The sequence below is a fragment of the Cinclus cinclus genome, chromosome 20 (genome assembly GCF_963662255.1).
Source record: "Cinclus cinclus chromosome 20, bCinCin1.1, whole genome shotgun sequence".
Lineage (NCBI taxonomy): Eukaryota > Metazoa > Chordata > Aves > Passeriformes > Cinclidae > Cinclus > Cinclus cinclus.
The window spans coordinates 11,750,588-12,665,344 of record NC_085065.1 but is presented as its reverse complement, the minus strand read 5'-3'; the positions used below and the strand labels follow the sequence as shown (position 1 = coordinate 12,665,344).

The 914,757-nt window shown below is 53.4% G+C and overlaps 59 protein-coding genes and 1 long non-coding RNA gene across 111 annotated transcripts; 33 read left to right on the top strand and 27 right to left on the bottom strand.

Moving 5' to 3' along the window:
* Positions 1 to 13,335: 13,335 nt before the first annotated feature.
* CSNK1D (casein kinase 1 delta) lies at positions 13,336 to 35,600 on the top strand. Of its 3 annotated transcripts, XM_062506315.1 has the most exons (10): positions 13,336 to 13,628; positions 18,790 to 18,900; positions 20,543 to 20,691; positions 21,173 to 21,401; positions 21,772 to 21,942; positions 23,423 to 23,571; positions 24,133 to 24,304; positions 24,612 to 24,751; positions 30,366 to 30,432; positions 32,255 to 35,600. In XM_062506315.1, exons 1-9 carry the CDS (start codon positions 13,553 to 13,555, stop codon positions 30,396 to 30,398), a joined length of 1,230 nt encoding a protein of 409 aa, XP_062362299.1. In that variant the 5' UTR covers positions 13,336 to 13,552; the 3' UTR covers positions 30,399 to 30,432; positions 32,255 to 35,600. The 3 variants fall into 3 exon arrangements, with proteins under 3 accessions (XP_062362299.1, XP_062362298.1, XP_062362300.1); XM_062506314.1 differs by lacking the exon at positions 30,366 to 30,432; XM_062506316.1 differs by lacking the exons at positions 21,772 to 21,942; positions 30,366 to 30,432.
* A 6,224-nt stretch (positions 35,601 to 41,824) lies between these two features.
* On the bottom strand, positions 41,825 to 52,844 carry SLC16A3 (solute carrier family 16 member 3). The gene is made up of 5 exons (XM_062506313.1): positions 52,747 to 52,844; positions 45,960 to 46,204; positions 45,318 to 45,461; positions 44,167 to 44,934; positions 41,825 to 42,904 (listed from the first exon to the last, which is right to left on the bottom strand). Exons 2-5 carry the CDS (start codon positions 46,180 to 46,182, stop codon positions 42,618 to 42,620), a joined length of 1,422 nt encoding a protein of 473 aa, XP_062362297.1. The 5' UTR covers positions 46,183 to 46,204; positions 52,747 to 52,844; the 3' UTR covers positions 41,825 to 42,617.
* Positions 52,845 to 53,093: 249 nt separating this feature from the next.
* LOC134052027 (uncharacterized) lies at positions 53,094 to 80,840 on the top strand. Of its 3 annotated transcripts, XM_062506211.1 has the most exons (9): positions 53,094 to 53,167; positions 59,102 to 59,206; positions 61,480 to 61,639; positions 65,266 to 66,961; positions 67,882 to 67,982; positions 69,342 to 69,570; positions 70,233 to 70,369; positions 73,197 to 73,319; positions 80,630 to 80,840. In XM_062506211.1, the coding sequence occupies exons 4-9, from the start codon at positions 66,880 to 66,882 to the stop codon at positions 80,723 to 80,725; spliced, it is 768 nt and encodes a 255-aa protein (XP_062362195.1). In that variant the 5' UTR covers positions 53,094 to 53,167; positions 59,102 to 59,206; positions 61,480 to 61,639; positions 65,266 to 66,879; the 3' UTR covers positions 80,726 to 80,840. The 3 variants fall into 3 exon arrangements, 2 of the variants coding, with proteins under 2 accessions (XP_062362195.1, XP_062362197.1); XM_062506213.1 differs by lacking the exons at positions 53,094 to 53,167; positions 59,102 to 59,206; positions 61,480 to 61,639 and having other exon boundaries at positions 65,141 to 66,961; XR_009933842.1 differs by lacking the exons at positions 53,094 to 53,167; positions 69,342 to 69,570; positions 73,197 to 73,319; positions 80,630 to 80,840 and having other exon boundaries at positions 59,167 to 59,206; positions 70,233 to 70,275.
* Positions 80,841 to 90,223: 9,383 nt separating this feature from the next.
* FASN (fatty acid synthase) lies at positions 90,224 to 126,154 on the top strand. Its single transcript, XM_062505970.1, has 42 exons — positions 90,224 to 90,936; positions 91,740 to 91,892; positions 93,444 to 93,617; positions 94,445 to 94,645; positions 95,054 to 95,176; positions 95,820 to 95,935; positions 96,175 to 96,309; positions 98,697 to 99,156; positions 99,490 to 99,677; positions 100,509 to 100,698; positions 102,079 to 102,173; positions 102,576 to 102,710; positions 102,999 to 103,202; positions 104,738 to 104,853; positions 105,295 to 105,470; positions 105,812 to 106,003; positions 106,289 to 106,369; positions 106,469 to 106,654; positions 106,964 to 107,143; positions 107,378 to 107,581; positions 108,284 to 108,594; positions 108,746 to 109,135; positions 110,861 to 111,025; positions 111,239 to 111,357; positions 111,462 to 111,616; positions 111,946 to 112,149; positions 113,203 to 113,353; positions 113,825 to 114,003; positions 114,531 to 114,650; positions 114,795 to 114,917; positions 115,728 to 115,951; positions 116,279 to 116,480; positions 117,519 to 117,670; positions 118,178 to 118,269; positions 118,419 to 118,570; positions 118,863 to 119,105; positions 120,663 to 120,851; positions 121,384 to 121,611; positions 122,009 to 122,229; positions 122,769 to 122,867; positions 122,996 to 123,247; positions 124,337 to 126,154. The coding sequence occupies exons 1-42, from the start codon at positions 90,810 to 90,812 to the stop codon at positions 124,472 to 124,474; spliced, it is 7,545 nt and encodes a 2,514-aa protein (XP_062361954.1). The 5' UTR covers positions 90,224 to 90,809; the 3' UTR covers positions 124,475 to 126,154.
* Positions 126,155 to 128,496: 2,342 nt separating this feature from the next.
* DUS1L (dihydrouridine synthase 1 like) lies at positions 128,497 to 141,695 on the top strand. 2 transcript variants are annotated; one of them, XM_062506026.1, is made up of 13 exons: positions 128,497 to 128,773; positions 130,210 to 130,318; positions 131,167 to 131,217; positions 132,972 to 133,024; positions 133,743 to 133,825; positions 133,989 to 134,092; positions 135,031 to 135,175; positions 135,784 to 135,880; positions 136,245 to 136,333; positions 137,116 to 137,282; positions 137,849 to 137,886; positions 140,710 to 140,785; positions 141,105 to 141,695. In XM_062506026.1, the coding sequence occupies exons 1-13, from the start codon at positions 128,537 to 128,539 to the stop codon at positions 141,254 to 141,256; spliced, it is 1,401 nt and encodes a 466-aa protein (XP_062362010.1). In that variant the 5' UTR covers positions 128,497 to 128,536; the 3' UTR covers positions 141,257 to 141,695. The 2 variants fall into 2 exon arrangements, with proteins under 2 accessions (XP_062362010.1, XP_062362009.1); XM_062506025.1 differs by having other exon boundaries at positions 132,912 to 133,024.
* Positions 141,696 to 143,070: 1,375 nt separating this feature from the next.
* On the bottom strand, positions 143,071 to 156,220 carry GPS1 (G protein pathway suppressor 1). 4 transcript variants are annotated; one of them, XM_062505963.1, is made up of 15 exons: positions 156,150 to 156,202; positions 155,500 to 155,698; positions 153,601 to 153,693; positions 153,082 to 153,263; positions 152,142 to 152,306; positions 151,837 to 151,972; positions 151,604 to 151,681; positions 151,238 to 151,298; positions 150,772 to 150,857; positions 150,205 to 150,299; positions 149,019 to 149,124; positions 148,605 to 148,685; positions 148,340 to 148,477; positions 148,000 to 148,134; positions 145,598 to 147,279 (listed from the first exon to the last, which is right to left on the bottom strand). In XM_062505963.1, exons 1-15 carry the CDS (start codon positions 156,200 to 156,202, stop codon positions 147,205 to 147,207), a joined length of 1,683 nt encoding a protein of 560 aa, XP_062361947.1. In that variant the 3' UTR covers positions 145,598 to 147,204. The 4 variants fall into 4 exon arrangements, with proteins under 4 accessions (XP_062361948.1, XP_062361947.1, XP_062361950.1 ...); XM_062505964.1 differs by lacking the exons at positions 145,598 to 147,279; positions 155,500 to 155,698 and adding an exon at positions 143,071 to 145,302 and having other exon boundaries at positions 156,170 to 156,220; XM_062505965.1 differs by lacking the exon at positions 155,500 to 155,698 and having other exon boundaries at positions 145,599 to 147,279; positions 156,170 to 156,220.
* Positions 156,221 to 156,441: 221 nt separating this feature from the next.
* Positions 156,442 to 164,365, top strand: RFNG (RFNG O-fucosylpeptide 3-beta-N-acetylglucosaminyltransferase). The gene is made up of 8 exons (XM_062506280.1): positions 156,442 to 156,834; positions 157,642 to 157,690; positions 158,197 to 158,299; positions 158,676 to 158,829; positions 159,919 to 160,007; positions 160,098 to 160,263; positions 161,582 to 161,667; positions 161,912 to 164,365. The coding sequence occupies exons 1-8, from the start codon at positions 156,442 to 156,444 to the stop codon at positions 161,976 to 161,978; spliced, it is 1,107 nt and encodes a 368-aa protein (XP_062362264.1). The 3' UTR covers positions 161,979 to 164,365.
* Positions 164,366 to 164,786: 421 nt separating this feature from the next.
* DCXR (dicarbonyl and L-xylulose reductase) lies at positions 164,787 to 168,035 on the top strand. The gene is made up of 8 exons (XM_062506090.1): positions 164,787 to 164,862; positions 164,930 to 165,027; positions 165,118 to 165,272; positions 166,516 to 166,558; positions 166,881 to 166,980; positions 167,140 to 167,204; positions 167,292 to 167,409; positions 167,877 to 168,035. The coding sequence occupies exons 1-8, from the start codon at positions 164,805 to 164,807 to the stop codon at positions 167,978 to 167,980; spliced, it is 741 nt and encodes a 246-aa protein (XP_062362074.1). The 5' UTR covers positions 164,787 to 164,804; the 3' UTR covers positions 167,981 to 168,035.
* Positions 168,036 to 168,160: 125 nt separating this feature from the next.
* On the bottom strand, positions 168,161 to 173,305 carry RAC3 (Rac family small GTPase 3). 3 transcript variants are annotated; one of them, XM_062506087.1, is made up of 6 exons: positions 173,254 to 173,305; positions 171,156 to 171,227; positions 170,764 to 170,885; positions 170,076 to 170,197; positions 169,428 to 169,587; positions 168,161 to 169,317 (listed from the first exon to the last, which is right to left on the bottom strand). In XM_062506087.1, the coding sequence occupies exons 1-6, from the start codon at positions 173,286 to 173,288 to the stop codon at positions 169,187 to 169,189; spliced, it is 642 nt and encodes a 213-aa protein (XP_062362071.1). In that variant the 5' UTR covers positions 173,289 to 173,305; the 3' UTR covers positions 168,161 to 169,186. The 3 variants fall into 3 exon arrangements, with proteins under 3 accessions (XP_062362071.1, XP_062362073.1, XP_062362072.1); XM_062506089.1 differs by having other exon boundaries at positions 170,076 to 170,138; positions 170,768 to 170,885; XM_062506088.1 differs by lacking the exon at positions 173,254 to 173,305 and having other exon boundaries at positions 170,076 to 170,138; positions 170,768 to 170,885; positions 171,156 to 172,524.
* Positions 173,306 to 173,595: 290 nt separating this feature from the next.
* LRRC45 (leucine rich repeat containing 45) lies at positions 173,596 to 185,257 on the bottom strand. 6 transcript variants are annotated; one of them, XR_009933831.1, is made up of 18 exons: positions 185,017 to 185,242; positions 184,401 to 184,462; positions 183,486 to 183,556; positions 182,979 to 183,157; positions 182,135 to 182,263; positions 181,425 to 181,537; positions 180,862 to 180,920; positions 180,681 to 180,758; positions 179,609 to 179,744; positions 179,234 to 179,311; positions 178,952 to 179,063; positions 178,704 to 178,774; positions 177,734 to 177,826; positions 177,023 to 177,115; positions 176,011 to 176,184; positions 175,773 to 175,920; positions 175,138 to 175,390; positions 173,596 to 173,721 (listed from the first exon to the last, which is right to left on the bottom strand). XR_009933831.1 is itself a non-coding variant. In XM_062506086.1 (17 exons), the coding sequence occupies exons 1-17, from the start codon at positions 185,240 to 185,242 to the stop codon at positions 175,194 to 175,196; spliced, it is 2,019 nt and encodes a 672-aa protein (XP_062362070.1). In that variant the 5' UTR covers positions 185,243 to 185,257; the 3' UTR covers positions 174,083 to 175,193. The 6 variants fall into 6 exon arrangements, 4 of the variants coding, with proteins under 4 accessions (XP_062362070.1, XP_062362067.1, XP_062362068.1 ...); XR_009933830.1 differs by lacking the exon at positions 173,596 to 173,721 and adding an exon at positions 174,083 to 174,463; XM_062506086.1 differs by lacking the exon at positions 173,596 to 173,721 and having other exon boundaries at positions 174,083 to 175,390; positions 185,017 to 185,257.
* A 107-nt stretch (positions 185,258 to 185,364) lies between these two features.
* CENPX (centromere protein X) lies at positions 185,365 to 189,818 on the top strand. Its single transcript, XM_062506082.1, has 4 exons — positions 185,365 to 185,403; positions 185,472 to 185,523; positions 185,601 to 185,654; positions 185,924 to 189,818. The coding sequence occupies exons 1-4, from the start codon at positions 185,365 to 185,367 to the stop codon at positions 186,058 to 186,060; spliced, it is 282 nt and encodes a 93-aa protein (XP_062362066.1). The 3' UTR covers positions 186,061 to 189,818.
* Positions 189,819 to 189,951: 133 nt separating this feature from the next.
* Positions 189,952 to 224,463, bottom strand: ASPSCR1 (ASPSCR1 tether for SLC2A4, UBX domain containing). Of its 5 annotated transcripts, none has more exons than XM_062506076.1 (16): positions 224,365 to 224,463; positions 224,226 to 224,281; positions 223,404 to 223,515; positions 219,677 to 219,777; positions 213,548 to 213,605; positions 212,686 to 212,759; positions 211,393 to 211,810; positions 207,068 to 207,211; positions 205,670 to 205,747; positions 204,762 to 204,828; positions 203,892 to 203,954; positions 203,549 to 203,601; positions 192,755 to 192,806; positions 191,993 to 192,062; positions 191,429 to 191,654; positions 189,952 to 190,121 (listed from the first exon to the last, which is right to left on the bottom strand). In XM_062506076.1, exons 1-15 carry the CDS (start codon positions 224,461 to 224,463, stop codon positions 191,462 to 191,464), a joined length of 1,638 nt encoding a protein of 545 aa, XP_062362060.1. In that variant the 3' UTR covers positions 189,952 to 190,121; positions 191,429 to 191,461. The 5 variants fall into 5 exon arrangements, with proteins under 5 accessions (XP_062362060.1, XP_062362061.1, XP_062362062.1 ...); XM_062506077.1 differs by having other exon boundaries at positions 191,479 to 191,654; XM_062506078.1 differs by lacking the exon at positions 191,429 to 191,654.
* A 6,079-nt stretch (positions 224,464 to 230,542) lies between these two features.
* NOTUM (notum, palmitoleoyl-protein carboxylesterase) lies at positions 230,543 to 236,846 on the top strand. Its single transcript, XM_062506392.1, has 11 exons — positions 230,543 to 230,865; positions 231,168 to 231,220; positions 231,372 to 231,467; positions 232,018 to 232,078; positions 232,947 to 233,005; positions 234,016 to 234,118; positions 234,889 to 235,080; positions 235,412 to 235,512; positions 235,601 to 235,748; positions 236,002 to 236,049; positions 236,160 to 236,846. Exons 1-11 carry the CDS (start codon positions 230,558 to 230,560, stop codon positions 236,464 to 236,466), a joined length of 1,476 nt encoding a protein of 491 aa, XP_062362376.1. The 5' UTR covers positions 230,543 to 230,557; the 3' UTR covers positions 236,467 to 236,846.
* A 3,418-nt stretch (positions 236,847 to 240,264) lies between these two features.
* MYADML2 (myeloid associated differentiation marker like 2) lies at positions 240,265 to 241,170 on the top strand. Its single transcript, XM_062506465.1, has one exon. It carries the CDS (start codon positions 240,265 to 240,267, stop codon positions 241,168 to 241,170), a length of 906 nt encoding a protein of 301 aa, XP_062362449.1.
* Positions 241,171 to 245,091: 3,921 nt separating this feature from the next.
* On the top strand, positions 245,092 to 247,970 carry PYCR1 (pyrroline-5-carboxylate reductase 1). 3 transcript variants are annotated; one of them, XM_062506244.1, is made up of 7 exons: positions 245,092 to 245,158; positions 245,269 to 245,339; positions 245,536 to 245,715; positions 246,296 to 246,517; positions 246,979 to 247,071; positions 247,440 to 247,603; positions 247,702 to 247,970. In XM_062506244.1, the coding sequence occupies exons 1-7, from the start codon at positions 245,092 to 245,094 to the stop codon at positions 247,850 to 247,852; spliced, it is 948 nt and encodes a 315-aa protein (XP_062362228.1). In that variant the 3' UTR covers positions 247,853 to 247,970. The 3 variants fall into 3 exon arrangements, with proteins under 3 accessions (XP_062362228.1, XP_062362230.1, XP_062362229.1); XM_062506246.1 differs by lacking the exon at positions 246,296 to 246,517; XM_062506245.1 differs by lacking the exon at positions 246,979 to 247,071.
* Positions 247,971 to 250,292: 2,322 nt separating this feature from the next.
* PCYT2 (phosphate cytidylyltransferase 2, ethanolamine) lies at positions 250,293 to 273,009 on the top strand. Of its 4 annotated transcripts, XM_062506442.1 has the most exons (13): positions 262,493 to 262,590; positions 262,997 to 263,085; positions 263,881 to 264,042; positions 265,801 to 265,867; positions 266,322 to 266,406; positions 267,371 to 267,415; positions 268,661 to 268,799; positions 269,382 to 269,464; positions 269,643 to 269,720; positions 270,326 to 270,391; positions 270,617 to 270,682; positions 271,140 to 271,228; positions 271,904 to 273,009. In XM_062506442.1, the coding sequence occupies exons 1-13, from the start codon at positions 262,502 to 262,504 to the stop codon at positions 271,992 to 271,994; spliced, it is 1,149 nt and encodes a 382-aa protein (XP_062362426.1). In that variant the 5' UTR covers positions 262,493 to 262,501; the 3' UTR covers positions 271,995 to 273,009. The 4 variants fall into 4 exon arrangements, with proteins under 4 accessions (XP_062362428.1, XP_062362426.1, XP_062362429.1 ...); XM_062506445.1 differs by lacking the exon at positions 263,881 to 264,042; XM_062506443.1 differs by lacking the exon at positions 270,617 to 270,682.
* On the top strand, positions 258,168 to 262,473 carry SIRT7 (sirtuin 7). Its single transcript, XM_062506441.1, has 10 exons — positions 258,168 to 258,323; positions 258,408 to 258,545; positions 259,013 to 259,117; positions 260,025 to 260,095; positions 260,192 to 260,264; positions 260,714 to 260,812; positions 261,362 to 261,598; positions 261,842 to 261,922; positions 262,055 to 262,161; positions 262,248 to 262,473. The coding sequence occupies exons 1-10, from the start codon at positions 258,228 to 258,230 to the stop codon at positions 262,456 to 262,458; spliced, it is 1,218 nt and encodes a 405-aa protein (XP_062362425.1). The 5' UTR covers positions 258,168 to 258,227; the 3' UTR covers positions 262,459 to 262,473.
* Positions 273,010 to 274,282: 1,273 nt separating the features above from the next.
* ANAPC11 (anaphase promoting complex subunit 11) lies at positions 274,283 to 274,752 on the bottom strand. Of its 2 annotated transcripts, none has more exons than XM_062506261.1 (2): positions 274,552 to 274,752; positions 274,283 to 274,459 (listed from the first exon to the last, which is right to left on the bottom strand). In XM_062506261.1, the coding sequence occupies exons 1-2, from the start codon at positions 274,729 to 274,731 to the stop codon at positions 274,406 to 274,408; spliced, it is 234 nt and encodes a 77-aa protein (XP_062362245.1). In that variant the 5' UTR covers positions 274,732 to 274,752; the 3' UTR covers positions 274,283 to 274,405. The 2 variants fall into 2 exon arrangements, with proteins under 2 accessions (XP_062362245.1, XP_062362244.1); XM_062506260.1 differs by having other exon boundaries at positions 274,283 to 274,551; positions 274,623 to 274,752.
* Positions 274,753 to 274,830: 78 nt separating this feature from the next.
* Positions 274,831 to 279,031, top strand: ALYREF (Aly/REF export factor). Of its 3 annotated transcripts, XM_062506259.1 has the most exons (6): positions 274,831 to 275,117; positions 275,284 to 275,415; positions 277,318 to 277,465; positions 277,587 to 277,650; positions 277,771 to 277,948; positions 278,714 to 278,852. In XM_062506259.1, exons 1-6 carry the CDS (start codon positions 274,890 to 274,892, stop codon positions 278,726 to 278,728), a joined length of 765 nt encoding a protein of 254 aa, XP_062362243.1. In that variant the 5' UTR covers positions 274,831 to 274,889; the 3' UTR covers positions 278,729 to 278,852. The 3 variants fall into 3 exon arrangements, with proteins under 3 accessions (XP_062362243.1, XP_062362240.1, XP_062362242.1); XM_062506256.1 differs by having other exon boundaries at positions 277,318 to 277,650; positions 278,714 to 279,031; XM_062506258.1 differs by lacking the exon at positions 278,714 to 278,852 and having other exon boundaries at positions 277,771 to 278,706.
* LOC134052060 (uncharacterized) lies at positions 276,801 to 277,820 on the bottom strand. The gene is made up of 2 exons (XR_009933844.1): positions 277,769 to 277,820; positions 276,801 to 277,383 (listed from the first exon to the last, which is right to left on the bottom strand). It is a non-coding gene; the product is annotated as an uncharacterized LOC134052060 (long non-coding RNA).
* Positions 279,032 to 279,349: 318 nt separating the features above from the next.
* ARHGDIA (Rho GDP dissociation inhibitor alpha) lies at positions 279,350 to 286,951 on the top strand. 3 transcript variants are annotated; one of them, XM_062506177.1, is made up of 7 exons: positions 279,741 to 280,892; positions 280,997 to 281,265; positions 283,407 to 283,616; positions 283,956 to 284,039; positions 284,522 to 284,598; positions 284,773 to 284,836; positions 285,257 to 286,951. In XM_062506177.1, exons 3-7 carry the CDS (start codon positions 283,427 to 283,429, stop codon positions 285,454 to 285,456), a joined length of 615 nt encoding a protein of 204 aa, XP_062362161.1. In that variant the 5' UTR covers positions 279,741 to 280,892; positions 280,997 to 281,265; positions 283,407 to 283,426; the 3' UTR covers positions 285,457 to 286,951. The 3 variants fall into 3 exon arrangements, with proteins under 3 accessions (XP_062362159.1, XP_062362161.1, XP_062362158.1); XM_062506175.1 differs by lacking the exons at positions 279,741 to 280,892; positions 280,997 to 281,265 and adding an exon at positions 279,350 to 279,407; XM_062506174.1 differs by having other exon boundaries at positions 279,741 to 281,265.
* A 2,829-nt stretch (positions 286,952 to 289,780) lies between these two features.
* On the top strand, positions 289,781 to 298,117 carry P4HB (prolyl 4-hydroxylase subunit beta). Of its 2 annotated transcripts, XM_062506218.1 has the most exons (11): positions 289,784 to 289,980; positions 290,249 to 290,455; positions 291,237 to 291,370; positions 291,572 to 291,709; positions 293,894 to 293,998; positions 294,266 to 294,391; positions 294,635 to 294,835; positions 295,494 to 295,614; positions 295,828 to 296,009; positions 296,420 to 296,506; positions 297,074 to 298,117. In XM_062506218.1, exons 1-11 carry the CDS (start codon positions 289,812 to 289,814, stop codon positions 297,158 to 297,160), a joined length of 1,557 nt encoding a protein of 518 aa, XP_062362202.1. In that variant the 5' UTR covers positions 289,784 to 289,811; the 3' UTR covers positions 297,161 to 298,117. The 2 variants fall into 2 exon arrangements, with proteins under 2 accessions (XP_062362203.1, XP_062362202.1); XM_062506219.1 differs by lacking the exons at positions 296,420 to 296,506; positions 297,074 to 298,117 and adding an exon at positions 296,245 to 296,256 and having other exon boundaries at positions 289,781 to 289,980.
* Positions 298,118 to 300,501: 2,384 nt separating this feature from the next.
* PPP1R27 (protein phosphatase 1 regulatory subunit 27) lies at positions 300,502 to 302,130 on the top strand. Its single transcript, XM_062506459.1, has 3 exons — positions 300,502 to 300,718; positions 301,640 to 301,790; positions 301,983 to 302,130. The coding sequence occupies exons 1-3, from the start codon at positions 300,502 to 300,504 to the stop codon at positions 302,104 to 302,106; spliced, it is 492 nt and encodes a 163-aa protein (XP_062362443.1). The 3' UTR covers positions 302,107 to 302,130.
* A 295-nt stretch (positions 302,131 to 302,425) lies between these two features.
* MCRIP1 (MAPK regulated corepressor interacting protein 1) lies at positions 302,426 to 304,376 on the top strand. Its single transcript, XM_062506173.1, has 4 exons — positions 302,426 to 302,582; positions 302,657 to 302,775; positions 302,860 to 302,958; positions 303,068 to 304,376. Exons 1-4 carry the CDS (start codon positions 302,575 to 302,577, stop codon positions 303,130 to 303,132), a joined length of 291 nt encoding a protein of 96 aa, XP_062362157.1. The 5' UTR covers positions 302,426 to 302,574; the 3' UTR covers positions 303,133 to 304,376.
* Positions 304,377 to 308,060: 3,684 nt separating this feature from the next.
* On the bottom strand, positions 308,061 to 311,494 carry GCGR (glucagon receptor). The gene is made up of 13 exons (XM_062506178.1): positions 311,444 to 311,494; positions 311,028 to 311,124; positions 310,728 to 310,835; positions 310,403 to 310,524; positions 310,198 to 310,304; positions 309,953 to 310,106; positions 309,645 to 309,804; positions 309,508 to 309,568; positions 309,207 to 309,276; positions 308,972 to 309,060; positions 308,754 to 308,892; positions 308,605 to 308,646; positions 308,061 to 308,538 (listed from the first exon to the last, which is right to left on the bottom strand). The coding sequence occupies exons 1-13, from the start codon at positions 311,492 to 311,494 to the stop codon at positions 308,245 to 308,247; spliced, it is 1,494 nt and encodes a 497-aa protein (XP_062362162.1). The 3' UTR covers positions 308,061 to 308,244.
* Positions 311,495 to 319,188: 7,694 nt separating this feature from the next.
* Positions 319,189 to 326,009, bottom strand: SLC25A10 (solute carrier family 25 member 10). The gene is given in 12 exon segments (XM_062506215.1): positions 319,189 to 320,197; positions 320,640 to 320,696; positions 320,808 to 320,885; positions 321,111 to 321,203; positions 321,309 to 321,379; positions 321,847 to 321,890; positions 322,144 to 322,185; positions 322,524 to 322,572; positions 322,652 to 322,766; positions 322,854 to 322,973; positions 325,742 to 325,883; positions 325,885 to 326,009. Coding segments are annotated over 12 exon segments (1,038 nt in total). The 3' UTR covers positions 319,189 to 320,095.
* A 584-nt stretch (positions 326,010 to 326,593) lies between these two features.
* Positions 326,594 to 330,074, bottom strand: MRPL12 (mitochondrial ribosomal protein L12). Its single transcript, XM_062506003.1, has 4 exons — positions 329,805 to 330,074; positions 329,614 to 329,694; positions 329,394 to 329,528; positions 326,594 to 326,978 (listed from the first exon to the last, which is right to left on the bottom strand). Exons 1-4 carry the CDS (start codon positions 330,072 to 330,074, stop codon positions 326,862 to 326,864), a joined length of 603 nt encoding a protein of 200 aa, XP_062361987.1. The 3' UTR covers positions 326,594 to 326,861.
* Positions 330,075 to 331,144: 1,070 nt separating this feature from the next.
* Positions 331,145 to 340,020, bottom strand: HGS (hepatocyte growth factor-regulated tyrosine kinase substrate). Of its 2 annotated transcripts, XM_062506001.1 has the most exons (21): positions 339,918 to 340,020; positions 339,487 to 339,571; positions 339,022 to 339,097; positions 338,520 to 338,612; positions 336,592 to 336,715; positions 335,676 to 335,728; positions 335,153 to 335,221; positions 334,819 to 334,943; positions 334,507 to 334,585; positions 334,321 to 334,419; positions 334,019 to 334,114; positions 333,661 to 333,699; positions 333,434 to 333,577; positions 333,076 to 333,289; positions 332,722 to 332,894; positions 332,465 to 332,605; positions 332,211 to 332,388; positions 332,000 to 332,133; positions 331,627 to 331,743; positions 331,369 to 331,464; positions 331,145 to 331,279 (listed from the first exon to the last, which is right to left on the bottom strand). In XM_062506001.1, the coding sequence occupies exons 1-21, from the start codon at positions 339,952 to 339,954 to the stop codon at positions 331,175 to 331,177; spliced, it is 2,277 nt and encodes a 758-aa protein (XP_062361985.1). In that variant the 5' UTR covers positions 339,955 to 340,020; the 3' UTR covers positions 331,145 to 331,174. The 2 variants fall into 2 exon arrangements, with proteins under 2 accessions (XP_062361985.1, XP_062361984.1); XM_062506000.1 differs by having other exon boundaries at positions 333,076 to 333,286; positions 334,321 to 334,585.
* A 70-nt stretch (positions 340,021 to 340,090) lies between these two features.
* Positions 340,091 to 341,301, top strand: ARL16 (ADP ribosylation factor like GTPase 16). 2 transcript variants are annotated; one of them, XM_062506226.1, is made up of 5 exons: positions 340,091 to 340,175; positions 340,324 to 340,379; positions 340,462 to 340,575; positions 340,736 to 340,851; positions 340,968 to 341,301. In XM_062506226.1, the coding sequence occupies exons 1-5, from the start codon at positions 340,091 to 340,093 to the stop codon at positions 341,137 to 341,139; spliced, it is 543 nt and encodes a 180-aa protein (XP_062362210.1). In that variant the 3' UTR covers positions 341,140 to 341,301. The 2 variants fall into 2 exon arrangements, 1 of the variants encoding a protein (XP_062362210.1); XR_009933843.1 differs by lacking the exon at positions 340,091 to 340,175 and having other exon boundaries at positions 340,224 to 340,575; positions 340,809 to 341,091.
* Positions 341,302 to 342,300: 999 nt separating this feature from the next.
* TMC6 (transmembrane channel like 6) lies at positions 342,301 to 348,970 on the bottom strand. Its single transcript, XM_062506096.1, has 20 exons — positions 348,599 to 348,970; positions 348,365 to 348,483; positions 347,927 to 348,058; positions 347,660 to 347,818; positions 347,439 to 347,544; positions 347,250 to 347,346; positions 346,907 to 347,161; positions 346,465 to 346,655; positions 346,246 to 346,384; positions 346,009 to 346,164; positions 345,646 to 345,821; positions 345,421 to 345,502; positions 345,005 to 345,102; positions 344,753 to 344,848; positions 344,531 to 344,606; positions 344,139 to 344,272; positions 343,611 to 343,787; positions 343,358 to 343,436; positions 343,168 to 343,246; positions 342,301 to 342,929 (listed from the first exon to the last, which is right to left on the bottom strand). Exons 1-19 carry the CDS (start codon positions 348,652 to 348,654, stop codon positions 343,175 to 343,177), a joined length of 2,400 nt encoding a protein of 799 aa, XP_062362080.1. The 5' UTR covers positions 348,655 to 348,970; the 3' UTR covers positions 342,301 to 342,929; positions 343,168 to 343,174.
* Positions 348,971 to 349,591: 621 nt separating this feature from the next.
* On the top strand, positions 349,592 to 350,824 carry SYNGR2 (synaptogyrin 2). Of its 4 annotated transcripts, XM_062506100.1 has the most exons (4): positions 349,594 to 349,701; positions 349,833 to 350,070; positions 350,338 to 350,477; positions 350,585 to 350,824. In XM_062506100.1, exons 1-4 carry the CDS (start codon positions 349,597 to 349,599, stop codon positions 350,780 to 350,782), a joined length of 681 nt encoding a protein of 226 aa, XP_062362084.1. In that variant the 5' UTR covers positions 349,594 to 349,596; the 3' UTR covers positions 350,783 to 350,824. The 4 variants fall into 4 exon arrangements, with proteins under 4 accessions (XP_062362081.1, XP_062362084.1, XP_062362082.1 ...); XM_062506097.1 differs by having other exon boundaries at positions 349,592 to 349,701; positions 349,833 to 350,477; XM_062506098.1 differs by having other exon boundaries at positions 349,594 to 349,677; positions 349,833 to 350,477.
* A 1,259-nt stretch (positions 350,825 to 352,083) lies between these two features.
* Positions 352,084 to 354,903, bottom strand: TK1 (thymidine kinase 1). Its single transcript, XM_062506308.1, has 8 exons — positions 354,838 to 354,903; positions 354,546 to 354,577; positions 354,341 to 354,454; positions 354,167 to 354,260; positions 353,783 to 353,872; positions 353,579 to 353,698; positions 353,268 to 353,469; positions 352,084 to 352,299 (listed from the first exon to the last, which is right to left on the bottom strand). The coding sequence occupies exons 1-7, from the start codon at positions 354,901 to 354,903 to the stop codon at positions 353,314 to 353,316; spliced, it is 672 nt and encodes a 223-aa protein (XP_062362292.1). The 3' UTR covers positions 352,084 to 352,299; positions 353,268 to 353,313.
* Positions 354,904 to 355,376: 473 nt separating this feature from the next.
* On the top strand, positions 355,377 to 358,030 carry AFMID (arylformamidase). Its single transcript, XM_062506237.1, has 11 exons — positions 355,377 to 355,406; positions 355,505 to 355,595; positions 355,671 to 355,775; positions 355,867 to 355,915; positions 356,068 to 356,153; positions 356,232 to 356,304; positions 356,582 to 356,679; positions 356,844 to 356,922; positions 357,095 to 357,224; positions 357,473 to 357,577; positions 357,665 to 358,030. The coding sequence occupies exons 1-11, from the start codon at positions 355,377 to 355,379 to the stop codon at positions 357,692 to 357,694; spliced, it is 876 nt and encodes a 291-aa protein (XP_062362221.1). The 3' UTR covers positions 357,695 to 358,030.
* Positions 358,031 to 358,422: 392 nt separating this feature from the next.
* On the bottom strand, positions 358,423 to 360,833 carry LOC134052113 (uncharacterized). The gene is made up of 7 exons (XM_062506353.1): positions 360,730 to 360,833; positions 360,510 to 360,593; positions 360,332 to 360,420; positions 359,878 to 360,063; positions 359,583 to 359,720; positions 359,219 to 359,411; positions 358,423 to 358,925 (listed from the first exon to the last, which is right to left on the bottom strand). The coding sequence occupies exons 1-7, from the start codon at positions 360,794 to 360,796 to the stop codon at positions 358,588 to 358,590; spliced, it is 1,095 nt and encodes a 364-aa protein (XP_062362337.1). The 5' UTR covers positions 360,797 to 360,833; the 3' UTR covers positions 358,423 to 358,587.
* An 11,378-nt stretch (positions 360,834 to 372,211) lies between these two features.
* On the bottom strand, positions 372,212 to 375,080 carry SOCS3 (suppressor of cytokine signaling 3). The gene is made up of 2 exons (XM_062506406.1): positions 375,042 to 375,080; positions 372,212 to 374,483 (listed from the first exon to the last, which is right to left on the bottom strand). Exon 2 carries the CDS (start codon positions 374,414 to 374,416, stop codon positions 373,787 to 373,789), a length of 630 nt encoding a protein of 209 aa, XP_062362390.1. The 5' UTR covers positions 374,417 to 374,483; positions 375,042 to 375,080; the 3' UTR covers positions 372,212 to 373,786.
* LOC134052021 (collagen alpha-1(I) chain-like) lies at positions 374,892 to 376,423 on the bottom strand. Its single transcript, XM_062506204.1, has 2 exons — positions 375,433 to 376,423; positions 374,892 to 375,337 (listed from the first exon to the last, which is right to left on the bottom strand). Exons 1-2 carry the CDS (start codon positions 376,421 to 376,423, stop codon positions 374,892 to 374,894), a joined length of 1,437 nt encoding a protein of 478 aa, XP_062362188.1.
* Positions 376,422 to 391,972, top strand: PGS1 (phosphatidylglycerophosphate synthase 1). Of its 2 annotated transcripts, XM_062506405.1 has the most exons (10): positions 376,422 to 376,582; positions 380,186 to 380,375; positions 380,747 to 380,824; positions 381,716 to 381,815; positions 382,448 to 382,637; positions 382,965 to 383,143; positions 384,051 to 384,581; positions 387,856 to 388,004; positions 390,003 to 390,145; positions 391,835 to 391,972. In XM_062506405.1, the coding sequence occupies exons 1-9, from the start codon at positions 376,422 to 376,424 to the stop codon at positions 390,120 to 390,122; spliced, it is 1,698 nt and encodes a 565-aa protein (XP_062362389.1). In that variant the 3' UTR covers positions 390,123 to 390,145; positions 391,835 to 391,972. The 2 variants fall into 2 exon arrangements, 1 of the variants encoding a protein (XP_062362389.1); XR_009933850.1 differs by lacking the exon at positions 387,856 to 388,004 and having other exon boundaries at positions 376,448 to 376,582.
* Positions 391,238 to 425,046, bottom strand: DNAH17 (dynein axonemal heavy chain 17). Its single transcript, XM_062506404.1, has 80 exons — positions 424,702 to 425,046; positions 423,817 to 424,010; positions 423,363 to 423,555; positions 423,144 to 423,243; positions 422,981 to 423,066; positions 422,740 to 422,865; positions 422,355 to 422,510; positions 422,188 to 422,271; positions 421,683 to 421,868; positions 421,308 to 421,424; positions 420,928 to 421,196; positions 420,615 to 420,810; positions 420,363 to 420,509; positions 420,005 to 420,113; positions 419,766 to 419,869; positions 419,523 to 419,663; positions 419,267 to 419,410; positions 418,923 to 419,105; positions 418,534 to 418,818; positions 418,257 to 418,426; positions 417,794 to 418,016; positions 417,597 to 417,713; positions 417,390 to 417,476; positions 417,045 to 417,197; positions 416,442 to 416,690; positions 416,113 to 416,235; positions 415,582 to 415,929; positions 415,411 to 415,502; positions 415,165 to 415,291; positions 414,793 to 414,945; positions 414,270 to 414,395; positions 414,017 to 414,124; positions 413,769 to 413,900; positions 413,325 to 413,485; positions 413,082 to 413,238; positions 412,768 to 412,872; positions 412,159 to 412,316; positions 411,540 to 411,678; positions 410,746 to 410,973; positions 410,456 to 410,593; positions 409,837 to 409,969; positions 409,517 to 409,644; positions 409,277 to 409,425; positions 408,711 to 408,993; positions 408,449 to 408,622; positions 407,733 to 407,940; positions 407,472 to 407,637; positions 407,286 to 407,388; positions 407,013 to 407,160; positions 406,818 to 406,909; positions 406,481 to 406,642; positions 406,226 to 406,390; positions 405,889 to 406,080; positions 405,227 to 405,493; positions 404,583 to 404,744; positions 403,890 to 404,123; positions 403,534 to 403,698; positions 403,344 to 403,439; positions 403,034 to 403,251; positions 402,639 to 402,846; positions 401,028 to 401,143; positions 400,556 to 400,748; positions 400,217 to 400,452; positions 399,812 to 399,928; positions 399,127 to 399,331; positions 398,673 to 398,837; positions 398,411 to 398,551; positions 398,100 to 398,270; positions 397,833 to 397,955; positions 397,507 to 397,700; positions 397,248 to 397,396; positions 397,023 to 397,150; positions 396,543 to 396,770; positions 395,830 to 396,021; positions 395,093 to 395,272; positions 394,588 to 394,770; positions 393,773 to 393,955; positions 393,445 to 393,588; positions 392,743 to 392,968; positions 391,238 to 392,016 (listed from the first exon to the last, which is right to left on the bottom strand). The coding sequence occupies exons 1-80, from the start codon at positions 425,044 to 425,046 to the stop codon at positions 391,769 to 391,771; spliced, it is 13,434 nt and encodes a 4,477-aa protein (XP_062362388.1). The 3' UTR covers positions 391,238 to 391,768.
* Positions 425,047 to 426,021: 975 nt separating this feature from the next.
* CYTH1 (cytohesin 1) lies at positions 426,022 to 436,147 on the bottom strand. Its single transcript, XM_062505999.1, is given in 15 exon segments — positions 426,022 to 427,160; positions 427,388 to 427,542; positions 427,873 to 427,944; positions 428,043 to 428,119; positions 430,445 to 430,556; positions 430,652 to 430,800; positions 430,876 to 430,988; positions 431,079 to 431,159; positions 431,462 to 431,580; positions 431,753 to 431,819; positions 432,444 to 432,508; positions 433,190 to 433,272; positions 435,742 to 435,816; positions 435,819 to 435,888; positions 435,891 to 436,147. Coding segments are annotated over 15 exon segments (1,353 nt in total). The 5' UTR covers positions 435,927 to 436,147; the 3' UTR covers positions 426,022 to 427,081.
* A 5,803-nt stretch (positions 436,148 to 441,950) lies between these two features.
* USP36 (ubiquitin specific peptidase 36) lies at positions 441,951 to 451,754 on the bottom strand. Its single transcript, XM_062506161.1, has 20 exons — positions 451,705 to 451,754; positions 451,126 to 451,414; positions 450,837 to 451,061; positions 450,015 to 450,125; positions 449,649 to 449,751; positions 448,986 to 449,053; positions 448,526 to 448,596; positions 448,127 to 448,209; positions 447,701 to 447,821; positions 447,289 to 447,429; positions 446,862 to 446,962; positions 446,506 to 446,644; positions 445,634 to 446,293; positions 445,002 to 445,105; positions 443,906 to 444,409; positions 443,532 to 443,674; positions 442,972 to 443,136; positions 442,619 to 442,734; positions 442,407 to 442,539; positions 441,951 to 442,323 (listed from the first exon to the last, which is right to left on the bottom strand). The coding sequence occupies exons 1-20, from the start codon at positions 451,705 to 451,707 to the stop codon at positions 442,319 to 442,321; spliced, it is 3,285 nt and encodes a 1,094-aa protein (XP_062362145.1). The 5' UTR covers positions 451,708 to 451,754; the 3' UTR covers positions 441,951 to 442,318.
* Positions 451,755 to 453,229: 1,475 nt separating this feature from the next.
* TIMP2 (TIMP metallopeptidase inhibitor 2) lies at positions 453,230 to 460,658 on the bottom strand. Its single transcript, XM_062506140.1, has 5 exons — positions 460,499 to 460,658; positions 454,886 to 454,986; positions 454,687 to 454,795; positions 454,242 to 454,366; positions 453,230 to 453,863 (listed from the first exon to the last, which is right to left on the bottom strand). The coding sequence occupies exons 1-5, from the start codon at positions 460,623 to 460,625 to the stop codon at positions 453,663 to 453,665; spliced, it is 663 nt and encodes a 220-aa protein (XP_062362124.1). The 5' UTR covers positions 460,626 to 460,658; the 3' UTR covers positions 453,230 to 453,662.
* Positions 460,659 to 464,126: 3,468 nt separating this feature from the next.
* On the bottom strand, positions 464,127 to 466,176 carry CANT1 (calcium activated nucleotidase 1). The gene is made up of 3 exons (XM_062506139.1): positions 465,444 to 466,176; positions 464,999 to 465,202; positions 464,127 to 464,608 (listed from the first exon to the last, which is right to left on the bottom strand). The coding sequence occupies exons 1-3, from the start codon at positions 466,174 to 466,176 to the stop codon at positions 464,238 to 464,240; spliced, it is 1,308 nt and encodes a 435-aa protein (XP_062362123.1). The 3' UTR covers positions 464,127 to 464,237.
* A 4,443-nt stretch (positions 466,177 to 470,619) lies between these two features.
* C1QTNF1 (C1q and TNF related 1) lies at positions 470,620 to 472,895 on the top strand. The gene is made up of 4 exons (XM_062506104.1): positions 470,620 to 470,657; positions 470,910 to 471,060; positions 471,181 to 471,323; positions 471,612 to 472,895. The coding sequence occupies exons 2-4, from the start codon at positions 470,924 to 470,926 to the stop codon at positions 472,160 to 472,162; spliced, it is 831 nt and encodes a 276-aa protein (XP_062362088.1). The 5' UTR covers positions 470,620 to 470,657; positions 470,910 to 470,923; the 3' UTR covers positions 472,163 to 472,895.
* A 918-nt stretch (positions 472,896 to 473,813) lies between these two features.
* Positions 473,814 to 478,091, top strand: ENGASE (endo-beta-N-acetylglucosaminidase). Its single transcript, XM_062506202.1, has 14 exons — positions 473,814 to 473,938; positions 474,125 to 474,201; positions 474,328 to 474,529; positions 474,799 to 474,947; positions 475,034 to 475,191; positions 475,314 to 475,462; positions 475,571 to 475,736; positions 476,085 to 476,188; positions 476,414 to 476,522; positions 476,624 to 476,796; positions 477,015 to 477,169; positions 477,269 to 477,371; positions 477,462 to 477,576; positions 477,687 to 478,091. The coding sequence occupies exons 1-14, from the start codon at positions 473,820 to 473,822 to the stop codon at positions 478,089 to 478,091; spliced, it is 2,184 nt and encodes a 727-aa protein (XP_062362186.1). The 5' UTR covers positions 473,814 to 473,819.
* A 927-nt stretch (positions 478,092 to 479,018) lies between these two features.
* On the bottom strand, positions 479,019 to 578,923 carry RBFOX3 (RNA binding fox-1 homolog 3). Its single transcript, XM_062506027.1, has 15 exons — positions 578,764 to 578,923; positions 548,502 to 548,617; positions 508,231 to 508,275; positions 497,669 to 498,005; positions 486,753 to 487,004; positions 486,122 to 486,259; positions 485,663 to 485,716; positions 485,064 to 485,156; positions 484,063 to 484,123; positions 483,768 to 483,821; positions 483,271 to 483,403; positions 482,706 to 482,745; positions 482,085 to 482,146; positions 481,734 to 481,812; positions 479,019 to 480,907 (listed from the first exon to the last, which is right to left on the bottom strand). The coding sequence occupies exons 4-15, from the start codon at positions 497,768 to 497,770 to the stop codon at positions 480,863 to 480,865; spliced, it is 1,113 nt and encodes a 370-aa protein (XP_062362011.1). The 5' UTR covers positions 497,771 to 498,005; positions 508,231 to 508,275; positions 548,502 to 548,617; positions 578,764 to 578,923; the 3' UTR covers positions 479,019 to 480,862.
* Positions 578,924 to 599,367: 20,444 nt separating this feature from the next.
* On the top strand, positions 599,368 to 604,165 carry ENPP7 (ectonucleotide pyrophosphatase/phosphodiesterase 7). The gene is made up of 5 exons (XM_062506464.1): positions 599,368 to 599,614; positions 600,965 to 601,110; positions 601,899 to 602,519; positions 603,071 to 603,284; positions 604,080 to 604,165. Exons 1-5 carry the CDS (start codon positions 599,368 to 599,370, stop codon positions 604,163 to 604,165), a joined length of 1,314 nt encoding a protein of 437 aa, XP_062362448.1.
* A 7,505-nt stretch (positions 604,166 to 611,670) lies between these two features.
* CBX2 (chromobox 2) lies at positions 611,671 to 615,165 on the top strand. Its single transcript, XM_062506505.1, has 5 exons — positions 611,671 to 611,742; positions 611,826 to 611,869; positions 612,410 to 612,475; positions 613,503 to 613,572; positions 613,825 to 615,165. The coding sequence occupies exons 1-5, from the start codon at positions 611,671 to 611,673 to the stop codon at positions 615,163 to 615,165; spliced, it is 1,593 nt and encodes a 530-aa protein (XP_062362489.1).
* A 4,637-nt stretch (positions 615,166 to 619,802) lies between these two features.
* On the bottom strand, positions 619,803 to 623,983 carry CBX8 (chromobox 8). Of its 4 annotated transcripts, none has more exons than XM_062506074.1 (5): positions 623,866 to 623,983; positions 623,486 to 623,529; positions 623,247 to 623,312; positions 623,082 to 623,172; positions 619,803 to 622,913 (listed from the first exon to the last, which is right to left on the bottom strand). In XM_062506074.1, the coding sequence occupies exons 1-5, from the start codon at positions 623,932 to 623,934 to the stop codon at positions 622,089 to 622,091; spliced, it is 1,095 nt and encodes a 364-aa protein (XP_062362058.1). In that variant the 5' UTR covers positions 623,935 to 623,983; the 3' UTR covers positions 619,803 to 622,088. The 4 variants fall into 4 exon arrangements, with proteins under 4 accessions (XP_062362058.1, XP_062362059.1, XP_062362056.1 ...); XM_062506075.1 differs by having other exon boundaries at positions 623,082 to 623,148; XM_062506072.1 differs by having other exon boundaries at positions 619,803 to 623,172.
* Positions 623,984 to 624,410: 427 nt separating this feature from the next.
* Positions 624,411 to 627,117, top strand: LOC134052019 (collagen alpha-1(I) chain-like). Its single transcript, XM_062506201.1, has 5 exons — positions 624,411 to 625,085; positions 625,183 to 625,369; positions 625,461 to 625,743; positions 625,894 to 626,123; positions 626,267 to 627,117. The coding sequence occupies exons 1-5, from the start codon at positions 624,411 to 624,413 to the stop codon at positions 627,115 to 627,117; spliced, it is 2,226 nt and encodes a 741-aa protein (XP_062362185.1).
* A 14,697-nt stretch (positions 627,118 to 641,814) lies between these two features.
* Positions 641,815 to 646,381, bottom strand: CBX4 (chromobox 4). Its single transcript, XM_062506071.1, has 5 exons — positions 646,150 to 646,381; positions 646,011 to 646,054; positions 645,262 to 645,327; positions 644,547 to 644,613; positions 641,815 to 644,013 (listed from the first exon to the last, which is right to left on the bottom strand). Exons 1-5 carry the CDS (start codon positions 646,216 to 646,218, stop codon positions 642,670 to 642,672), a joined length of 1,590 nt encoding a protein of 529 aa, XP_062362055.1. The 5' UTR covers positions 646,219 to 646,381; the 3' UTR covers positions 641,815 to 642,669.
* Positions 646,382 to 662,096: 15,715 nt separating this feature from the next.
* TBC1D16 (TBC1 domain family member 16) lies at positions 662,097 to 684,102 on the bottom strand. 6 transcript variants are annotated; one of them, XM_062506287.1, is made up of 12 exons: positions 683,928 to 684,102; positions 682,157 to 682,736; positions 672,800 to 672,804; positions 668,845 to 669,097; positions 667,830 to 667,977; positions 666,696 to 666,863; positions 665,709 to 665,857; positions 664,823 to 664,957; positions 664,023 to 664,209; positions 663,460 to 663,639; positions 662,833 to 662,979; positions 662,097 to 662,342 (listed from the first exon to the last, which is right to left on the bottom strand). In XM_062506287.1, the coding sequence occupies exons 1-12, from the start codon at positions 684,100 to 684,102 to the stop codon at positions 662,097 to 662,099; spliced, it is 2,373 nt and encodes a 790-aa protein (XP_062362271.1). The 6 variants fall into 6 exon arrangements, with proteins under 6 accessions (XP_062362271.1, XP_062362277.1, XP_062362275.1 ...); XM_062506293.1 differs by lacking the exon at positions 672,800 to 672,804 and having other exon boundaries at positions 666,696 to 666,860; positions 668,845 to 669,042; positions 682,157 to 682,311; positions 682,465 to 682,736; XM_062506291.1 differs by lacking the exon at positions 672,800 to 672,804 and having other exon boundaries at positions 668,845 to 669,042; positions 682,157 to 682,407; positions 682,573 to 682,736.
* A 6,607-nt stretch (positions 684,103 to 690,709) lies between these two features.
* On the top strand, positions 690,710 to 701,118 carry CCDC40 (coiled-coil domain 40 molecular ruler complex subunit). The gene is made up of 18 exons (XM_062506200.1): positions 690,710 to 690,727; positions 691,621 to 691,721; positions 691,871 to 692,024; positions 692,513 to 692,596; positions 692,673 to 692,892; positions 693,246 to 693,403; positions 694,207 to 694,329; positions 694,712 to 694,833; positions 695,541 to 695,784; positions 695,886 to 696,068; positions 696,984 to 697,229; positions 697,753 to 697,966; positions 698,462 to 698,631; positions 698,757 to 698,848; positions 699,176 to 699,296; positions 699,942 to 700,130; positions 700,331 to 700,489; positions 700,873 to 701,118. Exons 1-18 carry the CDS (start codon positions 690,710 to 690,712, stop codon positions 701,116 to 701,118), a joined length of 2,844 nt encoding a protein of 947 aa, XP_062362184.1.
* Positions 701,119 to 701,508: 390 nt separating this feature from the next.
* GAA (alpha glucosidase) lies at positions 701,509 to 707,431 on the top strand. Its single transcript, XM_062506199.1, has 19 exons — positions 701,509 to 701,895; positions 702,011 to 702,156; positions 702,455 to 702,620; positions 702,975 to 703,071; positions 703,153 to 703,272; positions 703,421 to 703,539; positions 703,668 to 703,799; positions 703,912 to 704,022; positions 704,159 to 704,272; positions 704,376 to 704,460; positions 704,550 to 704,667; positions 704,835 to 704,968; positions 705,095 to 705,246; positions 705,445 to 705,593; positions 705,669 to 705,810; positions 706,015 to 706,113; positions 706,288 to 706,452; positions 706,636 to 706,788; positions 707,018 to 707,431. The coding sequence occupies exons 1-19, from the start codon at positions 701,509 to 701,511 to the stop codon at positions 707,075 to 707,077; spliced, it is 2,649 nt and encodes an 882-aa protein (XP_062362183.1). The 3' UTR covers positions 707,078 to 707,431.
* A 467-nt stretch (positions 707,432 to 707,898) lies between these two features.
* Positions 707,899 to 710,724, bottom strand: SGSH (N-sulfoglucosamine sulfohydrolase). The gene is made up of 8 exons (XM_062506391.1): positions 710,613 to 710,724; positions 710,229 to 710,389; positions 709,996 to 710,101; positions 709,667 to 709,817; positions 709,275 to 709,431; positions 709,024 to 709,105; positions 708,721 to 708,924; positions 707,899 to 708,458 (listed from the first exon to the last, which is right to left on the bottom strand). The coding sequence occupies exons 1-8, from the start codon at positions 710,701 to 710,703 to the stop codon at positions 707,899 to 707,901; spliced, it is 1,512 nt and encodes a 503-aa protein (XP_062362375.1). The 5' UTR covers positions 710,704 to 710,724.
* Positions 710,725 to 710,831: 107 nt separating this feature from the next.
* SLC26A11 (solute carrier family 26 member 11) lies at positions 710,832 to 717,345 on the top strand. The gene is given in 17 exon segments (XM_062506271.1): positions 710,832 to 710,982; positions 710,985 to 711,178; positions 711,420 to 711,612; positions 711,798 to 711,883; positions 712,372 to 712,451; positions 712,563 to 712,705; positions 712,945 to 713,120; positions 713,210 to 713,282; positions 713,590 to 713,640; positions 713,794 to 713,921; positions 713,923 to 713,992; positions 714,492 to 714,632; positions 715,301 to 715,428; positions 715,789 to 715,888; positions 716,139 to 716,275; positions 716,494 to 716,566; positions 717,263 to 717,345. Coding segments are annotated over 17 exon segments (2,007 nt in total).
* Positions 717,346 to 718,776: 1,431 nt separating this feature from the next.
* Positions 718,777 to 764,040, top strand: RNF213 (ring finger protein 213). The gene is made up of 66 exons (XM_062506198.1): positions 718,777 to 718,876; positions 721,836 to 722,092; positions 722,539 to 723,171; positions 723,726 to 723,907; positions 724,505 to 724,648; positions 724,889 to 725,082; positions 725,267 to 725,547; positions 726,120 to 726,379; positions 726,948 to 727,154; positions 727,719 to 727,917; positions 728,580 to 728,635; positions 728,869 to 729,022; positions 729,506 to 729,658; positions 730,263 to 730,361; positions 731,072 to 731,194; positions 731,571 to 731,751; positions 732,289 to 732,462; positions 732,757 to 732,915; positions 733,210 to 733,811; positions 734,096 to 734,261; positions 734,831 to 735,048; positions 735,593 to 735,733; positions 735,839 to 736,000; positions 736,430 to 737,570; positions 738,019 to 738,212; positions 738,574 to 738,717; positions 739,394 to 742,987; positions 743,157 to 743,293; positions 743,573 to 743,668; positions 744,503 to 744,621; positions 745,130 to 745,252; positions 745,846 to 745,928; positions 746,228 to 746,375; positions 746,689 to 746,824; positions 747,233 to 747,421; positions 747,777 to 747,916; positions 748,335 to 748,489; positions 748,821 to 749,033; positions 749,416 to 749,597; positions 750,319 to 750,439; positions 750,545 to 750,645; positions 750,917 to 751,096; positions 751,413 to 751,576; positions 751,672 to 751,774; positions 752,420 to 752,534; positions 753,386 to 753,596; positions 754,225 to 754,415; positions 754,721 to 754,849; positions 755,079 to 755,189; positions 755,430 to 755,672; positions 756,295 to 756,376; positions 756,885 to 756,919; positions 757,217 to 757,311; positions 757,649 to 757,808; positions 758,119 to 758,299; positions 759,042 to 759,136; positions 759,426 to 759,677; positions 759,887 to 760,019; positions 760,617 to 760,700; positions 761,077 to 761,257; positions 761,372 to 761,573; positions 761,661 to 761,738; positions 762,029 to 762,226; positions 762,510 to 762,599; positions 762,706 to 762,884; positions 763,431 to 764,040. Exons 2-66 carry the CDS (start codon positions 721,901 to 721,903, stop codon positions 763,582 to 763,584), a joined length of 15,342 nt encoding a protein of 5,113 aa, XP_062362182.1. The 5' UTR covers positions 718,777 to 718,876; positions 721,836 to 721,900; the 3' UTR covers positions 763,585 to 764,040.
* Positions 764,041 to 764,091: 51 nt separating this feature from the next.
* On the top strand, positions 764,092 to 772,492 carry ENDOV (endonuclease V). Of its 7 annotated transcripts, none has more exons than XR_009933840.1 (9): positions 764,092 to 764,201; positions 764,636 to 764,807; positions 765,703 to 765,837; positions 766,214 to 766,459; positions 766,568 to 766,636; positions 767,186 to 767,314; positions 768,408 to 768,645; positions 770,370 to 770,455; positions 770,947 to 770,984. XR_009933840.1 is itself a non-coding variant. In XM_062506168.1 (9 exons), the coding sequence occupies exons 1-9, from the start codon at positions 764,164 to 764,166 to the stop codon at positions 770,972 to 770,974; spliced, it is 813 nt and encodes a 270-aa protein (XP_062362152.1). In that variant the 5' UTR covers positions 764,092 to 764,163; the 3' UTR covers positions 770,975 to 772,492. The 7 variants fall into 7 exon arrangements, 4 of the variants coding, with proteins under 4 accessions (XP_062362152.1, XP_062362149.1, XP_062362148.1 ...); XM_062506168.1 differs by lacking the exon at positions 768,408 to 768,645 and having other exon boundaries at positions 766,214 to 766,253; positions 766,347 to 766,459; positions 770,944 to 772,492; XR_009933838.1 differs by having other exon boundaries at positions 768,408 to 770,455; positions 770,944 to 772,492.
* Positions 772,493 to 781,936: 9,444 nt separating this feature from the next.
* On the bottom strand, positions 781,937 to 783,947 carry NPTX1 (neuronal pentraxin 1). Its single transcript, XM_062506277.1, has 5 exons — positions 783,501 to 783,947; positions 783,192 to 783,399; positions 782,533 to 782,777; positions 782,267 to 782,446; positions 781,937 to 782,158 (listed from the first exon to the last, which is right to left on the bottom strand). The coding sequence occupies exons 1-5, from the start codon at positions 783,945 to 783,947 to the stop codon at positions 781,937 to 781,939; spliced, it is 1,302 nt and encodes a 433-aa protein (XP_062362261.1).
* A 13,664-nt stretch (positions 783,948 to 797,611) lies between these two features.
* Positions 797,612 to 893,307, top strand: RPTOR (regulatory associated protein of MTOR complex 1). 2 transcript variants are annotated; one of them, XM_062506275.1, is made up of 34 exons: positions 797,612 to 798,039; positions 806,762 to 806,864; positions 809,042 to 809,124; positions 823,069 to 823,227; positions 826,085 to 826,231; positions 828,438 to 828,613; positions 831,966 to 832,025; positions 835,422 to 835,522; positions 836,417 to 836,561; positions 842,436 to 842,511; positions 844,532 to 844,633; positions 847,747 to 847,830; positions 848,830 to 848,940; positions 850,774 to 850,848; positions 851,326 to 851,391; positions 851,944 to 852,135; positions 853,711 to 853,851; positions 854,899 to 855,016; positions 856,244 to 856,384; positions 856,812 to 856,970; positions 862,655 to 862,773; positions 866,449 to 866,552; positions 867,371 to 867,551; positions 868,323 to 868,433; positions 872,905 to 873,010; positions 874,895 to 875,009; positions 875,518 to 875,642; positions 876,750 to 876,854; positions 884,010 to 884,116; positions 886,206 to 886,333; positions 886,418 to 886,504; positions 887,832 to 887,948; positions 889,885 to 890,014; positions 891,282 to 893,307. In XM_062506275.1, exons 1-34 carry the CDS (start codon positions 797,878 to 797,880, stop codon positions 891,348 to 891,350), a joined length of 4,005 nt encoding a protein of 1,334 aa, XP_062362259.1. In that variant the 5' UTR covers positions 797,612 to 797,877; the 3' UTR covers positions 891,351 to 893,307. The 2 variants fall into 2 exon arrangements, with proteins under 2 accessions (XP_062362259.1, XP_062362260.1); XM_062506276.1 differs by lacking the exons at positions 850,774 to 850,848; positions 851,326 to 851,391; positions 851,944 to 852,135; positions 853,711 to 853,851.
* A 651-nt stretch (positions 893,308 to 893,958) lies between these two features.
* CHMP6 (charged multivesicular body protein 6) lies at positions 893,959 to 898,290 on the top strand. The gene is made up of 8 exons (XM_062506172.1): positions 893,959 to 894,037; positions 894,419 to 894,528; positions 895,023 to 895,110; positions 895,784 to 895,870; positions 895,962 to 896,027; positions 896,140 to 896,220; positions 896,418 to 896,472; positions 897,720 to 898,290. Exons 1-8 carry the CDS (start codon positions 893,975 to 893,977, stop codon positions 897,770 to 897,772), a joined length of 603 nt encoding a protein of 200 aa, XP_062362156.1. The 5' UTR covers positions 893,959 to 893,974; the 3' UTR covers positions 897,773 to 898,290.
* Positions 898,291 to 914,757: the final 16,467 nt, after the last annotated feature.

The window sequence follows — 914,757 nt, the reverse complement described above, 5'->3', positions numbered from 1 at the left end:
ACGAGTGGGCCGACGCGGCAGGGCGATGACGCGCGGGGGGGGCCGGCCATAGCGGTGACGCGTACGGTGGGCGGGCCGGGGCCATGACGCTCCCAGGTGGGTGGGCGGTGCGATGACGCGGCACGAGTGGGCGGGGCGGGCCCGTGACGCAGGCGGGGGGTGGGCGGGGCGATGACGCGCACGGGTGGGCGGGCCGGGCCCGTGACGCAACCGGGTAGGCGGGCCGGTATGGCGCAGTCGGCAACGCTGCGACCTCGGCTTGAGCAGAGGGTTACCGAAAGAGGGTACAGTAACGGAGGAGCACAGGGGAGCAGGTGCACACAGCTACAGGAAAAGGGATAGTGAAAGGGAACAAAATATGGTCACGGTGCAGGACAAAGGGAAAAGGAGAGGAAGGAAGAAAGAAAGAGAAATATACAGGCAGGCTGGGAGACAAGAAGCAGGATGGAACAGAGATACCTGAACTCAAAAACCCTCCTCCTCTGAAAACTGAAAAATCAACAAGAAAAAGCAGGCCTGCCGGGTCTGACAAGAACTCCCCCCGACCCCCTCCTACCCACCCCTGTCACCCGACAGCAGCGAGGAGGAAGGAGCAGGGCACGGTCTCGGGGGACTGCAATACCACGCTGTGCCCACAAGGTGGCAGCACCGCCAGGGCTCCGGCTCGGGGCACGGCTGCAGTACCGCGCTGTGCCCACAAGGCGGCAGCACTGCCGCTGAGCTCAGCCCGGGGTGCGGCGCTTTGAGGACAGACAGACAGACAGACAGACAAGGGAGGCGGGGGGAAAATAATGAGATCCATCCCTTCAGGAAACCCCCTAAATGAATGCAACAAAATAAACCCCAGCCAAAACTAAAGAAATACTTCCTCTAACCAAATGAAAACAAACAAAACCCTTTAGATTTATATATATATATGTATCTACTGGTTATTATTTAATTTATATTTATATTTATATTCATAGTCTACACATATTTTTATATATTCAATTAAAGTTATATTCTAATATAATGCAAAATTTAGACAATATATTGTATTTAGTTTTTATTCTATATCTTTATACTACTAATATTTATTTTATGTATATCTTTCTATTTAACATATTTGTATGTTTTTATTTTTAATATCATTCATTAAAAAGCTCTGCTTCTAACCAAATGGAAACCAAAAAACCACTTGATATTAAACTATATTCAAATATATTTTTCTACTTGAATTTTTCATATTTATATCTGTAATTTATAAATTTATGTTATGCATATACTATAAGAGTATTTTCAATATTATTGTATTAAATACTACATAAATACCTTTCTGATTCTATACAGATTTATACTTACATATATTTATAGATGCATTTCTAATTTCATGTCTGTATTTTATTGTACATTTTTACATTTATCTATTGCTTATACCATTTATACTTCTATTATTTGGATATTTATCTGTTGCTAATATTATTTCTTCAACACCCTGCCCCTAACCAATTAAAAACCAATAAAACATTTATTTTAAACCATAGTTAAATCTTTTTATATTTCTAGTTTCATCTTTTACAACTTATATTTATACATTATGTATTTTGATAATATTTGCTTTATTTATACTATATGCTCTGTATTTTATACAGATGTGTAACTTCTTTGTTTATATTTTATATTTATACAAATATTTTTAAAATTTATTTTTCTCTTGCATTCCATACATTTTATACTTATATTACCTATAAAAAAACCCTGCCTCTAAACAAATAAAAACCAATCAAATACTTCTTTTCAACTAGATTTAGGTCTTTTTTTTATATTGCTATTTTTCATGTATTCTACGGCCACCCCTCCCTGGGAATGTCCTGGCACCCGTGGGTCCCTCTGGGGGAGGGCACCCAGCACGGCCCCCCCCCCCCCCCCCCCCATTCCCCACTCCCCTGCTCCTGCGCCGCAGCGTGGCTCCCTCTGCCGGGGACCTCGGGCTGCCCCGAAACACATCGGAGCCCCCCGAGTCTCCACCCCGTCCCCCCCTCAGCCTTCTTCCCTCACCCCCAAAATGAAGGCACAGAACCGCTCCAGCTGCCCTGGACGGCAGCACGGCCCTTGATGGGAACCCTCCCCACGGGTCCATGCCCCCAAAAAGGGACCCTGCTGGCACAAGGAAGGGGGGGGGCAGCCCCCAGGAGGGCTCAAGTTCCTCCCCAGCCCCGCAGACACAGAGGACACGAGGCAGAGAGTGGCAGCAGAGAGGACACAGGAAAGAAAATGAAGATCAGGGTGCAGGATGAAATGGAGGAAAAAAAAAAAAAACAAAACCAAAAAAGGGATGCTAGATGGGCAGCACGAGAGAGGGATGAAAAAAGAACAGGGGCAGTGAACGGGACACAAGGATCCCGGGGGAAACAATGGCACGGGGAGCACCACAGAGCCACAGGGAACAGAACGGGAACACGAGTGAGGCACGGAGAAGGACAGACAAAAAGACGGAGTCCCAAACACACAGCAAGGACGCAGGGACACAGAGACAAAAAGGGAAACCAGGACCGGGAGACAGGAATCGACCACGCCACGTGCTGGGGAGGGTAAAGACGGGCACGGAGCGGCACGGGGACAGAAAAGGCACGGCCAGCAGGACAGAGGCTCACCAAGAGAGCGTGCAGTCAGGGAGCAGCACTGGGCAGCAGTCAGACTGGACAGGGCTCCTTTAGGACAAAAATATTTACACGTAGGAGCCATTCCCTCCCTGGCATCTCATTTGTATTTAACCTCCCCAAAAATTAATTCATATCACGAGGAATGTGCAGTCCTGGCTTCTGCCCGCCCAGGATTTGGACAGGGGACCTGGGCACAGCACCCACTTGTGAGTCAGTAGAACAAATCCCAGGTGACACTTCAAAGGTTCTCCTTCTGGCACTGCATGTTTGCAGATCTGGGCTGGCATGTTCAACTCCCCTCATCGCCACATTCAAGAACAATTAACCAGATATGACAGAGAATTCCCAAGAAAACTCACATGCCATCAGTGAGCAGAAAATCCTTTGGGGTTTAGTTCCATCTCTCACCTGTTCCCAGTGGAGGGAAGATGGGCTTTAGTCACACATCACAGCAGCAGTGATGGAGCGGGGCTTTTTTATTTTAAAATTTAATGAAAGGTAATACAAATAAACCAGGTCTGATAGAAATGCCCTTTAAAGCCATTAAAGCTTTTTAAAGCCACGGAGACCATCACGATGCCCGAGTTCAGTCTCCTATTCCTACTGGTTTTGGTATCAGCAAATCCATCAGGCTCTTTTCAGAACTAGTGCTTCATATCAACTAAACCTCTGGCTCCTCTTTATTTGCACTTACAGCCCCTTGCAGGAAGCTCTGCAGCCTTTTTTCCTCATCCTGCATTGGAGAGAGGATGGATATTAGTGACACATGTATGCACAAACAATCCTTCTGGCTCTTCAAAAAGTTCAAAACGCCTGTAATAAAATTGATATCGAGTAATATTGAGTCTCGGGCTGTTCAAGAAAAGGGAAAGTGGAGCTTTCATGTCCCACTGAGTGATGCTGAATAAATTCTTCCCCATGAGTTTGCACACAGTAATACCATTTTATTGACCAAACCAAAGTAAGAATTTTTTGACCAAACAAGTTAGGTCTGTGTGAGAACAGCTCAGGAGGCTTTCAGGGCTCACAGCGATGATGGCAGAGCACAGAACGTTACAGATGAAGTGTTAGTTCCCCGAATTAACAGCCTGATGGAGCCAAATCGTTTTGCAGGGACACATAAGAGCTTCTTCTCCTTCTTTCAGAGCTTCCAAGTCACCCTGTAGCTTACCTCCTGAACCAGTGCACACCAATCTGATGTGGGTAAGTAACAGATCCAGCTCCCGAGCTCCAAGCCACACGGCCCCGATGGGAACACAAGTAAGGAATAGAAAAACAGCTGTGCAAGAAAGATGAGAGAAAAATCAGAAAAGATATTCTTCTATTTCCACACAGCAATACCGAGCCAAGCTGTCTACCTCCAGGACTAGCTTTTCAAACAGCTCCCTAACTCTTTTCCTAGATGGAAAAGGTCGAGTTCCCGGGCCCATGCCAAGCCAATGATCCTACATGCCAGAAGGAACAAACCAGTTTCCTGTCAAATCAAACAGTTTGAAACCTGACCTGTCAGATGCTCTCATGGACCAGCAATAGGGATCAGCATCCAGGCCCCCGTGGACTTGTTTTTTGAAGACTATTTTCCCTCTTGGAATTACAATTCTTTTATAGCTTTTGCTCCATTTTAGTCCTTGAAAAGCGAGTTCTGGGTGAATATTGTGCAGAGGTCCAGAATGGTAGTGCTGCTTTATTTTTCCCAACAGTTCCTAGCTTGGTGTGCTGACAGACTATCCTGGAATTCAGAAGTCAAGCAGGGCGGCCTTTGGATCGCCCTTCACCTCTGCTCCCACTCTGTGCAAACACAACTTGTGCCGAGGTCACTGAACTCATCGCCTCAGCTTTTCCCTCCAAAAGATCCCCTCCCTCTTTCCCTGCAGGTGAACTCCGATCCACTCCTCACCTGCACTGCTCATCCAAGTGTCCATTCTGTTCCCCTGGTTACCCCAGCGAGGTCCCTTTGCCTTTCTCCTGCCCCTCTCCAGCCCCAGGCCGCTCCTCTGCTCGCTCTCTCCCGTGGGCCTCATCCCACACGGAGCCTCTCCTCCCTTCCTCGCCGGCTGCTGCCAGGGAAGGACACAGAGTCCCGAGGGCTGAGCCCTGCCTGCTAGCCCTGGAGAGCCCTGGCTGCGCTCCCCAGGGCCCTCGCAGAAATTTCCCAGAGAAATTCTCTGCCAGGCTCCCTTCAACTCCCTCAGCAATCCCCTCAGAAATGCCTCCTCGCACCCCTGGACATCCCCTCGGCATTTTCCTACACAAACTCCTCTCGTGCCCCGTCTCAGTGACCCCGGGCTTTGCGGCTACATCCATGGCACGACCCGTGCCCGCTGCTCGTGCTTCACCCAACCACAATCAAGAGCAAATGTTGGCTGGGCTTTCAGAACTGGAAATGACTTGCAAGCAAAAGAGATCACCTTTTTTCCTTCTTTCTCCTGCTGGACTTGCCTCTGGGGATGCGTGCTGAGCTCTCGCTGCAGGGGACTGTCAGGCCTGAATGGCTGGGAGTTCGTCCTCTTCTCCCTGGGCAAGCAGAAATTGGCATTCATTACACCACAGAAATGCTTTCTGAAACCTTTCCCCCTCCCCTGCCCTTGGCTGCTACATCTTCTCTCTCTGCCTCGGAACTGACAGCTGTATCCCTGATGTCATTTCCCCTGCCTGACTTCTGCGCAGCTCCAAGCTGGGACAAACTGGGATAACTTAGGGGGGACAGAGGTGAGACTTTTAGCAAGATTTTTCTCCAACTTCTAATTACACCAAAACCTTCTCCAATTCCCCACTGAGAAGAGCACAAACTCACAGCCATTCCGGGCTGGCAGTCGCTGAGGGAGATCTAACACAGTATCAATAAATAAGTAACCTTTCCTGGAAGCAGCCATCACCCCAGTCCTCCAGCCTCGGCAAATTTCTGCAGTCAATGGACCCAACTTCCAAGGCTTAACCTACATTTCTGTCAGCTCCTGTTAGAAAGATCCCAGACAGTAAATCATACTACAGAATTTTAAAATTGCACCAAGAATAACAGACCCCAGGCCAAACCCAACCACCCCCATCGCTGCTCCACCCCGCTCTTGGCAGAAACAGTCGTATCCTTCAGAAATCCTCTCCTTCCCCTGCTACTCAGTCCTTCGCTGCCCATCCCCACAGAGGATTTACTCCACCTTTGGCTCCCCACAGCCCCTCTCTCCCCAGCACAAATCCCACTTGGCACAGACACAGACGGAGCAGACCTAAGGCAATGGATCCAGCAGCAGCTGCGATTCCGAGCTCCCTGTTCCCCGCACAGCTCATCCATCCAAGCACTCCTGGCAATCTCACCTCAGCCCGGACTCTCTGTTCCTCAGAGGCAAACACGGCCTGATGGGGCACGGCTCTGGCACCCCATTTCTTCTGGGTCCTGCTGACCTGGAAAGCCACAGGGAAACGCAGTCCCCCGGAACCTCATGTCCCTGCATACCAGCAGAGCCGCAGTTTCACCCAGATCCCAGATTCCATAGACACTTCATCCCAGCGGGGAGGAAAAGGGGAACCCTGCGCGGTCAGGACCAGGAGCCCTCCAGTGCAGAGCCCTGGTGCTGAAGGCACCTTGGCTCTGGCTCCTCAAACACCACGGCTTTTGGCAAAGACGGGAGGAGTGGAACCATTTCTCCGGTCCTGGAAGAGAAGAAGAGGAAAAGAAAATGAAGTGCCCTGCAGAAGTCAAAGGATCCCAGCTCTCACACTTCTGCTCTGGACTGCTCACTCACTGTGGGGCTGCATCCGAGACAGGCGACGGCTGCAGTACCGCGCTGTGCCCACAAGGCGGCAGCACTGCCGCCGAGCTCAGCCCGGGGCTGCGGCGCTTTGGGGACGGACAGACAGACAGACAGACAGACAAGGGATGGGGGGGGGGGGGAATGAAACAACGAGATCCATCCATTCAGGAAATCCCCCTGAATGAATGCATCAAAATAAACCCCAGCCAAAACTAAAGAAAGCCTTCCTCTAACGAAATGAAAACAAACAAAACCCTTTAGATAGAAATATATATATTTCTTAAAATTTATTTCATATTCATATTAATAATCTACACATATTTTTATGTGTACAACAATTTATATTGTAATACATTACAAAATATATACAATTTTTTACTTTGTATTATATATATATCTTTATTCTACTATTTCCTTTCCTGCCAAATTCCCACTGTCAAAACCCAGCCTGAAGCTCAGCTCCCCATCCCCTCAATCTCTAAGGAATTGGGCTTGGATTTTCCAGTCCAACTGAGCAGAAACGCTGTTGTCCTTATTGCATATCCTAAGTGCAGTAATTACTTAAAAAATAACTGAAAGAAATTAAAGGAATGATGAGAAATTCAGAGCTGCCTGCTTCAATCAAGGGATGTTCTTATCAAACCCCATATTAATGATTTGCTGTAATTAACCAACTCAAAGTAATTAACAACACATTGACACAGTACAATTCTTTTTAATTGAATTATACATTGCAGGATGTAAAAACCTTTCTAAACCCAGGAACTCTTTTAAGAGATATACAGGGCACAGCTGCAGAGAGAGTCTTGGGTTTCAAGGAGAAAAAAACCCAAATTTTTCAGTCTTTAGCATCTTGCACTGTGTAACCATTGACAGCAAACACGGCTTCAGCCCCAGGGAGACACAGAGAGTCAGAGATTTTACAGATCCTGCTCTCACCTCAGCCTTTCAGCAGGTAGAATCCGCAGGGTGAGGAAAGAAAATGGATCAGGACAGCCTACTTATAGAAAACCATCATCATTCATAAAGCTTTAAGTAGAGCTGTAAGGACTTCCCCAAAGGTTAATTTCCCTGTGCACTGAGCCCCCCTGCTCCATCCTTTACCCCTTTTACAGCCACAGCCCCACCCAGGACACAAAAGGAGTCTCCCAAGTGCCTCCTGATACCCAAATCATTCCAGGCGGGCCAGGAAGTTTTTCTCTTCAAGTTCTGAAATTCACGTGCTTACCTGGAGAAAAGCAACCATTTCTCACATAAGTACACTTTGATTTCCCTGGACACAGGAGCTGTGTTGGGGACACAGAACAGAGATGTCAAAAATGTACCCACACAAGTGTCAGAAGGAACTCAGCTGCTGAGTCTCTTTAGGGAGCTAGCTCTGAACCACAGTCTGATGCCCTCCATGTGCATGTTCACATCTAGAGGTGATGATTGTTGCCAGAAAATCTAGTCCTTCCTATCAAATGTAGAGCTAAACCATATATTTCATAGCTGAACAAAGACAAGAACCCTCTTAAGACACCACCTCCGGCTTGATAAACATTGGGTTATTCAACCTCCCACCTAAAGCATGAGCCCATCTTCAACTAAAGGGCAGACCATGGCTCTCTCCTGCTATCCAGAATGAGGTCTATTGCTGTTGAGCAGCATTCAAAAACTTGTTACAGCAGAAACTGCCTCACAAATTACACTGGAGTAACGCGAGATCCTGCGGCAGGTACGTCAAAGACAAAATGTTATAGTTACCTGAACAGAAAAGGATGCGAGACCCATCGCTGCAGGCTGAACTGGAGCAGTACTTCAAAACGGGGCAGTGAAGGGGGAGGGTAGAAGCTTTGTAGCTTTTCTAAGAGAAACAGTGCCTACCAATGTGGCAGAATGGGGAAATTAATTCCAAATTCTTGGAGAAAACTGTAACACAGTTTTAAAGTTAAATACAGTAAATAGTGTTGGGAAAAACAAACAAAAAAGCCCCAACAAAACAAAACAACAACAACAACAACAACAACAACATACAAAAAAAGGCTTTTAAGGAATATCTGAGATCACAGAGTAGGACTGAGGATGATGTACTTGCAGATGGCATAGGAGGGATGCACCACTACAATATGTAGCATTTCAAGAAGAAAAGTATTAAATATTTTACTTTGTATTGGCCCGATTGGTTAGAAAAGTTAGGAAAAAAGTTAGAAAAGTAGGTTGTGGTACATTGGCAGACTGTTTCTAGTGGTATAACACAATATTTAATCTCTGGCTCATCCTTCTACTCTCCTACTTCAAAGCTCATCTGGGGCTTTGATTGAGAAAAGTCTCTCTCTGACTATATCAGGTGGTATTGGTCAATTAGAATAATCAAAATATGTTCTCACTGAAACTTTCATCCACAAAGTGCAACTGTCACTGAAGGAATTAAGAAGAATGGCCAAACACTGAATAAAACACATTGGTTATGACACATCTATAACAAAAACAAACATAAGACACATAAAGTCAGTTTTCTGTTACTTGAAAACTTGCAGGATAACCTTGATTTGTAGAACAAGGCTCTATTGTGTTTGTTAACATTGCTTTTCTTTGTATGACTCCAAATGTGTTAGAACAGAAATAATTCTTCAGGTCCAGTTTTGGAAAACTCAGATGTTCTATAGACAGCTGTAAGTTTTTTCATAGATTCTGAGGGTGGGAGGTGAGGCATCAGTGCCTCTGTGAGAAATTCAATCCTACAGGAGAATTGTTGGATAATAAATAATGCACAGGTAGTAAATCACTGCAAATTTTCATGGAAGGTGCCTTGTCTATAATGCAGTATCCACTGATGTGGTATTATTTTGTGCAATTAAACTCAAAGAGAAGGAAAAGAATAAGATTACTTCAGCATATGTGCACTAAAGATATTTTACCTTAGATGACATTTTTATACTGTGTAGCAAAACTGTTTTTTTTCAATATTACATTAGTTTGCTTTTGAGACAGAAAATACCGTAAAATTTAAGTTATGAGATTGTTAACTGAATAAAGTGGTGATGGTGTTTTCTTTGTGTTTTGGGGATTTTTGACTGAGTCTTTTAGAACTTAGAGAAAAAGATGAAATATAAATGAATCTGGAAATCAAATAGGCTGTACATATGCTGACAGGTACAAAATTATCATAATAGTTATGTTTTCGCAAATGCAGTTCGATATAAATGTCTTTCTGCTGTATATGAGTTATACATTACAGCATCTGGCACTTTCTCATTGTTTCCTGCACTGCATAAGCAGTACAATTGTTAAAAGGCTCTGGATAATGAATGTGGGCCGTAAGTCTTCAAGTTTTGAACTTCAGTTACTTCTGCTATTCAAGTTCTATAAAGACTGTACGTTTATCTTTTTCTGTAGCATGCGGTACAGGAGGCTAAACAGCTGTCAGGTGACAAAGTGAAGGAGATTGCTGAAGAAATTCAGCAGGTAAAAGAAGAGCTCTCTCATTTGTCAGAGGAGCAGTTGCCTGACCAAACACTGATTACTTCCAGAGATGATACAAAAATAATTGAAGAATTGGGACCAGAAGGTAGAATTCATTGTGGTTAATAAGTAATTGCATTTTCTGAAAAAATCTCTCTTTCCATTTTCATAAGCATTTCTTACCAGTAGTGGAAGCTGCCTCATTATGAGAAACTTCATTTCACAAATTATATTCTGGCATACTACATAGCTGAAGCTGGATGGTGGATAAGATGTGTTTCCTTCCCAAATGGAAACTATATTGTAGTTGATTGCAAAAATCTGATCTATGACTTAGATTCATAAAATATTAAAGGAAACCTGGCTTCTATTTTAAATGTCTTTGTATTCTCCCTTAGAACTATGGTGTTCCAAAGACTATTTTAATGAATATGTTCTTTTTGTGTGCAGATAATAGCCAATGCTGATACTGAAATCTATTCAGACAGTGAGATGGCTAGTATGCTGTATCACATATGTGACACAAAGCTGTTAGATTTATTTAAAGATTGTAAAAGTCAGGTCATCCTGTTCCACCTCTGAGCTTAATCTGTTTATTATGACAATAACCAAGTCCATCATACCAAGTTTAAAATAAAAGCAGAGGCAGAATGGTAAAATTTTGTGTTTAGTTGTTTGCAGCTTTTACATAAGTATTCATTAAAAAGATGGGAAAACCTTGTTGAATGTTGATTTTGTATACCAGTTATCCTTATAATTTACTTCATGGAAAAAATGCTCTAGAATGTTCCAGAGAATAATGCACCTGCACACAGAATTACTTTTTTACTAAAGCAAACAGTTCTTTTATGTATGCATGAAGTTAAATTAATTTGCATCTGTTGCTAAAATACACAGTTACAGGAATGCGATAAGGAAAATCCTAAGAATCAAATTTCCATACTCGGGAAAAATTATATATGGATTTGATGCATTTCCTGCTGTGGCTGAGCATCTTAGGCTTTTCTTCACCAGTAATTTCTCTCCAAGTACAAAAGCTCCTCCACAAATGTATTTTGTAATCTCTCACTGGAAGATTGATTTTTGTTCCGGAATTTATGACTGTATCTCCCACTGTCATAATTCCCATTTGTTAAGATTGATTAGTTATGTAAACATAATTTTTGAAAGTCACTTTTCACAAAACTCTTAAAATTCCTAATCATCATCTGAGAGAATTATTAGAACCAGAAGGACTGGATTTCATTACTAGTTACTGTAAGCTAATCGTTACCATGAAATGACAACTACTTCAGTATTGTGAGGAGCATTTCTTCCCCTAATCGTCAGACATTTGAACTAATTTTTACTTTATGTTAATTATATCTATGAAAATTAAAATAATGGCTAGAAATACTTTTATTCTTTTTCCTTTCCACACTTCTCCCCTTTCCTGCATATGCTGTACAGTTTTTGGGGGATTTTTATTGCATCCATAACATATAAACTTGCATATTTTCTGAAAATTAAGAGAGGATGGATATTAACAACACACATATGCACAGCCTTTCTGGTTTTATCAAATTAAATTACAAAAGCACCTTACCACCCCCGAACACACAACCCAAAATCACAAACTTTAATACTCTCTGTGTTTAATGCTATTTTCTTCAGCATGTCTTCAAAGCCTCTACTGCTTTAGGTTCCCAAAAGCACCTGCTGAAAACAAGCTGAGATAAGATGAAATAGCCTCTTCAATGAAATGAGAGAAGAGCTCTGATCCCAGATGATCCCATAGACGGAATGAAGCCCCTTAGGGAAGGCTGGGGTTAATATATCCCTGTTTAGGCTCACCTCTTGTTCCCATGTTGCCTGGGAAAAGTGAGGAGGCAAGTCCCACAAGGTATAAAAGCCCTCAGAGGGGCTGCAGTTGTTTGGCTCCTCTGACTAAAATACAAGGTGAGTCAACCGAAGATGAGAAAGGTGCATATTTCTTCAACATAGAAGAAAACTCTTCAAGGAAATTATGACACTTTCTCTTTTGTTACAAGTACTTTCAGCAAAAGGGCAGAAATCTGGTCAGAGGTAAAACTTTGTGTTTCAGAAGCATAGCTAGATAAATCGGACAATTTATTCAGTTGCATAATTATTCCTTAGTGATTGCTAAGTAGTAGTCCACATGTGACTAAGCAGGTGGGAGAATAACAGTAATGAGATGAATAGTCTCTGTCATACTTGGACCTCTATGACGGCTATCTGCATTGTAAATAAAAATAGGAAAAATAATCGACTCCTGGGGGACTGTAGGGTCACATATATGCCAGGTTCACTCTCATCTGTGATATTTGGTACCAAGGCATGGGTAGAACTGCCCTGAAATGCAATTTTAAACTTTTAAAATGCTGAAAAGGGCGGAGCTTCCTTCAAGTGAATCCCTTAAAAAGAGGAAATGGAGCAGATACCTCCACTCACACCAATACAATGGCAAATAAATGGCTTCCCCTTTTGATTTAATCCCCTAAAATTGAGAAAAGAGGGGTTTCCCTCACTTTAAATCTCCCCAATGATGAAAATGGGGGATGTTTTTCCCCTCCACTCAAACCCTTAAAAAGGAGGGACAACTGGGCTTCCCCCTTAATTTAAACTGTAGGATGGTGAAAATGCAGGAGTTATCCTTGATTCAAGACCATAAAACAGCATTGTCAAGGTTCACCCCTTCCATTTGAACTGGAAAAGAATGGAAAATGGGGATTCCCTGTCAGTTGCTATCCCTGACATAGTGGAAAAGGCAGGGTTCAATTGATACTATTCAAATGGCAGGGGAAGAGGATTCCCCCTCAATTTAGAAACAGACGATTCTGTAAAATATTTTCCCTCAACATAAAATTATTTTCTCCTAATAATGCAGGATTTCTCCCACAGCCAAGCTGCCACCACTTAGAAAACTGGCCACTGTTTGAGTGCCAGCTGCCTCCTCCAAACTGCCATCAGGAAACTGGGAAGGTGAGTTTTGCTTCAATTGGAAAAGTGCCACCGTTGGCGTCACGGTCCATGTTCCAGGGACTTGGCTTATGCCTGCTGAAATTCCGAACGGATCAGAATTTCTCCCAGACCCAAGTTGCCATCACTTAGAACCCTGGTTGCCTCTGGAGTGCCAAACGCCTCCTCCAAACTGACATTACGAAACTGGGAAGGGTGAGTTTTGTTTCACAGGGAAATAGGCCACCGTTCGTGTCCAGGGATCTGTGGCCGGGAGCGAGCATCTGCCTGCTAAAATTCCACACGGATCAGAATTTCTCCCAAATCCAACCTGCACGTACCCGGAAGACTACGGGTCTCGTTCGCCGCCCAGCAGGAGGCTGGGATAGCCCGACGCAATGGGGCAGGAACCGGCGCCCGGCTCGTCCCGAGCTGAACACCGGGAGAGCGGCGGCCAGCGGGGAGCCGGACCGCCCCGCGCGCCTCTGCAGCTGCGCGCTCCGCCCCCTCGCTGGGGAAGTGAGGTCACGCAGTATGGCGGTCCGGGGCCGCAGGGGCTGAGATATCGCTGGTGTCGGGAATCCGGGTCCATCTTGCTCGGGAGCTGCGGCGACGGTCTTACCTGTCTCGCTAGTATCGAGCGGCGAGACCAAAGCCGCGATGGCATCCGAAACCGCAGGGCTGTGAGGCATCTGAACGAGAGCCAAGCAAGCAGGGCAGAGCAACAGAACCGGGTTGCGGACGAGCCGGGCTGCCGCCATGGAGCTGAGGGTTGGGAACCGGTACCGGCTGGGCCGGAAGATCGGAAGCGGCTCCTTCGGGGACATCTACCTGGGTAAGGAGGATGGCTCGCTGGGGATTTAGCTGGCCCGTTTTGTGGCTGTGTGGAGAACATCCAGAGGGCCTAGCCGGGTCGGCTAAGTACCTCTGAGTGGGCTACGGGCACAGCAGCAGTAATTTAATATTTCGTTAACATCATGTCCTAATTTGGACAGTGCGGAAATTGGAAATTCTGTTTTTACTAGGCTGCTTCTTTCCGTTGTTTAGTGACCTTGGGCACCGTTCGCGTCTGTAAAATGGGCATAAGGATAAAAATCGCCTCATTTGAAAACACGGGGGGGGGAAACCCACATAATCCTAAAACCCCCACAAACGACCACATTCGGAAAAACGTTTTGGGAAAGAAACGTGTACTAGGGTTAAATATCGCTACAGTGGACTACAAAAAAATTGTTGTCAGAACGATATTTCTTTCTCCTGTGAGGCCTAAAAAAAAAAAAATTACACAACTACAGGTGATTCGGTTATAGTAAAAAAAAAACCTTTAAATTCTTCAAATAATCCTCGTAGTTTGGCTAATCATGTTGCTTGACCGTGGCCTAATTGTGGTCACTATGCAATTGCAAAACGTACAGGATTGGAATTACCTTTGCCAGTCCATTATTATAACTCTCTAACATAACAGCCTACTGCTGTTGCTTATGACAAGCACAGGTGGTGAGTACAAGAAGTTTTGAAAGCGGATATTTTTAAAATACTCTGCTTAGTCGGCAAACTCTCGAACCATGTGAAATGGGTTAAATCCAAAGAAACACGAGTGTTATGTTCCATCCGGTAGACATAAGTACTCTGCTTTTGAAAATTGTATTCACTTAGAAAAGCAAATCAAGGAGGGGGGTGAGGGGGTGGAAGTGGGACTTGCAGGGGCTAAGGAAGATAATGTCCCTTGCTAGCTTATGTGGTATATTTGGCAGTGCATGCAGTATGAGGGGTGGGGGTTGTTTTTCTAGACATCTTGCAGTGCACAGCTAGCATTCCAGAATAATTCATTACCTAAAGGTGCTTGTCTGCGGATGATGAAAACCTCTTATCCATAAGACAGATCATATGCCTGATGAAAAATACACATTTTTAACTGAAGGTATGCGATTGTTAAGAGGCAGAGAACGTGATTCTTTCTCTCTGCAGTGCATGTATAGAAGATTGAAGGCGTGATCGTAGAAGATTGTGGTAAAGCTTGTGAAGAAATCCTTGTTAACTTCCATTGGGATTCTGGGAGGCAATTAAGACAGCAGCTAAAATCTGAAAAGTCTTAGATGATTAGAAAAATTTTAACTTTTGACTACTGCACAGATAAATCAGATTGTGTTTCAGTATTAATATCAAGTGCAAGTGAAATAAACGTTTATGTGTCACTTTTTTCTCTATGCATGCAGCTCACACCAGTGAAGTTGAACAGAGAGCAATAGTTCCCTGTATGCCATACTGAATTTTCTGCAATAAATCCTCTGGGTTTTATGTTTTTTAAATTTCTAAATAACTGCCATGGATTTACTTTCAGGGCTTACTGCAAATGTCATGCCTGAGCCAGTAACTAGCATGGAAGTACGTGAATGGAAGATCCAGCTGGTGGCATGGGTTATTTTTCCAAGGGAGATGAGTCCCATTTGGTTTGCCTACAATTATCTGGTAGAATAGGTGTTTCAAAACTATGTTTTTGATGATAATGACATGTGGTCGGTTTTTGAAAAATTCCAGGTACTGCTTGGTTGTTCAGACTGTACATGAGACATAAGTGTTTTAAAGTAATTTTTAAGTAGACATGCCTTCTGATAGGCCTCAGTGAATTTGTAGATTACCTCAGCGTACATTCGCAACTGAGTTTTATGCTTTAAAAAGGAAGATTTGTGTATTTTTGCCTGTTTCCAGTCCCCACATTTTGTCCTAAATGCAGCTACAAGGGTGTTGAAGACATTCTAAAGTAGAGGGGAGGGACTTCCTTCATTTTCCCACCCTTTCCCTTTTACCCTACTCTGGAATTTGGAACCAACAACACTGTTAGGAGCATGGTTCTTCCACATTCTTTGCACTTCTTTGTACCTCAAAATTTATTTTCTGGAATGTGGAATGGGGGTCTGTTGGACAGGATTTTTAAATGTAAGGCACTACTGTAAGTAAACATGGACAGCTTAAAGAAAATTAAATTTAGGAGTTTACCTATGTTGCCTTCCGAAGGAAGCTATGAAAGAAATTAGTACACACATATTCTAAGTAGCATCAAAGGTGGACAGGAGTGAGTGGATCAGAGTAAGCATTTCTTTTGTTGCCCAGACCATGAGGACAGAACAGTTGCAGTGTTTTCATGGTTTCTTGTGTGATCTATATATTTCTCTTAAGAGTTACTTTTAGGTTGTAAACTAATTAAAATAATTTCCAAGGCCTTCCTTAGGGAAGAGGACTTGGCAATTATAAGTACATTAGAATTTTGCATTTCAAAAAAAAAAAAAAAACCTGCTTTCACTACTTTAGTCTTTCTTTTTTACTTATAAATAATCACTTCTCATTATACTGCTTGCTGCTACTTTTTAATTATTGATTCCGTTCATAGAACTGCTGCTTCTCAAGTATTATTACGTATTCCTTAAAGGAAGGATGCTAAACTTTTGGTGAAATATAGGGTGCCATAAAAACTTTGAGATTTTTGTCTCTGGTTTAAGCTGTAGATGAAAGTCCCTGTATGGGGCTAAGTACCGGATTGCTTGGCAAAATTATTTCCCTTTTTGTTCCCCTCATTGGTTTTGCTGGACTCAAAAATATTAATTGCATTATTTAAGTACGAAATCTTTTGTCTTGAAGGAGAGGGCTTACGTGGAAGTGGAGTTCAAGCTAAGGCTCTTGGCTTTCTTAGGTGGTAAAGACTTCTTGGGATGAGCAAGTATTCTAAGAAGTGACCTATCAGATCCAGACTATCGTCTGTCAAGTGAATTTAGTAGTGCGTTGAGCAGAATTTGATCCTGATAATACAGCTCTTGATCCTCCTATGCAGTTTTTTGCATTAATCAACCACAGAAGTCTGCAGCTGTCTTTAGAGAGATACGTCTCTCATTACATGTAGATGGAAGTTTGTGTCTGTTTTGGATCAGAAAAGTTTTTTTAAAAAGCCAAACCAACCAGAATCCCAAAATAGTGCTATTGCTGTTGACCGCTCATCAGTTAATACCGTCTTCAGTCTACAGACCCCTCTGATTTTGGCTTCTGTAGAACTCTGGAGAAAAAGGGATAATCAAGAAAGGTCAGAAGTTTTGTGGTTCAAAATCGAGACTTTCTTTTGGGGTGGGGAGGTCTGTATTAAGTCCTTCTTCCTAGTATTGTTGATACATTCTTTCAAATCTCTAGGTAGATGTTCACTGTGATTAATTTAAAGTCCACCAAAATAATTCACTCATGAAATGTAAAAAATACTGCAGTACATATTAAAGTGCTTTCAGTTGCTGCAACTGTACTGTGTCCAAATTAACAGTCCAGGATCCTGTCACCTGTTATGCTAGATAAAAAGGAGTCGTATGAGACAGATATATGTAGGGCCTCATTTTGATTTTGCCTTTTTCATTTGATGGCCTCGAGTTGTGCTTGTTGTATCTCGAGTGAGCTTCATACATTTTGTTGATTTTTTTAAGGTGTGTTGTGAAATGCCTAATTGATACCTGCTGGGGTGTCCACTCAGAGAAACTCTGTCTTCTGGCAACACCGCCTAGATACCCATGTGTGCGTGTAAATGGAAAGACATTTTGTTAGTGTAGAAAAAGACACATAGTCTTGTGGGAGCTCAAATGATCCGTGTGCTACCAGTTTCTGCCAAAGTGAACAGTCATGTCCATTTTGAGGTGTGGGATGTTAGCAAGTCTTTGTAGCCTTAATTTTCCTGACTTTATAGCATGAAAGCCTCTAAAGCACTGAAGTAGCTCCTTAACAACAGGAATGGGATTTTGCAACTATAAAAGATAGGTCAGTATTCTGTAGTGGTCAAAGAGAAACATACGGGGAAAAAAATAGGTAGGCAGAAAAATACGTCTTTGTGCACATGTGTCTTAATTGCTTCATGTGACTCCCAGAAAGGCCATTATGGAACTGACAAAGGTACAGATAAGAGAAATGGGAAATACCATGCAGTAATTAAAAATTACTTATACAGGGAATGACCAGAGATTTTGAACTCTGAGAAGAGTTAAGGGAAAGTGACGTAGTATAGAACTGTACGCAATCCTGACGATGAAAAAAAATGAGTACAAAAGGTTTGTTTGCTGTTTCTCAACAAAACGAAACAACCAGAGAACCTCATGTTAGGCTTTTGAAAGTGGGGATCAGATCAAATGGTAGGTGGTGTACTTCACGTGATCCTGAACCATAAAGTAAAGCAGAAAAGGGGCCAAATTCCGAAAGTAGAGAGACTTGGCTATATGTCTGTGAAGTGTCACACATTTCCTTTTGCTATTTCCTTTTTTTGAGTCGTTTGCAAGTAGCTTGACTGTGAGAGTGTGTGTTTTCTTGACAGTTTCTTTTTAAGAATGTCAGTTTCTCCCTACATACTTTGAAAGTGAACTGATAAGACATTTTTTGATTGCGGAAACAAGAATTTAATGGGATTTAAAGAAAGCTTTTGTAGACTGCAGGTTCTTTAGTCTAGGGTAATCTGCCTTCCAGCCAAGTAAAATGAGGTGTCAGGGTACAGCTGGAGTATGCCGAGGTCTAGGGAAATCGCAGTCTCTATTTCAGAGGCATAAGAGGAGGTGATTTGAATTCCTAGTATTTCTTGTTGGCAGGGCTGTGTGGCATGTTTGCAAATATTAATTCTGAGCATTTTTACCACAAGCTGGAAGTAGAAAGACGTCCCTGAGAAGATGCACTTGGTTTAGTTTTGTTGTTTGGTGGGTTTTTTTGTTGTTGTTTGTTTTGTTTTGGGTTTGTTTTTAATGGGATAGCAGTAATTCTGGCTTCTTGTGCTACAGTGTCTAACAGTTTTCTCTTGCAATCCTAATCTGTTGGAGAGTATCTGTAAAGTTTCACGAGAATTTTTAGATAGTCGTGGCTGAAAGTATTTAATCTCTGGATGTTTGCCATTGAGAAATAGTTTGTTGATGTTAGTTTTGTTTCAGTTTTGGCAAAGGAAGTGCATCTTAAAAATATTTTGACCAATGTTTTAATTCTTCTGGTTTTAGGAACTGATATTGCTGCCGGAGAAGAGGTTGCAATAAAGTTGGAATGCGTGAAAACCAAGCATCCTCAGCTCCACATCGAGAGTAAAATCTACAAAATGATGCAGGGTGGAGGCAAGCGAACTATTTTCCTTCTTCAAAGATTCTACTGGTTTTACACCTTTGATGTATCTGCCACCTGGCCGTTAATGTTTGGGATCTCTTTTGAGAAATAAGGAGAAGGTGGGAAAGGTAGCAGGGTAGAGGAAGAGCAGCATTTCAGTTCTGCAAGACTTATAGATGAGCAGTTCCAAATCCATGCCTACCACGCTTCACGATAGCCAGTGAGATCCTTCAGAGTTTCTCATGGTTCCCGAAATATTTAAATGGGAGGACCTTGTGCAATATGAAGCAAAGTTTTGTCCCAGAATAGTGATTTACTTCTGATTCTTATGGGTCAGTGAAAGATGTTAACCAGTGCTTTGGATCATTTCACCTGAGTTGCTTATTATGGTAGCACAATTCTAAACTTCTAAAAATCACGTTAATTTTTTTTGTACATGTTAATACTCTTTCTTCTGAGTTAAAAACACTTCCTTGCTGGGAGAGTTCAAAGACAAAATAGCATTAGTAGTGGAGAATAGGAGTGCAGCTTCGTAGTTAATGTGTGTTGCTCTGCTATGGTAACTTATTCATGTATTTTGGAATTCCAGAAACGTAACATTCCTGTGCATGTTTATGGACCATAAACCTGGTGTAGTTCAGTTTTGTGTTTGCTTCATAGTCCCTTGAGTTCTTCCTGAATGAGGATATGCGTTTTGTGAGGCGTATATTCCACAATGTAACTCAAGTGCCAAGTACAGTAATAAGACCTCTCGAAATTGATAATAATGTGTATTTGCATTTAGCTGTTTTTTAATTCCTGCCTCATTCAGTTGCCATCCGCATGTAACTGGAATATCCTTCATAGAGTAACGTGCTTCCTTTAAATTCGGGGAATTACAGTATTTCACACCAAAATGCATAGACATAACTCAAAGTAAGGCATTTGAAATTCTGAATAAGGCTACCTACATACTGGTTTATTTCAAAATATTTGAGCATTTGTACATTTTTATGTGAAATAAGGATCCTGACTTCCTCCGTAAATTTGAACTAATTGTCATACTGTAAAACTGAATGAATAATACATCTCTTAAACCATGCTGCTTTGGTAGAGATTCACCAAACAGCAAATACCATGGAGCTAAAGGAAAGACCAGAATATGAAGGAAGGGTGGAAATTCATTGCAAATTTTGATGAAAGAGACTGGTATTTCATGGTGATTTTGTAGGCTTAGAAACTTAAGTTAATTTCTAAGGCCTTATTAGTATCTGGTGGTTTGTCAGGGTCTTTATTTTCAGACTTCTGATTCGTGCCTTACTGCATCTTAGAGACTACAGGAGTATTAATATCAGTAAAATGCATATGGTTCAAATTCAGCAATGCTCAATACTTTAAATACAAGGTAAGTACAAGACTGGAAGGTTTCTGGGGAAGAGAAAAAAGGCTATTTTTAGACTTCTGTTACTATAATTTTGTATTGATTCTTCTGGAAGTTATCAAACATTTAATTTTGGAGTGTCTGAAGGTAGTATAAAATATTAAACATCACTGTAAATGGAAACATTCATGGTACTGACTCTCAGAATTCATCTTAAGAGCCTTGAAGATTTGTGTGTGTTAATTATATAAACCAAATTGTTATACTGAATAAATGGCTTCTTTTTTTCCTAGTGGGTATTCCCACAATTAAATGGTGTGGAGCTGAAGGGGACTACAACGTTATGGTGATGGAGTTGTTGGGACCGAGTCTTGAAGATCTCTTCAATTTTTGTTCAAGGAAATTTAGTCTCAAGACAGTCCTATTACTTGCTGACCAAATGGTAGGAAGCTGCTTTGTTATCTTGACAGTGTAGTATGTTGGGATATTGACTATTTTTGATAGATCATATACAATTAATTTCTAAAATTTAGAGCTGAATAGGCTGTATTAATAAAGATTCAAAATCAGTTCTGTTTCTGTAAATGCAAACGATCTCGTCAAAAGTGACTACCAGTTCTTCTTTAAAAGCTATAAAAACTGGACCTGCTCCGTTTGCATACAAGGTGTTGCACTGCTCAAAGACTAAGAATTTCCCCTAGAAAGTTTCTGGAAATAGATGTAAAATAGACAGGAGCAAAGAGCTGGAAAGAAGGCTTTTCCGTTGTCTTCTGAATTATGTTCTCTTTATTGCTCTTATATTTTATAATAAAAAGTAGGGTTGCCTCTTTCATTATTAAGACAGAATTGGTAGTGTTTTTGTCAGAAAAAGATGTGTGCTTAGTCTCTTGACAATTATTTTTTTTTCGTGGTTCTGTATTTAGATTAGTCGAATTGAATATATTCACTCTAAGAACTTCATCCACCGAGATGTGAAGCCAGATAACTTCTTAATGGGCCTAGGGAAGAAGGGCAATCTTGTCTACATAATAGACTTTGGACTAGCAAAGAAGTATCGAGATGCTCGAACTCACCAACATATTCCATATCGTGAAAATAAAAACTTAACAGGAACTGCCCGTTATGCATCTATCAACACTCATCTTGGAATTGGTGAGCCGGGGAAAGCAATAAATAGAAGCTTCAAAAGTGTCGATGTGTGTAATTTTACTGCAAATGTATGTTGCTTTGTGGAGGCATAGGAGACGGTCCCTATTTTTAACACTAAGAGTGCAGTGTGCACGGCATTGCATACCTCAATTATGTGGGATTCAATCAGTTTGCAGTGCTCAGGCATTAATAAGTTTTTTAATAAGTGCAAAGATAATAGGATTTTCTTGTACTGAACGAGTTTATCATGGGCACAGTAACTCTCAGCTGTCTGTTGTTTTAGTAAGGGTTTTATAACAGTCTTGTTAAACAGATTTCTGTTTTTCTAGTAGAAAATGAAACCTAATGAGTTCACTTTTTTATGCTGTTGTAGAGCAATCTCGCAGAGATGACTTGGAGTCCTTGGGCTATGTACTGATGTATTTTAACCTGGGCTCCCTCCCCTGGCAGGGACTGAAAGCAGCAACAAAGAGGCAGAAATACGAACGTATCAGTGAAAAGAAAATGTCTACACCCATTGAGGTTTTGTGTAAAGGATATCCTTGTAAGTTAATCTTTTTTGACACTAGGCCTACGTGTTCATGTTTCAGTGGTACATCTCCTTTCTTTACATTAAATTCTACTACTCTTTTTCACCGTCTCTCCCTCTCCCATTCTCTCTCCCTCTGCCACTTCCTTACCCCTCATGATTTTACCACATGTAAAAATATTGTGCTGAAGACTGAGATCTTTTGTGTTCATAGAGCATTACTAGGGATCCCTTGTGTCAGCTGTTAAGGTGCCCTCAAGAGGAAGGGTAGCATGGTACATCTGATTCACTCCGTATTTTTCATGCACCTGTTGGCTGGATCATTTGTAACAGACAAATAGCATTTTAACAAACTGCCTCTTTCTCTGTCTGTGTGGGTACTGTTTCTTGTTAATTGGATTGTATAGTCAGATGCACTCTAACCTACTGCAGTTGTTTCAATTGGGAATTATGATCCCAGGTTCATGTGGTTTGGCCTGCTGATAGATTAGAATTTGTGAGAGGCATAAGAAACCCTTCTGGATCCTAGCATCATGCCTCAAAGCAGTTGTTTCTCAGTTTATTATTTACACCAAAACAATAATAAGCCATTTTTGAGTATTGTAAAATGATACTTAAATTTGTTTTAAAACTTTGTAACACTAGCTGTCATCAGAGAATATTTTCATTTCACAAAGAGTTCTGTCTCATCTTTCTGCCCTCATGGGTTTGGCAACTAGTTAACAGTGACAAGAATTACAGTTTTTGATAGAGTTGTGTGAAAATTCATAATTTTTTATGTCTTTCAAATGTTGTTTCATAAATCTTCCTTTACATTCATGAACTGCATGTTTTCTCTGGGGTTTACAGACAGAGCAGACTAATCAGCTTCTCTTGTGCCATTTGTTAGAATTTCTTTTTAATGGAAATTAATATCTTGCTTTATTTGGGAAGACCTAAAGTCAAAACCTAGTATTTTGATACTGCTATTTTCTCTGGTGCACTGAATTCACTACAGTATTCATTTTTTTGCTTTGTAATATTTTGTTTGCCATTTAAAAACAAGTGTTCAGACTATTGTAAATTAAAAATGTGGCATGACCTGGGAGATAAAGTTTTTTTGTGTTCTGTGAGGCAGCAGACATGAATCTCTATGTGGCATAACAAAGAAATACTGTTCTATGTCGCACAGTAAATTACGTTCAGTATATTCCAAGCAAAATTTTAAAACTTTTCTTCCCACCAGTTGTTGGTTAAAGAACTGTGCTGTTGGGTCCTCTCTGCTGTTGACAAATGAGATCTTTGCCTGCTTTGAGATACAAAAATAATTTATTTTTCACTGTTGACATGGTAACGTTCCCTTTGGTGGATTTCCAGTATAAGATCATCATTCTTTTTCTTATGTTAAGAAGAATCCCTGATTTTCAGGTTTGGGATGGTTTGGTTTCTTTTGACTCAGAATTTCAAAAAGCTGATGTGAAGCTGAAGATGAACAACTGTCTTTCTTTAATTACAGCTGAATTTGCCACATACTTGAATTTCTGTCGCTCTTTGCGTTTTGATGACAAGCCGGATTATTCCTATCTAAGGCAATTATTCAGAAACCTCTTTCATCGGCAAGGATTCTCGTATGACTATGTATTTGACTGGAACATGCTGAAATTTGTGAGTAGCTCACGTAGCTTTCTAAAACGTTGATTTTTTTAAATGGTTTTGGTTGGGGTTTTTTGCTACATTGCCAGTTTGGAGTATCTTAACTGGTAGTGTAAGATTGTCTTCCATTTTTCCTGCTGTCAACTCTGCTGTGTAGATAAAAAGATCAGGAAATGAGGAAAGGCAGGAGATACAGGATGCATGCTATAAAGCTTGGATGACAACTAAATTACAGTTACAGGGCTTCTTAGATCCTTTAGGGCAGTCACCAGGCTGGGTTGTGGAATTATTACTTATCCCACCTTAATCTTTACCATGGGTCATTTACCACATTTGAGGAGGAGGTGTCCAGCTGCCGTAACATTATATGTGTACATTAGCATTTTGAAGACTATCCACGCAGCTGTATGAACAAAACTTATGGCAGTTCTTGAGAAATTTTACCAAAGCAGTTGATGCCCTATCAAACTTCAGTTCACATGTTGTCCAGTTCTTTCTTTTCAGTATTTTTATCCAAACTTATAGTTGTAATCTCAGTAATCCTCCAAGTTGTTCACTAGTCTTGACCCATAGGGTGCAAGCAGAGCAGCTGAAGATGCTGAACGGGAAAGGCGAGAACGAGAGGAAAGATTAAGGCATACACGAAATTCAGCTGTACGTGGATTACCCTCCACTGCTTCTGGCAGGCTTAGAGGAACGCAAGATGTAGCTCCTCCAACACCCCTTACCCCAACTTCACATGCTGGTAAGTAAGCAAGTAGTTGGGGAAGTGCATCTTGTAGACTACTCTAATTGGCAGTCTGTCTCTGGGCAGAGTTTGGCCTTTTGGTTTAGTTTTTTCTCCCTTGCTTTTCAGTAGTTTGAAGGTAATTGCATATACTCATTGCCTAGAAGTTGATACTACTATTTCCATGAAATGTCAAACAATGGCCTTGATTCCTCATTTGGTTCTGTGGAATTTTTATGTGCAAACAGCAAGAGTGTAATTTTTCCAGTGACTGTGTTGGGGTGGCATTTCTCATTATGGGAATCTAATGCAGTTTTTCTCACAGCCAACACATCTCCTCGGCCAGTATCTGGTATGGAACGAGAAAGGAAAGTGAGTATGAGACTGCATCGTGGTGCCCCAGTCAATATCTCTTCGTCTGATTTAACAGGCCGACAAGATACCTCTCGCATGTCAACTTCACAGGTAAAAAAAAAATAAAACTGTGTATTGAAAAAAAAATTATGGTGATTTGATAAAGTTAATTTACCAAAAGAACTTACCAGGTAATTTATGTGATTTTATACTGATTGTGCAGATGATGTTTATTCATGTAAATGCTTGACATGTAGCTTGAATGATGTGGGTGTAAAGAAATTTTTAATCTTTACCTTGGCAGCAATGAGAGGATGCAGAATTCTAGAGGTGCAGCATTTTGACCTACTATTATGGGATTTAGCTCCTTGACTCATAGAGTTTCTCATATATGTTACCAGTGAAGAAGCAGAGTAAGAGACAGTAGTGAATCTTATTTCCAAACCAACAGAGCAGAGACTATTGGTGCAGAAAAGGCAAGAAGCATTTGGTGAAGAATGGAAGGTGCAGTATTGAGGAAATGTAGTGCACTGCTCTTGATTCACAGCTGATAAGAGGCCACATACATGGATGATGGATACATTGCAGAAGGCTCATTTGAAGAGGATGGCAGGAGGGTAAATGATAATGATTCATAGTCAGCACTGAAATCGTCCAAAGAAATTTTAGGACTGACAATATTAAATGTGTTTCCAACTGTGCTATTGTTGAAACATTCCTTCCTCAGCATATTGACAGTCTTGTCCCAAACAGTGTGTGGCTTGGCTTTGTACAATTTACTTTGAGCCTTACTTACAAAATGGAAATCAGCCAATCTGTAGACATTCTGCAGCATTTCTGGGAAGGCAGTATATTAAGGGGACTGTTAAAATGACCTAGGGGTTTTTCCATCATGCCTCACTACTGTGCAGGACCTCTAACTGCATAATTTTTGCCAGGGACTCGTTCCTCATTGACAGAGCACATTGACAAAAATTAACTTGGTTCCTTTTGGGTTCATAATTTAATTGGCAGAGTTAATTACTTCTGGATAGTACATGTTCTTCGGTATGAAATCTTACTGCTAGAAAGAACAGTTTTTTACATGGGGGCCAGGTTAATATGGCTAATGAAAACTGAGTGAACTGGGTTGGAGAAACAATTCCATTGTGATAAAAGTAAAGTGGCATTTGAGGGGGATTTAAGGTGAATTAGTTGTTTCACCGTGTAGCTGTGCAGATACTTGTGCTTGCACGTGGGATGAACAGTTTAGGAGCAGAAATGACTGGGCAAGGATAGAGGATAGGTGAGGTTTTCTCTACTGGCTTTGGGTACAAGTTTCACCATGTTAAATTGTTCACTGAACTGCTATTCTTGCCACCATAAATCTCATGCTGAAGTATTTTTAAGTAGTTTGAAAATAAAGAGGGGAGAATTGTGCATAGTTATGGATCTTTTAAATTTGCATAAATACCTGTTAGAAGAATTAGAACAGGTTTCCCAGAGAAGTCATGGACTCCCTGTCTCTGGAGATGCTCATGGCCAGGCTGAATGGGATTCTCAGTAACCTGGCCTACTGGAAGGTTCTCTGCCCATGGCAGGGGCGTTGGAATGAGTTGATCTTTACAGTCCCTTCCAGTCCAACTCATTCCGCCTGCAAATCTCTCTTGCCTTCCAATTGCAACAGGCTCATGGGAATCTGTTCAAATTACACTGCAGTAGCACACTATTGTTCAGTCACCATGAGCAGATACCAGCACTGGTTCATTGTCTTAAGAACTAAATGAATGGTTTGTTAGTTGTTTGTTAGTTCTAGCAAACTCAAGAGAAGATCCTTACTAGATCACTGTTGAGACTGTAAAGAAGTCAACCAAGCGATCCTATACTTGGAGCAGAGTTAAAAAGAGCTGGTATGGAATATGCCATTAATCCAAGACCGTACTGTTGGCCCATATCACAAATTACACATCCCAGATCACTCAGGACACTGCCCACTGCCCTCAGAGTATTGAGATTCTACAAGCTAGGCAGAACTAAAATGTACCTACAAGCTGTATTACTCATCTCTTGAAATGTTTACAATAGTGACACCTGCACAGTAAGGAACATGTCATGAGCATAGCAACAAAATTAAAGATGCACTTTCACCTAAAGCAATCAAGTGGCATCACTGTGTTTCTGTCTGTTACTGCTATGCCTTATTTGTCTGACTGTTAACAGAGACAAAGCATCTGAGATTTGCTCAGAATGCCAAAGACCTTGCATATACACTTTTCCAAGAAACCATCTTTACATTAAAGTACATATTTAGGGAGAAATCTGCATCACAGCCTCACAGAATACCCAAGGTCAAAAAGGACCTCTGGAAATCATGTAGCCCAATCCCACTACCCAAAGCACAGGCAACTAGAGCAGGCCACTCAGGACAATGTCCAATTGGGCTCCAAGTAATTTGGAAAAGGGAGACCACAACCTCTTTGGGCAACCTGTTACAGTCCTTGCCCACCTTCATAGTAAAAAAGTTTCTTTGTATGTCTTAAAATAATTTTCTGTGTTTCAGTTTGTGCCCTCTCTCTATTGCCTGTTCACTCAATATTGCTGCGAACAGTCCAGTTTAGTGAAGCTATGTAGTCTGATGCCAACCACCTCCTTATTCTCCATGTGCCTTAATATCATTTCCAAGAGGATCTGTTAGATGATTTTTCCAGGCACTGAGGTGAAACTGGCCTGTAGTTCCCTGTGTCGTATTTCCGTTTATAAAACTGGGTGTTATGGTTTCCCCTTTTCCACTCAGAGGGAACTACATTGGAGTGACTGCCATGATGTCTCAAATACGATGGATAGTGGGGTAGGCATTTACTCAGCCTGTTTCCTCAGAACCCATGAGTGTGTGTCATCAGGTTCCACAGACTCATGCACTTTCAGGTTCCTTAAACAGTCCCAAACCTGGCCGTCTTCCACAGTGGAAGGTTCTTCATTTTCCCAATCCCTGCCTTCACCTTTTGCAACTTGGGTGGTGTGGCCGAAGTACACTACTCAGACTTCGGCTGGTAACTCTTCCACTTGAGCTTGTAAGAGAAAATTCACTTTTCATTTTCCCAGTTCTCACTCTCTCATAGGCAAGATGATGAAAGTTGTAGGTGTTGATAGCTTTTTAGTCAATTGATGCTCTTAACAGTTTTCATAATACTAAAGTAGCTCTTCTGTAATCAGAATTTATCCTTAGATGTTAGCCAGGTTAACAGTTATAGCCATGAGTTTCCAATTCTCTTTATACCTTGTTCTAAGGAAAACCTAAAGTATTCAAGTTACATGGCAAAGTCATTGAAGAGAATTTTGATTGGAGAGATGTAAAAGGATAGTCATCCGTATCACTTCTTATCAAGAGAACCATAAAGAATAGCAATTGCTTGTCCATGTCCATTCCAAGTGTGCTAGTATCCTTAGTAAGTCTTAAGTAAATAAACTACCACAGGTCCTTTTTCAGGAAATGCTTAAGCCATACTCCGGTAGAAGGCAACTTCTAGCACTTCCCATGCACATCTGCAGATGTTTTCTGTTAGGAACTACATTACTTAGAGTTCTTATTTATAACTTGGTAAGTTAGTTTTAGTTAGTTTTGTTTTTTCATTTACTTTATACCTTGGTTTGGTAAGGCAACGGTGCATCTGTAATCTCCACCTCTATTCCTCAAGAGGAATGGCTGCTGCTTGTTAAATTCTGGACAGTGAAATGCACAGAGGTTACTCAAACAATGAAAGCTACTTGCGTCTAAGTAGAGTTCTTAAAGACGACTACTCCATGTGTTTATCTTCCTTTTTTCCAAACTGAATTCTAATCAGGTCAGACTGAAACTGGAAAACTAACACTGTGAATGCAAATAATAGGAACCAAAATGTTCTTATGAAAACTAGGCATTCTCAGAGAAATTTGATGCTCATGGAAAAATGGTAATTGGTAAGCATAACAAATTAGGTGTTGTTTATTCCCCACATCCAAGATGGTGTCCACATAGCACCTAAGTCATTCTCATTTAATAAGACATGCAGTATCTAACACTAAGTAATGAGTCTTTACTGGAATAACAACTATGAAATGTCTTTGAAATGGTTTGTGGAACTTAAGTGTTTCTAATGAAATAAAATAAATTCTGTGGCGCATGTTATTCAGTATTTTTCTGTATTATATGAAGTGAATGCCACAGCGAAAAACCTGGAAGTTGTGAGTTCACAGTGATAAACATCTGTGAGACCTCAGCGGTTGAGTGCAGTCTATTCAAATGTGCATTCCTGTAGTACTCCAAATTCTGGTTAGGATGAAGGAGTGGAGGCCGTTGGGGGAACTGTATCTATGCTAAGTAATGATTGAGGAGGCAGGTGTAATGATGGAGAGGTTAGTGTGGTTTCCTAATGAAAGGATGCAATTTCCTCCTTGAATCTATATGCTACAGTAATGAACAGAAGTGGAGATGTTATTTTGTTTCATTACTGAGATGGATTGGGAGAACAGATGATACAGTGAAGAGTTTCAAATCTACTTCTTTCAGTTTGTACAAAAAGCTAAGAAAATGTCTTGAGTGAGTTGGTGTAGTGTTTGAGACACAATGATTTTAGCAGGAATTATTACTTAAGGAGAAAATGTGTGAAGAACCTATTGCTGAAAATTAAAATCACTCACAAGTAAAGAAAGGGCAAATAGAGGTCTAAGTGAAAGTAGTTACCTACTGAAACAACTCCTAAAATAAGTAGATCATCTCTCCTCTCTGCCTTTGCATCCATTCTGGATTCATTTCTAAGTGAATGATTCATAGTCAGCACTGAAATCATCCTTACGGCTCAAAGTGACTCAGCAAAGAAATTTCATATCAGAAATAAAGTGCATTCAAGTCTAAAGCAAACCTAAATTACAGGTCTGTATGCAATGAAGGGTTGTGATCTGTGTTGCACAGAAAATCATACCAGCTGTTTAAAGATCCTTCTGCTCTTAAATTCTCTTAAGTGAATTGTTCCCTAAGTCTCCTCTACACATAGATTTTAAGCATTAATAGGCGTAGGAAAGGAGGTAGAAATGAGGTACTGAATATTCTAGTAAAAGCTACTTTAAATGAGTTCTGCTGGTCCACATTCACTGACTGCATCCTGAAAGCAGTGATCATCTCACTGTCTAGTTATGGGTGAGTAGTCTTCATTCCCTTCAACGAAAGGTTCAGTCTGACTGTTCATGTTTACACAGTAAGTTGTTTAGTATTTTTTTCTTGAATGTAGTATGTTCAGCACCCAACAGTCAAAGCAGTGGCAAATTCCTATTGGTAATATACGTATTCTCTCTAGTCAAAGGAAAGATGGAAATGCTGCACTGAGAAATATTTGATTAAGTCTCTGTGACGGAAGAAATTTTTAGAAGACTGTAGCCTACACTGGCATTGAATAACTTAAGTGTTGTGCCATACTTCTAGTGCTTCTGCATTTTCCATTTCCACATCTGCAGATCTTTCTCCACTTACCCATCTTAATAGGCATCATACTCTGCGTTGTTCTTCTGACCCTGTCAGCTTCCTTTGTGGATTAATGATTAGTTTCTTTTACATGTCTCTTAGTATGATGGGAATGTCTTACGGAAGTCTGAAATCAGAGCTTTTCAAAAGATACAGTTGCTCCTGCAAGTTCAGGTTTTACTTTTGTTAAGACATCTTTATATATTGGGGCAGTGGAACTGTTACAAATTGCTGTCTTTTCCCCTACCTCAGAATAGCATTCCTTTCGAACACCATGGCAAGTAGCTGCTCGTCTCCTTTCGTTGGAAGGCAGCACTGGGTGAGTGCTTCTCATTAGACACCAAAACTTTGTATGGGGTGGGGAAAAAACTCTTTGGAAACATCTGACTTCGCTCTTTCTACTTGTGTGATCTCATAGTTGTATCTGTGCCTTCTGGTCAGATGCTTGATGAAGCATTGATTTTTCTCTAACTTAAAAGTCAATGTCTTTCCAAAGGCTGAGTTATTGCTGCTGTTCCACCTGGACTCTTAATCAGAATTAACAGTAATGGTGACTTTAAAGATCCCTAAAATTGTTCAAGTATCGACAATAAAGTAAAATAACCAGTTCTAAATTTTAGTTGTATGAGAAGTACGTGTCTTTCCAAGGATATTGATGCAGCAGTATGTCATCCATTAAAAACCAGATCTGCTTCAGAATCATAAAAGCAAAATAGCTGCACAAAGACTGAATTGGCAGTATTGCTCAAATGAAGCTCTGTCTTGTCTTGTCATGAATGGAATGTTCTACTACAGCCGTGTCCATTTTTCACTGTTTTATATTCTTCTCTGTGCCTTATGAGCTCTCATTTTGAAAATACTCAGATTTGTTCTGATCTGTATTTAAAAAAACATTCACATACTAACAAGAATAGTTGACCATGAGCATCTCGGAGGTAGACAGACTTGAATTTGGGTGTTACAAAGTTCTTTCCACTATTCAGTGCAGTAGAAATTTCTGCCTTTCTGTGTGCAGCTTTTGCCTTTTTAGTCTGTTCTGCTTTTGGCAATAACAGGTTTCGTATGAGAAATAACAGCTTTCAATTGGAAAGCTAAACCTTAATGGCTGAGGGATGTTTTTCTTAAGTATTTTGAGAGCTTCTTTGATTTGCTACTTATTAAAAAAAAGTTGTGAGATTTTTCTGTTCCTTAATAAATTCTGTTGTATAACTCTTGTCTGCTGTCTCACTTTCTCTATAAAGCCTAAGCTTGCATTAATTCTGTATCTCTAGTTGGTGAAGAATCTTGCTGTTTCTCTTCTGTTTTCTCCTGCTTTGTGTGCTTGGCTGACTGCACAAGCTGCTTCTTGAACAGTTTATAACATTTAAAAGATCCAACTGTAAATGGCAGCTTAATGCTTTAAAGACCATTTATCAGATCTTAGTAAAAAAAAATAGATATTAAAAAATGCAAAAAAGCAAACCAAAGCTTTGCATTGAAAAGCCTGCATGCAGGAGACATGCAGATTATGGTCTGGTTTGTGCCTACATTGGTTGGCCTGTACTGTATGCCTTAGTATTTGTAGCTGTTCACAACTGAAACAAATACTGAATACTGATCCAGCTACTTAGATGTTTCTCACTTCTTAAATTGCAGAGATGTATGGTTGTTTTTCACTTTCATGGTGAAAGTGGTATTGAAATAATGCTACACTCTTACTTCAGTAGGTCAAGCTGTGGAGATAAAAGAAGTATCTTTTAACACAATGTTCCCATGGAAAGTGAAAAGCTATTGGAAATAATTAATTTCTTTTTTACCTTCTTATTTTTTTTAAATTAATTATCCATTGAGTCTATTACTGTGCATTCATAGTGTTTTCACCTGGTTGGTTCTTTCTTCTGCACATGTTTATGCTCTGTCTAATTTTCTTCAAAACATCCCCTCTGGCTGGAAAGGTGAATTTTCCATATTCTGATAAAGGAGGAAAATAACAGGGAACTTTGTGTAGCTACAGGTGGGTGTGAAACATTGTATTGCTCATTGAATTTTAAATTTACGCACTTAAATTTTGGCAATTACTATCTTAGAACTACATTGCAAGACACTTGTATATTGACTAGAAGGATATGTGCTGATATTGTTTTGTTTTTTGGCTTTGGTAGATTCCTGCTCGGGTTACTACCAGTGTTCTCCAGTCTGCTGTGCACCGATGAAAATTATTTTGCCATGGAGGGCAGATAATGCATGGCTGATCTTCCATGTTACCAATGGCTTTATTAGCAAATATACCCTAAACTAGAGTGGAAATTGGAGTTCTCCATGTGACCTAAAAGGTGCTTGGAGGAACATGCAGAGACTCCAGCAGCTGCCATGACAGGACGCTTTTGCCAGAAAACCCAATGACCTTAAGAGAACCCTGTGGTAACAGGGCTGGAAAAGAAAGATGGTTTACAGAGTTCACCGCCTGTTACTGGATGGCCATTTCAGTTTTCCTTCCACAGGCGGCAGACTTTACTCCCTTTTTATTATTCTACTGTAACTATAAATCTTTTACTTGGTTTAAGAAAGTTTTTTGTATAATTTTGCTAAAATTATTGGCTTACTTCTCTGTAAAGAACTCTTGATTTTGTCTGATTTAAAAATGCAGAATATAAACAAACCTGAACTAAAGACAATGACTTGAAATCTCTTGTTTAAAAGATTAGTCTGCCAGGGAACATGTAAATGAATCAAAACCATCCGATGTTATTTAAATTGTTTACTTTCATATATAGTCCCATTCTGAGTTGGTTTTCTCATGAAGTTTTTAAAACTGTTAGAAGTTTATTTGACTGTTCACTCTCTTCATTCACACTGGACATTTAACTTTCTGTGTAGCACAAAGAAATTTTTAATACTCACTGTGTTTCATAGAAGAGGATAATTAAATACCATGCAGGAGAGTCTTAAGTATAGTAGAGATTGTAATGATGAATTTCTTATTTGTAAAGAACATGAACGACAAAGTCAAAGACTGACATTAGAGGGATTTAGAATTAGAAGGCTTGTTTTGTGTCTCTGCTTAGTTTGGGTGAATGGATACTTTCAAACATTGCTTTTACTGGGAAGATTTTTTTTCCTCTTCTCTGAGGCTAGTAGCTTGAAGGCTATTATAAGTGCAAAGTAGACACTGCTGCTGAGTCTTCAGTGAATTTGCATGTTTCAGTATCCACATGTTTATAAATAAATAAATACATTGATTTAAGCCTTTTGTTACATGCCAAGACACAAAAAGAGAATTCTTAAACAAAACAAAAAATACCTACTCCCTCTCTCCCCCCCCCCAAACAGTAGCCTATTCTTGCAGTAAAATCCTGAGAATTTTTACAATTCAGATGCCTATCATATTTTAGTCTTACATATATTCAACCTGAGTATGACCAGAGTCTTTATGTAGGCATGAATGACTCAACATGCTCAGGTTGTTGCAGGTGTTGTTGGCTCCTGTTGGTTATGAAATCTGGGAAATTATTCATATTGTCTGTTCCTATAAACGGTCTCATAAAAGTATGTGTTCTGTCTTTACAGTACTTGGAAGAGTACCAGAACTATTATGACTGAATTATGGGAAGTTCTGTGCTGGAAATGGAAGTGTGTACAGAGATTTTGTTTGAACAGTTAGGTATTTTGAGAAATTCATTCCTGCCTGGAGACAATTTTAAAAGGTGTATTGGTCTTCAGATTTTTATGGAGAGTGATTCCTTTTTTGGGGGTGTTTAGAAAGTCTTTTTTGCCCCTCTTAAAAGTCCACATACTAAGTATTATCATTCTTCTTTGGATACTTCCGTAACGTTAGCTATTTGCTTGTGTGTACTCTGGGTCAGACTGGGGAAGTGTGTGTTTGGGGAGAGCATAGTGGAAAAGCTTGAGAATTTGATTGATAAGTTTGCATAAGAGAATTATTTCCTCAGTTACTATGAACTTTGATGTTTTAGGCATGTGCACTACCATTTGAGCAGTTTTACACTTCACTGTGCTTTCCTTGTAAATCTCTGTGGTTAATAGTGTAATGTTTGAGGGACTTACAAAAGCAACCTTTTTATTTCCTATGTATCTGGACCATTAGATTGCTGTACTATACTTAAAAGTTGACTGCAGACTTCAAGAACTGTACTCACTTGTGGGCACTTTTTGTCCTCATAATAGTTAAATTCCATCATGCAGAAAATAGTTAGACTGTCTATATAAACCTGTGTATAAACCAATATCTCAAAGCACTTCATTTGTATTACCACTGTATTTGTGTACTTTAACAGTTGTGTAAATACATTCATAATAACTTCTGTTCTTCTTTGGTGTAACTTACTGACTTGCAACAAATCCTTACCCTTTACCTGATGCAACTTTTTTTTCTTTTCTTCTTTCTTTTTTTTCTTTTTTCAAGGGGTTTCTGTACTTACAGAAACAGTCAGTTTGTCACTTGCAAACATTTGAAGATACTGCCTTGTTACCAAAACTTACAGTGAAAGAGTTTGGTAGTTATGATCCTGGGGTAGACAGGAAGAAAGAGAAATCATTAATTGCTTTGCTCACAGAAAGCATGTTATTTTTGTCATTTTAAAGGTAAATGTTTGTTTGCATACTTCTTTTTTTACAGAAGTTTTTCATTTTGTGCAAATGCTTTTGCTTACCAAGTAACGGGTGGTGTTGATAAGGAAGCACAGTAAGGGCACTGAGATTGTATCAGATATGGGAATTAGGATAAAAGCAAGAAAAATAGTGAACTGTACTCAGGGTTGTGCTCTGTGTAATAAAATTCTGGATTTTGCTATGTGATTCTCATATAATTATGTCTACTGTAATCTGAGGGTAGACACACTTTCAGGAACCCCGTGTTTTCTTATTAGCAGGCCTTTAAAAGTTGGAAGGATATTTTAATTTCTTCTCATGGTTTTCAGTTAGAACTGTTTATATGCTTTTATATGGAAAATGCCACCTGTGCTGCTGTTTTACATAATCTTGAATGGTTACACAGTCCTTGAGTTTTTCATAGTACAAGTACTTTAAAAAAAAGAAAATAAATCCTCTGCTTTAAAAGACTTATTAAGAAAAAACATTCAAGTCCATATATTCCATGTTAACTTTTTGAAAATATTCAGAGTACTCATTGGAGGAAGGTATGTTGATGAACTGATAGTTTCCAGTGGGAAAAAAATACCATAAGCACAACTATTTGTCTTTGTGTCCTCATGTCCCAGACCCCTGACCCTAGCATTGGCTAGAGCAGCATACATGCTGATTTCAAGAATATTTAGTTTCTTTTAACAAATAATTATTTATTATTTATTTTGTTCTTTGACTTTTGTTTTACAAAAGCTGCACTACATGTGTACAAAATACCAGGTAAAAAACAAGCAGTGCTGCTGGTTTTTGAATAGTGCTGAGCCATCTGGTCAGAAATCAAAATTTAAGGTTTGAGATTGTGAGAAAGTATAATCCATTATGAACTTAATCCTGCAGTAGCTTCTAACCTACCTCACCCAGTGAAGTTTAATAATAAAAAGGTTTTACTCTGAAAGAATGCAGTAGTTCGTTATTAAAAACAGTACATTTCCCTCTGATTCATTCAAGTGACAATTACTGATTTTATGTGTATATGTCTAGATTTAAGTGACTGTATGAACCTGCATTGTGTAGACTGTGTGCATTGTTCAGTATTTTTGTATGAGGAGAATGCTCAGAAGCCTGGTCTTCAGTAAGAATGCGTTTCACAGCAAAATCATACGGATTTTTTCAGCAGATATTTGCACAGTGTTAACATTTTACAACTTCTTCTTAGACGTTGGTGGTTTTTTTCCCTTGCTTAATATTAACAGGACCAGTATGGTTTGGTTCTTCTGTCAAAACCATTGCGTGCGGCAGGCAGAGGGATAGTAGAAAATGAAAGGAGAACTGTACATACAGAATCTACAAAAATGCGCCTAAAAATGTTCTTTGTTAATCACATTTTGGGCAATTCTTGATTCAAAATGCGTAAGATCTAGGTCTGAGATAGATATATATATTATATATGCTTAATGAACAAAGAAGAATGTGGAAACGTGGAAAAAGGGAAAAATGTGCAGATCATCCTAAATTATTAAGCCCTGGTCTACAGTGTCTTTGCTGTGACCAACCCAGGATGCTTGGGGTGGGATGTGGAACAAAACAAGAGCTTGTTTGGTACATTATGCACTGCATCATGCACTAGGAAGAAAACACTTAGTCCTTAGCACTACAAGAAAAAAAAAATTTGCTAAATTGCAGTCCTCAACTTGGTTCAGGCACTGTAATGCAGCCATTACAGGCACAAGGGCAGTGCACAGCTTCTGGTATTTCCCTTAATCTCTAAGGAAAAGATAAACCAGAGCGATTTGAGGTCATGCACAGGTATTTTTCTTAGAAGACCTCAAACAGCAAATGTTTCTCTGCTCTCACAGCTAAAAAAAGTGTATTTTTAGTTTGTCTGACATGTCAACAGTGGATCTTACACCATATTTTTCAACAAGACTCAAAAAGTCTTTTGCTATGTAAGAGTTTTAAGTACTAAAATCTGGATATACTTCTTCATTGGGTTCAGAGTTTTATTGTGAAAGGTGTAAAACTATTGAAAGAGATGAAAAGTCAGAAGAGCAAAAGCTATCCTTTCTGAATGCTCTGAAATACTCATCTGGTACTGCTGAGGAAGGCCACCAGCTCAAATGGTCCTGACATGACAAAGCTTATATGGAGATGTGTCAAGGAACTAACAGTGTGTAACTAAGAGGTAGGTAGCTTTTTACTCTGTCTCTAATTTGCCATACATTCTCAGACAAATAGAGGACTCCAGATCTTGCAGACTGTGTTACTAGCAAAGTAACTCAAGAGCATAAGCATAACTTTTAAGAGCATAAGCATCTTAATGCTCTTTAGTAGATACACCTTTTCCCTACTGGCACAAAGATGAGCTCTATCTCAAAAGCGCTGAGAAAGCTGCTAAAACAATCCATTGCAAAGTTGTTGCTTCTCATATGCAGTACCTCTGCTGTTGTCAAGGTTTTTTACTCTTCCACAAGTAGAAGAGTACTTCCTTCAACAGGTCCAGCAAGAACAGCTGTGCAACCTGGGTTAAGCCCATTTTCCCCTACACTGAGTGGCCCTGCTTTCTTCTTTCAGACTCAAAAGAGAATTAGAAGGAAAGATATACTCTGGTTTTCTGTCACAAGGGTGGTCTGACTACATGCTAATAAGTTCTGTCATTTTAGTCCACCTAGTAACTAATTCCTGTGGCAGTATATGGATTGATTTGGCCATTGGGGTGGTAAAGCATTTGATTACAGTCTTGCCAATTTAATTAAGCATAAAAAAGGTAATCATGTATCTATTCAAACATGGGGGGGGGGGTTGTAAACTAGATCTATGACCTTTTCAGTCTGGATATACAGAGAAACTTCTGAAGGGGAACTTAGATTTCTCTAAGAATCAGAGATTTATTGCCAGGGATGCTTAGAATTAAACATAAGTAGGTATCAGTCTTCAGATTGCAAAAGATGGGTCTTGCTGCATTGAAGAGCTTGTAGTTTTGATTCACTTGAGTGTAGCTTGAGATTATACCTTGAGGAGCCAGTCCTAGCTGAGGTACCATAGGAGCCAAAAAACCACAACGTAAATGTCTGCCTACACTGTGTTTTCTTAGGAGCTTTCAGGTTCTAAAGAGCATCTCTTGACAGTAAAGACAGCTTGCTGGCATGTTGGTGTTCAAAATATTTTGGGCTTTATAAGTCATCACAGTTTACAAAACTTTGCCTGCAAACAAAACCTGGAGCACTATTCAGAGTAGAACATTCTTATTTTTCACACAACACAAAATTAATTGCTGTTATTTTAAATTAGATGGTGCTTTAAAATAGTCTTCAGGATCATTTACAGCAGAAGCACATGTCCATTTGGAATTAGCCAACCTATGAGTCATGGCAAAAGAAGTCCCCTTACCCACATTAAATTCTGGCTGCCTGTCAGCTAAGTGTCAACTCTTCTCTATAAACACTCTTGTCCCTGTGTAGCTGTTCTAGGCATGTGCAAATGAAGTCCAGTGTCCATATCAGGTTGTTAAAAATTTCTTCTGAGCTTATTTTCTCAAACCCACACTTTCTGTCAAGATATTTATTCACTACATTTGCAACAGTTTACTAGAAAAGCATTAAAAAAATCTAAGTATGAATATACACATTACATTAAAGTGCATTAACAAACAAAATGTCATCTCGCACAATATTGAAGTGTATTCCCGTAGTCCTAAAGACAAGTGTAGCAAAGAGACACAGACGCACATACACAAGTCAGTACTTAGCGCTGTAACATGTAAGAGTTTGCATTCTAGAATTCTGTTTATGATTGTCTACCAAACTAAACATTTTCTTTGGGATATACCAAAAGCACATAAATATTTTGCTTTTTCATTTTGAAGTTTGGTTGCTTGATTAAGGGAATGTTCTAATTTATTTTTAAAGAACAATTCTGTATTGCCTAATACACATTTGTGTGCCTGGAATTTAATATTATCACAAGATCTTGCCAGTCCTTTACACCATACCTTCTCAAGTCTTAACTTTAGGGAACTGGCTTAGCTTGAAACAGGTGCATCACTTTAAGACTTCTAGTTCTGCTGAGGTCTTTAGGCTCCAAATGGCTACAAAGTATTTCATTTAGAATTTTCAAAAAAGCAAACTGATCTCTGGATAGAGGGAAGAAAATAATTTTAACTCTGCTTATTGTCTAACAAATGGGCAAACTGTAATCTACTCCTGGGGGTATTTTGCATGTTACATGTATATATGTACAAATACGTGTATACTTTTTTATAAAGTCTCTGTGTATTACTGGCATTTATATGCATTTCATCTCCTTGCATCAGCCCCTTATTTTCCTAAGATCCATTACATAATCAGTCATGCAGTATTTTAACCATAAATCCTATAGTACACAATTTATAGAATATATGAAGAACCAAAATGCTTTAGAAATTTTGCTAGGGTAAAAGATCATTCACTACTTTCAGAGAAATAATCCTTGAAAACTCTTTTGGGTTTTTGACTGTTTACTTTCCAGACTTCTCAGATATATTCATGAACTCTGTGTCAAAATAAATTACATTTGTTTTAATAATGCAGGAGTAAACTATAGTCTTTGGATGCTTGGCAATTCAATTGCATAATTACCTACATTCCCTTCCTTTTCCATTTTTTCAAATCGCAACATTTTTATCAGATGAAGGTTGAACAAAGGTTCACCTGGGTAGATGTTTACAAAACTGTTCTGCCTGTGACCCTGAGCAATCATTCTCTTTAGCAATGCTTTATGGCTTCAACCATATACATCCTCAGAATATATGGATGAGCACATCTTGGAGACTGCTCCTAAGGGCATCTCAGTAGTATTGAAATTAAAGAAATACAGTACCAAAATACCTGGAAGAATTTTAAATCAATTCCTCACTTTTAAATATACAAAATACATATTTTTAATATCTATCAATCTATTTAAATATTTGCAATAAGCAGAGTTAAATTAACAAGGAGCCTGGCTGGATAATGCTGAGAACCTAAGGACTAGCTGCCTGTGGTGTTTAGTTTTGGTTGGTTTTGGTTTTTTTAACACACGGGAGGAAGGAGAGATAAAGGAGAGATAAAATAGGAGATCAGTGTGAAGGCCTTTGTGGCCATGTCATTGGGAGCAGTTGGATACATGCTTCAGCACAGTCTAGTGTAGTGGCCAGCAGGTGTCCAGCCTAGGGATCTGGCATGGAGGTTTCCTTCCCATCAGTATAGCAAATCCCGTTCCAAGAAAATAAAGTCAACTGAACAGAGAGGATTGGAGGGCTAGCACACACTTGGGTGTTACCCTTGAATGGGACACAGTGGGAGCAAGGACCTTAACTGGCTCTAGAACTCCCAAGTACTCTCAAGCCTGCCACTTTTGATGTCGCTAAGAGAGCTGCATTAGGAGTTCCTCACCTTTGTATTGATGTGTCTTGCAATTCATTAAAATTATAAAAGATTCTACATTGCTCATATGGCTTTTTAAATTGCTTAGTGAATTAAATTATAACCCTTTTTCCCCCTACAGTAAATAAAGGAGTCCTTTGATTTGACCACTGTCATTCAGTAAGCATCTCCTGCTGCCATAAATACTGGAAGCCATTGGTAGGTCTGTGCTGAAAATGGCACAAGAGCATTGGCAGTCCCAGTCAGAGTGATTGATCTTTGAGTTGAAGAAAATAACTTGCATAGGCCAATGAGGCCTTTCTGTGAACAGTAATTATACTTACAGGACTATTCATGGTTTCTTGTTGAAATGTGTCTCATTGTCTTCCTAATTTCTTCTTCTGTCTCAAATCACAGAAAATTACAACATAAAATTTACTGTTTCCAGCTTAACCATAAAAGTATTATGTATGGAAAATTAAATATAGTTTCAAAAGTCAGTATGATAAGTACAAATCACATTCTGTCACATATAAAGGAGTCTAGACAATTTGCAGAATGTACAGAAACTTAAAATTGTGCCAAAACCTGAGGTCAAAGAAACAACCATTTAGTTCTGTGATAACAGTGCAGCATTATCTAGCAAAGAAATCCAGTGATCGGAACACACAGTAAGACAAGAGTGGCTCTCTGAGAATCTGAATTCACCTTTGGAAAAGTTTCTAGTTTTTGTTTTTTGAAACAACAGGGAACTCCAATCTGAAAGCTGTATCAGGCCTCCATGTATCATCCGTAGCAGCCTCCAAAGATATAATAAATTACTCTGTGAATTCCATTTTTCTCTTGCCTTCTGGAGCCATAAGTGTTATGTTTCAAGTATCAGTTTAGTCTTTAGCAAACTGGAGCTAAGTTCAGTACTACAATTGCTGCCACTAAATTAATAAAAAGACTTTAAAATAATGCACTACATAGGATATAAAAACAGTTTATTTTATGCAGCATCCATTTCTTTTAAAAATTATTATTCTAACTTTCCAATTTCTGTGCAAGGTTGTTCTAACAATGCAAAACCATTTTGAAGAAACTTCCAAAAGGGAAGCTGGTATCTGAGAGAGTTCATTAGAGAATGGTTCATGGTTTTGGCACTTTGTTTCTGTTAAAAATTTAAAGGGGATACTGAGTTTTAAGGGATTATGATCTTTTAGTTTTCAGTTAAGTGAAACAATTTTGGCACCTGAAAGCCAATATTCCTTTGCTACTACTAAGAAAATGGAATCTGTTACCGTCAGTCTGTTTTGAAGATTGTTACTGCAGTTACAAGGCCTAGACAGATTTTTTATTAGCAGATTTGAGAGGTGGGGTGCAGTAGCATGATTTTATATTTAAAAATGATATTTCTTTTGTGGTTTTGGGTGGGAAGAAAATAGAATGCCTTCCTTTTCTATTTGGTATTGTGCCACCATAAAAATGATGTATCATGTTCTATCATGTTTCCTCAAACAGCAAGAATGGCACTTTGAACATCCGTATACTAAGCCAGAGGGTAGGGAAGCAGGATAAATGGGGAAGAAAAAAACCTCAAAACCTAATGTGTTAAAACCTTCCCATGATGCTAACACTTTATGGATGACTAACATGTTTCAAAGTAGTTCAGTCTCTTCCATAAGTCTACCCAGTCTGTAGGTCATCTGGAAACTCCCACCATTTCTTTCATATGCAAAATGGACACTTTCCAAATATTCTACTAAACCGAATAATCATTTTCTCCATGTTACTTGTAATATATTTCAATGCTGTAGGGAAACTTTACTGAAAACAGTTTATGGAAATTTGGGCTAATTTTGTTTGCTTATGGTCTGTCAGGATCCATTCTGCTCTTTTTTTTTTCTTTTAGTACTACCCTGGAATACCACTTGTGTGATCTGCTGAGGACGCTATCTGTAATGAGCCTTTCCAAAACCAGGTTTTCCAGATGATAATTGCAAAGGTTACAGGTTTAGGCAGAAATAGATTTACATAAATCAAAGCTACAGATATTATCAAAATTAAATTATGTCTGAGCCAATTAATCTAAAAAATCTAAAAATGTAAGAAATTCAAAAACTTGAGACCTTTAAGTTCCTGAGATTTTTATCCATCTCAAACTCTTTTCACAGAGAACATAGGGAAATTATATTTAGCCACACAACACAGCGATTTCATCAATATTGTCTGAAAATATACGTATAATTCCACTTTTCTTAAATATGCTTTTCCTGTATCTTCCAAGTGAGCAGTTTCTGGTGATGCATAGCAAGAGCCTACTTGTGTTCATAAAAGCTTTTTAGTTTACATAAAATGTATAACCACAGTGTTCCACCTTTTACCAATAAAGCTAAATTTCCAGTAAGGTGTTGTCTAGCTAATCAGCTTCCAAAGAGACCTGGTGAGCTGACTAGCCCCCAGTTACTAAAGCAGATGGCCCAGATCTAAACTATTTCTGTTTCTAAAATAAATAGTGTTGAAAATCTTTATCTTCTAAACACTTTTCAGTTCCTTGTCATGCTCACACACATGTTTCTGGGTTAGTTACAACTTCACCATTTTTTTCAGGCTCATCTTTCAGAAACTGCTCCACTTCAATGGAGTCCACCTTGGCATCTTCAGGAGTTTTGTTTTCAGATTTGTTTAATTCCTCTCTTTCTGCTGCTTCTTCTTTTGTATGTGGTTCTTCTGATTTTTTCTTAATGCAGAAGAAATTTCCCAAAGCCAGCACAAGAGCTGAGGTGGTAACTTCAATTCCAGCAATAATGAAAACAAACATGTACCTCCCTGTTGCATCCAGGAGTTTTCCTAAAAAAGACAACATTTCATGTGATTAACAAAAGTGATTATCTTGCGGTGAATACTTTTCTGCTTTTTTAGAACATTCTGACTCTCCTGTCTAGAATCACCATGACTATCTAACCAAGGTTTTTTTAAATAGGATTTAAACAAGTTTATAACAGAATATTTCTCAATTATTTCAGTTCACTTGAACAGTCATTGACATTACATGACATCCCAAAACACATACTCTGCACACATGCAGTTCATCTGAAATAAAAGCAGCCCTGCCTTCATAAGCAAGAGATCAAACACGTGCTGTGTCTTTCAGATAAAAATGTGTGTATCCATGGATGGGATCTATATCATAATCTGATCATCATTATCCTCTTGCTCCCAATCTCAATTTACCTTTCTACATGGGCAGTGCACTGTCTGCTTAAAATGCAAATCTTATTTGATAGTCAGTCTGGAGTAGCTGATGGATTCTGACACTGATAAAGGTAACTTTTCACAGGACTCGGTGGATGTGAAAGAACAGGTGGGAGGGTATGAAGGAAGTGCCTCTCCAAACCTGAAGATCGGAGGAAATAGTACACAGTATTGGTTTTCTCATAAAGGGGGTTCTGTCAAAGCAAAAGTACTAGATGTTTTTAGTGTCTGGTATAAACAGTAAACATTTTATGGCAGTGACCTGGTGGGTTTTGGGAGGGAAAGTGTGTTTCAGTTCAAGGACTGTATGTTCTTTGATTAGTCATTAATTTGTATTTTGACTTCAAATTAATGAATTCTACTATTTTGTCATGTCTCCTTATTCTTGGGTTGTGAGACATGCAATAGAAGCACTCTACCTTCCTTAAATCTGTGCAGTTTTATAGTCCTCCTTGTAAGATTTTTCTCTTCCTTCAGATTTATTTTTTCCTCCTCCAAATCTACTGTGGATATAGAGAAAATATCCTAGTATTTCCCAAAGGAAATTGACAGGTTTCATAATCTGAATCCCAGTCAGCTATCTACCAATAAGAAGCTCCTTGCAGGCTTTCAGAGGAGAAATGCAATCTCCAGATGGCAATTTAACCAACTCTGAAATAGATCCAAGAAGGAAAAGGTTAATTCCATCCCTTCTTGGACTATTTCAGAGTGTAACTGCAGAAAGCCTTTGAAACGTGCAACTTGAGCACAATCTGCATTTCTCGAGTGACTCACTTCTTTTTCTCAGCTCCCTTACATTTTGTGTAAATGGATGCAATGCACACAGTTTTCAATTCCGAACTAAATGGCATACTTGCCTGCTGATGGTGGGCCAATCAGAACAGCCATAGCTTCTGCCAGGAGCACTAAACCGATAGCACTGGAAAACTTCTGTGTACCAACAATAGCCATGAGAACTTCAAACTGAAGAGCACCTACCATTCCATAAGAAATGCCAAAGAAAATGCAAAAGACCACCAGTCCACTGTAATCAACAGACATAGAACCCATGAGATCTGTAAAGCCATTAAAAATCATAGCAAAACTGAAGAGGTAGACACAGCGTGGTCTAACCCATTTAAGACCAGCTACCATTCCACAGATTGGGCGAGCAAAGATATCAATGAATCCCAGAATAGTCAGAAGAAAAGCTGCTTTGGTGTCTTGATACCCTAAGTCCTTGGCATAACTCACAACAAACACTGGGGGAACAAAGAGACCAAGCACCATGATAGATGCTGCTAGAGCATAGATTACAAAACCACCATCTTTAAACACACTGAAATCCAGAAGTTTTTTCTTCACTTTCTTCTCAGCTGGCTCTTTGGTAGCTTCAGCCTTTTTGGGTGGCTCCAAAGGTCTCATAAGTGCTCCACATACACAGCAGTTGAGCAGCATCCCACCCAGGATAAGGAATCCTCCTCTCCAGCCATACTCATGTTGTAATATCTGTCCCAACGGTGAGAGAGCACAAAGAAACACTGGACTCCCAGCAGCAGATAGCCCATTGGCTAAGGGCCGGCGTTTGTCAAAGTAACGGTTTAACATGATGAGTGAAGGCTGAAAGTTTAGTGCCAAACCCAAACCTGTAGTAGAGGATACATAAAAATTAATACCAGCCTACGGTATCACTGTTAAAGATATTTTAATTGCAGTTTTTCTGACGCATGACTTAAGAGAAAATAGTTTTGTTCCAAATGGTTGAAAGAATCCTAAGATAACACAAAGTATTCTACCCCCTAGTATTCTTGTACTTTATGATTACACTTTGTGCTATTAAACATTCATAACAAAAATAAATGACCTTTTAATTCTGCATTTTTCTGCCATCTTTATAAAAGCCCAGTGATCCTGGGCTGATCCTGGGATTTGGATGATCCTGATGTTCCAGGTATTTTTCACTTATGCAAAACTTCAGCCTAAAGCTAAGAGCTAAGTTAACTCATTTTCGGCAATGCATAGTACTTACCAGTAATTACACCTGCAGTTAGATAGATCTGAATGATGCTTGTGCAGAAGGAAGCGATCACCATCCCCATTGATGCAAAAAGGCCACCCACCAGCATGACAGGGCGACAACCAAAGCGATTGACGCATACGCTACAAAGTGGACCTAGGCAAGAAAAGCAAGTTACAGTTGCTAAGATAAACCAAATTTTGCAACTGATTTTATGACACTTTGTATTTCTTCGGTTGACTTCAAAAAGTAACATTCATGGTTGGAATCAATGATCTTAAAGGTCTAAGGTCATTCCACCCACAATAATTCAGACTCATTTTGGACTTTGTCCATGCAGCCAAGCCAATAAGGAAAAATGTCCTTTCCTCTGTAGTCAAATACTTAAATCTTTTTTGTCTTCAGAGTGCCTCATGATTTTTCTTTTTCATCATCTTTAGCAACTACTGAGTTACAGAAATGTAATTTTAAATCCAAGCTGGATGGGTTTAAATAATCTTTTGATTTATGTGATTAATAGTAACTCTTCTTTTAGAATGCCTTACTTGCACACAAGTAATGATACGCAGTCATGATACACACTGTAAATGGGTGTAAGATTTACAAACTTAATTGAATGACACAATACTGCTTCAAAACCAGGTAACTGCTCACCTGTTCCGTAAAGCATGGCCAACAGAATGGAAGAAATCCATGCAGTGTCACTATATCCAATGCCAAATTCCCGGATAAGTTCTTTAAAGAAGACACTGACTGCCTTAGGAAAGGCATAGGAGAATCCTGTGATGATAAAACAGCCAAAAAGGACAGCCCAGCCCCAGCCTCCATCAGGGGCTTTCACACCTGATGGACCATCATCAGCTACTACAGCTCCCATGATGAAGAAGCTTGTGTGTTCCCTAAGAAACAAAAAGCAATTAGTGTCTATAAAATTGCATTGCCATTAAAACTAAGTCATAGAACTACTCAAAATAAAAGTCTTGAAGATGCAGTGCAGTTTTAACTATTCCTTGCTTGAATTTAGTTCTTCCAAAGCTTGCAAAAAATACATGAAAATGAGATGCACACAGTTGAGTTTTAAATGAGTGGCCTTCACAGCTCTCAGTCAGAGCTGGATTTCACCCAAATCACTGTATCATCAAAAAACTGAAGGCATAACAGCACTTCAGGGGTGTATCTGACTTTCACAAATATGTAATAACTCCTGCATTAAAGTCTGCAGAATTTTCTTTTTAAGACTTTGTTACATGAAGCTCCTGGCCTATTCACTTAGGAGACCTGGTACACCACAAGTGTTCTGTGAAATGGTGGACTAATCACACAGATATTTTTATTCTCCACTAAGGACAGCAGTACAGCGCTGATACACTGTTATTTTGAAAAGGTAGAAAGATCCCCTTGAGATGATGATGAGCTATTCATTTTTCACACATCAAGTAAGTTCATAAGCAAAAGTACGAGGAAAATCTCCATGAGCCGTTTCTGTGGATGCTGGGAGTTAATAACTGAAGCAATGCTCAGTACAACTGCCTGTCTGAAGCAAATACTTTCTATTGTTATTATTACATAAACAGTAAGAAAAAGTAATATTTGATGAGTCTCGGCTCAAATGCATAAAAAATAGGAATAAGATGTAAAAATGAAGCACTTCAGGAGGTAGGAAGCATTGTCACATACTACTTCCAAGTTGTCAGAATATTTCATTTGGAGTGAAGGTTTAAAATGTTGGGGGAAGGGTTGGGCAGTTTTTGTTTGTTTCCACTGCCTATCCACTGCTGTAAGAGCAGCCTCTGCAGACCTACAGTGCTGAACCCCGATAGCAAACTACATCGACACAATGTGAAGTGGCGAGTGGCTTTGAGAAGAAACAGCGTTAAGAACTATTTGGCAGCGCACTTGTTCCTTCCAGAAGAGAACGGTGCAAGCTTTTCGGGGGGGGCCAGAAGTCAACTCGGCCCCCGGCGCACGGAGCCTGGCGCGGACGCGGCTCGGAGAAGACCCAGTCCCCAGCCCCGGTCCGGCCCTCGGGGCAGGGGCTGCCGGAGCCGCTCCCGCCCGCGGCCCCGCGTGACCCCGCGTGGTGCAGCCCAGCAGGGCGCGCGCGCGGCCGCCGCACTGAGACGTGCGGGACGTGACTCGGGCGGGGGCGGGCGCTGCCCGTCAGTGGCGCGGGCGGAGCCGGGGCCGCACCCCCGCCCAGCGCTCGCAACCGCGGTTGCCGGAACCGGGTGTTTCCACAGGAGAGGGAAACATTCTCCTTCCTGGACGTTCTTGAGCTCTTCCATGCCCAGCAAAGCAAGTCAGCCTGTAAAAGACACATTCTGTTGCACCTGCCTTACAGAACTTAGCATCTTTGCCGTGAGGAACAGTCTCTAAAACGGTTTCATGTTTTGTTGTGATGAAAGATGTAGACTTACCAGAGGGAACCTGCCAGCATTTCATAAAAATAAGCCTACAGGGAAATACACAGTAATATCCATTTACTCTTCTTTACATCATGTCTACTACCACATTTGGCTAAAAATCACCATAAACCGGCATACCAGATCTCCAAATGCCAACCTTTCAAGAGTAGTTAACATTTATTTGCACACACATGCCTCAAAAACAGCTCTCTTAAAGGGAGGGGCTGAGAGAATTCGGATTGTTCAGCCTGCAGAAGAAGATGCTTTGAGGAAACCTTACTGCACCTTTCCACTGCCTGAAGTGGCTACAAGAATGCTGGAGAGGGACTTGTTACAAGGGCGTGTAATGCTGGATCTAGGGGGGAGTGACTTCAAACTGACAGTAGGTTTAGATTAGGTATTAGGAAAAAATTCTTTAGTGTAAGGGTTATGAGGCCCTGGCAAAGGTTGCTCAGAGAAGCTGTGGCTGTCCAGTCCCCGGAAGAGTTCCAGGACAGGTTGGACGGGGCTTGGAGCAACCTGTCCTAATGGAAGGTGTTCCTGCCATGGCAGTGGGTCGGAACGAGATTGACTTCAAGGTTTCTTCCAACCCAAACCACTCCATGATTCTACAATCAATGTTTCTCATCTGCTTTTGTCCATTTTGGTTGTTTGTGTTAGGGTATCAAAATAAAAAGACCATTAACCAGAACTAAATTACCCCTGTCTCCATAAACACAGCAAGAATGCACTTCATCCTGTCATGGTGTGCCTTACTAGGGTAAGACTGTATTCACCTCCTTAAGAAATAATAAGGAAGTAGTGTGGAGGTTCCTGTGCAGAATGTACAAATGAGGGGTACCACCTTTAGAAAAGGCAGGCTTGTGGTTGGTCTGGTTGACCTGTGGAGGGGGGAAAAAAAAAGAAAAAAAAAAATCCCTTAAGATTTTGCTACAGTGCTGGGATACTATCAAAGCCTGCTAAGACAGGAGGCTACTGCCTAACTATTGCAACAGTTTGCTTTGCTTTCTGCTTTTGCTAGGTCAGCCCTATTTAGAGGCAAAGGATTACATTTAACTGGCTTGGTTTTGTATCTCCATAAAAGACATTATTGTCAGTATTTACTCCAGATTCCTTCTGTCATGAATGGGTTCTTACTTTGTTAATGCGTAAAACAAAGGTAGCATCTGGGGTTTCATCTTCCTGATATTATCTTCCTGTTGTCATGGAAACTAATATAGACTCAGTTAGGAGGAAATATTAGGTAGCATTGTGGGTGGTGTGTCGGTGTGGTTTCTGGGATGATGTATATAAAAGGTGCATATTTGTATTACAAAAAGGAACAGCTAGAAATGGCAAGAATCTATTATTTGTATTTTGCCAATACTTTTATTGGCAACACAGCTGTACTTAATGGTCAGCGGTATGGATAGGAAGGACATTTATGAGCAAGTACACTGATCTATATAGCTTGAGAACTTCCTGTTCACAAGAAGAATTAATTTCAAGAATTCTCAAGAATAATTATTTTCTTCTAATTGTGGCTGAAATCTACACAACCTTGAATTTCTATGATACAAATAAAAGATGGTTATCAAAAATAGAACATAAGCTTCCAAGTAGGAAACCCAGTTCAGCCTAGGCTTCAGTCTGGAACCCCACCCAGTTGAGAAATGTGAAAAGTTGTGAAATGTGAAAACTGGAAGATAAGGAAGATAGTATAAGCTGAGTAATGTAGAGATCCTCCATTAGTTTTCTTTTCTATGAAACAAAGAAAATAATTATTCTCTCTTCATATGGTGTTGGGGGTATGAATACATTGAAAAGCATAGGCTGCTCAATGCTGTATTAATAGGAGTTATAAACCTCCTGTATTTACCCAAGGGTATTAAAATCTAAGCAGACTAAACAAAATATGCATGTTATTCTTGGTGTTAAGTGAGGATTCCTAAGATTAACCAACGCTACTGGTTTTTTTCAGGAAATTATTTCTGAAAAAAATATTTTTATTTTCATATTCTCCAGACCCTTATGATAGCCCTCTACATATAGAAGAGCCACCCTTTGTATTGACATCTCTGACATCTGCCTATTCAGCATGACTTTAACTCCTCCCTGATTCTCTAAAGTACCAATGTAAATATCTTTAAATCAGATTTTACTACAGCTCAGGTACCTCATAGAAGCCATTTAGATGGGCCACTGGCATAACCCACTAGCACATTTCCTGTGGCTTACCTGCTTAAATATTAGCCTGTTGAAGTATATGCTCATTCCAAAGGCTGCTGCAAATTGCTTCTGTTCCCTACAAAATCATTACCATATTTACCAATGCCTATCCTGACCTCCTGTCCTCCCTTCAAGGCCCCACAGTGACTGCCACTGTCCCATTTTGGCCTCTTCCATTTCAAATGAGACAATTTCCCAAATCTGCTGTCTTTCTTAAGGGTTTGCCAGTCTTCCCTATTCTCTCATCTCCCTCTCAGAACTCCTAGGATAATTCTGTGCTGTTATAGCTGCAAGGGATGTTCCATACCAAATTTGACTATTAATAATTTCCAGTTTCCCTTTAGCCTCAAAACATCTGAACGGTTCACTGCTGCTGCACAGTGAGTGACATTCATCACAAGTTATTAGCAGACCACACTGACAGTAAATTCACACTTCAGTTTTATATGTAGCAGATAACACTAACCAGCCTAAATTCTACTATCTGGGTAAAGTAGTCTACAGGGAAAGTTGTGACTATTTATTTTCTTGTTTTATTTTGTATCATGAAAATATTAGAGCCCCGGTCTTTATGTTATTTGGGGAAACAAATATACTAGTCCTATTACAGTAGCATTGTAGACCTCCAGAGTTATTCTATCCATATCAAAGGCCCATTTTCTGGAGAAGAGGAATTATTTTGCTAAAAGTCTGTGGGTTATTTTTACACCACATCCATTACTATAAGTTCTTAATGTCAGCATCACAGCAGCACCTAAACAACAGAGAGCACATGTGCTTTCTCTGTTTACAGAAAAGTGACAAATGTGCCTTCAGTATTGCAATTATCTGACTGTTTTGCATATGCTTTCAAAAATATAAGTTTCAGAATCCCAACTTCAGTTCGGAAAAACTTGCAATTCATTTTCATGTATCATAAAAATTAATTTCAGCCCTGCAGCTGTGATGGCTTTGCAATGTGTTGAAGCTTTAGAAAAACATAAATGCTTAACAGTTGCTTATAGTGGAGAAGTGTCCTTATATCGTTCAGTATAAAACCAAAAAGTGACAGAACTAGATGAATACTAATTAAGACTCTAGTCCTGTCACCAGCTGGCCATCTGCATTTATTTTTGCAGAACACCATGAAACTACCATAACATATAAAGTGCTCACATGCACATGCACTGTATCTCAAACTAGGTGAGCAGATGTGGCTGAATACAGTGAGAACAGATCGTCTGGCTCAGAGGTGTAATTTTACATTATCACTTTGGACAGTGCAGCTGCATAATAGGGTGTCATGCACAGAGATATGTAAATTGCCACTTCAGACACAATTTAAAACGCCACCTTAATTTCTATAGCATACCTTGAGTTAGACTTCTGACTGAACCACATGAGGTGTACTGTACTAATAGATTCTGATTTACATTTTAAAACGGCTGCCACGATGCTTCCTCTGAAATAAGCACTGCAAAACCGTACATGACTTTACTCTGTGACATCCTAAATTGAACAGTTTACCCAAGAGGAGTGCATTTCCACTAGTGGTAACGGTCTGCGCCTCTGAGGAAGCTGAATTACTGAAATTCAACTCCATCTTTGTGCGCTATTTCATCTCTCCACAGAATTGCTTAGAAGACAAGCCGCAGACTACTCCAGGTGGATTGTGAGCAGCATCAAAAAAAGGCTCTTTCCCAGGAGAGGGAGAGGGACTGGGGCGGCCGCCGCGCGGGAGGGGGTGTAGGGGGGAGAGGGGCTGGGAATACAATGGTGGCAGTCGCGGCTTCGCCACGGCCACGACCGCTCGCGCGGCGCTCCGGGGCGGGCACGTAGCCCGCGCAGCCCTCAGCCAAGACGGCTCCCGCCGGGTGCTTGGGTGGCTGCCGCGGCCGATTCTCACGCAGACCAGGGAGATGTGGCGCGATTCCGCGCCCGGGCGCCCCACCGTTCTTAATGTGCTTGGTGCTTGAACCCAGTAACGAAGTTCACGCCCGGGGCTGCGACGATGTCCTTATGAGGAAGCAGTCCCTCAGACTGCCCGTCGCTCGCTCTGACGGACCTGAGCGCTCACGGCTATGACAAAGAACTCCGAAATTCACCTCCTGGAGCTCGACACTGAAACAGGAGGTGAGCAGTAGCGAAGGGACCGCGGAGGCGAGGCTTTCGCGGAGACCCTCGTCCCCCAGTAATGGTGTGAGACGGAATGGTGAATGGCGGAAACAAAGCCCGAGCTCGCGGCTGTCCCACGAGCCATCGGCGTGGCACTGTACGTGCCCTCCGGCCGGCGGCACGACGCGCCTAGGCGTGACCCAGCCGCCAGAGAAGCCGGGGCCAGCGCTCTTTCTTAGCAGGCGAAGCGGGGCTCGGTGGCCAGCACCGCTCAGAGCCCGGACAGCGCTTGCAGGCCGGTGGCTCTTCTCAGGCCGGTTGGGCGACCCATACGGCAACGCGGGTTTCCCGACGAAGAGGCGAGCCCGCGTGGCCCCATAAGACACGAGAAATGCAGCCGGCGGGACGGTGCCCCGCCGACCCTCGTGGGGTGGTGCCAAGGGGTGCGAGGACAGTCGGCGTCGGTGCCCACGTCCCCATCGGCTCCCAGCGCAGCCTCTGGGCGAGGGATGAACCCGCGACTCGTACGCCGCTCTTTGCCCAAAGCTTGGGCGGCGCTCGGGCTCATCCGCTGGCCGGAAAGCCTCACGCAGAGAAGCGCCCTCGGTCAGCCCGGCGCTCTGGATTCGGCTCAGCCGGCTCCGGACCCCCCACCCCGCGGTCCCCACGGCGTTCGCCCGCTTAAGCCAGGCAAAAACTCCGCACCATCACACACGACTGCTCCGCCTCAGTACCTGAGTCACGTCCCGCGCCTCAGCGTGAGAATGCCCGGGCTCGCGCCGGACCGCAGCCCCCTGTCCCCGTGTGCCCACGCAGACCCGCCCCAGACCGTCTGGTCCCGCCGGCTGGGAGCGCTCCCGCGCGGCGGGTCTGTGGCTGCTCGCTCCGCCCGCTGCACGGGGCGCGCCCTGGGTCCTACCGCCGCCGCGGTGACTCTCCCTCCGCCGCAGGTTCTTCCGCGTGCAGCGCGACTCCGCCGGCGCAGGCTCGGAGCGGGGCTCTGGGGTCTCCTGAGGTATCAGCACGAGCTTTGCGCTGCTTGCTTAGAGTGCAACGCAGGGCTGGATCCTGCCGGCGTGGATGCTGCACTAGCTGTCCGGAGGAACAGGACCTGAGCAGTGGACTTCAGCTTATGAACGGGTTTCTACGGTTGAGGTTTGCTCTGTGCTGCCGTTTCTGTTTTCCTGGGAGTGATCACAGTTTCTTCATTGTCTCTTCCCATGAGAATTACTCTTAGGAACTTTCTTGCTTCGTTGTTTTCTTCTTTGTAATCTTGAGTGTGATATTGTGCATCCGGTAGACAGCCCTCAGGCTTCCCTCCTCATCCTTTACCAAGGGCGCATTCCCTGAAAATACGACTTCATAGTATACTCCTCCTTTTACATCAGGATGGAATGAGCTTTCTGCATTTATCTCTTGTGACTCAAGTGCAATTCATATAAATGCTGGATTATAAAACTGAGTGTGTGCTGATATTGCTATTTAGAATTTATGAAAGTTGTGCTGGGATTCTCAAGTGCACTACCAAAAGCAGCACTCCTATGTCTACCCGGGGGTTAGGAAATTCAGGAGTAGGTGCTCCATTCTTTTGTGTGTTTCTATCACACAATCCAGTACGTAGGGGAGAGAGAACACACATTAAATCCTGTGTTCCGTTTTTGGTCCCTCACGACAAGACAGATATTGAGAGGCAGAAACATGTCCAGAGAAGGGCAACAGAGCCAGGGAAGGGTCTCGAGCACAAGTCTGATGGACAGTAGTGGAGGGAGCTGGAGAGACTCAGCCTGGAGAAAATGAGGCTCAGGGGACACCTTATCACTCTCTTCAACTACCTGGAAGGAGATTGTACCAAAGTGGGCATCTGTCTCTTTTCCGAGATAACAAGTGACAGAACAAGAGGAAATGGCCTCAAGTTGTGCCAGGGGAGCTTTAGATTGGATATTAGGAAAAATCTCTGCTTCAAACAGGTTGCCAAGCATTGGAATGGCATGTCCAGGGAAGTGATGGCGTCACCATCCCTGGAGGTTAACAGCTGGACTCAATGATCTTGGAAAAAAAATATTTTTCAATATAAATGATTGTATGATTCCTACAACCTATGTGGAAATACAAAGGGGCAGGATTCTAACTAGAAGAGGATAGGTACGATACAATATTGTCTTTTGAGGACTATGATATTGCACAGATTAGCAGTTTACAATATTTTAAAACCTACTTGCTGAAATCATGTGATACCAAGGCAGTTTTTTGTTTTCCTTGCATATTATATTTGCACTGGCTATTGTTTCAGTTTTGCTGAAGTATAGCACCCATTTGTATATGTTTAAGGACTCTTTGCATTAATGCATGAAGATGAGCAAGGCCATGTGGTTTATTTTGGGTAGATAACATACAGCCAATAAGACCGACACTCTTAATCTTAAAGACTAGTAAACCCAGTTTTTGACTATCCACTATTATCTGAATTTAGACCATTCACTTGCAGACTAGGTGTATTCAGGTTTCAACGTCAGTCCTGGAACTAACTTGTGTAGACTGTAATCTTTTTAACTCACCAATAAAGCTTATCTCTTTGGGGCACTATTGAATCACTGGGAGTCATCAATTGCATATTTGGAGAAATAACATGCATTTAACTACAAGACTGAGGGGCTGATTGAAGGTACATTGGAGAAGATGACAGCTAATTTGAAAGGGGAGGCAGGGGTGAGGAAGGGTTGCAAAAGATAATGTAGTTAATAGGTTAGGCAATGGTTAATATAGAGATGTAAAGAATGTCAGCAGTCAGAATGCTGTATGCATTTAGACATTTGCCTATTATAGCGAATGCTGATTGTGATGAGTGCTCTGAGGGGCCCACTGCACAGTATAATTATGCTGGAACTTGCACTATAATTTTTGTGTGTTCAGATGTAGAAAATTGTTTGAAGCCAGTTTTCACCATTGTGTTTTAAACCAGAGATGATTGATATAAGTAAATGAACTAAATCCCTTTAATAATTTCAGTATTCTGAAATTATAGTTAGTTAAATAGAACTTGCTTTACTTAAAAAATCAAATTGTTAGTTCTGATTCTAATTTTCATTAGTAGTTACTGGTGAAAATAAACCTTTCTTTAACGGGTATGGGGTTAGGATGCACAGTTCTCTTCTGATGACATAAGAAAAAAATATATATAAGAACTACTGATAATGCTCTATTTTCTCTCAATTAGTGTATTTCAGGTATCATTTGTGTGCAGCATTCGAGCTGCTGGAAGACAAAAGCTGTTTATGTGATGTAGAAAAACAGAAAAGTGATAGAATACTACAGGAAGTTTGTCTCATGACTTCCAGCAAGTCATCTAGAGTGACTAAGGGAAAATAATGCTTTAGGCCTGCTTCATGTGTTACATCTTCCTCTGTCTCACCTAGACAGTGTAAGGCAGTTTAGTTGATGGATACAGTTTTTAATAATTAAGTGCCTTGGTAGCAGAATATGTTTACCTGTTCTGCATGACTTCGTGTTGCAGTTGGCCTGAGTTTGTTTTACAAACTTTTTTAAAGTTTTTCATATGATGCAGTGGGAGTCCAGAGCAGATGGGAAGTTTGTTCACATCCCTAACGGCTTCTTGAAAGGGGCCATGATTCTCCTTCCCGACCTCCGATAAGGAGAAATTGTTTCATTCTAAACAGTTGGATAAACAACATGTATAGGAAGACGAGTGAACGAGAGAGTGAGATCTCAGAGTACGGAGCAAGTGCTAGCTGTGTTTTGGGAGAAGGGGGTCTTACTAAACGAGACCGGGGCTGCAAAGGAGCATGCCCGTCCTCTCACGATGCAGAGAAGAGGCTGCTGTGTGAGAGTAGTGAGGATGGAACGGCGAGAATGTGAGGAGGAGAGAATACGCTGCCGGGTTCCTGGAACTGAATGCAATGCGAGGAGCTGAGAAAAGCCGGCTGGCTGAGCAGGAGAGGAGACAGCTGGGGCCTGGCGCTGCCTCCCCGAGCGAGGGCCGGGAGGAGGCGGTTCGCAGCCGCGAGCGGGCGGAGCGGCAGCGGCCCCGGTAACGGCAGCGCCTTGGAGACCGGCACGGACAGCGGCCTACGGCCGTGAGCGGAGGGATCTGGAGCTTCGTGCCGTCCGGAGGCGAGTCGCAGCAGCGCCTTCAGTCGCTATCGGGAGACTGGGCTTTTCCATCAGAAAGCAGTGCGGTCGCACAGCATCCCGTTGTGCCGCAGGTTGTCCTTCGGAGCCTCCCACGCGTCTCCTGGGCATCTCGCGCCCTTTTCTCTCTCTGAGGACCCGCTGTCTTTCTGCACCCTTCCTGCTAAGTGCCCCCTCTCTTGTGCTGTCTTTGGGCCAAAGCATTATCGTGTGCTCCTTTCTGCTGCCTTCATCTAACGGGTTTGACTTCGACAGTCTGTCTGTCCTCTGCTCTTCTGCCGCAAAACATCTGACCCTCAGGTCCCTCCATGGAATCCTTCCTTGGTTCTGCTTCCTGCCAGCCGGTCGTTCGATTGGCAGTGTTGTCTTTCATGGACACTCGATTGTCTTTTCCTCCCTATGTGCACTTCAAATTCAGTTAATCTTTTTTAACTCTGATAGCCACCTGATGTATTTGGAACAACAGATAAGTTGCTGAAAGTACGATACAGAAAGAGCAGATCTTTCAGTGTTGCATGTTACAGGCAGGGAGGCAGTACTGTTCATGAATATCCACAATTGTGAGGTTTTTTTAAAAAGTCATCTACTTCTCCTTACTCAGATGAAGAAGATATTACTTACATTATCTGTGGATTTGAACATTGTCAACAAAAATCAGAATATAAAAAAACCACATTATTTTAATCAATTTAGGTATAAATGTGAAATCTTGGCCACCAGCATTGGAAGGCTATCAGATCATTGTGTCCTTAAGCACGGTTTGTTCCCAGATTTATATACCTGGGAACAGCAAGCTTGAATCTTTTAAACTTCTCACATCCAATGATCAGTGACTCATTTTTTGATCCTAGAGAATTGGAGTTGTCTAGATTGTTTATGAACAAAAATGCTATTTAAATTATGACATCCTTTAGCATAGAGATACTGCATAGCATTTTGTGGTCTGAAAATCTCTTTTTCATTTAAAGACATTAAAGAGCCACTATTTGAAAGGCTTGCTTGTCTGATTTGTTCTCTGCATCCCTGTGCTTATTTGGAAGTGATTGTCTGCAACCAGTGACACAGAATAATACTGTACAGTGAGAGAATCTATATTGACTCCAGAGAGCTGAACAGAAATAATATTTTTTAAAGCATCCATACTGATTAAAAACAATATTGTAATAAAATAAAAATATTATTTTAAAATAAATAAAAAATATTTTATAATTAGATATGAGGCAAATATGAAGAATAAACAATAGGAAGATGTGGATGTGATGCAAGTAAAGGATTTTGCCTGTAAAAGCACGGGCTCTGTGTTGGTTATATTCTTTTTAAACTAAAAGCAGACAAATCGGACACAGCAGTTAATATTGTTAATAAAAGAGAAGGCTGAACTGTGCCCTGACTCATCATATACATCTCAAAGAAAAGAGAATTATTGTGTGCAATTTGCAGGGTTGAGGGAATAAACATTTATTCCTTGAGTTCTGTCTGCACATAATTTTTGTTTAATGTAATTACTGTCTGCAGAAATAACAGTCTCTTTAGGATTAATTTCTGCTTAAAATGGTAATTGTTGTAAAATGTTTTAAACTGTGCTTGATCCCACTACATTTATAATGTAGAGATGCCTGGGTAAGTTTCGTTTTGGTTATTGTTTTTGTGTGGGTTTTTTTTGTTTGTTTTTGTTTTGTTTTGTTTGTTTTCTGGTTTTTTGTTTTCTTTTTTTTTTGTTCTTTTTGTTTGTTTTGGTTGGTTTGTTTGTCTGTTTTTGTTTGGGGTTTTTTTGCTATTGTGGGTAATCTGGGAAAGACTCTGGAATTCATCAAAGGTTACTAAATGATTGATGTTAATGTGATGTATATGCAAATTCATTTAAAGCCAGTTCAGGAGTATTACATGGAACATATCCTTTGGGAATGGAAGGAGGAGTCTCTTAAACCCAGCAATTTCCTCTGCCAGGCTGAGTTGGATACTGATCACAGTACAGCAATCATTCTTCTAAACTGCCTTGCCCTTAAAGGTTTGGGGATGAACAAGGGAGGTGTAAACAATGCAGTCCACACTGAGACAGTACTTCTGGCAGACTTGGTTTGTATACCTAAGTGCTGGCTACAGGATTCAGATTACTTCAGGCAAAGTGTAAATTTATAAGCAAACTCTAACAGAATATGAAAGTTTAGCAGCATTTAGCTGTTTGTTACTCTCCAGTTTTAGTTCAGAGTTTTGTCTCTGTACGTATTATATGATCAGTTTTATATAATCAAATGCAATCGTCATTCAGCTACACAAAGAACATGTAACATAGAGTAGAAAGTAAATAGAAAGTTACAGAACAGCATGATAGCAATCTAGGTTTGTTTGGCTGTGTGACAGGTTACAGCAAACCTGTTAAGGCTTTAAGGGATTAATGCAGAGCTTCAAAGGTTCAATGTATCATTAGAGAAGTTATGGTCTTGGTAGCAGTATCAGCTCCTGAAGATTTGTTTGAAATCCTGACGTTACCGGTATTCTTCCACTGGATCACAGAGAAACATTTTTGTTGACAGCAATTAAAAATATTGGGAGAGAAGGGGAAAAGATACAGAGCTGCTTCTATTTTAAAATGTATCTAGAAGATCAATTTTTTGGTGGTCAGCCCTTGTTTTGCAATTTTTTTCTTATGTAACAGAAATTTTTGAGTGGAGGAGGAACTCAATTATACTTAAGTGGTGGTCTTGCACTACTTTTCATCAGATCCTCTATAGTCTGTATGCAACTAAACTTTTGAAGGATTTTTTTGGTGTATAACATATACTGTTATAATTGGTTCCCACTAGCTTATGAGAAAAATATGTTATGGTGCCTGTTTCTTTAGGAAATTACAGCATGCTCTATTAATAGTTACGTGTTATTGTTCCAAAAATTGTACAAGTGGATCTCTCATGCTTCTTAATGTAAATTTATTTTTGTCTACAGCTCTAGGAATAGTCACATAGATCATCTGCATGAGGATTATGTGAACCTGAAACTTCACATGGAGCAAAAGATTCAAGAACTGGAAGACGCTGATGTCAGAAACTGGTATAAGAATGTTGGACAAGCAATGTTGTGTTGCTGCAGTGTCATCTATCAACCATTTTTTAAATTTTATTTTTTTAAATTAGTATGCTCTGGTTTAACATTGCTATGGTTGTATAAGCTTTTTTTTTTTTTTTTTGTCTATTGTTTTATTCCTCTAAAAATTGATTACATTTGTAATTACAGTTCAGAAAATTATGCCTTGCTTCTGTGGCAGCTGTTGCTTTGCTTGTTTGATAGCTGCCCCTTGTAAGGAATTGCTAAGAATATGTTTAGTAATGTGAGATTGTGTAAGATTATTTTATGTATCAAGCACACTGCTGAATTCATTAACTTTGAAACTACAGGAAAGGTCAGCATCTAGAAAGCACAGTAGCCTTAGGCAAGGTGATAAATGTACATTGTTTATCATGCTCCTAATTACAAGGCATTTTTTCCCCCTTCTGCTTCTTATATTCCTATCATTCCACCTTAAGGGATCACCTAACAAACGGTGAAATTTGATCTTCAACTGTGATACCCTGGGGAGGCATTATACCATCTCTTCTTATATAACAAACTTTAAAGAACAAGAAAATTTTATTTCTTTGTTTTTGTATAAAAATGTATTTGATATTGGAATTACTTTTACTAATTTACTCATGAATGTGTTTAGTTGTTAGAACTAGAACACTTAATTTTTGTCCTCTCAACCAAACCAATACATAATATAAATGGAAATGGTATTGTTAAGCAAATGCATCTTCCACCCAACACCTGCCAATCCAAGTCTTGCTGTCCTCAGCATAGTAGTCCTGCTAAAATAACAAATCTTCATCCAGGACTCTCTTTCTCATGGGCTTCCCAAAAACAGTTTATGAACCTACCCAAAGAAGTATAAAAACATGAAGAATATTTGATAACTGGCTTGGTTTGGAAGTTATGGTGCATTCTGTGGTTGAACTGCAATGATAAAGCTGACTACCCGCTGTACACAAGCGTAAGGCTACATCATCTAATGCACATGATTTCTCTTACCATGCTGGAGAAGGAAAAAAGTTATCTCCATTGCTTAAGCTTATGGCTAAAGAAGCACATCTTCCATGTTTGCCACTGTATCTCCTGAGGTTATTTCCTCTAATCGAACATAATTTTGTATCAATTAGACAAAATCCCTTGTGATCTCATTATCTTGTTTTTAGTTGTAGTTTATCAATTTAATACACTGAAGTAGTTTCTCTCACTTTTTAAAATACTTCATCAATTTAGCCACTGGATGGCAGCTCACTGCAGCCATTCAGTTTTCTGGAAAATCCGTGGCTTCTTTATGAACAGTTTTTCATGCACTTACAAAACCTAGGTGTTGTGAGGCAAGAATTTTACACTTGTTCAGTAGTATTTACTGGTTTAGTGGTAGTATTTACAGTTTACTGGTGTCGTTAATTTTAATGTTTTGGAGTAACTTGCAATGTTACTTCGGGAGAATTTCACAGTAGAATGTACATTCTGTAGTACTGTTATTACTTGGGTTTGAAATGTAAAGTCTTCTAACAACACATTTTTGTTTTACCAAGCATGACAAACAATATGACTGGTTTTGTTCTTTTCCTTTAAAGTAAAATTCAAAGACTATAATGGGAGTAGAGTGGGGAAGGAGGGAGGGGGGGAAGGAGGGAGGGAAGGAGGGAAGAAGTCTTTTCTGTAGCATCCTGTCTCCCAGCAGCCCTCATGTCACTTCATCTTCAGACTGGAAAACATGGTAGTATTTTTTCTAGCAACTTTTCAGTAAGACTCTTGTTTCTTAACTCTGTAGTAGTTCTGGAAGTATACACTGCTTCTTATGTTGTTTCTATTGTCATTCTGCAAAACCAGAGGGAAACAGCAATTTTAATTCCATAATAATAATTCCATAATACAGCTCTTCTGTATCTCATTTCTGATATCAGCAAAACAGAAACATGCTCTGGATGGAAGTACTGAGAGCAGTATTGATATTGGAGGGCAGTTTATGCTGCTTGAGCTGAGGTGACCTCCAAAGCTGATTCTAAATACTCACACAGATGGACCCTTAGAGACCATTGAGCTCTAAGCAATTGAAAAGCTTTTGTTCAGTAAAATGCTGAGAGTAGAATGGAACAAAATACAATAGATAATTTGTAAAATAGAACAAGGAAAGAAGATGAGGACAATAAACAAAGCTGGATTAAATAAAACAAAACCAGATCCAAACAAAAATCCACAAAACATCCTTAGTATTTATTCTGCTGAAATCAACAGCTTTGCTCTGTGTATCATAGGTCTGAACAACTGTCTCCGGCAGCTGAGCGAGAACGGATTCTGAAACAGACTAAAATGCAAACAGAACTGAACTGGCAGCAGCTCTGTGAGAATGCTGAATGTAATTGGTATCAGAAATCAGAGGATCTAGCACACAGCCTGTCTTCATCAAGAGAGGAGGTGAGAATTTCATATTAACACTGTTTAAGAATCATCTATTGCATAGAGAGCTATGGAGTTTTCCCACGATGGTGTTTTTCAGGGAAATACCTTTTTAGCCTTCTTTCAAAAATCTGTAAAACAGTAATTCTGTATTGTGCACAGCAGTTCATCACATGTATTTTATCAGAGACCAGACTAATTTTCATGATCAATCTCTAATAGTGGCCTTTTCTCCCTTTCCATGTAATCATGTCGGCTTGAGAGATGTTTCTCCTTTGCCATTGTAGCAAAAGAAGAAAGATGTCTCTTAGAGCAGCCCCAGGGCAGAAATAATTTCAGATCACAGTACCACTTGAATTCTATCAAGGGAACAATATCAGTCCTGAAAAGCTCATGGGTATTTTTGTATTGAAAAGAAAACTAAACCTATTTTGTGTAATGTACAAACTTATGCTTCTGAAAAATTAAATACATGTTTATTGTTTAGAGACTATAAGAAAATGGTAGAACAGTTCTCAATGCCCAGTTGCCTTGAACTCACAGGAACAGAGAGGAAGCTCTTGTTTGTGAAGTTCAGAATGCTGGCATTTACTCTAGTCTTTTATCATTGTCTTTCCAAAATGATTCATAGGCATCAATAACTGTAGCATGTGAACACATAAGAGAGCTAAATCAACATTTTCCACTTCACATAAAGAAGACAAGAAAATTATGTTAAATTATTTGTCTGTTAGGGCAGTTTTTGACAGAGACAGAAAGGATGTGCCTAAGTCCCTGTGCCATGTTTTAAAGTATCCTTGATTTCCTTCTTTTTCTTTTTTACTTCCCTTTTTCTTTCCCTTTCCCTTCCTTACCTTTCCTTTTCTTTGATCCCTTTTTCCTTGAGCTATTGACATCCTCTGCCTCCCCTCCCTTCCATCATAGGCTGAAGTGATCTACAGAAAACAGACTACAGGTTGCATGAAGACTGTTCTTTCTACTTTGACTGTTGAGAGAGAACAGACAATACAAGCATAGTTTAATCATAGTATTTCACCTGAAGGGGAGAAACAGGTTAGACAATGCTTAATGGAGACATGGATGAATTTATCCTAAGATAACAACATTAGGGGCCTTATTTCCACTGGATTTACTGTAAGCAGTTCATCTGTCTCCTAAGTTTTATTCAAAATACAGACGTATCTAGCCTGGAATGCACATTGATCAGGTGTCACAGGCTTAATTATGGTTCTCATTCATTACTCACTGGCAAAAGAAGCAAGCCAGATATAGACAGTTCTTCCAAAATGTGACAACGTACTGTTCCATCATGGCAATCAAATGGGAAGAATTAATTTCTGGAACCTTATTCCTGAGGTCCTGTATCTGTTGCAGTTCAGGCTAGATTTTAAAGTTGAAAAGTTAAAATTTTAAGGTAACACTTCAAAATACTAATATGCTAGTTGTTTAAAATATTTTAATGTCTTGTATTTGATTATCACTAGCTAGTTTTCGTTTGATTGCTACCTCTTAAAATGTATAAATTTAAAAAGCCATTCAAAATTGCAAATGTAATGCTGGTTTGAAGTCATGCTGAAGAATAATGCATTAAGAGTAGAAAACTGTCTTTGGTAAAAGAGTGAAAGTGTATGTTGCAGTGCACTCTACTGGGTGGCTACAGGTGCTCAACAGTAACCAGTTCAGGGCATGTTACCAGAACTTGCTAGAAAAAGCAGTGCTAAGCATGACTAGTAGTTCCTGAATGCAGAAATGATTGTATTCAGAAAGATACTTCCTGAAGACATTTTTATAAAACTAGACTGCTAGCAAAACTTGCTATGGAGCAAGTAGTTTTTCCAATTTTATTTCAAACTGGACTGATTTGCTAATTCACTGAGATACCAAGACAATCAGGGCTGGGCACACTTTCTTCTTTATATTCTTATATTCTTTATATTCACTGTTCTCTTCAACTGTGGTTAGCAAGACTGTCTCCATTGTCGCTCTTCTTTTTGTTGTTAAAAAACTCTGGCTTTTGCACTTATGGTGTGTAGGATAAGCAGTACCCATCTCAGCAAAACCATTTTGGTCTTTTTCATTTTTATGGGAAGGGCCAGTGTTTAAAAGATTAAATAACAAAATTTAAAAGTCTATTATTCTAGTCTAGAACCTTTTCTGTACAAAATGAAGTGTAAACACACAGAAGAAGAAAATTGACTAAGACATTTTTGTCAGTGAGTCCTCTTAAAGAAAGAATAGTGGCTAGCCTCTGGTTCACATGACGGATGCAAGAAAGATTAAAATTTAAATACACCCTAGTACAGTATCTTCAGTATACAGGTCCTGTCTTCAAACTGGTCTGAGACCCCAGCAGTGTGATAGAAATGTTGTAGTAGTCATTCTTGGCCTTTCAATAAGCAACGGAGATGTGAAACACACCAGCCTGGAAAATCTTGCTTATAACTTATATTCTAGTATGTTTGTCTAACTAGAGCATGCTAATAATATCGTACAAGTGCACAGTATAGGAAAGAATGCTTCAAGTAATTCTGGTTTATTAGGGTTTTTAGGGTCTTCTTTCTAGACCCATTTCCACTTACAGAAGTCTGGAACAGTTGTATTTCTGGTTTAAACTGTGATGGTTCATGCGTATGTTGCAGGTTGAGATGAACTTCTGGGCCCCCAAATTCACATCTGGGTGTTCCATTGCTATCTACTGCTGCCTTTTCCTGACTCACCCTAATAGCATCAGAGAGACTGTAAAAGCAGAATAGTGATTATTCTCATCTTCTATGTAGCCTGTACTCTTAGGGAAGAAACAACCACAGGAGAAAAAAGCTTCAGGGCAGCTGTTGTTTTTAAGTAAGGAAAATTTAATTTGAAGGCCATTAGCATTCTAGATGCGACTTTCAGATCACACTTGCAGAACAGACATATGACTGGGAAAATAAGGGAGCTGAAGGAAGTGGGGAGCAATGGAAAAGATGGAAATAGAGTAGTGTTTGAGGCTGTGCAAGTATTTTGCTGAAGTGTCTCAAGCAGGTCATGGATTGCCATGCCCTCTGAAGAGGCAAAACTGCTGCTTTGCAACAATTTAAGATTAGGGTTAAATATAAAGAAATATTTACAGTGTCCCTGAACGTGTTTAAAAAAAAGACTGGACACGGCACTCAGTGCCGTGGTTTAGTTGAAGAGGAGGTGTTAGGTCATAGGTTGGACTAGATGATCTTAAAGGTCTTTTCCAACCTAGCTCCTTCTGTGTTTCTGCGATTCTGTTTTAGCAACATTTTGATACAAATACTCAAAAGACATTTCATGGACTTCGCCTTGTGAAAAACATAAGATCTGAAGGGCTTGTGAATAAGGATTTGTTTAGTGACTGTAGGAGTATATCTTCTTCTGTTGCATGGCTTTCTAATATTCCTGTGTCAAATAGTTTCTGCATTTTTTAAATGGATAATGACACATGTTTCTGTCAGTGAAAGAAATTTTTGTAGGGGTAGAATCTGAATTCTATATTGTGTATTTGGATGAAACCACAGTTGTAATACATTACCATTGATCAAAGCAAACATTTAAAAATCTTTGCAGACACACTCTGAATGAAGAAACAGCAAAAGTAAATAATACTGGGACCCTAATATTCTGGTCTTTATATCCCATAGGTCCTACTAGATGTTTTTTTCCTGAAGATTGTGCTGGAATTTCAAGTGACCAGGAAATATGTTTTCCAATCAATATCCATGTTTTCTAGATATTGTCGATTGTCCAGGTGATGGTTATGTGTGTATAGTCCGTACACTCCTTCCCCTTTTTTGGTTTAGCAGAGGACCTGAAGCTTCTTTATGTTTGCTAAGATGTATGTTTTTTGCTGCTTTCACACACACCGCCCCCCTCCCCGGAAATTTTGTTCCCATTTCTTTTCAGGGAGATGGTGACTGGACAGCGATCCGGAGACAAAAGACGCGAACTCGGCATACCGTTGTAACGGCTCTGGGGGAGTGTGGGGCGGTGTGGAGTGAGCAGAGTCATTTTGGCAATTCCTTCGCCTTGGACCTCTCCTGCGCAGAGTCTTTTCAACACTGCCGTGGAGCTCCGCCTGCCGCCGGTTCTGAGTCTGTTGCTTTTAAGAGAGAAAGGGAGTCCCGGCTGCTCCATTGACTGGCACTTCGCCGGCTGCCAGCGCCGAGAGAGACCAGCACAGTGCAGGCGGGTGCCGGGAAGTCATTCCCTCTCCCGCAGCTGGAGCAGCGGGTCCGCAGCTCTTCTCTGTGCGGCGGCGCGACAGCACGGTGAAGCCCTGCCGCCCTTCCCGGCGTGTACAGGCTGCCCTCAGCGATGCCGAAGACCGATCACCGCTCGCGTGGGTGCCTGAGGGAGTCAATCCTTCTTCCCCCTCTCTCCTCCGAGCTGCCATCACCAGCAGGGAGGGCCCGACCTGGCAGGAGCCATTGCTGCCCCTCCCCTCCGCACGGGCCTGCAGCGCCCCTTGTCGGTTGTCGCCGTAACTACACCAAAGGGGAAATGCTTGACGGGAGGGGAAGGCGCTGCTGGGTTCTCTTCTCGTCGCTGTTTGTTGCTTGTTGTTGTTTGTGTGCTGTTATATAGGTGCATGTAGTCTAGTAAGGGACTGTTATTCCTTTTTCTATATCTTTGCCTGGAAGCCCCGTAATTTCGAAGTCATAATAACTCGGAGGGGGGAGGTGATCTTTCTGTTCCAGGGACATTCCCATCTTCCTTTGGAAATATCTGTCTTTTAAAGCAGAACAATGCTATTGTCAACAGAGGATGTCCAATGACACTTTCAAGAATTTGACAGGTCAGAAAGGGGACTGCTGTTACTGCTGTTGAGCTCATAAATTACTTAGGGAGAGGCACTACCTGCACATGGAAGAGAGATAAACCACACCTGCAAAAAAACAGTTATAAAACAGAGCCAGCTCTGGTGCCATGGTCCTCTCCATGTGAGCCTCGTTCTATGATGTTCTCAGTACAGTACTTCTTTCCTGGCAAATCTTCAATAAACAAATACATTTCTTCTTATTCTATGGTACTTTTCTTCCACATATGTTCATGGGTTGGAACTATTAGGATCTGTGTGTGTGGTGGTGTGGAGAGAATATGTGTCGCTTATTAATGAAGGGTTCTTTTTGTCTTGTATTCTTATTTTCTAGATATTTCCGTATGATGATGAAAGTTCTCTATGTAAAGATATCCCTTATTTGGAAATAAAAAAGCTGCAGGAACAGAATGCCAGCCTTCGGGTTGCTATTGCACAAATGAGGAAAGAAATGGAGAGTCTTGATGAGCAGATGTTTTCTTCTCTTACTCTAACAGAAGACAGACAGCTTGCAGAGCAAGGTGACAATTCTTGACGAAGAACTTTAAACTCAGATAAGAAAGTTTAGCAGTCACGGTCACAATTTATGAGGGCTACCAAATCCATGACTGCATAAAAATTGTTATTGTGGGCTTCTCAAGATTGCACCATACACAAGCACACAGTAGTCTGAGATTCTGTATTACAAATTACTACAAAACAAGTATTAGTGAAAACAAATACACACACACTATAAGTCAGTAAAAAATAACCACTAGAAAAGCAATCATGTATATATTTTGCAAGAGTAAAAGTAATTACATGCATATTTCAAGTTATGACAGAATTCCTGATAGTGAAGCCAGTGTGCAGAATCACAGAATGGTTTGGATTGGAAGGAATCTTTGAAGATTGCCTAGCCCAAACCCCCCTGCCATGGGAGTTCACAGTATATCCATTTAGAGTATATCTACTGAAGTGATATACAAAAGGAGGTTCAGGGGGAATTTACCACTATCTACAACTACCCAAAAGGGAATTGCTGTGAGGTGGGGATTGGTCTCTCTTTCCCAGTAATAAGCAATCTGACAACAGAAATGACCTCAAGTAATGCCAGTGGAGGTTTAGATAGGATATTAGGAAAAAAAAATATTTATGAAAAAGCCTAATTCAAGCATTGGCACAGGCTGCCCAGGGAAATGGTTGAAGCACTGTCCCTGGAGGTGTTTTAAAGGCATGTATGTGTGGGCATTTGAAGACATGATTTAGTGGTGGACTTGGCAGTGTTAGGTTACTGGTTTCACTTTATGATATCAAAGGTCTTTTCCAACCTAAATCTATGGTTCTGAAAATTCTGTAACTAGACATTTATATGCATGAGACAGTGTATGAAGCAGCTCTTGCTCTGAAAGCCTAAACTCTCTATAAATACATATGCATTCATATTATACTCCTCTTTTAGATTCATTGAGCACAAACAAAACTTCAACTGGAACCACACTGAGCAACATCAAAGTCAGTTCAACTAAGTCAGATTGTATAGTAAACCCAGACACAGAAGAGGTATGGTGAGGTTTAAACTACCTAAAAATATCTGTATGTATGTGCATGTGTGTGTAATTAAATACCTAGTGTATTATTTTTGTTTGAGTAAATCTTATAAGCAGAAGTAACATGTGGTTATGTGATTGGTCAGATGAGACCCAGCAAAGATTTTTTCCAGTCAAACTTACTGTAATTCTTTCTGGGAAATAAATTTTGACTAGTCATCCCTTGGCACAAGTCACTTCTGATCTTGCAAGCCGGTCTTGATGTTTTTTTCCCCACTTGCAAGTGATTAAGCTACAATATATCACTTCTTCAGGTCTTCCATTGTAAATTCCTATTTTAGTAATTTTTTTTTTTTATAACAAGTACAACTTGGTATGACCAGGAGAAAGTACCAAGCTCCAGTGCTGTCTCAGAATACTCAGCACGCATGAAGGAAGAACCCACTGGGTGTGGGAGCATATTTTACTCTGTTCTAGAGTTTACAAACATCATTCCCACTGTTTAATTTAAAAGGGTAAGAACAATATCAGCATTTAAGTGACAGTGACATCTCTTGGAAAAAAATAATAATGGAGTTTAACACTAGGACAAATATCTAATACTATGTAAGGAGTAGGTCACTATATATTCTCCTCTTCCTGTCTCCCAGCAATTTCATGTCATAGTAAAGAGTCTGAAGTAAGACAGTTTGAAAAACAATTTTAAAAATCAGGGCTTTCTAATTGTCATCTGTAAGATCTACCAGTATCAGTTTCATGCTTTAATCTTACTGTTAAAACCTACCCGTAACCATCTAAATTCAAGAAAATTGAAATAATAGCTTAGCAATAAATAAGCATGAGAGGTCCTGATTGAAAAGCTAAGAGCTTTAAAAACAGAAACAATATCAACATTAAAATAAAACTTGGGTGCCTTGGAAACTTTGTGAGGAAACATGCATAACCAACCATGCACAGATCATGTTGCATCTGTTTTTTCTCTTTGCTGAATATAGAAGGAAATTTTTTTGTTCATGCTGTCAAATTATATTCAGAAAATCATTGTGTGCCAGTAAAGACAGTGCAGATTTAATTTTTTCTCTTTGGCCACTTCCAGAACTAGGTGACAAATGAATTTTATACCATTTTTTTCCCCCCAGAAAATAAATGTTTTACAAACTGCTATCCAAGGGGCATTCTGATTTTTTTTCTCCATATTTTAATTTGCTCTATACTGCTAACAAAATCTTAAAAATGGGCCCTAAAAAATGGACTGTAGTCCTTAATTTTACTCTTTTTCTTCAACCAACCTCTGTGCATATTTGTACAAATCTCTGAACCTGCAGACCTCACTTTCAAAATACTCATTGTAAGCACTATCTGTTTTATTCAGGGGCCAGAACCCAAAGTTTTTGAAGAAAACATGGTAGATTTTGGGCAACAGCTATCTGATGTAGGCACTGGTGTTGGTTGTCAGTATAGTGTCAAATGTACTCTACGAGGACTGCAAAATAAACTCAAGGGAGCAGCAAGAAAAATCTCAATTCTGAGCCAAGAAAAGTGGCAGCTGATGGAAATGGGAAACAGTCTCAGGGCAGAACCTGGAATGGTGTTAAAAGAAGGTAAATTTATTCTAACTAAAAGTGCTAGCTTATATATTTAGAATAAAATGGGGAAATCAGCTCATCCTTTAAACTGGAGACAGCTAGGCTTCATTATAAAAAAAAAAAAAAAAAGATGCTGGGCCTGACTGATCCGTGATCTGCATATGCATGTGAGACTGTGGCACTAATCCTTGCAGGATTATCCTGTGATAAGAGATGCTAAGATAGAACAACAAGAGTTTGTATGCAGTGACTTTTGTTGGTATACGTACTAGATTAAGAACTCCCTGGTGCTTAGATGTCAGTGTGGGAACTGGAACTTTGCTTTAAGACTTTGTTTATGAGCGGAAAAGAGGTAGTCTATCTCTTAGAATAAAAACTAACAGTTTAGGAAAGTAGAAGAGTAGATTTTACTGTAGCGTAAACTTGAATTAAGAAGTATATATAATGTAAGATGATTTCACTGTGGATATTTAAGTTCCATGCAGATTTTTTCTGGCAATGAAGTAAAGGAAAAAGAGCACGATGCCTGTTTTTGCATAGCATTGAAACCATCTGCAGTGAGAAGGCCTGTGTTCTTGGTTCATTTATTATCAGCTCTAAACTCTTGATGGAAATATAATGTTGTTGACAAAGTATCCACAAAGAATGCTTTCTTCAGTATATTCTCTCCTTTACAGGACTCTGGCATCCTGTTAGCTCTAAACACTGCACAGTTTGTATTGGCTCCAGTAGTCTTCTTCCAAGAGAACTTGTCAGAAGAACACAGTGTCAACTATCAGTTCTAAAGCATCTACAGCACAGACTCTCAACTCAGGTAATTATATGCTATTTGAAATCTAGCAATCCTAAGCCATTAAGCCACTTCTAATTCCATGAATATAACTTAAAATTCTGCGTTTAAATTGCTCTGACTGAGTTTAGCTCAAATCTGTCTTTGGAAGATTCCATAGAATCCTTTCAGATCTGGAGCTGGAAGGAACCCATGAGGTTCTTTGCATCCTGATGTCACACATGACAACTTAGAAGTTAAGCCATTTAACATCAGGGCATTGTCACAAATGTTTTTTGAGCACAGAAAGGCTTGAGGCCATGACTGTGCCCTGGGGACATCATTCCACTGCCTGACCACCCTCTCAGGGAAGAATTGTCTGAATTCCCCCGATGCAGATTTAAGCCATTCCTCCATATCCTGTCACTGGACACACAAAACAAAAATCAGCATCTCCTACTCTTCTTCTCCATCATGGGAAGAAGTTATAGAGAGCAATGAGGTCATCCGCCAGCCTCCTCTTTGTTAAGCTGAACAAGCCAAGTATCCTTAGCCACTCCTCATTAATCTAGCCATCTAATCTTTTCACCATCTTTGATGCCCTCCTTTGGACTTTTTTCCTAATATTTCTATATTCTTCCCATATTGTGGACCCCAAAAATGCACACAGTACTTGAGGTAAGGCCATACCAATGCTGAGCATAGTGGGACATTCACTTCTTCTGGCTGGTTAGCTGTGCTGTGCTCAACACAACAAGGAGACAGCTGGCACTCCTGGCCACCAGGATACACTGTTGACTTGCACTGAGCTTGCCAACAATCGAAACCCTCAGATTGCTTTCTTCAGGGCTGCACTTCAGCCTCTTGTCTCTCAAGTATATACAGACATCCACGACTATAGTCCTGGGTACAGAATCCAGCTTTTTTGCTCTCATTAAGTTTCATGCAGTTGGTGATTACCAAGCATTCCAGTCTATCAAGATCTCTTTGTAAGGTCTCTCTGCCCACAAGGGAATCAATGAGACCTCATTTAGTATCATCAGCCAACTTAGTGTACATTCAACTCATGTGTCCAGGTCATTGATCAAAGACTGGAGAGAACTGACCCTAAAATTGAGCCCTGGGTAACACCGTTAGGGACCTGCCTCAAGCCAGATGGCTCCTCGTAAGTTTTAAGGGTTTGGGACTTCAAATGTAGTATTTTTAAACATGATCTTCAGCCAAGGTATTTTAGAAGCACATGTTCATGCAGCATAAATACAATCCTAAATTACAAATTTCATAAGGCTTAGTTTTAAGTAAGCAAGAAAGGCCATTTGAAGTATTTGCACTATGTTCTAATGTAAACTTTGAAATTATTAATAAGTGAGGATATCTCCAAATACTCACAACAGTGGGAATTTAAAGCACTCATGTCCAAATGACTGTAATAGCACCTTTTCCATATATGAAAGCAGGATATGTAGTTAACCTGTCTCATTTATTTTGTAATTAAAATACAACCTTTAATAGTTAAATTGCAGCTTTTATCAGAAAGACTAATGAGTAAATCTTGGCTTCCCTAGTAGTTAGTGGCAGACCTCCCAGTAACTTCGATAGTCAGGATTTCACTATGTACTTTACTTAATTGATCAGCAGATTTGTTCCTGTGAGGATTAAGTCAGAGCAGCTGATTGTCACTGTAGTTTTTGAAGGCAGTAAACAGTGTTCTTTCAGAAAGGGTGAGGTTGTTGCTCTGAGGTATAAAACTCCAGTAGAATTATTAACCAAGTTTAGCTGGGGAAACACTTCCTCTGGGAACCACTCCGGGCAAGTTGTTCCGGTGCTTGGTCGCCCCTGCAATAAAAGCAGCTGTCATTTGGTTGGAGTTTTCTTTCCTCTTATACTTGTGCAAGGTGTCCTGTACTTAACTTTTTGCCCATTGTCACTTGGCCTTCCACTGTATACCACTTGAGAAGACTCCAACTCAGTTATTTTTATCTCCTTCTAACATCCTCATCAGATACTTATACATGTTGAAAAGATTGCTCTTAATCTACCTCTTCTGGAGGCCATCAAGGCCAGATGCTTCCTACATCCAAGTTCTGTACTATTATTCCAGGCTTCTCTTTACTCAGAATATACCTGTTGAGGCTTCAGTTCCTACACTAAAGCAGAGCTCCTGGCAGACTTTCCAAAGACTACTATTATTCTAGTTTGGGTCTCTTTGGTCTAGGTGATCACTCTTACTGGCCAGGCTATGATTGCTCCTGCATTCCAAGACCTTCATCCTGACAGAAAAACAAGATCATTTATTACTGTTGGAGCTACAGGAATTTCACTGTCAATTACTTTATGTAATGGGTTCACATTTTGTTTCTTTAGTCTTAAATATATAGCAAAAGACTTAAATGTTTATTTGCATCTCCTTTGGCAGGGCTGAAGCAGTTTGCTTTTCATCAAATCTCACTTTAGTTGCTACAAGTTGAAAGTTGGTGAAACTTTGAGAGGTAAATTAGTTTATTTTAGCTGTTGACAACTTACTTTTCTATAGCTGCTTTATTTTAGTTGGGGTTTTAGGTAGTGTTTTGGACTTCTTCTGCAATTTAATCATGGGAAAATGCAAAAGTGAAGAAGGACCCTGACGATATAAGCTTGAGCAACTAGCAAGGTGATAGTAACAGCACCAGGAAATGTAGATTTTGAACAGATTTGATACTAGGTTTATTAGAAAGGTAGTTTGGCCCTGTTGATCTGAAGGGAACATGATTTTGTTTAATATTAATTATAACTGATTATTTTAAATCTAGCAGTGTGACAGCAAACTGAGCTATAAAGGTGTTAAGTTTTGGGGACCATGAGTTACTTGTGTAAATGTAATATTTCACATTAGGAGTTGCAGTGTGCAGGGCAACAGCGTCCTTCAAGGCTCTCTTCTCTTACTGCCTACCCTAGCTTAAAGGAAGAAGAAGCTCCAAGCAGCTGTGGGGAAGAAAGAGAATTACCTTCTGCTGAGGTACAGTGCAGTTTTATGATCAATGTAATTCACCTTCACTTGGATTTTTCAATTTGAATTGTTCAACAGTAATCTGGGAGACTTAAAAACCTCTGTCTCTTTAAAGTTATGCATTGTTCCTGTACAAAATAGTATTTGTTAACACTAGATAAACTAGGGTTTCTCAATCACTGCTGTGATGTTGTAATTAATCTTGTACAACCTTTCAAAATTAAAAATAGTAATTTTCTTTTATCTTACCTCTTGCTGAAACCCTCTGTCTTTCCAAGTCCAAGATGCCACTATGAGATGTAACCAATTTTCTGATGTTTTTGATGTGAAAAGTATGTATGACTGTAAGATTGTGTTTGAATTTGAACAGGTTCCGCTAGATTTCTCTATTGAAAATCATGGGCCAGATACATTCTCAGCAACAAAGCCAGATACATGCACAAAGATTGTTCAAACTCAGCTGCTCAGTGAGAGTCCTAGTCAAGACCAGAAGATGCAGATTTCTTTGTCTAGATCACATAATTTCTGTCAAATTTTAGATACAGGATCAAACCTTTCTCTACAAAGTCCTCAAAAGAACACCACCCAGGGTAAGCCTGCTTTGTAAAGCAGTCACAATATTTGACTCTTCTGGAAGTATGGAAGTATGGTGGATTCTGTCGGCATTCACTAATTCTTTTACATACTGTTCCTGTTGTTACAGTCCCATGATCAGAATCTGAATGAGTTACTTGAAGGGAATTTCACAGTTACCAAAAGAAGTAAGAATTAGGAGGAATGTCTGTATAGCTGTCTGGTTTAAATGCCATCATTGCAAATACTTCTTCATTTTTATTAAGTACTCCTGTAAAATGCAAATAATTTTTTACATTCTCTAAAAATTAGTTGGGGCAGATGTAAAAATGTCTGTTTGAGAACTGCACGCTTCATGTGCTGACAAGTGATTGTTAGACCAAATTGTAATTTCCAAATCCTTGTTTAATTGTTTTTTTGTTTCTTTTTTTGCTGGTTTTATAGCTTAGTGCACTAAGACCTAAAAGACAAAGGTGACATCACAGGCATAATGCTGGTATATGCTGTGGGGATTCCCTAGAATTTTATAGTCCACTGCAACAAGTTGGAATGGGGAAAAATAGAAGCAGGCACAAATTTTTATATGTGAGACAATATCAGGGTTATGGTGACAGGAGCATATAAAACCTAGGTCATAGACTGAACATGAATTAGTGTTATACTTCTACAAAAATCACCATATGTTCTTGGAAATTTCAGCAAGAACACCATTTATAAAATATGAGCAGTAAAGTGTAGCCTTTTTACAAGCCTAGTTGTTAAGGAACTTTTTAATGGCAGCTATTATGTTGAGCAGTGTATTGCAGCTTAGTGTTACATATTTCAAACTATTGGTCTGTTCATGTAGTAATTCTTCATTGGCTAAACTTTGGGCAACTAACACCTGCTGGTGTTAGGACAAAAAATAATGGGCTTACATTTTAATATTGGGAAAATTTTAGGGATAGCTAATAGTGAAGTATGTTCCCTAGAGGGATTGTAGACTTTTCTTTATAAAAGATCTTTATAGTTAGGCAAGCATTTCTCCAAAATGTTCCAGCAGAAGTGGTTTTTGGGTTTTTGTTGTTTTGTTTTTTGTTTTTTTTTTATAAGAGGTGTAGCTTTCAATAAGTTATTTCTCAAAATGCTGCAGGGCTTATGTGAATTGCTTGTGCTTTTTGCCTTGATATTATTATTTTCATCATCATCATTATTCCTGAGATCTGACAGTACCTGTATACTAATATGGCGACCATTTAGAGTTTTCTAATGAGCTGTATTACCATTACATAGATATTCATATGCTATTAATCACATACAGACTGCAGGAACAAGAATGCAATCACTGGATTAAGGGAAGTGGTTTGTCCCCCTTAATTTGGTACTTGTGAGGCTGCTGTCTCCACCTTTGGACCCTCCTGTACAAAAGATTGACAAACTGGAGTCCAGTGGAGAGCCACTAAATGGCTGGGGCATGGGAACCCATTACATGAGAACAGGTTTAGAGAACTGGATTGTTCAGTGTGGAAAAGAGTCGGTGAGTGGTCTGATTGCTGTTTTAGAACTACCCAGTGAGGGATTTTGGAGAAGGCTGAACCAGACTCTTAGAGGTGCACAGTGAAAAGTGGCAACGGACACGAGTCATGTCAAGATACATTCTGAGCAGGGAGTGATAAGCACTGTGACATTTCACTAACAGGTCCTATCCAGTCTATGTTACATCTATTTTTAAACCAGTGTATGGAGGCAATGAACTATGGAGGCTATGTATGTGAGCTATGTAGCTCACAAGAAAAAATAGTACTTAAAAGGGCTTTCAAAATGAAGAGTGGATTATAAGTGTATTTATTCACAACAGCAGTGCATTGCAGGGACAAAGAAATGTGTATTGACAGACCTGTAGGTCTGGAATGGATATAATGCTGACACTCATAATTTATGTGCTTTTTTTTGTGAGGCTAGGACTGAAATAGGAAGAGTATTTCAGGTCAGGCCTATATTGACAGGTAAGCAAAAGTATGTCTTTGAAATGTTACTGATAGTGCCATGCAGTTTCGTGCTGTTGTATGTGTGGTGCAATAGCTCTGGCAGCCTTACAAGGACACCAGTTTCTTAATGTCTAGAAATTTCCAGCCACTGTTGCAAAACTTAATGTAGATTTTTGGGGATCTAGAAATAGAAAAAGGGACAGAGGATACTGCTAACGTGGAACAAGTGAAATGTGAATCAATAAGGGATAATATTTTCCTGAGACCAAGTTTAATTTGATCTCTGTATTCAGATATATACGAGGCACATTGGAGTGGAACTTCTTACTAAAATATGCAGGGCCCGAAATACTGCATTGCAAGAATATGCTGCTTAGCTTTCTCCTCCAGGAAAAGGTATCCTTAATTCCACTGGACTGAAAAAAAAAATGTAAAAGCAAAATCTTTCTTTTTTTGGAACAGCATCACCTTATAAGCATTATATAGAACAATTTCAAATTATGCTTCTGATTTTTAGCAGAGGCTTGCATTATTTTTCTGGCCTGAGCTATGGAAATTAATTCACTCTTTCCTGTTTAAAACCACTCACTTGAATTTAATATAATCATCAAATACATTGTTACAATGGATACAACTGTCATTGAGACAGAGTGACTTGGAACTGGACATTCAGGTGCAAGTGACGCACATAGAGACTTGAAAGCTCAGTGACAAAAAATGCTTTGCAACACATCACACAAGTTAGTTTGCTTATTCAAATGTATTTTTTCCCCAAGTTCAACTCTGTCTAAATTGATAACACCAGTAGATGTTTTGTTGGAATTTCTGGTGAAACCGAGAGAACTGTAGCTTGAAAGTTACTTTTTTGTACCTGTTGAACAGTTTCATTTTTTTTTGTATTACATGTACAAAACAACCTACTGCCAGTCAAAATGGTTGACATATCAAGTTAGCCCTGCAATTTGCTGTATTTCCAACGTATTACACAATGCAACGGCTAAATGTGTTTTGAAGAATTAACGACCACATCTTAATTACTGAAGTGGACTGTTATATACTTTATTCATTTCACCATCAAATTCAGACCCTGTGTAAGCTTTCAAGCAAGTCAAAAGGCTAGGAGATATTTTAATTTTTGCAGTCCTCTATCTACCTGTTAATTTTCAGTTTTCTGTAGAAATTAGATGGGTTTCATAGGTTGTATGTTAATTCTGCAGATAAGTAGAAGGAAGGTATTTAGAAGGATCATAGGTCCCTTCTTCAGGTATTTTTATTGTTCCATATTATTGAAAGAAAAATAACCTCCTAGAGATAGGCAGGTACAAGCCATGATGATATTAAAAGGCTACATAGGATGCATAGGCTGTACAAGTAAGAAATACACCTCTGTATTTCTTTACTTTTTTAAATGCCCTATCCCAGAGGTTGAGAGCAGGTGGAGATTTTGATTGATGATCTGTATCATAAGCACCTGGAGTGCTGATGACAAGCCACCCTCAAAGGAAAGTAGATATTGATTTTTTTTTTACTTTAGAGTAAATGCTAGGCAGCAGGAAGGGAAGCTTTGTAAAACATTTAGAAAATGGAAATTTATTTTCTTCTATTTATCTTGATAAACTTGCTATTTGCTGTTGAAGATACTTACTAGTTTTTCAGAGGGGAGGGAAGCAAATATCACCTATTGAAGTTCAGCTGTAATACTGTATTTAGCATGAAGCCAGTACTGTAAAGGGTCCTGTGTGGTACTTAAAAAATTAAAAAGTTCCTTTTTACCTCAAATCACCTATCCCTGGGTCAGCAGAGGCTGAGGTCAATGCACGGGGAATATGGGTGTAAGGCAAGCTGTGTCTCCACTAGTCTTTTGATTTGTACATATTTAGTGTAGATGAAACTTTATTTTCGCATCCCACTACACATTTTTGAGAAGCCCCACCACCACAGGTACTCAGAACCCTGTCCTGGGTTTAATAATTTGAGTTTACATTGTAGCCTAACAAAGAATAGGAGTGAGCTGCTTTGAGGTAAAGTAACTTTTTTGATTTACTACTTGAGCTTATATAGGGGAGTTTCTTGTACGGTAATTCTCACTTGCAAAGCTCTGTCATCTGAAATTCCACACTTTATGGATCAAAAGTTATCTTGAGTGTTTCCACACGACAGAATTTCAACAGCTTTGACATCACTGACAGTTCTAAGAGCAATCCATGTGGGTAAAATGCTGGCCAGAGAAAGAATCTGGTAAAATATTAACAAACAGAAACAGTGCTCTGGCTTCATTCCAGCTCCAATCAGAGAAAGACTCATGATCTCTTCTCTGTGTTACATAAAACTTCAACTTTGAAGTGTTTCACAAATATTAACTAATGCCCTAGCTACATTTTCTTCATTTCCATGTTCTTCTCCTGAATAGGAACTAGTTTGAGTTGGTGTTCCTTCAGAAGCACTGTTAGCCATAAGCAAATATCTAGTGACAAATTTCTTAAATTAAACCTCCATCTGAGGAAATTTTAGTTTGTCTATACAACATGTCTATATACATGTCTTTCTTCCTGAGGAAAAAAAAATCCATGAATGTTAATTTCTGACTGAAGTTAACATGCATCAAATAGAAGATATGTTAAGGATTTCAATACATTAAACATTTAGTTACATTTTGAAAAGCATTTTAGGTGCTTAGCTCTGATCTTGCTAGCTCTGGTTGCCATGGTCACTTCTGAAAGTAAGCAGGCTTGTAAATTAGGTGGAGCTTTTTTCACTGGCATGCGAACCAAGCTACTGCATATAAATAGAATTTCTAATTTTGGGGTATGGATTCTTTCTCTTCTCCTAATTTTTGGAACTAACTTTACACGTTTTAAAACCAACATGGTTGGCTTTAAATTTCTTTGTTAGTACAAATTTTTGGCAGTTCAAAACTTAAAAATAGCTGTGTAGAATGCTTGTGTTCTGTGCTGTTGTTCCAAATACCTTACTAAGTAGCCTATAATCGTTACAACTATAGTTTCTTTACTAATGACAGGAAACAAGCATATAGATGTCTTCACAGGAAGGGATGTGTGCGATTCACTGGTGCTTTGTTACTTTGTCTTTGGAATCACACAATGAGGGCCTCCCACATTGATATCTGAAAGTCATCCCCTTGGGTGAATACAAAAGGCCCTTGAAAACTAAGTATTTTTAAAAACAGACTGTCTGTAGGCAGTGTTAACTGTGTACTATCTGTGGATCTGCTGATTCCTGTTACTTAGACCACATATAAGAAGTAGTACTCTGCTGCTGTTCCTGTTCAAGAAAGTAATCTTCGAAGCAATACCTTTCAGACGCTGCTGCCTGCACTCTTCTAAATGGTTGATGTTGTGACATTCTTCTTTCTTATCTGCCAAATGTGATAGAGGTATTCTAATGATTAAAGTCCATTTCCTACCCAGGAAAATGCACCCAATGATTTTCATGGGCTCAAACATCCACTTTCATACCTTTTACATCTGTAGGAAGCCACTAGGTGGCAAGCTGAACAATATGATTTGCATCCACCCCTCAAGAGTCACCAAGTCAATCAGCCACCAAGCTGATTCAGTGCAGAAATCACAGGCACAAGTGAACAGCTGGTTCAAGCTAAGCCTGTGGATAAAAATTATTTTGAAAAGTGACATGTTTTCACGCTAGCCAGAGTGTCATGCTTTGCATGAAGCTATAAACCTTCCATCAATCAATTCATTCCATAATTCAGGAACATGTTTTATTCCCTTTGTAGAATTTTGTTTAGACTTTGTACCATGTTCAGTTGACTTTGAAAATTTACCTTCTACTAGTAACTTATCTTTGTCAGTTTGTACACCTTTTATTCTTGCTGTGATTGCATAGTACCTGGGACTGCAGGCTATGATGCTTATAAAACTAAACTAGCACAGAATACTGTAGTGTGTGTTATTGCAAGTTTAGTATGACTACTTCTGCTGTCTGCTTTGGCTCTCCATAGAAAATCTGATGTTAAAGTCTCAATGCCTTGAAAAGTAAGGATTAAGTGGCTGGAGCCAAACACCTGTAAATGTTACCTATAGTTTATGGTGAAAAATGTGATTGAATAGTTCCACCTATCTTACCTAAAGAAACTTGTGATAAGACTGAAGTTCAGTTAGTTGGAGATAAGAGTTTTTGGAGAATTATGTGAGAACTGCAAGATGGACTCTGACTGGTATTAGGACCAGTTCCACTGCTTCCCAGAGATGTTTCTTCTTGAGTTAGTCCTTTCTGGAAAGACAGATATTTTAGACAACAAAACCAAAGATCTACACACTAAATGCTTTCCTAAGTGAGAGAAGATTGAAAAAAGACCCAAAAGATAATGGTAGTAATGCAGCTTTGTCAAGCCAACAGCATTACCTCTGAACCTTTTATATCATACATATCCAAACACATTTTCTCACAATGGAGGGAAGAGTAAATTTGTAAAATATAATGTTTTAAAACATCTGAACAGACCTTCCAGCTGTCTTCCTCTCTTAAGCAGTCTGATGCTAATGGAGAATGAACATGTACAGATGAAGTGAAGATTGAGCAGAAGATGCTGTATTATTCCATTAGTATGGAAGGCCTTAATAGACTGTTCTGGGCTCTTACATACAGAAAAGGTCCTGGTATTATTAGATTTTGACAATGTGGCACTATGGCACCAGTATATTTAGAGGAAAGGAGTAAGCCAACTGTCTTCAACTATCCAATCTCATAATTTAATACTAACTTAACTATAAAGTATTTTTCTGTCTGTTTTTTGAGCAGTGGAGTTTGAAGTTGTACATTCAATTGAGCAATCTGAAGAATCTCGGCAAATTGTCAAAGCCAAGGATAAAATTGAAACATCAGCTGAAGATTTGACAGTCAGAGGAACAAGGCTGGAAGTTCAGCAGAAATTAAAATCCAGGAGTTTATCTTGTGCTCACCTATTAAAACCAAAAATCTCTTCTAGCATGGCAAAAATCCGCAATTATAATATTAAAGACTGATTTCTGCATTGACAGCATGTTGTAGGTTCACGCTCGCTATTTACTTAGACATCTCTATATCAAGTCTAATTATCAGCCTCAGTTTTGGATGTCAGGTTGAGATATTTGCAGCCAGAAGAGAGAACAAGTACCCTGTTTCATACAGTGAAGCCTAAAATAAAGGGTTAATCTGTGTACATTATGACATTACAGTCTTCATTGTTAATACTGTTTTATTTTAATTATATATGTTCAGACTTTGTTGCATCATGGATTTAGAAATCCCCAGTTAACACATAGGTAAGCCCTTGTGCCTTCAGGCAGGGCTTGCAGGACTGTAGCAGATATTTTGTTGAGAAACTGTAGATGTGATTTAAGCTTAGAAGTGGGATGCCTCAACCTACTTGTCTTCTTCTAAATAACAATGCAACCGTTAATCCTGTGCAGCTATCTTTCGACTTGAAAGAAAGGAGTTTAAAAAGATTACATCTGAGTTTGTATTCTTTCTCATCTTCTGTACCTTTCCACTTGCTCAGAGAGCATGAAAAAATATAAAATTAAATTTCTATTGTTACAGCAGTGATTGTATTTTCCCTTGACAAGAGATTGTATGGACTTTAAAGCAGTGAGAAACACTGCTACTGTGTTAGAATCATATACTCAGAATAATACAGATAATAGTGTAAGAAGTAAGTCTTAAAACAGATGAAACTAAAAGAAAACTTGAACGAGTTGGGATGTAACAAAGGCTAGCTCTGTAGTAATGAACACACTAGGACACTAATAGAAGTAATCAGTGCATTTTTGTAGCATTTCCAGTAATGCTGAGTGGTCCTGGGATATTACAGAGATTAACTTTCCTATAAGTAAAGGAAATGCACTTGAAAATTTCAAGAAAAAAACATTTAATTGTGGGGATGGTCAAGCACTGGAACAGATTGCTTAGATGGGTTATGGAGTCTCTGTGTAGGGCAATACTCAAAACCCAACTGGACATGGGCCTGGCTGACCATGGGCCAGACTGTTCCAGCTGACCCTCGAGTTGAGGACTTGAACTAGGTGATGTTTAGAGGTATCTTCCAATCTAAGAGATTCTGTGATTCTGCAAGTGGTATCACTGAAGTGAATAATACTTCTCAGTTGCTACTAAACACATAAAATCCAAAAAGGATAAAGGAAGGGAGAGAGCTACTTACCCATGCCTGTCTTTTTTTTTCTGGAGCAGTTTTTTATAGAAACGCTTTCCTGATATTCTTTGTAAAGAGATGCTCTCTTCAGCACCTGATAATGTGGTAGTAAACTGTTTGAGAATTTGAATAATTATTTTGTACTACCTGCTGAAAATATTTTGCTTTAGTGCAAAGATGCAGTGATATAATCAGATGCTAAATCTGCAAGAAATTTCATGAGATATTACTGAGACAATATAAGGTCTGAGAGACCTTGTGAGCTCCTTTCTAAATATTTTCAATACTTGAAAATCCTGTCATTTGATTCAACATTGTTCATGAGCCAGGACAGCATGATGCACTCCCTTGAACAAGACCCTGAATGAGCTCTTTCTGTAGCACAAAGCATAGTGGTTTCTAACAAGTACAGGAATTTTGGCCCAGATCACACCAGTTAAAGCACTCACTGGTTATTTCTAGAACTCAATGTGTAGATTCCAAATTTTATAAAAGCTGTAGATCATCCTGAAAATTTTTTTGCTATTTCCATATTTAATATTGACCTATGGAGATGGACAACAGTTCAGTGTTATGAGATTCTGTGCATGGCTTAAAAGCAGCGTAAAAGAGCAATTTGTTCCATGATATTTGTGGTACTGCATCTGAACCTGGAAAACATTTCTCTTTATTTCTTATACTGTGGGTGTAAACTGATGGGCTGCAGACTTCAGAAATGCCTTTGTGTAGGTTTGTATGAAGGTTTCTATGGCTTTTTTTGTTTGCTTGTTTGAGGGTTTTCTGTTGTTTGGGTTTTCTTTTTTTTTTTTTTTTTGTGGTTGTTTGGTGTGTTGTCCCACTTACTCCCCCTCCCATGTCACCTGGCATGCCTGTTCATGCAGACCTCTTGCCAGTAACGCAGCTTTAATTTATTCAGTTTCCCTGAGAAACAGGTTTCCTTAAGTCAACTGTAGGTAAGGAAAGATTATATTTTCCCTTGATAAGAGATTGTATGGACTTTAAAGCAGTGAAAACCACTGCTGGGTTGTTTCAATAGCTGGGTTGTCTAATTTTATTTTACTTGTGGTAGAAAAAAGTAGTTCAGTTACTGTATATTTGTTTCAGAGTACTTCTGAGAACATAGCATGTAAGTACAAAAATTAACAAAATATGCATAGTAATAAATAATAATATTAACATACTGCTCAGATCCTGCATGGGGAGATTGTGCTACGGGTGTACTAAATACAGCAGGAAAATTCTCATATATTCCTCTTATGACCAAAATATTTAACAAACTGGGCACTGATTTCTAGGAACCAGATTAGAAGAGTGTCAGCAAGGTACTACTGTGGATACTATTGAGTTGTACAAAGAAAGGAACGCCTATAAAGAAGAGAATTCAGGCAGATCAGGGAATACTGAAAAGGTAAAAGAGGACATTATTTATTGTTGTCTTTATCGAAGAGTTAAAAACCTGTTATGTTGAGGAATATATAGATGAAGGCAAAAGGTCTGCCCCGAGAAGGTCGAAATGAAGCTGTATTGCGAAGCGGCAGTGCAAGCACTACCCGGGAGTAGGGGCTCTGCCCAGGGCCAGCTCAAAGCCATGGACGAGAGAGAGACAAGGCTTTGGTGCATCCCCGTATTCAAGCCCACATTTACCGACCGAAAGGCTTGTTTGTTTCGGAGTGGCAGTCGTAGGCAATACAGAAGAAAATTCAGATTCGTTACTGTTCGGGTTTAACTGAAAGGAGCGCAAGTTACAGGAAAAGTGGATGAAAGGTGCCCACACGCAGAGCGATCCGCCCCGTTCCGTCGCTGGGAAAGGGGGGCGTAGCAGGGGCACGCCGGGGAGGGAATCTCTAGCGCCCGCCCCTCCGCCTCCGGACTCGCTCTGCTGCCGCCAGCCCGGGCGGCGCGACGGGCCCGGGCACGGGGCAGCGCATCCCTGGCCGGCGTGCCTGCTGTCCTGTGGTAACCCCGGGACCGCGCTCCGCCGGGGTGAACGACCGCCGCCGCCGGAGAGCGACGGGAGCTGCTCGCTCTGGCGGCGGCCCCAGCCACCCCTCAGCCGTCACCACATCGCCTTATCGCTTAGCAACACCTCGCGGGCCCCGCGATTGGCAGGGCCGCGCCCCCGCCCACGTGCCCCCGCCTCCGTGTTGGGTGCCGTCCCGGGATTGCGCGTCCGGCCCCGCGTCCCTTCCCTTTGTGCGCCGCTGCTGCGCGCGGGCCCTGTGCGATCCGACCGCGCTCGGACCGGCGCCCGCCGAGCCTTCGCGTCAGCCGCCGAGCCACGGTGCCGGCACGGCGCGGCCGTACGCCCCACAGTGCACCTACGCGCGGGGAGGTGGGAGACGGACAAGCAAAGGTCCGCGCCCACGGAAGGGGGGGTCGGCGCTGCCTCGTCCCCGGCCAGGCCAGCCCATACCAGGCACGCCCACAGCGCCTGCCCTTCCACGGCCTCCAGTACGGGGCGGGGCGAGGCAAGAGAGCTTGGCTCAGTGCCGCGGGCAAGGGGGCCCGCCTGTGTCCGCCCCGGCCCGGCCAGGGTCCCCTCCTCCCGTGGAGCGGCTCCGGCGGGCAGGGGTTGGCATCACCCCGGGTCTGACCGGGGCGGCCCTGCCCCGGCTCTCATTGGACTGCGGCGAGGCGTAAACTGTCAGCCCATGTGGCGTGGCCGCTGGAGGTGGCGACTGCTTAAATAGCGGTGGGAGCTAGAGGGAGATAGTGAGGAGAGCGAGGAGTATCGGCCGTGCGCAGCTCGGCACCCGCCGCCGCCGCAGCACCCGCCCCGCAGCATCCCGATCCCGCACTGAGCTGACGACCGAGTCTTACCGGCACGAAGCCATCCGCATCTGTGCAGGTATCGGCGGGATAGCGCCTGCGGCGGGGTCAGGAGAGCGGCAGCTTCTGCTCCAGGCTCCGAGGGCCGCTGCGACCCGCGGGTGCGCTGGGGAGGCTCCATCTTGCCCTCTACGCCGGGTGGGCGATGAGGGTCCACGGGCTCGGCTGGCGGCCGCGGGCTCGGTCCGCGCGACCGGAAGGTTCTGCTCCCCGGCCCTGGGGTCGCCGCGCCCTGTTGCCGCGGGCCGCTCTCCCGGTGCCCAGCGCGGTCGTTCTGGGGAGAGTCCCGCACCTCAGCGGCTGGGTACTGCGCCTCAGCCTCCCACTCCGCACGCCCGCCCGGCAAGGTGGGCGCATTGTGGTGCTGGCGCTCGGCCATCTTGGCGGCGGGCGGGGACCGTGCCGCCGCCACAGCCGCGACCCCTCGAGCCGGGCCGAGCGGGATCGGGGGCGCGGCCGGGCCCCGCTGCCCGCAGTCCTCGCGCGCGCCCGGCAGCAGCGGCTGCGCCGAGGGGCCGCGCCCGCCGCGGGGCTGGGCGGCCTCGGCGGCATGGCGCTGCCGCAGCTCGGGCGCCGAGCACCGCACTGCCTCGGGTGGGCGCCGGGGCCGGACGGGCCGCCTTGCCCGGGCAGCGGGGCGACGGCGCTGTGCCCTCCACGCCGTCCCGGATGAGCGCGAAGGCACGGTCGTGGCAGGCTGAAGCAGCTTGTAAGAGAGGAGATCAGCGCTCGATATTGGGAAGGGAGACTCGCCAGTAGGTTCTGGGAATCCATCTGAAAAAACGTGCCGTGTATACTGCTAAACTACTTTTTTCCCATTTCGGCATAAACTGACGGCCCACACAAAATAGCCCGGTGATCTCGCACCAGTATGGATTTGATGATGTGATTCTATTAGGAACGTAATCGTCTTCTCTCTTTGGCTGTTTTTCCACCTGTCTGCTTCTTGCACATTTCTTCCCTGGCATACAGCCCTATAAGATACTGAATGCATATTTTCCTAGCTAAAAGCTTTATTTGGATGCTTAAATTTAAATAGGCAGTATTAAGGCTGTGTAAATTAACTTGCGTACTCTGAAAGACCATCTTTGGGGGGTTTGGAGCATGTCTTGTCTTAAAAAATGGGAGAAGAAACCTGAAGCCCCATTAGCAAAGGATTCAGCTTTTCCTGAAACAAAGTGAAAAGAATAGTACGTTGTGAAAGGCTTCATTTAGTGGGTGAATTCAGAGAATGAGGGCAGTTATGAACAGATATTTTACAAACATGATATAGTCATACTTGGGACTTAGATTTTTATACAGGTAACTTCTGACCACTTGGGAATCAACCAAGCTGTGTTGATTCCTTGAGCAAAGTCTAATTTGCTTACTTTTTCTCCAGTAACAGCTTTGAAACAGATTCCCACTAAGCAATGCACTTTAAGTATAAATATACTCTACTGTTTTTCATTGGTGTTGTGGTCAACAATACTTACCTGAAATAGAGGCATTTGAAAGGTCTTTGTTATATGGAATCTGTGACATACAGATTGATGGTAGCCAAATGCATTCAAAACAATGAAAGCCAGACTGTGTCTGCCTTTATTCTGTGAAGGCTTTTTTGGAAACAAGCATTATAGCTCTTCATAAGTGAAGTTTCTGTGGAAGGACAGTTTTTTATTAAGAATTTTAGAAATGATAGCTAGAGATTAGGATACCTGGGTTGTGATGTAGTCATACCGAAAAACAAAGAAAACAGTCCTTTTGTCAATATCTGTGCTGAAGAAAGCTATGGATGAGTTATGAGTGTTTCATTTTACAATAATGAGAGGTGAAAAAAAGATGAAGATTTGGGCTATCTAGATTCTGAACAAAAACAGAGCTGACTTTAAGGATTCTGTCCCACCATGATGACAGCTATCAAAATAACTGAAATAAATATTTTGATCCTGTCTAGGAAAAGGAAATGTGCATCAGGCAAAACAAGATTTGGGTTTTATTTGTAATTTCTTTGCGAACAACTGTTTATCCCTCCCTCTCCCCTTCCTTTCTTCACTAAACCCTAGGTGAACAAGTTACAGTAAGATAAGTTTATGTTCAGTGGTTGGCAAGTCAGGTATGAGAGATCAAAGGCATCAGATTTTTTGTTCACCTTGTTTGTTTGTAGGTTTTGGTTTTGGATTTTTTGGCTTTTCTTTCCCTCTATAAGCTTATATGCTTAATGATCAGAGGGCTATTTCTGTTGGGAAACAGTAGATAAAAGTATTATTAACAATGATACTGTGCAGTTGCCAGGGATGGTGGAAAATTATGGTTAATATTTTTTTATTATTTTTTGACACCAAATTAATGAGGGACTGGGAAAAAAATGTTTTTAATGCAATAGAAAACAGTATTTCAACTTAAGCATAGCATTGATACCAGGAGGGATTGTTAGTTATTACTAATCACAAACAGAGTGAGACAGCAACACAACCAAACTGCTAAAAAATATTGTGCAAATCCAGCGAGATGCTAGTTTAGGCTTAACTGAGGTGTCTACTGCACTGATACTTGGGCAGAGGGAAGGAAGGTTAGGTGCGGTGTGTTTGCTTCCTTCCACTCAATTAAAAACACAAGTTGTCTGAGGAAAATTCACACAACTCAATTTAAGCAAATGCATGGGATAAACTGAGGAAGAAGGATGTTAGAGGCCTGGTTGGATGGATTCAGAAAATACAGCCTTTAGAAACAGAAGACTTGTGTTTGGCCCTCTTTATCTTCATCTCCTGTTTTGACCTGTTGCTTTTGATCACTTCACTCATCAGAGGTACTAGGATCAGATTGTTTGTCTTTTTGCTGTAGTCTAATCCCCTTTAAAACATCTGTAGAAATAAATGTTCTTTCTTGATCTGTGCTATGCCCTGTACTTGAAAGTCTGTCAGTGTACTGTGTCATTGTGTGTAGTCAAAAAATAGTCTACGGAAAACAAGTCTCTAATAAAGTGAAATTATAATGCAATTCACCATTTGGGGATAAAGTCAATCAACTTTAAAATGGTTTACCTACTTACTGTCTGTCAAGGAGGACCGAAAACATTGTTGGTAGCTGTAACAACTACTGTAATCACTGTTTAATCAGGGATAGCTTAATATTCATGACTTTTCTCCTGACCACTCTTGTTTTCCAACAGCAGATCCTTTCTGTTGTCTGCTGCTTAATCCATAATTTGTATCTTAGATGTATGCATTTGGAGCTCTTTGTGGCAAGTCTAAATCTTTCTGGTTCTTTCTGCATTAAAATATTCTAGTTTGTGACTCTTCTTACCCAAGTTAAAGTTATCTTCTTGGCTCTTGTTCTTCTGATTTTGATTACAGCAGCATCTTTCTCTCCACCTTTGACATAGTCTTGCTCAACTACATTCATAACAAGTTGGCAAAAATTGTTTTGTGATGAATTTCATTACTTCACTGTCTGAAAGGAAGATTTCATCAATTGGTTATACCTGGATAGATTTTTTTTTTTTTTCTGATACTTGAAGGAAAGAGATGAGGGATGGGAAGGAACAATCAAATAAGTCATATTTCAGTCCCCTGAGATAGAAACTGTATTTCTGTCCCAGATAATCACCTGAAGAGCTGAGATATAAAATGGAGTCATACTTAAATTATCATTTTCATGTATTACATCTTAACCTTAAATAGTAAACTTAGTGCCCAAGATCTCTCTTTACCTGTCCCAGCACAGAAATGCTGAAAATGTAGTAGAGTTGTGGCCCTTGGTTGGTTTTTACAGGTACAGTGTGAGGCCAGTAATAAAACTGACTTGCTAGTTCTGTGTGAGTGGAAAAACCGAGAGGTTTCTCTTCAGCACTGAGTGGACTGGGCCTATTACTTCCAACTTGTTTTTGAGGACTAGTTTCTCAGTAAAGGCCTTGCTCAGTTTGGCCCTTAGCATTTCCTTTTTTAAATGAACGAGAGTGGACTAAACCTGTTGTTGGCATGTTTAGCACAAGGCCTAGAAATCCAAGATGTCCTTTTGGGAGCACTTCTGTTTCTGCTCCCAGAAGGAATGAACTGGTGAAGTAATCATCTCTTCTGCTTCAGTGCTAGGTGTTGCATAATTCCACAGTTACTCCACAGATCTGAATCAAGATTACTGCTGAAGGAAAGAAGGGTGAAAGAAATCAGGCAGCCTCTGTGGTGTTACATTCTGGCAGAGCTACACCTCAGCTGTGCAGAGGGTTCTGCTTTCCTTCTGCACAGCCCAACAACCTCATGGCAGCTATGGGAAAGTGTCACCTTGCCTGAGCAATGTAGTCTGTGGATGGAAGAGGGACTTGCTTCTTGCTCAAAAACGTCAGGAAGTCCCAAAAGAGGGTGCAAAACAATGCCCAGATGAAACATCTTGGGTTGGAAAAACAGCCACTAAGTAAGTAAGAAAAGTACCCATTGGTCCTGTATTTTGGAGAAGATGGTCAAGCACCAGCAGCCCTTAAGCAAAGGGCCTGCATGCTACTATGTAGCGTAATATCTGATGGAAGTCAAACTTCAGCTCTTTCGTAACAAACTTTTGCCTTCAAAGTTTTTAAGGCAGACTTGTAGTTGATTGAATGCCTAGTTTTCTATGTGTTTTTTACTTGTTTAAAATCCCACACATTAAAGAATATTTTGCCCCTGCTAACCAGAAAGATTATTTAAGGAAGTACTGTGAATTCTTATTATTTCTTTAGTTTCTGCACCCATACTTTATTTTCATATTAAAAAACTTCCACCATATATATGGGTATTTCCCCTACTCCTTTAACTTGTCTGCTTAGGATCTAAAATTATAATTTGAATTTAACTGAAACATCAAATTAACTTGCCTCCTCTCTACTAAGTTGTTAGTATATTTTTACTGTAATAGAAGATGAAGGAGTGTAGTATATGAGCTATTATTTGGTGGTGTGGTCTGATACAGGTGTCCTGCCATGCTACATTATGCAGCATGTTGTTCACTTGTGATATTTGAGATTGGGGTCTTGAATGTAAATTTCTTGGGACAACAGCTGAAGTTTTTCGTCCTGTCTGTATTCCAGATCTGTTCTGCCATATGTTAAAGTACCACCCTCTATCAGGTGTAGTCAGTTCCACATTGCCAGTTTTTTAAACATGTGGCAGTGCAGGGTCCAGTTAGGAAACACTGCAGATGTAACACTTAATTCTTTGGTTTTAGCATTTTAAATGATGCTAAATTGTACTGTAGTCTTTGTGCTTTGTGTGGGTTTTCTCCTCTGTGTGTATGTGTGCGTTTGGAGGGTTTGTTTGGTTTTTTTGTCAGTTGGTAGGTTTGCTTTGGGTTTTTGGTCAGGTTTTTGTTTGCTCAGAGTTACTGGGGAGGGTTAGGTTTGTGTTGTTTATTGGGGGGGGGGGCAGGGGGGTTGTACAATCTTGTAGTTTTGTTTGTTTGGGGTTTCTTTTTTTTTCATGTCCAACAAATCTTTTGATTATTGATTCTTAAGTTAGCATTTAACTTTGGAATGATTGTAGAACTTGTTTTGCTACCTGTTAGGTTTGTCTTGTAATTATGTATTTTACTATGTGTATTTCATAATTTCTCCACCCACCTCTGCTCCAGCATGTTAATCTTTATTCTCTGCTGACTTCACAGAGGCTCTGCATTTAGTACAGGTAGACTTACTCATTTTCTGGTTGTCATATAGAAATTGATAGTTCTCAGAGCCTGATGTTCCTTTAGGTTAATTTTTTTTCATCCTTATCAACCCCATGGGTCTTATGGTCCATTTTATTAGTTGGGATATCTTTTTTTTTTTTCTTTTTTTTTTTTTTTTTTTTTTTTTTAATAGTAGAGACTCTATGGGCTGTTCTTGTGTGGGTGTTCCTGTAAATACACTTGTTTGTCACAACATGTCAGGAAGACAAGACACATATACTTTGCTCTGTGTGAAATCTTACTAGCCTTACTGCTTTCTGGATCACAGCAACAGGGAGAAGTTAAGAGATGGAGGACATAGTGATTGCAGGCATAGCAGGAAGGCTGCCAGAATCTGAGAACTTGCAAGAGTTTTGGGAGAACCTGCTTAATGGAGTTGATATGGTCACAGAGGATGATCGGAGGTGGAAACCAGGTGAGTGCTTATTGTCCCTTCTTTTGGAGCCCTGAGTTCTGAGTGTTTTAGAGGAATTATCCTATGAAAAGGGAATTTATGAGATTGAAATCCTGCCATTAAATTAACTTCTGATAAATCATCAAGAAATTCGTAACAGAATACTTTTTTGAAGGTCTCATGCAATCCATTTCATGATGCTACGTCCTATGCAGTAGCAGCTTATAAATAATATATAGCTTACTTTGAAATAAAAGAGCATTCTGACAGAGCAGGTAGGCAACATTAATCCTGTACCTGCTCCTGGTAACTGTGACAGTGAGAGAGCTCTGACATTTTTTCTGGGTTCAAAAGTAGCGCAGGGATTCCAGTCCTGTGGTTTATGACTTTTTGCAGTGTTCCTTTTTTGTCTGATTGTCCTTTTGAAGTGTTTGGCACATATCTGCTTAATTCAAGCTAGTGATTTGCAGAAGCCAAAAGCAGCTTTTGTTTTTCTTCTAGCTAGTGACTGACTGGAATCACCATTTAGACTGTATGTGCTTGGTACAACTTGCCAAAGCAAAAATGGCTAAACTAGATAGATGTCTTTTGCTGCTATAGCCAGGAAAGTCCTAAAACTTAGAATTGTTTTTGCTAATGCAGCATTCTCATTCCCAGATGAGGTAGGTCAGTAGATACATATGCAGCCCTCTGGGTACTGCATAGGGGAGTGAGGTTTCATGTGCAATTGAAAACCAATTCTGGTCATTCTGTACTGTCTCTCAGCTTGTAGCTGTTTCGCTGCTGAGGTATTTTGGGACTCAGTGTCAAATTTTTCTTCACAGGAATTTACGGACTGCCCAAGAGAAATGGAAAGCTCAAGGACATAAGCAAATTTGATGCATCTTTTTTTGGGGTTCACCCCAAACAAGCTAATACAATGGATCCTCAACTTCGCATGCTGTTGGAAATTTCATATGAAGCCATTTTAGATGGAGGTAAGTGGATGAATGACTGGAGAGGGAAAATTAAGCTGTATTGTCTCTGTGTAACAGGTGCAGACATACACCTCTGTGATGAGAACTCTAACAAGGGAAAGCCATCACATTAGAGGGGAGCTCCAAGACATGGTGTGGGGGTTACCAAATCCCAGTATAAAGGTTAGAACAAAGCTGTTGCCTCTGTAATGCAAACAAGGAAACCAGTGCTGACTGCTAGCAAATCTGTACCTGCATTATATGGTACAAGCAGTAGGACAGAATCACTTAGTCAACAGTTGTTCTAGAGCTTTCCTGTGTTCTGCTCTACCCTAATATTCCGTAATAATACCTTTGTAAGAGGAAAAGAAGCATGACTTGGTTAGAATTCTCATCCATGTTGTAAAAGAATGACAGGTTGCATTGATGTATTCTTGTCTCCTGGCTGGATTCTTGGAAAACATGTAGCATTTGATCTGTTTCTATAGAAGGTTTCCTAGGAAGTGTGCTTTCAGAAATAGTCTCTCTCTTCTATCACTTCCAGTGTTTTGAGATTTTGAGTTATTTATCCACTGAGCCAAGAAGTTCGTTCTTCATGTCAGTCAGTTTAATGTCAGGATATGGGGAAAAAGTTGGAAGCACCTCACAAGTACTGACTAGTTACAAATTGAAAGAGGGCAAATTTAGGTTAGATATGAGGAAAAGATTCTTTACTGTCAGGGTGGTGAGGTATTGGAACAGGTTGTCAGGGAGGCTGTGGATGCCCCAGCCCTGGCAGTGTTCAAGGCCAGCTTGGGTATGATCTTGAGCAGTCTGATCTTTTGTAAGATGTCCCTGCCTGTGGCAGTGGGGGGTTGGGACTAGATGATCTTTTAAGGTCCTTTCCAACACTTCACATTTTGTGATTCTGTGACTTAATGAAATGAACTTTTGCTTCTCTTCTTCTGAGCCTCTGGAGATTGTGCTTCAGGCATCCTGGAGACAAACAGAATAGTCAGAAAAGAAACAGCAGAGATTTCTGACAATTGACCTATGTGGTTTTTTTTTGGTTTTTTTTTTTAGAGCAAAGTTGTTTCTTGTTCTGGTTGTTTGCTATTTTTGTACTTAAGAATTCTCATTTCTGTGTTGTATCCTGATCTCTGCTGGAGATGGATACTGATGTGCTCACATGACATTTCATGTACCATGATTTTTCTCCCATTCAGTCTGTTCCTTTTCCTTTTCTTTTCTGCACTGGAAGTCAGCTGTTAGCTTCTCCTGTCAGCATTTGTACTTTTTGTAGTCCATGCACTTTTTTACACAAGACTCTAGCAATGCCCATCTAGGCCACAAACCTTTGTCAGGGCACAGTGTGTTCTGCCAAAAGCCAATACCAAACTTCTGATGGCCTCTGAAGTAAGACATGTGAGGTCTGCAGCTGAAATAGTTAAAAGGTTAGTAAAGGTAAGGGAACAGTGCTGCAGGCATGCCAGAAAGGGACAATAGGTAGTCTTTGGTGAATTGGTGCCAGTGTACCTGGTATCTCCCCAGTTTGCATTCTTCTTACTGTAATCTACCTTCCGATCCCCATAGGTATTAATCCAGGCACCCTTCGTGGCACAGACACAGGTGTATGGGTTGGTGCCAGTGGGTCAGAAGCTGCTGAAGCCCTTAGCCAAGATCCAGAAGAGCTTTTGGGATACAGTATGACTGGCTGTCAGCGTGCTATGCTTGCCAACAGGATTTCCTACTTCTATGACTTAAAAGGTAAGCACCCCCCAAACCTGTTGATGCTGATCAACAATTGCAATTTCAACATGATTGTACCACAGTTGCTGGATGGATATTATGGCACAGATGCCTTTTGGAAGGAGAAAATAGCATGTAACTATTCTAAGGAGGCATATGAGAAACTAAAAAATATACAGTGACTATATGGTAGGACTCCCTGTAAGGCTTTATAACTCAGCTGCTGCTGCTGGGCATAGCTGGTGTTCATTTTGAATGATGGTGATGTCAGGAAGCCTTTATAAAAAGGCCTCAGTCCTTTCTGGCCTTTAGACTGCTGTTTGGTATCAAGATATGTGGAAGTCAACTAGACCAGAGATAAACTGCTACTGACTGTAGCAGTTGGCGCTTTTTTTTTTTTAGTAAAGTGGAAGAAGTAGGAGAGCCATGGAAATTGTGATTGAAGGCATGAGTATGATTTAATCCATGTACTGAAGAGAATGGAGAACTGATGTGGATTGCAGCAGATAAGAGATAATGGCAAGGGCAGCATCAGGAAGGTCAAGGGATTTTTATTGATGAGAATGGGTAATCAGATGAGATTTGCCTGTAAAGCTGTGTTCTCTTTTTGATGGAGAGGCAGAATTTTAAAAAATGCCCTTAAAACAAATCTTATTTTTCTCATGCCTTACCTTGTAAGTAGGTAGAGATGGTAGTTCTAGCCTCCCATTGCATCAGGTTTATCTGCTATGTTCTGAAGCTGCTCTTATTTAACACTGTTTTTAAGATGTTTCTTGTAATCCTGTCCTGTAGTCTTTGGAGAAGAATCTAGGAAATTAAGGTTGTTTTTCCTTATGTTTCTTAAGGACCAAGCCTAACTGTTGACACAGCCTGCTCCTCTAGTCTCGTTGCTCTGGAAAATGCTTATAAGGCAATTCGTCATGGGCGGTGCAGCACAGCCCTAGTAGGTGGGGTCAACCTCTTGCTGAAACCCAACACATCTGTGCAGTTCATGAAACTGGGTCTGCTTAGTCGTGATGGTGCCTGCAAGACTTTTGATGCTTCAGGTAAGGCATTAGTACAAAAGATTCTATTGTATGAGAGTATTCTTTCAATACAGCAAAGAGCTGACCTTGTAATTGTTCCAAGGTCCACTGTTTGGGACATACCCTGTACCTGACCTATGTTGCATCCTCCACTGAACCTGGAAAACTAACTGTGGGGACCAAACTGATACCATATAGTTTGTCCCTCTGCCTCTGGGGAGAAAAATTAGCTGTCTCTTGATGGAAAATTTCTGTTGTAATTTGTGATGAGCACTGTGTCTTTCTAGGTTATTAAATTTTTCTTTAAAAGAAATAGGTATGTCAAATTCTAAGAACAGTCTATTGTAAGCGGTAATCTTACTGCATGGTGTTTGGCAACATTTTACAAAGCAGAGCAGAAGTCATGACTCGTTCTCTCTTTGCTCTCAGGAGATGGATATTGTCGCTCTGAAGCTGCTGTTGTTGTTCTTTTGACCAAGAGGTCTATGGCTAAGAGGATCTATGCCACAATAGTAAATGCTGGAGTTAACACTGATGGCTTTAAGGAGCAAGGTAGGTCTTGAGCTGCTGAAAATTGAGATGCCCTACAGAGTTGTTCAGTCTAGAGTCTTTGCCATAAATGGTCTGCTGTAGGGTTCTTTAGATGTGTGAATAGTTTTTTGTGTTGGTGATTTTCTTTTTATTTTCTGGTTTTGATAATGCAAAGTTCAGGACCCTGTTTTGTAAAGAACTTAAAGGAGAGAAGTGGTGGTTTGTACTGAAGTAATAGCAATATTGTCTTGCTAGTTTAGCATTCCTCAGGACACCTCTGCAGTAACTTATGTACTCATGGTAGAAATATAAGTACAGTGTTACAACTCTAAGGCTCTTACCCTACTGTTGTCCAGCTTCTCCTTCTCTCCAGTTGTGGTGACACACAGCTTCACGTTTAACTTAACCTAGACATCTAGTATTCTGTTAACCAGTATCTTTCCACCCTAGCCTAACTCATCACTTTATGTTAGTATCTGGTTCCTCTGCTCTTTCTTACAAAGAGCCTGAGAGTTTGGTGCTAAGGACATGGTGAAAAGCTCTTTAGTTAATTTGGTTTTTTGGGGAGGAACCTGGGGAGGGACCAAAGGAAATGAAAGGATGCTAAAATCAGAACAGGAAGCACCTGATAGGAGAGTGGAATTGATGGTAATTTTGATCCTAGGTGTGACATTCCCATCGGGAAAGATGCAGGAACAGTTGGTCAGATCTTTGTACAGGGAAAGCGGCATCAAACCTGAAGAAGTGGAGTTTATTGAAGCTCATGGGACAGGCACCAAGGTCAGCATGGTCCCCGAAGGACTGAGTGTTTTCTTCCCTTGCATTACTTGCCACATTTTCCCATTAAATTATTATTTGTTTTCCCAAAGTAAAATCCTTTTGCCTTCTACCAATTAGTAGATTATGTTCTGCTTCACTACTTTTGGACTTTGCCCAAACACCATAATCTTTCAGATTTGTCTTTCTGGATGTGTTTTGGAAGTGTTGGCTAATAGCCATTCTGATTCTCTTCATACTAGGTTGGAGATCCACAGGAAGTAAATGGCATTACAGGTATCTTCTGTGATTGTGAGCGGGAACCACTGTTGATCGGATCAACCAAGTCAAATATGGGTCATCCAGAGCCTGCCTCGGGGCTTGCTGCATTAGCCAAGGTAACAGGGGGCTTGAGATGGAAAATTTGGGATGGTGGGTAACACCAGTATGTGGGGTTTTATTTGTTTGGTTTAGGGAAAATCTGCATTGTTTCAGGGTAAAATGTTCATTGATAATGGTAAGAACTCAGGTGTTTCTCATTAAATACTTGCTTCACATGTGAATAATTCAAAAAGCTCAGGTGGCTGTCCTGCAAACCACCAAATAAATACTCAGGTGGCTCTCCGCTGCGTGCACACACTTCAGTTCCCACTTCCTACTGATTTCTTTAGGAGTGTAGATCTGCTCAGAATGAAGGCTTTGGGATCCTTTTATTAATTTTTATTGATTACTTTGTCAATCCTTACATTGGACCTTCCAACAGAACTCTGCTGCAAATCATTTGGGTTTGAGGCACATACACGTAGAGGGATTTAGATGTTTGGAGTAGCTGACAGTGATCAAAAATCAGAGGCAGTGTGGGCTTTCAGTGCCAAAAGAGCAGCTGATCCTTTTGGCTTTCTGTCAGGGATGTATCATCTGTTCCTCTTCTCTCTTAGGATGGCAAGAAGCCAGGTGAGTTCTCTGGGATGAGGCTACCAGCATGAATAACTGTCTGTCTTAGCAACCAGCTTGCTAACTACTGCTGTAGGCAGACAGTCATCTATTGGCTCTGGCTGCTAAACTGCTTAGCAGAGAGCTAGCTAATGTTCACACTTGCTTGTAAGCCTATTACCACAGAACCCTGCAAACCAAAGTCACGTACACTGTCACTGCTAGTTTTAGACTCTTCAAAGTGGTCACCTGTGGGCCAAATGCAACTTACTGTGAATAGCCTCACCTGCATGGCGATAGCAGTGTCTGTCTCTTTGTAAAGAAAAGTTTAGGGGTTTTTAGTGCCTTTATCTCTGACTGACACGTTCTTCATGGGAGTGATAGCTTAGTCATAAAATAAGCTTCTTAATCCATATTGTGTTGTATGTAACAAACTATTGTGGTTCTGTGATCTGTCAGGACAGGATCATAACTTTGAGGTACTGTTGCCCCCACCTCTACACCAAACCCAGTGTTTCTTAGACAGTAACTGTCTCAGGATGTCTGCAATTTGTTTAAATGTTTTCTTCAGAATTCCATAAAATGCTGCTATGTGAGGTATCAGGAAATTAGATCTTGAAAGTATCAGATTTCAGAATTGAAGAGAATCTATTAATTATATGGATAGGTAGGAATAGAAACTAAGGCTTGCCAAGGCTTCTTCAGTCAAATTCTGGTAAGGAAGGGAAAACTCACCTCCATCTTTGAATTACTCAGCCTGTCTAATCACTTGCTTTGCAGCAAAGACAAAGCTTTTTGGTGGCACTGGTGATATGCTCACTGTAATGTGCTCTCAAACCTAGGTAGAAACCATGGCAAACTTAAAGTACAATATGTATCAGGGTAAAGCAACAGCACATTCAAAGTGCGTAGTATTGTAGATGTAGGACAGTGTGCATGAAAATACTTAGACCACAGCTTTAAACATGTTGACTGTGAGTTGAAGTCATATACTGGTTGTTCTCCCAGGTAAGCTGCCATGTCTCATAGTCCACTTGGAAGAACAGCTACCAAGACATTATGTCTCTCTGACCATTCTGGGGTGATGAAGGAACTGTCAAACATACAGAGCACACTGTGTTTGCAGCTGACCTTGTAGTCTGCAATTTGCTGGGCTTGTTCCACAGATAAATGTGAGCTTGATGTCATGAGCTGTACGTAGAGAGAAGCTACCGAGAGAAGGGGGGTCTTGGTTTGTTTTTTTTTTTTTTTTTGGCACAGATATTTTGTTCCTCACACTGTTTCAGTATTTTCCTTTGGCTCTGCCAGTTCTGCCCAGTCTGCTGTTTCTGCTTTTTTTGAATCAGGAAGACAGCAAACGGGTGTAAAGCAGCAAGCAGACTTCTTTACTAGTGCTTTGGCTTGATTCTTTTGCAGCAAAACAAGAAATAGAAGCATTTTGTTGTAATAAGGAAGCAGATTTGTGACTCTGTCTGATTGGGGAGGGATGAAGTTGAATGTGATAAAGGGATGGGATCTGAAAGGGGAAAAAGATGGTGTGATAGTTTCAGTATGTAGGCTGCTTTTCCAGCAAGACTGCATGGCTTTCCACTTAGAAAGAGGCTGGAAGCTAAACTTCATGCTACTACTCTCAACTTCCCTGCTGACTTTCTGCATGGTCTTAAAGTTTGCCTAGGTGATGCAGTTGCTACCTCAGTAACATCAATAATGCTATTCTCTGAAATGTCCCTTTATCCAAACATAGAGAACTGCTTCAGAATATGCTATATGATCCTTTGTAATAAAATAGTAACAACAAAATAATGTTTGTCATGAAACAATGTGGAGCACAGAACACTGTTTTTTCTTTCAGGTCCTTCTCTGTCTGGAACATGGGCTGTGGACTCCAAATCTTCATTTCAATACCCCAAATCCAGATATTCCTGCCTTACAAGATGGCTCTTTGGAAGTAGTTTGTAAACCAACACCAGTGAAAGGTGGCCTTATCGGTATCAACTCTTTTGGCTTCGGAGGTGCTAATGCTCATGTCATTCTGAGGCCAAATAAGAACAAATGCCAGCCTCTGGAGACTTGTAACGTGCCAAGGCTGGTTCAGATTTCTGGCAGAACCCAGGAAGCTGTGGAAAAACTAATTCAAGGGAGCAGAAAACATGGAGGATGCAGCCCATTTGTAAGCCTGCTCAGTGATATCTCTGGACTTCCTGTGTCCTCCATGCCCTACAGGGGCTACACACTGGTTGGCACCGAAAGTGACATAAAAGAGGTTCAGCAAGTTCAAGCAACTGGTAGACCCCTCTGGTACATATGCTCAGGTAGGTGTGCAGCACTGAGTCCAGGCTATTCCATTCCTCCTTAGATCTGGGGCTTGAGCAATTGTATTCTGTACTCTGTTATTTTACAGTATAGCACCAAGAAATATTTTGCAACTCTGTGACATGTCTAGGAGTCTTGTGTTTTCTGTGTTTTATCAAAACCTTCCAACTTCACTGTCTTCTGATTATAGCAAGCAGTGCCTAATTTTGATAATGTAAGAAATGTACAATGTTTTGGTCTTAGAATTCTTTAACTGCCAGAAGAAGTGTGTTGTGTCTATACCTGTTTCAGAGTATTACTAAAAGTTCATTTTCTCCTTGCCTATCCTGCAGGCATGGGAACACAGTGGAAAGGCATGGGCCTGAGCCTTATGAAGTTGGATCTGTTTCGCCAGTCTATATTGCGTTCAGATGAGGCTTTGAAGAGCACAGGCCTGAAGGTCTCAGACCTGCTGCTGCAAGCAAATGAGAACACTTTTGATGACACTGTTCACGCATTTGTTGGACTAGCTGCTATTCAGGCAAGACTCAAAGGGCTACTGGAGTGGGGGTAGTGGACTCAATCCTCACAAGCACCTTCTGCTAATGTATCTGTTTGGCTGGTAACACTTTATACTGATTAATAGAGCCTTTTTTTGTGTAATCAGCAAGTAGCAGCTGTTGGAAATATCTATCTGAGTGGAGGGAGTGTGTTGTGCCCTTGAGAGTTTTGGGCTTTGCTGCTTACAAGTACATAACAAACTTTTTGGTACAGATATTCATGGCCTTACTGCTTTTTTCTTACAAGATGTTTGGACTAATATTGATCTGAACTGCTTTGCATATGTATCTATGTGTATATGTGGCACAGTTTCTTCCTGTAAGAGATTTAGGAATGCCTTTAAGTTTTAGCAAATGTTTGTGCCAAGGAGTGAGGGTCCATTTTATGTCTTCTAAAATTTGTTCTGCAGATGAACTTAGTCAAGCTGAATGAAGCCTCCTCGTGATTCTGAGTGTCAATGTGGTATTCACAATTTCTTAATAAACTAGAGGCCAAGCTTTTAAAGTGGTCTGGAGAGCTGGTCTTGCCTCTTTCTTTGTACAGACACATTCTTGGCGGCCTCATGTTGTTGGAAATATTTTCTTAGTGGAAAATTACATTGTGAAGAGGCCCAGACAATACTGGAGTTGCATGATGATTCTTGGGATTGGTTGGAAGGAGGATGGAGCTGTGGTTGTGGGGAAGAATAAACAGTGAGGCCAAGAATGTCTCTACCAAAAAATTTATTATGTACTTGCTACTGCTGTGTACCTTTGAGGCCTGACACCTGCTTACTCTGGCATGGAATTAGTAATCTTACTTTTGCTTGCAGATTGCTCAGATTGATATGCTGAAGGCTGCAGGTCTGGAACCCGATGGGATTTTGGGCCACTCAGTGGGAGAATTAGCTTGTGGCTACGCAGATAACTCCTTAAGTCATGAAGAAGCCATTCTTGCTGCTTATTGGCGGGGACGATGTGTTAAAGAGGCCAAATTGCCGCCAGGAGGAATGGCTGCTGTTGGTAGGTACACCCATACCAAAAGTGATACAGGAAAGTACACCTCAACTCTGTAGTATGCCATTGGGATAAAACTGGTCTCTGAAACTATCATGTCTGTAAAATCTTGGCCACTGTTGCCTCTTCTTTGTTTTCATCTGATGTAGAACAGGTTCTTAAATATTTAAGTGGATACAATGGTAGTGATCTTTGTCCTGGAATACATCAGGATTTTAGTAACCATCCAGAATTTTAAGTGGAAAGGGAGGGATTTATTGTCAGGTGACCAATGACAGGCCTGATAAATAATCACCTTGAAACAAGGTGAAAATCTAAAGCACTGAGTTTTTTGGCTCTTGATAGATATGTCATACACCCACAGATATGTGTGTGTGTGTGTGTGTGTATTTTTTTTAATTGTAATTTTTTTCAAAAGGAGACTTCTGATTGTCTGCAAGAGTAATGAGATGTGAAAAAAGTAAGCCACTATGATGTAGTGGGCAGCTGGCTAGTGGAATTTACTATGGCCTGATAGCACTTAGGAGCAAGCTTTCTCCTGGACAGGTTTTGCTTTTGTTTGTGTAAGTCATAGTTTTGCCTGCTGTCAGGTAAAATTTTGGACCCAGCAGTTTTGTTTTGTGACTTACGTGTTCAAAAGTAAAATTATTATTGGTAGCACTGTTGTTCTTATATTTCTTATTGGATGCAGTGGTCGATTTAAAACCTGAAACACTTAGGAGAAAAGCTGTGGCAGGTATAATGCAGTATATTGGATTAGATGACTTGCTGAAATGTCAGATTTCTTAATTTAAGTAATGCTACAAAAGACTACCTACCTAATTTAGCTTTTTTTTTTCCTTGAGATTAAATAAATTCCATAGAATTTGGAAAGCTGAATATAGCATGTTTTTGATAATCTGATGTTGAGTTTAATCTGTGTAATGTATGACCAGATGCTTCAACCTAGCATGCCACTAGAGTTATTGATTTCTGTGGATATATTGTGTCTCAGCAATCCAAGCTAGAAGAGGGGAGAGAACAGGTGGGCTTGACTCCTAGAAACTAATGGCAACATGAGACTAAGCAAACAATTCTGTAGCTTCTTTGGAAGTGTGGGGGTTACCCCCACCTCATTCATTAATGGGATGGTGCAGAGATTTGACTTCTGTTCTTGTGTTCAGCATAACTTGATAAATGTCATGTTAAAGCTCTAGGGTAAATATTCTTAGCTTTTGCAGAATTGCTTTGGAGCAGAGGGGGAGATATCCGTCAGTCTCTTGCAAGTGCTTCCCAATTCCGCAAAGTGCTGAATTGAGCACAGTGACTGTGTGGTTAAGATTTCCTCCTCTTACCAGGTTCATAGCTAGAAACACTTCTGTTTGTCCTGTGGTCTTCCTTCTGCAGGTCTGACATGGGAGGAGTGTAAACAACGCTGTCCTCCAAATGTGTTACCAGCCTGTCACAACTCTGAGGACACTGTTACTGTTTCGGGGCCTCTGGTGAGCATTTAACTGATACAGTGCATACTGGGATTGTGAGTGGGACCTGTGAAGTTCAGGTTTGAAGAAAGCATGAAGCTTACTTAGAGTTCACCTGCTTGCAAAGGGGAGCTGGATTGAAGTGGTGGAGTGGACCTAATACTTTGTAAAGGCTTACACTGTCAAATAGTCTGTGAGAGGAAGTGATAAGAGTGCCTCAGTAAGCTAGTAATAAAACCTCTCTGATATCCAGGGGCATAGACAATGATAAATTATAAGACAGAGAAGAGCAATAGCCTCATCCCTGCTATGGCTCTCCTTAAATGGCAACTGATGAAGGGTATGGAGGGACTACAGTGGCTTCTACAGAGACCAAGTATTTTGTGAGCTTTTCTCTTAGTTCACTTATATTTCTTCTCTTAGGACTCTGTGAATGAGTTTGTAGCCAAACTGAAGAAAGATGGTGTGTTCGCAAAGGAGGTGCGCAGTGCTGGCGTTGCATTCCACTCACATTACATGGCATCTATTGCACCAGCACTGCTCAGTGCGCTGAAAAAGGTAATACTGCCAAACTGTGGCTTGCATGGCTTATGCTCTGGCACCTTGGTTAACTGTAGGTTATGCTGACCTTAAGGAAACTCCTTTTTTTCAGAAGGAAGAGAAAATTTCTTGAAGAGCATGTAGACCTCTGTGAAATCTAATGTTTGCAATCACTTGGCCTCAAGCAGAAGGATGTCCTGAGTAGTCAGCCTGGGAGAAATGGAGGACCTGCTTGCTTTTGCCTATCGTATTGTTCTCTATGATTTGTAACTCTTTCTCCTGTCCTTCTTTCTTGACTCTCTGTAGGTCATTCCGCACCCTAAACCTCGCTCAGCACGATGGATCAGTACATCTATCCCTGAATCTCAGTGGCAAGGTGATCTGGCTAGGAATTCCTCTGCAGAGTACCATGTGAACAACCTAGTGAATCCAGTGCTGTTCCATGAAGGTCTGAAACATGTTCCAGAGAATGCTGTTGTAGTAGAGATTGCTCCACATGCTCTTTTACAGGTATTGTACTTGATGGTTTCAGTATGCCACGATACTGATAGTATAGTATAGTATATGCTATAAGGAGTTTGAGGGTCTGAGGACTAGGGGTGACTGCAGGCTTGGGTTTTTTAAATTTTTTTTTCCCTTACACCTTAGTTCTGAGAACATTTGTTTCCTTCAATACTTCTGTGCTTTTTCCAGTCTTAATGTTTGATTTTTTGTTTATTTCTTTGTGGTTTTTGAGGGGGTGTGTTAATACTAAAAATAAAAACAAAAAATCCCTAATACACTACCACTTCCCCATACAGACATCCACATTACTGCTGTTATTTGTTCCTATGCACTTCAAATAGCTGATAGGCAGCTTTCTGAACCGCATAATGAGTAAGGAAAGCATTTAGCTGTTTGGCTTTAAATGGAGAGTGTGTGCAAAAATTACCGTGGATGCAAAAACTTAACAGGCCTTCTCTATGAAAAAAACTGTTACCATCTGTACACTGAATTTGGGTTGAGGTTTTGTCCTAAAAGGTGGTGGATGGTGGTGGTGTTTTTCTCTCTTCTCCTAGACCAAGTGCTCTTCTTAAACTCCTTTCCCTAATGAGATCAGATCATTATTCCTTTCTCCCCATCCTATAAAAGTTGATTCTTGTGGAATTAGCTCCATAGTAAAGAATGCAAAACTTGAGATGCATTGGGAGATACTTGCTCCTCAGAATTAGTAGTGTGGTCTTGTCACTGTCCCTTAAGTCTCAAGGACTGGGCTGTTTTATTTGTTCAGAGGCATGCAAGAGGAGAAGTCTTAGGAAGAATAGTAGTTACTCATGAATCAAGATGAATAGTTATACAGTGCTTCTGCGTTTCAATCCAGTGTATTTTTACTGTGTCATGTTAGTCTTATGCTTTGAAAGTGACTTGAAGGGAGAATCAAGAGTAGTTTTTAAATTGGGTAGGTACTCTTTCAATAAAGAGACTATAATGCCTCATGTTGAAGTCACTGAACAATTTTGAGCTCTAATGCAAGTGACTAAGACTTCATTGTCTGGGTTTGAGAGTGTTCTGATTTTCTCTTCCATTCCTTTCTTTTCTCATGTAAAGACCACAGGACCAAATTGAGGAGAAGATAAAAATTGGGCCAGGTGTTCAAGGCTGAGTTTTTGGTCTAATAGCTTTTGCGTGAAAAATGCTCTAGGATACTTCAGACTAGAAGGTGCTGCTCCTGGGAAAGGGAGTGTGTGCAAGTGGGAGGCATGAGAAGGTGATTTTGGAGTTCTTCAAGTGCAGGTTTTGATTTCACTTCACAGTCTGCTTGGGAAAGGGACATTTCTGTTTTGTTAGAACTACATTAATATTCTGTAGGTTCTGCTTTACCAGATATGCAACAATTTGGGTTGCTGGAAGGGTACTCTTCACTGTTAAAGTGGTGTATGTCCCAGCAGCTAGCACGGAACTCTTGGCACAGATACATAAGTGGTTTGAGACCTATAGACAAAAATTCAGAGACAAAGTAGTAAGTAATGCCTTCCACCAGTGATTTATGGATTCTGCTTGACCAGGCTATCTTGAGGAGAACTTTGAAACCAACTTGCACCATTCTACCTTTGATGAAGAAGGAGCACAAAAATAACTTGGAGTTCTTCCTAACACAGATTGGAAAGATTCATGTAACTGGGTAAGGAGACTAGGGGAGGAGGGTGAGTGGGATAATGGAAGGGAATTCAGGTCTCTTCTCCAATATGCATGTCCTCACATGGATTCAAATACTCCTTCAAGAAGCCTTGAAAAAAACGGGAGGTACATTTGTGCTTTACAAACTTAGCATGCTCACTTGTGAAGTGTTCCTGTAGGTTAGACACTGGGTGAGGAAGGTGCCTTCTAAATACAAGTCCCATTTTAAAGGCCTAGGAACATGGCACTAGCATCTGGAAATAAACTTTGCATTTTATAGACTGTTAATTACAAATTTGGTTGCAGTAGGTGTTCATAGTACATCTCAGACATGGAGTCCAAGACCAATGACTGCCTGACCTCTTAAGTATTATAACCAATTTTTTTTTCCTTACTATTTCTTCCCATCCCTTCCCCTGCTGTCTTGATTCTTTTTGTCTTATAGGATAAATGTTCTTGGAAATAACTTGTTCCCATCTGTGGAATACCCTGTCCCTGTGGGAACACCCCTTATTTCTCCCTACATTAAATGGGACCACAGTCAGGACTGGGATGTTCCGAAAGCTGAAGACTTTCCAGGAGGTTCCAAAGGCTCTGCATCTGGTTCAGTCTACAATATTGGTGTGTTGCTGGTTTGGGGGTTATTATTTGATTGTCACTTTCCTGCTTTACCTATGTGTTTCCTTTTGTAAAACTAAGAAAAGAATACTCAAAACAGCATCCTGGAAGCCAGCTTCTGAAGCTTAAATGTTTGGTTTGGATTAAAAAAAAAAATCTGTATGTTTCTGAAATGCGATGAGAGAACATGGACAAACCAGGAACCTCTGCTTTAGACTAAGTAATTTTAAGAGCTGCATATTGTCAGGCAGGATAAACTAGAACTTCTTCTAGATATGGAGGGGAAAAAACCTCTCTATTTGAGTGCTTTTATTATTTTTATTCTGCTCTTTGTTCTTTGACAGATGTGAGTCCTGACTCTCCTGACCACTACTTGACTGGTCACTGCATTGATGGCAGAGTTTTGTACCCAGCAACTGGGTACCTAGTGCTGGCTTGGCGAACGCTTGCACGGTCTCTTGGTACGGCCATGGAGGAAATGGCTGTTATGTTTGAAGATGTCACAATTCATCAGGCAACTATCATTCCCAAAAAGGGTGAGTGAGGAGTGCTGGTATGATTGCATTACTGTGTAGTGAAGATGGAGGGAGTTGGGAGGGAAGGACTGCATGGGAAAAGTGAGGAGGGATGCGGGAGACTGTAAAGAAGAGTGCAGTATGACTGAGAAAAGGAATGGATTCATACAGTCAAGTAGTATACATTATGGTCATCTATTACAGGTTGTGATCAGTGAATCTAGAGATAGTGAAGGGAAAAGTTCTTCTTGAGGATAGTAGAAATAAATGACCTCATAGTCCTGTTTTACTCAATGTCTCTTGCAGGATCAGTGCAGCTGGAAGTAAGACTCCTGCCTACTTCCGGCTGCTTTGAGGTGTCAGGAAATGGGAATCTTGCTGTGAGTGGTAAGTGAAGGAAGTGTAAGTGTATATATACGGTCTTAGTGAAATCCATTATTTATAAACAATGATAATGATTGCTATTCTTGTTACTGTGCCCTTCAGGGAAGATTTCCCTCCTAGAAAACACTGCTCAGAAGAATTTCCGTAACCAGACAGATGGCTGTTGGACTCAAGTAGACAGGAGCTCAAAGCCCGGGCTCTTGAAAGAGGACATTTATCAAGAGCTGCATCTGCGTGGATATAATTATGGACCAACTTTCCAGGGTGTTCTGGAATGCAACAGTGAAGGTGAATTTCCTTTCAAATGAAGCACAATGAGTCTGGATATTGTAATTATGACTATTTGATCTCTTAATTCCATTTGTATTAATAGTTCACCTGACTGTGCCTTGTGAGGCAATTGTACTTTGTGTGACAAGAGAGAACAACTAAGTTCTAATAGAGCATTGGTAAAGCTGTTCTCTCCAATGTGGAACTGTGTGGTGGAGTTTACAGGGGAATCTGGGTACATACACCAAACTTGGCATTTAATAAACAGTGACATTCTAGCATCTGATGTATGATGAAATAGTGAGGCTTTTTCTTCCTCTTCTGCAGCAAGTGCAGGGAAAGTTCTGTGGAATGGGAACTGGGTGACCTTCCTTGACACTCTGCTACATATGCTAATCTTACCTGAGGCTGGCCGCAGTCTGCGTTTACCCACAAGGATTCGTTCAGTCTGTATTGATCCAGTGCTGCATCAAGAGCAGGTGTGCCAGTACCAGGACAATATAGAAGGTAATGTCTCTCATGCTTGAACTTTTGCTGGTTACTTTGACTACTGGGTGAATATATGAATTCTGAAGTAGTAGGATGGACTTCGGGGCGGGGGGGTGGCCCTCTTACTCTCCAAGCTATTCTGAAACTCTGTAGTCTCTCTTTGTAAGAGCTTGACATAGCACTGTTCATCAGATCACCTTAAACAAAATATTTTTTTTCTTTTCAAACTTACATTTCTTTCCTGACTTTCAGCTTTTGAAGTTGTTGTGGACCACTGCCTTGACAGCCTTAAAGCAGGAGGTGTTCAGATCAGTGGTCTTCATGCTACTGTGGCACCACGACGACAGCAGGAACAGATACCTCCCACCCTGGAAAAGTTCTGTTTTGTGTCCTACACTGAAAGTAGCTGTTTGTCTTCCAGTACCCATCTTCATGCCTATCTGGAGCGCTGCAAAGGTAGAGTGGGATTTCTTTCTTGTCATACGAGGAGAATCTTCCAGACTGAGAGAAGTGTCTGAGAGAAGTTGTTCATACTCCTTCAGAACATCCAAGATACTAAGTCTTGGTCTCTGTAGAAGACTTCAGCAAGAGTTCTCTGTACGACTGCTAGAAGATGAAAGCTAGTTCTGCCTAAGATCTCTAGAATGTGCAAAAGAGTAAAAAGCCATGAAGGACATCTATCCTTCTATAACAGTCGGATGTGATGTCAGATGGCACAACCCCTTCTGCAGGCAGAGAGGCACAAATCATCTTTAAGGAGAAAGCCAACCTAGTTGTTTTAGACACTGACAGGAGAGTTTACTTAAGTTAGTTTTTAACCTTGGTTTGTTTTTCCATGTGAACTGCCAAGATAGGCAAGGTGACATCCTTGTTCCCATTTGAATTGTGGACACATATACAAACAGGGAAGATGGTTTAGTGAGGCACAGATCAAAACAGTTGCTTGCCACAAGAGTAGAACAGAAGCAGTTTAGTCTGTTGTGAAATGGGTAGCTAAATACAGTGCTTATGGATACAGCTAGATTCACTTAAGTATCTTTTCATCCAAGAGAAAAAAGTTCTTTTTTTAAAAAAAAATTTTACTCTAGTGGTGAATTTTGCTTCATCTTGAGACAGTAATTTTTGAGTCTTCCTTTAATTTCCCCTTCTATTCCATAGGTCTGATACAGAAATTACAGTCTAAGGTGGCAGTGCATGGGGTCAAATTAGTTATTCCTGGATTAGACACTGCAGTGGCTGCTACAGAGTCCTCATCTCCACAGAAGGGCCTTCAGCATATCCTCGCTGAGATCTGCCGTCTGGAACTGAATGGAAACCTCCATTCTGAGCTGCAACAAGTTGTGATTCGAGAGAAAACACACTTCCAAAATGACCCTCTTCTCAGCGGATTGCTGGATTCTACAGAGTTGAGGACTTGCCTGGATGTGGCATTGGAGAACATGATCAGTCATAGGGTGAAGATAGTAGAGGTTAGTTGGAAGCCTGGGTTGGGACCATAGCTAGTTTTTCTAGGCCTTCCAGTAATGTGATTACATACTGCTGTTGTTATGCTTATAATTCTGGATATCACTCGTGTTTTCATTTGGTTTCTCCTCTTCCTTCCCCTTTTTTTCCCCACAGGCTAATGCAGGAAGCGGACAACTGTTCCGTCGTGTGAAGAGTATTCTGAATGCTCAGCCCCTGTTGCAGGTGGACTACATTGCCACTGACTGCATCCTGGAAAACCTTTCAGCTATTGAAACAGAGCTACAAGATGCTGGCGTTGTCTCTAGCCAGTGGGATCTATCTAGCCTTCCCTCTGGAAATCTGACTGATGCTGACCTGGTGGTATACAACTGTTCAACAAGTGTTTTAGTGAATACCGCTGAAATACTCTCTAATTTGGCAGCTGCTGTGAAAGAAGGAGGGTTTATTTTGCTACACACTCTTCTTAAGGGAGAAACTCTTGGAGAAATTGTCAGTTTCCTTACAAGCCCAGATCTGCAGCAGAAACACAGCTTCCTAAGTGAGGTAAGCCTGAGGAAGGACAGATATTTTCACTATGGATAGTCTGAGTCTCCTGCTTGCAGATGCTCTGATGGTGAATTTATAGTAGGCATTGCTTGCATGTCTTTCCATTGAGGACTTCTGCAGCAATACCTAATAAACACTTCTTAAGAGTAGAGGACTTGCAAATTACTACATATTAGGTTGAGAGAATAAACTGTAGGTTCAGTCAGGAAAGTCTTTCTTAATGCACTGAAATTTAATTAGTTGTCTTTTGTATATCTGTCTAATCCATATGAAAACACTGGCCAGGACAATTCCTGTATCGTTAAAATCGTGTGCTATATTGCTGGGTGGGGTACAGCTTTATCACTGTAGGATCCCGAAATGCTTCGGTATCATAATCTCTCTTACTTCTGATACTACTGCTTGGAGTGCTGTTTTACAAGCTAGGCAATTTCTTCTAACATTAAAGTGCTCCCAGAAGGAAGGCTCTTCTCTTGGATTTTTCTTTTCTTCCTTTCTTCCTCCCTACATTATCTGAGCCCATAATGAGATACAGTAAAATAAGCCCTGAGAAGTTGGAGGAGGGAGAGTGTCAGCATTATATCTTCAAACCAGTATATCATGCAGGTGAACTAATGCCAAAGCTGGCAAAAGAGGAGGAGAGTGAATGGCAAGGGTAAGGGTGGAAACTGGGGCATCATCTTCTCTTGGCAGCTGTTAGACCAAGCAGTAGTGGAAAAACGCACCTCTGCAGAGCTTACCTACTTTTTCCTGATTTGAGGGGATGCAGCCTCTCAGCTCTCTTTTTAGAATAAGAAGAGAGTAACACTTCTAAGAGTTTGGGTTTTGTTTTTAATTCTGGGGTGGGGTAGCTGGATTTTGAATTTTGCAATTACATGAATTCTAACCCTTCACTTCCTGCAGACATTTTTCAAGGGGATTTGAGAAGAAAGATTAAGTTCTTTGCTCTGTATCTTTCCCAATAAAGAGGAAGATAAAAAGAAGACACTGAGATGCTACTGGCATCAATAGATAGATCAAAACATAGATCTGGCATTAGTATTAGTACCTTAGTATTAGCAAATCCCTGGGAGAAGATACATATCAGTTGAATGCACCTTCTCTGAAGAAAATTATACAAGCCAGGCAAGAGTGTGCAGGACTTAATATAGTTCTCAAAGTTTTCTAGATACAGACACTGTCCCTGGCCCTTGCTGTAGTGGATCACACTATAAAAACCTTCTGCTGATCTGTGCCTGGCATATGAAAAGCAAATGGAAGCTTTTCTGAGAGCCTGCAATCATCTTTATTTCATTCAGATAGTAGATCCTTAAGTGTTTCTGGATATGCCATACATGTGTTTTCATTATTTTATTTTTTCTGAAATGCCATTTCAGTGTACCTTAGACATACGAGTGCTTCTCCCCTTGCTCCTCTCCATCTCCATGCAAACAGGGCTTATGTGACATAGGGTAGACAAATTCAAATACCCTATGAAATTTGTTGACATGGTCACTGCTCAGTGACCTACTATTGTGCTAAGACTGATTCCCTAACCAGGACTTTGAGATACTTGTACTCTTACTTTTGGAAGAACCTTTAGGGAAGGAGTAGTCTAGAAGTGGATAAAACACTGTTATGTTAACCAGAAATGTATTTGTGTTGATACCATACAGAGCAAGTTTTCAAGAAAAATTTACTTTTGACTTTGCTGTTAATTTGTTGCTTTGCCTGATTTGACAGGCACAGTGGGAGGACTTTTTCAGCAAAGCTTCATTGAATCTTGTTGCCATGAAGAAGTCATTCTTTGGCTCAGTTATTTTCCTGTGCCGTCGGCAAGCCCCAGTCAAAACACCCATTTTTCTGCCAGTAGATGAGACGAACTTTAAGTGGGTTGAATCCTTAAAGGTGAGAATTCCTGTGATCTAGGTATCTGAATTTCCAAATCATTGTACTTTGTAAATGAGACATTTAGAAGTGTTAAAAGAAGAATGTGTCTGTGTGTGTGTGTGTGTCTGTTCAGTTACTTTTAATAAAATAGAAGTTATTAATCTCTGCCAAGGATATGAGGGCTATTTACTTCGTGGTTCCTGGTAAAACAGTTTGGGGCTTGTCCTGTAGGCGGTCTTGGCTGACCCATCAGAGAAGCCTGTGTGGTTGACTGCCACCAGTTGTGCAAACTCTGGAATTTTGGGAATGGTGAATTGCCTTCGCCTTGAAGCAGAGGGTCACCGAATCAGGTATGTAGGCATGCCCTTGAGTCACATTTGGGAGATGAGATATTTGTGTTAGCTTCTTCTCAGGCCTATAGCAAAACAAACAAAATGACAACTCTTCTGTTCAGGTGTGTGTTCATTTCCAACTTGAGCCCTTCATCTGCTGTCCCACCCACGAGTCTTTCTTCCCTGGAGATGCAGAAGATTGTTCAGAAGGACCTGGTGATGAATGTGTATCGTGATGGAAAGTGGGGCTCCTTCAGGCATCTCCCATTGCAGCAAGGTACAGCCTTTGAGAGCTGAGGATCACTTGCAAGACCTTGAATCCAAATGAACTTTGAATAGAAAATGAGTAGCGATAGTTCTTACAGTTACCTTTTATTATTGTTTTTAGTAAACGATTTTGGATTCTGCTCCAGCTCAAAGTGAACAGTAGCACATGTGGTGCCAGAAGGAAGGACAGGCTATGTAGGGCATCAGTAGTATTGGAAAGCAAGAAAGCTCTCTGGATAGCAAATGGAGGAGGTAGAAATTGCACGAGGAATTTACTTGTTTTGGAAAGTACACATCTTGGTTAATGTGTGTAAGATCTTACTGTTCCTTCTTCTGCAGCACAACCTCAGGAACTGACAGAATATGCCTATGTAAATGTGCTGACTCGTGGAGATCTCTCATCTCTTCGCTGGATTGTCTCTCCACTTCAACACTTCCACACAACTGATCCCAGTGTTTTACTCTGCAAAGTCTATTATGCATCTCTCAACTTCAGGGACATTATGCTGGCCACAGGGAAGCTTTCTCCAGATGCTATCCCTGGTGAGTTAAAGTTACGCTAGAAGGAAATGTACTTGTGTATTGTCATTCTAGAATTAATCTCTCAGTTGTTAGTTCTGCACTGGCTAGATTGTATGCCAGAAAGCATGCTTTTCAGAAGGAAGTACAGCCCTGCTGCAGGACTGTATGCCTGAAGTTCCCAAGTTCAACTTCCAGTTACGGTTCTGGTTTTTTTTATGCGGCGCAATTAACAAACCATGCTCTGAGAAATGTTGCTTGCCGCATTACATAGATACCAAGTGTGAGGTAAAAAAAGTTGGAGGAGATTCCAGAGATGAGCATGGTAAATTCCAAGGTGAAAATGTTAAAGTTTCATGCTGCCATGCTGTTGGACATGCTTGGATTTCAGGGAAAAAAAATGCACAACTAAGTAATTGCCTGTTTACAAAATGGAGGTGGTATTATCTTGCTTCATAGCAAGTTAAGAATTAATGTAATGTCTATGAAATTAATTTTAAAATATGTATTTAAAAGAGAGGGGGTGGAACATGTAAACATTTAGTGATTTGAGTAAGGCTGGGTTCCCCTTCAGGATTGAACCACCTGGCATAATGGAAGGTGCCCCTGCCCATGGCAGAAGGTTGGAAGCAGATGATCTTTAAGGTCCCTTCCAACACAAACCATTCTATGATTCTATGACTGGCATAAGTGTCTGCCTAAAATGTGACTTGGCAAAAATTTGTATTTCACAGTATATTTTTGCAGCGATCATCCTTTCTAGTTTATGTAGCATTCTTTTTCTGAGGGACAGAATTGCCTCTGAAACAAGATGTTTTCATGAAATTTCCCAGATGAAAATGGGAAACTAAAGCAATATCATCAAGGATAAATGCTTCAAATTTAATGAGACCAAGTCCTTTTCTGCTACACTTGGAATGACACGTTAACTATGGCAACTTATGAACTGTGTACAGAATAGACAAATCCCAGCACTCTTCCTCTCTCTGGGGTTTAGACTTTCAGGGATTGCTGTTGCAGTATAAGAAATATTAGAAGAGAATGGCTTTTTTGTAAAAGGTGCTAATGTTCTTTCAGGTAACTGGGCTTTGCAGCAATGCATGCTGGGCATGGAATTCTCAGGACGGGACCTGTCTGGAAGAAGAGTGATGGGATTGCTGCCAGCAAAGGGGCTGGCCACGGTGGTAGACTGTGAAAAGAAGTTTCTGTGGGAGGTGCCTGAAAACTGGTAGGTCAACTTCTGTTTTCTGGTTAGGATTTGCCTTCCCGCCTGAGGCTGATGACAGCCCCGATCAAATCTGAGTGCTGCACAATGGGTAGATTCCCCTTTGGGATATATTAATAGGGCTGTAATGTCCCAAACAGCTGTAGGATTTTGGATTAGATTCACTACAGGATTTCAGCACTGGTTTTTGTACAGTGGCTTGCACAAGGATCTCATCTTTTTTTTGGCTCTTAGCTTCACATGTTTCAGTATGCACTGGGATATCATTGTTTATGTTGCTGGTTAGTTATTGAAATATTTTTGCAGAATGTTGAAACTTGGCTGTGCTTGGCTGTGGTAGTCTGCTGTATGATTGACAACCACTTACACTTTAACTATCTCATGGACCTTTCCATGGCAGAAAGGCAAATTTCATCAGGACAACCTAGTAGTCTTTCCCAAGGCTAAAGATACCTCTTCCACTTTGCTCCTTAGGACTCTAGAAGAAGCAGCTTCAGTGCCTGTAGTTTATGCCACTGCTTATTATGCTTTGGTGGTTCGAGGTGCTATGAAGAAGGGTGAGAGTATCCTTATTCACTCTGGCTCAGGAGGTGTGGGCCAAGCAGCCATTGCCATTGCCCTGAGCATGGGCTGCCGTGTCTTTGCTACTGTAGGTGAGTACTGAGGGCCCAAAGTCATGGGGAGAAATAGATTATAGCTAATAAATAGAGGAAGCATGTGTGTACACACATATATAAGAATATATACCTATTTAGGTATGTATTTATTCCTCCCCAACCTGATCTGCTGTAGCTTTGATCTAGTTTCCAGGCTGAGAACAGGTTACATGGTAAATACAGCTACTGACTGTGCTTGGAAATTCCATATTCTGTCTCTGTACACGATATAAGCAAAACTATGGAAGAAGATCATGGCTTCCTCATTTTAAATGTAGTAATATGAATCCAATGCCTGTCCATTGAAAGGCTCTGATCTGTTTCTGGTCCTTGTTCTATCTCATAAATGAGCAGTAGCAACCAGAGAGCCTTTTTTCTTAAAGTCTGACATCTTGAGAGACTGAAAACTTGGAGATGGCTTCTCAGACTTACAGTCCTTGGGGGGAAGATGCGCAGTGGAAAATGGGCTGTTTCATCATAAAAATGAAATTAGTGATATCTTTCAACCTGTCTTCTACTTCCAGGTTCCACTGAGAAACGTAAGTATCTCCAAGCAAGATTCCCACAGCTAGATGCTAATAGCTTTTCCAGCTCCAGAGATACTACCTTTGAGCAACATATACTTCGAGTTACCAACGGAAAAGGTGAAGTTCAAGAAATATTTTTCCTTCTTTTGTCAGCTAAGCCCCATTATGTAGTTGTGCATTCTAAAGACAGTATGAGTTGCTAAAAGACAGGGTTAGGCTCTCAGCAGAGTTGAGTTTAAGTAGGTGCTTCTTTCATTGCAGGGGTCGACCTCGTGTTAAATTCCTTGGCAGAAGAGAAGCTCCAAGCCAGTTTGCGTTGTCTTGCTCGACATGGGCGCTTCTTGGAAATCGGCAAATTTGACCTATCTAACAACAGTCATCTTGGTAAGATGGGCCTCTGGAATCACTTCTCATTAGGTTTTAGCTGCTGCCCAGCACCCGCAGGTCCTTTTCTGCAGGACAGCTCTCCAGCCTCCCCAAAATTTATACTTGTGTCTGGTATCACTTGGTCTCAGGTGCACAGTTGGCATTTGTTAAATTTTATATCACTGACTTCTCAGTGTTCCAATCTATCCAGACCCCTCTGCAAGGCCTCTTGTCCCTTAAGGCAGTCAACAGCATCTACCAGCTTTGAAGGCACAGGGCAAGATAATCCTGATTTCTCTTGGATGGGAAAAATTTTTTGAATGTTACAAGGTGATGTGTTAGTGAAAAATTACAGCAATGTTCTCTTGTGGTAGAATGATTGCACATCGTGTCGAAAGCCTGCTTCCTTATTCTAATTAAATTTCAAAAGATCCTATCATATTGGAAAGCCTTGCCATGAGGAAGAGTCTCCTGTGGAGATAGACATGATATATGTAGGATTCTAGCTCCCCTGTGACTCTCAGCTGTCACTAGACAAAAAAAAAAAAAATGTCCTTTATAATATCAGACTGACCATGATGTAGCTTGTCTTCTCAACACATAATTTTTTGGAGTGGAGTTTCTGTGAAACTGGTCTGCTTGTAAGAGAACAATGTAATGTTATGTGTTGGAGAGTATATGCAAGAATGAGTTTGGAAAATGCAGAGTTCAAGCATCTGACTGCTTTACTCCTGTGACCTGCCCAGAAATGTTTCTGAAGCAGAAAATGGATAAGCTCCATTTTGAAATGTCAGCAACATCAGGTCATAACCAAGTTGCTTTTTCTAGGAATGTCTCTCTTCCTCAAGAATGTGGCATTTCATGGGATCCTACTAGATTCAATATTCGATGAGGGAAACCAAGAGTGGGAAGTAGTATCAGAGTTGTTGAAGAAAGGCATAAGAGATGGTGTAGTAAAACCCCTGAGGAGTACAGTCTTCAACAAAGAAGAGGTAGAAGCTGCCTTCAGATTCATGGCACAAGGAAAACATATTGGCAAAGTTATGATCAAGGTAATGAAATAATGATTTTGATTCTCTGATGCATCTGGCCATCCTCTGGTGACTATTGGATATTTTGATCCATTTTGAGTAGAAGTTCCATGAGTAGGGCAGCACAGTTTTTACTGCTAACACTGTCACAACTTGAACTGTCAAGTTTGGCACTGATTCTATAAGGTTCATTTCCCATTGACTGGAGGAGCATAGCATGGAAAGATAAGAGATGCAATATGTATCTGATTATCTGATTGTAACTACCTTTTTTTTTTTGTGTGTGTTATTTCTCTTTTTGTTTGTGTGTGTGTGTTGTTTGTGTGTGTGTGTTGTTTGTGTGTGAAGGTCCAAGAAGAGGAAAAAGAGTATCCTTTAAGAAAGTCTGAACCAGTTAAAATCTCTGCAATCTCCCGAACCTCCTGTCCACCCACCAAGTCTTACATCATCACAGGGGGCCTAGGAGGATTTGGGCTGGAGTTGGCACAGTGGCTTGTTGAGAGAGGAGCACAGAAAATTGTACTGACATCTCGTTCTGGCATACGAACTGGTAAGCAAAAATTGTAAGGGAACAGGGAACATGACTGCCTTTCAGCAGAACTCAGTTTGTAGTGTCTCTCCATTTTTAAGTATCCTATTGGTGACTAATAATGTCTTGATCTATTTCCTTTCCTGTATTATCTCACTTCAAGCTGTTGTCTCCTTTATTGTAAAGGAGGAACTGTCTTTTAGCTTGACCTTTTTTTCCAACTACTACTTCCCCCTTTTATGATTCCTAATTCTATCAACCCATTTTCTCTCTTACACAGAGTTTTTTTTGTCTAGCCTTTCTTTAACCTTTATGCCCTCTGCAAAGTCTGGCTACCTGACTGACTTGTCCACTGGCTGTTGCATGTTAGATCACATGCCACAAGGAAAGGCCTAAACGCTCCTTGTGTTTGTCCCTCAAGGTACTATGTGTAGATGCTCACTCTTGCTTCTTAGATTGCTCATCTGTAAAGATGAACTTTGCTATCAGATAGCATCCATAAACATTTTTACTCGGATTTAAGGTGTTACTTTGATTACAGTGGCAGCATTGAGATTTATCAGTGATAGTCTTCATTATTTCCTCATACAAATTCAGTCATATATTGAAATAACACAACTTCTCTCTGTCTCTACAGGTTTCTTCTTTCTTTTGGCATGTTCACAATCACACCACTTATGTGTACAAACACATAGATCAAATACTACTTCTCAAGTTCTGGCTGTGCCACTATAATCTGTTGCTTTGCTCTACTCTAGCCAATTTTCCCAGTCTCAGTAATTTTTGTTCAGTTCTTTTCACAGTTGCAGTTTTCCTTCTTTCCTGCCACCACCACTCCAACCCTTAGGTGCTCCCAATGCTGTTCTCTACTTTATCTGTTTAGAATTTCTGATATTCATATGATTCTAGCTACTGTTCATACTTTGTCCAGTTTTTATCTTGTGGCTGAATCAGGAATTACTTAGCTATTCAGTCCCTATCTAGTTAGAAAAACATAAAGAACCAGCTTACCCAAAGCCTTATGGTATCCCAGGCACTGTCCACTTTTATTTTTTCTAGGCTACCAGGCTAAACGTGTTAAAGAGTGGAAGGCGCTGGGAATCAAAGTGCTGGTATCTACAAGTGATATTGGAACACTAGAAGGAACACAGCTATTGATAGAAGAAGCTTTGCAGCTTGGACCAGTTGGAGGCATCTTTAATTTGGCTGTGGTAAGTGACAAAAATGCTCAGGACTTGTAAGAGGCAACATCTATTCACGTGACTTTTTTACTAAAGGCCATCAGGCTTCATACAATTTTAGTTAAGTTCTCTGTGTTTCAAAAGACACTATGCTTTGGTCTTACTTGGTGACTAAAGGCTTGTGGGTCCGTTAGTTCGACCCGAGAAGCAGCAGTATTTGGCCAGTGAGTTCAGTTCTGTGCTAAGACAATTGTTGCCCTAGCCTGTGGACAAGAACAATCCCATGTAGAACTTGCAGAATTTCTGCAGTGTCAATACAGAAAAAATACTGAAAAAAGCAGACTTGGCAAAAGCCATGTTGTCATATTTTGGGATATTCAGGGTATGTCTGAATTGGGAAGTTACAGAAATGTATTGTGTAGCAATATCCTCTCAATATTAGCAATATCTCAAGCCATGTGGCATATTTAAACAGAGAAACTGGAGATACTGAAACTACACTTTTTTTTTTAACCCCTCTCCCCACCCCCCCCATAGGTCCTTAGAGATGGCATGATTGAAAATCAGACCCCAGAATTATTCTGGGAGGTCAACAAGCCAAAGTATTCAGGCACCCTTCATTTGGATTGGTAAGTGTCTGTATAAGGGACAAATAAGAACTGCTTTTAAAGTCATGGAACTGATCAAACTTCATTGTTTTAGTCTTGCACTAGCCTTCAATAGTAATACAATTGGCAGGTTTTTCTGATGGGGTTTCTCTCTCCTGCTCTGCTCCAAGGGTGACTCGTAAGAAGTGTCCAGACCTGGACTATTTTGTTGTGTTCTCCTCTGTAAGCTGCGGAAGAGGAAATGCTGGGCAAAGTAATTACGGCTTTGCCAATTCCACCATGGAGCGTATCTGTGAGAAGCGACATCATGATGGACTCCCAGGTAAGATGACTTTACTCATTACACAGTATAAACTATCTTGTCAAACATCTAGATGAGGACCAGCTCACCAGAAACCTATGTACTTATCTGGAGTGATAAAGTATGTTGAAGGCTGTTTTCCGCTCCTAGATGTTACCCTAAGTCATTCATGTGTGAATGAATACTGACCATTTAACACTACAAAGGAAATGCAGGCCTTAGCATAGCTCATTATTAAGTCCCTTTTTTTAAAATTCCTGTTGCTGCCATGTACTTTAGTTAGCTGCTTAGTGTGTTCTAATTTCTTCTCCAGGCCTGGCAATCCAGTGGGGAGCCATTGGTGATGTGGGTGTCTTGGTGAAGACAATGGGAAACAAAGACATTGTGGTGGGAGGAACAATTCCCCAACAAATGAGTTCGTGCCTGGAGGTGCTCGATGTCTTCCTGAATCAAACTCATCCTGTCACATCCAGTTTTGTCCTAGCAGAAAAGGTCTCAGTGAAAGCTGAGGGAGGTAGTCAGCGGAATCTTGTGGAAGCTGTTGCTCACATCCTGGGTAAGTGCTGTCGCTCAAGCACTACTGGATGGTGCCTACTCTCATTACTTTTATAAAGCAGTGGTGCTGCTGTAGGTGCTCTGTTCAGCATCTCTTCCCAATCTTCTGTGATGTGGAAATGTTGCTGTTGGGAAATCGTTCGCTTTTTTTTTTTTTTTCCCTTTACACTGCTCCCTCTCTCAAATAATGACTGTTCCTTATATGGGTTGTTCTCTGTTACTGGGTTTGCATAGATGCACAGATATACTCCAGTATCTTGGGTTTTATTTAGAGTGAACTGGTATCTTTCTCCAAATGGAGAATCAACAGGAACAACCCTCAAGAGCAAAATTCTGGGACAGCACATAAGACAGCAAATACATAACTAACTTTCTGAGTACTATTCCAGCTTTCAAACACTCACCTTGGTATGACCCCATGCCACAAAAAGTAGCTTTTCTCTACTTGTTGCTTAACTGGTAGTGTATTCACTTACCAGCTCTGTCATCCCATGTGAACATCTAGCAACCATAGCTTAACTATGCAGTACAAGTGCCGCGTCCTTCTGTCTGTCTTGAATTTACTTTCTTTTACCTTTGTGTCTCTTACTTTTGTGTTGGTAGTGAATTATTGCTGTCGACTCTATCTGCTATGTCCCACTTCAGTTGTCTCTTTTGCAGACAGAACTGTCTCTTGATCCTTTGTTTTCTACCAGAAAAGGTAGATAAATGAAAGACAGTCTCCTGGGTGTTACTTAAGGACTTGTGTGCAACTCACTGACAGCAAATCTGACCTCTCAGAGCAGATGTGGCTTTTAGAAGTGATAGGAAAGGGTCTGGGAAACTGCACCAGCTATAGGGTTAGTTTGGAAGAAGAGAGCATGAAAGCAACAAAGGGAGGAGCTAGTAATGAAGCCTAATAGTGGGAAGAGTGGCAACATGGGGCAGTACAAGGTGGAGGGGACAAGGACCTGTAGATGCAGGTTATTATGAGAGGCCTTTGACAGGTAAGGAAAGGGTGAGGTAATTGAACAGTGTGAAAAATGAAGGGGAATTGACAGGTAACTGAACAGTGTGAAAATTGAAGGGGAAAAGGCAAATGAAGCCTGAATGTATCACCTCCTCCTCCTCCAGTGTCATAGACATCAAGTGTTGCAGTCAGCCATCTCTGACACTGATAACTTTCATCTCATTGTAGCTGAGGATTAGTTGCATTAGGTCTAGGACTGCAGTTTCAGTTAGAGCCTCCAGTGTGTGGAATCTGTCTAGCTGACTGGTCTGTACTTGGTCTAGAGCTGATGTGAAAATATTCACAGCCATTTAGTTGAGACTGATGTATCCCCTTGTCATAAATCTGTGCACATTAAACATGTCTCTAAATACTAGATACCATATGACAAGGTGGGGCTTGTAGAAGAGGTGACTTAGGAAAGTATTAGATGATCCTGGAAGGTAAACTGCAGCTCTACAGCTGCAGTTTATTGAGATTTTAGGAGATAGAGGAAACTGGAGAAGGCTGCTAGAGAGGCCTAGAACTGAAAAGAAATTGTCTTTTGCTAATATGCTCTTTTGTTCTCAGGGGTCCGTGATGTGAGTAGTCTGAATGCTGAGAGTTCCTTGGCTGACTTGGGCTTGGATTCCTTGATGGGTGTGGAGGTGCGCCAGACGCTGGAGAGAGACTATGACATTGTTATGACCATGAGAGAAATCAGACTCCTTACGATCAACAAACTGCGTGAACTTTCTTCCAAGTCCAGGACAGCAGAGGGTAGAGTATCTGGATTAGGTTTGCTACCAGTCAACCTGAGACCAAATAATTAAGCTTCCAATCTGTTGCTTTCATCTTTAGTGACATAAACCTCTATCAGATCATGAAATAAAGTTACAATTGAACAGCTTTTAAGTAACATGTCACAGAAGTGTATTGCCCACTAGGACAGGCCCATAATTTCTGGGGGCAGTGTGTATGAGCAAGGCAAGGGCAAAAGCTGTTTTCTTGCTTGGCTAGCAGCTGCATGCATGAGTACTCTTATGCAGCTATGTATGGGATGCAATTTGAGACCTTTTACTTGTCTGGGGAATTAACAATGTAATGTCACACTTACAGGAAGCTAAAAGCACATGCAGTTGCTGCAGAGCAACTGACAGTAGGAAGATCCATGTATCTATGACATGATGATGTAGTGAGGCAACAGGCTAATCTAGGGCAGCCCTAGCCCTGAGTCCTGTAGGACTGTGGCTACATGACCAAGACTGACCCTGAAGCTAATTGGGTTTGTCTGGTGTGCTTTCCTTCAAAGAGCTGAAGTCGTCCCCGCTGATGAAGACAGGCCCAGGTGAACCTCCAAAACTAGATTTGAACAACCTACTGGTGAACCCAGAAGGACCAACAATCACTCGTCTCAATGATGTTCAGAGCATGGAGCGCCCTCTTTTCCTCGTTCACCCCATTGAAGGATCTATTGCAGTTTTCTACACTCTGGCCTCCAGACTTCACATGCCCTGCTATGGGCTCCAGTGCACAAAAGGTATCTCAGTTCTTCAGCATCTTCAGTTTGCAAACATAACATTTTGAACTGTAGTTGCTTTTAGAGAGGGCCTTGTTTCTAGACTGTTAAACTTGAAGGAGCAAGTATCAGACCCATTAGTCTGCAGAGGGTCATGTCAAAAGTCCCCAGTATCAAGAGGATAATAGATTCAACTGAAGAGTTTATGTATGCAAAAGTCAAAGCATCCTGTTCAACCTGTCCTTGGAAACCAGGAATATTACTATTACTAAATGCAAGTTGTAAACCATAATTTAATAACTTACCTGTAAAGTAATCTGGATGTTTCCAACAGGATTGTTTCTGAATGCATGAAAACATAAATTGTTTCTGCCCTGTGTCTTTTCACCAGTCTTTCTAACTCACTTCCATGTTCTAGCCGCTCCTTTGGACAGCATCCAAAGCCTGGCAGCCTATTACATTGATTGCATGAAGCAGATACAGCCTGAAGGACCTTACCGCATTGCTGGATACTCTTTTGGTGCCTGTGTAGCCTTTGAAATGTGTTCCCAACTGCAAGCACAACAAAATGCTTCCCATGCACTCAACAATTTATTCCTTTTTGATGGGTCTCATTCCTTTGTGGCAGCATATACCCAGGTAAGGGCACAAAGAGAATCTTCTTTCTGGGGACCATCCTCTCTCATCAGGGCTCGTTTTTCTCAAAGCTTACTATTCTAGATACAACCAATCTGATGAAAAGCTGACAGACTTTTAGTCATAGGGATCTTGGAAGAAAGCTGTAGACAGTGGACACTTAGAGATGGCTGAAGGGTAGAAGTACATGAGAGGTGGTCTTCATTAAATGGCAAAAGTTCAGGCACAAATGTTGCTCTTGCTATGATAAATTATAATGTTAGTGTGTCTTCTGGAAGATTCTGGTGGCTGCAAGTCAAGATCCTCTTGTAGTGGTATGAGGAAACCTTGCTTAAGGCTTCCCTTTAATTTTCATTGTACTTTAGAAAATTTCTAGGCTCTTGGCAATTGCCACTTGTGGATTTGCTTTCTGATCTGCCCTGAAGGGATTTCCCCCCCCTTCCTTTTTTTCTCAGTTCACAGCTTCTGTAATTGTTTTTTATCTAACTTTTAACATCAGGCTAATCCCTCTCATGTTCACATTGTATTCTTCTCTCCTCCAGAGCTACAGAGCCAAACTGACCCAAGGAAATGAGGCTGCACTGGAGACTGAAGCGTTGTGTGCCTTTGTTCAGCAATTTACAGGCACTGAATACAATAAGGTACTGTTTCTTATTTTCAAGATCCATATGTCTTGATATTGCACAAGGGGGGGTATATTTTTTTTATTTAATGGAGATGGATTCTCAGCTGTTGAGACTAATGTGAAAAAAAAAATTAATATTTTCAGCTGCTGGAGGTTCTTCTGCCCCTCAAAGATCTGGAGGCTCGTGTGAATGCTGCTGTAGACCTAATAACTGAGATTCATACAAACATCAATCGTGAAGCACTCAGCTTTGCTGCTACTTCATTTTACCACAAGCTGAAGGCTGCTGACAAGTATATACCAGACTCCAAGTATCATGGGAATGTGACACTGATGCGAGCAAAGTCTCACAATGAATACGAGGAAGGTCTGGGTAGAGACTATAAACTCTCAGAGGTCAGTCTCAGGCCCAGTGGTGACTGCTGAATTTCTTCTGATATTTGGGGAAGCCAAATGAAAGCATGGGAAATCATCCTTACTGAGAAAAAAAAGGGCAAAACCAACCTTAAAGAAATTCTCATTCTGTAGCTGTTGTGCTCCAACAAGAATTAGAACTTTCCAAAAGCAAATAAATTGATTGATTCCAGGCATTTTCTGTGGGTAGTGAGGGCCTGAAAGTCACTTCAGGACATCTGTATATAGGATGAGTTTTCTGTAGCTGATTCTTACAGTTCTGTAGAATGACTTGGGGTAATAACAATGGTAAAAGAGCAACTTTCAGCCTCTCCTCACTGTAGACCCTGGAGTTCACTGAATAAGGGCAGCCTTCTGAAGAGCAAATGTCAGTCTTATGACAATAAAGGAAGCTTTTTCTCTCTTTTTCACTTAGAAGCTACTAGTTAGAATTGAGTTTCTTGTAGGCTAAAAAAGGTTGGGGTTTGGCTCATAGTTCAGATAAGGTCACTGTTCTTTAGCCCCTGCTCACATACAAGGCTTAAGTTGGTGCAAATACCAGGGAAAAGGAAGTGATTTTTCAGAATTCTCTTTCTGCTTCTGGCATCTCCTATCCTTTCAGATGTCCAATTGAGTCATTATTAATTCCAAGCTAACTTTTATGTTATTGGAGTTACATTATGACCTTAAAGGAAGATTTTTGGTGGTGGTAGAAAGGTGGTGAGGAAGAGGAGTGTTTATTTGGTTTACTTAAGGGCTTGGAAGTAGCTACTTTATCATTCATTCTTTGATATTGTAGGTAAATTATTCATTTGGTACTAGATTGGTTAGCTTCCTGCCCAGCTTATATTTGAGTGGATCACTTGTCAGGCTGTCAAACTATTGTGCTTTATAACACTGGTTCTGAACAGTGCTCCACAGCTGTTCTGTGAAAATGTGTCAGAGTAAAACTGGTGCTGTTTTTAACTGAGTTTGATAGAGACAGGGGTCTAAATTACGAGTAACTTAGAAGACTAACAAACTCAAAGTGCCTAGGTGACCAGCTGGTTTTACATTGTGAATGAAAAGTTTTTCTTTTTTGTACTTACACAGGTATGCGATGGGAAAGTGTCTGTCCATGTTATTGAAGGGGATCACCGCACCTTGCTGGAGGGAGATGGTGTTGAATCAATTATTGGGATCATCCACAGCTCACTGGCAGAGCCACGTGTCAGTGTCAGAGAGGGTTAACTTCTACTTCCTTCCTTCTCCATCACTGTCAATGATGAAGAAAATGCCAATAACATTCCTAGTTAAGACAGACCCCAAGGAACTCTTCCTGTTCAACATCTCATCTGCTCTGCTGCCAGAACTGGGAAGTCCAGCTGGACTCAACTGGTCGTTTTCTGTCTCTTTCTTGCTTATCTTTTCCAACATTTATGGGTTTTATCTCCTTGCTTTCCTATGGCTGTTTTTCCCCCTAGTCTTCCTTGTCTATGTTAACTGTAGTTCTGTCACTGTGCACTACAGTGAGGGTTCCCCACAGATGGTTGCTTCCTACATACACCCTTGGCAGTATAAAAAAAACAAATTTAGGAGTAGATTTCTTGTGCTTTATATTGTTGTTGTCTTAACAGTATTCCAAAGGGTATGTGATAGCACTTGTTGACCAAGCCTAGTGAACAGGGAGAGAAGAGGAGCTGCAGCTGATTTTGGAGATACTTTTTATCTGTGAAGAATCTGTCTGCAGTTTAGGTCAGAAAGAGAATTCCATTGAGGGTTTTGTAACTATATTTTTTAATTTGCTATATTCTAAGTATTTATTGTGTCAAACCAGAGACTTCTTACTTGGTTTTAAGTTATCGTGGGTCATAGGAGCAAAGAAATATCCCTTTTTGGAGGGGAAGGTCTATTCTACAAGGGAAAGTTGCCCATCTTTGAAATCTAGTTTCCTGTTTGTTTTGTTTTGTTTTTTTTTTTTTTCTCCCACTGCCCTGTCCTTTTCAGAAAGGAAAAGGTAGAAGGATGGATTCTTGCCATCATGTACTCTTCAGATGGGAGAGGGGCCTGGGGGGATAGCGTAGATGGTTTGAGTGATGCTGCTGTATTGAACAGCCATAACTTGGGCATGATAAAAACAGGCAAAGCTGTCCCTAGGCAGGTACTTTGTTTATATTTTTGCAAGGTTCTGTGGCCCGATCTATCAGAACCTTAGTAAAGCATTAAAATTATTGCTTTACCTTATTCCCTCTCACTTCCAGTCTTGCCACCCAATGAAAAAATTGGAATGGGGAGGGCAGGGAATAGAATTCATTAACAATAATTGAACAAATCCTCCCACCCCTGCTCTCCCATAATCAAAGCTCAGGAAAACATACAAGTATCTACCCAAAGCCCCTGTCTATTTTATTTAGCTCAGGGCTTGCTTAAGCCTTGTGTATTCATTTTCCTTTCAGAAATGAGACTGGAAGTCCCACATAAGTTAGCTAAGTAATCAGTTTGATGGTCTGATTTTTAAAATACAGTAGTACCTTTTTAAAGGAAATTTGCATAAAACTCAATTGAAAATTCCTCGCCTTTGCTATGCTGGATCTGTCCTTTCCAAAATCAGTAAATCCTTGTTACACTTATGATACAGAGGAGACCTGGGTAGCAACAAAGCACCAACTAGGAGGAGCTATTGTGCTTCTCAGAACTGCTGTAAAACCCCGGTTCTCTCCATCCCCCAGTGAAGTATTCTGGTAGTACAGGAGCATTCCACTGACAGGAATAGATGGCTCTTCACTGCAAGTTCTGACCTAATGTCTTCTGCTTATACCACCCTCTGTTGATAGTGGCTGGGTTAACTGATTTTAGTTTTATGAAGTATTTCTTTTGTGAAATCTGAAATAAAACAACATAATGTCATCTTAAACCATTCTGAAATGTCTTGTTCTTTTTTTTTTTTTTCCTTTTAATTATTACTTTTGGTTTGAAGAGTGTCTTTTTGGCTTTTCTAGCATTAAACAGAATTTATCACTGTTTGGCTTTTGAATTATTTATACCACCATTTCTTAATCCCATGCTTCACCTGTAATCTCTCACTTCTTGGTATAAGGCAAAAACTGCTGCTGACATATGATTTGTAGTCCGTAGAAATAATAATAATAGTAATAATAATAATGAAGTCTTAGTATTCTGAAGCGTGGCTTCTTGTTGCCATGATTTTGGTACCTTAGATACAACCAATTTTTAACCATAATATTGAAGTGGAAACTTTTAGATAGGCTTTTATTTGCAGTGTTGGACAAGTCATTAGTACTCCTGCCTCAGTTTTCCCATCTGTAAAATGGAACAACAGCATCTAGCTCAGGGTTTCTCTGAGGATTAGATAGGCAATGGGTATAAATGCTCTGAAGTTTTAGGTATGATGTCTAAGTGTTAGACAGTAACAGAAGGAGGAAAGTGTGTCATGTGTGAGGGGTAGTGGATACTGATACTGGAGTGGCTGTATGAGCTGTGTGCATACACCATGGGACTTCATTACATCTATCGCATACTGTCCCTACATCTACTGGCATTGAGTACCACATAAGACAAAACAAATAGGGACTAGTTGGCTTGGTTTTACTACTGGCAGTTGTAGTAAGCCCAAAAAAAAGGTGAAAGAATCCTATTTTAATCATCAATTAGGAAAGAATCCTAATTAACCAACCCACGTTGGTTATATTTAAAACTGGAAGGAATAAGAAAGGATTAAACATAAAGCAGTTACAATAGTGCTGTGCTAAAGTGTTTAACATCTGAATGGGCTGTGTGGGAGAAGCAAGGATTAATGCTGTCCCATCTGTTGAAGCAGGAATTTGATGAGTACCCTGTATAAACAACTATGTATGGTTTCATCTAAGCAGAGCTTGAATATACTGTTTTAGTCATAGAAGTTGCTGAAGAATTATTTACAGCTTATATACTGTTCATGTTCTTGTGGTTGTTATTTGAAAAGCAGAAGGTTGTTTTGTTTAGGGCATTTTTGCCCCATAATTATCTGATTATGAGCTGCTGCCATGTAACCTATTATACAACTGGCTGCTGAACACAGTGTGCCAAAAATAAAAACCTTATTAGTGCTGGTATTGCTTGTTGTTTCTCAGTAGGCCATCACATTAGACAGATGTAGAATAGTATCAGAAGGCAAAATGCAATATTGCAGTTTATTTTTTTGAGATGACAAGGATAGAAGTCCCTCACACCTACCCTTCTCTGTGAAACTGAAGTGGGGATTCTTGTCAGCTGATGCATTCCATCCTCTTCAGATAGCTTCTCACAGGCTAAAACCAGGCTGATCTTAATCTCAAAACCAAAGAACAGTTCTCTGACCAGGGAACTGTTTAGGGTCACAAATACATTACCATTTTGAAGTGATGGACCATATACCTTAAATCTGCAATAGAAAGAGTTTAAGAATCTATGGTACACAGCATATGTTGTTACCAGTATTAAAGTTATTATTTTCCTTTTCTAGTCTACCACCTTCCTGAAGGCATAGAAATAGACCTCTCTTGCTGAAGGTACCAGTAAAAACAATGCAAGAAGGGAAACAGTTTAATATATCTGGTTACTTAAAATAGCACTAGCAGAAAGCAGAAGCACTACCAGAAAAAGTCAAGTTCACTGCTGAGATGGAGGTCAAGTAAAACCCAAAAGACTTAAGGTAGAATAGGAAGCAGGTGTTTGTTTCTTTTGCACTTAAGTTACCAGACATTATGCCTGCAAATCAGGGTCAAAAGAAAGAAAAAAATACCCCCGGAGCACCTGCATCACAGGAAAGGGGAGTGCAGATAGCAGGGGTGCATAGGCTGTATATTTAAAATAGCATCCTCATTCCTTAGACTGTAGAGAGGTAATGAAAGATGATGAAAAATAATTAGAAACTTGAATCATAATCATTTGTTGCAGCAAGTTCGGCATTTGTTGCAGCTGGGCGAGGCGTCCCTCAGCCGTACCTCAGCCCCCCTTCAGCCGCCCCTCAGCCGTACCTCAGCCCCCCTTCAGCCCCCCCTCAGCCGTACCTCAGCCCCCCCGGGGCAGAGCGCGGCCCTGGGCCCCCTCTCCCGCGCGCGGCCCCTGCTGGCAGCGCCGCGGTTTCTGGAGGGGACTGCGCGCGGCTGCACCGCTGAGCCCGCCGGAGCGAGATGGCGGTGGCACCGTCCGGCTGCGCCGGTGCCCGGCCCGGGCGCAGCGGTCGCGGCAGCCTGCGGGCGTCAGGCCGCGAGCCCCGGGGCGGCGGCGCGGGGAGGCAACTGCCGCAACGCTGCACAGGCGAGTAGGCGGGAGATGCCGAAGCTGCGCGGGGAAGCCTTCTGGAGGGAGACGCTGCGGAGCGCCCACTACGTGGTAGCGCCCATGGTGGACCAGAGCGAGCTGGCCTGGAGGCTGCTGAGCCGCCGCCACGGTGCCCAGCTGTGCTACACACCGATGCTGCACGCCCAGGTCTTCCTCAGGGACGCCAACTACCGCCGCGAGAACCTCTACGGCGAGGCCTGTGCCGAGGACCGCCCGCTAATCGTGCAGGTGAGCACGGCCCCCGCCCCGACTCGCCCTGTCAGCTCCAGCCCCAAGAGCTTCCCTGGGTTCACCTTGCGGTGCCGTTCGTGGGTAACGTTGAGCACGCAAGTCAGTACTGCCAAACGCACCCGCGCCATCCACCTCGCTTGTGCTAATAAATGCAGGTGTTTTCCAAATGTGCATGAGTTGAAGGTAGTCAGCCTCAGTCACATTTTAACGTGGTTATAAGACGGTTTAAGCACTGTCTTTCTGTATTGAAATGCTATAGCTGTTCTGCTGAGGATTTTAAGAGCCGTTTCCACTTATTCTTGGGTACCACATGTAAAATATTCATCTGATATTTCTTTGCCTCTTGAATGCTTATCTCTCTCATTTTATCGTTTGTAGGTTGAGGATCTTTAGCTGGTGTCATAGATTTTGTTTGGAGGTTTTTGTTTTTCATAAAATCATAGAATATCCTTAGTTGTATTCACAAAGTCCAGCTCCTGCACAGAACAGCCACGAGAATCCCACCAGTGTTGTCCAAATGCTCCTTGAGCTCTGGCAGGTTTAGGGCCATGACCACTGCCCTTAAGAGCCTTTTTCAGTGTCTGACCACCCTCTGGGGAAGAGCCTTTTCCTGGTATCCAAGCGAAAGCTCTCCTGATACAGCCCCTGCCTTTCCCTCAGGTCCTGTCACTGGTCACAGAGAGCAGAGATCGGAGCTGTCCTTCTGCTGCCCCTTGTGAGGAAGTTACAGACTTCTGTGGAGTCTCCCCTCAGTCTCCTCTTCTTTAGGCTGAACAAGCCAAGTGACCTCAGCCACTTCTCGTATTGCCCGTCCAGACCTTTCACCATCTTTGTAAGCTCCTTTGGACACTGTCTAATAGCTTTGGATCTTTCTTATATTGTGGTGTTCCAAACTGTCCCCAGGACAGGAGGTGATGGAGCCCCAGTGCAGAGCAGAGTGGGATAATTCCTTCCCCGGCCCAGCTGGCGATGCTGGACCTGATGCCCCCCCCAGGATACAGCTGGCCTTCCTGGCTGCCAGGGAACTGCTGACTCATATTGAACTTGCCATCAACCCCTGGTTCCCTCTGCAGAACCCTAGTCACGACCGGTCACCAGCCTAATGTCATCCCAGTCACTGTAACCCTTTGCACTTGACTCATGTGTTGAACTCCAGTTGTTCACCCATCACATAATGTGTTTATTCAGCTGTGGGTTGGACATTTTGTCCAAAACCATCCTGTGAGAAACAGTATCAAATGCATTACTGAAATCCAAAAAGATTACATCATATGGCTTCCCTTGATCATTTTGAGAAATAGTTTTTGATTTTATTAACTGTGTGTATTTCCCTGTTTTCTGTAGTAGGTAGTTGCTTCATAACTACATCATAACATTTTGTCAGTACTTGAAGAAAGCTATTGCCTGATTATTCCACTTCTCTTTTTTCACAGTTCTGTGCCAATGATCCTGAAGTGTTTGTCCAAGCAGCACTGTTGGCTCAGGATTACTGTGATGCCATAGACCTAAATTTGGGTTGCCCCCAAATGATTGCAAAAAGAGGTATGTGCAAATCTGAACCCTGGATAAGCAGAGAAATGGCAAATGGTGTTTCAAATGTGAGCTGCCCCTGCTGCATTACTACTGAAGTCAGACTTAGTTATACCCAATGTAGCAGGCAACACTTTGTAGTACCTAAAGCAAAAATTAGATACAATTAATTCTCTTTTCTCTTAAGTGACAGCTCCTGTGTCTAGAATATACTTCAGAAACATTATTTTTAGTAAGAGCTTGATTTTCCTTCTGATTTTAGCTCAAACAGCCTATTTTTGAAAAACTGCACTTAAAATTACATCATTCAGACACTTAGTATCTCCTATTTCCCTGATACTTGCCCAGTTTTTTTTCACAATAATGTAGAAGAGGATGACACCTGCTGAGTCCCTTAGATACCGAATGTTTGAAAATCAGAACCAGTATTTGAAAATTTTGTATCAGTTAAGGTGTTGAGAAAATATTTGTTCAATAACTCTCCATTCTTCTTCTAAAATATCTTTCAGAGACTAATAGGAAATGATCAGTGGTGTAAATAGATCTTTCACTCTGATCATCTATTACCGTAATGGGATTTATTAAACGTCTGGTATAAGCCCTTAGAAGCTGGACTTTGAGCTGAAAGTGTCAACACATCAGCCTTGAGGAGTACCAATGAAAGTAGGGTGTGGGGATTCCTTGTTTATCCTGTAAATCTAGGGTGACAGGGAGAACAAAATGATCCCACTCTTCCAGTTGGGGCAGGACAGAGCAACTCTGAGGCATATGAGTGTCTGGATCTTTGTGAGAGTTTATGAAAACTGTGCTTCAGGATCTTACTCTTCTGCACAAGTCTGTCATATGCTATTTTATCATAGGTCACTATGGAGCATTTCTGCAAGAGGAGTGGGACCTTCTTCAGAGAATGAGTAAGTATTTAGAGAGGGAATAGGATGAACTAATTATCAGGAGGAGGTTTGGGGATTTTGGGGGAAAGGAGGTGCATCATATTTCTTTGGGCAAAGTTGTGTTTGCATTTTGAAGGGGCCATTAATTTTATTTTATTTTATATATATATTTTTTTTTTTTTTTTAATATCATGCTGTATTCCAGTGTTACTCTCAAGATACTTGGTGGTATCCCACTGCAAACTCATACTAGATCTGCTAAAAGACTTTTGTACCTGAAACAGACTTCAGGTGAAAGTGAGTCAATTAAGTTCCAGTCTCGTATGATAGCTTAGTGGCTCTCCAGCTCTAGAAACAGTAGAAGTCCCAGTGCTTTACTTTTTCACTTTGAAGTTCTTAGGTGCCAAGAGTTGTGTTGCTGCTTCAAGCCACAGTTGCCCTTTTGTGATCAACTCCGTACTCTTTCTGTCCAGAGTACAGCAAATTATGCCTTTCTTTCCCTAATAGGTGTAGGTTATCTTCAGGCTACCAGTAGGTGTTGTGAACAGTATCATATTTTTTCTAAGAAATATATTTGTGACTGATATAAAAAGCAAAGTTTTGTCATTTTGTAGAACTGAGAATGTGCCTTCATCCCACTTCAAAGCAAGCATTGGAACCATGGTGTTAGAGAGTCTTATTTCTGTTTGCATTCCCAGTGGTCTGGGGAATGTTGAGTGATGTTTGGTACAAAGACACTGAGAACCTGGAAGATAAGACAGTGCTTCCTTGCCCAAGTGGCTGTTGAGAAATATGCATATCAGAATAGCCTCAAGGTGTGAAGAGAACCCAGGCTATCTAGTAAGAGAGTTGTCTTAGGCTGGCCTCTTGCTCCTCCTTTCCCCAGCCATCTTTAAAATGGTGGAACACTCTTTTCTGCTTGCACCTTTCTGTACACATCTTGCTTGCTCCTTTGAAAGTGTGATGGGAAGTACCTATCATTAGAGCTTGTAGGATTTGAAGACAGCAGGTGGCTTACTACATTATATATCCAAGATCTGGAAGAAAGGAGAATTTCAGACACAGCATTACTCAGTGTTTTCCTGCTGGCTCTCTATGTTAGCTCTCTTTTTGGTATTTCGGTATTTTTGTGATTCCATGTACTGTGTAACATGGGAGTTTACCATGTTGGTCTAAATTTCACCCTGATTCTATAACCTACATTTACTACCTGATAGCATCCACTGCCTACCTCATTTGATAAGCCTTTGCTTCCCATGGATTAGACTACTTATAATGATTATTTTGGTGATGGTTTGCAAAGAAGTGAAATGCCTTTTTGCGGGAAAGGTAGACAGGCAAGTGTTAATGTTGGAGGAGTACAATAGCCTGTGATGATGATAAACTTGTATATTAATTGAGTTGTGAGGGGGTGGTCTTTGCAAGTGAAGGCTTAATGCAGTGGAAGTGTTAAGGCTATTAAATGGGTGACTATAGTATGCCACTTTGTTAGGATGCAGATTTTGTGCTTCACATGTGTGTTATTAAACTGTTATGTTATTAAACTATGCAGTAAGGATTGCAGGGGACACTGCTGATTTTTTAAGCTGTGAGAACTGCATAGCAGTAACTTCTCAGGCTTTTTTCATACCACACCCAGTATCAGATCTTGAGGAGAGCAGACACTTTTCGTAGCATTGTGCAGCCCACTTACCTGTCTTTTCAATCTTTCTCAGTTTTACTGGCTAACGAGAAGCTCTCTGTTCCCATCACATGCAAAATCCGCGTTTTCCCAGACATTGACAAGACAGTGAAGTATGCACAGATGCTGGAGAAAGCTGGCTGCCAGGTAAGAAGGCAGCTGCTCCCTCTACACTTGCACTGGACACATCTTTGTGTAAAGTATCAGTTCTTGGTATACTGTGGAGATGAATAGGCTGCATTATTTTGCAGACAGAGCAAACAAGATGCAGACAGATTCTGTGTATTTGCTGTCCTAGGCCACAGGTCAGTAGTGTGGTACAGAAGACACAATGATTTTAGCCTCTTGTAATCACTGCGCTGTGCAGCATCCTTCACTGTGGTTGAGCATCTCAGTCTTCATATAGTGCTGCAGGAGGCAGTGTGAATGCAGAAGAAAAAGGGTATCAAAAGGTATCGCCAGGAGAAATAGGCACTCTTCTAGGATTTAAATTAAATTGGAAGAAATTGTCTATAGTTAGACAGTACTGACAGTATTTGGAGCTTTTGCTGAGGAGAAAGCTAGATCAATATATCACAAATTCCAAAGTGAATCACAAATGTAATCCAGTACAAAAGGAATTCCGAAGGTTCTCCCATGATAGAATCTTGTCATGCAATGGAATAGCAAGGTGAAAGGAGCCTAAGACCATGCCATGGTAGGTGAGCTGCTGATATTTTCTGTGTTGCTAAACTCCCTGCATTCTTGAAATAGCAGCAGGAATGCAGTGGCACCCATGAAGTGTAGGAGTGAAAAGAAATTTTTTTCAGTGGATTTATTCCATTGGTTCCTACATGTGGAAAGTAAATGTAGTTCTGTGTTCCAGCTGCTGACTGTGCATGGCCGTACTAAAGAACAGAAAGGACCGCTTGCTGGTGTGGCATCTTGGGAGCACATTCAAGCTGTAAGGTTAGTGAGCAGTACCAGTCTTAGTGGATTCCTGCTAACACTCTGGATTTTAAACAGAGTGTACTGTGGCATTGAAGAGCAAACAAATTTGTGTGACAGGAGGAGAATTTCTGGTTTGACTCTAATGCTCAATTTTATACATCTCTTTTATTCATTGGTATAGAAAAGCTGTAAACATTCCCGTATTTGCAAATGGAAACATCCAGTGCCTCAGCGATGTGGAAGAATGCATCCGTAAGACAGGAGTACATGGTGTCATGAGTGCAGGTAAAGAAAATGAACTTTTATTCAGATGAGAATACGAAGTGTTTCTTAGTCCCTTAACAGCCCTGTATACATTAATTAAAAACTTACGTCAGATTGACTTGGTGAACAGCTTTCCTTGACAGCTGAGTGGCCATTCTCCCTCATCTTATACTGGCCATCTCATACCAGGACCAGGAAACACTTAAGATTTGTAAAGAACTGTTATGTCAGACTTGCAATACCACTGACTCACTGAGCTCAAATCTAACTACTTGACAAAGGCATATGGGGTTCCTCTTTTCCTGGAATATTTTTGTGACATCTGTTAATCAATGGAACAGTTTTTGAATTCTTCTAGATGAACTAAGTGCATCTGTGGGTTAATATTCCTGCAGGTGGTTCATGTTGGGTTGGGACAAGAAAGAATTGACATAACTTCCTACAGGAAGTGCTAGGATAGGCATCAGAAAGAGCTTCTAATCACACACACAGTTAAAGAAGGGTTGTAGAATCTTGGTTTCAGAAAATACTGGTTAACAAAAGGCTTGTGAAGCCAGTAAAGTACAGTGAGAAGCTATATCTGTGAACTTGGGCCAGAGAAATATCAATATAGACATAAGGCAAGACACCTGTCATTTCAGTACTTAACCATTGGGCAACAAAACCAGCGATTTTTCTATTTATTAATTGGTTTACTGTCTTTGTGTCAAGGTTAGATGCCTTTTTAGAAACTGCAATTAATTTGATATGAGCTATTTGGCACAGTTAGGAATTGTATAGTGAAATGTAGTATCCCAAGGTCAGGCTAGAGTTTTACGGACCCTGTGTTCTTGAGAGTACGTAGGTGATGTGGCTGTGGCTGTAGAATCACAAATGAAATTATAAAACTCCCGAGCAGAGATTTTGGCCTTTTTTTCAATCCTGAAATGAAAGTTTGAGTACTTCTTTTTGTTCCCTAGAAGGTAATCTTCATAACCCAGCTTTGTTTGAGGGCCGGAACCCATTGGTGTGGGAGATGGCTGAGGAGTATCTGGAGATAGTGCGGAAGTACCCTTGTCCATTGTCTTATGTTAGGGCTCATCTCTTCAAGCTCTGGCATCACACGTGAGTATCTCCGTAGAACTCTTAATGTTTTCAGGGCTCATCCTGCTTAGCAAGTGTCTGGGTTTTCTGAACAAGGATTTGTTTGGCCAGGATGAGTATGCTGCAAAGTTTTCTTGCCTGGTCCTGGCTGGAGAGGGTGTGGGCTGAGACCTTTACCCTTCATTTCATAACTGGTCAGCAGCATGGGAAATGAACAAGTTGCCACAAGATCAGCTGGCGGGGAGCTCACAGCACACCAGTTGCAATGTGGTAATTGCCCATATGCACACACATACTTCATGGAAAACACAAGTTAACTATCTCCTTGTTCATTGTGAAGCAAAATGCATTGTGTGCATTTATTGTAGAGTAAGAGCATGGCTATGGGCAGTTACTGAGAAGCAGCTGATGCACTGTACATTCATGTTAGCTTATGTCAAGGTACCTTGGTTGTCAGCCAAGTATTTATCTGGAAGAGACATATGTGTGCTTTTCTCTGGACTTACAAAGAAGAACATAAGCTTCTATCAAAGGCAAGTGAATCACAAAAGGTGTATAAAATGCTTTTATACGGTTACTTTTAGTTGATCACAGTCTAAATATAACTTGATGTTTGGGGTTTGCCTCAGGCTTCAAGTTTACCAGCAACTGCGTGAAGAATTAGCAAAAGTGAAGACTCTAGAGGGCATCATAGATGTCAACAGGGAGCTGAAACTGCGATGCCAGGTACCAAGATGGGCCCTAATCTCCCAGAGCAGTACTGCCTGCACTTGGTGGGAATGTACCAAGTATGTCATAGGTGGCATCCATTAGTCACTTCTCTGGGACATGGTGGCTTACTAACCTCGATATTACTAGCTTATTACAGTAGCTTCCCCTTAAGCCTGGACAACTTTATGTGGGATAAAGTTGATTTAGGAGTTACAAATATGCTTCAGATCATCTGCCTTAGTAGATGGTTTTTATGCCTATGTGTAACTGTTAGTCATTGTTAGCTTAAATTTCATTTTGTGATTTCCTTGAGTTTGAAGTGTTATTTAGTGTATTTTCTGACAGCTCCAGGAATTCTGACTGTAACTCTATGCTGCAGGAAGAAATAGCTAATCAGAAAGAAGGAGAAAAGCCAAAAGAAGGGTTGCCTTTTTTCCACTGGATCTGTCAGCCATACATCAGGCCAGGGTGAGTTACCTATTTTGATACTTACAGGTACTCATAGGCCTTTCCCACCCATACTGTCAGTATCAGCCATTGATTGTGTTCTAGGAGCTTACATTAAAAAAATCGGTGAGGACTGAAGACTTTGGATTATTTTTATTCTAGTTTGGTTGTTTTCTAGTTATTGCTTTGTTTCTGGGGATGTTGCTCATTGTTTGTATTTTCTCCTTTATATCCTCCTCAAATTTCTCTCTCTTGGGAAAGTAAAAATCAGGAATGCCACTGCAGCTCAGAACAAGTACCTGATGTGCAGTGAATATGCTACCTAACAGTGCTTTATTGTTACATGCAACATGAATGTTGCTGGTAACTGCTGTGGTAGCAAAGGTAAGAACTAAATTGTATTCTGTAAAGGATGCTTGTAAGATATGGACCAGCTTTTCAGATAGCTTATTCCCCTTCTGCTGAAAACTGGGCTGAAGACGAGAACAAGTGTTTCAAGATTAATACTTAAGTAAGTATTTTAAAAATACTTAAGAAAAACCTGGGAATAACAGGTGCCTAATTTAGCTGACCAACTTTAATTGGCTTTCCAGCTGATATATCTGATAGTGTGTCTGTTATTAACTGCCAGTGTTAACCAAAAAAGCTAGGTTTTTCTATCCCATTTCTAAGGACAATGACACTTCACTGTAGCCATGACAGAAAGGCTTATGGTTTACCCAGATTTCTGTAAACCCAAATAATGGTCAGGGAACAGCTACTTCTTCCCTCCAGCCAACTTATGATGAAATTCACTGTTTCAGGCCAAAGGAGAGATGCAGGGAGAATGGAGATAGTGGAACTGAAAAAGGTGCACGAGGGAAACGTGCTCTGGAAGAAGAGGAAGATGGAAATTCTGAGCTTCTGTCAAAGAATAAACAAAAAAAGAAGTTGAGAAATCCAAATAAAAGCTTTGATCCATCTTTAAAACGTAAGTTCCATTTATTGACATAAACATTTGGAGAGTTGCTGATACCACCTTGGACATAATTTGCCATTAAGAATTTTCCTGACTTGTGTACTTGTAGAAACTTCCTGAAAAAGAGGGGAAATTATTGCTATTGAAATTTCAGCAGCAGGCAACATGATTCAAATAATGTTCACTAGTAAAGGAAATTAGGGTCAAAGTAGTAGGTCACTTATTCTCTCTAAGCATCTTTTTAGATCAAAATCGTTTACAAATTGAATTGTAGCTGTCACTAGCATTTGAAATGGAATTTTTTGTATGAATTTCAAGCTGATGTCCTCCTGGTTTATGCTTGACTTGAGGATTAAAATTTTCAATATTTGTATTTTAGCATAGAGGCACTTAAAAATTCAAAGTATTTTTACCTTTGCATTGTTATTTGAGGTACTGTATTTTTATTTCAAAAAGACTCTCTGGCTAGAAAAGCACCAAGCTTTTCTGATTTTTTTTTTTAAACCTACTTCTTCCACATAAAAATACCGTTGTATTCAATTAATTGGATCGGCTTTCTCTCTCTCTCTCTCTCTCAGCCAAATATGCAAAATGTGATCAATGTGGAAATCCTAAGGTAAGTCAGTACAAGTGTCCATAAAAGCATTTCCTTTAAATGGAAATTAAATGACCACATAGAGATCAGTCGTGCAACGTATGGACGGAGAAAAGGGCCAGGTGGTGTCCCTCAAGGGTCTGTGCTGGGACCAGCACTGCTCAGTGTCTCCATCAGTGATGTGGACAATGGGAGCAAGAGTGTCCTCAGCCATCTGCAGATGACACCCAGCTGAGTGGGGTGATGATGCACCTGAAGGATAGGGCCATGCAGAGGGACCTGGACAAGCTCAAGCAGTGGCCTGTGGGAACCTCTGAGGTTTAACAAGGCCAAGTGCAAGATTCTGCACTTGGGTCAGGGCAATCATGGTATCAAATCCAGGCTGGGGGGATGGATAGATTGAGAGCAGCCCTGCCCATGACTTTGGGGTGCTGTTGGGTGAGAGGCTGGTCGTGACTCAGCAATCTGCTCACAGCCCAGAAAGCACCTGTGTTCTAGACTGCATCCAAAGCAGCATGGGCAGCAGGTCAAGGGTAGGGGGATTCTGTGTCTTTACTCTGCTCTTATGAGACCCCCACCTGGTGTACTGCATCCAGCTCTGGGGAGACACATGGAGCTTTTAGGGCAGGCTCAGAGGAGGCTACAAAGATCATTAGGGGATGGAGTCCCTCTGCCATGGACACAGGCTGAGAGACTGGGGGGTGTTCAACCTGGTGAAGAGAAGCCTCTGGGGAGCCTCACTGCCCCTTCCAGTGCCTAAATGGAACTTAAAGACAGCAATGAACTTCTTAGCACACTTGTTGCAGTAGGACAAAGGGTGATGGGTTTAAAGACAGTAGATTCAGACTATATATGCCTTAGATTAAAAGTCATTTTTAATGGTGAAGCAGTGGCCCACGTTGCCCAGAGGTGTGGATGCCCAATTCCTGGAAGTATTCAAGGTCAAGTTGGACAGGGCTCCCAGTAACCTGATCTAGTTGGAAATGTCCCTGCTCTTTGTGGGGGGTTGGAGTAGATGACCTCTAAAGGCTCCTTCCAAACCAAACTATTCTGTGATTCTGTTCTGTTATTCCAAATCCTTTTTAACCAGTAACTGTAACCAATCTCTGAGGTTGAAGGTGCTGCACAAAAATCCTTAGCATACATAGGTTCTTTGAGAGAATTTGCCTTCCTCTCAAAAAAAGAATGCAATCCTGCTGCTGCTGAAGGTATTTATTGCTATGACAGTCAAGTTAGTTAATTGCATTTCCCAAGATATCTTGGAAACAAATCTCCAGACTTCCACTCATGTATGATCTGCGTATTTTACTGTGAAATGAAAAACAAACCGCTCTTACTATGGTTAGTGATGGGTGGAGTTTTTCTGCAAAATGAAAATTTGAATTGGTGTGGTTCTTAGTATACTAATAAAAATACTTCAAATGTAATTGCAGTTCAGCCTGCAGTGAGTGTCAGGCAGCACCTGCAGCTCTGGCTTCTGTTGTGTTTGGATCTCTGCCTTTATCAAAACAAGCATAAGCACCTTGTCATTTCAGTCCTACCTATGCAGCAAATTAACACTGGTTTTCACTATTAGCAATGCGAAATGAGGCAGCTGGTTTTACAGGTTCTGTATTGAAATTTCAAATATTTTGATATTTGCAAAAAGTTCATTTCATTTTGCTTGTTTTTTTTTTTCTTTTTTTTCCTTGGGGAACATAGCTCTTTGCTTGACAGGGTGGTGTTGCTGAGCTGTGTGAGCAGAGTGTGTTTATTGCTGCTAATACACCTGTAAAGCAGAGTGTAAGATACAAGTTTTGTGTTCTGCCTTAAAAATTACCATTACACCTCGGGGGGGCAGGGAAGCCTGCAACACAATCGTGTGATGTTGCTCCCTGCTGTAACACTGTTATCGAAGCACAACAGTGGCAGCCAGCTGGGGCTCAATTTGAAGCTGCAGCTACTGAAAAACAAAATGGAATTTATTTTTTTTTCTGTGTTCATTATTGGGAAAGCACTGAGCACTGGGCTGGCCTGCTTTCAAAGCCATCCTGTTTCATAGCTAATCCATGTGACATCACTTGGTGCATAAACCAGGATTGTCTGCACGAGGGCTTAGATTTATTTTTGTTTTGCTCTTGCATCAGTGTAATGTTGCAGGCAGCTCTTGAAATCTGACTGGGCCTGTAATTTTTTTTTCCTAGGTTATGTGTTGTTTCTGAGCTATGTAATGAAGTGGGGTGGAGGGGGTGTGGAGAAAAAAAGCCTCCCTAAACATGAATGATTTTCTGACTGGGCTGGAGGGAACCACACTAAACAACATCAACCACCTTTTCTAAAATGTGTGTGAGCAAAGCACCCCAGAGTGCCAGGCTCTTATTGCCACATCATCAGTGGCAGACTCAGCTGCTGCTGTTCCCTAAGGGTCATACATTATAGTTTCATAAATATGCAGGTGCATTTTAAGATGCAAGTAGGGAAGTAATCTGGTGGGAACACACCTTAGGCATAGCTGCAGATGGTAGCACTGTGTTGCATGTTGCAGAGAACTAGAGCAAGCTGACCAGCATGAAATGTGTTCATGCTTGCTCCAGAGGGCTTATGGCATGTGCCTGCTTGTGGTGGGTAACTCAGGCTGCCAAACAGATTATGGAGGTTGCAGAAGTTGAATGTGGATTTTTTTTGGTTGGTTAGGGTTTTTTTTGTTCTTTATGTGCAAACAGTGGATAACCCCCAATTAGGCTGAGAACATGTTTTTTTCCCTAAGATCTGAAAGTGCAGAGGCATATTGTTACTTATTATAGTAAACAATAGTAATTTTATTTTCACTGACACAAGTTTCTTTTTACCACTATCCCAACCCAGGGCAATAAATGTGTGTTTAATATGTGCCGAGGATGCTGTAAGAAAAGAGCATTCAGAGAGGTAGCAGATTGTCCAGGTAAGTGTATCTGGCCTTGCCAGGCATCCAGCAAACATCTCATCTATTGCCCACGTATCTTCATTACTTTAATCTTTGGCTAGTAGGTGGGCGTTAAAATCGTCATGCTACCTAAAATGCTACATGCTATCTAAAAGTTCATAGTATCAATTTAAAAGACTGCTCTTCCTTCTCTGTATGTCTTTGCTTCTGCTTCCAAAGCCTTGGGATGCAGTTTCCAGTCTGTAAAGACCCATTTTTAATAAGGAATAAGTCTGTTTATCACTGTAGTAATTTCAGGATGTTGGTTTGGGTTTTTTTTCCCATTTTGCTTTTTCAGGTCATGGATTACTTTTTAAGACCAAATATGAAAAATCCCTTTCATGGCAGCACAGTCAAAGAGGAATTCAAACCCCAGAGATCAGTCAGAGAGGAGATGCAGAGCTGGGGGAGACAGCAGTGCTGAAGGAGGCTGGTGACAGTACAGGGTGAAGCTTTGGAAATGAACAGTCCAAGAGCTCCTGCCAGACCACTACTTCCCTGGGCCAAAGAAAGTGTCATCTCCAGCTTGTTGTCAGCTGTGTGAACTTGTTCCACATGATTAAGTTCTGGAAAAAATTTATTTAAGTAAAAAAATGCTTACTCAGGGAATTATCCTGCATTTGAAATAAAAGGGATGCAATTCAATGTCTCTTGCTGTATTTGAAAGACTGAAAATGCTGCATTTTTGGGTAGAGGCAATTTCTGTAAGCTATCATTACACTCTGCCTCCTGTATGCTCATTAACCCTTCATGTTCTGTTTTTAATATTGAGGCCTAAATTGATTGTATTAGAACAGCCTTCTGGCATGCTAAAAATAGCAATGTCCGTGACTTCCTCACTAACAGAAAATGTGTCACAGAAAATGTGTCACATCTTTTAGTGCTTTAGTAGGCCACATTTTTAATGCAGAAAGAAAATCAGCAGTACTTGGAAAATGGGAATGTAAAACTGTAAGATCTTGCTATATCCACATTAATAATTATTAGTTTCTTACAGTGTTATGAAACTTAACATGTTGTCTTCCATGAGCCAAAGGTTGGAGGAGGATAAAATCTCTATTTTAACAGAGAGGGTTGTCTAAAAATATGTGGCAAGTTGGAACCAAATCCATTAACATTTACCTGCTCAAGGTCTCATACTTCACTATGTGGTCATTTGTCCTTCATATGTGATAAATTCTGAGGCGTGTGACAAAACCAGATGCAGGTCCTACATGTGCCCTTTTTAAAGATGGGAACTGGAAACTACCTCTCCCAACTCCCATGGAACTTCTTCCCTCGCACAGGAATACATGCCAAAGCTGTCAGGTATTCTGGGTTTCCTGGTCTGTTCCCCTCTCCTCTAGTAAAAAAACCAAATATTCATTATCCTAGAATTTCAAACTGTTTAATTGACCTCTTCCCATTTACGGTTTCCCAAAAAATCAGAAAGCTCAGTCACTCTCCTGCTCAAAGTCCGCAAAGGCAAAAGAGCTGGTTCCAGCACAAGAGACCTGGGGCTGAGTGAGAGATTTGGCTTATCTTCTTACCCACACAGAGATATTTTAAATCACATCTCCCTCTCACAGATACAGTCTCATCACAGAATCACCAGTGTAAAGGAAGAAGCAAGGTGGCTTTAGGCTCCTAAATTCAGGAGGGGGCCTACACTTGAAAGTACTAATTGGATGCCTTTATAGAAAGCATTAGTATTTAAGGTATATTTGTCCCTCCCCCCATGCCAAGGCATTACTTAACAAGCACAATGGAGAAATGCAGACAGACCTTATCTTGTTTGCTCCTGTCTATAGCGTTGCTGGAGGCTGCCACACTCCTGACCCAGGACTGGAAAACCACTCAGTTTGGCACTGCAACACAGACCCACCTCTTTGCATCCAGCTACAAATCCCCACACTAATGGAAAAAAGTTTCAACCTGAACTTTCAACAGCCATGCAGTTACTAAGGCAAAGCTGTCCAGGTGAACTCAGAGACCCAATTAGGACATGAGCAAAGCAAAGCCACTTACTGTTCACATTGAGCACACCTGCACTAACAAGGGATTTCTTTCAGGCTAGGCAATATCCTAATTATCCTATTTATCTCTAATCAAAAAATTGTAGTATGCCAGCTCAGCAAGGTCAAGGCTATTTTGTTTCTGTTTCCCGGGCCCATAAGGAGATATACAGTATTTCATTTTCATGGAGTTGGGGGAAGAAAGGGCAGTGCCCTGAATGCAGAATGATGCTGAAAATTATGCTGTCTTCAAGAAAATGGATTCTTGCATCTAAATTATTTTCAGTGGCACACAAGAAAAAGCTGGGGTACTTCACCTGACAAAAAAAAGAAAGCCAATTGCCTTTATTTGAGAAACAGGTTATAAAATGAGATATGAGAAAGAAATCATTTTTCAAAAAAATTTAAAGACAAAAGTTGCATCAAAACAAAGACTGAAACTCCGAGATTTCAGCATGTATTTATGGACACATGGGTTCACAGAGGGTTCACAGTTCTATCAACTACAGGCACGGGTAGTACAATAGTCAGAGCTGAAGGCCTAGAGAACTGAAACAGTAGTACCTGTAAAGTCAGGGACAAAAAGAATACCCAGCCTGATTTACCACCTAAGCCAGATTTTTCAGGTCCTGCCACTTGAGTTCTTGTTTGAATTAGACCAACTCTTGCTAATGCAGCTGCCCTTCAGTCTGCAGCTTTAATAACTCTACGAAAGCCTAAGCTTGAATTATTTCTTTGCTGTCAAGAGACTTAACTGCATTATGAATTTTCCAAGCTTCCAATTACTGAATCTTGTATATTTTCTCTAAGAGTTTGACGTGCCCTTTTAGCCAGGCTCTGTTCTCTAATTTATAGCCTGATCAAGTTATCCTATGAAAGATAAAGGTACACAGCAACCCTATGAAATGTTGAATGGAGTTCAGAGATCCATAACACAGAAGCCAAAATAAGATTAGTTTTAAAGTACGAAGCTCATTTGCTAAGCAGACAGTAATCCTTTCCCTATTCCCTAACCACATCAGAGGAAGCAGAAGTCAGTTCCACACTAGTTGGGTGTTTTTCATCCTACTGCAAATTCACGACTGATGGAATACCAGAGAAACGAACCACTGACTTGTCTCAGCCTCACGTGTCACAAGCAGGTGGTATAAAAATACCTAAAGCACTGTCCTTTGCAGCACACTGCTGTCCTACTGCTATCTGCTTCATAAAGAGTAATGAAGATGGCAGAAGGATCTCAAATAGTCAAATTAAGTTGGCTGAGACTTTAAAAAAAAATATGAATCTGTGTTTGACAAGCATTTTCTACCAATACACGATGGATTTTCATCAGATTAAAGTTTCCTCTATTTTTTTTTTTTCTGGAAGTTTATATTACATTGCACATATCAGAAATAATACCTTACTCAGTGTCAGTTTTGGAAGCTATCCAGAGAATGGAACAATGGTGAGACCATTGCTGCAGAGTCCCAGGAGAGATGTACAGATCATACTCACATAGCCTGGGGCAAAGACTCAGTTCTGTTATTTTCTCCCTCACCCACTGATGCCTTTCAGCCAAAAGCAGATCACAGATGATGCTATACCAGCCATAGTCCATAATCACCTCTAACAAACCTCCCCCTGCAATACTTGGCAACACAGACCACTGTGCTGGACAAGTTTTGGGCAGATAATTAACCAATTACCCCAAACTAACACAAATCTCACAATGAAAGCTTCTACATTACCACTAAGAGGGATTCTGCTAATTAAAACTGCCTTTGCCAAAAGAACAAGGTTCTTTCCAACTATTTTTACTTTATTCCTAGCAAGGTCATATGAAGAAAGCAGGATTTACACTGCATGAGGAACCTGTCATGGCCTACCACTGGCATTTCCTTAACAAAAAAGTGCTGCACAAGTTGATTAAATCCATACTAATGAGCCCCTCTGATCATATCTTAGACATACCACACATTCCACAAACATCTACTGAATGACCTTAGTGGTTACAGAGAATTACTGAAAATTCTTTCTATGTGGGTCACTATTTTCCCATTTATTACTTGGGAAATTACATAGAAATTTAAGGTAAGAGTAATTTACTGGGGAAAACCACTTATGAGTGCAATTTACCTAGAACAATATCCATACTGTATTGTATTTTGTGGGGTTTGGGACTGGCAGGCAGTTAGGATTGAGGCAGATGTTGGACAGTGCCTAGAAGAAACATGCTTCAACAGCCCTTACTCCCATCTACAAGATCCTGAAGCAAGAGCAGCTTCTTTCACAGGCTAAAGGACAGAGTTACATGCCGGTAACTGCACAAAGCATCCACGACGCCAATGATCGATTGAGATGCTCGATCACTCCCAGAGAGGCTGCAAACACTTTCCTCTGGGGGGACGAAAACTTACCAGCACTGCGAACGCTACAGAACGGCCCCGGGCCACAGCCAGAGCTGGAAACTGCTAGTGCCACCTTGTGGGCTCCTTGTGGCTGCTGAAGGATGTGTGATGCCTGGAACAACAGACTCAAGTCAGCTCAAGGCATCACTGACCACCGAGGAGCCCTGCAGAAGAAATCCTCCAGCAAGGGACAGATATCAGTCAATAAAATCCCGAAAGTGGAAGCACAGACCACCACCTGGTATGGTGCACTTCACTGGCATGCAAAACCATCTTCTAAAGAGCAGAGTGTAAGATCTTTTCCTTATAAATAGCATCACTGGCCCATTTGGAGAAGAAAGCAAGAATGCTTGAGTAGCATTTTAGGACTGAAAAGCTTTCCTTCAGCATGAACAGAAAGCGTAATAGTACTTTCCCTGCATTTCTTATAAGGATGTACAGCAATTTACCCAAGGACTCAACTTGCCTTTCTCACTAAACTGGGTATCAGTGATGCTCGACACTAAGTTCTACCCTCAGAAATGGGAGAATTTTTCCATGCCAAATGTAACCAAAGACCTCACAGAAACTATTGCTTCCATTTTCAGCACCTAAGTCATAAAAAGCATGGAAATCCAGGAGAGACCACTGTTGCTACAGGAATTTTGCTGTTTTAATGGTCGTTCAAACTGCACTTTCTTCACAGTTCATCCAAGCTATATCTCCAACCAGATAAAGTAAGACACAATCACCCACAAAACATCATGAAGCTTGGCAAAAAATCAATGGCTTGAAATCAAAATGCCTAAAGCCCAACTTTAACACAAAACTCCAAATACTCAGAAGCTTTTTAATCCTGCTGTTTAATGCACTAGAGATAACAAATTATTAAAAAAAAAAAGCATGAACACATTAAAAGTAACATCTGTAGTCACTTGCCAGACCAGTCAGGGCTGGATCAAAATTCTCAGCTTGCCTTATGGATTAGATGAATACAAGGCTGCAGTGACTTCAGTGAAAATACAATGCATGTCTCCTTTCATGAACACAGGAAGAAAACACACACACACACACACACACACACACACACGGCTGCCACCTTTAACCCCTTTACAAAAGGAAAAGCAGAATAAATGCACCTGGAGAGTGGGCACCTAGACTGACTCTTTATAGTGCTTCCACCAGACTTGAGTGGCGTTTTATTGTTTTATGACATTTATCCATTCTACCCAAAACAACTGTTGCACATGTTGGGAAACCATCACACACTATGGCAGTAAGACTGGGCAAGCAGCAATATTTGCATGAAGTAGAGATTTACTGCTATGATAACACTGGACCTCAAAGCCAGGTCACACACAAGAGATAAATACATCAGGAAACAGTTCACTGAAAATAGAGACCAGAGGGAGAGAAAGAACCTGGCTGCAGGTAAACATAAAACCCTAAAAATAAAGGCCTGTGACTGAATCCATGGAAGCAATGCCATGTTTTCTGGTACAGGTGAAAATTCTCCAAGAGTTTCTCAAAGTAAATCTCCTCCCCTATCAGAACTCTAGCTCCATAATTGAGAGCAATGCACTTGTAAGTTTAATTGGAAAACAGAAAGCTCAGCATTGCTCAGAATCAAGGCAATACTTTCAGGCCAGCAAAATCCATCTTATATCATACTTGTCCATTCAACTAACTATTTTTGCAGCTTTGAAACAAGAAAACTAATAGCAGCTGAAAAACTCTCAACTCAGCATCTGTATGAATAACCTGACAGCTCTTTATGGAGTGGTGGAAGGAGAATGAAGGTTTTCTACCAAAACTGAAATGATGACCCATTCACTGGGATGCTGCTTTTAAACAGAATTTCTTTTCAAGGAGAACTGAAGTTACTGGAATATTCATATTATCCACCAACCCTGTCTCTCTCAATCCAAGCAAGAAGTGAGGGAGATAGGGACAGTTTGTGAAGCTCAGCAGTTAGTGGGTGAGACACTGGGTACAGTCCTGAGGGATCATTTCTTTTGGTAGTGCACGAAGTTTTTCACATGTTGGTGCTCATTCTGGATTGGCTGTTAGCTGGAGTGAGCTCCCCTTGGCTACCTTCCCTCGGAGGAGACTGCAACAAGACCAAAACACATCCTAGTTAGTGATGTGTAAATATTCTGCAGCCTGCTTCCTGAGAGATAAAATTAAGTACAGGTGAAGCACAGCAGTATGGCAGCAGAGGGGAGCATACCCTCAGGTTCATTAATGATGGTTTTGTATTAACAAATTCTACAGTTCACAAAAACTTTTCCTACAAAGTCAAACTAGAACTTTAAGCCACTCTTATTTATTATATACAAGGTGCTGTTGACCCCAGAATTTTAATCCTATCTGGCATTTAGTAATCACAGGGACTAATACACTTGAAATTAACACATTCTGTGCAGATGGCCTATTCTCCCTAAAGGCATCTTTTTAAACTGCAATCCAGAAGGAATAGTCCTAACAATTAATGCGTTTTTTACTTCCTCTGCTGAAAAAAATTACTTCAAATAATCCTTATTGAGAAGGTAAAAGGTATGTCTATCAATGACCAAAGGAGTTATTCAGAAGTAACCCAACCATATAAACTTCCAAGGAGATTCTGAGCTGTATAAGCAGATTAGTGTACTGGCTAGAAACACCTGTTCCTTATATATTTAGTATTTACTACTGGAAGAATTTGTCCAGTCAGGAACATGACAGATTCATTCCCTTCCAACATCTTCAATTCAACAACTTTCACAGTTTTAGTTTTAAAAAAATGAAAACCTTAACAGTGCCTTTAAGTGCCTGTTTGGCACGCCCATACCTTGACATGTATCTGGTTGCGCAGGACTGCGGCTCGCAGGATCATTGCTTTGGCACGGCGCTGAAACTCTTTGCCCATTAGCAGAGACTTCTCGAAAGTTGTGCTGCGCTGATCTACATCTCGAGCATACAGAATCTGTAACCAATACAGAGAACTGTGCCACGGCTCCACAGCAGGAAGACAGCTGAGGCATTATGGAGCCTGAGGTCACACACAGCTCACCCCTACTGAACACACCAAGCCCAAGAGATGAATGTACCTTCTAACTGTCTCAGGAATGGAGAGTTTCTAAGCTTAGCAAAGCTGTTGAGTCTCTAATCCATGGGTGAAACGCACTCACCTTACTGTGAGAGTCTATTCTGGCATTGATCAGTCCCTCCAAGATCAGCTGAGTGAGTTCATCTTCCAGAGCAGCCACAGTGGTGTTAAAAGCAGTGGCCATCTTGCGCATGTCTGCTGACACATAGGGGCTGAAGTACTAAGAAGAAGAAAATATTCAGTTTCCAAGGACACTCTCCACCCTCTAAGAAACTAGGGGGAAAGCAATTGCAAAGAGATGGCCTATCTTCCTGTTTATCCACCTCTGGGATGACAGCAACAATTACCTGGATAAGAGCACGATTTCGAATCTGGGTATACAGTGTCCTGACATGAGGAGCAAGGTACATATCTAGCAGCAGGTTGTCCTGTGCAAAACAATAAACCACATCAGAAGCTGAGAAGCAATCAAGAAAAATATATTATTCCTTTGTTCTGAAACATTTATGCATATATACTTATACCTTAAGAATACTACACTACAGCAAGACAATACAATAAAACAAGAATTAATAAAAGAATTAGGAGTATGTTCAAAATGTTTATAATTTCTCTCTACTAATAAATTACTCCAAGTTTCCATGCACCACATCAGAACAGCTGAACATTCAGTACCTACTTTTGACAATCACTGCTTCTCACAAAAGGCTAAGCAAATGAAACTTTTAGGGTCCACTCTGCACTCCTCTCCTGCAACTCACCTTCATCTCATCCAGCATCTTCAGGCATGAAGCATATTTAGATTCATAAAACTTGAAGATGATGTCACGAACCTGTGGCTCCAGCTCCAAAAACAATTTGAAGGAGCTACAGATAAAAATGGCAGTGATCAGACATTGGAACCTGCCACTTAAATACCCCATAACCCCATCACTCCAAGTCGCAAGGTTAAAAACCCCCATTATCATTCAAAGACTCCAAGACTTTACCCTCTAACAGACAAGACAACCCATTTGTAGCAATGCTGGGAGCCTGGAACAGAGATATAAACACAGCATGATGAAGACAAAAGACTTTTGACAAACCAAATAGTAGAATTGTTTGTCCACAGAAAACAAAATCATGAATGTGAATAGGTCAAAATCAGGATACATCACCAGCAAACAAATGCCATGCTGTAGTCTGTGCTGGCCAGTTCTGTGTCCCCTTTCAAAGCACAGCCTTCATTAAGTACAGCATGCCATAGACAAGTCAAGTATGCCAATTTCTCAGAGAAACAACCTACTGTGAGTGTGGTAAATCTTACAGATGTACACTTTTACTCAGTCCCAGCTCTCCATCACAGATTTTTAAACCTTGGGTTCTCACCCTATGTATCAGCCCATAAAAAAGAGTAACAACCTCTTTCCCACAGCAATTTAAGATTACTGCTTCTGTACATCTAGCTGACAGGAATTCAGTGTCATTGCAATTCAATCTGTGACACACAAATATCCACTTTGTTGCAAAGACCATAATTGTCTTAACCTTCTGTATGTCATAGTTAGATTACACTCCAAGGTGTAATAATTACTAAATTGTTTTAAAAATTAATGTACACCAGAACAAGGGGCAACATGAAGGCAAATTATCCTAACTGCTGCCTTTGACAGAGGGCTGTGTCCCTCAATTTAATATCTGATATGAACTACTAATGGAGAGAGACAACTGGGCTATGCAGATGCTGGATTTAACCTGGCTGGGAAACTTATACTAGGAAAATTTCAGCTGTGATTAACCACTATGTTTTAGATAGTGAAACACCATTTAATGCTAAAGCCAAACTGAGGCTCAGTGATTCTTTCTCTCCTGTATGAGAAATACTCCTGCCAGAACCCACTCTTAACCAAAGTCCCATGTTCCAAAAGAAGTCCAATACATACAAACATCACTCAGGGCATCACTCACCTACTAGAGATAACATTTCGTTGCAGTTCCTGACGGTCAAATGTAGCAAGGGCACAGAGCCCACCATACACAGCCACATTGCTGGGAGATAACAGCTACAGAGAGAGGGAGAGACAGAGGGTGAGCTGTCACTGACTACCAAAACGGCATAAGGGTGGCATTGAGCCTTCTAGCCCAGGCCTTTCTTTTATGCAGTGACAAGATTAGCCCATATTGAATGCAGTGGAAGCACTCAGCTTGCTCTCACCCAGGGTGTGGGGTGACAGGGCCAGAGCAGTAATACTGCTAAGAGAGCAGACACAAATTTCAGAAGGTTTTGGTTGATTGAGCAACATAGAATTACAAATCTCACTAGATCACATAAGAGTTACTTGAGTAAAACATTTAGAGAAGCCAAGAACAGAGGCTTAAAAAGAACAAAAGCCAACCAACCTGCTCAGTTCACAGCACCACCAAACTGTACAGGAATGCTGCAAGAGCAACTACAATATCTGAATTTTATAACCTAATAATTAGAAGAACTATATCCCCTCTAACACCTGCACACAGCTCCCTCTTGGTCCTCACCTCAGGGAAATCACAGTGATCAAATGATGCCAACAAGAAGCACTTTGCTGCCTGTTTGTACTTCCGGGCAGCTAGTTCAGCCAGGCCTAGGAACCAGAAAAGGTTAATCCTTTTTTTATGACAGTACACAAATTAGGGAAAATAGAAAAATCTGGGGTGTAGGAGAGGCTCCCACATGGTTGCTAGTGCCTTCACTACTGAAGTAAAACAAGATCTTCAGACTGTATCAAGCATCCTTTGAACTACATTGACTCACACAGGTATCCTCCCTGAAGAAACTCAGGGAGAAGAAAGAGATGGCAAAAACCAGCAGTTCTATCTCACCAGCTTCATTAAATTTTGCATGTCTGGTGTGGAAATACAAAGTCTGTCAAATATGAGAAAAAAAATAAACCCAAGAGCCCTGTGCATAGCTAACAGGTAGAAAGACAGGCAAACCATACAGGAAGCTGAAGAACTCACTCACCTGCTGCACATTTCAGTTTGGTGAGAATTGCTTGTGTCTGGCTATCTCTTTCTCCTCTTTGCTAAAGCATAAAACAAAGCAGTAGTGAGCAAGCAGTATGAAAACTATTTTGCTTACAACTGTCCCCAGGGTATTCCAACCTAATAATTAACATGTCGATCTCAATGGCAAGATAACTTAATCTTATTTGTCTTGGGAAATATGGCAAAACTGGGGACAGCAAGTACCTATTTTTGCCATAAGCCAGATTTTGTACACATGCATCATGAGAGAAGTTGTAAAAGGAGAAATGAAGAAATCACGTTACAAATTTTGGAAACAGAAAACCAAGGGAAAATTTATATAAGTTAAAGAGCAGGAGCTTACTTCTGCAATTTCTGGTGTAGACTCAGCCTTGCTTACATAGCTCAGAACATGAGACCAGTTCTGGAGGTAGACACTGACCTGTCGAGAGCCAGAAACAGTGTGGGGCAGGCATGGATAATTGGCACTCCTTAGACAAGACATATCATTGCAGACACAAGAGCCAAGTGTGGGGGGTCCACGTCACAGCAAGCATCACAAAGACACCAGGTAACTCTACCTGAAAATCCTCCTACCTTGATAACATTGAGACACATGTTGATGACATGTTTAGCACTGGTGCAGTAATCACGGGCTCGTGAGTAACACTTGAGAGCATTGCTGAGGTCTCCACAGTCCAGGTAATGATCACCTAAATCATCATGGCCTCTCCTGGAGGATGGGAATTATAACATCAATGAACATCAATGCTCAGAAACGGAAAAAGTCAGTTTGCTCTAAACAAGTAACTCAACACAATGACCCAAGGGCACAGCCCATGTTAAGTGCATGGAGGAGCAAAATGCTCTTCCTTGCTCCAGGAGAGCATTCTCCATCTCACCTGATACTCTCCTTGATGGAGTTCCCTTTGTAATTTTTCAGATCTGTATCGAGTTTCTCCAGTTTAAGAAGAGCTTTTTTGCGTGTAGCTTCAACCCAAGCTGTGTCAAGAGGAGGGGGTTCAATTCCACTATCAGGGACAGCATCAGGTGTATTTTGTATTTCTCTGAAATGAAAGTATTTGAATGAGGCTATTAGGCTGAATATAATTCCAAAACAGAGGTCTGCCAAGTGCCTAGCGCTGTTACCCTAACAAACAGTATTGCATACACAAAGTAGATCAAAGAGAAAATAAGGGTAGCAGGGAAAAAAGAAATATGCTGCTAAAATCTCCAGTGCAAACAGAAATACAAGTATCACAGATGTTTACAAATACTTTACAAAATTATCCTATGGATCGTAGGATGAACATACTGTCACACACGTGGTAAAGACTCCCCATGCAAAACAGATAAGAAATCATGAAATAAGCATAGCAACAAAAATAATGCAAAGATGGGAAGCATGGATGGGTGAGATATCAAAAGTTATCCTTAACAGCAAACCCAGTTTTATAGGGGGAGGAGAAACCAAAGAACAAACCAAAACGAGGCAAAGAGTTAGACCAGGTTTTAACTAATGAAAACAAAAGCATCTAGAACATGTCTCTCTAATCTACCTCAGGAAAAACATATGTTCATTAATGTTTGGTTGCAAGGACTTTACTCACCTCAATATCTACCTGCAGCTTTTTAGAGCACAAAGATTTCAGAAAGACATAATGCTTTCTGTGCTCTATCTTTTAGAAAAGCATGAACACACATTTTACTGCAATTAAACTCTAAGGGCAAAACCAATTTGTGTAAGGTACATGCTGATATTACATGCAAAGTCCTCCACTGCAGCACATCACTCTTAATTCTGTCAGGAAAGCTACCCAGGTTCCCATGGCCTCTTAGTACCTCGTGGCCTCAGACAACTTTCTGTGGATTTCTTCATACACATCAACATTGAAAGTTCTCTGGACAAATGACAGAGCCATCTTGAGAGCTTCCACCCGAAGCTGTGGGCAGTGATCAGCAATGAACTGCAGCCGCTCGATTCGCATCAGCCCACTGTAGCTGGACGCATACTGCTCCAAATCCTGCCAACAAAACCTGGCCTCAGAAGGTGAAAATGGACACACTAAACCAGGCTACTACACTGTGACCCGCACAGGTTTTCCTGCTGACCTGACGCCCTCAAGGAGGGCAACATGACTCCAAAATCAGTAAGGTTAGCCCATGTCTGCTTTCTTCAAACATTAGTAATCTCCTCAGAAATACACTCTACATTGCAATTTACCATCTTAAAATTAAAAGTTGTGATGCTTTTGGTTAAGACTAATCAGCTTCAAGATTTTTCAGAATGGATTTTTTTTAAATTCTGAAAGGAAGAGACCACACGAAGGAAATGTACCCACAGCCCTCAGCAGCACATACCAGCGTGGGGTTCTCCACCACATAGTTGATATCAGGTGAATTTTGCTGATCTTCTTGTGGATCTACGTCAATCTGCATGGGCTCCACTGCACCCTAAAAGAGCAAAATGAGGTCAAAAGTAGCATATTACATTTGAGCAGGAAATAACTATGTAATTCAATCTATTAAGGACTTGCTTAAATACGCGTTAAATTTGAAAAATGAAAAAGCACTCCTCAGCCTTTTGATAGGATTAGGATTTTTCTCTAGCAACACCACCAGTCACCATGATGCTTGGTCTAATGCAAGCAGCAGCATGGCTTAGCATTTACAAAGAACAGTTTATTTGGGTTGGTAAATTATCGAGCAAAAAAGTGAAGGGGTCAATAGATCTTAGTCTACAAAGTATCTGATGTATGCATATGCATTTCATTTCTCTTCCTTGAGCAAGAGCATGTGTTAACACTCAGCTCAAGAAGTTCCAAAAGGCAAAACGTACCAAAAAACTCACCACAACCTCTCAAAATTGCCTTAATGCTTAGAAATATTTTTTTTGGGGGGGGGGAAAGAGGCAAAAACTGTTACACTTCTTAGAAGTATTAAAAACCATGCAGAACAGAACACAGAATGACAACTCCAGAGTTTCCAACATACCAAGGAACAATTTGTCTGCAGTGCAGGGATCTGTCATTAGTCAAACTATCTCACTATAATTTTCAAGTCCAATTGCTCAGACAGAACCTCTTTCAGGAGAAATAACAGAATTTTATTCTCCCACTATACCCTGCTCTGATTTGAGCTGTAAGTAATCATACCAATGCAGTAACTTCAGCACAGTTGCATTGTTACAGCCCCTGCATGTATTCCAGGTAAGACGACCCTGCTATCCCATTCCACAAACTAACTGATCTGCTGGCACAAAATTCTTTGTCTTCTCCTAGTCAAAGTGTGCTGAACAGTCCTCCTAGGAACTACCAATTTAAAGTGAGGAAAACTTAGCTGAAAGTCTTCTTACAGAATGCTGATTTTGTGCAGATATGTATATAAGCATGATTTGGTGTAAATTGCAAAAATGGATCTCACAAAAGACAGATGTGCCAACCACCCTGCTTCCATACACATCTGATTATTTCCATATTTTTACTGCTTTTACTGTCTGTTAAAAAAATCAAAGATTGAGGGGTTTTCTTGACTGGGTTGATTGTTTGATTGGGATTATTTGTGAAGGAACAGGGCAGGTCCAGATTTCCTATCTCTAAAAATTACACTCACCCACAGTCTGGGGGTCTTACTCTTTCACAAACTGGTACATATCAAATACATATCTCAACACTGAAATCTCCCAAAATCTGAAGTAAAAGCAAGCAAAGCATAAAAACATTTGTTTCCTAGTTTAATAACCTTTCCATGAAGAAAAGGGAGGAAGGGAGGATGCAGAGGAAATTTTGATTGTCTAGATAACCCTTCATGCAAACTGTGCCTAAAAACAGATAATCCACAATATGATGAAACCATTACTTTTTTCCATTCTTATCTACCTTCTATCTTCTCTTAGATCACAAACACTAAGTGCCAAGGTTAGTTTGCTTAGGCTGCGCTTGAATACCGTAAGAAAAACTCAATTACAGACTTCTTAGAAAAGAGCATTACAAAAGTAACTGTGATTCTGGCTGGTGGAACAGAACAATTTGTGTCTTGCTAGGCTGAGAGGCTGTGCCCTGCATTTCTCACCTAACTCCCAGACAAGGAAAAACACAAGTGGGCTGAAAGTCCCAGTAGGACAAGCAAACTCGAACATTTTCAAGCCCTTTATTTTGAAAGGAAGATGCAAGGTTGACTTAAAAACCACTCACAAGGTGAGTAATATAACAACCACTCCCCAAGATTTCCTGAGCCCCAACGGGTACTCTGTTAGGGTACCTCACCAGCCCTCACACAAGTAGATGAGCTGGTGCCTGAGCTGAAGTCTCCTGCTGTCTTCGGCAGGAATAGGTGCGACCTGTTGCTGGAAGGAGTGCAGTACAGATTTCTCACTAATGAAGCAGCTGAGCTTGATGCTGAACTGTCCCTCATCCTCTCCTCACTCCCCAAAGTCCCATGCCCTGATACAGAATTGTTACTGCTAAAATTTGCAAAGGATAGCCTTCGCAAGTACCTAGCGTCACCGACCCACTCGGCGCGCCTGGGGCTGTCCCCTGCACTGCAGACTCTCCGTTCCTACTCATTGGGCCATCTCATCATACCGTCCGCCACTACTCCAGCCCTTGCCTACGGCACGTAAAACGCGAGAATCAAACACGGGGCCACCGCAGCAGCGGGGAACGCCAGGAGTGCCGGAGAATGCCCAGCTGAGCATTGCTCCTCGCGAACGGCGGCGGAAGCGACACAGACCCGACGGAAGGGCGACCGAGGGCCAGGGGCCAGCCGAGAGCCGCTCCCTTTCCGTGGAGCCCAAGGAGAAGGCCGCATGGCGCCCCCGGAGGCCGCGGTCGAGCTGGGGGTCCCAGACCCTGCGTGGGAGGGACGCGGACCGCGGCGGAGCGCGGCGAGGCCCGACGGACCGGGCCGGCGGGACACAGCTACCCCATACCTGCAGGTTAAAGACCTGGACAGGCAGCGGCATCCTCCCCTCACGCCGCCGCTTCCGGCCGCCCGCCCGCCCTCCCGCTCTGCTTCCGCTTCCGGGCCACACGTCGCGGCCAGGCCGCGGCCGACAGGTGAAGCTCTTAAAGGGGCCGCGGCCCCGCGGCGGCCGCGGCGCGACGACCTCCGGGCGCTCCCTCCCCGGGGCCGCCGCCACCTCCCAGAGTGCGGGGCCATGAGGCGGCCGCGGCCGGTGGCGGGGGCCCGTGGGGCTGCAGCATGAGCGGTCCTTGCCTGGGGCTGCGCAGGGCCGGGGTCCTGCTGTCCTTGGGCGCCGCCGCCCTCTTGCTGTTGCTGCTGCCGCGGGGGCAGCGCCCCGCCGTGCCCCGTCCGCCGCCCGCCGCCGGGCCCAGTGCTGCCCCGCCGCATCGCGCGGGCCCCGAAGGCTCTGCCGGAGCGCCGGGCGGCGGGGCCGGGGCCGGCGGCCTTGGAGGAGGCCTCGAGGGTAGCCCGCAGCTTGCGCGGAGGGGCCGCCTCCGGGCTGCCGGCAGCTCGGCCAGGGAGAGCCTAGAGCTGAAGGACATCTTTATTGCGGTGAAGACCACGAGGAAATACCATAAGAGCCGGCTGGACTTGCTCCTCCAAACCTGGATCTCCCAGGCGAGGGGACAGGTGAGACTTTGCCAGCGGGCAGAGACAGCCGGGAGCCTCGGCCCGGCGCTTTGCAGGAGAGTGCTCACTCTCACGGAGTTTTTTCTTACTTCTGTTAAAAGCGACTTTCTTTGTAAGACTGTGGAAGGTCGTCTTATATAAACGGTTGGTGGGAGCATGCTTCCGAAAGTTCGTTGCTGATTAAGCCAGTTAAGCAGATGTAACTGCTGATTTTTGTGTGACTGTGGAAAGTGTTTTTATGGTAGTGAAAAATTTCTGATAATGATGCATCTAAACTGATATTTTGGACTAAGTAGTTCAGCCACCTAAGTTTTTCTGTAGAACGTAAAATTTGTTCCCTTGTTTCAGAATTCCAGTTCGTTCGAGTATATTAATGGAATTTTTGTCTAGCAGTTGGGACAAGGCAGTGTTAACCACCTGCCACTTCCCACCCTGAACTTGCATTCTTTCTTCTTAACCTGCTTGACAGCTGTGGATGATTCCTAGCCAGAGAAAGGAGGTAGTACCAAAAAATACCAAAATCCTTTCTGTCTTGAAATCAGTTGTCTGTATCCTGAGACAAGGAGGGTAAAATACAGCCTGCTTTATTGAAATGGCACTTTTTTTTTGGTTTGTAATGAAAAAAATGTAACAAATAAGGCAGGGGTTGAAGTTGATGCACCCCTACTCCCTCCCCCATTCCAGTGGATACTGTGAAACAAACTACCAAGACGGACAAAACATTCTGAATTCTGACTGAAACTGAGCAAATTTAAAATTAGGATCTGAAGTTCTTAAATGTGGACACACCATTTTTGTCTCCCACAGACATTTATATTCACGGACTGGGAGGATCGGGAGCTACGCCTGAAAGCAGGTGAGCTGTGTAGCAGCATAGGTGCATACTGTCTATTATTAACTGAGTTTTGTTTCTTTCATACTTTCTAAGAAGTCCTTGTTTTGTGTTGTACAAGCAATTAGGGAAGTTAAGATGGGGAAAAGAGAGAAAATTTCTCCCTAACTGCCACCTGGACAAGATGCCTGGAACTTCCAGAATACTGGGTTCACCTTTGCACCCCCTTGCTTCTTGTTAGTATGCTTAAGTGTACGGGGTCCAAAGTTATAGTAGATATTTCCTTTGCGCATGTCTCACTGCACTATTTATATACCCCTGCTTCTTTTTATGCGCTCACAAAATTTTATGACCTCTTCAGCTTACATGCCAGATGGATAACCTGTGAGCCCTGCCTGTCCTGCAGTTTCTTCTCCATGTGTGCACCTCAGATGTACAGTATTAGTGCCAAATCTACACTTCTTTTGTGGTCTTTTTTTTTGATTACGCATATTTCTCAAACCTGAAAGGACTGATCTTTATTTTTCTAGGGGATCATGTGATCAACACCAACTGTTCTGCTGTCCATACCCGGCAAGCTCTCTGCTGCAAGATGTCTGTGGAATATGATAAATTCCTGGAATCTGGGCAAAAGTAAGTGAAACACATTGTTCTGATTGACTTTGTTTCTTCCAGTTCTGTACTTAAAGGAAACTTGAGTAACCATCTCTGTTCCAGTAAGGAATGCAGTATTAGCTAAAATGTAGGGATGAGTGCAGGAAAGGGAGCACAGCACAAAGCAATGTTTATAAACAAACATCATTTGAAAGGTGGAAAGGATTATAATCTAAGGGGGTTATTGATTTCAGCCTCTTTATAGACTTGGCATCTGTGGGTGCTTTTATCTTTCCTATTCTGTAATTTGGGACAATAAGAAATACTTTCTGCTCCAAGCCTGAAAGACTGTGACTCAGTTGTAAACCTATAACTAATTTCTTTGTCCCTATAACTTCTCTCTTTTTGTTTGAAGATGGTTTTGCCACGTGGACGATGACAACTATGTGAACCCTCGGACTCTCCTACATCTCTTGTCTGCATTCTCACACAGCCAGGATGTCTATGTGGGGCGACCGAGTCTGGACCATCCCATCGAAGCAGCTGACCATGTCCAAAGTGATGGATCAGTAAGCAAACTTTTTCAGTTTGTTTGAGAGACATCCTGATCTTCTAAGCCTTTAAAACCTTGACAATTCATTGATAGGCTTCTCCCACAAACCCAAGTAATTTAATCTGCAAGAAATGAACCTGGTGATGGTCATTTTCAGAGGCAGATTGCTGGGTTAAATGTACCTTCACTCTGTTGTATGCATATGTATGCACAAAGGAGGTTGTCTCTTGGATGGCTATCTGTTTCTGTTCCTTTACTCACATGTGCTGTAATCTCCCTCACACTGAGCTTAGTAGGGCCTCTCCGCCTTGACCTTACTTTAGTGGCTTTGGGGGCAGTGTTCCTTGTTTTAGGGCTTGATAGTTTGGCAGGTGTTCAAGGTGCTTTGTATTTTTTTTTGAGTGGAGTATCATACACATTGTCTTCCTTTTGAACCAACCTCATGCAGGTGACAAAAGCTTTTTGGCTAGATAAAGCATTTCCAATATAAAGTGGTTACGAGGTTTCCAAGAACCAGAAGCAAACATATGTCAATCACAAGATACAGCTTCTAAGGATAAAGTCCTAACCAGGTTGCCTGCACTGGCTGGTCTCTTTAAAGATGTATCAATCCTCCAGCCAGAAAGTCACTTATAAAGCAGCTTGTTAGGGAAGACTACACAACAAAACAGTCTCCTTGGAGACTATATATATATATACATCTATATGAGTTCCTATGGAGCCAATTCATATATATATATACACATGAACCTCCTTTGATATCCTCAGTAACACTGAGCTGGCTATGACCCTTACTTAAAATGAACAGGGGACATATAGAATTGGGTAGAAGTAGGACTATCATTTTGCATTTCACGTGTGTTACCTCTCTTATGCTAATTTGATTGTTCACCTGCTGTCTGTTTCAAGATAGTTTCATCTGAGAGATCAGCTAGCTGTGCTTTCAGCAGCCTAAACAAATAGGGATTCATCTGCAGCTTTGTTCTGGCTCAGATGTAGTATGTGATATTAAATAGAACCTTGAGTTCCCTTCCCTGCCCAGCCAGATTCAAAAAGCTGATTATCAGTAACTGTTATGTGTTTTTTTTTTAATTTTGGTCTTCAGAAGACAACTGTGAAATTCTGGTTTGCCACCGGTGGAGCTGGGTTCTGTATCAGCCGAGGTCTTGCCCTGAAGATGAGTCCCTGGGCTAGGTAAGCACTGCTCCTAGCTGAGCTCCGTCAGTACACGTTTGGGAGGCTTTAAAACACATTTTGGCTTGTCTCCTTTGCTCTCTGTCACAGCCTGGGCAATTTCATTAGTACTGCAGAAAGAGTGCGTCTTCCTGACGACTGCACTATTGGCTACATCATCGAAGGGCTGCTGGAGGTAAAGCTGCTACACAGCCCGTTGTTCCATTCCCACCTGGAAAATCTGCAGAGACTGCAAGGCGAGTCTGTGCTGCAGCAGGTAGGGCTATGCCTCCTCTCCTGTTCTTATAATTACACTTCAGTCTGATCAGAAAGAATACTCTGCGTAGACTTAGCATTCTTCAGCGAAGAAAGATGTCTACAGACTCAGAGCTGTGTCCTGTTCAATACCTTCATTGAGGTAAAAAGTGCAGTTTCATCCAGGCCAGCTAGGTCATATAGCTGTCGCCTCCTTTGGGGACACATTCTGTTACATGAAGCCTAGGTAGGGTGTTCCCCATGTCCTTCTAAACCCTGACTTTTTGTGTGGAGCAGTAGCAGAAGGTGTAGAAGTTTGCTAAGTAGTCTTCCTGGTTTTACCTAAGAAAATTTCAGTCTTAATTCATGCTGTTCAAAAAGGCAGCTACACAAGTACTTCTTCAGTACCTAAGACTTAATTAAATGTTTGATCATTTTTAAGAATCATTTGTCTGAATCTCAAGAAACTTTAAAAGTTGCTTCTGAAAAATCAAGTTGTTTTTTAATTGCTAGGGTACACTTTTACCTCCCGGGCAGCAGATGGAGCCACAAGGCCATCCAGCAGTGTTGCCTGCATCACACTGGCACACTTGGCATCATAAGTAAACGGGAGTGTGGTTTTGCCTCTGCATGCTGTGAGGTTATGTTTTTTTGGCATCTGTATCAGGCAGCAGAAATGTGCACTTGGGGCCAAATTACATGGTGATGTCATCTCCCTTCAGGTTAGTGAATCTGACTGTAGCATGAATACATTGTTTCACTGGTTCCAGGAGATAAAGACAGCTAACCCAAAACCCGGGAAATGTACAGTTATAAAGAAAACATAAGTCTTTTTGTATGTGACACCTGAAAAATTCCTAACGCAGTGCTTGTGTGGAGGAACAACCCTCATCTGGGGTTCCAAAGATATGAATTTTGTTACAGATTTGAAACATGACAATCCTTTCCGTGCCATTTAACATGCAAATATTTATATTTTCCCCCATGCTAAAGTATTGCAGACTTCAGGCAATGTCTGGTGAGGATGAACGTGTTATTTAATGAAGGTACAGACAGTAGCAGGATTAATATCCTTACAAAGCTTACAATTGAAACTCATCTTGTCCTTGAGGGCAATGCAACTTTCAGATCTTCTGTGTATTCTCCCACATTGCCCTTAGTGCCATTCAGCGCCGATGTTGCTTATGTCAGAACTAACTGCTGTCCTCCAAATGTGATCCATGTTCAGATTAGACAGCATCTTCAGAGACTTTCTTGGTACCTCATTAACAATCCTTCCATCTCCACCCTGGTTTTCTGCATTAGTGTTACAAGTTCTGAATACTTACTTGTTTTTACAGGTAACCCTGAGTTACGGTGACCCTGAGAACAAACACAATGTTGTGAGTGTGGGAGGAGTGTTTGGCCTTCAGCAAGATCCAACCCGGTTAGTGTCCGTTTCCAAAACAAGATCTCCCTACCTTGTTCATGTTTGTCATCTGTAAGATGATCAGACCCACTAATGGGGGTTATTTTCTCATGTCAGCTCTTGTTACTATGCCAAAAGCATGTAGACCCACCCTCTGCTCCATCAGATTGCTGCACATGCAATGTTAGTATGTTCCATGTATGGAGAATTCCAATCTAATGCTGGTTTTTTTTTCTTTCTTTCTTTCTTTCTTTTAATATAGATTTAAATCTGTCCATTGTCTGCTTTATCCTGACACTATTTGGTGCCCTGCTAAGAAGATGTCATAATTCTTGACCAGCACTGAGAACTGTGTCTTAGCTAGTTTGCATAAGGCAGGAATTGTGGAGTTTCTTGGGATAGCCTTCTTCTTCTGGGAGACAACCAGTTGTATTTATAAAGGAGGTAGACAGATTCTGTTTAGAAAAGCAGTAAGGTGTGGTTTGTTCAGCTGCAGCCTGGGACATTCCAAGAAGAATGTTTGTTCTTTTGTCTAGTGGCTCTTCATAAGATGATCACAGTCCTGTCTGTATGAGTCACTTCACACTTTCATCTGATATCATGTGAACCTGTGCTTGGACACATCTGAGGCAAATGCAGTACTGGGAGTGAGAATGTTCTTCCTACCCTTAGGGGTTGTTAGAAGCCACTGTCTTGAAGCTGGAGTGCTAGAGCAGACTGTAGTCCCCATGGTGACAAGAGAAGGGAAGTTTTCACTCATCTTTCTTGGGAACAGAATTATTTAAGAGCTTCTGTGGCCTGCCAGATTAACATTCCAATGGGCCAGAATACAGAAGTCCTGGAATCACTAGGGTAAACAAGGCTGAAAGACTTTCTCATGAGAAAACCCTGTATGAGGGTAAGCTTACTGAGGACTGGATAAGTTGCTTACAATGTACATTCTCCCCTGTCATCCATGTGTACCTCCTGTGGAGGTAATTGTCCAACCTGGCTCTCATGCCAACTGAATCGCAATGGTTGATGATTATGATCTATTCCCTTGATTTTGATATTGAAGAAATATTAAGTCTGATAAGATGGTAATTGTTCCTCCCACTTGGCCAGTAGTTGGTCAACGTGATTTGGAGAAGCTTGTGCTGGCAACACACGCCCTGTTTCTGAAACAGTGTGAGGAGGGAGGAATACTGAGTAGGGTTTTGATGGTATCATTTGAGGACCTGTAATTGTATGACCATGTTTACTTCTTCAGATAATCTTTTAATTACCATAAAGTCAAGATCAGTGTTCCGTTTTTACTCCTTAATATTTCAACAAATAGTTCATGCAGTCACTAAAAGGAGATTACACGCTCACAAGCAGAAGTTCAGTATTCTAGCAGTATCACCTGCTGCTGCTTTTTAAAGAAAGTAAACTTAGTTTTGAAAGTGGAAGGAATGGGCCTCCACGCGTTTACTTTTTTATTAGCCCGGACTTTGGCTATGTGCAAACCCTACCTGACCTGAAGAATACCTTAAAAAAATACCTTTGCAAAATCATTGTTTACTCTTGTACAAAATACTCGCTGGTTTACTGCTAGAGTATGAGGCCAAATTAAGGGAAGAATAATGGAATGCCATTGTATGGTCTGGAGCTGTGATTACTGGCCTGATTGTGGACCTAGCAGAAGTTTCAGGTTTCTAAATGGCCGTGCTTAACTGTACTGTGGGCTTCAGCTAGTTATTTAACTTCCTGGCAAATGCCTGTAGTGTATTCAAGTAGTGTATTCACTTAGCACAGGTGTCAGCCTCCTGAAATACACCGTGTTCCCTGCATTTTAACAGACCTTTCAGTGTTTACCTCAATACATTGTCTTCTTTGCATGTTTTTAGGTAGTTCCACTGAGGAGCAAACAAGCTGACTGCTACTTACTACAGTCCTGCAGTTCATTTTTGTATTTCTCCTTTCTATCGTGTACTAAGGTACAGATGAAGTATGGAAATAAGAAAGCTACAGGGAGCTGGATCAAAGCCCACCTAGCACACTGGCTGTTCCATAATGGGCTGTCACTGTTACAGGTGTGCTTGTCACAGGAAACAGAAGAGTATTTGTGGAATAGTAGGTTCTACCTCTTTATTAGGTCTTCTGCTAACTAGAATCAAGGCATCCTGTGGTTTAATTATTTGTCATTAATAGTTCTGAAGGTTCTTGCTATCCATTATTTTTTTTAAAAAACACTTGTTAGGTTTTTTGTTTTAGTGTCCTGTAGCAGAAAACTGTGAAACTTCATGAGCTCTTGAGATGATTTTGTCTTCAAGCACTGCTTCTGAACTCTTCTGTTGGAACTTTTCTTCCCCTCCCACTAGAAGCAGCCTCCTGTAAAATGATACAGACCAAGCAAGGACTGGGCAGCAATTGTGCCAAACTGCAGTTTAAAAATTACAACAGTTTATATTCATGGCAGCAAAACTAAACGGTGGAAGTTTCACACTGTGGTCACTGGTCACACCAAGTGTGCCAAAGAGGCAGTGCCCTCAAAGCTGGGAGCAGGTTTATGGAACTTAAAAAGGACCATGTTCTCTTGGAGGGCAACAGGAAATGGTTCAGTATGTTTAGGCTCATTCCAAGGTTTCGTGTGTTGAGAATACAGTAAGCTGTGTGGATCTATCAGGACACAGCTTTTTTATCAAACTACTTTTTCATACATAAAGTGACTCTATAAAATAAATATTTAAATATGTCAAAGGCTATGTTTTGTCATATTTCTTTGCAAGTTCTCTGCATCAAAAATGGACCATAAACCCCCTAATCCAGAAAACTATGCCCTCATGTTAGGCTGCTGTGATGCCAAGGGCCAAAAAGGGTTCAAAGACTAGGATGTGGAGAAGAGAGATGGATGAGAAAAATCCTTGTAGCTGCTTCTTCAGAGTACAGTCAAAGAATTGCGATAACGAGGATTTTAATTGTCATCTTCAACAGCGCTTTCGAGGGGGCAGAGCTGGCAGGTCTTTTTTATCAGACTCTAAATTAAAGTCTCAAACGATACTTCAGTCAAGGGTGAGAGCCACGAAACGTCACCTGTGCGTGCGCGTCTTGCTGGCTGAGCCTGGAGCCCGGCGCTGCGGTCCCTCGGCCCGCCCCATGGGGCCGCCCCGCCCCGGCCACAGTCCGGCCGAAACATGGAGCCGCATCTCAGCTTCCGCGGACGGCGGGCCCTGGTGACCGGGGCCGGCAAAGGTGACGGCGGGCGGAGGGCCGGGGGCAGGGGCCGGGCCGGAGCGAGTCTGACGTCGCGTCCCCGCAGGCATCGGTCGCGCCGTGGCCGCGGCGCTGAGCAGGGCCGGGGCCCGCGTGACCGCGCTGAGCCGAACGGCGGCGGACTTGGAGAGCCTGAGGCGGGAGGTACCGGCCCCCTCCCCCTGCCCCCAACCCCGCACCGCGCCCCCGGGCTCGCTCGCGGCCTCCCGCCCACCGCGGCCGTCCTCGCCGCAGTGCCCGGGCATCGAGACGCTGTGCCTGGACCTGGCGGACTGGGAGGCTGTTGAGGCGGTGGTGGGCGCGGCGGGGCCGTTCGAGCTGCTGGTTAACAACGCGGCGGTGGCGGAGCTGCAGCCGTTCCTGGAGGTGACGCGCTCGGCCCTGCAGCGGTGAGTGCCCGGCCCCGGCCCCCAGGCGGGTTCCGCACCGGAGCGCAGCTCCACGGGGAGCTCCGGGGCCGAGGATGCCCGCCAAGGCGTCACAAAGCTGTGAACGTCAAAAACGGCGGCAGAGCTTTCCAGAAAAGGTGTTATTACGGGGGAAGCAGCTGGAAAGAACAAAGAGCAGCTGGTATACAGACGCCAGACAGGCTGACGTGCACACTTCCAGCAATGCCCGGAGTTGGTTGATTGTTACTGCATGTCGTTTTTCTTCAGTGTCTTTTCGTTCTTTACCATCATCACCCTTCTTTCACCCCTTAAACAGCAAAAGGAAGCAAAGCACTGGCTCCTACATCCATTTCTAAAAGTAGCCAGAACCTGCAGTGGCACGTCCAGAATGGTGCAGCACACCTGCCATCCCACTGGCATGGGAGGAGAGTGCCTTTGCTGCTCATCAAATTCAGAGCTTCCAGTCTAGTTCCAGCTTAGTTAAATTGAAAGGCAGCTGTTGCTAAGATAATTAAGAAATAGAGACAACAAAGCCAGGTAAGGAAGCAAAAAATGGTCATGATGGGAAGTTAAATTTGCTAACTACAATAACATGACATCTTTTTTCTCTGAAAAGCTCAAGTTTTGTTGTGAATACACTTTAGGATACAGGCTATCTTGAGTACACGTCCTTCTGAGAAAATGGATCGTGCTGTGTCCCTATGTTAAAAGTGGCTGTTGAAAATCTGTAATAAAGGGTTGTGAGTAGAACATAAAATGTACAGATTCTACCAATATCATTCTGCAGAAATGGCAGACGGAAGCCCAACAGGAAGCATGATGTGGCAAACAGAAGAAATACAGCCTCTACCCACCTTACAGCAGCTTGGCTGTATAAATCTGTGTGAAGCGTTTGCTTGACCTAAGAGACATCTGCCCTGGCTGAGGCCCAGGGCTCTGTTTAAATTTTGACAGAGGAATTCCATTAGGCTGCATAAGAGCAGAGTCCTGTGTAAAATGTGCCTGATGCACGCCTGCACCTCCCCACACACTGACAGGCTTGCAGCCAATGGATGGTTCCAGTTCATTGCTGAGATCCTACGTGACCATTCTGGCTCTCCTGACAACCTGGCATTTCTGTCCATGTCCTGATTATAACCAGTGTTTCCAAGAGACCAGGAGCACTTGTCCTCTGCTGCCTCCCAAAACATCTCAGTGGGCTGGGCTACAACCACTCTGTAATTTAAATTTGATTTATTTGTAGGTCTCTCGATGTGAATTTTGGGGCTGTGCTTCATGTTTCCCAGGTGAGGAAGAACTGTCACTACAGCTGCCTCTATGAATAGCAGTGACTAAACTGTTGAACATAGCAGGGGTATGGGTCAACTGTGGGGGCTTAAAGGACTGCAGTCCAAAGTCAGTCCGACAAACTACATGTGCAACCCCTTCATGCTCTTGCTTTGACTCTCTTGTAAGCAGGAGGCAGTGAGGACTGGCTTCCTCCAGATACTTTTATTCTTTGGTCTACCATAATAGCCCAGAAAGATTCCTATGGAGTGAAATAATGATTTCTCTTGTTAGGATTCTGGCATTCCTTTTTTTTTTTTTCCCTCTCCTCCCCCCTCCCAGCTAGTTGCTCGGCAGATGATTGCACAGGGGCTGCAAGGGGCTATTGTGAACGTCTCCAGCCAGGCATCGAAGCGAGCGCTACGGGACCATGCTGTTTACTGTGAGTGTGTGCAGCTCTAGCAGTGCCTCTCTGTTTCAACCAGCTGGAGACCCATGGTCACCAAGCTGCTGGCTGCCAGTTTTGGGCAGTGAAATACCTGCGTGTTCCAGACCAGGTGCTATGCAGTTAAATACCCCCTCTTCTTCCCTTCTCTTAAAGGTTCCACAAAAAGTGCTTTGGATATGCTGAGCAAAGTAATGGCAATGGAACTGGGACCCCACAAGGTAGGAGTCTTGAGAGGAAAGTGTGAAAGCTGAACCTGAGCACAACCACAGCAGTTGGGTTAGACTGTTTGTTGCTCCTGGTCCCAGATTAGGGTGAACACCGTGAACCCCACCGTGGTTATGACTGACATGGGAAGAATTAACTGGAGCGACCCTCAGAAAGCTGCTGCCATGATTAATCGGATTCCCCTGGGAAAGTTTGCAGGTCAGTGATGTAGGTCTGGCCCTAGGCTGTGCTCCCGTGTTTTCTCCAAGCCTTCCTTCTCACTGACATCATAGACAGAAGTTGCTGATTTTTGGTCAAAGTGATAGCTGTGCTGGAATACCTTTTGGCTGAATTCCTGCAGTATTTGATCAGGACAGGATTAGAATCAACCCTCCTCTCCCTTTTTCTACAGCCTCCTCATCTTGGGACAGGTGAAATGAAATTACTCAATTGTTCATAAACCTGACTGGGTGTTTGCTGTGACCTAAGCACCATTTGGTCACACGGACACTTTGATGTCCAACTCTCAGCCACACTGTCCCAGACACTTCATCAAGCACTGTTTGAAGGCAGAAACACTTCCTGGCTCTAATCACCTATAGAGGTCAAAGGCAGACCTTCTTCGGTGTTTGTTTTTCTGGTACTATTTGAGGTGGGCATCAGATTTTCTCTGTGTTTGATTGCAGAGGTGGATGATGTGGTGAACAGCATTCTCTTCCTACTGAGTGACAAGAGTGCTATGACAACTGGCAGCTCACTGATGATTGATGGGGGCTTTCTTGTCTCCTAAGATGACACCTGTGTTTCACACCTAGCCTCAATTTTCATATGAATACTGCCTCGATGTAAACTGGATAGAAAACAATTATAGAGACTTCTTGCTGGAGGGGCAGGAGGGCTGAAGCCTGTATTAGAAGTGAGGCAGAAAATGAAGCTGCAAGGCTGCTATATAATAAAGCTCACATACATCTTCATGGAGAATGTTTATTGCACCAAATAAGGTTTTTATCTTGTCACTCTACAGGATGATTAGAAATTGGACCTTTCTTCCAACCCTGTTCCCCCCCACAACCCTTCAGAAGCTCTCCCTGTTCCATCTAAATCCAGAGTCAGTCTGCATTTTCTGTGGGAAGGGAAAGAAATTAGCAGACTCCTCATTGCTTCCTTTGTTGTCTTTAGTAGGAAAAACAAAAACAAACAAACAAAAAACAAACAAACAAAAAAAACCCCCGCAAACAAACAAAAAAAAAAAAAAGGAAAAAAAAAAAAGAGGCAACAAAACCAGCCCTGCTCTGCAGAGACTGGATTTCAGGGGGAGGCCCTGCTAAAGACTAATAGAGGGGAGCAGCACCATGTAGGGTGTGCACAGACAAAAAGGCAAATGCATTGATTGCACAGAGCTGTTGCACTCACAGAGTTCGGCTAGTACCCAATAAAGCACCTAATGATTCATTTTTCAGCTTCTCATTTACATTGACCCTTTACAGGGCTGGTTATGATTTAACAGTCTCAGGAACATTCTGCTAGAGCACCAGTTTGTTGACTGTTAGCCACAACAGGCTGGATAAGGAGACTACCACCCTCCCAGCTATTCTTGTCTTTCAGCACCATTGAAATCTGCTCCCTCCCCACTCCACCAGGATGTTCACCACCTCTTTCACCTGCAGGCTGAAAACAGGTGTTTCCAGAACAGGATGGATGTCTCAGCCCTTTCCACCTGGAGTTCAGGAGAGCCAAAACAGCTTGTTACCCGAAGGAGCGACCTTGCCTTCCCCACTGTACCTCCCCTGGGGGCTGTATAGTCCCCAGCTGGTCTCCTGTCCCCACTGCCCCTTCACATCAACACTGACGTTAAATCAAAGAGACATTTAAAAAACACTGACTTCGTACATGATGAAGGGCCCTACACATCCCAGCCCCCTTCAGAAACACCCAGCTTAATATGCAATCTGTCACAGGATGACAGCATGCTGAGCTAACACCTAGGCCACAGGCCTCAAAACATGGTACACTTTTTGCCAGGCTTCTTCACAGGTGGTGGGCACAGCACAGCCCGGATGGCTTCATCAAACACCGTCTTCAAGCCCCGCTGTGTCAGGGCAGAGCATTCAAGGTACTTTACCGACCCTGGGGAAAGAGAGCTCCAGCTCAACCACTCCACTTCTAGCACCATACACTGTCCCTCACCCACTCACAAAGTTCAATGCCACTGACATCTGCCTGCTCATGAGACTCACCAATCTCCCGAGCCATGGCCAAGCCTTGGGGATAGGTGATGGGGGCCAGTTTCTTATCACGTAACCTTTCAATGGTGTCCTTATCATCCCTCAAGTCCAGCTTGGTGCCCACCAGAATAATAGGTGTATTTGGGCAATGGTGTCGGACCTCAGGGTACCACTGAAACAGAGGCACGATAAAAAAAAAGTGGTTACAGGAGCGGCCATAACCATGAGGATGCATTCCTACTATTGGGAATTAAGAGGTTTACTGCTGACATGGTGGCAACACCTGAACAGGATACTGCTGCCTACAGTTCTAATATGCTCTGCAAAAAGAGACTAGTGCAGATATAATAGTGAAGGCACTGAGACACAGAATCCTGACAGACACTGCCAGTCAACTTTGCACACAGTGCTTCCCTTAACTGTATTTTAGCTTCTGAAGACATCCCTTATCTTAAAATAGAGATTCAGAAAGGAAGTAACTTAGCCAAAGAAGTCATGAATAAACAGCAGGCCCCACTTAAAACCTGCAGACTATGACTTTTCCCTCACTAAAACATTACTGCTTGAAGTTTTGGGCTTGTAGGTGTGATGCTGGGTGGGGCAGGGAGCATCACTGGTTCTTCCCTTCTACTGTTTCACCCAAAAAGGAGAATACTTTACCTTAGCTCTGACATTCTCAAAGGAGGCTGGACTCACAAGGGAGAAGCAGATCAAGAAAACATCCTGTGCAGAAACAAGAGGGTCAACTGTGCAGAAAGAAACAGGTAGAGAGTGTAGGGAGGCTGCAGAGGGAGCCTGAGAAAGGACAACCTCCTTCCACAAGCAATGACTGCTGTGGCTTTAAGGAATTCTTCCCCATCAAAGGTGTTTAATTCAGAGAGAGAAGGAATGGACCCTGAGTGTATGATTACATCTTTCACAATGCTGGACTCTGCACGTTAAGAGCCTGAGGCCTCAAACATCTTAACAGCACTAAGGGCTTCACCAGCAGCACAGCTGCTTAGGAACTGCTACACCCAGAAACATTCCAAGGGCAGCCCAATGGGGATCTATCCTAGTGAGAAAGAAAGAAATATGGAACTGGCTAAGCTGCACAGCAGCCCTGCAGCATTCCTTTTACTTGAGCCTCCCTGGGGCACCCATAAATCTTCAAAGACCACTACAAAGAAGAGACTAGAACAGGACAATCTCCTGGGAGAAAAATCAGCTGTGATACTTCTTGAACAACCAGAATTATGGGTGTAGCTGCAGGAACTCAGACTTTCCTCAGAGGAAAGAAGCATGCCTGTCCTTGGAAGCCACCCTGTTGCTGAGAGGGAGCAGTCACAAGCCAGTCCAAGCCCAGCACTCACCGTTTGTGGATAAGAAAGAGGCCGCAGTCTGTCATAGTCTTCTTGCCCTGCTGTATCCCAGAGGCCCAGGTTCACTGGCTTTCCATCTACCATCACATTGGCAGAATAATTATCAAACCTGCCAATGAGGAGTCCCCATCAGTGACAATTCTGTGGTGACCTTCACATCTCTATACGGAATTCAAAGGGGCAGTGAATCAGGAAAGGATACTGCAGCACAGTTTCAGTGGGGCAGTCTGCCTTCCTCACACACACAGCCACAGCATCATCCTTACCTGTCAAATTCACAGTCTGATTTGCAACAGCCACCTCCTCACATACAAACCCAACTTTTACACACATATGCATACATATAAAAAAGCAACAGAAGCCTAAGGCCATTACTTACACAGTGGGAATGTATTCTCCAGGAAAGGCATTTGTGGTGTAACTGATCAGCAAGCAGGTCTTCCCTACAGCTCTGCAGAGGGTAAGAGTGACAAACATAAAGAAGGGTACATAAAGCATGGAGCACGAAGGCAATATAACTCAACCTTCCCCCACCAAAAACACATGGTGAGGTAAAAAGTTACCATGTGAGAAAACAAACCTGTTGCAGGCTGGAATTCCCTAGTTGTCACACTCATGGCCTGAACTCAAAAGGTGAACCTTGCCTGAGCACTTCCTAACCCTGTTCTCTGCCACTCCTTTTCCCTACCCATTCAGCCCTCAGCAAGACATCAGTTAAAACACAGTTTCTCCACAAACCACGAAGGAATAAATTGGGGTTGTGCGCTGGGCTAAACAGATGCAAAATTGATAAACTCAGGTTAAAAAACATGCAACAATGCAGAATTCTGCAAGCTCCTCAAATACAGGAGTTCAGTATCAATAAATACATAGAAGAAAAAGTAAGAATCCATAAACAAAAATGGACTTTAAAATTGACCACTGTCAGTTTGGAAAAAGATTAGTCAAGAAGGATAAAAATACAAGCTTAGGGCTTTGCTGAAGGTTGCTGGGATTGGTCAGCCCAGCAGTGGCAGCTTGTAAGGGCCAGGCCAGGCCTGGCTGGCAACAGCAGAAGTACACGGACTTCAAAAAGTCCTGCAGATTTCCTAACAGAGAGCTTCACTGTAAGAACAGAGAAGTACCAGCAGTGTGAACACGCTCTTTATCATGGAGAAAGTTGTGAACTGCAGACAACCTTCCAGAAAAAGACTGTGAGTGCCAGTGAAAGCTGGCTGTGAGGTGCCTGGGTGAAGCTGAATAGCTAGCAGAAATTGGAATCCCCTACCCAGTTCTGGAGCCAGACTGACATAAGAGAGGACATCAGAATAGAGAAAGAGAGTTGTCAGTCCCCTCCACGCACTAGGATGACAGAAAGCACAGAGAGAATGAACTACTATTACAGTTTTTCCTCTGGATTAGATCCCCTCTGTCTGAGAAGAGAGAAGTTTTGTCATGAACTACTATATTGACCGGTCCAAATTTCCTCCTGAACTGGGATTTCTCTTTCCCACCAAACAGGGAAGCTTGTAATTCACAAAAACTGTGTACCTATGTGTTTCAAATTTCTTTTAGTCTGCACTGTTGGCTTGATCTTAAGACAAAACACATGACAGAAAACCTTGAGCTGAATTCCATTTCCAACATCCTGAGCTTCCAGTCACTCTTCTACCCTCTGCAATAAGACTGTGCTTTTTCCTACTCCCTTATTTAGCCCTCACCAGATGGAACCTGGAAGGCTTCAGTGCAAATGTGTATTTGAAAGAGTGGCATGCATGAAACATGAGAATTCTAGTCCCTGTCTAAGACCAGTTCACATTTAGGTCTGAGCACCTCAGCTCTGTTCTTGCTGAGGTGATCAGAAAAGTAAACCAGATTTTTGAGGAAATATATGCAGGATGAGGTAGGAAGTTACAAAGAAGCATAAATCTAGTGTATGCCTGCATCTTGCAGGCAGATGTGTTCCCTAAAAAAGGTATTTAGGAAGAGCCTACAGAAAAAAAGCAAAAAGGGTGACAAGTAACACAGGGTGAAATCAGAAAGAGCAACGCATTTCACCTCAAAACAAACAACAAAAGGACATACGAAACCTGTGAACATCAAGATTTTCCGGAGGACTCTGTCAGTAATCAACCAGGTACAATGAAAAATAGCAAAAGACCGGCACCTAAATAAGACATCAAGGAGGCAAACGTAAAACCCAAGGGAAGCCTGTGTCTGCTACCCAGGCAGCACCCGAGTTCATGAACTAGGAAGGAGCAGGTCCCGCCGGGACCCAAGGGCGGCTCGTCCCGCCGGCCCCGCTCTCGCCGCCCCCGGCCCGGCCCCACCCGAGACAGGCCGGGCCGAGCCTCGCTGACTGGCGCGGGGCCTCCCGCCGGCAGAGCCGCTCTCCCGGGACGCAGGCCTGGCCCAGCCCTCCCTCCTCCCCTCGGCGCCGCCGGGCCCGTTTGGTGCGGGGGCCGGGGCGCGGCCGGAGCGGCCCCTGCCGCACTCACCCGTCTCCCACCACCACACACTTGATCGCCTGCATCTGCCCGCGATGGCGGCGCCGCGACTGCGCCGCAGTGACCGCCCGCGGGGTGGGGCGGGGCCGAGCCGCGCGCAGCCGGGCCGAGCCGAGCCGAACCGAGCGGAGCCGGGCCGAGCCGAGCGGAGCCGAGCCGGGCCCGTGTCTCCCGCCGGCCCCGCCCCCGCCGCGGGCCAGAGAAGCGGCGGCCCCGCCCCACGGAAGAAGCGGCGGACGCTGCTCTGGGCCGGTTACCGCACTGGGGCCCGCCGGCTCAATGACAAAGCTTTAAAACCTGGTTACGTTGTAGTTGCACAGTTCATCGTCATCTGCCCAGAGCTGCAGCGGAACAAAGATGGAGTAGCAAAAATCCTTCAGGAAGATGGCTCTTGGCTTCCCCCTGCTCCCCAAGGTACCCTGCCAGGAACAGAGGTGCCCACAGTAGTGGTGGCCCTGTCTGAGAATAACAGGCTTTGCTTTTTCCCTTACCTGCGGGTCTGCAGCGGGCCCAGCAGCCGCAGACAAAGTAGCTATTGCTACAGGTTCTCTTCGTTATGACTAGGGAACAGCTTCCCAGCTTCCTTACTTTTATCTTGGTCCAGAACCAAAACCATCCCCATCTTGTCCACCTGTAACAGCCTTTTAGCTCGAGGACAGGCTGACAGGGTCTTCAGGAGAGTAACAGCAAAAGCTCCCACCCCCCACATCAGCCAAACATCCAGTTTGCCGCTGCCCAGTGTTAATGGCAAAATGCAAAAGTTCTTTATTAAGCAGAGCAAAACCCAATATAAGAAATAATGAACACAAAGCAACCAGTCTACACAGAATTTTTCCTTTTCCAGGTGTCTCTTAAAATATGTACTCCAAGACATGTTCCCACCCCAGACTGACAGGAAGAACTCCCTCAAGGCTCAATACTGCTGGCCTGGTAACAGCTCCTGCTTTCCCCAGTTCAGACTCTCATAATCATTCCCTTTCTGCAGGTCATGCAAGGACTTGCACTGTCAGGAGAGGAACCACCACCTTATCCCTTTTGTGCTCTGAGAAGCAACTCCCCAGTGTCACACCAGAAGCACTGCTCCTTTCCAGGTTAAGGCCACAGCACAGTTCTAGGAGCCTGAGAATCCAGAAGAGTTTTGCCATCTGCCATAGTGAAACTAAAATCCTGTAGCAATACGGGCCACATCTTCAGCTAAGGGCTGCAGTTCACAGTGAAGAAAGCATAGATGTGACAGCCAATCACCCACTCACCCTTTCCCTACCACCCGTTGTAGAAACAGAACCACTGCCAAAGCCCAGCTGTCCCACAAGGACAGTACTGCACCCAAAGCCCCTCGGTACAGCTATTTCTGTCTATGCTGAATATGTATCTACTGCCCACCAATACAGCCACAGCAGGGATGGTAAAAAAGCCAGAGAAGGCCCCGTCAAACTGCTTCTCTGTAAGCACTGGGTGAAAAAGCACAGGTGGGTAATATCTGATTTCCAGCAGTTTAAGGATCCCATTAGCAAGGCAAATTACTCCAGCCCACAGGGAACTGTAAATGTAAAAAGTGTAAACACTCCTGTCACTTTTTCTCATGTTTCTCTGTGAACAGCCCTGGCATCCAAACAAATGCTGCACCAGGGCCCTGCTGGGGAACATACAATCCCCCCAGTAACCAGTAACTCCCCATACCAAGAGGCTGTGGCAGTGCAGGGGAGGGGGCTGCATGCCATGGGCTCAGACCCACAAACCTGAATGGTTGTTTCCTCCTCTCCTTTATACTGTCAGGAGGAAGATTTCTGAACAGCAAGAGCATGTGTCTGTCTGCAAGCCTTTGTGTCACCCCACTCTGATAACACTGTCCCATTTAGGAAGAAGGAGTTGTACCTGAGTTGCTTATCCTTTCCCTGACAGCACGTATTTGGATCCTTTCAGCCATGCTCTCACTTCCTAGAACCATGGGTTCCCAAGGGAGATCCCTGCACATACGCCATGATGGCATTCTGCAAGAAACTTGCTCGCTGGGCCTCCTCTTCCCTCACCCTGGAGATCTCGGCCTCCTTCGTTCTCAGCTTCTCCAGCAGCAGAGAGATCTCACCCTCCTTGTCCAGCAGTGCTTCACGGTGATTACTGGATAGGGCTGTGAAAAAGCAGCATTAGTAAAGATAATCACAGTATCCCTAGAATAAATAAGAACAGGCCAAAGGAAATGAAGTGGTATGGTCAACAAGCACACAAGAGGAGCTGCATGAGACAACACAAGAGGTTTTGCACATAGAGCATGCACAGTTCACTGTCCAGGAAATCCAAACATTTTGCTTGCTGTGCAGCTTTGGGTGGTCATCTGAGTCTTGGTCTTTATAAAATGAGGACAGGAATCCCTGTAAATACATGTGGGTGGAGAGTATAACTCATGCAGGCAGGAAGCACTTGCTGTCACTACCTGTGAGCACAGCTCAGCTCCAGGCCCAATGCAAGGTAACTCTGTGTTACCATTTGAGAAGCATAAAAGGATCCATCACCTTTCAGCTGTCTTTCCAGAGCTGCAATCTTCTCTCTCAGCCCATCCTGGGCTGTGCGTTCAGCCTCCAAGTGCCCAATCTTCTCCTGTAACTCCACTTTCACCTTATTTAGCTCTGTCACTTTCTCCTCTTCCTTACTGTCCAGGTCCTGACAAAGACAAATCCATGAACAACCAAACAACTTCAGCATCTTGTCCTGGCCCTGTGGTGACTACCTCTACACTCCAGTCCAAACTACCTGCTGAAGTTCATCCAGCTTCCTCCTGAGTCCATCAGCATACAAGCTCAACTGTTTGGCTTTGGCCTGGGCCTCAGCAACCATTTCTTTTTGCTTAAGGCAGCAGTTCTGAGCTTCATCCCTTGACTCAGTCATCATCCGCAGCTTCTCTTCTAGGTGTTCTAGTCGTTGCTGCTGTAAGACACAAAGGAAAATGAAAATTAAACAATCCCACTTCATTCCTGTGAAGAGCTTCTCCCCTCTCTGTTCCTAATACAGTCAACCCTTTATTGAGTCAACTGTGACTGACAAGCACAGGTCACAGCCATGCTCCTCGCACTCAGGAGTGACTACAGGCTGCTTCCTCTTGCCAGGGAGGAGACTGAGAAACAGAGACAGGTCCTTGGCATGCATGATGCACGATGCCACTGCCAGTGTTTACAACCTATGTTCTACCTTTGGATCCTCCATACCTCAAATGGCTCTGAAGAACCACTGCGTGCAGCTAAGCACTGCTGGGTCCCACACATCAGATTTCTATGTCTGTAACTCAGCGAAGCGTTTTCTTTTGTGATGTTACAAATAAGTAAATACTTTTAATAGTTTATGTGTATTTTCCTCATCCCTTGTTCTCTTTCACAGGATATTAACTCCATTGCCATTTTCACTGAGTTCAATAATACACCAACTTTATTTATCTAGCAGCAGTAGCCACCTGAAGAAATTTCTGAATTCAGAGGAACAGGAGCACCCCATGAAAGTTGCCACTAAAAAGAAGGATCAACATCTGGCTTCAGATGTTGGCAACTTAAATTAATTATACCATGACAATATCCACATGAGTTCTGTTACTACTGAAGACAATTCAAATTAGATTTTTCAGGGCTCCTTCCTTAGCAATCACATCATTTGTGCATCAGTGAAACCCAGAGAAGAATTACTTAGCAGCTCACCAAGACTGAAACATAGACTAGGTAGCCAAACGACTTCCTTCCCAGAGGTGCAGGAAAGAACAGACAGGTCCTGTCCTTACCTCCTCCAAGCGTGCCTGACTCCGGACTTTTATTAACTCCTCCTCTGCCTGTCCTCGCTCAGTTAGTGCAGCTGCTTTGACCTGACTCAGCTCCTGCCACAGAAACATGGAAAATCATTCCACACAAAGAAGCTGCATTGCTGCAACATTGACCAGAAAACACTAGCAATTTCCAGTCACAGGCTGTAATATGACACAGCTCTCCTCACTCAGGGGCAGCAAAAGCAAACAATGATGACAAACCTTTCCTCGCTCCAAGACTGCTACCTAAATTCAATGTGAATTTCAGTTATATGAGGATAAGTATTGCTTAAAGCTTTCCAAAACAAGGGAATAGGAAACAGCAGCACTGGATGTAGCTGGGGAAATAGATATGCATAAACATGCTACACTACTTGGGACAACATGAGAAACCTGTGAGGGCAAATCTTAAGAAGACTCGAACCATGTTCAATAGCATCCTTATTTTTGTCCAATCTGAATTTACAAGTTTCTCCTTGGAACCTTCTTCCTTAGTACAAACCAGCAAAAATTATTTTATTTTTAGAAATAATATTTTTAGCTGGTATACTGCTGTTTTCTGCTCCTCCTTGCAGTACATGACAATCTTTACAAAGGTCTGCAGTGTGAGACTCCACAAAGCCTTCCTGGCAGCCTTCTGTGTGCACTGCTATATGAGTGATCAAACATGCCTATAGCACTTTTTCTCACCTCCTCCAGAGATATCCTGATGGCCTCCAGCCTCTGGATCCTGTTGTGCATGGAACGTTCACTGGCCTCCATATGCTGCGTCATACGATCCACCTACAAACCAGTAGAGACCATTTAAGCAAGTGACAGAAAACCATTCCCATCTCCAGGCACAGCAGGCAGCAGGACTACCTGTCATGATAGTGAAGCATCCTCTCACTGACCCACCTACCAGCTAAGAAAAATTCTTACCTCTCCCAGAACTTCAGTAGGAAACTGTAATACAGATAGCATCTGCCCTGTAGAAACCAGGAATTTTTAGAGAGAGATCCTTCCTAGGCCACAAGGAAGACAGAGTCCAAGCTCTCATTGTCAAGTGGTACAAAATACGATAGATTAATTTTCTAGCTGTAACGTTGGTAAAATCTTCCTGGCGTGTGTCTTTTCTTAAAGGATTTCAACATCTTCAGAGAAATCTATTGGTATAATTTTATTTTGGAGAGGTTTCAAACCTCAATAAACACTGCAAAGAGAATTGGTTTTAGTCTGTTGGCCTGTCCACACTCAAACACAACCCCCTCTGACACGTAACAGAGAAGGAACTAGCATGCTGGGTCCCATTAAAGGACTGCTTATGCATAAGCAATTAAAACATGAAAATATATCTATTTCACAAGCAGGAAAATATTCCTTATTTGTAATTACTGTGGTGCACAGACCAACACAAAGGCCAGCCTCTCTTGTAGCATCACATACCACTCTGGCCCATACTCTTGAAAGCTAGAAAAATCTTACCAGCTGGTAGAAAGTCTTGTGACCCCTTCAGGCAGGCTTTGCTTGAAGAAATGGCCCATTCTTCCCACAATAAATCTGAGCCCACTAACTTTTAAACTTTTTAAGGGCATATGACAGTAAACAATGGCCTCCAGTGGTGAGGTATGTCAGGACCAAAGAAAGACTAATCAGGATGCTGCAGAAACCTCATCCTTACCTCTTTTACCCTAAGGGATTCCATGTCTTCAAGGCTTTGTTTAAATCTTCTCTTCTCCATTTCCAGACGTTCTGCAAATTAAAAGCAGGCATATCACAATTCTGACATTCCTGCCACACAGCTGTGTGTGTATTCATACTTTTTCACGCTCTCTGCCAACATTTTCTCCTTGGTTGCCTGTGCTGTTGACTCGGGAACAATGATCCCAACCACAGGTGTCCACAAGCTGTTTCTACTCCTCCACTCACCTTCAGCCTCCACAGCCCGCAGCTTCAGCTCTGCTGTTGTGTTGGTCAAGTCTTGTTTTACCTGGAACAGCTGATCCTGCTGAACTTTGCACTTCCTCTCCAACTCATCCACCTACATAAGGAAATTATCGTGAAAAAGGTTTCTCTTTTCCTAATTAGCATAGAAAGTTGGCTCTACAGGACAATGAAGAGACACCCAACCAAGGATCAAAGCAAAGACCATATAAGCAGATGTCAAACATGTTCAAGTGCCACTTCTCAGACTTGGATTTGGTTTCCTACCTGGTTTCTCAGCAGCAGATTTTTATCACTGGCAGCAGACAAGTCATGCAGAAGCCTGCCTTCACGATCAGCACCTTCCTGTAAACAGAATCAAAATTAAAAAGTTGTACTCCCCCTAGTTCTTGCACTACCAACCTATTCCAACCAACATCACACCCAGCTAAATCCAACCTCCACTGTTAACACCAGGGCTTCCCTTCACACCTGGCAACTACCTATCTAATTTACACACGAATTTTTGTCATGGTAGCTTTAGTCAACCTAGCAGTGGTAAAAATCGTGTTTCCCTATTGCATCCAGCATCCCTAAATCTACACAAAATAGTTATGACCTATAGTTCTGCCCTCAAACATAATTAGGATTTATCCAGCTCACCTGCTTTTGTTGCTGGAGCTCCTTGAAGTGGCTCTCAGCCACTGAGTTTTGCTCCTGTTTCATGGCATTCAGCAGCTCTCCCAGGTTGTGCACCTTCTGCTCAGACAGAGCCAGGGCAGCTTCAGTCATCTGCAGCCTATAAAGAACAGCACTTTATGCAGTCGTTTCCAAGGCAGACACTGCAGCAAGTTCCCTAGACCACCTGATACAAGGTGCTAATGTCCATCTTGCAGTACATGAAATTTGGCTACCTAAATGAGTAATTTTTTTGCTTCTGGGAAAAGGACACCACTGACCTCCGTATGCAGCAGCATCTGCAGTGACCTGGGATTTCTCAGGGCCCAGTGTTCTGGAGCCCACTGCGTTTGCCCTGCATTGTCTTCTATGAGCCATTTTCCCCACCCAGATCCCTCCAGGAATTGCCTGCTCCCACAGAACAAAGCTGGCTATTTTATATCATGGCAAAGTTGTTCAAAATTAGAGACAGGATTTTAAACAGGGCTAGCAGAAGCAATTTGCTTGGTGTGTCCAAAACAGACATGTCCACATCACTGCATGGCATAATACTGCTGCCTTTACCTTGCAGAACTAAACTAGGCACACTCAGCAGTGTTTCAGGTCAAACCCAGGCATGTGCAAACAGCTCTGCATAACTGAACATTTCTTTTAAGCACCTCTTCCTCACTGTTCCCAAGCCAGGCTCTTCCATACCTGAAGTGGTTTCCAGAGAACACTATCAGGTGTCAGGGGAAGCAGGTAGAGACTCCTGCCAGGCTGTAAACCATGCAAGGAACATGCCCCCATCCCATCTGCACAATCCTTTTTCTTTCTTCCCACCTTCTGTAATTCACTTGCTCTTATACCAATGCAGAATAAGTAATTTTACTTAAAAGCAGGCTAAGTATGTAGTGTGGCAAACCCAAAGGCTTGATCTGACTGTAATTTCTGGATATCACTGCAGAACTAATCAAAACAGTAATCCAACTACCCTATAAGATTATCCCCCTTGTTAGAAGCTCTGCTCAGCACTACTCATACAGCACAGCGGGAAGACAGCTTTCCTTCTCCATACTTGGTTTTCAGCGAATTCATAATGGAGTACTGCTCATCCAATGCTTCCTGCAGCTGGCTGATTCGTGCTGAAGACATTCTGCATTTGGGAGGAAAATAAAAGCTGGGTAATTTCTGCCAGGAAATGGACAGTGCTCAATTCTGCCATCAAAGAGCAGAAAACATTTATAAATCTAACTCACTTCTCTCTCCTGGCTCTTTCTTCTTTCTGCTTGTCTACAGTATCCACAAAATCCATTAACTGTGAGCAAGGCAAAATTCAGTGAGAAAATGAACTGCATCAGCTACAAACCTTTACATTTCTCATCTTTCTCTTCCCAGCAACAGCTGAAGAGATGTCAAGCCACTCTACTGGAAGTCTGATTGGTTTATTAGCACATCTGAATAAGGTCATCAGCTAGAGGGACCCTGCATCCTGAGGCATCAGATGGAAAAACAGAACTCTGGGTTTACACCACTTGGAAAATACCAAACCAATTTCAAAAGAAGAAACAAAAGCACAAATAACCAGAACGCCTTCAGAATCCAGAGTGAATATGTTTCCATACTCATATTGTCACTTGATTCCTAGGCAATCTAGCTCAGAAGACAGACTCAATGTACTAAACCATGCTATGCACCTGCCCATAAAAATGCACATGCAACTTCAGGTGCACAATAATACTGTCACTGAGTGTTCTGTGGGCACCTCAAGGGAAAGCAAAAGATTCCAGCTACTCTATTTGAACTGCCAACATCTGCTGACCTGCTTGCTCTTCTCATCCTTCAGACTCAAAACCTCCTTGCTGAGTATGTTCACTTGGTTCTGGGCCTCACTCAGGATAGCCTCGCGGTCTTGGTTGTGATCCAAGGCTTGTTCTGATGCAGAGAGAGCAGAATAACATGCACAAGTTTCTAAAGCAACAGAATAACAAGCACTGCTGGAACACAAAGCACTCAGGATGACAACTGACTGTCAGAAGCACCAGTACAGTTGCCCTTCTCAGGCTGGCCCATGTAGAGAGTCCCACCTTACATCACAAGCTGGGATGGGATCAAAGAGAGCAGTGTGTGGGGGGTAATCAACACCCCAGCCTCAGGAAAGCTGTTCAACTCTGCTGTGGACAGGGCAATGACACAGGATGTGCTGCATAAGCCACATCAAAATTTGGCTCATCAGAAGCAAACCATGAGCAAAAGTCTCACGTTCTCCTATCCACATTCACATGGCACAGTGATCTCTAATAACTCCATCTAAATTATTTTTTGCTTTTGCTGGTGCAAGTGACACTTTCAACATGACCAGCCCTCACTAAAGGACAAGAGGAGGTAACATAGAGCACTGTGGAAATGCTATTGAGAAAGGGAGTTAAATAGGGTTAGCTCTCTTCTGAAGCAGCAACTGCCCTGTATCCCCCAAGAGCTGAACTGGGAAAGGACTTAAGTGATTCATTACTGTACACACATCATACTTACCTACAGCTTTCAGGATGTCACCAGGAACATTGTTCCCTGCCAGTTCCAGCCTCTTCAGGGTCTTGTTGCTGTGCAAGCAGTTCAGCAAAGCTCGTCCACCCAGGAGCCCAATGTTATTCCATCGCAAATCTACACAGAAAGCAAACTTTCACCATGGCAGTCACCTACCTGCTGAAAAATACAGGGCTCAAAAGAACCCATGCTCTTTACATATCTACAGGCACGGTTAACTAATCCCAGATCATCTTAGCACAAACACAGGTGAGTACTGTGGCCCCTTTCAAGATTATTGAGAGGGAGAGAAAGTGACAAAGCAAAAAAGGCAAGCATAAATCTTTAGTAAACTTCAGGAAACCATTGACAGTTGAAAATCTACACAAGTCTGCATCTCACATTTGGCTCTCACAAGCCTTCCTTCCACAGAGAGAATCTGTAGATCAGAAAGAACTGGCAACAAAAGGCACATTTCCTGAAGGAAATTCCAGCAAAATTCCATATAAGGACAAAGCAAGTGTGAATTAAGTATCAAGAGTCTGTCATGAGGTATGCCAAAGCAACCACAAAAAAGAATGAAAACACTTCCTCCTCCACTGAAGAGGGGGTACTCCTGCTCCAAGTACAGATTTCATCACGTGCAGGTTTGGTTACAGAGATTACAATTTCAGTTCCCATTCTCCAAAGGCCATGAAGTTGTGACCTCTCCCTGCACAAAGCCAGCAAAGCACTCTAGACCGACAGGAACTGGAAATTATACCAACCAGTTGGAAGAACTTGAGGCAAGAAACCTGAAGATACATGTGTGTTTGAATATATACATATGTATATGTGGGCAAAGAACTCTTACCCAGCTCCTGAAGGCTGCTATTTTGTGTCAGTGCCATGGCCAGTTCTCCAGCCCCTTGATGGTTAATCTGGTTATTGCGCAGATCCAGATGCTGAAGAAAGTTGTTTGCTCTCAGTCCTTGGCAGAAAAAGGAGAAGCCCTCTTCCCACATGCCGAGGCTGTTCCATTCTAAGGTTAAGCTAAGGAAATCAGACAGGATTAGTGTTTTTAGAGCAAATGGATAGCTGCATGAACTTGAATGATACATGGATCACAGTATACCCAGTCAAACACCCAGCTCTGTTAGTGGACTGGGTTTCAGAGAGCAGGATGCTGCCACAGCCCAGCATCCTCCAAAAGAGCACCTCTAGTTTTCATGCTTATGCCTTTCCCACCCCCCCACCCCCCCCCAAGAAATTGCACCACTTGGTATTCCTCCTACAGCAACAAAAAACACCTCAACCCTTTTCAAATGTTGTGGTCCATCCAGCAGGAATAGCACAAAGACAGGCAGAAACATTTTTTTACCTTGTGATGGATTTGTTCTGCCTAAGAAGTTTTCCCAAAGCCTCAGCTCCCATGGTTCGCAGGTTATTTCCCTGAAACAGAAGCCCCAGGTGACCAGTAGGCTAAGTCTGCCCCAGTCCACCTAGACCACAACTACCACCAGATACATCCCAGCTATAACACCAATTTCAGTCAGGCAAAGATGGTCCACTCAACATTTGTTTCATGTATCAGTCAGCCTTCCACAAAATGAAAAACCCTGGAGGAACAGTGGATTCATATGCACCATTGGTCTTATGAGAGCACCATGACTGAGAGCTTGCAAAAATCACAAAATAGGACAGGATCAGCATGGACCACTATGGGACAGAAAACAGCAATTCTAGATAAGCACAACTATTTTAACACACTTCATTAAGAAGGGCTCTGTTAACACTAGCACAAATGAGTAAGAAAATTATTATGCACTTTGTGACTGCAAATTCAAGGGAATAGCTGTATGCCAGAGGAATACAGAGAGAAAGTCACTCTTGATAGAGAGACAATCACATCTGAAGGCAGACGCTTATTTCAAACCCCAGGCTAGTCAAAAGACAGAAACACAAGTAGAACAGCTAGTAACTCACTGATCAATACAGAAATCCCAAAGAAGCCTACATGTGCCTCACCTGCCCAAGCAGCAACTGACAAAAGGTATATAACAATAACTTCCTATCAAAATACAGTAACTGAATAAAAAGGGATTAAAGACGATCTGCAAAGTAACTTTGGAAAATTATGACAAGGTGTCAGCAAGTCAAGGAATTAGTCACTCGAGAACTAAAATCTTAGAGAAGTATGCGTCTTGTTGAACAATCCTGCACCAGGACGGTCCACTCCTATTTCTGATTAACCCTTTGCTCCTTTGCTATTTTAATTCTATTTGAACAGACTCACCTTCAGATCCAAAGATTTGACTGAGGTGTTGGAGCAAAGACCATGCAACAGAAGTCTTACACCTGAGCAGAAAAAAAACAACCTGTTTATTTAACCTGTGAAACCCTCTGCCTGAACTGGCAGCATATCATCCCAGCGTATTATCCTGTTAAACAGCCAGTTCGGAAGACGTGGCTGCAATAAACAAATTACTTAGTGAACTGCCACTGCTGCTGGAAAGCGTGAGCCTGAGCTTTCAGGACAGGAGACTGTTTACATATTCTCAAAAAGGTGTCCGGGCAGAGAACTGTATGTCCACTTGTACATCTACCTGACTCAGCCCTGAAAAAAGCCCACGTTTAGACATGCTCTGCTGCCCGCGGAGCCCCCGCACTGCCGGCCGTTTTAACCGGCCGGATTGTCCCGTCTGTCTACGGCCGACAGAAGCAGAGCTGCCCTCGCCGCAGGGGAGAGAACCGAGGGGTGCGTGACCACCCGCACGGTCACGGAATGGGCACCTCCACCAGCCCCAAATACGAGCGACCTCCCGCTCCACCTCGCTCGCCCCGGAGGGAGAGGGGGCCCGCCAGCCCAGCCTGAGAGGGCAGCCCCCCGCTCCGGGACAGCCCCCGCTCACCTTCCTCGCTCAAGCCGCAGTCGCCAAGCGCCAGCGCGGCGAAGGGCGCAGCACCGGGCAGCAGCCGGCCCAGCGCGCTGCAAGTCTGCAGCGACAGGCTCTGCGCCGTCAGGTCCAGGCGGCCCCGCACCCCGTCGGGCTCCCGCAGGCGCCGCAGCACAGCCTCCTGCGGGGCAGCGCCCGCCGCCGCGCAAAGCCGCGCGTAGTCCAGCCCGAACTGCTCCATGGCCGCGCGCGTTTTCCCCCGGAACCGCTCCCTGGATGCGCGAAGTGCTGCCCGGAAGTGCTCCAGGCCGCGCGCGTTCCCGCCGCGCGCCCCCGGGAGGCGGGCCAGGCAGCGCGCGGGACATGGAGGAGCGGGGCGGCCGCGCCGGCGGCTTCAGGAAGGTGCGGCCGCTCCGGGCGGGCGCGGGGCGCTACCCCGGCCCCGCTCATCCGTTCCTCTCTCCGCGCAGGACACCGTGGATCGGCTTCTTCGCCTCCATTTCCGGGACAGGAGGACCCGAGGTACCGAGGCGGCGGCGGCCGTGCCCGGGTGGCTCGGGCCGAGCCCTCCGCCTCCCCTAATCGCCTTGTCGTTGCAGTTAGCGCCGACGCGCAGCTGCTGATGGCTGAGTTGCTGAAGGTCTTCGTCCGAGGTGAGCGCGTAGGGGCACCCCCAGCCTTAGGGCGATGGGCTACCGCCTCCTCCCTGAGCACCTGGTCACCCTTCGACTCCTCCCGTCCTGCTTCAGCTCTGCTGCCTCCTGCACAACTCCAGTCCTGACCTAGCTTCTCGGACTCGTCCGGGGCGCTGGGCCACCTCCCTCCTCCCAGGACACCAGCCCGGCGCCCCGGACTGGACGCCGCAGGTGACGGCTCCCAGACTCCTCTCACTGCCCTTCCCTTTCTTTCACTTGCGCCGTAGAAGCGGCGGTACGGGCAGCTCGGCAGGCTCAGGCAGAGGACCTGAAGCAGGTGGATACGGAGCAGCTGGAGAAAGTGTTGCCACAGCTGGTATGTAACTGTGGGGCTGAACTGCGTGGGAGGAGGATGAGCATATGAGCTGAAACACCTTAATCCTAATCTTTCAGGAGCTGTTTTGAGAACCCAGCCTCTGTCATGACTTGCTTGCTGCTCTTTTGTTACAGCTTCTGGATTTCTAGAAGCCCATTTCGTGAAGCACATCACTTGCTAGCACAGTCCTGACCTGTCAAGTGTGTCATCCTCAACCCTGGGATGAACAGTCTCAGCTTTTTCTTCCTCTGCCATCTTGCATGTTTCTTCTCCTTTACCAAGCACAACACACCCCAAAACAGCAATGCTGTCAGATACTGATTTTGAGAAGAGGCTGCCACAGGCTTGTTTTGTTCAGTTGAGCACAGAACTGGTTTCCATCTTGCTGCCTTACTCCTGTAACAGAGGCCTGTCTGTCACCACATGGTAAGAAGCTGGTGCTTTCTCAGCTAACATGAGAAAGAGGTGCTGCTTCAGAGATGCATGGAAAGACTTAATGGCTGGAAACACCATCCGGCTCAGGCGCTCATTGCCTCAAGCAGGCAGCTGTCACAGCAACTCCAGGTGCAGCTCCAAGCCTTGCTCATGAATAGGTCATTAACAGGAGTTTAGTCACAGGCTCTTGCCAAGAGCAGGTAACTGATCTTTATTTTAAAAATAAACGGTGTCTGTCCCTCACTGCCTTCTAGTATGTCTCCAGGGCTGTAACATCAAAGAATGCTTGGAACCTTTTAACCATTCAATATTCTCCTCAGAGGCTGTTCCCCCTCTGCTATAAATTTGTTCTCACAAAGAAACATCAGTAAGTTAGAAACAAGTCTCCCTTCCTTGTGCAGGCTCTTTGCTGCAATTCATCATCAAAAGTCAAGTTTGCTTCAAAGACTTGCAGAGTTTCCCCCTCACCCACCCTCTTCCCTAAATCTTTGAAGGACAAAATAACAAACAGCATGTGTGAGAATCCCACATTACTGGACAGCCTGGCCCCTCTGGCAGCAGGGAGGCCACTGTGAAATAAGAAACCTCACACGTGTGGGCAGGACCCACACAACCCAGCTGGCTTTGCTGGGAAATGCATGGCTGGCTGCACTGAGCACAGCTGCCAGTGGTGTGGCCCAGTGCCTGCCCGCTCCTGCTGCTGGCTCGCTGCAGGATCAGCAGCAGCTGACCCTCAGCAACAGCTGTGACAGGCAGAGGCTCAGTAGGTTGCTGTGCACTTTGAGCTAGGAGCTATCAGGGTCATCCCTCAGGACACCAACCACTTGGAAACCTCTCAAAAACTGCAGTTTTAGTACACGTTCTGGTAACAGTACCAGCTTAAGCAGTCCCCAGCCCTCAGCACAGCTGTACAACACATACAATGGAGGAACTGACCTAGTTCAGCGTTCAGCCCCACAACGAATGGTAAAGAAAGGCAACAGCAAAATGCCCTAAAACCCCAAGGATGAGTTCAGCTACTACAGCAGAAGTGATACTGAAACAAAACCAGTTCATCAGGTATCTGAGGTGCTGTTCTTCAGCAGAGCAGGAATCCTTGTAGCAAGTACCTTAGTGAAGGGCCCACTGTTTTAAATATGAGGGTGTCCTGTCCCCCTTCAAGAATTCACTCCTACTTCCTCGCCTTTTCCAGATTTCAGATCCTCATCTCTGCCTCCACTCTTGATGCCTACTACTGAAACAGCAGTTCCAAAGTTGCTGCCCTAAAAAGGCTCAAGTTCCCTTCCCTGACACACAGAGAACTGTTGATGTGGATACCCACAGTAAAGCAGAAACTGAATAGCAGCAGCAGCTAAAAGTAACTCTTTGTATAGGGAAAGGGGAATAAGACCTCTTGTCTAGCTATTGAAGGCAGCAATTTTTCATTATTGTGATTAAACTGGGTTTAATGCATGGCTAAGTTACACAAGGGACAAGCATAGGCAGAAATGCCTGAGGGAACCCAGTCAGCAATGTAAAGCCCCTAAACGTAACCCATTATACTGTCCCAGGAATACTGATGTTGCTGCTTGCATCTCTAAAACTTTTTTTCCCTGTCAGGGACTTGCAGCAGATAATTATGGTGCTAGCCCTTTACAAAAACTGACATAATTAAAACAGCTAAGCAAATCAGTTAAGCAGATTGTACTATTTGGTGTCACCTGTGCTCTTCAAAAAATAAGGACTAGCACATGTGAAGGCACATGGCAACTTCCTCCCAACCACACTGCTTCTGCACATTTTAATCCTGGAAACCAAGAATACCAGCACAAGTATTTCACCACCTACCACTAGCAATGGCTCCTGTTTTCCCCACAGGATATCCTGTATAAGTTCAGCAAGGCAGCTCTAGCTACTGTCTACTTGTGATGTGTGTCACATGAATAGGCCTGATACAGCACCTGAACCAAGATACCAACAGTCCTACACAGCATAGGCTCAGCTCACACTTAATCAACTGAAGAGTAATAAAGTTTAAACATTATTTGACTGGGTTTTTTTTTTGGTTTGCTGTGGTATGTCTTTTATAGCCTATCAAGTGGCAGAAGGGCTTGCTTTCCACAGGGAGGATTTAGTAGAGGAGCTGTACACAGTGCTCTCACATTCCCGCTGCCAGTGGCCGCGTACGTTCCCTGCTTATGTTTGGGTGTCATACAAGAAATCAATCAACATTTTTGCTAAAGCATTCTGCCCTCCTGCTTTCAGTATTCCTCTTCCACCTTTCTTTCATGCCTCCCCCTTCCTCCAAGTTTCTTCAAAGCATCTGTGAGCATTTGGAAGTAATTAGACCTGAAGAGAAATGTTGGCCAGGCAGGGAGACAATGACAAGTGCCAGGAACCCAGGGTACCCTTTCTAGCCACTTTGAAGTCCTTCAGATAGTACAAAGCTCCATTTTGCTTTGTTGAAAAAAAATGGGAGGAAGGGAACGAGGCATGAAAGGCCAGTTGAAAAGAGGGCAGGTTCCTGTGAGCTGACAGACACACCAAGTGCCAGGGCAATAAGCTATCAAAGGGACAGAACAGGAGGGCCCCATGGCCACTCTGCTTTTTTACATCTACAAATTGTGCAGATGCACATGTGAAGAAACAAGGAAAATACAGTATTACTGTACCATGGAATCCCAGCTCCCCACAGATCACTGATCCATGGAGAAGACTTCAAATAAAACCCAGCACCATGACTGCCATGGCACTACAGAGTTCATCTCCAGTGTAAGGGCAATTCTAACCAATGTTCATCCCCCCAACACATCTGCAGGAGACAAAGATCTGGAGTGGGCCTTTCCCCTGTACACTAACTGCGGTGCAGAGCACAGCTACCCCGCTTTGGAATACTCAGGCCACCAATCAACTGCCATTTGAAGAGACCCTTTAACTGGATGGGGTTTTTTCCATGCTGTAACTATTTACTGATGGTAATTGCACACAGTGAAAATAAAACTAGAGCTTAGGACAGAAACAAGCTCAACAGGCATTCCAAGAACAGACACCTGTGTACCTTTTTAACAAGATTCTGGCAACTGAATACAATGCGAGTGCAGCAGCCAGAGTGCTTCACAGGAAAGTTCACTGATCTGAACTGGTTGAAGTAACTTAAGTGCTTCATCTTCATTCATTTTCCAGCCATCTGTGTCCAGAATTATCAGTAGCAATAACCCTAATCACTAAGAGGCAGAGAAAAGTCTTGTTCTAGCCACCACTTAACAATTATAGGTAAAGCTGAACCAGATCGTATCTTGCTGCTAGAATACAGGCAGCTAGACTGAAATGATCTCTGAAGGTGGAACTGAGAGGATTTGAATTCAAAAATATGGATAGAAACAAAGTCCTTTGCAGAAAGTATATAGGAATCATGTCCCCCTTAATTCTATTCTTATTATTTGCATGCAAGAAACCTTAAATTTAACCTCTAACCTTGCTTCTGTAGTCACAGACCATAAACAGGCCCTCCACTCCTCCACCGGCTGCAATTGTTATCTGAAACAGCCATTTTCTTTTTATAACTAATGTTCATACAGATTAGATCTCTCCAGGGCCACCAACACATTTTAAACATTCATAGTAAGTTCAGGAAGAAAAGCACACAGCTGACAGCTCAGTGATCCAGCAGCCCAGGATGCTTCATCTCCTTCCACCTACAAAATAAACACAGCACCATTAAAATACTTCACATGTAATTATCACTTACTCATTTCTGAATAACACACTCTGGTGGCTGAGGGTTCTGGTCACTGCTGTGCTCAGGCAGCACTGGGGACCACAACAGAGCACTTGGAGAGATGAAATAGTAAACACATCACAGCTTTCAGAGCAGGGAACTTCATCCTTCATGGTTTTAACATGCAGCTTAGAGCATATTATTAACCTTTCATAACAACTGTTAAATGGGAAACCTGCACAGATAGGTGAGATGATATTTTGTACTTCATCCAGATAATCTTGGAAAAGAAAACTATTTCAAGTGCAATACTTCAAACATACTGGAAATGGGAAACAGTGAGGATTCTGTTTCCCACTACATCAGCATCTCAACACCAATCTAAAATAGACCAGCCACAGCAGGGAAACACACTGACCCACTGTTCACAGCCTTCACACCTTACCCTCTGCTTGCTAGAACTGACGGCCCTGCCTTTCTTCCAGAAAGAAATACTAGAATTCTCATCCATTAAGTTAACATTTGGCATTATTAGCCAAGTCACTTCCTATAAGAATTAACTAGCTTTGCTGCCATTAAGGGAACAGACTGCATGTCTCTTTTTTCCTCCCCCCACCTCACCTTTCTTTCTTTTCCTCTCCCCCCCACCTTGTCTTTGCCACTGCATCAAAAAGTGAGTATTGCCAATTGTTTCGTTCAGGAATTATTTTTATAATTACTTCATATTCAGTACAAATTCTCATCTAAAATACATGCATAACCCATTTGTTCTGGGACTAAAAACAAGGTCACAGTTTTGTGATCAAGATAAAACAAGAAAAAAATCATAATAGACACTTGGTTGCAATCTTAATTATGGAAAACTCCTACTGGGTTGCAGTGAAGATTAAGAAAAAAGGAAGACCAACTAAAAAATTCAAGAGAATTAAAAGTATTAAAACTAAGACTACAGCAGCAAAAGGACAGTTATGCCAAAGATTTAACAGATTACATGGGCCCCTGGTATGTAGAACATCCTACCTATTAGTATTTGAACTACACTGGCAGAGATAAGAGCTCAGCATATCAAGTGCAGAACACAGTTAAAAATGCTACAAGCATATGGATTAGGCATCAGACTTCCCAATGTTCAGAATCTGCATTCAGACACTTCTCCAGTGAAGGCTGAGTTTCAAGTCACCAACAAATTTATGACTGACAAGCACTGAACCAAATGTCCTGCGAGCATAAGCTGACATCTGCAATACCATCAATACCCAACACGTTTGGCAGAGAGGAGGCTACCTTTTGGGGCAGCTCAGAATGAGCAGAGCTCTCCTATGATTCACTGATACCTGGAAGCTTCAGCCATTTGGGTATTTTCCCAGAGGCCTTTCTAAACACTTGCGGAGCTCCCTGAGTGCTGGCTGTTTCGGGCTGCTCAATGGTCTTTTTGTCACTTCCCACTTCTGGTTCAGATAGGGAAGGAGCCACTGATGCTAAAGCTGATGAAGCAGAAGGAGCTAATGATCTGTGCAAACACCAGAGAAAGGAAATAAGCAAGTAGAATTAAGCTTCATTTTTCATAATAGCCCCCCGTACCACTTCCCCCTTCAAACTTTTACAGTTAGACTGAAAAAGCTCTTATTCTTCCCTGACAGAAGCACTAGCATTTACTTAAGTCACTGAAATCCTGCTTTGCAAAGGACTCACAAAGCTATGAAGTCAAGTATGACAGTACGACTGTTTTTGGAGAGAAGAAGTCCTAGCATCTTCAAAGCACATTTATTTGTGGTAAGATGAGTTCATATCATGCTTCCCATTCCTGAAATACTAAGGCATTTGCAACTCTATTCAACCTCAACATACCTGGCTACTAATAAATCAGCTGCAGAACGAGAAACTGCAGAGCTCAGCAGGTCCGATTTCAGGTAACAAGCTGTTTAGAAATGAAAACAAATCACCTATTTGGTAACACAGACACATCAATCACCACAGTATTACATAGCTCTCAGCTCAAAAAATACCTGCTGTATACTACAGTAAACCTACATCACCTTCCCCCAGTACAAAATTATTTCATAACTCAGAGGTGTTCTATTTCATCATTCAAACCTCAAGACCCTGGCATTTTCTTTCAGTGCTTACTGCATCTCAGGACTTTTCTGTGAAGCCAGAGCATACTCTGGTCTCTGGGAGAAACAGGGATTCTAAGCATAAACCAGAGATGCCAAAGAACCAAAGATTCAGATCTGTTCTACCATCTCCAGCCAGTCCACTACCACAGGAGCCCTGCAAAAGCATTTCATAGACATTTGTCAGGTTAACATTTTGAACAACAGGATTTTTTTCCTATGGAGTCATTCTTCTATAATTCTTGATCCCATGGCAGACAATGCCTACTCCCCAGCCTATCTAATCCCATAAAAGAGGTACAATGTCTACATCTGTGCTCTAGCTAATTGACTAAACCAGCCCTGAAGAGCTTTAGCCAGTCAGACTGGGGACATTCACCAGCATTCTCAAGGACAGCAGTTTCTTTTGACAGAAGAACTCTGACAGTAAGGATGCAATACTGAGTCTACTACAGGAACTATACAGTCAGCTGCAGGAGAGAGGAAATGCACTTACCCTTGCACTCCTCCGACCCAAAATGAACAACAGCAGTTGGGAAAAGTTTAGCCTGCAGCAAAAGGGGAAAAGAAGGTATCACTGTCTGTAGATGCTTTCACAGTTCACTGTGAACATTGGAGGCACGTTAGACAGCTACAGACAAATACATGGAGTTCAAGCCAAGGTCACTAACCATCTGCACTTCAGGAAAACTTAACCTTGTACAGAGCACAGGCCACTCAGAGTAAGACATGAAGGAAAATTTTATGATCTGTTCTACTAAACAGGTGATGAGACCTCTAAAGCAAGTGCTCATTGCAGGAATGCCCTGCCATTCCCTCTCCTCTGTCCCTATATTTCAGGCCATTATATTGCACCCAGATTCTCCATTGCTGAGCAGACAACATTAATATGATGAAGAATCTTCTAAGACCTGACACCATAAAAAGAAAAATCCAGCTGTGCCCTCCCAAAATCTATTCTAAATCATTTTATGACATTCATACGCTGTCTATAGTTGAAATTTACCTAGTTTCATCATCTTTCCAGGATTAAGTATTTCCTTTCATAAATCCAACCTGAATCCCTAGTTTCTACTTATCAGAATAATTGCCATATTCAAACTTTTTTTAATCCAGAGGGTTTGGTGGTTTGGTTTTTGTTCCTTTTATTTCAATGAAAGCTCCTGTAATTTGTGTCCATTTCCTCTTGTCCTTTTACAGAGAATTGCTAAGAACTCTAGACTCTGCTGCTTCCCATCTCTTTTATTATATACATTGACAAGACCCTCCCAGAGCTTCTTTTTTTCCAGGCTGAACAACCTTGACTCTCTCTCTATCTCTCCACATATGTCAGATGCAGCTCCCTTCATTATCATTTGGTCCTTTTCTGGGCACCAGAAGAACTGTGAAAATGGACTCAACCCCTGTTCAGCTAAGGAATCACAACTGCACCTGTAGGTATAAAGGACGGACCTACCTATGGAGGTTGCTCTGCCACTGACCCCAGTGTCACACCACATCTTCAAAAAAAACCTCAGTGATACATTACAAAGCACTACACCACCACATCCAGCAGTGCATCCAAGTGATCCCAAGGGAAACGCAGAGCAAGAGAGTCCAAGTTATTAAATTTCATGCTAAAAACAGACACTACTACAAGCTCAGGCTTTGCTTTTTAAAAGGGTATGATATGCAGAAGATTCATATGATATGGTATAACCAGATGTACCAGAAAGGATTCTGAAAATACCATCATATAGATTACCTACATTATATGCCAGTATAATACCACATAAAGAATAACTAGCTGAAATAATTCTGTTAAGTGTTTAGGAAGCCTTGTACTAAGAGACAGGTGAAGAAACCAAATCATCATGGTGTAAAAGAGGCAAGTACTGCTATAGCCAGAAACCGTACAGCTAAATGTTAATTAATGGTCTACATTTACCCTGGTAAATCAGTAACACTAAACTTGCCACACTGATCCAATAAAATAACCAGAAAAAAGCAAGTCACTGCCCCACTTGGTATCACTCATACATACTTGGGAGCTGTGCAGAGCAGACTGACTGCTCTGGAGTTTTCTTGAGCTTCTGTTGCCACCATCAGCCCAAGCTGGATACTGGCATGATGGTCCTTGAACCCAATCCAGCACAGCAATTACCAGAACGCAACAGAACCCTGATCTTCACCGAGGAGGCTGTGGACTGCTGCCTAATATGGAGGCTAATAAAATTGTATTAACTGAAGACAAAATGAAAGAGCTTCACCTTTCTTCCTACCTACAAGCATATGGTATTGCACTTTTTTTACATTAACCCAAAGGCCATCAGAGACTGTGTCATGCAGCAGAGTCAACATCATGCTAAGCTGAAACAGGAGACACTACCCCAAGACTCAGCTCCTGCTAAAGCATCCAGGCAAATTCACATCCTTGAACTTACATTTTAGCAAAATAATTATTTATTAGGTCTTTTAACATTTCATTCTTCAATCAACAGGGCCTAAGGTTGCCTGCTCCAGTCACAAAGACAGCTCTCCATAAACCTTTTTAATGACAAAGTACCAGACATGGTTTAGAAACCCCAGAAAAAACTCTCACAAGAGCTTTGATGTTTCTACAGCTTCGTCTATTTAGGAAATGGGTGCCTTAAAAAGGGCCCCCCAACACACATACACTCAAACCCTTTTACACACAACATCCTTTTCATGCCAGCTGCAAGTTGGAAAATGAGGTTTTTGTAGTGTGTTAGTGTTGGAATTTTTTAATAACCTCCCCTCTCTTTTTTTTTCTGCCTCCCGACCAATTATCTTGGTAAATAATTAACATTCTGAAGGAGATAAGTAAGCACAGAAACTCAGAACTCAAAGCCCTTTAGTTCAAAGCCCTGCCCTTTTCTCTTCCTTTCCTGCTGCTGCCACTGAAACTTCCTTGTCAATCAAGCTCTGGGCACACACATCAAAGCCTCATGTGGGAATGGCCCCAAGGGGTCAGAGAAAATTCATGGCAGGGCCTGTGTGAGGCACAAAGAGAGAAAGAGAGTGAGAAACAGACCAAGAGTTAGACAGACTCACTCAACCAACAAACACATAGACAGACTGTGCCCCAATATAAACTTCTACCCTATTTACTCACAGGTCGTCAAATAACCATAGCTCATAGTTTCAGCATCCACGTCCACAACCATTTCCACTGCTGGCAAAACATCAGTCCAAATGTTTCAGTTCAAAATGTTAATTGAAAGAAACTTAAAGGAGCTAGACAGCAGCCCTCTAGTATGCAACATCCTTCCCATGGCTCCTTTCCCTGCATCCCTACCCTTTCCTAGGAGTCAGCCAACATGGAGTCCCCTCTTTCCAAACCTCTACCCATTAAGTTATTTTTCTTCAATTCAAACAGACTATTGGCTCATGCACAGAACCCTTGGTCTAGCTTCCTTCACGTGGAATTGTCAGGTACCACCCCAATCCCAGCACTCCCTGAGGGTGCAGCACAGAAAGCAGCCAGCTACATCTCACCTGGGAATTCTCTAGCCAGTCATTGGCAGGACCTAATGCTGTCCCAGAGTTTTTTATAATCTGTAAGTATTTAAATCAGCAGCAATTTCACATTAAAAAAAAAAAAAGTCAGGCCAGTAGAATGATCCCACTGCCCAAGGACTGTCTCGGCATAAAGATGGGAAGGTTTTAGTAGACTTTGTCCATGAAAGCACACAAGCCCGAAGTCAAAGCCTTTAGCATTTTTTAACACACCTAAGAATGTAATGGTCAAATATTGGGCAGACCATCACCTGAAAACTGCATCCTCAAGCCAGCTGTTCTAATGTTTGCAGTTGTTCTAATGCATCTGCCAATGTTTCTAGAAGAGCAGTTCTTCACTGCATAGGGTTCTTGTAAAAACATCTGTGAATCAGAACAGATTTTTGAGAGCTCTTAGAATCACACTGAGCATGCCAGATTGACCAAAATAATCAAAGGATGTTCAAAACAAGTAACTCAAAAAGCTACACTCACTTATATGGCAGAAAATTACTACAATAGGACTGAGCCAACAGCCCCTTACTACACTCCAACACCCAGCATTTCTCTTCCTTGCTGCTTTGTTTTGCAGCCAAAAAAACTGCCATTCTGACTGGGGAAATAGATGCTATTAATCTACTGAACCACAACATTCAAACCATGCTGTCCAAGGCGTATTTATAATATACAGCCAGATTTACTGCACCAATACCTAGAAATCCAACTGCAAATACTGTCCCATTGTGCAATTATACAGATGCAATGTAAATAAAAACACTTTGAGTCTGTGGGATGTTTTTATTTTTGTGGGTTTCTTTTTTTGGGGGGGGTTTACTTTTTCTTTTTTGAGACCTAAAGAGATAACTTAAGGTCACACAGGATGGCAGCAGCAGCAATGAGAACTAAGCATACAAGTCTCCAGACCCCCACCAAGATCATAATCACAGCACAGCTTTCTTCTGAAGGGATTAGAAAGTCACTGAGGCAAGGAGAAAAGGAAAAGGAAGTCAGTGTTCTGCTTATTACCCTCCCCATTTAGTAAGTATCATTCTAAATGACCAGCTCCTCAGATTTTAAAAAGATGTAACACTTCATGAATTTGCTTAGTTGCAGAAGTGTAAACGAACACTTACTATTTCAGAGATCTGAAGACCAGCCTGTTGCTCATAAAGCCACATTTAGTCTGAAACTATACAGATGAGTTTTACTCCGAGAGACAGTGAACAGTTACTTGGACACTGTGGTGGTGAGCGTGGTTTGTGACAGCATGGCATCCTGGCTGTGGAGTGGCATACTGAGACTGCTGCATCTCACATTCCATGACAAAAATATCCACCTTGGAACAACAGTCCCTTGTGTATCCAGCTGTGATGCAGCAGAGAGACATTTCTGCTTTGTTTTACTGCATGTTTTAGAAACTTGTTCTCCAGAACATGGAAAATATTTCAGAACCCTCCCCAAATAACACCTCAATGCTTCCTCTTTCTCAGACATACATATGCAAAAACATTCTAGAACGGAGCACTGCAGATGATGTATGTTATTCTGGGAAGTTGTTCTCTTCCCTGACAGAGCAATGCTGTCAGACCAGGCAGAGGCTGCTGCTGAAGGGAACTTGCAGCTGCCAGAAGGAGCAGCATTCTTTCCGTTACACAATCTGAGAAGATGAGAGTGCCACAGGTCTGCTGTTAGACTGATGTGAGGAAGATGAATAAGAAAATAAGCACTTCAAAGGAACATGCACATGGAAGGAGAAACCCAAGCTACCAACATGAAATACTGCATAGTACACACACCCCAAACACATAAACTAGCTCTTGGAAAATTCAACGGTAAGGCCAGTGGATCAAAAGTTCCTCTAGCAACACTGCACAGCATTGCTGAAATAAACACCACAGTCATGGTGAAAGAGGCAGATCAAGCGGTTCATGTTTATAACCTGAGAACAAAGCTGTCCAATCTGGACTTCAACTGGCAGAAGATATGGATATTCTGTGGCAAACATGGAGAAGATCTGATACAGCTAGGGCGGGGGACCTTTAAAACTCCTAAGGCAAAGATAAGATTTAAAAACAGTTTTGAGAAGGCTACTTATGAAGGAATCCAAGTATAAAGAGTGTTCATTGAGACATTGATTGAGACTGAGATCAGAAAGGTCTGGCCTTCAAAACTGACAGTAGCAGTGAACATTTTGGGCAGGATTTCCACTCCAAATTCAGTTGTGCAAGGAGCCTCCCACTGGAAGCAAAGAACCCAGCTGTCGTCAAAGCCAGCATCATGAGGCAAGCATGGACAGTCTCTGGAGCATAAGTAACAGATCTCACCACAAAAAGAAGATGAGATTGCTACCAAATGCAGTCAGATGATAAAATCCTGGATAGAGAAGACTAAGACTTTTAGGTGAACACCATCCTCTGTGCTGGATGAATTCCAGTATTAATTGCAATTTTCTTTGCTAGTGAGGCCTGCCACAGGAAATGCCTCTGATGGACTGACTCTGATGAAGTAATTTTTTCAGAAATTGCATTCAGACTCTTGCCAAAAGAGAAGGCTTTTCACTGCCTGAGTTACAGTCAGGTTCTCAGAACAAGCATGACAGACATACTGTCCGAACTGGCATTAACAAATAGGATATGGAAAGAGAACCAAAAGCAAAGAAAGCAACAAACAGCTCATCTGGATTTCTGCCTCATGGTATGCGACAGAGGAAACACTCAGTGCACTCTAAGATCTGACTAGAAGACCTAAATATTTATGTGGAAGCCTGTGGATTCCTTTAGCTCCTCTGTAGACAGAGTATGGCCTCCTGCCCTCTCTGCTGCGACTTTTCCAGTGACTGGTACTCCTACTTTCTGCTAAATCTTTCCTAGTATTAACACAGCAATCAATGTTTTGGTTTTTTTCCACTAACCCACCCCAGAAACGCACTACAAAACCGCCTGTTTCTGGGAGGAGAAAGAAGCTAAGAAGCAACTCTGAAAAGCTCCGACAGCCTAGAAAAAACACAAACAAGCCACTGGAGCTATAAGGAACCCAAAGCCAAGTGCTACAACAGGGAAGCCTGTGGTTGATCAGCTCTGGAGAGCAGAACATTATAAAACACTTCAAGGGACGTGAGGAGAAGGCCGCCAGCAAAAACAGCAACAAAAAAATCAAAGCAATGCCTTGAAGTCTTTATGAGTTCCAAAAACTCCACACTGCTGCCAATCTGTGTGTTCGCTATACTGTAAATACACACAGATTTTGGGAGAATTCACTTCAGACAGTTCTTTCAGTCCAAGTATCCTGGCAAACAACTCAACAACATTTGTCTCTTTTCCTGGTTTTGCTAGCAGCGTAAAGGTTCTCCCTTCACTGTAAGTGATCAAATGTAAGCAAGTGGTGCCAAACTTGTCAGCTTGGAGGGAGAGGCTGGATAGAGCAGAATTGCTGGTAATATGGTACTCCACCATCTGCAGACACTTCTGTTACTGGCTTCAGCACAAATTTCAGTAATTCATAAATGTGCTCAAATGTGCTCTCGTTACTGCCTCAGAGACCATCCATTTTTCCTTACCAACAACACCAGCATAGGCTGTAGAGTGGAGGATAGCCTACTGCTAACTTAGGACCTGAGATAACATGACAATTAAATGCTGAAAAAGAATCCAGAATGGCTAGATACACTATGGTAGTAGTGCCTGCTTTGGAAAAATCAAGAGTCAGGTTATGTGCAGGTATCTCTGCAAGGGGAGCGCATCACGTGCCAAGCACCCCAAGAGGCCACAGCTAACATGACCGACATGCAGCACTTGAGGCAAAAGTGGCAAATTTTGGCAGTTACATGATACTACCTGAACTCTTAAAGAGATGTATTACTGCTAAAGACAAACTTCCTCCCAAACCTTTCACACATCCTCCAAACCCAACAAAGATACACCAAAAAGCCTGAGCAATTAGTTATACTCTTACTTTACCCAAACTCTCTTTTTCCTATGTCCAGAAGAACTGAATACCCCACAGCACTTCATTCACACTCATCCTGTGCACCACAACACTTTTATTCCAGAACAAGCCTTCTCACTACAGGGATGCTGCGTACTGCCAAATCACCTTAGAGCAAAAGCTCCTTTTTCCCCAGCCCCAAAGGCACAGTATTTTACGAAGCACCTTAACCATCTCCCTCCTAACTTTACAGAGCGGCTTTGTCTTTTCACTGCCCTCCTTCCACATCAGGGAACAGAAGGGAGGTTTAACTAAAGTACAAGATGTTTCCCTTCCACGGACTACAAGATGAATGAAAAGGGAAAGGTCTCCACAAACCCTAGCCCCATCCAGGGCACAGTCAGGCACTGCAGCCTACTCTACAGCGCTTGGCCTCGTAGCCAAAGGGGACCCTTAGCCCACACAAACCTCTTCCCAGACTGAAGATTTCTCAGCTTGGAAGGCCACAACCTCATGTGAGAAGCAGTGAGCAGGTTCCACTCCCAGTGCTGCCCCTCCTACCCCAGCACCACAAACATTACCTCTTTCATTCCTGGTCTGGGCCAAGGACATTGCTACTGAGAGCCCTGAGACAGAGGCAGGGCAGCCTCATTGGGAACAGACACCTCTAAACACGCCATCCAACAAGGACACAGTGGGCATGGACACAACAGCTGGAGTGATTTCCACACCTGTTTCTGTCCAGAAAAGAAAGGCCCTTCAGCCCCTTTCTTCCAGGTACCCAGACCCCAGCAGAAGGGAAAACTTACCCAAGCAGGAAAATTATGGCACAGAGCCTGCACTAACATGGTGAAAGGTAAAGACCAATAAGGATTTACATTGGTTAACAGCAGCAAAGTGTCTCCCAGAATCAGCCAGCCTAAACTGGGATAAGGCACCATCCTCACAGGTCAGACCTCTGTGGTCTTTGACAGGAATTTGGGTAACCAGAACAGCATGACAAGTTCTTGTCAGGAACTGCTTTTTTTTTTTTTTGATGCGTCATCCAAGTAAAATGTTTATAAACACACAGAATCATTCCTGCCATAACAGACCATGACCTGAAAGGGCTGAAGGGCCCTCAGCAAGGGACATAGACTACACAGCCACTGGCATTAAACACAGCTCTCCCAAGGACAGAAGAACCATAGGCAGAGAAGTCCGTTCACCAGTATCTAACAGTGAACAAAAACCAGATGAACAGAAAAGAGTACCCTTGCTTATAAGCTAGCAATGATTTTCAGTTTAGAAGCTTCCTGAGCAGGTTTCTAAATATTAAGACACACTTAATAAATATCTTCCTTGAACTTGTCCAAATTTCTCTCAAATCAGTATATAATTTTAGTGTACAATGCCCTGTGACAAGGAATTTGTTAGTTTTCTGACATACAAACAACTATCTTCTTCCATCTATTCTAGCTCCTGCTTGCTTCACTTGATGCTACTCACTCATACTTGAGAACAAGAACTCAATGCATTCCAGCTTCTCCTTGGCACGTTATTCCCTTTCCAATCACATCTTTTATAGACTGGCAAGTCCTTACCCACTCAGTCTTTCTTTGGACAGGAGACATTGCAGATCTCTGATTAACATCATTCCCCTTCTCTGCAGCTTCACCAGTTCCTTTTGAAGATGGGGGACCAGATCTGGATGTTATTCAGACAAACCCTAGTCCATACACAGTGATGTTCTCTATTTTTTCACTTTTGAAAGGAAGTTGTTTTCGATTTGACTGCTATTCAGTAATGAGCTGATGATTTCATCACCTTAAGATTTTGCTCCAAAGCCTTAATGATCAACACAAGAGCTCACTGAGCTGCATATGAAGCTCAAATTATTTTCCCTGCACATCATCGCATTTACCTATGTTGAGCCAGCTGGTTAAGCCAAAAATGCAGAGACATGCAACTGCTAACTAATGTGATAATCTCTTCGTAATGTCACGTTACAATCCCAAAAAAATGTTCTAAGCATGAGATTTTACTTGCTTTCCACATTTTGCAAGTAATTGTAATGATTCTGTATAGTTAAGATTGTGTTTAAAAACTTCAATTATACCCAAATTCTCAACATAACCACTCGTTTAATTTAACTACGGTGTGATTACATCTGATTAAATGAATAAAAACGGATCTTAAATCAAGTTTGGATTTGACACCCTTTATCTCAGTTGGGTATTATTCCTCTTTCATGGTGACAGAGAGGACATGAGAAATGAGAAAAAAAAATCCTTTCCTTAAAATAGTCCATTCAAAACTAGTTTTCCACTTTTGAGCATAGTATCTTGAACAGTCCCAGTTCTGTATCAAACTCAAGGCGTTGCACCTTTGCCATGTGCCACAGCAAGCATTGCAATCCATGGAAAACCACTGCAGACTGGAAATGTTTGACACTAAAATCGACCAGGTTCTTCACAAAGTTGTGATTTCTAATGAAATCCCTAAAACTGGGCTGTAAGGCACCTCCAAGTCTTTAAAGAGCACTAATTTAACATGTTTTCACATTTCTTCAGGGAGCTGCCACGAAGAATGAATTTCACAGTAAATGTCACAACTAGGAAACTGGGAAATTGCCACACATATAACAAGCACCAGTAATGGTGCCAGGTACAGAACAAAGACTTTAACACAGCAAATTAAACAAAATTCCTGCCATAAGGTTTCTTATTTCAAAGACAACAAGATATAATTATTCCTGTGGTGTTTTACTGAAAAAGGCATGTTTCAGGAGACATCCAGAGAAACACGAGATACGCACTGAGAAAGAGAAAATAAAAGAACAGTACTGCAGGGCAGGGGAGGCAGGCAAGGGGTAAATGGAGGTAAGCAGAGGATTTAGAACATTTTAGAAAATAGACCAAAGTTAACAAGGGAGACCAGAACCAGCATCAGAGGATCAACAGAAGGCAGATACAGGTCTGAACATTCAATCATCTAAAAGCATCTGCATGCATATTTCTTCCACATGGCCTAATCAGGAAGTTGAGGAACTTGGAAAACTCCACTGTAAACAACTTCCGAGGCATGCTAATCACTACCTAATTCACCACACTGCCTGAAAATCACTTTATCCCTCTCCCCACCCCAGCCCTTCTGCTCCCTTAGGGGCATCAAACAAGAATTGCCACTGCTGCTGCGTGAGCCTTTACTCTGGAGGATCTCCAGTGCGGCAGTCGGAATGGTCCATGCAGTTCTGAGACAGGACATTTTAAACACTGTGAGTTTGGTGCAAAATCACTGGCAAAATCATTTGATCGCTCCTAACACATGTGTGATCTACACAGCCAATAGTCTCTGGCAAGGGACTTCACCTTATCTGACACTTGCAAAAAATCTCAAGGAATCAGATTTTGAAAACCACCTTTTTCAGTATTTTCAGAGAAAAATTACACAAAGAGAATGCATATTCCTCAGTGTACATTGACTCTCACATAGTGATTTCAAAATGGTCAGATTTTTGTCTAATATGGCCTCTAGCTCCCACTGTAGAAAACAGTTCCCTGTCCACATCAAGTCACATCTCTTACCATCCTAGTCTAGCTACTGAGCACACTCAGCTCAGCTCCAACTCGGTAGGGCATGGAGTGTGCACCAAACAATGCAAATCCCACCCCTGCCCCCAGTGTGCCTCTGCCTATTGCTGCACAAGGTGGACCTCTTCTGGTGAAGAGCTTGTGCTCCAAAACACCTGGTTCCACTAGCCTTGGCTGAGCAGAAGTCTACAGGGATCACAGCATTATACTGCTTCTTTCAAAAGTAACTGAAGCCTGAAGAAGGGTTAAGGGGAGCACAAACCAGAGAGAATCAGAGCCCATGTGTGAGTCCTTACCTCAAACAGCGTCAGACTTTCATCGTTCAAGATGATTCTGGGAGGTGCAACAACTGAAGTTAAAAAACAAGTTATAAAACAGGACCACCTAACAACCAGAACATCAAACACAGGTGTGGGAGGCATCCCTGCTCTCTGAAGGGCTGACATGTTCATATGCCCACAGAGGCTGCTGCTTAGGCAGAAGCATAACATGGCTAAGGGAGCAGGTTACACCTTCTTTGCACTGTGAAGCTCTGTTTTGGGGAAGGCATTCCTTCCCAGGTCATATCTCAGGCATCAACATCCCACAGATAGAAACAGTCTTTGTAAAGTAAGGCCAAATATTACCAACAACACTCACACAAGTAAAATGGCAACTCTGCATTGGCAAGGTGGCTTCTTACAAAGTCTCTCAAAATACCAACTGTGGAAAAAGGAGAGAAAGGTTTGCAAAATTAAATTTGGTTCTTTAAATGCTGGGCAAGAAAGCTAACTTGTAACAGCAGAAACGCCCTCTAGAAGGTATGGAGACTGCCTTTTCCTCCAAAGTATACAGCTGCTATCGCAGATTTCTTGTAGATAAAAAAAACCAAACAAACAAAACTAATCACTTTGACATGTTGGTCCCTTGGAAAAATTCTAAGGACGCCTATAAAATTATCAAAAATGTTTACACAGGTAACCATGGCTGACAGCTGAGAATAAGAGGATCTCCAGTAATAACAGTAAGAGCTACTCGGTGCATGGTCTGATTGCCTTTTGTGAACTGACAGAGCCATAAAGATTCATCCTCTCTTAGTACAGTTGCTAGAGATTTTTTTTCTCCTTCCTGGTTTTTGGGGTTTGTTTAAGACTAGGGAAGGGGGGGGGGGGGGGGGTGTTGTTTTTCCCCAAAAAATGTTCTATGCATTAACACAGAGGAAGTCTGCAAATGCATCCCGGTAACACATCATCTAGACACGAACAAGGGGATAGCAAGTGGGACAGCTTCCTGTCCACACGAGAACAAGTATTTTACCATCTCCACCAAGCCCCTTAGCTAACTTAACTAGCCCAAAATATCTTAGTTCGCTCAGGGGCCCTACAATGACAGTGCAACTACCTACTGCTGCTTTTTCAGAGCAGCTTTACTTTGCCAGGCAACAGAAAGACCTGTTCAGACATGTTCTCTCCTGTCATGGTGGGAGCCATGAGTTACAGCTGCACAGGCTGAAGGGGTGTTCAGTCTTACCAGTTTCAGTGGGATGGAAGAATCCCTGTAGAACATGGCGGTCTGGAAAACAAACTCTCAACACCACCTAAAGCAGAGACAAAACCCATTAGGACAGTGGTTTATCACTGCTCTGTAACACCTGTCCTTCCTAGGCTTAGAATCTGCAAGTTGTTGGTTTTTTTGGCTTTTTTTTGTGTTTTTTTTGTTTTTTTAATGGGGAGTATTTACAGGAATAGAAGAGCAACCTGGCTAACAGTTCTGTGTAGCTTCTCAGGGAACAAGGGCAGTCTTGCTTTTAAAGGGGGCATAAGAGCTCATCTGTCAAAGCGCTATGATGTAAAATGCAGCAGCACTTGCTCAGAGAGTAGGAGCTCCCTGTGATAAATGATGCACAAATGACAAAGACAGTTCCTCATGGACAGGTGCAAACAGTTTATTGGCATCCTAATGTGTCCACAGCAGTAGGAATGCTCCTGACATACCTCTGACCTTTGTACTTCCAGCTTGGTCAGAAAGTACTTCACATGAGAACTGCACAAGGATCAGAGTTACAGAATAAAATAAATCCAACTTGTAACATTGAATAATTTAACTTTCAATGAGGTTCTAACAAAATGTCTACAGACAGGCAGGCAGGAAGGCTCAGTCATACAGACTGATGGGTGCACAACAGAAAGGTTTTGAGACATCTGGAACAGAACAACTCTACTGCCTGTCACTCATTATGGCAATATATTACCATATTACAGTACAGCTGTTTTCACATGTCACAACTGTTATGCAATCCCGCATATAATTAATAGGGATGGGAATTGGAAAAATCTTCATATAAATACATTAAGGCCTGTTGATCACAACTGAAACCCAAGGTACTCAATCCCCAAGTCTGGACTAGCCAAAGGGACTGGAAAACAAACAGATATTACCTTTGGGTAACGCTCCAACTTCTCCTTCAGCTGGGACTCCTTCAAAGACTTTGTTATCAGTGGAGCTTCTTCCAGGCGCTTCCTACAGACATGGGAAGAAGGCAAGTTGTCTATAATTTTACAATGTATTTTTACTTTATTAAGCTAGCAGAAGACCCAATCAGGGCTGATGAGAACTGCTCAACTGTTCAATGTATCTCTCACAGCATTCTCCTGAAACTACTGAGCATCAGCAACAGTACTATAAAATAATTACTTTCATTGTACAAGTTTAAAAGTAAGTTCACAACAGCAGATGCAAGAAAAGATCCTAAGAGGACAGGAAAGTCTGCTTAGACTACTCAAGAAGAGATGGACTTTTTAATCCAATAAAGCAGAGACTAGGGCTAGACATGATTACTCCACAGACGTAGAAGAGCTACTTCAATGCCGGCACAAAAAATGAGTATTAGCAACAGGGGAAAAAACCCGAAAAGTTTCAGATCATTCAAGAACTGCCATTGTGGACAGCTATTAAAAGGAATAGTGTGTACAAAATGAAAGTCTACTTGTATTTAAGAGGAAACAATAAATGTAAGAAAATAATTACCTATGTTCCTGTAAGTAAACAAATTAGATTAGACCCAACAGGTCCCATGCTCAGCTTTAGTACCCTTTCTTTGTATCTGAGTAACTGATGTGTAACTTGCCTTTATTTTTATTGCTGGCTGTAAGGGGAAAGCATAAGCAAATTTGGAAATTGGGTCTTTTTTGGGGGGGTCTGTATTCCAGTAATCCCCAACCAAATGACTCTACAATTGTACCACTAAATACTCCAGACCCACAAGCAGCAGAGCAATTTTCAGGCCATATTCTGTGTATTCAGTGGCCTGTGGGAAAAGAATCAACGCTAAGTAAAACATTCAACTTGGACTTGGCTATAACATAAAGGAGACTGTTTCACAGTCTTGGAGAGTTATTGTAATGTTTAAAGGAATGTTTTGATCCACTTGAAACTAAATATACTCATGAAATTAATTAATTTGTGGAACATACAGACAGCAAAATGCTGCTGCGACAGGAAGGCCAGTTTATCTTCCTACATCTGAGGTTTTACTGAACTGAAGTTCAATTAAGTAAAACCATGAGTATTTGAAAGCAAACTAACTGAACAGCGCAATACATTTTTAGTTCAGCTTCCTATAATTTCTATGTGTGTGTGCCTGTTCCAAACATTCTCAGGTCTTGACTTGTGGCTAAGTTGGTCTTTCTGATGAGGTCTAATAAAAGGTTAACTCTGTTACTTGGAATATAAGGTGTTTCTTACTGGCCAAAAATGCAACAAGCTCTGTTGATCACTGTCACTCACTCTGCTCAACAACAGGACACAGAAAACCTCACTCACAGCAGAAAGGGGACTTGCCTCTCATTCTGCAACTGTGCCAAACGTTTCCGTACATCATCCACTGTGACTTCAAAAAATTCATCAGGAAGCTCTTCTGGGCCATCAGGAAGATGTTCCAGTAGATCTAGGTGACATATAAGGGGCTCACGTTCTACAAGCTACATGAAAAAAAATCAGCTTCAATTAGTTTTAAATGCATTGCTTTGCTTGTCTTATAAGGTTCCTGAAAAAAGAGTAGAAGGACAGTATTTGCAAACTGCCTTTTCACCTGTTCAGCTCTCTGAAAACTCAACACTGCAGTGTTTTATTGCACGCCTTTCAAAATTTTACCCTGGTTTCTGGTGGGCAGGAAGAGTGCCCTTAAACAGTGAAACCCTTTGGTTTTGCACTTACAAAGTAAGTACTTCACCTTGAGATCAGACTGCAACCAGAGCACATAGATGCAGGAGAGCAGTCCTCTGTAGGCATCATCTGCAATAAAGGTATTTAATACATTTACTGCCAACTTTCCCTACATAGCAGAGCTAAGAGCAGGCACCCCAAGCTGCACACAGACACCCCTCTCACCTGCCCAGCAGGGCACAGAGAGCCTGGCTGCCTGCTCCTCCAGCCTCCAGAGCTGGGTGTCATGATGACAAACCTTCCACTGCAACTGGGCCTAGCCTAGAACTGTGGTTGCAGTTATGGAAAAAACTAACCAAAACAAGCCAATACCAATACCAAGACCCACAATCCTAGTCAGGTGCCAACTTAACAATGCCACAGGCTCCATGAATTTACCCACTGCCCATTCCTTTCCCCCCCCACCCCCCTCTCTCTCTCATACACTCTTTCCAATCCTAATTAACACCCGGATGTCCTTCCTCCATCCACTCACCCCTCCCCCAGGCACTGGCCACTTGGGAACAGGAGTCTTCTCAATTGTCTAAAGCACAACACAAATTACAAGGCAATGTTCACTCTACTTGCGGGCACTAAAGGGTAATTTGAGAAATTAAAAGATCGAGGTTGTGTGGGTGGGACCTTTGGCTACTTTTAGAAAGTTGAGCAGGGTCAGCCCTAACGAGTGGGTAAAGGAGCCTGACTGCAGCTTTCCCCAGACCTGGGCCAGCTGGGGTGGGGGTGCCAGCGCTGCAGGAAGGACCCCAAGTGCCCAGGACCATCTGCTGGAAAGCAGGTTGCACCATAAGCCCAACCACTGCCCACTGATGCTTCAGTGAGGGTACATCTATGCCAGAGGCCAGAGGATAATTAATCAGATCTCCCCAAGAACCCGGTGTACTTGAATCTACTCAAACAGGCTTGAGTTTTATTTCCTTTCATTCTAAACATGTAGTAAAAACAGATGTCTTCCGAAAAAGCCTAAACCCAGAAGACTGAGGAGGCATATCCTATGGCATGTTGTGAAGGGTGCTAGGATACAATGGAGAGAACTCCGAAGTCTGCATTAGCAAATCCTAAAGTTACCATTTAGTACTGGCTCTCTATCCTCTGAAACAAGGACTTTAGTTAATCCCAACACCAGTGGGATTCCACAGGGAAAGGGCCAGCTCCCATCGAAATCATGGTGACAGCTAATGGCATCTGCCAAGGCATTGGGAATCACAAGATGGCACAAAGCAGACATATATTCCAGTCCTAAGTGTTCACTCCTCTTCCTTGCTGTGGGCTCCAACAATCCTAAAGCACAGACAGAATCCAAAAATTAACCTCCCACAATGATTACAAAAGAGACTCCAGGAATACAAACCCACCTCCCAGCCCATTGTACACACAGTGTTTTCTCCAACTGTGATAAAAGATAACCATCTCCTGTAACAATAAATAGCCACCACACCAATATTCTACTTTCCATTATGTAAACTGGAGGAAAGCAAGCTGTGCCTTTTGCTGTCCTATTTCTTCCAGGAGCCAAAAGATGCTATGCTAAGGTTTCCTTCCTTCTTCAAAGTCTGTTCTTCTACCAAAGCTGAAATGTCAGGCACTTTTCATCATGAGGCTGAAGCCATATGTTCACAGCAGCATCTACATAAGTGCAGACTATGTGACAAAGCCAGGTGTCAGGAAGAATACAGTTCACTCTGTGGTCACCATCCTGGGAAGCAGGTAAGATGAGGAAAAGTCTTATGAAATAGTGGTCATTGTGCTTTCCACAGCAGCAAGCTCTCCGCAGGGACACAATTCCTCCCCACCACCTCTAGGAGCTCTAATCTCATGGAGAATCTGGTTTATAGTTACCTTCTAATAATTAACATTCTGACATCAAAGCTTGCAGCTGTCTGTAAACCATCTTTAGCCCAAGAAACGAAGGGATGCCGGCACAGATTTTATCCAGCCTCTCTTCAGCTTCAAAAACCACACACAGGCAAAGCATTAATGGGAAGATTCTTTTACAAAAATGGACCTTTGATGTTTAAAAATAATTTGTTTTGTTTTGGGTTGTTTTCCCCAGGACTGAAAAAGGACAAAAAGCAGATGCCATGTGGCTAGCCCTACTTAGCTGTTGCCGCTGGGAGGAGAGTGGAAGATGGCAGGAGCGGAGGAGGGAACAAAAATGTAATCAATCAGCAGCAAAAGTACCAGAGATCAAAGGGCTTGAAAGCAGCCGTCAAAATCACATGCTGTTTAACACAAGGACACAACTCCCCCAACAGAATCTGCAGCTGCTTCCAAAGCTGCTCTCAGAGAGGAAGGGCAGCTGGCTCCAGAAGTGGTTTGAACTGGACTGCGATTCTGAGAAAGACATCGGTTCATGTGAGTCCTTCAGCCACCACCACTCGGCCCGTGCCCAGAAGCACAGCTCCACATCAGAATGTGAAGTCAGTGAAATGGTGGAGTTCTGCCTCTCTCACCAGTGCACAGAGAAGTGTGGGCAACAAGACTGGTGAAGAATACCACCACAAACCCTTGCACTTCTCCTCCCTTCCCAGACACAACGAAAACTCCTCCTTTCCAACTCCCTCATAGACAAGAGTGCAACTGAAGCAAGCAACACATGAGACTGGACAAATCACCCAGCCTACTGTTAATTCTCCATGTTAAGGGTCTGCTCCAAAAGTTAAATAACACTGATTAGACAGACCCAAGCATGTTTGTAATATACTGAAATATTCACCACTGCAGGTAGGCATGCAGTCTTTCTGCTATTTGTACAGTTCCTCCAGAGTCCTTCCAGGGTCTGGCTTCTGTTCCTAAACAATACAGAACTCATAAAAAATAGGCTGCAACCACAAAAGAGTCAACTAAGGTAAGCTCTACCTCAATGTGAAAGCATCCACGGTCTTCCTAAATTCCTCCTGCACTAAGTTCCCTTTGAAGCTCCACAGGCATTCTTTCTTTCTACTTATAGCCTTCTACTGTTCAATCCTGGCTGGATCAGACCAGAGGAGATTCAAACCTCCAACTCTAGAAGATACCAAAGAGTCAGAAACAACGAAGGGGACCTCTGAACATGAAAGTCTGCCACAGTGATGAGCCAAAGGAGCAAGAAAAGAGCTGCTCACTGAGAATCCAGAATGAGAAACTCTCCGTGCATAATAACAAGGAGTAAATTATTAACCAAATGGCTCCTGCACTTCATGTTACGCTACTTGCCAGACATACCCAACCTTCCTGAAGGCGCTCAATTCCATACAGCTGCCCTACAGAAAACACACTTCAATGTCATTCCCAGGTCACTCTGGGATGCCATCACAGCATTTTTCAATCTTCAGTTCTGGTATCTCAACATGGGCTGAAGCACTTTTAACTTTAACAAACACAGTTTTATTTCAGAGACACCCACAATGGTGAGATGTACAATCTGTCTTTCTGGGAAACAGTTAGAGAGAGGCAAATTATTTAAGAAGCAAGATATTTTCGATTAAGACACAAACACTTATATAAGCAAGCAGAAATTCAAAAGGAAAAGGATGGCAGGCTTCTACTTCATCTGCAATACAAAGAAAATTAAGTCACAGGGCTCAGGTAACAAAGTGGGCATTTGTTCATGAAATCTGAGGCACTGAGGTGTAGGACCTTCTAGACTGTGACTTAATACATCTGTGTTGCCTCTATTTGAACTATTCATCCTGGATACCTAGAGATTCAAAGTTTTGTCTGCCTCTGGACAGCAAATTCTTAAACCCAAATCCTTCCTACTTCCTTTCTGAACTAAGGCAGAACTGTATGTCTTCAAGGAACCTAATCCTGTGACATAGGGAAAAAGTCCTAAATTTAGAAACATCTTTTTACTCAAGGGAGTGCAGCCTCAGGCAAGGCAGGATTAAAAAAAAAAAAAAAAAAAAAAAAACAAAAACAAAAACCTTGTTGTCCAAACTGCAAACACATTTTCCCTTACCTGCTCTTGTTCTTTTCGCAGTTCTTGGCTGCTCTTAGACTTCTTTGGCTTAGAAGGGCCTCCAGGGCTGGAAAAAGTTGTTGGCAGCTTTGAAGATGGGACAGCTACAGGAGAGTCCCTCAGATGCTCCCCATCTCCAGAAAAAGGGATAAATGGGGTAGGCTCAGGCTCTGGGGAATGGCACAACTCCTCCAAGCTAGCATCAGAATCTTTAATTGAGTCTTGCCTGTGTGTGCAGCTGTTCAAAGATACAGCCACATCCCTGTGCTCCAAGTCCTTTGGAAATGTATTTGCTTGAGGTCGAGGCACATCCACTGCTTCTTCCATAGAGCTGAGCCTCACTCTTGGCTCACTACAAGGCACCGTGGCACCCACAACTTCCTCCCCACCAGATAAACTGCATTTCTTCATAACAAATCTTCAAGAAGACACCAAAAGGAATAAAAATAAAGTGAAATTTAAGTAAATTTAAATGAAATAGTGGTCACTGTGCTTTCCACAGCAGCAAGTTCTCCCCAGGGACCCACATCCTCCCCACCACCTCTGGGAGCTCTAATCTCATGGTGAATCTGGTTTAAAGTTACCCTCTAGAAACTATCATTAACCCTAAGAGTATTGCCCTCCCTACGCTTAATGTGTCCATGACAAAAAGACAAGCTGACTCAAATATACCTAGCTCCAGTTGCTGTGAAGTGTGAGGTAGAGGGTCAGGGGGTTGTGCAAAACAACAGAACAGGGACCTACTCCTCTGGAAGAAAACTGCCTTCCAGAGAAAAACAGCAATCAGTTGTAAAGCATAGCTTCTAGTCACTCCTGCCTTCTGTATATACTGCAAACAGCTGGCCAGGAGATCACAGAAAGGTTGCCCCTGTCCCAAACTCACACCCCAACAGCAAGCAGGGCCTGCAGGGGCTGGGAGTTAAGTGCCTGAGATCCAGAGCAGGGAAGAATGAAGTGGCAGCTGATTGCCCTCTCAGAGAGACTTTTAACTTTGAATTGTTTGTTCCACTCAAAGGAGGAAGGAAAAAAAAAAAAAAAGCCAAACAAACAAGCTCTTTTAATCTGCACACGACTGGTCAGTGCCAGCATCTGCTGCTGTGCGAAGCACATCTGGGCAGCAGTCTAAGATAAACAGGCAAATGCAATAATTTCTGAGTGCCGCAATGTTTTAGCTTGGTGTCTTTTTTTGTGACTTTTTTTCTTTTTCTTTGTCTTTCCTTTGGTACCTGAAACAAAATTAATTCACCAGAGTGGAAATGGAAAATAAAGAGGCCAAACTTTGCTTCTCCTAACCTGACAATGGCATTGCCTCCAATCAGGCCGAGTGATTTCAGCGTTGTCTTCTCCAGGGCATCTTTTCCTGATATCTGCAACAAAACCAGAGGAGAGTAATTATGGCCTCCGATTCCTCAGAAAAGCATATAAAGCTCTTTATAAATAGAAGCCTGTATCCAAAGAAACACCACACAACGCAAGAAACAGGTGAAAACACACTCCTGCAGTTAGAAATCAGACCTGAATAAATCTATATCAACCTGTACCAAATTCACAGCTTATTTAATCATCTCAGTGGAAGATGACATACATATATTTTCATCCCATAAACACATCCAAGTGGGATCCAACTAGAGCAAAGCTACTTTTATGTCAGAAGTTAAACGACAGGGAACATCTCAAGACAGACTATGTCCTTACATACACCTCCTATCCATCTGTAATGACCTATTCCAGAATAAAGACGATCTGTCCACAGAGGTCAGTGGGAAGTAAAGTGGACAGCTAGGGAAAGTGAATTCCATAATATCCACATTAAAAATATTTATCAAAACATTAATAGCAAAATATCAAAACAGAGAAAAGCAAATATTTATTAAAATGAAAACACTGTTTTGACTCAAGCTTTAAAAGAAGTTGGAAAGAAAAACACAAATAGGTCATTGAGCTCATTTTATGGGCTCAGAGGTCTCAACGGCGCAAGGCTATGTTCCAAGAGAGCTTTTTTCCATACAGACACGTCATGCTTTGAAAAGACCAACATTTTTCTACTTCCCCTCTCCAGAGAGTTCAAAAGAAACACTTTCCAGGCTGGAAAGCAGAGCTAAGTTTTCTTATGTTTTAGGGACATGAGACAGTTGAGAGGCCTTTGCTGCCTTACCTCATCTCGCATGTAAATACAGACTGGAGACAATTCACCATGCTGTTCCATCAACTCCCTGCAAGAAAGAGCAAAACACTGCAGAATCTGCAGAGCAGCCTACCCCCTCCAAAACCAGCACAGAGAAACAGTACAAAGTGAAATCATCTGGCAGCACTGTCCTCCATATTTCTCCAGCAATAACCACTACAGAGTTCACAGGATCACTATTAGACATTAGGTAAATAATTTGCTTCCATGCATTCACTTTTTCTTAAAACACAGACTAAAAGTTTAAAAACTAAGAAATAATTAAATTCTGAAATTAGCTGATCTTACTCGATAAATTTAAGCTCACCACTGTTTGTGTGCCTCAGTACCCAATCTGAAACATTACTTAGTTATATTTGCTCTTTTTAATCCAAGTTTAAAACTTCATTATGGTTTAGACAGAACTTTCACTGGGGAGAGGTCCATTTCTTTTCATATATGCACACCAACAAACAAAATTAAATACTGCTCTAAAGCAGATCAACTAAGGACATGAAACTTGCCGGTCTTTAGTATCATTTTTTTTAAAAGAAAAGAGAAAGTAAACAAATAAAAACAAAGTACATAAACTTCCAGATTCTGGAGACCAGGAAAAAAGTAAAGCCAAATGAAAGGCTGCCACTGTAGACAAAGTGAAAATCAACATGTATTTAAGCACTTCAGTGATGTAGGGCACATATGAGCAATGATGCAAACTCCAACAGCCCATCTGCAGAAGAAGACAGAGGCATCGAGACCTTTGCATGGAGATGGGGAAAAAACAGTAAGATGCTACTCTTTCCATTTTCCTCAAGATAAGCAATTCTGAGGAATTCCAGTAAAAAGAGAAGCTTTATTATATGTTCACTTGATCAAATACAAAAGACAGACAGGGAAAGGACAGGCACGCCCTATCACAGCAAGTCTCAGTTGTCATCCAGCTGAGACAACGTGATTTCAAAAGGGGAAATAAAAAGGATTGACACTTCCAGCAAGAAAACCTCAGATGTCTACAGAAAAGTAAACAGCCTTACAGAATTAGCCAGTACATTATGCTGAAGCACTGGAATCAGTGAGAACATTACATCAAACACCAGAAGAAGCTCTGTCATGTTGGTGTCCACTTTCAGCAAAGTGAAACTCAAACTGAAATCACAAGAGAATGTGGTCAAACATGAGACTGAGGAGAATATTTTGCTTCTTATCCCAAGCATGCCAATCTAAGAGGTGACCAGGAAAACACCGTCCACCATAAGACAGGGCTGGTTTGGAAAGATATACCTGGCTGAATTCTCAAAAGCATTTTTTCAGAAGTTTCAGATTCAGACATTTCAGCCTAACTCAGCCTGGGAAACTACAAAGGTGAGAACATTGCCCAGGATATTCCCCATCTACACAATGACTACTGACAAGATTTATCCTTCTCCATAGACCCCAGTAGCTCTCCTTAGCACATTCCATCTCAACTCCCTCTGCTCACAGGACATCCCTTGCTAAAGAGCTGTATGTACCATCTGCCCTGCAACAGTTGGTTTATCATGAAGCACAGAACAGATGTAACTCTTCCTCATGGTAAACTCCCTTGATCTTACTGCTCTCTACAGTCCTGTCTGGGGGAGGTAGATGGGGGAATAGCTTTCCACTCACTCCGCCAGGAAACCATCACCCATCACCCATGATATGAAGAGAAACCACCTCTCTGCAAAGCAGATAAGGAAATCTACCTGGAAGCCCAGGAACATGACACATCCTTGCTCAGCTCCTGAGGCCTCTGGAGCCAGTTCCCAAGGTCAGTTTGCCATTTTATGCCTGACTACACCAGCGCTTGGTATTGAACATCTAAGGAGCTTTGCAGATGACTGACTTACAGGGTTATGTGAACACTTCCACTTAGCTGTCTCTTTAGCCACAGGATTCTAGTCCCTGCAGTGAATTTCACAGGAAAAAAAAAAAACCTGCAGGACCCTAGCAGCCCAGAAAAAAAAAATCCAGTAGTTTTCAGTAAAAATTAGAAGTTTTGGAAAGGTATTTCTACTTCACATTACCCTGCATTGTTTGTAATTCCCCAGCAGCAGTAATAACTGCACTTTCTCCTAAATGCATCTGCAAAACACTGACCAACTTGGCATTCAAGTGTCACAAAATTTAAGCAGAAACTCAGACTGCTTCTATCTAGCACATCAATTACACCTGTACTTGTACATTCAGGGCACTAAATTTGTGAGCATTGTAACTGGGGCATAGAACAGGGTATAACTCTTAAGAACACAATGTCAGTGATCAATGCTTGTTGCATTATGACTTTTCCTGGAAAGGAGTTTAATGAACAAAGTCCTACCACTCAAAAACATTGTACCTTCAGCATCACATAATTTAAACACTTCTATTTTGAGATGCAATATTACCAGAAACAAAGTTATGTCAAGGAGTTACGCAGGAAAATGATCCCTTAAGTAACAGTCAAAATCCACTCAGTCAATCAAGCGCCTGGTTCTGAAGTGACTGTACATTACATGGTCTGTCTGTGCTCTGGCCACGCTGACTCCCGCTGCTAGAAAAGCTGGCAACTCCACAAACAGACAGGCAATATACCCAGCCAGCAGGGAAAGACCACCTTAGGACCCATGTAACATTTTCTGTTATGGCAACAAGGAAATAACCTTTTGCACTTTAGCAACCTTCTTGCCCAGCAAGAAGACCAGACAGGTCTTATTGCTCTCAATGCAGCAGTTCCAATTAACGTTCAATTGAGTATCATCATGTTCACAGCTACTTAACAACAACAGCTTTGTCAATATTATCTCAGTCTTTCTGTTACATTCAAAATGCTTCCTGGAAGAGCAGATTAGAAGAATACGCATACAATCAATTTATTACCCCATATTGCAACACATACCTATTTAGCCCAGCATGAAATGACAAAAGAAACTGAACTGAGAGGGAGTCAACCAGCCTATGTAGTAAAAATGAAGGGAAATAGCCATTAAATTCCACGGAAATCCATCAAGGACATTTAAACTTAGACTCAAAACTCAGCTACAATGACATGGAAGTGAAACCAGAAGCCACTCAGGATCAAGAGAGCTACTGGAAAATTATGATACTCAATCTTTGAGTAATTATCAGGAGCCAGAGAACATCAATGGTTTCTAGTTGAAGGATGTGAGGGACCAAATCTGTTAAGCACAAACCAGAACTGAGACATCTGGTTTAATTGTAGCAGTCAATATGCCACCTTGATCAAATGGTTAAAAGCTTGCAACAGCACAGAGGTACGAGACAACATGAGTCACAATGAAACCCAGAGGTAGAGCAAATCCAAACAGAGCAAGCTATAATACCAGTCCTGAAGGTCAAGACAAAAAAGTCTTAGGCACAATGGAACATGTCCTCACCAAAGACCAATAGGAGAGGACAACACCTTTTTTTTTTTTTTTTTTTTTTTTTTTTTACTTAGAGAAACTAGTTTCATTCATTTTTCCAAAAACTGCTTTCTGTGGAGGGAGCAGGGCCCCTCACAAGGCCTTCCTGGAGAGCTATTGCTCAAATACAATTGCTTAGCCATGAAGACTAGGCTAAGAGACCCTTCTCCCCACTTTGGAACCCCACCTCATCTCCTTGTAAAACTACTGGTCATACTTCGTCAGCCCCAAATCATTGATCCCTCTGCCAAGCCATACCTTCCCTATAAAAAGCCCTGCTTCTACCCAGTTCAGTGGAATATCACTGTCACTGGAACCCTTTGCCAAAGCTGCTAATAAAGAACTCTGTGGAATCTCTACACAGCACTTCCCAGTTCTTCTCCCTGTGTCGGCCAAGGTACCTTGCAAGCTAAGCTGAAATCACTCAAGAGCTGAAATCACTGTAAGAGCTTACTGCCTGAAATCCAGGCCTTGCTTGCATTTGGTACCTTGTGGCTGAGACTGCCTAGGACTCCAGGACTGGCTGTTCCTTGTGAGACCTCTCTATCCGGGACCTCTGTGACAACCGGGGTCAGACTGACCCCAGGCACCAGCCACAACAGCATTCCACATCAATTCAAGCAATTCTTTGAAGAGTCTTCTAAAAAGGTATGGAAAATATCTGAACCAAATTAACAACCCCATAGAAGCATGAAGAATCATAATGACTATCAAAGATATCTCTGAGTTTCCAAAGTGCAACTGCTCTATGGACAACAGCCCATAAAACTGCTGAAGCTGCAAGGCAGGCAGAGTGGGAGATAGAAATGCAGGCTTCTTGCTCATAGGGCAGACAACACTGTGCCCTCAACCAGGCTCTGCAGCACAGACTCCATGCAAAGATCCCCAGAGACTTATTTTTGTCTAGCTCTTGGAAGCAGCAGGCTCCTCCTCCAGCTGCTGCTAATCCATTACATGCACCCACTGAGGCAAGCACACACATCAAACATACTGTCCTCTCTTTGATGTGCTGCTCTTCAGAAGGGAAACGGCAAGCAGATTAGATTCCTTCATGTAGTGATCTGACAGGGTCTGTAAACATCTTGTGCAAGGACTGCTGCATGCTGAGAGGAGGAGCAGCCCCACAATAGCTTCCAGACCTTCTTCAGACCCAATTAGCAAAGATGGATGCTTGAAACCCAGGGGAAATTCCAGTGGATTTAGAATACTTCCCCTCACGCACTTAGAGCGGCTGAGCATTCCAGGAAAACATCTCCTTGAAAAGTCTAAGGAAGGATTCAGCAAACATCAACAGCTAGCTGACTAGATAGCCAACTGAATCAAAACACACTGAACAGCAACTCAGCCCATTAAATCCATACAGATGGCTGTAGATCCAGCTTGTTCTGTGACTAAATTACACGCAGCACCTTTGCTGCTTCTTGAACTTAATCAAGATTGCTAAGTCCATCCAAACATCTGAACTCAGCTTCCAGAGGGCAGAAAAGAGCAGCTCTGCTCTGAACTGAAGTTATGAATCCTCAGCACACGGCAGCAGTTAGAAGCTTAAGAAGAGCAACATGCATATTAACTAGTAGTATGATAGTGACCTGTAACCAATAAAACCAGGTCAAAAGAGCAAAATTATATGAAAAGCTCAAATTTTAAACCAAAGAAACAATCAACTAATATGTGAGAAAGCTAGGTTATTTGGTTATTTGTCATTGTCAAAAATTACCACCTCCCACCACTCTAGCAGTCCCCAAACTGCAACAGGCACTCATCTCCTGGCAGAGGGTATAGAGGGTGTAGTAAGGGACAAGAGGAGACTTAAAACACTCAGGAAAATTATACCCGCATTTTTTGTCCTACCTCTTTCCTCAGTTAGAATAAAAGTAATTCTACTATCTCTAGCATTTACATAAATACTGTTCCTTTACTTATGAATAAATGTCACATTGTAGACCTAGTCCATTATTAAAAACAGAATGGCTGTCACAGCTTAAAGGTTTCCTCTTCCAAACCATGAAAAACAGAAAAGAAGTGCCTTTCTTTGAGGAAAGTTCATTAGCTTGACATTTCAAAACAATACAGCCTTTTAAAATCAAAAGTAAAGACAAGAGGTAGCACTCAATGTAGACTGGACTAAAATAGTAAGACTTCTAACCTAGGTACATATTCAATAAATGTAGAACCAGAAATTCTTCCATTTAAACAGGATCTTATCAGTCTTTTGAAGACTCCACATTAACCTGCTGAGAGCTCCAGATTTCCTTGAAGAACCTGCACAACAGCAAGCCTCAAAAGCAATAGCAACCCATAAGAAAGAACCCCCTGCTCTACAGGGAACTGCAGCACAGAAATACTGGGCATCAAGATCATCCAGGCTTGACACACACACACACATCTCTAGCAGTAGCTTGACTTCAAAGAGGTTTGTGTAAAATGAAGGTAGTGCAACATATCCCAGTATCTTCACAGCTTTAGCAGTTGGTTACCAGTTTATGCCCTGAATCAGGAGTGGTACTCCAGGATTAAAAAAACAATAATAAAACTACGGATTGGCAAATCTGAAAGAGCAAGGAGAATGCAAACATCTCTGTTATAAAGGAGAAATCACAATCAAATAAATGCAAATTCTACAAATCCGAAGGATTTAGCTGGGTCACGGTAACAAGTAATTAGAGGCATGCAAGTATTTTCTCACTGCATGGCTCACCTTATCTCTGCAAAATGGTTGAGAAGTTCCCACAAGGTCTGTTGGCAGAGGAAGGTGTCTTGCAAACGGGAGCCATCATCTAGCTGTAATGCTATCCGAACCTACAAGAACACCACAATGAATTAATCTGAAAATTGAATGAGAACTTCTTTTTCTTCACAACTTCTCAGAATATCTCAGTGCTTCTTGTTCATCCGTGCAGGCATTCTGGCCTGAATTCCTGTTCGTTGGGATGGATGGCTCCTGAGCATGGGGGAAGCCATCCTGAAATATTAACCAGCTTTCATGGGCCCCTCTCCCCTGCCATATCTTGAACTGGAACACAGAGAAAAGCCAGTGCAAACATCCCAAATAATGTGTCATTGTTAACAACAGAGGTGTTCTGTTTTATACCAGATTAAACTTTACAGTAAGGATCTTCACAGCTACATAAAACAAATTCCAATAACCCAGACATGACTGATGTACCATCTAAAACAACAACACAGAGCTCTGTCCACTTCAGCATCATTTTGCAGAACAACTTCCCTGGGACAAAACAGCTCACGTGCATATCCACACACAGAAACAATGAAGACAATCCCCTCTATCCCTACCTTACTGAAGACCTAAAAAAAACACCACCAGTCCAAATAAATGACATTTGTAACTTGCAACTTATTAATGCTTCCTAACCACCACATTTTTACATACAATTTAAGAGTGAAGAAACAAAAAATCTCAACAATAACTCTGGTCATTAAGTTACTGAGTTCTTGAACACGTGCAGAAAAGGCAAGGGCTGCCAATTTTAACAGTTCTTTTCCAAGAAGAGAACACCCACATACATTAAGCATTTCTAAAGTGAACGCTTGCTGGGATCAGTCCTGAAGAACTTCAAACTCCTGAATGTCCCAAGGGAAAAGTTTAGCAGCTAACCAAGAGATAGAATGGCAGAGCACTTCAGGTGTTATCTTTACCTTTTAGAGAATATTCAGCCTTTTTCATACTGTCTAACTGTTCAGTTCTCCCAGTTAACTCACCTGTCTAAAGAAAAAGCACACAAAGTCCTGTAGCCACTAGATAGAACCTGGTTTCTCCAGTCAACTTTAGTTTTCAGAAGTCCACAAAAACTGACCTTATTCCAAAGTCTGACAAGGACATTAGCCCAAGATAGCCAAAGCCACTTTCTTTCATTCTGTGTTTTCATGTATCCCCACTAACACTTTCAGTGCAGCCTCTGAGTGCAAGGTGTGTGTGCAAGCATGAGGGCAGGGGCTACAGAGAGATGGGAAAGAGACATCACACATTCCAGCAATCCACTGTGATTTCCATGGAGGAATAAGTTTGTCATCTGCCTTGGCTCTCACCAGTCCTCGCAGGACTGCAAATGCTGATCTGCTGGAGACAGGAATTTTTTTACATAAAGGAAACAGCGGCATCATTAATAATGAGCCGACAGTACAATGTCGTTTCATCCCACCACTAACACAACCTCCTGGTTTCTCCTACATGGGAGACAAGCCTTAGATTATTCTCAGCTACAGCAGTGATGACAGCTGACATCACCATTCTGTAAGAATCTAGCCCAGAAATTCAGACTACCAGTTGCATCAGTTTTTGGGCAACAGTTCAAAGCTAAACATGTCATGAAGTCCTATTCAGTCCATTAGAAAAGTCTCTTCGAAAACTCGAGGTGCTATATAAAATTATAAGAGACAAGTGACAATTATCATCTAAGTTTGCAAACATTTAAACAAGAGCAGAAAACATCAGAGCTCTACTGATGATGCTTCTGCCTCACCTGCCATCACAAAGAGAATTTGTTCCATTTTTCACTAAAGAACTAAAGAACAGGAAACAATGTTTTCCACATGCAAAGGCAAATCCAAAAGCTTTCTATTTTTAAGATATCAGATTTGCTGAACAAACTCATGATTTATCAAAAAACTGTACTCTGTCTCTAGGGTAACTGCTGTCACTACAGGAAAGCACACCTACTTCCACACACATAACCTTAATAGAATATACAATAACTAAAGACACAGAAACAAATTCATCCCAACATTACTGCAGCCAGCTAGCACAACTGAGTATGCATCTGAACTGCCACTACATCCCAGTCACAGTCACCTGGCTGTTAAAAAAATTCCCTATTTTTTAACACATACTTCCTGTAGCAGGGAATTGGTTTCAGCCAGTTGTTCTGTACAAAGTCTTTTCTTATACTGTGAAATTCTCCCAAGTAAAATCTGCTCAAGTTTGTGGGGCAGACACTCTTTTTAGACTCCACTCTCCACATGCGCATTTGCTGCATCTTCTCACCTTCACGACACAGCAACCAGCACTCTCAGGGAAGCCTAACTTCTGTAGATTGTTGAACTGCAACTGATTGAATTGCAACTAAATAGTAACAACTTATACTTCTATTTGCTCTTCTCTGTGGTGATCTAAAGTAATGATTCCACACTATAACCCCTCTCCTAAGAGTGAACGCTCCTTCGTGCCCTTTCTCGCAATATAACTTCACGGAAAAAAAATAAAATCATGGTTTTCCTTCAGTACCTCTCAAGCTGGATGCAAATGTCATATAGTCATCACTGCATAATTTCAAGAGAAACACTTTTCTCTGGAAGACAAACTCCATTCCACCACAACATTTCACTGAAAATTTTAAGCAGATGCTACTGGTTTGTGGTATTTTTTTTTTAAGTAAAGATGTCATTTGAAGCATTTGAGGCTTTCTAGCCCCAAATCAGAAAAAAGGCATTAGAGACAAAACAAAGAACATGGAGGTTTTAAGGAGAAAAATACGAACATCAGGGACCCCCAAAACTATGTTACACAGTAAACTAAAGCAGAGACTCCAAAGCCTTCTCACACCACAAAATTACATTCTCAATGTATCAGTTTCTCTCTGTGACAGTTAAAGCAACTGCCTATAACAAACACAACTAACACTGCTTGGCGGACAGACATTAAGAGATCAGCACCAACAAACCTGAAACTTATATGAAAATTGAGAAGCCTCCTATGAGGAAGTTAACAAATAGCAGGATGACTGTTAGTGATAGACAAATTTCCATCCCCAGGCTACTTACATAAGACCACACATCATTTTAATGACATGAAAAGTTCACACTCAGTAACACCTATGCATCGCTTGAAAAGACAGGCCTATGGCCACAGGGATACGTATAGAAGACATTTACTCTCTTAAAAGTGGCCATAATTTCTAGAGAAAACAGAATCTGTAAACCCTTTGCAAATAATACTAAATAGGGACACTTGGCCACTGATGAACACAGAACATGTCACAAAATACTGTAAAGCTGTGTAAACACACCATGAACACCAATGCTGGGAAAACAGCAAAAGAGGATTCTCTAAGAACCTGAGATTTAGTCAAAATCCAGAGCTGGACAACAGCAACTGAAACAGAAATTAGGAAAGGGAACTGAATTAGTCATCACTGATGTTTAATTTCTTAGCTATCTGTGTTTTTCAGCTCCCCAAACCATCCCGCTCTCCTCCAGCACAGCTGCTACCCCACACTCATGCAGACTCTAAGTAAGGACTTTCCGCTACTTAATTACCATTTTCGACTGCACTGCAACCAATCTTTAGCTGGTCTCTCACATAGCCATTGGCCACGCCAGCTTGTACTTTTGATCATGAGATCCGATGGGATCATATCAGCACCACTGGTAACTGAACAAATCAGGTCACACTGTGTAAACTAACATACCATGGTTCCAGCTCCTGCTCTGTTGGAGACCGGCACCATCTCCAGTTTGGCATTGTTGGGCAGCCTAGCAAATCTCCACTGCAAAGACAGGTCCAAAACATTCCTCTGAAACCTGAAGGAGAACAGAGCCTATGAGCAATACAAAGTCCAGGTATTGTGCAAGAGAATTCCCAGGAGGCTGACTAAAAGCCATAGAACATGATTTAATAATGAACAATTGGTAATTATAAAAATATCATCAACAAAAGCTATTCTGCGCACCGAAACAGCTGCAGTTTGCAGAGGTCACAGAGAAGATACCCATATCTGTATTCCTCCTTTAAAAGGTTTTAAAGAGATAAACAGCAAGCAACTACATAACCAAGCCTAGTTGTGGGTTTTTTTTGTTGTTTTGTTTTGTTTGTTTTTGGTTTTTTTTTTTTTAATGCTACTCAGACAAATGAGCTCTCAATTAAAACACCATAGAAGCAGAGCGTCAAACTCCCAGGTGGGAAGGGAGATAGGCGGAACTGGTCTGTGGCCTAGATGAGGTGCACGCGTGGGTGTTCCGTGGCAGCGACATGGGGCCTCACCGTCTGTCCCAGCAGCGAAAGGAACGTGGCACAGGGACATCGGGACGAACCGACCTGAACAGAGTTCAGTGTGTGCCCCGGCCCCTCGCACTCCCACCGCCCGCCGCGGACTCCGCCAGGCCCCGGACACCCCGCGGACGGGGCGCGGACTCCGGCAGAGCCAGGCAGGGCGCGGAGAACGGCCGCGGGCAAGGCCTCTCCCACGGCCGCAGGCAGGCAGACCCGGGCCCGGCCCCACGGCGACACTCACTTGAGGCCGTACTCGCCAGGGCTGCCGCCCTGCTTCCTGCAGACCTCCTCGAGGACCTGCGGAAAGAAGAGAGGAGTCACGGCCGGCCCGCGACCTTGCTACCGTTTTCCCCTCAGCCTCCTCCCCGCCGCGGACCCACCTGGAGCAGGACCGTGCCGGGCCCCACCCGCACCGTGACCCGCCGCCCGCTGGGAGCCAACACCGACACCGCGGCGCCGCCCCCGCCCGCCGCCGCCATCTTCCCCTGCAGTGTCGGCCCCGCGCGGCCGGGGCGGAGTCGGTCTGAGGCCGTCCCGCCGCGGGCCCGCCCCGCCGCGCCCGGACCGCACCGGAGGGGAGCAGGATGGGGGCACTGGCCCGATTCGGCCCGGTTCGGCCCGGCGGGTGCGGAAGCGAGCCGTCGCGGACGAGTCCCGGCCTGGCGGAGCTGGCCCGCGGCGGCACGGGCAGGCGGCTCTGAGGCCGGGGCGGAGCGGTTCGCCCGCGGCGGGCGCCGAGTGCGGTTCCCTGGGCGCGGGCGCGGGGGGCTGGCGGCAGCAGCGGCCCTTGCTCAGGGCAGACGGTGGGCGGCTCGGGCTGCTCTCCCCGGCATTGGGCAGGCGCTACCCCCGGCCCTGCCCGGTGGGCCGGAGTGGGGGCGGCTCTGGAGCCGCTGCCGTCTCTCAAGTCCGTGTGGAACGGGAGGGTTAGCCAGCCACACGTCCCGCTGTGGCTGACGGCGCTTGTGTTGTCCCTTGGGTTTCCAGTGTCGGGATCGGGCACCTCCTGCAGGGAAATAAAACATTTTCTCTTTGTACCCGGACCCTACCCGGCAGCGCAGACGACGACCCCGAACCGAGGCCCGGGCAGCGCCGGTGGCCAGAAATCCCTTGGGTTGAAGGATTCGTGTCTCTCTCCCAAGCAGTGATACCGAAAATCCCTGCGTGTGCAGGGGAGGTTCTCCTGGGCCAAATAACAGCCCTGGCGAACCCCGCATGTCACAGGGGAATGGGGAGCATCCTGCCGCCTACCCAGTGCCACAGGAGTGTCTAGGCAGTGTCACAATCGGGGCGCCGTTGGTTAGACAAAACACAGCATCCTGCTGCCCCCGAAAGCCATTTCTTCTGGGGGAAAGGAAAAAAAAAAAAAGAAAAAAAAAAAAAAAAAGTCGATTTGGAACCTCGTGGTCAGTACTGCAAACTCAGATGGTCAGCAGAGATGGCTGCAGCCAAGTAACTGAAATTATCATACATTTCACAATGCACAATTTCCCAGAGACTATTTCATTTATGGGTTTCCCCTTCAGTCTCAGCATGGCCTCTGCATCAAAGGCGCTCTCAGATTCGATGACAGTCTGTTTAGTTTGCTATCATAAAACCAAACCAAAACAAAACAACTCACAAAAAAAAAAAAAAACAACAAAACAAAACAACTTTTTGTTTGAGTAACCACTGGAATTTATTTAGCCTAAGTTGTAACAACATGCCCAATACTTTTTCTTTTCTCTACTTCTTCTATATTTATCCTATATGTTAAGCTTAAGTCTCTACCTCTACCCCCAACACCCACAAAAATGTCTGGTTTACTTGGCTTATAAAGAAAAAGATCTTTTCAAGGAAAGACACTTTCATAAAATATAATGCTTGTGTTTACCATATCAGCAGTGTCAGAGAAGGGAGAAAAATGGGAATTTTAATGATGGAGAGACCCTAGCTTATGCATGTGGATTCCTAAGTCCACCCAATACTGTAACTGTTCAGTGAGATGTAGAAATAGTAATGAAGAATGTCCAGGTGTAAAATGTTTAAAATAATGCTTTAAAAGTCTTCACATTTTGTTCATTCCATTGGGCAGTATCATTTCTATCACATTTATAGAGCTACAGTGTTCAGGATATATCGTTTTCTACCTTTTCAATTGCTTCTTCCTGCAAATATACATGAAGAGGTGTGAGGACTTAAGGGCAAGATTTTCTGAAAGCTGACACACTTGTCTAAAAAAGGGTGCAACAAATATATGATATTCAAGTACTTCTTAGTCTTTAAAATAGGGGGAGATCCAAAGCTCTGCAACTATCTCACACATAATGAAGATATCCCATTTTTCCACTAATTAATACATTTTCTGGAGGAGAAGAAGCAATTAAGATTACTTCATTAACTGCAGTGACTATCCCCTTGCTCAGGCACAGCAGCCATTCCAATATGAAAGACACATTTTGGGTTTCATAGCCGAAAACACTGGTCTCATTTCTGCATGGGTGGAGCTATTATTTGATGTCTGAATCAGGCAGCTGTTTCTTTTTTTTTGCATCTGGAAGTGACACATCCCTTAAAGAAATGTTGTTCCTCTTAAAAAGAACCAGTGTAATTTGAGATGAACATTTCCAAGTTATGGGATTAGAGGTGATTCTGGTTATTAATAGTATGCCATAATCACAGACTTGCATGGAGGTGAAGGGTCACATTTCATAGCCAGAGCCACTTCTAATCTCAAATGTTTATCTGAAATTAGAAGCATCAAGAGAGAAATGGGGGAGGTGACTACAACCTGGAGTTCATTAAAGTGCCACAAAGAAAGAGGAACTCATTTGGGAATGGCTGAAAATAGCCTTATATCTGATTTCTGCCGCTGTCAGGCTGGAGGATGCCTGTGAATCTACCAGGTGAGCCCCAGCCAAACATCCTCCAAAAATTTGTCTTCAATTGCATTTCTTTGGTACTTACAGTGAACACACTGCAGAATGACCTTGCCCAAGCCCACTTGTCAGGCAGCTAGTGCTTTGCATTCAATACATAGCCCTGGCATTGTCTTCTTCTGTGTTGTCACAGGCATACAGAGAGTAACGGGGAATGTTTTCTTCCTAAAACAGCAAAACCTCACCTGCTTTCACTTTTTATTTCTTCTTCCAAAACAAATAGGAAATTAGCTGTGAACATACAGAAATATGCGGTAGCAAGCTCCAAAACATAATGCAGAACAAGCTGCTTATCACAGTAACAATAATTCTGGAGTGTTTTCTTCTGCCTGTACCAATATCACTGACCACAGAGTGTCCTGGAGATGTTCAAGAGATGGATCCTACAGAGCATCACTCAGCATGTCACATCTGTATCCAGGCTTTAAAAGGGCTCTACTGCTCTCCTGGAGTTCCTTACAACCCCCGGCCACAGGGTCAGAGGAGGCAGCAGTAGCATGAGTGTGCATAAGCAGGATTCTGTTGGTGAGCAGTGCTGTATGGGATAATTTACACACAAGACAAGACAAAGCAATGAGCCAGGGATCTTGGTCTGAGACAGGGCTGCAGGGTGGCTCAAATCAGGAATAAGAGGAGGCTATGAAGGGAACCATACCTGTGGTACGAGCCCTTACGGAGGACCCAGGTATAACCCTCTTGGTTCCTGCATTTCCTTGGAAAACACCTAAAGGGCAAGTGCTGAGTCTGCCTTAGTCTTGGCAGGGTATGAGGGAATTCAGAACTGTCTCATAAGCTTTTGTACAGCATAGTCCAATATGCTGAACATATAGGGACGTATCTTGGGACACAGTGGAACACATTATTCAGGGCATTTCACTTTCAAGGGTATTAAATGAAAACAGTATCTCTCATAACATTATTCCAAATCATTAAAAGTCTCCTGCTTGCCTCCTGTGTGCCTCACTCCTACCAATAAAAATGCCGAATCTCCAGTGCCTGGAGCAGGACTCCAATTCTTTCGGCTTTCTCTGAGCTTCTTATTGTACTGAGGCCAATCTATTCAGGGTAGGGAGGCACTTATCAAAAGATTAAAACGCAGTGGACCTCTCATGCTGAAGTATTATAAAATTATCTAAAATCTGTGTGTCACTTTGATGTTGACTCAAATTCAGTATGTCAAGGAGTTGAATGGTACAAGATTTAAGTGTTTAGAAATCAGAAAGGCTGTTATAACAGATTTACAGCCTTACATTCTTCCTCATAGCCCCTTGCTCAAAAGTAATACAACATTTTACTGAGCTTTGGAAAGGTAGCAGGAGTGCCCTGAACAAACCCTCCCCTGAGTGACCCAAACCAGAGATCAGAAAGTTGAAGAGGGGTCAGTAAAGCCAAGCCAGGCAAAATTTAAATTTCTTTGCTTCACTTCTTAGGACAAAGATCTGCAACTTTAACATGCATTCCTCTCTGCCATAAGATGCCTCCCTGGTGCATCATAATGCGCCAGCTGGCTACCAAGCAAGGCATTACAGAGTGCAGGAACTCAGCCCTTCGTGGAGAGAATGAGCAGGGACACCAGGAGGAATGCAAGCCTGGCAACGGGAGGCACAGCAGCCTTTCTGTGAAGGATGGAGCTCAGCAATCTTACCCCTTCCGGCTGTACCTAGCGGACTGTGAGGTCCTGAAGTTGTTTATGCCATACTGTCCAGGGATCCTGGAGCACTCTGAGGACTTACTGCTTCAAACTTTGCACTAACTGACTGGTTTCCATAGGAAGCCCTGCTCAGGCTCACCGACGAGTTCTTTAAATTGCCGTAACTAGTCTCAGTGATCCACTGCTTGGACCTGGCACTGACAGCGAGGGGGGAGGTTTAGGCCAGTGCAGAGAAAGATACAATGATGCAGAAGTACTGTGGGGACCAAAAACTTGCCAGGGGTGAATGTAGTGCACTTAAGGAGGTGCACGGTCAATTGAGTAGCTTTTATTGGCTTTAAAGATACTGTTGCCACTATTAGCATTTAAATAAAACACTTGGGATAAAAATCTGAGTGAGAACAGAGCAAGAATGAAAGTAAATAAGAGCAACTGAAAGATAAAAAAACCAACACGGCAAGCAAACCAAAACCACATGCTTCCTATGTAGGAAACATAGAGCTGAGCCTACATTCAGAAATTCCAAACACAGTAAGGTAAAAAATTCAAGTTGCAGCAGTTGGACAGCCGTAATTCCAGCTGGACAAAAAAAAATTCCACATGCTATTTTAAGATTATACTATTTTCACCTTCTCTGATCCCAGACAGATTATACTTCCCAGTACAGACAATCTTCCTGCTCCTTTCTGGCGGGCTGGTGAGGATTGTGACTTGTCCTATTTCGTATCTAAACAAATTATTCAAAGTGTAGCATTTTCTCTTTCCTCGGTTTTTAACTCCGAGGGGCTCTGCGATAAGGCCGTTTCCAAGGAACTCCCTGTCTCTCAGATGACCGGCACTCTGGCGACAGCACGGCTTTTTCTCCAGCATTTTTCTTGCAATTCCTGGAAACCTCCGGGCCCCGGGGGAGAGCGGCCGGCGGTAAACCTCGCGAGCTGCGGAGAGCAACAGGGCGCAGCCTCTAGGGCGCGGAGACTCCCACCCCCGGGCGACCCGCGCCTGTGGTCGGGGGCTGCAGGAGGCAGGAGCCCCCCGCCCCCGAGCTGCAGTGACTCCGGCACGCCCGGGACCTCCTCGTGCCCTCCTGCTCCCGGCAGCAGTATCCTCCGGCCGGCGGCGAACAGCCGCCGGTCACCCGCGGAAGCTGGGCAGACCGGACGCCGATGTCTGGGACCAAACGAGCGCCTTCCCGCTGCTCTCTGGGAGCCAGGGCCGGGCCGGAGCGCGGCACCGCGGGCCCTCCACGGGACGGCGTGCGGGCTGCCGCGCAAGAGCGATCGGGGGGAGCGGAGCTGAGCTCCGCCGGTGAAGCGGCGGCGGCACGTCCCGGGGCGGGGCGGGCGGTGCCGCCGACGCGGAGCCGGGGAGGAGCTGCCGTCGGGGCTGTGGGGGGAGAGGGGCGGATCGGGAGGCGCGGCGCGGGCCTGGGGCGCCGCCACGGGGGCTGCCACGTGCGGGGTCTCGCGCTCGGGCGGCCCGACCGCCCCCCCCAGCCCCGGAGAGAGGCCGCCCCGGGCCCCGCCGCCCTGCGGGCGAGGCCGTCGGGCGCCGCCGCCACCGCCGCGGCCTCGGCGCCGGCTGGGGCGGCGATGGCGTCGCCGTCGAGCGCGGGGCGCGCCCCGACGGAGCGGCCCACCGTGCCGGTGCGGCGCGGCGCGGCGCAGACCCCCCGCTCCCTCCGCCTCGCTCCGAGGGGGCGGAGGGCAGGGCAGGGCGGGGGCTGGCCGGCTGCTGCCCCACGCGGCGCCCGGGCTGGCGGCGCCCTCGGCGCGCTCCCCGCGCACTCCGTGCCCCTCTGTCATGCTCGCCGCCTGGGAGCGGGCGGAGGGCTCCTGTGCCGGCAGCCGCGCCGCCGAGCCCGCGCCGCCGGCGCTATCCTCTTCGCCCGCCGCCGATCCCCGTCCCTGCGGGTGGCGCGGCGGGGCGCGGCGGAGCGCGGGCGGCGCTGCCCGCCGCCGGGGACTGGCTGCCGCCGCGGCGAGCGGCGGGTGGCGGCGGGCGGCTATGGGCACGGCGGCGGTGCACCTCCTGCTGCTGTTGGGGCTGCTGCACGCCGGGCCCGGCGGCGAGGGCAGGAAGGGCTGGCGGCGGCGAGGCCCGGCGGTCCGCGAGCGCGGCGAGGCGGCGGCGGCGGACGAGAGTTTCCCGCTGGACTTCACCGCCGTGGAGGGCAACATGGACAGCTTCATGGCGCAGGTCAAGAGCCTGGCGCAGTCGCTGTACCCCTGCTCGGCCCAGGCGCTGCCGCACGACCTGCGCCTGCACCTCCTGCACAACGCCTCGGTCACCTGCAACGACGGCAGCCCGGCCGGGTGAGTCCCCGCGCCGCGCCGGCCTCTCCAGGCGCCCCGGGGCTGCCCCGCGCGGCCGCCGCCGCTCCCCGCGGTCCCGGCCCCGAGGGCTGCGGCGCCACCGCGCGGCGGCGCGCGGCACCGGCACGGGCGGCGACAGGTGCAGCGAGCGCCTCCCGGGCGGCGGCCCCGGCGTTTCCCCGGGCGGGCGCGAGCAGAGCCGCCGCTTCGGCGGGGCCCCGGCGTCGCGGCCCGGCTGGCACCAGAGCGTTGCGGCCGGGACCGGCTCCCGCTTAGGCGCTGCCCCTTGTCTGTGCTCGCAGCTACTACCTGAAGGAGTCCAAAGGCAGTCGGCGGTGGCTGCTGTTCCTGGAAGGTGAGCGCCGACGCCCCCGACTTTCGCAACGGCGGCCACGAGCGGGGCGGCGACCCGAGGCTGCCCTCGGTGCCCCGGCTCCTGAGGGCCGCCGTCCCTCGCCCGCGAGCCCCAGGTCCTTCGGGGCGGCTGACCCCTGTCCCCTCGCCAGGAGGGTGGTACTGCTTCAACAGGGAGAACTGCGACACCCGCTACGACACCATGCGGCGGCTGATGAGCTCCCGGGAGTGGCCCGCGACCCGCGTGGGTGAGTCCCCCGCTCCACCCCGTGGGGTAGCCCCGAGGGACTGGGACCGGGCTGAGGTAGCGCCCGTCGTCACCACCCTGGAAGGTGCCTGATTGCTGCCCCGTGACGATCCCGTCCGCGAGAGCGGGCAGGCGTTTGGGTGCACCGGTATTGCCGGTAATGAGTGCTTCTCTCTTCACTCTCTTCTCATGCTGTAACTTCCTGGGTACCCAAACCTCCGTAACTCACACAGATCTCGTCTAACTGAGTATACTGGAATTTGCCTGCTAGGATTTGTCTTTTGGGGAGGTACTTAAATAGGCATCACGGGTCTTTTCTGTACTACAGGAAGCTTCTAGACAGGCTTAATCTGTAGCACGAATCAAATCCTGAGTGTCAAATCTGCCTAAGGGCAAATTTAGACATGTTCCTTCTACTTCCCTTGCCAATGTTTTCCATAATGGATGTTTGTTTTCTGTGTGGTCAGAGGTCTTGCATGAGGCTCCTAGGAGTCCTCTGAAATCACAGACTGTCATCTGTATGTTTCTTGTTTCTTTGTGTCCATCTGCAGGAACTGGGATCCTGTCCTCTCAGCCAGAAGAAAATCCCCACTGGTGGAATGCAAACATGGTGTAAGGAGGGACAACGGAGGGAAATAGCTTTATACTTAAACAGCATCTCCTGCCTTTTAGGCTAGCAAGAATGCTGCAGAGACAGGTTAAGACTAATACTTGGAAAAAGAAATTGTGTGTTTCCTCATTTACTGACTTGCTGCAGTTCTACTCTCTAACACGTAGGGCTGACAAGGTCGAGAAACTCAAGTTCAATCTCCTTGGAGTTATGGGGTAATCTAATGAAGAAAAACTGGGGATAACTCAGAGAGCCTTCTCAAACAGCTGCAGTGGTGAATCCATAAAGTGTGGTGGGCTGATAGTATGTTACACATCTGACAATGTGAGAAGAATGTGGAGCAACTCTCCTAGTTCAAAGAAGAGAAATGAGAGAGATCAGTTTATATATGCATCTATACAGAAAGGATGTAAATTTGTCTTCTGCAAAACAGAGACATGGGAAGTTAATTCCTGCAAAAACCTCCAGTGATTGCAATCAGCATTTACACTGCACTGACTAGAGTCTTCTCATTTTTCATGTGAAAAACTGAAGCATAGAGAGTTGCCCTGTGACAGGCCATCCACTGTGTTGGCAGAATAGCTGAGAGCAAAGTCATGCTCCATCGTTCTGTCCACTGAGCTTCGTGATTAAATTAGATTGATAAAAGACATGTTATTTATTGATTTAACTCAGTAAAACTATTAGTGTTCAGGAGAAAATTCAAGACAATTTTCACTTGATGTGCAGGAAGGTAAGTTGCCAAACTGGACAAAAACTCTTCCCTTTTCCCCTTCCCAAGATTTAATTTTCTTCCAGTTAGGTGACCGCATCCTCACCCTGTTGTGTGTGTCAGAGGCACAGCAGGACTCACACAGCTCTCTCTTACAGATTCGTCCCATATTGCTCAAGTGATGTTTGGAGTGGTGCCTCTTCCAAGTCTGAGAAAAGTGAGTGCTGGTGATGAGCCATTGCTGCCCCAGACGTCACACATTAAAGGCTGTGGCCAGATTTTGTGAAACCATGTGGAAGAGAAACAGTCTTTTTCTTGCTGAAGGGCAGGAAAGAATATCAACCTACTTCCAGATAAAACATCCTGATCTCTTTAGCTGGGGCTGTTTTGACATAGTTCAGAGCCACTGCTTGAAGAGATGTTACACTGATGCAGTATGCAAGGATTAGAGAACCAAAATTCCTTTTAGATGAATCTCCAGGTTGCAGCGTGTAGCAAATTAATTGCTCTAGCTGAGGGACCATAGACTGTTACATGTAACTTTAGCATGGCTGACCTGAGAGGCAGAACTGTGAATTTAGTGTCAGACTTTTATCAGGAGGATATTTGACCTTAGCCAGGAGCCATGTGTCAAGCTAAAGCTGTCTGCAGGTTACTTTGGGAAACAGTATAGTTCATCTTAATACATGCTGCACTGCCATCCACTGTCATTCTGGTGCTGTCACAGTAAAGTGACCTTTTCACTTCATCCCAGCTCCTTGGGGCTGTTCCTATGGAGCAGTTACACATCAGCAACCATGGAAGCTGGTGGTGACAAGGCAGTGTCTTTGTACATGTAACATCTTATGAAGCATTGCTTCTCTAAATTGGCTTGATGAATTGGGAAAAAGGGGAAACAGTAAGTTGGAACTGAGATTCCAGGTGGTGCGTTTGTTCCTCCAGCGCCTTCCTTTTTGTTTTCCTTTTCCAAGTTTACTCATTTCTAAGTACTGTCATAGGAAGGTACTTGTGTAATTGAGTATTCAGTTCACTCGGTTCTCTTTCAGGGCAGCACATATTTATGAGGCGGGGAGAATCTCTTGTTAGGTGTATTTCATGTAGGTGGATAAAATGAGCCCAAGTTTAGATTTGTAAACCCTTTGGAAAGTTCTTAAGCATTTTCAGAGAGGAAATAAAAGTCTGAGCCTGAACAGGAAACAATTTTGTTGACACTGAGCTGTCTTCCAGATGAATATGCCTTCATGGGAGCACTGATCATACAGGAGGTTATAAAGGAGCTGGTGGGAAAAGGTCTGAGCACTGCAAAAGTATTGCTGCTAGCAGGGAGCAGGTAGGTATCCACAAGAGTCTGTTTTGTGAAGAGGGGAGATTTCCATAGTAGAAAGCTGCTAAGAGAGGAGCCTTAGCAGCTCCTGAAACATTTCTTCTATGAGTACAGTAACACTAACACAGCAAACCCTGTATCTCTGGTAATTTTCTCTGTAACTGATACAACAGGGGACGATACAATATTACTTGATCAGCTTCCAGTCCAGATGCACTTAAGAGAAAACACAGAAAATGCAGAAGATAACAAAGCTTTGTGTTCTTGTCTGCACCAAGAATTCTGGTTCCCGTTGGCCCACATCATAAGACACACACCTCCTGTAGATTGATTCAGGACATTGAAATAAAAACCAAACTTGCCTCACACGGGTGCTCTGGATCATCCTGTGTTGCACAAAGCTCTGTATTACACATCAGTGTAATAGAAGACTTGCTAAGAGTGAAATTGTCTCATTTCAGATTCTTTTAGTTTTTGAGCAGCCAACCCCCTTGGATATTATACAGAGCACATGTATCTCCCAGGAAAGACAGTAACAACAGGACTTTGTTTCTGAGCTACCAGATTATTACTCAGCACTGGCTTTATTTCTGAGTGTTGCAAAGCAAGGAAATAATGTGGTGTCTACCGAGTTCATGGTGAATGGTTGGGTAGCTCTGCTGTGGTAGATGAAGGTGTTCATAGCATGTCACTGCTGAAGAAGGTGTGTCTGCTAGCAAGGTGTGTAACACCTGTGTGTGTGCCTCATGACTGCAGTGCTGATGTTGCTGTTGCAGTGCTGGAGGGACAGGAGTGCTCCTGAACGTGGATCGAGTGGCAGAGCTGCTGGAGGAGATGGGTTATCAAGGGATTCAGGTTCGAGGCTTGGCAGACTCTGGATGGTTCCTGGATAACAAACAGTATCGCAGAACAGACTGTGTTGATACCATAACCTGTGCTCCAACAGAGGCCATCAGAAGGGGAATAAGGTACAGTCAGATGCTCTAAAGTACACTACTGTAAGATGTTAGAGTGTGGAATAGATGTCCTTCACTGCATTCCTTCTTTTTGATACTTACAGAGTATTTATTGCCTACCTCGGTGTTTTTTCAATTATTTTATTGGAAAAGACAATAAAGTCTAAATGTGCAAAAGAATGTGCACAGTTATAGATGCCGTAAAATGTGTTGATGGGACAGTGCTCCCAACAGAGCTGTTCTATTGGTTGAAATTCTAATCAGAACAGTAACTAGAATATGGAGAGGATACATTGTTAGGATTGCCCTGTGCTTCCCATTCTGTTGTTGCTTTGTCTTCTAGATACTGGAATGGCATTGTTCCTGAACGCTGTAAGCTGCAGTTTAAAGAGGGAGAGGAATGGAATTGCTTTTTTGGATACAAGATTTACCCCACTCTCCGATGTAAGTACCGAAGGAGAGAGATCAAATGGATTTAGGGTTTCCTAACTAACTTGGAGCAATCCCTTTTCCAAATTTTTTGTCTTTCTAGGCCCAGTCTTTGTTGTTCAGTGGCTCTTTGATGAGGCCCAGCTTACTGTAGACAATGTACACCTAACTGGCCAGCCTGTTCAGGAAGGGCAGTGGCTCTACATCCAGAATTTGGGTAGAGAGCTGAGAAACACCTTGAAGGATGTGACGTAAGTGTTTCATTGAGAAAAACCTGGCACATTTGTTTCTAAGGGACATTCTCATCTAGTGTCCTTGTGTTCTCAGATCTCTGCTGAAAAAGGAGTGTTGTAAATTTGGTACCTATTAGTTCATCTACATCAAGAATCTTGCCTTTTTAATTTTTGTGTAAAATTCCACCCTCTCCATAGTCTGGAAGATTTTATTCAACAGGGCTTACTTTGTCCTTCAAGACATAATCTATGTTTCATTTTTTTCCTTAAGTGCAAGCTTTGCTCCTGCCTGTTTGTCCCACGAGATCATCACACGCAAGTAAGTGCTTGTGCATATCTGTGAGAGGTGAACGGGGATGTGGGAATAGGAATGAACCTGTCCTGGCAGCCTGACCCCTCTGATGTGATCTGTACGATTTATCTTTTCAGTCACTGGACTGACATCCAGGTGAAGGGGACATCATTACCCCGTGCCCTGCACTGTTGGGATCGGAGCCTCCATGAGAGCAACAAAAATGGAAAGGCTCCTCTGAAAGGCTGCCCAATTCACCTGATTGACAGCTGTCCATGGCCTCACTGCAACCCCTCGTGCCCCACAATCAGGGACCAGTTCACAGGGCAGGAGATGAATGTGATCCAGTTCCTCATGCACATGGGTTTTGATGTTCAGAAGATGGCACAGCAACAGGGCCTGGAGCCCAGTAAACTTCTGGGGATGCTCAGCAGTGGTAACTAGAGAGGGCTCATCAGAGGGGCAGAGATTAGATCAGGAGGAGAGAGACTCTCAGCCCTTCTCCCAAACTTTCTAATCTTCTTCCTTAATGTTCCTGCAGGCAGATGTATGCTCATACCCCTGGCACGCTCACACCTGTGCACTCACATGCTCCCACACTCTTGCACGCTTATGGTGTGTCAAGAAAAAAAAATAGAAAAAAAAAAAGGCAAGCAGCAATTTCTTGCTTGCACTGTTTGGCTGGAACTTGTTCCCTCCCTCCAAACTCCAGGGCTAAGTTTCAGCTGGTCACATCCTCTTCCTGTGTTACACAAGGCAATCAGATACAGGGAGTAGCAAAGCCATAAATAGCAGTGATGAGAACCTCACCCAGATCTGGGACATCTTCCCTTGCCATGAATTCTACACCATAGACTTGTTACAAGTGGTGAAAAAAGCAAGCACTGGATTTCTTCTGTCCAACTAGAAGTGAAGGAATGATTACATTACTTCCTGGAGGTTAGCATCTCATGCTGAGTCACAGTATACAGACCCAGGACACGTGCTAGGGATGGACACTCTTGTACTCAATTTATTCCTATTATTTTATAAAATGACTTTTTAATTACTTTTTTAAACTAAGCAAGAAATATAATGGATATTGTAACATATTTTTTTTTTAAATAACGAAGAAACCTCTTGCTACTTTGGCAACATGGACATATTTATTTTAATATGTAAAACGCTATTTATAAGGGCTGACTGGAGAACCATACCTATGTCTTTGTAAAGTTGTATATGCTGCTCATTTGGATGGGTTATCTTGATGGTCACTTGTGCCTGGGAGAGGGCTAAGGGTGGTGTTGACGTTTTGTATATTAATTAGATTTCTGTGTTCCCCTTGCAGTGTGCCTTGTCATTGTTTCTCTGATGAAGAGGTTGTAACCTAAGGCTTAAGTACAGAGAATTTCACCCAGCATCTGATATTTGCAGACTTCCACAGCATTTTCAGCTTGCTTGGGATTCCCCAGGTAGTGCAAGGCATTGTGTTGTGAGGTGGAGAGAGATCTGGCTTTGCTGCAAAGGCCTCTCTTCCAGTGAGTGAAATGTTTGATCGCATTTCACAGAGTATCAGAAGCATTTGGAGCAGAAAAGGCAGAGAACACAAGACAAGCACCAACATATTTCTCTTCTAATCATTTGGGAACACAGCCACCACAGCACAGAGAATCCCCTTTGATGGTAGTGGGAGGAGGGCAAGGGAGGGATGGATGATGCACGACTGAGGCTGGAGAGGAGACGTTCCTTGGGTGGGAGCACGTGGGCGGCTGGAGCAGAGCTTCACCCTGCGGCTCAGTGCAGGGCATGGGGAGACCTGCACAGGGAGCAGAGCTGCACATCCCTGCTGCACGAGGCCCTGGGACCATCTGTGTGCCTGCACTCGTGTGTGTGGTTACATAGCATGTCAGCCACAGAGCATTTGGGCCTGATCTGTGGAAAATTCCCTGTACTTTCAAGACAGACCCTGCCAGGTTAGAACAGTGGTGCTGCTTGTTAGATCCCTTGTTTAGGGTAAGTAGACCCAAAAAATGAACCAAACTGTAGCCCTTCGGTTCTTTCTCTTGGACTTCAGGAGAACTTTCGCAGGACCACACACAGACCACCAAAATCAGCTGTCCTATTGTGCATGGGATTAACATAGACTGAAGAAAAACTAAAGAGGAAACAGTGGGTGCTCCCAGTGAAACTGAAAAACAGGAAAACATCAGTGGAGTTTCCCTATGACCAGTTTGAACATTCCTGATATCCTTTATGTTTTAATTACTTGGGTATAAAAGTAGAATTGTCCTAATTACGTATGTCATCTGTTCTCTGCTGTGCAGAAGCCAGTGACAAAAGGGCAAGACTGGAAGAATTCAGTGCCATGTGTTTCTATTCTGTGATATTTTGATTAGATAAGGTTCTTTATTTCTGAGGGAAAAGTGGCCATGGTCTGTCTGTTGCACCGCTCCACCGGTGTGATTCTGGGGACCTTTGCCCTCTGCCAGCACTGACTCTGGTGCTGTGGGCTCTCTGCTTCCCATGGGAAAGCAGAAGCTGAGCAGCTGGACCAGCTCTGATGGGGAATGTCCTCAGGTGGGCCATGGAGTGTCCCTGTGTATTCTGCTGGTCCCAGGGCAAATGGAAAGTGATGCCAGAAAGTGTCACAGTGCATAAAGTGACCCACTGCAAATGAAACCTGGAAAACTGCTAGAGGTGAAGGACTAACAGAGTCAGGGAGGACAACATTTCAGGATAGGAACCTGTTCACCTGGAGTTCCTCAGCTCTCCTGCTGCATTTCCCGGTTATTGTGATGTTAATTGTGCAACTTTCACCCCAAATGAATGCGGGCTTTTGTACTTTTAGCACCAGAGGCCTTTCAAAGAAAAATGGAGGGGACTTGAGATGAATGAAAGAGACACTGAGGTTACAATTTGGTGGCAAAACTGAAGGTAGGCATATTTTATCATTACAGCCAAAAGTCTGTACTGTTCTCATGTGAGCCATTCCAGCACTTAAGTTTTTCTGCTTCCATACTGGGATGAGTACTGCAGGTGAGGAGTCAGCAATGCTGCTGTGAGGTAAGGAATGAATTTTTCTGCTATGTTGTGGTAAAAACATTTACCCATTCCCCTTCTGAAATTACATCAGAAATTGTGTTTGGGGCTTTTAAAGATATAATTAAGAGACTTCTGGGTAGACATGAGATCTGGGGGGCACTGTTTACCAGGAATGGCTCAGTGTGAAAGTTTTTGATCTCACAGGAGGGAGAGTTTGACACTACTTATTGAAATCTGTGTTCCAAAACAGAGCTAAGAATATCAAAGCAATTTCTTTAAACAATTGTATTCAGTTATTGCATTCAGAGATACAAGAAAAAGTGATTTCCACATAAAGTAAATGAGAAACAGGGAGGAGTTTAAGGAAATGTTGAGGACAGGTGCTGTCAACCTTCACAGCCACAAGCTGTCACAAAGCACAGCAGGTAAATGTATCACTGCTCCAGATCAACTGCAGCAAAGTGAGTCAGCTTTTATTCAGCCTCTGGCCTAAATCCCTTATTTTTAAAGGTTTGTGCTGCCTTTGGGCTTGTGCACCCACTCAGGGGCTTTTGGGTCTGCAGGACTGAGCTCTTGTTCCTGCAGCATGGCTGGATCACAGCCCTCTGCCAGAGCCAGACACCTCCCCTCAGTGTGGGGGGTTGTGTGGGGAACAGCAGCATTCCAGTGACCCCAGAATTTCTAGAAGAAAAGCAGAAGGATAATCAAGAGCCTTTGATGGAGCTTGTAGCTTCAGTGTTAAATAACACCCGCTCCAAACAGCTGAGTGGGGGCAGGACTCATTCCAGAACTATTAATAAAGCCCCTATTTATACTCCAGGTTCCTGTGAGCGGTGCAGCAGAAAGCTACAGCTGCGGAGCTAAAATGGAATAAATGTCAGCCTCCAGGGAAAAGTACCATCCCGTGGGAAAGGAGACAGCCAAAGGACAGCACAGGGGTAGGTTTCAGACCTGAGGAAGCAGAGAGCGAGCGGCGGCACCCTGAGCTTACAGCCAGTGGGCAGAGCCAGTCAGTCACCTCCCTGCAGCCGCAGGTCCGTGCAGAGAGCTGCCAGAGATGCAGCGTCAGAGGCAGCTCCCACTGATGCCAGCAGAGACCAGCGGGATCTGAGCTGCCACTCCACTGAGCTGGGACCAGGTGGGACTCAGGGCAAAGCTGCAAGAGCCAGAAACAACGTTTGAAGAGGCTTTGAGTGCATTGTCTGCTGGACTGGAAAGATAATGGAGAGCACGGGAGGGCCGTATCTGAACACAGCTGCGCTGACTTCCCCTGTAGGAATAGCTCGATTGCTGCAGATGACCTTCGGATGTACCACATTCAGCCTGGTTGCCCACCAAGGTGGGTTCAGTGCTGCGTACGGCACCTTCTGCATGTTTGTCTGGACCTTCTGCTTTGCCATCACTGTGTTCATCATCACGTGTGAGTTCACACACCTGCACAGCTGCCTGAGCCTCTCCTGGGGAAACTTCACCGCTGCCTTTGCCATGCTTGCCACACTCATGTCCATCACGGCTGCAGTGATCTACCCGCTCTACTTCGTCCAGGTGGGCTGTTACCCCATCGGCTGTGAGGTGAGAGATTTCCGCATCGCAGCCAGCGTCTTCGCAGGCCTCCTGTTTGTCACGTATGCCACTGAGGTGTTCTTAACCAGGGCAAAACCAGGACAAGTCACCAGCTACATGGCCACTATCTCTGGGCTCCTGAAAATTGTTCAGGCCTTTGTGGCCTGCATCATCTTTGGGGCACTGGTGAACGACAGCCAATATGGTAAATATGTGGCGACGCAGTGGTGTGTGGCTGTCTACAGCTTTTGCTTTGTGGTGACAGTGGTGGTAGTGGCCTTCAGTGTCACAGGTAAGACTGCATTGCTCTGGTTCCCTTTTGAGCGTTCTGTGGTCATCTACACCTTTGGGGCTGTGCTGCTCTACACGAGTGCTGCGGTCATCTGGCCAGTGTTCTGCTTTGACAGCAAGTACGGCTCCCCGCGACGCCCTGGCCTCTGCACCAAGGGCAAGTGCCCCTGGGACAGCCAGCTGGTGATTGCCATCTTCACCTATGTCAACCTGCTGCTCTATGTCTTGGACCTGGCGTACTCCCAGCGCATCCGCTTTGTCTCACACCTCTGAATTGTGGGTCGGCCTCTGTGGGGGCATCTCAGTGCTGAGAACCACTGCAGGTGCAGAGGGATGGGGCGAGGGGCAGAGAGGTGCTGGGCAGGCACGCACACAGCCAAACTTCAAGGTGAGGACTGACTACACTAACTAATTAATGACTTGGAGCAGGTGGGCTGCAGCTGATGCAAAGCACAGCCCAACTCCTCCATGGTTTGGCCTCACCTGCCTGGTGCCAGCATGAAGGAGTGACACAGCTCCATGTGCATCTGCAGACAGCAGGAATGCTTGTAACCACAGCAGCGGGGCAGTAGCCTACCAGGTTACTGAGCCAAATATTAGGAAAGACACCAAGGATTTTGAAACTGTTAACCAATGCTTAATGGTAACCATGTGACTACTCAGAAAGTGGAAAAGTTAAAAGCTGCATGAAGGAACACCAGTTCAGGAGATGAAAATCAATCCCTTGGAGTCTGGGTTAGTTTGGACTGTGTTGTGATACGTGGAATGCCTGCAAGTGTGGGCAGTTCCAGTCTGGTGTTTCTGAGAAGACCATCATAGCCATCACAATATTTTGAAGGTTGCCAGTCTTTTCCCTTCCTCTCCTTCACTGTCTAGTACAGAAAAGGGAAAGGAACATCCTTGCGTGCACACCTTGGAGGAGGCCTATTTAATTTAATATTCCTATCTAGCAAAAACTGAGCCACTACAGAAATGAAAATCTGTAAAGTTGTGGCTCTACTGCTGAGAATCAGGTTGCAGAGAAGAGCCAAACTGCAAAGTGACTGTGTGGGACCTGCCATCCTCACCTGAGCATCACAGGAAATACCTTGGCATGTGCTCTGTCTTGATGCATGGGCCACCATTTCTTTACACTGGGGTCAAGAGTATTTTTTTTCTGGAGGCTTGAAGATAAATTCTGGGGGCATGGGAAAGGGGAGACAGAGACTAATTCATCTCACAGTGCTGCACAAGAGACCAAATGAGGCAGGGAGGGGGCATGGACGGGACAGGACATGACAGAACTTGCACACAGTACCCTAGAGCAGCTCAGGCACTGGATTCCTGAGCACTCTGTATCACTGAGTAGCCAAATTTCTCAGACCAAGCCCTGACAAAACACCCACTTTAATGTTCCACAATTCTCAGCTCAGATTTCAGGCCCCATAGGAATCCTCATTTGTTCCAGGGAGAAGCCAGACTGTCCAAGTGCAGCATATGCAGACCTGAGTGCTTTGATTAAAATCTACGGTAGCTGCCTGTCAGAAGCAAGATTTATTTTTTAACCAAAACAAAATAAAGCTGAATGGCAGATGTATGCTTACATCTCCTGAGATCTGTGTGCTGTCACCCTCCTCTCCACACTTTCATTGCAGCAGACATGGCCCTTTCTGCATGCAAGCAGAGCTCACTTTATTTTGATGTGCAAAGCCTGAACACAGACCCAAAATAGAACGGACACAACACAGCAAGACCTCTGAGTGGATTCTTTGCAGCAGAATGACTCAGGAATAAGGAAGGAAACTTACTTTTCATCAGTGCTTTCTGTGGGGTTTGAAAAGCAAAGGAAAAAAATTCTGAGCAAGGACCAGCCCTTAGCAGTGGGGAGCATTAGCGAGGAAATTGGACAAGAATCAGGATCCAGCACGAAGGAACAGCCTTTCAAGGGGGTTTTCTCTTCTGTGAGTCCCAGAGAAGAGCAGGAAATCTGGAAGATGTGGTCCAAGAGCAGGTTGGTAGGGCAAGACCCAAACAGAAATCCACTTATGTTGGAGGACCCAATTTACAAGAGCCACGGCATACAAAGGGACCTTGAGCATTTATGATGTATTTCTGTTAAACCCATCAATATGGACAAATTAAGCTGTGTCACACTTGAAAATTACTTATTTTTTGTTATTACAGATCACTGAAAACCAAACAGGTGCCTGCAAAGGACCATGGCTTTTGTTATAAAATTCAATCCAGACAGCCCAGGAATATTGTTTGAGGAAAGCCCCATCCTGCAGGCTCTGATGTGGCTCTGGGACGCTGGGGAAGGGGGGGGGGGGGGGGGGGGTCAGCAGAGGCAAGAGCCCACAGGCAGGAGGGTGCTTGTCCCCAGGGATGACACTAGCAGTCCTCTGGCAGAGGCAGCTGTTGGAAAGCTCCTTGGCTGATAGCGTGTGGCTGAGCCAGGCACTGCTCAGCCCACTTCTTGCTGGGAAGGTTTTGCACCAAGTAGGAGCACGAGCAGAAATACGGTAAAATCTGGCAATGCCATGAGTTGATGCAACTTATACTGAGCCAGGGTCAAAGGGCTAGAGAGAAATTGGTACTTGGGAAACAATGAGAGCAAAATTGAGTGCCTTCACAATAAAGGGAAAGAGAATTAAATATGGAAATCATGATCCCACTGACTAGAGGAGTGGAAACACAAGTCATTGCCAAGAACAGTGTGTTCAGATTTAGCTTTCTCATCTGCCAGCCAAAGACTGAGCAAAAAATGTGAACATGGTCAAAATGGCAAAAAAAAATTTGTGTGGACAACAATCCTGTCTTTTAGGAGGAAAAGAAATAATAATAAAAAATCAAAACCTCATGCTTCAGTGGTTTAAACACTCCCCAACCACTTGAAACTATGAGATTGCCCAATCCAGGACAGAGAACATCTGATATCTGCTCAGCAGGATTTACCAACCAGCTCTGCCATGATTCACTTCACCAAACCCCCTTCATTTCCAGAGTGTATCTAACCCCTTAATTAATAGATGATGATCAAGTAGCTCACCATGAACCAGGTTTCCCCAGCTACCAACCACTCCCAACCTCTTTTGGTAAACTAATGCTAGGATTTATGTGTGTTCGTTAATTATGGACTTGTGACTGCAGGCAATCTGGACAGCACCCCGAGGATTCCAGCACGGATAGATTAAAATTCGAATTGTTACTGGGTTAGGTTTAGTTTGGTTTTTTACCTTCTTTTTTGGAAGCCCAGGGTTCAGTATACCCAAAAGAGCAGCGTTTAGGAATATTTATCAATAGGAAAAAACCCCTGAGGTTTATTTCTGTCAATAAAGAATTAAGAAAAAAAAAATGAAACCAAAGAGGTAAGTTGATACTTAGGAAAAAAAATCACTGCCTGCTGCTTGAGTTTTACAAGAACACGCCGGCCTGGTTTCTCCACAGCGCGGGCCGCAAGGCTTTGATGGCCACCCCGGTCCAGCCGCGCTGCGTGCGGGCCCCACGGGAACCGGGCGACGGAACTCCCTCCCCGTTCACGGGCAGGGAAATCCCTCGGGAAACCTGCGGGAGATTCCCAGAGCACGAGGCGCCGCCGCTCCGGGACAGGCGGCCGCTGGGCCGCTCTCCGCATCACCCGCAGGGTCGCGTATGGGCCCGCCGGGGGAGGCGGCATCGGGCACCTCTGGGTCCCGGGCCGGCCGAGGCGGAGAGGTGGCGGGGAGTGGGAGACCCGAGCAGAGCAAGCACTCGGGGACCCCGAATCCCTTCTAGCACCCGCCGCGCTCTGGCCCGGCGGAGTCCCGCTCTCCGCGGGGACAGTGACCAGGGACGGACGTCCCCAGGGACGGAGGGCGGCGCTGGCGCGACAGCTCCGGGAGCGGCCGCGGGCGCTGCCTGAAGGGCCCGGCCCGGCCCGGCCTGCGGGGCTCCGGCGCGAGCAGGGCGCCGCCTGGCGGATCGGGGCGGCGCGGCCGGCGGCCCCGCGGGCGGTGAATGATGCAACACCAGGCGCCGGTTGCGCCAATCGCTGGCGAGCGCTGCGCTGCTTGCTCCGCCCCCGCTCGCTGAGTGGCGGAGTGCCGGCGCTGCCCCGCCCCGCTGCTCGCCGATTGGCTGCGCGCCCGCGTCCCGCCGCGCGGCCTCTCTTCCGTGAGCGCGCGGCCACGTGGACGGCGGCAGGTCCGGGTCCGGCGGGGCCGCACCGCACCGGCCATGAGCGTGGGGTTCATCGGCGCGGGGCAGCTTGCCTTCGCCCTGGCCCGCGGTTTCACTGCGGCAGGTGGGCGCGGGGCAGGTCTCCTTCGCCCTGGCCGGGGGCTTCATGGGGGGCAGGTGGGCACGGGGCGGGAGGTGCCGATCCCTCGGGTTGACATGCGGCGTCGTTCGCAGGGATCCTAGCTGCGCACAAGATCACGGCGAGCTCCCCGGACACTGACCTGCCCACTGTGAGCGGGCTGCGGGTGAGTGCGGCCGGGTACCGGGACCGGGTGGGTGCGCTCCCAAAGGTTTCAAAGGTTTAATCCTCTCTGGCCCCGTCTTGATCTGCTGTCAGAGCTTATGTCCTGTCGCTGCCGTTGTTAGCTGGAGCAGATGCTACCAGATGGTCCCGGGCTGTCCCGGGCCTGAGCGGTCCCGTTTCTCCCCAAACCGGTGCAGAAAATGGGAGTGAACTTCACGGTGAGCAACAAAGACACGGTGAAGAGCAGCGATGTCCTCTTCCTGGCCGTGAAGCCGCCCATCATCCCCTTCATCCTAGAGGAGGTGGGCCCCGACATCGAGGCCCGGCACATCGTGGTCTCCTGCGCGGCCGGCGTCACCATCAGCTCCATCGAGAAGGTGAGAGGGGACCGGGCCGTGCAAAGCCGGCCATGAGCTGGTTCCACTGCCCTGACCCCGAGGAGCCGCTGCAAGGGACAGACGTTACTTGTGCTGCTCAGCGCTAAAGTCATGCTGCAGCAGACAACTTATTTTCGGTGACCTTTGCCTGTCTTCATCAGCAGATGCTATTAGAGATTTTATCCAGCTCTTCCCTCACATGAGGTGCTGTCAGATCACGTTTCTTTTAACAGCAGTGAGTCTTCTCCCCTGAATTTCTGCAGATTTATGTTAAGTGTCTGCAGGAGCTGTTTTGGAGATCTGTGGGTTGGTGTGGGAATTCGGATACTGTTTCCAACCTGGCTTTGCCCAGCTCCTGCTTTGCTGGTACTGACCAAGGCTTCACATTCATGTATGGGCTGCTGTGGCTCAAAGCAGGGCATTTGAGATACACAGGTCATTCTTCTTCTTCTGCTTGTGTTGTTCTTGCTGCTGGGGGGTCCTTCCCTGGACAGTCCATTGATGAAAAATATGCACTAAAGCTCATTTTTCTCCCTTCTTTTTTTCTTACTTTTTATCTTCAATGATTTTCTGCCCTAAGAAACTCTCTACCTTCTGCCCCACACCAAAAGTGATCAGGTGCATGACCAACACCCCTGTGATAGTCCGGGAAGGTGCTACAGTCTATGCCACTGGAACTCATGCGGATGTGGAAGATGGGAAGCTTTTGGAACAATTGATGGCCAGTGTGGGCTTCTGCACCGAGGTGGAAGAGGACCTCATCGATGCTGTAACGGGGCTCAGTGGCAGTGGCCCTGCGTATGTATGTGCTGTTTCCTCACCTAGTGGCAGTCTTAGGGAGAGCAGTTGGCTTTGACTACGATAAAGTCTGTGCAACTTCAGCTTGTCTTCCCCCCCCCCATCACCCACATTTGCAATGGGACATGTATTCCAGGTGTCCAGTTTGGGTCAGCAAAGAAAAGAAAACATTTTTACCAGTCAGATAAGTCAGAAGTCCATAGCCAGTGTCCACGTGTCCATCTCGTAAAACTTGGGCCTGTAGTTCGAATGATGCAGAAGCTGAATTTCTCCCATTCCCCCCACTCCTGAGCTGGAACTAGTGGGAGGGAAGCCTGGCCTGGCATCCCTGAAAGAAGAGGGGAGGCTTTTGTCAAGTCTTTAAGTGACAGGAGTCACAGAACAGTCCTGAATTCTCTCCTCCCTGAGACTTACCAGTCCTGGAGCAGAGTCTTTCAGTCACCTTCTTCCTCTCTCTGGTCTCAGGCATTCACTGCCCTGGATGCTCTGGCAGATGGAGGAGTAAAGATGGGCCTTCCCCGCAGGCTGGCAGTTCGGCTTGGAGCACAGGCTTTGCTGGTCAGTATTACCTCCTGCATAACAAATCTGAGTCTGTGCCTGCTCTGGGCAGAGGAATCTACACATGACAGTTTGAAATTATCTTGGTCCTCTCACAGAATCTACTTTAAGGAATGCACACAGGTTCCTGATGGGGGGCTCTAGATAGTGCCTGCAGTAATCTGCTGGCACTGGTGGTGGTGTGGGAGCTGGGGCCTGGGAAACTGCTTCTTTGCAGGCTTTGTCAGCTCTGAGAAGTGTTTTGGCAGCCTGCAGGAGCCCAGGTTTGCCTGTTGTGAGTGTTGGTGTTGCTCTGTGCAGTGGGGAACAGGAGTGTGTGACAATGGCTTCCTCAGTCAGAGCTCTGGCAGGTGTTTCCCTTGCTACAGGGTGCTGCCAAAATGCTGTTAGAATCTGAACAGCATCCCGGTCAGCTGAAGGACAATGTCTGCTCACCTGGGGGAGCCACTATCCATGCCTTGCACTTCCTGGAGAGTGGTGGCTTTCGCTCACTCCTCATCAATGCTGTGGAGGCTTCCTGTATCCGGACAAGGTGGGCACCTAGGAAGTCCTAAAGAGCTTCCAAGATTTGGCCCTCCCTCTCTCCATCTTCTTTTTACTATGTCTTCCTCTCCCACTACCCCATTGTAGGGAACTGCAGCATTTGGCAGACCAAGAGAAGATTTCCCCGGCAGCCATAAAGAAAACTTTGCTGGACAAGGTGAAGCTGGAGTCTCCTTCTTTGTCTGTGGCATCTGTTAGCAAAGTTAGTCTGTTCACCAACAAGAGCAAGAAGAACTGACCAGACTGCTGTATTCTGGCAGTGCTGAATGTCAATGTCCAGGTTGCAGCCAGCCAAAAAATACATTTTTGCAGTAGCCAGGAATGGCATGGCCAGGACCCTGGTTATTCTATACATCATGCACATGGGCAAAGTGGGGGGTGGAGGGTTTGTTGTGGGAAGAGGGGCTGAAGAGGGATGGGGAGGAGGGGTCCCTTGTGGTTGGTTGCATGAAGCGAGCAGTAGGAGTAACATCATGTTATAAGTGGTGAGCAATCACACGTGAATCCTCCACCTCTCTTCTACACTAATTTTTAATATTGTTGCTGTTATTAGTTGTTTTCTTCTCTCATTACTGTTTCCAGTAAATTGTTCTTACAGCAAACCATCTTCTTTACCTTTTATGCCTCCAGTTCTCCTTTTCAGCCTGTGACAGAGGGAGAGGGACAAGAGGGGAGTGAGCAAGCAGCATGTGTTTTTGAGTATTTCAGTGGGAACGCTAATACAGGGAATACCATTCCTAAGCCACACCCATTAGTGTTCTCTGTGTTCTTTTGTTCAAGGAAAAATGCTCACTCTGCATGTTGGTGTCCCCTGTACCAAGATTGTCCCACAGCTGCTGCAAGCCACAGTGCTGTAGTAGAGGGTCTTTAACCTGTAGTGGGGTTGGTGTGAGCTGTCCCTGGCACTGCTCTTTTCTTGGGCAGGGGTGATACTCTCATCAGAGCTTGTCAAAGAAATAATTTGTCCAGAAGCCTTGAGTACTTCCAGGACTCAAGCAGTGTTTGTGGTGTCTAATGCAGAATTTTTTTTAACAGGATTTTAAAAGGATGTTTCAGAATTTTTGGTTTCAAAGGTTTGCTCCTCCCTGGTTCCATCTTGCATCTGCTCTCAGAACTTATGTCCTGTTGCTTCTGTTTTTAGCTGGAGCAGATGCTACCACACAAACACCATGCTGCACAGTACATCAGGGGCTGGGCCCAAAATCACCTCTTGGAATGGGTCAAGTGCCTCTGCCTAATCTCCCACCACTTACAGGGAGACATATGGCATGAACATTGGATCGTGCTCCTTTTCTCTCCAGTGGCTGCCCCTTCTCTCTGCTCAGTCTGCCTTAGGGGACCATGACCTCTCAATGCCCCTCCTTTCCTGCTGGCCTTTCTTGGGCGGTTTGGCAGGTGGAGGCGTAGTGAGTTTTCAAATTTCCCGTTGTCTCTGAGGTGCTGGTGAAGGTAAAGTACTTTTAGTGTTAGGCTTTAGGCTGTCAGCAAGGTATGACCCCATAGGTGTGACAGATGGTTACTCCTCTTCCCTCTTTACATTAAAAAAAATGCTTCTCTGAGGAGAGCTGTGGCTAATCCCAGCTGTTTTGACTGGGGGTATCCCTTGCCACTGGCAGTGGCCACTAAGTCAGGAGCCCTTGGGTGTCATATATCCCTTCCTCTCCTGCTCAGGATCTGCAATACCTGTGCAGACAGGCCAAGCTTGAAGTCGGATGAAGTACTGGCTGTTGCAAAATGCAAAGGAGTGTTGTGGAAAGAGTTCCCACTTGGCTTAAAAAGTGGGATGCAGAATGAAGGGATGCCTGAGCTTGAGCCCCTCTGCAGGGAGATCTAGGAGTTGCCCCGGGTACTCCTATACAGACAGAGCTATAGATTAACTTCCTAGATGGTTACAGACCTATAACTGAGCTGGCCACCACAGCAGATGGAAACCCAGCCCATGAGGGGCTACAAGGGCTCTGCAAGGCTTGCGGTGACATCCTCTGTGCACAGAGCAGTGGTGCTGCTGCTGGATCCAAGCCCAGCGAAGCCCCTGCTGCTGTCCTACTCCTTAATCCCTGTGTGCCCACTTTCATTGCTGCACCTTCCACTTGCCTCTCGCCCTTCTCTGGTATGCTCATCTTCTCTTCCCTGCTTTGCTTGTAGCACGGCAGCAAACAGTGGGCACCGGCTGCGTGTCACAGACCCGGAGTTGTAGCAAAAGGGCTGGGAATGCAGCTGGAGCGAGTCCGGCGGGGCCTGGGAGAGCAGCGGCTGTGAGCAGAGCAGCGGCCCCGGCCCCAGCGCGGCAGGCAGGGCTTGTGCACACGGCCCCGTGCCACGGGCAGCGGCACGGCCAGCTCAGAGGGAGCGCGGTGCCAAGGGCCTGCCGGTGCTAAAACGGGGAGAGCGGCAGGAGGCCGGTGGCCGCTGCCAGAGATGACAGGAGCTGACCCAGCACTTTGGTGGAACGGCAGCGCTCGCCCCGGGACGGGACCTGGACGGCGGCGGCCGGGCCGGGAGGGCCGCGCGCTGTCCCCGCGCACCCCGGGCGGAGCGCGCGGCCCCCTTAAGGCCCGGGGCGGTTGCGCCGGGCGCTTCATGAATGGAGCCACGTGACCCAAATATCACGTGACGAGTCCGTGAGCGGCGGCAGCGGCGGCGGCGGCGGCGGCTTGTGAGTCCCGGTCCCTCCCAGCGCGGCCTCCCCGCCCCGCCCCGCCCCGCCCGGCCCAGCCTGGCCCGGCGGCCTCGGCAGGAGGTGAGCGCCACCGGCTGCGAGGGCGGGCGCGGCCCTGGCACCGGCCGGGGCGGGGCGGGCCGGTCCCCGGGGGCGGGCCGGGGCGGGGCGGGCGCGGCGGGCCCGGGATGGTGGCCGGGGCCGCCGCGGGGCTGGCAGGTGCCTAACGGGGCCGCCATCGCTGACTCACGGTGGGGCTCCGGGGTCGCGCCTACCCGGCGCCGCCCGGCCCTCGCCCCGCCCCGCCACGCCACAGCGTGTCCGGGCCCCGCTCAGCGGCCGAGCAACAGGTGCGCGGGGCGCTGGCCCGGGGCCCGTCCCCGGCCCCGCCCGCCGCCTCCCGGGTCCACCCGCAGGCATCACGGGCGCATCCGGCCCTTCCCTCCCGTGGCTGCCGACCGCCCCGATCGTGTTACGGACCAGCTGCCCTCAGGCCGAACCTACCCCTCCTGGCCCCGCCGTGCGTTCGGGCGCTCAGGCTCCGCCGGTACGGGTGCGACCTGGTCCCCGGCGGGGCCCCGGCCCCCCCCTCCCGCCGGGCGGCCGCCCCCCGCCGCGGGTGTTCGCCGTGGTCTGTGGTTCTTCTCCCGGGGACGAGGGGGCCGGGAGGGTGAGGAGCCATCGGGGCGTCTCGCCCCGTTCCCAGAGCAGAGGCGGGCGGGACGGCCCCGCAGCCTGGCGTCGGTACCTTGTCCTCGGGCTGCTTGGTGGCTGCAGACGTGTGGTGGCAGGTTCTGGCCCCTGTTCCGTAGGGGCTGCCAGGTGCTCGGCGTTGTAGCATCCCACGAGTGGAGTGGGTTTCGACTCCCGCGGGACTGCGGTGCCTGACCAGCACGGAGGGTCTGGGTGTGTCCGTGCTGGGCACGGGTCGCTCACGCTGCTCAGAGCTGGGCGCGTCTCTGGCTGTCGGGGTATGTGAGGCTCAGCTGTGTGGTCGGAGGAGGGCACTGCCAAGGGTGGGAGGGAGTCTCTCAGAGCTGGCCCTTTGCTTTAGCAGTGTGAGCAGAGTTTAAAAACGAGCTCGGTGGCCAGATTCCTTAGAGGAAGAAATTGTGGAAGTGCTCAGGGTTGAATGACCTCACTAGGGGACCCCCAGGGTGGGGAACTCGGGAGGCACTGTCCTGGCTATGCAGGTAATTTGGGGAGTCATTGGATGGAACTGTGTGAGCACATTTGCCAGCAAGCAAATAAACGGAGTATGAAATCCATAGGGGGAGAGTGTGTTTTTGTGCGGTGTGCCCGTCACTGCTGACGAACCATGCTGCCGTGCCTGTCAGTGCTGTGGAGCCCGTGGAGGAGCACAGCCCTTGCTCTGCCAGCGCTGGAGCAGGTGACATCACCGTGTTTACACAGGGCTCGTGGCAGGGTTGTGCATCAGGAGCATGGAGAAGGGCCTGTGTTGGTTCATGCATGGTGCTGTCAGTTCCCATGTGCTGCTGCTGAGCTGAGGGGAGAATTGGCTGTGCTTGTGCTGAGTTCAGGCCTTTTGAGCTCTGGGGAAATGTGTTGAGGCTGCAGTTTCTTCATTGCAGCCATAATGTTTGGCACTTTTCAGTGTGATCTTTCTTCAGGAAGCTATCAAAAGCTGATCTATCAGCAGTCTGGAGAGTAAGGCGAAGTTTGGTCTCTGATATGTTGCCAGTTCTCTGTGTGTCCTCTTTGTGAGCTGCCAAACAGCCCAGTTAAAACAGAACCCAGGAAACTGTGTTGTTCTTCCCATACTACTGACTGCCTTGTGTGTTGCTGCACCTTGAAGAGGTAGAATCACCAGTCCTGTTGCAGCTCTGATGGCTGTTGTGACTGGCTCCTGCCTGAGAGGGTGTTGTGTTAGAGAATGCAGAGGTAGGAATGAGTAGCTGCATCTGCTATGGCTAGCTCTGCCAGCACCAGCCATCCCCCAGCCTGCTGAAGAGCACTCTTCCCAGTGCCCTGCACGCATGTGCCCTGTTTGTTTCATTTTGGGTCTGTTGTAAGGAAGGCAGCCCGTGTGCCTGCCAGGCAGCTGTAAATTGTTCAGTGCCACAGGGCGAGCAAATTCCCATGGTCGCACTGACCATACCTGCCCTTGATGCCTTCCACTCACCCCTCTGCAGGGGCACACACATTGGTCTCTCCAGCTATTCCCTTTCTTCTCCCCTTTTCCCAGCAGTCATGTTGTTTACCAGGTAGGAACAGAAGGAATAAACAGCAGTCTGGGAAGGAGGAAAGAATTGATTTTATGCAGCAGTAGCTTGTGTGCTGCCTGTCCTGCCTTGTTGCAGCTGCTTTCCTTGGGCAGCAAATGACTGTGCCTATACAGTGTGGTCGGATGTAGCAGATATCTTGTTGGAAGGAGCATTGTCCTCTAGATATATATAAATAGCCTGGCTCCTGGCAGGCTGCAGGCTTCAGGAATATCTCTGCTGGTGTTCTGGTGACTGCTAGTCCTGTCCACCTCCCATAGGGTGTAGATGCACTGTAGGGACCCTGTGCAGCTGCTGGAGGAGCACAAAGTCATATTTTCTGATGTGTGCATTTGGTTCTGGTCTGTAACTGGACATCAGTTCTGCTGGGAGTCAGGCAGGGGCAAAGAAAATTGTTGTTTGACACCTGCGAGATGAAAGGGGCAGAGGCATCTGTGGGCTGCACAGGAATACTGGCCAGGGCTGAGTGGGCTGAGAGGGGAGTGCAGTTTGTGCTGTTTGAGGCACAGCCATGTCTGTCAGGTGGTATTTGTGTGGATCAATTCCTTGGGCAGTGTACTAGCAGTCTGAACTGAAAAGCCTGAGGGGAAGAGGTATGTGGGGAAAGAAGCAGGAGCCTGGGTATAAATAAAGCAGGCCTGGGAATTGCTCTTAACAGTTCTGAAGTCTTGTCTTCTATGGCATGGAAGGAGTCTGCTCTGCTCCATTTTTCAGCACCTTTAATCTTTGTTTTCTTGTGAGCACACCTTGGCTCTGAAGATAAGGAGGAAGACTGTGTTTCTGGGCCCTGGCATGCCAGGGATTGACAGGTACTTTCTCATAGAAAAGACCTACAAATGGGTTCAGTTTTGTGTGACTGGGAGAGATGAAAGGCTGCTGAGGCATCAGCCCAAATTTGTGATGGAATTCCAGTGTGTCCAAGGCTTGCCCTGTAGCCCTTGCTTAGGGTTATTGAATCATACTGGCTGCAATCTTGGGGGCATCTGGAGTCTGGTAGGACTGGGGAGCTTCTGAGCTGTGCTTGGGCACCTGTTGGAAGGGCATGTTAAGATAACCTGCCCTGCTTGGGAGTGACAAGGATGAGGCTAAGAGCAAGTGGTGCAGAGTGCCAGCCTGCTGAGTCAGCATGACTGGCCTGCAGCAGCCATGCTCTGGACCCTGCCTGCTGCTTGCAAGGCTTTTTAAAAAAATGCTGCTTCCATGTATTCTGATTCCTCCTACTTTTTAAATTTCCCTGACTATAAACATAAAAACAGCATTGCCACAAAGTCTCCATAGGAGCAGAGGTGTGGAAGGACAGCAGTTTCTGCTCAGGGACAGAGTCTGCTTCTTGTGAGTCCAGCTCAGCTGGCTGCTTGTTGAGGGTCTTCTGGGGTGAGGGTGAGTGGGGACCAGGATGTGAAGCACCATGGGGCATTGCTGCTGGACCTAGCCAGAGGAATGCTGTGGGCTCTGCTGTGTCCCAGGTGCTAATTTGACCTTCCTTCCCTTCCAGAACCCAGCTGACAAGGCTGTCGTGTTATGACGACCCCCAACAAAGGAAACAAAGCCTTGAAGGTAATGCGGCGGGTGGAGGAAAGGGGTGCAGGGATGGGTGTAGGTGTCCCCCCCAGCTTTCACAAGTGTGTGCTGCCTTCTCTCCCAGGTGAAGAGGGAGCCGGGTGAGAATGGGACCAGCTTGACAGATGAGGAGCTGGTGACCATGTCTGTGCGAGAGCTGAACCAGCATCTACGGGGCCTGTCGAAAGAGGAGATCATCCAGCTGAAGCAGCGTCGGCGCACGCTGAAGAACCGGGGTTACGCAGCGAGCTGCAGAGTGAAGCGCGTTACCCAGAAGGAGGAACTGGAGAAGCAGAAGGCAGAGCTGCAACAAGAAGTGGAGAAGCTGGCCTCAGAGAACGCCAGCATGAAAATGGAACTTGATGCTCTCCGCTCCAAATACGAGGCTCTCCAGAACTTCGCCAGAACCGTGGCCCGGAGCCCTGTGACCCCTGCACGGGGGCCTCTTACTTCCAGTATGGGGCCCCTCGTCCCTGGCAAGGTTGCTACTACTAGTGTCATCACAATAGTGAAATCCAAAACGGACGCCCGGTCTTAGTGAAGTGAGCGTTGCCTGAGCTTGTCTGTGCAGGGCAGTTAGGCACAAAACCAGCCTGGAATCCCCAAAGCACAAGCCCTCCCCACATGGGTCTGGGTTCCTTTGACTTGGCCCAGGACTGGCCTGCTGATCGCTCCAGTTAATTTTGTTGTGTCCAGATTGGTATGAGCAGTGGTGATGCATCCCTTGTCCTGTGCAGACAGAGCTTCCCACCCAGCAGTCTGTAGCCCTCGGGTGCCCTGGGGAACAGACTGAGATTTTGATTTTCTACCCAAAGAAAATCTGTGCAGCGTGGCTGACAGAAGGGTGGAGGAGTGGCCTGAGGAAAGCTTTTTTCCTGGGGGCTGGGAACCCTAATTTTCGGTCACTTCCAAAGGCTTTATTTCATGACTCTTCCAGGTGGTGCATCTCAGCGCCTGAACCTGCTGCTTTTGTCTCCTTTGGTACCTGTAGTTACAGTTGGGGTGTTCTGTGTCCTAGGTTTTTATTCCTTTCTAGGTGTGCCTCTGTGCCCTAACCGTGGGTTTCCCTCAGACGTCCATGGCGTTAGCTGTGTAAACTGGCAGTGGTGGGAAGGATGGAGCTGCTGTGTCCTGCCGCTGTGGTCCTGAGGCCCTGCAGGGCCCAGCACCCTGGGAGGGAAGAAGAGAGCAGTGGTACTGTGTTGACTGCAGGCCGGTTTTGTGCCTAATGTGTTGCACTGAACAAGACCAAAATCACTAGTTGTTCCCGTGTTTTGAGGGTATCAAGTGTCTCTAGTGTGATGGTTTACACAACCAGTTTATGTGGTTAAATAGCCCTTTATTTAAAGAGAGAAACATCATTTTAAGAGTTATTAAATTATCTAAGTTTAAAATTGGACAGAAGAGAGAGCGTATTTATAGTCAGCTTTTTTACCTGAGAAGGTGAGAATATTTGACCATATGAGTGGGGAAATATTCTCAGAGACTTTGCTAGTTAAAAGTTAATAAATAAATAATTTTAAAGTTTCTCATGAACCTCCCGCAAACTGTTTGTGGCTCTGAGGTTAGTTTTTATAAGGAGTTATCAGACTTTATTTATAAAACCTAGAAAAAGACAAAAAAAGAGGCAAGTCCTGTTTGATATCTTTTTGCAATTGTACCAAAAGTGACTTATTCTTGACCTTGCTAGTTTCTGTCTTGTTCCCTTGTGTTGGACGCTCTGCTCCCCAAGCTCTCGTGCGGCGCTGTGCTGTGCTGGTGCCTTTGCCATGTGCTGTCATTTCACAGTTGTTGTTTTTACCTAAACTCAACTGAGAGATTGAGTTGGAATCTCTCTGAATTCTCCAGACAGGTTCTGGTGCATAGGCAAAGGTGCTGCTGTTTTTGAAGATAAGAATGGCTGTCTGGTGCAGCGAGGTAGCGACGCCTGACCAGAGGTGTGTGGCGGGAGCACAGGCAGCTCCTGCTGAGCAGCCAACACTAGGTTAGCTTGGTTACCTGGAGAAGAATGCTGCACTTTCCTTCCTGCAGCAAACCTGTCAGAGAAGTAATGTGAGGGAGACTTGTCCAGCTTTAGGAGAAGACTGATGGAATTTAGCTCCTGAATTAGATCCTGTGGCCAGAAATTGTGTTGTGCTTGTGGCTCACCTGAACAAGAGGTGCAAGTCTGCAACAAGAGGGGCAACATGGGACAGGCTAGTCCCTGGTGCCTACGCATTGCTGGCCAGTGAGCTGTGGCAGAATCACTGTCCTTCCTGTGGCACCTTCTGCCCAGGGGGTTAGGAGAGTGCTCAGACTCACAGCTGTGATGCAGCTGAGAAGTTGTTTGTGGCCAGGCTCCATTTCCTCAAACACTTTGACTCCCTTCTCCCCTCCCCAAAGATCTGAGCTGACTTACTGAGTTTTAGAGAAGCAGAACATGAGGGGGAAGCCCATGTAATTGCCTGGCTGCTGAAGATCTGAGTGGAGGGGGCAGATTGGGATAATGCAAGTAAAGTGAACCTTGTGGGGAGGTACGGCCATCCTGGATAGGTTTTGGGGATGTTTCTCATAGCTGAACTGATATTGCAGTACCTGAGCAGAGGAGCAGGTCAGCCTGAGAAAATCTGCAGTGTGGCAGGAGAGGAGCAGGTAGTTGATGGGGATTTCCTGCTGGAGGAGATCAGCTTTGCTCTGATTGATAGGGAGTTTAGGGAGTTGTTCGGGATGCTTTTCCAAGTAAACTTCCCAAAGGAGGAGCAGGTTAGAACATTGCCTCCAGACCTCCCCCTTCTGGCCCTGGACTTCCTCTTCTTTGAACTGAAGTGTCTGATGTGCCACTTCCAGCCGTTCACCACACAGGCCACACACTGCACAGCATTCAGCAGGCTCTGGTCTTTCAGCCGGCTGTGTGGTGACTGGAGAAGTGAGATATTAGAGAACACAGAGACGTCCAGTTGTCCTGAGGTGCCATTCCCACCCCTGTCCCTCCTAGACCCAGCCAGAGACTGAATCAGCCAGAGCCCTTCGGGGCACAGCCGAGTCCTGATCTGGGCCAGAGGAGCTGGCAAGGTGTGTATGGGGCTGGTTAGGATCTTGGCTTCACAGCTGGAGCTTCTGGTGTGAGGAGAGCCCCTTCAACACAGTAGGCAAGATGGGCAACTCTGCAGCCAGGAGAACGTGTTTTATGTTGTGCTCTGTGGCAGGGAGCATCCAGTCTCTCCCTGCCTGCCGTGGCAGCCGCACTGGTACCGCTCGGGGGCCGGTGCTGCTGTTGGGAGCTGTGACAGGGCTGAAGGCGCTGCACCACACGGCGTTCCTCCTGCCCTGCTCTGTCCTTCCTTGCTCGGAGCCCGGGTCTGCTCCACGTGGCCTACGTGTTCAATGAGGACAGCTCATGTAGGGAAGAGCAGGTGCAAGGCCGTGACTGAAAGGTGCCACTGTGCTACACAAGCTCGGTGGGTGCCGGGCTGGATGTCAGCGAGTCCACGGCCCCCCGAGTGCTTCTTCCCTCTGGCTTTGCTCTCAGTGAAGTGTAGGACCCCCAGCGATGTATTTCCGCAGTGTCCAAGGAGTCTCCCGTCCGGCCCCGGGGATGCTGTGTCCTGCCAGCCGCCTTCCTGCGCCCGTGCCAGGCGACCCTTGCCCGAGCCGTCACGGTGACCTCTCTCTCGTATATAGTGTTCTGGAGTGTGACATTTCTTGTTCCTGAGGTGCTCGTCCGTTTGGTTTCCTGCTGTGAAGGGTGTCGTGTTCCCTTTCTCCTTTTCCTGGTGCCGTTCCCGGGCGTTGGGGAGGGGTCCTGCGCCAGCCCGACTGGGGAGCGGCCCCGGCACCCCCGGGATTTGTGTATCTTGTGAATTGTGTACAGTCGCTCTCGGCCGGAGCCGGGGCTGGCGGACAGAAGGGTCACCGAGAGGGCTCCGGGCTCGGTGCAGGCGGTATTTATTGCTAAGTTATTGCCGTTATTTATTCTGTACAGTGTCCGCCGCCTTTGTACGCGACAATAAACCGCTTCAACAGCCGCCGCCTGCGCGTCCTTGGGGGGCCGCCCGGCACCAGGGGGCGCTGCCGCGCGGGGGGCGGTGCCGGAAGCGGCGCGCGCGCTCTCTGACCGGAAGGCGGAAGCGGCGAGCGGAGCCCGGCGGCGGCGGTGCGGCGGTTCCGGGGTGATGGCGGCGGGCGGCAGCCTGAGCCGCTCCGAGCGGAAAGCGGCGGCGCGCGCCGAGATCCTGCAGCAGGAGGAGCAGCGGGACCGCCGGAGACAGGTACGGAGACGCGGCCCGACCCGTTCCACCTCCACCCACCCGTTCCGCTGCGGACCGCCGTGACCACGCTTGTGCACCGGGCAGGTATCCCGCATCTGGAGGAAGCCGCCAGCGGAGCGGAGCCCCGAAGAGTTCCAGGTGCTGAGTGAGAGCGAGGACATCGTCAGGGAGCTGGAGCGGCGCCGCAAGCGGCGCGAGCGGATGCGACGACGGCAGGAGGAGGTGGGCGGCGGGAGCGGGGATGGGTGTCGGCGCTGGCACGGAGCGGCCCTGGCCGCGGAGAGGCGGGGCGGAGGCCGCCGGGCTGGCTGCTGCCGAGCTCTGCAGCCGCAGCAGGCCTCGGTGAACAACCGCTGTGCCCCAGTGCCGGGAACGCGTCTGCCCTCCGGGGGCTGCCGTGTGTTTGTCTCTGGTCAGTCGTGCTGCCAGGCACATGTGGCTGTGTGGGCAGGTCTCCCAAGAGGGTCTCCCAGCAGCTTCTGGTCTCCAGGAAGCTTTTTTCCCGTGATCCTCCCATGAACAATGCCCACGTCCTTTTAATTTAATTTCGCTGTTGATGTTGTATTTGTGTTGTTTTTCCTGGTTGGCCCAAGCCCACCTTCAGATTTTTGGGAAGATCCCTGTTCTTTCTGACTCAGTGGTTTAGTGTATCTCTGACCCGTGTGAACCCGTTGAGGTGTGTTTGTCAGGTGTGCGATGAACCAGAGGAGCTGAAGAGAAAAGTGGCTGAGTTGGCAGCAGCTGTGCGGAGCGCCAGGCACCTCGTCATCTACACGGGCGCTGGGATCAGCACGGTGGGTCTGGGGGGCAGCAGCTGAAGCCCCTTTAGGAGGCAGTGGTGTGTGGGCTGTTGCCTGGTTCCTGAATGACCTCAGGACATGTGTGATGAGCCTGGGGTGCTGCATGAGTCCCGCAGTCAGCACGGTTTCCAGGCTGCATCCTGGGGTCATTCCTGTTGCCCAGGAGATCCTGCAGCTGCATTGCCTCCAACCCCATGCAGGATGTACAGCCTGAGCTAGAGGATGCTGGTCTCGCCTCACTCGAGTCTTCTCAGTGACTTGGTGTAAAACCTTAAGCCAGTTAGCTCAGGAATGTTATATGTGTTATCAGGCATGCAGAGACAGCTGTGGATTATTGGAACTTAGAAACAGCACTTTGAGAATTGTTTTGTTGCAATGCCCTGGGGCAAAGCAGCAGTCTGGCTCTACCTCTTCTAGAGGTATCATCTGTCACCTTTGTGTGAGCTCTGTAACTCCATGCTCTGCTGAAATGGAGTATGACTCAGGGCAGCACATGAGTGCTCATGTCACCTGCATGTCTGCTACAAATGGTCAGTGTGAGGTGCCAGAACCAGAATCTAGGGAAAATAAGAAAAGGCTCAAGAACGGAGTTCTGTGTAGGGAAATGGCAAGTACCAAGGATGAAAAAGAGTTCTGGAGGGATTCTGTAATGGTAAAATTGGACAAAGCTAACACCAGAGGTGAAAATGAGAGCTGAAACGTAGAAGAGAGAGAGAAAACATACGAGGAGGTTTCCCTGTGTTTAGGGAACAGCTACGCTGGAAAACTCAGAGCGAATGAAAAAGCAGCTGTGGATGGAACTGTCTGTGGTTGTCCTGGGTGGGCCTGGGTTGGTTGTGTTTGTGTACAAGAGCTGTGACAACCCCACCCTCGTCAGGCCTGGTTTCTCTCCTGCTGACAGGCGGCTTCGATCCCAGACTACAGAGGTCCCAATGGCATTTGGACACTGCTGCAGAAGGGCAGGAGCATCAGGTGAGGAGCCGAATTCTGAACTGTGTGACAGAAAGCTGATACTGGAAGAGGTTAATGGCAATTCCAGCTTTTTTCTTCTGCCTTGCTTCTTGTCAGGGCTGCAGACCTGAGTGAGGCAGAGCCCACACTCACTCATATGAGCATTGCCTGCCTGCACAAGCACAACCTGGTAAGATATTTTTTCCCCACCTCACTCATATTCTTCTGCCTAAGAATGATAAGCCCAGCAGGGAAGAGAAAGCTTTTCAGAATATTGCCTGACTAGGTTTTTGGTTCAAGTGGCTGCATATCCATGTAGGAAAATGTGTCCAAGCCCTCCTCAGTCTCCAGGCTGCAGCTCTGGCAGGTTTTCTCCTGGTGCCTTTTCTTTAACATATTGTATTTGTGCCTGGAGAGGCTGGTGTGGGGAACTGGTCACAAATCAGCCAGCCCTAGAAAGGCCCTGTTTAGCAGGAGGAGGCTTTCCATTTAGCTGTCACAAAGGTCCGTTCATCATGCTCTTCCCCTGTGGGTCCTGCTTTGATGTGCAGGCTATTGGTGTGATTTGGGACACGTGTATCCCCTGCTTGGAGGGTACCTGTATGGTCTGTGGGAGTTCAGTGTTTTGTTCCCTTTAAGGTGCAGCATGTGGTGTCTCAGAACTGTGATGGGCTGCACCTGCGGAGCGGGTTACCCCGAGCTGCAATATCTGAGCTCCATGGGAACATGTACATAGAGGTGAGTGGCCAGAGCAGGAAAAAGTCAATGTTTAAGTGGCCTCGCAAAAAGGGAATGTAAACTCTTGATCTGCCACTAGCTCAGACAGAATGAGTACAAGGGCTTGGCCTGTGTATAGTTCCTGTCTTCAGACCATCAGGTTTGGGGTGAACTATTTAGAAAGTACCAAACCCAACTCTGTACCCCTTCCTCTGTATGTGCTGTAGCCTTTTGCATCTGATATCTCTTCCTCAGCCCTTCTCTGAAATCCTTCCCAGCATGTAGCCAAAAGCTGCCTGTGGCTCTGCTTGCTGGTTTTCGAAACAAAAAAACAAAACACACAAAAAAAAAACCCCACACACACAAAAAAAAAAAAAAACAACCACAAAAAAGAAACAGAAAAAACCCTTTAGATTTTCCAAGTTAGAATCTGATTCCTGATGCTTCTGTCTACAACTTCTTTGTTGTCCCCAGAAATGCTTTTCTTCCAAGAGAAAAAAGCTCCTGGTAGGACCTCTCATGGGTGGGATGCTGATGATGTGATGGGTTTCTGCTTTTGTCCTGTACCAGGTCTGCACTTCCTGTACACCCAACAGAGAGTACGTGCGAGTGTTTGATGTGACAGAGCGCACAGCCCTGCACAGGCATCACACGGGCAGGACGTGCCACAAGTGTGGGGCACAGTTGAGAGATACAATCGTCCACTTTGGGGAGAAGGGGACATTGACACAGCCCCTGAACTGGGAAGCAGCAACAGAAGCTGCAAGCAAAGCAGATGTGATTCTTTGTCTGGGTTCCAGCTTAAAGGTAACTTTAGAGACTCGGTGAAGATTGTTAGCAGCATTCCCTCTTGGTGATACACCTTGGTGCTGAGCAGTCTCCTCCCAAACAGACAACTGTAAACTCTGGTGTCAGGATTCGCCCAACATCTGTGATAGTCTCTCTTCCTCCCTCTTTCCCCTCCTGGTAATACATTCCTTTTCCTCTCACTGATACGGTTCACAGCTGCGTGTGCCTGTGGCTGTGCTGATCCTCTGTGCTTTGTGACAGGTTTTGAAAAAATACCCAAGGCTCTGGTGCATGAGCAAGCCCCCCACACGCCGGCCCAAGCTGTATATTGTGAACCTGCAGGTGAGACAAAGCCCTTGGCGCTGGGTGGGCCAGGTGTGAGCCAAAGGGGGTTGCGGATGCGCGGGCCCCCGGCAGTAGCCCCCGCTGCCGCCGCGGAGAGCTGCCTGCAGCCGGCTCTGCTGTCGCTCGCAGTGGACCCCGAAGGACGACCTGGCCGCCCTGAAGCTGCACGGCCGCTGCGACGACGTGATGCGGCTGCTGATGGCGGAGCTGGGGCTGGAAATCCCGCGCTACGACCGGTGAGCGGCCCGGGCCCTGTGCGCGGGAGCCCCCGGCCCGGGGCCGGTCTCCAGCGCCCACCGCCGCCCTCTCCTTCCCTCCGCAGGGCGCGGGACCCCATCTTCGCGCTGGCCGAGCCGCTGCGGCCCGGGGAGGAGGGCACGCACTCGCGGAAACCAGTGGCACCGCCCCGGGAGCGGGAGGAGCCCCGCGAGCAGGAGCAGCCCCGGGAGCGGGCGGAGGCGGCGGGCGGGCGGCCCGGGGGGTGGCTCGGCCGCGGCTGCGCCAAGGGCGGCCGGCGCAGGAAGAGCCGCTGAGCGCGGGGCGGGGCGGGGCGGCGCCGCCGGTGACAGCGCGGCCATGCTGCGCAACGGGGCGGCGGGCGGCGGCGGGGCCGCGGCGGGCGGCGGCGGCGGCCAGCGGCCCGTGCGCGTCTGGTGCGATGGATGGTGAGTGGGGCGGGCGCGGGGCCGGGTGATGTCGCGGCGCCGCAGAAATAAACCGTGTTGGCTACGCTGGTGCCTCCGCCTCCTCTGTCACCGCGGCGGGACGGGGCCGGGCCCGCGGGAGAGCGGCGCTCTCCCCGCGGAGCTGACTCGGGGCCCCGGGCGAGCGGCGGCGAGCGGGGCCGGTCCGTTCCCCCCGGGCTACGGGCAGCACCTGCCGGGCAGGTGCGGGGAGGAGCGGGGCCTGTAGCAGCAGGGCCGGCTCGCTGCGGTGGGAGGGAGCCCTTGGTGACCGGGTTGTGCCGGCAGCACAGGGACCTTTAGCCCCGGGGCCTGCGGCAGGTTGACCGCAGCTTCCAAGGAAGCGCGTCCCGGTGTGCCTGGGCTGACCCGGCCCTTCTCTTTCCAGCTATGACATGGTGCACTATGGCCACTCGAACCAGCTGCGCCAGGCGCGGGCCATGGGCGATTACCTGATCGTTGGGGTCCACACGGATGGTAAGAAGTTTTACCAGGTTATGTCTTGTGCAGCCCCTCAAATTGCCCAGCACCGTTAGCCCCAGGAGAACCAAGAGTTCGTGATAGGTTCAGACTTCATCCTGCATCTGCTCCAGTACCAGTAGCTTCCAGGAGAAAAATGTCCCTTCTCTGGGAATGGACTTACCCAGTCACACTTTTAGACTGAGGATTAGGTGGGTCAGATCTTGCAGGCTCTGAGGATTAATCTGCATTCTGTGCTATAAAAACAGTTGGAACAGCTGAAAATCAGTCTGGTTTTGCTCACAGGAACTGCAGATCTTAGGTTCCAAAACAACTTATCTTGTGGAGAAAACTCATTTCAAGGCCATCTGGAAGTTAAGTACCAGAAACAAGTTCTGGTGTGTGAAGATGCATTTTAAATGGTTTATGGATGCAGAATTTCTTGTATGAACCAGGTGTAGTATGAAGTTACTGTTTAAGAGGGAAATTTATCCTAGGGGGATGCCAGGAGACCCAGCTCATCCCCCTCAGCAAGAAGTGTCTGGGTACGGGGAAGCACTGAGACCTTTCCCTCTGAGTGAATTCCACGGCCTTTGTTAAGGAAGTGAGGAAATGAAACTGAATTCATTAGGAAATGAAACTGAATCAAAATACTTTCTGATCTATCTGGGGCTTCCTTTGCTACCACAGGCTGATCCAAAGCAGAAGATAAGTCTGCAGTGAAGTTCACCTTCCCATGAAATGAATGAAGCGGTGACAGAGTCACTGCAGCTGCAGGACATGCTTCTAACTGGAATTTTGTTTCTCCCCCAGAGGAGATTGCCAAGCACAAGGGTCCCCCCGTCTTTACACAGGAGGAGAGGTACAAAATGGTGCAGGCCATCAAGTGGGTCGATGAGATTGCTCCTGGAGCTCCTTATGTCACCACACTGGAAACCCTGGACAAGTACAGCTGTGACTTCTGTGTGCATGGGGGTGAGTGGTGTTTGAGGCAGTGGCTGTGCTGACATCGGCCCCTGGGGCTGTGTGCTCTAGGTGCCCTCTGCAAACCAAGCAATGTCCCGGCTGGTTCAGGGCTCAGGGATACCTGCTGTGTGTAGAGCTCTGCCTTTTCAACACCTGCACTGGGCAGCACAGCTGCTTCTGGTCTCTGGTCTGGAGAAACATGTCAGTGTGCTCAAAATCGTGAGAGTGGTCAGGGCCCTTGGTTTTAACTTAATAAGGTGAAATTTGTCATTTGAAATTATCCCGAGGTTGCCCTTAGCACTAGTAGAAATCTGTGCAAAGGGGAAAGCCATTTATAAAACTTAAGTGTGGAAAAACACTATTGAAAAGGAAAGTGTGCAGAAATACAATCATGTTTATGTCTACTTATCCTGGGACAAGGTTAGATCTGAAAAGCTTGTCTCTTTATCTGGCTCATAAGCTGTTCAGTGGCTCAGCTGACTGTGTGGCCAGAGACCTAGTTATTAGTGCATACACTTTTTGGTGTACAGTTGCTGAAGAGAACCAGTGTTCTGAGGAAATGTTCTTGCTCTGGGATTCTGTCCCTTCCTGGGCTGCTGCCGATGCTCATTAAGCCTCAGCCCTTCCTCCCTGCCCCTCTGAAGGAACTTTGTTAGTTTGACCAGGACTAGTCTTTGCACTCATTTCGTGTATCTCTCATCTGATCCCAGCCACCTGCTGTTGATAAGCTAAGTATTTCACCAAGTGTAAATAAATCCTTAATCTTTAGAAGATAAATATGCTTTTTTCACGTGGATGGAGTGGTTATCAAATTCCTCATTAACTTCATTGCCTGCCCTGAATATGTTTGGTGTACGTGACCCCTTGCAGGGCTTGGTGAGGGGTTAGACAGTGGAGGAGTGCTGGTGGCCTCTGCTCCAGCTGCTTGCAGTTCCCACTGCCACGTCATTCCATGCTTCTCCTGAGCAACACGCCTTCACCAGGTTTTGCCAGGTTGTGTTTGTGCAAAAGCTGAGTTTGGAAATAGCTGAGCTTCCCTGAGAAGGTGACGGCAGCCCTGCTGTTTGTGCCTCTCCTGGCATGCCAAGCTGTGCTGGCAGTGTGTGCTGTCCTGTTCCTCTGCTCTGAGGGGAGGGTGTGGGGTTTTAGGATAACTGAGCAGGACTGAGACCCCCGACTGTGTGGACACACTTGTGGGCTGCCCTCTGACTGATTTGGCAAAGGGAAACCAGCTTAGCTTTTGCTTGTGAAGGATTTGTTCCATCACCAAAAGTGTATGAGAGGTGTTTCTGCAGAGGGAGTTGGGAGCCATGTGCCAGAGATGAACTGGAATGGCTCAGCTTCTGTAGGAGCTGGGTGTCACTGTGGAAATGCAGTCATTGAGAGGAACAGCTTTCCATTGGATGGAAGCTTCCTTGAATAAAAACTTGTAATATGAACCAAAAGGTTCTTTTTTTAACACTGATATAGATAGTGCTTCTTTATTGTCATTCGGACAATAATCAGCTGTGCCTGCTGTTGCAGGGCACCTGGCAGTACACAGATAGGTAATGGTGTTTAGTATCCAGGAATATCCTTGTCTCCACAGACACAGTAGTCTTAAAAACCCCTGACATTTTTGTGGGGCACAGGACATGTCCCCTGTATATGCACAGGAATTTGGATTGAAGAGTTCCAATCTGGATTCAGGTGTGTGGGACCTGCACAAGCTGCTGCTTTTGTGCAGGAGAGCTTGGGTACAGTTCTGAGGCTTTTCTCTCTCTGCAGATGACATCACCTTAACTATTGATGGCAAGGACACCTATGAGGAAGTAAAGACAGCAGGGCGATACAGGTAACCTCTTGCTGCTTACCTGTTTATCTTGTTTTGGGCTGAGTTTCTGGGAATTTGTGCCTTGAAGGGAACTCAGATGAAGCATACCAGTCTTCAGGTCACACCTGAATTTGGCTGTATGTGTGTCAGAGCTTCAGTTGCCCCCAGCATTTTGTTTCCAGGGAAGTGGGACTGCCTGGTTGCTGGCAGGTGCTGGTTCTGGTTTTAAAGCCTCACCGAGAGCAGGCTCTGTTGGGAAGTCTGAGTGAGAGAGGCATTCACACCAGCAGATACTCTTACCATGAGGATGATGCAGAGGCTAAGTAAATAAATGCTATACTTGAGAAGGAAGCTTCTTTAGGACAGCCCCTGGTTTGGATTTATCTGGTGTCACAGGCGTTCCTGTGGTAACAGTGGGAGGACAGAGGCGTTTGCTCCTGGGGCTCCTGCTTCATCCTTTGCTTGTCTCCCGCAGGGAATGCAAACGCACTCAGGGCGTGTCCACCACTGACCTTGTTGGCCGCATGCTGCTCATGACTAAGGCTCACCACAGCAACATAGTGAGTCAGAGGGCTCTGGGTGGGAGGTGAAGTACAGGGCACGTGCCAGCTCTTCCCTTCTGCTGCCCCAAGCTCCTGGGCCTGGCTCCCAGGTACATGGAGAACGGGGAGCAGCAGCAAAACAACCCGCTTATGTTTGCTTTCAACGTCTCTGAAATCACAGTGTGATGGGACACAGACTCGTGATCAGCGTTGGCCATGGAATGTTAGGGAAGCTGCAGGCAAGGCCATGACTTGTCCCAGGGTGCAACAACATTGATCTGTCAGCCAGCTGCTGCCAGAGTTGGCAACTCCTCTCCCTTCCCACTGAGCTTCATGCTTCTGCCTTCTGTTGTCTCTGATCAGACCTTTCCTGAGTCTCCTCAGCTCACTCTCTAGCTGGGAGCTATCCCAACCAGGGAAAAGTACTCAGTGGTTTTATGGTAATGAGTTGAATTTACTGAGTAATGAAGGAATCTGTGAATAGAATCACCTGGATAACTGCAGAAACAAGTGACCCATAGGTGAATTCAGGGACAGAGGGAGATGTTTTGGTGTGCTGAGCTGATAAATCGGCTTAGCTGTAACACATGGGTTCACACTGAGATCTGCCTGGTGCTGCTGGCTGCTGCAGATACCTAAGCCTGCCTCTCGTGAGGGCGTTTGGCAGGAGAAGGGATGCTGCCCTGTCAGGTGCTTGCCAGGCTGAGGGAGGATGCAGCTGTGCAGCACTCTTGGGGCTGCATGTTGGGCAAGAGCCACCTTTGCTGGTGGTGCCAAGCTGGGATCAGATAAGGACACATTTCCTCTGACTCATGCTGGGACAGGACTCTGGTTTAGGTATTAACCAGTTTGTCAACATTCAGTGCCCCAATCCCTGGTGTGCGTTTTGAGCCTGGCCTTCCCAGCACTTCCTACACACAAGCATATCTTGGTTGGATGAGCTGTGCAAGTGCTTAAACATTTTGACTTTATCTCCCTTCAGGATGAGGACCTAGACTATCGGAAGCACACTGACAACTTTGGGAAGGTAATGTGAGTTCTGGTCGTGGACGTCTGGTTGTTGTCCTGCCTGAGAAGGATTCCCAGTGTGCTTTCTGGCCTGTTGCAGGCTTGTCTGTCCTCCCACGTGTAGCAGTAATGTCTCAGCGAACGTCTGCTGTCCCCATATGGCAGCACCTGCAGTGGGTGTGATGGGCAGGTGTGGCACAGGGCAGCACATGAGCTGTCCTTCAGTGGCACCACAGGGCTGCTGTTGCCACTGAGCCTGTGCTGGGTTCCTTCCTTGCTTGTAAATTCCTTCCTGCCACTTCCTTGGGGACCTAAGTGCCCGTGGTTCCAGCCTGAGGACAGCCTCCGTGGATGCTCCTCTCAGTGCTTGTGTTGTTTTGAAGGTGTTTTAAGAGGTTTGGGAGGTGTGGACACAGTCCTCTGTGTTGCAGAGCTTGAGGCAGCGCAGCCCTCTTGGTGTTCCAGCTGCCAAGTCCAGCCTGTGGCTCACACTGCTTCTGAAGAGCCGTCAGTCCTGTTTATTTCCTTGGCAGCTGGATTGTCCCTGCTTAATGAGCTGCACCAGCAGCTTGAGCAAGTCTTTTTTTACTGGTGGGGATTTGCTGACCTGTATGAATGATCCTTAGTTCCCCACTGTTCTGGGGGTTTTGAGTAGATGTTTTGGGGCATATTGCTTCAGCATGGCTGGGGCTTGGATGTGGGTAGATTGGGTCAGGGCACTGGGTACCCTACATAACCCTGACAGCTGAGCTGTCTGCATGCTGCCCTTTGCAGGGCCTGCTCTGGCCTCAGCTGCAGTGTCTGTGTCCTGCCAAGGCCTGGAGCAGCTTTGGGTTGCACAGCAGGTGACTTGGTGGCTGTTTGCACAGCTGCCACGTGGTGGGGACCGAGCTCTGTCCTCGGAGCTGAGGGGCCAGACAGGTCCCCTGAGGCTTGGCAGAGCGTAGGTTGGTCGTGTGTTGTCTCCTGAGCACATCTTGCTTCTCCTGGAAATTCAAACCTGCCCTGTTGTCTTCCTCCTTCCTGAGCTTTCTTCTTGGCATCTCCTGAGCTGGCTGCTGAGGCGATGATTTACACAGAGCATAAAGAGTTTTTGTGAAATTGCCTAAATACTTGATGTCAGGAATGTAGAAAGTCGAAGGTGCTGGGAGTTGTTGCAGGTGCTAGCAAAGTGAGATGACCAGGTTGCTCAGCATTGCTCTGTGTTGTCCAAACCCCCTCACAGAGCCTGAAAAGAAGCTGTGTCTGGTATATGTTTCCACAGGGGCCCAAAGGTCACAGTCCCTGGACTGGCGTCTCGCAGTTCCTGCAGACATCCCAGAAGATCATCCAGTTTGCATCAGGGAAGGAGCCACAGCCGGGAGACACCATCATCTACGTGGCTGGAGCCTTCGACCTGTTCCGTATCCTTGACTCTCTTTGGTTGCAGAAGTGGTCTTTCTGTGATGTTCTCATGTTGGGAGACACCAGACTGGATACTTGCCTCATTTCTTTTTCCTTTTCTGTATCTGCATGTGAGAGAGGAGTCAGGACTGAGTTTTTCCTGGCAATTTCTTAGTCACAGGATGCTGAGAAAGAAGCTATAGCTCCTCTGTGGAGTGATCTGTGGCTGTTGGATTTCAGGAAGATAGATGGATACTCTCAACACTATTGATTGTGGTGAAGACTGGCTGCCATAGCATCTGCAGCTGACACACTGTTCGTGGGGCAGGCTTTGAGCCTTTGTGCCTGGAACAAGTAGAAATTCTGGATAGAGGCAAAGCTGAGTCCATGTAAGGTGGAGCTGAAACAGTCTCAGGCTTTTGCCCAGAACTGGTGGAACCTGAGGAGGGAGGCAGCAACTGTTCATGGAAATAGACAGTTAGTGGTGCAAGAATAAAATCCTGGGGATTCCTGTCTCCACTGTTGTTTTTGAGTGACTTTATTTCTGTCTTCCTTCTCTCTGTTTTCCATGTAAGCTTCAGTTCCTTAAAACAGATCTGCAGATGTTGGTCATGTGGATTTCCTGGAGAAGGTTCACCAGCTGGCAGAGAAACCCTATATCATTGCTGGGCTGCATTTCGATCAGGTCTGTGTAGAACCTGTCCAAAGGCAGAGCAGCTTGGGCCTGTTCTCTGAACCAGGCAGGCTGTGCTCCAGGACACAGGATAGGGATGTAATGGCCAATATGGGAATTTCATTTTGGGAGAGAGCAAGAGGAAAAGGAATTGCTCTGTCTTTTGACTGTGCCTGGTGCTTTGCTGTAGGAGGTGAATCGCTACAAAGGGAAGAACTATCCCATCATGAACATCCATGAGCGAACCCTCAGTGTCCTGGCCTGCAGGGTGAGTGGGTGTCTCTGCACTGTTCCAGAAATTGCCTGGAGCCTGGTGGCATTCACTTGTTCTCAGTGATCTTGCATGAGTTCCTTGGGGTGGCCTGAGAAGACGGATAAGATGAATCACTTGAGGCTGCTAGAGGTGCTGATGAACTTTTGGGAGGCTTTGCTAGGCTCTTGTGCCATCCTGGCTGATCCAAGCTGCTGACCCAGCTACTCTGCTGGCAGTGACAGGGCTGGATGCCATGTGGGGAGCTGTGTGGCTCTGTGCAGACATTGCCACTAGAAAACACTGCTCCCTGCAGAGGGAGAAATGCCTGGGACAAAATTGTGGGGAGCCCCAGAAATGTGTGCCCAGAGCAATTAACTTTTGGATTTGCTCTATGGGCACAGAAAGGACATTCTGTAGAGGAACAAAAAGCTGTTGTTTGACAAGCAGTTGTTGCTGAACCCACTTCTCGGTTCCCTTATTTGAACTTCTGACTCTGTAGCCAGCTGACCTGCTCAGGTCTCTTTAAGAAGCAGCTGGCTTCTGGCTTGGGGCTGGGTTTTGGGTTTTTGTTTCGTGGGGCTTTTTTTTCAAATCTGGACTCTACGTGGTTCCTTTTTTAGTATGTCTCAGAGGTGGTGATTGGAGCTCCCTACGCTGTCACTGCAGATCTGCTGGATCACTTCAGGGTGAGTCCTTGCACATGGATGGACATGAAGATGTGTGTGGGGAGCTAAAATGGTGCAGGGCAACACAGGGGTGCAAGAAGGGAGTGTCCTGCTCAGACTGGGACTGCCAGGCTGGTGCGGGAGGATGACTTTGCTTGTCTCTAGGCTGTGCTCAGTGGGAGTAGCAGCAGGAAATGTCCCTGTCATCTTTTGGATCTTGTCAGTGACTTTTGTGTCCTTCTCCAGGTAACACTTGTTTGCCATGGGATGACTGAGGTGGTGCCAGACAAGGATGGTTCTGATCCCTATGAGGTAAAGTACCAGGTGCTTTGTCAGCATGTGATAGACAGAGCCTGGCTCTGATTGTGTTCCTGGACTGAGAAGGTGTATTGCAGAGGAGCCTACCTGGCTATGGCTTTGGCAGGTGATGTGGCTTTTCATCCACCCCTAAGGGTAGCAATGTGGAGCAGTCAGTAAATTATTCCAAACAGCTCCACTCTTCCAAGCATTGTTTTTCTCTGCCTGTTTCTGATGCCTTCATATTAGGCTGAGAAATCTTGTGGGCTTTGCTCTCTGTCCTGCACAGCTGCCATGTTTGTGGAGCTTTGCCTTCAGCAAGTGTTTGTTCTGCCTCCTAGGAAATCACTGTGCATCCTGTCTGGCTGGCTGGCTGCTCCAGGGCCTGCCACCGCTCAGCTCAGCTGTCACTGCTGAGCTGCACACCCAGGTCCTTTGTGTTTTCACAGCCCAATGCTATGTCTGTTTGCAGGAACCGAAGCAACGTGGCATTTTCCAGCTGGTGGACAGTGGCAGCAATCTCACCACAGATCTAATTGTGCAAAGAATCATCAAGAACAGGTTGGATTTCTTCATCTCCTGGTTCTGTCACATACTATTCCATCCAGAGTGTCTTGAGACTGATCAGTGTGACCAAATAGGGAGAGAAAGTATTACCTAAAGGCATAGTCAGCAAACTTGTCCTTCCTCTTTTATGGCTTGGACAGACTTTGACACATAGTCACTAAATGTGGTTGTACCAATTTGTACAGGGAGAGGAACAGCTGAACTCTGCTGTGTCACAACATGCTGCACAGCACATTTATTGGTTTTTCTCCTTTAATGATAAAATTCCTTTGCTATATGCTGGGGAAAGAGCACATTGATTCTTTCAGAGCTTTGGTCTTTTAGGCCTGAGTCCTTTCAGCACCTTGGATCACATCAGTGATAAATTTCATTTTGGTGTTAAAACGCTCAGGACAGCCCAAGAATGGCATAGCAGCTTCTTCCACTTTCTGCAGAGGGAGAAAGAAGTTGTGTGTGACTGGTGTGGGAGTGGAGGACTGCAGAGTGCTGGCAGCAGCCATGGGAAGCTCTGGGAGAGGCTCTGGATGAGTATGGAGGTCCTGGGGGCTTTCTGAAGTGCTCTCAGAACAAAGCAGCATAGGAGAAGTCAATGCTCTCCTGCTCCAGGTGCTTTTATCTAGAAGAGGTACGGATGATTGAGAATCTTATGGCATTGTGTGATTTTTGCAGGCTCGAGTTTGAGGCTCGCAACCAGAAGAAAGAAGCAAAAGAGCTGGCAGTGCTGGAGGCCATGAAAAGGCTAGAGGAGGAGAAGCACTAGGTGGCAGAGCGTGGATGTGTGAGAGTGCTGCAACTTCATCCTCTGGTAGAGCAACTGCTCTTTAGGAAAGGACCCCTGAAGGGGGGCAGCACCGCTGGTATGCAGGATCTGCTGTCCTACCCTCTGCTGTCCTAGCTCCTCCTGCACTAATTAGGCAGACATAATGAGTTGGGATTCTGTTGCCTAGTTTTATCTCCGTTAATCAGTCCCTGTTCCTTTTGCCAGGAGGAGATTTGACAAAAAAAAATTGTTTTAATTATAACTAATGTTTTAACATGTTGATGTGCTTTTACCTTCTGCCATTTTTGGCTCTTAGTAGGAGGGAAGTGGAGGAGCTGCCCATGCCCCCTTGCCCTGACTGGAGTCTGCATTCCAGAGCAGCCCCTTGGTAATGGTGTGGGTGGCTGGACAGACAGTGAGAGCAGCCTCAGGGACAAGACCGGGCTCATGTGGTTCCTCCTGCAGCTTTTGCTCAGGAACAAGGGGCTGGTTGCCAGAGGTGGTGCTGGACTCTGGGGTTCACTGTGCTACCTTTTCTCAGCTCCTGCCCCTCATAGACCCAGAGCTACTCTGGGTCAAGCTGGATAAAGGCAAATTGTTTGCTGCCCCAATGCCAGGCTGCAGGTGATGCTGGGATGCTGGGTGAAAGCATTTTTCCACACAAGGCCTAGGGATCGTGGGGCCTTTTCCTGTAGGCTCTTCCATTTGCAATGCAGCAGGACGTGATGCCTTGTGTGGACTGTGCTCAGAGCCCACCTTGTGCCCAATGGCTTACCTGAGGGCAGGACCGGGCCAGGTGAAGTTTTAGGGTTGTTTTCTGACATGCAGCGTGCCTGCCTCTAAGGGGAGGTGCATGGCTGGGAGAGTGGGTCCTGAGCCCCTTTTGCCTCTTACATTCCAGGATACTGTGCTTGGTATCCTGAACACCTCACTGCACTGTGCCAGATGGTCCTTCCAGGCTGTGTCTGGTGTCCTCTCTTGTAAACTTTTGTTGCTGATCATTAATAAAATGTTGAAGAGTTGTGCATTTGTCTTTTTGGGGCTTGAGCCCAGGTAGCAGAGCAGGTGGCACATGGAACCTGTGCTGCAGCCCCACTGCAGTGGTACTGAGAGGGTGTGCCACACTCCCACTGCATCCCTGCAGTTCCAATGGCTCCTCAGCCCCAGAACAGCCACGACTCAGACCTGCTGGCCCCTTCCTGAGCTCTCTGAGCTGCATGCACAAATTCTGCAGTGTGTGGTCCCCTCCCATGGGCCCTGCAGAGGAGTTTGTCCTTAAGAAAAAAAGAGCTTAACCTGGGTGCTGCACCTGCATCACACAAGGGGGAGCAGGGCCCTTCTGGTTGGGGGAGACAGGGACAGGAACCCCATGCCCAGAGTCACCTGCTATCCAGTACAGCCCCTTGATCCCTGCTGTCCCTGCATTGTGCCCTGCAGCTCTCACAAGTGTTGGGCTATTCGTGGACGTAAGGATTTTGTTCTCCTGGGTATCTGAGCAGCCTCAGCACACACCAGTAGAGTGGTGGGCGCAGCAACTCAGAACTCCCCAGATCTGGATACGCTCCCCCATCGCCCCTCCCTACCCAAGGACAGGCGAGGCAGAACTATCCCAAGCATGTTTATTGTCACACCAGAACCACCAGCACTAGCTCAGGCGTCCTCACACTCCATGGGGTCCAAGGACATAGTCATGTCTGCCCTACACTGGAGAGCACCATGGGCTCCTGCCAGTTCCTGGCAGCTCCACGGCCACATCTGTCATGCACAGCACCTGCAGGAGACTGTCACAGGATGTGGTGTCTGTGCCAGTGCAGCACTGGCTAGCAGAGATGGGGAGCCCCCAGCTTGCCCAACACCTGCCAGGGTGGGGACCGCCACTCTGGCTGCTAACTGCAGAGCACCGCGGCGGTGAGGGGGCTCCAGAACCTGCGGTGGGAGCATGAACCGTGCCCAGCGTCCCGCAGCGAGTAGCCCAAGCCCCTGGGTCAGCCCCGGTACTCGCCGCGGTGCGGAGCCCGAGGGCGGGTCGGCCGAGCTGGGCAGCAGCACAGCGAGATCCGGTTCGGCAGAGCCGTCTGTGTGGGGGCGGCTGGTGTGCGGCGAGCAGCACAGGTCAGAGAACAGCCCCGAGTAGTGGCGGGGCCGGTACCGGGTACCAGGGCTCGGCGGGGGTCCCGCCTCGGCCGCCCCCGCCGCGCGACTCGGCTTCCGGGGCGGCGGAGCCCGCGGAGCGCCTGGCGGAGTCACTTCCCGCCGCGCCCCCCCCCCCCCCGCACCCTGCTCCGTGCAGCGACCCCGAGCGCGGGACACCGGACACAGACACGAACACGCGACTGGCGTCTGCACGTTTATTGATCGGGCCCGGGGTGGCCGGGAACGGCCACGGCGCGTCCCCGTGCCCGGAGCCGCCGTCACTCCCGGAACTTCCACTCCTGGCGGCACATGGGACAGTGCTGCTGCACCTGCTGCGAGTTCAGCCACTTGAGGATGCAGTGCATGTGGAAGCAGTGCGAGCACTGCCCCCACACCAACGGGCAGTCGTCACCGGGAACCTTACCTGCGGCACGGAGACAACCGTCAGCCCCGCCCAGTGCGCACTGCCCGGTGTCGTGCCGGTCCCGCACTCACAATCGGGGCAGCAGCCGTTGAAGGCCATCCGGCAGATGCCGCAGTTCTCATCGTTCGCCACCCACAGCCAGGACGCTACTCCGTGCCAACTCCGTACGCGCACCCGCATGTTCCGGTCCCGGTCCCGGTCCCGGTGCGGCCCCGCCGGAAGTACTGCCCACCCCACAGAGCTTCGCGCGCCCGCCGCGCCGCGCTCAGCCCCGCCTATTCCGCTTCCGGCGCGGCCGCAGCGCGGCCGGAAGTGCGGGTGGGAGCGGTGCCGCCATCATGGCCGACAAGATGGACATGTCCCTGGACGACATCATTAAGCTGAACCGGAGCCAGCGTGGGGCCAGCCGGGGTGGCCGAGGCGGCCGGGGCCGGGGCGGCACCGCACGCGGGGGCGGGCCCGGCCGGGGCGGCGTGGGCGGCGGGCGCGCGGGCGGCGGCCCCGTGCGGAACCGGCCGGTGATGGCCCGGGGCGGCGGCAGGAACCGGCCCGCGCCCTACAGCCGGGTACGGACTGGGCAGACGGAGCTTGGGCCGCGGCAGGGCGGCGGGCTGGGGTGGAGGGTCCGCGCGCGGCGGGAACTCGGGCGCCGGCGGCTCTTTGTCCGCTCCCGGCGCGGCCGCGGGCTGCGAAGCCCTGGCGCCGGTCAGCGACGTCCCGGTCTCATTGCAGCCAAAGCAACTCCCCGAGAAGTGGCAGCACGACCTGTTCGACAGCGGCTTCGGGGCGGGGGCCGGCGTGGAGACCGGTGGAAAATTGCTCGTCTCCAACCTGGACTTCGGCGTTTCGGATGCGGACATCCAGGTAGGGCTCGGTGAGGCGCCGCGGGGGAGCGGGGGCTTCATTCATGGCGCCCAGGTCGGGTGCCCGCGGGAAACCCGCCAGCCCTACTCCGGCTTGCGCTCGGGGCCGAGGATTCCTGGGTGAATCCCTAGCGATGGGGTTGGTACTACGTGTGCCTCCTTTGCCACGATCGTGGTCGTCTCGATGGGGGTGGAAAATTTGTTTTATAGGTGCTTTGTGACTGCCGTGGTGCAGGGGAGACGGGGAACGATGCTGTGATTCTGCTGGATCACGCTGTGATTGGACAATTGGCTGTGAACTCTATGAACTCCTGCTCTGGACAGCAGTAGCGATCCCTAACTGTGCTGTTGGCTCTGTCCTTTGTCAAATCAAATTCTGTTGGGTGTCAAGGGTTTCCCAAGGATGCACCCATCAGTGAAACCAGGTAGTTATTTGTCATGGGAACAACTTTCCTGTGCTGCTGCCTTGGTGTCCTGCCCTTCACCAGTTGTGGCCATGCCCCATTTGGGCTGGTCAGAGCCCACAGTGCCTGCACTCAGGTGCTTGGTGCCTCTGCCTCAGGAGTGGATGCTGAGGGGGCTCCCATGTGGCTGAGGGGTGTCGCAGGGTCATGAGTGGACTGTGAGCTGTGCAAGAATTGAATGCCACATGTGTCTCTGGAGGGGGATCCTGCACCACAGAGGTTGCCATCACCCTGGACTCTGGCTCTTGTGTGCTCACCAGGGAAAACCAAATCGCTGCTGTCAGGCTTTTCCTCGTCTGTTCATTCATTCCAGCCTCTCCATGCACCAGTCTGGCTGTGTGTGGGGTATTGGAAAGGAGCTCTGTCAGATCACCTACTCACTGGGTAGTGTGCTGCACACTACCTCTTTTCCTTGTGTAAGTTCAGATTGGGTTTTCCTGTTTGTTGCAGTGAGGCCACAGTGTATAAAACTCAGCCCCAGTGCCTTGTGTGCAGACAGGACTCACCTTCCTGCTGCTGCACAAGCTCCCACTGGGGTTTGTTCAGCAGCAGCACTGACTCAGTGGCTTTGGCCCCCAGCCCCATAATTTAGTGTTGCCTCAAATGTGGGATTGGTTTTGTTCCTATGCTCATGCCTCTTTATGTGGTGCAACATGCTGAAGGCACTCTGGTCATTAAGGAGTTGTGCAGCGTTGCTCTTTGTGTCCTCTGAGGCAGGAGCAGCTGACCCCAGGCTCTGGGCAGAGCTGACACAGCCTTGGTTTCCACATTCTGTCCAGAAAGCATCTGCCAGGTGCCCTTTGCAGTTCTCTTCCAGCAGCCCTGCTGAGAGCCCTATTGTGATTCAGGAGCAGGTTGGCACAGGCAGTGTAGTAACCTTGCTGGTCTCCCAAATGTAGTGCCTGAGAAACAAAACTGGCAGTTCTGTTGCTGCATCTCTTTATTTCCAGTCTTTGTGGCAACAAAGGACAGACCTCAGCAGAGGACTTTATTGGTCTCCATTACCGGGGTACGTTTGTAATAGGCACAAGTCCAGCACAGTAAAAATGTCATCATCCCGTGTATCCATGCACTCACATGGTCATTCTCCCCTGTGAGAAAGGTGTCTGGGGTCTGGAGTATTTTCAGTAGTTGCTGCTTTGACTCATCTTCAAGAAAAACCCCCAGTTCCCATGGGGAAAAAAGCAGGTCAGCATCCCTTGAATCTGCTTCACTGGCTGTAACTGTGCCTCCTGCAGGACATGAACATGGAGTCCTGCTTGGTTTTGCCACTTGTGATGACTCCCTGAAATCTTCCTGATGGGCTGTACTCCCCTGTGCCCTTGGGTCTTGCCAGGTTGTCTGTGGTGGTTGGACAAGCACTGATGCTGGCTGAGTGTGTCTGTGTGGGGTGCTGCAGCATTGATGGATGGGCATGCTCCTTTTCCTCTCATTCTCAGGAGCTCTTTGCGGAGTTTGGGACCTTGAAGAAGGCAGCTGTGCACTATGACAGATCTGGTCGCAGTCTAGGAACGGCAGACGTGCATTTTGAGAGAAAGGCTGATGCTCTGAAGGCAATGAAGCAGTACAATGGGGTGCCCTTGGATGGTGAGTCTGCATGGCCCATGTCCACGGCCTGCTTCCCTAGCTGGAGTGGAGCACCCTGCACATCCGTGTCCCTCCCCACCTGCGTGTCCTGCAGGCTTAGGGCTGCTCTCCCTCCCCTCAGGGCGCCCCATGAACATCCAGCTGGTGACGTCACAGATCGACACGCAGCGGAGACCAGCACAGAGGTGGGGGAACCCCTGCCCGAGCAGTGGGGCGGGAAGGTGCAGGACCCCTCCCTGGTGGGGAACACGGGTCCTGTTTAGGTTCACTGAAGGCACTAAAACAGTTGCTTTTAAAACTTACAGTGTAAACAGAGGTGGCATGACCAGAAACCGCGGGGTCTCGGGGGGATTTGGAGGTGGAGGCAACAGGCGAGGGACTCGTGGCGGGAACAGAGGGAGAGGCAGAGGAGCTGGAAGAACTTCCAAACAACAGCTCTCTGCAGAAGAACTAGATGCACAGCTGGATGCTTACAATGCCAGGGTAAGTGCTGCTTGGGCACAGTCAGGGGCTCTCCACAGCATCTCCATCCTACAGCTGACAGAAAAGGGAAAGCATTTTCCAGGTCCTTGGACTGAAGCAGTCTGTCTCTGAAGCTGAGTTGTGCTTTGGCTTGGGCCTCAGCTTTGCTTTTCAGAGTACTTTGTGACCTGTTCCTGATAGCTGAGGAACAGCCTCTGCTCTTGCCAGGTTCCATAGCTGGAACAGCCATTATGAGCAGCAGCTGCAGAACAAAACTCACAGAGCTGATAGGTTGTAGGAATGGGAGAACAGAAAGGAAAATCTCATGTGGAAGAACTGTGTGGTGTGCTGCTGGCGCAAGGGTGTAATGTTGGTGGCAGAAATGAGCCCTGGCCTGGGGAACCATGGGCAGGTTGCAGCTGTACCTGGAACTTGCTCAGCCTGTGCCATAGCTGGGTTAGGATCCCAACAAAGCTGAGGCCACAAGGACACCACAGCAGTGGAGCTGGTAGTTCAGGATCAGGATAGGTCAGGGCAAGAGCGTGCAAGAAGCAGGACAAGCAGGAGTCTAGAAGAGGCCTTGGCACAGTGTGGGGGTGTGGTCTGTTATCCTGCTCAGCATGGTGTGCTGTGGCCTGGACCCTCCTGTCCCTGTCCCTCAGCGCTGGGGGGTTCACCAGGGCCAGGCTGTCTGCCAAGAAGTGGGTAGGCTCGGGGCAGGGGGGTGCTACAAGGTGCCAGGGCTGCTGCAAGGTACATGATGTCAGTTCCTCCCCTCTCTTCCAGATGGACACCAGCTAAAGCGGCAGCGGTGGGCGCAGGGAAGGACTCCACTCTTGCTCCACACTCCCGGCAGGGGCTGCAGCTGTGGCTACTACTACCAAGGATGGGATTTGTTTTACTTTTATGTTCTGGGATAGGTTTTAACTCCTGTAAAGGTTTTTTTTAATTCTCAGCAGACCTGTTTTGTACCGAGTTATTTTTGGGATAAATTTTTCTGGTTGCCTGTTGGGCCAAGGTGGCTTTTTCACCTTTGCCGTAATAAAAATAGAACCATGTCTAGAGCTGTGGCTGATGCCTTGCCGCGCTGGGCCCTGTGCCCCGTCCCGCTCCCACACGTACCGTGATGCTCTGTGCCACTCTGCCATGTACCTGTCCCGCCGCGCCGGTGCCGGTGCCGGTCCCGTCGTCCTGTCCTGGCCCGCTGGTCTCGGTCCCGGACCGCTCTCCTGGTCCCGATCCCTCTCTGCCCCGCCCTGCCGGTCCGGCCCCCTCCGCCTCGGTCCCGCCCATCCGGTCCGTTCCGCCCCGCCCGCGCGCGACGCCTCGGGCCAATCAGCGCGCGGTCCGCGACCGGAAGCGCGGCGGCGGCGCGGTGGCGAGTAACGGGAAGTGCCGGGCGTGTCCCGGAAGTGCGGGGGCGCGCGGGGCCTGGGCGGATCCGTGGCGTTGGCAGCGCAGCGCGGAGCGAGCGAGATCGGTACGGCGGGACCGGGCGGTAGAGGCGGGACCGGGCGGGCGGGTGGGGGGTAAGGTAGGGAGGGAAGGGCTGGGCCGGGCACGTCGAGCTGGCTCCGGGCCGCGGGAAGGGCCGGGCGCGGCCGAGGGTCGGGCGCGGGGCCCCGGGTGCCCTTGCGCGACCTTCCGAAGGCCGGGGGAGCCGCTGCCCCCGGTGGGGCCGTCCCGGAGTGGAGCGCGTGGGGCGAGCGTGGGCGGCGCGGGCGGCCCGTGTTCCCCTGAGGGGCTGGGGTAGTCCTGGCGGGATTTGCCCGGTGCTCGGCCCGAGGGGCGGCGGAGGGGTTCGCCGGGCCAGGCACGTCCTGGGGTCGGCGGTGCCTGTGGTGCATACGGGCTGTCCATTAATGGCCGCTCGGTACGGAATGAGGAACTGGGAGACACTGTACCAGGGTCGGGCTGCTCCGTGCCGAGACAGGGCCCTTCCACCCCGAGCGCCGCGGGCTGGGTGCGCTTCGAGCCCCGGCGGGGTCTTTGCACAGGAGCCGCGATTCCTGCCCTCCCATCCCAGCATGACTCCACCGGGAGCAGCGGTGCTTTCCCAAGACCCTTGATCGTCGTTTGTGGTGAGAAAAGCCCTCGACTGTACTTGTTCCCTTGAGGGTTTCGGGTCCATTCTGTTGCTCTGGTTGTCCGAGTGTTCTTCCAGTGTGGAGGATCTTATTCTGTGACTGTGGAGTGGGGACAGTTTCACTGCTGTGGGTTCGGCTGCTGACACGGATGGGTCACAGTTCTGGCTCTAGGTACCCACGGTGCTGGTTTGCATCCCTGGTGCAGCACTCCCAGCAGTCTTTATGCTTCTGGAGTTGTTTGTGAGCCCTCAGCTTGGCTCTGCACAGTTCACCCGTGTAGGTGAACGACAGGTCAGGTATATGTCAGACCAAAAAGAAGGAAAATCATCTGTCCTCAGACTGACGAGTCCCCGCTGGGCAGCAGTGTGTCCTCCTGTTCCCCGAGACCTTCCTGCCTGGGGCTGTGAGACAGCCAAGGGGATCAGGTGGGATGAGAATTCCCTGGATGCTCTTACAAAACAACTGGTGCAGCAGAGCTGCCTGGATATGCCCTGGCAGTGCCTGTCCTCAGGGAGTACCAGTTAGGCTCCTGTCCCTTCTGTGCTACTGGTGCCCCCACGGCCCTGTGCTGCCCTGGGAACCATCTGAGCTGGGAACCAGGCCAGACTGGGCTGTTCTGGCTCCCCGTCCTGGCAGAGCAGACTGGGACAGGGCCCTGTAGAAAAACTTACTGCTGGGTTACATTCCAGCCCAGTTCTCTGGGTGGCTGTGCAGGCTTTCCCTGTGCGCGGGAAGAAGGAAGGGTGGGGACTGCTGGAACTGGCACTGCTGCGTCCACGGCTGCGCTGAGGCCTGATGGATGTCGGAAGCTGATTAGCTCATCTGAAGATACTCTGACTAATGCTGGCTTCGCTGGTGCCGTGGGATGGGGATTCCGGGTATGGAGTCAATGGTTCCTACTGTCTGCACATGAGGGGCATTCCCACTAGTACTTCTGCCTGGCAGGAGGTGGGGCTCACGCGTTAGCTGCTCTGTCCTGCAGAAAACATGCTGAGAATCCGGAAGAAACTTATGGTTTGAGGGAGCAGTGAAAGCAGAGTGAGAATTTCCAGGTGGAGTTTCAGCCTCCTGCTGCCTTCTACAGGCTGCTATGATCCTGAGGATCTGCAGGGAGCCAGGGTTTCCTTCTGAAGATCCAGGAGCCCTCCTGTACTCTGCCACCAGTACAGGCTGGGGTTCCTTCCTGCAGCCGTGGTAGTTCTCAGGGGGCTGTGCTGTTCCATGGAGCAGTGGGATACCCAGGACCTGCAGGTAAGCTGATAGGAAAGGTGAAGGCTGTTTCCCCAGAGCCAAGCCCAGCCTGGCCTGTAGTGCTGACTGGACTCATGCTGGTTCTGGTCCCCAGGGGTGTTTTCAGTCCTGGTGGGCTCCTGTCACCTTAGAATTCCTGAGAGGGATGGGGTGGGTTGTGCTTAATCTGTGTGGTGGTATGCATGATTCTTCAGCTCTGGATTACGGAAGGCTGGACACAGGAACATGACCAAAGAGCTGGGGATTTGGGTTCTTGGTTGGTTTGAGCTTTCTTTTGTGCCCCGAGTGTCATGGTTGGTGCTAAAGACTAGTTTGTAGGAGGGATTCCTCATGGGTCTGGTGGAGATGGGGCTGGGGATGTGTGGGAGAAAACTGTCACTGTGTGTGTTACACCAGGGGGGCACACCAAACTAGTGCATTTCCAAACTGCCCAGGAGAGGATTCAGGATCTTGGAGGTGAGCAGCTGCTGGCAGTCACGGCTGTGAATGCCATGGCTGTTCCCAGTCAGTGCAGCTGTCTCCCAGCCATGGGAGCTGTGCTGGGACTGGTGCTGTTGTTCACAGAGCACTGGTTCCAAGAGCTTCAGGTGCTGGAGCAGAGGCTGCATCATGGCTCGTGCCATCACTTATCTGGTTGTCTGTGAGAGATTTTGTCTCTGCTTGTCTGAAAATTGGAAGGTGGAGGGTGCCTGTGGATGCTCATGCACAGAAGTGTACCCACCACTGTTGGAGATGGGTGTGTGGATGCTAATGTATCCTCTGCCATGTATGTGATTAGTGTGCTCTCACAGAAGGCTCAGTCACAGAATATGGCAGTCACTACAAGTCTGGGACTTTGGTTCTGTAAAGCTGAAATTTTGTCACTTCCATTCCTGGAAGCTGCAGATATCCTCAGAGCAATTTGTGAGAGTTAGAAGGAACTGTGGACTGTGTGGGAGGGATAATCTAGCCCAGAGGTGAGCCAAAGGACATGAGGAGGGGATGGGGCAGGATGCAGGGAGGAGATGGAGCAATGCAGGGTGTGTGAGTGAGTATTCACTTAGTGCTTCTGGGTGTCCTCAAGTCTGGCAGCTGTTTGGGAGAAGCAGGGGACTGGGTTTCATATGGAGACACTGGCATGAAATCTCATCAGTCGTTCATGTGTGACATGAGACTAAATGTCCTTTTGAAGACAAATTTCCACATCATTCAGTGTGAGGATTTTGGAGGATGCCATGTGGAAGGGCCAGCTGTTTGCTGTGCTGTGCAGGTACAGCAGGAAAAGCTCCTGGCACAGGTGCGTGTGCCACACAAGGCCAGAGCCCTGGTACAGCCCCATGGTGTCCCATCATTCCCAGTGCCTTTCTAAAGCTGTACCAGAGTACTCTGAGTCTTTAGAGAGTCCAATTTGATATTTGCCATAGGATAGCCTTTCAGACAATATGCCCTGTGGAACACCGAGAATTCCTGAATGTGTCATTGGCTTTTACTGAGGATTTTAATGGAGTGTTGGCATCACCTTTGCCCAGCCCTTGATGTGGCTAGGCATTTCCTGGGCAGAGTCCTGGCAGATGGGAGTAGCCAGGCTCCACATCTCGTTTACTCTATTGCCTGTTTCCCTGGTTGTGTGTGCCACAGATCCTTGCTAAGGGATGAGCCAGGTGTCTCATCCCACTCTGCCAAGGCAGCTGGCACAGAGCACTGACCTGACTGAGTTAACGAACAACTTGAGCACCAGATCCCAGCAGAGGTTCCCAGCATTCGTGCCAGTGGTGAGACAGAGGCCTATTCTTAGCTGGAATCCTGTTGTGAACAGCATAACTGGGTTTATTCTGGACTCCAGTTTACACCAATTGAAAGCCTCACCTGATTGATCTTGTGCAGGAGAATGTCTTCCCTATGGCTTTGGGGTATTTACACTACAAGCAAAGCACTGAGGTTGTGTTTTTTTCTCACGCTTGCCTGGGCCTCTGCGTGCTGAAGATGAGACCTGGCCTCTGGAAGGTTCTGCAGGGGCTGGGAGCCCTTGGCAGGGTTGTGTCTCCCAGGGGGCAGTGTGAAGGGCCCCAGTGGGAGTGGGAGCCTGTGGGGTCACAGCAGAGCAGTTCTGGGGAACCCTGCTGCTGGTGTCAGGGCAGTCACACCTCTCCTCTCTACTTCAGTGTGGGTCACGTGTGCGAGGATGGCGGAGCAGGAGCCAACGGCAGAGCAGCTGGCCCAGATTGCAGCTGAGAATGAGGAGGATGAACACTCTGTCAACTATAAGCCACCTGCCCAGAAGAGCATCCAGGAGATCCAGGAGCTGGACAAGGACGATGAGAGCCTGCGCAAGTACAAGGAGGCACTGCTGGGTGCTGTCACCGTGAGTGCAGGTGAGTCCTGGGCTGTGTTGGTCCCTTCTGTACTTGCCTCTGCTCTCACCTGGGAGCTGTTCTCCCAGCTCTGTGTTTGGGCAGGAGCACAGCCCAGAGCACAAAGCTGTGTCTGTGCTCCCCCATGCCCATTGCTGGCCTGCAGCATAGGGCTCAGGGCTGAAAGGTGGCACTCTCCCTTCGTGGAGGACTGTGCTGGGCCCAGCTTCAATGGAAGCCCTGACCCTTACAGAGTCGGAGGTTCTTTCTGCTGGTTTTCTTGCTCTTTCAAGAAGTTCCTGGAAGGAAAAGGAGCGGTGTTGGGGACAAGTGTTTAACAGCTTTTTCCCTTGTTTCTAGATCCCAATGCTCCAAATGTGGTGGTCACCAAACTGACCTTGGTCTGTGCTACAGCTCCAGGCCCCCTGGAACTGGACCTGACAGGTGAGCTGGGAGGGAATTCCAGCCCTGCTCCTAGGCAGAGCTGGCAGGAGCACTGCCAGCAAGCTGAGTGAGTCTTCCTGTGTCAGAAGTGCTAGAGGCAGAGCACAGTGCTTGGGCCCAGTGGGTTCTGTACCTGGAGCCCAGCAGCAGTTCTGTGACACCTGGGTGTTTTGTAGAGGTGTGAGGGGCCAGATAGGGCAGGCAGATTCTTCCAGCCTGCATGGTGAGAGTCATGGCAGCTTTGAAATGGTGACAGCCTTGGGGCAAACATCTGCAAAGAAACAGTTTGGAATTAATTGCATGGTTGTGCTGCAGTGTCCTGTTGCAGGGCATTGTTTGTCTAGTTCTGGCAGCATAGAGGGCCCTGTAGCCAGGGCCATTCCCTGCTCATGCGGTTCCTGCCCCAGTTCCTTCGTGCCATGGAAATTCACCCCAGAGCACAGCATAAAGGAGCTCTGAGCAACCTTCTCCCGTCTCTGTAGGTGATCTGGAAAGCTACAAGAAGCAAGCATTTGTGCTGAAGGAGGGCGTGGAGTACCGGATAAAAATCTCCTTTAGGGTAAGGATTCTGATCTGGAAACAGAATGAATGGAACACCAGACTGCTGGTCCCAGCTTGGGGAGGGCCCGTGCCCCAAAAGTGGCGTTGTGCTGAAGGAGTGGGATCTTTATGCAGGTGGGCTGGGCAGCGTGAATGGAGACATGCTGCTCAGTCCCTGCTCCTCTCTCTGCAGGTAAACAGGGAGATTGTGTCAGGGTTGAAGTACATCCAGCACACGTTCCGGAAAGGTGTGAAAAGTAAGTGCTTCTATGTGATTTGGTGCTGCTCTGTGTGAGTGAGTGCTTCCTGCTCATGTTGCTGCTGTGACAGGGGCTGCTCAGCAGCTCCTCACGGGAGGGGACAGTCCTCAGTACTCCTGGGCCTGCGATGGTGGGGCAGCCCATGGTCCTGGCTGCACAGCTTGTGATCCTGAGCACATTTCTCCCCTGAGTTTGGCAGGAAGCAGGTCACAGCTGACAGCGCTGACAGCTGGTCACTCCCCACAAGAAGGGCCCTTTCCTGGGGGTAAGGGAGCCCTGAATTGGGTGAGATTCCTATTGTTACAGCTGCTCTATGGATTGTTGCAACAGTAACAGACCTTTGGTTTGCGTTAGCCTTGGCCAGGATGCAGGGGAGGCTCCTGAACAGCCTCCATGCAGTTCTTTTTGTCCTTTTAGTTGACAAGACCGAATACATGGTTGGGAGCTATGGCCCCCGAGCAGAGGAGTACGAGTTCCTGACCCCCATGGAGGAGGCCCCAAAGGGCATGCTGGCCCGGGGCAGCTACAACATCAAATCCAAGTTCACAGATGATGATAAGACTGACCACCTGTCCTGGGAGTGGAACCTGACCATCAAGAAGGATTGGAAGGACTAGCCCTTCCTGAGGCCAAAGCCCAGAGAGTGTGAATCAGACAGTGGCTACCGTAGAATTCCCCCCTGTACCAAAGTGCTGACATTGGAACCCCCTTACCTGTCACCCCCATTATCATTTGACCAGAGAGCTCAGTTTTTTATGTGCCCCCTCCCCAGAGAATTGCTGAGTGCATTGACCAAACCATGCTGTCTGCATCTGGTCTCCAGCTGCCCCTCCTGGGGCTGTGCTGCCCCAACACTGAGGGGAGTGCCCACTCCCTTGCCAGGCTCTTTCTTGCTTCCCACCTTCCTTTATCCAGGAGGTGCCAAAGGGGAGGAGCCCCTGTTAGGATCCTGTGCTTGGCTTTCCTGTGCACAGCTCAGGGTAGCTACTGCCTCCAAGTAGCTGAAGAATTTTGGTGCCAGGCAGCTGTCAAATCGGTTTATTGGCTCAAGTGTTGTCTGCCTGCCCTTCCCCCCCCCCCCCCATTGTCCTGGGCAGCTTCATTTGTGGATGTTCCCTGTAACCATGATGCCTTAAATGTGTAACATGTATCCTCTAGGGAGGGGGTCCTGCCTCTGTTACACTTTTTAAATGCCACCTTGCCCTCCCCATCTGTTGGCATGGGCTCAGCTTGGTCACGCCCCTCATGTGTTATTAGGAAAGATTCACAACTTCCCACTTCACTGCTGATCTGTTCCTCACCTGAGACAGGACTTCTCCAGAGGGGAGAAGGTGTGACATCCTGGGTGACGCCTGGCCATCCTTCCTGGCACCCTGAGCACTGGCCTGGCTGGCCCCCAGCCTTGCCTGCACAGAGCCCCGAGCTCTCTGGGTGCCTCTGTGGCACAGAGGGGGGGGGGGGGGGGGGGGGGCTGAAGGGTAGGGCGGTGCAGGGGTCACCGATGTTGCCATCACCTCGCACTTCTCATTGCAGCCCAGGTAGCTGCAAAGCACTGAAATTCCAGGACAGGACCTGCCCTCCTGGCTGTTTTGGCCTGAGGATGGATGAGTCTGTCTCTGCAGCTGCTGCTGATGTGATCAGCAAAGAGCTTGCGATGGACAAGTGTTCCGAAGCGGTTAATGCCTTATGTATCTGTTCTGCCTTTAAAATCCGTGCCTGGCCTCTCAGTAGTTATTGCCTTGACACTCGGCTCCCCGTGCCTGCCACAGACCTGCAGCATGCCAGCCTCCACCCTTGGCTGCACAGCTGTGGCTCCTGGGGCAGAGAAGCCCTAGGGGCCCCCTGCAAGACCCGGGGGGCTGGGCAGGCATGTGCCACCTCTGCAGCCCTCCAATTTGGATCTACCACACTGAGGTTAAAACTGGGACCAAGTACATGTGGCTTTCTCGTAGCTACGTCTTTGCCTCTAACTCCCCTCGCCCTGCCCCTAGAGATTTTTTGGTTAATTTGATTTCGTGCGTATTGTCTGTAAGTCCTAGACCCAGGTTAACAGGTTTGGAATCATCGTCTGCTTCTCCTTTTATGACAGTTAAATAAAATCTTTGAACTGACCGTGCACTGTCCATGCTGGATCTCCAGCATGAAGTGGCTGAATGGGATTTCTGCAGACACGGCAGGAGAAGACCAGGATCTCTGGGCTTGCTAGAATGTGAAATAGGATCTGGGACAGCCCTTGCCAGAGGAGGAGAGGCCCCATGGCACTATGTGTGCAGGATCTGTCCCTTGCTCTTTGCCCTGTTCTGCACTGCCCACACGGTGAGGGATGGGAGTGTGTGTGGGGGGGAGAGGGGCAGTGACAACAGGGATTTCCAAAGGGGGGGGGGGGTCTCTTCCCAGCTTCAGAGCAGGCAGGCTCTGAACCCACAGCACAACTGCTCCACACGAAGGGAAATATGCCTGTGCAGTTACAGGAATGAGGGAGGGGATCAGAGAACTCAGTCCGGGAGAGGCAGCATGATAAGAGCCTGTGGATGTTTACAGAGCATGCGGCATGTTTGTGTTAAGGATAAGGAAAGTGTAGCCATGAAAAGCTCTTTACAGAAGCCAGGGTGTGAGAGAACCTGGAAGCGGGGGTTCAGCTCTGCTCCTGGTCAAAGACTCACAAAGGCAGCTGAGAACTCCAGAGGCTCCCTCTTTTATTTAGAGCTGACAGCACAGGCCCCTTCCTTGGGCCTTGGAAAACTGCTGAAGAAGATGATAGGACTTGGAAAGGACAAGGGCTGAAGGCAACAGTCTGGGCCAGGCAGGAGCTGGCATGTGGCCAGCACCCACTCGGGCAGGCACATGTCCCTAGTGCTGCTTGCTATGGAGAGCAGTGCTCAGCTACAACCCCCCTAGCCCTCTGCATAGTCTGGGGCCATGGAGGGAAGCATGGGGACTGCAGCAGGGAACAGGCCTCACTCTCAGTGTGTCAGTTAGAGCCCAGATGTGCCTGATAGCGTGAACAAAGGCTCCCCTGTGCTGGCCCCCAACAGCCACTCTGTGGGCAGGGTCAGATGAGCACCCAGCTGATGCAACCCCAGTGCTTTGGCAAGAGTTTCCACACCCAGGGTGTCGAGGCTTCTGTTAGATCGTTTTACAGTGGTAGGAGGCCTGGAGGAGCAGGACAGCTGTGCTACACACCAACTCTGGGAATTCTCTGCCTCTTCTCCGGCGTGTTTTCCTCCTTTGGGGTGACAGCTGGGCTCTTCTGCCTCGTGCGCGCCATGAGTGCACTTGGGTATGGGTAGCTCCAGTCACAGGGTGGGCGGGACAGATCATTTGCATGAATTGTGATTCTCAAAGCCTCAGCCCTTTCCAGGTGATGCACCTTAAGAACCTCAGCCAGAAGTTGTGCAGGAGTAGTCCAGGCCGTTCCCCTTTTCCAATGCTGCAGCAGCTCCCTCTGACACCACAGCTTTGTGAGTGCAGCAGCCAAGTTGGAGCAAGAGCACTCGTGCAGAACTACCCCGGGGTAAGGTCGGCCTTTTAGCAGAGACATGGCTGCAGGGCACTCTGGGCAAAAGCTTCCAGCCGTGGAACCAGAGAGGCTCCGAGGTGGCCTGGACTAATGCAGTTGCTGATTTCCTCCCTGCCAGACCAACGTGCCTGTGCCTGCCCGGCCCTGGGTGGCCGCTGTGCCCTCACCGTGTGTTCAGTTTTGCCTTCCAAAACCTCGCTGGACTCTCCCCGGGCCCGACACAAGCATCTGGTTTAGCACGGTCCGCAGCTCCCGAAGGGGCAGCAGTGCCTGGCAGCAGTCCGGGCAGACAGATTCTCTACAGGGACCCGGTGAGCTCCTTGCTCCTTGCGTCACTGGCCCAGGGCGCCGGGCGCGGTTCCTTACCCAGAGCAAAGAGCAGCGGCTTTGCAGCAGCCCCGAGGGGGCAATCCCAGGGTGCGGCCGTGAGCTCGGAGTCTGCCCCCGCTCCAGCGCATCACCTGCGTGCGCGAGAGCTGCCCGGAGCGGCGGCACCGGCATCCCGGCACGGGCAGCGCCCGGGAACTCTTCCCCGCCCAGTGCATGCCAGCAGCAGTCGGGACCCTCGGCAGTACCGGGGCAGCGACGGGATTTTCCCCTTCCACGGTTCTCTTTTTTGTCGGGTTTCTGCATAGGCTCCGCACAGAACCGCATGCTCGGATCTAGAGCCTCAAGGGGCCCTGCTCGGCCTGGAGGCCACGAGGAGCCCCCGCGCTGGTGCCTTCTCCGCGAGGGCGCGTGTGCCGAGAGGCCCCGCGACTCCTGAGCTCCCCCGGCCCATCTCCGTGACTGGAGAGCTTGCAGCAAAGCGAGACGGGGCCGTGCTAAGCCGCAGCCGGCTCGGTGCCCGGCCCGGTCGGAGCCCAACGCCAGGGGACAGACAAACAGGGTCGGGGGGCAGCACTACCGCCGTGACCCCGAGTAGCTGCCGGAGCGGCCCCGAGCGCCGGGCGGTGCCTGAGGGGAAGGTCATTTACGAGAGGGAGGTACAAGGAGATGGGGAACGGACCGGGACCGAACCGCGGCTGCCCCGGGGCGGGCCGCGCCTCGCGCGCCGGGCTGGTCACGTGGGACGCGCGGCCCAGTCAGGATCCACCACGCGCTCGTGACCGTGCGCACGCGCGGTGCCGCCCGGCGGCGCTTCCCGAGTGCCACGTCCGAGGGCAGGGGCCACGCAAGACGGCGGTGCCGACCAATCGCGAGAGGCATCGAGGGGAAAAGGGCCAATGGTGACTCGAAGGCGGGGAGCGGAGCTGGCGGCCAACCCGAGACGGCGGAGGAGGGGCGTGACCGGATCTCCAGCCAATAGGAGGCGCGCAGTGGCCGGGGCAGTGGCGCCAGCCAATCGCCGGCGGGCGGTGCAACCAATAGAGCGTGGCAGCGGCCGGCTGGGGGCGGGTTTATAAAGGAGAGGCGGTGCCGCGGCCGCGCGTCTGTCCTAGTTCGTCCCGAATGCCGCCATCACTCATGGCGGGGTTGCGCGCTGTGCTCTCGCTGTTCTGCTTGGCCCTGCTGCTGCCCGCCCGCGCCGCGGCGGAGGAGGAGGATGGTGTCCTGGTGCTGCGCGGCAACTCCTTCGAGCAGGCGCTGGCCGAGCACCGATATCTGCTCGTCGAGTTCTGTGAGCGCGGCGGGGCCGGGCCGGGCCGGGCCGGGGGGAACGGACGGGCGGGGATCGAGGGTGCGGCCGGGGGAACGGAGTAGTCGGGCTGGGGAGAGGCGCTGAGTGGACGGGCTTCCCCGGGCGGGTGTGGGGCTGGGCTGGGGCGCGGGGTCTGCGCGGCCCCCTGGCCCGCCCCACCCCGGAGCTCCGTGAGTCCCAGCGGGCCTCGGTCTGCCCGGGAGTGGAGTCGGGGAGACCCGGCCAGCGCTGACGGCCCATCCCGCAGACGCCCCGTGGTGCGGGCACTGCAAAGCGCTGGCTCCCGAGTATGCGAAGGCGGCGGCGAAGCTGAAGGCGGAGGGCTCGGAAATCCGGCTGGCCAAGGTGGACGCCACGGAGGAGTCGGAGCTGGCGCAGCAGTTCGGCGTACGCGGGTATCCCACCATCAAGTTCTTCAAGAACGGCGACAAAACTGCGCCCAAGGAGTACACGGGTGAGGAGGGGCAGGACGGGGTCAGGACACAGACGAACCGGGTCTGGATGTGCCGCCAAGGTGCAGAGGGCAGCAACGTGGCGTCGGGTCCCAGCACATGGCCCTGTGCTGGAGCTGTGCTGCTGTGCCTGGACAAGGTCCACTGTGACAGCGACCTGGGGATGCTGCTGGGCTGATGGGGAATAGGCCAGCCTTTAATGGCCTCCCTCTGGAGAGATCCCTACGGTCAGCTAGAGTGGAGGAAGTAGCTTTTTTTGTAGAAAAGCAGAGCGTTCTGAGCTTGGTTTGTTGTGTGCCTTGACTTGACTCGAGGAGTGCAGCACCCTGAAGTGGAGATATGCCTGGGCTGTTGGGTGAGGAGGCAAACACGGGGTGTGAGGGAGCTGCAAGGAAGGCCAAGATGGAATTTAGCTAAGCCGTGCTACACAGTGCTGGCAATTGAGGGTAACATCCAGAATAAAGATATTGGAAGGAAAAGGTGCTGTAATAACGTGAGTAATGCTGAGGTCCTGGAGAAGTGTTGCATTGCTGGTCAAAGTTTAAGGACGGGGCAGGAGGTGAGAGAAGACTGGATTCTTGGGAGCACCTTGTACCTTGACTTATCAATTAGGGATTAGCTTAATTATACTGAGTGAAAGGGAAAGAATTGCGTAAATGATATCTTGAGTCTTGCTGCTCTCTTGACCAGCTGCTGAAAGGTCTTCTCACTCAAAGCTTGAGGATTTTGTGGTCTTGGACTTAGATGTGGGGGAAAGTGACTCCTTATTCTCTCCTGGTGTAGCTGGCAGGGAAGCAGATGACATCGTCAGCTGGCTGAAGAAGCGCACGGGCCCGGCTGCTGCCACCCTGACTGATGTGGCTGCTGCAGAGGCACTGGTGGACTCCAGTGAAGTAGTGGTGATTGGTTTCTTCAAGGTAGAGTTTGTGTTTACACTGGAGATACTCTTGTGTGTGTTTGGGGTCTTCCCTGTTTCATCCTAGCTGGGGAAAGTTTTGTGCCTTATGCAGTACTTGCTGTTTTGCATTCCTTGATCTTCCAGTTCTTTGGGCTGAGCCCTGGGATGTGAATGCGTCAGGTGATGTGGCCCCTCTGAGGCACCTTTCTTTACTCTCTAGGACTTGACATCAGAGGCAGCAAAGGAGTTCCTGCTGGCAGCAGAAGCTGTGGATGATATTCCTTTTGGGATTTCCTCCAATGTTGATGTCTTCACCAAGTACCAGATTAGTAAGGACGGTGTCATCCTCTTCAAGAAGGTACTGGCTGGTGCCAAGCCTGAGCACCACACTGGGGTCTGCTGTCTCTTTCCTTTTCTTTTGTTAGTCAAGCTCCAACAAAGTTAGCCCTGGACAAAAGAGCAAATGCCCCATGCAGTTTGTGTGGCTGTTCGTGGGCCTTGGAGCCTGTGGCCCCTTTGTGGGGTGGGAGAGCCTTAGGGACCCCAAGTGTGCAGCTGTGTCAGTCTCCCAGCCCTGTACTGTTCTCCAAGAGCTGCTGGGCTTTTGGTGCAGGTTGTTCCTTCACTCACTTCCCTCTTCCCCACCTCTGCAATGCAGCAGTGGTCACACAGTCTTGGACAAGCCCACATGAACAGTAGATGAGCTCTCTGGCTGCCATGGTGCTGTTTGGTTGTGTCTTAGCAGAGCTGCTTTTTGTTACTCACTGCTGGCCTCTGCTGCTGTCACTCCCTGCTGTTTCCAAGAGCTGTTCTCTCTCATAGCTATGGGTTCTGCAGTGCAGGGATTCCAAAGAAACCCCTAAGAGGATTTGCAGTTCCAGCTGACTGGGCTGGGGCAGTGGATTATGTGCAGAGGGATGCTGACTACCTGCAGAATCACAAATGTACTAATGGAGGCATGAAAATCCTTATCACTGGGATGAATTTCTAAGTTTGAGCTGATGAAAAGAAGTTCTTCAGGCTTGGTGGCTCCTGACCCAGAGGTGCTGTGAGACAGGACCAAGTGTTTTGGGTTCAGACTTACTAAACCTGTAATTTCATTAATCATGATTCTGCCCAGCCTGACTTAACACAAGGTGTTCTTTTTGTTCACCTGAATTTTTTTTTTTTATTCTGCTGTACATCTGACACTGTAGGGTTTTTTCTGGTGATAGAAGATTGTAGACTTGCATTCTGAGTCAGAACCTCTCGGGTCAGTGTGGCTGAGGGAATATATGGATAATGAGCTCAAAATGCAACAGCAAAATGGGGGAGTGTTTTGTTCTTTTCTCATTTGGTAGTTGTGAGGGTAGCTTTGTACATCAGCTTTGTGTGCCCCACTCTGGGTAGTGCTGGGCTGGGCAGAGTTCTGGGCCTGGCAGCCTTTGGTGCGTGTTAAGAACAGGAGTGACTATGCTGTGCCAGGCTTGCATGGGGCAGGAGTGCTCAGCTCTGCAGAAGAAGCATCCTAGATCTGCCCAGCCTTTGGGGGTCCTCTGTTCCTGTGCAGTGGCGTGGCAGTGCCACGGGAGCTCTTAGATAGATCTCTAAACCAAGGAGACAAGGAGCACCCACAGTAATCAAATACTAGGGCAGAAGAATTTGATGTCTTGTTTTGGGCTTTGGCTCCATACTATCAGTTGGGTCTGAACTGAGATGGTTTGGCTCATTGTTCTTCTCACTCTTTGTGAGTTGTCTAGACTTGCACAGCTGTCCTGATGGCACTGAGGCAATCTGCAAAACTCCTCAAAGTGTTTTCAAAGTTATTTTCTGATGCTTAGTGTTGTCTTCAGTTTTTTAACTGAGGCTGGTGTGCCTCCCCTTAACAGAAGGTTCACAGAAGGTTATCTGCGTCCACACTCTTCCTTCTGTCAGCAACTTGAGTATGACCTTGCCAGGGCACTACTGTGCTCTTCTGTACATCCTCCCTCTAACCTTAAGGGCCCTCTGCAGCTGTTCCTGTTTCAGCCTGCCAGAGGGTTCTGGGAATCCTGGTCAGGGATGACACAGGTGATGGCCCAGTAGAACAGGACCTGGAACCTCTGGTGTGATGTGCAGCATGTGCTGTTCGTTGTCCCTAACAGAGACTGGAATGACCCCCCAGAGCTGAGCAAGTCACTGAGTGCTGCAGGCTTTGCTGTCAGATGTTCCCAGCACTGTCTGGCTGTGGTATCTGCTCTGACCACTAACTGCTGCAGGGCTGGAGGCAGCTGCTCAGGGTCCTCCTTGGTGACTTGCACCATGAATGGTTTCACACTGGTGCAGAGCAAGGCTGAGATCAAACCTGGCTGCTTATCTTCTGGTGGGGGGTGATTTAAAGCTTTGCTTGCAAGGAAGATGGACACCTTGATCCAGATTTTATGTGGAGGTGTAACCTTGTAGAGATGGAAGTCTGCTTGGACTAGTGCAGCTGAGATCCTGTGGGGCAGTGACCGGTGTGAAGGCGCTGAGAGATCTGTGTGGGATGTGCAAGTGTTCTAATGAGGAATGTATGTTCTTGCAGTTCGATGAAGGCCAGAACAACTTTGAAGGGGATCTCACAAAAGATAATCTGCTGAACTTCATCAAGTCTAATTCATTGCCTCTAGTCATAGAGTTCACTGAGCAGGTGGGTCTTTAGGTACCTGACAAATCCCTTCCTATGGCTGCTGCAAGAATATAGTGAAGGTCTACTTGTAGATTCCATGGGCATGTCTTATTGTGGAGCTGATGGGAGGGTATGGAAGAGTGGGAGGGACACAGAATAAAGGAGGTGTAAGCTTGCTGTGCAGAGCAGTCCAGCAGTACTGGAGGCTGGTCAGCATAGTGGAGTTAAACTGGTCTGGATGCTGATTTGCTTCTTTTCCAACAACAAAGTTTATTTTTTACTCCTCAGACTGCTCCTAAAATATTTGGAGGAGAGATCAAGACTCATATTCTGCTTTTCCTACCAAAAAGTGTGTCTGACTACCAAGGGAAGCTGGACAACTTCAAGAGTGCAGCTGGGAACTTCAAAGGGAAGGTGAGATCGATTTCTTGGATCATGAGCTAAGAGACCACCCACCTCCTGAAGAGAAGTGTAGCACTGTCTTTATCCATGGAGCAGCTGTGGAGGAATACTTTAAGCCAGCTCTCTTTTCTGGAAGGGGGGAGGAAAAAGAGCCAATTCAGCTACACTTGGGGTGTGGTGTGTGTGTGTGTGAAGTGTCAATAGCCACAAGGTATTCATGTTCACCTCCTGCCTTTTCACTTTTTTCTTCCCAAGATCCTGTTCATCTTCATAGACAGTGACCACAGTGACAACCAGAGGATTTTGGAGTTTTTTGGCCTAAAAAAGGAAGAGTGCCCAGCTGTACGTCTGATCACTCTGGAGGAAGAAATGACCAAATACAAACCTGAATCTGATGAGCTCACAGCAGACAAGATCAAAGACTTCTGTAATAAGTTCCTGGCAGGCAAGATCAAGGTATGTGGATAAACAGTACTGTTGGTGAATGAGGTAGCTGAGGGGGAACAGAAATGGTCCCTCTGAGGGGCTGGAGAGCCAGCTGGAGAAGCCCCTCCATCTTCTGCATGGAACATCTATGGGCTTTGTGATTAGGAATGAAAGGCAAAGCTGCTGGGGCCTGGAGACTGTAGGAGAGCAAGCCAAGTAGAGGGACTTGGGCATGGCCAAACAGTTGTGCTCTCCCTATGGGGACTGCACTGTTTATCCAGTTGCTCTTTCTGCCAGCAGTCTGTGGAAGGTGTGCATTCTGTGGCACAGGGAAAAGAGTTGTGAGCTCCCATCTGCTGGAGGGGGCTGTGTGTGGCTCAGCCAGCAGTGGGCGTGCAGCAAAGCCCAGTCCTCTGGGAATGGGGCTGTCAGCAGTGCTGCTCCCCTCCTGCAGAGCTCTGTTGTAATCCTCTCTGCGCAACAGCACCTGCTATTCCTGCTGGGTCAGGGTGGGAAGGAGACTCTCTCTTGGAGAAGGGGAAGTGACTAATTCATTTGGTTGCGTACAGCCTGTGGCTGAGGCACCAGGGGGTGGTGAAACCTGGGTTTTCCAGGATAAGTTACTGCATTTTTCAGTCCAAGCAGCTATGTAGCAAACAGTTTGTCTGAATTTTGCTTTTTATTCCAGCCCCACCTAATGAGTCAGGATCTTCCTGAAGACTGGGACAAGCAGCCTGTCAAAGTTCTGGTTGGGAAGAACTTTGAAGAAGTTGCTTTTGATGAGAATAAGAATGTATTTGTGGAGTTCTGTGAGTATCTTTTTACAGCTGGTTCCATGTAACTGGCATGAGAGGATTGCCAAAACACTCCATGATCAGGATTAGGGGAAAAGCCTTTTGCAGTCTGGGCTTCAAAAGTAGTGCCTTGGTTGCAAAGATCTGTGAGAACTGTCTGGTTGGGAGGAGTGGTACCTTGTTAGTGGTATCTCCTTGTTGGTGCAACTCTGTCTCTGTAATTAACAGATGCCCCATGGTGTGGTCACTGCAAGCAGCTGGCCCCAATCTGGGACAAGCTGGGAGAAACCTACAGGGACCATGAGGACATTGTCATTGCCAAGATGGACGCGACAGCTAATGAAGTGGAGGCAGTGAAAATCCACAGCTTCCCCACACTCAAGTTCTTCCCTGCAGGCTCTGGCAGAAATGTAAGCAGGCAGCCAGGGAGCACGGGAATGCTCAGCTGCTTGCTCAAGTTGTTTTGGATAAGACCTTTGGGAGGGATCCGTATTCTATCGGGATGAAACACAGCAAGTCTACAGGACACCCAAGACCCTTTGTGGGGTCTGGGCTGTAGGAAAGAGTTTGGGGGGAGGTGGGAATGGGGAAAAGAGGGAGTTAAGAGGACAGTGTGCTCATCTGCAGGCTATTCTTTCCTCGCAGTGATCTCTGAAGTCTAGTGGCTGAGCTGTTTTCCTTCGTCTCATATGGGTGAAGGTGAATTTTTAAATTCCCTTTTGCTTGGCATGTTCACTGTTGCTCAGAAAGAGAATTCTCCTCTCCAGGGGCGTGCATCTGTAGTGCCCATAACTAGCATCCTCATGTTTTCCCTGTGTAGGTAATTGACTATAATGGGGAGAGGACACTAGAAGGCTTCAAAAAATTCCTGGAGAGCGGTGGTCAGGATGGGGCAGCAGCTGATGATGTGAGTAGTGTGAATGGAGTACTCTGGACCTTTGGGAACAGGGAGCATGGGTCAGATCTGGTTCTGTGCCTGAATCCTCAGTCCTAAATAAGGTCCTGTGTTACGTATCAGGAGAGCATATTGATGGTGAACAAAGTGCCCACATCAATGTGAGCTGTTCAGGTGCAGCCTGGCTGGCTATGGATCTGCAGGGGACTCCTTTTCTGGAGAGCACCCTGTGGGTATAAAGTAGCAGTGCTGTGCTTGTGCACTGCTGGGGCACTCAGCCCCTGAACTGGGCTGTGTGATCAATGCCACGTGTCTGCGTACCTGCTTGGAACCTCTGACCTGCTGGAGGTGGGAGGGAGGGTATATGGAGGCTGTTACAGATGTGCAGGTACCAGCTTCCCCCTAACCAGGGGTTTGTAATCCTTAATGTCCTGAAGCAGAAGCTCTTGATCGAAGTCTCTGGATGTTTTGTTAGTATGGCAGCAGAAAGCAGTGACCAGATGAGGGCTGCTGCTCAGTGCTTGGTTCTGCATCTGCCTCATGTGCCAGAAACCAGGAGCTGTCCTGTAACCTCCACAGGATCTGGAGGACCTGGAGACGGATGAAGAAACAGAACTTGAGGAAGGTGATGAGGATGAGCAGAAACTCCAAAAGGATGAATTGTAAAGAGAAGACTGATCTACATCACCCAAAAAATCAGACACTAAATTGGCTGCTGTGATGCAGCCCAGTGAGTCAGAAACCCATTAAGATTTAAAGCAGAAGGTAAATGACTGGAAATCCAGGGATTGGCTTCTAAAGTAACACTTTGCCCTCACTTGTCTGTACACTTACCTTTTCTTTCTTTTGGCTTCTGAAAAGGGAACTGTCACTAGGGAGCCAGCCCAGCCAGCTGGGCTCTTTTTTTTCTATTGTGATGTACTTTTTTTTGTACACAGCTTTTGTCTGGAGAACTCTATTCTACTGGGCAGCAGGAGGTTGTGAGGTGGTACCAGGAGTTCAGTGGCCTGACAATCTGGAGCCTTGCCGCTAACATCTTCTAAGACAGCTAGCTTTTTTTCTCTTTTTTTTTTTTTTTTTTAAACTAAAGCCCCTAATTGTTTTCTGCACCTGGCAGGGTCCTTAATGGTATCAGCTGTTCTTCCCTGTGGCTGGCCTTCAGTATATGTAGGGGCAGAGGGCTGATGGCTTCCTGGGGAAAGGTGTATGTGAAGGTGCTTCTCTTCATGCTAGCCAGACGTTTCGTTTCCCTTCTCCGTTAAGACACTTGGAGATGACTATTCCAAACTCCTGGAGGGATGGAATACTGTGCACTGGCTGTGGCAGGCTCTGAGGGTGGAGGTGGCTGCTGGCTCACCAGCTGAGCTGTGTTGACATCCTTTTGATCAAAGACAAGAGTTGCAATCCCTTTCTATGACTTATTTTGAGTGGGTTGACCCAGCAGGTGGGTGGTGGGGGAGGGCCTCATAGATCAAACAGGACATTTGCAATTACTGGGGTTTGGGAATGTGACTGAGGGAGTGCCTCACAGGCCTGAGCTGCATCAGGCTGGTTCTTAGCATTCTGCTACAATAACATTGGTACTGAATTTGATGGCCAAATAAAGTTGAGATTTTAATACTATTATGTGTCTTTGTCTTTATCAGAGTATAGAATATCTGAACCTACGATGGACAGGGAGCTCGGAGTTGTAGGGTGATTCTCAAGGGCCTCTGCTGCACTTGGGTGTGCGTCACCTTCTCTGTGTAATCTGTCAAGTAGAACATGCCAGTGCTCATGTCCTGTCCAGATTCCATGGCCTTGTGCAGGTGTTCTATTGGGAGTGAGCAGGCCGTGGTTTGGCTCTGAGAGTGCAGAGCCCCTTGGCCAGCTGGCTGGGCTGAGGGGACATTGCTCTGGAGCAGTGAATCAGGGCACGCCAGGGCTGCTGTGGCTCTGCTAGTCAGGCTCACATGACCCTGTGAGCCACGCTGCTATTTCCAAACCTGCTGCTTGCTGCTGAAGGTATTTTGGTTAGAAAATATGCTATAAATGTCACAGAGAGGGCATGGTGCGGCTAGAGGACAACTGGGGGCACCTCTGTGCCTCTCAGTGAGTAGGATGTGTGCTGGAGCAGTGGCACAGGGGTGTTAGACAACACTTGTCTCTGTCTCCAGCTCCAGCCTTCTGCTGTGCCATGGCAGCTGAGCTAGCAGAGTCCTGATGTGGTGTTCCCAAGCTTTGGGCACAGCAGCACCAGGGCTGGGGCTGAGCAGGCACCCACTCACCAAGGCATCAGGAAGGACTGTCCCTGGCAGAACAGCAGCCAAGTGTGTGTGAGAGCTGTACCTGCAGTTACCTGGAGGATCTTTGAACACACCTCCCTCCAGGGCTCTGCCCCTACATGCCTTCCGCACTCCTGCACCCCAACAAACCCAGCAGTGCTGGGGGTGGGGGCTGGGTGGTGACAGCTGCTTTGTCCTTGGGGTGGGGAAGAAGGAAATCTCACTAGTAAAGCTCCACTGAAAGATGCTGTCTGAATTTGACTCAAATAGGTCCATTTTGTACAGCCAGTTGAACTGTGACCAGGTCTGAGCTCTGCAGTGGTTCTCCTCCATTCCTGGGCAGAGACCCACTCTGCTCAGCTTAGAGGAGGTGCCTCTCCTAGCCCAAGGCTCCCTGTGGTAGAGCAAGAGCTTAGCAGCCATCTGATGTACATGCCTAATTGCCATTCCAAGAAAAGAGGCTTGAAATATTCTGTCCCCAGCGCTGAGCTTGGATGCCCTGTGCTGTGTTTAGGCTCATCTAACCACAATCAGATGGTTAGATGGCCAACAGATGGATGCATTTGCCAGTAGATAAACAATTGGAGGAGTTCTAAGGTGTGTGGCTGACTGTGCTGCTGGAGTTAGTGCAAGGGTCTGCAAGAAGGGATGGAATGAAATCCCTGACTCCTAAAGCAGGATAGGGATTTTTTTTTTTTCCCGACACACCTGCCTGGATGCTCCACATCAGCATGACAGAGCACAAAATGCTTAAGTGTCTGCCACGCCTGAACTTGGATGGGAGAAAACACTGGTTAGTTAAACCTTGAAGCACCTGAGTAATTCCTCTGTGGCAGATGGCTCTGTTTTGGGTCATGGCTGTAGCTGGAGATTATCAGAGGCAGGAGCTGTCTGGTGGTGGTGCTGTTCTTCTGCTGTTCCCCTAAGGCTGCTTGTAGTAGCCTGCTCTCAGCAGCAGCAGCTTCCCTGTCTCAAGTAGGACAAGGAACACCAGGGACCAGCAGTGAAGGCTTCAGGTTCTACACCTGCCTCAGGATCACCAGCAGCACCTCTGTCCTCACAAGGGCACAGGGGGCATCTGACACTCAGGTTGTGCTTCCATGCTTGGCAGCACAGCTCCTCCTGCTCCTTTGTTACGGGAGGATGACAGCTCTGGATGTGTTTGTGACCACAGCCCTGGCACATCCATACTGCACTAGCCAGCTGGGACACGAGTGGCCAGTTCCCTGTGTTGCTGTGCCCCTTTCCCCAGAAGAGCTTGCTGTTGGGAAATTGCTTCCAGGCTCCTCTGAAGGGCTACCCATGCAGGAGTAGATTTGACCCCTTGGATGGGCACATCAACAGGTGGATGGTAAGATGAGCCACTAACTACTGCCCAAAAGTGGGAGGCTGCAGGCCTGGTCGGCTCAATTACGAAGCATCATGGCAAATAGCATGAGCTGCACGTCCCCAAAATAGCCCAGAGGAGTCTTTATAACGTGGTGCTCCCAGAGAATGATCAGTCCTGGGCCAAGGGCCCGTAGGTGAGCTGCAAGTGCCAGGTGCCAGCTCCTGTGTGTGACTCGGGGAGGGCAGGAGAGCAAGGCGGCTGCCACTTCCCGAAGGCGAGAGGACACGGACACCGAGACACGGCTGGAGCGCAGCACTGCGGGGCCAGCACAGATCTGTAGCGAGGAGGGCCCCTGACAGGCAGAAGAGGACAGCAGCGCAGGGGGGGCCGGGCAGAGTGCTGGGCAGCCCCCCATGCCGCTGTGCCTGAAGGCTCCTGGCAGCATGAGGGACTATTGCCCCTTGTCGGGGCCGCGGTACGGCCGCTACGCGCCGCGCCTCAGGGCCTCGCGCACCGTGCGCTTCCCCAATGACGTCGTCTTTCAGGACCACATCAAGCAGGGGGACCTGGAGCAGGTGGGAAGGTTCATACGAGCCAGAAAGGTGACACTGGACACCATATACCCTTCTGGTGAGTGCTGCTGGTCGACAAAGCTGGGGGAGAGCAGGGGCACAGCTTGGTGGGGCTGTGAGAGACATGGGAGCTGGGCTGTGGCCTACCTTCAGCAGGACTGGAACAAGCCAGGTTCCTCCCTAGTAAGGAGCAGTGCCCAGCAGTGCCCAAGAGCCCCAGCCAGGGCACCAACATCTTCCCTCAACAGCACAGTCAGTGCATGCTGTGGAAAGGGGGAGCTGGGCCTCCTGGGCCCCTGTAACACAAGTTCAAGCACCTACAGTGTGGTGGGTCCTCATAGAGTGGCAGCAAACACAGGCCTGTGAGCTCTGGGCAGGACCCTGGGGCTCCTGCCTTTTTCCCAGACTGGGGGACCTGCATTTGTTCCTGGTCCTGCCTGTTTCTCACAGGCACAGCTCCCTCTTGTACGTCTGACTCTGGGGACTCATGGGGGAAGCTTCATGTTCTGTTTGCACAGCCTCACCAGCAGCTGTTTATGGAATGCCTTGACCTGTACAGGCTAATGCAGAGCCCAGATTTGTCCATTTCTTGTGCTTGGGTTCAGCTTCTGCTCTCACAAGGCCATGGAGACAGAGACTCACATGACCCCCGGGTTCTTTCTGTCTACAGTGATTCCTCATTAGCGATAAGCTTCTGAAACTCAGGCAAAGCAGGATGGCAGAGACTCTTCTCATGTCTCCGTGTGAGTCCTGTCCAGGCAATGGGTGCTGCACCATCCCAGACAGGGTATTTATGCTGCAGAAGGGCAACAGGAACCCATAGCAACTCCTCTGTCTTTCTCAGTCTTAGTTTCTTTGCCCACAGTGCTCTCCCTGAGAAGGAGAGCTCCTGCACCCCTCTTCTGAGCTGTGCACAGCTTGTGAGTTCAGCATGGAGAGCCCTTCCCCAGGCCAGGGCTAACACCTCCTGTCCCTTCAGGCATGGCAGCCCTCCATGAAGCCGTGCTGACGGGAAACCTGGACTGCGTCAAGCTCCTGGTGAAATACGGCGCTGACATCCACCAGAGAGATGAGAACGGGTGGACGCCCCTGCATATGGCCTGCAGCGACGGCTACGCTGACATAGCCAGGTAAGGGCTGTGAGGGGCTGCAGAGCCTGAGAGCCGACAGCTCTGGGCGGGAGCAGTCTGTGTGGCTCATTAGGGGGTGCCCGGTCCCTGCGCTGCTCCTGGGGCTGCTGGGGCCGTGCCACTCCCGGCGATGGAGGCTGCGGGCCCGGGGCTGTCCGGCCCCGCCCGGCGGCTCAGCTCCGCGTCCTGCAGGTACCTCCTGTCCCTTGGGGCCAGCCTGGAGGCCACCACTGATGACGGGGAGAAACCCTCGGACCTCATCGACCCGGAATACGAGGACCTGGTGCAGCTCTTCGGAGCCACCGCGCTGCGCTGAGCCGGGCACGGCGAAAAGCGGCCCCGAGAGTCTCGGGGCCTGGCCGGGAGGCTGCGCCTGCCCGAGGGCCGGGGCTGCGCCCGGGCTGGGCCCGGGCAGGGGCGCTCGGTACTGCGAATCGGGAATCACTTTGTACTTTTCCAATAAAGCATCTCGGTTACCGCCTCCGGTTGGCGCCGGGCACGGGACGGGGCGGGGCGAGGCGGGGCCTGCACGCTGAGGGGCGTGGCCAGCGCCGCGCACGGGGCCTGCGTGAAGGGCTGCTCTCGCCGCCGGGAGGCGGGGCTGCGCCTGCGCGCTGCGGCGCTTCCGTCGGTGCCGCTCGCGCAGGCGGGAGGGCCCGGGTGAGGGGCGCGCGTTGCCCGGCGACGGGCGGGGGCGCCGCGCGGCCTATCCCGGCCTCGCGCCTCGCCTTCCTCCCGCAGCCCCGCCGAGCCCCTTCCGGCCCCGCCGAGCGCCGCTGCCGCCATGGCCAGGTGAGACCCGCCCGGCCCCGGGCCCAGCGCGGCCCCGGGCCCGGCTCAGCTCCCCCCCCGCGCTCCGCTTGCAGCTCCCCCGTGTCCCGGGTGGTGTACAATGGAAAACGGAGCGGCGGCCCGCGCTCCCCCGGCTCCGGCAGCGAGATCTTCACTCCGGCCCACGAGGAGAACGTGCGCTTCATCTATGAGGGTGAGCGAGGCGGTGGCCGCTGGGAAGGGGGCGCGGGGGCCTCGGGGCGGCCGAGGCGAGTGGCCCCTGTCCCTGTCCCTGCAGCCTGGCAGTGCGTGGAGCGCGACCTGCGCAGCCAGATGGGCTCTGAGCGCGGCCTGGTCGAGGAGTACGTGGAGAAGATGCCGAACCCCAGCCTGAAAGGTGCGGGGGGACAGGGGCACCGCGCCGGCTGTGCCGGCTCGGGGGTTGCGCCCGCCGGGCGGGGCCTGTGCTGCCTCTGCCCCCAAAGTCTCTCCTATCTTCCTTGCAGCGTTCAAACCTGTCGACCTGGGTGATCTGAAGAGGAGGAACACACAGGATGCAAAGAAGTCCTAAAGCGAGTCCTCCTTGCTGGTCGGCTGCTCACCTGAGGTCCTCAAGCAGATTTAATTTGAGATTTTGTGTTGATTTCCTCCTCTGGTCTGTCCTCCTAAAAGTTCGTGGGAGAGCCAGTCAGCTTTGGGGCTGGCTCTGAAGCTGCCTGAGATTGAGGATGCTCAGGGCCTCACTGAGACTGCCCAGAGCCTTTTGCAAAGGATTCCAGTTACCCGCTCATAGCTTTCTCTGGCCTCAAACTGTCCTTCCCTACTTCATGCTGAGTAACCCAATCTCCCGTTTCCCTCCTGTTGCTGCCCTCTGTGCTAGGCTGGGCAGGGCCGAGGCAGATTCACTGTTGGATCGGGCAGCACGAGGTCACACTTTCCTCTGTGCACCGATGCTCTACATCTGCTGGGGCTGGCCAAGGGCAGGAGGCACAATCGAGTCTGTTCCTGTGCCTCCAGACAATGGGGCAACCCCTGTCCAGCCCTGCCGTGCAGCTGAGGGCTGGGCAGACCATAGCTAGGCTCTTCCCAGTTCCACTGTGGCAGCAAGTTGCTGCCTCGGCTGCTTGCTGCCAGAGCACGTGGGCCACATCTGAGGCCACATCTTCTACCTGCTTAGAAGGTAGACCAAGCCTGGTCCCTGTGGTGCTGGAGGGGAAGCTGTTTCTCTCCCTGCAGATGGAGAGGTGCAGTGTTGGCACCAGCCCCAGGCTCCAGGGAGGTGCTCAGAGGGACCTGGGCCACGTGCAGCCCCACAGGAGGGCAGTGGTCCTGGGGGCAGCCGTGCGGCTGCACAGAGCAAGGCTCAGGAGCTCCTTGCCCTGGCAACACCGCAGTTTTGTACTAACAGCATTTTCCAGATACGCACCCTTGGAAGAGACCTGGCCCCCCAGCTCACCCTGGGTGGCCGTGGCTGGTAGAACCACCGGGGCGCTTCCTTAAGCCACTCGCTCCTGGCACTGCCTGGATGGTTCCTTCATCCTTGCCTGAGCCAGAGAGTGTGACTGTGTCAACTTCACCCACCTGAGCTGCTGGGCTGCTCCATGGGCAGGGGTGGCAGCCCCCTGCCCGCCTGTGCTCTGAGCTGGCAGGGATGGGGCTGCCAGGCCTGCCCAGTACCAGTAGCTGTGGGGAGGGCTGCAGGGACTTGCAGCTGCCAATACCCTTCCTTTGTTGAGTCCTTGAGTTGTACTGTACCCTTTCCTTTCTGTGGTATGTCACTTGAGGAGTGTTGTAAATAAACGCTGGTGTCCTTTTGGGGCTGCTTTGGTGTGGTGCTGCAGCCTGGCCCAGCTCTGGGCCATGGACAAGGGGCAGAGAGCAGGAGCCGTGTTTATTTTTCGCAAAGGGGCCTTGGCCTTGCACTTGCTGGGGCTGTTGATTTCCCTGCGGGCAGGTGCAGCGCATCGGTGGCGCGGTGCCCTTGGGCTGGGGGAGCGCTACGGGGAGCCAGCACCCCAGGAGCTGTTGCTGCACCCAGGATTTAAATGTTGAGACTATTAATACCCTCATATCCTCTTCCCTCTCCTGCTTTAATGGCATTTAGGCTATACTTAGCATTGCTAGAATGTCTGCTTGAGTGCATCTTGACACTTTCCACGACCCTGTTTACCTCCCATCACCAAAACATTTGTGCTGCTTGGCACTGGCACAGCAAGATGGGGACTCGGCCCTTATTGCCTCCCGAGCCACCCCAGGCCCAGCATCCCTGTAGCTGCAGGCAGTAGGGGACAGGCAGCTATGGGCAGTGGGGGGGAGGGAGTGGTGATTGTCTTTGTCATGGCCCTTCTGACTCTTCTGGTAGGATGGGCCCTGTGGTGTGTTCAGGGAGCCTAACAGTGGGGCTGTCCTGGCTTGAAGCCCTTAGCATGTCCAGAGCCATGTTCTGTGCCCAGGCAGGCTGCTGCTCAGCTGCCATGGAGCCAGCACTGTCCACCTGTCTAGGCACCTATCTAAGGCCATCCCAGGTCCTGCTGCAGCCCCACTGGCCACTGCCTTGTTTTCCTCTGCTCAGGCACAGTAAAGCCAGAGGAAAAGGAGTTGTCCAAGCTCTAATGAAATGTACAAAAAACACTCTATAAGCAGGTGATTTTTATAAAGGCTGATGCCAAATTGCAGGGCAAGTAGGGTGAGGTGGTAGGGGGAGGTGGTGGGTGTTAGGGTTGTGAGGAGTGAGGCCACAGGCCAGAAAAATCAGGCTGTTTACCTATAAAAATCGACCTCATCAGGGTTTATTTCCCTGTGCCTTGGACACGGTGCTCTTCATTAGATTAAAGGGTGGGAGGAGGAGAGGAACGTGTTTGTCATCAAATTAGGTGGTGGGAAGAGGCCTGGCAGCAGGCAGAATCGACTTAGGAGACCAATTTGTGGTGCTCAATTCCCTTGATAAAGTGGGAATTTTCCTGCGAGGCGCCGCGCCTAGGGGTGGCTGGCTGTGCTGGGGTGGGCACTGCCTGCGGTGCCTGGCTGTGTCAGGAAGGCACTGCCTGGGGGGCACAGCCCAAGCCAGCAGTGGGGGGGTGAGGAACTGCTTCAGCCCCATTCCATGCCTTGGGATGAGCTCCACAGCCAGGGACTGGCACCTTGGCTTTGTTTAGGGTAGTGAGGTACTGGCATGGGCTGCCTGGAAAAGCAGGGAGTGCTTGGGCGCTCCATCCCTGGAAACGCTCAGTGCCAGGCTGGATGGGGCTTTGAGCAGCCTGGTCTGGTGCAGGTGTCCCTGCTCATGGGGGCTGGGCCAGGGGACATTTAAAAGTTCCTTCCCATCCAAACCATCCTGCAAGTCTGCCCAGGCTGCTGTCAGCGCCTTCATCCCACTGGATACCAGGAACGAGCAGCTCCCATCGGGCAGCCGAGGGTGGTACCTGCCTGTGTGTGTGTACACGTGCATGTGAGTGTGTGGGAGTTGGAGGTGACCAGGACAGAGGGCTGTGGACTCAGCTCTGGGACATACCTGGCTGGCACAGGTGCTGTGGGACATGCCCTGGTGCTGGCAGACATCGTGTGCTTGCACAGGGCTCCTGGGCACTGGCAGACACCATCCCTCCTTGGGGCTGTTGGGCAGCAGGGGCTGTGGGACATGGGGCAGTGCTGGGGGCTGCCCCTCAGCACCAGGGGACACAGGACACCCATGAGCTGGGGCTGGCTTGAGGTTCCTGAAGGATCCCCATCATTATGTGACACACATCATAGGGCCACCCTTGCTGGGCAAGGTCTGGGGGGGCAAGCCTGGCCCCTCTGGGGTTGGGGGTCCACAGTGGGGTATTGCCACAGCAATCCTGGAGCAACATGCGCAGGGCACGGCCCCATGCCATGACCATATTTACCTTCCCAGAAACTGCTTCGTGCTCCAGCAATTTGCCTCAATTAGGCTCGTTACCGCGTCAGGAAGGCCGCAGTGACGCAGCGGCTGTAGGGCCGTTGGCTCCGCGGGGGCTGCCTGGGCTGCTCCGGCACCACGGCTGTGAGCAGGGCAATTCCTGTCCCTCCCTATTCCTGTCCCCATCTCTGCACATGGGGGCCTAGGCAGACCCCCCACCCTGTGCTGCCCTCCCCTCACCTGCTGTACCACAGTCCTTGTGTCCTCACACCCCAAGTGCTGCCGCCGCTGCCCCACAGCCTGAGCCCCGCAGCCCAGGCCCTCTGTCCCCTGTCCCTGCTGCTTCCGTCCCCGCTGCCAGCGCTGCACTGGCTCTTGGGCACCGGGTCCTGCTCGGCCAGGGCAGACAGCAAGTTGTCAAGTAAACAGAGGAAAATTACTGTGTGCTGGGCTGGGCTCTGCTTGCGGAGCCAAGCTCTGCATGGCCTGGGCCATTGCCGTGCCGTGCCAGCCCCGCTGATGGCTCGCTGCGGTCTGGGACCCCAGACAGCGCGGCTCCTGACGGCTGGTGTGGGTGTTGGGGTCGTGGCCACGCAGCGCAGCTGATGCTGTGTTGGGGGAATTTACCAAGGGGGTGGCCGCCCACCCAGTGTTCCCTGTGTGGGACTGCCGAGACTCAGCTCCTGCTCTCACCCCCTGCTCAGCACGTCCTCTGTGTCAGGCTGTGCACGGGACTTGGACAACCGGGCACCCTCATCCACTCGGGGCCAGGTGGGCTGGAGTGGTGGGTGAAGGGCAGTGCCCATGGCCTGGTCCGTGGGCGGTGGGGGTCACGGCGGGGCAGCTGTGAACCCAGCCGGGGAGCAGCACCGGCCTAATCCCCACACACCAGGCGATTGTGGTGCCCAAAGCTGCGGCATCCGGGCTTAGCGCTCATGTGCGCAGCACAAGCCTCTTAGGCCAGTACTGTGAGCCTGCCCCAGCCAGCCCAGCCTGCCGGCACAGGGGTCCTGCAGCCCTGCACCCCACTGCTGCTCACAGAGTTCAGCGCTGCCGGCCGCTGATGCCCAGCCATGGCCTGGGCCAGCTACCGGGAGAGCAGGGGTGCTGTGGGCAGAGCCAAATGATTTAATTAAGGGCTCCTGGCAGGGAGACGACAGAGCCGATTAGCGGCCAAAGGAAAGCGCGTGCTGGGGGAGCTGGAGCCCCGGCCGGCAGCGCTGCAGCAGCTGCTGCTGCATGTCTGCCCCATTCGCTTGTGTGGCACCGGGGGGCAGGCAGTGGGGCACCAAGGGCTGCTGGGCTGGGGTCAGGCAGCAGGACAGTCACTGGGGCTGTCTTCAGGTGCAGCCCATCCCTGCCAGGTGACTCAGCTCCCCATCCATGCCTGTGGATTGGGAATATCTGCTTGGGAGCATAGTCCACACATGTCCAATGTCCCCAGTGTCCCCAGTCCCCACAGCCCACAGAGAGGCACACACGATGCTGGCCCTGCAGCCCAGCACGGGCCCACACCTATTTACAGATACGACATAAATTAGAGCACTGTGCACAGGGACTCAAAGGTGCACGAGGGCAGCACCACAGGACAAACTCCCATCCCTACAGATCCCCCTGGCCCCACAGTCTCCCCTTCCAGAGGTCCAGGTCCCACTTGTCTGCCTCATTGTGTCCATTGTCCATTTGCCCAGCACAGCACCCTTGCCAGGGTGGCAGGTCCCAGTGCCCACCAGCACCTGGGAAGGACATGGCAGGGAACAGTGGCATCCCAGCGGCTCAGCACAGCCCTCCCACCTGGCGGCAGGCTCAGAAGTGGCTCTCAGCCGTGGTCTCAGGAAACTCATAGCAGTGGTGATGGCCATCCAGGGTGAGGTGCTCGGCAATGCTGTGCCCACTCCTCTCCAGGCGCTGGGAGCTGGGGTGGGGGGCCAGGCTGTGCCCCAGCCCGTTGGCACAGCCGCTTACCAGCTGGTGCTTCTCGCAGGTGCTGCCAGCCCCATTGCGGGCACTGGGTGCATGGCTATAGGTCTGCTTGTACTCCTCAGCCAGGTCCTTCCCCAGCTTCCAGCGCTGCCACCGCTTCAGCAGCTCTGCCTGTACCTGCAGACAACAGCTGTCAGTGTGACCCCGCGCCCCTGCTGCCCATGCCCCCACTATCCTGCTCACCTCCTTGTTGACAAAGCAGTAGAGAATGGCTACCAGCATCCCCTGGGAAGAGGGAGGAGAGGTGTGAAGCACATAACCAAATCTCAGCCTAGTCCCTCCTGAGACTGAGTCTCCCCATGGAGGGCTGGTCCTATGAGGGCTGGGCTTACCTGGAAGGAGCTCAGGAAGAGGTCGAAGAAGAGCTTGACGTAGCGCAGCGTGCCCTGGGCGTGCTCGTCTGTAATGAAGGCGAAGACCACCTCGTGGATGCCCAGCAGGGGGATCAGCGTCAGCGTGGACTTGGCCAGCCTGTGGGATGGGGGTCACCGGGTGGACACACGTGCGTGTGCACCATGGGAACACAGGGTGAACCATGTCCAGCACCCACCTGAACTTGTAGTCAGTGTAGCGCATCTGGTGTGCACGGAGCTTGGAAACAAGGATCTGAATGATGCGGATGAAGATGAAGAAGTTGATCTGCAATGGAATGGAGTGAGATATCAGGAAGAGCCAGAGGCAGGGACAGACAGAACACATCTGTTCTCCTGCCCTCAGCAGCCTCTCTCACAGCCATCTTGGGGCCTGTCAGAGAGATGTCAAGTAAGGGGCTGCAGTGGGCTCACCAGGATGGCCAGGAACACGGGGAAGCGAAGGATCCACCAGAAGCCCATGTTGTTGTTTGTGGACCAGCACCTGCAGAATGGAGGGATGGGTACTGGCAGGAAGCCCCTTGACCAGGCAGCTGCTTGGAGTCTGGCATGGCATTGGCAACCTGAACCAAGCAAACACTAAGGCCCAGCACCCTGCTCCTTGCATGGCAAACCGTGTAGTCTCTCCAGGGCCATCACAACATCCCTACAGTCCCACATGCACCTACCTGTGCCCTGTGCCCCCCTCCAGCCAGCAGCTGGAGCTGGTACTCACTGTATGTTTTCGTAGAGGAACTTCACAATGACCCAGGGAATGAGGAACAGCATGGGTGCCCCTGAGGGGAGGTGAACAGAGGACAGGTGAGGCACAGCAGGGGACAGGGTCAGGAGGGCCAGCACACACGCACTCACCCCAGCCGATGCACAGGTAGAGGGTGAAGTAGCTCCTCTCGGAGAAGACAGCCACCACCAGCAGGTTGTGCAGGTAGATGCCTTCCACCAGCAGCCAGCAGTAGTTGGCCACAATGCCATACTGCATGAAGACTGTGGCTGCCCGGCAGCCTGCAGCTGCCTGTGGGCAGGGGTCAGAGCTGCAGCACTGCCTGTGCCCCCAGCCCCACCAGTGCCATCAGACTCCAGTGTCACCAGTGCCCCCAGACCAGCCAGCTCCCAGCCCCACCAGCCCTGCCTGTCCCTGTCCCTGCCAGTGCCGCGCTGACCTCGTCGCTCAGCCAGACTTGCACATTGTAGCCGTCAATCTTGTCACTGTAGTGGGTCTTGAGCAGGGCATCGATGACCAGCACAGAGATGCCCTTCAGGATGAAGGAGGCGAAGAGGTTCATGTGTATGTAGTTCCTCATGCAGTGCAGCTTGCTGCAGATTTGGGGACCATTGTCAACGCCCATGCATGGACCCCTCGGCTTCCACCTGCCCACCCTGTGGACAGCCATGCCCAAACTCCCACCTGAAGCCCAGCAGCAGGGCCAGAGCAAGCAGCAGTGCACACAGGGACACAGAGTAGCCCACAGTGTACATCACCTTGAAGCTGCCATAGGTCTTGGCAAATTTTTCCTGGAAGAGGAGGAAGCAAGTGAGGGCAGGCACAGATGGTGGGGGGCAGGCAGAGGCAGACAGGGACCCCCAAACCCCTGCTGCCCAGGTCCGCCCACCTGCGCCTTTAGGTCCTCGTCATCCTGCTCACACTGTGTGGCATCGCGCAGGGACTGTCCCTGTGGGCCTGTCACCCACTGTCCGTCTGGCCCACAGGTCTTGAAGACGTGTCTGTGCTTCACTGTGAGGGGAGGGGATGGTGGGGTGGGATGCCAGCCCCAGCGCCCCCGTGGGCAGCATGTGCTGGTCCAGGTGTGACCTGGACACAGGCTGTGACACAGGTGTCCCCAGCACAGGTGCACACGTGTGAACACTCTGCACAGCTGCACATGTGTGTGAACACTCTGCACAGCTGCACCTGCGCATGCGCCTCCTCACTGTTACCTTTCTGGTACCAGGGCAGGAACCAAGGGCAGGGCACACTGGCTGTGCTGTTGGGCATCGTGTCAGGCCAGCATGAGAACTTGTCAAAGGTGCGGTTACAGACCAGCTCTGCAGAAGGACAGGAGCTGGTGGTGCTTTGGCCCCATCCTCTCCCTTGGGTGCCAGGACCGCCACTGCCCCCTCTGCTCAGTTCCCCATGATGCTGGCACCCTGTGTTGGCTCGGCTGCCCCATTCCCGTGTCAACAGGACTCTGCCCTGCCCCACCCCATCCCACCAGAAGCCCCCTGGACCCCCCTGACCTGTGGGTGCAGGCAGGCGGCTCATGTTGCGCTGGCACTCTTCGCTGTACTCCTTCCATCTCTCAACGACGTTGTCCGTGATCTGGGCAGAGGGACCCTGCGGGCACCAGGGAGCATCACCCATCACAGGTGTCCTGCTGCAGGGACAGGCTGTGCCAGGCAGTGACCCCAGCCTGGGGACAGCCACAGGCAAGTGCAGGCTAACATGCCATGTCTGCCACTCTGTGACATGCCATGCCATTATGTGCTATGCCATGTCTTGTGGATGGCAGGGGAGGCAGAAAGGGGCATCAGCTGCTGTGCCACATGCCATGGTGAGGGGATGCAGTGGGATGTGGAGGATTGGTGGCAGTCCTGCATGGGTGGAGGGCTGAGCATGGGGCAGAGCATCCTGGTGTGTGACAGCCCATCCTTACCTGGCAGCAGAGGAGCAGCACCAGGAGGGTGAAGAGACGTGGCTGGGACATCCCTCCTCTGGACCACATGCATGGGACACAGCGCAGGGCACACGGCTTCCTACTGGCCCTCAGCAGCTTCTCCACCCTGGTGGTGATGGCCCTGGCATGTGGGCAACCCTGTGCAAGATGCCTGGTCACAGGCACTCCTGGGACAGAACTGGGGGACATGGGGCTGGGGCCAGGTGGGGTTGGAAGTGGCCACTCTGGCACAGAGCCAGCCCCAGTCATGGTGCCTCATTTCTGTCCCCAGCGCCACCTGACCCTTCTTGGTGTTCACATTCATTGTTCGCTCATTTTTGCACCAAGCACCCGTATTATCCTCCCCAGGATGGCACAGAGACAGTGACTATGCAGGTTCTCTGCCCACCAAGCCAATTCCAGCCCTGTGTGGCTGGAGTGCAGCGGCAGTGCTGCTTCCAGACCCCCAGAGAAAACCTGTGTTGGTGCCACCCCACACTGCTGCCGGGACCCAGCTGTGCATCGTTGCTAAGTCCTGAGAATGCAGGAGCCCCATGGTAGAAGGGGCCCCTCCTCACACCTGAGCGCTCTCTCAGGCAGAGAGGCTGGCATCTGGGCTCCCCCCACCTCCATGGACTCCCATGTCTGTGCTGCTAACACCCAGCCATGGTCTGGCAGCAGCACCCACTGTGATGGCAGTGGCCAGGGAGCCATGGAGAGCATGGGGGCCAGCAGGGATGGGGACACTGGACATTAACCCACAGGGATCCTGGCTTGTGGGGCTGCTGTGGCTCCAAGACACACTCGGCTGGGCTCTGCCCCTGTGAGTCCATCACTCCCAGCTCCAGCCAGTGACATGGGGCCTTGCCTGTCATGGTGTCTGGGGGCTCCACAGACCATGGCTCACGAGGTGCCATAATTCCCTCCATCCCCCTAAGCCGGTTATGGGGCTCCTGAGCAGGATTTTGGCTCTTCCCACAAGGGCCCATTATGGCAGCAGCCCCATGGCACAGTCCAGCTGTGTGGGGTGAGGGCAGCCAAGCTGGGGGGATGGGATGGACAGCAGTGCCAGTGCCACCACCGGCACTATGGCATCACCCCCAGCCCCTGGGCACCAGCCAGAGAGCCGTGCTCCCCGACCAGTTCTGCTCCCAGGGCTCGCTGCTCTGCCTGTGGCTATTTTTATCCCTGGGAAAGTCGTGTTTCCTCCATCCGTGCAGACCCACTTGCCATGTTGCAAGTGGCTGCCGGAGAAGCTCATTAATCAGTGCATGGGGCTCCAGATGCAGCTCGGGGAGCAGGACCTGCGATGGCCTTATTTAGCCAGTCCCAGGACAGAGGGAAGCGTCTCCTGGGACAGTTCTCACTGGGTGGGCTCTGTGAATAGGGACCTTTGTTGGGTGCCCACTAGCCACCTGACCATTCCAGGTTTTGTCATCAAAACCATTCTGGTTTTGTCATCACCCCAGCCTCACTGTCGCCCCACCACTATCCCTGTCCTAGTCCCTCTCTCATCTGATCTCAGGATTCCTGTCTCTTTCCTCCCACACCCCCATGCCAGCATCCCTGTCCCCATGCTAGCCTGATCCCACCATCCCTGTGCCCCCCTCCAGCCCCACATCACCCCTACCTGTCCCATGCTGCTGCCACCTATGTCCCAGTCCCATGGGAAGATCCCAGTGCCCGTCCCTGGCCAAGCATCAGTCCCTGCCCTGCTTGGGAATGCTCCTCCAGCTCCATGGGTCACAGTGACTTGCTGTCAGCCCCTGCGCAGCCGGGGAGCAACTTTGGGGCAGAGGTGTCGCTATTTTTGGTTGCTGCAGTGGGATTTAGCAGCAGGGAGGCCTCTGCCCTGGACTCCCCCCATCTGGCAGCCGCTCCCTGGCCCTGGCCCCATTGTGGCCAAGCCGGGCAGACTGCACTGGGTGAGGGGTCCTGGCACGGGGGCCAGTCATGCTCCTCACCCCAGCACGGGTTTTCCCCCTCACCCTGCCCAGGCCCTTTGTCCCAGCTGCCTGAGACACTGCACAACCACAGCACCGTGCTGGATCCACATTACCCACAGGACCAGGGGTCCCTGCAGACTGGGGACATGGGTGTGCAGAAGTATCCGTGGACCAGCTCTCTCTGCTCTGTGCCAATGGGCAGTGGCAGAGAGGGAGCAGTGGCTCTGTGTGGTGGAACAGCAAGGTCTGGGGTGGCCAGGACTACTGTCAGCACAAGCACCTCCCCAGAGCTGGCACTGCCCAGCAGCAGTGCCTGCAGTGCCTTGGGTAGCAGCTCTACCAGCTGGATGTGCTGTGGCCCCTCTCAGCTGTGCCCCGGCTGCCAGAGGCAGCACAGCACAAGGAACCTGGCCCCACCTCCTCTCACTCTGCTGTGCCCAACTGGCTCCCAGTGCCACGTTCCATGCCCTGGCACCTCATACCCAGCTGAAGACAGGCTTTGGGGGATCCCCCGCCACACCAAGTCATAAGCAGCGGGTGGAGGGTGCCTGGCCTGGTGCCTCTGAGAGGGTGCAGTGCATGGCAGTGAGGGCAGGGGACTTTTGCCCCATGCTGGTGTTGGACAATGCGGTGTGTTCCTGTGTCAGGATTCTGTGGCTGCTGGCCTTCATGGAGCCCAGGCTGCAAACACCCAGAACAGCTCCACTTGGAGCCAGAGCCATGAAGAAGAGACCTTGTGCCGGGAGAGCAGGAACAAGGAGCCAACACTGGGATGACTATGTGCAACACCACTGCTGGTAGCCCCAGTGCTGGTGGCTACAGGGGTTGGACCCAAGCACCATCACCTGTCCTCAGAGTGGGGCTGTGTCTCAGACTCACTGACATCTGCATTTGCCTTTCCCAAGCCAGAAGTGCCAACTGCTGCAGCCACAGGGGCAAAGCAAGGACCCCCATTCCCCCTGACTGGTGCCCCTGTGGCCCCCAGCTGACCTGCAGCTCATGGCAGCTGCCATTGGCCTCAGGGTGGTCAGCCCGGGCAGGACACAGGGCAAATTGAGGACCTGGGTGCACTGTTGCCATGGCATTGCACCAAGACATAGGGAACGGATGAGAAAAGGCTCGTGTTAGGATTTTGCTCCCCACTGATGGGTGTGCAGCCTCCACGCTACCCTGCAGCAGCTCTGTATTAGCATGGACCCTCAGTGGTGGCTGAGAGCCCAGCCCTGCTAGGAAGAGACTCTCTCCTCATCCTATCGTGCTCAGTTTCCCCTGGAGATTTTGCCACCCCAGCCCCTCTGGCTTTGCTGCCATTGCACGTGTGAGAGAACAAGCTCCACATCTGGGATCACTGTGGCCAGCAGTCATGTGGATCAGTGGCTTGGTGAAGTCTCCATAGGACACTCATGGGTATCTGCAACGTGACCTGGGAGCACCTTGGCACAGCCGCAGCCCTGCACGCATGCTGTGAGGCTGATGCAGCCTCCCAGAGCCTGGTCCCACAGGGCTCTTGCTGCCCTGGTGGGGTGGGCACTGTGAGCACAGCCCCGCACCCAGCACAGCCCCGTCGGCTTGGAGGCAGCTGTGGGGGCTGTGCGGCCTCTGGACACAGGGATTAGCCCCCGTGTGCTAATGCGGTGCTTTCCATGGCTGGCTTGGCTTTGAGCTTGGAGCTACATGCCAGCACGGCAGGGGCTTTGGCACTTGGCAGGGGAGGGGATGGTGCTGGGCCAGAGCTGATGCAGTGCCAATGCCAGCCTGGCCCTGCAGATGCTGCTCCACTTTCCACCCAGGACCGTGGCAAGGCTAGGGGAGATGGTCATGGCAGGGAGGCCCAGGAGGTCCGTCCTGCACCGTCCCTGCCCTGTGTCTGTGCTGAAAGCTCAGGGATGTTTCCTACTCCCCTTCCCCATTCTTTCCTTCAGAACTAAGTACAAGGAGCTTTGGCAGCAGAGGAGCAACTGAGCAGCCTGGAACAGTTCTTGTGCTGTGAGGCTGTGACTTGTTCGCACAGAGCTACATGATTGTAGGAGCCCAGAGTGGCAGCACATGGAGAGAGCCAACAGCACCAGGCGCTGGTGAAGTTGGATTCTGTGTCACCTTGGACCAAGAAAACCCAAAACAGCCCTGGCAGTGTTTTCATCAACGGCAGCATAGGATGCAAAGAGGACAAAATGTTCTCTGCATCACCTTGACTACTGCCCAGTCACCACAAGGCATGGTCAGAGGGCACCTGCACAGCTGCCCTGTACCAAAGAGGGAGCATGATACAGCCTGGCAGCAGCCAAATTACCTTTCTGCCTAGCTGGCTCTGGCATGGGGATGCTGAACCCCACCTTGGCTCAAAGAAAGGGGTGGTTTTATTCATCATGTTGCATGAAAACCTATGAAATACAGAAGGAAGGTACAAGAGGCATGGTGTGACACATGTGGTTAGCATGTCACAGGGGAGGCACAGGGCTGGGAAAAGCCTAGGAAAAGGTCAGTGCAGACAGGCTAGTGTGCACACTGCTCTGCACTGGGAGCTCCTCACCCGCCTACCTGAGCAGCAGATCTGCAGCTCCAGGTACAGCCAGACACCAGCCCCAGCAAGGCAGGGGTGCTGCAGGGGCCACACATGCCCAGCCATCCACTGGCACCTGCTGTGCACAGGCATTATCCATGTTTATCTACCCCAATGCTGAGGTAAATAAACAAGGACATGGGGATGGAGCTGAGCAGCCATCCCATCTCCCCCGTGTCCAGCTTCCCATGCCCTGTCCTTACCTGGCACAGCGAAGTGCATGGAGATGCTGTGCTCTGTGGCTGGTTTTAGCCCTGTGCTGCTGATCAGGGTTTGTGGTCACATTTTTTCATTAACTATTTTTAATCCACATTTTGCCTATTCTCCATCCAGCCTTTTCTCTTTTTCCCTCTCTAGGCAACAGAACATTAAAAAAAAAAAATGCACCGCAGTGTGCGGAAAGAAGCAGGATTGGTGGGAAGCCACAGGAGCTGGCAGCTGGGGCAGCACTAACACGCTGACGAGGGGTCCTGCAGGCCCTAAATTTTCCTGCTGATGCACAGACAAAATCACGGGGGCAATCACTGAATTTGGTGTGGGTCAGGACACCCATGGCAGGCGCTGGCTGCATGGGGCAGGGCGCTGTGCTGCAGGATGCATGGCAAAGGCTGAGCGGAGCAGATGCTCCGTCCTCAGGCCATTCTGCGCGAGGGGAGCAGGCTGACCCCGCGGTCCCTGCCTCCCTCAGCACCCCGAGGGAAGTGCAGTGCCGGGCAGAGCGGACCGGCAGCAGATTTGGAGATGCACTTGCAACCAGGAGGACGGCAAGGTCACATACCCGACATGTCCTGGTTAAACAAAGCCATTTACCAACACCGTGTTGACACAGCAGAGCTCGGGACAGAGTCACAAAGGGCACTCGCACCAGGCCCCCGTAATACCCAGAGAGCTTGGGGAGAGCTGGGAACTGGCAAAGTGTCCCCTGCTTCGGCCCCTCGGCAGGAGACCTATGGGCACTGCTGTGCCCACAGCAGGGAGACCACGCGTGTCCCTCCTCGACTAAGGGCTGCTCCGGGAATTACTCCCAACGCGACGGAGTCCAGCTGGAATCAGCGCCCCTGCCCAGGGACGCCAGCGGCAGCGGTCGGGAAGCGGGCACAGCCTTGCCGGGACCCCAGAACACCCGTCTCCCAGGGGCTCACTTTCCCCGGGGCCGGCGCCCAGCATCAGGGCGGCTCCGGGAGCTGCTGCTCAGGGGTCCCGGGGCTGCGCAGTCGTCACTTGAATTCACATCCCCGCGACGGGACGTGCGACATCCCGAGCTCCGAGCCCGCAGCTATGGCGCTCCCTGCCCTCCTCCCTCCCATCCCCGTACCTGTCGGGGCTGGGCTCGCGGCGGCTCCCGAACGCATCTCGGGACCGGCGGGGACCCGGTCCGGCGGGCTCGGCGAAAACTTTAGCGGAGCCGCGACGGCAGCGGCCGTGGCGATTCAGGGGGAGGGACCGGCTCGGGGGGAGGGACCACGGGCGCGGAGCCGCGTCCCGCCGCCCCGCTCCTCCCGCCGGCATGAGGGGGGCACAGCCCGGTGCCCCGGCCCCGCCCGAGTGCTTGGCGCTGCCCCCGCATCACCGACGGTCGCTCCCGGGAGCTGCGGGAGCGCCGCCACTTGCGGTGGGGCAGCGGCTCGGCTCGGCGGGGACGGGCGGAGCGGCGAGGGCAGCTCGAACGCGCCAGCCCCGAGGGAGCGGGCCGGGGCTCCGTTCCCCGGGAGGTTTTCCCGGTCCCAGCGCAACGCCCGCTCCTTCCGTGCCCTGAGCTGGCGGCTCCGCCGCGGGGACGGCTCCGACCCCCAGGAACCCGGACGGATCTCGGCCGCGCCGCCGCGAACCGCCTCGACCCCCGCGCTCCGGCCGCCGCCGGCGGTGACGGGTCGGGGTTTGCCGCCGCTGTCCCGCTACAGGTAAACACAGCCCAGAAGGAGCGACGCACCCGGACCGGCTGGATGGGCCTGAAGAGGGATCCAGGGGACCCTCCTGGAATGAGCACATTTACTTTGGGCCATGCAGCACGGCCGTGGCAGCCCAGCCCCGGGTCCCCCAGAGCTGCCTTCTCGGGGTCCCATTCTACGCGGCTGCCGCTGGCTCGAAGTCCCCGTGGGTGTGGGCAGAGGAGCCCGGGCACACGCTGAGGCCTGCGAGTGTCTTGCAATTGCCACGAGGATTGGACCCACAGCTGCTCCCCTGGAGATAGCCCCGGCCCCATGGCAGGCCAGGATGGGAGGCTTTGGGGGAGGTCTGGCAGCCCCCAGCCCGACCTGGTGGAGGCAGAGATGTGCCCTGGGGAAGCCCCAGGAGGCTGCTGGCAGAGGGCAGGGTGGGACCGGGGGCAGCCAGCACAGACACGGCACAGGCTGCTGCCAGCCCCATGTTCTCCCGATGCGCAGGAGATTAGTGCCCTCGCACTGCAGCTGTGGGCGCTGTGCTCGCGGCTGTCTGGCACATGCTGTCCTGCCAGTGCGATTGCTGCAGTGCAGCTGCCACAAGGGATGTGGTGAGAGGGTAGTGCACACCAGGAGCTGGTGAGACCACAGCCCAGCTGCAATGTCCCTGCCACTGGCCATCGTGGGGCTGAGCAGGGCTCTGTGCTGTTGGGGGGCCATGGGGCTCCATCGCTTTTGTGCTCCATGCTGGCCCTTTGTATGACACAGAGCAGCCTGTCAGCCACAGGAGCAGTGCTGGAGGATGTGGGGGATCGGAAAGCACAGCGTGGCAGGGCAGCCCCCAGCTACTTGTGAGGAGAAGGCCCAGCTCCCCGAGCGCTCACCTACCCATGGCCTCTGCTGCAGCTGGGCATAAGCCCAGAGTGGTGATGCCAGTCAGCATCATTAGGCCTTGTTAAGGTGACGAGCTTTCACTGCTCTGCTGTGCCAGTCTGCCTCTGTTCAGTCTGCCTGAGCCCAATTAGTGTCACATCCAGGAGGCAGCTCCCGCAGAGGTGACGGGCACCCTTGGCACAGCCCTACCCTGGAGCTGCTGTCCAGCTGAGACTGGGCACAGCTTGGCGTAGGCCTGGCTGTGGAGCCTGCCCACTGCTCCCTCTACACATGGGGCCAGGGCTGCTAGCCACAGAACGGGGTGAAGACCCTCTAGTTGGCATGGTGCCAGGGGCCAAGACTTACTACCCTCTCTCAACTCTGGGGTGCTCAGCTCCCAGTATATGCCCTCAGCCATGAAAAGGGGGTGCAGCATCTCTCCCCTCCTAACAAGACAGCAGGCCCTGTGCCACCTTCACTGTTTATTACACATCAAGGTCTCAGATATTCCAGTTCTTTGATTCCTTGGGCCAGCACACACAGGGGTGCACAGAGTGGAGGGGCTGGTTGTCCCAGCCCACACACACTGGGCAGTATGGGGTGAGGGGCTGTGAGCAGTGGGGGTCTGCTCAGCCCCAAGGTGAGTGAGACTGCAGAGTGGTGGTGGGGGATGCCCCCACAGAGGTTGGATCCAGTGTGGGGTAGGTGCACTATGGTAAGCGAGTACTGGGTCCCCAAACATGCATTACCAGACCCTGCCAGAGCAAGGCCATGTTCCCCACCATCATTGGTATGAGGTACAATCCCTGAAGAGCCCAGCAGGCAGTGGTGCTGAGGAGTTTGGGCCAAGCAGAAGAAGAGGGTGGGAGGCCAGGAGCAGGGCAGGAGATCCAAGCTGTGCTGGGGTTAGGGAGAAGCATGGGGACTAAAGGCAGAAGAAGGACAGGGCCTCACACACACTGCCCCAAGCCCCAGCTGCACAGCTGCAGGGTCAGCAGCCCCACCAGCCCCATGGACTCTGTGATGAGGTACAGAGCCAGGCATCTGATCTCCTTACTTCCTGAGATAGCACAGTTCTGCTTCTGGGGCACATCAGGGACAAGACTGAGGGGGGGCAAGGACAGAACTCAGAGCCAGTAAAGAAGTAAGAAGACAGAACCCCACACCCACAAAAAACCCCATAAGTAGTAATGAAGAGGTGGAGATGCTGAGAATGAGGGTGAGAAGTGAGATTGGAAAAGGAGATTGGCCACAGGTGCTGGCAAGGCACAGGAGTAGAGTTGAGAGGAGGGGGAATGGTACTGGCCCCAGAGAGCAGAGAGGGGTTCTGGGATCTTGGGGGTGACCCACACGCTCACTCCCCTGGGGCAAGGCAGGGTCCAGTCTCTCGGACTCAGGTGGTCACTTTGATCCCAAAATATTTGCGCAGCTGCTCCAGGAAGAGGAAGGTGAGAACAGTCTGAGGAATGAGCCGGACAGCAGCAGGAACGAAGCCCTAGAAGGAGACAGTAAGAAGGGGAAGAGTCAATGTGTGCCTGACACTGGTTGTCCCAGCAGCCCAACCCTGGCAGCAGCACGAGTGGACAGGCATGGGTCAGCACTGGCCAGGCTGTGGAGCAGGCACTGTCACACCATGGCCACCACGGTGCACATGGGTCCCAGCACCATGTGCTAACCCCTCTGGCACTTGCATTGCTGTTGGGGTGCAGCAGGGCCACAGCTGAGGTGCCTGGGCCCAGGCTGAGTCCCATTGAGGCCAGGGCTTGCAATACCTTGGGGCCAAGCCTGGGCTGGGCAGACAAAGGTCTAGTGCAGGATGCAGCTGGGCTGCCACAGCAGAACCTTGAAGGTCCCCTGCCCCAGGACTATTCTGGACCACAACCTCTGCTCCCAGCTTGGCCCAACCTGGCCCACCCCAAGCGTCCCCAGCCAGGTACCTTGTAGAAGGCAAGCGGGCCAAGTTTAGCAGTTTCCATGGCACAGTGGACGACACCCTGGAGTGAGAAGGTGAGAGATGAGGTGAGAGGGGCTGGGAGGCAGAAGCTGGCACACAGAGACAAGAGGACATGCAGCAAGCAGCAAGGTGGGCAAGGTGGGCAACTCACCTGGTACTCTCCGTGGGAGTTCATGAGGCGGGTCTTGAGCACATCCAGGGGCTGGCACAGGAATGTGGCACATATGCCCTGCAGAGAGTCAGCCAAGTCAGGAGACCTCTGTGCCAGCAACTGGAGAGACTCAGAGCCATGCTGGGACCCAACCTCAAGCCAGGAGCCTCCTGGAGCTGCTGTGCCCAGTCCTGCTCCACTGAGCCCAGAGTGGCAGCTCTGGCAGCCCCAGGCTGACACTCTGAATCTGGCTGCAGGCAAACCCAGCCCCAGCTCTGCTCCCTGGACCCCAGCCCTACTCACAGCGATGAAGCTGGACAGGAAATGAGTGAAGACATTGTCTGACAGCAATCCAGTTGCGAGAACCAGCTGCTTGGCCTGGTCATAACAGGACAGCTGAAGAGACATGGTGAATCGGTGACATGTTCTCCCTTCCTTGCCACACCAGGGACCATCGTAGTCCCTATCCAAGTCACCTAGTGCCCAGCAGAGCTGTCCTACCTGCCCAATAGTAACAAGGGCCCCACGGGCTGATGCCACGGATGCTCCTGCAAAGAGCTTCTTCACACCCTCTGTGGACAGACAGATTTGGATCAGCACAGTTCTCTGCCATCACTCACACTGCATTACCCCAGGAGCCTCCTTCCACACCCAGTCTGTATGCCCAACTCCTTACACAGCCCTGCTTGAAGCACACCATAGCAAACAGGCTGAAGGAGTAGAGTCCTTCCAAACAGCATGACCTCCTTGCCTCTGCTCATCCTCTGTTCCCCCTGCTCCACCCTCCTGTGCTTTTCTGTTGCAGCTCCCAGCAGGTCACCCATTCCCACCATGTGCAGGCTGCCAGGTCCTGCCAGACCTTGCCCAGCCCCTGCCCCTGGAGCTGCCAGACTCTTCGCTCCCCTGGACTCCCCCAGCCCCAAGGGCATCCCCCGGTCCCTCTCCCTTCCCTGGCTGAGCGAACTTCCAGGGTAAGCCCTGACCCGGCACCTGCTAGGACACCGGAGCAGGCTCACCCACACGGCTGGCACAGCCTCACCTTCCCGGAGGACACGGTACATGCCATCCAGGGCATGGGAATAACTGGAAGGAGCGAGAGGGGAAGGGGTCAGGGCCCGAGGCTCCCCAGCACGGCGGCAGTCCCGCCGCTCCCCCCGGCCCCGGCGGCCCCCGGGGCGCGGCCCCGGCCCAGACCCCTCCGCCGCCGGTGCGGTGCTGCCTCCCCGCGGCCACGCGGACCCCGGGAGCGCCGGTCCCTTCGAGCGGCTCCGCGCCGTCCCAAGGCACGGAGCCTCCCCCTTCTGCCCCAGCGCCCCTCGCCCTGCTCCGCACTCACTTGCGCCGCTGAGCCGGCGGCTGCTTCATGTCGTTCTGCATCCTAGAAGGGAGAGCACTGCAGGTGAGGATGGAGCCCGTGCCCCATATGGGGTCCCTGCAGCACCGGGGACCCCAGCACAGGGCAGTGGTATTGTGCTGCCCGTTTACAAAGGGCCAAGAAAGTTGCCTTCCGTCCCACTCCCCCTGAGGGTCACACACGGCTGGGTGCTGTCACCAAAAGGCAGAACAGCTCTGGCCATTCTGGGCACAGAGCTCCCAGCTCACTGACCGTGGGGCAGGCTGGCCAGGAGTTGAACTCGGGAGCATCCCGGCACCACCCACCACCCCAAATGCCATCATGCACAGGTCAAAAGCCCTGGTCGTGCAGATAGAACTGACCTGACATTCACCATGTCTGCCGGGGTCCCCACAAACCCGCCAGCTAAACCTGTGGCCAAAGAGGTGTTGGGTCAGGGGCTTATCCACCCTGAGGGAGCCAGAGCCAAGGGCCCCACTGCCTGGCTCACCTCCTGCTGCACCCAAGAGCACTTTCTGGTAGAAGGGGGGAGGCCCCTGGCTGCCCTGGCTCAGGTGTTTCTTCGCGCTCTCATAGATGCCAAAGCGAGTCAAGGAGTATGTCATCTGGATGAGGGGGAAATGAGCGACTGTGTCCCTGGCACAGGCAGCTCCTCAGCTGCAGCATGTGCTGCAGGAGCTGCATGCACTCACCTGCCGACACAGTGAGGCGCTGAGCCCGTTGTAGAGAGCCAGGAAGCCATCGTTGCGGATCACGTGCATCGCCATCCCCATCATCCTCATCTTCACCTCCTGCTGCGTCTGCAGGTGGACCTGGGGCAGAGGGCAGCAGCGTCAGCCCAGCAGCGGGGCTGGGCAGGGGCAGAAGTACACTGAACAGGTGTGGATTGAGCATGTATCAAGCTAACAGCACTTGCCCAGGAGCCAACAGCTATAGCTCTGGACACTCCACACCAGATTGGCCCAGCCTGGCACCAGAGGGTGAAGGCAGTGATGGAGAGAGGAGTGCCCAGGCCAGGCGCTTGCCTGAAGCACCTCCCAGACCCTGCCCTCAGCAGGGAGCCCCAGGTGAAGGATGGCACCTGCTCTTCCGGGCCACCTCAGGGTGGAAGGTGTGTGTGTGTGCATCCGGCAGGATGTGCGCGAGACCGAGTGAGTGCCCAGTGTGGGGCAAAAAGGGATGCAGCTGGGCTGCTAAAATCATGGCCATGCAATGCAGTAGGCCTCCAGAGCCATTTCCCCTCCTCCCCAGTGCAGGAATCACATAGGCAGGAAGAGAACCCCACAGCTGGCCAGGTGTTCCCCTTTATGCCTGTAGCAGCCCAACACTTCCCACCATCGCCAGGGGCAACAGGCATGGAAGCTGGCTGACACAGGGAAGCCGTGTCAGCTAGTGCTGGAGCATACTCTGAGCACTGTGGAAACCACATGTGGGTCAAAGGCCCCAGGAGATAAGGAAAGCAAAGGGCTGCTGTCAGGAGATCAGGCCCAGCTCCCACTACAGAAGCTGTGACAGCAGGGTCATGGGACACACTGCAGGATGCTGGGAACAGCCACTGTCTCCCATGATGGCAGCAGCAGGGTGCAGGGGCCTGCTTGCAATGGCCACAGCTGCATTTTGGATGTCAGGGACCAGAGTTTGTGGCTGTTCACAGCTTGAGGCAGATGAAGCGGACAGGGTAGGCAGAGCCTGCATGGACACGGTCCATTGCCTGCAGTCCCAGGTCTGCAGGAAGGGCAGGCAGGCAGGCATGGGATGGGATGGGCCAGCCAGGCTGTGGTCACTACTGGTTGCTGCAGAGCAAGCAGCCCGTGGGCGGCCAGAGGCTGCACGGAGTTGGCCTAAGGGCACAAGCACTCTGCAGGTGGGCTGGCCAGCGCCTCTCACTGGGGCCAAAGTCCAGAGGTGCAATGAAGTGCCCTTCGTCCCCTGCCCTGCCAGAACCTGAGGCCCTTTGTGCCTCCCCAGGCCTGGCACCAGCCTCTGCTGTGGGGGAACTCTTGGCCAAAGGCAGGTTTGTATTCAATAATCAGGCGTGAACTCTCTGGCAAAAACAGCTGGCTAGGCTGTGCTGCTCACAGCTGCAGGAATGCAGGGGCTGCACATCCATACAGGACAGCATGGGGATACAGCCCAAACGTCACAGCCATCACACGGGCTCAGAGACAGACTTAGAGGCAGGTGCCAGACTAATTCCCTTTCTTAGCACCTTGCCAGGGCACCCCACACAAGCTCCCACGGGCTGGCAGCCACCTCCACTGGGCAGACAGGTCCAGCTGGACAAGGGAACAGGTTGAGCACTGGGGAGGTAGCATTGCCCTGCCAGGGCTGGCTGCTCTCTTGGGCCTGTGCTTGGAACATATTCCTCTCCCTCCATGCTGTGGGGTGGGAAGGGGCTGTCCGCCCTAGCCTCACCCACAGGCATGGCCCTAGAAAGGGCAGGCCCTGTCCTGGGCTGCCTTTCCCTCCCCCCCCCCCCCTCCACAGCCTGCTCCGCTGCCAGGCTTGTCGCCACTTGGCTGGCGCACAAGGCTCTGGGCAGCGCTGGCATTTGCCCCATCCGTGGGTGCTGGCAGCACAGGGCTGCGCGCGGCGCCCTTTGTGCAGGAGCAGGCATGCCAGGTCATCTGCGGTGCCTAGGTGACATCTTGGCCGGAGGGCTCAGAGCCCAGTGGGCCAGTGTCCAACACTGCCGGCCCCAGAGTCACTGCCACATCCAGGCAGGGCTGACCAAGGCACCCTCCACAGCTCCTCGAGCTGGCACCCCGAGCTCCCCAGACCCCTCAGCCAGACGTCAACCCATGCCCCTGGGCTGGGTCCTGTGACCCCTCAGCCACGTCCCTGCACAGCCACGAATCAGCTCCTCAGAACCGATCCCCAGCAGCTGTTTCCCCAGACCTCTACACTGTTCTCCAGCTCACTCAGCTGCCCTGGGACCCTCACAGCCATTCCCTATCCCCTCACAACCGTTCCAGGACCCTCACACCTGCTTCCCAGAACCCCGCAGCAGCTCCCCATCCCCTCAAGGTTGCCCCAGGATCCTCACAGCCACCGTCTCCCCTCCTGTCAGCCGTTCCCCAGTACCTCAGAGCCAGTCCTCCAGCTGCTCCAGGATCCTCAGAGCAGCTCCTCATCCCCTCACAGCCACTCCGGGACTCTCAGTCACTCCGATTCCCCCCAAGCCATTCCCCATCCCTTCAAAGCTGCTCTGGGAGTCTCACAGCTGTTCCCACCGCTGCAGCCCAGTCCCGGGACCCTCGGAACGCCTCCCCATCCCTTTACTGCCACTTCCAGTCCCCCGAAGCCACTGTAGGAGCCTCAGACCTACTCCTTGCTCCATCGGAACCTCCAGACCTCAAAGCCAGTTCCAACTCCCCCTGACCTCCTCCCCATCCCCTCCCACCCCTCCGGAACCCTGATAGCCACCACCAACCCCCACAACCGTCCCCTCACAGTGACCAGCCCCCCCAAACGTCTCCCCATCCCCTCACAGCCCCCCAGACCGCCACAATCATTCTCAGCTCCTCACGCTCGCCCCAGGCCGCCCCCAGGGCCGTTCCCCGCCGTGTCCCCCCGTCACCTTCAGCAGATCCAAGGGGTGGGTGCAGCAGGCGGCCCCGGACGACGCGAGGCCGCCGAAGTACCAGCGAGAAACGCGCTGCTCCGCCATGGGCGCCGCTTCTGCCAGAAGCCACGCCCTCACCGGGACGAAACCACGCCCCTCCCGTTAAGCCACGCCCCTCCCGGTACCGGAAGGGGGTGGGGCGGGCCCGGGACTCGCATCTCCGAGCCTGCGGCGGACGCGGCATCCACGGCTCCCGGAATCCTCGTTCCCACCCCACACGCATCCCCATTTCTAGCCCGGGGAAGTGGCTCTTCCCGTTAATATTTAACGGCGACTAATTAATGGGGAGGTGCAGCCATCAGTAACACGCAGAGCGAAGGGCGGGAGGCACACGTACAAACGGCAGCGTTACCGGCGTGCACACACAGAGCGCAGGGCGAATCAGCAGCTCCTCAATACACTTGCCCACCCCGCACGCATCTCCACAACCTGTAGAAGTGTGTTCTTCTCGTTAATAATTAACAGAGAGGGGAGACCATCAACAAAAGGCAGTGAAAAGAAGTGGGTGATGTGCTGGTTACCAGCTTCCAGTACCTGAAGGGACCCTACAAGAAAGAGGGAGAGAGACTATTTACAAGAACGTGCAGGGACAAGACACGGGGGAATGGCTTCAAACTCAGAGCAGGCTGAGATTAGGTATTAGGAAATTTTTGGCTGTCAGGGTGGTGAGGCCCTGGCACAAGCTGCTGTGAAGAGAAGCTGTGGCTGCCCCATCCCTGGAAGTGTTCAAGGCCAGGCTAGACAGGGCTTGGAGCAACCTTGCCTAGTGGAATGTGTCCCTGGCCATAGCAAGAGGCTGGAACGAGATGGTATTTCAAGGTCACTTCCACCCAAAATCATTCTGATTCCATGAAATGGGGAGCACGGGGATAATCGGCACTTGAGAAAGAGGAATCATTTTACAGGTTTTTTTGGATATTTATAAGGTAGAGTTCATGGTGATGGCAGGAAGTAGCAGCTCCACCAAACCATACAGCATTCTTTGGGAGCGTGCTCCCACTGTGCCACACGCACTCGGAAGGGTCCGGAGCCCGGCTTGGGCAGCAGCTGCAGCACCAGTCTCTCCATGGTGGGACTACTCCAGAACAACAGTCCCTCCTGCTGCCTCCAGAGCTGCTTTGATCTTCTCTGCTTCCTCCTTGGAGGCGTTCGCCTTGATCTCCTGCGGAAGGGACTCCACCAGCTTCTTTGCCTGTGAGAGGGACAAAGTACAAGGCTTGTAAACAGGCTTTCACTAACTGGATTACTGGATTTGGAGCCATGATCCTGACCTCTGCTTAAGCCAACCATGGAAACTCACTGACCAGCACAAACCCCGAGACTCACACTTGAACATCCACCAGAAGGCAGCCAAACCTGACCACAAGTGCTGACAGATCTGCCGGGAAACCTCATCCTGCAATTCCCTGCTCTTCAATTCTTCCACCCTGTGCACGGTGCTCCCAGATGTGCACCCCAGCCTGCACAGGTGTGGGTGCAGGCAGAGCCCCACGCAGTGACCTGCTGACATGCTGGGCTGGCTCTGTTCAGTGACAATGTTTTGGTTCACATTCTTGTACCAGCAGGAGGCAAGGCCAGAGCAGGTTTTGGACACAGCTGTACTGGCTAGAACAGAGTTCCAGTACAGACTACTTAACAACACAGTATCTTGACATTTTAGGGACTTTTAAAGTAAAACTACTGGTATTAAGCAGGGCTGCAATACTTAAGGCAAGCTGAAAAACTGCTGAGCTAATTTAAAGAATTTACTGCACTGCTGCTGTAGAGAAGGAAGCGAGCCCAGCAGGACAAGAACAAACCACTGCTGCTCTCACAAGCAGCAGCTGTCTGCTGCAGCACTGCGGGGTTTAGCACCCACTGGACTGGCTACTGTGCTGGCAGAAAGGTTTTGTCCTTTTGATTCCTTCTGGGTTCAATGCCTATGGATCTGTGGTGGCAGAAAAATGCTTTTTTTTTGCTGGGGTTAGAAGGCACAGATGTGTGGGCAGTGGTCGGCAGGGCAGGATTGCCTTTGCTCACCAGGACAGGATTTGGACAGGAGCCTGTTCAGGCTCACTGTGATGAGGACAGGCAACACAACACAGGTTACTGATTTCTGAACAATGCTCAGCAAGGTGTGACCCCATTTTAAAGCAGCCCTGGTCAAGAACAGCAGCTGTTCTTGGTGTTCAGTGGGAAGAAGAGCAGAGCCCAAGCCAAGTGGGACCCATGTAGCAGCAGCCATGGGGCAGAAGCAGCATGCTCCCAGTCCAGCTAGAGGCCAGGGCTGCTGCTGATAGAGGGTAAGCATCTGCTGGGCAGCTCCCAATGGGCCTCCTGAGGTGCAGCCAGCCTCGGTCCAGTGTGTGCTGATCATGCACCTGTCTCATCATGCAGTTATTGCCACAGGACTGATGTTTAGGTCCCAGCAGTGCCCAAGGTAATCACTGTATGTGCTTCCCTCCCTACTATCAGCAGTCCTACAGGCCACGGGCAGATCCCCCTGCAAACCTTGTAAAAACCACCTTGACTGGATGGCAGTAAAACCTAAAATAAAAGGGCTTTGGCTCCACTTTGAACACAACCTCTGCAGGTAGAACCTCCACAACTCTTTGTGCTGTGTGTCTTTCACTTGATGCGTCAGCCTTGGGTACATCACACTTGTGTTTGCCTGCAATAACTGGCACCTAGGAACAGTTCATGCAGCAAATGTCACATGCAAAGCCAAGCTCAGTTAGCATCAGCTCTCCAGTGAATTATCTGCTGACTGTATCTATTACAGGGTTTGGTATTTTCATGTTTGCTTGGGACTGATAATAGATGAACCACTTCCACAGGAACCACACTGACAGTCACATAATTATCCCCATGGGACAGCCAAACTTGTACCTGTGCCACTGACTTTCTCTGCTGGCTCTGCAACGCAGCAGTAAGAATGGTCAGAAGATTATCTGCAAACACTTCTGCTCTTCTGTGCTACAACAGGAGCAGACACTGCAATGCTCAACGTTGCAGCTGGAATACTGCAAAGTGCTACTACTGACCCCAGGATATGAAAGCTGTGAAGTGCAGCACATTATATGCTTCAGCAGTAGCAGCTTCATCACCCAACATGCTGAGCCCACATCCCAGGTCAAGGGCCTGAGCTCAGACACTGCCCAGAGCTGACGCCCGTCTCCTCCAAGGAAAGAAGCAGCATCACCTATAAAATGAAGGGCCCTGAAAAGAGCTGGAAGCCTGGATTGCAAGATATGTGAATTAGAGAGGCTCACTTAACTTGAGAAGTACACAGGCTTTGGTAAAGGCAAGCCAAACCCAACTGTAGCAAGGGATGCTGGCTACTCCTGAGCTCTGCAAGAAAACTCACAGCAGTTCTCAGGTTTGGAGAAGATGAGGCTGGCACGGACATCTCTGAGTCCTTTGCTCTGAGCCTCCTCCTTCATCCCCCTGTTTCTGACAAGGAAAAATGCCAGACAAAGGTGCCACCAAATCCTGTTCCCCACGTCTCTGAGATGCACACGGTCAGACTGTGCTTCTGAATGCACAAACCCAGGCTCTCTTTGAACATAGAGCCGAGGCTGCTGGACCTGGGGGCAACACAGCAGAACCTGGGGCAGCACCGCCTCACCTGCACGAGGTTCACTCCTGGTACGAAATTCTTCACCTCCTTGATCAGCTTCACCTTGTCAGTGGCCTTCAGCTCCGTCAGCCGGACGGTGAAATGAGTTTTCTCTTTCTTGAGCGGGACCACCTCCTCCTCCTCCTGGAAGCAGCCGGAGCGCGGTGAAGCCCCGCGGCCTCGCCCGCGCGCGCGGCCCCACTCCCGCCCCTCCCGGAGCGCCCGGTACCTGCGGAGCCGCCTGCGCGGGTAGGTGGGAGGCGGAGGCCGCCGCGGGCATCACCGCCACGTCCGGGATCTTCAGCGTCTCCTACGAGAAAAGCAGCGGCACCAGCGGCCGGTCAGGCGGCGCACGCGGCCGGGTCGGGACGAGCCGGGACGAGCCAGGCCGGGCCAGGCCAGGCCGCCCCCCGCACCCACCTTGAGCAGCGCGTTGAGATCGGCCACCTCCAGCAGCGTTAGCCCCGCGATGTCCCGCACCAGCTGCCGCACCTTGGGTGAGTACTCCTTGGCGGCCGTGTCCAGCGGCGCCCCGGCCAGCGCCTCCGAGCGCCGCGCGGGGCCGGTACCGAGCGCCCGCAGCCCGGCGGGGAGCCCGGGCGGCGCGGGGCGCGGCGGGCGCGGCGGCAGCGGGAGCGGCGGCAGCGCGAGCAGCGCCCGGCGGGCGGCGGGCAGCGCGGCGGGCAGCATGGCGGCCCCAGGACACCGAGCGCTCCGCCCGCGCTCCCGGCGGGCCCCGCGCCGCGCTCGGGACCGACCGGGAGCCAATCGGGACAGAGCGGCAGCGAAACGGTGTGCGATGGGAGATGTAGGCAAAACCGGGGCTGCGGAAAAGCAGATCGATCATAATAAATGCATTACTATTTATCATTTCTAAGTAAGAATAGAAAAATTTTCATGCCTGAAGGAACAGAAATTACTTCCTCTCCGGAATGTTTGGAAGGAGAATTGGTTATATTTCTACACTGTACACCATGGATAATGTAGAATTGAAGCATAATGAGTGCAAATTAAAAGAAACAAAAATAAAATCTGAAAGACTTGTCATTTTCTGACTTTCCCTAACTGCAGTAATACATTCTAAAGCTCCATTAAAGCCTAATAACTTTTATGCATCTACAGCATAGAAATACTCTAGACACTGTAGGAAGGAAATTTACGTGGCCAAAGCTCAATTTGAGCTGAAGCTGGCCAGTAGTGCGGGGGAAAGTGTAAAGGGCTCTGCACCCCGGAGCTGCTGCCACCCCTTGGCTGCCATTTGCCCGGTTCGCTGGCAGGATGCCCCGGTGGGCGCAGCACAGGACGCCGCAGCTGGTTCCAACACTTTATTGTCACCGATAGCGCTCGGTCTCCGCCGAGAGGGGCGGGAACGGGGACAGGCCCTGCCCGGCGAAGGGCCCCGGGCCCGTGAGGCGCTGCAGGGAGCGGGGCTCAGCGGGGATGGGGCAAAGCTGGCTCCGGGGACCGGGCGGGGCTGGAGCGCTGTGCCCTCGGGGCTTGCGCCACAAATCCCGGGGCGAGGCGAGCTCCCGCCCGGGCCCAGGGGCCGCCAGCTGCCGAGGGTACGTGGGTGAGCCGGGGGGCTGCTGCCCCAGGCTGCAGGGCATGAGGTGCTGCACCCCTGCCCCTTGGTCCCCAAAGCCGGCCGTAGGAGCCAATGGCCCCACCGGCCCTGGGGCATGGGGCCGGGGGGCAGGACGAGTAGTCGAAGTACAGAGTGATTTTGGATGAAGAGTAGTGTTACACTGGACCCACGGGACCCCCGAGATCCCTGTGCCCTGTGGCCGTGATCAGTCAAACGAGATGAGCTGCGCCTCTCCGCTGCCTGGGGGCTGCTGTCCGGGGGCAGGTGCTGGTGGGGGCTGCTGCGGGGGCGGGGGGCCAGCTGGGGCCACCTGGAGCAGAAGAAACAGCTTTGTTAGTGTGTGGCTTCATTAGCTTAGTGCCTCACTGGGTCCTGACCCCCTGGGCTGGTGGCACTCACCTGTTGGTAGAGGGGCTGCTGCCCAGGCAGGTAGGACTGCTGGGCTGGCAGGCTGCTCAAAGCTGTGTCCTGGCCTGGCAGGGCAGACATGAGACCCTACGGGAACGAGGGGGTGGGTGTCAGAGGGGCTGGGGTTCATACAGCACCCACAGGGCAGTGGTGATTGCCCCAGCCTCCACCAGACCTACCCCAGGATAGCTCCATGGGCTGGAGCCCAGCCATACCTTGCTGCCCCGTGCCCAAGCAGGGAGTCCTCACCTGCATGCTGTATGGCTGGTAGCCCATAGAGACAGACTGGTTGCCCATGTAGCCCATGGTGCCCGATTGGGGTGCCTGGGAGATGGCTGGGATGCTCTGCGACTGTGAGGCTGCAGTCTGTGGGGAGAGGCTGGTGACAGGTGGCACAGGCAGCAGTGGCTCACATCTCCAGACAAGGACCTTGAGCCCAGAACTGGATCTAACTCCAGCCTACTTCCACAGCAAGAGCAGCAGATCTGGAGATCTGGAACCAAACAGCCCATTCTTCCCTCCCGCTCAGAGATCCCATTGCTGAGTTTGGGTACGTTGCCCAGCCCCACAGAACCCCCCAGCCCTTGTCCCAGTTGGCTGCAGGCTGTGTTGCCTCACTTGCCTGGTAGCCCTGTGTTGGTGTGGGCTGGTAGGATGAATATGCAGGGGTGGTGGTGGGCACCGCTGGCCCCTGCTGAGGCCCCTGCCCACTGCTGGCACCTGGCTGGTACATGTAGGCATTCACCATGCTGGGATCTGGGTGGAGAGAGCAGAGGTTGGTGCACCCACCTTGGGCTCACCCCTATCCCCAGGGACCAAGTTGCCCAACGTACCAGTCCCGGTGACGGGCATGCCAGTGTATGGGCCAGTTCCCCCCTGTGCAGCCTGGTTCATGTACACGCTGTGCATGGGAGAGCCCTCCACAGAGCCAGCTGGGCTGAAGGTGCCAGGGAAGCTGGTGGGCCCAGAGGGCTGGTAGATCACCCCACCGGCTGCGGGCATGGCCTGAAGCTGTTGGGAAAAGGAAAGCCAGCTTAAAGCTGCAGTCCCTGGAACCTGTCGGGGGAGCCTACCCCAGCAGCTGTACCTGGGCGTAAGGCAGTGAGAAAGCTGGCATCTGAGCTCTCATCTGGATGGTCTGCTTCTGCTGCTCCAGACGCAGCTGCCTCTCCTTCTCCTGCTCCTGCAGGCGCTGGATGGCCAGCTGACGCTGCATCTCCAGATATTCCTGTGGGAACAGGGCTGTGGTGGCTGGCAGCCACAAAACCACACCTCTCCTACCAGGGCAGCCATCCTTATGCTGGGCCACGGTGCAGGCACCCTGGACATGCTTCCCTGCCTCACCTGCTTCTTCTGCCTCATGATCTCCAGCTTCTGTGCCAGCTGGATCTGACGCTGCCGCTCTGCCTCCTCCGCTGCACGGCGCAGCTTCTCCTGGTGCTCCTCCCGCAGCGCATTCAGAGCCCCACGTGCATCCCGGATCTGGGCCAGTTTGTCCTGCAGGCCTTCATAGTACACTGGGGAGGGAAGGAACAGTCTCAGGAACATGGAGACAGAACACCTGGACTGCCCCTGCACTCGACATGAGCTTCTCTCTGGTGAGACTGTGTCATGGGCGTGCTGAACCCAGACACCATGGAAGCCATGGCTGCTGCCCACCCACGCCCAGGGCCAGCAGCTCCCCCAGCTCCCACGCACGCCTGCGCTCGTCCAGCTGGTTGAGCAGCTCCAGCAGCTGTGGGTGCATGTTGTTGATGGACTGGAAGAGGGACAACACGGCGGAGTCGTTGGTGATGCTGCGGCCTCGCATGTGGTTGCTCTTCATGCGGTTGACGAATGTGGTGACTGCGTTCTGCAGCGCCTTCAGGAACTGCTCGTGGTTCTCCTCGGACTCCCCATTTTGGTACTGCTGCTGGAAGGAAGGAAGGATGGGTAGGGCAGCCAGTCAGTTGTGACCTCCCAGTGCCAAGAGCCAGTAGCCAGCCTGCAGAGCCCCAGAGTTGTGTGCTTCTTGCCCCTCAGTAGGTACCAGATGCAGGCCCAGACCCCCTCTTACCTCAACCACCCCAAGAGGGGCAGGGTGGGCTTCCCCAGGCTGCACAGCTGGCTCAGTCAAGGACAGGGGTGCTGATGGTGTGGGGCTCTTGCGAACCTCCTCCTGTTTCTTCTCCCAGTAGTTGCGGTTCAGGTACCGAGCCAGCTGCCAGGAAGAGAAGGAAGATGAGCGTCACTGCCTTGCAGGAGCAAGCCTGTGCTGCAGACTAGCAGAACCAGGATCCTTACCTCTGGGTCAATGTCCTCAGCCAAGGGAGCAGAGGAATTCTGGAAAGAGACAAATGGAGAAATGCAGTTCATCAAAACCAGAGATCCCCAGGTCCCACACAGACGTTCAGCTTGGACCTGGCCATGTATGACCACCAGGGAGAACCTCAAAGGGGACACAAGCTGGGAGGCAGTGGAGGCACCTAAGTCCTGGCTGAGAATACACCCTCTTGCCCAGAACACAGAACGAGCAAGGGGTTGAATGGGGCAAATATTTTCCCTCAGTATGGGGATTAAATTGGATACAATCAGGGCAGACTTGGGCTCAGAAGTGGCCTGTGTCCAGCCAGGTCATGTACAGGAGCTGCCGCAGACATACCACAGGCGGGGAGTAGAGCGTGCTGACCGGGGGAGCCGACGACGTGACAGGAGTGGGCTCAGCCTTAGGGTACATGGAGTAGGTTGTTTTCTGCCTCTGCAAAAGAGAAAATTCCCAACTCAGGGAATAGTCCAGGCTTCTCCAAACCAACCACAACACACTGTGCCTGGCTCTGCTTTCATCCTCTCATTCCACAGGCTTTGTGCCTGGCTCACACCAGGATATGCCCAGACATCTGTTATGGCCCAGCACAGCTGGGCTGAAGAGCAACAACCCCTCCCAGATCCCAGCAGTGAACAAACCATTCTCTCCTTCTCCTCAGCCTCTGATTGAGACAAGGCAATAGCCAGCTGGAGCTCCTCCTCCTCTTGCAGAGCTGTCTCATCACGCTTTGGAGGCAGCTGGAAGTGGAAAGATGAGGAGGTGGTCAGTACTGAGATCAACAAACAGGTCAGGATCACCAGATCACCTACGGGGCAGCCACTCACCTGGGACTGCTGAGAGAGGGGGCTGGTCAGGTACTCAGGGGGCAGTTCAGAGGTGGCAGCAGCTTTACCCTCAGTTTTCCTGTAGTGACAGGTGACAGTATGGACTGAATGCTCCCTCCTCCACATCAGAGCCCGGCTCTGCACAATGTTTCAGCAGCAAGCCCCACTCCCAGGAAGGAAGAGAGCCCAGCCCAGCCTGCACAGCCTGGGAAGCCCTCACTGTGCTCTGCAGGGAGCTAGTTCCACACCTTGCTTCCCCCCTCAAAGTCCCAGCTGTCGCAGGCAAAGAAACCCACCACGAAGGGTACTGACTTGTTGAGATGCTCATAGCAGGGCTCACAGACTCTCACTTCCTTCTCAATCCCAAACTTGGGGATGGTGGAATACTTGGAGGAGCATTTTCCACAGAAGATCTGCCCACAGGCCCGGCAGTGGTGCTGTGAAGGAGAGGAGACATGACTACAGTGGCAAGACATTCCTTCTCCTTTAGCTAACATCACCCAGACACTCCTGTCATTGCCCTGCCAGCAGCGGGAAACGTGGTCTGTCCCCAACACACTTCCACACAGCAAGTCCTGCAGGGAGTCCTGCAAGTCCCAAGGGCTGTGTAGAGCAGGGAGCCCAGAGGGGCAGGAACAGCACCCACCTTCCGTGTCACAACGCCAAACTGCACTCGGCACCTGTGGCACTCCTCTGCATCCACCCAGTCTGGAGCCTGCAGGGGTCAAGGGAAATTGCATAAGGAGGGAGGAGTGCACTGGCACTGGGCATTTCAGGAGCTCTGATGGCTACTGGGGCCCTCATATCTCACGGGGGACACTGGAGGCATTTGCAGCTCAACAGGAAATATTAATCCCCACAAGTTATCTCCTCTCGTGTTCCTCAGAACACGTGATGCTTTCCTAGTCAGTACAAGATTTGCTAGGAAAGTGTCTGCACAGCAATCACTTCAGCAATGCCCTGCTGCCACGCCCAGCCTGCCAAGCTCCTGCAAGGTCAGTGAGCAGGAGGAATGATGGCTCTGACTCCCTGTCCTGGTCAGTTCTCCCAGCAAGGTCTCCGATCCTCATGAAACAGAGGAATGCTAGACCTTCAGGTTTGGCAGGAAGGGGATGGGAAAGCAGGTCTGTCCAACAGTCCCAGCTGCTCCCCCCCACCACAGAGCTCACCCTCTCTGCAGCAAACATGGCATCGCTCTCCTTGAACTCCGGGAAGACGTGACCTGCAGGAGAAATGGAGCCCTGTTGTGAGAGGAATCCTCTGGCACAGGGAGGCCATGTGCCTGCCACCTCATACTATAGGTGGCAGCTCAGCACCACCTCTTGTCTTGACCAGTACCTCCCTCTGTCTCCCCTCAGCCCTGGTCTGAGGACAATCCCCAGTTGTTTTCCTTACACACCCACAAGGGACATCACAGGCCTTTGGATAAGGTTTATTATTTCTCAGTACTTTGAACTGCGGGATAAAAAAGCCCACTGGATGGGCAGGCAGGGCTGTGAGTTTCAGCCCCTGAAGGGCCAGAGTTTGGCACCACCAGCTCAGGGTGGTGGACCGACCCTCCAAGCTTGTGCCACTGCCTGCAGAGTTTGTGGTGCACAGAAGGAAGCAGAGGCAGCAGCGTGTCCTTGGCCTTGAAGTGGACACTGCTGTCCTGGGACAGAAGGGAAAATGTCACACCAACACTGTGTCATCAAGTGGGAATGTGGACCTATCCTGGGAGCAGGAACAAAAGCCTGTGAGGAAGGAACAGTCCCACAGCAAATCCCTCCCAGAGGACATGATGACTGGCTGCCAGTCTCCCCAACACCAGTTGCAGCTGCTGCTTTTCAGGTCTCCCTGCCAGCCCTGAGGCACTGGCTGGACTGGAGGCCCAGAGCAAGGCTGTCCTGGTCCTGGGATCACTGGACTGTCCCATGTCTGCAGCAGGATTTAGTCACCCTGAAGGGTTCATTGGGTATTGGGAACCAGGACGAGTTCAGTGCTGCAAGTCCAGATTTTGCTCACACCAGGCACGGAACTGCCAAGGCTCCTGCAGAGCAGAGCTGCTTCACCAGGTGTCCCCTCACCTATGGCCACAATCCTCACCTTCAACCTTCATTATCTGATAGGTGTCCTGCACCACCTTGTACTTGGGCTCGTTGCGGAAGGCATGAGCCCAGGCCTGGATGAGGTATAGGATCTTACTGCGGACACTGGTCTCCACTTGCCTCTGCACAGGAAGGGAGGAGAAAAAAACATCTGAGAAAATGTCCCTGAAACCCAAAGGATGGTGTGAACCCCCTGAAGAGAAGCCAGAAATACCACTCAGGAAAGAGACTTTAGAATACTCGGGAGAATTAAGAGCTGTCAGAAACCTGCAGTGAGGACAATGCACAGCACAGACAACAAACCCCTCCAGCTACCCCACTCTCCCCGCCAGTAAAAACAACAGAATGTCCTTTGGAGCAGCACAGACCACCTGAACAGAGCTGTGGCCTCGATGCTTACAGCAAATGCCCAGCAGCTCTGCCCAAGCCCTCACCAGAGCCACCCATCCCACACACAGAACATGGTGGGAACCCCTGGCCAGTACAGCACAGCCCACTTTGCCTGCCCACTGACAGTGGTGGGGGGTGCCTGGAGAGTGTCAGCACCTCCATTCCAGGAATACTCAAAGCCATCTCAGATGTGACAGTGAAGACAGCTGGGACAGATGCCCTTTGCATGCAGGGGCAACTGCATAACACTTCAAGGAACTGGAGAAAAGTTGGCAAGCCTGTTGTGACCTCAGCCAGCCTCAGAGCCGCTGTGTCATCAGCTGCCCAAGTGATCACATCCACATGACCGGCTGTTCCAGAAATCCCCAGGAAGCACAGGAGCACTGTGAAGCTCTGATTTTAGCCAAGACCTCGGCCCACACAGCATCACTGACAATTCCTGGAGCTCCAACTTCTAGAACATTTGGCAAAATCCTGCATTCCATACATGTTACAGCCCTGAACTTCATCAGAACTTGGACTGTTTTACCAGCACTGGGTGTTCACAAGCAGCAAAGTTCCAAATGTGGGAAGAGAATGGGGCAGTTGTGAAACTCCTGAGGCAGGCAAGGACTGAGAGAATCACAAAATCCCTGGATCTGATTCGATCTCCTCAGCCCTTGGAGCAGCTGTGCTACCATACCTGGCTGTCATGCTATGGCAGTGTTCCTGCCTCGGGAGATCCTGCATGGAGACTGAGTCAGCCCTAACAGGAAGGTGACAGGAGACACCCTGCTTGCTGTGCGAGGTGACAGGACTCACACAGCTTGTCCTTCAAGGATCTGGGTCACCTGATTGTTTATTTCTGGTGGAAGACAGAAGCTGTAAGGAAGGAACAGTACGATGCTAATAAGCTCTTGTCTGGGCATTGCTGTTCTGAGTTGGGAGCGGCAGACAGGAGTTCTCATTTCCACTCCACTAAAGCAATTCCCCAGTCCAAGGACACCAAGTTCCAGGAGGCATCAGACTGGTGATAGATTGTAACAACTTGTCAGTGCCAGCAGCCATGGCCACATCCTGCAGAGCTCCAGAACAACTCCACAGGCCAATGAAATGGCTGTGACACAGAGGCAGCTCCAGTTGGTTTTTCCTTTGTGCTTTACCTGCCTACGTGTCTCACATTGTCCCACGAGAGGGAATTCACCTTGCCACATCCCAGGTCCATGGTAAAGATGCCACGCCATCATCTGTTTTCTTTTGCTGTCCCAACCCAAGTGTTGCATCCAGGAGCATTTACCATGGCACAGCCCACACCTCTGCAGTACATTCCTGTCATTTCACAGTACAGACAAACCTCTGCTCTTCCTAGAAGCCTTCCTGCACTGCCTACAATCACGCTTTCACACCACACGATAGTTTGCTCCTTTCTGAAGTGCATTTCCAGTTTCCCTTCTGCTCCTTACCCAAAGGGGACACATGAGAGAACACACATGTTTCTTCCTGCTGCTGCTGCTTTTCCATAGGAAAAAAAAAAGCCAGTAAAATAAATCTATTTACCTTGAGTATTTCCTTCAGCTCCTCCATCGTCTGTTTATTGGCCACCTCATCATGGACTGTTTGGCCACAGTTTTTGACCACTGACTCCATGACCTGCAAGGGCCAAGACAACATCAGCCAACAGCTCCCTGCCTCCCCTGCAACTTGTGGGGGTCCCAGCACACATTACAGGCTTAACATGAGGCACTACTGAAGCAATGAGGTGTGTTGGGGCCATGTCAACTCACTCCCTGCACTGGGAGTCAGCTGTCCTTCACTGCTGTGGGGGGCTGGGGGCCTTCTGCTCTGTGGAAACCAACCCCTGGGAGAGCAGCCCAAGTCTCAGCTTTGCCTGTTCCAAAGCCAAGATGGAACTAAAACATGAAGGTCCTGGCCTGATCAACCCCAAATCTCTGTGCCAGAGTCAGGAAGAGGCTGGCTCCACGCTGTGCTGCAAGAACCTGTGCAGCCTCAAGACAGGTAGTCAGAAGCCACTGCTGTGCTCCCAGCCAGGTGCTGTTACCTCCAGTGCGTACAGGGCCACGTGGGGATTCTTGTCATTCACTTTCTTCTTGATGGCGTTGACAGCATATTTCGCTCTGGGTAGGGGAGAAGAGGGGACATGTTCTCAGGGGATCAAGGATCTGAGGGGAGATCCCACCTGCTGCTGAAAATCCACCAATGCCCACCCTGACATGAAGGGCACAGTTAGACATGGAACACATGATTTGCTGAGTGGAACAGGGAAGGAATAAGTGCATTCAAGCTTCAGTTTCCCTAAGGATTTCAGGCCAGGGGTAATCTGCAGCTCCCAGGATCTGGGAAGCACGCCAACACATCAGGTATGCTATACAGCCCCTCGGATGCTCTCATAGAAGGGTACACCGAGATGCGTGCTACCACGGGCTGGCACCCTGGAAGGGTCTTCTTCCTTGTGCACGCAGCAGAGCTGTGCCCACAGCATGTCGAAAAGCCCAGGAGCACTTACTGCGTGTCCCCCTGACGGATCATGTCGCAGATCTGCAGGATGGATTCCCAGTCTGTCTCGAGCAGGAGCTGGCTCGTGGCCTTATCTGCAGTGAACGAACCCACCAGACCGCCGTGAGCCGCGCTGAGCCCGCGGCTCCGCTCCGCCACCGACGCGTCCCTGCGAGGGCTCCGGGCGTGGCGCTGCCCCGAGGCTCAGGGACAAACCCCGATTTCACCGGAGAGCACCGACCCTCCCGCTTCGGGCACCCTCGGGCGCTCGGTAACCTCGGCCCCGCCGCTGCCGCTCCTCCCAGGCGCCAACAGGCTGCGGTACCGCAACCCGACCCGGCCCAACCGGTGCCGTACTCTGGGCCCGCCTGCTCCCGGGGCCGAGTGCTGCGGACCCCGACCCGGTTCCCGTCCCGCCCGCCGAGGGAGCCGCGCCGGTACCGAGGAGCCGCTCGAAGGTGCCGCCGCCGCGCCCCATGGCGTCCGCCCGCCGCCGGCCCGGTCCGCTCCGGCCCGATCGCTCCGTCCCGGTCCCTCCCCCGCCCCCGCCCCGTCGCGGCACTTCCGCTTCCGGCTTCCGCCGGGCGGTGCCGCTTCCGCGGGGCGGCTCCGCCATGGCCGCGGGGCGCTCCCCGCCCACGCTCCTGCTGCTGGGGGCGGCGGGCGGTGGCAAGAGCCTCCTGGTGCGGCGGCTGCGCCATATCCATGGGGAGCGAGGGACCGGGGCACCGGGGACGTGGGGAGGGGAGGGCCGGGCCGGGCCGGGCCGGTGGAGGGCGGGCCGGGGCCCGGGCGGACCTCACCCCCGGCCCGTTCCCGGAGCCGCCGTGTCCTTAACGCGAGGCACAGCTGAGCGCCGAGGAGCCCGCGGAGCTGGGCGAGCCTCCGGCCACGCTGCCCACGGTAGGTGCGGCCCGGGGGGCTCCGGGGCACGGCCGGGGAGCTCCGGGGCACGGCCGCAACCAGCCCGGCGCCTGTCGCGCAGGTGGGCACCAACCTGACGGACCTGCGGCTGCCGCGGAAGGTGACCGTGCGGGAGCTGGGCGGCTGCATGGGCCCCATCTGGCCCAGCTACTACAGCGAGTGCAGCGCTCTCCTGGTGAGCAGCACCGGGGACCCGTCGGGGCTGGAATGGGTCGGTCCCCTCGGGTTCGCCCCGTAGTGGGATTTCCCCCTTCCGTGCCCTGCTCTGGCCCGGCCCAGCCCGGCCCGGGGTTGCTCTCGGCACACCGCACCCTGCTTTCCCTTCTTCCCTTCAGTTCGTGGTGGATGCCTCCAATCCCACCCAGGTCTCCTCGTCCTGCATCCAGCTGCTCTCTGTGCTCTCTGCAGCACCGCTCGCCTCTGTGCCTGTCCTGGTCCTCTTCAACAAGATGTGAGGAGCGTCACCCAGAGGGTGGAGGTGCCAGGGAGCAGCGGCTGTGCCCGGGGCTGGGCCGGGCAGGGGAGCCGCGGTGCTTGGCTGATGCAGCTCCCCTCTCCCCATCGCAGTGACCTGCCCTGCTACATGTCCCTGGTGGAGATGAAGTCACTGTTCCGCATGCAGGACATCGTGTCCTGTGCTACACAGCCCATCACGATGCTGGCGACCAGCGCCCGCGATGGCACCGGCCTGGCTGATGTCCTGCAGTGGCTTCGGGCCGCCCTCAAAGACCCCTGCTGACCCCAGCCCTGCCAGGGGCTGGGAGCAGAGCCCAGGATAACCGTGTCACAGAAGGTGGCGAAGGAGCAGCTGCCCTGCCTTGGCGAGCCCAGGACAGTGCCGTGGGCTGTTGATGGACTGGATCCCTGTAGGACTTCAGAGTAAAACTCCCATCAGATTGTCCAGGCTGGTGGCTGCCCTGTGTCTGGGGAGGAAACCCTGGGCTTTTGGGGAAGGGACAAGTAGAAGCCACAGAGGCCACATAGTGCTGGCACGTCCAGACACAGGAGTGGTTCCTGCAGTGGGGCTGGAGGCTGCAGCAGGACCTGAGCTGAGCTAAGCACAGTAGGGGTGGGCAAGGGCCCCTGGGTTTAAGACTGAGTGCTCATGGGGATCCTGCCAGCAGCTCTGGCCATGTAAGCCTCATGCCAGCCCAAGCACAGTGGGGTGACCTTGGGGAAGATGTGGAAGGATTGGATGGATGTCAGGATTTAGGGCAAGGCCAGTGACGGGTGTTGCAGTCAGGGATGTCTCACTTGCTAGCTCTGGGCTAGCTGTAGCCTCAGCAGGGCTGAGCAGAGGGGCAGGATCACCTCCCTTGACCTGCTAGCAATGCTTTTCCTAATGCACCCCAGGAAGAGCTGGGGCTGTCTGGAGAACTTGCTGTGTGCCCACACTAAGCAGCGTCTATCTGTGCTGGTAACCTGCCCTGTGCCCACAATGATGGCCCAGCCCAGCCCAGCCCAGCCAGGCACACAGCTACCTCAGCTGGCAGCCCTGGTGCCAAGGCACAGGCTACTGGTGGCTGCCTGGTCCTGGCACGTGCCACATAACACCCTGCCCTGGGCTTGTCAGTGCTGTGGCACTGGGGCAGCTGCCAGCCCAGGGCCTGGAGCTGCCAACAGCGTGACATGGGGAGGACTGGCTCTTGCTGCTGGGGGCTGCAGCTATTGCACCATGATGATAAGTGGCAAGTGGGGTGGCAGTGGCCTTTGCTCCAGCAGTGTGGGCTGAGCTGGGCTCTGCCCCAGGCAGCCCTATGGGAAAGCAGGTGGTGCCAAGGAGCCCGAGCACACCCTGGAACTGCTGCTGAGTCACTACCATGAACAGCACTGACCCACCAACCCTACCTGCCTGCTTCCAATTCAACATGTCCAGATACTAGCCAGAGCACTCCTGCACAGCAGAGCTTTAATGGGCCAGGTCAGCTTGAGCCCAGAGTCCCTGCCCAGCCCAGCACTCGGCATCACGGTGATTCTTCAAATCCATCCCACCAATCAGTGCAGTGGGTGCAAGGCTCCTGGGGGTGGCCCAGTGACCTTGTTTGTGGGACTGGAGTTGGCCAGCTGGTCCAGCCAGGCACTGGGCTGGAGCTGGGTCCATGCCTGGCAGCTCCTGGCTCCATACATGCTTTTCCCTAGGCAGTGTGAAGGTGGTTGTGGAGAAAGCTCCATGATCCCCAAAGGATTCTGTAAACAGCTGAGTGCACACTGGCAGGAGGGAGAGCTGAAGAGCTGCTCTCTGCAAGTAGTGAGCCCCCATGGAGCAGAGTTGTGCTGGTGAGGCAGTCCTGCATGGAGCTGTGCCCTGGGGTGTGACAGCAGTCCTGTACCTACTTCATCTCAGCGGCTCCTGCATCCCTGCGATGCAGTGTTCCCAGTGACATGCCCCAATGGGTCCTTGGCTGTGGCAAGAGGGGAGGATCTTCCTCAGCATTCCATGGTTCCCCAGCTTCCAGCGCTGTGCAGTGATGGGCAGATTCAGTCCCAGCTACAAGCAGAGTCTGTTCCATCCCGTTCCTTCCTGTGGCACTAACAGGACAGAGTGCCTAAGACCCCATGAGGGAGAGGGGGCTCTTAAGTGTCATCTCTCTCCAGGTCCTTGTCCCACACCTGCCTCCGTCCTCTTTCCCTGTCCCTGGGCCTCAGTAACACCAAGGATCATGCATCCCTTGGGAGAGGCAGAGGAACACCCATGCACATGGCTGAGCTCTGGGTAGCCCTTCACAGCCTGGCAGCCCCTCCCCACTGCCCTTCATGCTCGCCTCACCTGGGACTCAGGAACGTCTGTGTCTCTGCTCATAAACGGAGTGAAGCTTCTGGATGAGAAATACCTTATCTTCCCCTTCCTGTAACATCAGAGACCGTGCAGTCAGCAACAGTGGGGAGGTTGAGTGGCAGTGCTGGGGCTGCAGCAGGCTGTGAAGCAGCGGGGACGGGCAGGGGCAGTGCTCACGCACATTGGCAATCTGCTCCTGCAGCAGGCAGACGACCTTCCGGCGGCCTCTAACCACCTGGATGTTGAAGTAGATCACAGCTCTGCAATGACAGAGGATGGGATGGTGGCAGCCAGGCAGGAAGCTGAGGGACACTGTGCTTCTAGCACTGGGATAGGGCACAGGGCCTTGGCTCTCAGCCCCTCTCAGGTCTGTGGCAGCAGGACCCTCAAAGTGAGGGCCTGGGGTTCAGCCTTGGGCTCGGGTCCATACTCACATCAGGGCCACAGACATGAAGAACTGGAGGCAGGTGTTCTCCAAGACATGCTGGTAGAGCCAGGCAAACCAGGTGATGTTGGGGTTGGACTTCTCCAGCACTAGCACCCACCTCTTCCCTGACTTGTAGATGGTTTCGAGCCCACGGAAGGGACCGCAGGTTTCTGAGGGCTGCACCCTGACCAAACAGACCAACAGGGCATTCAGAGCAATGGGCAGCCCAGCAACTACTGGCCCCAGCCCAGGGCACAGCCTGTCTCAGATGTCCAGCCCCCCAGGCATCCAGCCCCACTGTCCTTGGCATCTCCAGGGCTGGACAGGGGAGTCCTTGTCCCTGCCTCCTGTACCAGGAACAGCTGGAGGAAGTGAGCAGGAGCCAGCAGCTTGGAGGCACATCCCGTGCCTGGGGCAGCACCTCACAGCCTGCAGCCAGGGGATGCCAGGGACAGGGGCCATGGTCTCCCCAGCCCCTCCTTCTCCAGGCAGCCAGGGGCCCTGTGCCCTGAGCCATGGCCTCATGGGTACTCACGACCAGATGGTGTAGGAGAGGAAGGCAGCTGCACCCAGGAAGGAGGGGAAGCACAGCAGAGTGATGAACATGGTGCTCATGCGTGATGCTTGCCAGGGCTTGCTGGGGGACTGGCAGTTCCGCATCAGGCTGGTCTGTGGATAGGGAGCAGAGTCCCGTGGGCTGCCATGGACACCGCTCCTGGAGGGCAGTCTGCACCTTGCTGTCCCCTCCCTCCCTCCCAGTGGGAGCAGAGTGAGCTCGGTGATATCCTGTCCCCAAGAACCCCACTCAGTTCCATCAGGACGAGGCAGTTCCACGTGGCACCACTGCTGCAGCAGAGGCTGATGGTGACAGGGCACAGTGTCACTGCAGTTTCACCCAATGGGGAGTTGCAGGGGTGGGGGAATCACCTTTTTGATATAGAACAGCAGCAGCAGCTTCAGCATCTGCACAGCTGGCAGGAGTGGAGCGAAGAGAATGCCCAGCCTGGGAGCAGTAGGAAGATGAGCTTGTCTGGGTCTGAGCCCCAGGGGAGAGAGCGGTGGGCACAGCTACAGCACCCACAGGGCTCCTGGGGACTACAAGGCATTTGCCAGCAGAGGAAGGAGCCACACCAGGCAGAAACATCTCACCAGGTCAGGGTCTGCCCATAGATCAGCTCCAGCACATTTCGGGCAATATCAAACTCTGGCCTCTGCTTCGTCTTCAGCCTCTTCTCTAGGATTAGCCTGGGTAGAAGTGGAACTCTGCTCCCACACTGCCTGGGGGGACTTCACACCCTACCTGCCCCCTCTGATGGCAGCAGAGCCTGGGTGCACCAGAGAGCTGGGCCCATGCAGGGGTGTCACCACACCGGTGGGGGGACATGTCTTGGGGTACATTACCTCCAGATCAGCTCCCCAAAGAGCGTATCCAGCAAGGTGAATATGAAATCCATCACCATGAAGCGATACAGGTCCTGTCCCACACATGTCTCCCAGCACTGTAGAAACAATCAGGTGTGGCATAGCATCACAGAATGGTTTGGGTTGGAAGGAACCCTAAAGCTCATCTCTTTCCCCACCCTACCACGGGCAGACAGCCTTTCACTAGAACATGCTGCTCTGAGTTGTGTCCAATTTGGCCTTTAACAGTTCCAGGGATGGGGCACTCACAGCTTCTCTGGGAATTTATGCCAGAGCCTCACCACCCTCACAGGGAAGAATTTCTTCCTGATGTCTAATAGAGAAGATGCCACCAGCTCCCTGCACAGCCCCATGCTCAGCCCAGTACTCCATGGCTCTGAGGCAGTGGTGCTGACCTCCTCTGTTGAGCAGATAACACTCCGGCTGAGCCACTGGTAGCACAGCAAGATGAGAACCATTGTCTTCAGGATGAGGTTCCTGGGGAGCAGGAGCAGTGCCAGAAGTCCCTGAGCCCAGGGGATGGAGGAGCCAAGCCCCACAGATGGGGTGCCTGGCCCCAAAGCCTCCCTGCCTGCCACAGGTGCAGAACACTCCCTCCACCACAGCCCCAGCCAGCCCACCTGATGATTGCCACGTAAACCTGTGTCACTGGGGAGTCCTGCTTCTCCCACATGGCCAGCAGGTTGTACAGGTGGGATATCAAGGCATTGAGGAGGGACACCACAAGGGGCAGGACCAGCAGAATGGCTTCTTGCTGCCATCTGCCACTGCCCTGCACTTGTTGCTCCTGCTGAACCTGGCGAGCAAGTACTGAAGTGAGCACATAGCTGTTGGCAGCCAGATGTGAAGTCCTTGGGGAGAGCAGCAAATGCCCAGGCCAGGAGCAGAGTTGCACTGGGGCTGTCCCTGCCTCTCTCCCCAGTATCCCAGCCCTGTCCCTCCAGCCCCAGGGCAGGGGATCCCAGGTGAGAGGCGGCACTCACTGTGTGCATGTGCTTGGAGAAGTAGTGCACAGCCAGCATGCAGCCCGACACCAAGCCCAGTGCCAGGACCCAGGCCAGCAGCATCACCAGGCAGTGCCCCAGGCACTGGCAGCGGCTCTGGGAGCGGGAGCGAGAGCGCTGCTCCACCAGCAGCTCCTGGAAGAGAGCAGCAGGTGATGGACAAAGCACTGGTGCAAGGTTGGGGTCAGGGATGTTTTGCATCTCCCTGCTACCCACCTTCAACTGGGTGCAGATGTTCTCGCACTGCAGCTTCACCGAGCGCCTCTGCATCACCTTGAAGTCCCAGGCACAGAAGACTTTGATGGCCAAGTCCCCTGTGGAGCTTCCCACGCTCCCCCGAAAAGAGCGAGACACACTGCAGCGAGGTGAAGGGCATCAGGGATTGGGGCTGAGTGAAGGGGAAGGCTGGCAGTGCCACAGGTGCTGCTGACCCACCTGTACACCAGCAGGATGCAGGTGACAAGGAAGGAGACCCCAACACTGAACAGGTAGGCCAGAGGCAAGTTGTATGGGAGGGAAGGGGCTGCAAGGGGGCACACGCTGCCCTTAGGTCTGGAGGTGCAGGGGTCATTTAGGGTCACGTTGCTGTAGTAGCCGTAGTACAGCAGTGAGTGTGTGAAGTAGCCCTGCAGGAAAGCACGCGATGGGCCCCACGGTGACCTCGGTGTGCTCGCAGCATCCTGCTTAGCCTGGCACCTCTGTGCCAGCCTCAGGGACACAGAGCCTTGGGCTGGGGCAGCACCACCTTGTGTACCCACAGCACTGGTGGTCCTGGGGCCCAGGAGGGCAAGAACTGGGGTGTTGTTACCTGGGGAAAGTGGGGCTGCCCCCCAGGCTTGCGCAGTCCCTGACCTGGGGGTGCCTGGGCCATGCTTACCGCTCCTGTGAGGAGTTCGAGGCCAGTGAAGGGCTGGGGGCTGACTGATGCAGAGGGGTACACAGCCTGCACGACCACCACGAAGGCCAGGAGGATGAAGAATGAAAAGAAGTTCAACATAAGGAGTGTCTTGAGGAAGAGGAAGTAGGAGAGGACACTGGAGCCAAAGCGGCCACCAATCTGCTTCAGGGCATAGTGCCAGGGCTGTGCAGTGCGGAGCAGAGACAGGAGCCTGTACCAGAGACCTCGGCAGCCCTGGGAGAAGAAAACAGGGAGAGCAGTGGGGCTGGAGTCTGCACTGGAGCCCTCACAGCCTCTGTGCAGACCTGTGTCCCTGACTTACAAGGACGACGCAGAACTTGGGCCAACCACAGGGTGAGAAGGGGGCCCAGTGATGGGCACGCTGCCCCAGTGGGCCCCTCTGCCCACTCAGCTGCCGCCTGCCCAGAAGAGAGGGAGGTCAGAGGGTACCACAGGGACAGCTCCGGCTGTGGGAGTCCTGCCAAGCTGGTGCTGATGGAAGCGGTCCTACCTGAGGATGCGTTTCTCCGCCAGGCTGAGGGGCATGGTGAGCAGCATGTGGCTGCACTGGCTGGGTGAGAGGCTCAGCAGCTCCTTCACCAGCAGGTTTCGCTTCTCTGGGGCACAAGGGGCTCAGTGGGACACGGCCGGCCAGGTCACGGCATGCCTGTCCCTAACCCAGCGTAGGGACAGTGGCCAGCACTGCCTTCTCACAGTCTGGGGGACCCTCACCTTCCAGCGTGGCACTGGCAGGGTCAGTGTCCAGGTTGTACTGGCGCAGGCTGGGCCGTGCCGTGCGGCAGAGCTGCTGCAGCGGTGGGCGGCTGCTGCGGCGCCGCAGCCGGGCCGTGCGGTTGCAGTACTGGGAGATGATGGCCCCAAGGCTGCGTCCTGTGGATCAGAGCACAGCAGGGTTTGGGTGGGAGAGCAGGGTGGGCAGGAGAGCTCTCCAAGGGGCTCTGGGACCTGGGGAAGGGTGGGAACGTGGGTGGCACCTACCGATGGTGCGGCTGGGCATGCTGGCTAAGATCTGCAGGGTGGCAGAGGAGTAGCTGGGGTGCTCCTCACCTTGCCCAGGCTCTGGCCAGGCCACCACACAGGCATCTCGAGTAGCCGAGCAGGCTGGGGACTCTGGGAGGGGAAAGTCAGGATGCAGAGAGCCCATGGCTCATCCCTGTGTCCTTGCTGCTCTGCTCCAGCATAGAGGCTAGGTGCATGCTCTTCCCAGAGTACCCCCTTCACCAGAGATGCTTTCTGCATCCCCAAGATCTGGTCTGCCCTAGGCTGCCTTGCTCAGCACTGGCCAAGGCATCAGCTGGCTCCTATAAATGCTCCGGCCACAGCACTGACACGTGATGCAGCTGGCCCAAGCAGAAGGGTGGCCCTGGGCACAGACACTGTCCCCAGCCTGCCCCGGCTGAGGCTGCAGCGCTTTACCTCTGCTCCTCTCCTGCAACTCCAGCTCCAGACCTGCCTCGATCAAGCTGCTCTGCTCCAGGATGAGTTGGTGGAATGAGGTGTGCAGGGCTCTCTCATTGTCCGGACTGAGCTCCTGGCTGCAGGAAGACAGGGACATGGTGGCACGGACAGTCAGTGCCTGCAGGGAGCCTCGAGCCCCTGGGACGCAGGTCCCAGGGCACGGCAGGGCAGCGGGGGGAGTGTCACACTCACCCATCGCTCTCGGCGCCCTCGGGGACGTGGAGGGTGATGGAGGGCGGCTGGGACATCCTGCGAGGCCGAGCGGGTCCCTCCTACACGGGCCCTGCCGTGGTGAGCAGACTGGTCCCGGCCCCCCCCCGGCCACGGCTCCCTCGGTTTCCGCGGCTCCCAAGCGCTGCGGGGCGGGGGCAGGCGGGAGCGCGGAGTCCGCGGGGCTAAACTGGGACTAAACCCGGGTCCAGCCCAAGCGAGCGTCAGGAAGGAAGAGACCGCGGACGGGGCGGTACCGACGCCGAGCGGGCTCCGCCCGCCGTGCCGGGACCCCTCGGCTCCGGCACGAATCCTCCGAGCACCGGTACCGGAGCTCGGGTCGGGAAGGGCCCGGACTGGCCCTAAGGGGGCACATCGGACCAAAGACCCCCGTGACGCCCACCGTGTTCTCCCGCCCAGCGCCGTCTCCTTCCTCCCCTGGTCTCCCTCCTCCACCGCCCTCGGGCTCCGCAGCCGCCCCGGGGCGGGCTAGGGCTACCTGGGGCTGGTGGTGGCCACCCCGGGGCTCCCCGTCAGGCCCCGCTCCCCACCGATACCGGGAACCGACCGAACATTCTCCGGCGCTCCCGCCGCCCGCGGCCCGGCCCTGGCTCGCGTGGGTGCGAATCCGCACCCACCCTACCGAGCCCTGACCGTCCCGTCCCTCTTGCCGCCTCCCGGGACCGGCTGGGGGCGGCGGGAGCCCCCCAGAACCCCCCGTTTCCCCTCGGCTGCGCTCACCGAGGCCCGTCGGCGGCCGAGGCGTGGGGCCGGCGCTCCCCGTCCCCCGTTACAGCGGAGCGGAAGGAGGGACGCAGCGGGGCACCGAGATACGGCGCGGGACAGGGCGGCGCTCTGTGCCCGGGCGGGGGAGCCCCTGCTCCGCCGGACCGAGCCCGTTCGCCCCGCCCCGGCGCTCACGGGCCGCAAAGGACCGGCCCTCCCGGGGCGGTGCCGCGCAGGAGCGGCGGCGGAACGCGATGGAGGGCGGCGGAGGCGCCTACGGGGCGGCCAAGGCCGGCGGTGCCTTCGACCTGATCCGCTTCGTGCAGCAGCCGCAGGTGCTGGCGCGGATCGTGAGCGCGGTGAGTGGGCGCGGGGCGGGACAGCCTCTCCGGGACGGGACCGATGCCCCCCGCCCGCCGGGACGGGCGAGCCCCCGAAGGGCTCCCACCGGCCTCGGTGCCGCCCACCGGACATCGGCTCCGCCCCGCAGGTCTTCGCGCTGATCGTGTTCGCCTGCCTGGTCGAGGATGGCTACACGAGCTATCCCGAGAAACCCGAGCTTTACTGCATCTTCAACCACAACGAGGACGCCTGTCGCTACGGCATCGGCATCGGCATCCTCGCCTTCCTCGCCTGCATCTTCTTCTTCATGGTGGATGTCTATTTTCCCCAGATCAGCAACACTACCGACCGCAAGTACCTGGTCCTGGCCGACCTCGGCTTCTCAGGTACCCGGGTTGCGGGGCAGGGCTGTGGCTGTGCCACAATGGCCGCCTTGTCCCGTGACGTGGCTGCCGGTGCCTGGCGAAGGGAGTCGCTCCCGTCTGGCGTTCTGCCCGCGGGCCACGCGCTGCTGCTGCTGCTGAGTGCCCCAGGAGAGGCTGCCCCTGGCCGGGTGCCTGCGCCAGCCTGCACGGGGGAGCAGGGTGTGGCCCCGGGACTGCCCAGGAGCAGCAGGACCAGCCCTGGCCCCTCATGCCGCTTCCCCCCCACAGGTCTCTGGACCTTCCTATGGTTCATCGGCTTCTGTTTCCTCACCAACCAATGGTCCTGGACACAGGCCGAGGATGTGCACATCCTTGCGGACTCTGCCCGTGCTGCCATCACCTTCAGCTTCTTCTCCATCTTCTCCTGGGTATGTGAACCCATCTGCCCCGCTTGGGATGAGCGCAGAGGGCTCCCCCTGCACTCCACAGCCTGGAATGGGCCTAATGCTGCTGCCCTGCCCCCTTCTTTCTGCAGGGTCTCCTGCTCACCTTTGCTTACAAGAGGTACAAAATGGGGGTGGAGGACTTTGCTCAAAGTTATGCCGACCCCAGCCCGGAGGTTTCGACTCCCTACTCCAGCTATCCCAACATCAGCCATGAGAGCTACCAGCAGCCGCCCTTCACGCACACAGCGGAGGCCCCAGAGGGTTATCAGCCGCCACCAGTGTACTGAGCCCTGGCTGGCACCCGCGGCACAGCTGTACCAGTGCAATTCCTTCCGTGGGGTGGGAGGGAGGGGTCTGTGACTTGGAGGGGACAGTGGGGCGGGAGGGTGAGGGCTGCTTTGTTTGAAGGTGACTGGGCCTTTTCATGGGGTGCAGGAGGGGCTTCTGCCTGGTTCCAGAGCTGAGATCCTCCCTGGAGGGTCCAGAGCCCAGTGTGCGGTGGGTGATTCTGCACACGATGATTTGCAGCTGCTGGGTGAGCACTGCAGCTGCAGGAGGTTGGGTGTGTGGGTGGCCCTGACATGTACGAGCCTCTGGCTTTTGCTGCGGTGCCTTGGAGGTGGGATGCAGTTTCCATCCCCTGACCCTGGCCAGGCTCTGCCCCTGTGACTGTTGCTCTGGCCCATCCTGGCTTCAGTGCCTTTCAGCCCTGCTGGCTGCATTCCCCAAGTGCCATCTCTCACTGCCATAGCACAGCCAGGCCCAGCTCCTGCCTGCGCTGGCTTCCCGTGCCTTCCCCCAGAGGCCGCTTCTGAGTGAGCTCTTGCCAAAGCCCCTCTTCCCTTGTCTCTAATGCCATGTTGTTCCCCCAGCCTGCACTAGAGCTGCTGGTGCTTGGATGATGTGGTTTGGGGTCTGTGGGAGCAGGGAGCACCGAGATCCCTCAGCAGGGCCATGGCTGAGGACAGTCCTGGAGCACTTTCTTTTGCTTGTGTGCCTGCCCCAGTGCTGCCTCTGCTGCTGCAAGGCTGAGCTCTGCACCCTGCCCCTGGCTCCCACCTGTACTCCAGCCACACCAGGAGCCTCTGGGCCCTTGTCTCAGGTTGTGTTTGCTGCTGTGCTGTGGTAAAGCTGTTCCCAGCAGTTGTGTGGGCCATGACTGCTGGGGCCAGTGTTCAAGTAGTTGTCACTGTAGGGTTGGAATAAACTTTTTCACCAAGCCACCATGTGAGCCACCACGTGCTTTTTGTCCCAGGGGAAGCAGAAAAGGCTCCAGCCGTCTGCCCTGTAAGGGCTGGGGGTGTCAGGTGGGGCAGTGCAGCCCCTGCCAACTGCTGTGCAGCAAACAGCACACTCATGGTGGTGGCTATTTTTAGGCCACCCTCCTCATGCTCCCTGGTCTGAGTTTGCTCCAACACCAGGTGTGTGAGTGGCCCTCCCACCCTGTGACTAGCCCATGCTCTCTCACTGGCCAGGGCCAGGAAGACTTAGCAGAATGCTCTGGTAGAAAATAAACACAGATTATTTATCACTAAGTTATTTATTAACATAAAGCAGCAGCAGCAGTGCTTTCCCCAGCCCTGGGGGAAAAGCCCAGGCTTGGTGCTCATGAGTATTCTCAACTGTAACGTGGTGGCAGCAGGGGCAGTTCAGGCAGCTCTTGGAGCCCTCCAGGGCACCGACAAACAGCAGCCCTGGACTCAGATGCAGAGGCCTGGCTTGGCCAGAACAAAGAGCTACTGCTCTGAGCCTACCAGGAAAAACCACTTTTGCAGAGAATAAGGAAGCGACAACCTTCCAGCACCTGAATCAAACAAAGAGGGAAGAGGATCTTTCAGTCAGCTTAGAGCAGACTAAGAGTCAGCCTCAAGAATTTTGGAAGGCCGAGGAGGTAGAAAGAGACATGACTAGAGTGGAGAAGCAGCTCCTCAGAGGACAGCCCCTTTACCAAGCAGCTGGATCGTCCCTGGAATAACTGTCCAAATACTGGTAGACTAAACTGAGCCTCCAAACCCGTCACAGGTAACATAGCACCAAAGTGGCAATACCAGCCTTGAACATGAGAAAAACTGCCCTGATTTTGGAGGAGCTCTTCCTGGGACCAGTTCCTCCAAAGGAGTCTGTCACAGCCTGCTGGAAGACAGACAGCCCTTCGAGGTTCAACACCTCAGAAAAGTCAGCTGCAAGGCCTCTTTCACCTTCTTCTGTTTCAACAATTGACAAGGCAGTAACACCAGAGAGGCTGGGGGTCTGCCCAGGGCTGGGCTGCCACCTGTGTCAGTTTAAAATCTGTGTCACAGCTCTGTGACAAGGGACAAATTACTTCAGACTTATGAAAGGAAAGTAGAAATGACATTTGAAGTACAATTACATTGTATACATTGGCTGTTCATTGTCTTGAGAAACCTGGAATTTAGCAACAGTGCACAAGAGAGAAAGGGCTGCATTCACAGGCATCAGAAGCAGCAGCGCCAGCCTGAGCACACTTAGACCACTGGGAGAGCTGGCCAGAGGAACAGCGAGCGGCGGAAGCGCTGCAGCCTGGCTCCACCTGTAGTGCCCCAGGATTGTGCTGTAGTGCTGTGTGTGGCAGCACCAATAACTGTGTTTGTCTCTCTCTTTGTTCTCAAATGGGAACTCATTCTATCCAGGCTTTTACTTCAGTTTTCCAGGCTTGGTGGACCCTCAGTTGTGGCACTTGGTGTGGGGAGGTTGAGTAGGGAAGGCTGAGGCAATGAGCAGTTTGCTAAAGTAGAGAGGCAGACCCAGTACCTGTGAGCTGAGCCCTGAGCTCCCTTCTCCTCCATTTTCCCAGCTGTCAAGTGAAGATCTTGCGAGGGACAGCTGTCTCCAGCTGCCTCAGGCCCAGGGGCACGTTCTCCTTGTTCTCTGGCCCGGCCTGCTGGGGTCGCATGCGGAAGTAGCAGGCTCTGCACACGGACTGGTACTTGTCAGCTCCTCCAATCACTTCAACCTGGCAGGGAAATTTGGGGAGTGACTGCAGAGCCCAGCTCGCTGGAGGGAGTTTCTCCGTACCAGCAGGACTGGCAAGGTGGAACAGTTTCTGTTCTAAGGCCACTCACCTCCCGCTCTGCTCCCAGCCTCTTGGTGTAGGAGGCCTCCCGGAAGCATTCCATGCACACTGCGTTCAGCTTCACCACGCTCTCCGCCAGCGGCACCAGGTTCAGGATGCTCCCAAAGGCCTGTGCAAGACAGCAGGGAAGATGCTGTTGGGTGGGTTCCATGAGGGTCCCAAAGTGGTTGCTGTTCCAAAATGACTGTTTTACCTTTCTCTGGAAAGTCCCATCCAGAGCAGCAACAATGACGGTTTTCCCAGTGTTGGCCATTGTCTCGCAGAACTCCACAATGTCTGGGAACTAGAGGGGGTACAGACACATTGTAAAGAAGGATAGGGGATAGCACTTAGCTCCAGATCCCACAGCGCACGCCCAGACAGCAGCACCAGGAACAAGGAAAATCAGAGCCACGTGCTTTGTTGGTGAAATGGGCTCCAGTCCCACCAGACTATACAGAGGGAAGGTTTGACTATAAACAGATGGATCAAACTGCCTCAGGGCACTACAAAGCACACAGACCTTGCTCTGCGCAGGGTGTACCGAGCAGTCTGTGTCCTGCAGAGCCCAGCAGAACCACCCCAGCCGTGCACTTACGAACTGGCCCTCATCGATGCCGATGACGGCGGCACCCAGCGCTTCCTGGTACACGTCCTGGAGGAGCCCGGCGGGCAGGGCTTCCATGGTGCTCCTGTGGGCAGGGAGGGAGTGAGCCGTGCAGCGCCAGTGAGCCCCGGGGCAGCGGGGTGTCCTCCCGCCCCGGGAACTCACCTGTCGTGTGTGGAGACCCCCGAGGAGCTGTAGCGCGTGTCCTTGGCATACTTCACCAGCAGGCACCGGTACTGGGCGAGCTGGAACCGTCGCACTCGCCGCATGAGCTCCGTGCTGCAAGACACGGAGTCAGCGGGGCTCGGCCTCGTGCTCACCCTGCCGCCCTCCCGCGCCCCCCGCCCTGCGCCTCCCGCTCCGCGCCTACCTCTTCCCGGAGAACATGGGCCCGAAGATCACCTAAAGGCAGAACAGCGGGGTCACAACAGCAGTCAACGGGAAGCCCCGGCTCCATCCAGTGCCGGTGCGGCCCCCGGCCCCGCAGCCCCCTCAGCCCGGTGAGCCAGCACGGCACCTACACCTGCCCGTGCCCGGGGCAGCACCGTACCCGTACCTGCCCCCCAGCCCGAAGCACGGCAGCGCCGCCGTACCTGCATCAGCTCCCACAGAGGTGCCCCAGGCTAGCACCTGTATCTACCCCCAGCCATGGCACACCGTACCTGTATCTGCCCGCGGGGCCGGCTGGGTGAGCCGGGGTGGACACCGGGCACCGTCAGGCAGCTCATGGCGGACTGCCAGCCCGAGCCCGCGCGCGCCGCTCCACCGCGGCCGCCTCAGCCAGTTGGAGGCCGCCTCAGCCAGTTGGAGGCCGCCTCCCACCGACACGCCGCCGCGCTAGCCAATCGCGAAAGGGCCTGCGCCGCCGCGCGGCAGCGCTGCCCAATGGGCTCAAGGGCGCCAAAATTTTTATTTTACCCTGCCCGCCGGCTCCGCCCCGGTCCCGACTGGCCAATGGGAGACGGCCTCGCCCCCGGGCTCCGGCCTCGCCTCCACGGTTTGGCCCCGCCCCGGGGCTCGGGCCTCGCCTCCGGGGTGGCCAATGGGAGCGGGCCTGGCCTCCCCCCGCTCGGGCCCCGCCCCTCGGCGGGCAGGCGGCGCCGGCGCCGGGACCAGGACCGGCACCGGGACCGGGACCAGGACCGACACCGGGAGCGGCGCCCCGATCGGCACCGGAAGGGGCTCCGGGAGCGGCCGCACCATGGGCGGGTGGCGGGATATGTCCGCGGAGGTACGGGCCCCGAGGCAGGGCAGAGCGCGGTTCTTGTCCGGGCCGCCGGTTCGGGGCTTTCGCGTAGCACCCGCCGCAGCCCCGCCGCCTCCCCGCAGGCGCTGGAGGACCATTACTCTCCCAGTCGCTGGTCCCCCCGCCTGGACCGGGACACCATCATCGACGCGCACCTCGCGGTGACGGCGGCAGGTGGGGAACGTGCAACGCCGGGAGAGGGGTTGCGTTCGGTGCCACGGCCCCTCGCTCCACCGCCTTCCCCCCCAGGAACCGAACGGGCCCGGGCCAGCGCGCAGACCTTGCTGCACGTTCCCTACGGCAACGGGGACCGGGAGAAGCTGGACATCTATTTTCCCACGGACCCTTCTGAAAGTGAGCGGCGGGGCTGGCGGGGACGGGAGTGGGCAGGGTGGACACCGAGCTCATCCCTGCCCCCCCCCCCCCCCCCCCCCGTGCTGCACAGCATTCCTGGCTCTGGTCTACATCCACGGCGGATACTGGCAGTGCTTGAGGTGAGGTGACTGTCCGTGAGGGATCCTCGGGAAGGGACACCCTCACCAACTCTTTCTGATCCCTTCCCTTGACACCGGGACTTGCTCTGCGTACACGGGGTCTGAGCAGTCCCCAGCTGGCCCCGCAGCCCGTCAGTCTCTCTCTCCCTCAGTAAGGACGATTCGGGGTTTGCAGCCCTCCCGCTGGTGTCGCAGGGGGTGGCAGTGGTGGCGGTGGGATACGACATAGCCCCTAAAGGTAGGCGCTGCCCTGCAGAGGCTGCAGCTGCCTGCATGGCCCGGTGCCCTCCAACCCTGCCCTTTGTCCTCTGCTCAGGCCACATGGACGCCATGGTGCTGCAGGTGCGCCGCAGCCTCGTCTTCCTGGTGGAGCAGTACCCCAGGATCAGGTGGGCAGCTCCAGGACGGTCTGTGAGAGTGGCTGAGGGGGGCAAACAAAGCCTGCAGTGGGACAAAGGCTTTGGCACCTTGGTCCAAGCACTGGGCAGTGCCTGTGGCCACGATCCCCTGTCACTGCACAAGGCAGCAGCTGATGGATTGGGAAACATCTGAGCTGACACATTCGGGCTGTGCCACCTCCTCTGCACAGAGCAAAGCTTGCCTAGGTGTCCCCAGCTGTCCCTCTCAGTTGCTCCCTCCCACTAGCTCACTGCTCCCTCCTTTCAGAGGCATTTACTTGTGCGGACACTCAGCAGGGGCCCACCTGGCAGCCATGGTGCTGTCCACAGACTGGACAGAATTCCAAGTGGTGCCAGATATCAAAGGTAGTGTTGCCATGTCCCAGAACATGGTTGGGAGAAGAACTGGTCTCCACACCTGGGACAAGGCTGCAGGGCTGTGGAGCCCCAGCTAACTGCTTATGAGGTCCCCAGGGCTGTGGGAGCCCCCCAGGCTGCAGCTCCTCACCTGCCAGTGCCTCTGCCTCCAGGAGCGGTGCTGGTGAGCGGCGTGTATGACCTGGAGCCCATCCTGCACACCTACGTGAATGATGCCCTGGACATGAGCTGGTGAGCTCACACACTGTGGGGACAGCCATGGGGACAGAGCGCAGGCAGGCCAACGTCAGTGGCTCTGCAGCCACTCCGTCCCTATCCTGCCCCAGCTGGTGAGTCCAGCTGACGGCACGAGTGCTCTTGGAGTGACGGGCTGCATCGGCTGCCCCCCGCATGACTCCTGCAGGGAGGTGGCCCAGAGGAACAGCCCCATGAGACACATCCCCCCAGCAGTGCCAGCAGCCTGTGAGGTGCTCGTGGCTGTGGCCCAGCATGACTCCCCAGAGTTTCGAAGGCAATCACAGGAGTACAGCCAGGTGAGAAGCAGGCAGTTGCAGAACTAAAGCCAGGTGAGCTCCAGCAGCACCCTGCTCGGCTCTGGCTGGGACACTCCTCCAGGCAGCCCTCACCGATGTGCCCAACCAGGAAATAGAGCTTCTGTGCTGAACCAGAGCAGTTTCTGGCTCACTGGAGGACACCAGTCCTTGCCAACACATTATTCCTGCTGCTTGTCCAGGGCAGGTAGATTTTGGGGTCCATCCTACCGGCACTGCTCTCTCCACAGGCCCTGCGTGCAGCAGGCTGGTCTGTCTCTCTGCTGGATCTGGCTGGTGTGGATCACTTTGATGTCATTGAGAAGCTGTCAGAGGACAACTATGTCCTCACTCAGGTAGGTAGGAGGGCTGTGCCAAGGCAGATCACCTGCCAGGAGGTGCAGCGTCAGGGGCTTTTCACAGGCTGTCATTCCTCATCCCAGGTGATTCTCAACATGATTTCAAGAGCATGACAGGATGTCAGGAGAAAACACACAGGGACTATGGCCTTGTGTGGTAGCAACAGGCATCTGGCATCCCTCTGCCTGCTGCCTCCTTGGTGTAACACTGGGTGACCACTCTCCCAGACCCCCACCATACCCTCTCTGCTCAGCCCAGCCTAGGCTGGTGCCCCTTCCCTGGGGTGCTCCTGCCCACTGGAGTGCAGGGGACTGAGGGCTGCAAGGCTCTGTCTGGGCAGCTGGATCATGAAGTTTGTTCCCTCAGTGTCCTTTAAACTGCACACTGACAGTACAAAATAAAATGGGAATTACTGCTGCCTGGGGTAGTACTTCCCAGGGAGCCAGTGAGTGCACACCCAAAGCAACGGCTGCTGAGAGAATTCCTTCTTCCAGTTCAGAGTTCTGGGACTTGCTAACCCATCAGGACAGGGAAGCCTGGGGAGGCCACCTCCTGCTGTGGGACAGAACGATATAAGCGTCTGTGAATGGGGGTGACAGAGTCATCCGGGCTAGGCTGGGCTTGTGCTCCCGAGACAGTCCTGGCCAGACACAAACCTTGGCACTGCTGTGCAGCAACCCTGATCCTGTGGCTGAGATGCTTCCTCAGGAGCATTTGTCCTTCCTTGGCTGTGAAGATGTCCCTGCTGCAGAGCAAGGAAAAGAGCATATTTGAGAGAAAACACCCTGCACAGCTACAGTGCCACCAAAACATGTTTATTTTGTGCACTGACTGCCTCAAGGGCTGGGATCTCCACTAGGCTGGGCTGACATTGGTTTGTCAGGCAGCCTGTGAGGGCGGATGTCAAGTTTCAGATGGCTGGGAACACATCTGGAGCACAAAGGGGCTGGTCCCAGTCCTTGCTTTGGGCTGCCTGACTGCTGCAGCTGCGGGGCTGTCAGAATGCTCAGGGTCCCCCGGTGCCTGGAGGCATTGGATGCAGTCCCAAGGCCAATTCCTCCTGGCACTTCTTGGCCACAAATTCCAGCTTTCTCCTGGCGAGCTCAGTGTCACGGGCAGAGACGTTGCGGTGCCAGACCGCGCGCACAGTCTGTGCTGACCAGGGGAGCAGCAGGACGCTGACAGCTTGCCCTGTCTCAGCCACCTCCTCCTCGCTGATGGCACGCAGGCGGTCGCAGAGCTCGGCGGGGGACGGCCAGGGCCCCTGCACATTTACCATCACAATGTTGGTCTCCACTGCTGCCAGGCTGATGGAACAGAGGGGAGAGTCCAGCACATGGATACCTGTGGGAGGGCGAGGTGATGCAAGCTCACTGCTCTGGGAAAGGCTACCTGCCCCAGCCTGCCCCAGGTTCTGGATGAAGGCGAGCCCTTTCTCCTCCATGTGGTACCACGGTCACTGAGCACATCACAGGGACAGTCAGGGCATGATCCTGGCACTCCAGCTGGGTGAGGATCCCAGCAGGATCAGGGGAGACCCAGTGCGGCCATGCAGGAACGGTGCCCAAGCCAGCAGTAGGGCAGTATTGCTGGGCAGTGCCAGGTGTGCTGTTAGCTCCCAGCACGCCCCGAGGTACCTTCTGCAAAGCGCCGGGCGTTGTCGTGGTCCCTGCGCAGTGTCACCTCTGCGTGCTGCAGCCCCAGGCGGGCAGCGGCCGCCAGCACTCCCACCTGCCGCATGCCCCCGCCCAGCAGCTTCCGCACACGCCAGGCCTCGCTGACAAACTCCCTGCACCCTGCCAGCACCGCCCCAGACGGGGCACCCAGGCCCTGCAGAACCACCAGTGGGGTTACTCCAGCTGTCCCAGGGGCAGCTGCCCCTCCTGGGTTGGGGCCCAGCCCGCCAGGTGTGTTCTTAGCCTAACACCTGCAAACAAGGGCCAGGCTGGAGCTTGTGGTGGCCCCTGCCAGCCCTGGAGACCCCTCCCCACACAAGCAGACCTTGGAGAAGCAGAGGGACACAGAGTCACAGTGCTGGGCAATCTGAGCTGGCTCCACACCCTGGGCCACTGCTGCGTTCATCAGTCGCGCGCCGTCCATGTGCACCCGCAGCCCATAACGGTCTGCAAGCCCACGGACCTGGCAGGCAGAGGGACAGCTTGTTTGGGAGGGACCCTTGGGGCATCCAGTGCCACCACAAGCCATGCTCTGAGCTCCAGTGTCCCCGCAGTGCCATGTGCAGGGCCCAGCTGCCCACGCCAGGCAAGACTGTACCAACAGATTTGTGGGCTCTCACCTGGCTGAGATAGGTGAGGGGCAGTGCCCGGCCCCCTGCCGAGCTGTGCGTGTTCTCCAGACAGATGAGTTCAGGACGTGGGTAGTACCGGCTGCCGTGGGCCTCACGGATGGCCAGCTCCAGCTGCTCCAGGTCGAACGTGCCATTTGGCAGATCTGGCAATGCCTGGGAGTGCACACCGGCCACCTGCGCCCAGGGCAGGGGAGAGCATGGAGCTGACAGGGGACAGTGGTGGAGCACGGGGACTCCAGCTCTCTGTCCCCTCCACCGGCTGTGTACTGCCCCACTCGTGCTGCAGACCGTGGCTTGGGACAACAACCCAGGTGATGCTCTGGCAGCAGATCCTCCGCCTGGCCCGGCCCTGGCAGCCAGAGGAGGGCAGCACGCGGCCACCCTCCTGCCCTGCGAGCACTGCCACCAGTGCCACCAGTGCCACCGTGCCCGCCGCGCTCACCTGCGCAGCCCCGCCGTGCTCGTAGAGGTGCAGGTGGGTGTCCTGGCCCAGGAACAGCTGAGCCCCCCTGCGCTGGCAGTGGCACATCACTGGGAGAAGAGGGCCGTGAGAGAGGGGGCCAAAGGCAGCACCCACAGCCTGGGGGCACGAGGGCCTGCGAGTGCAGCCCCGGACTCACCAGCGATGAGGTTGGCCATGGTGGCCGTGGGCACGAACAGAGCCGATTCCATCCCCAGAGTCCCCGCGGCCTGGCGCTGCAGCTCTGCGGGGGGACACGGATGTCCTGGGGGGCTGGCGCTGGGCTGTCCCCGGGGCTTGGGGACCCCGCAGGTCCCGCTGCCCCCGCGCCGGGGGCTCGCAGGCAGGGACCCCAGGGCTGGCCCGTTCCCTCCGCGCACCGTTCACCGTCGGGTCCTCCCCGTAGTCGTCGTCGCCCACGGCGGCGCGGGCCATGACGCGGCGCATCCCCGCGCACGGCCGGGTCACCGTGTCGCTCCGCAGGTCCACGGTAAGAGGAGGACCTCCCGGTATCCCCCCGGGCCGGGGCAGCCGCCCCCGCCGCAGCACCGCCCGCATCGCCGGGACCTCCCCCCGCAAGGGCTCCCGGGAGGGGGCGGGATCGCCCGTCCCGGGATCGCCCGTCGTGGGCACGGGGCCCGCACGCACGGGGCGGGTGCCGGCCAGCGGCTCCTGCCGGGGCAGCCTCGGCACGCCATCTCTACGAGCCCCCCATGGCTCCATCCCCCACCACACGGGCGGAGGCTGCCCCGTCCCGTCCCACGCCCCTCGCTTTGCCAGGATCGCATTCTGGGTGTCCGACTGAAGGGAGCGCCAGGGGGATCCTCTAAAGTCTTTCCAGGGCTGAACAGGAATTACTCTCACCCCGCTGCCGGCAGGGCTGGCACGGCACGGGGTGGTCTGGCCGCTGGGAACCGGCTCCGGCTCCGGCTGTGTGTGCCCTGGCAGCGCCGACGGCAGTGGGATGGCACCGCAGGTGGGCTGGCACCGCAGCGCTGCTCCGGGATCTCTGGGCAGCTTCACAGACCTCGGCACTCTCTGCCTGCCCTGTGGGGACCCACCAGCCTCTTGGCAGAAATACCCACTGTCCCTCACAGAGGACATGTGTCCAAAGCAGTAGCCAGACCCCCTCACCTGCCCCGGCTGGGCTGGACCAGCCGGACCGTACTCCCTGCTGCTAGCACGGTGGGGATACCACTCTGCAGCACCCAGCGCCTCTCCTGGCATCTCCAGGGTACCAACAGGGCAGGTGCATGAGGATGCCTCTTCCCTTCAGGGGCACATGCTGCCCAGCCCCTGCCCACCTGTGTCTGTGCTGTGCTCCAGCCGCCTGTGCCATGCTGTGCCTTCTCCTTCCCTCTGCCACGTACCCCCCAGCCTTGGCCGCCCCAGGTCCCCTATCCTGAGCCCCTGCGGTCACCCCATTGGTGCCCACTCTGCCCATGCCTGTCCATGGAGCCCCCTCCCTCACTATCGCCTGTTGCCCCCCTTGCTGTCAGTCCCGCAGATGAGTGAGCTATAAACAGTCCTTCATGAGATGTTTTTCACACGCAGGGCCACATGTTAAGAGTTTTTTCTTTATTTACTGCCTCCATTTCCTCTTTGTTCCAGGAACTTGTCCTCCAACTTCAAGCTGCTCATGATTAGGCAAAAAGGCCTCTAATCTCCCCGATCTGATTTACCGTCACTGAGAGCAGACGCTTCCCGTTACTGGCCCTGGACCTGGGAGCATGGACAGCTGAGCTGTACCGGCTGCTGAGCCCAGCTGAGCCTCCCCAAAGCTGCCCCGCCACACACACCGCCTTCCCGGCAGCTTCCTCTTCCAGTAAGCGCTGGGCAGTGCAGCCGGTCACGCTGCAGGTGAAGGGCTGGGGGAAGAGCAGCTGTGGGGCCCTAGGCCAGGGATCCCCCCTCCACCTGCGGCAGCTGCTGTAGGGCAGGGCAGGCTTTGGAGAGACTTTTTGTGCTTGGAAGGGCTGGATGGCTGGAGCATCCCTTAGCACGGCCTTCCCAGCCACTCACCCATGCACTCCCAAGGCACCTGACGGGGAGGTTGATTGCCCTGGTGTGCCCAAAGCTGAAGGGGTGTTCAGGGGTCTGCTGTGGGCAGCACCCCCAGCCCAGTCAGGGTCCGCAGCCAAGCAGGGGCTCCTTCACTGGGCAGCAGCCACAGCTTCTGCAGGACTGTGCAGCGTGGCTGGGTGTCTTCCACAGAGCCCCTTGTCTTTCAGACCTGTTCCTTTCCCAGACTTCAGTCTGGGACCTGCCTTGGGGGTTCCCCCTTGCTCCCAGCACCCACAGAGCTGCCCCTGCATGTGACCCAGCAGGGCCAGCGTGGGGCTTGGTGGGGCCAGCACTGGGACCATGGAAGCGCTTGTGGCCTTACGTGGAGCGGTTGAATTGAAGCCACGGGAGCTGGGCAGAGGGTGGGCAGTGCCAGCATCTGGCCAGGGGCTTGGCTGGCAGCTGGGGACTAGCAGGGGGCTCACCCAGGACCACAGTGCACCACAGGACTGCAGTCACCACCTGCCCACACCAGCTCCTGTGGTGGGCTGAGCCCCTGCCCTGCTGGGCTCAGCTCCTGCTCCAGTCGTGCCTCCCCAGGGCTAAAATTAGCAGCTGAGGCCTGGCTGGGGAGCCGGGAGTGGAGCCCAGATCCCACCGCGGAGGATCGGGTTTCCCCCCTCCCTACCACAGGCCTGGCAACCACTGGGGCCGATTCCCGGAGCTGGGCCCCCCCTGCTACCAGCCCCACTGGCAGCCCCATCCCAGGCCTGCCAGTCCCAGCCACTTGATCTGCACGTCCCCAGGGCTGAGTCCTGCTGCATCCCGGCTGCAGGAGGCTCAGGAGGGGCTGTGGGATGGGGGGAGCACGGTGAAGCAGCTCCTGGGGCATCACCGGGCTGGAGCTGAGCCCTCTGCCCTGGCACACGTGGTTGCCCTGGGACAGGCTGGCAATAGGCTCGGCTCCCAGCCTCCTAAGCAGAGCCGGTGGCTACGGCCATGGAGCTGCCAGTGGCCCAGGCAATGCCCTGGGGGTCTTGTGCTGAGTGCCAGGGGCTGATGCAGGACCTGGCAGTGACCATAACATGCTCACCGTGAGCTTGGGGTGTTTTCCCGTCAGGCTGCCTTAGCCCTACGGCCACACTGTCGGTGCTGCCCGTGCTGCTCACCCCGTCTGCCCTTTGGGCTCCATGGCTCGTCCCAGTGGGATGCCACTGGCACTGCCCGTTCCTGCGGGCCCCGGTCCCACCTGGGCCGAGCAGCTGCCGTCCGTCGCTCTCGAGGGACCCGAGCCCCGGAGCCGAGCAGTTCTCTGCTGCCGGGAGCGGCAGGGCGATGCCCGGGAGCGCGGGGAGCGCCGGCTCCAGGCTCGGTCGGGTCGGATCGGGTCGGGTCGGGCCCCACCCGCCGCACTCCCGGGGTCCCGGTGCCGGTGACATGTCCCGAGCTGCGGCACCGGCTGAGCTTCGGCCCGGGGCAGACCCCGGCGGACACAGTGCCGGTGCTGCCGGGGCTGTGTCCGGTGCGGGAGCCGCGGGCTGTCCCGGGGAGCCCCGAGCGAGGCCCGCCCGCAGCCGGAGCCGGGGCCCGGTGGCCGCCTGGTCCCGGCCGGTGCCCCGTCCCCAGCCCGCGGGTGCCCCCCCCCCTCCGCCAGCAGCGACTTTTCCAGTAAAACCGCGGCAGAGATCCCGGCTTCCCGACAGGCCCGGCCTCCGCGCCGGGGGGGCGCCGGCCGCCCTTAACCCTTCCTGGCCCGGCCGCCCGCTCCTCCCCGCCCGACGGGCGGCTCCGGACCGGGACCCGCCGGGTTCTGCCCGCCCGACGGGCGGCTCCGGACCGGGACCCGCCGGGTTCTGCCCGCCCGACGGGCGGCTCCGGACCGGGACCCGCCGGGTTCTGCCCGCCCGACGGGCGGCTCCGGACCGGGACCCGCCGGGTTCTGCCTGCCCGGTCCGGCTCGGCGGCTCCGGGACCTGCGGGGGACTCTGTCTGGCCCGGGGCGGCGATGGCCCCGCTGGCCGGGAGCAGCCGGACCCGCCGTACACCGGGACGGTCCCGGCACTGGGGTGGTTCCAGCTGGGCTGGGAAGGGCCCCCCCAGCCCATCGTGTCCCCCCAGCCCGTCGTGTCCCCAGTGCCGAGGGTTTCCCTTCTCAGGGTGCACCTGGACAGGGGCTGTTCGGGCTGTTCTGCGGGGCAGAGGGAACATCCCGAGGGCCAAGCAGCGGGAGAACCGTGGGGGGAAAGGCGCTCTGCACGGGGTACCCCAGTGCGGGCTGTGGGGAGGGGGCAGCCGGGAATTCCCGGGACAGCCCTGGTGCTGGGGGAGCTCCAGGCACCCTGGGAGAGCGCTGGAGCCGGTCACGGCTGAAGGCTGTGGCGGCTCCACATCCCTGCTCAGCGCTTCCCGGGGCCGCTCCGGGCCGGTGGGCACAGCCGGGGGTGGGCAGGCACCAGGGGGCCGTGCCCAGAGCTGTGCCCAGCCGTCCCCACCGTGCCCTGCCTGCCACAGCTGCTGCACTGGCTGAGCCAGGGCTGAGGTAAGTGCTCTAATTGTTTTCTCTGCGGCCCGAAATGAATAATTGAGAGGTCTTTGAGGAGAATTAATTAGCCCGTTTATTGGCAGTAAATGCTTTTCTCCAGATGATGAAATAGATCCTGAGCCACACGTGGAGCAGGCAGATGCAGGTCATTGAGGCTGCTCTGGAGCATGCTGGTGCCAGGTCCAAAGGCCGGCGGTGCTGCTGTCCCATGCCCACAGTGGACAGGCACCCTGGTTCTGGCTCCCATGAGCTCCCACATGGCCTGGCGTGCCCAGAGCTCACTGCACCCATGGCCAGCACTTTGTATGGGGAGCCTAGTGTTGGTGGGAGCAGGGAGCACTGAAGGGTAGGCAGGGTTCTGGAGCAGAGTGGAAGCCCTTTGCCCCCATCATGCACATGTAGCTTCCTGCTTCCCTCTGGCTCACATCTCATCCTGGGGGCTCCCTACCTGTGCAGACCCTCATGTGTCCCTTTGTGTCTTCTTCTCAATTCTCATGAATGCCAGGGTGGTGTCAATTTTGGGCTTGTAGCCTGCACCTCCTCTCTTACCTCCTCCTCTTCCTCCTTCTACCCTAAGTATGGGGTGAAGGGCCTTGCATGGCCAGAAATGCTTAAACAAGGATTTCCTTGTTGCTGCAGGAGCTGTTTGCCTTCTCCCGGGCCAGCCGTTAATGAGGCTTGGCAGGAGGCACCATCAGCCCCAGCCACTGGATTTCTATAAATCAGCCTGGAGCTGATGTGTGGGGCTGGGATGGAGCTACTCAATCTTGGTGCATGGGACTTCAGTTTGTGGGTCCTGGGAGCCCCTCTGGGAGTGGAACATCCTGGCATAGTGGAGAGGGGAAGGGCCTGAGTGGGAGAAGAGGGCTGCTTCCCACCAGGCAGGTCAGGGCAGCCATTTCATGCATTTCCAGGAATGGCAGAAAATGCAAAGCAAAAAATAAAGCAACTTCCTACGGCTGAGGTGCTTCGTCCTGATCTTTCTCACATGCCCACCTTTTCTGCCAAGATGCAGGGAGGTTGTTGGGTGCTCTGAACTGGGATGATGATCCTGCCCTGCCTTGGTGTGGGGGGCTGTGGCTGTGTGTCCCTGGGCAGCCTCAGGCATGCGAAGCGGGGCAGGCAAATCATCCCCTGGGAAGCACTTGCTGCTTCCTCCTGCTGGGAAGCAATGCCACAGGGGCAGGGCTGGCATGTGGCCCCTGGTGCACAGGTGTGCTGGCTGTCACTGGCACAGGGACACTGCCAGGGCTGCAGGTTCTGCAGTTCATGGCCATGCCCATCCAGGGACGCCTGAAGTTCCCATTGTGAAGGGTGTCCCAGGAATTGCTGCTGCTGTGTGCAGGAAAGGAGGCGCTGGGAAGTGGAACCCTTATCTCTGGTTTCCCACAGCCATTCTTTCTGCTCTCCTCACCTGTGGGATGGTTTGTTTGGGAGCTGGCACAGCCCATCTGTGCTGTGCCAGGCTGAGAGGAGCCACAAGTCTCAAAGGTGATGTTTAATTTCCTTCTCTGAGTGTGCTTCCCCTTTATCCAAAAACACCTCTGCACTCACTCAGTTCTCACAGAGTTTCTGCTGTATGTGGAAAATGAGAGAATCTGCAGTCCCAGCATGGCTGCAGGGCTCCTCGGGGTCACCACAGTCTGATGGGAAAGCTCTGGCCACCTTCTCTCTAGTAGCCTGGCGCATGGTGGGGCAGCCCCTGGGCCAGTGGTATCCCCCCACAGCAGGACAGCACTAGGATGGTGGCAGTGGCAGGGGTTTTCCAGGAGCTGTCCCTACATCTGCAGCCTCATGCCTCCACCCTGCCAGCATTCCCCACACCCTGGGGAACGTCAGCCCTAATGGGGTGGGATGTGCCTGGTCGTGGCAGAGGGAAGATGCTCCATGGGAGCCCCCATTGCAGCTGGCACCCTCCACTTCCCCTCTCTGTTTGCAGCTGCTCGTGGGTGCGAGTGCAGCCGATCAGTGCAGTGCTCAGCAAGGCTGGCTCTGGGGACCCCTTGGCCTCGTGGAGACTCACTCGCCACAGGGGCAGCCCTGTGGGGTGCACAGCTCTGGGGGTGGGCAGCTGCTCCAGGTTGTGAGCCTGGGCTGGTCCCTGCCCTGTGGCCTCTGTCAGCTCCGTGCCGGGGACAGAGACCCTCCGCTGGGACCCCTGCGCCCCGCTCCTCCGCGATTGCTGCGGCTGCAAAGCCGGGGCTGGGAACAGCAACCCCGGCGAGAGGTTGTGCAAGAAGGGGGGACCCGGGAGGGCACTGGCGGCCAGTGTTGAAATTCCATGCTCTTACAGAAAAGCCCCCGGGCAGAATTCCTGACAGAGGTGATTCATCCCCCACTGGAAGCGATGACTTTGCCTCTCCAGTAAACACTCCTCATTCAGCAGGGTGCCACTGCTCCGTCCTGCCACCCGCCGCGGGGTGACAGGGCTTCCCTGAGTGGCGCAGGCAGCACCGGGGGTGCTGAGGAGGACCAGGGGTCAGTAGGCGACTGGGAGCCAAGTGCTGGCAGCAGGAGTGATGGGGACTAAGGGCAAAACCGAATCCTTGGCTGCCTGCCCCGGCTGCCACCCAAACCTGGCACAGGCCATTGCTGTTGCCAGGTGCTTTGGGGGCCCCGTCTCCCACTGGTGAGGGCACCCGGGACAGCCTTTTCCAGGAAGCACGCGAGGGCAGCCAGGCTGTGGAGTTCCCGACAGCAGCTCTGGTTTTAATAACAGCAAATCAATGTGCTTCCTCCCTGGCCTCCCCCTCCAGTGGCTTCCCCATAAGGCAAAACAAGCCATGTGAGAGCCCCAGTTCTGGCCATAGTACGTGGGGCTCTGAGTGCTGATGGCCCACGCCTGCCTGCCCTACGTGCTGCAGCCTGTTCCAGCATGCTGCCTGCACCCCAGCCTCGGCGGGGAGGGAAGCTGTGGGGGTCCTCAGTGCCCCTGCCCACCACTGCTGTGCCCACCCCCTACACAGGAGGTTGCTGCCTGCAGGGCTGCTCCATGGCTGCGCATTCCCAGCTGCTCCAGCGTCTTGCCTCCCCAGTCCAGCCCCGTGCTGAGATTCTGCCTCCTCCCCGTGGGTTTGCACAAACCTCGAGCTTGCTTTGTGCTTGTTTTGAGAACAGATTAGTCATGGCTCTGAGCTGGCTTCCAGCAAATGCACAACAGCACCATGGAAAAACGAGAACAGTGAAGTGATGACTCAGCAGGGCTCCCACTCTGTCCCTGGGGTGCCAATTGTCCCTGCTCCTGACTGGCCCCAGCACCAGTGAAGACCACCAGGGGATGCCACAGCTGAGCCAGGGTGGGTGGGTGATGGCAGGAAAGAGCCAGGGGCAGTGCCTGCCTGGAAGCTGCAGTAGTGCTGGCAGGGTGGGACACCAGGGCCTGGGGGGTGACAAGCAGCCTCCTCCCCTTCCCCTGTCCCCTCCTGTACCTGGCAGGTGGGAATTCCCCTCCAGCCTGCTGGCACCTTGCTGCCCCAAACCCCCAGTGCGCATGTGGCTGGAACATCCTGCTGCTGGCAGCTCCAGCTCAGTGCCCAGCCGGCCTGGTGGGCTCTGGGGATGCCACACTGATGGGTGGCTGCTAGAATCCTGCCAGGACCTCAGTGGGCTGGGGATCCCCAGCTGTGTGGGCTCAGCAGTCAACCCCAGGCCCCGGGGCCCCCCTGGCCGCCACCTGCGCTGCAGTGACGGGAACCCCGGGGCGGGCCCTTACCGTACCTCACACCTTGCTCCGCAGCCCTTCCCTGCCCTGCCTTGGCTGGCTGCCCAGCAGCACAGCGGGTTGCCAAGCCTCATTGCCAGGTGGCTTATCGTGATCCCATGGCGCTGGACACCAATTGGTGTCGGCTGCCAAGGATGAACAATGTAATTACTGGAATTACAGTAAAGCGCTCCCATTCCCACTCGCTAAATGCTGAGACAGGGCCCCTGGGTCCTTCTGGGGAGCGTCTGCTCCAGCTGTGCCCTGTGCCAGCCACACATCCCATCGTCGCCCAAGGGGCACCACTGCACCCATCATCCTTGCCCAACTGGTGTGGCTGGAATTGCTTTCTGCTGATGGCCACCAGAGCCATGGGGTGGGCAGAGCCCACCAGGCTGGTGGGGACCTTCAGATCCCCCAGTATTGTGTACTGGTGAGGAGGGGGCAGGCAAGGAGGGCAGAGCTGGATTGCAGACACAGAGTCCCACATCCAAGAGCTCCATCCCAAGCCATGTGTGGCTCTGCCACTGCTGGCTCCTGTGCTGTGGTCGAGGCCAGGACTGATATGAGGCTAAGGGATGCTCCAGGGCTAGGGTTTGGCACCTCCCCATGGCTGCTCTGCCAGGGTCATCTGAGGACTCTGAGCTGCTGTGCTGGGCAAGCAAACCCCGGGCAGCTGGCAGCTTGCTGCCAGAGCACCCATGGGGACCTCCTGTGATTTGCCATGTGCCCAGGAGTGACCACAGGCAGTGCTTGGCACATCACTACTCCCTGCAAGGGCAGGTGCAAGAGCAGCGCCGCTCTGGGCCTGGGTTTGTGCCAGGGAGCAGAGAGCTGGGGCCGGGGGCCGGGGCAGAGCAGCTTGCGGAGCTGCTGATGGAAGGAGTGAGGAATCCACAGCTGCTGGCTCCCTGGAGGTGGCCTGGTCTGGCTGGGGAAGCAGCAACAAAGTAGGGTTTCCATGGGGATGTACACAGCCTGCTGGGCTCAGCTGCATCCTGAAATACTTCCTGGCCTGGGCATGGGGTCCTGCTGCCACCCCCCGCTCCCTGCCTGGCCCAGGGAGAGCTAGGGCCAAGCCAGCCCCCATGGCTCTCCCAGCCACCAAGGCTCTGCTTCAGGTCACCAGCAGCTGAGCTGCCACCAGGACAAGGACTTTGAGTGCAGAGGCCCAAAATGAGGGGCTCTGGGGACATAAGAGATGCAGCCCTGCTCTTCCTCCTGCCCAAGGAGCTGTCTTTTGTCCTGGGCCTGCAGCTGGGACCACCACTGCCAGCCCTGGGCTCTGCTGCAGAGCTCGTGCTTGTGCTTCCTGGCAGCTCCCCGGGAGCAGATGTCCCAGTCCCCGTTCCCAAGTGTCCCCGTGGCCCTGGCCTGCAGAGGAATTGCCACGTAAGGAGCAGGTGGTGCCATTTACAGTAAGTCCCCAGCTGCTGCACAGCCCTTTCCTGCATTCTACTGGGAAACGGGGTGGTAGATGTGGGAATGTCCTGGCGCAGCAGAGAAAAGCAGGAAGAAGTGCGTGAGGGGAGTGCCGCGAGGTCGGGGTGTTCACGGCAAGCCTGGCTGTGCTGTCCTGGGACTGCGGTGCTGTGTCCACTGCTGCCTTCCTCGGGGTCCCGCGTGGGGCTGGGGAGCCTTCGTGGCTCTGTCCTGCTTCCATGTGGCCAGTTGGATTTTCTGCATGGTTGGTGTAGCCACAGCTGAGCCCCCACCGCTCTGCCGCTGCCCACAGAAATCTCCGGCTGCGGTGGTTTCCTGTTTTGGCTCTGCAGAGCCTGGTACACACCAGAACAGGTTTCCTGCACCTCTGACCCCACAGGGCTCAGGTTCACCATCCCAGTGGACACTTCCTTCTTGCGCCAGTAATGAGCCAGCAGTGTGATGGGAAGCATTGGTGGCTGTGCTGCGCCCCATGGGGAGGCCAGGCTGAGGGACAGGGGGTTGTAGGGGCTGTGGGGCAGCAGTCTGTCCCTGATGACCACTATTCTGTGCCCAGCACCTTGTCAGACTCTCACTTGGCCTGGTGCTCCCACCCTGCTCTGCATGGCCACCATCACAGCATGGAGGAGCTGATGGCACCGGGGGCATGCACTTACAGCTGCACTGGGTTCTGCTGCTGCTGCTTGGTGCCCAGCCCCGGGAGATCTGGGGTGTGGAGAGCTGCAGGACCCCAGTGTCCCAGCCCTGCTTCTGGAGCCCTGTGGAGATTCCTGTCTGCTGTCTGTCTCCTGGCCCCATCGCTCGGTGACAGGGTCTGGTCATCCTGATAACATCTTCTCAGTCCAGGAACCCTCCCAGGGGAGCTCAGCTGCTGGTGAAGGGCAGAGGGGACCTGGCTGTGAGACATGCTTGATAGAGTGCTTACGAAATGCAGGGCCAAGTCCGCTCAGCTGCTCTGGAGCAGAGGTTTGTGAAACCTTCAGCAGGGATTTGCCCACTGGCCGCCGCGTCACTGCTGCTGCGAGCTTGGCGTTATTCCAAGAAACCCGTGGAGCTGGCGGAGCTTCCCGGATTCTTGATTCAGCCACGGGTTGCAGCACCGCGAGGGAAGAGGCCCTTGGTCAGCAATGCCAGGGCCCTTCTGGGAAGTGAAGAAGCTGGGGCTGTTCCCACAGAGATGGGAAGGCTGGGGTCTGGCTGGGGGGACTTGGGCAGGGTCACTGTGGGCAGTCTGGCTGCCATCCCTGGGGACAGCTTCCCACCCTGCCCCACCATGGGGTGCTGTGAACCCCTTGCTCTGCCAGGAGGGCTGGGTGTGCTCATAAACCCCCAGGCCCTGTTTTTCATCCCCTGATTCACCTCATCCTGCCCGGGGGAGTGGTGATGCTCCTGCCAGCTGGGGTCTGCTGTGCCTGCACCACTGCTCCCACCCCATCGCTGGCACGGGGCCAGGAGTCACCGGTGCTACTGGGAGCCCTAAACTCAGGGATGTGCCTCGGCAGGGCCTGGCAGGCGGCCACCCGTGTGCATGGACATTCCTTGCATAGCTGCAGCGGGTGCCTGGGCAGGCCATGGCACTTCCTGGCAGCACGCGTGCCACAGCCCCGAAATAGTCCCTGGGACGGTGCCATGGCCGCAGCCTGGGCCAGCATGCTCACCATCCCTCTGGTCCGGGCTGATTCCTAAGGAAATCCTTTTCTCAGCAGCTGGGGTTCCCCAGGGGGAGTAGGAGCACTGCTCAAGATGCCAGGCATAATGCCTACAGTGTGGAGATGTAGACTGGGACCTGGGCACAAAGCACCTGGGCACAGCCTGCTCTTCAGAGACAGGGGATCTGGGGGAGTTCTGGGGGGGGCTGACCTGCTCCCAGGGGATCACCCACATCCCTGGATTTCAGCTCTTCAGCCAGGCACTGCACTGCACACCAGCCAGATGGAGCTGCAAGTTTATCCCCGTGCCTACCTCATGCCCCTAGCAGCAAGGGAACAGGAGCTTCTGTGGGCAAGGACATCCCCAGGAGAGAATTGAATCCTCTCCCTCGGGCATCTGTGCCTGGCTGGGGTTCTGCACAGGACAGAGCTTTACTCTCTGTGCTGTGGGGGTGAGCTGTACCTTGGCACCCCCTACCCTGAGCTCACCACACTCCCAGAGGGAGCACCTGCAGACCCTTTCCTACCCGTGCCTCTCAGTGCCCTGTTCCTGCAGCTCCTCACCGTGGCATGTGCCAAAACAGGGCTGGGGAAGGCAGGACCCACTTGGCCCTTCACGAGCACCGCACTGGAGCTGTGCCGCCGGCCAGCCTTGGCCACCAGCTCGGCCCCTCCCGTGCCCAGGGTCGTGTCTGCTGTCCCGCGGTTGCACCATGTACGCGAGCCGGGAGCAGATCCCATCCTCGTGGCTTGGCTGGCAGAGCACGTCCAGGGCTCAGACATACCTGAGTGTGGGGCAGAGCTTACGCAGCCGGGCTGAGTCACCGCGGCGGGATCACCCGGCAGGGACAGCGGCTCCAGGAAACGGCGCTTACGTGGTGTAAACACATCCCAGCATTGTGCCGGGGCCAAGCAGCCTCAGGGGTGCAAGGGAGAAATCAAACCAGATCTGATGTTTTTCATTAAAAAATAGTGCTCTTTATTATAAATTATGGAAACGTTTTCTTTCTGAATATAAATATAAATATGTGCAAAGTTTCATCTGAGTTTGGTTTTGGTTGAATTTTCAAGCATTGTTTTGCTCAGCCCTCAAGGCTGGAGGTGAAGATGGAATCTTTATAAAAGACAGTGATTCACGTTGGTCTGTAAACATCCCTTCGGTTAAAAAAATAAGAATAAAAATTAAAAAAAAGCCAGAAAACCCAACCACTTCTCTGGGCAGACGCAGAAAAGCACTCACGAGATGACACACTCCAGGGGATCGTCCTGCTGCATTCCTGCGGGAATCGGTGTCCTACAGAGCAGCACAGCTGGGGTCTGTGGGATGGCTGGGCAGAGGTGGGGTGTGACTGCAGGGAAGAAGGGCCCAGCGTCCTCGGGTGATCCTGGCAGATGCGGCTGTGTGGGACTCAGCAGCACCGGGACGCGACGCTTCCCCTCCAGCTTCACAGCACATCAGCAGGACCGTCATTGCGCAGTGTCACCCACTGGCGTGCACCAACCCCGACCGCGGGGCAGGGAGGATATAAAGGCTTAGTCCCTCGGAAAACAGCAACGTGGGGCAAAGGCATCGACCTCTTAGTCTGGGGCTTGGTGTGAAAGGAGCTTTCACCCACAAGGAGGCAGCAAGAGGTACACTATGGGCAAAAACCACCTTCCACTTAAAACTGAGGAAAAGTGATCAGGCACTCCTGGGCTCCAGTGCTTTCAATTTCTGAGGGTGGAAGGGGCTTTGGCCAAGACACCCCCAGGATGGGGATGGCGAGGCACACATTCCCCCGTGCTGTGGGAGCTGTCCTGGCTGCCCAAGCCCACAGGGGTTCTGCCAGTGGATTCACTGTAACATCCACAGTCTGGTTGGAGCCATCTCCTTCCCCATGGACAGGAGGTGTCACGCTTGCTTGAGGAGTTCCCCCAGCACCAAGGGTGCTCAGCTATGCTGGCCACAGCCCTAAGCCCATGGCAGCTTGCCCCAGTTCCCCCTCTCTCCTTCCCAGGTGGAGAGGGTCAGCATGCCCTGCCAGCTCCTGTGCCGGTGGGGCATTGTGCCTGTCCCCTATTCTTGTGCTTGTAGCATGTGACCTTGCTCTGCCGGCCCCTTAGAGAGGGGCATCGTACTGGTCCAGGAACTCCTTGATGGGGGCCGGCAGCTGAGTCATCTTCTCATAGGAGTCCAGGTGCCCGTTGACAGTCTTGCGGCAGAGGTGCTGCAGGGTGGAGACACTGGAGGAGAGCGGGCGGCTCAGCACCAGGGGGATCTTCTCACCGCCTGAGTAGATGTAGTAGGTGCGCTTGGGGTGCAGGGCCCCCCCCGGCTGCTCAGGGACGGTGCAGGGTGTGGGTGGCATGTAGTGATGGACCAGCTTGAGCACGCAGTCAAAGCGGGGCACGGGCTGGCTGCTGTGAGGATCACTCTGCAGGGCGAAGCTGCCGCCCTCGCACTGGATGCGCAGGTTCTTGGTGCCCGACTCCGTCTTGACGCTGAGGGTGAAGAAGTGCCTCTGGTCCGAGCTGTCCCTGATGAGGAAGGTGCCAGCCGGCTCGGTGCTCAGCAGCAGGTTGGCCTCACCACCTGTCACCGTGCTCCAGTAGAAGCCGCTCTCCTGCAGCTTGCGTACGGTGTTCACCACCAGCTGGTACTCGCTCTTGGAGCTGAACGTCTTGAGGCGCAGGCTGGTGTCGAGGGGGCGGCTCATCCCGGCGGCGGGGAACTTGCTGTGGGTGACCATGGCGCAGGGAGCCAGCTTCGTGTGCTCTGGATGCTGCTGCCAGCAGCAGCCGCTGCTACACCATCACCTACGGCACAGAGAGCGGTGAGCCCCGGCACTCCGCTCCCCGACTCTCCCTTCCCGGGAACCCCCGATCCCTCGCTGTTATCCTCCCGCAGCAACAGCGCTCCCGGTCCTCGGCAATCCCCTTCCCCAGCTCTCATTTCCCAGAAAAACCGGCAGCCCTCCCTGCCCAGCTCTCTCTTCCTGTGAACCTGCAGGACCCATCCCTGGCTGCGCCTTCCCGGGGGAACCGGCAGCCCCCGTTCCCGGCTACCGTCCTCCCGAGGCACCGGTACCCCAGTCCCCGGCTCTTCCTCCCCGGGAGCACTGGCACACCTTCTGCCTCCCGCTCTCTCCCCTCTCCAGGAGCACCGCATCTGATGCCCTCTTGCTCTCTCACTCCAAGGGACACATCGTTACCGCACGCCACCGCTTATCGCCCCGCTGAGGCACCAACAACCCCGGCGATGCCCTTCCCTAGACAGCACCGGTATCCCCGGTCCTCCGCGATCGCCCTCCCCGAAGGTCCCGGCATTCCCGGCTGTCCCCCCGTCCTCTCCGGGACTCCGTCCCGCTGCCGTACCTGGGGCGCAGGAGCCGGTCCTGGCAGCGGAGCGAGGCCGGTGCGCGGCGGCGAAGCTGCCGAGGCGGCTCGGGGCGGTCTCTTATAGCAGGCGCAACGCCCGCCCTCGGGTTCCTGGAACTGCGCGGCTTCTTGTAACGCGGCGGCACCGCCCGCGCCCCGCCCGGCCCGGCCCGGCCCGCCCGGCCCCCGGCGCCCCGCCAGCTCCTGCTCAGCCAGCCCCGGGCCCCCGGCCTGGCCCCACCGGCCCCGGCCCCGATCAGCCCGTTCTGGGCAGGGCTGCCCCCGCCCCTCGGCTTGCAGAGAAACGGAGAGCCCCGGTCCGGCCCCCCCGGGGGCCTTTACCGTCCCCCGCCTGTACTGGGGCAGCCGGGCCGGGGCCCGCCCTGACCGGGAGTTTGGGCTCGGGTCATGGGGGTACACTGGAGCGGGCTTCCGTCAGCCTCGGCCGTGCCTCCTGGGGCACCCGCGGGGTACCCTCGGTCTGGAGACAAGGGGGAATCCGCACCCGGGGTGCGCGGGGGCTCCCGGCTGCGCAGCTGTTCGATCCCCGCGAACGGATGGGGAGGGGAGCCCCGGGACGCTCCGTGCGGTTGGTGTTTGGCCGGACTGCGGGGCCGTGGACCCAGCCCGTGGCCGCTCCGAGGGGGTTCCTCACCCTCCGCCCCGCCGGGGACTGTGCCCGGCGGGAGGAGCGGCGCCGGAGCTCCCCTCCCCATCCGTTTGGCAATTGTTGGTTCCGAGCTCGCACACAACCCGAGCTCTGTCCGTGGGTTTATTTTAAACGGTTTAATTTGCCCCGGAGGAGCGGCCGCTGCCCGGCAGAGACCAACCCAGTGCGGCAGTTCTGGGAATCTGCGCCGGCGAACCGGCTGCTCTGAAATGCAAACGAGCCCCGGAGCGCTGCCGGGGCGGGCAGGGGATAGCGGGGGAGGGATGGGACGGGCACCACGCGGCTCCGGGCTCCCCGGCGGGACCGGCTGCCCGTGCCGGGACCTGGCGGGGGGACCCGCGGTGCCCGGACTCCTCCTCGCACGGCGGGGCGGCGAACGCCGGTTCCGCCGCGGGCAAGAGCCGTGTACGTCCCTTCGGAGCCGTTCGGCCTCGCCGGGACTCGCCCCGGGGCGACAAGAGACACGGGGGGGGGGGGACATTGCCGAGCAGGCGATCTGGCTATGAGTGAGCCCGTACCACGTGTGCGGGACCAGGGGAGCCCCGCCCGGGCCCCGCCGGACAACGAGCCCTTCCTGAGCTCCTCCCGGACCCTTCCCGGCCCTCCGCGGACGCCGCGCTCGCAGGCCGGGCTGAACGGCGGGCAGGCCGAGCCCGGGCGGGGCGGGCGCTGCGGAAGGGGAAGCGGAAGCGGAAGGCGGGGTCGCCATGGCAGCGCGGAAGCGGAAGGCGCGGGCGATGGCGGCGGGCGGCGCGGCGCTGTGGCGGCGGCTCTCGGCCTGGCTGCCTCAGGGCCGCCTCGGCCTGGCCGCGCTGCTCGGCCGCCTCTCCGACCGCCTCTCCCGCGGCCGCGACCGCCGCTCCCGCAGGTAAGGACCGGCCGGGACCCCGCCGGCTCTCCCGGGGTTGCGAGGCAGCGGGAGCCCTCGGCCGGCCCCGCAGTCGGTGTCGCGTTACCGGGGCATTCCCCGCTCGCCGCTTCCCCTTTCCTTGGAAAAGCCGCATATGGGTAAAGGGGCGGCCCGGTACCCCCAGGCCGGGGTCGGAGTCGGGTTCGGTTCTGCTCTCGCAGTCCCCTTTAGCTCGCCCCACTGTTCCGTGGCCCTCAGGACAACAGCCAAGCGTTATTTCCCCTTCAGTTCCCATTTCTTTCTCCGCACTGTCACCAGCCGCTGGCCGACATCTCTTTTTCCCCAGGGCCAGGCGCCCCTCGGCTGTCGCAGGTGCAGCTCAGCCCTCGGGGCGGGTTTGGGCGTTTTGCACAGCCCACCCGGGCCAGATCCACCCGCGGGATGGGGTCGAAAGTGGTGCCAGTCCCCTCTGTGCCGGGCAGAGAGACCTGAGGGGCAGGACACGCTGTGCCCGGCGGCAGTGACCAGCCAGCGGCTCTCACTGCACTCCTGCAGCATCATCGGTCTGCTCTGTGTTCTTGTTCACACCAAGGAAATTCTTTCCACGCTTCTCTTTTGGTCTCATTAGTGTTTTGGGGGCAGATAAATTAGGCTGAGCCCTGGAAAGCAGTCACTGAGTTCAAAGAGCAGCCCTGTAGATTCCCCCGTGTGCTGATGTGTGTGCAAGTGAAAGGACAGCGCTGTGTCCCGCTGTTTCACTTCACCTCTGGCTGTGAAGATGAGGTTTTACAGTGAATAAGAGTTTCAGCTCCATTGTGAGTTTCTGTATCAAACCTACATTTTTAAAAATAGAACACACCGAAAAAAATCCGATATTTCTATTTAGGGCCAGCTTTTTGTTCAGAAGGGGTCTGAAGTGGTTCCTTTTGATTCTGTTTTCTCTTTCTAGTTAACTCAGTGATGTGGAGTACGTGGAAAGGGCTCCCCCCTAGTTCATTTTCTCTTCCTCTTTAACCTGGTTTGTCATAGTGTGGAATTTTGATGATTTCTTCATAATGTTACATGGTTTCTGGTAGTTGTGTGTGCGTGGTTGCAAGGATTGGTTGTACCTGGATTATCACTGAGCTGATGTCAGTCACTGCTGGGTAGAAGCTGCTGCTCTGGGAGCTGATTGCTGTGCCAGTGTCTCTGTGGCTGGAGCAAAATATGGATTTATTTGATAATTCTAAAAGCCATAGGTTCTCAACACTAAATAAAGTGTAATTTTCAGTATTGGGTTGAAAGATCGAACAATGTTGACACACGGTAAATTACTTAGGGAGTGAAAAATCTGGAGGATGCAATTAGTGGGGATAAATTGACCTATACAGAATTAATCTGAATCCAACCAGATAGTACTGGTGCTGCAGGGTGATTCCTCCAGATGTTCCAGTCAGAGCCCAGTTGCTCCAAGCTCAACCCATCACTGCCTTCAGAGCTGCTCTCGGAACTGCCCCTGGCTCCAGGCAGGCAGGTGCAGTTGGACTCACAATTCCAAGAGTCCTTGCTAGGAAATGGCTTTCTGGGAATCGTGTTTCTGGAAAGTGTCTGCTTGACCGTTGGTCTGGCTTCTGGAAGTGTAATTGTGCTGGCCAGTGAGATAATGAGGACAGTATTCATCTCTGTTGATTGTTATTGTAAAATACATAAAATTTGCCACTGCTTCCTCCCTGGGAATAATTCCAGAGGATGTTGTTTGTGACCTGCAGGGCTGGGTTAGAGCCCAACTGTGCCACTGCTCTGTGGGCTGAGATCTGGCGGGTTTTAGAACCCTGTGTTTTTGGATCCAGTTTGAATTCCTGTAGCTCTGTGTGCCGCGCTCTCTTGCAGAGATGGAACAGTGGGAATCTGCTCTCTGTGTGTGGTCTGTGAGGCTTGAGCTGAGCAAAGGTGTATAAAGGTTATGCTCAGGTTCTGTAGAGACTTATGAGAATGTGCCTGAAAAGTGGCATTTCTTGTGTTGCTGTTCTGCTTTAATTTTTTCTGCACCTTTTGGTGGATATTTACATTGTTTTTAACAGCCTGTGCTGGTGATCTCTGTCACTTCTGAGTATTCTGGCTGAGCCCAGACCACATAATCTCTTAAAACCCACCATCCCAGGAATTCCTGCAGTGACTGACTCAGATTTTGGTGTTTGTGAATAGTCAGTGACAAACTCCTGGATTTTCCAGGAAACACCACTATGAACTGGTTTCCTTGTAAGGACGTTTGGAAACCTTGGGAAGATCCAGGGTTGTATCATGAACCAGATGAGTGAAATCATCTTCCTGGAATCTGTGTTCGTTTGGGCTCTGGATTGTGGTAAAAGCCAGAAGTTCCTTGTAACAAATTCTGGTAAAGGTTGTGATTAAGTTTCCTTCTGGTGTGTGGTGATGGTGGAATCATCAGGATGGGACACAGGACAGTGGTTGCCTGCTGGCCCGAGGACCTGGTGGTCCTCAGGGTAAGACCAGACATCCCAGGGTAAGACCCAGTTCCATCCCAAGAAGCCTGGCTTTCGTGAGTGGGGTTTGCAGACTGGAACAGTTCCTGTCAGCTTCAGGGATGCAGTTCAGTCCTTGCTCATGGATTCCTGGATCTCATGGGAGCTGCTGCTGCTAATTGTGTTGAAATGTGGTTTTGTCATGCAAACAGACTCCTGCCGGGGGTAATTCTGTGACTGGATGAATTAGCATGTGTGAAACCTCCAAGAGGAGAAGTTGCTGCTTGCTTCCTGTCACCCACTGCATGATGCTGGCAGTAAGCTGGTTTCTTCCCAAAGTGACTTCAAAGAAATTAAATTTGTTCTGAAATTTCTTCTTGAAGAATGAGTTTCCCTCACAGCTTTTGTAAGGTTTGCAGGGGAAGTTATGACCCTCTCTTGTACTTCTGTGGAATGCCAGTGGCATTGCTAGAGAGGGATGGATCTCTGTTGTGGCTCTTGGCTCATTCCTGCTGGGACATAGTCGCTCCTTTTGTGGGTCATTCTTGGGGTGTGACTACTCTGCCTTTGCTAGGGCTTCCACTTGGCCACCTTGTGTGCTGTAGCTTTATTTTTGGGTAAGATTGAGGAATGGAGGCATTTTTCTCTTTACAGCAGCGTGATCTTTAAATCTGAAATGTGAACGACTGACTTCAGTCCAGCTGAGAACAAAGCTTGACATGAAGGGAGTGTTGGCCATGGCCAAGCTGATGTGTGTGTGATGGAGATAATTCAGAAGTGGCTGGTTACAGGTACAGGCGGTACGCCCACAGCCCTGCCAAACACCTGAGTGTCCACGCTCTCATCTTCTGCAGCTCCTGGCCTCCTTCCCCTTCCATGTTGTCCTGGTGAAGGAGTTGTTTCTCCTCATCTCTATGCCAGCTCAGGGGGAGGAGCTCATGATGTTCAGATCTGTTCTCCCATATTTTGCCTGTGTTTCTCTGTTTCTACATTTGGCTTTGGTGGTCCAGATCAGATTATGGAAAGGGAAAGGTATTCTTGCTATTGTGGATCCTTACCACGTATTGGCCCTGGCTGCAGCTCTTCCTTTACCTGCTTGGAGTCTTTGTGGGAAGCAAAGGTTTCACTATAAATAATTTCTCCATCTTTCTTTGCACAGATCATCATGGCTCCTTCTAGCTCCACTACTCACTCCTCCCGTTCCAGTGATCACAGCCCCACCGTGTTCCCTCTGTCCAGAAGGAGCACACAGGTTCCAGTGGATCAGTAATCTGGTCCCAGAGTTTGGGATCTCCAGCTCACATGTCAAGGTGCTTTCGTCCCCGGCAGAATTCTATGAACTCCTGAAGGTAAGGTGTGGGCTCCAAGTTGTGGGAATGGTTTTGATACAATCCCAGCTTTGGAGCTGCTGCCTGGTAGCTGCTCTGGTGTGGAATAGGTTTAGCTGCAGGGAGTGTGTTCTGCAGTTTCCCAGAAAGCACGAGCTTCTTCCTTGAGTTTTAGATGCAGCGATGGTGCTGCTGTGGCTCTGCACAGCTGCCTGTGTTTTATGTAGCCACTCTCTATGTGTCCCCTTTCCTCCCTCAAGGCCAGGGAGCCAGTGCAGAGATGTGTCTGAAGGCATCCTCCCAAGGGAGTGCAGCCCTGCCAGCTCTGGGCTGGTGGCTCCTCAGGACCAGACACACTGTGTAAAATTGAACTTGTTTCTTGCCGCTCCCAGGTGCAGATAAAAGCAGCCAAGCAGCGGGTGGTGATGGCCTCACTGTACCTGGGAACAGGACTCCTTGAGCAGGAGCTGGTGAGTGTGGAAGGGTTTGGGAAGGCCAGGAAGGGAATGCAGGGGAGGGATGTGGAAGAGAGGCACGTGGTGTTTGTGGTTTAGGTCTGGTATAGAGCCAGGGAACTGCTGCACTTCTTTAGGGGATAGTTAGCCTGGACCTGTCAGAAGGGACTGGCCTGGTGTTCAGAGTGCTCAGGCGGGCTTTGTAAAACTCATTTCATGGGAATCTATTTTCCCTGGCATTTTTCTTGCATGGGATTCGAGCTGTAGGTGTGTAGTGCTGTGTTTGGTGCTCCAAGTGTAGGACACAGATGAAGGATTGGTTTTCTGCATTTGAGACCAAAGTCAGCTTTGCTTTATGGTATTTGCCTTTTTTTTCCTTCTTTCCTCTGGAAACAAAAGCATTTTTGTCCAAGGGCTTTAAGAAGAAGCCTGGTCTTGGCCAGGTTCTGATGTTAGGAAGCAAATACCCTGGCATGGTAAAGGTGGATGGAGCCTGCATATATAGGATTTGTGCCCAACTCTGTCTGGGCTTGCACATAGGATTTGAATTTGCATGTGACAAACAACCTTGTAGTTAAAGAATAAAACTACAGTAAATTCCTACCAATGTTTGTCTTTGGTGATGCAAGTCTGTGATTTGGGAATGATATTTTTCTGCTGACATTAATTGCTCTTATGAGGCCTGAAGAATGTGGACATGTAAAACTGAGGCCCTTTGATGTGTGGCTTTAGGCTGGTGGAGGTTGCCAGGCTGGTAGATGCAAAGGCTGAACTGCCTGTGCTTGGCACAAGAAGCAAGGACTCACACCAGTGTGTGGGAGCTGTCTTGGCCATGGTCTCCTGCTGCTGACACCTCCCTTGGAAAGTGTATTTGCTTTTGTAATGAGGACAGAACTCTCTTTGCAGGTGTATTGCTTAGAAGAAACACTGGAGAAATCACTGCAAGCAAAAGGCTCACCTGACCTCAGAGTTTCCATTCTGCTTGACTACACCAGGGGTTCTCGGGGTAGGAATTGCCTCTCATTGCTTTTGTCAGAGCCTGATTTTGCTGTTAGGCTAGAGAGACAGTTCTTTTCAGAGGGGGTATCTTGGCTAATTGGACCTACTTGCTTAAAGCATCCACTTCTCAGGATTGGTCTTTTGTATTCCAGGAGAGCATATTCCCAGAAAATCTTGAAGCTGAGCAGCTTCTCTTTCAAAAATGGGTGGTAAGAGCAAGAAGGGCCAAACCACTCCGTGCAACTTGTATAGTCTTGCTTGGTTCATTTGTTAGTGCATTTGCCCTTGCCATCACACTCACTTAGGTTTTCATTTGAAAGGAGAATGAGAACTGTTGGAAGCAGCAGCACTCTGAATCAGGAACCTGTGGTCATCTGCAGTGACTCCTGTAGATATGTTACCAGTGCTGGTGAGGCTTGGTTAAGAAGCTTTAAAAGTTCAGACCTGCCCTGTGACTGATTCTGGAGGTCAGTTTCAATATTGACGTAGTGCAAATGAAAGTGATTTAAAAAAAACAGAAGGAAAACGTGTGAAGTGCCAGTGGATGGGAGGGGTGCTCACCCTGTAACCAGCTGAAGAGCTGTGTCATGATGTGTCCTGTCTACGTGATCTTTGTGTGAAACTCCCTTTCTCTCCCAGGCAGGAAGAACTCTCGAACAATGCTGATCCCATTGCTGCAGCGATTTCCAGAGCAAGTCCGTGTGTCCCTGTTCCACACCCCAAACCTGCGTGGGCTCCTCCGGCTGCTGATTCCAGAGCGTTTCAATGAGACCATCGGGCTGCAGCACATCAAGGTCTATCTCTTTGATGACAATGTGATCCTGAGCGGGTGAGTCCTGCTGTGCCTGGCCTTGGTGTGCTTTGTTTCGCTGGGCTCTGGGCAGGGTGGCTGTGCTGCCAGAGTTGTCTGAACATCTGGACTCCATCATGATCCTATCAGTGCTCTTCTGAGGTGGGAGAACAACCACAGTTCCTGCACATGAGACTCTCAGATGAAAATGAGTCTTTCTTAAAGGGAAATATATTTTGAGATTCCAAAGGAAATGGCCAATTTGTGCTTTAGTGCAGCTGTCCCAGAGTCAGGCCCGTAGCCTGGGCTGGGAGGTTGAGAATCTTGTGCCGATGCTCTGAACCTGTCTCTTCCCTTTCTCTTCAGTGCAAACCTGAGTGATCTGTACTTCACCAATCGTCAGGACCGCTACGTCCTGCTGAGGGACTCTCCTGAGATCGCAGACTTCTTCACAGAGCTTGTGGATGCCATTGGAGACGTGTCCCTGCAGCTACAGCAGGATGACACAGTCCAGATGATGGAGGGAATGGTACACCCATACCAGGGTAGGAGGGAGTTGTCTCACCTAGTTGGGTGATGGGATCCAGAGGAGGGGAGTGACAGCCAGGGTTTAAGGATGACTTAGACTCCATCCATGTGAATTGTTACTGGGTGTTTGACCATTGTTCAGACTGTGGTGTGTCCTGTTTTGTGCCATCCAGTATTAAAATCAAGATTGCTTGAGTTTCAGGACTGGGTCTGTTGGAGTTTTCCCAGCACAGTGGCTACCACAGGCTAATTTGGCAGGGCATGCAGAGGTTGGAAGTAATTCTGCAACTGTCTCAGTGCTGCCTCATAAATGTGCTGGTTTTGGCCTTAAACAAGAGCTTCAGTCCTTTGAGAAGTTTTTCTGATATTGGCAGCTGCAATTCCGGGTGCTCTGGGTGTGCGTGTTCTGAAGGGTTTATGAATGTGCTGCTATTGTTGATAATTAATCTCTTGTAGTAGAGTTTGTTCTGGGAATCAAATGGGAATCGGTTCAGGAAGACTGGGAACAAGCATAAAATTGGGCAGAGAAGGGCAGTGATGTGCCAGGCCGATTGCGTCATCCCTTTTTGTCCTGGCCTTGCACTCCTGGGTGATGTAAGTTCAGGCTGGGGGTGGGAGTTTATTTGTGTGTTCCAGCTCATTCTTGGTTGTCAGTGTAGCCTTGTCATCGTCCTTTCCTTTCTCAGAGGATTTTTCAGGCTGCTGCCAGTTGTTGCTGAACATTTCTCTTCTGTAACATAGCTCTGCTGACCTTGAAACAGCTGGTTTGGGCCTTGAGACAGAGAGTCATGTGCACTCTGTGTTGGCTCCTATTTGTTCCTGTGTCCATGTATCCATGTCAGTAGCTTTTCCTGGTGTGTGATAGATGACATGTAACTCTGTGCCTGTACCCCTCAGACACCACCTCTCTGACCTTTCCTGCAGGAGACAAAGTGGCTTACTGTGAGATTGCCAACCGAAGGGTCATGGAGGTCATCAACTCTGCCCGCACACGGCAAGAGCTCCTTCATGCAAAGACTTTCCACAGCAATCAGCCAGGCTCCATCTTATCACAGCAAGGCTCTCAAGAATCTGGGAGTCTGAAACCAGAACCCGACACCTGGATCTATCCCTTAATCCAAATGAAACCTTTTGGCATTCAAATAGACGAGATGGTCACAGAGACACTGCTGACGGAGGCTGAGAGGGGTGCCAGGATATACCTCACCACTGGCTACTTCAACTTGACACAGGCCTACATGGACCTCATCCTGGGCACAAGGGCTGAGTACCGGATCCTCCTGGCGTCGCCAGAGGTCAATGGGTTTTTTGGTGCCAAAGGGGTGGCAGGTGCCATCCCTGCTGCCTATGTTTACATTGAACAGCAGTTTTACAGTGAGGTCTGCTACCTGCAGCAGCAGGAGAGGGTGCAGCTACAGGAGTACTCCCGTGCTGGGTGGACGTTCCATGCCAAAGGTAAGATGCCCTTATACCAAGGGCTCTTGTTCAGAGGTGTGTGAGAGCTGTGCATTTGGATTGCTAAAGGAGTGAGGGGCTGGCTGGGTGCCAGGCTGGGCTTAACCTTCAAAACACTGCTCCAAGGTTCGAATACTTGCTTGTGTAAACCTGGAGGGTTTGGATCACTTGGGGGACGCCTTGCCTTTGGGTTTCTCCTTCCATACAGTCACAGGGATAATGTAAGAGTTGTCCCTGCCCTGGCACTGAGGCACTGCCTAGATGGGAAGCATGATGTGAAGGACAAGGAAGCATCTGGGTGCATTTATGGTACAGTCAGTACTGTGGTGCAGTTTCTTTTATCTCTTGGGCTGGTTTCAGCAGGCAGGAGTGCCGACTCTTCTGGGGACCCTACAAGGGTATCTAGGGCAAGTTTCTGAGGGGAGCTGTTCCCAGGGCCTTCCCAGCAGCAGGTTTGTATGGGGAAAGTGTGAATGTTGGGGGATTTGCACCACCTCCCGTTCACACCTCCCATGAATGCAGTGTGTGAGGAGTGCAGTGCGTGCTTATGGGAGTCAGGGCAGCCAGAGGGCAAGGGGCTGAGGAAGGAGTATGAACTAATACGAGTTAATGGGTGCTGCCCTCGAGGTCTTCTCTGGGAGACCCTGGATTCCTGCTGGATACACTCCCAGCTCCCACAGGCTCAGCAGGGTACTCCAGCTGGAGTGTTTGGGAGGGATTGGAGCATTGGGCTCTGGCTGTCCCTGTTTTGAAGAGAGCTGTTAGTGGGAATGGCTCCATCTCCCAGGGTGCTCAGAGCTGCTGGGGAGGGAAAGCTGCAGAGCTGGCCTTCTCTCGACTGTCAAAAATCCCTGGGTGCTACTGGCTGCCTCTGTGTTGAAACAACAAGCAGGTCTCAGGGTGCCCCTCTCCAGGCAGTCTGAGTACAGGGAAAACCCTTCTCTCACCCCAGGGAGGTCCCTGCCTGCCTGGGCTGTCCTGTGTCTTCCAGGATGCATGTGCTTGAGATGTCTGTGGTTTTCAGGTTCTGCCTTTGCTGAGCACTGCTAGCTCCCAGTGGGATGTGTTTTGGCATAAACTGAGCCCAGAAACAAGGGCTGCTTTTCCCAGCTCCCCAAGTGCATATGGCCATGGGTCCTGTTTGGGCCAGCTGTGCCTTGTGGGATGATGCTTTGGGCTCTCTCCTGTGTGGTGTTTGCTTGGAGAGGGATGCAGGACTTAGCAGGTCTCGTGCCTAGTAGGAAGGTTAGCTGGAGATATTGCTGCCTTGTTTCTATTCCCCTTCAGAGTGCTGGGAAGATCAGCACGCAGCTTCTCCTCTGGCATGCTCTGCCCTTGGCACACTTTGGATTCTTGGATTCACCTTGTTTCCTTCTGCAGCAGTCACATGGCATGGCAGAGAGGACAAGGACAGAAGAGGGAAGGGAGGAAACTTTGGAGATGTGAAGGGCATGTGCACAAAGGAGCACATGGAGCCTAGCTCCTGCCTGAGGATTGAGATTCTCAGCAGCAAACAGTGCCTGTTGGTGCTTCCTCTGTGGGCTGAGACATGGGACAGCTTTTAGTGCCCCATGGGCTCTCGCTGACATACTCCAAACACTGGGGCTGTGCTACATGCCCCTCCTGCTCCCCTTAAGATGTTTGTATCTTCATGCACAGGCTCAGGTGGTGTTCACAGGGATGTCCCTCCTGGTGCATCCAGCACATGCAGGTGTGGCAGAGCACTGCACAGATGGGCTGCACGTGTGAGTAGGACTGCCAGCAGCTATCCTGGTGTACATGCCAAAGCCTAGCTGTCACTTCCCTGGGTGTGGTGTTGGGGATAGCACGGGCACATCCTTTGGGATCGGTGTCCCTTCCAAGGAAGTTGTGGTGGCAGGGTGCTGGGCAGGTGGCTGTGTGCTGTGAGATAAACCCCGTCACTGCTATTGCCTGGCACTGGGAAGCTGCACTTCCCCTTGCTGGAAGGTGAGTCACTGTTTGGGCAGATCCTGCCAGATAGCCATGAAACCAGAGACATGTAAAGGCTGTGGGACTGCCACAGGACACTTAGGAAGGCAAGAAATCTGTTCCTTATGGCTGCTGCTTGGGCAGGAGTCCAGCCTTTGGCTGGTCAGACACCAGACAGCCCCTGGCAGGGTCCTTTTTGGTGGCAGAAGGTGACAAAACTCTGTGCCATGTGGATGCTTTGCTGTGGCTCCTGGAGCCCGTGGGGGGCTGCCCAGCCCCACTGTGGTGGGGTGAGCCCACGGGGGCTGGAGGTGCCACGGCATTAGGGCAGTGCCAGCTCTGTGCTGTGTGCTGTGGGGGTGGGGAGGAGGTTACAGGAACTGGCAGTGAATCGGCAGCATCTTACTCAAGGCATTCTTGGAACTGCTCTGGGGCTGAGTTGGGAAACCTGCTGCTATTTTAAGGCCGAGGTGGTTTTTATGCTACGGGTTCTTTGTTGCAAGTCTGTGTGTGAGCAGCCATGGGGATAAGTCTCTACCAGGGACTCACCCAGGGCTCTGCTGAGGAGAGCAAAGGTTTTCTGACTCCATTTGTGCAGAGTGGTCACACAGCCTCTCCTTGGCAGCAGTCCTGACTCTTCTGTGGCTGTTCCTCCTTGCCCTGCTGCAGTGGTGTGCTTGAGAATAATGTGATGTTTCCATCTTTCCCTTGAAAACCTGTCCTGGGCTGTGTGCTGGAAGAGGTGTGGGAGCTGTGCTGGTGAGTGGGAGCCGGTTGCCCTGGCGAGAGTGATCTCATCCCTGGTGGCTCCTCTGGAAGTGAGGGAGTGAAATAATTTGCACTTCTCTACTGTGTCTCTTCATAGCGGCATGTGAATTCACCTGCCAGAGCTGAGAGATGCCTCTTCATGTCATGGTCCCAGGATGGGGGTTGGTCCCTGGCCCTGGGATGGGCTGGACAGAGACCTTAGCCTATCTGCTGGGGCTTTGGTGCTGGTTCCTTCACTGAAAACCTGTTTGTCTTCTCTCAGTGTTTCTGAATTCACCGTGGTGAAAAACAGCCTGTAATGCAGTGACAGGAGTTGCTGTAGGGTTGTTTTAGGGCACCTGGGGGTGCTGCACTCTGATTTGGGCTGTACCACGGCACCCCAGTCACACACAGCCCTGCAGGCCCTGCTGGGCTGCTCTCTGCTCTCCAGGTCCTCCACAGAGTCTGTCATCCACCTTTAGAGCATTTAATTCACTCTGAGGGAAGGGACCATGTGAGCCCACCCTAGCTGTTCCCTTGGCTGTCACACGGCCTCTCTTCCTCATTTTTCCTGCAGGCCTCTGGCTGTACCTGGCAGGGAGTGACCTGCCCTGCCTGACCCTAATTGGCTCTCCAAATTTCGGATATCGATCAGTCCATCGTGACTTGGAAGCTCAGGTTGCGATAGTGACAGAAAATAAAGCCTTGCAGCAGCAGCTCCATCAGGTAAGCAGCAGATGCTGGGGGTGTTGTACTTCTGGGTCACACAGGGAGTGCCGATGACGCAGTGGCAATAAAAACCTCCAGCTACAATAACTCAAAAGCTGCTGGAGCATGGGGAGTCCTGAGGAGCTGTCAGTGAAGGGACTATTGATGAGCTGCCTGCTGCAAGTACCCAGTGCTGGGAAATGAGGCCATAACGGGAAGGAATGTGTGTCCCCAGTGACCTGGGAGTGCTCAGGGCTGGATGTGCACAGAGCCTTGGAGGCCCTGCTGACTCCTCTGCTCACCATGCTGCACCTCTGAGCCTTAACCCCAGCATTTGGGCATTGCCCAGGGCATGATGGGTTCTGGGGTAATGAGGCTGGGCCCTTGGAATGTCTGAGCTGGGACTGGAAGAGGGTTTCTGGAGTGGCTGGGATGCCCATGAAGTTCTGTGACAAAATCCTTATCTTGAATAATAATATGACATTATGTAATTTTGACACAAACATCTGTAAGTGGTTTCATATTCAATGTCTCAGGGTTTTTCTGTGCTCTTTTTGTTTTAGTTAGGTGTCTTGGAATGCTCAGCAGTTCTGCTGCTGTTCCAAATACTGCCTGGTTCTCCAGCTGTCTTTTCTGAATCTTCTGCTGGAACTGACTGTCCCAAGTCATTTCTCCTGCAGTGTTCTGCTTCAAAGCAGATCAGTTTGGTGCCTCTGTGTGACTTGGAAACCTCAGAAATGCACTGTGTGAGGCAGGTGCTGGCAGAGTTGTCTGCAAGATCAATGGGAATTGCCCTCTTGCATCAGGGCTCTTCCCTGGGATGAGTCAGAGTGTATCTAATCAAAAACAATTCTATTACTGGAAGAGTTGCTTGAGTATTTCAATTCATATCTTGCCTCTGCTTGTTTCTAATGGAAGGGGAAAATCAATGGAAATGTGACACAAAGGAATTTTCTCACACGGGGCTGCAGTGATCTCATTCAAAGGGCTTTAAACCATTCCCGATTGCTGGAAGCTGATTCTGAAATGGGCTGGGTGTTTACTTTCTGTGGTCTTTTTTAGAAGACTTAATCCATTCCTGGGATGCTGCCATGAAATCACTTTGCCTATGTAATGTTCAGTTCCATTTTAAAAATATGTGCTGAGATTTGGGAAGAAATGTGAGTGGTCTGGGTGTCTTTGGGTGCTTCTGTGAATGAACTGAGATTGATTCAGGGAACTGGCCTTGCTTCCGGTGCTCAGATCTCACCATATTGGATGGTCATGGAGCAGAATCCTCACACAGGGCTGACTATAGCTCTTGGAGCATTTGTGGGCTCTCAAATTAGAGTGAATTGGCAGATTAATGTCTTGGTTCATCTTTTTGGTGTTACTTTCCAGTACTTGGTTCCTGCTTCCCTGTTCCACCTTGGATTTAAATACTGCAGAGTATTTTCTGCTGTTTGGCAGCTTCAGTTACAAAAAAAGATGATGAACAAACTGCCAGGAGCTGTTCTGCTCCTCGTTTGCCTGCAGATCCTGAAACCCGACTGTATGTGCTAAAACCCTACTTACCTGTGATCCAAGTGCTGCTCTCACGTGCTGTGTGTGTTATCAGCAGGGTGGTTCATTTCCTCCCTCAGCACTTGGGTGCACGCCGTGGGGGCCCGAGTGTTTCTGGTAATTCAGTGAGATCACCACTGCACATTCATCTGCAAACACGGCGCCTGGGCTAGAGGGAGCCCTATAAGCCAGTCCCAGGAGGTTTGGGTGAGGTTTCCTTTTCTGGCAATTACAGCTTGGCCTTGAGGAGTTTTCTGAAACTGAAGCTCAGCTCATGCAACTGTGGGGCACAAAAAGGCAAAACCCTCTACCCTTGTTCTCTGTAGAGTTTAAATTGCAAATTCTTGGGGGGAAATGGTACATACTTGTGGCCAAGATCCCTGGTCAGCTTTATCTGAGAATTTGCTTCTCTGAAAGACCATTATACAATCTAACACTTGGATTTACTGAGATGATGTTTCTTTCCCTGTTCAGGAGCAAGAGCAGCTATACCTCTGCTCAGGTGTGGTCTCAACATCAACGTTTGAGCAGCCAAATCGTTACGTGAAACTGTGGGTGAAGCTGGTGACACCTCTGATCAAGAATTTCTTTTGAAAAAACAAAAGTTGCTGCTTTGGGTGAGTTTGCTGCCATTATGGAGAATTATATTGCACTGACTGCAGTGAAAAGCTGCAGTGCTCTGTCATGAAAGAAAGATGATGGACATGCAGATGTTGTGGGGAAAACCAGGCACTCCTAAATTCCTCTGGGGTACTGGCTGCCACAGCCTGGGATCAGTGCTCAGGTCCTGACTGGGTTTTGTCTACGAGAATTTTTGGAAGGTCACTGACAGAAAACTCACACAGTGCTATTTTCCATGCATGGAAATAAAACTCCCATTTCTGAAATGTCCCTTTCAGAGTTTCACAGAGAGACTGTGTTTGTGTTATCTTGACCAGCTAATGGAAAGCATTGCTGGAATATTTAAATGTTTTGTCTTTGTATCCAGTCAGGGCTTTGCTTTGCCCCTGTAGTGTTGGCTAACAGGGGAAGCTGGTTTTGCTTTTCTGTTTTGTGGTGTCCTGGGGTTCCTGGTGGTTCCACTGGCCCCTGACTCAAGCCCTTGTAAGCTCAGGACATGACTCTTGCCTGTTGCTGTGCTGTGCACAGTCCGTGCAGTTGGCACTGCTGTACGTGTGCCCAGGATGCTGCGTGTTCCCATATCCCTTTCACCTAACTCTGGCCTCCCCTTCAGCTGGGTTTGCCTGGCTCCTTCACATTCAGATATGTTACAAGTGTCTTTCATGAGTTGTGGAAGGGCAGGAGAAGATTTTTGGTGCTGGTGTGGGTTTGGGATGTTACTTGCTGCAAGTAGGAGGCTTGAACTGTAACATCCTCAAAGAAGGTGTTTGGAAGCCAGTTAAAAGTGTGTGAATGCAGGGTAGAGTGTGAGCAAGAGTTTCTGATCTGGCAGTACTATGAAAAGGGTTTCTGGCACCTGAAAAAAGCTGATGGTAAGTGTGAAACTCAATTGTAACTGATTATAAATACTGCTGGTCTATAAAGAAATGAGCTGCTCTGTGTGCCTGCCCTTGGGGCTTATCTGACTGAGCTGTGAGGGAAGTTTGAGGTAACTGTATTTTAGAACTAATTGTTCAGATATTTCACAGAGTGGGATTTTGGTGAATTGTTTTATGCCAAAGGGACCAGCCTTGGCAGATCTACTCACCTTAATGTGTGTTACTGCTGATACAAATTATTTGTTGTGAAGAAAGTGCTGAGTAGGTTCTGTAACCTAGAAATAGAAATAACATACTCAGTGAGGAGCCTGTTTGCAGCTGGACATTCTCTCACAGCAGGTTGGCTGTGGGTGAACTGGACCAAATCTGCAGCTTTCTTGTGGTGTCTGCTCCAGCCAGATGCATGAAGGACCGTGAGGAGTTTCTGCTCAGTTTGCACTGAGCCATCACACAGAGAGCTGTGGCAAGATGGAGAGCCAGAAAAGGCCTCAGGCACTTGGGTGCAGTTGTTCTGTCTGGTTTCCCACGGTGGTCTGGCTCCCCACCAGCTCCACGTCAGAAACCACCAGTGGAAAACCAGTATGCGCCCTGCGAACGCAAGCTCCACATGGCAACGCTTCCAGCAATGGCTTTACTAATACTTTGCTAAAATGGTTCTGGTACAATCAAACATAGACTGAGTTACACAACTTGGAGGTTTTTACAAGTAAAAGTATTGCTGTTTTCCATTGCCATTAAAGTCTAGGCCTCTAGGAGCAGAGCCACACCAGCCAGGACCCACTTGGCAGCTTTTTCTTTCGTCTTCAGGTTGAAGGTCCAGACGTAGGTGGGCCCTCGCATCCGTGTCTTGTAGACGGGACATTCGTAGACGTTCATGGTGTCCATGCGGTCCACGGGGATGGCTCTGAGCAGGATCACTGGCATCTCAGGAGTCAGCTCCTTCATCCTCGCGTCCACGATGGAGCCCGAGGCCACGTCCCAGCGCGCACCTGCAACGCACACGGGGCTCTGCCACCTCCCCGGGGCTTTGACAGACAGATCCTGGGGCACTGCCACCTCCCGGGGCTTCAGAGCTGCTTGTAGGGGGAGCTCAGAGGTTAGGGATGGGTAGAGTGGCTCCACGGGGGTTAGGTCTGTCATGTTCTCATCTCACTGTGACCCAGGACTGCATTTGCCTTACTGTGTGTGGGATGTCTGAATAAATTCTGTCCCCACCCCTTCCTTCAGCACGGCTTTATATGGGAAGTGCAGAGTTTAAGGTGAGCTGGCTGGGGTGGGATCTATCTATCACATGCTGTCCCATGTGCTCTCTGCTTTTGTCCAAGTGGACTCCTCAGCTGCTCTGCTAAACTGCCTCCTTCCCTCTCAGTAGCAGTAATTATCATGGATTTAATTTTCTCAATTTGTCTTACTTGAACATCAACTAAGAAATGTGACATATGTATTCACTAGAGCCCTGGAGTTCATGAGCTAGAGCCTGAATTACTAAAACACAAATTTCTGGTTTGGAAAGGCCGTGTGATCCGGGCAGTGCTGCCCTCAGCTGGCGGCTGAGCCTGGACCCAGGTGGACCCAGGGCTCCCTGCTATGAGCTGCCAGCAGCACGGGGCAGGGCAGAGCGGCCAGCAAGTGCTGACACTGCTTGGCTGCACGAGGGAGAAGGGCTGAGCTGGGCCTGCTCCATGTCTGAAACATCTCAGAGATGAAGTTTTTACCTTCCATGAACAGCCCGTGGACATAGGAGCCTTCTCTAGGGGGAAATGTTATCTCCTCTCGGGTTTTCTTGGTCACATCCACTGCCAGACACATCTTATCCAGGGGCCACTGCTTTTTCCTGGCTGTGGACTGCATGATGGCTGTGAGGAAGGATTGGGGGTTGAAGAATCCCGCCAGCCACACTGTTGCAGGCAGCACAAAATCTGTTGACCAGACTTCCAGTTCCTGGAAAATAAACCAGCAGAATCCTTTAGGGTGGAGGATGTGCTGTGAGCTGGAGGACACTGTGACAGAGCTGATGCTTTGCTGTGCATAACCCAAGCTTCAGCTTGAGGATTGGCTGGAGGTGGTGTGGGAGGAATAAGCAGCAGATTCCTCTGCAACAATGAAGCTGAAACCCTGATTTCTTAGTGCAGAAAATACTGCTGTTATTTTTTAACAAAGCCAGTTGTTGATTTTTTATTTTTTTATTTTTTTAATGGGACACCCAGATTTGTAATGGGGGGGAAGAGAGCTGATCTGCAGTGATGTACTGTAATGGGAACCCTGGTCACATTTGTGCTCCCATTCCTGGAGTAACAGCCCTTTTCAGGTACGTCAGGCTGGTTAAATTGATACTGAGAAATAAACCGATAAACCAGTGCACTGGAGGGGAGAGTCCTGGGGCCCCCTAAGCTCTGACTGTTACACACACTGCTCACCCTGATCCGCAGGAGCAGGTCTGCATACCAGGTTGCCAGGCTGAGGAGGGAGGGATAGGCATAACGTGTCCATGATTCTGGAACACTGTCATAGAAGAGAGCGTTTGCCAGCTCTTCCATCTCGGATGTGATCGTCAGCTCTCCCTTTAAAAAAGGAGAAGAGCCCAAGCAGTGTCACTGCAGCCAGCCGTGGGACAGCCCAGGGCTGTGCGTGGGCTCAGGGAGCAGAAGGCTGGGGCTGCACAGCTCGATGGGCAAGAGCTGCAGCAAAGGCAGAGAGAGCTTTGCAAATGCTGGGAGATGATCCAGGCTACTGCCTGCTGTGTACCTGCAGTCCCAAGTCCAGCTCCTTCAGGGAGCGCCTGATCTCATTGGTCAGGATGTTCATCCTTTCACATTCCTGGAGGGCTACAACCGTGTATGGGGTTTTCTCCTTTGCCTTTGCCATCATCTCCTCCGTGTTGAACGGCTCCGGCAGCTGCCCAAGGATTTCATCCAGGACTGACTTCACCTGAAATGAGAATGCCATAAACTGCTCTTGCCCAGAGAAAAATGCTGCAGATTCCATTCAATTAAGTTGGTAAGATTTTTTCTTTTTCTGCCCTGGTGTTTCTTTGTACCTCCTCCTCTGTTGCTAATGCTCCATTCTGTTACTAACTGCTCTTGGATATTAATAAGCTATAGTTCTTTCTTGATAGCCAAGCTAAGATATTTGAGGTCATGGAGGCTGTGAAATTCAGTTGTAAAGTCCAGGCTGTCAAGAAGAAGACTTTACAAAAAAATTATTTAAAATCTTTGTTTTTAGTAGTTGCTCTTGTGAATGGAGGTTCTTCAGCCAGCTCTATCTGCTGAGGAGCCCCATGTAAGCCACACGTTGCCAGTGGTGCATCTTGGCCTCATCAGGGTGTGATGTTCCTGACCATGCTGCTGGCTGCCTCTGTTCTGTGTGTGCCACCATCCCTGGGCCGATGACCACACGTGGCTGGGCTGGAACCACCTCCCTCTGCTGCCCCTTCCTTACTGCTCTGGGGCCTGTATCTGTCTCCCCTCTCTAGCCTCTCATTTGTCACCCTTAAGAATTTTTTTCCCCTCCCACCTCAAAAAAGAATCAGTTAATTTCTACCATAAAGAGACAGGACTTGCCTGTTCCTCTCGAGAGGCACCTGTGCCTCCAGCAGCCTCGGATTCCTTGGGCTGCAGTTCCAGCACTGTGCGGAAGAGCCTGTCTGAGGTGACGGTCAGGAAACCCATCTCTGCATTGGGGTGAAGGCCATACAGGTGGGGGCTCTCTCCTGGCAGGTTGTCATCAATGTACTGGTGGTAGGCCTGGGTGCAGGGTCATGGCCAGCGTTAGCTTGGGAGAGCAGGCAAAGGAGCCCAAAGTTCCCTGCAACCTTACAAACCCATCAACACTCTCAGGGCCCTCTGCAGCACCTGCCTGTGCACATGGAGGCTTTTAAAATTTGTGTCTCGGCCAAGTTTTTTCCTTTCCATCTCAACCACAGGAATTACTTTTGCAGCAATTCTGTGCATTCCCAGGGGACTGACACTCTCCCTTACATTCCCCTTGGTGAGCGAGAGGGAACATGGACTCATGCACGTTTATCCAGAGCAGGGGTTTTCTACAGCAAACTGCAATGTTTCTTACCTCATAATCCAAGCGGGGAGGGATCATAAACCCTGGAGCCAAGGCCACTTCCCCGTCCAGCATCTCGGGCTGGACGTACTCGCTCAGGTAGGTGCGGCACAGCCGGCGGTCCCAGTCGTCAGTGATGTGCCCCCCATACATGATCTCACCAAACAGGTACCGGAGGTCATCCCACGGTACCTGCAGGGAGAGGCTCAGCCTGAGGCTCCTGAGCAGCTCCCCAGGAGTGCTCCAGGGTTGACCTCTGCAGGGAGGTGACAGTCCCTGCACCCACAGAGGTTTAGGAAGAGGGGTGGCTCTTGATCATCCACAGATTTCTCCTTGTCCCAGTATGAACACAGCCATCTGTGGTTTGAATCCCATCTTTTTTCCAGCCAGCACTGATCATGTCTGTGAGGGCAGGTCTAAAGGTGAGACTTCAGCCCTGCTCACTGCACCTGCATTCTGGGGGCAGGCTTTGCTTTTTAGGTGGAACCATGCACCAATCACCAAGGCAAAGGTCAAGGCAGGCAGACTGACCAGGGCAAGCACTTTCCTGCCTCTTCCACCCAGCTCAGCCAGGCTGAGCACTCATCCCCTTGCCCTGCCTGAGCGTGCAGGGAGCAGGGGAGGAACAGCTCCTGGCCCTGGGCTTCTTCATGAGACGGTGTTTGTGCTACAAACTGGTGAATGTTCTAACAAAGGCCAATTGTTGCAGTGTGTGCTGTGCTGAGGAGCAGTCACCTTACTATGCTCACCTTGGGGTTGGCCTCCAGGTAGTTGTGCAGGACGTTCACAGACACCATCAGGTCGCCGTTGTTGAAGGGGTACGACCTGTTCCAGCCCTGAGTCCCAAACCTGCGCCGCTCAGCTACTGCTGCATGGAAGTAGCAAAGTGCAAACAGGATGCACCTGAACTCCGTTTCTTTGCTGCACTGCTCCAGTGTTTCCTGCAGAGGAACAGTGAGGCTGAGCTGCAGCTGAGTATTGCTATCAGATGCCCCTCTAGTGAAGAACATTCATAGGCAAAAGAGAATTGAAAGTGTTAATTAGAAAAAAAAAAAAGGCATACAGTTGTATTTTAATGGTTTGCTAGTTGGTAATTTTTGCACTCATTTGTTTATGAAGGAATTAGGATGCCTAGTGCCCTGCTGACAGCTGAGGCAGCTTGTTCATGGCAAAGCTGCAGCAGCTGCAAGTTCAGCCTCAGGAAAGGCACTGGCAACCTGGCACTTCCTTGTGTTGGAAACCCTCGGGCAGCTCTGGTTACCCCTAAACCCCTGCCAGAGGGGGACTCTGAGCACTCCAGGAGGATGTGCTAGTGAGGGCTGGCTCCAGGTGCAGTGTCCCTGGAACAGCAACACCCCCAGATGCTCAGCCTGGGGAACCCTGGCAGGGGATGAGCCATGTCTGCTGACCAGAATGCCCTGAGGAGGCAGCTGGGGAAGGGTGGGGGTGGCACAGGGAGTACCTGGGAGAAGAGGTCGAGGGCTCCGTGCAGGTTGGCACGCATGCCTGTCGGTGGCTCGCTGGTGATTTTGATGGAGTTGTCCAGCAGCCCCTGTGGGATGATGTGTGTCTCGGGGCTGGGGGCTGGCTCGGCGCTCATGAACAGTCGGTACTCGGGGTGGCTGTCCTGGCTGTGGTGCTCCACCAGCTTCTCCAGCGTGCCCAGCCACCGTGCCACGAGGTGGATGTTCTGCAAAAGAAACTCTCTGCACCTTGTGAATCTCACTTCTCCCCAACAGCCAGATTCCTACGGTGTCCCCACAGGAGAAGGTGCAGAACAGCACGAGGGCACTTGGGCTGGGCACAGCCAGCTCGCCCAGGCAGTGGCTCTGCCATGGCCATGCATGGTGTGCCCAGACGCTGGCAGGACTTTGTGCCCTGGTGTGCCCGGTCGATGTCAGGGCTGTGCACCCTGTGGTGTGCCCCACTGCCCCCCACCCACCTGCAGGATGACCCAGTGGCCCTCTGCAGCTGCCACCTCCATGGCGCGCTCTGCCACAATCTCCTGGCCTTGCCCCAGGGATATGTTGTGGATCTTCCCGTTGTCAATGGTGAAACCCAGCCTCGTGCCTGGGAGGGGAATGTGCTGTCAGTACTGGTACTGACCTGGGGCCATGCAGCTCTGACCAGCGGGGCTGGTGCCAGTCTGGGGTGGGCAGTGCCTCACCCAGTGCCTCCACGTCCTTCAGCGGGTCAACACCGGGGGAGAGGATGAAGAACAGGGGCGTGGAGGGGCTGCTCTCCTTGTACACCTCAGAGAGATCAATGCTCCTTCCTTTCACATACTTGCTTCCCATCTTCTCTTCCACAAACTTCCTACAGAAAAAATACAACCATTCTGTGAGATGGGAACAGTCACTGGCTGCAGCTGGAGTGGTGACACTCTGGGGCTCTTGCAGGAGAGGTCTGTGCTGGGCACCAGATACCTGATGGCATAAGTCATCCTGTCAGGGCGCAGGCACCGGAGCACACACAGCTTCTGCAGGGCTGACTTGTTCTTCCAGTCCATGGGGAACACCTCGTTCTCTGGTGCCTCCATCTCCACAAACCTTTTCCATCGCTTTGCTGAGCTCTCAATGTCGTTCTCCAGGCTGCTGAACTCTTCCATTTCTGAAAGTGCCTTCAGGTCCCACAGAGAAGGACTAAATCACTCCTGGGCTCTGCTCATCCTCAGGGACCCCCTGCAGGTGACCCCAGCCCTAGGGGCTGTGTTGGCATTGCCTTGGTACAGCGGGTGACTGCACAGACCCACCTTGACAGCACCCCAGCCCTGGTGCTGCAGGAAGTCCACAGGGGATGTGACACCAGTCTTGGCAGGGAAGCGCAGGAGGAAGTCCAGCTCTGCTGGGTTCACTTCTTTCTTGAGGGCCAGGACCTGAAATTTGGGAGTCCAGCATCACAGCCACCCAATGCCCACGGCCCCAGTGCGAGGGGTGAGAGGCTCTGAGCATACACAGCAGCACCACAGAACAAGGTGTCTAAAAGCCACATGATTGCCCCAGACACTTGTAGGGATTACCTGGAAGGCAACCTGGGCCAGGAAGATGAGTTTGTCTCTCTCAAAGAGGCCCTGTGCAGTGTACACATAGACCGAGTAGGTGATCTGGTCCGTCAGGTTGATCACCCTTTGCCGGGTGTCCTCGCTGGGGATGGCACGTTGGATGGCTTTCTCAAAAACCCCATTGAAGGCCTGAGGAAGATCCCAGCAGGCATCAGCATGTGGCTGCTGGGGTCTCGTCAGCAGCATGGAAGCTGAAACACTGCATCTCTGTGCTCCCCCAACTCTATTTCACCCGCAGACATCTCTGTCCCTCCTCACTCCCCATCTACCTTGAGAGAGAACTGGTAGATGGGGTTGATCTTGCAAAGGTCACTCAGGATGAAGTACAGCAGGGATGCACGCTCTGCTGCTGGCCGGTAGTTCTCTCTCGCTTCGTTTATTTGTACTTCAGTGACTTTAGCTTCTTTTACCTGGAGGTGCAGGGGGGTGGATGTTACCAGAACCCCATCACTCATCAAAGCAGTGCCCACCCTCCTGCTGGGTGCCCAGCTGAGCTCTGCCTGCAGCACCAGCTCCAGGGAGCACATTTACTTTTTCCTCAATTTCCTTGGCTGTGCGCTTTGTTATCTCCAGATTCTCCACCAGTGCCGTGTCCCGCAGGAAATCTCCCCCAGCAGCTGAGAGCCGGGCCAGCAGTGAGTCCTCCAGCTCCTTCAGTTTGATCTTGAACTCGTTTTGGCTCTTGGTCAGGCTTGCCTGCCACAGCAGTGCCCAGGGATGTGTTGCTCAAGAGATCACTGAACACAGTGCTGGCACCAGTCACTCTGTCACAGGGCCACCAGCATGCTGGTGCCAGGGGAAGGTGGATGTGGCCCCTCCTGGGTGCCACCATCACCCACAAGGTGAGGTGATGAGTGTGCACAGACAGTGCTGGCTGTGGGGGGCAGTGGGCACATGGAGGGGAGCTCTCCTGCTCTGTGCCCTAAAGCTCCGCAGTGCCTCGGCCTCTCCCACCCCTCTAACCAGCCCCCCCTAGCCCCTGTACCTTCAGGGCCTCCAGGTCCGGCCGCTCCCGGGCCACCACAGCAGCCAGCAGTTGGTCCTCCAGGCCCTCCCGGGTCACCAAGAAGTTGATGAGAGTGCACTGAGCCTGCACCTCTGGTTTGTAGTGCGGGTTGAAACATCGGGTGTGCAGGATTAGGCGGAACTGCTGGTTATACTCTACTTCTTTGTCTCCAATTCTCATGTATCTGTTCAGTTAATTAAACAAATCAATCCCCACACACTGGGCAGTAACTCATCACAGACACCCTCAGCCCGTGTACTGTTCCTGGCCACTTGGGAATGTATTTCTTTGGTTGGGAAGAGACACAGCAAGGGCAAAAATACCAAACAAGACTGGGCAGGGCAAGGATGGAGGAACAGAAGCTGGAGACTGCCCTGCCACAGTCCACCATGGCCTCTGGGGTGCAGTTCCCCTTCCAGCTTATTGTGCCATATGGCAGGTGTCCCAGGGAACATGTCCTTGAATCACCAAATCTACTGGATGCCAAGGACCAGAACAGCCAGAAAGACCACACCCAGTACAGGTGTCCTCCGTGGGACATACTGGAGAACACTGGGGGATCAGGCTCCCAGGCTGCCCACAGTGAAGGTGCATCTGCCAACATTTTGGGGCAGCAGCAGACGCTTGGGGCAGGTGAAACCCCTCAGCACTGGGCTGTGCTGACCTGCCCTTGGCGGTCCTGCCCAGCAGTGGGTCCAGCACGGCCTCCACCGTCTCACCAATGTCCTCGATCAGCAGCGTCTGTCCTTCAGAGACTGCCTGGGCAATGATGTCCAGGTACCTGAGGGGGGACAGAGGAGGCGTGTGTGGTGAGCCTGTGCACAGTGGGGGGCTTGGGCTGCTGTGGGGGGCTCACAGAGAACCTTCCACCCACTGTGCCCTATCAGGACCCTGCTGTGCTCTGCCAGTCCCAGCCCCCACAGAGCTTTTGGAGGTGTCAGGTACACCATCAGAGTTGCTGCCCTGAACGTGATGCGGGACGTGATTGTCCTGACTGCACCCTTCAGTGGCAGGGAAAGGGGGGCTCGTGCAGCCCGAGTCTGTGCCCACCCCACAGCCCCTGGCCCACCTTCGCTGGCCCAGGCGGACGATCTGCAGGTCCTCCCCGTATTTGTTCTTGATCCACTTGCTGCCCTGCAGCTGGGCGTCCACGAGCAGCGGCCAGCGCTGGGTGCTGCACAGGATGGCAGCGTTCTCGGTGGAAGTGCGGTCGCTGGGCAGCCCCTGGTTGTTCCAGGCAGCCACGTCGGCAGAGTCCGTGAGGAGGCTGAGGGGATCCAGGTCTGGGGTGATGGGGATGGGCACCTGCACAGAGGGGCTGTTGGGTGCCTGGCCCCAGAGGCGTGGGAGCCCCCGGGGCTGGTGGGATGGGGGAGGGCACTCTGGGATGGAACCTGTGGCCTCTCACCGTCAGCCCGTGGAGGAAGGGCACCCAGTGCTTCTCCAGAAGCTCAGCCCTGTACTTCTTGGTGAAGTACCCAATGTAGGACACGAAGGCAGAGACCAGCAGCACGTCCCCACACAGTGTCTTCCCCTGCTCTCTGAGCTGTTCCACTGACTCAGCCCAGCGCACGTTCTCGGACGCCAGCCCCCCAACGAGCCTGTGGGGTTCCAGGGGACAGTGGCTGCCGTGGGGCTGCTGCTGTGAGCCGGGTGTGGGGTGGCTGGGGACCCAGCCACGGTGACCTCGGCATTGTCACCAAACACCTCCACGGATGCCTGCCCCCATGAATGTCTGGCACAATTCATCTTAGAAATTTTTAATTTGGGGAGGGTATGGGGGGCTCTGCCGCTCCCAGAGCCCTGGTATCAGGGCCACCAGGCGATGCCAGGGAGCAGCAGCCTGCCACGAAGCTGCAGAGCCAGCGTTTGCACCGTACCTGTTTGCCAAGCTGATGACTTTGTTGGTTTCATTAGCCTCCTGCTGGCATTTGATCTTCTCTGCTGTGGCTTTCTCAAACTGAGCAGTGAGAGTCGCCAGATTTGCATTCAGGGCCTTTGGAAAAGAACAGCCCCAGAGTTATTCCCTGCCCGGTGGGAGGCTCCATCCCAGCCCCAGCCGCAGCCGCAGGGCTGGACTGAGGGGCTCGAGGGAGCCGGGGAGCGGTTTGGACTGGGGCGGAGCTGCGGGACGGAGCGCGGGGCGCTGTGACGTGTGATGACGTAAGGGGCGAGGGCACATGACATCACCACGGCTCCGCAAAGGGGGCGGGGCAAATGATGTCATCGCGGTCACGTGACCGGAAAGCAGGGGCACGGGAAAGCCGGCGGTCACCTGGCCGGGGAGACCGGGAGACGTGAAAACACACACAGACAGACAGACACACAGACAGAGAGAAAACACACAGACAGAGAAAACACACACACAGACAGAGAAAACACACACACAGACACACACACACACACACACACACACACACACACACACACACACACACACACACACACACACACACACACACACGGACAGACGGACAGACACCGCCCGGCAGTCACGTGGCCGGGGCCTCGTGTTGTTTTGCTGGGGCGGGGCCTTTGTGAGAGGTGGGACTTTTGATGAGTGATAGGTGTGGAAAAAAAAAAGGCTAATTAGCTAATTATCTAAATTATTAATTGTCCAATTAGCCAATTATTTGTGTACTTAGTTAATTGTCTAATTTACTTAGTACTCCAGATGGGACTAGGGATGTAATGGTTAATCATGGTAATTATTAGTTACTCCTGTCTGGAATACTAATTAGGGGCCCTATATTGTATATATAAAAATGAAGAAAAACTATGTCTGCTGTAGCAGTAGAAAAATTCAGGCTCCCTGGAATAAATATTTTTATTCTAATTATTATTTAAAGTTTTTGTTTGTTTGTTTTGTTTTTTTTACTCACAAGGCGCATGAAAGTTTATATTGCTGCTTTTTTATTTTAAAGCTAGAAAGGAAAACAAAGTTAGAAATAGAAAAAGAAATGGAATTAGAAGGAAAATAAATATAGAGAAAAATAGGAAAAGAAAGAGTTAGAAAGAAAAAAATAGAGTTAGAGAGAAATAGAGTTGGAAAAAGAAATATGGTTAAAGCTAGAGAGTAAAAAATAGAGGGAAATAGCAAAACAGTGTTAGAGAGAAAGAGCAAAATAGACTTAGGGTTAGAGAGAAATAGTAAAACAGAGAAACAAAGAAGTAGACTTACAGGGAAATGGTGATAGAGGGAAATTAGAAAGTAGTCATAGAGAACCAGACAGATATACAGACAGAGTTAGAAACAGTGAGAAACAGAAACACAGAGACAGAGTTAGAGACAGAAATAAAGTGAGAAATAGAAAAGCAAACTCAGACTGAGAGGTGAAGTGAGAAGCAAAGCAAGAAATACAGTGAAAAAAAAAAAAAAAGACTAAATCCCACCAAATAAGCTCAGGAGCCAAGGGGTGGGGAGTGGGGTACCCCTGTCAGGGGTGACCGATCTCCTTTGGTCACTGGGGGCTCTGGGGACAAACACTCACCGCGATTTTGTTCTTAATGCGACTCAGCCTCTGCTGCGCCTCTGCCAGCTCGGCATCAGCGTCGGCCACTGCCTGTCTCTTGGGCTTCACCGTGCAGTGCACCTCGTAGAAACGCACCATGTTGAGGCACCAGGAGCACAGCCCTGCCGCGGCCGTGGACTTGGACTTGATGAACTCCGGGTTGAAGCCGGGGTCCTTGCGGTATGGCCTGGAGCGGGAGCGCACGCTGTGCTGGGCACTGCTGGCGCTCCCGCTCCTCCTCGGGGTGGCACCTGGATCCCGCTCCTGTCCCCAAACCCTGCTGTGCTCTGGGGTGAGGGTCCCCCCCCGGCCTCCCTGCTCGGGGCAGCTGGTGGCAGGGGCTGTGGAGGGGCAGGAACCAGCCATGGACTCACTCAAATGCCTTGAGACAGGCCTCAGGGATGTTTTCCCCATCATAGTTTTTTAAGCTTGCAAGGAAAGTGTCTGCTTTTCCTATCTTGACTTTTCCTGCTGTCCAGCTCTTGTCCTTGGGAATCTTGCCGTTCTCGGCCGTCAGAATCAGCACGGCTGCCATCACATTCACTACCTCTGGTGGTGGGGCCCCAAAGGACTTCAGCTCCGTCAGGTTGTACTGGGGAGGGACCACAGGGCCCCTGAGCATCACCGTGGCCCAGGGCTGCCAGCATTAGCTGGGCACCTGCTTCCCAGGGAGAGGTTGCCCACCTTGTTGAGCGTGTCCAGGGCCTCGCGGGCAGCTGACAGCACCACCTCTGCCTCTGCCAGGTCGCTCGCACAGGCTCGTTGCTTCTCAGCCACCATCTGGGTAGGGAGGACATGGGATGGAGTAAGGGGCTGTGACCGCAGAGCTCACGCTGCCCTGTCCCACGTTGGACACCAGCTCAGCACTTTGCACCTTGTTGATGGCCTCGACCTTCAGCTCCTCCTCATCAGCAATGGCTTTCTCCTTGCTGACCTTCTCGGTCTCAACACCCACCACGTGGATCAGTTTGTCTGTGTCCTCATTCTTTTGCTTCAGCTCTATCTCCTGGACTGCCAGCATGGCTTTCAGGTCATCCACCTCAGTGAGGGAAGAAACACAGCAGATGAAAAGGCTGATCCTGCCAACCCCTGCCTCGTGGAAGAGCAGTGTCTTGGTATGGCTTGGGGACTTCACAGACGCTGTCACCATCCTGCAGGGATGTGCCTGCTCCCTCCCCCTGCGCCAGACCCAGTACAGGCACGATGCACAAGAGAGGCAATGGGCAGCACCTGTGATGCTGTGCTCTGCAGCTTCATCAGCCCCTTCTCCAGCCTGTCGATGCTGGCAGAGAGCTTGCTCCTTTTATCTGCCAGCAGGTTTTGGTAGAGCTTTATCTGCTCCAGGAAGGTCTTTGGCGTGGTGTAATTATAGCGTCTCTCCACGGCCAGGTAGATCTTGGACATCTCCTTTGAGCTTGTGTGGACGAAGGACATGAACTGGCTGATGGAGGCCTTGACCTCTGGCTGCACAGAGAGCACAGGGAGCTGCTGCAGTGGCTGTGCTGAGCCCTCCTGCAGCCCTGGCTCTGTGTCCAGCCACAGAGACCAGAGCTAAGTGACCCCTCTCATAAGCAGCACAAGGCAGAGCTGAGATGCTGGTGGTGCAGGCACTGGTGCTGGTTCCCATGCCCATTTCTGTCCCTGACACCCCTGTGTGAGGAGGAACTGCTGTCCCCAGGCTATTGCCTGGGGGTGTTTTAAGGGCAGAATGGAAAGGGAGAGTTCGTCCTTACCAGCAGAGCGCAGGGCTGCAGGCTCCGGCACTGGAACCAGCTGTAAACTTATCCCAGACCTGTTCCCAGTGCCAGACCCCCATCCCTGGGCACACTGAACACAGAGAGCAGCAGAGCTGCAGTTCATTGCCCAGTGCAGCCCGGGATCCCCAGTCCCTAGGACAGCAGCTGTGCTGGGGTCCCAGCTCACCTCGATGTCTGGTGTTTCCTCCAGGAACCTGCTGCTGACAGACACGAGAGCATCCTCCGGCCACTCGTGGAACCAGTCGATGGCTGTGCAGTTAACTACAGCTGGGAACCTCCTGGCCCGCACACGCAGGGTTGAGCCCACAGGGGAGAAGCAGAGGACAACCTGGGGCAGGGTAGCAGAGGTTGAGTGGGGTGTCCCTGCTGTCGGGGTGGGAGCAGTGTTTTCGGGGGCTCCACATGACTGCAGGGATTCTATTGCAGACCTGAGATTTGCTGCCTTCCCATTAACTCCCAGTGTGCACGAAATGGTCTGGTTGTGCCCCCTGTGCCTCTCACCAGGGCTGGCACTGGGTTCCCTTTAGTGGCTGCAGTCAGCAGCTGAGCACAGAGCTCATGTGGGTGTCCCTGGGAGTGCCCAGCATGATCTGTGGCCGTGGAAATACTGACCCCCTCTGCCCCCAGGGAGGTCAATAAAGGACTCTTCAGCCTCTGGGGCTGCGGACACCTGGGGAGTCTCTCAAAACACCTTTTGCCCAAACCCACCATGCTGGGATGAAACCTGTGTGTTCTGTGGCTGTTGCAAAGAGGTTTTGGATGAGGCAAATCAAGGGCACAGACAAACCAACCTGGAAAGCAAACACCCACCTTTAACTGGCGCCTGACTTTTTCAATAAATAATTTCCAGCAGTTTTCCTTTGTATCCTCCATTCCAAGGGACTTCACTTGAGGCCTCATGGACCCGATGATGGTTTCCAGGTCAGTATCCTGAAAGAGGCCTGGCACCTCCCCAGATGACAAGAAATCATTGATCACAACCAGGAATGATTCTTCAGCCACCTGGGAGTCTGTCATCAGGAACACACCGGGGATGTTCTTCACAGCTGCTTTGATGTACTGGGAGGCAAGGTCCAGCTGGGACAGAGAGAAACTGTCACTGCCCAGTTCAACCCCCATGAGGTGTTCTCCAAAGTGGCTGGCTTGGAGCAACCCTGGGCTGCCCTGGAGAGCTGGAAGGGAAGGAGCCTTTGGGAAGGAGTTGGTGCCAGGTGCTCTGCCCAGGCACAGGTCCAGCACCAGGGCTGCCCACACCACCACCCCTGCTGTCACCACTAGCTCCTGCCCATGCCTGGCTGTGGCCCCTCGGGGCAGGACTCATGGGTGTCACCTGTGAGTGGATCCTGGTGTGCAAACAGTGTCACAAGGAGACAGAGCGGAGCCTGGTGAGCCCACCCCAGGCACTGCTGCTGCAGGTGCAGGACCCATCCCCAAGGAGGTGGCACTGAGCCAGGGTCCAAAGCTGTTCCCACCTTCAGGTCTGGGATGCCATAGCCTTTCCTCAGCGTGATCTGGAACACACTCAGGTTGCTGATATGAGCTGCCAGCCGTGCCAGGCTCTGCTTTCCACTGCCTCCCACCCCCACCAGCAGTGCATTGCCCCGAGGAGACTCCAAGATCCTGCTAATTCTGCAAATGTGAGACACTGCGTCTTCGAAGAGCACCTGAAGAAAACAGGAGGGGAAGGTTTGGTGTTCTGGATCAGGGCAGAAAGAGCAGTGAGTGCCCTGGAATACACCAACCCAACCAAGCAGTGCAATGCCACAGTCCCATCTTCTGAGAGCAGAGCTGCCTGCCGCAGGCACTCACCAGATTCATCGCTGCGTTCACCTCATTGTAGCTGTCCAGGGCTTCCCCGAGCAGGTCACTCAGAGCTGCCCAGCTTGCCACTGGCATGTACTTGGACTCATCCATGCCCTGGGCAAAGTGGCAGTAGATGTTTGGCTTGGCAAACACCAGCTCTTCATTGAGATCCTGGAGAGGCAATTCCAGCCGTGGGGCTCAGCTCTGGGGCACCTGGGGGCACCACTGGGCTGCAGAGCTCCACTTTTCACCACAACTTACTTGAAAGGAGGCTTTGCAGACGTCAGCCAGCAGCTTCTTGAAGCTGTACTGATCCTCTTCATCGACAAGCTTGTCTCCATATACCCTCTCTGCCTCGTGAAGCCAGAGACGCACCAGGTCCACAGGGGTTTTCAGGCATTCAGGGGTGGAGAAGAGCAGCCCCTGACAAACAAACCCCACAGCCCTTAGGGTTATTTTAGTGCTGCTCACACCTGATTGCAAAGGTTTGCTCTGGGAAGAGGCCAAGGCCCTTTTCAGGGACATGGTATGCTGCAAAGATATGGGATGGGGAAAGGGAGGAATAAGGACATTTTATAAAAAACTGCTCTCCCACTACCTGGAATATGTTGGAGAGGTCCCGCAGGTTGAAGATGTAGTGGAACTTGATGGCTGTTGGCAGAAAGTTGGAGGCAACCTTCTGGTGCAGGGCTGTTGGCAGGACAGGGGGGTGAGCAGGCTCCAGGTCCCCAGAGAACCCTGAGCCCGGCTCCCCAACAGGGCATTGTCCCACCCCAGCGTGGCAAAGGCTCACCCAGCGCTGCTGCCACCAGCTGGGGCTGCATCTTCTGGAGCAGCAGTGGCACGCTGTGCCGGGCCAGGTGCTGCTGCAGGATGGTGCCGTACACAGTGTGCAGAGCCTCCCGGCTGGGGAAGGACACAGCGAGCACGCAGAAGTGGCGCTGCACAAAGGGGCACAAATGGACGTGGGGCTGGGGCAGCCAGCTGGCCCTGCAGGGTCCCCCGCCTCTTTCCACCCTCTGGAGAGTGGCTGTGCCAGGCAGAGCCCCGCCCAAGTCCTGCACACCTGCAGCCGTGAGTCGATGGTGAAGGACCCCGCGGTCGGGTTCATGCACGCCACGTACTGGCAATTGCGGATGTCCTTCAGGGTCAGCTTGTTCCTGTCATACCTGTGCAGGGACCAGCACCGTGAGACTTTCCCCAGGGATGGGGACAGGCTTCCCACATCATGCTGTGTCCCTCCAGCACCCACCAGTGCCCGTGGTCCAGGTGCTGCCGAATAAGCGTGTGTGGTGCCACAGTGCCATACTTGTCCACCTCTGGCATGTTCATGTCATCGATGAAGTAGATCAGCCTTCTGGTGCCAGGTGGACCATAAATTCTACCTGATTTCTTCTCCAGGGGTTTCTCGAGGACGGCTGCAGTGAAAGGAGTAGGTGGGTGGGGGGTCAGCACTGCAGGACCCTGTGGCACAGCCCAGTGTGGGGCCAGCTGCTGGCTCTGCAAGCCTTACCTTGCAGCATGGCTGAGGTTGTGTAGAAGTTGAGGGGCACAGACTGCACCAGATATTCATCTGTGCCGAGTGCTTCCAGCTTGTCCCACATCAGGACCGACTTTCCCGTCCCTGCGTTCCCCACCAGCATCACCGGCCGCTGCTTGTCCATCAGCAGGTCCATGAAGTAGCGGAGGCGAATGGTGTCTGTGGTGTGCACCACGGCAGCCTGGGGACAGGCACTGTCAGCCCCTGCACTGCCCTGGCACTGGCAGAGGCAGGATCCTCTGTCGGGACAGCGTACTAGAGCCCTACACAGAGCTCCTGGCAGCTCCAATGGATGGTCCTCTCTGCATGCAAACCTGGTCCCTCTCTAAAGCACATCTTGGGTGCTCTATTATTCTAAAGACTTTCAGACCAAAACCAAGTTATTACACAGAACAACATGGGCAGTTCCTGGACCTGCCACACAGCCACAGCTTCTCACCCTTTTGCCTGACAGCTTAGATAAACCCTCCAAAATGCCACTGTAGGAAACACAATTTGAGTGCTAAAGGACATTTTGCACTCAGGCAATAGTCACAGCTACTTTGTGAGACTCTCTGAAGCTGCAGGTTAATCTGGGTTAGATTGGTACTACCAGTCCAAATCCTGGTGATGCTCCATGCATTGCTGAGGGGATGACTGTGGAGTGACAGTCAAACAAACCATATAAACACAGCACCTGTGGGAAATACCTGCAAGGGGACATCGGGGTCGAGCTCGAACTCTGGCACTCTTTCATCCCAGGGATTGAATGTCTTCTTTTCTGGATGAATGTAATAGTCGAAAATTGTCCCCTGATTAGGAAACTTGATGGTTTTAAATTCTGCCAGCCACCACTTGCTGAACTGCTGGCGGTGATCCACCAGCTGGAGGACAAAACAGAGGCACTCAGAGCCCAGCCAATGATGGGGTGCAGAGAGGGATGGCAGGTGCCAGGCAGTCCCATGGCTGTACCTGGTCGTGGAACAAGGCCCCACCGAAGGCCCAGACACACGCAAAGACAAAGAAGAGCTCATATTGCTCCCGGGGTGAGTCTGGTGGGACATTCTTTGGTGTCAGGAAACATTCTAGCAGGGACAGAACTGTCTGTATGGCTGTGACCTCAGGAACAGGGGTGATTGTCTTGAACCCAGACCTGAGCTTCTCCAGGCATGGTGGCAAGTACTTGTCAAAGAGGATCATCAGAGCAGCCTTCTCAGACTTCACTGTCCTTGTCTCAATCCAGCTGGTCACAATGCTGTGGGAGAGACAAGCAAGGCTACAGTGAGCATCCCATCCCATCCCATCCCATCCCATCCCATCCCATCCCATCCCATCCCATCCCATCCCATCCCATCCCATCCCATCCCATCCCATCCCATCCCATTATCCCATCCCATCCCATCCCATTATCCCATCCCATCCCATTATCCCATCCCATCCCATCCCATCCCATCCCATCCCATCCCATCCCATCCCATCCCATCCCATCCCATCCCATCCCATCCCATCCCATCCCATCCCATCCCTGCCCATCTCACGGGTTCCAGCCCAGGTCTGTGGGGTTGATGTAGAGGATCCCAGCCCGGGACACGGTGGCCGGCGTGGCCGTGCGCAGGTGGCTGATCTCGAAGATGAGCCGCATGGTGGGAGTGAGGGGGATGCGCTCGTTGCTGGCCAAGGTGAGGACCTGGGGGAAGGGGCTCATTGTGGGGGATGTCTGGAGCTGGTCCCCCCGAGACAGGCAGTGAGCAAAGGCCCTGGGGCGTGATTGCACCCACCTTATTGTCATCCATGACTGTGTTCAAGGACTCGATCCACATCGGGTCAATGTCTCCATCAAGGATGATCCATTTGGGCCCATCATGTGTGATGTTGGCCAGGTCACGCATTGCTGTGGAGAACAGACCTGCCCCACAGAGACACTCGGGTTGTTCCTCTCCACACAGCCATTTGCTGGAGGACACCACCTCCAGTGGGATTGGTGCTCCCATGAAACACATTCCTTTCCCCCCCCCCACTCCAGGAAGGAGCCACAAGGAAAAGTCTTCCCATTCCATCTCACATGCCATGAACTGAGCTCACAGCACTGCTGTCTCACCATCCTTCCATTCCCGTGTGGCTGGATGAATGATCCCAAACAGCTCATCGCAGGTCACAGCCTTGGGGTCGAGGTCCACGGTGACTGGTCTCCTTTTCAGCCTCTGGTACGTCTTGTTGAGTGACTTCAGCACCTGTGGAGAGGATGGTGCAGCCACAGGTGTGATCCCACAGGGCAACCACAGCCTCCAGCAGCCTCTGCGTGCAGTGGGGGACACGGAGCCCTGCTCCCACCTGGGCTGCCTCTGGGGAAGCCCCTGCCCTCCCTCTGCAGAGCCAGCTTCTGCCCAGGGCATGGTGCAGCACTGTCCTGTCATCCTGCCCAGCATCAATGGTGACAGTGTGCCCCTGTCTGCTCTCTGTCTTTGTCTCTGCTCTGCTCGTGGGTGCCTTGGGCAGCCCCTGAGCTGTGCATCCCAAACCTGCTCAGCTGGAGGGGCTCAGCCTGGCACACACAGTGCCTGAGGGCCCAGCCATGGCTGCACTGCTGTTCTCCATCCCAGCACCGCTCTGGCAGGGCTGGGCTCTGCACGGCCCTCACCAAAACCTGTGGGAGGCTGTGGGATGTGCTTGGCCGAGGCCAAAGGGGCCCTGTGTCCTCAGGATGGTTTGGCCACTACCTGGGACTTGCCACAGCCGGCGTTGCCAACGACGAAGACGGAGTGTCGCACTTGTAGCAGCTCCTCCAGCTGTACCACCTTCAGCACAAAATTCTCCTCTGCCTGCAGCTTCAGCTCCAGCACGGACTCACGGATGACCTGGGAGGGAGAGGAGGAATTGACCACCAGCAGCCTTGGAAAATCCCTGGAGATGAGCTGGCTGCTCCCAGAAGCACTGAATGGACCATCAGCCTCTGGATCCTGCCAGGACTGGGACATCTCTGGCAATGGTGCCATGCTCGGGCTTGCACCTTCTCAAAGTTGAGGTCCCTCTTCCTGGGAACGTCCAGTGCTGGAAACAGGTCTCCAATGAGCCCCAAGAACACAGGCAAGTCATCTGTCACAATCTTGGGGATATTGAAGTCTCGTAAAGCTCTCATCAGAACCTGGTCCTCTGCAGAGCCAGGGTCCCCCCTCTTCAAGGAGCCTGCCACCACCAGCACTGACTTGATGGCCCGCAGCCCCCAGTCATAGTGATCCTGTGACAGGAAGCAGAGAATCACCATTTCACTTTGGTGAGGAAGAACTGCTTCAAACAGCATTGCAGAGGGACACGCTGTCCATCAGCCCCCAGCCAGGTCACCCATAGGGCACCCATGGGCTGGACCTAAACTGAGCTGATTTACAGGAGATGCCTCTGTCAGTCATGGGGGTGGTTTGGAACTGGAAATCCGACTTCCTTCTTGGAGACAGGTTTATAGTGTAAATCACCTCTCTTGAGATGAATAATATCTGAGTGCTCTCACCTTAACTGGCCTAATTCTAATTCTAATTCTAATTCTAATTCTAATTCTAATTCTAATTAATTCCATGCTATTCTGCTTTTGGGCTTCTTGATTCCTTCCTTAAGGCAGAAAGGTGCTGTAATGATGCACCAAGTAGAAGTGGATCTTGCCCAGCCATAGACCTGAGCTGTGCAGAACCATGTGTCACTCCATGTGTCACCACCAGCAATCCCACTAAAGTGTGTCAGGCTTGATGTTCAAATGGACTCTTTCACAGCCTATGTTACAGCCATATATTACTATGTAACACTGTTAATTACCTGTTTCGACAGCAGCTCTCTGCAGAGTGTGTAGAGAGTGATGAACTTTCTTGCCAGGAGCCTAGCATCAAGAAATCCCTCTGCCACAAGCATGATTTCGCAGATCAGTTCAAAATCGGGGACCACCATAGCGCAGGGTCTAGAGAGGAGCAGCTGCAGCTGTCAGGGCCATTCACCAGGTCCTTACCCTCCCACAGCCCCCGAGGTATGCCTCAAGTTTCCAGAGTAACCAGCAGTCAGTTGCTGCAGTTCCACTTGCTGGGGTGTCCTGCCCAGACTCCTCCAAGTGGGGCTCATGTCCCACCAGACTGGAGCCCTTCTGTAGTCACAGGTTGAGTTTCACCAAGGACAGGGGTCCCACAGCATCTCTGTGCCTCCCCTTACAGTGCCTCCCCATCTTTTTGTCCTACTCTTAATTGGATTTTTGTTTGAGGGTGGCAACGCCCTTGAGCATCCTCTCCCCTTGCTGAGCAGCCCAGCTCCCCCTGCCTGGGGAGTGACTGGACTGTCCTGTGCTGCCAAGGCTCCCTCACACCAGGGCCACCAGTGCACACAAACCCCCTGGGCTGAGGTCACACTGTGGGTGTGGCACGCAAGTGCTGCAGTGACACCGACCCACCTGAACAGAGCTTTCAGATTCTCGGGCAGCTCTGTGCGCCCGGCGTAGCCAGGGTTCATGGTGATGAAGAGCCCAACTGATGGCACCAGGGAGATGGTCTCCCCAAGGAAGTTGAAAGTTTTCTTCTTGGCACGGATTGCATCTTGAATACATTTGACCTGCCAGGTGGGCAGAAGTGTTGGTGCTGGCAGTTCCCAGCTCCCAGCCCAGTGCTCTGGCTGGCCCTGACTGCTCCCCAAGGTGAGCCTGAGGGTTTGGCTGTGCCAGCAGTAACACTGAGATCTAGCTGAAGACACGGCAGTAGAAGAGCTGGCCTTAAACCTGCTCCTTCCTAATCACCCCATCTCCCTGTCCCAGGTGATGGCAGAGCTGGGGGGTGACAGGTCACCAGGCTGAGACACAGCTAGGCTGTGGGGTTTAACTCTGCCCAAATCCCCTGCACTGCTGTGCTTCTGCCCCCCACCCCGAGTCCAAACAGGGGTCCAAAACAATGGAGAGAACAGTGGCAAACTGTCCAGCGAGTCAGGTATTACTGGGGAAGCACCCAGGACATGAGCTGGGAAGGCTCTTTGGCACCCAGTGCCACTGGCCTGCGGGGACAGCACACACCTGCACCGCAATGACAGACAGGACCTCCACCAAAATGCGATTGAACTCATCAAAGCAGCCCCAGGCGCCCGTCTGGGCAAGTCCTTTGTAGATGTTCCCACAGGACTGGAGAGAAACAGAGCAGTGGGACAGGGCTCAGGCACTGCCATCCCTCACAGCAGCTGCACTGGGGATTTGGTGACAAAACTCGAGTGCTGACAGATGCCCACGCAGTGATGAAGCCCCCCCTACCCCTGGGCTCCCACAGACCCAAAACCAGGGTCTCCTCGTCTTGGACACCCCATGGCTCTCACCTCCTGTTGCCCCCTGCCCACCTTGTAGTCCATCTGCTCGGAGCAGTTGAACACGTAGACCATGATGCCCACGGCCCGGCCCAGGTCCTTGGTGGTCTCAGTTTTCCCGGTGCCTGCGGGGCCAGCGGGGGCCCCCCCCATGTAGAGGTGAAGGGACTGGGTCAGGGTGATGTAGCACCTGCCCAGGGAGGACAGCGGGGCTGAGCGGGGCCCATGGCGAGGCGCGGCCGCAGTGCCGGGGCAGGGGAGGCGTGGGGAGCCCACCTGTCCGTCAGGGGGGTGATGACCAGCCGGGGGGTGTTGCCCAGGTACTCGTAGGCGTACAGGAGCTGCGCGTCGCAGATGTTGGCGTAGCAGTGCTTCTCCCCCTCGTCCCAGCGGTGCCGCAGCTGCGACTGCCAGGCAAACGCCTGGGAGCTCTCCACCTGCAGAGCAGCTGGCTGTGGAGGGCAGGTGGGCACGGGCACTGCCCAGCCCGACCGCTGGCACAGCGGCACACCCTGCCTCGGGACTGTTCCCAGCGCAAGGATGGTGTGCAAGGGTCCCAGGGCCGTGCTGGGGTGGGTGAGGACCATCCCTCCTCATGGCCCAGCCCATGCCACACCTGCCAACAGAGGTGCCCAGCCCGAAAGCAATGGAATATTAGAAAATCCGTGCTCCAAAGTTCTGATAGATGCTGCAGCAAAAATTCCCTCTGCTACCAAATACCTTTGTTTGGATCATTTTGGCCACAACATCTCTTGCATGGACATCAATAGTACAGATTGTCATGATCTTCATTCTGTCTCCAGCACTCAGGCTCCCAAGGAGCAGGGAAATCAGGGCGTTCAGCCGAGCGATCTGGGGCAGGACAGGAATTATGGACATAGAGTTGATGCCCTCATGTGCCCACCTCTCAATGACCCCTGCCCTGGCAGGCTCGGGCTGGCTCCAGGTCAGGTGTGGATGATGCCAACCTGCTTCTTGTTATAATCCTTCAGGGCATTCTCATAACCTTTCTCCAGATTTGCAAAGGCAACACCAACCTCTGAGGTCCAGGTGATCTGGGTGCACGTGAGAGCGACCTGCAGCGAACCATGGGGACAACACAACCATAAAGAGGAACGTGCTATGGCCCAGGGTGGGTGCCTGTGCCTCCTGGAGCTCTCTGGCTCTTGCTCCTGTGCCTCTCAGAGCCAGCTGAGCCTGGCCCCATGCAGCAGCACCCACCTGGGCTGGGTAGTCAAACACCCACTGCTCCCGTGGCTTGTCCTCGTAGGTGCCCAGGGCCAGGGGGATGAGGCTGCGCAGGGTCGAGCGCATGCGCTGCAGCAGCCGGTTCAGCCAAACCTCCACCTGCAGGGTCACAGCCAGCAGAGCTGAGCGAGCAGCTCCCACCCCTCAGGCTGCAGAAAGCCCTCCCTGCACACTGCAGTACACCACGGCACAGAGCCTGGTGCTGGTCCTGCAGGGCACATCCCACAGCATGTGATGAGGGGTGGTCTGAGGGCAAACAGCCAAGGGGTAACCACCCTGCAGCCCTCGAGGGACTGTGAGGCTGAGCAGGTTCCTATGGCTGTGCTGCTCTGTACCTACAGTGCAGGTGGCCATTTCTGGGATTTTTGCCCAAAAATCTCTGTAATTGCATTTTCATACTCCTGCCAGGCTGTTAGAACACAACCAGCAAAAGGCTCATCCCCATCCTCAACCCGCCCCCTGCTCAGCCTGCAGAGTCTCCCGAAGTTCAGCTCACCTGGCCGGACAGGTCGCAGTCTGCATCGAAGGCCACGTACTCCCCGTCCCGGCTGAACATCCCGTGGGCCACCTTCTGAGGCTTTTTGTCTGAGCCCTGCATGAACTCCAGCTTGGCCAAACTGTCAAAGAGCTTCGTCAAGTGCCGGGACACCTGAGAGCGGAGGCACAGCCACTGTCAGGAGCCCTGTCATGTGTGGAGGTGTGATCAGCAGTTGGATCTACCCCTGGGTGCTCCCTGGGCACTGCACCCCCAGGAAGGGGGAGCAGGGATGGTGTTCTGCCCATAAGAGTGAAAAATGTTCTAAAACTGCTCAAATGAGTACAGGGAAATGGCACAGGACTCCTGCCCATGCTCACACACAGCCTGTACCTCAAGGGGCTCAGTCCCCTTCGATAAAATATCCAACAGGTCCGCAGAGGAAACAAAGTAGAACCGTGGAAAAGCCAGTCTTTTGGTCTCAAGGTATTCAGCCAAGGCCTTCTCACAGACTGCCAGCCTGGAGAAAACAGAAAAACCTGCCATTAAACCCCATGTATTGGTTTTACTCTTTGCTTTGGAGGACCCAACCCCTTCCTTTGGCCCCCAAATGCTTCACCATCATGACTCGATCCTTACCTTTCCTGCAGCGCTTCCAGCCGGGTGTGCAGCCCGGGCTTGTTGGTGCATTCAATCACGTTGGGGGTTTGCACTGCATCAGCCATCAGGTCCTGAAGGGGAAAAACATTTCAGTCAGCCCAAACTGGCTGAGAGCTGGAGGGAAAAGGAGAGGGGGAATGGGCTTCGCACTCGGAAATCCTCATCAATGAGATCAAATTTCTTGGACTCCTCTGGCAGTTGACTGCGTGTGTCTTCAGATGCTATGAAGATTGTTTCCAGGTGACTCCACTTCCTCTGTACCTCAAACCAGGTGTTGATAACAGTGTCGGTGGTTGACAGCTTGTGCTGCCAGTCCTGTGCCCTCTGAAGGAAGAAGGCTCGGTACTTGGAGGCCAGCACGTTCTGCAGCTGCATTTGGTTGTCCTCTAGCGTCTCAATGAGCAGCTCATCCGCCTTGAGCAGTGGGAGCTGGGTCCTGCTGTGCGGCTCATACTCAAACTCCATTGTTGCCCAAGTAGTGTCCAGGGCATTCAGCACCTGCAGGTGGGGCATGAGGATGGGCTGGATGCCATGGTGCTGGGTCCAGGAGGGCACAGGACAGAGGGCTCCACAGGCTCTGTGCACTCCCTGTGGACTCCAGCCCCACTCTGTCACAAGCCCGTGACAGTCACATTGGCACAGGGGTCTCGGCAAAGAAGGGAGGAGCTGAGCCCCATTTACCTTCTCCATCCCAGCCTCCTTTGACGCTTTGTCCACAATGCTGCGAACCTCCTCCTCAAACTTGTGCAGATTCAGCTGCAGCAGATCCGCCAGGGTGGTTTTCTCAGACATGGTGAATTCCGCCTGGAGCAGAAGCAGTGTGGTTGGGCCATGGACTCCCCTCCACAGAGAGGCAGCTCACCCAAACCAGCTCAATAACACCCACATTTAGAGACCCTATGCAAATATTCGCACGTGGCCCGATTTAAACCTAATGGCACTGTTCCCTCACTGGTTGTGGATCTCGGGAGCCTCTTGGGCCAGGGATGGGCAGGAGGACGTGGGAGCACCTTGGCTGTGTGCACGAGCTCCTGCCAGTGCCGGTCCCTGATGGCCGGGTTCTGCAGCTCGCTCACGGCACGCAGGGACGTCATCATGTTCTTCATGCTGCTGTCCAGCCCTGTGAACGCGTCCCAGCTCTTCACCTCCTTATCCAAACTCCGGATGTCTTTAGCGAATTTCTTGCACTCAATATCCATATCCTCAATGTTGAGCTCTGCCCACCTGGTTGTCTTCCAGGTGTCGATGTTCAAGTTCACCTGGAGCCAGGATACATTTTCACAACATGTGATTAGCAGAAGCATTCCAGCCCAGGAAGAGGAGCAGCACACCACAGTGCCCACATGCCCTGTGTGCCCACTGGGCCCTCCACACATGCACACACCACGCAGACCTGCTCTAGGTGTGACAACCTGCCCTATGTCTCATCCTCCCTCTGATAGCAACGAGCTCTCTGAGAAGCTGCAACAGCTCTGCACCTTCAGCTGGCAATGGCCAGCTGGCACCAGGTACCTGCAGCAGGTGCCCATGCCAGCCAAGAGCAGCCTACTGTGCGGCCCTTGCCTGGAAGCAGGGCTGGGCTCTGTGCCCTGCTCCCAGACCACAGCCCATACCAGGGTGACCATGTCCCAGAGCTCCTTCAGCAGGCGCAGCTCCTTGCGACACGTTTTCAGCTGTTTGTACTCGGGGACTGACACCTCAAACAGTGCAGCTGAGGTGGCCAGGGCTGCCATTTCCTTCTCCAACGCCATGATGCTCTTATGTTGCTGGATGGAGGAAAGGAAAAGGTGTCAGCCAGGGACTGTGCCAGGGACGTGTCTCTATCCCAGCAGTGGCTCTGTCCCTGCTGCAGGGCCAGACCTTCCCTGTCAGCCTGAGAGCTGGAGCCAGACCTGGAGTGGCTGCCCAGGCAGTGCCAGCAGGGACAGCAGTGGCCCTGGTGTCCTCCCCTTCCTTACCTTGTTCAGTGACTTGTAGGGATGGGGGTCTGTGTACGAGAAAGGGGCTTTTTCCAGGAAACTCTCCCGGAAGGCGAGCTGCTGGACCTGCGTGGGAAGACAGGGGGGCTCATGGGGACAGCCAGGACCTGACAGTGAGGAAGAGTGGCAGAGTCTTCCCAAAGCTGCCTCGGAGCTGCCTCCCTACCCGCAGCCCCAGGGAGCCACCTCGAAGTCCTGGCACTTGTCACGGAGGACGGCGGCCTCGGCGGCTTGCAGGGGCGCCGCGCTCTCCGCCACCCGCAGGCACAGCTTCTTGTTGTTGTCCCACTGCTCGGGCAGCTTCTGCAGTGGACACCGTGTGGGGTCACCAGCCTGGCCCCAGTCAGCCCTTGCTCAGCCCCCCCACAGGCTAAGCAGCCTACCTGGAGCTGCAGGTGGATCTCCTCTGGCATCTTGTCCCCATAAGTCTTGAGCAGCGCAACCGTCTCTTTCAAGGGCTCAAACATGACGTCAGTCACCTCCTGCCTCTCCTTGACCCTCGCCAGGTGTCCCATCACTGCCACCAGTCCTTCATAGTCTCCCTCCTCCAGAGTTTTACTCAAGCCAGCAGTGGACTGTTGGATGAAATCCTGCAGCTCCTGGAGACTGAGAGGACAATCGTGCTCATCAGGTGTTCCTGGGGTTAGGGGCTTACTCTTCAGAGCGTGACCCGCTCAGAAACTCACCCCTGAAGCTGCTGGGAACCTTCACCTGCAACCTTCACTTTCAGGGCTGTCTCTCTGTTTCAGCCCTGCCCTGGCACACAGTGGTGCCTGTGCCACAGCTTAGCTGAGCTTCAGTCACTGGGAGCCACCCTGTCCCTGTGCCAGGGCTGGGGAGCCTTACCTGCTGGTGACGTGGTGGGCGAGGTACTGCCGGAGCACCAGGCTCTGGCCCTTGATGGCATCCAGCAGTGCCTTCTTGAAGGGGCGGCAGTCACTCTGCAGCCACCCCCCAAACACCCTGGTTTCCTCAAACCCCAGCAGGTCTTCATGCAGTGCCTCGAGAGCGTCGATCTGGGGACAAGAATGGGTCACAGTCTGTGGCTGGCACCTCCCTGGGCACCCAGTATCCTCTAGGGTACCCCAAGCACTCAGCACATCTCCAGGCACCCATCCCACACCTCCTGTTGAAAGAACTGGAGGGGTGGTAGCCCAGGTGCCAAGGGCTTCTCTGGTTCTGGCTGCGGCTGTGGCTCTGTGCCTGGCTTTGTCTCTCCCTCTCCAGGGCTGGGGGCTCTGTCCATGGTGAGGAAGCGCTGCAGGAACTCCTCAGGGCTCTCCTGCCACAGGTGGGAGTGCTCCTCAAAGCTGGCACTGAATTCTTCTCCTTCTGTCATGGTGCTGACCACCAGCGACATCAGCTTCTCCTGCATCCTCAGGAGCTCCGCCTGCTCCTCCAGCGCAGTCTGATGGGACAGGTAGAGCTCGGGGCCTGGCCAGGGACACGGCCACCCTCACCCACCCTCACCCACCCTGTGCTGGCTGGGAGCTGTGCCTGTGATGAACTCACCTTGTAGCTGACCGCCCCCTCCAGCAGCCGTGGCATGGACGCTGCCACCGCCTCCGTGTCCCCGAGCAGCCCTTCCACCAGCACCAGGAAACTGTCACCAGCCCCAGCGTCCAGCGAGGGCTGGTACTGCACCCTGCCCTCCGTCAGCTCCATGCGCACCTCGAACAGCGGGGACGCCTGGGTCTGCAAAGGGCAGTGCCCACTCTGGGGGCTCATGTCCCACAGCCCCACAGCCCTCGAGCTGCAGGGAGCACGGGGACATCACATCTGGCCACTGACCAGACTGACAGAGAGTGCTGGGGCACCCAGCACAGGGACACCACTTCCAGAACACCGGGACCTACCTCAGGGTCCATGTTGGTGAGCAGCAGCTGCAGGGTTCTGTGAACGAGCCTGCAGAGCCCATCCAACACGATTCTGTCTATGTAGGCCACATAGTCCAGCCATATCTGCGAGGACAAGCCAGCCTTAAACAGATCTGCGTTCTCCTGCCACCAGAAAACCACCAGTGCTTGTCAGTGAGCGCCCAGCAAAGGCATCGGCTCCCAACATTGCTTCGTGTCCCTGGGAGCCATCCAGTGCTCCAGGGCCAGCTCTCACCTTCACCATGCCCTGGATCTTCTCGCCCGTACTCTCGATGACAGCGCGGCGCTGAGCTAAGGTGTTTTCTTTCCCATCGAGGTCCAGGAGTGCAGTTTCCTTGTTGTCTTTTCTTCCAATCAAGGGAGTGGCTGAACAGTTCTGCAGAGAGGAGAGAAGGGGATGCTCTGCTGAGCCAGGGAAAGGACAACCCTGGCTAGGTGTGTCCCAGAAAGCTGCTTGTGGAGTGCCAGCAAATATTACCTCCATCAGCTGGGTGATGTTCTGTAGGTTCAGCTTTGCCCTCTGGACCCGTTTCTGCAGGTCATGCAGGCTCTCCCTCATCTCCTGGATGTATTCCATGACACCTGGGAGGGAAATGGGCACACAAGCACATTGTGGAGACAGCCCCAGTGGTAGGTCGGCTGGTGCTGGGCACCAAGGACCCCCAAAATGCACAAGGAGGGTCCCCAGTCTTGGGTGGCCAAGGTGGGGGTTTGTACCTTCATGGTTCCAGAACAGTGTCTTCTCAGCAGTGGCCAGACGGATGTCCAGGGCCTCTAGCTCCCCTGCCAGCAGTGGCTTCTCCACTGGCATCAGCTGCTGCTTCACCTGAACCAGCACATCCACAGGTGAGTGCTGCTTCACCTGAGCCACCATGTCCTCAGATAGCATCTAGGAGCAGGGTCCCCACCCCACCAACACAGCGGTGGGGGCAGGAGGTGGATGGCAGCAGTCATGGCTTGGCTTAGCCACGGATGGGCAGGGAGCTGAGGTGCCAGTGATGTGCCTGTGGTACCCAAACCCCCAGTCCTTCTCAGCCTGGAAAAACAGCTGGGTTGTCTCCCCTTCAGAACCTGCCTCATTGTACCAGCCCACGATGAGCTCCAAGTTGTCCCCTAGCTTTTGGAAAGTCTCATTTTGGGCAAAGAGGATCTCAGCGTTGCTCGGGATGTCTGGCTGCTGCTGGATGTGCAGGTACTTCACCTCCCGCAGGACGGCAGAGAGCTGTGGGGCAGCACGGGAGGGGCTGGCAGCAGCACCCACTGCAGCTCAGGCAGCCCCGGGTCAGCCCAGGGACGGGTTGCTGGTGCTGCCCGTGCCAGCACCGACCTCTCTGCTGAAGTTCACGTGCAGGAGGCCAGACTCGGGGTCCCTCTGGAGCAGGGGCTGTTCCAGGCTGAAGTGGCAGTCCTGCCCGGGTCCGCGTGCCCATTCCTGGTAGATCCTCTGGCTGTAACTCTGCAGCATCCCCATCATTTCCTCGTACTTCCCGGACACCATCTCAGCCTCAGCACTCACCATGGCACTGTCAGAGCAACAAGAGAGCTGCTGCTGCAGGGAATGGGAGGAGACCCTCTCCAGGCTGGATCCTGCCCCACTGCTGCCCTGTGTCCCTGTGGGATGACAGGGGACCTGCACCTACGGGTGGTCGATGGCCAACAAGTCCTTGCGTGGCCCCTCCAGCCGCTGCTGCAGCTCCAGAGCCCACTTCAGCTTCCCAGCCACCTGGGGCAGGTTCTTGTGGATGGCTGGGGCCCCCCCGTGGGGTGGAGGGGACACCATCCTGGTGTCATACAGCGCCTTCACGCTCTCCAGCTCTGCCTCAAACATTCCCAGCAGGGCTGTGTAGCAGGGGGAAGCCTCAGCCTTGATCAGGGGTCGCTCCAGCACAGAGGCAAACATGTGCACCAGCTGTAGGAGAGAGGCAGGCACTGGTTCCTGCACCCTGGAGCAGTCCCAGGACAGGTGGGACCCCCAGTTCCTGCCAGAGCTGTGCCAGGATGCTGAGCTGGGCACAGGTACCTTCACAGCAGCTGTCAGGCGGTTACAGTCATCAAAGCCTTGGCAGAAGATGGCAGCCAGCTGCTTGTTTGCATCCTCAACCTTCTTCTGGAACTCTTCAAAGTCTTTGCTCCATTCCTGCCATTGAAAGCAAAACGGTTTAAAGTGGCACAGCCCCTGTGCCTCCTTCCCAGATCCTTCGGGAAGGATATGCTGTACTCAGAGGGCCCCATGACCTGCTCCAGAGTGGGGACTCCTGCTCCCTGTGCTGCTGTGGGACAGTCCCATGTATCCCTCTGCAGCACATTCTCACAAGAGATATTTTTCTTTTCACTTAGTCAACGTTAACACCTCCATTCCAGCATTCATTACATTTCCACTCCAGCATCTGCTCACCTCTTCATCGGGATCCAAGGGATCATATTTGCATTCAGCAAAAGCTTTGGTGGCTTCACAGATCTCCTCAGAGATCCTCAGCACCCAGGTCCCAAGGAAGTTTCCTCGCACCCCTCCCAGCACTATCTTCTCCAGCTTCAGGAAGTCGACAGCTGTCTGGAACAGCTCCTGGCAAACGTAAACCCCCTTTTACCTGGCTGCCCCTGTCCCAGGCTGCGGGTGCAGGAGCTGCAGCACCAGCGCAGGGATACATCCTGCCAGCATCCCCACAGGGGTGCTCCCCAGCCTGGCCAGGGTGTGCCCATGGTGCCATGGGGCTCAGGGCTGGGGGGAAACTGCTGGGAACGGTGCCACTCAACTCCCAGTGCTGCCCCACTGTGCCAGCGGCCCCAGCCCGCCCCAGGCTGCAGCTGAGCTCACCCTGTGCCACTCCCACCCCAGGATGCCCAAGGCAGGGAAGGCCTGGCTGAGGCTGGCACTGTGCCCTGAAATGCTGGGCTGTCACCTTGATGGCCTTGAGCCTGTGCAAGAAGGCATCCATCCTCCCAAAGAGCTGAGTGGGAGGAAACTCCCAGAGGTCTGGCTGCTCCTGGAGGGGGGAGAGGGGCTGGTGAGTCAGTCTGGTGCTGGTGTGCGGGGGGTCAGATGTTCCTGCATCATCCCTGCACCCACCGGGAACAGTGAGGGCGTTAGGTCAGAGCAGTAAGTGCTGTAGGACTGGAAGAACTTCTCTGTGGTGGAGATGGCGACTTTGAGTCCCTCCAGGGTCTCCTGGGGCTCTCCTTGCAGCCCCTTCAGCATGTCCTCTGGGTTCAGGAATTTATAGGTCTGGGACAGACACAGGCAGAGGAGGATGTGGAGGCTCCTCCTGCCCCCTTCAGCCCCACACACTTTTTGGTGGTTGCCTGCAGCCCGTGCCTGCCCCAGAGTCTCCCCAACCCTGCGTGGGGCTCTGCTGTTCCCTTGTCTCTGTGTCACCACGACTGCATCTCCGTATCTGCCCCAGAGAGGCAGCTGGAGTGGACAGGGTGGTTCAGTGCTGGCCCTGGGGCTGTACCAGGCTGATGAAGAAGTTGCAGATCTCCTGCAGGATGCGGGCCACGTGGGCAGGAGAGTGGTAGTGCACGCAGTGAGCCCGGAGCAGGCAGACAGTGCAGAGTACCTTGGGCACGAAGGGCCGCAGCTGTGGGAGCAGAGCCTCGTCAGGGGATGTGTCCCCCCTGAAGCCTCTGGGGCTCTGCCACTGCCCAGATGAGGCCACCAGGCTGTGCCTGGTTATTTTGCCACATATCACTTACCTGGGAGTAATCTGCTTGCTCCATCTCCTCCAGCAGTGCCTGCAGTGGTTGCAGGTGGAGGCTGACATCACTGGCTTCCTCCAAACCTAGGACAGGGAAAAGGTCTGTGTTGGGAGGAGGACACCCTGTTGGAGGCAGCCACCACCACGTCATGGGACCTCACCCCCGGTGACGGCGCTGAACATGTTCTGCAGGGAGGGCCAGTAGCAGCTGTCAGCCTTCTCCAGGGTCTTGGCCAGCACTGACACTTGGGATGAGCGCAGCTGGGAGGGGAGAGACGGCAGGATCAGCATGGGGGGCTCAGCATGGGGGGCTCAGCATGGGGGGCTCAGCATGGGGGGCTCAGCATGGGGACATGTGGCCACCATGGGTGAGACAGCACCTGCTCAATGATGCACTCCAAGTTGGTCATCCTGGTCTGCCAGAAATCAAATTCCACCCTGGGCAGGGGGTGCAGCCCCTCCTGCAGTTGCTGCCCTGGGTCCTGGCTAAAGATCTCTTCAACCTGCTGGAACCACTCAATGACGACAGTCTCGATGGAGTGCAGCACTGAACCATCTGTGGGCTCCACCAGGCTGAAAGGCAGATGGGTTATGCCACCTGGGAGTCCTGGACTGTCCCAAACAGCCCTAGGGAAGCCCATCACACCTGCATCTGTGCTGGTGCAGGTGCCTGGCATGAACCCCTCAAACACTGCTGCAGGGGATGGCTGTCTGTGCCCAGGGCTGTGCAGGGACCTAGCCAATGTCCCAGCTCCTGTCCCTCCCTGAGCAATTTATGCTGTCCTGGGCCCCTGCCAGGCTTTTCTGGCACCAAGTGGTGCCAGCAGCACCCACCAGTCCAGGGTGGCACCGGTGTCATCCCAGCTGACCAGGTGCTCGGGCAGGGGGAGCAGTGGCTTTCCCTGGATCTTCCCATTCATCACAAACAGCTTGTTCTGCAGCTGGTGAGTCTGTCTCACGATGTCCTCCACCACAATCCTGGGCCAGCCTGACCCCTCGTCCTGGCTCAGGAGCAGAGGGGACACAACCTGCGAGACAGGGCTGGGTCAGGCCCTTGGGCATGACCTCCTGTACACAGAGCAGTGGGCACCCCGGTGTCCCCTCTTGCTGCCCACTGAAGCACAGTCCCAGCTCTGTTGGCCACAGATGGGTTTTGGTGATATTTATCTCATCAGTGTGACCAAAAGACCCCTTGCTATGGGTTTCCAGCTCTCATGGCCTGGGAAGTGCAGGAAGGGGCACAGTGGATGAATCTAGTGGAGTCAGGGGCTGGCACATGAGCAAAAGCCCCCAGCAGTGAGGGGGAATAGTGGGGGCTCCTGGAGCTGATGCAGCTTTTGGGTGCTATGGACTGGCAGTGGGAATATTTATAGGAAATTTGAGAGAAATCTACTTAGATGTTTCCTAGCTGCAGTGTAGAGGTAAGTGGGCATTATGAGTTTCTAAAATTGCAGAGAGGAAGCGATCCAGCTGGGGCCAGAAGGAAACTGGGATGGTGGCCTTCACCCAGCTCTTGTAGGGTTTGTTCAACACAGGATGGGAGCCACCACAAGGTCGGGGCGAGGGCCTGGGACAAGTTTTCTTCTGTGAATTCTAGTTTATTTTGGAGCCCACCTGGAAACCTGGCTAGAGCAGCCCACAGCAGAGGTCCCAGTACAGCAGTGTACCCAGGGAGCTCAGCTCACCCTGCCAGCCCCAAGGCTGTGGGGTACAGCCTACCTCTATCAGCACGGCAATGAGCTGCTCCACGGGCGAGGGGCTGATGTCTCCCACCAGCAGAGCACTCCGACAGTTCTCCCCGGTGATGCTGTCTCCCTTCTTCTTCACACAGTAGATTCCCTTGCCCTTTATGGCAGGTGGGAAGCAGGTAGTGGGCAGGATCTGCCCAGCAGGGTTCACCACCAGCACCAACTCCTGCATTTCTGGCAGCTTGAAGAACTTGTCCAGCATAACTGAAGTCTCCTCGCTGGCCACAAACTTGCCCCACTTGTCCGGCCGGACGTGCAGCAGCGCTGTGGCCAAGCTCTCGAGGAGCTCCAACCGCTCATCCTGTGGGGCTGCCATCGTGCCAGCACCTGGGGTGGTCCAGTGGGCAAAACCCCACTCAGCCAGGAGCTGTGCAGACCCCACACCTTGACCTCCCTCCACTGCCCTCAGCCTTCCCTCTGCACATGCAGTCTTAGGGGAAGCTGCCAGTCCCATCCCTGCCTGGTCCCAGTGGCCCCAAGCCAACCCCATCCCTGCCGGTCCCATAACCCCCCGGCCCTATTGCCCCCTGACCCGGCCATCCCTGCCTGGCCCTATTGCTGCCCTGGCTCACCCCAATCTTACCTGGCTCTACTACTTCCCTGTCACACTCCTCAGCCCTCCAAGAGGCTCCAGCCCCTGTCTGCGCCCAACTGACACTGCCACAGTTCAACTGACAGTCTGTGCCCCAACCGACCCTAGCACCAGCCCAACAGCCACCAGCACCAGCTCAACTGCAGGGCTTCCCTTCCCCCTCCACACCCCACACTGTCCCCCTCCCTTAGCAAGGGCTGTTTGCCCACCCTGGCCAGCCTCAGGCTGCAGTGCCAAAGGCACAGGATGGGCAGGGACTACAGCAGGGAATGCTCTGGCAGATGCCCCCACGGCACAAGTGTGTATGAGTGCACAGCAGCTGGGTATGAATCCCCCACTCCCACTGCAGAATATGGTACCCGAGGGTTCCCCACGCCCCCACTTCCCCAGGTGCTCCACCTGTGGCAGGTAACCACAGCCTGACCCAGCCCAGCTTGGTACCTGCAGCAGGATGCAGGACCAAGAGTTGTCCCAGCCTGGAACAGCCACTCTGTGCTCTGCAGTGAGGGAGCCCAGGTGCTTTCCTGGTGGCCAGGGGCACCTGGTGAAGGCACAAGGCTCACAAACACCCCCAGCACATCAAGAGCTCGGACTGGGAGGAGCATGAGCCCCATATCCAAGGCTGGGCACAGGCAAGGGCTGACAGTGGCAGGGGAATCCTGCCCACCCCTAGTTGCACAGAGCACAAGAAGCCAAGAGAAGCATGGTGCAAGTATTTATTTGTTGCTGATCTTCAGCACTAGTTTACAGGGCCATGGCAAATTAAAAAAAAAAAAAAGTTAGAATAAAAAAATCCTGCCCCCCCACCCCACTCCTGTGAGGCCTCTGCACTGAACCATCCACATACAAAATAATCTACAAGGAGAAAACTATACAGGATTATTTACACCTCTGATAAATAGACTAATACTGATCCAGGCGCCTCCAGACTGTGCGTGGGGATGGGGACAGGACAAGACACAGGCAATTGTGAGGCAGAGATCCCCACCGGCAGCCACCCTGAGGGCAGGCTCCACTCTGAGCATGTCCCACCATGGCACCACACCACCCTGGCACCAGGGCCATGACACAGGGACATGCTGGGGCAGTGGCACCCAGGGCTGCCACATCCAAGCCACAACTCCCACCGCTGGGTGGGGGCACATCTGTGCCGTGTGGCACCACTGCTCCTCAGGAGTCCCTGCCCTTCATCCCTTCTGTCTGTGGGGACCATTCCAGGGCAGGGTGGGGCTGGAAGGGTCCAAGGCACCAGCGTGGGGACACCAGGACAGACCCAGGCCCGCTACAACGAGGGCCAGGAGCTGTATCTCTGCAGGGCCCCCCTGGGGCTGACACCCTGCACCCCAGCACCTGTGATACCCCAAAACCACTGCTGCTCACCCACAGCTGCTCCCCCTCCTGAACGAACACCCCAGGAGTGTCTGAACACGAGAGCTGGGGGACCCAGTGCCAAGTGGCCGCAGAATTCCTGGGGGTCAGGGGCAGGGAGGGTGCCCGTGGTGCTGAGGCCAGGGCTCCCAGGGGTGCTGTGTTCCAGCTTGAGCCTGTGAAGATGCTGTCCAGCGATGAGGCAGTGATGGGGGTCCAGAGTCACCGAGATGCCCGTGTCCCTTCCCTCCCCCCACAGTAAAGAAATGGCTAAGCTGAAGCTGGGCCCTGGGCCTCAAAGGCCAGCCTGCAGCATGGCCCCTGCCCCACATGCCCCCATGACGGAGGGACACTTGGGCTGCTACAGGGCCTCGCAGGGCCAGTCTGGATGCTAGTGCCTCTTGGTGGAGGAGACCTTCTTCTTCCTGGCAGCCAGCATCTCGTAGAAGGGGTCCCGGCTGATGGCTGCCCTGGCAGGGGAACAAGGGCTGGGTCAGGCCAAACTTCTGCAGTGATGGCTGCCACCTGCCTGGCCTGGCCTTGGGCAGGTCCTTCTTTAAACCTGGGGAAGTTTTCTTCCCCCATCCTTGCAGGATGCCCTGGGAAGCACTGTCCCCTCTGAGGACAGCAGGCAGTTCCCTGCTGTGCCCCTGCCCAGCACCATACCTCCACGTGCTCCTCTCCTCCAAGCACTCACTTGATGCACTTGATCCACTCCTCCTTCTCCTCAGGCGTGGGGGCAGAGATGCGATACACGGTGTGGTTCCCCTCCACCACACGCCCATCCGCCTCTGTCTTGCAGGCCTTGATCACTTGGTCCTTGTTGTCAGGGATGTAGAGCTCAAAGCAGTTCTGGGAGGGAGAGACCACTCAGAAGCAGCCCCCACTTCCAAAGGGGAGCCCAGATTGGGAGGGAAAAAGCAGAGCCACACCCCTGGCACAGCCACCCCAGCATGGCAGAAAGGGACAGACACACTGTGATTGTCACCCCCTGGCCCTGCATGTGCCCCTGTGGTGCCCAGCCCCAGGTCTGCACCCAGCTGCTCTGATGCTGAAGGCAGTGACCACTCTGGGGCCCCTGCCTGTCCTGGGGAGATCTCAGGCTGCTGCAACACCTCCCAGCCTTTCCTGCCCAAGCCAAAGCTGTACCCAAACCCCAGAGGACGTTGCTGCGGCACTCACGGGCTTCTTTGAATCCTCCACCTCACGGATGCTCAGGTTCTCCAGGGGGATGATGCCACGGGGCTCCTTATCCTGGTGTGGCCAAGCAGAGGTTTAGCTGAGGGGTGGATACCCCCAGCCCAGCCCCATCCTGGCCCCAGCTCAGCCCACCCTGCACGGAGCCCACTCACCGTTGTGTACTCGAAGTAGTAAAGGCAGTTGTCGGTCAGGATGAACCAGCGCCGCTTCCACGTCTTCACCCTGCCTCCTGGGAGCAGAGAGGGCAGTCGGGCACAGCCCTGCGAGTACGGCCGGGCACACAGGGGCACCAGCAGCACGGGGCCCGGGCGGACACACAGAGCCAAGCAGAGCCAGGCAGGGCGGGCAGCAGCAGCAGGCAGCGCACACCGCCCCAGCCAGAGCAGGAAGCACATGGATGAGGATGGAGGGAGGGCGGGACTGCCGGGCTGGGAGCGCTGACCGCTCCCACCAAACACAGATTGAGCACAGCTGGAGGAAACTGCAGCCAGCAGCTCCCTGGGGGGACACAGGGACTGTCCACACTGATCATAGTCCCATTCGTCCTGGACCCCGGGCAAGGCAGGACCCAAGGCCATGGCCGACCTCCACAGCTGCCAGCACAGCACAGGCTGGTCCCTCGGCACATGCCCTGCTCCCTCCCGGCCCAGCTCTCCTCCACCGCAGCCACTGCAGCAGTGCTGAATGCAGGATGCAGGATGAGCACCCACCCTCGCAGGCTGGATCCGGACACGAGGAGCCACAGTGTACACTGGGGGTCCTGCTCATCTCCTTCTCCTGCCAGGAAGGCCCCGTGGCCCCTCGTCCCCTGTGCCAGCTGGCAGCCCACCCCTGTCCCTGCCCCAGAGCAGTTCTGAGGGCCAGCACCAATGCTCCCTGACACCTTGGGGTGCAGGCACTGGAGCAGTGCTGGTGCCTCATGGGGACTGCTGTGAGCCCTTAGCACAGCACAGGGCACCACACAGATGGATCCTTCCTCCTCCCGTCCAGCTCCAGACACTTGGCACACCCTAACCACCTGTGCACAGGATGGGGCCCCTCCTGAGGAGACCCCAAACCTGTCCCCATCCCTTGTATCACCGGAGGCAAAGACCCATCGGCCAGGCTGAGCTGTCTGTGGACACGGGGTGCACAGCTAGGCGGGTGCCAAGGTGCCACCGTGGCCCCGTCCTCCCCAAGGGTGGCAGAGGAGGCCGCAGGCTTTGGGGAACGTGTGGCATTGGCAGGGCTTGCACCCCAGGACCCTGCCTGGAGGTGGAGAGGGGCTGTCCTGCAGCAGGCGAGGTCCCCGGGCATGTGGAGTTAGCAGCAACAGCAGCAGCAATGAGACTCATCACCAGCAATTAAAAATGCAAAGGAAATGAAGCCCCAGCAGTGTGAGCAGAGCAGGGAAGAGGGGTACGTACCTCCTGGAGTTGGGGGCAAGGAAAGGAAGAGCCAAAATCATGGAAACATATAAATGAGGGAGAAAAGAAAATTAAAAAAAAAAAAAAGAAAAAAAATAAAAGAGGAACCCCAAAGCCCCCCCTTGCCCTGCGGGTCAGTGGGGCCGGGCTGCAGCAGGGAAGCTGTGAGGGGTTGGGCCAGCGGCAGGGCCGTGGGGGCTTGACTGCCCTGGCTCACTGTGGCTCTGTGGGATGGGGCTCCTTGGCTGCTGGGGGCAGGGTTGGCTCCCTCCACCCCGTGGCTGACTGGCAGGGTCCATCCCTGCCCTCTAAGACACCTGGGGTCCACGGCCACTTTGCTGCCTCTCCGCCACCCCACTGGTGGTGCCAACCTGAACCTGGGTGCGCAGGGCCCCGCCAGTCAGGGACAGGAGAACCTGGGGCTGTCCTGTGCCCCCCCACCCCAGGGCAGGGAGCAGGCTGCTCCTGCTGTCCACTCCCAAGGGGCTGGCCCTGTATCAGGAGTTCTGATCCCAGCCAGAACCCTGGGGAAACACCCACTGGACCCTGATCCTGCCAACATCAATTCCCCCTCGCTGAACCTGGGCAGAGGATTTCCCAGAGGTGCCAAGAAGAGAAGCCACAGGAGCCAGGGCGCGGAGGGCTCCGGCTGTGGAGCCGGGCGGTGCAGCAGGGATGCCATGCATGCTGCCTGCATGTGGAGCCGGGATGCGGAGGTGGGAATGCTGTGGGAAGGTGAGGCAGGGCTTGTCTGTGGTATGGAGGGGGACGCACGCAGCTTGGGGCAGCTCCCAGGGTCCTGCTCTGACACATCCTGCTCAGTCACCTGAAGGGCCTCAAGGTCTCTGTGCTCTGACACCAGACCCTGGTACCAGCTCTGCACTCAAGGGCTTGCCCAGCCTAGAGGCAGAATCCCCCAGTACACCCACCCAACTGCTCTTCAGGGCCTCATCAGCTCCAAGTCTGCTCCTGCTGCCCAGCCAAGAAAAGATGGAGGGCTGGATGTACAGATGCCTTCCCCATGAAGGCTGTGTCTGTCTCTGCAGCCTCCTCGTGCTCTGAAGAGCCAGGCCAGCAGGAGCAGTGTGGGAAGCCCACAGGCACTGCACCCTGGTGACAGCCTGCCCTCCCTTGCTGCTGGCACTCACCAAGCTTCAGGAGCCAGCCCTCCCGGTCAGGGTTGAAGAAGGTGTGGGTGAGGTCATTGCCATCATCCTCAGGGATTTTGAAGGGCTCATTCTTGATGCTCTCGTACAGATTCTGGTACAATGACATGGAATCAGCTCTGCTTTGCCCTGGAGCCCCGTGGTGGGCCCTGCTCTGGGCCAGCTTTGCAGCCTGGCCCCAGCCCTCACCTGGAGCAGCTCCTCAGGCAGGTCCCCCCCGTCATTGATGCCGCGGTTCATGGCGATGAATCGCTCTGCCGTGGGCTTGTCCTTCACGTTGGGATTGTGCAGGCTCGTGTTCAGCATGATGATGGCAAAGGACAGCACGTAGCAGGTGTCTGCAGGGGCAAAGGGGAAAGTCAACTGTGGGGCAGGATGCCAGGGAGATGCCTGTGTCTGCGCCAGGAGCTCACCTGTGGACTGGAAGACCCCAGGGTTGCACTGGCAGTACCGCTGGGCAAAGGCCTCCATCATCCGGTCAATCTTCTGTGCCTCCCCTGGCAGTCGGAAGCTCCACAGGAACTGCCTGTGGAGAGCGAGTTGTGCTGCTGAGCTGGGGGCTCCAGGTCCCCACCACCCCCTATGGGCAACACTCAGCTCCCAGCCCCTTACTCACCGCAGGGCCTGCACAAGGTTGAGGTCGGTGAATTCATGCAGCTCCACAAAGGCATGTAGGACTTGGATGTTGAACTCATCCCTGTGGGAACAAAGCCAGAGCACGAGGGATGCATGATCAGCAATCCTGTGACTGCTGAGTGGCTCCACTGTCCCTGCCCTTCTCCAGACTCTACTCATTCATGGGGGAATATTGCATGTACCCCCTGCTTGATCCGTGGTCTGGTCTGCACAAATCATCCACTTGCAAGTGCCAGCCATGAACTGAATACCCCCAGCACCCCGGGTACCCGCAGTCAGCTGCCTTGTGAGCTCAAAGCTGCCATGTTCCATCTCTCTGAGCAGCAGCCCAGAAAACCCCCAGGAAACCTGAGCCCAGTGCACCTCTCGCCCAGGTAGTCGCCGATGGCTGTCTTGTTGAGGCCCTCTCCCTTGTACAGGAACTGAGCAATGTCCTCGCATGTGTTCTTCAGCAGGTCATTCTCAATCAGGAACTGGATGCCCTGGAGAGGTAAAAGAGAGATGGGGGTCTGTGGCTACCCCTGCCAGCCTGCCCCCTGACTGCCAACCCCTGCCCTGGCTGCTGGCTCTGCCCCAGCTCCAGAAACCTGGACTGGGAGAGCCACTCACTCTCCCAGAGGCAGGTAACCAGCCCTGCTCCCCACCCCACAGTACCTTCTTGGGATCCATGTTGAACTTCTTCCTGCCCATGGCCACCTGCTTGTTCCTCTGCATGTTTTTCCTGCAAGGCACAAAGCAGCTCTGAACACCTGGCAGGGCCTTGCTGCCTCTGTCCAGCCTGTGGGGCAGTGCACTGTGGGGAGGGGACCCAGGCCCCCATGCTGGACCCCTGCAGGGCAAAGCCAACACATTGCTCTATGTGTGCCCCACACTGCAGGGCTGCTCTTGGCCTGCCAGGCCCCCGAACAGAGGCCCTGGGGTCACCCCGAGCAGAGGGGATGCAGGCACAGCACCTGTCAGGTCACCCAGGCATGGGCAGGCTTGGGCAAGCTGGCTGTGGCTCTGGGGAGAGCAGTGAGGCAGGCAGAAGGGGACAGTCTTCATGCCCCAGTGGGTAATTGGGAATGATTCTGAGAGTCAGCTCCCACCAGCTGCTGGGACCCCCCTAATCCTGGCTGTCACTGACTGCACCAGCTCAGAATAACAAAGCCTGCCAGTGGCTGTGGCCAGACAGAGGGGCTGGGGCTTGGAAAAACAGAGCTGGGAGCAGCACATCAGCCTGGGATCCCACTCCCAGGAGCTCAGAGTGCCTGGGAAAGCTGCTCACACCAGCATTCGTGGGCCAGGGCTCGGTTCCTGCACAGCATAGGCGAGCCCAGGGGGCTCCGTGGTGCTGGGGACTCACTTCTCCTCCGTGGAGCCAAGGTTCTCGATCTCATTCGTCACTTCTGCTATCTCATCCTTCAGGCGCTGTGGGGAGAGGGGACACTGAGACACGGAGATGCCTTCCCACAGACCCGCCAGCCCTCAAGAGGCCCCACAGCACCTCCTTCCCTCCCTCCTTTTTCCCCCCCAGACACTGCCCAGGGGCTGAACCAGCTCCGAGGGCACTGACAGTGGCACTGGCTGCCCCCTGCTGCTAATCCCTGCAGCATTGCCACGGTCCCAGCATGCAGGAAGGAAGAGATTCAGAGGTTAACAAAATTATCCCTAATCCCTTCAGATCATGCCCAGCATATGGTGGTAATTAGCCTCTGCTGCCTTAATCAGAGACATGACTGACAGTGTCCCAGATAAGCCACGACCTCATAGGCACTTGCCAGGGCAGTGGCCTGGCCCAGACATGGTCTCTGCCTGTGCCAGGCAGGGGCTGGCACAAACTGGCTCAAGGGCATGGCCTGGAGGCTCTGCAGGGCACAGGAAAAGGCATGGCTGCTTTGGCAAGGCAGGGACAGCGGCTGTCACCTGGGATCACATCCCAGCTGAGACTCTGTCCCCAGAGCCCCTCGGAGGAAGAGCTGTGGGGCAGCAGCATGAGGGATCCTGGATGGGGCTCCAGGGACCCTGCCAGTGACAGAGCGACACTGTGCCCTGCCACCCAGACTGCTGTCTCTGGGACAGGGGGATTTGTGTGGGCCCTTGCCATCGTACCTGTATGTCAGCCAGTAGCTCCTGCTTCCGGCGCCGGATGTTCTCCAGCTCCTGGCACTCCTCTGGGGTCAGGTCACTGGGCACTGAGCAGAGACACGAACAGGTCAGCATGTGTGGTCCTGGCAATCAGTCTGCCAGGCTCCTGGCACAACCTGTGCTCCCAGGCAGCAGTTGTGGGCCTGGCTGGGGGCAGGACGTGGAGGTGCAGGGTAGCAGGAGGAGCTGGGCTGGAGAGCAGTGTCCCCAGCCCTACACTGAGGCCAAGTGGTACCAACGGCATGAAAGGAATTTGAGGGCCAGGGCATCTGCTCCTTCAGACTGTGGCAGCTGCAGAGCGAGAACCAACATGGTTCCCTGGATCACCTCCAGCACTGCTTCTGCCAGCCTCAGCCCTGCTGCCCCCATCAAGTCCCATTTCACTCTGCTCTACCCCAACTGGGCTGGTGTGGGTGCTCATTCCACTCCCCAAGGCTGGGCAGCTCTGCTGTGCCCTGCAGTACAGGCTCCACATTGACCTGCAGCCCTGCAGGTTGTTCTGCCACACAGGTCAGCTTCAAGCATAAACCAGCTCCTGGCCATCCCTGCAGCTCCCTTTATGGATTCATTATTCTGGGGCAGAGCCTGGAGGTGGTACACCCTCAAGACAGACCTCACCTGCACACCATGACATCTACACCTTCCTGTCACCTTGGGGAGCCAGGTATCCCCTGTCCAACACCATCTCTGAGGCTCAAGCCCAGGGCCACCACATGGTCCCCTTGCTCCAGAAGCATTTCCAGTGCTCCTTGGCACGTGACCTCCTTGCTTCATGGTGACAAGGTATCCCGTTCCTGTTCCCTCCAGTCCCCAACGTCACCTGCTCCTTCAAGAGTGCTCCCAGCCCTCTTACTATGCCCATGTCTCCCACCTCTGCCAGCCGGTTCTGTGCATTGCACCAAGGTCACCTGCAAGGACATCAAACGCCACCCCTCCAGAGCGTCGTCCCCAAGGGAGGTGGCAGCAGGATCTGCCAGCTCAGCTTTTTGTCACCCCCACCTCCCGCCCTGGGTGCTGGGAACAGGCGTCTGTAGGGATGTCACCACCCACCCCTGCCCCAAGCATGACCCCCTGACTTGCTGAGGTCCAGTGTGCCACCACTGCCACCAGCCCAGACTCACCAGTGTCCCCAGCACAGTCCCTGCCCCGTGGCAGCGCTCAGAGACCCCACAGGCCCTTGGAGCAGCACTGTCCTCAGCTATGCATCCATTCTCCTCACGCTGCCACTGCCTTAGTGGGAGCTCCCTGGGTTACAGCAACCCTGAACCTCGAATCTCTGAGCTCAGCACTTCCTCAGCTCTGCATTGGGCTTTCATGAGCTTCCTCCTTCACAACCCCTTGTTGCCAAAGCTGAGGCGCCTCAGCTTGCAACATCATCCCTCAGTCAGACACAAGGCCAACACTTCCCAGTACTTCCAGTGTCCCGTGTCAGGAAGCCCGAGCCAGACAAGTAGGCTCACGGCACCAGGTTAAAAGTTACTTACAGTACCAGAGCTGTGTCGATTCATCCCAGCACCTTCTGCACCAGCACCATTCCCACCAGCACCAGCCCCCACTGCCAGGCCCCCAGGGCGTCCAGCAAGCCCAGGCTGACAGCAGGAGGGATGAGCTTTGTCACAGCCACTCATCAGACACAGAAACCCCCAGATCCCTGGGCTGCTGCATGTGCCCCGGGACCCTCCAGCCCAGCTGCAGGACCTTCTTGTCCAGCTGCCAGACGCCAGACCCCCGGCCTGGCCGCAGGGAAAGCCAAATTCATGTCAGGGCTGGAGCTGGCCTCAGGCAAACCCTCAGCTCTGTCTCTTCCTGCCCACCTGGGAGACGACAGGGGTCCCAGCCGAGGTCCCGGTGGCCCCGGGACAGACGTGGTGCAGGAGACGCTGCAGGGCAGCAGGGACAGCAAGGCTGCTCCTGAGCCCCGGAAGGTCCCTCCCCGGCAGAGGCTGAACACTCGTGACAAACAGCCCAGCCATGTCAGCAGCAGCCAGAGGAAGAGAAACCCCAGACGCAGGAGCTTTTCTGGGGAAGGAAGGCGGCATTAACCCTTCCCTGGCTCTGCGCAGCAACTGCCCTGGAGAGCCCCAGTGAGCCTGGCCAGACGCAGAGCAGTCCCGGGGGACTGGAGGCCAGAACAGAGACTTCCCCTGGCTCCAGCCTGACACACAAGAGGGACCCAGCACACCGCAGGATCCCAGCGTGGTTCGGCACGGTCAGGCCTCCCCAGCAGCACGGGAAGCCGGGGGTTCCCACAGCAGGAACCTGCTCGGGGCAGCACGGCCACCAGCAGGATTCGTCCTTCTGTCTGGGGGCTCACCGGGGCCTGTGGCACCCAGAGCAGCAGGGGGGCAGTGCTGCCTGTCTGCAGCTCGCCCGAAGCAAAGCCCCGCGGCACTGAGCCCCGCTCGCCTCTGCTCCCGCTGTCCCAGCGCTGCCCGAGGGCAGCGGGGCGGACACGGAGCCACCGGCCCCCCTCGCCCAGACCCCGGCCCGGCCCCCCTCACCCGGACCCCGCTCACCGCTGCCCTGTGCCCTGAGCACCATGGTGGTGCCAGGGCCTTGTCCCGGCCCCGCCGGCCGTGCCCGAGCTGCCGGGGCTCAGCAGAGGCGCGGCCGTGCCGGGTGCGGACACCCGCGGCCCCGCTGCTGCCGCGGTGACTCAGGGCCCCTGTGCCAATGAGCTCCGGGGCCTCCTGGGCGTCATCCCGGCCTCGCCAGAGCCGGCATCAGCAACACCCTGTTCCTGCCGCCATGAGCCGCCGGCACTTTAACTCCTGTGCTCCCGGCTGGCTGGGAAATGGGGCAGCCGGGCCTGCTCGCCCGCCTTGGCTCGGGGCCGGCAGACGCCGTGTAATGCGCTCCCAGCCGGGCCGGCCCGGGGCTGGCCCAGCCCTTCCTTCCTCGGGGCCTGCCAGGACACTCGGCCCCGCACACCTCGAGCTCGCTGTACAGTGCTGGGGTCCCCTCCCTTCCCCTCCTCCAGCAGCTCCCCCATCTCTGCCTCATCTCTCTACTGCAGGTCCAGCTCCTGTGCTAGCTCTGGGGACCGCCGGTGCCCGCTCCCCTCCGCAGGCTCCCTGGCATCTCCCACAGCTGCCTGGGACCAGAACTAGAATCAGGAGAAGGACCAGGAGCCATGCCAGTCCCCCCCCGGGATGTTGTTTCCTTGCTATGGAGTGTCTATAGGGACCCCACTGCTCCGTGCAGGATCCTCTGTGGCGCTGCGGGGCCGTGCCTGCAATAGGAGCAGCCCCAGCATGTTCCTGTCCCTGTAAGTCGCCTGGAGAGGCCGTACCAGCTTCGGCTGCCTTGACTCAGCTAAAACCTGTCTAGCAGCACGAGATGGAGACACGGCACACAGAATGCCAGCTCTGGAGTTAGGGGAGGGAGGGCTTCAAAAGCCTTGGGGTGTCCTTTGGTCTCCCGAGTTACAGCAGCCAGCCCGCACTGTACCACAGCAGAGGGGCAATAGCCCTGGCGTCAGGCAGACCATGGGGGTGACCCGGGGTCTCTGCGTGCTGCTGCTGCGGGTGCAGCTACCCACTGTCCCATGAGGCCCCCAGAAACATCCTGCCTGTCTCTTCATACCACATCCTGTTTTCACCACGGCCGTGTGCACACCCTGGCTTGCGTCAGCCCCATCCTTCCCCACCAGCAGCTGAGATGCATCAGAAGGAAGTTTTGGGGACAGGCTTTCCTAGGCTGCTGGACCCTCTGCTCAGGACACTCTCCTGTGCATCATCTAACTAACCTCGCTTCCCTGACCCGGAGCCCATCAAGAAACCCCTTCCACAGTCAGTACCTCGCGACCAGTGGTTTAAGGCTCCAATATTCCCATGCACGGACCCCCAGCCTCCAGCATGGCTGGGTAAGCACCAGCTCAGCCATGTCTACAGACACTGTGCATGTGCAAGAAATGCAGTCAGGCGGGCCCCTCACCTACTCCCAGCGCTGCTTATGGTGCCAGGCCTTGAGAGGAGCAGAGCCCACTGGTGCTCAGCACAGGGCTGGCAGAGGAGCTCCCGCAACCCCCAGTCCCACAGCTGGGCAGGGACCAGCAGACAGCAGCAGGTCACAGTGGTGGCTGACGTTCAGCACACCCACAGTGTGCCAGGAGCTGGGCTTTCCCACACAGAATTCCCTCTGGAGTGTGCCACCCTCCCCTCTGTAGACACAGGCACTTTTGATGAGGGTGACTGAACGCTCGCACATCCTCCAGGGCAGGGCAGGTATGAGGGGCTGGGGCAGGACATGGCATGGCCATGCCTGTGACCTCCCAGCCGCCACCACTAGTTCCCAAACACCCCCTATCCCAGAACGGCACCAGCTCCAGCACAGGGCAATGCCAGGCGAGGGGCCCGGTGGGCATCTGTCCTGCAGGGGCTCAGTGCCTCCAGAGACCCGAGCTTGGGAAGGCCGGCAAAGGAAGGAGACAGCGAGGACACTCTATGCTGCTTTCAGCGGAAGCCATATGGAGCCAGAACCATGGGCATGCCATGTCTGCTGGGGGATGGGAACCCCGCAGCACAGAGGGGAGGGGGGCACACAGTGCCTACCTGCCTTGGCAGCCACCGAGGGGCACAGGAATGCCTGGAAACTGGAGGCGCAGAGCTCGCTGACTGTCCCCATGCTGCGGGGGTCCCACGCAGGATGCCACCAGCTCCAGGAGGGCAAGGCAGGGACAGGCAGAGATCAGGCAGGAGCAGGCAGAGAGGCCAGGCAGGTGTGTGTGGCTGAGCAGCGGGCTCCCCGGTACTAGGCAGGTAGCCGGTACCCAGGGCAGCGGCCCGGTATTGTGGAGCAGGCAGGGAAGCCGGAGCGCTCCCGGCTCTGGCTGGAGCTGGCTCTGGTAGGGGAGCTCTAGCCGCAGGAGCCCACGCGCCAGCCCCAGCCAATCCCCGCCGCACCGGCACACCAGCCCGTGCCACCGCCAGAGCCCCAGCGGGCGCCTCAAAGCCACTTAGAGGACGAGGAGTTTGGGAAGTTCCCGGCAGCCCCCCGGCCAGGCTGCCTGCCCCCCGGCAGCCCCCCTGGCCCCGCAGGGGGCTGGCAGCGGGGTATTTTTAGAGTGGTTTTATCCCTCCGTATTAGAGCATTAAGCATCAGGAGCCGGCGGTCGCATAGCAACGAGCGCCGCACGGAGGAAGGTGCACCCAGAGAAGCGCGGCGGTGCCAGTGTGGGGGTGCCACCACGGCCCCCACTCCTGGGACACGGGGCCCGAGTCTCAGCCCTGACCCAGCCTGACAGGCTCAGCCAGCCCAGTGTGCCAGCACAGACACCAAGCCCCAGCTGTGCCCCAGAAGCACTGCCCAGTCTTCTGCGGCCCTGGTGTGTGGGCGCTCCTGCAGCAGGAACTGGGGGGTCTTGCCCTGGGATCCCGGGACAGCTGTGGAGCTGCGTAACCCTCCCACCCTCCAACCCCACGGGCACTGAGCAAACCCAAACCGGACTGACAGCTCCTTTCCTCAAAGCAGGAGCGATCTTGAGCACAGGGCACGGCCCTGAGTAACAAACCCCAGGGCCTGTCAGGGCAGGAGCAGCTCGACAGCTCTGCTCCCCACCCCAGCATCCACTGGGATCGCTGAGCCAAGAGTAACTTGAGCGGGGCAGGCAGTGGGGAAGGGCACCCTGGCAGGCAGGAGCAGTCCCTGATCCTGAGAGCAGTATGACTGCAGAGAGGAGGGCAGAGTAGAGAAGGGCAGCTGACAGGGCTGCGAGGGCAGCCAGGCACTCACTGCTGATGTGACTGACCTTCTGCTTTCAACACCACTTCCCTTTTCCCAGGGGCCAGAGCAGTGGTTGCCACATCACCAGGAGGCAAAAGGGCAGGCGAAAGGAGCCGGGGCACATGGGAAGCTGAACTGGGCACGTGCTGTACAAGCACCTGCCTAGGCCCGGACTGGCATCTGGAGAAACCCCTGTGTGGCACAGGCACGTGGGTCTGTGACTGGGACAAGGCAGGGCCAGGTGGCATCTCCCACACACAGTGACCTGGATGCCTGGCCCAGTCCTTGCACACTGTCCAGGTCAGGTGGGGTGTTCACAAAACATAGCTACAGCCCTGACATGACTGCAAGTGTCAGCACCAGGGCTCATTGTTCTCCACTCCAAACACCTCAGGGGAGGAACTGGATAAGTGCCTCTGCCCGAGCCCCTGGCTCTGCTCTCCAAGCCTGGTGCTACCCCTGCACTCCCTCTCTGCCTTTGACCTGCAAGTCCATCCCTGAGCTCTGTCGAAGAGCTGCTCCCCAAGCTGGGCCCAGCAACTTGCCCAGGCTGACCTTACACAGTGCAAGGGAAGGGGCTGGGGCCTCAGCAGCAGCTCCCCCAGCAGTGTTCCCTGGTGCCCAGTTTCTGGTCCTCAGGGACATGCTGCGGGGTCCCAGGATGCTTCCAAACAGCAAAGCCTGTGCCAAAGGGCTGCCAGCACCCATTGGCACAACAGGACTTTGCAGGCTGTTGGTGAGGAGGGCAGGGACCACCTGGGTGAGGAGTCCCTCAGCCAGCCTGCTGCAGACCTGGCAGCCTACCCTCCTCTGGGGATCCCCACACCTTACACAGCCCACCCTGCTATCACACACCCATCCTGCCCCAGAGAGCAAGGCCCCCCAGGCACAAGCTGCTTTGCTGGAGGCTGCATCAGCCCTGCTTAGAGAAATCCCTTAATCCCCAGGCCAGAGTGAGCAGTAATCTCTCGGGTGCAGCGGGATTACCAGCACTGCCCAATCCCCCTCTCCCTGGGGCCAAGCCTGAGCCGTGGTGGGGCCCAGCTCAGGACATGGTGCCAGGACAGGACTGCACTCCCCTCATCTGCTCACCAACACTGCAGCTCGGCAAAGCAGGAGCAGCCAGGACGGTTCCCTGCCAGGACACCTCTTCCCCATGGTCCAGAAGCGGCTGACCCACACCACTGCTCTTGGTCAGTTCTGGTCTGGGATGGGTTCTCACCGCTATTCCCATGGGGAATAACTGGGAAGGGGGTGGGAGTGCAGCCCTGGCAGGAGCAGGGGGAGCATACATCTGTGCCGCCAGCTGCTCGCCCTGGGATTTGCTCTCTGCTGAGGCAGACGGCTGGAGAGAGGCCATGAGCCATGGGGCAGACACTGCTGTCAGCACAATCATACCAGAAAGAGTCTCCCCATCGGTTCCCACCACGCTACAGCCTTGGCACAATGTTCTTGGTTAAACCAACTCAGCTGAAGGGCTCCAGGGCAGCTGTGGGTTGTGCTGACCCCAGCCCAGGAGCAGTGCTGGGGATGGAGGTGGCTGTGTACTCCCTGTGTCCACTGCAGCAGAATGAGCGGGACATTTCTAATGCTGAGCCATGACCCGGGATGTGTTCCAGGTGATTCCGAGAAGCACCCAGAGGCTGCTGGCAGAGCTGCTCCCCACAACGCTCTCCTGCTAATGGGCTCTGTCTGACAACACCCGAGCCAGGCCGCAGCCGCCGGCACCTTCCTTATCTCACTCAGCGAAGTCCTCGCAGCCAAGCACAGTCACTTCTGGGGTGGAACAGCAGCTCCTAATCGGCTGCACAGCTGGGCAGGAAACCGGCCCTGAACCAGCACTGCCGGTGGTGGCACTTCACTGGCACCAGCTGCTCCCTGAAAGAACGGGCACCAGCACCAGGGTCACGGCCTCAGATCCCACCAGACTCCAGGCTCCCCTCAGCAAGGTCCCTGCTCGAGGCAAAACCACCTCCCGACACACGGGACCTGCCCGGGAGACACCGGGCACAGGCAGGGCCTCCCTGCCCAGTCCCGGTCCTCTGCACTGGGAGAGAACGCTCTGCGGGCGCGGAGGGCAGAAGGAAGCGGGAGGAAAACGCACGGGCATGAGAGGGGAGACCTTACATCCCCTGAGCCACCGTGGGCCACCGTGGGAGCGGGTGCAGTGCCCAGGCCGGGGGGTTGTGACACTCAGCAGGCCCCATCAAGGCGAAGCCGCGCTGAGCTCTGCGGGGCCGGGGGCAGTGCCGCGGGAGCACCTGAGCGAGGGCGAGCAGCCGGCGGAAAGCGTGCGGGCAGCGGGCTCCGGAGCTCCCAGGGCAGTGCCGCCGGCCCCGCGACTCGCCCGGCCCCGCGCTGGCGGCGGGCACCAGGTACCAGTTCCGCCCGGCGCTTCCTCCTCCGCCGCAGCTCGCACGATGCCGCCAAGGCCGCGCCGCTCTGTCACCTGCAGGCACAGGTCCCGCCGCCGCCAAATCCCCGCCCGTCCCGGAGCCACCGCCCCCGGTCCTGCACCTGGGAGCGGCCCGGCCCAAACGCGCCCCGCCCGGCAGAGTCGCCGCCGCCCACCGGAGACCACGGGCTATCCCGGCACCTCGCCGCGGGCCAGGTGGGTGTCGCAGAGCCCCCCGCCCACCCCCGGCCCGTACTGACCGCAGCCGCCGCCCTCCTCCTCCTCCATCCCGCCGCCGCCGCCGCCCCGGCCCCGCCCGCGTGACGAGCGCGCCGCAGCCGCCACGGCCGGCACCACGTGACACCGGGGGCGGAGCCACGCAGGCCCCGCCCTCCCGGTGCTTCCCCCCCCCCCCAAAGCGCTCGCCCCTCCGCTCGCAGCCGCTCCGGCCCGAGTGACGAACACCGGGATTTATTCCATTCCATCCTTCAATGCCCGGAGCCCCGGCGGCAGCGCTCCGGCCCCGCAGGGAACCCCCCGGTGCCCCCCGCGCCAGCGCGGGGCCAGACCGGCGGGGGGGGGGCGGCTTTCCGTGCAGGGGATGGAGGTTCATGGATGAGGAGAGGAGAAGAAGGTCGGCGTCGGTAACGCCGGGAAGGGGAGGAACAGCAGCACGGAGCAACAGGGATGGGCTTGAGGCACTTGCCAGGGGCCCCCGCAGGTGCGGGCTGAGGGAAGGAGGGCAAGAGGCACGGAGAAGCTGACGAGGAGCCTGGCCGAGGCAGGCTGGAGGCAAGGCAGAGGGGGCAGGCTCCTCTGCAGCTGGAAAAGCAGCTCCCCGAAGGAAAAGGCACAAGCCCAGGGCTGCGGTGTGTTCCCTCCCCTCTGAGCGTGGTCCACCAACAGCTCCCAGGACTGTGCTGCCCTCCGTCCTTGACCTGGAACTGCTCCCTGAGCAGTCGGGGATGCAGATCTCAACCTGTGAGGCAAAGAGCAATGTCAGCCCCCACCAGGCTGCCACCCCTCCACCCCCAGGTTCGCTGTGCACCCGGGCTCACTTACCTGAGAGCCGGTAGCCCAGGCTGGCCATCTTGGCAGGATGTGACATCAACCAGAAGTTGCGCTTGTTCTGTAACTTCTGGAACGGATTTGAGTCTCTCCTCCGCTCCTGCTTCATCTTCTTAATTTTCTTTACCTGTGCAGAGGTAGGAGAGCGCTCAGGTCTGAGTGCAGAGGCCCCAGCCCTGTCCCACCTGCCCCAGCCCAGTACCCACCTTTCCTTTATCAAACTCCTGATCCCACTCATCAATGACGGTCCTGCTTTGGGCCAGCGCAGTGTCCCGGATGGCATCCTGGCTCACGGCCGAAATCTCGCCTTGCCAGGTCAGGACTGCAGAGCAACAAAGTCAGCAGAAGGACGCAAGGCTGGAGCCCCTTGCTCCAGCTCCCCACCCTGTGCTGCCCCAACAGGCCCGTGCCCAGGTGCACCTGCATAGTTGCAGGAGCACTCCCTGCCTGCACTGGGGGAGCTCAGGCCCTGGCAGAGCTCCGGGGGCTCTGCCCCCAACCAGGGCTTAGGGCAGGGGGGCTGCACGGCTGTTTGCCTGCCCAGGTGAGTCAGGATTACCTTGTTTGCCGTAAGCCCTGTCCAAGGAATTCTGGAGCAGCTTGCCCACCACGCTGGACTCCTGGTCCTCAGGGGCTTTGCCAGCCCAACTACTGGCCACAGGGCTCAGGGCACCCAGGGAGTGCCTCTCATCCCCAGTCTGGTTGTCACTGAGACATGCAGCCACTGAAGAAACAGGCAGGGTGAGGATTAGCCAAGAGGAGCTACCATGTCCCTCCCTCTCCAAAGCAGATCTCATCCCAGGAAACACCATTTGGACAGACAAGGTCCTGATTGTTGAGCGTTTGGGCACACAAGTGCCTGTCCTGGGGGTCACTCAAGGGATCTGTCCCTACTTCCTCCTCCAGGACACAGGCAAGGGCTCCTGGGCTCTCCCTCAGGAGCAGCAGGCAGGCCTGGGACAGGGCAACCCAGTGCAAAGGGCAGGACAACAGGCACTGCCAGGCAGCTGTGGGAGCAGCAAGCACTGGGAATGGCACAGCAATGCTCCAAGGGGGCTCTCAGGCCGACAAGCTGCTGGCTTGGCCCTGCCAGGCACCAGACAGAGCACAAGGTCACACCTGGGGTGCTGGTGGTGGTGGCAGGGACAGTGTTGGCAGCCACGTTGCTGAGGCTTTCCATCCACTTGCGTTTGCGGTGCTTGTGCTCTCCAGCCTCCATGCTCTGATGTGTCTCACAGGGCTCTGGCTCAGCTGTCCTGGAACTGGGGAAGGCAGCAGGGTCAGCTCACTCCAGCCAGTGGGACAGTCTGAGCTTTCCACAGAACAGCAGGCCACAGAGACACCTGCACTGCACTCAGGGACAGGTGAACCCACCCACAGCAGGTGGATGCTTCAGATGGATGCATGCTGAGTGCATCCCACCTGCAGAAATATGAGAAGCCCCCAACCACAGCCTGGGGAACCTCAGGCTCTCACATGCCCTTGTCCCTCACCTGTCCAAAGACACCACCCCAGAGCTGCACTCTTCTGTCTTCTTCAAAGGCCTGTCTTTGCTCCTATTCTTCTTCTTCTTCTTCCTCCTGAGAAGGAAAGTTGGCTCCATGCCCAGGTCAATACTGGGCTCTGGCACATGTTGCTTGGGCCCACTCTTCATGTCCTGACAGACCAGACCATGGCCAAGACCCTTGTCTGCCACATCCTTCCCCATGACAGACATGAAGTCCCCTGGAGAGGCAATTTTCTTCTTGGGGAGCCTGGAGTCTTTATCAATGAAGTCCTTCTGAGAGCCAATGCTCTCCTTCTTGGGGGGCCTGGAGTCCTTGTCCTCGAAGCCCTCTGGAGAAACAATTCTGTCCTTCTTGGGAGGACTGGAGACTTCATCCATGTCCTTCACAGCCACAGTACAAGGGCTCCTGTCTGTGCTACGATGCTTCCTCTTCCGACGCTTCTTTCTGAAGGAACCCTCTGGCTCCAGCTGGCCAGATCTTGCCTCCCTGCTACCAGAAATAAGGTGGTGTGAGGTGTGGGCAGTGGAACCATGGGTCTGCAGGGAAGCTGGGAGCTGAGCGGGCAAGTTGAGCATGAAGCTGAAGGCAGATTTCCTAGGACTGGGAAGTTCAAGAGCAGATGAGGACAGGCTGAAGAACAGAAGAGAAGTTGATCCCAAAGCCTGGAAACCCCTCTCTTCCTCCCTCCCCTGAGGTGCAGAAGCACAACACCCAACTGCTGCCATCTTGTCCACAAAACTGGAATCAGATGCTGCTTTGCAAGCACTCACAGGTCCCTGAGCAGACCAGGAAAGAGTGGGTGCTGCTGCACCCACATGCTGCTGGTGAAGGCTACAATGGAGACCCAGAGCAAGACTTGGACCAGGCTGGTGCCTCCTGATCCCATGGGACATTAGTACGGGGTCAGGGCCTGCAAAGCTCCCTCCCACTCTGTGCTGAAGTCAGCTCCTCTCAGAGCTGGAGCAAGCCCTGCCAGCCCTAGAGAACAGAAAAGCTGGCTGCAAGGCCACACAAATACCCCGTGGAGCACCCAAGGCTGTGACTAGCCTTCCTGTCCCATGGGAGCAGTAGCACTGCTTACCTGGACTTGCCCAGAGGCCCAGGAGTGGAGTCAGGATGGATGGTGGCTGAAGGCTGGGATTGTGCTTGGTGGTCACTCACACTCACCTTCTGAGAGGGTCTGCCCTGCAGTTATTGACATAAATAAAACGCGCTGGTCTAACACTGTGGTTTCCATGAGCCAAGAGAAAAAGGGGAGCCAAGAGAAAGGGGAGGAGAAGAGACACAGGCAGGAACAGGGAAGTGCGGGGTGGGAGAAACAGAAGTGTGTTCAGTTAAAAGAACAAAAGAAAAAAGAAAATAAATAAAGCCGTGGAACCCCAGTGCACCCTCCTGAGCCCACTCACTGCCTGCAGAGGGGCACTCCCACACCCTCCTGCTGTGCCATCACCCCCCTACCACTGCCCCAGGGGACAGGCAACCCCCAGAAGGTGCCAAGGCCCTTCTGGTGCAGTTACCCCTCTGTCCCAGGCAAGGAGACAGGAGTCATGTCCTGCATCACTCAGGGATGTGGACAACCATAGGGTCTGGTCCCACACCCCAACCCAGAGAGAGGGGAGAGCAGCCATCACAGTCCTGGGTTAGGAGCTGTGATACACAACCTGTTTAGAAGGCACAAGATGTCAACTGGAGTCTCTGGAAGCTCAGACTCACCTTTTTGGCTGACAGCACTGGTTTCTTAGCCAGCACTGGTGCCATGGTGCTGCCCCACTCCAGTGTGGCACTGCCGAGCAGGGAGGGTTTCACAGTGGCTGTCCCACAGCTTTTGGGGGCAGCCAGGTCAGAGTCTTTAGGGACAGACAGCTTGGTGCCAGGGCCAGCGGGGAGGTGGGTGCCTGAGTCCCTTCCCTGAGAGGCACAGAAGCTGCTGGAATTGCTCTTGGCCTTGTGGGTCTCATTGGCCAGCTGCCCTACTGTGCTGTCCCAGGAATCCTTCTGCAGGGTCCTGGCCATCGCTCCACTGGGCTCCTGACTGCTCTTCAGCAGCTTGGATGAGGTAGGTGGCTTCTCACTGGCTGAGCCCTGTGGAGGCAGCCCTGCTTTGGCCCCGCTCATGGTGCTGGTGGCATGGAAGCCTGCTCTGGGCATGCCAGGTGTCTGTGGCTTCTTGGGCCTCTGGACTATGTCACAGCCCAGTGGTGTGGCCTCATGGGTGGCTTTGTGGGGCAGTTTGGATGATGGGGTCTGAGAGGGTAGCTTTGATAGAGCAATTCCATTTGTCAGCTTTGATCCCATCCCAAGGAAGCTGCGGGCGACAGGGACGCCAACATCACCTGGGCCTGGCAGCCCCTTCCCCAGCAGCTTGTCTTGCTTCTAGACAAGGAGAAAGAGAAGCTCAGTGAGGAGAGTCAAGGAGACACAAGACACAGTGATACTACCTTCTCCATGTCCAGCCAGGATCCCTGGGTGCAGCAGGATCAGGATCTCTCCTGTACAGCACCCTCCCACTCATCCACCTCCCGTGGATGCAGCCCCCAGTGCCCGTGGAGCAGCAGCTCCTGGGAGCACCAACCCTCAGCACTCACCGGGCCCATGGGTGGCACAGACAGGGCCCCGTTCATCTGAGTTTTCTTCATTAGCTTGGAGTCACTGCCAGTGCAGCCGGGGAGGCCAAAGGCAGCCGTGGCCATGGGCCCGGCTGAGCTCTTCCTGGGGCTGCACAGCCTGGGAAGGCAAAGCACAGCCGTGGGAATGTAGGTGAGCAGCAGACACACATGAAGAGGGGAACCAGAGGCTCTGAGGAGGTGAAGTGCTACAGCAAACCATGAGAAGGGGCTGGACCACACCCTGCCACCCCCCACCCTGAGCAAACACACACACACACAGGAGCACTGGGGCTGCTTGGCAGGGGGAGGGCCAGGAGACACAGGGTGCCTCTTACCTCAGGTAGAACAGCACATAGGCCTGCTGGTTGAGAACCACCTTGATGTTGCTGGGGTGGACCTCATGGTCATTCATTCGATACCACTGCCCATTGCTGGCCTGTGGAAAGAGAATATGGGACGTGGTCAGGCTGTGTCCAAGAACAGGGTCAGGCTCTGGCGAGGGATCCTCCTGAGTAGCCGGAGACAGCACCCATAACCAGAGCTCCTCTCCCCAAAACCCACAGATGGCCCAGGGGCAGGCCAGGGAGCTCTGCCAGGGCAGACCTGCATGTTTCCTGCAGTGGAGCACAGTATGTGCCCTGTGTCCAGTACTCCACACCACCCATCCTGCCAAGCACTCTCCTTTCTGCACCCTGAAGGGACCCACAAGCACCTACCAGACCCCAGCCCAGACAGGGTCGCTAGGGAGCATCCCGGGCTCACCTTCACATAGCAGAAGTAGTGCCCTGCATTGCAGCTGTATCCAGAGTGCACCAGCACTGCATAGAGTCCATAGGTGATGGCATCACCCTTGGGTTCCGACATGTAAGGGCGGATGTCCAAGAACTCAGGGTATCCCACGTCCTGTGCAAAGAAAATGTCTCGGGAGCTGCATGGCTTTCTTGCTAGAGCAAATGCAGCTCTGCTGTGCTACAAGCCCCATCTCTCAAGGGAAGGGACATGCCCTCCCCAGGCAGAGACTGTGGTGAGGAAGATGTCAGGATGAACCCAACTTCCTCCACTGGGAGCAGTGGGGAATGGCTCCAGGACTGCACCAGGACCACCTCCTGCCCTGCTCAGGGGGCAGGACCTTGGGCCAGGACACAGCCCTGGCTGTGAATCACTGAACACTCACCTTGGTGATTTTCCTTCCACCTGAAGAGCTGCAACTGCCAAAGCGTTTCAGTGAAATTGTGAGGACGTTGGAGGCTCGGTGAATGGTGAAACGCTTGCTGGCTGGCACTTTCTTCCTGCACCTGCCCAGGAAAAGCTCAAGCTATTCCAGCTGTTCCAACATCCAGAGAGTTGCCCGCCCTGGCCATACAGCAATGGCAAACACGATGGGAATGGTGCTGCTGACACCAGGCACTGCTCCAGACATCTCCCCATGGCCATGCCTGCTGGCCCAGCTCCTCCTTTGAACACAAGGGAGCTGGGGAGCAGCAGACTTCATCACAGGCTTCCATGGCCCTGTACCTCATGGTTTAGCTACAGAGCAGGTACAGAAGCCCTCCCATACCGTGGCAGCCTTCCCACCAGCCCCCCAGCACCCCACACTCACATGCTACACCTGTAAGCGTTGTCCCCACCCAGCTGCTCTGGCTTCACAAACAGCTCCAGGGCCCGCACAATATTTGCAGCTCGCTGCAAGGACAGGGTGGAGGTCAGGGCATGGGGGCCTGTCCACACCGCAGCCCCACTCCCTGCAGAGGCACTAGCCCCAGGAGAGAGCACACAACACAGGGCTGCAGGCTGCTCTGCCCCACACCACTGCCAAGTCTGCACAGAGGAGTCAGGGCTCACATCTGGGCAACAGGTACTGCTCTGAGACAGGGAAGGAGGTGCAACAGCAGGACCTGCTTTCCCTCCTGCCAGCACCGTGTCTGCAGGTTAAGGAGCCTCAGAGCAGGAACATCCCCCTCCAGAGCAGAGACCCCCATCCCCATCCCTGCAGCAGTACCTCGACCTCCAGTGTCACATCCAAGTAAGGGTCATAGGTGTCCGAGACTGTCCTGCACTCCAAACATTGCACTGCAAAAGGAAGAGCCATGAGCACAGCCTGGCAGAACGCCAGCACCTTCCACATCGCAGCGCAGCATAGACAGCTGCAGTGTCCCCCCAGTCCAGGTCTGGGCTCTGGGATGCCAGCACCAGGACTGGCAGCCTTGCAGGGAGCAGGGCTGGCACACTCACTGTGTTGCTGGGTAGCTAGGGACATGGGTCCTTCTGCTGATGGCAGTGAGCTGGGGACCCACAGCTTGGGTCCCACAGTCAATGGCTTTTCTCATTGCCACAGCAGGGTCATGACCCACAAGTACTGCAGGACTGACCAACTGCAGCTCTGGGTAAGTTAAACACTCTAAGCCATTTTCCCAAAGGGCTTGACTGTCCAGGCCCAGGCCCAGAGTGCCAGTACTCACCACGGGACCGCAGGTAACCACCGAAGATCTGGTGAACCAGAGTTGTGGCCTGGGTCTGGCGATCCAACCTACACAGAGACAGCAGCACCAGATCTCACACTGCAACAGCCACCCCTGTGGGACCCCTCAGGACAGCCCCCTCCATGCTCTGGCCAGTGGCTGGACTGTGGAGCCCCAGGGGCAGAGGGAAGGCACATCCCCTGCCAGACTGCTCTCCCTGTGTCACAGCTGAGGGATGACACCAGGCTCCTCTTGGAGAAGCAGAAGCTCCTGGTTGGAGCTCAGAGCTGGGTGCCAAGAGCAGAGACAGCACTTCCCAGGACAAAGCTGCCCGTTGACAGCCACAGGGATGGGGCTGAACTAGCAAGTAGGCCTGTGTCCCTCAGCAACTGGGATGCGATCCCAACCTGTAGCAGCCTCAGGATTTGGGGGCAGGACTGCAGCTATGCTGAGGTGGAGGAGTCAGCAGAAGGTGAACAACAGTCCAGAGCCCTGACCCTGAGGAGCAGAGCTGGACCCCACACCCGAGGCCCCTGGAGTCAGAACCTCCCCAGAATAAGGCTGACCTGGGGCACATGTTCACTCCACAGTCCACTCCCGTGAGTGCAGGGGACCAGCAAGGGAACAGCAAAGAGCAGTGATGGGCCAGCAGGCCCCACATACTTGGTGTAGCCATTCAGGCAGGCCTTCTGCATGGCATCGATGGTGTAACGCAGGAACTCGTGTGCATCCTCCTGCCTGCCGAAGCGCAAGTTATGGGAAATCTCTGCAAGAGAGGGAGGACTTAGCATGTGCTCCAACAGATGCCATCCCTCCCTGCCTTCCCTGGGGCAAGAACTCTGGGGTTTGAGTCCCCTCAACCCAAAGAAGATATCGCACTGATGTCATAGAGGAAGCCACTGGCAGCCCAAGAAGTCTCCAGGCACTTCGAGGCTCCATGAGTCATCTCAGTGGAGCTGTTTGCCAAAACATGCCCCAATCCCAACAGTCCTGCTCCCACATTAGTCATGGGGGGGCAACCCTCCTTACTCTTGAGGTCTCGGATGATGGAGAGTGGCTTTATTGCATTGCCGCTGTTGGCAAAAGCCTGTATCGTGTGGTTCTGCATAGTGCACATCATGCAGAAGCTTCCGTGGGCACCTGGAGCAGGAGAGACGACACGATGTTGGGGACAAGCCCAGGAGAGATGGAGAAGGACAGGGGATCTCTGGTCCAGCACAGCTCAGCCACGCTCAGTTTTCCCTATGAGCTTGACACTCCAGGACATGGGGACCATCTGATGCCATCCCTACCAGCACAGCCCATCACAGGAGCAGCCACAACAGCTCCCCAGATGAGAGAGCATTCACACTGATAGAAAACAGGTCCCAGGTATGCTCTGGACAAGTTCATGGGGTGGCCCTGAGGGGCAGATCCTGCTGGCAGTCCTATGGATGGGGTTGCAAGGTCTGTGTGTTCCTTGTGGTGACAGCTCAGAGCAGCGCCTGCCACACTGCTGTTTTGTGTCCCCACAGACAGGGGCTATTCAGGACCCACCAGCTGAGCCCCCAAGAAGCCAGCAGGCCCCACCGGGCCCATCTTTCTCCCATCTACACCCAGCAGAGACAAAGTCTCCCAGAGATAAAGATGCCAAGCTTGGGAACATTGCCACAGCCAAGAAAAGTGAGTAGGACTCAAGACCAGCCCCTTGACAGAGACACAGGCAGAAAGGAGCAGGGCAGGGAAGGAGAATCCTGATCTCTGCACTCCCTCACCAGAGCCAGGCACAGAGGTACTGAGCGCAGCACTGTGAGCAGGACAGGCAGATGCTGCTCCTCCCTCCCAGCCCCCTGAACCGGGGTCCCCACTCACAGGTGCGCCCATGCTCCCGAGACAGCAGGTAGTTGGTGAGTGGTGGTGTGTAGGTCAGGCACTGCAGCGCCGAGTTCAGGAAACAGGTGTTCCCCAGGTTACTGAGCCCGGCACCCACACGGTGGACCCGCTCCCACTTCATGGAGAGGCTCTGGGCTGGGAAGAGCACCTTCTGCGGGGCGGGGATGCCGTCACCCGCGGGCCTCGGCAGGGCATGGCTGTGTCCTGTGGGGAGCAGAGTCAGCCGGGGGTAGCAGCACAGGGGGGTCCCTTCACTCGCTCCACTTACCCTGGGGGTTCTGCGGCCGCTCCGGAAGGCTGCCGGCGGTGCCGAGCGGGCGGCGGAGGGCCTCGGCCCCGATGTGCTCGTACTTGCCCCGCAGGTGCTCCAGCTGCCCGGCCAGGCCGCGGCGGGCGGGCGCGAACTCGATGCGCTGCAGCAGCACGGAGCGGGCGGCGGCGGCCAGCGGCCGGCCCAGCTCCGCCGCCGCCTCCCGCCGCCCCGGCTCCAGCGCCTCCCGCAGCTTCTCCGCGATCATGGCCGAGGGCGGCCGGCTCGGCGGGCCCGGCGGCCGCGGCTGCGGATAGGGAGGAGAGGGGCGGCTGAGCTGGGGGTACCGGCCCGGCACGGCCACTCCCGCTGCGCTCCGGCTCTCCGAGCAACCGGGCACCGCCACGGCCCCCTCAGCAGGACCCTTGGCCTCCTCAGCGGGACCCTTTTCGCCCCCGCCGCCACACGCGGCCCGGCCGGTCCCGGCGCTCCGCTCCCCACGGGGGGCCCCGCCGGCAGGGCAGAGGAACGCGGCGGGACCCGGCCGCAGGTCCCGGCGTCCCCGGGCCCGTCCCGCCCGGCGCCGGCAGCGCTCACCATCCGGGTCCCGCGGCACGCACGTGTCTCCACTCCGCCACTCGCCCGCCGCCGGCACAAACTCCTTCCGTGCCGGGCCTGAGGGGCGGCTCCGCCTGTGCGCGGCCGCGGCGGCTCGCTGGGCAGGGCCCGGAGCCGGGCACGGCCCAGACCCGCTCACGCTCCGCCCCTGGCTCGGAGGAGCCGGCGGACGGACGAGTTCCGCCCGCCCGCTGCGAGCCCCGGCTGCTGAGGCAAAGGCGGCCGGTAAACGCCGCTCCCACAGCGGACGGGCCCGCGAGGGGATGTTTACACGCGGGACCGGCCACGATGCGGTACCCGGGTGGCGCCCCGGGCCCGCCCTGAGTCGTGGCCCCGCTCCCGGTCCCGTCGGATCCCGCCCTCGGCGCTGCCGGCGGTACCCGAAGCCGGGCCCGCAGCGGCTCTTCCCCTCCCCGTCGCGTTCCTTTCCCTCCGGCAGCCCCGCGGGGATCGCTCCTCTCCGCAGATGAGGAGGGCCGGGGGATCCGGCTTGGTCCAGAGGGGGCTGGGGGGATCCCGGCCGAACCGGAGCAGCGCTCCCCGCCCTTGTTCCCCCTTGCCCTGGAGCTCCCGACACGGACCCTCTGCGGGTACCGGAGCGGCTGCAGCGCCGGACGAGGAGACAGAAATCACGGCACAGGGACGACAGAGCCGGCGGCAAAACAAGTGGCGATATTGAAGTCAAAGACAGAGGAGCAGCAGCGACAGGAGCACAACGGGTACAGCCATACAGAGCGCCCGGGATGCGCGGTCGGGACTGAGTAAAGGTTGGGTTTTTTTTTTTTTCTTTTTCTTTCTTTTTAATTTTTCTCTTTAATATGTTGAAATTGCCCAGACTGGTCCAGTACGACATCTCAAACCTTACAGGGACACACAGCATGAAAACCCCACTGGCACAGGGCTGCAGGGAGCATTCCCGGCACGCTCCCAAAGCCATGGGTGCAGGTGCCAGTACCACGACAGCTCTGTGGCACACACCAGCATCGTTGGGGCATGGGGATGGCTCAGAGAACTTGGGGCCGAGGGGTGTGAGCGGGGCATTGGAGGGGACAGGTTTTCCTGCTGCCCTGCTGCCAGTTCCAGGCTCCACTCCCAACACTGCAGAGAAGGGGGCTTGACTGGCTGCAGTGGTGCTGAGAGCCACAGCATGGCCCAGATCTGCATGAGGCAATGATGGACCATGTGCCCATGCAGTCGGAGCTCCAGCCCCTGGTGCCCTGCCAAGGGTTCCAGGCCAGGCCTGTGCAATGGTGGCATTTGCAGAAGGATCTGTAGGAGGCTGCAGGGGAACAGAGACCTCTGGAGAGAGGACCATGTGGAGAGAGGGTAACAGTGCATGGGTGCATGTCAGAGGTTACCCCAGATGTGCTAACATGCCCCTCCGGCTTTCTGGGACAAGGCACCTGTGCTGGAGTCATCTGGCCCTGTGACAGACCTGGAGCCCCTTTTTACATGGTAAAGCCCCCCAGAGCCCCTGCCCAGAGGGGTACACTTCTGGCACCCCAAAGGGAGAGGTCGGTGGGGGGTGCAGCAGGGTTGCCAGGTGCTGTGGTGGGGAGGGCTGTGTGTCTGGAGCTGTGGGGGAGGCTCCTGCAGCGGGGCAATGGTAGACATGCTGCTACACAGCCAGGGCAGCTCCCACCACTCACAAGGGCTTCACTCCATCACAGCTGCCAGAGCCAAGCATGGCTGGGGGATTGTGACCCTGGGAGGTCCCCACACCTTGCTCAGCCCTGCCACGAGCGAAGGATGCCCAGTGTGGCTGCGGGCTGCCAGGAGCCTGCAAGAGAGCGGGTCCCTGTCCCCCACACACGTCTGGCAGCCACCAGGGCCCCCTGCGGCCGAGTGGATTTTCATGCTGTCTCCAGATATCAGCGTGGACCAGTCTAACATCTCGCAGGTTTTTTCTACTGGCTACTGGAATGCGCTCGTTTGGCTTAGGGGTCCTCGATGTCGAGAAACTCTTGCTTGGGGGGGGCCATGCCGCGGTACCAGGCGCATGAGCCGTCGCTCCTCTTGATGCAGGCGTAGTGCTTCGCCTGCCGCCCATCCACGTTGTTCTTCTCCATCGCCCAGTCTGTCCAGAGACACTCATCCGAGGAGGAGACGAAGCAGGGGATGGAGAGGCAGCGCGAGATCTGTGCATAACAGAGACTTGTCACCCCATCCCGGGGGAGCACTGGCCCAGGGGAAAGCAACACGCTCTGCTTCATCCACCCTCCCGGCTCTGGACAGGGATGCCAGGCTGACCCTGCCCTGTGGGGCACAGTGGGAATGCAACCCCAACGCAGGGAACTGGGGAATCCCCGATTGCCAGTGCCAGGGCTGGCCTTGGCTCCTGGCCAGAGGAAGACGGAGGGAGGGCTGCCCTTCCTGTCTGCCCAGCCACGTGTTCATAATGTCACCCTTGAAGGACAGGGAAGACCATCTCACTGTGAGGCCCACCCCTGCCTGGGGGCTGCAGACCCTCCCTGGAGTGGGGCATGTGGAATGTGGGAGGCAGCCTGGTTGCTCACCTTGCACTCACAGCCCATCTGGTACCGCTGGTTTAGGCTCTTCTTCTGGGTTGGGGTCAGCGAGTCCCAGGTGGACACCAAGTCACACAGTGTGATGTGCATCTTTCCATTGCCCTCTGACTTGCCTGGGGAGAGGCCAGACAGACCACTCAAGGGGGTCCCCCCAGGGCCTCGAGACCCCACGTTGACTCATGGTGCCTGGGGCCCCTCAGTGTGTCTCTGGGGAGCAGAGGCTTGTCCCCCAGCTGCCCCCCCCATGGCTTGGGGCTGCTGAGCACAGCCAGGACACAGCCAGGGGCTTCTCTGAGGGCTGAGGCAGGAGCAGGAGGGGCAAGGGCAGAATGTGCCCAGTGAGCAGGCACACATCAGGCCTCTTGTGGTGCACGTGAGCCATCAGGGCCAGCACTGTCCCGACACCCCCGAGAGCCCTCCCCGCAGTGCTCACCTGCGATCAGATACTCCTTCTTCCCGCCGGTGTCCAGCAGCCGGCCACACACGGCAGTGGATGGAGCCGTGTAGATGAACTCTATGTCCTGGTCGGGGCCCTTGAACATCTGGTGAGCAGAGGAAGGAGTGAGTGGCAGGTGAAGGGGCCCACCCCCCCCCCCCCCCCCCCAGCCTCCTGACCCAATGTGCCCCATTACCTTGATCTGCTTGATTTCATACTGGATGCGTTTGATGGGATTCCCATATATATCGTTCCCTGAATCCACCTCTTTTGCAGAGACAGCCTTGGCTCGGATCACTGGAAGGGAGAGGTGAGGTAATTAGGGGTGACCAGTCCCACTCAGCCCCTGCATCTCACAGGGTCTCCCACCTTTACAGGGGACTACTGCCCACAGCAAACTCCACTGGTGCTGTCACCCGCTGTCCCCAAAGGGATGGGGCTCTGGCACGTGCAGGACAGTGACCAGCAGCATTGCAGCAGCACTATCAAAGCGGGTAATAAGGGAAGTTCACAACAGGATCACCTGGCCCCAGGGCTGCTGAGGCTGTGGCACTGTGATCCGGGGGACAGCTGTGCTGTGGCAGGGTCCCTGCGGTCATGCTGCTGCCACAGCCCAGGAGGTGCGGTCCGGTGAGTGCCCGGCATGTGAGTGCCCAGCACGTGGCAGTGACCTGCAGGGGTCAGTGGGCAGGACAGCCAGCTCAGCCTTACTCACGGCCTGGGACATCGGGCTGGCTCATGCTGTCAGGCTGCCTGGGTCCCTGCACTGCGACCTGCAGTCCCCAGTTGTGCCCAGCTCCTTGCACCAGTGCAGGGACTAAAGCTCACAGGCAGCACCAGGGACGCTGATGGTGAAGGGGGCAGTGGTAGTCCCAAAGCCAGATCTCCTGCTCAGCACTCAGAGTATGGAGGGGGCCTGGCTGCAGGGCAGTGGCTGACAGGGCTCCCTGCTCTGCCAGGGGTACCTCCATCCAACAGGATGGGCAGCTCCCCACCCTGCAGGGCTCCCCTATGCCCTGCCAGCCCCCCAAGCACTGTAGGGCAGGGAACAGGGAGCTGAACTCCCACAGAGTTCATCCTGGCTCATGTCGCCACGGAAAGGTGCTGAGCTGGGAGCAGCCAGGGACATGCAGAGGTCACCCACTGCCTGGCACAGAGGAGCTTCCCCCACCTGGCATGGCCAGGAGAGGGAATCTGACCGCACTCTATAAATACTGCAGGGTGTGGGGGCATGCAGACAGGCTATTTAAGCTGAAGGTCGGGGGGCACGGCCCCATGTGGGCACTGGCAAATGCCAACAGACTTTACTCTGGAAAGGTGAAAGTGGCACCAACATGAGCAGGGACCAGGGAGGAGGATTCCCAAAATGGCCATTCCCAGTCACCGGCAGCACTCGTTCAGTGAGGGGCTGGGTGCAACTGGGTGCTTTCCCAACTGCTCCCATCCCTTGGGAAAGGCTGGACTGTCCAGGCACAGTGGCAGCACCACAGCCATGCCTGGGGACAGCACCCACTCCTCTGTCAGCAGTGTGCTGGGCTCAATGCAGACACAGACCTGCCCTCACCCTGCAGCCACCACACGTCCCCGTGTGCCAAGCCCTGTGCCACCAGTGCAACTCCAGCGCAACCAGTGCTGGCCCTGTGGCTCCCGTGTGCAAGTGGGGAATGGTTACTGGTTCAGTGGGCTCCAGCCTTTTCCATTCACGTGCTGATGAATCACTTGACAAAAATGCAGCCCGATTCTGGGTGGATTTGTTCTGAACAGTGCGGCTTTGTGGAGGGGACGACTGCGCTGTGCTTTCCCCGCCAAGACCCCGTGGTGCAGCCAAGCTGCTCCACGCCCGCCAGGAACCAGGGCAGCGGAGGGAGCCCTGGAGAGAGTCTGGGACAAGGAGGCTGGGCGAGGGATGGAGGAAACCTCTGAGTGCCCAAGAACCAGCAGTCAGACCTCCCCAAATGCCAATGCCCCCATTGGCCTTGTCACCCACCACTCCTGCTGCCAACCTGGACAACTGGCAGCCAGGGAGCCCAGACCCTCTGTGAAGATAAGCCAAGGCTCTCGGGCTCGTGGGGTGCATGGCAGGCACAGCACACACTTGGCACTGGCTGACCCAAGTCGGACCATGCTGGAAATGCTCCTTCCCCAGGCAGGCCAAGCAAGAAGGAGCTCCGTGGGAGCAGAGGGTCCCCTGCCAGAATGGGACCCCCACTTTGTGACATCTCCTGGGCAGGTGCCCCAGGCTGTCACTGTGGCCTCCCCATAGTGAGGACTCTGGACCCTCCAGGGACAGAGAGACTCTACAAGGTAAGCAGGTCCCCTTGCAGCCCTCTGCCACCAGCATCAGTCCCACTGCAGCAGGGCCACAGTTCAGCTCCAGGAACAAAGCTGGGGACACACGGAGTCACCCAGTGCCACAAAACCACCAGGTTATCTCTCTGGGCTTGCCATTATTAGGGTTTGTCCTCCCTGGCCCTATGTGGAAGGACAGCACAAGGACCCTTGGCCACGGGACCCCCCTTCTGGCCCAAGACTTGCAGAATGGCTGCCCCTTCCTCTGCTATCCCACAGCAAACCCCACCAAGCCACCTTGCCCACACCCACCCTCAGCTGCCCGTGTACAGCAGGGGCCCTGGCTGGGCTGGATGCCCAGGGAACAAAGCTCCCTTCTCCAGAGCTGCTGGCAGCAGAGGGCCTGGCTGCCAGAGCCAGCACTGCCCACTGCCTGCCTGGCACTGCCAGCCCAGGCACCTGACCCCTTGGTAAGGGCAGCCCTGCGGTCACTCCAGCCCTGCTTGGGGCCAGCTGAGCTGGGGAGATAGCTAAACACGCTGGGAGGAATTCCTGCGGGAATCCACCCCAGCCCTGCCTGGCGCAAAGGCAACAGCCACCTCCCGGGTGCTCGCTGGCATCCCAGTGCCCGCCCGCGGGCCAGCAGCATCACCCCACCCTGGCACAGCGGTTTGAGGATGCTGAGGCCGGAGGCACACAGGACTGAGCAGGGCAGCCCGGCAGCGGAGGCCATGGAGACTCCGCGGTGCCCAGCAGTGCCCGTGGGGCGGCGACAGGCAGCGCGGGCACCGGGTCCCCCTCGCCCGCCGGCCGGCGCGGGAGCCACGGGCTGAGCGCTGCCGTGGCCGCGTGCGTCATTCCGGCCGTCATTCCGGGAAGCGGGATGGAGCCCAATCAGCGGCAGCCCCCGCGTCAGCCCACGGCCCCTTTGCGCCAGCCGCACGGGAGGGCTCGGCTGTCGCGCCGGGCAGGGCGGCACCGGACACCGGGCACCGGCCCCGCCGGGCTCGGCGGGGTTTGCAAGCAGCTGCACTCCCGCAGGGACAGCTCCCACTCTCCCGCAAATCCCCTCCTCTGGTCGGTCCCTGCTGGCGGCTGGCAGCCCCCTCACTCCCCGTGTCCCGAGGAACCGAGCACTGGCACCACTGGGATCAGTGCGATGCCGTCAGGTGCTGCATCCCAGCTGCCGCTGCCCCAGGTGGCACCGAGCTCCTGCCCTCCTCCCCTGCCCCATCTACTGCCTGCTGCCTCGCCAGGGCTGAGCTACGGCTCTGCCTAGAAGGGCTCAGCATCATCCCCTCGCACCCCACATCCCCACGCTGCTCCAGAGGAGATAGAGCAGAAGCCAGATTTCCCTGTGGCGGTGGCCCCTGGTCTGGCTGTGGCACTGCTGGGCAGCTGAGCATCTCCTGCAGCAGAACAGCCCAGCAGAGCAGCCACCAGCCCCACTGCTTGGGCACAGCCCAGTGAGGGATGGCTGATGGGGCAGCCCCAAGCCCTTGGGCCCTGCAGAAAACCCCTGCTCATCTCATGAGCCAGAACATGCAAGCGCAGGCTGGCAGGTTCCAAGTCACCAGCACCAGTGACACAATCCCAGCCCCTCTATTACCCCCAGCCCCTCAGGCACCCCTCACCCAATGCAGAGTTGCATCTGCCTCCTCTTAACACCAGCTGGAAGTGCAGCCCTGGGCTGCGGCTGCTCCAGTCCCTGCAGGGCAGGGCAGAGCAAGTGCATGGGCAAGTGCAAGGCCAGAGGGGCCACGGGGATGTGGCAGCACTGCCCACACTATGGAGAGGAGATCCCAGGACCCCACATTGTGCTCGCCCTGATCCTCCATACCAAGGGTTGAGCATGAGCCTTGGGGCCCGTTCCTCTTGGATGCACCCACCCAGCACTGCAGGACATCAGCCATCCCCACCCCAGCACATTTCTGTCAAGGGCCCAGCCTGGACACAGATGCCTCCAGCCACAGCAGCTGGGAAAGGTCCCAGCAGCATCGGGGGGCCCAGGTTCTCCCTGGGCTCCACACACCTGCTGGGATGGCACTGGCTGGGGAACATCCCAACTCCAGAAAGCATCCAGGGGGAAGATCAGAAGCAGCAAAAGGTCAGGGAACACAGGATCATCCCAGGTTGTGCCCCGCTCTGTCCCCAAGCGTTTTCTCTTAGGCCCACACTGGGCACATTTGATTCAGATGAGCTGCACAAGTGACTCGGGCTGGAAGCCAGAAAGTGCCAGCGCTGCCAGCAGCGTGGCTGGAGGATGCTGCCTCGGCAGGACGGGCACCTGCTGAGGGCAGTGGGGCAGCTGGAGAGCAAAGCTCAGTGAGGCAGTGGCCTCCCAAGGGATGGTGCAGACAGCCAGGGCCGCCGAGACAGACAGTGACTCAGCAGCTGAGTCAGGGCTGAGCCGGCACCCCACGATAGGCAGTGAGTCACGAGTGCCCCGAAAGCTGATCCTGACAGGAGTGTGATGGGAAGTCACAGCCGCACTGCCTGAGCAGGCACAGGGCATCCTATGAGCCAGGGACACCAGCTCCAGCAGCAGCTCCAAAAATCCAGTGCTCCATTTTGTCTCAAAACCTCCCTGTCCCCCAACACACCTCGTGGTGAGGCTGGGCACTCGAGGAAGCAGCCAAGTGCTGCGGGAGTTGCCCTCACGGAGTAAAGACGCTGGGAGCGGGGTCTGGAAGGGATGCCTGTGAGGAGCACCCTGGATCTGGAGCAGGGGACAGGCAGGGCCATCCAGAGGTTGGGGCTGCCTCAGTGTTTGGGAATGTTACCTCTCCAGCTGAGGCTGGGAATGGGCCCGCAAAGGAAAGCGCCGGGAACTGGGGCCGGCCTGTTCGGTTCATATGTTAAAATTTAATAAGGGCATTATTCATAGAAAGAGGAATCCAGATCCCGGCGCTGCCAAGCCCTCCCTTTCAGCAGCATCCAAGCCGAACAAAACGGGATGGGGGAAAGGAAATGCCTGGAAATAAGGCGCAGACAGGGATGACCGAACCGTGGCGGCAGCTGCCGGGGCCGGGGGCTCCTCCGGGCTCCGGGCCGGTGCCGCGGCCGCACTCGGAGGGTCCCGGCCGCTCCCGGGCCCCAGCCCCGCGCTGCCACGTACCTCCGCGGTGTCATCAGAGTCGGGGCAGGCCGGGCCCACCCGTGTCATCCACCGGGGGGCGGCCAGGGGAGCACCCGGCCCCGGCGTAACCGCGCTCCGCTCGACCCTCGCAGCCCCCGGGAGCGGCGCCGGGCGCGGGAGCCCCCCCGGGACGGCGGGAGGAGGTGCGGGGTGGGACGGGCACAGCCCGGACGGACCGACCGCGCCCGGCCGCGCATCCGCACCCGCCGACAGCCGACACACCCCCGGGCCGGGCGGGCGCCGCGGGCAGGTGCCGGGGGGCTCTGCCCGCTCCCCGCCCGCCCCGCGCCAACTTTGCGGTGCTACCCCGCCGGGAAGTTGGCGCGGGCGGGCCGGGCGGGGGCTCGGGGGGCTCGGGGCGGGGTTGCCCGCGGCGCTCACCTACGTCGGCGTTGCAGAAGGCCTGTTGCGGATGGATGGGCGAGCAGCTGCAGGCGTCGGCCGGGCGGGCCCTGCCGAGCAGCAGCACCGCCAGCCAGGCCAGCAGGCTGGGCAGCGCGGCGGGCATGGTGCGGGGCTGCGGGCGCGGCCACCCGGCCCCGATCCCGATCCCGCACCCACCGCCGGGCCCGGCCGAGCCGCCGCCGGGAACTTGGGTCCGGCCGGGGCGGGCGCTCTGCCGCCGCCGCTCCGTTGCCTTCACGGAGCCGTTCGCTTCCTCCCCGCCGCGCTCGGCCTCGCTCTTTAACGTGCTCCGGGGATCTGCTGCTCCTCCTCCGCGTGGCGCGGGGCCAGCCCGGCTGCGCCCGCCCTCCGCGGGATGCGGCTCCGCCGCGACCGCCGCCCCCGCCCCGGCACGGCCCCCGCCGCGGGCACCGGCCGCCCCCGCCCCGGCGCATCCCGGCCGCCCCCCGGCCCCAGCGCTGCCGGAGCCGAAAACCCCGCTCCGTGCTGCCCCCGCCCACGCCAAGCAGAGCGGTGGATGGCCGGGCGGGCAGCAGTTCTGGCCGTGCCCGAGAATTCCTCCCCACCTTCAGCCCCTCCGACCCAGCTTGTCCCACTCCCGAGTTCCCCCAGCCTGCTCCCGCTGCGGGTCCCGTGCCATAACGACCCGCCCGAGGCCTCGGGCCTCCCCCCGAGGCAGCAGCTCCTGCCCTGGAGCACAGCTCCAAAAACCGATCTTGTCTCTGCTGTTTTACCCCGGTGGGCAGCTCAGCCCCCAGCTGCTTTTGGTTCATTCCTCCCAGCGGGGTGGTGAGAGAACTGGGAAGGGGAAAGTGAGAAAACTGCTGGCTGAGATAAAAGCAGTTTTACAGGTGAAGCAAAAGCCACACATAAGCAGAGCAAAGCAAAGCAGGGAATTCTTTCACCCCTCCCCACGGCAGGCAGGTGCTTGGCCATCCCCAGGGCAGTGGGGCTCCAGCACATGGCAGTGACTCAGGAAGACAAATGCCATCACTCCGAATGTCTCCCCCTTCCTCCTTCTTCCCCCAGCTCCATACACGTAGTGTGGTTTCCTACAGTGTGGAATATCCCTTGGGTCAGGTGTTGTGTCCCCTCCCAGCTCCTTGTGCCCCCCCAGCCCTTCACTGGTGGGATGAAGAGCAGAATAGGCCTCAAGCCGTGCAAATGCTCAGCAGTAATGAAGACATCCCTATTATCAACACTGCCCTACACCATCTAATATGGAAAAAACAGACTGTGTCCCAGTCCAAACCCACACTGTGTCACCGTGGAGGTGTCAGGAGGATGCTGCTGTCACTGTACCTGGACTCTGTGCCTGGCTGGCTGTTGAGTGCTCTGTCTCCTCAGCAGTGCCTTTGTCCCAGCAGAGCAGGCAAGGACACAGCTTTGGAGCACAGCTGGGCCAGGTGCCATGGGCATGTGTTGGCAGGACTGCCACCACCATGGCCACAAAATATGCTCCTGAGCCAGCCTCTTGCCACAGCACTGCCATGGATACTCACAGTAGATAGAGATGCTCAGCCTCCAGGATGAGAAAAAACCAGCACAACTGGGCAGCTGGACCTGACCCAAACCCTGACTGAGCCTGCAGGGAACACATGGAAGGTGACAGCACCAACAGCACTGGGATGCTGGATGACACCTGGAGATGGGGCCCCAGGTTGCCAACTCCACTGTGAGGCTTGTGGCCTGCACAACTCCAGCAGCAGCAGGATTCCTGCTGGTCCAGCTGCCTGAGGCATTGTGCTGCTGCTCTGAGGGCAGTGCAGTGCTGAGGGCAGGGCCCCAGGGATGCTTCAGCCCAAGGGACAAGGGACCAGGTAGCAGGGACAGCCACTGGCACAGCCCTGGGGCCACAACAGGTGCTGTGGAGCTGTCGGCGCTGGGCTGGGAGGGTGAGTGAGGCCAGGAGGGTGAGCGAGGCCAGGAGAGATTGCCAACCCAAGTGCAAGGGATGGTTGAGTGACCATCATGGACTGTGGCCAGCTGGCACCCAGTGTGGGCTGCAAATGCATCCTGGGTGCCCTGGGCTGGGTGCTGCAGGATCCTGAGGCCACGTGCAGGGGCCAAAGCCAAGTCTGTGACAGCACTGGGGACAGGTCATGCCTCGAGACAAGCGCATCCGCTCGCAGCCCAGCACTGGCCGAGTCATTGTCTGGGCTAAATGAAAACACATGTCTGGCCTCGTCCTCGCTCTGCATGGTTCACGGAGGTGCTGACACTGTAAACAGGGATGGGGGGAGCAGCCTGGCTGGGTTCTTCGCAGGGCCCCATCCACTCTGCAGATCCTTCCACCCAACCACAGCCTGGCTGCTGCACAACAGGCCCTCTCCCTCCCTCAGCATGGCTGCACCCCACAGCAGAGCAGTGCCAGGGCATGACAGAGGGATACAGGGGGCACAAGGGCCCCCCACACCACAGTGGCCAGCTCTCTGAAGCTCCGTTTGCTGGCAGACATGCCCTAGAGGCAGTGTTAGAGGGGACCAAACCAGAGACACCACAGAGCCAAACACTGGTCCAGGTGTGAGGATGTGCTGCCCTTGACCTGGGGCAGGGCAAGCCTGAGCCAGGTCAGCGGGGGCAGGCCGGGAGCCGCAGCCCCTTGGTCAGAGGGGCCCAGGAGGTCCCTGAGGCCAGCAGAGGCCCCTTTGACACTTGTGGCTCCTGAAACCACACAAGTTCTTCCTGGGGGCCACGGGCTGCGGCTGCAATTTCACAACATGATGGCAAGCATAGGAAGGGCTCCCTGGCCAAAGCCCTGGGCTGCTGTGAACGTTTCTCAGCTGGTGCCGGCTCTGGGAAGCAAAACTGGAGCTCCTGGCTCTGCTCCTGCACCGAGCACAGCAGCCCTTGGACAGCATGTCTGCACTGCTGCCAGCTCCCAGCAGATCCTGTCCAAGGCTCAGCTCTTCCCAGAGCTGACAGTTCTGCGGCTGGAGCCATGAGCCAGGACTTGGAGAAGACACATGGCGAGCACACACACACATCTCTGAGGGTGTGGCCTGGGAATGGCACTGGGGTGGGCCCACTTTACATCTGGCCACAGCTGGTGGCCCCATCATGAACACTTGCTCCCCCTGCCCCATAGACAAAGCCACTGTGCTGGAACCACAGTGGTGAGGGACCCGCTGCATCCCCTGTGGTCACAGGAGCAGAGGGACACAGACACTGTCCCACTCCCACGTGAAACTTTTCTCTGACACACGCCCCCGCCATCACCTCACCCAGCGTATGGGAAAAGGGAAGGAAAAACAGCTTCTGGATAGAAAGCCTGATGAAATTCCCCAAGGCTGCACACCCCCCTCCACCCGGGGAGCCCCAGGCCACACAAGGCAGAGCTGCAGAGCTGGGGCTCAGCTGCAAACCCAGAGCGCAGATGTCACCAGAGCCACCAACCCACTGCAGATGGGTCTGTCACAATTCAGGGCTGGGCACCAAGGGCTGCAGGGGAACCTGCCTGGGCCCAGCACTGCAGCACCTGGACACTGTCCCGGGGCCGGGAGCACCCTGTGGTGGCAGTCCCTTGCCACCAGGTGCCACTGCCGAAACAGTTCCACCACACCTGCTGCAGCTCAGTCAACACTTTACAGGAGAGCCCAGGACAGAGGACAGAGCTGGGAGCGCTGCCTGGCATCCCTCACGGAGCCCGGTCTAGGAGCAGGGCCTGCCCGTGTCCCCAGGCTGCCCACGCACCTCCACTCGCTCCAGATGTCTGTTAAATAAACTCAATGCCCTCGTACTTCACACTGCCAATCCTGGTCTCGGGCAGGAGGAAGCGCCCATCCAGTGTGAAGGCCATGATGTAGCTGGAGATCTTGCCATTGTCCTCTTCTGATTTAAGTGCCACGATGATCTGGTCGTCTGTGTCTGGGATGAACTTGAAGGAGGAGAAGCCGTGGGTGGGAACCACCTCGCCCACACGCCCCACTGTCACATCCCCGAAGTCCTGGGTGGAACTGAGCAGCAGGTTGGTGCCCCGCTGCTCGTCCGCCTTCTCGCTGTAGCGCTCGTGGCTGGCGCGGCGCGGCAGGAAGAACCAGCGCTGCAGCGTGTCGCTCCACGAGGCCGACTCATGGATCAGGTACCCTGCGGCAGGAAGTGCAGTGTGACCACGCAGGCCACAGGACCACCAGCCACGCTGGGGCGGGAGCCTCTCCCTTTGCCTTCCCCTCCAAAACACACCACAGCCCCGCACAGGCATGCCCTATGACCTTTCCAGTCCCAGTTCCTCCCAGAGCCAGGAAGGGGCACCCAGCACACCCCACTCTGCCTGGGGGCCCAATGCCAGCTGAGTCACCCTTCATCTGCTCCTGGAACAGGCAGCAGAGGAAAATGACCAGGACAAGGGGAGATCTCTGGCTTCCAGCAGCCTCTAAATCTCACCCAGTGCCAGTATCCCTGGGGAGGGTGGCTGTATGGTTCTGGAGCCATCAAGAGCATGGATATGGGGTGGCAGGAGGTTGCCCTGCTCCATACCTGGGGGCCGGATCCCCGCTGCAGCCCTCAGCGCATTGTAGTTTGTCACCCAGTTCTCGTGGCTCACGTCACCCTTGTAGCCAATGACCTTCACCCACTGGGGGTTCTCGTTCACCACCTCCCCTGTCGTGGTGGTCCACTCCTTGCCCAGTCCTCCCACATACAGGTGCTCATCCTTCACTGCCAGCCACTCTGCCTTGAAGCCTGTGGTGGAAAGAATGGCACGAGGGGGGCTCAGTCAGCACATGGCCATCAGACTGTCCCACATACCCCAAACCCTACAGCCCTGAGCCCGCTGCTGGGCTCAGTGTCCCCCATGCAGCCAGCTGGTCTCTCAGCAGGAAGTGCCATGTCTTGGCCGGGCTCAGAGGTCACAGGAAAGGTGCACTCCACCCCAACAAGCTGACAAGAGCCAAGGGCTTCACAGGGCAGGACGGGAGCTCACCTTTCCCCACAGTGCCGTCCCCATCTGGGAGGATCACCCAGGGCACCACCTTGTTGCCCTCGATCTGGTAGACCACACCTGTCCGGTCGTCCACAGCATAGAGCTTCCCGTTGAACACCACCAGCTCTGAGAGCTCCATGCCCCGGCCCTTCTCAGCCAGGTGGGACTGCAGCATGCTCTCATCCTTGTCCCACTCCACCATCACTCTGTCCCCACTATCTGACAGTACCAGGTAACCCTTCTTCAGGTAACTGAACCAGGTGTGCTCCTGGGAGCCCCGGGATTGTGTGTCCAGGTCCGCAATGAGGCCGATGCGGTAGCGCACGCCCTCGGGGTTCCTCTGGGGTGGGGACAGCGGGTACGTGTCATTGTAGCGCTCCCCTGCCTGCAGGCCAAGCTGCCAGGCGCGAGGGCTGGGGGGGCCATGCCGTGCTGGGGAGGAGCGGTGCAGGCAGAAGAGCAACAGCACGAGCCCCAGGCAGGCTGAGGACAGCACGATGGCTTTCCAGCGCAGTCGGAAGCGGGGGTCAGCACCCTTGGTCATGGACGCGAGCACAGGCAGACCACCCACGCTGATCCGGAGGGGGCTCATAGACTCATGGCAGGGCGGGACTGGCATGAGAGAGGGGGCAAGGAGAACCTGGTGGAAAGAGGGGAGAGAGAAGGTCAGAGAGCTGGATTTGGTGCTGCCTGAGCTCAGGGGACAGCAGAACACAGCCACGAGGGGCCCCATCCCCTCTCCTGCAGCAGAAGGTGTCCCCACCTCAAGCAGGTGAGAGCCATAGTGCCCAGGGGCTGTTTGCTGCTGGAACCACCCTCAGCCCTTCTCACCTGGCTCCCTCTGCGCCCCCTGACCAGGAGCCCCAGCGTGTTGGCAGGACTGCACGACCTGCCCGGCACCTCTACCTGTCCCATGGTCACTGCAGCCCAGGCAGCGAGCTGAGGCACCCGGCTCAAGCTGAGCCCCGTGTACCAGTGTCCTGGGGCATGTCCCCACAGAGTCCTGGGAGGAAGCGGGTTCCCCTCCGGTGGCAAGGATGACTTGCTGCTTCCAGAGTGGCTGAGCAGCCTGGCCCAGCTCCCACGGCCGTGAGAACCAACCCCACAGATGAGCTCTGAGCTTGTCCCCAGGCACACAGGGACACTGGGAGACACGTGGCAGCTCCACCCAAGCAGGATGCCAACACCTGAGCAGGAAGCGCAGGGCCCAAGGGACACACACCCTGACCTTCCTAGCCTCGCAGGCACGGGACCCCCTCACCCCGGCCCAGGCTCACAGCGTGTCCTCCACATGTGAGCATCGTAAGCCCACCCTGGCCTGTGCCCACCCACGGGGCCAACAGTGCCCCTCTGGGCCACCTCCTTCCCCGCAGACGGGCACTCCGGGCTGCGCGGGCGGCAAGCAGCCACCACTGGACCCGTGCTCGCCCCGTGCCACGCAGCCTGGGGCACAGACCCCCATCCCGGGGCAGAGACGCCCAGCTGCCATCCCAGAACTCTCTCCCAAGGGCCGTCCCGCGGGGTCTCAATGTGCCTTTCAGTAGCCACGGTGGCGAACAGAGGCGGCATTGAGCGTGCAGGGCCGGCCCCGCACGGGGGCACGGGAGCGCCTCCGGTCCTGTCGGGATCGCGGAGCGTGCGCCTGGGCAGAGCCCCGGGAACCCCCCCCCCCCAACACCGCCGGGATGGACACGGGGACTCCCCAGCATCCCTGGGATGGACACGCGGATCCCCCAACACCCCCGAGATGGACACGGGCCGCCTCTCTAAGGACACGGGGGCTCCCCGCCTCAGCCGGGCGCGCCCTTGGGGACCCCCGCGCCCCCTCCCCGGCCGAGCTGACGGGCAGCCGAGGAACCGCCCGCACTGAGCAGGGCCACGAGGATCCCCGCGCCCCCGGGACCTCCGCGCTGGGCACAGCCCCGGGGACCCTAGCGCTGCCGCACGGGCAGGGTGCTCGAGGTCCGCGGTGCCCCCGCCCGGTGGGGACCCCCCCACGCCGGCCCGTGTCCCCGCACCCCCGCCCGTGTCCCCGCTCACCGCGGCGCCGCCTCCCCCGCGCGCAGCCGCCGCCTACAGCTCCCGGCAGCGCCCCGGCCTCCCCGTCTGGTGCAGAAACTACAGCTCCCAGGAGACCCCGCGTGTCACCGCGCCCCCACCGCCCCTCCCGCTGCACCGCGGGTGCTGCCGGGAGCTGTGGTCCGCGCAGAGCAGGGCCCGGCTCTCTGGGGTGGGCGCAGCTCGGCTGCCCGGCGGGCGTGACCCCAGTGCTGCCCTGCTCCAGCCCGTAACACATTCCGTCCTTGTCCTGCTTGTTCCTTATGTCCCGCCGCCCCTCGGGTGGGGGAGCGGGGTAGAGCCAGCCCCGCGCCTTGGGACCCGTGTGCGTGTCCGGCTGCCAAAGGCTGGAGCCCCTGGGGCTGTGCTGGCCGGGGTGCCCTCGGGGTTGGGAGCGGGGCCAGCTGCACCCTCCGGGATGCCGGGCCCCGCAGCAGCTCGGGGGGCCCGTGCCGGCTGCGCTCCCGGAGCACGGACGGGAGAGGCGGCCGGTCCCGGCAGCGCACATGGTTAAAGCAGCCGCGGGCGCACATCTGGCGGGGGAGGGAGGGCTGCGAGCCTCGTCCGTGCCTCGCTGCCTCCTGCGCTTCCAAAAAGTGCATTTCCGCCCGGGCCGAGCGGGGAGAGGCGGCTCCGGAGCCGGAGGCAGCGCTCGGCCGTGGGCAGGTTCCGCGCCGGCCCGGGCGATGCTCTAGGGCCGCAGAGGTAGGTTTGGGGGGCAGGTCTGGGGGGCCTCCTCTGGGAGGTCACTCCGGAGCTGCAGCGCGTCCCGCTCCCATCTGCGGACGCTGCGGCGGCGGTGCCGCGGTACCGGGAGGCGGCTCCGCCTCGACAAGCGCTCGGGTGTCCTGGCACACGACCAGGCAGGCGGATCGGTCCCTGTGCCCCCCCCAGCCGAGCGAGGCCCTTGCCCTGCCTGCCAAGGAGCAGTGGGGACCCCACGGCTGAGCCTCACCGACCCACCGCGGCTCTGCAAGGACACTGATCCCCCCGGCCCTACCCCAGCTGTGTTCCCAAAAAACCCATTGCTAGGAACATGCGAAGCCTGTGCTAGGCCACCTTCGACTTCTCTTTGGGGATCACATTGGCTGTTGGGATCCCCAGCACAACGTCTTGCTGATGCTGCAGAAGTTGGAGGGCTGCAACTACCCCATGCTCCTTCCCCACATTTGCCCCATGCAGCCCACACCCTGCTGCCTGCCAGGTCTGCCCTGCTCTGGAGAAGAACAGGGCTCTGCAACCATTCCAGCGTCTGCAGCAGCACATGGGGGGGCCTGGCCTACCAGCACGACCCCAGAGGCACAGCAGTTCTGGCTGCTGTGATGCAGGGAAGTTTGTATCCACCACCCTAAAGAGAGACTGTGGGCTGGAAATGCTGGTCCTGCTGGCTCTGCACTGCCCCAAGCCCCTTATCCCTCCCCTAGTGTTTGTTCAGTTTCATCCTAGTCTTCATCTCCATCTGGAATTTTGGGGATGTTTTGACTTGCAATCCCAAGGCTTCTGCAGCCACTGAGTTTAAATCTCTGGCTGCTCCTGGAGGGCAGCCAGCCCTGATGGGAAAGCCCGCGTCCCCTGGCAGGACTGTGTGTGCCTGTGCACAGGTGGGCACCTCCCACCCAGCACACCTGCAGGGAGCAGGGGGGACACGCCGGAGGCCCAGTGAACCCTGTGGGCTGCTGACAGCACCCTGCATGCACCCCACAGTCGCCTCTGCTCTCGACAGCCTGGGGAGCACTGCCCTCCACCATGGGAACTCTCTGGTGAAGGGTTTCTCCTGGAGCAGCTCCCTGGGACTCGGTGTGTACCCCAGGGCCAAGCCTGCTGCAGTCCCAGAGGAATGCCTGGTGTGACGGTCCCAGAGCTGAGGGAAAGCCACAGGCTTCCCAGAGCCCCAGCATGCTCTCTGCCGTGGTCAGTGCTGCACATCTGGCACAGCTGGAGGCCAGGCAGGGTGAGCGGACCCCGGGCCAAGGCTCCCCTGGGTGACACCTGCTCACCAGCCGCTGGCTGGCCTCCTCCACGCTTCTATCCATGGATCTCCTTCTCCCCTGCCTCCCTCCACACCTGGCAGCACCGAGACAACGCGGTGGGAGACAGAGGACATACACCGGGAAGTGTATGAAGGGGCCAGGCCCTTGGCAGAGGGTTTGAGCAGCAGGAAAAGCCCTTTGGAGCCTTTCCCAATCCCTCCGCCCCTTCCCAGCTCCAGTGACTCATAATCCAGGCATCTGCCCCCAGGCCTCAGACGCTCTCCGCACCTGCTGCGGGAGCACGCACGGTCCCTTGGACCCCACACCTGGGGACGACGGGGACAACGGGAACAGCCACCCATGCTCTGAGAGCCGCGCTCACCAGAACAACGGAATTCTAGCCCAAAATTCGTCATGGGCTGGCTCAGCCGCAGAGAACAGGACAGGAATAGACGGCCCTTGGTGCTGCCCGACCCTCAGAACCCTTGCAGCGGAGCCGGGCGGTGCCGCCGAGGCTGCTCGGGAGGGGAACACGGCAGAGGGCACACCCGTGTGCCAGCCCAGGGAGGCACCTGGCTGAGATAGCAGCCATCCCATCCCGGCTCGGACCCTGCTGCCGCGGGATGCCCGGCGCTGCTGGGCAGTGCTACACCCCTGTTTGGCCAAGGCTCACCTCGGGGCCAAAGGGCGAGGTGCTTCGTGCCCGGCCTCACGTCTCCAGCAGATACGGCTTTGATAATAGAGGGAGGGGTCACGGAGCGCCCGGGCTGGGCCACAGTGCCACCACCACTGCAAATATTAGTTTTGGCCCCATACAGGGTGTGGGCTCTCGGAAAGGTTTCTCTCTGTGGCAGCCAGCCCACATGCCTCTCTCTGGAGGAGTGGGCCTTGTCCCCTTTCCAACCCTTGGGCTGGCAGCCCCCAGGGCACGGGACCCCCTCGCAGGACCGGGGTGCAGATTGCCTCTCTGGGCCCGGCTGGGCCACACACAGGCAGGGCTGCACCCTGACATTTGCCCCACGGTATCTGGATCTGTCTGTAATTTTGCAGGTGCTGACATCCTAAATTGCTGTTCTTGGGCGTCCATGGGAGGCAGCTGAAGCCGGGCTGAGCAGCAGCAGCAGCACTTGGTCCAGGACTTGGCCCAGTCAGAGGCTGCTGCTCTGCTCCACTCTCAGCTCCTGAGGTAATCCCATCTCTGTATGTGCCAGGGGTCAGGGACTGAAAAGCCCTGGCCCTCCTGTTCGTGAGCCCAGAGCCCCTGAACTGCCCCAGCGTGGGTGTCCCCAGGTGCTCACTGGGGTAACACTATACCACAGCCCAGCCAGAACCCAGGGGCCATGCAGTGAACAGGTCCTGTCCCAGGACAGCTCAGGGCATGGCTGGGCTGGGAGTCTCCTCATTCCCGTCCCCCTCAGCTGTCCCTGGCACCTCACAGGGCACAGCCAAGGCATGGAGGGGCTGTGGTTGCATGGTGTTCTGCTGATCTTCCTGCTGCCCTGCCCTGTGGGGAGCCAGAGCAGCTCCATCCCTGACCAGCGATGGTGGACAGACCCCAGTGAGGCCCCATCCCAGCACCAAGCTGCCAGGTGAGGGGACCTCAGAGCCATGGTGCTCCGCGGCCGGGGCCAGGGCAGCCCTGGCAGCGCAGAGGGCCCCTGCCCCGTCCCCCATAGCTCCCTGTTGTGCTTTGCTTTCTGCCTTGCCAGGGCCACACAGGAGCAGAAGACTGATGGTGCCCAGGAGGGGCTGCCCCCACAGCCCCGCTGTGTCCGCTGCTGCCCCCCACCTGAAAAGCGCTTCTACCCCCAGTACCAGCCCATGCCTCAGATCAACATGACCATCCTGAAAGGTGAGGGCTGGCAGGACCCCACACTGCCTTGTCAGCATTGCCCCAGGTCCAGCACTGAGCTGGGCTCACAGTGCCAGCTCTTGCGCAGACTGGGAATGAGAAATGGCTGGTGGCAGTGGTCCTGTGCCTGCCCAGAGGGTAGGAGCCACACTGGGGTGTGACTGGGGGCTGGGGCAGGATGCTGGGTCCCTGCTCCCTCCATCCCTCTCTGGGGAAGGGGCTTTCGGGGTGCTGGGTTCAGCTCTGGCCCTTGCTTGACAGCCGAACTCTCCCTCCTGCTCTGTCCAGGAGAGAAGGGGGACCGTGGTGAGCGTGGCATGCAGGGAAAGTTCGGCAAGACGGGGGTGGCCGGCAGCAGGGGCCACGCAGGGCCCAAGGGACAGAAGGGCAGCATGGGCGCCCCGGGGGAGCGCTGCAAGAGCCACTACGCTGCCTTCTCCGTGGGCCGCAAGAAACCCCTGCACAGCAACGACTACTACCAGACCCTCATCTTCGACACGGAGTTTGTCAACCTCTACGACCACTTCAACATGTTCACGGGCAAGTTTTACTGCTACATCCCCGGGATCTACTACTTCAGCCTCAACGTGCACACCTGGAACCAGAAGGAGACGTACCTGCACATCATGCGCAATGGGGCGGAGGTGGTGATCCTGTACGCCCAGGTGAGCGACCGCAGCATCATGCAGAGCCAGAGCGTCATGCTGGAGCTGAAGGAGCAGGATGAGGTCTGGGTGCGGCTCTACAAGGGTGAGCGTGAGAACGCCATCTTCAGTGATGAGTACGACACTTACATCACCTTCAGTGGCCACCTCATCAAGTACAGCGGGGACCCCTGAGCACCAGGCCCTTCCCACGCCTCCTGTGCCAGGCCAGGTGGCCAAGGAACCCCTGTCCCTCTCATCCCAGGAGTGCCACCCCCATTATGCTGTTAGTCACCCTAGTGCCACTACCCCCAGCAGCCGCACCAGTGTGTGAATTCCCTCACTGTGGCGCCTCAAGGCCAACCAGACACACCTGGAAGAGTTGGAGCAGTTTCAAGCCCCTGCCACGTTAGTGACCAGGAAGCAGCTGCTCACCTGGGGTGGGCATGGAGCTCACCTGGGGCGGGCAGGGAGTTCACCCGCTCTCCCCACTCCAGAGCTGGGTTTGCCAGGCACAGCCTTGCTGAGCTGGCACCAATGGAGCGGTGTGACTGCTGGTGCAGACACTCACACCGTGTTCCTCCTTGTGCCAGTGGTGCTCAGCACCATCTGGAAAGGCAATAAACCACTAAGGGCCCTTTCCTGCCACACTGCAGGTGTTGCAGTGGGGGCTGGGTACCCCTGTGGGGAGGGAATTGTGTCACTTCCCTCTACGGGTTCCGTCACCGCTCACCACAGCCTCTGCTCAGGAAGGGCTCTCTCCCCACCAGCAGCCCTGGGCGTGGGGCCTTTGGCCTCAGCCACTTCCTCTTCCCTTTGGTTATCTGCTGGCCAGGCTTCATGTTTGTGTAGATGCAGCAGTAGCATAGGCCAGCCTGCTGACCCCCCATTCAGCTCATGCCACATTAAACACCTCACATTTCCAGCCTTGCTCACACCCTCAGTGTCCTCTTGCTTTGTGTTGGGAGGCTCCAGGGGACTCAGGGCAGGGTTGTTCTCCTGGGGTGCAGGGGCTCCCAGAGAGCTGAGGGCTGGCATGGTGCTGCTGAGCTGGAGGTGGAGAGGGAAGAGCAAACTGTCCCTGGAGAGCTGGGAGACCTGTGCCAGGCATGGCATGGGCCATGTGCCCCAAGGGCCAGGAGCTGCATGCAGTGTCAGCCTGGGAACAGGACAGGCTAGGAAGGGTGGCAGGGCTGTCAGGAGTGCAGATTATCCAGCACATCCACAGGGAGCAGGTGGGTCTGAGGGTGTCAGGGTCTGGATTGCTGGGTCTGTGGCTGGGCTGAGCAGGGCTGCATCTGGAAACCAGAACACCAGAACAGGAGGGAGGGGAACGGACTGGGGGGACTTAGGATGACGTGAAATAGAGCCCTGGCCGCACATGTGGGGAGTGGGTGGATGGTGGTGGCCAAGTGAGGCAGGTCAGGACATTCACTGCTGTGCCTGAGGGGTAGGGGCATCAGCCCAGGGCCCCAGCCTGGTCCCATGGCATGGGCAAAGCTCCTTGGCCACGCTGACCCCTGTGAACCAGGTACCGTATCCGTCCCCAGCTGCCCAGCAGGGCCTGTTACGGACACAGGTTACATCCCAGCACATGGATTCATTCACACACATTCTACCTCAGGACACGCAATCCATTCCCAGGCATGTGGTTCCTTCCCAGGACATTCAGCCCATCCCGGGACGTACAGCCCACCCCGGGCCACACGCGGTCCATCCCGGGCCCCGGGCGGGCGGTGCCGGGGGCGGAGCGGACCGGACGGGCGGAGCTGCGGGGCCGCGCCCCCGGCAGAGCCGGGCCCGGCGGCGGCGGCGGAGCGGTCAGAGCGGGAGCGGCGGCGGCGGCAGCGCCATGGCGGAGGCGGCGGAGGGCCCGGGACGGCGGGGGAAGAGAACGGGCACCGAGCCCGGCGCCGAGCCCGGCACCGGGGAGCCGGCCGAGACGGAGCGGGCCGCGAGGCGGCGGCGGAGGTGGATGGAGGGGCCCGGGGCCGCGATCGCGGCCGGGACCAGCGTGGGGGGACGGTGATGGGATGGGTTCCGGGACCGGGAGCGCGATGGGGACCGGAGCCGGGGCCGGGGCCGGGGCCGGCAGGGTCCGGTCGGCGCTGGCCGCGGTGCTGGCCCGGCCCGGCCCTCACTCACCTCCCGGGGCAGCTTCCAGCCGGCGGCGGACGTGCAGGGAACCACTGTCCTGCACGAAACCATCAGCGACCGCCCGCAGCCCCTGCCAGGTGAGGGAGGCACCGGGAGAGGCCCCGCGGACCCCACGGGGATGGGGCAGTGTCGGTCCCGCACGGAGCTGCACGGGCGCTGCTCGCTGCTGACCCCGAGCTGAACTGCCCGCCCGTCCTTCCCAGCACGGTACTTCGACACGAAGACGACGGAGCCCATCAGCTTCTTCTTGTCCGGCCTGGAGGAACTGCTGGCCTGGCAGCCCAACAGCAACGATGAGTTCAATGTGTCAGCCGTGCCTCTGGCCAAGCGGCAGCCCCCGCTCCACAGCAGGCGGCCCCGGACGCTGGTGTGCCACGACATGCGGGGCGGCTACTTGGAGGACAGGTACGTGCTAGGTGGGAGGGAGGTGTGACGGTGGAGCTCAGCGTCTCAAACTGCTGTTTGAGTGTCCTGCCGGCCGAGCCGCGGGTCAGCAGGGATGGGGTGATTGGCTCTTGGCACCAGCGCTCGGGGAACCTTGCTCAGGCTGGGATGTTCAGAAGTGGCTCAGTGCCACAGTTCTGCCCGGCTCCAGCTGTGAGTCAGGCTCCTACCCAGCCCCACAGGATCTGCCAGCGTTCTTCTTGCACTGCCCAACCCTTTTCCCTCTGCAGGTTCATCCAGGGCTCGGCCACACGCAATCCCTATGTCTTCTACCACTGGCGCTACATCGACATCTTCGTCTACTTCAGCCACCACACTGTGACCATCCCGCCCGTGGTCTGGACAAATGCAGCGCACCGGAACAGCGTCCCTGTGCTGGGTGAGGGCAGGGCTGAGCCTGGGGCAGCCCCAGCAGTGAGGTGGATTCACCAGCATGTGCAGCTGACTCTCTCACTGCCTCCCCAGGCACATTCATCACGGAGTGGACAGACGGGGAGAAGCTGTGCGAGGCGTTCCTGGCCGGTGGCGAGGAGGCGTACGGCGCGGTGGCCGAGCAGCTGGCCCGCATTGCCCAGCACTTCCGCTTCGACGGCTGGCTGGTCAACATCGAGAACAAGCTGAGCGTGAGTCCTGGTGGCCCTGCTTGCCCCCTGCCTCTCCCTGCCCATCTCCCTGCCTTCGTGCTGTTCCCCTGGGAGCCCCTGCCCCGTGCCCTCACCCACCTGTGTCTGCTCTCTCCTGGCAGGCAGCAGCCGTGGGCAACCTGCCCCTGTTCCTGCGGGACCTGACGGCACGGGTGCACAGCGCCGTGCCAGGAGGACTGGTGATCTGGTATGACAGCGTCCTGAAGGACGGCACGCTGAGGTGGCAGAACGAGCTGAACGATGATAATAGGTGAGGCTGGCAAAACTGTCTGTGGGCAGGGGGCATGAGCCCACCCCAAACCCAGCATGGCATGTGTGACCATAGCATCTGCCCTGCAACTCTGACCCTTGTCCCCAGGATGTTCTTTGATGCCTGTGACGGGCTGTTCACCAACTACAACTGGAAGGAGGAGCAGCTGCAGCGCACCCAGAGGCTGGCTGGTCCACGCCTCAACGACATCTATGTCGGTGTTGATGTCTTTGCCCGTGGGGATGTGATTGGTGGTGGCTTCGACACTGACAAGGTGGGTGTGACAGGGGGCAGGGATGGGCCAGAGCTCGACCCTGGACCTCCCCCGGCACAGGGCTCTGAGCTCCCACTGATGGCCCTGCTGGGCTGGGCTGTGCTGTGTTGGGCTACTAACCTGGGGATGGACTGGTAAGGAGTGAGGGATCCCCGAGTGCTGGCCATGCGTGAAGAGGGAGTTGGAGGATCCTAGTGCTGCCGTCCCAGAAAAGGAAGATGCTGCAGCACGTCCCTGTGGTGTCCTGCCCTGCTGTGGGGCCAGTGGAACCTGGGGGGAGCGGGGACAGGACGGGTGACAAGGTGACTGCCTGGCCTGGCCCACGCTGCTCACCTCTCCTTCCTGCAGTCACTGCGCCTGATCCGGCAGTTCGGCCTCTCCGCAGCCATCTTTGCTCCTGGCTGGGTCTACGAGCACCTGGGGAAGGAAAACTTCCTGCAGAATGAGAACAGGTGAGGGCAGGTGTTGTGGGAGGAATGGGGCCCTCAGTGCCCTGGCTCAGGAAGGCTGTGGGGTGGTGGGACACAGCTGCAGGGACACTGTGTCTGTCAGAACACCATGGCTGCTGACCAGGAGCCAGCTGGCCCCATTCTGCCCCAGTTCAGGTGATACCTGAGGCCATGCAGGGCAGTGACCATAATGGGGGTCTCTGCCCTGACACCCACCTTTGACTGCAGGTTCTGGGGCTCGCTGGCCGAGTACCTGCCCACGCACAGCATTTGCAAACTGCCTCTCACCACCTCCTTCTGCCTGGGCATGGGCAGCAGCACGTTCCTGGATGGGAAGGTGGGTGCAGGTTGACAACTCAGCTCTGGTCAGGCTGTGCTGGGCTGGGCAGGGGAGTTCCTGCTCCAGGCTGCCCCAGCTCAGCTCTCCCTGTGCCGTAGGATGAAGAGTCTGGGCCCTGGTACGACCTCAGTGCGCAGGACATCCAGCCACTGTACCTGGAGAAGCAGGGCATGCTGAGTGCCAGCTGCTACCTGCAAGATGCCTGGTGTGGGGGCAGCTCCCTGCAGCTGCAGGGCACCATTCCCCCTGGCGAGGAGCGCGTGGCTGTCCGGTGAGTAAAGGGGTGAGGCCCTTCACCCCTCCTCAGCACTGGGCTGGCACCATGTCAGCATGGCATGGCCTGCATGGCCTGAGCTGTGGGCCCCAGGGCCTTGTGGCGAGTGTGCCCAGGCTCTGCCCACACTGCCCAGTACACCTAACACAACGCACCTTCTCTTTGTCTCTCTCTCTCTGTCTCTGTCTCTCTCTGGGTGGATTTGGGGTCATCAGCCTCTTCTCTTTGCAGATGCCGGCCCCCCCCAAGCTCTTCCTGACCCTGCTCTACAAGCTGGAGGGGCCACAGCCCGATGACTTTACAGTGGCACTGGAGGTCACCACCTGGGACTCGGGATTCTGCTTTGAAGGCAACCCCACCTCCTTGCCGGGTGAGGACCTGGTCCCCCCGTGCTCTCTGCAGTGAGCACCTGCTCTAGAGCGTGGGACCAGCTCAGTCCCTCACCCCCTGACCTGGCTCCCTCCGGCAGAGCCCAATGGCCGCTACCACCCCCGGTTCCTCCCGGCACCGCCGCCCAGCCTGGCCAAGCTGCTCGCCGCCTGCCACCGTGGATCCCATGGCTGGACCAGCCGGTGAGTGCCCTGCCTGTACCTGTGTCCACAGCCAGGCATGGGACACCAGGGCTTCCTGGCACCATTCCCGCTCTACCTCTTCCCTCTCAGGTGCTACGAGCTGGAGCTGCAGGACTGCAGCCTACGAGACCTCTCCTTGACTGTGTCCCGCCAGCAGCCCAGCCTGCAGGAGACATCCTTCACCTGCCTGCTCGGGGAGGTCCGGGTGAGTGCCTGCCACTGCTTGGTGGGGACACCTGCCCCAGTGCCACCCTTGTTCTAGGAAGGTGGCTGCGTGGCCGCCCTGTCCCCGGCAGTGCTGTGGTTCCCTCGCAGGTGCTGGACACGGCCAGCGTGGCGGCCTCCCCGCCGCAGGTGCACAGCGTGACGGCCTCGCAGCTCTGGTGGCAGGAGGGCCCCGAACCCGAGCAGCTCTCGCTCAGCCTCACCCTGCGCTGGTCCTTCCCTCCTGGCCGTGCCAGATGGTTCCGCGTCCTGAGCCAGGGCGCCCGGTGCCGCCTGGGCCAGACTGCGCCGCAGGTGCTGGGGCTGGCCCAGGGCTGCCTGTTCCGTGCCGTGGGGCTGTCGGTGCCGCGGCCGGCGCCGGGACAGTCCTGCCGGCTGGAGTTGCTGGTGGAACCGGTGCTGCGGGACGAGCTGCCCGTGGACCCCGAGCGCTGGGGCCGTCTCGTGCTGGTCTACTCCACGCCAGGCGGTGGCACCGGCTCAGATGGGCATTAAAGCAACTGTGGGGCAGCCCGTGCCATGTCTGCTCCATGTGGCGAGTGGGTTGTCGGGGGGGACACAGAGGGAGGCTGCATTTCATCATCCTGGGCTGGTGATGGGCTGCATTTCATCACCCTGAGTTGGTGATGGGCTGCATTTCATCACCCTTTCCTCACACGCCTGTGGTTGTGCTCAGCCCTCACCGTGGGGGCGCACTGGGTGCTGACCAGGACCCTGCAAGTGGCTGGCAGGGGCCCGCAACATGTGTGACCCCAGACTGGGGCACCTGCCCTGAGAAGCCCACCAGCTCCTGCAGCCCTCACTGCCTCAAGCTGTCTGCCCACAGGCTTGGGATACTTGCCCTAAGCCCCCAAGATGCACAGGCCCCTCAGGGCTCAGCCAGGTGGGGAGCTGCCAGCACGGGCTCTGCAGCAGCCCCGAGGAGCAGCCCTGCATGAGTGACCACTGTGCTCATTAATGTGGACCCAGCCTGGTGCCACCAGCCTACGCTGCCTCCCCCGAGTATCTTGTGAGGAGGAGAGAAAATTTATAGCAGCAATTATTTTCTCACAGTCTGGTGAGCAAGCAATTAGCAGGCAGGAGCAGACGAGTGCTCCTGCAATGGGGTCCCAAGCCCTGTCCCCTGTCCCCAAAGAATGCAGGCTCCGCCAGGGACACCAATGCCAGCGGTGGAGCTACTGCTCCTGAGGCTCTCAGGAATGTATTACCTGATGGCTCAAGGAATCAAGGGCTTGTCCCAGCCAAGAAAGGGCTCTTCACCCTCTGCTCCCTCACCATGGTTGAGGCTGGGGGCCCCAAGGGTTCCCCAGTTGCCCACAGGCTCTGGCCCCCTGCCCAGCCAGATCTACTGTAGCAGCCATGGCCCCGTGCCCCCTGCAGCACAACCAGTCAAAACCTGAGTCGCCCTGGTTGAAGAAAGAAATCTTTATTAATAATTTCAATAATAATAATAATCCTTGTAATAATAATAATAATAATAATAATAATAATACTGTTTATTAGAATGGTCACACTTTGAAGCATACAGGATGGGCCAGCGCCAGCCGCACGCTGGGGCGGCGCAGGGGTGCTGTAAGGGAGAAGCCAGTACAGCGATGGACGGAGCTTTGTACAGGGGGCAGGGCCGGGGCTATGTACACCAGGAATAGAAAAGGGGGAGCTCATCGCTGGGGCTCGGGGGCGTCTGCAGACTATAAAGTGAGGTTTGAGGAGTGGCAGAGCCACAGGGGCGCGGGACGGCGCTGCACCCCGGGGTGGGCTCCGCAGTGCCCACGCGCCCACGCCCTCGTGACTTGGGTGGGTCCCCTGCGGGTGATGCAGTGGCCGAGACCCCGCACCCAGGGCCGGGGGCCATCCTGCTGCCCCAGGCAGGGACGGGTGGCCGTGAGCGTGTCCCGTGCCGCAGAGCAAGCGGGAGTGGGACAGGGGCAGCGCCTGGCCCAGCTTTGGTCAGGGCTGGTCCAGGCTGGGTGGGAGCGCAGGTGTCAGGGAAGGAGGGAGGAAGAAGGGGAAGGGGGTCACAAGCGAGTTGCAAGCTCCTCTTAACAAAAATTCCCTTTAAAAGGCAGAGGGTCGTCCCCTGCAATACCTCAGCACCGCAGCCGCCCCGGCTCCGCGCGGAGCCGAGGCCTCGCACACTGGACACGCTGATGGCCGCCAGGCCGGGGCTCGGGGGGCGCCAGGCCGGGTCCCCACCCCGTCACCCGGCCCCACGAGCCGGGCAGGGCGCAGCGCTCTGCCGGCACCCCCGGCGCTGCTGTGCCGGGGAAAGGAAGACGTGGCGCCCAGGCCTGCACCTGGGCAGGTGAGGGCCCCGCGGACCCTCACGCCTGCCTACACCGGCTCCCTCCCTGCTGGGCTCTGGGGCCGGGGCGCTGGGGGTCCCTCCGGCCGGCGCGTCCGCCCGCCGGTGCTCGCCGCGGCTCCTCTGGGACTCGCTCGCTCGGTGTGTGTGGACAGGTGGGACTCACTTGGCTGCTGCCACTTGTTTCTCCTTTTATTTTGTTTGGGGTTTTTTTATGTTTTTCTTTTTGTTGCTTTGCTTTTAATTTTTTTATATTTTGGGGTTCTTTTTTTTTTTTTTTTTTTTTCTGTGTGTGTGTGTGTGTTTGGATTATCTTTGCCCTTCCTGGTCCCAGAAGGAAACAGCCACGGATTCACTACAACAGAAACAAGAGAGGCAGGTCTTTCGCTGGAGCTCTCAGGCTGAGCTGCTGGCTGGGGGCACGCAGGCACCATCCCAGCCCACCGAGCCCACGCAGCCAGCCCAGCCCATCACACTCAGCCCCTGGATCCTGAACCCACCCCAGCCTCGCCAGTCCCCACAGCTGGCAGCAACCCCAGCTGGCTCCTCTCTCTCCTATGGGGCAGAGGGGCTGCTCGGGGGGCTGCTGTCACCCCAGTGCCCGCAGCGAGCATCCTTGCAGGCTGAGCACCCCTGCCTGCCTTGCTGGGTACCTCTGCACCCAGCCAGGGCAGTAGGGGACCCCACTCCCGGCTGTGGGAACGGGGTGCAGCTGGGGCTGAGGGCTGGCCCCGCTGCCCGCGGTCCCCGGGGCGGGCGGATGGAACAGGAGAGGCCGGCGGGCGGCAGGACGAGGTAACCCTATGGCTGTGGGGTGCAGTGGCCCCACAGAGCCCGGCGCCAGCCCCGGCCACCCGGGCAGCACCCGCGGCTCCTCCGCAGGCTCGGCCTCGGCTCTGCCTGGTTTGGTTTGGTGCTAGTGAGCATCGGGGGCAGTGGTGGGGGGGCTGGGTCTGTCTTGCTAGTAGGGAGTGAAGCGGCTGTACCCTCCTCGGTATAGACTAGCCTGCAACATCAAAGATGAAAAAAAAGCCAATCAGTATTCAGAGATAGCCAAAGCCTAGATCTTCCCTTTTTCTCAATGTTTTTTCTTTTTCTTTTTTTTCTCCTCTTTCAAATGACACCAAATTGCTGCTGTCCTTGGGATGTGAGGGGCAGGCAGGGCCAGGGTGCCCAGTGCTGCCCTGCTCTGTGGCCACGGTGGCCACGGGCACTGCTCTGGGGCAGGGGTTGCCATGCGCCTCCAATGTGGCACTGCTGTGCCATGCCTGCCAAGGAGCTGCCTCCATCCCTGCTGTGGCACTGAGCTGAAAACCCCCAGGATGTAGTGCCCGTGGCCCCTCACTAGCAGCTGCCCAGGGCTGGGGGGTGCCAAGAAATAAAAAAGACAGAAAAAGGCAGGTTGGCTTTGCGATCCCAGCTGTGAGTGCAATTTTTCATCTTTGATGCTGTCAGAGCTGGCCAAGAGCTGTGGTGTGAGGGGCTGCAGGGACCCCCGGTGGGGCTGCACGTGAGGCCCTGGGGACACTGTCCTACACTGGGGTGACAGAGGGGGTCCTGGAACCTGACCAGGCGGCCGCTGGGGGAGCAGCCAGGCCCATGGGAAGTGGGCAGGACTGTGCAGGGTGTGAGGGCAAGGTGGGGCAGGGGTGCAGGGTGGGGGGTTCCTCTCCTGCAGACAGAGCCAGGCAGGGGCTGTGCCATTCCCGCTCCCCTCCCACAGCCCCCGCGCCTGCCCCGTGCCCCACGGCCCCACGGCCGCTGTGCCAGACCCTCCCTGGGCTGGCTGCAGCCCCCCGGGAAGCAGAGGAAGCCCGAGGGGCTGCTCTTACCATGGTGCCAATGCTGTAGGTGGCGGCGGGGCCGATGGTGTGGTGGTAGGGGTCTGCTGCTGCGTACACTCTGCCATAGCTAGGAGCAAACAGCGCTGGGTGTTAGTGACAACAGCTGGGCTCCTGTCTCCCCTCAAAGCCCACCCTCCCAGCCACACCTGGGAGCCCCCCCGGGATCTCCCTGCTCCCCCTTTCCAACCCAGCTCTGAACAGAACAAGGGGTCCCTGTTTGCACAACACCCTCCCCATGCCTGACCCTGTCCTGTCCCATGGCACAGAGAGCTGGGGATGTCAGGGTGGACAGTGCAGGGGTGGCACGGAGCTCCCCCAGGTGTGATGCCCAGCCCTTACCTGTCACTGTATGCGGCCGCTGCTGCTGCGGGCTGGGCGTACCTGTAGGCAGCATAGCCCCCCTGCAGGAGGAGAAACAGGTAAGGGGCTGCACCCACTTGGGGGGGGTGGGGGCAGCTGGGTGCCCCATGGCACTGCAGAGTAGTGTGGGAGCTGGTGCCAGTGCCACTGGGCAGGCATCAGCCTCATTACCATTCCCCAGGGGCTTTCACAAACATTAACCTTAAAAAATTAAATTTCCAGAGAAGAGACTGTCACCTCCCCGCTCGCTTTAATGAGGTGTCACGTTAGATAAATCCTTCAGTGCCCGCCTGAAATATCGCCTCTGGCTCCTCAGACACGGAGGTTAAACGCGGCTGTAAGGAGCTGAGGCCATAAATCCCACCTGGCACCAGCCCTGCAAGGGGGCTGGCAAGGGCACAGGACTGGGCACAGGACCCTGTGTGGTGTGTGCTACCCAGACTGCTCTGAAGAAGCTATACTGTGTTCATGCCCTTACTGCCACCCAGGGGAAGGGGTTGGAGGGGGCAGAGCCCACCACAGACCCGTGTGATGCCGCTTGCCCCCTGTGCTGGCACGGGGTCCCTGTCACAGCCCAGCCCAGGGCACAGTGTTACTTACGTAGATCTCAGCTCCGTAGAACCCATCCTGGTAGACGACCCTGGAAATGAGGCGGAGGCATCAGAGCCCGGCCCGTGGCCCTAGACGAGCGGAGTGGGGTGAGGGCAGGGAATGGGGAAGCTGCCTCAGCCCCACAGCTGATGGGCAAGGAGGAGCTGTCTGGGCCCCAAAGGCACATCTGGGATTGTGGGCAGGGACTTTGGGACACGCAGAGGGCACAGCCACAGGCAGGGCATGTCAGAGGAGGGTCCCAGGGCAGGATCTCTGCTGGAAGCAGCCAAGCAGCCACAGATGGGCACAGCTGTGTCTGTGCCCAACGCCATCACCGCTGCCCGTGCTGGGAGAGAGTTCCCATTAAACTATTATTCCATTATTCCCTGGCTGGAACAAAACCCTGTGCCTCGGTGTACAGGAGGGCAGAGCCTGGGGCAGGGACAGAGCCTGTGGCCAGGCAGGTGCCGCAGGAGCTGCAGCCTGTTCCCGACGTGCGAGAGCCCAGCGATGCCAACGCAGACCCGGAGCAGGGCCAGCACTTGCCCCGGGCCAGCGGTCCCCCGGTACTCACGCGCCGTAGGTGGGGATGGGTGGCGGCGGCGGCGCGGCGCGGAAGGTGTTGTACACGGCACGGCCTCGGCCCCGCAGGTGTGCCCCTCGGTACGCCACGGCCGTCCCCGTGGCGGGGTACGGGAACCCAGTTACTGCAGGAGGCAGGGGACACCTGTGGGCTTTGCACAGCAGCTCCACACAGCCCCCACGGGGCATCTGTGGCACAGCCCGCCCCTGTACCCTCAGCCTGGCAGGGACATGGACCCGTGGGGATTCCGGGCAAGGGGACAGGATAGGAAGGGATGGGATGGGATGGGGTGGGGTGGGATGGGATGGGATGGGATGGGATGGGATGGGATGGGATGGGATGGGATGGGATAGGATAGGATATGGGGAACTGTCCAGGCAGGTGTGAAGGACAGGGACAGGGGCCAGTGGCTGCTCACTGCACAGAGCAGTGGCAGACACTGCAGAGCTGACGTTTGGGGGTCAGGTACTGCTGCAGCCTGACGTTACCTGCGTAGAATTCGGGGCCGTAGACTGCTCCCACCACCGGGTTCAGCTTCCAGCCTGCAGGCAGGGAGAGCTGGTTGGGACAGGGCACTGTCCATGGTGCTCTGAGGGGAAACAGCCCCATCCCCAGGCAAGGCACGGGGGGGCTGCACTCCTGCACTGGGCAGGAGCATTGCTCCCCCATTTGCCTGCAGGTGTGGAGGGCATTCACTGCCAGAGCTTCACAGCAGCCAGACAGTGCCGGTGCCTGGAGCTGTCCCTGCCTGCTGCCCCCTGCTCTCTGGACACTGGCCCTTACCGTTGGTGTAGGGGTTGGCCACCTTCTTGTTGGTCATAACACGGGCCGTGGCATTGTTCACCTGCAGAGAGAGGGACAGGGCTCAGTGCCTGAGGCCCGTGGAGCTGCTGAGGCCGTGGTCCAGGGCCCGCTCAGCTGTGCTCAGCGGCTGCTGCTGCTTCGGGTGCCGGAGCAAAGGATGCACCAGAGAGACGAGACAAGGCTGTGCCTGCAGCACCCTGCTGTACGCAGACCTGCCTGTGCCTCCAGCCAGCCCAGGCCTCCCTGCTCCAGCTGTGAGCATGACTCAGGCTGGTGGCCGATGCCCCAAGAGCTGCGGTGCCATGCTCAGGGTGAGCCCCCACATGCTGCCCGTAAGCTCCTGCCCGATTTTGTTGGATGAAGTTTTCCTTGTCCTTGGGGCCATAGCTGTGTCCTGCCGGGCTCCATCTCTGCCATCAGCACTGCTGAGGACATTTTGTCCTACTCCCTCTGCCATGTGCCACCCTGCTTCCCACCACTCGCCAGCACCAGTGAGGAGCTGCTGGTAAATGGGCAGAGCCTGATCCCTGTGCTAAGCTTGCAGAAATCAAAGCCTCTGGGGCTGGGCAGCTGCTGGCACTGCAGGTGTGGAGCTGCGGGTGGATCCTCCCCTCCCAGCACACAACAGGGGGGATGGCATGCGGGGCAGAGCCCCAAAGCTCTCTGCAGAGCCTGGGGCAGCTGCTGTGGGCACAGGGGTCTGCCAGACTTGTCTGTACCAGGCAGAACACAGCCCCAGCTGACACCCCGGCTCTATGCACCCAGGAGGTTCCTCTGGGCCAGACGCTCCTTGTGCCAAGCCATGACCTTCCCGGCAGCTGGCACACATGCTCCCGTGCTACATTCAGGGACACATGCACGCGCCGGGCACGGCTCCCTGGGGCACCGGGCACCCGGAGCTGCCCCCAAGCGCCCCAGAGCCCGGGCAGGGGACACGCACACGCAGGCATGGCACGGCACTAGCACACTTATCTGAGCACCTCAATCTTCCGGCCCTCTACGATGGTGCCATTCAGCTTCTCCCGTGCCCGGTCGGCATCTGTGCTAGTTTCAAAAGTTACAAACCCAAAACCCTGTGAGCAGAGGAGAAAAGGAGAAAGAAAGAGACAGAGAGAGACAGAGAGAGGGTGTGGGGACAGAGAGAGAGAGGGGGTGAATCAGGAGAGCTGGCACAGGAGGTGAAGCTGCCACAGTGCAGAGAAGAAGAGCCCAGACTGGGGTCCCCATAGGGGCCAGGGGTCCCAGCTCAGGCCCCAGAATCACCCACGAGCTGGGAGAAGAGTCTGGGAGAGGGGCACAGAAAGCAGGGAAGATACAACAGAGACATCCAGACACAGAGGGACACGAGCTGCCTGTGGCAGGACAGAGCGAGCCCTCTCCTCCCTCCAGTGCCAGGTGCAGGCACCCACACAACCTCCCCAGTTGGCGCCGGGGCTGCCCCGACAAGGCACAGCGCATGCCAGCGAACCATGGGACAGGAGAGGAGGGGAGAGCAGGTCACAGCACTGCTGGGCAACCTGGCTCTACTGACACCCTCCCCAGGACTCACTGTATGGTGCTGGCCATGGGCATCACCCACCTTGGAGCCCCGCTCATTGAAAATGATCTCCACATCCAGAATTTTCCCGAATTGCTGCAAGTGGAGAGAACAAAGGGGTGAGTGCCTGCAAAGCCCCTGGCCCTGCACCCAGAGCTGCTAGCATGGGGCTCTGTGTCAGGGATGGGCAGAGGGTTGCCTTGGGGGCCAGACCTGGGGACCCCAGGGTCATGCAGGGGAAAGCCCTCGTCCCTCCCATGGCTCCTACTCTGACAGGACTTGGGGAGTGTCATCCAAAAATTCCTTAGCTGGCACTGCTCTGAGTCCTAATGAGGGCTGGGAAGGGGACAGTGGAGGGGGGACAAGGGCTCTGTGTCACTCCCCACTGCACACACAGGGGCTGGGCAGTACAGGCCCTTGGGAGGTGACAGTGCCAAGGTCCCGATGGTGCCATGGGACACAGGGAGCAGAGATGTGATGCCTGGATGGAGCTGTACTCACCCCAAACATTTGCCGCAGGTCGGGGTCCCGGAATCGAAAGGGAATGTTGGAGACGTGTAACCTCTTGGGCTGCTGCTTGTCTGTGTTGTCTGAGGAGTGTAGCTGCTGGCTGTCTGTCTGTGCCGCCTCGTCTGTCTGCTGTGGGGGGCACTGCTGCCATCAGCCCCAGGCCATGCCAGCCCCGTGTCCCCAGCAGGGACACCCTGGACCCTGTGGTCTCCAGGTTCTGGGCAGTGCCCCACGAGTGTCCCTCCCTCCTGGTGAGCCAGGGGATGATGGTGGGGTTATGGGGGTGCAGATGCTGCACTCGGGACCACGTGGAAGGACTGGAAAGCGTTGAGCTCAGCACCTTCCTGGTGCTGCATTCCAGCCCTATAACTGCCACGATCTTGCAGAGCAGAGCCAGGCAAGTGGATTGATGAGAAATGATGGGGAGCTGTGAGGGGGCATGATGGTAGGAACACCCAGCCTGTGGCACTTTGGCCAGGCAGCACCACTGCCCCAGGACCCTCCTGGCAGCTCTGGCACTTCCCAGGATCCCTGCAGCAGGACTGCCCCAGCACCCCCAGTGCCTGTGGTACCGGCCTGAGCCCACCCGCAGCCCCGAGGCAGCCCCGAGGCAGCGCCTTACCGGTACTGTCTGTGTCCCTGCTATGGACTGTGTGCTGGCCTCGCTGCCGGGCTGCTCGCTGTGGCTCTGTGCTGGTGTGTAGAGGCTCATGGCGTGCTCCGGTACCGAGCTCTGCCCCGAGTAGTCCTGCGTGGGGTGGGGGTGCGGCGGGGCGTACTCTGCGGGGATCCCGTTCTGGGGGGGCGGGGGGTACTGGGCGGGGGGGTAGGGCTGAGCCATCGCGTCCGGTGGAGCCGTGGCGTCCTGGTTACCCTGCCAAGAGAGCGGCACCGTCTCCCTCAGCTGCTGCCATGCCTGGGCTGCCGCTTCCCCGGGAGGGGGTTCTGATCTCAACAGCCAGACCCACCCCACCCACTCCCCTACACCCCAGCCTTTGCCATCTCCCCCAAACCCGGAGCTGTCTCTGGGCTGTGGTGCCTTTGGGGTCATGTTGCCAGCAGCTGAGCCCCATCCTCTCCCGCTCCTATCCCTGCCTGCCCAGTGTGCTGGGGCTTGGGTAGAAGGATGGAGGTCTCCACGTAGGGTTTAACTCCTGAAGCTGGCTCCTGAGTATCCCTCTCCTTGGGAAGGGAGACATGGTCAGGCCCCATTCTGGAGCCCAGCACAGGGCAAAGCAGAGCCCGGCCAGAAGCACCGTGCTGGGAGCTGCACAGCACCAGCACTGCTGGGCAGGCTGGGAGGGGCGTCAGGGAGGGATGCTGATGGCCCCTTGGCAAACGCCAGACAGGGATCAATTAACTGCTAAATATTTGATTAGGCCCTTTGCTCTAACGCAGCTGGCTTGGCCGCCTTGGTCAAACGGGGTGAGCTGCACCCACGCCAAGGGCGAAGGGCTGCTGGGGTTTGTGTGGGGCTGGGAGCGCAGCGTGGGGCTCCCAGGCTGTGCCTGCTCTGCACACCCGCCCATCCACCCACTGTCCACCTCCACAGCCCAGCACACGCCCAGGTGTGTGCTGCACCCCAGAGCAGTCCCAGGGCTGCAGCCCCTGGGATGCTTTACAGCGTGCTGCTGCAGCCTCTGGCCTGTGAAATCCATCTGTGGCTCAGCCCGCAGAGACGAGCTACTTAATTGTGTGTGTCACCGATTTATATTGGGGAGGGACGGCGGGGGGGGCTGGGGGGGGATGCGCTGGCAGCTGCCATCCCCCCATCCCCAGCCCGCAGGGCTGTGAGGGTGGCAGCGGGAACACAGAGAGGGGACACAGAGCGGGAATAGCCCCGCTGCAGATCTGCAAGTCATCGGCAGCAGCGGCAGCGCCTGCCCGCGCTGACTCAGCCGCACCTGCCGGAGCGGCCCGGGGCTGCCACGCTGCAGGAGCAGAGCCCCTGCACGGGACGGGCACCGGGAGCTGCCCACGCCACTCCTGCCCACACCCAGGTGCTAATTCCACCGGGCAGGTCGGAGGGCTCCATCCTGTGCCCGCCTGGGTCTTGGCACCCGACTCTTCTCCAGGGAGCAGGGAGCCACCGCGGGCACTCTGCAGTGCCCGCCTGCATCCCCCGTGCCTGCTGCCCATCCCTCCCTCCTGTCCCTGGCACCCTGTCCGTCCCTCCCTGCCTGCATGTGCAAAACCAGGAGCAGCTCACCCCCCTCCTCTCCTGCTCTGCCCTGGGTACATCCTTGCAGTCTCCACAGCCAGGATCAGCCACCAAGGCAGGGACCAGGATGTCAGAGGGCAGACGGAACACAGGGACTGCCTCCACCTGCCCAGGTCTTGGGCCCTCCCTGTCCCTCATCAGCCTGTCCCAACAGCCACGTTTGTACCAGTTATTAATTAGGGCTGTCGCAGTGCCTGTCAGCCCGGGTATTATTTCATTCAGGGACCATTAGGTTCCCCTGGTTGCTACTCATGGCACTGGAGCTGTGGGTGCTGCAGAGACACAGATCCACAGCTCCCAGTGCCTCCCGTCCGCTCCCAGTGCCTGGCCACCCCCTCTGGGGACAGAGCTGCTTGACTGGGCCTGCACCCCATGGGTGAGGGTCCCATGGGGAAGGGAACTCTACAGGTTTGGCTGTGTGCTGCATGTGGACATCACGCTACTCAGTTCCACAAGCCATGCTGCCCACACCACTGGAACAGCCCCATCCCTGGGCAGTCCCCAGCAGTGAGGGTCCCTCTGTTCCTACCAGGAGGTGGCTGGAGCCCCTTTTGGGGTGTCACCTTGCACTGAGCACCCAGGGGGTCCCTGGGGACCCACTTTTGCAGCCCAGCAGGTACCAGCAGGACTGTGGCATGAGCCTGTGCTCAAACACCTCTGCCCCAGGGATGGCAGAAGAGAGGCTGGAACAGGGAAATCTGCCAGGTGTCCCCTGTGCAGTGTCCCCCACACTGAGTCCCCTGCCAGGTGTCCCCTGTGCAGTGTCCTCTGCCCTGCCCACGGCTCAGTCTCACACCACCAGCACTGCACAGCAGCTGCCGCAGCAGGCAAGGGGTAGATATCATCTTTAGCTGATTAAATGTCCCTCATTAACGAGTTTCTTTAATTAATGAAGTTTTTTTGTTTGCTCCACTTGCTTTCTCCCCCTACTCTGCCTCCTCAGCACAATCCAGGCCATTTCCTTTCAAGTCATTTAGCGCGTGGGGCCGGTTCCTGCCGACACCGCATTTTGGTGATTGTGCCTGTCAGCTCGGGGCTGACGACGCCTTTTCCCACATTTGCTCCTTTTTAAGAAAAGAACATGCCAGGAGCCCCTGGATGCAGAGGACGGGTCGGAGCTATCAGCCAGAGTGCAGGGCCCTGCACTAACACAAGTCAGCTGCCAGCCACGAGCACTGGGCCACCAAACCTGGGCCGGGACAGGCCAGCAGTGCCGGTGCCACGCAGGAGTGCCTGCGGTGACGGGCTGCTCACCCGTGCCCTGCTGCCACGGCAGCCACCACGCACGTGCCCAACTCCTCCAAGCCTCACAGCCATCCTGCTGCCCTGGCCTGACCCCAGGCCCATCTCCAGCCCGGGGCAGCTCCCATTAGCTGACTGCCCATGGCTGTGCCCTCCCTGCGCTACCTACACGGCGCTGATGGTGCAGGGGTGGCACAGCACGGGGCTGGTCACGGCATGGCACTGCCTGGTCATGGCTGACCCTGCTTGGTCACGGCACTCTTTGGTCACAGCACACGTACAGCTGGGTGAAGCCACATGTGTGGAGTGCCAGAGCAACTGGAGAGAGAAGACAGCCCTGTCACTCCACTCCTCCCCACCCTGACAGTGGTTCCCACTACCTGTGGCTGTCCTGCTCCTCCCACTGGGAAGCAGACACCTGCTGCAAGGGGAAAGGGGGCCCACAGCATCCACAGAGCCCCCTCAGATGCTCCTGCAAGCTTCAGAGCCTCAATGAGCATATCCTGCAGGCAAGGCAGGGCAGGCAGAAAACACTTCACTGTGACCTGGAATGGCTCCTGCCTGCTTGCTAATGCCAGGGCACACCCCTGCCACATCATGAGGGATCCTGAGGTCACTGCAGAGCACAGGGAAGGGTGCCCAGCAATTCCAAACGTCTCCCGTGGGGGACCTGCTGTGCCCACCAGCAGGAAACCAGAGCCAGCAGCAGCCAGGGGAACTGGTGGGACCATCTGCCCTGGAGCAGGGCGGTGTGGCACTGTGCTGAGCAGCACAGACAGGTTCAGGAAACGCCCAGTGGAGGCAGAAGGGTCCTGGCACGGCCCAAGGTAGCCCCCAGGCACCCTGGGCCCATGCAGGCATCACGGTGCCCAGCACAACTCATCTTCGTGACCGACACAACGTCCCCCCTTGGATCCAGCCCTCGGCCATGCTAATGACTGTCAACATGGAACACAGGCCATGAAGGGGAAGAAAATTACTCCCTGAAAAGGAATTGACTGATCCCTGTCATTTCTCACAAAACCAGTGACCTGTAAATATTTCATTACCCCAAAAGCTGTGCCATCCATACAAAGCAGTGCCTGGTGCTGTGCAGGCACAGAGCTCCCGGCTGTGGGCCAGGGGTCGGGGTGCCCCTGGAGGGACCAGCCCTGCCCACCGTGGGGATGTCAGGAGCTGGGGGTGAAGTGGGGCCACAGTGATCCCTCAGAGAGCTGGGGTGATGATGAGGATGGACCTTGTGGAGGAAGCAGGGAAGCAGTGAGGAGCTGCAGGGACCAGTGGCAGCAGTGGATAAATGTCTTCATCGCCGAGCGCAGGGAGGGGTGAGAGGTTGGTAATGGCATCTCAGGGATGCTGCGGGGGAAAGGAGTGCTCCAGGGAGCAGGCAGGACCTGAGCTGGGGGAGGAGGAGGAGGAGGAGGAGGAGGAGGAGGAGGAGGAGGAGAAGGAGGAGGAGGAGGAGGAGAAGGAGGAGGAGGAGGAGGAGAAGGAGGAGGAGGAGCGGCAGGGGGAAGCAGAGCAGCCTGCTGGCGTGGCAAACACAATTTTTCTGGGCTGCCACACTCTGTCCCGGCACTGGGCATCCCCCCACCCCGCTCCTGCCCTCCAGCTAACAGAGCCAGGGACGCTGCTGCCCCTGCGCCCCTGGCAGCCCGGGGAGGACGGGCGGAGCGGTGGCAGCCCTGTGACATCCAGGAGTGGGGATGGCCCGGGCACACACCGGCACGTGTGTCCCTGTCACCTCCGGCACGGGGCACAAGGGGCCACGGTCCGGCCCCGGCTCCTGGCTCTGCCAGCTGGAAACTTCGGAGCTGAGGCTTCATGAAATATTCATGAAGTAAATGGTGCAATTTCATCTGCATTCAGCCAACTTCATGTATATTTCAGAGTATTATGAAATGATAATGTTGTGTAACCAAGGCGAGACGGGGGTGCTTGGGGGGGGCTCCCGGCCACCCCCGCCTGCCCGGCCGACAGCTCCTGGCTCGCCATGGAGCGGTGCCACCGCACCGGGAGCGCCTGACGGCTGCGACAGCGCCGGGGACGCGGCGGGGTCGGGCACGGAGGAACAGAGCTCCGGGATGCTCAGCCCTCTGGCTCCCTCCTGAACACAGCCCGACATCGCCGGTGGGGCCTGGGCTCACCCAGGCAGCTCCTGGAACTGCCAGCAGTGCCAGGGCACACCTGTGGGAGTCCTTGGTGGCATCCCTGGCACAGCTCTGCCTCCAGGCACACCGGAGCGAGGCAGATCTGGTGTCTGCAGCGCTGGCTGAGATTCCCAGAGGTGTTTGGTCCACGGTGGCCACCAAAAGGTTGTGACAGGTGGCCCACAAGGTAAAAGCTAGGCTGGAGAGCCCAGGGATGGGCCGGAGGCAACCTGAGCGCCCGTGAGCATCCTCCTGAGCTCTGCAGGCACCAGTGTCAGATGCAGATGCCCACACATGGCATGGACCAGTGGTGACCAGCCTGCTGCTCCAGAGGGCCTGGGGGCAGCTGCTGTTCCCCCTCTTGGAAAGGGCTGGGGCTCTGGAATCCTCACAAGGAGCTGCCAGAGCCCAGCTGAATGCAGACAGCTCCAGGCACTGTGAGCAGTGGGATCAGTGGCCACTGGCCTAGTACTTGCCACAAGCCCCACAGCAGCTGCACTGCCATCCCCACATATGGCTCCACAGCTCCCAGGGCTCCAGCAGAGTCCTGGGTCCTGCACCTGCAGAGCCCCTCACAGCCCAGAGCCCACCCACAGACCCTGTCACTGTCACACCATTGTCACCATGCTGGGCTCTGGCACAGCTGCACGTGGCACTTGTTCGCCCACATGGTGTGGGCACTCGTGGCACCAAGGACCCATGTGTGCACCCGGACAGTGCTTGCACACAGCCCTCTCTGATAGGCAGCCAGGAGCATAATTTTTCCTCTAATTACATATTCAGCACTTCTGAGAAAATGAGATTTTGGTAATTCAATTGGACTGAGAAGCAGCGCTATAATAAAATGAAATTTGTAACAATCGTGCAGTTAAATTAGTTAAATGGAGAGGAAGGAGCTGTGGAAAATTGACCCCTCGATCTCCTAAAGACTAATCAGACATTTGAACTGGGTTGTGCTAACAAAGCCCCCGGGGTGTGCAGCACAGAGTGAGGGGAGAGCAGAGATGCCACAGGGGAAGAGCTGGAAAACAGCTGGGCACGTGGTGGTGTCACAGAGGGGATGTCCCTGCTCCAGTCCTGGTGCGGGGTGGGATGGCTTTGGCAGGGACTATGCCAGGTATGATGCTGGAGCCATGCCCTCTGTGGCACTGGCCACTGCCAGGGCCTGATCACTGGGTCCTGGCAATGACAGATACCATGGAGGCCACTGTCCCCACGGCTCCTGTCCCCACACCGGGTCCTTGCTGGGTGCCAGCAGGGACCCGAGGGACATGGGCACACACGCCTGGCCGTGGGGACAGCCCTGAGTGGGGACAGCCACGGCAGGACAGCTGGACAGGGGTGGCACACAGTGCCAGGCTGGTGGGCACCAAGGCATCCTGTGGGCTGAGGCAGGTACAACGCAATTAGCCTCAATATTTATCTTGTTGTTCATCTTTTCTATTTTTTCTTGTAAAAGAAAAGGAGAAAAAGACGAGTTTCTCATTTGCAAGTTAATTAGCCTAATTACCTCTAATTAAGGGCTCCCCACACAATGCAGATCACAAATAAGCTGCCACTGTCGCCTGCTCCCACTCTTCTCTCCCCAGTTTTGATTTTCCACAGGAGCTGTTTGAAGGCTGTGGTGAGAACCCGGGTGTGGATCCTGGCGGGGCACAGCAGGGCTTGTATGGAATTGGGGAGCTGCACCTGACCCCTGGCAGGCCATGCCCACCACAAACCCTTGACCTTCTGGGATGCTCCCTCCCAGCCCCTGAACACCAAGGGAGGTGGTGCAGGTTAAAGCCCTGCTGGGGCTGCCCATGGACAGTGGAGGAGTGAATCCTGCAGCTCCCAGCCTGCTCCATGGCACTGGCATGTCCCTGGGCCAGTAGCCACGGCATGGCCAGGACTGCACAGCCCCTGACCACACGCTGCTAGGCTCAGCAGCACTGGAAGATTCAGCTCCTTCCTTGGACATTTGGTTATCCTGTGCCCAGGCACCCTTCCCAACCCTGGCACAGCTCCCTGCACCCCCCAGACCCCAGCCCCACACTGACTACAAAAACCTGCACCGAAGTGACTAACACTGGAGGGGCTGCAGTGCCCCGTGGTGCCCCTGGCTCCTCCGTGGAAGCCCACCATCCCACAGACACAGTGCCCCCATCCCCGTGGGGAGAGCAGCCAGGCAGCCAAGTGACCCTGAAGCACCTGGAGGTGCCTGGGGTGCCCAGTGCAGTCCCAGCACCCTGCCCAGCCCTGGCTGCAGACCAGGAGCTGGCCTGGCCTGGGGGCTGCACAGGAAAACCATGTTTCAGAAGCATCTTCCTATATGGATGCTGCCCCTGAGTGGGGGCAGCCCCAGGGCCAGGGGTGGTGGAGCTGGTGGGGGTGGCCTGCACCCTCTCTCCTAATTAGCCTTTCTTTCTTATCCCCACCCCCAACTGCATGTGATGCTTTAAAGAATGACAGATACTAAATCTAATTTAATCTACTCATTCACCCATCACTATAGCATAAAAATAGGAATATACCTATAAAAAGAGCATTTCCAGGCAGTGTGGGCCAAAATCACAGCTATTGTGGGAAAAGCAGCTTTGCAAAGCTAAAATTAATGTCACTGTTTTCAATATAAAAGAACCCAAAGCAGAAGACATGTTTTGGGGGCTTTAGGGCCTGTCCTGACTGAGCAGGGCAGCTGCCACAGCACAGCCAGAGTTGGGAGCTGCCGTGCCAGGTCTCACATCCCTGCACGAGCAGGGGGAGAAACGCGGTTTGAAACGAACCCGCTGCTGCAACACGCGGCAACACCGCTCGGAATAGACCTGCTCCCTAAAAATATAACATGCTAAACTTGGCAGCAGCCCTTTTGGAAAGGAATTTTCCAAGCAGGATTTGCAGAGGCTGTTTCCCGGTGGGCCAGGCACGGCTCAGCCAAGTCTCCTGTGCCGTGGTGTGACTGTGAGCACCGGGGATGTTCCCGGCGAGGAGCAGCACTGCAGGGCGGTCCAGCACACCTGCACATCAACCTGAGCTGGGTTGGGATCGGACCTGCACGTGGCTTGTGCTGCACCAGGGCTGTGCTGGGGTAGAGCTGATGCTGAGCCTCAGAGCCCGGACCTGCCCTGGCTCAGTACTGAGCCTTGTCCTGCAGCCATCGCTTGCTCACTCACAGCAACAGCAGAGATGTGTTTCAAGCAGTGACTGATTCCTCTGCAAACAAACCAAGCCACCGAAGTGTCCTTCCACACCCAGACCCTCAGTGAGCAAGAGCCAAATGTCCCTGCCACACCCCATGGAAGGATGCAGCGTTCCCACCTGCCCGGGCTGCTCTGCTGCAGACATGCACCCACTCTCCTGTGGCCCTGCCCTCCAGCCCTCCTCAAGTCCTGCCCTTGGAGCACGGCAGTGCCAGGGGGAGTTCCTGGGCACAGCGTGGCTGCACAACCCAGAATGCCACAGCCCACGGCCCCTGCCAGGGTGGCCACAGGGAGGGAGTGGAGCAAAGTGTGGACCCGCAGCACCTGGAAGAGCCACTGGCACTGCTGAACCCTCCTTGGTGCTGGAAGAACTGAAGTTTTGCTGAGAGCTTCATTACTTGGTCATTCCTTCAAATCCCAACACAGCTGAAAACGCTGGGGCTGAGAGCTATGAAACGTCAGCAGCATCCTCGGGAGCCAGTCCAGCCACAGGCTCCTGGTAGGGAAAGCAGTGTCTGAAGGGGACGAGGGCAGTCACTGTGTGCACACCCTGGCACGCACCAGCTCTTGACCGACCAGCCAGCCCAGCACACTCAGGCACTATCAAGGTACGCCTCCTTACAAACCCATAAAACGTTCAGACCTGTAACCCTGGGGGTCAAAACCAAGTCCCCCAATGACACAACCAACTCGGGGAGAGTCATTTGAACTCTCTCAGGTGTCCCCGCTACACAGAGGTGAGCCAGGACAGCTGGCCAGAGCCAGCTCAGGGGTGGGCACAGCCCACAGGCAGAAACAGCACTGCTCCCTGTGCTCTCCTAAGGTGCAGGCGGCACAAGTGGCCACGTCTAAAATCCAGAGCAAATTCAGAGAGCTAAAGCAGGTGCCAGGAACACCCATTGAGGGGCCCATCAGCAGCACGTGCCCCACGCCCCTGCCCCATGTGATGGCCACCAGTGACGCCCCTCTCCCTGACACCTTGGTGTCACATGGATCAGGAACACCTGTCCCCAAGTGCTGGGTACAGAACCCCAGCACAGCATAAACCCTAGGAAGAGGACGGAGATTTTCACCTCCATCGTGCTCATCAGCTGGCTGAAAATCCAACTCCAAATCCTGTAATAAAACCCTCCTCCTGGCTTGCAAGTCCAGAGCTGCTGCCAAGGAGCAGGAGGCTTCTGGGAGAGCAGGGAGGAAGAGATGCGGAACACAACGGTCAAACCAAACCAGGCAGGGTGATGGGGGAACTGGGAGCTGCCAGGTGCAGAGCAGCACACCCAGGAAAGCTGCTGCTTCCCAGGGACCTGCAGCTCTTCTTTGCCCAGCCCCGCAGGCTCTGGGAGCACCCATCTGGCCATGCTGTCACCCCTGCTGCCAGACCCAGGCTGATCCATGCCAGAGTGCTCTGCAGGGCAAGAGAGCAGCACAGCTGAGCCCCTTGTGTGGCCAGGGACGGGGGGATCCCAGCTGGAGAGGGACATCTCCCATGCTGCAAGAGAGGCTCTGGGCCCTGCCAGTCCAAAGCATCCACGTGCTCCCTTCACGGGGGCAGAAACCATTCCCTGGGTGGGTGGGGGGTCTAGGGACAGTTTTTGCTCAGTGGCAATAGCCACAGGGACCTCAGTGCAGCTTTGGGAAGACAAGAGCGAGATCCGGCGCAGCCCTGGCTGTCCCCAGGCCCTGCCTGTCCCCGGGGTCTGCCCGCAGGAATGTGCAATAAATCACGCACAGGCGCAGCCCCCGTGCCCACGCTCGTGTAACCAGCACCGGCTTCCCCAGCCCCTGCCAGAGCAGGACAGCATGACCTGGGCCTCGCCATCCCCACCACCACTGGCCACGGCCCCATCGGCCACCAGCCACAGACGTCCCAGGGGATCAAACGCTCCAGAGCCTTTCCCGCTGGGATGGAGGGTTGGCACCCGTGTGCCCGTCCTCGCCGCTGGGTGAACCGCGCCGGCCACGCCGAGCGCAGGGAGGACGCCATGAATTTTTAAACTCCTGATATCACAAATGGAGTGGTTTGCCTGGCTGGGAGACGGGATTTCCGACGCAGCACAGAGGCATTTGAAGAAGATGCCGCCTCTCCCAAGCTGCGCTTCCCCCGGGACGACAGGCCCGGAAACCTGGCACTTGGGGTCCAGCACGGGAATCAGGGCAGCCCTGTGGGACAGCAAAACCTCGGACTGGGTGAAGGACTAAACTGACGGCCTCAGCACCCTGTGCCCGGGCTGCCCTGGGGCCAGGTCCCCCCAGTCCCTCTGCAGCACCTTCCTGTGACAGCGGGACAAACCCACGCACGCCGTGGCCACGCAGCGCGAGCACACGCACACATACGTGCCCACACGTGTGCACGCGCCAGCTCAGCACCTTCCCCTCTCTCTGGAGGCTGCTCAGGCCACGCAGGAGCCTCGTTCCTTCGTCCGAGCATCCATCATCGCCCAGCGCAGCAGTACCGAGGCGGGGAAGCGCTGGAGCCGCGCCGGCGGCTCTGCCTGCCGCACTGCCCGCGCCTCTGCCCTGGCCGTGCTCCCGGGAAACCGGAGAAACCCCAAAAGCTGCAGCCGAGGACCCGAGCCGCCCCAGCGGCGCAGCTCCGGCCGCCGTGGGGCTGGAGCGGGGATGCTTGGGAGGAAGCCGTGAAGCTCTTACCCTCTGCCGAGAGGGAACCAGCCAGAAACACGTGTGAACCGGAAAGCAAAAAAATAAAAAAAAAAAAAAAAGAATTCCCCCGGAGAGGGTGGCTTACCTGTTGGAGGTAGAGGAAGGCTGGAGGACAGGGGAGAGAGTGAGGAAGCATGCCTGAGTTGGAGACAAGGAGGCAGCCCGAGTTAGCCATGGAGCACAGCATGTGTCGACAGGTAGCCGTGGAGCTGCTCGCGGGTCCGTCCTCTTCCGCACACCGCTATCCACCGCTATCCTCGTCTTCCCGGCTGGCCCCTCGGGCTCTCCCCTCCTCGCCGTCCCTCCCGACCCCTCGGCGCTAGTTAGGAGGGTTCATCTGCGGCAGGCCGGCCGCGCCGCCGCCGGAGCAGCGCTTGGCTCTTCACTTCGGGGCCATTAGCCACTGGCACTGAGCGCACGGTCTGCAAAGGGTGTGCGTGAGCCAGAGCGGAGCGGGAGAGAAAGGAAGGGGAGGAGGAAGGAGAGAGGGCTCGGGAGCGAAATAAAAGGGGTGGGAGTTGGAGGAGGAGGGGGAGTCCCCTGTGCATTCAGACATCAAACAGAGCTCTGTATAAAATGAAGAGAATCCGTAATGACATGAGAACAGCTGATCCCGCACTTAACCCCTCCACCGCCGCCGCTTTGCAGATGGCTTCCCCGCCGCCCTCGCCACCCCGGCCACACGCTGGGCAAGCAGCCGGGCAGGATGGGGCCGAGCGGGCAGAGCCGCCTCCGTTCCCGGCTCCCGGGGGAGGAAGGGTCTTACCGGGGCTCCGCCGTGCGGTGCCGGGGCTGCCCGGGACTCCCCCACGCACACACCGCCGCACACGTGCGCACCGCCGCGCTCTCGCCGCCAGCCCCGGAGCCGTGCAGCGGCCCCTGCTCCGCCTCCCCGGAGCCACCGGCCCCGCACGGCTCCGCACGGCCCCGCACGGCGTTCCCTGCCGCGCCAAGCGCAGCCTCCCGCTGCCCGCGCGCCCCGGGCATCGCTGCTCGACCCTGCCAAGGTGTGGGACCCCAGGCAGGGCCCTGTGAGCCCCCCCACCCGCCTGCCAGTCCCACAGGCACGGAGGGGACCCCCGAGGGGCCTTGGGGTGGTATGAGGGACCCCTGCCCACGGCACTGGCTTCCCTGTGCTCCCCAGAGAGACGGGGACCCTGTGCCCCAAGAGCCACCAGCTGGCGGGCAGAGGTCAGCCCCGGCAGAGCTCGAGAGGTGTTTTGGCGTTTCCAAGGGGCCTGCGGTGCTGCCAGCAGCCCTGACGCATCCACGCCACACTCGCCGCTGTCACGGCTGCCATGGCAATGCCTACGTGCCATGCCAGTGCCCGCAAGGGACACCGGCCTGGGCACAGGTGTATTTTCGCTCGGGTCCCCGTCCCACCTCGCACCTCCACCCATCAGGGCCTCGCAGCAGCCCCGGGGTCCCTCCCTGGTGCCCCACGCCGCGGCACAACATCGTGCCCAGCTCTGGAGCCGTGGCAGTGCCGAGGCTGCCAGGGTGGCATTGTGCTGGGGCACGTAGGAAACGAAACCTGGGCTCGGCTCAGTTTCCATCTTGGCCAAATGTGATGCACAAAGGCAGGGCTGTGCCAGCAGCTGCTGATGCTCCGTCTCTGCCGGAGCCTCCAGCACACGACCAGCCGTTTGGAGCTGGGATTTTCCACAGTATCCCCAGGCACAGTGACATGCTGCAGTGTCCTGGTACCGCTCCTGCTGCAGACACTCCAGAGCAGCAGCGTGTGGCATGGCCGGCCCAGGGAAAACCTGCTGCAAGCAGCTCTGGAAGAGCCATCCTGAGAAAGGGCTGTGTGGGGCCAAGGGGGTGCCAGCCCCTCCCAGGGGGTCCTGAGAGTGGGGAAACTGCACTCCAAAGGGACTGCAAATTAGGGAGGGGATGCCAGGCCAGGGGGAGGCTTTGTCACCACCACCACCACCTTGTAGTACTGGGTGCCAAAAAGGTCCAGCAGTGACACCTGCTGCCAACAGCATCCCCAGGCACTGCTCCCCGTGGGTGCCCCACCACAGCTGCTCCCCCTCCAGCCCCAAAGATTACGACAGATGCAGCGGCCCGTTCAGCACACCATGGTGCTCAGACCCCACGCTCCTGCTGGCCTCCGGCTTCCCTTCCCAGGGATCCCCATGCCCCTGGTGCCCTCCTGTGCATTCCGGTACCTGGGGAAGGGTGGGGGACAGCTCGTGTGTCCTCCCACAGCCCTTGGTGCAGCTGAGGGGAGAGGGGCTCCCCCAGGAACCTGCACATGCAGGCACCACACAGACCATGGGGGATAACCTGAGCAAGCCAACAGGCAGCTCCAAAGGGCCTGGGCCAGTCTGGCTCCACTGCAGCTCCTGGAGGTGACAATGGCAGGGCACTGCCTGGCACACTGGCCTTGCGGTGCCCAACGAAGAGAACCACGTGAAGCAGAACTGGCTCCAGGATGAGGTAATGTGCCCATCCTCCCCCGCGCCGGCTCCGGCCAGGGTGACTCAAAGGCATTCCTGGCCGGTGGCAGCACCACAAGTGCTGGCGCTGCCCTGAGCCAGCAGCGAAATGGGCACAGCTCTGCGAGCTGAGGATTGTTGGAGTCTGCTCTCTCCCTTCTCCTGCCATCACCAACGCGTGCCTGGCTGCAGAGATGTCCCTCTGCAGCAGGGAGCCCTGGGGGACGCTGGCTGGGTAGGGTGACACCAAACCCCAGTCAGCTCCAGTGGGGAACACCTTGCTGGTCACCACGGGCTGGTTTCCCTCACCCTGCTGCTCCCAGGGACTGTGCCACAGTGCCACAAGGGCACCGCTGGTGGCACCAGGGCTGTGCCCAGCCCCGCAGAGCCGCAGCCCTGGAGGAGCACCTCCGAAACTGAAGCCTCCTGGAATGAAAGTTTATTTATCTGTTTAATTAAGATGTGTTCACCAGGCGCACAGACCCCATTCCATCTGTCTCACTTACAGCCGTGTCCCAGTAAAATTAAACCTAATAAATATCAGCAGAGGGAAAGCAAAGGGCACGTGTGAGATATACGATCAAAGGCTGAAGTTGCACAGGGCTGCAGTTCTCAGCACATCTCTCTCTGCCCTTCGGGGCTGGGCTGGCGCTGCGCTCCCCGCTCAGGATGGGGCTGCCTTTCCTTCAAATCAGCACAATTCCCAGTTTTTTATTTATTTTAAATGAACCCTTCAGGCCTCCTTGGTTTTGTTTTCTGGAAGAGGGAGAACAACATGGCACTGGGACAGGAGCGGTCTTGGCCACTGTTCTGGTGCTGGAGCCAAGGGACAGAGTCTGCACTGGAAGCACTGGTGGGCATGTGCTCCCTAAACTTCTGAGGGGACTTGCCGGGGACAGGGCAGCACACCCGGCAGCTCCAGGCACTGGGATGTACCTGTAGCTCAGCTGGGAGGTGTTGGGAGGTGCCCAAGGTCACCAGTGCTGTGCTGTCCTCTCCTTGGGAAATGCCAGAAAAGCTTAGGCCTCCTCCAAGGGACACTCCACCACTGGGAAACTTTATCCATGAGGAAAAAGGCCCAGAGTTCTGCCTGGAGCCCTGTCCCCCAGCCCTGCTGGGCACATCCAGGTGCCAAGGGCCCTGCTGCCAGCCCAGAGGTGGCCCAGCTCCATGCCCAGACTCTGGCCCACAGGATGCAGTGTGAAATGCAGCACCTGGCACCATGGTCCTTCCTGGAACACCTGTGTATCCTCTCCTGGCAGAGAGGGATGATGCATTGCCATGGAACCTCTTGTGGGGCACAGTACACAGCCGTGGGACACAGTGCACAGCCGTGGGGCACAGTGCACAGCTGTGGGGCACAGGACACAGCCGTGGGACACAGTGCACAGCCGTGGGGCACAGTGCACAGCTGTGGGGCACAGGGCACAGCTGTGGGACACAGTGCACAGCCGTGGGACACAGGACACAGCCGTGGGACACAGTGCACAGCCGTGGGACACAGTGCACAGCTGTGGGACACAGTGCACAGCCGTGGGGCACAGTGCACAGCTGTGGGGCACAGGGCACAGCTGTGGGACACAGTGCACAGCCGTGGGACACAGGACACAGCCGTGGGACACAGTGCACAGCCGTGGGACACAGTGCACAGCTGTGGGGCACAGGACACAGCTGTGGGACACAGTGCACAGCCGTGGGGCACAGTACACAGCTGTGGGGCACAGTGCACAGCCGTGGGGCACAGTACACAGCCGTGGGGCACAGGGCACAGCTGTGGGACACAGTGCACAGCCGTGGGGCACAGTGCACAGCCGTGGGACACAGTGCACAGCTGTGGGACACAGTGCACAGCCGTGGGACACAGGGCACAGCTGTGGGGCACAGGGCACAGCTGTGGGGCACAGGACACAGCCACGGGGGCTCTGGGTGTCCCAGGGGCTGCCGGTGCCTGGTGTTTGATGGGACCCCGTGGTCCCTGCAGTATTCTCCCACAGGGCAAAGCTGGATGCTGACGCTCATAAGAGCTGCCAAGGAGAGCTGCAGATCAGGCAAGACATGACCTCTGCCACGAAGGCCTCGAGGCTGCACTGGGGAGATCAGGTGCTCCAGCCTCCCTGGGGTTACCCTGTGAATGCAGTGCTGGCAGGCCAGCAGCACCCAGGGACAGCTGTACAGACCTAATCCTGTCCTCCCACCCACTCCAAAATGCCCCCAAGCCATAGAATTCATTAATTAAAGGCTCATTAGTAGTTATTCAAAGACATCAAGCAATTAGATGAAGGCACTAACAGATCTGAGCTGCTGTGTGATGAGGAGCATCCCATGGCAAGGAAGGTCCCACGTCCCCAGTACCTCGGGCACGGGGATGGCCCCAGCTTGGGGCACAGGCCAGGAGAACCAGAAAGGACTGACAAACCTCCTGGGCACCCTGTTTAACCTCTCCGTCCTTCCCTGTTCCTTCCTCCTGCTCCTCCAGCAGCTCCCAGAGGTCACTGGAGACACTGCCTGCTCTGAATTCCCAAAGATGGAGCACCCAGGTGTGACCTCACCAGGTGAGGAGGGGACTGTGACCAAACCACAGCCAGCGCCTGAGACAGCAGCTGTGGCAGTAGGAGAGCAGCAGGAATGGAGGGAAGCATGTGGAAGTTTCATGGGATCCAGGGGGAAAAAAACAGCTCATTATGATGTTCCTGACCCAATGTGGGGGAAACAGGATGGGGCCTGGGAATCCGTCAGCCTCAGGCCAGAGGTGTCAGCACAGTGCAGAGCAGGAGAGGGCTGGGCTGGCACCTGGGGATGTTCCACAGCCTCCCGTGTCACCCCTCCTCCTCTGCCCTGAGCCACATGGGCAGGGACAGGAACCCTGGTGCTCTCCACAAAATGACAGCTATTTGCAGCTGTCCTGTGCCCCCCATCATCCAGCAGGAACAATTTTGCCCAGCCCAGCTGGTCCCAGCTGTGCTCTGGCTCCCTGCAGGAGACATGGCAGCTCCATGGGGCCTCAGCTCACTCCCCTGGCTGGAGCATGAGCCAGAGCCTGTCTCTGTGCCTGGCTCCTCACCTCTGCCCACACCGCCCTTCCTGAAGCCCTTTCACTTGACAAAATATTTACATGAAATGGCAATTAGGCTCCCTGGATTTAATGAGGATTAACCTGCAGCAACAGCAGTGTGGCAGAGCAGCTGCTGCTGAGCACCTCGAGCTCACGAGGGGGACAGGGTTGGGGGTCACAGCAGGGCAAACAGCTGTGCCAGGCTTGCAGGGTCACCAGGACAGGGACCACGGCCACCACTACTGGGCCAGAGCCACCACCAAGGCTGGGGCCACCACCACCAGCGAGCCCAGCGCAGATGGAGAAGGAGGAAGGAATGATGGAGGGTGGCACAGGACTGATGGAGGATGATGTAAGGAAGGAGCAACTGCAGACCAGGAACCTGAAGTGCTGCATTCCCAGGCCTCCCCCTTCCCTGAGACCAGCTCCACTGCCTGACAAAGGGTTCCTGAGAAAAAGTGGTCTCAGAACTGGAAACCCTGCCGCTGTGCCTCACAGGCTGCTAGGGGGCTTCAGCAGCAGCCCCCAGGGCACCAGCATGTGGGACACTACAGGAGGGGTGCAAGCCACCCCAAACAGGGATGTGTGTGGCACTGCCATTGTGGGCAGCAGCCCTGGGCTGGGACCCACCTGAGCAGCAGACAGGTGAGGTGGGCACGGGGAACACCAGGCTGAAGGTACTCCAGAAGCAAACACTCCATCCTCATAATAAGATTTTTTAAATGCACAGGGAGGATGTTAGTGTTAAACAGGCACTGTGACCCAGGGCACATCTATAAATTGTAGTATTTACAAACCCCTTCTTCTCCTTATCCCACATGCTTTTCATTTCTCTGGAATTGCTGTTCATTTGAAGACATTTTGCTTTGGCATCTCAGCCTGTGGAGGTGTTGATGACCGAGCCACCACAGCGCTCCTGTCATGCAGGGACACCAGTCCCTCTCCTTCCTCCCAGTCCCTCTCCTTCTTCCCATGCTGCACAGAGAGACGCCCACGGTGCCAAGAAATGACACTCCCTGCTCTGCTGGGAGCACAGTCCTCGCCCTGCCCTTCCCAGGCTGGCTGGCTCACATGGGACAGGGAACAGAGACCCTGGAGTGCCACTGCCCCATAGCCAGTGCGGGGAGGGAAGCTGTGCCTGCAGCTCCGTGGGACCCCCACGCTGCCCGTGCCTGCTGGGCCGAGCTCTGCAAAGCCACACAGCTCTGCTGGGTAGGTAAGTGCCTGGGCAGAATTAGCACCGAGGCAGGAGGCTCTGCCAGCCCTGCCAGGCTCTGGAGCCGTGGCAGAGCTGACGTCCCTCATGACAAAGCACCTTGCACGTGAAAGCTGCTTCCTGAGAAACAATGAATTCACATCATCCTCTTCCTCCTCCCCATAAGCTCCTTTCCGCACGTCCCCCTTTGCCTGCCTCTGCCCACTCTGTTCCCTGCTCCTAAATCCAGGGGAGCACAACTCCCTGGAGCATGGAACCCCACCAGATTGCTGCAGCCCCCCGGGCCCTCTTCATCTCTGAGGGAGGTGGAAGGAGCTGGTGCCATGGCTTTCGGGCCCAGCTGGTGGCCGGGATGCCATGGGAAGACCCTTGGACGGTGCAGAGCCTGATCCAGCTCTTGCAGCTCTAGGAAGGGGGTGTAGCTCCATGGGGGACTGCTGGCTCCAGCTCCTTGCCCTGTGCTCACTGTCCCAGCTGCACCCAGACTGGGGCTCACACCCACATCAAGTGTCCCAGCCCCAAGCAAAGGGCCTCGACAGCCCCTGCCACCCTGTCCCCTCCTCTCTGTCCCTGCACAGAATGCTCGAGGTGGCCGGGTAGGACTCAGCCTGTCCCACTCCAATCTGGGAGAGCTGAGCCCCATGCCCACCCCCAGCCCCATGCCCAGCCCCGTGCCCACCCGTGTCCAGCCCAGTGCCCAGCCATGCCCCTCACTCTGGGCTCAGCAGGGGAACAAAACTCTGCATCCCCCAAGCCTCAAAACCCCTGAGGAGGGACTGCTGAGGAGGGACTTTGGGGTCCACAAGAAAATCTCAGGGGGCCCAGGGTCCCCATGGTAGGTTCCCCTCAGTAGCCTCAGGAATTTCAGGCCTGGGATAAAATATGGGGGCTGTCCCACAAGCATCTGTCAAGTTCCTGGGTGGGCATGGTGAGAGGGGCTGCTGCTCCACACAGACCCCTCACCTGAATGTCCCACTGTCACCACACCCATCCCGCTCCCAGCACAGCCCCCGGGCAGGCACCACAGCCCACCAGTGACCACCAAAGTACAGCTGGGGCAAGGGTCTGGTGCTGGACAGGAGAGGCAGGAGAGAGCCATGGAGCTTGGACAGGGCAGTGCAGAGGCAGGAGGGCAGGAGAGCCGGGGGTGCCCTCAGCAGGGACAGGGCTGCAGTGTCCGGTCAGGGACCCCTTTCCTTCCCACCTCAGGACTGTCCCCAGCACTGCAGCCCAGTGAGTGGCCACCGGGACAAGCTCTCCCTGGACGGTGGCACAGCCGGGGGGGGGCGGACACGGTGCAAAACCACCCCAGTCCTGAGCGAAACCTCAGCAGACAGGGAGGGAAGTGCCCACCCTCGGCAGCGGTACCTACCCAAAAATACATCATCATGTCAGCGGCGGGGCTGAGGCGCTCGGCGGGGCTCGCTGGGAGGGCGATGGGCTGCTCCCGACGCTGGCCACCGCTCCTGGCCACCGCTCCTGCTGGCTGGGCTCTGTCCCTTGGGCTGTCCGGCTGCAGCGCTCAGAGCCGGGGTCCGGCCCGGACACGCTGCTGGGGGAGGGCAGCGCCAGCCCCGGTGGGCAGCGCCTTATCCAGCCCGGGGGAAAATGGGAGAGGAAGAAAATAATTCAATCCTCTCCAGTGTGTCCGAGGAGCAGAGGGAGGGGCGAGCGTGTGAAGGGACGGCAAGCCCAGGGGTGAAGAGGCTCCGGGACCGGGCTGGGCGCTGGGGCACAGCAGCGGCCGTGTGAGCGCTCGCTGGCGCAGCGTGGGCTCCCGCGGACACTCCAGGAGCCGATGTCCTGCCTCAGCATTTTTCAGGCTACCCTGTCAATAAGGGAATCCGCCGCTCACAGTTAACCTGCGAGGTGCCAGCCCGCTCCAGAACCCCCCACTCCCGTCGCTGCTCCTGGCCGCCAGGGATGCTCAGCCGTGGTCCGGCTGGGATGACCTGTCCTGGGAACCCCAGCGTCCCCCCTTTTATTGGAACAGCCGAGCAGCGGCCCGAGGGGGACAGAGCCAGCAGCCCCCAGCCCCCGTGTGCAATGGGGAGCCATGGGGACAGTCCTTGGAGCCCGGGATGTGGCCAACATGGACTGCACGAGAGGGCATCCAGAGATCCCAACCAACACCAGGGCAGCCTCTCCTTCCTTGAGCCCCAGCACTGCCACCCCAGCAGAGCCCCGGGACAGAGCAGCAGGACCAGACAGGGGCCAGTGACGAGCTGGGCATGGTGCAGCCAGTGGGGATAAGCCAGGGGGTCCTGCACACAAGCCCCTGGACCACAGTGCCCCTTGGCAGTGCTGCTCCTCACACACCAAATCCCTGTCCTCCAGGGGCACGGCACAGGGGAAGGAGCAAGGGGACCATGAGCACTGAACCAGGCATGGTAGAGAGGGAATAAATAAGGATAAGGGAAGCAGAGGAGTAAGGGGGGGGGCAGCAGATTGGTCTCCGGGGCCCAGCTGGTTCTGACATCTACAGCCCCATAATCATATTCAGAGCAGCACCAGGCTGGAGGCAGCTCTCCTCCAGCACGGCAATAAACGAGAGCAACACTCTCAATAATTCAGCACCAGGAGAGGGTGATAAAGCAGCAGAGGCACCACTGCAGGCAGCTGGGGTGGGGGGCTCCCTGCTCCCTTATATCTCAGTGATCCAAACCCTTTCCTCTCTCTCTCTGTGCCCTGTAAATGCAGCCCCAGCTTCAACTTGGGGTCCCCCCCAGCCTGCCAGACCCCCCAGCCCTGCTGTATGGGGCAGACAGAGGGGCCCAGTGCAACAGAATAATCCCCTCCATCACCAGCAGACGAAACCTGGGGGGTCAGCAGGCAGGGCGCAGAACCTGGAGCCAGGGCAGGGGCAGCAGCTGGAGCTGCTCCCCAGCTCTCCCCAGCACCATTCGCCCTCTCCCTGCACAAACAGAGGCCGGAGCCCCTGTGCCAGATGCCAAACCCCCACCCAGACTGGGCACGGGGCAGCTGCAGGACACCCACCGCTGCCCTCCCCCCTGCCATGGACACACCTCTCCAGACACACCAGGGGCACGGCCCAGTGCGTTCCAGCAGCCCCAGCACTGACCCGTGACCCCCAAGCCCACACCCAGCCGGACACTGGTGGGGAGCAAAGCCCTCCTCAGCACAGGAAGCGAACCACCCAGATCAGTGAACGCACATTCAGCACTGTCCCCCAGCCCCACAGCCACAGCTCAGCCTTCATCCCGTTCCTCCTGGCTCGTGCTGCCTGCAAGCTGCTCCCACACAAAATTCTGCTCCTTCCAGCAACTCTTTTTCCACATTTCCCACGGAATCTCAGGACCCTTCCAGACCAAAACCACCTCCCAGCAGGTCACCTCCATCCTTGTGCTGTATGTGACAAGGCTGGGACTGTTTCCCTGCCAGACACCTCTTCATTGTTCTGCAGGTTGGAAGCTCCTGTAGCACAGTGCCACTGCCTTGGCCCCCATCACCCCCTGGTGCCACTGCCTCAGCTGGGGAGCACTGTGAGCTGTTGTGACACCTCCCAGAACCCTGGGGACAAACATCTCCTGCGGTGGGCAACTGCCAAGTCAGGGTCTGTGGCCCCCAGGAAGGACAGGGCTCCTCCAGGGATGGCACAGAGTATGGACAGACAGCAAGTCAGCACACGCGGGCGCTCCCAGACACGTCAGTCTCAGCTCTCCTCCTGCAGGATTCCTGTCACACCTGCGTGGGGGAGTGGGCAGCCTTCCTCCCGTCCCTCCCTCAAGCCCTCTGTGCCCACCAGCCCCTGCCTGATCCCTGAGCCACGGGCTGAGGGTGCTGCCCTGCCCTGCCCTGGCACACGCCAAGCACCCATTGCCAGCCCCACACATGCAGGTTTAGCGTGCAGGAGGGACCCCAGGAGCAGCCAAGGCAGAGCCCAATGCAGCCACTGGGATCCAAACCCCCCATACCTTTTATTCAGCCCAGCTCCTCCCGCGGCGCTTGCAGTGGGCTCTCTGGAAAAGACAGGGAAGAGGAGGAAGAATTACAATCAATGATCATCATCACTAACCTGTTACAGTCAATGCTGTCTGCTCATCGACTGCACAATGTTGGGATATGAGCAGGAGTGTTATTCCCCAGGCACTGGGAAGCCTGTGCTGGTCAGGAGCTGGTGGCCAGGCCAGGGGCTCAACCCAGCACCCAGCAGCACCATGCCCAGGGTGATGGGTGCAGGAACCCCCTTGAGCTCCACCAGTGCACCTCAAACCCAACCCAGCTCCCGCAGACCGTGGGCCCCCTCCTCAGCTCCCCCAGACCCCTGCAGGCACAGCCCCACACACCCCACGGGCTGGGACTGGGCACAGCTGTCCTCGAGGCCCTGGCTGCACATCTGGGTTCCCAAACCCCCTGCCCACACCTGCACAGTGACACTCTCCTGAGGAGCAATCCCTGCAGCACACGGCTCTGCTGCTCTCCTGGCTCTGGGCACTTCTTGGAAATTAAGCCAAATTTCAAAGAAAACTTCCTGAAAGCTGCACTTCAACTAATTGGCTTCTGCAGCATGGCCAACGCAAACATTCATCAATCATGTTGGACCCTCAGAAATAATGAGAATGGCTGATCCATCCCAGCAGTGGTTAAAGAACGAGGGGGGCTGTGTGTGTCTGTACCTGCTTCTTTGGAGACCTGCAGGTGCTGAGTCCCACCTGCCCAAGAGCTCTGCTCCCAAGTGCTGGAGCTCAGCCCCCACCGTAGGGGCAGCACCCCAAGATGAGGGTCCCGAGTGTAGGGACCCCATGGCTGGATGCTGGTCCAGGCTCACAGCCCATCCCAGGGAGCACACAGCCCACGGATGGGCCGTGGCAGCTCAGGAAGCACAGGGACTGTTCCCAGGCACTCGTGTTAGCAAACACGGTTCTCACCCGCTCAGCAGGATAATCAATTATGGTAATTCCTGCCTCAGTGAATCAGATTCATGGAGGAGTACAGCTCATTAGGCTGGTGCTGACTTCCATTAGCACTCTTATGATAAAAACCCTCCAAACACTCTCACCCAGCATTCACCAGGCTGGGGGTCCCCCTTCCCCCCAGATCAGGGCACACCCAACTGTGGGATGTGGGTGTCCTAAAAAAGATGTTTGGGAGCTCCCTGGCTCCCATCCTGCACCTGCAGGCCTGGCAGAGCCCCCTGCCCCCAGCCACCACTCCTGAGCTCCTCCACAGCTTTACCAGGATCCTGGCTGGCATCAGGAGATGGCCCAGAGCACTCCAACAGTGGGGCTGGGAGTGCTGGGAGTGCTGGGAGCCCAGGCTGCCTCCTCTGCAATGAATAATTGATGCTGCACACTCCTGGGGGAGGCTCAGCGATGGTAACGCCACATTTCCCAAACACATTTCCCAGGAACGGCCCCTTCTGAGAAGCTCCCCACAGCAACGTGGGACCCCACAGCCAGCATGTGCCACACCAGGATGTGCCAAACCAGGATGTGCCACCCTCGCTGGCACACACAGGGAATGGCCAAGCCCAGCCCAGCCCAGGCACAAACCTCTGGTGGTCCTGGCAGGGACTGGGCTCAGGCAGAGCCTCCCTGTGTGCACACAACAAGGTGGGAGAGGGAAAGCCCTGGCAGAGCAGGAGCAGCTCTGGGCAGGATCTGGGAGGGTTCTTGATCCAGTCTGTTTTTCTGGCAGATCTGGGCTGGCTGACTCTACCTGGAACCTTGCAAAGCCTCAAAGGGACCCGCTTCCAGAACAGGTGATCCCAACCCAGCTGAACCACCCAGATGAAAATCAGGGGGTCTGCACAAGAAATGCAACCCGTGTCACCCTGAACCTCACCACCCCCATCCCCACACTGCAACCTGAGGCAGGCCTGGCTCTGATCTGCTGGGAAACTTCTTGGTACTTTCTCAAAAAGTACATTTTAACCCCCATTCCCTCCACCAAAAATCCTAAATTAACTTTGCTTTTAATTAAATTCATTAGCAAAGATTATCTGGCTGAGGAACAATAATGTCCCACCCCTCCCCCCACAGCCCTCTCTATTTATATCCCCATATACAGAACAGCAGCGAATATTTCTTTATGGGCCATTAAAGGTTTAATGTTTAATTTATAACCACCTTCTCCGGCGGGTGGGATGGCCAGGCACAATGTCAACATTTTTAATTAAATGAGAAGGGATTTTTTTTTCCCCAGCTAAGGAATATAAAACATCCTGTTCCCAGCAGTGTTGGAGGCAGGGGCAGGAGGGGCAGGGGCTGGGGCAGAGGCTGGCTCCTGCACACTCTCAGGATACATTTTCTCACCATCCTGCTCTGCCCAGGGCTGTTTCACATTGCTGGCCAGGAGCTGAGCCAAGAGATGCTGGGGCAGAGGAGCCCCGGTGTGGTGGGTAAGGGACCATCAGCAGCACAGCTCTAGGACTGCTCAGGAGAGACCACCAACCTCCTCAGGGCTGGGAAGAGCATCCTGTCCCATCTTGGGGACAGGGACAACACGTGGTGCTGCCCAGCAGGGTCCTGTGCGGGTCCCTCGGGGGGCAGAGGTGAGAGCGTGGCACTGCCACGCCGGGCACAGCCCACGCCAGCATGGCTGGGCACCAAACCCGCCAGAGTTACAGCTGTGAACCTCCCAGCCCAAATCCTCCCTGCAGTTTCTGCTGGTCACTGGCACCTCCTCCCAGCCAGCGCCCGCGGCTCCCGTGGCATCGCCACCTCCTTCCTGCGGGCCAGCAGATCAAAGCACTCCCCGTGCCCGAGTGGTTCATGGAACCCGCCGCTGGCACCGCTGGAGGAGCCCGGCGCTCCTGGCATCCCTCCGGCATCCCTCATCCCAGCCCTCACGCCGGGGAGCGTGTCTGGCTGTGCTGCCAGCACCCACAGCCTCGGCACAGCCCTCCCTGCCCGGCCAGCGGCGAGGGGCAGCTCCGAGCAGGCAGGTTTCCATTAATGGAGTATTTTATCTTACAGGACAGATTAAATCTCTGTCCAGAGAAGTGCAAAAGCGCTGAATCAGCAGCCAGCTGGGGGCGGCAGGTTCAGCCACGAGCATTTGGCTGCAGCACAGCCCGTCAGTGCTTCAACCTCCCGCATCCACACTGTGCCAGACACTGCCAGCCCTGAGCACCCCCAGCCCCTGCTCCCTGCCCTGGTGAGTGCTGGCACGGCTGGAGGAGCCACATGCAGCTCCTCACCTGCCCGGCAGCCCCACGCCAGCCCTGCGCTGCACTAACACACCCAGAGCAAGCCAAGCACCAGTGGCAAGGGTGAGCTGCCTTCCTCCCTCCCTCGTCATCCTCTGCACAGCACGGGTGGGCTGGCAGGAGGTGTCCTGGCACAGCTGCCATGTCCACAGCAGCATTCCAGGGCGTAGCCCTCAGCCAGCAGGTCCCCAGCCCATCCCTCCCCGTGGGCTCTGCTCCCATCCACACCCCAACAGGGTCCCTGACAAAGCCACGTCCCTGCTGCCTTGACTCTGGTGCCCAGCCTTGGCTCCCAAGCCACGGAGGCAGAGCGGGCACTCGCTGCCACGCACCCACACACGTGTGCTCACGGGAGCAGGCGTGCAAGGGCCGGCTGCAGGGAGCCAGCCACGGAGCAGGGATGGCACTGTGCTGCTCACTAAAAGCATGAGTGTCACTAAATCAATAATTCATTTACTTTAATGAGATAAGTACTTGGAAAACTAATTGCAAACCTGCTCCATTTACTCCAACCCATTATAGCCTTTAATGTAAATGGCAGGAACGCTGCTGGAGGAAGGGGAAGGGCTTTGGGTGGAAGATTGTGTTGTGCTTCCCCTTCTTCTAAGAAACAGAAACATCAGTCATCAGCTGGGACAGTAGAAGCCAGAGGAGCCGGTGGGATCACCGTGTGGAAGTGCTGATGATGGAATCACTGCATGGAAGCACTGACAGCAGAGCAAGGGGAAAGCCCCCGGAATCACGGCTGTCCTGCGCCCATGCTGCCACCACACAGGCATCTCCCAAGCCAGGACGTGCCTTCAGTCTTCTCCTGTGCCACAGCCTCCCACCTGGAGCCGCGCTGGGTGGGATGTGCCCCCGCTGGAGTGCTCACTGATGATCTGTCACCGTTCACTACGAACCCATGGGTTTGTATCTCTGGCACAGCATCCCCCCAGCCAGCAGCTGCCAGCTCCTCTGCCTCAGCCGCTGCTGCCCCTTCCCACCCTCCTGCCCCTGGCAGCCCCCACGTGCCCGGGCAGCCAGAGTGGGCAGGGCAGTCCTGCCAGGCCCCAGCACTTTCCTGAACAGGAGCCGTGGCTCCGGGCAGCAAAGCTGGGAGTTCCTGAACCGCAGCCGGAGCAGGAGCTCAGTGCCAAGGGCTCACTTCTTGCTTGCTGGAGCAAATGGCAGGTCATAAAAAGGAACTGTGACAGAAGAGAAAATGTTCCAGAGTCCACAAGGACCAGTCCAGGGTAAATCCATCTGCTCAGCAATTTAGCTAGAAAATCCTTTCCAATCATCTGTGCTGTAGGTCCTTCATCCCCAGCTGCTGGCTCTGGTCAGGGCCTTTCCCACTCTGGCAGCTCACATGGGGTTTGTGGTGCTTGGTGATCCCAGAACACCACCAGGGACACTGGGGAGGGTCACACCTCGGGGAGGGGTCACAGACACCCCTGCAGAGGGTTTGACAGTGGCATGGGCTATAGGGACTCTTTCCCAAGCTCTTGGCTCATTCGGAAGAGCACATCGTCCTCCCCAGCTCCCGCGTCCCTGGCACCATCTGCGGGATGCAGGAGGGACCAGGGAGTGCAAATCCCACCTGGAGCTCCATGAGCAGCACCTCGCAGGAGGCTGCCCTGGGAGCCACGGCCGAGGAGAGCTGGGACAATCCTGCCTGGCTGAGAACTCCAGAGCTCAGCCTTGCACAGAGTTCTCCCTGCAGGCATCCCATTGAATCCCACCTCAGCCACTCCTGTCTCACAGAAAATCAATGGCAAGCATCTCAATTAATCACACCAGGGGCAAATTGATTAGGAGCCTAAATAAGGTCAACATGGTTGTCTGCTTATAGGGTGGGACCCCTTAATCATCATTTTATCTGCAATGGGCTGCAGAACCAGCAATCACAGCAGCACAGGCACAGAGGGATCTGCACTGAACTCCTGCAGCTCCCAGGGCTGGTGGCACACGAGCCATGGCTTTGCCATAAGGAGCTGCATTCCAGCATGCAGCAGCCACCAGGCACAGGCAGCTGGGAGCCCTGAGTGGGGACAGCAAGAGCCCCAGGCAGAGACACCGAGGTCCAGCTGTCACCTCCAGCTCCAAGGTGAAAAAAAGCAAAGCACTGCTCTGGGTACAGCACGTCCCTCTGACCTCACACCAGCTGTGGGGTTCCTTTGCCTTCTACTGTCCCAGCTGATGACTGAGGTTTCTCTTTCTTAGAAGACACCATCTCCCATCCAAAAGTCCTTCCCTTTCCCCAGCAGCACTCCTGCCACTTAGGTTAAAGGCTATGGCTGGGCTGGGGAAGGGACAGAGCTATGAGTTCTCCTCTGGTCCCCAGGACCCCCAAGTGCTGCCCACAGCCTTCTGGGCACTGGACACACCTCACTCATTCACCTGCAGCTGCTCCAGCCACCCACCACCTCCTTTTGTTGTAAATACCGGTATAAATATTATAATTTGGTTTAATATTTAATATAGTCAGGTTAAATAAGCATTCCCAGCCCCATAAATAATCATTAACGAAGGATTCTAATTGTGCTGTTGGGATCCGGCTTCATGACTTATTCAGCGGGCAGAGGCTCTTCCCCTCCACACTCCCCACACGCTGTAAATTAACCTGTGGCTCAACCTCTCGGTGAGAGCCTGGAGGGACACGGCACAAGGAGAGGGATCCACTCTGGGATGACTCCAGGATGTGGAGCTCGGAGAATGGCTGGGATGAAGCCAGTGGGGACAGAGCGGCTGGAGGAGCCTGCAGGAACATGGAGAAGCTGAGCAGAACAAGACTGCGAGAGAAGACCATGGATGTGGGGAAAGCCTTGGCTCTGGACACCTGGGCTCAGCGTGAGCCCTGGAGCAGAGGCAGGTCTGGAGGAGGAGCCCCCACCCACCCTGCTCACCCCGGGGTGGCATCAGCAGGGACACAGAGACACAAAACGCCAGGCAAGCAGAGAGCAGGGGAGGCTTTTATCCCAACCACAAACCTACTGTGAAATTGATTGGAAACAATAGCAAAAACAAGAAGCAAAGCCCAAAGCACCAAACCAAATGTGCAGGGAAATGGCCAGGGGTGAGCACTCTGAAAGCACTGAGCGGGGACACGAGGACAAGCAAAGTGCAGGAAAACCTCGGTGTGAGTGTTTTCCCCTGGAGGATGCAGTGATGCAGTGCTGTAAAAAAAGGTTGGGGTTTTCTTTATTGTAGCTTAAGTTCATCTTGAAATGAAAAAGGACAAAAGGAAATGGAAAGAGCCCCCTCTCCAGTGAGCTGCAGCCACCGTGCTGGACCCGTGGGTGCCCTCAGCTCTGTGCCCAGGCAGGAGCAGCTTTGTGTGCCAGCTCCAAAGGCACGGTGTGCAGCCCTGGAGGAGCAGGGGTACCAGCCCCAGGAAACAGGAACATCCTGCTCCTCTGATGCCTCCAGGTGCTCCTGCTCCCACCTATCACATTCATCACATTCTGGGTCTATCCCCAAAGTGTGTCCCATGCCCTCGGGATATTGAGCATGGAGAGACCCCTGGGAGGTCTCCTGTGCAACTGAGAGATGCAGGAGAGGGGACCTAAAAGTGAGAGTCCTTCTAGAGCAGCTTTCCTGTCTCTGGCACTTTCCTGTCTGCTCCAAGCCTTGCTCATCCCGAGCACGGGTGCCCCAAACAGTGCCAATCCTGACTCTGGGCTGCAGCTCTACAGGAAAGCTCCTGCTTTATCTTTATTTGTCAGGATTTATATGAAAAGGGGATAGTTCAGCTCTAAATGTAATGATTTGGAAGAACAGCCCTCCAGTGGCCTCCTCAGCTAGCACGGCATCAATACCATCGATTTCTAAAAATAACTGATAGCCCTGGCCCAGCGTGGTGGGGGAATGCTCCTCCCTGCTCCGAGACCCCAAACAACCCCAGCTCCACGTCCCCAAACACCTGGGCACCAAACCACTCCCTGTACCATGCCCACGGGCAGCACAGGTCTTTGTGTGCTCCAGAGGGGAGAAAGTGAGAGCTGCCTGTCTGTGGGGACACACCAGGATCACCTGGACAGGTAACACTGGCACAGCTCCTGCCATCCTACTGGCCTTCCAGGGCAGGAACAGAACCCACACGGGGAAGGAAACGATCAAACATGAGTCCATAGCTAGGGAGAAAGAGGTATTTAGCTTGTTGAAAATGAGTCTGACTTAACAGAGAAGAAATAAAGTGTTTTAAAATGAAAGACACAAATGTCAGCCCCATTGTGGGGTTATTAAACTCTACAATTATTTGACGACCTTCCGCAGAGTTCCGTCCCTCATCGTGCCTGGCGCAGGGCAAGCAGGGACAGCACTGGGGTGGCAGCAGCTGCTACAGAGCAGGGAGGTCCCAGCAGCTTCCCTGGGCTGGTGACAGCCCACCCAGCACAGCCTGCCCTCCTCACTGCCAGGACACTCCGCTGTCCCTCTGCACGTGCTGTCCAGGCAGCTGCTGCTCCTGAGAACACAAACCCTCTCCTCACAGCCTGCCTGGCACAGCTAGGGGCTACAGAGCATCCTGGGCACCTGTGGCCTTGGCCAGGTGAGCAAAGGGCAAAGCCTGGCCAGTTCTGGTGGCACAGCAGCATCACTCAGCCCCTCCAGCACTGAAAACCCCCTCACAGAACCCATCCATGAGCAGAGAAACACACACTGCTCCTGTAAGAGTGATTCAAATCCCCAAAGACTCATCCTGGTGCTGGCAGGGACTCTGCTGGAATCTGCACTGGAAACAGGATTAGAACTGGAGTGCAGTGCTCTGCCAGGGAGGTCACTGCGGCAGGAGAGCAGCAGCTCTGCAGCCACAGCGAGGGGCACGGGGGGGGTCACATCGTGGGTCACAGTGAGGGTCACAGCTCCCTCCTGCATCCCCCTCCCCAGCAAAACCAGCCCTGAAGCCCTTCAGGAGCTGGAGCCATGGAGATGCTCTGGAGCTGAGGGGCTCGGGGAGCACAGGTGAACATGTGTGTGAGAGGAGGGAGAACACACACAACGTGTTCAGCAGTGTGTGCAGCACAGCCAGAGCAGAGGTATTTGTAAATAATCCCTAATTAATAAAATTCACAGGCCTGGATGGCTCCGTGGATTCCAGGCAGGGACAATGGCAATCTCCATTCTTCCACTTCTCAATTACAGCTTCAGGGAGGGAAGCAGGAACTGGCCAGGGTGAATTAGAGAGACTTTTGTCACGTTTAATATCACTTCATTTTGCAGACTGCTGACGCAGCAGGATTTCACAGCTTGAAATTTATGGTTCTTTTGAGAGACATGCGCAAAAAAAGGAGGAAAAAATACCCTGGCATCAGCATAAAACCATCACCTCTGCTGGGAAAGAGCTGGGGGACCCCAGGGATCCCCAGGTGAGCAGAACTTGGCAGGGCTGGGTGCAGCACCTGGCTTCTCAGGTGAGCACATCAAGAGATCCTTGGAGAGCTGGAGCTTCCCTCTGGCTGGGGTGTCCATGTGCCCCAGGTCCCCGTCCATGCACTCCCACTCGTGGCTCCCGAAGAGCAGCAGTGCCAGGGATGGTGTTATTCGGCCCCAAGGGGGTTTTATGCAAAATGACACACAATATAAATGACTGTTGTAAACAGAGAGTTTAATAAAGGGCTGTGTGCGAATTTTACAGCCTCCCCAAGGATAATTAAAATTATTTATCTACTTACCTAGCTTGCCACCAGAGCAGTCTATTAATTATTATCTATTACACAGGGCCTGCTTTGCATGCTGCTGGAGCAGTGCCTGCCACCAGCACCCACAAGAACACAGCAGCACCAGCAGGGCTGCGAGCCACCACGATCCCAGGGTGGTCCCAGGCTGCTCCGCACCCCTCACAAAACCTGTGGGAGCATGACGTGCTCAGGATCAGGTGTTTCTCTACCATCCTGTGGCCACGTTTTTAAAACCTGCTTGGTTTTATAAAACAGCAGCTCCCCAGGGCCAGGAACGGAGTGGGGACCCAGGCAGAGGGTGAGACAACGCTCTCCGTGCTCGACTCCAGCCCTGGGCAGCCACAGGCACCAGGGATGGTTGAGGGAGATGCCACCAGTATCCCCTGATTGAGCAGCCCCTTGAGGGCAGGGAGCCCCCGAGAGAGCGCAGAGGGGCACCGAGGGGCAGGGCAGAGAGGGCTCCGAGCAGAGGCAGCCGTGCCCACAGCTGGCACAGCGCTCCCTGCTCCTCTCCGGACAGAGCCACCACCGGCGCCGAAGCTCCGGGATCCCCCGGCTCCTCTCTGCACACAAGGACACCTCAGGGGGCTCCACTGTGCGGGTACTTAACGCTGCTTTATTAAATTATTTAACCCAGCGATGCTGCCGGAGTGTCCGGACGGTCCCTCCCCTCTGCAGGAGCGGCCGGACCGGGCAGAGCAGGCGGGGCAGGAGCCAAGTGCGGGTCCCGCAGCCCGGCCAGCACCAGAGCCCCTGGCGAGACCCCCCTGCTGCTCCGGGGGCTCAGAGCATCCTCTTGGGAGAGGAGCATCCGTGGGCACCGCCAGCTGTCAGCTCTGCCCGTGTGCCATTAATTACATTAATCACTCTCCCTGCCCGTGCTGCCCGCTGCCAGCGCTGCCCTCAGCAGCCCCAGTGCCCCTGTGAGTGGGGGCTGCTCTGGCACCTCGTGCTGCTGCCAGCACCAGCCCTGCTGGGACCCCTGCACCCCCAGGACACCTGGGACTGGCTGTGTCCAGGACTTTTCCTCTTGCCGACCAAGCTTCAGCGGGTCCAAGTCCTGGTACTGAGGTGCTGGCTGATGGCACAGGAGCTGGTGGCAGCTCGGCACAGGAGCCAGCTGTCCTTCAGTAGCCACTGAGGCATCAGGGCTGCACGAGAGTGGCTCCATCATTAGAAGCTGGAGTCTCTCAGCAGCCTGCTGGGGTATTTTCATCTCCCAGGGTGGCTCCTCTCCCTCAGCCCTGCAGGTCCTGCTTGGTGGCACTGCTGGCTTCTCTTTGATCCTGCACAGTTACACTTCCAGTCTCACCATCTAAGAGAAGCCGCGTGATCGAATTCCAGGTCATTACTCCAGGAAAGAGACCCCCCCACAGTGGCAGCAAGAACTCCGACCCAATTACAGCGTGCCCAGTGCCTCCTCCGGCTGCTTGCCACGTGCCAGCCTCGGCAGGCCCTGGTGTCACCAGCAAGATGCAGAAATGGCAGTGGAGGCTGTGCCAGGCCATTCTGGTCAGTCCTGGCTGCTCGTGCTCAGCTCCCAGCAGCACCAAAGCAGCTCTGAGCTCTGCACCCTCCTCCCATCCTGCCCACCCCAGCACTGCTGGCAGGGGGCCGAATCGCCCCATGGAGTGTGGGGGAACCAGAGCAAGGAGAGCTCAACCCCTGGCCCTGCCACCTTCCCCTGTGTGCCTGCAGCAGCCCCACCTCGGGGTGCCACTGTTTGTTCTCCCCTAACCCGGTGGTGTGGGGCCGCTCGGGCTCTGTCATGGGGAGAGCTCACACCACGGTTCTGTCAAGCCTGCAGAAACAGCAGCCCCTGAAGAGAAACCCACCCTGGCACGGCCGCGCTCGCCTGGGATGATGGACGATTATGGACCATCTGCACTTCCAGGAGGGTGTGGATTTATGGGCAGCACAGACAGTTTGCAGAGTGTCCATTACTATAACTCACTGGCCTCTCCAAGCTGTGGTGATCGGCTCCTGCTGCGGGGAGGTTTGGGTTAAGTGCTGGCAGGAAGGAAAAGTGATTTCCCGAACTGGTTTTCACATCTGCAGAGCCGGGGAGAGCCATGGGTGTTTCCATCCCAGCTGCTCTGCCTGTGAGCGCCACGGCTCCCTGACACCAGCCCAGGTTCACTCCAACAACCCCAGCCCTCTCTCCCTGCTGCCCACACACCCCTGCCAGCAGCAACTCCTTCCCCGTTACCCCTTTTGGATCCCCCTTCCTGTCACCCACCACTTCCACTGAAGGAAATCTCTACCAGCAGCACCAAGGATTGACCAGCACATCCCAGAAGCAAGTGGCTGGAAGGAGGAAGCAGATGGGACCTCTGAGCACGGAGAGAGATACATGTTGAATAACAATAGTGAATTCCCCTGGGCTCTGGTGTTTTTAATGCTGGATTAGGCTGTCAGGCAGCAATTAAATGGGGTAATAAAAAGCTAAGTGCTCGTATTTCAAGGTTCCTGCCTCCTGCACAGTGGGAAGGAGCAGGGCAAGGGGCTGCTCAGCTCCCCACGGGGTCCAGCCTGGTGTTCCCAAAGAAGAGCAGAGGAACTTTTCAAAGGAGGTTTGTAGGTGCTGCTGAGACACCCCCAACCCTGTAATGCTCCCAGGCTGCTCGTGCTGCCTCTCCCAGTGGCCAGCAGCAGGCTGGCTTGGCCTGTTCCAGCTCCCCTCTCTCCCAGGACCCAGAGGCATCCCCAGGAATGCTTCCCCTGCCCGTCCCATCAAGCTGGATCAGGTGTAATGAACCCCTGTGCTTTTTTAACCTCATCGTGCAGCTCCTGGTTGGAGCCCAGCTTTATCAGTTTTTATCCTGTGTAATATTCATCACGCTGGTTTATTTATGGGCCCCCTCTTCGGGAAGGTATTTTTCAGGCCTGGTGAATAAAACATAAGGCTGTGCGGGTTGTCAGAGGGAATGCAGCTCCTCTGATGTCAGCCTGACTAACGGCCTTTAGCTTTCTCCAACGACTGCACTTTGAGAGAAATTTATTTGTATTTGGGTTCCCGTTGGTTGGTGAGATGTGAATTCTTTTCCCTTCAGAATAAATGAGGCTTCAGCTCCACAACAAGGGGTGGGAGTGTGGTGGGTGGGTACAGACCCCTGGCCCCAGAGGGGCTGGGGTTCTCTGGACACCAGCACACCCCAGGCAGGGGCTCCACGTCCCCAGCACTGCAGGAGCCCAGCCAGGACACAAGGAAAAAGGCTCCTGCCTCAGCCACGTTCTCAGAAACACATTTGGTCTTAGAAAAGATGATTCCCTGGATAGCAGCTGCTTTTGCTGCAGGCAGGGACCACAGGACACACCTGTGGAACAGGTAAACCCCTCCATGCCAGGCACCACGACCTCCTCGAGCTGACCATGCTGTGTGTCCTGGCATGCTCCCTGCTGGCAGTGTTTCACTGCTCTGAAGGGAACCAGAGGGATAAAGACACCCCAGAAGCTGCCCTCTCATCAGAAACATGAGAGGGAAGGGAAAGAAGGCGAATTCACTTGTCCAGCTGAGACCATCCCAGGCAAACTCCAATCCCAGCAAACACCACTCACAGGCTGCAGCCTCCACCTGCACCAGACCCCGATCCATGCGGGATGTCCCCAGTGCCCAGCCCTGCTCCCCTGTGCCCTTCCAGCCCCCGTGCCTGCCCGGGCACAGCCCCTCGGACATGGCAGTGGGCACATGGTGGTGGGCACACGGAGCTGGGCACAGACCCTCAGACACAGCACTGGGCACGCGGAGCTGGGCACACGGAGCTGGGCACAGACCCTCAGACACAGCACTGGGCACACGGAGCTGGGCACACGGAGCTGGGCACAGACCCTCAGACACAGCACTGGGCATGCGGAGCTGGGCACACGGAGCTGGGCACAGACCCTCAGACACAGCACTGGGCACGTGGAGCTGGGCACACGGAGCTGGGCACAGACCCTCAGACACAGCACTGGGCACACGGAGCTGGGCACACGGAGCTGGGCACAGACCCTCAGACACAGCACTGGGCACACGGAGCTGGGCACAGACCCTCAGACACAGCACTGGGCACGCGGAGCTGGGCACACGGAGCTGGGCACAGACCCTCAGACACAGCACTGGGCACACGGAGCTGGGCACACGGAGCTGGGCACAGACCCTCAGACACAGCACTGGGCATGCGGAGCTGGGCACACGGAGCTGGGCACAGACCCTCAGACACAGCACTGGGCACACGGAGCTGGGCACACGGAGCTGGGCACAGACCCTCAGACACAGCACTGGGCACACGGAGCTGGGCACACGGAGCTGGGCACAGACCCTCAGACACAGCACTGGGCACACGGAGCTGGGCACACGGAGCTGGGCACAGACCCTCAGACACAGCACTGGGCACACGGAGCTGGGCACAGACCCTCAGACACAGCACTGGGCACGCGGAGCTGGGCACAGACCCTCAGACACAGCACTGGGCACACGGAGCTGGGCTCTGCCACTGCCGGTACCGACAGCAGCAGCTCCCAGAGCCGGTGCCGGCTCCCGCCAGCCTCACCCGGCGTCGCCACCGCACCGTGGGGCAAACCCTTCCCTGAGCCGGGTAAGGGATTCTGGCCGTGACCCAAAACTCCTATTAACAAATCAAACCATAAAAACCCACAGCTGCAGCCAGGAGATTTCCCTCCATCAGCTGCTAATTTATGGGGTTACTGGTGTCAGCGGTTTGAAAGCAGCAAAATCCCATCAAAGAGCCACCCCAACTCGGCGCTGGGCGCTTGAAAACAATCACAAGCACGCTTCTGAGGAGGCTGCTTGGGATGCAATTCCTTGATGTTTAATTATTAATATTCCAGGCAAACAAGTTAAATTCTACTGAAGAGAAGGAGAAGCCAGAGTTCGAAGTGAGCTGAAGGAGCGTCATAAATCATCCCGGGAAGTGTTTGGCAGGAGCCCCACTGGAGCCGCTTGTGCCGACAAGGAACAGAGGGTCTGCCGTGCCCCGGCAGTCTCGGCGGGGAGAGCAGGGGACCAGCGGCACACAGCACCCCTGAGACACGGCAAGGCTCTGGGGCAGGCTCCAAAGCTCTGCGGCTCTCCCTCCCCGGACGGAGCAGGAGCAGGGAGGGGACAGGGACAGCGGCTCCATCCGCACAGCGCTGGCTGCGGCTTTGGCTGCGGCTCTGCCCTCCCCTCCCGGTTCGGCTCTGCCCTCCCGGTTCGGCTCTGCCCTCCCGGTTCGGCTCTGCCCTCCCCTCCCGGTTCGGCTCTCCCCTCCCGGTTCGGCTCTGCCCTCCCGGTTCGGCTCTGCCCTCCCGGCTCTCCCGCACCAGCACCCGCAGCATCCCCGCGCTGCCCTGCGGTCAGTGCCCCCCTCCGGCACTGACTGATGCCCCTCCTTGCCCTCGGCACCACAAAGGCTCCTCTTAACACACGTGTTTCTTAGCACAGAGTATTTGGGGACATCTCGCTGGCTTTCCAGACCCCACCCGTCCCCTCAGCACCCCAGGCTCTGCACGGGGGATCCTGGGGCTCCATGTGACACAAAGCCAGTGCTTGGTGCCCAAATGCCGGCAGCACAGCACCTCCTGCCTGAACCATTTCTGAGGCCAGATCCATGCTTTTCTACTTTTCTCCAGCTTCCATTTCTTTCCCAATATGCCTTTTGAAATCCCTGCAAATTAACTCGGCGCAGTGCAGAGGGAGGACCGCAGACAGCTCTGCTGAGCCACCTTACACCTCTTACTGGGTTCACAGGAACCCCTTACAGCCACTTACTGGGACATCCCTGCTCCCAGATCAGTACTTCAGCATTCTTCCCACTCTCCTGTCCCTCTCCTTTCCCTTCTTTGGAGTTTTATTTTCCCCACCCAGCAGAAAGGAAAGCAGCCAACACTTCTTGCTGCTTCATCTTGATTCAGTCAGTTTTATATCCCACAAATGCATGTGCAGATTTCTCCACTTCTTTATTTGTTCATTAAGACTCCAATAAAAGTGTTATAAAAATGTCCTTTTCTGTTGGTAATCGCAGTTCCTGGTTTAATATGTGAGCGGTGCTGGCTCTCCTCAGAGACTCCCCCAGCTCTCTGTAAACACAGAGCTCTCTGGCTGCCCAGGTCCAGCCACAGCCCCATCATTCCTTCCCTCTTGTCTTTCTGCAGTGCAAGGCTTTTCACTCTGATGTTCCCCATACTGAGCATCTGCCTCAGGCTGAAATTTTGAGGGAAGTTTTAGCAAAAAACAGTTCAAACATTTCCGAGAACAAGGCAGAGGAAAAATGCTGTTTTGACACACTGGGGAAAAAAAAAAATAAAGTGTTCTATGACCCTGATGATCAGGAGGCTCCACAGCTCCTGTGGCCAGGAAGCAGCTGGAGCAGGGCTGGAAGCTGTGGGTGTCCCTGGTCCCCACTGAGCCCACACAGTGTCCAGCACTTCTCCCTCTCCCCACAGAGTTCACAGAAAAGCCAAGAAAAGGCTGAAGCTGCAAAGCAGCAGCAAGAGTCCCAGACAAGGCCCAGCAGTCCCTCCAGGGGGTTACACTTTGTGCTGAGCCACCCTGGCACGGTCACACACAAGAAATGTGCGAGAGGAAATACATCCTGTGGTTCTGGATAACGTGTTCTCAGGAACCAGACCCCCCTGAGATCCCCACTCCCTGGCAAAGGGTCTACACCTGCACCTCTGCCTGCAAAATTCCCAAGCACGAGGAGGACCTGGAGAGCAAGGGGGCACAAAGAGACCCCAGGATGGAACAGCAGCACAACGCAGGACTGGAGTGGGCACTCGCTTGGAACAGAAGGATTTGGGAACCGGCAAGATGCAACTGCAACTTGTGGAGTGCAAACAGCTCCTGCCAGCTCTGCCGCAGCAGCAAAACGCACCCAGGAACCAGCTCGGTGTAAACTGCCTCCAACGGCCCCCATCAGCATGAGAACCAACCTTCTAGTTGCTAATTCTGGATGACTGAACTGTGCAAAACTCAAGATTTCTTTACGCCATCATTTTTCACTCTAAAAAAAATCAAGAAAATGCTGGGCTCTGGTGGCAAATGCCTATTCTGGAAGGAAGTTGCTCCAGTGGATCAGATTGTTCTGGTACCGCATCATAATCTATCAAAGTCAGAGTCCCCAGAGCAAGAGAAATCAAAACATCATGAATAAAGTGCAACTTTAAGGCTCGGGCAGTCTGACAGTGTCAGCTGAGCCTCCTGCCGTGCAGCGTGCTATCGATGCCTTCCCCTCATCAAGTCGATGCTGGCTGAGCCGCGCTGCCGACAGCGCATTTGCTCAATTAGAGGAGAACAAATAAGGCAACAAGCCAAGATGGAAGCGGTGAGCACAGTGCGGGGCTCCGTGGGCAGCCACGGCCTGTCCCTACCTGGAGCTGGGATGAAGGATGCCCACCCCGCTCCTCTTCATCCTCCTGTCCCAGCTGTGGGAACGAGCTGATGCTGCAGCCACCGAGGGGCCCCGCAGCTCAGGGCACAGCCACGGCCCATCACCCAGATGTGGCAACAGTTCCACGACCTGCCCCTTGCTGAATGGAGACCCCCACTCGTGAGGATGTGGATGTGGGGACCACCGCTCTCAGGGACAGGGATTGAAGGCAAACACATCACGGAGTTGTGCTGCCATCCCCCCAGAAACACCCAAGTCCTGTCTGTGCACGAGCCTGCGCTGCCTCAAGCACGGCACACACGGTGAGCGCTCCGCTCCCCTGTGCCAGAGCTCTCTGCTGTTCCCAGCCTCGGGCTCCCCTCGGGGCTGCCCTGCTCAGGGGCTCACCACATCCCCCCCGTCCCTCTGATCCTCCCAACAGCTCCAGCAGGCAGAGGCTCCCCGGCTGCTGCAGGCACTGGGGGCTCCGGCCCTCGTGTGGTGCCTCTGGTTCTCGCTCCACACTTTCAAAGGCAATTAGAAAAGCTCAAGATTTGTCAGCTGTGCCTGGAGCAGCCGGGCAGCGCAGGAGGATCGTGTGTCACATCTGCCACTGCCCAAGTCACCCACCTCGGCATGGGGCACGCAGGGAGCCCCAGGGAGCCAAGCGAGAGGGATGAGGCGGATCAATCTCCAGTTCTCTTGTGCAGCCCTGGGGAGACAGGCTGGGCACACAATCCACAGCTGGAAACATCCTGCAGCACATGCTGGCCAAGGCACAGAGGAGTCCCCAGCGAGCCCCCACCTCTCACTCTGCCCTGAGCACCCTGGAGCTGCTGGAGGAGGGCTCAGCCCTGACACCGAGCAGCCCCCAGTGGGTCCCCGTTCTCCTGCTGCCATTTGGAGCATGGGATGGAAGAATGCAAAGGAAAACTCCCTCTCCCAAGAAGGGTGAGTAGGAGAGACAGAGGAACACAGGCAGAAGAGCTCGGTGCATGGTTAACTGCATGGAGCTGGGCCAGTCAACATGGAGAACTGGGAAATGCGGGCATGGGTAGCAGAAGCTCCAGCAGGCTGGCGGAGCCAGGTGGATGGCAATGCAGGATTTGGGATGGAGACCCAAGACCAAGGCAAAAGGGATGGCAACAAGTGGAGAAGAGATCAGCCAGGAGCAGGACTGGCCACGTCGTGCCCCAGAGCAGGGAACCTGATTTACAGCCCTGTGGCTCATCCCTAGCACGTCTCCTCAAGGGAAGGGCAAGGGCTGCACAGCTTTGACAGCTCCCCAGGGCCTGAGACCTTTACAGCAAAGAGCCACTGCCAGCCCGGGGTGCCAGTGCAGAGCTTGTGCCAGGCACCTCCAACAGCCCACGAGCACAGGGACTAAAAACCCTCCTGCATCGTCAGGTCTGACGCCGCCGAGCTGGGCTCCCTGGGCTGGCAGGTGGAAGAGCGAGGCTGTAATAGCAAATCTCCATTGGCTCCATCCAGTCTAAGCAGCATTAGATCAGTGCAGCCTGAAGCCCCTGGCGCCAAGAGCTCCCACCCTGCTGACGGTGCCGAGCCGAGGAGAGGCATGGGCAGGGCTGGGCAGGGCAGGAGCCCCGTGTCAAAGCAGCCCCCAGCTCTGAGCAGAGCCGGGACCAGCCCTGCTGGCAGCACTGCAAAGGCAGAAGGGCCAGAGAGAGCTCAGCCCAGGGAGCTGCAGCATCAGCGAGTCCCGGGCTCCTCACCCACGCTGCCACCTCTGAGGGGCTCCATGGCTGCAGCACACAGACCTACTGCATCCTCCTCCAGCTCTTCCTCACCGCAAGGCCTCTCTCTGCTCCTGCCCGAGGAGCCACCCAGACATTTCTTCACAGGTTTTAAAGCTCTGTCACATCCCACTGAGCTCCAGCTCTCACTAACAGATCTAAATCCACAACCCTGACTGTGGCATTTCCAGCTGGCCATCGTCCCTGCCAGCACATTGGGGATGGATTAGGGCACCTCAGCCTGGCAACACCGATAATCCTCCGCCTTATCAGCACGGGGGGCAGCTGTGAGGAGGGTGCTGGAGCTCACGGAGACCCCGGTGCCAGCGCTGGCTATGTGGGAGGGAGCTCCTGCCCAGCTCCTGATCCTCCTCTTCTGTTGCACCACAGCCAGGGGCCACCAACAGAGTCCTGCATGTCGGGACATTAGCACCGGGAGGTGAGAGCTGGCAGGGCAAGGGGACAGCCCCAGGGAGGCACAGAGCTGTCTCTGCACTAATGCAATTAGTTAAAGCAGTTAAATGACAACTCCAAGTCGGTGCTAAATGAGCAGCACTGGCCACACCAGACCCTTCTCATCCTGGCGCTCGTGTCACGCCTGCCAGGCACCCACAGTCCCTTCGTCCCCTGCCCTGCTGCCCCCGGCTCCTGCAGACCCCCTGCCCGGCCACTCCATTGCTGGGAACATGCAGGGTACCGGCACAGCAGAAGGATTTAATTGCATGTCAAAATTAAATCTCTTTTGATGAAGAACAATTCAACTATGGCTCTGCCTAATCAAATTAACAAAGTCTTTTTTGATTTTCAATTATCTTCTTCGCTGGAACACTTTATCCACTGCTCCTGCGATGCAGCTGACAAGCCCCGACTGACAATTGAGGAGTTTTGCCACACTTCAGCGAGGCAGGGTGACCTCTCACAGCCCCCCCGAGCCCCGCCGGGAGACAACTGCAGCAAAGGCACAGGACAAGGTGACAACAGCAGCCCCTCACTGCGGCACAGCTGGGGCTGGGCCAGCTCCTCTGCTCGTCGGGCCACTGCTGGGACCATCCCAGGCACAGCACCCACAGCAGCACTGCCACAACACCTCCACACCCGTGCCAAAGCCTGCAGACGTGGGCACAGCCAGCAGCCACCCCCCCCCACCGTGCCCTGGCAGTGGCAGCAGGGACAGGCGAGCCCAGGGAGACCCCTCAGCACCTTCCTGAGGAGGAAACTCCAGACAAAAGCACCCATGGCCTCTCCAGGTGAGCCCTCACTGCCCACCTGCCCAGGAGTGCCTGGACCCGCGGTGCCCAGCTCCCCAGAGTGTGCCAGTCCTTGGGGCAGGGCTGCAGCTCACTCAGGGGGGACCAGCAGGACGAGACCCTGCCAGGACCCCCCATTCCCTGCTGGCCAGCTGTCACTCTGCTGTCACACTCAAAAGGTCACTTCAGGAAGAGAACTGAGTTGTATGAAAACATCAGAGGGGCTGGGGGATCTGTCACAGGGCATAGGAGCTGCCTGCCCTGGGGAGGGGGCAGCAGTGCAGACCAGTGGTGCTGAGCACAGGACATTGTCTCTGGAGGATGAGGAAGGGCAGGAGAGGCATGAGCCTGCCTGACCACCGTGATGGCAGCATGCCTGGTGGAAGACGGGCAGGTCCTGACAGTCTGCAGGCACCGAGGCTGCCCAGTCCCCTCCAGGGACACCTCCATCCCCTTTCCCTGCTTCCAGCCATATCAGGTACCTGGTGAGGACGGATCTCCCTGTGCTCCCACTTCTGACAGGTCCCAGGAAACTGCAGGAGATGACAGAAGGGACCCAGGAGCCCCAGAAGGGTCGGCTCATCCCAGCACCTCCCAGCCAGGCTGCACACCCCACCACGGGCCCTGGAGCTGCTCCGAGCTTCCTGCAGCTGCAGAGACATTAAGCTGTGATGGCAGGACAAAATGTATTAAAAGACGCTAATTTAATTAGAAGAACACAACAACAGCTAAACGAGCAAGAAGAACATCTCTGTAAGCAGGGTACACGTACCAGCACGGGGGGGATGCAGAAGCACAGATTGAGCTCCAAGCTCCCTCCTGTACCAGGACAGGGCTCCAGGGATCCTGTCACCTCCTCGTCCCTCCATGGGTGCCCAGCACACCCACCCACCCACGGGTGTCCCCCGGGTTATCCCACAGCCAGCAGCTCCTCCTCCTCCTCCTCACCGTGCTCCTGTTCCCACACAGGCTATGGGATCCCATTCCCCGGCAGTCCCTGGGGAGGGAGCTGAGCCTTACAGGCACCTGCTGCTACAATCCAGTGGGAACCGAGCTCAGGGGGGAGCTCACCTGCAGGCGGGGGGTCAGGGGCATCCCCTCCACAGCGCATCTCTGCATCCCAGAGCTGTCCTGCAGCAGCTCGAGGGCAGCTCTGGTGCCTTTTCTGCTTTATTGAGCTGTTCTGGGGGAAACCTTCACCCATACTGATCTCAGGTGGAGCAGTGTCCCTGCCTGCCTGGACACAGCGCAGCCTCCTCCTCCTCCCTCCTGCCGGGGGTCCGGAGGGGTCACACACGGGTCACTCGGGGTCACACTCGGGTCACACCCAGGTGACATTCGGGTGACATTCGGGGTCCCATTCGGGGGATCCCCGCAGCCCCGGCACAGGCACACAGCGCCCCCTGCCGGCCGCCGGTCCCCCCCCCACCCCCGAGCCGAGACCCCGGCCCAGGACACACAGACCCCGGCTCAGGACACACAGACCCCGGCTCAGGACAGACAGACCCCGGCCCAGGACACACAGACCCCGGCCCAGGACACACAGACCCCGGCCCAGGACAGACAGACCCCGGCTCAGGACACACAGACCCCGGCCCAGGACACACAGACCCCGGCCCAGGACAGACAGACCCCGGCTCAGGACACACAGACCCCGGCCCAGGACAGACAGACCCCGGCCCAGGACACACAGACCCCGGCCCAGGACAGACCCCAGCCCAAGCTCCCCCTGCCCGCAGCCCATGCCGGGGTCCCAGCCCGGGGACAGCCACACCATGCACACACACACACCCAGGACAGGTCCCAGGATGTGCAGGAAGGCTGAGTACGGCTTTCAGAGCCTGGCCTGGAATAGTGCAAACCTCCCAGGATCGCCAAGGCTGGAATGCTCTCAGAGCTGCTCTGACTGCCCAGCTGAGGACGAGCAGTGCCCTGGGAGCCCGCCTGGCTCTGCAGCACAGGGACATTGTGTAACACAAGGCAGTCTTGCCCCCTGGGTGAGCTGGGCTGGTGGGACAGGAACAGCCTCCCCTAGGGCAGGGGGGACAGGGGGGCAGGCAGAGGGGCTGGAGGAACGTGCGGATGCTGCTCCTCCTCAACACCGGCTGCTTCCACAGGAGTATTTGATCCTCTCTTCAGGGATGAAGGGATGGGCTCTCATTCCCAGGTCTCTCCACTTCCAATCCCTTTTGTGCATTTTCCAAAGAGGGGTTGATCACATCCTGGCAGATGCTGGGAGCAGACGCCTAATGGAGGCCATCTGCCACATTTCACAGGGAAAATTATTCAAACTCACTAGGACTTTAATTTAATCAGCTGGCACTGGAGCGGGCACCGGGCGATCATGGGAGAAGGTGTGAGCCCAGAGCGGCGCAGGCAGAGGTGAGAGCTTCAGCCCCACTCACCACACTGAGACAGGAGCTCCCGGTGCTGCGAGGGCACTGGCGCTTGGCACCAGCACCAAGGCACAGTGTGACCCAGCCCAGGACCTCTCCCCTCAGGAAAGCTCCTGGAGCAGCCCCAGCACTGCGGAGCCGCAGCGTGGAGGAAGATTCACGGCAGAGCAGATGGGCCATGGGTCACCAGCACGGAGGCTGCTGGCCCTGCTCACGGGTGTGTTCACCCCACCGTGTCCCTGGGGCCGGGCTGCTTGGAGGAAAAGGGCAGCAGGAGCCATCCCCAGGCAGGGGCAGCGTCCCCCAGAGCGTCACCCCATCCCTGCCCACCTGGAGACACCGTCCCACCCTTGCTCCCCCAAACACTTTCCATACGTGAAGCGACAGATCCATTTACTGCAAACAGGGGGAAGCGCCAGCCTGGCTCTGGGAAGAGGGGGCAGGAGGAAAGGTGCAGTCTGTGCTGCATCCTCTGAAATCTCTGCCTCACCCCAGGACGAGGCAGCCTCCCTGCCCAGCTCCTCGCTCAGACATTCCAGTGCCCACGGGAACCCCCAAGGAGAAATAAACCCATGGCTGTCAAAGAGAGGAGGCAAATGCAGCCAGGCCACTGCTCCAGACATCTGCAGAGATCTGGGATCTCTCCAAGCCTGTGGTGGTGTCTCCCCATTGCCTCTCTCACAAGCTGTAGAGGATGTGCAGAAGCATCCTACCACAGCAGCCCCACACACCTGGCACATGAACCCCTGCCAGGAACGAAAAGGGAAATGGTCCAAGTGCAACATGGCCCAGGAGGGGGGACACGGACAGGGGTCCTCGAAATAAGTCCCTGAAGTCCCCACTTGATCACTGTGAGCAGAACCCCCCTGCCCTGGGTGAAAGGACAAAGCCTCCAGCAGCCCTTGGCCAAGCTCATCAGGAGGCAAATTATTCCTGAGCCCAAACCTGGGGGCACAGTTACACCCAAGTTATTAATTTTGTCACATCATGCAAACACAAGGCAGTTCCACGCTGCATCAATTCCTCCCTGATGTTACAGCATGTCCAGACCACTAAAACCTATTTATCAAACCTGAGCTCCCCAGTGCTGACCCCACACAGGGACCCACGGGCTGGGGGTGACACTGGCCCAGCCCCTGCCACATCACCCTTTTCCCTTCCACACGGGCCCCAGGCTGTGTGAAGGAGCAAACCCAGGTTCCTCACCCCTGGAGCTATTGGGAAACCACTCACCCCCTGCTCAGGACCTTTCCAAAGGGTCATGGCCCATCTTAGCTGGAAGATCCATGGAGCTCCAATGGAACTGGACAGTGAGGGAAGGGAAGGGGATAGCTTGGCAGCTGCTCACATTTAGTTTGCACCTTCTTTGCCAGTGTGGAAGGAAACAAACGACCTGTGAAGGGAACTGAGCGCAGTGATTCATTACCCCCGATGTGTGATGATGGCTTAATTATTTTTCTAACTGGGGAGAGACGTTTTCTGACAGCAGGTGCAAATTAATTCTCCACTGTTTTAAGGAGTGAACGGCCCAGGACAAGCAGAAAACTGGAAAACCTAATTAAATCGGGAGCTGGGTAGAATAAATGGAGCAGGGAGCTTGTTTGCGTGGTGCTGGTGGGTATCAACCATCACTGGGAAAGGCACCAGGGCTCCCAGCAGGAAACTGGGGCTGTCTCCAGGGCTCCATGCGTCTACACAAGCTCTGACAGTTTTGGGCAGGAGGTGCCATGGTGGTCACAGCATGTGCTACTACTGCACACAGATGGGCAAAACCAGGGCTGTCCCCAGGGAGAAGGATCCAAGGTCCAGGAAAATCCATGCCCTGGCCCCAGCACACCAGCTCCTGCACCAACCTCTGAAAAAGAACCAACACCTGAAGGGTTTTGCCACGGGGGGGAGCAGCCAGGGCTCCAGAATCAGGGAAAAAAAAAAAAGTTTATGTTGAACGGTCACCATGGAAACCCTATTTTTACTTTCCAGCAGCTCCAGATCCGGCTCTCCCAGCCCGGCCACCGCTCCGTCCTGCTGAGCTCCATCACCTCTTGGGGCTGGATCCCCTCTGCAGCCCCGGGGTGCTGAGCCAGCAGCTGCAGCACCGGGCTCTTCTGCTCCCCAGCCGCATCCCAGAGCTCCGCCAGGAATCTTCAGTGCTAGGAGCACTCGAGCACATCTCAAACCCATGATGCAAAGATGAACACGGGGTAGATCAGCGGCCTCGGGAGGTTAAATGGGTGTCCTGTTTTCCCTGCTCATCCCCTTGCTGCCTGAGGAGGTTGCTGCTGCACATCCCATCTCAGCAGCACAGGGTCCCTCCCACCTCCCCCTGACTCCGAGCCCGCCGGGCTGCTCTGCCAGTCCTCCCCCTCCAACACGCCTGCGATGCTGGGAAAAAGAGCCCTAATTGCTTTTTGTTTTTCTGCTTCTCCCATCATTAAATCCCTTCTTCATCCCTAATAGTTTGGGATTCTGTGAAGGTTAATATGTTTCAGGTTCCACACAAGTACAGCTAATTAACAAACAGTCCCCTCAATTCCCTTTAATGCTACACATGGAATGCAATCGCTGCAATTACCTGCTTCCCAAAGCCATTACAAACCACAGAAAATTAGCTGGAACAGGTGATAAAAACCTTCTTTTATTGGTTCATGAAAGGAGCCGATCTCCAGGCAGCAGCTTCCCATCAGGCAGATGGAAGGGGCTGGTACCCCCTGAGCAGCCTGGCTGGGATCAGCCCCGCTCCTGGTGAGCCCTAAAACCCCATTGGCTCCAGGTTCCCTTTCCTTTGGCTGCTCCAGCCCAGACTCAACACCTTAGCCCCTGGTAGTAAGAGCCAACCCTGTCCCGAGAACGAGATTAAAGTAAACTCCACCTGCCTGGGGGGAGCCAGGGAAGGGGCAGAGCTCTGGTCCCAGGGGACCCCAGGACACTGCCCCGCACAGGGGGAGAGCAGAGCCAAAGCCTGTCCTTGCCCAGGGTCCACAGGGCTGCTGGGCCACAACCCCAGGAATGGGCACAAGGGGGAGAACCTTCACATCCACTCCCAGAGGAAAAAGAGAAGGGAATCTAAAAAAATTAAAGTAAATCAGGAGCACCCTTATCAGGAGAGCCTCTTCATCCTCCCAGAGGAAGAGCATCCTCCACAGACTCCAGGAAGAGCCAAAGACAAACCAAACCAAACCCCCTTCATTCCCTGTCCCGGGGGCGCTGGGCTATTCCTGCAGCAATTGTAGCACTTGCAGTCAACTCCATGTGTGCTTTTGGGAGCCCCAGAGCAGGCCAGGAAATGCAAGGAGCTCCCAGCAAATTGCTCCATTAGCCCTCATTAAAAACCAGCACCTCTCAGGCAAGGTTCAGTTTCCAGCTCCTGGATCTTGTGCTGGTGTCTGCCAGAAAGTTCTTCAGCACCAGCCTCCCCTCAGCCCCACCACTCACAGCAGGGATGCCTGGGCTCGCTCCAGAGCCCACAGCCCTAAGGAACTCCCAGCTGCACCCCTAGCCCAGCACGGGGCTCCTCCATGGCCTGGCAGAGCAGGGAGCACTGCCCTCCTGTCCCCAGCACCCAAACCCTTGAGCAGCAGCAGAACCAACCCCTCCAGGCTGTTCTGGGTGAACAGAACGGCTCAGCAGACACCAGGGACCCCCTGTCCTGGCACAGCCGGGGGGCACAGCCTGGGCAGCCCTTCCAGCACAGGCACAGCCTTCCCCAGGGAACCACACGCTGCTGGTGGTGCCCAGAGGCAGGCGCTGTCCCTGAGCAGCTGCCGGGGTCACCATCCCCTCCCAGAGGCAGCTCTGGGTGTCCCCAGCTGGGTTTTGCCATCCTCACACTCCGGGGGATGACAGCAGCCTGCAGGCGCTGGCTCCGGGCATCCTGCTCATCACACCCAGCCTCTCCACAGCCTCCTCTTCTCTTCTCAGCATCCTCCCCAAGCGCCAGAGCACCCTCCAGTGATGGGCCTCCCATGCAAGAGCTCCTTAAAAATGTAAATTGGGAACAGCCTCTCAGCACAGGAGGAAAATCACTGTAAACAAATTCGCAGTTGCTGTGGAAACCATTAAAAATAGATTCCCCACGCTCCCCCTTTTGTGCTGGGTATTATACAGCTGGGTTCCTTCATTCTGCATTATTATTACTTTTTAATTATGAATAATTTCCTCCCTTCTATAGGAAGATGGAGTAAAAAACAGAACTTCCAAAACGAGGGGCCTTTAGGATATGTTTCAATATGCAAATGAAGGCAAACACGCATTCGGTGCTGTTTATGCCACCGGCTAAAATTCTTTCTGCATTAACCCTTCCCGTGCCACATCCCCCATTCCCTCCCCTTTCCCCCAGCCAGGAAGGTCAGTGCCCACAGTCCCGACAGCAGCTGGATCCAGGGGGAAGGGGATGGGCAGTGGCACAGATGTGGTTAACACCTGAGTGAGCCAGCACCGTGCTGCCCTGCCAGCCCTGCCACGCTGCCCGTGTGCCAGAGCCGCCCCATGGCAACAACCAGCTCTGCCTCCACAGCTCAGAAACACCAGGACCAGCACGACTTGTGGTGCCTCAGCCCTGGCACAGAGCCCACAGCTGCTGGGTGAGCACTGGGAGCAGGGAGAGGGGACAGAGCATGGAGAGTTCCCCTCTCACTGAGGAGTGACAGAAATCCCACCCAACGCCCAGTGGCACTTGCACTGCCAGGATTCGGCCTCTGAGCAGAGGAAAGATTCAGAATTATTGGGAAAAACAAAGGCGCCTGGGAAGATGGTCCCATTCCAGAGTGTGACTCAGTGGCTATTTGCAGCCCCGGTCCACGGGAGAGGAGGCTCCTGGCCCGGGCACACGGTCAGCCCCCGGCGCCACGCCGGGTGCCAGCTGCAGCCCTGGCAGCCCTGGCACAGGCAGCTCCTGCCCACGGCCCCAGCCCGGGCACCCACCGAGGTTCCCGAGCAGGCTGGCCCTGGCCACGGCCAGCACACCTCCCGCTGGAGGGCACAGATGGATGGGGCTGGGAACCCTCCAGCACACGCTGAGCCCGTGTCCTGCCTGCTCTGACACCGTGTGCCCATGGCCAGGGCCAGAGCCCGGCCGGCCCCGGGGCTGCTGCCGAGCCCGGAGCAGCAGGACAGACAGATCTGTCCGTCAGGGTGAGCGCTGCGCAAGCCAAGGCTGTCACACACCCCCCCCGTGTCACTCACTCCCCCCAAAGGGTCAGTCTCCATCACGGGAGGAGCGGGGCTTGCTTTGACTCTGGGAAAGATTCTGCTGCCCTGAAAAACACAGGGTGGGTAGGTAACGCTGAGCAGAGATGACTGGCCAGAGGCATTACAGCATGGGTACAAAAAAAGAAAACAGGCTGGAAAATCCCAAACAGGCCTGGCTTTGGAGTGTGGGGCTCTCACAGTTAAGAAGATAAAGTTTTCTTTGATTTTCTGCGGATACTAAACTGGGACAGGGCCAGAACTGAGCGGAGAGGGCAGGTGCCTGGCTTGAGGGCAACTTTAGCACCCTGCCACCTCCTTCTAAAAACCCCTAGAGAAAACAAGATCCCTTCTCCACAGAGACAAGCTCTCCCAATTCCCATTTCAAGTGCTTTAGTGCTCATCTCTCCTGTACAACCCAGATTTTAAAGTACCGTCGAGTACCAACATGGAATGATACAGCCCAGGGCCAGAAGGGCCCTTAGACCTGGCAAGTGCATTCCTGGAACACAGGCCAGAGGCTCCAGTCCTGTGTTCATCCCACTGAGTGCTTTGCTCCCCTGCAGATATCCGTGTTTGATCCACAGACAGCAAGAAACAGAGAAATTCCCACAGGCTTAAGCCGCTCCAGTGGTTAATTACCTTCCCTGATAAAAATATGCACTTTGTTTCCAGTCAGAATTTGTCTTACTGGAGCTTTCAGATCCTGGATCTTATGTCTTCTCCCTGCTAAATTAGAGCGCTCTGTACCCACAGACATCTCTTGATCACAAGCTAAAACAACCCACATTGTGAAGCCACCTCTTAAACTTCTCTTGGATGAAAAGTTCAACCTACTTAGGCTCTGTCTCCCACAGCAGAGCAGCTTTTCCAGCCCATGAACCATTTCTGTAGCTCTTACCTGCACATTTCCCATGCCACCAGTGTTTTTCCAGCACAGATCCAAGCGTGGTGCCAGCACAGGTTTGCCCTTCACTGCCCATGGGAGCCCAACCACAGGAGGGGTACAGCCACGGTCAGCCCAACGGAGAAGGGGGACATTCAGCATCCCCCGGTGCTGGGGGGTGACAGCCACGGAGAGAGGCCAGCTCCCCTCCACACAGGATGGTCCCCAAACCCCTGTGCCAGCCAGCAGGCTGTGCCTGGGCCAAGGGGACAGCTGACACCACTGTCACCCCAGCGCCGTCTCCTCCAGCCTCAGCAGGTCCGAGTCTGTGTTTGTCACCACCACCGCAGGCAAGGGAATGGCCCTGAGAGCACAGATCCAAGGGCCTTAAAACCCACCTGGGAGCTTGCCTTCAGGAGAGGGGGGCAGCAACCAGAACTGGGGAGCCCCAGAGCAGGTGTCCCATAGAGCACCCCAAACCCAGAGGTACCCGGTAGCCCCGAAAGGTCCCCAAGCAGCCCCCAGGCTGCCCCCCAGCCACGGGGCTGCCAGTGTGGAGGCGACCTGGGGCTGGGGCTAGAGCCCAGGGCAGCAGGATGACAGGGCAGAGCTCTCAGCACAGAGCCCTGCACCTGAGGGACGGCCCAGGACTGTCCCTGTGGCACTGGCACCAACACACAGGCCAAGGCAAACCAAGGCAGGCGGCCCCAGCCCCAGTGCTGGGAGAGGGGCTAAAGCACAGACCCCCAGAACACTCACAGGCTGCCTCCAGCCAGCACATCCATGCGGCCAGCACAAACCTCCAGTCACACCAGTCAGGAGAGCAAGGGAGGGAAGGTCTATGCCGGGGTGATGCCAACACAGCCCCAAATCCTGCCCCGCTCCAACCTGCAGCAGTGTCCCTCCCTGCCCAGGGAGCCCCAAGTCCGTGCACTCCCTGCCACACGAGGTCCTGCCCCAGCCACAACTGCATTGGTGTTTAATCCACAGCAATTACACTCACGTGCTGCAAGATAAACACATTTTAGAAGCCCTCAGTTAAATGTGGATAATTACGGCTGCCTGCACCAGGGGACAGCCCTGCCCAGGCTCGGGAGAAAGAAGCTCATCCTGATTCCACTAAGGCTGAAAATTAGCAAGGCGCATCCCAGTGGCAGCAGAGTAATTACCGGCTCCCACATCCCCCCTTCCTGTGGGCTGCTGCTCCCGTGCTCCCCCACTCCGAGTCCTCCCTCGCAGCACGGGTGTTCCCAGGCATATGCTGCTGTTAATGGGGCTTCTGTCACTTCAGCTGCTGGCAGAGATTATTTTATCTCGGGAACCCTCTCCCAGTGCCAGAGCCCAGGCTTTCAGCACTAAATCATCCACAGGGGAACTCGGAGGTGCGGGGAAACACGAGATGGAAGGATCAACTTTGTGCCTGTGCTTTGTGCCACAAGGGCTGTGGTGGCAGCAGCACGGAGAGGGGGGACTCAGCAGGACCAGCCCTGGCAGAGCCCCAGGAATGCACCCAAACCCAGCAGGCACAGAGGAGCACGGGGAGCGAGGGGGAAAGGGGGAACACAACCCCCTGGGTGAGCGTGCAAACCCAGATTTCCCCTGCGTGGCTCTGGACATCCTCCAGCTGCACCAAGTTCCTCCTGCAGCCCACAGCCAGCCTCTGCTGTGGAGCCACGGGATGGAGCTGGGGCTGCTCCTGCTCTGGGCACAAAGGCTGCACCCTGGGCAGGCAGCACCAGCAGCTCTCCTTCCCACTCCAGCCCTGGAGCACCACGGGCTCTGCACGGCACTGCCACGGTGTGCCAGAGCACCAGCGAGCCTCCCACTGCCCGGGCACCGTGCTCACACCCCGAGGAGAGGGGGCACCGCTCCATGGCTGGCATGGTGGGCACGAGCAGACGGAGGCTCAGCACGGCTCCTGCCAGGGAAAGCTCGTGCACTTTACCACTGCTGAGCAGCTTCTGTGTTCCTGAAATATCCTCTTCCCCTGGGCAACTTCATATGTGAGTCTTGGGACTTGTCGGAGCATTAAACTGACATCTAGGTCACAGTAAGGAATAGCTCAACGCCTCCAGGAAAAAGGGTTTTCCTTCCACATCCCAGCGCCTCCTCCACCAGCTCAGTACTCAGCCCAGGAGCAAGCACTTTACAGGGGTGACCACTTCTAGCTGAGAATGAAGGAGGCCATAGGGGTGGAAAAGGGATTAAAACCATTTCTGAGGCATGGTCTGGAGATTAGCTGCCTTTTCTGAAGTTCTCTTGGCTCTTCAGGGTCCCTGGAGCAGCACCTCTGCAGGAAAAGGCATGGGCAGGATTTAAAGTGCAGGGAGCCAGGCTGGACACAGACCAGGGCCAGCAAACAGAGTCTCACCATTTAGCCTGGCAGATGCTATGCCCAAGAGCCACGGGTGATCCACCCTGACCACCAGCACCCATCACCCTGGTGGCAAACAGCCCCCACCTCACTGGGCTAATCCCAGCCCTGCCTGCAAGCCCTGGCTGCTCCACAGCAGGGCAATGCTCTGGCAATCCAGCACCCAGCCCCGTTTTCTCTCCACTGCCCTCCCCATCTGCCCCAGCCCCTGCTCACTCCCCTGGTGGCTCTGGGGGGGGCTCGGGATCCCAGGGCCACTCCAGGACCCTTGCAGGGCACAGCAGCACCAGCATGGAGGAACGGCCAAATGCAGGATGCTCAGGCTGTGGGATGGGAGAGGGAGCAGAGCTGAGGGTCAGGGATCGGTGGGACAGAGGGACAGAGGGCTGTGCCTGCCCTCCCGGGGCAAAGCTCAGCCCACAGCAGCGCTGTCCCTGTCCCTGTCCCATCCCCGGGGTGTCACGGTGATGGACTGCCAGATGCAAGCACCGTAATGGTTTCATCAACTTAGCTACTTTTTATGAGAAATTTGTTCCAATCCCTTCCCTCTCCCTGGCTGCTGTCACCTTAACAGATGTCAGACCTGAAAGAATAATAATCCTGGCAGGAACCCTTGAACCGGAGCAAGCAGCGCCCCAGGGAGGAGGCAAGAGCACGGAGAAAACTCATTTTTGCAGGAGCTCAGGACCACTTGGAGCTGCTCCAGCCTGACACTGCCTGGACTGGGAGACTGGCTTGTGCCCTTCTCTTCCTCCCTGGGGGAAAGCTGCCCTGTGCAGATGTGCTGCCGTGCTAGTGAAACAGCTCTGGGGAGGAGCCCCTCGGCCCCTGCCCGTCCACCCTGCTGCTGTCCAGACTCCATCCGACCTCCCCATCTAAAATACTAAAATCCAGCTCCACTCCCCGACACAATTCCCACACCTATTCCTGTCCCTGACACCTCTGTAAGAAGCTTCATCAGGGGAACCAGCACAGGCACATGAGTGACAATGGGCACACGTGTGGGCAGATCTCACCATGCCCCACGTCCTGCTCTGGACTCCCCGGGTACTGCCCAGCCTGTGCAGTGATCCATCACATCCTCAGTCCCTGCAGCCCCCTGCTCTGGGAGCTCACCTCACTCCCAGCCTGTCACCACCAGGGCTGGGGACACCCTCATGGTACCAGCAAGGTCCCTCTTGGCACTCGGGGTCTGCAGGCTCCAGGCACACCCCAGAATGCCCCGGGGATCCGATCCCCGTGCCCAGCCCGCAGCACTGGTGGCAGCTGGAGCAGCAGGATGGGCAGCAGAACAACCAGGGCGGCTTTCCCTGCATGCAGCGAAGCCCTGGGCACTGATCTGGGGATTCCCAAGGCTGCAAGTGCCAGACCTGCCCTGGTGCTGCCTTCTCCTGCGAGAAGCTGCTGCTCTGCGATGAGTCATCGCTGCAAGATGAATTCTATTTAAAGGATGTTATTCGTAGAAATTGAGTTTTAATAACGGGGCATCAAACAAGCAGAAAATACTAAACTTCCAAGCGGAGTGAAGTTTCCGTATGTTAATTTATACAGCACAGTCACTGCTTGGAGGAATAAAAACCATACAGAGAGCTCCTCTCCCTGACACAGCAGTGGAGGGATCCCTGTCCTGTTCCCTGGAGCATTTCCTGGTCAATGAGAGCTGTGATGGGGACAGGCAGACCGAGCTTGGCCACTGCTTTTGGCAGGGCTGTGGCACAGGTTTGGGTTCTGGCACAGGTCTGGGCTCTGGCACAGGTCTGGGCTCTGGCACTGCTGCTGGCACAGCTGTGGCACAGGTCTGGGCTCTGGCACAGGTTTGGGCTCTGGCACTGCTGCTGGCACAGCTGTGGCACAGGTCTGGGCTCTGGCACAGGTTTGGGTTCTGGTACTGCTGCTGGCACAGCTGTGGCACAGGTCTGGGCTCTGGCACAGGTTTGGGTTCTGGTACTGCTGCTGGCACAGCTGTGGCACAGGTCTGGGCTCTGGCACAGGTCTGGGCTCTGGCACAGGTTTGGGCTCTGGTACTGCTGCTGGCACAGCTCTGGCACAGGTTTGGGCTCTGGCACTGCTGCTGGCACAGCTGTGGCACAGGTCTGGGCTCTGGCACAGGTCTGGGCTCTGGCACTGCTGCTGGCACAGCTGTGGCACAGGTCTGGGCTCTGGCACTGCTGCTGGCACAGCTGTGGCACAGGTCTGGGCTCTGGCACAGGTCTGGGCTCTGGTACTGCTGCTGGCACAGCTGTGGCACAGGTCTGGGCTCTGGCACAGATTTGGGCTCTGGCACTGCTGCTGGCACAGCTGTGGCACAGGTCTGGGCTCTGGCACAGGTTTGGGCTCTGGCACTGCTGCTGGCACAGCTGTGGCACAGGTCTGGGCTCTGGCACAGGTTTGGGCTCTGGCACTGCTGCTGGCACAGCTGTGGCACAGGTCTGGGCTCTGGCACAGGTTTGGGCTCTGGCACTGCTGCTGTGCTTCCAGGAGCCTTCGGGCTCCTTTTGCTGCCAGTGGGAGGGCGGGAGGAGACAGCGCAGAGCTCGCTTTAAAAATAGATCAAACCCTCTGCTACGGAGCCATTTTATTAGAGCAGCACAAGCTGTCGGGCTGGTGACACCTCTGCGAGCACCCAGGGAAGCTTTCCCAGATGAATTTGAAAAGCGAGGGGATGAAACAAAGATGAAGCAGAATTGTTTTCTAACAACAACAACAACAACAACAACAAAGTGTGGAGAAGAAGCCTGTCTGCACTGAAACCCCTCACCCCATCCCCAGCTCTAATCCCTGTCCCCAGCCCATGTTTCCCATCTGAAGCCCACACACACCTCCCAGGCATCTCCAGGTGCCTCGGTGCCAGCTCTGCAGCAAGGGCTGAACCTCTCACATGAGCACAAGATTTTGCCTCATCCCAAATCTGCCCGAAAGCTTCTCTGCCCAGTGTGATGACTCCCATGCCCCCACCAGGTCCTGTACCAGGAGCAGAATGTCCTCCATCCCATAAACTTCCCAGAACTGGCTCAGCACATCATGTCAAGTTGCACTGAGCCCCAGCACTGGAAAGCACAGCCTAGAGATGACAGGAGACCACCATGCAGGACAGGAGCTCAGTGAAAACCAAGGTAGAAATACACAACAAACAGGTAAGATCTGCCTGTACCTAATGCAGCAAGCCAGTGGGATGGGGGCAGGAGGAGGGGGCTGGCAGGCCCTGAGCAAACTCCAAAGCACTGAACTTGGAAGCATCTGTTCCAACCCGGGAACCACATGGAGACACATCTCGGTGCATTACTCAGCTCTGCTGACTCTGAGTCACTGGCTCCAGCAGCTGGGAGGAGAGTGAGTGTGAGTGTGGGCATGTGAGGGTGTGAGCGTGAGAGTGAGTGTGAGTGTGTGTGAGTGTGAGTGTGTGAGTGTGAGAATGTGAGTGTGAGTGTGTGTGTGTGAGAGTGTGAGAGTGTGTGTGAGTGTGAGATTGTGAGTGTGAGAGTGTGAGTGCGAGTGTGAGATTTGCTCCTGGCCTGCCTGGTGCTGGAAGCTCAGGGGGAGGGCAGCTGTGCCAACTTGGCTGGTGCTAGATCCATGCCACAGGATGACCCATGGGATGCCCCTGTGTCAGGGGGGGAGCAGCAAGGGCTGCCAGGGGATGGAGAGCTGCTCCAGGAGCACACAGAAGGAACAGGACAGAGGAGCTGGTCTGAACCAAATCAAACCTTCTCTATAAATACACAGGCAATGGGCACTGGGAGCAGCTGGTCACGCTAAACAACAAGGTTGGCACAAGAAAAATGGGTGTAAAAGGCTGCAGATAAAGGGAGGCAGGAGGAAATGAGGAGGGACAGGCACTGGGTGAGGAGAGGGGCTGCAGTAGAACTGCCTGGACAGTGGGATGGGCTCAGGGCTCTGTGTCTTTTCCTAAGACACACATTTAAACACCTTCAAACACCACACAGATGTTTCAGAGCTCCCATCCCAGAGCTGACAAGAGACGCCCACAGCAGAGCAGCCCTTGTGCCCACAAGCAGCCACCACCCACCATGGAGAGCTGGCAGAGCATGGGGGGTTTGCCCATGAACACCCACTGGCCACTCCACCAGACCCCTTCCCACTGCATCCCCTGGAAACCTGCTCCCTGTCCAGACCGTTCCGCTAACCGTGCAGCAACCCAGGCTGCGGATCAGATGGAAAGTCTCCATCCCATAATAAACAGTGTACTATTTATAAACCTGAAAACGTCTTTATTATTATTATTATTTTCCCCCAGAAAAAAACCCACAATAAACCCCCCCTGCACAGTGCTGTTAAACACACCCCAGCACGGCCCCGCAGGTCCGCAGCGCTGGTGCCGCTTCCCCAGGCAGTGCCCAGCAGAACAGATGGCAGAGTGGGCGTTAGGTACCAGCCTCCTGGCAATCCGAACATCTGTTACCGTTAGAAAATGCTAATTGCCATCAATCAGGACAGCACCTACCCACATTTACATGCAAGCACAAAAAAATTACGTCTAAATTTCTCCGAGTACAACACTTGCTGCATGTTAAGTAAGCGGAGCTGCTCAGATGCTGCGCGGCCGCCTGGCACCAGCGCGGTGGGTGATGCGCTGCAGCTGAGCTCCAGAACACCGGGCAGAACCCCCGGGGCTCATCCCACCGTGCCGCAGAGCAGACACAGAGCTCCCCGGCCGAGCCGCACCCACCCCCGGCCCGGGAGCTCGGGACACCTCGGCAGGCCAGCCCCCGTCCCCCAGGGCAGGGCACCCACGTCCTGCTCTTCTGCACAGCGCTCCCGCCTCACCCGGACACGCCGGACGCAGCGGGAGCCCCCCGATCCCAGCTCACCGCCTCCGGTGCCTCCAGAGCACTTTGGGGTCCTGCGCCCGCACCTGCTGCGCTCGGAGCACACGAGCCCCCCCACCCGCTCCGCCGCTCGCCTCGCCCTGCCCTGCCCTCGCCACATCCCGGATCAGAGAGCCCCGGGGCAGGGGCCAGCATCCCACCCCACGGGGCACTGCCCGGACTGCCCGAAGCCATGTGCGGGCACTGCCCGGCCCCGGCCGCTCCTCACAGCCCATGCACCCTCTCCATCCCCGGAGGGCACAAACCAGATGGGAACACAACCAGCTCCACCGTGCTTCATCCGAGATCGCATCACAGGGCACCGGCCCCACAGCGAGACGGCAATTCCCGATTGGAAGAAGCAAAAGCACAGACCTCGGACACAGAACTTGGACACAAAGTTCAGTCACAGAAGAAGGAAAACAAGAAACCTGGTGCACGGTGATCCCCGAGTCACAGCCCCCTCCGCAGCGGTCCCAGGGGATGCTCCGAGAGCCGGAGCTGGCGAGCGGCCCCGCTCCTCACCCCGCGGCTGCCGGGCCCCCGCCTCCCTCGCAGCCGGGAGCTGCGCCGGAATGCAAATGATGCTCCAGACGAGTGCCAAGAGCTCCTTGTTCCTTCCCCAATTTAGGACACCTCTCGGTGCTGCAGCCCGCACGGAGTTCGTAGGAGTCTGCAAGGGTGCCAGGCCCAGGGTGACTCTTAGACAGCAGAACTGCACCTTGCAGTGCAATTTTCCCCTCCCTCGGATCTGTTGCCTCAGGACCACAGCCCTGGACCGCAGCTCTGAAAGAAACTTCACATGGCAGAAGCCTTTCTACCTGTTGCCCTCCTGGGCCCAGCATGGACTCCCCCGTGCATCCCCAGCGTGCCATCTGCAGGCACTGCTGCCTCAGCTCCTGGAGAGAACTCAGGCCCTTCCCAAGGAAGAGCACGGGGAGCACGAGGAGCGATTCTGCTGCCGAGGTGAAGAGCCAGGCCCGCAGGCTGGAGGAGCTGCTGGGAGCCCAGAGCAGCCTCGCTGGGTACAGCACACTCTTCCCACAGCCAAGGGGAGCCGGGGACCGCACTGCACATTGAATTTCCCTGCAGCCCTCCCGTGAGGGCTGTCGGGCTCTGGCTCCATCCCCTGGTTCCCCCCACATCCCTCCCGGCCCTGGCTCCCTGACAGGCTCCCGCTGGTGTGAGCAGGTTGTGGCACCGCTGCCGCTTCCCGCGGCTCCCACCGTTACTCAGCAGCCGAGGGAACCGCTCAGAGCTACAAGGTCACTCAAAAACACCATCTGTCCACGCACAGCTCCTTGCCCTGGAGACAGCAGCACAGAAATTATATCAATGCACTGAAGGCCACCGTGCCCCTCTCCACTGCCCTGCTGCACGCCAGCATCTCACAGTGCTCATTCGGCCTCGGTTCAGTAAGGATGGACCACAGCATCAGTGTCCACTGGTGCCCCACACACTCTCCACACCCCAAGGGCACCCAGGGGCTCCAAGAGTTGACAGGGAACCCTCCCTGAGTGCTCGTCACAGGGTGAGATGTTTGGTGCTGGGGAGAGACTGCCTGGGCTGGCCAGGGACACTGCCACCCCCGTGACCCCTGGGTGGTGGCCTCTCCAGTACCATGGAATGGGGGGCAATGGTGGGAGTGCAACGTGCATGTGGGGAAAAGTCACGGGAGCACCCCAACATCCCCAGGAATTGCAGCTCCAGGTCCCTTCCCCCTGCACTGCCCAGGAACTATTTCTGGGGAGCTGAAGTCACTTGCATTTGGGCTCTGAAGACACATTAGTCTCTGCTTGTGCTACTTCTCCTGCACCTAAAAGTGTCACAGCACGGCGCTGTCTCTGTCGAGGCAGTTGTCCCGCACATGCCACGTCCCAGATGCTCCCGTGCTGCTGCTCACAGCCAGGTGCTTCCCCAGCCCCGGTTTCTCACCAGGACAGCGCAGGGCTGCCAGCACCGGCTGGGGGCATGCAGGGACTGACTCACACCCAGCTCCCACAGCAAATAAATATTTGATTTGAGCAAACCCAATCCCAGGGAGCACGCCCGGCTGTGCCCCTCATCCCAGCAGATACTTCCTACATGCACCAGCCCCCGCTGCGGCTCCATCCCAGCTCTGCTGGCCCCAGCTGCCCTGCTGATAGCAGAGGTGGGCACTGCCCCCTGGGAGTCCCCTGCACCCCTACGACCCCGGGACCCTGCGCCACGCTGGCCCCATGGCCCCGCAGTGAGTCCCACGGTGTGCACGATCCCTTCCATATGGGAGCAGCCAGCGGAGCTGCCAGCTCCCAGCTCCAGCGCTCGCCGCTACATCTGGAAACTCTTCTCACCCTTAATTGTTCCTAATGCCTTAACACACGGAGTGACTAAGGAGACACTAATTGGGCGGCGTTAGCAGGGAGAGAGAGGAGCAGGAGCGCTCTCAGCCCTGCGCTACCATCGCCACAAACCCCTCCGGACTCCAGCGCCTTTCCCTGCTCAGCATTGCCCAGCGCGGTGCAGAAACCGCCCCAGCAGTGGGGAAAGCCAAGGGACGCCGGTTTGAGCTCAGCCTAATGGTCCCTGTGCTCCGGGAGCCAGGGCAGGGAGGGCACAAGGCACCCCCGGCAGGGACGTCCCGCACAGCGGTATCCCTGGAGCAGAAAGGCACCGGCAGAGCCCAGCGGCTCCCCCCGGCTGCTCACCGGCACCGCCGGCACGGGCTTGTGCTCGCCATTGCCCACGCGGAGCCGAGGCGAGCGGACAAGGGATGAACGGCCACAGGAACGCACCGGAGCCGGGTGATTCACGGCTCGAGGGGAGCCAGGACGGAGGACAGCCGCACCCGGGACCCTCCCGTGCCCCAGAGAGCTGTGGGGTGATGCCCCCTCCCCACTTCTGGGGCTGCCCTGTCTCCCTGGGAGCTCCCCCGGGGCTGCCAGCCCTGCCCGCACATCTGCCGGCAGCACTGCGCTCGCCAGAGCTGCTCAACAGCGGGGAAGAGGCACAAATCTTGTTACACACTGGCTAAGCCTCCCTGGGCATGTTTTCTATAAATCTCCTGGAATTTATTATATGATAACTAGCCTGGAAAAGCTAAATTAAATCCACAGCCAAGAAACTGACTTTCAAGTGTGACCTAATTTAGTTGCTGGAAGGGGAGGGAGGGAGGGAGGGATTGGGGATCCCGGTGCCAGTCGTTCCCGGGATGACCTCCCGGTGCAGCCGCACACCCCCCGTCCTCCTGTGCGCCGTGACTTTGGGGACGGAGCTGCGCAGCCTTTCATGTCTGAGCGGATCTCACACTCCCACTCGCTGGAACAAAAGCGCCTCAAGGGCTCCCCTGTCAGATGTTTTCCATTGCTCATCTCCAAGTCTTCCTTGAAGGAGCACTCTCCTCCCGGGGGGGGGGGGCTCCAGCAGGCTTGGGGGTGATGGGGAGAGTCGCTGCAGGGGCTCTGCACTGGCTCCAGGCTGCTCCCCAGCAGCCCAGTGAGCCTCAAGTTTGGCACCAGCACCCACGCACCCCACGGCCAGCAGCCCCGAGCCTCAGGCAGGGCCCAGCTGGGCTCCGGGGCAGAAGAGAAGGAGGAGGAAAGCAGCAGGGAGAAAAACTGCATAGGGAAGAGGCTTGGTGGCCTGAGTTCCAGCAAGCCCACTTCTGCCCTGCTGCCCAGAGCAGCAATGGCTGCACCAGCCCGCAGAACAGGCACAGCCCTCCCGTGCAGGGGCATTGTGACTGGGGTGACAACCTGTCTGCCATCCTCTGAGGAGCAGCACAGTGCCAGCCCCAGAGCCAGACAGGCCCCAGTGCAGTGCAAAGTCCTGGGAGAAACTCCCAGTGCTCCCACTCTGGCCCACACTCACGATAGCAGAGTGCTGTGGGGCTGGGGAGGACCATGCACCCCTTCACCCCAGAAAGTGCCCACCCGTGGGGCTGCTGGCTCTAGGCAGGAGTGAGTGATGTGGGCTCAGTGGGACCGTGGTGCTCTGGCAGACCCAAGGGTGGGCTCAGTGGGACCGTGGTGCTCTGGCAGACCCGGGGGTGGGCTCAGGGCTGGCACGAGGACGCGTGCTGTTGTTCTGGAACGGAGTGCACTGGCAGAGCGGCATGTGGGAAGCTTGCATAATAGTGCCAGCCCACACTACGCCTGCTCCTTCCCAGCATGATCAGCCCCTTGCTTTCATGAGCAATAACATCCACCCAAAGTTTTCTAAAGACAAGAAAAAAAGAGCTTCAAGGTGATGCACAGAGCTCAGCTGCCTTTTCTGCCTCTGAACTGATGAATGCAGCTGGGGAATCCATCTGCACGGCCGTTCTACTCCCACATTCTGGATGACCGGTACCCCAGCAAGGGATGAAAAGCCTCAAGCTCTTGCTCCCATTTCATGATTCCCAAGCAGGCACTTGGGGCTGGGGCAGAGTGGAGGAGCCAGCATGCAGCGCTGCCAGAGGGGTACACACAGCCCCCAAAGTGGGAGCCCTGCAGAGCGCTGAGCCCGCCAGTGCTGCACAGCCCCACGGGCACTTCTCCTGTCCAGGCACTCCCCTTGGCTACTGCCAGCTGGGAGAAGAGCAGTCCCAACTCTGGGAGTCCCCCCAGCACAGCAGTTGGTGGAGAAGGCACTGGAAGATAAATTCTGTAGCAGAACAGCCCCAAGCAGAGTCCAGTCCCCACTCACCATGGCTGCCACAGCATGGCCACGACTCAGAGCACTCAGTGAACCCACGGGTGCTCGCAATGCTGGGAACAAACAGGGAAAATGCCTCCTCTGGAGGAGAGAGTCTCACTGCCTTCCAGAGTTTTAAATTTTAACTCCTCCTCAAGCTCCAGCGCAGACTGGTGTCAGCACGAGGGGGTTCCAGCCCGTGTAACGTGAACTGACGGTGATGGGTTCAGCCCAGAGCACACGGAGCTGCACGCAGCCCTGAGGGGAGTCTGCAGCACAGTCGGGGCCAGGAGCTGGGTCCAGCCAGGCTGCGACGTGCAGGGCAGTGCGTGCACCATGGGCACACAGGGCACACACCCCTCCCATGCAGGGCACCACCAAGGTCCTACAGGCCCCAGGACCTCCACACTGCTGCAGCCAGCAGGTGGGAGATGGCTGGGACTGATCAAAGGGCAGGACCAGACCCTCCCTGCCACACCCCATGAGGACCAGAGCAGATGTGTTCTAGCAATGTTCCCCTTTACCAGGTGATCACACAAGTCTGGGCACACAGGATCTGTACCCAGAGCTGGTGAAAAGTCCCTGGTGGGCTGCTTGTGAACTGCTGCCCCAGGCACAGCCATGGGAAGCAGCATCTTCATTCTCAACCAAAAAATATCTCCGTGCCCTCCCCTAGCAGGACTGCTGGGTGGAAACAACATACCTGCAGACCGAGAGCAGGTGCCTCAGGTGTGGTGGCAGGTGGGAGCTCACACTCGTGTTCACCCCTCCAAGATGTCAGGATGAGCCGTCGGGGTCTCACAGCAGCAGTTTCTCAGCCTGAAAGAGAGAGGGAGAGGCTCCAGTCCCGTCCCTGCGTGGGCACGGCCGCTGACAACGGAGGAGGACGCGGCAGAGCTCGGCGCCTCGGAACGCCACGGCTCTGCGGACTCACACACGCTTGGCCCCCTCCTTTTGCAGCACAACTATCTCAGGGCTGGGGAGCAGCTCTGGAGCAGCCCCTGATGTGCAGAGGCAGGACCCTGCCCAGTGGGAAAGCCCCTGAAGAGAGGGAAGGGATTTCAGCTCAGGGAACGGGGTTTGGCTGCATGGGGCGCACAGCAGGTCCCCAGTGGGACGTGTCTCAGTCTCTGTACTGACACAAAATGCTGAGGCTGTTCCTGCCTCCCTGACAGCACCAGCCCTGGCCTCAGACGAGTGCATGGGATGGAGACAAGGAAAGGCAAAGAATTCTTCCTAAAGGAAAAAAGTCCCCAACCCAGCTGGCCCCCTAAAGGCTCTCTGGAGGCCACCACCAGCTCCACGTTTGATTTTCCCCGACCCAGGTTGAACAGGAGATAATTTAACAGCTTGTCCCCAGTTGTAATGGGACTTTTTCCCTGCTCCCCCAGGCAGCCCATCCATCACAGCACAGAGCAGTGACGTCCCCCTGGCACCCTTGCCAGGCGCTCCCCCCTCGTGCTGTGAGTTATGACGCCTGCACCGTGTGCTGGGCAGGGCTCAGAGCACCAGCTTCACACCGGGAGCTGAGATTTATCCCTTTGCTGGAGAAGGGGCAGAAGCTGGGAGATAAGTCACAGCCAAGCTGCAGGAGCAGTGCTCAAGGTCCTCCAAGGTTGGCTCGTTAAAAACCAAGGAGAAGAGGAAGACAAGACCTTCCCGCCGTGCTGTGGCTGTGAATCCTCTCCTGACGCTGAACCAGCCATGGCCAAGAGGGAGTTGGGAAGGGAGCTGGGCCCCCAGGCTGGCTGTGCAGCCATCCCTGAGGCAGGCTGCTGGCCCAGGGCTGTGTCAAGCCACCACTGTCTCCCAAACACCTTCCCAGCATATTCCAGTAACACCAACATTGCAGTACCCACACAGGGATGGGCTTCCCAGCAGTGCAGAGCCAGTACAAGTCCAAGAGGGAGCCCACAGAGGCACCTGGATGCTGGCCCCGGGAGCAGACTGGAGGCATCCACTCTGGGACTGGCACCTGCAGTCACCCAGCACACCAAGCACTCTGCTGGGATTGGGCACCATCCCAGCGATGGGCACCATCACTGATTTGGGGACAGGCCACAGAGAACCCACAGAGATACAGCGAACATCGTGGACAATCCCCAGACTCACTGGAATTCCCCTCCTGCTTCATTAGTCCTGCTCATTAGGCTCTGCTCCTGATCAGCAGGCACAGCTAGAGCTCAGCAGTGACAGCCTCAGCCCTTCCATCCCAGCCTCTTTAATGCTGGTCTGCCACAGCCAGTCCCCTAAACCCCCTTGGTGTCCCCAGCCCCCGCTTGGTGTCCCTTAAACCCCCTCGGTGTCCCGTTCCACAGGCTCTGCCACCACTTCCTCTTCCCTCCCTGCTGTGGTTTGTGTGGTTTGTTTGTGAGCAGGACCCACGGTGAGGCTGGGGGCTCAGGAGGGACTCACATTGCAGGGCTCACCCCAGACTGAACCCCTCCAATCATGCGCAGCAAGTGCAGGGTACAACAAACACTGGGAAAACCCAACTGCATCGCCGGAACAAACTGAACACAGCAGGATTTTTTCAGCACCTTCCATCTTCAAAAGCAAATCCATCTGAGTGCAGGACGAGGGCTGGCATGTTCCCCACAGGTGTCTGGGGCCAGCAGCATCCCTCACCCAGCAGCAGCATCCCTGCAGCACCCCGCCACTGGGAAAGTGTTCCTTCCCCAGGAGGGATAAGAAAGTGAATTGCAGATCCCTACGGGACATCTCCCCCAGGAGCCACTGGGCTTTTACTGCACACTAAACCACAGCGATTAGATCAACAAGCCAACCCCTGCAAGGCTGAGAGGTTTTATCAAAGCCAGCAGCACCTCAGGGAGGAGATGGGAAGATGATGCAGCTGCCCACAGCATCCGCAATCCCTGGGCCAGCCTGGCGGCTGCTGCAGGGGGCAGGACCAAGCAGTACCGGCTCATTTTCAGGAGGCTGAGCCTCTGCCGCTGTCCTGGCTCAGCCCGGTGCCTTCTGTCAGACCCCACCGTGGTGTCGGGGTGCCACAGCAAAGCCCCTCAGCAGGCAGGGCTGGGGGCAGCAGGAGCCTGCAGCGATTTTCCCTGGATTGCAGGGGAGTGGGAAGAGGAATTTTCTTCCAGCAGCAAACTCGCTGAAGCAGCACTGGGCACCTGTGCAGCCCAAGATACAGCTCCTGCTCCAGTCCCACCAGGAGCTATTTCCCACTTATCTGCACCACAGCTGATATCTGTGCAGCACAACACGGCGCTCAGTAATAGGATTTTGATGCTAAACAGAAGATGTTTCTTTCCCCGGGTCTACACTTACGTCACACCTGGAGATATCCATTGCCATGGAGGTGACACTGAGCAAGGCTAAAGAGTTTCAACTCTTGCGCTGAGGGAGCAGCTTCTCCTTCAGCTGCTGAACAGCAGAATTACAGTGATCTAGCCCTGCCTGCCCTCGGGGTGCCCCCACAGCCCCAGGGAGGGGAGAGAGGACAGCGTGCCCCCACTGCCCCCCGGCTGGACAGACCCCACTCCTCCCATGGCAGTGAGCAGAGCCCCTCGGTGCTGGGGCTGAGCCGGAGGCTGGGGAAGGCTGCATCCCGTGGGCACCACCTGCTCCCAGTGCTCCTCGGGCCCCAGGGGTGTGCTGGGGGAGCCTGAAACCCACGGGTGTCACCTGTAGCCCACGGGCATCACCCACTCACCGTGGGCATCAGCCACTCCCAGCACTCCCCCAGCCCCAGGCACTGCTGTCAGCTAAAATCCCGTGCCACAGGGACCACCCACACGCCACAGCAGCACCACAGAGACAGGCTCGGATGGCACAGCCACACTTGCAGCTGCCTCATGGAAAGGGGAGGAAGGCTTGTCACCTCCCTGCCACCCTCCTCCCCACAGGAGCAAGAGGAAGGTCCCACGCAGCCCCACTGCTGGAGTTGTGGAAGTCTCTGCCTGCCACAGACAAACCCAAAGGATGGAACCACCCCCACGGGCTGCGGGTGACATCTCACCAGTGGGAACGCTGCCGGTGCCGTGCCAGGGCTGTCACCGAGGTGCCAGGGCTGTCACCGCTCCCACGGCACACACCGGGTGACAAAGGGCATCAGCAGAAATGTCACAGGCTGGCAGTGGTGGGAGAGTCAGTCACCAAGGCCAAGGTCAGTGTGTCACAGCCAGGACCTGGTACACTCGGCCAGGCTGAGCACACCTGGGCCAAGAGGTGCTCAGGGGGGCACGGGGACTGTGGGGGGCACACTGACCACAGGAGGACACTGACCGTGGGGTTCTGTACTGACCACGGGGCCCTAATACTGACCATGGGTTCTGTACTGACCACGGGGTTCTGTACTGACCACGGGGTCCTACACTGACCACAGGATGCACACTGACCACGGGTCCCTCACCGCTGCAGTGAGCAGCTCCAGCCCTGGCCGCAGTGGTGCCCAGGTGGCAGCAGGTGCCCAGGCCAGCCCCGCTCCAGCTGACCCGAGGAGCAGCAGCACCGCAGTGAGGGACACACAGCACAGCCCCGGGAGAGCACGGGCACGCAGGGAGGGTGTGCCCACAGCCAGGGCAGCGCCCACAGCCCCCGCAGCAGGCACAGGGATGCCAGCAGCCGGGGCAGCCCTCGCCGTGGCAAAGGGATGCCAGGAGCTGCTCACAGTCTGTTTTCCCGCACAAGTGCATTAAGCATTCCACACGGCACTTTTGCTGTAAATCACTTCCTATTCAGGCTCACTGCTGAGGGTCTCTGAAGGTCGATTTTCCATGGTTATGACAACAAAAACTAAAATTGGGTCAAACCTGAAAGGTATTATCTTTCTCCAAGCTGCTAAATGCACAATAGTAATGAGGTTGGTTAAGCAGTTCACCCCCAGCCCGCATTATTTGCTCTGAAGATGTATTAACCAGTTAAATGAGCGTGATAAGGCAGCCCTGCACATTCCTCCCACCAGCTGCACGGAAGATCTGAGGTTCTGGGTCTCCATATCCCCATTAATAACCGAGACCGCGGCCCCACCGACAAAGGCGGCCGCGCCACGCGGCTCCGGGCCAGGCTCTGCCCAGCCTGACCCACGGGAACACAAAGGCAACTTTAAAGGCATCCAGCAGCTCAGAGCCATTGGAAAAAATAATTATCGTTCCTCCTCCCCTTTCTCTTTCTTCTTCTTAACATTCTCCGTCCTGCAACCTCCTGATGAAAGAACGAACCCACTGCCTGCCCCATTAAAGGCGGTTGAGCAGCATCCCCACACCAGCATGGGGGATTATCCCTGACAAACACACACACGGCTGACCTGGCTGCCACCACCCGCCATGGGAGCCAGGGGCATGTGGAAAACCCACCCAACCACCTCAGTAACTGGGGGTCACTCCACAGCCGCCCCCAAAAGATGCTGCGTGCCTGTAGCAGAGCTCTCCATGCAGCTGCACGGTGCAAGATGGGCTACCCAGGGAGCCCCCACCCCAGTGGGACTGCAGGACCAGTTGTGGGACACAAAGAACATTTGTTTTTATGGGATTTCTGCTGTTTTTCCAAAAACAAACACCCATTAATGTAAATATAACTGACGTAAACAAGCATGACCCTAAAATCCATGTGCAGCTGTATGGAACAGGGAAAAGAGAGGGAGGTTGGTTGGGAGAGAGGGAGGGGAAACACTTTAATTAATCTCTAAAATGAATGAGATGGGAAAACTCGAACTGCAGGGAAAGCATCTGGTGCTGCTGCAGGAAGGGGCTGCCCAGAACGTGGGGCTGTGCTCTGCTGTGCAACCCCAGAGCCATCAGCTCCCACACGGGCACTCCACAGCACCAGCCCACGCTGGGAGAGCCACACCATGCCCACAGCACCCAGGGAGGGCAGCCTGCATGTGCCAGTCCCTGTGCCAGAGCCAGGAGCTGGGTACATCCCACTGCTAGCCCCTTGGGAGCTGCTGCAGGCTCCTGGCTCCGTCAGCAGGATCCCCACGAGCAGCCTGTCCCTACAGGGGATGGGGACCAGGGGCTTCCCCTCCTGCAGGAGGGACCCTGCCACCACTCAGGAAACATCCAGAGAGCCTCAGTGTGTGTCTCACGGTGATCCAGCTGGGGCTCTGCCAGGAGGAAGTTGCTGCATGGAGAAATGCCAGCACTTTCTAGCACAGAAGGATGGATGAAGATCCCAAGGTAGGATCCGTGTTGGCAGCTCCAGGACCAGCACTCTGGCCTCCAGGAGCCACCTCCTGTGACCAAAATGTGGTTGTGAATAGTGCCTGAGGACCAAGGGAGGCAGAGAAAGACCAGAGAGCAGATCCAAGGAGCTCTGAGATGGAGGAAAGGGCCTGAGGCAACAGCAGATTCACAGTTTAAGGGGACAGCAGCACATCCAGACTCTTCCAGGTCTCCCCACAAACAGCTGCTGCTTGAGCAGCTCCCTGGAGCAACTGTTTGAAATGCAAAGGAGGTTGGATGGACTGGAAAGACAAACGTGATGCTTCTGTTCTTCTACGGTCCAGAACTCCCTGATGTGTGTGGGCTCTCTTGGGTGAGCAGAGCAGAAAGACGGAGCCTGAAATGGAGCAACACCTCTGGAGCTCAGAGCAGTACACAGCAAGCAGGGACATGTGGTGGCACGGGTCCTGGCAGAGGGTGTGCAGGGCCAAAATGCCACTGCACACAGAATTCAAGGGCAAGGGAGAGGAGATCTGTCCTGCCCTGCACAGAGAGGCTGGGAGAGACCAAAGCCACCAGAGCCATACAAGGTCCCTGCTCCCAACTCCAGCAGCCTTCCTGCCACAGAGCCCTGCCTGCACTGGGCTCTCAAGGTGACACTGGGCTCCCTGGGGATGTGTCCCTCAGATCCATCCTGCTCCTCCTCTCATTAAGGATCTCAAACCCTGGCCCTCACCATCAGCCACTGACGGGGAACCATGCAGGGCTGGGTGCCAAGGAATGGGAACTCCTCATCCTGGCTTGAGGGGCACTCCTGTGCCCTGGCTGCCACACTCAGCCCCAGCACACCAGCAGCTCCAGCCACACTCACACCCTGTCCCACTCCAGGCCAAGGTCCGGAAGGATTGTCCTTCATCCCAAGCCTGGAGAACAAATACACAACGTGGTTCCTATTGGAGAAACACTAACCACCAGCCCAGCTCCTCCCCAGGGCAGAGCTGGTCAGGAGCACTGGTAAAACAGGCCAGCACCAGCTGCAGTGCCTGCCTGGCACGGGGCTCCACTCTGGGAAGAGCCGGTCCCTTGTCCCTTACCTGGGTTCAGCTGCTGAGGCTCCTCAGCAGGAAAGGCTCTGGGATGGGTGAAGGGGATGATGGCACCTCCAGAACTCAGCCAAGCACCTGAGCTGGCCCTGGGCAGGACTCTGCTCCTGCCAGCCCTCCCAGCCACTGCCTTGGGAGCAGCATCCTCACCCCTGCCCTCCCCAACCCCGCTGGTGATGGGAGGGAGTTAGAGATGCCAGGGAAAGCATTCCTTACTTCAGGAACCAGATCATCTCAAGACTGGCACCAGCCCAGTGCTCAGTGAGACCTCCCCAGATTTATGGGCCAGCACAGCTGAGGACACAGAGGAGCTTTAGTGAACCTGGTTAAGACCCCATGGGAAAGTGACAGCAGGATCTGAGTGACCCGAGAACTCCAACGGGAGTCGGAAAACAAAAGTGACACGAGAAAGGAGCCTGGCAGCCGCAGGGACGGCACTGCCAAGGGACAGGGCACCCAGGGCCAACAGGAAACGAGTCGGGACACCACACCCTGCCCCGGGAGCAGGGACCGGGCAGCTGCTGGGACAGAGCATCACTGCTGGAGCACCCTGCACTGCCCGCGGCACTTATCCAGCCTCCCCCTCCTCCTCCTCCTCCTCCAGGGCCTCTTCCTCTCCTTCCCCTCTTTGTCATTCCTCTCAGCTCACGCCTCTTCTCTGCTCTCCTTCAGCTGCTCACAGCAATAATCCAGGGCACTGACGCCCCAGCAGATCGCTCAGCGCCGCTCCCCGCTGCTGACCGGGGTTTTAATGACTCCCCCGGCCGTGCCGGGGCTGCTCCCCACCTCCACCGGCTGCCGGGCTCTCCCCAGCATCCCTCCTCCAAAAAACACCTGCGCCATCCACAGGGACAGGTGAGGAGCTCCCACCACCTCCAGCTCAGTGGGGGCTCAGCTGGGATCTGCACCCAGGCTCTCAGCCCTTCCAAGGACCTGCAGGATTTTCTTGGCAGCCCCAGCCCCCCAGGGCCAGGCGAATGCAGCCGAGGGCACCAATGCAGCAGCCGGAGGGGCTGCAGGCTGCAGCACGGCGCATATTCCCTGGGGACAGGGAAGGGACAAGCGCGGCTCGGTGCCGGGTCACACGACGCTGCTCAGAGCCTCATGGCACGGAGCTCTGCAGAGGGAGGGACGGGACAGGGACCAGGCAGGGACTCGACAGGAATTGGGGCTCTGCCTGCAGGACCCACAGGTCCCCAGGCACAGGCACCAGCACCCTGCAAGGGCATGAGCCATGGCAGGACCTGCGAGGGTCTCCTCCCCAGGGAGGAGGATGGGTATGACAAAGAGAGGAGCTGCTGCTCAGGGGGACCCTGAAACTCAGGAACTGAACTGCTCAGCCCCATTCCCAGAGCTGAGCTGCCCATGGGAGGACAGGCAGGAACACAGTCCTGGGACCAAGGGACGGGGCAGCAGTGTGACCCCAGCCAGCCCTGCCACCACCCCCATAAGGCCATGTCTGGGTCCCCTGTTCAGCTTGGGGCTCCCCAGTGCAGATGGAACTAATGCACAGGAGGGAATCTTGCAAAAGTCCACAGTGATGCTCAGAGGCTGGAACACAGGACAGAGACACAGTGGGAGGGAGGTGGGTGCTCAGCCCAGAGAAGGAGAGGCTCAGGGGAGGTTATGGGGAAATCAGGGCCAAGGCAGGAAGCAGGGAGCTCCAGCTACATTATTCTGTTTCTCAACAAATCCATCCATCCATCCATCCATCCATCCATCCATCCATCCATCCATCCATCCATCCATCCATCCATCCATCCATCCATCCATCCACGCAAAGCAATTTTGGAGACAAGCAACAGCCACCACAGAACCGCAAAGCAGGCAGAGGCAGTGCCAAGTGCCAGCAGCCCCTGTCCCCATCCCCAGGCTCAGTGAAGGATGCCGCAGGTGCAGGGAGTGCCCCACGACCCCAAAACCCTCAGCACCAAGCACAGCACTCGCTGCCAGGCTGCAGATCCCCTGTCCCGTCCTTTAATTAACATTCCACATGTAAAGTCGGGATTGTAATTACTGCAACTGATTAACAGGCCGAAGGTAGCCCGTCTCTGAGGGAGCAGATTAGCCGCGGCTCTCTCGAGCTGCCGCTCTCACCTCGGCACTGCCGGCGCATTCTAAGCAGGGCCCGGTGCCCCCGCAGTCAGTGATTAATGGGCGAGCGGGAGGAGGACGCGGTGGCTCCGTCCCACTGCTCTTCCCGTGCCACGGATCCGCTCCCAGTGCCCCTGGGCTGGCACAGTGGAGGATGCTGGACGCTGAGAAGTGATTCCCAGAGCCTCCTCTCCCTGCTGTCAGACACCAGGCAGGGGATGCAGGATAGGATTCCCAGAAGCCAAGGTCCCTTGCAGGGAGAGGAACGCAGCACTCAGACGTGACACTCCTTGGATGTGGAACATGGGAACGTCCCACGTGCCCAGCTCGGCTCTTCTCTGCCCACCAGCCACGGCCCTGGGCTGTGACAGGACCCTTCAGTGCACGGTTTCATCAGGCAGGGAAGGCAATCAGCTGTAATTAACGACTGCTGCGGGCAAAGCGCGGCACAGGGACCTTCTCTCCTTCTTTTCCCCAAGACTGCAAAATAAATTATCCTGCAAAGTTAGCAGAGGCTGAGCTATGGAAACAATTAAACAAAAATTAAATCTAATTCATTTATACTCGGAGCACAAAGTGGATAATGTGGGGGTTTTCTTTGCTCTCCTCTCTTTGCCTTGGTGTTACAGAGGACTATTATGGGAAATTAATCATGGGGAAAAGCAATGAACGTGATCTATCGCTCTTTAAAAGTGCACTGTAGTGATTATATAAAAATCTATTAGAAGGGCCAGGAAATAGCAGAGTGACACCATTTAAAAGGAAAAAGGAGACCGGGCTGGTGGCAAAGGGATCGATTTCTGAACTGACGGATCCACGGCAGAGGGAGCGGGAGGAGCTCAGACCCGGACGGCTCCAGGGGGCACAGCCAGGCCCCAGGGCCGGCCACCCAAAAACCTCGTCCAGCGTCCCCAGGGCACAGCCCCAGAGGCAGCTGGCACATCCCACGGCATCCTCCGTGGCACTGCCCCACCTGAGGGTGCCAAGGAAAGCGAGCCCATGACCAGCAGCGATGGGCAGAGCAGATCCCTGCCCGCCCCCCCGGCACACGCTCGGCTCTAACAGCGGTGATAAAACCTTCACCAAGGCACATTCCATCATAAATCCCACCGGCAGCGGCAGCGGGGCCGGCCCCGGGCCAGCCTGACGCTTTAACGACACCATCAATCGCTGAGGAGCCCGAGAGGGGCGGGGGGACCCGGGCTGCACCAAACTGGCTACCGGCCACCCCGGCAATCCCGCATCTCTGGGATCGCCCACGGCCACTGCGGCCAGCCGCTGCCTTCACCCCGTGGCTACCACTCAGAAACTCCCCCAGTCCCACATCAGCACAGGGAAACACCTTTATGGGAATGTAATGGCAGTTTCTCCTCCCCACAGGCGTGTGGAAGGCAAACACACCACACTCCCTCCACTGCATCATTTAAATTATTTGGGGGGGGGGGGGGGGCGGGAAATAGTGGAAAAAAACCCCTTTGATCTCAGCAGCCCGTCTGTTTAGCCCATGCAGGGATTTAATTGAGAAGGGATGTCCTTGAATAAACGCAGAGATGTCCTCACTCCCCAGGAAGGCTGCCGCGAGTTGAACAATCCCCTGTACGAGGTTTTCCGCTCATCCAGGAATATTCTGGGACAGCACAGCCCCAGGGCTGCTGCCACATGTCACCCATCCATCACTGGGAATGCCAGTGGTGGGCAGGGGCACAAGGATGGGGGTGGGGGGGGGGGGCCAGATTCCCAGGGCTGGAGGCACCACTGTCCCCAAACCCAGCACTGGGGGAGCGGCCACGCACCAGCGGGACGGGGACCAGGGCTCCCCTGGCACAGGCAGAAGGCGGCAGGTGGGACGCGGTGCCCCGGAGGAGCCAAGTTACAGCACGGCAGAAGGCGGGGGCAGCCGGTCCCCAGGAGGTGGCACTCACACCCGGGGTGCCAGCACCGGCCCCTGGCAAACGCCTTCCCCTCCGCCAGGCTTGGCAGCGGCGGAGGAGCCGCAGCGGAGCCCGCCAGCCCCGGCGGGGAGCTCGGCACCACCGGCCGAGCTTCCTGCTCATTTCCTGCCGCTCCCTGGCAGCGCCCAGCACTCCGGCATCCCTGCCCCTCCTCTGCCAGCTCCCTGCGGCCCAGCCGAGCTTCCTGCCAGTGCAAAGCCTCGCGCTGAGGAGGGGAAGCGGCCCTGGGGATCCCCTTGTGCCGCACACCCGTGACGGGAACCAGAGAGCTCCTCAACAGCGCCGCGCCCCCAGATTCGGGTCTTTGCATCTCCTGCCCCTGCCCAGCACAGCCGGTGTCAGGCGCCGATCAGCATCGTCATCTTCATCCTCCTCCACCTCGGCGCAGCCGCGTGGGTGTCTTTGCCGCAAGGCTCCCTCGCCAGGGAAGCGCCGCGCTATTTTAATCCGGCATCTCCCACCATCCCAGCGAGCGCGGCCCCAGGAGAGCTCTACCCCACACCTGCTGGGGATGGAGGAACACCCCGAGGCTGTGCTTGGAGCAGCCGGGAGTGGGCTGGTGGGCACTGAAACCCAGGGAGGAAGCCGCTTTTACCCTGGAAGAGAATTCGCGGTGAGACAGGCGCGCGCAGGGGGGGGGGACGTGGGAATTCCCAACTCATTAAAGCGCTGGCATCTGCCAGCCCATGGTAACAGCAGCTCCTCTATCCCTCAGCCATTAAAGTTCTTGTCCTCCCCCTGCCCAGGGGACTTGTGCTCAGCTCTTCCCCACCGCTGTCCTACCAGCTGTGCCAGGGCAGAGCCACAGGGATGCTGGGTGCCCACAGGGGCGCAGGGATGATGCTGGGTGCCCACAGGGATTCCTGGTGCCCACACGGATTCTGGCTGCCCGTGCCATGCCCGGCCGCAGCTGCGCTGGGGGGCTGCAGGCAGGAGCACTCTCAGGCCCTGCACTTGCTGGCTGGCTGCGGTGGCTAAAGGCGAGCTGATTAAAGCAATTACGATTTTAAATAGCAGCACCAGAGTGGCTCATCAGCACTGAAGAGGCAGTCAACTGACAGGCTGAGGAGCCTATTTAGGGATCTCGTTTGGCTGAGGAGCCTCAGCGAGGCCCCAGGGCTCCCTCGGAGAGGAGGTGCAGGCACCGGGGTGCCCCAGACACCCCACAGCCCCCCAGTGCCCGCCTGGGGACACAGAGCAGCCTTGCCAGGGAGTGCCAAAGGGACAGCCCCGTACACACAGCCAGCCCTGTCCCCTGCCCTGTGGCCACAGGGACACCAAGGAGCACCTGAACTGCCAAGAAGTGCCTGCTGCCCACTCCTCCCTTTCCTTGAGATTGTTTATTTTCTGTAATAAAGGCATGTGGAAGGAAGTTCGCAGCGTTTCTCAGGAGGCACTGCCGTGCAGCAGCAGCCCCCAAACAGCAGATAAAATGCTTTGTGCAACAGCTAAAGCCCCCCCACACATTTTGTCTGCTTGGACTCAAGGGCCAAGATGCCAGATTTGAGGCAGCCTGGTGGGAAATCCATCTGGTTTGGTGTGTTTGGATCTCCAGTCACAAAGAAGTCTGGGCTCACATGCAGATGCAAGAGCAGCATAAACAGCCTTGAAACACTCCAAACCCTTCCTGCTGCTAATTCTGCACACCTGCCTTTGCTCCTGGCTGTGCCCATGGGGGCAGTGCCAGCCTGTGGGATGTGTCCACAGGGGGACAACTGCAAGGAGCTTCCCAATCCCTGTGGCCCAGGACTGGGCTGCTGTTTCCACACCTCCCATCCTCTCTCCTGCAGCTGCATCCCAGTGGGATGGAGAGTGGTTCAACATCCCCAAGCTGGATCCCCTCACTCCCAGATGGGAGAAAAGGGGAAAAAAAAGCAAAGGCTAGGAACAGGAAATGAAGGGCAGGGGAGGACAGGAGGACAGGAATGGGAGGGGAGGGCAGGGCTGCAGCCCAAGCACAAGCCACTTGCCGACTTTCTTGTGAGCTCTGAGATGCCGTGGGAGGGAACTGGCACAGCGCATTCCGTTTATTTATAGGCATTTCTGTGGCACTCCATTAAATGCTGTGGTGGAGATATTGCAGCGTGAAGAGTATTTAGAGCCGTTTAACACCTCTTAGTCGGCAAAAGCCCATCTAATGCCTGCAGCGAACTGGGAAAGTGCACATAGCAAGGGCAAGAGCAGGGCAGATGCCCTCTCAGGCCTGGTTCCACCTGAGAAAGAGACCTTGGGATCTTTGATGCACTTGCGGCAGTGCATCCATGAGCCCCACGTGGTGCTGCAGCACCTCCAGGTCAGCAGCTCAGGGACCGATGTTCTGCAGCAGGACACACATCCACGCCCTGCCCAGCTCCCACCGAGCTGCCTCTCCCCAGCCGCTGCAGGGTGCTCATGGCGCAGAGCTGGTGGCACAATTGCTCGGGGTGCCGGCCAGCCCTGGCACCCACAGGCCCTGCCCGTGCCAGCCCCAGCGTCCCCAGGTCCTGCTGAAGGATGGGACCTGCCCAAGGGAGGGCGCAGGCATTCCTGGTGCTCAGGAGGAACTCGCTCCCAGCCCTGCCTGGGTCTCTGTAACTGCTCTGCAGAACCTCCCTGCTGCTCCTCAGGATGGCAAAGGGCTGAGCTGGTAAATCTCCAGATCTCAGGGAAGCCATCAGGGGAGAGAGTTCAAAGGAAAGGCTGCCAAGTGCACATCGAGGTGAGCTCTAATCGCACCGCTGCAAATCCACTGCTGGCCCTTTCGCCCTTGGACGGCTTTGTCCCCTGCTCCCCTCTGCTGCGGAGCTTGGCCTGCCCGTCCCCCAGACAGGGGACAGGCCACGGGATCGCCCAGGGTGCTGGAGCTGCGCGGCCACACGGCTGCTAGCCCGTGGCAAACGGGCAGTGGAGTGATCGCACAGCCCCGGGCGATGCCGCAGGGGCACTGCCAGCTCCCGGAGAGGCAAAGTGCCACCAGGGACCCCGGACCCGGCAGGGCAGGGTTTGGTTCAGCTGCGCCTTCCCAGCGCCTGGGCTGGAGATGCTCTTTGCTCTGCCCAGTGAGGGACACTCAGAGCCCCAGCAGACCTCAGCCCTGGGGTGCCAGGACTGGTGGCCATGGGATGCCAGGGCTGTCCCCACCAGCTGCTCTCGTGCACCCTGGCCCGTGTCGCTTGCAAATGGATGCAATTAAGTTGATACTGCAGCGGCCCATAATTGCTGTTTCCTCGGCTTGGCAACACGACCCCGGAAGCCCCCATTATACTAATCACTGTCACACGAACACAATCGCAGAACACATAAAAACCTGGTGTGCCTCGTGCTGAAATATAACCCTGCTGAAGGCTGAGCCGTGCCATAAATCTGCTCAGCACTTAACACTGCTGGCTAAATGGCCCCGCTTAATTATAGCTCCATAAACAGGACTTTATAGCAGTATCAATACTGCTGGAAATCAATCCTGCTGATGGACAGAGGGACGGACTCGATTCCTGCTGCCCGGGGCTGGGCTCCCCATGATCCCAGCTCAGGGCAATCTCCACTCCCGTGGCCACTGGCCCACCCGGCCTTGCTGCCACAGAGCCACAGCCAGGACATTAGCATGGCAACCCACACCGATCTCTGGCAATTATGCTTCAGTATTTGAGCTCTAACCAGCTTCAAATTGAATCAGGGCAAAATCATCAGTATGAAAAGTGCCCGCACCAGCCCTTCAATTCCAGCACTGGGAAAAAAAAAAAAAAGTTCTACATCTCATAATGGCCTTCTACCCCATAATGAACAGGAAAAATAAATTAGATTCCCAGCTAAGGGTATATTTATACAATTTCATTACGTGCCCATGAGCAAGTCTGGTTTTCACCAAGATAAAAATGAGCTCTCAGCAATGCTCGTGCTAAATAAATGGAGTGATTTAACAGCTTAACAAGGAGTGTGACAGAGGGGCTGCAGAACTGTGGCAAAAATGGAAAATAAAAAATATCAAAACGCTTGTGCTGCCTGCACTGCACTGGCACTGCCAGGTCAGATCCACCCAGGAGGAAGGAGATGGCAGCACTGGGACTGTTGGAGCATCCCAGGCTCCGAGCACTCGTATCCGGCCCAAATGAAGCAGTTGGGAGCAACTCCTGCCTGCTTCATCTTCTGGCGCTCAACGTCCAAGTGATCCTCATGAGCCAAAAACAAACTCCCAGTGCCTCTCCCCACTGGCAGCCAGCGGGTCCAGCTCACTCTGGCACTGCCACAGCAGCCCCAGGATGCCAGGGCCATGAGTGCCAGCTGCCTGCAGGAGCAGGGAAGATTCCTGTGGCAGCTTTGGGGCTGGAGAGGGATATCTGCAGCCTGGAAATCGTTCCCAGACTCTGAAAGCATGGCTCCTCTCCCAGCACTGCTGGGATATTCCCAATTCCTCCCTCCCAGTGGAAAGAACTTCCTGTTACCCAATTCCCATCTCCCTTCCCCTGCTCCACTTTCAGCTCTGGGGGCTGCAGCACGTGTTCCCCCCACCCACAAATCTCTCTCGTGCAACCGGGACGGACCTGGCCAGAGTTCGGAAGAGCTTCTCGCCCTTCCAAGGTTATCTGCTCCCAGGGAAGGCTCCTCCATCCCACCTTCTGCCACTCCTGAAAAGAACACGTCAGCTCCCCCCGGGCCCCATCCTGGGCCACACATCCATCTGGGCTCAGCACTCTGTGCCTTCTCCAGCACAGCCAGGCTGATCCCAAATCCATAACCCACACTTGAATAGCTCATCCAGTTAATGGCAGAGCTGCCAGCAGGCAAATCTGTCCTCTCAGCATCAGCAGTAAAGCCAGAGTGAAGCAGTTGCCTTTTTTTTTTTCCTCCTCTCCTTTTGAAATCAATCGTGAGGCCACACGCTCCATCGGTGGGATCTGGAGACCAGGAGCCATCTCCAAGACAGAGCTGCTGGCTTGGCTGCCTATCCCAGCTCTCCTGCCACAAGGTGACATTTCCCCCTCCATCCTCCCTACCCCAGGGAGCCGCGTGGATTAATAGTTCAGCGGGGCTTTGGAAATATGTGTGCCGGGAGTTATGAGCCTGATTCATAACAGGAGTTCCCTCCCCGCTGCAGAGATTAATCACCGGTGCAAAGCAAGCACGGGCCGGGCTCAGCCCGGCACAGCCGAGCACGCTGCCGGCGGAGCTGCACCTCCAGCACCGCGGAAAAACAAACGCACTGGGCACAGGATCGGCTCCCAGTGCCTGCGTGCTCCGTGCAATGCGGACCGGCCCTGGAGGAATCCCGGGGCAGCACCAGCTCTGCTCCAGCCCGGAGCTCAGCCCCCACGGGCACAGGCCGGTGGTTACAGCCGATTTCTCCTTCAACACCTTGGTAAATGCAGCCAGAGCCCAAACCTTGCTCCAAGGATCCATCCCTCCCTCTGTGCGGCAGCTCCCGGCGATCCCACCAGAGGAATTCCTTGCCCTGCCTGCTGGGAAGCTGCAGCTGGAAAACAGCTGAGCCCAGCACTGCCCACCCTGCCTGGCCCAGGGGCACCCACCAGTGACCAGAACGTGTTTCCAGAGGTTCTTGTCCTGAACTGAGCCAAGCTGTTCCCAGTCAACCCAGCCCTCCCAACACCACGGCTGGTCGAGGAGAGAATGGAGATCTCTGTTCCCAAGGGGACAAGGACCATCCATCCCCATGATGCTCTGTTCTGGCTGCTCTGGAATTCCTTCCTTCTGTCCCTCTTACATACATAACAACCAGATCATTTTTACCACACAGTTTTTCAAGCCCCAAGCAGAGCTGTTTCCCAGGCTGCCAGAATCCTTTACAACCCCCAGAGGATCAGCAAATGATTTTTCACTCTTCCCTTTGGTTTGGAGAGAAAAGGGATCTCAGCTCAATCACAATTAGAGTGAACTGCGGCTCGTAGGCAGAGAAAGCCGCAGTTCCACAGTGACAGGAATGATCTAATCAGGCACAGGGGCAGATCACCACAAAATAAACCCTGCAGAGATGATGACAGCTCGTACCTGCCCTGAGCTGAGCCAGCTCTGGGCCTGGGGAGGCACAGGGAGGGGGTGATGGAGATCACACAGCAGCACAGGGACCACAGCGCGCTGGTGCCAAAGCAGAGCTGAGGATCTCTGACCATGCCTGGCCTCCCCCTGGGAGGAGGAGGAGGACTCCCACATCTCCTTGCTGACATTGGCAAACATCCCCAGCCGAAGTGTGGGTCTGTGCCAGCTCCCTGGGATGGAGGAGTATGGAGGAGTTCCCCATCTCCTTCCAGCTCCCAGCCCCAAAGGCCCCCACATGTTCCAGAGCCCCCCAAGCAGGCCCAGGGGCCCAAGTTCCAATGGAGGGGTCCCACTGCAGCACTGGCACCAGAAGGGGTAAAAAAAATTGTCTTTTCTGGCAACCCTTGCTCTGCCCTTCCCAGCCCCCGGCTCTGTTGCCTGATCTGCTCCTCACCCCAAACCAAGGAAGATGCAGGTTCAGTGGGGCTGGACACTGCAGATTAGATTGCATCTGTCTGGGTATAAATAATTTACTGCTTGATGGTCAGAGTGAATTTAATTAGTTCTTGTTCTCCTGATAGAATCAGCCCACCGCTGCTAAAGCATTTCACTCTGAATTAGCCTGAGAAGCACTAACAAGGCAGCGCTAATTTTACACACACGACATCCCCCACAGTCTCTGAAAATACAGCTCCACAGAGCAGGGAGCAGCACCACAGGGCTGGGAGAGGGGCAGCGTGAGGGATGAACCCGGGCACAGCCTGGGCAAGGAGGGATGTGGGGAGATGGCAGGGATGGGCACCAGCACACAAACCCCATCCCTGCCCCTTGTGCTCTGCCCTTACTTCCAGTTCCCCAGGGATCTGGAAAAAGGGGACAGGGAGCTTGTGGCTGGCAGAGCTGATTCTGCTGCCTGTCGGGTTTGCTCCCCTCCTGCCCAGGGAGGGGCTCCCTGCCAGCTGAGTGCCCACCTCACCCCCCTTCTTCCAGCTCCCGGGGTCATGCCAGGCCGCTGGAATTGCTGCCACAGCCTTGGAGAAGGATCAGCACACTCTGTGTTCCATGGGGATGTGTGCCCGCTCACCTGGAAGGGAGAGCAGAGGGGGAAAGAGTGGGGGCAGCTGTGGGAGATGGGCACAGAGTTATGGGGCACTGCCAGGTCCTGGCACCACCCAGCCCCAACAGAGGATTCTGGTACCCCATGCTCAGCATCCTGTCCCAGCCCAGGCTGCACACTGACCTCATCCAGCCTGGAACCGGTCCACGAGGGGTTCAGGCAGGACCCAAGGCATGGAAGGTGGCAGAAAGGACCCTGCCCCCCTGGGTGCAGCACCACAGACCGAGCAGTGCAGCTCCCAGTCCCCAAACCTGTCGTGTTCCCAGGGCAGCAGCCCTGGACCATCACCACCCATCATCCCTGGGCTCCCCTCTCTGCCCGTAGTGCTTTACTGCTCCTGCTCTCTGCTCTGACCTCCCCTGTCTCCAGCAGGATTTATGTTCCACATTAACAGCCTGCCCAAGCCACTTCCTGCTGTGGCACCACAGGCACCTGTGCCCACCTGTGCCACACCGAGCCCTGCTGCTGATCCCAGACCCCTCTGAACACCCCCCAGTCACCAACACCTCTGCAGACACAAATTCGGGGCGTTTCCACCCAAAAGTGATATTTTGGGGACATGGGACAGCGTGGAATGGCTCCAACAGCAACGACGCTCTGGGTTGTGCCAGAGGGAAGCTGTGGGGAACCGAGTGCTCTGCTGACTTCTGCCTGGAGCAGAGGCACCCCACCACAGAAAGCCCCCAGCACTTGGCGGCCACCATTCCTGCTGGCACAGCCACACTCCTGCACACAGAACAAACCAGCTTGTTCTCCCCAGCTGATGGCTCCGAGCTGCCAATCCTCACTCAATAAATCACCTGCAAAGGTGAAGTGGCCACAGCCCCTGGCAGCTGCCAAGAGCCCCACAGGCAGAGGCCACCCCTCGCTTTGCCCCAGTCCTGGCTACAGGGCCACTGGTGCCACAGACAGGGCTCATCCCCAGGGCACAGCAGAAGGGGGGAGTAGCATTCCTCCTTCCCTCCATGAGCTCATCCTCTGCCCAAGCCACTCTCCCCCAGCAGGAACAGCCCGTACGATCTCTCCCTCGCTCCTATTTACGCATAAGCCAGGCTGACAACTCCTCTTCATCACGGTGTCAGAGCCTTCCTCGGCAGCCATGCATCTCAAGCAGGACAGCACCATAAATATTGCATAGGAGGTGTTTCTAATCTAGTTACAGGCTCAGCCTCTCACGCTCTTCCATCAGGAAGCCTTGGATTGAAATTGAAGTGTATTAGTATAATTTTATCAGGTTTTATTAAGCCTGGGGTCTCACGTTTTTGATATATAGTTTTAATTAAATTTTAAGTCAAAGAATGCAGCCGTTCATATTTTATCGCACCATGGCACACCGGGAGGAGGCCGTTAATCAGCACGTACCAAAACATCCCTGCACCCATGATGAACGGGCACAAACTTCACCAGCAGAGCCCAACTCCCCTCCATGGCTCACAGCCCAACTGAGCCCCCAGCCAAACCCCCATCCCTGCAGCCTCCTGCCCCCCCATGCCAGCATCCCGCAGGAGCACCCACAGCCGGGAGGAAGGGAAAAGCCCCCGGGCTAACAGGGCAGAGGGAAGGTGGCCCCTACCGGCACCTGGGGCTGCTCCGGGCTGGGCTCAGCAGCAGCACCTGCCCCTGACAGCAGGAGAGCGGGCAGGGAGCCAGCAGCAGGTCCTGGCAGGTCCTGCCCACAGGGACAGAGCCTGGGACTGGCTCTAGCACCGCGAGGAACCCTTCACCTCCTCCCAGGGCAACCACGGGGCTCTGGGCTGAGCCACTACCACAGCCAGGGGCCCAGCCAGGATAGCTCTCTGCATCCTGGGAAAAGGGAATCCCAGCCCTCGGCTGTGGGCACTGCCCAAGCCTACAGAGGGTCCCCGAGGGTGCAGCAGCCCCCCAGGGATGGCAGCTGCCAGCTGCACTTCAGTGCCAGGAGCATCACCAGCACGGTGCCCTTCTTTCTGCTAAGAGCAGTCTGGGGACACGAGCGGTGGGGTCCGTGCCTTCTGCCAGCAGGAGCAGCAGATGCCATCACAGCTGCCACTGCTGCTGCCCCCACCTCATGGCTCCCTGCCCCGGGAGGGCTGCGACTCCCCGGGGACCCAAGGCCACAGCGGTGGCAGACTGCTCACAGGTCCTTGGGAAAGGCTGATTCATCCTGGCTGGAAGGAGCCGCGGCACAAAGCAGAGCGGAGGCAGCTCCCCCACCCACCCACCTCCCTCTTCTCCAGGGCACTGTGATACCTCTGACTGCCACTGTGCCCTTCCCACGCACGGCTGGGGCAGCACAACTGCATCCCAGCCCCCGTGTACCTTCCCCAGCTGGTGCACAGCAAAGCCTCTGCTGGCAGCTCCAGCGACCTGACCTGGAGCATCACCACAGCCCCAGCAGCAGAGCTGGGAACTTCGGGGGCACAAACAGCAAACACACTACCCCCTGTACCTGCCACCACTGCCTGCTCTGGGGCCAGAGACCTCAGAGGAGGCGTGAGCATGGAAACAGCTCAGCCCAGAAACATCTCAAATCCTGGAGCTTCCCTGGTGTGGAAAGCAGAAGAGCCGAGCACAGACCTGTCTCTCTCAGTTGAGGTGCTGAAAAGACTATCATCCAACTTGCCAAAATGAACTCAATTAAAAACCATTTTAGTACTGCATTAAAAAAAAAAAAAAAAAAAAAAAAAGTCTCATCTTTCCCACACTGAGGTCCCCATCTGGAAGAGCAGCAGAAACCCCAAGCTCAGGTGACAGGTACAGCCCTGCCTACAGCACCCCAGCAGGGCCACGTGCCCATGGACTGTGGTGGCCCCAGGGACCACAGGAGCTCTCAGGGCTCCCCTGGGACCAGCTCCAGGATTCCACTGCCTGCCCAGATAACCAGGTCCTGTCCTGGGGAACAGCTGAGCTCGCAGCCAGCGTGACAAAACAAGGAGCCATCGCCGACAACAGTGACGTCCCTGCAGCAAGGAGGGAGGGAGTGAGGGAGGGAATCCCAGGACAAGCAGGAATGGTTCTGCTCATCAGCTGCAAGACTGATAGACTTGGGGGGTGGGGAGCATGCTTTGCGTTTCCTTCTCTCTCCAAGGAAATGGGGATTTGGGGTTGGATTTGAACTTCATCCAGAAGAAAATAATTTTGTTTGAAAAGGAAGCAGTTAGATTGCCTAACACACACTGTCCCTACTCCCATCAAAAAAGGATTTGAGGCACAGAGAGAGTTTGAGGCCAAGCAGCCCCATCCCTGCTGCACCACGCTGTGTGGGTTACCCTGGGCCCCACCAGCCCCAGCCCGGGCAGCAGGAGCCCCACCACAGCCAGCACTGAACCCCAAGACTCTGCCCCAGCAAAGCTTCCTATGCCCAGGGGGTGCAGGAACCACGGCCAGGGGTCTGCTCCCCTCCAAACCCACAGCTCAGCCCCAGCACGGCCTCAGCCCACGGGCATCCTGCCACCCACCCCAGTGCCAGCACTGCCAGGGGCTGTGGGGCCACCAGAGGCTTGTGCCAAGGCTCCAGGTACATTTTAACTGGGCAGCAAGAGAGCAGGGGCAGCACGAGCCGCGTGCCATCCCAAGGCGTGTATTTATTTCCTTCCCCGACGCAGCAGCCCTTTGTAAAGGCACGGAGAGAATACAGGCAGGGCTGTCAGTTCAGCCTCGCGTTACAAGTGTTTGATATGGAGATTTTGGCAGTGGGAATGGATGTACCTCACTGAGAGGTTTATGTAAAATGACAGCTTCTGGAAAATGAAGCACTCAGATATTAATAAAAAAAAAAAGTACAAACAAAGGGAGGGAGGGGAGGCCTTCACTCAGTGAGGCCAAAGCAGATCTCTCCTCCCCGCTGGCCCCGAGCAGCTCCTGCCCCAGCCGGTGACAGAGCACCGACCCCACCAGCTCTGCTGGGCTGCTTCAGCTCTACACGTGCTCCCCCATTTCCATCCCATCCCCATCTCCATCCCATCCCACCGCTCCTCCTCTCCCCTGTTCACGGGCTGTGCCTTCCATCGCCGCAGTGGCTGGGTGGGTGGGTGGGAGGGAGGAGGGCAGGAGGGCGCCCGGGAGCGCCGCAGCTCCTGCACGGCAGCCTGGGACAGGGACACGGCACCGCCCGGGGCCGGCACCGCGGGATCTCAGCGCTCCCCGTGCCGCAGCTGCGGTGCCACCGGAGCCGGGCACTGCCCGGTGCCAGGGGACGATGCACACCCATCAATCTGCGCTGGCAGACGCTGCTGGTGCAGCTGTGGCCGAGGCACCGCAAGGGGAATGGATGCGATCCCGCCCCCCAGTTTCCTGCCATCACTCACCTCGCCTCAGCCTACTGCAGCTCGGGAGGGAGGCAGAGACGAGCACCCCCGGCAGGGCCATCGCATCAGCAAGGAACGTGGCAGCAGCACCCAGCGAGGCTGGAGTCTGGTTCATCCTTCCAAAGCCACAGCCAGCTCCCTCCTTTGGCTTTACACCCTCCTCCACCCCCTGTGCCTGGGGGATCCGTACCATGGCCGAGGTGGAAGCAATTCCTGCTGCAGCTATAATGATCCATAAAGAAGCTGACTTGTTTCTTACCTCTCTGAAATGAAGGATGGTGATTACCCTCCATCCCAGTCCACAAAGCCTAATCCAAATTGATGGCCTCCCAGAGATTGCTTCTCTTTCCTCTCACCAATCCAATACCCAGCTCCCCTACACACATCTACTAGGGAGCAAAACGTCAGCATAATTCACATAGGCTCCAGATGGAAAGGCCATTTATCCTGCAGAAAAGGCTTCTGGACAAGACATTACACGAATGGCACGTTGGGGAGAGGTGGCAGTGCCAGCCTCGCTTCTCCAGGCCACAGGCAGCAGGGCAGGGATCTGCTCCAGCCCCCTCAGGAAGGAAGCCCTGGAAGAGACCCCTCTGCAAAGTGTGGAGGTGCTGAGGAGCAGCAGGGGCTGGGCACAGCTCACTATGAATACCCTGGAGCAGGACGGACAGCAAAGGTGAAAGCTGAACCACCAGCATCCATCCCAGAAGCACAGCACGGGCACCCAGGGAGCTGCCCTGTGTGCGCCCCCACACCTGAGCACAGGTTCTGCAGGTGCCCAAGCAGCAGGGACCTGGCAGGCCGGGCAGCAAAGGAGGCTCAGCCCCAGGACACGAACCCTGGAGACGGCAGCTCCGTCCCTGGAGCACCAGGGTCAGGCTCCAGCATCTCTAAGGATCCACTTCACCGAGACCCTCTGCTGGCTTCGGCCATCGCTGAAAGGAGCCTGGGGGCCCCCAGCTGGCCCTTCCCGTGGCTGGGCAGCGAGAACTCAGGCCGCGAGCCCCGGGACACACGCGTGAGCCCTCCCGTGCTGCTCCCATCTCCTCGTTCTGCCGCACCGCAGGTGTGCGCGGCCCTCGGAGCCAGCCGAGCCGGCTCTAATTACGCAGATAACACAAATCACGACAGCAGAGCACCGTGGGGACCGGCGGGCACCGCCGCCGCTCCCACAGCGCCTTCCGACAGCTCCGCCGCTCTGCGCCCGCAGGGACAAAAACTGCAGAAGGAAGGGGGGAAGGAGGGAGGGGAGCGGGGTCTCTTCACCCGCTGCCCACTACAGCCCTTCACAGCCGGCTGCTCCCTGGACACCGACGAGAGCTCCCGTCCAACGAGACGGGCGGGAGGGAAAAGCGCCCTGGGCAGGATGAGGCCAAAGCCGGGGCACCACCTGCCCTTGGGGGGCACCGGGAGCCCTCACCTGCGTGGGCACACGCAGCACCCACAGCCACCAACGGGGCAGGGGCTCGGCAAAGGCGACACACCTCGGCCCAGGGAGGGACGCCCCGACCCGCTCTCCCCACCGAGCCAGCACCCACCCGTCTGAGCCCGAGGGAAATTTCTGCGGCGAGCAGCTGGAAGAGGGCTGTGCCGAGCCGGGGGAGCCCGGGCTGCCGGAATCAGCGGCTGCCTTCGCATCGCTCCCACCCCGCCGCAGGTGGGCGGCTGCGCCAGGAGGGGCCGAGCGGGGATGCAGGAGGGGGGGCTACGGGGAGGGGATCCCCGGAGAACAAGGAAAACAAATCCAAACTCGAGCGATATTCACGGAGACGGCACAGCCACCAACGTGCCCAAGCAGCAGGAGGATCCCGAGCAAAGCCACGAGGAGCCAAGGGCTGCTCCAATCCCTCATCCTCCCCAAAATTCTTCTTGAATCAGATGTGCCCTCACAGTGCCAGGCCTCGGTGCATGCATGCGCATGTGTTTTCATCCCAGTCTTTAAATGAGGTCTTTGCTGAGAATTTACAATTCCCTCATGGCCTCAATCTTGCAAAGATTGCTTTTTTAACACTGTTGGGCTTTAATTCTAATAAGCCTCCTCTTTATTACGGAACCAGGTCACATTTGCCTTGACACCGCGAGAAAATCTTTCATCGGGAAGGAAAATGGAGAAGGGAAAAGAGAAATAAAGGAAGGGAGGAGGAAGAAGACGGGGACACAAAAGCTGCTCCCCTCAGCCTGGGGACTTTGTGACCCCCGCGAGGAGCCGGCGGGCAGGGGGAGCGGAGCCTCCCCGCAGCGCCGCTCGCACCCCGGACGCGCAGGATTATTTCTGGTGCGGCTTCACTTCCCACGCACCCTCCCACCCTGCACTGCTGAAAACGCCAAGAGGAGCAGGGGGGAAGCTTGACAAAACTTTGACAGAATGAGGACAGAGTCCAGCCCTGCCCGGACAGATGGCCACCAGCGCTAGGTCCCGGTTACCTGGCCAGCGCCGCGGGGATGGGAAGCGGCACAGCAGCAGCACGGGCACTGCCAGCCCCGGTGCCCCTGCCAGCAGAGATCACAGCCCTGCACTGGCAGGACGCAGCACAGCTTCACCTTGCCAACCAACAACTGCTCAAGTGTCTCCTGTCCCTTGTGGAGGTTCCAGCATCCCCCCAGCACCCAGAACTGAGCGGGGGGGGCAGCTGTGGCCTCACTGGTTCCCCAGCCCCAGGGGCTTGCCTGGCTCAAGGCACACAGCCACAAACCACCTCTGTCATCATGGCCATCGGCACAGAAAGGGGCTGATCTCGTGCCCCACCTGGGCTTCCCTGTGCCCACATCTGGGACCTCCCAGCACAGGAGTGGGGACAGCTCATCTGGGACTCGTTAAAGCCCCTGCCTCCACTGGCTGCTGGCCAGCGAGGCCCTATCAGCCAAACTACAGCAAGATGGGACTCAGGGCACTGGCCCCTGCTGCCAGTGCCTCCCGGCAGCCCCAGTGCCTTCCATGCCCCTTGGCAGCTTTGTGGCACACAGCAGAGCACCCAGGCTGTGCTGGTGCACAGCAGCGTGCGGCCCTGGCACATTTCATGGCACAAATGACACCAACAGAGCGGCACCCCTCCCTGTCTGCTCCAGAAAAAAAAGCTCTTGGACAAGCCAGGCTGAGCTCTACCACATCCAACAGGAGCCTTTTCCAGGGTGGGCAAGGGACAAGGCTCCCAAACCCCAGCACGGCGGTGGGGGAGGCCATGGCTGCTCCAAATGTAGATGTTTAATTCTCAACACTGGCAGCTGCACTCAAGGCAGGAGAGGCAGGGAAGCCATGCACAGGGGTAACCATGGCAACTTCACGGAAGTTAAATAAAAACTTCTTTAAAAAAAGCTAACGAGGTCCCTGAATCATGCTTTATCAGCTGTGTTGCTATAAAGATCGAGATCCAGCCAGCTCAGGATTCCTAATTACTCCTGCAATATACTGGAGAGAGCTTTATTTAAAAAAAAAAAAAAAAAAAAAAATCCTGGCTATGCACAGAACAATTTCGGCCTCTCTCCACGCTGGGATTTGCATAGTCTGTGAAGCACCTTCCCAGATGGATCTGCTGGTGAGAGCCCTCCCAGGCAGCCCCCGCCTGCTCTTGGCTCAGGGGGGCTCTGGCAGCTGGACCCCAAGCCCTGTTCTTGTGCAGGGGACTCAGGGAGAGCCCCACCAGTGCTGCTGCCACACCATGCCATGCTGCCACGCTGCTTCCCACCACAGCACTGCCCCCAGGAGCATCCCAGGCACCCGGCTGGGGCTGGATCTTGGCTCTGGGTGGCTGCCTCAGGTGCCCTCGGCACAGGGGGATGTTCTCCAGCACCACCCCCTACCCCTGCATGCTGAACACCGGCACGCAGAGCCCTGCAGTCCTGATCCTGCCAGAGAGGCACTCGGGCACCAGGGCAGCGACACCATGACCTCAAGGATCCCCATCCCAGGGCCAGAAAGCAGCCAAGGCAGTGTCCACCCCCAGCTGCTCCCACCCCTATGGGTGCAGAGCTGCCCACATCACTGCCCACAACCCAAAGCACAGATTCTAAGAGGTCCCTAAACCCTTTTTCCTGACTCTTGAAGAACTCCAGTAAGGCCTGGAGAGTGAACAGACTCTCCCAGCCTACAATCTGACTGTGCTAGAGCCCAGCACTACTCGGGGGAGCTCCATTAAAATCCAATTTCCATCAGCCACAGCAGCAAAGGCTGCTGCAGGACCTGCCAGAGCCAAAGGTTTGTCAGCAGTGACCTGGGAGCTCCCAATCCCACAAACACAGCACAGCAGGGCCATCACCCCCAGCCCTTCCCTCCTGCCCCAAGGAACAGGGCACCAAGAGCTCCCTGAGCCTGGCTGGGCACAAATCCCAAAAACATCACATTTAGCCAAAGTATGCAGGGTCTTCTGCTAAGGAGAGGGCTGCACCAGGAGCAGCTTCAGTGGGTTATTTGAGTCTTTATTTTCACAGCTTATGGAAAGAGTAAGTGAATTATAAGTATTATTTACTATATTTTTAAACTCATTTAATTTAAGCTGATTCTGAATGGAAATTAGAATCCAATTAAAATATGGGGGGAAAGTCAGCATTTTGAAGCAGATTATTAAGCAAAGCTACATTAAACACGTTAAAAGCATAAATATTGGGGAACAAGTTCTATATTTACAAGAGGATTTATTCAGCCAAGGAAGTATCATCCATAGCCCAGGAACTGAGGAACCCGTTATCAAGGTCAAGATTTTATCAGCAGGTCTCAGATTCTCACATCTGTGTTTCACCCAGAGCTTGATTAAGAGTTTAGAAGCCTGGAAAACTCTCCCTTTTGCTCCAGCTCCTGCTTTAGAATTAATTGTTTATTGATCCAACAGGAGGAAAATATTCTCTCTTGCTGCAGAGGAGCTGCTAGGAGCTGAGCCTGTTGTCAAAAGTTGTTTTATCACTTCCATAAATTCCAGCTGCAGTGACTTCCTCAGCTTCAATTGCCCCATTTCTGCAGACACACAGGTCCCTCCGAGAACTTTGGAAGATTACAGCTCCCAGATTCCCACTTCAAGGAACCCCCAAATCCATCAGACTGCCCAGAGGGAGTAGCAGTGCTTCCATTCAAAATCCACTAGTCCAGGTCCTCTTATATCTGTAAATCCCATTTTACCCCCCACCTCCTGCATGGGCAGCGCTGAGCGCCAGAGGGACACAGCAGCACAGGAGGAGAGGAGGGAACCTTCTGGGGCTTGGAAATCCCCATCCTCATCCCCATCCTCATCCCCATCCCAGCATTCCACACCTCCCACAGCAGCACCAGCCCAGATTCCAAAAGAGCCTTTTTAATTTTTTTTTTCTCCCCAGATAGAAAAGCATCCTAGAGGGGAAATGGTGGCAATCTGGCAGGGCCCATGGGAGTGTGCACTTCCTTCCACCTTTGGAAAAACCAACACCAAAGCACTGGGAGAAACAAGCTTTCTCCATGCAGGAAACCCTCTGGATCCCCCTCCTCCCACTCAGGATCCTCTCAGTCCCTGAACCTCCCAGGTGATAAGAATGGTAGAAGGAGGGGACACATCCACAGTGGATAATGGAACATGAAAAGGGATCCTGTGCATGTTTCTACCTGTTAGAAATTCAATCTTGTCTAGTCAGGAAGAGACGAGGATGCCTGGAGCATCTGCGTGCAAGCAAAGGGGAGAGCTGCCTTCAGAGTGGTTCATTCGAGGTTCAAAATAACTGTAATCTCAGTAACTAACAAAATGACACAACAGACGATTTTGCGTCCTCATCTGGTACCCCAGCCTGTCAATTAATTTGCAGGAACATACATCCCAAAATACCTCAAACAATTCCAGCAGAAAGCACTGGAAGAGCACCACCAGCAGCCACTGCCTGTACAACAAGAGGAGGGGGAAGGAGAAGCTGCTGCCAGCAGCACTGAGCATCCGAGCCCAGCCCGGGACGGAGCGGCCCGGCCCGGCCCGGCATGGAGCAGCCCGTGGAAGAGCTCTTGACTGGCAGCAGCTCTGTGGTGATGCCCCAGGAGCTCCAGGCTCCCAGCACTGCACAGCCTCAGCCACAGCTCTACGACTGCAGCACCTCCAGCACAATCCCCTCCACCTTCCCCGACTGAAACCTCCCCCCAGCCCCCCTTTCTCTGCCATGGCCCTTGGAAAGGAACAGATCTGCCATAAGGACCCATTATCCACTGAGCTCTCCCCCTGTAAAGCTGTAAATTAAAAGAGAACTCAAATAAATTACCAAACTTCCTTCATGCCTTTTATTATCTCAATAACCTTCAGAGGGATTTATCCACCAGCAGCTGAGAGCTGTGCCCACAAACTAATTCAAGAAATGCACAGCTGAAAACCTTTACACACCGAAGGAGGAATTTGGCCCAAGCTGCTGGAGAGAGCACTGAGGGGACCCTCATCCCTGAAGCCAGCTGGCTCAAGCCCCACTAACACACTCCCCTCCAGCTGGGGAGCTTCCCCTCAGCCACGGTGGTGAAAGAACTCAACTGTCCCATGCTGGGTGGCAAAGAAGAATCCTGCTGTGCAGGGCAGGGAGGCAAAGCAGCAGCATCTATGTGGAAGGACAGGCTCTGCCACCAGCACAGGCTGCCCAGCCACCCCAGTGCCTGGGATGCCATCCTGGTCATTCAGGATGACATGTTCTAGTGACAGGAGATGGAGAAACAGAGAAACTGGGAAAGAGAAAAAAATCCCAGCCCTTGTCACAGAGGGACTGTGTGAGTGCAGTGCGTATGGAGTGGCGAGTCTGGGGGAGGGAGGCTGGAAGAGGTTCTTTTCCAAATGGGGCATCACAGAGCAAGGGTCAGTATCCTAAAGCACCCTAAAACCTCCCAGGCTGCCCAGGAGCAGCAGGAAAAGACAGCAGAGGCACTGCCACAGCCCTGTCACCAAGCACAGGGTGCCCACAACAGATGCCAACCTCGCACCAAGCAGGATCCCAGGGAGACGTCTGTCAGTGACAGCTCCTTCAGCACCTCAGTCCTGCAATGCCCCCACACAGTGCCCAAACTGCCAGGGAGGAGCAAGAGCTGCCACTGCTAGGCTGGGGCTTCCCAGCCCCTCTGTCCCCAAAAGCGCCCAGCAGAGGTTCACACACTGCTGTGCGCCCTGTGCCAGGGCTCTCTGCGGTGCCAAACAATCACACAGATCACTCCAAAGGAAGGGGGGGGGGGGAATAAAAATCCTTCAGTATGTTCTGTGAAACAGCAAACAGAGCCTCAGCACCTCTCCCCAGAGCCAGGAATGAGCTATGACCAACAGCCAGGTCCAGGCAGCCCTGCCAGCCCCAGCCACTGCAATCAGCCCTCCCCGAAAATTATCAACTCCAGGCTCTTTCTCCATCTGCTAGCCAGAAAAACAGCCTTAATTTCTTGCTTTGTGAGGCTTTATCATGCCTCAACCATTTTAGCCTGAAAACAGGAAGCTGTTCGGGAAGCAGAGTGCCTTCATCTCTGCACTGTACCCAGCACGGCCAGGCCTCCAGCTCTGGGTATGGCCAGATTACAAACAGCACCAGGCAGCAGGATGCACCCTCAAACCACTGACAGCTGAACCACAAGCCCTAGACATCCCAGGGAATGATGGGCACATTAGAAGGGAAAAAGAACAAGGCACTCCCCAATGGTGATCTATGCCCACCCTGGGCTGTGCCCCCAGAACACAATGCAGCAGCCAGAGCTGCCCTGCCCTAGTGCCAGGCATCTCCGGAGGTAGTGAGTGCCAAACCTCCACCAAAATCAGCCGAAAATAGCTGGGATTGTTAATGTCACGCTCACTGGAGTGAGAAGCCGAGAAATCCCTGCTCCCCCCATCCCTCCGCCTGCACACACAAGCACTGCCAACGCCTTGCCAGGCTGCTCCCCCAAAACGATGGCTCCGTGCCCCCAGCTCCGAGCACACGCTGCCCAGGCAGAGCCCACCCCACACTCCTGCCCCAACCCCACACCGCAGCTGTTTGCTTCAGATCTGCTCTGACGCCTTCAGAGGTGACGCTGCAAGCAATGCTGCGAGTGCTGAGCGCGGTGCAGCTCCGGGGAACCAAGAGAACGGCTGGAGAACGGCGCTGGGCATTTCCACACAGCACACACTAACCCAGGTGAGCCCAGAAGGGCCTTCACCATCCACCCACCCCTCCCGGCACACAAACCCCGCACGTACCTGCGCCGGGAGCCCGTCTCGCAATGAAATTCCCAGAAATGGGCAGGAATTCAGGAGACGAAAAGCTCAGAGAACCCTGCCTCACTTGCCCGATTCTGCTCCACAGCTCATGCAGCCCCAGCAAGACCCTCTCCTTCGCCTCCTTTATCCGGACTCCGCCTCACCCAACTTTTTCCTACAAATTACCTTCACCTGGAGGCTGTGACGACAGCTACCAGGTTTCTGTTCGCAGCTGCTCCTAATTAAGGGGCATCACGAATCCATAACACAAACTTAAAGGTGGCCCTCGCACACCGCGTGTTGATGACCGGGCCGGCTCAGCCACGAACGCTCAGGGGCTCCGGCACCGCCGCCACGGAACGCGATCCGGAGCGCAGCGGGGACCGCCCGGTGCCGGGGCGGACGCTGCCAGCCCGGCCTTCCCCCGGGATGCGCTCTGCCTCCCGGGGCGCCTCTCGGTGGCCATCGCTCCCCGGAACCGCCCCGGCGGAACTTCGCCGCCCCCCCCCCCCCCGTTTCCCTCCCCGGTACCGCCGGGCGGGGGAGCGGCGGTGCCGCCGCCCCCGGTAACTCACGCGCTCAGACGGCCCCGCCGCGGGTCCCCGCCCGCCGAGCGGCATCTCCCGAGCAGCGGCGACCGGGGCGGCCCGGGGCGGCGGGTCGGGCTCTCTCCGGGCAGGGTCGGGCTCTCTCCGGGATGCGCTCACCGGGGCCGCCTCGCACGCGGCTGCGCCCGCGCCACCGGAGCCACCGAGCGCGCGCGCCCGCCCGCCCCCGGCCCCGCCCCGCGGCTGCCGCCCCCGCCCGGGGTCCCCTCCCTCCGCGGGGACACCCGAACGTGATGGGGGGGGGGTCGGGACCCTCGGCCCTCCCTCCCGCACCGAGCCCGGCGGCCGCTCCGCACTCGCTCCCGCCGGTGCGCCAGGAAAAGAGCCGGGCTTCGGCTGTTTCTCCCCCAAAATCGAGCCCCGGCACGGAGCCGCTGCCCCGGGGTGTTCTCCCAATCTCTCCTATCCTCGGCAGCACCGGGCACTGCGGCCCCGCGGGTGGCGAGGAGCAAAGAGCCCCGGACGACCCGGCTCAGGGACACTGATTCCATGGCTGCGCATCCACCCGGACGCGGGGTGGGATGGCCGGGCACTGAGAGGGATGCCCAGGCTCACGTCAGCCCCTGGACGGCAGCGGGAACGGGGAGGGGAATTTCCAGTCCTCACCGCAAATACTGGGAAACGCAAAGCAGCGCCGGGAGCCCGCAGGATGTGGGTTTGTAGCACCCCCCTAGACTCCCTAAAGCTCCGTGCGCGTCTCAGCCCCTTACCCTTCCTTCCCTTTCAGTCACATTTAAGGATCTCCGGGCAGCGATCCGGGCATTCCCACCGCAGCTGGAAGCTTCCCGGGGTGTTATGCAAGAGCAGACCTCTGGCATTCACGGCTCCCGTTCTCCGGCTGTTCATCTCCTCCCCTGGGAAGCCGGGGAGCGGCGCAGACCTGCGCTATCGGACTGAGCAGCCCCCGGCTGCCAGCGCTCCCGCTCTGCCCTTTCCTGGGCTCGCTGCTGGGAGGTTCCATCTCGGGAAGAGCCGGGAGCAGTGACCGCTCCGGCAGCGGGCAGCCGAGCCCCTCGAATCCCTCACAGCAGGCAGCCGAGCCCCCCGAACCCTGCCGGCCTAGGGGATGTCACAGTGCGGTGACAGCGACCTGCTCCTGCTGCAGTCCCCGGGTGGGGCTCAGCACCTTTTCCCGGCTCAAACCATTTATTTGTAGTTCCCAACACTTAAGACTGTGGTGAAGCTCCCCAAGCTCTGTTTCGTGAGAAATGTCCGGACTATCTACAGCCTGGTTGAGCAGGACGTTATCTTCTGACTTTAGCACAGGAACATCTCTGAGATTTTCTCGGGCTCCTGCAGAGCTTCCCCGCAGCCTCCCAAAGCAGGCACTGCTCCCCATCCCCTCACACAGCTCCCGTCCCCTCCCGAGGGCTCTGAAGACCACTGGAGAAAACCATCAGGGTTGTGAGGAGCCACCACTGAGAGAGGACCATGAACACACAGACTCAGCCATCCCCACGTCTATTTTGTATGACCCACGGGTGTATTTTTAGCCCCCGGAGCCGAGCGCAGCCGCCCTTGTTCTCCCGACAAAGGCAGCCAGGCCCGCTCCAGCCCTGCCCCGCTGTGCCGCTTCCTCACGCTTCACTGAGACTGAAGATGCTTCAGGCAGCAGATTTGGAGAACGAGGAGCTGGGAATGCGGGAGAGCTCAGCTCTGCAAAATCCTCCGAGCCGGGTCCCGGCCGACACCCGCTCCTGGATGCGATTCCCACTTCGGGGCGCAGCCCGGCGGGAGGGGAGCGGGATGGGGATGCGGGCATTGCTAAGCAGCCCCCCGGAACCGAACGGGCCCGAGCCCGGCACCGGGACCGGGACACCCGGGCCGGGAGGCACCCATGGGGATCTCCGGGAGGGCAGCTGTAGGAGTGTCCTCCCCGGCCGCGGGAGAGGAGGAGGAGGAGGAGGAGCGGGCGGGGTATAATGGCTGAGGATGCACGGAACGGCAGCGAAGGGAAGAGCAGCCGCTAGAAACAGCACAAGGCAACAAACCCCTGCAAGGCTATTTGGGAACCGCGAGAACAAGTATTACTCTGGGAAAAAAAGATGGTTTTCCTTTTTCCTTAGCCAATTTCACAGCCTATTTGCCATCAGGGCCTTCATTTGGAGGCAGTCAGAGTTGTTTAAATTACTGCTGCTGGATTTTTTAATATTTTTTTTTCTTTAAGGTCTTCCTCAGAACTACGGTTGGAATACAGAGATGACAAGACCCACTGTAACTCCATCTGGGGTTTTTCCTGAACACAGCTGCTGGAATGTGGAGCCCCACAGCCCCAGCTCTGGGGATCCCCTCAGTCGCCAGGGCTGAGCATCGTGCCCCAGTCAGGGCTCTGCCAGTCCTGGAATCTCCTCCACAAGGCAACAGAGGCCGCTCAGTACCAGGGAGAGACAGGAGACAAGGAGGCAACAGCCCCCACATCCCCCCATGGCTCTCAGGGACCCTCAACTCTGAGGTGCCCAAAAGATGTCCAGCCCCTCCTCACGGGAGGTTTTTGGGCAGGTTTGCAGCGTGTTCAGCTCTGACACAGCCCCAGCAGCTCAAGCCTGGACCTGCCGAGAGCTTCACCTGCCAGTGCCTGTCCCACCCGAGGGCAGGGGGGGCACGGTGCCAGCTGCAGCTCTCCCCAGGGAGCTGCCACAACTCCGGGTACCTGCACCAGCCTTGGCCGCAGTGGAGAGGGTGGGACATGGCAAGACCTGGGGGTGTTTTTTTGGCAAGTGTCAGATACCCTGACCCAAAAAACCCCAAGTGGAACGTACAGTTCCAGCAAGGCACTGAACAGACACACTCAGACTGCAAAGCACCGTGGGAGGAACAGGGAGAGCCATGCTGATGGGTTCTGCAATAATGCTTTTTTAAATATAATTTCCGATAGATTTTATAGCTAAGTTATGTAACATAATGAGCAAATCTACAATGCAATTGTCACTGCACATTAACAGCGAAATCCTGAGCCTCTATTACACTAACAAACTTATTAAATCAGTGAACATTGCGCTGCATCAGTCAATTATTGAAACAATGCCAAGATCGGGAGAACAATCTGATATCCATTACAGGGAGCAGGAGCAGGGCTGTGACCGGGGCTGCCCGCAGCGCTGCGTGCTTTAGAGCATTCCATGTATTTATGGCATCGACGGACACTTCACCTGCTGGCATTCCACAGCTCCAGGGAGGGAAGGAGCCCAAGGCCAGCCCTGTGCTCAGACCTCAGGTCCCTGCTCAGAGCAGGAGGAAGATGGGGAAGCACCGCTCGTCCCACTGCTGGGATTGCTTTGATGCCAAGAGATGGGGGCTGCAGACACTGCTCTGCCCTCCCAGGCACCACCTCGGACCCCAAAACCTCATCCCTGGCTGCCCACCCTGACCCCTTTCCCAAACATCCCTGGAGCACCAAGGCAGCAGCAGGTGGGTACAGCCGGCCGGGACCCAGCCTTTACCTCGCTCCCCTCTCCAGGGAGTTGGCACTGGCCGGAGCTGGCAGGTCTGTGCCCACAGCAGAGCTCGGGCTGAGCTCATCCCTGGCTCCAGGACTGCGGCCACCCACTGTCACACACATTTCCAGGGCAGGGCACTGCTCCAGCACCAGCATGGGACATGAGAAGGCTGGCAGGGGTTTGGCCCTGCAGACCTCCAGCTCTCACATCGCCCTCGAGCCTGTGAAACCCCATCAACACCAGTGTGGCATCCTCAGGAGATTATCAGGAGTAAAAGGAGGTGAGCTGGGGGAAACCTGTAAAGATGTCCATGCAAACACCTCAGCAGAGTGTGCCTTGCACCTCGGTGAAGTGATTTGACACAGCACTAATTATGCAAATTAATCATCAGTAAATTAGATCCTTGGTTATTTATTTATTTTGCATTCTGCGCCGCAGCCCAGCAGGAGCAGCACCCGGAGAGAGGAGCAGCTCCTTTCTGGCTGGGAAGGAATGTTTGGTAACATGTTGCATGATCTGGCCTCCCCACATTCCTTCTCAGATGAAATTCAGAATTGATTTGCTGGTATCACAGCGCTCCCAGCCCTCAATATGTCATGGCAGCTAATGAACCGTGCCAGGGACACATTTATAACCCACTATTAGCTGCTTCTATCGCAAAGAGATTTTTTTTTTCCCCTCTTTGTTCTGACATTCTAAAACTTGCAAAAACAAACCAAACACCACATACACAGGCAAAAAAAAAAAAAAAAATTAAAAAGAAAAAAAACCAATCACTAATGACACCAAAATCACTACAGCAAACATTTCTCCTGAAAGTCAACTATTTGTGAGATTCCCATTTACCTCTTGGACCCAGGTCTTAAGCAGCAACAGAAAAGGCCCTGGACAATCACCCAAAACACCAGAGATTTTGTCCAGGTTCTTTCCCAGCACCTGCTCCCTCCAGGCAGACCAGAGAGAATGGGGTTTCCACACCCAGCTCGCTCCCCACGGCAGCAGCTGGAGCTGGGATCTGGCTCCAAAGGAGGAGCAGGGAGGTGATGCTGGGGACAGAACTGGGAAGTCCCAGGAAGGCAGAGGCATTCCCCTTCACTCCACCCCACATCCTCACATCACGATGGCAGCGACAACTCTATCAGGGGAACAAGAGCTAATTAAATTTACTGGGATCATTGAAGAGGAAATTATTTAATATTCTGCACGGAATTTACTATCTGAAAGCATGAATGGCCCTGCTCCTTCCAAACGCTCAGCTTTACTTTTCGGAGGCAGCGGCGCCGCCGAGGGACAGGCAGGGACGGGGTAGGACGCTGCCAGCGGGAGCCGGGGAGAAACAAACAGCGGCAGAGCGGAGCCGGGGCCGCATCCTCGGGTGCTCCCGGTGGAGCAGCAGCTCTGCCATGCAGGGAGAGCAGCCTCCCGAGGGGCTCTGCCGGCTCCTCCCAGGGAGGATCCTCCTATTCCCATCCACCGCTTCCGCACGGAGCGGCCTCTCCTCCCGCATCCCGCGGGACCCTCGGCTTGTGACCCTGCACTGCCACCCAACCCCACGAGAAGAGCCCAAACGGTGCCGCTCCTGAACCCCCCGTTTGCTCCTCCATCCAAGGAGGAGCCTGGACTGGGAACACCAGGATCCAGGGAGAGGAGAATTTTACCCCAGGGAGCCTTCACCTTGGCTGTGCCGCTCACCTGGACCAGCCCTGCAGGAGGATCCCAGCACTGAATTTCCCCACAGCAGCTGCAGGATGTGCCATTCCCCAGTGCTGGCGCTGCAGGGCCCCTGTGACTGTGTCCCAGGGATGGGCACACACCCTTGGCATAAAACCAGCATCTCCTCGGTGGAGCAAGAGCCAGCAGGGCCGGGCTCCCCCAGGGACGTGCCCTTGTGCTGGAGACCCCCAGCTCCAGCCCCTCTGCTTCACTGTTTCCCTCTCTCTGCCCTGGTAATGTCTCTTTCCCCTCACACACACAGAAGTGATGATAAGTAGCAATAATTTTGCCTCTGTATTTGTGTCACCAAAACTTCCAGCTAATTCCTGTAGCTGCCAGCATGGAGGCACTAATACCTCTGTGAAAGACAAAGCAATTATTTCTAAACATAGCTTGTTCCTGCCATTGGAACCACCTGAACCACCCAACCCCTGGGCCGCTGTCAGCATCTTCCTATTAACTAGCAGGGGGGGAACAAAAAGAATGTTTTTCCCCAAAATACATTTCCCTGCTCCTCCCCAGGTGATGGACACACAGCCTGATCCGGACAGAGGCACACTTGCTGTGCTTCAGTGTCTCCAGCTGGATGGAGACATCGTGTCTGCTGCAGGACCCTCGGCAGCACCAGACCTTGCTACCCTGTGGGTCTGCTCTCAAGACATTAAAATGAGCCATAAAATGATAAGTGAAGTGAAATAAGGGATGCGAGGAGCAGGGAGAATGTAAATGGTGGCACTGGCATAAGCACAGCACCCATAAAGTGCCTGTCAGCACTGGGCAGGGGACACAGCTCCTGCATGGGCGTCTTGGGGGTCCCTACCCCCCCCCCAGGTGCCCACCCTATGGAGCTGTGAGGGGTCAGAGCCCTTGAACAAGACATGGCACCTCCAGCCCCCCAGCTGGCACGAAGCCCCCAGACCCGTGAGCAGCCCCTGCCCCAAGCAGGCACAGGGAGGGGGAAGAGCTGCAGAGTTAATGAGCTCCCCACCAGGGCTGGAATAGCCAGTACCTGAGGCAGCACACCTGGCTGACCTACATTCCAGCACTGATGGAATATTTACCATCCAACGGCTCGTGTGGGGACAACCTCCTGGCTCTTGCATGCAATGAAGCCTCTGCCTCCATCCCTCCTGGCTCAGCTCTCTGAGAGGCTTTTGGGAACAAGCAGAGGCTGAGCAGGGAGAACAGGAGCTGCACCCCTGCACTGGGATTATGACCAGATGCTCACCCGCATCCCAAATGCTCACACAGCTCCACACACAGGGCACTGGGATCCTGCTTTGGCTGCATCCCATCCCATCCCATCCCATCCCATCCCATCCCATCCCATCCCATCCCATCCCATCCCATCCCATCCCATCCCGCCCAGGGCTGCCCAGGCACCTCCATCCCCAACTACTACAAGCAAAAGTGTCAGGGATGCTCTGGAGTCACCACCACGAGCTGGTCCCAGGCACCAGAGCCAGCTCCAGGTGTGTGACACCTGCAGCTCCCAGGGGAGGGACCCTGGAACACCCTGGAGCCAAGGAAGGGGGACCAGCTCCCTGTGAACTGCCCTTAAAAATATTTCCATAACACTTCATAGCCAACGTGCGGTACCACCTCTAGTAATTGCCAGCTACATTTTAATTAAACATTGATTAGCAACTAATTAGTCTAATGATTAGTCACCTGAAGGAGACAAAGCAAAATACTGGGGCTGCCAAGATAGGAGCCGGAGAAGGCAAATGATGAAAGATGAGAAACAGTTGAAATTCCTTCTCTGCTTCCCTCTGGGCCAAACATTTCCTCATGGTTTGGTCCTTCACAGATGAAGCTTCAAGGTGAATTTTCGTAATTGTGGCAGCAATTCTGTCAGAGTCTCAAGTGAGTGGTGGGGAGGAGACTGAGTTATTTCATCTTTCCCATCAGATCTCAGACTGTTAATGTAGCTAAAGAGCCTCTCCCAGCCCGAGGAGACTCAGTCTGTCACCATAACAAAGTCAAGGGAGACTTTTGTGCCTTTAGTCCTGCAGTGTCCCGAGGAGACCCCTGTGGAGTGCGGGAGCTCCTGGGCAGCAACAGCGCCTGCCCCTGGCCCCCGCACCCCTCGGACCCCCCGGCACTGCCTCTCCCATCACACCCGGGCTATCATCCCCTGCCCCTGGCCCCCGCACCCCTCGGACCCCCCGGCACTGCCTCTCCCATCACACCCGGGCCCCAGCGCTCTGCTCCCCCTCCCCACAGCGGCGTGCAGGGCTCTGTCAGGGCCAGCCGAGCCCAGAGCCCGTTCCCCGGCGAGCGCAGAGCCCTCGCTGGCAGCCGGCACGGCACGGCACGGCACGGCACGGCACGGCACGGCACGGCACGGCCCTCCAGGGATCCGGGCCGGGGACCCGCGGCCTCTGCGACCACCCGCGCATGGTCACATCCCGGTGCCAGCCTGCGGCACCCACCCACCGCAGGACATCAACTCACGGCACCCCAAAATCCCCCGCCCCGCGCTCCCAGGGGTCAGCAGCGAGGGTTCGGGGTCAGCCCCGACCCCCGGATTCCCCCGGGCTCCGCGGCGCCGCTCCCGCTCCTCCCGGGCTGCTCCCCACTCATTTACCGGGGCGGTGCTGGATGAGATGTTTATAATTCCACTGGTCCCTTCTGTGAGATAATCCTATTTACCTCCATCACTTATGCCTCAGAAAATCACTGTGGCTGAGGGTTATGAAGCACTTCCAACTCCCCGGCGCTCCGCAGTTCCCTCCTGCCCTCGGCTCCTCTGCTGCCCCTTCCCTCCCTCTCCCTTCCCCAAGTGGCTTCTCCCTCCTGCAAGTCTGAGCCTCGTCGGGTCTTTCATCCTGCCCCTGCTCATTTCCAGCTCCTCTCGGGAGTTTCACGGGAAGGTAAAGCAATAATGCTGGGGTGTGCAGGGAGGCTGAGCCCAGCCCACACCGGACTGACCCATCCGGGCAGGGCCGGAGAGGTCACGGCACGGCGGTGCCGCCTGAGAAGCCCATCGACATCTCTCCCACCGCTCAGGCACAGGAAAATCCCCCAGGGAGGTCACCCAAAGGCAGTGGGGTGGGCCAGGCTCAGCAGGGAATAATGCAATTGAGGAGCCACGCATCTGCAGCCCAGCCTGGCCGGCAGCAGCCCCCGAGCCCTGGGGGAGCGCAGGGACCCGCGCTGGGGTGCGGGAAGGGTTAAACCAAACCCTCAGGCCGTGCCTCCACTGGCAGGGCTGAGGAACATTGATCCTCACACCTCTCCTCAGACGGGATCGGTACAATCGGTGGGATCGGGTCAGGGGGAGGCAGCTGGGTGCATGCTGATACCTTCCTCTTCCTCCTCTTCCTCCTCCTCCTCCTCTTGCTGGGAATGGCCCCCGCTGGGAGGCCCCAGAGCTCCACACTGGCGCATCTGGAGCTTCCCTGGGTCTCCCTGTGGACTGGGATACCTGGGATCAGCTTGGGGATGTCTGGGGAAGAGCCTCTGGTCTGACCCAGGGGACCCAGCTGCTCCCAGCTCCTACCCTGGTGCCTCACCCAGCTGAAGGTGCTGGGCAGGAGGGGCAGCAGCTCTGGCTGCGGCTGTTTCATGCTTCTACAAAGCAATCTGCTCCTTGGGCTCCCCTGTTCCTCCCTCTTATGCAACTGCACAAAATGTAGAGGAAAACAATCCCCTGGATGCTAATTTATCTGAGGAGCTCGAGCAGCTTTGCACAAGGCAGCAGTTTCAGCAGGAAAAAAACAAAGGGAACAGCCATGTCTGAAAGGCTGCTCTGAAATCTGCCCTCCCTTCTGGGGCCCTGCCCTGCCCAGCTCCTCACAGGGGTCCCTGCCCACATCCCTGCTCCCTTCGCCCATTCCCACATCCCTGCCTCCTGCATCCATCCCTGCCATTGCCATCCCTGCCTCCATCCCACTCTGCCCGCTGGGCAGGGCTCTGGCTCCGCTCACTCGCTCAGGGAAGGGAGCTGGGGGTGGTGGGATCCAACATCCAACCGTGCCCCTGCCCTGGGGCTGCTCTGAGGTGCCAATCCCAGGGGAGATCCTGGCACTGCGCTGCTGCCAGGCTGGCACGGGGCTGCCCACGGGGCCCGGGCACTCACCTGGGGGGCATCACAGGATACCTGCACTGCTGTGGCCAGGGCAGCACGTCCATGCCCTGCTACTGCCCCACACACACAGCCCGAGCCCCCACAGCCCCTCACCAGCAGACATTCCTGCATGGGGACCTCTGACAATTACAGGTTTCATGGTGCAAACCAAGCATTTTAGAGCAGCCGAGGCAGGGGATTGATTTCTTGCTTTGCTTTAAGTGCAGCTAATGTTATAGGTAATTTATTTAAATTGATAGGACAGAGAGAAACCATGTTTTTCTCTCCTCTGAAAGGATTCTGCCGTGCTGGGTGACCCAGGTGAGCTGCAGAGCTGGGCTGAGGGCCCTGACACTTCCCAGTAGCTGCCTTGATCAGCTTGTCATCTTTTTCAATTCATTACAGCCATTTTAGCAAACGACCACTGTGGATTTTTTGTTACAGCAGCTCTTTCCGTGTTAGTTGTGTGCAAGCTGCTACCTGCCTTAACCTCTTACAGTAAAGCTTCCCCCCCCGAAGGGGTCAGGGATCCCCACAGTGCCCCAGCTGACCAGGGAGAGGGGGTGAGGGGTCCCCCATGCAGGCAGCCCAGCCCAGGGACTCGTCCTGCCACCTGAGCCTGTTCTTGGCTGGGGTTTGTCATTGCAGCCCCTCTGGGATGTGCCCTGGGACGCTCGCAGCCACTGGCCATGGGCACAGCAGAGCACTGAGGGCAGGGAGCACCCCTGCACTGAGTCTGGCTCCAACACCTCTGGGAATCACCTTCAGTGCTCTCCACAAGATCCCAGGTCGTGCTGAGCCTCAAGCAGCACGCCCCCAGCAGCACTCCATTAATGAGTTAATTACTCCATTAAATCGCTGTAATTCTGTGTCCAGCTCTTCTGACCCATCCTGATGGGGACCTTCCCCCTGCTGGCCCAAGGTTGTGGGGTGTGGGGACAGGGCTCTGGGAGGGCTGCAGGGGAGTCCTTCCCTCTGGGTGCCCCAGGAAGCCCTGTGAGCCGTGTCTGAGACCCCAGTAATAAACAGGGAAGGAGCAGGGGGTGAGGCAGGGGTTAAGCCCTGGTGGAGCCTCCTTGGCACCTCCATCCCTGCCCAGGCTCTGCATCCCTGGCAATCCCAGAGCCTCCCCAGCCCCTCCAGCCTCCCGACAGGAGCCAGTCCATGGCTCCAGGTGGCAGGTGACAGGTTTAGAGCTGGTGTTGTTGTTCAGTGTCTCCTGCTGGCCACAGGAGATTCCACCTCTGACACCAAGCTCGCTGCAGATCTGATCACACGATAGGGAGCAGCAGAAATGCAACTTGTTGTCTATTTCCCAGAGTGATTCATTTCATCTGCACTGAACAAATGACATAATTTGAGGATTTCTGGGTTATGGACTAAGTAAAGACCAGATGAGAGCATCCTCGTTGGTTCAGAGATTAATTAACAGTGTGAAGTGAAGTGAAGTGAAGTGAAGTGAAGTGAAGTGAAGTGAAGTGAAGTGAAGTGAAGTGAAGTGAAGTGAAGTGAAGTGAAGTGAAGTGAAGTGAAGTGAAGTGAGCTCTCTCCTCTCCCTTGGCTGCTGTGATTTCAACCCACCTGCCCTGCCCTGTCCTGCCGTGGGAAGCAGCACTGCCATGGATCAGGACAGGGAGCTCTGGCCAGCTCCTTGCCACACCAGGACACTGGGGGAACGCCCAGGAGGAAAGCCACACTTCACACCTCCTCAAGGCTTCCTGATCTATCCCCGTGATCCATCACGCCCAGATCCATCTTCCCTTTCCTGCCCTGCTCCATCTCCTCCTCCTTGGGCACAGCCTCAGGCCAAAGACCTCCCCACACACACCTTCAGCATCAATGAAGGTTCTCTGAGTGGGGCCAGGCAAACCGGGCTTGGTGCAGCTTTTATTCATGAGCCAGGCATTTATTTGATGTGCCTTGCAATGCAGGATCTTTGATCCAGAGCAGCACCTAATTAATTATTTTTCCCTTCTTCTGTACCATCCCCTCACTGAGCACTGAGGCCCTGAACAGAAAAGCTCCCTTCCAATGACTCTGCATAATGAGATGGATTTGGACTCCAGCAAATTTGTTCAGTTTTATGGAGTATTAGATGAAAATGCTGTGAAATTAAGTTCTGTCTTTGCTATCACGCCATGGCCATCAGAGCGCTTTTATGTGCGGCGCTGAGACTAAAGGATGGGAGAGGGAGTCCTTGCTGGAGTGATGTGGTGACTGGGGAGAGGGAGGAGCCGTGCAATGGGGATGACACGGTGCAGGGTTACACTGGAGATAATGAAGCAAACAAGAAAGAGATGCAGATTTGGAGGGCTGCAAGCAAAGAACCTGGAACTGGAGCGGCGCAGGCGGGAGGCTCCGGCACTGGGGAGGATGGGGAGCACAGGGAGGGTTCCCTTCTTCCTATTTGCCCTCTGTGAAGTGCTCCAGGAGCCACGCTGGTGGCACGAGAAGGCAAATGCCACCGTCCTGGCAGATGCAGAAGACTCCCCAAAGGGAGCCGAGTCTTGCCCAGTACACCTGCCTGGCCTTCCTCCTCCCTCCCAGCAGCTCCTTCCTGAGCCAGCTCCTTCACTGCCTGCTCATCCCTTCCTGTTCTTTCTCTCTCCTCATCTCTTCCCGCCCCTGCCTTTCGCCCCCTCCTCTTCTCATCAGCCCTGCTCCCCTGCATCTACCCCAGAGTGAGCTATTTTTTCCCTTGGCAACTTTATAACCCGTCTCCTTGCCTGACAGCAATTAAGTAGATGCTTCACTTCCAATCCCATGGCCCATAAACATTGGGAAAAGGAAATGCTACAAAGAAATAAACAATCAGATCTGCACACAGATGTACACACACATGTACAGACACACGGGGACAAACGGGGACACTGGGAGAGGCTGGGGGGGATGGCTGAGCCCCTTCTTTGTGCACAGTCTGGAGATCTCACACAGGCTGCAGCCCCCAGAAAGCACGGCAGAGGGGAGAGGTTTCCATAATGCACGGGAAGGAGAGTGGCACCATCCATCCCTAGGGCTCTCCAGCCCCGGCCCCCATGCCCAGGGCTGCCTTTCACACAGCTCCCCTCGCAGCTCCAGCACTCACAGAGAAATAAAATGGCCAAAAAACACACTAAAAAAAAAAAAAGCACCCCCCCCCACTGTGATGGATGGGATTTTTTGGTGCCTGACAGGCCCTGAGCCTCTGGGGACCAGCACTGATAAATCACACCTTTCATTTTGCCGTGAACATCTTCACTTCCCCAGCCCGGCCAGGCACTGACACGGCAAACCATGGCACTGGCATGGCCCTGGCACAACCCTGGCACAGCCTTGGCACAGTGTTGGCACAGCCCTGGCACAGCCCTGGCACAGCCCTGGCACAGCCTTGGCACAGCCTTGGCACAACCCTGGCACAGCCCTGGCACAGCCCTGGCACAACCCTGGCACAGCCCTGGCACAGCCTTGGCACAGTGTTGGCACAGCCCTGGCACAACCCTGGCACAGTGTTGGCATGGCCCTGGCACAGCCCTGGCACAGCCCTGGCACAACCCTGGCACAACCCTGGCACAGCCTTGGCACAGTGTTGGCACAGCCCTGGCACAGCCCTGGCACAACCCTGGCACAACCCTGGCACAGCCCTGGCACAGCCTTGGCACAGTGTTGGCACAGCCCTGGCACAGCCCTGGCACAACCCTGGCACAACCCTGGCACAGCCCTGGCACAGCCCTGGCACAACCCTGGCACAGTGTTGGCACAGCCCTGGCACAACCCTGGCACAACCCTGGCACAGCCCTGGCACAGTGTTGGCACAGCCCTGGCACAACCCTGGCACAGCCCTGGCACAGCCTTGGCACAGTGTTGGCACAGCCCTGGCACAGCCCTGGCACAACCCTGGCACAGCCCTGGCACAGTGTTGGCACAGCCCTGGCACAACCCTGGCACAACCCTGGCACAGCCCTGGCACAGCCCTGGCACAGCCCTGGCACAGTGTTGGCACAGCCCTGGCACAGTGTTGGCACAGCCCTGGCACAACCCTGGCACAACCCTGGCACAGCCCTGGCACAGCCCTGGCACAGTGTTGGCGTGGGGCACAGCGGGTACCCCCTGAGGCCCAGGAGCTGCTCCCATCCCGACTGTGCCCTGCAGAGCACTGGGCTGTGCTGGAATGAGCTCCTCAGGCATTCCCCGGGATCCCACTCCACTGGAGCAATGCCCTGCCCTGCCCAGGTCTGCTCCTGCAGCCACTGCCCCGGCACTCGGCTGCCCAGCAGGGGCTGGACAATATTGGCACAGAGGGAAACACAGCTTGGCTGAAATCAGCTCCTCCCTGCAGGAGCTGAAGCACAAACTAAGAAGAAATCAGCAGCCAGTCAGCAAGAGAGTACAAAATCCAGGGATTACTGAAAAGCTCTGGACATGGCTGTGAATCCAAGGGATGCAGCAGCATCCCCAAGCTATTAAGACAAAAATATCAAGATGTGAACAGAACTAGATTGGCCATAGGTGAAACATGGCTCAATTATTTCTAGTGCCAGAACCACAGAAGGACACTTCCCCCTGTTCCCGATCCACAACCTCCCACTAATTAGCAGAGCTCGCAGAGAGAAAAATGCTCCGAGCTCCAGAAGGAGCCCCAGCGAGAGACCCAAGGTGCCCCCACACGTGTGTGTGTGTGTGCTGTGTGAGCTGGGACAGCACCAGTGCCGGGCCAGCTCAGGGAATGTGAGGTGGCTTTTGCCCTCTGGCACAGCAGTCCGGCTCCGTGGTGACAAGGACTGTTCCGGCTCTGCACAGGGTAACAGCCGGCAGGAGCAGAGGACTTCAGGAAAAAACAGGGATCCTTGAGGTTGGGATCAAGAATTCCCGAGCTTGGAGAGGCACTGAGTGGGATGGAGGAGCAGGGCTGGCTGTGAGAGCAGAGCTCTGAGTAGAAGCCAGCCCAGCACAGCTCTCTGTGGGGTTGGGTGGAGGACAGAGATAATCACAGGCATTTGCTCCCCAGCGTCTCCACTCAGCTCTTTGCAGGGATCTTTTAAAACTACCAATGCATAAAACAACAACAACAAAAGTTATCAGGAAGCCCTGTCCCCTCCCTGCCAAAGTTCGAAACATGCTGTCATCAAGAAAAATGATGCTGGCAAGAGAGAAACCCGCTGGGGTTGCTGGCAATTTCCCAGGCTCCAGCCCCGATGAGTGTTTATCAATAATTTCAGGATGTGCTGTCGCAGGCGCTGACGGGAGCGCGGGCAGGAGAGTGTCAGCACAGCCACGGGCGGGAGCGCCGGGAAGGGAAATCAATTAACGGCTCCGCAGGAGCGGGGATTTGCCCGCATTACAGAGAAAAGGCTGCTCGCTCGGCTGGAACGTGGAACGCTTAAACGGGGCTCGCTGACACACAGGCGGGTCCCAAGCCGCCGTGACCGGAGCCCACGGCCAGCCCAGCCCAGGCTGAGCCGGGGATGCTCAGAGCCGGGTCCCGTGGGGCAGGGAATGACGGAGCAGCAGCGCTGTGCGGGCTCAGCCCGGCCCTGGCTCAGGTCAGAGCTCCCAGGCTCCATCCCCGCTTCCCACAGGGAAGTTTTGTCCCGCACCTAACCCAAACCCGCTCTCTTTCAGCTCGAAACCGCTCTCCCTTGTCAGAAGAAAACAGACACAAAAGCCCGAGAGCACCAGAAGCCTTTGCCCAGGACAGCAGAGACCCGCTGAGCCTCTCCAGATGGGATGGCTCCAGGGGGCTCCTAAAATTCCATATCCCCTTCTTTAGGATGTGCCCATCCCGCTGCCCACAAGAGGATGTGTCTCTGGGCACCCCGTGTCCCAGGCTGCCCCCCAGAACCAGCCAATTCCCTGCTGGAGGGAATTCTGTCTCAAGCATTTGACCCAGCATCCTCGTGGGGAGCAGACTGGGAGTGCTCATTCCTTCACTCTCTCTCTGCTAAGCTTTAGCTGTCCCTTCTGAAAGGAACATTTTTTAATTAATATTAATGCTGTGCATCGTGCCAGACCTTTTCCTGTATTTCTGCTCTCTTCCAGAGCACCTTCCCTGTCTGTCCCACTCCCAGCAGTGAGGTGATTCCTCAGGCAGAGCCTGCACTGCTGGGTGCTCCTGAGTCCTGGTGTGGCCATAATGGATTGGTGACACTGTTACATTTATGGGTATTTCAGGAGAAAGGGAAAGGCTACTGGGTGTTCGTATGTTCTTGCTGTATTATTTAAGAGAAGCCATTTGAGAGCGCAGGAGAAGCAGTGTCTGCTCCCAAAAGGATGGAAAATAATGGAGGGGAATATTTGCAAAAAGCTCAGTTCAGTAAATATTTTATGCCAAATAATGTTAAGGCTTTTGAATGATGCATGCAAGAGAGTTGAAAGGAGGTGAGGCATGGAGCAAGGAGCATGTGGTGAGCGTGGAGGTGTCGGTGAGGGGAGAGCACGGTGCCTTCCTTGGGCACTGCCTCTCACCCTGGCACGGCTGTGCCACTTGCAGGACCCGCATGGGAGAAAATCAGCCCTGCATGGGAGCAGGGACCAGGGAGCAAAGAAGGGCAGAGAGCAAGCAGAGGCACTGCCCCGGCCAGGAGGAAGAGGCAGGCAGGGAGAGCAGGAGAAAGGGCAGCCAGGGTGGTGGCTGGGGGGAGGAGAGCAGGGCCAGCACGGAGCAGGGGTTCTCTGGGCAGAGGAATTCTCCTCCCTGCAGGTGCAGGGTGAGCAGCTGGCACGAGGGAAGCACAGAGAGGAGTAAAATACCATTAAGTGTAATAAGAAATGTACTTAATCAATGAGCTCTGCAGCTGAGGATCAATGGGAGGCAGACACAGCCATTAGCTAAGCAAGCTGAGGAAGAGCCACAGGCCCAGATGGAGCGGTCGATGCCGGGATTAACCAAGCTGCACAGGAAGGCTCCCAGGTGGAGAGCAGAGCCAGGCTGCAGCCACAAGGCTGACCCTGCTCTGCTCCACAGGGCTCAGGCCCCACCAAGGAGCAGAAAGAGGAGCTCAGGCCATGGGCTGCAGGCTGAGCCCCGGGAATCACCACGGGTGGGTGGGCTCCCTTCTCCCAGTGCGGTGAAATTCCACCCCCGATCCCTGGAGGTGCTCTGGGCCCTTCTGCTGCTCTGGACACGGGCTCCATCCCCTGCTCCATCCCTGCTCCATCCCTGCTCCATCCCTGCTCCATCCCAGCTCCATCCCCTGCTCCATCCCTGCTCCATCCCAGCTCCATCCCCTGCTCCATCCCTGCTCCATCCTCAGCTCCATCCCAGCTCCATCCCCTGCTCCATCCCCTGCTCCATCCCAGCTCCATCCCCTGCTCCATCCCTGCTCCATCCTCAGCTCCATCCCTGCTCCATCCCTGCTCCATCCCCTGCTCCATCTCTGCTCCATCCTCAGCTCCATCCCTGCTCCATCCCCTGCTCCATCCCTGCTCCATCCCTGCTCCATCCTCAGCTCCATCCCTGCTCCATCCCCTGCTCCATCCCCTGCTCCATCCCCTGCTCCATCCCCTGCTCCATCCCCGCTCTATTCCCGTTCCATCCCCGCTCTATTCCCGTTCCATCCCCGCTCTATTCCCGTTCCATCCCAGCCCCGCCGCTCCCGGGACCCCCCCGCTCTCGCCCGCCCCCGCCGCGGCCGCTCAGCGCCCCCTGCCGGCCCGGCCGCGCTTGGGGGGTCGGGGGTCCCTCCCGGGGTCCCTCCCGGGGTCCCTCCGAGCCCCCCGGCCGTAGCAGGTTCCTCGCCGACTGCCGCAGCCCCGCTGGCACTGCCCGACCCTTCCCTGCAGGGGCTGAGGGAAAGGGGCCATTTCTGGGGTCTCTTCAGCCACCCCCAGGCTGGAGAGTGAGTGCAGCTCTCCGGACAGAGCTGCCGGGACACCCCACAGCTCCCACGGCAGCCCCTCAGGGGTAAGAGTCAAACTCCAGCCTGCCGGTACTGGCAGCCAGGTCCCGCTCAAAGAGCCCCCCCAGAACTCAAAGCTGCTTTTCCCAACTCCTTCCTCCTTTCCAGCCCTTCCAAGCAGCTTGGCTGGAGCACCTTCCTCCCTCCATCTGCTTCAGGGCTCGGGCCAAGAGCTGCTCCTGGTTCCATCCAACACCCCGTCAGTGCTGCCCTGCTCCTCGGTGCACACCCATCACACCACACACCTGCCCAGGTACATCCCACCCCCAACAGCTCCACACAGCTCCCCCCACGGTCCCCCAGATCCCCACAGCTACAGCACTCCTGGTTCTGTTCATCAGTGTGGTTCATTAACCACATTAACTGGCGTGAACCACACGGTGCTGGCACAGAGGTTTCAGTAACGCTGAGGAGCTTATCCAGCCCTTGGTGCTCAGCACTGCCCGTGCACCCACATGCCACAGGGAGCTGCAGGTTTGCCCATGGGGTGCTCAGCACATCACCCTCCTGGAAGCAGGACAGATCCCCTGGCAGGAGATTCCTCTGGGCTCGTGTTCTCCATTTTTAACCCCTTCATCAGTGTTCACAGAGCTAATTGGTGCACAAGTGCAGGATGGAGTGTCAGCCCCAGCAGCCTTTGCAGGGACAGGGCTGACAGCCTGTGCTGCTGTAGCAAGGTGTTTGAACAGCCTAGGCCAGTTTATACCAGTTTATATACAGTTTATACCAGCTGCACCAGCCAAACCATTTTTACCTACGCTTACGAAGCACTCTGGAATTCATCAAGACTACTGAAACATAAATTGTGCTAAACTGGGAAAGAATAAGCTGGAAAACAGAATACCAATATTGTAAGAACTAAGATAAAGAAGGGTGGTGAAGCACTAGACTGTAACCAATCACATTTCCTGCACGGTGCGTGCAGAGCTCGTGGACAAGATACAGGCACCAGTCAATTAATGTGTGATCACTTGGACAGTAGTTTTAGAATGTGTAAGTAGGGCATAAGGTAAACAATAAAGTGAAGCTTCTGCTTAATCACATTGGTTAGTTGTCTGAAATCCTTTGTTCCTGTATGGTGCCCTTGGAGCTCCTTGCCTGTTCTCAAGGGGGTTTCCAAGCATGCAGGGTTGGTGCCAGCAGCACGGAGCTGGTGCTCCAGAGGATGCTGAGCAGGGATGTGGTGGATCCAGAGCAGCCCCTTGGGCACATCCACACACAGAACCAGTGTCTGGGGCATTGTTAGTGCAAAATCAGCCCTTTCAGCTGGAGCTCGCAGTGTCTCCAGGCAGCGTGGCCAAAGGTCATGCTCTTTATCTGTGCCTCATGCTCCTCAGATACTGGTATCAAAATGTGCCTTGAAACTCTCCTGACATCGAATATTCCTCAGAGATTAGCAGAATGCATCCTTCCCGCTGGTCTCTTCCCTCCCCAGGAGGAGCCGATGGACACGATACGTTATCAGCACCTTCCCGCACTGTTAGCACTGGCTCAGGGACTTGGTGACCCACCTCAGAACACCACCGGAATATTTAGGACCTTCCCTGAGCTTGGCAAGTGATAACATCTTTATCATGAGCCCTTTAAACCCTCGGTGCTGCCAGGAGGCTCTGTCCTCATGGAAGGACAATATCAAAACCAGGGCAGCACATGCAGATAAAGAAGAGTTCCTCGAGTAAACATTGGTGCTGGGCTGGCAGAGAAGGTGCTGGGGTGGCAGGAGGCACACTGAGCAGGGGGAGGGCAGTGCTGGGGTGGCAGACACAAGTGCTGGGGTGCCGTTAGCTCAGCACCCACTCTGTGCCCTCTGTTAGCCAAGGGTTGGCTCAGGGCTTGGATCACGGGGCTGGGGGCTCAGGGCAGGATCCACCCCAGCGTTCCCATTACCTGCAAAAGCCTAACTGCACTCCCAGCTGGTGCCAGCCCTGAGGATCTCTTGGACCTCTCACAGTGTCCTTGCAACATTATCCCATGTCCCACTGGGCAAACACCCAGACTGGAAGAGACACCAACGCCCCCCCGACAAATCAGTCCAGCTGGGAATGCATGGGATGCTCAGGACTAGAAAGAGTTTGTCATTCCATCTGGGAAGAACAAACCCATGTGCCTAAAACTCATCTACCCAGCTCAGTCTTAGGGAGAAACATCAAGGAATGATCCCAGACAGGGATGGGAAAAGCAGGTGGAGACCGATCTTGGTGAGGAGAGGGTGCCAGGCAATTAGGAAGCAAAGCACCAAGGAACAAATCTGCAACCTGAGCAGAAGGAGATCAGCAAAGACATAAAGGTTGTGAGTTCAGAGCCCAGGGAACCAAGGCAACCTCTGTTACATAACTCTACAAAAGCCTTAAACTCAGTTTTTCTGAGAAATGAGTCGTCAGCAATGGTTAAACCCCAGAGAAGCCATAAAGCAGCAGATATTGATATGATGGGATGCTGATACAGCAAAGCTCAGCAGTGCACGAGCGGATGAGGGTCACCCATGGTGAGCAGCAGGGCAGTGGGAGCTGGGCTGATGAGACACGGGAGCTTCAGAGCTGGGAGCATCCTCAGGAGCATCTCCGGGGGCTGATGCACGGTCAGGATCCAAGGAAGAGCCTCCTTCTCCAGTGAGCAGCTCAGCAAAGCCAAGTGGGTAAATCCAAGCACCTCCCTGAACCTCTGAGCCTCCATGTCAAGGTGGACAAGAAGTCCTGGGGTGTGAGCTGCCTTCTGGGGCTGAACTGCTGACCACAGAGCAGGGCAACGAGAGCCAGGAGCAGGCAAAGGACAGCACGATGGGCTGGGAGGGATGGGGGGCTGTGGAGGAGGGTTCCCAGCCTCCCACCAAGCCAGCAACCTCCCTGCTCACACACCCAGAACAGCAGCACCGCTGGGGAAAGATGCTGATGTATGATCTAGAAGGAACTTTAAGATAATCTACTGCAGAGAGACAAACAAGAGACAGTTGTTCTGATACCAAATGCTGCCTGAAGCCACACACACCCCATCAGCAACTGCAAGATTAGATAAGGACCGAACTTAGTCCCATCCTGAACGTATTAATGCGAGCTCCCCGGACACCTGGGCTGCTCCAGTTCAAGGGCATGAAGATGCTGCTGTCACTGGGGCTCCTCTGTGCTGCCCTGTCCTCAGGAAGATGCATCCCCCTGCAGCAGGCGCCCACCCGCAGCAAACTCCTCCTGGTGTCCTTTGATGGCTTTCGGTGGAACTACGACCAGGATGTGGACACCCCCAACCTGGACACGATGGCTGCGGACGGGGTGAAGGCCAAGTACATGACTCCTGCCTTCGTCACCCTCACCAGCCCGTGCCACTTCACGCTGCTGACCGGTGAGTGCCCCGGGCCACCGGAGCACGGGGGCTGGGGAAGGGCAGGGTCGAGGCTCATGGGTCAGTGAAAGACACGAGGTCAGGAGGTGTCCCGACCCAGCAGCGCACAGAGCTTCAGAGCAGACAAGGCAAGAGATGCAGACACGGTAGATTTAAACTAGATACAAAGAAATTCTTCCCTGATTCCCCAGATTGCTTCATCCCAGGAAACGCCCAAGGATGGAGTCAGCCTGGTCTGGTGGAAAGTCCCTGCCCATGGCAGAGAGGTGGAGTGGGGCGGTTTTTAAGGCCCCTCCCAACTCAAGCCATTATGGGATATCCATGAACTGAAACTGTATTTATCAAAGGTAAATAACACCAGACCAACTCCATAGCCTCCTTTGATAAGATAAATTATTTTTTAAACAAGAGAGGTGCTCTAAATTTAATCTTTCTGGACTTCAGTAGTGCATTTGATACAGTGCCACATGGGAAATCATTAGTTAAGATGGAGAAGATGAAGATTAGTACAAAATCTGTAATGTGGGGAAGTGAGAGGCTACAGGACGAGGACAGAGTGGATGCTGAGAGGAGATTGTCAAGCTGAAGGGAGGGCACCAGGGGAATTCCTGAAGAATCGATTTTGGAGCCAATCTTATTTAAGATTTTAATTAATAACCTTGGCATAAAAGAGTGGAGCATGCTAATGAAATCTGCTGATGGGCAAAAGCAGGGAGGCAGCATCAATACAAGGGAGGATGGGGATATGATGCAGAAGGACTGCACAGTCTTTGGGACCAGAATAATAAAAATAGCACAAAATGTAAGAGTACAAGTGCATCCCTCCCTTCTAATGGAACCCTGTGCCCACTGACCTCGAAACACCATGTGATTAAATAAACACAGGACATGGGGAACCTGCCCGTGCCCAGAGGGCAGGAATGACCACAGGTGCTGCCAGTGCCTGGCTGGGTCCAGGTGAGACCCACCAGACACCACCTAACCCACACAGCAGGCAGAACTCCCTCAGCATCTCCCTCCCTGCCCTAAGACCCCACTTGGCAGAGGGCAGGGGTAGGAATGGAAGAGGAAGGGGAGGCCAAAGGTCCCCTCTGCCCAAAGCCAGCCCTAGAGCCAGTGTGGGAGTGAGACCCCCCAGCACAGCCTGGCTCACCTCCTCCTCTCCTCTCCTCTCCTCTCCTCTCCTCTCCTCTCCTCTCCTCTCCTCTCCTCTCCTCTCCTCTCCTCTCCTCTCCTCTCCTCTCCTCTCCTCTCCTCTCCTCTCCTCTCCTCTCCTCTCCTCTCCTCTCCTCTCCTCTCCTCTCCTCTCCTCTCCTCTCCTCTCCTCTCCTCTCCTCTCCTCTCCCACAGGGCGGTACCTGGAGAACCACGGGGTGATCCATAACATGTGGTTCGACACCAAAACAGGCGTGAAACTGCCCTACTACACCACACAGGGCATCAGCAGCTGGTGGGACAACGGCAGCCTCCCCATCTGGATCACTGCCCAGAGACAGGCAAGTGCAGCACAGACCCTGCACAGACCCTGCACAGAGCCATCCAAGCTGCCACCCTCCAGGAAAAGCTCCAGGCAAGCCACGATCCCCAGTGGCCAGAGAGTTCCCAGCCTCCCTGTGAACGTCAGGCTAATTAGAACAGCAAAAAAAACTGAAATCTCCCGACACTGGCAGGAATAATTATGATCATTCTACTAAAAATAGCAAAAAATAATAGATGCATTTCAGCTTTATTAAGACATTAATAAAGCAGGTTATCCTATTCCTGTTTAAAGAAGCCTCAGCCAGTTCCTCAGGGAACATCCTGAGCCTGGGAGCTCCATACCCCGAGGCACACCAGGGCACTTGGGTGGCAGCGTTAGGGGCCACTCCCCTGTCCCCTGGGAACTGCAGCAAGCCCAGCAGGCTCTGAATCCGGCTTTGAGGCAGGACATGAAACCCGGCCCAAGAGCTTTGCCCACATTTACCTTCCAAATTGGCTCCTCTGACTTCAGTAAAACACACCTGAATGTCTTGATGGTCAACAGCCAGAGGGTCCATGCAAGGTGCAAATGGGTCACTGGTTCCAAAGTTTTAACTGGTGTTGAAACACAGTGAGGAACCAGATGTAAGGGCAGTGCTTTCAATTAATCACTTCTAATTGGCAATGAGCAAAAAAACCTCATTAGAGGCAGAGGTAGACATTGGGGACTGAGTGAACGAATCGTGTTAGGAGGTGGCTGCACTGACAGATGGAAGAATGCTGCCGAGAGAGTTCAGGTGAGTTTATGGATTGCCTCCCCTCACAGGGTTTGAAGACAGGCTCTATCCACTTCCCTGGAACCAAAGCAAAATACCAAGGGGAAGAAGTGTACAAGAAGTTGGTGGAACCCGCACTGTTCAACTACAGCAATGAGACCAACTGGAGGCAGAGCATCGACACAGTCATGGAATGGTTCACAGTGGAGAACCTCGACTTCATCACGCTCTACTTCGGGGAGCCAGACTCCTCAGGACACAAGTTTGGCCCTGAATCCACACAGAGGAAAACCATGATCGAGCAGGTGGACAGAACTGTGGGTTACTTGAGGCAGCGTATCCAGGAAAGCGGCCTGGAATCAACCCTCAACCTCATCATCACGTCTGACCACGGCATGGAGACCGTGATAAAAACCGACGAGATTCACATCAGCACCGTGAGCAACTTCACCTTCAAAGACCTCGACTTTGAACTCTTAGATTATGGACCAAATGGACTCCTGGTGCCAAAAGAAGGCAAATTGGAGCATGTGTACTCAGTCCTGAAAAATGCCCACCCAAAACTGCATGTTTACAAGAAAGAAGAGTTCCCAAAGAGATTCCATTACGCCAACCATTCCCGGATCACCCCGCTCCTGTTGTACAGCGATCCAGGCTATGTGATCCATGGGGTAAGGTCCATGGGGGATCAGCCACGTCCTACTGTCCTTTGGGATGTGCCTCTCCCTCCTCTCCCTCTCACAGCACCCCAGCACATGCCCAGCTTTAGGCCTTTGTGCTAATTAGCCTCCATACACACAGATACAAATTCCAGCTCTTTGTGTAAAAAACCTTCTCTGCTTTTGAGAAGAGAAAGTATCCAGAAACCTTGGAGTAGGAATTGCATGAATGCAGAATATCCATTGCAGGATCCTCTCCTAGCCTGACTTAAGGGAAGGCCCAGCACCAAGGCCAGCAGGGAACTTCCTGTTGGAAGCTCCTCAGTACAACAAAATTCAGATGTGCCAGCATTTAGGGAGGGAACTTGCAGGATGTAATTGCTTGAGAACAGTGTCTAGAGGAGCCTCCAGCTTCTGCAGAGTTCAACACTAACAGATCATCTTCCAAAACTGAAAGGAACCAACCAGACCATCAAACCCTGCAGCTGCAGAACGTGGCACACAAGGTGGGAGAGGTGGGGGCAGAGGGCTTGGGGTGCTCACGTTGCTGCTCTCCCCTGCAGAGGTACAAGGTCCAGTTCAATAAAGGGGAACACGGGTTTGACAATGAGGCCTTGAACATGAAAACCATTTTCCGTGCTGTGGGACCTGCCTTCAAGAAGGGGCTGGTGGTGGAGCCCTTCGAAAGCGTCAATGTCTACGCCCTCCTCTGCGAGCTGCTGGGCATCACCCCTGAGCCCCACGACGGCTCCCTGGAGGTCACCAAGGCCATGCTGCGTGAACCGATGGAACCGACTGGACCGACAAAGCCTGGGAGCAATGGTGAGCACTGGGACTCGTGGGGGACAGTGAGAGTGGCAGCAGGCACTGGCTGGGAATGGCAGTGTGCACCGGGATCGCACCGGGAGCGCACCGGGATCGCACCGGGAGCACACCGGGAGCGCACCGGGAGCGCACCGGGAGCGCACCGGGAGCACACCGGGAGCGCACCGGGAGCACACCGGGATCGCACCGGGATCGCACCGGGAGCACACCGGGAGCGCACCGGGATCGCACCGGGATCGCACCGGGATCGCACCGGGAGCACACCGGGAGCGCACCGGGAGCGCACCGGGATCGCACCGGGATCACACAGGGATCACACCGGGAGCGCACCGGGAGCACACCGGGATCACAAAGGGAGCACACCGGGAGCGCACCGGGAGCGCACCGGGATCACACAGGGATCACACCGGGAGCGCACCGGGATCGCACCGGGAGCGCACCGGGAGCGCACCGGGATCACACCGGGATCGCACCGGGAGCGCACCGGGAGCGCACCGGGATCGCTCCACCCGGATTCCCGCGGGAACAGCGACACCTGGCGGCCGCCGCCGCTCCCGCCGGCTCCGGGCACCGGGCCGTGACCCCCCCGCCGCCGCTTGCCCCCCGCGCTCGGTAGCCGGGCAGGGATCACCGTGTCCCCGGCAGCGGGCGGAGCTGCCCCCGGCCTGGTGGAGGGAGCAGAGTGGGTGGCGGGAGGTGACAGTACCGGTGTCCCGGCTGGCACTCACCTCCCTCTCGGCACCGCAGGTTCGGGTTCCCTCCATCCCGCCAAGAAGCTGCCGCTGATCCTGGGACTCGCTCTGGTTCTGGGATGCCGGGGAGGAGTTTTCTAACCCCCACCAGGTAACCGACCCCAAGGACCCCCGGCAGGACCCTCACCCAGGCAAACACGGGCCACGTTTGGGCGTGGTCTCCCCGGGCTTCGTCCGTCTGTGGAGCCCCCCCAAACTGCTCCCTGCGGGTCACAGCAGGGGCTTCACACCTCAGACAGGACTGTGTGCCCTGACACCACCAGGGCATGGGCCGGGCTGAAGAGAAGGGGTGGGCACCCTCTTGGACCCTGCCGCTGCCCCTTGTCCTGTCCCCCCTGTCCTCGGTGTGCAGCCAGGTCTGGGCCCTGGCATGAGCAACCACGAGGGGTGAATCCTTCACTACTGGGGGCTCTGCAGGTGGCTGTGTGTGGCTGCAAGGCCAGAGTTTGTCACTTGCCTCCACAGTGCAAGTTTGTCCAGAGAACCACCAGAAAGAGTCACTCCTGATCCAGTTCGACACCTCCAGGCTGCAGAGACGTGAACCAAGCACCAGCAGTGCTGTGCTCTCCTGTCCCGGCAGCCCCGAAGCTCCAGGAAACTCTACCAGAACACATGGCAAGATGGGGAAGGGCATGGCTCACAAAGACAACCAGAGCCAGGCTCAGGGAACCGCACGAAGTTCCCAAAACCTCTCTAAATTACTGAGCTGCGCTCCTCTGGCATGGCTGAGTCCCCAGGGAAGAGATGCCTGTCCCAAACTTTGGGGTGACACCAGGATGCACTGCTGTGGAAGGTGGCACTGATGTCTGGCCTGACCCGGTCACCCCATGTTTGCCTCACCCCAAACGTGGGAGGCAGAACAGCTCCAGGATGGGTTTGGAGCAGAGACAGCTGATACATATTGAGTGTACAACCTAATTAAAATGGGGTTCTGAGCGTGCTGGGAACCTCCCTGGAAGGCACCAGGCCCCACCCAGGGTGGACTCTCTCATCCTGGACCTGCCCAGGACACAGAGAGGACCCCCCGAACTCGTCTGTGGTGGCCACAGTGTGGGGCTGGCCATGGCACCCCCAGCCTGGAAGCCTCAGAAGCGTCCCAAAATCAATCAGCACTTCCAGCTCCTGCCCCAAGAGCCCTAGGTGCCCTCAGCACCATCCTGCTTGTCTTTCTGTGCTTTGTGGCTGCGGACAGATCTGGGAAATGCCACCTATGCACCCCTGAGCAGCAAACCTGCAGGCAGGATGGGCCTGGCTGCACTGCTCCATGGCAGAACTGCTGAGATCTGCCCCAGCTGCAGCCAAGTCAGCTCCTGGCAGCTTTGGGAGGGACACTGATGTGTTCTGGAGAGACAGGGAATGTGGCAGAGCCGGAGCCAGGACCCCCCAGGTCACAGCAAACAGCCCTGTGATTCCTGAGCCAGGGCTGGCAGAGCCTGGGTGTTGTGCCAGGCTCCGGGGACCTCTCCACAGCAGGGCTGAGCTAAAAGCCCCTGCACAAATCCAAACCTCCCTGTGCAGGAAGCAGCCCAGGGTCCTTCAGCCAGGCTGGGGCTTAGGGGACAGGGAGCAAGACACCTCCCGTCCAGCAGCCCCACACCAGCCCTTCCAGCGTGGCATCCCAGCACCCCCAGACCTCTCCAGATGCTGCGGTGCCTTTCCCCAGCCCTGTGCCTCATCTCAGGGGCTCGATAAACATCTGTTGCCATAGAGACTCGCTCAGTGCATCGGCTTCACCCAACGAGATGAAACAAGAGCCGCACCCTCAGAAAAACAGGAAGAAAATGTTTGGCTTGAAACTGCTGGGGTGGGGGTCAGGGCGGCGGCAGCTGCAGGGAGGCTCTGAAAGGGGAGTGTGGCCAGTGCTGTGCACGCCATTGAAATTGATATTAATGACAGGAGTGCTCTGGAACCTTTCCCGTTCTCCTGCTGGTGACCTTGGGGCCTCCCTGCAGGTCAGCACACTCTACAGGCAGGGACAGCCTGCTCTCTTGGGAAGTTGGTGTCCTGGAGATCCTGGCAGAGCCTGCAGAGATGGTACCCACTGGTCCCAGGCTCTGTCCTCATGCCAGGGTGCCCAGTAGGCGCAGAGCAGGATCACAAACCCATGGAATGGTTTAGGTTGGAAGGGACCTCAAAGCACATCCAGTGCTTTCACCAGTGCATCCACCTTCCACTGTCCCAGGCTGCTCTAAGTGTCCAACCCGGCCTAGGACACTTCCAGGGATCCAGGGGCAGCCACAGCTTCTCCAGGCACCTTCTGCCAGGGCCTGCCCACCTTCACAGGGAAGAATTTCCTCCTAACATTTAACCTAAATCTCTTCTCTCTGAAGCTTAAAACCACTTCCCTGTCCTATCCCTCTCTGCCCATTTAAAATGTCACACTCCCTCTTTTTTATAAACCTTTAAGTACTGAGAAGCTACAGTGCTCATAGAGCTACTCCCAGTCTCATTCCCAGACCACGCAGGGAACATGGAGCATTGTGGTGATCAACCTCCTGACACAAATCCTCATCTGAGAGCCGATTTTTCCTCAGCTGGGAGCAGGAATTGAGTTCCTGAGTCCACCAGCAGCATTTGGGTGAGACAGAGCTCTGCCAGAAAAATCCGTGGTGAGGAAGGGACCATCCTGGAGAAAGGTTGAACCCTGACATATCCCTGCAGGAAGGTTTCCATTGCCTTCAGGTGCAGGGTTTGCCATGAGACACAGCTCAGTGTGGCCGCTTGCACACGGGGCAGCCAAATGTAGCCGGACACAGAATTTGATCCATTTCCAGCATGGCTCACGCTCCGACCCTGTGCTCTGAGCACGCAGGAGTTGGGGGGATCCTGGTCCTGTTCCTCCATCCCCCTGTACACATCTCCTGCTGCCGCCCGTCCTGCCGGTGTCCCAATGTCCCGGTGTAGTACCAGTGTCCCTGTGTCCCCGTGCCCCAATGTCCCGGTACAGTCCCGGTGCAGTCCCGGTGCAGTCCCGGTACAATCCTGGTACAATCCCGGTACAATCCCGGTACAATCCCGGTACAATCCCGGTGCAGTTCCAGTACAGTCCCGGTACAGTCCCGGTACAGTCCCGGTACAGTCCCGGTGCAGTCCCGGTACAAGTCCCGGTACAGTCCCGGTGCAGTCCCGGTACAGTCCCGGTACAAGTCCCGGTACAAGTCCCGGTACAGTCCCGGTGCAGTACCGGTACAAGTCCCGGTACAAGTCCCGGTACAGTCCCGGTGCAGTACCGGTACAAGTCCCGGTACAGTCCCGGTGCAGTCCCGGTACAGTCCCGGTACAGTCCCGGTACAGTCCCGGTGCAGTACCGGTACAAGTCCCGGTACAGTCCCGGTACAGTCCCGGTACAGTCCCGGTGCAGTCCCGGTACAAGTCCCGGTACAAGTCCCGGTACAGTCCCGGTGCAGTACCGGTACAAGTCCCGGTACAGTCCCGGTGCAGTCCCGGTACAGTCCCGGTACAGTCCCGGTACAGTCCCGGTGCAGTACCGGTACAAGTCCCGGTACAGTCCCGGTGCTGTCCCGGTACAGTCCCGGTGCAGTACCGGCAGCCGGCGGCCGAGGGCTCCCGAGCCGCGCTCAGCGCCCCCCCGATCTCCCGGCACGGGCGGGGGAAGCGGCTCACGGTAAAACCCCGGCCCGGAGCATCTCCCCAAACCCGCGGCACCCGCGGCCACCAGCCCCGGGGCCATCCAGTGCCCCGGTGGCTCCCCGGGGAGGGATCTGCTCCTCGGTCCTGAGGGACAAAGCCGGGAGCCACCCGCGGCTGCCGCCGGGCCCGGGGCGCTCCCCAGCACCCCCCGTGCAGCACAGGGCGCAGGGATGCTCCAAGGGATGCCCTGGAGACCCACGCCACACACCGAAATCCCTCCTGCCCCTGAGCACGTGCCCCGGGCTGACGGATGCTCCCGTGTCCCAGGCCAGACAGATGAGAGGGATCCTCCCCTCTATGGGTGCGAGTTCCAACCCCGCAGTCACTCAGAACCTAAACCGGCTCCTGGAGCCATCCTGGAGCCCAGGAGCCATGTCTAGCTCAGCCTCTTCCAAGGCAAACCCAGAACCGCCGAATTTTACGTGTTCTTTGAGTCTTCCCCAGCCCTTCCCGTGGCTCCTCGCACCTCGTGCATTGGCAATGCGGGACATTTTCACCAATCGTTTCCCGATGGCAAAGGCCAAATCCCAGCCTGGACACAGTCGCTGCCCGATCCCCGCATCTCCTCCCTCCCATCCCCACGTAATTCATTCCCCACCGCCCCCCTGCCCGAGCTGGGGGTCACGCAGCAGGGAGAGCCCCGCTGTGTATTCCATCCCAATTTGCCATGCATTTCCACACCATTTGCTTCCTTTTCTTTTTCCTGCACTGGGAAGCTGCTCGCTGCCCAGGGGTCCCGACCACTCCGGGATGGGAACATAACAACAAACATCCAAGGACACGTATTTATTTATGGCACACGGTGTGTGGGGACACTGCTGCCTCCCAAAATGCCTGGTCTGGGTGTGGAACACGTCCCTCTGACTCCCGCCCAGGGCCACAGGACCCAGGCAGGACGTGGTCCCTGGCCACCCACCCCACCCTGGAAGCTGCCCCGCTCCATCCCGGCTGCAGTACCCAAATGCTATGCAGATCCCTGTGCTTTGATTGGCTGATGCCTTGGGGACAACAGCCACCATTTGCCCACAATGGCCACCATGGCCCGGCTGTTGCCTGGGCCGGCCCGCACCTCCCCAGGCATCCCCAGCGCCACTGCCATGGGGGTCCCGTGGCACTGCAGGGAACGGGGCACCCCTGCCGTGCACCGGCTTTGGGGGGAACCAGCACCAAAAAAGAGGCCACGAGCCCTATGGGAACACCCACAGCCTTGATCCCCATCCTGGACCTTGACCCCCACCCTGCACCCACCAGGCCAGGGCTCCTTGCTCCGCAAGCCCCCGGAGCACAGCCATGGCCTCTCTAAGCCTGGCAGGATGGGCAGAAATCACAGAGCCCACAGCAGCTCAGGGGTGACCAGAACTCATTCCCAGTAAACCCCTGGGTATAGAACGGAGGGAGATTTCCAGTCCAGGGAGCTGCAGCACGGCCCTTTCCCCCTCAACAGGCAAAGAGGACTCGGTTCCACGTCCCTTCCTTCGACATCAAACCCCACTTCAGCCTGACAGCCCCTGCTACAGACATAACACAGGACGCACGGCATTCCTGGGATGCCTGGCGTACTTGGGGAAAGCTACAAAACCATGTTCCATCAGATTAGTTCAGGGGTCTGGCTCTCATTTTTAAGATGACGACTGTTTTCACGGTGATTGGTGAATTTATTGGCCTCGCTCTGACTTTGCTTGGTGGGAGTGTGGGGCCAAGTTATTCAGTGCGTGTTGCTGAGTTTTTCCAAAAGGGTGAAGTCCCTGTCAGGGACGGGAAACACTGAATTCATCAAAAAGGCACTCACAGGTGGAGCCACAGTTTTGGCAGCAGCAGGAAGGCATCTCATCCTGCCCCAGCCAGCAGCCCCATCTGGGGCAGCCCCAGAGGCAGCTCCAACCAGCAATGCCCAGGGAAGCTCCGGGGCTGGGATGGTCTCCTCTGGCTGACCAAGCGGAACAGGACATCCCAGGTAAAAAGCATGGAGCCCATGGCGGCCCCGGCACTGTCCAGGATCAGTTTTCAGTAAATCCCTGGGAGAGAAAAAGGAGATTTCCAGCCCAGGGAGCAGCACAGTCCTTTCCACCCTCAGCAGGAGCAGGACACGTGGCATGGGGGCTGAGCAGCATTAGGGATGAGAATCCCTACAGGGGCCCAGGGACAATGCCGATGGCACAGCCAGGGACAAACGCTGTGGTCCCTAAAAAGACATGAATGTCAAGGGCTGCTCCCATTTCTGACCCCCAGCCCCTCGCCAGCTCAGCAGACACCAGATGGAGCCTCTTCACTCACACGGCCTTCCCTTCTTGGCCCCGGGAAGGGAGAGAACAGCGACCCTAGCCCTGCATCCCCGTGGGAAGCACAGGAACAACAGCACTGAGGGGCGGCTGGCAGAGGAGCTCACCCGGCATCCCCCCAAATCAGGGCTCATTCACCTCTCCGAGCCCAATCCCTGCAGCCAGGAGAGCCCCAGCTGCTCCTCATCCCTCGGGTGCACCCACACGGCCGTGGTGCCGGGATGTCTGTGCACAGCTCAGGCACACGGCGATGAGAGCTCACACAGGGCTTCTTCTAAAATCTAAGAGGTGTCGCACACAAAGAGCCCAGCTGGCAGAAGGTAAATGAACTCAAACAAAAAGTGCGGCGCTGTGTTATAATTCTGTGTCACCTTCGGCTAAAGAAACGCTCCTACGGCTCTTCTCGTCAGTGAACGGCCACGGTAATTGCCAAAAGAAAACAATGAAAGGTGACAGCGCCCGACCCAGGACAACCCCCTGGCACGGACCCAGCACCCCAAACACGTCCCTATCCCGCACGCCCCAGCCAGTCCCGCTCCCTGACGAAGCGTCCAGCTTCTCATTCCCTCAGAGAGGGTCCCCCGTGATGACATTCCCCCCGCAGCGGGGACAGCCCAAAGCACCCGCTGCGGCTCCAAATGCTTTTCTAAACCCGGCATCGCTAAACCAACCCGGCATCGCTAAACCCGGCATCGCTTACCGGAGACGGCAGTGCCCGGGGTGCGGGCGAGGCCCCACGCAGGACACCCCATGGCCCGTCCGGCTCCTGCTCAGTCCCTGCGCGCCGCGGGCACCCGGCAATTCATATCCCTGCGGCTCCCGCACGGCTACCGGCAGGCTCCGGGCCCGCGGAGGAGAACTCCCTGAGGTGCTGACTCATCTTCTTCCATGCCTGTAAAGCACCATATTTCATCCTTCCACGCCCACAGCGCACAACCGCCGTGCAGCGGCTCCTCACGCAGCCCCGCACGCCTCGGTGCGTGCGGTGCCGCCGCACCCCCGGTAGCGCGGCTCGGGAGGGATCGTGAGCCGGGCGGTACCGAGCTGCGAGCCGGCACCGCGCGAGGGTCACGGCCGGCCCACCCCCCTGGGAAATCCTTTATTCTATTATAATCAACTATTTTAGAACCGAAACGTGCCGGCGCTGCCGCCGCCTGTTCCGGCCCGGCGGGGACCGGCGAGGACAGGCTGCTCCATCCCCAGGGTGCTTTGTCCCCAGGAGGGACCCCGGGCAGGGGACTCGGCGCCCGGGTCCTCGCAGCAGGAACCCCTGGCGGGGTCGGACCGGGGGGATCCCCCGCGGGGCCGGCCAGGGAAGCCCCCCGCGCTGCCCGGGGAAACAAAGGCCACCCCATTGTCCCCGCTCCGGCCGGGCAGCGGCCGCCCCCGCGCGGGAGGAAGAGGAGGGGTCGCACACAGACAATGCCTCCCCCCACCCCCCACGCCGGATCGCCCCGCCCCCTGCTCCCCATTGGCCGGCGGGGAATTTGGGGACCCCCCACCCCACACCCCTCCGCCGTATTGTGCCGGGGGGCGCGCGTGGATCCTGGGGGGGGGGTGGGGGGGGGGTCGGAGCGCGCGCGGCCGCCGTCGGGGGCGCGCCCGGGGGCTCCCCTTGTGTTGTGAGTGCGCGGGGGTGTGCGCGGGGCCGGGGCCATGGAGGAGCTGAGCAGCGTGGGAGAGCAGGTCTTCGCCGCCGAGTGCATCCTCAGCAAGCGGCTCCGCAAGGTGGGAGCCGCCGTCCCCGCACCCCCCGCTCCCCCCGCACCCCCCGCCGCCGCTAACACGCCTCTCCCCGTCTCTCTCCGCAGGGCAAGCTGGAGTACCTGGTCAAGTGGCGAGGCTGGTCCTCCAAGTGAGCAGGGCGGTGCGGGGCGCGGAGCGGTGCGGGGCGCGGAGCGGGGCTGCGCGGATCGCGGAACCATGCGGAGCGGAGCGGGGCGCGGGTACCGCCCGCCCGGCCGCTTTTGTTTGGGTCGTGCCGCTCCTTTTGTTTACAAATAAGCGCGGCAGCGACCGAGCCCTCCCCGCCACCGCGTGGGGCTCCGCGACCCCCCCCCGCCCCTCCCGGCTCGGTCCTTACCCCCCCCCCCCCCCCCGGAATCTCCGCAGCCCCCCGGCTGTGCCGGCCCCGCGCCCCTCGCCCGCTCTGCTGAGACCGGAGCTCCCCCGGGATGCGCGGGGCTCGCCTCGCCCCGCGGCGGCGTGGCCGCCCCCTTCCCGATCTCCCTCCCCCGGCCTCTCTCCCCTGCCCGCCCCCCGGCTGTGCCGGCCCCCGGTACGGGCATGTCCCGGCCCGTGCCAGGCCCGGGTGTCGCTCGGTGAAGCCCCCGGTGCCGGAGCCCGAGGCGGGGTCCGGCCCCTGCTCTCACCCGGTGCGTGTCCCCTGTTGCAGGCACAACAGCTGGGAGCCTGAGGAGAACATCCTGGACCCCCGGCTGCTCCTGGCTTTCCAAAAGAAGTGAGCAAACTCTAAATATTTCTAAGCAAACTGTAAAGTCAATTAACTTCTAATTGGCTGCACGTGTGGTGGAAGCTGTTGGAAACAACAGCCTGGAGCTGGCGGGGCTCTTTGTGGCCAGGCCCTTTTGTTTGTCCCGGGAGTCACGGTCCAGGTCTACCTGGAGGAGCTCTGCCCTGGCCGGACGAACACCGAGGGTTTATGGCCCAGCAGGGCTCTGGGAACGTGGCACAGACACAGACCTGGGGCTCCCGGTCCCCATCCTGGGCTCAAGGACCTCGGCTGTGCTTGGGGGGTGGCCACAGACCCCTGAGGGAAGATGGTGCCCGGGCTTGTGAGGAATTAAAGTCAATTTGTGGAGGGTGAGGGAAATAAAATCTGGAAGAAAATCGTAGAGAAAGCTTTGGATTAGGAGGGATCTTAAAGCTCTCCTCAATCCACCCTATCATTTCCACTGTCCCAGGTTGTTCCAAGTACTGTCCAACCTGGCCTTGGACATTACCGTGGATGGGGCAGCCTGTGCCAGGGCCTGCCCACCCTCACGGGGAACCCTAACCACACATCTGAACTCCATCCCATTTAAACAGAACTAGGAAATTAATAGAGTGACCTGAAATGTCCCTGCACTCCAGCCCGGGCCACCATGGGCAGACCAGGAGGTGCAGGAGAGTCCAGCAAAGCAGGGAACTCCCTGAGTTTCCAGGGAATGCCTTTGCTTTTCCCACTCTGAGCATGGAAGCTCAGCACAGCAGGGGCATAACCAAAGGAAGGCTTAGCAGGGCTGGGGGCAGATCTTTCCCTTTGCCTGACCCCCTTATGTCACAAAAATGGCAAATCCCACCAAGAACTGGCAAAGGCGCAGGTTTAGGATGGGTAACACTGCGTGGTCCATGCCTGACTGCTGGGAGCTGCAGGGATGTTGCTGATGCAGACAGGGATGCTCTCTGGTCGCTACCTGGCTGCCTCAGTTCCCCCAGATGTATTTTTCTTCACTGTGAACATCATCTTTAATCCCTGTTCTCTCCAGGGAACACGAAAAGGAAGTGCAGAATCGGAAGAGGGGCAAGCGGCCCCGGGGCAGGCCCAGGAAGAACGTGGTGAGTGCCAGCACTGGTGGGAGCCCACGGCTGTGACAGCTCTGGGGGGGCTCAGGCCTTGGAGGGCACCGGGGCTGGGGGGTGGCCTCAGGCACACAGCTCATGCCTGAAGGATCCCTGAAGGTCAGCTATGCAGAGAGAGAACCTGTGTGTGTCTGAGGCCCCTGGCCAGGCCACCCTGGAGGGTTTGTAATGCCCAGAACCATTCCTTGGTCCTTGCTGTTAACTCTCCCTGTTTCTGCTGCTTTGCAGGAACCCGAGATGCCCGCAAAAATGAAGTCAAGTAGCTCCTCTTCCTCCACATCCTCCTCTTCCTCCTCCTCTGAGGAAGAGGATGAGAGTGATCTGGAAGCAAAGAGAGGTCCCCGCAGCAGAGAGACGCACCCGGTGCCTCAGAAGAAAGCTCAGATCCTGGTGGCCAAGCCCGACATAAAAGACGCTTCCAGGAAGAAGCGTGGCCGGAAACCTCTTCCCCCAGAGCAGAAAGCAGCTCGAAGGACCGTGAACCTGACAAAGGTGCTGAAAACGTGCCGGAAGGAGGTGGGGGGCAGTGCCAAGCTGGTGGGGAAGCTGCAGCCCCAGCACAGCACGCAGGGCTCAGGCACGGCTATGCTGAAGGACCCACCGGGCACCTTGGCTGGGCTCAGCTCAGGGGGGTCATCGGTGGAAAACCTGCCCAGCATGATGAAGAGCAGCTCGGCCAGCCCCAGCCAGGCCATCAGCTGGCAGAGCTCCATCGTGCACTACATGAACAGGATGTCCCAAAGCCAGAGCGCAGCCGAGAGCTCGGCCCTGGGCAGGCTGGCACTGAAGGCACAGGCAGCCAGTAAAGGCAGCTTAGGGCTGGACTTAAAAATGAGGAGCCAGAAAGGCTCTGGGGAGCTGGGGCTGAACGTGCAGGGATCCAAAGCCGCAAAGGCTTGCGGCAGCAGTGCCGGAGGGGAAATCCAGAAATCAGGGTTTGCTGCTGGAGGCCAAATGCTGCCCAATGGCAGCAAGGCACCATCGAGCTCGTCCGGGGCCGGCATCCAGCCAGCCTCCAGCCAGGAGCTGAACCTCCAGGCTCTGAACCTGCAGAGTGTCAAAAACGGGCCGAGCATGGCCAGCGGGAGCAGCCTCCCCCGGCACCCGTGTGGCTCCCTGGCCAAGGGCTCTGGTGGCAGCGCGGGTGCCAAGGGTGCCAAGGGCGGCGCGGCAGGGGCCGGGCTGAACGCTGCCGGTGCTGGCACGCTCCCAGGGGGGGACGGCGGCAAGAGCAAGAAGCAGACACAGCGGGCAGGTGACAGGGACTCGGCCAAAGGTGGCTCAGCTGGCGCTCAAGAGGGACACGCGGCCACAGAGAGCCGCAAAGCCCCCGCCCTGTCCGAAGCCAGCACGGGCGAGGACACCAGCTCGGATTCGGACCGGGATTCAGCTTCCCTCCCAGGTGCGGGCCAGAACATGTCTGTCTCCATCCAGACCAGCCAGGACTGGAAACCCACCCGCAGCCTGATCGAGCACGTCTTTGTCACCGATGTCACCGCTAACCTGATCACAGTGACGGTCAAGGAGTCCCCCACCAGCGTCGGGTTCTTCAACCTGCGGCAATACTGATCCCGGGAGCGTAAGAGGAGGGAGAGGATCCTTCAGCCTCACCCTCACCTTTGCTCAGCTCCTCCATCAGGTTTTTTGTTTTTCTTCAAGCGAACATGGAGCCCTCGTGAGACCTGCTGGAACTCGTGTCTGGAAAGGCTGGACAAGAACGCAGTGAAACCCACTCCAAACTGCCAGCGGGTCCCAGATTTCCTCCCCACCTTCTCTCCATCCTTTCCTGGAGCCGTGCCCCACGTGGTGGTGGTCGATGCCGTTCTCTGGGAGCGGTGGCACCGGTGCTGCCCGGGGTGTCAGGCTGGCCAGTTTGGAGCCAGGCTTCACTGCACGCAGGTCTCCTTGCTTTGAAACACCAGATGCCGAGGTCTGCAGCTCGCTGGCCACAGGGAGGTGTGGAGCTGCTGTGGGACGGTCTTGTACCTGGGAGAGGACTGGGAGATTCTCTTCTGGGCTTCCTGTGGATCTGTCTATGAGCCATGGGGAACTGCAAGTCAATCCAAATGAGGCAACTGCTGCTCCCAGCCCTCGAGGCTGGGGGGGGGGGGGGGGGGGGCAGCTGCATTTGGGGGTTTTTCAGGGTACGCTCAGCCCAGCCACCCCCCTGGGCGAGGTCATTTCCAATGATGGGAAACCCACAACGTTTCTGTTGTGGTTTCCAGCTGATAGGGAAATATTGTTTACATTTTTTCTTAAGGATTTTTTTTTTCATGAGGGAGGGAAATAACCCCAGTCCAAGATAGGTGAAGTCCTATCTTAGTCCTGGATGCCACTACCAGAACAGGTGGCAGAGGTCTTTTTGGAGGGTGTCTCCTTTCTTCTGGAGGAAAGTCCTGCCTTGAGGGCCATGAAGATCCAACAGCTTCTCTTCAGGGACTTGACTTCCAGAGGAACTTGAATTTCTGGGCAGCCCAGGGAGCCCCCACACCACTCCTCTGCCTCATCCTGGCATTGCCAGCATCTCCACGTCCTGCTCAGAAGGTTCCAGGCACTCACAGGGACGTGCTGGGGAATATTTTTGAAGCTTTGCAGAATATGTGAACCCTTCCAGCAGCAGGTAGGTTGGTACTGGGACTACCAGGACACCCAGGACTGCTGCTGCCTGGGTTAGACTCACACTGATCATCCATGGTTTTCTCCAGAATGCTCAGAAGCTGGTCAAGGCCACCTGCATAGGTCTGGAGTGGTGGGAAAGGAGAGAAGAGGGAGAAGGGCTAAGGCCAGTGGATACCTCAAGCTACTGTTCCCCACGGAAGCAGAGCACCTGAGCAACCGTTCACCTTCCCCTGCTGCTGGGGTGCTCCTTCTGGCTTGCAATTGCACCCAGTAATGGCTTTTCCACTGCAGCCTTTTACCTACTGCAAATTTCTCCTACAAGCCAAAATTAGCAGCAGTTCAGGCAGAGTTTAGTAGCATTTGAGGTTATTCTGGTTCTGTTGATGCTGACTCCTTGTCTCGGGGGCGATGAACGGCTGGTGGCTGCCCTGTCACTCCCCTGTGTGCTTCAGGCCCTCCACCTGACCAGCAGGTCACTGCTTAGGGGGTCACCTGGTGACTGGCCTGGCACCAGGGTAAGCATTTCTCTTTGCCCCAGGCAGGGCCACTCACAGCATCTTCATACACAGGAGTGTGGATGCATGGACCAATCTGGGGGTACAGGTCCTTCTGACCCCCCAGCGCAGCAGCCCCCCATGGTCATGGCTGCAGTGGGGTCATTCTCAGGTGATGCCAAAATGTCGCAGTCTGTGCAGTTTACCTTCCAGTGTAACTTTGCCCAACAAGCTCCGAGGCAGCATTGGGCTGTGTCAGCAGAAAGCAGTGTCCCGGGCACGGTGTGTGCTGTGCTGTGTGCTGGGGGTATGAGTGCTTTGGGACAAGAATCAAGGAGTGGGAGCATGGGGGTGAGGCTCTCACCCACACACCAAATGTTTGCTGCTCGGCCTTTGTGACTCCAGACTGATCAACAATGTGCCTTTGGGACCATCCTTATCCCAGCCCTGTCTGTGACACCGGTCCCACGACAGGTTTGTGCCTATGCAAAGCAGGGTGGTCGCAGGGTCCTGTGGTGACACCGGTGGGGAGAGGTCCTGGTCCCCAGTGGGACTCCAGCTGTTGTGCAGAGCCCTGCTGAGCAATGTCCCCAGAGGGGAAGCTGGCTTGGCAGGGATGCTCTTTCCTGCAATAGGATCTGTGGATCGGTTTCTCCAAGGGGGAGAAAGACATCTGAAGATGCTCCAAGGAGGGCCAAACCCAAAGGGCAGGGTAGGAGATGAGCTGTGACCGCAGGTGAAGTGCTGGCTGCTCCCTCCAGAGCTGCTCTCTCAGCATCCACGGGTTCCTCCATGCAGGGCCTGGCTCCTGCCTCCTGCCTGGGCAAAGGGAACAAGGATCCCAACACCGGGCACCCCCTGCACCACCCACCCTGCCCAGGCGTGTCCCCTCCAGCAGCACAGGACTCTGCTGTCACCACTTGCTATTGTGCCTTTTGCTCACCAGCTGGTTCAATTCCAAAGGTCTAACGATATGAAAATGATAATCCAGGATTTTTTTCTGTCCATCTCACCCTACGTTTCTTCCCCAGCCCCTTTCTCACTTGGTGTTCTGGGATCTTGGCACTCCCAGCAGCGCTGGGGGGGGGGGGAAGGGTTGAATGCACGGTTCCCACTGGAGTTTGCCTCCCAAAGACACATCCTGTGAGTAATTTACTGGAATCTTTGGTGGACAGGGGTTGGACGACCCCTGGTTGGTGCACACCCTGGTTATGTACTATTAGGATTCAAGTTCTACCTTTTTTTTTTTGTTTTTTTTTTTGAGTTTGCTGCTATGAGTTGGCATGTTCAGCCGGGTGTCAGACAGGCAATTAAAGGTTTGTCACTTGTCATTTTCTAAGGGGTTTCCGATGTGGAAAGTCCTGCAGTATTTGTATAGTGAATGGATATTTTCCCCAGGCGTAATCTAGTTAAGCATCCTTGTTGTTTTCCATTGGACTGGAAGAGGTGGCCGATTCAGCCATCATCCCGAGAAACTGAGTCTATTTTTATATATATATTTTGTACCAAAAAAACCCCAGGAGTACACGGAGGGATGGAGATAATTTAGGGGTTTGGTTTGTGTTGAGTTTCTGAGCTGCGTGTGAAGGGCTCCAGAGCCAGGAGAAAGGTTTTACTGACAGAAAGTTGAGATAGGTGAAAACAAACAATTGTTCTTGTAACTTGTGCCAGTCACTGCTCTGATTTGTACGTTTTAATTAAAGAGAGAGCCAAATCGGTCCTGTATGACACTTGTAATTGCTTTAAACTGCAGCTGTTTGTTTGCTTTTATTTTCTGAGAACAAAAGTCGGGGATGTTATTGCCCTGGGAAGGCATGAGTGCTACGGGAGCAGGACCAGCTCCCCATGCAGCAGCCCGGCCCCTCCCGGCCCCTCACTCGCGTTCCTTGTGCAGTTTTCCAGTGGTCCTGGATACTAACTCTAGTGTAACCCCCCCCAGCTCTAGGCTGCTTTTAATTTATTTGCAGGAAAACACTAGGAAAAGGTTACGTCGGGTGGGGAAGTTTTGTATGATTTTTCCACACTTCTTTTTTAGCATATCAATAAATATTTTTTTAAACTTTTCAGCCTCGTATGGTCACTGCTCCGGGATAGCTCCCGTCCGCCTCCCTCCTCCGGCACCGCCTGGGGCCGCCCCCTCTCCGCGGGCACCGCGTTCCCGGCCCGGGCTGGGGATGTGCGAGGCTGGAACCGGAGCGGGGAAATCTCACCGCGTTCCCTCCGGGGCTCCGTGCCGGACGCGGCCCCGCCTGGTCCCGGGCTCCGCGGCCGCTGGAGCTGTCCCTGCACCGCGGACAGGGACCGGGACAAGGACAGGGACAAGGACAGGGGCCAGGACAGGGACCGGGACAAGGACAGGGGCCGGGACAGGGACCGGGACAAGGACAGGGGCCAGGACAGGGACCGGGACGGGCCTGCGGAGGGCGCTGCGCGGTCGCGGCGGGGCGCGGGAGGCGGCCCCGGGCGCTGCCGTCGGTGCCGCCGTCGGGCGGAGCGGAGCCCCCCGGGCCGATCGCCCCCGGCCCGGCCCCGCCCCCGCCCCCGGGGCCCCGCGGTCCGTGTGAACGGGTCCCCCCGCCGGGCCGGCGGAGAAAGGCGCCATTGTGCCGCCCTTCCTCCCGCTCCTCCCGGCGCTGGCAGCTCCCGCGGCGCGGGGTCCGCGCCCCACCCGCCCGAGCAGAAAAAGGAGGTTAATGAGGACACGGTTTAAAAATCCCACGGAGCCCCCTCCCCCGGCCCCGCCTGCGCTGCCGGGGCTCGCTCGCGCACAAAGGCCGGGCCGGACGGGCAGCGCCCCGACCCGCGCCCCGTCGGACCCGGCCCGGTACCGGAGCGGCGGCCCCTCGCCGCTCTTCGGACCGGAGCCGTTCTCGGCGGCCTCTCAGGACACCACGGGAGGGCCGGGGGGGAGCCCAGACCAGCGACATCTGCGGCCGGGGAGCCTCTGCCTTCCCCCAGCCCCGTCGGGTCCCGGCTCCGGTCCCGGCCCCGCGAACGGGCGGCGGGGTCACCCAGCCCGTCGGGGCCCCAGCGCACACCCCACGCTGCTCCCAGGCACCCCAGGGCCACAGAGGGAAGTCAGACACGTTTCTATTTACAAAGTATATATTTAAACTGACATAAAAAGCAGGTCTCATATGGACATTCACGGCTGGCAGAAGACACGTAGTTAAGCTTCACTTCTGAGACTGAGATTTAGCCAAATCGCTTTTGTACAAGTCTTAGATTTAAATAATTCACACGCACGCGCCCGCACACACACACACACGCAGGGTACACGTCGCTATGTACAGACACACGGATACACCCACAGGTATGGATTGCTCCAGGTATGTGTCGGACACACGGACACGGGGCTGGAGCGAAGCCCCAACGGGGCAGGAGCAGCTCCGGGTCTTTGCAAAGGGAAGGATCCTCCGGCCTTGGTGGCAGCAGGAGCACAAACAGCTCAACCCCCTCCTCATCCTCCAACAACACCCGTGTTCCGTCTCAGCACTGGGACCAACACCTCAGTTCTTCGTACAAACCAAGTTAAAAATCTCAATTTTACAAAATATGCCTTAAAAAAATAGAAAAAGAAAATAAGAAGAAAAGGAAAAACAAACTGGGAACTGTCAGACACGATGGCTCCCTTTGCACAGACAATCCAGCATCCTGCCAGGCACCTCATGGGTCCCAGCAGAAGGATGGGGAAGGGAAGGGAAGGGGGGCAAGGTGAAGCTGCCAGAGGGCCCTGCAGCAGAGATGCCCCTTGCCCAGCCCCTTCCCTCAGCCCATGCGACCTCCCTGGGCCAGGAACCTCCCAGAGCTCAGGGACGAGGGGCCCTGGCTCAGTCCCAGCCCTCAGGCACTGCCGGGCTTGTGCTTCCCACTCAACTGATGCCCAGAGCGAGGTGTGAGGACGGGGCCACCTGCTCCAGCTCAGGCAAGCTGCAGCCAGGCCCAGGGTCCCTCCCCTGCCCGGCAGCTCCAAGCTGGGGGAGCAGCAGAGCAGGGGCACCCCCAGCCTCCCAACCAGCCGGGAAACTGCTGCACCTCGCCCCAAGAGCCTCCCTACCCCAGGCAGGGAGGAAGCTCAGCTCCAGATCGCAGCCCGGGGAGGAATCCCACAGGGAAACCCAGCACAAAACCCACCCGGGCTTCTCCACAGGGGGATATTTTACCTCCTGGCTATTGTTTAACCAGCGCAAGGAAAGGGAACTATTTATTGTCTCTGAACGCATAAAGGTGACCCTGGGATTTGTCAGGGATGTGGATATTACAAAACACTTTATCAGGAGTCTTCCAACAGTCTGAAGTAAACTGTGATTTGGAATAAAAATAATAATAATAATCCACTTTCTGTAGCAGAATAAACTAACTAAATATGGGCAGTGAGATGCTCCCTCCCCAACCTCTCTGGCATTTCAGGAATGTAAACAGAGGGGGGTTTTGTTGGGGTTTTTTGTTTTTAGTGGGTGGGGGAACAGAATCAAGCGACCAGACAAAATGAAAACAGATAGACTCAGCTCAGTCCCATCTCCCACAACTGCTACGACAACTCTATTAAAGTGCATTTCAGTATCACCCCTCAGGAACCTTACACACACAAACTCCTCTCCTCCGCAAGAAAAGGGAATTCAAGTTAGTACTCCAACACTTTTAGCCTTTTTATGGATTTCTGCTTTTTCCCCGCCCCGACTTTGTAGCAACATGACTTTTTTTGTTAGACTGGAAACACCCCATCCCCAACAACACTGTGAATTCAAGTGCTCACGTCGACTGTCAAGGGCAACAGTTCTGGACACAGCACACTTGATTGTACAAGCAACACCTTAAATCACAATCAAGAAATCCGGGCACTTTGCCCTCCGAGGGAGCAACACGTCCCCCTCCACCATCCATAGCATCATAGGAAAAATAATAGTTAAAAAAACCCAGCACATACTTAGCTATGAACACCGTTATGTACACCGGCTCCTGCGGCAGATGTGTGAACTCGTTAGTTCTCAGTTTTATTGTCCTTTCTAGGAGCAACTGAGCAGTCACTGTTGTCTCCACTTAAATAAAACAACTCAGAGTTGAAATATATATATAGATATATATATAAGCATTTTTTCTTAAATAACATATTTACATCTAATAGAAAATATAACTCTAGAGATAATCTTTCCAACGAAATGTAAGACGTGAAAAAAAACAAAACAAAAGAATGAGTTAATGAATTTAGGACAGTTTCTAAATTCTCTCCAGGACCAAAAACAACAGAAAAAAAATTTAAAAAAAAAAAAAAAGAGCTTAAAAAAAAAAAAAAAAAGAAAAAAAGAGAGGCCCACCAAGCTCTACCAAGCTTTTGTCTGGATCTGACTGAAGAAAACCCCAGCACCACCTCCACCAAACTCATCGCTTCTCCTTAAAGAATCCTTGGTCCGTGCTGCTCTCCTTGATGGTGACGGTCAAAAAGTTAGAGGTCACATCAGTTACCACCACCTTCTCCAGGTTGTTGAGAGAGGGGCTCCAGGACTCCTCCTCGGGGTCCCCCAGGATCCTGGAGACGGGGATCCTGGCGATGAGGGAGGGCCGCCCCGCCGGGCCCCCCACGCCGTCGCGGTACAGGCTGCCCACGGCTCCCGGGCTCACGGCGCCGTGCAGGAGCTTGGGCCCGCCGGGGTCCAGCCCCCCCTGCCCCTTGGGGTCCAGAAAGTCCGCACGGTGCTTGGCCAGGCGCGGGGGGAAGCTCTCGGCCCCCGCCTCGGCGCGGTTGGGGCCGGGCAGGGCGCCGGGCAGGTCGGGCTCCTGCCGCCGGGCCAGCTGGATCACGCTGTGTCCCGAGCCGAACTTGGCCGCCCCCGCCGCCGCCTCCTCCATCTTCCTGGCCTTCAGGTAGTCCCCCACCTTATCCCCCGGGTCCCCCAGTTTCCTCTTGGAGGCATCCAGAGTCTCCACAAGGTCCTTGTAAAGCTCCTTCCTGGGCTTTGGGCCTCTCTTTTTGGGGGTCTCTCCGGGTTTCTCTTCCACGCGGATCACCCGGTCCCGGATGCCGTCTGCCTTGGGGGTGCTGCTGCTGGAGCTGCCCTGGGGGGCCAGGGCTATGTTTCTCAGTCCTTCCCTAGCCCGGGACGTGGAGCCCAGCTCCTGGGGGGACCTGCCAGGATACGGCACCCGGATCCCCCTGGAAGAGTCACTGCGGAATTCATAGGTTTTGGCTTTGGCTTTTGCCTGGGCCTGCAAAGAAGATAAATCACGCGGTGACTTTATTGTCCTGCCATCCCATCCGGCTGTGTAATTACAACTTACAAGAGGCCACCTTTGAGGGGAGCATCCTCCGAGGGGGCCGGACAGGGACCCCTGCTCTGGCACGCAGCCCTCGCGCGTGGGCTCCGGCCTCCTTACCTTTAGCAGGAAGGTTTTGGGCTTGGGGCCTCGCTTTTTGGGCCCGTAAAGCTCCATTTCTCGCTCCCTAGAGGTGTTAAAAGAACCAAAGCTTCAATTCAGCATAGCTACAAGACAGCAACACATTTACAAGCGCAACTGCTACAGCTAGTAAAGGCCTTGTACCTCTCCTCGAAGGCTGCGAGCAGCCTGGCATCCAGGATGTTCTCCTCAGGTTCCCAAGTGCTGTACCTGGGGGAAGGCGGGACAGAGAGAGGGAACAGAGTAAGGAGCCAGGAAGCAACAAGATAAATAAAATAAAAAATAGGGGCATAAAGGTTCCCGCTCTGGCACAAAGGGAGAGCAGGGGGTGCAGCCAGCACCACCCCCCCCCGGCCCTTGCTGCAGCCCCCCGGGCCACTTACTTCTGCGACCAGCCCTTCCATTTGACCAGATATTCCATGCGGCCCTGCGGATGGGAAGCGAGGAAAATAAATATGCTTGGAGCGAAAACCGCGACTAAACCGCCCCGCAACAAAGGTCCCCCCGCAACGCCCCGAGCGGGGAGCGGAACGCGGGGCGGGGGGGATGCAACAATGAAAAACCAGGCGGATTTAACGCACGCATCCCCCCCCACCAGACGCGGATTTAACACCGCCCCCCCCCCCTCCACAGGCGCGGAGGGCGGGAGCGGCGGAGCGGAGCCCGCCCCGCGGCAGGGGGAGGCAGAGCCGCCCCCAGCGGGCCGGGACCGGGCTGCGGGGGGCCGGGGGCGCGGCGGGGAGGCCGAGGTGGGGGTACCTACTTTACGGATGCGGCGCTTGAGCAGGGCCTCGGCCGCGAAGACGCGCTCCCCGACGGCCGAGAGCTCCATGTTTACGCGGCCGCTCGCAGCGCAGGGGCGGCCCCGGCGCAGCCCAGACCATAATACTCCGCCCGCTGACGTCACCGCGCCCCCCCCCCCCCCCGCGCGCGCCGCGCCGGAGCCGGGTGGAATATTCCGCCCTCGCCGCATTGGCCACGCCGAGCCCCGCCCACCGACGTGAGCGGCGTCCCGATGGGCCGGGGCGGGGCCTCGGGACGCGCCCGCGGGACACGCCCACCTAGACACGCCCCCCCTTCGCCCCGGGGCCACGCCCCGCTCGGGGGGACGGCCCCGGGAGCGCGGGAGGGGGCGCGGAGCACAAAGGGGACCCGCGGGGCGGGGATGGGGAGCCACGGGGTTCCGCGGCCACGGGGACGGGCCGGCTGGTTCCCAGGCACGCGGACGGTGACGAATGGGGGGTTCCGCGGCCTGGCCCGCCTACCGCCGGTGGTCGGACAAAGGGAGCGGTGTCAGGGGTGGGAGCGATGCCGCACGAACCGGCCGTCCCGGTAGCGGCGGAGCCCGCGGTGCCGTCCACGGACGGAGGCGGTCGCGCGTTCCGCTCGGCGCCGCCGCTGCTGCGGGAGCGCGAGTTCTTCCCGGAGACCGGCAGAAAGGGGCACAGCCGCGGCCACCGGTTTCGCTGTGCAGGCAGCCCCCGGCTCCGTTCCCAGCGGGGAGGAGAGGTGACCCGGGGCCAGCGGGGCGGCCCCACGCATGATTTGGTCCATCTCCCGCATTATCTGTCAGCGAACTGGTGTAGGAACGTGGCTGCGCTGAGAGGCTGCCAGTCGGTACCGGGGAGGCTGCCAGCCGTACCCCCACCGGCTCCCGACTCCGGCTCTGCCTCTCGCCCCGCGGCACGGAGTCGGAAGACATCACCTTCTCCCCGAGGCGGCCACGGAAGAACGAGACACGCGCGAATCGCGGGAATCCGGTGCAGCCTCCGGGACGCAGGGGATCCCACGCCACCGGTCCTCGCAAGTGGGCAGGGACCCGATCCGCCCCCCGCGCCGTCCGTGGGAGGTTCCTCCACCGGGAGAATCGGGCAGCCCTTCTCCCCGGTCCCGCGGAGTGAAGCGGTTTCCGTGTCCGTGGGCAGCGCCGCCGCTCGGGGCTGCCCCGAGAGTGGGATGCGCAGCAGTGTGGTGCGGGCCGGAGTGGGGTCCTGCGGCCCCGTTCCCAACGGACGAGAGCAAACGGAACCTCTCGTGGATCTTCCCCTCCTGTCCCCATCTCGGCCTCCCCTCCGCTAAGGAGCTGGAAGCCGATGAGCAGCGAGCCTCGGCGGCCGCCACATTCACGCGTGGGAAACCCACGGTTGGAGTGGCCCCGGCATCCGGCTACGCTCGCCCTGCGGTGAGTGAGAGCCCAGCCGGGTCGGCCTGGGGCTGGGGCTACGAGACCCTTCCCTTCCCCCGGCTGGGGAAGCCGCCCGGGGGGCGTCGGGACCGGAGGGCACCGGCGTTGTTCCCACGCCGAGGAGCGTTGTTTCGCGGGGATCCCGCCCTCCTCAGCGTCACCCGGCCGGGCAGGGTCCTCCAACGGCGGACACGAGTGGGGCTTCGGGACCCCGCGGGGAGCACCGATGACTGGGCCCCCACGGCTCCGCACGGGACGCGGGGTTCGTGTGTCGGCTCTCCGTGGGCAGATCCCTCCTCCCACCGCCCCGGCCGAAATGAAACCGCGCTCCCGGGAGGAGGCGGAGGATTCCCACTCCGCGGCTCCCGTGTACTCCCACACCGCGCTTGAAGCCCCGCGGCCACGGGAGCCGTCGCGACACGCGAGTCCTGCGTGGCGCGGCCGGACGGGGGGCAAGTGCAACCTCCGCGGTCTCCCGGCCCCCGGCGAGCTGCGTCCTGGGAACATTTTCGTTAATGCCAAATTAACCGTTGTTAATTAAGGCTGCTCGTGGCGCGACTCGTGAATTGGCGTGGACGCGGTTCACTGGACCCCGTTCCTGGGAAGGTGCTTCGTAGAGGACAGAGCTGGCGGCACCGGGCGCACGGCCGGGCGCGGGTGCGAGGCTGCGGGTCGGAAACGGATCGTGTCCCCACGGGCAGGACGGGCACTGTCGGCGCCCATTCCCGTGACCGTGGGGCTGCCGCAGCCCAGAGCAAGTAGGTGTCTCCCCGGCGGCTCGGCTGTCGGTGTCCTCGGTGCACGCTGGAACCGCGGCTTCGAGGCTGTGCCGCCCGGTACCGACGCCACACGGGAGCCCTGAGGGGCCACGTAGCTCCCTACTGAGCGGCTGCCTTCGCCCCGTCGCCTGCGAGGAGCCCCGCCGCCACGCGTGGGGGTGCAGAGGGGAAAAGCTGAGGTTCCTGCTGCCTCCCACCAGTGCATCAGCGGAGAAATAGCTTCATCCTCCCGCCGGAACCCACGCGGAACCCGCGCAGGGCCGGAGCTGTGCCCTGGTTGATGTGCGGGGGGGGCAGGGACAAGGCGAGATGCAAACGAGAACGAAGCGGGGAAAGCAGCGCGGAACGACCGCCGCCGCGGGGGAGCCGCCCGAAGCCCCCGCGCGTGGGTGAGCCGGGACCGGGGCTGCGGCCGCTCGTGGGGGTCTCGGCCCGGAAGGAAAAGTGGGACAGTGCTGCTCCAACCGTGCGGGACGAGGCAGCGGCGGGCGGGACCGGACCCGGGCAGTGTCCAGAGACCTCCGCGCCCGGAGCCGGCGGCACTGCGGGGATCCCGCCCGCACGACCAAGGGACCGGGAGCACGAGCTGAGCCGGGGCACGGGCAGCCTTGCACGCTCCCAGGGTCAACGGCAGGAGCTGCCTGGGCGTCCCACGGGCTCTCGGCGGGCTGGGGCCGCTCATCCCTGCGCCTCCCGTCACCCACACCGGTCCGGGGCCCGGTTCTGGGATCCCGGAACTCGGAACCCACAAGGGGACAGCTCCGGACCGGCGAGAGCGTGTGCTGCCGCGGCAAACCCCCTTTTCCGCCCATCTGACCCCGGCCCATCCTCTCGGCTGCGGGGTCTACGCTCCTCCAGCCCGCACTCGTGCGATGAACTCTTCGGGGCTCGGGGGGCTGCGGGGGACCGGAGCGCCCGGCTCCCCCCTCGGTTCTCGCTGTGCGAGGGCTACCACGGCAGCGAGTTTTGCAACGAAACCGAGGGGGTGAAGCCGCTCTCGGGGTCGCGCGTGGCGGTGGCGGCGAGAGCGCGGGTGTCCGAGTGCGGCTGAACCAGGAGAAGGTGGCGGCGCGGGGGACCTGCCTCCAACCCAACCGCAGGCACCATCGATCCCCACATCGCAGCGGGGCAGCTCCCCGCGACTCCCGTGTGCTCTGGTGGCCGTGCTTTACAACCTGCTCCGTCCCACGGCCACTCGCGTCGAGGACGACAGGATCCACGGCAGCTCCCAGCCTGACCCGGCGCGGTTCCCCGGCTGGCCGAGGATGGCGGTGCCCCTCAGAGACCCCTTTGTGCCGCGGTCGCGCCCCAGCGTGTCCCCATCTCCTGGGCGATCCGAGCACAGCCCCCACTCGTGGACCGAGGAGGGGAGCGGGGGCAGAGCAAGTGGCCCCCGGCAGAACCCCAAAGCTTGCCCGTTCCCGAACCGACTCCCGGGTCGGGCTGGCCCCGGGGTCCCAGGAGAGGCGTTCTGCTGCCCGAGTAACGCCGCGCAGGGCAGAGCGCGCCCCGAGCCACTTTCCACGCGAGATCCCTGCTTGCGTGGACTCTCCCCTGCTCACTCGGAGAAGCCAGCCCCCTACGGTCTGCCGACCCCCCCCGGTCGGCCCAACCGTCCGGTTCGGCTGCGGGTTTCTCCCGGTTCGGTTCCATTCCCGAGCCGCTCAGGAAAACTCTTCTCTCCCCGGGTAGCTGAACGGAGCCGGGGGCAGCATCGGCGCTTCACTGCCCCACGGACCGGCACCGGGCTGTGCCGAGGGGGGGGGCGAGCACCCGGGACCCCTTGGCACCGCCGGCTCACGGTCCTGTCCGGGACTGGGGGCTCAGCCCGTCCCCCAGACGATGCCTTTTCGTTTCCGCGCGGCTCGGGGACAACTGGGGAGACAGCGACCGGCTCCGACCTGCGGCACCGGTACCCCACAGTGCCGCCGGGGCTGCTGCCGGGTACCGCGGGGATATCCGGTCCGAGGAGCGGAGATCTCGGCTGTGCCCATACAGCGGCGACGTCGGCGGTCCACAAGACCGCAGAAATTCCCGTGTAAGTTTTCGTGTTGAGGCGTTTGACATCGAATCCGTGACGGGGCACGGCTTCCCCGGCGGCTCCGGAGGCGACGTGGCGACAAGAGGCAGCGTGCCTCCGTGGACACGGCTCCGGACCGGCCGACGGCTGGGAGGGCACCGGTGCTGTTGCTGCCCTTTGTCAAGGCACCGAAGAGGGCTGGCGGTGCCGCGGAGGGATCTCGGCGTGGACGGCCACAGAGGGAGCGAGAGGATCCCGGCTCGGGGACTCTACCGAGCACCTGAGCAGAGGAACTTCTCTCCTCCCCTTCGATCGTTATTGCCCGGTAACGGAGGCTTTGGCCAGTCAGGGAAACGACCGCCCCGATGAGATGCAGCTCGGCGCTCGTCCCGGGTCTCTCCGCCGCCCCGGGACCGAGCCGCACATCCTCCCCGGGGCAGTCGGTACTGAGGACCGTAGCGGCCAAGCCCCTCTGATGCTGCACGGCCCCGTCCGGGGAGCGGCGGGAGCAGCCCGGCCTCGTCCCGACGGTGCCGCACGGAAACGCTGCGCTTCCCCGTCCCGGTGAATTCCAGGTGCTTTCCATAGGTGGCACCGTCCTCCTGGAAATGGCGGCCGCGGCCTCTGCGCAACCGGCGGCGTTCCCACCACCCCAGGGGGGCACTGCCGCCCCTCTGCCCCGGGAAGCCCCCCCCGCAACGCCGGTTCAGCAGGGCGGAGCGCCCGCAGGAGCCTCCGGGAGCTGTGCCAAGCCCCGGGGCGAAGCTCGGGGCTTTTTCCCTCTGCGGTCCCCACAGCGGAGAGAAGCCACCGTTCTTTCCAGGAGCACAGACCCACGAGCGCTAGGGAGTCTCCCGCATCGGCCTCGCTCGTGCGAGAGACCCACGCGTGTCCTGCAGCCATCGGTTCTTGGGGGCGGCGTGCCCTGAGTCCCCGCTCCGGCGAGACTGAACGGCGGAATCCCCGCGCCCACGGAGCGCCCCGACGGCAAAGCGCCCGCTCTCCGTTCTGCAGCCGTGCCGTCACACACCCGGAGCCCCTCGTCACCCCCGCTGCGGCATCCGCGGGACGCCTCGAACCGCCGGGGCGGGGAGAGTCCGGCTCCCGAGGGCAGGGGGCCGGGGAGCGTCTTTTATCGCCCGCTCCAGGCTCCGAGGGCTCCGCACAAAAGACCTTTTGTTCTTGGGGGTTCTGAATTTGCTCATTATTTGTAGGAACATAAACACGAACTGTTTGCGGATGGGGAGAGGGAGGAACCGCCTCGAACACGGCGTGGGGCGAGGAAATGGGAACGTTCTGGGGTATCCCTGCACCCCGTCTAGTCGGGGGTCTTCTCCGTCCCGCCGGCTGCTGATCGCACAAGGACAGATCTGGCAGAAGGACGGATCTGTCCCTGCAGCGGCCAAGGGAGTGTCACGAGTGGGCAGTGGCCGCGCAAGGGCAGGGCAGAGCGCGGCCCAGCGGCCCCGCGGCCACGGCCCCGCCGCGGGGAGAACTGAGCTGGGATGTGACAAACGAGACGAAGTGCGAACCGAGCCACCCGGGGCTGCCGCCACCGCCGTCATTCACCCACTCCAGCTCTGTCCCGGGTCCCTCCACGCCCGTCTCCGCCCGTTCCCACCGTCGTCGCCCGCTCGGGCGCAGCCCCGCGAGCCCGCTTTTAACAAAAGCAATTAGAGGTGAAGCGCTGCCCATTTGCATTCCTCTTAATGACCGGCGGCACCTTCCCCGGGGCGGGCGGGCTCGGCGGCAGCGGCGGGCCCGGGCCCGGTGGGGCGGGAAGGGGGCGCGGCCCGGCCCCACCCACACTGAGGCCCCGCCCACGTCCCCTCCCACCGGCCCAAGGTAGGGGCTGTATTTAGGTTCATGCCCTTATATGGTGATGCGCGCGGCGCCCCGCGGACGGCGCGCACCATATAAGGAAGCGGCGCCGGGGCCCGGGTGAGCTGGTGAGCGCTGATTGGTCCGCCCGTATCCCAGCAACAGCTCTGGCGGGGGGAGCGCCCCCCCCCCCCCCCCCCCGTCCCCGGCCTGGACCCCCGCGGGCACCGAGCGGGGACAGCCCCGCTCCACGGGACGTTCCCCCGGGACCCCGCCCACCGTGCACCCCGCACGCTGCCCGGGCCCGCTGCCGCCTCGCTGCGCCCTCTCCACCCGCCTTTCCCTAAGTTATCTCGCCCCGGGTCTTCCGTGGACACCGACGGCGCTCGGGAGCCCGCGGCGCTCCCGAAGTGCGGCGGGATCGCCGGTCCTCTGTCCCCGCTACGGGGGTCGCGGAGGAAGCCGACCGTGCCGGCCCCACTCGCAGCACAGCACCCGGCGGGACCGTGGGCTGAGGCAGCTGGCGGGACGGGGCGGTCCCGTTGCTCCGCGGAGCGGGACCTTCCGTGGGCAACGGGGGAACGGGCAGCAGCGGCGCTGCACGGACTGGGGTGACCCCGATCTGAGGCGCAAAGATCGGGGCGCTTTGCAGGGGAGGGCAAAGCCGGGGGGGCAGCGCTGGGAGAGGTCTTCGCAGAAGGCAGCGGCGCCCTTTGCACCGTGCGCGGCGCCGACGGCGGAATCCGCGCACGCGGGCGCCACCCGCGATGCGCGCACCCACGGCGCTCCAAAGCGCCTTCCCGTGTCCAGCCGCCACGGTGCGGACCGGCCTCGGCGGAGCGTTCTCCCGCTCTCCTGTGGGGAAAGGATCACCCCATCTCGGCTCCCACAGTCCCGTTTTCGGGACATCCCCTCAGCCCACAGACACCCGCGAAAAACACCGGCGGAGAGGGAACCTCCGGCAGCGCAGGCGACAGCCGCGCACCCACGCGTGTCCGCTCCTTCCCTGTGGGCAGGCTCCGGGGGGCCGCCGCCGTGACGGGAGGGGGGCGGCGACGCGGTGCCTCGACACGGGGTCGAGTTTTCGTTGCGGCTTCGCCGCGGAGCCGGTGCGTGGCCGAGTCGTGGCCGCACGGTGCCGCGTGACCACGGCCAGATAATTTTTCTCTATTTTATTTTTATTTTATTTTAAACCGAAAGCAAAACCGGGTGCGGCGGGAGGGGCTGCGGGGCTGGTGCTCCTCCGGCGTTTCGGGTTGCCGGGTGTGACCGGCCGCCCCTCGGCCGCGCCCCCCCCGGGTTCGCAGTCGCCGCTGCCTCGGCGGGCACCGGGCGGGGGCTGCGAGCACGGGAGCGATCGGGGCAGGCTGCCCCGCGCCCCCTGCACGCCGCAGGTGAGGCCGCACACCGGGCACCGCGGGCTCTGCTCCGGTCCCGCCGCCCTGCGGAACCTCGGACCGTCCCCCGCGCCTCCTGCCCGGGGCTCCCCGGGGGAGGGGGGGTGGCACGGGGAGGGCTGCTCCGCTTCCTCGCTGTCCCCCCCCCCCATGGCAGGATTCAGCGGGCTCCGCCGAGCAGCCATTTTCTGCAGCTGCTTCTCCACCAGAGCTCAACCGGGCGGCGGGACCGGGCGGCGGCACAGCCCAGGGGGCCCCCGCCCCGCTGCCCTCCGCCGGGACGGGCGCCCCGAGCCCGGGCGGGCGGGGCCGGGGGTGGCCGGGCTACGCCGCAGGGCTCGCCGTGACAATCCCACCCTTTCCCCGCCATTTTGTTACCGTGCTGGCATTTTCCCAAAGCAGAGACAGAGCGGGAGCCTTGGGAACGGGCCCCCGTTGTGCCGGGGCGGACGCCCCCGCGACCCGTGTCCCCGTTCCGTCCCACCCCCGCCGCGCCGCACCTGGCAGCGGGGCCGGTCCCGGGACGGGCGGCCACGGCCGCCACCTTCCCACCGGGATCGCCCCTCTTCCCTTCGCGCCCCGCGCAGGCAGCACCCGAGGGTCGTGACTGCCCGAGTCCCGCAGGACCCTGTCACGCGGGGCTGGCACCGAGTCCCGGGCCGCTGTCCCCAAGAGGAGGATGCCGGAGCGCGGTCCCCGGCTTCTCTTCCCGATACACCGGGAACGCCGGGCTGGTCACCGCCTCCAGCCCACCCCGTGGGCAGCGCAAGTGCCCTGCCGGCCGAGGGACAGTCCCATCGGGGAGGGTCCGTCGTGGGGCCGTGCCGCCCAAGCACGGATTTGTGCTTGGTCTCGGTGGCGGTCCCGGCTCCCCGCGGGACCAACCCAAGCGCCCTCGTGGGAAACCCGTGGGGACCGTGTTTGGCCCACGCGAGACCGGGCGCCCCGTCGGGGCTGACGGCATGACCAGACCGCCGGGAGGGGGGGGGGGGGGGTGGGTAGCAGGGGAACGGGGAGAGTTGGCCGGCACGAACCGCGGGACAGCGGTGGCGGTGCTGGGACGGCCGGGCGGGACAGCGAATGCCCCGACGGGGGAGGCCGGTCCCTCCACCCGAGCGGGGTCGATGAGCGCCGGGTTGACACCAACCACAGAACCCCGCCGGTGGGTGCAAATCCGTCTCCCACGGCTGCATTCCCGGGCCGGGGGAGGCGGTCGGATTCGGCACCGGGCGGGAGACCCCGGCGCGGCGGTGACGGATGCCCCTCGCGGGTGGGAGCGGAGCCCGGCGGGGCCGGTGCGTGCCCCGGGCTGGGCCTCCGGAGCCGAGCGGCGGCGGAGGGCGGAGAAGGGAGCGGGGAAGGAGGGGGCTCCTGCAGTGCTGCAATGCAGCGCCGCGCCGAGCCCGCCGGCCCGGCCGCGCTCCGCCGCCCGTCACTGCGGCAATGCGGATGGAAGCCCCGCCCGGGCTGGGCCGAACCGGTCCGGGCATCCCCTGCCTGGTCGGGCCGCACCCTGCCCCAGACGCGCCGGGTTGCCGCTCTCCTCTGCTTCCTTGGCCCCGTTTCGTTTTCCTCTCGCCCGTGCCGGGACCGCGGGACGTTTCCTCCTGCGGCGGGACGCAGCCGGCTTGTGTCCCCGGGATCGCCCGCTCGCCTTGTGTTTGGGGGCTGGGAGGGGTCCTCATCCTGTCTCCCGTGCTGAATGCCAGCGGACGCCTCCAGCAGCCATCCTTCTGGCCCCCTCCAGCACCTCGGCTTCTCCCTGCGGCTCCCCCCGACGCCGGGACTTGCAAAGCCCCCGGTGCTGCACCGACTCCGGGCGGATCCCTGGTCTCTGCCGTGCCCCGTTCCGGCTTCTCCCGGGAGAATCTCCCTTCTCCCTACCTATCCTCCGGGCCCCCCACCATCTCTGTTTCCCCGTCTCCTTCTCGCCGTCCCCTTGACCCCTCTGCGCAGTCCAGAACACAGCGCTGCGGGGCCCCAGGCGGGGTGGGGGTCTCAGCTCAGCTCCGCTTCCCGGCGGCTGCCACCAGACGCTCGGAATCGCAGCATCGCGGCCGCTCGTGGGAGCACCCGATAAGGGGGAGCCCCGCTCCGCAGCCGCCTCTCCCCCTCGAGGTGCCCGTGCGCGGTGATGTGCGGGCAGCGCCCTGGAGAGAAGGGATAATTCCGCTTGTAAAAGCCGCTGGTAAAGGCACAAACCCAGCAGGGCACGGTGGACCATGAGGTGCATAAAATATCGAGGTTTAAGACTGGAGGGCCGCTTTGGCTCCCCACTGCCCGCCCCTGTCCCACAGGCTCTGGATCACCCCTTCTCTGTTCGACTTTTGCAGCAGCAACCTGGGGCTGGATCCAGGAATTCTCTCCCAGCCATGCCAGGCAAACCGGGTTCTGCCCTCCCACCTGGATTTTTTTTTTTTTTTCTGACGTGGTGAAAATGGCACCGCATTCCAGCTCCAGCTCCTGCTGGTGCGGACTCAGCCGCTGGATCCTGCCATGTCTGCATTTACTGGATGAAAGCTCAGCCGAGCCCCTGAATTTTTTCCCTGGGAGAACTTCACGGGCTGATCAGGATGTCCTTAGCCTTCCCTTCGGGAGGCCGGCACCCCCGCCTCTCACTGTGGGGCTCCCCGCGCCCCCCGCCATCCCTCCGTCTCTTGTCGACTCCTCTCCAATATTTCAATGTCTCTTCTCAGCTACCAGAGGCTGTTCCACGCGAAAGCGGGCTCACCAGTGCCACACACCGAGCAGTACCGCCGCCCCACTCTGCCTGCGGTCCCTGCACACACGGGGAGCCGTCCCTGTCCCTGTCCCTGTCCCTGTCCCTGTCCCTGCCCCAGTGACACAGCTCCCGCTGGCACCGGGAGAGCGGCGGTGCCAGCCGCGGAGGTTCGTTGTGAATTCCCCGGGCAGTGTTCAATGTATCCGGGGGCAGAGCGATCTCTGACCGCAAACCGGGTGCTGGCGGGGGGCCCGAGCCCCGGGCAGGTTCAACCTTGGCTCCACGGCTCCTCCTGCCGTGGTTCCTCTCCGGGAGCAGAGGACACCTCGGGAGCCCTTTGAGGGCTCACCCTGCCGCGGCGGGGGAAGGTCCCGGCACCCCCAGGGATGGCTGAGTCCCTCAGCCCCGCACCAAGCGGCTGCCGGGCTGGTTCTCTGCAACGACCGCCCGCTCATCGCGGCCCCTTCTGTCACTGAGCCCCTCGCAGGACCCGACCCTGCCACCCCCTCGCAGCTTCCCCGCCCCGTGGAACTCCAGCTCTCAGCGGGCTGTGCTGAGCCCCCGGCTGGCCGCTCGTAGCCCACGGCCACGGGGGTGCTGCTGGGCACGGCCCCCGTGCCGCCCCCCAACTCTGCGTCCTGATCTCCCAGCGCTTGGCACCCGCGCCATTCCCAGTCACGGGGACCGTGGGCGGCGAGCGGGGGGAGGCTCGGGGCAAAGGCAGGAGGAAAGAAGGCAAAGTTAAATTTGACAGCCCGGGAGCAAAGAGACAATGCCACGACCGAGACTTATTTGTCACATACTCAGGCATGAGATGGAGGGAATTCCTGTGATAGTGCTCGTCCCTGCTCAGCCGCTGCTGCTGAACCACAAATTGCTGCTTGCAGCACAAAATATGGAAATGGAGTATGTTAGATTAGACGCCTTCTTGTTGGGGCTCTGCTCTAGGAGTTATTTCTAAGTCCGAAGAGTTAAAGCCTCTTCAAACAGCAGAGCATCAAACCCTGAGAAAGTGGGTCTGCTTCAGGTGGCGGATCTATAAAAAAGGATAAACATCAGGAAATCGGCTACCGTGGAGCCAGTGAAAGATTTTTCAAAGCAGAGAGAGAGAGACACCCAGGGAGGGCTCTTCCCACCTCGGGTTAAAAATGGCTCAGGGTCAGGCTGAGCCCTTAAACTCGAGATAAGGCATCGTTCCACAGCCGCCGGGGAGAGGGGTGGCACCGCTGATGTCCGACCACCGCAGCCGCTTCTCTGCACAGCCCAGCACGAATGCCCCTGGCTTGTCTCTTGCTGGTGACTTCATGTGCCAGAAGAACACAGGCGGAAGAAGGGCAGTGTCAGGCTGGATCCAGTGCACATTCCTGGTGCTAAAATGACAGCCTGGCTTGCACCGCACGGCGATGGGTGGGTGCAGCGGCGACAGCTCTTCAGCCTTCATTTCTCAGTCGTGTGGAAATACTAACGTGTGAAAATTAACGTTTCCAAGCATATGTGAACATTACCGTTTATTTTGTGTTTTGAGATGCTTCGGTGGCTCCTTGATACCGAACAAACTTCCCCTCCCCTACCCTTGTATTTGGTATAAGGACTTGACGCTCCATTGTTTTTTTTCTTTCAGACATAATATAAAATATTTCTTCCCGAGCAGCTCCCCGAACTCGAGGAGCCCGTTCCCCTCAGAGGCACCGGCAGTGGGAAGGGGCATCCGCCTCCGGGGTGCAGGAGATGGACCCAGAAATTCAGAGGGGGAACCCCCCTAACCCTCCTCTTCTGAAACGCCATACCCAGGGCATTTTGAGGGGTTCGGGAGCGCTCTCCCCAGCAGCCCTCTGCCGCTGCCCGCGTTCCCCGGTGCGGTTTCCCTTTCCCAGCGTGCCGCCCGGGGATGAGCGCTGCCCGCACGGCACAGCCCCCGCCCGCAGCTCGGCGTGGCCATTTTAGCCCGCACTCGCCCTCGCCGCTGCCGCAGCCCCGCTCGCCGCTCCCCGCCGCCTCCTCGCTCTCTCCAGAGGCTGCGGGCGGGTCCCGGCCCGGGGTTGGCGTGACCCGGTTCCGCGGAACACCCCCAGAGCAGCCCGGTCCCAGCCGCTGCCCCCGGGGCTGAGCGCTCTCCCCCCGTCACCGGCGGCACCGGGCGGGCGAGCGGGGAACGCTGAGCCCTAAATTGCTGTTCACAGCTCTGGGAGCTGCCCCCGGGCTGCTGAAGTCAAGGGATAACGTGTGAGATTTGGGTCATCCTGATTTTCCTATTCTTGTGTTTCATAAGCCGAGTGACACCTTCTCATGCTGGGCGTCAGGGAAGGGGGCAAACCCGGAATCCCTGAACCCCTTCCTGGGGCAGGCTGTTCCCTCTGTGGCTCATTTCACAGCCATTACCAAACACCACCATCCCTTGTCCTGTACATCCCAGACTCATCCCTGCTGAGGACAAAGACGAAGCACCCACGGGCTTCCCAATTCTCTAACCAGAAGGAGAAAAATTCCCAACCAGAATTCTTTGCTCTGCACAGTCTTCATACCGAAATTAAATACATGTTTGTTAAAGCTTCCATCAGCTCAGACCTTCTGCCCAGGCTTCTGTTAATGTATTTTCTAACAATATCCAAATCTTCACCCTGGCTGCTACAGCACAACAGCAGCACCTCTGAGAGGTTTAGTCGTCCCCTTTCTCACCTCCAACTAAGACCTGACTGAAGCACTTCTATGCCATGGAAGCTGTGTCCACATTCAGGCCAGGGCAATGCCTGAACTCCCTGGGAAAGGGGAGTGTGGCCATGCCCCTCTTCTCAGGAGCTTCCTGGGACAGCGCCTGCAGCTCTGGCGAAGCTCAGCCTCGGTGACATGGCCAGGTCAGCTCCTGTCCCCTCACCTGGTACCAGCACCGTTTCTTGTGAAAGGGTGCTGGTGTTTGACAGGGCTCTTGGAGGGTTTGGGGACCCTGGAGGGTTTGGAAATCCTCGAGGATTTGGCAGTCAGTGATCGAATTTCCTTCTCTCCCCACCCTGGAGCCCAGGGCCTGCTGCCAGCAGGGTCGCCCAGGGACGGCACAGCCTGGCATGCCCCAGCCCCAGCTCCTGGGATCCAGGGTGCTTCCTGCTGTGTCACACAGTATGTTTTATATGCCTGCTCCTTCGATAAAAATAAATCTTCATGTTTGCAGTTTGCTTTAAACTACATCAAGGTGTCAGCTGAACTGACGGCTCCTCTGAGAAACGACCTCGGGAGGTGCTGGCAAATGGCTCTTGGGTGAGCCTGGGATCTCAGCCTGCAACGGGAGCACCAGCAGCTCCCAGCCCGTGGGGAGGAGACCCCGGCCACCCTCAGCTCTGCCAGGGCCTGCCCTAAACTTTCATCTTTACAGAGACACTCATTTCTCTCCCGTTTGCCCCCAAAGGTCTGTCCTGCAGTGACTCCACAGGCTGACACAGATCCAGGGATGGCTCCCATGAGCAGCTGCACCACCAGCCCCTCTTCCCTTCCTGATGTCTATTCCAACCCACCACCAACCTCTCTTCCCTCCCTGGCGGGCTGCACACACCTGAGCACAGCCCCTCTCTCAAATCCCCCCTCTCATCCCCCTCTTCTGTCACTCCCTGCAGCAGTCAAGGGGGTTCCTACTCGGGAGTGCTGGAGTTCAGTCCCCATCTCCATCCAACCCATCGCTCCCACCACAGCTCTCCCTTGCTGCTGCCTGGGGCTGGGCCACAGACCAGGGCTAGGTCGGACACTGCTGCCCTGGCCACCTCCTGAGTGTGTGAGATACTTCAATGAGCCTGTAATGGGATCCTGCCCAGCTCAGGCTGCAGGCAGGAGCTTTCCCAGGCACAGAGGATCATCAAGAGCTGCTCCACAAGGCTCTGGAAGCACCTGGAGATGGTCTGGGCTGTGCTGGCTCTTTGCAGCTGCCTTCCTCTTGTGGTGCAAACATAAACAGAGCTGTGTCCTTGTGGCTGTCTCTGACAGATCTCACATGAATCTGGGCTCAGTCCAAATGATCTTATCTGGGGAGAGACTGAGCATTTCCTACTGCCGGGCTTTTCTGACTGCTCAAACCAGAGGCAGCCCTCTGGGATGGGGGAGATGAGGGAGTTCAGGGCTGGGGCTGAAGTGGGAAGTCCCCTCTCCATGCCCTTGCTGTCCCCTTGCAATTTGTCCCAGTTCGGTGAGAGGGCTGCGTCTCCCACAGCTGCTCTCCCACCCAGAGGGACACCAACCCCACCAAAACCCAGTAAACCCCCTCAGTGGTTGCTGGATCAGCCCCACAGTTCCAGTTTTATGTAAAATGGTTTCTAGCAGCTGACACGTGTATAGCTGTGCTCGAGGGACAGGCCTAGGAAAAGACAAAAAAAGACAACCCAAGCAGTGGCCTTCCCTCCCAAAATGTGGCCATGAATGCTTTATCCTGTTGCTGATTTCTGCATTGGGGGATGGCTGCTGAGTTCACCGCATTCAGCAAAGTCTCACTGTCACCTCCTGACACTGCATAGCAGAGCGAGAGAAGAATGGGAAAATCAAGGAAAAAATCTCACAAAATGCACACAGTGGGTGCCTGGAGGAGCTGCATGTATGAGCAAAGGCACTAAGTGCTCCAATTGCCAGGGAAATCTTCCACTTCCCACTGCATACACCCACCTCCACCTTCTGCCCTTCTGGAGAAGCTCCTCTCCCATTTCCAGTCCAGACCTGAAGTCTGGACCCATTCTCAGACTGGTCCTCCCAGTCCCCACAAGACTGTTTCTTACTCTGATTAAAACACATCAGCTCTACGTTTTGCGTTTATTGAACATCCTTCTTCATTACAGCATGAGGATTACTTCCTCACACCATGGAGGGAGCTCTTCCACCCAGCCCTGGGGCCCACATTGCCACTGTGCCATGGCTGTTGCCTGGGGATGGGGTTTCCACCACTTTCCATGGAGCAGGGATCTCGCTGACACCTCCTGAAACCACACAGGGCCACGGCAGCTGCTGGTGATGGAGCTGGATCCCAGCCCAGTGCTGGTGCTGACACTGGTACCACCATGGGGAGGGGAGAACCTGAAAGGATCAGCACAGAGCTGCAGCCCCTCCCCTGTGCACAGCCCTGGATCCATCAGGCCCTTTCAGAAGGGCTCAAAGACGAACACAAATTCTCCTTTTACATCAGCAAATGTTTGTCTGGAATAAATCCAAACCAAGCAGAGGTTAACACATTCCTGGGAAATACATTAAATGTAGCATGCACCAGTGTTCCTAATGGAGCGTGGTGACGCTCCATCTCGCCCTGGATCACTCTGATAACCATTGCAAGCCACCGTGGACTCCACTTTAATTTGCTCAGTAACAGGCATTTAGGTTTGATGCATTTACTGGGGAAAGAGAGTGGCAGGAACAAGTAATTCATATCCAAACACTTCATCTCTCCCAGCCAACCGGCCCAGCAAGGGAAGGGCGCAGCTCTCAAACCAGTAACTACTTATCACACCTTTCACAGCACAGGAAGCTGCTGGAGTTGTGATAAACATGATCAAACTATTAAAGTAAGAAATATCTGGCTGTGTGGTTTCCGGGAAATGGTGCCCCAAACCAACCACGGCTGCTGAAGCACAGACAGTGCTTCAGGGGCTTCTGCAGCCCTGGGGGTGCTGGGTGCGGGGAGGCAACTCAGAAACACGCTCAGAGGGACAGCGCTCCCTTAAAAACTGGCAGAACAACACCCTCTGTTTTCAGAAATGCTAATGAGCTGAGCTGACTGCAAACCTGCAGCAGTTATTAATTGCCCAGAGCCTCGCACACCTACAGCCCAGGGAAGGGAGCTGCCGAGCCAGCGATGCCCAGGCTCTGGCCGGGGGCCTGCGAGCCCACGTTCAAAGACTCAACCTGCCATTTGTGAGAAACCCCGTTGGTTTCAACCACCTTTGTCTGGCTAAAGAGCAGGTTGTGCCCTGGCAGCCACCCTGCCCCGGAGCGTGGCCCGGCCCCGCTCCTGCACTGGCTCCCGTAGCTGTCTGTTGAGCTGCACTTCCCCTTTCATAAATCACATTTTGCATTCTGAGCATGCGTCTCCTCTTCCATGCCATTTTTGTTTTCAGATAACCATTAGCTTAATTAATCAAGGGAAATGCATAATTTCTGATCGTATGTTCTGATAGTGAAGGCAGGGACGACAGGGACCCTCTTCCCACCAAGCCATCCCTGGGCACCCCCCGGTGCAGAACGGGGCTCAGCAGCACTTGCCCCGACACCACTGCCCCAGCACCCTCAGCACGGCACCCACAGAGCTCTGGTGGCACTCAGCCTTGATTCAAACCCTCTTAACATTCAGCACAGCTATCAGGCAAATGATTTTAATCACAGTTCACCATTTCCACTTGGGTGGAAACACCTTGGGTACACAAAACACCAGCTTTGGGGCAGACAGGTGAACACCCCAGCACCGAGCATCGCCCAAGTGTCCTTTGGAGCATCAACCAAAACCGGGGCAGAGCTGAGCTGTCAGCACTGACCCTGCCCTTGGAGCCAGCCCCCAGCAGCCATTCCCACCACAACCTGAGCTCCGCCAGAGCCAAACCTACATCTGCAACAATGGTGTCCACAGGCAGCTGGCTCACTTAGGTACAAGCCTCTCCAGCTGTTCCAGCTGGGAACTTTCCTGCCAATTTAATCCAACCTGCATTGGAAAAGTGCTCCGGCTCTGGCAGAACTGCTGTAGGCAAGTCCTGGGTTGAATTGCACATGCAGGGGTTCCCACACCTGGCTGGATGCTGTCCCACCTCCCCACAAACACCACACGACCCTCAGATTTACAAAGGAGCAATTACCAAGATGAGTTTGGAATTTATGTAAATGAAATGAAACCTGGGAAGCTCGGGTGGCCCAGAAGTGGGCAACACTAGATGGGGATTATCTGTGCTGCGGGAAGAGCACTGCCACACGCCTGGACAGACAGACAGTGTGACACAGGGCTGCCCCTCACCCCATGGCTCAGGTATCACTGCAGGCTCCACCTTACCAAAGAAATTCAATTTGCTTCTCACAAGTTCACGGCTCTGGTCCACACACATCAATGTGCCATCAACAATATTCAACCCAGATCTTTGCTGGAGGAGACATCAACTTTGACCAAATGCCCAAGAGGAGACAGGCTGGCACCAGAGCCAGTTTGGCCAGCACCAGGTTTGGAGGGTGGCACTGCCCAGGCACTCAACTCTGTCTGGGGAGGTGACAGGGGGGCTGGGGGGGACAGAGACTGAGCACAGTATGTCAGCCACCACGCTGTAAGCCCTCTCACAAAGAATTATGAAATGCGTTGCATTTCCAGCAGACTCCAGCAATTATTAATCCTGTTCGGAGATAGCTGCAGCTTTCTTGGTGGAATTTGGACCATCTTCTCTCTGGAAACGTTAAACTTCTTATCCAGCTGTGACCCTCCCCAACACTGGGATGACACTGCTGGGATGGCAACCATCACCCAAGGTGTGCCACCTTCCCAGCCTGCGCTCCCACAGCTTCCTCAGGCTCCCTCCACAGATCTCCCCTAGCCCTGTCTCACACCACGGGCTCCCATGGCCTCGCTGCCCACCCACGACTGAGGGTGCCCTCAGCATTGTGGGCACAACACTCGGGGTGAAAACTGAATTATAATCAAAATGCTGCACCTCGGAGCAAATTTTTGAACCTGCAGGTCCCGGCTCTGGGGCAGCCCGGCTGCAGCCTGCCCACACAGGGACCTGCCATCTGCAATGCTGTAACAAATGCACTCCAAATCCCGGTAGTTTTTGTAAAGGTTTATAGTCCTTTGCCATGATTGCATGATACATTTCTTCCCCTGTGACACAGCCCTCAGACCAGGATGCGCCGCTGGCAGCTCGCAGCAGCTGGGCTTTGCACTCCGATCTACACTAGCTGCAGAACATCAAATGCACTTTCAACATCTCCATTTAATATTTACATTCAAGCAATTAATAATTGGAAGCTTATAGTTTAGACATTTCTAATAGCAGCAATTTCTATAATAGCTCGTTTAGCTTTAGATAACGATTTTTTTTTTGCACATAGAAACACCACATGTGTACAGTATCAAAAAATATATACGGGATGGTCCTGTGGGGCACGGGGAGGGCGAGGGACCAAGACTAACAAATGCTCAATGGTTAAAAAGGAGAACAGAAAATAGTCGTTTGATATAGTTTATAAGGTGATCTAGGGACTCCATAAATCTAGGCTTTATATTTCATTATATAAATACCTACAAATAAATATATTAGCGTGGCCAGGGAGCGACCAGCTTTCAGCTCAAACAATACATTTCAATAACACCACGTACAAACGGGAGCAAGAATCACTTGACAAGTTAGCACTGTTAAAATATAATACTATAACTCTGAGTAACTGGCGGGTCCCATCCTTGCGCGTCCCACTGCCTGCAGGTCCTGGAGCAGCCCCCAGCCGCGGGGCGGGGGCAGCGGCGAGGTCACCCCCCGTGGCAGGGATGGCCACCGTGTCTGTCCCCTCGCTGGGGACGGCGGGCTCGGCCGCCGCGGTGCGAGCAGGGGCACGGGGGCTCCGGGGAAGGGCCACCAGGACCTTGGAGGGAGGCTGTGGGGCCGGCGGCCCCGGGATGGGCGAGCAGCTCCCACGGGGAGCGGCTGCCACCCCACCTCACACCGTCACGTACTCCTTGAAGGTCACGGTCAGGCAGTTTGCGGTCACATCTGTGATAATTATATTCCCAAAGAAGGGCTTGAATTCCTGCAGGGACTCGGCCTCCTCCTCTTCCTCCTCCTCCTCTGCGGCCTCCTGGGGCTGCGGAGGCGCCGGGGCCGGTTTCTCAGCCGGCGGCGGCGGCGGCGGCGACAGCTCCGGCTTCACCTGCGCCAGGGCCAGCTCGCCCTCCGGCCGCGGCTTCACGCAGCGCAAGTCTATGGGCTCGTCCAGGTCCGAGTCCAGCAGGATGACCTCCGGCTGGGCGGGCGGCTCCGGCCGCTCGGGGCCCGGGGGGCTGAGGCAGGTGGGGGCACTGATGCTGCGGGAGGTCAGGCGCTTCTTGCCCGGCTCCCGCTCCGCCTGCTGCTCCGACAGGCAGCGCTTGCGAGAGCTGGCACTGGAGAGGTTCAGTCCCATGGAGGAAGGGCTGTGCTCGCACACGGGACTCAGCGACCAGGGCACGAGGTCCGGCTTGGTGGTGAGCTGCAAGGGCTGCTCCGCTGGAGGAAGGGGCAGCTCCTTGGCCAAGGGAGTCTTTTGGGGAATTTCCTCCAGCTCTGCAGGGGGCTGCCGGCTCTCGCCCTCTGCTTTACTCAGGGCATTGCTGCCCACCACCCTCTCCTCCCCTGGCTTCCTCCAAGCCTCTACCTTCTCCTCCCCACCCTTCTTAGGAGTCCTCTCCTCCGCAGCCCGCTTCCGGGGAGGCTCCCCGGACTTGATCTTCACCGCCTGCATGCCGTTCTCCATGTACTTGCTCATCACAATCACAATGCGCCCATTCTTGTTTTTGTTCTTGACGATCTTCATCTTTCCCCCAAGGCCGTTGCTGGTCACCCTGTCCCGGGAGGGCGGCCCGGTACCGCTGGACAGGTTCTTCTCAGCTCCGTTTTTGCTCTCTGCCGTGAGGTTCTTGACCGGGCCCAGCAAGGTTTTGGCTGGGCCATGAGCCCACTTGTCTGGGTGGGCGACCAGGGGGGTCTTGTTATTGTCCAAGCAGGCCTGGCCCTGCGGCTCTTTGCTGCTGGGCTGGTAATGGGGCTCGTACATCTTGGGGTCCGGCTGGTAGTGGTGGTGCTTCTTGCTGTTCAGCTGGTAGTAATACTTCCCTTTGCTGTGGGACTGGTGCTTCATGCTGCTCTCCTTGCCGTTGGGCTGGTACTGGTGGTGCTTCTTGCTGTTGAGCTCATACTGGTGCTGCTGGCTTTTGCCAGAGGAGCCGAGGTCCAGCTTGGGCCTGGTGTCCACGGCCGGGTCCTGCAGCCCCGTGAGGATGTTCGAGCGGCGGGCGAAGGAGGGAAGCTGCAACGCGAAACCAAAAGGAGCGGTCAGACAGGGCCGGAGCACCAGGTGCCAGAGCTCCGGCAGGTGCAGAAGGCTGCGGCGGAGCCCCCGCCCCTCCGGCAGCTCTCCTTACAGGATGCTGCATCCTGGGCCACCGCGTCCTCTAGCAGGCGGCCCCAGCCCGCTCCAACTTAGAGGCTTGTGCATTGCTCCAGATTAATGAAGCAATGAAAAGAAGAAAAGCCCCCTTCAATCAGCTGTCTGGGAACGGGGGCCGAGCGGCACCGCCGCTGCCGAGCCCGCGAGCAGCCTGCTAATGCCAGCCGGGCACGGGCACAGCGGGTCTGCTCCACGGCCCAGAGGGGAGGGGAGAGGAGGAGAGGGGAGGGGAGGGGGGCTGGGGTACCCGCTGAGCTCAGCGCTGGGGGTCCCCGGGGCGTTGCGAGGCGCCCGGGCTGCGCGCAGGCTCCCGAGCATGATGAAACTCGCTGCAAGCGGCTCCCGGGGGACGGCCGAGGCGCGGGGGTGTGGGGCTGGGCACCCTGGGTTACCTGCACGACCAGCGGCTTTGGCTTGGGCCCCCGCTTGCGGTATCCCATCAGCTGCTCCTGCCGCTCCCTGCGGGAACACAGCGTCACGGTGAGCCCGAGGCCAGCGCACGGACCCCGGCACCGTCCCACGCACGGCAGCTCCCGCGGTGGCACTGACCCTACACGGGCACAGGGAAGGGGCAGCGGGAGGGGACCGGGACCCGCAGGTGCGGAGCTGCGGGCCGGGGGCCCCGCAGGTGGCAGCGGGCCGGGGGCACGGGCATTCCTGTGGAAGCAGCAGGCGCCTTCCCCGCTGTGGAGGGGGGCTGAAGTTCACAATTTGCGCCAAAACACTCCAGGAAATAAATGCGCGGAAAGAGAAAAAAAAATTAAAAAGGCTAAAAAAAAAAAAAAGGCACAAAAAAAAAAAAAAAAAGCCGAAGCCCGTCCAAGCGCAGCAGCAGCGCCGCCTCCTCGACTCGCGGCATCGAATCCCGGGAAGAAGGAGCGCGAGGCGCGGCGTGGGGGGGGCACGGCGTGGGGAACCTTGACCCGGAGGCGTCTCCCGGTGGCCCCGCACCGCCCGCCCCGCCGGGGCCGCGCCCCCGGCCCGGCCCGGCCCGGCCCGGCCCGCCCCCGCCGCGGCCCCGGCTCCGTGACGCATCTGCAATTGCGGGAGCGGCGCGGAGCGGGGGTCCCGCCGCCCCTTCCGCATCCCCCAACCTTCGCCGCTCACCTGTTCTGGAAGGCGATGAGCAGCCGCGGGTCCAGGATGTTCTCCTCCGGCTCCCACGTGTTGTATCTTGGAGATGGGAGGAGAGCGGCCGTCACCGCGGGGCCCGGCCGGCGGGGCCGGGGTCCCGGGCAGAGCCACCCCGCAGCACCGGGCCCGATGGGAGCAGGGTGTGGGGCTGGGGTCCCGGGGAGGGGGATGGGCGGGTGGGGGGGGCCGCGGGGACGGTACTGTTTATTTAGCGCAGTTATTATTCCGGAGGAATTCCAGGCATGTCATGATGAAATTTTCCAAATCCCCTTTCCCGGACCCAGGAAAGCGGCCGCGGGGCGGAGGAGGGACCCCGCAGCCGCGTCCCGGACCAGCCCCCCCGCGTCCCCCCGCCCTCACTGTCATGCAAACCCCGAACGCTCCGCAGCGGCCGCGCTCGCTCCGGTGCCGGCGCTGCCCCCGCCTCGGCAGCGGCTCGCGGGGCTGCGGGGCGACGCGGACGATTTTTGCGGTTATTCCCCCTTTCTCCCCCCTTCCTGCCCCCCCCTCCCCGCTCGGTTCTGCAATATGGAGCCCGACTCCCGAGGAGGGAAAGGGGGAAGGAGCCATTTTCTGGTGCACATCAGCCGCCGCCTGCTCGGCTCCCGCCGCCGTCACCGCCGGGTCCCTCCTCCGCCTCTCGCCGCCCGCTCGCCGCCCCGGCCGGGGCCCTTCCCAGAGCCCCATCCCCGGCGCCATCCCCGCCCGATGCCGGTACTCACTTGGGCGACCATCCCCTCCATTTCACCAGGTACTCGACTCTGCCCTGAGCGGCGCGGGAGGCAAAGACACGGCGTCAGCGGGAACCGCCACCCCCGGCGCCCCCCGGCCCCCGCCGCCCCCCGCCGCCGCCTCCCGCACCTTTCGGATCCGCTTCTTCTCGATGCTCTCCACCGCGAAGACGTGCTCGCCCACCGCCGGCAGCTCCATCCCGCAGCCGGGAGGGGCCGGGCCGGGCCGGGCCGCGCTGCAGCCGAGCTGGGCTCGGGCTCCGGCAGCTCCCGCCGCCGGCCCGACAGACACTGAGCGGCGGCACCGCAACCGTGCAAATCCCGGAGCGAGACGTCAGGGAGGCGGCGCCTCCCGGGCCCGGCTGCCCGTCAGCGGCGGGGCCGGGGGATTGGCGCAGCCCTGCCGGGGAGCGAGGCGGGGAGGGGGCGGGCGGGGGCCGGGCACGGCGGCGCCGGGAGGGGGGCGCGGGCAGCTCCGCTCCCGCCCCACGCGTGACTCAGCACGGCCCCGCGGGGCTGCCGGGGGGCGGCACAGCCCGCGGGGCAGGTGCGAGACCCGCGGCCCGGGCTGCGGACGGCTCGGCCGGGGGCTCCGACCGGAGGATGCGCGGGAGGACGAGCCCTGGGGACGGCTCCTCGCTGCGCCACGTCGCGCGGCGCCCCGAGCCCCGGGGACGGCTGTGCCAACCGTGGGGCCCGACCGTGCCGGGAAAGCCCTGGCCCCGTTCGTCCGGCGGTTCTCGCGGCCGTGGAGCGCCCGGCCCGGGGACAGCCAGCGGCGGCGGCAGCGGGCCCGGGCCCGGGGCAGGTGGCGGCGCTTTCCCCGCCCGGTGCCGGAAGCTCCGCACGGCGCCGGGGCCGCTCGGGGAGGCCGGTGCGGGCGGCTCCGCGCTCTCCGTGCCCGCGGGGAGCAGCCCGAAGCCCTCGCGTGTCCAGCGGGGACACCCGGCCGCTTCCCGCGCTCCTCCGCGAAACGTGGCGGTGCCGGAGCGGGAGGCGCCTTCCCCCGGACAGGTGGAGCGGGGCCGGACCCCGTCCCGGTGTGAGCCCCGTGCAGCCCCGGCAGCGCCCCGGGCACGCGTGCGGTGATAGCCGGGGCGGCGAGGAGCCCTCGGGCCCTCCCGGGGGCTCGGTCCTGCCAGGTTCCCGGCCGTGTCCCCGGGCCGGCGCCCCGAGGAACCGGAGCCCCGGCGCCCGCTGCCAACGAGGCCGTCCCCGGGGCTGCCGCCGGCGAGGGGGTCTCGGTGCCACCGTCCCCCTTTTCCCCCCGGGCTCTGCCGGCTGCGGCGTCCCGCCGGCTCTCGGGTGGGGAGATCGATCCCCGCGGGGCCGGGCCGCCCGCGGGGCTCCCGGCAACTTTCCCCGGGAGCGGCGGGGCTGAGCTCGACCGGCACCGGGGCTCCTTTGCCGGGGTCGGTGCCACCCCGGCCCGCGGGCTCGCCCGGTGGCCGCGGCCCGGGCCCGGGGGTGCGGAGGCACCGGAGGGGGACACCCCGGGAGGCACCGCTGAATGTCACCGCGCCGCAGCCCCGAACAAAGACGCAGCCGCCGCGATCGCAGAGCCGAGCCAATAAAAAGCAAACTGATATTACAATTTTGATTTCCCTGGAGGGCCGAAGGGGCTTAATGTAAGAATTATTATCCATTGTGAACAGCAGCCCAAGGAAAACACACACGGGAAGATTTAATTTTTTTTTTTAACTTAGCGGTTTTCCTAAGAAACATACATTCATTGAAATTTATGCCAGCGGAGTTTGTTAACCCTCCCCTTTGACATTTCCAGCTTCTCCTGTTGCCAGAGGAGACAAACCGCTAATGCTCGCAATAAAACTGAATGCCCAGGGACGAGCACGGTTTGGTGCGATTCCTCCCCAGCCTGGGTAAGCTGCAGAGCACGGCCAGCTCCGGATCCCGCCCGGCTGGGAAAGCTCTGCTCTTCCCAGGACACAGTTGGGAATAGGCGATGAGGAGGTCAGAGTTTGGCTGGCGGCATATATATAGAGATATATATGTATGCGTGTAGATATATGTAGATATATGTATTTTTTAATTTAAACGTGTGACCAGACATCCTTGGCATCTTTTAGAACCTGCCTCAGAAACAACACAAGAGACTGTTGATTAAATATAATACATATATATATATATATGTATATATGTATATATGTATATATGTATATATATATATATATAAAGAAGTGAAACAACACTGAAAACCAACATTAAAAGCATTTTAATCACTGCCTGGCCCGTGGCTCCCATGGCTCAGCCGCAGCTCCTGTCCTTCGGTTCCTGTAGAATCTTCATCTGCTTTCTGTTACGGGGCTGATTGCACATGATTCACAATAATGATGGTAATGGTGGTGATTTTCTATCTCTTACCTTGCTCAGGCAGCAGCAGTTCATGAACTGATACATCTTTCTCTTTGTCAGGCCCAAAGAGAACACCTTATTTGAACCACATAAAACAGCCTAAATAAGGAAAGTGGGAAGCATTTCCAACTGTTGCCTCTTCCTGACTGGCTGGGGCATATCACAGGGATGAGACAAGGAAAAAGGATTTCCAACCAAAAGGAACAGGAGCCAAGTTCTGCCTTTAGAGCCAAGAGAGGAGTGGGTTGGCCCCGGGTAGTTCATTGCTGGTTTGCTCGTGGATCAGGCAGGTGCAAGGCTCAGACACACATTCCTCCCCTTCACCACACACCTGGCCAAAAATCCAGAATCCTCTTTCTCTGCAGAGCATCAGCAAAAGGTGCCGCTGCTCTCAGTAGGAGGACTGCCCCAGGTGGGGTGGGGGCTCCTCCCCGTGTACCTGATGACGAGCTGGGGCTGCTGGGGTGCAGCTGTAAGACAAAACCTCGAACAGCCAGAGACAGATGGGCTTCCTGCAGGTGCTAGGAACCATACCAAGGTAATTTCCCCTCAAATACTTGCTGGCCATGTTCCCTCCGAGTACCCAGAGCTGATGTCAGTCTGTGTTTATTTTTTTCACCATTATTTATAAAGTTCTTACCCCAGAGCCAGAGCCAGCTGTGTGGCAGTGCCTTACTTGGAGTGGGTGTTGCCCCTCCAAAAGAAGATGCTCCTCTTCCCCTCGCCCCCTGTGCCAGCAGCTCCTGCAGCCCCGCTCTGTGTTTGCCATCAAGCAGCACTGATTACACATGCCATCATTTCTGATGTTGCTCATTAGTCTGTATCATTATTAGCAATTCAAACCAGCAATTCTTTTCCAGCTGTAATCCTCCAGCTCCACCAAGGCGACTCCAAGGCTGCAGTTTGGGTGCTCACCTTTTCCTCCCCTCTGCCCCAGCAAGGTTGGAGGTTCCTACCCAGTCCGCAAAGCCCGGAGCACGCCAGGCTGAGCACCAAATAACAACAGAAAGTTAATTCATGAATAGTTACAGCGTTTCTTTCAAGGCCACTCTCACAAGGGGCCAGGCACCGACTTTGCCATGTCCTTGGAGCAGGGGGAAGGGCACTGGCCCCATTCACCCCTACCTGGCCGCCCGCAGCCTTGGCCAGCTGAGCTCCAGGATTTGCCCTTCTGCTTTTGTCAGCTCTGGCTTGCTTTGGAAGTTGTGGCCAGTCTGAAAAACGGATTATGACACAGCCCTTGCTGAGGTCAACACTGTGCTGGAGAAAGACAAGAAAAGGATGAGTAGGTAGGCTTGGAAAAGCAGCAAACCCACAAAAACCTAAACCCACCCACCCAATCAATAGGATGCCATGAAGTACGATGTGAACAATGAAACCCTGTTCCAGGTTGCTAAGGCAAATCTGTCAATAGAGTATTGAACAAGCAAATCTGACTTGCAATTACTGTCTCCTTCTAAATGCAGGCTGCCCCTCTGCCTTGCAGCTCAGCCCCAGTGCTGGTGTGGGGAAACTCAGCCACTGCTGGTTCAGAATGGTGAGGGAATAGTCAAATCCAGCAGCTGGGCTGGAATTTACTCCAACACATGCACTAAAACCCCCCGGAGCATCTCCACCACCTTCACTGCAGCAGCTGAAGTGACATATGCCCTGCCCCCAGTGTAACAGGCAGAAGCAAAAACCCCTTTGGAAAACTGTTCATCCTTCAGAGCTTTCAGTAAAACATCCGGTGCCGTGAAGCACATGAGGGTGTCCTTAGACACCAAGTACCCAGCATTTTGTAATGCTTAGGAAAGCACTGTGAAGACCCCGAGATCTTGAGGCTGGGCTGTCACTGTGGTGGCTTTAAAATCCAGCACAGCGGCAAGGTCTGGAGCTGCCACCACCCACCCAGAGGCAGCAGCACTGGGAAAATCCAGAGGCGAAACCACCCTGAACTGGGTCATCACGTGGAAATTTAAATGGCTTCACAAGTGCATCGCTGCTGCTGCTGCACATGGGGCCGTGTTAGGTGAACGCTTTTTTTCTGGTGCTGCTTCCAGCACGAGCCAGAGGAGGTTGTGAGCAGAATGCTCAGGAAGGAGACACTTGCAGGAGCACACTGTGCTTCCCCTGCAGTTTAACACTGCACAACGGAGCAGTTTCTGTGGAGCTGATGGAGGGGCTGGGGCACAGCGGACGCAGAGCAGTGTTACCCAGAGCAGCTGATTTGGGGACATGGCTGGGAACTCACCATGAATAAGGCAGCCTCAGAGGAAGGAGAGCTCTCCTCCCAGCACAGGCAAGGGAAGGCAGAGCAGGTTCCCTGGATGCTCCATCCCTCGGGCACTCAGCTGGGAATATCCCCCCCTTCCTCAGGGCTCTTTTCTGCTGTGCCTTCCCCCCACAACCTCCAGCATGGGTGCCAGTGAGGGAGCCTCAGAGACCATCTGTCTTTAATCTTCTTAGAGCCAGGCAAGTCGGGAGAAATTCAGAGGAAAGAGGCACCGAAGTGCCTCTGTCCCTGGCCGTGACAGCACAGGGCTCTCAGCGCTGCTGGGAGCAGGTCCTGCCTGCCCCACATCCCCAGAGCGATGCGAGCTGCTTGAGACAACAGGCAGAGAGCACCGGGAAGCATTCCCACCCCCTGGAGCAGAGGGGGACGGGAACCCCTTCCCCACACACTGCAGGGACCCTGATACCCATCCTCAGCCCCGTCCTGCACCTTCCTTGCCATCCCCCTCAGACCCAAGCAGCCGTGGAGAGCTCTGTCCTTGTCCCCTTCTTATCGCTTAAGCTGATGCTGCCTCTTGTCAGATGAGGGTAATTATGAGATTTTCTCCATCAGAACTGGGTCTGTGAGCGTCCCCGGCACGGCTGCACCCAGCGGTGGCAGCGAGGAAACTCCTCAGGTGCCTGGGGCGGTTCCGCGGCCACTCCTGCTGCTGAGCCTGCGGGCACTCAGTGCCACTTCTCCCTCTTGGGCAGGAGCTGGGCTGAGCCCAGGAAAAGGGGGTTCAGCATCCACAGCTCCCCGGCGCTGCAGCCCAGCTGCCTCATCTCACACACAAATTGTGTCTCCCAGCCACACAGGCAAAGCTTCCTGGGATGGAGAAGCATCCATAGGGCCTCCCCTGGCTGCAGGGGAAACTGGGCTGGTCATGCCAAGCTATTTAAACACAGAGATTGATTGATTGACTGACTGATTGATTGATTTGCTAAGATTACAGAGGAGGACAGTTGCAGTTTTCTCATGCTGGGACCTGTGGGTACTGTGAGCTTTTCTGCCCATGCTCTGCTCCCACAGCTGTTTGTGCAGCACCTGGCACTGCCAAGGCTGGGACCAGCCCCTCTGGCAGAGCAGTTTGATGCCATGTGGTGCTGATCTGAAATGCCACCCTGGCCTCCCCTCCCCGGGCAGAGTGGCGATGAGAGGGGTGATCGCCCACAGACAGAGCTGGTAATTACTGGTTGGGGCTGGGACAGCTCGGGGAGCTGCGGGAAGAGCAGCAGTGAGGGCCTTGTCAGCACACGTCCTGCCTCGTGGCCCGGGCATGGCACACGGCAGAGCTGGCACATGGACAAATCACCCAGCAGAGCAGAGCTGAACCCTGGGCTGAGCTGCTGCAGGTGCTGCCCTGGGGACGGGGACCCTCGGGCTCTGGATGCTGTCACCTGGGCTCTGTCCTCACCCGAACGAACGAATGGCTGTGGGATCCTTGCTCGGGAGTGAGCTGGGAGCTGCCGGGTTGGACTGGGCAGCTTTGCTATGGACAGAGGGACTGTGCAGCCCCAAGCCAGCCGAGTGCTGCGCACGGGAGCGAGAGGCTCCGGCCTCTGGTGTTCTGAGGCCGTCCCTGGCAGAGGCTGGCAGGGTTCCTGCCCGAGCCCCGCTGGCGTGCAGGGCACTGCTGGGAGGGAGGGAGGGAGGAAGCGTGCTCAGCTCTGCGGTCAGGCAGTTTCCACCCCTGCACCTGAGCCGAGGCACAGTTCCTCTCAGCCCTTCCCTCCGCCTTCCTTCCGCCCGCGCCCGGCAGGTTCTGCTGAGCCCTGACTGCAAGGCTGCTTCACCAACACGCAGGCTGCCCTGCCACTCCATCCCTTCGCAGGATTAAACCAAGTATTTATGTTTCTGAAGGTTTCAGAAAGATTTCCTGGACAGCCTGCCACGTGTTGTGCTGTCACTGGATCTCCATGGCCCAAAGCTGCTTAGTCTGACCCAAGCTGAGCTGAAGCCATCAGGAAAGGGATGCTTTCTTGGGGGAAGGAAGCTGATGATCTCTGCAGGGCACTGTGGGCACTGTGGGGGCTGCTCCATGGCCCTGCTCTTGCTGATCTGCAGGGTTTGGGCATTGATTCCGTGATTTGGGTGATTCAGCACCCACACTCAGCACAAGCCACTCTGCTGCTGCAGAAAGCTCAGCCTTGGGCCTGGAAGATATTTTCTTGGCCCAGGAATTCCTCAAACCCAAAGGCTGATGATGTGTGAGCCCCTTGCACGTGTGCTGGATGGGGCAGAGCAGGCCCTGGGCTCCGGCCGAGCGCTGCTCTGCCCACACCAGGTTTGTGCCTGGGAACAGCCACACAGGTGCTGAGTGAGCACAACTGGGAGACACAACTGGGCTCTGACTGGTTAGACTGGCTCCTCCAACCTCTGCCCTTCCTGGATTTGGTTATATGGAGCCAGCTCTTTGGTAAGGGACTCAAAGGCTCACGGGATCCTGCACTGCTCCTACCTGGGTCCCATCCCATGGTGGCGTTGTCCTGGGCTCTGGGGGTTTCAGTGCCTGACCCTCGGATGCTCTCTCATGCTGGATGTCCAGGTGAAGGCACTGAAGCAAAAGCTTCACCCATGGAAGGTGGATAGTGAGTAGGGCTGGGGGCTGTTCCTTGGAAAGCTGCAGCCCACCTTCCTTTTCACTTCCCCTTCTCTCAGGCGACTGCGTGTGCCCTGGGCAGCTATTTTTAGGCTGCTGCTCGCTGTCTGCTTTCCCCCGGGGATGCTGAGCAGGTTCTGGGAACTCCAGCTGTTTCTTGGGCAGCACGAGAGATGCTCTGCTTCCTGAGCTTGTTCCTTCACTCCCCAGCACACGCCCTGGCTCTGCCACTGCCTAGAAGCTGCCCTGGTGCTGGGCACAAGCCTGAGATGCCCATGCCAGGAGCACTGGCACTGCTGAGGGCTGTGGGGGGGTTTCCTGTGCCAGGGGGATGCTGATGCTCTGCCCCGGCAGCTGGGATTGCAGGACAGCGCTGATTCATGGGGCTCTGGCACTGCAGTCACCACGGCTGCCCTGAGCCCCGAGGATTTACCGCCCGCAGCCAGGAAATATGGCACAGGCTGTCCTCTTGTGTTCCTAGTGTTGCAGGGGACATCAGGAGCTGTCACCCAGGGCTGTCTCAGACTCCCCACTGCAGCCACCTTGCCCAGTCACCCCATTCCTGCTTCTGCCCCCTTTGCTGCCCCTATAGCCAGTTTCCCCGGTCCCAGCCCTAACCATGGGGACACATCTCACCTGTGTCACAGCCTGTGGGGCCAGCTCGAGCCTGGCTGGGGCTTGGGATGGAGTTGAGGAGCTGCTGGAACCCCACAGTGACAGGAGCCACTTCTGGGGGTGACGCTGAGGGTTCGGTTTCCGACACCCCCTATGGCCCTTGGTGGGTGCATCCTCCCCCCGGCCCTGCCCAGCACTGGGCAGCGAGGTTCCTGGGGCTGGCAGTGCCCGTGTGCCCCTTGTTTCTCTGCCCCGTGGCACCTCTGTGAACAGAACCAGGGCTGGGCGTGCCCCGGCTGGGTGTGAGCTGTGCTGTGCTGCTCTTGGGGGACACAGGGGTGACACCTGCACAGGTTGGAGCACAAGGCAGGGCTGCAGGGTTGTCAGAGGCGGGATGGGAGCTGCGAGGGGCAGGGATGGGGGTTGCAAGGGGCAGGAGGAGTGGGATGAGCTGTAGAGATCTTGGGGGGACCCGAGCAATCGGGGTGCTGAGGACACGGAGCTCTTGGCCGCTCAGTCCCAGCTCCCTGAGCACGGCTGCCCGAGCTGGGGGTGTCTGGGGCACCTTCACGGCGTCAGGGCCGGCCCCGGGAAAGCTCCAGCCCCGCGTTCCCGTAGCCCATGTTTGGGCTTTGGCTGCAGCAGGGCCATAAAAGGCAGCGTGGGGAGGGCGCTGGGCCCCGGCATCTCCTTGTGCCGGAGCATCCCGGCGAGCTGCTCCCGGCAATCAGGGCTGGGGGCCGGGGCCATCCCATGGACAGCCTGCTCTGGGTCTCCCCCAGCCCACTGCCCCCCTGTCCGTGTCCCACTGGCCCTCGCAAAGGGCCAGGCAGCCCCCGCCCCCGTGAGCAGACCCCACCCCAATGCCCCTGGGTGCCCAGGGCATCCCCTGGTCCTGCGTGGGCCGAGCTCCCCCTGCTCCCTCAGCCCGGGCCGGGCGCTGCTGACTCCATCCCCAGGGCTCTCCCCAGGGCTGGGCATCCAGGGCTGCTTTTATCCCGTGTCACCCTCGGTGGAGGGACAGCGGCAGCGCCCGGCACGGGAGGAGCTGCGGGTGTCAGGGCCGGGACCGGTGGGACCGGGAGAGATTGGCGAGGCCTGACAGCATGGAAATGAAATCCAGGCTGCAAAATCCTGGGGATGCTCGGGAGCGGCTCTCGGGGCGGGGTGCGGCGGCAGGAGCGCAGGCAGAGGGGAAGGAGCAGCAAAGCTCATCCACGTCCGTGCAGAGAGGGGCAGGAGCGGCTCTGTCACCTCGCCGGGGCTGATTCACGAGCCCAGCCCGAGCTGCTGGGCTTGGGGGTGTGACCCAGCCAGAAGGAATGCGAGGAAGACAAACAGTGAGGAGGAAGGGCGATTCCCCAGGTATCAGGGTGGGCACCAAGGCAAAGTGTGAAGGCTGGAGAGCTGGGGCCAAGCGCTGGGACAGGGTGGGAGGGCTGGCCCCAAATTGCATCCCCTGGGGCCTTCCGAGCTGGGCTGGGCACAGGCTGGCAGGGTCACCTGGGCTGTGGCTGAGAGGAGCCCTGGCAGTAACTGTGCCTTTCCTGAGCCCTGGCATCAGCTGTGTCCTTCCCAAGCTGTGGCCCCAGCACTCATCTCCTCATCCCAGCACACCCAACAGCTGCCTTGCTCCTGCTGCAACTTCCAAGGGAGTTTTGGCCATGCAGGTGTGTAACTCCGAGCCCGGTGTGGCTATTTCAGAACTGGTGTCGGACAAAGCAAAGTAAATCTCCATTAATGGCACCTCCCCACACACTGGGCTGCCGCCAGGGGGTCTGGGGGCTCAGCCTCAGGCCTGCCAGGTGCCCATGCCCATCCTGTCCCCTGTGCCACAGAGGATGCAGGGCTGATTCATCTCCTGCTTTGGCTCCTGCTTACGTATGTTCACTCTGTTCATTCCCTGCCTGAGCAGCTAAATTAAGCCGAGCAACAATAGGCCATCGATTATCCCATTGTATTTCCATCGGGCCTGACTTCCCAGCGGCTCCTGGAGGGTGGCACCGTGGCCTTGCAGGGGCTCGGTGCAGAGAGTCCCTTGCCAGGTTCTGCTCTCGCCCCCGGTGTCCCACACACCCTGGGGGTGCCGGATCCACGGCTCCGCTCCAGCCACTGCCCTGGCTCTGGCAGCGCGGTGTGGCAGAGCCCAGAAGAACCCGTGTGGGAAATGCTCCTTTGTCAGGGGAGCTTCCCCATCCCAAGGGTTCTTGGGAACCACCCCAGCTCTGCCCAGGGCAGGTCTTGCTCCAGCCATCTGCACAGACCCTGGGGGCTCTGTCCCCTCCCTGACTGTCCCTTTCTTCCTGTGCCACCTATTCCAGCCCTGCTTGTCCCTAGCCTATGATCCAAAAACTGACAAGCAATTACTCAGGACCAGAGAGGTTTGACACGTGTGGACCCTCCTCGACTGCCCCACCGTGCCACTGTCCTGGCAGAGCTCCGTGCTGCCCGTGGGCGTCCTGGGGCACGGAGCATCCTCCCGGCAGCACTTCGCTGGGTCAGGCCGTGTTCGTGGCAGCGAGGAGAGGGGTGGGCACCCCGGGCAGTGCCATGGGGGTGGCAGCCCAGGGAGGAACCCACTCCTCTCCCTGCACGGGGCTGGCTCGGTCGCCCACTTCCCGCTCTCGGAGGGCTCCGAAGCAGCTCAGGAGCTGAGGGTGACGCTGCTGTGCCTGCACGGGGATGCGCCGGCAGATCCTACCTGCGTCAGCAGCTGAATTCCCTGCTCTCATTCCCGCTCCGGCAGCGGCTTAACCCTTTCCTGCCACCCTGAACGCGGGCTCTTGCGGCCACGGCCAGGGTGGCTGTGACCCCCCGGCTGTGGCAGCCACACCTGCCCTGTCCCCACACACCTGCAGGAGGGGACGCAGCATCCCCCAGCTGTGCCCCGGCTCTCCTGCACCCCTCCCGTGGCTCCCCTTTGCCAGTGCATCCTGCCCGGGGTGGTGCTGCCGTGGCTGCCCCAGAGCCTGGGCTGTGCTGTGTCCGCTGTTCCCGATCCCCGGGAGCATTCCCCGGAGCTGCTGTCAGCATCGGCATGGGGCAGTTTGATCCCCTGGCCAGAGGGCCTAAAGGCCAGCTGGTGTTTGGGCTGTTTGCAGGGTTTCCAGTCACGGCTGAAAGTTTTTCACTGCCCACCCTCACCTGCAATATGTGGATATTGGGTTCTTGAAACCAGAACCCGGCTGCTGGAGCGGATTTGGGCCAGGCAGCCCTCGTGGCAGCTGCCTTGAGCAGCAGGAACAGCACCAAAGGGATTTCTGCCTCCATCCACAGCACAGGCTCTGCCCATTGCTGGGGCTCGGGGTCAGGCAGGGGGTTGCAATTGCTGTGCCGGGTGTTTGCCGTGTCCCTGGGCTCTGTGACAGCCCCGTGTCTCCCCTGCAGAAACCTCTGGAGAGCAGAGAGGACTTTGGCAGATCCCCATCCCTCGGCACCTCCCCGGCTGCCTCTGCCCTGCCAAGGTTAGTCAAGCCTCGGCCGCAGACAGAAGAAGCTGAACTTGTTTGTGGTTTCTGAAAGACAAAGCCAAACCAAACAAAATCAAAAATCCCGGGGAGAGTCCTTAGGCTGCTCCTTCTCTGGCTGCTTTGCCACACGGAGCAGGAGCTTTGGCAGGACCTACTGAATTCAGAGGGACCTGGTGTAGGGGGCACGGGAGCCCTGGGGGCCACCTAAGAACCCCTCACGGCTGGCAAGAACCACTCAAAGCGTGGCTGGCACCAGGTCCCCTTGCTGGGGTGCCTGTTCTGTGTCCATGCTCACTCCTGAGGTTTTGGGAAGGGCTGGCTGTGGGGCTGAGCCTCCTGAAGCTCAGCAGGGCTTTCCCCACCTGTGCTCGATGCCTCTGGGTGGGCAACTCCAGCCCGGAGCTGCAGCCCCAAGGGCAGTCCGGGCTGGCAGGGCTGGCACAGATCCTGCTGGGCTCTGCCAGGGCTGCCCCAGCCTCAGCTTTTCTTCCAGGAGCTGTAGAACCTCACAGCGAGCTGTGTTTGTGTTTAAACGAGCCAAAGAAAGGGCGTGCGGAGCCCGGAGTGCCGCGCTCGGGCCGGGCCAGTGCCCGGGGCAGGATGTGCCCCTGAGCTCCAGCCAGCCCCACTGGTCTATTTTTATGACCCATGCAGAGTGACCCGGGGATTAATCAGCCAACCCAGGAGGACAGGCTACATTGGGTTTGAAATTCTTTAGTGCTTGTAATAACTCAGGTGAGTCTCTTTGTTCTCGTGAGCTGTAATTTTTCATTTGACAGGCAGCGTCCCTTGACAAAACAGCCAAACAGCCACATCCAAACACACCCAGCCCTGGGACGTGGCACCGAGCCCCTCCACCTGTCCCTGCCCCACTCCCAGGTGACAATTTCCCCGCTGCAGCAACTCCGGGGCACTTTGGCCAGACCAGTGTGCTCAGTGTTCAATGCCAGGGGCGAACGATGCTGACCATTGACCCCCTCCTGCCCTCCCAGGCTCGGGACAGCTCCGGGTCCCCTCCCAGCCTCGGGACACCGTGTGCCACCTCCCCCCCGTGCCCAGCAGCCGCCCAGGTGTCCTGGGAGCAGCGCAGTCTCCATCTGGAGGTGTGTGCGGTGCTCTGCTCCCTTGTCTCAGGGTTCCAGGAGCGGGATCGGGTTCCCGCGGGGATTACAGAGCGTGGATACGGGACTCGGTCTGCGTTCCGCCCTGCTCCCTTCCCCCGGCAGCGGGAGGCAAGAGGATGTGTCAGCTCCAGGCTAAAGAGGCTTACCCGGACTAGTTACCTTCTCGAGGGGCTATTTTCGGCTGTTCAGCTGCTAATGCAAGGCTCAGGGAAGGACTGAGGAGACGCCACGTGAGGGTCACTGCTCCTGGGATCCACTTCCCTCTTCTCTGGGGACCCAAGCTTGGCTGCTTTTATGTTCCTTGGGTTTGTTTTTTTCAGATGGCAAGGACTGTCACAAAGGAGGATCTTGGGGACAAGTCAGAAGGACTTTTGAAATGCACTGCCCTGTCCAATGTGTGACTCGTAGCCATTTCCACTGCAGGGAAATCCCAAAGCTGCTTCCAGTGCTATCCTAGGCACTGCCAGAGGCCTCCAGGTTGGCTTCACTGACCCTGTCTCCCCCAGACAAGCTCAGATGGTTGTGGATCTCCAGTGTGAGTTAAATAATGGCATGACAAGTCAATGGACAGGCTGAAACTGGAACTGGGTTGCTGGAAAGTGAGCCCTGCTTGTCCTTGGGAGCATCTGGGGAGCAGCTCCATCCCTTTGTGTCCCTGACTATGGCAGAGTGGGGTCAGTGTGTGCCAGGGGCAGTGGGGAGCACAGGGACACACACCTGAAGTCTCCTGCTGGCAGAGGGATGCTCAGGGCACACCAGGCATGGCAGAGTGGCCAAGGGTGGCAACTGGTCCCAGGGATGCACACCCAGAGCTGAGCCCTGCTTCGAACTGAACCCAGCTTATTCCACATGCTGGAAAGCTGCAGTGCAGAGTCTTTAACTAAATGAATCCTGAGTGATTTCCACATTGCTGAATGACATTTTAATAGTGGAAAAATAACGCTCAAAATTATCTATTTCATCTCTTCCTATTGTCTTTTACTGGCTGGGAACGAGTGCTGCAGCAAAACCAGCTCTGGCTCCTCTGGGAGGGGTTTGCTGGAGCCTCCCAGCCCACGGCAGGCAGTGGCAGGCGAGGAGGGGCTGTTCCCTTGTGCCCAGCACTCCATGAGCCCAGCAGGGGCTGTCCCCGTGCCCAGTCCTGCAGGCTGGCAGGGCTGCCCACACCTCACAGCGCTCCCAGGGGCTCCGGCTGCCCCAGCACCAGGAGCAGCCACGGTGCTGCCAAGGCCTCACAGCCATGCCCATCCCACAGGGGCTGGCAGGTGGCAGAGGGCAGTGTCTGGCTTCTGCTGTCCCCCTGGGGAGCTGGCACCTGTCCTGGTGCCACCAAGTCACTCTGCAAGGAAGACGCTTCTGGCATTTTCTGACGGGTGCTTTTTCTGACCTGAATTCAGCCAGTGCCACTTGGAGCTTCCATCTGGATGGAGCCATGGAGTGCTGCCACAGGTCCCCAGGAGCAGAGCCTGGGGACAGCAATGCAGCTCCAGCACCCAGCACAGCTCTGAGTGGCTGCAAAAGGGGGGAGCTCAATCTGGGGACAGTGTCTGCTGTCCCCAACCTGCACAGCAATGAACACACAAACGCCTCACACAAACTTTTATTATCACTGAAACATCACAAACTTTGACAAAGTCCCTGCCCCATAGCAAAGCAGCTCCAGCCCTTACACGAGGTGTCCCTTGCCAAACCCCAGCTCACAGCTGCAGCCTCGGTGCCACCACAGCTGGGCCGATTCTCAATTGTGCCTTTCTAAGTGGGTTTCCCCACTGCTCTCATCCAGGGGGAGGTTTCCATCCCCTGGATGAAAGGCACACAGATTGGGAGCTGAACTGTCCCTCTGCCACTCAACAGCCAGCCCTTGGCACATTTCCTTCAGTGGGTCAAGGCTTCTCTCATTCAGGAACGGCGCGTGCTCCTGGCTGGTGCTGGTTCACACGGAGCTTCAGCCTCACTTCCCAGCAGGAACAGGGCTCCAGGACAGGCTGTGGGTAAAGCTTTGCAGAAGGATTTTGAGAGAAATGTGCTTGTCAGGTGCAGGAACCCACCCAGCTCTGCCCGAGGACACTGTGGTTCCACATGTACCGCTGAGGGCACAAACATTCCTGAGAGGCAGGGCTGGGAAGCGAGCATTGTCCTGCCCAGGACAGCAGTGTGGAGGGGGTGAGGGGGAGCAGGACAGCCAGGGAAGGCTGCAGAGGGATGCAGGGAGGCACAGCCTGCTGCCACCTCAGCTCCTTTTCTACCTCCACATGGAAACCTCTCCCCTGGCTCCGTTTGGCACAAATGCTGGCTCAGGACACACCTTTGGAGGCCATGGAATTTGGTAAGAAACTTTGGCAACAGGGCTCAAGGCCCCAACTCCACTTCTGGCCGGAAAAATTTACAGCAGACATGGGGAGAAACACTGTCCTTTCAAAAACACCCCGAGGGAAACCTTTATCAGAGACAGCTCAGCAAAAAACGACTGCAACAAGGCAAGTTTCATTTTCACTTTGGGATGTGGGACAGGGAGCACCCCTGGCACTGACTAAAGAGCCTAAAACTCACACAGAGTGTGTGTGCCACAGGCTGTGGCAGTGACAGGCAAGGACAGCAAATATTCAGTAATTGAGGAGAGCCAAAGGAAACACAATGGGAAACATACTGGAAACAACAGACTGAAGTATTAAAGTCTGCAGTTGTCAGCATAAAGAAACAGCTTTGCTGTAATGTCAGAGAATCTTAGAATGGTTTGGGTTGGAAGAGACCTTAAAGCTCATCCCATTCCACCCCCTGCCATGGGCAGGGACACCTCCCACTAACCCAGGCTGCTAAAAGGCCCATCCAGCCTGGCCTGGGACACTTCCAGGGATCCAGGGGCAGGCACAGCTTCCCTGGGTATCCTGTGCCAGGATCTCATCTACCTCCCAGGGAAGAATTCCTTCCCAATATCTCATGAAGAAAGAAACTTTGGGCAGTGCTCTGAGACCTGGGGCAGTACATTTTCTATAAAAATGGAAAAAAAAATCATCCCAGCCAGTGTATCCTATAAAACCAGAAAAGGCCAGAGACAAGACTTCGAGGTCACTGGTCCTTCCTTGCTGACAAAGCAAACACCTTCCCTGCAATCCCAACGGTCTGCAGTTTTATTTTTGGCAGATTATAATTAAAATGGCTTTTATGGCTTTAAAAAGAAGCCACCAAGCTGCAGGTTTTGGTTGAAGCAGAGAGCGTGGTGTGCTCCGGGTGAGGGGACAGTGGCCGTGGCTCTGCTCCTGCCACCTGCCCACCAACACTTCTGGGCAGCCTTGGCTCCCCCGAGTGCTCTCCTTCCTCACCAGCAGGTAAGAAAGTTCTGGTTGCTAACCAGTCCAGTCCTAGAGGTGGAATAAAAAGTCCTTGTTAAAACCTAGAAAAACTTGTTTCTAACAAAATCAAATCCAAACACAGTTCCCGGGTCGATGCCTTTCTCTCAGGTTCCACCACCCATGCAATGGAACTTCCCCTGTAGAGCAATTTCATTCCTCTTCCACTCCACACCTTTCAGTCTTCTCAGGAGTCTTGACAAGCTATTCCTCCATTTCTTTCTTCAACACTTTTTTCCTATGCACATCCTTCCTGCCCTTCCCTTCCGCCGTCGCACCCTGTTCCTCTCAGCTATTTTCGGAAGGTGAAGACATCCCGTGTTTTCAGGCCCTTCTTGCCTTCACTTCCTGGTTTAGGAGAAGACTCTTCCACCAGCCCCCCGTACGGGCAGCTCTCGGACTCGGGGTGGTGGCCAGAGCACTCCACAGCAGGGATGAAGCCACTGTCCCACATGCCTGTCCCACACAGCTTGCAGAGGTCGTGCAGGCTGCAGGGGATGCGGGGCAGCAGGTGGAACTGATAGAGCAGACTCCTGGCCTAGAGGGAGAGGGAGGGAAAACAGTCAGCCCTCACCAGGGGACCATCACAGAGAGATGAGCTGGCCTCCCACCCAATCCTCCTGCTTGGCTGCCTGGGCTTCAGCGAAGGTGTGTCCTGCCAAGCACCTGAGGTTACCCCAGGCGCCGGGGTCAGTGGCAGGTCACAGGGGCTGCCACACACCACAGCTCACCCCATGGCCCCAGTCACTGCCAGCTGAAAGGGAACGGGCACCACGGCACCAACAGCTCTGTCTCCAATTCCCTGAGCAGGTTATCCAAACAAGGGTTATCCCAACCACACTGTCACCTCCCAAGCACTCAACAGCTGCCTCCTCCTGCTGCAGACCTTGTTTCCAGGAAAACAGCAGCATGCCACCCAGGCAGCCACAGGGATACAAGAGATGCAAAGCTGAAGGAGCAGTCCCTGGTTTTCTGAATACTCTGGCTCATCTCTGGACCTTGTCCCACATGAGCACCTGGGCATTTACCTTCCTGAGTACGAGCTCCCCGTTCATGTGCATGGCCAGGTTGCCAAAATGCAGCAGCATCTGGTCAGTGGCCAGCTGCTGCTCGATGACGTCGTCCCCATAAATCACCACGATGGCCACGCAGATGAAGAGGTGGAAATAGTCTGTCTGCAATGGGAACACAGGGGCTGCTGTACAGCAGGTGGAGGCAGAGCTCTGGCTTCACCTCCCACCATCCACAAGCAGGCCCTTGGTGAGAGATTTTGCTCCCTTCAGTTCTGCCTGGAGGTGAGAACGTGAGTTACTGGTGACCTCTGAAGCACGGCCAAGCCAAAGCCTCTTTCCTTCACAGCCCAGCAGCAAGGTCTGCACCAGTGTTTGCACCACAGAGAAGATTTTTGGGAAGACACTTCCCAGCTGTGTAAGAGAAGCCTGAACTTCAGAAGTGGGTGTTCAGCATTTTCTGAAACACCTCCTTGTGAGGCCGGACATCCCCAAGGGAGAGAGGCAAGCAGAGCTCCATCTTCCTGCTACGTAGATGAAATCTGCCACAGTCACAGACCCGATTTATTTTGTCTACTTTGGTGCTAAGAGGCTTTCTGGAGATCCTCAGGGGTGAGGACTCAGCCAGGACGTGCCGTGCCTCACCTGGTAGTGTGCCCAGCACGCTTCCCACATGCGCAGCGCCTCGGCCTCGGGGAACTCCCGCTTGAAGCAGAGCAGGATCCAGCGGTGGCAGAAGAGCATCTGCAGCCCGTCCTCTCCCAGGGCACTCAGGTGCTGGTGGAAGCGGGGCTGCATCAGCCGCAGCAGCTCACGCAGGTACAGCTGCAAAAGAAGCCCTGGGCTGGAGCTCCCCTCAGCACCCCGGGGAGCCAGAGCTGCAGAGCTCTTCTCTCTCAGCTGCCATCTCACAAGAAGGATGGATGTGTGTGCCTCTGAGCGCCTCAGTCACACAGGATCAATTCTACCCACCATGTATTTACGTAGAATCATAAAATCCTAAGGGCATTTACCTTTCTGTAAATGGAACTGACCCACAAGGATCATGGAAGTCCAGCTCTTGACCCTGCACATGACAACCTCAAGGATCACCCCAAGGATAGAGCGGCTTTGGAGTGTGATTTGGCATGCTGGAACCTTCCAGCCCAGAGAACTGGGGAGAGGAGAAGCCATGACAGGGCTGAAGGGAGCCCAGCACCCAGCCTCACCAGCTGCTTCTCCATGTCCTCATCCCGGGGGGAGCTGATGAAGATCGTGTTCTGCATCAATCCAACAAAGCACCAGAAAGTATCCGACTCATCCAGGACCTCTGCCAGGAGTGGGGCCACCAGGTCAGACATGCCCTGGGAGTACCCAATGGCTGGGTTAAATACTGCATAGTTCAGCAAAATCCTCCTGGAGCAGAGACAGAAATGGAGAGGGGATAGGTGAGGGCAGGTGACAGCACCATCTCAGGGCCAAAGACACAGGGTGAGGCGCTATAACACAAACAGGAAAATCCTGCTGCAAACCACAGTATTGCAGCATAAACTTCAGGAAAAGGTTTGGCATTTACAGGTATGAACAGGAAATGAAAATTTAAAAATATTAAGAGGACAGAAATAGAGGGCCCATGGGAAAGGAGAGATGATGCCAAACACATCCAAAAAGCTCCAAGCCATGCTGTTGGATGAAACCCAACTCTTTTGAGGTCACACCTTTACACTCTCATGGAGCAAACTCTGGTGTGCTTGTCATGTACCCCATCAGGAGAAACACAAAGGCCTGGCACAGCACCTTTGCCTGTGTGTGCAGGGAAGCTCAGGGATGGGAGCAGGTTTATAGGATGGAGAAGGGAACTAGAGCAGCAGTGGCAGCACTGGGGAAGGCCTTGCTGTTGCATCCCATAGTTGCAGATGCACGGTGGGTGCTGTGCAGCAATCCCAGGCAGCCTGGGCTGGGGGCTGAGCAACTTGTCTCTACACTGAGCAGGATGTGGCTTTTTGGACACTGGGATCAGACACTTCACCGCATGGTCTCCACGTTGGGGTTGTTCTCCCCTCGGAAGAACTGGTTGCTGCGGTCAGTCCTCACGACGTCCTTGTCCACCGTGAACTGCACCTGGCGCCAGAAATCCTTCTGCTCATCTGGAGTCATGGACAGCCTGGAAAGCACACAGCAGCAGCAGAGGGTTACCAAGAGAGGAATGTGATTGCCACAGTGAACAAAAAGCCTCATTTCAGTCTTAGTTTGCAGAGGAAAACTATTCCTGTACCGAGTTTCCTTAGCACCTGACAGACCAGGGGATTGTCCAGAACAGTGGATTGTCTGTCCCAAGGGATTACTGGAAGGAGCCTCTAGGGTTATCAACAGGATGACACAATGTGTTTGCTGCAACAAACACTTCAGAAGCATCAGACTCTGCTCTCCACTGCTCCTTGGAACTCAGCACACCAGAACTCAGCACTCTGGTTTGATTGTCACCTGATTATTAACAATACTGTCCCTCTTCAGCTTCAATGCACCCATCTCCATTTAACAACACACAATTTGTGCATTAACAACCTTCTGGGACTGCATAATCCTTCTCATCCCTTATTTTTATGTGCATTTTATGTATAAAGAAATATAAGATCCCAATTTCACCTTCAGTGTTCTAACCTGAGCCCTGCCTGTGAGGCTTCCCTGTGTGGCACTGACAAGGCTGTTTCCAGAGCCCAGGTTAGGAAATGTCTGAGCTTTGTGGCATTGGCTCCAGAGCCTCAGGAGGTCAGCAGTGCCCAACACACCTCCTTCACCATCCCTCCCACTCTCTACTCCAGCCTCTCCTGATGCAAAGGATGCAGGGACTGGGGTGTCACTGTGACGTCCAGCCCAAGGAAGATGAGCATGGCAGGATGGTGATGATCTGTTACCTTTTCTCCTGGATCTCAAAGTACTCTTTCCTCTTCTGCAGCCTCAGTGCCTCCCTCTCTTCAGAGGTGGACTTGTAGCTGTAGTAGTGCAGCAGAAAGGGCCACACCTCCCCACGTAGGGAAATATCAATCCCACCAAAGAAAATAGCCTGGAAGAAGGAGCAAAAGTTATGGCTGGTACAGTTTTAGCATTCCCATAAACAGCAACAAGCAACTGCCCGCTGCTGTGCTTTGGTGCCTCTGCAGCTCTTTCCTGACAAGTGACGCCTTGATTCAAGCTCCTGCAATTTGCACATGTTTAGAGGGAAAGTGCTGGCCCTCTATTCCCAGACCAGACACAAATCAGGCTCATTTCAATGTCAATAACCACCCCCGGAGAGGCTCTATGATTAACGTGTCGTTCTCATGTCACGGCTTAATCCCAAATCCTGGGGACTCTGCACTGCACTGCAAACTTCCCTCTCAGGGCCCGGGCCCAGTGCTCCCCTCAGCCCTGTTATTTCATACAGCAATCTCAGTTTAAACAATCTCGGTTCATACAATCTCAGTTCATACAATCTCAGCTATTTCAACCATCTCAGTTCTTTCAGCAATCTCCAGTGCTCTCTGTGACTTGGTCACACATTCTGCAAACACAGCAGGCACCGGGCACTTTGGTTTATTGATTCCAAATGGCAGCAGAAGTGGGACAGCTCCTGGGTCAGAGAAATGCTCCACCAGCACAGAATCACAGAATTGTTAGAGCTGGAAGGGACCTCTGGAGATATCCAACCCAACCCCCCTCACCAAGGTAGGGTCACAGGTGCAAAGGAACATATCCAGGTGGGAATCCAATCCCACTGCAAGACCTCCAGCCAAGGCTTCACTCACCAGTCTCCGCCCCCCCCCCCTCCAAAATCCCAAAACCCCCAAATCCCAAAAGCCCAGCTCCTGCCACTCCTGCAGCTCCCCCTGGGGACTCACAGGGGAGAACAGAGGAGTTCTCACCTTCCTCAGCTTGTACTCCTCCTCCACCTGGCCGGCCTCGTTGAGGTGCTGCAGCCAGGCAGACACGTCCAGGCGCCGGGAGGAGTTCTCCTCGGGGTGGGTCTCTGAGGAGGGCAGCTTGGGCCGGCGGATGGAGAACTGCATGCAGGTTTTCTCGTCTGCAAGCTGCTGAACGGGGCACAACAAACCACAGTGCAGCAGGAGCCAGGGAGGGCAGCACAGGGTGAAAGCCAGAGCAGGGAAACCTCTGCATGGTTCATGTAGGATTAAACACTGAGGAGCACTTGGGGAGGTTTTGTTGTGTTTTTAAAAATTTTTTAAAATTCCAACCATTACAAAAACGAGAGTGATTAGAATAATTAAAATCCACCACGAAATAGCTTAATCTTAAAAAAAAAAATTAGTTTCTGCTCCTCCTCCAATCTTATCCCTGACCTGAAACTGAATTAATGCTGCTTACAGCAAAACTTGCCCCTGCCAGGAATGCCTGCAATAAATTACATATGATTGGCCATATACAAAGGGATTGCTGTTAGGAGAGCAGGGAACTGTGCTGCCAGGCTCTCTGAGGGCACTCAGGATCCCAGTGCAAGGCTGCAGCTGACATTTAATTTAAAAATCAAAGGTTGCTCAATGCAAAAAGTGAGCCCATGCGACCGTAATAAGAAAAGCAGCGGGGGGCTCTGTGGGAAGGATGGAAATTTAAAAATCACTGTTTCTAATAAGCACATACAATATCTTAAACAGATAATTAAAGAGCTCTTATCACATTTGTATGTAGATTGAACAAAATACGGCAAGATGCCTTGTCAAAATATTCTCCAAACAGAATGTTATGCATCACAAGATGGATGAAAGGCTCTGACACAATTTCCCACCTATCTCTTCAGATTTCCAGACACCTTCTGTGCCTAAAGGACAGTGCTGACCTGTTAGGTCTAGCAAAATCACTACCCAAGTAAGTCTTCTGGATGATCTTCCCCCGTATTCCACAGGTAGAACAGGAATGGATGGAGACAGACAAGCCCTAGAGAGATCTTGAGTCTGGCTTGCATTTCCTAAACAACCAAGCACCTGGAACCTGCCTGACCCGGTGAACCAACCCAGGTGTGAAACACCTGGCCCCAAGAGTACCTGGTCCTTGAGATGGGTCTCTGTGCAGTACTTCCACTGCTGAAACACCTCGGACAGTTTATCCAGGCCACCGTGGTGAAAATGGAAGATCTTGTACTGGCTCTCCCTGCTTGCCACCACCAGCTGCCCACAGGTACAGGCTTCATCACTGTAGGAACAATGGAGAACAGCCTGCAGGGGCCACCCAGCACAAGGAGGGACCAGCAGGGACACGGACCCTTGGGGAGGGGTGATGCAAAGTGGTCACAAAGTGCCACACCCAGCTGCCCCCTAAAACAGGGCACAGAGGCAGCTTTGCATCTCTGGGACTCGCTGATCCCTATGGGTCACTTGCAGTTGAGACATTTTATGACTGTATGATATGGTCATGGTGACAATTTTCTCCACTTGTGCCTGGTAACAGCACTATTTTTACCCTTCCTTCACATGAAGGAATAAAAACTTGTCTTCCCTGGAGAAAAAACCACAGGAAGTCTGCCCCAGAAACATTAAAGCAGTACACAAAGTCAGCTCCTAGGGATGCGCAGACTTGCTCACACACAGCTTTGTCCAAAGAAACAGGGAGTGAGAGCAAAAAGAGGGAGTAAAAATGTTTTTGCAATAATTTGAAATCAATTTTGTAATAATTTGAAAGATAACTGAAGAGGCTGAGAGCTGCAAGACTTTAGAGAAGCCTGGTGAGGGACGGCAAAGGAAAAGGTACCACAGATAAAGATGTTTTTCATATCCCCAGGTTATTTGAAGCATTTATGGTATGACAGCTAAGAGCAACCTTTACTTTACTAAAAATAAAATCCTTTCGTCTCTGTAACTGCAATTCAGAGGCTCTCCTTGGGAAGGCTGACACTTTCCTGGAGACAATGGTTCTGGAAGGGCTTCCAGGTAGGATTGCAGAAATCAGCTCTGCCCAGAGCCCCAACATGGAGCATGCACAGCTCACACACAATTCTCACAGCTCACACAATTCACACACAATTCACACACAAAGATCAGCTCACACACAAGGATCCAGTACCTGAAAAAAAGGCGAAGAGATCTCATTTGTCCCAGGTCTACTCTGAAGACACCACACACCTGCTCGAGGGCAAATACCTTCTGCTGTTCATCCCATCTGTTGCTCTGTGTTTGCCCATTGTTCTCCTGGAACTGGGCACTGGTGTCCAGGCTGGAGGCAGAGCTGGTGGAGCAGATCATGCGATTGTCACACGTGTCCCTGTGGACAGAGCATGGGGACAAAAATCCCATCAGCCATGCAACAATCACAGATGCTCCATGTTAAAAACCTTTAGTCAGAGTTCTGAAACTGGCACTCATTCACCAACTAAATTATTTTTATTTAAATTAATTCCCTACCATCACAAAAAGCGTCCTGGTTTTGGCCTTTTCCTAAAGTTCTCCCACACAGAACTGGGGAGAGCCAAACCCATTCTTCAAAACACCAACTTCTGAGAAATGAAAGCAAAGAAGCTCAAGCAATGCCCTCAGTGTCCAGCTCAGCCACTCCACACCAGGATGGGGACAGGAGGAATGAGCACGTTCCAACAGCAGCATGAACCTGGGATCTCATCTCTCTTTGACCAGTAAGATCCAAAGATGTTTCCCCTGAACTTGAGTTTCTCATTACACTTCTGCATGTGGATCTGCCAAGCTTGGATTCATGTCTATAAACTGCAGACAAATGGTACAACCTGCAATCTTGAAACTTGGGAAACCTAAGGATTGGGAAATCACACCTGAGCTCTTCAACCCACTGAAAAGGAGAGAAAGTGAACGCAACCCAATCCACCCCAGATCTCCAGCTTTAAATGCAAACTGAGTTCAGACTCAAAAAGCCCCCATGTCCCCACCAGCCCCCATCCCAAAAGAAAAATATCAGTGCTTTGGGAATTAAGTGAATGTGAAACTGTGACCCCTTGGCTCGTGAAAAGGCCAATGCACGTGAACAATCTCGGCTCGGGCTCTGAATGGGCTCTGCTGTGAAATTGGGGTTTGCCAGACAAGGCCCGGAGCAGGTACAAAGCAGCCCCCTGCAAGGCCACTTTATGTGGTGTTTTCTAATCCTCTTATCCAACAATGTGGGCACTGAACGCTGGAAATCACACACTCAGCATGCACTTCACATCCCTGTGCTCCAGGGCCTCTCCCACAGGGACCAGCCTCACGGGCAGCACTGCCCCACGGCCAGGGCAGCACATTCCGAGGGACAGGGCTCTGCACAGCCCAGCCACGGGGGCACATTTCTAACCAAGCCCTGCTCCAACGTGTGACTCAGATGCCCCGGCCCCCTCTGCTCCTGTGGCAATGTCTGGGTCAGACCAAGGCTGGTTGACCCCAGCTAAAGGAGCAGCTTCATGGCTCTCTGGGAAGTTCTGCTGCTCCAGGTTTTGGAAAGAAAGGAGCAAAGCAGAACTCACATTCAGGCCACTGGGAGGATAAGGACTCGGGATGTGGCAATAGGGATCACACCACACATCCAAACTCACTCCAGGTTAGACACTGACCACAGGCACAGCTGTACACCATCCCCTGCCTTGGGGATTTTTTCCATTAAGATTGTATTGGTCTTTACGGAAAAACCAAGCATTACTTTCTGATAAAGTGACAAAATGTAACACTTTCTAAAACACTGAGTATCCAGCACGAATACAAATATAACAAGAGTCTTGGTACAAGACACTTGGGCTGGACTGCCTGCTAGGAGCAGCTGGTATTTATGGAGCAACACTTCGTAACAGCCACAGCTGGTTACACAGGATTTTCTTGGAAGAGATGACTCAAACTAACTCAAAGACCAAGCAGAGGCAACCCATTTTCTAAAACTCTTGCAAAGACGAGCTGGTCAGTACGCCAAAGGGCTGGAGGATGGGTTGGTGTGAGGGCCATGCAGGTCCTGGTCACTGGTCCACATGCCAGTTCTTCAAAAACATCATCTGAAATGACCAGCAGAAATGTCCAGAGAGGTCCCAAGAAATAAGTTACCAGTAGAGCTGGGCAGGGTGGCTTTGATGCTGGGCATTCCGTAGCTCCTCAGCACAGCACGGCATTTCCAGCTGCAGCTCCCTGCGCTCCAAAACCCAAATGTGCCCCAGATGCAGCAGCAGCCAGCTGAGACCTGCGGGCAGGAGAGCCCGGGCACAGTCCTGGCACTGGGGGAACCTCCGGAAATGCTTGTCCAAGACAAATGTTTACAGTTGCCATCCAGCACCGGTGACAAGCTCGCACACGCATCCCACAGGCACGGCAGAGTTTTGTGCCAGTGGGTTCAGCCCTTCCAGGCTGCAAGAAGCACCAGGGGTGAGCAGAGTGCCTCAGCCGGTGCAGCCCGGGGAAATTCCGATGTTCTCATTGATGTAGGGGGGAAATCTGAAAGAGACATCTGTGGCCTCCCTGCCTTCCACAGGGGTCAATGGACACACACCTTCACACTCAGGACAGATCAGAGACCTCGTGCTGGTGCTCACTGAGTCACCGGGGAAATTCAGAAAAAACCCACGCTGTGTCTAAAATGACTTTTTCTTGTACGTATTGATTGAAAAAAAAACCCTGAAGATACTCTAATCTCCAGATTACTTTAAAATAAGATTTTAATATTGAAATCCTTCTGTAGGTCAGTAACAACAAGCAGTATGACCTCTGCTAATTTTCTGGGGTTTGGAGAGTCCTCTAACCATGCACTCAAGATAGACAAATGCAGAGGAAGAGTTCATTGTTGTCAGACTAGTGTATCTGTTGGATGAGGAATTTATCCCAAAGCACCCCATAAAAGCAAGAGCTGAAGCACTGCATCGCAAATAGCCAGAGGAACATTCCAGAGAGACTTTGGGTTGTGGGATCCAGGAAAAACAGAGCACCAGCTAGTACACAGCACTGGTCAGCAAAACAAGTGCAGTGAGCCACGGGAATAAAAGGGACAGGAAAAGAAAGCAAGGAGGATTAGAAAACCTGGATCAGGAAATTCCAGGCCATGCTCGTGTGTTCAGTTCAAGAAGGTCATGGAGGGGCTGGAGCATGTCCAGGGAAGGGAATGAGGCTGGGAAGGGGCTGGAGCACCAGGAGAGGCTGAGGGAGTTGGGAAAGGGGCTCAGACTGGAGAAAAGGAGGCTCAGGGGGACCTTCTCATTCCCTGACAGAAGAGTGGAGCCAGCTGAGGGTCAGGCTCTGCTCCCAGGAAACAAGGGACAGGACAGATGGAGACAGCCTCAAGGTGTGACAGGGGAGGGTCAGGTTGGATACTGGGGAAAAATTCTTCATGGAAAGGGCAGTCAGACATTGGTACAGGCTGCCCAGGGCAGGGGTGGAGTCCCCACCCCTGGAGGGATTTAACAGCCCTGTGGATGTGGCACTTGGGGACATGGGTGGTGCTGGGGGAATGATTGCACTGGATGATCTCTGAGGGCTTTTCCAACCCAAACGATTCTGTGATTCCACTGCAGCCTTTTGGCCTCAGCCAAGTCCCACCACTCTTGTCTCAAAACATATCCCAATCCTGCCAGGGAGCAAGACCAGGGGCTGATGCCACTCAACAATCAACTACAGCAGCCAACCATATCCACATTCCTCGAGCCTTTGTAGCCCCAAGGAGCCACCACCTCCTTCCCACCCCATGGGACCTCTTGCACACCCGGCTCAGACACTGCAGGTGAGACTCAGCCTGCAGCAGTGGGACCCAACTCACTGTTCCAAAGCCCTGGAACACACCTATGGCACAGAGAGAGCTAAACTCAATTATTATTTCTGTTCCAGAGACCTGCCCTGATTACCTGGGAAGCCAATTTCAGCAACAAAGACCTAATAACTCATTTTACGATGTGATGTGACAAATACAATTACGAAAGAGAAAGGGGCTGAAGGCTGCAGCCATGATGTGGCAGCTACCCAAGCTGTCAGCGTGCACCACCTGATTCCCAGAGAGCCTCCTGCCAGAGCCAGCCCTGCTGCTGGAGCTGGCTCTCCATCACCCCTGCACTAACGCAGGCTGTCACTAATAACAGCTCCCACAGCCCCAGCATTCCTGCACGCCGGCTTGGGACCATCATTTACAGACAATGAGTATCATCATAATGTATGAGCATCCATGTAATGGGAATTACATGCCCCTTTTCCTCCCCAGGGGTTAGCATTTCTCTGTTTCTCCACTATTCCCCACAGGCACTGACCTTCTGGGTTCCTCTTCTTCCCAGCAAGGTGAAACAGCTCCTGGCAGCATCAGCTGCTAAGACAGACAGCTTCAAACAAATAATCTGCCAATAGTAGTTCAAAGCTACCCTGAAATGCCTAAAAATTTAGTGCAGTGGCTGTACAGAGTGAGGTAATATTGAGTATCTGGAACCCAAATCCATTGTTCTGATAAAAAAGTGTCCTTGAAAATATACATATATTATAGACTGAAACATCCTGAATTCAGTGACATGAAAGACATGCACAGGAAACCATATTGGTAATTTAGGATTAAAAAAGAGGTGTTGAAAGGACCCTGCTTGTTGTGCAGAACAGGGCTGGAAGGAAACTCAGAGGACAGCACCAGCTTCCCACAGAGTGTGGCCACACAGAGCCAGCCACGGACAGGGAAATGCTGCTGTCACACTCTGACCAGCACAGACGAGTAACCAGGTTAAGAATTGTGTTAAATCCAGCCTTTGGCTGAAAACATTTGGAACTTGAAGTTTCTGTGCCTCAGGGAACCCGAAGAGAATTGATTTCCACTGACCACAGTGACCAGGGAACAAGGCGTTGGATAGCCTGGATTTAGAAAGCCTAGCCAGGATTTCTAAAATTAAATGTCAAAACATCCTCATGTGGAAGCATTTCTATACATCTGCAAACACGTGGGAAACAAATGTAACAATTACTCCTATTTGTCGGTGAAACCTGGGAAAAACTACTCGGGCTGTTACAGTACAAAGTACACGGATGTCAACATGGACTTTCCAAGAGCTTGTTCCACAGGCTTTCCATTGATCTGTTTGCTTTCAAAACATAAATTTCCCCACGTTGAACTGCACTAAATGCTATTTAGTAGCTAATTAACTTTCTGTGCTGAAAACCTCCTGTAATTGCACTTCTTTCACCTTTTTTGAGCCCGTGTCCCCCGGGGAACCCAAGCTGTCCTACGGCATTTGTTCTGCTCATTTCTATCTCACAGGCACAAGTTCCTCGCTGACACCAGGCTGCCAATCACGGCGGCAGAGGTCACTGGAGACCAAATTAGGAGCACTCCGTCTCTGACAAACTTGCTTGGCTTAGCTTGTTGTAAAGGGAAAATAAACAGTTACGAAAAATAATTGTATCCTCTCAAGCAGGGCACCGGGAAGCAGATCCAAGTCAGCGCATTGTTGTTAGTCACTCCTCGCATTCCTGTTTTCAACGACATCCAAGGAACAGGCTGCTTACATCTGGCAAGGGCTGGAGTCCCTCACCTCGCACCCAGCACAGGGTCCGTGGCCATGAGCCGTGTTCAGGGACTGCCCAGGCACCCTCTGACCTTGGGCTGAAACAGCAAGTTCACCGTCAGGGACGGGGCTGGGAATTACCAGCAGCTCTGCCAGCGCCAAGCCTGCCAAATAAACCGCTGTAACACGGCGAGGGACTCGCGGAAACCCGATTATGCAGCTTTGCCTTCTGACGGGTGTAATTGGTTTGTCCTTGAGAAATAAAGATCAAACCGATTTGTTCTGCTTTACGGGGCTATTGCAATCCGTGTTCCCAGCACCCTGCCCGCCTTCCCAGAGCTTCCCAGAGCTACCTGGCACAGGTGGAACATGCATCTCCATCCCAGACCTTGGTGACAGCAGCGGCCGGGGGGCACCCACCGTGCTGCCCGAGAGGGGTGAGAGCCTCGCCACACTGGGGGCTTTGCTGCTCCTAATTCATCCCTCCAAGCCCTCGAGGCCGAAGGGGAAGCTGAGCAATTCCAGCCAGCAAGGGGGCATTGGAAAAACAGCCCCGTGGTCTCTGAAGGGTCCCCCCCAGCGCTGCGAGTTAAAGCAAAAAGAAAACCAAACAAACCCAGAGTTCTTGAGTTAATTATTTCGAATGTAAATGGGAAAGGAAAAAAAAATAAGCAGAAGTTTGTGGTGAGCTAATGGGTGTTTTAATCTCTTTTTCCCCAAAGTTTGGAATGTGATGCACATCTACCTCCAGCTAGCAGACAAATAATCCACTTTCACAGCTAACACTTCCACACAGGTGCAGCTGCTCAGGTGAACCCAAGAGAGGACTTTTTGTTTTTCTCTGTGACTTCCTGTGGCAGGGAGAGAGAGAGGGGGCAGAATGAGAAGTTTGATGCTTAGGAATAAAATACACACAGCTCTGAGCAGCCAAACACAACAAACCACTCAGAGCCGAGTGGACACTGCTCAGGGATGCAAATGTTACCTTCAGTTTAATGGAGGAAAATGTTCCAGAAGCTCAGTGGCAGATTTTTACAATCCATACGGAGTAGGGGCACCCCATGCCTGGGTTTACACTCATTAATAAATCAATCTAAATGCAACACTTAAAAAAAAAAAAATTCCTTAGATGGAAAAAGCGATTTCTCAGCAAAGCCCAAAAAAGAATGTTTGCTTTTCAGCCCATTCCAGCCTGGAGAAGGAGACCTTTCTTCCCCATGTTTATTTTATTTTTAAAATCAATGGATTATTTTGCTTTTTTTTCTTTCAGTTCAATCCATGCAAAAATAAAATTCTCCCCTAATTATGCTAATTATAATCAAGCCTTCAAACCGCTGCTCCCTTGAAAGACCTGCCCATTACCTTTGTTCTTATATTCCTGGCTCTAAGCACTGAACTGGGAATTTCAGGGGGACATTTTAGTGGCAAAGTTAATCAACTGTCCAGACTCTGCTGCTGCCCCAGCATGAGTTGAGCCAGCACCACCCAGGGAGGATTTCACTGTTTCCACAAGACAATGCGGATTTCCCAAGGGAAGAGCTTGCTTCAAGTAGCAGAAAAGGGAGAGGAAAGAGGAGCGCTGCCTAAAAGCATGTTTCAGAGTTATTGTAAATGCCTAATGCTGGGATAATTGCGAGGCCCGAGCCAAGGAGACAGAGGCCGTGCAGATTTATTTGCATATACTGTGGTGCTTTGGAGGGGACATGCTCTTTATTTTGATTCACTTAACGCAATTCTTCCCTCACAAAGCTGTGGATACCTGCCAGTGCCATTTATCTCTGCTCTCCATTCAGATTTCTGGGCGTTGCGATTGTAGAAATAAATAAAAGAAGTGTGAGAAATATCCAGGGAAAAGGTGAAAGCAGCCCTGGGGAGAAGGACGAGCTGGTGATGCCCCTGAACCCCCTGAGCCGGGCTGAGCCCCAGCGTGGGCAGCAGGGCAGGGGGGATTTGTGCCCCTGTGCCCCCCAGGTGAGACCCACCTGCAGAGCTGCCCCAGCACAGCAGGGACCTGCAGCTGCTGCACTGAGCCCAGAGGAGCTGCAGGATGAGCCCAGAATGGAGCAGCTCTGCTGGGAGGAAAGGCTGGCACAGCTGGCACTGGTCACCTGCACAGGAGAAGCTTTTTGGGGTGAGCTCAGCGTGGCCTTGCAGAGCCTGCAGGAGCTGACAAGAAACGAGGGGAGAGACGATTGACAAACGATGGAGGAACAGGACAGAGGCGATTGGTTTCAAACTGAGAGTCGATTTAGATCAGACATGACAGAGAAATCCGTTCCTGGGAGGGTGGGCAGGCCCTGGTACAGGGCGCCCAGAGCAGCTGCGGCTGCCCCTGGATCCCTGGAAATGCTCAAGGCCAGGCTGGACGGGGCTTGGAACAGCCTGGGACAGTGGCAGATGTCCGTGCCCAGGCCGGGGTGGCACTGGATGGGGTTTAATGTTCGGGTTTAACCGGAACCATTCCGGGGCTCCGCATCTCCCGCCTGGGCCGCGCTGAGGGGAGGGGGGGGGCAGGACCGGGGTCCCGGCTGGGCACAGCGCGCCCCCTGGCGGCCCCGCCGCGACTCCGACCGGGCCCGGACCCGGCCCCGACCGCGGGCACGGCACGGCACGGCACGGCACGGCACGGCACGAAACGGAACGGAACGGAACGGAACACGGGCATGGCACAGCACGGCACGACATGGCATGGCACGGCACGGAACGGAACGGAACACGGGCACGGCACGGAATGGAACACGGGCACGGCACGGAACGGAACGGAATGGAACACGGGCACGGCACAGAACAGAACGGAACACGGGCACGGAACGGAACAAGGGCACAGCCCGGCATGGAACAGAACGGAACAGAACACGGGCATGGCATGGAACATGGGCATGGCCCCGGCCCCGATCACGGGCACGGGCACAGCCACAGTCACGGTCATGGCCATGGTCACAGTCACGGGCACGGGCCACGGTCACAGGTGCGGGCACAGCCATAGTCACAGTCACAGCCACAGCCACGGCCATGGTCACAGTCACCGTCACACTCACAGGCACCGGCAATGGCAGTGACCCACGGTCATGGGCCACGAAAAAGCCACAGCAGCCACAATCTCCACATAAAGTCACGGCAGCCCTGCCCACACAGCTGCATCCCAAGCAGGAGTTTGGGCATTCCCCACTGTCCTGAGGAGACCTGAACCCCATCCGGTGTCCCAGAGGCCTGGGGGGCAGAGGGCACCCCCCTGTCACCTCCTGGCTGCTGCTCCTGGCCCTGGGATCTCCCTCCTCGACCACCCGCTCTCGCTGCCTCCCCAACACCCTAAATAAAGAGCTTCACGGACCCCCTTAGCCGTAGTTCCCGATCCCAAGTTAGCTGTCACTATTTTCTTCCAACGCAATCTGGCAGCAACCCAACAGAGGGAAGAAACAAACCTGCTATAATTAATGTTCTTGCTGTTCAAATATTTATATAAAGCAAGATAGAGCCGTATGCCTTTGCAATCTCTTGGATCTGTCCAACCTTCTCAGCTTTGCAGCCGGGAACAAGTTTAATTGATTAGGCAGTGCTGCTGATGGCTCAGGCCAGCTCCCCTTCCCAGTGCCCAGCTCCACACGGACCACCCCTGCCTTAGGGAAGCTTACACAGACCCCACCATGCAAACAGAAGGGATAAAGGACCATCCTTCTGATGGAAGAAGAATTTCTGTATGTTTTTTCCTGGGCATGGGCTTGGGTACAAATGGAATTAGGAACTTCACTGTCTTGTATCATAAGTGGCACCAGTTCAGGCAAGTCCTGGGGAATCGACATCTGCACGAGGTACCCCCCTCGCTCCTCCCCAGGGCTGAAATAATTCAAAACTCAGATGCTGCAAGAAGTTACAGGAGATTTTGAAGTCTGTGACCAATTCCCCTGGTTCCAATATAATCACTTCTGTTACAACAGCGATGAATTCCCAATCTCTTGACTCCAGATCTCCTGCCAGTTCACACTAATTTCAGCTCATTTCCCTCATAATTTTGCCTCCTGTTTTAGCTGCAGAGGTCGGAACGGCTCTCAGCCCTTCAGGTGAGCTGCCAAAACAAGATGATGCAATGCTTGCACTGCTCCCAGAGCAGCTCATTTACTGATGAGCTCCCGGGAAGCGACTTAACAACAGGATGTGCAACACATCCGTAAAAATTGCATCAGCTGCGACGCCAAAGGAGATTTTGCCTGTGCTGTGAGCTTTGCCTGGGCTGTCTGTGATCGATCTGCCATATTAATTCATGTCTGCTGAAGAACCTGAGAACTCACCATCATCCAGCTCCATTATGACAGTGTTTCGTTATTTTTATTACTGGCTGCTAAAACAATCGATGTCTCATGAAAGATGTTTCCTTCCTGCATTGATTCCACCTTGACCACATCGCTTCTGCTCGTCCTTTGCAGCCTGAGCTGTGGGAGCACTGCTGGCCTCTGTCCCAGCACCTGTGGGGCTGCTCATGGAGCTCCAGCCTCTGGCCAGATGTTGCCCCAAGTTCCACTCACACAATTCCAACACTGAGGCTCCTCAGTCCAAATTTTTACTGTATTGGCCAACATCCCAAGGTGAAGTGAGTGAATCTTCAGCATTGTTGTGGTGCTTGTCAGATATCAGCAATCCCAGCTGAGGAGTGAAAAGCTTCCAGCAGCCCAAGCACCCATGGAAGCTCCTGTTATCCAGGGATCACTCTTGCACAAACCAAACCAAACCCCACTCACAGAGCACTAAGTGCTTCCACAACTGACTGTATAGATCTGATGTCATGGGCAGTTCAATAACTCCAGCAACATCAGTGGATGGATATTACAGAAGTGTCAGAAGCTGTTTGGTTGCCTGGATGTAACAAAAGCCTTTTAGTTTCAATTTACTAATGGGGAAAATGGAAGCAGAGGAATTTCCCAGGGCAGCAGCAAGCCAGAGCTGGGCACAGAGAGCAGCTGCCCTGAACTTGTGTCCTTCAGGCCACAAGGCAAATGTTTCCTGAGAGCCAACAAACAAGGGGGACAGGGGAGGGAGAGAATGGAATGATTTTATTTTCAGAATCCCTCCTTTTCCACAGAAACACAGACCCTGACAAAGCTGCCATCAATGCAAGCATTCCCCACACCAGCTGCCTCTTGCAGGAGCCACATGCTGGGAGCACTAAGGAGTCCCCACAGTTAAGAAGGACACAGACCCCAGGACAGTAAGGTCACCTTTCGTTGAGGGATGAGGGCACCATTGCAGCAGTGTGCCAGGCTGGTCTAAAGAGAGAAGCAAGAGTGTGCATGCTGGTGCTGGGCCACTCCCATTGCTCCCAGCCCGAGGAATTGTGTAAATGGGAGGAGGATGCATCGATCACTGCATGGGACCCCTGGCAGCCTGTCAAGCTGAGAAGCAAAGAGGAAAAAAAACAATGGATACGTTTTTATTTCCTTATGCTCTACCAGTGACTTACAACTGACTTACTCGTTGTGCAACTCCAGGGCTCCCTAGCCCACCTCCCTCCCTCCTCCTGTCCTTGTCCTGCACACACTGCAGTGTCTGTGGCTCCCTCATGCCCAGGGGCCAGGCCACCTCCTCAGGGACACTCCAAGAGGCAGGTAGGACTCGTGACTCCTGGTCACACACAAATTCTGTCAAGCAGCTCGCCCTGATCTCATCTGATCCAAGTGTACCTGTACATCCCAATTCTTTCTCCATTTCTGAGGATATCTAATCACACAGGAAGGTGGCCGGACTGAAATGCAACATATTCCTTCAGCTTCTGCAGCAACTACATGGAAGAGCAGAGCTGTCTGTGCAGCAACTCCCCAGTGCAGAGGGAAACAACCAGAAACAGTCGTTCCTCCTGGCAGAGAGGAGGTGGTGACTGGGAGGTGGGGAGGGAAGAGAGCTCAAACAGTCTGCCAGCAGCACAAACTTTGTTCCCACTCCAATTCTGGCTCAGAGGGGAAGCAGCCAGCAGAAAAACCCAAACCAAAACAAACCCTTAAGAAACAAGGAAGCTGTTCCCATGTTTGTAGTGACTTCTGAAACAGCATCTCCTGTCCCCTAAAACGCTGAGATGAAAGCAGGAAATACGAGATGCTTTTTGACCAGACTTTCTCAAAGGATTCTATGCAAAATCTCCCACTCAACAGCTTGTAAGATCCTGCAGATTCCACGGAGGGCGGCTCAATGGGGAAGAACAAATTGGCACAAAAAACACACACACTGGACAAAACCCTTTCAAGTCAAAAGTCCCAAACAACAAAAGCTCTGTTTTATTAACCTGCTGCCAATTATGACTGTCACGTGCACTGTGTGAAGATTCAGACTGGCACCACAGGAGTTAAAAAGGAAGAAAGCAAAACCAAGCAGGCCCCTGAGCTGCTGTGTGCAGAGCTGGCTCTGCCTGGCTGGAGCTGTCTGGGCTCCAGCAGCAGTGAGGAAAAGCCGGCAGAGGGCAGGGAAATGCCACAGGAATTCACAGACAAGGCAGAGAAGATGCAATAAACCATATTTCCTTCCTTTCCTGGCACTATTTGCAGCTCAGAGAATAAGTGTTGCAGCATACTTAAACCACAGCACTCCTGACTCACTGGATGCTGCCTGGGACCCTCCTGCACCAGCTCCTTGTGGGAGCAATCCAAGCCCACAGCATTCCTGGGCCAGCACGTGGGCTGTGGCCCACGCCAACACTGGGGTTTCCCCAGGATGAGCTCAGCCTCCTGGTTTTCAGCAGCCAGGATGTTATTCTGAACACGTCCCTTGCTCTTCCCACTTCCACTACAGCAGGGTAATAACACATTCTAGGGCACTGAGCTTCACAGTGCCTGTGAGGACAGAAGATACCAGGCCAGGCACATTTCACTCGTGGTCATTGGCATTTCTCTCACCCGCTGACCTGGCAAAGGCTGGACTCTATTACTTGGGATGGGATGGGATGGGATGGGATGGGATGGGATGGGATGGGATGGGATGGGACAGCCACCACTCACCCCACTGCACAGGTGCTGCAGAGATCAAGCCCAGCAAACCCTGGGCACATCCTGAATGCAAAGCTGATACAAAGTCTGACATCACCTCACAGGAGGGGTTTTAAATATCCAGAGAGAATTGAATCCATTAGAATACTTCCTCACAAACCTCATTCTGACTGGCATTCTCTGGGCTTGAGATTAGCTCATAGAGGCAAAATCTCTTCAACTGCCAGTGCAGTCTGTGCATTGCTGACATGCACAATGGAGAATTAATTTCTCCTCATTCCATATGTAGTTTCAAACTTGAGTTGTAGCCTAAATATCAGCCCCATGGTGTTTCAGAAAGGCAGCACATCCATCCTCCCTGAGATGGAAATGACCAACAGGGCAGGGCCCAGAAAGTCAGAGCCACTGGGTATAGAACCAGGGAGTTGTACAGGTGTGCTCCTACTCATTATTCCCTTGCCAAGGTGGCCTCCTTCCCCATGTGGAGTTTACGGCAGGTGACTCCGAGAAGCACTGACGTGCAAGAATGAATATTTATCTGTCTGAAGTGGGACCACATTGTGAACAGCAGCAAAACAAGCTCCCACACGCAGGTTTGGTGTCAACACAGGGCCCGGAGAGGTGCCCACGGCTCAGCAAGTCAGCTGGGCCCTTTGATGTGGCTCTGCATGTGAAGCAACAAGCTCAGATCCTCAGCAGAGCCAATTAGGCCAACAAAGGACCCATTTAATTTAGCAGTGCTGCTTCCAGGGCTCAAGACAGTTCACCTGAAAGAACATACACAGCCCTGGATGTTTGGGGCCTGGGTTCACTGAGCAGAAGCAGAACTGGCTGACAGTTTCCTGTAAATTCCATAGGAGTCTGAAGCAAGACAAGACATTGAGCTCAAAGCCACTGTGAAGTTTCTCAACTTCCTTCAGCGTGTCCAAGCTCAGCACCCAGCACCCAGAAACCAGAGAAAGGATGCACTCACCTGCTTTCACTGTCCAGGAACACAGAACTGCTGCTTTTCCCCAGGGCTTCACTGATGGGAGAGAGGCAGAAGGGGGAAGAGAAGGCATCAGAATCAGAGTCAAAAGTGCTGTCCCTGCTCACATCATCAGCAGACAGCTCCAAGGAGCCCTCGTCCTCCCTGCAGTCCAGGCCCTCCTCCGTGCCCTCCGACCTGTTGTGCTCCTCCTGGGAGCTGACTGTGGACAGGGTCCCCGAGTCGCTGCGGGGCGGCTGCGGGGACGGGCGGGCACCGCTCTGCGACAGCTTCTCCCCTTCCGAGGAGGGCGCCCCATCCCTCACGAGCTGTGACACCGTCAGGATCTCGTCCCCGCTGAGGGTCAGAGCCCCTCTCTGCTCCGGGGGGGACAGGGGCCGGCCCGTGCCCAAGCCCTGGGCGTGGCGGCCGCGCTTTCGGGGCGCTTTGCGCACGGGGGAGCTCTCGGGGGTGACGTAGCGCAGGGCTTCCTCATCCTGCCGCTGGATGCGGGAGTTGGGCACCCAGGCCAGGATCAGCGTGGTTCCCAGCAGCTCGTCCTTCTCCATGTACAAGCACAAATAGCCTGAGAGAGAGCACAGGAGCACCACGTGTGACACGGCGTCGTTCTAAGGGAGCTGCGCAACCCCGAAACTTCCCTTTCCCACCATCTCTCCATCCCTGGAAATGTTCAAGGCCAAGATGGATGGGGCTCTGAGCAACCTGGTTTGGTGAATGGTGCTCCTGCCCATGGCAGGGAGGATCTTTAGGGTCTTCCCTTTACCTTTTCAGGAGATGACCTTTAAGGTCCCTCCTAACCCAAACCATTCTGTGATTCCTGTCCCTTCACTACCACTACACATGGGCAAAACAAAGCCTTTTATTTACCAGGACTCCAGAATTGTGGAGTTGATCGGCATTATTCAGTATTTGCAAATCATTTTGAGTCTGCATGTGGCTTTTGAACAGTCTGAATTTCTCTGGCCTAACTGAACAGAGAAGTGACATGCAAATACTTGGACTTCCTGGACAGATTTACTGATCAAGAGTAAATTATAGAATACGTTCCCACATGAAAACGTTCTACTGTTTCCTAGTTAAACAATTTCAAGTGCCAACTGAACACTGATTTCTCAGGAATATTTATTTTAGCGTAGCTAAAGGGCTACAGTTTTTATGGTAAGCCAATGGAAAAAGAAGTCACCCACACCAAAAAGAAAGCAAGGGTCAGTGTTCAGAGAATAATTCGTTTTGTGAGGCTAAGCCAAGACCCACAGGTCTTTGATGAGGACATGAAAGAGCACAGGAACAGTTGACAATAAAAGGACAGAGCAGGATTTATCCTCATTTCCTCCAGTGCAAGCAGCCACCTTCAGGCTTTTGGGATTTTCCCTTCACCAGTGGTTGCCGAGGCCACTCCAGCAGTGACAGTTACAAGAGGATACTTGGATTTCCTGAACAATTCATGGACATGAATGAGCAACAGAAGTTACTGTCTTCACATGACAGCTTCTGACTGTACAAAAGGACTTACTAAACCAGGTAAATCCATGCTGGACCAGAAGAGAAAGGAGTAATACCACTAATCTTCCTACTAAAAGAAGAGCTGATGGATCAGCTTGTGGATGGTTTTCCTCAGTCTTCCACGAAACTGCCTTGCCCTGTCCCCCACTAGCAGCTCCTCATTTCTTAGAGCCCAAGGTGTGGAACTTGACAGAAGCAACACCCAGGAGAGAGCAAAAGACAAGAATGGGCAGTGTCTGCAACACCCCATCACCTGGATGGTGCTCCCCGATGCCCTGCAGCAGCTCAGGGGGGTGGACACAGACATTGTTCTTGGAGTAGATGATCTCCCCATCGAGCACGGAGGAGCAGCCACCACCACTGGGAGTCAGGGTCAGGAGGTCGGACGCTTTGGAAGAGGCTCGTCGGAGGAGTCGCCCCAGAGACATCGCCAGGGAAATGTTTCCATCATCTGTCAGCTCTAGTCAGGAGCCAAACTCAGAAGATCTTCCAAGAAGGAGGAAAAAATAGTGTGAGAATCAAAATAACGACAGCACAGCACGTGCCAACCACTGTCTGAGGACAAGTCTCCCACCAATCCACATCTCAAATGAGAGCCCACAAATGCTGTGCATCTCAACACCACCCTCGTGCTCAAGCACAGAATCCAGGACATTTCTCTCTGCAATGAGGAAACATGAAGGCAGCAAACCCCCACGTTAACTGTGGGGAGGAGGCAGAACAGCAATGCTGGGCACTGAAATCCCCCACTGAGGGGGCAGTTCTGTGTGTCACTGACCCAGGCATGTCACAGAGCCAGAGCTGACCCCAGAGGTTCCTTCAGCACAGAAATGGCTGAGACCTCAGCACTGCTCCAGCCACAGCATCTCCAAAATCAACATCAATCAAACCCACTTCATCTCATGCTTGCCATTTCTGTGTGTTTGAGGTTTTCACGGTTGGGATTTTTTTCTGTGAGGTTGTTTTTGGGTTTGGTTTGGGGTTTTTTTAGCAGTGATGGTTAAATAGAGCCTTGCCAGAGATAAGCTTGAAAGCCCCGTGTTCACCAGGGAGGGCAGAGCCTGGACACAGAGCATGACACACCAGCTCAAGGCAAACATTTCACCCATCCAGAGTTTCACAGAACTGTGGGACACAATCCCCAGCTCACCCCTAAATAAGCTTTGTGCTCAAATGAGATGTGCTGCTGGCTGGGGCTGATGATGAGGAGCTCTGCAGTGGACACAGAGTGGTCACCCAAGCTTTAAAGCATTCAGCAGGTGGACCAGGACGTGTTGGAAGGGCAGGAGGGTCTCACACAAAGCAACCCCAGTGCACAGCAGCTCCCTGCAGCAATCTCCAGCTGGGAAGCACCAGAACCACTGCAGTTTCTGTTCTGCCAAAACCACAGAAGAAGAAACTCCTACTTCTGTTCCTTTGTGTTTACATGGCCCAGCATGCTGTGACCAGGCCAGTGTGACCTGGCACACCCCAGACACAGCCACGCTCCCAGGCCCAGGCAGAGCTCAGCCCAGAGAGTTCCTGGGGACCAGTGCCACGCTGGGCTGCAGGGCAGAGCCACCAGAGCCAGAGAGGAAAATAAAGCAGACAGGCCCTGGCCTGGGGCATCTTCTGAGGAAATACTTAAGGGCCCAAGCAAACACTGTCTGATGTTGAACAGCTCCGATTTCCTTCACTGGTTTTGATGGCAAATCCAGCCAGCCCAGGAGGGCAGAAGGCAGAAATGGCAAAGGAGAATTTCCCAAAGGGCAGAGGGAGGGCTGCAGGGAAGGAAAACAGCTGTCCTGCCTCTGGCAGATTGGTACATGCACAAGACTGCAAATGAGACTGCCAAGCTGTTGACAGAGCCTTCATTAAAGGACAAACTCTTGGTTTAAGTGGCAATTGCCACATTTGTCAGCTCGAATCACAGCAGAGGCAGTTTCTGCATTTCAGCCTTTGCTGGGACTTGATGAAGAAGCCCCAACCCTGCTCTGTACCAGCAAGTGTTCAAAGTCCTGCCCACTCCTGTCTCCTTCTAGCACCAGACACATGGATCCTCGCATCTCAGCCCCAAAAACCAAACACCAGTTGAGCCCTAAGTTCATTCTTGTCCACATTGCCAAAATCCACAGTTTCAGGCTCTGAGTTACACCTGGCAGAAAGTAATTTGCCTCAACCACATTTAAGGAGCAAATCACCTTTCCTCTCATTGCACTCTGCAAGAACAGACAGTAAATTCTGGTGCAACTTCTTCCCCACACTGAGTTTCCAAACAGGGCCAGGGGAGTCAGGGGCAGTGATGTGGAGACCTGGGCCCCCAGAACACCTGGGCAGGGTCACCTGTCAGCACAACACTGGCTACAGCAGCACAGACCTTCCTCCATGTCAACGACTTCCTCAGAACCCCAAAAATCAGCGGGTGCCCAGGAAGAAGGAGGCACCAGCTGGCTGCTGCTGCTTCCTCAGGAAATGCAGGGACAGGAGCCAGAGAGGCACAGGACAAACAAGAGGTGGTGTGATGTCCTGCTGCAGCTCTCTGGGTGCCCCCAGGAAGGCAGGGGAGGGTCAGGATGTCTCTGCCAACACAGGTACAATTTAATGAGCTTTCACCAGGCACACAAAGAACAAAGTGACAGGTAAAGATCAAATGCTGCTCCCTGGAAAGGCAGAGGAATTTAAAGGGAAACCTTGCTTTGATCCTGCAGAACACCTGTTGTTCAGCACTGCTTTCATGTGCAGGTGGACAGCGCCACAGTACACACAGGGTTGGGAAGAGGAAACCAGAAAAAAGACAAAAGGTTTGGAATAATGTGTCCTGCTAGCTCAGAAATTCAGTCTGTTGGACTCGTCTTGCAGAAGAGCTGCACATCAGAAATCAGAGACCACTGCAGTGCTGCAGACAGTAGCCAGACACACTGGGATATATAAATATCACCAGGAAACTCAATCCTTTCACTGTTCTCACGGGCCAGGGAATTCTTTGTAGCTTTGGTTGCAGGATTAATGAAAAACAGATGCAAGTCACAGGACAGTTTCAGGGAGGATGACAAGAGTTATCTGGGCCAGGGAAAGCGATTGCCAAGGGAAGATAGAAGTGAGGGAAATGTATTAAAAGTCTTCACACATGGAAACTGTCACTGCCAAAGGAAGGAAGAGCTGTCAATGAAGGACAGGAGAAGCTGTTGCAGCTAAACTGTGGCAAGGAATACCTAGCTTTGTTGTTCTAGTAGCTGGGACAATGGTGCACCAGAACAGGGAACCTCAAGGGGCCATTTACATCACTGGGGTTTCAAAGACCACAGAAATAAATACCCAGTCAGCCCCAGTGGGGACCAAATGCTGGACTGGACCTCTGAAGGTCATCTAGTCTACTGGTACAACCCCAGAACTCCCTGAAACTCAGCTTGGGAAAGTGCTCCTCCTTCCTAAAAGACAGAGTTCATACAACACAAAGCAGCAAATAACAGGGACCAAAACTGCAGGGTTTGCTCTATTCTCAGCCCTTTTCCACGTGGGAAAACATCTGCACACACAATCCGTGGGGCCTGGGTCGTGGGGAAAGGCAGGAACTGCTGCTGCCTCCTGTGTGCACTTGGGAAAGCAGCACGTACCGTCCCACAGCAGTAAATCAGCACCACTGAAAAAAAAATTCTTATTAATTTCATATTTATCTGCTGATCTGGAGGGATTCTTCTCAGTGTGGCAGAGCCAGCTCAGCTCTCCAGAAGCTGAGGCATTGCGTTAGCTGATAAGTTCTTGCTGAGTGCCAATATTTATTAAGCACACACACATTTTCTTCTCCCACACATCAACTGTTGCCACTAAAAATCTTCGCTCCGGCTCCTGTGTCTGTTCACACAGCCCTGGCTGCTCTCCCAGTCGGTGCCAGCACTTCTCAGCTTCCTGAGTGAGAGAGTGCTGGGGAGCCAACTCCTGCAATCTCCCACAGAGCCTGTCCAGTCCCAGCCAGCAGCATCCAGACCAGCACTGGCTGCTCTCTCCCACAGTGCTGCCCTTCCCTGCTCAGGAACCCATCCACAGGATCCTGTTTGCCTTGGCACATCACACCTCACTTGGCACCTGCTGCTGGACCAAACGCTGCAGCCTCTGATTCCTGTATCCTGGCCTGGGAGGGCAGTGCTGGCTCTGGCACAGCTGGCACATCTGTGGGGGCACCGGGGGGCACCGGGGGCACCCCAGCTTCTCTCCCTAAGGAGCTCAGCCCGGAGCAGGGCTGGCTGCAGCCACAGCCCCCAGCGCTGAGCCCTCCGTGCGCTCTGGCTCCCAGGGCATGTGTTCACTGTGCCACATTTTCAGGGCTTTACAGGCCACATAAGCCGAGCTGCAGGGCCCTGGAAGTGAAATGTGAGACCTGCAGCGTGCCTGGGCACAGCAGAGAAACACGAGCTGTCAAACAGCAGCACCACATTTAAACATGAAACATCTTTGGGAAGAAAAACTCAACAGGCTCGTTTTCTTTCTTGCCCTTAATAACTTGAATTAAATTTTACATATTTAAGGACTGCACTGTCGCCGCGGTGGTGAGGCTCAGACACTGCACAGATTGCTGCCTCTTTCCCCTCCTGGGAACAGCAAATGCCAGGTTTGGAACTCTCAAGCACAAAGCCACGGGAGCACGGCAGCCTGGAGTCAGCACTCAGCTGCCTCCCAGTCCCCTGAGTGGATCTGCTGTGCCACTCTCAGCAGCCCATGCACTTGATCTCTACTCCTCTGCAAGCACATGACAGCCCTTGTACGACCTTCCCTTTGTATTACAATACCTCGACATTGGGAATAAAAAGAGAAAAGCTTTCCAAACTCCTCACTACGCTGGAGCCAGTTGAGGATCCAGCCAAATCAAGGAAAATCATTTACCGTGGGGAGCTACTCTGAAGTCATCCTCTCATGGGGAGAATTATGTAGGTCACCAAAAAGTCTTTCATTGCTGCCCTGCTGGAGCAGCAGCTGCTCACGGAGCAAGAGCAAAAGGAAGGGAACAACCAAAATCTCCACAGCTCCAAATGCAGTCGCTACAGTGGGACCATCTCAGCTGAGCAGGTAAAAAAGGGCCAGCAGCCTGAATCCTGCAAGGCTGTGACTCAAGACATGAAAAGGCAAAGGGAATGCCATGTCAGGGCTGGCTGCTCCCAGCCACACCTGCTCAGGCATCAGAAAGCAAACAAGAAGCAAACAAAACGCAAACAAATCTCACCCATCCCCAGCACCAAACTTACCGAGAGCACACGCTGTCACTGAGACACTGTGTGTGCCACATGTCCCTGTCACTGAGACACTGTGTGTGTGCCACATGTCCCTGATTTACCAGCTTGTCATGTCACTGATCTGCACTGCTCGGCCCACAGGAAACGCTTTTATGACTTTTTATTTCCAACATCCTGTTGCTGTGTCCTGATAACACTCTCAGGACTTGATCCTCAAAAACCAGCAGCTCCAACTCCAGGAGTCTGGATCACAGCTCAGTGGATGAGCTGACTGCAAACTCTGCTCTCAGTATGACAGACATCAGACCACGCACCATGTCTGCCACTCAGACACCCTGGACTTACATTTTTCTTCCTATTCCGAGTAGCAATTAAGAACAAAACACCTCTGCAAGACAAGCTCCCAGCCTGAGATCCGAAAAGGCAGATGTCCCAGAGGAAGCAGCAGAGTTATTTTACAGAGTTTCAGCAGCACAGAGAGCAAGGCAGAACCCCACAATCCCTGCCTTCAGCATCCCGAGGCTGCTCATCAAACCACTGCCCACGGTCCCCATCCACCTTCACCACAGGTAACAGGGCTCAGGTGGATGTTGGGGTCACCTGAGAGAAAACCAGGTCCCCAAAAGAAATGAAAACATTGGAATACCCAAAGCTGCACGGAGCCGCACCGAAATAACAGAAGAGAAAGTTGAAGAGCTATTTAGATTTCCACCAGCGCTCCCGGCAGCATCCCGATGCCCGGTACCATCCCGATGCCGGGTACCATCCCGATGCCGGGTACCATCCCGATGCCCGGTACCATCCCGATTCCCCGGTACCATCCCGATTCCCCGGTACCATCCCGATCCCGGGTACCATCCCGATGCCCGGTACCATCCCGATCCCCGGTACCATCCCGATTCCCCGGTACCATCCCGATCCCGGGTACCATCCCGATGCCCGGTACCATCCCGATTCCCCGGTACCATCCCGATTCCCCGGTACCATCCCGATCCCGGGTACCATCCCGATTCCCCGGTACCATCCCGATGCCCGGTACCATCCCGATCCCGGGTACCATCCCGATTCCCCGGTACCATCCCGATCCCGGGTGCCATCCCGATTCCCCGGTACCATCCCGATTCCCCGGTACCATCCCGATGCCCGGTACCATCCCGATCCCGGGTACCATCCCGATGCCCGGTACCATCCCGTTCTCCCGGCACCATCCCGACCCCCCCGCTACCATCCCGTTCTCCCGGAGCATCCACCCGCTCCCGCCGCCCTCCGCGGGGCTCCGGCGAGGGAAGGGCGGACAAAGAGAGGGATCAAGCACGGACCTGCCCAGGTACCGGCAGGATCCCGGTGCCGGGCCCGGGGATCCAGGGGCAGCGCTACAGGATCAGCCGGCCCCCCCAGTTCCCGCCGCCCCCAGCCCGGCCCGGCCCCACTTTACCGGCACAGACGAGCCCGGGGAAGCTCCCGGCGCTGCCCGGCCCGGGACGGGCTCGGAGCCGCCGCCGCCGCTCCCGGCCCCGCGCGGAGCCGCTGCCGCCGCCCGTCCGCTCCGCCCGGCCCGTGGGGCTGTGCCCGCCCGGCGGCCCCGCCCGTCCGGCCGGCCCGGGGCCGCCCGGCCCGGCCCGGGGAGAGCACAGCGGGACCCGCCCGGTGCCGGTACCGGGGCCCGCGGGCGGAACCGGGGCCGGCGGGGGACGGAGCGCGGCCCGAGCCCCCCCCGCGCGCCGGGGATGGTGCGGACCGCGGCCCCCGCCTCCCCCCCCCCGCGGGCCGCGATGGTGCGGCCTGGACGGTCACGTGAGCGGGTGTTGATGCGTTGCCTGGCAACGGGAACATGGCGGAGCCGCCGCGGGTGAGTCGGGGCCGGGCCGGACCGGGCCGGTACCGCCCGAACCGTGCCTTGCCATTATCCCATCGCATTGTCCCATCCCATCCCATTATCCCATCCCATCCCACCCCAGTACTGCCCATCTCGTCCCCTCCCGTCCCATCCCGGTACCTCCCAGCTCCCCAGTACGTGCACTGTGCCCAGTCCCGCTGCTCACTCTCTTTTTAAAAAGAAAGAGAAAAAGAAGAAAGAGAATAATTTGGTTACGTGTTGTGCTAGCTGGAAGAATTTCTTTAATAAATCTGCAAGGACTTTTTAAAATAAATGCCAGCTAGAAGCACGAGAAACTGTAAGTGGTGTGGAGCAGATTTGTCAGGATCTTTATGATCTCAGTGCTTGCTGGGTGACTATTTTTGCAAATGAGATTAAACTTCTAAATTAAACTTCTGCAACCTGTGGCAAAAAAAAAAAAAAAAAAAAAAAAAAAAAAAAAAAAAAAAAAAAAACCACCACGGCATTAAAATTCAATGAAAATGGCAATGCCCTGCTCGCTCTGCTTTTAACCTGTGCTGTGTGCCAGGCTGTGGGAGGATGGGAATGCCAGTGACGAGTCTGTTCCTCTGGGAGAGCAAACAGAGTCATTGCCCCTGCAGAAGGAGAAGTCTGCCTGCAAAGCTGTTCTGGGGTCTGCAGAAGTGGGACGCTATAATTCCATTTGTCTCTGTGCTACCTGTAGAGCCAGGCCCTTGTGTTGATCCTTTGTTTGCACTGTTTGTGTCTCGTGACAAAGATGAGCAGATGTTCAGGGCTAAATGGAGTTAGATGGAAAAGGTGATGGGTTTTATGTTTCAGGAAAAAATTGCCTGAGACTTTCCCAGATAATGCAGAACGTGACAAACGTTTGTCCTCCTGAACAGGGTGACATAGAGCAGCTATTTCCAGGTGGAGGAGTCCCTCCCCTTCCCTCGGGAGCACCTGAGGCAGAGCAGGACACAGGCACAAAGCCAGGTATCCCCCAGTGCCTTTGCAACATCTCTCAAGCACAGCCTCTGGTTTTCTCCCTTTCTGATCATTGTTAATCCAACCAGAGGCACAATGCTATGAAATCTAATCCTGTTGCTTTATCTTTTTCCTCTTTTGTGGTGGGGTGGGGGCCAGGGAGCAAAGGATGACAGGTTCTCGCCGTGCAGGGCCGACCTTTGAGCTCCCCAGTGATCATGGCAACCAAGGATGGGAAAAGGCAGCTGAGGAACATGAGAGAAGAAAAATTAGGGGGAAAAAAGCAGAAGAAACAGAACTGGTCATCTTGGATCCAGAACATGTGAGAAGTCCTCAGATCTTGCTGTTCTTTTCAGAGTTGGTGTTTGTGTTTCTCTGAAACGTGTGAGGTGAGCTGTAAGCAGTGGCTGTTCAGATGCACGTGTGAAAATCAGTTTTGCCAAAGTATTAACTGCTGACTGTGCCACTCAGTCCTGACCCCAGAGCTCAGGCTCAGAAGTAAGCAGTGCAGTGGGTAAATCTGATCCCTTCAGTGCCCCTGAAGGAGAAGTCCTCGAGTGACTGGATGGGTTCTCAGATGTAGCTCTTCTGGAATAGTTCTGATTTTCAAATATTCTCACTTTTTGGCATCAGCAAATACCCACTCTGTAACATCTCTCACTTGCTACAGTGAGAGTAGCTAAAATAAGCCCACAAGTGTCTGTGACAGAAATAAGATATTTTATTGGGTGGGAGACATAGCAGTGAGGCTTCTTCATAATCTGTTTACACAAGAATGTTACAGCTTATTAATACTGTCCTTCTTTACAGCCTCTGATGACAAGATTCCAGGCTGCCCTGAAGAATTACCTCACCAAGCAGATAGAACAAGTGAACCTAGACCTCCATGAGCTGGTACACAGCCCCTCCTTTGCCTTCCCACAGCCCCTCCTGTCCCAGCTGCTGGGACACAGATCCTTCCCTCTTGCAGAGGACAGCAAAGAAGAGCAGCGAGGCACAGAGAGAAGAGCTCGGGGTGACCCTTTATGGGGCCCAGCAGCAGCTGGGGCAGCTGGAGGTGGAACTGGAGAAGAGCCACGAGCGCTGCTCGAGGGCGGCCGCAGCACGGCAGCAGCTGGAGGAGGAGCTGCAGAGCCTCAGGGCTGCTCACAAGGAAACATGGCACTGCACAGAGCTGGAACGAAAGAAAGGTGACCCAGGAGCTCCTGGCAGTGTTTCCCAGTTCTAGGGCTGTGTGGAGAAATGGATTGGAATTTAAGTCGAGCACTGGACTGAATCAGGAGTAACGGGCTCATTGAAAAGTTTCACAGATACTCCTGGAATTCTGTGAGCTGGGAATCCAGGAACTGCTTGCCAGGATCCGGGAGCTGGACTCCAAAGCTGATATAAATATCTGTGTTGAGGAGGGCTGTTTTAGCTGATGTGTGAGAGGTTTTTCTTTGGGAGCTTCTGCATTTTTTTTTTCTCTTATATCTTTGTTTAAAGTGTACCCTAAAAACAAAGTTCTCTGTAATTCTCTGTATTTTGCCTCTTGTCCCTCCAGTTTCTGCAATGCAGACCCAGATTGAAAACCTGGCCTTGGAGCTCTTCTACGTGCAGAACATGGACCAGGAGATGCATCACAGGGCTTTGTTGATGAAACAGTCAGCAAAGAGGGCTGAGGCAGAAAGGATCCAGGCTGAGGTGGAAAAGAAAAAACAGGTACCAAGAAAAACTGCCTTTGAAATAAGTAGATGCAGGTGCCAACAGTCAGTCTTGGAGTGCCACCTTGTCAGGAGGAAGATTGGTTCATGGAAGATGAGTGGGGATATTTTTCTCAAATAATTGAAAAAAATTAAATCCAGAGGCTTTTCTGAAAAGGAGAAGAAGCCCTGCCTACCCCCAGACAGCAACATGCACTGCCCAGAAGGTTTGCAAGCCTTAGGACAGTAAATCACTCTTCACTCAAGGACAGGGGGTGTGAGGGAAGGAGGATATTTAATGAAGAAATACCATATGTACAGGTCTTGAGAATAATTCTGAATCACAGCGAATTTCACAATGGAAAGTGAACTTCGGGAATGAGTGGTCGGTGCTGGAGCTCCCTCTGCTGCCTTCCAGCACACAGTCCAGGGGTACTGCTCGTGCAGAATGCCCTGCAAACTGCTGAGATGCACTGCCTTTGGTGGTTTTAACAAAGGAGTTTCAAATATTCGTTATTAAGATTCCCAGTAGCTGGACAGTGGCCTCAGTGCTGACAGGGAATGCAGCTTCAGAGCTGACTTATCCATATACTGCTGCAGCTGGAATAATAAACAGTCAGCAAAGGCTTCATGCTCCTGCAAGTCATCCCTGCTGCAGTTGTGAGCCATTTGTGCATGAATGGGAAAGTTTCAGTAGGACTCAAATCCAATGCAGTTGCCAGTTTAAATTCCTTTTTTAGCTGATAATATTCTTGTAGGATACAGTTGGTTCGGACTGAGATTCCATGACTCACCCTGGACTGTTTGGCTCTGGCTCTGTAGGATCTTCTGCTGGACCAGTTTACAAGGAGAGTCTACCAGCTCCAGGAACAAATTGCTCTGTTTGAAGCTCAGCTGGTGGCCCAGGCAGAGGACACAAAAGTGACCCGGCAGGCAGTCAGTGAGGTAGGAGGGGACTTGTCCCTTGTGGTTAATATTTCCCTCTGGCAGGGCTGACCCCTTTAGCCCATGCTCACGTGGTGTGCACAATGTGGGACAGAATTTCACAGTTTGTTCCTGTTTGGAAGAATGAAGATATTTTTTTTTCTTTTCCTTTGTCCTTAAGAAGTGCCTGTAAATCACTTCCTCCTGCCCTTCTCAGCAGTTTTTTCTTGCAGACCTGTGCTTTGTGGGCTGCTGACTGAGAAATGAACCAGCCACGGAGTTGAAGCTGATCCTGCTCAGCACATTATGAACAAGAAAAGAAAAAAAAAATTGTATTGTAACATTAATTTGTTTTTTCAGCACAGTGTGGCTTCATCCTGTCTGCCATCTCTCTGTTCCCCAGGCTGGTCTGGAGGTACAGGCTATTAACATGGAGAAAAAGAGGCTGATGGACCACTGGAACAGCAGCTTGGCTGGAATGAAGCAGAGGGATGAGGCCTGTGTTGTCACTCAGGAGCTGCTGAGGTATGGTCTGGAAGCAGACACCTCAGATTTGGGCAGGAGGGATTCTAGAGGGGGATTCCAGTGTGTCTCCTGTGGGGTTTAGCACTGTGTGGGCAGGGTGTGTCAGGCAGAACAAGTTCCCTGCTCTAAAGTACATAACAAATGTAAAGGATAAGAAGCACATTTCTTTGTTGCTGTTTTCTTTAACCTAACCACATCTCTTCTTGAGTTCTTGAAGCTGTTTGGAGTTTTTCTGATCATATTTCATTCCTTTAAAAGAGTTCCCTCACCTTTGCAATGTTTCCTACTCCAAAGAGCTGGATGTCAGAAAGGGTTTATCTCTCTCATTATCAGGGTTTTGAGAGGCCTTTGGAAATGTTCAGGAAAACCTCCCTGTTATTGCCAAAGGAAGTATATATTTGCTCATGAGCCTTAAAGCTTGACTGATTCTCTGAGAATAAACAATCTGCTTTTATATGGTGACATCCTGGTCAGAATGGGGGCTGTGACAGTACTGAAAGAAGGAATCAATTTTCCTACACACATTTACTTTTAAATCTTAATGTCTCCATCCACCTCCTGCTGACTCTGCCCTGTCACAGCAGCTGAGCCCTCACAAACATCTTCCTTCTTGGGCAGTTGGTGCTGCAATAACATGTTTGAAAAGAGGAATTTGTGAGTGGCTGGTCCAATCCTGTGGTGACTTTCCATCTTCTTTGCTCCTCCAGCAACTACAGACGTGACCTCAAGTCCCTGGAAGGGGACATCCATGGCTGTGGGAAGTCCATCAGGAAGGAGGAGGAGAAGAATGAGAACCTTGTCAGCCTCCTGAACCGGTCCCAGAATGATGCCAGTGTGACAAGGAAACTGATTGCCCAGTGCCTGCTGGAGCAGGAGGCCCTGCAGGCACAGACTGGCACCTACACTCGTGTTCTCCATGAGACAGAGCAGGCCCTCAGCAGGACCAAGATGGTGAGGAGAGTCCATGGAACATGAATCCTTTGGAATACTTGAATTGAATACCCTTCCTCAAACAGCTGGAGTGATCTTGTCTCTGTCTTCCAACCTCTTAGGACCAGGCTGCTCACCTGAATGAGTTGCTGTCCATCAGGAAGGGTTTAGAGAAGGGAACTTGTGCCAAAGAGCAGCTAGAGAGTGAAATCATGGCAAAGCTTCAGGACCAGAGGATATCCAGCAAAGCTGCAAAGCACTTCTCCCAGCTGGCTGAAAAACTTCGCAACAGAAAAAGTGACCTGGTATGGAACCCGCCTTGGGAGGGCAGGGAGGGAGCCACTGGAGCACTGGGTCCCCAGCAGGGTTTGTCAGTGACTTTGTTCTGGTTTCAGGTCTGCATTGAAGCTCTGCTGAGTTTGCCTCTCCAATCTAGCTCTCCCTGTGATCCTATTGCAGGATTCTGGTGTATGTGAGAGAGCTTGGCCAAAAAGGCCTGACACAAAACTCACTGTCCTTCACTTAAAAAATGGGACACCATGATGAATCCTGGGAGTATTTACTATAAAGTAGTAGTATTTCTTATGTACTACAGAAAAACAATGGGCATGTGGTACTTCTGTAATCTAATTTTAACTAATTTTTGTTTCTATAATTCATCATGGAATGGGATGCAGGCAGCTCTCAGTTGTGAGGAACATCCAAAGGAAGAGTCCAACCTGACCCACAGCTCTTTAATCCGTGATAAGTCGCTCTCTCGGGGAGTGTATAACTGGATCACTGAGCAGGATCAGAAAACTCAGCCCAGCACTTCTCACAGCAAGTCTGTGCTGGTTGTTAGGTGAGGGGTGTGTGTGCCAGGTGTGCCAGAGAAGGGAACAATTCACTGCTGTCCTGATTCTGGTGGCAGGTAACTGGAGACTGCTGGGCAAGGGTCATTGCAGAAGGGATGAGTGAGGTCTCTTAAAGGTTTTTGGAATGTTTAGGCTCCTTAATGCTTTTCAACAGCTGTATGGGAGAGGTAGATATTGTATTACCTGTCAATTGATGGAGAAGCAAAGACACAAAGACACACACAAAGACACACAGGCTTATGGCTTGTAGTACAGACCAGGGAGGAGAATCTCAGTCCCCTGACTCCTGTGCTGGGACAAGTGGCATTACAGCTCAGCAAGGGGCTGTTTGGGATAGTGATGTGCTTTCTCTCTTGATATTCCCAGGAGCTGCATTTTTACAAGGTTGAGAACGACGTGGCCCAGATTATTCTGAATGCAACTAATACTAGCTGCAGGGTGGCAGTTCACCAAAAAACACTCTGTGAGGTGGACAAGGAAATAAAAAGTGTGAATGAACTGATCGCCTGCCAGGAAAATGAGATTGCAAAGTCCAGGCTCCTGACTGACAAGAAGGGAGGCATCATCTGCCTGTACAACAAGAAGCTGGAGATGCTGCTTGCTCAGCAGGGGGTAGGTACTTTTGTGTTTCAGTCCCAATTTTGATTTTATTCTTTGTAGTGGTCACAGATGCACCTGATCAATATAACCGTGCTAAGTGTTGGGTAGTTCAAACTTTCAGGTATCAGCACTGTGATTTTAAAGCTGCAGTGGTTAATGCAGATGTTTATGTTTACCAGTTCATAATGCAGTGAAGGGAATTGTGAAATGAGGGTGTGCCTGGCACAGATCCCTGCAGGGACTTGCCTGCACCTGATGAAAATGTCAAATGGCATCAATGAGTAAATAGGATTTTGTTAGAAAAATCTGCAAACACTGAGGAGGGGAGCATGGGGCAGGCAGGAAGATTTCAGTCATCTGAGGGTTGGCCCTGTTGGGATGACTCCCAGATCTGTCCCTGGCAGTGTAAGACCTTACGGATATCCATGGGGAAATGAGTGCTAGGGCACATCCTCTGCAAACCTTGGAATGTCCAGATACTGTAAACAACACGGGCAATGTCTGCCTGATTTATCCCAAACTTTGCTTTGTACAGGGGCAAGAACTGGGGCCACTGGAAATTGAGATCAACCAGCTGAACAAGCAGATAGAAGAATGCAATTCTGAGGTGATGACGCTGCAGAAGTACTGGCTCAATGAGCAGAAGGAGCTGATCAAGCTGACCCGGGAGCAGGAGGAACTAAAAAGCTCCCTGGACACGTTCCAGAAGCAGATCATCATCATGCAGCAGAGGAAACTGCGCGTTGAAAGTTCGTCATTCTCTCACTCTTCCTTAAAATCTCCATCTGTGAAGGGAGGGAAAAGGGAGTGGAAGGTTCCAGATGGGAAAAGCTGGATCTGCCCCAAAGAGTGCTCCTGGCTGTGTGTGAGCAGGAGTAGCAGCAGTCCAGGCACTCCTGCTGATTGCACATCATTATTCCTATGAGGATTGATCCCACTGTCCTGACAGTCAGACCCTATGTGACAGTGTCACACTTGTTAAATAAAGTTTGCAAGTAGTGGGTAGGTAAATGTTCCCAGCAATGACTGCACTTTCCTTGGCCAAGCCAAACTTTTTTCCACTGGAGTCTCCTTCAAAACCTTTTTGGTTTTTGAGCTTGTGGAAAATCATTTTGGCTGGACTTTTGGGATAAGGATGGCTCTGCCTGAGGTGCTGCCAGCTCTGATAGCCATTTGTGACACCTTGTCTGTGTTCAACCCAGTGCTCAGGGGAATTCGAAGGCTTTTTTTCTGTTCACCCATAGATGAAATTCAGCAGGAAATAAAAGAACAGAAGGATGTGGAACGGCACATGAAGAACATGTCAAATGACTTGATAAAGTTAAACATGCTGATCAACAAGAACAACAGCAGCGTTGAGGAGCTGCAAAATGGCAAAATCGTCACAGAGAATGAGTTTGTGCAGTCTCTTAAGGTATTGAGACACCTGGGACCTCATTGCCAGGTCTCAGCCTCCCATGCAGATCAGAGGCAAACAGTGATCCTGGAAAAGCTTCTCAGCCTAACAACACTGTATTGTTTTGTTCTTCCCAAATCTAGGCAGCAGAAAAAGAAGCCATGGAGATGCAGGAGAGGCACAGTCAGCTGACTGAGGAGAAGGAAAAGCTCCTGAACAGCCTGGTAGAAGCAGAGTAGGTACCAGAGTGCCACAGTCCTGTGTGACTGTGTCCATGTTCCCATTCTCATCCAGTCACCAAACCTGGCACTAGCAAATGTGCTTCTAGCCTTCCTGGAAAAGGGGATGAATGTTTGAAACACAGAAATTGAAAGTGTTTCAGCAGTCTCTGGAAACAGCAGGAGCTGGGAGGATGTTGGCTTTAACAGTTCCAGCATGTGTGAGCTGGACATTGCCCAGATCCACATGGAAAGACTCTGCCAGTAACTGGCAGTGAGTGTGCTGCATTGGTCAAGTACTTGGGGGTCTAGCTTTCTCCTTCCTTCCCCTTTCTTCTCTGAAGGCATCAGATCCTGCTGTGGGAGAAAAAGATCCAGCTGGCAAAAGAGATGCGGGAGGCAACAGATGCTCTGTTAGAGCAAGGCGAAATCCATGACATGAAAACAGAGATTCGGAGGATGCAAGTAAGGCACTGGGACAGAGGGCTGAGGAAGGGAAGCCACCCAAGGTACTCAGCCCTGGAGTGGCTGAAACATGAGGCAGGAGATGAGAAACAGGCTGGAGAAGTGGCAACTTCAGGGCTCGGGGTTGGACTCAAAACTCCACACAGCTTGACTGAACCAAACACATCCAGCCCACACATCCTGCATTCCCCTGCCAGCCTCAGCAGAATCTGGATACTCCCAAGGAATCTATTTAAATTGCAGTATGTCTGTCACCTGATTCTGTAACCCTGATTTATACACAGTGTTGATTACTAAATATTGCATCACTTTAATCACTGGTTTAGGGAAGTGTTCCCCCTCCTGGCAGAGCAGCTCATCCTCTTCATTCGCAGGATTCTTCTGCTTTTCTGCTTCTGCTCTTGCTAATGAGGTTCAGACTAACATTCTAAATATTGGTGTAGACAAGTTGATAATCCAGGCCTCTGCCTTCCAGATCCACACACAGCAAACCAGGTTTGGACTTGGACCAAATCTGGCTTGCAGGCACTCGTGTCACATGTGTCTGGTTTATGCTGGTGGGATGTGCCACCCAGACAGCTTCCCTTGGTACTGTGGGTAAACATTTGGTGTTCTGAGGCTGGTTTGTGTCTTGGCAAACGGCAGGTCCGCTATGGGCAGCTGCTGAAGCAGCAGCAGACGTTGATGCGGGCGATGGAGGCGTGTGTTTCTCACAGAGAGACAATAACGAATCGGGCAGAGGCTCAGAGCAAAGTAGATAAGAAACAAAGCACCAAGAACACCTTCCAAAGCAGGAAACAGGAGCTGAAGAAGAAGATCAGGGAAACTCAGGAGGTGAGCAAGGAAAGTGGGGCTCTAGGAGCTTACACAGCTGGGGTTGGCCTTGTGGTGAGCAGAGCAGTGTCCGTGCACAGGGCCAGGCTTTGAAAATCATTAATTGAAAATCTCCCAAAACTGAGTTCTGGGAGGATGGTCAGTAATGCAGCTGAATCAGAGAACTGAAATCTGCCATTTCCTTCTCTTCCTTTTTCTAGAACATTTATGAATGCAACCAAACCATACAGGAGCTGGAGACCATCCAAGAGTCGCTCAGTGACACCTTTTCAGAAAAGAAGCAGGAATTGTGCCAGCTCCAGGCTGAGATGGACAGCCTCAGCTTGGACATGGAATGTCTTCAGAACGAGAAACGATGGGTGAGCACATCCACCCTTCCAGCATGTGAGCCAGACAGAGCCTGCTGCTTCCTCTGCTGCCAGCTCTGTCCTGAACTGGGTGTGCTCGCTGTGGTGTTACAGCAGCTCATTAACTGAGCATGTTCTGGGGGCTCACCAAGAGCCAACTGGCTGAACTGAAACCCTGTCCTGGCAAGGGTTGCTTTATGCATGTGGGATTTCTCTGATTTATGGAATTCTGTGATGTCTGTACCCCACCCAGGCTGGAAGTGCTGTTTGGCTGTTACGGTGGGGAATTCACAGCACTGTCCTTCCTTGTCCAACATGATGGTCACAGCACCTGACACGAGTCCCAACCATGCTTTTCCTGCTGTCACAACCCCTTCTCTTTTTGCTTTGCTCAGAACCTGTTGGAACTTGTGGCCCACCAGGCACACCAGAAGCAGCTGCAGGCACTGAGGGAACAGAAGTACAAGGCCCTGTGTCACACTGAAGAGGCCTGCACGAACCAGCACGAGAAACTGCAGGGTCGGCTGCAGAGCATTAACACCATCGTGCAGCAGATCCAGGAGGAACAGCCACAGCACCGAAGGGCTCTGCAGTGGCTCAGTCACTGCTTGGGATCCAAGCTCGGGTCGCAGAAAACCTAACAGAAATGTAGAAAATACATGTAGTATCTTTTACAGTCTTCTACGGGCCTTAGACTTTGTAAATAAATAAATAAATAAATAAAATTAAGGGGAGGAAAAAAACAAAGAAAGCAAGAGCAGGGTACAATATTTACTTTGTCGGGTATAATGTTTATTTAAGACATACCATTGTAATTCTTTCGGTATGTTTCTGTTTACGTTTCACTTTCGCTGCCCCAAGCAGCTCGTGGGCCCCGCCTCCGTGTGCCGCTTTCCCGGGAGCGGGGGTGGCCCGGGGCCCGCCTCTCGCCAGGGCCCGGCGGCGGCGGCGCGGTGCGGGTCTCGGTGCGGGTCTCGGTGCGGGTCTCGGTGCCGGCGCCGGTCTCGGTGCCGGGAGCCGCGGGCCGGGCCATGGGTCTGGGGCCGGGCCCGGGGGTCGCGGCCGCGCTGCTGCTGCTGCTGCTGGTCCCGACCGCGGCTCGGGGCCCCGGCTCTGCCGCCTGCGAGGTGTCCCCGGGCGGCCGCTTCGACTGCGGCCCCGAGCGGCTCCTGGCACGGGCGGACTGCGAGGCTCGGGGCTGCTGCTACATCCCCGGACCCGGCCCTCGCACCGGGCCCGGCCCGCCCTGGTGCTTCTTCCCCCGCGGTTACCGCAGCTACCGAGCCGAGAACCTGACGGCCACCGAGAGCGGCTTCTCGGCCCGGCTGCGCCGCGTGGCCGCCGCCTTCCTGCCGGCCGCGGTGGACACGGTGCGGCTGGACCTGGCACTGGAGACCCCGGCCCGCCTGCGCTTCACGGTGCGCCCCGGCACGCCCGGATCCCTATGGGTGAAACCCCCGGATCCCCACGGGTGAAAGCCCCGTTCCCCGCGGGTGACAGCCCCGTGTCCCCGCTGCCCCCTGTCCCTCACAGCTCCGGGACGCGGCCCGACAGCGCTATGAGGTGCCGCTGGCCACGCCGCAGGTGCACGGCCGAGCCCCCGCCACGCTCTACGGGCTGCAGGTCAGCCAGGACCCCTTCGGGCTCGTGGTGTGCCGGCAGCGCGGCGGGACAGTCCTGTGAGTGCTCCCCTCGATTCCCGAGGAATCCGCTCTGGGAGCGCGCACAGCCCCGGGGTGGTGCGGGGACACTTGGTGTTCATCTGGGACACTGCTGACGGCAGCGGCGCGGCTCTCGATGGCTGTGGGGGCTTTACTTTGACTCCCTCTGCAGTTCAGCGGCTGGGCAGGGCACCAGGAATCCCAGATCTCATCCAAAACTTGTTTTTATTTCACGTGGTGATGAGCATCCCTGTCCCTGCCCGGCACTGGTGCCTCCCTCTGAGCCGTTTGCTGGAGTCTCCCTTTCTCTCCACAGGCTGAACACCACGGTCGCGCCCCTCATCTTCACAGACCAGTTCCTGCAGATCTCCACCTCCCTGCCCTCCCACTTCATCTCGGGGCTGGGGGAGCACCTGACACCGCTGTTCCTGGACACAGCATGGACCAGGGTCACCCTCTGGAACCGGGACATGGCACCCGCGGTACGGAGCAGGACCGAGGGAAAGGGAGACAGATTAATCTGTGCTCCTGCGGCCTCTCACGTTCTGTCTGGGGCTGGGGAGATGTGTCCGTGCTGGTTCAGCTCTGGGCCACGGCCACGCCACTGGCACCCTTGTCTCCAGGCCCAGGTTTGTCCCCTGGAGCTCTGTGCTTCATGGGAGCCATTTCCAGGGCTCTGGCTCAGGGCAGAGCTCTACTGACTGAACAGAGTTTGGGACCACAAGCGCTGGGTTTGCACCTGAAGCCAGTGCTCCTGACTGGAGGCAAGGGGAGGCTGGGTGGGTGTGGGGGTCTCCAGCAGAGCCTCACTGGCACCACTCCGTGCTCTACTCCAGCCCCACGTCAACCTCTACGGCTCCCACCCTTTCTACCTGGTGATGGAGGACGATGGTTCCGCCCACGGCGTCTTTCTGCTGAACAGCAACGCGATGGGTGAGTCCCGGGGAGGCACCGGCCGTGGGCCTGGCCCTGGCCCTGTGCTCAGCTTCCCCCCTGGCGCTTGTCCTTCCCCAGACGTGCTCCTGCAGCCCAGCCCGGCCCTGACCTGGCGCACGACGGGTGGGATCCTGGACTTCTACATCTTCCTGGGCCCCGACCCCAAGAGTGTGGTGCGGCAGTACTTGGATGTCGTTGGTATGGCTGAGCCATGGGTGCTGCTGGGATGGCTTTGTTGGGATGGCTTTGTTGGGATGGCTTTGCTACGATGCAGTGTGGCACAGCAAGGCTGTGGGATGGCACAAGGCTGGGCCATCCCTGCCAGCACCCACCCTCTGCCCTCCAGGGTTCCCCTTCATGCCCCCATACTGGGGCCTGGGCTTCCACCTGTGCCGCTGGGGCTACTCCTCCACCGACATCACCCGGCAGGTCGTGGCCAACATGACAGCAGCTCGCTTCCCCCTGGTAGGTCTGGGCTGCTCCTGGAGCCTCTGCCCACCCTGGGGAGCTGGTGGGGGTCCTGTGGGGTGGGGGTCCCACAGCAGCACGTGGGGTCCCTGCTCCTCCCCAAGCACCGGTGCCTCCACCCACAGGACGTGCAGTGGAACGACCTGGATTATGCAGATGCCAAGAGGGATTTCACCTTCAACAAGAAAAGCTTTAGGGACTACCCAGAGATGGTGCGGGACTTCCACAGCCGTGGGCTGAGGTACATCATGATTGTGGTGAGTTACACGGGCAGGCTGGCACGGGTTCAGCTGCCCAAGGCTGGTGATGAAGGCAGGGCTGGCCGTTCCCTCCTGCTGCTGGTGAAGCCCTGGCTTTGTGCCCTTGCAGGATGCTGGGATCAGCAGCTCGGGGCCCCCTGGCACCTACAAGCCCTATGATGAGGGCCTGAAGCGAGGGGTGTTCATCCGGAACGCCACGGGGCAGCCCCTGATCGGGAAGGTGAGTGTGGGGAGCAGCCCCAGTGCCCACTGGGGCCGTGGGGTCAAGAGTAGGAGAGAAACATTTGGGGAGCTGTGGTGGAAGGTGGGGTGGTGTGTGGGGCTGCTGGCTCTGCCCAGTGCTCTCCCTCCTGCAGGTCTGGCCAGGCCCCACAGCCTTCCCAGACTTTACCAATCCAAGGACTCATGAGTGGTGGCATGACATGGTGAAGGACTTCCACGAACAAGTGCCCTTCGATGGCATGTGGCTTGTGAGTGGCCCTGCTGTAGCTGCTGGCCCCAGCTCCTGCTCTGCATCTCTGCTGGGCTGCGGAGCAGCAGCGAGGTCACCCCATCCTTTCCTGCCCTCCCCAGGACATGAATGAGCCATCCAACTTTGTGGAGGGCTCCCAGCATGGCTGCCCCAACAACAACCTGGAGCATCCCCCCTATGTGCCAGGTACAGGAGAGGGTTTCCAGCCCTGCCCAGGGCTCTGGGAAGTCGGGAGGAGCCCGGGGTATGCTCTGAGCTCCACCTCTCCCGTGCAGGTGTGTTTGGGGGACGGCTGCAAGCCGGGACCATCTGTGCCTCCAGCCAGCAGTACCTGTCCTCTCACTACAACCTGCACAGCCTGTACGGGCTGACCGAGGCTGTCGCCTCCCACAGGCAAGCCTGGGGCTCCTGCCACAGCTCCTGCACATCCTGGGGGATGCAGAGCTAGGAGAGACCCAGCGTGGGGAGGCGTTGGGTTTGGTGTGTAACACAGGGCACAGTGGGAGCCCTGAGCCCCCTCCCCAGCTGGGGGGTGCTGAGCAGACCCATCCCACTCCCAGTGCTCTGCTGAGGGTCCGGGGCAAGCGTCCCTTCATCATCTCCCGCTCCACCTTTGCTGGGCACGGGCGCTACGCCGGGCACTGGACAGGGGATGTTGGCAGTGACTGGGAGCAGCTCTACTACTCCATACCAGGTGGGCTGTGGGCACTGGGCCTGCATCCACACCCATGGTTCCCCCTTGCCCCCACAGCCAGGGGCTTTTCCACAGGCTCCATCCCCTGGTGCCGCAGAGCCCTGACACCCTCTGTGCTCTCTGCAGAGGTGCTGCTCTTCAACCTCTTCGGGGTGCCACTGGTGGGTGCCGACATCTGTGGCTTCATGGGCAGCACCAACGAGGAGCTGTGCGTGCGCTGGACCCAGCTGGGCGCCTTCTACCCCTTCATGAGGAACCACAACGACCACGGCACCCGGGTGAGCCCTGGGAGCCCTCACCCCGCTGGGCAGGGGGCTCTGGGCCAGCGAGGGGCTGCCCTGCCAGTGTGGGAAGGTGGCTGGTTCAGTGCCAGCGTGCCCCCAGCGCTGGGAAAGTCCGTTCTGCATCCTTGAAATGCACCCTGCGTTCTTCCCCACGTGGTCTGAGCATCCCCTCGGGCCTGTCCCCTCCTGCAGCCACAGGAGCCCTACTCCTTCAGCCCTCCTGCCCAGGATGCCATGAGGAACGCCCTGCGCCTCCGCTACTCCCTGCTGCCCTTCCTGTACACCCTGTTCCACCGGGCTCACAGTGCTGGAGAGACCGTGGCACGGCCCCTGTTCCTGGAGTGAGTGCCAGCCCTGCCAGCCCTCAAGGGAGTGGCTGCAGGGTGTCCTGGCACTGCCCTCCCCTCCTTCCCCAGGTTCCCCACAGACCCCAACACCTGGGCCGTGGACCGCCAGCTCCTGTGGGGCGGGGGGCTGCTCGTCACCCCCGTGCTGGAGGCAGGACAGACCAAAGTCAGAGGTTACTTCCCAGCGGGGACGTGGTACAGCCTGGCCGGGGTGGGTGCTCCTGCTGTGTTGCACAGGGGGCTTTGCTGGGGCACCTCGTGCACATTCCTGCACCCCACCAGTCCCCTGGGGCTGTGTGTGGATCTTGTGCCTCACCTGCTTTTGCTGGTGGCCATTTGAGGGCTCTGGCGCTGGGCTGGGCGCTGCCTGCCACGTTCTCTGTGCCTGCTCTTCCCTCTCTTTGTCCCCGTGTAGGACTCCACCATCCACAGCAAAGGGCAGTGGATCCTCCTGCCAGCACCCCTGGACGCCATCAACGTGCACGTCCGTGCAGGGCACATCCTGCCCCTGCAGGTGAGTCCCCTCTGCTCCGTGGTGACACCACGGTGACTTGCCAGCCTCAGGCTGGCAGAGCAGCTGTGCCCACAGTGCTGACAGGACAATGTCAGAACGGTGGCTGCAGTGCCTGGCAGGGCTGGGGGACACAGCTGTGGCAGTGCCCCGAGCTGTGCCTGCCCCGTGCCCCAGGAGCCCGCATTCAGCACTGCCCAGTCCCGTGGCAAGGGCATGGCCTTGGTGGTGGCACTGACCCTGGATGGCTTCGCCAGGGGAGACCTGTTCTGGGACGATGGGGAGAGCTGGGAGACTTTTGAGAGGGGGGACTACACCGAGATCCTCTTCCTGGCCTCAAATGTGAGCACGGGCAGCTGCTGGCTGGGGGCATCTGGGCAGGGCGTGCTGGTGGCCTTGGCACACCTGAGCCTGCTCAGTGGTGGCAGAGGGGCAGTACGTGGGGCAGGGCACCTGGAGGAGCCCTGGGTGCTCGTGGGGTGGCAGAGAGCTGGGAGCACACGGTGCCATCCCCACTGTCCCCAGGACGCCGTGCTCAGCCAGCTGCTGCGGGCCAGTGCCCACCTCGACGGGGTCCTGCTGGAGGCTGTGACTGTGCTGGGTGTCACCAGCCCTCCCCGGCGAGTCCTGGCCAACGGTGCCACCGTGAGCGACTTCTCCTACCTCAGTGACACCCAGGTGAGTGCTTGTTCCCATCCTGGGAAGGGGTGGTGATCAGGAAGGGACCCAGAGTGCAGCTGGTGGAGTCTGCCCCAGCGATGGCACAGCACGGGCCATGGGTGCCCTTCCTGGGGATCTGTGGGACCAGGAGTGTGCCAGGCTGTGGCTCTGCAAGGGCCAGGATCCCCCTGGGCTCTGACACTCCTGGGCTCCATCCTGGCTATTCTCACCTTCCTTCTCCCCTCAGGTGCTGAGGGTCCCTGTGTCACTGCCCATGTGGGAGCAGTTTGTGATCTCCTGGTCCTGAGGCAGTGTCAGTCACAGGGAGAGGCCATGCTGGGCTCCTGGAATTCAAGGCCAAATCCGTCCCATCCCTTGTACCCTGAGCTGCCCTTGCTCTTCCCACACTCCTGGGCCTTGTTTGCCCTCTGACTGCCAGGTGTTGATGGAGAGGTGAGCACTGGACTGGCACAGGGAGGGGGGCCTTGCACATCCCCCAGGAACAGGGAAAACCTCATCATCATCATCAGATCAGGGGAAAAATGACCCAAGTGCCTTTTTGAGGCAGCAAGCCATTTACTCTGGGGGACTGGTAACTGGGGCAGAGACTGCAGGGAGTTTCCTGGCTGTGGTTTTGGGGAGGATGATGTGCAGGGGCTGAGGGAGCAGTACTGTGAATAAAGCTGCTGTTTGCTGGGAGCAGTCCCAGGCCGTGTCCTTGTCCCCTCTCCTGGTCCTGAATGCGCCCTCGGCTGGGACACCTCAGCTCTGTCCCTGCCTGAAGGTCTCCAGTGGGACCCCCCTGTGCCCCTTGAAGGCTTCACCCCATTTCCCAGGGTGGTGGGAGTGCCCAGCTGTTCTGCAGCCCTGGCTGTGCCTTGGCTCCAGCTCTTGGCCTGTCCTGCTGGCTCCAAGCCGGGGACTGCTGCAGAGGTGTGCTCAGCTCCAGGTGAAAATGGAGCCTTATCCTCCAGAGGCTTTATTGAGGGGCAGCTTGGCCCTTTGGCTCCTCTGGCTGAGAGTCAAGGCAGACCCTCACGGTGCCCCCGGGATCTGGGACCAGCCCATCAGCGATCCAACCCTCGTGCCCCCCGGGAGCACAGCCCTGTCCCAGGGCACAGGTGGCACTCACAGCTCGTTGTGCAGGGGTTGGCACTGGGGGCTCAGTTTCTCCTCCAGGACGGCGTCGGGGGCGCACACCCAGGGGTCCCCCGTGTCCCACTGCCACTTGAGGAGCTGTGCACGGAGCAGCTGGAAGGTGTGGGCGTAGCGGGGGTCGGGGGCCAGGTTCTGGCTCTCGCTGGGGTCACGGCTGCAGTCGAAGAGCTCCCAGCGCTCCCGGTAGTAGTACTGGTGCAGGCTCTTGTCCCAGTGGGTCGGCTGCCCCGCCCTGGTACGGTTGAGCAGGTCTTGGAAAGTGGGCGAGACGTAGAAGTCCTGGTCGATGGGGAAGGGCATCTTGTAGTTGAGGTTGTGGATGAGGCGGAACTGCCCGTGCTGCACGGCTCGCATGGGGTAGTACATGGTCACCTCGTGGTGGCTCTGGCTGCTGAAGGCAGTGGCCCAGGGCTGCTCCGACTCCAGGGCTGGCAGGAGAGACTTTCCAGTGAGCTGCACCTGCCTGGTGCCAAAGATGCTGTAAGCAGGGTAGGGGATGGAGAACCAATCCAGAATGGTCGGCGTCAGGTCTGGAGGGGAGGAAAAAGGTGAGAGGAGGGACAGGCACAGTGGGAGGAAACTCGGCCCCAGAAAGGGGCAGAAAGGTCCCTGGGGATGGTGTCCCTGCAGGGGACCCTGTTCAGTCCTCCCCCCTCTCCCTTCCCTGCCCTGGCCCTGCAGTGCTCAGGGCTGTCGCCAGGGACAGGACCCCGAGTTTTGGTGTGGGGAGAGTGGGGAGCAGCCTGGGTGTCCCCAGGCACAGCTGTGCTGCCTCCCTCCCTCGGCTCTCACCCAGGAGGCTGGCGAAGGCCGGGCTGACCTGCCCCCAGCGCTGGGGGTGCTCGGGGGAGGAGAGGAGCAGTGGCTGGGCGGTGCCCGAGCGGTACAGGTTGGTCCTGCCCCCGGGGAAGGGGATGCCGTTGTCCGAGGTGTAGATCACCAGGGTGCTGTTGAGGAATCCAGCACGGCGCAGCTCCTGCAGGACCAGCCCGATCCCTGCAGACAGACGGACGGACGGACGGAGGGACAGAGCTCAGCGGGGAGGGAGGGGCTGCAGCAGCCCTCACCAGCCCCAGCCTGGCCCACGGCTCCCACCTTGGTCCATGCGCCCGATGGTCGTGTACTGGGCAGCCAGGTCTGCCCGGGCAGCCAGCGTGTCCGGGACAAAGGCAGGGACCTACACGGAGACAGGGAAAGGGCACGGGGCTGACACAGGCCACTGTGCCTTCACCAGCTCTTGCTGTGACACTGGAGGCAGTGACAGGCTGGGGGCCAGCCCTGGCTCCGTCAGAGGCTTCCATCGTGTGCAGCCCCACAGACCCCCACCCACACCCACAGGTTCTCACCTGCACTTGCTCTGGATGGTAAATCTGTGGCTTCCAGTCAGGGATCCAGCCCATCCCGCTCTCTCCATTGCCAAATTTCTCACAAAAGGCCCCATATTGGGGCTGGGAGTGCCCGCAGCGGTGGGGGTCGTGGAAGGCGACATAGAGGAAGAAAGGCCTGGGCATGGAAAGGGGAAATGTGGAGGTGGTGAAGCAAAGGAACTGCCCAGAGACCTTCCTGGGCTGTGCTGCGGCGAGCTGGGCTCGGCAGGAGTCCCCCACCTAATCTGGATATGGGGTGACACAAGGACAAGGGGCCCCTTCCTGTTTGTGACCAGCTGGGTCCACATCTTCAGGGAAGCCAGCTTCCCTCCTCCCACAGCCATTCCCAGGACGAGGGGGCCGTGTCTCACCTCTCGTCCTGGCTCTGCAGGAACCGCCGGACGAGCGCCTTGATGCGGGTGATGTTCCTCCCAACCTGCAGCACCGAGCTGTTCTCCTCTGTGTAGGCAAAGTCAAAGGGGTACACAGCCCCTGGCCCCACGTGCTTCTTCCCAATTATCCCTGTGAGAATGCAGACAGGTGCTGTGCCAGGAGCAGTGCGAGGTGGGGATGTGGCCGCTGATGTCCCTCTCTTTGGGGATAGCCACAGGCCCAGGCAGTGCTCCCCAGCCCACAGGGAGGGAGCTCACCAGGCTCTCTCGGTGGGGTTTCGTGCTCCCTACCTGTCCCAGCTCCCTACCTGTCCGGACACCTGCGTTGCTGAGCAGCAGGGGCAGGCTCCTCACGCCGTCAAAGGAGTTGAAGTGATGCACGTCCTGGTGCAGCCCGTACATCCCGTTCTGGTGCTGCAGGTGAGGGGACACAGCACGGTTGGACCAGGGCTGCCAGCCCGGCTCCAGAACACGTCCAGCCGTGCCTGTGCCATCTGCCGTGGGCTGGCAGCCCCGGCTCGGCACAGGCAGGTGCCCGTACCTGGGGTAAGCCGGTCAGGATGCTGGCCCGGCTCGGGGAGCAGCTGCTCACGGAGGTGAAGGCGTTCTGGAAGACCAAACCGCGCCGGGCCAGCGCGTCCAGGTTCGGTGTCCGGATGGCAGAGTTGTTGTAGGCGCCGCTCTCAAAGCCGGCGTCATCGGCTGCGGGACGGGTGCGGGGTCAGCCCGGGGTGTCCCTGACCGGGCTCGGGGGACACCGATGACCCCGGAGCATCCCCGGGCTGCGGGTGAGCCGGGCGGTGCTGCGGGGGGAGATGCAGGGGGTCCCGGCACAGTCTCTCCCTCCATCCCTCCCTCCCTCTCAGCCGCGGGACGCTCCCAGCATCCCTGGGCCGGCTCCGGGGCTCGGCCGGGCCGCACTCACCCAGGAGCAGCAGCACATTGCGGGCCGGGGCCGGGGATCCGCCGGTTCGGAACGCGCCCAGCAGCAGCAGCAGCAGCGCCCAGGGCCGCATGGCACCGACACCGACACCGACACCGGCACCGACACCGACACCGACACCGGCACCGGCACCGACACCAGCACGGGCAGCGGGGCTCGGCGGCTCCTCCGGCCGCTCCGGCTCCTCCTCACCCCGGTCACATGGGGCGCTCCGGCCGCTCAGATCCGGCACGGGCGGAGCCGCGGCCGTGCTGGGCTGGCACCGGCGGGGTCCCCGCTCCGCCCCGCTGCTCCCCGGTACCGGCCCGACGGGTCCCGCTGCTCCCCGGTACCGGCCCGACGGGTCCCGCTGCTCCCCGGTACCGGCCCGACGGGTCCCGGCCATGCCGGGGTCCCGCTGCCCGCTCCCGGCGCTGCCGATCCTGCGCTGGCTCCCGCGCTATTCCCGGGCGTGGCTGCCGCTGGACCTGCTGGCCGGGCTGGCCGTGGGACTGACCGCCGTGCCGCAGGCGCTGGCCTACGCCGAGCTGGCCGGGCTGCCGCTGCAGGTGGGTGCCAGGGCCCGGGGACAGCCGGGACCCCCGCCCCCGGAGCAGCCTGGCAGCCGGGCTGAGCTGGGCTGGGTGACCGGGGGCTGCCGCTGTGCAGTCGCCCATTTCCCGGGCAGGATGCCGTGCGTGTGCCGAGGACCCTGGAATGACCCGAGATCAGCCCAGCCCTCAGTTCAGGAGGTGTCGGGCCTCTCCCGGCTCCCAGGGCTGTGCCACTGTCCCTTCTGTCCCCCTGCAGTACGGCCTCTATTCCTCCTTCATGGGCTGCTTCGTCTACTGCCTCCTGGGCACGGCCAAGGACGTGACCCTGGGTCCCACGGCCATCATGTCCCTGCTCGTCTCCTCCTACGCCTCCCACGAGCCCGTCCAAGCCGTTCTCCTCGCCTTCCTTTCTGGCTGCGTCCAGCTGGCCATGGGGCTCCTGCACCTCGGTGAGATGCTCTTGCCGTGCACAGATGGATGTTTAGGATATTGCTGTACAGCCTGGAGCTGTTCCTTCCTCCTCTCTGCTCTCGGGACACTGGCATTGTCCTGCTAATGCATGTGAGAGCTCTGTGCCCACACACGAGGCCCCGCTAGGGTCAGGAGCTCGCTCACTGCCTCCCATCCCATGCAGGATTCCTTCTGGATTTCATTTCCTGCCCTGTCATTAAAGGGTTTACATCAGCTGCCTCCATCACCATTAGCTTCAACCAGATCAAGGTAGGATCTGCCCTGTCCTGGTTGCCTCTCCAGCTCTCTCCTAGTGCTGTGCAGCTGGGATATTTAGCACTGGGCTGGGTGATGTGCTTGGTGCTGGAGGAAGGAGCCCCAAAGGGGTCCTGGGACCACCTGCCAGTGGTTCTGCTGGGTCCCTGAGCTCTGCTCTAAGCAGACCAAGGTGAACACACCCTCAGCTGGTGACCAGCTGGTGGCATCCAGGACACCAGTAAAACCAGGACATTGGGTTTGGTCACTTGCAGGAGGCTCTGGGTGATTCTCTGGCACGGTGGGTTTGCAAATTTGGAAGCTGAGGGCAGTTTTCAGCCCCAGCAGCCCCTCGCTGGCCTCTCAGGGACCTGAGGCACTGCGGGGCTGCCACACTTCCCTTTGTGGTTAACCCAAATCAGAGCCTGGCAGGCCGGTGTTGGCCAATGGCTGCGGTCACGGGACTGTGCAGGGCTGTCACCACGCTTTGTGTTCCTGCACAGAACATCCTGGGGCTGCAGGGGATCCCGAGGCAGTTCTTCCTGCAGGTCTATGAGACGCTGCGGAGGATTGGGGAGACCAGGTCAGCGTCCCCTGCCCAGTGCTGTGACACAATCCCCCTCCCCATGGGCAGTGTGGGAGCTCTCCCTGTGCCCACAGCGTGGCTGGGGTGGCACTGATGTGCCTTTTGCAGGGCTGGGGACGCTGTGCTGGGGCTGACCTGCCTGGCTGTGCTGGCAGGGCTCCGGGCCATGAAGAGCCACCTGCCCCGAGCTGTCCCTGCAGGAGCACTGGCTGTCAGGATCAGCCACCTGATTGTCTGGATCTCTGGCACAGGTGTGTCAGCTGCCCCCTGCCCCATCCCCTCCCAGGGGCTCTTTGAGTCAGGGAAGACAGAGCCTGAAACTGGTAAAGGCCAGGCTGGCAGGAGCCAGGACCTGGAGGTGGCTCAGGGAGGACAAAGTCTCAAGAGAGCTGCCACTGTGCCTCTCAGCAGCTCGGGAAGCCATCTCCCGTCCCCTGCTGCTGCCCTGGGCTCCAGGCAGCTTTCATAGTTGCTCTCTCCACTTCTGCAGCACGCAACGCTCTCGTTGTCCTGTTTGCTGGCCTGGTGGCTTACTCCTTCCAGGTGATGGGCTCGCAGCCCTTCAGGCTCACGGGCAGCATCCCCCAGGGCCTCCCAGCCTTCCGGCCACCGCGCTTCTCCCTGGCAGTGCCCAACGGCACCGTCCCCTTCCAGAGCATGGTGCAGGTGGGTGCTGGCAGCTCCCCAGGGGCTGCTCTACTCCCTCCTGTGTGTGCTGGGTCCCAGCCCCCCCTGACTGGATCCTTCCCTCCCAGGACATGGGGGTAGGTGTGGCTGTGGTGCCGCTCATGGGCCTGCTGGAGACCATCGCCATTGCCAAGGCTTTTGGTAGGGCTGTGCCCTGTGCTCACAGGGGGGGCCTCTGCAAGGGCTTGGGGTGCTGGGGAAGGTGCTGTTCCTTCTGGGGCGCTGGGAGGGACTGGGGTCCAGTGCATAGCATGGCAGGAGGGGTCCTGCCATGAATTTCAGCGCAGCTGAAATTCGCCCAGGAGGTGAGTGTTGTCCCAGGGTGCTCCTGTGCCCAAGGGGTGCCAGGAGAGGGCCCACGCTGTCCCAGTCGCTGCTGGTTCCGCTCTGTGTGTGTGGCAGGCTGTGCCTGTGGGAGCCTCAGGCCAACCCCAACATCTCCTTCCAGCCTCACAGAATGGTTACAGGATTGACCCTGACCAGGAGCTGCTGGCTCTGGGTAAGAGCTGCTTGGTCAGAAGGGCAAGGGTGGGGCTCCGGGTGTCCCACAGCCCTTGAGCTGCCTGACATCCCCATCTGCCCAGTCCTACCTCCACCTGAAATTTTCCCTTCCTTACCTTGCATGCTGCCCCCACCCCAGGCACTCTCACAGCTCAGGGTTTCCAGAGCAGGCTGAGTCCCTCCTGCATAGCTGGGTGGGCACTGCCCAGCAGGTCCGGGAAGGGAGAGGGACAGGATGGGGTCACAGACACAGCAGTGCCTCCCCAGCCCTTGTCCTTTGTCTCCTCAGGCGTTGCCAATGTCCTGGGCTCCTTCGTGTCCTCGTATCCCATCACGGGCAGCTTTGGCCGGTGGGTAGCAGGAGGGGGAGCAGGGCATTCGTGGTGAGGGAACTCTGCAAGATCTTCAGTGGAAGGCTGTGGTGACCCCAGGGGGTGCCTGAGCTCGTGTCTTGGTCCCCAGCAGCCCACCTTGGTGGATGGTCTATGCATGTGTCCCAGTGGCCACCTTCCCTTCTGTTGAGAGCCACCTCCCTTCCTGCTGTGCAGCCCTGCTGCAGGCTGAAAGCCAGGGGCTTGGTCGTGTTCCTTCCTGCTAGGGTGGGTGCTTCTCCTGAGTGGGCAGGAGCAGCCCCCAGGCCCTGCACAGCCTGGGATGTGTGGGTTTGCATTTCAGGACTGCGGTGAATGCTCAGTCAGGGGTCTGCACCCCCGCGGGAGGGCTCATCACAGGTACAGCCCTGCCCTGCCCTGCCCTGCCCCTGGGCTGCTCCCCCTGCCAGGGACCCCTGTGTGTTGGGGACCCCTGGGTGTCAGGGTGCCCGTGGCTCATGGGTCCCCCCTCCCACAGGTGCCCTGGTCCTGCTGTCCCTGGCATACCTCACCTCTCTCTTCTATTACATCCCCAAAGCAGCGCTGGCTGCTGTCATCATCTCGGCTGTGGTGCCCTTGTTCGACCCTGGCATCTTCTGGACGCTCTGGCGGGTTAAGAGTGAGGGCATGGCTGGGGAACGGGCAATCCCCCTGTTAAGGAAACTTCCCTGTCCATCCATCCAGGAGTCACTCTGGCTGTCACACTCGCCCCCCTGAGCTGGGACAGAGGCCCCTTCGCAGCTCCTCCCTACCCCACTCACACAGACCAGGTTTCCTCACCTGCTCTGCCCCAGGTTTCCCATAACAGAGTCTCAGACTTCCTGATCCTTAAAATAATTTAATCATGGTGCCATAACTAAATAACAAAATAACAGCTGAGTTGAGTCTTTCTGAAGAGGGATCCAGAACAAAAGAGTCTGTGAGCTTTTATCCTTTTGTCCCCTCACAGACATGCAAAAGCCTGGGAGTGGTTTGCTCCTGCCACCTCTCTCTGTCTGATCACTGTCTCTGAGTGTCCCATCACTGTCTCTGAGTGTCCCATCACTGCCTGCCCACCGGTGCCTGAGTCCTTTGCCATGCAGAGGGTGGCATGGCAGTTCCTTTTCCAAAGGCTCCCACCCAGAGCTCAGCCTGCAGCTCCACCGAAGCTGCCCCGAACCACCTGCACAGAATGGATTCCTCAGGACCCGGGTGCAGCCCGGCTCTGCCCGCAGAGCTGACGCTGTCACCGAGTGCCCTGTGGCCCCAGGACCAGCCACAGCTGAGCCTGGCTTCTCTCTCTTGCAGGGCTGGACCTTGTGCCCCTCTGTGTGACATTCCTGCTCTGCTTCTGGGAGGTTCAGTATGGAATCGTGGCTGGGGTGCTGGTTTCTGGGATTCTCCTGCTCTACTCCATTGCCAGGCCCCCAATAAAGGTGGGGTTCACCCCTCTCCGTGGATGTGACAGGGCCAGGGAGCTGGGAGGGGGCTCCTGAGGGCAGTGAGGTGTTGGAGTGCAGGATGCTCCTGACCTGTTCTTGCTGTCCCCAGCCTGCCATGGGCACAGCACGGGGACCCCTCTCAAAGAGGAGGAAAGGAACATCCTCAGTCTGGAGAGCAGGAAAGGGAGGCATCCCTGTCCCTGTCCTGCTGACACTCGGCTGTGTGCAGGAGGGTTTTCCCTGAGGGCTGGAGGCTCCTGCTTCTCCCACTCCATTCAGGAGGACAGTGAGGGACACAGGCAGTTGTCCCTGCCTGGGGAAGGTCACAGCCCTGAGCTCCCTGTGACCCCACAGGTGTCGGAGGGGTCTGTGCTGCTGGTGCAGCCGGGGAGCAGCCTGCACTTCCCAGCCGTGGAGCACCTGCGGGACTGCGTGTGCAGCCATGCTCTGGCAGGTACTGAGCTCCCTGTGCTACCTGCTCTGGCAGGTACTGAGCTCCCAGCCTGTCCTGGGGACACGGCTGTCACCGCCTGCATCACTTCTGGTGCAGGTGGCAAGTGCTGCCCAGACCCGAGGACTGTGGGTGCAAGTGGTGCCAGCACAGCTGTGCCACCCCTGCCAGCCCCTGCCCTGGCTCTGGGGGCTGTGACCTCTGGGCTGGTCATTTCTGGACTCGTCAGGGACGTGACCTTATGCTCTTCCAGCAGCATCTCCACCACGCTCTGTCATCCTGGACTGCTGCCACGTCAGCAGCATTGATTACACAGCAGTGCTGGGGCTGGCAGAGCTGCTGCAGGAGCTGCACAGGCACGGCCTCTCGCTGGCCTTCTGTGGCCTGAAGGTGTGTGGGACCTCGGCCACCCCACCCCAGACCCAGGGAAGGTGTGGCTGGTGGGCCCAGTCCAGCTGCCTTCCCTGTGCTCTGAGCTGGCCTCTGCTCTGGTGGCACCATCCTCATCCAAGCACCTGCATCTCCCAGAGCTGGATGCTCCGTGCTGGGATGGTTGGGGCTCTGGCATGGGGCCAGCACTCCCCCAACCCAGCTTGCTCTGCCCTCAGGACCCTGTTCTCCAAGTGCTCCTGTCTGCAGACTTAGAAGGATTCCAGCATTTCCCCAGCTGGGAGGAGGCAGGTGAGGCTCGGGGCTGCTCTCTCAGGATGGGATGAGTGTGGGCACCCAAGGGGATCTGACCTGTCCAGCTGCGGAGCAGCAGTGTGGGGGGCTGCAGGGGCTCCTGGGAGGGTGAGCTGGATCTCTCCAGCCTTGGGGATTCATGGTGAGCTTTGGTGGTTCAACCCAGCAGCAGCTCAGCACCACAGAGCCCTTCACTTCCACTACAGAGGGATGGGACAGAATCAGAGAAAAGGTAAAACTCTTGAGATAAACACAGTTTTACAGGACAGAAAAGGAAAATTATAATGGAGATAAAGAAATACCCAAAGCAAGTAATGCACAGGGTCATTGCTCACCACCCACTGAGCAATGCCCAGCCAGCCCCTGAGCAGTGGCCCCTGGCCAAATCCCCCAGCAGCCCCCTCAGCACCACGCCCTGTGCTCTGGAACATCCATCCCTCTGGGCTCTGAGCTCTCCTGGCTCTGAGCCCTCCCAGCTCCTCCTGTCCTGCCCGGACAGCCTGGGAGGCTGAGAAGTCCTTGGCTTAGTGTAAGCACTGCTCAGCAGCAGCTGAGCCATCAGGCTGTTATCAACAGGAGTCTCATCTGAGTCCAAACACAGCTCTGAACCAGCTCCTGGGAACACCAAACTGTCCCAGCCAGAGTTGGGACATGAGCCTTGGCTTGACTCTGCTTCCCCCTGTTCTGTCCCAGGGCAGTGTGAGGGAGCAGAGCTGGGGGCCAGCAGGGCAGAGCCCTTCACCAGCACTGCCGAGAGCACTGGGCTTATCCAGTGAGACAAGGTTGGGCTGAACGTCCAGGGACTCCCCAGGGACACCCCAGGGACACCAACACATGCTGTGGGAGCCAGGCCTGGGCAGCAGGACATGGGACATCCCCATGTCCCACACTGAGATGGACAGAGCAGCACCAGCCCAGCCCCACACGGGCTGTGGGACAAAACTCTTCCCTGTCACAGTGACTGGTGCAAAGCCATCCTTCCAGCAGGGAGCTGCTGTCGTTTTTTAAACACCTGTTTTAATTCTGGACCTTTTTCATGTTCTGGGTCACTGCAGTGGTGACACAGGGTGTGCTGTCCCTGAAACAGTCAAAGCTGCTTCAGGGCTGCTCGTGCTGCCCTCCAGGCGGGCATGGGGGCTCAGCCTCCTGCTGCTGGGAGAGGGAAAACATCTGGGAACGTGCTCCTTACTGATTTTTATCCTTACTTATCTTTTTTATCCTTACCTTGTCTGTGGGGTGTTGTGCCAAACACTGCCCTGGGTCAGAGCTGGGCTGTCACCCTGGGGTGCAGCCCCTGGCCTGGGCCCTGCCGAGGGGACAGGCATGGTGACATCCAGCTGTTCCCAGCTGTGGATGGGGACAGCGCCTTGTGGGGCTGGGCAGGGTTGGGAATTCAGTTTCCCTGAACAGCCCTCGGCCAACAGCAAGGGTGTAATAAATGAGAAATTCCTAATGAGTCAGTGCGATCTTTGCCTTCCTGAGGGAAAGCTTTTTCCTTTTGTGTGGGAAGAGGAAGTTTTCTTCTGGGTGCTGCTCAGCGTGCCAGGGAAAAGAAACTGAAACCAGGCTGGGGCAGTGCAGCTGAGCCGAGCCTGAGGGCACGTTCTGGCACAGCTCCTGCTGCTGGAGCTGCTGGAAGAGCAGCAGAGGTGCCCGGGAGCCACACACCTGCCTGGGCTGCCAGGTCCTGCCCTGGGGTGCTCGTTCCGGTCCGGAGCAGTGCCGAGCTGTGAGTTCCTTGCTGCAGCATGGGGATGCTGGGAGGAGGAAAACGGGCATGGGGACAAAATGGGCTGGTTGTTTAGGAATATATGTGTGCTCAAACCTGTGAGAGCACTGCTGGAGGTCAGGGCTGCTGGGAGCCCGTCTTCGGCTTAGATCCGGGATGGGCCACCAGGCGTGTCCTTACTTTTTGACCGTGTAATCCGCTTTTGGCTGTGGGGTCCAGCACGATGTGCTCTCCTCCAACGCCCCTGCCCTCCCACCGTCCCGTCCTGCGTCCCTGCCGGCCGGGGAACACCTGGGCTGCTGGGTGGGGGGATGCTCGGGGGGTACCGGAGCAGAGCCCCCAGGGATGCCCAGCGGGATGGGGGGGCCGGACGGGGCGGGACCCTCGAGAGCCGCCCGGGGCGGCGGCCGGGACCGGGATTGGCCGGGGCGGTGCGGGGCTGGGCGGGGACCGTGACAGCAAAAACGAAAGTTGGCGGCTCGGAAGAGAAACGAAACTTGTCCGGGCGGGACTCGGCGGAGCCGAAGGACGAGCGGGCGCTGCAGGTGCAGGTGTCCGTGCCCGTGCCCGGTCGCTCGGTGAGTCGCGCTGCCGGGGTCGGCGAGTGGCGGGATGGGGCGCGGGGCCTGGGCTTGGGGGGGCCCCGGTGCGGGGCGGGGGCAGCTGCGGGCTCCGGGCCCCGCTGCACCCTCCCGGTGCCCCCGAAACACCTCCGTGCGCCCCGACCTCCCCGGTGCTCCGTGATCCCCGATCCGCCCGCAGCCCTCCGGTGCGTCCCTGGGCACTTGCGTCTCCTCCCCGTCCACCCGGGACGCCCCTACCCCGCGGTACCCCCGGTTCTTCCCGTGTCCCCCCTCCCCTCCTCTCCGTGTCCGTCCCCGGTGTTCCCCCCCCATGTCTCAACCCCTCCCGGTTCTTCCCGGTGTTCCTCCCCCCGGTGTCCCGTCCCCCCCCCGGTTCTCCCGGCGACCCCCGGGAGCCGCGCTAGCCCCGCCCCTCACATCATATAACTGGTTCATTTGCATACGGCCGCCGCTTCGCCACGCCATTGGTCCATATGCCCTGTGTTTTTGCGTATCTCCCGACGGGGCGAAGAGCCGCCAATCCGCGAGGAGCGAGAGCGGCTCATTTGCATATGGGCCCCGCCCATGTGCTAGCGCCGCGCCGGGCCGGAACTCCCGGCTGAGGGACCGTGTGAGGGACCGGCTCCCGGCTGTGGGACCGGCTGAGGGACCGTCTGAAGGACCGGCTCCCGGCTGAGGGACCGTGTGAGGGACCGGCTCCCGGCTGTGGGACCGGCTGAGGGACCGTCTGAAGGACCGGCTCCCGGCTGAGGGACCGTGTGAGGGACCGGCTCCCGGCTGTGGGACCGGCTGAGGGACCGTCTGAAGGACCGGCTCCCGGCTGAGGGATCGTGTGAGGGACCGGCTCCCGGCTGTGGGACCGGCTGAGGGACCGTCTGAAGGACCGGCTCCCGGCTGAGGGACCGTGTGAGGGACCGGCTCCCGGCTGTGGGACTCGTTCCGGGACCCGCTCCTGACCATCGCCTGCTCGCGGCCGAGCGGAGCGGCCGTAGGCAGGGTGTAGGGAAGGGGAACCAGGCCCTGGGTGTGAGCCCGAGCCCTCAGCGCTGGCTGTGTGCGTTTATTTGTCTTTGAGCGCTGTGGGTCCCCTCATGATCCCCGCCCGGGTGTCGCAGGTCACCTCCCCATAACAAACCCGGCTCCTGCAGCAGCTGCGGGGCGGCCCTGGGCCCCGGCCCAGCTCGGCTGGGAGCGCTGGGCTGGGGCCGAGCTGTCCTGGGTCTGCACGCTGATCAGAGGCTCCCTGTGTCCCCCCCGGTGCCCGTGTGGCTCTGGGCTCTGCCCAGGTCATTCCACGCTGCTCTCGCCCCCATCTCCCCTCCCAGTCTCTCAGCTCAGCCTTCCCTGGCATTCCTGAGCAGAGGGAGTTCTCTTCACTTTGCAGTGACTGTTGGGAGACACAGAAATGATTCACTTGGTGACGCATCCTACACACAGTCTCCAGCTCGGGTCTCCAGTGTTGAACTAGTTTCTGTTTTGCCAATGAAGTAGTGCTGTTTTTTATGCTAAAAGACTGGTTGAATCCTTGACACAGAATTTCCAGCTTGCAGCTTGTTCTTATATTCAGAACTCGCCCCTGAATTGTGTTTGACAACTAATTGTGCCTCGCTGAACAGAGACAGAATCGAGTATACAACATGGTTATGCTGGGGGAAGTGTTTCCTAATCCTTTACTTGTTTAATACCGAATGACCTGAGCCACCAGAGTGGCTTTTGGTTTGCTGGCAGAGAGAATGGAATCCTAGAAAAACACACTAAATCAGAATAAAGCTGCTGCAGGGTTGGTTCTTAGCAAATCCCTCTGCACTCCAGCATGGCAGGGTAACAAACCTGGGATCTCCAGCTCTGAAATGCTGTAGGAATAACACCCAAAGCAGCTGAGGTTTAAAGCTTTTGCTCTCAGAATTGGGGTAGAAGCAGTGTGGAGGAGCCTGTGAGGCCCCTGCAGAAGGCAGGGATCTGCTCTGCTGCCTGGCTGGGCCCGGAGATGCCCTTCCACACGTTTTTGAAGGAATGGATAAAGCTGTGAGGATAAGAAAGGAGTTTCCTCTGCCTTCCTGGAAAGGCCTGAGCAGAGTGGGAGCAGTCACAGTGCCTCCCCAGAAGGCTGTGCCAGCTGGGGTGTGCCACTGTCCTGTCACTGCTCATCCTGGGCTCCAGGCAGAGGCAGCTGGCTGCCAGCACTTCTGCAGTGTTTGTGTTTGCAGGAGGGACAGGCATAGAGCTCCACCTCAGTGCTGTGGGTCCTTCATTATCCTGTAGCTGGCAGGGCCTTGGAGGGGGCAGGTGTCTGTACTGGGAGAGTGGTGGGAGCTGAACAGGGAACAGCAAACACCTCCTGTGTGCTCATGTCCCAACTCTGGCTGGGACAGTTTGGTGTTCCCAGGAGCTGGTTCAGAGCTGTGTTTGGACTCAGATGAGACTCCTGTTGATAACAGCCTGATGGCTCAGCTGCTGCTGAGCAGTGCTTACACTAAGCCAAGGACTTCTCAGCCTCCCAGGCTGTCCGGGCAGGACAGGAGGAGCTGGGAGGGCTCAGAGCCAGGAGAGCTCAGAGCCCAGAGGGATGGATGTTCCAGAGCACAGGGCGTGGTGCTGAGGGGGCTGCTGGGGGGATTTGGCCAGGGGCCACTGCTCAGGGGCTGGCTGGGCATTGCTCAGTGGGTGGTGAGCAATGACCCTGTGCATCACTTGCTTTGGGTATTTCTTTATCTCCATTATAATTTTCCTTTTCTGTCCTGTAAAACTGTGTTTATCTCAACCCGTAAGTTTTGCCTTTTTTCTGGTTCTCTCCCCCATCCAGGTGCTTGGAGTGACATGGTCCAGTGGAAGGTGCCCGTGCCTGTGGCAGGGGTGGAATGAGATGAGCTTTAATGTCCCTTCCAATCCAAACCATCCCATGACCTCACTAGGGGGTGTTTCCAGTTTAACGATTAATTTCCTTCCACTGCAGAAAGAAGAGAGGTGCAGGTGCCTCCAGCCCCTGATGCAGAGAAGAGGTGAAGGGAGAAGGTGCTGATGGACGGAGCTCTGCCCAACACCTCAGATGCCACACCTGACACTGCAGGTGGATCTCTCTCCTCTGCTGAGACATGGGAGGAGGAAGAGGGATCCTCACTGCTGGAGGATGTCACAGCTCCAGGGGACAGCACAGAGCCCTCAGCTCAGCGTGGGGCTGGCGACTCTGCTGAGGTGGCTCCTCTGCCCGAGGTGAGGACCCTGCTGGGTGCTGGGGAGCAGCTGTGACTTGTTGCTCTCTGGTGTGAAGTGAGGAGGATCGGGCTGCATGCCCCACGTCCCTTTGGCCATGTCGGGGAGCTGCTGCCTGGCTGCCTCCAGGAGAAGCTCGCTGTGTTTGGTGATGCTGTGTTGTGTGTGCAAGGCCGGGGGAAGACACAAATTACACAAGTGAGCTTAGGCACTGCAGCGCTGCTCTGTGCTCCTGCTGAGCGAGTGTGGAATGTTAAACCTACACAGTTCTCAAGTGTTATTTGCATTTCACTGGCTGGTCTTGTCCCTCCTCTTCCTGATTGTTCTCTGTTAGCCCCATGTAGCAGGAAGATGTCAGTACTTGCTGCAAGGAGGAGGTGACAAAGAGTTTCCCTCTGGCAATGAATAAACAGACATTGTGGTCTTTGGTGTTCTTTTTTTAATAGAAAAAGAAGAGGAGAAAAACAAAGAAACAGACGTCCATCTCTGCAGAACAGGACTCTCTGCCTCCTCAAAGCACAGCACCAGCTCCAACCACAGATCTGCCTGACACATGTGATGTTCCTCAAGAAATCAAACCCCCCGGCGGTGAGGGAGCACACCCAGGTGCTGATGAACTTACTGGTGCCTCTGAAGATACAGAGGAAGGCCACAGGGATTTGGCACACCTGGGGAAGGAAGCTGGTAGCCTGGAAGCAGAGGGGCTGAGCCCTGCAGAGCAGAGCAGCACAGCCAGTGGGGCAGCCCCAGCTCCCAGTGCCACAGCCCCTGGGGACAAGGAGGGGCATGGAACAACCCCAGGGCATGGAGAAACAGCCAGGGGTGATGTGGAGCAAACAGCCAGGGGCAGTGTGGAACAGGCCACTGGTGCCCCCAGCCAGCTGCCAGCAGCCACTGCAGATTCCCAGGCCCGGGGCAGCAGCAAGGAGCTGTCAGCAGGGCAGGGAGCGAGTCCCTCGGGGCTGCCTTCTGCCAAGGGAGTCCCCCAAAGCAAACCTGAGACCAAGACCTCCCCTGGGGCCCAGAGCCTGCAGGCTGGGAAGGAGCCCAAGCAGAAAGGGAGCAGTTCCACTGTCAAGGTGAGTGTGAGTAGCTCTGGTGAGTGTTCTAGTGGGCACAGCTTCACTTTGCCAGTGTGACTTGCTCATGCTGTCAGTGAGGCTGAGGAGCACCGGCCCACAGATACACGGTTGAACTGGGGAGGACTATGGGGCGGTTCTTATATGAGTTCTGTTCTCCTGGGTGTCAGTTCTAGCCCAGCTCTCACTGAGGGGTTGCTCAGGTGTCCCCAGGACTGGGAGGTGTCTCTTCTCCAGCCAGCCATGCTCTCTGGGGAGCTCTGGGATCCCCTTGAACAAGGGAATTTTGTGCTTTGTAGGTGCCTGGGAAGCTGGAAGTTTCTGTGGGTTCTCTTTCAGTTTTTTTTAATACCTCATCCTCTGTGACCTGGGCCTCACTGACCTGACTACTTGGCAGTGTGTTTGGGTTGGGCTCCTCTTCCTGCTGTTTCCTTAACTTCCCTCAGCAAGGGATCAGTATTTCCAGGAGGATGAAGCTGGTGCTGCACCAGGAGGAGATGTTGTGCTTCCAGGGTCTCCTGTTTCACTGGGCATTGTTTGTCTCCATGTTGCAGAATGCAAACACAAAAGAGAAAAGTCAGACCCCAAGTGAGAAAATGCCGAACATGAGTGAGAAACCAAGTCCGAGCCAAGGAGCTGAGGCTGCAAGAAAGGAGGATGCTGAGGCTGCAGCAGACAGCCCCAAGAGCAAAAAGGATCAAAAGAACCAGAAACCTGTGGAAAAGATAAAAGAAAGGTGAGAAGAGCCCTGCTGCTTCCCAGCATTCTTCACTAACAGGAGTTGCTGTGAGGAGGACTCAGGACTCCAGAATGAGGTGCTGGGATTGGCTCACGATGTCCCTTGGACATGTGGAAATGGAATTGGCTTGAGACTGTGAGTTGGTTGTGCATGACAGAACCAGTGTTGAATGGGAGCTGCAGCACAGGTGATGTCCTGGGTAATGTGTTGAGCATCTGATGGATAAAAAAATCGATTGTTCTCTTATTTCTTGCTCTTATGAGCAACATGTGCTTCACACACACACAACATGAAGAGCTGTTTTGATGTTTTGTTTCATGTGTGTGAGCTGGAAGGGGTTCAAAGTGTAGCCATTCCAGGTGACTCTGCTGGGCCAGAGCATCTCCTGCTGCCTTTAGGAGCCCGTTTTTCCTTTTTGCACTGGGCTTTGTACTGGGCCTGCTCAAACATGAGTCAGAGTGAACTGCTGCCACAGTTTATGGGTCTTGCAGCCACTCAGCTGGTGGCTCAATTCTGATTTGTGCAATTAAAAAACACCAACGGAATCCTTTCAATTTCCCTTGCAATTCTTCCCTGCAGTTCTGTGAGCCGCAGTGAGGGTGTTACAGTCTTTTTCCATGCAATACTGTCCAAAGACTTCAAGCTCAACCCTGAGATCCATAAAGTGTTCATCAGGGCTGGGGGCATTCCTCCCTACTCCAACTGGAAGGACAACATCTGTGAGCTGAACTGCACCCGGTGAGTGAGTGTTCCCTGCTCTGAGAACGGGGTCCCTGTGGGTCCTCAGCTGCTGTGCAAGGTGTGGCTGTGCCCACAGCGGGGGATTGCAGAAAAGGGTTTCACAGAGGAGAGGACTCTCCTAAAATGTTTTTGTGGAAGAACACTCACCATTCCTATTAAAAATGAAATGCATGGAAAAGAAGGTCTGTGGATCGGCTAACGTGTCCTTTGCCTGCCCTTGCTGTTTGTGTTTCCAAGGCATCTGGGAGAGCATGGATACCTCATTGAAGGTGCTGTAACTCTCACCAAAGAAATCCTGGATAAATACATTCCTTACAAGTACTGGGTGACCTGTGAGAAGGGAGACTATGAGTTCATTTATAAGTGTCAAGAATCCAGTCAACCTGTGAATCGCTGCTTATTGATAAAAAAGTATTTGCTGAACAATGGAGGTGAGCTCTGCTGCCTGGACCTGCCCCTTGGCTGATCCCTGCTGTCCTGTGGCCCAGCATTCCTGCCAGACAGCACTCTCTGAAGCTGGGAGCTCAGTGGGCTGCTGGGGCATTGCTGTGGCAGCTGGAAGAGAGAAGGCACCTGATTGCAATGGTTGTTTTCCTGTGTTCTCTGCTGTTCCAGAGTGGCACCAGTATGATGACATTGTGTGTGCAAAGCCTTCCAGGCTCAAAAACATTAAGTACATACTTGGTTCTGATAAAAACAAGGAAGTGGTGGAAGGGAAGAAAATAGCTGCCACTGTTATGTTAGAAAGTATCTTCAGCATTCTTGGAACCTGGAGTCCTGACAACCTGAGGAGCTTCTTCTTCCAGCTGAGGCAGTTCCATTCCGTTGCAGTAGCCCAGCGGGTGTTTGATGGCAAGCCAACGATATGGAGAGAGTTAAATTTCAGCACAGAGCAGGTAATCCCTTCTCTTGCACAGACAGAAAGCATTCCATTACTGAACCCAAACTTTAGTTTTGCTGTTGGCCTTGCTGGGTTAATTTTGCTTTTCCTAAGTTCAGGTGAAGCAGTGGGGATCCTTCCGGGGTGACTGCCACTGACTGTCTTGGGGGCTTCAGCCTGTGCCACCTCAGTGTGGTTCTGAGCCCCCAGCAGCAGAGCTGTGATGTGGTGACTTTGTACTTGAGTGGGTTTTGTCTGGATATTCATTTCCTAAGCCTTGCCATCAAGTTCTGCTGCCAGTTGTTCTGTCACTAACAGCTTCTCTGCACTCTTGCTGCAAACCTGACTGCTTTTTGGGTGAAGGTCCTTGTGCTGTTGTGAAGCGGTGATGCCAGCAGGGCTTCTGGAATCCAAAATTTCTTACTTAACATAATTAGGAAATGTGGCAGAAATGCCACGTTGTCTTTTTCGGTTGTTGAGGCTGCTCCTTCCTGTCCCGTGGCCTCGCAGGAACTGGGAGAAGACACTGGCTTCAGAAGACAAAGACTAATGCTGTGATTGGTTTATTTCTTCCCTTCTTTGTCCCAGGTGAATGATTTGCTGCTAAAATACATGAAGAAAATATCTCTCCCTTTCCTTGCACCAGAAGCAGCTCTAGAGGACAGAGTCATAAAAAGCAAGCTGGCTCTGGGGCTCACCATTTTTCTGGTAATTGAGGACCGTTCACTCCCAGCACTTAAAGGTGACCTGGCTGACCTGTGTAGCCTCTTGTGCTTTGATCAGGTGTCACAACAAGATGTGCAGAATGAGATTCATCACATCAAACAGGCTTTTGCAGGACTTACCAAGTAAGTGTCCTATGTACCTTCTAAATGACTGGGCTGGTGTTGCTCAAACCTTTGATAGAAACAGGAGTCCAGTTCTTTAGTGCCAGAGAACCAGAGAAAAAGTTACATTGAAGGTATCTTTGGAGGTCTCAGTTCCAGCCTCCTGCCTGAAGCAGGGCTAGCATCCAGGCAAGGTTGCAGTACATCATTCCAGACTTTTTGGTTGGTTTTCCCCTGGTGTGCCTGTTTACCAGGTACTGGATTTGGAGTTCTTCACTTGCACAGCTGCAGCCATTGCATTTCTTTCTGGAGTCCTCTGTGTGGGTGTCACAGGGCTGGCGGGCTCATGGGGAGACTGTAGATAAAGGACTGGGTCTTCCCAGTGCTCCAGCAGCAGGGTCTGTGCAGAGAGATTCAGTAGCATTGCAGCTCTGGGCCTTAAACCTGGGCAGTACACTCTGCAATGAAGAGTAGATGGAGCTAAAGCAATGACCAGAGTTTGCTTGAAGGCACATAGGGAGACTGAGATGTAGCTTCCCACACCCCTAGGGTCTTCTCAAGGCCTGGATAAAGCTGTTCTTTCACTCAGTGTGTTTGTCTTTTTATTTAGTTTGAAGGTCGACCTGACAAACTTGTGCCAGAGGTGCATTGAACGTGATGTAGACCAGTGGGTGTGGATCCTTCCCCTTCTGCATTCCTTTGCTCCTCTGCAGCAGGAGCAAGGGCTGGTGGAGGAGGATGTCTGGGCAGGGCTGGAGGGGCTTGCATTTGCTGAAACCAGGAGGAAAAAAGATGCGTGAGTTTTCCAGAGTTCCCACTTACAGCCATTGTTCTGGTGCTGTAGCTGGGGGTGATCTCTTTACTTAATCTCTTTTTTTTGTTTGTTTGGGTTTGTTTTTTTTTTTTTTTTGTTTTTTTTTTTTTTTTGTTTTTTTGGTTTGGTTTGGTTTGGTTTTTTTTCCCTCCCTCATTTTTAGGGTACTAAATGTCTCAGCATGTTGAGGGAGGGTGTTGGGGGTACTTGGGCACAGCCTCACTGGTGTCTCAGAGGTCATTGAGTGTAGCCCAGCTGGGCATGGTGTGACCCCTCAAACACAACCCCCCCATTTCTGCCAGCCAAGGAGCAGCTGGAAGTTCAAGCTGCTCATCTTGTGTAGAGTCTGAGCAATACCTGGAGTTTATTTTCCCTGAGAGCTTGTGCTCAGTGGTTTGGCTCTGCTCTGCCACCCCTGGATCCCACTGATCCTCAGCTGCAGTGATAAAAGCACAGGGATGAGGAGGAGACTCCTCTGTGGGCTGCACAAGCTCGTGGCCTTTTGTTCCTCCGAATCCTGAAGATTTTGTTTTGTCTTGCCTCCAGAGTGACCCTGCTGGAACGGATGAGAGAAAAGAAGTACTTGATGGAGTTGGATGGGACTCTGGTCAAATCCTGGCTCTGCTTGCTGCCCCTGGGGAGCCTGGCTGAGTTCATAAGAGACTTCTCCAGTGACTTGTTAGTTACTCTTCAAGGTCTTTTGTACAGATTGGAGAATGTTGACCTCTCGTTCAATAACTCTGAGGTTTGTCTTCTGGCAGCTTTACCCAGCTCTGGGATGAAGGATCAAACTGGGCTCCTGGGTGTCTTTTGGCAGAACTGACCACCACTGAGGGGACTGGGGGTGGCAGCAGGTCACAGCACAAAGAGCTTCAAACCTAGCTAAAAGCAGAAATGGTTGCTCTGAAGTCAGAGACTCCTTAGGGATTTTGGAATGTATCTACAGCAAAAAGTGGTGTTGGCATTGATGAGAGGAGGAGGTTCTTAGCTGGATTTGCTCTTGGCTACTGATGGCAAGTGGTCTAATCCTGACCTCCTCAGATGTGTACCTGCAACTGTTTTTTCACACAGGAGGGTTGGGCAAGGGGCTGCAGGTTTGGGAGATTTTCCTGCTGTTGTGAAAACTCTTGTATTGGTGTAAGAAGAGCAGGAGTAGGATTTTGCAGCTAATGATAGATTTGAAACCCCCAAATTGTGAGAAGTACAGGTTGGGTTTGTGCATATAAAAGTTGCCCAGGTATTTGGATGCTCTGACATCCAGTAAATAAGTTCTGCTATTCTACAGTGTATTTATAAAAATGTTGGAGAAGATACAAAAGAATGGTGAGTTCCCTCTTCCTCAGGTAATCAGAAATCAGTCTGTAAAATTTCTTCCAGAGTTTCATATTTTTGTCTTTCCATTCTCAGGTGGTACAGAAGCTTTTAAACACAGTTCTGCATGTCTTGGATGAGCCCCCAGCCAGGTGAGTGCAGTGCACCTTTGTGAGAGCGTTGCACCAGGACTGGGGTCCTGCTTGTGTGCCTTGACATCTCTGGAAGGAAAAGAATCCTGGAGTTCTATCCCTTTTTTTAAATCCATCTGAGGGAGGCAGCTGGCACACCATGTTGAATTTGGTGGGGTTTTTACTTAGTTTTTAATTTTTCACTTTTCCTCAGAGCAGAAAATTAATTCTTCCTCTCTATTGCTGCCCATCAGAGCTCTGGAAGCTCGTTCTTGGCTGTGTTGCTTGTCCTGCTGCCTCAGGATGCATGAGATACTCTGCAAGGCCACCAGGAGAGTGCATCTGTTCCTGATCCCTGCCACTGCTGCCATGCTGATTGCCAAGGTTGCCCAGCTTCAGCCCCCAGCAGTGAGTACCAAGGAACTCTTGGCTTGATACAAGCATGGTACCCAGAAATATCACAAGTGTGGTACAGCAGACTGGGTTTAAATCATGTCCAGACTCAATTTTAAGAGCTTCACACTCTAAGCAAGACTGTGGTACTTTCACAGAGTTGTGGAATCACCTAATAAATTTATTTCTTATTGAAGATAAGGTCAGATGCTTGGGTTTGCTGTGATAAGCTTTGTTTTAAGTCAGGTTTTGTTTCCCCTTAAACATTAGTTGTCTTTACTTCCTGGAACAAGCTTGAGCGCAACCTTCCTGTAAGCACTACACCTTCCCAGCCTCTCTCTGCTCCTTGTTCAAGCATTGCTGGGTCTGTTGCTGGGCTCTTCTGTTTTCTGGATGCTTTTGGCCCTTCTCTTTAGATATGCTGATTTAAGCCAGTTGTCTGTTGCTGTCTTGCTTGAAGTGTGTTTATTTTTTCGTCTTCCCCTCCGTGTGGGGCAGGTTCCAGGGGATGCTGTGCAGGAAGTTCCAGTGGCAGAGTTCCTCCATGGAGCTCTGAGAAATGCTCAAACCTGGTTCAGAACCTCTTTAAACCAGAAGTTATTGGAGGAGCACCTGGGCCACGTGGCCTTCTCTTTGGCCTCTGAACTTCAGGTTTGTCATCTAATAACATCAGTACAAAGGGGGTTTACTGTAGCTTAGCCAGGATCTTGAGTCTGTTGGCTCTTTGCTGGTCTCTGTAGCTGTGGCTGGGTAAGGAATGGGATGGGGATGGGCAGTGTTTGAAACACTACTGGGCTGAGGAGCACAGGGCTGGAATTGGTACTGCTCAGCTCAGTTCTGCTCTTCCTTGGCTCTTCCTGAAGGCACTGCTGGGGTGAGGAGCTGCCCTTGTTGGTGTCTTGCTCCCGGTGTGTCCCACTGATTGTCCTCAAACCTTCCAGCAGGCAAAGCTCAGAGCAGCCCTGCCAGTCTGAGCTGCTGCTCCCAGCCTTTCCTGGGACAGTTTGCAGCAGCAGCGTGGAAGTAGCTCATTCAAAGGTCTCCTTCAGCAGCTGAAACATTTACACAGTGTTTGGGATTAAAAGCTGCTTTCTGTGGCTCTGGGAGTGTTCCTTTTCCTTTGGATGGAAACATCTGGAAGGGCTGCAGACTGTCTGAGGCATGTGGGGCATCTCTTCTACAATGCTCTTTTAATTTCCTTCTTTATTAAATCTCAGCACTCAGTGGTTTATATTTGTTTGCTTGTCCCCTGCAGGCCTGGAATAAGTTTGTGAGTATCAGCTTTCCAGATAAGCAGTTCACCCAGAAGTGGAGGAACACTTTACTTGCAGATCTGAAGAAAAGAATCCAGAAGGTAGGGGAGATTCCAGGCAGTCTTGGCTGGTGGCCCAGAGCAGAGGGAGTGGCTTGTGCTGTGCTTGGAGGAGGAGCACATGGAAACAGGGTAGCTTTGGCCATAACAATTGCCTTTGCCTGGTATAAACCAGATTTTGGAGGCTCAGGAATTGGCCATGGCAATGTCCCACACTGTAATCCTGGTGTCAGTGGCCTGGCTGCAGGTCCTGGTGCTTCAGAGGAAATCCACATTCTGAGCAATTGCCACCTCTGGAGTTTTAAGAACCAGCGAGTGCCAAATAAAAGCCCCAGGGCTCAGAGAAGCCAAGTTAGTGCTTCTCTTCATTCCTTGTGCAGAAATGGTGCTGGCCAGGCTGCCAAATGCACACCCATGTGTGTAACTCCCTTCCAAACTGACCCTCTGTATCTCCTTATCTCCTCTCTACAGCAATTTACATTTCTTTAAGCCATTGATTTTAACAGTGAAATCAGGAAACAAATATTTTCTGCTGCGAGCTTGGCTTGGAGAGGTGGATATTAAATAATCACACTTTAGATGGAAATAATAAAAATTTTTCCAAGCATTTATTTGTTTGATCTCTTCCAGGCTCTCAAAATTTAGCTGATGCTCAGGTTCCTTTTATTGTCTTGATAGCAGCACTGTTTGGTGCTGTCAGGAGAAGTACTTTGGAGACTGAGCTGATGAGAAATCTCCCTTTTGCCCTTTAGGAGCTTCCAGTGAACCAAATCTTGCTGTACTGTTGTCAGTACTCCCAAATCACACGGATGGACTCCTCCATCATCCAGTGCTTCCAAAGCTGTGCTACAGAGGCTGTACCTGCAGCCTGTCAGGTATTGTATTTGCCTTGCTGGGGAAGGGAAAGGTAGGGAAGGGAGGAGAAAGAAAAGTGGAATTTCACATCAATTCTGTTGCATAGGGATGTGCCTTGTGGTGGAAGGGGAGGTGGATGTTGCTTGAGTTGCTGTGGACTTTTTGTTAAACCAACAACAAAAAATATCAACAAGAAAAAATCAGGGCATGAATCTGTGAGGAATATTTGTAATGTGTTTCCACCATGAGCTCTGGGGTCAGTTGTGTCTCAGGGCAGTTTTGGAATATACCTCAGCACTCGAGGTTACTCCTTGGTGTTAGTGCCAGTTTTGAGACACAGACACAGTGGGACCCCAAAGTCTGACACAGCCCTGCCCTCTCTGTGTGCCCTGGCAGGCACAGAGCAATCTCCTGGAGAAGATCTCTGCCTACAACATGGACCAGTTCAGCCAGCTTGTGTCTGCTGTCGTGGTGAAGTCGTGGCCAGTCAGGGGTGGGCAGTCTGAGGGGGACTTTGATAAGATTCTGCACCACCTGCTCACGTGGCCTGATGTCAAACATATCTTCAGATTTAACGGTAGGTCTGTAGTTGGGTTTTAGGAGGCCGTGAGAAGCTTTTCTCTGCCTCACTGCTGCCACTGCACAGAGCACCAGAGAGAAGTTGTCCTGCTCTTGCCTTAGTCCCTATCTCAAAGCTTGAAGTGTTCAGCTTGGGTTTGGAGGGGGAAGGCCAAGGAAGAGGAGCCACTCTTCCTCTTGTGCTAATCCACTGCAGCTTCTTCAGGATTTGTGGACCATAACTTCTTTCTCTGGGAAGTTCTCACAAGTTATTGGCACACAAAAATGCCAAAGAGTTGGCCAAGTGAATGGATCCAAATGGCTTTCGTTTGCCCCACAGGGTTTGGGTCTGGGCTCTCCATGGAAAGTTTCCAAATTGCTGTCCTGAAATCCTGGTTTTGTTCAGAAAGGCATGAGGGGTTGGAGGGTGGTGTGAGTCCACAGGCTCTTGGGTAGGGGTTCAGTAGGAAATGGAAAGACTCTGTACCATGGCATGGAAGAGTTCATGATTCTGCCTGTGTTTTGGGAAATGTGACATGCTTTTTTTCTGGAACAGGAGCAAACAGAAACCTTCTGGACAAACTTACAGATGAAGCAAAGGATGTCATGGCCACAGCAGACTCAGTGCTTACGAGTGTCACCGATGACATCCACCAGGGCTGCATCCTTGTGAAACATCTGGAGGAGGTTTTCCAGCATGAAGAACAGTTCATTGGCATTTGGGAGACAAGTAAGTGAGGAGTTCAGAGGGGGCATGGTTGGCTTAAAGCATCATTGTGGTGATGCTGGCCTGCTCAGGAGAGGGGCTGGAGGGGTTGGGAATACTCTGGAAGGGCTGCAGCAGTTTGGAATGCTCAGGAGGGGCTGAAGAAGTTTGGAGTGCTGTCCCCTGGCCTGGACAGGGAGCTCCCAGATCCAGTTTGTGTTGTCACTGCGGGGTTTGTGACTCTGCAGTTCCCAGCCTGAGTTGGGTGCAGGGTGTGGGAAGTGTCTGCTTTGTAGCTACAGGTGAGTATTCTTTCAGAGCACCAGCAACGACCACGTGAGGAAAAGGAAGTGCTCCAGAGAAGCCTGAAAGAACTGCTGGATTTGAGGCATGAAGAAATCACACAGCTCAGAAGAGAGAAAAAAGCAATAGGAACCTTCCTGAACATGTGCAGGAAGGTGAAGAAGTCTGTGAGAGGTAGAGTTCTGGGGAAGCGGTCTGAAAGTGGCAAGTCCAGAAAACAGCATTTTCCTTGAAAATCTCTTGGCTTTGGGAACTGGTTTGAATCTAAACCCCAAAGTGAGGGTGATGAGGGGTGGGGGAAGTAAGCCCAGAGCAGTGGGGGGATCAAGTTGAGTGCTTGTGCATCAAATGACACTTACAGGGCTCCACCTGCCTTGGTAGGCTTTTGTGGCTTGGGGGAATAGGATGAAGTGAGCTGGAGCCAGGCTGCACCACCTGATCTCCCTCTGGCCTGTCTCTGGTTTACAGTGAATGTAAATGAAGTGGAATTTCAACATTCGGAAGATCTTTGCTCAAAAAGACTGAATCAAGTTGTGATCATGGGAAAGAGACCCCTGGAGGCCTTCTACAACCTGAGCCCAGAGCTGAAAGAGTTTGTCCACAAAATGCACTTCTTTAAGGACAGCCTGATCTTCCAGCAGTTCTGGAAGGAAGCAGCACAGAAGGCAGGAAAGGAGTATGAGTGTGACTATCCAGAGGAGGAGGAGGATGAGGAGGAGATGGTTCCTGACTTGGACCTTGATGATGTTTTGGACAGCATGATCCGCCCTTGCTTTGACAACTATGCACTGCTGTACGATGATCTCAGATCAGGACGTCTCACGCTTTCTGTGGTTGATAGAATTTTCTGGGAATTCACAAATCGTCCTGAAGGTCTCAGAGCAGAGCTGGACACTATCTGTGGGCTTCAGGCTGCAGAAGACAGAGGCTGGGTTGACCAGCGAGTCCAGCAGATCCAGCAGTACCATGAAATGCATTTAACCTTTGATGCGGCCAAGATCATTGCCCAAGTCAAAGACAGTTTAGGCCTTTCTGGTGACTTCAGAATCCTAGAAAACTTGTTACATATAGTAAGTATCCCTGACTTTGGCTCCGTACTGTCAGGGTATTGGCTAAATTTGAATCTTCCCACAAGTCTGTCTCAGTCTGTCAAGAGCCATTCTTTGTCCCAAAATGCTTATTTGAGGTAAAAATCAGATTTCCAAGTGCTTTTGTGTAGTTGTTCCTTAAAGAGAGATGATGATACTGCTCTGTTGGGGTGTGGCTTTGCAGAGGGCTTTCATTTCCCTGCTGCAGAACCAGTGGCATTTCCCAGTTCCAGTCTCAGTGTGTGTTTGCCCCACTTGCTTTCCAGACAGAAAAGCTTGAATCCTACAAGACCCAGAAGTTGGATTCCATCAGCCCTGAGCTCGTGCAAGCCAAGAAGCTGCTGCAGGGGATCACTGTGCCCCGCCGTCGCTGTCTGAGGGAGCTGGCCCAGCAGAAGGAGTTTGTCTGCTGGGTCAGGGAAGCACTGAAAGGTGTGTGCTGCTCCTCCAGGAACTAGACAGAGTACTAGAAGGGATGGCAGCTTGTGTGGAGGCAGAAGGAACGCTGAATCCCTGACCCATCTGCTTTGTGCCTTTGTAGCTTCTGGTGTTGGTAGTTACATCTCTGATGGGCTTTGGTGTGGAACGTGCTAGGAGGACCCTTTAAAGGTGCCTGTGCACTGTGGGCTGGTGCAGCACACAGTGACCACCCTTCTGGGAGCTGGGCTGGGCCTGGAGGGCTTCAGCAGCTGCTGCTGCTCGGTTCAGAGCTGTTGTTTCAGGGCACAGAGTTATGTGTCTGCCAGCTGAGCTGTCTGACCTGCACAGACACCCTCAGCTGCACAAACCCCCCAGGCACTGCTCCCCTCCTGCCTGGGGATCTGGGGGCTGTGGGGGTCCATGGATGAATGGATGGCCTGGGAAAGCTGATGGGGAGAGAGGGCATTTGCATAGCAGCTGCTGTTCAAAGCATTCTTCCTGAATTCCTGTAGAAGGTGGTGATGAGAGGTGGTGTCCAAGCTGCCTCATTCATTGTTCACTCCTGGGCTGCCTCATTTCAGACATAAACGAGCTGAAGGTGTTTGTTGACCTGGCATCCATCTCGGCGGGGGAGAACGACATGGATGTGGACCGTGTGGCCTGTTTCCATGGCACTGTGCACGGCTACTCCTCCCTGCTCTACGAGCTCCACCAGCACTCAGGCTTCGAGGACTTCATGCGCTGCTTGCAGAAGCTGTGGCGAGCGCTGGACAGCGATGAGAGCCTCCCCGAGAAACTGGTGAGTTCTCCTGGAGCAGGGCCTCAGCATCCTCCTGCATTTCTGCCTTCTGGGAGTGGCTGGAAGTTGGACTGCACTGGGCAAATGGCACCTGTGTGGGGACATGACTGCAGCTCTTGTTATTGGAGGAAAAATCCCTCATGTCTGCGGCACAAAAATTCACTGAGGCAGCTATAACCAGTGTGGCACAGGTTTCTCCAGGGCAGTGTGAGAATTTCCAGTGTGATGTGATGTAGCTTTGCTCATGCAGGTTTGATGGTGTGAAAGAGGGGAGGCAGATGCCTGGGAGCTCTTACCCTATTGCAGCAGGGCCTGCTTCTGTAGCAAGAGGTGTTGGAGCACTGCAGGCTCTGTTCAGCCTCCTGTGGAGTGGGTAAGGAAGAGCTGTGCAGAAAGAGCAGCCTGAAGCCAGTACACATTCCCTCCTTCCTTCCCCATCACAAAACCCTTGTGCCAGCCCCAGATGTTTGTCCTGGTCAGGTGTAAACCAGAGATACAGGATTTCAGAGCAGTCAGGGCAGTGCTTGTCACCTCTCTCCCACAGCGTGCCTCGGCTCAGCATCTGGAGTGGCTGAAGACAGTGAAGGAGAGCCACGGCTCCGTGGAGCTGTCCTCGCTGTCCCTGGCAGCTGCCATCAACAGCAGAGGGGTCTATGTGCTGCGGGCACCAGCTGATGGCCTGAAGGTGAGGTCACAGCTCCCAGTGCCCCTCCTGCCTGGGGGCTGCTGCCCCAGCACTCCCCTGCCTCGGGCAGAGCCCCAAGCACACTGACAGTTTCTGCTCTGGCAGGTGTCCTTGGACAGTGTCCTGCACTTCACCCTCCTGGGGAGCTCGGGGGACAGTGAGGCCTCCTGGAAGTACTCACTGGCAGAGCTCCGTGAGCTGCAGAACAAACTGATGCTCATGTCAGCCAAGGGAGAGCAAGGCCTGGAGGTGGAGAGGTTCTCTGAGGTCAGATTCCAGACCCAGGGGCTTACTGGTGTTGGGGCCAGGGCTGGATTTCCCCTTGAGTGTAAGCTTTTAAGGCTCTGGTTGACAGTGGAGTTGCTGGGAGTGGTGGTTACAGGCACATGGGTGTTTCTGCCTTTGGTTCCTTGTTAAAGTGGAACTAAGCTGGAGGCAGGGCAGTGAACTGGTGGCCTTATCCTCTGGCTGCACTGGGGATTGTCCTGGCTGGCAGCATCACTGTACTTTTGTAGCAAGCTGGGAGTTTCTTCCTGGTTTCCTGGGGATGCTGCTGTTAAAGTCGCAGGGGGTCTGTGGTTGCTGTGTAAGGCCTGGCACATCTTGGGACCAAAGACTTCATTGAATATCCTTCCAGTGGTTTCATGGCTGAAACTTGTAAATCAGCTTGTTTCTCTGTCCTCTGTCCTCGCACAGGTCTTTTCCAATGTCCAGAGACTTGCCCAGGCCTTTATAGACCTTTACTCAGCTGGGAACATGCTCTTCCGCTCCTGGCTTGCCCAGGTGTATTGTTCACCCCACAGAGAATCCTGTGTTCTTATAGACTTCTCCCTGGGCCCCATCCCAGTGCTGGAAGGGCAAGGGGATATGGCAGCTGTGCTCCCAGCCCTCTGTAAGACCATGGAGAGTTTCCTGGAGAGCTGGAAAAGCTTCATGAACGCAAAGCGATTGGAGCATTTCTACCTGAACTACTACAGCGCGGAGCAGCTGGTGTACCTGTGCCAGGAGCTGGGCCAGGGCAGCCCCAGCCAGGCTGCCCTCATGATGCTCTCCTTCCTCAACCACAACTGCACCGAGCAGGACATCCTAGCAGCCCTCCTGAGCCAGGGCCCTCCCAGCTCAGAGGAGGCTGTTTCTGACTTCCAAGTGCTGCTGGATGGGGAGAAGGACCTGAGTGCCCGGCTGAAGTGCATCTGGGAGTGCTACATGAGCAACATGGGCTCCTTCCTCCCCAGCTGCCTGGACATCGACACACTGGGCGTGTGGCTGAAGAACCTGGCCAGCAGGGGTGGGGAACGTGTCACCAGAGACTTCCCTCAGGACCTGCTCTGTGTGGGCCAGCCCAACCTCATCACCTGCCCTCGCTCTGAGGTGCTCAGCTGTGCTCTGGCCATTTACATGAACAGCCCCGAGCAGCCCCTGCCCACCTTCGACGAGGTTCTGCTGTGCACACCCCAGACCAGTGCCGAGCAGGTGGGGCTGTTCCTGCGCAGGTGCCTCATTCCCTGCCACGGGGGGGACAAGATTTACACCATGCTCTACGCGGATGAGCTGAGCTATGAGGTCAGCTGCAGGGCAGAGGAGCTGTTCCAACACCTGCAGTTCTATGGCAGCTCCTACAGGCTCATCATCCTGTGCAACTGCGAGCGGGAGAACAGCTACCTGCCCTCTGCCTTCAGCCACTACAAGGTGCACATGATTCCCCAGAGGTCACGGGCAGACATCCAGCAGTACCTGCAGCACCACTTCCGAGTGGCTCAGCCCTCCAGCTCGGCTGCAGCCGTGTTCAAGGAGCACATGTGTGTTGGAATTGTGTCCTCCAAAAGAGCCGGCATGGGTAAGGCAGCATGGGCTCTGCTGGGAGCTCAAAACCAGAGTGGGGTTCACCTTGCCAGGTTTTGTGTCCAAGCTTCAAGTATCTTGGTCAAAAAGGGCAGTTTGGACTGGTCAGTGCAGTGAAGTGAAAGCTGGAATTCACTTTGTCCCCTGGTTTGACTTTAGAAACAAGCACAAAATAGAATCTATTCAAGTTCTAATGAAGATGAAAGCTTCTCTTAGGCAGTGGAAGGAAAAAAAAACAAATGGATAACAAGAGCAGTGTGTTGGATTCCAGGCTCCAGCATCTCAAACCAGATTTAGACTTTCTTCTGGAATGCCTTTTAGGAAGCTTCAGAGATTTTAGGGCATGGAGTACTCAAAAGTTTTATTTCCTTCTGTCTATTATGATCTTAATGTGACATATGTGATATTGATGGCTTTAATTCTTGTGATGTTTTTTAAAACAGGGAAGTCTCTGTATGTGAAGAGGCTGCATGAGAGACTGCAAGAAGAGCATCCTGACTGTACAGGACTTCTGAAAACCATCAGACTGATTGAACCAGAAGTGGATGAAGATAAAGTGCTGAAGTCTCTCCTGCCTTTTCTGAAGAGAGAGCACCAGACAAAACCCATGATATTCCATTTTGATATCACCTCCTCAGTGAGTACATCCCTCCCACAGCTGTCTTGTCCCACAGGTCCTCTGTGGACCCTTGCAGGAGCTTTCCTTAAAGCTCTTGTTTCTCAATCAGCCATTTCCCTAGCATGTGTTTTCAAATTACTGTGTAAGTAATACACAAATAACCATCAAGGTGATTGAACTGTGGAACAGTTGCCCAGAGAAGCTGTAGAGTCTCCAGCCTTGGAGACATTGAAAACCTGACTGATTGTGGCCCTGGGCAGCCTGTTCTAGCTGGGCCTGCTTTGAGCAGAGAGAGCCTTCCCAGCCTCAAGTGTTCTGTGATTCTGTGAAGCTGTGATGGGTAAATAAAGAAGTGCCTTGGTATCTCTTCTTGTGATAGGTGCAGCGTGGAATTCCAGAGTTTCTCTTCAAGCTGTTGGTTTTGCAGTACCTGACAGATAATAATGGCAACATGTGGCTACGGCAGAAGTGTCATCTGTACATCATTGAAATCCTGGAGGTGTCCCCAGTGCCAAAGAAAGCAGCCAGACCCGTACGTACCAGCAATACTCCTTTTCTGGGAATTTCTGTCACTTTTCACACGTTTGTACATAGCTGTGGTGATTTGTAGAGACTGTGACTCTAAACACAGCACAGTTCTGCGTTCCTGTGCTGTATCCCATAACAAACTGGTGTCCCTGGTGTTGTACCAAGTGACATGAACACCAGACAGCAAATGAGGCCTGTCCGATTTCCTTGGTTGGTGATTTCTGAAGGTATTGGTCCAAGCCTCATTGCCCCCACTGTAACGTTTATAGGAAACATAACATGAGGGAGATTAGATACTGCATTTTTAATTTGCATTTTTGAAAATAGGGGAATATTTATATGCGGCTGTAAGAACAGAATGTAGAAGTGACTGGAATAAACACCAACAGTTTATTTGGCTTCGTTTTCTTTGGAGTAGCCCTGCAAAGGGGCTAGAGGTGATGCCAGGCTCACTTCCCTGGAAGGAAAATGTGGAAAGGAATAGGATTCATTGGATTCAAAAGGATTCATTAGCATTTTAAGTGGAAGAAGGGATGCACAGAGGAAAAGGCTGGCTCCTGTTCCTCAGGTCTATGGTTTTAGGCAAGGAGACTGTTAAGAACAGATTAAGCTGATGAAGACTGAAGCTAGAGCTCCATGATGATCTTTTATTTTCTTTTTTTCTTCTCCAGATGTCAGTGGGCCAGAAGTACCACTTCTTGGATGTGTTCCCTAAAATAACATGCAGGTCTCCCAAAGAAGTGCTAGAAATGGAGACACTTGGGAACCATTCTGGGGGTGCTTTGGACCTGGGAATGGACAAGGAAGAATTCTGCAGTGAGGCTTTCCAGAGACCCTTCCAGTACCTGAAGAGGTTTGACCAGGGGTATGACCTGGACACGTTCTGGTACGAGGAGCTGTCCGTGGAAGGCAGCCCTGCAGAATGTCTGCAGCTCTTCCTCCTGCACTGTGGGGTCGTGGATCCCTCCTGGGCAGAGCTCCGCAACTTCACCTGGTTCCTGAACGTTCAGTTGAGAGACTGTGAAGCTTCTGTCTTTTGCAACCCTGACTTTATCCAGGACACTTTGAAAGGTTTCAAGAACTTTGTGGTTGGCTTCATGATTTTAATGGCACGGGATTTTGCCACGCCCTCCCTGAACATTTCCGACCAGAGTTCAGGAAGACCTGAATCCTCTTACCTGGAGAATGTTGCTGAGGAAGATCTGCTTCCTTTCCGCATCAGGAAGAAGTGGGAGTCAGAGCCTCATCCCTATCTGTTTTTCAATGAGGATCGCGTGTCCATGACATTCATTGGTTTCCACTTCCAGCAGACTGGGAATTGCATCGATGCCATCAATCCTCTGAATGGCAGCATCATCAAGAAGAACATCATGAGTGCCCAGCTGTACCAGGGCTTGTTAATGCAGAGGGTTCCCTTCAACGTGCCCTTCGATCAGCTGCCCCGCGCAGAGAAGCTCGAGAGACTCTGCATGGTGCTGGGACTCTCCTGGGTGTTTGACCCCGACGAGACGTACGAGCTCACCACAGACAACGTGCTGAAAATCTTGGCCATCGAGATGCGATTCCGCTGCAACATCCCGGTCGTCATCATGGGAGAAACAGGCTGTGGGAAAACCAGGCTGGTGAAGTTCCTGTGCCAGCTACGCAGAAGCTTTGTAGAGGTGGAGAACATGAAGCTTGTCAAGGTTCACGGAGGTACCACTGCAGAGATGATCTATGCCAGGATCAGAGAAGCGGAAGCCCTGGCTAAATCCAACAAGCAGAAGCACGGGTTGGACACGGTCCTGTTTTTTGATGAAGCCAACACCACAGAGGCCGTGAGCAGCATCAAGGAGGTTCTGTGCGACCGCACGGTGCAGGGGAAGCCCTTGGTCTCTGGCTCTGGCCTGCGGATCATCGCAGCCTGCAATCCCTACCGCAAGCACACGGACGGGATGATCCAGCGCCTGGAGCTGGCTGGGCTGGGCTATCGGGTCAAGGCCGACAACAGCAGGGAGAAGCTGGGCTCCATCCCCCTGAGACAGCTCGTGTACCGCGTGCACGCGCTCCCGCCCAGCATGATCCCTCTGGTCTGGGACTTCGGGCAGCTCAGTGACCGTGCTGAGAAGATGTACATCCAGCAGATCGTGCAGCGGGTGGCGGAGGAGCTGCCCATGGCCAGGGACGAGGTGAGCACGGTCACAGAGGTGCTCTTTGCCTCCCAGCAGTACATGAGGCAGAGGGATGACGAGTGCAGCTTTGTCAGCCTGCGGGATGTGGAGCGCTGCATGGAGGTGTTCAAGTGGTTTTACAGGCACAGGCAGCTGCTGCTGAGGGAGCTGGAGAAGTACCTGGCTGAGAGGAAAGCTCCCAAGGGCAGCGGTGACAGGAGCGCCGTCATCTGGTCCTTGGTGCTGGCGGTCGGGGTCTGCTACCACGCGTCTCTGGAAAGGAAGGAGCCGTACAGGACTGCTATCAGCCAGGTCCTCCCAAAGCCTTACAATACCCAGAAAAGGATTTTGGAAGAAATCTCCCTGATGCAGGACTTATTCCTGAGTGGGGTGCCTCTCCAGGATACCATAGCAAGGAACTTGGCCTTGAAGGAAAATGTCTTCATGATGGTCATCTGTATTGAGCTGAAAATCCCTCTTTTTCTTGTCGGGAAGCCTGGGAGCTCCAAATCCCTGGCAAAAACCATTGTGGCCGATGCTATGCAAGGTCAAGCAGCTCATTCCGATCTGTTCAAAGACCTGAAGCAGATCCATCTCGTGTCTTTCCAGTGCAGCCCCCTCTCCACTCCAGAGGGAATCATAGGCACTTTCAAGCACTGTGCTCGATTCCAGGAAGGGAAGAACTTGGAGGAGTATGTGTCAGTGGTTGTTTTGGATGAGATTGGGCTGGCAGAAGACTCTCCCAAAATGCCCTTAAAGACTTTGCATCCACTTTTGGAGGATGGCTGCATAGATGATGTCCCTCTTCCTCACAAAAAGGTTGGCTTCATCGGAATTTCCAACTGGGCTTTGGACCCTGCCAAGATGAATCGAGGCATCTTTGTGTCTCGTGGGGACCCCAGCAGAGAAGAGCTCATCGAGAGTGCAAAGGGCATCTGCTGCTCGGCACAGGGGGCTTTGCAGAAGGTCGAGCAGTATTTCCATCACTTTGCAGATGCATATGAAAACATCTGCAAAGCCCAAGACAGGGAGTTCTTTGGCCTGCGTGACTACTACAGCCTCATAAAGATGTTTTTTGCCTTAGCTAAGAGCTCCAAAAATGAGCCCACACCTCAGGACATTGCCACAGTGGTTCTTCGTAACTTCGGTGGCAAAGATGATGTCAACGCCTTGGAAATATTCACTTCCAAGTTGCTAGAAAGAGGGGAGATACGTGCTCATGATATCAGTAGGATAGAGCTGATCGAAAAGAACATCTACAGTGGCGCTGAGGATGGGGACTGCAGGTACCTGCTTGTGTTGACTGAGAACTACGCGGCGCTGCAGATCCTCCAGCAGGCTTTCTTCACTGCCCGGCAGCAGCCAGAAATCATCTTCGGCTCCAGTTTTCCTAAGGACCAAGAATACACCCAGATATGCAGGAACATCAACCGAGTGAAGGTCTGCATGGAAACTGGCCAGATGGTCGTGCTCCTCAACTTGCAGAACCTCTACGAGAGCCTCTACGATGCCCTGAACCAGTACTACGTGTACCTGGCTGGGCAGAAGTACGTGGATTTGGGGCTGGGCACCCACCGCGTCAAGTGTCGGGTGCACCCCAAATTCCGCCTGATCGTCATCGAGGAGAAGGACGTGGTGTACAAGCACTTCCCCATCCCGCTGATCAACCGGCTGGAGAAGCACTACCTGGACATCAGCACCATGCTGGACGAGGGGCAGAGGGAGGCGGTGCAGGAGCTGCAGCGCTGGGTGCAGGAGTTCACGGCGGTCAATACAGAGGAGCACTTCATCAGCCAGCAGCAGTACAGCCCTGCAGACGTGTTCGTGGGCTACCACGCTAACGCCTGCGCCTCGCTGGTGCTGCAGGGCTCGCAGCGCCTGCGCTCGGCCTGTGCCCCTGCCCAGCTGCTGCCCCGTGTCACAGAGCAGGCACGGCTGGCCCTGCTCAACTGTGCCACCCCCGACGCCGTCATCCGCCTGTGCAGCTCCGCGGAGGCGTTCGTGGCGCGCTCCCTGGCACACACCTACTTCAGGCAGCAGCAGCACACGTCCTTCGCTGACTTCCTGGGTGCCCAGGTGTGCGCAGGGACCGGGGCCCAGGCGGCCTTCACCGAGGTGAGTCTGGGGTGCCCCCAAAACCCCCTGAGCTGTGCTCGGCTCTGGGTGCCCGGGTGTGCGGAGGTGGTGGCAAATAAACCGCCTTAAGTTTGGGGTGCAGCCCAGCTGTGCAGCAGGCTGGCAGCACAGGTGGGTCTGTGCTGCATCGCTGCCCCTTTGTGCCCAGGTCACCACCTTCTCACGGCTGCTCACCAGTGCCGACGTTCCCTGCCTGGAAAGGGAGGTGCAGGGCAAGGCCCAAAGGCCCCAGATCCTGTTCCTGCAGCAGTTTGACACCGAGTACTCCTTCCTGAAGAGCATCCGGTGAGTCTGGACTGTGTTCTCCTGCTTGGAATAGGCTGCAGGGTGTGGAAGGTGTGTGGGCAGAGCATTTGGAGAAGCGCAGAAGGAAAAGAGAGGCTGTGCTGCCAGCGGGCTGGCTCAGGACAAACCTTATCAGCTCCACCACATGAGATGGGGTTTGGTGTTTTTTCTCTCTCCTCCTGCAGCAGCCAAAGCTAATATGGAGTGACTGGTTCTGTGGTGTTTAATGTTTGATCTTTACAATTAGTGACTTTTGTTAAATCTCTCTTCACTCTTCAGGGATTTCCTGGTTGCTACTTCAGGAAATAAAGTCCTCATTATTCAGACAGACTTTGAAGATGGCTCTCAGGATGCCCAGCTCATCGCCTCAGCCAAGTGAGTCGGGTGTGGAGTGGTTCAGTTCTGCCTGGCCACTCCTCTCTGTGTTTGGTTATTGGTGCTGTTTGAGCATCTCACACTCAGGAATGTGCAGTGCTTTATTCTGTAGCAGAATGAATCTAAACATGACAGCGGTGGTAATGAAGAGATGGGGTCTTCATGATCTGCTTGCATTAAGCCATGCAGCCATGAAGCCGTTTATTGATACACAAAGCAAAGTTTATATACCTTTTCACCTATTGCTAAAAATAGCACACCAATCATATTCACTTTACCAAGCTATATTGCTTACTTGTAACTACATAACATTGCTCCATCCATGCCTCCTTTAGGCTAACCAAGTACATGTAGTATTTCACATAAATCCCCATGAAACTGCAGGGTAAACACCCTGTACCTAGCACTTTCTTATCTCTTACATTCCTTCTTCAAAACCTGGCTCACTCTTGCCAAGGCTTGTGGCCTGCTGTGGCTAACACATCCATGTCAATTGTTACAAGCTGAGCAGCACTCATAGTTCTGCTCTCTAGTTGTATTCCCACTAAATGCACTGCTTGTATTTCAAATAATAATCTGTAACCCAAGTCATAATAAGCTAAACTGGGTGAAATGAACACATAATCCCCTTTGAAGTGTGAATTCTGGCCACTGGCTGCAGAAGTCCTGAAGGGCTGAGGGTCGTGAGATAATTCAGGGCACAGCTGGGAGGAAGGAGTGGGAGTCATCTGTGTCTGTTCTGGCAGAGGAAGTGTGTCCTCCCTGAGGAAACACCCGTGGCCATGAACCTCTGTCTGCCTTTGCTCTGCCAGCATCATTTCCTCTTTGCTGCAGGTATACCGTGGTTAATGAGATCAACAAGGTGGACCTGGGGGAAGTCTCTGTCTTTGTTTACTTTATCATGAAGCTTTCCCGGGTGGAAGGAGGAACATCCTACGTGGGATTCCAGGGAGGTGGGTGTGCCCATCTCTTCACTGCCTTCAGGCAATCATTTCTCTTGCTCCCTGTTCCTTTACATGCGGAAAGCCTGGGCTCAGTGTGTCCTGGGGGTTGTCAGAGCTGCTTCCCTGTCTCTCAGGATTGCCCACGGGATCAGTACCTGGGACAGACAGGTCCCCTCTCCAGTCAGCTGGAGAGCAGCACACAGCCACAGGGGTAATTGTGGGTGTGTTGTTCTCCAGAGGCTCTCTGAGAAGGTGCTGATATGTTCTGCTCTCAGCAGCAAGGTTTCTCTGGGTTTGGGGATTTCTCTGAGAGCCTCAGAACCTTGGAACTGTCAGCCAGGGGCATGTGCAGCAGCAGTTCTGAGGGCATTGTGCTTTCCCCTCCTACAGCAAGAGGTGAGAGTTAGTGAACTCTGAACATAACCCCAGGTGCTGGCAGGTAATTCTGGGGAAGCTCTTCTGGCAGAACAAGCTGCAGGCTGGGAATGATTCCTTGTTGTTTGTTCTCTGCCTGTAGGGCTGTGGCAGTCAGTGCACATAGATGACCTCCGCAGGTCCAAGGACATGATCTCTGACTTGACAACCCTGCAGAACCTCACCATCAGCCAGGTGTTCTCTGAGGATCCAGCTGCAAGGAGAGGTGAGCTGTGTGCTGGGGACAGGGGGAGCTGTGCTCCCACACTTGGTACTACAGGAACTGATGCCTGACACAACGTATCTGATCCTGCTCAGCACCGGTTCTGGGGGGGGTCACCACATGGCTCTCAAGTAGTATTTAATTCATTGCTACAACTTTAGGTCACCAAGCAAGTTAATTTGGTATTTTTTCCTTTTGTTTTTGACAAAAATGTGACATTTGCACTGCTCAGCAGCCTGAGTGCTGTGTCCCATCACAGGAGGCAGCAGATGCTGCATGGCAGAAACCACTGACAAGGATCTTTTTTCCCCCTCAGCTTTTTCGCGCTCTTTCATTTCCCCACACTGCCTGACAGGACTCAGGGAGAGCTTAAGGCATTAGCTCAGTGTCACATTTCTTCCAGCTCTTGCTGCATGAGTCCTGACAGCCTGAGCAGCTGTGGCTGTATTTGAGAGGTGAATCTCAGCTACTTATGCAGGTGCTCATGGATCTCTGACAGATGTTCTGCTGCTCTGGGATGCAGTTGCTAAAATAAATTCTCATGTGACTGATGCAGGAGTGCACTGCTGCTTTCTAATACAAATTCTACACCTTAGCTGCAGCTCTGCCTGCCAGTGGAGAAGCACAGCAGGGAGAGATGGAGATTGGAACACCAGTGCCAGGAGCAGAGTACCATGAGGTCAGTTCGGAATACATTTTTGCCTCTCAGCTGTCACTGTGGTTCTGCTCTGTCATCTATGGATACATGCCACCTTTTGTGTCCCCCTTCACCTGAAACCTATCAGCAATATTTGCATCATGAATGTTAGCACAGGCCAGTTTGAAAGAGCCAGGGGAGCTGCATCTTGTTCTTGACAGCAAAAGAGCTGAGAATTGCAGCCTGGGATGAGGGAAGCTGGGAGCACTGTGAAGCTTTGAAGGGAATGTGCTGGGGACAGGAGGGTGACTCGAGGGGAATGGCTGTATTTTCCTGGGCAGGGTGAGATCCTGGACACCACTGTGCTGCTGAGGACCTGTGTGCAGAGTGCTGTGGGGATGCTGCGGGACCAGAACGAAGACCTGAGTCGAAGCAGGAGGAGAATTGAGATTCTGCTTAGCTTTTTCTCCAGCGAGGATGAGCTGAAAGGTGTGTGCTGCAAGGAGTGCCCCTGGGCGTCTGGGGGCCACCAAAACATTTCGGTCAGGTCACTGGAGATCCAAAGGTCCTTGCTGTAGTGCAGACAGTGGAGATCTCCCAAGAATGTGTGTCCATGCTCGTGTGTGTTGGTGGGTGTAGGGCTTTTCTGCTCTTTAAGTGGTGGCTTTTCCTCTGGCTCTGCTTGGCTGGTTTTTTCCCCACTTGGCCAATTATTGAAACAACTGCCAAATGCTGTGCTTGGTGGGATATTTAGGTCCAAGCTTAATAGAAGAGAAGACACAAGTTCCCTGTTGTTTTGTAGCCTCTTTCCTGAAGATAACCAAGGCTCGTCTCTCCAGCCTGTTGAAGAAGCAAGAGGAAAATTCCCTTCACCCAAAAAACTGGGTGCTTCGGGAGGCTTCCAACGTCAGTGCTCTGCAGGAGGCAGGTACCTTCAGGTGAGGACAGCAGCACTGCCTTGTCACCTGCAGCCTCCCAGGAAGAGTCTGCAAGTGACACCTGTGCAGCAGAGACAGCAGCTTTGTGTGACCTGAACATTGGCAGTGTCAGTCTCCAGTCTGTGCTGGAAACTCTGAAGGCAGTTTTAGCCTCTCCTGGGGAAGGGTGAATTAGAGTTGAAGGGGCTGTACTGGGACAGGAATGCTGAAGTGGAGCACTGGGATTACAGGTGAGCCAGGAGTGAGAGAAGTGCAGGATTTTTTTGTTGGTGGTATTTTTTCCCGTAAAGGCAGCATTAGGATTCTGTCATGTGCAAATGTCAGCAGTTACTCAGGACAGGCACCTCCTGTTTTGCTGATGTCATTGCTCACATTCCCTCTGGTTTCTCCATCTCTTTCTCCCCAAAGGCACACCCTGTGGAAACGAGTGCAGAAGGTGGTCACTCCCCTCCTGGCTCTCTTGATCACTGTCATAGACAGGAATGGCAATCTGGAGCTTCTGGCCAGGCCAGGAGCAAAGTGGGTGACAAACCTGTGGATGTTCATCTTCAGTGACACCAAATTCCTGAGTGTCCCTCCTGGTGTGGGGAAGAACAGGTGAGGAGCAGGAGGAGGGCTGGAGTGGCAGCACTGGGAGCAGCCCAGCACTGGCTCTAACCCCCAGAGACAGAGGCCTGTTGTTTGTTGGCTGCTCTGTGAGGGCAGCAGGGCACTGCTCACAGTTCAGTCTGTTCTTTCTGCCTGGCCCTGAGTGTTCCTGGGATTTGCTCTCTGGCCCTTGGCATGTTCCCCCTCCTTACCCAGCCCTGTGTGCTGCCAGCACAGCCTGCCCAGGGGATTTGTCTCTCCCTTCCTAGGGCTCAGTTGTTTTCTGCAGCCTCTTACCTCTGTTGTCTGCACTGTGCTTCCCAGACAAAGCCAGGTGTGTTAATGACCTTTTATCCCCTCCAAGTTCTCAGCCAGAGATAATCCTGGTGCAGAACAACATGATGGTATCTGCTGATGCTGGAAATGAGATGCCCTTCAGCTGGAGGATAAAGGAGTACCTGGAAGAGATGTGGTTGGAGGCTCAATACATCCAAAACACTGAAGGTGAGGGCCTGGCTTTCAGCATCTCCATCCACTGCCCTTTGAGCTCTGGTCTGTCACTGCTGTGCCCCTCATGTCCCTGGAATCACCTTTAGTCCCTCTGTGCTCCTTTGAGCCAGCAGAGTTCTGTGCAGGCAGCTTTTCTTTGTGCTTCTCACCATTCATCTTTCTCACCTATTCTTTGCCCTTGCATTCAAAATGCTGTGGAGCAGCCAAGAGTTAATGACAAGGTGATATTCCAGAAATAAGACACCAGTGCTGGGCTGACAAGGCCTGGCCTGGGTCCCTCCTCAGTGCCCTGGATAAGGGGATTGCTGGATGCATCAGTGATTGATGAGGTGTCAGTGTCTCTAGGATAGATGCTGTGTCAAAGCCAGCTTCCTCCCAATATCCAGCTTTTCTCTGCATCCTCATTTTCCAGGCCATGCTGAGAAGTTCGTGGAATACTTCCAGAAAACTGCCCTGGGAAGATTTATCTCTGCTCTGGCTGAGGGAGAAAGGCAGATGCTCTTCCAGTGCTACATCACAGACTTCATTGTCCTGACCATTGGTGTGTCCTCCCAGGAGGAGCTGCAGGTCAGTGTCTGCAACAGGGGCTGGAAACCATTTGGATGGGGAGAAGAGCATAATGCCTGTGAATGTGTCCTTCTGAATCAGTCCTGCCTTGGGGAAAACGTCCCTCTGAGCCAGTCCAACAGCAGGGGAGCCCCAGAGCAGACCACTGGACACTAGAGGCTTCTTTGGGTTACTGAGGAAAGCAGCACCTGTATAAATTGACACATTTAAGGCTGTCTTTGTAGGGAAGTGATTCTCATCTTTCAGAGAATTTTCCCAGGATTTCCAGTACAAAATGAATTATGAAAGTACTTTGTCACCTTTGGTTTTTCTCTGTTTCCCACCTCTGCAGTGTCTGCACGTGGCATTCGTGTCCTGTGTTGAGGAGTGGGTGGCTGAGTCCCCCTGGAGAGAGGAGCTGGTACCTGCCCTGCCCTGGGTCCACCTGGCACACAACCAGTTCAAGAGCCGGCTGCAGAACTTCTCCAGGATCCTGGCTGTGCACCCCCGTGTGATTGGCTACCTCCTGAACCAGCAAGGATGCAGAATTGCACGCTCAGAGATGGTAAATTCACTCCCAGGCATTTTGTGCTCCTCAGCCCTGGCAGGGAGCTATGTCTGCACTCAATTAGCTGCTGTTCAGTCTCCTTTGGATTTCAGTGACAGCAGGTGGGAAGCACAGGCTCGGGTTCCTCAGAATTAGGAGTGATCTGCTGTGTTGTTATTGCTACAAACAGATTTTTAAATAGGTTTCTCTGCTTTTGCAATAGTTAATAGGACCTGCTAACGAGCCAAGCCACAAACGTGAGAATTTCAGAGCTTAAGACAGTCAAGTAAAACATTATTCAGTAAAACACCTGCTGTAGCAAACCAGACTGAGAGCCCAAGGTCCATGAATAATTCTGAAGTGCAGCCGTTGTGGAAGCCTTGGCCCTGTGTGTGTGCAGGTTCTGGATGTGCTGGCTGCAATGGTGTGTGCAGAGGAGCTGGAGAAGCAGGTGCAGACAGCCCCCCCTGAGCTCTGGCTGCAGAGAGTGAAGAACCTCCACATGCCCATTGAGTTCCTGTGCCAAGAGGAGGGTGCCCAGCGCCCGGGGAGCCAGTGCCATCAGCTGCTGAGGGAGCTCAAGTAGGTACCCAGCTCTGCTCACAGCCCTGCTCTTTGCCTGGTGGTTCACTGGGGCATTGGAGCAGGCTGCTCTGGTACTGCTTTTCTCAGGCTTTGCAAACCTTTCCAGGTTCCTGCTGGGCTCAATTACATACCGAGCAGCAAGAACCACATTTTTTTTCCCCTTATCTCCTGCAGATTCTCTCTAAATCTGGCAGTATCATCTGGTGCATTCCATCTGGGTTCAGGGGTTATTTAAAACTCTCCTCAGGTTCCTGTTAACCAGCAGTGTCTCCCCACTTCATTCTCTGTGCATAAGGACTCAAGAGATGGGGAATTTCACTGCATCTTATGTTTTGGAAGAAAGCCCAGAGTGCTACACCAGTTTCTCACAGACCTTGTTTAGTTTATTTGAAGTGAAGAAAATGCAGCTAATTGTGATTGGTATTTTAAAATGTTTTTGACCTGGAAGTTAGAGGTGTGAGAAGGTATGTGTGTGGTGCTGGACCTGCTACACTGCTGCCTCCAGGCCAGGCCCCTGCACCCTTGAACCCCCCGGGTAAAGTGCTGGAATGTGTTCTGTCCTTGACAAAAATCCCTCTGGAAAGCCAAAGGGCAAAGCAAGTGAGAAGTGCAGGAATTCTGTGAAGGGGAGCACGAGCAGCAGTGGGATCTGTGGCTGCCCTGGTTGCCATTCCTGCTCTCAGCTGCACTGTTTGGTGCCATCCTGCTGTCCCCCCAGAGCCTGCTGGAGCCGTGTGTTTGCCATGGCACTCTTTGTGGAACATGTCCTGTTTGGGATCCACGCTGTGATGCCAGAGTTTGAGGGCTTGGTGAAAAAATACACTTTGCTTCTTGCCAAGGTGAGCAAAGCTGTGATTTCAACTCTTCCCTCTTCTGCTGGTTGTGGGAATTCTGGTCTCAGGTGTTGTAGCTGAGTCACTGGGCTTTGTCCTTCCCCTCTGCAGTGTTTCCAACACGATTCAGACATGAAGTCTCATCCAACCTTTGCTGCAGTGATGACAGTGCTGTGCCAGTGCAAGAACGAGGTCAGCAGCAGGCTCTACAGGTACTGACACTGGGACTGGCTGCAGGGGCCAGCAGGGACATTGGCCTGTGTTGCACTGCCAGCACACTTCTGGCAGTGCTGCATGGGGTTTGGTGAAAGGCAAAGGAAGAGCAATGACCCTGCTTGGCTCTGCACCCTGAGCTGCGCAGTGAGCCAGCCTGCTCAGTCTTGCATCGTCTGCTCTTGGTCTAGCTGCAGCCAAACATCTTGTTCAAGGCTTTTGAGGAGGCAGCATGGAGCAGTTGTGTTCATTGCTGTTTCTGGATTCCAGGCATGGTCTGGAGCCGTGTCCCATCTGCCTGGGCGAGCCGAAGGACCCCATGTGCCTGCCCTGCAGCCACGTGTTCTGCCACAAGTGCATCAGCCAGTGGCTGGTGCCAGCACAGATGCACTGTCCCTACTGCAGGGTTGCCGTGGGGAATGTGGAGTTAACTGTCTCTGAGGAGCTCAGGTACTGCAGCCACCCTCTCCAAAGTGGGGAAACTTTGTGAGGAAACTCTCAGCTCTGAGCAGAGTGGAATGTGAACTCTGCTTCATCCCTTTGGAACTGAACAGGTCCTGTCTGTTCTGTTGTTTCAAAAAAAAGGGGAAAGCTGCCTTGGCCTCTGTAAAAACATGCAAATCATAGAATGGTTTGGGTTGGAAGGGACCTTAAGGATCATGTCATTGGGAAGGTGGAACTGTATCTCCCTTTGGTGACTTTTGCCTGTGTGTGCTTGATTCCTCCATGGTTTAAGAGGTTCTGTGCTTGCTTCTGCCCTTCCCAGAGCTGCCATAGCAAAGAACGCCCTGTTCCGGCAGAGGTGCAATAATTTCTTCATCGATGCAGTCACCACCATGTGCTTCAAGGACAACGAGCCCCCTGAGCCAGAGGTGATCCAGAGCCTCCTGAATCTGCTCTTTGTTCACAGAACCCTCGTGAAAGACTCAGGTGAGCTCCCTTCACCCTGACACTCAGTCTTATAGAGCTGGATCTGTCAGCACCTTCTCTCACCTGCCAAACCTGTCCTTCCCTTGTCTCCATAGATCACCCTGCTGTCTACACAAAATTCCTGTCCCCGTTTAATGATGAGGTGGATGAAACTCCCATCATCCGCTCTGTGATGCTGAAGCTGCTCTTAAAGTACAGGTGAGCACATTCAGCTGAGGGAGGTTAGGCCAGGGCCAGGCTTAGCTCTGTTCCTCATCAAACCCATCTGATTGTTCTCCTCGCTTCCATGAGTTTCACTGAATTTGAATTCCTTTGCATCAGTCATGCAACTTGGCTGGCTTGCATGGAGCTTGTGGTGCAGTGTGAGGAGCCTGTGCAAGGTTTACCTGGCTGTCCCTCACTAACCTTGTGCTGAGGGTGGACGCCTGAGTGCTGCAAGGTGGATGAGTAGTTGATCTAGGTCAGAAAAGCAAAACTCCTCATTCACAGAGATTTAATCAGGACTGATCCTGTGTCTGCTCCAGAGGCCTCCCCATTCCCACAGCTCTCCCAGCCTCCCTCTGCAGGCAGGCCACAAAAGCCCTGTCTCAGATGTGGCCACCTCCTGAATGAGGTGCCTTTTGCCCTGGAAGTGCTCATTGAGCACTGCTGATGATCAAAGCTCAACTCGGGCTGTGAAGCCAAACATCATCTGCAAAAAATGGCACAATGACTTTTCCATCTTGCAGCTGGATCCAGAGTGACCCCACCTGTCACACTCTGGGAGCTGTGCTGTGATTTAGAGCAGGGGCAGTCCTGTCAGCATGGCTGCTGTGTTAAGGGGGGTGTCTCTCTCTCCTGTAGCTTCAATGAAGTGAAAGATGATGTGCAGCATTACCTGTGCCAGGTGGAGCACAACGAGCTCCTAGAGAAAAATGACAAAAAAGAGCTCTACTTGCTTTTTGTCAACTGCTTGGAGGTAAGAGCTGGGCCATGAAACTGTTGCGGTTTCATGGGTAAAAAAAAGTCAAGAACAGAAATTCTATGATTCTAGGCATGTTTCTTGTGTATATAACTATTTTTCCAATTAGAAAGCCCAAAAGGGTTGATATCAAATCACCTGGTCAGAATTTGCTCTCAGGAATAAGCCTTGCTTTTCAAGGAAAGGCTTGTGTGTCTTTGCAGGGTTACATAAGTTCTTTCCCTTGGTCTGGGTGTTAAAATTCAAACTCCAGCACAGGAGTGCAGCAAGAAGGGCCTTTCTCATGGCAGTAGCCCACTGCTGAAGTGCCTTCTTGTCTCCATAGACACTTACTTTAAGTTCTGCACAGTAATTTATTATGCCTTCTGGATTGTTCCCTTTCTTCTCCTTGCATAACTTTCAGGGCTTTGGTCAACTTGAAACAAATGTGATAGCAGGGGAGTTTTCGTTACTTATATTTTTTAAGTGACTTTGTAGTTAAAATCACCATTTGTGTTCTTGCTAAGGGACAAGACAGGTAGAGCTTGGCATCTTGGAACATGGAATGTGTGTTATTCACTGCCTGCTCATGCTCTTTCTCAGCTCTAAGCTTGGGGAACCTGGGACAGCTGGGGCACATCCTAAAAATGGTGTTTGGTGACATGGCAGATGTTTAGGATGAGAGGACAATGGCAGTGGTTTAGAGGGTGCAGGGATGGTTTGGAGGGTGCAGGGATGGTTTGCTGTGCTCATGGCAGAGTTGGTTTGGAGGGTCAGGGATGGTTTGCTGTGCTTGTGGCAGAGTGGCTGCCCTGGGGACACAGAGCGAGGTGGCTCTACCACTCACCAGTGTTCCGGCCTCCCTCTAGGATTCCATGTGTGAGAAGTCAGAGGACAGCCTGGGACATGGGCATGAAAAGAGTCTGCCTGAGGACAGAGCCTTTCTAGAGAGCCACCTCCCAGGCAGCAGCAGAGAGGCTCCTCAGGAATCCTCAGTGGAATACCTGCAGGCCGTGGCCAAGGCGCGCCTGTGCCTGAGCAGGGCTGCAGAGCTGATCTTCGACTTGCAGCAGCACACCAGTGAGTCTGATTGTTCTGCTGGCAGCTGGAAATGCTGGATGCAGGGCATGTGGGCTGGACACAGTGCCCTGTGCTCTGCTAGGACCTGTCGTGGTGCATGGCTAAGAGCAAGAGCAGCAGCTCCATTTTTCCTTGGGGGTGTCAGTCTGTCTGTCTGTCCCCTGTACCAGGTGTTAGAAGTGCTCTGTAGCTGATAGCAAGGCTATGCTGGTCACCCCAGTGTAGTTATATGGCAATTACACCTGTGGAAGGAGATCTATTTTATCCTCCTGATGCTAACAGTGAGATCTATTTAGAGCCCACTAAATTGAACTTTAAAGCATAAATGCTGCTTCAGAGCCAGGACTGCTGTGAGCGTTATTGTTTTATATGAATGAGAGCTCTGCACAGCTAGAAGGGATTAAGAGTTTATATCTTCCCTGTCAAAGAAATGAATCATTGTCTGAAATCTGGCTGAGGAAATGCTCCAGACTGTACCCAAGGAAGGGGGGGGGCTCTGAAGTTGTTCTGTGTGATTACACAGTACTAATAAAGGGACTTGGTGCTACAGCTGGGGCAGACAGAGAAGTTTTACAAGGTGGGATGTGCTTTTGCCTCTTTGTTTTAACCTCTTTTCTTTCCCCTCTAGAGCCAGAGCAGATGAATGAGAAGCAGCATTACCTGAAGAGTGTGGAGAAGTTCTGCAGCCTGGCCAGGAATGACTGGTACCGTGTGTACCTGGTCAGGAAGATTGCCAGCCAGCATGGCATGGAATTTGCTCAGAAGTTGGTCACAGAGCCACGCTTCAGCTGGGTGTTCCCAGCAGAAGTTCTGCAACAGGTAGAGAAGAGGCATCTCCTGGTGATGGTTCTGGTCTCCTCTTTGCCTTCACTTTGTGCTGCTTTGGGGTGCTCCTGCTGTTGTGTGGCTCTTGGGGGACAGGCCAGAGGGGCAGTGGCTGGGAGGTGACTTGTCCTGACTCTCTGGTGAATGGAGTCTCTCCTGGCAGCACCCGTGGGTGCCGACGTCTGCTGCTGCTGATCTGGGGAGGCTGAAATGCCCCAGTGCTTGGGAGCAGGAGGAGATTGTGCCTCCTGCAGCTGGGTTGTTGTCCCCAGTGCTCTGCAGGGCTGTTCCCTTGGCAGGTCCAGCACAGCCAGTCCCAGCACATGGACAGGTTCCTGGTGTACGGGGAGAGCTACTGGGCCCTGCGTGACGCCGTGGGACGAGCCATGATGGAGGGCACGGCCCAGGGGCTGCTGGAGGCCCAGCAGGTACAGCCCAGTGTTACCTGCAGACCCCTGCTGGGGTTTGGATGGCTCCAGCTCCCTTGTGTCCCTGTGGGCATGGTCTGTCCCCAAGGAGGCACCTGGGGGCCTTTGCTGGGAGGTCACTGGGGCTTGTGCCCAAGCATGTTTTATTTACTTTCCCACATGCACATCCCATCACTGTGGATGGGGCAGCTCTGGCCTGTCCCATGCCACATCCTTGGTTCTTCCCTAGGCTTCCAGTACCCCCCAAGCTCTGGAATCTGCCCACCTGCTCCTGGCCATCTTCCGAGAGGTCACTGCCCTGTATGGTGCCAGGGATCCAAACCTTCATCCCAAGCAGCAGGTAGGACACCCCCCTTTGGCAGCTTGTGACAAAACTGCTTCGTGGGTGAGGGTGAAGGGGATCTGATCAGTGGTGCAGGAGCTTTTGTTCCTGTGCCTCAGCCAGGGTGGTGGCCTGAGCTGAGCAGGCTGGGAAGGTTTTTGGAGCCAGGTAACCCAGTGTGGGAAGCAGCTGCCAGTGCTCTTCACTTGGATGGGCAGTTTCCTGATGCCTGTAACTCTTTCAAATCTGTGCTTTCAGCAAATAGAGGCAATGACTGAGTTCATCCAGAGCTCCCAAGTGCTGAATTCCCGTGACCTGCAGCTCCTTGCAGTTGCCCTGGTGAGGAACACCGTGCCTGGGCTGGCTGTGGAGCCGCAGGGCTGCAGCCAGCAGGGAGCCCTGGTGGAGATGGCAGTGCACACGGCAGCTGTGCTGCTCTGCGGGCACAGCCCTGTCCTGCAGCCCCTCAGGAACCTGGCCTGCCAGCCACACAGCATGCAGGTGAGGACAGGGAGCTCACAGGCACTGCAGCACATCCCTGCTGCTTGCCTGTGTCTGCTGGATCCTCTGCTGGACCTTTCTCAACAGCAATGCTCCACCTCACTGTCTGAGCTGTGAAACACTGGGGGGTGATTATTGCAGTGCTTTGGGGGTTAATTAGCACAACACCAAGCTCTGGCCTGGTGTCTTTATAAGGCACCTCTCCATGCTGAGCAGTATGAAGCAAATACCTTTGCTGAGCAAGGCTGAGAGCAGCTGGCAGCTCCCAGTGTGCTGACCTGCCTGCTCACAGAGTGCTGGCTCCTCGGTCAGTGGGGAGGGAGCTGCTGTGCTGCTCCTGGCTACCCAGGGTGCAGGGGAACACCCTGGTATGCAACAGGGTGCATCAGCAATGCAGTGCAGGGTGTCTGGAGAGTGCACATGCAAGTCTTAACAGTGTTGACAGCTCTAAGAGTGGACTTTCAAAAATGAATTTAAAAATCTGCATCTGCGTCACCTGCCTGACCTCTGCTCTCAGATGTTTCTTGTTCCACAGTGTGAATAGAGAGCCAGGGTGTGACTGCTGCAGGACAGAGCTGATTCACAGATCCATTTGTGGTTGTTTTTCCTTTTCCCTCCTCAGCACTCATTTCTGCCCACAATGCCTGAGGACATCATGGCTCAGGCAAGGACCTGGAAGGCACTGGATGCTCTGCACTGGTATGGTGAGTGCTGCTGGCTGGCTAGGGAAGGAATTCCTTGGGTTTGGAGGATGAAACTGTTCCAAATATGAGGACAAACACACTCCTCAGCACGAGTTCTCTGTGGTAAATCCTGATTTGTAGTGACAGTTTGTGTGGGTGATGCACCAAAGGACATCCAGTGCTGTTTGGTCTTCAGTCTGCAGCTGTTCACAGGTGTGAGAGAACTCTGCCACTTTCCTGGCCAGCTTTGTCTCTGCTTCCCACAGCTGGACCTTCCTGCAGCTGGGAATGGGGGGTGGGAGCATTCCTGCCCTTGGCAGCAGAATCTGTCAGGCTTTGATTCCTTGTTTCTCAAGGAGAAGCAGCACTGAAAAATTCCTTGGCTTCCTGCATGGTCTGTCAGTCCTTTGGGCTAGTCAGGGCTTTTGATTAGATCTTGAAGCATGTTTCTTGCTCCAGGATGATGGTCCTTAGAAAATGGGATAAAAGGGACTGTATAATTCTGTCCTGTTTGTTTCTTTCTTCACAGTGTGTCCCAATGGCCACCCCTGCACTGTGGGAGAGGTAAGAATTTGGGACTGGTGGGTATTTAGCAGACAAGGTTTTCAACAATAAACTGTTTAATTTTGTTTACTGGTTTTAACGTTCTGATGCTCAGAGCTCCACTTCTAAACTCAATATTATTGATAATGTTGTCATTGTAATGTAAAATTTAGAGTACCCCTAGCACTTATACCATCAATTGGGAAACATGAGGGTTTGAATGAACCACTTCCAACTTGGATTTTTGTTTCATTCCCTTTCTCTGCTGGAAAAGCTGTTGCTCTGGAATTTTCAGTGTTCTCCTGTTGCTTTTCCCAGTGTGGGCTCCCCATGGAAACCAGCCACTGTCCTGACTGCCACATCCCCATTGGAGGCATCAACCATCACCCCCTGCAGGGCTTCCAGCAGTCCAGGTGTGCTTTGCTTCAATGCCTTTGCAGTGCTAAATGATGTAGGACTTGCCTGTGGTGCCTTCAAAGGCCAGAGGTACCAGCCACTGCATGCTGCTCTCTGGAAGGTGTAAGGAAGGGATGTCCAAGCAAGAGTAATCAGGCTGTAAAACCAAAGAAGTTTGTTTTTCTGTGCACAAAACTGACTGGAAGCCTTCACTCCCCTGTGACACTTTGAGTTGGCAGCTTTTATAGCATTCAAAGACATTATGGGTCAAAAAGGCATTGCTGGGTATCAGAGATGTCTTGTGTGGCTTTTGTCAAGGCAAAAAAGAAAATCCATGTTTGCCCTTTCCTACAGGAGTCATGAAGACAGAACTCAAACTGGCCACATCCTGGGAGATGTTCAGCACAGGAGGACACTGGGAATGTCTGACCGGGGCACCTCCCCTGTGGTCTTTGTGCTGCTCCGTTTGCTCACTCACCTTGCAATGCTGCTGGGAGCCTCCAGAGATCCCCAGGTATCTCCCAAAAATGCTTCCAAGTGGTCACACAAGATGTTGGGAAACCTTTGTAGGCTGCTGGTCCTTCCCGTCGTATTGCCAAGTGACCAGGGCAGTCTGTCAGGGTGCAAGACCCAAATTCCCTCCCTCCTTGCCCAGGAGGGATTTTGGTTAATTCCTGCACTTGCACACATCCACCCAGCCCTGCCTTGATGGGCCCAGGTGGCAGGAATCCCACAGGTGGGGGTGCCAGGCAGCACTGAGCTCTGTGTGCCTTGTGCTTCCCTGGATGTTTTCTGTGTTCAACTCTTGCCTCTGTTGTCTTCAGTCCCTGGGCAGGATGATCAAGCCGGCCGTGGATGATGTGGTGAGCTTCCTGCAGCAGCATATTCAGGAGGACTTAGCACAGCTGACCAGGACTTTGGGGAAGAGTGTGGATGACACTATCAACGTGCTGCATCTCGTGCTCAGCAGCCTCCTGCAGGCCCCCCAGCAGCAACCAGGCCAGTGTAAGAAAAGCCACATGCCCTATCACACCTGCGGCTGTGTTTGAAGGGCCGTGGCCATGCAGCCACTTTGCTGATAAACCCCTTCCAACAGCAGCAGCTGAGCTGAAAACAGAGAGTTTGAAGCTTCTTTCTTACTGTAGGGAGGGAAGAATTTTGGCTGTTTGCTTCTTTCAGTCGAGTACATGGGGTTTGCAAGGTTTGGTGCAGTCAGTAATTCTGAAAATGAATTATTGACAAAATAACCTCATGACAGATGGGCAGAGCTTGCAGCTCCTGAGCAGGGCTGCTCTCCCAGCTCAGCAGCTTGTGCTATGTGCAATCCCTGTTTGTGCTGCCTCTCAATGACTCCCAGAAGTTCTCTGGGAGAAGAGGGATGGCACAGTGGGGTTCCTGATGGGATCTGGAGTCACTGGTGGCACAGAAGCATTTCTGTGTAAATAGCCCATATTTGGAGTGTGGGACAGCACCAGTCAGTATTCCAAGCTTCAGTCTACCGTTGATCATGGGCTGACCTTGGACAATCTGTTCAATGTTTCTGGGGATATGAAGGAGCTGTACAAATGTCCCCATCATTCACATGAATGACTGGCTGAAGCTCCTGGAAACCTGGATCACTCTGTGATGTTTGGGTGTCACTCTCCAGCTGAGCCAAGATATTCAGTTAGCTTCTAGGTCCTGTGAATCTGTGCTTTCTTTTCACTGAAATATTGCAGATGTAAGAGGTGAAATATTCCTGTTGCAGGGCTGGTGCAGTTTGACGATGTTCTCTCCACCAAGGAGAAGAGAAATAAATGGGAACAAATTGTTGCAAACACAATTATTGTTCCTGAATTGAAGGTGAGAAATCTGCTGTACAGAGTCAGTAGCTGAGCAGTTCAAAATCCACTGGAAATCTGATGTGCTGTAATATCTGTGCTACACTTTTCACCTGGCTATTCCTAAAGCCAACCCATCCATGGCACAGCTTCAGGTTAAGGCTTAGCCACCTGTATTCTACCTGGAGAAATGGGAGTCTGAGACTGGAGTTGTTGTGGGATGAATTTGCATCGCTGGAAAAGCAGAAATGGCTTAGCTCAGCTGAAGGTATTTCACAGTATCCAATAATTTTTTATTTTTTTTAATGCAGGATTTGGATAAAAAGCTTCTGAAGTTAAACCAACAGATACAAGAGGATGAGAGAATCTCTTCCAACCCCATAGTGAAGATAGTGTATGGGGACCCAGCTGCATTCCTGTCCCAGCTGCCAGGGGACAGTCACATCCACCACTCCAAGATGTGGAGCTGCCGCAGGAGGGTCTCAGTGGAGAACCTGGGCCACGTTGTGCAGCAAAAGAATGCCAAGGACACTGTCCCTCTCCTCTGGAAGTTCCTGCAGAAGGTGGGGGTGGCTCAGGGATGGGAGCCTGGGATTGCCAAAACTACGTTTGGATTACCCAGTGTCTTTATTCTCAGTACTTGCTATGATCTTGAGAATGAACACGGAATATACCGTTGTCTTTCAAATATTTAAGAAGTAATTCTATAAAACTATTCCCAACTGGTTTGTCCAAGCACAGCCTTATCCACAGGTTCCCTTTCCTCTTCCAGGAAAATGAGCTGAGGCTGGTGAAATTCCTACCAGAGATTCTGGCACTGCAGAGAGATTTGGTGAAGCAGTTCCAGAACACAGCAGAGATCAAACACTGTTCCATCAGGGATTTCCTCAGGGAGCCCCACTCAGGTGAGAAGAAAACAAAGTGTTGGATTGTCCAGTTGAAAGTGAAGGGGAAAACTCACCTTTTAACTCTCACCTGAACAAACTACAGACCTGGGTAGGATTTGGAGAGTTACCTGATGACTTTAAAGGGAATTAAGAACAGGAGATTTTTTATGAGGGGGTTGGAGCTCTGTGCAGAACAACACTGGTTCTGTTGGCATTTTGAGCTCAGCCCTAGAGCGGGGCTTGCCTAAAGAGTGGAATAAATGTCCTTCCCTTCCTTTCATGAAGTTTGTGGCAACTCCTTCAGTAGTATTTAAGTACAATTACTGATATTTTTAAGTATTTATGGAAGGGTACATAAAGGTCATGCAGAATCAGACCAAGGACCTGTCCATGCTTGTGGCCTGGGCCAGAAGCAGACAATAATGGAAAAATAACAAATTGAGCAAATGCCTCTGATACCTTTAGAAATATGTTTGATGTCTGTTCAGTCTCTTGTCCAACTTCAGTGCCGTTGGAGCAGTTGCCTGGAGTTCAGTAGTGTGCTCTGAAGATCCCTGTATTGGAGAGTTTCACCAGGAAAAGGTGTTTCATGGATTTATCTTTGTTGTTTCTCAGATGTGATGAGGGACCTGTTAGAGAGGAGAGTGAACCTGTTTCTGTCTGTTTGGAACAAGCTGAGAAGCTCCCTGGACACCAGTGGTGAGCAGCTTCTTCCCAGCCCTGCTCCTGCACTGCTCCTCGTTCTCAGTTCAGGTTCCTCCCATCACTGATGCTGAGGCATATCCTCAAAACTGAGCTTGGCCATTGAATTTTAAGAATCTAGGTACAAGGGGAAGAATTTATTTCCCTGTTGTAGTATTCTCACCTGAACTTGTTCCCTTTCTCACCTGAACTTGTTCCCTTTCTCACCTGAACTTGTTCCCTTTCTCACCTGAACTTGTTCCCTTTCTCACCTGAACTTGTTCCCTTTCTCACCTGAACTTGTTCCCTTTCATGCTTGTCCCTAATGCCGAGAGCACGGCTTTTCTCAGGCTCTGGCTCTGGGCCTCCTCAAACATTCCTGTCTGTATTTCAGGGGAAATTAAGCTGCCTAAAGGCTACTGTGATGCTGATTTGAGCATGGACAGCAGGCTGGAGGTGCTGCTGCCACGGCGGCAGGGGCTGGGGCTGTGCTCCACGGCGCTGGCCAGTTACCTCATCGGGCTGCACAACGACTTCGTGCACTCTGTCAACAGGCACACCAAGGAGGATGACAGGTGTGCTGCTCCTCCACTCCTTGGGCTCTGCTGCATTCCCTGCTCCCTCTCAACCAGCTTTCCCTGCTCTACAGAGGCCTCTCCCTCTGAGCAGAGGCCCTTTGCTCCCTGCAGGTACCTGATCAGCCCCTCGGAAGTGGCCGACCTGCACGTGATCAGTTATGAGATGGAGAGGGACCTGATCCCTCTGATCCTGTCCAACTGCCAGTACAGCATGGAGAAGGGAGGGGAGACCTTGCAGGACTTGGATCTGGAGAGGATCCAGCAGCAAGTGATCAGCAAGTTCCTGCAGGGGAAGCCACTGATCATGCTGACGGTAGGACAGGCAGGGGCTGTGCAGCCAGGAGGGCACTGGCAGCAGTGTTCCAGAGAGCTTCACATCCATGGGCTTCTCTCCTGACAGGGCATCCCCACCCTGGTGTACAGACATGACAGGAACTATGAACAGCTGTTCAGTGATGTCAGGAGTAAGCTGGAGCAGGTGGGTTTCTGCACTGCAGGAAGCAGGGCAAGCATGAAATCCCTGCTTTTCCAAGGCTTTTCTGTCCCTTGCCTTGTCCTTCCAAAGGCTCGCCTGCTCATTTCTCAGCATGCCTTGGCTACGTGCAATCTGACCTTGTACTGTCAGTCAGAATTTACAAAGAAAAGGGAGATAATTCAGCATTTCAGTTTCCTAAATTTGGAGATCTGCTCTCTTCCACGATTTGAGCAATTTGAACAGAAAAAGGAATGGCTCTAAAATTACATTAACTGTGACTTTGTGTTTTTCAGAGTGCTCTGCCCAGTGCTGTGATGAACATGATCAGTGGGGAGCTGCAGTCCTACAGTGATGTGTGTGATGCTCTGTTCCTCACTGAGATCACCCTGGGCTTCCTGGCCATGGCTGGTGAGAATGCTGAGATGCTGCTGACTGAGTACATTGAGCAAGTTCTGCAGATGGGGGATCAGATAAACCCTCACGTGCTGCAGGTGAGTCCTGAGGGCAAAGCCCAAATTTCTGCAGGATAAAATCTGCCATGGTTTCTGCTAAATCCAGCCTGTATGACAGAACCCTCTCACTGTCTCACTGAAAGCCTGTCGTGATATCAAAAACTGGATTATTGAGGGCAGCTGGTGAAGAGTGAGAGGGCAGATGGGCCCTACCCAGGCGAAGGAGCTGGATGAGCTCTGTGCTGAGCTCTGTCTGGGCAGGGCAGGCTGGGGACAGGCTCCAAGGTCATGCCTCACATCCACAGATGTCCTTCTCTTCCAGGCCCTCAGACGGTGCCAGCTCAAACACAGCATGGCCCTGTGGCAGCTCCTGTGTGCCCACAAATCTGAGCAGCTGCTGCACCTCGGCAGGGTATGGAACCCCCCACACCTCTGGCTGCCTCCTCTGCTCTGCCCTGCCCTGTGTGCAGCTGCTCAAATGTGTGTTTGGGTTTCTTTTCCCCTTGCTGCATTTTTAGGATCCTTTTGCAGATGTCAATCCAGACTACAAAGAAGAGCTCACCCCAGAGCTCACCAAGCTCCTGCACACCTTCCTGGTCCACTCCAGGCTGGATACCTTCCTGCAGGAGCTCCATGAAATGATCATCCTGAAACTGAGACGTGTCCAAGCTGTGGAGGAATTCAAACCCAAGTGGAGGTAGGAGTTACACACCCAGAGCCACCACAGTTGTTGTTAACTGAAGCTTCTCTGCCTCTGAACATGCACACAATGGGAACATGCCCTTGGCACGTGCATGTCCCAGGGGACACGGCCCAACCAGCAGCATGAGGAACATCCACACTCATTTCTGGCAGGTGTCACTTCCATCTCACACAGGCTCCCTTGGGGACACTGCTGGAACACTCAGGAGCTGCTGTCCAGGGCACAAACACAAGCACTTCTGCAGGCACTTGTATAAAATAACAGAATTACAAACTCATTAAGGCTGGAAAAAAAAACAGCCTTCAGGGATAGGCACACTCAGCTCTGCATAGGGACAGCTCAGCCCTAGAGCTCAGCTCTGCCCTGCAGACTCCCCTTGCTGGGCTCTGTGCCTCCAGCTGGCTGCTGAACCCTTCTCACTACACATACACCTGTAAAACTGTGGATACTGAGTGTTGTGGGTGGTGCAGTGCACTCACACTGTGGCACTTGTGGTTTGCTGTACCCCAGCTGTTAATGCTATTCTGCTCTGTCTTCCAGCCTGAAGGAATCACTCTTGCCTTACCTTGATGCCAAAGACCCTGAATTAGCTCTGGAGCTGGAAGACACATTCCCAGATGAGATTCTTCTGTCTCATGTCACTGGTACCTGGAAAGCAGCCGCTGTCTTCAAGCGGGAGCACAGGGAGAGTTAGAACAGGACCCTGCCAGGGACTGCCACAACACCCGTGTTTGGGCTTCTGGAACTTTGGACATTTTTTGGGGCTTGCTGGTGGTTCTTTGGGTTTGGGGTTGGGGTTGTTCTTTTTACACCTGATGTGACGAGGAGGAGGATGAAGTAGACCCAGCAACTCCGTGTGAACCCTGGATCATCACAGCCCCAGAACCACTGGAGGAACATGAAGGACTTTTTTTACAAACCATTTTTACAAACCACGCAGGTGCCCTTGTGCTGGGACAGGGTTTATGTTTTCCAGCCTGCCTTTCTGCTGACAGGGGTTGTCAGCACTGGCTGCAGACCCGGCTCCGGCCCCGCTCCTCCCGCCGCTGCGGCACCGGCCCGGGAAATGGCAGCGCTCAGGGCCGGGGCTCCTTCCCTGCTCTCAGCCCGGGCCGCCTTCTCCCCCGCCCCTTCCCAATAAACTCCTTCAGCTCCCGCGGCCGCTCCGGGCTCCTTCAGCGATCGGGGCCGGGACCGCCGGGCCGGAACGGCCGCGCTCGGCCGCGCTTTCCGGGGGACGGCGGCGCTGAGGGACCGGGGGCCCGGCCCCGTCATGGCCGCGTCCCCTGCACGGCGCCGCCGCTGGGAACGGTAACGGGGCTCGGGCCGGGACAGGGCCCGGGGGGCTCGGGCCGGGACAGGCCGTAGGGCCCGGCCGGTGCCGCCGCTGGGAACGGTAACGGGGCTCGGGCCGGGACAGGGCCCGGGGGGCTCGGGCCGGGACAGGCCCTAGGGCCCGGCCGGTGCCGCCGCTGGGAACGGTAACGGGGCTCGGGCTGGGACAGGGCTCGGGCCGGGACAGGCCGTAGGGCCCGGCCGGTGCCGCCGCTGGGAGCGGTGACGGGGCTCGGTGCTCCCCGTTCTCACAAGGCACGGGCACTCTCGGGAAGAGCCCCCCCGGCTCTCCGGCTGGGCTCTGGGGGCTCCCCGGGGAGCGGACGGGGCGGGTTCGTGTCGGGCAGGACGGGCGCTCGGGGAAGGCGCTGTCGGGACCCAGCGCCGCTCTGAGCGCGGCGGTCTCGCAGGGAGCAGGCCCGGCTGAAGGCCAGCGTGGTGGAGGAGGACACCGAGGAGTGGCAGAAGGATCCCCATTTCTCCGGGCTGCAGAGAGTGGGAGGTGTGGATTTATCCTACATCAAGGGGGACGAGAGCCGTGCCTGTGCCTCCCTGGTCGTGCTCAGCTTCCCGGCTCTCGAGGTACTGCCCTGTCCCGGGCCGTGCCCGCAACCACGGGGCTGTAGGGCAGCAGGAGATGGGATATCGGGAAGGAATTCATCCCTATGAGGTGAGGAGGCCCTGGCACAGGGTGCCCATAGAAAGCTGTGGCTGCCCCTGGATCCCTGAAAGCATCCAAGGCCAGGCTGGGATAACCTGGGACATTGGAAGGTGTCCCTGCCCGTGTCAGGGCGTGGAATGGGATGGGCTTTAGGGTCACTCCTGACCGAACAGTTCCGTGATTCTGTATGTGTTCAGCAAACCTTCCCATTATGTATTCCCAGGAAAGGTAAACAGAAAAAAAAAAAACAAACTTGTAAGGACTTAGAAGTTTAGGAAAGTGTGATGCAAACAGCTCCTAATTGCAGGATGGCTGGGATCTCCCCCAGGGTCCAGAGGAACTGCAGTGCCTGTTCAGGGAGCTCATGGGCAGTGGGAGGTGTTTGCAGTGCTCTAGTGCAGAGTTCTGTGTATGAGTTCCTGCTGGGAATCAGCTGATACTATGGACTGTGACATAGGAAAGCTTTTCCAAACCTGCCATGGATCTCACACGGTCCTTTTACTTGAACTAATAAAGATTTCTGGTCTCATTCCCAGCTTTCAAAATGATACAAAAGTTGTCATTAACTGTAAAAGCTCTAACAAGCAGAGAAATAAAGTTTAGTGCTGTCTGCTGGAATTCTAATGATCTGGATCTCAATTCCTGCTGTGATCTGCAGGGCAAGGCAGTAATCTGTTGTGCTGCCTTACACCGTTTCCTTTGCCCTGTCCCTGGGTTTAAAAGGGATGAGCAGAGGGCATGGACTGGAGGAGGAGCCTCTGGAGCATCCAGGGGCTCTTTGGCAGCACTGCAGGGTCCTGTGTGTGCCTGCCCCAGGTGCTGTACCAGGATTGCTGCATGGTGGCTGTCACTGCCCCGTACGTGGCCGGATTCTTGGCCTTCCGAGAGGTGCCTGTCCTGGTGGAAGCTGTCCAGAGACTTCAGCAGAAGGAACCCCAGCTCCAGCCTCAGGTGAGATGTGTTTTCCTTGTCCTGAGTTGGGGTGTCCTGGCTGCAGAATCCTGGGAAAGGTGTTTTCTCTCCAGACCCTGAGTTGGTGGGGTGGGAAGGGCACAGTCAGAGCTATGCAGGAGAATCTATGCCCTTTTCTTGGGGAGCAGGGATGTGGGGCTGGGAGCAGCCAGGCCTCCCGTGGCAGTGGTGTGTGCAGGGCACTTCCAGTCCTACACTGCTGCTGCTTTAGGGGCAGGCACAGGCAGGAAGAACCTTACAGGGAGAATTGAGGAACCAAGAGAGATTCTTCTTTCCCCTAGAGCCAGCATCCCTGCTTGCTCCTTGGAGTGCTCTCAGTGTCAAGGAAATAACGTTTCTGCTTTGTTTTTTTCAGGTGCTTCTGGTAGATGGGAATGGCCTGCTCCATCCCAGAGGTAGGCTGTTCCTGGAGAGCCCTGCTCCCTGTGCTGCTCCTTGGTATTCCTGTTCTCTGGTGTCCTGCAGCTACAGCAGCCCCTTGTTGGCAGGGTTTGGCACAGCCTGTCACCTCGGAGTCCTGACAGACCTGCCGTGCGTTGGTGTGGCCAAGAACCTCCTGCACGCGGATGGCTTGGTCAGGGATGAGCTGCACAGGGAGCAGGTTAGCCCAGGCTGGGGTTTGTTTCTGCTTTTTAATATCCCCAGGGAATTTGGACAGCCACATGTAATTATGTGCTCATGAGCCTACCTTGTGTGTGTTCATCCCTAGGTTCGTTCCCTGCAGAGGTCAGGAGAGACATTCCCACTGACTGGCACCTCGGGGAAGGTCCTGGGCATGGTAAGCTGGCACTTGGCCTCTTGGCACTCTCCACAGTGGGGCTGGCTCCGTGATCCCATTCAGGAGGGCAGGTGTGAGCAGGTGACCAGTGGCACTGCTGGCCCCTTCCTGGGAGCTCAGGTGGCTTCAGGGAGTTGGCAGCTCAAGTGCTGGGAGCGTTTACGTCTGTGCCTGTGGCACCTGAGGTGCTCCAGCACCCTGGATGGTGAGCTGCAGTCTGGGAGAGGTGCCAGTTCCCTGGCAGCTTCCCAGGATCAGTCTGGGAGCGTCTGCTTCAGAGCAGAGCGGGAACAGAGCTGTGAGACACTTCCTGTGTGTGCTGTCAGCCTGGACTGGCACAGCTCCCTGCATCCCAGAGCAGCCTCAGGCACTTGGGGAAGGGCCACGGGGGATAAACGGTGTGATGAAGATGTCCAGCAGGGTTGGGAGCTGCAAACACAGAGCCACTACCCCACCCGAGGGGTCTGGCTGGCTCCTAATTCCACTGCCCCTCCGAGTGTGCTCAGGTGAGCCTCTTCAGTGCCCGATCTCTGTTTTCTGACTGCCCAGGTGCTGCGGAGCTACAACAACAGCTCCAAGCCCCTGTACGTGTCCGTGGGCCACCGGGTGAGCCTGGGCACGGCCGTGCGCCTGGTCAGGGCCTGCTGCCGCTTCCGCGTCCCGGAGCCCATCCGGCAGGTATGGCACCGCACCTGGGGCAGGCAGCTGGGCTGCTTGCCGAGCCCTGGGGCGCTCCCGAGCCTCGCTTTGCCCCTCCTCTCCTGTGGACACCCTCCTGCTGGGCTGCTCCCCCTGCCCACGGTGCTGCTCACTGATCCTTCCAGGCCTGTTCTCCTGACGCAGTGCCCGGCAGCATTGCCGGCCCTGCCTGCAGCCCCAGCCTGACTGATTCCCTGCTCCCTCTCTGCGGGCAGCTCCTGCTGGTGTTAATCCCCAGGAGCTGGGAATGCAGTTTTCCCGGGCACTTGGGGGCCAGCGCAGCCCGCAGTGCTGCTCCTCTGGGCCTTTCCTGCTGCCTCACGGAGCCAGCAGGTGCCAGCACTGCATCACTGTCACCGAGCTGCAGCTGCCACCGAGGCTCAGCCTCGGCTGATTTTAAATCGCAGCGGGACTTGGGGAAATGCTCTGGAGAAGCTCAAAGCCTCTGGGACTTCTGGCCTGGCAAGTGGTTCCCTTCTCCCTAAGTCACTCTACTGTTGGTGGCTCCAGAGCCAGGAATGACCCCAGGGCCTTCCCGGGTGTCTCTGTCCCTAACGCTGCCCTGGGACAGCCTTGGCGTGGCTGCTGTGCCAGGCTTTTGTGGTCGGGGGTGTGCCCACCTGAGCAGCCTCCGGGGCAGGGTTGGGTGACCCCACTGGGCACTGCCCCAGAGCTGCAGTGTTCCCTGGAACTGAGACTCTACTTACAAACTGCCCCAAAATCTGAACTCCTTGGGGCAAAGCAAGCTTTGGTGTATCCATAGCAGAGCTGCAGTTCCCAGTGTCAGCCCCAGTACCTGCCAGACTGGAGGAGGCTGGTGGAGCTCCTTATGTAACCTGCTCCAGCCAGGGACAGATGCCTCTGCAGAGCTCTGAGCCAGCTCTGCAGCCCTGCATGTTCAAAGGGAAAGGGAAGCATTCCCTTTGGAAACAAAAAGGTGTCTTGGAGCTTGTCATCACCCTCATTTCTCTTCCAGCCACCTCCAAGATTTGCTCATGTTCAGAGACTCTTCCAGTTCCCTGTGACCTTTTTCTTAGAGTGATGGAATGAATTATTATCACTTTTCTTACAGAGAGATGAAAAGTCCAACAGGGAAGTGTGTTTACTCCAGAGGGATGGCAGAAGCTGAGGACACTTAAACCTTCCCATGGGACTTGTCCCTGCAGCACTTCCTCTGAGTGGTGACTGCCACAGCTCTTGGCACGGGCAGAGCTGAAAGCCTCAGCTCTTGAGCACCTGCAGCTGCAGTTAGGAAGTAGGAGGCTATGGAGAGTCCTGCCATGGGTGGCTGACATGGCCTTTTTGCCATGGTATGTCTCCAGAAGTTGCAGCCCTGATAGGAGAAGTGCTTACAGATTTCCCAGTGTCAGGAATGACCTGTGGATCATCAGGTCCTGGTCTGGGAGTTCTGGCAGCCCTGGAAATGAAATGGTGTGTGAAAGCTCAGCTGCCCACAGCTCCTGAGGTTTGTGTGAGGGCACACGTGCAGTGCAGCCGCTGTGGGAGCTCAGCCCTCTGCTTTGGGGGCTGTGGTGCTTCTCAGGAGTGCAGCATTATCCAGGAAGGGTTCCATTTGCATTCAGCTCACAGTGGTGCTGTGCTGCCAAGGAACTGGCTGTGGTGCAGATGAGAGAAGTGAGATCTCAGAGGAAGCAGAGGGATGAACTTCCCTTGTCACCTGCAATCAGTGTTTACATCCTTTTTGCACGTGCCAGTGGCAGGCCCAGCCAGGAGACCTGAGGTCCTGCACAGAGCTGGTCCTTCGGAGCTCCCAGGCAGGACTTGGGGTAGGCAGGGGCTGCCATCCCAGAATAATCAGCACAGCGTTTGCCCTGTGTGACCCTGGAACAGTCCCAGCCCCTGCTGGGAGAGCAGCACAGGGACCACCCTGGCCCCTCAGATATCGGGCAAAGCACCATTTCCACAGCCAGCACTCATCCCCTCTGGAAAGAGCCCAGATCTGTGAGGATTGTTGCAGGACAGTGATCCATCTTATTGATTAGCCTGTGGTTAATCACAGCCTTAAGCTGACTCCAGTGCTGTGTTAGAAGTGAGCCCTGCCTGGGAGCTGCCACCTCATCAAGCATTAGCTGATGTTCTCAGCAGAACGTGGTTGGGGTTTTTCTTCCCTGGAAGAATAGTTGGTAGCTGTGCCTCCTGCTCCTTGGTGTGTCCCCATGGGGACTATTGAGCAGCCTCCTTCCCTGGTTATAAAATCCATCATGTAATCGCTTATCCTGAAGAGTGATCAAAGTTATTTGTCAGTTTGGTTATGAAACTGTCCAATTATAGAGCGAAGGGGAAAAAATCTCCCAAACAAACCACCACTTATGTAACTCTCTCCTTCTCAGCTGGCAGGAGGCTCTGCAGTTGTGGAGCAGGTTCCAGCAGCAGGCACATCCTCCACCGAGGGCTCAGGCTGAGGGGCCTGGGGGCTGCCAGGGCTGCAGGAGGCTCCCTGGGAGCAGCACAGGGTAGGGAGCAGCAAATGCTTCAAGGACAGTCCTCGGGGATGTGTTAACCCAATTTCTGAGCTCGTCACCAGACACTGAAGCTTTTCCAGCTGGGAAGGTCACGTCCTGCTTTGTAGGTGGGGAGAGACATTCTGCCTTTGAGGTGGGCACAGCAGCTGCTCGGAAATGGCACAGCAGTTTGCTTGGGAAAGAAGTTTCTAAAAGAGAAAGAACTTTGAAGGACTGTAAAAATCAACTGCCAGTCCTCAAAGTTGTCCAGGAGCCTGGGATGTGCTTGTGATGGCAGCAAGAGTCCGCTGCTGCTGTTGTGCAGCACTACAGGGCTGAGCAAACACCTCAGGGTGGGGGCAAGAGCACCCAGTAAATGCCCAGCAAGGCTTTCTAACAGCTCTGGCATGTGGTTGGTGCTCTCCTTGCCCCAGGGTGTCGTGCCTGGCTGAGCCACCCGTTGTTCCTGGTGGGATGTGCTGAGAGCAGGGTGGATGTGGCACACTGGGATAGCAGGAGGCACCAACCAGGCTGCTCAGCCCGTGCTCACTCCTTTCCCTCCTTGGTTCCAGGCTGACATCAGGTCCAGGGAGTACCTTCGGAAGCAGCCCTGTGCTCCACTGGAGGTGCTGCAGGCTGTCCCTGCCAGCCCGGAGAGGTGGGTGTGTGGGCAAAAGGCATCTGCTGTGGCATGAGCTGCAGTAATGGTATTAAAGGTACAGGCAGGGTGACAAGGTGAGCTCAGTGAGGAGGTCAGGACATGTGCTGCCTCCAGGTGATTTCTGCTCTGTGTGACCACGCTGCTTCTGACAGAGCCTGAGCTGTCCTGAGCGTTCTGAGCTGGGAAGGGCAGCAGGGATTTGGTCTTTTTTCAGCACTGGCCATAAGCAAAGCCCTAACGCCCACAGGTGTGACCTGAGGCTCAACAGAAATACCTGCAGGGAGCTGGTTTTGAGCCCCAGGTCGTGGGGAGGGTCAGAGTCCCCCACTCTTACATAACGTAGGCCAGTGGGTGTTGGTTCAGGGCTAAATCTGTGGCAGGTCCCCTGAGGTGCAGGAGCTCAAGCTCACTAAGTGCCAGTTGTTCGTGCCTGATGGGTTATACTTGTTTTAAAACTACTTCCTACTTTCTCATCTCTGTTCCAGCAGCAAAAAGGAGGCTGAATTGGAGGATTAGTCTGGTGCCATCAGAACGTGCAGAGCTCCTCTTCGCTGGCTCCTCTTCTGCACCAAGGCTGGGTCCTGCTGGATGCTGGAGCCCAGTGCCCCCCTGAGGGACAGCTGTGCCAGGCTGTGTCCCACAGGACAGCACCAGCCACTGCTCAGGGAGAATCCGTGCTGTGAATTTCTCAGGGTTTGTTTCCAAGTACTGTTAAAACCTTTGTGCAAGGAAAGGCTCACGTGGAAGTTTGCAACACCTTGCTGGAGTCCTTGGGCAGCTGATTTACAGAGATGCTGAGGCATTTCCACTGCAGAGCCACCTGTGGCTCTCCCACCACACCTCTGTAGCCATGGGGACAGTCTCCTACAGCCTGTCACAAGTCCAGGCACAAGTGACAGACTGGGCAGGGGACAGCTCCCTCCTAGACCTCATGGGCAGAACTCCAGGGAAGTCCATGTGAGTTTTCTCATTGCTTTGGCCTGTGCTGGGAGGCCACAGGGTGATCCCTGTCTCATCCCAAATTCTGGGTGACACCACTCCCACTGCAGATTGGCCCCAGCTGTGCTGAGTGGAGCCCCTAACTCAGCTCAGCTGTGCTGGAGGAGGCTCTGTGGGGTGCAGCTCCTCCAGCATAGTCCTGGCAGAACAGGGGAACCTTCAGCACGTGGGACTGTCTTCTGCCCTGGGTGAGTGTCTGGGTTTAATCTCATGTTTAATGGCTGTGGTTTTAATCCCTGATCTATTAGTGTCAATCTGTTGGTGATATTGTTTTTATGCTTCTAGTTGGTATTTGACAATGAAAGATTTGGGGTGGGCTGCTCAGGGGAGGCTCTGCAGCCAAAGCTGTGGTTTGGGTGGAGGCTCAAGGAGCTGAGCCCAGCTCTGATAGGAACATGAGGCTGTGGCTGTTCAGGGTCTGTCAGTGGATGTTCCTGCTGGGATCTGGGTGTGTTGATCCATGGAGGGTCCGTGTGCTCAGCCTGTGAGTGATCCAGGGCTGGGGACACTGCTGTCTTTGGCTGCCCTGAGCCCCCACCCCCAGCTGCCTCTGCCCAGGGGTTGAGAGAAAATCAGGTTAAATAAAAAACAAAACAATAAAAAATGGCTTTGCATCACTGCCCCAGCTTCCCTCTGCGTGAGGCTCTGAGCTCCTCTGGTTCCAAGTCCAGGTGAACTCAGGTGACTCTGGATAAATTCACCTGGGGAGGCTTTGGGAGGAGGATGGTGCTGTGGTGTCCTGGCAGCCCCCGTGCAGCCCTGCTCTGCTCCTGGGGCTGGGGTTTGCCTGTGCTGTGGGATGCTGGCCCAGCTGCCCAAACACGGGTACTTAAAGAAGGGGGACTAATCTCTGTGTTTGGTGTCTGCTTGTGGCTCTTTGGACACAATAAGGGATTAACTTGGTCTTTATCTGATTGGTTTATAACCCTGGGAAGGGAAAATCACTTTGTACTGTTTGAAACCTCTTGACAGAAACTCAGAGACTGGAGCTTGAGTGTCCTTTGAAATAAACTCATATGTGGCTAGTCTTTTTAACTCTGTTGCTGGAAATCTGCTTTTCTGGGTGTAAAGTTGTTGGGAATCAGAGGAAAATGGTTATTGCTGACTGGTTATAAATCCTCCTGTTATCACCAGGGGGTTTTCTCTTCACCATTTCCATCTGGAACTGTTTGGGAGTCCCTGGAGGTGTCTCAGGGCTTGGCCACCCCCACACTGCTGTGGGGCTGGGGCAGGGATGTACTGCCCAGTGATGGCTCCTGAGTGACAAACTGGGACAGAATTGGTTTGGGGTTGGGCTTCCTGACTCCCAGGTGCCAAATAGTTCTGCTGCAGGTTCTCTGGATCTGCTCCCTCTGTTTTATTTGGACTCCTGGAGAGCAGGAAGGAGGATCCCTGTACCTGCCTTGTTTTCCTGGGGTCCCGGCAGGAGGGAGAGGAGATGCTTCAGAATGGAAATCTGTTTGTTCTGGGAGTTGTGAGGAAGTCTGGGCGAGCAGCTCCATCCCAGGTGTCTGAAGCTGGGTGGGATGAGTTCCCACCTCCGTGTCTGGAGCTTGTGGCAGTGTAGGTGCTGCCTGTGCAGCTCTAGCTCGGGTGACTCAGGGTTTGTATTTCAGGACACTCCTGCCGAGGATGAGGAAGCGTTTTATTGGGATTGCCCCCTCCCTGCCCCCAGTTCCCATTCCTCTCCCCTTTGGCTTGGTTGGGTGGGTTTAGGAGGGGCTGTTTCCCTCCTGGTTCCCCAGACCAGGGCCAGCTGCAGGTCTGAGCCCTGGTCTGGGTGTGGAGCCGGGCCCAGGCAGCTGAGCCCCCCCTCCCTTGCCCATTCCCGGAGTGTTTGGTGTTTGTGGGGCTGGCTGGGGCAGCCGTGTCCCTTGGATCTCACAGCATTCCCCAGCTCTGGTTCTCAATGGGCATTTTTAGTTTCAGTCCCTCCCGTGGCAGCTGAGACCTCTTGGATGTGGTGGCTCCTGGACAGAGCCCGGCTGTGCAGAGGGAGCTGGGGAATGTCATGGCTCCCTTGCGGGGCTTTTTGATTCTTATTTTCTTGTCCTTTTGTCCTTTTTTTTTAATTTTATTTTTATTTTTGTCCCCTCCCTTTTGTCCTATAAATAGTTCTCCACCCCAACTGCTCTTCCCGTTGTTGGTGTTGGTTGATCCTCCCTGATCCTCTCACCACAGCCCCCCCCCCCAATCCCGGTTTTATTTTAAGGCCCCCTTAATTAAAAGCAAACGAGTGGAATTTCTCTTGACAAGCAAATTAATAGCAAATGAGGTGATTATGAGCTGTGTCATTAGGGTGATGGAGCAGCTTGTGCAGGGCTCAGCCCAAAGCACGGCAGCAAATCCGTGGGGCAGCAGATCTCTCCTGTTGGGGGGCTGGGACACGGAAGGTGCTCCCTTTCCCTCTTGGGCTACTGGGTGGAATTTTGGTAGCCAAGGAGCCATCACTGCTGAGCAGAGCTAGCCGTGAGACCCCGGGCTGGAGGAGGAGGATGAGGAGGAGGAGGCAGAGCGGAGGTGCCGGGGGTGGCTGCGCTCGGGGGTGCAGCCCCCAGCCCCAGCCACGTCTGCCCTGGGGGGGTCCCACATGAGCTGGGTCCTTCCACGGGGACACGCTGGGAGAGCCTTGTCCCCGTCCTGGCAGCCCGATCAGCTTCAAACCCACAAGCCAAGGCTTGTGATGAATTCCTGGGCTGGTTCCCACCTCGGGGGCTCGATGCGGGACGTTTCCTTAGGAACACGCTTTTTCCTGCTTCTCTTGGACGGGCTGCTTGGCACGCTGCGCCTCTGCCTGCAAAGCCCAGCTGGTCACTGCTCCAGCACGGATCCAGGCATTTGTTTGTGCTCGGGAGAGCCCCGAGCCGGGCGCTGAGCGCTGCGCTCCCGGCGTGGGAGGCTCTGCCGGCGGCTCCCGGCTCGTGTTGTGACTGGAGCTTGTGCGAAGGGAGCAGCTCCTGACTGCGCTGGGGAGGAGGAGGAGGAGATCAGCCGGGCCAGGGATGCAGGGGAAGGACAGGGCAAGGAGGAGAGGCGGCGCCAGGAGCCGGCTCTGCCCCCGTGCCATCGCTTGAGGGACAAATGTCCGGTGTTTTCCCGAGGAGCAGCACTGCCTGCTAATAAAACACCCAGCGAATTTGGGGACGGTGTTTAGAGTCTGCGATAAATCCCGTGGCTTTGTAGCTTGCTGGAGGGATGGTGGGCAGCACCGTGATTAAAGCGCTCTGATTAACACACAAACCTTGTTTGTAATGAGTGGGATTGGGAGGGTGTGGAAATCCAGCTGGCGTGTAATGAGGTTACTCCAACAAATTACTCGGATATCAATTACTCCGCTAGGTAAATGTCACCTGCCTTCTCTTTGTTTGCAGTAAACTGAGATCCAATTAGTTCTTGCTCGTGCCTGCACTGCTGCGGCCCCGGGGCAGGGCAGGACAGCAGCCGGGCTCTGCCCCACCCCTGGGGCACCATCGGGGCCAGGGACATCCCAGTCCCTTGGGGACAACGTCCCGGCCTCTCCTGGCGCTCCCTCTGAGCCCCATTCCCCTCCACAGCCCCTCGGTCAGGCAGCTCTGTGTGGTCCCCGCGGCCGCCCGGAGCCTCCTGATGCCTCTGACTGCAGGTGGATAAATTCCATTCCGCTGGAAATTGGCCCCGTTCCCCATCCTCCAGCCCGGGATCTGCGCTGGGAGAGAGGGGAGGGAAGGGAGCTGCTCCCAAAACCGCAGTGGGAAAGCGGAGCAGAGCTGCAGCAGGAGCTGTCGGGCACGGTCTCTGTTCCAGCCCCTGGGAAGGGTCCTGGATGTCGGGAATGCGGGGCGGACGGGGCCGGGGGCCCGGGATCACCGTGATCCACCCGGGCTCCTCTCCCAGCCCTGGATGCTTCCACAGAGCCCATGAATATTAATGGCCCAGCATATGGGGGCCTAGGGAGGGAGCAGAAGGAGCCGAAAGCGTTGCCAGTTGTGGAGCACAACCCGTCCCAAGTCGAACGCCGGTCCCCGGGCATGGGGAGGCTTTGGGGGGACTGGTGTGAGCAGGGGGCGGGCGCCATCTCTGTGGGCACCTGGGCTCCTGCTCCGCTTTCCAGAAGGAATAAATCAGCACCGCAGTGTCCCTGTGGGGTTTTCCGGCCCATCAGGTGTTGGGGGGCGGATCCCAGGTGTGTGGGGGTGTTCGGGATGCTCTCATTCCCAGCTTCCACGAGCACTGACTCAGCAACCCGCGGGAGCCCGGCATCCTGCTCATCCCCGCGGGCAGGAGGGGATGGCGGGCTGCTCCCGAGCTCTCCTGCCCTCCTCCCTGGCTGCCAGCCTGCCCGGGGGTGGCCGCTGGCGTGGGGCTGCCCTGTGGCACCTCGCCCTTGCCCCACAGCCTGGCAGGATGAGCAGGGCTCCAGTGTGCTGCAGGCGATCGCTGACCTAATTTCCAGCAGCGCTGTGGAGTTTGGCATCTGTTACTGACAGGGAGGGAAGGGGGGGCCTGGGGACCCCCAGATGTGCTGCCCCGGCACCCCCAGTCCTGGATAGTGTCGGGGGGACTGGGGGTGCCGGGGCAGCACGGGGTGGGCTCTGACCCCGCTGTACCACCCACTCCTCCCTGTGTGCCCCTTCCTGTGCCCACTCTGCTCCAAAAATGCTAATTAATCAGCATAATTAGTGCGATGCTGCATCTATTTTTAATCAGCTTTGGAAGACAGAGTCTTCCTCTGCTCCGTGCTCGCCCACAGGCTGTCCCAGGGTGGCGCGGGGCTTACTCGGGGACCCTCCGGTGGGACATGGGCTGTTATTCCCCTGTGCCCCCGGGAGGGGGTCAGGAGCCCTCATGGGATCCTCAGCCAGAGGAGGATCTGCCCAGAGCTCCTTGGTGGAGTCTGAGATCCCAGCCCCTCCATAATCCATCGGGATGAATAGGAAGGATGGAGGAAGCAGCTGCCAAGGTGACGTTTGACAGCAGCTGGGAAAATCGCAGGAGGAGGAGCCCGGGAAAGGCTGTGAAAAGATTCTGAGAAGGCAGAAAAAAGAGGGGAGGGGGGGAGCAGGCCCGTGCTCGAGCAGCTCCCAGCCCCCGTGGGGAGGGATGGGGTCTCCCTGCTGCTGGCACCTGCCTGGGGAAGCAGCACCTTGGAGAGGCTGCGGGCTGTGAAAGCAACCCTTGCTCTGGAACTGTTGGTTCCGTGCGGCCCCGGCCAGTTCTGGCTGGGTTGTCCGGAGGGAGGGAGGGCTCGAGGAAGCCTCTCCCCGGCTGTGCTGGCCAGGATGCCCCCGGGGGTGTCGGAACCGATGCTGTGCCAGCAGAGGCTCGCGAGTGGCATTTGAGGGACTCTGTCACAGCCAGTGACTCACGGCCGTGACCGGAACGCTCTGTGGGCCTTGACTCCGTGCCCGGGGTGGTGTCCAGCCGCCTGCGGTGCCCGGGCTGGTCCCGGTGCTCCGGCCCTGGCAGGGCTCGGCTGTGACCCGCAGCTCCGGGGTCCTGCTCCCCGCTGCCCTTCCCCGCAGGGATCCACCCCATCCTTCTCCAGCCCTGCCCGGCCCTGGCGAGGCTCGGCCTCACATCTCCCTGCCCTCCTCCCCCTCCCGTGCCAGCCTGAGGGTGGCTTCTTGGAGCCACTTGATGTCCCTGGGGAGGCTCGGGTGGCAGCGCCGGCCGAGCCCCTCGGCCGCTGCTCGGGGAGTTCAGGTTGGAGCCGCTGCCTGAGCCCCCAGGGGCACCGTCCTTCAGGATGCTGCTGCTCCCAGCCCTGTCTGGGCTCCGCGCCGGGGACGAGAGGATGCACAAACCCCCGTGAGCTCCTCCCGGGAGTGAAGGAGCAGCGATCCCTGCAGCCGCCTGCCCGGCGTTGCTGTGGTTTCCCCGGCACAGCCCTGCCCAGGCGGGGAGCTCAGCCTGCTCGGGGGGCTCTTTCCCCGCTCCCCGGCTCATGCATATTTAATCCGGGTCTCCTGGAGCCATGTGCTCCCGCAGCCGGCGCGGCATGACACATTCACTGCTAATTAATCCAACTACGGCATTTATTAAGTGCCTCGCACGCCTCGGGCGCTGCGTGGTGATGATGCTCTGGGACGCTGCTGGTCCCAGTGCCGCAGGCAGCTCCGCTCGCAGGCGGCCCCCGGCGCTCCCGTGCAGGCAGGGATGTGGGAAAGGCCGATTCAGGACATGCTGTCTGCGTTTTTCGGGGCTGTTTCGCTGTAAAACACAGCATGTTTCATTTTTCATCTCCCCATCACCTCCTCTCACCCCTCGGAGCCGTCGAGGGAGCTGTCCCGAGCGGTGGGAGAGAGAAGGCACCAGGATGCAAAGTGCCCGGCGAGGCAATCCCTGCCATGTGCGTCTCCGGAGGAGCCGGATCAGAGCTGCAAATCCCAGCTGTGTCCTGCCCTTAAGGACTCTCCCTCGTCCCTGTCGGTATTTCTGAGCCATCTCCCGAGTCCTGGGGCCTGTCCTCACGCAGCCCAAGATCTCCATCTGCTCTGCTGCTCTAAAAGCTCCTGGATTTAGTGCGCTGGGGCGGGATCGCGCTCCCTGATCCCTCTGGCTGCCACCGCGCAGAGCTGGTGCCACCGAGCAGCGGCCCTGGTGCAGCGTGAGGTGTGAGGACGGTGTGTGATTGATGGGACGGGCTGCTCTTCACCTCTCCCAGGATCCTGCCTCCTTCCCGCAGGAGCTGGCAGCGCTGCAGCAGCGCTGGCACACGCGGGTCGTGCCTGGAGTGCGGCGGTGCCGAGCTGGGACAGGGACAGGGGTGGCCCTGGCTGGGGCTGCCCTGCCTCTCTTCTCTCTGCCTCAGCTGACTGCACCCATCTATACCCACGGGTTTTGGGGGGCTTAGAGGAGCTGGAGGGTCCCTCGCAGCCCCGGGGGCCCCGGAGGGTTTGTCCCGGGAGGTTTGTCCCGCTGAGTGCGGAGCTCCTGCAGCTCCCTCAGCCAGATCCCCCCTGCGGCCTCGCCCACCCTGTCCCAGCCGTGCCACGGCCTTGGGGTGGGGGACAGCCCCATTTCCACCACAGCAGCGTTTGCCAGACACCCCAGAAAAAACCAAACCCGCCTTGGTGCCATATTGTTATTGCAGTTCAGATTGCTGAGCAGCGCAAGCCTCAGCCTGGGGGATCGATCGTTCCCTGTCCTGCAGCAGTGGGTGGGCACTGCGATCTCACCTTGGCACGGGGAGGGCCGAGGGTGTTGTGGCAGCACCCCAGGGCCGAGGCCCTGCGTAGGGCTGGGGGCTGAGAGCAAGGCAGGAGCTGCCACCCGTTCCTTGGGTATAAATAGCATCCCCTGGCGAGGACGTGGGCTGTTCCCAGTGACACGGAACCCAACAGCCTGTCCTTGGAGCAGCTGGTTTTTGGGGGCGGGGGGGGGGGGGGATGGCGTCTGTGTCACCAGCGAGGGCTGAGCTGCTCCGAGGGCTGGGGAGCAGCAGTGCCCAGGGAGGGGTGTGCGGGGGGGGCTGCCAGGGCTCTGCAGTGCTGCTGCCTTTGTGAGCCTGGGGAGATGCTGCTCTGGATCCCTTTTGCTCTTGGTGGGGATCCGAGGAACCAGGGAAGGGGAACCTGTGCTCGTTCTCAACACCCCCTCGGTGCCCTGGCAGTGCCCTGCCTCCTCTCTGGGTGGGTGGCACATCACACTCAGCTGCCTCTGTGGGGCTCAGTGAACCGCCCTGACACCGTTCTGGTGTCTCACCTTTCCTCTTTGTCTCACCTTCCCTCTTGCCCCCAGCAGAATCCTGATGTCAACTGTCCCCTCCCCACGGTGGCCAGCTCTTGTCACTCTGCTCCTGTCCGTGGCTTTTGGTGTGAAAGCCAGGCCTGGTTCCCAGCCCTGCAGTTTGGCTCAAAGCACCTCTGTCCCCGTGTGTTCGATGGTTATGGCTTGAGGCAGCCTCGAGGGGACGTGGAGGAGCCACAGGAGCAAACGCTCCCCTCTGGAGCAGAAGAGGCTTTGTGGGGCTGGCAGGGGCTGGGTGAGGGACGGGAGCCTGGTGTGGCAGGTGACCACAGGGACATCTTCGCCAGAGGCTGCAGTGACTGGAGAAGTTGTTGGGAAGATGCAGCACAAGCAGCTGCAGGACCCTCACTGAGCACAGACGTGGCCAGCAGCGAGGGCTCTGTGAGCTCCCCAGCTGCGTCCCTCGGGGCTGTCACCGTGTCCTTGGCTGGCAGAGGGAGGAAGGGGGTGCTGCTGTCCCCAGCTGCAGGGGGATGGGAGGGCTGCGTGGGAGATCGCTTTGGGCTGGTTACAAGGAATAAATGACGATTTCCCCCTTGTATCTTTGATGCAATTCATGTGGCACGGCCGGTGTGGGTCAGGGTGGAAGCTGCAGCATTCGGGGACAGGGCTGGGGACACTGTCCTGGGTCCTGTCCCTGTCCTGGGTCCTGTCCCTGTCCTGGGTGGCCTCCAGCCCCATCACCCTCCGAGCCACAGGCTCATATTCCCCCAGGGATCGCTGCCTTCCAGGGACTGTGTCTGGAGCCCAGCCCGGCTCCCGAGGGAGCAGAGACAGCGGCTCTGGGATTTGTCACACCGGGAGCAGCCCCTGCAGAGCCCCGGGGGTGCCACTGTCACCTGCACCAGCCTGGCAGCGCCCAGGGGAGCCTCCAGCCCGTGGCTTGAGGAAAAAACACATCAGTTTGTGTGGTGTGTTACATAAAACAGGGCAAGACGTGGTTTGAGGGTACAGGAGAAGACAGCCTGGCAGAGAGTGCCTGAGCCAGCTCCAAGAGGAACTGGGCAGAAAATTCTGCTTCATGCAGGCATAAAAACCTTCCTGTGGAAAAAGACAAGCTGCTGAGCACTGGCTGCTCTGGGAACAGAGACATGTGAGAGAAGCTGGTGTCTTTCTTCACGCTTTATTGTGTAAAAATAAAGTCAACAATTCATGTAATCCCAGCAATAAAATGGAAAAAGCATGAGAATCCGTAGAAACAGTGCATTGTCAGAACTGCCGATGCGGGCCGGATGCACGGGGTGCCAGAACCCCTTCAAATCCCAAAGGAGACAGAACCAGGAGTAGGAAAAATGTACAGCTTTGGTTAGCAAAATAATGACAAATTAAGATACATTAATTCTCTCCCCTACTGTACACTATGTACACTGTGTTGACATCACACCCTTTCGTGGTTTTTTTTTTTTGGCAAATCCAACGCACCTGGGGCTGGAGGTTAAACCTGTGCCGTGGTCTCCTTGTTCTCAGCAGGTTATGCCTGTGCTCGCCGATGTGAACAGGGGCTTGGGAGGAACTCAAATTAACTCTCGATGGTTCGGTTTTGTTTTTTTTTTCTCGTACCAAGAGCACGGCTGAGGATCCGCTGCCCTGAGCCGTGCGCGGGGTCTCGCTCTGGGGCTGCTGCTGCCTGTGCCGGGTCCGGGAGGAGCTCCCGGCTCCGCTCCGACCCCTCCGCTCCGCTCGGCTCCTTGCCGCATCTCTGGAGTTGGTCGTGAGGCTCTGGAGCCCCGGGTGAATTCTCTGCCTCATCCTCCACCGCCGCCCTGGGGGGGGGGGGGCAGGAGGGAGGCTGGGGAGTGATTTCTGCAATCTGTAGTACAAACCAGGAGTTTAGAAAAGGAAACCATACAAAATGCATCTGTTATCTCAAAATACGCTTCTTTATCTCTTTTTATCCTGCAGAATCTCAAAGCACTTTTTTTTTTGTTTTGTTTTCCTCAGGGAGTGCTGATAATTCTATATATTATTTTTTTTATCTTCATAAAAATACCCTTTTTTTTAATTGGTAATAAACTTCCCTTTACAGTAAGAGAAACAAGAGAGTGTATTATCAAAAGCAGAAAGGCTTCAGACCTGTCAGTGGGAGCTGGACCGGAGGGGACGGTAAAGGCTATTTGTCACCAGCTACGGCGAGTAGGAGGCCTCGGGGGGCTGCAGGCGGCGGGGCCGGGGGTCCCTGAGTGCGGCAGGTCGGGGAGCGGGGCCGGGGGGTCCCGCCGGGGGTCCCGCCGCAGCCCGGGGCTATGGCTGTGGTGCTCGGGGGCGGCTCCTCCCCGGGCAGGAACGGAGGGGTCGCCCCCTCCTCGCAGTCTCGGCTGCTGTCGCGACCCCGGGGTGGAGCGCAGCTGGGATGGGGTAGGGATGTCACAACTTTTCCCCAGCTCTGGGGGCTCTGGGGGTCAGGCTGGACGAGGAGGAGCCCCGAGGAGGCTCTGGGCAGGGCCCCGCTGCCTTTTCAGGCGCCGGAGCCCAAGGAAAGCGGCGGCGAAGCGGGGGCCGGGCCGGGGGGCGGCGGGGGGGGCGCAGCCGCGCCAGGCCAAGGCACGCAGGCATTGAAGGACGTTGGCAAGACAGAAACCGGAGGGTCGGGGGGCTCCGGGGCGGGCGCCCCGCTGCCGGGACATCCCCGCTCCCGGGACGAGTCGGGTGGCTTCGTTCTCGGTTGTTTTTGCGCAAAAAAAGGAGGAAAAAAAAATAAATTAAATAAATAAAGGAACCCGCTGAGGAGGTTTCTCTCGCTTGTCCGTGGCCCTAGTTGAGCTGGCGACAGGCCTCGAAAGTCCATTTGGTGGCCCCGCCGTAGATGTCGATGTTGGCCTCGGCCCAGGCGATGACGTTGCCGGCGAGTGCCTTGGAGCTGCAGGTGGCCAGCCCGTACACCTCCCCCGGGCTCAGCTTGCGGTCCCACACGTTGAAGTGGGCCAGCTCCCCCACGAAGGCCTGCGTGGCATCGAACCCTCCGCCCAGCGTGTCCTGCGGAGGAGCCGCCGTCACCTCGGGCCACGCGGCCGGGTGTCCCCGTCCGTCCCCTCGGGGTCACCGACCCGGCGGGGCTCCCCCCCGGCTGCCCCCAGCCCTTACCTGCTCCTGGCCCAGCACCAGGACGCCCTGGGGTTTGATGGGGTGGTAGGGGGCCAGGTTCTCGCCGTTGCCCGTCTGGGTGCCGTCCTGGTAGGCTTCCCACACGCCGTCCCGCGTGGTCCAGGTGACACAGATGTGGTGCCACTTGCCGTCGTTGATGGCGAAGGGCAGCTTGGCCACCTGCAGGCAGCGGGGTCGGGGTGGTGCACACGAGGGGTCCCCCACGCTGCCCTCCCCCAGCCCGTGCCCACGCCCCGGGGCTGTACCTTGTCGTTGATGAGGATCTCCATGGGGTTGTTGCCCCACTCGATGAGCACCAGCTCGTTGGCCTGCCCGGGCACGGCGTAGGAGAAAGGGGTGCCCATGCCGGGGGAGGCGCTGGATTTGATCCACATGCAGATGCTGAAGGCGTACATCTCGGGCAGGCTCTTCTTCACCTTGGCGTACATGTAGTTGGTGCGCAGGGGGAAGGTGAGCTGGAACCTGTCCGGGGGCCGGTTGTCCTTCTGGCCTGCGGGAGGGCAGGGGCGGTGGGCTCCTGCCGGGCCCCCTTTCTGCCCCTTTGGGGGTTGCCCCCTCCCCACCCCGTTATGTAACGGGCCTTGAGATGGCAGCGAGGAGCAAATCCCTCCGGCGCCGCTCGGCTCCCTAATCCCCGTGGCGGGCAGCGCCCGGAGCATCCCCGGCGCGGAGCCGGCGGGCACCGGCTGCCCCCGGAATCACCGAGCAAAGGGTTTGGATTGGGAGGAACCTTAACGATCGGCCAGGTCCAATCCCTGCCACGGGGAAAGCCAAGCTCGGGGAGAGGGACCGCTCCCGGGGTGGGCAGCGGGAGCGGCTCCGGCAGCGCCCGGTCCCCAGCGGCGGGGGAGCTCCGGGAGCCGGCCCGGGGGTCCCGCGGGCGGGGGTGGGCAGCGCCCGGTACCTTTCTCCAGGTCGCTGATGCGCTGGTGCAGCGAGGTGAGGGTGCTCTCGATCTTGCCGCGCTCCTCGGACTCGTTGCGGGGGCTGAGCTTGCCCTCCTCCAGGCTGTTCACCCGCGACAGCACCTGCTTCTCCAGGTCATCGATCTTGTTCTGCAGGATGTCCTTCAGGTTGTTGGTCTGGCTGGAGGAGTTCATCCTGCTGAACTGCTGCAAGGGGCGAGCAGAGGAGCGGGCTGTTAGCACCGGGCAGCGGCTCCCGGTGCCCTCCCGGTGCCCGGCTCTGCGGCTCCCCGGCTCTCCTCGCGTACCTCCAGGTTCTCCAGCCTGGTTTTCAGGGACTGCAGCGTCTGCCCCAGCTGGCTGAGGGTCTCGGCGGCGGCCGGCCGCGACAGGTCGCCCATGGTGTTCTTGGAAAAGCCCTTCCTGCCCTTTCCCTCGCCGGGCAGCTCCAGCACGCTCTGGCTCTCGCAGCGGCCCAGCTTGGCCGTGAGCTCGCGGATCGTCTCCTTCTGGTTCATGATGGTTTCCTTCTGCTGCAGCACCGTCTCCCGCAGCTGCAGCACGGTGCCCTTCAGCTCCTCGGCCGAGCCGGTGCCCAGCGCCGACGCCGCGCACACGTCCCCGTCCATCGGCACCGAGGTGCAGACGAACCGCGTCTGCCCCAAGCCCTGGGCGAGCGCCGGCCCCAGCGCCGGCCCCAGCAGCAGCAGCAGCAGCGGCAGGAGGCGGCGGCTGCCGGGCGGCCCCGCGGCCATGGCTCGGCTCGGCTCGGCTCGGCTCGGCTCGGCTCGGCTCGGCTCGGCTCGGCTCGGCTCGGCTCGGCTCGGCTCGGCTCGGCTCGGCTCGGCTCGGCTCGGCTCGGCTCGCTCCGGGCCGGCTCCGGCTCCGCTGCGGCGCCGCCGCTTTTATCGCGGCCGGGCGGGGCCGCGCGGGGCGTCACGGAGCGCGGAATCCCGGCCGGGAGGGGGGACCCGCGTGGGAGCGCAGCGAGAGAGAGAGAGAAGGAGAGAGGGAGGGAGAGAGGGGGAGAGAGGGAGAGAGCGTGCGGGGGTGATGCTGTGAGCGTGTCTGTGTGTCCGTGTGTCCGTGTGTGTCCGTGTGTCCGTGTGTGTCTGTTTGTGTCCGTGTGTCCGTGTGGGTGTGGGGATCGTGTGTGCCCGCGGGCGGGAGCACGCGTGGGCAGAGGAGACTGTGCAGGGAGGGGCTGTGGGGATGTGCAGGTGTGTGTGAGGGGTGGGTGTGTGTGTGCGGGATGTGCATGTACAGGTGTGTGCATGTACAGGTGTGTGCGTGTACAGGTGTGTGCAGTGTGTATGTACAGGTGTGTACCGGCTGTGCATGTACAAGTGTGTGCAGGGTGTGTGTGGTTGCCGGTTCAGGGCCATGGGTACCCCCTGGGTACTCCCTGGGTGTCCCTGGGTGTCCCTGGTGTCCGTGCCGGGTTCCTATGGCTGTGGCCGTGAGTGCCCGGGGTCGGTGTGGGAGCTGCCCCGTGGGTCGGTGTGGGAGCTGCCCCGTGGGTCAGTGGAGCCAGGGAAGCTGCAGGTGCCCCTGGGAATCCGCAGGGAGGACACGGCTGAGCCGTGGAGCTCTGGCTCCGGGGCAGCCGCTGGAGCTCGGACGGGCCCCAGGCACTGCGTGTCCCCTGTGCCTGTGCCCGGCCTCACTTGGGGAGCAGGGGAGCAGCTGCTGCTTTGCTTCTTCACTAATCAGTGAAACAACCTTGCGGGTAATGCCTGGATCTGTCCTCGCTGGGAATAGCTCATGGCTCTTGGAGCTGTGACTTTTCTCACCTTCGGCACTTTAGCCGTGGATTCCCCTTCAGCCCTGGGGCAGCAAGGCAGCAGTGTCCCCTGGCCCTGTTCCCCATATCCTGCCCTTGGCCAGGACCCCTGAGCACAAACAGACCTGTCCCAGCTCCCCGAACTTCTGCTCTTTGTCCCTGTCCTCTCCCTGGGGTGTTGTGTGGTGGCAGGAAACTCCTGACCTGGAGAGCAGCCTGCCAGGGTGATGGGGGAGTGTGACCCCCTCAGCTCAGCCCAGCACTGCAGCAGCACATATGGCTGCTCTATTTACATAATTCCAAGTTATCCTGTCAAATATGAAGCAATTAATTTTGATTGGTGAAGTGGGTCGATAAAATACAAAGGCTCTCAGTCCATGGATCTGCAATAGATAAAACACAACCATTCCATGGTCCTTTCCCCGTTTTTCTGCCTGGAGCAGGCCTGAGGAGCCCTGGCTGGGGCTGGAGCTCCCTGGGCTGTTCTCAGTGCTGCCTGTGGCTGGTTCGATGCCTCTCCTGGAGCAGGTCATTATCCAGCCCCGGCAGGTTTGTGGCACTCTGACGTGGCAGGCAGTGTTTCCTCCTCAAAGGCAGCTCAGCTGCCCTGGGAGCCTCTTTCCCACGCAGCCCTGCTCTGGTACAGTGAAAGCCAAACATTTCATGGCCAAACCCAGGGCCTGGGGCTGTCAGCAGGAGGAGGATGGCAGGCTGGCAAACCCTCTGACATTCTGCTGTCCATTTATGCCAGCCTGGGGAACCCAGGGATGTGCTGACAAAAGTGGCTGAGAGGTCAGGATCTGTGCCAGGGTGCTCAGCACCTCTGGGGCACCATCATGGGCATCCTGTAGTGCTTTCATCGCTGTCCATCCAACCTGTCCTGCTGCTCGTGGGGACTGAAGAGGTCTGGGTGTCCTTTGGAGCCTTCCTGGGGCTCCCTGCTGATCCTCTGTGCAGTTCAGAGCCTGCTGGGGGGCTGCCCACACCTCTGGCACTGCTTCCCTCTGGGGTGTTGTGCTTTGCTGCAAGAAATTTTTGGGGAAAATCTGCATTTCCAGCAGGCTCTTCCTTCTGGCTTCATCGCCCTGGTTACTGTCCCTGCTGCTGTCTCTCTGTGCTCAGCAGTGTTTTAGTGCAGCAGGAACAGGGCAGGAGGGGGATAAGGAGGGGACAGGCCCCGCGGGGTTTACTGGGCAGAGCAGTGTCCCTTCTGTGCCGCTTGGGTTTGGGGTTCTTTTGGCGAAAGGAAAAGCTGACAAGACTGCAGGTCTAATCCTTCTGCCACAGGCAGGAACACAACCCAAAAATAATGTTCCTGCAGGCAATAGAATGACACCAGTGTGAAGCAGTGTGAGAGGCAGCAGAGTCGGGTCCCACTCCTGCTCACATCTGCACGGTATTGACAGAGCTGAGCGTGTCACTGAACCAATTTCCCTCGCAATCTTTTGTCATCCATAGCACATTATGCGGAGATGAGACCAAGGTGACAAATGCAATAAAATAAACACTCGGATACTATGGTGATGGAGAGCAGGAAATGCCTGGATGGGAAAAAACAACAAAGCCGTGCTACAAGAGATAAGCAAAATAACCCCTGTGGCTCCTAATGCAAAGAAAGGAGCGGAAAACATGATCGAGATTTCAGCTTTCCCAGAATCACTGAATCATGCAGTAGGATCTGTTATCGCTTCTGTGGATTTAGGAGCTGTGTGGCTGTAATGGAGTAATGGAGCCCCTATTTTTAACTCTTCTCTTGCCTCTTCCCAAGCGCTCGGTAGCAGCTGATTTATGGCTGGGTAGCTGCAAAGAGCTGAGCACAGCTCTCAAGGACCCTCGCAGATGCTTTCGCTCTGAACAGGAGCCAGCAGGCACATTTGTGTTGGTGATGGACGAGGATGGTTTTGGGCAGCCCAGGGTTCTCCCGTGCAGAGGTGAGGGGTGTAAATCTCTAATAACCTCTGTGTGGGAGCAGCAGGATCATGGATGCAGAGAGGACAGTTTTTTAAAGTGGACAAATCTCTCTAATCCCAGGAGCTGGAGCCCCAGGGAGCAGGCAGTGGAAGCTTTCTCTCCTGCCTGTGCAGCCTGCTGTACATAAACCATCTCCTGTGGGGTGATGCTGATTCCACATTTAAGTCTCCTCTGCGGAGTGGGAACGATGCGATCCATTATGGGATGGAGGCAGCTTTAAATGGGGAACAGCAGTGGCTGCACTTGCAGGGGCTCAGCTCCCTTTCTCTGTGCATGGAGCTGCTGGCTGTGCCTGTGCTGTCACCCAGGTTCCTGAAGGATTGTCCCCCCCAGCCACACAGCCCCATCCCCAGCAGGCTCAAAGCAGGACAGGGCAGAGACTGCCAGGTTGTTCTGTCTTTTCTTTAATCTAAGTGTTTGTTCTTAGGGCAACTGCAGCAAGGACAGGGTCTGTGGGGTCTGTGGTGACAGCACCACTGGCTGTGCAGAGCCCACATGTGGGGGCGAGATCATCTCCAAAGCTTTTTCCTTCTGCAGCTGGGCCAGGCGCAGGAGAGCAGCCCCCAGCTGCTCCACGGTTCTGTTCAGAATGCTGGATATGCAAAATGTATTTCTTGGGTGCCTTCTAAAGGGCAGAGCTGCCACTAGAGCAGCTCAGGCACAGGGTGCAGGCAGTGCACATACCGTGTGTGAGATGGAGAATTCCCTTCTGTGACAGACACACTCTGGACAGGACTTGGGAATTTTGCTGCATTTTGCTGCAGTCTTTCTTTGCAGATCTCTTCCTCTCTGTTTCTCTCCCTCTCTCTCTCTCTCCCTCTCTCGCACATTCACTCTCTTCCCTTTTCCCCTTCCCTCACTTTCATTGTTCCCATCTCACGAGCCAGTTTCCTCCTAAATTGCCTGACATTTACACTCAGTGAGACTGGGGAGTGTGGTCTCTGTACCAGTAGGTCTCTGTGATGCTATAGGGACACAGATCCTTTCATTACAAATAATTAATTTAGCTCTATATTGCATAACATCCTAAAAAGCTTTCTAGGGCAGTCTCATGCTAGCTGGATGCACAGTTCCTATCAATATTGCATTACATTTGGGTACAACAGTTATGAAGTTTCATTAAAAATTTAATTTGTGGTTTAAAACTGCAGCATCCCCTTCTAAGTGTAGCAGAGAAACCATTCAGGCTGCTGGAGGACTGAGCTGGCATCAGCCAAAATTGCAGGGAGAGCTGCAGAGGGGGCCTGGGCTGGACCTGAAATTCCCTGCCCAGGAATCCAGAGATGGGCTGGAGCAGGGAGCCGGGGCTTGGCACGGGGCTGTGCCGGTGCCGCTGGGCTCCTGCCCCCTCAGGTGTCCCTTGGAGACAGGAGTGAAGCTTTAAGCCGTGCCTGAGCCCGAGCCCAGCCTCGCTGTGCCCATCTGGGCTGGCTTTGGGGTTTTTGGGAAGCAGCGGGATGCGTGCCCGGGGCTGTGCGGGTTGAGCCGAGCGCCGGGGAGGAGGAGGAGGAAGAGGAGGAGGAGGAGGAGGAGGAGGAGCTGCATCGTCCATGGCAGACATCGCTCCCATCCCTCTCGGTGAGAACGGAGCTTCTCATTCCCGGCAGCGGCGGCGGGGCCGTGACATCCCCAGCTAATGAGGATTTACTGAGCCGAGCTGGGTGGAGGCAGCTCCTTTCCTGCATCCCAAATCCCACACCCACATCCCACATCCACATCCCACATCCACATCCACATCCCACATCCACATCCACATCCACATCCACATCCACATCCACATCCACATCCCACATCCACATCCCACATCCCACATCCCACATCCACATCCCACATCCCACATCCCACATCCCACATCCCACATCCACATCCACATCCACATCCACATCCACATCCACCTCCCACATCCACATCCACAACCACATCCCACATCCACATCCACATCCCACATCCCACATCCACATCCCACATCCACAACCACATCCCACATCCCACATCCACATCCCACATCCACAACCACATCCCACATCCACATCCCACATCCACATCCACATCCCACATCCACATCCACATCCACATCCACATCCACATCCACATCCCACATCCACATCCCACATCCCACATCCCACATCCACATCCCACATCCCACATCCACATCCCACATCCCACATCCACATCCACATCCACATCCCACATCCACATCCCACATCCACATCCACATCCACATCCACATCCACATCCCACATCCACATCCCACATCCACATCCCACATCCACAACCACATCCCACATCCCACATCCCACATCCCACATCCCACATCCCACATCCACATCCCACATCCCACATCCCACATCCCACATCCCACATCCACATCCCACATCCCACATCCACATCCCACATCCCACATCCACATCCACATCCACATCCCACATCCCACATCCACATCCACCTCCCACATCCACATCCACAACCACATCCCACATCCACATCCACATCCCACATCCACAACCACATCCCACATCCCACATCCCACATCCACCTCCCACATCCACATCCCACATCCACATCCCAATCCCACATCCCACATCCCACATCCACATCCCACATCCACATCCCACATCTCCATCCCCCATCCCACATCCCACATCCACATCCCACATCCCACATCCCACATCCCACATCCCACATCCACATCCCACATCCCACATCCACATCCCCCATCCCACATCCCACATCCCACATCCCACATCCCACATCCCACATCCACATCCCCCATCCCACATCCCACATCCCACATCCCACATCCCACATCCACATCCCACATCCCACATCCCACATCTCCATCCCCCATCCCACATCCCACATCCCACATCCGCCTGGGCGGCTCGGAATTGATTAGTACAGGAATTCCCCCCTGTCTGCACACACACACACACACACACACACACACACACACACACACACACACACGTGTCACAAGAACCTCCAGCTTTTCCTCCCAGACCATCCCTCGAGTCGTTTTTCGGCGCTGTCGGGATTTTCCTGCAGTAAGAGAAAGCGAAGTGCCAGCTGTGGGATGGATCCTGGGGAGGGATGGATCCCAGCCCAGTGCTCCCAGCCGTGCCCGGCTGCTGGGACTGGCCCTGCTGGCCCCGGCTCTGGCTCAGGGATGCTCTGGGCACCGGGGTCTCACAGAGCTCGGCCCCTCTGCAGTGACACAAGTGACAGACGGGGACTCCGGGTGTTACAAACCCCACACTTGGCAATTCTCCCCCCGTCCAGCAGATGAGGGGGAATCTGCAGCCAGGGTGGGGGGTTTCAGAGGTCAGCACGCTTCTGGTGTTTGCTGTAGGGCTGCAGAGATCACTTCCCCTCCCCCAGTGAGGATAATAATGGGGAGTGGGTTCCTAAATCCCTTAAGCTTCTTTGATAGCTTCAATATTTATCTGTAATCCTTCTGGTGCTTCTGAACAGACACAGCTCTGTGCCCCTGTTGCTCTGGAGCTTCTTCCCACCTTGCAGTGTTCTGTTTTCGTGGGAGAAGAGGCAGGGCAGGATGAGAAGGAAACATCAAAAGCCAGTGACACTGCTGTGCCCTAGTTTTTTCCATGATTATTTATTATTTTGCAGTCTCTTGCTCCTTTTCTCCCACGCCCTCTGTTGTGTTCTGTTAATGTGCTGTGCTGGGGTGACCCAGGCTGCACACCAGGTGCCCCCAGGGCTCTGTCCTCAGCTGAGGGAGAGAGAAAATGGAGCAAAAGGCTCGTGGGGCAAGATAAGGGCAGGGAGAAATCCCTCAGCAATCCCGGCAAGCAGACTGGACTTGTGGAAATCAGTTTGTTACCAATCAAATCAGATTGGTAGGATAATGAGAAATAAAAACTAAATATTAAAACAGCTTCCCCTCACCCCTCCTTTCTCCCAGGATCATCTTCACTCCAGAATCCTCTCCCTCCTCCCCTGCAGTGGCACAGAGGGGCGAGGAGCAGGGGCTGTGGTCACTTCATGCAGTGGTGGCTCTGCTGCTCCTTCCCCTGTTGCAGCCTGGGCTCCCCCATGGGGCACAGCAGCCACCCTTGTGTCCCCTTCCTACATTAACCTTGTCACACAACCCCCAAACACATCTCTGGAGACTGGGAATGCTTCCCTGCCCAGCTCTGGGATGGAGGGATGGATGTGTGGAGGAGTTCCAGGGGCACATGGGGCACACGGATCCCAGCCAGGGTTGGACAGGTGGGTGTGCAAGCACAGGGACAGGGATCAGGGACAGGGAGCAGGGAGCTGAGCTGGGCTCTGCTCCCATCAAGGAGGAGCTGGAGCAGGGACAGTGAGGTTTGGAGGGGCAGAGCTGCCCAGAGCTCGGCTGCTGGGTGGGGGATCTGATGTGCCAGAGTCAATTCGTGTTTGAGGGTTTGGGGTTAAAACACAGAAGGTTTTAAAGCCAGGATGGAGAAAACCACTCCAAGGCAACAGGGATTCCCTGGGCTTGCTGCTGTGAGGGCTGACCCTGAGCTGGAGGCAGCTTTGAGTGGTGAAAGAGCTCTCAGGACACCGAGATTCTCTGCAGAGGCTGCACTAGGGCTGGGGGGCATCGATTCCTGCACAAGGTCGAGGCTGCAGGAGCTGCAGAGAGGCTGAGGGTAACTGGAAAAGCCCAGGAGCTGCTTCCAGGCACTGAGTGAAGCTGGAGACGCTTTGGCTGCTGTGTGCAGCTGGCAGAGCTGCAGATGCAGGAGGTGGCAGGGGCCCAGCCAGCTCTGAGCCCCCTGGGATGGCAATGGGAGCCCCAGCACGGCTCTTCCTGGGCTGAGACATGGTCTGGCAGAACCCTGGCACCCCTGGCAGGAGCACATTTGGTTCATGGCTCTTCGCAGTGCAATCGAGCTCCATCCCCGCTCCTGAGGGCTGGCGCTGTCCAGCTGTGCCACATTCTCAGGGTGCTCCGGGGGGAACGTGCTGTGCCTTCTTAGGGCTCTCCTGCTTGGGAAATGCAAAATAAATGAGTGGTGAATGCAGAAGCTGCTGGCTGTGCTGCAGAGTTTCCAGGGACAGAAACTCCTGGCGTGGGCTGGGGCAGTGCAGCACTCCTGGTGTCCGTGCCACAGCCCCGCTGCTCCATCAGCCTCACGTCCTCAGTCTGCTGCAAGTTCACTATTTAGATTTATGCACAGCGTATTTGGCCCTGTAAAACATTTCGTTCTCTGCTGGGCAGATCCTCCCCGGGGCAGGTGACACCAGTGACAGGAGTTTGTGTGGAAGCTCATCCCATTGCCATTAACTGGTCCCACTGTGCCCTGCAAACCTGCTGGATTTCAGCAGCAAGCACACGAGCCATGAGACCCACCAGCACCTAGGAAAGAGATGTTGGTCAGGGTCTCGCTCTGCACCAGGAATCCGGGTTTGAAATGGCCTAGGCTTGAGGAAGAGGTTTCAACTGATGCATTTCATGGGGATGGTCTAGTCATGCTGATTCCACAAGTAATTGCATTTCCCAAATGTAGGAAGAGATTTCTGGGTTCCTCTATCAAAAACATTACTGGTTAACACTCCATAGGTGAGCCAGGCTAGATTTCTCCATTCTGGGATTCTTTTGGTGGGACTCCAACCTCTTGGTGGTTTATCACAGATCAACAAACCAAACCGGTTCTGATTCCAAAGCCATCCTTGCATCATTGGGCTGACATTTCCAAAGGCAGCTCCGTGAAACGACTTCCAGATTCCCAAGACCCAAGTGAAGACAGGATGAGAAATCCCTGTAAAATACAGAATTATTTCTTATCAGCCAAAAGGAAGTGTCGGATCCTGCCTGTCCCGTGGCAATGTGAGTTCGGGGCTGCAAAAAAGGAGCCAGGACTTTTGTGCTGAAGTTTTTGCCATGCCCGGAGGAGCCAGCAGAGCTCCCTGGCTCCTGGTCCCGGTGCATTGGGGCGGTTTCGTCACCGAGTCACGGCTGATACCGATCTACAGCAGCGACCTGGTGTTTAAGGGAACATTTCTGCACTTAATAATGAGAAAAGCAGAGCGTATCTGCCGAGGTGACATCGATCGCGTGTTGTTAAACACACGTAGCCCCAACACCTCGCAAATTGCCCGGCTGCGAGGAGACAAAGGCGGATAAGGATAAGGGATGGGCTGCGGAGATGGATGGCCTGGAGCTCCGAGAACTCTATTAACAGCTCCTCCGAACCCTCCAATCTATCGCATCCCCAGCGTATTGAGCGCAGCCTCGCTCAGGCTTTAGGAGAAAAACAGCTCCATTAAGCAGCCGATTTTTGTCAGTGCGCGGAGGGGTCATTCGAGTCTCCCCTGTGCCGCCGGGAACGCAGAAATCTTTATATTTCTGTGTAAAGAAGTGAACTCAAGTGGCCTTTGGGGTCAAACGCGGCGGCTGCTTCACGGTCTAAATGACTTCGAGCTTGTGTACTACCTGGAATCCGAGGATGTCAAATGCGCTCATTAACCAAACTCTGCAGCTTCTGATTCATCCGGAAACTCGCCCTTTTATAGCTCACTAGGGGCAAAGCGAACAGATGAAACTCCCAATTTTCCTGCTTCCAAAAGCTGCATCACCTTTCCTTTCTCCCTCTTTTTTTCTTCCTGGGTAAAAAATATTCCCCCCATGCCAAAGAGTTTCTTCCACTAAAAGAGCAAGGAGAGATTTTTGACCTAGTATTTATTCTGGCCTTTTCAACATGAGACGAGAATGTGAATCCCTGTCATGTTCCCAATGGGTGCTGCTGACTAAGATGCCACTTTGCACCTTTTTTAATGTCTCCCATGTTTTCAAGGCAGTTCGACTGTGCTCAAAAGGGCACATGCCATCACATCAGGGGCTGGGGCACCTCAGAGCAGCTGGTGTGGGAAGGGGAGGCTCAGAGGGCATTTTCTCACTCCCTAAAACTCCCTGACAGGAGGGGGCAGCTGGGGGGGTTCGGGCTCTGCTGCCAGGACAGGAGGAAATGGCCTCAAGGTGTGCCAGGGGAGCTTCAGGTCGGATATTGGGGGAAATTTCTTACACCGAAAGGATTGTCCAGGCCTGGCACAGCTGCCAGGGTGGATTCCCCAACCCTGGGGGGTTTAAGAGCCTTGTGGATGTGGCACTTGGGGGCATGAGTCAGTGCTGGGGGATGGTTGGACTTGATGGTCTCTGAGGGCTTTTCCAACCCAGAAAATTCTGTTGTTCTCAAACTGGGCAGGGGAAGGCTCAGTTTTCTGTTCCTGCCGCTGTCCCTGTGCTTGGGAGGACAGGTCCGGGATCACCTGTGCCAGGTGGGCAGGCAGGTACAGCACCAAATCCCGCGGCCAGGTTTGGGCTCCAGGCGCTGCTCCAGGAGTGAGGACAGGATTCCTTCCCTGCAGGGAGCCGGGAGAGCCGGGAACATCTGGGAATAGCCGGGAACATCTGGGAATAGCCGGGAACATCTGGGAATAGCCGGGAACAGTGCCGTCTGTTCTGTCTCGCAGGGGAGGTCACTGCCAGGCTCCAGCAGACGGGGACTCGATGCCGTGAATCGTGTTCTGATGCGGGTTGGGGTCGGCACAGAGCAGCGCCCGCCCCCTTCTCACCTGCCTTCTGCTCACCTGCCTCCCGATTCCTCCTCCCCAGCCCCAGCCCCGATCCCCGGCTCACATTTGCTGTGAAGCAAGGCAGGAAGGAAGTCTGTGTGCTGCACATGCATAAATAATACAGCTGAAATCAGGCTTGGTTAAAAATAGATATTCTTCCTAACGAATATTTAACCTATTATCTTTAGGCTGTAAAGCTCCCCCGACTGAGGTGTCAAAACAAACCTTGTTGTTGGCCCCTAAACGCCTGAAGCAGCCGTGGCCGTGGCTGAGCAAACAGTGCTGGGCTGAGGGGCTGCCCTGGGGAAGGAACGTGGTCACCTGCACACCAACACCTGCCCTCCAAGCCTCAGGAAAGATGGCCTGGTGGCCTCTGGGCTCTGAGAGCAGAGCTTTGCATCCAACTGACTCATTTGGTCACCTGTGAGTTTGACTAATGAAATCGAACGATAAGATCTCCCATGATATTTATGAGTAACATTCTTCTTCCCATATCTTTATTTCTTCCTGCCCAAAAGTGGAATTAGAATTAGATGGCTGAATAAGGCAAAACAAAGGACACTGAGAGAGCCTGAGATAGGAGGATTTTTCATTAAAAAGAGTGACAGGTGGGAGAATGTGTCCAAGTGTGTTTCTGGAAGATAATCCTGCATTTTGGGTTTAGGGCATCACTCACTGTGCCTTACCTGACATGATGTTCCCACTCCTCAGATTCCCTGGGAGCAAGGAGATTATTTAGTCTGTGATTCTGTCCAGAACCTGGGGCTGCAGGGTTGGTTTTGCAGGAAAAGGGGGCTCCTGAGGGCAGCCCTGGCACTACATCTGCCCTGGCACGGAGTTTGGCAGCAGGGAATCCTGGCCAGCAGTGCTGGGAAATAGGAGAGGGTGAATCCCACGGGAACTGTGGAGTGGAGAGGCCAGACTGAGCTGCTGTGGAAATGCTGTCTGTGCCCTGGGAGCAGGGCAGAGCTGATGGTCCCCATCCCACACTGGTGAGCCGAGCCCCCTGTGCCCATCCCCGTGCCCAGGTGAGCCCAGCAGCGGGGCTGGCTGGGGGCACCAGGAGCATCCCAGAGAAGCAGGGCAGTGTCTGAGACACCCCTGAAGGGATGGGCAGGATGTGCTGAGGGCATGGTGATACCCAAAGATGTCTGGAACAGAGGCTGGACAGAGGTAAAGGAATATAGAAGGGATTTATTAAAAGCCTTCAAAGGATCCACCTCGGGCAGTGCAAGAGCCCGGCCGTGGCTACACCCAAGGTGGACTCAGAGTCAGGAGTTCTCACACTTTTATAAGTTTTGGTCCATCTTTTGGGGCTGGAGCTGCAGCGGTGTCCTTGGCTGTGGGGCTGGAAAAGGATTGTTTTGTGTGCCTGAGCTGTGAGCAGAACTTGGAACACTCGGTATGGAGTTCAGAGTCACACACCAACGCAAGGCAGAGTCTGAAAAATATAAAATCTAAACTCAAGGCATCACTGGGGGAACACAGAGCTCTGCAGGCCTGGCTGGGGACGGGCAGGGGCTGGGCCAGATGTGCTGTGCCCAATGCCAGCTGTGCCCTTCAAGGGGATTTCTGGTGGCACGTTTGGGCAGGGCTGGTGCCAGGCCTGGCACACAGTGCCCAAAGCTCCAGCAGCTGGGATTAGGGCTCATCCATCTGTGCAGCCCTGCACGCTCCAGGGACTGGGATTTGTTCAGGTGGAGCATTGGGATTGTTTCTTCTGACTCCCCCGTGGCAGAAGGTTGGAAATAAAACATCTTTAAATCCCCTTCTCACCCAAAGCATTCCAGAATTCTGTAATTCTCTGCTTTTGTGAGGCTGCTGTTGAGGAATTCATTAAAGGTTAGCAGAATCACAGCCATAAGCATTTCCTGCAGCCTGGCAGTTCATTCTGATAACAATCATGCAGTTATGATCAGCCATCAGCACAAAGCACGGGCGAGGCAATGAATCAGCTCCTGAGCAAAGGGAAAGAGCAAAGGCAAACACTGGCCACCCCGAGAAGCATCACTTGCCAATCTTCCAATCCTTGTGAAGAAAGGTCTTTGCATTTGAAATATTCCATAAGTGTAAACACACAGAAAGTATTTATGAAAATTAATGGTTCTGTAAATCAAATCACACACGTGTTCTTTCGTTTCTACTTGGAAATAATTTTTACACGTTCAGGTATTACAAATATGAATGTGGTGGGGCTCGCTTACTGCCGGGAGCAAACAGTGAGGAACTTCCTTAGAAGCAATATTTGATATCCATTAACCTTCAGTTTAACAGCAAGGAGGATCTGTGCCTGAAATTGTTCACCTGCCTTTTCCCATGTGTGCAGTGAACATCAGACACATCTGCTGGGGGCTGTGCCCATTTTCACCATCCCCTGCTCCTTCGCCCCAGAATAAATAAACGACCACACAAGACAAAGCAAAGTCCAAGAAGAGGCATGGCTGGACCGGTACGTGTGTCTGGAAGAGTTCGGAACACCAGGACACTCCAGCGTGAGGCTGTCGCTGCTCGGAGCCAGCAGCTCGGCATCAGGGATTGATTTTCAGCTTTATTTCGGGTGAATCTCACCAGGCCTGGGCAACGGGTGGGGCTGCTCCAGGGAGCAGGGACAGGGTGGCCTCGAGCTGAGCCACACAAGGACACCAGGAGGAATTTCCCCGTGGAAAGGGCGGCCGGGTCTCGGCAGGGGCTGCCCGGGGAGGTTCGGAGCGCCCATCCCTGGAGGAGGCACTCAGTGATCTGGGCTGGGGACAAGGTGGGGATGGGGCACAGCCGGGACTCGATGCTCCGGGAGGGCTTTTCCAGCCACAGGGATTTTGGGATTCTGGGATTCCCGCGCCGTCCCCATGGCGACGCGCTGTCGGCGCGGCGTGTCCCGCGCGGCGCTCCGTACCGCGGGGTATTGTGGGCCGGGCAAGATGGCCGCCCCCGTGCTGCGGTGCTGAGCCGAGCCGCGCTCGCCGGCGCCCCGGGACGCGCGTCCCGTCCGTGGCTGCTCGCCCCCGGAGCGCAGCTCGCCGAGCCGGCCTCGGCCCGAAGGTGTGCGAGGGAGCCGCGATGGGCCGGGCGCGGTGCCCGCCGCAAGGAGCGCGGGGCCCGCGGGGGTAGAGGTGCGAGGGAGGCCCCGGGCCCGGTTCCCGCCGGCCCCTCGGTCCTCCCCGGGCCGCGCCACCGAGCCCGGCCGGGGCCGCTGTCTGCGCCAGGTGAAGGCGCTGCGTGCCCCTGGGTCCGTCCTTCCCCGTGCTCGCGGGAGCGCCGCCCTCGCTGCCCTTACCCCCTGCTCCGCCCTCCGGCCGGAGGGACCCCCGGCCCCGCTGGGTGCCGGGCTGGACATCGCTGCCCACGTGTTGTCCGGCGCTTCCCCGCCCATGGAGTCTGAGATGCTGCAGTCGCCTCTCCTGGGGCTCGGGGAGGAGGATGAGTCCGACCTGACGGACTGGAACTTGCCCCTGGCCTTTATGAAGAAAAGGCACTGCGAGAAGATCGAAGGCTCCAAGTCTTTGGCTCAGAGCTGGAGGATGAAAGACCGGGTAATGCTGCAGGGCAGGATGGGGTTTGGAGGAGGAGCAGCCGGGGGACAGATGGAAAAGGAGTCAGAGCTCAGAGAGTGTCGGGCTGCTGTCAGATGAAACACTGAGTGTGGATCTGATAGTTTATGTCCCAGGCATGTGGAATTAGGGAAGCAAAGCTGCAGATGGGTCAGAAGCACTGATTCGATGCTCACAACACTGGGCTCTGGGAGCAGCTCCCTCATCCCGGCTCCTTAAATCCAACTTGGGCACTTGGTGTGTTCTAGGCAAGGCAGTGAGGAGGTCAGGAGGAGCCCAGGAGCCCAGCAGGAGCATGGGCAGCCCAAGGGCAGTGGGTGCAGGAATTGCAGCTGTCTGCAGGTGCAGCTGCACAGGAGCTGGGTGGGTTTGGAGCGTGCCAGCAGCTAGGTGTGTGGAATGTAGAGTGAGGGTATCCTTGCACCTGGAGAAACAGACTGTGGGATTCTGGAGGCAGGAAATCGATTTCAGATGAAGCTCTTGTTGTGTTACAGCAAGAGCTCCTGGTGTGTTTGGGGACATGTTGTGTGTTAAACTGAGAGTGACAGAGGAACCTCCCAGCTGGGAGTCTGGGATCCTCTGCTGCATCTGTGTGCCACCTTAAATGTCTCAGGAAACAGCAAACAAAGCACCTGAGAAATGTTCTGAGCTATCATCTACACTCATTCTGTCCTTGGAACCTGCTTTGGGTTCCAGCCTTCCCTGGCTCTCACAGTTCTTGTACCCATAACTTTGTGTTTATAGATATTTTTGGGTTTTTCTGGTGGCCAGATTTCCATTATGTTTATGATCCTCTTGTAATAGGATGGAATAACTTACAGAAACTCCAGGCTGTAATTTCTTTGCAGAGGCCATATGCCCAGACTGTCCCTGAGTCTCAGTGTTCCCAGGCTGGTGATTACACTTCTCAGAAGTTCAGAACCACGAGGAGAGCCACGTACTGAGAGTGGGACTTGGCAGATCACTGCTGGGTTGAAAGGAACGTTTTGGGTGTGATTTAAAGGCAGCACAGACACCACGTTGGGTGCTCTGCTCCAAAGGGTTCTGGCACAGAGGAGACTTTCTCCAGTCAGCTGTGGAGGTGTGATGAGCTTGCTGCTCTATTTTAGGTGCCTCTGCCTCCCTGGGATGCTTCCTGCTCCCTCATTTCCTGACCTGCAGAGTTGCCTGTTTCTAATTCAGGAATGACTTTGCCTTGGTTGGGCTGATCAATAATAGGCTGTGCAGCAGCAGCAGCACAGGTCCAGCGGGGTGGTCAGGGGTTTTCTCTGTGGTTGGTGAGAAATGTTTCATCTGCTTGCTGCCACCAGTGACCATCCCAGCCCAGCTCCCACTGCCTGATTCCCATGGAGCTGCAGCCTCCTCCTCTGGGACTCTCCCCTGCAGGAAATGTGGTTGTTGCTGCTGCTGCTCTCTGGGGATGAGCTCAGTGGGGCTGGCCCTGGCTCACTCTCCAAGATTCTGAATCTGGCTCTTGAGAAAGAAGAAAACAGAAGCAAATCTCGAATTTTCAGTTTAGTCCTTCTGCTTCCTCTGTCAGCTGGAGCCAGATAACTTCATAGCAGGGCCAGTGGTGCAGCTCAGGTGTCCTTTGTGTCTGGGCAGCTGGATCAGGGATCGTTTGGACAAATTTGCTGTTGTGTATAATTACTTTTTGTTTAAGAACAGGTGCATAGGAAGATACCAAAGCATGAAAAGACACCTGAGGGAGGAAGAGCAGCTGATTTGAAAATGCTCAACCTCCTTCCTTTTAAATCTCAGCAGTTATTTTCCATGTCTTGTATTTTATTCTCCTTTTTAGCTGTCACTGGCTGTCTCCGGAGTGCTTAATGTGAAGCAGCAAAGGCAGAAGCTCAGCTGGGGAGGGATGAGGATGGGGTTTGGAATGCTGCAGGGGGGGATGCTTGTAAATATTTCCACCCAGTGAGCTCGAGTTCGGCTAATCCTGCAAAACAGTTTATGAAATCTCATCTGGTTTGACCTCGTGTCCGTGAGCAGAAGGGGAGGGCAGTTCACTCACGCTGCTGTTTTCCCATGGCCCTGCTGCAGGTGGCAGCTGGGGTGTGACAGGTTTGTCCTGGGAATGGAGCACCTGCAGAACACCCCAGGACCTTGGTCTTTGTGGGGTTTTCTGTGGAGCAGTGGTGGTGTGAGGGCAGTGACCTGGCAGCCTGTGCCATCAGGGTGAAAACTGATGGGCTGTTGGTTTTTCCTTTTTTTTTTTTTTTTTCCTGAACTGCTTTGTTTTGCTGTCTGGCATCATTAATTAATTACTTCTTGTTTTAGCTGTCTTCAGGAAGTTTCTTCTCTTCCTCTTTCCTTGCTTTCCAGCACTGTCCCCCAGTGCTGCTTCTGCCCTGTCAGTGCCCACAGCCCCTGGGGTCCCTCTGCTCCTCCAGCTCAGCCCTTTCCTTCCCTACAGCCCGAGTGTGAGACTCTTCCTCCCCCTCCCCAATTCTCTGCAGCTTCTTTTTGTCTCCTGGCTGCCTTTCCCACAAGCCAGAGCTGATGGGTTTGAGGTGTGCTCTTGTTTTTGGGCTGCTGCTGCAGGACACGTGCCTCTGGCTGTGAGCTGAGTGTGGAGAACATTCCAGTACCTGCAGTTTGGTAAATGAGCCGTCACAGCCCAGCTTGGGGACCATTCCCTGTCGCTAAACAGCCCAGCCTGTCTCTAAGTGACGAAGTGCTCAAAGGCCAGCCCAAGCAAGGCTCTGGCAGTCCCAGTGCAGGTGAAGCTGTGGCATTTCCCCCGTGAATCATGACAGCCCCAAGCAGTGGCAGATTTTGTCTAATTCGTGGAGGAGTCATGGGGAGTGATCCCAGCTTTACTACAGTGAGAGGAAGTGATTCACAGATTTGGGAGTGGAATGACTCTTCTTTTCATCTTGCTTTGTTGCTCTGAAAACCCCAGAGTTTATGTGAAGTTGAAGGTTCTTTAGAAGGCAGAGCTCTGATAAGGGGAGAATCAAATCAGAGTAATGAACTGTAAATGTAGAGAAAATAAGTGAGAATTCACTGGTGTCCCCCGCCCCTTCCTCCATGAGGGCTGCTCTGAAAACATTTAATCCTTCCTCTCCCCCTTCCATGGACTGCATATGCCATCAAAGTGACACTGCTTTGATCTATTATTTATTTAAAGAATATTTTTAACACGAGAGGGTTGGAATTATGCTTTGTGTATTGAATTAAATCTCCCAGCCTCAGTAGCAACCAAAGCATATAACGTGATTTAAAGAAAAAGACTCCAAGTACCCCAGGTTTTACTGACAAGTTGCTATTAAATTCAGAATATTTAAATTAAGATTTGCTGTATTTATATTGATTTCTAAGATAAGCAGAGAGCAACAAAGCTGATTGTAATAGTTTTACCTCAACATTTTTTTTTTCTGCTGCCTCATAACTTGCTGAGTGAGAATTAAATCCTGCTTTTATGAGAAGAGGAATCCACAATTAGGTTTCTCTGGAAATGCAGATATTATAGCACAACTGCATACAAATGTGCTTAATTCAGATGAGCAGAGTTTACCTGCCTGCACAGGAACCCATGGAAGTGTGCAAGACCCATGGGCTGGGTGGCTTTTTTGGGGAGCTGGGCTGGGGGTTTCTCTCAGAGCTGGTGTGGGTTTTTATTAGAGCTGGGGTGGGTTTCTCTCAGAGCTGGTGTGGGTTTCTCTCAGAGCTGTGGGTTTTTATTAGAGCTGGGGTGGGTTTCTCTCAGAGCTGGGGGTTTCTCTCAGAGCTGGTGTTCACTGGCTCAGTGCTGTGCTGACCTTCTCCCCTGGCCTGTCCACAGGTGACTGAGGGGTTGTTGATCCCTCTGGAGCTTTCACTGGTTCACTCTGATGAACCAGTGGATGTTTGTCTTGTTCCTCTGTTCTTCTCTAGAGAGCCCTGTAGATGTTGCAGCGCCTTCTCCAGTGAACTGGAGCCCAGGTGTGTGTCAGTGACACCTTCAGTGCCAGGCTGTGCCAGGGGTGTGCTGGCTGCCAGGCTCAGGTGCTGAGGGGTTCCTTTGCAGCTCCTTGTCCCACAGGCTCTGCCCCCAGCACCCTCACCAGCACTTTCATTTCTGTGTTTGTATTTATTGATCGGTCCTTGCTGAGCTGGGGCAGGGTGACCTCCAGCTCCTGCTGGGTCGGGATGGAGCAGAGGGTAATTAGTGTAATTAAATTAGTGCTGTGCAGAGTGCAGAGCAGGGCAGTGCCCAGGGAGGAGGCTGTGGGAGCAGGTGTGGCTGGAGCCCTGTGCTGCTGGGCTGGCAGAGCTCAGGGGCTCTGTGCCCTGTCCTGCCCCCCCGGCACAGCCCAGGAGGGAGCTGGAGCCCTCGCAGGGATGGAGGATGAGCCTGCAGGGGCAGGGCCAGCCCTCTGTGCCTTCAGCACAGCCTGGCACTGCAGGTGAGCCGTGCGTAGGAGCTGCCTGCGCCGGGCACACCAGAAGCCTCTGAAGGAAATTCGGAGTATTAGTGCTGAATTCAGAGGTTAGAGAAGGAAGCCAAGCCCTCAGGAGGAGGTGATCGAGGAATCTAGAGCAGCCTGGCACACCAGGAACTGACTCTGGGCTGCAGATGGCTGGAGACAACCTGCAGAGCTGTTGAATTATTAATTTTAACTTGAAGAAATTCTTTGCATTCTACTGCTTTTCTTGCTGTGGAGAAGCACAGGGAGATTTTTTTTTTTCCCCATAACAATTTATTTATCTTAAACTTTATGTAAAAAAAAAAAAAGCATTGAAACTGAAATATCTTCTTTTAAGATGCTTTACCTTGCAAGTGATCCAGGAATTGAAGGGAGCTCTGTTCCCAGGCTGGGAGCCCAAAAGGAAGGTTGGCAAAGAGCAAACAGGAACTTGAGGTGTTGCAGAGTGAACTGAACTCAAGGAGAACAATGTTTCCTCCTGTTAAATGTTGCTGTTCCTGCTCTCTCTGGAGACCTCCTTGTTACCTGAGGAGCACCTCGCTGGTGGTGAAGAGATTTGTGTTAAATCTGGAAATGTGTGCAGGGAAAAAGGTGGAAAAAAGGGCTTCAAGAAGGGAATGAATTTCCTGCACAAGTAGGAAATTGAGCCTCCTGGCCTGGGAGGGTTTTCAAATGAGACTCATTTGAGGATTTGGAATTTGGAAATTTGTCCCAGTATCTATGTTTAATGCTGATAAGTTCATCCTCAACTCTGTAAAATAATGTAGCTGCATATATTTCATGTTTAATGCTGACTTAATCTTGTGTTTGTATTAACTCCCAGAAGCAATTTGAACTCACTGGCATAAACCCAGGCAGGTTTCTAACACTTGAGTGTTCATCTGGGTAATGTTTAAGCGAAAGTTTTCAGCTTGCAAATTGCAGTGTAAAAATCAAATATTAATGGGGTCTAAAACGTCCAGTCTGAATGTACCACAAAGTGCAAAATTTCCCATAAATGCACTGACTTGTTCTTGGTATTACTTGAACTAGAATATAAAGCAGCTCTATGGCTCTGATTTACAGACCTGTTCTCACTCAGGATGACATAAATGGGTGTTTTGGTTTCAGCCTGGCCTGGAGTCGCTTTCAGGGATGCTCCAGTGGGATCAGGTGAGCTCCCTGGGATCATCACAAGACTTCACATTTTCAATCAGACCCAGAACATAATGGGTTTTTTTCCTAGGTGAAAATAGCTGCAGGTATTGCACTGTACTCACCTGCAGATCTGTTTGGCCTCTAAATGAAATAAGAGGAGAATTAGGAATATTTAAAAGGTCTTTAGCATAAGATGTAAATTTTAGTGTCAAATGCTTTAATAAGCAGCTTCTCTTCCGAGCAGGCACAGAGCTCCCTCTGCTCCCTGAGCCCCATTTCCAATGGCTTTGGGATGGGTTCTCTGCCATCACTTCTCAGGAGGAGCATTTTGACCGAGTGGGTTTTGCCATTTAAGTATTGCAGGTTCTGACCCAGACTTATTAAATCACTTTAAATCGGATGCAGTACAAGTTTGGGAGTTGTTTCCCATTTTTTAACATACAAATGACACTCCAAAGTGCAGAGCCCACACTAAGAGCTGCTGTGCTTTGATCTTGAGCCTTTGCTGACTGAGCATTTTGGATATTGGTTTTCTTACAAACTTGCCAAATGTTCTTCTGCTCCATTTTTTAATTTTAACAAAAATCCATGGAAGTGTATTCTGGTGGATATCCTCCTGAAATGGGGAAAAGAAAATTTCCACTGTCCTAATGACAGATGAGAATGTCCTCATACTGCCTACATTAAAGACCTTTAAATATGCACTGAAGTTTCTGGTGTGTTCCAAAAGAATTTAGGAATAGGAAGAGCATTATTGGGTTTTTTGGGCTCAGGGTTTGTTTTTTTTTAATCAGTCACATGCATTGTCCCCCCTGAACCCCCTGAGCCGGGCTGAGCCCCAGCGTGGGCAGCAGGGCAGGGGGGATTTGTGCCCCTGTGCCCCCCAGGTGAGACCCACCTGCAGAGCTGCCCCAGCACAGCAGGGACCTGCAGCTGCTGCACTGAGCCCAGAGGAGCTGCAGGATGAGCCGAGGATGGAGCAGCTCTGCTGGGAGGAAAGGCTGGCACAGCTGGCACTGGTCACCTGCACAGGAGAAGCTTTTTGGGGTGAGCTCAGCGTGGCCTTGCAGAGCCTGCAGGAGCTGACAAGAAACGAGGGGAGAGACGATTGACAAACGATGGAGGGACAGGACAGAGCCAAAGGGCAGGGTTAGATGGGATATTGAGAAAAAATCCTCCCTGTGAGGAGTGGTCAGAGGGGAGAGGGGTGAGCTAGAGCTCTCAGGATGTGCTGCTGTTAGCAGAACAAAATTGTGTGCAGTGCAAGGCTTTCCATCCTTTGGGGGAGGTGGCAGAGGGGAAATCACCCCATTTGTCTCTGGGATCAATTCCTGTTCCTCTCGAGGGTTTGCTGTCAGTTTTCCAGGAGAAACACTTATTTAAAACCCCCAACCTGGGAATGGAAAATAAATATCAGCTTGTTCAGCATAAGCCACCAATCGGATGTTACCAGCAAAATACTGAAAAATAAGTCAGTATTAGACTGCAAATGGGAAACAATAAATAAATGAGATGGAGAAGATGGCTTGGCAGGATACTTTCTCTTGGAGGAATGATTAATGTGTTTCCAGGTCTAATAAGTCATTTTGTGTGTAGTTTCCTGTGTTTCCCTGGGGTGTTCAGTGTGTGTGGCAGCATGGGATGGTTCTGGCAGGGTCTGTGCCCTGCACATCCCTGGCTTCTGAGGAGCTCTGGGGTACCTGGGGAGGTGTCCCCGTGGGCAGGGCAGGGCTTGTGCAGTGCTCAGCTGCTTTTGGGTGCTTTTGGGTGCTTTGGGGTGGTCCAAAACACTCGGGGCAGTGAAGGGTCTGCAAGACTGGGCTCCACCTTGCAGCTGGCCCTGGTTCTGCCACTGGCTCTGCTTTTCCTGGGCATGTCCCTAGCTCTGACAAAGTGCTGTAGGGGACGTGGCCTGAGTGCTGAGCTGCAGCTCTGGGCTCTGCACCCATCCCTGGGCATTTCACTCCTGGGGAAACCTGGCCAGGGAATTCCTGTTCAGGCTCCTCTTGTCCTCTCTGTGCTGCTTGGTCCTGGGTAATTCCTGCCACGAGGAACTCCTACAGCCTTGCAGGGTTTGTTAGCAAGAACAGGGGTTGGGATGAAGCCATAAACCACAGTTCTTGCTGATTTTTATTCCACGTTCCCCATCATGGCCATGGGAGTGAGGAAACGCTGCAGGATTTCTGTCCTGCTGTCGAGCCTGTGAATGGTGTCTGGCTGCTCCAGTTTCTGGATAAATTACACATTTATGTGGCTCTAGGGTTTTCCCTAAGTGTGAAATTTGGGATTTTTTTTTTCCCCCTACTGTTGTGGATTGCACTGAGCACCCTGGGGATGTGGGTGGCCTTGCTGCAGGCAAGCCCTGAATGCCTGGAATCACTGAGAGCTTCTCACTGCTTCTGTTTTCCTCCTCTGGTTTAGGTGTTGGCATGAGGGAGTCTGGAAAAAAGCAAACCATAAGGATGTGAAGTGATAATTTTCAAGCTGTATTTTTAGCTGGCCAAGGTGGTTTGTCATTGTTTTAAGGCAGTTTTGGCTCCCAGGTGAGGTTGGGTGGGGTTGGGTGGGATAACCCCATGTGCTGCCTGGGCAGTGCCAGGGGGATGTGGAGCCAGGATTTCTCCCTGCAGGGCTCTCCAAGAAAACCCAACACGTGAAAAAAAAAACCAAAATAAAGAATGCACTAAATGTATTTGGTTTGGTGTGTATTTGTTTGTTTAATTTTTTCATGGCCTTGTTTGTCACTTGGGGGTTTTTCCATTGTAATTCTTTTAGTTTCAGTATTAGAGATCACACGCTGCATTATAATTTTGGTCAGGGCCCCTGAATAGCATTGTCTCATGTTTTAGTAATGCGTTTCAGTTGGACAATGGCTAATTTGAGTAGCAGAAGTTCACTGGCACCCATTTCCATGCTCAGAAAGAGAAGAATGGGCTCTGGAAATAATAACAAAAATAGTAACATGGAGTCTAAGTACCGTTCTAATAAAAAATATGAAACATTTCATCAGTCAGGCCTTGCTTAAAATAGTCCACGTGGAAGAGCAGGTGGGAGAGGTTGGCTAAACCCTGCAGAAGTTCTGGGGGTGGTGAAGTTCGGAGCCCAGCGCTGCTCCTGCACTAAGGCTGTGCTCTCGCCTTTCTTCACAGATGAAGACTGTAAGTGTTGCCTTAGTTTTGTGCCTCAACGTGGGCGTGGACCCCCCAGATGTGGTGAAAACGACCCCCTGTGCCCGCCTGGAGTGCTGGATCGGTGAGTCCCAGTCCCTGCAGGCTGCCCTGGCTGCCGCAGCCCAGCTCTCATCCCAGAGCTTGGGACTGGGCTGACAGGAAGCCTGGGACCTGGCTTTGGGCTAATGAAGAGTCATGCCATGGGTCATCTCCTGCTGGGCTCTGAAATGAGACACCATGGAGGAAAAACTTCTGAGCTGCTTTGCTTTCTTGTAATTATTTTAGATTTAGAAATACCTGAAGGAAATCTCTGAGCAGAGACACCTTCAGAGTGCTGGGATCTGCAAAGCTTTCGATGCCCCTTCTCTGCCTCACCCAGCACAGCACTGAGGTTTGTCAAACACCTTGCTGTGTTTGGAGGCGGCTGCTCCAGGGCTGCTTTAATTGGAATCAGTCAGAAGATCTGGAATTATTCCCAAGGATGTCTTGCCAGCAGTTCCAACATCTGGGTTTGCTACTTTCATGCAGCATTGCACTAAATTCTTAGGTTTTTTTTCGTGAAGAAATTAAAAGTTCCCTTGATTTTGGAGGGAAAAAAAAAAAAAGGTCTAATTACCAAGATGAGACAATTCTGAAGTAATATTAAAAGGAAATATCTTGCGTACAGAAGCTTTCTCAGAGAGGTTTGTTTTTTATCTAGGAATTGGGAATGTGCAGCCTCCAGCACATCCCACGCTGGGCACTGTAATCCTCAGCTCAGGGCTTCAACAGGCCCCGGGAGCAAATTAATCACTGCACAAACAGAGTTTCTTTAGAAACTTTCAGCAGACTTTCTAACCTTGCCTTACCTGCTCTGTGAGTCACAGCATCTCAGGTTTTTAACGTGGAAAGGCTGAGGAGAGCCCTGAGCAGGCACAGGCAGGTACCTGAGAGCAGTGCAGAGAGCAGCCCTGGTGCCTCATTGATACACGAGCAGAGGAGCATTGCAGAGTCATTTAAATAAAGTCATTAGTGCCCATCATTAGCAAAGAGAATTCTGAATGCAGTTTTGTAATTAAATTTTCAGTCTGTTTACGTACACAAGTGCTCCTTCCACTTCCGACCAATTGGAAATTTCGGAAAAAGGTAATTGGAGAAATATCTGATGTTTTTCCTGCCGTCAGTCTCAGGAGCAGGGAGGGGGTGCAGTGATGTCTGTGCCACGTGTGCAGGGTCTGGGGAGCTCCCTGGGGTCAGGTGCTGCTGTTCACACCTGAGCTGGGTCACAGCTGGCCACCCCTGCTGACAAATGGCCACTGAGCAGAGCCATGTGCAGGTCCTGCTGCACCTTCCACGTGCTTTTATTCATTCAAGGAAAATATACAAATCCTGCTTTCATCCTGCTTTATTGCATTTTTTTTCTAACAAAACTATTTGTAAAAAATGGGAAAAAAACCCCAAACTCTTCATTGATCTGGTTTAGTGATTTTAAAATAATTTATATTAAATAGGAAAACATTAGCTTGTAGGGTTTTTTTTTAAGAAAACTTGTAAATTGTTTAATTATGTGTCCATGGTGTTTGAATAAAGCACATGGCCTGGAATTGTATTGCTATGTATGGATTGTGGTAATTATCTAGCAATAAAATTAACTTCTTAAATATTACAAATGGTACACAATCTCTGCAGCAGGAAGCAAAGAAAGTAAATGAAGCAGGATTTTGCATTCATCAACAGAAAATGTTTGTCATCAAATATTTAACCAATTTGAGTTCTTGTCATTATTTACAATAGAAACCTTATTTCATTGTTAAAAGAAACAAGTGCAATGCCTCTCCTGTCTTTTGAAACAAAATTGTGTTCAGCACCTCAGTGAGAGAAATCTTCCACATTTCCCAGTCTGTAATGGAACTGGATTCTTGTTGGACTGAAGAATTTGGGGATAATTTCAAAATTGTGTTCAGCACCTCAGTGAGAGAAATCTTCCACATTTCCCAGTCTGTAATGGAACTGGATTCTTGTTGGACTGAAGAATTTGGGGATAATTTCAAAATTGTGTTCAGCACCTCAGTGAGAGAAATCTTCCACATTTCCCAGTCTGTAATGGAACTGGATTCTTGTTGGACTGAAGAATTTGGGGATAATTTTTGGATGCTGCCCCCAAGTAAATTCCATGAGTAACAAGGGGTTCATGAGTTTGGGACTGATAATGAAAGGGACCATGAGAAGAGCCCTGAGTGCAGCTGGGCTGAGAGATGCTGCTGTGTGTTCTGTTCCCAGATCCTCTGTCCATGGGGCCTCAGAAAGCTCTGGAGACCATCGGGGCCAACCTGCAGAAGCAGTATGAGAACTGGCAGCCCAGGGTGAGTGTGGGGTGTTCTGGGGCTCCCCTACCTGGGGAGTCACTGCTCCAGGCCTGGAGCCTCTCCTCCACTGAGCCTGGGGCTCCTGCTTGCCTTTTTCCTGGGGTGTTCCTGGTTGTATTTATGTCTTGCAGCACTCGTGGCAGATATTCGTGTAGAGAATTTCCTTCTGCGTTTTTCCTCGTGGCACACTGACAATTTTAAAATCTCAACAGCCCAAGAATTTAGCAGAAAATTCAAAAAGTGCCTGAAATCAAACAGGAGGAAGAGCATCTTGGAGCAAAGGTGGAAAGAACACCTTTTGTCTGCTCTGTATCAGAGTCCTGGTTCTGGGGGAGGAGGGACAGGTCAGGAGCAGCAGGTTCCCTGCGTGGGGCTGGTGGAGGCAATCCCAGAGCTGGGCTGATTCCCTGGTTCCTGCAGGAAATCACAGCCCCTGACACATTGCAAAGCCAAACACGTCCTGCTTTATTGCACTCCACAGGGCTCTGGAGCTTTCTGCAGTAATAAAGAGAAGTTGGTGTGCCATCTGCAATAAAACAATAGGAACATTATTGAATTTCCTACAGCTTTCATATAAATACTAATACATCCAGTTTTGTCTGTTTCTTGGGGGCTTGGAATGGTTGAGGAGTGGATGGAAGGAAGGCAATTTGGGGAAAACCTGTCTAGAAAAAAGAGCAAATCATGACAATCTTCTGAACTAGCCAATATTCCCAGGCTGTCAGTTCCTTCCTGTCATCAGCACCTGGTTGGGAATGGAAGTGGTGCTAACTGCTGGCACTGGATGGTGGCAGTGGTGACCACTGTGTGACCAGTCCTGTGCCATCAGTGCCAGCCAGTCCTTGGCTGCTTGTGTTCAAACATCCCCCTTTTTGCTCAATACAAACAGCTTTTCTGACAGAAAACGGTCAAATGGGTGTAAAGCATGAAAATTCCTTGTTTCTGGAAGCTCCCAGGCTGCACAGCTGATGGATATTTCCTTCCAGGTCTTATTGAGCCCCTTTCTAAATAATTTATCAGCTTGCCTTTGCTTGAAGTATTTGTTCTGATTAAATTTAGGACTTTGCTTTATTGTTGTGTAGCTACATAAATTTGTGTGCTGCGGGAGTAAAAACCACTTCAGCTGTTGTTTCCTCTGCAAAATCCTGCCGTTAAGCAATATTCAGTCATTTCATGCAGTTCTCAGATGAAGATTGTACTGGGAGAGAGGGTAGGAGATGACAGAGCTGTGGGCTCGATCTGTCTTGATAAAGAGTTCTCTGAACAAGTGAAGAGTTCTTGCAATCCAGTGCAGATAAAATTGAGATGCTGGTGAAAAAGAGGAAGGAAAACCAAGACAGGTCTACACTAACACTCCCTTGGTTTTGGGGCTTAAGTTTTGCTGGGTGGGGAAGGGGTTAAACGTGAGGGTAATCTGGAAAGAGGCTTAATTACAGGGATCAGAGGGGCTGCTTAAGCAGCTGAGAATGGAAGGAGAAAAGGGAGTGAAAGTGAAGAACACAGGACCTGGTAATGCCTGACTGGAGGGGAAAACCTTCCTGGGACTGCTCCTCTGCTCTGGAATGTGCAGCAGTGGGGTGGGAATGGCTGGAGGAGCTGCGTGGAACTGGGGCTCACTGGTGGCAGGGCTGGGATCCCCCGGGATTCCAAGGGGAGCCTTTGGCTGAGACAGAACTGCCCAGAATAAAATCATTGGCGTTTCTGTGGGGGGTTGCTGGGTATTTGAAGTATTTAGATAAGGAATTGATCATGTTGAACTGGGATTTCTCTGCTGCTGACCCCATTCTGCACCCCCTGCAGAACCCTGCCCGTGTGAGGTGCAGCCAGGGCTGTGCTGGCAGGGAACAGCAAACATTTCCCTGTTGTTGGGGTGTAAATTCAGTTTTCTTGGCAGCACTGCGTGTTGTGCCGCTGCAAAGGCAGGGACTTGCCTTAGTTTAAGAGTCAAGAGCCTTTGCAAACAGGGCTGATGGACTGTGAGCTGTGAGTGCTGCTGCAGGGGCATGGTTTATGGAGATGCAGGAGCTCTGGGGAGTTTTATGAGCAGGAGTTACTGCTCTGCAAGTCCCAGTTAGTCTGTGCCCTGCGCTGCAGCCCTGCAGAGCTGCCTGGGGAGGATGGAGGTTCTGCTGGCTGGGCACTGCTTGCAGGGAGGGAGGGAGGGAGTTCTGTGCGCCCTCCAGGCTGGAATTGTCAGAGCTGGGTGTGGAAGCCCCCCCTGTGCACTGACCCCTGTGCAGAACCTGCGGGGTGAGGTTCTGTGAGATGTGCCATTCACAGTGGGATTGCTGCCTGCCTTCTCTGGAGGGTGCCAGGCTTGGTTCCCCCTGGTTCTCCTGTGGGCATCTCCTTCCCTGGCTCCCAGCCCTGCCTGAACAGCCCAGTGCCCTGTGCCCTTCCCGGGGGTGTGCAGTGCAGAAGGGGCTGTGCAGCCAAAGGCTGGGCTTGGCTCAGGCACAGTTTACATAATTCAGGACCGGGTGTGAAGTAGTCTGGAGCATATGCCTATTAAATTTGCATGAAATTATAGATTTTTTTTCCCCTCTTTGTTAGCTCTGGCTTTTGACCAGGTTCTCCCTGTAACTCTAAACTGACCAGAACATTCACAGGAGTTTTTCCTCCTTCACTCAATCATTTTGATGCTTCTTGGGATTTCACTGCTGCACAGATCCCAGTGGCACTCCTGCAGCAGCTGCTTTTTGCAGTCCTGTCCTTTATTCTCTGATGAGCTTCCCCAGCCCTGCCAGGGAGGCCAAAATCTGCAGCTCATAACCACTCCTAGGAGAGGTGAGAAGGATGCAGACACACAGCTCCTGCTGAACTGCTTCCCTGGGATCTCCTGTAGAGACCCTCCAGCTGAGGGACACTTCTGTGAGGCGTTGGGGGTTTTGCATCCTGGCAGTGATTTTTGATTGGATTTACATCCTGGCAGTGATTTGCCAGCACCACTCCCCTCCTGCCCTTCCACAGCAGCAGCTCCAGGGCTCCTGCACCCTCTGTACCAGCCAGGCCAAGGGACTGAACCATCCCATCCCAATAATCCTCCCCCTCACACCCACTTGCCTACATAAAACTAAGTCAATTACAGTATTGATTTTTTAATTCAAGTGCTACAATTTTGCCTCCCTTTTTCTTCTCTCAATTTCCTCCTTTTTTTTTTTTTTTTTTGCTAAGAGAGTCATTTGGGCTGTTATAATTCTCTCCTGGAATGAGCTGATTTCATTAGTGTTAGATGGATTAAACCTGAACAGGCATCCCTGGGGTGAAACAGAACTGTGAGTCGTGAAGGGGGGTGAAAATCCTGGTTGGGGAAATCCAGGAGACAAGATTAAATACACTTTTAGGAAGCCTTTGGGTAAGGGTGGCTTGAAAGCAAGTAGTGGTGTTTGGGAATGCCTGCAGCTGAAGGGTGGCATGGGCACTGGAGCACGGCTGTTCTGCTGCTGTTCCTTGGGCAGGGTGTAGAGAAAGGGCTTTCCCATTTCCCTCTGATCCAGTCTCCCCTGTTGTGTGATGGTCTCTGAGACACATCTCCCACAATATGGATAAATTATCTCTTTTGTGGCAGGCCTTCAAGGAAACAGTGATTTTCTGATCAAACAGGCTGCTTCTCCCTCTCTTCTAGTCTGCTTCCCAACAGTTTTCTCCTAATTTCAAAGGAAATACAGCCAAGGTACTTGAAATGGATCATTGAAAGCCTCTACCTTTTAGTGCATGTTGTCTGTTGTTGATGCTGTTGTTCCCCTCATTAGAGATCTCTGGGCTTTGATTCGGTGTCTGAAGTTTCATTCCTTCATTGCTTTTTTCTGCCTAATTAATTGGGAAGTTGCTGCTCCACATCAAAGGGGGAGCATTTCCTAAAGAGTAACTACTTAAGCATGAAAACTAATTGAACACATGACCTAATTATTGGTCTCTCAGTGAGTCATACTTTTCCTTTATTTCTGTAGGGTTTCTCTTTTAAAACAACAGCAAATACTAATTGCTCCTGCAGAAGAAATACTGTAGAATTCCAGAGGGGAACACGGAAAAACTGGTACTTGGTCTCCAACAGGAAATATCTGTAGATGTAGGAACATGTAAGAAAAAAATGAATAAGAAGGAAAAGCAACAAAAAGACAGTGTGACCTTGTTTAACAAAACCAGGTTTTCCTTAGAGGACTATGTTTGTTGGTTTTCATTTCCCAACAGCCTCTTGAATTTGGCAGCTATTTCAGGCTTTGCAAAATTCTGCTGTATCAATCCTTTGCTGTCTTGTTAAAGATCAACTGTCTTCAGCATAAACCAGCAGGGTTTTTTTTTTTTTTTTTCGGGGGGGGAAGAAAAATAAAGTCTACCATAAAAGTGGAGTCAAGTCTAATTGTGAAACCCAGTTATTGCTGTTCTTCTTTTGTCTGAAAAGCTGTTGTGGTCAGAGTGTCACTGTCAGCCAGAGGCTGAATGCCCCTCTGGAAGCACTGGCCGTTGAAAAGCACAGATTTCAGTGTGCTAAAGGATGAAACCCACTCTTTAATGCCTTGGGAATATGGAGAAAATGAGGAGGAATGAGTCAGTGGTTGTAGTTTTGTCTTTGGATGCTCTCCAGGTGATCTGCATCCCAACCCTGCCTCAGCCATGGCCTGGCTGGGGAGGGCAGGAGCCCAGGGCTGCTCTTTTGTGCTGCAAACCCTCACCTGGGCACCTCTTGCCTGCACTGGGAGCTGCTGTACGTGGAAGGGCTCCTGGAGCAGCATACCTGAGGATTTGGGAATTGGCTGTCCAAGGGGGGAGCCCCCTGCTGCAGCTCTGGGCACAACTCATATTTTAATGCTTTTGATAGTGAGAAAAAAAAAACCTGATAAATCTTTTCCACTGCCAGTGGAAACTGTGAAATTGCAGCAGTAGTGTACTTAAGACTGGTCTCTCGGAGATTCTCCTGGAAAAATGAGTCACAAAAAGGAAGAAAACAGTTGCAGGCATGAACTGCTGTGGGGAAGCGTGTTCAGAAGCTGCAGAGAGCAGGCAGTGGCACCGAGCTGTTCTGTGAGCTCAGCACTGCAGACAGCAGGGTCTGCCATTCTGGAGCTAAGTCAACAAACTTGCAAAGTCAGTTTAGTGGGAAAATCCTTAAGTCCTGTGGGACTTGGCATCTGCTGCAAGGCTGGAGTTCAGTGGGCAGGATGTGCTGGAAGGAGGGAGATCAGCCAGCAGCTGAACTCCTGTTCAAAGCCCTTGCCTTCCCTTGCACACTGCTGACAAGAACTTCATCTTTTACACACGTTTTATTCTTCATGTCTGTTTTGGTTTGTGCTCTGTCCTCAAAATGGGGCCGGAATTGGCAGGGAACAAGATTTGTGTTTTTGAGGGTATTTTCCTGTGGCCATTGATGTCGGCTTGTCAGAGATGGGAGGAAAGAGGTGATAGGAAAAAAGCTCTTGGAGAGAAAAGCAGCTCTGCCTGGCAAAGCTGATTAACAAATTTCTGTAATTACCAGCCAGCTCTGGGTGACCTGTTTAAAAACACCTTGTCTTTGTGTTGGGTGGTGAATCCCCGGGATGGGGGACAGGGAGGAGCCTCCCGCAGATCCATCCTGCTGCCCTGTGCCCAGTAAATAGCACTGGGTCCACTGGAGAGGGTGCAGTGCTTGGGGCCTGGGACATGCAAAGGATGCTGCATTAGGAGCTCCTTGCTAACAGACACCACCAGTTTTGTGCAAAACTTAGAGATGAACAGAGGAAACTATTGACATTTTTATTTATTATTCCTGCTCCTCTCTAAGGCAGAGTGAGAAAATCCTGAGATGCTTTGGTTTAAACTCTTTTCCTGTGGAGATTAGCAAAGCATAAACCTTGGAATGATTTGCTTTCCTTTTCCTGACTCCTTAAGGTGTTTTTAATCAGAAAATTGCTTCATTAAGCAATTACTTTGCAATCAGAGGAGAACTGAAATTACTAAACAATTATTTAGTATTGAGAAGATGAAGTTCTTGCCCTGCTGGGCCCCAACCTTGCAGCTCCTCCCTGGAGCACTCAGGCCAGGCTATAAAGACACCCAGCTGGAGAATTTACCAGTTTGTGCTGCTGCAGCCTGAACTGGGCTCCCAGTAAGATCCAAGTTTCTGTTTAAGAAACAAGAAGATCCGTAGCCTGAAACTTTGAATAGCTCTTAAACTGAGGTTCTGGTGAAGGAATGGAGCTGGGCTAACACTGATGCTTGGGAGTTTGCACTGTTTTTTGCATTGTTTGACTAAGCAGGTTTGAAAGGTGTCACCTGGGGTGTGGTTAAAATCCTGTTAGGGCACCTTGTGATGCGACCCATGGAGCTGTCACCAGGCTGAGGGTGCAGAGCTGGTATCTGAGAAGCAGATTTGAGTCCTTTTGCCATTCCTTTTTGTTTAAAAGTAAGCAATTATTCACACAGCCCTCACAGAAGGGTTATTTGAGCAGAGAGGGAAGGGTTTGTACCAAACACGGGAGGCTGGTGGGTGGAATTTCTGTCAACTTTGGCACAAACCTTCAGTGTGGAGCAGCTTGTAACTGCTGAGGAGCACACCTGTCTCGTGGATGTATTGTAGCAGCAGCTCAAGATTGGTTGTCCTGATTTTTGTCTTCCCTGTCAACGTCAGTTCTCATGAACAAACTGCTCAGAGGTGGTTTTTGGGTTTTTTTGCCCTTTTTTTTTTTTTTTTTTTGGAAGTGTTATTAGATCCTGAGCCTGCACAGTGAGGATTAGGTACTTTGGAATTAATTTCACATTGGGCTTGACAGCAAGGTCAGAGGCTCTGCAGAGGGAAGGTAAAGTCCCCACTCTGCTGGCTGCAGGCAGAGGAGGGGATGTGCCACACTCAGAGCTGGCCCCAGCCACCATCCTGCCCTGGCAGCAGCAGGTCCAGGAGCCTCGGGCTGCTCCAGGGGGAATTAGCACAGGGGAGATGGAGAGGGCTTTAAAATGCACCCAAATAAGTGCAGAGGACTTGCCTCAGAGTCTCCCTTTGGCTTAGTTTAGTATTTAAATTAAAGCATCTCTCATAGTTTGTCTTCACTGTAATTAATATTTTTCAAGTTAGCAATGACTAATAATTTTATCAGGAATGTTTTCTCCTGGCCTGTGTTAACCAGGTTAAGCTGCTGCTTGTAACATCAATTTGGGATTTCCAGCACACTCCCTTGTACTTAAATATGCAGTTTTTATTATCTTAGCCTAATCCTCATGAATTTGCATCAGGGTAATTTCATGTGCCTACAGACTAAAATTAAAACACCTAGAAGGAGGTGGTGGGGCTTTTTTAATATAAAATTAAGAAGCTTGGAGTCTGTGGATATGGTTCAGAATAATTTGTATTTGCATGATGTGTCCAGCCCCAGAGTTATTGTGGCCATATCAGCGTGGGCTTGAGGTGATTGGGTTTGTGATTGATGGGGATGAGCTGCAGCCACTTCTTACAGTGCTGAGTTATCTCTGAGCTTATCACACACCAGGCTTGCTGTGTCTGCTCCCTGAGTCTGCAGCTCACCTGGGCTGGGACAGCCCTGCCCTGGCACTGTCCTGGGCTGGGATGTTTATTGTGGAATTGTGCAAACCCAAATGTGTTCGTGTGCAGCACTAAATTTGTCTGTCCTTTGATGTGTTTCCAAAGCCAGTGTAAATGCAGGTTCCTAAATCTCCCTTTGATGCAAGAAAAGAGCTGTGGTTTAGTCAGTATTAAAATGAAATCAGAGCGAATTGCAGGCTTGGGTTATTAATCACCGTTTAGGATGAAGCAAAGAACAAAGTATTTTTGTTTGTGAGTGAAGTCTGTAGTTTTTCACTAGAACAGCTTCCCCCTCAGCAGGCCTGGAATCAGGCCAGCCTGGCATCACATGGAGACAGAGCATGGGAGAAGTGTGTAGTAATGGAGTTACGAAAGGAAATGGGTGAGTACAGAACCAGTGGCAGTGCAAATCCTGTCCCAGAGCTGTGCTGAGCCCTGCCCGTGGCAGGAGCTGCCTCTGGGGCAGCCCTGCCAGTGTTCCTGCCCCTCCCTCCCTGTCAGCAGTGTTTGGGATTGTGCTGGATGGCTCAGGCTACAGAACACATCCTCTTGGAGCTTCCCAGACACTTCCCTCCGTGGATGAAATTAGGGATTCTCTCCCACCTGCCTGTTTTATCAGCAAGTCTTTATAAATGGACTTTCCTCCAAATCTGTGTTGAGATCTTGCTGAAGAGCCTCTGGGAATTCAAATGGGTTTATATCAAAAAGATAACTTCCTCTCATCTCTGTGCTCTTTGATTTCTTTAGAAAACTCTACAAGATAAGGGTTTGATTTGAAATGTCTGGCTTCTCACTGGAGATGCTGAATAGGCTCTTCCCCAAAGTCTGTTCATGGTTCTGTTTGTTTGTTGTTATTTCACCAACGTGCCCAGCACAGAGCTCAGCCTGGATTTCCTCTGGATTCCTTTAGAAACTGATGTCATTCTTGCTGCTTTCCCCTTTCCTGGTAGCCAGGTGGTTTCAGAGGGATTCTACCATCTACAGGTGATGCTCAGTGATTCAGTACTTGAGTTAATTCAGTTTATACTTTTTGGTTCCTGGAGATGGGATGGGGGTGTGGGAGCTGGGGGGTCTCACTGTGTCCCCCACAGTGCTTGGGGAGGCTGCACCAGCTCTGGGCTTCTCAGCTTGCTGAAGTTGTCTGATCCTATCTTGGATTTTCCTTTATATTTTTTTTCTTTTGGCCACGTTCCTGTTCGTTGCTTAGATGCTCCAATGTGTTCAGGAGATTTAAAAAGTAAAATATAATGGTGTTGTTTTGCTGTGTGCACCACATGTTCATCCTGGCTGGGAATTTTTGACATATATGTGCCTGTTTTATGTCTCTGAGCCCCACTTGGTTCCAGACACTCTCAGGAACACATTGCATCAAACTGACAGCTGCCTCATATGACGTGGAATATGAGTTAATTCAATTTTATGTTCTTCACTTAAAAGAAAACTTAATCCAGGATTTTCAGTGTTCCTCTTTAATGGGTCTTCAAGCATCTGAGAAGCATCTCTGTCTGGGCTGGTTTTATCCTTTGCCTGTGAGATATTTGCCTTAGTGTGGCTAAACTGGATGTTGATTCAGGATGAATGTCTGAGCTGCTGTGGAACCTGCCCACCCTGGAAGCTGCTGGTGTCATTCCTCCTGGCTTTCAGTCACTTACTTCTTTGTAAGGTTTCTTTTAGTTGAGGTTTTTCCAATTTGGGCAGCATTCCAAAAAAACCCTCTCTTGGAATAATTAGCTTGCTTTGATTCCTTTTAATTAAATCATGTGAAGTAGGCTGGCTGTGTGCATGGCAAAGTCACAGGTTTCATGTCTTTGCTTTTGGAAACTGGGATGCAGATCTGCTCCAAGTGGCAGCTGCACCCTGGGCTCCTCCTTGGAATTTGGATTAGGAAAAAGCATTGCTGAGGATAAGGGAAAGCTGCAAATCAGAGTTTGGGATCCACCGTGGGGAGGCTTTGCCACGGGCTGGACAGCCCGGGGTGTGGAGTTGATGGATTCTGCACTGGGATAACTGGGGTGGGACTCCAGGAAATCCCACCCAGCCCTGCTCTCTGAGGTTCCACAGGGCAGGAAACCTTCCAGTCCTGGGGATTGTCCATGTCCTGCAGATATGGAATCATGGAATTGGGCTGGAGGGGACCTTACAGACCCTCCCAGTCCCATCCCTTCCACTGAACCAGGGTGCTCCAGCCTGGCCTTGGACACTTCCAGGGATGGGGCAGCCACAGCTGCTCTGGGCAGCTCAGAGGGAACATTAAAACCTCACACACTGCAGCCCTGTTGCCTCTATTTTATTTATGTTACCCACCACAGTAACTCACCACATGCAGTGCCTTGTGTGTGCCATTTGCATTTGGGATTCTTTGTCACCCAGAAGCTGTTTTAAAAAAAACCAATCTCCAGCCAAATAAAGCTTTTATATCTCATTATAGATTCTGGGTAGGAGCATCCTTCTTCTGCAAGGAGGTGTAAAAGGCAGTTTCAGTATAAAATACTGAATGTTGGAGTAGTTTCTTCTGTGGATAAATTTGGAACACATTCAGTAAGGTATCTTAGGGATAAAAGGGGAGTGACTTCAGGATTTGTTCTGCTGAATGAGAAGAGGATGATGCTATACCTTGTGAAGAGCAGAGCTCTGGATGCCAGCAGAGACATTTGTCATACATTTTTCATACACTTTGTGTCTGCTGCACTGGGGGTTGGGGTTTTGGCATGGAATCACACACACACTGTGGCCTGAGTCTTGTGGAGTCTTTCTGCAACAAAGACTGAGGTCTTGGGCTGCAGGAGAATCAAAGAGGAAGACTTGAGTTTTATAGCTTTGATGAGAAAATAGGTTTATCCTCATGTTTTCTTAAAGGGAAAAAAAAACCCATCTCCCTCCTGAAGGAGCCATGGTGCTCTAGCAGTGCCTCAGCCTGCTGGGCTGGGCAGTGCCAGTGGTGATGGGAACCTGGCCTGGCTTCCAGAACTTTCCATTGCCCCTGAGACTTGAGCAGCATCAGCAACTGCAGTCCCCTGTTCTGTCCCCTCTGGCACTCTGCATTCCTTCCTTTTCGTGGGACCTGATCCTGAGCTGAGTTTCCTGGCCTCAGCAGCTGGCAGGGTGAGCAGAGCTGGGTTTGGGAGGTGATGCTGAGCCAGTTCTGGGGTCTCAGGTGACAGCACAGCCCTTTGGCACAGCCAGGGAGCTGCTGCAGCCCCTGCTCCTCAGGAAAGGGGTCTGTGCCTGGGGCTCCTCTGCAGTGTCACCCCTGTATCTGGGCCTGTTAAAAATTAAAAACAGGAAAACCTGTAAGTAGGTGGAGTTTCCAAAGCAGAGCCATTAATTTAAGATCAAAATCCAGAGGACTGTGGGAATTTCTGCAGCCAGTGCATCCTGACACTCCAGTGGGGTAGGAGCTAATGAATCCACTGGAGGGGTTTTTCCCCTCTGGACAGACTGGTGTTGGAGAGGTCACTGCTGTGCCCTGCCCAGGCAGTGAACACCTGGCTGGTTTATTTTTCATTTGAAAGAAGTACATCCCTTGTGAAACAAGCAGACAGTAACTTGGGAGGTGATTCTGTGGGGATGTCAGGGGATGGTTGGTAGCACAGCTTTGGAGTGGCACCATCTCACTTCCCATTTCAGCATTAAACATGGGTACTGTCCACAATCAAACCACTTGCTGCTACCCCCAAACTGGTTTCTTTTCCTGGTTGAGTTGCCAGAGCTCCTTTCTATTGAAACTCCTCCTGTTTCCTGCAAATTTGTCAAAACAGTGTTTTATCAGTCCCGAAGTTTCAGCACTGAAAGGTGAAAATTGACATCCTAACTCACAAATTACCAGGGACAAGGTCGGATAAACCAGTGAGCGTTTCACAGAAGCGTGCCAGTAAACAAGTACAACTTTTAACTTTGCCTGTGTGAGCAGAATAATGAGCATCTCCTGGCTCAGGCCACCACGTTACTGCTTCTGCCAGGAGCTGTGCAGTGAGGCAGGAGGTGATGAGGAGCTCCTGTCCCCATCCAGGCTGTGGCAGCCCTGCTGCTCCAGGTGCGGCGTCCAGGCTGGGGTGTCCTGCCTGTGGCTGCACCAGGGAGCACGGGCTCCTTGCCAAGCACCAAGAAATGCCTGTCAGCAGCAGCTGATGGAAGGCTGGAGGGCAGCGTGGTGTTCAGGGCCTGGAGCTGGCCCATGGCTCATAAAAACAGGGGAGAACAGCCCAAAGTCTGGGCTCTGTCTGTGGGACCAACAGGAGCTGCTGAGGTTAAGCCCCACAGGCTGGGCTTTGGTACCTTTTGTGCTCAATAGTGCTAGAAAGCTTCTGCTGGGAGCTGGAGGGGAAGGAATAACGATGGAGGGAAGAAAAAGAGAAAACAAGGCACCATCTGGGCTGGTGTGTTACTCACCTACCTGGTTCTTGTCGTATCTAAAACTCCCACCTGAGTCCTGAGCTGGCAGTAGGACTCAGACTGTGCTTATTCACAGGCTCCCTCCCCTCCTTCCATTCTCCTCATCCTCGTGTTTCTCCAGGCCCAAATGATCTGTTTGCAGTTTGGAAATTGAGATCTACAGACTTTAGTGTTGGAGTCTGAATCCACCTCCATTAACTGCAAGCTGTGTTTAATATTGATGCTCCAGGGACGTGAGGAGGGATGGAATGAGCCTGTTCTCCTGGGGAAAAAAAAAAAGAAAAAAGCTGAAATTCCCCAGCACTGTGCTTTGGGTGGCTGCTGAAGCTGCCAGCAGCCAGGCTGGAATTTAAGGGGCACATTTTTGCAAATCAGTGCCTTCATCACTGCTCTGAGTGGAGAGAGGAGGAGGTGGGGGCTCCGTGGGAAGATTAATGCAGTCTCTTGGCTTTCCTGAGTGCTCAGGTTCCCAGAAAGGATGAGGGTGTCACATCACTGCTTCTTGCTTCATATTTTTCCTCCTTTTCCTTGCTTTTCTTGGGTGTTGCCATCATTAAATGCTTCCATTCATTGTTCCCTCTCCCCTGCTGGCTGGAGACTCTGACTGTTAATTGAACAGCACTGTATCTGCTCTTCAGGCTTCTCAGATAAACAGTTTAAATCCTTCATCTTCTTTTACTGTGGCATTTTAAGACTTCCTCATCTTTGGCTGTCACAGGGAAAAACCTAAAAAGCCCAAATTTCAGCCTTGGTTTGGTTTATAAACAGGCTCCCAGTGGCAGCTTTTGGACAGGTGTGTTTGTCCTGCTCTTAAACTAGGGTCTTTATTTCACTACATCAGATTGAAGGTTTTTATTGTGATTCTGGGATTTCAGTCTCTGCAGCTCTGGAGAAGAGAGAAAGAGCCAGGCTTTTGTCTTCCAAAGGACAGCTGAAAGACTTTCTGTTATTATTTGGCCTTACTTCAAAAAAATGCACTTTTGAGCGTGACAAACCAGCTCCTACCTGGGTGTCTTGAGCTCAGCCAAGTTAAAAGGGGTTTGAAGCATTGGGGTTTTTGGCAGTTTGATTTTTCCTCCATCCTCCAATGTGCTCTGAGTTCAGTGCTTGTAGGAGCAGGAACGGGGTGTCCACAGCCACAGCTGGGGGAGTGCATCAGCTTTTCCCAAGGCAAGGGGCAGCTTCCAAGGGCTCTCCATCACTTTTCCCCCTCTTTACCCAGCTGTGGGAACATCACATTCCTGTGCCTTTTGTGTCCTCTTGTCTCAAGAATGGTGCTGACCTGTACAATTTTCTCTCTTCAAAAGAGGGAATTTGTTCAGCTGGAGGTGTAGAGGGTCTGAATTGGAGGATTAAGTGAGGGGTTACTTTTGAGATTGGCTAATGTTGAAACAGATTTCACCTTCCTAAGGCTTTTTGAATGTTATTAATTCAAAAGTGAGTGAGCTGTGCTAAGCTCCCTCCAACCTGTGCTGTTGGTGTGTGTTTGAGTCCATTCAGGACCGCATACACACTTTGCTTATCCAGCCCCACTGCCCGTGTTTTGTGTTTCCTCTTCCCAAAGTTCCTACCCACACTGGGATTGATGCCTTGAGAGGCTCCCTGGAACAGAGGCTGGATAGAGTTAAAGGAATAAAGCAGGGATTTTTTTAAAAGCTTTCAGAGGATTCAGCTTGGGCAGTGCAAGATGGACCCAAGATGGACTCAGAGTCAGGAGTTCTCACACTTTTATAGGTTTCCTCCATTTCCATCCTGGGGTTCGTTGTCCAAGCCCAGCTCCAGGCTCTGCAGTCCCCTCCTCCCAGATTCTCTCCTCAATTCTCTGCTCTTTGCACTTTTTGGGCTGAAGCTGCAGCGCTGTCCTCGGTTGTGGGGCTGGAAAAGGATTGTTTTGTGTGCCTGAGCTGGGAGCAGAACTTGGAACACTCGCTGTGGAGTTCAGAGTTGTATCTGGAAAAATCTGGAAAATACCCAATCTAAAATGCAAGGCGTGAGTCGCAGAGGCTGTGGCAGTGACCGTGTCCCCTGCTGTGTCCCAGGCCAGGTACAAGCAGAGCCTGGACCCCACGGTGGACGAGGTGAAGAAGCTGTGCACGTCCCTGCGCCGCAACGCCAAGGAGGAGCGGGTGCTGTTCCACTACAACGGGCACGGCGTGCCCCGGCCCACGGTCAATGGGGAGATCTGGGTCTTCAACAAGGTGGGTGTGGGCTCAGCACTGCCCTGCCAGGCTCTGCAGCTGGCTCTCAGCCTGCTCTCACGCGCTGCTTCGGGTCGGAGGGACCCTTAAATGCCACCCGGTGCCACCCCTGCCACGCCAGGGACGCCGGGCACTGGCCCGGGCTGCTCCCAGCCTGCTCTGGGACACTTCCAGGAGCAGCCACAGCTTCTCTGTGCTCCTGTGCCAGGGTCCACAAACCATCGCTTGCAATAATCGGCAGATGGGACTCGGTTTCTTCATGAAAAGCCTGTTCTTCATTTACATAGTTCATATTTGTAGGAAATTTTAGAAGGTACCCTGTTAAACTGAATTGGTCAGCAATGCAGTGAAACTCAGTTTATTGGTTGGTAAGGGCTGTTGGATATCTCTGTCAAATTTTCTAGGTATGTTTACATGTTTTCTTCACTGGTTCTTATGGGACAGATTTCTTGTTTTTGCAGGTGTTACCAGAATAGATTATTGTGCTGACTTATGATTCTTTCACATGAGAATTTACAAGTTAGTTCTTAGCTTAGCTAGAGTAGCAGGGCCTAACCCATATTTTATACATGTTTTATAGTATCTCTACCTGTATGCAATGCTCACTGGGAGGAATTTCTTCCCAATTTGTACCCTGAGTTTCCTCTCTCTCAGTTTGAACCATCAAACATCACTTCTCCAGGTTTAGGATATGTTCACAGGTGTTTGGTTCCCTGTTTGCTTTCTTTGTGCTCTTGAGGCTGTGTGGCCACAGGGCTGTCCCTGTGAGAGAGGGTCTCCTCTCCAGTGCACTGAAACAATAAATTATTGACATAGGGATGGAAGGGGAGCATGGAAACTTGAATTGTCCCTGCTCTGACTCACTGTCCAGTGTGCACATACCACGAGAGCATCAAGACAGTCCCTGGAACTGGTTAATTTGGCATTTCCTGGCCTTTTGCCACACGTTGAGGCTGCAATAACATTTTTCATGTGTTTATTGTGAGTGCTGTTGTGTTAGTAAGGAGTAATGTTCTAGTTTAGCTGCTGTTTCCTGAGCAAATCTCAGCGTGCCTTCAAAAGGAGAAAAATCAACATGGCCCAACTTCAGACATGTTTGTTCTGACATTTTGAGGAGCTTCTCTGCAAATTATAAATGTGTCTGAGTGGTTCACTAGACAACTGGGGATGAAGTCTGTTCATGAGCAGTTTCCAGCTGAGGTGTTGTTGTGTCATTCCCAGGAAGAGGCACAGAGGGCTGGTGGGAGCAGTGCTGGGGCAGGGGCTGACTTCTCTGTGCCCAAGCCAGGGAACAAACCCCATGTCCAGCCCAGTGTGGCAGCAGCATCAAAGCATCACCATGAGCAACTGCTCTGCAGAGCTCTGCTTTAACACCCCTTCTTGCTTCAGACTTTCTCATTTACATATCATTAGCAAATTGGATGTTTTATGTGACCCCCACAGTAGAGTTGGAACATAAAATTCTTCTGGTTGGAAATACCACAGTATTAATCAGAGCTATAATCCCATCTTAGCTGGAGCAAGATGCGTTGGGAATAGAAAGGTAAAACAATGCCTGCCCATAAAATGTCCTTGATGAGATGTGTCAGAGCAGGATTTTTATGTGGAACTTGCTGGGGCTGGAATGTGCCTCACGTGAGTGGTGACCTTAAGAAAGGCTGTGCTGAGATGGGCTCTTCGTGCCTCATTCCACCCTGCAGGGATTTGCAGAGCTCCAGCTCCCTAAAACTTTGGCTTTTATCAACAGTTTTCCCTATTAATTTTAATGAAACATCCCAAACTGTTGTATATGGGCAAAACTGGTTTTGGAAATGCCTTACCCCTCCCTGCCTTATGTAACACATGGTTTATGATCCCTCCTGTCTTTATCGACGCTGATACGTGTCCTTGAAAATTGGATTTTTGTAAAAAGTTTACTGGTTTTATTACAGCTATTTTAAGTCTTTTGAATTTAAATGAGAGTTATGATGCCATCCATCATCCTGCTGATGTTAATAGGAACATCACAGCTTTTCCTGAGGATTTTGGGCTGTGCTCAGGGTTGGAGGAACACCAGGTTGCCCTCTGCCTGCAGCTGAGAAGGATCCTGCTGCCAGCCACTGGGTGTTTGGTGGTGACTCTTTGCAGGCAGGAATCTGTGGTTTATATTTTCTGCTTACTTGGTTCAGGATTTGGCTCCTCAGAGCTGATTTTTATCCTCTTGCCTGGAGTTGTTTGGGGGCGTTTGTTAAGATGGAAGACAAGGAACAAGATCCTTCTTATTTACAGAAAGGAAACTGTGGGCACTTCACTCTGTTGAAGGCAGCTTTGTTGGTTTTAATTTTAATGGATAATTTGAAAAGTTGCACAGAAGCTAAATCTGTAATAAAATTATGAAGCATCTCGTTAGGCTCAGGCAGGGTAGCACTGATGGGCTGCAGGGGCTTAATTATCCATCCTGATTTATTGATGGGGTTTTCAGTTTAAGATGTTTGATGTTAAATTAAAGACAGCTGGTTTGCATCCTTTATCAGTGTTGCAGAAATTTGGGATAAAATTGGACTATTAAATGCTGTTTGGAGTTGTTAGCACATATCAGAGCTCTAAATACCTGGTACTGAAAACTCTTGGCAAAGTTTTGGGCTTATTTTTTTTTTAGAGTTGGGTGTTTCAAATAATGCCACAATAAAATCTGTTTGTTGCTTGTGTTGACTTGGGTTCACATTCTCATTATTGGTAGATACCGACTTGTATTGATTGATTGGTTCAATCTAGGTTTTATTTTGGGCTTTCAGAGTTGGGTTTTGTGGGTGTATTTTATTAGCTCACCCAGCTGGGGTTCTGGTGCTGGTGACTGGAGTGGTGCTTGTCTCCTCAGAACTACACCCAGTACATCCCCCTGTCCATCTACGACCTGCAGACCTGGATGGGGAGCCCTTCCATCTTCGTCTACGACTGCTCCAACGCCGGCCTCATCGTCAAGTCCTTCAAGCAGTTTGCACTACAGAGAGAGCAGGAGCTGGAGGTGAGAGCTCAGCCTGCAGGGCTCTGCTGGCCTTTACTGAGCACAAATGAACTTTAAGCTTGCTTTGCTGTATACACAGAAAAATGTGTTTAAAACGGTGTTGCAAGGCAAATTAATTTGCAAATAACGTCGCCGCTCTGATCTTTCTGGTTCAGTTTGCTATCCCATTAAACTTGGAACGATTTTTAATACAAGCACTAATTAAATGTTAATGTTAATAGAATCAATTTGGGCCCTAATGGTCTTTTCTGCTGAGATGAATGCTGAGGTGAGCAAGACATCATTATTTTGGTTGCAAAACTCTGGTATTTGGGACTGGATTTTGATGCAGTTGTGGTTTTGTGACGTTGAACTGAATGCAAAAATGTTAAACAGCAAAAACTTGATCCACACAGGGATTGTCCTGGTGGTTCCAGTTCTGCAGAGTGTGGAACGTGTTCCCAATGAAAAGCTGCCCTTGGTTGCAAATGGAATTAGTAATAAATTTATTGAAGCAAATCTGAAATGCAGAGTGGAATGGAAGGAGTTGGAATGTTCTGTGCAGCCTCCCCCCAGCTGCTCACAGGGAAAGGACATTCCTACAGGTTCACTTCTTACACTTCTAGGACACTGGATTAGAAACTGCAAAACTCCAAGGAAGGAACATTAATTAATCAGGGAACTGAGTGTCACAAGTACAACCTCCAAACAGATATTAAGTGTCCCTGCCTGTCAGTCCTTTGCTTTGGAATTCCAGTTTTTGGAGGTGCTTTAATGGGGCTCTTTGGCAGGTGGAAATTCCATTGTACTGAAGCAGACAGTCTGATAGCCTGGGATATGCAGAGCATTTCATTATTCCTTCTGTTCCATGAAATAATTCCATATTTTATAACAAGAAGAAGCTTCCCATAGTCTGTGGCTTGGGAAGAAAATGAAACTGCCAGACAGGGATTGATAGAATTGGTAGTGGATGCCTTTTGATGTTGGAGAAAAGTCTGAATATCCTCTCCCAAATTTCCCTGTCAGCCTGGGACTTCCACTGGGATGTTTCTGGGGTCTTTCTCCTTTGTTTATACAATGCTCTCATCAGCATTTTGGTTTTGGTTTCTCATTCTGTTCCCAAGCAAGTTGGACAGGTCTGGCTTCACCTTTCCCTCTTTCTTCACCCATTTCCTTTTCCCCTTGGCTCGTGCTGAGCTCCAGAAGGACTTGGAGGCTGCTGTGGGAGGGAGCAGCCCCAGGGCAGCTCTGCTGTGAGGCAGAGCCACTGCTCAGGTGGAGCTTGTGCAGGAAAAGCTCTGCAAAGAAGGATGAGCACAAGTGATCGAGCCTTTATTTCAACAAACCTTCCATTCCATCTTCTGTGGGATTCTTCATCTCGTGGAGTGGAGTATGTGAGGTTACATGGGACAGCTCTTGCAGCACAGGTTAACACTGCTGGTTAATTTGGTTATGAAAATACTTCCAGGGTTATGTGTCAGCTTTTCATTCTGTCCTTAGCTTTCATTAACTCCTGGTGCCTGACTGAAGTTCCTGCTTGTGGGGAATAGAAAGCAGAGCCTTGCTAACAGAGACAGCAGAGTGCTCACAGTCATGAGACCGTGGAGGGGAATTCATTTGGAAAATTATAAATTATCCAATTGTTCAAATTCATGAAAAGTGAAGCAAAGCTGCAACTGGTGCTCCAGAGGGGCTGCCAGAGTGTTCAGGATAATTGTTCCCCATTTCCCTGCAAGGAGATCAGAGCAATTTGCTCTTCCCTTAATCTGCCGGAGGGATTCTCACCTTCTGATTCCATATCTTGCCCTAATGAAAAAAAATGCAAAATGCTGGAGCATTTTTGAAACTTTGGTGGCTAAAGTTCACTTTGTTTACCTGGTTCAGAAAGGTGCTGGGAATATTATTTATGTTTTCACTCCCTGAATTGTTAGTCTCCAAGATGATATTCTTAGTCAAAATCTCAACAGGAGAATCCCTGTGCGTTTGAGGGATGGGAATGTTGGTCTATAGAGAATTTTTACTTAATAGACTGAGGTTTGGTCTACAGGGTATTTGTAGACTGACTCTGGACTTAGCAGTTGAGGGCTGTTAATTAGATATGAGTTAAATCTGTGGCTGGTGCTGCCATAGCCAGCAGGAGCTCCAAACCCAGAGCTCCAGGGAGCACTAGCAGCTCTCCCTGGGTTATTCCCTGACTCCCCTCTGGGAATTCCCTTGTTCTCCACAGGTAGCTGCCATCAACCCCAACCACCCCCTTGCCCAGATGCCTCTTCCCCCCTCCATGAAGAACTGCATCCAGCTGGCAGCCTGTGAGGCCAACGAGCTGCTGCCCATGATCCCAGACCTGCCTGCAGACCTGTTCACCTCCTGCCTCACCACCCCCATCAAGATCGCTCTGCGCTGGTGAGTGAGCCCCCCCTGCAGCCCCTGCATGGCACACAGGAGGGGTTTGGAAACCCAAATGCTGCACCTGACCCAGAGCTGCCCTGCAGGATGGAATAGCAGGGTTTGAACTGGCCACTGGGGACTGCAGCTTATTAATGAGAACTAGAAAGGTGAAAATATTGTTATCTTCTACTTACTGCATTTTAGTTTCCAGCTCAATGTCTAGGTTTGCTCAGATTAAGGGATTTGCTGTTCTGGGAATTAGATATCTGCTTCCTCAGAGAGCAGCAGTGGTACATAGTGCAGTGCAACTTTCTGTAAAGTGTCCTTTGCACAAATCACATTCCAAATATTGTGGTCGCTGTAAATAATGCAGTAACTTTAAACAGTTCTGGAGTGAGAGGAAGGGAGTGATAAACCAGGGAAAGATGTTCTGGAATGACAGCTCAAGTTAATTAGGCAGAAGATTGGAAAAGGCTGCTCCAGAGAGCAGGAGCTTTCCAGGAGCAATGTTTTACCCAACACCAAGGACCTGAGTCTGGAGCCCCCAGAGCTCAGAGGCTCCATCATTCCCAGAGGCTTTTCCAGCTGCTCCTCTCTTGCTGGTGAAGTTTGTGCCTGGTCCAGAATGGAGAAACTTCAGGCCACTTTCTGGACAGGGTTTGACCAGGTAGAAGGCCAGGAACACAGCAGGTAGTGGTGAAAAATTGTCCCCACAGTTCCAACTCACTGCTCTTTGGAGATATTTGTGATTGATTATAGTTCTTTAAACTCCTCCTGTTTCACATTAGCAGCAAACTGAACAAGTTCCTGTGGCCAGGCTCTGGTTTGGGTGTGTGAAGTTCTGTAGGAAAGGTTTTTTGGGTTCTGTTTGTTAGATATGCTAAGAAAGGTGGGTTTTTTTCAGATACTGTGATCTGTTCAGGAATTTTCTGTTCCTCATCTCCATGGGAACGTGGCTGAGGGGGTGAGCAGGGCAGGTTCTGCACAGGCTACACCTGCATGAACATGAGAGATTCTCTGAGTTGTGTCTCAGGGTGTTTGACAGGAAAGGTGTTTGTAAAACTGCTCAGGGGAAGGGTTTAAACACCTCAGCCTCAGCTGGAAGCCTGTGGAAGGTGCCATGGGAACTCCTGGCTAGTGAAGAATTTCCTCCCACTTCCAATCCAGTGATTGTGTGGTGTTCACTGCACTCTCAGGAATTCCATTCTCTGATGAAGGTTGTGCTCCTTTTGTGTTCCCCGTTGATTGGCATTGTTGTAGGTGGGGTTTTATCCATGCAATCCTGTAAATAGTAAATGCTGCTGTGGGTCATTGGTTTTTTTACTGATGTTAAACACAGAAAATGCAAAACCAGACCCTCTGCTGCATTCTTAGAGTTTGATCCAAGCTGTGATGATGTCCTAAAGCTGTTAACCAAAAGTAAACACAGAGACCTTATAAATAAACCCACCTTTGCCATTAAAACTTCCTTTTTCCTTCATCTCAGCCCTTTTCCTAAAGCTGACCCAGAGCCCTGTGGAGCTGCTTTTGAAATGCAACATTTGTGCAGTTCCAGACTGGCACTCTGATGGGGTTTCATATATGGACTTTATGGGCAAATGAAAGTTTGGATAAATGTTTATCCACCCCATTTTGTTCTCTGTAGTGAAGTCCCTGAAGGACTGAGTCCCTCATCAGTGGGGGCTGCAGCCACCTCTGGCTCATTTCAGGCGAGGTGGAATTGGTGCTGGCAAGAGAAGCATAGGTCAGCCAAGCCCTTGGGTTGTGGGGCATGGAGCTCCTGGTGCCAGCCTGCAGTTCCAGGACCCTGGAGTGAGCCCTGGCTGTGTGGATTGTCCTCGTGTGCAGTGGCTGCTGTGAGCTGCTGTGCCTGCCCTTCTTTAGAGGCAGCAGATGTCACTGTGCAGAACTGTGCTGCTCTCCTGGTCCTTCCAGGCACCATCAGAAGGGTTAAACTGTCCAGCCTCATCCCAGGGAGCTGGCTCTGCCAGGCTGAGTCTGCCTGGGGCTGTTTAGGAGGGAATTTCCTTGCATGGTTCTGTAATGCACTGTCGTAAGAATTTTATATTTCAGCAGATTGCTCAGGGATCCCACTGCAGGTTCCTGGGTTCTTTATGGCCTCTCCTCCTGCTGGATGATGCAGGCATCAGGAAAGCAGCCTGGGGACCATGAGCTGTCCAGAGCCTGTCCCAGTCCTGGGCTCCAGGGGATGCCACAGGAAAACTGGAGGGGTGCTCAAGATCTCAGAAATGAACCCTGCATGTCTTGTCTTTAATAAGTAATTAATTGTTCTCCCCTTTATCTAGGGAAAACCCTTTTGGACATGGATAATGTGGCTGTGGCAGGAGAGATGTGGGAGATGGGATTGCTGGGTCCTTGGTGTCCCCAGAGCTCTGCAGTGTCAGGGGAGATGTCTGAGATGGCACTGAGGGGTAAATTCCTCCTCAAACAGCACAGTGGATTCCTGAGGGCTGGGGCACCAGGGTGGGAATGCAGCACTGGCAGAGGAACTCATTCCAAGTTGGAATTGCTGGTTTCCATCCCAGAGCTGTGTTCCCTCTGCTGCCCCGTGCTCAGGGAGGCTGCAGGAGGGAGGCACCATTCCCCCTTCCCTTCCCTTCCCTTCCCTTCCCTTCCCTTCCCTTCCCTTCCCTTCCCTTCCCTTCCCTTCCCTTCCCTTCCCTTCCCTTCCCTTCCCTTCCCTTCCCTTCCCTTCCCTTCCCTTCCCTTCCCTTCCCTTCCCTTCCCTTCCCTTCCCTTCCCTTCCCTTCCCTTCCCTTCCCTTCCCTTCCCTTCCCTTCCCTTCCCACACACTCCTGCTTTAGCAGCTTTGGGGATTTTCCAGGCACTGCTGACAGGACTCCAGGGCTGCTGTTCCTGGAGTAGTGGGATTTGTAAGGCTGAGGAAATGGAGTCAGCAGTTTTTTTAATTAAATAACGGAGGTGTCTGAACCCGACGCATTCCTCCCTTCTGCCTTCCCAGCCTGCAGTGCCAGATCTCCCAGGGAAGCCCAGGCCAGGCTGATCATTATTCCAGCAGCATAATCACAGTCCCCCCTGCTCGCTGTGCTGCTCCCGAGAGGCTGTGCTGGATGCTGGGAGCCCTTTCCCCCGTGGTGTGCTGGAACACTTGTCACCCTGACAGCTACAATGGCCCAGTTCTGACACCTGACCATGGAAATCACCCCAGAATCACCAGGGTGACAAATGCTGAGGGCCTTGTTTGGCTCTGATCATGCTGTGCTGAAGTTTCCTACCCAAACACCACGTTAAAAGCAGCAACAGTGCAATAAAGAGCCCTCCTTCTGCATCCTCTCTTGTCATTAAACACTCAATTAGTGTGTTCTATTTTACTGTCTCTCCCCAGGTTCTGCATGCAGAAGAGTGTCAGGCTGGTGCCAGGAGTCACGCTGGATTTAATAGAGAAGTAAGTCAAATTTTATATGGATTGGTGTGTCCTGAACAGGGTTAGGAGAACAGAAGTCTGGATGTAAGATGTGGAAACTCCTATCAGGAAAGCACTGCAGAGTTCCCTGGTGTTCAGGGAGGTGTGCATGGTGTGGGGAAGGGGAGCTGCCAAGGGCCCCTTGTCAGTAATGGGGTGAGGTCACATCAGCTCCCATCTCCTGTGCCGTTTTTGCCTGTTCTCAATCAGCTGAGGCTCAAAAAGGCTCTCAGTGCTGCCAGCCCCTCCACACGGGTCTGCTGGGCTAGCCAGGTTCATCAGCAGTGTTAAGGTTTTAATTGTGCTAATTTTATAGGGGAAAAATTGATTATCTCCTCTCAGCTGGGGGGAGTGAGTGATAATTTGTGCGACCCTGTGTTTCAGAGATAGTCATTGGACCAAAATAAAAATATAGTTTGCAGCTGACAGAGCAGAGACAAACCTTGTCTGTCAGAGGAGGTGTCAGAGTGGTTTTCAGGGAAAGGATTCACCACTGGGTGTTGCCTCCTCTGAAAGCTCTGGGGGAGAAACGCTGGGGTTGGGGTTCTTCGTGGCCTGGAGGAGAGGGGAAGCAGGAAGGAAACTGCTGGGGCTGTGCCTGAGTGCCAGAGGTGTGCACAGGTTTGGGGATGAGGAGGAGACTGAGGCCACCTCAGGCCACTGCATAAACAATGGCTGTGGTATGTTAATTAATTAACAATTGCTACAAGAGTGTCTCTAATCAAAGAGTGCTGAGGTCACTGGAGGTGTGAGCCAGGCAGCTCTGACTCAGCCTCACAGAGCACTTGGATGTGAAATCCTCTTTGAATGAAGATTTCCTGGCAGAAATGGGTTTTTGTTCAGGCTCTTGGTCGTGGTGTGCTGTGTGTGTTCCAGGCTTCTCCAGGGGAAGGGTCCAGCAGCAGCTTCCTGTGCAGATCAAATATTTAAACTCATTGTATTCATCTGCTCCTTATATCAATTCCAGAAAACACGGATTTTTATTATAGTCTTGAGACAGACCTGGAATAATTCCTGGATTGCCTGTGTGTATATTGTAATTTATAATTTAGTTGTCTGTAAAATTGGGGAAGGAGTTTATATTACAATTAAGCTGCAGGCTTTGAGGCTAAATGAAGCTGCACCTTCTCTGAAGGGCTCCAATTTCCAATTATCTGGGCTCAGCCCATGTCCTGACGAGGGAACGTGTGGTGGATCCTGATGTGAATTTACATCACAGATCTTCTGAGATGAAGCCAAAACAATCCCTTATCTTAGAAATAAAAATCTTTGCTGGAGCCAGACTGCAAAAGATAAAGGAATTTTGGTGGAGTGTTGGGAATTTGAGAACTTCTGGCTGCCACCTCATGAGACCTTTAGCTGGCAGCATTTCTGTCCATGTTCCTCCTGCCTTGGGGGGACTTTGCTGTTTGATCCCAAGACTTCAGATCATCTGTGCTGGAGGTGTGGCTGCTGAGTGACATGAACTGGGCTTTGTTCTGCTTTTCAGAAAGTTTGGGGAAAAACCTAAGGAATGGTTTGTGGGAATAAATCCATGGTAATGGGAATCCAAAACTGGGTGCCAGGGATTTGGAGTGTACAAGGATGCTTTAATCTCTGTTGCTGCATTGGGCTCCCTCTCCCAAAATCCCACTCCCAGGGGACCAGGAATGGTATATGGCATTCCTGGGATTTTTACCTTGAGTCCATTGTGCAGAAGGAGGGAATCCTAAACAAAAATCCCCTGTGAAGGGGAAAACAAACAAAATAATAGGCCTTGAGAGCTGTTCCTGCTTCTGGTGGGGCTGCTTAGAAGAGAGTGTGTGGCAGTCTGAGGAAATGGCTGTGTCTGAAACCCCAGCTCAGTGTCCCTGTCCCTGGAGAGGAGCCTGGTCCCTCTGTCCCTCATGGCAGGGCTGGTGACAAAGGGCCCCTCTGGATGTCACCACGTGGGGGAAGGTCCTGCTCCAGAGCAGAGCCTGCTCCAGGCTGTTCTGCACCAGCACCACATCCATAAAAGTCACCAGAAATAACAGATGTGAGACTAAAATTAATGTTTATTTCCACTTGAAGCATTATCAAATGTCAGGGGCTGGAAATTGCTCATGTTTTAATGTCTGTTTATTATTTATAGTGGAAGATGATAATTCATGGTTTGCCTTCGCACCTGGGTTTGGCAGCTTTCGGCCCCTTGGTTTCCTTGTAGAAAACTCAGCAGAGGATGTCAGAGGTGATTTCTGTGTCTCAGGGGGTGCTGCTGGCCCTGGTGTCAGGGGCTGCTGCTCCTCAGAGCCCTGGGACGTCCCCAGCCCTGCTGGAGCTGTGAGCTCAGTGGGCTGTGACCTGCAGGAGTTTCCCCTGTGCTCTGCTGTGCTGGAGTGGTTCTTTGTCACCTCTGTCACCAGCTCGGGCAGTGCAGGCACAGCCTGCTGTGAATGCAGAGCGAGGATCCTGCTCCCAGGGATGGTTTTCATGGCAACGCTGTGCTCACATCCTCCTCAGCTCCAGCAGAGCCTCCACCCTTTGTGTTCTCGGTTTGCCAAGGTTTCACAGCTTGGGCATGGCACAGCTGGACCAGCCCTGGGGTTTGCTGGTGGGCACATCTGGGCACAGCAGCTCCGTGGGTCCTGTCTGGGCAGCTCTTGCCAGGTCAGGAGGTTTCACACAGGACCTTTGAGGCTGGAAGAGATCTCCAAGGTTGAGTCCAAGCTGTGCCTGATCCCACCTTGTGCCCGGCCCAGAACACTCAGTGCCACATCCAGGGATGAGCACTCCAAACCTCCCTGGGCAGCCCCTCCTGTGCCTGACCACCCTTTCCAGGTGGGCATTCCTCCTGGTGACTGAAATAAGCTGACATCACAGTGTGAGCTGAGTGTCTGGCTTGCTGGGGAAGCTCAGGCAGGATCCCCTTGGTTCCCCTCTGGCCTGGGGAGCTGTGCTCTGCTGCAGAGGGTGTTCTGCAATGCAAATATTGATGGGGAATCCTCACCAGAGCCTCTGTGGCCTCGTGTTCCCTGCGCTCGCTCCGGGGGATCCATTAGCAAACACTGCTTCAGAGATGTGTACTTTTCCTCTGATACCAGACAGACAGGAATTTTTCATAAGATGGTAATTTCTAGCTGGTTTAGTGCTGTGTTTATACATGGGAGTGGTGCTGCTGCATGTGTCAGAGGAGTGAGTGGCCACAGAAAGGCTTCCTGCCTCGGTCCTGATGCTTCTGATATTTAAAAACTTGTCATGGGAAGGAAATTGGGTTAAATTAGGATTAAATCCACAGGATGTCTTAGCAGGTTGCTGCACATTTCTGAAACTTCCTCATCCTATTGCTGACACTTTCTCATGAGGAGAAAGGCAGAATAGCAGGGGTCTTATTAGAGGTTTTATTTCCCTCACTTGTAGGATTCCTGGGAGGCTGAATGACAGGAGAACTCCCCTGGGAGAGCTGAACTGGATCTTCACAGCCATCACAGACACCATTGCCTGGAACGTCCTGCCCAGAGGTGAGAGGCAGGGGTGGGGGATGAGGAGTCAGATCCATGAGGCACTGAAATGAGGAGAAAATTAAACCCTGAAACTGGAAGAACAGATCAGGATGGAGCTGCAAGCTAGTTTGTTTTTTATTTGTTCTTTTTAGCAGAGCATTGCAGAGACCTGATCATTAGAACCCAGAAAGGGTTTTTCTGTGCTAACATAATTGTTGTGGCTTGAATAATTCTCCTTCTAACTGTATTTGTACAGAGCAATCTGTTTTTTCCCAGCCTTGGTTAGTAGCATGAATAAAGGCTTTTTTCCCCCCTCTTTACTGCTAAGGCAGTTTTGTTTCCCATGAGTAACTTCATCCCTCATTTCTCTACCCCTGTTGTGCTCTGAATTGGTACTTCTGGAGCACAAGCAGCCAAATTTGTAAACAGTTCTCCAACCCTGCTCTTCCTAATGCTCACATGGCATCAATTCTTCTCTGCCCTGTAGAAGAGAGCACATTTGCTATCTTTTAGGATTCATTTTGGCTTCTCAGTAGCACATCGAAGTGCCAGTTAACAGATGGATAGTTCTTGATTAAACGGTACACAGAGGTCCCGTTCTCCCCCAGTAATTTTCCTAAAACTTAGTCAGGATGAGCTGAAATGAGACACCAAGATGGGGACTTGATCCAGAAGAGGCAAAAAAAGGTAGAAAGTGTTGAATTGTGTTAATGTAGAGGAGAGTGGCCACGGTGCTCTGAGGGAGCTCTGAAGGCAGAATTTCCCTTTCCTGGTTGCCATCACGTCCCTCAGAGCTGCTGGAGATTCCTCATTGCACAACAAAACCTTGCCATGTTTTTATGCCTTGAACCCTTTCTGCCCGTTTCCTGAGGTGCTGAGATGTGTGTGGTGACTCCTGCAATCTCTTGGCAGATCTTTTCCAGAAGCTCTTCAGGCAGGACCTGCTGGTGGCCAGTTTGTTCCGGAACTTTCTGCTGGCAGAGAGGATCATGAGGTCCTACAACTGCACCCCCGTGAGCAGCCCCCGGCTGCCCCCCACCTACATGCACGCCATGTGGTGAGTGCAGGGAAGGAATTCCCCCTGGCACAGCTTATTCCCTGCATCCTGCATCCCTGCCAGTGTCCCGGGGCAGCTTGGACAGGGCTCGGAGCAGCCTGGGATAGTGGCAGGGGTCCCCTCCAGCCCAAACCCTTCCATGATCCCACTTGGATCTCTGCTGTGCTTCCCTGCCTCAGGCTGCATCAGGAATGGAACAGCTTGTGGCAGCCTAATGCCCATCCCCAAAGCTGCTTCTGCTCTGGGCATCCATAATTATCCTGTAATTCTGTGGTGCAGGAGCTTCATTCCAGCCACATCACTTTTCACTCCAAGCACCACAGAAATAAATGGGTCACCTGCTGCCTTTGTTTTCCCAGGGTAAAAATGGTCCCCAGGGGTTGTGGGACGTGGGAAGAGCCCAGAGCCTGAGGGAAAGATCCTTAACTTGTGTTGCTGAAGTAGAAGAAATTCCTGCCGTAGAGTTCCTCTACTTTTACTGTTGCTTATAAGATGATTAATGGAAATAGAGGTGGCACAGTTGTCAAAAAGCTCAAACCAATGTCCCGCAAACAGTTATAGTAAAAATAATAATAACAGTAATAACAAAAAACCTGGCTCTTAATTTCTTACTCACTGTGATGAATAGAGCAGCACCAAATTGTGCCAAGTACAGAGTGGGGCAGTGGCACTGAGGGGACAGAACAGAGCCTTGCTAAAGGCTCAGGGAGTGACAGCTAAAGGCAGCTGAGGAGACTCAACCTGCCTACATCTCCAGCAGCTTTTTCATAGTTTTCCTCCATAAAAACGTGGAGGAAGGTGAAGGGAGAGGGTGATGATGAGTGAGTGTAGCACTGAGAGCAGCACCGAGAACTCAGGCTGGCCTGGGGTGAGCTGAGCTTTAAGGTCCCTTCCAAGCCAAACATTCCATGATTCCATGGTGTGGTTTCTGTAGGGAGTGGAGCCAGGCTGGCAGCAGGGAGCCCCAGGAGCCTGTGCAGGTGCAGGCAAACACTGAGGAGGCATTTGCTGGTACCACAAAGCTGCTTTAATTATTGAAAATCCTGAAGGAGATCGGGGAGCCTTTGGCTGGAGTTGGGCATCTGAACACTCTGAGTTCTGGGACGTGGCAGACAAGGACCCTGCTTTGGGCCAGCAGCTTCTGAGGAAAGCTGCTTTAGGCACTTGTGAATGGGATGAGCTGTTGTGCCAGTGTCACCTGGGGCTGGGACAGAAGGGCACAGCAGGAAAAGCCACCCATGCTGACTCTGAGCTGCTGCTGGACGTGGCAGAGCTCCAGCACCTCCAGCCATCAGCTGCAGTTTGCAAGTGCAGGAGGGCAGAACATGGTATTGCAGGAGTTTCAAAATTAAACCAGTAAATTTCTGCAGTTATTTATAGCTTGCTTTTTTGCCAGCATATTAAAAATCTATATTTTCTGTTCCTTTTAGGGACATCATTCATTCTTATTGCCAGCCTATTAAAAGCCTGTGTTTCTGGTTTCCTATGGGAATGTGACTTGACTTGGAGCTGGTGTTGCCATCTGTGGGTTGAGCCATAGGAATGAAACTGGGAACTCCTGGATCCCACTTTTTATCTCTCTCAGACTCACATGGCAGCACAGTGGGGTCTAGAAACACGTTTTCTTTGCTCATATTGTGGGTCTGGAGCACAGTGGTGCTGGAAATTCCTTTGGGAAGCTGCACGATGGTGCTGGAGACACCTTTGTGAAGCCTCTCAGAGCACAGCACCATTGCTGCTGCTTTTTAGGATTTACCAGAGGAAATTCCCTAATAACAGGCACACAAAGAGCTCTTTTCCATGTGAATCCTAAACACTGGTGAGGTAGAGAGCAAGGGAGCAGGGAACTGACACACTTTATTCAGTGCCCTCCAAAAAACATGCAGTTAGCAGCAAATCCAGCAAAGGGGAAAATTCCACTTTTGTCCGAGGTGCCTCAGTGCCTTATTAGGAACTTCTAGTAAGGACAGATTTAGAAACTAATTTAGGGCTCGTTTAAATATTTTCTAAAAATAATTACTTGTCTATCACCTTTCTCAGGAGTTTCTAATGGATCTCTGTTGTGAAACCTGCAGCCCCATTTTCCAGTTTGGATGAGCTGGGTGATGAGATGGTGGCGGGGGAGTTGGCCACAGGGTGCTGGAAAGGATGAAACTCCAGCCAGGGGGCTGTGGGGCTCCTGTGGAGCCTGAATTTTCTGATGGGTGTTTTATCCAGACTTTTCCCAGATTTTTTTGGTCCCCAGGCAGTGTTCTGGGGAGCGAGTCTGGCTTCTGTGGCAAGATGTGCCTGTGGTGGGAGCAGCACTGCAAACAGCCCCTTACACCTAAGCATCAATTTTTATCTCCTGAATGATTCCCACTGCCCTTTCTGGGGCACAAAATCAACCTCTGCTCTCTGTCTCCTTTGCTCACCCCCATCTCTGCCTGTGGAGAGTTCCTCAGGTCACTCTGGGCTGGCTCCTGAGCTGGCACAGTGTAACACCAGTGCTGGGGCTGCTGGAGGTAGGAGCTGCTCTGCCCTTTTAAAAAGTTAACCTTTCAAGTTGGTGTTCTGCCCAATTCGTCTGGGAGCTTGAGGAAAAGTGAGAATTTCCATTTTTTGAGGGGATATTTAACCCAGGAGCTGTCAGTCTCCTCCCTTGGCCAAGAGGAGCAATGTGCTTTGGAGTCAGAAGAGCTGTGGCTGTGCCCCTTGGACAGAATCTGACACTTTACTTCTGGTTTTCCTACTTTTATTGGCTTTTATTTTCCTGCTCAGCCCCCTCCCCTGGGGCAGGGGCTGCCTGTGTTTGTGTGCTGCCTCTCACTGCAGGGTCCTGGCTGCTCAGGTAGTGCTCTAATGCAGGATTAATATTAACATTAATATTAATATGCATTGATTGGCTGTGCTGTGAGTGGCTCTGTCTATTGTGCATGAGCACAGAGCTCTGTCAGCACCTTGATCTCTGTGATGGATTAGGGTTTGTGCATTACTGCTGCTGCCAGCTGCTTTTATTCACGGCCTTTGAAAAGACCTAATAATGTGTTTGGAAATATTTCCTAACACAGGTCATATATTAAACCCCAAGTGCCTTAATTATGCCTTGGAAGAGCTACAACCCATCCCTAATAGAAACACCGTGGTGTGTTTGCAGGCCATGAAATTGGGGTTGAAAGGAGTCATAATGTACTGCAAATGCAACGAGCTGCAAATTGGGGCTGGAAACAAAACCGTAACACAGCAAGGCAATTCCAGGTGGAACAGGGAGCGTGCAGGATGGATCAGGGCTGCTCAGCCATCCCTCAGGGAAATGAGAATCCTGCAGCTGCACCCAAACACTCGGCTCTGCACGAAGAAAGTGATTGTTTGAAGAGGTGCATGACTTCTGAAGGATTAGATTAGTTCAGATTACACTGGAACCAGATATTTTTTGTGTCTATGTGTTAGTCTTAACATCTCCAAGTCCCATTATCAGACTATGGAGACTTTGAAGTGGGGCAGAAATAGCAAAGCCTGTGCTCTAAGTTGTGGCTGGAGCAGGGGGATGTGCTGGGAGAAGAAAAGGATTTCACAATTGTGCCAAATATTCTCAGCAATAACCTTTTTTTTTTAAAAAAAACAGCTGTGTCTGAGCAGCTTCCCAGCTGTGCCCTAAAGCAGCTTAGGGAGGTGACAGGGTCACTGCCACACAGGTGAGCTGGGATGGGGTCACACAGGGCATGGCTGGCACTGCACTGGCACAACAAATCTGCAGTGTCTTGTCCAGCAGACTCGATGAGCTCAGAGATATTTCATGGGTCCAGAAATAGGCTTCAGAAGGAAGAGCTGCCCCAGGACTGCACGTGGCTCAGCCTCCCTGCAGCTGCTCCTCCAGGCAGGAGCACTCCTGTTCCCTGGCACCTGGCTGGTGCCAGGTAATACCCAGCATTGCCAGAGGAAAAGAGAACGGTAAAAGACCTCAATAATACATTATTTTTAAAAAAAGAAAAGGACAGAGCTAAAAGCATTAGACATTGAGTCAGCTACAAAAATTTGAGTGTAAGAAACATCATCCTCCACGAGCTGCCAGCTGATGGTACCTGTGGGTGCAGGCAGACACAGGCTCGATCTGGGCTGAGTTTGTGTTCTCTGAGTGTTCCTGGAGCATTCCATTGCCTGGCAGTTCCTGGGTTTGGGCAATAAACCAGTCCCTGAGCAGGGCTGGGACTCTGCCTTTGTTCTTTGCTTGAAGTCCAAACTTTGCAGCACCTCTGGGAAAGCTGATGAGTTCACATTCAATTATTAAACATTTAAACAGTCCTAGTGCAGTGAAAGGGTATTGGACTGAGGAGGGGTTCCTTCCACAGACCATTCGAGATAAGCAAAATCACTTTTTTAACTGAGTCAATCTTCCTGCTTAGGAGAGCTTTTAACTTTGTGTAATTAATTCAAGTTACTATTTTAAAAATTCCTCTCTAACACCTTGTTTCATAGCATAACTCAGTTGAAGCACTGGGGTGTTTCACAGGGTTGTCACCCCATGGATCCATCACTGTGTCACCCTGTCAGGGTGGAAGGCCTGGAGTTATTGGAACAGAGCAGTCAGGAGGGAGGAAAGAACAGTGTTGATCCCTTTGTGTCCCAAATGCAGTGCAAACAAATCTTGCAGAGCACTTTGCAGACAGCAATCTCTGTCGAGGGGGTGCACTGATCTCTGCCTTGGCTTTCATCAGTCACTGCTGGGATGCAGCACCTCCCATCTTGCTTCCCTGCTGCTCCCAAATTTATTTCTTGTTTGTGTGATGGGAGTTCAGGCATGCCCACCCTTCCCGTTCCCTTTGGGATATTAAAGCTGTCACTCACTGCTCCTCCTCCTCCCAGGCAGCACTGTCACTGTCACCAGCACTGTGACTGTGTTTTCCTTCTCCTCTCCCCACCCTCCAGGCTTTAGTCCTTTCCTATTCATTTGTGGCTTGGTTTGAATCTTGTTGTAACCTGTGTTTAATGCCATTATCTGTTCAGCCAGCACAGTGAGTGTGTAACCTGTGTGTAACCTGTGTGTAACCCTGAGGCTCTGAGGAGGGAGCTGCTGTTGCTGTGGTTGGAGGTAGAGAAGTTTTACTTTGGGCAGACCTGTTTGCTGGTGTTGGCTGGGAGGATTTGTGTGTTCCACAGAGCAGAAGCAGCATCTTGGGTGGTTTGGAAGGGCTGGAGAATCATTTCAGAGCTGGTTTGGAATGGTTGGAGAAACATTGGAGGTATTTGACTTGAGCAGTCTCTTCCACAGCTGACATTGATCAGCCCCTGCTTGTGGAGAGCAGGAAGGTGAAGGTTTCATGTTGGTGGTTTTTGTTTTGGAAGGTTGAGGAGGTTGGCAGGGGTTGGAAGGGTTTGGGTAACATTGGCTCCAGTGGTTTCCCAGCAGCCTGTGTTTAGAAGCGTCAAAAAGAGATTTCATTTTAATCCACTCTAATCTCTTTATAAATTTTTTGTTTGTTCTTTCTGATAACACTTAAACCCTTTGAGGTCTGACCTCGCAGGGCTGCTTTGGGCATTTTTGTAGCAGTATTAGTGCTGCTTACCTAAAATTACTGTGAAGAGCTCAGCATCTTCTCTGTGTGCTGCTGCAGTGAGTGACCCACAGAATCCTTTTGTGGGCAGCCAAACTCAGAGCAGTTGCCTCTGATCTCTCTCTGCATAGTAAAACACACCTCAAAGGCCCTGTGGGCTGACATTGTCCAGTGCTGCAGAAAATTGTAGGTGTTTTTCCCATTTCTCCCTGAAAACAGGGAATATTCTAAGCCAGGCAGACAACACTGTGCACATTCTTGCGTGGTCAGAATTTGAATTTCCTTTGTTATTCCTTACAGATAACTTGTAATGGCTTCTGTTCCCTCTCTCCCCTTCCTCCAGGCAAGCCTGGGACCTTGCTGTTGACATTTGCCTTTCCCAGCTTCCCACCATTATTGAGGAAGGAACTGCCTTCAGGGTAAGTTGGGGACTGTCCTGGGCCCACTTCCATCCATTCCCTCAGTTCAGCTCATCACTGCTGCTGCACTTCAAAGTTTCACATTGGGCAAAAATGGGAAATGTCTGGCACAGGGTGCCCAGAGAAGCTGTGGCTGCCCCTGGATCCCTGGGGCTTGGAGCAGCCTGGGACAGTGGGAGGTGGCTGGGTGGGCTTTAAGGACCCTTCCAACCCAAACCATTCTGGAATTCTGTGATTCTCCCTTAGAGGAACAGCCAAAAATCAGGTTTAAGCTCTTCCCTGCTGCATGATTCAGCCCCCACTGGGGGTGAGCAGGAAACTCCTGCCAGTAAAAGCAGTGTCTGAGACTGACTCAGAACATTCCACTGCACTCAAACTTCACCAGGTGCTGTTACCCAAAAGGTCCTAATGTGCAGCACAGTTTTTGGAACTAAAGGCCTAAATGTGAAAATTATCTCTTATTCGAGTTCTTTTCCAATACAAAATAGAGTTTGAGGGTATGTCCAGAGAGTTCTCTTAAGATCATGAGTCGCTGGGGGTTTTTCTGCTTTATTTAATCTCAGAGAGCAGAAAAGAAACATTTTTAATATTATATTGATCTTAAATTCCTTTATTCAGAATGGATTTTTCTCGATATTCCTTTGATATTTCATGAAGTTAAACCTTTAAATAATAATTACTGTACAAGCTCAGGTCCCTGTTCCACCCTGACATCTCTCTAATTTTCAGTAACATTCTTGCAGTTTATTTCTATTACCAAACTCCAAAGGTTTTCTGGCTGGAATTGCAGGTTGTCTCCAAAGGCCTGAGTGCAGGAGGAGAACTCTGGGCTCCTGCCAGGCTGGGAGGCTCAGGATACCCTGAGGCCTTCATCCTCCAAGCCCTTGTTTTCCTCACTCTGTGCTCTGCTTTAGAATGTAAAAAATACTGTTTTTCTTCTTCTGGTTTATGTCCATTTCTACTTTCAGTCTCTAACAATGTCATTGGAGGCTTTTTTATTAGTGTTAACCCTCAGCTGGGCATTCTCTGTCAAGGATCTGAAATTCAGGAGATTTCTGAGTGTTCTGGGGTGGGAGGAGGCACAGCCTTGCTGGGGATCAGACAGGAGGTCAGTGAAGAAGAGTGGCCACTCTCAGCTGGGGATGATTCAGGGCAGGCTGGGAGCAGTTTTAAGACTGCTGTTCAAGCCTGACAAATGTGGTTTATTGTGTGTTCTGGATGGAGTGAGGCAGGGTGAGCCACCAGTGTGCAGCAGGGAGATTCCAGCCTGGGTGGAGGTGCTGGCCAGGGAGCAGGGAAGGGGACAGTCCCTGTGGCCACTGTGGCCACCGTCCCTCCCTGCCTGGCAGGGCTGGGGAGCCCCCAGTGAGGCTCAGGGACCTGCTGGGGGCTGGCAGTGCAGCCCCCACATCACAAACCACTGCTGGCCATTCCCAGGGTGTTCCTGCCTGCCCAGACCTGGAAAACACAACAACCTGCTGGAGAAGGGCCTGGGGGCTCCCAGTGCTCCTACAGGGATGGGTTTGGGCTGCTTTTCTCTCCTTCCCCACCGATTTCTGTTCCTCTGTGGATTCCTACCTGGAAGCTGCTGTGTGCTGTGGTCAGTGTATTCTCACCCTGAGCTTGTACCATATCTCAGAGTGATGATGACAAGAGGAATTATTTTCATTGCTCTTGGGTTATGTCTTTGTGGACTGGGCAGAGGCAGCTCTGAGTGCTGCTGTGAGAGTGGAACAGCCTCTGCAGAGCAGATAAATGCACTGCTGCTCTTGGGGAGAGAGCCACACTTCCCTAAGACCTTCTGTGGTCACTTCTCCTGTTTCTCCACTCCTTCCTTCTTTTTTCCCCCAGCACATTTAAAGGGACGTGTGTCGGCTCAGTCTTTGGGAAGTTTTTGTGCATTTAGACAACCCCAAGCAGATGTAACAGTTACAAACCACAGCTTCAGGAAACACAGAAATCCAGTGGCTTCACTCCCTGGTGTTTAACCCATGCCTGCATTCCCCCTTTGCTACCCCAGCACAGCCCCTTCTTCGCCGAGCAGCTCACGGCCTTCCAGGTGTGGCTGACCATGGGTGTGGAGAACAGAAACCCCCCGGAGCAGCTGCCCATCGTGCTGCAGGTCAGTGCTGGGGCTGGGCTGGGGCTGGGTCCGTGCCAGGGGTGTCCCTGCCCATGCCAGGGGTGTCCCTGTCTCTCCCTGCCCATGCCAGGGGTGTCCCTGTCTCTCCTGCCCCTCAGCCTGGAGCTGCCAACCCTCTGGCATTTGAATGTACCAGGGGCTTCTCCAGGATAGATGAGAGCTGGTTTTGTGTTCACCACACCCACGTGGATGAACCCAGAGTGCTTTTCCTGCCCCATCCCATGGCTCTGGTTGAGCCAAGTCCCTGCTCTGGTCCGTGTGTGGCTCTGCTGCCTCTCTCAGAGCAGCAAATCTTCACTGTCCTTCCTCTGGCACCTCCTCTGTATCCCAGCTCTGCCAGGCAGAGACTTTTATCTTCCCCCTCTTCAGAAAGTAGAAGTTACTGCAGTGTAAATCATTTGGAAATGTCTTTTATCCACCTGGTACAGCCTGGGAGGTGTTCCCTTCCACGTGGGGCAGGAGTCTTGCTGCAGGAACACACAGACAGCTCTGCAGAGCTGGGGGTTCTGTGGGCACTGCTCAGACCAGCCAGGTCTGGTGTTTGCAGGAGAGGAGATCAGGGGAGCAGAGCACAGCGTTTCAGTAATCCTGGCAGGGCCAGCACTGCAGGTGTCACCTGTCCCTGCCCTGGCTCCCCTCCCTGGAGTTGGTGCTGACACAAATACCAACCCTGGCCCAGGTACCTGTGGGCTCTGCTCTACCAGAAGCACCCTTTAAAGCCTTTCTTCTAAAGGAATGTGGTCCCTTGTACAGGGATCTGTGAGGAGACTCCCCTTCCCTGTCAGTCTGTGTCTGACAGCACCATCCATCTCTGCAAAAGCAGATTTTAATTTCCTGAGTTTCCCAAGCCTCGATAGATGAGGTGGATAAGCAGATACGTGGTTTGTCTCTGTCACAGCAATAGAAGCAGGCAAGGTTTTGCTCCAGCTCCAACTTTGCTGCTTCCCAATGGGTTGTTTGGCACCAGCAGGCTCTGCAGGAGCGTGACTGCAGTGGAACTGAGAGGTCACCTGGCAAAGGAACCTGTGTTCCTGCCTGGAGCAAAACCGAGCTGGGACAGCGTAATTGTTGTTATAATTATAGCATGTTAATTGTACAGTGGAATAAGATTGGCTGGTAACAGGTGTGAGCACACTGAGGATCCAGGGCAGGAAGGGACGGAGTTGCAGCCCGTTTTTGGCCTGTTTTCAGAGCCCAGGGAGAGGAGGCATCAGAGAGCAGGCAGCACACACAGCCTGGCCAGCCCTGATCCCTGTGGGGATTCTCTCTGTGGGATCTCCTGTGCACAGAGGGCTCCTGGAGATCACTGCAGGCCCTGCCTTTGTGAGGAGCTGCCTGCTGAAATCCAGCCTGTGACATGTGAATGATCCCCCTGTGTCCTGTTCATCCCCAGTTTACATGCTTGGTTGTCACCAAGGCCCCGTTTTCCATCTGGGACTTGTGCCAGACGAGGGCTGTGACCCAGGGCTGTGTGCTGGGGTGGCACACCAGCACTTCCATGGTTCCAGCAGGAGGAATGGATTGTGCTCTGACCCCCCCCATGTTCACCCCAGGCTCTGGGATGTGTGTCTGCCTGGGCTCAGGTTATTGTGCAGATCCCCTGGGAGCTGGGGATGGGAAATCCTGTGAGACCAAGGGCTTCGTTTGGGTTGGACAATGGAAAATGGAGCTTTTCCATCAGACACTGATTGCTCTGGGAGTGCCCTCTGGGAGGGCAGCAGTGTGGAGCTGGGGCTTCACCCAGACAGCCTTTTCAATCAGTTCCCTTTCTTGACTGAGTTTGGAGTTCCTCAGTTTCTCTGCAGGCTGGAGGGTCCCAGCTGTGCCATGTCTATGCCTCCTGCCCCTGCCAGCTCCTGCTGCTGTCCCTGCTCCAGCCTCACCTGCCCTGCTCTCTGCTCCTGCTTTAATCCCAAACAGCTGCCCCTGTTATTCCTGGGCTGGCTGATGGAGTAGGCTGGTGCCAACTAGGGCAGGATGACCAAAATCCTTTCTCTTGTGACCTGTCCTGCAGTCTGGGCTCTGATATTCAGAGTGAAACCATAGCAGTAGTTATCACACCCCCCTGCTTTCTTCTGGGCCTTTCCTGCACCACCTCAGTATCCAGTACCAGTCATCCAGGGTGTGAGATGTCAGCCAAGTAATTTAGTTATTCTTCAATATTAAACATGAAAAACAATCTAATTTCAATATGCAGCATGCAAGCACACTGAGAAGGGGATGGAATTGGGGAGGTAAATCAAGGAGTCTCTTTGCCTGAGATCCATGCTGAAGGATGTTCCTCAATTTAAACTGAGGATTAAACGTTGCATTCCAATATCTTACATCTGTTAAGGAGATTAAGAACTGCAAGTCTATCTGTTAATATTTCACACCAGGGTAGGTATAAGCCAGTAAAGCACCACCTCATTAGTGTTGTCAGACTCCATTTTAATGAGATTTTTATTAATGACCAACATGACCTTTTGCTCCCTCTTAAGTCTCTGATATTGATTTGCCAAGGAAAGCAAAGCCTCTTCCTGTGCTCCTGAGAGCTGGGCTGTCACTGCCCTTTGGGTGCTGCTGCAGGAATCACCAGGAGCTGGGCTGGGGAAGGCAGCTGGAATCCTTAGGGATTGCTTCCTGGTGTCTGGAGCAGCCCCCCGAGGGAGCATTCCAGGGTGCCAGGGTGTGTCAGTGTCCCTTTGCTGTGCCCTGCAGGCCCAGGGAGTGTTTCCCCTGGACAGTGACCCCTGGGAGTGTTGTTTCCCCTGGACTGTGACCCCAGGGAGTGTTGTTTCCCCTGGACTGTGACCCCTGGGAGTGTTGTTTCCCCTGGACAGTGACCCCTGGGAGTGTTTTTTCCCTGGACAGTGACCCCTAGGAGTGTTTTTTCCCTGGACAGTGACCCCTAGGAGTGTTTTTCCCTGGACAGTGACCCCTGGGAGTGTTGTTTCCCCTGGACAGTGACCCCTGGGAGTGTTTTTCCCTGGACAGTGACCCCTAGGAGTGTTTTTCCCCTGGACAGTGACCCCTGGGAGTGTTTTTCCCCTGGACAGTGACCCCTGGGAGTGTTTTTCCCTGGACAGTGACCCCTCCCCTGTGCCCTGCAGGTGCTGCTGAGCCAGGTACATCGGCTGCGAGCTCTGGACCTGCTGGGGAGGTTCCTGGACCTGGGGCCCTGGGCTGTGAGTCTGGTGAGTGGCAGCTGCACTTGGGCTGCAGCCCTGCACGGGGTGATAAATGCAGCTGGTGGCTGTGGGGAGGAAAATGTCCAGATGTGACAGATGAGCAGGTTTGGGTGTGGGAAATGGAGCCAGTGTGTCCCTCCCAGCACAGAGCTTTGTGTTCATCACATTCACTCCTGTGTTCATTTCCAGTACAAAGGAGAAACCTTGGGAGTAGTTAAGTGTAAAATAATGTAAGGGACAAACCAGGAGGAAATATCTGGGGCACGTAAGAAGGTTTGTCATATAAAATAAATAGCCAAAAAAAGCATCTGTGTTTGTTACGTATTCTTTCAGCTTACTGGCTGAATAATTTTCTTTTCCTCCTTTATCTGTTTGGTGTCTGGATTTTACAAGCACTTCTGAGCAGGCTGCAGCTGCATTCTGCAGTTTGGAAAGCGGCAGCACAGTGTGGAACATAAATAAGAATTAAACAGAGGAGCAGTTTAAGGCACTCCTGTAAATGGAGCTGTTTGATGATAAAAGTGATGAAGATGAAGCACCAGCTGGGTGTGGAGCAGCTCAGTGATGGGACTGTTTAGTGGTTTGCTTTACCTCCTCCTGGAGAGACCTGGTAATTTCCATTAGGAAGGCTGGAACTCCTGAACTTTGTGACATGTTTAGTTGGGAGAGCTGAGGGGAGAGAGGATATGGAGCTTGGGATATTTATCCCAGGAGTGAGGATAAAACAACCCAGGCTGTGAGCAGAGAGAGCTGATGCTGGGTTAACTCAGAGTCCCCATGGGCCAAAAGAGTCTGGAAATACCTGGTGACATTCCAGATTAAAATGAGCAATAGACAAACACACAGGGATCCCCCCTTTACTGGAAACATGGGATATTTTTTTCTCCCAGATTTCTCAGCTGTGTCTGTAAAGATGCTGCATCCTGGGGCCTGCTGGGGGCTGAGCTGCCCAGGGGGGTTTGATCCCAGGGTTTTACTGAGAGGGATTTGTTCTCTCCCTCCCAGGCCCTCTCTGTTGGCATTTTCCCCTATGTGCTGAAGCTCCTCCAGAGCTCGGCCCGTGAGCTGAGACCTCTCCTTGTGTTCATCTGGGCCAAGATCCTGGCAGTGGACAGTGTGAGTATTCCTGCCCCTGCCTGCCTTGTGCCTCTCAGCAGTGCACTGCCTCAGCCAGAGCTCTGCTTGATGGGCTTTCAAATAAATAATGAAGCTGGTAAGTAATTGCAGATAAATTTGTGGAGTCGTATCTCTGACTCAGTGGTTTGTGGGTGCCATCAGTTGAGCACTATAAAATTATTAGGACAGGTGCACACATTAATTCAGGCACAATTGCAAGTCCATGTAGAATGCCTGAACTGCTGTGGATGTTGGATCTTTCCTCTCTGGGGGTTATTTTTGTATCTCTCCTCTGTTTCAGTATGAAGCATAGCACTGAATTTGTCAAGGTTTTCCTGCTGTTGATCCAGCATTGTCAGGTTTAGTTTTATAACAATATTTTCATTAACATCCTAAGAGGATTTGGGAAAGCAAAGAAAATGAAAACTATTCATCTTGTAGCTCTTCTGGAAAAGCTCATTTGTGCTGCACCCGAGGCTGGTGCCTCAGCCCCAGGTGTGTGCCAGGGGCTCAGGTGTGATTCCCATGTGATTCCCTGTTCCTCACACGTTCCCTCCCATGCTCTGCCATTGCCTCACTCGTTTGCAGGCTGAGCTCTATAGAAAAACACAAAAAATACTCTTAAATGCTGGGTTTGGGTTTCTTTGTGCTGTTCCACTCACCACTCCACCAGCACATGGAGTGGGAAGGGAGGAGGGGGAAGTGCCCTGGACGCTGCTGAGGGAGGGGACAGCAGCAGTCCTTGCAAACAGAATATTCTCTGTCAGTTCTGAGCTTGCACACCAAGCCTGCAGCCTGCTTTGCTGCGCTGTGTTATTGTTCACAGTGCAGCTGTTTGTTTGGGAGGAGGAGGAGGTGTCAGTGCTGCTGGGTTCCCCTGCCATCCCCAGGAGCCCAGCAGGGAGGATTCAGGTCTGGCTTTGTGGCCATCACCTCCCTCCTGTGAGCCCCAGGGCAGCAGAGGCAGCACAGGACGGTGGCCTGGGCAGCCTCCCCTCTGCTGCTGTCCACGTGCCTGCAGAAAAGCCAGTGTATGATATTTATATTTCATCTTATCTGGGTGAGGAACAGAAGGTGCTGACGGGCAGGGCAGAGGGGAGAGGCAGCCTGGGGTGTGCAGGGGTCAGGGAAGCCTCTCGTAGCTGCAGCCTGGCAGCAGTCCAGGCCCTCTGCTCCTGACTCTGCCAAAACCACCAGCTTCACTCTCTTCAGCACTAAAATATTCTCTTGCATCTCTGCCTTGCCATCCCCTCCCCTTTCAGCAATTATTTCCCTCCTTCACCTTCTCCTGCTGATGAGAAATGCATGCTCTTGTGTCTGGCAGAGCCGTGCCACAGGGAGCTGATGCCAAGTCAGGGTTTCCTCCCTTCCATTTTCACTTTCTTCATGTGGATCCTCTCAGAGTGACCCCAGAACATCAACCTGGGGCCTGAGCTGGTGTGTCAGCAAAGCCCTGAGCTCCCCGTGAGCCCAGCCCAGGAGCCTGCCCTGTGCTCCCAGGGCTGCTCTGCAGTCTGGGCAGGCTGTAGCAGGAGATAGAAATGTACTGGGGAGGTTCAGTGTGCACAGAGGTGGCTCCCTGGGCTCTTCCCCAGCACAGGAGCCCACATTTCCTGCTCTTTGTGGCACTGTGGGGCTGGTACAGGCTTCCCTGCTCTGTCCCTGTGGGGCTGTCTGGTTGCAGTCCCCAGGAAGGGCTTGAGCTTTATTTGGCTTCTTAAATGAAAACAAGGTTGGAGAAAAATGGTTAAGAAATGAAAGGTTTGTCCATCATTGGAGGAACAGATGTGTGTGTTGTGGTTCTCACTGTGGTTTTCTTGGTCTCTTTTTCAGTCGTGCCAGGCTGACCTGGTGAAGGACAATGGACACAAGTATTTCCTCTCAGTCCTGGCAGATCCTTACATGCCAGTAAGGACAAATCACATTTATTCAGACTCTTTAGTGTTTGCTTGCCTTGTTTTAGCAGATGTGCTGCTGTTCTGGTGCCATGTGGGGCTGCCTCCCCCCCGCCAGTGGCAGCCACACCAACCAAGGCTTTACAAACTCTTGTGGAGTCTCAGTGAGGGTGGGAGCTGGGGCTCCAGGATGGCTGCAGGAGCAGGGAATTGCCCCGTAGCTTTGGCAGTTCCCTCTGCAGCCGCTGGGTTCCCACCAGGGCTCTTTGGGGTCCCCCCAGAGCAGGGCCAGGCTGGCTGGGAGGATGCTGGGGAAGTGTCTGGGGTGTAACAGGGCTGATGCCCAGAAAGGGGAAAGCAAGCTGGGATTTTCTCGTTCTTTGAACGTGGCACAAAGTGCTCTTGGGGCCATGCCACGTTTCAGGGTGGGCTGCAGCTGTTCCCTGCCCTGTTCTCCAGGTAAGCCTGTGTGTGTCTGTGCTGTTTTCAGGCTGAGCACAGGACCATGACAGCCTTCATCCTGGCTGTGATTGTCAACAACTACAACACTGGGCAGGTGAGTGCCAGCAGCCTGTTCCCTTCATCCTCTCCCACCTCTCTCTGCCTCACGCCTTTGCTTTGACAGAAGTGTCCTGGCTTGCATTAAAGCCCAAAACTCCACTTGGAAACAGAACTAGGACGTTGGGTTTTGTTACTTCTGTGTGGATTAAGAGAAGAATTGGCCTGGAGATGTGGCAGACATTCTGTACCCAGCACCTGGAGTGGGGGACAGGGACAGGAGTCCCTTCGCAGAAAGAGTTCCTGGTCCTGTCCAGTGGGAACCTGGTGGCTGGGGGTGGTCTGTGGATGGAGCCATAAACCCTGGGGCTCCCACAGGTTTCCAAAGTGGAAAACCCAAGCTTTCTGCGTTACAGAAGGCATTTTAATGCTCAGCTATTTCATCAGCTATAGCTTCCTTTTCCCTTCGTGCTGCCGGCGTTCTGTAACAAAACCAGTCAGGAACCACGGAATGATTATTTTCTCTTGGCTTCCTGCAGAAATAATCTCCTTCTGCGGGGATGAGGTGGGAAGCCGTCATCCCAAACAAAAGGCGTGCTTTGTGTTGCAGGAAGCCTGCCTGCAGGGGAACCTGATAGCGATCTGCCTGGAGCAGCTGAACGATCCCCACCCTCTCCTCAGGCAGTGGGTGGCCATTTGTCTGGGGAGGATCTGGCAGAACTTCGACTCAGCCCGGTGGTGTGGGGTGAGAGACAGCGCCCATGAGAAGCTCTACAGCCTCCTCTCAGATCCCATCCCAGAGGTAAAGACAAAGTTCCTGCTGAGCAGGGTCTTCTAGAGCTTTGTGTTTGTGTTTGCTTCAGAGAGAGATCTTGCCGCTGTCTCTTCAAGGTGATGCAAATCAAACAAGCCCTACAAGAGGAGCTTCCAAAGGAATGCAGGGGGAGTTCACAGAGCCCCAGACCCCTGGGAACTGAGCACTGCAGTTAGGAAATGCCACGGTTTTTGCTTCCTTGCATATCAGAAGCTGTTAAAAATGTGGTCCCAAAACTCACTGTGTTTTGCAAAAAAACCCTCTAGTCTTTTTGTGCAAGTATGAAAACTCTTCTCCCCCTGCTCATTGTGAAAAGGCATCTTTAGTTGGCTGTGTTTCACCTCTGTGGCACTCCCGGGAGAGGAGGGGTTGTGCAGGGCCTGGCAGTGACTGACAGAGCCCATCAGAGCCAGCACACACACTGGGAGAAGGGAGCTGAGGTACACAGCTCTCACCACGTGCACGGATTAGAGATGAATTCCCCTCCACATCCAGTCTCTGTCCTGCATCCTCCTCCTCTTGTCCCTGGCCCCGTCCTCCCCACTTTTCAAGCAGTGTTTCTGCAGAGGTGGGGTGGCTTTCTGAAGTTTTCCCTGACTTTTCTCCTTTTTTCCATCATCTGCCTTCCCATAAGCCCATACCTGAGGACTATAGTCAGCACTGCTATGAAAGACCCACATCCCAACAGGAGCTGTGTGTACCTCATTCCTGGGAATTCAAATTCAAGGCAACACCAACTGGAAGAGTCACCCATGGGAAGGTCACTGAGTATTCTGGGGAATTAAACATCTCCTGCATCTGTGAATGCTCCAAACTCATTTTGCTGAGGCTCCCCACGGGTTCCCTGCTCACCTGACACAGCAGTTCAGGTTTCCAGCTCTCCCCTTTGTGGGTGTGAAAAACAAGGTTTATTTACTTGGTAAAGTTTAAAAAGTTTAATAAAAGACAATAGGAAATAAAGATAATATAGCAAAGAGTTAACGGCCAGGTGCTTGGCATTCAGCCTAGACCACACCTACTATTTTTGGAGTTACTTTTAAAATACCTTTTCCATTACATCAGTCTGATGTATATTCATAAACTATTATGCATATTTAAACTTTTCTACAAACTAGTTTACATATTCCAGGAAGTGTTTAACATGGCTGCTTTTTGGGCCTGCCTTTTTAGAGTATGTGTGTTTTTTGGCTGTGGTTTTAGTCTGTTTTTATTATTACCTTTAGTTTGGGCCTTGGTTCATACTTTTTTCAGATGGCAGGTGTTGATAGTTGGCATATTAGTAGCAGGGTCTTCATTGTATGTTTATTGGATGTTATTTTAATTAAACAGGTAGTTTAATTGCGAGTATAGTTACATATCAGCTACCCCACTACCACGTTTAAGTTTTGTTAATAGCAGAAATAAAAACTGTATCTTTACAGCAAAGTTATTCTAACGTTACACCCATAGCATTCATCTTAATATTTGCGAAAAGCTGATTTTCTGATATGTATTTATAACGTGGGGATAAATGACCCCCCCCGTGGCAGCAGAGGGGACAGGCAGGGCTGTTTGTGTCCCCAGGTTCGCTGTGCTGCAGTCTTTGCTCTGGGCACCTTTGTGGGCAACTCAGCAGAGCGCACGGACCACTCGACCACCATCGACCACAACGTGGCCATGATGCTGGCCCAGCTCATCAACGATGGCAGCCCCATGGTCCGAAAGGTAGGCCAGGCCTGGGGGCTGGGCTGGGCTCAGGCTCTGCCTGTGCCTCCTCTGCAGTTTGTCAGAGAGCTCTGACACTGAGCTCTGTTCAGTGGAAGGGTCTCCCTGCCTTTGGAGCCCCGGGGATGGGTCACAGGCTGCTCCAGGTTTGGGATGAAAGGGTCTCCCTGCCTTTGGAGCCCCGGGGATGGGTCACAGGCTGCTCCAGGTTTGGGAGAGTTCCAGTTTCTGATGCACCATCGTGCATCAATAGTACATTAAATGGTTTTTGACGTTCTGGATTGTTTGTGAGGGCTGTTCTGAAGTGTCCTAATGTTTGTGTTTACTTTACTGGAACATCAACACCCTGGCAGTTGTCAGCAGCATGGCAAAGATTCATTTGTGTTGTCTCCTTCCAGCATTTAATCAGTTTAATTCAAGAGAGAGCTGCGTGTCACACTGAATGCTCTGTGAGATTCATAAATCTCTCCTTGGGAGATCAGTCCCTGAGCAGAGACAGCAGCCAAAGCCAGCTCTGTCTCCTGTCTGCTGTTCCCAGGAGGTGCCTCCTGGAGGGGCTGAGCTCTATGTGGGGCTGGGCAGTGCCAGGAGGGTCCAGCTGTGCCACAGGGGGCTGAGAACCCCCAGCCCTGGCACAGCCCCTGGCTCTGAGGGGGCCACACACATCCTATGGGCTGGGCCAGGTCAGGGTTCCTGTGTCACTGCACCAGACTGACAGACTTGGGCAGAATCAGCCACAGAGCCCCAGGATGGTTTGGGTTGGAAGGGACCCTTAAAGCTCATCTCATGCCAACCCCTGCTGTCTGTGGGCAGGGGCACCTCCCACTAGAGCAGGATACTCAGAAGGGAGGAAGCCTGTCCAGGTAGAAAGGGAGGAATTAAGTGTGAGACAGACTCCTGGCTTTCTGCAGTTCACCCCATGAATTAAGGAAGAATCCCACCCTGAATGGGCACCCAGTAAAACCAGCAGTACTGCTCAGTGTTTGTCTTCAGTCCCTTGTTTCTCACCTGTGTCACCATGAGATGTTTCTCGTGCTTTTTCCCCAGGAGCTGGTGGTGGCCCTGAGTCACCTGGTGGTTCAGTACGAGAGCAATTTCTGCACTGTGGCCTTGCAGTTCATAGAAGAGGAGAAGAATTACCCCCTCCCTTCTCCAGCTGCTCCAGGTGAGGGCTTGGCTTTGGGTGGGCAGGGCATGTAGGGCCTGAAAGTACTTGGGAATTATTTAAGGAGTTTTCCCAGCACATACCAGCACAATCTTGTTGGTGGGGATCTATTGAAGAGCCCTGTCGTGAGATGTGAGTGACAAGGAGGGGAGATCTGGTGTCTGTTCAGCCCTGTGAGATGTTGCACTGGAGAAATCCATCCTCCAGAGTCTCCCCCTAAGCCTTGGCTGTAGCTCACCAGGAACCTCCTGCCCCATTCAGAGAGATTCCCTTCAGCTCAAGGCTGAAGGACGTTGGCCAGGGCAGCACGCAGGTTGGTTTTCTGTCTCCCTTCTGGAATCACAGCTGAACGTTCAGTGTCACACTGACCTGGTGACAGCTCCAGCACACCATGAACCAGCCCTGCTGCTCTGAGGGCCACACAAGGAAGGGAAGAACAAGAACTGTGCTCTGACCCTGTGGCCCCATCCCTTTTGTTGTGTCTGTAGCTTTGTGCGAGGAATGAAATGTCCTGGTGAAGTTGTCTCTAACCTCACCTTTTCTTTAGAGGTAAACTGCAGTGGAAATCTTGAAGGATAACAGGAGAGTCTTGGTGTGCTGTTCTCTGCACAGAGTGGTTTTGTCTCCCTGTCCTCTGAATAACTGAATCATATTGGAAAATGAGCTCCTCCCCATTTGCTGCAGGAAATAAGCACTGCATGCACTTTATAAAGTGCTTTTCCTGATCCAAAAGAATGCTGAAGTGGGATGCCCTGGAAGCATTCCCTACCACAGCCAGGTTTCCTCTGCAGGGAAACAGAGCAGCTCTTCTGAGGCCGTGGGACTGTGTGTGTGCTCAGGCTGAAATATGACTTGAAATCAGCCCTGAAATTTGGTCAGGAAATCAGAATTTTCATAGCTCCTGGCGATGAGAAAATCCAAGGGGGGGTTTGATGGGCAGCACCTGAGAGAGGAGCTGCCCAGTGGCCTCAGACTGTCCTGGCACAGAGCAGAGCAGGGTCACCAGGGCCCCTGGGTGGCACTGGCAGGGCTGGCACATCCCAAACTCCCAGCAGAGCCACGTGCTCCGTGCCGGATCCGCTGCCGCGCCTCGTTCCCTTTTAGCCTGGCAGAGAATTACCAATTCTGTTCGTGTCAGTGCTGTTTCCATTGCTCGTTGGCTGGGCAATAACCGAGTGCTGTGGCTGGCTTTGGTTCCAGCCATAAGTGCTCCCTGTTGCCTCGCAGAGGGAGGGAGCCTGACCCCGGTGCGGGACGGGCCCTGCACGCCACGGCTGCGCTCCGTCAGCTCCTACGGCAACATCCGTGCTGTCACCACGGCCAGGAACCTCAACAAGTCCCTGCAGAACCTCAGCCTCAACGAGGAGTGTAAGGCACACTTCAGAATTCTTCCACTTTTCAGGCAGGAAGCACCACGGGCAGGACAGCACAGGTTGGAACTGGCACTTCAGCTCAAATTGTCCAGCTCCAAGGGTTTGGATGAGGAGCTCCCTCATAATTAGTAGTAATTTTCTGGTCATTAGCGCTGATTTTTTTTTTTTCTTTTTTCTGAGTGTTTGGGGACTTAAAATGTGCCTTCCAGCTTTCAAGCATAAGTGGATTTTTAACTGGATCTTTTGCTCATTCTGAGTTTAATCACTCAGTATTAAAAAGGGGAATTGTGGCTTTGCCCCCTGGGTGAGGGGTTTCCTTCCCTGAGCGGGGCAGGATTTAGAAGAGGGCTGTTATGTCTGTTATGGGTGAGAATAGTTCCCTCCCAGTGCTCCTTGCAGCATCTGCTGTTCTGTCCTGGCAGCTGGCAGCTCCGTGGCGTTTTCCCCTGGGAACCTGAGCACGAGCAGCAGTGCCAGCAGCACTCTGGGCAGCCCTGAGAACGAGGAGTACATCCTGTCCTTCGAGACCATCGACAAGATGAGAAGAGTCAGCTCCTACTCCTCACTCAACTCCCTCATAGGTGAGTGAGCACAGCCCCTCCTGCCCTTCCCTGTGTGCAGAGTTGGGATCCTGCTCTCCCTGTTGTGTGTGCCTGGGTCACTCCAGTGGGGGGATGGCAGTGGGAGCTCTTGGCTCCAGTTTCTAAGCTTCACTGCAATCCTGGTAGGAATTTGGGCACAAAAATGTGGGGGCCACAACAGCTTTGCTTTAAGATACCTGTAGCTTTTCAAACAATCTGAGCCATTTTGGCACAACATCACAGGCACCATGCAGAAGGACCTGGCTTTTGGAATGGCCTCCTTCCAGGGAAAGCAGCAGGCACAGGGAAGTGCTGGGCAGGTCTTTACATTTCCTCTGTAATCAGTAAATGGACCCATATTTTCACAAATCAGGGCAAATAGAGTAACTCAGGGAGAAATCACCTGGGTGATAGAACTGCCTTGACTAAAGAAACATTTTCTCTGCTCTGTTTTCTAGGAAAATTAATGGTGATTTGGCTCTCCCAAGTTGAAAGATTCAGGGATTGTAATTACTGAGCCCCTGTGGCAGTTTAAAATCATGAGTTCATTAGGAACTTGATCAGTTAATTTGCTTTTGATTATCAGTAATGACACTGGATCTTCTGAAGCATGGCAGGGATGTTAGGAAATTTCTCTCCATCTTGAGCTAGGAGTTGAGTTTTCCCTTTCCCCTTGATGGCTGCTGTGTGTCTCACAAGAGCTGTGCAGTACAGCTGGAAAAGGCTCTGGAGAGGAGCTGGAGGTGGTGAGGGGAACCTTGGAAAGAGAGAGCAGCTCTCCAAGGCCTCCCTTATTCCTGTTCTATCAAAGAGCTCAGACCCAGCTGGAAACACAGAGCTTAGAGAAGTGTTTAAAATTCATGACTCTCACAGAATCCCATTACCTCCCCATTTGCCTGCTGCAAGCCAGGCTTTTCTCATTCCTTCTGAAGCATCACCATCCTCCAGCCCTGTCTCCTGCTCCCCAGGAGAGATGCCCCAGCCACCCCCAGAGCTCTGCAGACCAGGCTGACCTGGTCCTTGATGTCCCCACGTGCCTTAAGTTGCTGCTGCAGGGGAGCTGGGGGAGCCCAGTGGGGCAAAGACCTGTGGCTGGAGGAATGCTGTGCTCTGCTGTGTCTTCTGAAAGAGAAAATGGTGCTTTGGCTCTGCAGTAACATCTCAGCCAAGCATCTGAGACAGCCAGAGCAATGAAAAAGATGTTTGGGGCGTGTGAGGAGACTCTAAGTGAAGCAGAAATCTAGTCTGTAAGAGTGAAAGGAGAATTTTTCAGCCACAGTGTGTGTTCTGTGCTTTGCATTTCCTGAGATGATTAATTGATCACAGAATTCCAGAATGCTTTGGGTTGGGAGGGACCCTAAAGCCCATCCAGTGCCACCCCTGCCATGGGCAGGGACACCTTCCACTATCCCAGGCTGCTCCAAGCCCTGTCCAAGCTGGCCTGGGACACTGCCAGGGATCCAGGAGCAGCCACAACCTGCTGATGCTCAGGTCTTTGTTCCTCTCTGGCAGATTTAGGAACTTGGCATGCAGGGGATTGTTCTGGATCAGTCTCTGCTCTGGCACTGAGGCATCATACAACATACTTCTTCCCAAAAACTTGAGGAGAGCCTCTCCATTCCTCCTTGGCCCATTTTACAAACAGTTCTTAGCTACCTGTGGGCCAAATGTCCCCGTTATGGCTCCCCAAATGCACCAACACACGCTCTCAGCTGAGCTCTGTGTTCCCTGGCAGCTGCTCCTTGGCCAGACAGGCCAGTACCAGGAGAGACATTTATTTCTGGCCCAGTTTTCCAGCTGGCAAGAGGCAGTTTGTGGTTAGTCAACAAAGACATCATTTTGGAAAGGAAGCTGAGCCTTGCTGCTTTTCCATACAGCCACTCATTAATCTTGGTGTCCTGGAAATGTTCAGTTTTAAGATAGGAAAAGGGATGAAATTAAGATGGGGGTTTGCATACCTCGAGGCTGATTATTCATATCCAAAGTGCACGATGAAAGCCTTTGTCCTACAGAGAGCTTCACTGGAAAGATTATCTTAAGGAGTGATCAAAGAAGGAGGAAAATAAATCTTGGAGTGATGAAATGCTGGGGAATTGTTGTCTTTTCCAGCAGGAGAGGCTGGGGGTGGAGAACTGTTTGCCATTTCCCAGGATCTGCCTCAGAGTGCCAGTGAGGATGAGGAGAGCAGAGGTGGAGGTGGGCAGTCAGGTGCAGGAAACGGAGAATGTTGGGGCAAGGGAGCCTCCTGCTCTGTGTTAATGCACTGAGATAATGAGAAGGAGCTGGTCAGCCAGCAGCGTTTGTACCTGGGCATGGGCACAGCAGCAAAATCCAGGGATTTGGGTGGGGTTTGGAAATGGGAACTTCAGGGACTGCTCAGAGGGGGCTCCTTTGTCTCCCTGGTGGTGACAGCAGCTCTGGCCCAGAGGTACGTGCTCTGAGGACCTTCCTTCTGATGAACTGCTCCTGCCTTGTGTGGAAGCATGGGAAGCTCCAGCTGTGCCCTGGAATTGCCATGGGGTTGGAGTGAGCCCCTACAGGGCCCTGAGAGGCTCAGGTGTGCAGGGACCAGGCTGTTTCCCCAAGCAGAGCTCAGGGATTTTGGGTGTCCCCTCCACCCCGGGTCCCTCTTGGCAAGAGGAGGCCTCTGTGGGATGCACACTGACACAGCAGCTGTGGTTGGCACTGAGGGAAGCAGCTCCCCGAGTCCTCGGGGCTGTTCAGCCTGAAATATTTTGGCTGTGTTTCCCTGCACCCAAATATCCCATTCCCTGTCCCTGTGTGCCAGTCTGAATGTCCCATTCCCTGTCCCTGTGTTCCCATCTGAATGTCCCATTCCCCCTGTTCCTGTGTGCCCATCCAAGGTTCCAGTCCCTCCTCAGGAGCTGGCTCAGGGCCAGGTGAGCAGGGAGGAGCCACAGGTTTGGTTTTGCTGTGGGAAGTGGAACTGCCCCGTCCGTGGAGGTCAGGGCTTAAAATCACTGCAGTGATTTTTACAGGGGCTTGGAAAGAAGCCCTGTCCCAGCCTGGAAGATCAAAGGGAATAAATAAAGCCATGAGCACTTGGGTTTGCAACCACTGTGGCTCTCCCTGGAGCTGCAGGAGCCTGGCCCACCAACTGAACCCCAGGTGTGCAGGGAAAATCCAGCTGGGAGAAAGACAGGCAATTTATTTTTGACATTCTTAGCAGAGAGGGATAATTTTGTAAACATGAGTGCACACTGCAAGGTGCACTGGTCTGGCTGGGGGTGGGTGTGACTAATTACAGAGCTGTCTGCTTCCATTAATGCCCAGCCCCTGCTCAGCTCCTGCTTTGCATCGCAGGACAGTTCAGGCATTGGAGTCCTAAAGTGAAATGGAGCTGCTGTTCCTCCTGCTCCCTCTGCTGCTCCTTGTCCAGCCCCTGGAGCTCAGGATCTGACAGGGAGCTGTGTCAGATGTGCCTCTCCTGCACTGACAGTGGAGCAGCAGGAGAGAGCAGCCTTGGGAGCACCAGCCCTGAGCCCCAGGTGCCTTTGTAGAAATTCCCTGTGTTCTCCTCAAAGGCTGCCAGGTGAAGGGGGAATTGCACTGGCACAGTTCTGCTTAAAATTAGGTTTTTCCCTGACACTTAAATGTATAAAAAATGTTGTTGGGTTTCTTCCTCTGTGGTCGAGGTGGTTATCAGAGCCCCTGGGAAATCAGCTGGGTGCCCCCCTCACTCTTCTCCTCTCCCTTTCCTTTTACTCTCTTTCAAGGGCTTTAAAGAATTGAAGGCATCCAGATTTCCCACTGGCCCTTATGTAACAGGCTGGAGTGTGGGAGGCAAAGCTCTGGGCACACCTCAGACATTACCTGGCTGCTGCTTCACGAGCTGAGCCTTTTTTCCTCCCACACCTTTTAGCACTTTGCCTCTCTCCTTCTTGTTCTTTATCCTTCCCCCTCCAGTTTTGCTTTCCTTGATAATAGAAGCTTCCAGGATTTAACATTGTTATATATTTACAGCCTGTGCAATTTTACAGTATTATATAAATATTATACAATATTGCATAAATATATGTTTACAGCCTTTACAATTTACAGCCTTAGAACAATTTACATTGTTAGAGGTTTTACAGCCTTGCCAGTGCCTAAGGGACTCCAAGAGAACTGGAGAGGGGATTTACACAAGGACACAGGGAATGGCTTCCCACTTCCAGAGGGCAGGGTTCCATGGGATACTGGGGAGAAATTCTTCCCTGGGAGGTGAGGAGGCCCTGGCACAAGGTACCCAGAGAAGCTGTGGCTGCCCCTGGATCCCTGGAAGTGTGCAAGGCCAGGCTGGGATAACCTGGGACAGTGGAAGGCGTCCCTGCCCATGGCAGGGGGTGGAACAGGATGGGCTTTAAGGTCCCCCCAAGCCCAGCCACGTGGGATTCTCTGGTTTGTGGCTTTGGGAAGGTTTGGATCAGCTGCAGGATCTGTGTGGGTCACCCCCAGCACATGAACAGCACGGTCCAAGTGGTCCCTTCATAAACACTTGTGAGATTTCCAGGTGGAAATGTAAGCAAGAGTCACTTGGAACGTCCTTTGGATGCCAGGTGAGAGAAAGAGAGACCCTTTGCAGGTGAGGTGAGAGGGAGGAGTTGGGTTTTGGGAATTCTGGGCACCTGGGGCAGAGGAAGGTTCCCCTTTCAGAGCAGCACCCCAGGGGCAGCCTGCAGGCCCCTGGAGCCTCTTGGTGCCCTCAGCCAGTGCTCAGAGCTGTGTCCCAGCCTGCTCTGCTGGTTTAGGGATGAGGTTTAGCTCTGCCAGGTGAGGAGCTGCTTGGTGACCAAGGGGCCCTTTCCTCCCAGCTTTATATTTAGATGCCTCCAGAAACAGGGGAGGAAAAGCAGTAACAGCTTGATCTGTCATTTAGCACTGATTGTGACTCATCTGAAATCTCTGTTTTAGCTCTTTTTTGTTGTTAGTGCAACCACTTTAACATTGTCCAAATGGCTCCACTCCCAGCCGGGGCGTTGCACGATCAGACACCGGCAGGGCTCGGAGGCACAATAACAAATCTTCTCCCAAAAGCAGCAAAATAAAATGTTCACAGAATTTTGTCAGTTGTTGCAAATGCTTATTAATTTGATTTGTACTTTGAATCTGTCAGTCCCTTCTGCTGAAATACCAAACAGCTGATCTGCTCATTAAATAACAAATTGGAGGAATTGATACAAATGTCAATAGGAAAGACTTGAGTTCCTGAGGGCTCAACTCCTAAAGCTTTGCTTTAAACATTTAGTAAACTTGTAGAGTGTACAAACCCCTGAACAATTCGATAAAAATAACCACAACAGTATTAGCCAGTAACTGTGGGTTTGTGCCATTAAGTATTTAACTCAGGAAACCCAGGCATTATCCACTTGGCCTTTCCAGGTGATTTGCTTCAGGAGCCTGGAAAAGCAGGAGTTGGAGTGGAGATGATTTAGAGAGTCTTTAATTTATTTTGCTTCCTCCCACTTCGATTTCACAAGCCCTTGCAGAGTTCACAGACAGGCAAAAGGGAGACAAAATGCCCACGTGGGATGGTTTTGAGCTCCTCTCTTGATGTTCCCTGAGATGTCATCAGGTTGTTTGGAGTTCTAATGAATTTTCTCACATCAGATCAGAGAATTGGAGCTGATGAATTGTCATGTGCTGCAGGGCTTTGGGGTTTGTTGTGTTTTTTATTATTGTAGGTGTGAGTTTCAACAGTGTTTATACCCAAATTTGGAGAGTGCTCCTTCACCTGGCTGCTGACCCCTATCCTGACGTGTCTGACCTGGCCATGAAGGTTCTCAACAGCATTGCTTACAAGGTATGTGCCTGTCCCTGTTCACCTGTGCCTGCCAGGCCTTTGGATGTGGATTTTTTCATGCTTAGGCAAGGCTTAGGCAGGCTGACCTGGATGGGTCTGTTGGAGGGCTCTGCCTTTTGCAGAAGGAGGTTTTAATGCTTCATGATGATAAACTCTGCTCTGAACTCTTGGTCAGGTAAAATGAGTAATTGGGGGAGGGCCTGGGGTTGTTTTAGGGTGTAAATTAGGTGCAGACCTCGGACAGTAGGTCTGGTTTAGAAGTCTACTTGTCTAGATCAGTCCCTGGGATAAACCTTAAGTATCCTTCATTAAATTATCCGTTTGCAAACTGATTTAGATAATGCAAGTGGGACTGGCCTGCAGACTGAAGCCACAACGGCTCTCCAACCCAGGTGAACTAGTACATGTGAGTCAGCATGCAGACCCCTGGCATTCCTCACCCCAGCCCAGGCTGGGTGCCTAAACCTCCATCCTCATCCCATCTCATCCTGGGGGTGGCAAGATGTCCCTGGAGGTGCCACCCTGGGGCAGCACCTTCCCCCTGCCCAGGCCAGGCCACCCCAGGGCATCTTCTCACACTGTGTGTCCCCTGGCTGGGCACAGAAAGCTCAGTGTGAACCTTTCTGGCCACTCAAGCATCCAGACCATGAGCCATTGCAATGGGAATTCTCTTACTGGGCCTTTCCAGGGAATAACCCCAGACCCTCAGCCTGGGGCTGCAGTAAGAGATGCCAGCATTGTGCACTGCCATCCTAATGCCTCAGAGATCTCTGCTTTGAAATCACATTTTCTCTTGAGACAATAGTTACTGACTTGAACTCTGATTTGTTTGATGTGCACGTGCCAGTGAGTGGTAAGGGCTGGGTTTGGGACAAAGAATTCTCTTGGCAGTGGGGGCAGCAAGCTCAGCCCTTCCCTGGTGAGACGGGCTACAACAAATGACAGGCTGGAGGTGCCACATGAGGGGAAGAAGGAAAGGAAAAGGTGGAAGATTTCCCTCTCTCTGCTCTAGATGAATGAAACTATTTCAGTTCTGTGTTTGGAAGGCTCTTTGCAAAATGAAATGTTGCTCCTACTATTCAAAGGGAAACAAAGAGGAACCAGATCTGCTTTTCCTGACTGAAATGTTTTCTCAGGAGTACTCCCTGGCCAGTGAGAGGTAGATCAGTATCAATATTGATATTGATCCTGCTGTGGCAGCAGGAACTGTGGTCATTCTGTTGTCACATCCCTAGGGAGTGCTGGGACTGATGGGGGAAGTCTGTGTTGGCTCTGTCAAGTTTGTGCTGGTGCTGACCCGAGTCCCAGAGCTCAAGTGCTGGGTCTCCTGCATCTCACCCTGCCCAGCTGGGCCAGCTGCTCTGCCCCTGCTTCCTAAGGCACAGCTCTTCCAACAGCCTTGGAAAACAGCAAGCATTCCCATTTACAAGGGATTTATCTGGGGATGCTTCAGTGAACAAAACTGTTTTGTTCTGTGCCTTAGCCCCGGGATCCACAAGGACAGTGTTCAGTCCTGGGTTCCTGCTGTGCATGTGGGGCCTTTGCTTTGGCCAGCACCACCTGCCTTGGGTGGCTCCTGACGAGGCTTTCTAGTAGAAACAAACCCCCAGATACAAACCCACCCATGCTGTGAACTGCCCACCACTGTGGGCTGTAAGGCTCAGATCCTGGGCTGGCCTTTCCTGCTCCCTGGTGCTGCAGGACCATGGGTGAGCTCGAGGCTCTGCTGGGAGCTCAGGCAGGAGCTGGCTGCTGTCTGATGCAAATCAGTGACAATTAAATCTTTGCTAACTGTGTCCTGAGACCTTTCCTTCGTGCTGATGGAGCTTGTTGGATGTAGAGGGAGTGCTGGGCGTGGGCACTGCTCCTCCCCCGTGTGTGCAAGTGCTGCCCACTCAGGGCTTGGGTTTTACCAGCGAATGCAAACAAAAACTGTTTTTCTTACTTAAACAAAAATACTGCCTCAGGTGCTGTAGAACACTTGAACGTTCCAGGGGTTTAATATTTTGGTTTAATTACTGTAAAATTCAGGGAAGTAGAGGCTTCATTTTGGAGCTGGGCCAGCTGAGGTTTTCTTCCACTGGCACAGCTGAGCAGAGCTCTGTGGTCTAGGGGACCTGGCTGGGGCTGGGGGCTTCAGTGGGAGCAGCTGGGCAAACTGTCCAAACAGCTGGAGAGGGATGGGGGACTCAATATTGCAGAACCATGGAGTGGGTTGGGTGGAAAGGGACCTTAAAGCTCATCCCATTCCACTCCCTGCCATGGCAGGGACACCTTCCACTGTTCCAGGCTGTTCCAAGCCCCATTGTCCAACCTGGCCTTGGACAGTGCCAGAGATCCAGGGGCAGCCACAGCTGCTCTGGGCACCCTGTGCCAGGGCCTGCCCACCCTCACAGGGGAGAATTTCTTCTCAGTGTCCCACCCAACCCAGCCCCTCTGGCCACGTTCCTGTGCCACTTGCTCCAAGTGGCCCTGGGTGATCTCCAGAAGTCCCATCCAACCCCACTGCTGTGGGATTCTGTGGTTGGTGTTACCAAACAAGACCCGAGTGTCCTGCTCAGGTTTTTTCCTGGAGCCAGGGCTGTGGATCTGTTTCTCCAGAAGGGCTCCAGGCTCTGGGGCTGTGCTGGGTGTGAGCAGCCGGTGTGTGGGCTGCCCAGGCGTGCAGCCTTCCTGCAGGGAATCTGCTGCTGCTCTGTTCTGGGCTCATTAGGCACTGCTGGGCCTCCCCCAGGCTCAGGATGCCTTGGGATTTATGTGGATGATGCAGATGGGAATAGTGCAGTTCTCCTTCCTGGCCTGAGCCTTGGAAAACGCCCAGACCTGCTTTTTGTGAGCACCAAAACAAACAACGAGGACCCAGGGTTCAGTGTTGGCCTCTAGAGACTTTCTGAAATCAAAAAGCTTTAAGAGGAAAGTTTGCTTCAGCCCAGGCTGCTTTGTCCAGGTGTTTTTAATGGAAGGCTAGGGGCTGAATCACAGAATCAGTGAGGCTGGAAAAGCCCCCTGAGCCCATCCAGTCCAACCATCCCCCCAGCACTGCCAAGGCCACGGCTGACCCACCTCCCCAAGTGCCACATCCACTGGGCTGTTAAATTAAATCCCCCCAGGGGTGGGGACTCCACCCGTGCCCTGGGCAGCTGTGCTGTGGCACAGCCCTTTCAGGGAAGAAATTTTCCCAATATCCAACCTAAACCTCCCCTGGCACAACTTGAGGCCATTTCTTCTTGTCCTGTTGTCCCCTGGGAGCAGAGCCTGACCCCCTCCTGTCAGGGGGTTGTGCAGAGCCAGAAGTTCCCCCTGAGCCTCCTTTCCTCCAGACTCAGAACGTGCTTTATGATTTATGGTCACAAATCCTATGGGTTATGGAAGCTGCAGGAAGTGCGAGGGTAAGGCTGGTGGCTCTGGGGAGCACTGGACAGCTGAGGGGGACCCCAACCTGTCCCCCTGCCCTGTGTTTGGGGTGCTGGGGCAGGTCCTGGCTGCAGCTGGCTCTGGTTGCTGCTCAGAACTCTCGGGTAAGTGTTCCTGCCGAGGCCAGCAGTGAAACCAACCTGGTGCTGGGAGCAGCCCAGGGGCTTTGTTTGAGCCTGGAGCCCGCAGAGAGCCCTCCCTGCCCCGGGCTGGCCGTGCTGGGGCCGTGGCCACTGCTCAGGCTCCCTGTGTTCTCCCCAGGCCACGGTGAACGCTCGCCCCCAGCGCATCCTGGACACCTCCTCCCTGACCCAGTCGGCCCCTGCCAGCCCCACCAACAAGGGCATGCACATCCACCAAGTGGGGTAAGTCCATCCTGGCCTTCCAGCACCTTCTGTGGGTGGGGTGGGTGCTCCCTGCCCAGCCCCAATCCCAGGGAACTGCCCCAGGGACAGGAATGTGGCTCCTGCTGTCAGCAGTGGGGAGGTTGGAAAAGTGGAATGGATGGAAAGCTCTGGGAAAAGGTGTTTTCCTGTTTTCCTTTAGGGCAAAGAGTAACAAGCCCCACTGGGTATCTAACAGTGAACTGGAAGGAAGAGCTGGCTTTGGCTGCTTTTACCTTTCCTGAGCTGTGCTGCCCGAATTCCCATTGACGTCTGAGCTGTGCCTGCTGCACTTGGAGCTGCTGAAAGCCAGGGTTAACTGATGGACAGCACACCCTGCCTGAACTGCAGGGCAACAGAGACTGCTGGGGGCTGAAAATGGGATTATTTCCCAAAACTCCTCGCCGAGAAAAAACACCACACCTTAGATCTGCTGGTCTCATAACCAGTGTGCACCAGTAAGATTCCAAGTTGGGAACAGAGGGCCCAGTTTAAATTCCAATGGTTTGAAGCTTCAGTCCCCCCATGGAAATGCAGGGTGACTTAGGTGAGGCATCACAGGTTCCCAGAGCATTGAAGTTCATCCCCTCAGTCTGGAGTTGGCACAGTCAGAGTTCCCTCTTTGTTTGGGGTAGGTTTGGCCTTTGGAGGGGCCGTGGGAATTGTGACATTTCTGCAGAGGAGGCACCGTAGTGAAACGCAGATCTTGTCAGAAGGGAGCAAAGTGAAAAGGAGGTCATGCACACACAGATCTCGTGTCCAGCAATACCCAAACCCTGTCCCTCTGCTCTGTCCCTCAGGGGGTCACCTCCCACCACCAGCACGAGCAGCTCCAGCCTGACCAACGAGGTGCCCAAGCAGCCCGTGAGCCGGGACCTGGCGTCCGTGCGCCCCAGCGTCACCAACGTGGGTGTCCAGTACACCCCCCACTCCCACCAGTTCCCCAGGACCAGGAAAATGTTTGACAAAGGCCCAGAGCAGGTAAGGAGACTTCTCTGGTAGTTCTGGCAGCTTCTCCCCGCTGGGCTTTGTCCCACTTTCTGTTGGTTGTGGTTTATTTCTGTGCATCCCTCGTTTGCTTCCAGCTGCTGCTAATCCAGATTGGCTGCTGCTAACCAGCCAAATAAAAATTGATTAATTTATTTTCTTCAGGATAAATTGTGGTTTATAGCTTTTGATAGGGCATTATTCACTTCTGCCACTAAGCAATGTGTCTAATCAGAGTCCGTGGCTTACTCTTCTGTAAACATTTGTGTGCCTGAGTGACAAGGCAGAGTCAGATCCCTGACCCTTGGGGCTGCTCTCCAGGCAGAGCCAGCTGTGATCACAAGGAGAGAGTGAACACCTCCCCTTCCTTCTCTGGGGTTTGGCAGCAGCAGCCTGGATTGTATTTCTGAAAGGGAATGGAGCAGCTTTTCCCTTTTCCCTCGGGGTGTCCTGTGTGACAGACGCTCATCCACATCCTCCTTGGCATCAGCTGTGTCTGGATCCTGAGTCATCCTTGGGACAAAACTCCTGGGAGCTCCCCGAGGTGCCATGGGGCTGCTTCACCCAGATCCCTGCAGCTGAGGGAATGAGGGAAGGTGCCCCTTTCCAAGGAGCCACCCCAGAGCCGGGTGTGTGGTGATTCCTGCCCTGGGCCACGTGTTGGAGGTTTTCGGTGCCCGGCTGGGGCAGCGGGGCTGTCCCTGGGGGTGTCCCTGGGGGTGTCCCTGGCCCTGCAGGTGGGTGAGCCCTGTCCCTTCCCCGCAGACAGCCGATGATGCTGATGATGCCGTGGGACACAAGAGCTTCATCTCGGCCACGGTGCAGACCGGGTTCTGTGACTGGAGCGCCAAGTACTTCGCCCAGCCCGTCATGAAGGTAACCCTGGAGGGCTGTGCTGGCCCCTGGCACAGCCCTGCCCTTCCTCCCTTCTCGTTCCTGCCCTCGGGGGAGGCAAAGCAATGAATGGGTTTCCTTCCTTCCTGCTGCTCTGGGGAGCTGTGGGACTGCCCGTCAGGAAGAGGGAAGAAGTGACCAGAGGGAGCAGAAGGGTCGGTGAGGGTGGGACAGACACAGCCCAGGAAAAAAGCTCAGCTCCCCATGGAGCACAATCCACAAAAAATGTAGGAATGAGGAGAGGTTCTGTATCCAGACCCCTCAGTTTTGCCTGGTTGCCCTGCAGAGTTGGTCCATCGCAAAGGCTGTGCTGCTCTGTATATAGAAAATTGCATTCTAGCTAAAATGAATTGGTGTTTAAAATAAGTACATGGAATAAGGAAGGCACTTTTTCCCAGAAAGGGCAGTGAGAGGCTGGAGAAAGAGAGATGCTGTTTTCTTTCTAACATTCCAGCTGAATCTCCTGGCTGTGGTAAAGAGGCAGAGAAGTGGTGGAGGGAGGCTGCCCTGGGGAGGCCACAGTGGGATCAGGATAGACCCTGCTGTCCTCAGGTGGGATCTGGGAGCTGTGCTCTGCTTCCAGCACCGACTCCTTTAACTTACAGAGGAGAAAGTGAGAATGGCTGGATGCCCGTGAGTGCCTGGGGGAAGCTTGGGCAGCATTACTGTTGGGTTTTAAAGTTAAAAAAAAAATAAGAAGTTGTGTTATAGCGAAGAATAAGGATGGGAATGACAAATTTGAAACCAGGTCTCTTCAGAAGTGATTTGTTTGGGTAGCTAAGTTGTCTCTGTGTAAAGTGAGAGAGAAACTGAAACCTTGTTCCAGGTGAAACTCAAGCCAGAGCTCTTACGAGATGGGCAAAGATATCAATGACTGGAAAGAGAAGCTGTTAAATTCCCAGAATGTTTTAGCTGTTAAATTCCCAGAATGTTTCAGCCAAAGCTCATGTTTCAGGTTTAAGTATGAAACAGGACAAGCAGGAAATCTGCCTCATTAAAAGCAACTTTCAGGTGCCCTGGGAGTCTCAGGGAGCCCAGAGGTGTCAGGACTTTGAGCTCCATCTCTTGGAAGGATTGCTGTGCCTGGCAGGGACAATGCCCAGGCTGCACTGATGCCTCTCCACAGAGGATGTTTGTGTCCAAGCACTGCTGCTGAGATGGTGAGAGTGAGGAAATGTGGTTTTAGTGCTACCTCATCGGGAGCTGGGGGTGAACCATCATCACCACAGTCCTGGAATGTTCAGGGGTGAGGGAATTACCCAAGTTTAAGGAAATCAGAACAGGGCAGGCTCTTGATTTCCAGAGGGAATCACCAGTGAAGTGACTGCCTGACACTTCCTCGGCTGCTGTGAAATTCCCTTTCTGCTGGAACCACCCAGTAATTCCTTAGGGCACATCTGGGATGTGGGGCTGGGCTGCCTGGCCAAGCTTCCACCAGGGATGTTTCTCTTCCAGATGAGCTTCAGGGTCTTGATTCAAGCCCAAGCCAGAGCACAAGAGGAGGAAGATGATGTTGGAGCTCTTAGTTCTTATTAAAAACATTTGTCTGCTCCTTAAGAAAACCTCTTCCCAGAGAAGAGGGGGTCTTTATTAATAAAATAAATCTAGAGTAGGCAGCCAGGCACGGGCAGGGGCAGTGGGGACATGGGGAGCTCTGTGGGGGAGTGGCTTTACTACTACTTCCTGCACATAAAATAGACTAAATGCCTTTAGGGGAGGCAATAAAAAAGGTGGAACATTGCTGTACTGATTCCCAGAAGCCAGGGAGGGGAGGCATGGGGAGGGGACGTTCCTGCAGACCCAAAGTGCTCTGTGTCCCCCAGGGAGCAGGAGCAGGGCACAGCCCTGGCTCCCTGAACCTCTGGGGCTGCCAATTCCCCCTGCCTGGGGCTGAGCTGCTGACCTGGAGCTGTCCTCACCAGCCACAGGTGAAACTTGAACAGAACCAAATCTGTGTTTTCCCATCACACAAGGGAGAGAATTGATTTCCCTGGTACTTCTGCAAAGCAGCTTTGAAAGACCAAGGAGAGGGAGTTTCTGCGGGTGTTACCCTAACAGGGAATTACAGATAGATTTGGGATTGGGGTGGCTGTGTGTGCAAGGGACAGGGAGAAATCCCTCTGGGAGAACCTTCTCTGAGCTTTCTTGGCTGCAAGTCAGGGCTGAGTTTCCATGGAGTCCCTGTTCCTGCAGGGAACAGTCCTGCCTGGTGCCTGCTGCCTTTTGGGAGCTTCAGCCTCATGAAAAAGGCAAAGAGTGAAGTGTACCAAGTAGTGATGGAAAAATGACATTGATGCTTAATTCCAGCCGTTCTTTAGGAGGTGCTGCCTGCCTTCATAAGCAGGGAAAGACAAGACAACTGTTCCTGTAATGAATAAACATAAAATTACTGTGAGTGCATCTTAGTCATATTTAATTTATGAATTTAGTTTTGCTTCATGGACCTTGCCCTGAGAATGCTTTCACTGGAAAGACTGAGGGATTAATTTCCAGTGTAAATCAGGAGCTCCATTTCAAGCCATCATTCCAGGTTTGATTTATTGATTATCTAATCAAATAAAGGGAGAAGGAGAACGCTGCACTGTAAATTCTCCATGTGCCAGGAAAAGCAGGTCCCTAGCCCCACTCTCATGTCTGCAGAAGCTTTTCCTCTTCCTGCAGTCCCTCGTGGCTCAGGGCTGTTCTGGGAGCCACGGGGCACAGGAAAGCCTCGGTGCCAGCTGTCAGGAAATCCTGAGTCAAGGAGAGCGGGAGCCAGCATCTGTTATTTCCAGGGCTGGCAGAACATGCAGGCAGGAGCTGGGAAGGATCCTGGAAGGTGACAATTACATAAGCAGCCCTTGCTGATAAATCCCTGCCAGAGCTGCTGCACTGAGCCTCGGCCCTGGCTCCAAGTCCTGGGAGAGGAGTGAGATCCTGCAAGCGCTGCAGGGACGGTGACCAGGGAGAGCTGGATTTACCTCTGGAGCCTTGTGCCAGGTGCTGCCTGCTCACCTCCTGGCACCCACTGCCACAGGGACGGGGAGAGACCCGGCTCAGAGAAGGAAAACTCTGCTGGGAGGATTCAGGTGCTCCCTGCTCCCTGTCTGGGGGGAGCTGGAGCCCTGGGGAAGGACCTGTCGTGGTCCCCATCCTGCAGCTGGAGCGTGTCCAGGGCAGGGAGCAGAGTTGGGCTTCCTGTTTTCATAGATCCTCCCTCCCTCCTGGCAGGATGATCCCCAGAGGGGGCCAGGACAGCCTTTACCTGCGTGCTCTAACTCTGCACTGGTGATCCAAGGGCTCTTCCCTGGGCTTTCTTTAATTCATTCCCAGGGAAGCTGGGTTTTCATTAAGGTGTAGGTGTCTCTCTCCCCTTTCAGATTCCTTTGATGTATTTTAGCTCAGGTTTGTTTATTGCTTTTCATTAGGGGTCGTTTGTCATTGCCTGTCTAATGTAGGTGTTGTGCTGAAATAAAGTGCTTTTTTCTTTGCCAGGAGGAAAGGTGGAGGGTGGGCTTCTTATTTTTTATTTATTTTACAAAAGCAGAAGTCCAGCTCAGTATCAGCCATTTTCCAAAGGATAGCATGGCTTGAAGGCAGGGTTTGTAATAGTGACAGATGATTTGAGGACTTTCTTATTCAGGGAAAACAGCGTTGGTTTGTGGGGAATTTGTCTTCCTTCCCCAAGAGTTACTCCTTTGGATCAACCAGCATCAAAGGAAGCTGGATCAGAACCCTGTAGCTCAGCTCCTTATTCCAAGGTTCTGGAGCAAGGGAATCTTGGATAATTTTTTAAGGATGAAAAACACCTCATATGTAGCTCCTGCCATGGTTTGGGGTGAGATCTGAAGAGCTGATTCCTTTTGATCCTGTGTTCTGGATGAGGGTGGGAATATACCCGGGGTGGGAGCAGTGCTGGGGCTGTGAGTCCTGACCCGGCCTCATGCCTGGAGCACAGGTTTTGTAGGGGAGCCATGGAGTGCTGAAACATGGAGCTGTGGGGTGTGAATAAATATCAGCAAATGGCTCAGAATGGCTGTGACTGCAGGGCCACTCTCCAGTTGCAGGGGGAATTTTGTGTATCATCAAAGCCAGGTGACACAGGGGCATCGTTTTCAGAGCAGGGAACCAAAACAGGGCCGTTCCTGGTCAGTGGTGGAGGAAACCTGAACATCCCAGGGATTTGGGAGTGTAGCCATGCCCTGCTCGGCCAGCAGCCCTTGATGAGCAGGAAAAGAAAGATTTCAGTGTGTTCTGAGCTGGCTGTACCAGGGCTGTGCTCCCTCTTTGATCTGGGGGTTGCTACGTGATGATTCTCAGCTGAGGAGAGTTAAGAGAGAAATCTGTTTTGTACCGAGATCAGCCCTGCAGTGTTCAGAGGGGACACGAGCCACGGGCACTGTGGCATCACTCAGCTCATTCCCGGAGTCCTGAGGGTCACTGCTTCTGTTTGTGTGTGCTCCTGTCCTGGCAGATCCCTGAGGAGCACGACCTGGAGAGCCAGATCCGCAAGGAGCGCGAGTGGCGCTTCCTGCGCAACGCCCGCGTCAGGAAACAGGCGCAGAAAATCATCCAGAAGGGTGAGTGCTCACAGTGTGCTGCAAAACCCCAATTAGCCACGATCCCAATTAGTGATGGCCCCGTGCAGCCCCTCACACTGGTGCCTGTTCCCTCCCTGTGCAGGGCAGCTGCTGCTGCTGCAGGTGTGTCAGTGCTGCAGGTGTTTCCCTGCTCCAGGTGTTTCTCTGCTGCTGCTGCAGGTGTTTCCCTGCTGCAGGTGTGTCAGTGCTGCTGCAGGTGTGTCAGTGCTGCAGATGTTTCCCTGCTGCAGGTGTTTCAGTGCTGCTTCTGCAGGTGTTACCCTGCTGCTGCAGGTGTTTCACTGCTCCAGATGTTTCCCTGCTGCTGCTGCAGGTGTTTCCCTGCTGCAGGTGTTTCCCTGCTGCTCCCCTAGCTCTCTGTTCTCAGCTGCTGGGGTTGGTCACCAGCTCAGCTTTGGAGGGGGTGGAAGGTGCAGTGCTGGAGGGTAAATCCAGAACTTCAAGCTCAGGGTTTGGTGTGGGGCAGACGTGGTCAGGACAGACCATGGAGCTGCTGGACCTGTCCCCCCAGCTCAGGAGATACCTCAGGGATGTCTCTCACGTTCCCTGCTCTGCTGAGTTCTGTAAGGGGTTATTTACTCCTTGTATCCTGTTTGGTTTGGAATATTTGTGTGTGTGGTTTGTGTGTGCTGCTCCCAGCGTGCCTCAGGTCCCCAGGAACCTGGGGTTGAACCTTTAGGGCTCTCTGAGGCAGCTTTGGGCTGGAATTCTCTCAGCACAGGAGTTTATTCAAGTAAAGTAGAACCTAATGAAGCTTCCTGAGGAATTTGCATTCCTGAGTTTTTCCCTGAGGAGCAGAGGCTGGGGAGCCACAATGCCAGGAACTCCTGGTGTCCTCCCCGTGGCATTCCAGGAGCAGGCCTGGGGTGGGGGGTCCTTTTTGAGGCACACAGAGCTGGAAATCCCAATGTGCTGAAGGAAAAGTGCCCAGGACTCAGCCCTATCACTGGGAGGCTGCTCCTGGGAGTGCAGTGTGGAGATTCGTGCTGGGAAACTGCAGAATATCAAGCAGAGAAATACAGAAATTATCCTGGAGCCCAGGAGATGGCCTGGGAGATCTGATGGAATACAGAGAAGGGGATTTTTCATGCTTACTTGGAGAAGTTAAATCTCTTTCTAGACAGTGTTCATATTTGGTTGCTTGACCTGAGTGACTGAAATGCCACTATTCATTAAAAAAATAATGAAAACGTGAAATATTAAAAAGAATTAAAATAGACTTACGAGCTTTTAATGAAAATTAGATTCAATGCATTTGATGCATTCTAAAACAAACTGGGGCTGAATGGATGTCTCCTGGGTTTAGGGGTTTGTGTGATGGATTCAGAGAGTGTCAAACCCAGCAGTGTCAGGGGTCCCAACACTGTTTGTGAATAGCAAACTGCTCTGAAGACAAGATGGGAAAAGTCTTTACTCCTCATTTTAAGGTCTCCATGGAAAATACATTTTTCATTTTCAAATTAACCCCAAATTTAAGGGAACTGAAATGGAAGGTTAAATAAATAATCCACAAGCTACAGTGAAATGCTGTATTTTAAATTGAAAAAAAAAGAAAAGGCATTTTCATATTTTATATTTTGAAGAAATAGTGTTATTTTTTTCCCTCAACACAACCTGGCATTTCCCTGGGTTTGGCTGGGCTCGTTCTCTTTGCTTGCCATTGTGAAGGATGAAAGATTTGTCACCACCTTGGTGTGCACCCCAAGTCCTGAGCCAGCTGGGGGGCTCTGAGGAGCTCCTGGGAGGAGGGAAGGGCTGGTGAGAGCTGGGGCAGGGGTGACTTGTGGCACTGGGGGGCTGGGGCTGCCCAGACCATCCCTGGGGACATCCCCAGGGGGAGCTGAGCTGGTGCTGTCCCCACAGGCATCTCCAGGCTGGATGATCAGATCTTCCTGAACAGGAACCCAGGGGTGCCCTCCGTGGTGAAATTCCACCCCTTCACCCCCTGCATCGCCGTGGCTGATAAGGACAGCATCTGGTGAGGGCTGGGGACACAGCAGGGACAGCATCTGGTGAGGGCTGGGGACACAGCAGGGACAGCATCTGGTGAGGGCTGGGGACACAGCAAGGACCTTTGGGGCATGTGTCTGGGGACACATGCTGGGCCTTTGTCCTGCTCTCTCAGCAGGTGCAGGTGTTGAAATCCTGCCCTGGCAGGTTGGGCAGGCCAGGGGTACCCAGAGCAGCTGTGGCTGCCCCTGGATCCCTGGAAGTGTCCCAGGCCAGGTTGGATGGGGCTGGGAGCAACCTGGGACAGTAGGAGGTGTCCCTGCCATGGCAGGGGTGGTACTGGATGAGCTTTGAGGTCGTTCCAATCCAAACCATTCCATGATTCCACAGAATTATTAATGAATTATTATTCCACGTGTTTTTAATCAAATAATGCCAAACTCTAAAAGGGAAATCCCAAGCTGGGCGAGGAGTGCTCTTTACAGCTTGCAAGGAGAACTGAATACTCACTCACATGTTGTTTCTTGCTCCCCCAGTTTTTGGGACTGGGAGAAAGGGGAGAAGCTGGATTACTTCCACAATGGGAACCCTCGGTACACGCGGATCACGGCCATGGAGTACCTGAACGGCCAGGACTGCTCCCTGCTGCTCACTGCCACAGGTAAGGGACACTGTGTCCCACCAGCAGGGCCTTGGCACAGTTCCAGTCCAGGTGAGCTGCTCTGGACCTCTCCCCTCCCAGCACTCACCTGCCTGCTCTCAGCTCAGAGCCATTTCCAGCAAGTTCTTCCTGCCAGTGCTGAAATCTCTCAGACTTGTCCAAGGACCAGTCCAACACTTGCCGAAGCCCATTTAAGTCTTTTCAAGGTTGTGGTCACCCCCCTCCTGTGGCACACCTGGGGAAAGGTGATTTGAGTTGGCTAAAGCTGCTGTCCAGGGCTGAAATTGTGCAGCAGCCAAAGTACAGGAGCTGCAGTTCTGTTCCTTGTGCTGTGCTCATGTGCAGCAGGCAGGGCTCAGCCTCAGCACCAAACCTCTCAGGTGGCTCTGAGTTTCTCTCTAGGCCATATCTCACCTGAGCAGCTCTCCAGCTGCATCCAGGGGTTGCATGAGGAGATCTTCCCCAGTGTCTGATCTCTAAAACTGTGAGTCAGATCTGCTCCTTTCCCAAGGAACCATTCCAACCCTGGCACTCAGAGTGTTTTCAACAGCTTCTCCAGCTTCCTGCTCAACTGTACAGGTTGGCTGTAGTTAAGGGAGGGGGAAGGGGAGCTGAGAGAGCCTTTAGGACATATTTCTTTCAATTTATTGATTCTTAGCACAGAAGTTTCACAGATGGGGAGCAAATTGAAAAAAACACACTATGTTCTTGAAAGATTTGCTGCTGATGGCCTGAGCTTTGATGCTGCTGCTTCTTTGGGGCTGCTTTGTGTTGAGTGGATACTTGTGTGGCCCTCGGCACCAATCCAGAGATGAATCCTGGAGAAAATGAATGTCAAGGAAATGGAGACACGTTGAATGTCAGGTGTTGTTCAAGGGAGGAGAAAAGCTCTTCCAGAACAGCTCCACTAGAACAAAGCTTTAGGTTTCTTGGGTGTAAATTAGAGAGGGAAAACAACTCCAACAAAAAGTGTTCAAGTGACACTCTTGAGATTTGGGGTCTGTGTGACTTCAGTTCTGCTTCTCCTCTTCTTCCTCGTGCACAAGGAGCTGCAGGAGCTGCCCCAGCAGTGACTTTGCTTTGTGTTCTTTCTCTGTGCTCCCCAAGACGATGGTGCCATCAGAGTGTGGAAGAACTTTGCAGACCTGGAGAAGAACCCAGAGATGGTGACAGCCTGGCAGGGGCTGTCAGACATGCTGCCAACCACACGAGGTGGGTCCCACTCAGGTTTCTGGGGGGAGGGTGAAAATCAGCTTTGGTGCTGCTTTGCAGGAGGAACCTGTGACCTCCTTTAGCCCCAGGTCCAATTTTGGCTCTTGTTCTTCCCAGTTTATTGTGGGTCAGGAGATGGCAGGGGAGCGTGTGGTCTAAATCTGGCACGTGCAGAAGGGCAGCACAGTGAGACACCAGCCTGCTTGGAATGTTAGGAAAGCTGGGCAGAAAAGGGTGTAAAAAGGAGCCTTGGCATCCAGCCACACATGGGAGGAAGCCAGAAAACCAGTTTGTGTAACCCTGAAATCTGTTTTAGGACATTACAGGAGGTTTTAGGATATTACAGGAGGTTTTACAGCATTCCAGGAGGTGCATGTTCCCTCCTTCCCATCAGGTGCTAATGCTCTAATGGCAATTCTCTGTCACTTGAGTATTTCTAATCAGGGCTGCAGGTTTTTCTGTGTGTGCTGTGGTTCAATCAGCACTTGGTGGGATTGATGGGGGAAGTGCTGGGTGAGGCTGCCTGGCCCGTGCTGTGCAGGAGGTCAGATGAGATGACCATCATCATTCATCCTGACCTTAAAAGCTGACAGTTCTCATTTCTGAGCTGATGTGCTTCATCCCAGGAGCCTGACACAGCTCTTTCAGCTATTCATTGGATTTTCCTGGGGCTGCCTCGTGTGTGTTTTCCCCTTAACACCTCTCAGGGAACAGGAGCTGTGTTTGAGGCTCTGCCTTGCTGAGGGCAGTGCCCAGAGCTGATGAGGAGCTGCTGGAAGCTCAGAGCTTGCTGTGCCAGTGGAAGAACCTGCCCTTTCCTGGTGACAGCAGGAGGGGCTGCTGTGAGCAGGCAGGGCCCAGGGGTTGTGACAAGTTGTCCTTTGTGGTGTCACTCTGTAGTTCTGTGCCAGCAAACACCAGCTTTCCTGGCTGCTGGTTGATGTTTCCCATCCCTGGATTCAGGATCTGGTTTCTTGGAGCTGGGAATGCCCCCAGGCTGCCCTGGCCATGGCTCTGCTCCTGGGCAGGGAGGATGCTGGGCTGGAGCTCCTCAGCCCAGTCCCATTGTCCTGCCCTCCCTTCTACCTGCAGTGTGCTGGTTGTGCCTTACCCTGGACAGGATTAACACCCAGAAAGGACTGTCAGTGTCTGACACTGCAGAGCAGGCTCAGAGTTGAGAGCTCTGAGAGCTGGATGGTTCCATTTGCCAAAACAGGACTGGGGAAACATTTAAATCTGTTCTCTTTAGGATTTTTTTTTCCCTTGGCTTTTTCTTTCCCTTGTGGACTGAAGTAGTCTGGGCCCTGTTTTCTTTGCCTTCTACCTTCCCAGCAGATTGGGCAGGAGAGAAGGACAGATCTGTTTGTGGACAGAGAAATAAATGTAGCCACTTCAAAAGACCTAAGTGGAGCAAGTCCCCATGGAGATGAGAGTCTTCAGAGTCATCTGCTGCCAAGGCCACAGCTGTGGTCCAGCACTGCCTCACAAACCTGAGGATGCATCTTTGAAGCTGCAGAGCTCAGGACTTTTAATGGAGTTTGTTTGCTCCCACTCTTGATTTCCTTCCCTCCTCTCACAGCTTTTCCCCTGTCACACCCACCCCTGAACTGCTCTTGAGAACAGCCAGAACATGACCAGAACATGACTTTCAGGGCCGTTTTCCCACTTAAAAAAGGAGAGAGGAATATGTCACACCTGAATATGTCCTTTGGACATTTGAGGAGCAGCCCTGGGTTGTGTGAGCAATGGGAGATGGACAGATGGACACTCAGGGGCTGCCTGGGAGGGGGAGCAGCCCAGGGCAGGCACAGAGCTCACATTTCCACTGGGCTGAGCTGGCACAGCCAGCTTGGGGTGCTGGGTCCCTGTGTGCCCTCCCAGGTGGGCACAGGAGCCCTGATCCATGGCAGGAGCACCAGGTTTCCAATGGATCTGTGCAGATCATGTTCTCCAGGTTGAGTTGCTGTTTCTAACCCCTGCTTTAAGCCAGGCTTTGCTCTGGCTGACCCTGACCCTGCTGATCCCTGTCTCCTCACAGGTCTGGCCCGAAGGGTCTCCATCTATCTGGACAGGAGCAAGCAGGGAGGTGAGTGCTGTTCCTGTTGGCCATGCTCAGGGGGTGGGCAGGAACTCCTCGGGATGCTTGGTTGGGGTTTTGCTGTGGTTTGAGGGATTTTGGGTCCCTGTGGCTCCTGGAAGCTTTGCTTCCACCTCTGCCATCCCCTGGCCTGTGTCTGTGAGGAGTGCAGGGAGGGATCTGTGCTCCCTGGCTCCCTGGCTGGGGTAAGGGAGTCTTCATGTCAGCCTCAGGAGCTGTGGGGGAATTTGGGGTCTCGCTTTTCCAGGGAGATTTCAGAGCATCCCTGGACCAGAAGGGTTTGAGTAGGAGGTTCCAAATGGAGCCAGCATAAAGCTGATGTGGGTTTGGCTGAGCTTTATTTGTAACAACCCTGGGCTGTAAAGATCCTGTGGAAAGGAGATGCTGGGGAGTGGGCCCTTGGCAGAGATAAGCCAAAAAGAGGAGATTTAGGTTGGATCCATGGGAATAATTCTTGCCTGGGAGAGTGGGCAGGCCCTGGCTGTGGCTGCCCCTGGATCCCTGGCAGTGCCCAAGGCCAGGTTGGACACTGGGGCTGGGAGTAGCCTGGGACAGTGGAAGGTGTCCCTGCCATGGCAGGGGTGGCACTGGATGGGCTGTGCCCAACCCAGATCTTCCTGGGATTCTCATAAACCTCCCAAATCCCATTCTGCCATGTGGAGGGAAGGTGAAGGAAGTCCCCAGCTTCTCCCACAGAAGCTGTGCAGGGTCTGTGCCTCTGGATCCTCCACGAGGGAGGGGGAGCAGATGGTTGATGTGTCAGGGCCCTGCTCGTGGTGACGTCACCTCAGGATGTTCATCAATTATTGATATTTGCTGAGTGATCAGAGCTGGCTGTGTCTGCACTGATTAATCAGCCAGGCTCCTGGCAGGGGCTGATTCAGAGCTCGTTAGTGGAGTTCAGCAAATCTCTGTGGCTGTGGGAGCTGGGGCAGGAGTGAGCAGAGCTGATGTGTGGCTGCTGCTGCTGCCTGGCTGTGAAATCCCCCAGCAAAGGCTAAAATTAGCAAGGCTTGGCTGCAGGGACTCCCTGCTCAGGGAATCCCTGCTCAGGGAGCTGGGCACGGAGCAGTTTCAGGGAATTCCAGGGCTGGATCAATGCTGTGCTGCCAGCCCATGGCAGCTCACGGGCAGGGCAGGTCCAGGAAAGCCTTCTCCAGCTGCCTCTGCTCTGCTGCTGACACAGGCAGCACAAGCATCCCACTTCCCTCTGGGGAACTGTAAAAAATGTATGGAATTAGTGCTCTCCTGGCAGCAGAGCACAATCAGCAGTGTTTGGACACTGCCCCAGCCCTGGAAGTGTCCCAGGAATGGGGCTTGGAGCAGGGGGACAGCTCCAGCCTGCACCAGGAACTGGTCAGGGGATCAGACTCAGGCTCAGCCTGGGGACCAAGGGGCAGGGGGAAGGCAGGGAGGCTTCCCAAATTCCCAGGAGCCCCAGCAGGAGCAGGGGCTGCGGGAGAGGCAGCACAGTTCTGCTCGGATTGTTTGGTGGCAATAAAATCACTGGAGAAATCACAGCTCCAGGGGTTTGTGTTCTTTTAATTGAATTCCCAGCATCCCAACTCCTGCTGTCCCTCACTGCAGAGTCCTTGGCAGGAGGAGGGTGACACTTTTTGAGAGGATGTTGTAGAAATTAATGATGAGTGAGGTCATCCAACCCTCCCACTGCTTCCTGGAAATTAAAGCAGGGATGTGCTTCACTGCTCAGCCAGGAGGGCCTGTGATTAAAAAATGATCAGGCAGAATGCAGGATGTTTTATAGTGTGTTCCATGCAGGTATTCCTGATTCCACTGAAATGCCAAGGACAGCCTGGCCACGTTCCTGTGACATTACAGATGTTGGGAATGCAGCTGCTTTCACCACATTAGCACTGGAGTTTATCCAAGGAATTGTCCATTCCAGGCAAATATCTCTGGCTCAGGGGCAATCCTGAGGGAACAGCCTTGGGAAGTTTTCCTTCAGGAGCAGCTGTTGGTGTGGATAAAGTCAGCCATACAGAGCTGCCAGTGCTGGCTTTAAAAGGCTTTTAAAAAACAAACAAACAACCCAAACAAAAAAAACAGCACCACCTCCACCACAGACATTTAAAAATTCCTTTCCCTGAGCTGTGGAAGATTTGTTGCTCATTATCTAAGAACATAATATCCCTTAGGGGAAAATCATGCTCTCAGCTCCTGATGCATTGCAGCAGTGCAGGGCTGCTGCCTGCAGCTCGTGCAGTCTGGGAGCAGCACAATTCACCACTGGCCCGTGCCAGAGGCTGGGACAGCTCTGTCCCTGTTTGCTCCTGGGAGGGTGACAGGTCAGGCAGAGCCAGCTCTGGGGCTGTGCAGGTGTTCAGAGCAGCACCTGTGGGCAGGAGGGGCTGGGGAGCAGCTCAGGTGCCAAGCCCAGGAGCCAAAGCCCTGTGGGTGGGCTGCGGGCTCAGTTGTAACATCCTGGAGTAGGACCTCTGTTAATTAAAAAGGAAATGATCATTAGTATTCATCCCACGTTCGCTCTCCATCCCAAAACACCATGAATTGAGCATGGAAGCATGAGCCAATCCTGGATCATCTCTGCCATGCAAACCTTTGCTTGTACATAGAAATAGTTCAGCTATTTCTGTCTCCTTCCATACTGTGAGTGCCAGCTCTGGATGGAACATTTCGCAGTCAGAGGAAGCTTTCCTTCCCCTCACACGCTTCCGAGTGACTGACGTTTGTGTCCAAGGGCTTTTCTGCTCTTCAGGCACGTTGGAATTCTAGTTCAGCATTCCCAGGTACGTCCCCCTTTTGGCCAGGACACCTTTTTTGGGTGCAGCAGGAGCAGAGCCCCCAGCCCAGGGCTCAGCACAGGCACCTTGCAGCCAGGACCCACCACCCCCAGGCTTTGGGATGATCCAGATCCTGCTCTTCCCTCTTCCAGGGAGCAGCAGTTATCCCTGAGCTGAACTGTTGAAGTTTTTATAAGAAAGGTAGGAACTGCAAGGTCTCAAGCCCCACCATACCCAGCATCATCCCTGGCAGTGTCCCAGGCCAGGCTGGACAGGGCTTGGAGCACCCTGGGGTAGTGGAAGGTGCCCCTGCCCATGGCAGGAGTGCAGTGAGGTGCTTGTTAAGGTCCCTTCCAACCCAAACCATTCCAGGATTCTGTGTTCATTCCCTACTTTTTTTCCAGCCTGGTTGGGAATGAACCCTCATCCTTTCCATCTGCTTGTCTCTCATGGGAATCTTTGTGCAATCCCTCTGGAGCCTCTTCCCTCAGTGAGACTTTCCCTGCCCTTCTAGATGTCATTGCTGAATATCCTCAGTGACAAACTCCTGACAGGCATGCCAAGAGAGGCACCAAAAATGCCAGCTCTGCCCCCAAACTCAGAACAGCCCCTGGAACCACAGCTGGACAGGACTTGGTGCTGATCACAAAGAAACCTTCCCCAAACTGGGGGCAGTTCCTGGGAAACTGGGAGCTTCCCCAAACTGGGAAATGTTCCTGGGGAATTGGGAGCTTTGGAGCTGCCTCGGAGCTCTTTGCCTGCTGAGCTCCATCAGGGATGGTAACAGCCAGATCCATCTCAGCTGCCAGGTTAGTCCTGTCACATGGGCTGTAAACAGATGACAAATGCAAACACTTCAGTGGTGTTTATCATCTCCATCACTGCCTGCTCGTTTGCCTCAGCTCTCCAGCCCTGCGAGCTGCCAGGCAGTCTGAAGGAACAATCCATTTGACTAAAAAGAAAGATCCAGGCTCCCAAGTCAGCCCAGAGTCCTGAATTTCCTGCAGGGAGTTGAGGGACTGGCAGTAAACATCAGTGACCTCCTCCATGGATGTGGCAAGATCAGGAATGGGCTCGGATTTGATGCTTAGGAAGGGAAGAGGGGCAGAATGTTTTCTCTGGAGCTGTGCAGAACAAGGTCAGCCCATCATGCTGGAGGAGAACTCGCTGTTCACAGGACGTGGCTGCTGTTTCCTTTTTGCTCTGTAACTGTGGATGTTCTGGTACAAGGTACTTGTGGGCCTTTGGTGACAAAAGAGCACATTGGGGCAGGCTTAGATTTCCTGCTGGGGATGGTTCCTGGCAGTAAATGCAGACAAATGCACGTTTTTACCTTGTGGACAAGCACGTTGTGGAGTGGAGACACAGGGATGGTGCTGGAGGCACTTGGAGTGCTCGGGGCAGGAGCTGCAGTCCTGATGCATTGCAGAGGGCTCTGACTCCAGTTCTGTGTGGTTATGAAACACTGCTCAGCACCAGAGACTCGGTCTGGCACGGAGGAGAGGATGGACAACTGCTCTGAGAGGCAGGAATTCTGCTCTGAGAGGCAGGGGTGGTGCTCTGAGAGAGGAATGCTGCTCTAAAGCAGGAATTCTGCCCTCCCAAGGGGCTGGAACAGACACCAAGCCTGGATTTCTCCTCTGGTTCCCTCCTGTGGTGCTCCCGGGGTTTTGTTTGTGTTTTTAACACAGCGTGGATGGCTTGTGCTGAACTTCCCCTGGAGATTGATCTGTGCTCTCAGGGATGAGGAGCCAAAGCTCCTGTGAGGATGTTGGGGCTGCTGTCCCTGCAGGGTGTTCCCCTCCTCACCAGCCAGTGCAGCAAACTGGTTTGTGCTCCCAGCAGCTCTTAAATCCACTCCATTGCTGCCCTGACTTGCTCCTTGTCCAGGAACACCTCCCACATCCTTCTGATAGAGGGAGGACTCAGTCCAGGAGCTTTCAGGTCTGGCTGTGAGGTGGCACCAGCTGAGTCTCTCCCATCAGCAGTTAATGTTAATATTAATGTTAATGTTAATGTTAATGTTCCGTGAAGTGCTGGGCACTGCTGCCCCCGGCAGTTCCTGGAAGTTGTGCTCCCCTCCCCAGGGACCGAGCCCGGCTCAGACCACGCAGTGTTTGCACTCAGATCCAGGAGCAGCTGATTCAGTCCCATCTGGAGGATGTCTGGGGTGTCTGTGTGTGTCATTTTACATTTCCTCCGGCTGTGACAGTGTCTGCAGCACGAGGTCAGCAGAGCTGATGATCCAGGGAGTGCAGCTCTGGCACTGATTTGCAGCCTTGCCTTGTTGTGTCTCAGGAGCAGGGATGGTGGTGGACTGGGAACAAGAAACTGGGCTCCTGATGACCTCGGGAGACGTGAGGATAATCCGGATCTGGGACACGGATCGGGAGATGAAAGTACAGGTAACACCTGCCAGAGCCCATCCCATGGGGACAGTGCCCACAGCTCCTGGGACTGCTCTGTGAGGAGCTGCCAGCTCCTGGAGCTCCTGCTGCCCCTTCTCTGCTTCCCCTTCCCTGCTTCCCTGCCCCAGGGTCATGTTCCAAGGTCAATAAAACCACACAGATACACGGGGAGTGTGTCAGGGCTCTCCTGGAAGCTGCTGTGCTGCTCTGGGTGGGCGGCAATGTTTGGGGAAGCTGAGGCTGTGGAATCCAGAGATGGGCACTGGGATGCAGAGGAGGGCACTGGGACGCAGTTGGATTTCATAGTAACTGGAATAGAGTCCAAGTCTGTGAAAGCACACCCAGCTCCTGTGCTGTGCCATGGGAAAGGCCCTGCCAGAGTTCACTGAGCCACAATCACGTGGAATTTTCTCAGAAATTCCAAGGGGAAGCAGGTGGTCGCTGAGAATGGAGGCACCATGCTGGAATAAAAAGGAAGTGAAGTTTTCAAAGCTTCTCGAAATTAATTACCCTTGGATGAACATTAATTGCGACACTTTGACCCTGCGATGCAGGATAATTAAGCCTCTGTTCATCTTAATTACTTTCACATATTATTTTTACTATGCAAATTAGGGAGCGGCAAAATTCAGGAGGCGAAAATCTTCTAAATGATGATGATTAATGATTGCACCGAAAGTATCTAAAAACATGTTGTTTCTTTTTTTAATTGCAAAGATTGGGTGTTGAAATTCAAGTGATTGGAACTTCCTGACTCAGTAACAGGGAAAGTGAGAATCAGCACAAAGAGCAGGAATAATGGAGGCAGATAAAGGTGCTTCCCTCTTTGAACTACAGAAACCACAGCTCTGGAAGCACCGGGCTGGAGCTGAGGAACAAGTGCTTCATTTGCACTTCTGCTGAGTGTTGCTGCTTCAAAGGAGGAGCTGAGGATGGGCAGAGCCTGCAGCAGCCCCAGCCTGGTGCCTCTCCCTGCTCAGCCCAGGCTGGAACAACAGCTCCACGGGTGAAAATGCACGGAGGCAAGAACAGGGCTGAGGTGTGGAATGAGCTCCTGCGGCTCCTGCACAGGGGCCTGCAGCAGCCTGGGCTCTGGAAGGTGTGACCATGGCAGGGTGCAATGAGATGGGTGTGCCCATGGTATTCCCATGGTTTGTGTTCCCATGGTTTGTGTTCCCATGGTGTTCCCATGGTTTGTGTTCCCATGGTTTGTGTTTCCATGGTGTGCCCATGGTGTTCCCATGGTTTGTGTTTCCATGGTTTGTGTTTCCATGGTTTGTGTTCCCATGGTGTGCCCATGGTGTTCCCATGGTTTGTGTTCCCATGGTGTTCCCATGGTTTGTGTTCCCATGGTTTGTGTTCCCATGGTGTTCCCATGGTGTGCCCATGGTGTTCCCATGGTTTGTGTTCCCATGGTGTTCCCATGGTGTTCCCATGGTGTTCCCATGGTTTGTGTTCCCATGGTGTTCCCATGGTGTTCCCATGGTGTTCCCATGGTTTGTGTTCCCATGGTTTGTGTTCCCATGGTTTGTGTTCCCATGGTGTTCCCATGGTGTTCCCATGGTGTACCCATGGTGTGCCCATGGTGTTCCCATGGCTGAGATGGGCTCTAAGGTCCCTCCCAACCCAAACCATTCCATGACTGTCATTCCTGCAGTGCTGCTCAGCCTTTTTTACTGGTTTGAACTGAAGGTGGTTTTCCTCCCAACAGGCACAGGGATTATTCTCAGCAATTCTTTTGCCTCCAGAAGTGAAAGGGGGGAGGTGGCAGCGTGGGTGCCTGGCGTGTCCCTAGCACAGTTGTCCCTGCAGCTCCAGCTGCCTTTTCCTAAGTCCCTTTCCCAGCACACCTCTAAGGAGGCTCTAATGGCTGTCCCTGTCACATGTGCCACAGCAGGGATGGGAGGAGGCACAGCAGTGCCTGGCTTGCTCTGGGGCTGTGTCACTGGTGGGGCTCAGGGTGCCAGGGCTGCCTCACCCTGCTCGGTGTGAGGATGAGGAGGATGGGGATGGGGCAGGAGCTCGGTGCGGGGCCCTGACGCAGTCCCTGGAGGCAGGCTGTGGTGTGTGTGTGCTCTCTTGGCAGGACATTCCCACGGGAGCTGACAGCTGTGTCACCAGCCTGTCCTGTGACTCGCACCGCTCGCTGATCGTGGCGGGGCTGGGGGACGGCTCCATCCGTGTGTTCGACAGGAGGATGGCCCTCAGCGAATGGTAACTCTGTCCTTGCTGTCCTCCCTGGGCTCTGGGGGCCTCCCACGTGCCCTGCTCACCTCACACGTGTCCCTTTGTCCCCAGCCGAGTCATGACCTACCGGGAGCACACGGCCTGGGTGGTGAAGGCTTACCTGCAGAAACACCCCGAGGGCAACATCATGAGCGTCAGGTACCCGGGCTGCACCCCTGGAGCTGTTTGCCCTCGCTCACAATTTGTTTTTCCCTTTAAATTCTGTCCCTGGTATCCAGCAGCTGAGAGGGTAAAGCTCTTGAGTTTGACATTTGCTTCAGTAATTAACTCCTGCTCCAAACTCGCTGGAGAGGAGGCAAAAAGGGACGTGGAGCTTTGCTTGGAAGGCTCCTGGTGTGGTTTGGGAGTGAACAAGGTGCTGGCATCACAAGGTGTGTGAGGAGGAAGGGAGGGGAGCAGGAGCTGGGTGTAGAATGTCTTCTCTGGGGGGGCTTTACTGCCAACATCTCCCTGGGGTCATCTGGAGGAGAACAACAAGAGGATGTGGATGGTTCATCTGTCAGTTCCTGGGCAGGATTCCTGTGCAATTCCCTAAATCCATTCCTGCTGCCTGGTAAACACGGTGGCCGGAGCAGCAGGTACTGATTTGGCCATTAAGGAACAGCAGAACAGAATTTATTGCCACAAAGCCACCATTTGCACACAAAGAGCCTCTTTTACTTGATTAGAAAATGGAAACAAAACATAATTTTCTGGGATTCAGAACCTTCCTGAGGCGGGGGATGGGCCAGCAAAAATGTATTAAGATTTTCAGACAGAGGATTATGTGATGCAGCTGCCAGATTTGTCAAACTCCCATATTGGAGTTTTTAATCTTTCTCTCCATAAGCTCCTCCAGCAGCTCCAGGGGTCAGGTCTCTGTGCCCAGGGCTGAGGGCTGGTAGTCCCCTCTCCCCAGAGCCCTTCCAGCCTGGGAGCTGCTCCTGGGGCTGCAGAGCTGGGAGGAAATGTTGGGTTTCAAAAGGCAGGTCTAGGCTCTTCCCAGAGGAGATCCCTTCCAGTTCCCTCTGACAGCAAAATCCAAGGAAAACAAAGGACAGGACACAGTAAGATCCTAGTGTCTAGGCTCTTGGAGTAAAGGCTGGCACCAGCACATCCCCTCTTGCAGCTTTCCAAGGCAATTTCCTGCAGGAATTTGGGACTGCCATGGAGCTGGGGTGTGTTGGGTGTGCCTGAACAGGGAGGGCAAACTCAGAAATGGGCTGGGAGCAAGAGAGGCAGTGAGGGATCAATTTGAGATCAGTAATTGGGGATCAGCAGTGTGGGATCAATTTGGGAACTCTCCTCAGCACAGACCGTGCTGTGGGTGGGATCAGACCTCAGCACCAGTGGGAATTTGGCCGTGTGTGCTCCCTGTCCCAATGCCCCGTGGAGGTGTTTGGCTCACGGGGAGCCCCAGAGCTGCATTTCCTGGGCTTTGGGACGGGGCTGGGCAGGGCTGAGCCCTGGCTCTGTGTGCTGGCAGTGTCAATGGTGACGTTCGCTTCTTCGACCCCCGCATGCCCGAGTCCATGAAGGTGCTGCAGATCGTCAAGGGGCTCACGGCCCTCGACATCCACCCCCAGGCCAACCTGTTTGCATGGTAAGTGCTGCAGCCATCCCTGCTGCCATCCCTGCTGCCATCCCTGCTGCCATCCCTGCTGTCACCCCTGCAGCCATCCCTGCAGCCATCCCTGCTGCCATCCCTGCAGCCATCCCTGCTGTCACCCCTGCAGCCATCCCTGCTGCCATCCCTGCAGCCATCCCTGCAGCCATCCCTGCTGCCATCCCTGCTGCCATCCCTGCTGTCACCCCTGCTGCCATCCCTGCTGTCACCCTGCAGCCATCCCTGCTGCCATCCCTGCTGCCATCCCTGCTGCCATCCCTGCAGCCATCCCTGCTGTCACCCCTGCAGCCATCCCTGCAGCCATCCCTGCAGCCATCCCTGCTGCCATCCCTGCTGCCATCCCTGCAGCCATCCCTGCTGTCACCCCTGCTGCCATCCCTGCTGCCATCCCTGCTGCCACCCCTGCTGCCACCCCTGCAGCCATCCCTGCTGTCACCCCTGCTGCCATCCCTGCTGCCATCCCTGCTGCCACCCCTGCTGCCATCCCTGCAGCCATCCCTGCTGCCACCCCTGCTGTCACCCCTGCTGCCATCCCTGCTGCCATCCCTGCTGCCATCCCTGCTGCCACCCCTACAGCCATCCCTGCTGTCACCCCTGCTGCCATCCCTGCTGCCATCCCTGCTGCCATCCCTGCTGTCACCCCTGCTGCCATCCCTGCAGCCATCCCTGCTGCCATCCCTGCTGCCATCCCTGCAGCCATCCCTGCTGCCACCCCTGCTGTCACCCCTGCAGCCATCCCTGCTGTCACCCCTGCTGTCACCCCTGCTGTCACCCCTGCAGCCATCCCTGCAGCCATCCCTGCTGTCACCCCTGCAGCCATCCCTGCTGCCATCCCTGCTGCCATCCCTGCTGCCATCCCTGCTGCCATCCCTGCTGCCATCCCTGCAGCCATCCCTGCAGCCATCCCTGCTGTCACCCCTGCTGCCATCCCTGCTGTCACCCTGCAGCCATCCCTGCTGCCATCCCTGCTGCCATCCCTGCTGTCACCCCTGCAGCCATCCCTGCTGCCATCCCTGCTGCCATCCCTGCTGTCACCCCTGCAGCCATCCCTGCAGCCATCCCTGCTGTCACCCCTGCTGCCATCCCTGCTGTCACCCTGCAGCCATCCCTGCTGCCATCCCTGCTGCCACCCCTGCTGTCACCCCTGCAGCCATCCCTGCTGCCATCCCTGCTGCCATCCCTGCACAGGCAGCTCTGCCGTGAGTCCAGGGGAGGCTCCAGGGTGATCAGAGGGTTGGAGCAGAGCCTGGAGTGCCAGGACACGGGGGGCACTCCACTGTCTCACTGCCAGGGGGCAGGGTTCCATGGGGGAAATTCTCTGTGAGGGTGGAGGGACCAGGCTGCTCCTGGATCCCTGGAAGTGTCCCAGGCCAGCTTGGACAGGGATTGGAACAGCCTGGGATAGTGGAAGATGTCCCTGTCCATGACAGGGGGTGGAACAAGGTGGGCTTTAAGGTCTCTTCCAGCCCCAACCATTCCATCAATCCATGATCCCTGGAGAGGATGATTTCTCTCCACAGACATCATTCATGGGGTGTTGTTCACTTTACTGCTTTTAACCCCACCACAGCAGTGCAGCTTCTTTCCTGTGTTTGCTACTCAGGACTTTTATCTCTTTTTTTATCCATCCGTGAAGCCCTGGACACTGTGTCCCTGTTCTGTGTCTGTGTTTCTGGGCTCTGAGTGCTCCACAGTCCCATGGCCTGGAGCCTGTTTGGGATGCTCTGGGTGTGTTTGGCCATCAGCCCTCTGTGGTTTCCTGTCCCAGCTGACCACAGGTCACTGTGGTTCTTCCCCCTTAGTGAAGTGGCTGCACTCTGGCCTGGCACACAGCTCAGCCAAGGGCTGCAGCAGCAATTTTGTCCCCTCCCAGCATTCCCAGTGGCTCCGTGTTCTGTCCCTTCCCTTGCAGTGGCTCCATGAACCAGTTCACTGCCATCTACAACGGCAACGGGGAGCTGATCAACAACATCAAATACTACGATGGCTTCATGGGACAGAGAGTGGGAGCCATCAGCTGCCTGGCCTTCCATCCTCACTGGGTCTGTGTCCCTGCTGGCATTTGGGGTTGGCATGTCCTGGTGGGACAGAGGGGATGGCACAGACACCCCCCAGAGTGAAAGGGAGCTGTCCCAGCCTCCTGCAGCTCCGCAGGGCTCTGGGTGCACTTCCCATCCCAGCTCTACTCAGACTCCTTGGTCACACTCCCAAATCCCCAAAGTGTCCTTAATTCACTCCCTGCCTGGGCTCTGCAGCCGTGTCTCGCTGTGGCTGTGCAGGAAAAAACTGCACCTCAGGAAAATGGGAGAGCTGCAAAAAATAAAGGCACGGGCTGATAAAGGCTGGAGTGAGGCAGAACAAAAGGAAATTTTGGAGTCTGTCACAGCTGAGGGGCTCTGCAGTAGTTACAGAGAGAGTCTGGTTGCTGCTCAGGGAGGAGGGAGAGCCCATCCACGTAGTGGATTTTGCTCACCCAGGGAGGAGAATAAATGGAGGAGTTGGAAAACCTGAGAAAACGATGGATGGATGGGAGAACAGGAGGGAGTTACAAGAGTTATTTTTGAAAGCTGCAGATCAGCTGACAAATATTTAATATGTAATGGGAAGAGCAGTGTGCTCTTTAAAAAAGCAAAGCAAAGCAAAGCCCTGTCCAGCAGGGCCAGGTCCCCTCACTGCAGGAAATGCTCATTTTCAGCCCAGGCATCAGCTCCTAACGAGCAGATTTGCAGTCATTTAGAGAAATTACGTTGGCAGTTGGCAGCTAATAGTGCCCATAATTTTTGTCTGTGGCTGAAATGGGCCTATAACTCCTGCAGAGCTGTGGAGCAGCTGGGTGTCCCTGCTGAATGTCACTGTCACCTGTGCCTATAACAGCTCCACACCTGGACCTTGGAGTCAGCCACAGGAGCAGAGACTGGGAGAGCTGGGAATGGGACTGGGACAGCAGGGGAGGATCAGGGAGCTGGGGAAGGGTCTCAGCCTGGAGAAAAGGAGGCTCAGGGGGGACCTTGGCTCTGCACAACTCCCTGCCAGGAGGTGGGAGTCAGGATCTGCTGGCAGGGAACAGGGACAGGAGGAGAGGGAACAACCTCAGACTGGGCCAGGGAGCTCAGGGTGGACAGCAGCAGGGATTTCTCCATGGGAAGGGTGCTCAGGGGTTGGAGCTGCCCGGGGAGCTTTGGAGTGCCCATCCCTGGAGGTGCCCGAGCACCCCGGGGTGGGCTGGGCTCGGTGCCGGCTCGATGCCCGAGGGCTGTCGTGCCCGTGCGAGCTGTGACCGTGCCTGTTTGTCGCTGTGCTCTCCCGCAGCCCCACCTGGCCGTCGGCAGCAATGATTTCTACATCTCGGTGTACTCGGTGGAGAAGAGGATCAGATGACGGCGCGGCCGGAGCGGCTCCAGGGCAGGGCCTCCCTGTACATAGAGAAATCATCGACTTGAATGTTTCGTGTTGGCTGCTGCTGCTGCACCCCATAACTTGAACGTTTGTTCTTCTGACTTAGCTACTGATGGGTTTGACGAGGGGAAGAGACAATCTCCTGGGTTTTGTTTTGTTTTCCAGCTATATCCTCTAAAAGCTACACAAAAGGAACGTTTATTTTTGTTTCCAGTGGTTGACTTCTCTGTCAGAAACACGGCTCCTGAGCTTGGAAGGACTTGGATGAGGCAAAGCCCTTGAGAAGGGTCTTGTTTTAGTCTTTGTTCCTTGTTTTGCTGAAGTGTGGGTTCTTCAAGGACTGTGAGGACTCACCTAAGGCTCCACGGGACCCTCCAGCTGCTGCCAACCCTGTGCCAAACCCAACTCCCGGGACAGGGCAGCACAGGATGTACCTGCCAGGGAGGCAGGGCAGCGTCTCCTCTGCATGAGCCTCCCCCTCCCTCCCTGCAGCACCCTCTCCACTGGAAGCAAGGACAGCCCTGGTGGGGACCTGGTGGCCTGAGCAGGCAGGGATCCTGCAGGAGGGAGCTCAGGGAGATGACAAGAGCAGGGCAGGATGTCCCACACCACAAAGCTGTGTGAGGACGACGAGGGAAGAAAGGGAATGAAGATCTCCAACATCCCAGCGAGCCTGGAGCAAGTCACTGGTGTCACCATGTCCCACCCAAGGCCTGGAGGGGAGCTGGGGGAAGCTGAGACCCTGCCCCTCCTGCTGCCACTGTCCCTGTGCCACAGGGAGCCCATCCTGGGCTCTGTGTGCTCCCCATGGAGCTGTGCACCGAGCTGAGGTCAGGATTTGGGCACTTGGAGCTGCACACCACAGCTGTGGCTCACCTGCCCCTTTGGAACCAGGCATGGGAGCACCTGGCATGGAGAATTGCTGAGGAGGAAGAGGAAGGCTGCCAGTCAGTGCTCTGAGCCAAGCACCCTCGTCCCAGCTGCTCCATCTTCCCACCTTGCGCGTGTGAATGTTTTGTCCCATGGGATGGGTTCTGGGGCTGGAGCTGGGTGTGGAAGGGAGAGCACAGCTGTAGGACAGGTTTCCTTCCAGAGGTGCAGAACATGCTGTGGGGCCTGGAATTCCCAGTTGGGATCCCAGCCAGTCCCAATTGGGATCTGCAGGCTCCCAGCCAAGTGCAGCTGTGCTGTGGTGTGGGGAATGCAGCAAGGGAAGGGTCGGGGCCCCCTGTCCCTGTGCTGACCCCTCTGCCCCGTGCCCACCCTGCTGCTGCTGGCCCTGGCACCGTGTCCTTGTGTGCTCAGGCACCTCGAGGTGCTACAGGCTCTGTCGGGGGCTGTGGCTTGGGACAGGTCCCCAAACCATGTCAGGTGCCCCCAAGCCCCCCATCCCCTGTCAGGGGGAGGCCGAGGGCCACGTCCCAGGATAATGAATCAAAGGCTTTAAACTTCAAAACTACCTAAAAACCCCACTTGTGAGTTACCCAAAGTGAATTATGGTCTAACAGAGCTGTGCCTCTTCCCAGGCTGCCCACGGGGGTGGAGCCAGAGTTTGGGGTCTCACCTAACCAGTTAACATTCACAGCTTCAAAAACAATAGATTTTTAACTCGTATCAATGTATTTGTGAAAGGAACAGGACATTCCTGGCGTGGTGGGAGCTGCTGCTCCTGCTCCAGTGCAGCCCCGCATCCAGGACGGGGAATTTTAAGGAATTGGGGCTGTTGGGATTTTACCCCAGCATGTGTGGGCTGTGCTTCCACAGGTCTGATGCAGAGATTCAATCATGGGATCACAGAGTTTAACCAAGGATCTGGAGAGCATCCTACCTTAAAAGTTCACTTATCTCTATTTATTTTACAAAAATAAAATTTAAAAAATATATATAAAACCCCCCACACGATTGTAATGTGAGAGTAAAATGATTACAGACAAATAAATGGTTAATAAAAAATAAATGCAGAAACACTTCCTGGTGTGAGGATCCTTGCGTGGGGCCGGGGGCAGCTGTGGCCCAGGAAAGAGCTGAGTGGGATTTGGGGATGGGATGGGATGGGATGGGATGGGATGGGTCCCAGGGGTCAGCTGTGTGTCCCAGCCCCACTGGAGCAGCAGGAATGCCGATCCCAGGGTGCAAATGCAGCTCTCAGCACTGGCTGCAGCCTGGCTCATTCCGAGGGAGGAGCTGCGTGGGAGAAATTGAGAAATAAATGGAGAAATGGATCCTGGCAGTGCTGGGGGAATGCTGGACACGATGGGGTCGGGGGCTTTTCCACCCTGAGCAATGCCGTGACTCTAGGAATGAATCCGTGCTGTCCCTGAGCCCCCAACCCCTACAGCCTCCCTCCCATACCTCTCATTCCCTATATCTCATTCCCTATATCCCTCTGCCTAGATTATTCTCATTCTCAATATTATCGTCCCCATTCCCTGTTTTATTCCCATTCCCGATATTCCTGTCTCCATTCCCGATATTCCCGTCCCCAGCGCGCCCCCCAGCGGCACGCTGCCGCCACTGCCGCGCTCGCTGCGCGTTGTGCGGGGCCGGGCCCCTCGCGGCCGCCGTCGGGGGCGGGCCGGGCCGGGCCGGGCCGGGCAGGAGCGGCCATGGGGAACCTGTTCGGGCGGAAACGGCGGAGCCGCGTCACGGAGCAGGACCGGGCCGTGCTGGTGAGCGGGGGGTACCGGGATGGACCGGGCCGTGCTGCTGAGACAGCGGTACCGGGAAAAACCGGGCCGTGCTGGTGGGAGAGCGGTACCGGGATGGACCGGGCCGTGCTGGTGAGCGGGGGGTACCGGGATAGACCGGACCGGCCTGGCCCGGCCCGGCTCCGAGCTGCCCGTGGGGTTTTCCCGGTCCCCGTGGCGATGGAGGAGCGGGGCTGGGCTGAGCGATTCCCGGTGCTGTCGGTGACAGAGCGGGCGGGGCAGCGGCGCTGCTTGAGGGGACGCTGGAGCTGTCAGGGCTGCGCTGTGACCTCTGTCCGTCCCTCTGTCCGTCCCTCTGTCCGTCCCTCTGTCCGTCCCTCTGTCCGTCCCTCTCTCCCGCAGCAACTGAAGCAGCAGCGGGACAAGCTCCGGCAGTACCAGAAGCGGCTGAGCCTGGGGCTGGAGCGGGAGCGGGCGCTGGCCCGGCAGCTGCTCCGGGACGGCAAAAAAGAGTGAGAGGAGAGGAGGGGAGAGGGGAGGGGAGGGGAGAGGGGAGGTCACTGGGGCCGGGCCGGGGGATGGCTGTGCCACCTCCAGAGTGTCACCAGCGAGGAAACACCGCTGGATCCTTGAAAAAGAGTCCCGGAATGGTTTGGATGGAAGGGACCTCAAAGCTCATCCTATTCCACCCCCTGCCATGGCAAGGACACCTTCCACTATCCCAGGCTGGTCCCAGCCCTGTCCAAGCTGGCCTGGGACACTCCCAGGGATTCAGGGGCAGCCACAGCTGCTCTGGGCAAGTGACAGGGCACCCTCCCAGGGAAGGATTTATTCCAAATATCCAGTTTGCTCATCCTCGCTCCTCGTAGGACTTGGGCTGCCAGTTCAGCTGCACATGAGTTGTCCCCTTGTAGCAGTAGCACAGAGTGAGCATGGCTTTGATGGGGTTCCTTTGAGCTTCAGTTGCTTCATCCCTGCCGTGTTTCCCTCCCTGTGTGTCCCTCAGGAAAGCCATGCTCCTACTGAAGAAGAAACGGTACCAGGAGCAGCTTCTGGATAAAACAGAGAACCAGATCAGCAACCTGGAGCGGATGGTGAGCGAGGCCTTGGGGTGTTCTGGGGTGGGGCTCCCCTGGATTCCCTGGAATTCCATCCCAACTGGCAGGTCCTGCTCAGCCCTCTGTCCAAGGGCACATGTTTCCAAAATTGTGCGTGCCACGATTTCCCTGGAGACACAGAGTGGTGTGTTTGTAATCTGCAGGCTCCCTGTTAAATGTGTGGTTTGGAAATTGCTGAAACGTTACTCACAGGGGGGATGGCTGCACTGGGGCCTTCCTGGGCTTGTCTCAGGCCTGTCATTTCAGAAGTGGATGTGTTTGGGTTTGGGGAGGTCTCAGCTGGGACAACTGGCAGCTGGAAAATCTGGTGAAATCACTTCCAGGGCTGTTGGACCTGCTGGTGCAGCTGCCTCTGCCGAGCTTTTTTTGTGGATGTTTCCTGCTGCTGGTGCCACTGACAGGACACAAAGAGCTCCACTGATTACTCCTTGCAGCTTCTCTGGTGGTCCTGGCAGCCTGTGTCTGCCTAATAATGCCAACCATGGAATTATTTAGGTGGGAAGAGTCCTCTGAGCCCAGTCGTACCCCAGCACTGCCAGGGCCACCACTGTCCCCAGCTGCCACATCCCCATATCTGTAAAATCCCTCCAGGATTTACTGTGCCAATGCCTGGCCAAAGTGTGACAGGCTCTTCCCTTTCTCCTTCCAGGTCCAGGACATTGAATTCACCCAGATTGAAATGAAGGTCATTGAGGGCCTGAAAATAGGCAACGAGTGTCTGAACAAAATGCACCAGGTACTTGTGGCTGGGGCACTTCAGAGGGGCCTGGCTGGAACTGCCTCCCTGCAGGCCCCTCCCTCACCTGGATTTTGGCTCTGCCTTTCAGGTTATGTCCATAGAAGAAGTGGAAAGGATAATAGGAGAAACCCAGGATGCTGTGGAGTACCAGAGGGTGTGTACATGAGGAGCTGGGAGCAGTCTCTGCTCTGTAGAGCTGCTGGGGTGGGCACTGTGTCCAAGAGCCACCAGGCTGGGAATGTTATGTCCTTCCCTCTCTCCCACAGCAAATAGACGAGCTCCTGGCTGGCAGCCTGACTGAGGAGGATGAAGATGCCATTTTAGAAGAATTAAATGCTATTACTCAGGTGGGGTTGATGTTTTTGTGATTAAAATCCACCTTTTTAGGAAGCTGTTTTTGACAGCAGTTAAAATACCTTTTTCCTACTCTCAGAGCTCAGTCTGGGGGGAAGTCTGGGACATTGCCAGCCCCAGTCTTTGCCCACAGGTGGGGTTTGTGGCACCTGTGACACATTGTGACACACTGTCTTTACTGCCCTTGCAGGAACAGTTGGAGCTTCCAGAAGTTCCTTCGGAGCCACTCCCGGAGAAGATCCCAGGTATGTTCTCCTTGTTTAGCTTTGGCTTCTCGTGCTCCTGTCCTGTGCAATGGTCTGAGACCCTCTCCCAGTGTGAGTGTCTTGGAAAATGGCAGGAGCAGCAGCTCCTGGAGTGGGGACAGGCCCAGCTGAGCCCTGGCTCCAGGAGCACCCAAGGCTCCGCTCTCTGTTTGGTCAGCATCTGGTCATTCCCTTGGGGAGCTCCCTGTGTGACACCTGCTGTTCTTGTCCCATCCTGCACCTGCTCTGAGGCAACCTCCTGCCCTGGGACACCTCATTCCATCGGGAGGCTCCATGAGGAATTCCTTCCTTGTCTGAGCCAGGCAAGGCTTCCTCCCACAGCCCCAGGCTGGTCCAGTTCTCACAGTGCAGGGATGGGTATCTGTGGGTGTTGGATTCACCCTGCACAAGTCTGGATTTCTCTGAGGCTTGGGATGCTCTTCCCACTTCGCTTCCCAGTGATTTGGAACCAGCTGGATGAGCATCACTGGAGTCCCACAGTTCCAGGATTGTCAGAGCACGAGCTCCACACTGCTGATGGTCCCCAAGTGTTCCTGAACAATCCAAAACCTCAGTGGATGGATTTGTGTGGGAATGAAGCTGGGAAGTGGGAGAGCTCACTAAGAAGGTGACCAAACAGGCCCTGGTGGCCCTGCCTGGCAGGGAAGGAGCCCACTGGGATTCATCAGGTGTCTGTGCTGGGGAGCTGAAAACTCAGGCTGGTGAAGACTCTTCTCTCATGGGACAGCAGAGCCCTGAGCCGTCACTCACAGGAGCTGGACCTGCCTGCTTGTGCAAAGAGGAGCTGGAAGAAGCCATTTCCCTGTGTGGAATCTGCCCAGGAGCAGTCTGGGATGTGGGGAATTGGGCTGGTTTCCTTGGAGCTTGTTTACTCCTAAACAGGGCTCAGATGTCAGTACTGAGGCCAAACAAAACAAGGCCCAGGGGTGTAAGGTCCCAGGGGTGAGGGCAGGGCTGGCCTGCTCCTGCCCCTGCCCCTGATCTATCCCTGGGCTGGTAGCTTTGCTGGGCTGGGCATGTTCTGAAAGTCTGTAATTCTTCAATGAAAAAGGGGCATTTCCACATGGGAATGTGGGATTATTTATAACCAATTTCTCTTAGTTCAGGAGCTCTGCAAGCATTTGCTGCCGGGCAGAGTGGACTCAGAGCCTTGGAGCCTCCTCAGGAGATGGCTGCAGGATATTTGATTTCCCTGATTCTGTAACAAGTTTCTTTTCCTTCCACAGAAGTGTCACCCATCAAGAACAGGCCAAAGCCAGAGCTGGTGGCAGCATCTTAACTCCCAGTGCTGGGGATTCCCCCACGAAACTTTTCACCCTGGACAGTTTGCCCTCCCAGCATGTGCTGGGGACAGGCAATGCCTTGGCAGCATCCCAGCTGTGCTGGGTGGATTGTGGAGTAGGATTCCCTGCACAGGGTGGGGAACCTCAGCTGATTATCGCTCTTGTATCAAGATTATTTTCTAGTGCTTTCTTTTTTTGTAACTTAAATTCCAGACTCACTCAACTGCGCTGTCTCGGGATTAAACAGCAACTCTTAAGTGATCCAAAGCCAAGTTTATGTCTGTAGGTTTGATTCTGGTGGTCAGTCTGCCTTTGCTCTGGCCAAATCCCAGGAAATCAGAGTGAGGTGTTTGTGCTGGGCATGGGCTGGGTGAGCACGAGCCCTGTGCAGAGCTCTGGTGTCCGTGTCCCTCTGTCCCTTCTCTCTACTGACTCCATCTGTGTCCCTGTCCTGCTGCAGTTTGGGCACTGCTGGAGCTCTGAGCTCCCACATGCTGGAGCTCTGGGCTGGACTCTGCCCTGGCTCGTGCAGAGCCAGACCCAGGGGTTTGATTTGGGCCAGGCTCAGCCTGGGTGCTCAGCCCTGTTCCTGCTGCAGTGCCTGTGGCTGGGCAGAGCCTGATCTGCTGTGGGGTGAGGAGTCAGCCCTGGGCTGCCAGAAATCACCTGCAGTGCCAGCAAGGAGCTCCTGCCTGGGTTAGGAGCCAGGAATCTTCCTCGTGGCTCTGTTCCAGCATCAGAGTTCACCTTTGGCCTTTGAGAAGGACTGATGGATCACTTGGACTCTGCTCCAGCTGCTCCTGCCCGACGTTTCCTCGGGGATATGGACGTGTTCCTCACACTCGTGCTGCTGGACACGGGGCCTGAAGCTCCAGAAATCACCACTGCAGAGTGCTCTGGGAGCAGCTCGAGGGAGCCCCATCCCCTCTGAGGACTCACTCCGATGCTGAAGGGTCTGGAATGCTGCCTGGGCAGCCAGGTGGTGGCAGATTTGGCTGCTCTTGGAACGAACTCACCTGCCAACTTGCAGATACTCTTCAGGACACTGCAGATCTTTATTTATTACCTTCTTGAGCCATAACCCCTTATTTATATTTTTGTGACAGCAGAAGGACCAGAGGGTCCTTGGAGACTTTGCGGGGCTGTCGTGGGGGTTGTGGAATCTGGTACTAGACAAAAGTGATCCCAGGGAATGGGGTGCTCCCTGTCCCAGCAGCTCTGGGTGGAGTCGTGCTCTCCATGTCCTCTCTGTTGTGTTCCAAAGACTAGCCAGGGCATGCTCGTGCTCCTCGTGTGTCCCCAAGGCAGTGAGTGCCTTGGAGCTGCCCGGTTTCCCACTGCTGTCTCCTCACTCATAGCAGCCCCGCAGTCCCTGGCCCTGTGTTTGACACCAGCTCATTGCTGGCAAAGCAGCTGCTGCCTCTGGAGCTGCCCGGCCCATTGGATGATGCCAGGGCTGTGTCTCTGGTCCCTCCAGCCGCTGTTGGGACAGCAGGGGCAGGCTCCTGCTCTGCTCCCGGTGCTTTATTCTCTGTGCTCAGTCCCGGCTGTGCTGTAACGCAGCCCATTCCCACCAGAGAGAGCCTCGGATTCAGCAGAGCAGTGCTGGCAGGAGCAGTCCTGGCCAGTGCTGCTCCTTCAGGGCTCCCTGAGCCCGGTGCTGGGCTGCTGAACGTGCCCCTGGTCCATGGCGTTCACGGAAGGAGAGCGGGGCACTGCCAGGAAGGTCTGCAAGGGATCTGCCCTGGGAGCACAGCTTCCACTGCCTGTGCTTTGGGAAAACCCTGTTCCCTGGGATTGGCATCGCCACGGGAGCGGGATGGGGAGGGTGTGCTGCAGTCCCTCTGCTCTGCTTTCCTTTCTGATGAACGTCCTGGCAGCAGGAGAGACGAGCCAGCCCTCCCCAGGGATGCTGGGCCGGGTCCTGGTGCCTGCGCTCGGGGTCGGTGTGGGGAGGAAGCGGGGCTGAAGGGGTTAATGCAGCTCCTTCCATTCGTCGCCAGCGTGGAGAGGCCAATTACTGATCCAGCAGGAAAGTTCGGAGCAGATTGGCCGCAGCTTCCTCTGCTAATCCCTGCCCCTACAGCTTGTGCCGGGTCTCCTTGGGAGGAAGGGCCGGGGGTGGGCTGTGACCTCTGGGCTGCCCTGTGACAATAAACTGGCTCCAGTGGCTCCACCGACTCCTCTTCCAGCCTCGTGTGTGCATCAGCAGGAGTTGCCTTCCTCCTGCCTGCCCTCCTTGCTCCCTGCTCCTGGGAGAGATGTGGGCAGGGAATTTCGGAGCGGGCTCCTCGTGTGACACAAACAATCGTGTTCGGTCCCGTTTGCCTGGATGGCCCCGGGAGGTGACGGTGCTGGGACAGCCCTGGCATGGCCCTGACTCAGGGTCCCTCCTGAGGGCCCTCACCGTCCTGTCCCGTTCTGCCTCCCTCTGTAGAACTTTGTGCTTCCATCCGCCCGGATTTGTCCGAGCGCTCGCCCCAGCCAAGCCCCTGTGTGTGGCTGTCCCCGTTTGGGATGGGCACGGGGACTGGGGCCAGCCCACACTCGGGGTGAGGCCCCACCTGGGACATTCCTGAGCCCCTGGCTGTGCTTGGGCAGCAGCTGCTCCCTTGTTACTCTGGGTTTATGTCACTCCTGCTGCTGGGAGCAGGGGATGGCCCCGGATCCCCCCGGGCCGTCCTGCCGGGCCCTGGGAAAGCAGCTGTGCCGAGTTTGGGGTGTTTAATTAGCACTCCCCGTGCCCCTCAGCTGTGGCAGCGGGGCGGGAGCCAGCTCCCACCGGAGGGCTGTGCACAGAGCTCTTCCAGCTGTGTTTGAGTTGGCCAGATGTTGAGTGAGAGGAGTGTGCAGGCAGCGCTGCTCGCTGTTAATTAAACCCTGGAGAGCAGGAACAAACCTCAGGCTCCTGCCTCAGCTGCTGCCCCTGCTCCCTCCCCGGAGCCCCCGGCCCTGGCATGGCCCTGGCCCTTCTCCTGAGGTTCTGGAGAGGTTTTGGCCACCGGGCAGTGCCCAGGGCAAACCTGGCAGGGCAGGGGCAGGTAGAGCACGTGTGACAGTGAAGGGAATTCGGTCACTCCTCCTGGATCTCTGTGCTATTCCCAACAGTTCGTGTGGCAGGGTGGGATCCCAGCCCCATGCAGGGGAAGGGGGAAACGAGGAGCTCTGCTGGGAGATGTTGCTTCCCATTCCCTACTCCCCTCCACAGGGACATTCCCTGTTCCATGGGGACACTGCCCCGTCCCCTGGGTTCTGCCTTCACCCAACACCCTGGGAGCAAGGGATGAGGCTGGGGGGAGCAGGAATTCCAGCCAGCGTTATGCAAGCAGCAGTGCCTTTAAATAGACTCTGACTCCTGTTGTCCAGAAGGCAGCTGGGCACAGCCCCGTTCCCTCCCCAGCCACCCCCACCCCGCTGTGTGCCCACAGCTGCCACAAGGCTGGTTTGGGGCACAGGCCTGGAGCTGCCTCCCCTGCTCAGCAGCCTCTTCCCTGGGCTTTGAGGGAATTGTGTAACGGGAGGCGGTGGCAGAGCCCTGGCAGTTTCTGAGCCAACACAGCTGGATGGCAGCACTGCCAGGGAGGGGGGCTGCCAGCCCACCCCCAGAACAGCTGCACAGCCCCCAAACAGCTGCACCCCTGCACGGCTGCAGCCCCTGACACGTCATGCTCTGATGTTTCCTGGAACACCCGTGGAAAAACAAAGCAGAGCTGGGATCCCGGAGGTGTCGGATCCCTGAACTCTCACCTGGGTCCTGCTGTTTTTTGGTGCAAGGGGCTCAGAGGCCCTGGGGGGCTCTCCCTGTCCCCCCTCAGCTCCCACCCCAGGGGAATGAACTCATAGTGTCCCTTGTCCCCCACCCTCCTTGGCAAACCCTCAGGACCAGGCACAGTTTGGTGAAGATCTTTCATCCTCCTCCTCCTCCTCCTCCTCCTCCTCCTCCTCCTCCTCCTCCTCCTCCTCCTCCTCCTCCCCTTCATCATCCACACCCTGAACTTGCCCTGCCCTATGTGGGAGTCCCAGGGGTGCTTCCCACTCTTGGGGGCACCACTGGAGTGCTGCATTCTGCACCCAAACCTTGCAGTGCCAACCCCCTCATCCCAACTGCCCACTGGGACACGCTGGGAACCAACCACTGGCTCCTTCCCTTTCCCTCTTCTGTGTTTTCAGTGCCCTGGTGTCACGCTGAGTCACCAGCAGAGCCATAGAAGAGGCTTTGGCAGGGAACAAGCCCAAGTTTTGATAGTTCAACTGTGGGGGGAAAAAAGAAATCAGAGTAATTTCCTAATTAGAGCAGGGCTGAGAACAAAGCGGGTCTGTCCGAGCACGGCCGGGAATGTGACCTTTGCTGGCTCGTGGTGCCAGACGGGAGCTGCCGGTGTACAGTGGTGCTTGGCAGGGCTGGGATGCCTCAGCAGGGCCTGCTCTGACGTAGGAGCCAGAATTCCTGGGGACAAGGCACCCATGGAGATGGGTGGAAGGGGTGCTGGGAGGTGACAGTGTCAGCGCTTCTGCTGCCCCAAACTGGCTGCCCTGCCCTGCCCTGCCCTGGAATGTGGCTTCTCCAGTCGTGGGTGTCCCCGAGGGCCAGTGCTGCCCCATGATGGGTGTCCCCAGCCTGTCCCCTGCCACTCAGGCCGAGCCATGCTGGGCTGCTCCGGGGCTGGGGGAGCCACAGCCCAAGGCTCCGTGATTAATTAGCAAAAGAGGAAACGAGTGGAGCCCAGTGCCAGGGCTGAGCTGTGCTTTGAGCCGGGAGCAGCCGTGTCCAGCAAGGCTGGAGACACCCTGCAGGAGCTGGGTGGCCTTGGGGCTGGGACAGGAGCAGGGGGAATTTGGCACCGTGTCCTTCAGGCCCAAGACCCAGCAGTTTGCTGCTTCCCAGGAGCTGGGCTGGGCCATCAGAAGCAGCCATGGGACAGAAAGGTGGCCAAGGGACTGTGGGGCTGTGACCAGCCCAGTGCCAGCTTTAGGGACAGAAGGGGCGACACGGGCAGGGGATGACAGCGGGACCCGACCCTGTCCCCTTCTGCCACCTCTCTGTGACCGGCTGGTGCTTCCCAACCAGGGCTGGGCAGGGGGGAGGCAGCCCCCAAAACTGCCCAGAGCCCCCCTAGGTGCCCAGAGCCCCCAGCAGCAGCACCTCGGCTCTGCCCCAGGACGCTTCCCCGAGCTCAGCAACGTGATGCAAAATCCCATCATACCAATTATGCAAATCGCATAAACTATTCCTGCTATTCCGAAGGATCCCCAGAGAGCTCCTTAGCGCTGTAATTCAGCATTACTCACTCGTGAAACGGGCGCTGGGGCAGTTGAGGAGGGACAGGGGCTCGGGCTGTGCCCCAGCCTGGCAGCGAGGGGCACCCGGTGCGTTTTGGGGCTCCCCCAGAACACACAGCTCTGCTTCCCCAGCGGGCCATGGCAGAGGTTGGGTTTGCTGTGGAGTCCTCCCAAGCCTGCCCAGTCCCCAGGGATGGCGGCACGGATGTGCCCAGCTGTCCCACGGCAGAGCCTCCCTGCATTCCTCATTCCCACCCGGTGCCTCCATCTTCCCAGGCCCCAGCACAGCTCTGCATCTGCAGCGCTTTGTTCTCCCACCCACTCCTTGTTTCCTCCGTCATTCCGGCTCCTCCCTGTGCCTGCGCTCCCCGGGAGCCTCCCGGGACAGCCGAGGCTCCTGCGGCCCCTGCAGCCCCTGGCAGGGCACGGGGGACACGCAGGGGACACGGGGCAGGGCTGTCCCCCCAGCCAGGACAGGGCAGCCAGAGCTCCAGGAGCGCTGCTGGCACCAGGAGTGTCCCAGACCAGCCCCAGCATCCCACGGCCAAGGATGCAGGACTGCGAGCAGAGGGGTCCCGAGGTCCCTCTGGGGACTGCCAGCAGTGCCCCCAGGGATGACACCCAGTCCCCAGGCTCTGCTGCCCTCGCCACGGGCAGGGCCGGGTGCTCCGTGGCCGAGAGTGACATGTGTCACATCAGGGAGCAGAACTGTCCCCCCGTCCTGGACACAGCAGCTTGCACTGCTGGAACCTTGCCCAGAAGCTGGATTAGGGAAACCCTGGGATGATGAGAGGCCAGGTACTTTGTCATGCTCAGTTTCCCCCTTGGTGAAATCATCGTGCCCCACTTTGTGAGTCCCACTCTCCCAAGTGTGAGGCGGGAGGTGGGAATTGCTGGATCCAGCACTGCAGTTCCCACCCTGCACAGTGAGGGCCTGGATTGTTCATCCTTGCCTAATCCCCAATAAAAGGCTTTGCTGGGTTTGCCAGGGGGATTTAACTGCTGGGGAGCTGGGGACATCTTTAAACCAGGGACAGCTTCTTAGTCCTGACCCCCTGATGGTTCAGGGACCAGCTCCCACCAGCACCAACAGTGGCAGAATCATGGAATGGGCTGGGTTGGAAGGGACCTTAAAGCTCATGGGACATTCCACTACCCCAGGTTCCTCCAAGCCATGTCCAACCTGGCCTGGAACATTTCCAGGGATGGGGCAGCCACAGCTTCTCTGGGAAACCTGTGCCAAGGGCTCCCCACCCTCACAGGGAGGGATTTATTCCCAATATTTAACCTAAACCCACTCACTGTCAGTTCGAGGCACCTGCTGGAATCCTGGTGAGCAACTGCACTGCAAAGGGGAGGCTGAGGCTGAGTTTGGGAGGATGCTCCAACACCTGGGCACTGGTGTGGGGTTTGCTGGCCCAGGTCCTTAATGAAGTGCTGAAAGGGAAGTGGGGGGACAGCCTGGGGTTGAGGAGGGGCCCCCGAGGATAGCAGGGGACAGAACTGAGTGAGGTGTTCAGGGAAAACACATCCTGTGCTCATGGGAGGTTGGTTTAGCTCAAACCCACGTGGCTGATTCCCTAGTGACCCCCAGATGTCAGAAAATTCACTTTTAGGTTATTTTAGAAATGAAAACTTCCTGACACAGCACAGGGAGGGCTCGCAGTGATGTCAGGGCTCTGATGGAGAAGCCATCTGCACAGGACAACAGGACAGGCAGTTCCTGGGAATCTCATTAACACGGTGGCACTCGGGTACACACCTGCCCTGCCCAGGGCCATGCAGGGCTGGGTGGGCTCAGCCTGCCCCTTCAGCACACCCTGAAAAGGAGGAACAGAGAGCCAAGGGCTGCCAGACAGCCAGCGGGGCTGAGTGGGCAAACAGGGGAGATGGAGATGGAGATGGAGATGGAGATGGAGATGGAGATGGAGATGGAGATGGAGATGGAGATGGAGATGGAGATGGAGATGGAGATGGAGATGGAGATAGATAGATGGAGATGGAGATGGCTTCTTCAGCTTGGCCCAGTTTCCTGCCTGGTCTGTCCTGCTCTGGCAGTGCCAGGAGAGCCCAGTGACCACCTGGAGCAGCTGGGGTTGGACTTTCCTTGGGAAACTCAGAGCATTTTCTTAGGGACTGTGACAAAAGCCAGCACTGGTGCCATGATGGTCCCTCTGCTTCCTCCTCTCTGTGCTGGCCAGAGACACATCCCACTCTAATGCACCAGGAATTCCAACCCACCTTGATTTCTCCTCTTTCATGTCACCAGTGGCTTCCCGAGTCGCTGCGGATGTGGCAGCTCTCGGTGACTCTCCGGTGCCATGTTCCCCTCCCTGGGCAGTTCTGCTGCCCTGCAGCCACCAGGGCTGCATTTTGGGAGTAGGGAGAGTGTCCCGAGGGAGAGTGTCCCCATGGAGAGTGTCCCCAAGCTGGGAGCATGGAGGGACTGCTGGCTGGAACTGTCCCTTGGTGCAGCTGCTGTCACTGCCCTCGGACATCACTGCTCCAGCCACAGCTGCCCTGGGCTGTCCCTGTCCCTGGCTGTCCCTGTCCCTGTCCCTGTCCCTGTCCCTGTCCCTGTCCCGGGCTGTCCCTGTCCCTGGCTGTCCCTGTCCCTGTCCCTGTCCCTGTCCCTGTCCCGGGTTGTCCCTGTCCCGGCCACCGCTGCCCCGTCCCCTCCCTCTGTCCCTGTGCCGGGCGTGTGACCCGGCCAGGAGCGCTGGAGCGATGCCACCTCTGGTAATTAAGAAGGAACCTAATGAAACTTCGAAAATAGCACAATTTCCTCCCCACACCTGCAGCCGAGCGGGGTGGATTACATAAATTATTGTTGCCACAGCAACTTGGCTCCACCCGGGGCTGGAGGTGGCCGGAGCCGCTGTGCCGTCACCCCGGGGTGGCATCGCTCGGGGATGGGGCCGTGCCATCCCCGGGGCTGCTGCCTGCTCATCCCACCAGTGTTCCCAGTCTGGCGTGGTGCTTTCCCCACGCCGCACCCGCACCCCCGCGCTGGATGGTCCCGCCTTCCAGAGGGCACAGGGGGAAGGCGCCGCGGGGATTCAGGTATCCCACGGGAGCTCTGGCACCATGGTTACCCTGGGCACGCTCCAGCTGCCGCCGAGCCCCGGGGAGTGAATCACCCTGACAAAAAGGCAGCGAGCAGCAACCAAGGGGAAAAAAAAAAAAAAAAAAAAATAAAAGGCAATCAAAGCAAATGCTACGGCACGAGGCAGCGGCAGGTTTTTCCTGCTGAGGATTCCCAGGGTGATGAGGGAGGCAGCGCTGCCTCGGGCCCCGCTCCCGGGCCGTGGGCAGCACGGGCGCCCCGGACGCTGCCAGCCCAGAGGTGGGGACATGGCCAGAGCCAGGGACAAGGATGATTTGCTCCACGTGGCCCTGACTGTGGGGAAATGAACTCCCCTGGCTGCTTCCAGCCCTGGAGCTGCTCTGGGAGCAGGGAGATTTGAGGGAGAAAGGTTTTCAGCATTCAGATTCCAGGGGATAAGGGGAAGGAGAACATGGGAAGAAAGTGGAGCGGCTGTCTGTGAGCAGGCCTAGATGGAAGAGATTCTCTGAGGGCCTCTCTTATTATCAGAAATTACAAATCCTTTTATCTTCCTCACCAGAGGAACAGCTTGTTTGAATTGCTGGGCTGTCACACTGGAATTAGATGCAAGAACCCCCCACATCCATGACGTAGCGAAGAACTTACATAACGTAACTAAAAATAAGGTGATGGAGATGCAGAGAGAGGCACTCTACTCCTGGGTGCTCGATCCTGAATCCTTCCCCGACGCTGGAAAGGCAGCCAGGTGCTGGTGTCTGGCTGAGGGAGCAGTGTCCCAGGTGTCCCAAGAGGGCCCAGCTGTGGTCTGGCCACGTGGGATGGAGAAGGAAAGTGGCACCGGGGTGTCCCAGCACTCCCCTGGGAATATCTCCGGGGCAGTTCTGTTCCCAGTCCCCCTGGTCCCACAGCTGCTCCCTTTCCTCAGCCCCAGTGGGAAAGGGTTAACTGGTCACTCCAGGCACAAGAGCAGAATCGTTCTCAGGGGCTGTAAATTCTTTGCAGTGCTCTGGAGTGTGGAAGCTCTGAGGCAGAAGCCAAAATGGGACCCAAATACAGCCAGAGGGAGCAGCTGCTGGTGGTGCCCTCCTGGCCCTTGCCAGGGCTGGGAGGGAGAGCGGGAAGGGGAACAGCAGCAGGAGGTTTGGGACCAAGGTATTGACCTGGGCTTCTTGTTCTCGGAATTGATGGACGTGATGGAAAATAACACTCTCAGCTGCTTAACTGTTTCAGTGCTTCTCATAGCAGAGAGGAGGGAGAGCTCCATTTAACCACAGCTCTGGAGGACAGCAAGGCAGGGGACAGGGATGGGCCACTGGCCCCAGGGCATGGGCCTGCTCCTCGTGTCCCTCAGCACCTGGGTGACAGTCACTGCTGTTGGCCTGAGGGATAGGAAGGACAGGGATGCATGGCTGGGATGTCCCACAGGGGCTGGGATGTCCCACAGGGACCTGAGAGCTGGGAGCTCTCATGGGAGCATGGGAATCCTGGTTCTCCTGGCTGGCCAGGTGGTGGGACAGCCTGGGGACAGCGAGGTGGATGCCAGGGCTGCTCTCCCTTGGGCTGAGCATCCCAAGGTGTCCGTCCTGGCGATGGCTCATCCCACATCTGCTCTCCGTGCCCTCCCGGGCAATATGGACCCTGTTTCCCAACACCCCATAAAACACAGGCAGCTCTTCCTTTTCTGACTGCTCCTCACCCATCCACTCCCCACTGCGCAGCCCCAGACTGGGGGGTACAGCAAGGGTGGGGGTACAGCAGGGGCTGCGGTGTGGCACAGCTCAGGCATGTGGGGCACCCCCACAGGGTGGGGGAAAGCAGGGGGATAGTGCGGGGCCGTGGGCTATGGGGTGAGGAACTGCAGGAGTGTGGGGTGGGTTATGGGGTGGAGGAAGTGCATGGAACGCGAAGGGCCGCGGAATGAGGAATGGGCACGGGGAATGGGGAACGGGCATAGGATGGGGACACGGGGGGCACAACGCGGGGCAGCCCCCCCGTTACTGCCAGCCCCGGGCCGGGGGCTCCTCCCCGCGGGGCGGTGCGGGGCGGTGCGGGGCTGGCCGGGGCGGATCGGGGCGGGCACGGCCTCCGGGAGCTGATAAAAGGAACCGCGGCCGCCGCTCCGCGTTCTGCCCGCGCCCGGCTCCGCCCGTGTCCCGCACCCCGCGTCCCGCACCGCCGCCCATGGTGCTGCCCGGCCCGCCCGGCATGGCCCGCTCCGAGGAGGTGCACCGCCTCACCGAGAATGTCTACAAGGTGAGTCCGCAACAGGTGCCCGGCTCCGCGTCTCGCCCTTTCCCCGTTCTCGGAGTTATTTTCGTTACTGAATCTTCCCCTTCCCCGGAACGCGCGGGGGCAGAGCGGGCGGAGGCGCAGCCGGGGCCGGCCCTGGGATGTGCCCGGAGCCGGCTGGGGCCAGCACGGGGTGAGGGGCACCCCCCGAGCCTTCCCCGGGTACCGGGAGCCCCGTGGGGATGTCCGGTCCCGGCGTGGGCAGCGCTGTCCCCGCATCACCCCGGAGCGGGCCAGCCCCGCGCCGCCGTCGCTCGCCGCTGTGCCACGAGCCGGAGCCAGCAGAGCCTTCCCCATCCCTTGGAGTTCGCGAATCTCTCCGGTTTTCCTTTCTGCTTTGCTCCCGGTGTCCTGAGAAAATACAGTAATTTATGTGGTTTAATTTCTTCCCCCCTCGAAGGAAGCGGTTTCTGCTCTGTTGGGTCTTGAGAGCAAGAGTAATGAAACTGCTGTAGCCTAACGTGTAACGCAGGATGTCGTTTGTTAAACTGGGAAGCTTGCACGATTTCCTGTGATTTAAGGGCTTGGATTGAGTTACCTGGGAGCACAGAGCAGGGGGGAGAAAAGAAAAAAAATGTTGTACAAAAAAGTACCGAGGCAGTGAAGTTCTGAAGTCTTGGTTTTGGAGATTCTGGGGTGTAACAGCTGTTCAGGCAGAGCTGTGGCACCCAAAATCTTGGCTACTCTGAATCTTGGTGACATTTTGCTGTGGTCTCTGGGGCTCCCTCCCACCCTGCCAGGCAGCTCTCGTCCTCTTGGTTTGGGGCAGAGTTGGCACCGAGGGTGTTCTCGGTGTTTGTGCCTTGGCACTGCTGGGGTCAGGGGCTGGGAACAGCCCTGGCGGTGACTCAGTTGTTGTTTGAGGTGTGTAGTCCTGGAAGCACGGGGCTAATGACAGGTTTGGGGAGCAGGTCACCACCTCCCCGGGCACAGCCCTCAGGGAGCACGGGGCAGTCCGTGCTGTCCCAGGTGTCCTGGAGTGGGGTCCCTCCCCCAAAAAACGAGAGCTGAGGGGCGAGTGCTGGCCCAGCTCTTCCCTGGCCGCAGTCAGAGCAGAGCCCATGGCCCCGAGCTCCACCAGCACCAAGGGCAGAGGGGGCACCGGGTGCCTTGGCCCAAGAGCCACACATGGGCTTGGGAGGAGTCCACAGGTGTCCGTGAACACCTCAGCTCCTGGGAACTGCCAGCGGGAGCAGCCAGATGCAGGGAATGAGAAGATGGAACTGGTGAAAATCTGATGGGTTCACCCAAAATCAGAGTCTCGGTGCTGGGAGCTGGAGGAGGATGGTCCTGGCTCTGGTTCTGTTCCCTGTGCGGAGCAGAGGTTCCTCTGACACCAACACTGCTTTTCTTGGCCTCTGGAGATGTGTGGTGTACAGTGCCTGCACGAACCCGGCGTGTCCCTGTTCCCTTGAGGACTTTGGCCACCCCTGAGCCCAGTGGGAGAGCTGGGGCTTGGGGACTGTGCTCTTCTGCATCTCCTCAAGCTTTGGAGGCTCTGACTCCAAAACCACTCCTAGTGCTCCGGTCCCCGTTACCCAGGTTGTTTTTTTTTTGTTTGTTTTTTTTTTTTTTTTTGGCTTGTGCAGGAGCCTGAACGCTGCCATGGGCAGGAGGGGACGATGCCACCGAGCCCAGTGGGTGCCTGACCCTTGCTTTGCCTCCTCCCGTGCCGCCGTCTCAGCGGGTTTGGCAGCAGCTCCCCGTGCCAGGCGCCCGCTCCGGCTTCCCCGAGGCTCTGTGCTCGGGAAGCCCATTGTCATGGTTTTCCAGAAGCAGCGCTCACCCTCGGAGTGACTGTGCTAATGAGCTGGTGGAGGAGCTGTCAGCCGCCCCCGAGCCGATGCTGCCACTACAGGCAGCTGCCTACACACGGGGAGTAATTACAGAGGGAGACGGAGGCTGCTGGCACCTTCCACCAACGTGATCCCACCTTTGCTGGTGCTGATTCACTCCCAGGACCCCGGTGTAGCGGCTCAGCTGCCGGGCTGGGCTCTGCCCGGAGCCCCAGGGCCGGGCTGGAGCATGGGCAGCTCCTTCTGCTCCCTCCCCGCTCATCCCTTGCTCCGGATTGTCTTTTTGCAGAAAGCAGGGACTGGCAATTCTTCCTTCCCCCGAAGACAGCTCTGTCTCCTCCTGCCAGATGAGATTATTGCCGTTCGCAGCCCAACCTCCATTTCGTTTTAAAGCCATTTTTTTTGTGCTGAAGATGGGTTTGCGACGGTGTGAGAACAGCTCTGTGTTTGAAGAGCCGTTTGCCTAGCAGCACCCCGAGCTCGAAGCTGAATTGTGGTGCAGGAAGGTGGACAGAATTCCCGAGGCTCCTTTGCTCCCCATCAGCTGTAACCAGTGTTACTGTGGTACCACAGCCTTTCCTCCATTCTCCAGGTCCGGAGGGATGGGAGCGATTCTTCCTCAGCTGGTTCAGGAGGGAAACTGAGGCTGCTTTGGTGTGTTTGGCCGTGGAGGGGTGATGTGTGTGGCAGAGGAGCAAGGAGCCAGCCTGTGGCACCCCAAATTCCATGCCCTGTACTCCCTGCTGTCTCCGCTCCCTGCCTTGAGGCTTCCTGCAGCCCAGCCCTGAGAGATCTGCTGGCTGCACCCCGGGGGCTCTGAGCGTGCCAGGGATGGGTGGCACTGCTCCCACCCGTGCTGCCAAGGCTCCGTGGTGGGCTCTGAGCTGGGAATGCTGCTCCATCCCCTTTCACGCTGGGACAGCATTCCTGGCCTCCCTGGAGATGGGAAGCTCCAGACAGGTGGATCCCGAGGTGTTAGGAAGCAGCTCCTGCCTTGCCGGGGTGTCCCACAGCCCTGCCAGGGCTGGGTGCTGCTCCCCAGAGCTCTGCCCTCAGTGCTTTGCTGTGCCGAGCCTGCTCCTGGTTAAGGTTTCGGTGCTGCTGCTCGTGTTGCTGGGCACAGGGCAGAGCTCCCAGCTCCTCTGGGTCTGAGCCCCTCGGTGCCACGGTTCTGGGGAGGGGCTGGGGGACCCTTCTGGCCCCTCAGTGGAGATCCCAGCCCTGAGCGTGGCCCTGCCTTGCAGGGGTGACAGTGCCGGGTACCGACGGTGCTGGGGTGCTCAGTGCCCCGTGGGGATCCTCATCGCAGCTCTCTTCAAACCCAGACCCTGATACGAAGATGTTCAGAGCTCTTTGCCCTCAGACGTGGGTCCCTTCATCCTCTGGCATGACAGCCAGGAGAAACAAAATGCCTTTAGATGGGGACTGGTCTTTTCCCTGATTTTACCAGCTGGGCTCCTTCTCGACAGGAACTTGGCTCTTGAAACCCCCAGGGCTGCTCCTGATGGTGCTGGGCAGGACAAGCTGTGATGGAGGAGGCAGCACTGGGCTTTGCTGGGCATTAAATATTGATAGCAAAATGATGAAGGTGCTTCTGGTGCAGGGCTGACCCATTTAACCACAAAACTTCCTTCGAGCTGAGCTGCTTCTGCAGCCTGGCAGTGGCAAGAGGGTCCCCTGGTGCTGGGCCCAGGTCCCTGTGCAGTGTCAGTCCTGCAGGGAGCCACGAAATCCTCAAGAAGGTTGGAAAAGCCCTGTGAGACCAAGCAATCCCTCAGCACTGCCAAGGCCACTAAGCCACGTCCCCAGGTGCCACATCCGTGTGGTTTCTGAGCCCTTCCAGGGATGTCTTGGGATTGGTGCCCTTCAGCTGCTGTGCAGGACTTGCCTGAGCCACGTCCCCTTCCAGTTGAGTAGGACTTAAATTTAGGATTGGATTTAGGAGTTGGACTTCTATGATCCTTGCAGGTTCCTTCCAGCTCAGGGTATTTTATTCTTTTCCATCATACTAAACTTTTCCTTATGGGCTAATTTATGGGCTTGGGGCATCCTGGCTATAGCTGGAGTGTGCTCAGAGGGGAGAGAGAAAAGGGACCTTGTTTCTGCTGCCTCTTCCCCCACCAAAGGGAGCAGGGCTGTGTCCTGGAGACCTTGTGCTTTGCATTAGTTTCATTTTTGGCAGCTGAATAAAGCCGTGCCAATCCCGGAGAGCTGAGTGGTATTACCCAGGGAATTCAGCACAGTGGAACAAAGCAAAGCCCTTTCAACCCTTGGCTGCCAGGTTTTGTGTCTGTGTTTTTCTGAACTCTGCCCAGGCAGCCCATGGAAGGCAAACAACTTGTGGGTGCTGCTGAGGGGGCAAAATCTGGGGAGAATGAGATCTGCTCTCACTGCCACGATGTTACTGAATATTTGCTTTGCTGTTGGTGTCCTGCAAACCTGGATTCACCTCTCCTGTGGGGGACAGCCCTGCCAGAGCCCCTCATCCCTAATCTCTGTGTTGCCAGAGGAGCAGCTCCAGCACATCCCTGGGTGTGAGGGGTGATGCTGTTGAGCCATTCCATGGCACAGATCCGTTCATTTTCCACTATTCCTCCTTGGCTCTCACCTGGAGGGGGGTGTGAAGGCTCTGGAGTCACCTTCCCTTCCCACCCTGGGAGTGAGAGGAAGGCTTGGAAAAGGCTATTTTTATCTCTGGGGTGAGGAGCCCTTTTCACCACTCTCATCCTGCCAGGCTGTTTTTGTTGGAGGCTCCAGACAATGTTTTAAAAACATTCACTTTCAGCAAACTTCCTCCTGGGGGTTGGTGAATTTTATTTGGCCAGCTCAGAGTCGCCTTTCCCGCTCCTTCAGCTGCTCCATGAGACCCTTTGGGGGCTTTTATCTCTTTATTTGTTGCTTTAAAACGTCTCTTGTGGATCAGTGGGGAGCACGACCTGCCCTGAGCAGTGCCAGGGTTGGGCTGTGCTTCGATTCCCTGTGGTTTGGGCAAGATCTGTTTGAATTTTGGATGATGCTTTGTCTGGGGATCCTGTTCCATCATTAATTCCCTCGGTTTCATGCTCAGGACAATGTGTTTACACGGGCACTGCTGAGAAAATCACACTATTTACATATCCCTGTGCACATCCACGTACACAAACACTGCTCTGAACCTGCAAACTGCCGAAAAAAAAGAAATCTCCTCCCTGCAGAAATTCTGCCAACATTTCTACTGTTTAAATGTTGTTCAGCCTCAGAGTGCTCAGGCTGAGCTGGGGATCTGCCAGACGTGGGGATGTGTCTGTGCCCCCGTCCCTGCTGTGGGCAGTGATGCCAACCTCCAGCTGCTCTCTGGGGTAACCCAGGCAGATTTTGGACTGGAGTTAAACGTGATGATGTGGGCAGGATGGAGCAATCCTCGCCACTGGTAATTAACTCCTGTGCAATTGTCTCCTACACGTTGGAGAGCACCTGGCTTGTTGCTACAGGTTCATTTTTCTCCTTTCACGCTGAGCACATCCACCAAACGTCTGTGAGCTGCCCCAAAACAGCTACCAGGGACCCTGCCTTGTTGGCCTGCAGCCTTAATTAGCGGGGCAGCTCCTCATTAGCCTCATCAATCATCTTCTGCCCTTTGCAGTTGTGCCTGGTGCTGTGAGGAGCTGGGAGCTGCTGGGTACAGGCTTTGGGGACCCTGCAGCCATCCTCAGCCTGCTGCTCCTGGAAGGATTAACAGGATTTCTCCTGAAATGCCAGCACTGGGGTGATGCCACCCCTCTGACAGGTGCCCCACACAGAGTCCTGCCCAGAGGAACCCAACAAGGGTTCCTGTCTGCAGCCAGGAAGGCTCTGGCTGAGCTCTGTGCACATGTGGAGAAAATTCAGCTGCCAGACTGAAGGGCTGGGCAGCAGGAACTGGGATAAAAATGCCTCAGGCAGAAAATGAGCTTTATAGTGTTGGGGCAGCCTCAGATGAGGTGACAGATGCTTAATCAGCTTATTCCCCATAAGTGTCTGCCTGTCTTCCCTCCCTGCCGGGGTGGGACCCTGCAGAGCCCCTGTTCCCAGCAGGAATGGCCGTGTGCATCCCCCTGTGCATCCCTCCTCAGGGCCATCCCAGCTCTGAGATCCATTTTCTGGTGGCACCTTGGAGGGAGGGTGTCCCCAAGGTGGGGCAGGGGCTTGGGACCAGCTCAGGGGCTGGAACTGGGCTCGGTCCCGAGGATCCCCAGGAGAGAACAGAGGCTGTGCCTCTCCCTGGGCTTGGCTGGGATCGGTGTCGGGGTGAGGGCCCTGCCAGGGAGGGCTGTGGCTGCACAAAGAGCCCTTCTTCTCCTCCCTGATCCGATTATTCCTTCCCCCATCTTAACTGAGGGCCTGGCGGCGAGGCAGGAGAAGCTCGGGCAGCGCTGCCCGTGCTCACCCCCCACCTTTTGGGCAGGTGGGCGGTGCCCCCAGGTGCCAAGGCACCCAGGTGTGGTTCCTGGCACGGCTCAGGGGCTGCTGGGGGCTCTGTTCTGGCTCACTCCTGGCTGCACAGCTGGAATTCTGCTCTTCAGCCCTTCCT

Bases quoted from the DNA above. Each gene is read 5' to 3' on its own strand.
- CSNK1D (XM_062506314.1), top strand. From the start codon at position 13,553: ATGGAGCTGAGGGTTGGGAACCGGTACCGGCTGGGCCGGAAGATCGGA. The intron at 13,629-18,789 runs GTAAGGAGGATG...TTCTGGTTTTAG, and splicing joins CTTCGGGGACATCTACCTGG to GAACTGATATTGCTGCCGGA. The intron at 24,305-24,611 runs GTAAGTAAGCAA...TTTTTCTCACAG, and splicing joins TACCCCAACTTCACATGCTG to CCAACACATCTCCTCGGCCA.
- SLC16A3 (XM_062506313.1), bottom strand. From the start codon at position 46,182: ATGGGAGCTGTAGTAGCTGATGATGGTCCATCAGGTGTGAAAGCCCCT. The intron at 45,462-45,959 runs GTGAGCAGTTAC...TTTCTTGCCTAG, and splicing joins GGCCATGCTTTACGGAACAG to GTCCACTTTGTAGCGTATGC. The intron at 44,935-45,317 runs GTAAGTACTATG...CCTCTACTACAG, and splicing joins AACTGCAGGTGTAATTACTG to GTTTGGGTTTGGCACTAAAC.
- LOC134052027 (XM_062506211.1), top strand. From the start codon at position 66,880: ATGAGGAAAGAAATGGAGAGTCTTGATGAGCAGATGTTTTCTTCTCTT. The intron at 67,983-69,341 runs GTATGGTGAGGT...TGTTTTATTCAG, and splicing joins TAAACCCAGACACAGAAGAG to GGGCCAGAACCCAAAGTTTT. The intron at 70,370-73,196 runs GTAATTATATGC...ATTTCACATTAG, and splicing joins AGCACAGACTCTCAACTCAG to GAGTTGCAGTGTGCAGGGCA.
- FASN (XM_062505970.1), top strand. From the start codon at position 90,810: ATGGAGGACATAGTGATTGCAGGCATAGCAGGAAGGCTGCCAGAATCT. The intron at 99,157-99,489 runs GTAGGTGTGCAG...CCTATCCTGCAG, and splicing joins CCTCTGGTACATATGCTCAG to GCATGGGAACACAGTGGAAA. The intron at 118,571-118,862 runs GTAAGATGACTT...TTTCTTCTCCAG, and splicing joins ACATCATGATGGACTCCCAG to GCCTGGCAATCCAGTGGGGA.
- DUS1L (XM_062506025.1), top strand. From the start codon at position 128,537: ATGCCGAAGCTGCGCGGGGAAGCCTTCTGGAGGGAGACGCTGCGGAGC. The intron at 135,176-135,783 runs GTGAGTATCTCC...GGTTTGCCTCAG, and splicing joins TTCAAGCTCTGGCATCACAC to GCTTCAAGTTTACCAGCAAC. The intron at 140,786-141,104 runs GTAAGTGTATCT...TTGCTTTTTCAG, and splicing joins AGAGGTAGCAGATTGTCCAG to GTCATGGATTACTTTTTAAG.
- GPS1 (XM_062505963.1), bottom strand. From the start codon at position 156,202: ATGCCGCTGCCTGTCCAGGTCTTTAACCTGCAGGTATGGGGTAGCTGT. The intron at 153,264-153,600 runs GTATGTGCTGCT...TTTTGTTGGCAG, and splicing joins TGGTGGAGAACCCCACGCTG to GATTTGGAGCAGTATGCGTC. The intron at 152,307-153,081 runs GTACTAAGAGGC...CTTTCATTTCAG, and splicing joins AAGTTGTCTGAGGCCACGAG to AGAAATACAAAATACACCTG.
- RFNG (XM_062506280.1), top strand. From the start codon at position 156,442: ATGAGCGGTCCTTGCCTGGGGCTGCGCAGGGCCGGGGTCCTGCTGTCC. The intron at 156,835-157,641 runs GTGAGACTTTGC...TGTCTCCCACAG, and splicing joins TCTCCCAGGCGAGGGGACAG to ACATTTATATTCACGGACTG. The intron at 160,008-160,097 runs GTAAGCACTGCT...TCTCTGTCACAG, and splicing joins AAGATGAGTCCCTGGGCTAG to CCTGGGCAATTTCATTAGTA.
- DCXR (XM_062506090.1), top strand. From the start codon at position 164,805: ATGGAGCCGCATCTCAGCTTCCGCGGACGGCGGGCCCTGGTGACCGGG. The intron at 166,981-167,139 runs GTGAGTGTGTGC...CTTCTCTTAAAG, and splicing joins ACGGGACCATGCTGTTTACT to GTTCCACAAAAAGTGCTTTG. The intron at 167,410-167,876 runs GTCAGTGATGTA...GTTTGATTGCAG, and splicing joins TCCCCTGGGAAAGTTTGCAG to AGGTGGATGATGTGGTGAAC.
- RAC3 (XM_062506087.1), bottom strand. From the start codon at position 173,288: ATGCAGGCGATCAAGTGTGTGGTGGTGGGAGACGG. The intron at 171,228-173,253 runs GTGAGTGCGGCA...TACCCTCTGCAG, and splicing joins TGTGTGGTGGTGGGAGACGG to AGCTGTAGGGAAGACCTGCT. The intron at 169,318-169,427 runs GTGAGTCTCATG...CTCTTTCCCCAG, and splicing joins GGCCATGGCTCGGGAGATTG to GGTCGGTAAAGTACCTTGAA.
- LRRC45 (XM_062506086.1), bottom strand. From the start codon at position 185,242: ATGGAGCAGTTCGGGCTGGACTACGCGCGGCTTTGCGCGGCGGCGGGC. The intron at 179,312-179,608 runs GTGAGCTGGATA...TTCTGTTTACAG, and splicing joins AGCTCCAGCAACAAAAGCAG to GAAGGTGCTGATCGTGAAGG. The intron at 178,775-178,951 runs GTGAGTGGAGGA...TTTAATTTGCAG, and splicing joins GCGGGCTGTGGAGGCTGAAG to AACGTCTGGAAATGGAGAAG.
- CENPX (XM_062506082.1), top strand. From the start codon at position 185,365: ATGGAGGAGCGGGGCGGCCGCGCCGGCGGCTTCAGGAAG. The intron at 185,404-185,471 runs GTGCGGCCGCTC...CTCTCCGCGCAG, and splicing joins GCGCCGGCGGCTTCAGGAAG to GACACCGTGGATCGGCTTCT. The intron at 185,524-185,600 runs GTACCGAGGCGG...TTGTCGTTGCAG, and splicing joins CCGGGACAGGAGGACCCGAG to TTAGCGCCGACGCGCAGCTG.
- ASPSCR1 (XM_062506076.1), bottom strand. From the start codon at position 224,463: ATGGCGGCGGCGGGCGGGGGCGGCGCCGCGGTGTCGGTGTTGGCTCCC. The intron at 223,516-224,225 runs GTGAGTGTCGCC...GTTCTCCTTCAG, and splicing joins CCTGGCGAGTACGGCCTCAA to GTTTCAGAGGAATGTTTTGG. The intron at 205,748-207,067 runs GTCCCCTTTCTG...GTCTGTAGGAAG, and splicing joins AGTTGCAGAATGAGAGGCAA to CGCCTGGAAGAAGCTCCACT.
- NOTUM (XM_062506392.1), top strand. From the start codon at position 230,558: ATGGGCACGGCGGCGGTGCACCTCCTGCTGCTGTTGGGGCTGCTGCAC. The intron at 231,221-231,371 runs GTGAGCGCCGAC...TCCCCTCGCCAG, and splicing joins GTGGCTGCTGTTCCTGGAAG to GAGGGTGGTACTGCTTCAAC. The intron at 231,468-232,017 runs GTGAGTCCCCCG...GTCCATCTGCAG, and splicing joins GTGGCCCGCGACCCGCGTGG to GAACTGGGATCCTGTCCTCT.
- MYADML2 (XM_062506465.1), top strand. From the start codon at position 240,265: ATGGAGAGCACGGGAGGGCCGTATCTGAACACAGCTGCGCTGACTTCC.
- PYCR1 (XM_062506244.1), top strand. From the start codon at position 245,092: ATGAGCGTGGGGTTCATCGGCGCGGGGCAGCTTGCCTTCGCCCTGGCC. The intron at 245,340-245,535 runs GTGAGTGCGGCC...AAACCGGTGCAG, and splicing joins CCACTGTGAGCGGGCTGCGG to AAAATGGGAGTGAACTTCAC. The intron at 247,604-247,701 runs GTGGGCACCTAG...ACCCCATTGTAG, and splicing joins GCTTCCTGTATCCGGACAAG to GGAACTGCAGCATTTGGCAG.
- SIRT7 (XM_062506441.1), top strand. From the start codon at position 258,228: ATGGCGGCGGGCGGCAGCCTGAGCCGCTCCGAGCGGAAAGCGGCGGCG. The intron at 261,599-261,841 runs GTAACTTTAGAG...GCTTTGTGACAG, and splicing joins GTCTGGGTTCCAGCTTAAAG to GTTTTGAAAAAATACCCAAG. The intron at 261,923-262,054 runs GTGAGACAAAGC...TGTCGCTCGCAG, and splicing joins TGTATATTGTGAACCTGCAG to TGGACCCCGAAGGACGACCT.
- PCYT2 (XM_062506442.1), top strand. From the start codon at position 262,502: ATGCTGCGCAACGGGGCGGCGGGCGGCGGCGGGGCCGCGGCGGGCGGC. The intron at 263,086-263,880 runs GTAAGAAGTTTT...TTTCTCCCCCAG, and splicing joins CGTTGGGGTCCACACGGATG to AGGAGATTGCCAAGCACAAG. The intron at 271,229-271,903 runs GTTGGATTTCTT...TGATTTTTGCAG, and splicing joins CAAAGAATCATCAAGAACAG to GCTCGAGTTTGAGGCTCGCA.
- ANAPC11 (XM_062506260.1), bottom strand. From the start codon at position 274,731: ATGCGGGTGCGCGTACGGAGTTGGCACGGAGTAGCGTCCTGGCTGTGG. The intron at 274,552-274,622 runs GTGAGTGCGGGA...TCCGTGCCGCAG, and splicing joins CAACGGCTGCTGCCCCGATT to GTAAGGTTCCCGGTGACGAC.
- ALYREF (XM_062506256.1), top strand. From the start codon at position 274,890: ATGGCCGACAAGATGGACATGTCCCTGGACGACATCATTAAGCTGAAC. The intron at 275,118-275,283 runs GTACGGACTGGG...GTCTCATTGCAG, and splicing joins GGCCCGCGCCCTACAGCCGG to CCAAAGCAACTCCCCGAGAA. The intron at 277,651-277,770 runs GTGGGGGAACCC...TAAAACTTACAG, and splicing joins CAGCGGAGACCAGCACAGAG to TGTAAACAGAGGTGGCATGA.
- ARHGDIA (XM_062506175.1), top strand. From the start codon at position 283,427: ATGGCGGAGCAGGAGCCAACGGCAGAGCAGCTGGCCCAGATTGCAGCT. The intron at 283,617-283,955 runs GTGAGTCCTGGG...CCTTGTTTCTAG, and splicing joins TGCTGTCACCGTGAGTGCAG to ATCCCAATGCTCCAAATGTG. The intron at 284,837-285,256 runs GTAAGTGCTTCT...TTGTCCTTTTAG, and splicing joins GTTCCGGAAAGGTGTGAAAA to TTGACAAGACCGAATACATG.
- P4HB (XM_062506218.1), top strand. From the start codon at position 289,812: ATGCCGCCATCACTCATGGCGGGGTTGCGCGCTGTGCTCTCGCTGTTC. The intron at 290,456-291,236 runs GTGAGGAGGGGC...CTCCTGGTGTAG, and splicing joins TGCGCCCAAGGAGTACACGG to CTGGCAGGGAAGCAGATGAC. The intron at 295,615-295,827 runs GTGAGTATCTTT...TGTAATTAACAG, and splicing joins GAATGTATTTGTGGAGTTCT to ATGCCCCATGGTGTGGTCAC.
- PPP1R27 (XM_062506459.1), top strand. From the start codon at position 300,502: ATGCCGCTGTGCCTGAAGGCTCCTGGCAGCATGAGGGACTATTGCCCC. The intron at 300,719-301,639 runs GTGAGTGCTGCT...CTGTCCCTTCAG, and splicing joins GGACACCATATACCCTTCTG to GCATGGCAGCCCTCCATGAA. The intron at 301,791-301,982 runs GTAAGGGCTGTG...CGCGTCCTGCAG, and splicing joins GGCTACGCTGACATAGCCAG to GTACCTCCTGTCCCTTGGGG.
- MCRIP1 (XM_062506173.1), top strand. The intron at 302,776-302,859 runs GTGAGCGAGGCG...CTGTCCCTGCAG, and splicing joins CGTGCGCTTCATCTATGAGG to CCTGGCAGTGCGTGGAGCGC. The intron at 302,959-303,067 runs GTGCGGGGGGAC...TCTTCCTTGCAG, and splicing joins GCCGAACCCCAGCCTGAAAG to CGTTCAAACCTGTCGACCTG.
- GCGR (XM_062506178.1), bottom strand. From the start codon at position 311,494: ATGTCCCAGCCACGTCTCTTCACCCTCCTGGTGCTGCTCCTCTGCTGC. The intron at 310,525-310,727 runs GTAACAGTGAGG...CTCCCCTCACAG, and splicing joins CCTGCCCTGGTACCAGAAAG to TGAAGCACAGACACGTCTTC. The intron at 309,569-309,644 runs GTGAGTGCGTGT...ACCTCCCCTCAG, and splicing joins CTACCTGTGCATCGGCTGGG to GGGCACCCATGCTGTTCCTC.
- MRPL12 (XM_062506003.1), bottom strand. From the start codon at position 330,074: ATGCTGCCCGCCGCGCTGCCCGCCGCCCGCCGGGCGCTGCTCGCGCTG. The intron at 329,529-329,613 runs GTACCGGGCGCT...GGCTGCTTCCAG, and splicing joins CCGCGCAGGCGGCTCCGCAG to GAGGAGGAGGAGGTGGTCCC. The intron at 326,979-329,393 runs GTGAGGCGGTGC...TCCCTCTCACAG, and splicing joins CAGGAGTGAACCTCGTGCAG to GCAAAGAAGCTGGTGGAGTC.
- HGS (XM_062506000.1), bottom strand. From the start codon at position 339,954: ATGGGGCGCGGCGGCGGCACCTTCGAGCGGCTCCTCG. The intron at 339,098-339,486 runs GTAAGTGCTCCT...TCCCCTACCCAG, and splicing joins ATCCGTCAGGGGGACACGCA to AGCGAAATATGCTGTCAACG. The intron at 335,729-336,591 runs GTGAGGATTGTG...TTTCTCCTGCAG, and splicing joins TCAGATAATGAAGGTTGAAG to GTCACGTCTTCCCGGAGTTC.
- ARL16 (XM_062506226.1), top strand. From the start codon at position 340,091: ATGGCCGCGGGGCGCTCCCCGCCCACGCTCCTGCTGCTGGGGGCGGCG. The intron at 340,176-340,323 runs ATATCCATGGGG...AACGCGAGGCAC, and splicing joins CCTGGTGCGGCGGCTGCGCC to AGCTGAGCGCCGAGGAGCCC. The intron at 340,576-340,735 runs GTGAGCAGCACC...TCTTCCCTTCAG, and splicing joins GCGAGTGCAGCGCTCTCCTG to TTCGTGGTGGATGCCTCCAA.
- TMC6 (XM_062506096.1), bottom strand. From the start codon at position 348,654: ATGTCCCAGCCGCCCTCCATCACCCTCCACGTCCCCGAGGGCGCCGAG. The intron at 348,059-348,364 runs GTAAAGCGCTGC...TTCCCCTCCCAG, and splicing joins GTTGCAGGAGAGGAGCAGAG to AGTCCCCAGCCTGCTCGGCT. The intron at 347,545-347,659 runs GTGAGGGTCCCC...CTTGTGCCCCAG, and splicing joins TGCCAGTGCCACGCTGGAAG to AGAAGCGAAACCTGCTGGTG.
- SYNGR2 (XM_062506097.1), top strand. From the start codon at position 349,597: ATGGAGGGCGGCGGAGGCGCCTACGGGGCGGCCAAGGCCGGCGGTGCC. The intron at 349,702-349,832 runs GTGAGTGGGCGC...TCCGCCCCGCAG, and splicing joins TGGCGCGGATCGTGAGCGCG to GTCTTCGCGCTGATCGTGTT. The intron at 350,478-350,584 runs GTATGTGAACCC...TTCTTTCTGCAG, and splicing joins TCTTCTCCATCTTCTCCTGG to GGTCTCCTGCTCACCTTTGC.
- TK1 (XM_062506308.1), bottom strand. From the start codon at position 354,903: ATGAGCTGCCTGACGGTGCCCGGTGTCCACCCCGGCTCACCCAGCCGG. The intron at 354,578-354,837 runs GTACGGTGTGCC...TTCTGCCTTTAG, and splicing joins GGCCCCGCGGGCAGATACAG to GTGATCTTCGGGCCCATGTT. The intron at 353,699-353,782 runs GTAAAACAGTCA...TGTCTTGCACAG, and splicing joins ATGGGACTTTCCAGAGAAAG to GCCTTTGGGAGCATCCTGAA.
- AFMID (XM_062506237.1), top strand. From the start codon at position 355,377: ATGGGCGGGTGGCGGGATATGTCCGCGGAG. The intron at 356,680-356,843 runs GTAGTGTTGCCA...CTCTGCCTCCAG, and splicing joins AGTGGTGCCAGATATCAAAG to GAGCGGTGCTGGTGAGCGGC. The intron at 356,923-357,094 runs GTGAGCTCACAC...TGACTCCTGCAG, and splicing joins GATGCCCTGGACATGAGCTG to GGAGGTGGCCCAGAGGAACA.
- LOC134052113 (XM_062506353.1), bottom strand. From the start codon at position 360,796: ATGCGCCGCGTCATGGCCCGCGCCGCCGTGGGCGACGACGACTACGGG. The intron at 360,421-360,509 runs GTGAGTCCGGGG...CTCTTCTCCCAG, and splicing joins CATGGCCAACCTCATCGCTG to TGATGTGCCACTGCCAGCGC. The intron at 360,064-360,331 runs GTGAGCGCGGCG...CCCTGGGCGCAG, and splicing joins AGCACGGCGGGGCTGCGCAG to GTGGCCGGTGTGCACTCCCA.
- SOCS3 (XM_062506406.1), bottom strand. From the start codon at position 374,416: ATGGTCACCCACAGCAAGTTCCCCGCCGCCGGGATGAGCCGCCCCCTC.
- PGS1 (XM_062506405.1), top strand. From the start codon at position 376,422: ATGGCAGCGCGGAAGCGGAAGGCGCGGGCGATGGCGGCGGGCGGCGCG. The intron at 380,376-380,746 runs GTAAGGTGTGGG...TGCCGCTCCCAG, and splicing joins AATTCTATGAACTCCTGAAG to GTGCAGATAAAAGCAGCCAA. The intron at 382,638-382,964 runs GTGAGTCCTGCT...CTTTCTCTTCAG, and splicing joins GACAATGTGATCCTGAGCGG to TGCAAACCTGAGTGATCTGT.
- LOC134052021 (XM_062506204.1), bottom strand. From the start codon at position 376,423: ATGGCGACCCCGCCTTCCGCTTCCGCTTCCCCTTCCGCAGCGCCCGCC. The intron at 375,338-375,432 runs GTCAGGGCGGGC...TTTCTCTGCAAG, and splicing joins GACCCGAGCCCAAACTCCCG to CCGAGGGGCGGGGGCAGCCC.
- DNAH17 (XM_062506404.1), bottom strand. From the start codon at position 425,046: ATGGCAGCCCCACAGGATGAGCGGTTGGAGCTCCTCGAGAGCTTGGCC. The intron at 422,866-422,980 runs GTAAGTGATATG...CTGCTCCCACAG, and splicing joins AGCAAGCAGATTACTCCCAG to CTGCGGCCCTTCGTGCCCAA. The intron at 417,198-417,389 runs GTAAGGAAGGGG...TCCTCCATCCAG, and splicing joins CCTACAAGTCACTGAACAAG to CAACATAAGAGCATCATGGC.
- USP36 (XM_062506161.1), bottom strand. The intron at 450,126-450,836 runs GTGAGTGGGGAC...CTCCTGCTCCAG, and splicing joins TCGGGAGCATGGGCGCACCT to GTGCCCACGGAAGCTTCTGC. The intron at 443,137-443,531 runs GTGTGACCTTGT...CTGTTTCTTCAG, and splicing joins CACCACCACCAGCACCCCAG to TGGCTGCATGTCTCAGTGAC.
- TIMP2 (XM_062506140.1), bottom strand. From the start codon at position 460,625: ATGCCCGCCGCGCTGCCCAGCCTGCTGGCCTGGCTGGCGGTGCTGCTG. The intron at 454,987-460,498 runs GTGAGCGCCGCG...TCTCCCTTCCAG, and splicing joins CTTCTGCAACGCCGACGTAG to TGATCCGAGCCAAGGCTGTC. The intron at 453,864-454,241 runs GTGAGCAACCAG...TGTTATGCACAG, and splicing joins AGATGGGCTGTGAGTGCAAG to ATCTCGCGCTGCCTCTCCAT.
- CANT1 (XM_062506139.1), bottom strand. From the start codon at position 466,176: ATGGGGCCCCTCGTGGCTGTGTTCTGCTGTCCCCTGAGCTCAGGCAGC. The intron at 465,203-465,443 runs GTGAGCTCCCGT...TTTCCACCACAG, and splicing joins GGACGGCACTGTGGGGAAAG to GCTTCAAGGCAGAGTGGCTG. The intron at 464,609-464,998 runs GTATGGAGCAGG...TTCCTGCCGCAG, and splicing joins AGCGGGGATCCGGCCCCCAG to GGTACCTGATCCATGAGTCG.
- C1QTNF1 (XM_062506104.1), top strand. From the start codon at position 470,924: ATGGAGGGGCTGTGGTTGCATGGTGTTCTGCTGATCTTCCTGCTGCCC. The intron at 471,061-471,180 runs GTGAGGGGACCT...CTGCCTTGCCAG, and splicing joins TCCCAGCACCAAGCTGCCAG to GGCCACACAGGAGCAGAAGA. The intron at 471,324-471,611 runs GTGAGGGCTGGC...TGCTCTGTCCAG, and splicing joins CAACATGACCATCCTGAAAG to GAGAGAAGGGGGACCGTGGT.
- ENGASE (XM_062506202.1), top strand. From the start codon at position 473,820: ATGGCGGAGGCGGCGGAGGGCCCGGGACGGCGGGGGAAGAGAACGGGC. The intron at 474,202-474,327 runs GTGAGGGAGGCA...CGTCCTTCCCAG, and splicing joins CCGCCCGCAGCCCCTGCCAG to CACGGTACTTCGACACGAAG. The intron at 474,530-474,798 runs GTACGTGCTAGG...TTCCCTCTGCAG, and splicing joins GGCGGCTACTTGGAGGACAG to GTTCATCCAGGGCTCGGCCA.
- RBFOX3 (XM_062506027.1), bottom strand. From the start codon at position 497,770: ATGCTGTGCTCCATGGCTAACTCGGGCTGCCTCCTTGTCTCCAACTCA. The intron at 482,147-482,705 runs GTAAGTAACACT...CTCCTCCTGCAG, and splicing joins TCTACGGAGCTGAGATCTAC to GGGGGCTATGCTGCCTACAG. The intron at 481,813-482,084 runs GTAAGGGCTGGG...GTTTGCTCCTAG, and splicing joins GCGGCCGCATACAGTGACAG to CTATGGCAGAGTGTACGCAG.
- ENPP7 (XM_062506464.1), top strand. From the start codon at position 599,368: ATGAAGATGCTGCTGTCACTGGGGCTCCTCTGTGCTGCCCTGTCCTCA. The intron at 599,615-600,964 runs GTGAGTGCCCCG...CCTCTCCCACAG, and splicing joins CCACTTCACGCTGCTGACCG to GGCGGTACCTGGAGAACCAC. The intron at 602,520-603,070 runs GTAAGGTCCATG...TCTCCCCTGCAG, and splicing joins CAGGCTATGTGATCCATGGG to AGGTACAAGGTCCAGTTCAA.
- CBX2 (XM_062506505.1), top strand. From the start codon at position 611,671: ATGGAGGAGCTGAGCAGCGTGGGAGAGCAGGTCTTCGCCGCCGAGTGC. The intron at 611,743-611,825 runs GTGGGAGCCGCC...CTCTCTCCGCAG, and splicing joins TCAGCAAGCGGCTCCGCAAG to GGCAAGCTGGAGTACCTGGT. The intron at 613,573-613,824 runs GTGAGTGCCAGC...GCTGCTTTGCAG, and splicing joins GCAGGCCCAGGAAGAACGTG to GAACCCGAGATGCCCGCAAA.
- CBX8 (XM_062506072.1), bottom strand. From the start codon at position 623,934: ATGGAGCTCTCGGCCGTCGGGGAGCGCGTCTTCGCGGCCGAGGCCCTG. The intron at 623,530-623,865 runs GTAGGTACCCCC...TCCCATCCGCAG, and splicing joins TCAAGCGCCGCATCCGTAAA to GGCCGCATGGAATATCTGGT. The intron at 623,313-623,485 runs GTAAGTGGCCCG...GCCTTCCCCCAG, and splicing joins TGGAAGGGCTGGTCGCAGAA to GTACAGCACTTGGGAACCTG.
- LOC134052019 (XM_062506201.1), top strand. From the start codon at position 624,411: ATGCCGCACGAACCGGCCGTCCCGGTAGCGGCGGAGCCCGCGGTGCCG. The intron at 625,744-625,893 runs GTGCAACCTCCG...GTTCCTGGGAAG, and splicing joins CGCGGCCGGACGGGGGGCAA to GTGCTTCGTAGAGGACAGAG. The intron at 626,124-626,266 runs GTACCGACGCCA...GCCTCCCACCAG, and splicing joins CTTCGAGGCTGTGCCGCCCG to TGCATCAGCGGAGAAATAGC.
- CBX4 (XM_062506071.1), bottom strand. From the start codon at position 646,218: ATGGAGCTGCCGGCGGTGGGCGAGCACGTCTTCGCGGTGGAGAGCATC. The intron at 646,055-646,149 runs GTGCGGGAGGCG...CGCGCCGCTCAG, and splicing joins AGAAGAAGCGGATCCGAAAG to GGCAGAGTCGAGTACCTGGT. The intron at 645,328-646,010 runs GTGAGTACCGGC...CCCATCTCCAAG, and splicing joins TGGAGGGGATGGTCGCCCAA to ATACAACACGTGGGAGCCGG.
- TBC1D16 (XM_062506287.1), bottom strand. From the start codon at position 684,102: ATGTCTCTGGGGCGACTCCTCCGACGAGCCTCTTCCAAAGCGTCCGAC. The intron at 667,978-668,844 runs GTACTGGATCCT...TTGTTCCTACAG, and splicing joins TCTCTTCGCCTTTTTTTCAG to TGATGAAGCCTGTACCTGTG. The intron at 664,958-665,708 runs GTAACAGATCAT...TGTGCTTTCCAG, and splicing joins TTTGAGATCCAGGAGAAAAG to GCTGTCCATGACTCCAGATG.
- CCDC40 (XM_062506200.1), top strand. The intron at 692,597-692,672 runs GTACACAGCCCC...TCCCTCTTGCAG, and splicing joins ACCTAGACCTCCATGAGCTG to AGGACAGCAAAGAAGAGCAG. The intron at 693,404-694,206 runs GTACCAAGAAAA...CTGGCTCTGTAG, and splicing joins AGGTGGAAAAGAAAAAACAG to GATCTTCTGCTGGACCAGTT.
- GAA (XM_062506199.1), top strand. From the start codon at position 701,509: ATGGGTCTGGGGCCGGGCCCGGGGGTCGCGGCCGCGCTGCTGCTGCTG. The intron at 704,969-705,094 runs GTGGGCTGTGGG...TGCTCTCTGCAG, and splicing joins GCTCTACTACTCCATACCAG to AGGTGCTGCTCTTCAACCTC. The intron at 706,453-706,635 runs GTGAGCACGGGC...CACTGTCCCCAG, and splicing joins TCCTCTTCCTGGCCTCAAAT to GACGCCGTGCTCAGCCAGCT.
- SGSH (XM_062506391.1), bottom strand. From the start codon at position 710,703: ATGCGGCCCTGGGCGCTGCTGCTGCTGCTGCTGGGCGCGTTCCGAACC. The intron at 709,818-709,995 runs GTAGGGAGCTGG...GCATTCTCACAG, and splicing joins CAACGCAGGTGTCCGGACAG to GGATAATTGGGAAGAAGCAC. The intron at 708,459-708,720 runs GTGAGAGCCGAG...CCTCCCCTCCAG, and splicing joins GGCCTTCGCCAGCCTCCTGG to ACCTGACGCCGACCATTCTG.
- RNF213 (XM_062506198.1), top strand. From the start codon at position 721,901: ATGGACGGAGCTCTGCCCAACACCTCAGATGCCACACCTGACACTGCA. The intron at 725,083-725,266 runs GTGAGCTCTGCT...CTGCTGTTCCAG, and splicing joins GTATTTGCTGAACAATGGAG to AGTGGCACCAGTATGATGAC. The intron at 745,929-746,227 runs GTCAGTTCGGAA...TTTCCTGGGCAG, and splicing joins CAGGAGCAGAGTACCATGAG to GGTGAGATCCTGGACACCAC.
- ENDOV (XM_062506164.1), top strand. From the start codon at position 764,164: ATGGCCGCGTCCCCTGCACGGCGCCGCCGCTGGGAACG. The intron at 764,808-765,702 runs GTACTGCCCTGT...TGCCTGCCCCAG, and splicing joins TCAGCTTCCCGGCTCTCGAG to GTGCTGTACCAGGATTGCTG. The intron at 770,456-770,943 runs GTGGGTGTGTGG...TCTCTGTTCCAG, and splicing joins GTCCCTGCCAGCCCGGAGAG to CAGCAAAAAGGAGGCTGAAT.
- NPTX1 (XM_062506277.1), bottom strand. From the start codon at position 783,947: ATGGCCGCGGGGCCGCCCGGCAGCCGCCGCCTCCTGCCGCTGCTGCTG. The intron at 782,778-783,191 runs GTACCGGGCGCT...GCCCTCCCGCAG, and splicing joins CATCAGCGACCTGGAGAAAG to GCCAGAAGGACAACCGGCCC. The intron at 782,159-782,266 runs GTAAGGGCTGGG...GCTCCTCCGCAG, and splicing joins TGGTGCTGGGCCAGGAGCAG to GACACGCTGGGCGGAGGGTT.
- RPTOR (XM_062506275.1), top strand. From the start codon at position 797,878: ATGGAGTCTGAGATGCTGCAGTCGCCTCTCCTGGGGCTCGGGGAGGAG. The intron at 836,562-842,435 runs GTGAGTGCAGGG...CCCTTCCTCCAG, and splicing joins ACCTACATGCACGCCATGTG to GCAAGCCTGGGACCTTGCTG. The intron at 850,849-851,325 runs GTAAGGACAAAT...TGCTGTTTTCAG, and splicing joins TGGCAGATCCTTACATGCCA to GCTGAGCACAGGACCATGAC.
- CHMP6 (XM_062506172.1), top strand. From the start codon at position 893,975: ATGGGGAACCTGTTCGGGCGGAAACGGCGGAGCCGCGTCACGGAGCAG. The intron at 894,529-895,022 runs GTGAGAGGAGAG...TGTGTCCCTCAG, and splicing joins CTCCGGGACGGCAAAAAAGA to GAAAGCCATGCTCCTACTGA. The intron at 895,871-895,961 runs GTACTTGTGGCT...TCTGCCTTTCAG, and splicing joins GTCTGAACAAAATGCACCAG to GTTATGTCCATAGAAGAAGT.